The sequence below is a fragment of the Vulpes vulpes genome, chromosome 13, assembly GCF_048418805.1.
Source record: "Vulpes vulpes isolate BD-2025 chromosome 13, VulVul3, whole genome shotgun sequence".
Classification (NCBI taxonomy): Eukaryota; Metazoa; Chordata; class Mammalia; order Carnivora; family Canidae; genus Vulpes; species Vulpes vulpes.
This window is the reverse complement of record NC_132792.1, coordinates 127218682-128276152: the sequence shown is the minus strand read 5'-3', so window position 1 is coordinate 128276152 and position 1057471 is coordinate 127218682. Positions and strand designations below refer to the sequence as shown.

Below are 1057471 nucleotides of genomic sequence, written 5' to 3'. Positions count from 1 at the left end.
ACAGCAAACAGAGCTGTGAGATTGGATGACTGCTTTTCTTCTTATCTTTTCTAATCTTTTTGAGATTACCATTCTATACAAATTATTCAGCTCAAAGGAAAGTGAAGTGTTAATGCAGCAGATTTGGATTCCTGTGTGCCTTTGCACAAACAAGCTAACAATTCATGAAATCATCTGACCAACTTGGTAAATAGTTATTTTACACATAATTCTGGGACAGATCATGATACGTTCTGATAAGTCGCCAATAATTTGTAATTTCTAAGAGTTGCCTTTCAAAAAAGAAAGAAGTGATTGATAACAACAAGCAGTTTCTGCTTGTTATTTGAGGGGAACATCATCGCTCTTTGTATTCCTGGAACGACAGTGCAAATAAAATACTGGATAACAACCTCACAGATGAATCTTAAACTTTATTTTAGGTGTTAATCCAAGTCTTCTTTCCTTCCATTAATGAAGAGCAAAACTGGATGGTTAAGGATGTACCTCTTATACCCAATCAGTCATGTGATTACGAGAAAATAAATTATTAGTATTTGTTTTCCTACATTTTATTCTTTTTATCATTTTGCCATTTTTTTTAAAGATTTTATTTATTTATTCAGGAGACACAGAGAGAGAGAGAGAGAGAGAGAGGCAGAGACACAGGCAGAGGGAGGAGCAGGCTCCATGCCGGGACCCCGATGCGGGACTCCATCCCGGGATTCCGGGATCACGCCCTGGGCCGAAGTCAGGGGTTAAACCACTGAGCCACCCTGGGATCCCCATTTTGCTACTGTTAAAGATTATTTCCAAAGACATTTCTCAAATGCTGCAATTCAGTTAGCTGTTTATAAACGAGGTAGGTGGCGGTAATAAGAAAAACTCTGCATCTCAGAAGGCACCGCAGTAGACTGCCGAGCAGAGTAACGGCAGAACGATCCTATTTCATTTTCCACTCATTCAGCCACATCACGATCATGCTGTTTAGCTCACAGTGGCACTTTTTACAAGAGACATTTGCAAGTTGGCATGTATCCAGAGGAGTCCATAAGATAGTGATTCCAGATATTGTAATTTATAGGAGATGATGAAAAGAATTGGGCAGTTTGTGTGTTGGAGACGGGACTTGAGGTGGACATGATAACAATTTGCAAATCATACATGTGAAAAAGGAGGCACATTTATCATCCGTATGTACTTCAAATGTATTGTCAATTTCACAATTTTTTTTTACCTGAATCTTTTAACCACTCTCTAAGGAATATAGAGTTGATGGTATTAGCCTGATTTTATAGATAGAGTCTGTGTAGGAAAGTATAGTAAAGTATCATGATTTAGTTATGGCTATGCCGCCAGAGGATGGGAAAACTGGAAACGCATTCCAAGCCCGGTGCTCTTCTGGGGAGAAGTTAAAGGAGGTGAATGAAATTCAGAATAGGGTAGGACTTCTCATAATTAGAGCATGTAAGCAATTGCAAGGATTTCCTGGCAAACTGATGATTTCCCAGTGACTGAAGTGGTCAAGAAAGGGCTCACAGTCATCTAAAGAGATTACTAAAGCATTACTGAAAAGGTCAAACTACATGATCCAGGGTTTATTTCAGTTTGACAGCATCTTTGACTCTATTATGGACCTTTAAAATATTATAAAAGAACTTACTGATTTCACTGAATGATCTTCATGACATGTTATTAAGTTTAAAAGGGTTATGATTATAAGTATATTTATGGACTAAAGATGATTATAGATGGCCTTTTAATCTTTTACACATGTGATGAATGTAAATCATTTGTAATAGAAAAAACTCTTAAAAACAATATAAAAGAATAAAAGAGGTTACAATTTTTTCTCTACTATTTAAAGATATGAGATTTCCACATACTGGTATACTGAAGACTGATTGAATTTCTAGTAAGATAAGCATCATACTCTTGATGTTTTCTATACCTCTTTATCATTTTCTTTCCAACTTGTAGTAGATGCCTTTTAATGTTGATTTTCTTTCTTGATTATCTCATATTCATCTTAGTAGCTTTCTTCTAACCTATCAATTTATTGATAAATCTGTAAGTGCTTGTTTAGTCTTTTTGTAGTTATAATCATTTTCCTTAGATTATCACAACAGTTTAAATTTAAATTATTCAAATGAGTTTGTTATATGAGATTTTTAATTCTTCAAATTAAATATATATTCTTCCATCAAATTAAAATCTTCATCTTATACAAAGGCAGAAACTCTGTTTATTAACATTGCATACATACACCAAAATCTCTAAATGAGTTAATATTTAGGATTCACTGATATATATGAAGCTATAGGTTTACTACCCACACATTTCTGCTGTTTACATGTATGGAATAGCACTTATCTCTCTTGTGTCACAATATTCCTGCCCCAAATGATTAAGAGTGATTTATAAGATTTATAAGAGTTTTATAGCCCTTACTGGGTTGCAGAATAAACTGCTTGGGCATGAGAGTGCCATCTGTCATGTTTGTGTCACCCCAATGGAGCAGACAGCACAACCCACAGAGGAGCTTGGGAAATTAACAGGAAAGGGAGTGACCATATATTCAGCTCAAGCCCTATATTTTCCCTTAAGACTCAGGGAGCAGGTGGCTGTGTGTTTCTTTGATTCATTAATTCATGCTTATTAGATGTCAGCAAGCCTCTGCACTGTACTCTTAGTTCTGAGATATGAATGGAAGGAGGAGAAAAGGGCAGCATCAGAGTGAAGGGATGATAGAGCCACCTTTGACCTCAATGTGCTTATGACACAGCAAACACAGGAGATGGCTAGAATAAGATTTAGTAATGACAAGTGTAGTTGAGATAATGGCCAGGACAGTCTCAATTACTGTGCCTGCTACCCCACAGCTCATTCTCCAACCACACAGCCCAGCTAAGGAAGCACTCCCAGATAGTTCCATACATGAATACAGATGCCTCATACTCATGTCCCTATGGCTACAGTTATCATACGAGACAAGGCTCAAAGGCAGCCAATCTGCCATCTATGCAGAGATAATAGTGGTTAGCTGTCAATCAAATTTCCTCTTTTGGGTATCTTGAACTAAGGCCATCTACATAGCTATCTGCCTATGTCTCTATCATCTATCTGTCTATCCATCCACCTAGCTATATCTATCCATCCATAGTTGGCAATCGATAGCAATAATATTATATAAAAGGGTCTGAAAATCAGAGAAAAGAGAATATAATACTTATGAGTATGCAAAATGATCATTTGTGAAGTTTTGACTAAGAATGCAGCACTAAGAATGCAAGACAAGAGGAGGTCCAGTTGTTCAGTCTTTCTTTAGCTTCCATAGGAGGTCCAGTTGTTCAATCTTTCTTAGCTACCTATATGTTTCTGTATGCATTCTTAGACTAGATCCCCCAATGCTTGAGGTAAGTTTTGTGAATTTCTCCTCCTAGGAAAGAAGACTACAAGAAGAAAAGAGCCCAGTGAAGTATGGAGGCAGCTCTCGTAATCTGAAAAGTTAGGAAAATAACCTCAGGCTAAGTTTTAGATGATGAGCATGATTGCACTATCATTTGGTGTGTGGACTTTGATGTCAACACAGGGTTTAGGTGCTGAATCACTTGCTGTCTGGGATTTCTGCTTTTCTTCTTGGGTTTTGATTTTTTCATATATAGAATAGGGTTAAAAATACCTATAATGCAGAATTCTAGGAAGATTATAAAGTAGATTCTGCTTCAGAGAGATTATACAATGCCTGGTCCAGAGAAAATACTTAATAAGATAAAGAAGCCAAGCTCACAAAAGCAGGCATTTCATATGCTGTGGTAGCAGAAGATGTTGAAGTTCATTAATCAGCATTTGAATGTGGAGGGGAGAATCTATGCAGTTCAAAATGAACTGGGGAGAGGGTGTCCTCTCTAGGATTGGCTTTAACACCCACAGTGTAGTCTACTGATTCAATTTTTAAAAATAATCTCAAGTCATTCTGAGCTATGCCTTATGGGAAGAGACTAAACTGCCTATTTCCATTTTAGAACAGATTAAGGTAGTGTGATTATATGATGAGTCTCTCTACACTGCTTAAGGGTAAGGACTATGGCTCATTTGATTTTTTTTTTTATATCCAGCCCCTCCACTGTGCCTGGTACATAGCTGCACTCAGTAAAAGTTAGTTGAATTACTTATTTTATAATTACTTTTGTGAGAAAATTTACTGATTGATGAGTTAGCTTGTTAATGGAAATATGACTTTATGCGGATTATAAAATGACTCATAATGTAATTCTAAAGAAAGAGAATGTTATTTTATTCAATAGAAATACTGTTTGAATTAAGTGGTTAATGGTGGTTGATTGTGTTATTGTTCAGGATATTCATTTCCCCACCTTGCAGGACTCATCCCTAAGAGGATTATATATGCCCTCTCTTCTGACTGTGGCTTGGCAATTTGGCTTGCTCTGGTCACAATTTACACGTGTACTTCCCAAACATAGCTTTTAGAGCCATGCATGGTTACCAGTTCTCCACTTGCTCTTGTTTCTTTCCAGGAGACCAGCAAGGTCCTTGGGTCTCTGAATCAGGATGGCATGAACGTAGCCAATTTGAGACAGATATGAGGATGAGAGGTAAACCTTAGTTGTCATAAACCACGTGATTTTGTGGTCACTTGGTGACAGTAACCTAATATAGTCTCAGCTGACTGACACATACATTTTAAGTCATTTTTCAGATACCAGAATTCTTTTGCATAGATAAGATCCAGTATGCTTATTAATAGATAAATATCCACTTGTCTCACTCACACTAGATATTATGTTAATGTGAACACTATGTAATGAAATTCCCATAAAAGAGCAAACAAAAAATGTATCAAATTTGGCACCTAATTCTCCATTCTGTGTTCAATCTTTCTTCATCCCAGTGCCATATATACTTTTTGAATAAAAGGCTCATGTGTACACAGGAATCACTCGGTGACTGTGTGACTGTTGCTGAAGCTCATTTCCTGACACGTGGTCACAAGGACCATGATCCTCTGGAACAGCGGAAAGAGCCCATGCTGTAATGAACATCCAGACTAACAGGCCCTCTGAATGTGTCTTGACCAATCCTTTCCTTCTTCAGTGCCCTCTCAGAAAGACAATAGCAAAGGGGGAGCTCTCATTCTTACCAGCCTTAATGACTTATCACTTTACAGAAATCAGTTTCCACATCTGCAGAATAGGAATACTAAGACTTACCACCCAACATTGTGTAAAAATTACCCATTATATAAGCAAAGTTTTGAGCAATGGCACATAGAGTTATACCTCTGTGGTTTTCCATGTGCACTTTCTTCTTTCTGAAGTAGTTTTCCACCTTGAAAATTCATGCCATTCCTTCTAGTCTCAGCCTGATGCCGCCCTGCCCTTCACCTTCCTCTGTTTGTAGTAGGTCAGGCATTCCCTTTCTTCTAAAATTCCCATTATAGGAAGTCTCTCTTTTTGTCTTGTTATTCTTAGTGAACATAGTCTATGCCCCTACTTTACTGCAAACTGCCCAGACAGATTAGCTTCACAATTAAAGAGAACGAATTAAAAAAAATAAAATAAAGAGAACGAATCCTGGACTCAGACAGCTCAGGTTCAAGCCCTACCTCCATCAGCATCTCTCACTCGACCTCTCTCTGACTCAGTTTCCCCATCTACGAAAGATGGGTATCGATAACCCTTCCCCATAGACGTATCCAGCATAGTTCTTGGTAGTAGACATACTAATCAGCTTTGTTAAATGAATAAAAGGCTGCTTGTGCCATTGTGGTAAGAAACACTTCTCCTCCTCTTCTTCTGGTATATTCTATTTAATAGACATGTTGCCTAACTGCTGCATAACATCCATTGATTACATATCAGAGCAATTTCTGGAGGGATGGACGGAATTTAAATACTCCAGAGACATTTTCTCTAGTTGTGCTTATAATAGTAGGAAGCGTTAATTTTTAATTAGTTTCTGTTAAGAATGGCAATATACAGTACTATTATTTCTTAAACTCTGGTCCAAGCTATTTACAAAGTAGATTGATCAGGTCTCCTCTCTCCAGTCCAGAGCCAGAATTAAAATAAAACAGTCCTTGCTGCGGCTCCTGTTCTCCCCCACACACATTCCTGCTGTCTGAAAGGAGCTGAAGCAAACGTTCCTGATATATTTGGAAGGGAACAAAAGTTAGTACGGAACAGCATTTGACCTCTGTCTTGTATTAATGTGAATCTTAGGCTGCCCTGCGTGAACTTCCGAAAATGACATATCTCCCTGCGGGATCAGTGACAGGGAGACAGCTGGCCAGCCTCAGAACGAGCTTGGCCCCATAAGGACTGCAGGGCTGTCCTGTTAGAAAAGCAAGGGTGAGAGGCTCCTTCCCAGCTGGTGCCTTGGTAGAGACTTTCTCATCAAAAGTAGTTACAGAGCCAGGGTCGAGGAGTCACTGATCTATGGGGACTGGGTAACAATACGCTTACGTCCTGTTAATCTTGAGAATTCAGAAATTCATGAATATTGAAGAAATGCATGTGGTCACCCCCTAAGAAAATATCGATTAAACTTCTGTACCCAAGTGTCAGCATATTAGGAGTTAATAAAGTGGACTAAATTGATTGGTAACATTGATCTGTAGCTCAGACAATAGAATCAGATCTTAGGAGGGTAAAGAAATCAAAACCAATAGACACACCCCATGTCTTTGCAAATAGGTCTGCAGGCAGTGTCAATTTTTTTTGTTTCATATTATCAAGAAGATTCTTTAATTTAATATCTATGTATGTGTGTATTGGCAGTCACCTGTAGACAGGATGCAAGACAGGGTTGAGCTTAGTGTGAGACCCCAGGGCATTCATATAAATCACATAACAAACCCCAGTGCCTTGGCCCTCTACTCTCTTCTTGAATTGCACTACTGAATAACTTCTTACCACATCGTCACTGGAATTGGGGTAAATTAAGAGAAAGATCTAACATTTTTAAGGGTCTATTGATCATTATGCACTTTCAGTGGGTTAACTAATTTTTTAAAAGATTAATTTATTTACTTATTTGAAAGAGAGAGAGAAAGAGCAGGGGGAGGGGCAGAGGAGGAGGGAGAGAGAGAGACTTTCAAGCAGACTCCCCACTGAGTGCGGAGCCAGATGTGGGGCTCCATCCCAGAACCCTGAGATCATGACTGAGCCAAAACCAAGAGTCAGGCACTTAACCTACTGAGCCACCCAGGCGCCCTGGGGTTAACTCATTTAAACTTAACTATAATACTTCAATTTAGGTATCATTTTTCTCATTTTACAGGTAAAGAAACAAGCGGCTTCCCCAACCGGAAAGCTGAGGATCTAGAATATGAATTTGAATCCTCCATACTCCACAATTTATGCTTTCTGTCTTGCAATAAAAATTTTCCCATAAAAAAGTAATGCATTCTTATTGTAAAGCTCTTTATAGTACAGAAGTGCACAGTTAAAAGAAAGCATATCAGTCATAATTCCACCATTTTTTAGTATTGTTTTCTGACTATTCATTTTTTGCTCAATTGAGATCACACTATATATTAAACTTCCATATTGCTTTTCTATTTGATATTATATCTGAGCATTTCAAATCTAAAACAAGATTATTTATACATCATTTTGTGGTTGTATAATATTCTAGATTATGGATACATTAAGCCAAACCTTTTTATTGGACATTTAAATTATTTCCAGAGATTCACTATTATAAATAAATTTGTAAAAAATTTTATTATGTAGGTGCACCTGGGTGGCTCAGTCAGTCAAGTGTCTGTGTTCAGCTCAGGTCATGACCTCAGGGTCCTGGGATGGAGCTCCATGTTGGGTTTCCTGCTCAGCAGGCAGTCTGCTTCTCCTTCTCCCTCTGCTCCTCCCCCTGCTTGTTCTCTCTCTCATAAATAAACAAAATCTTGAAAAAATTTTATTATGTAAAAGTATCTGTACATTCTGGGTTATTTTAAAAGATACCTTCTGAAAGATGGTTCTGAGTTTTTGTACATTCAGCTTTCAAGTAACACTAATTATCTCAAGGTGACATCCTACTACATGCTACATTTGGAATTCCATGCACTAACTGACTAATATTTCAAGCTCTTCAGTTCTGGAAATATCTTCCTTAATGTAATATTTATTTGTGCACTTATTTATTGGCATTCAACACCCCTTAGGGAGGATTCCAGACAGAGCTAAACTTAATGCGAACCTAAAGGGATTCAGACAAATCACATTCTGAGTACCTTTGTCCTCTATAATCCTGAATGGTTCACCACTCTGCATCTTCTCTGCCCAGAAAAGAAATTTCAGATATTTTCCAGGTTCCAGTACATTTCTTTGTGAACTTTCATTTGTCTCTTTGACACCAAATGTTTGTCAATCATTTTAATATTTTATAGTATTTATCCCACTTATTTTATAAAAATTAATGAAAACTGATATGGGAGGTAGAAAATGGAAATTATGTATAGCCAAAGTGGCAAATTTTTATCCTCATTTGACCCTTACTATCCTTCAGTCATTGGCTATGTGTTCAGTAATGAAAACAAAGTTAAGAAACATATAAAATGTTGGAAATACATGTAAAAGATAGTGCCTAAAATGTGAGGTGAAATTAAGGATACTAGAATGTTTTTAGCAATTTGATCATTGAAACTTCTTAAAACTATTTCTTAGTATGTGGCCTATGGATAGCCTGCATCAGAATAACCTGGGGTACTTTCAAGAATGTAAATTCCTCTGCTTCCACCAGGAATAAGGGTGGGAACTAGAAATGGTATTTCAATAAATTCCTCAGAAGACTCTTAGCCACGTTAAAATTTGAAAACAACTGCCCTTAAAACTTATTTTTCCACTGGTCCGCTTTCCCATGTTTGGCATTTGAGTGGTTTTTCAGAAACATGATAAATTCAAGGAATGTCTATAGTACATAATGCTGTTAAAGGCTACTCATACACGTATCTAAAATTGCTGGAAAACTTTCTACATTCAGCTGTTCTATAATACATGAAACTGCTAGTTTCTTATTAGTGGTCATTCATTTTTTCTCATTTGTTCAAGTTGGGATTTATTGTTTGTTGTTTCCTGTTTTTAATGACAGGACAATGAAATGTGTGTGTTTTAAATTATTAGTGCATGTCAACCAATTTATTTGCTTACAGTTGCCTCTTACCATTCATTCTTGCCATCCAGGAGCCAGTAGAGCATGGTGACCAAATGTGAACCTGGGTTCGGATGCACTGTCAGACACTAACCAAGGGGAAGGCCTTGGGCAAGTTGCCCAAATTTGGTTGTTATTTTCATCTGTACTGTAGGAGCCAGTGTTTATGATAGCCATGTACATTTGCTATTCTGTAAACTGTTTATTTGTATACGTTCTATTCCTTTAACTTTTAAGATCTTAGTATGTATTTTTCTGAATTTATGAAGTAGGATCTTTATACAGTGATGGTATTAACCCTTTGTCATGATTATCATAAATTTTTACAGTGATGGTATTAACCTTTTGTCATGATTATCATAAATTTTTCCACAGTGTATTGTTTCCCTATGCATCTACCCATGCTATTTTAGAAATACAGCATACAAGTTTTAAAGTGTGTGTTGTCAATATATCAACATATTTATTCATTATTTTTTTCATTATTTGGCAATATTTGAAATCTATTTCCGATTCAGGGATGAAGCCAATTTTTGCCTATATTTTCTTTTGTTTATATTCGCATTGTAAAATTTAATAGTTTAATAAGAGTAATATATTAACATAGGTTAATTTTAAGAAATATTAAATAAATTCAATTTAATTTAGGTGAAATGTATTTTATTACATAGTGTGAGGTGACATTGTTGGTGAATAACTAATGCTCCTAGTTTATATCAGACTAGATTTTTGTATGTATGTTAGATTATATGTGTTTTACATATAGATTGTATTTTATATAAATGATTTCCCCACTTCTTTGTTTCAGTCAGTCCTAAACTAACAAAATAATGGTCCTGATCCTATTGGCTACGGGCATTTTCACAGTAACATAGATACCAATCAACGTTGGTTTGTTTTTCTCCTGATTTTAATGATAATGAATGAAAGTTCTACTGTTTCTCCATTATGAAAAGTGGGTGATTGGTACATATAAAAATTTCTCATAAATATTGTAATATTTGTTATTATATGCATAAATATACATAATATTTATATTATATGTTATTTTATATGTTATAAAAGTATTTTATATCTTATTTTATATTTGTTAATTATGATAGGGAAACATTCTTCTGCAGTAAGAGAATATTTTGAAAATGTAGCTAGTGTGCACTCCTCCTTATGCTCAATTTTTATAGCAATCCAGCAATCCATACTTTGGGGTAAGGTTGAGAAGAAAAAGAATTTATTCAATGCTCAGCTTTTGAGTGTCAAAACAGGTCTGTCTTCCACACCAGAACATTTTTGATTGTGAAAGGAGGAACCATTAAGTATGCTGGGACAAGAGGCTAGGTCTGGATTGTCCCCAGACACACTGAGAGACTCATAGTCACTCCAACCACAAATGATAGAGTTGGAATAATACATGCAAATGTAAGAGGATGAAAAAATCCTCAGAACTAGTGAAAGGACAATATGAAGAAATTCAATGGATGTTAGGAATTATTCAGTGTCCCTTGGAAGAGATTCTAAGCGGATATCCCAATTCCCTTCCAGCGATAAATCCCCTGAAGGTAGAGGGAACCTACGAAGTCCTAGTTATTCTTATCCTGCAGTGTGAAGCTGACATAGCTTAGGTTAAGTTTAGGCACAGGTGGTTCAAGCAGGATCATAGGACCATGCCCAAACAGAGTGGCATGGGGAGCAGCCAAAAGAGTGAAACAGGTACATGGAGAGCCAGGAAACCGGGTAAAGCCCCTCACTGGGGATAAGGAGGATGAAAGAGCAGATGTTGGTGTGAACAGACATTTGGAGTGAGCAGGGAATAACTAGTTTCAGGAAATGACAAGGAAAGGGTAAATGATGGCTGAGGACCATGGAGCAAGGATGTGTGTGATAAGATCATACTCTATATTTGGAAGATAATTTTGATAGAGTTATAGAGGATATATAAGGGGAGAGATATAGATGGTATCTCCAAATTTACAGTTACCAATACTGGAAATCCTCCAGCCATTTTTGTTTTTGTCTCTCCCTCAGCCAAGCCTCCTGGATAGCTGATGACCAAGTCCTATCGTGATCTTGAATCTTCTTGCTGTAGTTCAGCTCCTTTTTATATCTTTCATGCACTTGTGAAATGACTTTTTTCTTCCTGCCACTCCTCTCCCCCATTTCACTGGTTCTTAATCTTCTGGTAAGCCATGGATCCCTTTGACAGTCTATTAAAAATGCATAGACCTGCACTGCCCAATACAGGAGCCACTAGCTGCGTGTGGCTATAGAATACTTGAATGATGGCTAGTCCACATTAAGATGTGCTTTAAATGTAAGGTACATACCTGGTTTCAAGACTTCATATCAAAAAAGGATGTGAAATAAATCATAATGTTGAAATGATTCTATTTTGGATATATTGGTTAAACAAACTTTAGCTTAAAATTAATTTTGCATGTTCCTTTATTTTTATGTGACTGCTAGAAAATTAAAATTACATGTGTGGCTCACATTACATTTTACTGGGCAGTCTCAGTATAGACATTTTCTTTAGAAAAATGCACATAATGACATACACAGTTTAAATTCATATTTAATTGTTTTCCTCCATAACCCTATTTAGGATTGGTAGAATCCAGGTAGAAAACCATACATCCAGTATATTCTCTGAATGCTCTCTAATGGAGCTTTAAATATATATATATATATATATATATATATATATATATATATATATATAAATACCATGGCTATGGCTTAAAATATTGAATGGATCTCTCATTGCTTACAAGCTGAGGTATGAATTTCTGTAATATTATACCCAGGTCTTCTTAATATTACTTAATTTACTTTCCAGTTCTTTTTCCTGACATATCCTGACCACACACACATCCTATCCTTCAGCTTTCCAAAAATTTGACTTTCTCCCAAACAGGTATGCACATAGCTTTTGCCCTTTCCTCAGCTGAAGTATTCTTTCCTTCCTAGTTTTCCCATCTAAATCCTCCCCATTCAACAAGGCCCCATTCAAGTATCATTTCCTCTGTTAATCCTTTTCTGTCATCAAAGTTTGAGTTAGTTGCTGCTATAGAGTTAGTCGATCCCATTGCAATGTACTCACATCACTATTATGTCAATTTACTTCATGTTGCAGTTGTATATACACATAAATGACAGTATTACACATACATGTATATATCTGTAAGAGCACTTTGAGCCCACATGATGGAAATGAGTAGTGATGGGATTACTGGAAATGACCAGAAGCTGGAAAGAATGGGACCGAGGTAGACATAGAGCAGAGAAAGCTAGCGAAGTACTGAGTTCAATTGGGTTGCAAGTGACAGCAGGGTATATTATGAAGAGATTCCAGTAGTCACAAAACATTTGGCTCCAGAGCTTGGGTAACACTTGAAAATTATCTTCTTAAAAGGTGTATACAAAGCTATGGGAGAAGATATGATCAAGGGAGAGTATATGTGGAGAAAAAAAAAGAGAGAGAGAGAGAGAGAGAGAATAAAGGCCAGAACCCTGGATGATAACACTTAAGGGTTGGAAGGAAGAAGTGATCCCAACAAATGAGATAAAGACAAAGAAATCAGAGATGGAGAAAGAGACTGGGAGAATTTTTTTTTCAGAAAAAAATGGAAGAAAATAATATGTTCATAAAACTGGGAAAGAAGAAGTACCAAGATGATGAGGGAGTCGTGCATGTTAAATGCCACAGAAATCAAGTGTGATGAGAAAAGAGAAGAATCTTCTGGATTCTATGTGAGTGAATAAGACTGCATTGAGAAAATAAATTGTTTGGGTATTTCAAGCAGAAATGGGGTTATTATATGGAGTTAAGTGTTGTGAAGCTGTTGAGAGAGAAGGAATAGTGAAAATCAGGGGTTTATGACTAGTTTCAAACTGACATGTTCCTCGTGGAAATCCAGTGGTCAGCACAGTTCTGTTCCTTTTCTGCTGTTGTCACCCCTGCACCCAGGGAGATGACCCTAAAACTGCTTGCACCACACTTGTCCATTTCAGCAGGAAGAGAGCATCGGCACCACCTCAGTTTTCTGAATCTTTTAAGAATGCATTTCATTGGCTGAACCTAATCATACCTGGAACTCTACCTGCAATGGAGTCTGGAAATTGTAGTTTTATCCTTTTATCACTTTTGATGCTGAGGGGAGGAATGTACGTGGGGGAGAAATGGATACCACATGCTAACTAACCTTATTCAGCAATTTGGGATGCAGAGGTACCTTTTTCTCTTGTACGAACAGTTTTAGTAAAGTGGTAAGATCTAAAAGCAAGTTGAATAGGTAAGAAATGAAGAGTAAGAAGGAAAAGTGGCGATAGAAGTAAAGTGTCCTTTTGAAATAGTTACACTATTTTCTGACAGGTTCTAAAAAAACTGTTATTGGTTAGGAGCATAGCCTATGGACTTAAATCCCAGCTGTTATCACTGACTAGTTTCGAAATTCTAAGCAAGTGCCACAAGCTCTTTAGTTACCCATTTTCTCATTTGTATAATGACAGTAATAGTAATACTTGCAGGATTCACTGTTAGGGTGGAATTATTTAATCCCTGGTGAATGTTCACAACAGCACTGGGCACACAGCAATATACAGAGGCTCTGTTAGTCTTAGCTTGGGTCCATGGCCTTTTGAGTAGGCCTTCATGGCCACTGTAACACCAACATCATAATTTGTATCAAGTGTTACATTAAGCTGCTAGGGCTACTATAACAAAGTATACAGAGTGGGTGGCTTAGCCAACAGAACTTTATTTTCTCAGACTTCTGGAGGCTGGAAGTCCAGAATGAAAGTATCAGCAGGGTTGGTTTCTCCTAAGGCCTCTCTCCTTGGCCTATAAATGGCTGTCTTCTTGTGTCTTCAAATAGTTTTTCCTCTGTGTGTCTCTGAGTCCTAATCTCCCCTTATAAGGCGGCCAGTAAAATTGGATTAGGGTCCACCCTAATGACCTCATTTTAACTTTAATTCTTAAAAGATCCTATCTTAAATATAGTTATATTCTGGGGTACTTAGGGTTAGGACTTAAAAATATGAATTTTGGAGGGACACAATTTAGCCCATAATAGATGCATATAACTGAAAAAAGATATTTTATACTTCAGGGAGGCAAATTTGGAAGTATATTAAAGGACTAAGTTAGACAAAATTTTTCATCAGAAAAAGAACTCAAAAAGTCATGAATTCGTTTGCTTGAATTCATAGAGCTGATAAGTGGAGACGAATTCTGGCAAGTTCTAACGCAACGTTCTTATGTATTTGACCCTCCTCTGTTCCTCAGCACCTCTTTTTTATGTCATCTAGGTCTGAGTGCTTCTTCATGGATAAGAACAATTCTTATAGTTTCTGGCATTTGGATATTGAATTGAATAGTGCTCTTATTTCAGTAGGGTGGAGAGGTAGAGAATTAAGTGGTTTTACAATAGAAATTGTATAAAAGGCAAAACCACAAAAGAATGGGTCTGTCCCAAGAAGACTTGCTACTGTGTGGTTGTGTCAAGTCTCTACCAACTCCTTGTAAAACCTGATACTGGAATACTTTAGCTCAGGCCCCATGGCAGCTATTATGGCAGTCTATGTCACATGTGTCTGACTGATGTGGTGAGTGTAGCCATATGTGGCTTATTAATAAACTCTTTTTGCCTTGCAAATTGCCTAGAAGATGCCAGATTTTCCCAACTACTCTACTTACTGGACTCTCCATCATCAAGTCTCAAGTAGCCATAAACACAGCTATCTCTGCTCTACCCTTTAATGACTGGGCATTCTAATAGTGTAATGTACTCTCTCTGAACAGGTGATCTATTCCAGTCAGGGATTAAATTAAACATTACCTAACTTCTTTCATCATTATTTCCTGTGAGGCAGTAGACTTTGGAAGTTAAGGAAATACACTTGAATTTGATCTTAGCTTGGTCAGTCCTTTAATGGCTTTGTAACTTGGTGCAGATCACCTAATCTTCCTAACCCTATTTTTCTTACATGTAAAGAGGTAATAGTAGTAGTGACCCTCCCTTAAAGTAAGTAAGAAAATGCAGGTAACACAAATTGTATAGTTTAAGGTATATAACATATACCTTAAATAAATATTAACTATTATTAATATATAATTGGCTATATAATATATAAGTAATGGATTATGATTAATAAGTCTTAGAGGAGGATAAAAGTAGATATGGGGAAAATAGATGAGAACTAAGTTTTTAGCTTATATTAAGAAACTGCTTGTTGGGTATTAAGTTTCTAATTTAATATGTCATATAAAATTCTTTTTCAAAGATCTCATCTCTCATAGCTGAGTTCATTCTCATTATATGAATGTATTTGCTATTTATTTCCTATTTTTACCATTTGTTTTTTATTGTTAAAATGCAATTCTGTGATATAAAAAGTACAGGGAATAATACAATGAATAAGCATGTACCTACAACCCAACATGACTTTACACATTACAAAGCACAGTTGAAGCCTACTGCAAATTTTTATACACAACTCCTTAAACCTTTCTTTTTCCATCTAGATCTTCAATCTAAAATCCTACCATCTTTATTCCACCTTAAAAAGGGAAAATCTTCCTCCAAATGATAGTTCTATTTGATTGCTTGTGAAGGAAGGACAGAAATATTTATAACTGGGTCCCAGACTCTGAAAATTTTGTTTTACTAGTGAGCATTGTCCTATTTGTTAGCTTACAGAGAAAACTTATTCTACCATATTTTTCTCATCCACTGTATTCAGAGTAATGATTTTTAAATCCTATGCTCTGACTCATCAGTGAGTCATGAAATCAATTTAGTGGGTTGTGACCAGCATGATTAATGAATGGTACAACATAGAAGAAAAGAGAAATGAGGAGAAAAGTTTGAAATGCACATAGTAAGGATAAATTTTCTTATGTGAACTTTTGTTTCAGATTTGTATGTGATTATGATTTATATAGGTATACACGGTTGCAATGTGAATTTTGTTTATGTGTTACAAACATAATTCAGAAAACTATATTTCTTTCTATGAATTCTGCTTAAAAATATCCTGAAAATGGCCAATAGGGAAGACTTGACAGCTCTAGCAGACCTGCTATCTAGTCCTTAGCATATGGGTGAAGAGTTAGCTATGCAATGATAGCACAATATTAAGGCAGTGCTTCAAGACCAAGGCTTCTACCTGAAAACTTGTAGCAGGAAATGTGCATTTTCAGCCCTTTGTCTCCCATGTGAACCAGTCACCTTCTGGGGCTCTACATAGGAGTACATCCTCCGTCCTGAACACCAACACCTCTGAGAGCCAAGCTGGAATCTTACTCTCCAGTAAGACTGTGTTCTCCATCCTTCTCTCTACCCAGTGACTCAAAAAAATATGTATGAAGTAGGCTTTTCACTAAATGTTTGCATTTCATGGAGACCTGGGATTTATACTGGTCAGATAAGGTAAGACATGCAGACACAGAAATGACTGTTATGAAAAAAAGAAGTGTTTTATACTCACAAATTCCAGAAATGGGAAGCACAGCATGCCATGCAGCACCACATGGGGAAGCGTCAAGGTTAGTCGGAGGCAGAGAAAGTAAGAGAAGAACATGGGCCTTTATTGTGGAGGACATGAAGTTTACGTGAAGAAATGTGTAAAACAAGCCAATAAGTTAGGATTAGCTACTTTGAATTATTTCAGTGGGCTTGGGGCCTTAGTTGTCCTTAGTTGTCTGGTTCCTGGCCCTGGGGTGATTAGGGCAGGTGAATAGAAGTAGCCTAGAGTGTGAGAGTCTATGAAGTAGGTGGTTGGGTATACGGGCTCTGGATTGTTGGTGTGCACATGAAAGGCATACTCAAAGGTGAACTGTTTGCTATCTCTAGGAATTGGCTGGTTCTGGGAAGGTTAGTCCCTCCAGAATTGGCAGGCCCAAAGATGTCAAAGCACCAAAAATACAGAAAATAGACAGATGTGATTAATGATCAATACAGTTTGAGAAATGGGGATAGACTATCTGAGTAATAAAATTATTTGTAGTAGTTGTGCTGTGAGGCATAAAGTAGAATGTATGTCTATAATTTTATGTTTTTCTCTCTCTTTCTCTTTCTCTCTCCTATTTATATGCCTAGTTTGGTGCTTAGTATATAGTACCCACTCAAAAGTGTTCATTTTTTCCTTTGTATTTAAATATAATAATAATTTTGAGTTAGTATATAAACTAGTTTCTCTGTGAGAGTAGATTCACTAGAACATAACTTTTCATCAAACCAAGAGTTGTAGTAAATGAATGTAACTACACATATGGAATCTTACTTTTTTTGGCATAAGGCAAGGGAAGTATGGTAATAGTGGTTTATATTTGTTAAGATTGCCAGGTAAAATATAGAATGCCCAGTTAAACATGAGTTCCAGATAAACAAGAAAAAATGTTTAGTATAAGTATGTCTCAAATATTGCATGAAATATACTTAGACTAAAGAGATATATCATTGCTTTCCTAAAATTCAGTTTAGCTGGGTATCCTATACTTTCTTTTTTTTCCCTTAGGCTGAGCCTAATATCTTAATGTGGTAGACAGAATTCTAAAACTGGTCCCCAAGACTCCACACCATAATCTCTGGAAATTATGAACATGAATAACTTCCACTCCCATAATTATATTGTGATGTATACAGTTCTATAGAACCTAGCTGATTTTAAGATGGAAAGGTTTTCCAGTGGGCCTGATCTAAGCAAATAGGCCTTTATAAGCAGAGAGCTTTCCCTTGCTGACATCAGAAGAGGAGGACAGGAGAAGAGGGCTGAAGAAGGAATCCAAGAGATTCAAAGTGTGAGGACTCCACACTCCATGATTGACTTTGAAGATGGAAGAGGGCCATGTGATGATGAGTGTGGGTAGCTTAGAGGACTATGGATGAGAAGGTTGCAAGGACCTGAATTCTGTCCAAATGCGAATGAGTTTGGCAATGGAATTTTTTCCTAGAGTCTCCAGATAAGAATGTAGCCCAGCCAACACCTTAATTTTGGCTTTGTGAAATCCTGCACCTCACACCGAGGTGAGCTGATTTGGATGTTGGATCTAAGAATGCTGAGCTTATGTTATAGGTATTTAGCGTCTATGTTTATGCAGCAGGATAAAATGAACACACCTAGCATTTATATGCATTTGCTTTCAAACACTTCACATACATTTTTAAAAGAGAATATTTATTTATTTTGCGAGAGACTGGGAGCAAGCAGGAGGAGGGGCAGAAGGAGAGGAAGAGAGAGAATTTTTTTAATAAATTTATTTTTTATTGGTGTTCAATTTGCCAACATACAGAATAACATCCAGTGCTCATCCCATCAAGTGCCCCCCTCAGTGCCCGTCAGCCAGTCTCCCTCACCCCGTCCCACCTCCCCTTCCACCACCCCTAGTTCTTTTCCCAGAGTTAGAAGTCTCTGATGTTCTGTCTCCCTTTCTGATATTTCCCACTCATTTTTCTCCTTAGCCCTTTATTCACTTTCACTATTTTTTATATTCCCCAAATGAATGAGACCATATAATGTTTGTCCTTCTCCAATTGACTTATTAAGAGAGAGAATCTTAAGCAGACTCCCCACTGACCATGGAGCCTGACATGGGGCTCAATCTCATGACCCTGAGATCATGAACTGGGAGCTGAAATCAAGAGTCAGAGTCTTAAGCAAGTGAGTCATCCAGGCGCCCCTCTTCACATACATTTTTAAACTTGGTTTTCAAGTGTAAGAGAGACACAGGATGAGTTTTATTGCAAATTTTCAGATATATCCATTGGCATTCAGAAAAATTAAATGACTTGCCTAAGGTCCTCTGGCCTTGCAGCTACAAATAGAAATCAGGTTGTCAGGAAGTATTTTTGTTTTTTGGTTTTGTTTTTTTAAACAACTATTATAATAAAATACCTGGAAAAACCTAGATTGTTTGTTTTTTACTTTCTTTATCTCTTCCTTAATTTTCCAGATATGAAAGCCATCCTTTTGGGAAGGGTTTCCCTAGTTTGGTATCAAGGAAGTGTTTTTAAAAGAAATGAGCTTTAACAGGGGATCAAAAACTAAAGAAGGAGTCAGTTTGGGGGCCTAATGTAGAAGAGTAAGGGTCTATGAACAAGATACCAAGAGAGTATTTCCAAAATCATTCTGTCACTTTGGTTGTAGAGATAATCCAAGACTTTGTGCGTGTTCTACAGACCCCTATCCAAGCATTACGTTCAAAAGACGCCTGCTGCTTCACTGCATACCTGAGCATGGCTGAGGAATAGGATAGGGAGGCAGCCAGCTGTGGCTCATACTCTGACCCTTGAGGCTTTGAGAACATAATCCATGTTTTCACAGAAGACTGGCAGCATGGAGCCCTGCCTGTTCTGGCCTAAGACTTAAACTGCCCAGACATGGTGAGCCCTGAGCTACACCAGGTGTTTATCACAAGGCCTAACCTAAGTAGCTCCTCAGAAAGAGATTCACACCATTTTCTTCACCTCAGCTTCCTCTGATTCTTTTTTTTTACGATTCTATTTATTTATTCATGAGAGACACAAAGAGAGAGGCACAGACACAGGCAGAGGGAGAAGCAGGCCCCAAGCACGGAGCCTGACGTGGGACTCGACCCCCGGTCTCCAGGATCACACCCTGGGCTGAAGGCGGCGCTAAACCGCTGAGCCACCTGGGCTGCCCAACTCCGATTCTACAAGCAAATTTCCTCTTTCCATGATCGGAGGGTAAATATCCCCTTTTCCTTTGACCCAGGAGTTAAGATTATAAGCCCTTGAGGCAGATCAACTGGGATTCAAGTCTTGGATCTAGAATAAATTCTCTGTGATTTTCAGCAGGTACTTAATTTCTCCAAGCCTCAATTTCCACATTTATAAAGTTGGAGTAATAATAATCAAACTCATAGGGTTTGGTAAGAATTAAATAATGCATAAATGAGGTTAGCATTATGCTTAACATGTGTTATACTTTTTAAATAATTGCTACCCACTGACATTATTATTATTATTATTATTATTATTATACTATAATTAACTGTTCATTTATGTTTGTTTCCTTTCAGGTTATGAGCAAGTTTAGAGAGCAGGGGCCATATATCATTTCTGTTAATTTCCCTAAGCATCTACCATGATGTCCGGCACATATCAGGTCCTCAATAAATGCTTGCTGAATGAATGGATTGATGAATCAGCAACTGCTTTGAAGTATCCCTGCAGGAAAATGTGTTTGGCTACTTTTTTAAAAAATGGAAAGTATGCAGTGGATTTGGGGTAAAGCCAGAGTTTTTTCCTTACCAGGTCTGGGACAGCACATTGTCAGCATCCCTTTGAACTTGGAAAAAGAGAATTGGATGGTACGCCTTCCAGATATATCGCATTAAGTGGCAGAGGGCCAGCTAAGCCTCAGTCTTATGCTCATGTACTTTTTAATTGACCAGCCATGGCAAGTCCCCTATCCAATGACTTGCCTTCTCTCTGCTTACAGTTTGTTTCCCTAAATTTATCTTTAACATCAAGGCAAGAAAACTGTTCCCAAACTCATGGCCATTTGGACATGCCAGCATGGTGTTAGTTCTATTTTGCCTGAGGTGTTAGAGCCATGTAAATGCACTTGAAAAACAAGAAAGCCAAAATGATTCCCAAAGGATTTCAGAAGTTGTTTTTGAAAGCACATTTTAAAAACTTCCAAATGGATGTGTCTGGAGTAAGAAAAGCCTGCAAACACGTATGTCCATCTTCAAAGTTAAAGTTTCTCTAACTCAATTTCATACTTACAGGTTTGTTGTTTCTAAGTGTCTGGTAAAATGCACTAAACTATATACGTACTATCACATACATCTCTATATTTAAGTGCAGTTTTCCATCTAAAAAGTTTCCACATTTTTCCATGGGAATAATGCAATTTTCCTAAATCCACATGTACTCCTTATGAGGTGACCAACTTACATCATTATTCTTTTATTTTTTAAAGATTTTATTTGCCTATTAATGAGACACAGTGAGAGAGGCAGAGACACAGGCAGAGGGAGAGGCAAGCTCCCTGCAGAGAGCCCGATGTGGGGCTTGATCCCAGGTTCCTGGGATCACGACCTGAGCCAAAGGCAGACACTCAACCACTAAGCCACCCAGGTGACCCTACATTATTATTCTTGTGTGTGAGAGGTAGAAAGGTAGTGTTTATGCTTGAATATTCAAAAGATTTTATTGATTTTTCTTTCTCATTTCCAGAAAGTGGTCATCTTTCATAAGATATGTTCATACTGGAAAGATTCATTTGGTTCCTGAAAAACCAATCACGTAAGCCTATGGGGTATTTGTTCAACAAATATTTATTGAACACTCTGTGAATAGGATTCTGATAAGAATTCTGGAAAATGCATAATGATACAACAAAGCTCTGGATGAATGAGTACAGTTATGTACAATGATCCAAAATGCAAGCAAAGCAGATATGACACAGCTTATGGAGTTAAACAGAGTGATTATTTCTGGTTCTAATGAGCTGGAAAGGCTTTGGAGGAGGTGAAATTTGAACTCAGTCTTGACCTGTGAGGAGGATTTTGGTCAGCGGAATAGAAGAAATATGCTAGAAGAACATTCCCAGAAGGTAGTTCAACAAGGAACAAAGACAGAGCTGGCAAACAAGGATGGCTCCGGGATGCATGTGGGCCTATTTATCCACAACAGAACTTTTGTATTGGGAAGAAATAGAAGGAATATTTGCAAAGTGGACAAGAGTTACTAGAAAGGTCAAGTATGGCAGTTGTATCAGGATTCAAAAATTTGTAAGTAACTAAACACAAAATAAATCAATGACTTAGAACCCTTCAGGAAAATAAACAACCAAAAAACTCCAGGCTTCAGGAAAATAACATGTTGGAAAAACCCTACAGCACTTCAAAGAATCAAGAGAAGACTACAGGAACCAGAAGAAGGAGTACAACCAGCCTTCAGTGGCTCCAGAACTCCAAATCCTCCAATGATTTGTTTCATTTTCTTCCCTTTGTTTAGTTGTCTTCTCTTCTGTTATGCAAGTCTTTGCAGAATAGACTTTAAAACGACTGCCACCTGCAGCCCCAACTACCCATTCCTCTATTCCTGTGCTATTAGAGACAAAGCTGCTTCCTTTCCAGTTCTAAATCAGGAAACAAAGTGACTGGGCTCTACTTTACTTGGCTTCAGTCACATGGTTACCCTAGTCTAATCACATAACAATGGGAATGGGCATTATGATTGGCCAGGCCTGTGTCACATGCCGACCCTATCATCTTATGATAAATGAGCAAGCTTTCTGCACAAACAAGAGTAGTAACAGCCACAATGTATTGCACCAGGCTAAGAGCTTTGGTCTTTTTAAATCAATTCACTCATTCATATATTCATTTCTTTTATTTTCATCACATAGACAATGGAGAATCATTAAAGGTGTTTTATCTAGTAAATAAGCCAAACAAAGCATAGATTGTAGTGATCTCTAGGATAGACAGGAATGAAAAAGAGATGGCTATGTGATTATCATACAAAAAGTGATGAAGCCAGAACCAGGATGAGATCATGTGAATGAGGAGGAAGGAAGTGACAAATTGGATAATGAAGAGGTAGATCATCATGGAAGAGATAAGAAGACTATGATTAAAAATATGAAGAATATAGGAGTAAAAATGTACTAGAGTAAGGTCAATTAAGGCAGTGTTAATTGAAATTGGAAAGCCAGAATGAAAATTATATTGGATGAGAAAATAATATTCCATAATAATAGTATTCTGGGAATAATGGGTTTGAAGTGACAGTGAATCATCTAGGTAATATTTCTTTGCTGGGAGTTCCAAAATGCTCAGGAGCAAGTTGAGCTGAGGATTCACAGTGGGATCATCTGAATAAAGATTCAGTTTGAAGTCATGGGAGGAGACCAAAATTCCATGAGAAAATATATAGAAAGAGAAGAACCAAGAAAGAATACAAGATGATGGGTCAGGAGGAAGAGATCTTTAACCAAAATGATCCTTATTATGAATTGAATTGTGTTCCTCTAAAAAGATATTTTGAAGTCCTAACCCTGGGTATCTGTGAATGCAACTTTATTTAGAACTGAGGCCTTTGCAGTTGAAATCAAGTTAAGATGAGGTTGTGAGCATGGACTTTTAATCCAATATGAATGATATTCTTATAGGAAAGGGGAAATTTGGAAACAGACATAGGCACAAAGGGAATATAGCTATGTGAATACAGAGATAGAGATTGGAGTTCTTATTCCCCAAGCCCAGGAGTGCCTGGGACCACTAGACTCTGGAAGACATGAGGAAAGATCTTTCCTGAGAGGCTTCTGAGGAAGCATAACTCTGCTAACATCTTGATTTGGGAAGTTGTGAAAAAGGGCACACAGATCCTATTATTGAGAGTTTGGGATCCTTCAGGTTTAGGAGTTTTCATCTACTCTGAATAGGAACAATCTGTGCTCCAGATTCTTCTATAACTGAGCATTAGGGAAATTCAGAAGCAAGTTTTTAGGCTGGTAGGAAACATCTTGCAACAGTTATGTATGCTCAGGCAATATACTATAAATGAAAGGAAGACCTAATTGTGGAGAATCACCTGGTCTCCCATTTCTAAAGTTGTGGACACTAGTGGATAGTATCGCAGTATCACTGGGGGATGGAAGACATCTGAAATAAAGGGCCCAGTATTTGGGCCTTTGCAAGATACATATTTATTAAATTTTGCTAATATTTTAAAATTTCCTTTGGGCCCATGAGTTCTCTGTGTTTGAAACCAGGGAATTAATGTAATCAACTGAACTATCCACTGGAAATATTAGTCCATATTTTTGTGAGAAGCTTGAACTAAGAAAATCTGCCAGCCACATAAAGAACTAGTCCTCTGACATAAGGACCACACATATTTTCACTGTGCTTTCTGTGTTCATGAAATGATCCAATAGTTTTTTTGTCAGTGAAGTTTCAGTGAATTGCTTAAGATTACTGGAGACTTTCCCTGACCTCTAAAATGTGATCTGTGTACTAAGTTGTTTTAGGGTCTAAAATATTATGTAGGAAGGAATGTATAATGTTTTATAACAAATCCTTTAAAAATATGCCTGTAAATATCTAGTGCACTAATACAAAGGCAGTAAACGTTATTCCTGGTAGCCAGAATATCCATCCTGGCTCCCATGCCAGAAACAGGCTCAGTTCTGCTTGGCTCACCAAGCTGAAATTCACCACCCTCAGGGTGACCATGATTACGAGTTTGACTTGAGATGAGGCCAGTATCATGGTCAAATCAGAACATTTCTTCCCAAATACATGCATTTCCTTTAGGGATGAAGAGATGTTTCTAGAACTCAAGCCCTGGGAAACATAGTCTCTTTGAAGTGTTTTTTGTTCAGTTTTTGCTCAAGTACTTTTAAGAATTGCCTGATAGAGAAGTGAAAGCTCTCTCCAGAATTCCCTGCAGAAAGGAACATTTTGGCTACAGTTTGGAATGAAAAGTGTTCTTCTCATTTAGGAAATTTCAGCTAAAGTGCAATAACTAAATATATCAGCTTTGTGTTTTTGGGGAAGTCACTTCATTGTGCTCCAGGCAAACTTCTCGTCTGTAAAGGAAACACTGGGTTATTTCTGAGCAGGTTGATCATACAATTTACTTTCTACAGTGAATTATACCAGCACCAGGAATGAACTGGAGCTATCCTGGGGACACTAGAAATATAGCCATTCCTCTCTAAGGAGTTTTGAAGCTCTGTAACTGTATGGCTCTTAGGTTTACTGCACCCAAATCCAATCACTGGGTTGGTCTTTATGTTTTAACATCCTTCGGGGCAGGATATGTCTCTTCTGCTTTGGAGAATAGTTTGACTTGGTGGAAGTGTTCATCTGTTTCTTAGGTACCGCAGATGTAAATGTTTGGACTTGGGTTGGTGTTCCTAGGTTCCTTTAGACTCTAGTACCTCCTCCAATGATAAATATATGATTGTAAGAATCATGGTTATTATCACCAGAAGTAAAAGATAATGACGTATGCACAGTGTTTTCACTGCAATGATTTTTAACATCACTCTCAGAACATCAAACAATTAGAACTGGCTTATGGTTACCTGGATCCTAGGTAATAGGAATAAAACATTCCCTTTGGGGGCCTGGGTATCAACCCATGTGGAAGAAGAATATGTCTGGAGTTGGGTTTTGCGTAGATAAGACATAAGAGAGCTGATTACTCTCCAGCACCAACCCAAGTCCAAACATTAATTCATCCAGCATATATCTAATGATTATAATTATGTATAGGACATTGTATATGAGCCTCAGCTTTTAATCTGGGAAAGACAGTACAATAATTGATGGAATAGAAATCTCAATGAAACATTTAAAGACCACGTACTTTGTGAGGTGGTTCTTATTTCTGTCCTTAATATACTTTTCCAGTCTACATTATTTAAATTACATCAGCTTATTAAAATGCAGGGGCTTAGTTAATCTTCTTGTCATCTAATTCTATTATACTTTTCATCCCAGAGGAGGTATCTTGGATTGAGAATGAATTTCTTGTTAGTGGCATTGAACTGATATCCAATGTAGTTATATTAACGTGACATCGTATGTACACAAATTCCCTCTTGCTGGAAAGAATCTCAGTTTCATCCATGTTTTTTTCTCTCTTCTCATTTCTTTCATTTTTATTTTCCTTCTCTGTTCTTTTACACAGACACTTAGTCACACATATGGTGCTTCTGTGACACATATTCATCCTTGCCTTATTCACTCTTTCACACGCTCACTGTCCTGGGCACATGCACATCCCTATCACTCATTCTGTTGAAGCCTCTTACACACTGAGTTTCTCACTCTTAAATACACATGATCTCAAGTTTGTAATTTCCTACAGATGCTCTCTGTCCCTGGAGACACATTCACTTTCCTTTGAGCACACAGCCTTTCTCCAACAGCCTTGCTCTCATATGCACACACCCACATCTGCAGGCACTCATGCTTTTGCCTGTGACCCCTCCCACACCTCAGGCTTCTCACTGGTGATCAGCACAGGGATAGGAGACAGGAAGGGTGGAGGAGATACCAGTAAGTCATCTGCCCTCCACCCACATTTTCTTTAATTTTTTTCTTCCTTTCTGGTAAGCAGAGAGAAAACTTGTTGGTAGTATGGTATGGTTCTTTCCAAGCATAGTTGTGGTGCCAAGGATGAATGTAGTAAGAAGGCATTCAAGAAACCCTCAGAGTGATGTCATCAAAGGGGACAAGAAAGCATTTCACTGTTCTCAAAAAGAAAAAACCTGTCTCGTTAAGCAGCTATCCTTCTAAGAATTGTTACCACTGGGAGTATTTCATTAAACTAAGGCATTGTGTCTCTACCAAAAATATTAGAATTCTAGGAGAGAGAACACATGAAATAATTAGAAGCTATTATTGAAGATTTATATATATCAGGGATTGGCAAACCTTTTGTATATTAAAGGCCAGATAGTAAATATGTCTTTGGCTTTTAAGCTACATCAATTCAACTGTACCATCATAGAGTGAAGGCAGCTGTAGATAATAAGATAATACATCAGTAAATGTGTGTGGCTGTGTTCCAACAAAACTTTATTTATAAACACGGGCAGTGGACTGGATTTGAACAGTCGTTCCTAGTTGGTAGAATCTTGATCTATATAAGCAATACCATGCTTACCTATATATTTTTATTTTTTCCTCCTCCTCCCTCTCCCTCCCTACTTTTCTCACCATTTAATTTGAAAATGGCTGGATGAAATTTTCAGGAACTTTGGCAGATTTGCTTAGAATGATCAGATGTAACAGATCAGCTTTGTACTTGGTGAAAAGTCTTTCCGGATGGCTCTAGAGTCATGCTAAAAAGATAAGAAATCGTTTTCTAAACGAGTGACTATATCACACAATAAGAACAGATAAATAAATAAACAATTGTTTCAAGTATAAGCCCCGACTAGATTTTTATCAGAATCAGGCTGCTGTTTCTTATGTAGGCAACACTCTGTAGGATGCTGCTCATGTGCAAGAGGACAATATACCATGGGAATGAGCCCTAGGACAGAACAGCTGAGACAACGGAAGGAGGAAGACTCTGCTAGTGGGTATGTCTAGGAAGGTTACATCCTCACAGGGGAAGTTGGGGAGGAGAGTGACATGAGGTACACAGGCCATCAGGCTGGCATTGCAAAGAAAAGGTGCACCAAAACCCAGGTTGAGGAGCACCTAAGGTATTAATTGACTCCAGTAATTTGTATAAAGGCTTTAGTTTTCTTCTCCTTTAATAAAATTTCATCTGAAAGTATCTTGTTTTTGAGCCAACTAACTAGAAAGTAGTTGCAGATTTGCATAGTGAACTTTTTATTAGTTTCCTTTTGCTCTTGAAATGCTATTTAAATTTGGCAACCATTTCTGAATAACAGAATACAGTGAAGATATGTGCATATTAACATGCTTGCATGGTGTATTGTTAAATGAAAGAGAAAAGCAGATTCTAGGGAAGTCCTCATAGAAAAATCTCACATTTTGTGTGTATGTGCCTATTATATACATAAACACATACACACATACATACATACACTCTTGTCTAGAAAAAGGTTCATACAAATATGCACAAATTTTCAACAGATTATTTCTAGAAAGCAGGTACTATACTTTCTCCTTATCCATTTCTGTCTCTTTCTCTTCCTCTACATAAGCAAATATTAGATTTATAATTCCAAAGGACAATGAGGATATTTTCAGTTGGAATATTTTAAAATATTTGAATAGTCTAGAAAAATCATGAATTCATTCTAGAAGGAGGGGTTATTCATATGTTGAGACCGGGTAGGCGAAAGCCTTTTTCTTAGCTAGCTTGTCAGGTTTCTTGGCTCTTTCCATGTGGGTTGTTGGAGTAAAGTTTCTTCCAATTATGATCCAAGAATGTATTTCTATCAAATGAATGGATAACTTTGTCCTTGCAATTAACATTTTCTATGGGTCAACAGCAGACCCACATTAAAGAAAAAACAAAATTTTGGAAGCCATATTCTTTGCAGTTTGGGGCAAATTAACTCTCTGAAACCCTATTTCCTTATTTCTACAAGAGAATTAGTAACACACACCTTACAAGTGTGTGAGGATTAAGAAACACCTAGCAGAGTCTGATCTACAATCACTGCTTTAAAAAAAAAATGTTAACTTCTTTTCTTTCTCACATTTTCTTTCTCCTCCAGCATTAGATTTCTCAAATGAGAAGAGGAAGAACTAGGTTTTGCTGCCATCTTTAATAAGTGTTAGTGCATTAAATTCCAAACTATTTGCTTTCTCTTTCATTCTCAGAGAAGGCAAATTCCCAGATGGCAAGAAAATACTGGAGGAAGAAATAAATGGCGGTCCCATTTGTGTTTTGAATGGCCAATATAATTTCATTGTAAAATGAAACCCTAGAAATGTTTGAAATAATCCAATTACTCTTGATAATATTTTTTAAAAAATGTGATTCAGGCAGGTTTTATTTTAAGTCAGAGATTTGGCTTAACTGATTATGATAGCATTTCTTCTTATTTTCCCCAGATCCTCACTGAATCACTAATCCTTTGCTCTGCCTCCTAGTACCCAAAAGAACACCAAAATTTATGTAACATCCATTTCTTCCTACTAATGGAAGACTGTCATTCAAATGTGTGTATATATCCTGATTTTCAGTGTTCTACACATCATTGCTTCGTGGTGTCAACTGGTATGTCATGCCTCCCTACCAGGAATATTGGGATTTTAATTTTAGATAAGAGCATTGATACTGATTATGTGATTTTTTCATGAAAAGAGGAAATAGTGCCAGCTTCAGCATATCCTAAATTGAACTCACAAATGTTACCTACAATCTCCTTCTCCTGCACATACTTTCTCTCATAGTGGTATCACATTTTACCACATTATTCAGTTTGAAGGTATCATCCTTTGTTCCACCTTTATTTTTCTTCAGTCATCCTATCCTCCTATCCCCACCACCAATGCCAAATTCAGGCTCCTATAATCTCTTATCTGACAACTACAAGATCAGCTTCCTAAGTAGTATACTTGTTCCCAGTCCTTTTCCCCTCACATCTATCCTCTGCACTTATACCATATCAATGTTAATTTGATGGTGACACTCTTTCTTTTACAAATATTCCTTGGTCCTCAAGACCTACAGAATAAACTTGGTAGTTTCTGATATGGCATTTAGGACCCTCTGTAATCTTGGGGCAGCCTCCCTCACTAGATACATGGATACACATCTTGCCATTTCCTGCTTCCAGTGTTTCATTGCAGCAGCATAAAACAGATTCCAAACTCCTGCATACACCATTCTATTTCGTGAATTCTGTTTTTGGCTCATTTCTTCTTTTAAAAATATGTTTTCTTTCCCTATTGGCTAACTTTTATGAGTTCTTTAAGGCATAATTCAAGTATAAAAATTCTATGAAGCTTTGCCAAACTCTCCTGGATAGGTTAAGTCCCTCTTTTTGTGTGTGCTTTTATGTAACCTCTTCACTGCACTCAACTGAACTAAAGTTATTTGTGTATCTACATTTCAAATGGTTCTATGAGCTCCTAAAGGGCAGACAGATGTCTACAGATACATAGTGAATAAATGAATTAATTCATAGGCATGTATTAGTTATCTGTTGCTTCATTACCTCAACATTTAGAGGCTTAAAATAATAGACATTTATTATCTCTTATGGTTTCTGAGAATCAGGAATCCAGCAGTGACTTAGCTGGATGGGTCTACCTCAGTGTATCTCATGAAATTGCAGTCAAGATGTCAACTGGGGCTGTAGTAAACTGAGGACTTGGGAAGGGCTGCAGCATCCACTTCCAAGCTCAACTCACATGACTGTTGGCAGGACACTTTAGTCAGCCTCCACATGGGCGTCTCCATGTGACATGCTAGCTGGGTTTACCCATATGAGTAATCTGAGAGAGAAAGAGCACAATCTAAATGAAGTCACAATGTCTACTATAACTTAATTTCAGAAGTGCCATAGCATTACTTCACTGTGTTCTATTGTCCAATAGAACACACAGATCAACCCTAGTATAATGTGGAAGAAAGCTATTCAAGGGTCTGGATATCAGAAAGCAGGGACCACTGGGTCATCTTGGAGGCTGCCTACAACAGGCAGCAAATATTTTTCACATTCCTAAAATCCCCCTAAGTAGATATTCTTTCTTTTGCCTACTTATAGATCATTTCTAAACATAGAAATCATTTAAAGAGTAAATAAAAAAGGATCTGAGTAAAGCCTCTGTAATTTCTGGATACTGTTTATTGTTACCAATAAGAGAAAAGAGAGAAAGGGAGAGAGAGAGATTATTTTGGGAGAGAGACAAATTTCTCTTGATATTACTGATTCAACAGCACTTGATCAAGTTCATTAGTCTGACAACAAGGTTATTTATTATTAGATCCTAAAGGATCGCACTAGATATTTATGCATTTTTCCCTCAATTTATACACATGGGGCATGTAATACAAGAATATTTTGAGTGGATGAACATTTAAGTATTAAGTTTAAGAAATTGGATTGACTGTTATAAGCAGGAGCAGGAAGAGCAGTGGAAATAACAACAAAAATAATCATCCAGCTTGATCCCTAAACAGGTGATGCTCAACTGAGAGCAGAAAAGCATTCAAGCAAGAATAAGACCAGTGGATGGAGTTTGTAATGTGCTCTGTGAACAACAGCTCAGCTGTCAAGCACCTTTGGCCCTTTTGTTTCCTTGTTTACAGTGATTATGCTGATTCACATGTAATTGTACAGCAGAAGGTTGAAATGGTTTTCTAAAGAGAGACATGCTCACTCATAAACAACCTTTTTTTTTTTTTAATGAGATGAGATGGCATCCACCCCTTCACAGAGGTTGCTTCCTCGCTGGCTGGATGCTTAGTTTCCATGCCTCACATTTCTAACATAGGGTAGAGCTCTCCCATCCCAGGAGGGGATGATATTTTTCATTTAATTGTTTTTCCATATTCCCTACTTGCTTTCCTCCACAGAAGGAGTAACTTACCTGGCTGGAAACTTTGGGGAAAGGGTGCAGCTCTCCATTTCTTTGACTGTATCTCATGTTGCTGACCACTTATGAACTATTCCTATTATCATTATTGATTTTCTTCAGGCAAAACAAGCGTTGTAGAGGGACCACTAATTATTTAGCATGTCTGTTGTGACTAAGGGAGTTAACGCAATTTGTGACAAGCAGGAGTTGGAAGTCCATTTTGTCATTGGGCCCAAGCCACTTTCTCTGAACCAGTTTAACCAGCAATAAAGCTGTTAAGCTGAAACTTCTCGGATTTCCCTGTCTCTCTTTCTGCTGGTTCTGACATGCTAGAGAAGTCCAGGTTCAATTAGATTTCCCACTTATGTACTCTCATTTACACCCTAATTTTTTCATGGCACTCTTTACACTTGTCATTGTTTTTCAATATCTTTCCCCCTCTTTAGACAGATAGACAGACAGTATACCATAGCAGAGAAGAGTATGAGCATGGGGGCAGCCCGGGTGGCTCAGCGGTTTAGCACTGCCTTCATACCAGGGCCTGATCCTGGAGACACAGGATGGAGTCCCATGTCGGGCTCTCTGCAGGGAGCCTACTTCTCCCTCTGCCTGTGTCTCTGCCATTCTCTTGCTCTCTGTGTGTGTGTGTGTGTGTGTGTGTGTGTCTCCATGAATGAATGAATGAATGAATAAATAAATTAAAAAAAAAAGAGTATGAGTATGGGAGTCAGATCTTCTGTGTTTACATTCTAGCTGTACTATTTACTACTTATATGCACTTTGAAAGGTTACTTAACCTTAAAAAATAGTTCACAGAAAAACTGAACTGGAAAAACAGAGTTCCCATATACTCCCTCCCCTTCAGCACAGTTTTTGGCTTGGTGTGTTCCTTTTTTTTTTTTTTTTTTCAATTGATGATCCAATATTGGTACATTATTATTAACTAAGTCTTAACAACCTGTTTTGGTGTATTGCATTTTTTTTCTTACAATTGATGATCCAATATTGACACACTATTATTAACTAAAGTCCATAGTTTAGGGCTCATTCTTTGTGTTGTGCACTTCTCTAGTTTTTATCATCATGGCATGTATCCACCACTACACTATCGTACAGAATAATGTCACTGTCCTAAAAATCCCTGGGCTCATCCTGCCCATCTCTCCTGCTCCTCCACCCCTGCAAGACCAATTAATAAGAAAAATAAGAGATCAGATTTTACCTTTATTTATTCTTTCTTTAATGTTCTCTTTTTAATTATGTAGATCCATGTTTCTGATCTATGTCATGTTCTTTCTCTCTGAAGCTTATTTTAACATTTGTTGCAGGACAGATCTACTGACAACACATTTCCTCAATCTTTATTTGTCTAAGTCTTTTTATTTTTTTCTCCTGTGTCATTCTTAAAGGGTAGTTTTGCTGGATATAGAATTCTAGATCTTTCTTTCAAGTCTTTTATTTTCATTCAATTATCTGCAGTTTGAATATAATATGCTTATGTGTAAATTCTTAGGTATTTCACTTGTTTGGTATTCTCTGAGCTATCTAAATCTGTGAATTGAGGTTGGTTATTAATTTTAGAAAATTCTCCACCGTTATTATTTCAAACATTTTCTCCATTTCTTTCTCTTTTTCTTCTCCTTCTGGCATTCCTATTATAAGCATGTTGTATCTGTTGTAACTGTCTCATAGTTCTTGGATATTCTCTTGCATTTAAAATTTTTTTAAGAGATATTTATTTGTTTCCTTTAGAGAGAGAGAGAGCGTGCACATGTGAGTGGGGGAGGGGGAGAAGGAGAAAGAGAGGGAAAGAATCTCAAGCAGATTCCTCACTAAGCACAGAGCCTGACATGGGGTTCCATCTCTAATCCCTAAGATCATGACCTGAGCTGAAGTGAAGAGGTGGATGCTTAACCATCTAAGCACCTTTGACTTTTCAAATGTTACATTTCCAGGACTTATGTTTCTTATAAATGGAAGTTTGCAGCTTTTGATCACCTCACCCATTTGCCCACCCCTCTACCTGCAATCTCTGGCAACCACCAATCTGTTCTCTGTATCTATGAGTTTGATTTTTTAAAATCCACATATAAATGATATCATGCAGTATTTATCTTTCTTGTCTGACTTATTTCACTTAGCAAAATGCCTTCAAGGTCCATCTATGATGTCGCATATGGCAGAATTTGCTTCCTTTTTATGGCTGAAATAATATTGCATTGCATTTTCTTTGTTCATTCACCTGTTGATGGATACTAGGGTTGTTTATATGTTTCACCTATTAATGCAATTGCTTTATAATAGGTTATTTAAAATCCCATAAATAGAGTTGCTGAATCATATGGTAGTTGTACTTTCTAATTTGGGGGGGAACCTCTGAACTGTTTTCCATAGTGGCTGCACCAGTTTACAATTCCACTAACAGTGCACCATGGTTATCTTTTTTCCACATTCTACATATAACACTTATTTATCTTTTTAAAATAATCATTCTAACAGGTGTGAGTGATATCTCATTATAGTTTTGATTTTCATTTCCCTGATGGTGAGTGATGTTGGACATCTCATACACCTATGGGCCATTTGTATGCTTCTTGGGAAAAAATGTCTATTCAGATCTTAAACTTTTAATTAGATTGTTTATTTGTTTCCTTTGAGTTGTATGAGTATATATATGTATATATGTATATGTATTATATATAAATATATATAATATGTATAATTAAAAACTTATGGGCTTTATGATTTGTGAATATTTTCTCCTATTCAATAAGTTGCCTTTTCATTTTGTTGATGATTCCCTTTGTTGTATAGAAGCTTTTTTAGTTTGATGTAGTCCCGCTGGAGTTTCATTTTGTTTTGTTTTTGTTGCCTTTGCTTTTGGCATTAAATCCAAAAAAATCATTGCCAAAACTGATATCAAGAAACTTATCTTTATGTTATCTTTTATTCCTCTATTCCTTTCTCTTTTTCTTCTCCTTCTGGTATTCCCATCGTGTGCATATTTTATATTTTGTAATTGCCCTCATACTTCTTGGAAATTCTATTCTCCCCTCTTTTTCTGTCTTTGCTGTTTTGAAGTTTTGTTGTCATTGGTTTTGTTTTGTTTTGTTTTGTTCTGTTTTGTTTCGTTTGCCTCTCAACTTTGCAAGTTTGATATATTGATATATTTTTAAGCTCACTGATTCTTTTCTTGGCTATGCCCAGTCTACCAATCAGCCTATGAGGTACATTCCTCATCTCTGTTATAGTTTTTAAAAAATTTTTAGCGTGTCCCTCTGATTCTTTCGTAAAGTTCTCATCATTCTACTTACATTACACATTTGTTCTTGTATTTTGTCTACTATTTCTATTAGTGGCCTTCGCTTATAATCATACTTATTGAAAATTCCTGGCCTAATTGTTCCAAACTCTGTGCCATATCTGAGTCTGGTTTTGATTTTTGCTTTGTCTCTTCACTCTGGTTTTTTTCTTTGGTTTCTGTTTTTGCTTTTTAGCATGCTTTGTAATTTTTTGTTGAAAGCTGAATGTAATATATCTGGTCAAAGGAATAGAGATAGATAGGCCTTTAATATGAGGTCTTACATGTTTCTGGCTAAGAGTTAATCTGTGTAGCTCTGGTATCAGAGGCTAAAATTTCTTCTGATATCATTGTTTTTGTCATCCCTGTTAGCCTTTGAGTGTTTCTATAGACTCCTAAAACAGGATCTGAGGCTTGCAATTATTTTAGCTGTAATCCTCTGGTATTGTACTGGAACCCTAGTGAAGTGATAGGTAAGGTGTGAAGCAGGGAACATATTCTATAGTCCTACAATTAGGTCTCAATCTTTTAGTGCATCCAAGCTAGCTATTTCCCAACTCAGTTGGTTAGAGGAAACTGGAGTTGGATTTTTCCATTTTTCCAGGTTATTTAGGCTTGTTAAGAGCTCCTGTTAGTTGGGATCTGGTAAAATAGTTTTCCTTGAGGGCAACCTCTTTTTAAGGAGGACAGAGAATTTTGGTCATATTTCAAAATGCTTACTTTTCCCTTCTGCTAGAAGTAGGAAAGGATTTTTTTCTCAGATTTTCACTATAAGAACTTGCTAGGGATCCTGGAGGTAAAACTCACAAAAGTGTGGAAGTCACGCAAGACTGCACCCCAGAGTGTTTATTCCTCAAGCTAGACTACACTGAGCATCTAACAACTCACCAATTACAGTTTTAAGTGTTCAAGCTGATACGGGACTCAGCTGTGGAATTTTGCTTCTGGGCTTCTGTTTCTCACAAATTGTGATTTTCTGTGTCTACGTGTTTCTCCAGTTTTCAGGGCAACAGTTTACCTCATTGCCTCGATTATCTGATGAATCTAAGAAGAGTTCTTGAGATTTAACTTGTTCAACTCTTTTTTCCTTGTTCGGAGGACAGGGGAGATGACTTTCAAGCCCCTTACATTTTCGAACAGAAACTGGAACTCCAAATTACTTCATTTTTGTGCTTCACTTTCTTCATTTATACAATGAGTATAGTAATATCTACCTTACAGTATTTATGTGAGGTTTAAATTAGTCGAGTAGAGATTGCAACAGTGCCTGACATATAGTAAATTTTGCAATTAGCATTACTACTAAAGGACACAAGATCAGGAACCAGGTCTGTCTTGTTCATTCTGCTCACCAGTTCCTAACACAGGGTAGGTCATAAATCTTTGTTGACTAAATGGCCTTGAAGACTGACTAAAACTTTGGTAATCTCTAACATATCACATGTTCTCTTTGCCTTCTAGAATCATAAGACTATGCTCATGTCTGTGGTCCTTTTACAACAGATCATAAGCAAATGGGGCCAATGCTATATGTGAGAAGGGAGGGCATTGTAGTTACTTCCCACATCCATTCATTAGAGATGAGGGGCTGACAAGTGACTAAAGAGACTCACTTTATAGTACTATTTTATATTTTTTCATTAATCCAACAGAATGTACAATACAGGTCTGAATCAACTGTCAACCACTGCATAGGATGATGGCTTCCATCACCAACTCTATGTCCCTGGGACAGTTTGAGTCCTTTTACCTTGCTGGGTCCTTTCTACCACCTACAAATGGAATATCACATCCTTCTTACTTGAAAGTCTAGGGAATTATGACCGTGACAGGGAATACATTCAGAATTTCTTATTGGAATGAATTTCACCATGTCCATGTCAGTGAGAGCACTTTATTATGTAGGTAATGGGATAGTCTCAACATTCCAATATGAAGCAGATATTTTTGGCTTTACTCCATCTAGTGGTTAAAATCAGAAATATTTCAGTTGGGTATTTCCCTTTCTTCCCATTTGTCCTTACTTTTGTTCTAATTTCTTTTAAAATTTATTTTCCCTAACCTAGGTCATCTAGTCTCCTCCAGAACTTCTGCCTTCTATAAATGCAGACTTGTCTGAGATTATAGATCTTTGGTTTTACAATTTTTGGCCTTCTGTTTCCAAGATAGCAGACATGAAATCTTGGGTGGCTCAGTCAGTCAAGCATTCAACTCTTAGTTTCGGCTCAGGTCATGATCTCAGGATCATGAGATTGAGCTCTGTGTAGGACTCTGTGCTCAGTAGGGATCCTCTTCAAATGATTCTCTTCCTTTGCCCCTCTTGTGACTCACACACACGCTCTCTCTAAAATAAGTAAATAATTTTTTTTTAAATAGCACACATGAAATGAATGGATAAGAACAGCTTATGCTTTTTTTTTTAAAGATAGATTTTGGTCCTGTCAGTTCCTTATAAAACCCCTGTCTATTAAGGCAAGTAGGAAAAGTGGGCTAGAAGAAAAAGAATGAGCATCTCTTCAGCATTTTATCCCATTCTCTTAATCATATTATTACTTGTTCTAAAAAATAGTTAAGGTAATTTACAAAGTCTTACAAACTTCAGGAAGATTTCATGCGATAAATAGAGAAAAAGGAAAGAGGCAAGGGCATAACATGGAAGCTCAGACAGAAAGGTAATCATCAGAGACTGATGTATTTAAGATGAGGGTCAGAAATTGCTTATAGAGTATCCAGTAGTGACTCCTAACAGGGAATTCTGATTAGTCACTAACTTCATAATTATCGATCAGAGTAAAACAAGTCAAGTACTCTGAAGAAGCATAGCATTCTTTTATTTTCTTTTAAATATTTTATTATTTATTTGAGAGAGAGAGCACCAGCCAGAGGGAGAAGCAGACCCCCCGCTGAGTAGGGTGCTGGACACGTGGCTTGGTCCCAGGATCCTGAGATCACGACCTGAGCTGAAGGCAGACACTTAACTGACTGAGCCACCCAGGCACTCCAGCACAAGCATTCTTAAGAGACTAGAATGGAATATCGGTCCAGATTATCATAAAGATTGTACAGTGTGATATTGTGAATCATGCCTCAACAACATTCTTAACATGAGTGCAATCATGCAGGCCACAGGGGCATCTTTCATGACATACCTCATTCATTCTGCTTAGAGGTACCACATGAAAATGAAATCCAGTTCATGTGACTTGACGGGAGGTCAAGGTGACAAGGTTCAGAATTACATCTTGTGGAAGGTCTGCTTCCAAAAACGGTAAATTTTAAAGTAACCAGAGAAATGACTGAGTGTACAGTCTATCTATCCTGAAAGTGGTTTCTCTCCACAGTGGTTCTTGGACGTTGGGTGGCAGTGAGCTGAGATCATTGCTGCAGAACCTAATGACTAGTAACAATATAGTGGTATCTGTATTCCTCTCTTCATCAACACTTCCCTGTGACCACCCCAGTTTAGACCTGCTGCCTCACATCTATTTAATTACCCTGGCTCTTACATTGGTGTCTCTGCCAACAACCTGTCTCATATATTCCCCTAATCTTTCAAAATTTGTCTCGAATCATACCACTCCCTGTTTATAAGGCTTAAGTGGTTTCCTTATTGCTCAAATACTTAAAATCATAAACCTTATTATTTAAAACCTCTCAAACTCACCATTACAAACTAAGCTATCACATCTCTCTGCATCAATGTTTGAGTCATCTGTAATTACATGCCACTGTTGAAAGCATTTTTGCATTGCAGTCTTGTTCATAGCCTCTTATACACCTTCAAAATGTCATTTTTTACAATCTAATTTCAAATACTAGCTTCTAGATTCTGCTTTTTCCTTCATCCTCTGCATTCTCATGTAGTTTGCACCTCTTGTGGACCTCATCTTGCTCCAGTTTACCTTTTCGCTTTATTTCAAGAGCCCTTCGCCATGCTCCCTGTGTTTCAGCCACACTGGCTTCCCTTCAGTCTCTAGGACCACCACGCTCCTTTCTGCCTTGGAGTCTTTGCCAACGCATTCCTGTCTGATGGGATGCCCAGTCATTGACTTTACATGGTAAAAGTTGTCTCAGTTCTCAAGATACTCCTTCTGTAGGTCTTCCTTAATAAACCTCAAAAAGTGGATGTCCCTCTCAACTCTCCATTTTATCTATATGTTGCATTTTCCAAGATATAATTACTGCTGCATTTATTTGTTTGCCTAGTAATTATCTATTTTCATCCATTGGATTGGAGGGCCTGTAATACAGTTTTGTTCAGCGAATAAGTAACATATATATAATGCATGCTGTAATAGTGAAATATTATAATTATTTGTCTTTATTAAGCATCACAACTCCTCTGTGCCTAGTACAGAATTGAAAATAGAAGATGATTGATAAATAAAGATGTTTGTTGAAATCAGTTGAATGTGTGCTTTATTCTTCATGGTTTGTAAGACTTTTGAGGGCAACAATGGCACTCTAATATAAAGCTACTTCTCAAAAATGTTACACATTACAGGATTTATTATTTTTTATTAAAATAATAGAGGAAACATTGGATTATGGAAAATGCTTCACTTTTATTTCTTCTAGAAAACCAGTACACTGGAATTATGATACTTTATGATACATTATTACAGTGAGTCATTACGCTATCCACATGTATCCACATTCAATGACATTATTTTCACTAGCTATCTATGTCACACCCACAAAACACCATCAACACAAAAAAAAGGGCATTGTTTTGTTATTTTGGTTGTCACAAGGTCCAAGTGTAAAAAAACATCAGGATTAATTAGTGGATTGGTAAAACGTTGTAGTGGAAAGAGTTTTAGCTTGAGCCTATGTCTGAAGTAGCTTTATGCTGTGGTCTGACAGTGGACAAGCCTGAACCTAAGAAAATAAACTAGTTTCTTTTCAACCACAGTTTCTTTCCCCTCTAGTTTAGGCTTGTATACAAAAGGGCATCTTGTATATTCCTTGATATACAGTAAGTGTTCTCTAAGTATTATTTTTCTAATAATAAATAAACAGGAAATTTTTAAAATAGGAAAATAAATTCTCATTTCCTAGTTATTTTCCTAATGATCAACAACTAGTCAATTTATGTGGCTCAAAAAAATTTCCACTTTATGTATGTTGATTTCTGGCCTGAAGACGTAGTTATTTTCTGGTTTAGAATTTTCCTCAAACTTTATATCTGGCAATACTCTTTAGGGTAATGGCTCCATTTGAAAGGAAATAGAGTATTAGACATACATACAAGAGCTGTCAACACCTCTGTTTTGTCAAGTGGAATCCATTCTGAGCCCATCCATTGCACATGGAGTAATGGTTTATCTGCAAACTGAAAAATCCACTTCATTTATAAAATAGCTCTTTATGATGTGATCAATTACTCAGAATGGCCTGAAAATGTCAGATGTGTGGTCCCAGCTCCAGTCAAATGAAGTGAGTAATTTTCAGTCACTTGTCCAGTGGTTGAGCCAAGAAGAGAGTAAATATTTATAAGCTTATCCCAGGGTGCTGGCTAACAGAGTGCCTGGACTTCTTCTAGAGCAAATAAACAAGAATCCCCTACAGTATTTAAACTTGTCCACTATTTCTCAGCCAGCTTCTCTCTTGTCTCCTCATAGTGATTATATACCACTCATTTCCAACCACATTTTGATTGTCCTGCTGCTAAATTATAGCAAGTATTTTAGAAGGGACAAGAGTTGTTTTCCTTTTCTTTTGACCGCATGTTTAGATTGTATGAGCCATTGTGTTTATCCCATTTTTTACTCCTTAGTTTGCTTATTCTATCTCAGTAGGTGACCACAATGTTTGCTTTTGCTCATTAAGCTTTTGAACATCACGCAAAGCATTACAACAGAAAATTATTCAAGCAGTATGCTACATAAACTGATCAAGTAATTTCATCTGAAATCAAATGTCTAACTTACAAGAGACTTGAAGTTGAGAGACAACCGATTTTATGAGGTTCTGAGAACTTATAAAGAGTTTAATTTCCTGTTTAAGTATTTAGTTGATTATGTTAATAAAATTGTATCTGTTGCAAGGATTTTTTAACTGCATGTCATTTTTTTTAAAAAAAGTTTATATGTGAATCTTCATGACAAGTCTTAGAATTTTACAGCTAAGAGTGACCTTAGAATTTATCCATCTATTCCAAACATCTCATTTTACAAATAAGTTAACTCATGTCCTTGGGAGTTTAGTGAGGGACATGCCCCAGGACATAGCCATTGCTAGTGATTTTGTGGTATGTTTTCCTGAGATGAGCCCTCTAGCTTTCCTGATAACATTTTAATTGTTGTTTCATGAGCACTGTGCTATTTCACATAGAAAAAAAACCCTGACTTTATCAAAATATGTTTGAAGCCCATAAAGATGGTTCTTAATCTTCTTTGGATTATAAACCACTTTGAGAATCTGCTGAAAACTCTGATCAATAGAAAAACTCACATATATAGTAATTCATATCCCATTTCATGAAATCCATAGAATCCTGAAACCTTAATTCAAGATTCATTCACTAATAAGTCTATCATAATAATGGTGGCCTAATTATATTTCTATATTTGAATCAATTGAGATATTAAGTGCCATTGGAAGTAGTGTGATGGTCATTTATTAAATAATAGCTATTATTGCTAATAACAGTAAAATTAATGCACTTTGCAAAAAAACTATTTTTGATTCATATGAACACATTGTCAGATATAATGCAACTATTTCTTGTCAATTTCAACTCACAAGTAAACAGGTTTTGTTTGACATAATGGGATGATTTATAGACAATGCAGAATAAATATTCTCAAGATTCCCTAACATACATCTAAGAAATATAAAAAATAAATGGCATTGTTCCACATTCAGGAATAAAAGGGGAGCTATACAAATAGCAGTGTATGTATCTGATATGCAATGGCCAGATTGTAAGAGGACTTCCTATGGGATGGGAGACTGGCCTGAATCGTTTTATAGTGAGGCTGGTTTGCATCTCTCGAAGATTCATGCTCCAGGTCTCAGCCATGGCACTGTCAGAGCAGCTGTAAGGAAAGACATTCACTCTTATTCACACTTAAAGACGTAAAGAGAGAGCTTAGGCTAAAATGACACTCTGTTAGCAGCTTCTAATCCAGCCTTTCCTAACCAATGCCCCATCAAAATACCAAACAAGACAGAAAAACAAGCATAGGAAAAGATAGGAATCTGGGTGGAATTTTTAAATGCCTAACTTAAGAAAGGCAGATGCCAGTGTTATTCTATCAAACAGAGCAAGACTGCTTGCCTGAAATGAGTCAGAAAACACTTCGTGCTTCTCCAACTGTTTACTATAAACAAACCTAAGTAAGCTGGAAAACTATAAAACTGTATTTTACAAAGGTACTGTTCTTGAAGGCAGGTCTGTACTCCCCAGGGACTCTTCTTCTAGCTCTTTCCTGCATCAGCTTAGAGGCTAACTTAGGAAATGAAGAGGCAGAAAAGGAGAGGAGGCAGTTATGTATTATACCGCCTTGGAAGAGAACCCCTCACAAGAAAAGCACAAGATCTTTACACGCAATGCACAAAATGTGGAGGAAAAGGCAGTCTGAAATGCATACTTGCTGAGGACTATGATCATTAAGAACAAAGTTTACTCTGAAGTCACCAGGCAGTGAGATAGTAGATCCAGTCTAATGCTAGCTGAGAAAGCCTTCCAGACTTTTGCAATTGATTGCTCAACCCACCTTCTCTCCATCAATAGAAATGTGGATTCAGCCAAAGTCAACATGAGTAGAAAAAACAAAAATAATTTAGGCAGGTTGTAGGGTTTGAAGAAGCGAGGTCTTCTGTCATTCTAGAATGAATTTAAAAAAGGATGAATGTGATGAAAATACTGCAGAACAAGGGAATGGAACCATCAGCATCTTTTAAAAATCTGAATAAAAATAGACTTCTGAATGTGACTTATTCCAGGTCCAGAAAAAAAATTATTGAAGAATGCTAAATAGTTTGGCAAGAGATAGAAAGGCTGCCTGTAACAAAAGCAGAAAATCTTAAGAAGACAGTGATTTGAAATAAACAGATGCTAGGTAAGATTAAAAAGTAGACTAGATAAGAGAAAGGAGGTAAGAAACTAAAGATCTAATACTAGATTATAATTCACAGTGCAGATATCAAGATAGAAATGAGACTCCCGAAAGTCAAATCAGTAACGTTGGAGGACAACCTTTTTCCTTTCTAGGAGGCAGAGGAAAATAAAGTGTATGAAAATGATGAGAAGGAAGATGCTATGGGATAGGGAACAGGGAGAGAACCTGGGATTTTGCATATTCCTGAGGAAAATGCCAAAAAAAAATTATAAGCAATACTCAAAAATATATTTGAAGAAAATATATGATCTGATTGAAAATATATGGAGCCTGAATGATGACATGTCTAGGAAAAAATTGTAAGAGAGGGCAGCCCCGGTGGCGGAGCGGTTTAGGGCCGCCTGCAGCCCAGGGCGTGATCCTGGAGACCCTGGATCGAGTCCCACATCAGGCTCTCTGCATGGAGCCTGCTTCTCCCTCTGCCTGTGACTCTGTCTCAATCTCTGTCTCTGTGTCTCTACGAATAAATAAATAAAATCTTTAAAAAAAAATTGTAAGAGAAACAGACTAGACAAATTGAAGCAAGTTATTTGGAAATAATAATGACAAAATAATGACAAGTACTCAGGTAGAGAGAATAAAAATTTTACTTTGAAGAGTACATACATCAGAGTAACTGCAAACTTTTCCCTCCAGTGGAGGGACTTACAGATGTTTCATTTAAAATGCTGTGATTTAGAATTTCATTACAAACCAAATTGATTTTTACTTGGGAGGATACTAGAAATATGTTTTCAAATATCCTACTAGTATATTCAAAGAATACCTGAAGATGTAAAGAAGTCAAAACAGAAATACATAGTTTAAGAGATTTTGGCAATAATCGCGCCTCGGATAAACCTCATTGGCTACAATACTGCCACTGCACCAAGCTTAGTTTAAGAGATTTTGAAGTGTGTTGAAAACAATTAAGTCTAAATGAGTACTGTATATTTAGTTGCAAATCAAAGTTATATCACAAATATTTTTGAAAGAATATGCCTTATTAAAATAATAATTAAAAAATAATTTGCCATAGTGCCTTCAGGACTATTATGAATAGAATCTGTGGACAGTCTTTGTTGAAAAGACACACAGAAAGAAAACAGAAAAAACAAAATGTTAAATGTTAAATCACATGTATTCATGATATGATATTGAGTGTAAGAAGCAGGGCACAAATCTAGATGTACACTATGAACACAACTTCAGTTAAAAATTACATACACACCTATATACCCAAATACTTAAAAGGTGAAATTATAGATTGTTTTTAGTTTCAGCATAGCTTTATGTATATTTTTCCACAATGAACTTGTATTACTTTTATATCAGGAAAAAAGAAAAAAACTGTTTAAAGAAATTAATAAGAAAGAATATTAAGGAATTGACTATGGTAAAGAAACACCATCTCCAGTCTTGTTTTAGCTTTTCAGTCTCAGACAATAGCAAGAGGACTACCTTATATTTTACATTTTACCCTTTATTGAAGTGTGTTTGAAACACAGGGTGCATTTATTAGTGGTTGATTTCTTAGTTACAAATCTTTAAAAATTCACTTTCAACCTATTATTCTCTATTTTATAACACAAAATTTTTAAACCAGTTGACAATTTATTAAACGCCTTTAGTGGTTCCCAAAAAAAAAAAAAAAAAAAAAAAACATTAAATAATACTAAGCATGGTTTGTTGCATAAATTTATTTTTTCATTAAGTCCACTGCTTTAGGATTTCTGTGGGCCTCTGTTTTTTGTTTTAAATATCGTGCTTTGGCAAACGCATTAGATTCTTTTGAGGAATATTGAGGCTATTGTCAGCAATAATCTTTCTCAGGGATTCCATGATAGGCACACTTCGCCTTCAGATGGAGATTGTTGTGGTATTTGTGGTACCATTCAGTCTTTCCAATTCAAAGAACCTACTAGTGATAATGTGACTTTTTTCCCCACATAAACAGATCCATGCCAATGGCGCATTGTGGTTTCATTGGCTTGTAGGCAGCTCAGTATTTGCACAATTGGGTGTTCCAAGATAAGTCAGGCAATTCTCAGACACAATGTAAGCCATGAGAATATACTCATATTTTGGTTTGCTTTTTTCCAGACCCGTGGGCTAAGGTTGGACTTGCGTTAACTAATCTCTATGCGTGTGGAATAACAATTTTCATACCATTTTAAGAATAACTCTTCTTATCAGATTTAAAAGTTAGCAACACTAAATATTGTCTTGCTGACTTGTACAACTTTTCTATTTTAAATTGTTTTTTAGAACTAATAAATCTTGTACATTGAATCCAACTTTCTCTAGTTATCAGGAAAAACAACTGATAGCAATATCTGGGTTACCTTATATATGGAATCTATACACTAAACTTGTAAGATCACAGAGTAGAAGAATGGTGGTTACCAGGGGCTGGGAGCTAAGGGAATGGAGAAGATTTTGTTTAAAGGGACAAACTTACAACTAATAGATAAATAAGTTCTGGAGTGCTAATGCACAACATAGTGATTATAGTCAATAATATTGTAGTATAAACTTCAAAGTTGCTAAGAGACTAAATCATAACTGTTTTTTATTCAAAAAGAAATGATAAATATGTGACATGATAAAAGTACAAGCCAACATATTGTATACCTTAAACTTATACTGTTATATGTCAACTGTATCTCAATTTTTAAAAATCTGTGAAAATAAATCTGTGTTAGTATTTGTATCTTTGGCATCCATGCTGCCAAAGAATAACTAATGCTTTCCATTTGAGTTGAGAGAGAATATTGAACTGTGTGTGGAGTTATCAAGCTTGCATGTACCCTTGGTCCCATTGTCCCACTTTTAAACATTGTAGCATGTTCACAGGAAGCTGATTCTGCTGCAGATGGAAGAGAAGGAAATAATGGGAAGTCATTATGTATCAGTAAGTATTTTGGTGTTGCCAAAATAATGCTACATAACATACATCCCCACAAACAGTGTCTTAACAATCATAATAACTTATTCTCAAGGATTGCTAGTTGGTTAGCGTCACTTTGCTACTTATAGCTGAGCTCATTCATGTGGGGTGACTTGAATTTCTTGATCTAGCTCGGCAGTTCTGTTCTTCGCTGCAGGTCTGTGGGCTGGCCAGGAAGCTCAGCTCCACATGTTTCTCATCCTCCTTGGAGCAACAAGCCAACTGGGCAAGTTCTTCTGATGGCATGGCAGAGAAGGCTTATGGAGCCAAACACATGCATCTAAAGCCTCTGCTTGCATCATTCTTGCTAATATCCTAATAGCCAAAGAAAGTCACAAGACCAAACCCAAGGCCAAGTGGAAAGGAAGTACCCTTCTCCCAAAGTGGTTAGAAGAAGGAGTGGAATATTTTGAACAATAATAATCAAATCTATCACACTGTGGTAGGTAAAAATGCTGGTTGAAAAAACCCTGCTTCTGGCCATGATGAAGTAGCTTCAGTTGGACTAAGTTTCTCATTGAGAACTACTATAAAAGCTGAATAAACTACAAAAACAACTGCTTGAAGACATCAGAAAGTAGCTAAGGCAGCAGGACTTGAGAGGCCAAAAACCAGAGACAAGAGAAGCACATTGAATTGCACACCACATAGCCTTTTCTTTTTCTATTTGGAGCATGTGCTCATTTGCAGGCATGAACTAGAGGCCACATGTGTATGGGGCTTGCAGTAGTGTCTCTGGGCTAGAGAGCTAGAGAACAAGGATCAATGCTTCCAAGGCATTCACTACTTATGAGAACCAGATCACAGAGAGAAGAAAATAGAACTTCAGAGACTTGAACTTAAAATTCTGTGTGAAATCCTTCATCGAGTTTTTTGTTAATGCTTAAGATATACCTAGGTGGGGCAAATATTCTTTGGAGGATAAAGGAGATTTAGTCAATCTTGTAGTGCTGCAAAGATAGAGGTAGCAATTTAGGGTATGCCATGGAGGAGGAGGCCAAGGAAGTACTCAAAATATTCAGTTGGAAGAGAACTAGAAAATCCATAAATATTTGCAAATCAGGCAATATATTTCTAAATGATTCACAGGTTTAAAAAGATGGCATCAGCATAAGGAGTAGAATATTAGTAAATAAGAAAACATTTTGAAACAGATGACAATGAAAAATAATACAGACCTGGTGGGATTCTGCTAAATCAGGGCCTCGAGGGAGATATGAGTGCATATCTGGAAAAAAAAAATGCTGAAAGGAATAGATCTAAGTATTCACCAAATTAACTAGAGAAAGGATAGCAAATTAAACCCAAAGAAAGAATAAGAAATGAAATAACAAAGCAAATGGCAGATATCTGTGAAACAGCAAAATAATATAGAGCAAATCAATAAAGCTACAGGTTGGTTCTTTGTAAAACCTAAGATCAAAAAGTGACCAACATTGATATCATAAAAAGAGAAAAACACAATCACCAGCATTACCATGTTCCATAGATAATGAAGAGGTTTTAAAAAGGATAGAATGAGGGATCCCTGGGTGGCTCAGTGGTTTAGCACCTGCCTTTGGCCCAGGCCTGGAGTCCTGGGATCAAGTTCCACGTCAGGCTCCCTGCATGGAGCCTGCTTCTCCCTCTGCCTGTGTCTCTGCCTCTCTCTCTCTCTCTCTCTCTCTCTCTGTGTCTCTCATGAATAAATAAATAAAGTCTTTTTAAAAAAAAGTATATAATGATCAGCTTTGGCCAAAATTAGGTTATGGTCAAATGGACAAAATTCTTTAAACATAAAGGATAATTTAGCAAAACCAAAATAAGTAATAAGTAATAAGTAAGAGAAATTCTGAAAAATGAAATAATGAAAAATTGAATCTGTGATTATAAACCTTCTCCCCCCCATCGCACACACACACACACACACACACACGCATGCACACACCTCAAAACAAAACAAAACCCCAAACAAAAAACTCCAAGCTCAGTTGTCCTTACTGGAAAGTATTTGTGACATTTAGGGAAGAGATAAGGGCTTCAGAAACTCCTCCAGAGCATAGAAAATGTGGGAACACTTACAAACTCACTTTCTGAGACCAGTGAAACCTGACTACCAAAACCTGAAAGAGATATTACAAGAAAGGAAAGTGAACATACCTAAAAAATCCTCCACAACGTTAGTAGTAAGTCAATTCTAGAATTGTATCAATTAGATGATAGATAATGGTCACATTGGGTTGATTTCAGGAGTGCAGAGTTGTTAGATATCCAGAAAATAATGTAACTCACCTCACTAATAGGATAAAGGAGAAAAAATAACATCATCTCAACAGATTCAGTAAAGTATTTGATATATTTAATGTCTCTTATCAAATTTGTAATAAAATTGAAGATGAATGAGGCTTTTACATGTAAAATTACAAACATTATTGAGAGAAATTTTAAAGCATTGAAGTAAATAGAGGGATAAATCATAGCCATATTGCAAGATTATAAATTGACCCCAAATTCATTTATAAACTGAATATAATCTATGTAATAGTCCTGCACGTATTTTTCCGTGAATGGGAAAAATGACAAATTGACTTTAAATATCATACTAAAATGGAAATTGTAAAGAGAATTAAGTCATTGTTGAAGGGAAAAAAAACAATCAAAGGACTTGTACCAACAAATATCAAGAATGACTTTAAATCTATAGTAATTAAAACCGTGTGGTATTGGTGGAAGTACAGATAAGGAAATCAGTTATAAATGTAAAAAAGATACCAAAAACAAATCCACTCATATGAAGTCATTTAGCCTACAAAACATCCTACTGCAGTACTGTGGGATTGTAGCCAAAAAACTAAGCTGTTCATAAGAATTTTAGGAATTGTCTTTTATCAGTAAACACATTACTTCCTTTTGAAATCAAAAGCATCATTGGTCAATACCTGAACAGTTCAGTCACCTTTTAAAAAAAAAAAAAGTAGCTCCTAGTTTTACAGCAGTTTTGACAAACAACTGAAGGATTCTTAGTTTCCTAAATGCAAGTCAGTTGTGGGGCAACTGATTATGTGTCTCCCTAACATATAAGGACGTTCAGAGCTAAACTGATGCCTCATTATTATTTGGAATGAAACAAAATGGAAAAAAATCTCCATTCCAGTGATAAAGACACTTCAAATTCAGATCAAGTGCCTTGCACTGAGGCCATGTATACCTCTTACTGAAATCTTCACAACTTCCAATCTCTTATACTTTTTAGTTGGTACGAGGAGAAAAGAGTGGGAACTGATCAGGTTGGCAGGCAGAACAGGTATCTGACTTGGTCTGAAGGCCATGCTTTCTTTAATTTCCAGCCAAAGTAGGGCTTTGGGGGTGTGCGTGCCTCTGTGTGTGTGTGTGTGTGTGTGTGTGTTGCAAGTCATATCAAATATCAACTATCCAGACCTACCATGCTATCCTGTAATTAGCCTTTGTCCTTGGTTTTAACTCCACAAAGTGTCAAAGAAACACATAACTCTTTTGGTGTTGGTTTTAACATGAAATCTGTGTCCCTAACATGCCATTCTTAGTTAAATTTCTGTTATGCGGCTGTTCTGAATCTATTTACCAACCTACAAATAGTAAATGCTTAGATCCAGTTTCCTTTCTTGTATCAAACAGCCCCATTTGACCAGGGTAAGGAAAGGAGAGAGGGTAGGGTCAACCGCTAGAGTTTCTACTTGACATTACTGCTTAGCTATTTAGGGTAAAGAAACTTGGAGAATTGAAATGCTGATGCTGAATTGGTTATCACACAGATTATTTTAGGGGATTTCTCTCTACTTTTCATTAAGGAGTCCGCTCTATCAGGAGGAACTCTATTAATAAGAGAGATGAGCCTTCAACTATTTTGTGTTTTCAAGGCTTTGGATACTGATGTCAGCCCAGGCGCACAATTCCCTGGAGCTTCAAAGTCAGGCCCACTACCTTTCTGTGCTGAGATTTTGAGTGATCAATGTGTTCTGGCTTTAAACATTATAGCAGGAAAACTGAAAAGTGATGCTCAGTATTAAGTCAGTTACAAACTAAGTAGTTCTTCAGGCTTTTGCTGCTTTGCCATGAAATTTGCATCTAGGAAACTGGATCTGTGCTCCAGGCACCACATATGTTTCATATTTGCTGAATAAAGTTTCAGTACCTTTGCCTCTTGGTCTCCCATTTCCCGTTTGTGATGTGCATCTCTTCCTTTTTCTCTGAACGACAGTCATTGTGCTCTGCCCTTTCAGATTATAATCTTAAAGTGACTGGAAATCATTGGCTTCAGAAGGGATCTTCCCCGCCCCCTGCTTCTGGGATGTGACCAGATAACTAGACACTCCCATAGCAAACTATGACTGAGACAATACTATATTTTAGAATCTGGTAGACATGGTTTTGTGCCATGGCAGGTAACTGTCTTAGGTAAAAGATACAGACCAACACAGTCATGCATTGTCTCTCAAAGATCTTAATAACTGGAACAAAAGCTGCCAAAAAATAGAGGTAGAAGAAAAATGTCCACATGCTTAAGTGCCAGTTTACACTGAAGAGCATTCACTGCTTTTGGTCTGCCATTGTCTTTCTTATTTTATTTACCTAGTTTTTCTTTGAGGCAGGGTAGGAGGAAATGATCCATCACTAATAAATCTGTGGGACACAGCTAATCACTGCCCCTCACTAATAATCTTGACCAACCTTATAATCTCAAGCATTTGCAAAACTCATTTAAAAAACTAGTCTGCTCAGCAGGAGATATTAATCTATTACATATGCAAAAGAATTATATTGGCAGTGAAATTTCATGAACTGAATACAAAAATCATATATAGGTGCATAGGTTTCTATTTTCGGAGAGAGGTTGCATAGCTTTCTTCAGATTCTCAGGGCAATTCAATGCTCCCAGCCACTATAATTAGAATTGCCACTTTCATGGGACATTTGGGTGGCTCAGCGGTTAAGTGTCTTCCTTCGGCCCAGGGTGTGATCCTGGAGTCCCGGGATCGAGTCCCACATCGGGGTCCCTGCATGGAGCCTGCTTCTCCCTCTGCCTGTGTCTCTGCCTCTCTCTCTTAGTCTGTGTCTCTCGTGAATAAATAAATAGAATCTTTAAAAAAAGAAATGAATTGCTGCTTTCTGAAAATACATCTGGCTTCTGAGTTTTAAACCAAGTATTGAACTTTTAGGTCTCTCTCACCTAAGCTACCATCATTTCTCTTTACCTTCTAAATTATTCAGAGTAAAGAGATCATATTGTTCTGCATTTTGTGGTTTTTATTTTACTCTTACCTATGGGCAACTTTCAGAAAAGCAGAAATCCATGTTTGGCATCTCATCTTATTCATGAAGGGTTGACATAACAGTGACTGCCCACTCCGGCGGCGACAGGATTGTTGTTGTTGTGAGTTATTATGTTTCTGGAGTGCTTTTAAAATACTCATTTTTTCCTTTCCTCTCTCAAATATCCTCAGCTTTCTTAGCTCAGAGGAATTTATACAAATTACTTGTTCTTGGGAAATTTTATGCTGGTGTATTCTAGAAAGCCCTTCTCTGCGTTTCTCCTTCCTTTCTTATACACAATGATAGTTTCCTACTTATCTTAAGGGCTATCTAGCTTCCATGATTCACATCAATGAAATTGCCAAATGTATAGGGACTTTGCTCTCTCACTCAAGAGAAGTAGTTGGGAACTGCTATCTTCCATTTACTAAAGAAAAATGTGGTCACCTTCATCTATCCCCAACTTTGCTCGGATCACAGATCACAAAGCTACTGGGGTAGCCTACAGCCTGGCAATGTTCATCCAGTTCGTTCTTGGTTCAAAGACACCAGCCTATGGCCACCCATTGCTTTCCCACAAGATCTCTGAGGAGATGATTTGTTAATAGCAGGGCCAGAGGACAATGGATTGGGATAAAAGTCAAAGTTTGAAAGTTAGATTTTCCAAAGTTTTTTTTTAAAGATTTTATTTATTTATTCATGAGAGACACAGAGAGAGAGAGAGAGAGAGAGAGAGAGAGAGAGAGAGGCAGAGACACAGGCAGAGAGAAAACGAGGCTCCATGCAGGGAGCCTGAGTGGGACTTGATCCTGGGACTCTAGGATCACACCCTGGGTGGAAGGTAGGTACTAAACCACTGAACCACCCAGGGATCCCCTCCAAAGTGTTTTTGAAAGAATATCAGGGAACACCTCTTGGTGATGTTAAAATTTTGTTAATAAGTTCACATTTTGGAATTGGCAAAAACTGATATAATGAGTATTATTTCATAATTTATATATTAAAGTAGATGGAAATTGATCATTTAGCTTATACTACTCATCTTTCTAATCAGTCAATGTTTACTGGAGAGAAACCAAAGACTTAGCCAAACAACTCCCACTACAAAGAGGCAAAACATAGAAGTTGTTTATGAGAGGCTTGTCTCCCAACTTTTGCTAAAACTTCTAGTGACTGTGAACACCTTAATTTTGCTTCACTTGAAAATATATTTGAGTGTTTTTCTCAAAACTACTTTTTCTTTGTTCAGTTTTGGTTTTATGAACCCAGTATTTGGAAATCCATAGGCTGCTTTTGATAAAATGATTACTTTGCTTCTCAGAATGGACAGCCATGGGTAGCCAAGGCTTACTGCATACAAAAGTATGAGCTGTGAGTCAGTGACCCACCCAGAAGCATGTACGGGTTACAAATGCCATTCAGTAATGAAGTTATTTTTAATAACCTTAAACTCAGGGGGTTAAAGTTTACTAACTTTAACTCCTATCATCCTAATTTCCTAAAGGGCAGCTGTTGTGAGAAATTTAAACTTACATAACTCAGCTTCATGATATATGATCACAACACTGAATTATCACAATGAGTACATACTTGTTAGTTATAAAAAATAAACCAGGCTATCAGTGTTTTACAAAAAGCACAAAAGATCAAATTTACCTTCTAGATTTTAGCACAAAGGAGGAAGGATGCAAGTTATCTAATAATCCCAAAAGATAAGAGCAATTGCCTCACCTCCCACCCCTTGTTCCTGTTGGTCACTTGGGATCCAAATCTAAGCAAGTCCCCAAATCCAACATCACTGATACTGCTTATGTCTCACTGACTTCAACATAGATAAATGGCCCTGTTAATGTCAGGGTAGTTTTGTTTGTCTGTCTGAAGAATATACATCTGTATTTTAAATTGCATTATCCAGTTTATCCATGGGATAAGAGATGTTTACCTTCACAAATTCCTGGCTTCTGAGCTGAACTAAACAGGGCAAGTTTAAAGGCAGGAGCTCAGAGCAGTTCATAGCCTTTTGACAGCTTTGATGTGGTCTGCCAAGGCCGAGTTAGTAAAATCCAGGCTTATCTCTTGGCTTCTGGGCTGAGTGCAGTGGGATTTTGGGTCTTTTCTGCTACCTGCCTCTCCAGGGAGCTCTGTGCAAGGATGGTAGTTGCAAAGATGATAAAATAACACTGCAAAAGTATTGTTTGGCATGGAATTAGTGCTCATAGATGTGGGTCCAAGGAATTGCTCAACAGCCTATGGAGGCCAAGGAAGATCTGCCACATTAGTGGCAAGCTTTGCTAGGTCACCTCCGATTGGCCCTAGTCCAGTTCAGTTGGTACAACCAAGCCCAGGCTTTTCTTTCATCCTCTTGTTTCCACTTTAGTGTGCTTCTGTGAAATGAGGTGTTTCTTCATTACCAAGAATGGCAGAAAGGTGGAAGCAGAATATTAGATGATGAACACCGGATGATGAACACAGGACTCCCCTTCCACTAGGCCTGTGTTGGCTTGGCAATGAACTGCGGACCAGCGTTGGAGAGGGCAGCAGGCAGCTACTGCCCTCTACTGTGCTCGTTGCTGCCAGCAAGCACCTAACTGTAGCTCACAGAGTAGAAGGAATGGGAACTGGAGGAAACAAGGGAGGGGGAGCATCCCTCTACAGGGGAGATCGCTATGGTCATGCAGCTATGGATTCATGCCACAAAAGCAGCCACCATTTCTATTGCCTATGAACCATAGTAATTTTTTAGGACTTAGAACATGTTTTCCTTTTCACTAAAATGTCATTATTCCTTCCTTATTATGACTATGGGGTAAGAGGGGAAAATGTATATGCAAACAAATATAGATGAGGTCCAATAGAATGCAAAGTATCTTGTATTGTTGACAATAGAATCCATTGATCACTATTACAGGCTTTGAGCTTCTCCTCATTAAATGCTGAATTAAAACACAGAGTAATGAACTACTGGTGAGGAGTACCTGAGTGACTCAGTTGGTTAAGTGTCTGCCTTTCACTCAGGTCATAATCTCAGGGTCCTGGGATCAAGCTCCATGTCAGGCAACCCTGCTCAGTGGGAAGCCTCTTCTCCCTCTCCCTCTCCCTTTCTTCCTACCCCTGCCCCGCTTGTGTTATCATTCGCTGTGCGCGTGCTCTCTCTCTCAAATAAATAAAATCTTTTGTTTTTTAAAAAGAGAATTGCTGATGAATACGATTCTAGAAGTCAGTCTGGAAGACACAGTCTAAAAGTCTTTTGTCCTGAAAAAGTCATCATATTACTCTCTCTCTCTTCCAACAGCCTCGTCACATTACTTTCTTCCTAAATCAGACTCCTTGAATGATCCATTTTTAAATTTCCAGATGCCCACCATAACATGTCTCCCAGTGGCAACTCACAAGTGAAACAGGTAAAATGAAATTTTATCTGAATTCATTGATGGTCTACTTAGTTCTTGATTGCGGAAATTGCCCTCCTTGACTCATGCCAAATCCAGTTTCCTAAACATAGTCTGCTTCTGGTCTCTGAGAAACTTCGATCTTTCCTTTTGATGACCTGTTCACTTCTTTGTGTCCTGTCTGTTAATTTTGGAAACTCAAAGCAAAGACTCAATTTTGTTTAATTGTAAGCATTAGAGGGGTGCCTGGATGGTTTCGTTGGTTAAGTGTCTGCCTTTGGCTCAGGTCATGCTCCTGGGGTCGTGGTATCTTGCTCCCTGCTCAGTCTGCTTCTGCCTCTCCCTCTGTCCCTCCCTTGGCTCATGCATGCTCTCTCTCTCTCACTTGTTCTCTCCCAAATAAATAAATAAATCTTTTTAAAAATTGTAAGCATTAGGAATGGATCTGAGCTTGGGTGTTGCATTTCCAACTTTGAACTTCTCTTCCCTTTCATACAGTTATTCAGTTTCAGTAATGAATTTGCTAAAGACTCATATAGAAAATCTCAATTTTGCCTTCTTCATGACTGAGTTTCTCAGTTCCTAGCACTGTTTTGTGAGATAAAAAATAGTTTTGTTCCATAAGTTTATAGCATGAGCTATACAAATTCTATAGCAGATTGAAGTGAACAATCACAAGTAACATTTGGCTTTTGGAAAATAATAATAATTATTTTTTAAAGATATTTATTTATTTATTTATTTATTTATTTATTTATTTATTTATTCATGAGAGACACACAGAGAGAGGCAGAGACTCAGACAGAGGGAGAAGCAGGCTCCCTGCAGGGAACACAATGTGGAACTCGATCTCAGGTCTCCAGGATCATGCCCTGGGCTGAAGGCTGTGCTAAACTCCTGAGCCACCCAGGCTGCATTGGGAAATAATAATATATTTTTTTATTGGAGTTCAATTTGCCAACATATAGCATATCACCCAGTGCTCATCCCATCAAGTGTCCCCCTCAGTGCCCATCACCCAGTCACCCCAACCCCCCGTCCACCTCCCCTTCCACTACCCCTTGTTTGTTTCCCAGAGTTAAGAGTCTCTCATGTCCTGTCACCCTCACTGATATTTACCACTCATTTTCTCTCCTTTCCCCTTTAATCCCTTTCACTATTTTTTATATTCCCCAAATAAATGATTATTTATATGACTTTTGTCCTGGCTACATATCCAGGATCCAGTACTATACTTTCCCTAAAGTGTCATCAATCTTTAAAGAACCATATCATCTTTACATGTCTAACTGATGGTGAGAAGCATTTCTTTTTATTCTCAGTCTTGCGTAGGATGGTATGAAATATTTCTTTCACTGAATGTACTAACACACATCTATCCTCTGAAAGTTTATCTGGTAGTTTGTCAATATCAGGAAATTTGAGGAGAAGCTAACAGTAACTTGATGAGCAATTGATTCCTTTGTGAAATCTAACAGACAGTGTTTTAAAGTGGAAATGAGAAAACCATGTTGTGATTGTCACGGTCCAATGATGTGGGCATCTACTGACCTATGCACGTGCATGAACCACATATCTAAGTTATACCTTGAAAGACAATCTTTTGGAAGTGATTATTAAACTTTCACTTATTTTAGAAGTCCCATTACATGTCCTTATCACAAAGAAAGAATGGTCATTATGTGATGTGATGGAACTGTAAGTTAACACTACAATGATAATCCTATAAGTGTTTCAAATCAACACATTAGACATCTTAAATTTATACGATGTTATACATCAATTATATCTCAAAAAACCGGGGGGGGGGGGAGTGTCAAACACTGTGATAGATGCTGATGGGATTTAGAATGATAAAATTGAAACCGTGTTTACTTCCTTTGTGAAACTTTTACTTACCACTGCCATCTCATAGTATAAACAATCTCATTCTTTCATGCTTTGATTGGACTCCATACAGACTATTGTGGACTTATAATACTTGTTGAACGTTTTGTCTATATACGTCTCTCACATATTAGATTGTAATCTTATAGAAGAGAAACACTGTGCTTTAATCACTATGGATTTCCAGGTTCTCTTGCCCTGCACTTAGTAGACATTTAATAAATGTTCATTGAACAAATGAATTAACAGTTTCAGATTTCAAATAGATAGGTACAAAAGGTTCAAACATATGAAATGCAAAAAAGAAGTCAAAGTATGTGTCAAATCCTCCGAAGAGTATTATGTGTTAAGATTGGACCCAAAAGCATTTACTGTTGTATTTTTATCTTTCGTCTTAGAGTCAGAGAATCTTTAAGTAAGAAGGGATAATGTAGTCTAATATGTTTATTTTGCAGAGAGGGGAAGAAGGACTTATAAAGCTCAAAAGACTTATCCAAGATAAACAGATGTTTTATCTGCTTAGAATTAGCACTAAAATCTCCCCATGCTCTGAAAATTACATGTATTTTTCAGCTTGCTAGTTGTGTGTCTGCAGTGTGATAGGTATTATGGCTCTGCCTTGCTTTATCCTTTCAGTGTGCATTTGTGAGAAGGATGAATACATGTGATCATTAAAAATTATAATTTTTATTGAATCAAATTAAAAGTAATAATTGGATTAGTATGCCATCTATTGTCACTTTGATTTGATCCCCTCCTACTGGAAGCTCACTTTATTCTCCTTGATTTCTTCTTCCATTACACCAGCCTTGGTGATGAATAAACATGTTACCGGATCCTGCAGGGAATGTCTGTGGACTCTCAGTCATACAGACCATGTTCAGCAATGAGGAACTCTGACATTTGGGAAACAAGTAAGAGGAAATTTGACTAGCTCCTTTTCTCTCTGGAAGTCTCTATTTATGAGTTTCTTTATCCTTTATTTGTCTTCAAAAATTACAATACATCATGTTTACAAAGAGATCTTGGCAGAAGATCAATCAATCCATATTATTAGGATTTTGATTTAGTGTTTAGTGAGTCTATCATCAATGCTAGTGTATTCAAATACATATCAGAATTGCCCTGTACTGAAGGGAGAAGAAATGTGTGGGAAATACCAGAAAGGGAGACAGAACATAAAGACTCCTAACTCTGGGAAATGAACTAGGGGTGGCGAAAGGAGAGGAGGGCGGGGGGTGGGGGTGAATGGGTGACGGGCACTGAGGGGGGCACTTGACGGGATGAGCACTGGGTGTTATTCTGTATGTTGTAAATTGAACACCAATAAAAAATAAATTTATTATAAAAAAAATAATTGCCCTGTACTGTCATTGAAGTCCTGGTAACATATTTGCCATCAGATTTCTTTGAAATGTGTTCCTGAATTCTCCCATGAGGGTATTTCAATTTTTCCTTCATTTAAATTTACCCATTGAAAATCATAATTCCCATAAAAACTTGAAATATATTGTTGACACTATTTTGCATGACATAACTTCGTCTGTGTTTAAATAGCAAAGCCATAATATGGGGATAAAATCATTATTTACTTGCTTGTTCTGCTGTTTTCTTTCCATCTCTGAGTGGAATGCTGCCAACACTAATGAGCTAAATCAACAATTGGAATGGATATAAGAAACCAAGGCATCCCAAAGGAGACACAGTTTGCTGATTTTAGACTCAATGTGGCACTTAACAAAACAATCAGATGAATTTAATTTACACCTCTAATTTTGCATTTTATATTAAAATAGCACTGTGATACAATGGAATGGCCATTTAAATCTTTCCTAGCTCTGCCACTAATAGGCCATATGGCTTTGAGTACATTACTCAGCTTGATTTTACACATTTCCTTTTCCATAAAACAAGGAGGTTGGTAATAGCTGGTTTCTGAGGATTCTTCTAGCTCTAAGATTCTGTATCAAACAACATGGATTATTTAATAAGGCTCTCAAGGTGTTAAAGTACTTTTCAAGAGTACAACTTTGCGTCAAACAAACCTAGATTTAAGCCCAACTCTGCCACTTTCTAACTGCAATTTTGGATAATTTACTTGCTATTTCTGAACCCCACATTCTTCATCTGTGAATAGTGAGCCTCTTCCCGAACTCTGTTGCTGTGTAAATTAAATAAGGGAATGCACACAAAGCCACTAACACAGGACTTAACATAAAATCAATTCCAAGTAAGTGGTTATTTCTCCTTTCCCATAAGCTTGACGACGTATTATTCTACTTAAAAATCCAGCCAATAGTAGAGTCATATCCCATATCAACCAAGAGTTAATATCATTATTTCCATTAACTGAAGAATGCATTCTCTCAAGGTTTAGTTATCCATAACTTTTGGTCAAAAAACTAATTCCGTGACACCTGGACAAAGGCATAATCAGCAGAGAACCAAAAACTGCTGCTGATAATTAGCATATCATGTTAATTAGCTCGAATGGAGTTAGCTTTTTGATGTTTTTTTTTTTAATGAGAAATTTAAAGAAATAGAGATGTTCAAATAATTATACAACAAACACTCATGTAACCATCTGGCTTGGTATTTATTGCTAAATTTAAGTAAGTTACCTTCATTAAAATCCTGAAAATAAAAATAAAAACTAGAAATATGCTTATTCTTAGAACCAGACCAAAACAAACAGCAAGATTTCAAAATTCTTAAAAACAATGAAATGCTTCATGTTCCATAAAATTAGTAAATTAAAATTTTTTACCTCTTTGACACCTATGATATTTACTGCAACCTTTTTTAAAAGTGAGAATATTTCGAATAGTGAAACTGAAATACATGTAAAATTAGAGAGTTTAGCCATCATAGCAGAAGATACATACACCTTATTTTTTTCTAGCTTGTGAATAAAACTAATTAATTACATACTCTGTATTTTATAAAAATTGCCTACTAAAAGTATTGTTATATGAACTGAAAATATCATCCAATAAAGCCATATTTCAATACTCAGGCAATTAAATATTTGATGAACAATATTTGGTACTGGCAAAACTTTCTCGGCCAAGTTCATATCCAAAGGAAACTTTTTGTTTGATTGTTCTATTTTTAGCCCTTTGAAATGAGTGGGGTTAATGAAAATACCAAAAGTCACTCTATTAAGACACATGGTTAATCATGGAGCTCTCCATATTTCACTTGGTTACAGCAAAAACAAACAAACAAAAAAACAGCTCTGCAGCACTACAACACTCTCTTTAGGAGTCAAATATCTAAAGGCACTTATATGTTAGTTTAAACTGTCTCTGTGCATACTGCTCCTGTACAATACTTCTATGCAAGCTCTGCCCATCTACCAGTGAAATCCTTTGGAATCTGAGCTCTTTCTTCAGGTAGTTTCAGTTTCATGGAACCTGTTCTTCTCTCCCTCATTGTGGCACCACTGGGAAATTTCTTGCTTCCTTGCTGCCTTGCTCCTTCAGACAAGCTCTATCACAGTAAAAAGGGGCCTGTGTTTCTCCAGGAAATGTTCATCCAATATTTCTCCTTAAGATTGTCTGGGGTGGAGAGATAGTCTGTTGTAGTAGAAATAGCAGAGGCTTTGGGTCAGTTATTCAGAGAATATTCACCAAGTGCCTGCAATGTAACAGGCACTATTCAAGGTGCAAGTGTTAAAGTGGAGTGAGATGTATCCCCTATCCTTATGGAGCATACTGTCATTCAAATAAGAGAGAAAAAGGAGTCTACAAAATGACTAAGATAATTTCTGGCCTTGATAAGGACAATGAAGAACGTGCAGCAATGTGATAGAGGGTAATGGAGGGAGCTCTTTAGGGTAGCAGGAAAGACATTTCTGAGTAGCTAACATTTATTTTATTTTTATTTATTTATTTATTTATTTTGAAATTCTTTTTTTTTAAGATTTTATTTATTTATTCATGAGAGATACAGAGAGAGAGGCAGAGACACAGGCAGAGGGAGAAGCAGGCTCCATGCAGGGAGCCTGATGTGGGACTCAATCCTGGGACTCTGGGATCATGTCCTGAGCCAAAGGCAGACACTCAACCCCTGAGCGATTCAGGTGTCCCAGTAGCTAACATTTAAATTTTTAGCTGAATGATGAGAAAAACAGTTGTGGGCACATCTGGGAAAAGCACTTCTCAAGCAGTTGGAAAGGGGATAACTGGAGATATGTAGGTCTTAAGATGTCAAGGAGAGATCTAGTACATAGAGTGGAGAGTCGCCTTAGGCAGGAGCAGGGATCCTTATTCCTTTGAGACAGGGAGGCAGGTGTGGGCACAATAAAGATGTTCTGGATGAAGCATGAGGTGCAGTCAACATCTGAGAGTGAGATGAATTGAGGTACTGAATATTATAATAGGAAGAAAAAGAGAAGTGACAACATGGAAAAGGGCAACGTGGAAAAATTGTATGACTTTGCTAAATGCCTATTTCATACTTGTAGTCTTGAATCTAAGATGTATTCAGTTATCCTGGTTGGGTGACTTTTCTCAGACTCATTCAGTTGCTTTGGGGAGGGAGGTGATATGGAGTAAGAAAATGTTTGTAAATTCCAGACAAGTATGACCATGGGAAAGAGGAGAAACAGAAGAGAGGATGTTGGTGGAAGAGTGGTTATTGAGCTGCATCATGGAAGCTAAGCTTGATAAGGAGGAGAGGAAGAAAATGTGCAGCTGAAAAATCATGGAAAATCATAGAAGGAATGAACCAGAGGGCTCAGAGTGGGTGGAGATTAGTTATACGGGAGAAATTGAGTAAGTTGGTTGAAATTAGTAGAAAGTGATGTTCAAATATGAGATATCTAAACTGGAGATATTGTAGGTGGTAACAGTAACAATAATTCCAATGATAGTAACTGTTACTGCTTACTTACACTGTACCAGGCAAAATACTAGGAGGTTCATAGTCATGAATTCATTCAAACCGCACAGCAGTTCTCTGAGCCAGCAACCACAGATGCAGCCATTTTACAGAAGAAACTTCAGGACAAAACATTAAGAAACTTGTTCTAGTGATACAAGTAGGAAGTGGCTGGACTATGTTACCACATTTAGGGTGAGGCAATGTGAATGGATGGCCAGGGTGGAGTAGGAGAAATGATTATTAGAGCAAAGGAGGACACAGTTGGAAAAACCCAGGCAAAAGAAATAAATCACTTGTGTGGACTGCAAAGACAAGAATTATAACAGGGATAGTAGCAACAGAAAGAAAGATGGTCAGATAATAAAATTAATCAGTACTGATGGCGGGTAACCAAGAGGTTGACAGATGATAGCACCAACAGGAGTAAGGGGTGGAAGCTTCTGATCACCTATGTCTCAAGCCATATGGAGGTATTGAAGAATGAAGGAGAGGTGTTTTAGAGGCATCAGTGAAGAGCAAGGGAAGCCTAATGCATCTCTAGAGCCTGGTATTCAGGAGTATGTGTGTTAACTGTGTTCTCTTACTTTCTGTGTTCTTGATGGTCATGCATCTGAGGCCTCACTGACTGAGAGACTGCCTCTCCCAGGGCTAGCTAGCCATTTCTTAAAGAGAGCAAACCACTTACCTTGGGGTGTGCCTTTCATATGCAAACTAATGAATGCAGAGCTTCCCCTCTATCCACTATCCAACCTGGCTTTTTTATTCCAGGCCAATATTCCACTGCTCTGATCACCCCAGGGCCAAGTACTAGACAACTGGGGACAGTCCCTAGACCACAGAGTCTGTTGTAATTGAAACTAGCCAATCCTAAACCTGCTTACCCTGCCTGACCTGTTTCTTCACATGAAAAGTACAATAAATGCTCTTGCCATGTAACTTTCAGATTTCCCTTTGCCTCCTGACCTTTCATGCTTCTCCATGTGCTCCCACCCTCCCCACCCCCATGGTGTGGTGTGTTCTCTCCTCTTTGGGAACTATGGGTAAACTATCTTTTCAATGGCAGTCATATCCCTATTTGTTGGCCTCACCATGCTTAAATAATAAAACCTACAACTTAAAATAGTGTGAAAGCAAAAGCAGCTTCCTTTTGAAACGATCATGGAAGAGGGGTGCCCAGGTAGCTCAGTGGTTGAGCATCTGCCTTTGGCTCAGGTCATGATTCCTGGGTCCTGGGATTGAGTCCCACATCAAGCTCTTCATGGGGAGCCTGCTTCTCCCTCTGCCTATGTCTCTATCTCTCTCTCTCTGTGTCTCTCGTGAATAAATAAATGAAATCTTAAAAAAAAAAAGAAAAGAAAAGGTCACGGAGGAAGCAAGGACCTCAATTGACACTAAGGTTTTGTTTAGTGCAGGAAAGTGCTGAGAAGAGTTTGACTTCATAAAAGATGAGCTTGAGGATATTGCGGGAGTTCCTTAGGGCACCAAGGAAAGCTTTGGAAACTGGAGATGGTGGAAGATAGGGTTAGATTAGGGAAACTATAGATGTATGTGGACTGGGGGAGTGTCTATGCAGTGATACTTTAACCTGAGGTTCAGACTTCTGAGGGAACCAAGGAGAAAGGAGATGGTGGGGAGAGACTGAGCTACTTGGATAAAGACAAGGGGGTAGATCTTGTTAATGGGTTACGTCCAGGGTTTGAATCTCAGTTCCACCATGGACCAGGTGGTTGACTTTGGGTATGACATACTGCTAAAACTGATGTAATCTTGCGTGTCAACTATATGTAAATTAAAAAAAAATTTTAAATAGACTCAGTTTTCTTATTAATAAATTGTTTAATAATACCCATATTTCACATATATAGTAAAGATGAGAGAAAATACACATAAAGTAACCAGCACAGGTGATCTGCCCCCACTCTCAATTAACCATGATTGTGACGATGGTAATGATGATGTGATTTTTGACATAATAGTCTAAAATCTTCAATATCTACCATATTTCTTGCTGGTATGTCCAACTTTGTAGAACCACACTAAGTTAAGAATTGAATGTGTGGCAACCTTATAATATATTTCAGGGGAAAGTACAGTTGAGTTAAGCAGTAGGAGAGCAGGAATAGCAAATAAAGTTGATGTGAGAAGACAGTATATCTATTCTAAAGAGTAAGGAGCCAGACAAATAGATCTAAGAAAGGCAGATCCAGAATCAGATAGCAGTATCCAAACGATAGAAAAAGTGCATGTGCATTAAGCATATGACTTCTGGTATATCATACTTGACGCTCTCATCTACAAAGATGTTAAGAAAGAGTGACTAAAAGATATGTAGCATTGAAAAGTTGAGGTACACTCAAAATTACTGTGGTCCTCCTTCCTGTTCCCTTTGATGATCATTGAGGGAATGCAAGTATAAGCTGACTCACAAGGGAACTCTCTCTCTCTTCTGCATCCTTGTTCCATTTTCACACACACACACCTAATGTAATGCCACCAATTATAAGTCAAAGAAGAAATAGTTTTCCTTCAGGAAGTTATTGCTATTATTGTTAATATTTATTTAGCACTTTCATTTATATGAAGCATTTCATCATATGTTACCTGATGCCAATAACAGTATAAGGAACAATAGCAGAGGCAGAAAGATGCTTGGATATAAAGGCAGGATGCCATGGTTTACATTCTGGCTTGGTCACTTCAGAGATTATGGTACTTAGGAGCATTCTTTAACCCCTCTGTGCTCCAATTCCTATGAGGGACATGGTCCTATACCTCAAAGCTTGTTGTAAGTATCAACAGAAATAATGGACAAGAGGAAATCTGTAAATTTCCTAGTACATAATACGAACATTTAAAAATGTTCATTATTTATGCATGCATATATAGATGTATAAATACATGTAATTTTGAAACATAAATTGTTGAATGTGAAAATACTTTGGTTATCACTGGTCACTGAAGCTCGATGATTTCTAAGCAGCCTTGAATGATGTCAGAGTTGGTATTTTCTTTTCCAGTGGTACAGCTGTCAGCTTATTTGAATACATAAAGTAGCATATAGAGCAGGGGTAAAAAATATGGGAAGATATTTACATGTGCCAATAAACTAAAAGCAAACAAACAAGGTAGTATGAAAGAGATATAAATGGAGATCTCAAAACCCAGAGGATACAGAAAGAAGTAAATACAAAAAAATCTGAATCCTGGGAAAATTCAATGAAAAAAAAAAAAGCCAGAATATTTATGGCAAAAGAAAGGAAGGAAGAAATTGCATACAGCAGAAAGACAAGACCACAAAGAAGCCTGGCACCATGAAAGGAGAAAACATGTCTAAGAGAAATGGAATAAAGCCAATGAAGATGGGACTCATGGACAAAAAACTGCTGGAATAGAAAAATTGGGTAGGAAATAAAAAAACAGTGAAAGTTAATTCAGAACAAGGATTAGAAGTAAAAACAATTTTTTTAACATTGTGTTCTCAACATAATAAAATGCCTTAAAACTGCATATTAAAAGATTTTTTTTTAAAAAAAACTTAGATTGTCAGATGTCTGTATCTTTCTTGTAAAAGGAATTATATAGAGCTTTGAAGTACCTGAATGCACTGGGATGAAAAGTAGGGCATAAGGTTGCCCTCAGCAAACACTGTCATCAAATGATGTTTGACTCTCTTGAGGTTGGAGTTTCATCAATTTTTAAATTTAGTTTGATAATTTGGATGTGACCAGAGTATTATGAATTAGTTTAGATGAAGTTTGCATGTTCTTATTAAGCATAGTTGCCAATGATTTCCAAAGTCTTTGACTGCCAAGATGAGATGCCAACACATTTTCCCTGGCTTGGACTTTCCTAAGTTTATCCCTCTTTATAGACACAAAGCTGGGATGGAGCCAAACATGTTAGATATTTGCATCCCTTTAATTTCTCCATGCCATATTTAATCACCAGTCTTAGTTAAATCTCTAGATGAGCTTATTTCAACTAAGATGCAGAGATGGATGGCTGATCCAAGGGTCATTCTTTGAAACTGTTTCTTACATGACGTCAGAAAGCACTTCAATTAATTGTAGATTCTTAGGAGGATGTTCATTCCAGACCCTTTGTAGCTCTTTACCTAATTCCCACTCATCTTTCAAGTCTAAGTTTAAATATCACTTTATCCATGAGGGCTTTTCCAGCCCCCTTTAGTTAGGAGAGACTGTTTTATGCTTCCTAAGCCCTGGATTTCTTAGTAACACACACCATTCTTAGAATGACTTACTTGGTGTAGCAGTTCCTAGCCCAGTCATAAGATCCTGTCACTTGTTCAGTGTTGAAGCCTCTATATGTAACATAATAGCCTGGACCATGGTTGGATGTTAATGAGTATTAGTTAAAGTATGAAATGGTAAATGAATGAGTTAAAAAATGAGTAGAATCTGAATAAAAATTTGATAGTGGTATGAACCACAAAGAACATTTTTCATATTCTTTTAATCACTGGACCTGTGCAACAGTGCTGTGAAGCTGGTATGGTAGGCAATATTATGTCAATCTTACACATAGAGACTTGGTTAAAGACCCCATTTTCATATGATTAGAGACTTCCTACCTTTATAAAAGAGAAAATGTTCATCTCACAGAATCCATGTTAGTTCATTCAGACATATTATGGCTGCAAAACTACATATTTGCAGTTTTGTTTTCCACACTAAGCAAAATTTTTATCAGCTCCTCATAATTGATTTATCACGATCCAAGTTCAGTTTGACATCCGGTCTGGTATGTTGTTTTCCACTCAGCACATTAAAGAAGAGAAGACTAAACTTTCAAAAATGCTGAAGAATCCTGAGGAAATTTTACAATGATACAAAGGGCCAAGGTGAAAGACTTGGACAGAACCAGAGTTTATTCAATGAAGCTTCTTTGAACATGGATGGTGAAGAAAATTGAAGGGATGGACAACAGTCATTTTTACAAACCAGGCAGCCAATTCTATTAGCCAAAATTCTTGGCAAATGCCGGAAATTTCAGTCACAAAAAAATATCTGACTATCTAGTGGAAATGATCTAATGGCTCCCTCACTGTCTATAGAGCAAAGTTCTTTGTACTACATACAAGATCTTTTCCAGTCTCTCCAGAACTCATCTTCCACTTCTCATAATTTATCCAAGCACCCTGCACTCTGATCACACCACATCGACACAACATGCACTTCTCCATGCTGGGTCTTTGCAAGAAGTTCTCATTCTTCCTAGATGTTCTTTCTTACAACACTGGTTTTATTAACCTGCTTAGATTGACATACAGAATATCACAGATTGAGTGGCTTAAGAACAGAAATTTATTTTCCCATAGTTCTGGAAGCTCAAAGTCCAAAATTAAGGTTCCATCAGAGCTGGTTTCTGGTGAGAGTTCTCCTCTCAGCTTGCAGAAGGCACCTTCTCCCTGCATCTTCAAACTGTCTTTCCTCTGTGCACATTAGAAGAGAAAGATCTCTGATAGTCCTTTCTCCTCTTGTAAGAAAGTCAGTTCTGTCAGATTAGGTCCCACCCTTTGACCTAATTTAGCTTTATTTACCCCCCTAAAGACCTATTTCCAAATACAGTTACGTTGAAGATTAAGGTTTTAACATGTGAACTTTTTGGGGGAATGGGGTGGGAGAGAGTGGAAGAGGAACACAATTCAGTCCATATCACTTCTCCAGGGAAAATCTTACCCATCTTTTAAAATTCACACTGAATACTTACGTGCTGAGGAAATCCACTAATCTAGGATTACTGGAGAGGGGAAACTTTAAATTGATTTATAAAGGTTGTGACACATTGTTCAGAGAGAAGAGAATGCTCCTCAGAGGGATAATCAATTAAACAATGAGATAAGAATCAGTAAATGTCATGAAGGAAACAGGGAAAGACTGTAGCAGAAGAGTGAATGCTCAACCAACAAGGTAATTTGATTAGTCATCAGACTTTTAACAGACAAAATGAAAGAGACTAAACCCACTAGGAAATGACATGCCCTAAATATAAATCTTTCTTGGTACTCTTAGTAAAGTCTTGAGGAAACTGACAGCACCAGAATTGATTGACTTTCAGTGAAGAAAGTTTTTCCCTTATTTCTTGGAAAGTCACTTACAACTTCCTAGGATAAGGATAATTACTAATAATACTGAGTGACCAAGTACAGACAGATTTCTGGATTTAAATCTAAAGACACTAGATCACCCCTTAGAAATACACAGCAAGAACTTTCGAGAACAGATGTGTATTTACACACCTTCCTTCCCTCTCCCTGGCCAATTGCGCAAAAATCCTACTTCATCCCAGTCATTATATATTGAACGACAGATTCTCCATCTCTTACACTAAAATGAATTATGTTCGCAGGATAGAAAATCCCCTGAAAGAACCAGTAAAGCAGTTTCTGGAAGAAAGACATTATCTGAAAGAAGGGGTTTCTTCTGTTTTTGGAAATTTTTCTATCCTTAGAGCAGACATACAAAAAAAGCTTCATCTAATTGTCTCCTGCATAAAATGGAGAAAAAGCAGAGATAACTCTTAAAAGGTAAAATATCCATTCCATTTCTTTCCAGACTGGCTTTTACTAAAAACATTGATCATGAAGGCACCAGCCTTAGTTTTCTAAACTTCAGAATTTAAAATAAACAGCTATCAGTCTCCTTTCCTACTGAGGAAAGCTAAATAGCACATTCTTTCCCACTAAACCAGAAGCAACATAATGCAGAAATTTTACTGACAGTTTTAAAAGGAATTACTGGATACAAAAATAACAGTAGGAGTCCCACAGCTTAGGTAACCAATCAAATATTTTGCATAATAAAAATACAAGTGTACCCAAATCCAGATTTAAAAGAAATAATATTTAGATGCTACTAGAATTTCCATTTTGTAAAGTAAATCCAGTGTACTAGCTGTGGTCTTCAGCAACCAAACTTTTCTCTACAGCTATTACTACATATCTGCGCAGGGTCAGGCTTTCATCATCTCATGCTTAAATAATTGCCTTTTCACTCCATTCCGGAGTCTTGCCTCCAACTTCTTTTCATTTCTATTCTTAATTGTATTAATCAACACTGAGCAATGGCTACTTCCTTTATTTCCACCAGTTTTATTGAGATATAATTGATACGTAACATTCTGTAAATTTAAGGTGTTAAATGTGTTGATTACTTTGAATTACATCAAGTATGGATGGAAAGATTCTTTATACTCTCCTCCCACGCTACTGAGCACCTTCACTCTTGCCCTCTAGTCTCTGTGCCATGGTCTTCCTTGAATCCAGGATACATCCACCAGCACACTCTTGCTCATGGCTCTATCTGAATCACCAATGCTATAAGGTTCGACACTGCTCTGCCTCTGCACAGAGGCCTTCCCTAAGAAACAAAACTGGTCCTAATGGCTTCTTTCTCTTCTTTTGCAATTGCTACTTACCCCTTTCTCTTGTATTTTACTCAATGTCAATACTTCTCCTTCTCTTTTAGTCATTTTGTGCTTACATGTTTGTCATTCTAGTTAGGGTTTAAAAGCCCTATTGATTTCAAAATAGTCTCCCTTCCTCCATCCGTACTAAATATGGAATTATATTCTAAATGCCAATTGGTTTACTGACTGGTTCAGCTAAGATCTCCAAAGCACTTACTGTCCACTCTTCTCAAAGTTCACTGAGTAATAGCAAATAACACAACAGACTAATCTAATTTGCTTGCCTCACTTTCCTTATCATTATCTAAAACAAGTTTTAATAGGACAAATCAGTCTGAAAGAGGGCATAATAGTCCACGATAGCAATGCTGAGGAAAAGATGAACTCTCTGCACTCAATGTCCCAGGATAAATTAATTTATGATTGTTGAAATACAGCAACAGATCTTAGTCTTTATAATATTTTCCATGCTGTGGTATTTTGGAGTAGAGATTCACCTCCAATAGCTCTGAGGTGATTTGTATGATTATACACCCTTTCTCCACCCTTCTTCCTGCTATGTTCCTCCCTCTTGCTTTCCATCCTGTAGCTCTCCAACTGCCTTCTGCCGCATGGCCTGGTGCTGTTTGTTTAGGGGCTCTACCTCCAGCATTCTCTGACCTCTCAAGGCTTTGAGGAATCATAGAAGTGCCTTGCTCACATAGAGAGTAGAACAGGGGCTTCTGAAGGACTGTTTTCACAGTAGGATTGAAAAAAAATCAAGCATGGTGTTAACTGACAGAGTGCTAAGGCTCTCTACACAGCCTAGTTTGATAATGTTGATAAAGGAAAATTTATTCGATCTAGATTTTCCAACCCATCTGTGGGTAACGTAAATGACATCAGAAAATTGTGTCAGCATCAACCTGATGTGGTTGAGAGGCACAGCATTATCTTGTATCCAGAGAGATTCTAAACTACTGGCAAACGTTATTGCCCTCCTTCAAATCACATCAACCCATCTATCCATTTGCAGTCTATACTATTTCACCCATGTGTCAGCATTATTGAAGTCATCATGATTCCCATTCTTCTTACTAATTTTCTGAATTCTTCTGGAAAATTAAAGGATGCTCTCCTTGCTCCTCCAAAAACCCATACTAGTGAACCCCTGTACAAGGTGCTATTTAACCACACTTCTCTCATTCCAGGCTTGCTTTGTCCAAATCTTGTCCAGATAAGTTTCAGGTTAAATAAAAGGTAAGTGATTACTTACTCTTGTGCGATCTGGTACAGACTGAATGTTTGGATTCCCCATAATTCTTATGTTGAAATCCCATCCTCAGTATGATGGTATTTGGTGTGTGTGTGGGGGGGGAGACATCGTGAAACAATGAGAGTCATGAGGGCAGAGCCCCCATGAAGGGAATTAATGCCCTTATAAAAGAAATTCCAGAAAACTTCCTTCCCCTCTGCTATGTGAGGACATAGTGAGAAGACAATCAGGAAACAGTTTCTCAGCAGACACTACATCTGCTAGAGCCTTGATCTTAGACTTGTCAGCCTCTAGAACTATAAGAAATAAATTTCTGTTGTTTTTAAGCTACCCAGGCTATCATATTCTGTTATAGGAGCCCAAAGGGACTGAGGTACAATATTATCCTGTCTCAATGTGTATTATCCTTTTTTTCTTTCCATTCAATGTTCTTCTGCTTAGATATAATTTAAATAAAGCATTTATTTATTTATTTATTTATTTATTTATTTATTTAGGTGATCTGTTGATAGAGTTTAAACTAATCTCATCTGTTTCAATATCAGTGCCCTGTCTTAAGCTATCCGTATCTCCATAGCAGGAAGGGAGGCTGTAACACAGCTTTAAAAACTGCTAAGAGCCAAGCACTGTGCTGGCTGCTTTGACATGCATCATTAATTTAGTACCCACTGAATGGGGCCATGTTCATTTTCCTTCCACTGTACAATCTGCAGTAAACCACCATAGACAGATGTGTACCCAATCATCCTGCAGTATAGAAGGAAGATGACGTGGTTGGGATGATGATATACTTTATAAAGCGAAACTACCAACAACAGCAGCCAGAACACACCAAGAGATGATATCATCTCTCTGGAAATGCCATGCCTCTCAGAATGGAAAAAGCATCTTCCCAGAGAAAAAGAAAAATCCTTTTAAGTCACTTAGGCTATGAAAGTCCTCAGGGCACATTGTTTTCTTGTGACACAATAGGCTGACTGAAGCTTTGACCCCTCACTTTGTTCTACACTCCTCACTGCCTTGAACAAAAGACTGAAGTGGGTCTGAACAGGGCAATAAGACTCAATTGCACAAGGGCTGGGTACCCTCAGAGTCCTCTGCCTTCGTGTTTCAAGGTTAACAGAGAAACAGTTTCCTCCAAAGCCTTTCTAAATAGAATTATTTAAGTCTTTTCTACCTTTCAACATATCTCACCTCTACCTCCTCCCCCACTATCCTATTCACTCCTCTCTCTAAAGTTAGCTATAAAAGACTTTGCATCTTGGTTTAGGGTTGGAGTCACATCAATTCCAAACTCAGCAGGCAGGCTCCAAGTCTGTCTACTTCCAAGGGGAGGCTGTCAGAAGCAAGGCTGCTTTTGTGACAAAGACCAGCACACGAGGGAAAGCCACATATTTCAGAGCTAGAGGGGGAAGTTCTGGCCCCACTGTGACGGATGACAAGATGCCACAGGCTGTGAAACAACACGGAGCCAGTGGGAGCTACACCCTGCTGCTTGGAGATGGCACTGTGCATATTTTGGCTGGACTTTGGTTATCCCTTCTGTAGACACCAAAACCAGTGATTAATGGTGAGATCCAGGGTCTTGAAAGTTATGCAAGTGCTCTGTCGTCTCCAGGGAAACTGGTGCCAATTCAATTAAACCCATCATATTATATTGGGCCCTATTAGGCACTTGTAAGTGAGCGAGGTATTTGGGGGGAGGTAAGACACAAAAGAAGCAAATGATGTCATTTCTAACATTCAGGGAGATATATTTAAATTGCATGATACATAGGAGGCACTCAGTAAAAAAGAGCTTTGAGAATCTGAATGGTGACTATGCTTATTACTCCCCAGGTATGGGTGAAAAGGTTGTTGCATGCTTTACAAAATGTGTAGGTAGAGAAAGGCATAAAAGGGTAGGAAATAAGTTTACTTTCCAAAGCATGGGGCGAGGTGGTAATCATTTGTACCTTTAAAACAACCTTATTTCAGAGACCCCAACAGGCAAGGACAAGTGGAGTACAGCCAACTGCAGTAGTTGTGATCCTTGGTTTGAAAATTAAACAGAAAAGGCTTCCAGATTGTGTGCAAGTTATGTCACTTCTCTGTTTCTTCATCTGTGAAAGAAGAAATTACAATACTTCGTAGTGCTGTGGTAAGAATCTCAATGAGAGAAAGGCTGCTAGGTAGTACCCTGCCTGCCATGCTGCAATTACTCTGGAGGTAACACAGCCCAGGGGTGGACCAGAGGGGAGAAGAGAAGGTTAGTTGAAAAGGCAGTATATGGAGAAATAGAAAGACCTTGTGTTCAAGAGCTCAATAGACTACCAGTTCTTTGAGTGGTCTTGGACAATTGATATCATCTCTCTGTCAGGTTCGCCTTCTGGAAATATAAGGTTGGAGAGCATGTGAGTGCCCTTTTCAGCTCTAGTGGTCTCAGATTCTTCGAGTTGATTTCACCTTCCCTGGAAATCTCCCCTCCAACCAGGTGTAGATGAAAGTACTGGCAAAATCATTGGAAGGATTCAGATTGTCACTCATTTCCTAACTCTAATGAGGAGTTAGCTCTGTTTTCTTGAGAGGAAGAAAAGGCTAAAAATCTTTCTTAATCTCACATTCTGCTGTATAACTGGGCACATATTATTATTCATTGCTGTCTTGCATATTATTAAATGGATGCCAAATTCAACTTGGCATTTCAAAAAAAAAAACCTTTTGGAAATGCAGACTGTTTTGGGATGTAAGATTTTTATGCAAATTTAAAACATTAATACATTAAAAAACTTAAAGCACATTAGTCTCCAGGAGAGAAATAAGTTTATTTTTAGATACTCAATTCAGTGCTTACTTAATAAGTATTTAATAGCTATGAGGCAAATTATTTAACTCCTCCTTTTCAGTGAAAAACTAAGAAGCTAATTATCAACTCTGAAACTGTCTTCTTGAGAACTTGGGGGAGAATGAGGATAGAATTAGCTTTCTACCACTTAGTTGTGAGGAGTGGGCTTCCACTCAATGACCCCAAAGTAAAACTAGCTATGGAGGATGAGGCCCCTAAGATCTGTGGTTTCACCCATTTCCATAGTTTAGTATACTAGTTTTGTTTTCTTCTTCTTCACCATCAACTTAATGGAATACCTTTTTGATGTAAGTTACCAAACTAAACCCCAGAAACATTGAAGCAATTTGTCTTCCCAAGGGTAGATGAACACTGAGTGCATAAATACAAAGAAAACCAATTCTTTCCTTGAGGTAGGTGGAGGCATGGAGCAACAATTAAATTAAGAGAAAACAGGAAAGTTCTTGTTCCCTCTGAGCCCCCTCCAAGCCCCAGGTTGTGATGCTAAACATAAATGCAAACTGCTGGACCCAGTGTGTGTGTGTGTGTGTGTGTGTGTGTGTGTGTGTGTGTGTAATTGGGGGTAGTTAGGTATGCATACACTGTGAAAATTGGAGTTGGGTTTCATTAAGTCCAAAAAAATGAATCTTGGGAAACTGCTAATCGAGACTGGTATTCTCATGTAACATGGACATTTTGCTTTTAAATAATATTTATTAATATACTTTACTGCCTTAAAAGTAATATATATTAATTATGGAAAGTTTGAATAAAACAGAAAAGAAAAATACTGGGTAATCCCAAGATCTCAAAGTAGCATTTTTCATTGATGGCCTTCCAATGTGATACATACATGTATTTCATATTAGAGTTAAATAGCAATTAAATATAATGTGTATATTAATATATATTTAAATTTACATTTTTTTGCTAACATCTATATTGCCACCAAATATTCTACTGTAACATGGTCAACAAATGTTTTCTGTTAAAGGCACATGTAGTAAATGTTTTTTCACTTTTAAGGTCGCAAAGTCACTGCCCCAACTGCTCAATTCTGCAGTTGTTGATAGAAAACAGCCCTAGACAATATGTAGATGAGTGATCTTGGCTGCTTTCCAATAAAACTTTATTTACAAAAACAGCATGCAGGGTTGAACCTTCATACTAGAACAGCATTTTAAATGACAACACACTTTATTCTGGGGAGGTACTCAAGTAGAAAACACATAATCACCTATTGTTGAACACTACACTTTTTCAGCATAGTGGCAATGTATATTTTTGTAAACAAATCTCTTTGTGTGTCTATAAGACTCTTTCTTTGGACAGGAAGATTTGGGAAGAAGAGCTGTATAAGAGCATGTGATACGTTCTAAAAGAAACTTTGGAAAGTTAATGGCATTTCCTTATCAGAAGAGAGAACACTACATAGACACCTAGGAGCAACAGAGTATGGAGCATGTTTGAGAGGAAAGAAGGTTACCATGACCAGATCCTAGAGCTCAAGAATGGAGATGGCAATGAAATTCACCAGCCATCATCTTTGCTGCAAATATTGACTTGTGTTTTTGTTTTTCTTTTTTATATATACAGGAAGCTTAAAAATTTAATTTAGCTAAATTCACCCATTCTTTCCATTGTTAATTTACATTAAGAATTAAGAAAGTTTTTCAGGCCTCAATATTGGAAAATATTCTCTTGAATTTCTCTCAAATGCCTCTTTCATTTTCAGTTCTCTATTAAAAACTTGAATGCATCTGCAATTGACTTTGTGGTTGATGTCCAAGGTCAAACTTTCTTGCTTTCTGCCTTATCCCTTCTTCCTTGCTTCCTGCCTTCCTTCCTTCTTTCTTTCTGATAGTTAGCCAGTAAGTACACACCAATTATTGGATAATCCACAGGTTTTTTTTACTGATTAGAAATGTTATCTTTGGCATTTAACACAATATTAAATATAAATGGGTTTTTTTCCTGAGTGATCCATGTTCTCCTGTTACTTTCTGCCTGTCTCTGGAAGACTACAATATTGAGCACCGTTTTGATAATTATGGCTTTATTATGTCTTTTAATAATGCCAATCTTTCTTTTTTGGAAGCTGTCATTTATTCTTCTAGAGCTTAGGAAAAATTAAGTTTAAAAAGACAATCAGAATTTTATAGCACTTCTTTTTTTTTAAAAAAAAAAGATTTTATTTATTTACTCATGAGAGATACAGGTAAAGAGAGAGAGAGAGAGAGAGAAGGAAGCAGAGACATTGGCAGAGGGAGAAGCAGACTACCTGCAAGGAGCCCAATGTGGGACTCGATCCCAGACCCTGGAATCATGCACTGAGCCAAAGGCAGATGCTCAACTGCTGAGCCACCCAGGTGTCCCAGAATTTTATAGCATTTCATTTCCTTTTGTATATGAGCATTTTCATTTTTTTCACATTGCATTGTAATGTGCTTTCAGGAAAACATTAAAGTGGTAATAGCAAAAATCTCTATATTCTTCCTCAGATATTTAGATCAGGCTATTGTTTTTGACATTTAATATGAGGCTGCCTATTATTTGATACCCATATGACTTATCATATTAAGAAAATATCCTTCTGTTAATGGATTATGAACAGATATTTTTAAATTATAAACTGATGGATTTTACCAAAAGAATTTTTGCCATCTTTCAAAGTGAACATATGGTTTGTCTGCTTCAATTCATCAATGTGATGAAAATACATTAACTAATATTGACCCACCGTTGCATTTTTAATTAAATTACACTGGTATTACTCTTTTATTATAGTATTTAATTCAGATGTTTGCATCTATATTCACAAGTAATAACTTAATTCTTGCCAATTGGAATGAAATTAAAATGTCTCTTGTTCCTACTAGACTAGAAATATATATAATAATATATATTTTGCACATTGTATACTTATAATTATATACACATATTATATGTTTTTTTCATTTTTAAAAACTCTATATATTTCTTTAAGAAGGATAACATTAAATAAAATACTCAAGACAACTTTATTTCTCCTCAGTAAAGTCCCTCAAATCAATTATATATGGCACTTCTTACTGAGTAAACATTTGAAATAGGACTTCTTTTCCTTCAATCTAAATATTTGAGATATGTAATATTATATTCATTTTATACGTGAAAAAACTGTGCCCTGTTTTTCTACAAATAGGTGTCGTTGCCAACTTTTGCATCCAAGATTTTCCCATTCCACATCCACTTTCTGCCATCCCAAACCATTTAGACATTTCTGCTGGGTTTCTCTTCTGCCATATATTATCTAGAATCTTTTTTTCCCCAACTATTTATGTCCATTTTGAGTCTTCCTATTTTATATATCTGTATACAGTGGTCTAGTGGTTTTCATTCAAACAATCATATCAATCAATGCTTTCTGGATAGGGAACAGAAACTTAGTTATCTTTCCTTCAGAACACATGTAGAAGGATACCTACCTACATAATAACTAAATTATAAAGGTTTTTCATATTCATCCTCCTTTACCCATCCATGTTCTACGAGACAGAAAGGGAGACTCTCTAATAGGAAGGATTCACATTCTTCACCCCCACTTTCTGCTCACACTCCTTCCCACCCCACAACTCCCAAACCTTTCAGTGTGACTCTTATTAATTGTTCTGACCTCACAACAGCCCTCATTTGTTCCCCAGAGTATTGCCTTAGATCTGTACATCACTTTGATTACTTCCACATCTGGGATTCGTCACACGCTTGTGTTAACCATGACCATGTGCAGAATTACCCAGCAGGATTTAGGAGACACTCAGTCAGAAAAATCATCCCTACTAAGAACAACATCTGGAGAAAATTAAGAGAAGATATTTTTCCATTGAGAATCCTTTGGAAATATATTTATGATGTAGAGACAGACAGACACTAGCACACAGGCAGAAACGGATGCTGCTGCTTCTCTCCTGAGGGATAAGCAAGAGCACTACTTCTTCAGGAGATTCCTGAATTAATTATGCACTATAAATGCAAATGCATGGCAAATTCACAAATAAACAAAGGGTTTTCTCATAAAGTCTTGTTTAGAACCAGGCGTCACCTCCAATAGAAATGTCTCCATGGACTTTTTTTGATACCATGTGTGTGAACAAATAAAGATTTTATAAAAGGAAGAGGGGGAAGTGGGCCACATTTTCCTGAGTTGGATCATTGGACATCTCCAACTATTTTCCAAAGCTTTGGGGTTGGCAAAAGCCAAAATTGGCTTCACCAAGCATTTTTCCCTTAATTTTTAAATCCATGTGCATTAAGGGAAATTTAATCCGTATGTTTCTGATTCATTTACACTTAACTCATCAAAATATTGTTTTGTAAGAGTCATTTGGCCCTCGACAGGACTTAGGAGCCCTCTTAGCAGCACACACACACACACACACACACACATACACACACATGAGATCACAAGAGTACCCACACAAATCTTTGGTTCCTTAGAATCAAGAGTCATTGTCTCTTCCTGAACCCACATCTGAGTGGCTTTGTCTTGGTAAATTCTGGCCATTTAGTTGTGTTTTAGTCTGTAGAAAGTTTTATCTTCTACTCTTCTGAGTATATTTGGAATTACTCATTTCAGGAGTTCCTACTTCAGGTGCTGGCTGTACCCTGCCTCGGATGAGTGGACCTAATGTTAGGCACCTTTAGTGCATTAATTAATTAAAACTTGTATTAATTTTTAAAAAGTGGATTACAATCAGTTTAAAGGAGATCAATGATGATGGTGAAGATTTAAGGATAGATAGACATGATGAGCACCTTCATAGAGCCTAGGGTTGAGGAAAGCCAAGTAACGTACATGAAAGGGTAGGATTTGAGAAGGCTGTGCTAAGGTTTTGTTTTTTATCTTTCCACCACTGCCTGAGCATAAAGGAATGATTTGCTGGAAGCTCCAGAGCATGGTAAACATTTCAGAAGAGTTCCTTATATTAAGAGTTGGAAACTATTAGAATAATGTATTCTTAGGAGAAGTAGTGAACATGTAAAGCCACCTAACACTACATCTCAAGGCAGTAGGATGAATTCCAGGACATCTTAAGGCCTGTGAGATGCTTGTCTGATACATAGGTTAAGAAAAGTCCCATTGTCCTACATGGCAGATGGGAATTTGGGATGGTAGTTCAGGAGGCAGAAGAGGGTCTGAGGTTTGCTAAGTGGGGAAACGGCCTCCATTTCTTTCCCTAAGGCAATGGCTAGGGATTTAGTGGGCTCAATTGTCATACTTTACAAATGTAAACTGGAGGAAACAGGCTATTTTCAAAAACATGTCTGTTATTGGTGACAGCATCTTTTACAGAGGGATCTGTCTCTCCTATTGTTAGCATGATATCATTTGTTTCCCCTGACTTCTTCACAATTCATGTTTTTCTTTTCTCAGGAAAATGTCTCTTGTTTAATTGTATTTTTCCAGTTTGACAGGAGGTAGTCTTTCTTCCTGAGGCTGCCATCTTACTGTGGACAATTTTGTCAGACTCTTGATAGATTTTGCCTTTTTGAACATTTGTAAGTTTTCCCAAGTATTTATTTCCAAATGAAATTATGCTTGTTTAATTTTACTTAGGATTAAATGCTATTTATATTTCTCTTCCAAAGCTTTGAAACAGAGTACCACATAATGGATTTTATAAGAAGAATATATTTAATAGCCAATTAGATTAACTATCAAATCTGTTTTAGGAGGAAAAGAGAGAATCTGGTAAAGGTTTCATTTCACCAAACTACTTTGTATATTTTTATTTTCTAAAAAAGATCTATTTCCTGAAGCTTAAGTTCTTCAAGTTATTTTTTCCTCACTTAATTGAAACCACTATTTTCAAGGGAAATGAAATTAAAGAAAGATGATATTTTCTCACTCAGTAGAAAGTTGTCATGTGAACAACACAGATTCTCCATTGACATAATTTTATCCTTCTTTTTTGTGTGTGAATTAAAAAAAAGCAATTCAGAAATCCTACTTTCAAAGCAAAGACAATAAAAAATTCAAAACATTTAAGGTTTGTTTCTGATCTCCCACTTTCACTCAACCCCAGACCTGGACAGTTTCTATCCTTATTGCTGCACACTGGCTGTCTTCAGGCAGAGTGACTTGGCATCCAGAAACCACATCAGCTCCCTGACCTTTCCCCAAGGAGGCCAGTTCAAAAAGAAGGCCCAAGGGGAATCCCTGGGTGGCTCAGCAGTTTAGCGCCTGCCTTCCGCCCAGGGCATGATCCTGGAGTCCTGGAATCGAGTCCCGCATCGGGCTCCTTGCATGGAGCCTGCTTCTTTCTCCCTCTGCCTCTCTCTCTCTGCCTCTCATGAATAAATAAATAAAATCTTTAAAAAACAGAAAAAGAAAAAAGAAGGTCCAAGGTGTTGTTTTTCTTACCTCTCAGAATAATTCATCTGTCCTCTAATCTCAAACAAGTAGAATATCTGCTATCATTTGTGCTCAGCATGTGCCAGCACTTCATGTACCTGATAAGGTTAATGCTCACCCTCTAATGGGAAAACACTACCTGGTTAAAAATCGAATTATTTTTATCTGGGTCTATCTACCCTAATATATTGGGGCTTTCTGAGATCAGTGATTGATATGCTATAATATACACCTATCCAATGTTAATGGAGTTAAATATCAACATTGACAGTTTTGTCATTGAAATTTTGAGATATTATCCTTTCAAAATGGGAAAATTTAGTCAAGACCATGGCAGTTTCATTCAACTTCACACATCTGGAGTACAAACTCTATAACATTGAATCTATTGTTTTGTTCAAGAATTTGTTCCCATTTTTTTGTGACTCAATTTTGTCACACTTAACTGAGCACCTGACAGGTACCTAATAATTGATTTAGGTCTCTGGAGAAACAATAGAGACATAATAAAAAAATTTGACCTCATGGGTCTTATATTCTATTTTAAAGAGTCAGACAATGAATCCTATGGCAGATGATATAGATTCTGTGGAAAGAAATAAGACAGCGTAAGAAGGAAAAGAAATGCAAGGGATGGAAGTCAGGGCTTGCTGTAGAGTGAACGAGGAGGACCTCATGGGTTAAGGGTTATTTGGGCAGAAGCACAGAAGGGTAGAAGTTGGCCACGCGAAGAGGGAGAGTTTGACTTCTTTGCCAATTTGAATGCCTTTAATGTCTTTTTGTTGTCTGATTGCTGAGGCTAGGACTTCCATTACCATGTATACCCAGGGCAATTTACACGTTTAATGCAATTCCTATCAAAATACCATGGACTTTCTTCAGAGAGTTAGAACAAATTATTTTAAGATTTGTGTGGAATCAGAAAAGACCCTGAATAGCCAGGGGAATTTTAAAAAAGAAAACCAGAGCTGGGGGCATCACAGTGCCAGATTTCAGGTTGTACTACAAAGCTGTGGTCATCAAGACAGTGTGGTACTGGCACAAAAACAGACACATAGATCAATGGAACAGAATAAAGAATCCAGAAGTGGACCCTCAACTTTATGGTCAACTAATATTCGATAAAGGAGGAAAGACTATCCATTGGAAGAAAGACAGTCTCTTCAATAAATGGTGCTGGGAAAATAGGACATCCACATGCAGAAGAATGAAACTAGACCGCTCTCTTGCACCATACACAAAGATAAACTCAAAATGGATGAAAGATCTAAATGTGAGACAAGATTCCATCAAAATCCTAGAGGAGAACACAGGCAACACCCTTTTTGAACTCAGCCACAGTAACTTCTTGCAAGATACATCCACGAATGCTAAAGAAGTTGGCCACGCCAATATAGGGCAAATGCTCCAGCAAAGAATACTTCAGTGCAACAGTCCTGGAGAGCACAGGGCTTCTGAAGAACAGGAAGGAGGGTAGGAGGGGTAGTGACCAGTGAGAGGAGACTGTGTCAGGAGATGAGATCAGAGAGAATGAAGTCAAATCATGGAGAGACTTTTAGGTGATGGGGTAGGAAGGTACAGAGTTCTGAATAGGGCAAAGGTGGCTCTGACTTATGTTTTAAAAGAAACATCCTGGATGCTGTGAGGAGAAGCCTGAAGAGGAGCAAGGAGAAAGTAAGGAGACCGTGTAAGATGCTAATGTTGCAGCCCTGGGAAGAGGAGCTGATGACTTGCATTGGCTATATTGGGGAGAAATGGCCAGATTCTAAGTACATTCTGTAATGTGAACCAATAGGATTTTGAATAATAGAGTGTGGACTGCAAGAGAAAAGGAGGAAACAAAGATGAATCTACACTTTAGGGCTTGGGAAACTCAAATGTTGATATCCCGATTTATTGAGGGGGAAGAGATTTCAGGGGAAGAAGGCCGCCAGGGTGGTGTGAGAACCATGAAATTCACACAAGACAGGCCGAGACCTGGGCTTGGCTTAGACTGATCCTACTGGTAAAGCATACTTTTAGATTTCAACTGCTCATTACTTACCTACATAAGAAAAAGAAAAGTCTTAAGATGCCAGTTCCCAGTGACCCATGTCCCGCACAACAAAATGATGACCCCCAAAAAAAGAGGCTGGCTGATGGAAATGTGAGTATGAAACAACCCTTTGCTCAAGCTGCATCTTGACAGATGCAAAGCGGTTTTATAGTCTGCAGCTCTATTTTCAGGGTAAGTAGACAGAAAACTCCACATCTCATCAGAACCCGGGAGGCAATGAGCAACTGTCTCATGACAGCCTCTCAGGGGATATGGGGAGGGAGTAAGGCATGGCCTTGTAGTCACAACTTCCAGGCCTCCCATTATCTTGTGTTCTTGGGAATCACAAGGCATTCTGCCAAGACTTAGATTAGCTGTGGTTTAAGACTTTGCCTACATGGCCTCTTTGGATACATGCAAGGTCACCAGGGTGACATGCTGTAGCCCTTGCCCTATGGGAATCAAGAGTTTGGGTTTGGGATATTTTGGACATCTGCATGGAAGTTAGAAACTGGTGCTTGGAAGGGGGAGCAAGGGGAGAAGTGCTGGAGTTTGGCCAGGAGATTATACATTCGAGTGTCACTGGCACATACAGTTTAAATTAAAGCCAGGAAATGATGAGATCACCTAGAAATGAAATGAAGAGAAGAGATGAAGTCCAAGTTCAGTATAAACTTCCTCACTAATTTGCATGTATTCAACTATGTATTTATTTTCCTTACCAAGGCATATGAAACACTTAGAATTAAGATTTAAACTACCTCCACAATTTAAATACTAGATAGCAAAAATAGGGACTTGAAAGAACTTAGAACCTATAAAAGGAGCTACAGAGAAAAAACATGATGTAAGGAAACAAGTGTTCAGGCCCTTTGCAGAAAAGAAGGAGAGCTAGATAGGAGAGGGAGACATGGTGGTAACCAAGTGCCCAGATCTGTGAGTCTCAGCTACCATGTATTGTCACTGTAAATGGGAAGAAAATATGGATTACACCACAGAGGAAGCTTTCACTTGATCTTAATTTCTTCAAAGTACTTTTTTTTTCAACATTTGGTCAGGACAGAGGCCAGGGTCAGAGGTAAATACTTCAAGAATGAAGATATATCCCCATATACCCCACCTAAAAGATATATACTTCAAATGAATGGAAAAAAAAAAAAAAACACTTAAAAATGCTGAGGAAAACAAATACATCCAGAAAAATAAATTGTATATTTATACACTCCCTCCTTAAAACTTGTTATTAGAGTGAAAACCTCCAGCCCTAGGGTCTAATTCCTGCCCCCCTTCATAGCTGGAAGTTACATGATAATTAAATTGAAAACACCTTCTCAGTTGTAACTCTTGTGAGTGAGCGTAGGAACACAGAAAGTTTGAAGTGGCCCATCGAAGTTAATTGATTTTTAACAAGCATATCATGGGATTCTAACTATAATCCTGCTTTACTTACTCTAGGCAGAAAGTCAAACTGATCTATGTATACATCTGAATAAAATTTACCTAAGCTGCTTTGTCATTCTTGTGAGAATACCTTTCATCCTCTTAAGAGCCCAGCCCAGCCTACCATGATTATCAGTCCAAAGCCTCATTAGTAATTCTCAGTCCAGAGGCTTGCTCCTAGATATTTCCCATTTCATCAGAGCAATGTTGGTGTTTTTTAGTGTTGTGGCTGCTGCTGCCACAAAGGCTGGCTGTTGAAACCATCTCCGGCAGCCTGATTTGCCCACAGGTGACCTAACTAACGCCACCCCCTGGCTTCCCAGAGGTGTAGGGGTCTACTGCAGCTGGCAGCAATGGGCCTGGACAGCCGCTGCTGGGTCGGCGATCACTGTGCAGCAGGTAGCAGTCAAAGAGCCCCTCTCTATTAGTAATTAACAGCTAGTGGTGCTCCCTGACCCCAGGCTGGGCTTCCACTGCGTGAGCTTGCACACACTGCTCTTCAAGCAAACAGGTTCACAGACATTATCTACGAGGCACAACCTCGAGTCAGGTGGCAGACCAGCACCCAGAGTCAGCTTCTCACATGAAGCAAATCCTGGCCTGGGACAGAAGAGAAAGTTTATGTCTATCCTGACTCCAGACCTGCCAATTTCCTGACCTGGCATTTCTTTCTGTGGAAAAGAAAATTAACAACCAATGACTGCTGTAAACAGTGACAACACCTTAGCTCAATGACTTTGTGGGCACCTGCCCCCAGACTCCTCCTGCATGTCACTACCCACCTTTTCCTTGTTATCACACGTGTGCACATGTTCTAGGTCATTTGCATGGTGCCTTTTTTGCATGATGATGAGGCTTCCCTGGAAGCCTCACTCTAGCTCTTTAGGGATTTCTGATGCAGATAAGTGATCTGGAAAGACCATCTAAGTAGGTTCTCAGACATTTCAGGGATCCAGAGGAGTTATCCCAGAAACTGTGAGCTACAAACTGAATTATGTCATCTCTCTTTCATAGTGATTCGAACCTCAGTCTACAGGGATGCCTGGGTGGCTCAGTGGTTGAGCGTTTGCCTTTGGCTTTGTGATCCTGGGGTCCTGAGATTGAGTCCTGCATTAGGCTCCTGGTGAGGAGTCTGCTTCTCCTTCTGCCAATATCTCTGCCTCTCTTTATGTGTCTCTCATGAATAAATAAATAATATCTTTTAAAAAAACAGATCTCAGCCTACAAATCACTTTAAGGCCCAGTGTGCTTATCATCTGGGCCCCATAATCTCTAAATTTAAAATATTAGAGGGGGCCACTGGGCCTTGTGAGCACTGTCCTTGGCAACCATACAGCAAGGCAAGGAGCTGCCAAAGGCTTCTGCAAGAGGGAAGGGATGGTGATACTTCAAATGGCAAGCAATCCATGTCTTGTTGAAATTTACCCTCTGGTCAGAAAATGAGGTTAGGAAGGGAGTAAGGATTTCTATGATTGTCCTTTCTATTCAAATATAGTCTCAAGTTGGAAATTATTATGTCCTAAAGGAAAAAGATAGGATAAAAAAGAGAATCTAATATAATTCACATACATGTGTTAATTGAATAGCATATAAATGAAGAACTCTGCATTATGTTAGAGTGCCCCCCCCCCTTTAGCTCTCTTCAATTTATGGGTAGATGACCCCATAATAATTTACCAGTTCAGAGAAGAAAAATTGCTCTTCCTCTCTTTGTGTGTTATAGTGTGCTGGGCTATTATACATCAGCTGGAAAGTAAAGGATTTAGGGTAGTTATTTGGTTTCACTAATAGTTGTTATAAAAAGTTGGGCAACTCAGAAAGTCACTTGGCCTATCAGTTCTATCAGCTATAAATATTGTAATGTTTATTTTTCAAGGTTGCTAGGAAGTCTGTGATGTGTGGAACATTTGGTATGAGGCCTGTCACATAATATCATGTAAAATAGTTTTTATTGAGATTATTAGTAACTAATATGTCCTACCCTGTGCATAAATCCTTTCTCTGTCCCTCTTTTCCTTGAAAAATGACCGCCTAGAACTTGTATCATTGAGTTCGCCATCAATTGTTATTTGATTATAGACTGGTATAATAGACTTTGGAGTGATTTTCACAATTTCCATTCTTCACCTTTTAACAAAGTTGCCTTGATTCTGTCAATCAGAACTATACTTTACCCAACGCTTCCATTAGTGAACCGGAACGGATCTGTCTCCTTCAGTTACCCGGGAAATACGAATTGACCACTAGATGTCAGGCTTGTTAAAGAGTTAAAATGTACTACATTTTTCACCCCTAGGACACAGAAACATTTTTTTTTTCTTTTTAATGTTTATCTTTTAAATAAACTTTCAGTGACTTTGACAACCTTTTTACAAGGGTCACATTCTCGCTGTTTTAGAATATTCCGATACGCTGATCATTTTTTTCTGAGTTTGTGAGTCTATGATTCATGCCAGTATAATTTGTTTTGTTCAAAGATAAAACTTTAAGGACAGACTCTGCTGTTTTTGTGCCCATGTGATGAAGCAGTTGACACACACAGTCATGCATGGACTCAAATTATGTTCTTTTTAATATTTTATTTATTTATTCATGAGAGACGAGAGAGAGAGAGAGAGAGGCAGAGACACAGGCAGAGGGAGAAGCAGGCTCAATGCAGGGAGCCTGACGTGGGACTCGATTCCAGGTCTCCAGGATCACACACCCTGGGCTGAAGGCAGGCACTAAACCGCTGAGCCACCCAGGCTTCCCTGGACTCAAATTATGTTGAGGAATACACACAACTGTAAAGTCCTAAGGAAATAAAATGGTGACAAGAGACTAGGCTTGGAGAATGGTCCAAATAAAGTGACAATCAGAGGTTGCATCTGAAAGAAAACAACTATTATGATTTTTTTAAAGTCATCAGATTTTATGTTTTAGATATCAAGACTCGTGGGATAAAAGGTGTCTTCTTTTCCATTAATTGCAATGGGACCCTGAACCTGGGCAGTGCACATGTGAGTTTGGAATCATGAGGGGCTGAAAAGTGAACTGGCTCAGAGGATAACCTGCATGAGTGCCTTTGCTTAACAACATTAGTGTCTGGTTCAAAAAGGTATTTAAAAGTTGTCTGATTATAATGATGGAAATGAGTTAGAACTGAGGAAAGAGTAAAAAGAATGAATGACAGAAGAAAGACCTCTGAGGCAAGAATGTTTGCCAAGGAACACAATTCTTTTTAAATAAATTATGTAGGTTCCTAGGGTCTAGAAGTACATGAACCAAGAAAAAAATAAATTTGATTAGAAAGTTATTCATATTAGTTTACTTTTATTCCCTATATATGTGTATAAGCTGTGAATTAAAAGTATAGCTTACTCATTTATGAACAGTCATACCCAAACTTACAGTGCATTTCATAGTCCAGAACTATCCATTATACCACAAGACCCCACAGAGCACACTTCAGTGCAGCTATAACATTGTCCCTTAAAAGGCCATATCATTCTCCTTGTATTTCAACCTAGTTCTCAAAACACCAGAAAGTAATCCTAGAAAACACTCTTCTGGTGTTTCTGTTGTTCTGGTGAAGGAAACTTAGAGAGTATCCATTCCAATTATTGATATCTCAAGGAGAAGGAAATATATCCAGGAAGTTATTATTAACTGCTCAAGACCCTACATTTGGTCAGCCCGAATTTTTGGAATTCTTTTCTGTCTTATAAACATTTTTATTGGTCATATCAGACAAGGATTCTTCAACATTTCACAAAGCAAGCAGAAGAGGGAGGCTTCCCTGGTGTGATATAGCACAATATCTCTTAATAATAGTGGCTAAGGGGAACCGTACTATGAATCTTTAGAATTTGAGAACAGTTGGCAGACTCAACTTACTCTTGCTCAAAGGTTTATTCCTTTACTGGTGACATGGGGGAGGAAGGACAGGTGGATCACAACTTTGTAGTGGAGATCCATTTCAAAGGAGCTCAAGTAAAATTCTGTAGGTTAGTGGAATAAACACAGGATTTGGAATGTATGGCCTGAGTTAAAGCCTGTATGACTTGTTAATCAGCCTTGAGCTAATTCTCTGAGTGTCAGGGAAATTAATTGCTAAGATCCAAACTGCTCAGTTAGCCTATTATTACAGTCAGAATGAAAGGTAGTTTGTTCAGAATTTGGAAGGAAAAAACACACATGGGCACAACTCATGCAACATAAAACATGGTAACAGATCATCTGAGGAATCATCTTCTGGATTTCCAGGACAGTGTGAAATTTCATGTAACAGAATATATTAAATGTGTAACTATATGCTAAGTATTATTATACCTCTGTAAGATTTCTTCTGTGTGTGGATTTTTAATTTATACCAGCCTTCTTTCCTAAGGAACTGAAAATGGCTTATAGAAATACATAACTACAAGTAAAATAAAATTAGCTGTATTAGTCAGCATGTCCTTATGTATTTGCATATAAACACATGAAAATGCTGTAAAAACTCATTGGGGATTTTTTATTTCTAAAAATATTCTCATTATATGTTGAATAATAGAAGAGCAAAAATCTGCTTGAAAGCTCTGGGGGAAGTGATTTACTTTGGTGAAGAAAATCAAGAAGGGTTTCATTAACATAGTACTGTATGTTAACTACCCAGAGTTAAAATTAAAATTAAAATTAATTAGTTCAAATATTTTATTTATTTATTCATGAGAGACACACAGAGAGAGAGGCAGAGACATAGGCAAAGGGAGAAGCAGGTTCCATGCAGGAAGCCCGATGCAGGACTCGATCCCAGGGCTCCAGGATCATGCCCTGAGCCAAAGGCAGACACTCAACTGCTGAGCCACCCAGGTGTCCCTAAAATAAAAATTTTAAATAAAAAAATGGACTTTTGAGCTGGGTATGCAATAAAGGATATAAATGGATGAGGCTTTCAGGGAACCCTGAGGCCTGTCTCCTGACCCCCAGATGACTCCTGATGAAATCTGGGGAGCTGCCCTATTGTGGATGCTATGGCAATTCTTAATAGTCCTGCTTAAATTCTTCCTTGAGGAAGCAGTAATATCGAGATTCCTACCAGAGGTCTTCCTGATGTCAGTGATATAAATGCAAGAACCTTTCCCTCTCCTGTCCTCCTTTTCCCCTCTCTCCCTCCCTTCTCCTGCCCTTTTTTTTTTTTTTTCTCATTTCCTTTTCAATGTTTGTTTTTTCTTCCTCTCTCCTCCCTGTCCTCCCTCTCTTTTAGGTTTGATTTGCTAATAACCAATACAAACAGCAAATACTGGGGAAAGCATAAATGTATCAAAAGTACTCAAACTGATTGTCCGTTACTTCTTGAACTAACCGTCCTAGTGATATATTGAAATACAAAGTGAGTCTGACTCATCCTCTTCCCCAAATCTCGTAACAGGCATGCGGGAAATCTGTTTTGCCCATTGTTGGGTAAAAAGTTTATTTCGGATACACTTCAAACTGAGGCCAAAATTCAAGTTCTTCCTTGGTTCTTGTTGGAAAAGGCATGAAGTTACACTTCTTTTTACTTTTTGTGCACGAAGCATCAGTTACTGAAATCTAGCAGATTTAGATCATATTGTCCAGGTTGAGAAGTTTCATTGATATTTAACACCTGGCAATGTCACACACCTCTACCTTACTGTGCACCATTTCCTATGTGATCCCTGCTATGTTTTGTACAGAGACATTATCAGTGTCCCAGCCAGTTTTGACAGTGGCTTTTCACTGAAAGCCAATAAATAGTGGCTTTCTATTCATTTTTATTAATTTCATAATTATTACCTTAGTTAACTCCATCATTATTAGTTTAGTTCGGAATGGGTTTTTTACTAACCCTATGAACATTTCATATTTAGACGTAGAACATTTTTGGCTCCTAATATCTAATAAATGAACTTTAAATTGGTATGCGTTGCAGTTCCAAAAGAAGCTATCTGTGATATATCCAAATTTTAGCCTTGTTGATATAGCTAGTATATTTAATTCCACCCCACCTGTACCACTTTCCTTTTACAAAGACATTTCAATGATGTGTTGCCTATGAATTTGAGCTACTTAAATACATTGTAATATTCTGTCAAGGTACTAAAATCAAACTTCTGTAGGCAGAACATTGCTTCTATTTATATTTTTGCCACCTGTGGTGGTTAACTTTATGCGTCAACTTAATTGGACTATGGAGTGTCCAGATATTTGGTGATTCTTCTGAGTGTTTCTGTAAGGGTGTTTTTAGATGAGATTAACATTTAAAGTAGTAGATTGAGTTAATCAGATAATCACTCCCTCATGCGGCCTCATCCAATCCATTGAAGGCCTAACTAGAACAAAAGAGCTGACCATCCCCTAAGTAAGAAAATTCTTTCCCACCTAATAGCCTTCAAACTGGAACATTGTTTTTTTCCCCTGCTTTTGAACTCTAACCAAACCATCAGATCTTCTGGGTGATGATTTACCCTGCAGATCTTGGGACTTGTCAGCCCCCATCCCTGCATGAATCAATTCCTTATAATAAATCAATTTCTCTCTATATATCTGTATCTATATCCATTTACCTATTTACCCATATATATTTTTATCTATCTATCTATCATCTATCATCTATCTACCTACCTACCTACCTACCTACCTACCTATCATCTATCGTCTATCATCTATCTATGTACCTATCATCTATCATCTAATCTGCTGGTTCTGTTTCTCTGGAGAACTCTGACCATCCAACATTTACTTTTCCTTCCTAACAGCAACTCAGTGTATTTTCTGAAAATTATTTCACTAATACTGCAAACATATTACATACACCATCTTTCACAGAGGGACTTCAGGTGCTTCAATCCTGTAGCTAAGACTAAGACTGGATGCCTTTTTCAATAGATAGTTATAAAGATAACAGTACTGGCAAGATTAATAATCATGCATGCAGAGGTCTTACTAAGTGTCAGGCACTGCTCTAACAGCATTATATGTCTTTTAATTCTTTTAATCATAGAGCAACTATTATACTCCTTTTACAGACAATAAAAGTGAGGCACAGAAAGTGAGATAACAATTGCTGGAGCCAGAATTTGAGCCATAAAGATTCTGACTCCAGAGACTATGAATGACCAGATAAGGAGCTTGGATTCTTACCCAGAAGGCTATTAAGAGGTTTTTCTTAGGAAAGTCATATATTCATATTAGGTGCTTCTTGAAGTCTCCCACCCACATGCATCTGGCCATGTGGGCTGGAGGAGCTGGCCCAAAAGTAGTGGTTGGGGGTATGCTAGCTGGGGAGAGATGGAAGAGCTTTGCCTGATCAGAGCAGGGCTTCATCTAGGTCACTCGCTTTGGGAGATTTACCCGGTTACTTCCAAAAATGCTATTCCCCATATTGTTTTAAAGAAATGTCTCCACTCATTAGTCCCCATATTGCCATCCAGCAATTTTCTGACTTCTATGTAAAACATTGGAAACTTTCCACCGGGAGTGTAACATAGAGGAACAGAGGGTAGGGGGATGGCTGGAGTCCTCTGATTGCCGTGTGGGGCCAGGCGATGTGACCAGTATTCGCACTGCCCAGACCACCAAGAATCCTCTTTTCCAAGCCTGATACTCCAGCTTCCCGTGATCTTGTGTGAGTGCCAAACAGCTTCCCCGATATTCCCCTTTCCTGCAAGTTAGCATAGTGGATTTCTGTTGCTTGCAAATGAAGGATCCAAACTGATGTTCTAACTTCTGAAAGAGATTGAGGAAGACACAAAGAGATGGAAAAATATTCCACGCTCATGGATTGGAAGAATAAATATTGTGAAAATGTCTATGCTACCCAGGGCAATTTACACATTCAATGCAATCCCTATCAAAATACCATGATCTTTCTTTTTTTTTAATTTTTATTTATTTATGATAGTCACAGAGAGATAGAGAGAGAGGCAGAGACACAGGCAGAGGGAGAAGCAGGCTCCATGCAGCGGGAGCCCAACGTGGGATTCGATCCCGGGTCTCCAGGATCGCGCCCTGGGCCAAAGGCAGGCGCCAAACCGCTGCGCCACCCAGGGATCCCTACCATGATCTTTCTTCAGAGAGATGGAACAAATAATCTTAAGATTTGTGTGGAATCAAAAAGACCCCAAATAGCCAGGGGAATTTTGAAAAAGAAAACCAGAGCTGGGGGTATCACAATGCCATATTTCAAGTTGTATTACAAAGCTGTGATCATTAAGACAGTGTGGTACTGGCACAAAAACAGACACATAGATCAATGGAAAAGAATACAGAACTCATAAACGGGCCCTCAACTCTATGGTCAACTAATATTTGACAAAGCAGGAAAGACTATCCACTGGAAAAAGGACAGTCTCTTCAATAAATGGTGTTAGGGAAATAGGACAGCCACATGCAGAAGAATGAAACTGGACCATTCTCTTACATCATACACAAAGATAAACTCAAAATGGATGAAAGATCTAAATGTGAGACAAGAATCCATCAAAATCTTAGAAGAGAACACAGGCAACACGCTTTCTGAACTTGGCCACAGCAACTTCTTGCAAGATACATCTATGAAGGCAAGGGAAACAAAAGCAAAAATGAACTATTGGGACTGGATCAAGAAAAAAAGCTTCTGCACAGCAAAAGAAACAGTCAACAAAACTAAAAACCCACAGAATGAGAGAAGATATTTGCAAATGACATATCAGATAAAGGGCTAGTATCCAAGATCTATAAAGACCTTAGTAAACTCAACAGCAAAGAAACAAACAATCCAATCATGAAATGGGCAAAAGACATGAACAGAAATCTCACCAAAAAAGACATACACATGGCTAACAAGGGCATGAGAAAATGCTCCACATCACTTGCCATCAGGGAAATACAAATCAAAACTACAATGAGATACCACCTCACACCAATGAGAATGGGGAAAATTAACAAGACAGAAAACAACAAATATTGGAGATGATGTGGAGAAAGGGGAACCCTTTTGCACTGTTGGTGGGAATGTGAACTGGTGCAGCCACTCTGGAAAACTGTGTGGAGGTTCCTCAAAGAGTTAAAAATAGACCTGCCCTAAGACCCAGCAATTGCACTGCTGGGAATTTACCCCAAAGATACAGATGCAGTGAAAGACCAAGACACCTGCACCCCAATGTTTATAGCAGCAATGCCCACAATAGCCAAACTGTGGAAGGAGCCTCAGTGTCCATCGAAAGATGAATGGATAAAGAAGATGTGGTTTATGTATACAATGGAATATTACTCAGCCATCAGAAAAGACAAATACCCACGATTTGCTTCAACGTGGATGGAGCTGGACGGTATTATGCTGAGTGAAGTAAGTCAATCAGAGAAGGACAAATATTATATGGTCTCATTCATTTGGGGAATATAAAAACTAGTGAAAGGGATTAAAGGGGAAAGGAGAGAAAATGAGTGAAAATATCAGAGAGGGTGACAGACCATGAGAAACTCCTAACTCTGGGAAACAAACAAGGGGTGGTGGTAAAGGAGGTGGGCAGGGGATTGGGTTGACTGGGTGATGGGCACTGAGGGGGTCACTTGATAGGATGAGCACTGGGTGTTATGCTATATGTTGGCAAATCGAACTCCAATAAAAAATATACAAAGAATCCCAAACTTATATTCTAAGTTATTTAAGATGTTAAGGAAAAAAAGATTTTTAAGGCATTGAAGAAATATAATATAATGAATTAGTCCATATTCACATATACTGCTTTGTTTTCTCTGCTTTACACAGAAAATTATTCTTAATATCAACCCTAAATTTCAACTGGCATAATAGGGAATATGTTCCCTTCCAATGCTTCCAAATGTTCCAAAATTCCTGGCTATTAAAATGAATAGCAATTAGATTTAATTGTTAAAGTATATTTAAATTGCACTTCTTCCCTCAGATTTGAAAGTAAAAATGTGAAAAGTCTGTATCATATTTGAAGAGATACACCATTAATATGGACAAGTAGTGATAATTATAATATATAATAATAATTATGATGCCCATTCCCAACATTAAAAAAAATTTTTAAGATATTTATTTATTTAAGGGAAAGAGAGAGAGAACAGAGAAAGAGAGAGAGAGTATGAGTGGTGATGAAGGGCAGAGGGAGAGCGACTCCCTGGAGTCCAACGCAGGGCTTAATCCCAGGACCCTGAGATCATGACCCAAACCGAAGGCAGATGCTCAAACTACTAAGCCCTCCAGGCTCTTGTCCCTACAACGTTTAAATCAAACTACTCTGATATATGTTTGATATCATATATATATGTATATATATATGATATATAAGCACTATTATATTACAAAAAGGGACATTCTGTTTATATTCTAATTTTTTAATATTTTGTGATTCACTGTATTCTAACATCCAAGTGGATGAAATTAGGTATAATTTTAAAGATGAAACTGTTCTCAAGCATAATGTTTTACTAAGATACTTTTGAGTATTTAGCTCTTTTTGATTTCAAGAGTGACAAGGAGAGTCTCATCTTGTGGAAGGAAGTTCATCTCTTTCTGTCCCTTGCCTGTAAGTCAGACAGACTATTTCTGTAATAATGGATAAGGTGATGGAGATGCAGATAAATGCATACTAATTCTTTGATATTATATATTTGCCTAGGGCAGTGATTTTAAAAAATGTTAACTCATTTGATACTCATTGAATAACTCTGTGGACAGAGTAAGATAAATGTCATCATTATTTTTCCTGTGATATAAATGAGGAAGTGCACCCTCAAAGATATTAATAATAATTATCTAATATTTGCTGAACTTCTATTAGGTATCTTGAATTAATTTCTCACCATAATACTTCAGCCAGATATTTCCATTATCCTCATTTAATTGATGGGTTAATTGAATCTGTAGAAAATTGAATACCTTGTCTAAAGTCCCATGGCTGATGAGGGTCTTACTCCAAACACTGGCTCTAAACAATTTTCCTCTATTGCCCAAGATGACACAAATAGTGAGCAGCAGCCCAAGGGCTCTAAGACATACATTTCCTGTGTATTTTACTTCTCTGAAATTGAGATGCATCCTATAACCAACAGCATCATGCAATCACTTTCTCCTGTCTCAGCTGTCACTGCCTGTGTAAGCAGCCCTCAGTTGCTATTCCTGGTGTAGGATTGGAATGCTTCAGTCAACATAAAGACCATTTGAAGAAGGAGTAAGAGACTTGGTTGTTGCCTGAAAAACCTTCCACTGACACTCTCTGGTAAGATCAAGAAAAGGCCAGCATCTATCCATTAAAGGAAATAAATATACCAATCCAGAATGGAGAGCCCAGAAGGAAGCCCTGGACTGAAGGCAGATGCTCAACCACTGAGCTACCCAGTAGCTCCCGTCTATTCTCCTTTTGCATAATTCTTTTTTCTCTATTGTTTCAGCTTGATAGTTTTCCATTACTCAGTTTTCCCTTTTTTTTAAAGGATGTATTTATTTATTAGAGTGAGAGAGAGAGAGAGAGAGAGAGAGAGAGCACATGAGCAGGAGGGGCAGAGGAAGAGGAATACAAAATCTTAAGCAGATTCCATGTTGAGCACAGGGCCCAATGCAGGGCTCAGTCTCATGACCCGAGCTGAAATCAAAAGTCAAATGCCCAGCCAACTATGACACTCATGGCCCCTCTGTTACTCTGTTTTTTAAATTATTAATTCATTCCTCTGCTTTTTCCAGCCTGTTCATTGCATGAGGCCTTTTTCTAATCTCATTTATTGCACCCCTTACCTCTGATTGTTTCTTTCTTTTTTATCTCTATGTTAAGAGTCTCACTGATGTCCTCCACTATTTTCTCAAATCCAGTGAATATTCTTATGATCATTGGTCTAAATTCTCCTTCAGGCATGTTACATATGCCTGTTTCACTTAGATCTCTGGCTGCAGCCTTGTCCTGTTCTTTGGAATCCATTTCTGTCTTCCTGTCTCTGTGCCTGTTTCTCTGTGTAAGGAAAGTCAGCTACATCTCTTGTTCTTGAGGGTCACAGCCTTATGTAGAAGAGGTTCTATAGTGCCCTGCCATATAGTGTCCTGTATTCCTCAGGGCCTGGTGCTTTGGGGGAGCTTTGGGTGTTTTGGGGTGCGTCTCCAATGTATGCTTGCATGTGCTCTATTCTTTTGTCTTGGCTGCTTTATTATTCAGGCTAGTCACCTGCAGTGGCTCTCTTTGCCTGTTGTGGGCAGTGTTTGGTCCCTGGCCTGAATGTGGCATGTTTTTAACTAGATGTGCTCTGATTTGCTTGTGAAATGAGATCTGTCACCACCATCACTGGGACTGAGTCACCACAAAAGTCCTGGGTCAAGAGATGTGTTAGGAGGAGTTTGGGTTGGACTGGGGATGGGGTCCACTGCTCTGTGACTGAGGCAAACCCGATGAGGAAGGACAGTTCCCCTGGAGCCTGGGGGAAGCAGGGCTTGGTGTAAGCAAGGTAAGTAGTGAGTGTCTGTGCTGTGCTGGTTCCCACAGTTGGCCCTGAGTAGTGGGAGAGAAATGGCACTGGCCAGATCCTTTGTTACCAGAGAAGCCTCTCCATGAACACTGCCTCTTTGGACCATGCTCCAAGATGAGCAAATGACCTCCCCCACTGTGTGCTCCAGGTGCTTTTCAGATTGCTGTTTCCACACAGTATGTCTGCAGGCTGTTTGCTTGCCTTCTCTCTAAAAGCAGTACAATGTCTTCTGGGCTCTATCTGAGCCAAACCCACTGACCTTTACAATTCCATGATTTAAGACCCACTGGTTGCCAGAAGTCAAGAAATTTTAGCCCTTTTTGTTTTCCAAGCCAATTGCTATGGGGTATCAGCTAACCCATAAGCCCCTTGTATGCTAGTCTGTCTCCTGCTCTTCTCCATGACCTTAACTCCCTCCTCACTACAGCAGCCACAATCCATTTCCTACCAAACTGCATCTCTACACTTCCCACCTACTTTGATGTGGCCTCTTCTCTACTTTTAGTTGTGGAGTTTTTTCTGCCAGACTTTATCAATTTCTGGGACATTAGGATGATATGATAGTTATCTAGTTGTATTTGTGGGACTCCCCCACCATCTCCTCCTCCTCTCATCTACACAATATTTTTTAAAAAGTAATAATTCTCCCAGCCTTGTCTGCCATATATACCATTTGGGGCTATAGGCACAGGAAAAACAGTAAACATTAGAAAATTATTCTTCTTTTTCTTAAAAGTGGATGAAATTCCTTTATGAAAGATGTTCTCCCTAAACCAAAAGGAAAGTAATTCAAAGATGAGAATTTGAGACTGAGAGAATTCTATATACACAGACATTGTCAACATAATCCTTTTCTTCCTTTAGCCTCTCCGCATAGTTACTTCCCCCCACAAACTACCTTTCTTTGTTCAATCTAATATAAAAGTAAGTGATTTGGGGGCACCTGGGTGGCTCAGCTGGTTAAACATCTGCCTTCAGCTCAGGTCATGACCCCGAGGTCCTGAGATGGAGCCTTAAGTCAGGCTCCCTGCTCAGGGGAGAGTCTGCTTCTCCTTCTCCCGCTGCCCTTCCCCACTGCTTGTGCTCTCTCGTGCATGCTCTCTCTACTGATCTTACTCCTGGAAGGCCTCTTAGTTTACTGTATCTTAAGCACTTCTCTTTTTGAACCATAAAATAAACACTATAATCTTTATTGTCTCTCAACATTTATTATTTACCTGAATGTCTTAGATCATATTCATACAAATGAGTTCCCTCCTACTTAGATGTCATTCATGCAACATCATTTATTAAACATATACCATGGGCAGGATACAGTGTTAACTCCTGTATGAGGGACATGTCTGAATACAGTGACGAATAAGGTCTTTGGAGTCAGGTGCACTTGAGTTCAAATCCTAGCTTCTACTAGTTACTAGCTGTGAAGGCAGTTTTACTAATTCACTAGTAAAGCACAAATTTCCATTTCAGGACTTCTCTTTTCATCCTCTTAACAGTCACTTTGAAGAGCAGAAGTCTTAATTTTTTATTAAATTTAATTTATTAATTTATTCTTTCATGGATCATGTTTTTGGTCTCATATCTAAGAAATCTTTGCTTAACGCAAGGTCACAAAAAAATCCCCTCCTTTTTTTTTACTTCCGGAAGTTTTTTTTTTTTTTTTTTTTTAGATTTCATTTATTTATTCATGAGAGACACAGGCAGAGGGAAAAGCAGGCTCCCCCCCAGGAAGCCTGATGCAGGACTCAATCCCAGGACCCCGGGATCACGATCTGAGCCAAAGGCAAATGCTCAACCACTGAGCCACCCACTTCTAGAAGTTTTATTGTGTTTGTTTTAATTAAGGTCTATGACCCATTTTGAGGTAATTTTTGTGTATAGATTTAAGTTCAATTTTTTTTTTTGCATATAGATATCTAATTGTTCCATCAATGATTCTTGAAAAGGCTATCCTTTCTCCACTGGATTGCGTCTGTATCTTTATCAAAAATCAGTTGTCAACATAGGTGGGTCTATTTTTCCCAACCCATGGATCATACCTCATTGTTAAATTAGACCTTCCTTGATTTCCCTCAGGGATTTTTGAAGTTTTCACTGTACAGATTTTTTACATATTTTATTTATTCCTAAGGATTTCTTGTTTTTGATGCCATTGTAAATAGTATTTCTTTTAAGTTTCAATTTCTGATTGTTTGTTGCTACTATATAGAAACACAAATGATTTTTTACTATAACTCTATGGATATATAATTCACACATCATAACATTTGTCCTTTTAAATGTTAATGTTCCTTTAACATTTTATGGGTTTTAGTATATTCATAAATATTACAACCATCACCACTAATTTTAAAGCATTTCATCACCCAGAAAAGAAATTCACTACCAATCACTCAATGTTCCCCCTTTCCCACAGACTTGGTGACCAGTAATGTAACTTCTGTCTCTATGAATTTGCTTATTTTGGTTATTTCATCATCTAATTGATGAGATATCATTCTCATATTTCCTGTTAATTCTTTAGTCATGGTTTCCTTTAGTCACTGACCATATTTATAATAACTTAGTAAAGTCAGTCTAATGTCTGGGCATCATCAGGGACAGTTTCCATTGGTTGTTGTTCCCCACCCGCATGTATAGATCATACTTTCCTGTCTGTGTGCATGTCTTATAATTTTTAGTGAAAACTGGACATTTTATATAATGTAATGGGGCAATTTTGGAAATCAGCTTCCCCTAGTTTGTTGTTTATTCTTGTCATCATTTTTGCTGTTTATTTGTGACTTTTCTGGGCTAGTTCTGTTAAGTCTGTATTCTTCGTCATGTGTAGACATGTCTCTGCTAGGTAGGTTTAGTGGTTACCTAAAATTGGACAGATATATTGAATAAATGTCCAAGCATCCACTGAGAGGCATTTTGTGTCTGCGTGTGTGTATGTATGTGTTGTGCATATTTTTAATGCTCTAGCAGGTGGCTTACAATTCTGTCTTAACTCTTCTTCCTTGCTTTCACAGAGGCTGAACGTTAGTCAGAGGTGAGAAATTAGGTCCTTCTCAGTTTTTTCCTGGTCATGTGTCCAGCCCTGCACTTGCATATGACTTAGATTCCTAGGACCATATCAGAATTTTTCAAAGCCCTCTAAAGACATCTCATTCCTCAGATTTTCTTTTCATGTTTTTTGGTCAGCATCTTGTAAGACCCAACAGAATCATCACCCCAGGCAGCTGTGATGTTAAGCAATCACCACTGATTGTTTCTGGCCAACACCTAGTGATCATCTTTCCTCACAGTGCAAGCTCTGAGTCAGGGCAAAAAAATGAGCCTTTCAGGAAGCTGCCAGACAGATCCAAGAGTGACAAGGCTGTTTAGAGAAGTATAAACTTATTCTTCCCCATACACTGACTCTGGTAGATCTTCTAAGCCTCTACTCATCCTCTGAGAAGAAAATGTTAGAGTAAACTGAGAAACTAGAAATCTTGGAAGGCATTACCTTGGTTCAAAAGCAAGTACGGGTACCTCCTCTGTTTTCTGTCCACCTGTGTTTAACTCACATAGGCATAGCCTTCCTTTGAGAAATAATGATTCTATTGTTTCTGTTTTATGTACAAGTGGCTACAATAAGCAATCTGAGGTCTTAGAGTCTGGCTAGAAGAGAAATCTTAGAGTTCCCCTTGCAGACCTAACTCTTCCTACAGACATATGGAGAATGTGATTCCCATGGCTTGAGTTTGGACTTAGTATGCCCACACTATGGCCCAGTTATTTTTTTTTAAATTTATTTTATGATAGTCACAGAGAGAGAGAGAATGGAAGAGACATAGGCAGAGGGAGAAGCAGGCTCCATGCACCGGGAGCCCGACGTGGGATTCGATCCCGGGTCTCCAGGATCGCGCCCTGGGCCAAAGGCAGGCGCCAAACCACTGGGCCACCCAGGGATCCCATATGGCCCAGTTATTAATTCATTTTCTCCATACTATCATTTGTCTGAAAATCCTGGCTCTAGAGAATTTACAATGACTCTTCCTGGTTAATTTATTAGTCATTAATCCTGAATAGAAAGCATTTGCTTTCTATTTGCTTATATACATAACTTGAGTTTATCTTTTTTCTGTTGGTAGGGAGCTCTGGAAGGGAAGATGAGGGGATCTTGTGGTGACATTATTGAAAAAAATCAATAATGATTTCTTTGATTCAGGTGCCTAATTTTTTATTGTCCAAAGGTCTGAAGGTTAGAGAAGCACATGGCCAAGTTTTGAATTTGTGATACCCTCATGTGTGTTCATAAATTAAAACTTGGGACCCAGAAATTAAAGACAGAACTTTCTCTATACCTTTAAATCGTAAGGCCTTTCCAGTTATACTTGTTTCATCTGAGAACAGACAAGACAAAGTAAGTCACAGGCTCATGACTGGTCTTTTTGCATGGTACAGCTTGTCTATTTTCTCAAGGCATCATTGATAGAAGAAACAGTAGATCAGGGCTTTGAACATTGAAGGCATTTTATTTATTTTTTAAAAAATATTTTATTTACTTATTCATGAGAAACAGAGAGAGAGAAAGAGAGAGAGAGAGCGAGGCAGAGACAGAGGGAGAAGCACACTCCTCGGAGAGCAGTGAGCCTAATGTGGGACTTGATTCCAGGATCCTGGGAGCACAACTAAGCTGAAGGCAGATGTTTAACCAACTAAGCCACCTACCCAGGTGCCCCTTGAAGTAGTTTTATAAGCAGCAAACTGGTGTTCAATCTGTTAATGCACAGGATATACAGCAATTCACATATATCATGATATTTAATGGTTCTGATTTTGACAAGATTAAAAACTAGCTCTTCAAATAGGTAGTGGTGTTGATGATGGATATAGGAGAAAAAACGAGGTCTGTCTAAATACGATACAGAAAGAATACATGTTTTTCTCTGCTATGGATTTTGTATTAACAAGACCTGCCTAAGATGCAGGTATACAATTTGGATACAACCAAATTGCCTTCCACAAGATTGAGACTTGCCAGCACATGTTCTCCCAATAAGCATACATCTTCTAGTCTGTGTTCTATTTGGTTGCTTGGATATCATATCTATAGTGAAAGTAGATAAGTGTGTCAGAAGTTTTTCTCTCCTTACTTGCTGATCAGGATCTTCAGTTCATGGCTGATGGCCATCATGTCATAGATGCTACTCAGACATACCAGCCACATGCAGTGTTTTCAGTCTTTGGAGTGCAAATCCATGCACACAGATCTGGGGCTTTACACCTTTGGGATATTTTTTCCTCACTCAGTAATCTAGAAGATCAGAGTTCAGGGCTTTAGGCTTCAAATCTCAGGCAAAAACCATCAAGAGACTGAGAGGGTTGTAGATTAATCTCAACTGATATGGCATCCCTGAGACTAGTCTGCATTTGGATACACCATGCCTTTGAAGCCTGTAAGAAGCTCTGTTGGTTCCACAATTAGTTTATCACTCATCTTTTACAGCCAGAACCCAAGAGCAAAATGGGTATTAGACAGCACAAGGATTCACTGTATTAAGTACTCAAGTGCCTATAAATGGAATGAAAAAACTGCAGGTGACATATCTTCCTTTATCTCTACTAGTTTAATTTGTTCCTCTATAGAGTTACATTTCAGAAATAATTGCCTGATTCTCTCCCCACAACCCTTTTGAAAATACCATGCTTTCTTCTTGTAACAGCTGATAAATTATATTTATTAGTAATAAAGAATTCTGCTTTTTAATTCTTATAATTAATCTGAAATGCAATGTATTTGAATACTTTAACATTCATGTTCAAACTGATCTTCTTTAGTGGAAACATATGGCAAAAAAGAAGAGTCCAAAGTAAATGGAACTTTTTGGTAATTCAGACTTTTTATTTAGGGCAGGACTTACAGACATTTTAATCTCTTAGGCATAAAAGAATTTATAAATTAAACTAGTGAATGTAGTAATTACGTATTTTCAATCAGAGCAACTTCACTTTTACTGGAATAGGGAAGAAAACTCATCCACAGTCTCACCAAATGGAGTTAATCAGTATTAACTTTTTGGCATATTTACTTCTATTTTTCACCCCCCTCAGGTTAAAAAAAGTTATATATATATAACTTTTATATATAATTATATGTACATATAAACATAAGTTATATATATATAAAGCACAAGTTGTATATAAACATACAATCATTCCTTTAAAAATTAGAGTGTTACTCCCATTTAGAAGTAAACTTGCATCTTGACCTTGACCTCTGTCATGATCCGTATTGATTCAACCTCCAAGCAGAGACAATTGTTTTATAAGAATGTTCCTATGCACTTTTATACACACCACACACAGAGATAAAGTGATTTTTTCTGAGTTTTTAAAATATAAAATAATTGTTCACATTATTTAACAACCTACTTTTGTATTCAACATGATTTTTGAGAACTCTCTATATTGGTAAATACAGACATAATTCATTCTTATAACAACTAATATTTCATTTCATTATTTCCCTACTGCATTGTGTGGTTACTTTCTTTTCTATAATAAAGCAGGTGCAATACTCACCTTTGTCTCCGTCTCCCTATCCGTATGTATTTCTTTAACATTATGACCTGAAAGGACAATTGCTGATAGATTAGTTATGTACATTTTCACATTTAGCGGATACAACCAAATTGCCTTCCAGAATGGTTTCAATGATTTTTACTCCCATTAGAGAAGTTTTGGAGAATGTGTATTTTTTATACTTTCACCAATATTTAACACTGTTAGATACTAAGATATAGGCCTATCTGAAAGATAATAAATAATTATCATTAACTTACACTTGCCTGAGTACAATGACTTTTATCACCTTTTTATATGTTCATTGATCATTTGGATTCTGTAAATTGCCCGTTGATATATTTGCACAAGATTTTTGTAGTCTTCTTGAATTTTGAGAGTTCTCTTGGTATACAATCTTACATGTTTTAGGTCATTTGTTTTTGTCTTTGTATATGCTATTTCTGATTAAGTAGAAGTTTTAAATTCTAATATAGCCATATTTGTTAATTTTTTGTTTTATTTTTCACAATTTGGGCTAATTTAATTAATATCTTTCTGAACTAAATTCATAAAATTAGTCTTTTTAACTCACTTGTCCATCTTTTTATATGTATTTTTTATTTATCTGGACATTATTTTGTATTTCATGATTTTATTTTTTTCATAGATACAGAACAGTGACATGGCTACTGTGACATGGTTCAGTAACATGTGTTTAATAATCCAAACCCTCCCTCCCCAACTGATCTGTGATGGTTCCTTATCACACATACGTCCTTCTGTCTATATGTGGGCTCTTTTCTGCTGTCTTTACCTATTCTTCTATGCCTCAGCTAATTTTACTTCTATAACATTACATAGCTTTATAAAGGTTTTTGCTAAATGGCAAAATAAGTGGCTTTTGTTCATTTTAATTTTCATCCTATTTATTTTGTACATTTATCCTTCCATACAAATTTAGAATCCATTTGAAAATTTCCACAGATAATCATATTTAGTTATCGAACTTACCTTTCTTTTTCTTTTCTTTTTTTATGTTTTACTTTATTTTAAATCAATTAATTAACATATTGTGTGTTATTAGCTTCAGAGGTACAGTTTAGTGATTCATCACTCTCATATAACACCCAGTGCTCATTATATCAAGTGTCCTCCTTAATGCCCATCACCCAGTTACCACATCCCCCACCCACCACCTCTTCAGCAACTCTGTTTGTTTCCTATTGTTGAGAGTCTTTTAGGGTTTGTCTTCCTCTCTGATTTCATCTTATTTTCTCTCCCTTCCTCTATGTCCATCTGTTCTGTTTCTTAAACTCCACATATGATTGATATCATATCATAATTTTCTCTGATTGACTTGTTTTGCTTAGCATAACACCCTCTACTTCCATCCAAGTCATTGAAAAAGATAATATATATAGATGGTATATATATATATATAGATGGTTTATATAGAGATGGTATATATATATATATATATATCATCTTTATCCATTTATCTGTTGATGGGCATTAGGGGTCTCTTTCCATAGTTTGGCTATTGCTACTGTAAACAGTCAGGTGCAGCTACCTCTTTGAATCACTATGTTTGTATCCTTTGGATAAATACCTACTAGTTCAATTGCTGAGTGGTAAGGTAGCTCTATTTTTAAGTTTTTGAGGAACTTCTATACTATTTTCCAAGGTGGATGTACCAATTTGCATTTCTACCAACATTGTAAGAGGGTTCCTGTTTTTCTGCATGCTCTCCAACATCTATTGTTTCCTGACTTGTTAATTTTAGCCATTCTGATTACTGTGAGGTGAGTATCTCATTGTGGATTTGCTTTGCATTTCACTGATGCCCGGTGACGTTCAGCATTTTTTCTTGTGTCTGTTTGCCATTTGTATGTCTTCTTTAGAGAAATGTCTGTTTGTGTCTTCTACCCATTTCTTGACTGTCTTATTTGTTTATTGGGTGTTGAGTTTGATAAGTTCTTTATGGAATTTGGATACTAGTCCTTTATCTAATAAGACATTTGCAAATATCTTTTCCATACTGTAGTTTGTCTTTTAGTTTTGTTGATTGTTTCCTTTGCTGTGCAAAAGCTTTTTATCTTGATGAAGTCCCAGTAGTTCATTTTTGCTTTTATTCCCCTTGCCTTTGAAGACATGTCTAATAAGAAGTTGCTTCAGCTGAGGTTGAAGATGTTTCTGCCTGCGTTCTCCTCTAGGATTTTGATGGATTCGTGTCTCACATTTAGGTCTTTCAACCATTTTGAGCTTATTTCTGTGTATTGTGTAAGAAAGTGGTCCAGTTTCATTCTTCTGCATGTGGCTATCCAATTTTCCGAACATCATTTGTTGAGGAGACTGTCTTTTTTCCATTGGATATTCTTTCCTGCTTTGTTGAAGATTGGCTGAACCCCAGTTGAGGGTTCATTTCTGGATTCTGGATTCTGTTCCATTGATCTATTTGTCTGGTTTTGTGCCAGTACCTTGCTGTCTTGATTATCACAGCTTTGTAATGCAGCTTGAAATCTGGCATTCTGATGCCACCAGCTTTGGTTTTCTTTTCCTTTCTTTTTTAAAAAACATTTTGTTTATTAACTGATGAGAGACCCAGAAGAGGCAGAGACATAGGCAGAGGCAGAAGCACGTTCGCCACAGAGAGCCTGATGCAGGACTCAATCTTAGGACCCCAGGATCACAACCTGAGCAAAAGGCAGACGCTCAACCATTGAGCCACTCAGGCATCCTGGTTTTCTTTTTCAACATGCCTCTGGCTATTCGGGGCCTTTTCTGGTTCCATACAAATTTTGAGATTGTTTGTTCCAGCTCTGTGAAAAATGCTGATGGTATTTTGATAGGGATTGTATTGAATGCATAGATTGCTTTGGGTAACATAGATATTTTAGCAACATTTGTTCTTTCAATCCATGAGCATAAAATATTTTTCCATTTTTTTGTGTCTTCCTCAATACCTTTCATGAGCGTTATCAGAGTACAGATCCTTTACCTCTTTGATTAGGTTTATTTCTATGTATTCTGTGGTTTTTGTTGCAATTGTAAATGGGATCAATTCCTTACTTTCTCTTTCTTCTGTCTCAGTGTATAAAAATGCAACCGACTTCTGTGCATTGATTTTATGTCCTGCCACTTTGGTGAATTGCTGTATGAGTTCTAGCAATATCTGGGAGGAGTATTTCAGATTTTCAACAAAGTATCATGTCATCTGTGTGAAAGATTGATCTGTTCTTTGCTGATTTGAATGCCTTTTATTTCGTTTTGTTGTCTTATTGCTGGGGCTAGGACTTCTAGTGTATGTTGAACAACAGTGGTGAGTGTGGGCATCCCTGTAATGTTCCTGATCTTACGGGAAAAGCTCACAGGTTTTCCCCATTGAAGATAATATTGGCTGTGGGTTTTTTGTATACGGCTTTTATGGTATTGAGGTATGTTCCCTCTATCCCTACACTGCAGAGAGTAATCAAGAAAGGATGCTGTATTTTCAAATGCTTTTACCGCATCTATTGAGAGGATCATTATGGTTCTTGTCCTTTCTTTTATTAATGTAGCTTATCACATAGATTGATTTGTAGAAGTTAAACCACCTTTGCAGCCCAGGATAAATTGCACTTGGTCATGGCGAATAATCCTTTTAATGTACTGTTGAATCCTAATAGCTAGTATCTTGGTGAGAATTTTCACATCCGTGTTTATCAAGGATATTGGCCTGTAATTATTTTGGTGGTATATTTGTCTGGTTTGGGGAATTAAAGTAATACTGGCTTCATAGAATGAGTTTGGAAGTTTTCCCTCCACTTCTATTTTTTCAAACAGTCTCAGAAGAATAGATATTACTTCTTCTTTATTATTTTTTTCAAAGGCTTTATGTATTTATTCATCAGAAACACACAGAGAGGCAGAGACATAAGCAGAGGAAGAAGCAGGCTCCCTGAAGGGAGCCTGATGTGGGACTCTATTCCAGGACCCTGGGATCATGACCTGAGCCAAAGGCAGATACTCAACCATTGAGCCACCCAGGTGCCCCTAATTCTTCTTTAAATGTTTGGTAGAATTCTGCTGGAAGGCCATCTGGTCCTGGACTCTTGTTGAGATTTTTTTTTTTTACTGCTTCAACTTCTTTTTTGTTTATGGGTCTTCTCAGGTTTTCTATTTCTTTGTGTTTCAGTTTTGATCATTTATATGTTTCTAGGATTATGTGCATTTTTTCCAGGATGCCTAATTTATTGGCATATAATTGCTCATAATATGTCTTATAATGTTTGTATTTCTTTTGTTGTTGGTTGTGATCTCTCCTCTTGCATTCATGATTTTATTTATTTGGGTCCTTTATCTTTCTTTTTGATAAACCTGGTAGGGGTTTGTTGATCTTATTCTTTCAAAGAACCAGCTCCTAGTTCTGTTGATCTGTTCTACTGTTCTTTTGATTTCTGCGTCATGGATTTCTGCTCTAATGTTTATTATTTCTCTTCTCCTGCTGCATTTAGGCTTTATTTGCTGTTCTTTTTCAGCTCCTTTAGGTGTAAAGTTAGGTTGTGTATTTTAGACTTTTTGGTTTCTTAAGAAAGGCCTGTATTGCTATATACTTCCCTCTTAGAATTGTCTTTGCTGCATCCTAAAGGTTCTGAACAGTTATGTTTTCATTTTCATTTGTTTCCATGAACTTTTAAAATTCTTTATTTCTTGGTTTACTCATTCATTCTTTAATAGGATGCTCTTTAACCTCCATATATTTGTATTCCTTCCAAATCTTTTCTTGTGATTGAGTTCAAGTTCAAATTCAAAGAAATGGGATTTGAAAATACTCAGGGGATAATCCTAATCTTGGGTACCAGTTGAGACCTGATTTGCGACCCAGTATGTGATCTATTCTGGAGAATATTCCATGTGTTCTTTTATTTCTACAGTAAGGAATTCTCTAGTGTCTTCTATGCTTTTCTAAAGCTCAGCTAGCATCTTTATAATTGTTTTGAATTCTAGTTCTGACATCTTGTATCCATACTGATTAAATCCCTGGCAGTGAGTACTGCCTCCTGCTCTTTCTTGGAGTTTCTCCATCTTGTTATTATGTTCAGAAAAGCATAGATGAAAGAGACAGAAAATACAAAAATATCAACAACACCAGAAAAATACCCTCAAAACAAATCAGAAGAAAACAGAAACCAGGAAAAAAATGAGAAAAAAATCAAATATGAAGTAAAACAGAACACAATAATAAACTGGATCCTGGCTTTATTTTGGTCTGTTTGTTAGAAGAAACTAGATCCCCAAATAAGAAAGAAAAACTTGTATATATACAAAAATACAACTGAATACAATAAAAGAAACGGAAATATATATATAACATAAATGTAAAATTTAAAATAAAAAAAAAGACTTCCAAAAAGAATTGATAAAATAAGAAAATAGCTGAAAAGGGGAAAAAAAAACCCTGAAAGACTAAAGAAGAAAAACCCTGAAAGACTAAAGAATAAGAAAATAGCTGAAAAGGGGGAAAAAAAACCCTGAAAGACTAAAGAAGAAGAAGACTATAGAAGACTAATACTATATACTGTTTTCCCCAAGAGCTGAAATTTTGCAAGTTTCTATGATCAGTAAACTTGGTATTAGATGAATGTTCCTTTTGGGCTTTGGGGGAGGAGCCTGTTGAGCTGATTCTTAGGTGTCTTTGCCCAGGGCAGAATTACACCACTCTTGCCTGGGGGCCAGGCTCAGTGTAAGTGGCACTATGTGGTGCTGTTTTGCTCACCTGAAGGCTTTTAGCACTGATGGGGGTGATGAAAATGGTGAGGCCCCAATCTCTAGCCCTGCAGCTAAATGTCCACACCCCTTATTCTTCAGTGAGTCCTCACAGAAAAGCAGTCAATCACTCTTGTCTCCCTGATTTCTGTTCAAACTTTGTGTTCACCTAGTCTGTGACTATGTGTTTTTATCTCAGGCACAAGACCCTGTTTAGTCTTCAAACTTTGGGGACTCCTATGGTGTAGATCCATGCCATTCCTTCCTGGGAGGAGTGTACACGTGTGTGTGTCTCACTGCATTTCTGCCTTTTGCTGGGGCCCTGCTTGGAGAGGGGTCACCTGACCATGCAGTGGTTTGCAGTTTATGGTAACACCTAGCAGAAAGCCGGCACCCAGAATCACTGTTTGCAGCCAGCTTCCCTGCTCAGATGCTTGGGAAGTCTGCCTCACTCAGGCACCTCTCTTCTTTTTGTGACCCTGGGAATCCTGAGACTACGCTCTCCCACTGAGATCCCGCCCTGCCTCACCACCTGAGCAGCTTTCAGGCAGGGAAGTCTCCTACCAGAGCAGACTTCTAAAAGTTCCCGTTTTGCACTCTGCTGTTTATACTTTCCAGTAGCCTCCTTAAGCTGGCTTCCCCACTCTCCTCAGCTTATCTACCAAAAAAATGCCCCAGATTCACATCTTCACACCTCCTACCTTGCAAAAAAATGGTCCCTTTTCTAATTGTAGAATTGTAGCAATTCTTTTCTCAGATCTCTGGTGCTCAGAATGGTGTGATAACTAGCTAAATTCCAGGGATAGAGGCAATGAGAATTCTCTATTCTTCTGTCATCTGAACTCCTCCCCAATTGAGCTTGCTTTTAATTTTTAAATTAATTTGCAAAAAATCTATCAGAATAATATTGAAAATTCCTATTCACCATGTTCTAGAAATTCATCCATTTCAGGTAAGTATTAAAGTTATTCAGGGGCTTCTCTTATTTTTCTAAAACAAACAAAAATTTATATTTATTTGAAACAATTAAAATTTTAAAGTCTCAAATTGTTGCAAGAAAGCACACAAAAATGTCTTCCCTAAGAATGATTTGAGAGTAAGTTTCTGACTTGATGCCTCATCACCCCCAAATACTTTAGTGTTCATTTCCTACAAATAAGAACATTCTGGGATGCCAAGGTGGCTCAGCCTTTGAGCATATGCCTTCAGCTCAGGGCATGATCCCAGAGTCTGGGAATTAAATCCCACAATGCTCCCTGTGAGGAGCCTGCTTCTCCCTCTGCCTGTGTCTCTGCCTCTCTTTGTGTCTCTCATGAATAAATAAATAAATAAATCTTAAAAAAAGAACATTCTTCTACATACCAACAATGTAACTAACCATCAGTGTCAGGAAAGTATCATTGATTTATTACTGCAATCTATACCACAAAGCAAGTTCAAGCTTTGTCAACTGCCCAGGAATGTGCTCCATAGCAGAAGGATCCAGTCCAGAACCGCACATTGCACTGACTTATCGTGCTGCCTTGGTCTCCTTTAATTTGGAACAGTTCCTCAGGTTTCCCTTGATTTTTTGACCCTGGTGATTTTGCACATTACAAGTCAGTAACTTGTAGAAAGTTACTCAATTTGAACTTCATGTTTCCACCTGTATTGGATTCAGGTTGTGTATCTTTGGCAGGAATAGTACTTAAATGATTCTTTTCATTTAATAAATATTCTTTTCATTGCATCCAAGAAAGTAGGAACTTGATTTGATTAGCACTTAGCAGGTTTCTCCATTGTAAAGTCATTCACTTTCTTTTTGCAATTAATAGGATTTCATGGACAGTTACTCTGAACTTATGTAAATGTCCCACTCCTCACCAAAACTTTTTTTTTCTTTTTAAAAAAAGTTTTATTTGAATTCCAGTTAGTTAACATACAGTGTAATATTAGTTTCAGGTGTATAATTTAGTGAGTAAACACTTCTCTACAACACCTACTGTTCATCACAAATGCACTCCTTAGTCCCCATCACCTATTTCACCCATCCTTTTACCCACCTCCCCCTGCTAACCATCAGTTTGCTCTCTATATAAGAGTTTGTTTCTTGGTTTGCCTTTCTCTCTTTAAGAAAACTATGCTCATTTGATTTGTGTCTTAAATTCTACATATGCATGAAATTATATAGTATTTGTCTTTCTCTGACTTATTTCACTTACTTAGCATCATACTCTCTAGCTCTATACATGTTGTTGCAAATGGCAAGATCTCATTCTTTTTGGTGGCTGAGTAATATTCAATTTTATATATACAAAAAATGGAATCTTGGATATATTAAAATATATCCAATATATATTGGAGATCTATCTATCTATCATCTATCTATCTATCTATCTATCTATCTATCTATCTAATATCTTCTTTATCCATTCATCAGTTGATGGGCATTTGGGCTATTTCCATAATTTGGCTATTTTAGGCAATGTTTTTTTAAACATCAGAGTGTACGTATTCCTTTGAATTAGTATTTTTGTATTCTTTGGGTAAGTATCTAGTACTGTAATTGCTAGGTCATAGGGTAGTTCTACTTTTAAATTTTTTGGGAACCACCATACTGTTTCCCAGAGTGGCTGCACCAATTTGTATTCTCACCCACAGTGTAGGAGGATTCCTCTTTCTCCGTATTTTTGCCAACATCTGTTGTTTCTTTTGTTGTTGATTTTAGCTATTCTGTCTGGTATGAGGTGATATCTCATTGTGGTTTTGATTTTAATTTCCCTGATAATGAGTGATATTGAGCATCTTTTCATGTGTCTGTTAGCCATCTGGATGTCTTCTTCAGAAAAATGTCTATTCATGTCTTTTGCCATCTTTAATTGGATTATTCATTTGGGGGGTATTGAATGTATCAACTCTTTATAAATTTTGGAAACTACCCTCTATCAGATGTTCATTTGTAAATATCCTCTCCCATTTTGTAGGTTGCCTTTTAGTTTTGCTGATTATTTGCTTTTCTGGTCCAGTTTTATTCTTCTACATGGTGTTGTCCAGTTTTCCTAATATCATTTGTTGAAAAGACTGTCTTTTCCCCATTGGATATTCTTTCTTGCTTTATCAAAGATTAATTGGCCATACAGTCGGGGGTTTATTTCTGAGTTCTCTATTCTGTTCTATTAATCTATGTGCCTATTTTTTGTTACAGTACCATACTGTTTTGATCATTGTAGAGCTTTGCAATATAACTTGAAATCTGGATTGTGATGTCTCCAACTTTGCATTTCTTCCTCAAGGTTGCTTTGTCTATTCGTGGTTTGTTGTGGTTCTATACAAATTTTAGGAAATGCTCTGTGAAAAATGCTTTTGGTATTTTGATGGGATTGCAATAAATATGTAGATTGCTTTGGGTGGTATAGAGATTTTAATAATATTTGTTATTTGGATCCATGGGCATGGAAGTCTTTCCATTTCTTTCTATAATCTTCAATTTTCATCAGCGTTTTATAATTTTCAGAGTGCAGGTCTTTCACCTCTTTGGTTAGGTTTATTCCTAGGTATCTTATAGTTTTTGGTCCTCTTATAAATGGGATTGATTCTTTAATTTCTCTTTCTGCTACTTCATTACTTGTGTATAGAAATGCAAAAGATTCCCTATGTTGATTTTTTATCCTATGAGTTTGCTGAATTCATGTATCTTTTCTAGCAATTTTTAAGCAAATTTTCTAGCAAGTTTTTCTAGCAAATTTTCAGGTTTTTTACATAGAGTATCAAGTCACGGCAAATAGTGAAAGTTGTACTTCCTTACCAATTTGGATGACTTCTATTTCTTCTTCTTTTCTGATTGCTGTGCCTAGAACTTCCAGTGCTATGTTGAGTAAAAGTGGTGAGAATGAGCATCCCTGTCTTGTTCCTGACCATTGAAGAAAAGATCTCCATTTTTCTCCATTGAGAATGATATTAGCTGTGGATTTTTAATATATGGTCTTCATTATGTTGAGGTATGTTCTCCTAAAATCCACTTTGTTGAGGATTTTTATCCTGAATGGATATTGTCTTTGTCAAATGCTTTTTCTGTGTCTATTAAATAATCATATGGTCTTTATCCTTTTATTTTATATAGTGTTTCACATTGATTGATTTGCTCTAGTCTTTATTGTTTCTTTCCTTCTGCTGGTTTTGGGTTTTGTTTGTTCTTCTTCTTCTAGCTCCTTTAGGTGTAATGTTACGTTGTTTATTTGAGATTTTTCTTGCTTCTTAAGGTAGGCCTGTATAGTTATATACTTCCCTCTTATGACCACTTTTGCTGCATCTCAAAAGTTTTGGACTGTTGCATTTTCATTTTCATTTGTAATATTTTTAAGTTTCTTTGATTTTCTGGTTGATCCATTCATTGTTTAGGAGCATGCTGTTTAGCTTCCATGTATTTGTGGTCTTTCCAATTTTTTTCTTGTGATTGACTTCAAGTTTCAGTGTTGTGGTCAGAAAAGATGCATGGTATGATTGCAATCTTTTTGTATTTGTCGAGACCTGATTTGAGACCCAATATGTGATCTATTATGGAGAATGCCCCATGTGCTCTTGAAAACAATATGTATTCTGCTGTTTTAGAATGGAATGTTCTGGATATATCTGTTAGTCCATGTGGCCCAGTTTGTCATTCAAAGCCATTGTTTCCTTGTTGATTTTCTGCTTGAATTATCTGTCCCTTGATGGAATTGGGCTGTTAAAATCTGTTACCATTATTGTATCATTATCAATTATTTCCTTTATGTTTGTTATTAATTGTTTTATACATTTGGGAGCTCCCATGTTGGGAGCAATTGTTAAATCTTTTTGTTTGATTGTCTTCTTTATGAAGATATGATGCCCTTCATCTCTTGTTACATTCTTTGTATTAAAGTCTAGTTTTTCCAATGCAAGTATTTCTACTGTGGCTTTCTTTTGGTGTCCATTTGCATGATAACTGTTTTTCCATCCCCTCACTTTCAATCTGCAGGTATCTTTATGTCCAAAATAAGTCTTCTGTAGGCAGCATATAGAGAGGTCTTATTTTTTTTAATCCGTCCTGACACCCTATGTCTTTTGAGTGGAGAATTTAGTCACTGACATTTAGAGTAATTATTGAGAAATATATAGTTAGTGTCATTTTATTACTTGTTTTGTTGTTGTTTCTGGTGATTTTCTCTGATCTTTTCTTGTCTTTGCCACTTTTGCTCTTTACCTTCCACTCAAAGAGTCCCCCTTAATATTTATTCCAGGGTTGTTTTAGTGGTCATGAACTTCTTTAGTTTTTTGTTGTCTGGGAAACTCTTCATCTCTCTTTCTATTCTGAATGATAACCTTGCTGGATAGAGCATTCTTGGCTGCAGGTTTTCTCCATTCAGCCCTTTGAATATATCATGCAACTCTCTTCTGGTTTGCCAAGTTTCTGTTGAGAAATATCAAGTAGCCTTATGGATCTTCCTGGGTAACTTAAATACTTCTTTTGTCACACTACTTTTATGATTTTTTTCTTTATCACTATATTTTGCATTTTAATTACAATATGTCTTGGTCTTGATGGGCTTTTGTTGATTTTGATGGGAGTTCTTTGTCCCTTCTAGATCTGGATGTTTGTTTCCTTCCCCAGATTAAGGAAGTTTTCAGCTATTATTTCCTCAAATAAATTTTCTGCCCTCTTTTTTCTCTTTTTCTTCTGGAGCTCCTATACTATGAATTTTATTATGTTTGATGGAATCACTGAATTAATTGTCTAGTCTCATGTTCCATAATTCCTCTTTCTCTTTTTTGTTCAGTTTCATTATTTTCCTTTATTTTGCCTTCCATATCACTAATTCATTCTGCTTTTTTCAGCCTGATGTTTATTGCATCAAGCCTGTTTCCAATCTCAGTTACTGCACTCTTCATTTCTGACTGATTCTTTTTTAACTCTTTTATCTCTATGAAAAGGGTTTCCCTGATGTCTTCCATTCTTTTCTCAAGTCCAGTGAGTATCATTATGATTGTTGCTTTAAATTCTCCATCAGGCATGTTACTTATATCTGTTTTGCTTAGTTAGATCTCTGGCATTGGCCTTATCTTGTTCTTTCTTTCTTTTTTTTTTTTAATTTTAAAAAGATTTATTTATTTATTTATTTATTTATTTATTTATTTATTTATTTATGAGAGACACACAGAGAGAGGCAGAGACATAGGCAGAGGGACAAGCAGGCTCCCTGCAGGGAGCCCGATATAGGACTTGATCCCAGGATCCCAGGATCATGTCCTTAGTCAAATGCAGATGCTCAACCACTAAGCCACCAGGAATCCCTGTCTTGTTCTTTCATTTGGGATGAGTTCCTCTGTCTTGTCATTTTGCCTAAGTCTCTGCTTCTTTTCTCTGTATTAGAAAAGCCAACTATGTGTCCTGCTCCTGAGAGTAATGGCTTCCTGAAGAAGGGATCATGTAGTATCCAGGACCTGGTGCTTCAAGAAGTGTCTCTGGTGTGTGCTGCATGCACTCCATTGTTGTGTTTTGGTTGCTCTCTCCATTAGGCCAGTTGTCTTCAGAGATTCTCCTTACCTGCAGTGGGCAAAGTTTGGACCTTGGCCAGAGTGTGGAAAGTTTTAACTAGGTGTGCTCTGGTCTGCTTGTTAAATAAAGCATGATACTACTTCCAGTAGAAGTGAAGTCCTGCAGAACAACCTCTGGTCAGAAGATGGGGTGTTGGGAGGGTTTTTTGCTGGTATTCTGGGAGAGGGGGGCTCTCTGTGCTGGAGGCTAGTTTTACTGAGAAGGACAGTCCCATCAGAGTCAGTGTGGGGCTCAGTGTAAACAAGTTAGGCATCCAGTGTTGGTGCTGTGCTGGTTCCTACAGGTGGTCCTATGCTTATGCCAAAAGGTGGGAAAGGAAATGGTACTGCCAAGTGGTTTATTCCCAGAAGGGTCTCTCCATGAATACTGCTTTCTGGGACATGCTCCAAGAAGAGCAAATATTTTCCCCACTGTGTGCCCTAGATGCTCTTGAGATCACTGTTTCCAGGTTGTATGTCCCCAGGTTGTTTGTCTGCCTCTTTCCAAGAGCAGCCCAATGCTTTCAGACTCTCTTGGACCCCAGCCTGCCAACACTTAAAGCTTCAGGCTTTAAACATCCCTGTTTGCAAAAACTCACAAAATTCAGGCCTTCTCACTTTCCATGCTAGTGGCCATGGGGAGACATTCTGTGCATTCCCCTGTGTCCTCCCCTCTCTCTTGCCCTTCTCTAAAACCATGACTTCCTGCCCTCCAAAGCAGCCTGGATCTATTTCTCCCCTAAATATACCTCTGGACTTCCTATCTTCTTCAATGTGGCTTCTTCTCCAGCTTTAGCTGTGGAATTTGTTCTGTCAGTCTTCAGGTTGATTTCTGGGATATTTAAGATGATTTGATAATTATCTAATTGTGTTCACAGGACAAGGTAAGCTTAAGATTCTCCTACTCCACAGCCATCTTTTGTGTTTGCTATTTAATATGGTCTTTGTTTCCCTTCTTCTTTCTTATTTCCAATTTGTATGTCTAGTTTTCTTTGTTTCCTTCCTTTATGTATAAGAAGTTAATTTTTCATTTCTATATTTAAATTCTATACTGTATAAATACAGTTCATAAAAATTTAAAATGTATTTTCTAGCTACATAGAAAGCTAATTTATACTTCAATCCTCTTCACAAATAAAAATTGAAATATTTTATTTCCCCCCTACTCTCTCCCATCTTTCATCTTCTAAGTTTGCTTCCCAGCTTGTGACAAAACACAGTTGGTTTTATAATATTGTTTATAAAACATATTTATTTAATGTACTAATATTTTTACTAATTTGCTCATCATTCACTCTTCTACCCACATATATTATTTAGACCTCCTTTTTTGTCTTTTTATAGAGTCCATTCTTTGCTAGTTCTGTCAAATAGCTGAGGCAAGCAGTCTAAAATATGACTTGTCTGAAATTGTTGGTAATTGACACCTTTGCACAATTCTTTAGTTGAATGTAGATTTCTTTTTTATTTTGAAGTTTTAATTCCAATACAGTTAACATATAGTGTTATGTCAATTTCAGGTGTACAGTATAGAGATTCAACAATTCCATACACTACTCAGCGCTTATCACAAGGGCACTCTTTAATCCTAATCACCTGTTTTACCCATTCTTCCACCCACGTCCCTTATGGAAACCATTGTTTTGTTCTTTATAGTTGAGTCTGTTTTTTGTTTGTTTGTCTCTCTTTCTTCTTCCTTCATCTTTTTTTGGTTCCTTAAATTCCACATATGAATGAAATCTTGTGGTATTTACCTTTCTTTGGGTGATATCACTTAGCATTATACTCACTACATCTATCCATGTTATAGCAAATGGCAAGATTTTTAAATTTTTTATGGCTAAATAATATTCTATTGTGTATATATATATATCTTCTATATCTATTTTTCTGTTTATGGGCACTTAGGCTGCTTCCATAATTTGGCTATTGTAAATACTGCAGTAAACATAGAAGTGCCTATATTTTTTCCAATCAGTGTTTTTATATTGAGTAAATAATAGAAATGTGAGATCATAGAGTAATTCTACTTTTTGAGGAAACTCCAAACTTTTGTCCACAGCAGCTGTATCAGTTTGCACTCCCAATAACAGTGCATGAGGGTTCCTTTTTCTCCACATCCTAGCCAACATCTGTTTTTTGTGTTTTTGATTTTAGCAATTCTGACAGGTGTGAGGGGATATCTTATTGTGGTTTTGATTTGCATTTCCCTGATGATGAGTAATGATGAGTGATGTTGAACATCTTTTCATGCATCTGTTGACCATCTGGATAGCTTATTTGGAGAAAAGTCTTCATGTCTTTTGTCCATTTTTTTAATTGGATATTTGTGTTTTTGTTTTTGAGTTGTGTAAGTTCTTTATATATTTTGGATACTAACCTATCAGATATTTCATTTGCAAATATCTCTTCTCAATCCGTAGGTTGCTTTTTAGTTTTTCTGATTATCCTTCACTGTGCAGAAGCTTTTTATTTTTATGTAGTTCCAATATTTTATGTTGTTTTTGTTTCTCTTGCTTGAGGAGAGATTACTGACTGATCTCTCACATTTAGGTCCTTAATCCATTTTTTTTAATTAATTTTTATTGGTGTTCAATTTACCAACATACAGAAAAATACCCAGTGCTCATCCCATCAAGTGTCCACCTCAGTGCCCGTCACCCATTCCCCTCCAACACCCGCCCTCCTCCCCTTCCACCACCCCTAGTTCGTTTCCCCGAGTTAGGAGTCTTTATGTTCTGTCTCCCTTCCTGATATTTCCCAACATTTCTTTTCCCTTCCTTTATATTCCCTTTCACTATTATTTATATTCCCCAAATGAATGAGAACATACACTGTTTGTCCTTCTCCGATTGACTTATTTCACTCAGCATAATACCCTCCAGTTCCATCCACGTTGAAGCAAATGGTGGGTATTTGTCGTTTCTAATTGCTGAGTAATATTCCATTGTATACATAAACCACATCTTCTTTATCCATTCATCTTTCGATGGACACCGAGGCTCCTTCCACAGTTTGGCTATTGCGGCCATTGCTGATAGAAACATCGGGGTGCAGGTGTCCCGACGTTTCATTGCATCTGAATCTTTGGGGTAAATCCCCAACAGTGCAATTGCTGGGTCGTAGGGCAGGTCTATTTTTAACTCTTTGAGGAACCTCCACACAGTTTTCCAGAGTGGCTGCACCAGTTCACATTCCCACCAACAGTGTAAGAGGGTTCCCTTTTCTCCGCATCCTCTCCAACATTTGTTGTTTCCTGCCTTGTTAATTTTCCCCATTCTCACTGGTGTGAGGTGGTATCTCATTGTGGTTTTGATTTGTATTTCCCTGATGGCAAGTGATGCAGAGCATTTTCTCATGTGCTTGTTGGCCATGTCCATGTCTTCCTCTGTGAGATTTCTCTTCATGTCTTTTGCCCATTTCATGATTGGATTGTTTGTTTCTTTGGTGTTGAGTTTAATAAGTTCTTTATAGATTTTGGAAACTAGCCCTTTATCTGATATGTCATTTGCAAATATCTTCTCCCATTCTGTAGGTTGTCTTTTAGTTTTGTTGACTGTATCCTTTGCTGTGCAAAAGCTTCTTATCTTGATGAAGTCCCAATAGTTCATTTTTGCTTTTGTTTCTTTTGCCTTTGTGGATGTATCTTGCAAGAAGTTACTGTGGCCAAGTTCAAAAAGGGTGTTGCCTGTGTTCTCCTCTAGGATTTTGATGGAATCTTGTCTCACATTTAGATCTCTCATCCATTTTGAGTTTATCTTTGTGTATGGTGAAAGAGAGTGGTCCAGTTTCATTCTTCTGCATGTGGATGTCCAATTTTCCCAGCACCATTTATTGAAGAGACTGTCTTTCTTCCAATGGATAGTCTTTCCTCCTTTATCGAATATTAGATGACCATACATTTCAGGGTCCACTTCTGGGTTCTCTATTCTGTTCCATTGATCTATGTGTCTGTTTTTGTGCCAGTACCACACTGTCTTGATGACCACAGCTTTGTAGTACAACCTGAAATCTGGCATTGTGATGCCCCCAGCTATGGTTTTCTTTTTTAAAATTCCCCTGGCTATTCGGGGTCTTTTCTGATTCCACACAAATCTTAAAATAATTTGTTCTAACTCTCTGAAGAAAGTCCATGGTATTTTGATAGGGATTGCATTAAACGTATAAATTGCCCTGGGTAACATTGACATTTTTACAATATTAATTCTGCCAATCCATGAGCATGGAATATTTTTCCATCTCTTTGTGTCTTCCTCAATTTCTTTCAGAAGTGTTCTATAGTTTTTAGGGTATAGATCCTTTACCTCTTTGGTTAGGTTTATTCCTAGGTATCTTTTGCTTTTGGGTGCAATTGTAAATGGGATTAACTCCTTAATTTCTCTTTCTTCAGTCTCATTGTTAGTGTATAGAAATGCCATTGATTTCTGGGCATTGATTTTGTATCCTGCCACGCTACCAAATTGCTGTATGAGTTCTAGCAATCTTGGGGTGGAGGCTTTTGGGTTTTCTATGTAGAGTATCATGTCATCGGCGAAGAGGGAGAGTTTGACTTCTTCTTTGCCAATTTGAATGCCTTTAATGTCTTTTTGTTGTCTGATTGCTGAGGCGAGGACTTCCAGAACTATGTTGAACAGCAGTGGTGAGAGTGGACATCCCTGTCTTGTTCCTGATCTTAGGGGAAAGGCTCCCAGTGCTTCCCCATTGAGAATGATATTTGCTGTGGGCTTTTCGTAGATGGCTTTTAAGATGTCGAGGAAAGTTCCCTCTATCCCAACACTCTGAAGGGTTTTGATCAGGAATGGATGCTGTATTTTGTCAAATGCTTTCTCTGCATCTAATGAGAGTATCATATGGTTCTTGGTTTTTCTCTTGCTGATATGATGAATCACATTGATGGTTTTACAAGTGTTGAACCAGCCTTGTGTCCCAGGGATAAATCCTACTTGGTCATGGTGAATCCTTAATCCATTTTGAATTTATTTTTGGTAAGTAGTACCATTTCATTCTTTTGCATGTAGCTATCCAGTTTTCCCACTACCATTTAAGAGACTTTCTTTTTCCCATTGCACATTACTGCCTCTTTTGTGGAAGATTAATTGACTATATAATCATGGGTTTATTTCTGGAACTTCTCTTCTGTTCTATTGATCTATATGTCTATTTTTGTGCCAGTATCATAATGTTTTGATTGCTCCAATTTTGTAACATAGCTTCATGTCCACAATTACGATCCCCCCTGTTTTGTTCTTCTTTTTCAAGATTGCTTTGGCTGTTTGGGATCTTTGTGGTTCCTAAAAAAAATTTAGGATTATTTGTTCTTGGTCTGTGAAAAATATTCCAATGTTTTTATATGGATTGCATTCAATGTGTAGATTGCTTTAAGTAGTATATAAATTTAAACTATATATATATATATATATACACACACATATATATGTATATGTATACATATATAGTTATATATATATATTAAAAATATATTTTTTAATCCATGAGCATAGAATACTTATTTCTGTCATCTTCAATTTCTCTCATCAGTGTTTTGTAGTTTTCAGAGTACAAGTCTTCATCTCTTTGGTTAGATTTATTCCTAGGTATCTTTTTGGTTTGAGTGCATTTGTAAGTGAGATTATTTTCTTACTTTCTCTCTCTGATACTTCATCATTAGTGTATAGAAATGCAACATATTTCTCTATATTGATTTTCTCTCCTGTGATGTTACTAAATTCATTTATCAATTCTTGCAGTTTTTTGGTGGAGTTTTCAGGTTTTCTATATAGAGTATCATGCCATGTGCAAATAGTGAAATTTTTACATCTTGCTTGCCTATTTGGATTCCCTTTATTTCTTTTTTGTTGTCTGATTTCTGTGGCTAGAAATTCCAGTGGTATATTGAATAAAACTGGTAAGAGTAGACTTCCCTTTTTTTTTATTCCTGACCTTAGGGGAAAAGGTCTCAGGTTTTCCCCATTGAGGATGATGTTCACTGTGGGTTTTTCAAATATGGCTTTTATTGTTATCTTCCCTCTAAATTTACTTTGTTGATTTTTTTTTAAATCATGAATGGATGCTTTACTTTGTCAAATGTTTTTCTGCATCTTTTGAAATGAGCATATGGTTTTATCCTTTGTTTTGTTGATGTGCTATATGATATTGATTGATTTGTTAATGTTGAAATATCTTTACATCCTAGCAACAAATCCAACTTAATCATGGTGAATAATTTTTTCAAAATATATTGTTAGACTTGGTTTGCTAATATTTTGTCAAGTATTTTTGCATCTATTTCACACTTTTGCATCATCAGATATAGGGGACTGTATTTCTTTTCTTTTTTTTGTGGTGTCTTTATTTGGTTTTGATATCTAAGTAATGATGGCCTTGGAGAATGTATTTGGAAGCTTTATTTTCTCTTCTATTTTTTGGAATAGTTTGAGAAGAATAGCTATTAACTCTTCTTTAAATGTTTGGTAGAACTCATTTGTGAGGCCATCCTGTCCTAGTCTTTTGTTTGTTGGGAGTTTTTGAGCACTGATTCAATTTCATTGCTGGTAATCAGTCTGTTCAAGTTTTCTATTTCTTCCTGCTTTAGTTTTGGTAGGTTATGTTTCTAAGAATTTATCTATTTCTTTTAGGTTATCCAATTTGTTGGCATATAATTTTTCTTAATATTTTCTTATATTTCTTCTTATTACTGTGGTATCAGTTATTTCCTCTTTTATTTCTTGTTTTGGGAAGTACAGTATACTTTACTGATGGTACATGACAGGGTGGGGCCCCCCAACCCCTCCCCTTCTTCAGGGAGTCTGGGATGGAAACTGTGGAGGTCAGGAAGTTCTTGGTGTGTTGGAAATGAGTGGGGCCAGAATTCCCTCATAGTTGAGAGCTTCTCTCTTCCTCTTGCTCTTGCTGGGGCTGGTGGTCCTGGGGGCTCTAACACCTTGGAGGCCATATGGACCATAACATCCACTATTGAGTTGCTGAAGCCAAATTCACTATTGTACCAGGAAATGAGCTTGACAAAGTTGTTATTGAGAACAGTGCCAGTCCCAGCATCGAAAGTGAAGAGTAGACGTCACTGTTAATGTTGTGGGAGACAACCTGGTCCTCAGTGTAGCCAAGGATACCTTTACTGCCTGCTTCATCACTTTCTTGATGTCATTGTATTTGGCAGCTTTCCCCAGACAGAAGGTCAGATCCACAACTGACACATTGTGGGTTGAGACACAGAAGGCCATGCCAGTGAGCTTTCCATTTAGCCCAGAGGTGACCTTGCCTACAATCTTGGTGGCACCAATAGAAGCAAGGACAGGATGATGTTCTGGGCAGCCCCTTGGCCATCACACCACATCTTCCCAGAGGAGCTGTCCACGTCTTCTGAGATGGCATATATTGTAGTTATGAGTCCCTCCGTGATGCCAAAGTTGTCATGGATGAACTTGGCCAGAGGGGCCATGTGGTTGGTGGCACAGGAGGCATTGCTGACAATCTTGAGGGAGTTGTCATACTTCTCATGGTTCATGCCTATTACAAATACGGGGGCATCAGCAGAAGGGATGATAATGATGATGACCCTCTCAGCTCCACCCTTCAAGTTTGCCCCAGCCTTCTCCATGGTAGAGAAGACCCCAGGGAACTCCACAACATACTCAGCACCAACATCAACCCAGTAGGAGCTCACTCTTAGAAGATCTGTATCTTCTAAGATGGGCTTTCCATTGATGACAAATTTCCCATTCTTAGCCTTGTCTGTGTTGTGGAAGTTGCCATGGGTGGAATCATAGTAGAACATGTAGACCATGTAGTTGAGGTAAATGAAAGAGTCACTGATAGTGACATTATCCACTTTACCAGAGTTAAAAGTAGCCCTGGTGCTGGGCACCCAATATGGCCAAACCCATTTCCTCTGATTTCACCATTGTGTCTCAGGGATGTGGCTGGCACTGCACCAGAAGATGTGGATGTCTGTTGAAAGGGGAGGAGTAGGAAGACTGTTCTTTTTTCATTTCTGATTTTGTTTATTTGAAAAATACGAATCTGCATAAAGGTTTATCAATTTTATTGATCTTATCAAAGAACCAACTACTAGTTTCATTCATCTCTTTTTTTTAAGTTCATATTTTATTTCTACCCTAATCTTTATTATTTCCTTCCTTCTGCTGGATTTGCATTTTGTTCTTTTTTTAGTTCCTTTAGGTGTAAGGATAGGTTGTTTATTTGAGATTTTTCTTACTTCTGGAGGTAGGCTTGTATTGCTATATACTTTCCCCATAGAACAGCTTTTGCTGCATCCCAAAGATTTTGGACTGTTGTGTTTTCATTTTCATTCGTCTCCACGTACTTTTTAACTTCCTCTGAATTTTTGGTTGACCCATTCATTGTTTAATGGTGTGTTATTTAACCTACGTGCATTTATGGTCATTCTAGCTTTTTTTTTTTCTTGTGATTGATTTCTAGTTTCATAGCATTGCAATTGTAAAAGATCTATGGTATGACTTCAACTTTCTTGAAATTTTTGAGGTTGGTTTCATTGCCTAACATGTGATCTATTGTGGAGAATGTTTCATGTGCTCTTGAAAAGAATGTGTATTTTTTTTAAAATTTTTTTATTTATGATAGTCACACACACACACAGAGAGAGAGAGAGAGAGAGAGGCAGAGACATAGGCAGAGGGAAAAGCAGGCTCCATGCACTGGGAGTCCAACATGGGATTAGATCCCGGGTCTCCAGGATCGCGCCCTGGGCCAAAGGCAGGCGCCAAAACGCTGCGCCACCCAGGGATCCCAAGAATGTGTATTTTGCTGTTTATGATGGGTTGTTCTGAACATGTCTATTAGATCCATCTGGTCCAATGTGTTATTCTATGTGTCATTCTAATCAATGTGTTGCCTTGTTGATTTTCTATTTAGACAATCTGTCCATTGATGTAAGTGGGATATTAAAGTCCCCTACTATTATTGTATTATTATCAATTAGATCTTTTATGTTTTTTATTAGCTGCTGTATGTGTTTGGGCGCTCTCATGTTGGGTGCATAAATATTTACAATCGTTAGATATTTCTGTTGGATTTTTCCTATTATGATTGTATATCGTCTTTTTATAAAGTCTCTTGTTACAGCCTTTGTTTTAAAGATTATTTTGTCTAATATAAGTATTGGTACTCTGGCTTTCTTCTGACATCCATTTGCATGAGAAATATTCCTCTACCACCTCACTTTCAATATGCAGGTGTCTTTAGGTCTAAAATGGGTCTCTTGTATACATATAAATTTGTTTTGTTTTTTATTCATTCTGTCACCTATGTCTTTTGATTAGAACATTTAGTCCTGTTACTTTCAAATTAACTATTTATAGATATGTACTTATTGAAATTTTGTTCCTTGCTTTACAGTTGTCTTTGTAGTTCTTCTCTGTTCCTTTTTCCTCTTTCTCTCTTCTCCCCTGGTTTACTGGCTTTCTTTGGTGATACACTTGGATTCCTTTCTTTTTATTTTTGGCATATCTATTACACTATTGGGTTTGTATATAACATCTTGTGCATATAGCAGTCTATATTGAGTTAATAGTCACTTAAGTTTGAACCCATTCTTTATTCCTCTCCCTTACATGGCTTGGTATATTGTCATACTTTACATCTTTTTATTTTGTGAACCCCTTGACTGATTTTTACAGATTTTACAGATATACTTAATTTTACTGCTTTTGTACTTTTCTTACTCCTGCTTATGGTCTTTCTTTTCCACTCCAAGAATCCCCTTTAACATTTCTTGTAGTGCTGGTTATTGATAATGAATTCCTTTAACTTTTGATTTCTCCAGGAAACTCTCTTTCTTTCCCTATATTCTGAATAATAACCCTGCTGAATAGAGTATTCTTGGCTGCAGGTTTTGTTTTTTTTTTCTTTTAGCACCTTGAATATATCATGTCACTCCCTTCTGGCATTTTTAATCTTATGTGGTTTCCCTTGTATATAATTGTTTTTCTTGTCTTCTGCTGCTTTAAAATTCTCTATCACTATTTTTCCACTTTAATTACTATGGGTCTGGTGTGGATCCTCATGAGTTGATTTTATTGGGGGCTGTCTTTGTCTCTTGGATATGAACTTGTGTTTTCTTTCCCAGATTTGAAAAAAATTTAAACTATTATTTCTCCAAATAAATTTTCTACCCCCTTTCTCTCTCTTCTCCTTTTGGGATACTTATAATGTGAATGTTATTACACTTCAGGCTGTCACTAAGTTCCCTAAGTCTATTTCATTTTTTATTATGCTTTTTTTTTCTTTCTCCTCTTCAGCTTCATTGTTTTTCATTTCTCAGTCCTCCAGGTCTTTGATCCAATTTTTCTGTTTCCTCTGGCTTACTATGCATTCTATCTAGTATATTTTAAATCTCATTTATTGAGTTCTTCATTTTGGATTGATTTTTTAAAAAAATGTTTTCTACCTCTTTGCTAAGGGTCTTACTGATAGCCTCCATTCTTTTCTCAAGTAAGTATATTTATGATTATTACTTTATGTTCTCTATCGGGCATATACTTATCTCCATTTCGTGATGGAAATTGCTGTGATTTTGTCCTGTTCTTTCATTTGGGACATAATTCTCTGTCTCCTCATTTTGTCTAACTCCCTGTGTCTGTTTCTTTGTGTTAGGAAAGTCCATTACATCTGCTCTTGAAAGTAGCGGCTTTATAAGTAAGAGGTCATGTAGTGCTCTGTAGTGCAATATTCCTTGTTTACCAGAACCTGGTGCTTCAGGAGTGTCTCCTACATGTGTTGCATGTGCCCTACTACTGTGGCTGAGCTGCTTTTGCCTTCAATCCAGTCATTTACAATGGCTCCTTTGCCTGTCGTGGGCAGGGTTTGGTCCCTGCACTAGTGGGCCAGTCTGGGGACTCCTTGAGCTTGAGTTGAGTCAGACCAGGTATTTGCCATAAATGCAGTAGCTCTGAACTGCAGGGCACTTTCCCTGTATTTTCCCCTCAGAAGAGTTCTTTGTTGGGTGGGCCCTGAAGTCCAATCACCTGTGTGCCCCTAGCCCACTGCTACAGCCAGATTTGGACAGGTTTATGTGGTTATCTACCCCTCTTCCTGGGGCAGGAGTTACTTTGGAGTGGTTCTGGTCGCTGTTAGGGCTGCTTGCACATGGCCAGGCTTGTGATACTGGTTTCAATGGGCTCTGGTCAAGTGCATATTGGGAGGTAGATCTGAAGGAGGATGTGAGGTTGGTGTACCTGGTGTTAGCAAAGTTTGTGTAGGTCTGCTGTGGGAGGGGACCTGGGGTTGAGGCCTGGTGGGAAGGGACATGTCCACAGGAGAATACAAGAGTGGGGTAGTAGTGTTAGCAAGTTAAGTAGTAAATGCTGGCACTTTGTTGGTTCCCACAGGTGTTTGTGTGTTTAGGTTGGTAAGGAGAGAAATGACACCCACCACTCTTTTGTTCCTGTAGAAGTCACCCAAAGTTCCCTACTTCTCTAGCACAGGCTCTAAAATGAGTAAAGAAACTTCCTCCCATATGCCTCAGGCTTTTTTCAAACTGCTGCTGTCATGCTCTATCTCCTTGGGGTTGTTTTTTGTGCTGTCTCTTTAAGTGCAGGGACTCAATTTCCCTTCACCCCCCTGACTCTCCGATTCTTGAACCTCCTTTTTATAGTTCAAAGAGTTAAGACTTGGTGATTGTAAGAACTGGAAATTATGCCCCACTGGTTTTTAAGGCCAAATGTTATAGGGATCCTCCATGCCTGGAGTGGCTGGTCTGAGGATCTACTTTTCTTTTTTTTTTTTTTTAATTTTTTTTATTTATTTATGATAGTCACAGAGAGAGAGAGAGAGGCAGAGACACAGGCAGAGAGAGAAGCAGGCTCCATGCACCGGGAGCCCGATGTGGGATTCGATCCTGGGTCTCCAGGATCGCGCCCTGGGCCAAAGGCAGGCGCCAAACCGCTGCGCCACCCAGGGATCCCAGGATCTACTTTTCTGCTCCCATGGCATATCTCTTTCCCTCTTTCCCCAGGAAAGTCCTGTGGGTTCATTTAGCTCCTCACCACATTCCACCCTTCCTACCCTCTTTGAGTGATCTCTTCTCTACATTTAGCTATAGAGAGTATGTTCTGCCAGTGTTCAGGTGATTTTCTCAGTTATTTACCAAGCTGTAAGAATTATCTTGTCGTATCTGTGGAATGAGGTAAGCTTAGGGTTCTCCTACTCCACCATCTTGCTCAGAAGTCCAGTTGAATATAAAATTTTAAAATCAGAGTTTACTCTGCTGACTTCTGACATTTTACATTTCCAAAAAATAAATACAGTGTCAACCAGACTTATGTTTCTTTGCTTCCTGGCAACTTTTGTGATATTTTTTCTATTCTTTTTCATTAATATTCTAAAGCTTCACTATGAAACTCTTGATATGTATTTATAAAAATAATCTTGCTCCTCTTTTCTCCTGTTTACATACTTTATTGCTTTAAACATTTAAGAAATACTTATTTGAGGCATTCTTCAGATTGATCTTGTCTATTTCCTTTGGTGTAAATTCTTCCATTCGCTGTGTCATTCACAATGCTTATCCTTTTAAGTATTTTTATGATTATAGTTTGTAAGCTCATATTCCACACATTTCTCCCATATTTGCTCTCATAAAAAAATCATAATCTGTTCCATAGCTTCAGGCCAGGGTGCTTTATGGTCAGGGAATGCTCCTGCATTCATGATACATTTCCTGCCCTGCACATGCTGGTGACATGATACTACCCTTCAGGTATGCAGAATGATACTGGACACTATGGCCATTGAAAATGGCTTAGCTCTTTAGTAACCTTGGGAATTGTGCAAACCTTTCCTAGTCTCTGTTCATGGCAGAGTGTGTGTTTTACACTCTAAGTTCCCTGAAGATAATATGAACTGGGTCTGCTGACATGGATGTGTGTTAACTGGCTATTCCCACTGTGCTTTCTGCTTGGATCTATGCCTAATTATTGAATGCCAGCTGACTTTAGTCTCTGACAATACCAAATATTCCCTTTGTTATTTTCTTGTAGGAAATGGTTCCCTTTCCCACTTTCATAAGAAACTACATCTTTGTTAATTTTGAAATTTAAAAAATCATTTCCATTTGGAGTGAATGTAGAATGTGTTTATCTTCATAAATATTAGATCTTAGCCTAGAGGAGGCTGAGACTCTTTCCTGTCAAACTTGTACTAGAACAATTAAGGTTTACTATGAAAAAAAAGTAGAAAGAGGGGCTTTTGTGCCTGAACACTTGAAGAAGTTTGGGAAGGTCAAAGGCAGAAAGAAATTAGGGAAAGGGGATAGAGACTGAGCACTGCAAGTTGCAGTAGGTACCATGATATATTTGGTTCCATTATATGTCTGCAGTCCCCAAAGTGCCAGGGCATACAACTAGAATAAGAGCTGGTATGTAGAATGGATTTGTGTACCTCATTGTCATGTCACCCCACAGAGTCGATTCAAATTCTGTGGCCAATGGCAACTCTTCTAGATCCACTTTCCATCTTGTAAACCAAGCTTTCTGTAGACTGTATATTGCAATCTCACCTGCCAAATAGTCAGTTTTTACTTAATGGGGACTATCACTCAGCCTGGACTTGAGAGCTCATCTGGCAAACACTCCAACCTTGTATTGTGGAATCAAGAGATTGCAGAATCTTTAAGACCTCCCATGACAAATCATTCAGTTTGCTTATACTTAATACTGATTTTCCTGTTTGGTCTAGAAGACCTCTGGAAATCTAGTGTATGGGGAAGGAGAAGTTCCTCTACTTGTACTTTGGGGCTAGACAAAGGTCATCCTGCACTGATAAAGACTGATGATTTTACTCCTGCTACCTTATCACTACCACCTGTCCTCCCCTCCATCATGTTGACTCCTTTAAAAGTTTCCATCATACATACAGGTGAGGCCACAGCTGCTTTCTAATACATTTTTAAAAAATTTTTATTTATTTATGATAGTCACAGAGAGAGAAAGAGGCAGAGACACAGGCAGAGGGAGAAGCAGGCTCCATGCACCGGGAGCCCGACGTGGGACTCGATCCCGGGTCTCCAGGATCGCGCCCTGGGCCAAAGGCAGGCGCCAAACCACTGCACCACCCAGGGATCCCCCCACAGCTGCTTTCTAACAAGCACTATTCCTATTTTCCAGAGATGCAGTTTCCAATATTCACTTGTTCAGAATGCAGTCTGTTTGACTTAGCCAAGTTTCACTTTTTGGTCACCCTTTCCGTGCCAATGCTTTATTGACTCCACAGGGTTGAATGCCAACCTACAGTCACAACTGACTGCTCTTCAGGTCTTTACCCTGGTCTTTGGTGTCCTGATTCAACACTTGGCTTTGGCCTTCTGAACTTCAAACCAAATGATTCCACTTGTGTGAGAGTGATGTTTGAACATATCTTTTATCTTTTTAGAAAAATGAAATTTTGGAGGAAAAGAAAGGGAAAAAGTAAGGTAAATATTCTTTTTTTTTTTTTTTTTTTTTACTTCTAATTATATATGTAGTTCTGGACTTAGTACTTTAGATGCATTGTCTAAATCTTTCCAACCAGTACTGGAGTTAGATGTCATTAACCTTTAAAAAGATAACAAATAGCAGGGGCGGGGCAAGATGGCAGAGGAGTAGGGTCCTCACCTCACCAGGCCCCAGCAATTTACCTAGATAACTCCCAAACCATCCTGAACGCCTATGAATTCGACCTGAGATTTAAAGAGAGAACAGCTGGAATGCTACAGAGAGAAGGGTTTTTGGAGTTTTTGCTTCTAACAAGGTAGGAAGGTGGAGAAAAATAAAAAGAATCCAGTGGGGGAGGGGCCCCGCGAGGAGCCCGGCTAAAGCCCGGCGGCGCGAGCCTCCAGGACCGGAGAGCCCCGCCCCAGAGAGGCGGGAACTTTAAAAATCCCACCGGGGATTCTTCCAGGAGGGAAAGGCCCTCAGCAGGGAACTGCGGCAGGACCGCAGGAGGGGCAGCGGGGCCCCAGTCCCCCGGGGTCACTAGGAGAGGAGGGCGCCGGGGGGAGAGCGCCCCACACACTGCGGGCAGCGCAGTAAAGGGCTGGAGCCCCCGGGGGGCCTCGGGAGAAGCCGGGGGTCAGCCGGGGCTCCGGGGGAGGGGGCTGCGCCCTGCTGCCTTCGGGAGCCGCCGCCCCGGGAGCGCGATGCCAGCAGCGCAGACCCCCATCCCAGGGTGCAGGGGACACAACCCAGGATCCTGCTCTCCCCCGGGACAGGCGGAGGCGGGGAGGGCCCAGGACAGCGAGGACGCCCCTGCTTCCGGGGGCCCCGAGCTGTGCAGGTCAGCCCCCTGCCGCCCCGGGAGCACCTACGCCAGTGCGGACTGGCAGCTGCGGGAGATACTGCGGGAGTTGACTCCAGGGCTGGGGAGCTGGCCGCCGCCCGTGGGGCTGTTCCTCCTGGTGTCACCCGGTGCCTGGGACGGAGGGGGCCGCCAGGGAGCAGGGGCCTCACGGGGTCAACAGCTCCCACTGAGCCCGGCACCCGCAGGGGGTGGGCAGCTCTCCCAGGTGCACACACCTGAGAATCAGCACAGCAGGCCCCTCCCCCAGAAGACCAGCTGGAAGGACAGGGGAAGAGCAAGTTCTTGACCGAGCAGCGCTGGAAAGCTCCAGGGGAAGTCGAGGGATTTACAGTATATAGAACTAGAGGGTACCCCTCCTTTTTTTCTCCTTTTCTCAGTACAACTCATTTTTATATCAGACTATAAATTTCCATTTTTTTTTCTTTTTTCACACCATAACTACGATATTTTACCACCTCTTTATTTTTAAGTTTCTTCCATTTTGGCTTTCACATTTCTACAATTACATGTCTTAGATCTATTTTCCACTTGTAGATTCCCTTCAACATACTCAATTTAATTTTGGGAGATACATGAGATTTGTTTTGTTTTGTGTTTTTTGTTTTCTCTGCCTCATTTTGTTCTACAATGGCAGAAATTAATACCTTCTAAAACATGACCAGCATGCACCCAGAACCAAGTGGTATACTGTGCTAGTTCATTCTATGTGATTATATTCTCTCTTCATTCCCATTCTGCCCCCCTCTTTTATCTCATTTATGTTTTAGTGTCCAATGTTGGGGCTACAAGTATTGCTGGTTTATATAAATTTGGGACTGAGCATCTTCTAACATATAGAACTTAATACACTCTGAACCAAAAGGATGACACTCTAGGACCCCTTAGGTAGATTATATTCTCCCTCCACTATAACTTCTTTACCACCACCATCTCACAGTACCTCCTTTTTTTCTTCTCCATTCTTTTCTTTTTTCCTCTTTACTTTTGCTTTTTTTCCTCTGCTTTTTTTCCCTTTCTTTCTTCTTATTTGGGATTCTTGGCCTTCTATTTTTTACTACATTGTTTTAAAATTTGCTTTTCACTTTAGTGGTCCTTTTGTTTTGTTTTGTTCTGATCTTTGTTTGCATTTTCTGGTCTCTGACCTCATCAAAATCATCTAGGGTGAAATTTACATAGGTCATGGTTGATATTCTTGACTCAGCCCACTCATACAGCCACTCTGCACTGAGCAAAAGGACTAGAAGGAAGCGCTCACCACAAAAGAAAGAATCAGAAGTAGTACTCTCTGCCACAGAGTTACAGAATATGGATTACTATTTGATGTCACAAAGCCAATTCAGAAGCACAATTATAAAGCTACTGGTGGCTCTGGAAAAAAGCATAAAGGATTCAAGAGACTTCATGACTGCAGAATTTAGATCTAATCAGACCAAAATTAAAAACCAATTAAATGAGATGCTATCCAAACTGGAGGTCCTAACGATGAAGGTTAATGAGGTGGAAGAAAGAGTGAATGACATAGAAGACAAATTGATTGCAAGGAAGGAAGCTGAGGAAAAAAGAGAAAGGCAATTAAAAGACGATGAAGAAAGGTTAGGGGAAATAAATGATAGCCTCAGAAGGAAGAATCTACATATAATTGGGGTTCCAGAAAGTGCTGAGAGGGCCAGAGGGCCAGAAAGCATATTTGAACAACTCATAGCTGAGAACTTCCCTAATTTGGGGAGGGAAACAGGCATTCAGATCCAGGACATAGAGAGGTTCCCCATAAAATCAATAAAAACCATTCAACACCTCAACATTTAATAGTGAAACTTGCAAATTCCAAAGATAGAGAAAATCCTTAAAGCAGTGAGAGACAAGAGATTCTTAACTTATATGGGGAGAAATATTAGATTAACAGCAGACCTCTTCACAGAGACCTGGCAAGCCAGAAAGGGGTGGCAGGATATATTCAGGGTACTAAATGAGAAGAACATGTAGTCAAGAATACTATATCCAGCAAGACTCATTCAGAATAGAAGGAGAGATAAAGAGCTTCCAAGATAGGCAGAAACTGAAAGAATATGTGACCACCAAACCAGCTCTGCAAGAAATATTAAGGGGGACCCTGTAAAAGAAAGAGGAAGCCCAAAGAAATAATCTACAAAAACAGGGACTGAATAGGTATTATGATGACACTAAATTCATATCTTTCAATAGTTACTCTGAACATGAATGGGATAAATGATCCCATCAAAAGATGCAGGGTTTCAAACTGGGTAAAAAAGCAAGACTCATCTATTTGCTGTCTACAAAAGACTCATTTTAGACCTAAGGAAACTTCCAGACTGAAAATGAAAGATTGGAGAACCATTTACCATTCAAATGGTCCTCAAAAGAAAGCTGGGGTAGCAATCCTCATATCATATGAATCAAAGTTTATCCCAAAGACTGTAGTAAGCGATGAAGAGGGACACTATATCATACTTAAAGGGTCTGTCCAATAGGAAGACCTAACAATCATGAATATTTATGCCCCTAATGTGGGAGCTGTCAAGTATATCAATCAATTAATAACCAAAATAAAGACATACTTAGATAATAATACACTAATAGTAGGAGACTTCAACATGGCACTTTCTGCAAATGACAGATATTCTAAGCACAACATCACCAAAGAAACAAGAACTTTAAATGATACACTGGTCCAGATGGATTTCACAGATGTATATAGAACTTTACATCTGAATGCAACTGAACACACATTCTTCTCAAGTGCCTATGGAACTTTCTCCAGAATAGACCACATACTAGGTCACAAATCAGGTCTCAACCAATATCAAAAGATTGGGATTGTCTCTTGTATATTTTCAGACCACAATGCTTTGAAACTAGAACTCAGTCACAAGAAGAAATTTGGAAGAAGCTCAAACACATGAAGATTAAAGAGCATATTACTAAATGATGAATGGGTCAACCAGAAAATTAGAGAAGAATTAAAAAGATTCATGGAAACTAATGAAAATGAAGATACAACCATTCAAAATCTTTGGCATACAGCAAAAGCAGTCCTAAGAGGGAAATACATTGCAATACAAGCATCCCACAAAAAATTGGAAAAAACTCAAATACACAAGCTAACCTCTCACCTAAAGGAACTGGAGAAAGAACTGCAAATAAAACCTACATCAAGCAGAAGAAGAGAGATAATAAAGATTTGAGCAGAACTCAATGAAAGAGAGACCAGAAGAACTGTAGAACAGATCAACAAAACCAGGAGTTGGTTCTTTGAGAGAATTAATAAGATAGATAAACCCCTAGCCAGCCTTATTAAAAAGAAAAGAAAAAAGACTCAAATTAATAAAATCATGAATGAAAGAGATCACAACCAATACCAAGGAAACACAAACGATTTTAATAACGTATTATGAGCAGCTATATGCCAATAAATTAGGCAATCTAGAGGAAATGGATGCATTTTTGGAAAACCACAAATTACCAAAACTGGAACAGGAAGAAATAGAAAACCTGAATAGGCCAATAACCAGGGAGGAAATTGAAGCAGTCATCAAAAACCTCCCAAGCTACTAAAGTCCAGGGCCAGATGGCTTTCCAGGGGAATTCTATTAAACATTTAAAGAAGAAACAATACCTATTCTACTAAAGGTGTTCTGAAGGATAGAAAGGGACAGAATACTTCCACACTCATTTTACAAGGCCAGTATCACCTTAATTCCAAACAAGACCCAGACCCCACCAAAAAGGAGAATTATAGACCAATATCCCTGATGAAACAGATGCAAAAATTCTCAATAAGATATTAGTCAATAGGATCCAACAGTACATTAAGAAGATTATTCAACATGACCAAATGGGATTTATTCCTGGGATGCAAGGTTGGTTCAACACTTGTGAAACTATCAACAAAATAGATCACATCAAGAAGAGAAAAAAACAAGAACCATATGATCCTTTCAATAGATGCGGAGAAGCATTTGACAAAATACAGCATCCATTCCTGATCAAAACTCTTCAGAGTGCAGGGATAGAGAGAATGTTCCTCAGCATCTTAAAAGCCATCTATGAAGAGCCCACAGCAAATATCATTTTCAATGGGGAAAATTGAGAGCTTTTTCCCTAAGATTAGGAACATGACAGGGATGTCCCCTCTCACCACTGCTATTCAACATAATACTAGAAGCCCTAGCCTCATCAATCAGGCAACAAAAAGAAATAAAAGGCATTCAAATTGGCAAAGGAGAAGTCAAACTCTCTCTCTTTGCAGTTGACATGATACTGTACATAGAAAACCCAAAAGACTTCACCCCAAAATTGCTAGAACTCATAGCAATTCAGCAATGTGGCAGGATACAAAATCAATGTCCAGAAATCAGTGGCTTTCTATACACTAACAATGAGACTGAAGAGAGAGAAATTAAGGGGTCTATCCCATATACAATTGCACCCAAAATCATAAGATACCTAGGAATAAACCTAACTAAAGAGGTAAAGCATACATACCCAAAAAAACTACAGAACTCTTCAGTGAGGAAGATACAAAGATGGAAAAATATTCCATGCTCATGGATTGGAAGAATTAATATTGTGAAAATATCTATACTACCCAGGAAAATTTACACATTCAGTGCAATCCCTATTAAAATACCATGGACTCACAAAAAAAAAAAAAATAAAATAAAATACCATGGACTTTCTTCAGAGAGTTGGAACAAATAATCTTAAGATTTGTGTGGAATCAAAAAAGATTCCAGGGGAATATTGAAAAACCAGAGCCGGGGGCATCATAATGCCAGATTTCAAGTTGTATTACAAAGCTGTGATCATCAAGACGGTGTGGTACTGGCACAAGAACAGACACATAGATTAATGGAACAGAATAGAGAACCCAGAAGTGGGTACTCACTAATATTGACAAAATATTATGGTCAACTAATATTCGACAAAGCCAGAAAGAATATCTACTGGATAAAGGACAGTCTCTTCAATAAATGGTGCTGGGAAAATTGGATAGCCACCTACAGAAGAATGAAACTGGACCTCTCTTACACCATACACAAAGATAAACTCAAAATGGATGAAAGATCTAAATGTGAGACAAGATTCCATCAAAATCCTAGAGGAGAACACAGGCAACACCCTTTTTGAACTTGGCCATGGCAACTTCTTGCAAGATACATCTATGAAGGCAAGGGAAACAAAAGCAGAAATGAACTATTGAGACTTAAGACAAAAAGCTTCTGTACAGCAAAAGAAACAGTCAACAAAACTAAAAGACGACCTACAGAATGGGAGAAGATATTTGCAAATGACATATCAGATAAAGGGCTGGTATCCAAGATCTATAAAGAACTTACTAAATTCAACACCCAAGAAACAAACAATCCAATTATGAAATGGGCAGAAGATATGAACAGAAATTTCACCAAAGAAGACATACGCATGGCCAACAAGCACATGAGAAAATGCTCAGCATCACTTGCCATCAGGGAAATACGAATCAAAGCAACAATGAGATATCACCTCTTACCAGTGAGAATGGTAAAAATTAATAAGACAAGAAACAAATTTTGGAGAGGATGTGGAGAAAGGGGAACCCTTTTGAACTGTTGGTGGGAATGTGAACTGGTATAGCCATTCTGGAAAATAGTGTGGAGCTTCCTCAAAGAGTTAAAAATAGAGCTACCGTATGACCCAGGAATTGCACTACGGGGGATTTACCCCAAAGATACAGGTGCAGTGAAAAGCTGAGACACCTGCACCCCAATGTTTATAGCAGCAATGTCTACAATAGCCAAACTGTGGAAGAGGCCTCGGTGTCCATCGAAAGATGAATGGATAAAGAAGATGTGGTTCATGTATACAATGGAATATTACTCAGCCATTAGAAATGACAAATACCCACCATTTGCTTTGACATGGATGGATCTGGAGGATCTTATACTGAGTGAAGTAAGTCAATCAGAGTAGGACAATCATTATATGGTTTTACTTATACAAGGAATATTAAAAAATAGTGAAGAATTACAGGAGAAAATGAGAGAAAATGAGTGGGGTAAATCAGGGAGGGTGATGAAACATGAGAGACTCCTAACTCTGGGAAATGAACAAGGATCAGTGTAATGGGAGGTGGGCGGGGGGATCAGGTGACTGGGTGACAGGCACTGAGGGGGGCACTTGATGGGATGAGCACTGGGTGTTATACTATATGTTGACAAATCTAACTCCAATAAAAAAATATACAAAAAAAATAACATATGCAGTCCAATTTATTTGATTTCCAAACAAGTTGAAATTATTAAGGTCTTATAACTTCATAAAGACGTCAAGGTTTATTAACGGTTTATTATTTATTTATTTATTTTTTATTATTTATTATTAATTATTTATTTATTTATAGGTTTATTATTTATTATTAATCAGTTTATCAAGCAAAGAGTACTAACGTCCACCCAGCAACTAAAGAGCTTGTAAAGATGAAGTTGCAAATGCATTATATTTCAGCTGTGGGGAAACTTCCCCAGGTATTCAAGAGCATATACAACAGTTTCTGTCTTGAGCTGATTGTTAAATAATGATGTCTTATGTTTGATACATAATTTGGTATCTTTTTGAAGGTAATTTGGAGTACAAAATTCTGAATAAAAAGATACAAAAACATGATGGTACACAACAAAATATATGGGATACTTGTGTGTGATACACAACTTTAGATCTCTCTCCATCCTTTATATCCATCAAATTCTTCACTATTTCTATTTTCTTAAGATGGCTTAGAAGATGGATGAGTACCCTTGGTTACCTCCTTTGGATGTTTTAGAGGGGGTTAGAATATGCAAGGAGACAGTCACTGGCAACAGGAAAGTCATTGACTATTGTTAATGTGCTCTTTCAAGTGTGTAATCAAGAACACACAAATCCTATGTATGGAATCAATTAGCGCATGTACCTGGACCAAATTTATACTAGTTGCCAAGACTCGTTTTCCACATAGACCAAAATTATTCATAAACCAGCATACATCTATAAAGAGAAGTGTACACTCAGCCAGGAGAATGAGGGGGATGCATGTGCAAATCCTAAGTAGGAACATCCCTTCACACATTTGTAATAATTAAGAGGGAGCGTTTTTGCCTTCATCTATTTTCCTGGCACCTGACAGGGGTAGAGTTGCTGACCATAGTTCTGTTACTCTTGTTCAAGCAGATAATCCATTGTAGATCCACAGGAAACATTGCCGTGAACATTGCAAAGGGAAGAATCAGGTAAATGCAATTTAGAGGATGAATTAAGCAGTTTGCGATTGAGTATGGAAACTCTGGGCCACTTCTTCAGTGGGTAGCTTTTTAAGATGTGTTAAGGTAGAAAAAGGCTTCTTAAAAACCATTTAGAGGCTTGAGAGCTTTTTCTTCTGTGCTTTATAGGTCAAATTATCCCAGAGTAGGGTGGGAGACAGTTACCATGTGCTTATTTGAGTGAACTGCAAGAATGTCAACATTTTTCTATATGCTTCTCCTGAAATACACTGTTTTGTAACCTAGCCTTCAGCTAGGTTGTGTTTCAGCTAGGCGGTGTTTAGCACCGCCTTCAGCCCAGGGCCTGATCCTGGAGACCCGGGATTGAGTCCTACATAGAGCTCGCTGTATGGAGGCTGCCTCTCTCTATGTATCTCTCATGAATAAATAAATAAAATCTTAAAAATATAAAAAGGAGCCCTGGAATTATTCCCACTACGAGGATTCTCCTTACTTTATAAATTAAAAATGAACCCAGGAAAAATGCCAAAAAAACAAACAAACAAACAAAAAAAACTATCTTAAATAGAGTCATTAGACTATTAAAAGTTTTATGTACTTGAACTCAACCTGAGTTACATGTCTACCAGGAGTTCCTGACTTGGGGATACTTGCCTGGATATTTCTCTTTCTTGTCCTCCATTGCCATTTTATGCCTTTTATTTCTGTATAAATTTGTGATTTAAAATTTTTAGTAAGGATGGACACCTAAGGAATGATAACTTGTAAGAGATAGCCTCCAAAATAACCAATCCCATTTGTGCAACATTCGTTGTCTATTCATCCTATTCTTCTAATGGGTTATTGCTTTCTTTTAAATACTGTTTCTCTTATGTAGTGTTTCAACCTAGTTTTAGTGCCATCTGGCCAAGGCTATCCTGAATTAAGTGTTTAGATTTTTGTGCATTTTATGTTTTCTTTTTAAGAAGTCATAGGGCCTATAATTAAATCACTTTTAAAATCTTAAAGTAATTACAGTGTTCTGATTATTGCCCATATAGAAATATCTCCTACCAAGTCTCTCCCATTTTGTGACAGTTCTATACACTAGCTCACAGACTCACAACTAATTTCTCACTGTTGTGGGTATTTTTTTTTTTCAGAATTTAAGTTTACCTACAGCAACTAATAATTACATTAATTACAATAACTACATTTCTCTTTTTTTAAATATCCAGAGTCTGCAATGTGTGCATGGATGCAAAAATAAACAAGTTAGGCCCGTTTCCCCTACTGCACGAACTTTCTGTCACTGACCAAACTCTTAAAGGGAGTCAGGTTTCTTATCTGGGGTCCATAGAGGAGTATCAGAGGGTATTCTGTCGGTGCCCTGAAATTCAGTGTAAATGTGTCCTATGTGAGAGTGTATATGGATTTATTAGTATATCAACTCACTACATGGCTGTGTGACTTTGAACAGGTTACTTAACTTCTCTCTGCTTTAATATTCTCAAAATTGCAGAAATAATCTTATAGGGCTGAAGTGAGGATTAAATGTGAGGATTTTATGGGCATGTAAAACCCATAGTACTGTGACAGGCATTCACTAAAGATTAGTAATTACCACTGTGTTCTCAAAAGAGTTAGTAACCACCATAGAGGTAAAAGCGACTTAAGGTATTTTGAGAATTACACTTTAAGGAGAAATACCAGTTCCTGAGTTGGGAAGTCACACTCAAACCTAATTCTCATAGAACTATTCATTAGCAAAACAGTGACACATATTCATAATGAGTGGAAAGGTCTGGGAAATAGGTCTAAAAATGTGGAAGGCCCATTTGTGTTGCTCCTGGATGGGAGAAAAAGCATTTACCTGGTTCTGGGCTAGTCCCCAGATGAAATACTTTCAGTCAGCTCCTAACCACTGTGCCATCTAAGCTTGCCTTGAAGCCCTGAAATAAATGTGCGGGGTGATAGTTTAAATTGCAAATCTACATTTGTGGATGCTTTCTCAGCATTATCTTGTCAGCATGTAGAAGTCAAAAGTTACAAAAACAACGAGATTCTGCATCTTTTAATGAAAGATAAAACAACAATATAAACATACACAAATTTACAGAGAAGGGATCAACTTTAATACATTTGGAGTAAAAGGTGTTTCTTATTTAAATATGGTATAAAAATAAATGCAAGAAACATCAACCGAGAATGTACAGACAACAGACAAAGACATGAGCTTGTTTCTGACTATGAACACATTGGTGAAAATGAAACTTTCTGTGCTAATTTATTGTTTAATAAATGTGAAGCCATATGTATACTTATTGATATATGTTTTTTCTTTTACAATTCTTCCAGTTTTTGACAGTGAATTTTCAGTGAACTGTGTGTCTAGCAGAAGTTTTAAGAGCAAGAGAAAGAAAAAAAAAAGGTTTACTTCACTTGAACTCATCAAAAAGGAAAAGACACAGATCCAGCTTAATACAAGGAGAAAGTAAGCAGACAACATTTTGAAATGGAGGCATTGAGATGGTAGAGTCACTTGGAATGGCAATGCCTTAATGTACACAAAGAGAACAATTCAGGTCCTTTGCTCATGCAACATCTTGGTCTAATGTCCTCTGCTCCAGGTAACAACAAAGAGCTACAAAGTATATGCAATGACTCCAGTCTGCTTCCATGCTACAAGATGATCCTTTTAGTAAGACTGAACGAGGCTTGTTAACCTCTTTGAGGTGAGAGATTTCCCCTGAGAAAAAGAATATAAAACAAAGGGGGGGAAAAAAACAGAGTATGATCACTGAAAACCTGCTTATGAGTAGCATTTATTTATTGCAGCTGAGTTTTGTGCACAGGTCAAAACAAAACCCTTTAAGTACATCTTAGTTCAAACTTTCTCTTAGTTCAAACACATTAAACAAAATGACTTCCACCCGCCCACCCCTCTACCCACTTCCTCCCCACTGCAAACAGACTGATGGGTTCACAGCACAGATTAGCAAATAATAAAACATGTCCATAAACATTTCATCAAGGCTTAGCAATGATGCAACACCTAGATTTGCAACTGGTTATAAACATGTTAAAACAAACCTTAGTAAACTGCTTTAAAAGGTAGCAATGTGAATGCATTCTAGTTCAATTGCTGGAATTAGTGTCATGTTTATAAATATCTAATTATGCAGAAAATATTATTTTAATTAAACAGAATTAATTTTTAGAGGTGTAATTGATAGAAATTCAAGATTGGGCTTGTCCTCCGTCCTACATGGTAATGGAGAAAATAATGCCAATTATACATCTACAGATAAAATTCTATTTGTTCTCTACTTCAAACCATAGACATCTCCCTATCTTTTTCCACCTGATTTCCTCCAACCCCAACCCCAGAAAAATTCCATATATTCTGATTCCATATATTGTGTTAATACCTAGAGTCCTAGAGTACATATTCACTCTTTTGAAATTTTGAAAGCTGACATTGTCCCTGTTAATACTAGTACTCTGGAGAGAAAAAAATTTGAATTTCTGATCAGGGTTGCAGATCCTCAATTTGTGGTTTCTGTTTCATAGCTCATTTTATACATTCTAGTAATAAAAGTAAGATGGTCATCCACATATTTGAATGGAATTTGTCTTTCTGAGTGGATAAAATAATAAGGTAAAACCAAGAGATTTTTTGAGAAATATAATATTTTATTAATAAATTAGTCATAACAATAGTCTTGATTCACTACCTAATATGAGAGTTTGATAAAAGGGAATGTGGTATTGGAAAGAGATTATCACTCATGGCCATGTTTTGGGAAGAGAGCAATATGTTTAAGAAGTGATCAATAATTTCAAAATCAAGCTTTCTTTACACACTTCACAGTAACTGACAAGGGCCCTGTGGCTGACATGAATGGGAGCAATGAAAACCAAGCACTATTTTCTTTTAATAGAAATAAATAGGCTATTATCTAATTATACTATTACTATTATTGTTTTTATTGTTATATGCTTTCTCATTAGGATACTGACACCCAAAGTCACTGTTCTGACTCTAAAAAGGCATAAAGTTGCTAATGAATTGGAATCTAAAATTATACTGCTTTTCCATCCCAAACCTGGACAATAGATTGATTAAATAATGTTGGAATCTAAAAGCTACCATCCTACATTTGAAGACCACACTATTTCCTACATTTACTACTGTATTCATTTCTTGTGCTGTTAATATAAGTGTGTACATGAGTTTATATATATTTCTTCTGAGAAATAGTAATGTATTTTTAAAAAGAGTTTACTGTTTCTAATGCCATTTGTGGGCTGGAGAAAATGCCATATTGGTTGAGGCGTAAAAGTGAATGCTTATATGGCAGAGGAGGAGGGGAAAGATGCTGATATAAAATTGTTATTTCTAAAACTGCAGATTAGTGTGATTTGTTAAAAACTATTGGGAAGAAGTGTGAAATAGTCATGTTGAAATAGTCATTTGAAATTCATATAATCATTTTTTGTTTGGACTGTGAAAACCAGTGTCATTTTTGTAAATCTAATAAATATTACCATGGCTCTCTTTCTACAGATTTTTGAAATATCTTTGATGCTATTAGTACTTGGCCTGGTATGGGTTTCATTTAAAAGAGGGTGAGGTACAAGGTTAGCTTGACAGGCTGTTGTCCTAGGAGGTAATTAAAAAATACTCATTCATGGAACTTCACAGAAAAGCACAGGCTTATAGTCAACCTGGGGATTTATGATGATAGAAAAACAAATAAACAGAAATGGGAAACAGTCACACGATGAAACACTGTAGGTGATAAGGACTGACCAAATATGTAATAAGGATATTTGTTATGTGCATTGAGAAAACTAAAGGGCAAATTTGGGTATAGTTAACAGTTTAAAAAAAATTACATGCCCCAGTCTAGGATCAAAGTAAATAGCATGGGTGCCCATTAGTAATGTGGATTTGAAGATCTAGATCATTGGGATCTGTTCTGTAAATCCCGTGAAAAGCCTGCCTTATTTACATACTGGGGAAAAAATAGGCACTATTCTAGTGCACAAGGAAATACAATTGCTTACTTTATTGGCAAACCTTATATTAAAAAGAACACTCATCCTTTCTTGTAGTTAGGGAAGTGTGCATTTACATACCTGTTGTTTTGTAAAACTCCTTTTCAGTGTAGTTCCTGTGGAGGCTGTATGCAATCAGCCCCTGCCAATTAACTTTTCATAATTTTCCCAAGTTGAAGAATTTAAGAAATTTTTGTAGCTAGGTTCTAAAATCTTAATTCTGGAAACAGAGGGCTAAAAAAATCCTTACCAATTAATTTTTTTTTTTTACTAAATTGCTTACAACTGAATTCTCTATGAATAGTATTTATTTTTAACCAAATCACTATGTATGTGTTATGTTGTTTATACCTTTTCTTGTCAGATTCTAAAGAAAAAGGATTATATTGGAAACAGCAATCCATAGAGAAAGACAAAGACAGAAACTCGGAACAAAACAAGACAAAAATTCAAAATTCTATGAGATTTTGTAATATCCAGTCATTGGGCAAAAAGCTTAAAAAAAAGCAGCACATAATCAGTTTCAGGACAAAAATACAGCTCAGATTTTCTTGCATCTAAGTGAATGCAGAGCATCTACCTAATCTGCAATATAGTTATAAAAGCATATAAACAAAGAGAGTTTTCTGGTCTCTTACAGTAGAACTTGACTTCTTAAATGCTCCATAGAAATTTTATTATAGTTAGGAAAATATTCACCTCCCCCAACCAAAAAAAAAAAAAAAAAAGAAAAAGAAAAAAAAAAAAAAAAAAAAAGAAAGCCACCAGAACAAGCAACCTATGTGTTTGTTTTTAGCTCTTCCAAGGTAACTACCAATAGTTAAGAATTTAACATGATTTAGAAATTCTTGCTTTCTTTTTAATTTTATTTATTTATTTTATTTATTTATTCATGAGCAACACAGAGAGAGGCAGAGACACAAGCAGGCTCCATGCAGGGAGCCCAACATGGGGATTCAATTCTGGGACTTCAGGATCATGCCCTGAGCTGAAGGCAGATGCTTAACCGCTGAGCCACCCATGCATTTCTAAAGTTTTTCTTGTTCTTATTAAAGTAGTAACAGAAAGTTGACAATAAGGAGCTGTGAGCCAGCAGAAACGAACATGAAAGCCAGGCTCTTCCTTCCAGTCTGAGAGCCTGGGGCACTAGGGAGATGAAGGCCACTCTCCATCCTCCTTTCCTGCAGACACTTATCCACAAAAGGAGTGGAGATAAGCTGGATTTTCTTGGGCGATTAAGCCACTTGTTTTATTACTGTTGTAAAAACACACACATCAGTCTTTCCTGATCTATAGGACACCAAACAGAAACGAAGGGATAACATGTTTAGAAGAGGGCAGCCCTGGTGGCTTAGCGGTTTAGCGCTGCCTTCAGCCCAGGGTGTGATCCTGGAGACTCCGGATGGAGTCCCATCACGTTGGGATCAAGTCCCACCCACGTCAGGCTCCCAGCCTGGAGCCTGCTTCTCTCTGTCTCTCTGTCTCTCTAATAAATAAATTTAAAAAAAGAAAGTTAAAAAAAATGTTTAGAAGATAGTCAAAGAAAAGATTAAGGAGAAAAATAGGGGATTATCAGCATCTTTGGGATTAAAAAAATAGGTAACCTCTTAACTCTTGTACTCTCTTATAATTCCAACTTGTATGTTTCCTGTCCTTGCCTCCTAGTCTCTGTTTTGTGTTGCTGTAGACTCAGAAGTACATTCTAGAATGCCTGTAGGCTCCAGAGGCTCCAGAGGCTCCAGAGGCCACAGGCCAAGAACAGGAAAGTGCAAGTTTTGCCATCTCAGGGTCTGTTGTACGTGATCCAGTTGTCTGACCAGAGAGAGGCCCAGGCCCACTGCTACATGATAAGGTGCTGATTGCTTGGTGATAATGTGATACTGCTGGACTAGAGATAGGGAGTGCAATTAGAGGCACTGAACTTAAGGATACTGTTTGTTCTTTTACTCTCATGTTGAAAATGCCCTGCTTCACTTATAAATACTATCGCCTTTGCCTGGATTCCAAAATCTAGCTTTCCTGGCTTTTCAAACTGCCTGTTGTCACTCCACAGAATGAATGATTCTTTGGCCTTTGCACCTGATACTCTATCAGCTTGGTCACCTACCCATGTATCTACCTGTTCAGATTGTACTCACTTTTCAAAGATGACCTTCTTATCCATGTCCTTGCTAGAGCCTTCTAACTGCCCCCTAAACTCCTCTGGTGATTCTCTCTGGACTGTCTTGCCCAGAGAATCAGACCTCACATATTTATAAGCCATTTTGTATAACTCATTAGGTCAACTGGCTTGGTGAAACGATCAACAGCTGTTAAACAACATTTACATTATAGAATCCCTCAATACATACTTGATTCTTTGCCTGAGCTGATTGAGTTCCTCGGCTGAAATTATATTTAAAAAATAAGCTCCTGGAAACTAAGGTAACAAGACTCAAATATCTTGGGTTAAGTAACTTTTACCTTAAGGGAAGAGACACAGTGGAGTGACATATGGGGAATACTGGTCACACCCTAAATATAGACTAATTGACAGAATCTGGGCCTGTTTAACTCATTTTGCTTTGGTTGTTCCTATCAAGAACACTAGCTGGGAAGGTGTTAAGAAAGAATTGAAGCGAAAGTAGGTGTTTGGAAATCTCTTCCCTGCTGGAAATGGAACCAATTCTCCTGGGCAAACTTGTAGCTGAGTTTACTAAATGTGTGAATAATTTTAACAAAACTATGGAGAGTGTCAGTTCCTAGAAAGTTAAAGATAAGCTCAAATTCACTGGGTGTTATACTATATGTTGGCAAATTGAACTTCAATAAAAACAAATGAAAAAAAGATAAGCTCAAATTGTTGAGAAGAAGGAAGGAAGGAGGTACTATAGGTAAGGAGGTAAACTACAGATAGTTTGGGAGCTGGTATGTATAATGTGGAGCACTGAAAAAAATTCTATTATTATGTACTAAAAAGAGAGGGTTTATGAACATGTTTATATTTAAGTATCTATTACTAGCTTCCTGTTTAGACTGAGAAAGAAAACTTAAAGCCAAATACTTTCATTTCCTTAGCTTAAAATATTTAGAAAAAATGAGGAAAACATAGAAAAATATAGAGAAGAAATAAATGTTACTTGAATAGTTATTTATCTACTATGTATCCTTTTTTATAAAAATGTTTTAATTTCATTTTTTTACAAAAATGAAATTATACTGTGCATAGTATTGGCTTGTTATCATTAACAGACATCTTAAAATGATTATATTTTGGTCAATTATTCATGTTACATGTGTTTTCTAAAATATTGTTTTGTTCAAATTCATTGCATTCGCGGGCAAGATCAATTTAGATGCAAAAAAAACCAAAACAAAACAAAAACAATTTAGATAGATGCTACCAACATTAAGAAAAAAAATTAAATATTATAGAATAAATAGGAATATATCAAAGTGCATCACATATAATAAAGGAATGTACTGTTTCTGAAATGTTATTTTAGTTACACATATAAACACACACAAGCGTTTATATAGTAATACAATATATTACATATACATACAAACACAAACACATGCATTCCTATGTCAATGTGGGTGGAAAAAAGATGACAGTCACTGCTCTAAAATCTAATTTTTAATAACTGCATAATATTCCATCAGGTATATCTACCTTAATGTATTTAAGAAATTCACAATTTTACATTAAGGTTGTGTTTTATATTTTATATATGATGCAATGAATATTCTTGTATGCATGTAGGTTTTCTTAAGATTAAATTATTAACAGTTGAATTACTAACTGAAAGTGCAAGAAGAATTTTAAAACTTTTGACACATTCTGTAAAGTTTTGTTGAAAAAAGTGTTTAGAAATTCATATTCCTATTAACAGTGTATTAAATCACTGATTTACTTACCCCTTTTCTCACACTAGAAAAAAATACTAAAAATAAGCTACTTGGAGGAAAAAGTTATTTTGTTGCTTTTTAAATTATACTGGGCTACTAATGAAGATAGGTTTTCTGTTTGTTCTCTCATGTATTTATTATTTGTATCCTTTTAAAACTGTTCAAGTGCTTTGTTCATTTTTCTAATGGCACATTGTCCTTCTAATTCTTTGTTTGCAAATAACTCCTCATGTAAACTATGTTAGATCTGTGTCATGTACATGCTCATGGGTTTACCAGACCTGATGACAGGAGGTCACTAAAACAAAGGTTTATGGAATAAGATATGTAGTGCTCTTTCATGGTACCTCTGTAGCCAAGACAGAGAAGGGTGAGTTCATAACTAAACAAACAACTATCTTCACGGTGTGCTAGTTACTGGAGCAGTGGAAATCTGCCTTCCTCTCTGTTCTTTATGGCATTTTAATCAGTTATTTTCACCATTAAACTGATGTAGTTCTGATAAAATGTATGTATGATGCAAATTTGGCAACCTTGGTTAAAAGGCTGGGTAACAAAGAAATACTGTGAAAACTTATTTTATTTATTTTATTTTTTTAAAAGTATTTATTTATTTATTTATTTATTTATTTATTTATTTATTTATGATAGACATAGAGAGAGAGAGATTGGCAGAGACACAGGAGGAGGGAGAAGCAGGCTCCATGCCGGGAGCCCGATGTCGGACTCGATCCCAGGACCCCTGGATTCACGCCCTGGGCCAAAGGCAGGCGCTAAACTGTTGAGCCACCCAAGGATCCCTGAAAACTTATTTTATAAAGCTATAACTCACAAGATAGAGTTTAATGAAAAGAAGGATAAAAACCAAACTTAGATTAAAATAAGTAAACATTAAACCAAAATTCTAGCTGCAAAAGACAAGATTGAGGAGATCTCATTTCATGAGAAAAACAATTTTTTTTTAAAGGTTAAGTCCCAAATGACTCTCCATTTTGACATGGCTGCGTTAAGCTCGGGTGGGGGAACTGATGCAATTTTCAGGCTGGTTTGTAAAAGTTACATGACATGTTCTTTCCTCCTATTTCCTTTCCTATTGGAAGACATTATTCCCAATGTCTGTTGGTTGGGTTACATCTTGAATATTATGTTCAGTTATATTTTGGAGGACTATTCACAGACAAATGTAGGAAGTAAGCAACTAAGATGATAAAAGAACAGGAGATTATTAAATTAGAAATATTAGAAATACACTTTCCTGTGCAAGTCTCATTCAGATTTAGTTTGATAGCAATTTTTAAGTGTTTATCTAGTTTTATTGTGTTTAGCTTAGTTTTCATAGGAACATCTATTTTTCTTTTCATACTCAAATTTCAGCAGCTAATATATTTAAGTAAATTATGTAATTACTATCAATTCAGTAATTATAAACTGAACATGGGAACAAACACAACTGACTCTTCATCATATAATTCAACTGGTGGTTGCAAAATGGTATGGGCACAACTGGAGAGTAGCCTCTCAGCTGTGACAGTGTGCCCTTGGCATCTATCACTGGAGAGAAGAGAGCATCCATCAGTTAGTCTAGGGCAATGGTTTTCAGAGGTTAGTATCAAAGCCAGTAGGAATAGATAGTATCACTTAAGAATTAGTTAAAGATGAAAATTCTTGGATCTCACCAGAAAAATAGTAATCAGACCTCATAAGAGGCAAGAGGTTTAGCAATCTGTCTTACCACATGTTTCTGCTGCAGTCAAATGTGAGAACCACTGATCCCTGGTAAGGAGAGGTCCGGTAGGAATGCTTCTACCTGGATCACAGTTTGTAAACATTATTTTGTTCTGACATGTTTGTAACAAATGCAAATAGGGAAAGAAAAAGAGGAGGGGGTGGAGAAAATGATTCTGGCTCAGTTTATCTGTGATGAAGTTGTGAAATATGTGTTTTCCAAGTCCCTGGCGATTTTGAGATATGGGATATGGGTAGTTGACACACAGAAAAACAATGAGTTAGAGATTTTTAACTAAAGGAATTAAAAGGAACACTTGAGAGGAGTTGATATAATCACACCTTCAAGTAATTTGACAGCTATCTAGATCTAGATGAGTGCTTGGTTTATTCTGTCCTGTTCTGGAGACAGAAGTAGGTTCATTATATGGAAGTTACAGAAAAGCAGATTAGGGTGAAAATAAGAAGTGAATTTCTAGAAGGTGGTGTGTAGTGTCTGCAACATCTAGGGCTCCCACATCTCTGGAGTTTGGGAGACAGCAAATGCTAGATGCCTACTTGTCACTGAGTCCACAGAAGAGGTTCACACAATGGGCTGGAAGCTGGACCTGCAGGAATTGGAGCCTCTACATTTTTTTTCAATTTGGAGGCTCCAAAAAATTCATCTTTCTCAGTATCTTCACAAAGTACCTTGAAGACTTAACTCTTAAAATTAGAAAGGATAAAGACTTCCCAACAGCCTTTACTGTCTGGTATTAGAAATATGTTCCTTCTAGATATTAATAAGTATATTTCAAGTGAATAGTCTTGATAATAGATGCCTGTATTCCCCTTTGTATCTCAGCCATGTCTACTGGGTAATTTTTTTTCTATTGCTGATGAAATAGATGGGAAAAGAATCTTTCATATCAAAGCAAATAAACTGAAACTACTTGATAAACCAAAAAATGGTAGAAATTTTCTTCAGAAACAATAGTCAGTGTAGTTTTAAAATGGTATTTTAAAATTCCAATAACTATCACAAGACTATCTTAATAATGGTCTTTTCTGGTTGGAATTACAGGTACAAGTATTGTATTTAGAGTTGTTCAATGTTTGTTCTTATTACTCTTAGATCCTGGCCATTGAAAAACAACAATGAAAAAAACAGCCATCAAAATGTGACACATAATGCAGAGGATATGGGATTTTGTCCAGTTTGGGCTTGCACTATGGTACTTGGCAAGTGCCTAAGAAAATGCAGGAGGGTGTCTGTAGAATTGAACATAATATATCTATATCTAAACATGTATACAATTTATATAAATATGTCTATTGTTTATGTATTTTAAATTGTTTATTTTACTTTTATTGCCTCTAAATACTAGCAAAAATTACAGAAAAGTAAAAATCACATGCATAGCTGGACATCAGCATAAAAATGGCTTTCTTTTCTTTCCTTTTTTTAATGGCTTTCTTTTCTGAAATATGTTTCAGAAAGGAATACCAACAACATGTAATGATGGTACATGTGCTTTAGAATGGGTAACTGAAAAGAAGAAATATATGACTTGGTGATGATACAGGGCTGCCTAGTAATGACATCATATCTAGAAATAATTAACATATGACATGTCCTCCTGTCTCTAGGTTCTCCTAATTTGTTTTCTACCTGCATCTTCTGCAGAGATGAAGATGGCCCAGTGTGTGGATCCAGGATACACGGTGTCTCCTTGATTACCTTCTTTTGTACTATGCTCCTCTAAGTTGGAGACCTCATAGCAATCCTTGCCTGCAACACCACTGCATTTGTCAGGTCCTCAGAACTCTTTCTGGTTCTACCTTTGTCCCCTCTCCTTCAGAGCCATTCCCCAACTATACAGTAAGTGGGTCTCTTGCTTAGGCCTTAACTTTCTTTCTCCCTGCCTCTTCTGTGCTGCTTTAAGAGAAACGGTCATGATTTACATGAAGTAAGCTAGCAGAAAGCTAGTAGGAATATCTGTTCATTGAATAGTTACCTTTTTTTGAGAATGAACCAACTTAGGTGCACATGTTAGTGGTGTCCCAAAAGTAGTTATTTCCATTAATATCTTATCTGTTATGAACTGTAAACTTCCTAATAGCAGTGGCTATATCAGAATGTTTAAGCCATCAGAATGGCTTACAGCTATTATCTATGTATTCTAAGATAAGGAGCAAAGTGTCTGACCCATAGTAGATGCTTAATAACTGTTTTTGTTGTTGCTGTTGTTATTATTGGATTAAAGAATTCAATAGTGCTTGGATACATGGGTACTACTGGGTTATAAACCTGTTACATACAGCCTCCAGGATGGTTTCTAGCTACACAGGAAGCTGGGGCCTTGTAACCATTGGTGTAAATCCAAGGCCTCCAGTATATTAAAACAGTACTTTGGGAAATGCTATTAAACTTCTGCCTCTGACATATGTGCTAGCAACAGGGACATTTCCCACTGGGGACTTCCTACTCAGCAGTCTCAGATCATTCCCTAGAAACCCCCAGGGTTGCACTGGATGCTCCCTGACCAAAAACCACTATATACTCCACAGTTTATAGAACTTGAGTGGCAATTTAAGATCTAATGATGCTACTAGGGGAAAATAAAGATAAGTTGTCCAAACGAAATAGGCTACATAGTCTGATACATTCCACATCGATCAATTTACATCATGCTTCAGGGAACCTGAAATTGCTTTCTAAGCTAAGTTATCACTGTAAATAGTTTCAGTAAAAGAAGATGGATAGCCATATATGCCAACAACAAAATGATAAATGAGGTGAGTTTCAGGTCCATAAAAGAAAGAGGAGAAAATGGTTCATCCTTGAGCGGATTGATTTTAGGTTTTCTGATAATATCTATGGTGGGAAAGCCAATAACCAGTTTATAAATTATAGTTACCTAAGATGTTCTAGGAATTTTCTGTCACAGATCTCTATGAACATACCTGTAATCTCAAGCAACAAAGTCTACAGAACTCAACCAGAAAAAAATATGCACAAAGTTCTCCTTATGGAAATTCAAAGATGTACAGATATAAAATCAAAACCTACCCTCTCATAGTTCATAATCCTATCATGATAGACGTTTATGTGAAGAAGATTATCTGCTTCATTATGAGGGATGTATATGTAAATCAAGGATCTCACTAACTCCATGGAGGTCTTACTATATAATGCAACTTCATTAGTATAAACACAATGTAGAGAATGACCATTCTGAATACTGTAAGATTTGTCTCTACTTCATTGTGGTAGAAATTGCTATCAAAGGAAATGAAAGTAAAGATAGGCTGTAGTATAGTCAAAACTTAATCTATGTTAAATGAATGAATAATCTGGACCCAGTAAAATGGTATATAAAACAAGGATAAAAATGTAGCATATGAGTGGATCTTAGATTACTAGGTCAATTTTCCCTATTGGTATTATTCATGGTGAATAAAAATAAAAATGAACAAGTGGCAAGTGATAAGTTTATACATTTTCCCTTTAGGTGCTTTGGGATCCAACAAAGTTTATCTGCACGAATGTACCTGTAAACCCAAACAGCAAAATCTAGAGCACTTGACCAGAAGTGCCATGGTTTAAGCAGAGCCAGTGTCCACTCCAAATGGGGGTACACATGAATAGATTTGACACTGCATTGACCTACTCCTAGCATTGCTCACAGCTCATCTGGGGCTGTATTTCCCAAACCTGGAATCTGTATTATTAATGGGGTTGTACTGAAGTGACAGGGTGGTCTCAGTGTATAATCCTGATGGTTGTTAGGGTACCTAGAGAATATTTTTTCCAGGTGAATCACCACTTTAAGTCTGCAGGGAACCTTCAGGGAGGTGGGAGGGTGGTGTGAAGAAGGGGGCAGGGGCACCAGGGAGCGTGTGCAGAGAGTGAGGGACGGACAGATGCTCCAAAGACAGAGATCCTCATGTAGGTTGCTGAGGAGCAGATGCTTAGCTCCCAGAGAGGTGGTCCCACCTCTGATGGGAGACCTAGAGAATATTTTATGCTAGATTTCACATTTGATGAAAGCCAAGCTAAAAATCATTTAATCAGGACTAGAAACAACCCATAGGGTCATTGACTGTATCTTAAAAATATAATGAAAGACTTCATTATATAACAGAAACCTTCATACTGTTTTCCAGAGTGTCTGCACAAGTTTGTATTCCCACCAACAGTGTAAGAGGATTCCCTTTTCTTCACATCCTCGCCAACATCTGTTGTGTCTTGTGTTAATTTTAGCCATTCTGACAGGTATGAAGTGGCATCTCATCATGTTTTCGATTTGTAGGTCCCTAATGATGAGTGATGTTGAGCATCATTTCATGTGTCTGTTAGCCATCTCGATGTCTACTTTGAAGAAATGTCTCTATATGTTTTCTACCGTTTCTTAATTGGATTATTTATTGTTTGAGTATTGAGTTTGATAAGATATTTATAGATTTTGGATACTATCCTATGACCCAGCAATTGCACTACTAAGTATTTACCCAAAGGATATAAAAATGCTGATTTAAAGGGGCACATGCACCCTGATGTTTATAGCAGCATTATCAACAATAGCCAAATTAAGGAAAGAGCCCACATATCCACTGGCTGATGAATGGATAAAGACATTGTGAGATATATATGATATGGGTGGAGCTAGAGTATATTATGCTAATTGCAGTAAGTCGGTCAGAGAAAGATAAAAACCGTATGATTTACTTCATATGTGGAATTTAAGAAACAAAATAGATGAACATAGGGGAATGGCAAAAAAAAAAAAAAAAGAGAGGGGAGCAAACCATAAGAGACTCTTAACTATAGAGAACAAACTGAGGGTTGATGTAGGGGAGATGGGGAGAGGATGGGCTAGATGGTGATGGGCATTAAGGAGAGCACATGATGAGAAGAGCACAGGGTGTTACACTATATGTTGGCAAATTGAGTTTAAATAAAAAATTTTTTAAAAGACTTGAAAAAATAAAACCTAAATTTGTATTTTAAAAAAAGAATTTAATTAGATGTAACCAAAAAGAACATTCTAAAAGAACTAAGTGTTATATCTTTCACATTTTTTAACACTCCAAGCAAGTTACAGGATTTATATTTACATTTATTCTTATCTATATGCATACTAATCAATTATAGAGTTAAATAAAGATTTGATCCCAAAAGGTCAACTGATTTCAGGGTCAACTCAGTGCTTTTGTTAAAATTCTCTCACAGAGTTTCCACAACTTCTGGTAATTTGTGGCCATCTCCAGAGCACACCTCACCCATCAGGGCAGTGGAAATGGGATAACAAATGGTCATGATATCTTTTCTGTTAGTCTTTTAAAGGCTCTGCAGATACTGGGCTTCATTGAGAAAGGGTAAAATTTTTCCCTAAAAGCAACTGGATTATTGAGTTCCTGGGAGTTCAATAACGAACACTCTCTATTTCTCATTTCTCATTTTCTAGCCCAGAGTGTGGCTGATTTAACTTCCCCTTCACACCAACTGAGGAGAGGAAGTGAGTAGTACTGCCAGCACTTGATTTATGAATTTTGGTTGAAGGCATGGACAATCAATCCTCATAGCCTGTTTTCCTCGTATTTTCTGTGTGTTCTACTTGAGGTTTGTGTGGCAGGCAGATGTCATGAGACTTTAGTGGTTGCAGAAATGGGGTCAGATTTGGTGATGGAGACATCAACTTAATAACATTTAAAGGCATGAGAGAACAGTAAATCTTGAAAGACTTTACCCCTAAGGTCTTATCTGATGACAAGGAAAACAAAATAATAAAAAAGTAAATCACAGGAAATGAGATGTCTTGAGACAACAGGGCAAGGTGAAGGTATTATACAAATATGAGTTTTATTTATCCTTCCAGTGTTGGGCATAATGAACGAAAATGAGTAATCAATAGAGTAATGAATTTAAAATCAGAATTTGCTTCCAGTTCTGAGTCTTATACTCAACAACTGAGTGATACTGAGGATCTCATCTTACTATTTCTTAATTTGCTCATCTGTGAAAGGGTAGTGGCACCTGTCTGGTCATCTCCCAAGACTGCCATGTATGTAAACAGCAACAACAAAACAAAACAAACAAAAAAGAATGTCTTTGGAACACTGCAAAATGCCATGCAACTGTTAACTGTTTATTATAATTATTCTCCAAGGTGCTGGTAAGAGTTTGTTACTCTCAGTAACCAACAGAAGTTCCAATGGTATTGAGAACTGTCTAGCAAAAAATTTTTTATCTCGTATGTAACAAAACAGCGATGCTATTAAGCTATTAAATATTGCTATTGGAAGAATATTAAAGAGCAAAGTGTTCAATGGAAAAAGAAAGAATTTGGGAAAAATGAATTTTGGGTCAGTGTCAGCTCCTTTAAGGCTGTGTGATTCTGGGCAAATTATGCACCTCCTCTGACTCTTCAGTTTTCTCACTGAGAAAATGAGTATAATAATATGAGTATAACAATAATAATACAATAAAATGGGTATAATAATACCTAACTTGCAGGGTCAGATTATATTAAGTTAGGTAAGATAAAGTTCCTAGGGCAGAGCCTAGTTCAGTGGCAGGCACTCAGTGAACATGAACTATTATGATCTCAGTTTGCCATGTTCTTTTCATAGTCTACATACTTATTTACCTATATGTTCCCTACTTTATTTCTTTTTTGAATAGTCTGTCCTGTAGCCTCCCTGTAATTTACCAGACTAACCTGCATATAGGAGTCCTTTAAAATGTTTATTTAAACTACAAATTTCCTTCATTATGTCTACCTGGTCATAATAAAATCACTCATCCTTCATCTTGTGTAAGAATTACTTTATTGATCCTGTAAAGATATCCTATTCAATTTATTATGTAGTACTTAAATAATGCTGACCATAAAAGTGATCATAAACATGGAGCAAAACAAGACCAAGGGAAAGTAAAAAAAGAAATAATAGAAAGAATTAAAGGGAACTTTAAATAGAAACTAACCATCCTAAGATTTAATGTTGTATAATACATCAATTTTTGTTTTTGTATATAGATAATTTTCAGGATAGACACTTACTTCTCATGACTCATAAATATATTTGTTTGTATTCTATTGAGGGAATCAGAGAGATTTTCTAAATTCCTTACTCCATCTCTTCAGAAGTATGACAGAAACAAAATATTCAATTAAAACTATTAATTTTTGTTTTCCTGGATGGAAAAAGTGACCGTGAACAATGGTGTCTGAAGATTATCTGTAACTTATTTTCATGTTGTATGTAGATGTGTGAAAGAAGATGCTACACAACTTCTCTTTCTCCAGTAATTCCAGCCTTTTCTCCACTTCCCCTTAAAAGGATGGTTGCCCTTCTTGTTCTAGTGAAATCCAATATGTCCAGTTAAATATAATTTCCTCTGAGAATTCTCACCATTATCTGTGGGTGTTTCCTCCCTACCCCACCAAGTAGAAATAGTTTATCTTTCTCCCGTGTGTCACATCTTGTTTATACCTCCAGGCTCCTTAGCAGTTAAATTCTCTACCCTCTACATGCTCCTGAGTCATAGCACAATGGCTGGAATATGGCTGTCATTTCATGTATGAATTTTGACTGAAGGCTGTAGATGATTGAGCCTGTCTTCCCCTTATTTCCTAGCTTTTCTTAAAGTTTGCAGCGTGTGACAATGGGGTACTATTTTAAGAGTTGGGGAAGTTAGAATTGGGGATGGTGTTGGAGGAAAGACAACCATTTTGCTTCCCTTTTCCATCTTCCTTATGTTGTGTTATTATTTTAAATTATACCACAGAAACTTCCATTCCAATCTTTAAAACAATATTCTGTCAGCATTATGTTAGAAAGGTACGAATTTAGAAAAAAATTCTTAAACATTGCACAGACCACTGTGCAACAGCCTTATGTCTACTTTCTCCAGAAAAATCTTGAAGCTTTTTAAAAATATTGTCTTTATCTTCCCATAGTGACTTATGAAGCATGTTTAGGAAAATTTTATTTTAAAGGTCAGAGATTCCAATAAAGCCAGCCAAAATTTTGTGAAGTTTATAGAGTGATTAATTCCTGGAGTCCTTCATTTTCCAGCCCTTTAATTTGTGCAATCACATTGAATGTTCAAAGCATATACTGCTTTTTAAACTCTTTCAAATACTCTGTGCCGAGTCACAACTGGCAATTCATAAATAGAAATGATTAACATTCCCCACCACAAAGATCCTTGAAGGAAACTAAAAACAAAAACAGCATCTTTGTTGAATCCAATCTGCTTACATTTCAACACACATAACTCCACTTAACTGGCCATCACAGCAAAAGCCACAACACACACACACACACACACACACACACACACAGCAGCATGGAGCTAACCACACAACTCAACAGACAATGCAGACAAACTTGAGTATAAACCAAGATTTTTCTACCTCTTTTCATAACAGGTTAGTGCTGGCCCTCAGTGTTGGTGTACAGTTTTTATGGCATGGGAAAATAGGGATGTTTCTGCCCTATAAAAATAAATGTGTTGAAGGCTTTAGTTTGAATTTATACAACGTCAGAAAGTTCCAAAGGCACTGGCACAATACAAAAAGAAAAAAAAAAGAATCCCACAAACAAATATATCACCAAAATATCACCAAAACACACGGCAAGATACTAGGAAAACAGTAGTAGGAAAACTACTGGTTTCCTGGATGATTTATGCAACAGTTTTCAACACCTTCCTGAAAAATAAAGCATAAGAGAGGCATGCTGGTGGGTCTTTGGTGGGGCATATCTTGTCACCGACCACCATTCATACCAAGTTTTTGGCTTTAAACTGCTCATTAGGTCATTTTCTCCCTGCAGAGGTAAAAAGCACAGAACCCTCATTGTTCTTTATCTTTTAAGCCTTAGGAAGGGCTAAGAGAAAGAGCATGTAGAAATGCATGCACTATTTTTAAGAAAGGGATAAATAGAATAAAAATTAAAATACAAAAAATAATCATTTCTTCATTTTATATGTCATAATATACACTTCTTTCCAAACCTTAGTTTGATACATGTGGCTTTTCATGGATGACATCTTTACTCTAGAAAGAGTTGGGACAGAAACATAAGCAGGAAGCACAAAGTTCTGAATTTGAATAAAGTGAGCGATGGGGCTAGAAATTGGGAAACTTTCCCAATTGGACTTAATGATTTCTAATTCCTCAAAAAAATAAAACTTACCACATTCTGTGCAAATTTCTCAAAAGATGTTCTGCGATCCATTGAGTGTTCCGACTTACATGAGTGGGGTGGGATGGGGCAAAGGGAAATAGGAAACATAAATAAAAAGAAAGCAAAGAAAACAGAACAGAAAAAGACAGGACGATGAAATGATGCGACAGCAAATCCATGTTCTAAATCACAGGGACCAGGAAGGTAGAAAGCTGCCAAGGAAGGATTCTAGATACAGGGCATAGCCTCTGTTTTTATGAGTACTTTTATTTTTAATACCAAAATGCTTCCTATGCAAATAAAATGGCATGATTTCAAGCAAAATCAAATGACATTGAAATGAAATAGATATGTGAAGGTTTTACGCTGATGTGTAAATCCTACATATTTGAAAATCTAGTGGAATATCTTCCAAATTTCCTCATAATTTTCTGTTTGGACTAGATTTCTGTTGCTTACATCGATTCTGTAGAGGACTGCTGTCCAACAGAACTTTCTGAAAAGATGGGAATTTCATTCTATGTTGTCCAGTATTTCAGAAGCCTTTAGCTGTGGCCACTGAGCACTTGAAATCTGGCTAGAATTTTATGTGCTTGTAATTAATTTAAATTTAAATGTAAATAACCCATGTGGCTAGTGGCTGCTGTACTAAACACCTGCAATGAGAGAGTATCTGCTTCCAGCTGCAAAGGCCATGGACTTTGAATAATCCCATTAGCCTAGATGACAATCATGAATCACACAAAATTACAATTTAATCTCAAAATTTCAAGAACTTATGGACTATTTTAACATTAAAAATAATGAAGAGTGTTGATTTTTATATTCAGATTTTCCATATCCTGCTTTATTGTTTATATTGATTATAAATATTAATTGAATAATGAGGTATATTGCCACTCTTCCAAAATGTTTGGCTACCTTGTTATGTGTGTAAAATTTATCACTTAGGGATACTAAGAAGTCCAGGATAAATGCCAAGTTAAAATATTCTGAAGCAACCATTATATATAATATAGCTGTTTTGACAACTGTTTTGACAGCTATTCTTGAAAAAAATGAGTCTATAGTTAATTATGGGGCATGTGGCTAAAAATATACACTTAAGCTTACTGGAAAAAGAAAACCTTCTTCAAGTTTTTGACCTAATGATGTTGTTCCTTCCTTTTCATTATTGTAATTTTTATTTCTTTAAACTAGACATACAGAAGACTAACATGAAACAAGAAAACAGCTTCTAAAAAACGTTGTAAAGCATGAACATCTGCAGAAACAAACAAAACAAAAAAGAAAATAAGCAATTAACAAACAAAACAAAAACACCTTAAATGGCCCTTATAAAATGCAAAGGTTTGGGGAAGGTCTTGGAGTGTGTTCACTTACCATTTGTCCAATACCCTGGGTTCAGCAGAGGGAACCACTCCATATAATTATAAGTGAGAACCAGATCGAAAAAGGTCACAAAGAACCAATACCTTTTTCTTTGCCTGTAGAAGCTCTTGATAGGCACTGGATCTTATAAAACGTGGGTATGAATCACTTTTCATCAATTTGTAAATGTGCTCCTAAAAAGAAATAATGGTTGAAGTGCTTCTTTATTATTTCTCAGGGAAAATAAAATACTATGATAGGAATATAGGATATGGTCCAAAAACAAATCTGGAGGCAGCTAAAGTTGACAATGTTAATATTTTGTGTTTAGAGAACACCTAAATCTTCAAATTTATTGTTTTATTCATGGATCAATATTTGAACTGGTTTGAGAGCTACAGAGGAGAAAAATCACATCCAATCCTTTAAAAAAAATGGAATTCAGTTAGTGGAATGTCATGAAATAATTTTAATCAAGTGGTTGATTTATATAGGTCATTTGAGAATATAAATCTGCTCTCTCTTAAAGTTATTCCAGGCCAAAAGTGAATGATGTGAAGTCAAGATTGAGTAATCATCCTAGATACCTTTGGCATCTACATATTCTTGGAGGATGCAGACTTACCAGATGAGTCATCTCTTTGGTGCAAATTATATGGAAAATTGTCATCCATGTCCACTTTGGGCCAGAGCACAAGTCCAAAAATAAGTTTTGGGATATTTAATTGCTAAATCTCCTGATTTGTATGCTTTTTAAAAAACTCCTTCAGTGACAGATTAGGTAAATATTTAAAATTTAATCCTAATCAGTCTGCAGCGCTCTATCTTGAGGATGAAGATTGGTAGATGAAGAAGTCAAGGGAAAAAATGTATTCATCCAATTCACTGCTAGCCCAATCGAGGTAGATTCTGCTCTCGCCCACTGCAGCTCAATGGAGCATAAAAACTCCTTCATCTTTCTAGTCTAGTGAAATACCAGTTAGATGCAGAGAGTATCCTGGATGTCCCAATCTCTCTTTGTTTGCAGAAAATATATATTTTAGGAAATGACTCACTTCCCTGATCTCAAACATACTGGCAATAATCTGGATTTACTCTTGCTCAATATTTAGCCTAAGGCTCATCTCCAAGAGTATGGTACATTTGGGACCCTATCAGAATTTGTTGTTGGAAAAGTGGGGTGATGTCCTATTTTGGAGTCAAGCTTTTTGGGATTCAAATCTTACTGTGCTCAAGATCTGCCACTTACAGACATATACATTTAGGCCAATTTATTCATCTTTCCGACTCTCATTTTTTTAATACATAAAAAAGGTTGTTGTGAGGCCTAAAGCCCTTACATTTAGCAAAGTAAGGGAGTTATCCATAGTAAGTGCTCAGATCTGCTTGAATATATGTCAGTCACACTTCTAATGCTTGCCTATATTAGTAAATTTAATCTTCACAAAACCTCAGTGAGGTTGGGAATCATTACTAGTTCCATTTTAAATATGAAGAAGAGGACACACAACAGAGCTCTGTCTAGAACTCAGCCAATGATGACTCTAGAAACGGCTTTCTTAGCCATTACACTGGGTCTTTTCTCAAATAATGCCAGGAATTTCTATTACTATATTTTTGAAGAAGAGGTTAAAAAAAAAACTAGCAAAAACTGGAGTTAAATAGCTGAACTTAACTGAAAAAGAAGTGCAGGGTCAGGTGGTAATGTTTTCTGTAGAAAATTATGCCTTTTCATTTTAAAAAAGATATTTATTTATTTATTTATTTATTTATTTATTTATTTATTTATGAGAGAGAGAGAGAGAGAGAAAGAGAGAGCAAGCACAAGTGGTGGGGAGGGGCTGAGGGAGAGGGAGAAGCAAACTCCCTGTTGAACAGGGAGCCTGATCCAGGACTCCATCCCAAGACCCTGGGATCATGACCTGAGCCGAAGGCAGATGCTTAACCAACAGCCACCCAGGTGCCCTATGCCTTTTCATTTTATTGAACGCCTAATAAACAAGAATATTTTTAATGCCACAGATAACAAAGAAATGTTCCTTTTAGGACTTTAGGAAGGTTAACCCAAACATTTTATACATTGTTGGCTCTAGAAAAATGTTTGAAATTTTATCTTGAACTGAAAGGAAGATAAATCAACAGAGAAGTAAGCAACAGGGCTACAATTTTCATCCTGCTCTTTCTTCTGTGTATCTGTAATTATTTCCAAATAGAAGGACATGGCAGAGCCAGAGAGACTGGGTATCTGGTTAGCTGTTTCAGCCTGTGTTAGTTTTCTATACGATGGCTCCTTTCTTTTAACCAAAGCCAGGAGAATGTACTTTCCACTGAGAGTGCAAACAAGGAAGGGCATGTGTGTATCTTATTTTCCATCTTCTATATTTTATATTAGTAATGTTATTTGCAAAACCAGATACTTTCTAGAACTAATATTCTTCTCCAGAAGAGGTTTAAGAAATTAAGAAGTATGAATGGTCTGATTTAAAAGCCAATTTCAGCATATCATTAGGAAAATAATATCCTCTCATTTCAAGTTTATTGTTCTTCTTGAGCACAATTTTTTAGAGAAAATAGAAATTCAGATTATGTCTAAAGAGGCAATTATGTCCAGTTTGAGAAAAAAAAACACTAAGGAAATTAACATCTAATATAAATTTCCTTTTTTTTTTCTTTTCACAGATTAAAAAGATAACTTGGAAAATTCATACATGCCTAAATCTATCATTTTATTGTATCATCAGAGACAAAACTGGCTTGAGTGTGACATAACTCTAAGCTACTTAGTTTAGTTCTGATAAGTCATCATAATGAATAATTTAAGAATGCCAGAAACTTAAAATCTCCACATTGGAAGACACCTTAAGATTTCAAATATGTGCTACTGAGGTGGGACCACCATTAGATAAGTGTTTTCTAACATACTGAGTGACAAACTAAGTAGAAAATTAAGTAAAATTGTTCCAATATTTCAACCATTCCCTTTTAAGGAATAATCCCCCTTTAAAAACATTCAAATTTACAAAACATTCTCAGGCTCTAGTAACTGTTCTTTTTAACGTGTCTGTTTTCTTTTAAGTCAATTGGAGTCATTTTACATATAGTTATCTAAATTGAAAATATTAAGCCTAGTCACCAATTAAATGAAAATAAAGCAAAAGTATGTCAAATGTTAACTTCCCAGGAGCACATCTGTGACTTACGGTGGTGAGGCCCACCCATATACCAACCTGAGCATCTTCAAATGTGTATCGTCCAGGCTCCTTCACATTCTGTGTTGTTTTATCGTAGCTCTTAGAATCCAAGTTAATGGCACTGGGGGCTCCTGGAGCCAGAAATTCTTGCCATATTTCTTGAACTCGGGAAGGGACTTCTCTAATAGGCCTTTTCTTCAGGTCCTCCACTGCTAGCCAGAATCTATGCAAAATGAAACACCAATCACTTACTGTGATGCCTCATAATCTGCAAATTCTTATATATTGACTGATCATACTATTCATGATAATGCATAATAATGAGTTCCTTTTTTCTAAGGGCTTCCCATAGATGGCCTTTTCTTCATTAGTTGCACTCAAAGATATAAATTTTTCAAAAGGAAATGTTGAAAACAATCTCTTTTAAGCGTTTGCTGTTAAAACCAGTTCTCCCAGAGCCCTGATTCTTATACTTTAATTTTTAGTAGAGCAAAATGGCACTGCTAAAGAATCATTTAGAAAGGGAGAGGAGTTTGAAGGGAATTAGGGTGGGTGACATAGAGCATCTGCTTGGGGGGATGAAGTAGGGCATTATACTGTATTCTTTGGATCTTTTTTCCATTTGAGCAATGAGGGTCAGTATGGAAAGGATTTTCTGCTCTATCTGGCAAAAGAATTACAGTGAAGCTTTCCTGGAATTAAAAGAGGACTGGATACAAGATCAGAAAAGGCCCTAGCTGGAGAAATCAGGGTAAGTAACTAATTTTAGGCTATTTAATTCAGAGTTATGAAATGACAGAAGCAACAAGCTTTCCCATGCCATTGTTTGAAAGGTTTAAATTTGTGGAGACATCATAGTAATTCAGAAGCTCTGAAAAAACAAATATATACTGAGTTATTTCTAAATATATAAATATATTTTATATACTTCTGCATAGAATATATATACAATATATATATATACTGTAAGCAAAGAACACTAGAATATATTTTGGTTGATAAGAGCAAATAGAAAAGTCTAATAATAAAGGGCCACATTGTATTAATGGGTTTAATTTCTTTAAATTTTGCTCTAAGTTATATGTTTTGGTTAGAACTAGAAATAATGTTGAAAAGATGAATATGTATATCATTATAATTTGTTAAAATGAAAAAGTACCTGAAAAGAGAAACTACTAGGTCTATGTTATCCTCAACATCGTCCATTATTGCTCTAATGGCAGATGTAGTCATGCACAAAATGAGAAAATGGCCACAAAGATGAAGGGCACTGTAGGCTATAGAGTCTTAAGAGAGGTACATGACAAGAAGAACTTTCATAAGTATTTAGTTTTAATTTGGGCATTAATGAAAGGTCATAAATAAGTAACCAAGCAATTGAATTAGAGTTAGAATAGCAAATACCACTCAATCTAGTGAGTTTCTAGTTTCTAGTGACCATTTTCCTGTAGATAGATGTAACAGTTGATTTAGACAATGTCTTACACATGAAACTACCATTACTGCTTTCAGAAGGGGAAGGCTCAAGACCATTTCTTCCAAAAATAAAAGATTTGGACACTGTGCAATCTAATAGGAATGGCATGTGCCATCTGAGGGAGCACAAATGTTGTAATCCATGCTCATTCAAGTTCACTCAGCATGCTTTTAACACCTTAATCAAAAGAACTTTTTTGTCCTCAAGGAACCACTAGAGAAAAAGATATACCACTAAAATGGCTGCCTAATATTAGGAAGCCCAGGAGGAGCTCTCAAGGAATAGCTCAAACTATACAGTGTGGGAGTGCAGAGCAGAAAGAACCTTCTGCTGGGCAAGCACTGGACTGGAAAAGGGAGTTCTAGAAAGCCGTTATAGACACAATGATGTCTTAATGCACCTGAAAATACAGAAAAATTAATAAAGGATTGAGGAGGTATTAATAATGACATCTACACTAATATGTAAGTGCAGGCACTATTCTAAGTGGTTTAACTATATTAACTCATGCAGTCCCTACAACTCTAGAGTACCTGCTATTATTTTTCTCATTTTCAAGAAAAGATAACTGAGGATATGAAGATTAAGTTAAGGTTGCCCACTATGAGTGTCCTAGCTAGGGTTTGCCTCTGGATAATTTGCAGTAGACGGCATGCTCATAACCACTCCCTTGAATGTCTCCCTAATAGCATCATCACCTTTCTTATTCTTGGCCTTACTGTAGGTGCTATGGTAACAGTAGAATGGAAAGAGCTCTGGTAAAATCCCATCTATTCTTAATACATAGTAGCTGGAATATGAGGAAGTAAGTGTATTTGAGCCATGGGTTCTTCATCAGTAAAATGGGTAATAATGTCTATCTTATTAGGTTTCCATTAGATTAAATAAGATAAATTATGTAAAAGGCACTTTTGAGGGCTTGACATATTTTTAGACACTCAACAATAAAACTCACATTACTATGTTTGATTAGTACTTATGCTATGCTACATGCTTTACCTGAAAAAAGAATGAACAAAAACACACCAATGGATAGCAGAGGTTGTATTTGAGGAATAAGGAGTGATCAATAAGCAGTTATTTATTGATGTCTTTTTTCTGTCTTAATACTTGAAGAAAATGCTCATATGAGCATCATATTACTATAAAGAGCAGGTGCTTGCAGGCAGCTGCTTGATAAGATGCACTGAGACTTATTTAAACTCTATTAGCCCTGCCAGTAAACTGGGTTGTTCTGTTTCCCTTAATCTGTTAATCTGTTCTGTTTCTCTTATCTTAATCCCAGATACCTAAGCAGAAGAAGTGGAGCTCAGATTTGGGGAGCAGTAGGGTATAACATATATTGGTTTATAGAAAGCCAAGAATGCCAATTACTAGCCAATCTGACTTGGACAAGATGCTTAGCCTCCCCCAAACTTATTTCACTTATCTGAAAATGGGGCAAGAATATTTACACTTCATTTTTGTTGTGATGATTAGATGTGTGATAATCAGAAATAGAAAACACAAAATATAGCATGGCATACTTATACAGTAGTGGATATAATTATAATGTAATATACATATAAAATATATCATATTTCTAATATGAAATGACTTAGCTAAAAAACTAGCTTTACATAGAATTATCAAGATAAGGAATGGTTAAGGCTTGAACTGAGGAATCAACAGTGATTCAATCCATTCTTGAAACAGAGTTTGCCCATACTATTTCCTTTGCCCAATGCTTCTTCCCTCTTCCTTTTAGTGGATGGGGAGGTGGAATTTTGGCCCGGTTATCTTTTGACATCCAGGACATAGCCTGAAGCCATTTCTTTGGGATGCCTCTGCTGACCTCCAGCTCTGGGTTAGCTATCCCTCTATACTTCTCCAAGCCAAATAACCACCATTTTGTGTATTGATCTCTTCTCTGTATCCACCACTAGGCTGTAATTTTAATAAGATCAGGAACCATTTTTATTTGGTTAGTTGATACTGGTGGGGCTCATTACTTGTTTATTTCTTCATCAAGATACCAATGATGTCAGCACTTATTTAAAAACTTAGAGAATTAGAGGAAATTCCACTTCTCCATCGACTAAAAGGCTAACCATATCCTTTCTCTCTGCTCTATTTTTTAATGCATTCTTATACTTAATAATTGATGATGTGGCCTCAATATAAAAAAGAATCCTTAGCAACTTTAGATCTTGTAAAAGCCCTGTCAAGAAGGGTTCCCATAAACTTGAAAGAATAAGAGGATGAATCCCAACAATTCACAACAGGCACACATATACAATAACATTCCTCCAGGTTCTGTCTGTGGTCATCTTGCTTAAACCATAGGACATCTGTCAAAGTTCTACATATTTCTGAATGGTTTGGTATTGGTATCTGTTAAATCACCTGAAAAGAATGTGACAATGCCTGGAGCTGTAGTGTTCCAATGAAAATAAATGAATGCTGAGGCCTCTCTGTAAATGAATTTCACAGGACTGCATAAGTCATGGGAAAGTAAATGAGGGTATCATGTTTCAAAAGAATAATGAATGGAAGAGTTCATGGAAAAACATTTTTATGTAGTGGAAAGTTATCACTCATTTCAGTAATCTTAAACAGAGCCACTAAAATCTATTGCAGTGTCTCACATTTAAAAATTCAATTTCCAGGTGCCTCTTAAGTTAGAAAAATTTCAAAAATATGTAAGGATGATATTCACAACAGATGGGTAGAATGCACAGCCGTCTTGTACTAACAGCTCAGTGTGGTGTGGCTCTCACATGTCCTGAGGCTGTACTTAAATGTGCAAAGTGGATCAGCTGCCCCATAGTTCTGTTTCAAGTTCTCTGTAATAGGCCCTCAAATTTCTTTTCCTAGACCTTAGGAAGCAATATGCAAAGAAGACTAATATTTTTTTAAAGAGGACTAATGTTGATAATAGTCTTCTTTAAATATCGATAATTTAACTACATAAATATTATTGACCATACTTCATTTTGCCATACATTAGTCCAACTATTACACTTCTTTAAGGAGTTCACTTCAAATGCATCAAATTTATATACTTATAAGATCAAAAGATAGTGTAAAAATAAACCATCATAGGAACTGATAATGCTGGATAGGCTTTGCCTTTGTTACCTTTTTTCCTTCCGTCAAGAGGCAGAAATTCAGTGGGTTCATATCATCATCATGTTGGTAAGAGTAACTGATCTATTTAGTGCAAAATAATCAGACATATTACAGTAAGTCTGACATAGAATAAGATACAATGTGTCTTACCTTAAATTTTCTGAGCTGAATTCTGATTCTAGAAATTTAAGGAACTGTTCTCTCCCAACTGGGTCTTTCAGTGCTTCATCCATGCCAAAACCCCATCGTTTTACCCTCTGTTGGCTTGGTTCTTTGCTATAGGAGATAAAACAAAGACAAATATATATTCCTCTCATTACCAATTCTATCTTCTGCGATTACATTTCCCCTTAGGATCATATATACCTTGAAGTTCCCATCTTTAACATCTTTCAGGAAAAAAAATCTGACTGGTGGTTGGTTCTGTATGAAATTACTGAGGTATAAGTTAGGCATTCGCAGTGGTATCTAATGTTTATTGAGCATTTGGTGCTAAGTGCTCTAGATGGATTCTCTCTTTTAGATCTTTTTCTGCAACTTTATGAGACAGGCAGTATTACGATTCTCACTAGATAGATGAAGAAAGTAAGGCACAAAGAGAGTTATAAGTTGCCAATGTCTGGCAGGTAATAAGGGGCAATATTCTAGACATTTTGACCTCACAGCTCAATTCTTAGCCAGTGTATGATGCAGTGTTGAGGTGGTATGTTATACTTTGGGAAAATGTGTTGGGAACCAAAAGGCCTCAATTCTGGTTATACATCTGCTTTTGAAGAAATGTGTGACCTAATCCTAGCTGAGTCACAAGATTCTGGGGCGCAGAGTCCTCATTTATAAAATCGAGAACTTATGGATGAAGAGTCTGCACTTGTCAAGCATTTAAGGACACCTGATGGAAATAAAAGAAAGAAAAGGTCCATAAACACAGTCTAGTGAGGTGCCACTAGAAACAAAATCCTCACTCTGTAAAGTAAGAGGCACTGCTCATTTCATGACTCTGTCAGGATCAGTAATCTAAGTCTTCCCTTATATAAGGGAAGGAAACCAGGAAGTCTTAAATTATGTTTTGGTTTTCTTAAAAAGTCAGTCTTTTTTTGTCAGATGTTTTAAGAGTGTTTATGGTAAGTTCATTTTGTTTTAAAATTGAATTTATAAAGACATATTTGTATTGGGCTTATATAAGTATGGATTTAACATTCATTTTGCTTGAATACAGGGGGCTTTGCAGCCCTGTCCATTTTCAAAGAAGCTAAAAACAATGTATTAAATTTCAAGAACTGAAGATCTCAACTCTGAATAGCCTATTCTGAAACTTTTGGTCCTCTAATTTGGTTCCAGTCCTCCAGAAATGCAAATCTGACCGCAAATCCAACTATTTAAGATTCAAAAAACATTATCTTGAATGAGAACTTTATAGCATGGGCTAATAGAGACACAGAGTGAAACTGACCTTACAGTTATCAGCTATGGAATTCTTTCTATTTCACCTAAGCCCTGAAATAAGTGAAATACTTGAAGAGAAGAGAAAATGTCACATACCTTGCTTCGAGTTCCCAGAAGGTAGTATCATCAGACAGCCATGGGTTAGAAGGGTCAGGTGGCACAAGAAATGGGTCATATTCTAAATATTGTTCCGTGTAACTTAACAGGCTAGAGAGAAAAAATATTTTCATCTTCCTTAGTTGTTGTTTTTTTTTTTTTTTTGGCTGAAGTTATACCCAGCCCAAAATAAGGAATATAATATGAAAAGGTCTGGCCAAGGAATTGCTTGCTTATAGTGTAAAACCCAATAGCAGTTTTCATGTTTCAATAACTTAAATGCATCAACTTATTGTGCATTTTGGAAGACAGACGTGGCTAAGGAGTCCATGTCTGCCCATGCCTAAGTCAAGTGAGGCAACATCCCTCCATTCAAAAGAAGCAAAATGGAGGATGTCAGAGTGTGAAAAGCAGCTCTAAGAGTCAGTTCTAATCCTTGGTCAACCAATCCACTCGCAGCTGAACTGATTTTAGCCAACTTGGAGAATGAGTTAAATGGGAATTTTTGTCAAAAGTATTTATAGGAGTTAGGTAAAGGGGGGAATCACTAACTGTTTAAAAAAATCTGTGTTCAAAAAAAGAAAGAAAAGGATGGAGAGGAGAGGAAAGAAGTTGGACAGGTAGGATTTGGTAATGCTCCAAAGTGAAGAACACATGTGCCATTAATAACAGATTTAAATGAAGAAAAGGAAAATATCTAAAATTAAATATCTGTGTTTAATTCAAACTTTGAAGTCTTGCAGTAACTGAAAAGTGTGAATGTTAAGATGAATTTACAGAGAGGCTCTAAGCTGCCAAAAAGTAACTTGAAGAACTGAAAGCTTCATTTCTCTTTTTCAGGAGTGAAAAATTCAACTCTTTGGAATTATCTTCTGTATCTGATTCTGGTTGCACAGGATTGGATCTCTACAGATTGAAGACAGAAATGATCATTCTGTCATTTAAACTACAACAGAAGAGTTCTTTGGAAGTTTTCTATGTACGAAAAGGAAAAACAAAATAACATTTCTCTTATAGGATTCCATTTTTAGCACATTTGACTGTCACATGAAATTATTTTATTTATATGGGAGTCTTGAAATACTTACCTATCAGCAACTTTTGACATTTTTAACCGATGTCTATCTAACTGTATTTGCCAATATTTAATCTGAAAAGAGTTAAAGAAGTAGTTAAATAATTAATGACATTCTCATAATTTTCAACTCTAACTTCTGACAGACTGGGCAATTCTAAATAAGAACACGTTCTAAGTCAGTAAAATTTCAAAGTCTCAAAAATCAAATGAGACGGCTCTGAAAATTCAAATGTTTGAATATAAATATAGCCAATATCACTTTAGAACATCAATGAATTTGAGCATTCTGCGTGCTTTTGCAAAATGTAACTTTATTTTAAATGTATTGTAGAGATTATAAACATTTATTCATCATGAATGACCAGATCAGAATCACCCCAAATATTAAATTCAGAAAATAAATATATTTGTTATTTGTACTATAATTTCAAAGTAAATCCTACTTCCTACCACTAGCCCAAGAAAACATCAATGCTATGTGTTTAGGAATAATTCTATCAACATTTCAGGACAAACACTCACATAGGTATAATCACATATAGAAAACTTAGAACTTTCAAAATTACTTTCCATTCATGGTTATTATAAATGTACTAGAAAAGGTATTATTGCACTATTGATAAACACAATAAAATATCAGGGGAAAATAATCCAAAGGGGAAAAAGCCCCATAACCAAAGCTGACTAAGAGATTTCACTATTATTTGATATAAGAGACACTGGTGTTTGCTTTGAAATATTAGTTGAGCTAATACTAGTGATCAATTAGTGAAACAAGAAATGATGTATATAATAACTGTACACCACTGTTAATGAGGGAAAACTTCAAGAGGCTTATAGAGAGCAATTCTGGAAAAATAAGAAAAAGCACTCTGTGAAGCACTCGTAAAGCATGTGACTTAACGTCACTGGCTTCTTGTCTTTTTATTCTTTAAGATGAGCTCCAGAGTACAAAATACCTCTTGAAATGGTGATACTTAAACATCAGTGTACATCCTTTTAAAAAACTGGTTGGGGAATTAAAGAGTAAAGAGATTTGAAAACCATCTCCATAGATTGATTGATACATCTTAAAATTAAATGATTTCACTAACTTTTAACTGCAAATCTTCTCTATGAAACAGTTAACCATACAAATAACCTTTTAAAAATCTCTGCTATTGACATACACCATGTAGTTTTCAAAGCTACTACTCTGAAACCATGGGCAGGTCATTTTATAGACAGACCCACCTGTTGTTGTAACTCATCTTCTGTTGGAGGTTTAGTTTCTGGTGTGGGTGTGTGGGTAGGACTGTGACTTCTAATGTCATTTTGTAAACCATAGACAGACTATATTAAAATAAAAAAGAAATATATTAGGACAAAATATCATTTATAGTCATAGACTTTCTAAAAGGTAATTTTGTGTTACATATTTAGCAAGGTAACTCAAAGCTTTGCTGCATATTTGATGAAACTTCTCATTAAAATTCAAAGGCACTGCTATCATAAATATCATATGAATATAAAATAGAAGCATAGCTCTTTGAAAAAATATGTGGTTAGATTATTAACTATGACAGAAAACTGATTATGTGGAAAGAACATGGTAAGTCTGATAATAAGATTTGGGGATGGACTGAGACTCCTAAGTTGGGGAACAACAACACTATATAACATTTAATAGGTATTGATTTTAGAGTAAAATAGAATAGAATAAAAATGTAATAAGCTAAAAGAAAATGAAAGTAATTTGAGTTTTACAGAATGAGATACTGAGGAAAGAGACTAGTTAATAGTTCCATTGTTGAATTAGTCTCTGCTAGAGATCAAAGACACCCCAGAGCACTCCAACTTTCCCAACTCAACACTGGGTTGTTTTCCTATTCATACTGGCCTTGCCATTCAGTACCACTGGGGGTGCCTTTTGCAAACACAAGGGCCCCAAAGTTTTTATTTATTGTTGGAATTCTTGATGCCCTAGTGCTTCTTTTGTATTTTGTCAAAAGGTCAAATCTACTACTTAGGAATGTTCTTTTTTGAGAAAGATGTATTACAAAGGCACCTGGATGGCTCAGTCCATTAAGTGTCTGCCTTTGGTTCAGGTCATGATCCCAGAGACTGGGATGGAGCCCGGAGTTGAGCTCCCTGCTCAGTGGGAAGTCTGCTTCACCCTCTCCCTCTGCCACTCCTCCTGTTCCAGCTCTCTCTCAAATAAATAATCTTTTTAAAGACCTTTTTCTTAGTAAGTATAAATAAAGATCTGGAGACTTAAAGAGACAAAACAATTTTTAACTGAGGGTGAGACATCTGTCAACTTAAGGGAGAAGCCAAATAACTTTTTAATATCAAAGAATTATTATTTTAAAATAAAGGATTTGATATGAGCTACAGAGGGCTTTTTGGACATGAGGATGAAAGATAAGGACATAATAAAACTTTATGAGCCCACAAAATTAAAGTTACCAGATAGGTTTGGAAGAAACTCTTGAAATCAGAAGAAGGTAGATCCAGATGCTTAACTGAGCCAATTTAATTCTCTAAATTCAAATATATTCTGTTCTGGATCTATTTTTGCTCAGATTCTATCTTTTCTTAATGTTCACCTCTCGGATCTATACCTGGGCCCTTTAGACAGATTTGGTTTTTCCCTTGTAACTCCCCATTACTTTGTTCTTAGGCTTTCTTCAATAGATTTTGACTTGGCTTCAACTTACCTGAATCATCCAATTTAGACTATCTTTACTAAGCCTATCAATCTGCCCCCTCTTGACCTAGCCTCAACGTCTGTGAATGCAGGTTCTGGTATAAGGCAACCATTTCAACCCAATAAGCAGCACATATGCTGTGAATTAATTACTAATAGGATTGAACTGAATGGTTCAGATATTCTTTGTCCTTTCATTTATTCATTGAACATCTATTGAACACCTGCTATATGCTGGATATAATGCTGAGCATTAGGGATATAGAAGTAAATAAAGATAGATATGTTTTCTCCTCCATTGGAACTCACAACTAAGTGGAGGGGAAACATGTTACACAAATAATCACACAAATAAACACATGATTAAAACTATGGTAAATGTTATGAAAGAAGATGATAATAGGAGCATAGGGCCTGAAGTACAAGGAGACTTAAATTTCACCAAAGAAACAAAAGGCCTATGTGAACTACTAATAGTCATATTTGAACTTTGAACTCTGAAGTGACAGTTGAGGTTGACTTAAAAATTAGGCAAGTAAAAGATAACCAATTATTCAATAACTATAGACATTTTCCAATGTCTACAATTTTTCAGTTGTTTTATTTATTTATTTATTTATTTATTTATTTATTTATTTATTATTTATTGGAGTTCAATTTGCCAACATATAGCATAACACCCAGTGCTCATACCATCAAGTCATTAATTTTTGATAAAGAAAATAAAAGGACTCTATGGCTTGAACACTGCATTCTTTTCTACCTTAGTTTAATTACCTAAAGTTCTTTTTTTTTTTTTTTTAAGATTTTACTTATTTATTTATGAGAGACACATAAAGAGGCAGAGACATAGGCAGAGGGAGAAGCAGGCTCCCTTCAGGGGATTTGATCCCAGGACCCTGGAATCATGATCTGAGCCAAAGGCTGATGCTCAACCATCGAGTAACCCAGGTACCCTAATTACTTAAAATTCTTAATAAGAATCTACACTCATGTAAAAAATGCTTATAAGGTAAGATAGCTGACTGTTTTAACAGTAAGTTTTTTGGTTAAGACTAAAAAGAATTAAAAAGACTGCTAGAAAAATACTGCATTTTATGGTATCATGGAAGTAAAATGATCTATAAACTATCTTATGTTTCTACATTTCTTTGCTTCAGTATGCATGCATAGGACATAGGCTCATGACAGTCTATGTAAGATTTAAATCCCTGGGAAGTGGTGTTTAAAACAGTCTTCTAGCAGCTTACTGGCTCTGAAGTTATTGTGGAGTTTCCTACATGTTTCTTTATCATACATGCTGGTAAACAAGAGTTCTCTCTTTCATCAGTCAGAGTGCCTTTCATTTTCTAGGGACCAGTGATAGCTTTTAACTTTGATTCTTGGCCATAGTGAAAATGGCCATGTTTAATAAAGTTTTATGTAAATGACTTATTTTATGGACAAAGGAGGTAAGGAAATTGATCCTATTCTGGCAGACAAGTTATGAGGATCATTTGAAATGTAAAAGGCTTTGAATCTTTTTTGAAAAAGGAAATATATTAAAATGTTGGGTGGAGTAGAGCTAGCAACAGATAGGACTGGAGAGGAAGAGACATGACATTGTCTCTGTGGGGGAAAATAACCAATTGGGATCCATTTTGAGTTGTTAGCAAAGCTAGTTATTAATCAAGATGCTTTGACTTGATGAATATGTCCATTTATTCAAATTCAGCATGCCCGAACCAGCTTTTTTTCACATAGGATACCATCCAAATGAATACTGGGTAAGTTATTCATAAAATGAAACAGATCTGACTTTCTACATAAACCTGTTCAATATGATTTCCCTTCACATCTTAGGAGAAGTCTAAGAAAATGCTCTCCTACTTTTATCTTTGGTGGGAGAGAGGGCTTTAAAACAGAAAGTAAAGAGTGCAGGAAGCTTTTATGCCTTTCTATATGGAGTGAAATCTCTGGGAATTTTTCAACTGGTGGTGGAGGGAGGGGATATTTCTCTTTCTTCTGGATTTCTCAGCTCAACTAGAGAAAGGATTGTGACCACATCTGCGCCATGTGGAAGAAGCCAATGCAGAGCCAGGGCCAAGAAAAGAGGGCACGCGAAAGTGAGAGAGAACCCTGATGAGTCCCTAGGTCCATCACCTCTGAGGGTTAACTCTACCTCTGCCAACTCCCAAGAGTTTAGTATATGCCCTGAGTTTTGCTATTCTGAGCAGAGTATCTCTTGCCCGTGACTTAATTGTACTTCTTATTTAAAACCCATTTATGTTAATCTAAGACATGAATAATTTCTTCTGTTAAAAATAAAATTCCACATTATGCATATAGAAGCAAGGAAATGACAATCTTTTTATGTTTAAACAGCTATAGCCACTGGGTTAAAAGCAGGACACAGAGACATTTAATTATGAATTTCCTAACTGTTTTTCCAGAACGTGCACATTAGCTATTACCTAAAATATGAAGTGTCTTAATGCCTAAATAGGTGACAGAAAAAAGAAAAGTAATGAAATAAGAAACAGCTTACTGTTGTTTTGAAACATGGGTTTTGAAGTTATAGGAAACAATCCAAAGTGGGGGTTAAGTCATGTATATACAAATGATTTTTCATTTTCCTCAGGTTTTGTGTTGTCCTAGGGCTCCTCTACTATTGTCTTACAGATGGATCTATCCTGTGATGGTTTTTTTTTTGTTTGTTTGTTTTTGTTTTTTGTTTTTTTTTTTAATTTTTACTTATTTATGATAGTCACAGAGAGAGAGAGAGGCAGAGACACAGGCGGAGGGAGAAGCAGGCTCCATGCACCGGGAGCCTGATATGGGATTCGATCCCGGGTCTCCAGGATCGCGCCCTGGGCCAAAGGCAGGCACCAAACCGCTGCGCCACCCAGGGATCCCTATCCTGTGATGGTTAATTATATGTGTCAATCTGGCTGCACCACAATGCTCAGATATTTGATCAAACATTATTCTGGATGTTTCTTTGAGGATGTATTTTGCATAATATTAAAATTTAAATTAGCAGACTTTGAATAAAGCCAAATGCCCTCCATAATGTAGGTGGGCCACATCCAATTACCTGAAGGCTTGAACATAACCAAAGACCTCTTCCAAGCAAGAGAAAATTCTGTCAGCAGATGCCAATTCTACCCTGGGACTCTAGCCACTGGCCTACCTCATCAGATTTGGGGTTTGGAAAACCTCTAAAACTACATGAGCCAATTTCTTAAAATAAATCTCTCTCTCTCTCTCTCTCTCTCTCTCTCTCCTGACCCCTTTGGGGAAACCTGACTAATACACAACCTGACCTATTATAATTAAAATTTCAGAAACAGGTTGGAGAAAATCAGGTACACAGTGCCACTTGAAATTTGCCTATATTAGGCTGATTTCTTTCTGGCTATGCTATATTATCATTCCTTCACAGAGATATAAGGAAATACATTCCGCCTACTTCTTTGTATTTTAGTAAAGACAGATTTAAAAACTGACTAATCCTAAATACTTAAAAATATCTCAAATCAGATGTACTTCTAAGCCTTCTCTTCACATATTTGATAAACATATTTGAAATGCAACAATTAAATATAGCATTCTAATCCCTGACATTCTTTAGGTACATGTGATGGATTATTGCTTTAGGGATTTACTGGGTCCCTTATTCTTGTTAAGATATATAATCATGAGAAATATTATTGCAACTGAATGCCAAAGAAATGAACAGCAGCTCTCTTTGCTAAGGGCAGCATCTATTTGTAAAAATGAATTATAATCCATGGGTTCCACTTTCTTACCAGCAGTAGTTTAAAACAGAGGATGGTCATACCACTAAGAGAATGAGCAAAGGACACAGCCTATTAGCTGTGGAAGGCAAAGACAGTTTCCAAAGGTGATAGGCTGGCCTCTGCTATTTCTATCTAAGCCTTGCAACCCCACAGAATTGCCCACTCCACAAGGACAGAACTGTGAAAGCTTCAGAGGATGATGGGACAGTTTCTTATTTACCGTGTAGTTTTTTGGTAATGAAATGGTGTGGTGATTTAGAATCCCAAATCATTCAACTTCCCTTGACAACACATTATGGACTGAGTTGCATCCCTCTGAAATTCATGTTGAAGCCCAAATCCTCAATGTGACTGTATATAGAGATGGAGTCCAGAAGGAGGTAATTAAAGTTAACAGAGCTCATAGGGTAGAAACCTAATCCTATGGAGATGGTGTCCTTATAAGAGGGACAGACACCAGAGCTCTATCTCTGCCATGTGAGGATACAGCAAGGTGGTAGCTGTGTACAGGCCAGAAAGGGGGCTCTCACCAAAAACCCAACTTGATCTGGGACTTCTGTGAATAAAAAGATTCCCATTATGTAAGCCATCCAAGTTGTGGCATTTTGTTATGGTTGCTTGGGCAGATTAATATATACCACTTAACACAATTACGTGGTGATACATGTATAGACATTTGTCTACTTGTTCAATGTGTGGATTCTCATTGCGCAACCATAAGTTGCGCAAGCAAGGTCATCCCTGTCCCATTTACCATCAGATATCTAAAAACCAGTACATACTCGGCATAAAGTATGTACATTGTTAAATCTAATTGGATGGGTAATTTCAATAGTAACCAAATATGAGCTAATGTAGTAGTGGCCATAATTCTACAAGATAAACCAGTATGTGACTTAGAGTCCTATAACCTTCTAAGTAAAATATTATTTGTGAAGATTCTAGCAAATTCAATATTTCTCAGAGAAGCTATATATATGAAAGTAAAAACAAAACAAAACAAAACAAAACCAAGCATTCTTTAATTGTTGAAAACAAGGGCATACATGCTACTTGCTGTAGTATTCTTCAGAATATTTGTTTTTCTCTGGTAATTTTAGGTTATAGAGCTCTGCAGCTAGGTCCTGTAGTTCTACCATTATTGATTCAGATGAAATTAGACCACAACTGAGACAGAACTCTGTGATTCCACCTCTACAGCATTTCACCTTGCTAGGCCTAGTGTTTTCCCATCGTTAAGTGAGGGCTGATGATATGTGAAGCACAGCATTGCTCATTAATGCTTTTTAAGCTTTCAAAAAGCATGATGCCATATGTGGCAATGGTAAGATATCAATCTTGTGTAGAGTTAAGAACACAGTGTAAATGATGGCTTTCTTATCTTTTTTTTTTTTTTTTTTTTTGCTTTCTTATCTTTAAGTCCTATCTGTCCATCCATGTGCTTTCTCTTCTGAGTCAGAGCATATATTTTCTTCTGCTGGGAAAACCTGACACAAAGTAAGGTATTATGAAGAATAATTCTTCAAAATTTAGAAGTAGTGATGGGTGGCTGAATGTGCTTTTTGGAGAGCTGATTGCAGCTCTGAAGGCTGTTCCACAGCACAAAGCCAGTCCCCAGGGCACTCAGGCTATGCTGTGTACAGAGGATGGTAGGAATTGCAGGAGGCCAGTCACAGAAGAGCAGGGACAACAAACCTGCTCTTTCTCTGAGAGAGCTCCTAGAGGCAAAAGCTTTGAAGCACTGCACCTGAGAGGGTTTTGTGGCACTTTTCCTGTGGGTTCTTTATCCTGACATCAAGGTAAACTGCCTCAAAGAAAGAAAAGGTACTTGGCTATATTGGGGCCTCTGAAACATGATGTAACCAAATATGAGCTAATGTAGTAGTGGCCATAATTCTACAAGATAAACCAGTATGTGACTTAGAGTCCTATATAAGGGATATAAGATATAAGAAAAAGACAACAAGAAATAAGACTACAAAAAAAGTTTAGTGTCTATTGGAAAACTCTAATGCTACATAAGGAAAAAGCCATGAAAAGGAAGGTCTTGAACTTTGTGGAATGCTTTAATCCAGAGGTGCCAACCTTGATCTTTGTCCTCAGCCCAGAAATACTGATGTGCATTAAGTGTTTTCCATGGAATGAATAAAAATGCCTTCTGCGTGTATGTGTTACTTTAAAAAAAATATAGAAGTACTATTGGTGTGTATTTTTAACAGATTATTTAAGATGCCACTGAATTCTGGATAGCTTTTTGTTTGTTTATTTGTTATGTATTCTCTCACATAGCAGACACCAAACAAACATATAATCACTATATTATGTTGTGACACAAAATTCTGGTGTTAAAAGGGGATCCTCACACAAACTCTGTAGTTATACACCTTTATGATGTCCCTTTTCCCCCTCCTAATTTTCTCCAAAAAATACCCTTCTTTCATCAATATCACTTTTTCTCAGATAATCCCCATCTGTGTTTCCTCATCCCCTGGGCTCTGAAAGAGAAGCCTTTCTTAACTGATGATCCTTCCCTCCGATGGTGAGAGGAGGAGCCCTTGGTATCCTTGCCCCCCATCACAGCCACCCGCCTGCCCTGGGACCTGCATGTACTGGAGAACCATGATGGGCATTCTTTCTCAGTATAGACAGACCGACAGAAGACCAGGGCTTGAGCTCCCATATTTTCTTCCAGCCAAGGAACAAGGACAAGCAGGGGAAGATGCTAAAAGATACTCCAGGAAGTGGGAGAAGGTTTTTATGACTGTTGTCCTCCAAGCAGTGCAACCCATACCAAGATCAGCGCAGTAAACGTGGATACTACCTTCCGTGTTTTGTGTGGGTTTCTCATTCTGGATGACTTCTTAATGTCCACTTCGGTGGTATTTACACATCCAGGCTAGAAATGGAAAAACAGAGAGACAAAGGAATCTTTGGTGGTGAGGTTTTTGATGCATGCATTAATGATGTGCCATCCACGTACCTGACTGTTCTTTCTAAATGGCTACAACCACCCTCTCAGCAGAGCCAGTAAAAATATACATACTATACATTCACTCTTTGCATAAAAAGGACTTCAGATAATATTCTCGAAAAACTTCCAGAAAAAAAGGAAAAGAAATGTATGGTCTTTGCCTGTGAAAGTGGGTGTTGACATTAGTAGTTGCCAACCCAACAGACTCATATCAAGGGTGTCCAAAGACCAAGGATCATAGCCCAGCTGGTACCCGCACACAGCCCTGCTCACAGGGCCCTTCTATGTGAGGTGACACTGTTATTAAAAAGCTGTTTGCTTCCCAAGTTGGAAAAATACAATCTGTTGGCCCAGCTAAGTCCCAAAATGAATTTTTTTTACAATGATTCATGAAATCAGGGGAATATTTGTTTTCCATACATAGAATCGGAGTGTGGGCAGCCTGCTACTGTTTCTCTGACAACCTCAAAAGTATCTTTTTGTTGGATGTATTGTTCTATTGCACAGAAACACAGAGCTATAAAGCTTTGTTTTTGTATTTGGAGGAGGAGAGGGGAGGAGGAAAGGAGGAAGAAAAGAGAGAGATGGTGAGGGTGAAGAGAAGAAGAGGGAGAAAGGGAAGGGGAGGAGGGGGGTGGTGGGAGAGAGATGGAGATGATGAATCAGGAAAAAAGAGAAGAAAGGAGATTCAAGAATACAGGAGACCTTATATCTGGAAAGGTCCTTAGACATCATTTAGTCTTTAGAAGTGACTGGAAGGTAGTGGTTAATGTGGATTGTGTTTCATTAACTTTCAAGTTTTGGTACTGGATATAGGAATCTCTGGTGCTAGTAAAAAGTATTATGTTGTACAACTCTGCTCAGTTTCTCTATTTTCCCCCCCCACAGATTGCAAGATCATTAAAACATCAGATATAGTTTCAGAGAAACTACAAATGTGGAAAAAGACTTTCACGCAGTTGGGATGTTGTGCAAGGCATAGGGGCAAAAAGGTAACACTGGCGTGATTCCAGAAATAAGCTGTTCTCCACTGGCAGGCAAGGGGGTTCACTCTCTGGATAGGGAGGATATAGGGCATTTTCTTAAAGCGCCCTGTCCTGATAGCACAGCCATTGGGGCAAAATGCCACTATAGGAGTGTAAGGGATAAAGGAGTAAGTAAGGAAAGCCTTTTTTTCCTCATTTTTTTCCTACATATGTTGCATGTGAAATATACAGCCACACACACATAAACACATGCATGTGCACACACACACACACACACACACACTGCACTAAAATGTTAAATAAATCACAAATTTGGTTTGCATATCTAAATAGAAGTAGCTGGTTTAGCACTATGGTCTGGTTGGCAATATAGGAGGAAGAGCACTCACCTGGGTGGGGTGTATTTACTAACTGACACTCAGCAATTCACTTTAGCTACCCCAGCATCAAACTGATCAATATCCGATAATCTGATTTAATTTTTCTGTGGTTGGTCAGGGAATGAATATTTTTAAAAAGACCCCCAGTGATTTTGATATGCAGCCAGGATTCACAACCATGATCCAGATGTAACAAAGATAATGTCAGGAAAACATTAAAGCAACATTAAAATGTTTTCATTTCCTATTAGATTTCCATTTCCTTGCAGCCTTCCATCTGTAAGCCTCAGTCCATTAGGAAACACTGAAATTCTTGAAGCTGTTATTGATCCAAGAGCCAAGGATGGTGAGACAGATTATAGAGATCTTCTTCTACATGTTAAGGAGTGGGAATAATGAGGATATGATATAGAGGAAAGAGAAGACATGACCTGGAGAAAAAAAGACCATTTATTTTTTATTCAAGAAATGTTTATTTCTGCATCTAATTGCCAGATCTTGTGACAAATGGTGAAATACAAGGATGAATGCACGATATTCTAATAAGCATGACAAAATGTGAATCATCACAATATGGGAGCACAGGATTGGAGAGAAGTTGGCATGGGCATTATTCAACAGAACATTTCATACTTCCATTATTATGTACACCCTCTTGGTTCCCACCAACATGGAAGATAAATATATATTTTTGGTATTTGATCAAATTTGATCTCAATAAGACCATGTGGTCTTTAGTTATTTTAAAAAGGCAGTCATCTTTTTAAGGCATATATAACAGGTACCACTAGCTGGCACCAGATCCATGTGAAGTGTTATACGTAAATTGGTTTTCTGTACTACTAAACACAGCTTCCCAATGAGATATAAATAACATTACCATTACCAAGGAAGCACTCAATAAAAATGTTCAAATATGTGCTACTGGCCAGATATAATATTAAGTTCATAGTATTGTTCAATTTAAGGAATAATAATGAAGTAATATTTACATTAGCCTAGAAGAGAATCGCAAGTTATTCTAGTGATTCAAAGGTGTATTTATTTTCAACAGAATTAGGCTGTATTGTGACAGTACTGTAACCCTATTTATTAAAAAGTAGAGTTTAATGCCTTGGAATCCATTCCTGAAGTAACAAAAGGATATTACTGAGAAATATTACTGTCATAGTGCTCATGTAAGTGTCTTAATGAATTGCAAACCAGAGCTGAAAATTTGGTTTCATCATTGATATTTTACCTAAAAGAATCTGAATACTATTCAGTTCCCATCATGGCAAAATGCCATTATTAGTTGTGGCAGAGGGCACTCTGTGCTCAGGATAACTTGGGAAAGTTGAGGACTCTTGACTGAGGAGCAGCATGAAGACACAATAATAGAGAACCACTCTCTTGAATTCAGCCCCAGTGGCTGAAGTGAATTGGTGCAAACAATGTCCTAAATGATAAATGAATGCAGATTTAAGAATGAGGTGGCAGACAGAACTGATAATAAGAGATACACATATTCCTGGAAATTAGAAAAAAGACATGATCTGGGAAAATTAATCTTTTGAATATTGAATATTGAGATATTTTGAATAATTATTAATTCAAATGCGATTAAGTTACTGGAAAAGATTTGTCATTTTGTAACTAACACAGTACAAATTTTAAAAGTTCAATTTTCAATGTATTGTACTTTAGTGAAAATGATTCCTTACCCTTACATAAAGTGATTACAGATTTCAGAGTGTTTTATCTCAGGATAATTTTTAACCATTGAATTGATGCTTTTATTTCTGTCCTCGGGTCATTGAGGCTTACTAAATGCTCCATGCAAAGGAAGTTGTTGAAGGAAACTGCTCCAAATTTTTTTCCATTCAACCTCCTCTATAATATTTACTCATTTGGTTACTAATCAGCCTTATTTGCTGGGCACAGATTCTGGATTATGTAATTCTGCTTTAGCACAAGCTGTGAACGAATTCTGAGAGTCCACAGAGAGAAGGAAGGCTCTGGCAGCAAAAGAGAGAGAAATGTACCATGACATCTTGGAGCTGTGGATAGTGGTCAGGCCAGGTAGAAATTGCAGCCCATGGTAAGGATTTCAGTTTAAGTCTAAAGATACGTGGAGGTCATAATGTAAGTGACTTGATATGATTTATATTTTTAAAAACTCACTGTGCCTTTCACAAAAATTAACTCAAGATGAATCATAGACTTAAATGTAAATGCTAAACTATAACCCTACGAGAAGATAAGCATAAGAGAAAATCTAGGTGACCTCAAGTTTGGTGATCCATGAGAGAAATTATTGATAAGTTGGACTTCATTAAAATTAAAAACTTCTGTGCTATGAAAGGCAAGCCACATTGGGAAAAAAAAAACCATTTACAAATGGTGCATTCGATGAAGACTGTTATCCCAAATATACAAAAAAACTCTTAGAACTCAACAATGAGGGATGGATGCCTGGGTGGCTCAGTGGTTGAGTGTCTGCCTCTGGCTCAGGTCATGATCCCTGGGTCCTGGGATGGAGTCCCACATCGGGCTCCCCGCAGGGAGCCTGCTTCTCCCTCTGCCTATGGCTCTGCCTCTCTCTATGTCTCTCATGAATAAATAAATAAAATCTTAAAAAAAAATAACCCTAAACAATGAGAAGATGAACAACCCAATTAAAAAATGGGTAAAGGAAAAAAATGGGTAAAAGTTCTCAACAGTCACCTCACTGAAGAAGATATATAGATGGCAGAGGTGTATGAAGAGATGTTATATATTATGGGTCATTAGAGAATTGCAAATTAAAGTCGAAATACCACTACACACTTAATAGAACAGCCAGGATCCAGAGCCCTGACAACATCAGATGCTACAGGGCATATGAAGCAACAAGAACTCTCATTCTTAGTTGGTGGGAATGCAAAATGCTACAGCCCTGTACTGGAAGCCAGAGACTGGTGTTTTTTCTTCTTCTGTTTTTTTGTAATGCAAATGCTTGATTCAGGCTTTGATGACTGAGCAACCATTTCAAAGAGGCACCCACTTCAAAGACCTGCTATCTCAAAGAAACACATCTTCAGCTACTCCACTCAAGAGGCAGGCTGCCTCCCACACTGAAGCTCCTTTGTTTTAGAGATCTTGATTGATTTCAACAACTGATAAGCTTGATTATTTGTTTTTGTTTTATTTTTGGTCTTTCTCTTCCAGGGCTTTAAATTCCTGTTCTTTTTATCTTTTAAATTCATCAATAAAAAGGGAGCCTATGAAACCTTAGGCCTCCAGTCTCAACCCCAGTAAAAGTATTACCCCAGGCCCATGTACTCCCTTGTCTCCTCAACCTCATTATGTGGCGCTAAATGTGCCATGTAATTACCGGGTTCTGTACATAAGTAATTCATAATTGCCAGAACGTGACGTCCTAAAGTATGTGAATGGATAAATGAACTGTAGTATGGAACACAATGAATAGTATTTAGGGCTAAAAAGAAATAAGCAATTAAGCCATGAAAAGACACGGAGAAACCTCAAATGCATATTATGAAGTGAAAGAAGCCTGGAAAGGCTACACTGTAGGATTCCAATTATATGACATTTTGGAAAAGGCAGAAGTATGGAGATAGTAAAAAGATCAGTGGCTTCCAGGGGTTAGGGAGAGGAATGGATGATGTAGGCAGAGCACAGAAAATATTTAGGGCAATGAAACTATTCAGTATGATACTATAATGGTGGATACATATCATTATACATTTGTTTAAAGCCATTGAATGTTCAATAATAAGAGTGAATCCTAATGTAAATAAATTATGGCCTCCTGATGACAAAGATGTGTCTGTGCAGTTTCACTGATTGCAACAACGATACTGCTCTGGTGAGGGATGCATTTTGAAGCTAGAATCAATAAAACTTACTGACGGACTGGGTCAGGGAGCACAGTGGGAGGAAAAGAGTCGACCACAATTCCTAGTTATTGGCAACTGGGTGAGATGGTACCATTTATTGAGATGAAGAAGCTTGGGAAAGAAACAGATGTAAACAAAGAGAGAAATCAAGGATGGCTCCTGGATTGCATTTACATACAATTTTAGTATCTTTACTAAGTTCTCCAACTAGAATATAGCTCTCTATGCAGTCACTGTCAAGATTCATGACTCAGAACATTTCAACATTAAAGCTTGTATGATAATCTGTCCCTGGCCCATTCTTTTGTGTCTTCGACATTTTACTTCACTACTGGCAATATAAGCATATCACTGAATGGAAAAAGCAACATCTGATGGTCAGTTATGGAGAACCTGGTGGAGCGCCATCCCACTCAGAGCCTCTACTAAACTTCTCTAAATTCTCCTCCAATGCATCCTACCAGACTCTCCTAATCAGCTCTGGTTGAAAGCAGACCACTTCCACTTAACATTTAGGAACTGTCTGTTCATCCTTCCGTGATAGTCCCTTTTTATAGACTTGCAGCTGCCACACAGGCACAAGTACAGCCAGACTGTCACAGTTCTCAATAAGCTATCAAGAAGACTACAATGAGTAAGTTTGTTATGGTTCTTTGGTGATCACTGGCAATTCTGTTTCATGTTCAGCTTTTAAATAGTTAAAATATTCCCAATTAGAATTGCTTTGGAATTAAATAAAATCATTGGGTAGGTTGAGTTGTCACACTTACCTTGAATAAAATATGAGCTCTTTCAGAAAGTGACAAAGTTCTGAGGCAGGCGTGCATGAACCCTTCTTTTCTGTTACCCTTGGGTCTGCCATTCACACAAGTGGTTGATTTATTATTATTTTTTTATGTTAGTTACAATTTGAGGACATACAAAGATTTTCAATTAGGGGATATAAAAGAGCCCTCTAAGATTGAAAACACACATTCCAACTTGCTGTACACTGTGGAGTCCTGGGTTGGCATCTAGGGCACTTCCATAACCTTCAGTGAAGTGGCATTTGGGTTCGCATTATGTCACTGTTCCTCTGGGATCTCACTCATGGGAAGGTGATCAGCAACAACATTTTGGGATTCCTGGTACATATGCTTATTATCATCAAATGCCTTAAAACTTTTGACTTTAATTCTTGAGGTGTTTGTTAAATGTGGGCATGAACCTAAACTAGCTCTCTAATGGCAATGGAAATTACCCTAGCATAAAAGTTAAGAGACAAAAAGTAGGAAAATGGGTCAGTTAACTGAATTTATGAAAATGGTTTTATAGATATTACTATCTTTAGTACTGGTGACTTAATAGCATGCTGTAACCAGTGAAGAGAACCAAATAAAATTCCTAATAATATGAGTAACTCACAATAAGTTCAAAAGGCTTATAATAATTGTTATAACAAATAACAGTGGGACAAGTAGAAAATAACAAGTTCATGAAAATCAGTGGATATTGCAAGTGGCCTTGATTTCAATAGCCTTGCATTACAAAGTATAGGGGAGGCTAAGCCATATGTTCCCAAATGGAAAAAAAAGCATACTTCCTTTTCCAGGCCAGACACACAGAGAAAGGCCGTCTGTAACACACACTTCAGCTCAGCAAGACCTCTATAAAGAAGATGAATTTCAAAGACACACTCTATTGCATAAAATTTGATTTCCAAAAGTAGGAAAAGATAAGCATTTTATTTATCTAGTGGTGTCAGAAAGGAAAAGTTCCTATAAAGTTATTTTCCAGATTATATATTTATCACTAAGAGCCAAAACTCAATTTTGTTTTCATCACTAAAAAAAAATCTTTTAAAGTAATTCCCACACATTTCTACATTCTTACATAATTATATCCAAAGCAATGCAATCTTTTCTTATTGATTCAAGGTCATTATTGAGAATGACACTGTGCCATCCTTAAGATGGTATGTCTGCGAGGCTAGATGGCCCTAATCCAATGTTTTTTGAGCTTTTTTGTCATTTTATGCCATTTTTAAAATGCTCTACCTTCTGCCTGTCAGTTGTCAATTTTGCTGCTCTCAGTGTCCTTGCCCCCAAGCACCACCCCATCATCTTCTTATCTGTTACTTGGGTTCTGACAGCGGTCAGGAAACTAGACAAATACTTCTTGAACACAGTATCTCACATCTTAGCAAATGAGCCAACCAAACTACCCAAGTTAGAATGTAGCTATTTTAACAAATTCTTTGGGTATAAGTTTAGGAGTTTATTCTTGGCTAAGTTTTGGATAGAATGATGAAAAGTTTGGATATGTGAGGAAGGAAGTATAAGAATGATGACAAAGGAAATGCAAACAAATTCTCATGATATCTCCTGGAAAGTTTATCAGGACGTAAATATTCTACAAGCTAACTGAGTGGATCAGAGTAGATGACATGAGACATTTGTCTGGAGTTCTGAGATACAGGAAGACACAGGGAAAGGGAGAAGGTGATTCATTCTGTGCTCTCAGGGGCAGGAGGAAAATATAAGTGCAGTGAGAGACTGGGCATCTCACAGGAGTGTCTGCCCCAAATTCTGCAAGTGAACAATCATGCACTATATCAGCCACCTGTGGGGAAAGCCTTCCAGATACAGCACTAGTTTTAGTTCAGTTGCTCAGAAAAGGCACTGACAAGCCAAGAGCTCCTCTCACCTCCCTCACTCCATTATTCATTGCCTTTGCAGCAAAGGCCATCAGCATCCACCAGGATGTTCATGTCATGACCTGGAAGTCATCAGTGACCCCTCACTTTCCCTTATTTCCCGCGTCATTCAACAGCAAGTCTTGTGCACTTTACCTCCAAACACATCCTGAACTTATCTGCTCTCCTTGTGCCACCAACCTGGTCCAAGTTGCTATTATCTCCCACTGGACTCTCTCAGCAGCCTCTTGATTTGTCTTTATCAATCCTTTCTTGCTTTCTTCTTCCGACCCCCAAATTGTTCTCTGTACAGCAGTCTTACTGGCCATTTAAAACTATAGCCATGTCATCATGCTCCTCTTCAAACTTCTGCACACTTCTCACCATATTTCAGATAAAAGGCAAACTCTGTGCTACATAATGGCTTCTGTCTACCTTTCCAGATCTGTTTGGTATCTCTTTGCCTCTGCTCACTTCACTCCAACCTCACTGGCCTTCTTCCTATTCCTCACATATGTCAGTTTCTTCCCTTTGGACTGACTGCTACTTCTTTCCCCAGTACTCTATTCTGGTCTGAGAGAGGCCTTTACTGGACTACTTGGTCTTCAACCCTCCCAACCATATCATCCTGTTTTTAAGCGCACTTGCCTCTATCTGGAATATTCTTGTATATTATATTTGTTTATTTTTTCTCTACCAAAAGTAAGCTCCTCAAATATACTTTGTCTGCTTTGTTTAATATTATCACCAGAGACTGAATTTTTCTGTTACCTACTATGTGCTTAATGAATACTTCATAAATGAATGAATAAATAAATGAGAGAAATCATAGATTATATATAATATTTATTTTTGAACACTACTCATGTTAAATATATAAAATTAGTTTTATTTACCATGTTTGGTATATTGTGTCTCTGTGTGTGTGTGTTTGAGACTACTGGTACCTATAACTTTCAGACCAATAAGTCATTAACTATCATTATTATCATGCATTAATTGAGTCAGAAACATATGGTCTAACTCTTCAGTTAGACTTAAAAGAAAAAATTCTGGTACAATAAAATTTAGCTCAAATGTTTTTCTCTTGAAATTTAAGTAGGTGCTTGGTAAGTATATATGGCTAATAATATATTGCTTCCAGATTTTATGGGGGTTGAGTATTTAAAAAGCAGGAATACACTGGGAACTTACAAAGGTTCAGTTTTCGAGAAGGCAATATGAGCAAGCTCCTCTGCCTCTGCATTTATAATTTTGTTTCAAACTTATCTCCATTTTGACTTATAAACATTCAAAGACAAATAAAAAAAACTGTGCCTCTCTGCATTTTCCCCACCTGGATGTTTAAGGTACAGCAGAGTTAAGAGAAAACAACTGAATTACAGGACACTATAATACATCTCATGAATCAGTTTTTGATTTTCAAAAGCATGTGGATTTTTAACAATACAAAGTCATTCAATCCATGAACATGGTATGTCTTTCCATTTGTGTCTTGTTTAATTTTTTTCATCAGACTGACGGATGGGCAAGATGGCGGAAGAGTAGGGTCCCCAAGTCACCTGTCCCCACCAAATTACCTAGATAACCTTCAAATCATCCTGAAAATCTATGAATTCGGCCTGAGATTTAAAGAGAGAACAGCTGAAACGCTACAGTGAGAAGAGTTCGTGCTTTTATCAAGGTAGGAAGATGGGGAAAAAGAAATAAAGACACAAAAGGCATCCAAGGGGGAGGGGCCCCGCGAGGAGCCGGGCTGAGGCCGGGGCGAGTGTCCCCAGGACAGGAGAGCCCCGTCCCGGAGGAGCAGGAGCTGCACCAACCTTCACGGGCGGAAAGGGGCTCACAGGGAGTTAGAGCAGGACCCAGGAGGGTGGGGATGCCCTCGGGCTCCCTGGGACACTAACAGATACCTGCCCCCGGGGAGAGTGCACCACACCCCGTGGACGAGCTCCTTAAGGGCTGCAGAGCACACGGCGGGACCCAGGAGCAGCTCGGAGGGGCTTGGGCGGTGGCTCTGCGGAGGGGGCTGCAAGGCCGGGAGCAAGAATCCAACAGCGCAGGCCGGGAGCACTGGGCGCCGGGACACAGCCCAGGATCCGGCCTCCCCCGGGACAGGCAGAGGCCGGGAGGGCGCAGGACAGCAAGGACAGTCCTGCCCCGAGCTGAGCAGATCAGCGGCCCGCCCCAGAGCCTCCAGACCCTACAGACGGAGAGCCCCAGAGTTACTGCGGGAGCTGAATCCAGGTTTCCAGAGCTGCCATAGCCACTGGAAGTCATCAGTGACCCCTCACTTTCCCTTATTTCTTTCCCTTCTTTCCCTTATTTCTATATATTTCCCATATATACTTACCAAGCAACTACTTAAATTTCAAGAGAAAAACATTTGAGCTGGGGGTTGTTCCTCCTGGGGCCTCACGGGGTGAACAACCCCCACTGAGCCCTGCATCAGGCAGGGGCAGAGCAGCTCCCCCAAGTGCTAACACCTGAAAATCAGCACAGAAGGCCCCTCCCCCAGAAGACCAGCTAGACGGACCAGTTCCAGGGAAGGTCAAGGGACTTAAAGTATACAGAATCAGAAGATACTCCCCTGTAGTTTTTTTTGTTTTCTCTTTTTGATTTCTGATTGCTTCCCCCACCCCCTTTTTTTCACCATTCTTTCTTTTTCTTTCTCTTTTTCTTCTCTTTTTTCCTTTTTTCTTCCTTTTTTCTTTTTCTCTTTTCTTTCCTTCTCTCTCTCTCTTTTTCTCCTTTTCCCACTACAACTTGTTTTTGGCCACTCTGCACTGAGCAAAATGACTAGAAGGAAAACCTCACTTCAAAAGAAAGAATCAGAAACAGTCCTCTCTCCCACAGAGTTACAAAATCTGGATTACAATTCAATGTCAGAAAGCCAATTCAGAAGCACTATTATACAGCTACTGGTGGCTCTAGAAAAAAGCATAAAGGACTCAAGAGACTTCATGACTGCAGAATTTAGATCCAATGAGGCAGAAATTAAAAATCAATTGAATGAGATGCAATCCAAACTAGAAGTCCTAACGACGAGGGTTAACGAGGTGGAAGAACGAGTGAGTGACATAGAAGACAAGTTGATGGCAAAGAGGGAAACTGAGGAAAAAAGAGACAGACAATTAAAAGACCATGAAGACAGATTAAGGGAAATAAATGACAGCCTGAGGAAGAAAAACCTACGTTTAATTGGGGTTCCCGAGGGCGCCGAAAGGGCCAGAGGGCCAGAATATGTATTTGAACAAATCCTAGCTGAAAACTTTCCTAATCTGGGAAGGGAAACAGGCATTCAGATCCAGGAAATAGAGAGATCCCCCCCTAAAATCAATAAAAACCGTTCAACCCCTTGACATTTAATAGTGAAGCTTGCAAATTCTAAAGATAAAGAGAAGATCCTTAAAGCAGCAAGAGACAAAAAATCCCTGACTTTTATGGGGAGGAATATTAGGGTAACAGCAGAACTCTCCACAGAGACCTGGCAGGCCAGAAAGGGCTGGCAGGATATATTCAGGGTCCTAAATGAGAAGAACATGCAACCAAGAATACTTTATCCAGCACGGCTCTCATTCAAAATGGAAGGAGAGATAAAGAGCTTCCAAGACAGGCAGGAACTGAAAGAATATGTGACCTCCAAACCAGCTCTGCAAGAAATTTTAAGGGGGACTCTTAAAATTCCCCTTTAAGAAGAAGTTCAGTGGAATAATCCACAAAAACAAGGACTGAATAGATATCATGATGACACTAAACTCATATCTGTCAATAGTAACTCTGAACGTGAACGGGCTTAATGACCCCATCAAAAGGCGCAGGGTTTCAGACTGGATAAAAAAGCAGGACCCATCTATTTGCTGTCTACAAGAGACTCATTTTAGACAGAAGGACACCTACAACCTGAAAATAAAAGGTTGGAGAACCATTTACCATTCAAATGGTCCTCAAAAGAAAGCAGGGGTAGCCATCCTTATATCAGATAAACTAAAATTTACCCCGAAGACTGTAGTGAGAGATGAAGAGGGACACTATCTCATACTTAAAGGATCTATCCAACAAGAGGACTTAACAATCCTCAATATATATGCCCCGAATGTGGGAGCTGCCAAATATTTAAACCAATTAATAACCAAAGTGAAGAAATATTTAGATAATAATACACTTATACTTGGTGACTTCAATCTAGCTATTTCTACCCTCAATAGGTCTTCTAAGCACAACGTCTCCAAAGAAACGAGAGCTTTAAATGATACACTGGACCAGATGGATTTCACAGATATCTACAGAACTTTACATCCAAACTCAACTGAATACACATTCTTCTCAAGTGCACATGGAACTTTCTCCAGAATAGACCACATACTGGGTCACAAATCGGGTCTGAACCGATACGAAAAGATTGGGATAGTCCCCTGTATATTCTCAGACCATAATGCCTTGAAATTAGAACTAAATCACAACAAGAAGTTTGGAAGGACCTCAAACACGTGGAGGTTAAGGACCATCCTGCTAAAAGATGAAAGGGTCAATCAGGAAATTAAGGAAGAATTAAAAAGATTCATGGAAACTAATGAGAATGAAGATACAACCATTCAAAATCTTTAGGATGCAGCAAAATCAGTCCTGAGGGGGAAATACATCGCAATACAAGCATCCATTCAAAAACTGGAAAGAACTCAAATACAAAAGCTCACCTTACACATAAAGGAGCTAGAGAAAAAACAGCAAATGGACCCCATGCCCAGCAGAAGAAGAGAGTTAATTAAAATTCGAGCAGAGCTCAATGGAATCGAGACCAAAAGAACTGTGGAACAGATCAACAGAACAGTAGTTGGTTCTTGGAAAGAATTAATAAGATAGATAAACCATTAGCCAACCTTATTAAAAAGAAGAGAGAGAAGACTCAAATTAATAAAATCATGAATGAGAAAGGAGAGATCACTACCAACACCAAGGAAATACAAACGATTTTAAAAACATATTATGAACAGCTATACGCCAATACATTAGGTAATCTAGAAGAAATGGATGCATTCCTGGAAAGCCAGAAACTACCAAAACTGGAGCAGGAAGAAACAGAAAACCTGAACAGGCCAATAACCAGGGAGGAAATTGAAGCAGTCATCAAAAACCTCCCAAGACACAAGAGTCCAGGGCCAGATGGCTTCCCAGGGGAATTCTATCAAACGTTTAAGAAGAAATCATACCTATTCTACTAAAGCTGTTTGGAAAGATAGAAAGAGATGGAGTACTTCCAAATTCGTTCTATGAGGCCAGCATCACTTTAATTCCAAAACCAGACAAAGACCCCACCAAAAAGGAGAATTACAGACCAATATCACTGATGAACATGGATGAAAAAATTCTCAACAAGATACTAGCCAATAGGATCCAACAACACATTAAGAAAATTATTCACCATGACCAAGTAGGATTTATCCCCGGGACACAAGGCTGGTTCAACAGTTGTAAAACAATCAATGTGATTCATCATATCAGCAAGAGAAAAACCAAGAACCATATGACCCTCTCATTAGATGCAGAGAAAGCATTTGACAAAATACAGCATCCATTCCTGATCAAAACTCTTCAGAGTGTTGGGATAGAGGGAACTTTCTCGACATCTTAAAAGCCATCTACGAAAAGCCCACAGCAAATATCATTCTCAATGGGGAAGCACTGGGAGCCTTTCCCCTAAGATTAGGAACAAGATAGGGATGTCCACTCTCACCACTGCTGTTCAACATAGTATTGGAAGTCCTAGCCTCCGCAATCAGACAACAAAAAGACATTAAAGGCATTCAAATTGGCAAAGAAGAAGTCAAACTCTTCCTCTTAGCCGATGACAAGATACTCTACATAGAAAACCCAAAAGCCTCCACCCCAAGATTGCTAGAACTCATACAGCAATTTGGTAGCGTGGCAGGATACAAAATCAATGCCAAGAAATCAATGGCATTTCTATACACTAACAATGAGACTGAAGAAAGAGAAATTAAGGAGTCAATCTCATTTACAATTGCACCCAAAAGCATAAGATACCTAGGAATAAACCTAACCAAAGAGGTAAAGGATCTATACCCTAAAAACTATAGAACACTTCTGAAAGAAATTGAGGAAGACACAAAGAGATGGAAAAATATTCCATGTTTATGGATTGGCAGAATTAATATTGTGAAAATGTCAATGTTACCCAGGGCAATTTACACGTTTAATGCAATCCCTATCAAAATAACATGGACTTTCTTCAGAGAGTTAGAACAAATTATTTTAAGATTTGTGTGGAATCAGAAAAGACCCCGAATAGCCAGGGGAATTTTATTTTATTTTTTATTTATTTTTTTATTTATTTATGATAGTCACAGAGAGAGAGAGAGAGAGGCAGAGACACAGGCAGAGGGAGAAGCAGGCTCCATGCACCAGGAGCCCAACGTGGGATTCGATCCCGGGTCTCCAGGATCGCGCCCTGGGCCAAAGGCAGGCGCCAAACCGCTGCGCCACCCAGGGATCCCCCCAGGGGAATTTTAAAAAAGAAAACCATAGCTGGGGGCATCACAATGCCAGATTTCAGGTTGTACTACAAAGCTGTGGTCATCAAGACAGTGTGGTACTGGCACAAAAACAGACACATAGATCAATGGAACAGAATAGAGAACCCAGAAGTGGACCCTGAAATGTATGGTCAACTAATATTCGATAAAGGAGGAAAGACTATCCATTGGAAGAAAGACAGTCTCTTCAATAAATGGTGTTGGGAAAATTGGATATCCACATGCAGAAGAATGAAACTGGACCACTCTCTTTCACTATACACAAAGATAAAACTCAAAATGGATGAGAGATCTAAATGTGAGACAAGAGTCCATCAAAATCATAGAAGAGAACACAGGCAACACCCTTTTTGAACTTGGCCACAGTAACTTCTTGCAAGATACATCCACAAAGGCAAAAGAAACAAAAGCAAAAATGAACTATTGGGACTTCATCAAGATAAGAAGCTTTTGCACAGCAAAGGATACAGTCAACAAAACTAAAAGACAAGCTACAGAATGGGAGAAGATATTTGCAAATGACATATCAGATAAAGGGCTAGTTTCCAAAATCTATAAAGAACTTATTAAACTCAACACCAAAGAAACAAACAATCCAATCATGAAATGGGCAAAAGACATGAAGAGAAATCTCACAGAGGAAGACATAGACATGGCCAACATGCATATGAGAAAATGCTCTGCATCACTTGCCATCAGGGAAATACAAATCAAAACCACAATGAGATACCACCTCACACCAGTGAGAATGGGGAAAATTAACAAGGCAGGAAACAACAAATGTTGGAGAGGATGCGGAGAAAAGGGAACCCTCTTACACTGTTGGTGGGAATGTGAACTGGTGCAGCCACTCTGGAAAACTGTGTGGAGGTTCCTCAAAGAGTTAAAAATAGACCTGCCCTACGACCCAGCAATTGCACTGTTGGGGATTTACCCCAAAGATTCAGATGCAATGAAACGTCGGGACACCTGCACCCCGATGTTTCTTTTTTTTTAAGGTTTTTTTTTTAATTTTTTATTTATTTATGATAGTCACACAGAGAGAGAGAGAGAGGCAGAGACATAGGTAGAGGGAGAAGCAGGCTCCATGCACCGGGAGCCTGACATGGGATTCGATCCCGGGTCTCCAGAATCACGCCCTGGGCCAAAGGCAGGCGCCAAACCGCTGCGCCACCCAGGGATCCCCCACCCCGATGTTTCTAGCAGCAATGGCCACAATAGCCAAACTGTGGAAGGAGCCTCGGTGTCCATCGAAAGATGAATGGATAAAGAAGATGTGGTTTATGTATACAATGGAATATTACTCAGCCATTAGAAATGACAAATACCCACCATTTGCTTCAACGTGGATGGAACTGGAGGGTATTATGCAAGTCAATCGGAGAAGGACAAACAGTGTATGTTCTCATTCATTTGGGGAATATAAATAATAGTGAAAGGGAATATAAAGGAAGGGAAAAGAAATGTTGGGAAATATCAGGAAGGGAGACAGAACATAAAGACTCCTAACTCTGGGAAACGAACTAGGGGTGGTGGAAGGGGAGGAGGGCGGGTGTTGGAGGGGAATGGGTGATGGGCACTGAGGCGGACACTTGACGGGATGAGCACTGGGTGTTATTCTGTATGTTGGTAAATTGAACACCAATAAAAAATTAATTTATTAAAAAAATTTTTTTCATCAATATTTTATAATTTTCGATATACAAGTCTTTCATCTCCTTTTTAAAGTTTATTCCTAAGTATTTTGTTCTTTCTGTGTGTCCTGGGATTATTTTCCTAATTTCCCTTTCAGATAATTTGTGGTTAGAGATTGGAAATCCTTGCACACTATCGATGGGAATGCAAAATGGTGCTGCCATTTTGGAAAACAGTATGGACATTTCCCTAAAAATTAAAAATAGAACTACCAAAAAACCCAGTACCCCACTTCTGAGTATTTGTCTAAAATAACTAAAATCAGAATCTACAAGAGATATCAGTCCTCTCATGTTAACTGCTGCAGCACTATTCACAATGGTTAAGGTATGGAAACAACCTAAATGTCCCCTGACAAAGGAAGGAAAATAAATTGTAGTAAATACATGTGACAGGATACTATTTAGCCTGAAAGAAAAAACATCCTGCGATATATGGCAACATAGATGAACCCAGAGGTCATTATGCTGTTAAATCAGCCAGACAACCTAGAAGAAATGGATACGTTCTTATAAACATACAGTCTTCTGAAATTGAACCAGAAGGAAAGAGAAAACCTGAATGGATCATTTACAATTAATGAATCTGAACCAGTATAAAAAACTTCCAAAGAATAAAAAGTCCAGAACCAGATGGATTTACAGGTGAATTCTACCAGACATTTAAAGAAGAATTAATACCTATTCTCCTTAAACTATTCCAAAAAAAAAGAAGAAAGAAGAAGAAGAAGAAGAAGAAGAAGAAGAAGAAGAAGAAGAAGAAGAAGAGGAGGAAGAGGAAGAGGAAGAGGAAGAGGAAGAAGAAGAAGAAGAAGAAGAAGAAGAAGAAGAAGAAGAAGAAGAAGAAGAAGAAAAGAAGAAGAAGAAGAAGAAGAAGAAGAAGAAGAAGAAGAAGAAGAAGAAGAAGAAGAAGAAGAAAGAAAACCTCCAAATACATTCTGTGAGGCCAGGATTACCTTGATACTACTACAGCACAAGGACATCACAGAAAAATATCTATTGGTCAATAACCCTGATGAACATGCATGCAAAGGTCTTCAACAAAATATCAGCAACCACATACCACAATACATTAAAAAATTGTGTATCATAATCAAGTGGGTTCAGGATGGTTCAATATTCACAAATCAATGTCAGACAAACACATCAACAAATATAAGATAAAAATAATTCAATAATTTCAATTGATTAAGAAAAAGCATTTGACAAGATTCAACATCCATTCATGATAAACACTCTCAACCAAATGGAGAGGAATATACCTCAACACAATAAAGGCCATAGATGAAAATTCACAGCCAACATCATCTTTAAGATGTCCCTGAGGACAGAAACAAGACAAGGATGTCTACCCTTGACTCTTCTATTCAACATAGTACTGGATGTCCTAGCCACAGCAATAAAACATAAAAAGAGATAAGAGGCATCCATATTGATAAAGATGAAGTTAAATTGTCACTATGTACAGATGACATAATACTATCCATAGAAAATCCTAAAGATCCCATCAAAAAGTCACTAGAAGTAACAAATGAATTCAGTAAAGTGGCAGAATACAAAAGCAGAAATTTGTGGCATTTCTATACACTAACAATGATGTTGCAGAAAGAGAAATTTAAAAACAACACCATTTACAATTGCAGCAAAAGATTAAGATACCTATGAATAAACTTAACCAAAGAAGTGAAAGACCTGTACTCTGAAAACTATGAAACACTGATAAAAGAAATTGAAGATGACACAAACAAATGGAAAGATATTCATGCTCATGATTTTAAGAACTAATATTGTCAAAACATCTGTATTACCAAAGCAATTTGCAGATTCAATGTGATCTCTACCAAAATGCCAACAGCATTTTTTGAAAAAAATTAGAACAAATAATACTAAAATTTGTATGGAACCTTGGAAGACCTTGAATAGTCAAAGCAATCATGACAAAGAACAAAGCTGCAGGTATCACAATTTCAGATTTCAAGATATATCACAAAGTTATAGTAATCAGAAGAGTGTGGTCTTGGCACAAATAGACACACAGATCAACAGAATAGCATAGAGATGCCAGAACTAAACCCACATTTACAAAATCAATTAATCTATGACAAAGGAGGCAAGAATATACAATGGGGGAAAAGACAGTCTTTTCAATAAATGATGGTGGGAAAACTGGACAGTTACATGCAAAAGAATGAAACCAGACTACTTTCTAGTACCATAAACAAAAATAAAGCAAAAATAGATTAAAGACCTAAACATGTGACCTGAAATCATAAAAATTATAGAAGAGAAGACAGGCAGTAGTTTCTCTGTCATCAGCTATAGCAACATTTTTCTAGATAAATCTCCTAAGTCAAGGGAAACAAAAGCAAAAACAAATTATTAAGACTACATTAAAATAAAAAGCTTTTTTCACAGCAAAAGGAACCATCAAAGATAAAAAAGCACCCTACTGAAAGGGAGGGAGAAGATACTTGCAAGTGATATATCCAATAAGGAGTTAAAATCCGATATGTATAAAGAATTCATACAACTCAATACCAAAAAAACTAATAATAATCTTATAATAAAATGGGCAGAGGACTTGAATAGACATTTTTCCAAAGAGGACATGCAGATGGCCAACAGATACATGAAAAGTTGTTCAACATCACTAATCCTCTGGGAAATGCAAATCAAAACCACAATCAAATATCACCTCAGACCTGTTAAAATGGCTAAAATCAAAAAGACAAGCAACAAGAGTTGGTGAGGATGCACAGAGAAAGGAATCTTCATGCGCTACTGGTGGGGATACAAACTGGTGCAGCCACTGTGGAAAATAGCATGGAGGTTCCTCAAAAGTTAAAAATATAACTACCCAATGATCCAGCAATCACTACTGGGTATTTATGCAAAGAATACAACAACACTAATTCAAAGGGATACATGTACCCTATGTTTATTGGAGCATTATTTACAGTAGCCAAGACATGGAAACAACTTAAGCATGGATAAAGAAAATGTGGCATATATACACAATGGAATATTAAGCTTCCATTAAAAGGATGAGATCTTGACATTTATGACAAAATGGATGGATCTAGAGGGTATCAAGCTAAGTGAAATAAGTTAGACTGATAAAGAGAAATACCATATGATTCCACTCATAAGTGGAATCTAAAAAACATGAATAAACAAATAAAAAGCAGAATCATCAATATAAATACAGAGAACAAACTGATGGCTGTCAGAGAGGAGGAAGGTGGGGGGTTGGGCAAAACGGGTGAAGAGCTGAGGAAGATTCAGGCCTCCAGTTATGGAATGATTAAGTCATGGGAATAAAAAGCAGAACATGAGGAATATGGTCAATGATATTGCAGTAGTGATGTAATAGGACAAATGGGAGCTATTCTTGTGAATACAGCATGATGTGCAAACTTGTCAAATTACCAAGTTGTACACCTGAAACTAATATAACATAGTGTATCAGCTATTATACTCAAAAAATAAAATAAAGTAAAAATAAATTCATAAATAAGCCAGTCATAGCAAAACAAATACTATATGACTGCACTTTTATGAAGTATCTAAAATAGTCAAATTCACAGAATTGAACGGTGGAATGATAGTTTCCAGGGGCTAGGGGTGGGGGTAGGGAATAGGTTTGCTAACTATCAAGCATAACATTTGAGTTAAGGAAAATGAATAAGCTTTAGAGATCTGATCCCATGGTAAGTATTCTTACCACAATAAAAAGTTAAACAGATTAGCACTCAATTTTTTCTGATAATTTCTATGACAGAAGTCATTCAACCTTAGCTGTTGCAATGGGCATCCTTCTTTCCCTAAAACAACCCCATCTATGGCACATTCTTTAGAATGTAGAAAATATTTTTGTGAGTCACTTATTTAAAGAGTTATCCTATGTTTTAAAATGTTACTACCATATGAAAAGAACAAAACAGCATGAATACAAAATCGTTAAGATCATGGGCTATATATTCTTGGAAGATAAGGAACCCTTGGGTTAGCCTGCGTGTCTTCTCCTAAACAGTGAAGGTAAGGGTAATGGTGTCAAATTCACTGCTGTATGAAATAATGTGGGAAAAGACTAGCATACTTTCGATACATAAAGCACATGTTAATTACTGTTATTATTGAGAGTAAAGTTTGACATACAGAAAATAATCACATAGCAAGAAACTGGGTCTTTCAGATTGGTAGGATTCAAGGAAGCTACTAATTAAAAACAAGTTGAACTCTACTGAATGGAAGTAAAAAAATAAACAAAATGAACAAACTTTAGCAATTTAAAATGAGATATCATATTTAAAAAATAAATAAGTAAGTACCTTTTTGGGACTAATTATGTGGTGATGTGGGAGGCAAGACTGTAGAGAGTTGTTTCAGTTCAAAATCCTTCAGCTACATCAAGTCAGGCACCAGATTAACACAGTTGAGTTTCATTTCCTCAATGGCTGCTTTAACTTTTCATTTCTCAAAGGGCTAACTTCTAACATTTGAAAATATGTACTGGCAAATAGTCTTTATATTGAAGTTGATGATAATGAAATGTAATTTGCTTTGAAAAATACAGTTTTTAATTGTGAGAAGGTATGTAAAATTGTTGGGGGGAAATAGAAGAGCTAAGGAGAAATTTTCTAGAACTTTCTGGGTTTGAGAGAGAATTTGTTTTTTTCTCATTAATTTAGATTGTTTTTAATTTTAATTTATTTTTTTCAGGAAAGTTCATTTGAAGCGGACACCTGGTGTCAGATTAAGAGAACACAGCCTTTCTTTTGTCTCTTTTTCCCAGTACAATTTGGGGGAAATTGTATCTGAGGAAAATCAAATGAACAACAAAAACAGAGCCCAAATAATCACTGCTCCCTATGGAATCAGAATTCATGCTGGTCCTGTCAGTATTGGCAGGCTGAGTCCACTTTTGTTGGCTTGGTTTATAGACTATGTGCACTTGTGCATGTGTTTGTGTATGCATGTTTTTAACTTTTTAATTTCACTTGACTTCAAATCTACAGAAAAAATTGCATGAAAGTTCAAAGGACTCCAGATTCTTTCACAGACTCTCCAACTATTTTTACTCAATTTCTCTGCCTATTGACCCTTTCTGCTAGCAAACAGGACTTCACTTCAGCTATCGTAGGAATGTCCAAGAGGCTGGTTTCTCAGTAGCACAGCAGAGCTAAGGCTTTTCTTTTCTTCCCAGCATTTGCCCAGACCCCCAGCAGATGCAAGATACCATCAGTATTTGGGATCAATACTCTCCTCTCCTCACCTCCTTGAGATGTTGGCTGTTGGTCCTCAGGACCTTGCTCCCAGCATCACCCCAGGCACAACCATATCTTCACCATTTCAGAAGGATAAGACAGAAATCTGAGCACTACATTTTGAAAAGCTGCCAACCCACAAGCTGTAGGAACACCAATTTAATAAGGGGGAAAACAGTTTTTATTCTCACTCTACCCATGGCTCACATAAATAGCATCAGACATTACATAATAATAGGACACTGTATCTCCAAAACTATTCAGGGATAGAAAGAACACACAAAGGATAAAAGATGTAACTAGGGAGCAAAAAAGAAACAGTTTCACTCACAGAGGCTCATGATAGTTACATTGTCAAAATATTTTTTAATCCAAAGGAACAGATCAGAATAATAGACAGAAACGCTGTTCTTTTTTTTTTTTTTATAACACAAAAGGAGATTTAAATTTGGATGAACACATCTTGGATTTCCTAAAACAGTTAAAAGAATCAATAGCTGGATCATGGACTATTGGTAGAGGAGGAGGCAGCATCATGAGCACAGGCCTATTTGAGCATTAAAGACAGAAAACTGCAACATTTCTATTGACTTCAGCGTAATTTCTCATGGACATCTCAAAACTGACAATGTCAAAAGTTATAATAGGAATATGACTGAGACTTTTCAACAATATTGGGAAATATATTAACATTCTGCTACAAAGCTCCAAGTGAACACATGAAACTATGTATGTAAATTATATATACAGTATAAAAGTAAAAGCTACCCATCTGACACATCCACATTCTATAGATTACTGTATCTGCCGGTTCAAGTCCAGAATTAGCCTTGGGGATTTCTCGGTTTGATACCTGTCCCACTTATACAGCACATTTCACACTGTGGCTCTTTCCAGCAGCCTAATATGGGTGATGATAATCAGTTCCTTCTCAAAGATTTTGTGACGACAGACATATAGTGCCATTTGCCTGCCTCAGAGATAAAGCAAATATACAAAGCACAATAAAAAAGCATGAAATCTTGCCATTTGCAACATGGATGGAGCTAGAGAGTATTACACTAAACAAAGTAAGTCAGAGAAACACAAATACCATATGATTTCACTCATATGGTGAATTTAAGAAACAAAGTAAATGAGCAAAGGGAACAAAAGAGAGAGGTAAAGCAAAAAACCAGACTCTTAACTATAGAGAACAAACTGAAGGTTACCAGAGAGGAGGTGGGTAGAGGATGAGCTAAAAGGAAGGGCACTTGAAAGGCACCAAAAAACCTAACGAATGAAAAGTTCAATTAATCATTTAACTGCATTTTACTATTATAAAATTAAAAAACTAGTTGATGTACACAAAGGTGGCCCTGATGCAATAAAATAGCTGTGTATTATGAATTTACAAAGAAAAACTGAACACTATTTAAATAGAGATTGCATGAGATTTTAGAGCAAATGCTAGGATTTTAGTCCTAAGTAAGGACTTGAGTCTAAGCCCTATGATAGTTAAGAAAACTCAACTCCTCAGATTCTTGTTTATAAATTAAGGACAATAATTACCCACCCTACAAAATCTCTGTAAATAATTAATGACATAATGAATGTAAAGAGCTTTGGTGTAAAGGTACTAATCGTTTTTTAAATTGTTATTGACAGAAATCTACAATTATTATTGTTTGCTACATTTTGTAGACAGAAGTCCATGTGGCATTTTACACGTGTTTCAGTTGAATACTGTACATTTGAACAGAGGCACAGCTTGTATAGTTAAGAATCTGGAGCTCACAGACAATGCCAGAAATCAATGAGTTTTGTGACAGCTGACAAAGTTCTGTTGATTCAGGACTAGTCACTGATGCTCTCAAATATCAGAGCCCTGTGACAGCAAAACCTGTGTAATTTTATTTTTTTATTTATTTTTCTTAAAGATTTTATTTATTTATTCATGAGAGACGGGGTGGGGGGTGTGTGCAGAGATATAGGCAGAAGGAGAAGCAGGCTCCATGCAGGGACCCCGATGTGGGACTTGATCCCAGAACTCCAGGATCACACCCTGGGCAAAAGGCAGGCATGCAAATGCTGAGCCACCCAGGCATCCCAAAACCTGTGTAATTTTTAAACCTGTGTCCTGCATCAGTATGTTGAGTGTCATCCAAAAGAGTGTAAGCAGGAAAGAAGGAGAGCAGGTATTATTAATTCACTCATAAATTCAAACTATATGCATTTAGTGTCCACTAAATGGTACTGTGCTGAATATAGTAAGGAGCAAGCTAACTGTAAGAGTGAAGACTCTGCCCTCTTACGGAGGATGGATACTACTGCACGCATGCCTGCCATCTCATTCCCAGTAATAAAAGTCACTTGTATAAGATGCTTTCATATTACTCTTTAAAGTTTTGTGTTGCTTAGTATTTTGAGAGAGATTATCAGCTCTCTCTTAAAAATATAAACTTAAAGTTGAAAATATTTAACTGCCTTAAAAGTTAACATGGGTAGTAAGATGCATTATTTAGTTTAGGAATGACACCTTCATGTTCTTTCTCTGAGGATTTGGCAAGGAAATCACCTGACACAACTATGAAATGTGTAGATGGTCAGCCCTCCCCTACTGACCTAGAGCTCTGTGTCTCCACCTCCTGCTTAGAGGTTACTGGAGATGGTTCCATCAGCACTTGGCATGAATCACCCATGGTAATGACAGGAATTTCATTCATGCTATGGTCTGACCTAGTTTCCTCATTTCCATCCAATTTCCAAATTCTTTCCATTGTTTAGATTCCACTATGGTAGTCATCCTCCAAGACTGTAGGTGATGGTCCCTAGTAATCTCTTTCTCCTGGTATTCACACTCTTGTGCAGTTCTCACACTGTACCACCAATGGTCTGTGGGAATAACAGACTATGGCAGAAATAATGATATGATACTTCTGAAATCGGGCTACAAAGGAGTACAGTTTCTGACTTGAGGCCTGTATCTTTAGGACACATGCCTTTGTATCTTAGGGAGCCATGGGAGAGCTCGGTTTGAGTAACCTTTTGTAGAGCTCTTTGTGGTCAGGAGCTGGAGCCTTCTCCCAATCACCGTGTGAATGAAGTGGATTCCCCAACTCCTTCACATTGACTACAGTCCTGGTCAACATCCTGACTACAACCACATGGGAGACCCTGAATCAGAACCAACCAGGAAAGCAACTCCCAGATTCCTGACCCTCAGAAGTCATGTAAAATAACAAATGTGTGTTGTTTCATGCTGCTAAGTGGGGGTAATTTGTTATGCAGCAGTACATTTACTCAAGCTTCAAACCCCAAATCCAGCTCTTTTGATTCCCAAAGTCTTCAGTGATTCCACTGGGTCAAAGTTATCTGCCAACTTTTCTTCACAACCTTACCCTCTGTGTTCTAGTCTCCCTTCTAAAGCACGATTGCTAAAAGAACCATCAACTGTTGAACAATGACTATGTGCTACATACATATAAGCAACCTGCACACTTTATCTCAGTGCATTCTCAACGGACTATGAGGCAGGTATTATTATCCATATTTAATAAATGAGAAGCCTGAGACTCCAAAGTGTTTAATAAAATCACACACTTTGGCAGCAAGTTGGTATTTGAGCCACGTATTTTTAGATGCAGTGTTCTCCTGATATGTGATTCTCCATCAAACTGTGTGGCTATGCTAGCTACCCCCAGGCCCTCAGCATTTAGGACAGAAAGAATATAACTGGAGAGAAGCTGTGGTGTGTAGAGCTTTGCTTGTAGGAGGAGCGGGGATGGAAGTGAGAAGCACAACGTTTCTCTGTGTCAAGTTTTATGTAATCCATCATTTGAAATTAGCTCACAATCAAATGTTGCTCTACTATCTCTCATCACACAAAGAACTAACATAATCCCTTATCAGGCTTTTCTAAGTTATGTAAAAGCAGGCCAAAATTAATACTATTGCTCTTCTTTATAGTAGAGATTTTGTTGCAGAAATCAAAAAGAAATCTAATATGAGCCAATCTCACTTTTGAATGTCCATGTCAGAATCCTAAGGAAATAAGAACAAACAAAATCCAGTATCACTTTAAGAAAACAATGTATCATAACCAAATGAGGGTTATTCTGGGATTTCAGGTTCAATCAACTTTAAGAATTCTATTAATAGAATTAACAATTATTAACAATGTAAAGAAAAAACATGTAAAAAAGCCTGAGGGAAAAAATTCTTCAATTATTCCTACTTAAGCAAAAGAATACTCTATATCAGTTCTCTTTCAAGGGTTCTACAAGATCAAAAATATTTTCATGAAATTCCATGACATTATTTGTCCTTTTTCACTGTCATTCTCTCAAGAGTGTTCAGTAGTTTCCCAGAGGTTACTGGCATATGATAAAACAACAGATTGATGGGAAAGCAGACATGAGGACACAGCTGTCTTCTATTGAGCTAAAGATTAAAATGATTTTCAAAAGGGTAAAAGAGTGCCAGTCTTCTCACCAATTTTTCTTTAGTATATAAAATATGCCATATTTCACCAAAAGTATACAATTAATTACATAATTTGTTACTTATTCTTCTTTTAAATAAATCAACAGATAAATATTTTTAAAATATATCAGTTTTAGTTTTTAATACAGTAAATTCCAACAGATAAAACTCATATAGACAAAAAAATCTTTAATGTATACAGTAATTTTTAGGATTGAAAAGTAGTCATAAGACCTAAATGTTTGAAAAATCACACCTATATAAGATACCAGTTAAAGTCCACTTTCTTAATTATATACCTTGTTTTTTTAAGATACAAAAGAAAAGAAAACCCTGTAACACCAAAAACTGAAAGCAAGTTAAGAAAAAAATGTGTAAAAACTGCATGAAGAAAATTTAAGATGCTTGTGAAAGACACAGAAGTAGACATGAATAAATGGAATGGATGGGATGACTCAGCTTCATAAAGAAGGCGATTCTCCCAAATTTTATATAAACTTAACATCCCCTAATTTTTTTTCCAGATGAATGGTTCCAAAGCTCTATGGAAAAATAACTAGGAAAAACCTAAAATGAAGGACACTAAGTGAGGAGTGCAGTAGGGGTGAAGGGAGCCAGCTTCACCAACATTGCAACGGACTGAAATCAAAACATCGTGGCGCAGAAGGTGAGATCCCCAGCCTGGATGACATCTTCCTCCCATTTAGTTATCTAAGTTATACTTTGTTTCCCCACCTGCATGGCTCTCTGGTATCCAATGTCCAATGATCATTCTTCCTGTTTTGTCTCTTTTCCTTCACTTCACATTTTTCACTTTTCCAGCATAATTCTACTTTGTGTTGTGAGATTTCCAGATGTGTTCATCTCTTAAAAAGGCTTATTTTACCTTTAATAAAATTGGTTTCATTGAACAAGTTACAACTTTCCTTTTCTTTGGTTTATTGTAAGCCCTAGCTTATCTTAAATTTTTTTCTCTTCCTGAACTGTCCTGTTAACCTCAGGGCCTGGCTTATTATGGGGAAGAGCTCATTTCTGGCTCCTTCCAAGGGAAGGAAAAAGCAAGACAAAACTCACCCTCTCTTCAATTTCCTCATCTGTGAATGATGTCAAACTAACAGAGTGAACGGTAGTAGAATATACCACCCCAAAATATCTCACTTTGGCATATTTGAGCAGTGGTCACTTAAAAAACAGCTTTCTCTAAACTTCCTTTATCTGCTTAAGGACACATCCTCCAAAAGAATATAAATTGTCATAAATTCCCTCCCTGGGAGTTTCGTCAATCAAGAACACTGACTCTTATCACAGGAGAGGACACTAGGGGTCCTCACCACACCCGGATAAACCCAGTCACAAACTATCATACTTCTTATCTATACTTCCGAGGAAGTCACCTCCCCTAAAAATCATTTACTCTTCCCTAAGAGGCCTACATCCCCTTCCTTTTTCCCTATCAAGATGATAGGGAAGTCTGTATTCCAAGCTACCTCAGGAAGTTATTCATTTTTTCTGGGTATCTTTCACAGTTGCATGAGTTATATATGTTAACAAACTTCTGTTTTTATTTTTTCAATCTGTCTTTTGTTATAGAGATCTCAGCTGAGAGCTCAGAAGAGTAGAAGAAAAATGATTTTTGCTCCTCTATAAGAATTATGTGAAGATTACAAAGAAAATGTGTAAGCAATCACGTTCCATGCCAATATCAGATTTATTCAGAGATGCAAAGGTGTCTTGAGGACCACCTAGTGTTCAGTACTAGCTTCCTACTTATTCCTTGTGGGATCTTGTGCAACTCCAGTGTCTCTGTGGCTGAGATTCCTCATCTAGTATGAGGAGAACATCACTGTACTCCTTGGGGTTGTTGTGAGTATTGTTTGAGGTAATTAATGTATATAAAGTGCTCAGAACAGTGACCAGCCCCTGGTGAATGCTCTCTGAGTGCTATTATGTACTGCCCATCTTTCTTCCCGTCATTGGGAAAACAGAGGTATTGGTTCTCTCAATGTTGCCTTCCCTCTGGGGAGAGAGCTGCAGGACCCAAGAGTACAGGACCTCATTCTCTTCCTTCATAATTAAAGGAGACTAAAGAACCAACCAAGACAAGAAAAAAAATAATTAATATCAATGTCACATCTCCCTGTTTCTAAAGCACAGAAACAACCATTCAGTCTCAGGGATGGCTGCTTTATTTTTAAATTTGTTTTGTTTTGTTTGCTTTTTGCTTTAAAGTGCTACTTTTCAGGAACTTGAAATTTGATGAGAGGAAAGACCAGTTTTAGGTCACCTAGATGACAGGTAACTATTGTCTGCTATTACCCTTGTTAGTGTGGTGAAATATCAGGCATTAATGAAAGTTGCTGAGGATAACCAAACAATCATGTAGTTCTTTCCTGGTTCATTTTAAAGTAATTTAAAATGAAGAGATAAAATGTAGAACATCATATGAAGAAATAAGATAATTACCTGCACATTTTAAGAGGTTTCTAGACCTGGTTTTCTCAGAAAGAAAAAAATACTAAGTATATTTTCTCCTGAATAAGTATTGTCTGAGGCAGAGTGTATCCAAGTTGTAACCATTTCTTTAAAGTAGTAAGTAGGGGCACCTGGGTGGCTCAGGGTTTGACCATCTGCCTTTGGCTCAGGTCGTGATCCTGGGGTCCTGGGATGGAGTTCCGCATCAGGCTCCCCACAGGGAGCCTGCTTCTCCCTCTGCCTATGTCTCTCCCTCTCTCTGTGTGTCTTTCATGAATAAATTTAAAAAAATTCATTAAAAAATAAAGTAGTAAATAAAGGATGGTCCTATCATAAATTACTATAGTGGAATTGGACCTTTTTAGAGGAACTTCTTCCTCAAGATAATCAAAGATGGTATGAACCTGAAATAATTATAACAAGTTATATTATTTTTATCATGATAATACTCCCCCAAATATAAAATAAGATGCAGCTTCTTGGTCCAGATTCACACAAAAAATACCAACATTCTCAACATTCTAGTTAATGAAACCAATGACAGAAATTATTTGAAAATTTAACACCACTCCTCACAGTAACAATAGTCTGCACAATCGATGCAGTTTTTCATCCAGTAAGAAAAAGGAGCAGTCACTTAATGTACACTAAATTTCAAAAGCACGTTATCTATTTTAGAAATGGAAAATGTATGAAAAGCTATGCTGATTATAAAACATACTAAAAAAAATTCAGTCAAGTTCTCTGTGGGAATGCATCCAGCCTGCTTTCTGGAGTCACTCCAGAGAGACGTCAGGTCTCTGTCTCTGAGGCTGAGTGGAATCGAGACAATTTAGATGATTGCTTTAATGTGTGAAAACCACACCCTGGTCCTACTCAATACCACCTCACAGGCTAAAAGGGAATCAGCTATTAATTCCACGTGCAAAGTTATAGACTTTGATCATGGAAAAAAATGTACAATCAAGGAGTGACCCTCACTGTTGATAATATAACACCTAGAATTTAAACCTCCAGCCTTTCTTCCACCCTCTTCCTCCTCAATTCCGAGAGCTTACTATCCATATAATCTATAATATAGGGAATTTAAAATCTGAATTGATAAAAAGCATTATGTACCATTTCTTTTCATTAAGTTAACTGAAACATGATATTCTCAAATTTCTGTCCAAAGTCCGATTTCAGTCTTCTCCTAGGGAAAGCACTGAATCAATCTTAGGCATAAAGGGTGGTCCAAGCACTGACCCAAGAGAAGGGATCCTTATGCTGGCAACCCTGGACAACTCAGAACACGAGATCTCCCTGCCCTCTGATACCATCCACTGAACAAGTAAAGGATGAAAACATTCTTCATTTAGACAAAATCTGTCTCCTTTTATCCAAAATGAAGATAAATCTACTCTTTTTCCAGTGACAGCTGCTCAAATACTTGAAAATGGATGATTAAAAGCATCCAGCTTTTGTGCCCTAAGCTTAATTTCTCAAATCCTCTCACTCTAGCATATCTTATCACACCTTCCTACTCGCCCCCCATCATCCCACTCAGCCTGCTCAAAAGATGGCCAGGATTTCTAATGTTACCCCTGAGAGTACAGTGCCAGGGGTGGGATACTACTCTCCCAAGTGTGTTCTGACCATCTCAGAGTGTGGAAGAAGTGTGCCTTCCCTATCTGGGGCATTATGGGTCAATTAAGAGGTTCTAAAATATTTTATCAAGTATAAATGTGACACATGCTCCTTGTAAAATTAAAATTACCTATATATCAAATACCCCAGAATTACTACAAATCAATATTTGGCATATTCTCTCCTGTTTCTCAGGCAGCTATTTTTTTTAAAGCAAACCTGGGATCATATTACATATAATTATATATTCAGACAATTGCATTTCATATTTCACCCTAGGTTTTCTCAACATTTTAAAAATTCTTTGAACTTCTCATCCTGAATGGTTAGATAATAGCTTATATTGTAGATCTATTTTATTTAACCACCCCTTATTGCTGAATACTTATGCCAGCTCAGATTTTTAGCTACCTTTATGTATTTAACCACTCTAATTTCTTTGCATGGAAATTAGAAATTAGAAATTTTGGATAAGTTAACATACTGGTGCAAAACATTTTGACTTTTTATTCATATTGCTTAATTAATTTTCAGGAATGCAATGCCAATGCACATATCTACCATAGCATTTAGCAGAGATTCTCTTCCTACTGATCTTGCCAGGATTACTAGGATTAATTTAAAGTTTAAAAAAAAAAGGGACTAAAGAAAATTGGCATATCTTTCTTTTAATTTGCTTTTTTTATGACTAGAAAGGATATTTTCTTATTTATATTTTTTCGTGTGAATTGTCAGTTTAAGCCTTTTTTCTAATTAATTAATTATTTTTTAAATTTTAGAGAGATAGAGTCAGGGGAAGAGCAGAGAGAGAGGGAGAGAATCTTAAGCAGGTCTGACATCCACGAGTCCAACTCAGGGCTTGATCTCACAACCCTGAGATCACGTCCTGAGCCAAAATCATGAGTCGGATGCTTAACTGACTGAGTCATTCAGATGCCCCATCTTTTTTCTACTTGTTATGTGAAATCACAATATTTTTTTTCTGAATTATATAGTTATTTTATACATTAAGAATACTAATATTTATCATGCTTACTCCAAATATTTTTCAAGGATTACCTATTCTTTTGATTATGTTTTTAAACATAAAAACAAATTTTTAAGTTAAATTTATTTGCCACTTATCTTTGTGATTTCTTTTGATGTTCTTATGCGTAAAAGTTTCCCCTATCCTAACATTAGCTAAATGTAAACCTATTTTTGAGTAGGATGTTTGCTCCTTTTTTCTTTTGATTCCTTTTCTTCTTTCTCTTCTTTCCTTTGTTTCTTTTATTTCCTTTCTAAAAAAGATATGCCTTTTAAATGAATTTTCAGTGTTTTGATGTGAATAATAAAGTGATAAATTACTTTTTTCTAACTAATTTATTTTAAGAGCATTTGTTGAATAATCAATCTTGTTCTCTTTATTGTGTGATGTTTATTATATGCTAAGAGCTTAAATATACTTATGTTCACTTTAGAACTATTCTACCATTATCATAATGGTAGAATTTATTTCTTGCATATTTATTGACTTATTTGTTGCCTCTTAAAATGACTTTCACATTTATCCCCAATCTTTTAGATCATGGTTTTCACCTATTTTAATTATTAATTCCATATACCTTTGGTCAATTGGAGTAGCTTCAAGTAAGATTTTTTCCCCCCAAGAGAGTATGTGGGTAATATAGTAACACAATTTCATTTTACCTGAGAATTTCTGTATTTCCATTGTACATGAAAGACAAATTGCGTACATGTAATCTTACTCCTTTAAATTACATAGAGGTTGTTTCACTGTCTTGCAGCATAGACTCAATTTTAATTGTATGTAGCTAACCATTTTTTTCCTGCCTGGATAGCACACATAATATCCTTTTTTTGCACTTACAGCATATAATTATAGTTTATCTTTTCTTAATGTATAGAGCTAATGAAAACAAAATTTTAACTTGAATAAACAGACGTATATGCTTCCAGTAATTTCCAAGTATAGCAGGATTTTGAGAATAGAAATTTTAGCTAAGGCTCATTTTAGGTAAAATGGTTTTGTCAACACTGGACTGGATGTACCACCTACTGCAACGGAGAAATCTTAAATGCCGTGCTGTGAGGATGGATAGGCAGAATGAATCCATCAGGAGTCAGAGAACAAGTGGGGACTTCTGTAAGTCTCACTTTGTCTCTGCTCAAGTCAGGAGAGAAGGGCTTTAAGGAGACTCATGTGAGACTTTAACATGTGTTTCCTATAGTGTTAGGGACAGCTAGATTGGCGAAGGCACAATATTGAGAAAACAGAACAAAAGGCTGTTGAATCAGCCCGTGACAAGAAAAGAGAGAGTTGAAGTTTTGCAAGTGAGTGTGCTCCTAGGGTTCAATGGGACAGAGAATATGGGCTTCCAGAGGGCCAGTCATAGTCCAGACAAGAGAGAGCTGGTATGGGTCTTCTAAGGTGCCTATCCAAGAGGTCCTCCTGGTGGAGGGATGAAGAGGCAGCCAAGAAAAGCAATACAATAATCCCCTCATATCCACAGGGGATATAGTCCAAGACCCCCAGTGGATGCCTGAAATTGCAGATAGTACTGATCCCTGTATGTGCTATGTTTTTTCCTATACATGCACACCCATGATAAAGTTTAATTTATAGATTAGGCATAGTAAGAGATTAACAACAATAACTCATGATAAAATAGAAGAATTATAACAATATATTGTAATAAAAGCAATGTGAATGTGGTTGCTCCCTCCCTTAAACTACCTTACTGTACTGTATTTACCCTTTTTGTGATGATGTGAGATAATAAAATGCCTACATGATGAGATGAGGTGAGGCAAAATAATGTCGGTATTGTGATGTAGCATTAGGCTACTACTGACCTTCTGACAATCCATCAGAAGGAGGATCATCTGATTCTGGACCCATGGTTGACTGCGGGTAACTGAAACTGTAGAAAGTCAAATCACACTTGAGCAAGGACTTATCATAGATACTGCTGGAATCCTGAGGGCTGAGGAAGAATTACATAGCTAGCCAGATTAGGGATCTCTTCTCTCTAATCAAAGACAGTTGCAAGCAATAAATCCCCAGAAATATGGGTGTTGTCAGCCAAAGCCTATACAAACTCCTATAAGAGAAAGGTAGCTTTGCACGTCTCCAAGTCCAGAGGTTATAAACAAGTCCAGAGGTTATGAGAGTTTAAGTCAACATAGCAGTCGAGTCAGTTAAGAAGACGGCTGTTCTCAGCATCTCCAGCTCCTCCCATTCCATCTCTGGATGTGTCAGAAATCAGGGATAGTGAGATGGGAATAAGGAGTAAAGAAGCTAGGTAGGAAAAGACAGAAGAAACTAACAATTGCCTCCTTCCCCACATCTAGGACCCTAGGAAAAAGAAGCCTCAAGTTCAAATTAGATGTGTAGTTTGATTATGTCTTATAACTGCATATTTGATCAAAATTATGTTTGGGAATCACTGGAACTCTAGGATATTTCACCTAAGAGTGAACAGAGAAATCATGTTTTTTTTTTTTTTAATTTTTTTATTGGCTGTAGGAGAACTAGCATGACAGGGTATATTTAAAGGGAAAAATGGGAACCTAAAATAAAGTTTCTTTACAATCACTGGCATATACCATACCATTTTAACTCAGCATATTTATGTCAAATCCACCCCATATTTGGATAGCCTTTCATATGTAAGAAAAAGATCTCTGTTCCCTGAAGTCCTTTTTCCTTGGGATAATCATAATTGACCAATGATTCCTGTCATTCCTGTACTTCATTGAGCACCATATTCTTAGCTCATCATTTTCATGATAAGTATTGATGTAAGTCTTCATCCCATTTGTCTCAAGATAAAAATTTCTCTATCACAGGGACAGTATCTTATTTATCTTTGTGTCCTTAACCTTACAGTAAGCTTCCATAAATGTTGGTTCAAAGATATACCAAATGAATGAGTCAATTAAGGAAATAAGTTGTTGCAATAAAAATTTATTGCTTTTACTTTATTCCATTTTTTCTTGCCAATCAATTCTTCTAGTAATAGTATATTTAGAAAAACGTATTATATAGGAGTAATGAAATCTCATCATGTACTTGTTTGTTTAATGTGCACAGTAAAGCATAATTTGCCTCAAAATAGCATGGAAGTGTACACATTATAGCAGTACAACTAATTCTTTAAAAATGCAAGTGTGAGTTTTTCTGTATGTTGGTAAATTGAACACCAATAAAAATTAATTAAAAAAAATGCAAGTGTGAATTTTTCTCATTTTCTAAAAAATTATTTTGAATGTAATTATTCCCACCCAGGAGAAACTAATGACAAGATTTCCCAATACTATGTTCATGGCCTACAGAGCATTAGCTTGATCCTTTGAAAGATATAAAAATGCCTGCAAGTCATTTTTGTGGGACTCTACTTTTTACCACTCTGATTGCATATGTCAAAAATGCATCCAACATATAAGGCAAATAAAATGAAGTACACTGAATAAAACAGAAAACCAATAAATAGACTTCATCATATTCTAATTCAGGTCATGTATATACAGTGAACAAAGATACACAGTGAAAGAACTAGCAGATTTTCTCTAAGAATGGACCTGACTTAGTAGATAAAATTCATTTTTATCTTCCACAGTCATGTAACATTGGTATGTCCTTCTGAGCAGACATTTTGCTGGGTTCATTGCTTCTGTGACATGCCCTCTGTTTCACTTTAAAAAAATATGTTTTTATCTGAGCTTTAAAAAAATTATAGACATTTTTTGACCGGCTTTGAGTTCATAGAAAAACTGTATAGAGTACAGAGATGTCCTATATGCTCTCTCGCACACCCCTCACCCATTTCCCCCATTATTATTTTACATTAGCATAGTACTTTTGTTACAATCATTGAGCCAGTATGGATACATCATTGTTAACTAAAGTCCATAGCTGACAATAGAGTTCACACCTTGTGCTGTAAATTTTATGGATTTTGAGAAATGTATGACATATATCTATTATGATATCCTCCGGTTTAGTTTCACTGCTCTCCGAATTTCCTGTGCTCCACTATTCACCACTTTCTGCCTCTCCTTCAACCCCTAAAAACTATCTGTATAGTTTTACCTTTTTCAGAATGTCACAGAGAATCATACAGTACTTTGTTTTTTTAGATTGGCTCCTTTCACTTAGCACTATGCATTTAAGGTTCTACTGTATCATTTTGTAGCTTGATAGCTCAATTCCTCTTATTGCTGAAAAACATTCCAATGTATGAACCACGGTTTCCTATTGAAGAACATTTGGGTTGTTTTCAAGTTTTGACAACTGTGAATAAAGATTCCATAGGCATTCGTATGCAGGTTTTTTTGTGAACATATTTTCAACTCATTTGGGTAAATACCAAGGAGCGCGACTGCTATATCATATGGTAAGAACATGTTTACTTTTGTAGGAAACCACAGAACTTTATTCCAAATTAGCTGTACCAATACTTAATATTTTACTTCATTCTCTTGCTTGTATGGTTTCTGAAAATAAATCTGATGTAATTATTATACTTGCTCTTCTCTATGGATAAGGAGTTCTTCCCCTCTGGCTTCTTTCAAGATTTTTTCTTTGTCTTGATTTTCTGCAGTTTGAATGCAATATGTCTATGTTCAGATCTTCTATTTACTCTGGTGTTCTCTGAGCTTCCTGGCTCTATGGTTTGGCACTGATTTTTGGAAATCAACAGTCATTGTTGCAATTATTTCCTTTCTGTCTTTCTTATCTTTCTGGTATTCTCATCACATGTATAATACACCTTTAATAATACACAGTTCTTGGATATTCTGTTCTGATTTTTTTCAGTCTTTTTTTTCTTCTCTACAATTTAGTTTTGGAATTTTCTATTAATACTTCTTCAAACTTTTTTCTTTTGGACATGTCCAGTCTATGATGAGCTCATTAAATGCATTCTTAATTCACTTCTGTTACAGTATTTTTTATTTATGTATTTTTGTCTTTAGCATTTCCTTTTGATTTCTTCTTAGAGTTTCCCTATTTCTGTTTACATCTTACCTCTGCTCTTTTGAGTTGTCCACTTTTCCCATTAGAAGCCTTTGCTTATTCATCATACTTTTTTTTTCAAATTCCTGTTCTGATTATTTCAATATCTTTGACATATTTGAGTCTGATTCTAGAGCTCGATCTGTCTCTTCAAACTGTTCTTTTCTTTCATGATATCTGCAATTTCTTTTTGAAAACCAGACATGATGCACTGAGTCAAAGGAACTGAGGTAAGTAGGCATTCAGTGTGTAGTTTATGTTTATCTGACTAGGGGTTAGACTGTGTTTATTGTTTTCTGTTTCTGTAGTTATTAGGCACTAAAATTTTCTCTGAGATCCTTGTTTTTATCTTCTCAGTTGTCTTGGGGAAACAGTCTATACATCTTAAACAAGACGTGAGATGTACAGTTTCTTTCCTTGGAATTCCGTGTTGTTACTTAGGAGCACCTACTGATGTGGTGGTTTTGCCTGAGTAAGGAGAAACTCTATGATGCTACAATTAAATCTTACTCTTTTAGGGAACCTGTGGCCCCTGGGCTGTAACATTTACAAGTTCTCTTGAAGGCAAGTCTTTTTATGAAGAAGATAATGTTCTGGGCAGATCTAAAAATAGTTCCTTTTCCCTTTTCTCTGTGAGAAACAGGACAGGATTTTTCTCAGATCTTTGTGGTGTCAATTTAGAGTAAATCTTCTGGAGCTAACACTCACAAAAAATGTGGGGCCTGCCCCTAAAACTGGGCTCCTTTGGAGTTTTCATTGTCAAGTTTGGCTACACTGAGCCTGCAGCAATTTGTCCATTTGACCTCAAGTTTTCTTACCCCAGCACTGGTTCCTATACAGGCTCCTGCTCCCAGGATTCTGCCCTGGTCAGTTACGATTTCCTGTAACCACTTATCTGGCTCTCCAATTTTGAGGACTGACACTAGATTGCCCTGAGACATCATTCCTTGCTGGATCTAAGAACAATTGTTGATCTTCAGCTTTTTTTTTTTTTTTTTAAACGTCAACTTTATTTTTTTTTTTTTATTATTTATTTACGATAGTCATACAGAGAGAGAGAGAGAGGCAGAGACATAGGCAGAGGGAGAAGCAGGCTCCATGCACCGGGAGCCCGACGTGGGATTCGATCCCGGGTCTCCAGGATCGCGCCCTGGGCCAAAGGCAGGCGCCAAACCGCTGCGCCACCCAGGGATCCCCGATCTTCAGCTTTTTCTTGTAATGAGAATTGAAGTCACAGCTTCCAAGATCTTTATATGCTGGACTGAAAGTCTTGATTCTCTTTTCAAAACTACTATTGTTTTTTTCTTACTATATATGTAAACATAGCCTCTACAGGAACCAGAGCTGCCTCCCATAGCATGTCTGCAGGACTATTTGTAATTGTGGTCTTGTGCTTTATAGTTTGTGGTACAAATGATTTTCCTTTATAGTACTGTCTCCAGAGTGTAACTTTGGCGCTCCCACTAGGCAATTGTGAATTTTCCAGGTTAGTGGAAGGGTGATATATTATATATAGCCAACTCTTCTGGCTTGCCTCCCTCTCTGTCTACGTTATTGTATTTTTCCTTCCCTTCCCATGTGTTCATCTGTTACTTAAATTCTACATATGAGTGATCATTTGGTATTTGTCTTTTTATGACTTATTTTGCTTAGCATAATACCCTCTAGTACCATCCACACCCTTGCAAAGTGAAGATTTCATTTTATGATGGTTGAGTAATATTCCATTGTATGTATATACCACATCTTCTTTATTGATTCATCAGTTGAGGGGCATTTGGACTCTTTCCTTGTTTTGGCTATAGCAGTTAGTGCTGCTATAAACATTGGGGTGCATGTGCCCCTTCAAGTCACTATTTTTTCTTTGCAAATATAGATTTGGATTTATTCATTTTAAAATTTTTATCAAATTCAATTTAGTTAACATATGCTGAATTATTAGTTTCTGGGGTAGAATTTACTGATTTATCAGTTGCATATCATTACATCAAGTGCCCTCCTTAATGTCCATCACCCAATTACCCCATTTCCCACCCACCCCCCCTCCAGTAACTCTCAATTTGTTTCCTATAGCGAAGAGTTTCTTATGGTTTGCTTCTCTCTCTGTTTTCATTATTTTATTTTTCTTTCCCTTCCCCTATGTTTGATCTGTTTTTTTCCTTAAGTTCCACATATGGTGAGATCATATGGTATTTGTCTTTCTCTGACTGATTTATTTCACTGCTGCAAATGGCAAAATTTCATTCTTTTTGATGGCTGAGTAATATTACATTGTATACATATACCACATCTTCTTTATCCATTCATCTGTCAATGGGCATCTTGGCTGCTTCCACAGTTTTGCTATTGTGGACATTGCTACTATAAACATTGGGGCATAGGTGCCCCTTAGAATAACTATATTTGTATCCTTTGGATAAACACTAGGTATTTGTGTTCCCAGTAGTGCAAACACTGGATTGTAGGGTAGTTCTATTTTTAACTTTTTGAGGAAGTTCCATACTGTTTTCCAGAGTGGCTGCCCCAGTTTTCATTCCCACTAACAGTGTAAGAGGGTTCTGCTTTCTCCCCATCCTCACCAACATCTGTTGTTTCCTAAGTAGTTCATTTTATTCATTCTGACCAGTGTGAGGTGGTATCTCATTGTGGTTTTGATTTGTATTTCCCTGATGCAGAGTGATGTTGAACATTTTTCATGGGTCTGTTGGCCATTTGTATGTTTTCTTTGGAGAAATATCTATTTGTGTCTTCTGCTTATTTCTTAACTGGATTTTTTATTTTTTGGGTGTTGAGTTAGATAAGTTCTTTTTTATACTGAAATTTTACTTTCTAGTTGTTTCCACATTGGTCACCCACAATCCAACATGGGTTAAAAGAATAAGCCTCATTCCAATCCTACCAAATTAAATTTCCAAAATATGAAGACACTTTTTTTGGATCTTCCTACTGTTAAGTACACTAATCTCTTTAATAATTTCACAATTTCTTTTCTTATTTTTGACTTTGCCCCTTCACTCTTCACCTCAACGATAGTTCAACTGTATTTTTTATTTTATTTTTTCAACTGCATTTTTAAATTTATTTTTATTTTTATTTTTTTTAAGATTTTATTTATTTATTCATGAGAGACACAGAGAGAGAGGAAGAGACACAGGTAGAGGGAGAGGCAGGCTCCATGCAGGGAGCCCAACACGGGACATGTACCCGGGTCTCCAGGATCACGTCCTGGGCCGAAGGTGGTCCTAAACCGTTGAGCTACCCAGACTGCCCCAACTACAATTTTTTAAAAGTATAGTTTCTAGAACTGGGCACACTCTAAAACTGAGATCCTTAGTGTTGTGACAAGCATAATTTTTACTTCAATTAAACTAGTTGCTAAAATTCTATTAATACAGACCATGATGCATTACTCTTGAAGGGGCTTCATAAAAATATTGAAACATCAAATACACAAATTAACCCAAATTCCAAATTACCTTTGACATTTATTACAATTTGGTGTATTTGTCCCACTATCTTCTTGAGTAGTGAGTTTTTGACAATTCTATCTGGAATCCCTGACAACCGAAGAGTCCTTCTCGGTGTTAATGACTTCATTTATTTATTTTTCTTGGAGTAAACATGAGCATGCTCAGAGATACTATATTTATTTCATAATGGCATTAAGTGCAATAGATTGATTACACTGTGTTACATGACCTCATGGCTTTTTAAAAAGTAAAATCATATTTTATGTATATATATATATATACACACACATATGTTCTATATTTTCAAGTGGAAATTCACGTAATATAATATAGTATTTTAAAATATTTTTAAAGTATACTTTATATACTCTGAGATGCTTTCTGAGATTCCCCTCTCCTTACCACATTTCTAGCTAATGACTTCCAATCTATTTTTGATTACATAAATGCCAGAGCAGAACCAGATGAAAGCAAAGCAAAGCAAACAACACAATGTAGCAGATCACCTTTACTTGAGATAAAGCTTCATGAGGATTAATTGTTCTCTGTTACTTTTTTTATTGTAACATTATCAGTAGGATTGTACAAGAAGAAGTAAAATGAAAAACTCAATAAATATTACTAATGAAATAACTCCATTTCTGGTTTTTGAAAACAAAGATATTTTATATACTGATGAAACTAAATCCTTCCAGGAAAATATACTTTTTGTAACTTAAAAGCCTTTCAATTAAATTGTGTTATAAATCTGTGAAATTTGAAAGAGTGTTTTTTATTCTAACGGAAATATTGACCTCCAGATTTTAAGACTTATAGTGGTCATTTCATATGTTTATAATAGTATTTCAAAACCAAAATAAAAATAAGGGCGTTCTTTGTGATCTCTTTCATGTATTAATAATTTATGCCAACTAGAGTTATTTATATCTTTATAAAAATTTTAGATTTTTCTTGAAATAGTATATAGGTTACCCAAGATTATTCTATTTGAATATAGGGGGTAGGACTTATTGCAGCAACACTACTGGAACTGGTCCTTTGGGGTTCATATTGTATAACTACACCTGACCATGGTGTTTTCTATATGGCAGTTGGGTTCCCCTAGATCAGGAATGTGTGGCCTACAATATTTGAAAGATGGCTTGAACCAGGCTCTTGAAAACAGCAAAATGAATGAAAATGAATATTCAAAAACTATGAATAAAATATAAAAGTAAAATATACATATAACAAGACACTTGTAAACATAGCTATATCACATATGCAGTGCTGCTAATTCTCTATCCCACCCCCCCTTTTTTTTTTGCAGAATGGAGGCACGCAGGGAGGGTCTCATTCTTGCTATGGCTGCTTTCTTTAACTAGAGCTACTCTACTTCCCCATTGCTCCCCTTTTTTGTGACTCAATCTCTGGAGCAGGAGATAGTTGGTTCAGGTTTGGCTCTGTCACTACCAGCTATGTGCATATGGGCAAGTCATATAAATCCCATGACCATCTGTATTTTCCTCCAGAAAACAAATATGTGGTCATATCTATCTTAAAGGGTTTGTGACTAAAATGTTTCCATTGGATGTGAGTTTTAGGAATCAAGGACTATGTTTTTTTTTATTTTTTTTAATTTTTATTTATGATAGTCACAGAGAGAGAGAGAGGCAGAGACACAGACAGAGGGAAAAGCAGGCTCCATGCACCGGGAGCCCGACGTGGGATTTGATCCCGGGTCTCCAGGATCGCGCCCTGGGCCAAAGGCAGGCGCCAAACCGCTGCGCCACCCAGGGATCCCCAAGGACTATGTTGTAATCAACATTCCATGCAATACAATGTCTGGCACATATTGGTACAGAATAAATGATATTTTCATAAGAGGTTGCACAGGTATGCCATGTTCAGATATGGCTTCTTATGGAAACAGTGGTTAGTCTTTGTACTGGCAGATGGCCATAGGACTGATATATAAAAAAAGTTGAGGACAAAGGCTACCACTCAGACAGTTCAAAAAGCTGGAGAGGTGAATAGAGAATAACCTCTGTGAAGAGAAGAGTCAACACAATCAGATCATTCTAGGTAAGCTAGTTGGTAAGCATCAAGGAAGGCCATGTTGCTGTAATTCTCCTATTGCCTAAACCTAGGACATAGTTTCCAAGCTCCTAAAGAATAGCCTAAATAAAATGGAAAGTATAGCAGAAACAAAGAGTTTAGAAATAAAAGATTGATACTCAAAGAGATCCCACAGATTAGCTTCCTCAGCATCTGCACCTGCGATATGTCATCAGCAACTAGATGTTGAATAAAGGAGATGAAGCCCATGGCTCCCGGGTGGTTTCTCCCTGTAGGTGCTCCTTGGGATGGTTTTCTGATTGTAAGCCTAGTGAGGGATGCAGCAGGGGAGCCCCTGGAGAGCATTCATATGTGCTCCTTGCTGAGGGGAGACACAGAGGACTGGATAGAGCAAAAACAACTGTAAACAGGTTCTGCCTCCAATAAGGGCACACAGAAGGCCAGGGAGCAGCTGAGTAACTTATAGGGGATGGAGCAGGGGAGTGCATGGAGGTGGGATCAATTGACATGCTCTGTGAGCTTGAGCAATTGCCATAGGACGGACATAGGTAGTGCAGGAAGTTATGGAGTGAATTCTCTTGGGTTGCAGGAGGATGCAGGCCATCAAAGCTGAACAAGGCTAGAGATGGGCCACCAGATGTCCAGAGGCATATAGTGGATAAACACAGGAACATAATGTATTGACTAGTTTCTACATTGCTTAAAACAAACAAACAAGCAAGCAAAAATCCTACTTCATATTCTTGTAACACTTCTGCACATGACCTATAGTCCTTTTTCACCATGAGGAATAAAACTCGATCTGAATATTGAACAGGGAAACCAATTTAATTCTAACTCTAATCCTTTGGGAATTCAAAAACAGAAAAATTCAATATAGAATTTAACAATTGCATTGCTATCTGAAATTGAAACACACATATCAAGAAATCTTTGGAAAGCAGATCTATTTTGGTCTGATCCTGAAGGTAGTTGAGAGGAAAGTTTTTAAAATATTCTCATCAATCTTGATTTGTCCAATGCTGTGAACTTGATATTTATTCTATATTTATGTAAATATGACTCCCAAATGCCCTGTCTGTATTTAAAGAAATATATAGAAGACAAATGCATAATATCAAAATAGAAAGAAATATATGAGATTAGACATGTTTTCTTACGAATGCCCATAACCAGTGTTGAATTCCTTGCACATAGCTTTCTGGTATTAATCAAGGGCATTCATTACTTGTTACTCTGAGTCATATGGTTTATGTAAACCTGTTTTGTTGCAGTCTTTTTTCTTTCAAGGATATAAAAGTATCAAGTACTTCAAATGCCAAGAGTGATGTGGTGGAAAAAATGTATAGCTTTATAAATTAAATATTACACTCCTGAATTCTGGTTATCTTACACAAAAGTGGCAATCTTTTCTTAGCTAAATCACCAAGATTTGGGGAAGAGTGATGGGGCTACCACGTTCTTCCATCACTTTTTCAGGCATCCTTCAATTCCCAAAGGCTCAGATTATGAAGTGGAGATAATGTTTGCACATTTGCTTACCACAGGTCTGTGGACGTCCCAGAATGCTCTTTCTTGGCTATCCAGGATCTTCCTTTCAATCTTGTCTCTCTTCTTGTCCACTCTGTCAACATCATAACAATGAATAATAAGTAATGTTAATTGTAGCCCCTCTATGAACAAAGATCACAACACAACTTGAACAAATTTTCCAAAAGACTCACAAGGACTCACTTTGCTTGTGCTTCTGCTTGCATAAAAATGAACTCCCACTTTCGAGCAAATGCTCTCTGCAGCCTGGCCAGGCTCTCCTGAAAAATATACCACAGGTGAAGATGTTCTGGTATTCACTTTCACTACTCCCTTCTCATTTATCTACTGTGTGAATTTATCAAGAAAACAAATACCAAATTCTAACGTAGTATGTATACTTTGGTTCTCCATGATAAGTCATGCTTACTGAATGTAGCTCATCTTCATTTATATTAACAGAGGAAACATGGAAACCTATCATAAATATTAATTTTATGAATAATTGACTTTAGAGAACCCAGTAAACATCTAAAATACTAACATTATTTTGTTTAAAAAAAAAGTGCTCAAGACTAATCCATTGGATTTTTCTGTGCCATTTTAGTGAGGAACAGGAAAGCAATACTTTTCTACTAACGATTCCATCAGTCTATCCAGTTCCTGATAAGAATGTAAAAAAAAAAAAAAAAAAAAAAAAAAAAAAAAAAAAAAGAATGTAAACCCTCAGCAGCCTATTGCCATTTCTAGTCAGTGCTTCAAAGTCAGTAAATCACAAAGAGCAATTGTCTGAACAAATTACATCAGATTAATTTTATCTGCTGATGGTGGTCAAGTTGAAGGTTTTGCAAAAACTATTTACCCAAAGGAAATGCTCTTTATTTCTCTAAGTTTGGATGTCTTCACTATATATAGGACACATCTAATGTTTTTACCCTTATGTCAAGGTTAGCAAAACATGTTTGTCCCTTCTCCTGTGAGTTTGTGCATCTAGAAGTTCACTGTCTCCAGTGTGAATGATGAGATGAAGCAAGCAGGTCAGGGATTTGAGCCATTCTGACGCCTGATCCCTAGAATCTGGTCCTTAAAATCCAGGGGTGAAAAGTCAACAGAATCTCCAGAAATGACCATAGACTTTATTCCTATTCATTTTATGACTCTCTTTGCCAGAAAGCCCTTGGTACTTACAGCTTCATAGTCTGCTAGTTCCAGCCTTGCCTTATTTTGCATTGTTCTCTTGCATAGGTAAACCGCTGTAAGGAAAAAAAAAATGAATCATTTCTTGCCTGCTTATTAACTGAAGGCACTCACTAAAAATAAAAATATAGCATTATAAATCAAGACATCTTGGTCTTTATCACTTTTTTCAGTCATAATTTTCTATCTTTATATTTTTTTGGACAAAAATATATAATGGTAGCATTTTTACTGAAATTCAAACAGTGGTACCTATGAGAAACTAGCTATGTTTAGAAAGTTGGTAACTATTTTTATTAAATAAGGGGGAAAATGTAGCCCTCTAAATAACACCTTAAATGAACTTAAACATCTAGATATACAAATAACACTACTGTGTTAAAAAGAATTGCATGAAGAGGGAATCACTGGCACATTTAATTATTTTCATATTCTTCTGTCAACTGAAAGACTCTATTAATGTAAACTGAAGGCTTCTTGGCATCTCCTTTGCTATATTTTGCCATCATCATTTGTTTTGCCACTAGGAGAGAGGAAACTATAATATCTTTCGTAACTACAATATGACTACCTTTTAATTCCATTTTTCTGAAGACTCAATATCCTTGCTGCCAGGGAAAGCCCACTTGGGCAGCAGATTTATGGGATGGATGCCAGAGGGAGAGAAGAGGGCTACAGCAGCACCGTGATTGAAAAATCATATTTCTTTAGTTATTTCAGGATTTTTAGCAACTCTTAGGATAATATCAAGACATTCAGAGCCCTCTGGTACAGTCCTGATTTCCAGGACATTTCCATAATGTGATATTTGAGTCTCATGAAATTCAAGATAAACTGTATATTTTAGGTGCTGAATAAATCTGCTGGATGAGGACTGTCAAATACTACTTTTTGTGAGGTTAGTTCTGGGGGCGTCCTTGTAATTACCACCATTGAAGTAACTTGTGTCATCCTCAATTTTTGATTATGAAGTCCAGCTGATATCACTAAGGAACTATCTTACACAGAAAACCTGAAATCACTGCAAACACTGATGCTGTGTATTCAATTCGTTCTAAAGTTTCCTTTATGAAGGCCAAGCCAAGGAGAAAGCCAACCATGAACCTATGATAACATTACTACGGACACCAAGAACCCAGGAGATAATCTGAGAACACATCTTTCTACAACTGATCATGGGAATTTTATTTTTTCACTAATACTAGTAATTTTCAAAATCACGAATTCTCGAAATTAGTAAAAGTCAAACTTCAAAAACAAAAATGACATGATGCATTAATTTTCTAATTGGCCATAGTTTTCACTCACCCTTGAAGAGACTCTTACTGTAGAGGACAATGATTTTAAGAAGATATCTAAAATGTTCTCAGCAGTTGGTAAAAGAGACTGTAGAGTTTGTGCAATCCCCCTGAGGGTATCTCTTCATGAAAGAAAGATAAAATCTGCCTAAATATCTAAATTAAATAATTTCAGCTTTCCTAGCTTACCTTTAATCAAATTTCACGCCTGAGCTACCCACTCCTTGGGTCAGCCCTCCTCCATGTGTCCTGCTGCACCAGCCACTACTTGTTCCATTGATTCTGGTCATCTAATCTTTGCTCTTTTCAAAATCAGACCCCCTCTGGGAAACATATTTCTACCCTTATTAGGTAAACTAATCAGAAGCAGAGTGATGTTTTTTTAGATGGCTGTTCACTAAGAAGTTACACACCCTTTAATATTGCTATCCTTTAATGTAATTTTTCTTAATTCTCTAGGAAGCAAAACAAAGGCATGGACAGGCAGCACTGGGTATACAGTAAACACAGTAGTTGTTCCACATGGATCCATTGAATGAGTGAATGATGAATGGATAAATGAATGGGATCTTTTTAGAAGGAGATATTTAGCAGTTAAAACAATTCATGATTTCTACTAGTCTTTTTGGTAAAGAGGAAGAAGGAAAAAGCTAGGTTAGCAAGTAGGGAACATTCTGGACACTGTTAAAGGCACTGCAAATACAATTATGACCAAAAGGTCCCAAACCTCACCAATCCAGTGTGGACACAGGACAGTAGACAGGTACAGATGATCCTTTTATTCTTTATCAGCAGAGTGTTAGCATTGAATGGGATGCAGATGAGAAGGAGGTCCATGTAAATAAAAGAGGGTTTCAATTCCAGTGATTTTACAATTTAATAAAGTTTTAAAAAATGAGAGTAGCTCTGCATCTTCAAAACTATGACTCAGGTCAAGTGTTTTTGTACTAATCCCTATTTTCTTAGGTGCCAAAAGTGCTCTATGGGGCGTCCCATATGGACCTAGGCCTGAGTGCAAGTGATCTTTAACAGAACCCTTGTGTTTTTTCTGCAGCGCCAACATATTGAGAACAACTAAAAAAGCCATTGGTGGATTTTTTTAATGTTATCCATTATTGAGGATTTAATTTAAATCTTAAGTTTAAATATATCTTTCTGCAGTAGTTTCAGACCATATGATACAATTTTGAGGATCAAACAAACAAGTAATTTAATAGGAGGGTATGCCACTGAGTGGAAGAAAGTTTGAGAAGGCCTACCGTATCACTTTGACTAAAATAGCTGTATAGTAAATGCATACAATCTGGTGTGAATACACCTTAAGACTGAGGTATCAAAGTTTCTGGATCACACACCTAACTTAACAGAAAGTGAATACTGGCATGAGTTTTTTTCCATGAAATTTCCTAAAGTTCTCTGAGGTAGAATAGTCTGTTGAACAAAAACTAGTACCTTTTATTTTTTAAAATATTTTATTTATTCATGAGACACACAGAGAGAGAGAGAGAGAGAGAGAGAGAGAGAGAGAGGCAGAGACACAGGCAGAGGGAGAAGCAGGTTCCATGCAGGGAGCCCGATGTGGGACTCGATGCTGGGTCCCCAGGATCACACCTTGGACTGAAGGCGGCACTAAACCGCTGGGCCACCGGGGCTGCCCCCAAAACTAGTATCTATGACAAAAGTGTGCAGAGTTGAATCACAGAGGTCTGTGAGAAAATTACTTAGATCCCAATATCTAAACATGGAAAGGACGTAACTCTATAGTTCACAAAGATTAGAAATACAATTGCCACATGAATATTAAGTCATACAAATATAACACATATTGTCATGAAACTATCTTTTTTATTGTTTCAAGTTCATTGTGTGAGCAAATTCTTCCCTAGTCCCTGAATAAAAACTCAAGCAGCATCCAGTCTTGCTCGTCACTCAGGTGATTCAGAGTGAGCCCCAACTTACTAAAAAAGGTGTCTATCCCAAGGAATATTTAAAAATTCAAGCCTGGTTTACAGTCTTGAGGTCTTCCCCTTTCCCTTTTTCCCCCAGTTTCTGTGGTGAGAGAGATGTGACCATCTTCTTTGTCCACCTTGTGCTTCTGCGTCCCCTCCAAGAATTGCTGACCAAGGTTTCTAACTTTATGAAGTTGGAATATAGGGAGGAAACAGGATGCTGCCATTCTTTCTTGACTGATAGCAGCATGGTGATCTAATGCTGCCATTCTCTGATCTTGGCAGAGTTGTAAGGCAGATTATGTTTTTCATATTACTTTGTGGGATGCTTTGGAGAAATCACACGCTGCCATTGCTGGGAATCTCTCATCTGTAGCGTCTTTATAGGGGCTGATCACTGCCACAGCCCTTGGACTATACCCCTGGCTTCTCTCTGTCCAGGCTGTTCTCCAGGAGAGGACTCTGTCATATCTGGCTTAGATTGCACACAAGAGAAACACTCACTTTTTGTGAGTGTTTTTTTGCACTTTTTGTCCTGAAAGTAGGCCACGGAATATAGCCATTTCCCTTTCAATTCCTCCACCCATAACTGGATAGCCTGTCTCCTGCCCCTTGTAATTCCAAGGCCTGCAGTTCATGATCCATTGTGTTCCCAGGACTAGGTGACTCCTGTCAAGCACTCTCAGAAAGCCCTTGAAATTTCTGTCATGGGGCTTGAGATGAGGGACATTCTCACTCATTCTTCCCACTTGGGGCTGATGGGGGCAATGACTCCTGACATCCTAACAGCTACAAAATCAGTCTTTAAGCCAACATCTTACCCTTTAATGCCCTCAATGGGAGCTGACAGCAGCTAGTGTGACAATTTGTATGTCAGTCTAGCTCAGCACTTTCACATCTGGTGTTGATCCACTTAACACGTTGGCTGGATTTCCATTTTAGCATCCTGTTACGAAAATCACTTTCCACTCATCAGAAGAGCAGATATGTTACTGATTGGCAATAACCCATTCTGGCCATAAAGAAGTGAAACAGCACTGAGCGTGAGCACCTAACAGTGAAGTCTTTTTTTTTTTTTTTTTCTTACAGTGAAGTCTTTTTGAAAAGAATTCTGACAATGAGTAATCACAGCCATTCTTCCAGTACTTGCACTTCTGAAAATGTAACCCAAGGAAATAGCATGAAATACAGAAGTGTAAGTCTTCATGATACAGAATATAGGAACACAGTGGGGTACAGGAATTCATGTGTATTTCTTCAATGACATGTTGTATCATCATTAAAAATGATGCACACAAATCGTTTTACTTTAAAGTTGAAATAATTTAATTTTTAAAATCTTTATTACTCATTGTAAAAGTTAAGGCAATTCAGAAAAAAATAGAAATATTAAATCTTTTTTAAAAAGATTATTTATTTATTTACTCATGAGAGATACAGAGAGAGGCAAAGACAGAGGCAGAGGGAGAAGCAGGCTCCATGCAGGGAACCTGATGTGGGACTCGATCCCAGTACTCCCTGAGTCGAAGGCAGATGCTCAACCACTGAGCCACTCAGGCGTCCCAGAAAAAAGTATAAATATTAAAGAAAAAAATCATTCTAATCTTACTTCTGTAATTATTTTGCATATATTCTGGCTTTTTCCATTCTATACAAATCTACTAACATACACATGACTGTATTTATATCAAAACTTTATCTGCATATATTTATTTAAAACAGTACTACATATGCTATCTTATGAGCTTTTACCTTTAATGTTATATTTGGACAATTTCATGTCAGTAAGTGCTATTCCACAATATCTTGAAAAATTATTTCATTATAATCCATTTATTATTTATTTAAATGTGGCATTATTGTTGAACACTTGGATTATATCCTTCATCTTGTGATTATTTACTAGTTCTTCTGCAAACATGTATGTATGGCTGTATGTTTATTTTTTAGATATGTGATAATTTCCTAAAGTGTCATTGCTGAATGAGGGTGTGTTCACCTTTCAAATCATAAATGTGATTTTATATGATCTGTGTAACCAAATTCCATAGACTTTGAGCATGAATATGTCTTTTATCCTCTGCAACTCTGAAGAGTCCATTTTAAGCAAAGCAATCAGTTATTCTGTTAAGACAAATCAGATTTAATTGTATTTAAACTTCCCATTTTTCAACCACTTCCTATCTTACTTCACTTCCAGTAAAAGCCAAAGTCCTCGTGTGCCCGTTTCGTTATCCTTGGACCTTGCTTCCAACTGCACTCAGATGGTGGCTGCTTCTCCTTCAGACCCATGCTTTCAGTGACACCTACTACCTCCACCCAACAGCCCTTTTTTCCCCATTGTCTTCCTCTACACAACTTTATACCTCTTGACATACATCTTCTGTATCCTTTTATGTAGGTAGCTTATTAGATTATTTATTTTTAGAGTGGTATGTTCAAGTGGGACAATTTCATTATGCCAATCTGTTTTCTTATATTTAATGATAGGTTTTAATGAAAAAATATGTATGGATTGCCACTTTCACTAACTTGGCTCTATTTAACACTTTTTACCTTGGGTTATTTTTCATATTGCAAACCCTGGTTTCATTTTCTTTTATTTCCCTGGTATCTCTTTGCTTTACCAACCTACTTTAAAGGGTCGGCATGTTTGGCTCATCTTCCTTGCAGACAGATATCACTGGATTTTATTTATGACCTAACAAAGATACCATCTACTTTAAAAGATAAACTTAAATATTTACATTCATTCTTATAAGTTATATTTGTTCTTCCTTTTCTTATATCTTCATCTTTCTCTCTCTCATGATTGTATTTTCTTTGTTTTCTATCTTTTGTTACATGATATGTATTTTCTTTAATTCCTCTTTTAATTGTTTAAAAGTAATAAAACTTGTTACCATTCCATCAGTGGCCATTAAATAAATATTTAATATCTTTTCCTTGGATTTTAGTCTCAGAAATTAAACATTGCCTGTTACCCCCATAAATGTTATCTCCCATAAACACTGCCTAATGTTATCCCCCATAATGTATTTCACACTCTCTGTCTTTCTAATTTTTTAGTGACTGGAGTTTGTTGTATGCTCCATTTTTTCTAGTTCTTAAAAAATTAATTATAGTATTCACATTCCATTTGGAGATTGCTTTAATTACAATTATTTAGATCCTGGAGGGCATGGAGAGAAAGCTGTTGTCTTGCAAAATCAGAGTGAGAAAAAACATTGCCTTGGCACATTTTAAAAAATTTAGATTTGCTAAAAATATTCTATCATGGCTCAGATCTTCCAAAAAAGAGGGCTATTACCTATTGTGACTATCCTTCTTATTTCTGGTTTCCTTTGGCATTGTTCACTCATTTTGGACTGAGGCTAAAATGACCTAAAAAATCCTGGGTTTGCTGTTGTAACTATTGGCCAGCAGCATAACAATTCTGCAAGGATATGACATTGTTCCTCCCGGTTACTCCCCTTTACTTTTAGGCTTGCTCCCTGAATGAGAGAGAGAGAGAGCCTGAGCTGCTTTATGAAATCTAGGTCAGAGACAAAACATCAGACAAGGCATAGGGCTTTTTCTTTGAATGCTGCGTTTAAGCCTAAGAAACCTTAATCCAAGATGGGGCAAGCCTTTCTCTACCCTCCTAAGACTTACTCACTCCAGCCCATGTAGATTGACGAATCATTCATAGGATTGGTCAGAACTTCATCCAGTTCTGTAAAGTTGCCCTAATTTCTTGAGAAGAGAAATTTTAAGTCTGATATCATCATCTTCCTTTCTTTTGGCTAAATTCTATTGATTCCAGAAAGAATACATCTTTCAAGTGAGTGGCTTGTGGCACCATTTTCCAATTTCTGCGCTTTCCTAATAATTCTTTCTACTCCAGTTTTGCTTTCTTTTCTTCTTATTCCATGCAGGGGCAGGGGGAGTAATTTTGGAAAGTGTCCAGTAAGTATGGTGTGTGAGTCAGTTCTTGCTTCTTACATCCACTCCAAGATGCAAATGTGTTTTGTGATTATATCTATGCTGAATGAATGTTCCCTTAAGAGATCAATGATTTTTGGATTTTTTTGGATTTTTTTTATAATATAATAAAAACAAAAAACATTATCCTTAATTTCACTCTAAAGTAAAGAGATAATTATCTTCGATAACAGTATTTCCAAAATAATAATTTGAAGGTATTTTTTAAAAAGATTTTATTAATCAAGATAAGAAAGATCTGCAGCACTTGGATGGCTCAGTTAGTTAAATCTTCTGCCTTCAGCTTGGGTTATGATTCCAGGGTCTTGAAATTGAGCCCAGCATCAGGCTCCCTGCTCAGTGGGGGTCTGCTTCTCCCTCTCCCTCTGTGATCGTGCTTCCTCTGTCTTTCAAGTAACTAAATAAAATCTTTAAAAAAAGATAAGCAAGATCTACTATGGTAACTGAACACTTGGACCATGAAAATCTTCAAATACCTGCCTTGAAGGTCTTAAGAAGAAGGAATTCTTGTAGGATACCTGTGGGATAACAGCGAACCACTATGAGGATGAAAAGAATTAGAGCTGTGGACTCGTACCTCCTCCTAAAGGAAAAGGAAGTGTCCTCTGATGACTCTACAATGTAGACTGCTGCAAGTTACGGTGTTTACATGTATTATTTTATCCAGAGCCTTAAGTAGTTGACTTAAGTTATCTAGTTATCTCAGAAAAAAAGTATTGTCATCTTTATTTAATTGACAGTAAGTGAAATCCTTTTCCACAACCATACAAATAACTATGTGAGTCAGAGGGTTCTTGGGTTTGTGATCACACAGCAGATGCTTATCACACATAAAATACAAAGGCAGCAGCAATGGGAGCATTACACTGACTCTCAGAGAGTGCTGAGAAGAGCAGAAGTCTCTTGCATCTATTTTCTACATGCATCCATTTTTCTTAATTTCTGAGAATGTTGCTCCTAAAAGTAAGAACTATTACTGTCACTGTGAATCTTATTTGAATCCAGTTCTCTGTGCATTCATCCACAAATTATATTACAGATTGTAAGCTCCAACCACTTAAATTGCTAAACAAATGAAACAGAGCTGTTTAATTTATCTTCCTTTGTAAATATATCAATGGCTCCTAAAAGGTTTGATTGCTTTTCTAAGGCTCATGAGTTTTGGCGATTTGTAATTCCTTACATTGCTGTGGATATTTTATTCTCCCCAAATTTACTTTCTTTCTCTCTCTTAAAAATTACAGCTAATTATCATTATTTGCTGATTCCATATCTGCAAATTTGCATACTTGCTAAAATTTATTTGTAGCTCCCCAATCAGTGCTTGTGGTGTTTTTATGATGGTTCACAGCCATTCAGAGCAGTAAAACTAGAGTTGCTAATGCACACGGTCTCAGTTGAGGTGGAACAAGGCAATGCTCTACCTTCCTGTTACAGCTCATTATGTAAACAAATGCCCCTTTTATGACCTATTTAGTACCACCTTTTTTTGGCATTTTTTTTACTTTTTCTTAGTGGTTTTGCTGTCTAAAATGAGCCCCAGGGATAGTGGCATCTAGCATTCCTAAATGCAAGATGACTCTGATGTTCTTTTTGGAGATGATATATATGTTGGATAAACTTCATTTATGAATGAGTTAGGATGCTGTTAGTTGTAAGGTCAATGTTAATTTAAAAATATATATGAACTAAGTTGTCTGCTGAAAAAAACCTACATAAAACATGTCTCCAGAGACTTGCAGGACCTGAACACAATATTTCTCCTAGAAGTAATGGCTCAGTAGTCACTAATTCGATATTTTGGTAAATTTATAGAACATAACTACCTCAAAGAATAGGAATCAACTGCATGTGTTTGTGTCATTCCCTCTCTTGGATAGCATTGAATAAAACAGATCTTTTCTATGATAACAAAGATACCTACAAAACTTTCAGATGCTCAGCTAGTTATCTGCAGTAGTAACTGACTTCCCATTCTTTCTTATGTGGCATTATTACAAGCATTATTATAAATGCTTGTAGCATTTAGTAGAATTTTAAATCAATATCTATTTTTAATGTAACATAATAAGAAATGCCATAATTTAACTTTCATGATATTTCTGAACCACTGTTATAATAAAAATATTAACTTTCAAGCAAATTTCCCATAATACACGTGAAGGGTTCTTAATTTCTCTCTCTTTATTAAATTTATCAAATGAAGCAATAAGTTCTGAGTTCACCTTTCACAAGAGTACATCAATAAATCATCCAGTGGGAATATGAAACCTAACAGATAATGCCAAAGGGCTTTATATTCATTGTGATCCCAATTCAAGTAATTTATATTAATTGAATTGGGATCAAAATAATCATGAACAGTACTTTTGTATATGTGAACTTGTTATCCTCCCTACTCCCCTTTCTTGGTTTCTTAGATAAAAAAAGAAAGAGGTATAGGCAGTATGTTATAAAATAATATTAGAACCTATAAAAGGATGAGACTGACATCAGAAATTACTGGCTAAATCACTTAGGACATAAGACTCCTACTATGCCTATTGTCTAATCCCCTGATCATCAGTGTGGAAAGACAAATTCACAGATATCCTAGAAGACGCCATGGAGTATAGTTTTCAGATCTGGGGTTCTGGCCATCCTCATTAACTGTGATTTTGGAAAAGTCACTTAAACTTTCTGAGACTCCAATTGCTCATTTGAGTAATGAGTATGAAAATATTTTGTGCATCTATTCCACAGGACTGAGGTTAGGGTTACAGGACATGATATATTGGAGAGTGCTGTGTTAACTCCAAAGGGAAAGTAATGCATGGAATATTAGCTATATTGTCCTTTATGTTGACTGAAGAAGTTTCTACTTAAAAGAAAATTACAGAGTACTTTTACAAGTATATCCTTTTAAAAGCCTTGTTGGGGATAGTTTTTTTTATATAAAGTTACTGCTCTCCTTCAAATGGGACACTGCAGAAAGGGCTATTGAATTTTTTTAAATTCTTCTTTGCAGAACCACCATAAATTAGCACTGCCAAGAATTTAAAATAATAATTATTAAGTACATATGTGTTGTTACATCTGAGTACACTGTCCAGTGACCTTATCTTTTCCAAATATTATGTTAAAATATACTTCAACTTTAAACATATGATTAGTTTTGTTTATAATAGGCAGCTAGGTGTCATTAAATTATATTTTTAATTTCATTCTTCACTCCACTTCCTCATTCATTTTACTCCTATTATATCTCATCATCTTGATACTGAAACTCCATATACAACTAAGTAAGTGGCCAATATTTTCTGTTAATAGCTGCAGCAGATTTCTGAGCCACCAGGGGAGGAAAAATAGAGAAAGTTATTTTTAAAAATTCAGTTATTTATTCAATTTGACAAGCATTTAATAGATGCCTGCTATGTGCTAGGCTCTGATCTAGGTTTAAGAGGTACAGCTGTGAACAAAACAGACAAGGGTTCTATTTTCGATGAGCTTACATTCTAAAGAAATTCAAATAGAAGAGTGCCTGGAGAGGGCAAAGAAGACAGAGCTTCCAACTGCCCAAGAATAGGGTGATTGGGGTGGAGGGTTGGTCAGAAGCCTGGAGCTGGATTTGCTGTAATACTGTTTTCTACCCACAGGAGGCCACATGGTATCAGTGACCCAGCCTCAGCTGGTAAATCGAGGGTTTTACAAAGATTCTAAGAATATTACAATGAGAGGGGGTCTCATCGTAATTACATGAGGCTCCAAAGTATCTTCAGTTCCTGGAGAAGAACAGAATCTGCCTTTATGGGGAGAGGATTTAAGAAGGAAAAGTGTGACAGATGTGTATGGATATTGGATACATTATTCTTTCATTCAGCAAATGTTCTTTGAGTGCCTAGAGTGTGCCAGGCTTCTTCTAAGCCCTGAGGATACGGTGATATGCCCAGGGGACCATCATTGCTCTTAGCTTACAGTAAGAGTGTAATGCTCTTAGCTTACATCTAGAGTGTGATGAACAATGTACAGTATAATGTAACAGCGATGGCCAATATTTATTGAATGCTTTCCATGTACCAGGAATTATTCAAATATTTCACATAGGTTATGTTGTCCAAGCAGTGTGACCACACTAACAAGCAGATACAATTAAATTTCCTTTGCAGATTAAGCAATGAAGGTAGGATGAGATTAAGTAATTCTTGGTTGAAGCAAGAGTCAAAGCCAAGCATTAGACACAAAAGACTACTGGTTAGTCACCCAGCTGTGATAGATGCAGGGATGAAGTAAAGGTGGGAGGGGCAGAAGGGTTTGGAAAGCTGTTTCTTTAGATCACAGGATCAACAAAGGCATGTCTGCAGTGATAACTTTTGAGTTGCAACCTAAAATAGGAAAAGGAACCAGCTCCAGAAAGATCTGGGGATAGAGGGCACCTATCAGAGTCTAGCAAGGGGACTGCCCTGAGCAGGACATAAACAGGGTGTCCTCAAGGTAGAGAGGCCAGAGGCTGGAGAGGGTGGGAGGTGGTGAGGGTGAGTACTGAGCTGGGCCAGAGTACTGAGCTGGAGAGGGTGGGAGGTGGTGAGGGTGAGTACTGAGCTGCAGGAACTCTGGGCAGGGCTGAGGTGTGGCCTGTAGTCCAATGAGAACTAAGGATTGTAAGACACAGAAATAGTATGAAGTGCCACTCACATTTAAAAAATTTACTCATATTTTAAAAATTGCTCAAGCGCATATGAGGCAAATGGATAGTAAATGAGAGAGTGGATAGCACAATGTTTAATAATAATAGTGCAATAGAAAAACAAAACAACATAATTGCTATCTTGATGACTGAAATACATTTTTTGTAAAATGAGTGGGAAATATCAGAAAGGGAGACAGAACACAAGAGACTTCTAACTCTGGGAAACGAACTAGGGGTGGTGGAAAGGGAGGTGGGGGGTGGGGGTGACTAGGTGACGGGCATTGAGGGGGGCATTTGATGGGATGAGCACTGGGTGTTATTCTATATGTTGGCAAATTGAACACCAATAAAAAATAAATTTATAAATAAAAAAAGAAAATAATGCACCTATTTTCTGTTATTTATCTAAAAAGAGAGCGATCTGGGGCATCTGGGTGGCTCAGTAGTTGAGCGTCTGCCCTTGGCTCAAGGTGTGATCCTGGGGTCCTGGGATCGAGTCCCGCATCGGGCTCCTCACAGGGAGCCTGCTTCTCCCTCTGCCTATGTCTCTGCCTCTCTCTCTCTGTCTTTCATGAATAAATAAATAAAATCTTAAAAGTAAATAAATAGAGAGCAATCTGATATGGTTGGAACTCGAACCCAAAGCACCTCTACATGACAGTGAATCTCAAAATGGCCTGGGTCTGTATCATGGTAATCCCTCCCAATATGTTCTGGAGATTGATGGTGGCTCAGGAAAGCAGCCAATAGTGTAGAAAAAGTTGATTTTTAAAAGTGGCTTGGCTAACTTATTTTTAATTCCCTCTCAAAGTTTCCTTCCATCTCTTATTTCTTCACTTTTCCTAACTGCCAAAACAAAAATTGCTTTGAGCATCTTGGCTCCCTCACCACCCCCATACTCCCCTCCTCATCACTGCATAAAGTAGCCTTAATAAAATGAAACCATCTGCTTCCTGACTGACAGAACTACAATGATCTCTAAGGTCCTATCTCTTCTTTTTAGGAGCAGAGATAATGATTATAGTAATAAAAGCCTGAAAATACTAAAAATAAGGAAAATAATAATGATGAAAATACTGATACTAATGGTAATAGCTAACACTATGTACCAGGTGATATGTGCCAGCCACCATTTTAATGGTTTATACCTTGGCCAACTAATCCTTCAAGCAACCCTATCAGGTGGGGGTATTATGGTTAAAATTGGGCACAGAGTTAACTTTTTCAAGTATATAGCTACTAAGCAGCTGAATTGGAATGTCTTGTCTGGAACCTACTTGTCTGGAAAGAAGCATTCTATTTGGAGAAATATTCAGTGCAAATTCTGAATCAAGGGTGTATCCTAAAATGTTAAGTATCTTGGAGAACAGTTTTATACATCTCCCAGCTGAAATGAGAGGACAGTACAAAGTGAGAACAATAAAGTGGCCTGATCAAGGCAGAACAGGATTAGGGTGAGAGAACTTCACTAAACATCTAAGGACCTGCTTCGTTAATTCTATAAAGTTTAATTTTGCTCTTCAATTTCACCTGTTTATTGTATTTTTTCCCTCTCCTTTAGAACTTCTTATAGGTTCCTTCCATGGAACTTCCCCAGAGGTGTCCTGATTATGAACAGGATATTAACAAAAGGGATCTGTGACCAGAGTAGTACTACAGGTCTGCAAACCGTAAATCATCCCAATTAAGGTTATAAAGAAATTAAGTGAGCCAGATTGTTCCACAAACACAAGAAAAACACACAATAGGTAAAAGTCAGGGCTTTGACAGATGAATAGATGAGACATCAATCTCAAAAGTCAGTAAGTAATGCCTGTTCCTAGGTGGGTGACAAAGTTTTCTCTCCTTTCTGAGTCAGATTCCTGACAATTGCGAATTTTAATAAATTTTTTTCTGACTTCATAGGATGGCTCTGAAAATTGAAGGAAATTATCAATGTGAAGGCCTTTGAAAACTTATAAGGCATTATGCAAATATAAGATTAAATGGATCTGCAGTGGAACCGATAATCAGCTTTTCCATCAAGTCTGATGAAAATTCTATGTATACTTCAGATTCAAAGGAACATATAATTTTAGAAATAAATTATAATTTGACTTCTTGACCTTGGCATTCCATTTTAAATATTCAACAGTATACTGGAGTTTAGAATCTCTCTGTAATGCATATATTCTTTTAAGCTATGACTAGCCAAACTATATTAAAAATGGATGCACTTTTTTCAAATGTAGGATATAACTTTATATTAACTGAAATGTATTCATTTCTTCATTCAATATACCAGATAAGATTCTAGGCACCAAAATACAGAGATAGACAATTCAATGTTCCTAGCTGCCTTATGTTAAACTGGGAGTAGAAAAATATACCTAGGTAAACAATTATTTTTAATGTTTTCCTATAGCAAAAACTTCTCTCATAGGTAAGTGAATAACCACCATTACTTCCCAAGCCAATTTAGTGTACAAGTAATTTCCGTGTATCTCCTGTCCATCTCTTCTGTGCCTGACAGTAATGATGTGAGCTACAAAGCATAGGTTTTATATATATACAAGGCTCAGGATGGAAGAGTTTAGCTAAAGTTCTCAGCTAGCAAACAGAAGAGGCAGGGCTTAGCTCAAGGATTCAGGACAAGATACCTAGTGTACCTCAAAGCCTCAGCAAGAATGGGAGAGTCTTATCATATAACAAGGTGGTAGCCCTGGTGGTGGTAGTTTGTGGTAAAAATCCATATACTCTTTCCTTATTTAGTGTTCATGTAAGTTAATTAGATCAGAGTATGTAAAACATATACTATATTTCTCAGTAAATGGTTCCCCAATATATCTTATGTTTCTCTCATACTCTTGGCTTCTATTCTCTTTTGAGGTTCATAATGATTATATGTCCATTTAGAATACGAAATTAAAACCAAGTATTCTAAATTGCCTTCATCATCTGACAAATTTTGATAAGCTTATGACATCTTACAATTTGTCCCTTAAAATCTCTCTCGATGTTATATAGGACAAGGGCTATTTTATGCCTCTCTATCTGTAATTTAAGCCCCATAGGACAAGCATAAAGGTACTCATTGAAATTCAGAGATGGTTGTTGTTCACAATTTTTGGTCATTTCAAAAATTGTTGACAATTTTACATTGTTTTCTTACTACCAATTTGAGCATAGATAGTTGGCGTCTTTAAAGCTAAATGTAATGCATTGGACCACATTATAAATCCTAGGAATCAAAACTGTTCATTCATTCTTCACTCATTCAGTAGATGTTTATTGAGCACCTACTGAAATTATGGATATTTTCCTAGGCACAGGGAAGACACAGTGAAAGAAGGTTTTTGTCTTCAAACTTTTCAAGGACTCACAGTCCAGGGCGAAAGACAGCTGCCTGGCCCATACAACAGGATTGCTCTCTCATCTGGGTGGAGTGGAGGGCGGGGAAAGTTTCCCTAATGTGGGGATACATTTGCTGAGTCTTAAAGGACCAGCTGTGTTATCCAGCCATGAACTTTTCACATGACTCCGTTTTTCTTTGATTTTCTTCTCCTTTCGCATTATGGGAATTAGTAAATCATGATAGTTATACGTAAGGAAATTCTTAAGAAAAAAATTCTGCTTCTAGGTAAAGCAGCAAATGGATATTTTACATATAGGAGTTCAGTAGGACTCAATTCCCTTTCTTTTCCTTTATTTATTTAGTTTATGTTAAAATCTTACATCTTTCTCCCATAATAGAACTTGAAATAAATATTTATGCTTTTCTGAGTGTTATTTTGAGTAAGTCTTAATATCCTTTTATTTGAACTTTGTCATGCCCAGCACTGCTCCAAAGATGCACTCTATGGAAGTGTGGACTTTAAAACTTTTGCACAGGGCAGCCCTGGTAGCTTAGCGGTTTAGCGCTGCCTTCAGCCTGGGGCCAGATCCTGGAGACCAGGGATCCAGTCCCATGTCAGGCTCCCTGCATGGAGCCTGCTTCTCCCTCTCCCGTGTCTCTGCCTCTCTCCCTCCCTCTCTCTGTCTCATGAATAAATAAAATCTTAAAAAAATAAAAAATAAAAAAATAAAATTTTTGCACAAAAATGAATGAATGAATGCTTTTGCACATGCACTTACCTCAGGCGAAACAAAACAAAACAAAACATTATTTTTGATTTGACTAAAAATTTTACCATAAATTTAAATATTCATGATCATAGAATTCTGAAATGTAAGCATCCACATTTAAAAATATAACTGTTAAACTATTCTTTTAAATGTATCCAGTGGGCTCCAAATATCAAAGAAAATACATGGACAACCTCTTCTGTAAGAGGAATTTGAATTATTCTTTTTTTTTTCTTGAACTCCTGTGTTATTTACACTATCCCTGTAGAATTGATCACCTGTTAGTTTTTTCTATAACAATATACTTATAAATTAGTTGAAATTTTAAAATTCCCTATGGGCATAAGACTTCTATGAAAAATTTCTTCAGATCTCAGTCATCTTTAAAATTATTATTGATCTATAGTTTATAATAACAAATATATTACAAAATTTCCAAATAATTATTTTTAACAGTGAAATTTTATTGTAAAATGTTCCCTTAATATAAAAGCTTTTTCTTAATGGAAAACTTAGAAATACTACTTTAAAAAATGGAGGAAATATCCTTTAAATCTATGGTCCCCCAGAAAACTTGAGAAGTCTGGGAATACCTCCAGAGGAAAATGTAGCCCTTTGCTGTTTTAAAATTTCCATTGTGATTTTCTCCCCTGAGAATATCATTTTAAAGAATGACTTTAAGTTGTCAAACATGAGATATCTGAGTTTTTCCATAAATGATACATTATTGTCTATCATTTTAATTCCACTTTGATTTAAACTCTAAAATTATTTTTTTAAGATTTTGCTTACTTATTCACAAGAGACACACAGAGAGAGGCAGAGACATAGGCAGAGGGAGAAGCAGGCTCCCTCTAGGGAGTCCGATGTGAGACTCATCCTAGGATCCCAGGATCATGCCCTGAGCCAAAGGCAGATGCTCAAATACTGAGCCACCCAGGTGCTCCTAAAGTTAATTATTAAAAAAAAAAAAAAATCAGTGTTGATCTTGGCATTTATCAATTTCTTATCACTGCTTCTTGCATTTCATTCTTTCTTTTTTTGGTGTAATTTCCAAGATATAAATGTAAGTCATTCCTTCTTTTTGGAAGAGGGGAGTCAGAGTGGAGAAGAGACCAGAATTCACTGAATTTTTGTTAGCAAAATAATACACGAAATAAAGTAAGCAGTGCATAACCTTCTCCCAGAAAAGACAGAGCCTGTTAATGATATAAAGCTTTGGCATTTCTTAAAGCATATTTTGCTACATTTTTTATGTGGTCCACATGTAACAACAGCTCCTCTTTAATATACATATATCCATGTGTGAGGAGTAAGTATAAAAAAACATACTTTCTTCTGTGGTTTTGGAGTAAGTCTAAAATTTAGAGTAACCTGAGCATTTTTATTTTTTATTATTATTTTTTAAATTTATGATAGTCACAGAGAGAGACAGAGAGAGAGAGAGAGAGACACAGAGAGAGACAGGCAGAGGGAGAAGCAGGCTCCATGAACCAGGAGCCCGACGTGGGATTCGATCCCGGGTCTCCAGGATCACGCCCTGGGCCAAAGGCAGGCGCTAAACCACTGTGCCACCCAGGGATCCCTTTATTGAATATGTTTGTCACCTGTAGTTTTACAAAAAGAGAACATTTGTTTTCTTTATGTCTTCCTATTCTCTAACTTCCGGTTCCTCTCAAATTGCTCAGAATGATTAAGCAGTAGAAATCTAAATGTTAGAAAATCTGCTTTAAAAGAGAATACTTTTATTCTGTTATGGTGTAAATTGTTCTTCCCCTGGGGGTTGGGCAAAGAAAGTTTAGAAAAGTTTATGTGCATTGCCTAACACTATTTGGCAATACTGACCATTAGTCAACCATGCTGGATAATATGTGATATTAGCCTTAGACTGTAGAAAAATAATATAGGCAAATGGATATACACTTATTTTTAAAACACTGAATGAAATACAATTCAGATTCTTTCCAATTTCAGGGTGTAATTCACATTATTTAAAATGTTTCACACACTGTTAAATATACAAATATCATAAATGATACTAAAACACTGCAGTGCACCTACTATTAAAGATTACCAGAAGCTAATACTTTTTTCCAGCTCAGAGGGCAGAAGAATTAAAGACCATGAGGTGCTAAAATGATCCATATCACTATGGTTATGAGTCTTGAAACTCAGAATGCACACCTTAAAATCAATTTCAAAGTTTCCAAGGAAACCAATGAAGATATTTCAAGACAAGATTAATGTGATTTGCAAATCATAATTCACTTAAGACTACTGTCGTAGCATTATGTGTTAATTGGTACTTGCCACATTTTTTTAGAAAGCCAGAAAAAAAAATCTTATATTCATGAACCTGCAATAACTGAAACATCAACTCTCATTTTCTTCTCTGTCTGCTTTGTTAACATATTTCAGATATAATGAAGAATATGTAAAAGAGTTCTTTGTTTTAGACTAAGATTTTGTTAAACCTTAAAAAAAGAAAGACTAAGGGGATCAAAAAAAATCTGTGGGGATGCAAAGAGATAGGAAGATAGAAAAGTACTAATTGAATAAACATTTATGACTGACATTCTGCTAGGTATAAAATGAGATTTGATTTTGAGATCCTGTTTTATTGATGAGGAGACTGAAATTCTAAAAAGTTAAATCACTGACACGAGGCAACATCCATTAAATGCTGAGTAAAGATATGAAGCAGTGTTTCTTTCTTTCTTTTTTTAAAAAATATTTTATTTATTTATTCATGACAGACACAGAGGGAAAGGCAGAGACATAGGCAGAGGGAGAAGCAGGCTCCCTGTGGGGAACTCGATGTGGGACTCGATCCCAGGACCCCAGGGTGACGACCTGAGCTGAAGGCAGATGCTCACCCACCGAGCCACCCAGGCGCCCCTGAAGCAGTATTTCTGATTCCAAAACTGTCTTCCCAGTACATCATACAGAAAGAATGGCACACAAAGTGTAATGTGTTCAGGGTACTCAGTGGAAGTTCTAAGTTCTGAGCTGATGTATGTCCTAGATAAAGAGCTACAGGTGAGAGAATGGTCATGCCGGAGGTATGCTGAAGGGTAAAGTTCACTTTTGGACTTTGCCTGTTCCCTCTTCTTAACTGTTGGCTGACATGGATCAGAGTACCTCTTACTTACCTTTGTTCCTGTTGCTGCATAAACCCAGGGCCTTGCACACCACCAGATGCTCTGTGAGTATTTGTTGAATTGCATTGACAGAATTGGTTGTGTCAGGTGTGAAATAAAATCAATTGGTGAGAATGTCAGTTGGGGCTTTGAATCTTCAACTTCTAATTTCTCAGTGTCCATCTGACATCTGGCATGGTGCTGGTACTTACACCGTGACACAGAATTATTTCAGTAGGGAAGTCCTCTGTGTCTGCATTCTCTACAGTGGCCCGAGGCACAGAAATACTACATGGGGACCTGGATCTCTGAGCAAATGTCTATAAAGTTTGCTCCAAATTTGTGCTGGTCACTTTGGAAAGAGGCTGTGGAACTATTCACTTTGATACCTCCTTGTGTTTCTGTGTATCTATGCTTTGGACAAGCTGCCAGTATCTTATTTATTAAATGCCTTTTCTGGTACTACACCAACTGTCTGTCCTGTTGGACAGGACTAAATCTCCAAAATGCACCTAGCAGTTGCTAAGTAGTTTCCTGGTGATTCCATTCCTAGAATCCACTTCTGACACATTTTACCTTCAGGGGATTTCACTGGGTGGTTTGAACAGCGAATTGGAATAGTCATTTGGGCAGGGGAATTCTCGGTCCTCCCCCATTCCCCATAAACTAAGCAAAGACACCGTTCTTCCTCAGCTAGCAAAATATGTCTAAAACAGAAATATGTTTAAAAAGGGTTTGCGACAACAATAAAAAAGAAGAGTTTGAGAGTCTTGCCTTTGCTCCCCATCTGCCCAGGGAAACAGCCTGAGGTACAGCACTGAACTTGATAAATAGCAAAGTGATCCAGGAATATAATGTGTTATCACTTTTCTTTATAACAGCTGGATGCTGGCCAACACTTTACAAAGAAACCAGAATGCAACAGCAGGAGTTTGGGCAGCCTTAGAAAAATATTTATTGGCGTAAAGAGAAATTTCTTTAACAAGAATCTGACACCTCAAACTTAGCATGAAAGCATAGACCAGGTCAATCACAGAAAATTCAGCTTGCCAGTATTTTCTCTACAACAGTAATAGAAACACAACAGCAGAGCAGATTTGGAATACTTAGTACCCTGAGAAAAGCTGCAATCATATAAAACTGAGTTATTGAAAATCTTTATTGAATGCTCTGCTAAAAAGGGATTCAGCTATTTTCCTACTTATCTCACTTTTTAAGTGTGCTCTACATTTGGCCAATAATGAGGGTCATGACCTTGGCCTGGCAAATCCTGCCATTCTCTGGAACTCTGCTGCCTCATCATTAGCTAAGACAGATGGATTGGATCATCTCTCAGGCTCCCTCCAGCTCTGACATTCCATGGCTGGAAGAAGTCATGGTCCTACAGGGGGTCCTCAGGTTTGCTTCCTTGCTTCACTCTCCAGGGTTCTCATGAGAGCCTTTGTCTAGAGCTCCCTTCTGTTAAGAGAATATAGAAACAAAATACTAAAGTCGCCCTATCCCCTGTTGCTCAAAGAAAATATAAAAACAGATATTCAAGTCTTCCTTTAAGCAGGTTTTAAATAAGAGATTTTTAAAAAATTTCAGATCACGTAGACTTGGAAGTAGTTTTGTTTGTTTTGTTGTTTCAGCTCATGGTATAAAAACTTCTGTTACCCAGCCAGAGACCCACATAGTGTAGACTATTTACCTAACTTCTCAGTTTGGCAAAATTTCAAAGACCAAAAACTAAGTGACTACAAAAGTCTGTTTTCTCCTGCCACTCAATATTAAAACAATAAAAAATAATGCCTGTCCTGTTCATATGTTTATTATCCAAGACTATCTTTTTAGCTTCAATTGTTAGACTTAAGAAAATTGAGTCTTCATGAAATTGCACTGCTAAGTCATAGAACCCATGTCTATTAGCATTTTTTAAAGATTTTTATCTATTTATTCAGGAGAGACAGAGAGAGAGAGAGAGAGAGAGAGAGAGAGAGGTAGAGACACAGGCAGAGGGAGAAGCAGGCTCCACGCAAGGAATCCGACATGGGACTCAATCCCGGGACCCCAGGACCACGCCCTGGGCCGAAGGCAGGCGCCAAACTGTTAAGCCACCCAGGGATCCCCAGTATTTGTTTAAATTATAAATGATCTTGCCAATAGTCTTCTTTATTCTTTAATTTTCCTTTTTATTCTTTGGTCTTCAAAAAGTGTCCATGGGGACTCCAAAATAATTTTTGTTTTTATCATGGCCACCATGATGAGCTATTTTTCTTTCCCAAAACTTTAAATGAAGGGCACCTGGGTGGCTCAGTTGGTTAAGCAGTCTACTCTTGATTTCAGCTAAGGTAACGATTCCAGGGCCCTGGGATTGAGCCCAGTGAATAATCCATTAAGGATCAGCATCCTAGAGAGGGAGAAGTGCTAGATTCTGGACTGAGGTAAGAGTCCTCTTCTTCCTACTCTATTCTGATCAAGAAGCTAACCATCAGTGATAGATGTATTGCCCATCCTATTCTAAATTTTTTTTTAATTTTATTTATTTATGATAGTCATACAGAGAGAAAGAGAGAGAGGCAGAGACACAGGCAGAGGGAGAAGCAGGCTCCATGCACCGGGAGCCTGATGTGGGATTCGATCCCGGGTCTCCAGGATCGCGCCCTGGGCCAAAGGCAGGCGCCAAACCGCTGCGCCACCCAGGGATCCCGCCCATCCTATTCTAATATCCCTCCTTCACTGAACCTTTCTCTTGTTTTCCAAATAATCTCAACTTTCTTCCATATTGAATACCATGCCACTGACCCTGCTGCATCATTTCCATTCAGCGAAAAGGACTACTCTTTACCTCTTTTCTCTCCTCTCTCATTTATCTATTCATTTCTTTTTCTTCTTCTCAATCCATTGCCAAGGACTGGGGAAAGCAGTCCCAGCTGTCTTTGTTTCCTGGTTGCATGTCTCCTCGTTGGAATCTGATCTCCACATCCCTTTCTAATTTTCTTTTGCTGGCTCATCCTCTGGTAATTTCTCCCTACATGTTGGTATTCTTGAAATTCTACTTTGTCTTACTCTGCATGTCCTCCCTGACTTACCTTGTCACTGTGATGCCCTGAACTACATTATAGACACTAGGACTCAAAAATCTTCCTGTCAGACACCAACCTCTGTCCTTTACCCCAGAATTGCATTGGCGGCTGCACACTGATCATGTGTAGCTAAACATCCAGATAGTTCTAAGTCCTTTTTTTTTTTTAAGATTTATTTATTTATTTATTTATTTATTTATTTATTTACTTATGATAGACAGATTGAGAGAGAGAGAGAGAGAGGCAGGCAGAGACACAGGAGGAGAGAGAAGCAGGCTCCATGCCAGGAGCCCGACGTGGGACTTGATCCCGGGACTCCAGGATCGCGCCCTGGGCCAAAGGCAGGCGCCACACCACTGAGCCACAGAGGGATCCCCAGTTCTAAGTCTTATAAATGGATCATGAAAGTAAGGCAAGTATGGGATAGCAGGGCAAGCATAAAACTCAGTCAGGAATCCTAGGGTGTCATTTTTAGCAAATAGGATGGATTCTTTAACTCTCTGAATCTTTTTTCTTTTTCCATCTGTTGATTATGGCTAGTACCATTTTGAAGATTGTTTTGTGAGGAATTAAACCAGATAATGCATGTAAAGATGCAATATAAACTGTTAAGTGCTATTCAAATGTCTGACATACTATTATTTGAAATGTCATTGGAAAAAAAAATGAAATGTCATTGGACAAACATGAATACTCATTCAAAATGAGATAGAATGTTTAAAAAAATGAGACAAAATGTGAAACCATCAGGAATGCAAGTATCAAGTTAATCTGACTTGATAAATTAAATATACATTGACTGCCTAGTTTCCAAACTTTAGTGTACATCTGAAATAGCTTATTAATGTCAATTCTTGGGTTAGGAGTCTCAGACTCAATTGGTTGGGGAAAGAGGCCAGGAATCTGCATTTTATAATTATCCCACTTGATACAAGTGGGCATACTTTGAGCAGGAGTGAAATATAAGGCACTTTAGAGACAGCAGGTCCCCAAACCTCTTCCTCCTTCAAAGGCACCCAGACTAGTTCCCTATTAGGAGCATGTTGCTTATATTGCATATTTCATATTATAATGAATTTCAAGGCTTCCAAATTTGGGCTTTCGGTACAGAGCAATCACCCATCACCCGCTCCCAATATATATATACAAAAACATATACATAATATATTTACATATATGTATCATAGCTCAATTAATAGAAAGTATGTGAATAAAGACACAAAATAAAAATTCAGACATTAATTAGGCAGTTAAAAGTTGACTATGCATTGCTATAAAATGTCAAATTGTTTCTCTTTCTCTTTTCATATTGTTGCTTATAGATGGCATAATGAAAAGACTACAAGCCAGCAGAGGCCTAGGGAATTGTAAGGAAGGAGCCAAACCAGAAACCAGTAAATAGCGTAAGTCATTAGGTACTAGTCTTTTCAACAGACTTGCTTCACCACTTGGACAGACAAGAGGCAAGGTATTTCTAAGCTGGTGGCTCAGTTAATATGTGAAATTATTTTCAGGACAACAGACAGCATTTTTCTAAAGATTGAAATTATGAACTAGGGATGCATCTAAAAAATACCAATATAGTCTTAATTTTATTATATATATACTATGTTTAAGAATATTTAAATTTCCCATTTGGATAACCATTTCCATTTGTGTATTGTATGTAGGCATGATGCAAGTATACATACAATATACTTAAATGTTTGTGCAATATTCATATATATATATATATATATACACATATACACACATTAGTATATAAGTACATGTCAATATTTGGTTAAGAGAGTAAATCAGGTGTCTTACTCTTGGCATAAGTCAGGTAAAAGCCAAACTGTTTAGTGGCTTACTGTTTATCAGCAAGTTTTGTGTCTGAGTTGACAAAAGTTTGGGACATTTTATAAAGGAAGAGAATGATTTGTGCTAATATTTGCATTCTGAAGATGCCATAAATGCTTTAGTTCTTTTTAATGAATAGTCTTGTATGATGAATTAGTTCTCAGTGTTATATTGGGTAAATGTGTTTTGTTTTTAGGATATAGTTTGTTGTTTTTTTGTTTCGGTTAAACTAGTTCATGGTGAATATTTAATTTACCAAATAGATTATAATATCAACATTACCATTTATAACTACAGTAATAAAAATATAGTATAAGTTTTCTTTTTTATTATGAGATGTATAGGAGTCCATCATTTCCATGAATTAGGAGATTACTGTAATTTGGCTGAATCAGTGAAAAATTTTCATTTTTTTAAAAAATTTATGTTTTAAAATTCTAATTTTAATTGTCCCAGAGCATCTGTAATTTTGAATGATAATGTGATATTCCTAGTGGGATATAATGTTTTATCTTTCTTTCTAGATGCACCTCTGATCTTGGTTCAGGGAAAATTAATTTACAAATGACCACTGATCATGATAGCTTTGGGGAAAACATGTTGGAATATTAAAATGTAAATTCTGTTCTTTTCAGGTTTATGGTGGAACATATATAAAGTTTAAAACCATACAAGTCTTATTGGAATTCAGCTTAGATGTACACTTATTTTGTTTTTCTACCCTTTTATCAAGGTCTGCTGATCAAGCATGCCAGGTTCCTCTTCCTTTCTGTTCTAGGCCACTTCCAAAGCTATAGGGAAATCAAAGGGAAAATAACAACAGCAAATTTTCCATGACAATGATGGTTGGACTTTAGACATTCTCAAAAGGCCAGGGGAGAACATATGGAGGAGAAACAACCAACTTTGTTTCCCATTTCTCTCAGATCTTGATTCAGAGACTATCCCATGATGAAATAGTGAAGAAAAAAATGAAATAAAAGCAGAAACAAATAGAAACAACTTGCTTAGTAGTGATAAAAATCTGTTCTCTGGTTTCTGGTCCAGCATGTAAGCAGCTTGGAAATTATTATTCCTATCCATCCTCACAAACTGAAAAAGCTGAATATAGCAAAAAGCAACTGTTTCTCCCTATAGACATCAGAGAATGGAAGCCAGAGGGCAAATTGCTGCCCCCAAACTGGAGAGACAAACAGACATATATGGAGAATCATGACACTGGAGTAGAAGCCCAAGAACAGAAACCTCCATCTGGGATAGGAAAACTAAAACTGTAACTGCCTTATTGCTGGAGGCTCAGTGTGAACAACCTAGAGCATCAAAAACTCCAGGGAGTGGTGGACAGGGATGGGGGAATATCACTCATTTGCGAATTTTACCTCCAGGAGCACTCACAGCTTCTCACAGTGAGGATCTCAGAAAAATTCCCTCATGCTTCCAATAAGAGGAAGGTAACAAAAACCATTTTGAAATACACCCATAACATCTATTCTTTATTAACAAAGCTTTTCTCAAGGGAAACTATACTATCAGTATCTAGTAAACTGGGGTTAAACCAGAGTCTGAACTACCTGGGGTAAGGGAAATACCAGGCCCAGCCCAGTCTAGTCCTCCACCTGCAGATAGAGAAATTACCAATTTAAGCCCCTTATACCTTTCCAATGTCATTTAAGGGAAGAAGTGGGAAACAAATAAAACCAAGGAGCATCTGTGAAGGTCACAGCTCAGGGGCACACTAAAAGATGGAGACCTAATCATAGGATTATACAATGCTTTCCTTCCCCACACATATACAAAATTCACTACTACGATAATAAGGTTCCACTATAGAAGAAGAAGCAACTGGAAAAAAGAAACCCTGCATGTCTCAGGCCTTATGTTAGAAGTATCTAAGGAAACCCAAAGACAACAGGGGAGACAAAAGCAAGGACACCAGAGGAAATTATAGCCTCTAAATCCTATAGCTACAGCAACAGTAAACACAGACTACATCCTAGATAGAGAAACATAAAACCTCACATTAAAGGCTTATCTATCTTAGTTTATTTTACATCATTTCCTTCTTTCAACAAAAAATTACAAGGTATAAAAAGACAAAAATAAATACAGTTTGAAGAGACAGAGCAAGCATGAGAAGCTGACTCAGATATAGAAGAGATTTGGGAAATATCAGACATGGAATCAAAAACAACTGGGATTAAAATACTCAAGGCTGTACTGGAAAAAGCAGGCAGTATGCAGGCGCAGATGAGTATTGTGAGCAGAGATGGAAACTCAGGAAAAATCAAGAGGGAACACCAGAAATCAAAATACTGTAATAGAAATGAGGAATGCCTTTGATGGGCTTCTAAAGAATCAGTAGGCTTCAAGATATGTCAATAGAAACTTCCAAAACTAAAATACCAATAGAAAAAAGAATGAGAACAAGAGGCAGAATATCCAAGAATTGTAGTTCAACTACAAAATATGTAATATACATGTAATGGATATCAGAAAAGAACAAAGAAAGTGTAGAAGAAATATTTGAAGCAATAAGGACTAAGAATTGCTCCAAATTAATAATAGGCAGTGCTATGGATCAAATTATATCCCTTCAAATTTCATATGTTGAAGCTTGGAATTTTCCTTACCTCAGGTAGTTTAGACTCTGGTATGAGACTTGAGATAGGGCCTTTAGGTAAATAATTAAGGTTAAATGAGGTCATAAAGATGAGGCCCTAATTATTTTTTTTTAAGATTTTATTTATTTATTCATGACAGACACACAGAGAGAGAGAGAGAGGCAGAGACACAGGCAGAGGGAGAAGCAGGCTCCATGCAGGGAGCCCGATGTGGGACTCAATCCCAGGTCTCCAGGACCACACCCTAGGTTAAAGGTGGCGCTAAACTGCTGGGCCACTGGCGCTGCCCTGAGGCCCTAATTCAATATGACTGGTGTCTTTATAAGAAGAAACACCAGGGACGCACAGAGAAAAGACCATGTGCAAACACAGTGAAAAGACAGCCATCTGGAAACCAAGGAGAGAGGTCTCAGGAGAAAATCACCTTGATAGCATCTTGATCACAGACTTTCAGCTTCCAGAACTATGAGAAAATAAACTTCTGTTGTTTATGCTACCCAGTCTGTGGTATTCTGGGAGTCCTAGCAAACTAATACGGACATCAAACCAGAAGTCTACGGTGGTCAGAGAACATCAAATATGATTAATACCAAAATATGAATGAATCTATCTATCTATCTATCTATCTATCTATCTATCTCTTTACATACTTCTATCTATATCATCTATATCTAGGTGTATTGCATTCTAAATGCAGAAAACCAAAGACCAAGAGAAAACTTTGAAAGAAACTGGGGTGGGAGATAGGAGGGAGCACATATAGAGGACAAAAGATAAGAATTGCATCAAGTTTGTCATTAGAAACCATATAAGCAAAAAGAGTGGACTGAGATAATATAATATAATAATAACATTTTGAAAGAAAAAACCCACAAACCTGGAATTCATTATTCTGCAAAATTATCCCTAAAAAGTGAAGAAATAGAGATTTTTTCTGACAAATGAAAATTGAGGAAATTTGTTGTCAGTAGACCTTCCTTATAAGAAATATTAACAGAAATTCTTCAGAGAAAAGGAAAGTGATATAGGCTGAAACACAGATCTACAAAAGAAAGGAAGACTTTTAGAGAAGGAATCAATGAAAGTAAAACAAAATATTTTATTTTTCTTATTCTTAATTGACCTAAAAGGTAATCATTTGTTCAAAATAGTAATAGCAACGATATATTCAGTGATTATAGTTTATGATTAAGTGAAAGGAATGACAGCAATGTTGTAAGACTGGGAGGAATAAAGTGGGAATATTCTTTCATGAGGTGCTTGTACTACTCATAAAGTGTATAGTGTTATTTGAAAGTGGTCTTAGATTTGTTGTAAATGTATATTTAAAACTCTAGGCAAATCTTTAAACAATTAAAAAGTAGTATAATTGATATACTAAGAAACATGAGAAAATGGAATCATAAAATGTTCCATTAAAGACAGAGAAGGAAAAAAAAAAAAAGACAGAGAAGGTAGGAAAAAAGGATAGAAGCAAAGAGAGAGAGAGAGAGAGAGAGAGAGAGAGAGAGAGAGAAAGGAAAATGAAAATAAATAGAAAATAGTTACAAATAGGGTAGATATTAATCCTATTATATTAATAATTATTTTCTATGTGAATGGTCTAAATATGCTAGTTAAAAGATAAAGACTCTCAGAGCGGACAAATATACAGGACCTAACTATATGCTGTCTACAAAACCCACATAAAAATAAAGAACCAGATAGATTACAAATAAAGGGAAGGATAAAAACTTGACATGTTAACACTAATAACACTAGTTAATTTCAAAACATATCTCAGAAAAAATAAAAAGTGTAAGAATACACTTGGCAAACTGAATTTAAATTTTAAAAATGTAAAAATAAAAGTAAATAAAATAATTATTGATACGAATCCATCAATACATTGCTGTAATTATGATTTCAAAAAAAAAAAAAGTGTAAGAATAAACAGGGATATTATATGGTGATAAAGGGATTATTCATGAAGACATAAAAATCCATGTTTATGCACCTAACAACAGAACCTCAAAATGCATGAGGCAAAACTGAGATACTTCAAGGAGAAGTAAGTAAATACTATTACAATTAAAGACTGTAGTTGACAGATCCAGTGGCCAAAAAATTGGTAAAGACAAGATGAACAAAAGAGCACCATCAATCAACTGGATTTAATTGACATTTATACAATACTCCATCCAAAAACATCAGAACATATAATCTTCTTAAGTTCCCGTGGGACATGCATCAAAATAGACCATGTTCTAGGCCATAAAACACGTTCTAATAAATTTTAAAAATATAAATCTTACAAAGCATACTCTCAGACAACAATGAAATTAAACCATAAATTATTAACAGAAAGATTGCTAGAAAGCCTTCAAATGCTTGCAGTTAAACAACATAGATAACATATTGTCAAATAAATCTTGAAACATTAAAAAAATACTTTCACTAAAAGACAATAAAAATAGAAGTTATCATAATCTGTAATGCAGTGAAAGCTGTGCTTAGAGGGAAATTTATAGCATTGAATGCACATATTTAAGAAAAGATCTAAAGCCAATAAATTGAACTTCCAAAATGGGAAATGGAAAAAAAAAAGAGCAAATTAAATCCAAAACAACCAGAAGAAAAGAAATACTAAAAAATTACAGCAGAAATCAATGAACTTGAAAACAGGAAACCACAAGGAAATTCAACAAAACTAAATGTTGGTTCTTTGAAGAGATTAATATTGATAAATGTCTAGCCACGCTAATGAAGAAGACGCAAATCACTAAAACAATAAATGAAAAAATGGCTATCACTTCTGATACATGGACTTTGAAAAGATAGTAAAGGAATATTAAAAACAACTCGTCACAAATTTGACAATCTACATAAAATACACCAATTTTTTGAAGGACACAATCTACCAAAAACATAAGGAGAAAAAGATAATCTGCATAGGCTCATATCTATTAAATAACTTGAATCAATAATTGATAATCTACCAAAACAGAAAGCGCCAAGCTAAGATGTTTTCACTAGTGAATTCTATCAAACATTTAAGGAAGAAATGGTCCAACTCCCCGCAATTTCTTCAGAAAATAGAAGCAAAAGGCGTCATTCCTAACATTCTATAAGGCTGGTATTATCCTAGCACCAAAAATCACAAAAATAAAAAAAATAATAAAAATACATTACAAAAATGGAAAAGTATGTATCAATATTCTCATGAACAAAAATGCAAATATCTCCAATAAAATATTAACAATTCATATCCAACACTGTGAAAAAAGAATCATACACCATAGCCAAGTGAGATTTATTCTTGGTATGCAAGGCTGGCTGACCATGTAAAATCCAATTAATGAAACCCAGCATATCAATAGAATAAAACATAAAAACCATATAATCATATCAACAAATGCAGAGAAAGAATTTGACAAAATCTAGAACTCATTCGTTTGAAAAAAAAACAACACAACAAAAACTCTCAACAAACCAGGAATAGAGAGAAACTTCTTCAACTTAGTAAAGAATATCTACAAAAACCCTACAGGTAACATCATATGACATCTATATATGTATATGTATAAATATATATGTAAATATATATGTATATCAGTAATGACAATTGAAATTAGAAATTAGAAATACAGTACCATTGGCATTAGCATACAAAGGTAAACAGTGTGCTAAAAAAAGAAAATAGGTAAGAATTTAACAAAATGAGCACCAGAAGTTTTTTTTTCAGTTTTTTTAGTAATATATTTCATTTGACTAATGATCCAAAATATTACTATCTTAACTTTTAGTTAATATAAAATTATTTTTGACATTTCTTTTATATTCTAATGGAAAATTTTTAATTAAAGTATAGTGACATACAATATTATATTAGTTTCAAGTGTGTGAAATAATGAATCAACAAGTTTATACATTATGCTATATTCTCAAGCGTGGCTACCATCATCACCATACAACACTATTACAATACCATTGGCCACTTCCCTACCCTGTACCTTTTATTCTCATAACTTATTCATTCTAAAACTAGAAACCTGTAAATGAAATGCTCAGCAATAAAAAAAGAATGAGATCTTACCATTTATGACATCATGGATGGACCTAGTAGATATTATGCTAAGTGAAATAAGTCAGATGAACTGAGACAAATGCCAGATATTTATTAAAACAGTGCAAACTCTGATGGAAAATATTGGAGAAGGGACTACACATAGAGAAATAACTCATGTTCATGGATAGGAAGACTCAATACTGTCAAGATGTCAATTCTTCTCAACTTGATCTGCAATTCCAATCAAATCCCTGTAGGTTGTTTTGTGGATAACAAAAGACTGACTCTTAACTTTATATAAAAAGCAAAGATGCAGAATATATATCACAATACTGAAGGGTAAGTACCAGTTTAGGGGATTGATAATACCCAATTTCAAGACCCATTACAAAGTTACAGTAATAAATACCCTACGATGTTGGTGAGGGAATAGACATATGTATCAATGGAACAGAACAGAAAGCCCAGAAATACAATCATATAAATATAGCGACCTGTTGTTCGACAAAGGAGCAAAGGCAATGCAATGGAGAAAGGATAGTCTTCAATAAATGGTGCTGAAAAAACTGGACATCCACATGCATAAGAAAATAAAAATAAAACTAGATATAGCCCTTACAACTTTCACAAGTGTTAAATCAAAATGAGTCATAAACCTAAACGTAAAATAGAAAAGTATAACACTCCTTAAAGATAGCATAGAAGAAAATCTAGGTGACCTTGGGTTTGGCGATGGCTCTTTAAATGCAACAGCAAAAAAAAAAATAAATAAATAACAACACCAAAGCACAATCAATGAAAGAAAAAAAATTGATAAGTTGGACTTCATTACAATTTATAACTTATTTGCAAAAGACACCATTAACAGAATGAAAACAGAAGCCCCAGACTAAGTGAAAATCTTTGCAAAACATATATGATGATGGGCTGATATTCACAATATAATAAGAATTCTTAAAACTCACAGTAAGAAAACAACAACCCAATTAAAAGGTGAGCAAAACTCTGAACAGGCATCTCAACCAAAAAAGATGTACAATGTGCACTTGGCACATATGCATATGAAAAAATGTTCAATATTGTATGTTATTGGGGAATTAAAAATTAAAACAATGAGACATCATGTCTCATAGCATGGCTAAAATTCAAAACACTATAGCACTAAATACTGGTGAGGACATGGAGCAATAGGAGCTCTCATTCATTGCTGGTCAGAATGCAAAATGGTACAACCATTCTGGAAAATTATTTGGGTGTACTTTACAAAGCTAAATATAATCTTACCATATAAAGTCCAGTAATCACTCTCCCAAGGATTTATTTGAATGAGTCAAGAACTAATGCCCACACAAAAACCTGAATACTTATGTTTTCAGCAGCTTTATTCATAATTACTAAATGTGGAAGAAGCCAAGATGTTCTTCAGTTGGTAAATGGATAAATAAACTGTAGTATATTCATACAATGGACTATTATTCCATGATAAAAAAAAAAGCAATGAGCTATCCCATCATGCAATGACTGAGAGGAACCTGGATGCATGTTATGAAGTGGAAGAAGCAATCTAAAAAGGCTGCCTACTATATGATTCCAATTACATGATATTCTGGAAAAAGAAAAACTATGGAGACAGGAAAGGTACAGTGGTTGCCAGGGGTTCAGGAAGGAGAACAGTGGGATGAATAAGTAGAGCACAGGAAATTTTTAAGGTCATAAAACTAATCTGTAGGACACAGTAATGATAGACACATGTCATCATACATTTGTCAAAACCCATAGAATGTACAATACAAAGATTAAACTCTAATGTGAACCATGGACTTCAGTTAATAATAATGCATCAGTATAGGTCCATCAATAATACTAAATGTACTACTCTAATATAAGGTATTAATGTAAGGTATTAATAATATGGAAGAGTGTGAGTAGGATTGAGGTGTTTTGGAATTGTACATTCTGTTTAATCTTTTTACTCTACTCCAAAACCTATGAATTTTTCAAAAAAATCTCTTCTTTAACTAACAGCCACTAACATCTGGCTTCAAAAATAGATATACCAGGATAGCATCAAAAGTAAATGATAAAAACTTTGGGAGTTCTATGGAGGGCTCTGAAGTAGAACTGTAGAGGCTCTTTAATTAAAGCTTTTATGAAATAAACAATATATAAATTAAGCACCAAAAAAATGAAGCTGGAGCAACTCACTTTCCCCTCTACAATTTCATTAATAGGATGGATTCATTGGAAAGCTTTGCAATGTTTTAAGTCAAGAAATAAACAATGCCTACTTTTTAAAAAGTAGACTTCTTCCATTTCCCCCAGCATCTTGAATTCTCCATATTTAAATATTATACACTACAGAATGATCACTGCACTGATATACAATAATTTAAGGCACTGTTACTTTGTCAGTCACTCATGATTTAAGAGACAGTTCTGAAGCCATTGTGCTATTTGGTTTTGTTTCTGCAGTTACTTCACAGTTCTTTTAAATTGCATCATTGTGTATTTGATCTCTCTAATTAATCATAAATTCCTCCCCAAAACACAGAACTTTTGATATAGCAATCTTTCTACCAATGTTAACTGATCAACTTAAAATCTATCCCTGAAGGAAAAATTACTATTTATATCAAAGCTGCTGTAATTATTATTTTTTTAATTTAATTTTTTTATTGGAGTTCAATTTTCCAACATATAGCATAAGACCCAGGGCTCATCCGGTCAAGTGCCCCCCTCAGTGCCCGTCACCCAGTCACCCCATCCCCCTGCCCACCTACCCCTTGTTCATTTCCCAGAGTTAGGAGTCTCTCATGTTCTGTCACCCTCACTGATATTTTCCCTCATTTTCTCTCCTTTCCCCTTTATTCCCCCCTACTATTTTTTATATTCCCCAAATGAATGAGACCATATAATGTTTGTCTTTCTCCGATTGACTTATATCAGCATACAATTAGTTGCTGTGATTGGTCAACTAGAACACTTTCTTTTTGCTGGCCTCTTATTATTTCTATGAAAAGTGTATGAATTCTCTGCATCTCTTTAATATTATTTTAGCATGGCTTTGAGAAATGGAATTGAGTATTGTCTACTTCTTAGGGGGGTCAATAAATACATTCTCTTTTTGTAGGCCTTTGGTTGAATATCTTCTAAGGCACATATCATCATCCTACAATTTAATACATAGTTGTCAATAATTTCCATTGTTAAAAGACCCTTATACTGAGAATACATATGTCTTTTTGCAACTGCCATGTGTTGGTCTCAGTTGCATTACCCCTAGGGTAGCTTGAGTGAGATAGTTCCCTAGGAGGAAGAAGTTAAGGGAGTGCCAAAACACTCAGAAATCAGGAAAAAAAATAATATTAGAAGAATAAAAATTAATGCAGAAAATCTTGAACAAAATATAGAAATACTAAATAAGACAGGCTTCAACAGGGCTAGTCATACAAATACAGAATCAGCTCCTGTCTTTATAGGAAATTTTGATTTCTTGGGGTTCTAGTCATATTTGAACATTGAAGACTCCACCCTCAAAAAGGGTCTGTCTGAAGACATTGAATGTGCCTTCATTTATAGGAACGTCAGTGTGCAAGGCGTGTGCCTAGATATAGCAGTAAACATCCTGTCATGGTTTCTGTTTCAGTTTGCAACACTGCTACTGTGTCTACTTCTTAGAACAGTTCTCTTAAGCTTCTCTGAGCCCCTTTACTGCGAGCCCGTTGCACTAGATCATTTTTGTTTTGTTTTGGTTTTTTTTTTTTTTTTTAATTTTATGATAGTCACAGAGAGAGAGAGAGGCAGAGACACAGGTAGAGGGAGAAGCAGGCTCCATGCAGGGAGCCCGACATGGGATTCGATCCCGGGTCTCCAGGATCGCGCCCCCGGCCAAAGGCAGGCGCCAAACCGCTGCACCACACAGGGATCCCAGATTTTATTTATTTATTCATGAGGGACAGAGAGAGAGAGAGAGAGAGAGAGAGAGAGAGAGAGAGAGAGAGAGAGGCAGAGACACAGGCAGAGGGAGAAGCAGGCTCCATACAGGGAGCCTGACATAGGACTCGATCCCAGGTCTCCAGGATCATGCCCTGGGCCGAAGGCGGCGCTAAACCGCTGAGCCACCTGGCTGCCCGTTCCTGACTTTATTTTAATTGGCTTGGCTTGGAATGTTTTTTTTGTACTTGGGTGAAAAATACCAGAAATATCACCTAATTTGATTTTCAAAAGATGGTGTTCATAGATATGTATTCCTGCAGTCCATACTGGCTTGCTTTAGGGACTAAACCTGGCAAATGTGTTCTATTTTCCTACAAGACCAAGGTAAGCATGGAAAAGCATTTCTCCACATAAACTGACCTGTAAAGGTTTATATTTTGCAGAACCTACTGGATAAGTTCAAATTGTTGATGGAAACAGAGGTTGGGCTGCTAATACAGGAAATAAAAACATTCTTTAAACCTGTTTTGGGCATGAAACTCCTGTCTGCCTCAAGTTGTCTTAGAAATGACAGCCTAAATAATCATTGTGCTTTGGGCTCCATAGCCCAACTATTTAACACCATCAATATTATCTTTATAAACAGGGGTCCACATTTCATAACAGTGTTCTCTAGAAACATGATGATAGGAAATTCAAAGTTGGGTAATTTGTATTGCTGGTATGATTTATTTGTACCTAAAAAGAAAAAGCGTAGAGAATGCAGCATCACCACCTGCAGGAGTGTCTGAGATCACTATTATTTACTTCCTCTCTTTTTTCATAACTTTCTACTGAATAACTATTTTATTCTTCACTTGTATATAACCAAAGCAAGCTAGACACGAGCAGGTATATGTTTATTTGGGAGGTGGGATTAATTTAACAATCAAAGGCTACGTCTATGGTTAGTTAACAAATTACAGGCACTCCATCTTTGGGTAGAAAATAGAGGGTGACCCTCTCTGAAATGGACACAGTAAGAGTTAATGTGAAACTGAATGACATTAATCATTTTGAGATGACTGACTTTGAGGGATGTTCTGTAAATGATTTGCTGTGTAGGCCATGCCATTTCCGCAGGCTTAGCATTGAAACATCAATCTACTGTGAAATGAAACATGAACTGTTATTGTGAACACTAACATATTTGTGAAAAACACAAAAGATGTCTAGAGAGAACACTGAGATAAAAATTTGCTTTTCTGCAAGGAACGGAGGCAATATATCTGGCAGACAATAATGATGATGAGCACAAAACAATTTTGATTTATTGAATATGAGAGAAGCAATATCAGTGACCTTGGGCATATTAATTTGGATTATTTAAACAACTAAAGAAAGTTAATATTATTATTTCTGCTTGAAAAGTGAGCATACTGGGTCTCAGAAATGTCACAAGCCTCATCCAAAGTCACACAGTTGGTATGAAGTTGTGACAGCATTTGAGGTCAGATCTGTCTGCCTCCAGCATGTGGGTCTTTCTCCATAGAAACAGAGATTGGGATGCTAATATAGTGAAAGAAAATATTCTTTCTCAGCCATCCAAATGTTTCCTCCACCAGAATTTCATATTTTTTAGTGAGATAACTCTCAGGCAACATCCTAGGTTAGGCAAAATCTCCACAATATTCTCCAGCTCAGACCCACAAATCTGCAGGTATTTTTAAAAACACCTTTTTTTTTCCCTAAGTGCATCAGTTTTGAAGAGTTTGTGCCCTGAATTAATAAGTCAGTATTCTTATACTGAAATCATCTAATCTATTAATTTATAAGTATTCCCATGTTTTTATTGTTTCCTATGTTAGTTTGAATCTTTGGCACCTGATCAATCTTGGATGAACTACTAAATTCAAATTTCTGAAATGACAAAAATAAAGGATAGATCCATTGGTTTTCTATGGATTATTCTACAGTGTCCTTACAAAAAGGTTTCTCTAAGAGCAATGCCAAAGAAAGACAGACTGCTATAAGGCTTCTCACTGCCCTTGCATATGCTGGGCCTCCACCTCAAATGCATTCACTGCATTGTCTCCTGACAAATTTCCCCTCCTCCTTTAAAATCCAACTCAAATGGCTCTCAATTCTTTTGTGAAATAATTCTGTAATGCCCCAAGTAAAGTCAATCTCTCATTATTTTAAACTTTTGTATAATTCTGCACACACCACTGTTATAGTCACTCAGCACTTTAACAGGAACTCTTTCTGCATCATTCTTTTCTTCTCACCTAGCCTATGAGTTACCTAACCATGTAGATGAAGTCCAGCATCTATAAAGATACTTGGCATAGGAAAAAAATCCTTAAAAATTTTCATAGAAATCACATTTTAAAACCATTCAGTCTTATCTTTGAACACTAGCTTTCAGAAAGATGCAAAAAGATGGATACTTGTTAGGGGCCTACTTCTTTCAAGGGCTTAACTAAAATCACAGTTGCTGAACTGCGTTCACTAAACATTTTTTATTACAATTAAGCTTCTTATTATATCTTTTCCTCTGCTTGCTTCTCTACATTTAATATACCTTCTGCTTATAGAATCATAGGGTGCTTGAAATAACAGTGAGAAATATGGAGCCCCAGAAAGTCAAGGGACTTAACAGAATACTTAACATATCTGAGTAGGAGAGTAAAGCAGAACTCTGGAACTCTGAGCTCCCTGGTTACTCTTTCTAATGGACCATGGTGCTATGAGAATAATAATTAAAACTTTTTAAAGCTTGTTTATAGCTCCTTAACCTACTCAGAAGAAACTTAAAAAAATAATAATTGTAAGGGGCGCTATGCCATGGAAAAAGTTGGCACCAGGCTTGTGCCTTTCCAAACAAAGCCATTCACAAATTTAATGTTAGAAATATAACTGATAGTTATCAGTATCAGCCCTATACTGATAACTGTGGTTTTCTTTTCTCAGTTACAGAGCAATAAAATGTGAGCATGTGTTCATTCATATAAACTGGCTGTGAATAATAAAATGAGGAGATATTGCACTGACCATAATCCGTGTTTTCTGGCTCCCAACAATTTGATGGCCAAAAATAGGGTGTCTGTGGAATAAAAAGAAGTGGAACCCAGGTTAAACACATCCAAAATGAGTAGAGTTCTTGGTTTATGAGCTGTGTTCCTTTTCATCAATTATCTAGAACAGATTGCTAATGATGTATGTTTTTTTAATCCAGGAAAATTACCCGAAGAGGAATTGTAAGGCTTTACTAATATATTTACTTTGCTGAGCAATTGTTCAGTCTCCAAATGTGTGCAGCACAAGCAGGTACTTAAAATGTCATAAATTTGCTGCAATTTTATGTCAAGTGACATAAAGGTAAAAGGTAAAAGGTTTGATTGCATCATTTAAAAAAATTGTTAGCCCACAAACACTAAAAACAGCAGGACTCAGGATGAAATATGTTTAAATATAACAAATTGTTTTCTATGATTCATGTATCTCATTTTTACCTTCAGTAGATCCAAAAGGTCAACCATCAAAATTTTCCCTAAAATCTGGCAATCATTTTTGTCTGGCTTTGTTAATTATATCATACAGCTCTTAACATTATCCAATTAGATTTAAATGACTTTTCTGTCTCACTTTAAAAAATATTTCTCCATAAAACACTTATTATTGCTTTGCATTTTTAAACTGCACAAACCAGAGGTGATTTTTTTAAAAACTAATTTTACTTAATTTTAATTGTTTCAATTTTGATCAATTTGATTGATGTGATTAACAATCAACAGAAATCTCATTCTGTGAAGTTCTAGAAACTGACTGACAAAAGTACAAAGAAATTGTCTTATCGGGAAACCCTGTTATCATCAGCATTTGGTATTTTCTCATAGGCTTTTCTATGCCTGCAGATGGTTATGTATAGCTTCAGACCATGAGGAAACTGGATGACCACATATCTACTCTTTCAAACTTTGATGATGATTCCAGGATTCAATGAAACAAGTAAGTACAGACATCAAACTTGTGGGCTTAATTATATTTATTAGTCAGTTATATTAACTATCCATTTGTATTAAGCATATTTGAGGCAGTCTGATTAACTGGGAATTCTTCCTTCCAAAAGAATCCTTCCTTTGGAAGAGGGATTCTCAATAATGGGGAAAGGATAATTGGGGAGAACTGTTTGAACCTCTGAGCCTTTTCAAACTATGCAAGACTTCCGGGGGATGTGATCTATTTTCTAAATTTTCTTAGAAATTGCTGATCTACTGAATAAAGAAATCTAAAGATAAAGAATAAAGAAATCTACTGATGTTAGTTTGTACACAAGTGAACAAAATGACAAGAACTTAGGTGGGGTGGGGAGAGTTGAAAAACTAGACAAAGGAAGACATTTGAGGATTTTTATGACCCCATTCTCACATGAATCCCACTTGACTCTTTGAGAAATAGAGCTTTGAGGATAAAATTGGGTCAGGATCTAGGGGAACCAGAGGGGACAATGTAGTTAAAATCTTGTGGCCACTAGTTTTTGAGATACTTCTCAAAAGCATTATTCCCTTTATTTTGTGGTGTGTGTGTGTGTGTGTGTGTGTGTGAGTGCGTGTATGTTTGTATATATCTATCTAACTTATAAAATATTTATTCTAGTCAGACAGGTCAGACATATACTTTTTTTCTTCAAAGCCACAAGGAATGTTCTTAGTTGAATTCTTATATTTTTTCTTTATTCTTCTATCATTTACTTTAGTGAGAATCTCCTGACTAAAAATAAAAGAATGAAGTTATTTTATGCTGTGATATTAGGTGGAAATGCCATAAAACCAACATTCTTCACTAACATTGCAAGATATTCTTTCTAGGAAAGGTATTTTAATTTATAGTAAAAAAGAACTTAAAGAATAACACATGTTAATAGTTTATGGAAATTTAAAAATTTATTTTTAAAGTTCAACTAGACTTTAGGACATTTTAATGTATGAATTTCTCTTTTCTTTTCACAGGTGGCTTCTTTAGTTATGATAAAACTGATCCAGCAGCTGCTCAATAACCTTTGTCACATATACTAATGTAATGAAAGTCATGAAATTAGGACCTGGAGAATCACGTCAGATCTCAATTCCAGCTAGCTATTAGAGGATAATTAGACAATTGCAAGTTTACAATAAATACAGAAATCACAAGATTTAAAATGTGCTGAGAAACTGAGACAAATTTACATACTGCAGCATATCAATGAGATTAAATGAAGAGTTCTGTTTGTCTCAAACTCATGCCCTGAAGCTTCTTCAGATTCCTAATGATGGTTAAATCTCAATTATTCACTAGAGGAATAGTAAACATGAGATTGCAAGTTTCCTATTTTAATTCATGATTTTAAAAATTCTGCCTGGGAGCTGAATTTCAGTTCAATGTAATAAAGAACTTTCTGCTGCTTGGAACCAACACAAAAACGCAAGTGGACACCTTGAACAATAATGTGTTTTCTATTATTAGAGCTGTTGAAATATAAACTGATTAATGCCTTCACAGACATTAAAGCAGAAATTCAATTATTCCTGACTTTTCTGGAGTGTCTTTTGTTTTTTTTTAAATCTTGGTTTTAAGATCCTATGATTATTAGATTTACAAATATGTCACATTTAGATACTATTTAAAATGTGAATAGGTCATTAAAATAGTAGTGACATAATACATCTACCATTTGTACCCATTCCCTTGTCTTGTTCTAAAGCTCTTTAAAAACTGTCTTTCCTTTCTCTAGAATATAGTTGGCCCATTCCCAACTCTGCATATTTTTGACCCATGACCATGACTAAGACATGTAAACCTTGTCTGCCTACTAATTTCAGTCTGGGAATGACAAGAGCAGAGTTAAAGATTGCAAATTATGTTACTCACTCAAGACATCATCATCAACTTTGATCCATTTCTGAGCTAGTTTGCTTTAAGGAAAAAATTTAAATTAGATAAGTCTCCAGAGATAAACAGATTATATTCAATGCTTCCCTCATAGATATATATATTCTTTTACACAGAGATGATTTTACTTGTAATACTGACTGCAAAGATAGATAAAAATTGTTATACTGGCAAAAAGAAAAATCCTTTCATTCAGAATTTGTGAGATTTTTATTAGGCCTAAAGTTTACTTATAGTCTCTATATGAAAAAATTTTCAGAGAAAGTGAGATTATATGGAAAATATAATCCTGCAGTAGGAAAAAACTCCTTTAAAAAATAAAAAAGTGTTACAAAATATTGTGTTTGCTAATCACTAATAGTTTTTATTTATTGTAAGTTACCTTTAGGACTACAGGTTACTTTAACTTATTAATAAGCTATTTTAAGCTACCATTACTTTAACTGTATAGGATAATGCTCCTTTATTTTAAAGCCTTTTAAAATCAATTAATTTAACTAATTTATTTTGTTCATGATTTCAGGAGACTGTTTTATCCCCTAGCTATTCGGTGCATAAAGCTCTCTGACTATTTGTCTTGGATAAAAAGGGTCCTAAGGAAGTGGCAGTGAGAGTGTTATAGGAAGACAAAGATCTTTATATGTTTTAAAAACATATTTCTTCTTTGTTCTCTATTTGTCCAACCAAGTTCTTTGGCACCCAAGTTACTATTTTGTCATTTGTAGATACAGAACATCTAATGATATTTAGAACAAATGAAAAAAAATGCTCCAATGTCTACGAGTTTGACAATGGGGACAATCCTCTAAAAATACCTAGAGCTAAACTCTGAACTCTGGTATTATATGTGCCTTAATTTTATGACCTAGAGTTCACCAGTCAGTTATTAATGAACCATATTGCCTAATGAAATGTAGAACATACTTCAGGGAAATCATTGTGATATTGTCAACTACATGCTCAAGGACCAAAATCAGAGTCCACAATCATTTCTGAAAGAATAATAGCAACTGTCTCATTTGAAACTAACCTAAACAACTCTTCTCAGTTCACATATCATCTACGGTATAGTTCTGTCTCAGATGAATGCACACACACAAAGCATCATACACATCAGGTTTCACAGTCTTCTTGTACAAGGGCCTCAGATACCAACATGAAGAGGGCTTGTATAATTAGCTAAATTCTGTGTTGGATCTTCAAGCATTCCCATGAGAATTTGCTTGGACTGAAGACAGTCTTGTACCATGGATAGGGTCCAGAGTATAATCAATTCATTTACACCTCTCAACTTCCTTCCCAGTGGCTAATGCAGCTTATGCATGAAAACTCTTCCATGTCCTGAATTCCAGAAAGCCACTCTGAATTTTTCTCAAGCTTTAATATAAAACATAACTTCAATCATCACACAATTCAGCTTTCACAAATCGTCTTAACCAAGCACATTCTATTTTTCCCTGCTTATTTTTTCCTGTCTTATATTTAACATTTGTTAGTTTCTAACTAGAATAAATCAAATACAATAAGTCATATTTTCAAAACTTTTGTAAAAACTATCAACAAACAAAATGCAGACTTCTAATTTACCGTTAAGGAATATTTTCATTAAACTTACCTGAAACCGATAAAAGGTGCCATCATCTTTGAGTGTGAGGACGTGATCTGAGATCGGAAAGAAGTAGCCATGGGCAGCCATTAATGTTCCCAAATGGAGAGCCTCCACTGTTTCATGAAGACAAACAAACAAAAATATATACAAAAATCTTTTTTTAAAACGTTAATTTACAGGAGTATAGGATTTTATCTTGTTCCCTTTTGAGCACATTCTTACATACAAATTCTTAGCATCCTAAACAACTTGGCTCTAAAATTTTTCTTTTTCCAGCTCTTTCACAGAAGGTACTAAGGCAGCTCTTGTTCCTAGTAGTAACTGTGCAATGACCAACCACACAGCATGATGACCAGTGCACAAGACCATAATGCTATGGGACATTGAGACTGGAAGGTTAGTCTAAAGTCACAGAACCTGATGCCTTCATTTTATAGATGGGATATATTTTGCTATGTTAATAGTCTTCCACAAACAATTATATTTGGCATTTATATAGCACTTTAAACTTTTTAAAAGTGTTCTCACTTGCATCACTCCCCAGACTATATAATGGAAAATCTGATATTATAAGCAATTTTTCTAATGATATGTGTTATTATTACATGATGTCATCAGGGAAAGTTAAGGCATCCAAAACCATTTTTTTTTGCTACGTTAAGTGAGTGCTAAGCAATCACTTATGCCACTTTTATACTCCTGTGATCATCTGGACTGCTGTAGCTTCTAATACTCTATATTCAGTGTTCTAGATATGGACCATGGAGAGGTTCATTTGACAATGAAAAGCTTACATTCTTCCAGAGGGCTGAGAAACAGCTGGAACATAACACTATGATACTCATTCTCCTTTCATAGCAGTCACCAATTTCTTCCAATAAAATGGTTAATAAAATTTGGTCAACAAAGTTACTATTAAATTTGTGCAAGAACAATATAACGTGTCCTAACTTAGAGTCTGGAAATCATGGAACTATGTGCACAATAGTTTTTCAGTCCATCAGGAAGTTGGATTTATTGATCTTTTTTGCATCCTTATTTACAATTTACTTATGGATTTATTTCTGTTTCTTAAGTAAAAATGGTTCTTTAACTCTAGAATTCTTTTTTTTTTTAAAGACTTCTTTTTATTTATTCATGAGATACACAGAGAGAGAGGCAAAGACATAGAGGGAGGGATCTCTGGGTGGCTCAGCGGTTTAGCACCTGCCTTTGGCCCAGGACGTGATCTTGGAGTCTCCGGATGAAGTCCCACATCAGGCTCCCTGCATGGAGCCTGCTTCTCCCTCTGCCTGTGTCTCTGTCTCTCTCTCTTTCTCTCTCTCTCGAATAAATAAATAAAATCTTAAAAAAAAAAAAAGACGTAGAGGGAGAAGCAGGCTCCTCACAGGGAGCCTGATGCAGGACTCAATCCCCAGACTCTGCGATCACACCCTGAGCCAAAGGCATAAGCTCAACTGCTGAGTCACCCAGGCATCCCTTAACTCTAGAATTCTTATAGTAGTTCCAGGACTGGGTGGATCTATCTGTTTTTCCAGCTATCAATTCTGCAGAGCTTTGATACCAAGTCACTAAACTGCTTGGTATGGTGCAGCTAAGCATAAGAAAACTGCCTCTCCCCTCTATCCTCCCATGTCTATATGGGCCAATAATAAAATAATCATTAAATTTTATCCGCCATGAGGTACTATAGTGCCCCTTTTAATTGTCATCTAGTATCGTGCAAATATTTCAGTTGGTAACTTCTACTTCCGGACTCTCATTGTGTTGTCTTGTCAATAATAAAGAAGAATTGTCAATGATCCTCTCTGCCATGCCCTCGGAAGACTGTTATTAAGGGTCCCAGCCATCCTCTTATCCAACTTCCAATAGAGTCCCTCCCTGCATAGAATGTTCTTTTTTTTACAAAGGAGCAATTTTTCATTATATATATATATATACTATATATATATATATAATATTTATCATGTCTGCATTCTTTTAGCTCAAAGTGAAGACCTTATCAAAGTCTGTGTTGCTTACAGGTATATACCCACATGTTCCATGACTCTTGCTGAAACTCAGGAGCTAGTTGGGTGTTACAGGATGAACAAAACCTTTGGAGATACTCACTAACTTTTGTTCTTAAACTCTGTGCTATTAAGAAAGGTAGTAACCCCACTCTGCAGGGTTGATATGAGAATCAAACAAGAATATATGTAAAGAAGTTGGAAAAGTGCCCCATGCATAGGAAACATTCAATAGATGGTAGCTGTTGTGCTTCATTATTTACACATGAATTCATGTCACTTTTATCCAAAGCACTATTAGGAAATCCACTCACATAAAATTTGCCTCAACTAGGCTGAGGGAGAGAAGCTGGCAGTCCTAAATAGCATCCTAAATAGCCACTTAAATATTATTTTGTGTGTGTGGATTGTTTATAAAATTGAAATAGTGAAAGAGTCTATAAGGATTTGTGGCCCATAACAATGAGCAGATGCTTACAGCCTTGCTCATATTCTGAGTCCCTGGATGCTCCTGTCAGGTAGCCACCAGTCAGATCAACCCATTATATCTGTTTTAGAATTTCCAAGTCAGGTGGCCCAACTATCTTGTTATAACCATCTTTATTAGTTTTATTCCCAGCAGTGTGTGGCCTAGAAAAATATTATTAGCACTGCTTTCCAGAAATGGAATTGAGTTATGGCACATGAGAAAGTTTGCAGAAAATAGATTCAAGAAAGGAAAACTGAGATGCCCAGAAGATAAATAGTAAAAGGCTCTGAACTCTAATCATAGGAATGAGTGTAACTAAAACAAAATAAACAGCAAAAATCAGTGGGGTGCTAAAGGGCTGAAGAGGATTAGAAAAATATAGTGGAAGTAAATAAAGCAAAGCTGCAGAAAAAAAATCAGAAGCAAATAAACATAAGCATGTTCTTACCTTCCTGCATCCATTAGATACCGATTCTGAGAGAACATACATTTTTAGAGGGCTGGATGCACATCTGCCAGTTTTCCTCAGGTAGCACTACCATATGTGATCAGATTGTAGAAGTCATATGCTTTGTCACAGGACCACCAGACAATGTGGCTCCAGGACAGAAAAAATGCTTAGAGGAAAAGTCAGGGAGTCAAGGTAGACTGTCTGCTTTATTTCAGACTGTAAGCTTGGAACTTAGCATATCACGAGTAAAAGTAGCTATCGAAACCATATTCTTTGAATGAGTAAATAAGTAAATAAATTTATGAATCAAAGACACAACAAAAATATGAAAAATGGAGTGCTGCATGACAAAAGATGAAACTAGTTATTTTGTGCTGTGATGATGAGCAGCTTGTTCAGCTCTTCCAAGATAATGCAGATGTTCACGATCTTATTTCAAGATACTTTTATAAGCCATTGAGGTGGGGCTGTGATAGGTATTCTATTGGAAGAAAAGGTAATAGTGAGATTAATGGCCTATGCACCACTAACCGATCTGAGAGAGCATGAGGTAGTGTTCTCAAGGCTGAACTATTTATTGCTGGTGATAAAGATGAAGCTATACTTCCCCATGGTCCTTCTGCTTCTGAATCCCAGCACAGCCTTAACCTAATAAGAATCCAGAGGACCGCTGACAGTCTTGGAACAAAGTGTTGAAAGAGTTTAATGAGTAATCCATCAAGATCGCCCTCCCAATAATGACACACCAGATGGCTTCACAACATTATGCTTCTCGGCAAAATAATCACTAATTAATCTTGTACATGTGTTATTCACGTCACCCACACAGCTAAATAAAGTTCAACAAACCTACCATAAAATTCTAGTTTATTTTTCTTTTGGGTAGTCAAGCCATGAATAAACTGAGAAAAATCTATCTCCAAACAACTGTTACTATGTGAACAGCCTGGTATAGCTTTGTTAAGTCTGGTGTACTCATCGTATTACTTCACCCCAACCCTGAAGCAATAGAATTATCAAAATCCTTTAAAAGCAAAGAGAATTCTGCATAACATAATTTACTTTTGAATCACAACTACTTGAGAAAGTTAATAGGATGAAAAGCATATTATAAAATAGGCTTGTATTGTTCAGTGATAGAATTCTATACTCAGTTCTATACTTACAACACATTTCAAAACTGAATAATATTTTTCTTATCCAGAGGTCCAATTCTTGTCAGCCCCCCTAATACAGTCCATAATTTTGAAGTGATGGAAAATGCCTCTGAGTCAAGAAAATAGTAATAAAAAACCTCACTAAATTATGTTTTTATTCCTATCATATTATTTATTTTTATTTTCTGCATATGCAATAGCAAATGGGATTGTTTCATTATTAGCACACAGCATACTTGATGTGGTAAATATTACTAGTGTGTGAGGAGAAATATTTCAGAAGGAAACCCACTCAGAAAAAAATGACATCTGATGATATGATATTAGGGAGTGTAAAAGCTAAAAAGCAGACAGAGGTTAAGTTACTAAATAGTAAAATAACAGGCATTCATCATGATGTTTCTGAGTCATAAAGATTCTGTTGAGCTTATTACTCTCTGTTTAAAAAGACACAGAAGTGGTTATTTTAGAAATACTTTAAAATATTATAACTTTTTTTTTTTTTTTTTAGAATTGGCACTTGGAAAGGTAAGGTTAGTCATGTGGAAAAATTAAATACGCAACACATTTTGTTCTCCAAAGCCAAATAAAAGTAAACTGTTACTATATTTAGGAATTTCTGAGGTAAGTACATTTTCTCAATAGTAAGAGTTAAAGAAGTAAGTAACTGGGCTTTCATCTTTTTTTTTTTAAGCACCATTTCCACATAGAAAAATCAAGTGGTACTTGCTTTTTAGCAATCATAATCAGGATGTAGCAGTGAATAATATGGTGATATAGAATAATTAAGGTAAAATAGATTCCATTTGGAAGAAATAAAAACAGAGGCATAGGTTAGATTAACTTTGGGGAGTGCACTAAGTAATGAAGACAAGTAAATAATATTTCCAAACAAAGAAGCAGAGTACAGAGGTGAAGCAGCCAAGCTGTACAAGCCTGCTGCCTGGGTTCAAATCCTGACTCCTTCACTTGTTGGCTACGTGACTTGGCAGCAGACTTACATTCCCTGGGCCTGAGTGTATTCATCTGTAAAATGAGGATAATAACATATGGATGTCAAAATTTGGTTGTGAGGATCAACCGAGATAATATGTGTAATGTACTTAAAATAAGGCCCCTAACATAGAAGTGTTCCAAAACTGGAATTATTATCAGTTAGTTGATACAAAAGGATGCTTTCAATAGCACTTAGTGTAGTTTAGTCCAGTGCTAAGGCAATGAGGGAACTGGTAGCTAGTGTTAAAGCTTGTATTCTACATGTTAACATGTTAACAGTCATGTTAAACACTTACAGTTCAACATCTTTAAAGTTCTCCAGGTGATCAGATTGGGGGTCTTTTGTGTACAGACGATGAATCTGCTCTGGAATACATTTCCATTTTTTCCTAGATAGCAAAGAACACTACCAAAAATTCCAAAGGTTTGGTATTATAATTACAGAGAAAGATTTCCAAAGGTAATATATTCTGCACACTGGGTTTACAATCCAAAATCTGACAATGCCAGACATCACTGGGAAGGCTCATGGTTCAGGAGAGAGGTGGGCAGAGGTGACTGCTGAGGAACTGACAATGCTGATAAATAATGGTGACAGAGGAATCATAGAGACAGCAGCCAGAACACAATGAATTATTAGGGAAGCATGTTTGCTCAGGACTCAAAAAAATCCCTTTAAGAAAAACCAATTGGCATGATCATAAATCAGTGGCCCTTTTCATACACACAGAGTGGAACAGTCTGGTTGCCTAATATCAGCAGATATGACACCTTAAGAAATTATTTAAATATGAAGAGAGAGACCAGAGTTGTGAAGAACTGGTTTAAGAATTGTCCACATAAAGGGCACCTGGGTGGCTCAGTAGGTTATTTCTGACTCCCGATATTGGCTCAGGTCATGAGATTAAGCCCCATGTGAGGTTCAATGCTCAGTGCAGAGTCTGCTTGAGATTCTCTCTCTCCCTCTGTTCCTCCCCTCCATAAATAAATAAACAAACAAATAAATAAATAAATAAATAAATAAAATCTTTTTAAAAATCTAGGTTCTGTAATTATTACATGGTATCAGGATGTTCATTTCACAGCTAGTATATCCTTCCATATAACCAGTAGTTCTATCATTGTAAAAAATAACTGAATCTTAACAAGACTTTATATTTATATATGTCAGAGGTGCATAGAATGGTATCCAGATGAGAGAAAATCACTTTGAGTTCATCCAAAAACTATGCAAGGAAATCATTATTTTTTAAATGTTTTTATTTTTTTAATAAATTTATTTTTTATTGGTGTTCAATTTGCCAACTTACAGAATAACACCCAGTGCTCATCCCATCAAGTGCCCCCCTCAGTGCCCTTCACCCATTCACCCCCACCCCCCACCCTCCTCCCCTTCCACCACCCCTAGTTCATTTCCCAGAGTTAGGAGTCTTTATGTTCTGTCTCCCTTTCTGATATTTCCCACATACTTCTTCTCCCTTCCCTTATATTCCCTTTCACTATTATTTATATTCCCCAAATGAATGAGAACATATAATGTTTGTCTTTCTCCAATTGACTTACTTCACTCAGCATAATACCCTCCAGTTCCATCCACGTTGAAGCAAATGGTGGGTACTTGTCATTTCTAATGGCTGAGTAATATTCCATTGTATACATAAACCACATCTTCTTTGTCCATTCATCTCTCGATGGACACCGAGGCTCCTTCCACAGTTTGGCTATTGTGGACATTGCTGCTAGAAACATCAGGGTGCAGGTGTCCCGGTGTTTCATTGCATCTGTATCTTTGGGGTAAATCCCCAACAGTATGCAAGGAAATTATTGTGGAAAGCAACATTCCCTCTAAAATTCAGCATACATGCTCAACTGCAGGTCATGGGATTAAATTCTAATCCTAATTTAGCTCTGTGATTGTATATCTTGAGTAAATCATTTTGTTTCTCTGGACCTTAGAGTCAGCATCCATAAATGCAGGGCTGGATCACCAAATTCTTTCCAACTCTGACTCTACAGTGTGCAACCAACCTTCAAACTGGAAATCATGGCAAAAATGCTGCCTCCCTAGTTTGCCTCTTGTCAAAGGGAAATCGATTTTTCTTCCTTTCATATATAATCGTGCCATGTCCATGGCCAATATTCCAAAAATTAGAATTGCACGTTATAAAATAGAGTACTTGATTTGAATTTCATTTGTTTAAAACTCAATCTTCATGATGATCTAGGGCTGATATGGTAAATAATTTCGTGTGCACAGAGCAAATGACATACTTATTTAAATAGATATGAACTGGACTGATATGTGTGTTCTATTTATATATTTTCTAAAGCTAGTTGCAAAAATGTTGGCATGATATGGGAATAACCAGTAACACACCCAATGTAACAAGATGCCCTGAATGCATTTGGTTTGAAAATTAAAAGTCACTCCCAAAGAATAAGCAACATAGTCTTCTGATAATACTCATTAACAGCTTCTCTAAACATATTTAAACCATGATTAAGACTAATTTCAAAGCTACAGCCTTAATCATAGAAATAGAGTTATTATGAAATTTCTAAACAAAGCCAGATGTAATTTCCTTTAATATATATTTTGCAGAAGTCAATGCTTCCACTGGGAGAGAAATTTGGGACACCAGTACAGATGTCTGAAACTCTCTAGATCATCTTTATCACCTGATGTCTTTTTTAATTTTAATTTTATTATTTTTTTTAATTAAGTAGGCTCCATGCCCAGTGTGGAGCCCAATGTAGGGCCTAACTCACAACCCTGAGATCAATACCTGAGCTGAAATCAGGAGTCTGACACTCAACTGACTGAGCAAAGGCACTCCACTTTATTTTATTTTTAAAATAAAAAACCTAGTTTATAAAAACACATACACTTACCAGTTCATTTTCTTATGTTTGTGTCTATATGTCAGTTTATGTGTTTGTTGGAAAACAACCTGGAAATAAGCAACTTCTAGGAATACCTGAATTCTAATATACAATACATGCCATGGATATAATCAATAGAGATGGTCCCTTGCAAGGAACAAAGTTTGGAAACCAAAGGGGATAAATTTATTAAATGAGATGCATTCATTAAAGTAGTTGCTCTTTTTGCTGTTTCAAAGCAGCACAACTATCCATCAATAATTTGATTTTAATTTTAAATACCACAAAAAAATCATGACTATTGCACAATAGTGACTACTACTATTGGCTACTGTGACTACTGCACAGTAGTGAGAATAAGGCAGGTTCAGAAACCAGAATGAAGAAATACAAATGAGCTAATTAAAGGATTAACACCCCCTAGGAAAAAAGTCTCTATTTTCACACAATAAGTCAGAATGTAAACACCAGATGTTTTTAAAGGATTAAAATCAAATTTAAAAATATATGGCTCCATAAGTTTCTTCGAATAAAGTATGTAGATAGCTCTACTTCCAGAATTCTGTATGTGCACCTGCTGGACAGAGTCAAGCAGTTTATGGGGCAATAGTCAGAGCACAGACTTTGAGCAACGTTATCCAGCTTTGCTGCATATTAGAAATCCTCTACTTTCAGATACTTGAATTTTTAAAATTTTCACTATCATGAACACCAAAGTGATAAATAAATATTCTTACAACATAGTCATTGCACATATCTACAGCTCCACTTCTCCCCTGAATTCCCATATTGTATTTCCAAGAGCCTCTGTGACATCTTCACTTGAATACTGAATAGGCATCTTGTATTTATCTTGGCAAAACTGAACCATTGACTTTCATCTCAAATCTGCTCTTCTTGCAGTCTTTCTCATATCAGTAGATGTCAGAGATTTTCATTCAGCTTCTCAAGCCAAAACACTTGAATTGTTTTTCATGTCTGTCTTTCCCTCACTTATCACATCCAGTCCAGGAGCACATTCTGATAATCATTCCTTGTGAACCCAGAATGTACACATCCCCCTCACCAAATCCAAGCTTGTATCTCTTGACTGAATCACTGAGATAATATTCAGACTAGTTTCTATTCATGCCCTGCTCTTTGTCATATTGATTATTTTAAAATGTAAATCCAGCAATTCCACTTAAAGGTACTTATCTGAAGAAAACACTTTAAATAGACATACATACCCCTATGTTCACAGTAGCATTACTTACAATAGCTAAGATATGGAAGGAACCCAAGTATCCATCAATAGATAAGTGGATAAAGAAGATGTGATCTCTCTCTCTCTCTCTCTCTCTCTCTCTCACACACACACACACACATAATGGAATATTATTACTCAGCCACAAAAAAGTAAGAGATCTTGCCTTTTGTGATAACATGGGTGGACCTAGAGGATATTACACTAAGTGAAATTAATTCAGACAGAGAAAGCCAAATACCATATTATTTCATCTATGTGTGGAGCCTAAATAGCAAAACAAATGTACAAACAAAACAAAATAGAAACAGACTCATAGATTCAGAGAACAAAGTGATGGTTACCAGAGAGAAGGGGTTGGGGGATGGATGGAATTGGTGAAGGGGAGCAAGAAGTTCAATCTTTCAGTTATAAAATGAATACAACACAGAAATATAGTGTATAGTGTACAGCATAGAGAATATAGTCAATAATATTGTGACACCTTTGTATGGTGACAGATGGTAACTTGGCTTACTGTGGTGAGCATTTTCTAATGTATATAATGTATATATACTGAATAACTGCATTATGTACCTGAAATTAAAACAATAGTGTATGTCCATTATTCTTCAATAAAAATGTAAATCAGATCATGTTATTCTTAGTAAAACCTTCCAGTAAGTTTTCATATTTCTCAAAATAGAGCTCAAATTCCTTGAGTTGGCCTTAGAAAATCCCACATGATCTGGCCACCAGTTACTTCTCTTTCTTCTGTATTATCCACCCCTTCTCACAGCTTGCTCTAGCACACAGACCTTCTTGGTGTACCTCAAATATACCAGGCACGTGCCTGCCATGAGGCTTTGCATTTCCTGTCTTCTCTGCCTGGAATGCCAGCACTTTTCCTCCAAAGAACTAAACATCTCACTTCATTCCTTCAATTGATCTTCTGTCAAAGCCACCACATCAGACATTCCATACCTGACACAGTATAAAATAGGATTCACTCTCTACATATCTCTACATATCCTTTTACTACTTTGTCTTCTCTTCATGGCACTCATCACCACTCTTTGTATGACACATTTATCTATTTATTATTAATCTTTTCAAATGAACATGTAAGCTCCGTGTGAGCTGGAACATTTTTAAATTGTTTTTCATTTATTTAATTTTTTGCTTTGCTATTGTATCAATGCCTTAATTTTCTGTAATATTACAAGCATCTAAAAATATATCAGCAAAAACAGACACACGAATCTTATATTATTTCATAGAAAAATTCTTAGAAATAATATAATGGAGTCAAAAGTTACAGACATTTTTAAAGCACTGCTATATATTGCAAACTTCTTTTCTAAAAATGCATATAATTTAAATTCTCACCAGGAGGTTATAAATGTAAAGTTGTGGACCATTTAGCATTAGGATTTATCTCCTCATTCTTCATTTGCTGGAATAAATGGTGTCTTGTTTTAGTTTGAATCAATTTGAGTTGTACCTACATACTGAATTTTAGCTAAAGCAAAGTCTTATTATATCTAGTATGAGTGAAGGAAAAATATGTCCAGAGTTACTGGTGAAGGCTTTGAGAAAGAATGGGTCAGGCATGGAAGGGTATTAGACTTCTGGGAAGAGTGATGTCCTACAATTTCTCTCCAATTCTCCTAAAAATTCTTTCCTTTCTAATTCTTCACTTTGTTCCCTACACTTATATATCTTAAATAGTTAATTAAATTATAGCCCCTTTTTATTTCCTTTAATTTTTTCTGTTATTGATTCATAGTATCTTTTAGCAATTTACTCCATGAGCCTTCATTTCTTCATGCATCCATCCATTCATTCATCCAACCATCCATCTATCCATACATCTTGCTATCCATCTAACATATAATTTTTCACTTTCTGCTTCATTTCATTCCATGGACACAAAAGTGTATATCACATTCTCTCTGTTTCTATCTTCAAAAATCACAATGGAGTAGAATAATTATGCTTTAAAAAGCAAACAATGACTTCTGGTTTCAATTGAGACATGATAAAGAGCTTAGAAGGTATCACTTCTATCCTTACAAGAAGGAAAAGCTGAAGGTGAAGATGAACTTTTCCTGGAGCATTCTGACAAGTGAGGTTGCAGGACACACCTTCAACCTGAAAATCTGTGGAGATAGGCTCCTTCAGAGACACAGCCCAGATTTACTTACTTGGAGCATCACTTCATCTTTTCTTTCCATTAGTGATAAAGCTAACAAAATATATATAGGATCTATCTGGAAAAAATAAGAAAACACTGACTAAAGAAATCAAATAAAAATTTTAAGTGGAGATATATTTCATGTTCATGCACTGGAACACTATTTTTAGGGTGGGTGCCATTTTGTTTCAATTTGATCTACAGATTCATTACAATATCAATCAAAATCCCAGCAGGCTATTTTGTAGATGCTGACAGAATGATTCTAGAGTTCATATAAAAAGGCAAAAGACTCAGAATAACCAACAAAATACTAAAGAATAAAAACAAAGTTGGAAGATTCACATTATATGACTTCAAGACTTACTTTAAAGCTACAGTAATAAAGATAGTATAGTATTGGTGAAGCAATAGATAAACAGATGACCAGAACAGAATATAGAACCCAGAAATAAACCCACACAAATATAGGTAATTAATCTTAGACAAAGGTGCAAGGGGTATTTAATAGAAGAAAGGATACTTTTTTCCCAGCATTATTTGTTATTTTCCATAATCAATTGTTGTGTACAAAGAAGCCAAATGAACCTAGACACACACCTTATCACTGATGATGTAAAGCTCACTGTAAAGTGACGTCCCCTCCCCTTTCATACTATTCTCTGAAAACAAGTTACTAAACATAGCCCAAACTTAAAGATGTAAGGAGTCATGCTTAATTTCATTCAAGATAAATATATACATAAATTATTTGGAATTTTTTGGCAGAGGAAGCTTTGTTTATATTATATTATATTATATTATATTATATTATATTATATTATATTATATTATTTGTTTATCCCTTTATTTATTTTATTTTTTTTTAAATTTTTATTTATTTATGATAGTCACAGAGAGAGAGAGAGAGAGAGAGAGAGAGAGGCAGAGACACAGGCAGAGGGAGAAGCAGGCTCCATGCACCGGGAGCCCGATGCGGGACTCGATCCCGGGTCTCCAGGATCGCGCCCTGGGCCAAAGGCAGGCGCCAAACCGCTGCGCCACCCAGGGATCCCTATCCCTTTATTTATATCAGCATAAACCAATGGATGTAGATTTTATACTTTAAGATATAATCCAATGCTACTTGATTTATTTTGCTGCAAAAATTGTTCCATCTCTGGCTACTGGGAACTCTTTCAGTTGGCTCCTTTGTCACTTTGGCATCTGTCCATTATTATGTGTACTCTTAAATGCATATTACTAACTAAAAGAAGCCAGTCTAAAATGATTGTAGACTGTATGATCTATATGTCATTCTGGAAAAGACAAAGTAATGAGATGGTAAATAGATCAGTTGTTGACTGATGTGATGAAAATGACATTTTATCTCTGGTTTTCCTCCCCCAAACCTAAAATCCTGGTCTAATCATGTAAAAGAAAACAAAAAACAAAACATCAAACAAATTCCCACTTCAGAGACAGTTTATAAAATATTTGACAATTACCCAAAACTGTCAAGGTCACCAAAAACAGGAGAGTTTAAGAAACTCTCACAGTCTAGAGATGGTTACCAAGACATGACAACTAAATGTAATGTGGTAACTTGGATGGGATCCTGGGACAGAGGAAGGGCATTAGGGAAAAAGGAAAGAAAATCTGAATAAAGTATAGACTTTAGTTAATCAGTATCAATATTTGTTCATTAGTTGTGACAAATGTATCATACTAATGTAAGACATCAATAACAAGGGAAGGGGAATAGGAGATGGGCAGACAGCAATCAATGGAATTTTATTCAATAATGTGGGAGAGTTTATATTGTTTTCAAGCACTCTGAATAAAGGCAATAGAAAAAGAGAGATGAAAGATGTATCAGTCACCTCCCCAAAGGGCTTCCAGCCTGGCTGTCTTCTAATCTATGTTCCATAATATTGTCCTTTGATCTTCTAAAGAACAAACTATAACCTTGCATTTGTTCTAAGGATCAAAGATAATGCAGCTAAAGTTACTTAACATAGTATTTGGAACATAGTAGAAACAAACAAATGTGGCAATTATTTTGTTACTTTCCAACTTAAATCTATTGGAAGGTTACAACTTCTCCCCATCACTCAGCTTATTCCTTAATGATGTCCTTGGGGCAAGTTACATCCCTCTTCTAGAGCAAACTTACTCCTCAGAACTCATCCTGGCCAAGCCCTGCCTTTACACTATGTTCACTCATTCTTGCAGTCAGACTAGATCTGAAGCAGGCTGGTTCTCTCCTCTATGCCTTTACTCTAGTATTTATTACATCCAGAAAAGCCTTCTGGTTACTTTCACCAGGCAAAATTCTGTGCAATTCCCAAGGTCCACTCAAATACAGTCTTCCCTCTTGAAGGCTTTTCTAATTTGCTCACGAGTGAGCTCTCCTCCCAATGAACTCCTAATGCCTGATATCTTTTATTGTAACTAATTGTGTTCTGGTATCAGTCTTTTCTATTATTTCACAAAGGTCCTGAAGGATAGGGACTCTACTTAAACTCTTTTGTTTCCCTGGCCATGCACTTTACACTTGCTACCTGTGGAATATATCATTTGTATTGAAAACAAAGTAAAGGAAAATGAATTTAACTTTAAAAAGTATTTTTGAGTATTTCTTTGATATTTATAATAAATACCCACTTTTCTCTGATAATAGATATGATTAAAGCTTGCATTTCAGGGGCTGATATATTGCTTTTAAAAGACTAAATTAAGAGTCAATGTCTTGGTTGAAGCCACACACCTAATAGTTCCTCTAAGAATAAATAAGAAGAAAATATGTAATTTGTATGACGAGATTGGGCGTTCAGGGTGGCATGGCCATAGATTGTAACTTGTATGAAAAGATTTAAAATTTGTTATTTGCATCTAAAAATCATAGTGCAAAAGAAACTTTGAGAATTTATTAAATTTTGAAAGCAATAGAGGATAGAAAAACCTCAAAGACATCTTCTCTGTTTTTAATTAACACCTAGTGTGAGCACAAAAATTATTTTAATAGTTAAACACAATTTATATTTCTTTCAAAAATCTTTGAACCCAATTTTTAAAAATCAAGAAAAAAACCTCAGGAGACTAATGGCATTTGAGGTGAGACTCATGGAATTTGCAACCTTACCCATCTCTCCATCAATGACATAAAGAGGCTCAGTCCCTTAATTTTGCCCACGTGAAGTGATGCTGCATTGCTTAACAGTGAGCTGAAAACATAGTTTTAGAAGAAACTAACTGAAACAAATTCTGAATATGAAAACTTTATAAAAACAACACAGCTTGAGCCTTAACTATGCTAAATAATGCAAATATATTTTATTCACATGAAAAAAATGTTAGTAAGAATTTCAGTCTAATTACAAAACTGTCTGACTGGAATGGTCTGTGAAGTGTGGTTATGAATAAAGATATGTTGAAAGGTAGAATCCATTTTAATCATATTAATTCTTTAGCATGTTCAGAATTTGAATTTGAATATTAAAATAAGTTTTGAAATTGAGAGAAAAAAGACAAAAGCTACGAATAACAAATTGTTGCTTCCAGAAATTTTTATTTATTTTGTCCAGAAATTTTTATTTAAATAATTAGTAATAGAACTAATTATTTGAATTGTTTAGTTTTTATTGATTAAAATGGTGGAAGTAGTAAAAATAATTTGTAAAGTACGGCATATAAATGTAGCCAACTTTATTTTTTTTAAGATTGATTTTATGTATGTATGTATGTATGTATGTATGTATTATTTTCTTAAAATTTATTCATGAGAGACAGAGAGGCAGAGACACAGAGGGAGAAGCGGGGTCCCTGTGGGGGGTCCCCACTCCCTGTGAGGAGCCCAACGTGAGACTCAATCCCAGGACTCCAGGATCATGCTCTGGGCGAAAGGCAGATGCTCAACTGCTAAGCCACCCAGGCATCCCTCTTTATTTATGTATTTGACAGAGAGAGAGAAAGTGAAAGAGCACAAGCAGAGGAGTGGCAGAGGGAGAGGGAGATGCAGATTCCCCCCTGAGCAGGGAGTCTGATGTGGGCCTCCATCCCAGCACCCGTGGATCATGACCTGAGCCAAAGGCAGAGGCTCAACTGATTGAGCCACTCAGGCACCCCAAATGCAGCCAACTTTAATAAGAAGAGAGCAAAGTTGCTAAAAATAATACTAGTATCAATGATATTAAAACATCATCCTTTTTTAGAAGTTAACAAGTATGCAATGGTAGGGAAACATACTATATCAGAGAAATAAAAGCTTCAGAGTAATATCTGTTTCCCTTTTTACTCTTCTCTGCCACTTCCTCCTTTCTTTTAGGTAATATGACAGCAATGTCAATATGTGGGTACCAGGCTAGGTGTCTGAATAAACACCATCATTCTATCTGCCTTATATCAAAAGAATCTATTATAAATCAGGAACTCATTTTAGCTTTAAGTGGGCTCTTTAAAAATTTACCGTTTTTTTTTTTAAGATTTTATTTGAAAGAGAGAAAACATGCACATGCATCAAGAGTGGGGGGGGCGGAGGGAGAAGGAGACTCCCCACTGAGCAGGAAGCCTGAGGCGTGGCTGGATCTCAGGATCCTAGGATCATGACCTAAGCCAAAGGCAGGTACTTAACTGATTGAGCCACCTAGGTGCCCCAAAATCTAACGGTTATTAATGAAATATCACCTCACACTGGTCAGAATGGCTAAAATCAAAACCACAAAAAACAAGACATGGACATGGCCAACATGCACATGAGAAAATGCTCTGCATCACTTGCCATCAGGGAAATACAAATCAAAACCACAATGAGATACCACCTCACACCAGTGAGAATGGGGAAAATTAACAAGGCAGGAAACCACAAATGTTGGAGAGGATGCGGAGAAAAGGGAACCCTCTTACACTGTTGGTGGGAATGTGAACTGGTGCAGCCACTCTGGAAAACTGTGTGGAGGTTCCTCAAAGAGTTAAAAATAGACCTGCCCTACGACCTGGGTTGTAGACCCAGCAATTGCACTGTTGGGGATTTACCCCAAAGATTCAGATGCAATGAAACGTCGGGACACCTGCACCCCGATGTTTCTAGCAGCAATGGCCACAATAGCCAAACTGTGGAAGGAGCCTTGGTGTCCATCGAAAGACGAATGGATAAAGAAGATGTGGTTTATGTATACAATGGAATATTACTCAGCAATTAGAAACGACAAATACCCACCATTTGCTTCAACGTGGATGGAACTGGAGGGTATTATGCTGAGTGAAATAAGTCAATCGGAGAAGGACAAACAGTGTATGTTCTCATTCATTTGGGGAATATAAATAATAGTGAAAGGGAATATAAAGGAAGGGAAAAGAAATGTGTGGGAAATATCAGGAAGGGAGACAGAACATAAAGACTCCTAACCCTGGGAAACGAACTAGGGGTGGTGGAAGGGGAGGAGGGCGGGTGTTGGAGGGGAATGGGTGACGGGCACTGAGGTGGACACTTGACGGGATGAGCACTGGGTGTTTTTCTGTATGTTGGTAAATTGAACACCAATAAAAATTAATTAAAAAAAAAAACAAGTGTTGCTGAGGATGTGTAAAAAAGGAACCCTCTTGCACTATTGGTGGGAAGCAAACTGGTGCAGGCATGATGGAGAACAGTATGGAGGTTCTTCAAAAAGTTAACTATAGAACTACCCTACAGTCTAACAATCAAACTATTGGGTATTTGCCCCCAAAATATGAAAACACTAAATCAAGGGGATTCATGCACCCCTGCATTTATAGTAGCATTATTTACAATTCCCAAGGTATGGAAGCAAGTCCAAGTGTCCATCAATAGGTGAATGCAATAAAAAAGATGTGTGTGTGTGTGGGGTCTATGTGTATAATTCAGCCATGAAAAAGAATGAAATCTTAACAACAACAACAAAAAAGAATGAAATCTTGCCATTCACAACAACATAGATGGAACTAAAGAGTATAATGCTAAGTGAAATAAGTCAGTCAAAGGCAAACACCATACGATTTCACTCATGTGGAATTTAAGAAACAACAACAACAAAGAAATGAACAAAGGGAAAAGGGAGAGAGAGAGAGAGAGAGAAAGAGACAGAGAGATAAAGAGAAAAAAAAAAACCAATAAATAGACTCTCACTCTAGAGAACAAACTGGGTCACCAGAACGGAGGTGAGAGGATGGGTGAAACAGGTGTTGGGGATTAAAGAGTACAGTCATCATGATGAGTACTGAGTATCGTATAGAACTGTTGGATCACTATATTTTATACCTGAAATGAATATAATACTGTCTGTTAACTATACTAAAATTAAAATTAAAAATGTAATTTGAAAAGAGTCAATGTAGATGTACTACAGCCTCCTCTCACTCTCTCAGTCTTCTCTCCTTAACAAGCCACTGATGAATCTTTCTCCATGAAACCCTCCATCTGATGCCTTCCATACTTAATCTACTTTACTGTCTTTCCCTTTGACTCCCAAACGCTTCTCTGCCATTGTCCTCCCAAAAGCTACAGTGAAGAAGTCTCCTGAAATCTGTATTTGCTATGGTTCCTATTTGCCTTTACTCTTTCTATATGCTTTCTTCTTTGTCAAGCTCATCTAATTTCAAAGCTTTGATTTCCAACTGTATAGCTCATTCATTCGTTTATTCAACACATGGGGGAAAAGTACCAAAGAAAGTGCCAGTCCTTTCCTTAAGTAGTGTGTAGTCTATTTAATAGGCAAAACAGGCAAATAAACGGACACTAGACTACACTGTGGAATAAGAATTTCAATGAGGTAAGTGCAGTGTTCTGGAAAAAGCATTAAAAAGATATATAATCCAATCTTGGGAGACCAGGAAAGTTTTCTGAAAATTTTGATACATAATTCAAATCCTAAATAAAAGACAGGAGCTATGAAGCACAGAGGAGGTTGCAAGCAAAGAAAACAGCACATGGAAATGCTTGTGATCAAGAGGATAGTGTCATTTAACAAACAGCCAGTAATCTGGTGGCTATGAGGCACAGTGCGGGGCAAAAAGTTCTGAATTGAGCAGACACAATGGCAAACATGGCTACATAAAAATAGGCTTCATATTCAAGCTAAAAAGCTTGGACTTCATCCTATGGGCAATGGGGGATCAACTGGAGTTATGAAATCTCTGAAGAAGGCATGCACAAGTGGAGTTTTGGAAAGGTCATTTTAGACCCAGGGCAATAACTCTATGGGTGTGGGACAAAGAAAAAAGGGCATGATTAGAAGACTGGTTGTTCCCAGAAGATATGACTGGTTAGAATGAGGTGCGGAGATATTTTTTTCTCTTTGAGGCATTTTATATGCACATATGTATTGTATCCCTATGGAAAAGAATCCCACAATTTTCCCTCCTGCATGTTTTTGTCTTTGCTTCTTCATGGTCCGTGATGCCAGGTGAGGCTGTTAGTCCAATGAAACCAAACTGGTAAGATAGGGTCAGATTGTTATGCCACTTTTCTAGATCTTTGAATTGTACATCAAAACTGGGACTGATCACTCCACATTTGTTTAACTTGACTGAGAGGCTCACAACAATTTTCCCAGCTCTGTGATCAATGATTTCAAATTCACCAATGAAACTAACCATGTTTCATCATCATAGTTAGAAGCTGGACAATGAACTTGGAGCACAGCCTAATAAGAACCTGGCATTTGCCTCCCTTTTTGGGATTGCTAATGATCTTAAGAGCATCTGCCAGAACGTTCATTTGCACCATGATGGCAGCAAGGAAATATGTCAGGAAGAGCAGTGGAGGGATATTAAAGAGAATTCTACACAGATTTGGGGATAAAATTGAGTCCAATTTTTGATTTGTTGAGTAAATGAAAAGCCTGTTAAAAATCCTAGTGAAAAATCTCTACGAGAGAGTTGGATCTATAGACCAGGAGCTCAGGAGGAATGTGTATTCGCACCAGTCATGAGGAAAATAAAGAAGTCAATAAATGAGAAAGATAATGTTTGGCTCTCAAAAATCCTGAGAGTAGAGAGGCAAGTAGAGAAATCTGTGAAGAATACTAAGTTGGAGTGTGAGAAATTTTTAGTACAAACACTCCATCCAGAGGATGGAGTAATGGAAGACAAAAAGGAGCAAAAAATGCTAAAAGAGGACAGATTAAGGGCTGAGAAATGATAGTTGAATTTAGCAACAAGAAGAATATTACTGGCTGTACTGAATAAAGTTTCAGATTATAAGTGGAGGATACAAGCAAGATTCCAGTGAAGTGAGAGAGGAATTATAGAGAGAGGGATTAGGACAGAAATTACAACTGAGTTTGTAAAATGAAGAGAGGAAAGTAGCTAGGATGGACTACCTATCAACACAAGAGTGTTTTGTGATGGGAAAAAATAGTGGTAAATAAACCACTAAATATATGGTAGTTCAGGATAGACAAGAGAAATAGGACGGATGAAACAAAAACCCTGAGGTGGTGCTAGAGGTAAGGATAGTAAGCACAGGAAGCCTAAACCAGATGGGAAAGGAGGCAAGAATGGCTGTAGACACTGTCATATATTTTGTGAGGCACAAAGCCAGAAAATTGACAAATTTCCTCTTTGATTTATATTTTCTCTAACAAGTTATGGTCTAATGCTGAGAATGACAGAGAATGTGTCCACTTGGGAGACTTCAGGAAAATGAAAGCTTTGAATAATCACTACCACTGAGTAGAAGCAGTGACTAGGAAAACACAATTGCCAGGAGACTCCGAAGGTCTGATTGAGGCTGGAAGCTGTGAACATCTTGGGGGCAATAATTTATAGCATTGAGTAATTTTTTCATAATGTATGCAGAATTTCATGTAGAGATGGGAACATAGTGAGATTGACCAGGGACTAGAGAGTCGGTGTATTACTAGAAGGACAAACCGAGAGAAAATTGGAAGCATTTGTGAGTTGAAGTGGCTGGTTGTTTTGCTGTTGGTATAAGGATTCCTTGGATGTCTATTTCTCCCGTGAGAGGGACAGTATGGGTATATTGATTATCACTGCGCCTCCAATGCAGGGACAAGCACATTTTGTGTGTACATAATTATTAAATGCATGAATGATCCTATCTGCAAGCCTGGTTTCTCCTGTTACTGTTTTATTATAGCATCACATCACAGAGAGAAGCCTGGGCTTCTACCATCCTCATATATCACAGAATATAATATTCCACAGAGGTCTTATTTAAGATGATGGGAGAAATTTGTATGATATAATCTAAGCTAAGCAATAGCTACATTTCTGCCCCATTCTTTATTTATTTTTCCCCATACTTTATTTTTAAACTGTCTACATCCCTGTCAGTGTGTTTGCACCTTCTCCCATGAGGTGCTGTGCTTAGAATCGATGGTTTGCTCAAATGTTTCAATTACTAGTTACAGAGGTATTCTCAACTGCGCAGCCTTATTTAACTTTTAGTGGCAGTCCCTGCAAGCCATGTCCCTGGGATTTGCTTCAGTGAGAGAATATGTAATGTGTGGGAACATTTGACAGAATCTGCAGGAGATGCAGGTGGGTAAAGAGCAAGGGCATGAGAAGGAGCTGCATGAGCTCCTGTTCTCAGCAATCCCAGGGAAGAAGGGGCCCTCAGCTGCCAAGCATTCATACCCAAATCTTTGCTCTTATTTCTCTTGGAAAGAGCTGGATAGAACAGTTGGGGTGTGGTTAAAGGCAAGTTAAGGCACTGGGTTAAGAAGTCTTTTGCACTTTCAATAATTTCTTTCTGTTTATGGTACTGCATCAGTGACCAAAAACTTATTAGGCTACCATTGCCCATATGTTTGTAAATTAGGTCTATTTATCAACTTGAGAGCCCAGCAGGAGCTGGAAAACATTAATAAAATTTAGGGTTCATATTTATACAAAGGCAAGATGATGGAAATTTACCTATTTTTAGGGGGGCAAGATACTCTCCTTCCTTGATGGCTGATCATTGCTTCCAGATATTGTAGAAATGTCTCAGAAGAGAAATCAGGGCTTTTCATGCCCAACCACCCAACACCTCCATCTTATCTCCTGCTATTGGCCAGCATAAAAGTGTCATTCCAGAAAAGCTGGCCTACTTTCTGTCCCTAAACTGTAGGAAAATAAATGTCTACAACTGCTACTTTTCTAAGTTGGAAGCAAATGGTCTGACCTTGAATCATGTTAGAAAGACAGGATATCTGCAGGGTGTCAGGATACTTTCCAATGGCTTTACATTTGTTGAAAAATTCTCAGGAAAGAAAAAAATCAAAGCATAACCTAAAGCAGTTATTTCACTTAATATAATATCATTTCAGGCCTAAAGATAAATATCCAAATGATAAATTTGTCTTTTTAAGTGACTCTGTTATCCTTGCTATGCCTTTCGCTTGGGTTTTCCAGCGTGCTGTAACATTTTATCCACTAAATCATGTTTTGTTTCTAATAGGAGCTACTATTTGCTCATAAAACTCATTTTTTCCATAGAATAAAAGCAACCTCCTTAGGCTATTTCAGAACATTACAGCTGTGGTTGGATAACATCTATCCTTGACTTTACTTAGAGAAAAATAGATTATTTGAAACCTATGGATTGACAACCCTGGGAAGTTTCTCTTTCTGTTCTATAGCTAAACACTCTGTATGTCATGGAGGGACATGGAAGCCTACAGGTTTTCACTTTGAGGTAAACCTCCATCTAGAGTGTGAACCATGAATATTGAAATATAAAAGATAAAAACAGGCTATTTATTATGTTACTAATCATTTTATTTAAAAATATTCAATTCAAGAACATTTAAATGCCCAATATGTGCCAGGCACTCTAAAAATGCCAGAGACAGAATGAGGGCAAAATGAAGACCTTCTAACTCATAAAGCTCCTACTCTAGTGAATATGTGCCCCAGACTTTGTAAAATGTCCTAAAGCGAGACCATCATGTGACAATGGAGGGACAGTCCAAGCCTCTGTCAACAAGGAAGTGTTATGTCAATACACCCTTGATAGAGGTCAATCCTCAAACATATCCTTAGAAGAGGTCAGTCCTAAGATGTCCTGAGAAGAGATCCAGGATTGATCAATCCTGGAGTCAGATATGAGAATTCAGAAACTGTATTTGAAGCCACCAGTAGGATGAAGGAAAACTGTACCCTTTTCTTATTCACTAGGAATCAGTTAATCCCAGACTCTGGGCCTCAATATGCCTGGAGGATTTTCAGTGTTGGGGATGTTGGCCACTGTCCCTAGAAGTTGAGGAGGGCAACACGGAAACAGCTTCTAAAGAGGTACAGACAGATCCGGACTGTGAAGGGGGTAACGGTTACTGTTTGTGATGTATTTTCCTTCTACTCCCTGTGAGATTCAAAAACATCTTGTGAAAAGTTAGTCTGGTAGGTGAAAGTGAAGTCTGTGAAGAAGTACAGGCTTCCCACCACCCAGGTAGGAGTGGTGCCCATGGTTGGGGTCAAAGTGATAGCAACAGAGGGTCATTGTTCTGGAATACAGCAATTTCTAAAGGGCAATGGAGGCTCTGGCAAGAATGTGGGCATCACAAATAGGTGGGAGGAAGGGATATGAGATGCTGATTCATGAGTGGTCCAGGAAAATGATCACATACAGGAAGGGGAAGACACTGAGTGGGACTGGCAAATATGCTAGAATTTTAGTTGTGGCTACCTGAGTGCTTTTTGTGAATGCTTTTTACTCTCCTCCTATTTCCCAGATTACCTACAGTGGGTTTATAATGGTTTATATAATTCAAAATGTTTTAAGAAAACTGTGTGCATTATAAGGTACTATATAAGACATCTGACATCTATCCCCACAAAAAGTCTGTTGAACAACATACAAGCAGTTCTTAGGGGGTCCCTGAGGCAATAATCAAGAGACACCTGGCAGATCACTTAGTGAAGGCTAAGGCTTCAGTGGTGAAGCTCTCAGGAGGATAATAAACAAGTGTGTGTCCATCACTGCTTAGAAAGAGGCCCACAACTATCCAGATCACAGATGTTTTCATGGATGAACCCCAGCAGAGGAAAAATCAAATGTCAGGTTTGCTGAAATAGCCACGCAACTATTGATAGCCTGAAAATCTGTCACCCCCCCCTCTTTTCGTGGCTATTCCATAAGATCAAAGTGCTAGTAACATCTGGCAGATCCCTTTTAAAATTAAAAAAGCAGTTACTTCTAGAAAGTGACAAAATCACAGCCCAAGTGTGTGCCTTACATGAAACAGAGTTAATCAGAATTCTACATGATGTACATGGTGCACACCAGTGGGTCTCAAATGTCTAGACACTGGAAAGGAGCAATTCTGGGTAGTTACAGAGATGACATGATTATAACAAAATGGCAAATTTTATTTTATTTTTTAAAAGATTTTATTTATTTATTTATTTATTTATTTATTTATTTATTTATTTATGAGAGAGAGAGAGAGAGGCAGAGACCTAGGAAGAGGGAGAAGCAGGCTCCATGCAAGGAGCTTGATGTGGGATTTGATCATGGATCCCAGGATCATGCCCTGAGCCAAAGGCAGATGCTCAACCGCTGAGCCACCCAGGCATTGCAATAACTGCAAATTTTAAAAGGGATTCTAGTTTTATTAGACATAAAGCCTTCTTTGCCTATAGGGGAATTCTCAAAATATAAAACTCATATTGTATGTTACATTGAGTTTCTTGGCCCCATTATTTTAAAAAGGCCTTTTTTTTCTGTGAAAGCAGAAAAAAAATGTATGGTTTGCAACCAAATGATAGTGAAGAGACAGGTGCATTCATGCTATGGTAGGATCACATTCTGGTCACAAAGCTTCTATGAGAATCGCTATCTTGTGTTCTGTGCTGTTTTTGTGAACATTTCCTGCCACTCTTATATATAACAATTGGAAAAGCTTTATGAATAGGACAAGTAGGCTTGTTCTCAGCTCAAATAGAAAATCCTAACTCATTCTTCAGCTGGGAAATAAAAAATACTGTTATCTTAATAAAAGATAAAGGGGCCTGACTTTTCATACAGCTCTTACACAACAGTCTATGGCTACCTCTGGATAACGAATATAATCACCTACATTTCCCTGTCCTTTTTCTGAGTGGCCAATCCTGATGAATTGGCCTATTTCAGTGATGCCCTATGCTCCAGGCCTTATTAACTTTATCAAATCCTTTCTACTTTTCTTTTCCTCTTTATAATTTCTTTCTTTACTTCCTTTCTTCCTTTCCTTCCCTCCAAGCCTCCTACTTTTTAAAAAATGTGTATGCTATTTCTTCCTGAAACAAAAAAATTCAAGTTGGCTTATAAAAGGAACATGTGTACACAAAGGGTTAATGAAAATAGACAGTGAAGACCTAAAAAGAAGAAAACAACAAAGACATCAACCAGCTGCCAGAAGAATTAGACAATGCTATGGGGCAATTGAGCTTTTCCATTTCGTCTTTATTTTTGTTTTTGTCTAGTTCATAGGATAGAAATATCAATCTCTGCTGAGATATGAAATGTGCCTAAGTGAAGTTAAACAACTATTTGAAAGTAACTCTGGCATAATTATGCTTGTTCAAGTTTTACAAGCAAAAAGATGGCAATTCTAATTTGATTCCCAGCTGTTTTTAGTACTTTCCTTAATTGTTGGAAACTCTAATAAGTAGTATATAAAAAAAATCTGCCAATCAGGTATAAATGGGAAAGATTATAAAACTCTGGAACTGGTATTTATAGATGCATGTGCTGGCCAGTACAAACCAAAAGAGGGTATTGGTATAAAGAAGTGGCACCTACTGAATCTCTAACAAATGCATGTATGTTGGCATCATGTCTGATACATATCACATGTGAATCCCAGCTCCATATCTCAACTTGGCTCTAAGCCTTAGGGATCTCAGCAGTAAAATGAAATTGATACTCCTCTGGATCTGAAAGTGTTAATGTTTTGAAATCAAATGTATCTGGATTTGAATACTGGTTCTATCTTTTAGTAGCTTCATGGTCTGAGACTTAAGTTTTCTGATATACCACCTACTTCATGAAGTTTCTTTCTCTTTTTTCCTTAAGACTGAATAACATATATCAATTTCTCAACATGGTGTTGGCATATTGTTGGTGTTAAGTACATGTGAACTCTCTTGTCTCCTTCCTATTTACAAGAATTAAATAAGAAGAAATCATCCAGCATGGTACCTGGAAGGAACTCATTAATTAATGTTAATATATTGTAATTCTTTTCCATTGTTATTTGCAATATAATTATGGAGAGGGAATATGAAGGCAGCCAGAAGCCCAAGCAGAAAATACTTCTATCAACAGGAAAATGGCCTCTTGTTGGCTTAAAACCATAGGAGACATATTGGGAGAAATTACTCCTATTCTGATAATGAAAACTTCTATTTATGGACTTTATTAAGACTTTTCAGTATATACTTTGGGTTTTGAGTTTTAATTGTATAGAGGAACTGCATAGTTATATTAGTCAAACAATAAAAGCAATCTTATTCCATTATGAAGTATAGTACTTAAATGTAAATGTAAAACATACACATATAGATACATAATGAAGAAATGGGTACATTCAGATAATAAGTTAAATGAGACAGTTGGTCTTAACAGGTTGGGTGTGATTGAGTTTTAATTGTTGGTACTGATTACTTTGAATGGGAGACATCATGGAGCAAGCATCTGCAGACTTTTTCACTTTCTGCCTTGATAGAGTATTCCTAAGGGCCAATGGTCATCAAGTGAGAGATTCCTGATGATATTAAATGTACAAGATACCATTATTTAAAAGGTGGATACTAATGGAATACAGGCAAAAAAGAATTACTGCTCTCTTGTGAGGAGAAGCTAATAACACACTGAAATGAATACATAAAGGAAACCATGGCTCCTGCTCCTCTCACATGAAAATAATTAGAATAGCATATAGTATTCCTTGTGTACATAACTATGAAGATTTGGCTGCAATAGCAGAGACATGGGTTGGGAGCAGGTGCCTAAAGATATGAGGAATTTATTCATATAAATTTAACTGTTATTTATAACAGAAAATGTACATTTGAAAGATGTATGCTTGGGTAATATTTATTATCCTGAACTAGATCAAACTAATCAATCTTGTTAGAGGTGTATGTGATAGTTCTAATCTATGATTTCTTGCATGTTATCACCAGAATGTTAAATGATGCCTTAGAAACCCAGAATATATTCCTATAATAGTTCACTGGCATTAGAATAATAATAAAGAAATCACTTTCTTTCATATTAACATGATAGCTTGCAGAATGGACAATAAAATGTGCATTTGTATACGCTTTTTTTTTACATGAGGGTCTTGATTATTTGCAAGTGTTTTAAAAGCTCCTATCCTCCTGCCACCAAAGCAAGATTGTTGTTTGAAATAGTATGAAGAGCATACAGAAAAGATTTTTTTTTTATATTTTGACTCAATAGATACACATTGGATTATGTAGAAAATACCTCTAACAAAAGGTATGCCCAGGATGTAGTATCTAAATGTAATATCAAATCTATGAAAATCAATTACTTTATTCCAAAAAACACAATGTAAAGGACCATTTGGTCAGGTGGATCCATGCATCACTCATGGTTGTCAACTACTTAAGGAAAAGCAGAATCTAAGCCTAAAATAATTGTGCCAAAAGAAGACACAAAGGCAATGGATTGGGATACCGAGGTTCTATATCTTTGACACTGTTTTTGTGAAAAATCTAATCTGATTTTTCGTGTTTTTCTCAGTTGACTTTTCAATTGTGAAATGAGTATGTCTTGCACGACTACTTCATGATATTGTTGTAGTAATCAAATAAAATAATCTATTTAAAATGATTTGGAATAGCATGAAATACTTTTCAGGTACAAAACATTATCAAGAATGATGGAATAATTCTATACTTTCTCAATTCTGATACATACTCATATTCCTCAGACTGATTTCTCTGACTAGTCAACGAAAACCATGAGATATGAAGGCTGTTTGTAACAGAATTTTATTATATTCATTAACAGAATTTTGGTCACTTTCTCTAGAAGACTGTGGAGGGTTAGGAGGTAGATGACAGACTCTAATGTTGAACATAATAGTTATGTTAATTAATTCAGTGACAATTAAGATACTCAATCCAGTTGAATGATGTGTAAACAAAATATCTGATTGATTTGTCTGAATCTCGATTTTCCAGATATTTTTACAATAGATAATATCTCTAGAGGAAGAAATTTTGCAACTATTCAGCATTAAGTTTTTATTCTGGATAAATCTGTATTTATTCTTAATCTTATTCTTCTATCTGCACTTTAAACCATTTCTTTCACACTGGGTGTAGTTTAGATAAAAGTTCATTTTAAATTTCTTTTTCTTCACTTTTCCCCACCTATTTAGGAGAACATAAACTGAATCATTGGTTACCATAAACTTAATATCACTTCAATGGATTCTCATTAGTAAAAATCAAGTGAGTATTGAGAACTGATTGATCTTGGCACTTCAGTCAATGATTGGAGATGTGTGTTCTCTGCCATTATGTTGTTTAGATTTGACTAAGGCAATAAGACTAACATGTGAAATAAAAGATAAAATTAAGCAACAAACTGAGTAGCAGCAAATGTAAATAATTCATGGTAAAGAAAAGCAATTGGGAGCTGAATAATGGAGAGAAGCGTTCACAGAATAGTTTGTGTTTGAAGGCTAGTATAAAAAATTGCATGCATTTTAAAGAATTCAATTTAACTAAATGTGTTTGCAAATGTCCAGAATTTTAAAAGAATCTAGCCTATTTAAAAATAAAATCAAGATTCAGGCACACTTGAATGCTGACTCATTTAAACTTCACAAAACACCATATTAAAAGCATTTTGCTGATGAAGAAAAAAAGAGAGAGAGAGAAATTAACCAACTTGTCTAATGCCCATAGCCAGTAAGTACCCAAATCAAGATTCAAGCTCAAGTATTTCTGCAAAGCTGATGACTCAACTTCAAATTCCAGGATGCCTATCAAGGAATACTGGGATATCAAGAAGCATAAGTGAACAGAGAGAAAGAGAAAGGTGGAACAAGCAGGGTAGCACTCAGAGAACACAGAGATACTTAATGTTCTTCAGTATCCAGGAGTCATAGTGAGGCTCATTTCAAATTCTAGCCCACATTAGACTGAGGATCTCAAAATACTCCCTACCTTGGTCAGCATCACTTCAAAAGCTGGGCAAGAATGACTCTTCCAATGAGAGGCAGCAAGGATCACAAATGAGCAAGGTGATGTCAAGAAGTTATTAATGTCTGTCAGTCATTTTGTAAATGGTGCCAACCTTCACTGAAACCGTGTCTTTTCATAAATTATCTCAAAATATCATCCACAATTAATGACATGATATTAGACACAAAGCATATTTACTAACAAATGATGAATAGGTTCTGGAGGATAAATTATGCGCACGTAAGGTAAAAGCTAATAGTACATACCATAGAAAAGCAGATCTGAAAGGCAGAAGAAATTTAGATGTGCAAGATTTTTGCAGTAACTACCCAAATTTGCTCACATATTTCTGCACCTATGGTCTTGGATAGTCCTTCCCTACACTGGTTCTGGACTTGGCCATGGTACTTGCCTTGGCAGAGTGTTTGTTTGTGTTGTGCGTGGAAATCTGAAAACCACTATAGTAAGAAACCAGTGCTAGTAGGCTGGAGTATGATAGAATGAGATGCACCTAACTGACAAATTATCAAATACCAATATGTACCCAAATCCTAGATCATCCACTCAACCACCTGGCTATAATCCAGAAGAAAACCCAACAGAAATCAAGCAAGCAAACTCCCAGAAGAGGTGAGCAGTCAATCCACAGAATTACAAACTAAATAAAATAGTTGTTTATTTTAAGCCAACAAGTTTACACAGCAAAAGCTATTTGATATGCTAGAACACCATTTCAAGCAATGGGAAAAACAAACAAAAGGTATACATCCTTGTTTTCCAAATAGAGACTTGGTAATCCAGAAGAATCATACTACAAGGACTGTGTGGTATGTTCAGGCAGAAAGAGTTTGGGCATCCTCCAAAAATCCTATGCCTCTAATGGTAGGAGAGCAGCAGAATATTCTTGTGCAACTGAGAGTAAAATAGAAAAATGCCATAGGGCCTTGGGAAGCACAGCACACTTTCCCACTTCACTCTTATCAGGTAGGCTTTAACTCTGAGGCTAGTGCAATTTATTCTGTGCTTTGTATTTTCACATATATTCTGTGTTCTCAGTAGTAGAGTTGTAAGGTATTAACAAAATTATTAACTCTGCGTTACAACAACATAAGCAAAGTTTGTAAATTAAATCATCATCATCAACAAGAAATCACATAAACAGACACCTGTATCCACATTAAAAATTTGGGAAGGGTGCCAAAACACATGCCCCCAAAGTCTAACAATATACTATATATTAGACCAGATTGCAAAACCCTCCTAAGAAAGCACCACAGTACTAAGTGGAGAAGACTGGAAGACTAATGAATCCTCCAAGTCTGCAGTGGGAAGGTCAGAACAGAAGAGAAGGAAACACGCCATTTTGGATGCTGTTCATGGAGTCACTAAACAGTAGCTTCTCTCTACCACGTGAAGAGCACATAACATGGAAGTCTGGCATGACCCCAGTATTCAGGTGACTGGCAACTGACAAAGCAGAATACAGAGTGAAAGTGTGGCCAATGAAAAGGGTTCATCACATCCAGAGACAGTATGGCACTGTGAAGACGTCCTGAGGCTGGGATCACTCCCAGTTCCACTCCTTCTCCACTATACTCAGTCTAACTAAAAACTAAAACTAACCTATTTATTAATGCAAATTAATATTACCATCACTGCAGCTTCTGCTGTAAAGAGAGGAAACTATGGCATTGAGTTATCCAAGACAACCCATCCACTCTGTCAAAAGTCAAACATCTGTTGAGGAATCCTTTATGTTTGAGGAAAATAAATGGGAAAACAATTCATAAAACAAATCCACAGACATTTCTAAGACATAACATGGCATGAAGTAAGCTTAACAACAGTCTCTTCTATGTTCAATTAAAACGGTAAAAGTGAATGACACTCATGTCATGAAAGAAGAGATGAAAGATGACTCACAAGACAACAGGCTCTGACTATAAGGGGGCATGCCAAAGGCAGGTGGAAATACAGAACTAGACATAATGATGAAAACTTGAAATGCAACAGATTTATTCTCCATTAATAGCAATAAAGATCTGAATTGCCAGTGGAGGAATTAGAATGAATTCTATAATGTGCAAACTTAACAAGTTTACCTAGAGGGAGAAGGAAAGGAAAGAGCTAAGAAAAGAAAGAGAAGAAAATGATAAATGGGTAAAAGGTAGAATAAAACATATTAGTAAATGTTATTTCAAAAGAATAAACCAGAATAAATAAACAGGAAAGTGATTAAATATAATAAAATGATTAAATAAAATAAAAAAATGAATATAAGACCAACAATAAATGTTACTATTTTCTGAGCAATTATTGTGCAATAAGTATAGTAATAAATTCCTGGTTACTGTTCTTTTTTAGTAGTAACTGCTTTATATACATTAATTCTTTAATTTTCAGGAAGGCACTAAGTAGTAGACATCATTATTGTATGCATATTAGGCATGAAGAAATGAAATCTAAATAATATATCAGGATAATTGTTTTTCAACTTAAGTAAACATGAATCAACAGACTTAACTGATTTAGCAGATCATACAAATACACCAACAAACAAACAAACCCCTAGCAGTTGTTTACTTATGTTTTGAATTTCAAAGATAGGGAAGACATCACAGAGATCTAGGCAGGGGAAAACACACACATACATATGCATATATATGTAGCTAAGTTGTCAACATACACACAGGCAACAAAAGTTAATGTCAGATACACAGGGATTCAGGAATTGAACAAATACATATAATCCTGAGAAACTGCTGGAAGAAGCTTTACAATAAATTAGTTAAAATACTAACAAAAATAACATTTAGTAAAGTAGTGATATAGAAAATTAGCATACATAAATTAAAATTTTTCATATGTACAAATAACTGGTTAGTAGATACAAGTGAAGAGAAAAACTTGCATATAATAGTAACACAAAATAAAATAACTAGGAACATGCTTAATATGAAACATGCAAAATCCCTATGAGGAAACTTAGAAACTCTCCTGAAAGAACTCACAAAGCAAACTTGAACAATCGAAGTCTGTAACTGGTCTGGGGAAGACAGAAGGAGCAGGTTTGAGAGGGGATACATCAGGGTTCTACTTTGGTCATGCTGAGACCATCCCCCAAGAGAGGCCACATACGCATCAAATAGACCAGTATGGAACAGCATGGAGAGGTCAGCATGAAAGCTATGAATCTGTGAGTCCTCCACATATGCCACTGAGCAAAAGTATGTATATGGAGAAAAGAAAGGCACCTAGGACAGAAACTTGGACATTCCAACATCCATAGATTATCTAGGAGTGCAGACTGTCACAGAAGGCTATGTGGGCAGTGACAAAGAACAAAAGCCATGAGTGTGACACCCTAGAAGCCAAAGACAATCACATCAATCAGGGAGGGAATTTCTTCTTATATTCCCAGTGCCTAGTCTATAGTAAGAATTCAGAAAATATGTGTTAAATGGATAAAAGTATGAATAGATCAATGAAGAAATAAATTTCTTCTAGAAAATCTATTAATCATGAAAATAGACCCAAGATGTAAATGAAAACAAAACTTTTAGATGAATCCTGCATGTGTATTACATGGATATGTGGATATATGTGTGTATAAATGTCAAAATCGTCCTAAATTCTAATTAAAGGTCTAAATATAGCTTTATTTAAAAAGAATAATACAATAAAGCCACTTGTCTAATAGTATCAAAATCTCTAGTAAAATATACAACCAAATGTGCACTGAATTACAATAGAAATGGAAAGGTATTAAATATTCAATAACAAAATATTGAACACTAAATGTACAAATAATGTGGATTTACTGGTCTTATGAAGACCCTGAACACCATGCAACCTTCTCGATGGGCCACAGAACCTGTTCCTACAGCCAGACATTGATGTCTTCCAACTTGTCACAAAATCCTCTTTCAACAAATGACTGACATCTGGACGTTCCAATGACCCTAGAGGTCTTCAAACAACCACTTGACAGCCAGATAGAAACCTGGCATGAGGCATAATTTATTTTTAAATTTTTAGAAAATTTATACGGTTAAAATTAAATCTGTTACTATAATAACTATTTAGTCTCTCTTTAATGAGCAGTTACAAAATGCTATGATTAATTTCATATATGCAGCTATTAGAGTAACTTTAATGATGTCAGTTATGTCCTTGGCCATATTTCATGAAAATTATACTGCCAGATTGATACATTTCTGTGTGCAAATCTGTTATTACTTCAGAACAGTCACCAATGCTTCCCGCTCTTCTTAAAATCTAGTGTTTTACTTTGTAGAAGCTGAATTAGTTCATTCAAACTAACCAACCAACCAACCAAACAACCAACAACAACTAGTTTTTTGGCCAGTCATAAATATGAACCAAAGAACATGTATGATACTTCCTGGATATGATTGATTTTAACTTTCCATATAGCTTCTAACGAAGATTTACAACTTCCTTAAACTGCAGAGCAAGCAAATAAAATCAGTTTTTCATACACGTTATAGCTAAAGTGGTATCTGGTGTAAATTACGAACAATGACTGTCTCTTATAAGCTGTTTCTTACAATCACGTATCTCCCCTGCTTTTCAGACTAGGATTAAAGTACATTTTTTGGTCTTAACTCACAAGAAATACTCTTGAATCCACTTCACCCTTTGAGCAACAGCATTTTTTTTTGTAAATTCATAGTTCCCTGATTGTCAATGACTATGTCAATCTGTTTTTTAGCACTGGGGGATTTTGTCTGGTGTTACAGTTTGTAAAGTCAGCCTGAGTTGAGACCAAAAGGTAAACTTGTTAAGACTGTGACTACTTGTCCCAGGAATCATCTCTTTTTTCACTTAGTAACAATATGATGCTGACAATAGGTGCTTCATCTTTACTTGTTTTCATCCTTTTTAACCTGCTAGAATAAGTATTCTAAAAGCTCATGTAGCAGTTGAGCAGGGGGTGTGCACAGACATTTATGATAGAATTACATCTACATTTTCCGATAACATGGCTTTATAAAGTTAGCTCTGAATGAGGAAAAATAGAAACTTTGCCTTTCAATATACTGTTATTTCTAAACCATTCTAAGGTGGTAACCAACAGAGGCAAGAACAAAAATCATGCTGAATTCTTTTCTAATTGACTTGACAGTTTGCTGTGCGGTTGGTGTATTGCCATCGTTCCCTACTATGTATGTCATTCTCAGTCACTGTAATATCAATTTTAATAAGCTTTTTGTTTGTTTTCTTTGCATCTTCTGTAAACAAAATACATGTTATTTTCATTTCAGGAATGTAAACTGTTTGCTGCATATGAAAGCTCTTATGTGACATTTTTTAAAAAGTCATTAAATGTCCTTCACATGTAGGAATTTGTTCTAGGCAATGTACAACATTGGCTGGCAGCAACTGTTCCCAAAACCTGGAAATTAGCTAATGCTATACAGCAGACGTAACATCCACCACAGTGAATGGCTCCATGACTTTAATAAGATCATTAAAAAAATCATGTAGTCATGATCAAAAAAACAAAAATTACAAATAACATTGTTTTCAAACCTCATGCGAAAACAGAGTTAGGGAAAAATGATAAATTAATGAAATTTACCTTTATGTGTTTTATGAAGGGAAATTTCATTACTTCATAATCATTTGTTATATATTATATCTATAATTATTTATGAACACATGTATAATTTACCCATTCTATAATAATCAATTACCTGAATCAAATTTTATGAAATGGAACATTAAATATGTGAAAAATTGTTAAAATATACTAACTAGATTTTAGTTAAATATATTTTGACTACCATAAAATTTGTATAAATAATAAAAGCATAGTTTAAATGTAATTATCTTTTAGATTTGCTTGCTTGCCATATTAGCCCCAAGAGAAACATATTTCTTAAAACCACAAAGTAAATAATTCTATCAATGGGAAAATGATTTATTTACCTGGATCTTCTATAGTTAAGTTCTTTATTAACCACTGAACAATGTCTGACCCTAGAAAAAGAAAAAAGAAAAACACAAATATTTGTGTTATACATTTGTATACACATGTTAACTTTAAGAACTCTCAACTTTTGGCGTTCATATTAGCAGGAATGTTTTTTTATGTTTTTGCACATATCTTTTTTATTATTATAGTTGACACACAATGTTACATTAGTTTCAGGCATACAACACAGTGACTCAACAAGTCTACATGTCATGGTGTGCTCACCACAGTGTAGCTACCATCTGTTACCATACAAGACCATTACAATGCCATTGACTATATTCCCAATGCTATGCCTTTCATCCCCATGACTTATTAATTGTGTAACTGGAAGTCTGTTTCTCCCACTCCCCTTCCCCAATTTTGCCATTCCCCCCTTTCCTCTCCCTTATGGCAACCCCAGTTTGTTCTATGTATTTCTCTGAGTCTGTTTCTGCTTTGTTTTTTTTTTTTTTTTAAGATTCCACATATTAGTGAAATCATATGGCATTTCTCTTCCTTTGTCTGACTTATGTCACTTAATGTAATACCTCCATGGAGGTCCATTCATGTTGTTGAAAGTGGCAAGATTAGCCCAGATGAAAACTAGTAAATTATTGAATATTATATATTTAAACACAAAGGTTCAATATACCTGTAGTGAATAAAATGATTCATTAATTTGTTCATTGAATAAATTCTTATTGAGTGATCACTATGTCTGAAGCACAATTCTTAGGATGTCATAACCAATATTTTGTAAGATGGTCTTTTCATCTTCTCTCAAGCCAAGCCAGATTTGTTATTAGCTTTTGAACACTCCTATGTGTTTCAAGTCTCCACGCCTTTATAGTACTATTCTCTTTGAATGAAATGTCTTATCACTATTTTCAAGACACTCAAGATTCATTTACACAAAAGAATTTTTCTTGACTCTCACTTTTGTCCACTGAGTTTACAACAACCTCCATTGAATCCCACCAGTCTCAGGGCATCTGGGTGGCTCAGTGGTTGAGCGTCTGCCTTTGGCTCAGACGCTTTGGCCCAGGGTCCTGGGATCGAGTCCCGAATCAGGATCCCTACAGGGAGCCTACTTCTACCTCTGTCTATGTCTCTACCTCTCTCTGTGCGTCTCTCATGAATAAATAAATAAATAAATAAATAAAATCTTAAAAAAAAAAAAAAACACTGGTCTCTGTGTAGTCTTGCATGGTAGTGCAGATCACACAATAGTGCCACTGTTTATTTGAATAAAGCCACCTAGTAAGTACCTTGAAGTGGGGAAGGATATTCATCTTTCCATATTTGGATTGAAGCAAGTGTTGGATAATGTGTGATGAATAAAAAAACATGAGTAAATATAGGTTTTCATTTCATACAGAATAAAATGAGGGTCTGCAGAAAATGTAATGTTTGAGCTAGATTTTGATATATGAAAAAGACAAAACTTAGTTCCTGAAGGCCTATGTCCAAGTTAGAGGGGGGGCAATAGTCAATAAGAACTATTTATAGCATTCTTTCTATATAACAAATGCCGAGAATAATAGGAACTTGACACTAATAAATGATTCACAGTGTATTCAGCAGATCTTGAACTCCAGGTGAAAGAATTTAAATTTTTTTCTATAAGTCAGGCAGAGAAAGGGAGACATGGTATGTCTGCTGTTTTATTTTAAACAGAAAAATGACCTTATCAAAACAAGTTAAAGGAATTTGATAGGCAATACATGTGGAGTGCCTTTGGCCAGTCAAATAGAAAGCAGGGCAGCCAACATTTCTACTAGTTGAGAGCCCATTTTGAAAGGAAAAGTACTGAACTAGTTCAGTGTACAAGTGAATTAAAGTAAAATTAGAAGCTTGCTTCAGGACTTTGTGACTAATTAGGTATGTGGGTGGCCAGTGGGAGAACAGTAATATAACTCAAGGTTTCCAACATAGGAACATCATGGATGAAAAGAATGGTGGAATTCTGAGCAGAAATGGGAGATTCAGGAAGAGGACTTGATTTACCTGAAATATTCATTTCTATTTACATTTGGTTTTCAGTATCATTCATTTCTACATAAAATAGCATAAAATATGTATGAAAATAGTTTTGTATACATAGTAAACTGCATTAGGGCTGCATGGATGAAATTTTGTGTGACCTGAGATTCCACTTCTACCTCTCTTGGAGGAGACTGGCTTCCATTGCACCTGAGATGTAGCATATGACTGACGTTAACAAAGTCTAAATAATTCTCACTGCTTAATGCAAAATAGTGCAAACCTTCAGAACAAACCTAGAGTTACCTGGCTGGCTCAGTCAGTAGAGCATGCATCTCTTGATCTCAGGGTTGTGAGTTTGAGCCTTATGTTGGATGAAAGGATTACTTAAAAAAATCTTTAAAAATAAAAATTAAAATTAAATAAACTTTTTATCAAACTTGACAACAATATTCTAAAAGTTATGAAAACATTCATACCCAACATTGGTTTCCATATGTATGCATTTTTTAAAATGACTTCACGTGTTGAATCTAACTTGTATTCCTTAATAGTTGTTACTTTTACAACTGTCATTGATTTCAATACATATAAGAGGATGGATTCACCTATATCCTAAAGTAGCTCTGAGGGAAGGAAGGAAGGAAAACCACTCACAAGAATGCAAGTATTTCAAAATGTCATGTTCAGCCTTATAACCTAACTTATCTTGAGGAATGGTCATCCTTTTAAAAAAAGAGAAGGGGGACTCAGTGTTTCAAATACGTATGTATTGACACTTGACCAATGAAGAATTCCAGGTACCCAAATCTTATGCACTAATTCCAGGTACCTTGCTCATTTTCCACATTTGAGCATCGACTTGGAGAACATATGTGAGCAGCCATTGGAAATTTTCCATCATTTTGAAGGCAGCCAAACATTGGTTCCAAGACTATAATTTTCTCTTAGTGTGAAAAATGATTTAAAAATGCTTTTAGAGAAATTTTTTTTTAAGTTTTCTTCTTTTATTTCTGAACAGAAAGAAATACAAAGAAGCCTAATTTGAAACCACATTTAACTCAGAAAATAGGAAACTTTTTTCCTACTCTAGATTTGAGTATATCTGTTATGGTCATATTCTCAGTTCAGCTCTGAAAAAGGATGATTGGACTACTTGTCAGTATCACTTAGCAAATGCTATTACAATGGTTTTATTGTTGTGTGGTCACTTCATTATATTTATGGTTTTAAGTTAAAACATTATAAATTACTTTATTGTTAAATGTATACCCAAATCTACCATATTTACCTATTCTGCATGTATGACAAGAAGACCTTAACTCCCAGAGAAAGGTAGAGACAGAGAGAAAAATTTCAGCATCTTGATGGAACCAGAAAACTGAAATAAAAATGTGCATCATAGTCACATTGAGAACTACAATTTAAATTTAAAAGGGTGCATTACAGCCAGGAGGAGTGTAGGAAAGAATGGCACATTTCTAAGCAATGTCTTAACCTTTGCTTAATGAATAAATTAATATACTTGTGCAAATGTACACATCCAGAGTATTTTAGACTTCCATCCATCTTTATTCTCAGGGCTTCACAATAAAATGCAGAATTTTTTGTTTTCTTTTTTGCTTTTCGGTACTTTTTTCCTTTCTTTAAAAAAATAGCAAAAGAGCTCTTGAATAGCTACAATGTGAAACTTGTTGAGAAATGCAATAATATCCTAAAGCCCAAGAAATTAAAAAAAAAAAAAACCTCCTTTATGACTATAGCTACTGGGAACTTGAGCCCAGAGCAGAGTCTATATTCTGGCTTTGAATTCTTAGAAGCTACTCTTGTAACCCTCACAGTTACAAAATTATGTGTTCCCTCTACTTGGAAGAAGTAAAGGCTTTATTATTGTGTAATTCCAGTTTTCTATGATTTGAAAAATGAAAACAATCAAAACAAACAAGACAGTGCCTCATACACTGCTTATAGTTCCCCACATGCTGTATTGTTTTTCATTTCCATGACTTTGTTGATGATATCCTAACCCCATTTTTTTTTCTTCATCCAATTCCAACTCAGTCTATATAATTCAGGTCACACACTGATGACTCCAGTAAGCCTTCTCTACCCACCCCACCTGCAAGGGAGTGTTACTCATCTTTGGATCCCAAACACCCAGACCAGTGCCTGATATGTAAAAGTTGATCAGTAAATGTTAAAAGAATGGATGATTGACAGCAAGCTTCCCTCTCCAGATCATTCTCTAAAAAAATTTACAAAAGGATGGCATCCATCATACAAAGAATATTTGGCCAGCATATAATTTTCAGCTTCCATAATCACCTTTTGCAGTGATAATGTTCCCATTTCAATGCTATCACTTTACCTCCACCCGTAATTAAAGCAAATCAATGAAAGACATCAGTATTATTTCCTCACCCATGCTATGGACCTGAGTGGAATGGGGCTTCCCCAACTCTGCTGTACTGCAGAATGACAAGGCCTGAACCAGGCCCTGTCCTGTGCCTGTATTGCTTCCATTACAGCCACACTGCCTCTACTGATTAAAGCACATCCTCAGCTGCAACTGTCATCTATAGCCATTCATATCCTAAACCTGAATTGGAGGGTCACAAAAAGGAAAATATTATGAAACTTTTGTACATATGATATATGAGGATTTTGTAAGCAAACAAAATGCTATACTTTTGATTTGTATCCTTTGCAAAAATAATCTCTTTTTGTAAGGTCTACTAAAGCCATTAACAAAAACTTTAGCTCTTAATTGGTGGAAGAGGCCCAAATATTCCTGAGGCAAAGACATTGACCTTTTTAATATTTCTCTTTTAGGAAAATAAATAGGCTGTTTGCTTAGGGTAAAGCTCCTGGGTTGTTTTTCAAGTAGATATTTAATTAAGATCATGACAATTTATCTGGGTTTTTTTTAAACTTTTGTTGTGTTAGTTCCATAAGCCATAAAAAGATTTCTTCAGACACAAAGTAAAGATTTTGTGCCTCTTCAAAGCCTAAGAAGCTTTAAAGAAAGGCAACAGAAATAGCAAAGCAGCAAAGATGATAATAATCAGAGGATACAAGAATATTGAGATGATTCTAAGGACTGTTTCCCTCCCTCTCCCAAAATTCAAGATAATTATTGACCAGTCAGAGAAGCTTTTTTCCAAATAGTGTTCTGAGCAACACAACTTTTCTTGTGTATGAGATGATATGAATACATGTGGGAATGCTATAGAATTAGGCAAAGGAAGGGAAAAGTGGTTCCTTGATGTTGTCTTTATTGTGATAAAGAACATTGTGAAAAATCAAGAGAAAGGTGAGTTTGCAATGTTTCCTCAGAATGGAGATATAGGATCCCTTTAAAGAACATTTTTAAAATGTTATTGCATTTTTCTGGTTTTACAGTTCTTTAGACTCACAAAAAATAAGTAACAAAAGTGTAAAATGTTCAAATACAACTATGAATTCTGAGTTAGCTAATACATTGGAACTCACCAACAATAAATTAAACTATTGGGTGACTGATTAATTGATTAATCAGTTCTATATGCTAGCTGCTAGGCATAAAGAAGAGATTCAAAGACCATTCTTGTTCTGAATACTTAATCTCTTTAAAACTGGACATAGGCCATATCTAATTGTCTAATTGTGTCTGTGAGGGACATAGGGGATGAAGAAAATATGTTGATTGATAAAAAATTTCCTTTAATGCATTCTATAGCTGCAATAGGAAATAAGAGTAAACTAAAATCTATTGAGCTTTTGTTGCAGAATACAATATTTCACATAAACTCCCATTAAAACCTCTCCTTTAGCTTTTAATAGTAACTTCTCAGAAATACAACAAATGAAAACGTCCAGAATCAAAATAAGAATGAATCATCCAAAATGTATATTTAAATATGCCTCTCTCCTAATGAAAAGTTTGCAATGATCTTCTCATTGGTGCCTGGGTAGAGTCTGACAACTTGCATGGCATACAAGATCCTTTCATGGCTTACCTCTTTTATACCTCTCAGCCTCAGATCCCACCCTTCCCTCTCCCAGATTTTACAACTTAAAACAGGAGCATCAACTTGATCTTCCTTAACCATACACAGCATGATGTTTTATACTCTATGCTTTTACAGACACTGTACATTCTGTCTGGAATAATCTCCTCCATTTAAGACACAGCCCAAGTATCCCTTTCTCCTGGAAGTTGTCTTGGTTATTATGTCCCTCACCTTCTGTTGCACCTGTTCCTCCCCTAGGATTTCACGGCACCATGTCCATTCTAGTATTACAACTTACCACGTTGGACAGATAGTACCTATACACGTATCACTAGATTATAAAATCCCCAAGGACCTAAGTACAGTACCTGGTAGAGTCTCAAGAACTACAAGTAACAATTTGAATTGATTTTCTCAAAGACCAAACTTAGAATATAGTGTTCCTTCGCACTTCAGAATCTTGTATTTTGAGCTAGTTATTGGGATTTTTTAGCCGCTGTTACTACCCAAACAAGCTTTAAGTTTTCAATGCTATAAAATTAAGAATCATTTGATATCTTTGGATTAAGAATGTCATGTAAAATAATCAGATACTTCTAATAAATGTTAAATTAAATTAAAAATGTAAATTTTGAACAGTACCTTTAAAACTAGAAAGTCTCCATTTTGAAAAATAAGAATAATACCCTATAATAAATAGGTGTGTCCTGTAGAGACGATATTTATATTTAAGCACTGCTATTTTGCCACATTTGGTGAATAAAGTCAATATATTCAGAGTTGAAAAGGAATTACAGGGAGCCCACAAGTACATTTGGGCAATTTTACTTTTTAATTAAACTTTGTTTTGTTTTTATTGAAGTTCGATTTGCCAACATACAGTTTAACACCCAGTGCTCATCCCATCGAGTGCCCTCCTCAGTGCCTGTCACCCAGTTACCCCAACCTCCTGCCCACCTCACCTTCCACAACCCTTTGTTATAGTTAGGAGTCTCTCATGGTTTGTCTCCCTCTCTAATTTTTCCCACTCAGTTCCCCTCCTTTCCGTTATAATCCTTTTCACTATTACTTATATTTCCCATATGAGCGAAACCATATGATGATTGCCCTTCTCCGATTGACTTATTTCACTCAGCATAATATCCTTCAGTTCCATCCATGTCAAAGCAAATGGTGAGTATTCGTTGTTTCTGATGGCTGAGTAATATTCCATTGTGTATATATATATATATATATATATATATATATATATATACCATATCTTCTTTATGCATTCATTTGTCGAAGGACATTGGGGCTCCTTCCACAGTTTGGCTATTGTGGATATTACTACTATTAACATTGGGGTGCAGGTATCCTGCCATTTCACTACATCTGTATCTTTGGGGTAAATACTTAGTAGTGCAATTGCTGGGTTATAGGTAGCTCTATTTTTAACTTTTTGAGGAACCTCTACACTGTTTTCCAGAGTGGCTGTACCACTTTGCATTCCCACCAACAGTGCAAGAGGGTTCCCCTTTCTCCACATCCTCTCCAACATTTATTGTTTCCAGTCTTGTTAATTTTTGCCATTCTTACTGGTGTGATGTGGTATCTCATTGTGGTTTTGATTTGTACTTCCCTGATGGCAAGTGATGTGGAACATTTTCTCAAGTGCTTGTTAGCCATGTGTATGTCTTCTTCAATGAAATTTCTGTTAATGTTTACTGCCCAATTCATGATTGGATTTTTTGTTTATTGGGTGTTGAGTTTAAAAAGTTCTTTATAGATCTTGGATACTAGCCCTTTATCTGATATGTCATTTGCAAATATCTTCACCCATTCTGCAGGTTGTCTTTTAGTTTTGTTGACTGTTTCTTTTGCTGTGCAGAAGCTTTTTAATCTGATTAAGTCCCAATAGTTCACTTTTGCTTTGGTTTCCTTGACCTTTATAGATGTATCTTGCAAGAAGTTACCGTGGCCAAGTTCAAAAAGGTTATTGCCTGTGTTATTCTCTAGGATTTTAATGGATTCTTGTCTCAAATTTAGATCTTTCATCCATTTTGAGTTTATCTTTGTGTATGGTGTTAAGAGAATGGTCCAGTTTCATTCTTCTGCACATGGGTGTCCAATTTTCCCAGCACCATTTATTGAATAGACTGTCCTTTTACCAGAGGATATTCTTTCTGGCTTTGTCGAATATTAGTTGACCATAGAGTTGAGGGCCCATTTCCGGGTTCTCTATTTTGTTCTCTTGATCTATGTGTCTGTTTTTGTGCCAGTACCATACTGACTTGATGATCACAGTTTTGTAATACAGCTTGAAATCTGGCATTGTGATGCCCCAGCATTGGTTTTCTTTTTCAATATTCCTCTGGCTATTCAGGATCTTTTCTGATTCCACACAAATCTTAAGGTTATCTGTTCCAACTCTGTGAAGAAAGTCCATGGTATTTTGATAGGGATTGCATTAAATGTGTAAATTGCCCTGGGTACCATAGACATTTTCACAATATTTATTCTTCCAATCCATGAGTGTGGAATGTTTTTCCATCTCTTCGTGTCTTTCTCAATTTCTTTCAGAAGTGTTCTGTAGTGTTTAAGGTATAGATTCTTTACCTTTTTTGGTTAGGTTTACTCCTAAATATCTTATGCTTTGGAGTGCAATTGTGAATGGATTGATTCCTTAATATCTCTTTATTCAGTCTCATTGTTAGTGTATAGAAATGCCACTGATTTATGTGCATAGAAATCAGTGGCATTGGTTTTGTATCCTGTCATATTTCTGAATTGCTGTATGAGTTCTAGCAATCTTGGGATGGAGTCTTTAGGCTCTTCTATATATGGTATCATGTCATCTGCAAAGAGGGAGAGTTTGACTTCTTTGCCAACTTGAATGCCTTTTATTTCTTTTTGTTGTCTGATTGCTGAGGCTAGGACTTCTATTACTATGTTGAATAACTGTGGTGAGAGTGGACATCTCTGTCGTGTTCCTGATCTTAGTGGAAAGGCTCTCAGTTTTTCTCCATTGAGAATGATATTCACTGTGGGCTTTTCATAAATAGCTTTTAAGATATTGAGCAATGTTCCCTCTATCCCTACACTTTGAAGAGTTTTAATCAGGAATGGATGCTGTATTGTCAAATGCTTTCTCTGCATTGATTGAGAGGATCATATGGTTCTTATTTTTTCTCTTGTTGATGTGATCTATCACACTGATTGTTTTATGTTTTATCCCCTTGCATTCCAGGGATAATCTCACTTGGTTATGGTGAATAATCTTAATGTACTATTGGATTTTATCAGCTAGTATCTTGGTAAGAATTTTTGCATCCGTGTTCATCAAGGATATTGGTCTATAATTCTTTTTGGTGGGGTCTTTGATTTTGGAATTAAGGTGATACTGGCCACATAAAATGAGTTTGGAAGTATTCCATCCCTTTCTAACCTTTGAAACACATTTAGTAGAATAGGTATTATATCTTCTTTAAACATTTGATAGAATTCCTCTGGGAAGCCATCTGGCCCTGGACTTTTGTGTCTTGGGAGGTTTTTGATGACTGCTTCAAATTCCTTGCTGGTTATTGGCCTATTCAGGTTTTCTATTTCTTCCTGTTCCAGTTTGGTAATTTGTGGTTTCCAGAAATGCATCCATTTCTTCTAGATTGCCTAATTTGTCGGCAGATAGCTGCTCATAATATGTTTTGAAAATCGTTTGTATTTCCTTGTTATTGGTTGTGATCTCTCTTCTTTCATTCACGATTTTATTAATTTGAGTCTTTTCTCTTTTCTTTTTGATATGGCTTGGTAGGGGTATCTATCTTATTAATTCTTTCAAAGAACCAACTCCTGGTTTTGTTGATCTGTTCCACAGTTCTTCTGATCTCTATTTCATTGAGTTCTGCTCAAATCTTTATTATTTCTCTTCTTCTGACTGTTGTGTATTTTACTTGTTCTTTCTCCAGTTCCTTTAGGTGAGAAATTAGCGTGTGTATTTGAGTTTTTTTCCAATTTTTTGAGCAGGCTTGTATTGTGATATATTTCCCTCTTGGAACTGATTTTACTTTCTCCCAAAGATTTTGAACGGTTGTATCTTCATTTTCATCAGATTCCATGAATCTTTTTAATTCTTCTCTAATTTCCTGGTTGACTGATTCATCTTTTAGTAGGATGCTCTTTAATTTCCATGTATTTGAGTTTCTTCCAAATTTCTTCTTGTGACTGAGTTCTAGTTTCAAAGCATTGTGGTCTGAAAATATGCAAGGGACATTCCAAATCTTTTGATATCAGTTGAGACCTGATTTGTCACCCAGTATGTGGTCTATTCTGGAGAAGGTTCCATGTGCACTTGAGAAGAATGTGTATTCAGTTGCATTTGGATGGAAAGTTCTGTATATATCTGTGAAATATATTTGGTCCAGTGTATCATTTAAGGCCCTTGTTACTTTGGTGTTCTGCTTAGAATATCTGTCATTTGCTGAAAGTGCCATGTTGAAGTCTCCTACTATTAGTGTATCATTGTCTAAGTATCTCTTTACTTTGGTTATTAATTGATTGATATACTTGGCAGCTTCCACATTATGGGCATAGATATTCATGATTGTTAGTTCTTGTTGCACAAACCTTTTTAAGTATGATATAGTGTCCTTCTTAATCTCTTATTACAGTCTTTGGTATAAACTTTAATTTATCTGATATGAGGATTCCTACCCCAGCTTTCTTTTGAGGAACATTTGAATAGTAAATGGTTCTCCACCCCTTCATTTTCAGGCTGGAGGTGTCCTTGGGTCTAAAATGAGTCTCTTGTAGACAGCATATAGATGAGTCTTGCTTTTTTATCCAGTCCAATACCCTGCATCCTTTGATAGGATCACTTAGCCAATTCATGCTCATAGTACCTATTGAAAGATATGAATTTAGTGTCATCCTATTACCTAGTCAACCCCTGTTTTTGTGGATTATTTCTTTGGGCTTCCTTTTTCTTTTACAGGATCTCCCTTAATATTTCTTGCAAAGCCAGTTTGCTGGTCACATATTCTTTCAGTTTCTGCCTATCCTGGGAGCTCTTTATCTCTCCTTCTATTCTGAATGACAGCCTTGCTGGATAAAGTATTCTTGGCTGCATGTTCTCATTTAGTACCATGTATATATCATGCCAGCTCTTTCTGGCCTGCCAGATCTCTGTGCAGAGGTCTATTAATCTGATGTTTCTCCCCATATAAGTTAAGAATCTCTTGTCTCACACTGTTTTAAGAATTTTCTCCTTATCATTGAAATGTGCAAGTTTCACTATTAAATGTCAAGGTGTTGAATGGTTTTTATTGATTTGGGGGGGTTCCTCTCTATCTTTTGGATCTGAATGCCAGTTTCCTTCCCCAGATTTGGGAAATTCTCAGCTATGATTTGTTCAAACATACTTTGTGGTCCTCTCTCTTGGCCTCTTCTGGAATCCAATTAGACATATATTCTTCCTTCTCAAGCTATCACTTATTTCTGTAAGTCTTTCCTCGTGGGCTCTTGCTTTTCTCTTTTTCCCTCAGCTTCCTTCTTTACCATCAACTTGTCTTCTATGTCACTCACTCTTTCCTCCACCTCATTAACCCTAGCAGTTAGAACATCCAGTTTGGATTGCATCTCATTTAATCTATTTTTAATTTTGGCCTGATTAGATCTCAATTCTTCAGTAACACAGTCTCTAAAGTCCTTTATGCTTTTTTCCAGAGCCACCAGTAGCTTTATAACTGTGCTTATGTATTGGCTTTCTGACATCGAATTGTAATCCAAATTCTGTAACTCTGTGGCACAGAATACTGTTTCTGGTTCTTTCTTTTGTGGTGAATTCTTCCTTTTAGTCATTTTGTACAGTGCAGAGTGGCTATATGAGTGGGATGAGTCATAAATATTACCCACGACCTAAGTAAAATACACCCTAGATGATTATAAAGAGGTCAGAGAATAGAAAATAAAAGAAAAAGAACAGAACAAAATAAAAGGACCACTTAAGTGAAAAACAAATATTAAAACAAAGTAGTAAAAATAAAAAGCCAAAAGTCAAAAACAAAGAATAAGAAAAAAAGAAAAAAAAAGTAAAGAGGAAAAAGAGAAAAAGGGGGAATGGTGGTGGAAGTGATGGTGGAGAGAGAATGTAGTCTACCTGAGAGGTCCTACAGGGTGATCCTCTTGGTTCTGAGTGTATTTTGTTTTGTATGTTAGAAGATGCTCAATTCCAAATTTATATAAACCAGCAATACTTATATAAAGCCCCAACATTGACCACAAAAACATAAACAAGATAAAGTAGGGGGGCAAATTGGGAAGGAAGAGAGTTTATAATCTCACAGAATGGACCAACACGGTATTCCACTTGGTTCTGGTTGTTTGTTGGTCATGTTTTAGAAGGTACTAACTCCCAGAGTTAAACAAAACAAGGCAGAAAAACAAAAGACAAATCCATATCTCGTATATCTACCAAAATTAAATTGAATATGTTGAAGGGAATCCAGAAGTGAAAAATATATCTAAAACATGTAATTATACAAATATGAAAGTCAAAAAGGAAAAAAAAATTAAAAATGAAGAGCTGGTAAAATATTGCAGTTAAGGTGGGAAAAGAGAAAAAATATTGGAAACTTTTAATCTGGTATAAAAAAGAGTCGTAATGGAAAAAGAGAAAAAAAGAAGAAAAAGGTACACTCTAGTTCTATATGCTATTTCCCCTCAGTCCTGGAGCTTTCCAGCACTGCTTGGTCAATAAACTTGCTCTTCCCCTTTGCTTCCAGCTGGTCTTCTAGGGGCAGGGTCTGCTGTGCGGATTCTCAGGTGTGTATGCCTGGGTGGAGATGCACCAACCCCTGCCAGATGCCAGGCTCAGTGGGAGATGTTTATCCTGTGAGGTTTTTGTTCCCTAGAGGCCCCACCTCTCCCAGGCAAAAGGTGAAACAAAGATGAAAAACAACAATGGCAGCAACCAGATCTCCAGCTCTGAAGTTGAGCTCCCCGTGAGTAACTAACTGCAGTCTCCCAGTCTACACTGGCCTAGATGCTCCTGGGGGCAGGCTCGGGTGCCCAATGGCAGGAGAGTTCTTGCTTTCCTGTGCCCTCCCTGCTTCCACCTGTCCCAGCGGGAACGCAGGATCTCTGGCTTTGTCTGCTTGGGTGCCCTGGGATGCAGGGCCCTGTGCTCCTCGACCCGTGCTCCCAGGGGAGCCTCCTCTCCTGAAGGGAACATGACACAGCCACCTCTGCCTGCAGCCAGCCGGCCTAACAACTGGCTTCTCCCAAATGCCCCCGAGGGCTGTGGCACTCCAGCCCTTTACCGATATAGGATGCGGTTTTTGGTGAGACTTCCCCCGGGTGCCCCTACTCTTATAGTGACACCGGGAATCTTGAGGCTTCATGGCTCCTCCTGCGATTCTTTCTGATTTCCCTGCTAAGCACTTTTCCATCAAGGAAAATCCCGGCACAGATTTTTAAAGTTCCTGCTTATCCAGGGCTGGGCTTTTGCGCCCTGGAGGCTTTCGCTGCTCTGCTTTAGGCTGGCTCCTCATGGGGCTCCTCCCTCACTTTATTCTTTTTTATTTATTTTTTCACCTTCCTACCTTGTTCCAAGCAAAAACTTTTCTCTCTATAGCATTCCAGCTGTTCTCTTTAACTCTCAGGTCGACTTTGTAGGTGTTCAGTATGTTTTTAAAGTTATCTAGGTGTTTGTGGGGGCCAGGTGAGTTGAGGACCCCTACTCTTCCATCATCTTGCCCTTCTTCTTAATTAAACTTTTTAAAAACAGACTTCATTTTCAGACAAATGTTAGGTCCACATGATATTGAGCAGAAAGTGCAGAGATTTACCATATATCTCCTGTCCTCACACATGCATAGCCCTTCCCAGTATCGACATCCCAGTCCTATATTTGTTACAGTTGATGAACTTGTATTGACACATCATTATCACCCAGAGTCCCTAGTTTATATTACGGTTCACTCTCAGTGTTCTACACTCTATGGGCTTGGACAAATTTATAACGGCATGTATCCACCATATTGTATCATGCAGAGTAGATTCACTTTCCTGAAAATTCTCTATGTTCTACCTTTTCATCTCAACCTCTCCTCTAATCTGTGAACTAATGACCTCTTTATTGTCTCCATAGTTTTGCCTTTCTCCAAACATTATATAATTGGAATCGTACACTAGGTAGCCTTTTCAGATTGACTTCTACACTTAGTAATATGCATTTAAATTTTTTTCATGTCTTTCCATGGCTTGATAGCTCATTTTTTTCTTAGCCCTGATTATTATTACATTGCTTAAGGATGCCAAGAAACATAATGGGGGAAAGGATAGTCTCTTCAATGCTTAGAAAACTAGATAGTCACATGCAAAAACATGAAATCAGATGTCAATATTATACATCCATGAATATCAACTCAAAATGGATTAAAGATTTGAATACATGACCTGAAATCATAAAAATCCTAATGAAGGAAACATAGGGAAAAATTCCTTCACATTGGCCTTGGCAATAGTTATTGAGGTGTGATTCCAAAAGTTCAGGCAAGAAAAGCAAAAATAAATAAGTGGAAATATATCAAACAAATAAATATTTGAAAGCAGAGCAAATAATTTAAAAAATGAGCACACAATATATTTATTGGGAGAAAATATTTATAAACTATATATCTCATAAGGGGTTAATATCCAAAATATATGAGACTCCTATATCTCAATAGAAAAAAAAAAAGGAACAACTTGACTAAATATGGGCAAAGGACCAGAATAGATAATTTCCTAAAAAAGATACACAAACGTTAGCAAGTATACAAAAAAGATTCTCAATAAACAGGGAAATACAAATCAAAACCATAATGAGATTATCACCTCACAACTGTTAGGATGGCTATTATAAAATGAATAAATAAAATATAACAAGTCTGCAAGGATGTGGAAAAAAGGGAATCCTTATACACTATTGATGGCAATGTAAGTTGGTATAGCCAATAGGGACAATAGTATGGAGATTCCTCAAAAAATTAAAAATAAAACTACCATATGATCCAGCAATCCCTTTTCTGGGTATACACCCAGAGGAAATAAAATCAGTACTCCAAAGAGGTATTTTCACTCCCATGTTCATTGAACATCATTCATAATAGCCAAAGCATGGAAACAACCTGTGTCCACTGATAGATGAATATAGGAAAGGTATGATAGATAGTATTCAGTCTTACAAAAGGAGATCCTGCAATTTGCAATGGCACAGATAAAAATGGAGAACATTATGATAAGTGAAATAATCCAGACACAAAAGAGACATAGTGTATGGGCTCACTTACATATGGAATCTAAGAAAGTTGAACTCAAAAAAGTAGAGAACAGGGATACCTGGGTGACTCAGTGGTTGAGCACCTGAGTGCTCAGTTCAGTTCATGATCCCAGGATCCTGGGATCAAGTTTCACATGGACTCCCTGTAGGGAGCCTGCTTTTCCCTTTGCCTATGTCTCTGCCTCTCTCTCTGTACCTCTCATGAATAAATAAATAAAATCTTTTAAAAAAAGAAAGAGAAAAAGAGAAAAAAAAGAGAAAAGAATGGTAGTTGCTAGTGACTAGACCATGGAAGGTGGGAGAATGGAATATATTGGCCAAAGTGTACAAAGTTTCAGTTATACACTATGAATACTAGTGTAGAGCATGGTGACTATAGCTAATAGCACTGTATTATATGCTTGAAATTTGCTCAAGAGTATATCTTAAGTGTTCTCACAACATATAATGGCAATTATGTGAGGGGATAGATATGTTAATTAGCTTGATTGTAATAATTTCACAATTCACATATATATCAAAAGATCACACTGTACACCTTAAATATATATAATCTTTGTCAGTTATATATCAATAAAGCTTATGTGGAAGAATAAATATAAGAACAGGACAAGCAACTCCTTAACCTTCTTTCTGTCATGTAAGGATGCAAAAAGTGACCAGTCTGCAGCCTGGAAGAGGGCTCTTATCAGAACCCAACCATCTGGCACCCTGATCTTGGACTTCCAGGCTCCAGGCCTGTGAAAAATAAATTTCTGCTGTTCATAAGAGATCCAGTTTATGGTAACTGAGCCTAAATAAGATGAATAAAAAGTTCTAAGTTTCGGCAACTATGAATAAAGCTGCTGTAAGCATCTGTGTGCAGGTTTTGTGTGGACGTAAGTTTACAATTCCTTTGAGTAAATACAAAGGAACACAACTGCTTGTTTGTATGGTAAGTGCATGTTTAATTTGTAAGAAATCACTAGCTCATCTCCCAAACTGGCTGTACCAATTTGCATTCTCATCAGCAATGAATGAGACTTCCTATTGCTCCTCATCCTACCAGCATTTGGTATTATCACTGTTCTGGATTTTGGCTGTTCTAACAGGTGTATAGTGGTAATTTGATTTAATTGGGATTTTTTTGATGATATATGATGTGGAACACCTTTTCATATGCTTATTTGCCATTTGTATATTTTCTTTGGTGAAGTATCTGTTAAGGTCATTGGCTCATTATTTAATCAGATTGTTTCTATTTGTTGAATTCATATCATACCTTCTTTGTATATTGTAATAGTCCTTTATCAGATGTGTCTTTGCAACTATTTTTTTCTAGGCTATGGATTATCTTCTCATTCTTTTGACTTTGTCTTTCACAGAATAGAAGTCTTTAATTTTAATAATTTCCAGCTCATCAAAAATGTCTTTAATGGATCATGGCTTTGGTGTTGTATCTCAAAAGTCCTTGCCCTACCAAAAGTCATTTAGGTTTTCTCCTATGTCATCTTCTAGAATTTTTATAGTTTTGCATTTTGCTTTTAAGTTCCGTCATCCATTTTGAATTAATTTTTCTGAAGGGTGTGTCTTCACACCCTTCTAGATCTGTGTCTCGATTTATTATTATTGTTGTTATTGTTATTTTTTGCAGGTGGATATCCAAATGGTCCCAGCATTATTTGTTTGTTAAAAGGACTTTCTTTCATTGTATTGCCTTTACCAATTTGTCAAAGATCAGTTCACTATATTTACATGGATCTATTTCTGGGATCTCTGTCTGTTCCATTGATCATTACTGCCAACTTACTGTACCTTCATAGGAAGTCTTGAAGTCAGGTGTCAGTCCTCTAACTCTGTTCTATTCTTTCAATGTTGTGTTGGCTACTTTGGATCTTTTACCTCTCCATATAAGTTTTGGAATCAATTTTTTTATAACCATGAAATAACTTGCTGGGGCTTTGATTGGGATTCCACTGAATCTATAGATCCAATTGGGAAGGACTGATATCCCAATAGTATTGAATCTTCCTATCTATGTATATGGAATCTCTCCTCGTTTATTTAGCTCTTTTTTTCTTTCATCAGGGTTTTAATTCTCCTCATACAGATCTTCTACACATGCTTTTTAGATTTATACCTAAGGTTTTTCTTAAACTTCTAATTTCTAAATAATTATAGATTCATATTCAGTTGTAAGAGGTAATACAGAGAGATTCCATGTATCCTTTATACTGTTTCCACTGAAAGATAACATTCTGAAAAAATATAGTACAATATCACAACCAGGATATTGGCACTGATACAGTAAAGATATAAAACATCTCCATCATTGTAAGTGTCCCTTATGATACACTTTTTTAATAGTCACACTCAGTTGTTCTTAACCCTTGGTGACCATGAATCTATTCTCCCTTTCTACAACTATGTCATTTTAAGGGTATTATTAAATGTAGTCATACAATATGCAATATTTTGACATTGACTTTGTTTTTCACTTACTCAGCATAAGTCCCTGGAGATTCACCCAAGTTGTTGCACATATCAATAGTTCATTCCTTTTTATTGCTGAGTATTACACTGTGGTATGAGTGTATCAGACTTTGTTTAACCATTCACCTGTTGAAGGACATATTTGTCAGTTTTGGCTATTATGGATAAAGATGCAGAAGTTATAAACATTTCTGGGCAGATTTTTGTATGAATATAAGTTTTTTATTTCTTTGGGATAAATACCTGCGACTGCAATTGCTGGGTTATATGGTATTGCTTTTTTTTTTTCATTTTTTTTAAAAGCAATATTCCATAGTGTCTATTTTCCACAGCCATTCTGTCAAGTTATGTGGCAATAGCTCACTGTCATTTTAATTTGTTTCTTCCTGATGGCTAATGATTACAGCATACTTTCATATGTTTATTTGAAATAGGCATACCCTATTCAGTGAAATGTCTCTTCATGTCTTTTGACATACTTTATAATTGGATTTTTTTCAACTGTTGATTTTTCAGAGTTCTTTACATATTTTAGATACTAGAATCTTGGAAATGTGTCTTGCAAATATTCCCTTTCATTCTGTAGCTGGTCTTTTCACCCTCTTGTTATTATTTTTCTTAAGATTTATTTATTTTAGAGGGGGAAGTGGCAGAGGGAAAGAATTCTGAAGCAGATGCTTCACTGAGCACAGAGTCCACTATGGTATTCCATCCCCTACCCATGAGATCACAACCTGAGATGAAACCAAGTGTTGGACACTCAACTGACTGAGCCACCCGGACACCCTCCTTTTCACCCTTTTAACAGGGTCTTTGGCAGGACAAAGATTTTCAATTTTTATGAAATCCAATTTATCAAGTTTTTTTAAGTAATGTTTCAGGTGTCAAATCTAAGAACTCTTTGCCTAGCCCTAGATACCCCAAAATTTCTTTATTTGCTAAATGTTTTTTTTTTTATTTTTCTAAATGTTTTTTAGTTTTGATTTTATATTTAAGTCCATTAATTATTTTGTGTTAATGTTTGAATAAGGTCTGAGACTTACGTTGAGGTTTCTTTTTTTTTTCATTGGCCTCTGAATGTCTAATTGCTCCAACATCATTTGTTTAAAAGTAGATCTTTCTTCAATTAAATTGCTTTTCTACCTTTGTCAAAAATTCACTGGGCTTATTGGTGGAGTCTGTTTGTAGGTTCTCGATTCTGTTTCACTGATCTATTTTCCCTCCACCAATACCAAACAGTACTGATTACTATAGTTATGATAAGTCTGGATTATATGATATAAATATTTCAAAGTCCTCTCACATTATTCTTCTTTATCAAAAGTATTTTAGTTATTCTATTTCCTTTGTTTTCCATGTAAATTTTAGAATTATCTTGCCTATATCTACAAAATAATATTTTGGGGATTTTGGTAGAAATTGCATGAAACTTTTATAACAATTTGAGGAGAACTGACATCTTTACAAGGTTCTGTCTACAAGTCTATGAATATAGTATGTCTTTCCAGGTATTTACATCTTTGATTTTTTCTATCAGAATTTACAGTTTCAGAGTACAAGTCCTGTACATATTTTATTAAATTTACACCTAAATATTTAATTTTTGAGTGCTTGTAAGTGGTATTATATATTTAATTTCAGGATCTACATGGTGTTTCTTAACATATAAAAATATGATTGAATTTTGCATATTTATAGTATATCCTATAAACCTGTTGGATTCAATTTTTGGCTTTTCTGTGGATTCCTTGGGTTATTCTATGTAGAAATCATATTATTTGCAATAAGAAAAAAATTTTTAAATTTCTTCCTTTGGATATATATGTCTTTTATTTCATCTTCTTTCTCATCGTTCTGTCTAGAATTCACAGCATTATATTGAATAAATCCTTGCCTTGTTCCTAATCTTATGGGCAAAATATGCAGTCTTTATCATTATGTAAAATGCAAGCTGTAGTTTTCTTTGTCTGTTTTGTAAATGCTCTTTATCAATTTGAGGGAGTTTTCTCTTTTAGTCCTATTTTTGAGTTAATTTTTTGTTATAAATGAATGTTGAAATTTGTCTGAAAACCTTACTATATTGATTAATATGTGATTTTTTAGCCTATTATAATGGTGGATTACATTGATTAATTTTTGCACATTTAACCAGCCTGCATGACTAAAATAAACCCAGTTGACCATGATCTGTAATTATTTTTATACATTGATAAAATTTTGCTAAGAATTTTTATATCTATACTCATGAAATATTTGTCTGTAGTGGGTTTTTGTGTTTTATTTTATTTTTTTACATCTATATTCATGAAATATTTGTAGCGTGTTTTTTGTACTTTCTTTTTCTGGTTTTGTAAATTTATCTTCATAAAATTAATGGGGAGGGTTTTCATCTCTTCTGTCTCTGGAAGAGATTATATAAAATTAACATTAATTCTTTTAAAAAATATTTGGTAGAATTCTCCAGTGAAGCCGTATAGACTTGAAGATATCTTTTTAAGAAAATTTTATTTTTTTTATTTTTTTTTAAATTTTTTAATTTATTTATGATAGGAACACAGTGAGAGAGAGGCAGAGACACAGGCAGAGGGAGAAGCAGGCTCCATGCACCGGGAGCCCGACGTGGGACTCGATCCCGGATCTCCAGGATCGCGCCCTGGGCCAAAGGCAGGTGCCAAACCACAGCGCCACCCAGGGATCCCTTTAAGAAAATTTTAAATTGGGTTGCCTGGGTGGCTCAGCAAGTGAGTGCTTGCCTTCAGTCCAGGGCATGATCCTGGAGTCCTGGAATCAAGTCCCACACCGGGCTCCCTGCAGGGAGCCTGCTTCTCTCTCTGCCTATGTCTCTGTCTCTCTCTGTGTCTCTCATGAATAAACAAATAAAATCTTTTTTAAAAAAGAAAATTTTAAATTATAAATTAAATTTTCTTCATAGTTTTCAGGCTATTCAAATGATCTGTTTCACATTGACTGAGCTATGATAGTTTGTGTTTTTTAAGGAATTGATCCATTGTAAGTTTTCAAATTATATATTCAGAATAGTTTGTAGTATTCTTTTATCCTTTTGATGTCTGCAGGGTTTGTATTAATTTCCCAGTTAATTCTTGAAAATGGTAATTTGTGTCTTCTCTCTTTTTTCTTTATCAGCCTTACTATAGATTTGTCAGTTGTATTGATCTTTAAATAAACAAATACACAAAAAACACGGCTCTTTGTTTCATTAATTTTCTTATTTTCTTTCTATTTCAAATTTCATTGATTAATGCACTTATCCTCATTTCTTTCCTTCTATTTGCTTCAGGTTCATTTTACTCTTTTTTTTTTTCTAGGTTCTTGAGTGGAGAGTCCAAATTATTGATTTGAAACATTTCCTCTTTTGTGATGTTACAATTAGGTTATAAATTTCCTTCTCAGTGCTACATTAGCAATGTCCCACAAATTTTGACACTTTGCATTTTCATTTTCTTTTTTTTTTTTGCATTTTCATTTTCATTCAACTTATTTTTTAAATTTTCCTTGAGACTTCCATGTTGACACATTGATTATTCAGAATGTTTCATTTGAAATTATTTACAGATTTTCCTATTAGCTTTTCATTATTGATTTCTCATTTGGTTCTACTATGGTTAGAGAACATACTTTATATGATATCTATAGTTTTAAGTTTACTCTGCTGTATTATGCTGCCCACAATTTGGTCTATCTTGGTGAATGTTTCATATGAGCCTGACAAGAGTCTGTACTCTGCTGTTGTTCACTGGAATATTCTATAAATGCCAATTATATCAAGTTGACTGATGTAATGTTCAAGGTTATCCATTCTTACTAATTTTCTTTCTCCTTGATCTATCAATTACTGTTGAAAGAGTGTCAAAGCCTTCAAATGTAATAGTGGAGTTGTCTAATTTTTCATTCAGTTCTATCCATTTTGTATAATGTATCTTGATGCTCTCTTGTTACTTACACACTTAAGTTTGATTAAACTCTTTATTCAATACTCCTCTTTACCTCTATGCTTTTCCTTGTGAAATTAATATACCTATTCCAGCTTTCCTTTGCTTAAACACCTGCATGATATATCTTTTCCTATCTTCTCATTTTCAACCTGCTTATGTCGTTACATTTGAATTGAGTTTCTCGTAGAAAGCATGTATTTGGGTCATGCTTTTTTCCACTGTGCAAATCTCTGTCTTTTAATTGGTGTACGAGATGATTTACATTTAATGTAATTATTGATAAGTTAAGGCTTAGGTATGCTATTTTATTTTTTTCCTGATAAATCAATAAAGTATTTATATTTATATAAATATATAAATTTATATGTATAAATTAAACATATGGCTTCTTTCTTCTTTCTTTCCTTCTTTCTTCTTTCTTTCCTTCCTTCCTTCCTTCTTTCTTTTTCTTTCTTCTTACCTTCCTGTGGGTTGTATTAACATTATCTTGGAATTATATTTTGATTTATCTAAGTGTTTTTCAGGGGATCATTTTGTAATGCTTTTCATAATTGATGAAAAAAATTGAAAGCTTTCAGAGAAAAATGACTCCTTTGTTGGAAGGGAGAAACAGTTTAAATGACCGCAGATTTCTCATCAGAAACTATGGAAGACAGGAAGATATAACAAAAATTTTCAAAGCTGAAAGAAAGTAATTGTTCTCCCAGAATCCTATGTCCAGCAGACATTTCCTTGAGAAATAAAGGTAAAATAAAAACATTCTCAAATGAAGGAAAGCTAAGAGAATTTTTCACCAGCTGACCTACTTCAACAGAATGGCCAAAGGAAGTTTTCTAAATTGAAAGGAAACAATAAAAAAAGGAAACTTGAAAGATTAGAAAAGAAATACACAGTAAATGAGCACACAGGCAAATACAGTTGGTTTTCTTTCTCTTCAATTTTCTAAATTGTTTGATTGTTGAAGAAAAAATAAGGCAAAGTTTGATGTGGTTATAAATATATATAGAATAATTGCTTAGGAAAGATTATAAACTGGAGATTAAAGGGACATAAAGGAATGCAAGATTTTTATCCTCACTCAAAGTGGTAAAATGATGACAATCAGCCATGTTAAGTTTTATGTATGTAATATAATTTCAACATCAATTATATTTTTCATATGGATATCATATTTTTCAGTTTTAAAATTTGCAATTGGTGAGCCTTTATATCTTATATTCCTTTGCTGAGAATTTCTATTTTACTGAAGCTTTCTAGTTTTTTATTTGTTTAAAGCATGATTATGATTACTCATTGAAGAATTTTTTTTCAAATCTTTGTAAGATTTTATTTTATCAATTCTACTTATTCAAATTTTTGTTTAAATTCTCCACATATTTGTTAGATAATCTAACTTTTCTGATATCTTAGAGTTGGCATAGTTACTGTTATAGCAAATTTCAAATATGCAATAGAATATTATTAACTATAATTAGAATCACCATGCTGTACATTCCTTCTCCACATTTATTTATTTTATAACTGGAAGTTTGTACCTTTTGATTGTCTCCCCCATTTGCCCTCCACTCCACACCCAATGCCTGCCTCTAGCAATCACTAATTTGTTCTCTTTGAGTTTTTCTTTCTTTTCTTTTTCTTTTCTTGATTACACATATTAGTGAAATCATGTGGTACTTGTCCTTCTGTGTCTGACTTACTTCACTTAGCACAAGGCTCCAAAGTCCATACATGTTGTCACAAATGATAAGGCTTCATTCTCTTTTTATGACTGAATGATATCTATATCTGTACCAATATTTATCCTGTAATTTCTTTATACATCAATCTGTCAATGGACACTTAGGTTATTTCCTTACCTTGGCTACTGTAAATAATGCTGAAATGAACATGAGAGTACATATATTTGTTTGAATTAGTGTTTTTGGTTTCCTCAGATAAATACCCAGAAGTGGAATAGCTGAACATACAGTATTTCTATTTTTAATTTTTTGAGGAAACTTCACAGTGGCTGTACCAATTTACATTCCCACTAACAGTGCACAAGTGTTGTCTTTTTCTAGATTTTTTCCAATAGTCATTACTTCTTTTGGTAACAACTGTTCTAGGAGGTGTGAGGTAATATTTCATTTATGGTTTTGATTTGAATTTCCCTAATTAGTGATATTGAATATCTTGGTCATCTGTATATCTTCTTTGGAAAAATGTCTATTCATGTCTTCTGCTCATTTTTAATGCATTGTTTATTTGTTCTGCTATTGAGTTGTATGAGTTCTTTCTATATTTGGATGTTAAGCCTTTATTAGATATATGATTTGCAAAGTATCTCCTCCCATTCCATAGGCTGCCTTTTCATTTTCTTGATGCTTCTCTTTGCTGTTCAGGAGTTATTTAGTTATTTGATGTAGTCCATTTGTTTATTTTTGATTCTGCTGTCTTTGCTTTTGGTGTCAAGTCCATAAAACTTTATCACTAAGACCAATATCAAGGAGGTTGCCTATATTCCTTTTGTTTTCAGGTCTTATATCTAAGTATTTAATCAATTTTAAGGTAATTCTTGTGAGGAGTATAGAATAATAGTCCAGTTTCATTCTTTTACATATGGCTGTTCAATTTTCCCAATACATTTAATTTAAGAGATTGGCCTTTTCCACTGTATATTCTTGGCTCCTCTGTCAAAAACTAATTGACCATATACATGTATGAGTTTATTTCTGCGCCATCTATTCTGTTCCATTGATCTATATGTCTGTTTTTATGCCAATACCACACTGTTTTAGTTATTATAGTTTTGTAATGTAGTTTGAAATCAGGGATACTTTTCCTTTTCCTTTTCAATTTGAGTGCTTTTAATTTTTATGTTTTTCGTGCCTAATTATTCTGGCTAAGACTTCCAATACTGTGTTGAATAAAAAATATGGATTTTACTCTTCATTTTGTTAATGTTGTGTGTCGTATTGAATGGTTTGCAGATTAAGCCATCTTTTGCATCACTGAAATAAATCTCACTCGGTCATTGAGTGTGATTTATTAGTGTATTGTTGAATTTGGTTTGCTAATATTTTGCTAAGGATTTCTATATTCATCTGGGATTTCAGCCTGCAACTTTTTTTTTCTTGTGTTATCCTAGTCTGGTTTTGATATCAGAGTAATGCTAATTTTATGAAAGAGAGATTTATGAGTTTGAAAATGTTCCTTCCCCTTTCATTTTTTTGGAGAAGAGTTTGAAAAGGATTGGTATTAGTTCTTCTTTGAATATTTGGTACAATCCACCAGTGAAGCTGCCTGGTCCTGGACTTTTGTTTGTTGACAGTTTTTGATTACTGACTTGGTCTCCTTACTAGTAATAATTCTTTTCAGATTTTCTATTCCTTCATGATTCGTTTTTGGGAAGTTTTATGTTTCTAGATTTTTAAAATTTACATGAACTTATATTTATCAGTCATTTATTTTATAGCTTCTAGGGACTGTACCTTGCTTAGATTTTATCCTTACTGTTCCACTTTTTACTGTTTCCATTTTCTTCTTGTACCCTATAGCAAACTTATACTTCTATCTCTTGTTTTTGGTTTGGGCTCCCCCTCTCACTTTTGCACCTGCCTCCAAGGAAAGCATTCAACAATCCACTTACTGGATTATTAAACAAAATTCATTTAGCACTCTTCGAGGCAACATGAGAATAACATAAGAAAAACCTTTTTTCTACCCAGAAAAAAGCTCACTGCATAGTAAGAGAAGGTAAGGAGGAAAAAAATGGAAACACTCTGACCCTGGGCCTTTACTCCAATTCAGAGATGAAAATCCTGAAGAACTTATGTAACTTGTAGAGCTCCATTACATATTTACAGCCTCTACCTCAGCCTTCCTTGCTGGTACTCAGTGATTCATTTATTTGTTCATTCCATAATCATGAATATGTACCATGTAATAAAGGAAACACTGATACCTTGGAAAGAAAAAGTAAAATGAATAGGATGGTAATTTGCAACAACTAACTGAATGGTGGTTGAGGCAAAGGAACAGATGGAAATGTTACAATGTGGTAAATGTTCTGATAGATCTAAGAATAGCCCTCTACAGAGCAAGTACATGGGGTACCTAACATGGATTGAGAGAAAATGAAGAGAAGAAATACCATGGTCAGCTCTTATCCCATTCTTTATAGAGCTGTTCCAATCTTGAACTGCTTGTTCGAATTTCTCTTGAGGATGCTCAAAATGAAAGCAAAAGATGGAAGTTTAAGTCAACTAAATTGTATAGCCCTACTTTTACTGAGGTATAATTTATACACATTGATGTTAAGTATAAAATGTGGTAAATTCTGGGATCCCTGGGTGGCGCAGCGGTTTGGCACCTGCCTTTGTCCCAGGGCGCGATCCTGGAGACCCAGGATCGAATCCCACATCGGGCTCCCGGTGCATGGAGCCTGCTTCTCCCTCTGCCTGTGTCTCTGCCAATCTCTCTCTCTCTCTCTCTCTCTCTCTGTGACTATCATAAATAAATAAATAATAAAAAAATAAAAATAAAAAAAATGTGGTAAATTCTGACACATGTGCATACCACCTCAATTAAGATACAGACCATTTGCACCATCACAGTAACTTAAATACCCATATTACTATTTCCAGTCAAGATGACCCCATGCACTGACAGAGAAAACTAGGATTCTCATTTCTAACACCATATTTTTGCTTTGTCCCAGAACTTTATAAAACAAAATCTCACAGTATGCGCTTGCTTGTGCTTGGCTTCTTTTTGGCTCAAGAAACTGTTTTTTGATAGTCATTCATAGTATTGCATGTATCAGTGTTCCTTTTAAGAACCAAGTTGTTTCCATTGAATAAATATATGACAGTATGTTTACAGACCTTTGCATTGTTTCTGGTTTCTGGTCATTGTAAATAAAATGGCCGTTAACATTCATGTGGATGTCTTAATGTGGACATATGTTTTCATTTTATTTTCTTTTTTTATTTCTGTGAGTACCTTCCACCTGCTTTTGACAAATACATAATGTAGTAGAAGTCAGAAGGTGGGAATGAAAATGCTGTGGTATCAGTGGGTCAAAAAATCTCAATCTGATACTCAAGTGGCCTAAATAATAACCTCCACTGCTTCTCACTTCAATTAAAATACAGCATTTAACAAATATCAACTCCATCAACTTACTGAATCCACATGTATAATCTATCTTTAAAGCTCCTTTCCCTTCTTTCCTCCCATTTTTTGAGGAAGAGGGTTCTACCTCCCTTTCCAAGCCAAACCCCTCCTTATCTTTTTAGTCTTCCATCTCCCCCCCCCCCAAGAGCTTCATTGTACTCTTGCCCTCAAGTCTTTTTCATACTTAAAAAAATGAAATTTCATAGACAACAGTATGGCATTCAGACTCCAGCAAGTGAGAAGATATTGCACTAACAATCTTACAATTAAATATATGAATTGACAAATGTGAATGCAAAGTCAAGGGAACAAGGAAAGACGAAAATGAAAGATCCTGGTTGCAAGCTTGGGAGGCTTCTCTCTGAGCACTTGGATAGAAATCATTGAACTACATATAAGGGAGAATTACAGTGAAGAAAGGCCCTGGAACAGATAGGACAGAATCAGAATCAAAGTACAAGTGATATGATTTAGGCAGGAAGTGAAGCAAAACCCTTTTTCTGAGATGGAAAGAAAAAGTGTGACTAGAGAGTGAAAGTATTTTCAAAGTGTGGAAACTGGTATGTTTATGTGTCAATTTTTCCTATGAATTGGGAAGCATAACAATTTTTTGAGTCAGCTGTCAGTGACATTTGGAATTTGAAGAAAGATGTGAGGAATTGGAAGTGCTTGTACAAGAAGAGAAGCAGGAGAGGCTACTGATATAGGAGCAGTGCAGAGTTTGTTGAGGGCCTTGGCTGGGTGAGGTTGGGAAGCATACGATCTGGGCTGTGGGCATCCTTCCAACCCCTCATCACTCCCCCTCATTATCCCCCCATTCCCCTGCCACCCTGCCAAACCTCCCATTATTCCCCCATCACCCCCCACTCCATCAACTCCCCATCACCCCCCCACACACACATACACACCCCTCAGTTCAGAGGCAGCAGGAGGTTTTCAAGGTGTATATGGCGCAAGGACAAGCCCTGGAAGTCATTCATTGGTTGAGGAGGGCTGAGGGAAACTGCTGAAAGAGTAATGGGAGATTCAAAAGTCTTAAAGTGATAATAAAGTTTGGAAAATTCTTTTGTTCTTCCTGGCTCATAGCAAACACTCAAATATGTGACGTATGGGCAAATAGTCAACCCTTACTGTATACGGTGGCAAAGAATGCAGTGTTCTTTAGAAAAGACCAAGTTTCTGTTAAAGCCAGGAATCTATAAGAATTTTCGATAAAGAGACTGAACTTGCAAGCAAGATTCAGTAACTGAAATAAAACTAGTTTGTCTCCTCTTGAATGATAGAAAGTTACCTAGACCAGCACTTCCTAAATTTTAATGTATATATGAATCAGACTGTTAAAATCATGTTTTGAAATGCAGATTCTGAATCAGTAAATCTAGTTTGTACCTGAGATTCTGTATTTCTAACAATTTCCTACAAAGAACCTGTGTTGCTTACAGCAAGCGCTTGAATAGCAATAGCTTGGACCACTTGAGAAGTGTGAATCAATGCTGAGTGACTTAATGGGGCTTTTGTGTTTGAGAATCTAGGAAGAGAAAGTGCCAGATTTCAGAGGAAGAGCAAAAGGAACATAGCAGGTCCTTTGTGTCTCTGTGGTGCAGGAGTCTACACCGAGCTGAATTCCAAGATTGTTCAATAGCTTTGGAGATTACAGTTCCAATAGGAGGTGCCATCTGCAAATATATCAGTAGCTATTGGGTTGAGAACAACTGGCAGCATCAACCAGTACTCCAGGGGTGAAGTAACATATATCAGTAGACCAAGAAATGGGAAGTGGACATCTCAGTCACCTTTAAAATGGAGTAGGCATGTTGGAAAGCTTACTGAAAATGGCAGGGAGCAGAGACAGTAAAGGAGCACAGACTCTAAGGAAGGATTGGGTCAGAGTATAGCACAAAACTGAAGAGTTCAGTCAATGTGATGGGCTGAAACTGTGTCCCCCTGAGTTCCTATGTTGGAATCCTAATCCCCAGTACCTCAAATGTGACCTGAGGCATTTAAAAAGGGATAATTAAAATTAAGTTGGGTCATTAAGGTAGGCCTTAATCCAATATAATTGGTGTCCTTATGACAAGTAGAAATGAGGACACAGACATACACAGATGAAAACCATGTGGAGACAGGTGGAAAGTGGCCATTTATAATCCAAAGAGGAGCCTCAACTGAAAACAGCCCTACTGATGCTTTGATGTCAGACATCTGGCCTCTAGAACTGTGAGATAATACATTTCTATTGTCACTGGCAGCTAATCTGTGAAACCTTATTATGGAAGCTCAAGTGTGATTAGAAGGTATTTGGGTAAGGCCTAGAATAATGGTGTAAGAGGCTTCATGTGTCTTTCTGGTCTGAGGGATCTGAAGGGGATGTAGCCCTGAAGCAGTTACCCATTGGTGCTGTGATAAATCTCTGATGATGTGTTTGTTGAAGAGCCAAAGCATTGAGACTCCTCTAATTCATGCTGGCAGCAAAATACAAACATTTATGTTGCTGTAAATGTTTAAGGTGAAAAAATTAACAACATATGCTTTTGTGTTTCTAACCCAACATACAAGGAGAAAGTCCCAAATGGATTAAGAAACCTGTTTCATAATGATCTCTCTATGGCAAGTTCAACACCTAGGAAAGAACAATTGCTGATAATCTGTATTATGCCAAGAATATAACTGCATTTTAGAATATTTTATTCTGTCCTCCTTCCCAGGAGAGGAGGCCAAAAGGCAGAAATTAAATTGAAACCCACAGATCTGGATGCCTGGGTGGCTCAGTGGTTGAGTGCCTGCCTTTAGTTCAGGTCGTGATCCTGGGGTCCTGGGATTGGGTCCTGCATCGGGCTCCCCGCAGGGAGCCTGCTTCTCCCTCTGCCTGTGTCTCTCATGAATAAATGCATCCACACATTGGTTAACATTTGTGTTTGTGGTTGTGCAACTTTTAAGTCAATGTCTTTCTTCAGCCAATGCTCCAAACTCCTGCTGATTCTATCAATGGATCTTATCTGGGAATCTGTGCATCTAAGATGCCATGACAGGGAAAATGTGCAGACTGGCTCCTGAGGAAAAGTGAGAAGCTCCACCAGGTCTTGATCCCCTTAGCTGAAATGTTGCTACCACCTCTCTTTCCACATGGGTTTCCCCTCTCTTGATCTGGCCCCTAGGCCTGCAAAATCTTTATAATGAGACAGTTTTCATAAATTATATGTAAGCAACAAATAGATTGTTTTGACCTCTAAGCAAAACTGTATGTGTTTTATTTTAACTAAAACTGAATACATAACTCTGGTGATATAAAAGTAAGGTTTGTTTTGTCTCAAGCAGAGAAAAGCCTGTAAAAGAATATGCTCCCTGGGAGAGCTAATCATTTTGAGTTAGTCTAAGAAACATAAAAACATTTTTTCTCCTAGTTCTTGGATTGCAACATTTAACATAAAGCACCAGTTAACTGGCACAAAAGGGCAGAACCCATCATTCAAGAATAGCTCAGATAGGTTTGTGGATCCAAAGGCAGAATGTTGCATGTGCCACTTTTTAGTGCCAGGGCAGGGGCCAGGCTCATGGAATGCCTGATTGCAAAGTGGAATAGCCTCAGCAGGGAAATAGCAGCATCTGGCTTGTTTGCTCAAGGAGGATCTGGGAGAGGTGAAAGAGATCTAGAAAGTTTTTGAGATTTGGGGTGCTGAGCATGGGAGCCAGATGAGAATTAAGAATTATGTTGCTTACTGGGGTTCTATCCAACGTGACATAAGGTAACTGTAGGTGAGGGTAACCAGTTACAGGCAGTAGTGATGGTGCTGGTGGTGGTGGTGGGAAAGGGGGTTCCTTGCATTGATCATACCCATAGAATAGACCATTAATTGCACCAATGCTGGGAACTGTGGGTGCAGCCAGACTGGAGGGCAGCACCCACAGACCAAGACTGAGGACAAGATATCTCAATGAAGACCAATGAAAGCCTGAGGGACAGACAAGGACAAGAAGCCTGTGAGAGGTTCAAGGCCCCTCCTGCGAAGGCATGATGTCCTGTAACCTCATTGTGCAGTGTTATACTAAGGAACTGGATGTAGGTAATGTCTCTATTTTTACATTTTATAGTAATAATTTCTTAAATCTATTAACAAGGGTCATTTCTGTTTGCTCTGCATGAGTGGGAAGAGGTTCATTTTGGGGGCTGGATCAGAATGTCATCTAAGAAAAGGAAAAAAAGGGAAAGAGACTTAGAAAGAAACTTTACCCAAATGACCGCAAGTCTCCAGGGAAGTGACAGTATAAAGAGGAAGTGATTCAGCTTTATATAATAGACAAGATTTAAGCCACAGTCCCAGTCTCTATCCCTCTTCCTGACCCTTCAACTATAAGTAGAAATAAGGTTCATGAGGAAGTTCAGGTCAGTTTTACAGAAATAAAAAGATGTATACTCTGCTCAACATCATTGTGTTGTGGTGAATTTTAAAAAGCTACACTAGGGATCTGGAAGGGAAGTTTCTTTCCATTTCATAGCTCAGAAGATTTGGCTATTGCCTCCCATCTGCTGGTGAGAAAATCCAGCTCAATAAATGAGCCTCTTCCCACTCATGCAGAGCAAAAGAAATGACCCTTGTCAGTGGATTTAAGAAATTATTACCTTAAAATGGAACAATGGGAATGTTACCTATAACCAGTTCCTTTGTGTTACACTGCATAATTAAAACGTCTCTACCATATTGTATTAGTAAAAGACATAATGGCAGGAGGGGACAGAGTAAGTCAATGTCACTTCTGAGAGTCAGAATATTAATGAGACCTTTCTGCCTGATAATGTAACTAAACCTTCTTAAATCCTACTTTCAGTAAAATTCCAAGGAGTGAGAGCTACTAAGAATGTCCTTCTCAAATAACTTCACTTGCATCAGGGCATTAACTTGAGGAATGGCAATGATGGTTTGCTCCAAGATAAAAGACTCTAAGATGGTTTGCTCCAAGATAAAACAGTTTCTAAAAAGGTCTGAGCTGTCAAATATCACACTCCCAACATCAACCCTTTTCTCCTTCTTTTCTCAGTGAAATTCTCTTTTCCTTCACAATCTTTCATGTTCTACATTTAACTAATTTGAAGTCTTAAAATGCAAAGTCTAGACAGTACTATAGCACCTAACATAGAAAATCAAAATTATTTCCTTCTGTGCATGCTCTATGTTTAAATCCACCCTTCAATATACAAAACTTGAGTCTATCCATCAATCAGATATCAGATTGCATTGTCTAGATAGTATCATATGTATTTATGAGATTAGCATTTCATGCAATGCTACCTAAAGATCAAATTTTAAACATTAACAGGTCACACAGAACTTATCAATTTTAAATCCACTGGACAAATGCACTCTTTATTACTTATATATATGTATGTACAAAATTAAACTTTTGCAATCTTCTTCTAGTCATTTTGGCTGTGACCTAAATCTTGTTATAAGACAAAGACAGCAAAAATTCCTGGGCAACTATGTAAGTACACAGTAATTTCCTACACAGGAAAACGGTTCAACTCATTAGTATATTCATTAATATTCTTTAAATATATATTATATTCCAGGAAGCACCATGATACTAAGATTCCTATAGTCGTATGAAGGAAATACATACATACATACATACATTATGAAAGTTTCCATGTGAGTGGCAGAAATAACTATGAAAATCTTGGGAAAAACAAATTCTTCCTGCTTCTGGTGATGAGAAAAGGCATTTCAGCTGGGCTTGAAGGGTGAATAGGTTTTCACCAGACTGAGATGAGAACAGCACATGGAAAAAAAGCAGGTTCTACAGCTTGCACTAAAGGCAAAAATTTTAATGGAAATGCCACATAGTTCAATTTAGATGGGATAGAGTATGAGATAAAACTTAAAAAGTTGACAGATTTTAGAAGATCCCTTCATTTATCTGTATGTTTTTTTTTTTAAAGATTTTATTTATTTATTCATGAGAGACACAGAGAGGCAGAGGGAGAAGCAGGTTCCCCATAGGGAGCCTGATATGGAATTTGATCCCAGGACCCTGAGGTTATGACCTGAGCCAAAGGCAGACACTTAAGCACTGAGCCACCCAGGTGCCCACATCTGTATGTTTTCTTTTAAATTTTATTTTTAATAAATCTCTACACCCATTGTGGGCTCAAACTTAAAACCTCAAGATCAAAAGTCATATGCTCTACCCACTAAGCCAGCCCTCTCTTATATGTTTCTAATCACAGAACAGTGAGTTGAAAATTTCTCCGATGTTCTTAATTCATGATTAAGATACCTCTAAATACAAAGATCCACAGTTTTAAAAGCTTTGTATTTTTCATCTCTAGGCTCTTGCAGAAAGTGCAAGCAATCTTTTGGAAATGGAGGGAAAGCCATGATACACTCATGAATAAATGCATCCACACATTGATCTGGCCCCTAGGCCTGGAAAATCTTTATACACTTGTATCCACCCAAATGGATTTCAATGATACACTTTCATCTTACCTGAAATGTTAAATTTCATTATGTTCATTTGTCCCATACTTTCTAGGCTCACTGTTCTGCTATAGCTTAGAAGACAAAATAAACTGCAAGAATCATTCAATACAACTTCTCATTCTGAATTAAGATTTTCACCACTTGGTTGCTAAAGAGATAAAATGTATTCAATTTGCCTAATATTGATTCATACAATTAAAAAATCTAAGAATAACACGTCAATCCATTGACATTTATAGCCTGATTTCACAGAGATACTTAGAACCAAAGCACGTGCTTTGAGCTAAATCTGCTTCCCAGAAGGTTACATCCTTGTAAATTGTTGATTAAATGATTGATCTTATACTGATTGAAAGTACTGAACTAATGTCAACATCCATTCTTTTCATGTTAGTTTCCTCAAAATTTTGGTCAATTACTATCAATTGAATTTATTTAAATTAATTTAATTAAAGAAATGACATTAAAAATTGGGATAATTTCATTTAGATATTTCATCTCTTTAAGAACAATTCTTTTTCTTTCATTCCAGTGATTAACACTAAGATAATATCTGTTCCAAAAATTGAGTCAGATCAGAATAAGACATTTGATTATTTTCTCCATTTTAGTTGTCTCTTCAAGTTGAAAAATAACCAAGTTCTGACTTGTACTATAGTTAGAAAACTCCCATATAGATAGAATCACAGAATTTTAAGACCATTATGTAATTTAGTCAAGCTGTTTGCCCGATCCATAAGTGGGTCTGAATTTATTATTTCATTCATAAGATTACCCGAAAAGTACTCCACTAAAAATAATTAACCAGGAATCAGACAGAACAAGCTCGGAAGACTACATACATGTAGGGTATGAGGCAGGATGGGATAACTGGGCACACGGGGAATGATAAGGAGTTGGTGCCTATGTCCTACCAAACCAGGCTAAAATTACTCAGTAAAAATGTTATGTGAAAATTCGTAACATGAAAATAAATAAAGATAAGGAAATTAAGTCTAGAAAGATTAAGTGACTTTCTACTGCACTCCAATTTAGGGAGAGAACACAGACTAGAAGAATCTCTCTCCTGCTACGCAGCATTTTTCTGAGTCTTTATGTTCTCAGTGGGTTTTTATGGACAACATACTGTTGGGACTAATTTTTTAAGTCCAATCTGACAATCTCTGTACTTACCTGAATTTTCATACTATTGATAATGTTTAAAATGATTATTTATATATTTGGATTAAAATTTACCATCTTTGTACCTACCTATTTTCTACTCATTGCACTTATTCTGTTTCTTTTTCCCCTCTTTTACTGCCTTTTCTTCTTTTACTTGCACATTTTATATGATTGTATTTTATCTCCTCTCTTGGTGTTTATAATTGATGCTTATTTTTAATTTTTAGTGGTTACTCTACAATAGAGTATATACATTTTTAAAGAACCTAATCCACTTTTTTTGAAAGGACAAACTAAGTTTTATTTACATCTTTTCTATAATTGTATCATAACTGTGAGAAATAAATTTTGGAGATGATGAAGAAAGATAATACTCAAGATCTTGGTGCTGACGTAACATGGTGCAGAGTGAAGAGCATGCACTCTGGGCCAGTCTTCCTGGCTCAAATCCACACTGTGTATCTTTCTCTGCTTAGATTTCTCCTGTGTCAAAATGATATTGCAATAGTACCTACTTCTTTGAGTTGTAATGAATAATGAGTAAATTTTTGTAAAGCTCTTAGTGTGTGGCATAGTGTCAACACTATTCATAGTTATACTACTTCTAACAACACAAACTTCATTAGTGTTTGGGCATATTTCTTGCAAGTCCTTATTTTTTTAATTTTCATAATTTTATTGAGATATAACTTGCATACCATAAAATTCACCATTATGAAGTTTACACTTTAAGTAGTTTTTAGTCAGAGTTGGACAACCATTCCCACAATTTTACATTTAGATCACACCAAATAGAAATCCCATCCCCATTATCAGTCAGTCTAAATCTATACCCAACCCACATCCTCAGCCCTAGAAAATGATTAACTGCCCCTCTGTCTCTGCAGATTTGCTTATTTTGGAGCTTTCATGTAAATGAAATTCTCTAGATCCACTTTCAATAACACTATACCACTTCATTAGAAATGCAGGTACCTTATAACAGAGAATTCCTAATTTGTTCTGTCTCTTGTGACATTGCTGTCATTTAATTCATTTATCCATATGCTATAGTTACCCAATGTATTATTACTATTATTGCTTTTAAAAAGTCATATTTTATCAGAAAGGGAGACACAACATGGAAGACTCCTAACTCTGGGAAACGAACTAGGGGTGGTGGAAAGGGAGGAGGGCGGGGGGTGGGGGTGACTGGGTAGTGGGCACTGAGGGGGGCACTTGACAGGATGAGCACTGGGTGTTACTCTGTATGATGGCAAATTGAACACCAATAAAAAATAAATTTATAAAAAAGTCATATTTTAGATGAATTAATAAGAAAAATAAACAATTTTATTTTAATCTTCATTAATGTCTTTCCTGATGCTCCTGCTTTCTTTGTGTACATGCAAGTTTCTGACATAAGACATTTTACTTCTGCCTGGGGAATTACTTCTAACATTTCTTCAAAGGTAAGTCTGCTGCTGGTGACTTCTTTCAATTTTCACATGTCTGAAAAATATTTATTCCTCTATTATTGAAGCATAAGTTAGCTAGACACAGAATTCTAGGATGCAGATTTTTCTTTTACTACTTCAGATTCCATTCCATTCTCTTCTTGACTGCATAGTTTCTAATGAGAAGTCTGCAGTAATTCTCATGCATTTTCCTATAGATACATTGGTTTTTAGCCCCCTCTTTCTTCCCTCAAGATTTTGTCTTTGGTTTACTGCAGTTTGAATATGCTATATCTAGATTTTATTTTATTTTGTTTTGCTTAAAAAAAATCCTACTCCTCCTTTTATGTTATCTATTTTTTCCATATTAGTTGTAGTTATGTTAAATTCCTTATCTGATAATTCCAGTATTGTTGCTATATCTTATTCTGCTTTTCATGATTACTTTGTGTTTTTAGACAAGTGTTTTTTTCTTCTCTTTTAGCATTACTTGTAATTTTTTGATGAAAGCCATACATGTTTTATCAGGTAATCAGGATTGAAGTAAACAGGGCTTTACCATGATGATTTCTATGAATATGGCTAAGCTCAGCTATATTTCATACTTGTTGCAGCTGTAGGACCAGAGGTTTCAAATTCCCCCTAGTGTCCATTTTTGTTTGTTTATTTTTGTTTTTGACTTCCTTCTTCATTTGAGTGTTACTCTTGATACTATTCTTCAGTAATGTCTGTGCCTTGCAGATCTGGCACATCTTCTAATGGTAATATACTGCTATAATGGAATATTATGGGTGTGGTGGTAGGGTATAGCAGATGGGGGCATTCTATAATCTTTCAGTTGTTGGGCATTCAGTGGGACTGGTACTTGAGGCTATGGTCTTTACATGTTTTTCTGTCCCTCCCTCCCCAAGGGGGTCCCTGTTCCCTTCCTTAGCTGCAGTGTTTCCAATATATTTCCTTGAAGTCCTGCCCCTTGGTGACTATGGTTTTTGTTTTTCTTTTCCCCCCTCAAGTTAGATAGTGTTTACAGTGGGGCAGAATCATCTTCCCCTAGTGAGAATAAGCTTCCAGAACTTCCCTCTGGATAATTCCTTCTTCCTGGAGACAAGAACTTTGGGCAAAAGAGTTTGAGACAGCCATTGCCAGTGTCATGTGGAAAATCTTTCTTAGAACCTAACCCTAGGACCTGGTCCAATTTCTGAAGGGAAAACCCAGAATGTGTGAGGGTCCTACTTGGACCCAAGGAGCTTCTTGCTTTCATGCTAGTCTGCCTCAGCCTCCAGCAATTTATTGCAGTTACTATTTAAATGTTCCTGCCAGCTTGTGATGTCTAGCGTCTTCTGCTCCTTATAAGTAAGTCTGTGTCCCTACCACCACCCCCATGCAGTGTTTCCCTGGATGAATCTATATCTGCAGGTTTCAGGGTAGCAGACCAACTTATAACCTTAGTTCTCTGATGAGTCTAAGAAAGATCATTGATTTTCAGTTTCCTCAGGTTTTTCTGTTGTAAGGACAAGACTGATGAATTCCAAGCTTTTTACATATTGGAGATGAAAGTGGAAATCACATTTCTTCTTATCTGTGAGAATCTTAGCAAGTTTCTAAATCTCTTTTTGCATCATTTTTTTTTCATCTGAAAGCATGGGTGCAGAGTGACTTAAGTCATGAAGCTGCTATGAAGGGATAAGCTCTAGAAAACATTAACCACAAAGCATGGCATGAAGTAGTGGCTCAATCAGTGCTATCTCCATCCCCCATAATGCCATGTAACCAGTTTGACTGAATGAAAGGAATGAACTATTGATTTGTTCCCTTGATTTAGAGTTATATAAAGATGACATATTTTTATAACCAAGTGTATTTTATTTTATGATAGTGTATTAATTGTCTCACAAGCTGTATCTAAACAAAACAGAATAATCCAATGAATTGTTCATTCCAGTGATGCTGTCTGTCTAGTCAATAAAATATGTCTTCTTCTAGAGCTACCATAGAAATTATCACAAACCTGGCAGCTTAAATAAAAAGGAATTTATTCTTTCAGAGTTCTGGAGGCCAGAAGTCCAAAATCAAGGTGTTGACAGGACCATCCTCTCCCTGAAGGTGCTCGGGGAAAATCCTTCCCTGCTTCTTTCAGCTTGTGACAGTGCCAGGCATTCCTGTGGCTGCCTAATTCTAGTCTCTGTCTCTATCTCCACCTGGTCTTCTACTTTCTTGTCTCTTACAAGGGCACACTTCTCATTAAATTTATGGCCCACCCAGTTAATCTAGGATGATCTCATCTCAAGATTCTTAACTTCATTACATCTAGAAAGACCCTTTTTCCAAATAAGTTCATATTCACAGGTTCTGGGGCTCAGGTATGGTCATATTTGGGGAAAGCAACCATTTGACCCAATAAAATGCATTAGCTAAATTAGCTGTTGCACTGGGCAAACCTATCAGTTTGGTGAAAGAATTAAAGTTCCAAGTAGAGTCCTAGATTGCCCTAGAACAGAGAAGGATGTTTTTATTCCTTTTTCAATCCAATGGATTCTGTGACATGATTATCAGGCCAGATCCTCAAAGGAACATGATCAATTGTATCAATTTACTGTTTTTTCTCCCAGAGTGGGTCACAATATTTTATCTCCAGAAGCAATTTTAGATGATTCCTTTGAATACAGAGGAAGCAAATAATATGGCTCTTATGCTGTAAATGGAAAATTAAGACGGAAGGGTAATCCAGTTAATGTTTACAGTTTAATTAGAAATGCTGACAGAAAGACTTGCCATGTTGGTAGAGCTCCCTATTAGTGCTGTCAACATAGCTGTACCGCCTCATCTTCTTATTTTCTTTCTCGAATTTTAATCTGGGCTCCAGAACCAAAGAAGTTCTATTTTGCATGCATCAGTAACAATGAGCAATTTACACTTAGCTATCTTCGTCTGTAAAACCACAGCAGCTGCTTGGGAGTCCTCATTCTACTGTGATAAGCAGGTTTGCTGTTTTCTTCCTCACTGGTTCAGTACTCATGCCAGGGGTGGGGTGGAGGGCTGAGTAAACAGGAGAGCAAGGAGACAACAGCATTCCATTTCTAAATAAAAAAGGTTGTTTCAAAATTCAGCCACTTAATTTCCAAGATGTGTAATTCTTTTTAAAAATCTTTAGATATTCTCTTGGATGTAATGCTTTGGCTTCCTTTCTGAGAATATATATAGCATCTGGACAGCAGCACACCTCTGATTGGTGCAGAGCAACGCCGAATTGTGCAGCTTACTGGAAGGATGGATGAACAAGAGTATCCAATTTCAGAGTAAGAACTAGGTATTAGCTGAATCAGTGGCATGTGGACACCTTTAGATTCTCTCTCCATAATTTACCAACCTATATAGGAAAAGAAAAGGAAGTGGAGGGTACACTATTAACTAGGACCTAGTGTTTTTCTCTTTACTATTAAAAATGTAGGAGGAAACATTCCTATTGGCTATGATAATATCAAAGTTTTATACCTTATGAAAACCTATTTGTTTCCATCAATCATTAATCACTTGGTATCCCATCACCATAGCCCTACTTTACTTTTCAATATACAAGTATGTGCTCTGTTCAACCTGAGAAAAATGGTGGGAAAGGATGGCTTGAGGTGGGGGTAAGAACAGTGACAAGGAAGGTGGCCATTTGCCTTGTGGGTTCTAGCTGACAACTGCATGCTCCACTGTACTGTTTAAGGAAGCCATTTCAGGTGCAGTGCAGGGACCTATGGCAACATTAGTTGCCCGTTCTTGAGAACTGATTATACATAAATATTTTAATATTCAAGAGTTTGCTAATCTTCACAACAGCCCAGTCAGGTAAATACTTTCAATCTCATAAAGGCTTAAAAGGTCAAGTAACTTGCCAATGGCCTCACTAAGCCAGAACTTGTGGGCCGACCTGTTTGACTCTAAACCCCATCCTCTAAACCACAGATGTAATACCGATTATGAATAATTGGTTATACTTTTTTTTTAACCACCTGTGACATTGTTTTTAGTATTTTACATGGTTTTATCCATTTAATAAGTATAACAACTACAGGATATAGGTACTGACCAAGATAGGTACTAACCAAGATGGCCATGACATTTTCTTCAGCTTGACTAAAGTTAGACAGGCTTCTTCCTGACTCTTAGCTTCTGACCTCTCTTTTTTTTAGAGCATTTAATTTTGATAACCTGTAATTCTAAATCCTTTCTCTAACTTTTGGTGGTAAAAATCTTTTTAACACCTCTTGTCTGTTTTATAAGTTAGGACTACCTTTCTCAAGGAACTGAGAGCCATCCCTGTAAAGTGTAATTATCAAGAGAGATAGCACCCCCTAAGTCCCCGTCTCTGTGAGAGGACAGGAACCTAACCTTGGTGGAGTCTTGCTCCAAGTTGTACAACTATCTCCTGTCAGAAAAATACAAGAAAGATGACTTTCTCTTTGAGTTAGGCCAATTGGCAAACCCAGATGACCTATGAGCTGCTCACCCAGGTCTTAAAAACTCTCCCACATTTGTTTCAGTGGAGTTGAGTTCAGATTGCTTTCTGGTTTCTCTCCCTATTGCAATAGCCTGAATACAGTTTCCCTTGCCTGTTTAAATTTTTTCAGTGCAATTTTTGCTGTGATAATGTTTTTGATCCCCATTTTAAAGATAAGAACCCTGAAGCACAAAGATGATATAATTCTTCCAAGATCACATGATGGGTAAAGTCAGGGCTAGAACTCAGGCGGTCTAGTTTTAGAGTCATGCATGAATCGTTATACTCAAAGGGAAACGGAATATTCACAGTGTTATGGTGAAATATATGCCATCGTATAATAGGTACTTGAAAGCTGAAAGCCATTCTTATGAAGAGCAAGAAGGGAAAAAATGATTCAAATAAAGATCTGGCTCAGATCAGGAGGTTCCTCTTGGTAACCTGGAAGCCTTGGGTGATCATAGTAGCAGTTCCTGATGTTTGTGTTTGTCTGTCCTTGTGACTGAGTGGGAGTAGAAGAGCCCTTGTTACCTCCACTGGCTTTTCCACTCTCTTGACCATCTGATAGGAAGCACAAACACCATTGAGGGATGATGAACTAGTATGTATGACATTTCTGAGTGGTATCTCACTATATTACTTACTAAGGTCAAGAAAGAAATGGGAATGGCCCATTTTAAAGACAATCAAATCTAATCTAAATGTCATTTGATAGGTTTAAGGATGCCAAATGGAAGACTAAATTATGGAATGCAAAGTCAAGTTCAGTCAAGAAACTAGCATATGAACACAGAGAACAAAGGAAATTGTGGAGAGACATGTTTATTTATGTTTAAAAGACCTTGTAGTTCATTGATTTGAAATGCTTATGTATTAATTTCAATTGAGGATAGCTTAGGCAAGCTTTGTATTGTGCCCATATTAGAAAAGCAAATGTGACACTCCCATCCCTTTATCAAGAACTAGAATAAGTCAAAGCAACCACTGATTGCAAATTAAAATGCTAATTTCTACCCATTTTAATTTTTGATATATTCCTACTGAGAGCTACTGATTTTAGAAACTTTCAAGTGCCTCAGTAGCTTTCATTCTATTGAGTCCCCAGGAGTTTGCCTCAAGGGTAAATTGGTTTCAGGCTCTATTATGAGGAAGTCTAAAATACTCTCAGGAAGAGTGAATGCCATCTTGGTGGAGAAAACACATTTCAACTTATGAAAGGCAAAGTATTTTACATCATGGAATGTACTTTCAAATGCACAAAAGATTTGAGGAGACTAGCTTTTAAGGAAAGTAAAAATACACAATAGTTGAAGATGATAGGCCAGTGGTAAGTATGTAGTAGTTACAACTGTTTAGTGCAATCCAAGCTTTATTGAATGTTTACTAAGTGCTTATGATTGGCTGAAAGGCCTGATATGTGTAGGGATTTTAATTCTCATAACAATCCTTTAGATGCTATCACTATTTCCTGTTACAACAAAGGAAAGTAAAATAGAGAAGTTCAGTCATTTGCCCAAGGTCACACAGCTAAACAACTGAGATCTGAACCCACAGGCTGATACTAGGTTCATGTTCTTTTGACCACTGACGTGCCTAGGGGTATTGGGATTATGGCCTGGAGCATTTCATGCTATGTATTGCTGAATATCATTAAGAACAAATTTGTGGGAGGGAGGATTGTCCTTTGCTTTTATCTGTGCCTAGAAAGCCAGAGAGGTGAAGCATGGGAAATTAGAAAAGCTTTTCCTTGAGTGGATGATATATGATAGTTCATGGTAAGAACATAACTATCACAAGGATCATTTCCAATGATGCTTCAGTTACCTAGTGGAGCTGCTGGAGGGGAATACAGAATGTAAACAGATGTCTACTAGATAATGAACAAAGTCAATACTATAAATATAATTGAAGTACACTAACCTCCTGGATGCAAGGGCAGGCTGGTGTTAAAACTGAATCACAATAGGATGACAAATCCCTCAGGTGAAATACAGCCTAAATTTCTCAGGCTGTTTACTCAGCACATAGAATGAATTGCATATGGTGATATAGGAATGCATTCTTAAAGTAACAGCACAGAGTGGATATAAGTAAGTTATCTCTTTAATGTATTTTTTAACTTCTTATAGCACTCAGCAATTCATAAATAATTAACCAAACAATTATTTGTTTAGTGTCTATTTCTCTCATTTGAAATTAAGCTCTGGATGGACAGTAACCATGGACAGTAATCAGGCAAAGTCATGCTCTGACAGTGCTTACATATATTATAGTGAGGTAGACAGATAATGGTAATCTTGTATAAAAATTATTATGAAATTATTTCAGATATTAAATACTGTGAAGAAAATCAAAAGGATACTCTGAGAGGAATCACAAGGTAAGGGAGGTATGATAATAATATTCCCTTTAGCCAAGAAATCACTTTATTGAATTTAAAGTGTCTACATTAAGTTGTTTGATAGGAAAGAGTTTGGAATGCATACCCAGTTTATAGAAACAAATAAAATTACAGTGTGTGCATAGACAAAGCTTAAATGTTGTAATATTATACTTGTTATATAGTTGAAGATTATGCATAATAAGAGAATGAAAAAGAAGAGCATAGTACACAGCTCTGTGCCCCTGAGCTCACATCAATATTAGATTTTGAGCCAGGAATGGAGACTGCAGATGACATATAGGGGAGGCAGGAGGGCATTGCAATTCAAAGGCCAACCAAAAAAAGTGCTTCTGCCAAGAGATATGCTTATGAGCCAGGCAAGATGAAGGCAAAGAAGGTGGATACATGTGAGAACCCAGACAGGTACAGTGAGCTTTTTTTTTTCTTTTTAAAAGATCATATTTAGTTAGTTAGTTGAGAGATAGAAAGGGCATGTGCATGGAAGTGAGCATGAGCAGGATGAAGGGTGGAGGGAGACGGAGAGAGGAATCTTAAGCAGACTTCAAGCTGAGTGTGGAGCCCAAATCAAGAGTCCCATGCTTAGCCAACTGAGCCACCCAGGTGCCCCTAGGCATGGTGAGTTTTGTTGAGGGTACAGATAACTTTGGATAGATAGAAAAGCAGAGGACAAGAGACACAAAACGGACAACGAAGTCAACAACAATATTCTTGTCTTTGTGGGGCTTATAATCTGGGAAGCAAGATAGGACATATCCATGAGACAAACTTTAAAACAAACATGGCAATTATAGCCAAATGCCATCAATGATCCAGAAAGCCAGAGAGAAGGATGAGCCTGGGTGGCCAGGGAGAGCTTCCGAGGATACAAGCCTTGATCCTTCTTTTCAAGAAATTAGTAATTAGATGATAAAAGAAGGGAGTAAGGATATTCTACACAAGGTGTTTGATCAATGTGAAAAATGGGAAAAAAATCATTTGATCTTTTGGATTGCAACAGAGATTTTTTTTCTCTCAGGATAATGGAAGATATGACTGAAGAGGCAGAGATCAATGGGACAACCTTCTTGAGGTGGGTCAGTAGGGTTCTAGGGTAGGGTTTTTGAAGTGGAAAAAAATGCAGAAACTAAAGAAAGATGTTCTATAAGGTGGCACAAATCCAATGGTTTTCTCACTGATACAACACTTGCCATGGGGTGGGGAGGGGAAGAGTAGCAATACAGTATAATGAATAGCATCCAATTTCTTTCAGCTTCAGGTACAGACATCAATATTTATTTTCAGTGCTGTTTTATGAAATTAAGAAAAAAAAACAATGTCATTACATTCACTCATTTTAAACAAAGCCCCCACTCCACAAATATAATTTAAAAAAAAAAAGAATCTAGCTTTTTAATAAAGAAAAAAAAGGCTGACAAGGGTTTTGTGATTATGATTTAAGACAATTTAGGTGGCAAATCAAACATTTTATTTATTTTATTTTATTTTATTTTATTTTATTTTATTTTAATTATTTTTATTGGAGTTCAATTTGCCAACATTTAGCATAGCACCCAGTGCTCATCCCACCAAGTGCCCATCACCCAGTCACCCCATTCTCCCACCCACCTCCCTTTCCACTACCCCTTGTTCATTTCCCAGAGTTAGGCGTCTCTCATGTTTTGTCACCCTCACTGATATTTTCACTCATTTTCTCTCCTTTCCCTTTATTCCCTTTTCACTAATTTTTATATTCCCCAAATGAATGAGACCATATAATGTTTGTCCTTTTCTGATTGACTTATTTCACTCAGCATAATACATTTTAGAAATAAGTTCCCACGCATTTGCTATAGAACCTGTTGTTGCCATTTGAGCAGAATACTCTAAGTGCAAAATAAGAGATTTAATATTTCAAGCTTTCAAGATGAATGTTACATCTGAACATGAATAAATGCCATGATTATTCCATTACCTTGCATCCCTGGGTCTTACTTACCATCAGTTTTCCCAGCATGCTAATCTATTTATAGGTAAATTGAATAATTCTCCCAAAAGGAGATAACATACTTTTACTGACAACTTTTCCCTAAACTCCCTGATTTCACAGCATTGATACACAAATATACTTTACAGAAACAGTTGCTTATGCACACCAGGTCTCATATAAACCACAGCTGCCAGAAAGACTGCATTAGCCTAATCTTATTTCATTTCTCTTTGGTGGTGTTCACCTTTTTAAATATAATTGATTGTGGCAATATGTGAAACGGAGAGGCACAAACAACAGACACCTCCATTATACTGATGATGGTTCTGCAGCTTTCTGCTGAAGGCATTCCCAAATGATGCATGACACATGCTATAGCATCCATGTTTGCCCAAGAGCATTTGATTAAACTATTATGTTGAGCATAAAGATTACTCTTCTAAGCACTGAGGGGGGCATTTGACGGGATGAGCACTGGGTGTTATACTATATGTTGTCAAATTGAACTCCAATAAAACATACAAAAAAAAAAAGATTACTCTTCTTAGTGTGACACTTTCTCACTGATATTGGCACTTTATTTAAATAGTATTTTTCCTCCTGTTATCAAGGCAATGATAATACAGGATGGACTACGAGGCTTCCGAGGGGTTTCTATTTTCTTTTGCATCTTTTGAGACAACAGGTACATCCAATACTGATTAAGAGATGAGGATTTCTACTTTCCCCATGGCACTGCAATAAATTTATTTTAAGTTGGTTTGGTATTGTCACAACTTATATAATTTTTAAAAATGTGCTGGGGCACCTGAATGGCTCAGTTGGTTAAGCATATGACTCTTGATTTTAGCTCAGGTCATTATTTCAGGGTCGTGAGATTGAGCCTTGTGTTGGGCTCTGTGCTGAGCTGCTTAAGATTCTCTCTTGGGACACCTGGGTGGTTCAGTGGTTGAGTGTCTGCTTTTGGCTCAGGTCATAATCCTGGGGTTCTAGGATCAAGGATCTAGGAGAGGGAGTCTGCTTCTCCCTCTGCCTATGTCTCTGCCTCTCTCTGTGTGTCTCTCATGAATAAATAAATAAATAATTTTAAAAAGAAAAAAGATTCTCTCTCCCTCTGCTCCCACCCCTCCATGCACTCTCAAAATAAAATAAAATAAAATAAAATAAAATAAAATAAAATAAAATAAAAATAAAAATGTACACAGACACATGCCCGTCAGTAGATGGCTCCACCTCCCATCCAGCTGTAGAAATCCTAATCTAGAGAGTCCCTGTTCTATCTCTCTTTTCCTCATTGCCCCCATCAACATCAAGTCCTATTGGCTTTGTCAGCACAAGAATCTCAAAACCTGATTCATTCTCACCTTCTCTGTCACGACCCTAGTCTAAACCACCATCATCTCTCCATGGGTCTCTTAATGGTCTCTTGGCTTCCACTCTTCCTTATAAAGCCATTCTCCACAAAGCAGACAAAACAATCTTTAAAAATGCTCCTTTGGAAAATCTTCTCCACATATTACCAAAGATAGAAGCTGACACTCCAAGATTGTGATCAGGGGATGTGGGCCCAATTGGGCCAGCCCAAGTCACACCTCACCCCTTGACTAATAGACAAAGTGAGTGCCCCCAATAACACCTCAAACTAACCATGTTGAATGAATTCTTCTTATAGAGAAAGGGTGTTCTGATATCAAAAGAAAAGGGAAAGAAATGCTCCATAATAAAAAATAATGGATAGGTATTATATGCTCATGATGAAATTCTCACTGGCTCAAAATGAGAAAAACAAATATGACACATTAAATTAAAAAAAAATTTTTTTTGAGAGAGAAAGAGAGTGCATATGGGATGGGGAAGGGACAGAATGAGAGGATCTCAAGCAGGCTCCAGGCTCATTGTGGAGCCTGATGTGGGGCTCAATCTCATGAAACTGAGATTATGACTCGAGCCAAAATCAAGAATTGAATGTTTAACCCACAGAGCTACCCAGGCAGCCCCTGCCTTGAAATTTTTATAAAGCTAAATATTATCAAATTTTAAATATTTCTGTATTTTTACACATCTTTCTAATTTTTTGGTGATAAAATGCCCTTCCTTCTAATAAATTATAGCAATAGCAGTTATAGTTATTTTTTGATGTCTTTACTTTAATAAAACACTAACAATCCCTAAATATATTATTTAATTTCACTTTTTCATAATATCCAAACCTTTGTGAATCATTAATTTAGAGCAAACATTTCCAAAGTGCATTCTAAACTGCAACTGAGGTTGCCTGCCAAAAAAGGATAAGAGAAGTTTATTGGTTTACTGTCAGATATGCTCAGAAGTTCTAGGTTAAAAAAATACTGTAAGAAAAAAAGGTATCCTCCTACAGGACTTCTCAGAAACTTAAAAATGCTAATGTACATATTGTGAATTCCTCCCAAAAAAAGATTCAGTATATAGTATATCCCGCAATTACTTAACAAAGGAATTCTCTCATGAAGAGTCATCTTGAGATACTTCTCCTGGGAACTGCTAGTCTAGAGATACACAAAATACTTCATCAAACATTTGATGTTTGCTGGTAAATATAAAGGCATCATTACATTTTTTTATAAAAAGAAGAAACTAAGAAACACGAGTGAAATTAAGATGTAAATTCTTAGTAACATATCACCCTTGAAAACAACCTTAGTATTTTCAAAATAGTCTTTTCTTAGCTTGGTCTGCACATTTGTAAAAAAAAAATAATAATAATAACTCTCACTCATATGCTTGTATTTTCCCAAATGACTGAAATATGAAGTCTTTGTATAAATCTGAAACAGTATCCTTAGACCATTGCTGAAGTTGTGTTACCGTTGCCAGAGTAACTATCAAGTATCACCAGGCAGGGGAAAGCAGGAAAAAAATCTTTCTTCAGGTATCAAGCATTGAACAAAGCAAGAGGCTTGGAAACTTGTGATGGAAAAGGATGTTAGAATGCTATCATTCCGGTACCTGTAGATTAGAGCTAACAAGGTCAATTTAATGACAAAGAATCATGAGACAGTTACACAGCAACTCTACAAAAGGAAACAAGAAATACTTTTAAAAACACCAGATAACACGCTTCTTGCTGTAAAGCCATGCTGGTTACATAAGAGGACACAAGTAGTTTTATAATTAGCACTAGCTTATGGAAGTCTCATGCTGTGTCATGCATGGAGTGGTAAAAAGGCTTCTGATTTATTCACTCAGAATTTATTGAGGCCATATGGAGAAGTAAGGGAGGCAATATACTAATGTTAAGTAGACTGGACAATGGGCAAAGAATAAAATCCAGTATAATGACAGATGTTGATAAGTATCTGTATCACTGATAGAAAATGAAAGTATGAAGCAATACTCATTTAGGGACACCCATCCTGTTCCCTTTTAATCCTGCAGTTCTTTTTATGCTTAATAGATACTCAGGGTATAATGTTCACTATTTTAAGAGAGAAGGCACTGAACAGGATGGATTATTGGGAGAGGGGAGGTGGTTTTGCTGCACACTTAGGATGCAAGCATGGCTGTAGGTCTCAGGATACAGGGGGAAATCATCCTTTCTTGTTGGGGTAGTGTGTGGTGGCAGGGAAACAGAACAGCAAGGCTAGAACACAGCAGATAGGCATCAGGTCATATGTAGCTCAGTCCTTGATCTGAAGTCAAGTGATGTGATGTAAAGGGAATGTCTAAGTTCACCTCTGAAATTTCCAGGCCATATAGTTCAATAAAATATGGAAGAAGGCAGGGATGCAGAATTTCTCTAGGTATGCATACAATGCATTTATCTTTAGCACTTGAATACAGAGATCAGATAGAGGGATACTAAAACAACAACACTCTAAGATCACTTCAAAGAAGGATCCAAATAATTAATCATTTCTAGGATGATTAGGAAAAATTTCAGAACGGGGGTACAAAATACACTCAAGACAATTTCATACCGTGCCTTCTCAATGGCATCTCTCAGTGACTGAGAGTTCTATGGATATACCGATTGTTTTCCTAAACGTCATAGCCAAAAACAAAAAACAAAAAACAAAAAACAAAAAACAAAAAAACAAAAAGTCATAGCCGAATCAACCTCTTTAATCACCAACACTACCATTACCACCATTATCATCACCATCCTGGTCATCATTATAACTAACATAGATGGAATACTTAATATGTGTTTATCATTATTCTTAACCCTTTACATGAATTAGCTCTTTCAATGTAAACTTTCTTCAAAATTTCAGCTGAAATGCCATTTCTCTTCCTTCAATGAGATTTTCTCTTCCTCTATAAACTCATTTCTTTGATGAAAAAGAATATAACCACACTGTGATACAAATATGTTACTTATTTATCTTCTTAAAGGATATATTGTGATTGGTTCTACCTTTTGTCTCCCTATACCCAACTACTGGTAATCCCACAATAAACTTTTTTTTTTTTTTTTTTTTTTTTGTAAATAGGCAAAGTAAAACTAAACGCCTAAAGATGTAACATTTTTAAGATTCATTGTCATTTGAAATACAAATATGCCTTTGGATATATCATTCAAAGAGGTCAATCAATTACCTTCATTTACCTATGTCAGACTGTGTATCTTCAAAATTCCCAGAAAATGAAGAACAAATTACAAATGAATCTTCTGTTAATTATGATAGCAAAGTATGGGTTGATCATTAGCATATTAGGGGTACAAATACATACCACATTGAAAGAAACACAGAACAATTGTGCTTCTGGATACTTATACATCATTTTCTTGATATGCAACAAATTTTTATTCATTTGTCATGCCACCAAAGGAATAAAGGGCAAAAAAAGTGTCATCTAGAATTGTTGTAGTTATTGGGTGCTTATACATCAAAAATCTGTTTAATTCTAAAGCACATACAAAGTTAATATACTTTTCATTCCAAAAATGCCTTTGCTCAGTTTGATCTGAGTAACCAATACAGCTTCCCAAAGAAACTTGTTATGTTATTTGATAAGTGATTCACTGCTCCATTTTACAAATATGGATAATAAGGAGCAGGGATCCAAAGATTTGAATATGTGCACTGTAGTAGAGACTAACACAGGGACACACATGCCCAGCTTCCCCTGCAGTTATGGTCATGTGATTGAGAACTAGCTAGTGTAAGTTGAGCAGAAATTCACATGCCTGGCTCATAAAATTTTCCCATGTATGAACCTTTGGGCATTTTCCCACTTGAATCCATAGACAAACATGGTGATCACAGGAGCCACAAAATTAAGTCAAAAGGACAGGATAGAAGAAGATGGAGGGCCTGAATCAACCTGGCAAAAAGTGAACTAGGGACAACTGTTTTGGACTTCATATGAATAAGAAAACAATTTTTATTATAATGAAGTAACTAATGAACTAATATTTGATAATTTATCTTTTAGAGCAGCTAAGGTACCTTAACTAACAGAACTTGGCACCTAGAAGTGAGATGTTGCTATAATAGAAACCCTCAGCTTTGTAGAAACAGAGTCCATGGCTAGGAAATATGTATCTGAAGCTAGAAAGATGGAAGATCTGTGGTAGCTGGGGACAACTTAAGTCCATGATGCACAATGACATGAAGGTCAACTAAATGCTCTGGGGAGTGGATATGGAAAGATAGATTCGCAGCTGTATTTATCACAATTGGCTGTTGTTGGCACATCTTTTTCTTTGGCATGCAGGAGATTAGATCTCATGATCCTTTGTAATTCATTGTGGTGTATAACTGAGTTCCAGCCATGAGGAATGAGTGGAGTGATATGTGCTGCTTTCTAGGCCTGCACGTAATATTCTGCATGTTTTCCTTTTGTAGCATGATGAAGACAAGCCAGAGACCTTGAAAGCAACCTGGTGACAATGACAGAGCCATAAAATGGAAGAATGCTGGATCCATGAATCACTACTTGGAAGAAAGCTGCCTGCTGACTGAAGACATCTGCTTTGGACTATATATGCAATAAATAAACTTCTATTGTATTAAGACACTAAGATTGAGAGTCTTTGCTGTTACAACTGACCGTATTACCCTAACAATATATTCATACCTGTGTTAAAGAAAATTAAACATAAAACAATTTCAAGAGCCTAATTGCTGCTTCTATATCCTATCCCCAAATCTAACTATGATGATGCACCAGGAAGGACAGAAATTAGTCACACTTACTTACTCTTTAAGACAATTTTCACCTGTCGAACAACTGTGATGAATAACCCAAGGTGGCATATCTTCTTGAGGCCACTCTTGGTCTTTCAGTGCTGTAAATCAAATTTGTTCTTTAGAAAACCTCCAACTATCTCTATGAACTAGAGACATCAGAAAAGTAAAGAGGCATCATTTGTGCCCAAACCACTGGACTAAGGTCCTATTCCAAAGAGTTTTATTGATTTTGACAAATGTGTCCCTAAATACATTTGACATGCACAGGCAATGGGGTTATTTAATGAACAACTTTTTTTTTTTTTTTTTTTACTGAATGTCCTTTTCCCCAAGGTTTTCTTGCAAGTAGCTTGACATGTGTAGATAACTATGGAAACATATGTAGATTCACATTTTTACCTTTTTAAAAACTTCTGTTCTCAGATACCTTGCTCCAGCTATTATAAATCTTGTTCTAAATAACCAAGAGCACATATCACACCTCCATAGGAACATATCTCTGAAACTCTCATTTAGTAAAACTGCCATATTTATCCAACAGGTGTGTGTGTGTATGTGTGTGTGTGTGTGTGTGCTTGTGTGTATAGTTCAATTAGACATGCAGTTCAGAAGTAAATGGAGATAGAAGTCTGTGCTAGAATTCATGGATTCAAAGTTTAATTGTGAGACTGAAAATATAACATGCTTTTAAAGGCATATTTTTATTCTGATTATTACTTTTTGAAAGGGAACTGAAAGAAAAAAATAGATTATACTAGTCACACTTTTGAAAAATTGACAAGGGGCCTTTTAATTCTACTGCTTCAGTTGTTTAGTTTTATGAATCCTCTGGCATTACTGGGAATTAAGTTTTACTATAATGATCTTTCACTGACATCAAATTCATTCCAATCACTTCAAAATCCAGAGTTTGGTAATACATGCTATGCTTTCTCATCACCTCATTTCTTACTGTAGTAACTTGATATGCTGAGACCTGAAAGAACTACCTGTAAAGGTTTATCTGACTTAATGTCCCTGGGTGATGTGCAATCTCTCGTATGAACACTTAACATAGCAATGACCCCTAGAATGGTGCTCTGCCCCCTATTTTGAGGTTAAGCCCCAAAATTCGATATTTTCTGCAGAGTTCTCCCTCCAGTGGCAAAGGTGCCCCCCATTATATTTGACCTCAAAACTCTGACTTTCCCTAATCCCTTCAAGCAGATATCATCTGCAGAAATGAAGCCACCAGGCATCAGACCCTAAACTAGCCTGATGTCACAGCTACAAACTCTTAATCACAATGATTGGAGAACCACATTACTTACTACACTTAGGATTCTAGAGGCTCCCAGCACTCACGGTCAAAAGCTCAGGATCCGGGCTGTGAACTTAGTACCACCTTTGATAAAGGAGAGATGATATCCTTTGAGAACATACTGTCCGGCTGGACTTTGAACTTCTGGAGGATTAAAAGCATGTCTTATTTGTTGTATCCCTAAAAATCTATCAAGTACTGGGACATGGCGGACTCTCTGAAAATGTCTGTGAGATTTTTCGATGTAGTAAATAATGAAGAAGCCAAGATTTCCTTGACCAACCATTGTGACTAAGATATCACAATGCAACATTTGCTATTTCTAAATTACCTAAAATGATATGAATCCCCCATATAATGCAGAGACAGAAAACTCTTATGAGGAAAGGATAACGGCAGCAGTGTCTTCAAGTGAATCCTGTCATGTGTGTGGGACAGGTAAATATACACCCTCTGGTAACTACAATCTCTGCATTTAGTTTGTTTAGCAAAGATATATCACATTTACTATAGAAAATTCAGGTAACACAAGAAGAGATAATAAAGAAGTAAAAATCCCCTAAAAGCCTATCACTCAGAAAAAAACTCCTGCCAACATTTGTATATGCATCTTTCTAGGTAAGTCTTTTTAGGTTGTCTGTGTTTATGCTTCCTAGAATTTATTTTTATTTCTGTTTTTGCTGTATGGTTTCTACTTCTCTTCCTCTTGTAGAATGAAAGGGAATATGTATCTTCTTTTAGTTTACTAGTGGCCACTTTTGGAGCTTTAAATAGTACATCTTTAAAATTTTAATTTAAGTTAGTTGATAGTGTTATATTAATTTCAGGTGTACAATATACAAATTCAACACTTCCATACATCACCCAGTGCTCATCAGAGCAAGTGCACTCCTTAATCCCCAACTCCTGTTTAATCCATCCCTGCTGTAACCAACTCCACTCTGGTAACCATCAGAGTGTTCTCTATAGTTAAGAGTCTGTTTCTTGGTTTCTCTTTCCCTCTCTCTCTCTTTTCCCTTTGCTCATCTGTTTTGGTTCTTAAATGGTACATGTTAATAAAGTTCTTAATTTACTAAGTTCAAATATAAAACAATGCTTATTGAAAAAAATGTAAAAGACTAAGACTAGTTTACTTATATTTCCTCTTATCTCCATTTCATTGTAGCACGCTTCAAGATTTATACACCCTCTTACCCTAGAGAAATTATCATTAATTATTGTATTATAACATTGTCTTCTTTTGTATAGTTAGTATTTCTAATAGACATTGTGAAAAATTATATGTTCAAATGATTTAAAAGGCTCATTATTAGTCCATTCATTCTACAAATGAGTTTTTAAAATTATTATCCACTTTCAGTCCATTAAACTATACCTTCTAGGATATTTCCTGAGTCTTTGAAATACTTTGAGTCTTTGAATTTGTGTACTTCTATTTTCTTTCCATAATTTGATTATACAGTTTTGCCTCAAATTTTGAATATCTTGCTGCATTGTCTTTGTGATACAATGTTGCAGAGGAAAAAGTCTGAATCCAAGGTAATTTTTTCCTTTATAATTTCTTTTATGTGTATGCTTGTAGAAATATTTATAGATCTTTGCATCACAATAACCTACCACAATTATTTTTCTCCAGCATTACTGAGATATAATTGACAAATAAAATTGTATATATGAGCAATGTGATTTGATATATGCATACATTGTGAAATTATTATTATGATCAAGTTACTTAACATTTCTATTATCTCACAAAGTTACATGTATGAGCACCATTAAGATCTCCTCTCTTAGCATATGTCAAGTATACAATACAGTATTATTATTATTATTATTTGAGAAAGAGTGTGGGGGAGGAGCAAAGGGAGAGGGAGAATCTTAAGCAGGCACCACACTTAGTGTGGAGCTCAGTCAGATGTGGGGCTCAATCTCACAACCATGAGATCATGACCTAAGCTGAAACCAAGAGTTGGATGCTTAATTTACTCAGCCACCCAGGGACCCCTATTATACAGTATTATTAACTATAATCACCACACTGTACATCGGATCTCCAGATCTCATTCACCTTATAACTGAGATTTGTTCCATCTGATAAACATCTTCCCATCTCTCATACCCTCAACTCTTGGCAAACACCATTCTACTTTCTGTTTCTATGAGAGTTCACATTTTTTTTTCTTAGATTCCACATATAAGTGAGATCATACAGTATTTGCCTTTTTTCTCTCTGGCTTCTTTCACTTATCATTATGTCCTCCAGGTTCATCTATGTTGGCACAAATGGCAGGATTTCCTTTAAGGTTGATTAATATCACCTTGTGTGTGTGTGTGTGTGTGTGTGTGTGTACATTCCATTCCATTCTATTTCATTTTCTTTTTTTAAATTTCATTTTCTTTATCTAGTGATTAACACTTAGGTTTCCACATCTTGGCTATTGTGAATAATTCTCCAGTCAACACAAGAGTGCAGATACCTCTCCAAGATCCTGATTTCATCCCCTTTAGATATATTCCCAGAGATGGGATTGCTAGATCATACGGTAGTACTATTTTTAATTTTTTGAGGATCCTTCATACTGTTTTCCATAGTGGCTGCACCAATCTACATTCCCACCAACAGTGCACAAAGATTCTCTTTTCTCCACATCCTTACCAACACTTATCTCTTGCCATTTTGATACTAGCAACCGTAACAGGTGTGAGGCGATAGCTTATTGTAGTTTCAATTTACATTTCCTGGTGGTTAATGATGCTGAGCATCTTTTCATATACTTTTTGGAATATTACTCAGCGATTAGAAACGACAAATACCCACCATTTGCTTCAACGTGGATGGAACTGGAGGGTATTATGCTGAGTGAAATAAGTCAATCGGAGAAGGACAAGCAGTGTATGTTCTCATTCATTTGGGGAATATAAATAATAGTGAAAGGGAATATAATTTGTATATCTTTTTTGAAAAAATGTCTTATGCCTACTAATCAGGCACTAGAAATCAGGCAGCCATAATCTCTTGATTTCTCTCCTCAGTTCCAAGTATCCTTAAGTCACAAATGAACTACAGATAGAAACAGCAGAAGCAAAACTCCGATTTATTACCCTAAGTGATGGCTATCTTTCTGACACTTATTATGTTTTGCCAATGTTAAGTAAGCGGTTCTGGTCTGTCCGTGATTAGCTGTGTGAATGAAGCCCAGGGAGATGAAGTCAGCCTGCAGGCTTTAGGTGTGCTGGTTGTAAGTGAGACTTATTCTAAGAGGGAAAAGAGGAAGGCAAGGAGAAGCAAGGGCACCTTCTCATGTTCTCCAGCTCTTGGAAAGTGTTCAGCTCATCCAAACAGGGAAGGAGATGAGAAATGTGGATTAAAGTCATGTGGTAAACCTGATCATCAAAGAGTGTGATGGTTACAGGTGGTGGGTATCTAAGCATCCCTTTTCCACCAAGAAGTACCTTTGGATTGCTCCCGGAATTAAGCTTGCAGCCTAGGTTCTCATGCCTGCACTATTCAGGGTTGGACTGCTTGCACTTCAGACAGGAAGATGTTACATCTAAAATGGAAGATGCCAAGAAGGTCTACAATACCACAGTATCAGGTCTTATGCCTGTTTTTTCAATCATCTTTTTTTTTATTGCTATTGAACTGTGTTGTGAGTTCCTTAATATATTTTGGATATTGATCACTTATCAGATATGGTTTGCAAATATTTTCTCCCAATTCATAGGTTGTCTTTTCATTTTGGTGATTAATTACCATACAGAAACTTTAATTTTAAATAGTCCTTCTTGTTTACTTTTGCTTTTTTTGCTTGTGCTTTTGGTGCGGTGTCCAAAAAATGATTGCCAAGACAAATGTCAAGAAGCTTTTGCTCTGTGTTTTCTTCTACAAGTTTCACATTTTCAAGTCTTAACATTTAAGTCTTTAATCCATTTCAAGTAGTTAACTATTGTGTATAGTGTAAGACAGGGGTCTGATTTCATTCTTTTGTATGTGGATTTCCAGTTTCCCTAGCATCATTTATTTAAGAAATGTATCCTTTCCTCATTGTCAAATAATAGTTGACAGTGTGTGTGTGTGTGTGTGTGTGTGTGTGTGTGTGTGTGTTTCTGGGCTCTCTCTTATCTTCCATTGCTCTTTATGTCTCTTTTCATGCCAGCCCCATACTGTTTTTATTACTATAGCTTTCTAATCTAGCTTGAAGTCAGGAAGTGTGATGTCTCTAGCTTTGTTCTTTCTGAAGATTGTTTTGGCTTTTTGGAGTCTTGTGGTTTAATACAAATTTTAGGATTTCTTTTCTATTTCTGTGAAAAAATGCCGTTGGAATTTTTATGGGGATGGCAATGAATTTGTAGATTGTATTGGGTATAATGCACATTTCAACAATGTTAATTTTTCTAGTCCATGAACATGGAATATCTTTCCATATATTTGTATCTTCTTCAAATTTCTTCATAAACATCTTTAATTTTTAATGTACGGATCTTTCAACATCTCCTTGGCTAAATTTATTTCTGAGTATTTAATTTTCTTTATTATTATTGTAAGCAGGATTATTTTCTTAATTTCTCTTTCAAACACTTAATGTTAGTATGTAGAATTGCAACTGATCTCTTTACAATGATTTTGTGTCCTACAACTTTACTGAATTATTTTATTGGTTCTAACAGTTTTTTGGTAGTCTTTTGGGTTTTCTATATGTAAGATAACGTCATCTACATATGAAAAATTTTATTCTACCTTTCTGATTTGGATGCCTTTTATTTCTTTTTCTTATCTACTTGCTGTGTCTACAACTTCCAGTACTATGTGGAACACAAGTGGTAGCAATGGGTTTTCATGTGTTGTTCCTAATGTTAGAGGAAAAGCTTTCAGTTTTTCATCATTGAGTATGATGTTAGCTGTAGGCTTGACATATTATATTGAGATATATTCCTTCTATATCTAATTTGTTGAAAAGTTTTTATCATGAAAGTCTGTTCAATTTAGCAAAATGCTTTTCCTGCATCTCTGTTGAGATGATCACATGATTTTTATCCTTTGTTTCTGCTAATATGGTGTATCACATTTATTTATTTATTTTAAAGATTTTACTTATTTATTCATGGGAAACACACACACACACACACACAGAGAGAGAGAGAGAGAGAGAGAGAGAGAGGCAGAGACATAGGCAGAGGGAGAAGTGGGCTCCCCATGGATCATAAGGCAGATGCTCAACTACTGAACCACCCAGGTGCCCCCACACTTATTGATTTTTGTGTGTTCAAACATCCTGGCAACACAAGGATAAATCTCACTTGAGCATAGTGTATAATCCTTTTACTATGTTGATGTATGTGCTTTGCTAGTATTTTATTGAGGATTTATGCATTTATGTTCATCAGGGGTATTGGTCTGTAATTTTCTTTTCTTGCAGTATCCTCGTCTGATTTTGGTATCAGGATGATGCTGAATCTCATAAAATAAGGAAGCATATTATGTCTAGATATATTTGAATAGTAAGGGCTATTCTATGCAAACCTGGCTTTTGCCCAAAACTAGAATGGGTGGATTCTCCTTGAAATTCATTCTTATTTCTCTGTATGTTATTTGGAAAAATATCTTTAGAACATGAGCCAGAGGGTAGAATTTGTGGTTTCCACTCTTTTTAAAATTTTTTTTTAAAGAAGGCGTTTGTAAGGGAAAGGAAAGGGGCCTTGGGTAGTTATAGTCAGGGATTCTGTTTTCTTTTTCCTCCACCAATTAGTTTGAATCCCCAGCAACATGGACCAGCTCCACAAAACTGAAAATGTGCCATGGAATTTTGTAGAAAGTACCTTTAGGATTTTGACTTCTTTCTCTAGTTGGGGTAGAATGGCCAAACATTTTATGATATCCTTGTGGTTTGTGATTCAATGCTTTCCCATATTCTCCCATTTCATTTTCTCCTGACATTTTGGGTAGAGACATTTGATCCCTTAAAGATATGTCTCTTGGCTTGCCAAAGGAGGGAAGTGGTGCCATTCAAGCAAAGGCCTTGACAAACCATTTGTCTTTAGTGGGGAGGAAGAATTTTCAATTATTCCATATCTTCCTTGAACTGCCCACACCTTGAATACTTCAGTCTCTCAAAATTAAAGAATACCAGTGACAGTGTATTCAGAATTATTTCCTGAGACTCCCATCATACTGCAAATCTCTCCAAATAGGAATGATCTCCCAAATGCTCATGTCTTCCTTTTAATTTGGTATAAATTATTCTGTAGTGATACTGAAAGGGCACAGCATGTTACGGAGAACTATTTTAAAGATGAAAATGCATTTTAAAAAAAGCTTTTATATTACTTCTATTGCTTCATAGCTTCATAAGAGTGGGACACCATAAACTTAAGTATAAATTTATCATTTTTCCTGGAAGTCTGTCTGAGATTTCCTAATACTAAGAAAATTTTATAAATGAGGAGACAACTGGGTTGGAAAGTTTCATTGAAGCCTAAAGTTTTTAAGACAGTGGCTCCAGAGTTGTTGAGGAAACCAAACTGTTTCTAATTCTTTCTTAACCCCCAGTGCTTGTTGGACTTATTGCCTGCCTTTTCTCTCTGGAAGTGTTTCATCTGACCTCAACTGTCCCTGCAAATAGGCCGTTTTATAAATCCAGCATCCTTCCTACAGATCTGGAGTCTAAAACCCAGTGTTTCTTCTGGAAAATTTCTTCCTGATCCTAACTCTGCCGTGCCACTGACATAAGCCTGTCAGTTACCATCTGATGACTTTGAAACAATTACGGATCAGGATTATTAGTGCTACATTTAGCCATCTTATGCCATTTTGTGGACTGGCCTTCAAAAATGAAATTCTATTAATGACACATTATGGGGGAATGCATTTTATTCAATAGATGACAAAATAACTTATGAAATAAAACCTAATAATAATTGGGCACTTGTCTGTATTATGCTATTGCTTTTTGAATATTCCTTTATCTCTTATAATTTGTAAGCCTTTTAAAAGGAAAATACTCATTTTCTTTCAATTATCCATACTTACTTTTCAGGAAAATCACTTCTCTAAAAAGCTGGGGCCAAACTGTGGAAGGAGCCTCGGTGTCCATCGAAAGATGAATGGATAAAGAAGATGTGGTTTATGTATACAATGGAATATTACTCAGCAATTAGAAACGACAAATACCCACCATTTGCTTCTACGTGGATGGAACTGGAGGGTATTATGCTGAGTGAAATAAGTCAATCGGAGAAGGACAAACAGTGTATGTTCTCATTCATTTGGGGAATATGAATAATAGTGAAAGGGAATATAAAGGAAGGGAAAAGAAATGTTGGGAAATATCAGGAAGGGAGACAGAACATAAAGACTCCTAACTCGGGGAAACGAACTAGGGGTGGTGGAAGGGGAGGAGGGCGGGTGTTGGAGGGGAATGGGTGACGGGCACTGAGGTGGACACTTGACGGGATGAGCACTGGGTGTTTTTCTGTATGTTGGTAAATTGAACACCAATAAAAATTAATTAAAAAAAAAAAGCTGGGGCTACTTTTTAAAGGGGCTTTTAATAATAGTTTTTTACTTATCATCTTATTACCTTAATTCGTTCATTTAACAATAATTCTACCATTACAAGAAAAATGAGGTCAGGTGACAGCCATGTAGTGATTTCCAGTTGCCAAAAAGAGCTTGGAACATCTTTCAGTGAATATTTAAAATTCACTGCAAGAAGATACTTAAGAAGCTTTGGACTTTGTGAGGGAAAGGTATAAAAATATTTTCCAAAAATAGTAATTATCAAGTAAAAACATAATAAAAAGCAAAACACTGACTTAAAAAAATAAAACACTGAAGACAGCTGAGAAGTCATTTCCTCCTAGAAACTACCCCTGACCCTTCAGATTAAGTCAAGTCCTTTGGGCATCCATAAGCACCCTCTGCATGATTCTGTCGTAGCACTCCCCACAGTACTTGCAATCACCTGCTCACACATGTCTTTCTCAGTAAACTGTAACTCTCACTTACGGTAGGACAACACTCTACTGATCTTTGTATTCTCAATGTCCAGGTGCTTTGTGTAAAGATTAATTCTCCCTGGGAGGGTAACTCAAATGGTCCATACCTCAAATCTGTAGACAGAAGGTTTTTATGCTACTCTTTAGCCACTAGGCTTTTTTCTTCCTCTTTAATCTCCTTCTCAAACTAGCAATTCCCTATGAAAGGGATGCACAGCAGGCAGTTGTGTGGTTGAAATTCACAGTTTAAATTTTACTACCCCTAAATCTCAGATGAGCTCAGAAGAATCAGGATGAAGATAAATGCTAGTGTTCCTTCAATGGCTTATTCTTCTAATAGCAGCAAATTTTCTGAGTAGCCAACAGGCCTAAGACTCAGGCCTAGAGGCAGAGGGCTGTTGGGATTTAAAGTCTGTATTTATGGTCTTGATTACTTTTTGCTCAGAGCAAGAGGAGATGCTGTATAGAGAACAAGTTACTCTGAGCTTTGCACTGCGGCCATATGCTTCCCACCCCAGGTTCCTACCAAACCATGAGTGAGATGATGCAGTTACTACAACAGGGCATTCCTGGGAGACACAGTGCATTTCTGACTATGATTTTAACTTAAGCCCTTCCAAATGGCCTTGTTGAACTTTTCATAGAGCTGCACTGGAATCTAAGACATTTTCATTCAACCCTCCACCCCTCTCTTTCCCTTTTCTCTTTTTTCCTCCTTGCCTCCTTCCTACTTTCCTTCCCACCTTCCTTCTTTCTTTTCCTCTTTCCCCTAGGGTCAGATTTGTACCATGGTCTGGCAAACGTGCTTTTATCACAATAAAATTCAAATATTTGTATTATATATTATACTGTCTAATGTACATCAGAAGACTTTACATTCAATTGTCACCAATAGTACTTATCACTTAATAGATGAAGAGGAGCATTCTCATATGAACAAATTAACTCGTTACACAAATATCCAAGCCATTAAAAACTATGCACCATTCAAATCTTCTCAAATAATTGTTTACAATTCCCAGTGGTCTGTGAATGGCCTGTAGAAACCATCATGGTATGCATGTGTGTGTGTGCGCGCGCGCATGTAGGAGTCACTACCAAATCTCAGAACAATGTTCATATGATGTTCCCATGTCCCTGCTTTAGGTCTATCTATATGCAATGACCCCAGGACGGGGTCAATAATCTGGAAACAAGACTCAACTTTCTTCATATGTGAGCCAAATGAGCCAATATCAACTCTTACAATCTCATAAGAATTATTAAGGATTAAAAAAAAAACTTTTAGAGAATTTTCCTAAGAAGTAAAGGAATCTGCTTTCCTCCTAATTCCCCTGCCCCAACCTCCAGTTGATGTCTGAATAAATATGGAGAGAGAAGCCCACCAGGAAAGCATGGCCTCCGAGCCTCTTACCCATAGGTCATGGTGTCACTGTGATGGTACTATTATTAGTAATAGTATGTTGTGTCCCCTTTCTAGTCAAACTCTCTGGAAGATGTTATATAAGTCTGCTGCAAATTTGTTTCTAAACTTGCTAAATAATGCCAAATCATTTATAACATCTTGGATGCAGCTAGAAAGTTTGCTACTAAATTTATGCCCCATTTCACTGGGGAAAAAATCACATTCATATCCAATAACATTTAGCAAATCTCTGCACCTGCATAATTCCTTACTTGTCATCAGGGTTATTTAATAACATCTACTGAAGGGAAATGCCAACCGCTCAAATGGAAGAATGCATAACAGTTGTGGGTCAGGACACCTGAATTCCAGCAGCATTTGTCTGATGCACCATGAGCTCATCACCTGGGTGAGTCGTTTACTTTCTGGGGTAACCAATCAATCAACAAGTATAGGGAAAGTACTGCTACTGTCCTTCTGAGCAGTGTTCTATGTTTCTAAGAGAATGGTATATGCAAGGTCTTGTGTGTCTCTGGTTTTTTCATCCCATTTTTCAGACTGTATCACCTTTCTAGGACTGCCATAACAAAATGCCACAAACTGGTGGGTTTAAGGCAGGAGAAATGTATTGTCTTATAGTTATGGAAGTTAGAAGTCTAAAACTGACATGTCAGTAGGGCCATACTGCCTCTGAAACATATAGGAGAATTCTTCTTGCCTCTTCCTAGCTTCTGGTGCTTTGCTGACAATCTTTGACATTCCTTAGCTTACAGCTACAACTCTTCAACCTGTCTTTGTCAAAATGGTGTCTCAACTCTTGTTTCTGTGCCTATATCTCTTCATATAAGGATATCAGGTGTATTCGATTCTGGCCCACCCCAGTGATCGCACCTTAACTTGATTACATCAACAAAGACCCTCTTTCCAAATAAGGCCACATTCATAAGTACTGGAGGTTAGATCTTTAATATATCTTTTTTGAGGAACACAACTCAACCCACAATATTCACTAAGATTGGAAAACTGGTATCATTGAACTAAATATATTTGAATGTGTTCCTCAAAATCCGATTTTTATGCCTTTTACAATGAACTGATCATTACTCATCGTATCCCATATACATGTTTCCAGAGTTCTGAGCTATCTTTATAGCTTCTCATTTACAACATAGATGCCTTAGAAGCAATTTTTATTCTATTAGACATTTCTTTACCTTTATAATACATCTAAAAATAGACAGACTATCCAGATGGCTCAAATCTCAAGAGACATTTTAGTCCTCATGCTTCTATTGAGGTGTCTCAAATATCTTATTATTTTTTTTAAATTTTTTAAAATTATTTATTTATGATAGTCATACAGAGAGAGAGAGAGAGGCAGAGACATAGGCAGAGGGAGAAGCAGGCTCCATGCACCGGGAGCCCGACGTGGGATTTGATCCCGGGTCTCCAGGATCGCGCCCTGGGCCAAAGGCAGGCGCCAAACCGCTGCGCCACCCAGGGATCCCTCAAATATCTTATTATAATAGGAGGCCAGATAAAAAGGGCTTTCCCTCTTCCCTTTAATCATAATTTACTGTGCACACTCTTGTAATGGGTCGTATCTCAATGTTGCAGAAGACTTAGCTTGACTATAAGTGAAAGGATGATCTATCTGGTGTATCTGGCAAACTGTTGGTAGACCACCAGGAAGCAGGGGATTCTTCCTGTAAGAAATTCCTGTGGGGGAACATGAATCTTGGCTCAGTGAACTTACACAGAAAAAAAGCTGTGGTCATACAAAGGCCAGAGAGTTGCTGAATAATGCCTCTGGTTTGTCTCCAGGCCCTTGGGACTGAAGTCTGAGATCTGTGGTACTGGGGGATGTTTCACTTATTATTGGTCAAAAGAACTATTCTATGAACACTAAGACTCTCCAAAAGACAGGCACAGAAAGGATTTGTTACTTGGATATATCCAGAACTTCACTTAGACCTGGGCAAAAGGGGCCTGGTATCTGATTTAATCAGGCGGGAGCCCACCTCTTTGGATCTCCATAGGGTGAAGGTTCCACACAGCTAAGGGAATGGATTCATCTACTACTTATGCTCTTAATTCTAGACCATGCTTTTAGTACTCAGAAATTCTCTACCCAAATAGACTTGATTCTATGTCTATGGCCTTCCCAGGTCCAGTCCCCCATTTTTTTCATCTTGATGGCAGATGGCTTATGCAATATGCATACAACAGGCTTGAAAGGTGGCTGGTGGTGGCTATTCATAGAGGTGGTGTAGATAGTGCTTAGATAGGGGATCCCTGGGTGGCTCAGCGGTTTAGCGCCTGCCTTTGGCCCAGGGCGTGATCCTGGAGTCCCAGGATTGAGTCCCACGTTGGGCTCCCGGCATGGAGCCTGCTTCCCTCTGCCTGTGTCTCTGCCTCTCTCTCTCTCTCTCCCTATGTCTCTCATAAATAAATAAATCTTTAAAAAAAAAGATAGTGATTAGATATGCAGAATGGGGGCACCTGGGTGGCTCAGTTTGTTTAGCATCTGACTTTTTTTTTTTAGCATCTGACTCTTGATATCAGCTCATGTCATAATCTCAGAGTCATGAAATCGAGCCCTGTGTCATGCTCTGTGTTCAGCATGGAGTCTGCTTAAGATTCTGTCTCTTTCCCTTTGCCCCTCCCCACATGCTTGCTCTCTCTCTCTAAAGAAAAGAAAAGAAAGAAAAGATATGCAGAGTGGAGCATCCATACATTTTTCCATGAGGTTGCTTGGCTTATAAGAGAAAAACACAGGTAAAAAGAGAAGCAGGAGTGGGCAGCAGGACAGCAAGAGGCATCCATCCATTATTAGGCACTCCATCTGAGGAGTGCAAGAATTGCAAATATGAATCTGGCCTTCCTGGTCATTATAGAGGTAAACTTGTCAAGATGGGAGGGTAGAACATGTATTACTGAACATTTTCTTTGACTTATAACTCAAATATTTAAGCCTAGATTATGAGGGTCCCTATTTGCCCTCCTGCCCTACAAATGTTAAAGGTGGGTCTAGGTGCCCCTCCACCAGAGTGTACCCCTAAAAAGTATGTGGGAGGGAGGCAGTAATTGTAGGTCCAAGGAAGAACAGAGAGCAGCAGGGAAGTAGTCTGGATGACCAAACAGTAGTTAGTGAAGTCAGGTCAAGTCATTGGTCCCATGTCACATATCTAGTGAAGGGTAGAGATAGGATCCACATGCAGATCTATTACACTGCATTCCAGTTTCTTTGTATTACAAAGTCTAGAATTAGTTGGGGTTCTTTCTTCTCATTGTATATCATGGTGTCTCATAATCTCATAGTGACTTTAGTCATCACTTTTATTAGAAAATAATAGCTGTTAATCATGTTCACATCTCTATCCAACATTTTCCCTGCAGTGTTATTAAGTTACTTTAGAAGAGTGATTTTCATTTCCTTTTATCTTAACCAGATTCCATAATTCACACAAACCACTCAAATCATCATGGAGCTCTAGCTATTTCTCTTTTAACTGATGCTCTTCTGACATTTCTGGGAAGACCTGCCAGAACCATTCAGACACACCCACTTCAGGGGCCATGGGATTGGGATTTGCACATAAGCCAATGCCCCAGAGCTCTGCAGCCTCTCACACTCCCCTCACTATTGCTTTTACTGGAGCCTTGGCTTTAAATTTGAAGTTGTTGAGATCTTTAGGAAAATATGCCCCCCCCCTTTTTTTTTGAAGAAAAAGATACATGTTAAGAAAGACAAGATTTGGCTTTATTATTTATTTATCTTATCAGGTTGTTTTCACTGAAACCTTTCACAGTGTTCCCATTTTTCATTTTGCTAATACATGGGTTGAATTTTTTTTATAATGGTAACACATTAAGGTAAAAAAAAACTAAATGTTATTAATAAGATCCAAATTGATCTTGACTAGAATGATGCCCCTTAATGATGCCCTAAATATCCCCAGCCAACATTCACTAACATTTGAACAAATTTGGTATTAATAGAAAATATAGAAAAAAAAGAAATTTAGAAAATTACTTAAAATTTAGAGTCTAGTAGCCACTATTTGACTTTGAAATATTGGGGAAAATAAAGTAGGCCTAAGAAATACACTATATTCAGATACCAAGTTTTCTTTTTTCCTCTATTACAAGAAACTTGGATCTGTTTTGTAAAAGAAGTTTTGGCATTAGCCTAGCAAATCCACGTTCAAGTAAAGCCACTAGTCCTCAACAACCAGGGGATAAAATGATCATTATTCATGAGGACATGTGGCCCCTCCATGGAAAGGCTGGCATTGACAAATTAGCCACTCCATAGCAGGAGGAAACTGGAAAATGTTTGTACCATGTCTGGTGATTCATGTGCTGTTTAATCCCCCAATAAGTTACACACTATTGTCTTCATTTCATAACTGAGGAAACTGAGATGCTAAAAGACTAATAATCTACTTCAGTTTTAAAAAGCAGACAGTGGCAGTCTTTTCAGTCCCAGATCTGACAGCAAAGCTTTGCCTCTATTCAACAGATGGAGCTGCCTCAGACCAAGGGTCACAAGACTCAGAGCTTACAGCAAATCAAGGCTATTTCCTCACAGGCTGGAGAGTAGAGACTTGAAGTTGGTATTTTGGGAATAAAAATAAGTTCATAGCAGGGCTGCTTTCCCTCCAGAGATGCAGAAAAGAAATTATTTCCTTGTTTTTTCCAGATTTTTGTGGCTGCTTTAGCTCCCTGACCACTCTGACCTCTGCTTTCATCATCGCATCTTTCCTACTGCTTCTTTGTCACAGGACCTTTTCTCCCCTCTCTCTTGTGAGGATCATTGTGATTTCACCCCCTTATCCCCGCCCCCAGGACACTGCAGGCTCCCATCTCAAGGACAGCTGATTAGCAGCTTTAATCCCGCTGCCATGTAACCCAATGTATCACAAATTCTGGGGACTGGGGACCAGACTAATTAGGGAGCCCTGATTCCTTTTTTTTAAAAGATTTTATTTTTAAAAAAAGAATTTATTATTATTTTTTAAAATAATCCCTACACCCAACGTGGGGCCTGAACTCACAATGCTGAGATCAGGAGTTGCATGTTCCATCAACTGAGCCAGCCAGGTGCCCTGGAGTCCTGATTCTGCCTACCACAGGCTGCAGCCACCCACAGTTTAGTCACCAGTACTCCTTCAGGTGCATCACCAGGTGGCAGAGGATGAGTCACATTCTGTGGTGACAGTGACAGGAGCCCTCACAGCAAGAAAGAGGGGTGGAAGAAGTGAAGCAAGGATTCCAAGACCAAGCCCTTGTCCACTGATTCTTTCCTCAGTGAAATAAAATGTCAGTCTCTCTGTGTCTCTTTCATCCTTCTCCTCTCCTCTCCCTCTTCCTCATAGGCTTAACTAGACTACCAACTTAAACTGTTTAAGTAGCTTTTGTGGGTAGGGAGAGCTTAAAAGACAAATACAAAAACTAAATAGATTTTCCTTTTTTAACACTTATTAAACTTTGTATAGAAAAATCAAGAGAGAACAGTGTCAATGCAATAAGCTCCAGGACTTGATTTTCTAAGTCACACAGGAAATCAGAGAACCAAGATGCATGACTTTACCTGCTAAATAACAGGCAATGGCTAATGTATGTTAAGTGTTGATGTCGGATACTTTTCCAATCACTTTATGTGTGTTATCTTACTCCTTAGTTTCCTTATCCAGTAGGGACTACTATAACTCTTGGCTCATTTCACAGATGAAAACACTTGGAACAGTTAAATAACTAGACTGCAATCACACACATGGAGTATTAAGTGGAGAAGTCCTCAAACCACCCTCTAGATTCCCACACTCAGCCCCTCATGGCCATGTTGTAGGCTCACAATGTATGTTTTCACTCTAATCTTACCTGTGAATCCTCACTGAGCTTCCCCAGGGATGTGTACATCCTCCACAAACATATAATATACAACAGGCATGACCAGCTGGTTCAAATCAGTTCAACGTTTCCCGGGAGCCTAACGTGTGTGTACCAGGGCCTGAATTAGATGTTGGGCATACAAATGTAAACAAGCAAATACCCACGCTCCAAAAATCTTACAGTTTCTTAGGGAAAATGGAAATATTATGAAATGTTAATTCAGTGTATTAAGGGCTTAGGACAGAGGTATGCATAGTGAGTGCTACAGAAGCCGAATGGAGAGGTACTCTGCCAACAGTGTTGAGGAGAAAGGAATTGGGTAGTGGGGGGATTGAAGTTTCCAGGTAAAGAAACAGTCAATATGGATCTTAATGGCTGAATACAAGGTAAAGAAGGAAGGGAAGGTGTTTCTACTCAGGGATAATGGCACCATTGAGGCCCAGTGGTATGGGAAGCACATCCCACACATGGAGCTGTATGTGAATCCTTTGCCATACACACTCAGGAAAGCCAAATGTCTCAGCTTCACCTTCTCTATTTAGATAAATGATGAAGTCACTCCTCCTCCCACCCTGATGCTTCACGTCAAGTTTAGAAACCATCTACTTTATTTCAAAATTGGTTGAGATGATTTAACCTGAGGGATCCTACAATAAACCTGACCTGATTCTTAGCAATTCCCAAGAAAAAGTATTAAATTAACAGCTCTCCCCTGAGACAAAGCAGTTCTCAGAGTAGAAATGGTCTTAAAAACCTGAATTTTACTGCATAGTGTGTGCCCTTTTTTTTTTTTGACAGAACACTGATTTCTGAAAATGAGAAGGAAGCTGCACAGCTGAGCTTAAACAGCCTAATCATGTCATCTGCCAGAATAAGACAAATTTTCACCCTAATTCACACCATCCTCCGCTTGATTTGAAAGACACCTACATATATTTGACTAAATTCCAGGTGTTTCAAAAATGTATACTGTCTCTTCCTAAAGGCATATGAATCTGAAAGAGAAATCCATTATCATAAAGCAATAGCACTGAAAATACTTCTTGACATATATTTAGACTTTGAGGAATAAAATGAAGATTGATGTCATACAGTGAAGTAATTCACCAGAACTCAGTGAAAATTGAGGCCAAAAACCTTTCTAATCAAGATAGTAACCCCTCCTTCTTGCTCTTAGACCTCCCTCCTACTTTCTTGGCCACACAAAACAAAACCTCAACTGTTATCTCAAATATTTATAGCAAGGTTATTCAGGAAAGACACCTGCCTTATAGGATAAGCAGATACCTGCTCAGTTACTTGCTGGATACTCTCCCTTGTGACCTTGTAGATTTCTGCTTAATTTGATTTGTGAATATTGCCCATACTGCCCTAGAAGTTGGGGAATCTGTATAGGTTTCCCTAGACAAATTTATAAAAATTTATAAAGTTAATTTTGGCAATTTTAAAATGAAATTCTCATCATTATTTGTCAAAGAATATAACAAATGCCAGTTATAATATAATATACCTTTAGGCCACCTATTATTTCTAGATTGACTGCAAATATATTTAAATAATTCTACATTGGGGATCCTACATAGTAAGAAGGTGCTCACTGCTCACTATTGTCAACATGAGTTTTTTGATGCATAAAATATATATTAAGCATCTACCCTTCAGTGCTCAAAAATGTTCTAGTACCTATGGCTATTCTGCTTAACAAATAGTATTGATTTAATGGGTATGACAGAAATAAAAGAGGTAGAAGAGAGTCCTTGATCTCATTAAACTTATAGTAAAGTTAGGAAGAGAATATATAAAACTGAGGATTCATAATTGATCCCAGAACAACAGAAATACAACTGAGTGCTAACGTGTTATTTGGTTAGGATAGCTCAGCAAAGGGGTAGACCACCTGTTGCAGAAGAGTCAGAAGGAAGTACACTGAGGGATAACTGTGTAAAAGAAAAGATCCCTAGTGCCAAAGGAGGCCAAGCTCTGGCACAGCTCGCTCCTTCCTTCTATCAGACTCCAAATGCTGGAGATTTCTAGGCTTAAATCTTCATCATTCTCACTTCCATCTGCTCTGCTCCATGGAGCATACCAATGTCTCCTATGGCAACCTCCTCCTTGAGCATCTGATTTAAGGATCTGACCACCTACTTGACAGCTCCATATTCCACATCTAATAGGCAGTTCAAATGTATAACACATCCAAAACAGAACTTTTAAAGTCTCCCAAATGTCACCAGTATCTCACCAGTATCTCACAATACTTCCTCAGTACCCCACATATCCATTAAAGATACCAAAGTCCAGCCAGTTGCTTTGACCAGAAACTAGAACTCAGCCGTTTCTTTATTGTACATACTCACTTCATCAGTAGATTTGTCAGCACTCATATCAAACTCACCCAATCACTTCTCACCCTGTCTGCTGTCTCCACCTTTGTGCAAGTCACCATTCTCTCTCTCAGCTGGTCTCCCTGCTTTTACTCTGCAGGCCTGCTTACCCACCAAGCAAAGTTATCTTTTGAAAATCTTAAATCATCACTCCACTTAAAATATTCTAACTGATCTTTGATCACTAACAAAAGAATCCAAACTTTCTTACCATGCTCTATAAGAACCCACTCTAATAAATGATGAACCATTAATCCTATCAGTTTGGCACATTATGACCTATGTTAAAAAGTGTGGATTTAAAAATGCCATGTATATCATATGTAGACTATATACATATGTGTTTGCAATGCGAAACATATTTCCTTTTAAAAAATGATTTATTAAAAAGGGTTTATTTATTTATTTATTCATTTATTTATTTGAGGGAAAGGGGAGGGGGTTGAGGGTTGGCAGAGGGAGAGGGACAGAAAATCTTACGCAAACACCATGGTGAACTTGTAGCCCAATGCAGGGCTTGATCTCACCACCCTGAGATCACAACCTGAGCTGAAACCAAGAGTTAGGTGCTCGGGGCACTTGGGTGGCTCAGTCAGTTAAGTGTCCAACTCTTGATTTTGGCTTGGGTCATGATCTCAAGGTCCCTGACAGAGCATCAGTCTCTGTGCTGGTGTAGAGTCTGCTTGAGATTCTCTCTCTCCCTTTCCTTGTGCCTCTCCCTGTGCTTGTGTTTTCTCTTTCTCTCTCTCAAATAAATAATCTTTTTTAAAAAATGAATCAGATGCTTAACTGACTGCAACACCCCCCATCCCTAAAATATATTTCTTAATATGAGTAGCATCTAAAAGAGCATGTTTGCAAGTCCCTGACCTACATGCTCTGGCTCATATCCACATTGCCAATCTTTTCTCACATCACACTCTATCTTGTTTCACTGTAGCCCCACTGACCTTCATTCTAGTCTTCAATTAAGCAAACTTGCCTGAAGGACCTTTGCAATTCTTGCCTCAGGACCTTTGCACATACTACTTCCTCTGCTTGGAATGATATATCTTTAGATTTTTACATGGTTGGTTATTATTACTGTTCTCAATTCAAGAGTCAACCCCCGATAGGTGTCTTATCTAAAGTGGTACCTTTTTGTGCTGTCCCCTGTGACTATCACATCATTCTATTTAACCTCCCCTTGATACTGTATGCATATCATCTTATCCATTCACTCATTTGTTTGTACCTATTTTCTGCATCTCTGTACTAGACTATAAACCTCATGACTGCAGAGGTTAGTTACACCTGTCTAATTTACTACTTTGTCTTCAGTGCAAAGAACAGTGTGTATCATACAGTAAGTGCTCAGTAAGTATTTATTAAACAAATAAAGGAAACTGAAGACCAATTCTCCTCAATGAAGGCAGAGGAAGGGAGATCTGTGATCTCTCCTGGGCTTCTGAGGGCTCCATTTAGAGATGATGAAGCAGTGGGATTAGTATTCAAAACTCCTCCCTTTGGCTTTGTAAAGTTGGCTTTGTATTCAGTCCAAGAGGCCATTCATTTCAGCACGTTAAACTGTTAATTATGGGGCCTGCCTTCTCTTCCATTATGTAGAAAGGATAAATAGTTATTATAAAATAATTATTTAATAGGCAATGATTTCTTTCAGAGCAATCATTATTTAATTGCACAAACACATACATAAATAAAGCTATTTATTTAAAACTAGGACAGACTGACTAAATAGGTTCCATTTGTCTTTTATTCACTCTCATGCATACTACCTGCTTAGAATAAGGAGTCCTTTTGTGTTCTTCATCTCAGTTGATTTCCTAGCTCATGCCAACATGCACACCACTGCTATGATCAAAATAACTCTTTATTCTAGTGATTTACTTCCAAGACAGTGACTTCTTCTCTGGCATTACTTATTTAGTTAATATTATTTTATGCACTAAGTAGTTTTTTGATTCATTAAAGTCAGAGTAGAGAATTAGCCAAATTGATAATTCTGTATCATATGCATTATATAATCATTGTTTTCCCTGAATTTTCACTGAAAGTAGATGGAACATAGTTCATTGAAAATTGATAGGAGCAGATGAGAGGTGAGTTATTTGGTGCTCTGGTTCTAGCTCTAATCTTAACTAGCTGAAATGTTTGGATAAGTCACTTAAATTCCTTGAGCCTCACTTTTCTCATCTGTACAATAAGACACCAATTTAGGTTAAAAAAAATCCTACTATTCATCAGGAGTTACTGTACTCCAAGAGCTATTTTAAATTGATCCTCAGTTAATCCTCCCCAAAAACCTTCTGAAGTAGGTTATATTAATCCTTCCATTTTACATATGAGGAAAAGGAAGCAGAGAGAATAAATAACACAGGAAGTTACATGGTGGAGGTGGTTTGACCTGGGTAGTCTGATTCCAGAACCCACACTTATTCACTTATGTTTCTATAGGATCTATAAGCTTGCCCATCTCTAAGAGTAAATTTACAAGTTTTGAATCCTTGCATCTTATGTTAGCTTATTGTATACTTACTTCATTCATCCAGCAGATTGTAAACTATTTAAATGTAGAGGCAATGCCCATATATGAATAATCAGGGACAATTAGCTTACTGCCTTGCATGCAGTAAGATTCAATAGTTACTATATGTTGGTAAATTGAACACCAATAAAAATTAATTAAAAAAACAAAACAAAACAAAACAAAACAAAATAAATGTCTAAATTAAAAAATAATAATAATAAAATAAAAAAAAAATTGCCAGTAATGGAGACGGATTCGGGTCACAATTTTGAGATAAACTAGATCAAATCTAAGGTCCTTTTTGAGGTGTTGAATTCCTCAGGTGTTGAATTCCTTTTCTTGAAGGGATTGGCTGCATCTGCATGAACTCACCTCTGACTTATTCTTCAATCCACTGCAATATGGTTTTCACCCCATTCATGCCATTGAAATTGCTCTTGCCAAAGTAAAAAACAAACTTCAAAATAGTTTCTTATCCTCATTTACCATCTCTTCTGAGGTCATTTGATGTTTTTGACTACCCTGTCTTTCTTAAAGCACTCATGTCTCTTGGATTGGGTGAAACAGAGCCATCTCCACATCTCTCTCACCTCTTAAGGTTATATGCTTGGTCTCCACTTCAGGATCTACTTTCACTACCTTATACCTATAATATCATTATCTCCCAAGACTCTCTCATGGTCCCTTCTCTTCTCACATTACACACTATCCTCTAAACACTGCATTTGCTTCCTTGGCTTTGCTCCATCATCTAAACACTAATAATTTTTAAATCTATGCTTCCAGTGCAGATCTCTCTCAAGAGCTCAAGACCTGGTATAATGGTAAAAACTGATAATTTACTGTAAGAATACTTTAATATAGATAGTGCAATGTATGTGTGGAGTGGGTTAGCATCTGAAGCATCCAAATAAGGAATCCATCATCTAGGGATGGATAACTAACATTTGAAGTTAATCAAGGATCCATTCCAGTGGTGGCTTCATAGCTGCTTCATATTGTAACAGTGTATCCCAGAGGGCTCAATTAGATTCCAGTGTTCTAAATAAAATTTTATTTGTGAAATGAGAGATGTACATATTGTATTTTTGGCTGTAAAGATCCAGCAAACCTAGTAGCCTATCCCTTTGAAGCATCACTCAAGGACTAGCCTTAATGGACCTGTGTCTCCCTCTTTTGCAAAAAATATTGTCGTCTGACTTGACCCTATAACTGACTGGTCCTACCAGACACAAAATTTAAGGTAGGTTTCATGTATCTTGAACACCTACTGGATAGTCCTTTGTATCTTAAGTTAAACATTTCCCAAACCAAACTGATCATCTTTGTGTGAACTTGCTCCTCCCTTTAAGGTTCTTTTACATACTCAAGTGAATGTACCCACATTCACTCAGGTCTGAATCAGAAATCTGGACATTACTATTAACTTCTCCCATTCCCTCCTCTCCCATATTCAACTGGTTACCAAGTTCCATAAATTCTATTACCTAATCTCTAATCTACCCATTTCTCTCCATCTCACAGGCACTTCTCAAATCTAAGCCACCAACTCTTCTCTCTCCTGAGTTACTACAACGACTTTCTAACTGCTTTTTTTTTCTGTCACCTGTCTTGCCCCTCCTACTTCCTTCTACTTCATTCTCTATACATCAATGACTCATAAAATGGCAATCTGTATTCTAATTATACTGTATTTACTCAGCACAAAATGTGGGTTACATTCAAAATACCTAACTGTTAATAGTACCAACTAGTCAGAACAAATGTCAACCCATTAACAATGAGAAACTGTAGTAAATACCACTTTGAACAAGCCAGGGTATTTGTGTGATCTCATCCCCTAATGGTCTGTAAATTCTGTGGTGTTGCAGATTGGGTATGTCAGTGTCAACCTTTGTATCCTTAGCACTTAGCTTGATATATGATTGACTCTTGTTGAACAAATGAAACCAGAGGGATCCCTGGGTGGCGCAGCGGTTTGGTGCCTGCCTTTGGCCCAGGGCGCGATCCTGGAGACCCGGGATCGAATCCCACGTCAGGCTCCTGGTGCATGGAGCCTGCTTCTCCCTCTGCCTGTGTCTCTGCCTCTGTCTCTCTCTCTCTGTGTGTGACTATCATAAATAAATAAAAATTAAAAAAAACAAAAACAAACAAAAAAAAACAAATGAAACCAGAGTCCTAGAATCTGGTTTCTAGAATCCATTCGCAATCTAAGTTGGGGGGTAAGGAATAGTGTGGATTTAAGAAGCAGTGATGTAATACTTTTAGGCTCAATAGTAAATCACACCTGTTGCTTTTGTAGTCCTGATACTGAACCCCACATTCCCATATCACTGTCTCATTCTCTTGTCTCTTTAGAGAAGTGTATAATTCCTTTCTTCCCCTCTCATTCCTCTTTACTACCTAGTTTCCTTCTTAAAAACTGGAAATGTCCCAAACCTTAAAACTCACACAGTTCACTAAAGCCTATTGATTGACTTAGTGCCTAAATTCTCAGTTGTCTACCAAGGTTCAGTTAAGTTCAGCTCAACAAATATTGATTGACAAACTCTTGGAATACAATGATGAACAAGTCATGCGCTCCCTTTAAGAAATCACAGTACCCTAGTGGAAATGTATATGCAAATGAGTCATTTAAGTAAAAAAGTGTTCTCTGACAGGAAGATAAAACTTGTAATTAGGATATTAGCATAGTGCATCCCTAAGGACACTGAGAAAACAAGTGGACAAATTTGATATAGTTGGTATAAAAGAAACAAAACAAGCACCAATAAACAACTGCAGAGCTCTGTGAACTTCCTTAACCTCATATTATCATTTAATACTATTTTTATTTCTATTACATGGAGGATTACACAATAGTCTCATCCAATACAAAGGGCCTCTAAGAGCCTCAATCCATCTCTAATAAGTGCTAAGACAGAGACATAAATAGGATGCTATGCAGCACACAAGAAGACAATCACATCAGTTAGGGCAGGGGAGGATAGGCTACAGAAGAGGAGAAGGCATTTTAGAGGAAGTGATGTGTGAGCTAAGTGCTGTGGGACAAATGAAGCAGGTGAAGGCTTGGGGAGCTGGGAGACACAGGCAAACCTTTTGGTAAGATTCTTTCATCACATTTAATCAGATCTTCAATACTTCCTAGCCTAGACCATCATCCCTTATCTCTCTGTTATCTATGCAATCTGCCACATTGAATCTTTCCTCCCTGAGTACTGCTAAGTCTATGTCACCTCTGAGATTTATGTAGCTTGCAAGCCCTATGCTTGGCTGTGTCCCAATATCCATCCCAGTGAGGCTGGTCTGCTCAGAGTTTCTATTTTGCTTATCTGTCAATAATCACCTGCACTCCTTTTCATCATTAAACAAATGTCAGCTTGTATTATCACTTCTTTCAAAACCTTATTTGAAATTCTCTTCCTTAAGGAGTCTTTCACAGTGGATGGAAGCATGCAGTTGAAGGCCTTCTTCCTTCTAATTTGTTTTTAAGTTTTTTTGTTGTTGATTAGTTTAGTTTTGTTTTTGTTTTTTAAGTAATCTCTACACCCGATGTGGGCTTGAACTCCTAACCCTGAGATCAAGAGTCACATGCTCTTCCAGCTGAGCCAGCCATGTGCCCCAAGCGGCCTTCCTTCCAGTGAAAAGTGATAAATACACAGTATTTAGAATTGTGTATTCATAAATATATATTCAAAGACAATAGGTATCTGTATTGCCAATGATAATTAATGTCATTTAACCATGACTGTAAACTTCTCAGCTGAAGGTATCCAATCTCTCATTGCTTCCCATTGTCTTATCATCTCAAATACAGTGTAGTGCATGTACACTGTACGGTCACAATGGCTCATCAAAACCTCACTTAGTTTTTATTTAGCATTACTCCATCACAATTTCTTACCAACATTAGATTACTGGCAAAAATTTGATCAGAGTGAGCAGAGTAGGAAATTACTTAAATCTCTTGATGGAATTTAATAGTTTTGAAGAATTAGAGTATTTCATATGGGAACAATATCAAAATAGATGACCTGAAACAAAACTTGTTTCCCCCAGATTCTGCAGTTCCTGAATTGTCTCCTGAGGCTGCTAATATTTTTTGATGCTCTTTTTGAAAAGGAAAATAAGCAAATGCAATCCACTTTTTCCTCAATCACTCTTTACTCCCCTAGGAACACAAAAGCAATATTTTATGAAGGATATTCCATAGACTACTGATCTTGTGAGGTCCTCTAGAGAAAAGGCTTCTTTTAGAAATAACTTTGGGAAACACTGCATTGGATACCTCTGGTTTAGAGATGCACAATGAAAAGTAGCATGTTAAAGATATCTGTATTTCAGTAAATAGCCTAGTTTTACTTTGTTAAAACCTTCATTTCACAAGTGTAAGTGAGACTAGATTTTCTCCCCCAACAATATCCCTATAAACTCTCCTGCATGGGATATCAGATTGGGAAATGCTGTCTATATTGTTCCCTCCATTGACTTCATAGGCTGACAGATAAATGCTGTGTAGTCTGAAGCATTTATTTTGATTTTATATAGAAGCTTAAAGTAGCAAATATCTTTTTTATGTCTATTGTGTTAAACCACAGTAAACAAGCACAGACCAGACAGTTCTTCAATGCTAAGTGCTTACTTATATAATCTAGTGGAGTTTATTCTAACTTTTACAATTGTAGCAGTTACTGCTTGAATGAAAAAGAAGCAAAAATAAAGAACATAGAAATTCTATGAAAGGGAAACACTAGCACTGAACCATAGTGCTGCAATCTAAGCAGACATTTCATTATTGGGTTGACAGTGAATACAAAGTGGATGCTGGATCACCATACACTCACTTGATATTCTCCTTTATAAAGAGTCTTGTTTATGGCTTGGGTTAGGCCATTTGCCTATTTGGTTAGCCAATTGCCAGGAGAACTTCAGGCTCCCACACAGAGATTCAGAGAATTATAGGTCCTCAACACAGGGATCCCAGGGGGCAGGTGATTTAGTCAATAGGCCCCAAAGCAACTATTTTAAACATGGGAACTGGTCTCTCTAAAGGCACAGGTTTATTTATTTGATAGCCATTTTAAACAGCCTGTTTTCATCTGCCTTTCATTTCTTTTGATGCCACCTCTATTTCCAGAAGCTGCTTAAACGTAACAAATATCTAGAGAATTAATAGAATTTCGAGTTTCAGTAAAGCTGGTTATTAATCTCACTGTAAATTATTGCAAATATTCAAAATAGAAAAATACTCACTAGCAAGAAATCATGGTTATAAACCTCAGATGTTGATCCATGGCAACCTTTGGCTTTCATGTCTTAGCATCCCAACTCAATTTAATATTCTTTTTCACTGAACTGATGTACTGAGTCTCTTCCTCTTTTACGATGTGGAATAATTTCTTGCAATTATACTATTTATTCATCCATCCACTTGGCAAATATTGACAGTCAGACACTGCTCTGGCATTATATTATATTTGCAAATAATAGTGTAGTATCATAAATGAAATCATCATTTGCTTTTGCAATCCAATAAAAATTTATCTATACTGAAGAATCTAAGAGATCTTATCAAAAACAACAGATACTTGAAGGAAATCAGATAAGGGGCAGGCTGTGCATTTTGTAGGTCAGTATTTTTCAAAGACATCTGTTTCAGAATCACTTGAAGTGTGTGTTTAAGATGCAGACTCCTAGGCCCAAATCAGATTATCTCGGGTCATGGCCCAGGAATCTCCATTTCCACCAGTACTCCTGGTGTTCTTTGTACACCTAAAGTGCCATAGGAATCCTCCTCAAAAAGCCTGGTGGATGGAGCTCTGCACACACAGCCTTCCACAGAAGTACCTCCACTCTTAAGTCTTTATTGGGGTTCTTGATTAAAGTCTCAAAAAAAATGGATTTCAGTGCTAGAGCTTTTTGGAAAATCACTTCTGTTAGGTGTAACGTCACCAGAAAGTCATATTTATGAGACTCTAGTCATATTATGAGACTCTTTGACCCATCATATTTTAAGCATCATACAGTGGAGTAAGCATGGATTTCAGAATCAGACCTGCACTACTTACTAGTTGTGCATGCTTGACAAGCTAATTGATCTTTCTTGGCTTTCTCATCTATAAAACTGGGGAATAGCAGGGAATGATGACAAGGTAGTTGTTCAGATTAAAAGATTGATAGCTAAATACTGAACCAAGAAGCTGGTTTATACTGGGTGCTTTCCAGATTCTAAGCCTCATGCCTCCCCAATTTTGCCAGCTTTTCTAGAGTAGCCATACAAAAATTCTTTGAAAATGTCTATGAAATTCTGTTCTTGAAGACATTGGACTTTATGTTATAAAAAATCAAATGTTAAATTTCTTATAAATGAGGTACTAGGATTGAGTTAATTGTTTTGGTTAAACATTATTTCTATTTAACATCAATAGGAATTATTTAAACCACCACACTTTCTTTTACCTTAAGTTACCACAAAGTTTGGATGCAATATTAATACTCAATAACAGAAACACTTCTTACTGTCTCTAGGTTGCTTGCATTTATTTTTTAAAATATATTTATTCAACATTTTTTTTAGCCATTCAATAGATTTATTGAGAGGGTAGATTGTCAAGTGGAACAGTTTGGGTGTGAATAAACCTCATTTCTTGGCTGAGTGATGTTGGATGAACTATTTCTTAGCCTCAAATTCCTGAAGTATTAAATTAGGCTAATAATAGTATCTCTCATAGAATTGTTGTGGGAATTAAATAAAACAAATCATACATAGCACTCAGAAAGCTATCTGGCAGTTTGGTATGCACTCTAACAATGCTATTTAAGATTATTTACCACACAAAGAGGAGTTACTAAAAATACATGGTAAAAGGGCATATAAACCACCTCAAAGTTCACATGAAAATAAGTGTAATATAATGCCTATGTTATAAATGAATAATATAGTAAATGATATTTCATTTCATGCAAGAAAAGTCAACTACCAGCTTTATATAATATTGATCTTGATATCACTGCTAGCTCTAATCCATTACCCAAAAAGTATTTCTCATTTACCCTCCTTGAGACTGTCTACATGAGTGAATGGATGAGCAATCAGAAATGGATATGAATTGATCCATGTTCCATTGATCCGTGTTGTGAAGGTCAGTTAGACTTCTGAAGCATCTAGTCCATTCTAGGGTGGTCTCCACTCAAACAGATCATCCTGAAGAAAAGGAGACACCTTCAGTTCTGGTTTTCTCTGTCTCCCTAGCATAAGAGATGCAAATGAAGGAATTACACTCACAGGACTCTTATGGTCAAGTGGTTAGCTGAACAGCTCACTTCTATTTGCTTCTCTCTACCCACACTCCAGGTTCATTACTATTAAAAATCTCAATGTGAGATCTTGATTAAATATTTTCATTTAGCGACTATAAGAGAAAGGAGGGAAACTAAGTGGGTAAAATTGAGAGGAGGACAAACCATGAGAGACTCCTAACTCTGGGAAACAAACAAAGGGTTGCAGAAGGGGAGGTGGGTGAGAGGATGGGGTGACTGGATGATGGGCATGAAGGAGGGCACTTGATGTGATGAGCAATGGGTTTATACCATATGTTAGCAAATTAAATTTAAATCTTTTTTTTTTTTCATTTAGCAACACTGTGCCCTCAACATTTAGTTCTTACAGCCTTCTTTCTTTTTCCTAAGGACGTTCATCTCTTTAGATGAGCCCAACTATCTACTCCTCTTATCTTGCTCCTTAAATAATAATCACCATCATATCTGAGACCCCTTAAACACACTCACAGGAGCTTTTAAATTAAGGTATTTGATTAACTCAGGAACAAGAATACCAAAACCAGAACCTATTTTATTGTATGGACTATTACTGTAAGACTTCCTGGCAGTTAAGGTGAAACTGAACTGTTTTTGTCCCTTACTTTTCTTGTGGGAGAAAATAAGAATCTCTGGACAACATTGGTTGTTAAGGAACCTCTGGAATCAGTGAAATAATCAACTTATTTGTGGTGGGAAGAGAAGAAATGTTTCCTTCCTGGACTTAAATATAGTGTTTCCAACTATGCATAACTTAGCATCAGTGGTTTGGGTTTTCCAAAGGGCTTAACTGCTAACCTCTGTGTGAAGTTGCTATTGAGTGTTAAGCCTTAATGTTCTCTCTCTCTCTTTTTTTTTTAATTTATATATTCATGAGAGACACAGAGAGGGAGAGGGAGGCAGAGACACAGGCAGAAGGAGAAGCAGGCTCCATGCAGGGAGCCTGACGTGGGACTCGATCCTGGGTCTCCAGGATCATGCCCTGGGCCGAAAGTGGCGCTAAACCGCTGAGCCACCCAGGCTGCCCCTTAATGTTCTCTTTTATGGTGAAATGCCACAATAGTTAAATGAAGTTAAAGGAATGACCTCTATTATGTATTGGGGCTTGACTTGTGTTCTCTTTTCTATTATGACATTTTTGTGCCACTGTATTATGAAGATCACTGTGTATCTCTCTGTCCCCACTAGCTGGAAAATCCATAGGTACAAAGAGGATTGCACCTGACTTAACTCTATTCCCATGATCCTATTTTGACACTTAGTGGACCCTCAAAAAATGTTTTTTAAATAAGCAGTGTGTGTGAGGAGCACTGAAAATTTTGAACACCAACATAATCCAGTTAGTGAACATTCATGAAGAAAACCGAGAAATGAGAATTTTTTTCTAAGAACAAGATCTGCAAATAGGTTAATTATTACAGGGATCATTATAATAAGAAAAATAAAACTGTACATTTTCTGTAACTAGTTTCTGGCCAATAGGTTAGATGCAAAGGTAACTGCTCCCATCTAAATGATCTAGACAGAGTAGAACAGACATGCTGAATTCAGGAAGATTGAATCATGAGAGTGAAGCCTCACACTGAGGTTTTTAGAAAAGCAACAGTATAGAATGGGGCAGGCTTGACAGCAACTCATGAGTTTTGTTCTCTAGCAGCCCATTGCAGATTGAAGTTAATAAAGAAGCTAACACAGTCTACACAATACTAATTCAGTGGGTAGGTCAGAATTTTACCAGAGAGTGAGCTTTTGATTCTATTCATATGCTATATATACTAATTGAATACTACTTGTTAATCTAATAATTTTTAAAGACCCATATGATAATCAAAGCTAAAGAAATGTGGACACTGTGGACTTCATTTGTCTTTTCTTCCTTATTCTGCTCTGTGATAGCCAATAACCATACCTAAAACCTCCTGAGCATTTACCAACAAGCCAGATGATACAGTAATATATTATGCATATCCTTATGATAATTACCCTCACTCCCTTTTTGCAGATGAAGAAGCAGAAACACTAATTTAAAAGTATTATCACCTAGTAGTGGATGCCTTAAAATATTCCATGATACTCCAGAGATACTTTAGTACCTCAGAGCAATAAAGAGTAACAGGAGAAAATTTGCTAATACAAATTACTAGTAAAACCACTAACATCTTGGTAAATGAATCAATAAGAGAGAAGTGAAAGAATTACATGAATGGCCACCCTACTAAGGAAAAATTACACACTGACATCAGATCAATTTTGGGAAGAGGAGAGAACATAACACCTGTCCCATTCATTCAATTTTTCATATGTGGTGTTTTGTACTACTGAAATGGTAAATCATCCATGAGAAAATGGGTGAAAATGATATTATGGGCTGTATGAAAATGTAAGAGAAACATACTTGAGTATCTTGCTCACTTATTTCTGAGACATGTGAAATTGTGCTAACCAAAACTGCCCTTGATGTGGGTAAAGCTACTGAAGTTTAGCATTGGTATATACCTTCTTCTCCTTGTCATTTACTCGGCCACTGGTAGGTAGGTGAATAGATGCAACCCAGAGAGTCCCTCCCCAGCAGAGTAGCTGAACATCAGAGATGGCCAGCTTCTGGCTTGAGGGCCAGATGCCTGTACAATACCAATTATAAGGTATTCTGAGTACTGCCCCACTGGTGTAAATGATAAATGTGTTTCTTTAAGAGCAAATAACTTCTTTAATTAAAAAATATATGAAAATCAATTAAAAAGTAATCACTGATGTAGGGATGGATTTGGCAGAAATTAACAAGAAGTTATTCTGACGTAAAGTTATGGGTTTTACCATTACATATGAAATTAGTTCACTGCATCATTCCTAGGTAGACCTGGGGGAAAAAGTTGAATCCAGAAATGGGCAAAATGCTGTAGAATGTCAGTTACACAGTTAACTCAATAAAACTGAAACTGAAATAAAAAGTGTTCTTAATAGACCAGGACCAGAACCAGGATATTGGAAAATTACATTGAAATAAAAATAGATGACAGGAAAAAATCAAATAGGATCTATATTAGGAGTAATTAACATATCATGAGTATCTTATATTTACTGGGTATGTATATATTTGTATTTATATTTACATAGTTATGTGTAATATCTCTACATTATATACACACATGCACACATATATGATCATTTAATGTTTATAGCAACTTTATGAGAAAGGTATTCTTAAGTTCATCTTACTGATGATAAAATTGAGTCTCAGGTAAACTATGTACTTTGCCCAGGGACACACACATTAGGAAGGTTTCAAAGAGGCTCAGATGGCCTTTGTTTACTGTAACACAGGGCCATCCAAAGAAGGACGGCATTCTCTCTACTTACAGGGAGATTACCAGCACACCTACTCCGCAACCCCAGAAGCCGTGAGCAGAACTGGAGAAGACAATGAAGAGGAACTGTTACATCCAGAAAAGTGAACTGGAGAAGAAAGTTCACCAGGCACACTGAACTGGCCACTTTTATGAAAGGTAAATTGATCAGTTGCTTATTGATAATCTGCAATTTTATTCTGGACAGCTGAGTAATCCAAATAAACCTGTGGGATTCTCCACAGCTTGGCAGAAATTTAAGAAAGGCTCAAGCCAAGAAGTCATTAGAGGAGGCCAAACAAAATCAATTCATTTATGATCTGTCACTTCTAGAAGCTGGAGAATTAGAGGTTTTCCAATGTTAGTCAAGCAACTGTCTTCAAGCTCCTATGCAAAACTGCTTTTTAAATTCACTTTGACCTAAAAATGATCTCACAAAATGCTTCATCAAGCTGAGGAAACACTGTTTTCCACACAGCTGTGGCACTTTTTGAAAATCATCACAAATATAAAAATATATCCATTCACCTTTAATTAATTTTATCAATCTTTTTTAAGAAGAAAAATGAATTTTTTTAATTTTATCGATGGTTTGTGTTAAGAACTGATCCTAAATAGAAGGCTGGTTCGGTCTAAGAGAAAGATAGAATGTGATTTAACTAATGAATTCCCCAGTTGCTGTTCTGCCTGTATTAGTTTGCTAAACCTATAATAACAAAATACTATACACTGGATGGCTTCAACAACAGAAATGTATTTTCCCCTGAGGTCTCTCTCCTTGGTTTGGAGATGGCTGCCTCACTGTCTTCAGGTGGACTTTTCTCTGTATGCACCTATCCCTGGTGTTTCTGTGTGTGTGTGTGTGTGTGTGTGTGTGTGTGTGTGTGTGTGTGTGTCTTAATATTTTTTTTATAAGGATACCAATAAGATTGGATGAAGGACAACCCAAAAGACCTCATTTTGACTTAATCATTGCTTTAGGGCCCTATTCCCAAACACAGTCATATTCTGAAGTACTAGAAGTTAGGACTTCAAACTATGAATTTGGAGGTGATGCAATCATGTAAAACAGTGCCTTAGAGGACATGTATGAGATTAAGGATAATTATAACTAAGTAATTATAGCCAAGCCTATGTTCAAGTTTTACTCCTATATTCACTAACAGTGTGCTTTTGGTCAAGACAGTTTTGTCCTCTGGTTTTCACTTATTTTGCTGTAAAATGGCAAAAAAACTCAGCTGTGCTTCACTTGTTAATATTTAGGTCCTAAATTAATTTTACAGTATAATTTTAGGGTACATATTTTAAGTATGCATGAAAACATGCTGTGCTACTTAAATTTCCACATATTCCCTAACTTCCTTATCTGATTATATGCACCAAAGGCAAAAAAGAAAAAAAAACAATTAATAATCAAAGGTCCAGTCAAGGAATACAAGATAGATAGATATTCAAGCATACATCCTAACTCTCACTCTCTAAAGTCAGGTAAATCCCATTTTGAAGTATTCCCTGGATGAACTTGAGACTACATTATCTACCCCCACTAAAGGCAAAAATAAAGGAGAGGGTAAGGATGGAAAGGAAGGAGAAATGAGGAAGAAAGGAAAGAAGGAAGATTTTCATGTTGAAAATGAAGTGCTATATGATGCTTATTCTCAATTAGCATTTTCCAGTTCCTGAAGAATTAACACTTTCACATTATACAAATAGAGTAAAACTCAAAATTATTAGTTTAAGATATGGATAGAACTAGAAGATAGTGTTTATGACATTTTGGAAGGCATCTAATAAACCCAGAGTACACAATAAGTTAAGCTGAGTAGAGGTAAAATTAAAGCTTTCCTTAAAATATCACAGTGATGAAAACCCAGATCTTGAGATGTGATAAGCATAGGGAACAGCTCTGCCAGAGTGCCCTGTGACCTGGCATGTGCTCACACAGACCCTACAGGCAAAGGCTCATTCAACTGCAGTCTAATCTTGTCTGGTGGAATGCTCTCTGTGATTCTACCTGGAACATGGCAGGATGCTGGGCTGTGAAGAGCTTCCACACGGCTTATCCCACAGGAGACTCTCCATCCTGCAGAAGGCTGTCCATGCCACAGGAAACTCTCTGTCCCACAGGAGGCTGCCATGGGGCTGCTTTCTACCCACCTCTCTAGTTCCAGTGAAGCATGAAATTTTTCACTTTGTCCTTCTCTGGACAGAGCTTCAGATCTAAACCCCTTAGCTGCAGTATAGGATTGACTTTTCAACTATAAAATGACCTGCCACCTATGCCATGTGTCATCTGGTCCACTGAGTTCGGTGGTGTTCTGTGGGAACAGGGGTGTCAGGAGCTGACACCATGCTAACTTTGCTTTTGCTCTCTGTGTAAATAGAAACTTTCTGCATACATTTAGGCTTGCTGTCTCCTTACTAGCCAAATCTATGAACATGGGGCAAGCCAAGCATTTTAAAATATATCTGGGTTTTGTTTTAATCAGGCATAGTAAGATATGCAGACACAGAAATGATGGTCATGAAAGGAAGACATGCAAGAGGACCTCCACGCCATATAAGACCACACATGGAAGCACCAGGATCAATCAGGAGGCAGAGAGGGCAAGGGGGAAAGCATGAGCAACCTCATTGTCATATTCAGGGGTTAGTCAAGGTAAAATGAGATTAGCAGAATTAGGATTGCTTGGTTTGAATAATTTCAGGAGGCTATGAGGAATAGGAGGTGTCCTGATTTCTCTGGTACCTGGTCATCAGGGGTAGTGGCCTAGGAGTGGAAAAGCTTGTGAAAGCCAGATAGAGGTGGTGGTTAGTGGTATGGGTTTTGGACTGGTTGATTTGCATATGAAAGGTACTCTGGAGGTTGTGCTGTCTCAGTGGTAGAAAGGCCCCAATACAGGAAATAAAAACATGGCTAATGTACCATACTAGTAGCTGATACTGTGCTATTGCTTAAGGACTGCTCAATGTCTCAACAGTAGATTTATTAAAAAGTTAACAAGCACTCCCTTGGCATCTCTGTGTGTGGAAATATAGAAGTAGGTGAGATCTATTCCTAATCTCAAGAAATTCACAGACCAAAATTAATGAAATAGAAATGAACACTGGACTCCCAAAATTAGAAAGAGATGATCATAAATATAAGAAGATGATAATAATTTTTTTTAATTTTAAGAAAAATGCAATGCATAAAAAATGTTCCAGAGACAGGAAAAAAGGTATATAAGGCTTAAGTTACCTTTGAATTATGCAAACCCAGAACTTTTTTTTCAATTAAAACTATACTATCTATAAGGTAAAAGTTCAGAATAAAAGTATTAGAGTTTAAAATTATTGGAGATGTACAGGTAAACAGGTTTTAAGTTTCATCATTTGCTTCTTGATTCAAAAAGAGAATATACTTCCCTTCCTGGTGAGTCCTGGAAACTCTCTTACCTATAGGTACCTATGATTCCACTATATGTGCACTATTACCAACTCTGAAGAAATATTTGCTGAATTATTGAATCTGAATCACTGCCTTTCTCCAGGTATGTATATGTGTGCACCTGTCTTCCTGTGTACTACTATTCCTTTATATATTCCAAATAAGTTTAGGACTAAAACAAATACTAGTACAGGAAGGTCATTGCTCTGGGGCTAGTGATTTCCTTCAGAATGATGTCCCCTAAGATCCCAGCTAGATAATGTGCATATGATGATCAGCATTCTGGAAGCAGGCTGGGAAAAGGGGACCAAAGTTCCTGAGTTCAGTAATACAGATGTGCATTTATTTGCCTTTTACACCCCAGCCCTCCTTACTGTACCTGACATTCTCATATCAGGAGATTGCCAAAATTTCCAGAAAATAAAACTGACTTCGTTGAAAGGTCGCATGAGGTCCAATTGCTCTAGATCCATTCTTTCAATAAATTCTCCTCTTTTCAACCCAGCACCTCAACTAAGTCTTTCACAGTACAGAGTTCTGTGGGGCAAACTGGCTCATTTCCTATTGGTGTCCTCTCTTGGAAGCTGGGTTATAGTTCTATCTACTCTGCTAAGAGTGGACGCTTACTTCTCTACCATCACTTTCCTTATCCAAAACCAAAAATAATATTTGCATATCTCACCTGTTTGTTTCCTTCTCTCCTGCCTGTTATCCTTGTCCTTGTGGATTAACACCTTTGAACATTCCTTTATTGCCACTTCTGTGGGTTTGAAGAACAGAAGATAAATTCTACTGGCCAGTCTTCCATGTATAATGAGAAACTCCCAGTGCAATTGGGTGGAGTATGCCTTCTGATTTTTGTGTCAACCATGCATTTCACAGTGCCTGACTAGAGAAGGTGCTCAACAAGAAACTATCATTAAGAGGCAGCTGTGAAAAAAAAAAAAAAAAAAAAAGAGGCAGCTGTGGAGGACAAATGTATGCTCTAACTACAAAGTTAGATAGACTGGTTTGATTCCACAAATATTTTCTGAGCACATATCCCATGCCAGGACCATGGATACCGGACATGAGGACAAACAAAACACAACTCTTGCCTCCTGTAATCCATATGGTGAAAACCCCTTGGAAAGTTTCAAATTTCAAAATGTGCAAAATTACAGGGCTAACAAGAGTATGCATCACTCAGGCTTGTTCCTAGTGTTGGTTTTTAGCATCTGGGAGGAAGAGAAAGCTGTGGAAACCTAATTACAGTTAGATAATCTAAAGTTAATGGACAATACCCTGCCGGGTTGATTTATCCTTTAGAAATGCCGTCTTTCTCCTTTCAATCCCTGCAACTGGTAAATCAAGGATGACCAAAAATCTCAGGGACAGAAGTAGATGATTATTTGGCTTTGTGTCTTAGCTTGTTTTAATCTTAATAGGGGGGAAAATGACGCTTTATTTTGGTCTTTCAACCTAAAGGAAAAACAATGCCACTTTACAGAAATTTTCACCCAAAGGAAAAAGAAAATCGAAATAACCAAGTTTGGTGCCAGACATAAAGAACCTCTGGGAAACAGATGAGGATTTACAACAATTAAAAGGAATATATTATTCTGGACTCATGACCAGAAGCCCAGGTTAAGCGAATTTAAGAGAATTTACTTGCTCAGTAGCTGAAAAGTTATAGGTACCGCTGGATCCAGGCACTTAAAAGTTGTTGTCAGGAGGAAATGGCTCTGCTCTCTTCTGTCTTAGATTCCCTTCTAGACATGTTTCACCTTCAGGTTTACACCTGCCAGCCTAGCAGCATGCGGGAACAAAGAGTCTTCTCTAGCAAGACCAACAGCCGCGAGTCTCTGATTTCCTAAGCCTAAGTCACGTTTGCTCCCTCACCCTTGATGCGACGATTAGGTTGTCCCACTCACACCACCAAGAGCATGTCAAGGTGGCTACCCAGAGGAAATCCAAGTCAATGGTGCCAAGAAAAGCAGGGATGGCTTTTGAGCCATCAGATATGATAGCTACTCATTGGTATAAGACAACACTGGCCTTCGAGTTTTGGCTGTATCACCCTTTTCAAAAACTCTTGAAATTCTTAAACAAGCCAGACCTCAGCATAGAGGGCTGGTTCTGAGTGCAGCTATTTTTGGATTATTTACTGATCTTCCACTGCATTTGCCCCCATCAACCATTAACATCCCTCTCTTGCTAAAAGGCCACCTGACCAGAAAGGTTAAGAGAAATATTCAGTAACCTCTAGAGGAAGGGTAGAATGCTTATTTTTAGCTTTCTGGTATTTGATCATAAATGCTTTCAGCCTGGAATGACTTCAATGAGATTTGTACATCTGAAGGCTGCCAAAAAGAGAAGGGGAAAAAGTCAAATATTAAAGGAAACCTTGCTCTCATCCAAAAGAGGAAGATTCCTTAAATTTCTAAAGAAAATGCTAGTTCTATTTTTAACTCCCTTTTTAGGTTCTCTAAGGCTTAGGCTAAGAGGAGAAATAGGTCTGGTAGCAAAAAGCTTTAAAAACCAAAGGTTTTATACCTAGGGCTTGTTAACCCTATATTAACAAGTCCTTGACAAAGGGGGAAAACAAGAAAGCAGGCATTCCACGTGCAATCCAGTCCTCTCTAACCTCAGTATTGTCCATATGTGGGTCCTAGAAGATTTCTGAAAGGGATTTTGTTCTGAGAGAGAAAGGTCACGCAAAGTACATGATCTCATGAAGACAGATGCACAGGCCATGAAAACTATCCTTTTTTAAAAAAAGCTGCCAAATTAGTGTGTCACCTTAAGATAGCCATCTGTAGAGCAAGAGTGATCAAGAGGCCAATGATTCTTTGCATCCAATTTTTGTCAGGCTTTGCTTTGCAAACACTTTAAATCATTAGCACAACTCCTTAAAATGTATCTTCTACGTCAACTCTTGGAATGGTACATCCATCACCAAATTCTGCTCCAAATTCATTTGAAGTTGGCAGATTTAGGTTTCAAGTTGCAGTGACCTAACATACAAGACTAAGATTATACTGAGCATGGGGCAGCCCACCTGGAGGACCCTACAAAGGCAGAACCATAGTTGCTGTGATGTGTGGGAAAGATGGTTCCATTTGATTCAAGTGTGATGTTTCTCAGACTGAGTCTCTTCATTTGTTTCCACATCTCTCTCCTCTTCCTTGATGAGTCTTTCACTGACCGTCCCACCCTTCTTGATGACTCCCTTCCACCCTGAACCCCACAACACAATCAATTCAGCATTTAACAATATACTGTCTTACATTCCTCCCTAACTATTTCAAATGTTGAAGTTTGCTCTCACAGGAACTTTTGTATGGTTGTGATTAATACTTTCTGTTTTGATACCTTATCTGAACAATCTCTGAACAAACTGAAGCTCTACACATAGGCATTCTCACTATATATTTAGGTTTGAATGATTATTAAAGTTTAAATCCGGGATCCCTGGGTGGCGCAGCAGTTTGGCGCCTGCCTTTGGCCCAGGGCGTGATCCTGGAGACCCGGAATCGAATCCCACATCGGGCTCCCGGTGTATGGAGCCTGCTTCTCCCTCTGCCTGTGTCTCTGCCCCTCTCTCTCTCTCTCTCTCTCTCTCTCTCTCTCTCTCTATGTGACTATCATAAATAAATAAAAATTTAAAAAAAATAAAGTTTAAATCCCTAGTACTATTATGAGGTAAGAATCACATTAAAGTGAGCTTTGGGCTTAATTTAGTGTCTATTTAGTTTGAGTCTGAGTATACATTTTCTGTTAAAGGAAGAACATCTTATCTTTCATCTGATGCTGCACTTAATGGCCAATTGATTTTTATTTACATCTGATAATTCTTTGCACATTAGGTACTTTCACATGAGAATTCAGCCCTTTGCAGTAAACACTGAGGACAATTATGCTCAGTGAGGAATTCTAATACTGTAAAAGAAAGGGTGTAGTTTTAAAAACTGTCATTTTTGCTCACATGGTAAAATTTGACCTTGTGTCAATAATTTCCCAAATCTCCAGCTAAAGAGAAAGGTTATGCTCTAAGTCCATCCCACAGCACAGGTTAGAGACAAAATTAAAAGTCCAACCCCATAACCTTCCTCTTCTGACTCTCCCTGGACCAAACAAACTCTTTTAAATCAACTGTTCTCCTTTCTCAATAGAGTCCTGGGTATGGAGAAAAAATGGGATTGGCACAGAAAAATAATTTAGTACATAATTTTGGAAGAAGAAATTGAAAAAAAAAACAACTCCCCAAAACATTTCATTGTAACAAAATGTGGCAAAGGGGAGTTAGGACAAAATCTTATATTTACACAGCAAGCACAGTTGTTTCCCTGGAAACAGGAGGAGAGTTATGCAAATGATAGGAGTTAGCAGAAATCTGACCCAGAGAATAAATGAAAAAGACAAAGTGGCTAACAAGGCTACAAATGTGTTCCATGGTGATGAGTGATAAGAACAAGTTTGAAAGCTGTATAATGTGCTAATCATGATATTTGGAGGGAAGTTATGGGGCATCCCGCTGTGGAATTTGGATGTGCCAAGATCTGGCCAGGTTCTGGGAACATTCGATACTCTGTTCCTGTGTCTGCTGCTCCATCAGTGGAGGAGAGAGGAGGAAGGGAAGGCAAAAGGGAGAGGACTTCAGGTACAGTGATGGGTCCCCAGGAAAGTTTATGCAAGCAGCCACTGTTCTGTCTTGTTCTATTTCTTTGCACCAGACCGTACTTCTTCAGCACAGGTCAGCATGTTGTTTCTCTTCTCCTTTACCGACTGATCCTGTCTCCTATGTAAACACAGAACTTTCTTACCAAGTAAGGCACCAGTGTCCTGCGGTAAACAACCTGATACTTGTAATTAAGTCTCAAAACCAAAAAAAAAAAAAAAAAAAAGCCATTTGATTACTACTCATGTATGTCACCTCACGGTGAGAAGTCTCTTAATGGACGGATTGATTTCTCAATAAAGAAAGAGACATTTTCCAAGCTGAATGCAAAATGAAATAAGGAAGGATAAATAATTTAGATTATTTTAGGGAATCAGATTATGATATATATTATATATAATATTTAGCTGTATTTTATATAATATGACATATATCATAACATATATGATATACATAATAATACAAAGAAATATATACACATCATTAAATTAACATAGATTCAAATGTCAGCTTTCCTGTTTACTAATGGTATTACCTGGGGCAAGTTATTTACCTGTTCTTTTATTTATCTTTGTAAGGACATTGATATATAAAATAATACATCTAAAAAGTTAATTATTTACTGAATGCCAAGTACATTTTAAACACTCGATGAATGCTAGTAGTTGCTATAATAGTTGTCCTGACCCAAATGGATTCATATTCATATACATATCAGAACCAGAACTGTCATTTAGCGTATAGTGTTCTTGTCTGAAACTGGAGAAATAGGACTAAAATCCAGGTCTCTTTCCCACCAGTCTATACTCTTTCCACTATTCCAGACAGACTTTGAAGGATATTTTTACATTTGAATATGGGAATGTCCAACATTCTAAAAACTTGCTTTAAACCAAATAATAAAATTTAAATTGAGAGTGTTTTTGGACTCTGGAGAAATTTGAAAACTGTGTTCAATTTCCTGATTCTCCATCTTGATACCCATCTAAGCTAGTAATAGACAGCAGAGCAGAGTTGCCATCTTTCTAGTGCTCCCCACTGAGATAAAAGCATCGTACAGAGCTGATGCTGTACAGCCAACAGAGCAAATAATTAGACTGAGTGCTCTTTCCACTGCCAATGAATCAAGAAGTGAAATTTGTTGTGAATGTACCTGAATGCCCAGGACATCCACTGTCCTATGAGAAGTCATTAACATTTGCTGAGTGTCTTCTATGTACCAGGCACTGAGTACTATGGAGAATACAAATTGAAATGAAAGATTATTCTTGTTCTCCAGATGCTTACAGCCTCTAGTAAGAATCATATCACATGTCCATTGAGGATAAAATGTCAGGTAAAATAAATTCCATGAAGAAGAACGAAGTGCTAGGAAAATCCACAGGTACGAATGATTAATGCACGCTGGCCTGGGGATGGGGAGGAGATGGGAGGGAGTAAGGATGAGACAACTCTCTATCCTAGAATTCTGGGAAGTGAGAATTTAGAGTCATTTTTTTTCTTTTGTTTTGTTTTTAATTTAGAGCCATTTTACATCTGTTCTTAGAGAGAAAGAGATGAAGGGAAAAACCAGATGTCATCAGGATAAAAAGATAGCACAAAACAGTAGATGATAGACACACCTTGCACATGTGTACTAATTCATTATTTCAAAAAACATATCCACACTAGCAATTCAATCATCAAGATTTATTCACACTTGGGGATAATTAAGACTTTAGTGTCATCTTAACTAAATGTCTAGCTCTAGGGTTAATTTGGATCTTCTTTCAAAAGAAAGCAATGTTAATGGATTAATTCAAAGAAGTAAAGCTCTTCTTTAATAGGTTTTTCTTTAGCAACCTATCATTTCTAGGATTTTAGAAAATAACTCACCAAGGAACAAAATTAATCTTTTCAGGTCTGTTGACTTAAAGACAAGTTGACACTGTGAGAAATAATTTCCAGGGTAGATTACTATAAAATGAAAATTTAATATGTCTGCACCAGTGAAATCTCCCAAGATAAATTTGCAAGATTGCCTATGACTTTCACTATTTTATTCTTTCAGTAATTGTCCAGATGGCACAACCCACTGAGTGTTGACATTACAATAACACAGAAATTAGTTAAGACAGTAAAAATGTGATTTATTTAAGGAAGAAAACCAATATCAATATGTAATTATCTTAAATTTAAATAAGATATGAAAAGAGATATTAACTAAACTTTATGTCCCTAGAAGATTTCACTTCGATATGCATAGTTATTTGTTGTGAGGAATAAAAGATAGGACATATCAAAAAGTACTGAAGGCTATAAGGTACCTTGAGAGTGTGCACAATAATTATTTGATGAAAGTAATGGGACATAAACTAATATCTTTTAAGCACCTACTAGGGAAAGCCCTGTGCTAGATGCTACAAAGCATCCAACATAGGCCATTCCTTAGTCTTGCAACAGACTAGCTATCTAATAGGGAAGAAAATTCCAAACCTGGGCCTAAACCAAACCTCTGGAACGGTAATAAAAATTATAATAGTAACAGTAGTTAACTATAATGATGTTTCCATTTATTGTTCACTTTTTCTGTGTCACATGCAGAAATAGTGAATTTCCCAGTAACATCAAAATAAAAAAAAACAAACTTAAATATCCCTTCTTTTTTTCTTGTTCATCTCTTATGCATGTATTATATCTAATTATCTAACCCTTTCCGAACTATTTATATTTTTTTTTTAATTTTTTTTTTTAATTTTTATTTATTTATGATAGTCACAGAGAGATAGAGAGAGAGGCAGAGACACAGGCAGAGGGAGAAGCAGGCTCCATGCACCGGGAGCCCGATGCGGGATTCGATCCCGGGTCTCCAGGATCGCGCCCTGGGCCAAAGGCAGGCGCCAAACCACTGCGCCACCCAGGGATCCCTATTTATATTTTTAAACACAGGACCAGTAACAAGTTATACCTTTTAATTACTTAGACCATATAAATTCTTAATATCACTTTCATTTAAAACTGCCTTTTAAAGGATGCCCTTTCACTGAATCTTTTCAAACTCTGTTAAGTCAACCTTGATGTTGGATTAATGGCATGAAATGGTCCAAACTCTGAGGAGTTCATATTCATTTGGTTTTGAACATGGGTAAGATGGTTTTCTCTTTCTGTCCAAATTCCTCCTGTTTTTTATATGAAATACCTTCCTCAAAACTGCATGTAGTCTTGTTTATCAAAGGAGCACACTGAAGTGACTTTAGGATACTAGACTATTGATGGTCCTCATTCCTTTCATGGGTCTCAACTCTAGTGCTGAACCTGTCTTCCAAAAGATTGATAGTGTGTTACTTCTTAAAATGGTATTATTTTCTATGTGGCTAATATCTTAGCTGTATTGATAACTTTCAGAGATTTCACATATCCTGGTATTCTCATCTCTGCACTTTTCCCTTCTTGGCTTGAATTTTCACCTTTTAGTACAATTTGGAATCATCTGTAAATCTGAAGAGTCCAGATGTCTATAAAGATAACATTTAAATGCTAAGATAAAATGCAGCACAAGCTGGGATTCCCCAGACTTCCAAAACACTGTTTATGACCGCACTATGTTTTCTTCCTTTTCTATTGTCCCTTAACCATGCCAAAATACTCCCAACATTGCCATGTATAGTCCTTTAAAAAAAAAATAGAAATGTAGTGATGACTTTTGGAAATCCTAAAATAGTGAACCAATTGCTCCTTTCATGACGTCGAAAAAAAGAAGTTACAATATCAGTGAGTCTCTCAGTATTTCCTCATAGAATCGTGGTTATATGTTCGTATTTAACTAGGAATCCTGTCAGATTTCGGGGGAGAGGGAGGGGAACTAAAGGTGCATCCACATGGTTCTTTTCTAGAAAGTTCCTTAAGAATAGAAATTCAGTATTCTGTAGGTGCAGGGGTGTTTGTCCAGTAAATTATGCATTTTGGCCCATTGTTAAATGCTTTACTCTTGAAGTAGAGAAATCCATCTCCAGAGATTTATGGCTGCTGGCCATACAGCAATGAGATGGGTCAGTTGTGTTAGAGAGAGGCTTTTTCTTTAGGGAGGACATCATAGGGAGAAGCTGTGGTATTCTGAGTAAAAGATAAGGTAATAGAACTATTCCAGACAACCAACATGGTTGGTAGTCAGAGAGAAGTCTTATTTGTAGACTTTGAAGGACATACTTTTGTATTTGGACAGAGTTTTCCCGACCTGGGATGGAGTTATTTGGAGAACAAAATCAACTCCAATTACAATTATATTCACTTGAAATATAAAAGAGCAAAATCAGATGTTCAGAAAATGCTGCAGGGAAGCAGAACCACTATTTCCCAGTTACCTGGAAAGAGAAACAGTTCCTAGTCCTTGTCAATATGTTTATTCAAAAAGCCAAAGCTAAAATCAAAGTGCTTGGATATTCCTCAACTTGCAGTATTTCTTCCAACATTCTGGTGAAAATAAGATAAGTAAAAGCTTGCCTTTCATCTTGGTCATATCAACTTGATCCAACCATATTATAAAATAAATCATTTCTCTACAAATATAGGGAGAGCCCAATAAAAGTCTAACCTTATCATTTCCCAGTAGTACTGAGCTATTAAAAAAATAATTATCTAGAATATATGCCAGAAAGTCCAAGTGGCTGAGATTAGAATTCTTTACTATTTCTAATGACTTACTGGTGCTATTTTATAACAAGAAGAGTGACAACCAAGAGAGAGTGAAAAAATCTTTTCACAGCAAAGATAATTTAAATACCTAGTTGATTATGTGACAGACAATTCATCTTCTCCTCTTGTTCCTCAGCTTGGTTGACTGTGTAGTTACTATGTGCCAATTGCTTTGTCACTTTGTCAGAGAGGTGTAGCAAGAAGATTTCAAAGAAAGGATGGGCTTTTTGTAAATGTTCATGTTCAGGTTTGCAGATCTAGTTAGCATTTCTTGTTTTCTACAAGAATTTCTTTTTCAGGACTAAACTCTAAGAACTGCCAATATTTTTATAGTACTTTAAAAAAATTTATTCCTCATAAATTTCCCCTCTGCGTTCTTGAATTTTCTTTGGGATAGCATAAAAACAAAATATTACAGGCATAATTTCTGCCAACATATTTTAGAATTATTTTCAAAATCAATCTCTTTCTGAATTTCTTTATACTCCATGATAGCCATTCCAATGGTAGATAAAAAAGTAAAAAAAAATAATAAAAAAATATTTTACAGTAAGCTGTCAGTTTTAAAAAGAAGCATCTTATAATTACCTAGATAGCCTTACAAACTCCACAGAGAAACATTCCAGATTACTCATTTTTATTGTCTTTAAATTGACTCCAAATATAGTTAGGGTTAAGTTATTTATACAAGGCGTCTTTAAAGCTGCTCTCAAAAACATTTAGATGCAAAATATGTACTCACTAAAACTTGCATTGGCCTAGTTCATATGACCAAGCTTGCTCTTTTTTCTTCTTATTTCTGCAACTATCCACATGACAAATTTAAACCTACATAGATTGTTCCTCCATGATACTAACAAATATGCACACAACCCTTAGAGGAATAAAGGAAAAGAGGCAGGGCATATTTAAATTATTACATTCAAAGGCAACTTTATTTTTTAAAGATATATTTTTTTCATTTGTTTTATAGTGAGAGAGGGTGAGCATGGGCGAACAGGGTGGCAGGGCAGGAGGGTGGAGAGAAGGAGGGAGAGAGACAATCTGAAACAGACTCCATGCTGAGTGCAGAGCCCAGCACAGGGCTTGATCTCCCAACTTTGAGATCATGACCTGAACCAAAACCAAGAGTTGGATGCTTAACTGACTGAGTTACCTAGGTACTCCAAAAAGCAACTTGATTTTTAAGCACATATAGACTGCCTAGTTTTCATATACATGACTGAAAACAGCAAGGCATCACAGAGAACTGTGTACATTGTTAGATGATCAAATTAATAATAAAATATAAGTGATACCATATCCAGTGATATAAATTATCACAGTTCCTATTTCTATGCAATTGGAGTAACTCAACATGTCACTTCCTTTGATACCAAGCATGTTGAGAGGATGAGTAGGACAGAGAGGGAAAAAGTGTGGTCAGAATGAATTCCAGAGAATTAAAATACTTTTCTGAGCCTTAAGGCTTGAGACTAATAGAATATTATTCAGCCTTGAAAAAAGAGGAACTTTTGACTTTTGTGACAATACACATGGACTTGAAGAACATTATGCTAAGTTAAATAAACCTGACACAAAAGAACAAATACATGATGCTATGAATATGAGGAATCTAAACTGGCCAAACTCCTTGAAGTAGGGAGTAGAACAGTGGTTGTCAGGGGCTGGGGAAAGGGAGAAATGAAGAGGTATCAGTGGAAGGGTACAAAGTTTCAGTTACACAAGATGAGTAAGTCCTAGAGATCATTGTGCCTGAGTTAACATTGTATTGTATAACTTTAAAATTTGCTAAGAGGGTAGCTCTTATGTTAAATGTTCTTATCACCCCCAAAGGAATGAATGAATGAATGAATGAATGAATGAATGAATAAATAAATAAAGCAGGAGGAAAGGTTAGGAGGTGATAGATGATATGTTTATGGCATAGATACTGCTGATGGTTTCACTGGTTTATACTTATCTCCAAATTCATCAAATTGTATACATTAAATATGTACACCTTTCTGATTTTTTTTAAAGATTTTATTTATTTACTCATGAGAGACACAGAGAACAAGGCAGAGACATAGGCAGAGGGAGAAGCAAGCTCCCTGAAGGAAGCCTGATACAGGACTCAATCCCAGGATCCCAGGATCACCACCTGAGCTGAAGGCAGACACTCAACCACTGAGCCACCCAGGTACCCCTAGCTTTCTTATGTTAATACTTACATACATAAAGTAACTTAAAATGAAAAAAAGACTTGAGGCCAGCCAAACCCACACAGACTGTTATACACCCTTTCTGATCACAAATTTTGGTCTTGTAAATTGGTGGTAAGTCTTTTTACAAGAGCACATTTAAAGTAACCAATTCAGGGCAGCCCAGGTGGCTCAGCAGTTTAACGCCACCTTCAGCCCAGGGCATGATCCTGGGGACCCAGGATGGAGTCCCATGTCAGTCTCCCTGCATGGAGCCTGCATCTCCTCCTGCCTATGTGTCTGTGCCTCTCTCTCTCTCTCTCTCATGAATAAATAAAAAAAAATCTTAAAAAAATAAATAAAGTAATCATTTCAGATGAGGAATGGAATTAGTTACAAAAGAAGAATAGTAAGGAAATTCAACACCTTAATTATCAACATTTGTGATGGATAACCTTCTCAAGCTAATAAAAGATAGAAATATATGAAATGCAGGAATGGCTGACCAGAACTCCCTCTTAATTTTTACCATTTTCTCCTCTATTTACAGTGCTTGGTGTTTTAATTTTTTTTTTAATTTATTTATGATAGTCACAGAGAGAGACAGAGAGAGAGGCAGAGACACAGGCGGAGGAAGAAGCAGGCTCTATGCACCGGGAGCCTGATGTGGGATTCGATCCGGGGTCTCCAGGATCGCGCCCTGGGCCAAAGGCAGGCGCCAAACCGCTGCGCCACCCAGGGATCCCAGTGCTTGGTGTTTTAGAACAAGCACCAGCTTTTTGGCTCCTGAGAATTTGTTCAATAAATTCAATCTTCAAATATGTTAAATAACCTGAATTAATAGTATTTTTATTTGATAGCTGTCAACAGGCAGTCCAGACTTTTCTGACCTCAGTAGGCTGTTTCATAGGCATGGTCCAGTTCAAGTTTGAAACTACACCATTTACAAAAAATTGAGAAAAGAATTCTGGTTTATTTCCTGCTTAGAAAATAACATTGGAAACAGCAATTTCACAGTCAATTAATTCAAGGAAATGCAACTTACCCAATAGGTGAAGGCTTATTTCACCATGATCTAGAATAATTGAAATTCTGAATATCCAGAATACGAGAACATCTGAATGCCCTAAAGAATCACAGAGTGTCATGACAAGAAATACATTTCATTTTCAGCTAGGTTAATCTGTGGGGAGTAGGGTGGTATTGGTGTTGGATATTTCTAGAGATATTACCTGAGATTTGGTCAAGCTTTGGTTTTAAGTTTATCTATCATAAACACAGTGATGGCATCACCCCCACAATCTTCCATAGTGCACAGACCATGATCCATCTTGTATAAAGCAGAGTAATGGAGAGTTTAAACCTCATGTGCTGATTTGTTCTCAAAGAAAACCACTGGAGTCTTTATCCCCTGAATACTAGATCTCCAGACACAGAACAATGTGATTCCTAGTCACTTACATGAGGACTTGATGGTTCACCTTGAGCCCATCTCCCTTGATGTTCCAAGTGAACTGAGGCAACAGTCCTACACGCCACGACTTCAAGAGCAAGCATATATGAACCACATATTCTGCTCACTCCTAAGTGATTCTATTCCACAGGGGTCCATCTTTGGTCCTCTGATTTTCTCCTATGCAAAACTTGAAAAGATATCTTATCTATTTAGCTTCTAACCAACAATCTACCCAGATTGTTGTATCATCTACTTGTTGTATTACTAAATACTCATGGATTCCAGATATGTATATTCAATAGCTGGACATCTCACTTGGTTGTTCTGTGAAGATCTGAAACTCAAGATGTTCAAAACCTATCATCTCTTCTTCATAATCTCCATGGAAAGAGAGAGAGAGAGAGAATTTCTGTTTATCAGTTCATTTGTAAAAGGCATCATTGTGCATTCATTGTTAGATCATAAATACGGGTGTCTTTGTTGGCAGTGCCTTCTTTATTAACCAATCTGAACTCTCACTAATCTCCCTCCTCATCACCACCATGGGCCCCTTCCTGAATTGCTAATGAAGTCCCTCCTAAATTCTTAAGGTTTCTTATACATCAGATTTCTTCTTCAATTCCACTGACCCTATGGGTCAGGCTGTTGTAATCTGCTGCAGATTGCAGCCTAGCTCCCATCCTTGTCTCCCTTCTCTGCAAATCAGCATTTACTCCTACATTTTCCCCAGAGAAACTGCCATTAAAAATTTTTTATAATCCCATTTCCCTGCTTAAAAGTCATCAATTGCTCCTGACTCTTTACAGGATAAAAGTCTAATTCCTCAAGATTCTTACCACTGCTTTCAGTTCTAACTTCTGCTCTAGACTCTGCTTGCCTCATTCTGTGTCAAGGTCACTGCAATTTGTGAAGTTCCCTGAGCTTAAAGGGCCCTTTCACACCTTGAGTTTTTGAACAACTGTTCCCCTTTTGTCTGACTAACTCTGATTCATCCTTTACAATGAATCTCAGATGTCACCTTCTCCAAGAAATACCTCTGACCCCAAGAGCATGGGTTAGACTTCACACACTCCTCAGCACTCTGGGTGTTGAAATATCATGAAAATTATCTCACCTTATTTGTCTGTCTGCTTACTAGAGAGTGGTTTCCTCAAGGTCAAAGACCATGTCTTACTTCTTTGTATCTCCAAGCCTGGCAACATGTTCACAACACAGGAGGCTCCTGAGGTATGTGTAATTTATTATTAACAAATAGAAATCTATAGAACCTGAGATATAGCCTGCTCTAGAGAACTACCTTAAAACACCATGAAATTAATGCCCAAATTCCTGTTCATGTGATTTATATTATAAATAAGGATAATAACATTAGATTCCAGAGGAAAAAAATTTTTTACACAATTTCAAGGCCAAAAACATTGACAAAAGTTTTTTTTAATCCAAATAATTTATGTATGTTGATAAAGCCACACAATAGTGTAACTACTTTCACAATCCATATGAATGCCAATATTTCCTCTAAAATTACAAGCATTAGTTACTCACTTAACAAATATTTAATTAACATCTCCTATGTCAGAAATTGTTTTTGGTGCAGGGGTACAAAACTGAGTAGAGAACCTTCTTGTAGTTTACATGTAGTACTGTAAATGTCTAGAAGATAGACATTAATCAAATTCTACCATTAATGAGTTTATAAGTTGAAATAAAGTACTCCAAAAGAAAGTAATGTCATGTTATGAGAATACATAAGAAAGGAAACTGGCCTGGACCTAAGATGAGTAGGTCTACACTGACCAAACAGGGAAAGGGAAGAAGCATTCCAAAAAACAGAGGAAAAAGCTTAACAGTGGAAAGCCCCCAGAGCAAGAGAGAGCATGATGAAGAGATGAAAGTGGCCCTTGTGGCCACAACCAAAGAAGTAAGAGAAAGTTCTCTGTGAAATGAGGTCTGACAGGCAGGCAGGGGATGCACAATGCCACAGTCAGGAACCTTATTCAAAGAAAAAGAAAGTATAAGATGCAGAGTAGACATAGAGACCAGTTAGGAATCAAGCTGATAATTCAGGTGAGCATAGGTTATACAGTGGACTCCAGCAATGCAAGAGCAGATGGGAAAAAGCTAATAGATTTGATGGCTGCTTAGAAGAAAAAGTTGACAAGACTTGTTGATGTAACAGTTATGAAAAGAAAGGGCTATAAAAGAGAGGTCAGGGTGACTCCAAGGTAACTCCAGTACTTTCTGCCATATGCCTTCTTTTCTGATACAGAGCACAGGGAAGGGGCTGAGAAAGAGAAGTGAATTTGTTTGACATATTGAGTGTGAGGATTCTTTGGGACATCTGTGGTATAAGGAGTTGAATATACTGAAGTTCCAACAAAAGATCTACACTAGAGGAATATACACATTTGCATAAAGTTTATAATTAAATCTATAGGCATGGAGGCATTGATGAGGGAGAAATTATGGTAAGATTTCCATGAATGCTTTGTCATTCTAGCTATGTCATGAATAGTCTAGTCTGTTGTATTCCCCTCCCCACCCCAAAACACACTCTGGTTTCTCTGAATCACAGAGTGTATATGGAAGGGAAACCTGGATATCATTATGCATAATCTCTCTATTTTAGAGGAAAAGAAACCATGGCTACTTTCCCCAGGTTATGAAGTCATCAGAGAGGTAAAACAAAAGCCAGGTCTTTTTGTCAAGCACTCTAGTTTTTACTTGGAATGAGGACATGTTGGGAGATAAATATAAGGGTCTCCAGTACTTATAATTCTACAGATTCTGATATGTGTTCATTCATCATGATGAAAAGACAAAGGACAGAACTCCAGCAAAGGACAGAACTCATGGGAACAATCCAGAGTGCTAGCAAAACAGAAGCACTGAATTGAGCTGATCTTGGTTTGAATACCAATAAGCTGTGCAAAATTGGGCTGAAAAGTTGAACTCTCTGACCCCTCCCATTTCCTTCCCTATGAAATAGAGATAAACAAACAAACAAACAAAAAAAGAAATAGAGACAAACAATAATTACTTTGAAGTGCTATAAGGAATAAAACTAATATACTAAAAGCCACTAACCATATAGGAGGCTCTTAAATTACTAATATTTTCCTCTAAAGTAGAAAGAAATGTTTTTCTCCATTATATACATGATATGTAATATAAAAATAACATATAAGATGTAATATATAATACATAATTATATAATATAAAACTAATTGTTATTGTAATTATATATAATATATAAGTAGCTGACATTTTAATATAGAGAATCAAAATAACACTTATAAAACTATTACTATTAAAAACAAAATCCCAATGTTTGATTCAAACTTTTAAAACATTAACTACTGAAACATTTATTTCATCAGGACTTACACTCTATTTACTTTATGTTTATTAGACTCCTAAATTCTACAAGTGTCCATGATTGTGAATCATCAGAAAATCTACATCCAAAAAATTTTCCATATTATTGTGATATAATGTATTTTCCAGAAATAAAGCACCAAAAAAGCCCTATCTCAACATCTTGTTCTTAAGCAACTGAAAACTACACTGTCAGTTTTAATTCATTCAAATATGCATATAGCCAAGGTGAATGGTATAGTAGTAAAATACTATCAAAGATGAACCAAATGTCATGAAAAATGTAAAATTAATAATTTCCTCTTATCCACAAACTCATGCTCCATTTGGATTTGGATCTATATTTTGCTTCCACTCAGAGTTTAAATACAAAGGATTCGTGGCTGATATGAGTGTCATAGTTTGCTTTTCCAAAGAATTTTAGGCAAGAGATGAATAAATATTGTAAGTTACAGGATATGAATTCTAGAGCAATAGTTACCTCATATGAATAAGGCTTCTGAGATTCATTTAGGGAAAATCCCACTCCTCAGATACTTCTGGATTTATTCCTTATCTACCTTCAAAACATGACTTGAAGCAATTTACAATATTAATCCCTCCCATTCTCTCCGTTTCTCTCTCTCTCTCTCTCTCTCTCTCTCTCTCTCACACACACACACACACACACACACACACACCAGATTAAAACAACAACAGCAATAAAAGCCAAAAAAAAGAAAAAAAACAAAACAATTGGAAGGAAAAAGAAGATAATATATCAGTGAGGAGTAAGGTGAGAAAGTACCAATAAAATGTTATATTTAGCAAATGAACTTCCTAGAAACTAGAGAAAACAGGAAAAGGAAAATACAGTTTATACATTACTTATTGTTTTATAAAAGGAAAAGCTAAGTTTATCTTCAAAGAAAAAATATTCTTAGTATTTATGATCAAAGAAGCATATGCTATGGTTCCTCTCATAAGCAATTTGATGAACATGAGGTAAATATCTTTGATTTACATTTGCAAAAGTTAACAAAGTAGTATGTAAATAATCATTTCCCTGACTACTTTAAAGGCTTATCATTATGCTCAAACATCATAAAGTTCTTTCTTTTGGCAGGTAAGGACATGTAATTAGCATTCTTGATTGAAGATCCAATTATATAGTAAAGGCATTTAAACAATTATGCTCCCACAACTGACTTTCTAAACCCTTGTGAAGAGAACTCACCTTAGTTGATTGTACTTAATTGAATCTTGAGCACCAACATATATACAATATGTCTCTTTACCACTAATATTAAAATATTAGCCTTCAAAACCCAGTATAGTAGATAAAACAGCAGGTATTTGATCACTATTTGCTGAACTGAAATAAAAGTCCTAAAGAAAAATAAGGTTATCAGGCCTTCAAGACTAGAAGACGTCAATCCTATAAATACATATTTTTAGCTAAGAAATACTGATTCCCTGGTTACATCTCAGTCCTAAATATCTCCAGTTAGAGTTTGGAAATTTGCATTCTAAGAACCTCCCCCACTGAATCTGTTTCAAATGCGGGAAAAATCTGAAACAGAAAAGGAAAGAGAACACAGCTAAACAAAAGGTAGAAGTTTTACTGTGTGTGTGTTGTGGGAGATACGCACCCCCAAAGGAGGTGTATGACTGCAACATTGTCTCCCAGGAGACTGGGCAAGGGCTGCAAAGCCAACCAGAAGCCAGGACTTTCTGCTTCATGTCCTCTGCTTCTTTTCTCCCTCTGTTCCGTTGCTCTCATCTGCAGACAGGCTTGCTTTGCTTTTCTCTGCAAATGCCCATGCCCACGCCCATTATCCAGCCTGCAACTTTACATCATCTCAGTGCCAGACACACACACAAATGAACTGAACTTTGGGAAAGTCAACAGAAAGAGTCCCAGGAAAGAGAACTGATAGGCCAGGCTCTGGGGAGCTGAGCCATACCACAATCAGAACAATCAGAACTGCCTGAGTTACTTCTGCAGGTGAGAAAGTAATTTTGTGAGAAGCAATATGACTGGATCCACCCAAAGATATTTCCTACCCCCACAGTTCAAGGATGAGCATGGAGGATTCATCCAAAGACTTTTCCTCTGATCTTGGCACCTCAGAAATCAGAAGGCCGAAATTAAGTTATAAAACCTAAATAGTTAGAAAAAGGCTTGGATGTTTAGCTGAAGGAAAAACATTTATCAGGAGCGGGAAAGCCATGAAACAAAAACCCGAAAGCCCAAATCACATTTATATTATCTGTGTAATGATATTCTTTGACATGACTCTGGATCTGGATCTTAGATAGTGGGAGAGGACAGGATTGCATTATCACTTTCACAATATAGCTGTTCTCACCAGAGGCAGGTGGGGGAACTGCTTGGCTACCCTTACATATATATTATGCACAGGTCCTTCCAGGTGTCACTGGATAGTGCCCATCCCTCCAGATGGCTGTTAACATTCATCAATCTTAGATGCTGAGGAAGTTCTTAGGTAGAGAATAAAAGAACTAGATTCTTCTTCCTAATCCCTTCTCCTTTCCATGAACAAAACAATCAAACAAAACCAAAAATAAAACAACAACAAAAAAACCATTGAATGGATTGGGATGGATTTGATTGAGGTGAGATGAAAAAAAATTTAAAAAGAAAAAACAATAATAAGGGATGCCTGGGTGGCTCAGTGGTTGAGAGTCTGCCTTCGGCTCAGGGTGTGATCCTGGGGTCCTGGGATCAAGTCCTGCATTAGTCTCCCCAGAGGGAGCCTGCTTCTCTGTCTGCCTATGTCTCTGCCTCTCTCTCTGTGTCTCTCCTGAATAAATAAATAAAATCTTAAAAACAACAATAAGAATAATCAGAGCCCTTGAAGCTCTAGAAAAATCTGCATAAGCCAGTTGGCCACTGTACCCGACGCTCTGGGTAAAACACAGGTGTTGGTCTGGAACCCAGTCTGGCAGCAAGGCCAGACTGCCCTGCTTATGGCAGTACTTCTTAAGCTTTAGTGTTAAAATTGAGGTTCTGATTTAGTGGGTCTGGGGTAGGTTTATATACTACGTTTCTAATAAATTTCCAGATAATGCTGATTCTATTGGTCCATGGACCATGTTTTGAGCATCAAGACTTTAGGGAGTTTTAGTGGGTAACCTGAAAGAGCTGGACTCACAATACTTGAGACTCTTCCCCTGTAGAACAGCCCACAACAAGACAGACTCCTGAGAATCACATCACCCTCCTCTCACACATTACATCACTCATTCATCACAATTGATTTCTGATTCTGCTAAGGGCAGTGAAGTTAGCAGATCATTGTTTCTTTTGGAGCTCTGCAGAACATGAAGCATGCCTAGAGAGAGGAGGGAGAGGCAGAGAGAGGCAGAAGATCAAGCAGCAGGTGGCAAGTGGGATCACAAAAGAACAAAAGGATTAATCCCAAATAATTATAAGAAATATCAGGAGAAGAAAATCACTACAGAAGATCAAAATCTGCTAGCAAAGTAGATGGGGCTTCAGACCATTATAATTTGGTGATATTACAACAAAGAGGTTGGTAAATACTAGACACAATACTATTATGTCAATTAAATCTACAGCAAAACAGGTAATTAAACCTGTGACACAGAGACCTCCTGAAAACTTTCTAGGAAACACACAATGGTAATTAGAAACTAAATACATTAATATGAAAATGTCATTGATATTCTCTTTATGTAATAACTACCATTGTTGTCTTATGTTAATCAACATTAAAATAAGCCTCAGGCACTTCATGGCTCATTCTGCATCTATGTGTCCAATCTTACCTTTTATTTAAGATCTTAATATTGTCAATTAAGCATTCTTCCAGTAGGATGCTACATCAGAACTGTAGAAAATTATGGTACTGTATTGGAATTGTATGAGGTATTGCTACTTGAAGAACTCAACCAAAAATTTTAGATTTACCATGAGAGCAGATAACTCAAACTTGCAGCCCAGCTTAATCTGATGAGCAAAACTTTTTTTGCTCAGTCATTTTTGTTTATGGATATTGTCATTAAGAACTCCTGAACTGCCATGCCTTCACGCAGGCCAGGCACTATTGACCTGACCACAGTTCCCAGGAAGATGGGTGGGTAACTCACAGCATTTATATGTCTGGATTCTGATTGCATTTAAGTTTGCAACTTCTGCATTAGAGTATTTAAGGAGGTAAGTTCTCTCACTGGTCATTAAAATATGACTGATTTTCATATTTGTGTTTAGATACAAAGTTAACTCTCTAAGTTGCTGACTCTAAGGAGCTTAATATTTCCTAGGGGATATAGGACATTATACAAAAATGTAGCACAAAATAGAGCATAATAACTGCTATAAGAGAAGCAAAAACAAGTTTTTGTGAGAGCACAGAGAATGGAGGCTCAGGATAGTTTTCTCAAAAGAGTTCTCTGAACTATCTGTTAAGGAATGGACAGAATTTCATAGTCAGAATGACCTTGAAGTCAGGAAGTGAGTCAGTGAGAGGGTGTAAGAGATGGAGTAAAGCCCCAGATGTGAGAAAATACAGGCTATCATCAAAGAAGAGCCGGAAACTGGAGCAAAGTGGGCATGAAAGGCAGTAATAGGAAAAAGAGGGCATATTTTGTGAGAGCTAATGTCTTCCTACTGCAGCTTTTGCCTGGTCCTTGTTCTCTCTCCCTTTCATCAAAGAGTAATGCAGCCACTAAACACCAACATCTGGGCCTGCCTCTTTGTTTTCTGGTCCTAATTACTACCTCTCACCAAGGCTGAAGACCTGATGGCCACTGTGCTTCCTTCAATCCTTGTCCACAAGGAAGCACCACAGAACCCTCCCTCATTCAGGAACCCCATCATGCATCTCCTCCACAGGCTCAGTCCAGCCTCCTTACCCTGCTGACTCACCAGATCTGAGGGCTCTGGTCTGATTCTGCTTCTTCTCCAAGCCATGCTAGCCTGGGGCCAGCATGCCTATGTCCCACAGCTTGGGTATCCCCAGCCTTGTGGAGCCAGAGCACAGATTTCTAACTCATCACTACCATTTTCTCTAGAGTTTCTCCAGTCACTTCCAATCAAACTATGGAGTTTCCCTATTTCTACTAATGATCTCACAGTCATCCAATTAAAAAACAAAACCAAACAATATTGGGTAATGTCCTCTTATAGCCTATATGTCTAGTTATTTAACAGATGCTCATGTTTCTTCCTCTGTATTCCTTCACTCCTCAGATAATGAAACATTGGTACCTGAACTATTCCAACACAGACCTTGGACCTACCATGGTGACAACAGCCCTCACTCAACACCAATTTCCCCCGAGCACCTTCATCATAACATGCTCTGCGAGAGCATGACACATCTCCACATTTTCCATGCATCAGAATTAGATTCTTGGGTTGGCTTTCAAAGACTCTCATCCTGACCCAAGTCTTTCTTTTCCATCTCTACAGCTTCTCTGCACACTTCTATGTCTACATATTCTCACCCTGGTCACCTCCAGTTCTATACAGTTGGTGGTCTTGAAGCTGATATGACTTTTCACTTTTCTTTTTTTAAACTTTATTTTATTATTATTTTTTTGACTTTTCACTTTTCAAATTGGGCTCACCACTGTTGTTCAGGAACCCCTTCCTGACTGATTTTTTTCATCCTTTTTTTTTTTTTTAAGTAGGCTTCATTGCCTAGCATGGAGCCCAAAGAAGGGCTTAAACACATGATCCAGAGATCAAGACCAAAACTGAGACCAACAGTCAGACACTTAACCCACTGAGCCACCCAGGCATCCCTTATCCTCCTAATCTTTCTATATAATCTATACCACATTATTTCATCCACCTTTAATATCATCTTCTGTTATTTCACATTTGTTCATTATGTCTCTCCAACTGACCCAGAGTAAAGTCAAGTCATGATTTTTGTTTGTTTTGTTTTACTATTACTCCAAGGGTCCAACATGATGTTGAACATGGTATGGGTTATTTCACAAGGAGTTACTGAATAATTAGAGAGAAAGTTTCAATACTGAGTGGCTAGAATTGATTTTAAATAGTTATGTCAAAGGTGCTAGAGAAAACAGTGCTGCACTGAATGCACACTTACCAGAGAAGACGCTAGGTATCTTGGAAAGAAAGCTTTTGACAGTACGAATAGGAATTCCATTTTTTTCATCTTGCATGCGAGCTATGACGTCTTCCATCTAAATAACAATAATAAAATAATTAAAATCTTTTAAAAGTTGAACTTTCTGAGAAAAATCAGTTTTCATAATAACTTTTTATACCAGTCTTGCCCAACTAAGTACAATGCCATATCTTTGCCTTCCTATACTTTGTCACATTAATATTTTTAGTTTGGTTAAAATAAGACAGAGAAAAGAGTATGAAAAGTGGCCATTTTAAGGTCCATTAAGCTACTGGAAGGAATTCTGTGCTTTGAATATTACCTCTCTCCTGGTTTCATATTCTTTGGTTACAAAGGTTGAGATAAAAGAGTGTTTATTTTTGAAGCTGTCAGCTTCACTGTCATAGCAAAACTCTCACTTTTGTCAATGTTATCTCTGTGGAACTCAGTGAGGAAGAAAATAGAATCCTTAAAAGCATCTCTGTAGATTTCATCTTCCAGAAAGAGAGTTTCTATGATTTGGTTCAATGCGAAATCCTTTTACCTGCCTAGAAATGCAGGACCCACTGCTAGCAACTGCTGCTTCTCTTGCCTGGGCATTTACTGAAATGTGATATGAAATACACACATGCATGCACACACACACACACACACACACACAACACACACTCATAAAATGAATGTAGTACTGTAGCTTTCTGCCCATTTAGTAAATTCTGCTGTATCTGTTTCAATCCAGTTAGTACACTCTCTTTTGCTTTTGAAAAGTTTTCACAGTTTTAAAGAACCATACTTTACAAAGCCTATTGCGGAATTTAGATCTAACATTTACTCAGATCATAATCCCTGTGTGTTTCTATACCTGTGGCAAGCCTAATATACGCAAATACATAGAAGTTGTATTACGGAGCTCAACAACCATTCACTCATTGACATCCATTCACTCATTCCACAAACAGCTATGGATCACCGACTCTAGATCAGACTTACCAATGGGCACTGTGGATATGAAAATGAATAGAATACAGTTACTGTCCTCAAAAGATGTCAGAGTCAATATTGAAAACAATGTAAAATTTGAGTAACGTTTGTCATTTATCTAATAGTGTTGTACCACTATCAATCTTCTGTTTTTGGTAATTTTGCTAGGATTCTATAAGATGTTTACATTATAAGAAGCTATGTAAAGGGCATCTGGAAACTCTCTGAACTATTTTTGCATCTTTTCTGTAAGTTTAAAATTATGTAAAAAAAAAAGTTAAAATCACAGTCTAAACTTTATATTGGTGAATTACCAAATTCCCAACAACACAGCTTTACAAGGATTTTCAACTAAGAATTCTTATTTGCCTGGATAAGTGTTTCCAGATGTATTAACATAAGAAACTGCTCACAAGAAACTGGAGATGTGGGAAGAATGAGTTTCTGAGTCAGATAGGTCTTCATGAGACTTGGCTTTTCTTGTGACCATTCATGTTCACTTTTGAGCAAGGTGAGCAACCTCTCTAAGTCCACTTTCTCACCTTTAAGTGGTGTTAATAATATTTATAGTAACTCCTTCACAATGTTCATAGGGTGGAGTTGGGCCTAGGTGGGGGATAATGTATTTTAAGATTAAATGATAAAACATAAAAAATAAAATAAAAAAATGATACAACATATATAAAACACTGTACATAGACAATAAGCCTTGGACTACAAATGTCCACATACACCCCCAATGCTTAGGGATGTTTATTCCCCACTCCTCAGGGTTATTTTTTTCTGTTTTTTGGGGGGGTTGTTGTTTTTTGTTTTGTTTTGTTTTATTTTGGTTTTTATGTGGAGGAAGCACCACTGTCTCACTCTCCTGCCTCTTTCTGCCCCTCACACCTGCCACTCCAGGGAAACTGGGCTGACTTACCAGGTGAAAGAGTTGGGATGAGAAATTTGTTGTGGGCCCATCCCCCTTTTATGGGGAAGGCTACATCCAACTCTGCTGGTGTGAGAAACCTGTCCTAGTGAGTGAGTACAACTGGTCAGGATTGAGTTTCAGGTTTAAAGTTTATGTGTGTGCAAATATTCTTCAATAATACATCAGCAAATACAGGAGATATTATGATGCCTTTCTGCCTTAGGCTTTGGTTGTGATTTTCAACTAGTTCGGAATTCAGAAAATGAAGGGATTTTTTTTTTCTATTGGCCCTCCAAAGATCCCACTAATAGCTAAATCTTTTCATGTAATAAACACATCTTCTCTAAGTATAGAAATATGAAAATAGTTAAACTTTTCTGATGTTGTGTTTTGTTACTGTTTGCCTTTCATTCATTCACCTGTCACAGTGTCCAGGAATGAAGAAAAAGCTGCTTCACCTTGTCAACTGGCAGCTTGTAAATACTTGGATTATGAGTTTAACAGTTTAAACCAAGTCATATTAGACAGAGAGGGAATACTCTCTGACCCCCTTACTAACTGCACACCCCAGGATGTGGCAACAATCTCCTCTGGTTGGAACTCAATTAAGGTTGGTTGCTATGAGAAGAGAGGTATTTTCTCTGCAAAGTCATACTGCCTCTCAGTTTATTGGATTCCCAAAGGAATGAGGTTAGGAATCTGGGAACTGAAAGTGAGCTCTGTGGTTGTATTTTAAAAGTTTCAATCGTTCTGAGCGATAATTTCCACAATAGAAAAAAAACTCCATGTGAAAGAGGATTTGTGTTCTAAACTGAAAATGCGGTCATTAAAATGTATTCAGGTATTTTTATCTTTATGCAGATATGATTTATTCATGAATCTTACCATGGTCTAGAATGGGCAACAGACAAACTAAACAACAACAACAACAACAACAACAAAAGCAAAAACCAGGACAAAAACAATCTAGTTTCTAAAAGCTGAAATGGTCCCAAAGTTTAAATATAAAAACACATCCTTGGGGTGCCTGAGAGGCACAGTTGGTTAAGTGTTCAACTCTCAGTTTTGGCTCAGGGTGTGATTTCATGGTTGTGAGACTGAGCCCTGCGTTGGACTACGCACTCAGCTCAGAGCTTGCTTGGGACTCTTTCTTCCTCTGCCTCTGCCTCTGCCCCTCCCACTTGCTCTTTCTCTCTCTCTCTCTCTCAAATAAATAAATCCTTAAAAAAATGTAAATTAATAAATTTTTTAAATCCATCTTATTTAATAAAGCCTCCTTACAATTCACTTGGAGTCTATTTATTTTTATCTTAAGCATGGTTTTAACACATGGTTATCTGCTTTCCCACTATTTGCAATAGCAAATCAAGTGAGAGAGAATTAAAAGCAGACAAACTAATAGAGCAAGCTGGGCAGCAAGAGGGATGAGACACTGCACAAAGTAACACCAATAAATACTAAAACTCTTTGGGACAATTTATTTTTTAAAAGACTTTATTTATTTATTCATGAGACACAGAGAGAGAGAGAGGCAGAGACATAGGCAGGAGAAAAGCAGCTCCATAATGGGAACCTGATGTGGGACTCGACTCGATCCTGGTACTCCAGGATCACGCCCTGGGCCGGAGGAAGATGCTCAACTGCTGAGCCACCCAGGTGTCCCTCTTTGGGACAATTTAAATTTAAGGCCAAAGGACTCAGATATCTCAAACATTCCCAAAGAAGATATTTACACATAAACACATCTATTGATTGATCAAGCTATCATCCGTCATCTTCATGAAGGTGCCATTGAGTTGTAAAGGGCTAGACTGTTTTCAATCTCATAAGCCTATTTCTAGGGTGAGGAAGATTTCAGCACAGGATGACAGAATGCTGAGCTATGGACAGGACATCTGAGCATGCCTGGTCACTGAGGCTCGCTCTGAGTCTTCTTCACCCTTCAAATAAGAAGTTGGAGGGATCTGATCAGTAAGATTTCTTCTAGCTATAAAATTACTGAAATCTGGAAATAATCAGAACTGGGCAAATCTCCTCACTTAAGTCAAAGAGCCAGTTACCTATCAGAGACAAATAGATGAGCCCATTAAATTGATCAGGATCTTTTACAAATTGCTTCCAATTGTCAGCACATTTTAATAAACATCAATGCAAATAACAACATGATTAAGAACACCACTGAGGCCACACAAATCTAAGTTTGAATTCTGGTTGTGTTACCTGCAAATTATATGAAAAGGTAAGTTACTTTAAAATTCTGAGACTGGGATCCCCGGGTGGCGCAGCGGTTTGGTGCCTGCCTTTGGCCCGGGGCACGATCCTGGAGACCCGGGACCGAATCCCATGTCGGGCTCCCGGTGCATGGAGCCTGCTTCTCCCTCTGCCTGTGTCTCTGCCTCTCTCTCTCTCTCTCTCTCTCTCTGTGTGTGTGACTATCATAAATAGACAAAAAAAAAAAAAATTCTAAAAAATAAATAAATAAATAAATACAAATAAAATTCTGAGACTCAGTTTTCTCATCTGTAACATGGAGATAATAGCATTATACATCTTATCTGGGGTGAGGATTGATGAAACAATGCTAAATAAAGGTTTATCCATAATGTTATCATTATAATCATCATCATCATCTTCACCTTCATCAATATGTTTCTTCCCTCATCACTGTACTAGGAAGCCACATGCCCTTTTTCTTTTATTGACAAGTCAGCTAGCAAAGACAGTTGTAGCTAAATGCCAAATATTTATTAGAAGCAACCTATTGTGAATCACGAAGTAGAAAAAGATACCTATGGACAAGCTCTGTTTTAGATTTCTTATAGAAGACTGGGTTTATTGGGGCTCCTGAGCAGCTCCATTGGTTAAGTTCTGCCTTTAGCTCAGGTCATGATCCCAGGGTCCTGGGATAGAGCCCCAAGTCAGTTAGGCTCCCTGCTCAGCAGGGAGCATGCTTCTCCCTCTCCCTCTGCCATTTATCCTACCTGTTCTCTTTCTCTCTCTCAGATAAATAAATAAAATCTTAAAAAAAAAAAAAAAGAAGACTGGGTTTGTGCTATCCCTCAAAAGACAGGGGACTGTCAAGAAGAATATTTTTGCATGTAAGCAAAGACTATGTAAACTATGGGAAAATAGTATTTAGAAGAAAGGGAGAAATGAGATTGCATTCATTTTGACAAAGTGAAAATGTCTCTGCTGTCATATTTTCTTGATGAATTTGACTCTTGAAGTCAAAAATTGAATTGAGATTGCATACTCTTTGCAAAAGTAATCTTTCCTGTATACAAACTAATCCTCTATGTGTGTAAAGAGTAAAATAATTGTCTCTTGCAAAGTACTTTTGTGAATATCTATGGCTCAACTTGTTCAAAACTTTTTTATACCTCTATTACAAAACCCTCACATTTTCATTATTATAACTGTCTGTTCTCCCTCAGATGTGAACTTCTTGAAAAAAGAAATCTCATCTTACTCATTTTTGCATTACTAATACATAAAGTGTCTGGCCCATAAAGGAGGGCTCACCAAAAAAAGGAGGGGAGAGAAGCATTAAATCTTTGTTTATAGCACATGTTTGATTTTTCTGAGACCCAAAGCAAAAGTGCAAGTTAAATTGTTTCAAGACTTCATCTTGGGATATTGAACATGTTTTTTTATTTGTTTACTTTTTACCTTTTATCCAACATTTGTTGGAAAAAATAGGCTGAGTCAGAAATACTAGAACAGAGGGGATCCCTGGGTGGCGCAGCGGTTTGGCGCCTGCCTTTGACCCAGGGTGCAATCCTGGAGACCCGGGATCGAATCCCACGTCAGGCTCCCGGTGCATGGAGCCTGTTTCTCCCTCTGCCTGTGTCTCTGCCTCTCTCTCTCTCTCTCTCTCTGTGACTATCATAAATAAATAAAAATAAAAAAAAAAATTAAAAAAAAAAAAGAAATACTAGAACAGAAAAGCTTAATATTAATAAGCTAAAATATTATTATTTTTGTTTCATTTCATGCAGGGATTCTTTAGCTTGTTTATTAGAGGAATTTCTCCCTTCAAAACATGAGGGTAAATCAGAGGCTGTTTATGAGGCTGTCTTCCTACTTGTAGATGTGACACTCAAGTTCACTGTCAGGCATAAGCTCTTGAGATGAAAGGCGCTGCTTTCAACACACTGCTCTTTTTCCAAAATCTCATAATTAGCCTTTTCTCTGGAATAGTTGAGATGTCACTTCAATGCTTGTGATGTATTTCAAATATTACTCAGGTTAAACAGTGCCCACCCTCATGCTTGGTAGAATGAAAGAGAAAGCAGATTACGCAGGTACATCTTTGAGGAGTATTACTAATTAGTCAAAAGGGGCCCGCCAGACAGGAGACTCCCACATCCCTATGAAAACAAAAATTACTGCCTTAAAACCTTTCTAGTTTTGTAATGTTCTAAACAATGAAGGGAGTTTAATTAAATTTACTTGTAGCTATATTTGCATCACTTTATGATAATACCAGTACAATTGATTTCAATCAGCCAATAGCTTTACAGAGACACCCTGACTGTAGGCGAAATATTTGTATGAAAAAAAGTTAAAACATTTCATACTCTGTAGTTCTGAAAGAGAAATGAATCAATCAAAATCTCAAAGGAAGTTTTCCAACTACTTATTGTAATCCACCATTAAGCACAGGCATTTGGAAACATAAATGAGAGCTTGAATGGGCATATTGAATGGATTTTTTGCTGTGTGCACATACTTTCAAATTATTGTGTGCCACCATCATTTTAAGTGCTAGCTATGAGAAGAAACGATGAGTCAAGTGGTTCTCAGATATCTTAGACAACTAGGTGGTGGCAGGTATTACATAATTTAAACTTGCCTATAATTCTTCCTCCTCCAAGAAGCTTTGCTAAAGAAGAATATGATTTTCACTTATGAATTCACTGGTGACAGCGAGAAAGCAGAGTCAGGCTCTAATGAAGGTTAAATAAGAATAATGAGATTAAAATTTGCAACCCAAACTGTTTTCTGCTACAATAATTCAATTAAAGCTGCTTCTAATTGGTATGATTTTCCCTCATGTTACTGTTGACGGTAGTCAGTATCTCAACTCAGAATTAACTACTTTTTCCTATGAAAAAGCTACCATCTTCATGAATAATTATGACTAAAAAATATACACATAAAATCTAGTTACATGTAAATCTGTCCTAGTTCATCTTGAATGAAGATTTATTTTTTTCAAAAGCCGTAATTAATTTAAAAAGGTGGAGATTTTATACTTTTGTGATTTTACAGAAATAGACTTTTTATTTCTTTTTTCAAGGGATGGAGGGAAAAGGGAGAAAGAGAGAGAGAATCTCAAGCAGGCTTCATGCTCAACATAGAGTCTCACATCAGGCTTGATCTCACAACCCTAAAATCATGACCTTAGCCGAAATCAGGAGTCGGACACTTAACAGACTAAGTCACCCAGGAGCCCCAGGAAATATTTTTCTCTGATTTATGGATGCCATTTTCATTTATTTTTAAGTAAAGCAATTCTCTCATCTATATAAAGGAATATAATCTCTCAATTAATAAATAGATAAATTAAAACCTATGCTCATTAGATTTGTTAGGATTACTTGGCTTACAAGTGATAGAATTCTGACTTAAAATGTCACAAACAAGGAAACGTGTTGTAAGCATTGTGGGATGTTTTGTGTAACTGAAAAATCAGAATGTGAATGGGTTTCAGGCACAGCTGACTTGTAGAACATTCTCTCTGCATTCCATCTTGGCCCCTCTCATGTCTGTCTCACATTTCTCCACTGACCAGAAGCTTCTCCTAGTTCTCCAATGCACAGAGCAGGAAACCTGATGCCCCAACCTTCTGAGTTTTATAGTTTACACCCCAGATATCCAAGGAGAAATGCTTCTCCCTCTCATTCCCATATCTGAATTTTGGGCCAAAACTCTGCTCTATAATGTTGGGGGACTGAGGTTGGGAGGGGTGCTGGCAGACAAAACAATGGTGTTCACAATAGCTTTATTCAATAAGAAAAACCTATTGAAAGGCAGAAGGATAGAGTTATATAGTAGGAAAAAAATGTAAGAGTAGTTTAGGAGGGAGAGAGAGAGCGAAAGAGAGATACCCTCTCTGTAATAATAGAGAGCCAAAGAAAAGTGATGCAGAGAAGAATCATGGGGCAGACAAGCAAATCAACAGAAGTAGCTTTCACAGCTGTAAGAGGTAAAGAAGCTCTTGGCTAATTTATATATAATATTTGACCATGGCAGTATTTGCTCATGAGGTAAAAAACGCAGAGTCTCCTGAAATACCGGAAAAGGCTTCATTGAGAAAGATAAGACTGACGAGCCTAGAGAGTAACCAAGATAAAGTGATGGAAAGAGAAGAAGGATGCAGGACATTCGAATCTGAAATCAATTGCTTCATCCTGGCTTCAAGATGAGGATGAGCTGGACTCTTCCTGACAGTAGTGACCTTTACAGGAATCCTTCTCCTTCTCCACCTACTCTCTAAAGGTTGCAGTAATTCCCAAATATATTTCCACTGCTGTCATCACTTAGTTCATGGATAGCCTGCTTGATATTTTCTCTGTAATGGATTCCTGTTTGCACCTACCCTAGTCCACTCAACTGACAAATTAACTCAGGAATGAGTTGAGGATTAAAATTTTTGATTAAAAATTTTTGATTAAAAATTTTGATAAAAACATTTTGATTAAAATTTTATTAAAAATTTTGATTGACCTGACAACCCCATGAACCCAAATTTCTCCACAGTAAGGTCCGAGACAATCACTCCAGCCTTGTAACTCTACTCTCCTCACCATACCTCATGCTCCACACATGCCTGGCCATGGTTCACTGCCTCATCTTCTCCCATACTATTCCTTCTGCCATCCATGTCCTTCTTTTTCCTAGCTTGTCTTGGGAAATCTGGTTAAACTTTTAGGCTAATTTCAATGTTAACTTTCTTACTGAATTCTTTCCTAATACTTTCCTCTGTCTCTGTCATCTCAACTGAATATAATCATAGCTCCTTTGGAACTCATAGATAACTTTATTATAATTATTTTTCAATATTTACTCCCACCTTACTTTATATGACTTATATATGTTAATTCTGTACCTATTTATCATTCCTTTTAGAGTATAAATATTTTGATGATGAGCCCTCCTTGGCTATTTTACCATTTGGGGTATAGACCATAAACAATTGGTGGCAGAGGTCCTCTATTTTTTGATGTATATATTCCTGTGCTATTTGTATGCCGTTTGTTTTTTAACCATGAGCGTGTATTACCTTTACAATTTTTTCTCATTAGAGTTTTGGATTGAGAATGCTCACTTTTAATGGGATTAAAATCTTATCCTGCAAGCCCTTTATTCAAACATCTATTGTCACTCATTTAAGGGTCAAATGTCCCCAGCTTCCTGCTATAATATACTATATATAATCATTCTGTGCAATGGCTCATAGTCTTCAGCAACTAAACTGGTCTACCTAGAAATTACCTCCCCCCCCCGCCCGCCCCCCCCCCCCCCCCGTCTTTTAAATTCAGAACTAATGGAGTAAACTGTTTACATTCTTTTTAAATTAGTCACACATCCTTATCACACTGGTAGACAGAATCAATAGTTTCATCATTAGCCCTTACTCAGGGCACAGGAGAAATCTTGATAAGTGGAAAGTCTTTCATGATAACCTTCTCATTGATGCAGACCCTTGATTCCAGATGAGCTCTTTCCCTATTTTAGCTTCTGGAATTAACTTGAAATTCCTCAACCTCTAGGGTTTAGCAAAGATAGGCTACTCATTCTCTTAAAATAACTTGTTGGTAAATACTTAGGAAACAAATTATCTAAAGACAGCCATTGTTTTGTGTGAGAGAAAAAGGCAGTTCCTCTGATATTTAGCAGGAAGGGCCAACAAGGGATGCCAAAGGGCTCTCCACCTAGCTTGCCATTTTAACCATAGTCACACTAAGGGAAGGGGACTCATAATACTGTCACAGAGTACAACAGCTCAACAATGGCTTTGGAATGTAAGAATTACTCTAGTGTGTCAGTTCTTTGATTAAATCTTGGCTTCTCTTTATAGCCATGAATGCCATCATTATTCATAAATTCATTCAAATCTTTTTGAAGCCATTTAAGTTTTGTGGCTTCTTGGGTAATAAATTCTGTAACTAAATTACCTACTACCTGAAGTCATAGTTCCTATTATTCAATATTTGCTTCACTCTAGTTTAAAAGACATGCCCTTGGGGCGCCCTGGATGCCTCAGTGGGTTGAGTGCCCAACTCTTGGTCTCACCTCAGGTCTTACTCTCAGGGTCATGAGTTCAAGCCCCATGTTGGGTTCCAAGTCCACTGTGAAGCCTACTTAAAAAAAATAAGTAAACAAAACAAAATTTAATAATAAAATAAAATACATGCTCTCATCATAAAGTTCCAGAATTTAGTGACCAAGACTTTATCATATTTATAGTACATCATATAAGTATCTCATAAAAAAAGAGATGTGACAGGGTCAGAATTTATATATTTATAGTACATAAATGTATAAATTCTGACCCTGTCACATCTCTTTTATGAGATAAGGTGATCTGCCCTCTTGCATAGCTCTGCATAGAGCACCTCCTTCAGCAGTGCCAACCCTGTCTGATAATTATCAAGTTTGGTTGACTGCTGGCCACTAGGTACCACAGATCCATTCCTAGGAGCCTATGAAATAAACTCTCCCTTTCTGCAATACCTTCACATTTGACAGAACAGAAATACATGCTTTCTCCTTCACTGAAAACCAGAGATTAAGAACACTCTTGTACAGCATCTCAGCCAACCACACAAAGTGACTGGGATCAGAGATTTAACCAGTGGCAGAAAGAAAGCTCTCTTCATAGTGTTTTGTGATTCAGAAAATGCCACATTTGCTAAAGGCCTGGAATGCACCTGTGATTCTATAAACACCTCACAAAGTTGCAAATTTCATGCCTAGAACGTGTTAAAACAAATGATACTTCCATCATTGACTTTGCCCTTCATCTTTTCTCTCTCTGCTAATGATTGTTCACCTCTCAGATTTATCCCTCAGGAGAAATCCACTCAGCACTGTTTTCTAGGTACCTATGTTCTCAGGGATCACTAATGTTAAAGTTTCCGAGCATAGTTTAAGAACATTCATACCTACTGCTCAAAGAGGTATCACCTCTGATATATTTTTGAGTTCTTAGATAAAAAATTTATGTTAAAATTATCAGAGTCACTGAAGTCTTCACTTGATACAGAAAAAGCTGAATGGCTTCAAAAAGATTTGACGAATATAAATTCATAAGTATTCATAAGAGTAACAGAGACAGGAATGGTTATGAAAGAAAGATGGAATTTAAATCATGAGACATTGATTCATTTTAGCTGTTATGTTAAAACATAAACTATTTAATTTATAATTCAGTTTCAATATGGAGTTATCTATAAACTTTAAAGTGCACTGAAGTCCAGTCTTCCACAAATTCAATAAACATCCAATATTTGTGAGCAAAAATGTCATTAATATGATATATTGAATTTGAAATAATAAGAAAGACAATAAAAACTGACTTTATTTTACCTTCCTTTTTCCTCCTCTTAGCCTCATTAAGGAGTTCTCATATTATCAAGCCTACATAACAATATTTTTGGCTAGGGGATAAAGTGGATAACAGTGTAGAAATCAACCTAGTAAAAGTAAACATAGGAATATGGATGCTGTGTTTCATCATTCTATGAAAAATATTACCACACATTCATTATTCATACCATAAGAATCTATAGAGGTTCTCAGAGAAAGATCTGAAAGTTCTTTCAAGGTCTCTCATCACTACACAATTTTAAATAATGATGCTTGGCATTATGTGGAATAATATTGGGAACACTGGGATAGAACATAGGAGGCAAGAAGTCTGTACAATTAATTTGAACAAGTAAAGGTCCATAGTTACCCCAGGCTCTAGAGACAATAGAGGGTGTATGTAGTAGTCCAGTCCAAATGTGAAACAATAAAATGAGGCTAAGTTAGAGATTCAGCTGGGAGACATATTACTTCAATTTTTGTGGAAGCCTCCCGTTTGAAATCTTTGTATCTTTATTCATTAAATGGAAGTAATTCTACTTATCTCTCATGTTCAATGAGGATAAAATAGATTATATGTATATGATATATAGTTACAAAAACTATCAAGTATAATTATGAATATCATCCTTAAGTCACTGAGCACATACATGTCCCTGAGTCTTCTTAAGTGAAGTTGAATTCTGATTTCAAAAGATCAAACATTGAGTGGTAAAGTAAAAAGTAGGAGGTTGATCTTTAATTAATTTTATACTTATTTTTGTCCTTTATATCCCCTTAGGTTAGAGCTATGAATGTGAGGGGAAGGGGTCTCAGAGTCCATTCACCATCAGGGAGAGCTCAGATACAGAAAATAATCAAGAGGTTCAAGACCAGAAGGACCCTTTGAGTGAGGGAACATAAGAGACACGTGTTCTTACAGCACTGATCATGGTGGGAAAACATGGTGAACTTTCTGAGTTAGAGAAACAAGGGATCTGTGTTCACCCTGGAATGCACTGTTTTCCAACCTGGAACCACTGGGCAGCTCTTTGCCCATATGTCTTCTTGAAAACCTCAAGTATAAACATTCTTGCCAGGGACAAGGCAACAGAGGTTTGAGGTCCCTTCTAAGGATGAGGAAAAGATGCTCATCCAGTGGTTTCATTGATGTGCAGGTTCACCTGGGTTAGATGCTTCTTTTGTAAAAATTCAAAGGACAATATAAGATGAAGTCATGCCCTTCCCAGCCTCCTTTCTCAACAGGAGTTTTATAAGAGAATTAAACCTTCAGAATATGTGATTATTTTCTCAATTCACTCAAGGTTAGTAGAGGACTAGTAGCATTCCCAATGCATAGCAGAGAGTTAATTTATCACATACAATGGGCTCCCTCAGTCAGTGCATGGTGTGCTATTTTTGGAGCTACAGGCAATAGCTGTGCTCTGCTTTCACTGAGAAGAAACATGAGGGCTTTGGATTAAGCGTAAACAAAAGGGCTAAAAAATATTTATAATGATGTGATACCATGATATATTACTTAAGTAAATTACTTTATGGTACGTTCTTTTGTAAAATGGAAGCCCAGAGATGTCTCTGGGACAATTTTAGTGTAGATTTGCCAGGAGTGATAGAAAGGATGACCTTTAGTCACCTCTACCACATATAGGTTCCCCCTGTTATCAGAAAGTAGCATTCCTACAAAACCTCTTATAAGATGAAATAGCTTTAAGTGAAGAAACTATTACCACTAATTTATCAGGAAAGTTTTTTGAACATTTCCAGACCCCCAAAGTAACCTCTCTTAGGCTTTTATGAAAACTTAGCCCGCATTTTGCCAACAGATATACAAAACAAATGAACATAAAGCATAGATGGTCACAGATACAATTCAAACCTCTGGTGGTGTGATGGTGCAGTTTCCGAGAATGGCACGAGGTGGTGCCACTCTTGCTGCCTGGGGTGACTGCTGCCTCTGTAAGGGCTTGCTGCAGAAAGGGTGCTGAATACTTCACTTTTTGCCTTTTTTGGCAAAAGCAAAAATCATCTTCGGATTTATTTTGGTTAGTAAAAACAGGTACTAATGTAGGTCTTTCATAAGAGCAAAGTGGCATAAAAAGAACTTTCTAAAAGCGGGGATACCTGTATACGATTAGAGTTAGCAGAAGTTCATCCAGCCTGCTTAGTCTAAGAATTAATATCCTGACTCTCATTCAAAAACATTTTTTTAAAAAGGATTATAACCTGAATTTAAGGCAAACGCACTTTAGAAGGACAAAAGCATAATCATGCCAATGATGGTTCATCTACGTCAGATGCACACACTAAAAATAAATACCTGAATGGTGATTTGGCTATTTGCCTTATGTTTTTCATGCCTTTCAAGGCTTTAAATGTGTTTTTGCTGCTGTGGAGCTTGACCCTTTCCTCTGTGTAATATTCCTTCGTTTACTTATTTCATAGATTGATTTTTAAATTTCAATTTCTTAGAATTCTTTTGAGATCTATGAGTAACTTGTAGAAAGACAAAAGGAAAATAATTTCCCCCTTTAACTGTACCTTTACTAGTGCTGCCATTTCAAGGCACTATAAAGTTGAAATGGACTTTATTTTTCAGAACTGGCATACTGATCTTCCCAACCCACTGAACAGTCAGCTCTTAAGAAGAGAAAACTTAAGTGTGACTTTTCTGGTTCATCCTTTACATGTGCAAGGCTGGCATAGGGAGTTGGCAAAGTTGCCTCCTGGCTGATCCCTCTATGAAAGAAAGCTCCATATACAGGGCTTAGTGCAACTGCTCACTCATTCTTCTATACTCTCAAAAGAGAAATTAGGATGCATGGTGGATTAGTTTATATAAAATCCTTAAGCAAAGTAGGTCTAAGCCTAGACATGCAAATGGATAACTTCTAGTCCAGTAACTTTCTTTTATATCCCCCATGATTCTATTTTCTCCATACCAAGGAAATCAGAACTCCTGGATGCCTTCTTCCTGACAACGGCTCTCAACAATTTCACGAATAAATGAAAAAAAAAAAAAAAGAAACTTGTCTTACTTATTGCTAGATAGCCTGTGTATAGACAACTTGGACTTCAGAAAGTCACAGCAGACTCAGCAACTATGGTTGGCTTGTAGTTTTTTCATGACACTAGTCAGAAATCCTAATCTGAAATCCTTTTTTTTTTTTTCTTTAGTCACAGAGAGAGAGAGAGAGAGAGAGAGAGAGGCAGAGACACAGGCAGAGGGAGAAGCAGGCTCCATGCACCAGGAGCCCGACATGGGATTTGATCCCGGGTCTCCAGGATCGCGCCCTGGGCCAAAGGCAGGCGCCAAACCGCTGCGCCACCCAGGGATCCCCTAATCTGAAATCCTAAATGTATTTGGCTACTGTCAGAAGCACATGCACTGTTCCAAAAACAGTTCAAGTAATGTCATAATTAATTATTATATTATTTATATTTGTGTGTCTAACATAATTATGGAATGTAATCATTTCCTTTAAAGATTCATTTCTTTATTTGAGAGAAAGAGAGTATAAGTGGGAGAGGCAGAGGGAGAAGGAGAGAGAACCTCCAGCAGACTCCCTGCTGAGCATGGACTCTTAAGCTCCCAACCTAAGCCCAAATCAAGAGTTGGAAGCTTAATGGACTGAGCCACCCAGGTACCCTGGAATATAATCATTTTTAATACTGGTTTGAAGGAATAGTCCTTAGATCAACCACATTTCCCTTCCAGACTCCATAAGGTGTGTGAGGTTTACAACTGTTAAGGTCTCAGGGGTTTAATTGACCTGCAATATATGCAAAAAGGAGCCACAATATGACAGCATCTCACAGGCAAAAACTGTCTATTCTCTATAACCTGTAATGTGCTTCCTTGCATGTTATGCACATGTATAACACCATATACTGCTAAAAACTAAGTCACATTCCTGGGAAATGGAATAGGATTGATTGAATGTGTATATAAAATTTATGATGAAGTTTTTTTTTCATTCATATTGACTAACTTATTCAGTTCCTAAATGCATTCCATTTCTCCTAGTGAATATGGCTAAAGTGCAGATAGAAAATACTGATGAAACAGATATAAATGCTAAAAGCATCAATTCACCTAAAAGGCTGGGAACGATCTCAATGTCCTTTATGTGTTTAAACCTTGCCAGGATGCATTCTTTCATTACACAGCACTTTTCTCCTCTAAGCCAACGTTCCTTATTACAAAGCACAGTATCACATGCTGTGTAATGCATATGTTGCCAAGGTAACAACAGAGCTCTATGTCAAGCAGGGAAAATAGAAATTAACCTTGGACAATTACCTAGCATTACAAAGAAGGAAGGTAAAATATGGCTTAGTGTAATTATGCAACACATGGTTGTATGAATGGAAAAAAGAGTTCAGGTGAAGGTAATCAAAGTGGAGGTGCCATTAAGGGGACAGCTGTGATAAACTGGGAATTACAGCTACAGAGAACAAGATCTTCCTCCACATTGTATGTATATGGGAATTTGTATGCATCTTTTTGGTGGGTGGATGGTTGTTAATGAGATGTTCATGTTTTTAAAGCATAGGAATGAAATAATACAAAAAATATATATATTGGTCTCTGCGCTGGGTTCCGGACATTGAGCTCCTACATCCCTTGGAATTTTCCCAGTGAAAGAGTATCTTTTGTTCTAATAAGGTGACTCTTAATAGGTTCCTGGGCAGAGGTTGGTTGCCAGAAAGACCAAGCCATGATTAGAAGCTTGGAATTTTCAGTTCCACCCCTTATTCTTCAGAGGAGAGGGGCTGGAAATGGAGTTAATGATCCACCATGCCTAGGTGATGAAGCCCCCACAAAAACCCCAGCAGTATGGGGTTCAGGGAACTTCTAGGTTGGTGAACAGATCTACATGCTGGGAATATAGCACATCTCAACTCCAAGGGGACAGGGGCTTCTGTTCTTAGGACAGAATTTACCTGAGTTCTGTAAACTGTTCTAGTAAATAACTGAATACAAGGGGGAAAGGTCAAAGTTTAGAAGTTGTGAGTAACCTTGGGACCCCCTACTTGTGATTAACATCTAAGGTAGTGGCAATCTCCAAGGACTGACTCCTTAACCTGTGGGGTCTGCACTAACTCCAGTTAGTGTCACAGTTGAATTGAATTGCAGAACACTCAGCTGATGTCTTAAAGAATTATTTGGTGTGGGAAAAAAACCCATACATCCGGTGTAGTAGTGTTGTGAGTTAGTAGTATTGTGAGTAGTATGAGGGTAAAGGAGAACCACTCTGGAGTAGATGGGTTTCCATACAATACACAAATCTACATTTCAGTGATGGCTTAAAAATGTGCCCCGTGACATACTCACACACTCACGTACATGCTGTTATGTGCATACACCACTGTCCAATAGCCCTGCTGCAGTTTCAGGGAAGTCTTTGATTTCTGACAACCCCTCTCCACCCCCACATCAATAGACACACTTTTTCACATCTGATCCCTTTTCTCTTACTACTGTGCCACCATAAATGTCACTACCCCACCCACACGCAGCTATACATTCCTGATTACTCTCCCATTTCTAGCCACCGCTTCCTCCAGTCATTTCCTTCTGGATAATCCTGCCAGATCAGCTTTTCTGAAGCATAGGTCAAATCACACCAGTGGGCTCACTGTATGTACCCCTACCACTAACCACACACTTAAAAACCTTCAGTGCCTCCACACTGCCTAGTGAATTAGGTATGATTTAAAATTTCGATTATGTTTTGGGGTGCTTGTGTGGCTCAGTTGGTCGAGTGGCTGAGTTTGGGTCAGTTAATGATCTTGGGGTTCTGGGATCAAGCTCCATCATGCTCCATGCTCAACAGGGAGTCTGCTTGAGATTTTCTCCTCCCTCTGCCCCTTTCCTTCTCATGCGCATTCTCTCTCTCTCTCTTTCTCTCTCTCTCTCAAATAAATACAATATTTAGAATTTTTATTATGTTTCTTACCTCCAAGTGTTTGGGATTTGACATACCGTCTATATATGTGCATGTTAATTTATTGTCTTAATTAATAATTAATAACCTTTTAAATTATTAATATCAATTTTATTAATTAGCCAATATTTATTCTCTTAATTAATAATTAAACAGGGAGGCTATTAGACCAAAGTGGCCCTATGGCTTTGGTGGCCTATGTAAGCAAACCAAAACTTAAGCTTGTAAATACCTCAGTGTTAAGAAATTGAAACATATGGCCAACCAATCATAGTCAGCCAACTACCCTTTCCTAAATAAGGCAAATGCTAAGGACAGCCAATCACAAACAGCCAAGTAGGCTTTAAGCTATAGTTGATCGATTTCCTTTCTTTGATTCTGTACTTTGTATGTCTTTCCCAGTTCCCATCTGCAGAGTGCTGCCAGTTCTGGTTTGGCAATGGCCTGTCAGAATCGATTTTTGCTCAAATTCTTAAGATTTTTAACACACCTCAGTTTATCTTTAACAATACATATGTATGTATGTGCATGTGCACGTACACACACACACACAATCTTTGTTTAGTCTTTTTGTTGTTTCATTGTTTGTGTAATCAAACATCTATTGACAAATAGTAAGGACCTTAGTAAGAATTATAGCTAAGGGTATTCCAACAAGAAACACGTATACTCAAAAACCACCTCAACATGGACTATAATACTTATGGGGTTAATCTTAAGTGTTAGGAGTCTATAGAACTTTTAACTAGGCTTGATACATGAAAGGGGAAAATAACATTTATTGTGCACTAAACACAGCATAGGTACTCCATACACATTATTTCATTACATATCCACAACAACTGAAAATTAGGGATTATTCAATATAATTAAAGATAAAGTGATAGCTCCCCAAGAACTATCAGTCAGAAAAGATAGGGGGTTCTTATACATGAAGCCTTATTAAGTTCCTGATAATGTAGAGATAACATGTCCTCCACAAAGTGCTGACATAAGTTTAATTACTGCTACTTGCAGATATTTATAAAGGTTATGTAGGTTATGTAATGGAATTTTTAAAAGAGGCAAATACAACTTAACATACATTTAATAATTACTTACAATTTAAATATTAGGTATTGTAAACAAACTTGTAAAGAGCATATTTTAAACAATATACTAAGTGGTAACTCTTTCCAAAGTATAAATATTCACCAGAAGTCAGCTGAGGGGGTGAGGGGAGATAGTTATGCTCAAAATTTACCTCATATGGTATTGTCTTCATGCTACTGAGGGAGAAGAGAGACTCAGCAGGTTGGGACCTGCCCAAGGATACATAGCTGTGAATCCATCTGCACGATTATACTAAACCACAATGATGTTGAACTATTGACAGTAATTTCCCCCTTTGGCAAGTGTAAGCCCCACAGGGACTCAAAGATAGTCTGAAACACCCTCCACTGGGAATCATCAATTTCTGCAGGTCTCCACCAGTCAAGAATAGCTTGTGAACTTTACTTTTTGTTGCTGGAATAAAGAAAACAACAGCTTTGACTTTTATTGTTTTAAAGGAAAAATGAAAATATTGAATATATTCTTAAAACTGTATCTGCTGCCTTAACATTTTGATACTCTCATGAATATAAAACTTTGTGATCTAGGAGGGGGAGGTTTATGACCTTTGTTGTCCAGGAGAACCAAGTGGAACTCTCAGTTCTATCATTTGCTGAACAATTCTAGGAAAGTATAGTTGACCCTTGGACAACATGAGGGCCACAGATACTGACCTACACCTCCACTAAACACAGTTGAAAATTCACATATAACTTTTGAGTCCCTCAAAACTTAACTACTAATAGCCAACTGTGACCAGAAGCCTTACCGATAACATAAACAGTTGATTAACACATATTTTGTGAGTTGTATGTATTATATCCTGTATTCCTATGATAAAGTCAGCTAGGGTGAAGGAAATGTTACTAAGAAAATCACAGAGAAGACAAAAATACATTTACAGTACTGGACATATTTACTGAAGAAAATCTGCATGTAAGTTGACACGTACAGTACACACTCATGTTATTCAAGGTCAACTGTAGTTTCACCTCTCTGAGCCTTAACCTCCTTTCCCATAAGATGAGAATTCTAATTCCTTGATGAATGTATGCTTGTCAATGTTTGCTTCCCTTTCCTCTTCCTGTGTAAACTCTGACATGACACTATTTCCAGAAGTGCCTACTCTGAAGTGAAAATGTCCTATTACCTGAGTGGCTATAATGACTTTATTCCATTTTGATTATTAATTAATAATAATTATTATTAATACCCACAGGATTAATGAAGTTGAAAGTAGCAGAAAACTTAAAGCTCATTTTTCAGTGAATTGTTTCTAACAGGTTATTGTTTCTTTTCAGATCCCATGAACAAATCTACTAGCTCTCTCTGCAGAAGCTTGGACTCAAGGTCAACTGATAGGCTGACAGCCTAGGAACAAGCAAGGCCCTACATTCCTTATCTGACATAAGGAGACCAGGACTCCATCCAGTTTATGTGGACTCTCAAAACATGCCCATTGTCCCTTCTCCTTGTCCAACAGTCACCTCTGCTTCATCTTAATGTTAAAGTCTCTGCCTCAGGGGGAGCACAAGGTTCATTAACATAATGTTTGATGTACATATGGGCCTCTTTTTTAATTATGCCTGCACAACCTTTATATGTGATGACAAAGCTACCCTTTCTGAATATTCATCCTAAATCCTAAACAAAAAGAACTCCCTCGTCTCTGCTCAGGGAGTCATGGCTTTGGAAATTATTCCCCATGATCTCCCCATTTGCTGCAAATAAAGATTACTTTGGGTGTAGTCTTTCCTTGTAACTCACCAAGGAATGAGCTAATGTTACTGCGGATATACTTTTATGTCACAGTCTGTATTATATTATAGTCATCTCTGTACATCTCTTATTTCTTCTGCCCCTTTTTATTGAGGATAAATACTGGTTTAATTACATCTGTATATGTATCTTGAACAGTCCCTTTTGAGAGATTGAATACACAAAGAGAAAATGACCGGACCACACATGATGACGAAACTCTGCCCCCACCAACCTCTTCATCCAGCCCAGGAAGCCAAAATCATAGAATCAGTGAACCCAAAATAGTCAGGACCTTGGCAATCACTATTGGCTTCCTTAATTTTTACTCCTGCATCTATCTCAGAATCAACCAGAGAGAGCTAACTATGATCCCTCAACCAATCAGCCAAGATGCTCAACTATGGCCTCTACATACCAAAACTTTCACGAGGGCATGTCTGAATATATATTCTTGTCCAAAATGAATAAAATCCTTGTCCAAAATGAAGCCTTTTATAAAACCAAAGTCCCTTTTAAGTTCTAATGTTCTATGACTAACAGCAAGATGTTCAGGTCAAATAAAATACTGATTTGGTAGATAGTTAAGCAACTGATCATAAATATGTTGTTTCTATGTAAAAGAATGAGCTGCTTTGAATCTGAAGATAAGTTGCAGGCTTAAAGGGTTTTACCTTAGAAGTTCTAAAAGACCAGATTAAACTCCAACCACTTCAAACCCAGCAATGCTGTACTTCTCATTTTAGAGCCATGATAAAAAGTTATATGATTTCTTCCAGGACACATTTATCCTTCTACTAAATAAATACCAATTCATTTTTTCAAAAATCCACTTGCCTACTCTTGAGGGCCCTGAATGCTAATTCTCAAATGGAGAGGCAAGAGTAAAAGCACTAGTAATAAATTCAGACCCTAGTGGAGAAAAACAATCCTTTCTCCCCATTGTGTTTGTATTGTGTGGCTTAGGCTGACTTCTCTTTATCTTCTCACCAGCCCTGGCCACTTGTTTTGGATCAGTTTCCCTTGGGGAGTATGAACATTGTTCTCCCTGCTAACGGGCCGTCTCTGTCTTTGTAGTTGGTGTTAGGGATCGACAGGCAGGGAGGCAATGAAAATATTCTGTCTAGGAAATCTGTGCTCTTGGAAAGTGGAGTCATATGAAATTTAATGTTATATGACATATACTTAGACTGCTCTAAAATTAGCAATATACATGGAATTTTTAAAATAGACACACAAATAAACAGAATACATTGGGCCTCCTTGTACTCATCACTCAGCTGTAGCAATCATCAATTTATTACACCAATTTATGTCTTAAAAGGAATATAAACTCCCTCTGCAAAAGATATTATTTAAGTAAATATATACTGATTTTTCAATTAGGGTGAATTTCTCACATAGGAAGTGACTGGGTTCAGGGCACCTGTGTGGCCCAGTCGGTAAAGTGTCGGACTCTTGATCTCAGCTCAGGCCTTGATCTCAGGGTCAAGAGTTCAAGCCTCCATGCCCAGCATGAAGCCTACATAAAAAAAAAAAAAGTGACTGGGCTCATGTCACATTCTTCAGCTGCTAGTCTCCTACCACTGTGGATACTTTAGCACCAGATGTGACCTTATTTAATGATTAAGAAAGAATATTTCATATACTAATAAAGTAAAATTTATAGTCTACTTTTATATACATTCATAGATAACATAATTTTTATTAACTCCTTTGTACAAATGATGGAACTAAGGGTCTGGAAAGTCAAACAATAGAGTCAAGGATAGACTCAAGGTTACATGTTGTTAAGAAATGGACCCCCTAGTAAGACACACTTTAGAGCGGGACAGTAAGGAATATGAAAAAACCTACACTGCTGAGAAAAGAAAAATGAATGTCTTTTTTTTTCTTCAAGTAAAATATAAATGTTTTTGGAATATATAGTCTCCTCTTAGGGAAATTTGGGGAAAAGATTTATACCATCCTGAAAATTTTCCATTTGATTGCACACAATGACAGCAATCCTTTGCATTTCGATCGAGACCATGAAATGCTCTCACTTCAAGTTCTACTTGTTCTCAATACATTCCCTGGGAGTGCTTCTAGGATTAATATAATTTTTGAAACTACAGAATCCATGTTATTTAATCTACATGGCAGTTGTTAGAACAAAAGTGTAATGATTCTCTCAAAATGCCTCACTAAAGTAGCTGGTATTTATTGTGAATCTATCATGTTAAAGGGTTAAATGACTTTTGTGGTCTGTGGTTTGTGACAGGAGAAGAGATGAGGGATGATTTCCCAAAGAAGGGGTTGAGTTGTTTTTAACCCTGAATACAAATCAGAGACACCGTGTGGAGGGATGCAGCAAAACTACAGCTATGACAAGACTTTGGATGAACTTGACCAGAACAGAGTTTGTGCGGTGCTATCTGTAGGATTAAACTGAAGAGCATTACACACAGGCTTGAGTGGAAATCTGACAGGGGTGACAGAAAACCACAGGAAAACAAAAGCTGCAATATAATTTAATCTAGATAATCTAATGTCTTGAAGGAGAAGCCAACAGAGACAGAAAGGACCATGGGCAAGAAAATGGGTAATGGCTTTGGGAAAAACAGCCAGTACTGCAGAGAATGAAGACAACATGAGGTCTAATCCAAGCCAAGGCTGGGCTACTGTGACGATTTATAAGAGGGATAAAAGATTCTCTCTTGCAAAGGCTTTCAAACTTTTATAGCAACCTATGGTAGGATAAACATTTTCCATTGTGACTCAGTACAAACATGCTTATTCCCTAATACATAGATTTAATTGAAACAAAAGTTCCACAAAGCAACACTTATCCTACCATACCCTCTGGCATTCTCCATTCTATTTCATCATATTAAAATAAAAACACTAGTTAAAACTTTCTCAGTTGCTTTCACAACCTACTAATAGAGCACATTTAAACTGGTAGTTTGTAAAATACTACTCTATCAGGTGTACTCCATGAGAAAGTACACATATGCATGTAGTTTCTATCCTTCAGATCCACTCAATCACAAAAATTAAACAAACAAACAAAACTCCTTCCTCCTCTGGCCACTATTTTATCCCATTTCATTTAAAGTCAAACCTCCTACCTTCTAGAAAGAGTTGACCAGCCCAACAGTCCTGAAACTTTTTTTTTTAATTAATTTTTATTGGTGTTCAATTTACCAACATACAGAAAAACACCCAGTGCTCATCCCGTCAAGTGTCCACCTCAGTGCCCGTCACCCATTCCCCTCCAACACCCGCCCTCCTCCCCTTCCACCACCCCTAGTTCGTTTCCCCGAGTTAGGAGTCTTTATGTTCTGTCTCCCTTCCTGATATTTCCCAACATTTCTTCTCCCTTCCTTTATATTCCCTTTCACCATTATTCATATTCCCCAAATGAATGAGAACATACACTGTTTGTCCCTCTCCGATTGACTTATTTCACTCAGCATAATACCCTCCAGTTCCATCCACGTTGAAGCAAATGGTGGGTATTTGTCGTTTCTAATTGCTGAGTAATATTCCATTGTATACATAAACCACATCTTCTTTATCCATTCATCTTTCGATGGACACCGAAGCTCCTTCCACAGTTTGGCTATTGTGGACATTGCTGAACAGGCAAGATGGTGGCAGAGTAGGGTCTCCAAGTCACCTGTCCCCAACAAATTACCTAGAAAACCATCCAATCATCCTGAAAATCCTGAAACTTTTTAATCTCAGGACCCTTCACACTTTTAAAAATTATTGAGAACCCTAAAGAGTTTGTGATCAAATGGGTTATATATATTAGTATTTACCATTTTAAATTAAAACTGAGTAATCTAGAATATGTATATGCATATACATGCTTATTTCATCAAAATTATAATAAATCCATTACATGTTAACGTAAATGTTTATTAAAAAGTAACTGCATTTACCAAAGCCATTTAGTGAGAGGAGTGACATAAAATTTTACATTTCCGTAAATCTTTTCAAAGTTTGGCTTAGGAGAAAACAACTGGATTTTCATATACTGCACTTAATCTGTTGCAGTACATGTATACATATATATTTAAGATACCAGTGTTTTTTAAATTATTTTTAAGATTTTATTTATTTATTCATGAGAGATACAGAGAGAGAGAGAAGCAGAGACACAACCAGAGACAGAAGCAGGCTCCATGCAGGGAGCCCGACGTGGGACTCGATCCCAGGTCTCCAGGATCACGGCCTAGGCCAAAGGCAGGCGTTAAACCACTGAGCCACCCAGGGATCCCCTAATTAGGTTTTTTAATTTTATTCCCAGTTAACATACAGTGCTATATTAGTTTCAGGCATACAATATACTGATTCAACAATTCTATACATCACCTGGTGCTCATCATAACAAATGTATTCCTTTATCTCCATAATCTATTTTTCCCATTCACCTCTTCTCCGGCAACCATCAATATATTTTTTGGTTGAAGAAAATCTGGCCTCACATAAATGATACTTTGAAAAATAAGGGATATTTTAATAGCCTTTTTAGACAAAGGAGGACACAGTTAATAATACACCAAACACTATAAAGAGTAGTTTTTTTAAAGATTTATTTATTTATTTATTTATTTATCTATCTATCTATTTATTTATTTATGATAGACACAGAGAGAGAGGCAGAGAGAGGCAGAGACACAAAAAGAGTGAGAAGCAGGCTCCATACCGGGAGCCTGACGTGGAACTTGATCCTGGGACTCCAGGATCACACCCTGGGCCAAAGGCAGGCACCAAACTGCTGAGCCACCCAGGGATCCCCTAGAGAGTAGTTTCTTAATGATTAGTTGAGCTGTAGAATCTGAAACCTCATCCGTGAACTTTGATTCTCTATTATATTAAAATACATTGATCTAATTTGCTCCTTGAATGGGTCTTTTACCCAGGAATATAGTGTCACTTGTCATTTGGAAAATACTGGTTCAATGAATTAGGAAGGTCTTTCAAATATTGACACATTCCATAATACAATATCAAAAATGACACTTGTTAATATCACCACCAATCCATTGAGAAGTCTTCACTTGAGGAAGCTGCAAGGTTCACCATGAATGACAATCGTACGTTTTCCAAAAGCCTAACGTTTGTTATGGGCAATTAATAATACTGTCTGTTGTTTCCTTTTAATTGAATTGAATTTCCTCGTTTTGTTCATTAAAAAAAATGAACCAGTCTGCCAAATACTCATGTCTGAAACAACAGAATCTGTCCTTTAGTCACTCTTTCAAGTAACAATGATGTTCCATGAAAAGGGAGACTAGCTCAACTTGTCCATTAAAGGGTGGCACTGTGCTTTTCCCAGAGACAACCATGGTACTTGGGTATACAGCTTCAACCTCTTCAAAGTCATCCTCCACACTGTGGGTAGAATGATGTGTTGTGAATGAATGTAATCATTTTGCTTTTGTTAAGAATAATTTGGTGTCTCTCCCTTGTCTTTGTGTTTAGACTCAAAGTGGTTGGCATTGTATGAGGCCCTCTTCATACTGCAATTCCTTCCCAAATCACAGTTTTCAGTCACTTCCCTGAGTAAGCTGTCCTCATGTCTGTGGTCTTTGGCATGCCTGCCTACCTGGGGAAATTCTGCTTATCCTGCAAGATTCTGCTCAAATATCCATGACTAGGAGGCACCTTCTCTCATGCACCTGATCTCTATCATGGTCCTTATTACCTGATATTGTATTTGCTGTGATCTGTCTCTCCCCATAGACTGTGAATTTCTTATGGACAGAAATCACATCTTGTACAGAAATCTTTTTACCTAACACATAAATATGTCCGAAATGTACCTGTTGAATGAATGAATGAGCCAGAGATCCCATGCATTCCATTCTGCTTCCCATTCATGGGCAGAATGCATCTCAGACCTAAAAACACATAAGCCTAAGGACAGTAGGCTGAGCAGAAAAGAGGCTATTCCAAACACTAAGCAGCAAGTGAAGGAGTCTGGTGCACACAAGGAAGACTTGAAGTGTAGGTGCACCAGATCAGCATGTTTTATACAGATTGAGTGAGCCTGCTTCACACCATTTTAGATTTGGGAGAGAGACTGACTTAGAGGCCAGAATTCCACGTGTGCTTAGACCTTTGGAGAAGGCTGTGATCCTAGGATAATGTGTCCCCATGAACACCACTGTCATGACTCCACTTAACACCTTGTCTAGGCCTCAAGTATCTCCCCTAGGCCACAAGTATCACTAGTGGTTTGGACAGTGTGTAGATAATGTCAGGACACGGAATTCAGAGATAAATTGTTTGTGGAATACTGGGTGGAAAAAGTTTTAAATAGATGTCTCCAATATAAGGTTTCCAGAGGTCTTACTTTTCTCACCTGCACCAAGATCCCTAAGAGAGGACTGTGGCATGCAGTGCTTCCAAAATAGTGGGACTGCAGAAGCTTATTTTGTAGGAGAATGTCAAGGACTAATGCTTAGTAGAAGACACTTGGAGGTATGCGTGGGTATAAGTTAACGAGAACAACTAAAGAAAACGGAACAAAACATAATTTTTCCAGGAAGCAGCAATAATAAAATTGTCTTGAAAATCTACCTAGAAATAAATCTTAGCTGGTGCAGCCATACATCAAATGTGATAAACTATGGTTTGAATTTCCAATATAAAAATCTGGGGGAAAGGGAGCCTAGGTGGCCCAGTGTGTTAAGTGTCCAATTCTTGGTTTCAGCTCTGGTCATCATCTCAGGGCGCATGAGATGAAGCTCCTTGTGGGGCCCTGAGATGGGCTCTGCACTCAGTGCAGAGTCTGCTTGGGATTCTTTCACCCTCTACTCCCCTAGCTACTGCAGGCGCAAAAGGTGATGGCCATGAACCCCAGGGAGGTAGAGAGCTCTACATGCAAGTCAACAAGTTTGTTCTGGTATCTCACTTTTTCTGGGCACTGTGGGCCCTCATCCAGAACCAGTTCTCCACCATCAAGTTTGATTTCCTTAGGTATGCAGGGATCTGATTTCACCAGTACTTCAAGGTGAAGCCTCAAGTGTCCATCTTGGAGATGCCAAAGTGACCAGCATCCCTATCTCTCCCTTACCCATCTGCCTGGCCAGACCTTACCCATCTGCCTGGCCAGACCTGTTCTCTAGGGCTCGGTTCTGCTCTGAGGTCCATACTCTTGGACAAGGTGGGAGAGGGGATAGGAGGGTGTCCAGGGAGAAGGCCCCACCCCTGCCACCAGCCCCCAGCAGATGCTGCTGGGGACCACATTCTTTTGTTTGGAGGGAACCACTCTGGGGGGCCCCCTCACCTTGCCAGATCTGAGGGGGATGGTAGTGGGTGGAGAATGGGGAAGTGTCATAGTCAGCCAGGACCTGGACCACCCCTGGGAAGCCCAGTATTCCTGACCTTAGCCATGCTGGAATCTGGGCTGCCTTAGATGTGTCTTTGACCTTCCTGGCTTAGGGAAAGGGGAGGTGGGAGGGCCCCTTTCTACCTCCAGTGCCTGAGCCTCCAGCCCATCCCCCCCTGCATGCCCCACATGGGAGGTACTGATGAACCTGATCCAGCATCATGCCAACTCTGACAGATGGATGTACTTATTTTTGGGGGGGTGATCTAGAACTGGGTTTAACGGCTCCCCCACAAAAGTCGCCTCATCTGAGATCCCTCCCTTTCTCCAAGCTAGATCCAGTCCAACAACCCCTTCCCAAACCTCAGCCCAAGGAGCTCTGTTCTCTACCACCCCATCCCCCCTCCAGCCCTTTTTGTTCTGTGCTTGTGTTCTGTCCTTCTGCCACCTGCTGGGAGGGAAGGCAAGGGAGTTTGTGATGTCCTGGTTCTCCAGAGCTCAGCTCTGCTTCATGTTTGGCCAGAGGGGGATGTAGGCAAGAGTGAGGTAGCCAACAGGTGCCAGCAGCTTCCTGCCTTGTTCCCTCCCGTGCCCTCTGGGTCCTCATTCTAAGGATTTGTCTCTCCCTCTCCACCTTCTGTCCTCAAGTTGACCCAAGAACTTCTCACTAGGAAATGAGTAGTAGAGTCAAGGGGCAGGGGGTAGGGTCCTCTGGGGCTTCCCCAGCCTATGAGAGCCTGGGTAGGATTGGTCGTGAAGGTGCTGAGCTCATGGCCCCAGACTCTCAACAGCCTCCACTTCCTTTCTTCCCTCACAGCCTCCTGGCTCAGGCCCAAAAAGTGATTGCCACACTGGACTGGGCATCCTCCTACTCCCTACACCCTCCTGCCTACTCCTGGAGAAGCAGGATATCTTATGTTCCTTGTAGAAAGTTTGATCCCAAGAGAAAGAATAAAGGTGGAGCTGGACCTAGGATGCTCAGTCATCCTTCTAAAAGTTACTGATCACACTAATCATGCTGATTTCCCAAGCCAACAATGAAAACAGGGGTGGTGATAAGCAAGGGCTGTGCTAGGAGAAATGCTTCCTTATAAGAACCAGAAATAAAGAAAAGGCACTTCCTATTACCAAGCTTTATCAAAGCATTAGTCAACTGGTGGGAAGAGTTTCTGAGGACAGTTGGTTTTCCCTTTAGATTTTTGTTTCATTCTTACAGGAGGCTAAGGTACGGAGTAGGAGGGCACTCAAAGAAAAACAAAATAATAAAAAGTTGTTCTTCATTAAAACTACAGCGTTAGGAGAAACCCAATCTCAACCTCTGGTAGTATGGTTTCCAAGAGTTATAGGACCTGGACCATGGCAGGAGATGCTTAGCAGAAGGGTCAGAGTCCATTTGGTCCCTAACAAACCTAACAAACTCTGATCCTGTGCACACACGAAACACACCTCAGGGCTCCCCAGGAGTGCTTGGAAACCAGACTATTGCTGACTACTGCCTCTCTCTGTACCATCAGATTGGTGAGGCCCATAGAAGCTTAGTTACATGAAGATGAGGGGTCTTGTTCAGAAACTAAAGCTTTGGCCTCTCCCAAGATGTCACACAGAATATGCTTGCAGAGATCATCCATATTTTTGCATGGTCTTGCCTTTTTGCTTCATGAACCATAAGCCAGATGTCAGCTGTGATTCTGTGTCCTTGACTACATGGAGGATTGCTCTGACCCTCCAGTAACAATCTGAGGAGGTTGCAAGCCACCCTGAGATTTCTGTGAATTCCCTTTCTGGCTCAGCTCCGTCCAAACCAGGGTCATTATTCTGTGCCTACATCGTTCTGAGCTCAAACTCAGCCTTTACACGGGTCTCCATAAGAGAGTAAGTAAGAATGCTACTTACCCAGGATCATGTGAGATCGTCTTCTATTTGAGGGAGTGGCAGCCTAAATCCCACAGCAGTGCTTTAGTTTCTCTGTGTCCAGATACTCAGTGGCACACGCAAACAATGACCTTGGCCTCCCCTTCCTCCCCACAGAACCCAGCCTCCTCTGGTCTCCTGAGATCAGCTTCCCCACAGCCAGCTTCTAGCTTCTATGCTAAGTATGATCGGTAAAGAATGTCCCCACCAGAGTCATTCTGTATTTAAGAAAAGTTCTGTCAGCTGTTAAAAGGATAAAACAATCTTCCTGGTTTTCTGAACTAAAGTAATTTAGACACATAGTAGGTGCTTAGAATATGATAGGTACATAAATTGCTCTGGGTAGAGTCCTTTTCACTGTGACCTAGCACAGGAGCAGCCTCGAGCTGAGGGAGAGTTTTATGCTCCCCATCTAATTTTTAAGGGATTAGGACAGGCATATATCGAATCCCCTTTACTACATAGATCTTATTCCCTCTTAGGTACCTGAAGTGCTCTCAGACACTATCTCACTAATCCCCACACTCCCAAGGCAAGAATAAATGCCCTTGTCTGCCATGTACAGGTGGAGCCCACAGATGGAGGTGAGCTAGGACTCCCAAGCTTGCCCACAGGAAGCACAGGACAGAACCTCAGCTGGGACCCGGAGTTTTTTGTTTTGTTTTTATTTTTTTTAAAGATTTTATTTACTTATTCATGAGAGAGGCAGAGACATCGGCAGAGGGAGAAGCAGGCTCCATGCAAGGAGCCCAACGTGGGACTCGATCCCAGGACTCTGGGATCACGACCTGAGCCAAAGGCAGACGCTCAGCCCCTGAGCCACCCAGGCGTCCCAAGGACCCTGAGTTTTTTGAAACCCAAGTCCAAGGCTAGAAGACAATGTTACCTCACAAAGAGTTTTCAAGTTTTGCTCCTGCTCTCAAAAATGCTAAAACTTGAGCTTCTTCCATTTGTACTTATTGAGGTAGTATACCACGGGGTTCAAATCACATGCTCTAGAACAAGACAGCTGGGGTAAAAACCACGATTCTGCTACTACTCTCCAGCATCTGATCCTGGGTACATTAGCTGACATTTTAGTGTCTCAATCTCAGCATCTGAAAAGTAGAAATGATAAATAATAGTATCCACCTCACAAGGTTATTATAAGGATTAAATGAGTTTACACCCTCCTACTCCCAGCCCCCCATCCACTCAATATAGAGCTTAGGAAAGTGTCTGGTACAGAGAAACACCACAAAAGTGTTAGCTATAATTATTTCTTCTTTTAAAATTGTGCATTCTTTATTTAGTAACCTTGAGTTGATTTTTTTGTCTGGGTGACAGCATTGTCTAACTATAGAAACCAAACTTGCAGAATCCTGAGCATATGAGTAATTCCAATATATTACCATTCTATTGTTCACTTCCCCTTTCTTCCCTCCTCTTTCCTTTTCTCCTTTCTCTCTTTCTCACCCTCTCTCTCTTTCTTTCCTTCCTCTTTCTCTTGTTCTCTCTTTCTCCCTTCCTGTCTCTTTCCCCCCTCTTTCTCTGTCTTTCCTTCTTTCTTCCCTCCTTCCTTCCTTCCAGAAATATTTCCTCCATGCCTACTATGCAACAATGGTACAGTATTAAATTAGATAAGTAGTAAAGATAAATTAGAAGGTAATTTTGATTTAGGATCTTAAGATCTAATAAGTGTGTAAATGATAATTTATTCTCAATGTAATTATAGGAGGAACACAGATGAAGGAGTATCTAATTGTACCTAAAACCAGCAGGAGAGCCTTCTCTGAGGAGGAGGCAAAAGAGCTGAATCTCAAAGGATAGATAGTTTACCAAATAAAGAATATTTGCAATATTTGGGGGAATTTTTTCCAGAATACATATATTTTTTAGAAGTTCACATGCAACAAATATAAAGCAACCATATACTAGATCATAAAGCATATCTCAACACATTTCAAGGATTGAAATCATACAGAAAGCACAATTCTATCAAGCTATAAATCAATTACTAAAGCAATTAACAATGCATATTAGATGGCCATTTAAAAAGAAATTTCCATGATATTTATCAATTAAAAAATATAGGTAAATATTGAAATAATACAGACTACACATATTAGTACTGCTGTGTATCTAGGGGGATATATTTAAATATAAATCATAGTTTTAGAAGTTGTTCTCTTCAAATAATTTAACATATTTCATAAATATATAAAGATAATATTTTCAAATGGAAATAACAAAACTGAGCTTTCAAAAGTATAGCTGAATAGATTTGAAGGGGTAAATATAGAGGGATATATTATTAAAAAAGTTCAAAAAATTTCACAACACAAAATTTTGAACTATGGAATACATGTATATATGTAAGTATGTATGAATAACTTGCATCCCTATGAGCTATTTCAAAATTATTTTGTAAAGCTTTTTCTCAAGAACTGATTATGTAAATGCTATTTGGACATGAGAATAATAAGCCAAAAAAGCAGCTCTTCTGAGGCGTGAGTAGGGAATCTTATGTAAAGAGGTGGTAACTTTTTTAAGAATCTTCAGCCTTAGATACAGCTCACATTTTCCTCCCATCTGGACTGACCCTCTTAGGCCAGAGAGAACACAAATTAAATAATTTAAACAAGTAAATAATTAGATTGATGTTCCTACCCAGAAATAATAACAGAAGGACAACTACTATTTATATGCCGATCAGCATTGTGGAGAAAGGGCAAACATAACTGCAAAGAATTTCTCAAAATTATACTTTTCTAACATTTTGAAAAAGAATTTTCAAAACAGAAGTGATACAGAAGGAGTTGAGTTTTTACCCTTCATCTCTCCCTTAAGTAACAGTCACATTGCCCAGAAGACTGACTTACAATATGCCATAAACGACCTTGTGTAAAGTGTACCTAGAGGTTATTGGCTAATAGGAACAAATGAGCAAGTACACCAAAAAAACAAACAAACAAACAAACAAAAAAAAAAAAAAAAAAGGAAAATTCTTTAAGCAGTTTTTTAAACTCCTGAGTTAGGGTGACCAGATTTCATTAACCAAGGTCCTTCCACATTTCTCTTTTATACTATCAGCATTGACCTTCAACATTAGAAGACTGTAGCAGCCCCAGGAGTCACATTTTCACATACCAAAGCTCAAAGACAGCAGAAAAAAAAAAAAAAAAAAAAAAAAGTCCATCTTTTACTTTTGCTTCCTTAAATAGCAAAGACATTTTCCTAGCAACCACAGAGAAAAAAAATCACGTTAGGTCACATCAACCAGATTTGGGCTACATGTGCTTCCTAAGCCAATTACTGGCAAAGTGAATGGACTACATATAATCAATCTCCAAAAAAGCAGTGGTTCTCAAGCCTGAGTGTGCACCAGCTACTTGGAGAGCTTACTAAAACACAGACAGACGAGCTCCTCCCAGAAAGCAGTGGCTCTAGGATAGGGCTCTTGAGTTTGCATTTCTAACAAGTTTCCCAGGGATTCTGGTCCTTTCAAGCGTGCCTTGCACTGCCCCATAGCATGTGGAAACACAAAAATCCAGGTATGTTAGCAAAGGGGCAGGGGCAATGACTCAAGTAACCAACTAAAGTTCATCCTAGATCTCTCAGCATTATTTTAAAGTTGTTTTTCAAGAATTGCTATGTTAAAAAGCAAACCACAGGCCTAAAATGGTGTCACTTAGGCTGAGTCACCAAACCTAATCTGATTGCAGTTTCAATCTTCCCTCAAACGTTGTTTTAACAGATCAGTCAGGAATCTTCTGACAAGGACTAAGGAGGTAATCTGTCACATGGGCCCTCTCCATTCCTCAAAGAGTTAATCTCCATGATAAGAACATGTGCACATGCCCCCTGAGGGAAAGTGACCAAGCCCAGAAGAACAATCCTTTTTATTTTGCTTAGAACTTCCTTGTCCTACTTTCCTTCCTATAAAAATCTTCCATTTTATACAACTCCTCAGAGCTCCCCTCTACTTGCTAGATGGGCTGCTGCTGATCGCTTAATAAAACCAATTAGATTTTTCATATTTACTCAGTTGGTTTTTTTTTTAACAACTATTATATCAAATTAATGATGTAACCATGTTTCTTCTGGGCAAAATACTGTCAAGAATTTACTATCACCACTCAACAAGTGCATTCTTCAGATTGTCAGTGTCATTGCAGATGGCGCTACTAAAACTTCTAATAAGAATGAATATTGTTTGGCTGACTTTAAAAAGGTGGAAAAGGGGCATTGGGTGGCTCAGTCAGTTAAGTGTCTACCTTCTGCTCAGGTCATGATCCCAGGATCCTGGGATGGAGCCCCCATTTTGGGTTCCCTGCTCAGCAGAGAGTCTGCTTCTCTCTCTCCTCCCTGCTAGTGCTCTCTCTCATCTCTGTCTCTCTTTCAAATAAATAAAATCGATCACTAGAGCAAGCAATGGAAAAAAAGGAGGTAGAAGTTAAAATTTTTCTAGCCCAGCAGGCATCCACTTGGTAACCACTTTTACATCAAAAGTCCAAAAGAATGGCCTTCATCAGATGTTCCTTTAATTTTCCAGGATTTAATATAAGAGTTAATTATCCATTTTAAGTGATTAACAACAACAAAGAAAAAAAAATACTAAGCTCTGTGCTGATGCTTTTAATTGTACTATGGACCATTGTTCATTTGCATTTTTAAGAACTGGAATCATTTTGACATGAAAAAAAAAAGGAAGAAAGGAGGGAGGAGGAGGAGGAGGAGGAGGAGGAAGAGGAGGAGGAGGAGGAGGAGGAGGGGAAAAGTCCTGGAATGAATCTGTTATTCTGCTTGGCAATATTGACCTAGTAACTACATCTACAAATCCTGCAGGAAACTCAATTGTTCATGTCTGTTAAGAAAGGAGAGGACAAAAATAAATACTTCTTAGTATCTCTTCAAAATCTTTTTTCTAACTATGTAAAAGAATTGCTAACAATAAACAGTGGATTTTTGTTGGCTAAACAGCAACTTGGCTAAACCATCAAAGACCTGAATTCACTTGACTTTGAGCACTGGTTTTCTTACCTGATCCATTGAGGGTTTGGATTGGGTATTTCACTGTTCCTTCCAGACATAATCTAAAGGTAATAACTCTGGGCAGCCCTGGTGGCTCAGCGGTTTAGCACTACCTTCAGTCCAGGGCATGATCCTGGAGACCCGGGATCGAGTCCCACATCAGACTCCCTACATGGAGCCTGCTTCTCCCTCTGCCTGTGTCTCTGCCTCTGTCTCTGTGTGTCTCTCGTGAATAAATGAGTGAAATCTTTAAAAAAATAAAGGTAATAACTCCTTTCTCTGTCCCAATCATTTTGGAGACAGGTGTTGGTAAGCAGTTAAACGTAAAAATAGATTTAATTACAAAATGAAAGAAAACAAAAGGTCAGGATAATTCTGCTCTGAAAGGTAAGTTGGTTGTGGCATAATAGTGATGGCAGTGACTTAAAAAGCTACACTAACTGAATTACAGAGTTATTTAATGCTAGTTTGAAGAATGACGTCTTTATATCAATGACATGATTCACTTTTTAAAAAATTGAGCAAAATATGTTTTTCTCCTTAGACTTCACTCTCTGTAACTTAAAAAATAAAGACACCTTTCCAGAGTCACACATGAGTCATACTGATTGTCAAATTATACTAAGCACTCAGAGCACACAGGGAAAGAAGCCAAATGGTTATTTGGAAATATAAGGAAGTTTGAATATCATTACATTCAGTCCTCATTTTTTTGCCTAATGTCAGCAGTAAAAATGTACAAGCTGGACCTGACTTTGCCCAACATCCATATAACGTCACTAATTTTTTTTTAAGGAAATAAAAAACTTTGGCTCCCTTTGCCAGCCACCCCATAATAAAATGTAGAGGAAATAGTTATTAGCCAAGCAGAGAATGAAAGATTTTGCTAATGGTCTAGTTCATTACATCAACTTGAATCACATTACATATCCTGTTAAGAATAGATGATGCTTAAAAATACTGCAAACTAAATGTAGCATCATCATCCATGCTAACTGGAAAATGTGATGGATTGGATTTAATGAAAGGAAAGAAAGGAGCAGCAATGTGTGATGCATACCTCTGAAAGGACTGTCACTGCTCACAAGCCACAGATTCTGTTCCTTTTTAATTAATGAGAAACTCCCATGGACACAGTTCAAGCCGTTTTAAAAGCCTGAAGATGGTAGACATGATTATACTTGCTCTTATGTGTCATACACAGAAATAATTAAAAAGCAGAGAATTTAGTGAAGTGACTTTTTCTTTAGGCAGAAATGCATGGGAATTTTGTTAGAAGGTCACATAGACTTGATGGAATGGGTCCCCCATCTCCACATGTGGAGTAGAGCCTGGAGAAATGTTCATTCATTAATCACTCAGTAATAATTACAGAGCACTTCCACTGGTACAGCTCTGTGCTTTGGGCAGGCAAAAACATCCCTGTTCTGGGTAGCCCAGGTGGCTCAGAGGTTTAGTGCCACCTTCAGCCCAGGGCGTGATCCTGGAGACCCGGGATCAAGTCCCATGTTGGGCTCCCTGCATGGAGCCTGCTTCTCCCTCTGCCTATGTCTCTGCCTCTCTCTCTCTCTCTCTCTGTCTCTCATGAATAAATAAATAAAATCTTAAAAAAAAAAACCACATCCCTGTTCTAATGGATTTCACAACCTATCAACTATTAACAAAACTACACCAACTGGTAAAGAGCAAAGTTTCATATATTTTTTTTTTTTTATGATAGTCACAGAGAGAGAGAGAGAGAGGCAGAGACACAGGCAGAGGGAGAAGCAGGCTCCATGCACCGGTAGCCCGACGTGGGATTCGATCCCGGGTCTCCAGGATCGCGCCCTGGGCCAAAGGCAGGCGCCAAACCGCTGCGCCACCCAGGGATCCCAAGAGCAAAGTTTCAATCAATGCTTTTTTTAATGAAAGGAAAAAATTATCACACTAAATAACTAAATATAATTGCCAGAAGGGCAAGACACCATGGAGTCCACTGTACAAATTTGTGAGAAGAGATACTTGTGTTTTTTGAGGGTGATACATTACTGGCCCAAAATTTCATAGAACACAAGCAATCTCAAAGTTAAAAATCAGTTTGTTAAAGGTGTTAATAACTCAAAAGAATGGATTCTCTATAGAAAAAGCTTTAAAAAGTAGTGAAATACTATAATTATATTCTAATACATTGCTAGAAGTCATAAATCAAATAGTGTTTATTTACCTTAGTAAAGAATAGAAAATTGAGTTTTGAGAGTAATCATTTTAAAAGAAAAATAAAACCTTTGGTTTTTTCCCTCTAAAATTGACTATAAATGGAAAGTAATGAGATTACCTATATTTCAAATTGACAACCACATAGAGCAAATAATTATTTCAAATAACTTTTGAATATAGTTGTTTCTCCAGTTTTAGTGATTTACAAGTCTAAAGGCAAGAAAACATACTCTACATTTTATTAGTGGGCTTATTATTTGTAATAATATTGATACTCTAATATTTAGACTTTTTGGTGCATATTGTACAATGGAGAAACTAATCAGATGTGTTGATACTAGCAACTATGATGTTTACTCCAAGGGAAAGTAAATACAAATATAAAAGAAAAAAAAACAAGAAAAAGAACAGAAAACAAAGTGAGAAAAGAAGACTTATAATATTAATTTTCTCCCATGTATTGTTTTTCACAATTTAAAAATTTTAAAGTTTTAAATTACTGTGAATTAGAAAATATATACATATTTTCCTCTCACCATTCTTTCTACTGAAAAGTTTAGAAACATTGACATAGTAGCAATGAGAAAATTGGGCTCCCTGATTCTCATTTCTGTATACATTTTCTGCCAGATGAAGAGCCCTTGGATTCCAAGTTTTAGTCTGCACAAGGTGAACTTGGGACAATTCCTCACAACAAAAACTAATCAAACAATATCAAAGGACTCAAAGGAACTTTAAAGAGCTTCCATGAATTCACAATAAGAGAGAGGGAGGGAAGGAGAGAGAGAAGCCAAGAAAGAATGGGAAGCAATAAGAAATCCACATCACGTATGAAGTATTCCTGCCAAAATCTAACCAAGCATCTCAACCTGCACTATCCAATACCACACTCCCTAACCACATGTAACTATTTAGATTTAAAGTAATTTAAGTTAAATAAATTTAAATTCTGTTCCCCCAATCATCCTAGGATAACTCCCAGGATCTCTCCCTCCTTGATTGTGTCATGATCATATGACAAAAAAAAATTTTGTAGATGTAATTACAGGCCAACAATCAGTGACCTCAAGAGAGGGAGATTATTCATCTAATCATCAAGGTGAGTGGGACTGCACCTGAGGATCCTGGCAAAGGCAGTGACATTGATAAGGACCTCTGAGAAGGCCCAGGGCAGGGAACCCCCCTCAGCCTGGACAGGCTGAGAGCTAGTACTCCCAAGTGCCTTCCAACCATGAGAACTTGAAGTCAGCCTACAACCAGAATGAGCCTGGAAGGAAATTCTTCCCAAAAGTCATTATATCAGAGTGCAACACTGTGATGCCAGGGCTAGCCTTGACAGACCATGAGCAAGAATCCTGCTAAGCCCCCTGGACTGCCAACTTACAGAACTGTGCTAAGAAAGGCGTGCTGCTCCAGTCTAAGAAGACTGCAGTGATGCAGCTCTGGAAAACTAAGATACAGGATGTTAACAAATGTTGAACTGAAGTGATGTATGGATATTCACCGTATTATTCCCTCAACACTTCTGAATGTTGGAATTATTCAAAATAAAGGTGAGTGAAATTGTATTTTTTCTCTGAGTAAAAATTGGAAAAAATGCAGATTAAATTAGAGGCTGGGACTCTAGGTGGGACTTCTGGGGTCTCACACTAATAGCACTGACCTTAACTTATGATCAGTTTCACTACAAAAGTCCAATTCCTGGTTCTGGATTCACCAATGAAATCTACTTGGGAGCCCTGATAAATCTTTTCATTTATTTTTTCTTACTAATGGAAACAATAGTAGCAGATGGATGCAGAGTGTGTGTCCATATGCGTGTGTGTGTTGGAAAAGATGGAGTTGTGTTAGGAGAAAAACAAAAAAGGTTATTTATTTCCTAAGGTGAATGAGAGAAGGAAGTGACAAATGTCTCCACGGATGTTCTGGAATAAGGGCACATAGATATACTAACAGGGAACTCTGAAAACTTAACAGATGTTGGTCTCATTTTCTCCCACCCTCACCCCAACTTCACACCTACTCCTTAGAAAAAGAAGTTATCCTTAGGTCTATAAAGACTCTGAGACATCCTAAATCTTCCCAGAGAGAAGAGTGGCTGGCAGGCAATGAATGGTAGAAACAAAGCAGGTGCCCAGAAGAGGGAAAGATTTGCCAGAATTAGAAAGGGAAGGTTACTCAGCTTCTCTTCCTAGGAGCCTTGTCCAAACTTGGGAGTCCTGGAGCTTAGGTGTCCTCTCTCCTAGGCAAACACAGTGCCAGTATTCTCTCAAAAGAGTGTTGCAGAAAAGGGGAAGAGATATCCCAGAAAAGTGGTGGGGATACAGCAAACCTTCCCTTTCCAGGCAAGTGATCATGATGGAATTTTCTTGGGATAGCCCCTTGTGAAAACCCCTTCTAGTGGTGTGGAGGCAGGGTAAAGCCTAGAGCACTGTCAAGTCCCGCAGAGACCCCGCTCGATTTCATGGTGAGCAGCCCGTATGGTACACGTGATGTCTGGTACTGAGTTTCAGCTACAAAGCCCGTTAGGCAATAAAGCTGGGGTAAAGAAGAAACATAACCATCTGGTTACCTGAAAATGGCTATAATCTCAATTTTTAAGGAACAAAAATTATTTTCCACTTGTTTTCATTTCCAACTAGTTTGAGGACTGCCCTAGCCTCAGCTCAAGTGCATTTGTCAATGACTTGTGTAAAAAATTAGAAATGGGGAATCATACTATCCTTGCTTAGTTTTCACAGGATGTTAGCATCTAGACTAACTCTTTCCCTTGTGTAAAAAAAAATGCATAATTTTCATATGTGGCACCTAGAAGGGCCCCAAAGCATCCATGAAGATGAGCCTTCAGTAACCTATTGGTCATCGGGGTCACCTTAATGTCCACTAAAGCAAATGTAAAGTTCTATTATAAACCTAATTATTAATACAATGCCTCTTATATTTAACTGTTCTGGCCAGGTTGGCCAAAGAGGATCGGTTCTAAATAATGTATGGTCTCTAAGGGGTCTGTTCGGAAATCATACTTCAGAACAATTTTCTCTACCCTTATATTCTCCCCCCACACTCCCACCCCCAATCTGAAATGGATATTCCTTAATCACCAGCAAAGACAGCATTTTACTGGCATTTTTTTTTACTGTTCTCTTTCCTACTGTTAGTTCCTTGAGGGGAGTGGTTATGTTGCTTTGGTCTTCATATTTCTAGAGTTTAAATCAGAGAGTGGTAGAGTCTTCAGTAAACAAATAATGTTAATGAATTATAACCAAGTTAAAAACACTGGGCCTCTTTAATATACGTAGAATGTTACTGACATCTTTATATGTTTCCTTTTATTATTGGTTTAGGAAGTATGAATATATTACAAGGGATCTTTTTAATGACTTTGGGCTCCCAAACTTTATATTCATGACAGTATCCTAAAGATTCAGCTGCTACAACTTGCACCATAAGTCAACTCAGACTCCCAGGGCTGCTGGACCTTTTTGACCATACACTAGTTTTAGTGTTTGCTGGAGCTGGCACACACCTGCTTGCAGTACTCAATAAATTTTCAGAAGTGGTGTAAGAGAATCTTAAACCATTAATAGCTTGAAATTGGCCATGGCAATTTCTATACTGTAGAAATTGGCCAATTCTACAAATCAGGGCATTTTTTTCTTCAGAGAGCTAGTTTACCAGTACATCACAGTTTCCACAGGGTCACAAAGAAGTGTGTTTATACACTACCCAAGAGAAACTCAAATGCTATCATTTGGAAAGACAATAAAAGTCAATACAAAACAATTAGAGAATAATAACAAAATAAAATGTAACCAAGCCCTAAATTTAATATTATTAGAAGCCAACGTTATAACACAGATAATACTTGATATCAGGGCCCAAAAAGGGAAGTGTCACACAGTCAACCAAAACTATGAGGGAGACATTAGAGGAGATGGGGAGAGAGGGAGAGGGACAGGGAAAGGGAGAGAGTTAAGGATACAGAACATGCTGAGCACAACTGGACAACAGAGTGAGTAGAATTTGGTTATTAAAAGTACTACATCATGGGGTATCTGGCTGGACCAGTCAGTTCAGTGCCCAACTCTTGATCTCAGCTCAGGTCTTAATCTCAGAGCTTGAGCTGGAATCCCCTGTTGGGCTCCACACTCGGTGTAGAGTCTACATAAAAACATATATATATATTGAATTTGGGGACCTGGCTGGCTCAGTCAGAAGACCATGTAACTCTTGATCTCATGGTCATGAGTTTGAGCCCTACATTGGGTGTAGAGATTAATTAAAAAAATAATAAACAAATGTTTTAAAAAGGATGATTTTATTGCCTTAATAGAGCAATACCAGAGTCACAGATGCTTAGCATTTGATATAATTTCATAAATTATATATCCTCTTTATTTCATGTTATCATGCTTATCGTCTATATCCCTCATTTAAAACATCATCTCCAACAAAAGTAAAAAAGAAGTTATTTCCACTCTTTCCACTTACTGCTTGAAGTTCTCATCATAAATACTTCTTTTACAGTTCTCCAAAACTTTTGGGGGTTATTTCCATTCCTCTTAAGTAGCTTTGTGGGGTTATTCCCCATAATTTGCTTCTTAAAAAAGTCATAAACCTTCGTAATTGAGATTTGGGCCAAATCAATGCACCTGACATTTAGCAGAGTACTAACCCTGGCCTTTTCCTGTAATCAGTATAGAAGTCATTAATAACGCTCAACTTTAGGACCAAGGAGAAGTGAAATACCATCCAAGATTAAAAATGGTTCAAAATTCTGACGCTGGGACACTTGGGTGGCCTAGTGGTTGAGCATCTTTCTTTGGCTCAGGGCATGATACTAGGGTTCAGGGATCAACTCCCACATCGGGCCCCCGCTGGGAGCCTGCTTCTCCCTCTGCCTATGTCTCTGCCTCTTTCTCCATGTCTTTCATGAATAAATAAATAAAATATTAAAACAAAAAAATCTGAAGCTACAGATTTGTCCATTCTGCACACTTCATAAAAATGGAATTGTACAATATATGTCTGGCTTTCTTCACTCAGCATAATTTTTTTTTAATCAGTGGATTGTTTCTTTCCTTCCTTCCTACCTTCCTTGCTTCCTTTATTCTTTTTTTTCCAAGTAGCATCCCATTGTATGAATAAATCACATTTTCTTTATTTACCAGTTGTGATGGGTACTTGGGTTGTTTCCACTTTGGGGCTATTATCAATAATGCTAAAATCAACATTAATGTACAATTCTTTGGGTGGACATATATTTTATTTCTCTTGTGGATAGAACAGGAGTGGAATTGCTGAGTCAGAAGATAAGCTTCTGTTTAGCTTTTTCAGAGACTGTCAAACTGTTTCTCAAACTGGCTGAACCATTTTACATTCCCATCAACAAGTATAAAGACTCCCATTTCTCTGCATCATGGCCAACATTTTTTATTGTCTGTCCTTTTGATGACAATCACTGTACTCCATGTGTAGCTGTATCTCATTGTAGTTATGATTTACATTTCTCTGATGGCCACTGATGTTCGGCATCTTTTCATGTGTTTATGCCACGCTTTCAAGTAAAGTGTTCATTTCTGAAAACATTCATGTGACTACTCTCAACTAAACTTTTCTTGTTATTATAAATACCCACCTTAGAAATTCTCCTTATCTTAGGCGTTTTGCCTCAACTAATATGTACAGTCATGATCTTGGTGCCAGCCTGAGTAGATTCTATACAATAAACATCTTGTTTCAGAGATGCCCCTTATTTGAGCAACCCTGCAGAGAGATCTGCAGATGTCTTGTTGGCCTTCCACATCTGCCCTGCTCTTTTCCTCCCCACTCTGTGCTCCGGAGGGTGGCCTCTGTGCCAAGCTACCTGCGACATGGGCAAGAAGAGAGTGGGACTGGGGAATATCTTCCCTCTGCTCCCTCCCTGTGGGCTACAGTTTGGCAGTGGCTCCTGTCTTTCCCTTCTTAAGGACAGTCCTGACAGGCAGGTCCTTTCCTGTGGCTGGATGTTCTTGAAAGCTCCCATTAAGACATCCCTACCTTTGTTCTTTCAGCTCCAGTGGTGGGAAGGGCTTTGTGGTGATTTTCTCCTTATTCTTTTCCATTCCCTGATGACCCCTTAAACTTGCTATCCTCTGGATAGAGCATCATTTATTCTTTTCAAGTACACCCTTCCCTGTGTGTATTCTCCTTCCTGTTGCACCCTGATACATAGGGTAAGAAAAACTCCTTATTTAAATGTAAGACTAGCAACACAGATTCATATAAATAAAAGATAATACTAACAATTATCTTAAAGTAGTTGCGTCAGCCAAATTTGACAGTTACTCATTAGAGTCCAACCCTCTTTAATCTCACGGTATTTTGGGCTTCTCTTAAGGACTTGTCACTCTCTGTCTTGCTTTATAGTCACTCACAATAGAAGACAATTCCACCACTTCCACACTAAGTGGCATAAAAATGGGAAAGCCACACTTTGGTTTCCGTAAAGTCTCTTGCGCAGCTTTCTCCATCCTAAAGGAACCTAAGTACCTTAACAGCCCATGTGCTTTTACAACCAGATGCTCTCTACCTAGATTGGAACTGTGGATTGTTGCCCATCAAACTTCTCTACGAATGAGGAGTGAGGGCAAGAGAGGAGCAGAGCCCCAACCAAAGCCCCTAGAAGGAGCTCCAGGCATAGTCTAAAGGCAGAAGCTCATACCAATTAGATCTCTATAAAGGGAGCCTGCTGACCTGAAACAGATCATTCATACCACTTCTAGAAATATTCAAGCAGGGCTTTTGACAAGGGTTTCCTCTTCTGGTTCAAGGTTGGACTGAATAACCTTTAAAGTCTTCTGCCATTTTAAAATTCTGATTGCATGGTCTTATTCCCGGTTTAATTAGCACTTCTAATGGTGATATCAGAGTGAAATTTGCATTTTCCAACTATACATATTTCCTGATATTCCTCTTCATTTTGAGGAAGATACAAGTTATAAGGTGTTTCTCATTTAAGTTCTCCTTGAAGGGGAAAAGTCACAGTTTGGAGAGGGTAAGTTCTTTTTATCTGTTGGCTAAAGAGAAGGAGGTAATCACAGGTCTACTCTATGGGGGTAGGGAAGGCAGCTGAGGAAGGAAGACAAATGTACTCTGGGCTGAAGCACTTCCAGAAGCCAGTGACCTAGGAGTAGAGCAGCCATACAACTGCTACCTTACCCTTATTCAGTAAGATGTCAGCATCAGAGGAAATATCTGGAAAACTGTGTCCTGTCACAAGAGCTGAATTCTGACCACAGATAATCTAGGGACAAGAGTCCCAACCTACATATATGCCAGAGCAAGAAAACCAAAAATTACCTTCTTTCTCCCCCGAGGTCAGCCACTGTCTTTCCCAAGAACATAGTGCTTTTTTTTTCTACAACCCCCCCCTTGCCTCTTAACTAGCTAAGTTTTGTCATCCTGCTTGCACATTTATTTCACACTTGAAGCATCCCTGGTGTTGCCAATCACCACCTCCAGCCTGCCACATGGAACTGATTAGCACATACACATAGATTCTGGTTTCCACCAAAGGCACCTCCAGAAAGAAATTGCAGGAAGGAAGGAAGGAAGGAAGGAAGGAAGGAAGGAAGGAAGGAAGGAAGGAAAGGAAAGGAAGAGAGAGAGAGAAAGAAAAGAAAGAAAGAAAAGAAAGGAAAGAAAAGAAAGAAAGAAAGAAGAAAGAAAGAAAGAAAGAAAGAAAGAAAGAAAGAAAGAAAGAAGAAAGAAAAGAAAGAAGGGAGGGAAGGAGGGAGAAAGAAAGAAAAGGAGAGAGACAGAGATAAAAAGAAATTGCTCTTCAGCTGATCCAGAGATCATTATAAAAATCAGAAGAGGCAATGAATAATGCAAAGAAAGTCATGCCCTTATCCCTTCCTCCTTCACTCATTTGTATCTCACGCAATAATCCCTTCTATGCCAAAACTGCATAATCCTAATTAATTTCAATCGGTTGTAAGGTAAGACCACCTTTATCATTCATTTTGGTTAACAAACCATAGCCTAGAAGTAGGATTATTTTCTCAGTTTAGGTTGAATACACTTGTTATATGACCTTGGATAAATCACTTACCTTTCCCTGTCTTGCTCTTCTGCCATCTATGAAACATAATGAATTTTCCCTTCTCCATTATTTTATGATTAAGGATAAAAACAGAAAAAGGTTTGATAATGATAGATATAAATGATTAAGAAAACAGTGCCAATACTGGTGGGTAAATCACACAGCTTCAACATGTAATTTCTCTGTAAGGTGCCAGAAAAATACATCTTTAAATCATTTTGAGAGTCACTCCACAAAGCAATAGAATTCTGATTTTTTCCCCTTTTTTGGCAGATTAAAGAAAGATCCCATCTGGATTAAGTGTATACATGTAGGAAATCAACCTAATACCTACACAATATACTATTTCCTCACTCTTCTTTACTTTTTCTCAACTTGCTCATTCAACATATATTTATTGAGAGACTACTATTTTTCCAGTAGCCTGTGAGGCCCAGTCTAAACGTGCTGGGCCTCACAGGCTATCACTATATCTATGTGTCTGATGACAAGATGACTTTGGCTATATGGTGATTTCAAATTTTCTACTGACTTTCTTTCTATTTAGTCAAATGATAATGAATAGGTTCTACTGATAATCAGGGTCAGTATAAGATAGAAACTCCTTATGATATCCCTATGTATATCTTAACTTCTCATGCACTAGATCTCATTACTTTATTCCCAGTGCTCAGCATGTACCTAGCACAAGATAGACTTAGGTATTAGTTGAACTATAAAAAATAATCAGAATGCTAACCGGCAACAGTCCCTTCACTGTATATAACCTGAGGCAGCTCACTTCACCTGATGTCTCCCTCACCTGCAAGATGGTACAGATAGACAGGCTGGTGGTTCCCAACCAGTTGGGTCAAAACTGGAGTTACTGTAAAGACCCAAAAATCCATATATATTCTAAGCCTTATATAAAGACTTAATGCATTATTTGTCACATATGCACATACACACATAATAACAGAATAACAGAACAGTTTCACATATATGTAGATTTTTGTGCCTAAGAAAATGAGTAGTATTTAAAAGCATTATTAAAATAAATCTTTTTTTTTAAAAAAGGAGGAGGTACCTGGGTGGCTTAGTCAGTTAAACATCTGACTCTTGATTTCAGCTCAGGTCATGATCTCAGGGTTGTGATACTGAGCCCTGAAATGGGCTCAGTGGGGAGTCTGCTTGAGGATCCTCTCTCTCCCTCCCCCTGTTGCTATGCCTACTTGCACTCGTACTCTCTCTTTCCCTCAAATAAATAAATAAATCTTTAAAAAAAAATTTAAAAACATTATTGAATTTATTTTTTTAAAGATTTTATTTATTTATTCATGAGACACACAGGAGAGGCAGAGACATAGGCAGAGGGAGAAGCAGGCTCCCCGCTGGGAGCCTAGTGTGGAACTTGATCCCAAAAGCCCAGGATCATGACTGGAGCTGAAGGCAGATGTTCAACCACAGAGCCACCCAGACATCCCAAGGTATTATAAATTCAATAATGCAGGGCACCTGGGTGGCTCACCTGAGCATCTGCCTTTGGCTCTGGTCATGATCCTGGGGTCCTGGGATCGAGTCCCACATCAGGCTCCCTGCAGGGAGCCTGCCTCTCCCTCTGCCTATGTCTCTGCCTCTCCTGTATGTCTCTCATGAATAAATAAAATCTTTTCTTAAAAAAGAGAATTTATAATAGTTTTTGGTCATTATATATATATATATATTTATTTTTTTATATATAATTTGTTAAGATTTTATTTTACCATAATTCATGTTTTTAAGGTTCTCCTAAATGTATTTTATCTTTTAAGATGATTCTTTGTGTGTGTGTGATAAGAACCCTTAACAGGGGCACCTAGGTGGCCTAGCCAGTTAAGTGTCTACCTTCAGCTCGGGTCATGATCTTAGGGTACTGAAATCAAGCCCCTGCATTGGGCTCTCTGCTCAGCAGGGAGTCTGGTTCTCCCTTTTACTCTCCCTCTGTGCTTTCTCTCTCTCTCTCTCTCTCTCTCTCTCTGAAATAAATATATAAAAATCTTTTTTAAAAAATCTTAACATAAGATCTAACCATTTAAGTAAATTTTTGAGTATACAATGAAATTTTATTAACTATGGGCTCTATACTGTCAAATACATCTCTATAGGCCTACTCATCTTGTATAACTGAAACTTTGTGCCCTTGAACTAATACTCTCCCCATTTAAAATTTAAATTCCATTTAAAATGGAATTATTTCGATCTCAGTTTTGCCTGAAGGACCAAGGCCTCCCAAGATTTGGAAAAAAAAAAAAAAAAAAAAAAAAAAAGATGGTCAGAAAAAAAATAATTATGACTGAGGTACTCAGAGTTCAAAACGTTATTATTTGTTGAAGACAAACCATTGGTACATGAGTAAAGACTCTTTCAAGTTGTTCAAAAATACTGAGAACGTCACCAATAGCAAAACCTGTTGAACATTCTAGATTCTTTCAGCCATGCTATGGTGTGCTTTGGTCTTGCTGACTCAGTGTAGCCAGCAACACTGACATGGTCCCTAATGTACCTCACCAAGTATTTCTCATTCTCCACTATCCAGGGAAATAGTAAGAGAATGGAAGGTGGATCCCTGTGATAAATGGAGCCATGTGGTAGCTCTGCCAACGAGCTGTGAGTGGGAAGGATGTGTCACTCCTGCCATGCCTTTTTCATATCTGCTGGTGTGAGACCACTCTCTTCTGCCTACCTCAGCAGCCAACAGTTTCCAGTGGATACAGACAATGCAGGGAGGCAGTACCTCCAGCTGCCTGTGCAGACATGTAACAAGAGTACGGAAGATAACTTTGTTTTATGTCACTGAGAAGCGGAGGTTATTTGTTTTCATATCTTAAGCTATTCTTGCTGACACAAGTGTCTTATTGCCTCTTTACTGATATTTGCTGACCAGGTCACTTATTAAATATGCCTGAACTGCAGGCTGGTGCATATTTTTATTTTGTAAATATCTATGGAATTTGTAAAGATCTTGGAATTCAGGGTAATGTAGATAATATGTTTGCTATTTAAGTGCCACTCAAAATAAACATCAGCTAATAATGAATAGTCATTGGGGGATTTACACAAAATCCACAGATGGATTTTGTTCATGTTGTAGGATAGAAGGTAGATGGGTTTGTCAGGCTGTTGAGAGTTGTAGCAGTGCAGAGAATGATGTCAGAAGAGTTGACAGCCATAGTGAGGGACTGAGCATTCCTAGGAGACCCATCCACTGCCTGCAAGCTGCACACAATTTGGCTCAATCTACTTTAAAATTTAAAATAATCACTAAGTGTTTTCTATGAGTATCGCAACATAACATGCATGATGAGGTGCCTACAATTTGCTAAAGAAGAGAGTTACACAAGTTACACATATAAGATCATATGATTTGACCCCAAAATTTTAAAAATAAATAAATAAATACATAAATACATAAAGTGGTTAGAGTCACAAAGGGCTTACAGGAAAAACACATTAAAGGAAATATTCTGCTCTGTTCCTTCAGTGGAAGTCTTCAACAGATGAGGGGCATGGCCCAGTCTACCACAGTCTGTGGTCCATCAGGCCCTAAATAGCACTTCACCTGCACATCCACATTTTCCCATGTGGCCTTTATCAGTAGTAATGGTGGTAAGTTGATCTCCTTGCCCTCACTCCTCTGTGCCTCTATTTGTCCAGAATCTGGGCAGGGAAGGGAGCACTGCTGTTGGCCCCTCAAATGCAGCAACAGAAAGGTCTAATGGAGAAGACCAGTGTTAGGCTGAGCTTGGAAGGAAACAAGAAACATGTTTTGGAAGTGAGGAGGGTGCAGAATATTCCAGGGTTCAGTACTGCTCGACAAAATCAAGGATGAATATTCTTAGCTGAATATATTTTCAGTTCTCTAAAGTGCTTTCACATACATGATAGAAATGTATAATTTTCCAGATGGTCAGTGTAAGGACTGCATGCCCTCTTCTAGGGACACAAGATTAACAGTGAAGAGCACAGATTGAGGTCCTGCTTTTGTGGGCCACACTCTAACAGAGGAAGACAGAAAAAAATCAGGTGATAAGTATATAAAGCATTTTAGATACTAATAAATCCCATGAATAAAAATAAAGGAGGGTGGGAAGACAGAGAATACTGGGGCTGGCTTTCTTGGACAGGTGGTTAGGGAACTCTGGTCTGCAAGAAAGATATTTGAGCAGAAACAGAAAGAGCCCCTAGGAGACATGGAGAGAGAAGAATCTCAGACACAGGAAAGAGCAACTGTATACACGCTGAGGGAAAACTGATCTGGCTTCCTGGGAGGCCATGATGGCCTGAGAGCAAAAGAAGGGGTGTGGTGCCCAGAACATATGGGATAATAGGCTGGCAGCAGCAGGAGGGACACTGCAAGAAAGGGCCAGTGACAGCCGGGACAGTGCCCAGAGAAAGCGAGATGATTAGAACCTTCTTGAAAATCTTGCTGCTGGGCGTAGGGTGTCTCCAGAAATGCCAGGAAAACTGGCCAGAGCCCATTAAAATATTTCAGGTATAAGATGATTAGAACCTAGCCTTAGGCAGTTACTGCAGATGCCAAAATCTGAAAACTCATCCTAAGATAAAGTTAGCAGATCTTGGCAACATATTAGATGACAAGGGCAAAGAGGAGAGAGAAATGACAGACAAGTCAGGGTCACTGACCTGATTTCACTGTCAGTGATGGCAGAGATGGGACATACGGGCATCTAATAAATGATCATTCCAAAGGGAGAGATAGTGAACAATGACAGTAACTTGCTAAAAAAATGTATTGTCCAAACAGCTAAATTTTTTTCAAGAAAAGATGCAAAAGGGAAAATCAAAATAAAGGTAATAAAAAAATTTATTACATATTCACCAACCTCAAGATAAGCTGCCAAAAGACAAATGTCATGCTTAGTAATGAAAACAAAATAAATACTTTTAACCAGTTAATACTACAATACAACCATTTTAATTATGTATCCCGAACAGTGGAGAAGATTTGCATAGATTAATTTGTTAATAGGAAACAAATTACAGCTTCTTTTGTCTTTTTCAGGGCCCAATGAAAAACCAAGAAATTTGAATACTGTCCAGAAAGCCCTGAGAAGTACATTCTCCAAAATTTATGCTCATTTAAAGAAAAATAATCTAAATGGCCTGTGCTACCTAGTCAATTAAGAACCAAACCCTTTAAAATAAGGTTTAAAATACATATGTTTAAAGTAAAATTCTTTCCCCAGTCTCAGGATGGGATTTCCAGTAGCATTCTATTTTTAAAATATGAAAAACAAACACAGATGAAGACAGTTAATCTCCCAACTGAACACTGCGTTTCAGGTAGTATGACTCTTCAAATCCAATATTTAGGTATTGTCTGGCTTTTAGAAAAGGCCAAATGGATCACAGGCTGAGTCAGAAATCCCTCTTTTGAGTTTTCTCTTCTTTTTTCTAAGCTTCAATTACTTCTTAGTCCTTCCTATATGACTAAATTGAAGTCACCCCTATAGCAATCATTGTTAATCCTTCCAGCAAATCATTCCAAGTGCTATCCATTATGCTAGTATCTATAATATTAGAATTCTCAAATTTACACACATGCACTTGCACATGCGCACACACACACTCTAGACTGATATATAGATGAATAGATGGATGCACAGATGGACAAGTGGACAGACTCCAGCACTGAAGGACATGCAGCCCTGGTCTGAGGTCAGCTGTCAACCACTTCAAGGATTGCCCCCACTGCAGAGAACTGCCTCATGCATAGTCATACCCCTTCCTGGGTGGCTCAAAATCTAATGACACAATCAAGTGAGGGCATAAAGACCTCATTCTCTTGGCCCAACTTGGGACAACTCTGAATGTCATTCTAATTCCGGTTCCCCACGGCGGGGCGGGGGGTGGGGGGGTCTTTGTCACTGGGCCTGCACTGCAGCCTGAATTCTCCCTCTCCTACCTCTTGCCTCCTTCTCTTTCCCTCCAGATGTTGGTCCCAAGAATACTTCTTAATCATTAGTGTTTCATATCCCAATTTCTGACTACAGTCTGCTTCCTGTACATGCATACATGTATACACAAAAACACACATTTGTGTGAGTGTACACACATATTTTAAAAATCTTTACCAAAGATAAGCATGCTATCTATCACTCAGCTGTTAGGACTGGTACTTCCTCCAGGGCAACTTGAATCCCTATAACATTGGCAGTTTTTGAAAGGAGAGAAAAAAAAGGGAAAAAAATGGCACCCAGAAACAAGTGCCACCCTGCTCCTGCTGAACATCCCTTTCTATTGCTTCTACCTGCCTCCAAGACCCCTGCCTAGCACCAGATCCTGAAAAGTCTGATGCTCAATGAGTTAGAGGTGAGGAGTTGAGGGTAGAAAAGCTTTGGAAGTAGGCAAGAGGATTTCTCACACTGCCTTCCCTCTACAACTCAGCGTGTATTCCTTGGTTTGCTCCACATGGTAAACCACCTGCTATAGAAAATGGTTAGGAGCTGGTATGAGAATCATTCCTACAAATACTTAAGTAAAAACTGGTTTCCAGGAAAGGGATGCTTCTCAACCATACAGCTTACGAGTAGATCCATCCGGCAGATCCAGATGGCCATTCTAGAGGCAGAGATGATCCTCTTTGTCTGGGATCAGCTAATATTGGCCGATGGGCCATATCTGGCCTGACACCTGTTTTTATATGGCTCATGAGCTAAAATGTTTTCAATGGTTTAAAAGAATAAAAAACATAGTATTTCATGATATGTGAAATTACACGAAATTCAAATTCCAATATCCATAAATAAAGTTTGAATAAGAACACAGTCATGCTTATTCATTTACATATTTTCTATGGCCATTTTTGCCGTATAATAACAGAGATGAGATGTTGTGACAAATAACATATGGCTCACAAAGAAAAACATATTTACAGTTTGGCCTTTTACAGAAAAAGTTTCCTGTTCCTGAACTATATGACTTAGGAGTCCACGGGCAAAATATCACATACCTGCTTATTGGTGAATGCCCCAGTTTGGGTCTTCACATAGATATACTTGCTACCTTTACACATGTAAGTATCTAGCCTCTCACAAAACACTACCCACCTTCCACAGTAGTACACAGATCCCAAATCAGGCTGTCCTTCTTCACATCTTTTCACATCAAAATATCTGCATTCAGTATGGAGATGGAAATATAACATTTGTCAAATAAATGGGAGTCATTTTAATGTTGAAGATATAAATGAATGGCAGCATCTTCCAACATGGGGAAACATGCCAGCAATGATGATGCCTGTTTTAGTCTAAAGAATATTTTAGATTTGCCTCCCAAAGTAAGGTAGAAAATATTTTCCCTGGCCTTTTCCTTAACATTTCCAAAATTTTAATTCATCCCTGGGAGTCAATGGCTTTGACACGATAGCACTTACTCTTTAAATTCCGAAAATTATGTAGTCAAGGATATCTGAAGATTAGAAATGAGATGTTCAATCCCAAAGGCCACATTAAAGGTCAATTAAATACAAAAACATCTGGGGTTTCTTTAAGCACTGCAAATCATAAATATCAATTTGTTACAAATCTACCCATGAAGCCATCTATCTGTCTCTCAACCCATAATACATTTATCCAGTATTTCTCAAAAGAGCTTTTAGAAGCTTAAGTTTATTCTCATTTTTCAAGGTATATTGAACTTCAGGGAGTCAGAGTTCACAATGGAATGAAAAATAGTTTTTATCTTTTACATTTTTGTGAACTCATAATCTATTTTTATTATGTCAGTTGCTTACCTTAGAAGTTACAATGCTTTCTTGTCTGCTTATTTTAACTTTAAAAACCTTTCATAATTTAATCTCACCTGATTTGTCCAACAGTACATTTTACTACCTACCTGATTCCACACTGTTTCATCTATTGGCCCCACTATACATCAAACCATTAGGTCCTTCCCCTATTTATCATGTGTCTTCATTAACTCTATGTCCTTTGTTCTTTCTCTCCAGAATCTTCTTCTCTTTCTTTCCTTATTGACAAGGACCTACCCATCCTTCTATAGCAATCCAAGTATAGAAACTTTCCAACTTCTCCAAGGATAAATAAACATTACTTCCACTCATCCATTAACTTATTCTTTATTGGAAAAACATACTGGGCATCTACTATACATTCACAAATGGACAAGAAAATGAAATAATTCTGCTTGATTAATAAGAGCATTGAAATATGAACAAAGTGTTATGAGATCAAAAAAGAACAGAGAAGAAAGACACATAAGTCAGATTGGAAGTATACCAGTGTAGAAAACATCATTATGAGGAGCTGATGCTGAGTTAAGTACATGCAGGAATGAGGGATGGAAGCAAAGAAGGTATTCTGGGCCAAGGTACAGGAGGTGAGAAGCCACGAAACCTCTGGAAAAGGTTACGTGAACATGGCAGGAGGAAAACCTTTTCCTAGGGCCGTTATGTCATACTTTTGACAGAGCACTTAGAATTTAATGTTCTCATTAAGTAATATGGACCTGAGATTCCTATTTTAGCTCTTCTTTTTATAACTTGTCAGATGTACAGTATCAATCTGGAAGCATTTGGGTTAGTCATTGTCCTGGAAGTGATTTTGGAAAAACAATGTCCCATCATTTTTGCCTTATCATCTTGTGACGCAAACCATTACTCAGCCTTCAAGATCGACAAAATACCTTTCTTCTAAACAGTCCAAAGAGCTCTGGGTCAGATTCTCAGTCTCTTTACAAAATTCATGTCAGATGTTAAATGATAGACATTACTTTGTTCTTCTTCCAAATGAAGGAGAGTGAGTGACTCATCACCTGAATGGTCTGTGAAATGGGTAAAATGAGTAGCAACAAAAAATTGGGATGTGGAAGATGTATCTGAATTTAAAATAGAGTGTTGTTTTAACGTTAATGCTCAAAAAATTCTGTGAGTTTTATGTATTGGTTCTTTATATGTATCATCAATATACCTAATAAAATAAGAGCTGCTTCATCATGATAATGAATCAATTCAGAATTAAAATGGTGATTAGTTAATTTGACATCTAAACTGTCTTGGAATTATGGAGGAGTAGCATGTCCTGTTGCACAGTTCCAGCTTATTCAATCTTTTAATTTAAATTCAATTTCTTCTCTCCTGATCTTGTCAAACCATCTAGGCCTTGCTGTTTACAGCAGGACTTTTCAAAGTAGAGTCATACTGTTGCCATATTTTGGCTGTTTGAAAGGTCTATGGTAGATGATGGAATATGGAAGGAATAGAGAATAATTATGGTAGATGATGCATTTGGAGTTTGGTTAGACATGAATTAATGACACCCAAACAATCTGTTAAAGTGATTAAGAAACCATCATAAAATATAGCACCCTCTTTCAGGAGGAGTTCCAAAATCAGAACTACATAATTCTGAGATTGTGTCTGTATATACAGGTGTATCAGAATAACTAAAATATAACCTTTGATAGGACTTAGATGTGAAAGGGGCCAGAGCTAACTATGTACCTATAAGTAGTGGTCACAAGACTCCTGAAATCTCTGCCAGTGACACAGGGAGCTCACTGCCCTTACAGAACCAAGATCCTCATTTGGATATGGCAGGCCCATTTTCACTGAATGGTGTTTTTAAACATGATTTAGGGGCAGCCTGGGTGGCTCAGTGCTTTAGCACTGCCTTCAGCCCAGGGCATGATCTTGGAGACCCGGGATCAAGTCCCACATCAGGCTCCCTGCATGGAGCCTGTTCCTCCCTCTGCCTGTGTCTCTGCCTCCCTCTCTCTCTCTCTCTCTCTCTCTCTCTCTCTCTTTCTCTCTCTCTGTGTCTCCCATGGATAAATAAATAAAATAAAATAAAACATGATTTAAAATGTTTACACAAATGACTTGGACGAATAACAGCATTAGTAATAATAACTAACATTGAACATAATGCTTATTTCAATATACACCAGGAAATTTGATAACATCATGTGTACATCATCTCACTGAATCATAACTACTCTACTAAGCAGGTATTATTATTATTCCCATTTTACAGATGAAAAACTGAAATTTAAAGTTGTTTCTCTGCCAAGTTTACACAGCCAGTAAATAGTGGAGTAGTTACTTGAATTAAGAGAATCTGAAGCTGCTTTTAAACCGGTTTCTAGTTCTGATCATTGTTGCCTTTGTTAAGCCTGTCTTACTTTGAGAATGCAGACCTAGAGTTGGTATATTAGAAATGACAGTATTACATTCCAAAAACTTGAAAAAGATGAGTTAGGTTGTCCTGGGATTTACCACTATGAAAACCATATGATCAGAACAGATATGTGCAAAGTCTCCTGACTGCATGGCCAGGGAAGCATAACCACTTGAGGTTTAACATAGCCAATGCAGTGACAAAAGGGCTTAATCAGAGGAAGCCAGGAAAAGAAGGAGCCTGAAGCAAACCTTTCCAGTGACCTTCCAACCCTTCCAGTGGAAAAAGAAGGGTGATTTAGCTCAACCCTTTCCATACTAAGGCTAAATGTGGCTTTGTGGACATAGCAAGGCAACACCCTTCTTTTGAAACACAAGGTCAACAACCAGCTTTCCATTTGTAATTTGGCTTAAGTATTTTGTCTATAAAGAGTATCTGAATTGACTAGAGAACATAAGTTGGCAGCATTCTTGCCAATTTCCACTGCAAATTAATAAACTCTGTTATGCTTTAGGTCCAATTTTAGAAGCTAGGATGATATGTATTTCCATGCTAGGGTTGGGCTGACTCTGGATTGTGCCAATCAAATCAGGTCTCTGAGTCCACCAGGCCAGATCAGCCCCTGGAGCACTGTGGGTTGAATTCAATAAAATCATGCTCAGTGACTGGGAACAGGACAAAGTCAGAGCCTGGTGACTCTAAGAGCTTCCCTTGTGCTTCATATTCAAAATTCCTAAAACCAAATCAGATCAAATTAGAACTTTTATTCCAACACACTACGATAGTTATCTTGAAGGTTAATGATTTTTACCAACTACTTTCCTATACTTTCTTTAGAGTTTTTCTGAGGCTTACCACTCTTTAAATAAAATTTCATTTTTGGTATGGTACAAGTAACATGTGGATTGGCCAGCAGAAAATCAAACACTGGCTCTGCTGGAAATTTAAACATAGTAGCCAATTCTAGTCATAACAATCCTTCCCATGTGCTGACCCGGAGGCCAGGACCAGGGAAAGTCAAAGGATGAAAAGCACAGCAGGAGTTTTAATAACACACTCAGTAGGATCTCCTTACCAGACTGACAAGCTCCAAATCCTCAGTGTAGCCAGACATATCAGATGATACTACCTTTTAAAGAAATATTCCACACCAAATGAATTCATACTACTCTAAACATGTCAAGCACAAATTAATGTGTGGTGCTTTTCATGTTTTGAGAGTATGACTTTCAAGAAATATTTGCCATACTTCTGTGGAACTTTAAGGATGGTGTTTATTTGGTTGAAATAATCTGATAATAATGTATATTTTGTTCTTCTCTGCATTTTATCAGATTAATTCTAATCACTACCTTTTTACATGAGGCAAAAAATATTTATTTTTATAAAGAAAAAACATACAGCAAAGATAACTGAAGTATCCTTGACTGAAAGAATACACTGGCAGAAATACTGAGTAGAACTGCAGAGAAGTAGAGAGAGAGTCAGAAGGAGCATTAGTGCACGGGGTATGGAGCACACATAGTCAAGAAATGAGACTCTTACAAAGTCAAATGATTGGTATGGTTAGTCACTTTAAGATTACCTTGAAATCCCTGGACATAGTGATTATAATTAATATCCAGCTTTAATTTCGGTGAAAATTTTTTGTTGGTGGACCCTACTATGTTGTTCAAGATCATATTCATGTACAAAAATCTATGGATGTTAGTCTGAGAACCTTTCCTCTCTCAGTGTTGGTCCTGGTGTTTTGTTTTCTTTCCACCAGTAACTAACACAGATAATTAGATGCATATTCCTGGGAGGCAACAAAAATTCTTTTGAGCAGAGGTCACAAGCAGAAAGATGCATGAATGCAATCACAAACTACATATAGGCATTTCTCCCGATGTTCCTGTGCCAAATCCTACATGAAATAGTACTTCTGTCATAACTACCCAGGCAGTTATTCTGCTCCATATATCCAGGTTAAGAATGGTAATTCCTTCCAATGGAAAGTAAAACAAGTCATTGATGAAGAGAAGCTTGTAGGCTGGAGTTAGCTAAAACTGAAACAATGTTGTTAGCCAGTACAAAACATATCATTGGTGGTGGCAGTAGTGTTTTATTTCATTATTTTTTTAAAGATTTTTATTTACTTATTCATGTGAGACACACAGAAAGAGGCAGAGACATAGGCAAAGAGAGAAGCAGACTCCCTGTAGGGAGCCTGATGCGGAACTCGATCCCAGGACCCTAGGATCATGCCCTGAGCTGAAGGCAGATGCTCAACCGCTGAGCCACCCAGATGTCCCTATTTCATTATTTTTTTATTATAATTTGTTTCTAGTGGCACTGAAAAAGCAACATTTTGAAATGAAATACTTTATCATGTGCTTGACACTATGAAGAAAGGAAAAACCAAAATCGGTAGCCTTGTAATCATACCACTATATTCAAAGATAAGAAGAGTACAACTAAATGTTTTTAACAAATAGAATAGTTGCATACAAAAAGGGAAAAAAGTGAAGGAAAATCCCTGTGGAAATCATGCACTTTTCTGGGAATCATTCTGCATTGCTTTTTTTTTTTTTAAATTTTTTTTTAAATTTTTATTTATTTATGATAGTCACACACACAGAGAGAGAGAGGCAGAGACACAGGCAGAGGGAGAAGCAGGCTCCATGCACTGGGAGCCCGACGTGGGATTTGATTCCGGGTCTCCAGGATCGTGCCCTGGGCCAAAGGCAGGCGCCAAACCACTGCGCCACCCAGGGATCCCCTTTTTTTTTTCTTTTTTTTTTTTAATCTTCTTTACAGCTATGGCATTTTATCTAAGAAAGAACAAATCCAGAAACCTCTGGATTCTTTTGTCTTTTTCTCTCTCTTGATTCTTTGCAGTAATTAGCAGTATTTCCTATAATACTTTATGCAAAACTCCATTATAACGCTTTTACTATTATAATGATTTCCTTCAGCACCTGGCTCTCCCAGCAGATCATGAGTGCTTGGAGGGCTAGGGCCGTCTTAATCATCTCTTCATATTCAATTCCAGTTCCTAACACTCAGCACATGTTTGCTGACATTTGTTATACAACATAACAGGTTGAAAATTCAGTTGCCTATAGGAGGGCCAAGGATGTAATGTAACTGAATGAAAGCTAGGTGTAAGATGAGCAGTGAGGGGATTGTCACTCTAAGGAGCCCTTGACCGAACTAAACGGGGCAGCTGCTATTTAAATCCAGCAGACGGTTTACAAGGACTTTTCTGAAGAAACTATATATCTGAGAATGTATGTGAACATTTCCACATTTAAAAACATTCTGCAAGCAAAACAAAACACATCTGCTAGGCAGATTCTGCCCATGGTTGCCAATTGGCACATGCTAATATGTACTTGGGATCAATAAATTCTATTATTGAGGAAACCTTTTTTTTCCTCAGGAGTCTGAGTTTAAGGAACTATTCTTAGAGTTGCCAATAAAGTCTTATACAACCTGAACACCACTGAAAAACATCTAACTCAAATGGCCATCACCATAACCATAGTTCTGAGCTATGCTATTCACATGCAATCTCAATGGTCAAATTTCCATTCCATTCAAATATTCAGCATCCTCTGTGTAAAGGGCTTCCTCCTTCTGTGCATGAATCTTCATCACCTGAGGGACTTATTTTGGTAAAGAGCTAGGAGACCTAGTTATTTGTTATAGCAGGAGGTAGGTACTAAATTTGTATATAACTTGATTTGGTGGCACAGAAGTCTATATTTTTAATGAGTGCTCATTCTGGGAATGGAATATGTTGGATGAATAATACATACAGATAGGATTTTCCTACCCTATCAGTTTCCTACTAAATACTCAACAAGTATTTAGTAGTTGTACACTGTGCCAGACTCCATGCCAGGGGTTGAGCACATAATGTTGAAAAAGACAAATCTAGTCCTAACCCCCAAAAACTTGTACCTAAGAAAAGGGATTCTCAAAGTTTGACCCTACCCCCACTTCCAGTCCAGAAGCATCAGCATAAGCTGAGAAATTGTTAGGAATGCAAGTAAATACTTAGGCCCCGTCTTAGAGACACTGAGGGTAGAATCCAGCAATCTGTTTTACTAAGACTTTGTGGTGACTCTGATATAGGTTCATGTCTGAGACGCAACATTCTAGAGGATAGTAAAAAAAAAATAGTAATAAAAAGATAAAAACTAAAAAGGAAAGTTTATTAGTCTCCTAGGGCTGTCATAATGAATTACCCCCACTTGCTGGCTTAAAACAACAAATATTGATTCTCTCACAGTTCCAAAGCCCAGATGCCTGAAATCCATTGGCAGGGCCATGTTCCCTCCAAAGGCTCTAGGGGAAAATATTCCTTTGCCTATTCCTGTTCCTGGTGGCCTCTGACATTCCTCGACTTGCGACAACATAACTCCTTTCTGCCTCCATCTTCACATGGCCTTCTTCCTGGTATGACTTTCTGTGCCTTCTCCTCCACCTGTGAAGATACCAGCCACTGGATTTGGGGCCCAACCTAAATTCAAAATGATTCCATCTCAAGATATGTGACCAATTATATCTGCAAAGTTCCTATTTCCAAATAATATCCTATTCTGAAGTTCTGGGTAGATATAAATTTGTTGGGAGTGGGTGGGCACTACTCAACCCACTACAGAAAGCAAATTTTAACATCATCCATTGGAAGACAGCATAAGGGAAACAAGAAGCCAAAATGGAGAATTTATAGAATAACAATGGGGAATTTGCTTACATATTAAAATGTCACCTATATTGCCACCCAGGATAAATACCACATTATCTAGCCTTCTTTGAGGTCAGGCAGGACCTTGCGACTCAGTTCTAACCAATATGATATAAACAAAAATGTTGCGTGACATCATCCAAGAGCCATCCATAGAAATACAAGTTACATGATTTGACTCCTTTTGTTTTTTCCCTTCCTTGATTCTGCTATTACCCAAATGTTACCGTGGACAGAGAGAACCAGGGCTATACTGTAGGGTGGTATAGTAGTGGGAGCTGGAAGAAGGGTAGGCAATGGAAAAACTCTTGGAACAGAGCCTTGGACCGTATGCTTCAAGATTTTTGTGAGAGAAATAAAATGTATTTGTCAATCTGGGGTTTCCGTTATTTGCAGATAATCAAATGGTAATCAATATAGATTTTTTATCATTATAAGGACTTTATATTTTACCCTAAATGCACTAGCAACCCATGAGAGAGTTTCAGGCATCAATTACAACAGGACTTACTTTACATTTTATGTCCATTACTGTGACGAATGATGGGAAAGAGAGACAGGAGTGCAGTCCATGGGGAAGATGGTGGCCTGCACAAAGACAGTAAGGATGGAGGTGGGATGAAGGGGATACATTAGTGATATGTTTTAGAGATAAAATCCAGTACTTTTTGATGAACTGGATGAAGAGACTGAAGGAAAAGAAAAATAAAATATTGCCTATGACTTGTGGAAAATACAAAAGATGCTTATTTCAATCAAATTCATTGAAGAAATTTCTCTGGGGTACATGAGCCCTTATATAAATAAGCCTTTAGCAGACTACAGTTTCTCCACCAAAACCCAGCTGCACTCAAAGCTGCTTTTCCACTGTTCCCATTGATTATGCAATCACTTCTGTGCTGTCAAGATCCTTACTGGTTTTCTCTTCTGTTTTCTGATTCTGCCAAGTTATTAATTTTTTTTAAAAAAAGGCACAGTGAAAAAAAAAAAGGCACAGTGTATGTGGCAATCTAGAGTCCAAGGTCTTCCCTTGCTGTTTATGCTTTTGTATGAATGAACACACTAACTTTGACAAGGAGAATGTAAAATATAAAGACTAAACTGGTAAAAAAAAAAAAGGTACTATATTCAGATTTGAAATAATGACATTCACTCACAGAAAAAATAGTATCTTAAAATCCAATACTTAACAAGAAGAGGAGGGCAAAGAATAGGATACTGTTATTGGAATTTACACCTTTTCTATAGAAAGTCCCCTCCTCTTGAGTGTGAGCTGAGCCTGCAACCTCCTTCTATGCAACAGAATATGGCAAATGTGATGACATGTCACCTCCATAATAGTGTTATGCTAGATCACAAAGGTCAAGGGATTTTGCAGATTGTAGTTAAAGCCCCTAATGAGTTCATCAAAAGGGAGATTATCCTGTATGGACTTAATGTTTTAAAAGCATCTAAAGGGTGCTTGCTTCAGCAGTACATATACTAAAAGCATCTAAAGGTCAGAGACTTGTAGCAGTAAACATTCACTCTATATTGCTGGTTTGGAAGAAGCAAATAACCAGGAGTTCCACAGCCAAAAGGAAGTGAATGGTGCAAATAACCTGCAGGAGCTTAGAAGCAGATCCCTCCCTAGTCAAACCTTCAGATGAAAATACAGCCTAGATGACATCCTGATTTTAATCTTCTGAGTCGCTGAGCAGAGGAACCACTTAAGCTGTCTCTAGACTCTTGACCTTTTAACCCACAGGCCCTGGAGATAATAAATGGGTGCTGCCTTAAGTCACTAGAAAATTTGTTGTAATTTGTTCTGCAGCTACAGGAAACTATACATATATACACACATAAATGTTTTATATGTTCATAAAGAAATTTATGTACAAAACTATATATATATATATATATATATATATGTGCCTATACTCCTTAACTTTATGCTCTTTAAGAAAATCAAAAGTCTTTTTCATCCAAATATGTGATTGAATATGGCAATGTATGTATGCATGTATATGTGTGCTTCTTTAGGCATTAACTCAGCTATGAATAAATAAGGTAAATTGCTGTAGCAATAAGGAATCTACCCAAATCTCAGTTGGTCTCTTTATGTTATCCCTAATGAAATTCTGCAATGACTGTCAGATAGTTACCTGTGGCTTTCATTTCAGAAAGGCAGATCAGCATGAAGGGAACCACTATGGCAGCTAACTAATACAAACAATAGCCGTATCCTCACATACAGGTTTTCTGGAATTCCCTTGACAGGCCAATTCTTCATCACAGTGTGTCAGGGAGACCATTTATACTTCAGTAACTACTCTCAGGTTTTTCTCTCAATTAATTTCTAAATATTTTGAAATAATGAATAAATTTAATTTTCATTTATATTCCTTTCTCTCTTACCTACCCCTCTTTTATTAATCACATGGATAATGTCTTTCAAAAAAATGTCATTTTATTCTTTTTAAAGATTTTATTTACCTATTCATGAGAGACATAGAGAGAGAGAGAAAGAGAGAGAGGCAGAGACACAGGCAGAGGGAGAAGCAGGCTCCATGCAGGGAGGCTGACATGGGACTCGATCCCGGGTCTCCAGGATGAGGCCCTGGGCCGAAGGCAGGCGCCAAACCGCTGAGCCATCTGGGCTGCCCAAAACTGTCATTTTAAAAGTGAAACTTTAATGAATCAGAATATATATCAGAATATATTATGGAATATTATAATCAGAAATAATTATCTTTTAATATATTTTTATAGGCAACTTTGCAATCAGCCTGAAAAGATGCATTTATTTCTGCATTTATTTTATTTTTAAGCTATTTCTTTATTTATATTAAGTAGGCTCTAGGCCCAATATGGGGCTTGAACTCATGACCTGGAGATCAAAAGTCACATGCTTCATTGGCTGAGCCAGCCAGGTGACCCGACAAACATTTATTTTAAACTTATTATATATGTGAGGCACTGTTGTGGTGTGAGGTATAATATAAAGTTTGTGATTCCTGTTTCAGTTTACTGTACCACTGAGGAAGAGACTGGTTGGTAGAGCAATTCTGCAGAGACAAATGTGGGCCAGTGTGCAAAGCCATCAGAGTGGCTTTGCCTGTGCAGTAGGGAAGGTTTCACTCTTCCATTGTGGCACAGAGAATCACTGAAGTTCTGGGGCAGGCACGGGGGTGGAGGTGGGGCGGTACTTATTTTTCATGTTAGGTAAACCAATATTACTCTTAGCAGGCTTATATTCCTATTTTCTCCTGTAAATCTGATGTCACCCAAGCCTACAAAGAACTCAAGATTAGAAGCAATAATGTCATCTTTTTAGGATAGTGAGAAGTGACAAGTGAGAGGGATAACCTAATTAAGCAAGCCAAGCCTGCTGGGGCCACTGGATGTAGCAGCTATCACTTCTATGAACTTTAATAATCAAGAAAAAAAATGCTGCTTTGTAGCCCACTTTGTAATAATAGCCATGAGTCATTAAAATGAAGTTAAATCACGTTCATTATGTTCTGTTTAATAAAGGAAAGAAACATGTACTATATTTAGAAATGTTTCCATCAAATTAGTTATTTTTAATGCTACCTAAATAGGTGAATGCCTCGAAATTTCATTCATCAAATATGTCATTTTCTCATAATGTTGGAAAAATCCAGTGTTACCATACTAAATGAAGCATCACATTATGTTTGAATAGTTATTAATGGTTTCCAATGTATTTTCTGTTTCATCATAATCCCATAAGTCAAGGTAATTCCCCTTGTGCCAATGACTCATTGAGATGCAGTCACTTAAACTTAGTCATGCCAACGACTCTGTTCTTTAACTCTTATTAATGGTCCTTCATTAACCCATCTATACATTAATTCAGCACATATTTACTGAGCATTGATATCACCCACAGTTCCATGAAATAAAACATACGACAGTTTAAGTATGAATGTAAATCTATAATTATAGGTATGATTGGATTCTAAGATCCTCTGGAGGTTGGTTTTATAGCAATAAGTGAATTCAAGAGGTTTTTAAATTACTTCACAAAATCTATCATGGAGCTACACGTGGGAATACCTTGGGTATTTTGAGAAATAGATTATTTCTATACCTAACCCCCAAGTGACATAAGTAAATGAAATGGGAAGGATTACAGCTTCCTCCAAATATTCATCAGATAATTAGTTAATTTAAGCAACTTTGTAATGTTTTGTTAATCACTCAGTTCAGTAAGTGAAAATAATGCAAAGTTAATGCATCTTAGACAAATGTGTTTTGTTTTTCAATGGATTTCTCTTGATATTGTGTAGATTTTGTGTATGTACTCTTCTTGAAATATCCCACTTAGCAACCCAGTAAAAAGTGCATTTAACTAATAAGTGAAAAATTGTGGAGTAGAAATCTCAGTCAAATTGGTTTCAGATGAGCCTTTAGCAAACTAGAGTTTCTCCACCAGGACTCAGCTGCACTCGAAGCTGCTTTCCCACTGTTACCACTGATTATACAATCACTTCTGTGCTGTCAAGATACTTGCTGGTTTTCTCTTCTGTTTTCTAATTCTGCCAAGTTATTAATTAAAAAAAAAAAGACACAGCTTATCCGGCAATCTAGAGTCCAAAGTCTTTCCTGACATCGTTAATTATGCTTCTGGATGAATGAACACACTGACTTTGACAGGAGAAGACAAAATATAAAGATTAAACTGGTAAAATAAAAAGATGTACTATATTCAGATTTGATTAATGACATTTTCTCACAGAAAAAATAATATATTAAAATCCAATAATTAACAAGAAGAGGAGAGCAAAGAATAGGATCCAGTTACTGAAATTTGTCTTGTTCTGACTAAAAATAAGGTACTACACATAGTTTAATGATATATGGACAGCAAGTTAGACTCACATTAGATAGAATTAGCCAGGTTTTGAACTGACAACCCAAGGACAAAGGAAATCTGGTTGTGTATCTGAACTCAGCCTTGATTTTGATGCCAGTTAATTCACTGGTGACTTTGAAAACTTTTATCATTGTCATCTTCAAACCTTGAGAAATGAGTCATTTGTTTCTGTCAGGTGGATAAGGACAAAATCAGCAGGGAAGGAAATTTTATTTTCAAAGTTCAGAGAGTATGCAAAAAATAGTAGAGATTATTTACCAGTAACTATGCTATTGTTTTTTTTTCCCCAGAAATTCACAATACTCCCTTAAGAACACAAAAGGCAAGCAAATTTAGGAATACATGTAACAGTCAGGACTTCCTTCTGTCAGATTATTGCAATAAAATAGAGCCAAGGAATTTGCTTGGTATAGCTATTTGGTCCTAGAAAGGGAAGCATAAATAGGCCTTGACACTTTTTTCCTTTAGAGATTATTAGAGACCATCTTAGTATCTTAAATACAGTTTCAAAATTATAGTCCTTGTAATATAGTATACATGATGACTATTACTAACTTCATTTTTCAGATTAATAAGCTGAGGCTCAGAGGTCTTATATCCCTTGGCAAAAATCACCATCCTATGGGCAGATCTAGGATTTGAATCACAGTGTTGGCTATACACTTAGGCCTCCAGTGTAGCTCCCTTCTTCAGTGAATTTTAACACTTTCATCACCTGACTCCTCCTTTCCCTTTCTGTACAAAGACGCCTGTCTTACCTAGGTTACAGGGTTGTTATGAATATCAAATATCATAATATATAGAAATGTATTTTAGAAATTTAATTGCCATAAGTGTTTACTTCAAAGCATGCAGGAGGTATGGTTGATTAATCTGAGAGAAAAGTGGCTATTTGGCTACTAACTAAAGAACTTTTATGGTAATTTGAAAATGCACACTTTTTGTCTCCCACCCCACTACTGCTCTTCCACTAGTCAAGCTGGAGAATCCCAGTTTTATAGTAAGACATACTGCTTGAGGCAGTACTGAGCCACAAGGGTCCACATTCTCATCCTTTTAGAACACGCTCAGCCACAACACCTACTCATATTTATCCTGGAGGAAGGATGAGTTAGAAAATACTGCTCATGTTTCTGAGTCAGTTTTAACCTAACACTCATAGTGTACACAGCGTTTGACTCTTTAAGGATGCAAATTTTTCCCAAGTGCATCGACTTCATATGTTCAATAAGAGTCTCAGCACTTACTACCCACCTTGCAGTCTGCCGAAGGAAAAACCAAAGAAAAATAAAAACTTTTAAAAAATATTTTGTCTATCTTTTTTCATGACTGCATTAAGAACTTTCTCAACATTTGTAGTGATCCTAAGAAATTAGTAAGACAGTATCCAAATTTTAGAGAAAAAAAAAAATGGTGAGCTTAGGGCATTATCCCAGGTACCACATTGAGAAAACTGAAAATCTTATATGGAAGCATTTCATTGCTTTAGTTATATTCCACAAAAGCAGTTTCTACATGCTTTAATCAAAGTCAGAAAGCAAGAGGCAGCTTTAGGATAGAAAATCTTTGTTTTGTCTAAATTTACTTTGCAAATTTGCCACCATTTCTTTTATTCCCAATGCCAGGTAAGACACTGATTTGTTCAGATCCACAGAATTAAAATGAGCCATTAATATTGATGAGAATGCAAAGTATTATAGCACACCCAAGGGACACTTTTATTTTAAGATCTCAATTCAATCATCCTCTTTGCCACTGGGCCAAGAGCTTTGTATGAAGTATTTTAATTAGTCCTTAAAACAAAATGATACATGAGGTTATCACTATTTCCCATTTCACACATCAGGAAAACAGCTAGTTGGTGGTAAATCCAAAGCTAGAACATATCACAGTCTTGAACTGTTTTTAAAAAGTAAACAAAAAAGTTATACTAGGATAATTCCTTCCTTCTCCTCCACATCTTTGTGGTCAACAGGAAGAATACTCCAATCAGGGGTACCATCACTGCAAGCAAACTGTAGAGAAAGTAGATGGAGACTAGTTAAGTGTCACAGCAGAGACACTTTGGTCATCACCAGTTTGGTGGGGACTCTAGCTGCGTGTCAGATTTCTCACTCAATGCTCTTTGGGTAGCCTCCCAGACTCCACATGTGTGGAAGACGTCCTCTCCAGAGGGAAGACCAGACTTTGGTCCAAGTTTAATGAGTTTCCATAGATCTCAATGTACTTGCAGTCTGAAAAGGAAAGTGGACACTGCACCAAGGTCAGAATGCTAGCAGAGTATGGTTCGTATGGTAAAAAGGCAGTAGAGAAATGTGAGAATTCAAAGAAAGGAGTATGCCAAGCCACATAGTGGCAGGAATCCATGACAGAGAAGGCAGAGGCACATAAGCTGTCAGTAATTTTAAATGTGGAAAGATCAGATGCCTAAAAAGACTGAATTTTATTTAGTGAGGGGAGTGATAGTTGGGGAGGACACAAAAGAGGGCACTGTGAGGGTGGGAGATAACAGCCATAAACAAACCATTGAAATAAGAATGCATCTGTCCATTTTAGTGACCCATTTAGCTAAGAGGCATAGTGGATACATAAAAACAAATAACATTTAAAGAACAGTGATTCTTTACCAGGAATTATCCTAAATGATTTACATGCAATTATCTTATTTATTCTGTGCTATAAAGTAGGTACTAAGAGTAGAAGGCAAGAACTATCATTATTGCTATTTTACAACTGGACTTTAGACTAACCAGTTAAATGGCCAAGGAACACCAAGCAGCCTGCCCCCAGCTCCCTTTGTTATTCAGCTGTCCTTTGAAGTAAAGATATGGGAGATAAGGCTGTGAAGGGGTCACAGTCTGAAATTAGGAGCCTTTGAATATCATCCTAAAATAAGATATGTGAGCTACAGAAAGCCTTGGAAGGGGGGATCAAACCAGGAGTAGAGCTTTGGAAAAACTAAATCTGCCCAGAAAACTATTTTAAAACTTGGGTTTTTAGTTTACCTGTTTAGAAGCTCATCTCAAGGATGGAGGAAAGAATGATTAGTTATTCCTGAGTCAGTATCTTTCTAATGCTTATTTCACCCTCTGGAGTAGCATTAATCACCTTGAAGAGTCAGATCAACTTTTCTATTTGGCTGAGAGTTCTAAACTTGATAGTAGTGAGTGAGGGTCTAAGATTTGTGCTCAACCAACAGGGCAGGATAGAGAAGACGAGACTTGTATTTTACATGAAGATAGAAAGAAGCTGCACTTCAGGTAGCCAAAACTCCCACATTGTGTAGTCTCCCCATTATATGATATAGTGCACCTTTGATATTATCTACTTTATAATGAAAACAGCCTCAACTCTGGGGGCATGAGGCACTCTCCAGTGAAAAACTCTATGCATCTTTGCCTTTCAGGTTCTAAAATGGTGATAAGTAAAGTTCACATGCCACTAATTCACCAAGCTGAGAACTCTGAGGGCAAGCACAGAGCTAAGTGATTTACACACTCTGACTGACCAGGACAAAGCAGAGTATGGCAATATGGATAAGCACATGCTCTCAAGGGGCTTATGTTCTAATGCAGGGATAAAGATGCCTGTAACAGTCTGTAAAGAGAAAATGAAAGGGGGCGTGAAATAAATAAAATAAAATCCTGTCTTAAAGTAACTAAGTGGAAGCCTACTTCCTAGAGCGGGCCATGGATGGGTTGTCTGAAGAGGCAACAATGTGAACCTGGAGTGATAAAGAATCAGTTTGCAAAGGGCCAGGTGAAGGCATTGGTGCAAGAAGGACAGCAGTTACAATGGCCTTGAGGTAAGAACAATTCCATTTATTCACACCAGATGTTTGGAATCACAGAAATAAATTTTTTATTCATCACCATTTCTATTACTTGTGCGACTGTTATAGATCCTAGTGTAAGATTCATATGCACCCACATGACTATATCTTCAGTGCTCACTGGGTAGAATTCTAAAGGTGCCTACTCCATTGTAGCTCAGCCTAAAAACACATGATAATTACCTTCCACCATGGCACTTCACTGGCTACATTTCTACTGAGCTATAAGCTCTATGAGGGTGGGAACATGCCTGGTATGTTCACTCTTAGAATTTAACAAATGTCTGGTGCTTTGTAGATTCTCAAAAACTTCAGTTGATGAGGTGATTTATCATTAATCAATTAATGTTATGAGTTATGGCAGCATCAAATTTGGGCAAGGAAAGAACTACTACCACTCCCATTTGGCATACTGGAACAAAGCAGCTACAATGAAGCATAGTCTTTTTTTTAAGATTTTATTTATTTATTCATGAAAGACACAGAGGGAGAGGCAGACACACAGGCAGAAGGATAAGCCGACTTCCTGCAGGAAGCCTGATGTGGGACTCAATTCCAGAACCCCAGGATCACACCCTGAGCTGAAGGCAGATGCTCAACTGCTGAGCCACCCAGGCGTCCCCTAAGCATAGTCTTGTAGGCAGGTAAATCCCATTCTAGATGCAAAGGTCTTTCATTATTCATAATATTACCACATATTAAATCTCCACAAACACATGATTCATTACTACACAGATTCAGACGGACATGTGACCCAGAGTTTCCCTCAATGCAGTAATTATCAAAAGAAAGTCTAGTGATTTATAGTCTATCTAAAAAAGCACATTACTCCAATTCCCCACCAAATTCCAGAAAAATATGACATCATAGTCTGTTGACTCACAAGAATTACTTTGCCAAGAGTTCCTTCTTATATGGTGTGTTATTAGTACCATTTAGTTTTTGTGATAGGTTAACTGGCAAATATATATTAAAAATACTCATAGGATGCACTCTGAAAGGCATTATGAAAGACATAAAGGAATATAAGATACACAGATACACTTTCTGACTTTCAGGGGTCCTAAAATCTAGTTGAGGAGATGCCTTTCATTATGTGGGATGTTAAATAATAGTCTAACATTACAATAATAGGGAAATAATAAAATGTTATGAGGTTACATATAATTCACAATCATCCCTCCAACACTGTGGTTCAGATATAAGGTGGATAAGATCTTTAGTAGAATTTTTGGTAAATACAGAAAGTGAAAAAATAAACACAGTAACATAAAGTGTATATACATGTGTTTTGTTCTCCCTTAAAAATTAGCTCCAGAGCATCACCTATAAGAAACCCACTTGGATACCCATTTGTTGTTGCATGGCAACCACAAGGAAGTGCAACGCTGCAAACAGATCTCTAGAGAATAGCTTGGGTATGGTACAATGTTTCCAAGGAGAGAATAAGGTTTCTATCTCTATAATCCCTCTTCTATTATAGTAACACCTCATTTGAGAAGAAGAATGCATTGTAGGTCAGGAGTCAAAGTGCTTGGGGTTGTATCTTCCTGACTCTGCTACCAACTTGATATGTGTCCTTTCCACAATCATTCTGAGGGGGCTGTAGGAGCATAAGGAGTCAGAAGCTTTCTCCCGCTCTGAAGTCAGGCACATCTGCCACTCACTTTTTGTGTAACCCCAGGCATGTCATTCAGCTTTCACAGACTCTATTTATTTCATCTATAAATTGGGAAGAATAGTACCTCTATAGTTGAACTGCATATTACTAAGTGAAAGAAGCCAATCTGAAAAGGTTACATACTGTGTGATTCCAACCACATGACATTCTGGAGGAGGTAAAACTCTGAAGACAATAGAAAGATAAGTGGTTTCCACAGGTTAGTGGGAGAGATGAATAGACAAAGCACAGGGGATTTTTAAGGACAGTGAAATTATTCTATATGACGCTAAGAGAATTGAATGAAATGATGCATATAAATCATTTAGAACACACAACTCCTAGCATATAATAGGTGCTACATCAGTGTTGGTTGGATAGGAATGCTTTCTAAATGACAGCTCACACTTCTAGGTACCAGCACCGAACTACATTTGCTGCTATTCTGACCCTGGTATTACATCCCTGCTCTGAAAATTGACTTTGCATTCCATTCCTGAGCCTTAGTTTGCTAGGCCTTATAAATGAGCTTCTTTGTAACAGAACACCTGGCACATTTAAGTTCCCATAAATGTCTTTTTAAGAAAGGGATGTATAAGTTTATGCATATATGCTCTGGTCTGCATTCATTTGCTCTCATTTTGATAATCCTCTGCTAGCGCTAGGTCCCTGCCATGTGCTTACTGGCCCCTTGAATAAAACTTGAAGCCCAGACTAAGAACTGAGTGTTGTAACCAAGCCCTGCTCTCTAGGAGAGAGCACCCAAAGACCACTTGCCTTTCTGCTTGGACATATAAGTAAACCATGTTACAGCTTCCTAGTCCTTTGACTTCATACGTATGCCTACTACCCTATCAATGACTGCAGTATGATTTGAGTGTGTGCTCTATAGTAGCCAGTTTCTACTACCAGCACCTGCAAAAGGTTTGGCCCAGCCACCTTCATTCCATCTCAGCAGACAGGATTGGACCTTTCTGGTCTGGCCCATTGTTTTGCAAATAACTATGCCCTATAGATACCCAAAGTACAATAAACCATGCTCCATCACAGCTGTGATGACCCTGGAATCCAGTGATCTAAGTTTGTGGAAGACAGGTGAGTCAGGCCTGCAGGAAGTCTATCTACATTTGGTATTGAAGTCTTCTGGCAGGGAAAACCTCTCTCAAGGAAGGACTCAAGCTGGGTCAAGTACAAAGTTAAACTGTAGAGAAAAGGACTGATTCTACAAGTTCAAATCTATCCTCCAGTCCTGTCTTCCCATATATTCCTGTCTGAATTCCATAAAGGAGTGGAAAAGAGGTTATATGTAGAAAAAACATGGAAAAACTTCAGAGAACTACATGCAAATCATATGGAAAAGTGGAACATTAATGTAAGAAGAGCATTCTTTCTATTTCTGTATGACTTGGCAGATGAAGGACAAAGAATTTGACATTTCATAGGCATCTTCAACCCAAGCACAGTTGTGGCATCATTCAAGGAAAAGACAGAAGTACTTAAAAGAAGTGATAATGTTGCCTAGTAGCAGTAGGTGGACAAAGCAAAGAATGATGGGAGTGAAGAAGCTACTCACTGGCATTAGCTCACCTCTGGGGATTATAAGTATGGGTATGGCACCTCATGCAACTCTGCATCAGTCAACAGAGAAAGGAGAAAAGACATAATGGATGTCACCTAGTAGTTGACTGGATAATTTGTATACCCAATGATTATAAATAGCTCTGGCTAATCAGCAAAAGATATATTGATGAAATGTTCTGCTAAGGATCATGACTCCAAAATTATTAAATGAGGTCAACAACCAAGAAAATATAAATTACCTAGCCACTTTGTTGAAGATAACAAAAAATTACATTAATGTATTCATCTATTTATTTAAAAACAATCCCTAAAAACATAACCACATGTCAGGTTGCTATGACAAGCAATAGAGAAACAGATGTTTAAGTTATTCTTGGAAGGAAGTCATAGATATATCAAAAATAATAGAATTTCAGATGGCATGATAGAGACATGATTGAAGAGATATGGAAACCTAGATTAATCTATGAAAAAAAATAGTTCACAGAAATTTGTCTGAGAAAGTAACCTTTAATTTGGATATTCCCAAGTATAATAAAGAGAATGACAATATTGTACTGGTGCATTTTTACAGGAGATTGGGCTCTAAAGTAAGTACATGAGAAAAAAATCTATAAGAGTGAAATTTATCCTTATATATTCCTAAAATCATCCATGAAGTATATATGGATTTGAGTCTACAATCCTGTAGGGTTTTTAACTTTAAAGCCTGATAATCACCAAGTCAATCTAAAGGACAGAATGAGAGAAACTGTGCCTACATAGTCTATGCATGATGATATTTTTTAGAAAGATTTCTGTATTTATTTGAGAAAGAGAGAGAGAGAGAGAGAGGGAGAGAGAAAGCATGCCAGTACCAGTGAGGGGCAGAAGGAGAGAGAGAGAGAGAGAGAGTATCTACAAGCAGACTCTCCACAGAGCATGGAGCCCAAAGCAGGGCTAGATCCCAGGACTCTGAGATAATGACCTGAGCAGAAACCAGGAGTTGGCTGCTTGACTGAGCCACTCAGGTGCACCTACATGTGAAGATAATTTTTAAAGTAACTTCCTAAAGAGGAATTAAAAGACAATTCTATTGTTTCTCCTTGCCTGTAGGATTTACTGTACCCTATTTTATTTTTTTAATAAATTTCCATAGGGATTATTTTTTTAAAGATTTATTTATTTATTCATTCAGAGAGAGAGAGAGAGAGAGAGAGACAGAGGCAGAGGCAGAGGCAGAGGGAGAAGCAGGCTCCGTGTAGGGAGCCTGACATGGGACTCGATCCCAAGTCTCCAGGATCATACCCTGGGCTACAGGCGGTGCTAAACTGCTGCGCCACGGGGGATGCCCACTCTACCCTATTTTAATATGAAATCTCTATTCACTTAAAAACAGAGCTTCAAAATTCAAAAAGCAAAACCTAACAGAATTGAAAGAAGACATTTAAAAATCCACAGTTGTAGTTATAGATTTCAGCAATTCTTTCTTTGTAATCAATATAACAAATAGGAAACTAGAATATAGAACACTTGATCAATTTTACCAACCAACCTGACAAAAGTTTCTAGAACAACAACAGAATGCACATTCTTCCTAAGTACATTTGGGATATTCACCAAGCTGGACCATATTCTGGGCATAAAGCAAAGATTAAGAAATTATAAAAATTAGAGCCATACAAATTTTCTAACCATAATAAAACTAAACTAGAAATCAGTATCAGAAAGATAGCTGGAAACTGCCTCCCATGTTTTGAAATTTAAAAACATGCTTCTAAATGATCATGAACGAGGGCTCCTGGGTGGCTCAGTCAGTTACACGTCTGCTTTTGGCTCAGGTCATGATCCCAGAGTCCTGGAATCAAGCCCCATATCAGGCTCCCTGCTCAGTGAGGAGCCTGCTTCTCCCTCTCCCTCTGCCTACCACTCTGCCTACTTTCTCTTCTTCTCTCTCCCAAATAAATAAATTTTAAAAATCTTAAAAAAAATAAATGACCATGAACCAACAACAAAAGCCACAAGGAAAACTAGAAAATATTTTGAATTGAATTAAAATGAAAATCCAACATATTAACTATTGTGGGATGTATCCAAGACATTGCTAGGAGAAAATTCATAGCATTAAACACTGAAAATAAGAAAAAAATCTAAGTTTCCATCTTAAAAGCTGGGAAAAGAAGAGCAAATTAAACTTAAAGAGAAGGAAGGAAATACAGTTAAGAGGATAAATCAATGGAATCAAACGCAGAAAACCAATAGAGAAAATCAAAGCCTAGTTCTTAAAAAAAAAAAATCAGTAAAATTGACAAACATCTTGTCAGTTTGATGACGAGAAAAAGAGAAACAAACTACCAGTATTGGAGCATGATGATGGAAGGGACCATCACAATAGATCCTATATGTATTGAAAAAACAATAAATAAATGTTGAGAACTAGATATTAAATCACTCCTACCTACTCAAAATACTTATGCTCACCCAAAAACTTGTTCATAAAAGTTTATACAGGATTTACATTCATAATTTCAAAAATCTGGAAACCACACAGACTATCTAGTGAATAAAGAAACAACAGGACATCCACAAAATAGATTATAATTCAGCAATAAATATGGATAGAATACTGATACATGCAACACCATGAATGAACTTCAAATGTTTTATATTAAGTGTAAGAATTCAGATTTAAAAGACTTTATAATGTATGATTCCATCAATAAGACATTCTGGAAAAGGCAAAAATATAGGGACAAAAAAAACAGATAAAAGGTTTTCAGGGACTGGTAGCAGGGAAAAGTACCGACTATAACAGGGACAGGGTAGCATGTGGGAATTTGTTAGGATGATGGAACAGTTCTCTATCTTAATTGTGGTGGTGGTTATATCACTGTACATGTTTGACCAAACTCATGGAACTGTAATGCAAAAAAGTAAATTTTACTATTCAGGAAAAAAATGAATAAAACAATATTTGTGTAAGCACCTTAGTGCTAACAAAAACAGAGACAGACCTTAAGTAATTACACAGAATGTTTTTCACATGTGAATATATTAAATATTGATATAATCAATATGCTTTTTAATACTTGGGTAGGTTTTCAGGAAAAAAAAGGTATTTAACTTTAATAAGCATGAAATATGTACAGGAATGAAAAGTTAACATCAATTATAAGGATATTTTTATAGCAAAGTATCATAACATAGTAGTAATAAAAATATGATTGTCAGCTTTCAATCCATGGAAATTTTATTTAAGGAATTTTATGACCATAGTTTTACTAATTCTTCTCACAAGCTTTACAAATAAACCATGTCTAATAGTATAAATCAGTGACAGGAACAGTAAGAATTACCTTAGTGGCAATCATTAAAAACAGAAAGAAAGTGGTAGAAGTGGTATTGACTGATGTCATAGTTCAGTAACAACACTGCTATGCGATCTTAAGTAGTAAATTAATCCACCCACTAGTTATTTATTTATTTATTTATTTATTTATTTGAAAGATTTTATTTATTTATTCATGAGAGATGCACAGAGAGAGAGAGAAAGAGAGAGACAGAGAGAGACATAGGCAGAGGAAGAAGCAGGGAGCCTGATGCAGGACCTGATCCCAGACCCTGGGATCACAATCTAAGCCAAAGGCAGACTCTCAACTGGTGAATCACCCAGGCATCCTACAGAGATACTTTTAATATTGAGAAATTCATCAGAAATTCAAACTGCCAGCAAAACAAAAACAAAAAACCTACAAAATGCCCTGCTATACAAATTTAATCCTTTTCTGTCTCTTATAGTTAAAAAAACAAAATAGAAATACCGTATTATTCTTAATTTTACATTTCCAACTGAATGAAATAATAGGGCTTTTGTGATAATGCCCTCTATTTTGGTTATTTAGCCAGCTGTCAAAAACATTAATTGAGGCCCACTTTCACCTGCTCAGTATTACGCTAGGAGTTGTGGAGAATATTGCCAAAATCATATAAAAGACATGTTCTCCTGCTCAAGAGGCCCATAGTCCAGTTGAGAAGGCTGAGATAACAAGCATAAAGAATAAGAAATGGTGTGCAATGAAGTAGAAACCAGGTAAGATCAAGGAAATCCGTCTGCAAGTAGTTGTCTCAATCAATGTATTCATAGGTTTAAGTTTATCCTCTTAACAATTTATTTAATTATTGCATTTCAATCAGGATTTTTATTTTGGGATAATCATAGATTCATATGCAGCTGTAAGAAATGATACAGAAAGATGCCATGCATCAGTTTCCCCCACTGGTAACACTTGCAAAACTATAGTGTAATCAGGATATTAACATTGATACAGTCAAGCTACAGAGCATTTCCATCACCACCAAACTCATGTTGCCCTGTTATAGCCATATTCACTTCCCATTTCACCACATGCCCTCCTTAACTCCTGGCAACTACTGATCTATTCTCCATCTCTCTAGTTTTGGCATTTCAAGAATGTTATGTAAATGCAATATATGTCACTTATTCATTGGCTTTTTGTCACCGAGCATAACTCTTTGGAGAGTCATACAGGTTGTAGTCCGTATCAATTATTTGTTTCATTTTATTGTTGAGTAGTATTCCACAGTATGCATGTACCACTCTCTGCTTAATCAATCACACACTGAAGGACATTTGAATTTTTTGCCTTTTGGAGCCCAAATGAATAAAGGTCCTATAACATTTGCATATGGGTTTTTGTGTGAACATACAGTGTCATTTCTCTAAGAAATGCCCAGCAGTGCACTAGTTGCATATTTAGTTTTTTAAAGTGCCAAACTGGGGGCACCTGGGTGGCTCCAGTGGTTGAGCATTTGCCTTTGGCTCAGGTCATGATCCTAGGGTCCTGGGACTGAGTCGCACAACAGGCTTCCCACAGGGAGCCTGCTTCTCCCTCTATGTCTCTGCCTCTCTCTGTGTCTCTCATGAATAAATAAATAAAACCTTGAAAAGGCTTTATATTCCTACAAGCATGACACAAGTTTTTCCATTCCTCCTTGTTCTCACCAGCAACTGGTATTATCACTACTTTTTATTTTACCATTCTGATAGGTGTGCAGTGATACATCATTGCAGTTTTGATTTGTATTTCTCTAGTGGATAATAATGCTGGACATATTTTCATGTGCTTATTTGCCATCTGTATATCTTTGGTAAAATGTCTCTTCATATCTTTGCCAATGTTCTAATTGTACTGTTTCCTTTTTTTTTATGGTTGAATTTTGTAAGTTCTCTCTCTATATATACTAGATACTAGGACTTTGTCTGATATGAAGTTTGCTATTTTTTTCTCCTAGTTTATAGCTTGTCTTTTTACCCTCCTTTTTTTTTTTTTTTTTGTCTTTTTACCTTCTTAAGGGTTACAAAAAAAAAAAAACAGGGCTTTTCACAGAACAAAATTTTTTAAATGCTGAAGTTCAATTTATTCTTTTTTAATTTTATAAATCATGCCTTTGTATCAAGTCTTATTTGCCTTGGCCTAGATACTAAAGCTTTTCTCCTCATTTTAAAAAAGTTTTATACTTTTACATTCTGTATTTAAGATTATGACCCATTTTGAGTTAATATACTTGAGTTTTGTATAAGCTATGAGACTTTGTTGAGACTTATTTTTTTGTCTACGGACATCCAAATGCTCCAGTGTTAATTACTGAAAAGGCTATCTTTTTTCCACTGACTTGTGTTTGAAGGTTTGTCAAAAATCAATTGGTCTTAATTGTATAGATATATTTCCAACTCTCTATTCTATTCCACTGATCTATGTGTGTTTCCCACTGTTCATTCCACACAGTCAAGATAATGTAGCAATATACTCTTAAAATCAGGTAGACTGATTCTCCCATTTTATTCTTCTTTTTCAAATTGCTTTAGCTATTCTAGTTCCTTTGAATTCCATATGAATTTTAGACTAATGTTCTCTATATCTATAAAAATCTTTCTGGAAGTTTTTTTTGGGAACTGTGTTAAATCTGTATGTCAGTTTAGAGGGATTTGATATCTTACTATGTTGAGTCTTTCAACCCATAAAAATATAATTAAAAGTAAGGCATACTGTTATGGGTTGAATTTTGTCCCTCAAAAAGATATGTCAAAATTTTAACTCTGAAACCTGTAAATGTGATCTTTGTAGGAAATAGGGTCTTAGCAGATGTAATCATGAGTTCTAATCCAATGACTGGTCTGGCATCTTCATAAAATAAATTTTTAAAAAATGCATACAAACACACAGAGATGAGAAAGCCATGTGATAAGAGAGGCATAGATTAATGAGTCTACAGGCCAAAAACTGCCAAGGGCTGTCACTAAGGACAAATCTAGGAAGAGAACAAGGAGTAGATTATGCCACAGAAGGAATGAACCTTGTTGACACGCCAATTTCAGACTCTAGCCTCCAGAACTGTGACAGAATAAATTTGTTGTCTTAAGTAAAAAACAAATAAAAAACTGTTTATCTCCATTTATTTAGATTTCTTTCATGGGCATTGTGTAGTTTTTAGTATATATAAGTCCTGTACATTTTGTCATATTTACATCTAAATATTTACTTCTTTAAAATTTTGAATGATTGTAAATTGTATTACCTTTTTAATTTTCATATCCATGTATCTATTATTATGATAGAGAAATAAAATAGGTTTTTGTATGTTTATCTTATATCCTGTTACTTTAATGAACTCACTAATAGGTTTTAGGAATTGTTTTGTAGATTCATTGGGATTTTCCATGCAGACAGTCAGTGCATCTGTGAATAGTTGCAGCTTTGTTTCTTCTCTCATGTTCTGTATGCCTCTATTTTTTTGTTGTTGTTTTGGTTTTTTGGTAAAAGTTTTTATCAGTTGAGAAAATTCCCTGTATTGTTAATTTTATTAGAATTTTTATCATAAATAATTATCAAATTTTTAAAATGCTTTTTTTCTGAATCAATTGATATGATCACATAATATTTTTTCTTCTTTAGCCTGTTACTATGGTGGAATACACTGACTGACTTTCATATATCAAAACAGCTTTGCATTTTTGGAATAAACTCCACTTGATCATAGAGTATAATTTTTTATATATTATTGAATTTTATTTGCTAATATTTTGTTACAGATACCTTCACCTGTACCCATTCAATATACAGGTCTATAGTTTGTTGTTGTAATTGTTGTTGAATTGTCTTTGTCTTTGGGCATCAAGATAATACTAGCTTCATAAAATGAATTAGGAAGTATTGTTTCTTACTCTGTTTTCTGGAAGAGACTATATAGAATTGGTATTACTTCTTTAAATGTTGGGTTGAATTCTCCAATGAAATCAGCTGGGTCTAGAGATTTCTTCTTTGGAAGTTTTTAATTATAAATTTAAGTTCCTTAATTGTTATGGCACCATTCAAATTATCTATTCCATGTTGGGATAGTTGTAGTAGTTTTTGTGACAAATTGGACCAGTTGCTGAATTTGTATATAAAAGTTGCTCCAGTGGTGAGAAGGGATGCTTTATTACCAACCATAACAGTGCTATAAACTCAGGTTCCCAACTTGGCTTTCTCTGTCATTAGGCCGATGAGGGTATTTGTTCACTGCCTCATGAGGTGAAAGTCTAGGTTTTCCCCTTGGCCTCTAGTGACATGAGTAGTAGTATTTGGCTGGGATAGAGAGGTTATTGACTAAAAAATTTCTGTCTTAGAAGGCTGCCCTTTCCTGGTCCTTTGACTAGAGAGAGCAGGACTTCCTTACTGTTTTGGTTTGCCTTGAGTTTTGTTCTGGTTTTGTATTGTTGTCTGTGCCTGTGGACATTTCTGGGATGACAGCTCTTCAGCTTTAAAAGCTCACCACCCTTCTGTGTCTCAGGTCCCAAAGACTCTAGCCAGTTTGCTTATTTTGTTCAGAGTCTGTTCAGAGTCTTCTTATGTATGTTTTATACATAATGTTCACACTTTTAGTTTTACTTAGTAGAATGAATTGGGAAAAGTATGCCTGTTCTACCTCCCAGAAACAGAAGTCATCCAGGGCTTAGTTTTAAATAAATTGACAGAGATGAACTTATGGTGCATTAAACAGCCTGATTAAAGCATAAATTTTTAACTATGAAACAAATCCTTTGCCCCCTGGTGGACAGTCTGCTATGCCTCATGAGAAGAGAGCTCAGGAGAGGAACAGAGAAAGAAAAGAAGAGAAAATGGAAGAGTTTCTGTATGTCACTCCTTATTTTACTCCCACCTTATTCTCAAGACAAGTGTATGACCCCAAAAGACCAAGAGTTCAGGCAAATCCTAAAGCTGAATTCAGCATCAATCTAGCCTCTAGAGATCATTCATCTATGTAGTTATGTATGTATCTATCTATATTTGACATACATTAAGCACTTATTTTTAGGTACTTTCATGCTGAACACAATAGAGAAAATTAAGACACAAAAGCAGAGTCTCTCTCAGAATCCCTTAAAAACTATTATACAAAAAAATACTATAATAATGATGAAGTTCTAATGAATGACATAAAATGGGCCACATTGCTAGAATAGGATTAAATATGTTATTTAAATATGACATAAATGTCTGTACTGGGAACCATACATTTTTCTTTTTCTCTGGCTTCCTTGCTCCTTATAACCAAATCTAACACCCATAAAATTAGACATCAGTTCTTAAGCCAATTCTGACTGAGGCTAGAAGTATATCAATTGAGAATTCATCCTCTTTAAGCCTGTAATGAGACAGTTAATCCAAGAATACTGGCCTCCTAAACTCCCTACAGAACTTCATTCATCCTTTGCTGCACCACAGGATGGTCCTGGATAGCCCTGCGGATCTGAGTCTCAGATTCACTCTACCACCCTCCTGTATCAGCACGAGGGCTTGGTTCCTGCCATGTTTGATCAGGTCTCCTACAATAATATCTTCTGACATCCTGGATCATGAAAAATAGCTAGTGGGGTTTCCAAATACTGTTTCCCTCTAGCAGTTACTGTCAATCATTTCATTACAATGAAGCCAGTGACTTTCAGAAAATGGGCAATCTAACAAACATTCAAAGACAAAGTTTTAGTTCTTCAAAAATGAAGCAGATTTCTGCTACTGGCAATGGAAATCATTTTCTCACCAATTTCCTGTTAAAAATAACTATAAAAGATGAACAAAATATATAAAACTATATGTATGAAGTCATCAGACAATCATCAAGATAAAGAGAAGCTTCAAGGCCAAGAGCCTGAGAGAATGGGGAGCCAAGAGGGGTCTACCCCCAAAGCAGCAGCTGAAAGGCTTAGAGACTGAATGAAATATTTAAAAGTTGTACAGGGAAAGGCAACAAAAACTTGAGTGCAGAGCCTTCCAGGTATGAATAGCTTTGGGTAAAGACAGAGGATAACATGAGGGACCCCAGGGCATTTCAGCCTAGGAGTAAGTGTTAACAGAGAACAGATCAGCCATCATAAGAATTTAAGAAAAGCTTTAGGTCAGCTCAAACCCTTAAAGGATTAAGATGATTGGCATCTCACCAAGCTACTTGGCCAGAAGCAAATCTAACTCCTACCTGGAGAAAGATCATTCATTTAAGTCTCCAAATATCTTAGAAGTTTTCATTTACTGTATATGATACTCAGTAAAAATTAGTCAGCATATTAAAAATATCTAACCAAATAACAAGGAGGGGAAAAACAGACCCTACATAAAGACCCATGAGAAATCTAATTATTGTATTTTTCTGATAGGAAATTCAAAATAACTGATTGAAGAGATAAATAAGTTGATAAAATTCATCAGAGTAAAAAAATGATGAAAATTAAGATATGTAAATCCTAGAATTGAATTAAGGGTTTTACAGATATAAATAACAGGTTATACATAGGGAGAACCGAAGGGAAAAAAATCAGTGTATTGGAAAATGAGTCAGAAGAAAATGTTAAGACCCAAAGAAAAAGAAAAGGAGGAAAAAAAATGATAGAAAATGAAGAGCATGTGGAATTTGTAGGATATGCACAATGAAAAGATGAACATACATGTAATTTAAATTTCAGCAGAAGAATAGAAAGAAAAATAGGCACAGGCAGTATCTTAAAAGATGATTGTTAAGAATTTTCAAAAACTGATCAAATACTGCAAGCTACTAATTTTAAAAGGTGCTGTGAGCTTTAATAAAAACCGATATAAAGAAAACAACACAACTAGGAACATTACAGTAAAATTGCTGAAGACCGAAGTCAAAGAGAAAGTCATAAAATAAGATCTATAATAAAAGTATATAACCTGCAGGGAGGCTAGATCTACCTACTAGTCCTACTATTCTACCTGCTAAAGTATATTATCTACAAGGTGATATGGAAAGTAAGAATGCAGCTGAGAGCTGACTTCTCAACTGAAGCAATGAAGTCAGAAGACAATGGAAAAATATTTTTTTATTTATTTAAATCCAGTTAATTAACATACAGTGTATTTAATTAGTTTCAGAGGTACAGTTCAGTGATTCATCAGTTGCATATTATACCCAGTGCTCATTACAACACATGCCCTCCTTAATGCCCAATCACTCAGTTATACCATCTCCCAACCCATCTCCCATCCAGCAACCCTGTTTGTTTCCTATAGTTAAAGAGTCTCTTATGGTTTGTCTCCCTCTCTGATTTCATCTTATTTTTCCCTCCCTTCCCCTATGGTCTGCTGTTTATTTTTTAAATTCCAACATATGAGTGAAATCATATAATTGTCTTTGATTGACTTATTTTGCTCAGCATAATGCCCTCTAGTTCCATCCACATTGTTGCAAATGTTAAGATTTCATTTTTCCATGGCTGAGTAATATTTCAGTGTGTGTGTATGTGTGTGTGTGTGTGTGTACCACATCTTCTTTATCCATTCATTGACAGATGAATTGATAGACAATGGAAAGATATCTTTAAAGGATTGGGGGCCACTGCGGAAAAGTGCTAGCCTATAATAAAGGTTAGAAACATACTTCAAAAAAAGTATTGGAAATGTATTTCAATAAAGTGACAAAATACAGATATTTTCACACAAATACAAATTCAGTACACAATCAGCAGATGGACACTGAGGAAAATACTACATGTTGTTCTTTGAGAAGAAAAATATTATACCAGCACCCTGATTATGCAAAAAGAAATGACAAGGAATGGAAATGATGAATATGTGAATAAATCCAACTGAATATTGATTATATAAAATAATAATACTTTGTTAACAATAATAATTATGTTATGTCAAGAAATATTGTGGAGTATTAAATACGTAGAAAATGACAATACATGAGAATATAAACTAGAATGTAAGCAAATGGAATTAAACTGTATTGTAGCTCTTTCATTGAGTTGGTAATGGCAAAAAAAGAGTATTTATATTAGACTTCAATAATTCAAGGATGTGTTTTATAAACTAAGGTAACTAATATTATAATGGTAAAAGAATGTGTATCTAACCATCTAATATGGGAGATAAATGGGAAAATAAATAATACCAAATCCACCTAAACGAATACAAGAGAGGAAAAATATAGAACAGAAATAGATAACTAGAAAAAAAACAGTTTTTAACTAAATATATCAATAATAAGATCAAATGTAAATGAACTAAATACTCAATTTTAAAGGTTTCAGGCTGGTTTAAAAAGAAAATAATTATATGCTGCTTACAAGAGACCCACATTAAAAAGCAGAATATACAAAGGGTGAAAGTAAAAATAGGAAATATATAACCATAAAAATACTCATTAACGTAGTTTGATCAGTCTCAAAGTAAACTGTATGCAAAAAGGACCACTAGAGATAAAATGGCTTTTCATAACAGTAAGAGTGAATCTGTAAGGAAGATAAACATTTTAAATTTGTATGCAGTTAATAAACAGCCTTGAAACATGTAAAAGAAAACTGTCAGAAGTAAAAGGAGATATACACAAATTCACAGTATAGTGGGAGATTTCAGTACCTTTATCTCAGTAGCTAATATACCAGACAAACAGGAATAATGAGTAAAGAGATACAAGATAACAAAAATGTAATTACAAATTTGATCTAGTTGACATTCATAGAACATTGCAATCAATAATTATATAATAACATCCTTTCCAAGCATACAATTTACCAAAATGAAGCAAATAATGGGCCATATGTCATTTCAAAGCTTTGAAATTATAGAGCATATTTTCTGACCCTAGTGGAATTAAGCTAGAAATGAGTAAAAATATCACTAGAAGACACCATAGGCTTGGGAAATAGACTATACTTTTTGATAACTCAGAGAAGAAATCACAAAGGGGAGTTAGGAAATAGTTTGAATGAAATAATAGTGAAAGTACTGCATCTCAACACTTAGATATTTTGCACAAACATGCTTACAAAGAAATTTACAACCTTTAAAAATACATTAAAGGCTTAAATCAATGATAAAACAATATCAAGAAATTTTAAAAGGGTATATTCAATGCAAAAAAGTATTAAATGAAACAAAATAAGAGTATAAATTAATAAAACTGAAACAAATATGCAATAGAGGGATGGCAAAAATAGTTTTTGAAAAGACTAATATAATTGACAAACACTTAGCAACATTAATCATGAAAAAATAAAAGGCAAAAATAAATATTATTAACAATGAAAGATGAAACATTATTTCAAATCCTATAGACATGAAAAAGATTAAGAAGGGGCTATATGAATAGCTGTGTGCCAATTTAAGCAAAATGGGCAAATCCCTAGAAAAATATAAGCTAATCAAAATAACCCTCCCAAAACATAAAAATATGAATAAGCATATATCTATGACTTAAATAGTTTCTCTCTCTCTCTCTCTCTCTCTCTCTCTCTCTCTCTCTCTCTCTCCCCCTTCCCCCCCCCCCCCCCGACCTCTCTTCATTCCTTCCTGTCTTTCCAGGTCTTTGCCTCCTTCTCTTCTACTGCAGATGCATTTCCCATAGGTGAGGGAGGGAGAAGAATGGCCATGGCTACAGAGACTTCAGGCTTGTATCTTCTCAGATAGTGAGGCTCCCAAAAATGAGAGAATTTGTCTCTTCTGGCATCAGAATTTAAAACCCCAGGGAAACAGGTGCTAAAACTACATGTATCACATTCCACTCATAGAGTTGGGGTGAGGAGTGAGGTGGGGATAATTGGCAACTTCACAAGAGCCAAACAGAATGACAGATGGTTAGTTCCCAAAAAGAAAACAGGTTATTGTTTCCAGAAGTAAAGAGAAAGAAGGCTGAGAATGAAAACAAGAGCAAGTGTCCACTACATTTCTCTTAATGATTAGCAGTCCTTAAGTATTAACAATATACATACCTATGCTGTTTTTCACTGACATTAGTGTCAAAATTGCATTCTGAACCTCAGTTGAGGAAAAGCACTGCAATCACACTGAACAGGTCAGAATTCACCACCCAGATCTTACTGTGGCAGACACACAGAGGAGACAGAACTAAAATTCAGAACTCTGTGACTTCAAATTCAATTTTCTTTATACTTTGCAGAATCATTTCTTCTTTCTTTTCTTTTCTTTTCTTTTCTTTTCTTTTCTTTTCTTTTCTTTTCTTTTCTTTTCTTTTCTTTTCTTTTCTTTTCTTTTCTTTCTTTTTCAGAATAATTTCCAAAAGTGGTTGTCTATACATCTCTCCCTAGGGAGAATGTAAGTTCTCAGATTTCTGAGAATGTGAATTATTTAGTTTGGTCCCCCCCCCCCTCAATTCAGCAAACACACACACACACACACACACACACACACACACACATCTATGTTTCTCCCATAACAATTTGACTCAGTAAATGCTGAGCAAATGAATGGATACATTATCAGGATACATTCCCAAATACCTACTCAGCCTTAATGATAGATATTAATGATAAAAAAAAAAAGCTGTATCTGGCTCTGGCCCTGTGGAACTCACAGAGAACAACGAAAGTAAAATAACATCAGCTGGCATAATCATTCATCTAGTAGAATACCTCATGCATGAGAAAATATGTTTTAATATGTTTTCTCTTTTCCCTAATAAGAAAACAGGTCTCTACTAGAATAATGACAACTTATTATTTTGCCATAGCACCAAAAATATAAGGAATCTAGAAAAAGGAGGTGTCCATCCAGAAATGTTTTGTTCTAAACACTTACCATGTAATCTTTCTGTCTTTTATCTGTGTATTATTCTCATTCAAACCCAAGCCATGTTTCCATTCTGTAATATCATCCTCTCTCTAGAAGGCATCTACAGTTTTAGCTGTCATAATCATCTACAGGGACCTTAGCGCCTGCTTCTTTTCAAGCTGGTTCTCCAGTTCTCCACTGATTATGTGAACACTGAATGCCCCAAATAATATCCTTTCAACATATTTCTTTCTGCTTAAACCAATCAAAGTATGATTCTGTGGCTTGAAATCAAGAATCCTGTCTGATACAATCTCAATCTTCTGATTGACATATACAGGACAATCACCAAGCCAGTGTGCTAAAAAATCCTACAGCTCTATTTTTTTCTGTTAAAATATAATAAATTCCAAAAAATAACCTTCCCCCTATTCTTAATTCATCCATTTAGGGAAGGTACATTTCTAAATAATGAAGATACAGTAGTAGCAGGATAAAACAAGTGCTAACCCTCAGAGAATTTACAATTCCTTTGATATTTTTGTTGTTGACAACCAAAGGATATAACACATATAGTCCAGATGTGGATGTTAATTGGAAACAGATTTTTAACTTCCTAAAGGGTCAAGCCTAATAGGACTTACTGTTACTCTTTTAAAAGGCAACAATCTCAACACATATCAAATGTAAATATCAAAATGTATATGTATAAATATATGTATGTATGTATGTGTGTATATATATGTTTATATTTATATATATATATGTTTATATTTATATATATGTTTATATTTATATATTTATATTTATATATATATAAATGGAGAAAGCTTGGTAGACCAGAATTCAAGAAAAACTTTGTTTATATGTATATATTTATGTTTATATATATATATATATATATATATATATATATATAAATGGAGAAAGTTTGGTAGACCAGAATTCAAGAAAAACTTTAGAGGGCAATGATTCTGACATGGTAAGAATTTAGATATCTGTGGAGGGAAAGGCATGGAGCCACACATAGTAAAATACTCTTAGAACAACACAAACATGGGAGCTGAAGAATCAGAGTCAACACACAATGAAGAAAATAATTGGTTGTTGTGAAATGGATCCCAGAGGAAAACAAAGTTGGAGAAGAAGAAGGTCAAAGCACTGTGTTTGTCTGCCAAGCTCTAGAATATTGTGGTTTTAGTGTGGTTTGGTTTTTCTGGAATATTCTTTTATCTGATAGGCCATAGGGAGGGATTGGAACGGATGAGATGTGATGAGCAAGTTCTTAAAATACATAAAAATATATAGCACATACTACAAATTTGAGGTGGGTATATTTGAGGTGGGTATAGTACAACCTTAGTGGATCACGGAGAAATTCATCTGGAAAAATTTTAAATTTAAGGTAATGATGGCATTCTTTTCCTTTCTGTGGTGTCTGCCAATTTAGAATAGAAATGTTTAAAAACAAAAGAATCCAATTTAGAGAACTCTCTTTAAAGTCAGATTTATCAACAAAGAGAAGACACTATTGTCTCAATTATCTTTTTGTTGTTTTTTTCTTCTTCATATCCTCTATAAAAAAAGAATGAGTATGTTAATGGAAATGCTAATGGTAGAAAACTCTGGAGTTTTCACTAATGTTTCAAATTGTTTTTTTATAGAGCAACAATTACATGAGCTATAAAAATAGATAATATACTGTATCATTAATGAAATACTCTGAGAGCTTTAAGATGCCTTACCCTAAAAATTCTTATTTGAATATCTTGGTATCAGAAATATTGAGTTTAATATAATATCCACATTAATAATATAGACATGTAGGTACACAAAAGTAAAATTATTTAAAATAGATTAATCTCTTTTATCTATGACCATAAAATTCAAGAATCAATAGTGGATTAATTCCAGTCCTCTAAATTCATTTTAGTCATTATTTTTGAAAATTTTTGCTAGTTCAAATGAGAATTATCTAATGAAAAAAAAGTATTATAGAATCTCCTATCTTGAATATTTTTCTGACACTAACTTGGAGAAAACTCCTTAAAAAGCATCACAAGGCCCACCAGTAGAATCTTGATAATTGACAGTCTGGATGGAAAAGTAGGGGAGGTCTCAAGACAGCTGACTTCTCACAGCTTTAAACTGGTTGCTCAATCTGAAAATCTAGACAGTATCTCTCCATTCATGTTCCCATATCTAACTGATTAGCAAATTCAGTTGACTTACCTCCAAAATATACCTGAAAGACATCTATTTCTTCCCATTCTCACTACAATCGCCCTGATTCCACACATCATTACTAGGGAATTAACTCTTAATGCCAGCTTAATTTTCTTCTGCTGCCACTATTACCCAGCAGCCATCTGTTCTCCACATGAGCCAAGAATGAACTTTTAAAAACATAATCAGATGGTTTCACTTATCTTCTAAATATTTCTCAGTGGTTTCTCATACTCTCAGTGTAAATTAGAAATTTCTTACCTTCACTTATAAATCTATGCTTCATGAAACGTCCAACTATCGCCCAATCTTATCCCTCTCATCACCACCTTTTTTATCCTACCATACTCATCCCACTGGCCTTCAGTTCTTCAAATATACTGACCCACCTCCTCCTCAGGACCTTTGGACTGCCTATCACTCTGCTTGGAACTCTCCTCCTTCATCACCTTTACCAGTCAATCTTTAGTTAAATGTCACTACCTTGGAGAGGTTGTGTGACCACCCTATTTAACATAATTTTCTAGTCACGTTACATGGTTCAATCTTAATTGTCTCCATAGAACTCAATGCTATCTCAAATTTTTCTTCCTTCCTTCTTCCCTCCCTTCCCTTCCTTTCCTTCCTACCTTCCTTCCTTGTTGTTATAGACTGAATGTCTGTGCACACCCCATGCCTCCCACTTCCACCTTCATACACTGAAGCTTTAATGCCCAGTGTGATAGTAAGAAAAGGCAAAGTGAAAACAGTGAGAAGGCAGCCATTTTCAAGCCAGGCAGAGGCCTCAGTATGAAATCAACTGGCCAGGACCTTCATCTTAAATCTCTCAGTCTTGAGAAATGTTCTCTGTTTAAGTCATCTGGTATATGGTATTTTAATATGGCAGCCCAAGCTGGCCTGCTCTTCCTTCCTACCTTCCTCACTCCCACCTTCCCTCCCTCCCAACGTTCTTCCTCCCTTCCTCCTCTTTCCTTTCTGCTTTTCCCTTCTAAAGGTTAAGGGACATGCATGTGTGTGCATTTTATTTTTCCACCACTGTTCCAGGAACAGATTGTGCACTTAGAAATTAGAAATGTGTGTATAGTTTACATGTGATGTCATAGAGATGGCTAGAAAATCCGATTGCTCATTCAATGAATATTTATCAAGCACCTATGTATCCAGGCATTGGAATACGAGACAGACAAGGTCACTATCTTTATGCAGCCCAAATCTAGCTAGAGGAGACAGAAAACAAGTAAGAAAATTTTAGGCTGTGACAACTGCTGAGAATCAAATTTTAAAAGTAATAGCAAAAAAGTTATGATGGACTCATTCAGGAGGGTTCATTAGCTGAACCCACCAAATAATCTAGTGAGATGTTCAAGTGTTTTAGAATTTTATATCTTATTCTATATCTCCAACACAAACAGAAGCAGTTAATTGTCCATATCCTATGCTCAATTGGAAGATTCACTGAATTGCTGCCACTGGAAAAAAAATCATGGCTCAATGCTCAAGATCAGAATGCAGACTGATTATTTTAAGGTTTTGAGTAGAACCCCTATTATCTTTGCCTTCTGTTTTTTTTTCTTCTCTAAAATAAAGTAATAATTCTTGCATTTTGCTGAGGACATAATCCTTCTGATTTAGCCCTTACTCCACACCACATATCTCATATCCATGTCTGAGCCAACACTGGCCATTGGAAAGGGATTGCTGTAAAAGGCTTACTGATGTCCACAGACCAGAGGGCATTTGCAGAACCACACAAGGATTCTGATGTTGGAAGATGGACAAAGGGCACTGATTCTGTCTGCCATGCTGTGTGTAGGTGTGTTTCCTGACAGATTGAATTTCCTCCCAACACCTGTCTCAGATTTGCCGCCTCAGTGACAATGAGCACCTCAATGAGCTGGTCTAATTTTAATCCTCAGCCCTTCCCAATTGGCCTGGTCCCTGTGCAGTTTGCTCTGCCATAACAAAGAGGAACACTTCAGATGAAAAGTATACTGTATGTTCCCTACTCCTCCCTAGCCCCATGTCAAAATCAGAAATAAGATCCAGAATATCCTTACAACACTGCAATACTCTTGTTCTTTTCCAATAAGCCTCTGTGATCAGACAAAGGGAGGAAACCCTGAGAGATTAAAAAAAAATAATAATTAACAGAGAGATCTTCAGGAGGGTAAGGGGCCCCTTGGTTGTTTTAACAACATTATCAGGCACTAAAAGAACTTGCTGAAGACATGGAGCCACTGCTGGAAACCTGTGAATACTCAGGCAGGATAGGAGCTCCTCTGTAGATAAAGATGCTACCTTCACCAACACCATGTCTCTGAGTACAGAACCCATTTCTTACAGAATATAGGCTGAATGATAATAAATTCTGGTGGCTTTTTAGTGGTTGAGCATCTATCCCTAAAGAAAACTAATTGTTAAATCAGAGTTAACCTGAAGCAATGTCTCTAGTGGTCCATTGCAGGGCACTGTGTGAGGCAATGTCCAGTCTGACACTTTCAGCAGTGACTTGACAACCTGGGGCACACAGATGACACACTTATCATCTGTGGAGTAACACACAGCCTAGAGGAACACAGCATAAATTGAGTAAGAGCAACTTGATCCAGATAACAGGCCATAGCAGAATTTTAACAGGATAATATTTAGTAAATCCAAAATGTATCTTAAAAACAAAAACAAAAACCCTGTAAAAATTAATGGGGAGAACATGACTGAACATCAGTACAATTAAGACTTAGGAGTTTTAATTGACCATTATTAACAATAATCATGATAGTAACAACAGCTAACATTTATTGAGGGATTACCATGTACTGGGCACTGTTCTAACCATTTAAAATGTATTATTAACTCATTCAATCTGTATAATACCCTTGAAATAAACTGTTGGCATCCTCAGTCTATGGTGAAGAAACTGAGGCACAGGGGCAGCCTGGGCAGCCTATCCGTTTAGCACTGCCTTCAGCCCAGGGCCTGATCCTAGGGACCAGGGATGGAGTCCCACGTCCGGCTCCCTGAAGGGAGCCTGCTTCTCCCTCTGCCTGTGTCTCTGCCTCTCTTTCTCTCTCTCTCTCTCTCTTTCTCTCTCTCTCTCTCTGTGTCTCTCATGAATAAATAAAATCTTTTTAAAAAAGAAACTGAAGCACAAAGACATAAAATAACAAAATTAATCAATAATGTAATGTGATGTCAAACATATTAATGTTATCTTAGGTATTGTTAAAGAATAGTGCCCAGAACAAGAGATTAATGACATTAGACTACACTTACATTACTGTCTTCTATTCTGGGCTATGAGAAAAGTAATGACTTTGAAAGAATCAAAATAAATGGCAAAGACTGGTGAATCTGTACCTAAAGAACACGAAATGGAGAGGAACATGACAGCCGGTGGGGGTCCTCAAACCCAAGGGACTGCCTTAGACTTGGGCTGTGCTGTTCCAAAGGTTGGCCATGGGAACCACAGTAACACATTCTATAGACTATTTATTTTATTTTTTTTTCTATAGACTATTTACTCACAGTTTCCCAGATTACAAAGAATAAGAATGAGATGCAAAAGAGAATAAATATGGGCTCAATAAAAATGTTCCTAGTGAGATTGCTTTGTAAGATGGGAATCACCACTCACTGACAAATGTACAAGCAGTGGACAGCAGATGACATGGGACCAAGTGACTGTCACAGATCTTTACTCTATGATTCTAAAGCAATCAACTGCAGACACTATTTTGGTAACACATCAACATAAGTAAATTCCAGGCTAAAGGTAAATTATGGTAACCAAACTAAAAGTCCTCTGAGAAAGTCTCTACCTGAACTTCTAAGTGTTTCAATTAAATTCAATATTTATTGACTTTTATATGTCTGACTACCCAAAGGCAGGGATCATGCCTTATTTAGAAGCTTAGAGCTTATTTTCCCCTGAATAGAAATAGCTACATCAAAAGAACTATCACCTATTGTTTTGAAACAAGCTACAAATAGATATTTCAAGAGTGCACTGACATAAAGGCAAACTATATCCATATGAATTTGAATTTGGCCACAGAAAGCTTAACTATATTTGCTTTCAATAATTTCTCAACCCATTTTTGCATTTATTTTTAAATTGCTATTCAGTATAATGCATGTTCTGGGCAAATAAATTAATTGAATTAAAGACTGTACTTCTTATTTTCTTGTATAATCTTATTTGACTGATTTTGCCTTTCTGAAGTTCAGATATTTTTTGGTTTTAATTTAGCTTTTTGTTTTTGTTGGTTTGTTGTTTTAGTTCCCTCACTATTGTGATTTTTCTCTAAATTCTGGTTTTGTCATTTTCCTTCCATTTTTGTCATTCTCACACATCCCCATTTTGAATATTGTTCACCTGGCCCATCTCCATTCCTGGGTATGTCATCAAGTGGTTAACAGAATCACTATTTTAAAAAAAAAACAAACCCAAATCACTCTTAGAACATTTTTCTATCAACTTTTCACTTCACTTCCTTCTAAAAAAAATTATGTAACTTTTAGGGAGCATAATAATCCTGTTTAGTTCATACAGATATTTTCCAATATTTCAGTAGACCACACAGGTTAAATAATTTGCCCAAGGTCACACAATTAGAAGTGATGGAGCTAGAATTTAAACTTCCAACCGTGTATATTAAGTCACCAAGCTATCCTTCTCTACCCACCCCATGCTCCACCATGAAATAATAATAGGTGGCATAGTGCAGTATCAAGTAAATAATAGTTTTTAAATTATTTGGGAAGTATGCTATCTCATTCTTGAATTGTAAAGTGTAGCAGTCCCTGAACTTCATAATTAAAGACTCCAACAGTTTAGCTCAATAGCAAGAAACACAAAGCAGTGGGGACCAAACCTATTCATAGGTAGGTCTCCTTTGTACCTGACAAAAGAAGACATCAGAAAAGACTCTGCAGCCAAGGCTTGTCCACTATATGATTGGTATTCATGAAAGTTTGCTGAGTAGAGGCTAGCTTCTTAGCTGATGTACCAGCCCTACTTATACAAAGCAGTCAAATCAATCTTCCATGTGAAATCGTACCTAGAACAGCTTGAACTTTCCAAATGGAAGTATCATTATGTCCTACCAAACTTTAGGGCAGGGATGTCATGTAATGGGGGTATCACAGTGTCATAGAAGGAAATCTGGACCAAGAGTAAAAACAAAAACAAAAACAAAAACAAAACATCATTGTTCTATGTCAGTGCCTCAGTTTCTTAAACCCAGAAAATAAAAATATTGTTTACAGGATTCTAAGAATCCAATATAATTGTGTTAAGTGAAAAGCATTCTGTGTACAGTAACAAGTTATACAAGAAAAAAAAAATCGACATTACTATAAAATTCCTAGAAGGTAAGGTAGGAGAAAATCTAGATGACCTTTGCCCTGACAATGCATCTTAGATACAACATGAAAAGCACAATCCATCAAAAAAAGAATTGATAAACTGGATGTCATTAAAATTAAGGTTTTGTAGTCTGCAAAAATCATTATCAAGAAAATGAGAAGACATTTCCTAGGAAAAAATATTTGCAAAAGATACATGTGATAAAGGATTATTTTCAAAATATACAAAGAACTCTTAGAACTGAACAGCAAGAAAACAATCCAATTAAAAAATAAATGGGGGGGGCATCCCCAGTGGCTCAGTGGTTTAGCGCCGCCTTTGGCCCAGGGCGTGATCCTGGAGACCCGGGATCGGGTCCCACGTAGGGCTCTCTGTGTGGAGCCTGCTTCTCCGTCTGCCTCTCTCTCTCTCTCTCTCTCTCTCTCTCTCTGCGTGTTTCTCATGAACAAATAAATAAAATCTTTAAAAAATAAATAAATAAATAAATAAATAGGCCAAAGACCTGAAGAAACACCTCACCAAAGAGGACATGCAGAAGGTAAATAAACATATGAAAATGTGTGCTCCATTATTTCATCAGGGAAATGCAAAATAAAGCAACAAAATACCACTACACACTTGTTAGAATGACCAAAATCCAGAAAGTTGACAACAAATGCTGATAAGGACATGAAGCAACAGGAACTCTCATTCATTGCTGGTAGGAATACAAATTGATACAACCACTTTGGAAGACAGTCTGGTGGTTTTTTACAAAATTAAACACACTTATAATACAATCCAGCAATTGTGCTCCTTGATACTTGTCCAAAAGAATTGAAAACTTATGTCCATACAAGAACCTGCGCACTGATATGTAGAGTAGCCTTATTTATAATTGCCAAAATACGGAAGCAACCAAGATGTCCTTCAGCAAGTGAGTGAATAAACTGTGGTAGATCCAGATAATGGAATATTATCCAGTGCTAAAAAGAAATGATCTATCAAGTCATGAAAAGACATAGAAGAAACTTAAATGCACATTACTAAGCGAAAGAAGCCAGTCTTAAAAGGCTACATGTGGTATGATTACAATTCCATGACATTCTGGGAAAGACAAAACTATGCAGACAGTAAAAAGATCAGTGGTTGCCAGGGATTAAAAGGAAGAAAGGAAGCAATCTGTATAGCACAGAGAATTTTTAGGCCAGTGAAATTACTCTACATGATATTGTGATGACAGGTGTATATCATGATAAATCTGTCTAAATTCAAAAAATACACACCACCAAAAGTAAACTGTAATGCAAACCATGGTGTCAGTGTGTAGTGTCATCAACCCTAACAAATGTATCACTCTGGTGGGAGATGCTGCTGATAAATGGGGATGGCTGTGCATGTGTACAGGTGGGGGTATATGGTAAAGCTCTATACCTTCTGCTTGATTTCGCTGTAGCTAAAGCTGCTCTAAAAAAATAGTCTCTTATTAAAGCAGTATCATTACTAGTAGTTAACTCGGTCTATAATGATTATGGCTCACCATGATTGCCGTTTCTCTAATATGCCAGGTAACAAATTTGTGCTATGAAAAGGCAGGTGTATACAATTACAGTTTATTAATATTCCAACATCAAGTCTGTAATACTTGCATAATTGTCACTTGGGGTATTCTGTATCACTACTAAGTGTTCATAGCCAAATCCCAGAGAGCACAGATGGCTTCCTACACAGGTGACCCAGTTAGTCACACAGATCTCAACACTTAGAAGGGCCGTGTTTTTGGTTTAATTCTCTGCCATCTCTGTCCTGAAATTCTCATTAGTATTTGAACAAGGACCCTTTCATTTGTATTTTGCACAAGACATTACAAATTTTGTAGCTGATCCTGCCAGTGGGACAAACACTGAATTTGAAGCTACCAGAGGCAGAGGAGTTTGAGGAAAAGGCAGGCTCAGTGATGGAAGCTCCCAATTGTCTGTGCAAGAAGGAGAGCTCAGTTGCACCTGACTGCAGCACTGAATCCAAATTGTAGGGACGTTAGAAATTATTCAGACTCACCCTTTCATTTCATTTGAAGAAATTGAGGCCTCTCTCCAGAGTTGCAGCAACTCATCCAAGTTCCCCAGCTCATCAGTGGTGTGTTGCCTACTTTCTGTCTAATGAATGACCTGCCCTGAAATAAGCAGGTGTAGTTACAGGACTGGCTTTGTGTCCCAGGTGTCCCTCATAATAACACTCTGTGGGTAAGTGTTCTGTGGGTCACAGCTATCATCTAGTTGGTAACTTGCCTTTCTGCAAAGCCCCTAAAACCAGTCACTGAGAAAATGGGCTGATCCTTATATTAATCTGAGTGTTATTGGTTTTTGCTTTCCTATTTATCCTCAAGAACTAATGGCCTGTGGGTGGAAAGCCTGAGAACAACCTTTACACAAATAATACTGTGGGCTCTGTCCTGATGTTGCTTATTCAGAGCATGTTCAGGGTGCTGAGTTATTTATCTATTAAAATGTTTCTGAAGGATGAGTTCTCATTGATAGATAATGTCTTGTTTATCTATGCAGCTTCATTACCAGCCATAAATCTCACCTGCAATGGCTAAGCATTGAAATACCTTTTGCTCCAATCATTACTCTATGTTCATCATATACAAATCTGAATGAATCCCAAATTCAAATCCAGTTATCTGATTCAGGCTGTTGCTAATCATGTAAAATTAAACCACATATTACAGAGGGTGAAAGTTAGCCACAGGAATGGAAATGGGAATATTTTTTATAAAAAGATTTTATTTACTTATTCATGAGAGACAGACAGAGAGAGAGAGAGAGAGAGAGAGGCAGAGACACAGGCAGGCAGAGGGAGAAGCAGGCTCCATGCAGGGAGCCCGATGTGGGACTTGATCCAGGTACTCCAGGATCATGCCCTAGGCCGAAGGCAGGCGCTCAACCACTGAGCCACCCAGGCGTGGCTCATGATACCCTATGAGGTAGATTATATCATTGTAAGTTTACAAATGAGGAAACTAAGGCCCAAAAATTTTAGGTAACTTGTGTAAGTTCATAAAATTAATTACAGAGCTATTTCAGGGTATTTGATTTCAGCACTAGCCTCTCCTTTTCCTCCACCCAAGAAAACTGAGATGGTTTTGCATTTCTCTTCAGTGGATTTCCTCTCAGACTGGATCGTAAACCCCTTCATGGGAATACCTTAACTATGGCTTTCTATTCACAAGTGCCCATGAGTACAATCCTATAACGACTTTTACATCTTCCATATCAGTTACTCTCCAATGCCTGAGCCTCTCATCTCTCATGAGTGAGGAAGATAATTAAATCCCTAATAAGAGCATTCTCCCAAAACTGGCATTATTAAAATCCTTCATCTTTCAGCTCATCTACCTGCAAGAATAGACTGCAATATAATTTACAAATTTATAAGTAAAGTGAAGCTAATGGAAAATAAAATTCATAAAATAACTGAACTTTACTTTTCCAAAGTACTTAGAAGGAAAAGCATCAATATTCACACATATTATAGACATAAGAATATTGAGTAGAATATTAGAGAATTTTACCAATTAAAACTAGTAATGCCCCACATCATTTGAAAACTGGGAACCTCACTGAACTTTACAAAAGAAAAGAAATATTGCCAGTTTATTTCTATAGATTAAAAATACACCTGAGTAGATGATGATTTACCATATTAAATTTTCAAATAGTATTTGTGAATTTACTCTAAATCCAGCTAATTTTCAGAAAAAATACAAACCACTGAGATAGGATCCTGTCAACACCAGCCAATCCGTGATAAGACAGATGAGGCTTTTTTTTTTTTTTTTTTTTTTTTTTTTTATGATAGTCACACACAGAGAGAGAGAGAGAGAGGCAGAGACACAGGCAGAGGGAGAAGCAGGCTCCATGCACCGGGAGCCCGACGTGGGATTCGATCCCAGGTCTCCAGGATCGCACCCTGGGTCAAAGGCAGGCGCTAAACCGCTGCGCCACCCAGGGATCCCAGATGAGGCTTTTCTAGGAGAAAGTCCACTCTGCCAAGGAAGTGTGATGGGTATGTTATTTCTGCTGATAAGTATGGGTTCTTCTTTCCCCAGTAACATATAGTTTCCTGCATGTAACTTCTCCTTTATTATCCTTTATTCTCTCATAGATATTCTCAGCTGTTGGACATGTCCACCCCAAACCTTGCTCTAGCCACATAACCCAGGTCTGAGCAATCAGCATCCTGATCACTGTAATTGACTTAGAAATAAGCTTGAGGCCCAAATAAATTGAGAGATATAATTTTGGGAATCTGAACAAAACAATTGGTAAGATGAAGCTTTCTTTCACTGAGTAAAACATAAACTTGGAACTGGTGGTGGCCATCCTGCCACCTCTTGGAGTCTGCCTGAGAATGAAAATCAATGCTTAGAAATAAAGAAGGGGAGAGTCCTGGCAACTTCATTAACCCAAATCCTGCAACTCTGGGAGATATACGTGAACATTCAGTTACTTGAACCTTCCAGTTGTCCTTAAGACATTTTCAGTTAAGTTGGTGTTACAAACTACTTGCGCCCCCCAAAATTTATAGTTGAAGCTGTAACTCCAGGGTGGCTACATTTGGAAATAAGCCCCTGAGGAAGTAATTAAGGTTAAATGAGATCATGGATTAGGACCCTTATCCAACAGAATTGGTGTCCTTATAAGAAGAGACATCAAAAAGTGCTCTCTCCTCCCCATTCACCTCCATGAGAATGCACCAAGGAGAGGCTAGGTGAAGACACAATGAGAAGGCAGCTGCCTATAAGCCAGGAAGGGAGATCTTATCACACATACATTTGCTGGGACCTTTACCACAGACTTCTAGCCTCCAGGACTGTGAGAAAATACATGTTGTTTAATCCATCCATTCTGCAGTATTTTGTTACGGCAGCCCAAGTAGACTAATATAGTTAGAGTTACTTAAAGCTGTGGGTCCCTACATAATACAGGAAGTAAATGTCCAAAGGCAAAATTTGTATTGCAACCCTGTCATGTCAATTCACTCCACTGACAAAACTTCCCTTCAATTAAAACCCAAATGATTTCAAAGAACCCATACTGGGACTAGCAAGAGACCCCACTGAGACTGAAAATCCACTCTGTGCCAACAAAAGCACTTTCTAAATTTTCCTTTTACCTTTCCAAGTGGCTCACTTGCAAAAATCAAGATTCCAATTAAATTTAAAGGGCTTTTCGAATCTCATGATTGGCACCAATTATTCATTTAACTACATATGTGTTAAGCCTAAGCTAATTACATTCCCCTCACACCAGAGCCATTTCAGAGCAGGCCACTCATGATTATTTCAACTTGACACACAAGAGGGTAATATGGAAAATGGTTATAAAAAATTCTCTACTGCAGGATAAGCACTCAGATGGACTTCAATTGATTTTGCAAGTTCTAAAATTCAAAAGAGCAAAACTAACCACTTAGCTGGTGTATTCTTTTCTATCTTTTGAGACCTTAATAAAAAGATTCACATGAGAATTAAATACTTGGTTAAATAAATAAACACATTCATTTGTTTGTGTATGTGTGTACATGTGTATGTGTATTTTTGAATAACAATCCTCTTTACCCTCAAATTTTGGTATATTCTATTGATGAAGAACACAAATGTGTTTCCTGCAATAGTCTCAAGTATCTGTTTCATGCTCCCTCTCTGCCCCTTCCTCAGGTGAGAACTTTTGTTCTAGGGGAAATGGGATTTAATGGGCCAAGTGACTCCCAGTGAGTTTCACCACAAATAGGAACTTTATCTCACATTATGATCCATAATATATATGCTGAAGTAAGCCCTCAGTAAATGCTAAAACCATTTCTCACCGACTAGGAAGACAAATACGTTCATTCACTTGACATGCCTTCACATATAAGGTAATGCACAATGCTCACTGGAGAAGATTTATAGGTCAAATTAAACAATAAGATCCATCAGGTTCTCCTGGAGTGACAGTTCTCAAACTTGAGCATGCATCAGAATCATTTGGTGGTTAAATCACTGCTCTCCATCCCTCCCCTTCTACCTGGGTCTCTAATTTAGTAGTCTTGTAGTAAGGCCCAGAATTTGAATTTTTAACATGTTTCCTGGGAAATACTAATGGTGTTGAACTGGCAAATCACACTCTGAGAACCACTAACTAGAAGCTAGGGGACAGGAGATATAACTTGCCAGTAGGAAAGCATCAAGTGTTCCCCTTCCTGGGGGAGGCCTTGTAGCAGGCCATCCAGTTGTCAGGAGCTACAAGATTCACATCTGGTAGGTGTGAGAGGCATCTTGGTGTAGCGACCACATGCCTCACATCTTTTTTAAATTACTCCAGGAATCCCAAAAGGGACATGTTGATTACTCAAGTCATCATCTCAAGCCAAAATTATGGCTTCCAGTCAGGCATTTATAGGCCTCCCTGTCCAAGTGCAGTACCAATCAGTACTAATCAGGGGTCAACTTGACGATGTTGCCCAGTAACAAAGTTGACCCAACCATCTTTATATGTTTCCAGAGAAACAGCCAGGAAGATGAGTGAAGGCCAAATCTTCATGCAGAAGGGAAAAGGACTGCTTTGTTCACCTTTGCCCACTGCATACATATCTCTATTCATATTATACTCCTATTTTAAAAACTAAATAAAAATGAAAATTAAATTATGTCCAAAACTTTCTCCATTTTACAGTCCTGGTGTAGCTAAATCACAAGTCACCAGCTGGAATGATCAGGGCAATGAAAGAAGAAGGTGACATGCTTTGTGCATCCTTGATTTTACAGTGACATTCACATGATAATGCACATTTTTTATGTGCTCTATATTATACCACATGAAACCTCTGAATTCCATGCCAAGAATACTTGCTAATCTCTAACCTGATTGGTAAATAAGAAATAAATTTCTACTTCAGAGCTTCTGTCATCTATTTGTTTCCACCTGATTGCTATGGGACCGCTTTATTTTGTCATATATATATATATATATATATATATATATATATATATATATGATTCCTGCCAACAAAAGGAAATATGAAAAGAAACAACTGTTAGCCTAAAGAAGTAATTCTTACTCCCCATCACATTCACCTAGGTATCTTTTTTAAAAGACTGATTAAATTAAAATGTCTGGAGGTAGGATTCAGACATAGAATGTTCTTAAAACTCCCCAGGTATTTCTGCTGTGTAGCCAGGGCTAAGCACCTTTGAAAGTAGAGTATATTCCTGAGAGAAAATTATTTTTGTTTCCTTGCCCTCCCCCCTCTTTTTTTCTTAAGAAGGAAGGGGGGTAAATGCCTCTCAAATTAGGGCCAAAGGAAAGAAAATACTGTAAGAGGGATGTTCTAATTATATGAAGTGGTTACTTTTTTATGAACCCTACTGATTTCTCAGAAGGACCATTCTCATTTTGGGACTGGTGGACTATTCCTGTAGTTAACAGTGTGATTATTAGTATCATTAATACTGTTAATATTCTTTACAAGTATATTAGGGAGTGAGGTTCTAGTAAAAAGAAGAAATTGAGCAAAGTTAAAAAATATATACAAACATAATGTTCTGCACCTCACTGAAAGAAGAAAGAAAAACTCATCCTCTTCTATGAAAAAGCTAACATTTATTTTTCTATTTCTTAAATGAAGAAGCAGCACAGACTGGCTAGATGGTCACCCATTTCCTCTCTTCCTAAGCACATACCTGACCTAGATTCTCCAATGCCCCCCCATCTTTGGTTGTAGTGATGTTACTGAGTTCTAGCCAGTGGAGTATAGACAGATATAACAAACGCTACATCTAGGCCTGATTAATGAAAACTACTCCTGCAAGACTATGATGGTTAATTTTATATGTTGACATGGCTGGGCCACAGTGCCCAGATATGTGGCCAAACATTATTCTAGAGGTTTCTGGGAGGGTGTTTACAAAGAAATTTACATTTAAATTGGTGAAGTCTGAGTGAAGCTGATTACCCTGCATAATATGGGGAGTCCTCATCCAATCAGTTGAAGGCTTGAACACAACAAAAGAGTGGCCTCCTCTGGGTAGGAGAGGACACTGCAGCATCAGCCCTTCTCTGGGTCTCCAGCCTGCCAGGCCACCCTGAAGATTTCAGACTTGATAGCTGTCCTAATTATGGGACCCAACTCCTTAAAATAAATTAATCAATATGTGTGTGTGTGTGTGTGTGTGTGCATGTATGTGCACACCCTATTGGTTCCATTTCTGCAGAGCCCTGACTCATACTATGACTTTTTAGGAAGAACATGAAGAATCAGAGAAGAGTAAAAAGGGTAGAAACCATAGAAACTTGGTTTCTATGTCAGAACTCCTCTTGACAACTGGGAATGTCCAGTGAACATGGGTGAGTGAGAAACCCTCACAGTGCAGATTCGCGAGCTTATGTGTTACAGTTGTTAGCATTACTTACTCTAGTTAACATAGCAGATGTTGAAGTAAAAAGTAAAGTATTTAAGCTCCCTTGATTCTCTAACATTCTACAGCAGCAGTTCTCAAAGTTAGCTGCATATGAAAAAATCTTATAGGTTTAAGAAATGGTGGTGCTTAAAAAAAAAAAAGAAAAAAGAAATGGTGGTGCTTGCTCTTCACTCTCAGAAAGTATATCGTCATTGGTTTCTGAAATACAGCCTTGGGACTAGAATTTCCTAATGTTCCTGAGGTGATTCTGCGATGCAGCTAAGCTGAAGAACCACTGATGTGCAGGATGACAGAGACCAGACTTAAAAGTAATATGGAAGAGAAGCCAAGAGGGTGAGAAACTTGATATAAGTGAAAAGTGTGATGTGCTTGCCCCACATCAAAGTTCTTGAGCTATATTATCATTGTTGTTATTTGTGGTAACAAGAAGATATACCCATATGTCTCAATAAAGCTACCTCATAAAAATTATGATTCCCATGTTTTGGATAAGAGAACCAAAGCTCACCCTGAGAGGCTAGGTAATTTACTCAAGGTCACACACATAAGGGCAGAGCTACATTTTAAAGAGTAATTGGGCTGAACCCATAGTCCTACTCTACTAGGCTACAATACCTCCCATTGACTTAAAGAAAATGTCCAGGTGAAGATAAGCAAGAATCTCACCATGCAATACACCAGATACCTGGAATACTGTATTTTATTTCAAATACCTGGAGTACTGTATTTTATTTCAAATCCCAGTTTAAAGACAATAGTAAATTTGTGTTCAGAGAGGTACAACCAGGTTGCTGGAGAGTCTGCCAGCAGCTCCCACAAGGAATAGGTAAAAGAATATGGAAAACTTTGACTAAGAAAAGACAAAATTAAATTGATAAGAAAAAAAAGTTATTGGAAAAAAGAAAACATGAGAGTGCCTTCAAATACTAGAGAAGTTATCATGTGAAAGATATTATTATGCTTATCACCAGATAAAATAAGCTTTTTGTGCTTATCTCTAGAGAGTTAAATCTGTAGATCATAAGTGTGATGCAACAAAAAAGAAAGTTCTAGTTGATATGAAGAACACTGTCCAGGGGCGCCTGGGTGGCTCAGTCAGCTAAGCATCTGACTCTTGATTTGGGCTCAGGTCATGATCTCAGGGGCATGAAATTAAGCTCTGCATTGGGCTCTACACTCAGCAGGGAGTCTGCTTGAGATTCTCTCTCTCCCTCTCCCTTCACCCACCCCCCTGTTCACACATGTGCTCTCTCTCTCTCTCTCTCTCAAATATATATTTTAAAAAGAACATTTTCCAATCACTAGTGCTGTTCTAAAAAGAACAAGCAATGTTGCTATGAAAATTTAATGAGAAATATGTTTTGTAAAAGCATATAAAATTCTGGATATTTTTGTTTCCACGCATTGAAACATCCAAGTAGATACTGAAATGGCGGTTCTGCACTAGAAAGGAATAAGATAAAAGATAATCAAGGCCCATTCCAATCCTGAAAGTCCATCTTTCTACGTCTTGGGAATCCCAAGAAAAGATGTTTTCTGAAACTCCTTATCTAATGACTAGTAAACAGAGCACACACACTACATTTATAGTCTATGGTTTCCAAAGCCATTTACAAAAACATACAGTCTCTTACTTTCCATCACTAACATTAAAGAAGATTCACAGCAATACTTTGCACAGTTGTAGCATGATGAAGCCCTAACACAAGCCTAACTATGGAACACTCATCACATCTAAATATAATCACCACAGAACAAATTAGTAGATAAAATACTTCCAGAGACAGAATGGAGACCCATGTCTCTCCCCTTTGGAAGGTACCATGACCAATCATTCCATTTAGTTTCTGCATCTGTGCTTTGCCTCATCTTCTCCGGGACAAGCTTTTCAAACAGGCATCACAATTTGGAAGCCTGCACAGTGTGTAGCACAGTGTGTTACACTCTGTGTCAAAGTAGCATAGCGTGCTTTCAACAAAAGTTTTATTTAGAAATGACCTAGACCGTAGAAATATTGTTTGTGGTCCAGCACTCAGATCATAGTGGAGAACTGAGGAAAATGTATGATTTGGGAAAAATACATTTTAGATAGGTTCGTATAATTCAGGGAAAAGTAAAAGAAGGGGGATTAAATTATGGAAATCATTCAAGTAATTCTGCAAAAAAGACACATGCAGTAACTGTCTTAAGGTACACTATACCTGACTTCATTGCTAACATGAGAATTTTAGAAAATCCTCAAATTCTGTGCTCTACTTCCCCCCTCATAAATGGCCAGGACATCTGAGGGCAGGAGAGATTCCTCCCTCATGTTCAGCCTCTCTTACCCCAGCACCTAGAACAGGATGTCTGCTCCACAAAGACTGGCTGGATGAATGAATGAATACATGAGTGAATGAGCAGGCTTTGGATGTGAAATGCTTGATATGCCTTTTAGAGAAATATTTCAGGCCTCTGAGTGACTATGATATTTCCACCAAGCTTCTCTTGGAGCATATGACTTATTTAGCACCTTAAAGTTCATGTTGACAGAGAAGGTGAAAGTACGCACACTTCTTGAAGCTCAGTTATTTCTGACTTGTTAGGTACTGATAACAGCAGTGATAACAGTCCAGCCCAAGCTGGATATAAACAGGAATTGTATGCCAACTCCCTCATTGCAGTTTCCATGTTGTGTCGGCTATGTTTTGCTGCCACTGAGAAAAGAGTGCCATTTAGTGGTGGTTGGAGTTAGGGAAAGTGGGTCCACTGGGCTAAACATTTCAAAACTCCTCCAGAGTACAGTCTTTTGCAATAGCCATCAACACTTGAGTTACAGCCAGGAGAAAGTCTATGGGTGGACAAAAGGGCACGGATTTGTCTACAAGGGCAGCCCAGTGTCTAATTTCAAACGAAGAGTGATGGAACAGAGAGCACCCAAGTCCCTCACAATCCCTAAGACACTCATTAACAAAAGAGGTTGTTAGCCAAATGAAGAGGCTCCCTCAGAAAAGGAAATGAGGGGTACCTGGGGGGCTCAGCAGTTGAGCATCTGCCTTTGGCTCAATCATGATCCTAGGCCCTGGGATTGAGTCCTGCATCAGACTCCATGCAGTGAGCCTACTTTTCCCTCTGCCTATGTCTCTGCTTCTCTCTCTGTGTCTCTCATGAATAAATAAATAAAATCTAAAAAAAAATAAAAAAGGAAAGTGAGAATAAGGAAATCCATCTTATTCTCCAGGTGAGAAACATCAAAAGTTTTGCCAAAATATCAAAGTTTTGCTCCTCCAAAACAGTGAAATAAAAGGCTTCCTACATCACAGTAGGAAGAAGGGCAGGAGAAGCCCTGTGTCCTCATCTCTGAGCACTTGTTCCAGGCATGCTCTGGAAAAGGCAAGTCTCACAGAGTCTGGTGTGTAATGTAATCTATCTCAACCTAAAAGAATGAGTGCATTTCCCACTCTTCATCCATACAGTGAACCCCAGCTGAAAACCTATCAGTGGCCAGGCAGTATAAGAGGCACGGGGCACAGAATAAATTGGTCAGGTTACCATGGAGCTTTACAAAAGTAGAGGTAAGAGATAATCAACAACATATTATTCACTTACCTAAAAATTACTCTGTTACATAGCACTTGTGACCCATGTGATGGAGACCAAAGTGACAGGAATTTATGTAACAGGGAAATGTGACCTGGTCACTTGCATGAGGAGGCAACATCTGAGCTGAATACTGAAAGATAAGCAGGAATTGATCGGAGAAAATCATCATCACACTTGAAAGGAAAAGCAAATAATTATTTTTCAAAATTCTTTACATTAACAATTTATTCTGCATGTAGCTCCTTTTTTTTTTTTACTTTTTTTTATTTCTTTTAATTCTAAGATTTGAAAAGCTTTAGGCAAGTAGGTTTTATGTTCCCAAATGACACCAGAGAAAATTGTCATCATCCTTTCATGTCACTTACATGAACCTTCAAATGCACAAGGATGTGTGTGGCATTTGCTTCCAGAAGGCAGCCCGGGATCTGTGTGTAGCAATGACTATGAACTGACAACATGAAGGTCTGCTCTTCAAGGAATTCCAAGAATGTTAAAATCCACTTTGGTCAGCTGGTGAAACATTTTCTGTGGGGGGATCCAGCATGGTAAAGTAAGAGCCACAGGTAGGGTATTTCATTGTGCATATGTGCAGTGAGAATGAGAGCTGTCAGGGCCACAGGAGCCATCTGCCTGATTCCCCATAACTCAGAAGAAGGCTCACAGACTGTTCCCAGGTCCAACCAATGTGGTCAATGTGGCAGCCAATGGCACCATCCATAGAAAGCCATGAAATCCATCCAGGGTAAATCAAGGTCTGTGTAGAAATGTGTTGATAGAGGGAGAAGGTAAAGTCTACCTAGCAGGTGACTGGTATGGAGCCTCAAAGCCCAGGACAGTTTTATTTGACTACATTATGCAAAAAGCCAGATTTCGGGGTCAATGAAAGACATTTGTCAAATTAAAGGTACAGCCAAACTATTAGCACTTTAACAATCAATAGCGATATGATTAACCAGGTACCCTGAGGGGATCTTGCACTAAGCTCAGAACTCTTTATTATCATTATTTTATTTAATGTGGTGCCAGGTTGTTTTCTGAAGATCTCCCCATGATATCTCCTATCCCACATGCTCTTCCCCCCATCAAGAGGTGAAGTACAATTCACCTCCATTAGAATATATGCTACCTCTTGACTTGCTAGCAGCCAGCAGAATGTGGTGCAGGTGATACTCAGTGCTCTGGGACAGATCAGAAAGGCCATGGGGCCTCTGCCTGGCTCTTCTGAGACATTTACTCTGGAGAGATCACCCATCATGGAAGCAGTCTGCCCATCCTGTAATTGCCACAGAGAAAGTCCCCATACTGATCCTCCAGCTGGTAGTGAGTCCAGGTGAGCCCAGCCTTCCATCCATCCCTGCCAAGATGCCACATATTGAGAATGAAGGAACCATTTTAGAAGTGACCTCCCGCCCTGAGCCATTTGAGTCTTCCCACCTAAGTTCCTAGACATCCCAAAGCAGAAAAACACCCTCTAGTGCCCTGTATAAATTCTTGACTTATAGAAACTATAAGCACAATAAAATTACAGTGTAAATATAATAAATAATATAATAAATATAAATAAAAGCAGTAGGCTTAAAGGGATTTGTTACACAGAAAGAAATTATTGGAATGAATGTTTGTAAGGTCACATATATATATATATATATACATAAAATATATATATATATACATATTTAAAAGTTATTATGGGCATTGAGCCCATTGAACAAAAGAGAAATTAGATCACAGAATCATAAATAGAATTATATAATCACAGCAATCAAATGATAATCTAAAGTTCATTTGAGGACTTTGAAATCCAGAGAAAAAAATGACTTAGATCAAGTTATATTGCTGAAGGCAGTTTCAGGAAAAGAATTTAGATTTCCTAAAGATTCCTGGAATCCAGAGATCTTTCCAAAATATTAGACCAAGTATGATACAATAAAAAGATCACACGTTTTGAAATCAGATCTGAGCTGATTATACCCTTACTTAATGCCTCAGTGTCCTTACATTTAAAATAGGAAGAATACAGAGAAAGATCAACAGTAGAAAAACCACTGATCTGAATAAGGTATGTGGTTTAATAGATTTGTACTGATGTTAATATCCTGGTTTTGATCATTCAGCTATGATTATATAAGATACTGATATTAAAGGAGGATTTGTGAGGGATAAATGGGAACTTTCTGTACTATTTTTTGTAAGTCTAAAATTGTATCTAAATAAAAAGTTAAAAAAAAAAAAAACAACCAATACCTAACAAGTGAGATTTTTTTTTAAGACAGTATTTGGAAAATGTCATGCTCGGTAATTAGAAGGCATTCAAATAAAATTTCCCTTTGCTACCCCATCCCAACCTGCTGATAAAGCCAAAACAGATGGTTCTGATTCCTGGTTCAGGTCTCATTCTTGGAGGCCCTGTCCTCACATACCATAGCTCTAGTCAAGCATACTGCAGCCAGAACATTTCTGAGAAAACTAACTTAGGAAGTAGGCAATGGGAAATGGGAGATTTCCTCCCATAGTAGTAAAATCTCTAAACCTTTTCTCTGACCTTTGATTGCTCAGCAGCCACAAACTCTGTTCCAGCCAAGAATCCTCACACATGCAGCTTCCACATCTACTTGCCCTCATGTGGAGGTTACACATCCTCCATACCATGGTCATCCAATGCCATCTGTCTGTGGCCATGAGCTAGCTAAAAAGCTCTCTGAAACAGCCTTCTAAAGCTAACTGAGCTGCTCTAAATATTTGAAGAGACAGAAATGGGGTTGCACCAAAGATGGTCTAATAAAATATTTAAAGTGCTTTTTTCTAGCCACTTCCGTCTTTCTTCCTCCTCAGGGAAATATGCATCTTATCTGTTTACATCAGAATTGAACCTGACTAGTCTGGGAACCTGGCCATATCAGGAGAGGAGACTGAAAGGAAATTTTCTGGGAAATTATCAGAATCATTTTAAAATATTTTCACCAATGCAAATCTTCAAACCCTGGGAAAATTCATAAAACTTATCTATGAAGATAAAGATACTGAATAAACAGAATAACAATGGGCTTGGCCTCCTACCTCAAACCACAGGGATTAATTGTTCTGAAATATACTGTTGTGGGTCTATGACATGAAATAGATAACCTCCACAATTCAGCTGAATGGCTGCTGCTCAATAGCCAGAATTTCGGTGACAAGATGATCAGCTTTTATCAGTTTACAAAACAAATAACCTCCATCCGTCCATATTTGAAGTTCTTTCTATAGTGTTCTATGGTCTTTCTAATATTAGGCTGATTTTCTACCAAAAGGCCTTGTCTTATCATTTTCGGAAATTTCTACTTGATATGAGTCCATGTAGTGACAAAATACATCTAATTTGGGAGCATAAAAACTCACTTTTCTAGAAAAAATTTCTGGGCATGCCGTATAGACATAAACTATGAACCCATCTTGGACTCTTACAATTCTATACTGAGTGAGCAATGATATTGGCCCCAAGGCCTACACAATGCTTGAGCATTTTCTGAATGACTAAGTAAAACTCAGTGATATTTAATAAAGCCATAGGGCCCAATATGCTTGTTTTATTCTGATTCTTTGAAAATTAGTTGTCCTTAGACAGTGTTTTAAGACAGTGTTTGGAAAATGTCATGCTCGGTAATTGGAAATCTCTTCTGCATCAGAATCATACATAACTAGAATTCACTGTTCTCCAACCATACTAGATAAACTATTTCATTATACAAATATTATTTATTGTTCATCTTCACTTCTTTATATACTGAGAGAAATTATCTCTCTTTTATACCTTTATTTCTTCAATGATTTTATTATTTATGAAGTTAGCTCCCATCTTACTATCTCCCTGAGATGTCAAATTACTCTTAGAAGTAATAGTTCTTGGTCTGTACTACAGTTACCTGTTCAGGCTGCATTATACCTGTTCCCAACTATCTCTCAGAGTTAGTATGAAGCAAGATGTGATTCCACCACTGCAGTTCTAGAAAATCATTAAAAGGAAGACACCTCCTATCTATAAAGATATTATAGTAATAAGTAAACTTTTCATTAGAACTAAAGAGGGTATACTATTAAATAGCCTGTTATGTCTTATGTCCTCAAAAGGGATAAATAAATAGATGCTCTTTTGCTTTGTACAATGCAAGAATACTGGCAGAGTCTTCCCTGTTTGGCCTCAGGGACATTTATGTCATCCTCTTGACCAGTCATACAGCTTATTTTATGAACAAATGACTAAAATAGAGGCCATTTCAGACCTAGTTTCATCAAAAATGACTTGAGAAAGCTCTAATATAAGGAAAAGACACTAGTGCAGAGAATTCAAGGAGTAGTGAATTCTAGATTAGTCACAAGGACATTTGTGTTAATGATCAGAGGTAAAATTTGAAAAGATAAGGGAACAAGAATTTATTTAGCACTAAGTTGCTTCTCTACATCCACTACTATGCCCATCTCAGCCAACAGAAGGGTGCTTTCTGCTTTCTCGAGCACAGCGAGTGACCAGACCCAAAGTGGGAACAGCCAAGGGGCCTGTTTCCATTCTCAGATATGCACAAGGTCTGAACATGTATACATTCAGAAATCTTCTCAGGGCTTCTGATTTGTGTCTTTGATTCAGACCATAGACCGGTTTGATTCAGATCACTGTGTCCTGTTTTGAGAGCACTACTGAAATACAACTTACACACTGTAAAACTTAAACATTTTAATTTCAATGATTTTTAGTAAGTTTACAAAGGTGGGAAACCCTAACCACAATCCATTTTTAGAACATTTCTATAACCCCTAAAAGATTCCTTGTGTCCATTCACAGTGAAGCCTCCTTCCAAACCGCAGCACCAGGAAACATTTTGTCTCTACAGATTTGCCCATTTTGGCCATTTCAGATAAATATCATCTATTAAGTTTGGCTTCTTACACTTAGGATAATGTTTCTGAAGTTCTTACATGATATAATTTTTATCACTAGTTTGCTCCTTTTTATTGCTATAAATATGATAGGATATGCATATACCTCATTCTTTTTAGTCATTCACCATTTAGATTATTTCCATTTTGACTACTTTAAATAGATATGCTTTGAGCATGTGAGTACATATGTTTGTGTTGGACATATTTTTTTTTTAATTTGCTCGGGCAAATACTTAAGTGTCAAATTGCTGAGCTGTATTTCAAGTTAATATTTTACTTTTGGGGGAAAATGACAAACTGTTTTCCACAGTGGTTGAATTATTTGAGATTCCCACTAATAATGCATGAGGGCTTCATCTTCTCCACAGCCTCACCAATGCTGGTAAGTGTCTGTCTTTTTGATGATACCCGTTCTATCCGGGGGGAAAGGTACTCCACTGTAGTTTTAATTTGTAATTCCCTAATGACAAATGATGTTGAGCATCTTTTCATGTGCTTAATGGCCACTCACATGGTAAATGTGGTAAAATATCTATTCAGTTCTTTTCCAAACTTTTTTTTTTGTTTTTTTTTTTAGAGATGGGGGAGAAGGGGCAGAGAAATAGGGAAAGAAAGAATCTTAATCAGGCTCCACATCCAGTGCAGAGCCCAACACAGGGCTCGGTCCCACAACCCTGAGATCACAACCTGAACAGAAATCAAGATGCTTAGCTGACTGAGCCACCCAGGCACCCCTCTTTTTCTACTTTTTAAATGAATTATCCTATTATTGAGTTGTAAGACTTCTCTATATATCTTTAACACATGTCTTTATCAGATAAATGACTTGCAGATATTTCCTCTCAGGCTGTAGCTTGTGTTCTCAGTTCTTAATGGTATATTTTGAAGAATAGAAGTTTTTAATTTTGACAAAATCCAAATAGATTCATTTCTCTTTCATGGACTGTGCTTTTGTCATATCTAGGAACTCACTGCCTCACCTAAAATCATAAGGATTGTCTGCTATGTTCTCTTCTAGAAGTTTTATCACTTTAGCTCTATGTTCAGATCTATGATCCATTTTACAATAATTCTATGCATGATGGAGGTAAGGATCTAAATTTACCATTTTCCATGTGGATATCTCATCGTTTCACTACTATTTGTTAAAAAAAAAGAAAGAAAGAAAGAAAAATAACAAGAAAAGAAAACTATCCTAATGCCTTTAATCATTTTGACACCTTTGTTGAAAACTTTGTTGACCATAACTATAAAGATTTATTTTTGAATCTCTTAATTCTGTTTCATTGATCTGTATGTGTATTCTTAATACAATACCACACTAATTAATACAGGATCAATCATAATAAACTTTGAATTGGGTATTGTAAGTCCTCCAACTCTCTTCTTTCAAAACTGATTTGGATATTCTGAGTCCTTTAACATTCCCATCTAAATTTTAGGATTAGCTCATCAACTTCTGGAAAGATAAAGAAAAAAGAAAGCCTGAGAAGACTTAGCTAGAGATTGTGTTGAATCTACAGGTCAAATGAAGAATGACCATCTTGACTATAATAGATCTTCCAATCCATAAACATATAATTTCTTTTCATTTATTTAGATCTTCTTTAATACCTCTCACCCATATTTTATAGCTTTCGGTGTACACATCTTGCACTTCTTTTGTTACATGTATTCCTAAGTATTTGGGGGCTTTTTGATGCTATTGTGAATGAAATCATGGTTTTATTTTCATTGTTCAATCTTCCGTTGCTAGCACACAGAAACATAATTACATTTGTAAACCACTGTTCTCTATAAAATAAAATCTTACAATCTTTTTACAGAATTCATTTGATGGTATGAAAAGATTTCCATGCCCCAGTCTCTGTCTGCTATTTTAGCATCATTTCCCATCGTCCATGGCTCATGGTGCTCATCTCCTTAGTGCTGAACCTTCAGTAGTATCCTACAGTCCTGTGATGTTCCTTACTTAAATTCAACTTACATCTCAAGTCTAGACTACACATTAGCCTAGAAACCTTTCCTAATTTCTTTCTACCTGTTCTACAACTCCCCTTGAACTGTGAAATACATGTACACATACATACATGTGGAGTTCCTCTTATGTGCTCCCAAAATTCTAAAAATAGAGATGTCATTGTTTTTTCTATATTGCATTTTAATTAGGTACTTAAATGAACATCTTGAGATACTAAGACACCATGTGCAGCAAAATCTGTTAGTTGTTCATCAATATTCACCTTCTTCCAAAGTAATAAAACTCCTAATCTCCACTAGGCATATAGCAAAAAACTGAAGACTGTATCTCCCAGCAATTAAATGTAGCCATGTGACTTCCCTGTGGCCAGGGAGCAGAGGTTTGCGAGGCAGCTTGCAGAGATCTTCTCTAAATAGAGACAAAGTACATTTTTTTTCTCTTTTCTTCCTTTATGTCTTTCTCCTTCTGGCTACCTAAATCATACCTGATAGCTGACGCTGCCCTGGGGCAGCCACCCTGACCATGAGGTGACCTTGGGAACAGAGGACCACACAAGGGAAACAATATGGGAAGAGTCTGGGTGTCCATACACCACCTTGGACTGCCTATTTTCATATTTTCCATTAGAAAAACATACAGTTCTTCCTGATTTAAGCTGTTGTTTCTCTGGGTATCTGTTACCTAGTGCCAAATTCAATGCAAACATATACACCACACCTTACTGGATGTGGTGTGGTGTTGTAGTGCCTACCCACTGTAGATGCTAACACTGGAGGTGATATTTAGTTATGTATTCCAAAGGAGAAGCAAAAGTGGTAGGCGGGAACCTTCATAGGATATCAACTTTGAATTCCATGCTGCACCATATAGTCACCAACTCCATTTCCAGGGTACTAAACTCCTAATTTTTAGGTATATAATATGACCTTCAGAAACTTCTCAGTTTTAGATCTAATTTCTATTCTAATTTACTTATCATGATACTAATAAGCTGGGGTACTGTTTTTTTGGAAGTAGCATAAAATAGCAAATTTATTCAATGATTCCACAGATATTCAAGAGACAGAAGGCCTATAACTGAGTATAATAATAGATCTCACAAAATCAGAATGGTTAGTGGCAGTAGCGTACAAGCCATTAAACAGCTGGATGCCACAGATGAAAAGCTGAGGTTCAGAAAGGTACCATGATTAATTCCAGGCCAAATAAACACTGAATGACAGGGCTGATGTCAGAACTCAGATCCTCTGACTTCCAACTTGGTATTCTTTGAATCAGTTAGGGGTCTTTTGGCTGTGAAGAGCAAACTGGCTAATTTAAGCAAAAAGGGAAATATATTTTTTTTTCTAAACCTGGGAATTTACAAGATCAAAAACTTGGAACAGACAGGAACCAGGCAGTTCCATGAGGTTTCCATGGCAATATCAGCTGCAGAGCTCATGTTGATGTGACCAATGGAATGAATGGATAAACTCCAGCAATGTTTACTGTTCTTTTTTCATTTTGCTTGTGGAAGATATATACATACTTTTTCATATATATCATATATACATATCTTTTTATGCATATCATATATATACACATATATTTTTCCCATTCCTCTGTTCCTTCCTTGCTGACTAATCTGCTTCCCAAGTTAGCGACTACAGTTGCCAGGTATCCATTTTTCCTGTTTCCCTTAACTTGGTGTAGAGAAATAAGATCTAAGAAAAGTCTCTTGAAGGTGCTCTGGGAAATGTTTGTTTTCTGAGAGACAGAGACACAGAGAGAGAAAGAGAGACAGTTTTCTGGTTTCCTGGCTCCCCTTCACTTTCTGTTTTTATGTACTCCTTTGTGCTGGTGTGAATAAGAAAAGTCTGTAGTTTGGGCCCATAAGATGACAAAGTAGAGAATGAAAGCCAACACAATGAGGACAGCTGAAGGAAAAGCTGTAAAATGCTTGAGTCTCCTGTGGTGTTACTGCACCACTCAGGCCTCAACCGCCAACTACCTCCGTGCAGATCTCTAGTTACGTGAGATCACATATTTATTGCTTAGAGCATGATAAGCAGCTCATCTCCTGCTTTCAGCCACAAAGCATCCCAGTTGATATGTCACTCAGGGTTTTAAGTCCATGGACAAAAGGTCTGAGTGGCCAACTTGGGATTCAGTGCCTGCTCATGAGTGGAAATGGGGCAGTGAGAAGGACGATCAGTGGAAGGAGCCTCTAGGATCATCCAGGTTTACCAGTGTGAAGCCAAGCACCAGAGTGTGCCTTCCCACTGAGCTGCTGTGGGGAAGGGGAGAAGGAAGTAGAACCCCCAAAATAAATGTCCCTAATATATGCTTTCTCAATTGTTGACATTATAGAAACATAACTGGATACATGACTATCACAAAGCAAACTGCCTACTTCATGAATGTATACCTTTCAACACTTAGAAACGCATCAATCACTTTGTCTTTTCATCTGAAAACAAGTAAAAAGTGAAATGTACTCAGAAATATGTTACATAATACGAAATTTTGCAATTCAAGGTTTTTATTTTTCCATGGCATGTAGAATTATCCATGAAACAAATTTACAGATATCAAATGACCCAGTTAAATCTCCCACAAATTTTTTTTTCTCTTGTTAATACCTTGTCATTGACCCTAAGTAAGGACTTCTGCATACCCATTACATGTATAGTATAGTGTTTATTTGATTTTAAACTTTGAGCTTTGATTACAGACAAAAAAGACCTCATATCTTATTAAATTGTGCATGGTATCTGCCACTAAACCACAAGCTAAGTCAAACTTGGGCAGAGCATAATTCAAATAGACAGAATATGAACTAACACTAAGTAAATTCAAGTGGAAGTTCCTAGCATTATTATCATGCCCAAGTTACATTCACTAAAGAAGCAATATGATTATTGTTTGAATTTGAGGCTGACATTGGTTAAAACTTGAACATAGGGCCAAGCAGAAAACCTACAGGAAGAAAATTCAAGAACTGAACATAATTCTAGGGTCTAAAAAAAATACATCTTATTTTCAATGTATATAAATTTCAGGAGCAAAATCTATGCCCTGTTAATGCTACAAAGAAAAACCCTCCTTTCTTCCCAAAAGTTCTGCTTTGTTCTTTTTAGTGCATTATGTAGTATTTTCTGTGGAGAGCAGGCCAAGAAAAATGTACATCAAACACTTGATAATGTTCTTTTAAGAAAGTGATTTAAGTGCACAGACAAGTGCTGGTCAAAGTTGATGGTATAAATCAGAAAGGAAAGAACAGAAAATATGGGAGGAAAGTTAGCCAATAATCCAATTATTAAGGAAGTACAACAAAATTGAAACCTAGAGATCTTTGCCACATTCTTAACACAATGGCATTACTTCTGGACCATAGAATTCTTAATCACAGGTCAGAATATTTAATTTAAAACTAATTTACATACAGAGAGTATAACTTAGGAAAACTATAAAATGTAGAGTGTCTCTCAAATTATAATAAAAATGACACTAGTCAGGCAACTGTCGCCCAGTTCTGCCTAACTGAAGGCTTTGTGCACATGACCATGGATCAGCACATTTCAAACTCTACCCACAGTGATGGTGTTTCCTTAGGAACCCCCACCAGAATCTCTATTTCAGAATCTCTATGATTAGAAGTCTATTTTTTATTCTTACATTTGTCTAATATAAAACACAAAAACTAAGATTCCACCAATCCTTCTCCAGAGGAATGAATACACAAAAGATAAACTGAGAAAACTTCACTGAGAGACTCCAAATCCTTAAATGTTAAGAAATGCTCTCTTCCGTATTGGATAGAGGTTCTGACAGGAGAAGCAAGGGTGACAGGACCAGTTAACCAGAGAAGCTCCACCTGTATCGTGCATATCGTTTCTAAACTTTCTCTGAGGAAAGGATAATACAAGGTAAAGCCCCTAGACATAATGTTCAAGAATAATTTGGGCCAGGAAAGATGTTAACACACATTTTTACTCTGTTCTAGAATTCCTCTGGGAAAGGGAGGTTTTTCTTGGGCTCCTCAGAGATTTCCAAATAGCTTGAGCAAGACTAGATATATCATGGGTTTTGCAGATATCCTGAAATCAATAGTCTTTCTGTGTGAGCCTGAAATTCCATCTGCCAAGATAGTTAGTTTCTGGGACTAAGCCTGGGAGCTGAAGGATAATTCCCTTCTCCTGTTCTTCATAACAGTCCCTTCCCACCAAAGGCCCATGTGCACTTGGAGAAGACAAGACTGCAGTACAGAAAAGGCTGTAACAGAAATGAAGTTCCGGGTGCTGTGGGGGCAGGAGAGGAAGCTACATGGGGCCAGCCAGCCTGTGTGCATGCATGTGTGTGTATGTGCATATCTCTTTCAATGTCTGGGGAGAAGAAGGAAGAAAAGGATGATTGCAACTTCTACCTGAAGATATTACAATTCATACAGGTACATTTTTGTAAATATCTCATGACTTTGCTTTCAATATGCCATTTAGGACGAGCTACTTTGGGGCCAGTGACTTTGCATCAAAACAGGCCCGAAGGACAGCTTTATTACCTATATAGTTGCCTCAAGAATTTTAATAAATACCATTTTCCCTCATGGCACCACTGCTAACCCTCTCTTAGCCCATTGCACTAAATCGATTAAACAATCCAGGAAGAAGCAATACCAGAAAATAAAATTTAAAATTTTATGAAATATATGAATGTCTAGAAATATTAAAAGTGGAAAGATAAGATAATGAAGAACTAAAGAGTCTGATAAGTTTTTGAAATTTGTTATAAAACATTTTTTAATCTGTTTTCCAGATTTAATTGGCAGCTAACTCCCCAAATAGCTCTTGGATCTCTCTCACTCTTAATCCTATGGTCACCATATTGATTCCATGTTATTTACCTCTCTTGTTCCAATCCTGATGGCAACACCTGCTGGTTGGTCTCCTTGCTTCTACTGTGGATGTGGACCCTACCCAGGTTGTCCTCCAACCCAGCAGGTAGAATAATCTTTGTAAATTATAAATGTGATGGCATCCCTCCTACTAAAACCCTTTAATGACTTCTCCCAACAGCCTGTAGGATAAGGTACATACATTTTACTCTTTTTTATGGCTCTCCATAACCTGACTCTTCTCTTGTTACTTGATCGTCTTGTTGCTTATGCTCCAGACATATGAACTATCTGTTAAATTTCACGCATCCCATGGTTTTCTGTGGCTCCATCACTTTTACTGGACACTCTTCTTGCCAAGGACTATCTGCCCCTGTACTTAGTCTAGATTGGTAGTTCTCAAGGAATATCAGCATTATCAACAAGGGAAACTTGTAAAAATTTCAAAATATCTGCCTTCACTCAGGACTTCTGACTCGGAGTTTGGGATGTGGGACCAGCAATCTATAAATAGGTATTATATATCTATAACTCCACCTGGTGTGCTTGTATCTAAGAAGATAGGAAGTATATAACAGCAAAAAGAACTAGCATGTCACCAATTACTACACTGTCTGCACTTTGGCATCCACGTGGCTGAATTGAAAACCATCGGGTCACTTGTTCAAGTTAAAAGAGAAGTGGTTAAGGAGAGTAAATGGATAATGAGAGGGGCCCTGGGACTTGAGGAGTCAGATAAACATTATAGAAACAGTGACTCAGTGCCTCATGAGTCCTAGAAGGTCAAACTGTCCACTCTCATCATTTCACAGAGAATGAACATGAGGCCCCAAAAGGTGAGTGGCTTATGAGGGTCAGACAGATGGTCAGAGAAAAACTAAAACAAATGTGTTGTAGGAAGAAGAGACTACATGGCAAAACAGTTGAGTCATCTAATGGCCCTGACACAGTCCACCCAGGCAGAATGAGAAGCATGACATGTCCTGCTCAAAATAATTCAGTGATCTTGCAGTTTTGATGGTAGAAGTGATACTCAGTTATGCTGACATGATTCTAACCAGCACCAGACTCAAGTCATAGATAAGTGTGATGTGTTCTGTAATCATGAACACAAATACTATACATATAAATGTATGTATGTGGACATTACTTGTAAGAAATGAGGGCCTATCAGAGTCAATTCATTGCTGCTTCTAAGGCTACAGTAACCATGTAAAAGAAAAGATCTCAGAGAAACATGGGTTGATCAAATGTGTTTTATTTATACACACACATATATATATATATAATTTGTATGTATACATATATAAATAAATACATTGTGTATATAAAGTGGATATATAAATACTCAGGAGTATAGTGAGTATATATAAATAAATATACTGAATATATATAAACAGTGTCTATGAATATGTACACTGAGATGTAGATAAATACATGTAAGAACGTACATGAATATTTATAAGTATAAATAAGGGCATAATATATATAACCATATATTGTATGTATTTAGGAATGATACATATGTAATTATATATTATACATGTTATATTTTAAGTTCCTCTGTGTGTATGTGTATATATATAAAGACAGAGTCAGGAATTATAGATATAATTAGGAGTATATATATAGCTATGAGATTAAAATGATAATATTAAACATTAAATTATAATGCTTTAATAGCATTACAATTTAAAATTATAACATAAAAAATAGATAAATGCTATTATTTGGGGGCAAATATCAGCATCCACAAATCAGTGCCCCACTCCCTGAGCCATTTCTTGCTGATGTTAAGCATTTTCCTGAGGACTCACACTGGCCTCTTGGGCTTCAAAAAAACCTGACATCAAAGTGTCTTTAGGTTCCTTCTGACAGATGTCATCATTTTTTCATCTTTATTACAGGTAGCCCATTTACCGTCCATAGGAGGTCAGGGCTAATTAAGAGGATAGCCTCAGCTCGCCCTCCCAGAACTCTTAATCAGCTAGAATGATCTGTTTGCTTCCTTCCAGATCCTCTGCAGGAAGATTCCCTGCTTGTCTCCGGTGAGGGAGGTAGTGGGAGAATTACAGCCTCAAGAGAGTCTTAATTGTGCAACAGAGGAGAAATTTTCCTTTCACCTGGTAATACAATAAAGGGAACAGTCCTTCTCTGACACCTTGCCCCATGCCTAGTCTTCTGACTTCAAATAAGAGTTGCTTTGGGGCATCTGGGTGACTCAGTGGTTGAACGTCTGCCTTCAGCTCAGGTCATGATCCCAGAGTCCTGGGATGAAGTCCCTCATCAGGTTCCCCACAGGGAGCCTGCTTTTCCCTCTGCCTTTGTCTCTGCCTCTCTCTATGTTTCTAATGAATAAATAAAAATCCTTTAAAAAATAAGAATTGCTTTATTTTTCTATAAACACTATTAGCAATGCTTACTCACCAAATAAATTTGGCTCAATTTTTCTTAAACATAAACTTTTTGAAGCTGTTTTCTATTCTCACCTCAACATTCCATGGGCTAAACATCGCAGAGCAAAGACAGCACATATCCTTTCAAGGTGGGGCTGCTTTGATCTTCACCCCTCTGCTCCTGGGAGTGCTTGGCAATCTCATGGAATAGCAACCAGACCTGTTCCACACTTAAAAAAATACCTCTGGGAGTTTGGTGATCTTGAAGAACTATCTTCACCTTTCAGGTGTGCATGAGCCATATATTATCCCTACACTCCCAACTTTACTACTAATGACTCAGACACTGGAACTAATACATATGTTCATGTATATTAATAGATCTCTACTACCCATGTTTCTATGAAGCCTATTCTTTCACAGGGTTGTCACCTGAGAAACAGCAACCTAGGGTGAATCTAGTCTATTTTGTTTCCTTAGAAGTGTCAATACATTTGCTTTTTGAAATTTCTTTCCTAAACATTTGTAATACCTTTTCCTGATCTTTTCTTCTCCTGTCTTTTGCTTACTCCTCTCCCACTCCTACTCCCCAACCCAATCTTGATTTCTCTCTTTATCCTAGAGAAGACTATTTCATCAGAAACCTATATATAGTATTTGAACTAAAGATAATAGAGTTAATAAGTATCATTGAATTATGTCACACATTCCGTTAAACATAGCTCCATCTTGACGATCTCTTTATCTTCCTACCAGGGAGTCACCAAGAATCAAGAATCCTTCCCTCATCATGTAAGACTTCAGAGGACATGGAAAGGAGTCTAAATGTTACTCTAAATACAGTAGGAAACCATAGTTCAGTTTTAGCAAGAAAGTGATATGATATGGTTTTCACTTTAAAAAGAATGGCCTGGCTTCTAAGAAGTACAAGCATGGAAGCAGAGAAAGCAGTTAGAGGCTCTGTATAAAACTTCAAGGTCACTTGTTGAGGAGGAGGGAAATAGATAAGTTTGGGATACATTTTGTGTGGTGTCAACAAGGCCATAGCTAATAGCTTGGAAGGAAGAGACAATGAGGGCCATGAGAAAATAGGATGAATCAAAGCAGATACCTACATTTCCACTTAAGCAACCAAAGTAAAAAGGTTGCCTTTAATGAGATAAGTACAGAGGAATAGGAGAAGTCTGGGAAAGGAAAGGAAATCAAGAGTTCTGTTATCAGCCACATTATGCTCCAGATGCCTACTAAACAAGCAAATAAAAATGAGATGAAAATAGTCATCTCTTTTTAGTGGAAAGGCAAGAATCTGAAAGTATCATGACACTGGAGCATCCAGTAGAGAGATTGTCTATTACAAGAAGTAAACACTTGATTTTGCCTTGGAGGCAGCACATCTCATTACTCAGAGAACTTTTTTTTCTCTCAGAAGGACCATGATATATGCAAATACACAGCAGAAATTTTTCTGGATGCAAAGGTGCTAAAAGCCAAAAATAATAGAGCAGACTGACGTAAAAGAGCTCCTTTGTGGTGGGCAGTGTAGAATATCCGCAGATTTTTTTTCAGAGAAAAATTCCTTTCCCAAGTATGGATTTAGACTGGCCTGAAAAATTATATACTGTTTTCTTTAAAAATGTGTGCATGTCTTTGGTGATAGGGCATGGACAAAGATTGGGTGGGCTATCTCAGAAGAGATCAGAAATTAATATCCCTGAATTAGCAAGAAGTATATGTAGGCCACAGAATACACTTCAAAGTTAGACATGACCATAAAAAAGAATGAAACCTGGCTTGATTAAATTTACCTTTATTTTTACACTTGTGTATTTCCAGACAATAACTTAGACATAGAGAAATATATACTGGTACTTCACCATTGTGGTTTAGTATGACTATATGCTTTTAACACTGGGGCCAGCCCATGTCCCTGTAGGGGTCAAAGATGAAATTTCTTCTGCAGGAAATAAGTATTTTTGCTGCCCATTTTCCAATGAGGAGATTCATTCTTGTACCAATACAAGATTTAGGAAGGCATGTCTTTAACTAGAAGGAATGAAGATAAGAACAAATATTGCTTGGAGACTTGGAGGATCTATGGCTCTGGATGACAAGTGAGCAATAACTGCATAGGAGCAGTCCTTTCAAGGTTGGTAATAGGCTAGAATCTGAGGCATCTGTGCATGTCAGCTTTAATGATGGCCACATCTATAGCCATTATAAATTGCTCTCTTGGTTGTTTCTTTCTGTTATTCCTAAATGTACTGTAAATTTTGTAAAATTAAATGCCCATACTTGGAGAAAGCATCACAGGAGAGAGCATCAGCAGCCCAAAGAAAGCCTTTCCAGAAAATGAGACCATAGAAGAATGCAAGCTGTAGCCCCTAGGCACCATTGAGATGGCAGCTAACTGAGGCACAGGGCAGCAACCAGAGGAATTGATTTAATAGTAACCATCCTCTCAGGATGATCAGGATGTTGGAGCTATTGTACATCTGGTCTTTAAAAGAGAATGTGTCCTCATTTTGTCTAGAAAATGAGATATCTCTTGAACTTTTGACTATATCCTTTTCTAGGTTGTAGGCTCTTTCAAACCAAGAATATACCAGGTAAGAAAGACTTGATAATTATTTCTGAATGAAAGGCTAAAGATATCTTTAATTAAACCATTTAATTCAAACAGCTCAATTTGTTTTAAAGCATCACCAAGTCATACTTCTTGAATTGTATGACCAAGAATTCCATTGTTATGAATGTTATGAAATAACTGCTTTTAAATGAGCTTGAAGTTATAATAGCAGGAAGACAGGGATTTTCTGTGCATAAATCATTTAGATGAAAGAGATAGCCACATGCTACTGTTCTTTACTAATAGTACAAGAGACAGCTAGACAAAGAGGTCCAGAGGCTAAGTTCCTGTAATAAATTTCTTAATATAATGCAATCATGTAAGTGATGTGTGTGTCACTATCAGAAACAAGAACTAAAATGGACTTAGCTAGTGTAATCTGGGAACTAACAGAGTTTTTTTTTTTCCAACTGAAAAACAAAAAATCAAAAAACAAAATAGGAATAGTGGTGCTAAATCTCTGCTCTTAAATGACAGTTTAATAAGAAAAACAATGCTAAAATGTTTTTCCTTGGGTTAAAATTTAAAGAATTAGTGTCTTGTATCAATAGATTTGTTTTATGCTTCAATATATAGGCTTTATAGATAAATTATCCATGTATATTGAAATGAATGTGTATTTCTCATGAATTGGATTATTATTGTATGAATGCCAATACAGTCAAGTTGATGAATGGTGTTGATCTAGTCTTCTATCTCTTCTCTGATTTTCCATCTATTTGTGTTGTCAATTACTGAGAAAGCGAAGTCCAAATATGTTTCTCTGTTTCTGACAATATTTATTTTGTTTATATTAAAGCTACATTATTAAGTGCATAAACATTTAGAATTGTTATTAGCTATGGTAATATTCCTGGTCTTAAAGTCTACTTTGATATTTACATAACCAACCAAGCTTTTTATGGTTAGTGTTTGCAAGGATATACATTTTTCCATTCATTTTCAATTGATGTGTGTCTCTCTATATAAAATATTTATTTATAGACACCATATGGATCCTGAGGGTTTTTTTTTAATCTTCAGACAATCTTTGCTTTTTAGATAAGGTGTTTAGTCCATTTACATTTAATGTAAATAATGATGTGGTTGTGTTTCAGTCTCCAATCTTGCTGTTTTGTTTTGTTTTTTTAATATTTGTTCCCCTAACCTTTGTTGCTTTATCCTTCATTTCTGTCTCATTTCCTGTATTCTTTTGGGTTAAATATTATTTTTAAAAGTTTTTGTTTTTCTAGCTTTATTGAGATATGATTTACATATAACATTGTATAAGTTTAAGGTACACAGCATGATGATTTGACACACCTATATATTGCAAAATGACTACCATATTAGGCTTAATTAACATTTCTTGTCACCTTAAATAATTAGCCTGCTCTTAAGTTGTAAGAACACTTACCATGTATTCTCTTACCAACTTTCAAATATATAATAAAGTATTGTTAACTATAATCACAATGCTGTAAATTAGATCCTCAGAATTTATTCACCTTGTAACAGAAAGTTTGAACACTTTGACTAAAATCTCCCAATAAGTAAGTATATGTATGTATATATACCACAATTTCTTTACTCATTCATCTGTAGATGGATACATATTATTTCCATATCTTAACTATTGTAAATAATGCAGCAATGAGCATAACAGTGCAGATATCTCTTTGAGATCCTGATTTCTTTCCCTTTGGATATATATCCAGAAGTCAGATTGCTCAATCATATGACAGCTCTATCTTTAATTTTTTGAGAAATGTCAAAATGTCTTTTCCATAATGATCATCTCAATTTATATTCTAACCAATAGGGGATAAGGGTTTCTTTTTCTTCACATCCTCATCATCATTTCTTATGTCTTATCTTTTTGATAACAGCCATTCTAAAATGTGTGAGGAAATATCTCATTGTTGTTTTCATTTACATTTTCCTCATGAGTAATGATGTTGAGCATCTCCTTCATGTACTTGGCCATTTATATATCTTCTTTGAAAAAATGTCTATTCGGTTCCTCTGCCCTTTGTTTTAATTGGGTTGCTTATTGTTTTACTCTTGAGCTATAGGAGTCCCTCCTCATATAGTTTGGATTTTACCTATTAGCAGATATACAGTTTGCAAATATTTTCTCTCCTTCAGTTTGTTGCATTTTTATTTCCTGGATGTTTCCCTTTGCTATGCAGAAGCTGTTTAGTTTGCTGTAGTTTCACTGTTTATTTTTTGGTTCAGTTGCTTGTGATTTGGGTGTTATATCCCAAAACTTACTCCAAGATAAATGTCAAGGATCTTTATCCCAATTTTCTTCTAGGATTTTTATGATATGAGGTCTTACATTTAAGTATTTAATCCATATTGAATTAATTTAGGTGAGTGGTACAAGCTAAGGACCTAGTTTCCTTTTTTATATGTGAAAATCCAGTTTTTTCAACATCATTTATTGGAGAGACTCTCTTTTCCCCATTGAGTATTCTTGGATTTATCAAATATTAGTTAACTATTTATGCATGAATTTATTTCTGGGCTCTCAATTATGTTCTTTTGATATATATGTATATGATATATGATATATATATCAAAATATATATATCAAAGAATATTATGTTCTTTATATATATATTTCAAAGAATATTTATATATTTATATATTTTTTTCTTTTTTTTGCCAGTAACACTTTATTACTAACAGATTGGTAATATAGTTTGAAGTCAGGTAGTGTAATGTGTCCAACTTTGATCTCTTGCCCAAGATTGCTTTAGCTGTTTGGGGTCTTGTAGTTCACAGAAAATTTAAAGTTCTTTTTTTTATTTTTGTAAAATATGCCATTGGAATCTTGATAGATATTTTGATATATTGATCTTGATATATTGAGTCTATAGATAAGTTTGAACAGTGTGGACATTTTACAACATTAGTTTTTTTTGATCCATGAGCAAGGGACAGCTTTCTATTTGCTTCTGGGTTTTTTTTTTTTTTCATTTTTAAAAATCAATATCTTATGTTTTCAGTTTACATATCTTCCATTTTCTTGATTACATTTACCCCTAAGTATTTTATTTTTTTGAAGCTATTATAAATGAGATTGTTTTTTCATTTATTTTTCAGACATTTCATTGTTAGTATATGGAAACAAATTCTTTTTTATGTTGATTGTGTGTCTTTCCACTTTACTGAATTTGTTTACTACTTCTAACAATTTTTGGTGGAATCTTCAAGGTTTTCTATATCAAAGATGATATCTGCAAATAGAGACTATTTTCCCTCATCCTTTCTTATTCAGATGCCTTTTTTTTTTTCTTGCCTAGTTGCTCTGATGAGACTAAGCATCCTTGTCTTGTTGCTAATCTTAGAGGAAAAGCTGTCAATTTTTCACCATTAAGTACAAAGTTAGCTGAGTTAGCTCTATTGTGTTTAGGTATGTTTCTTTTATATCCCATTTGTTGATTGTTTTTAATAATGAAAAGATGTTGTACTTTGTCAAATGCTTTTTCTGTATTTTTTAACATTATCAGATAGTTTTTATCTTTCATTTTATTGAAGTAGTGAATCATATATATTTATTTGTGTTTGTTGAGCTATTCATGCATCCCAGGGATAAAATGCCACTTTATCATGGTGTACCATCCTTTTAATATGCTGACAAACTCAGTTTGCTAATATTTTGTTGAAAGTTTTTGCATAGATATTCATCAGTGACATTGGCCTATAGTTTTCTTTTCTTATAGTATTCTTATTTTGCTTTGGTATCACAGTAATGCTGGCCTCATAAAACGAGTTTGGGAATGCTTTTTCCTCTTCAAATTTTGCAAGTGTTTGAAAAGGATTGGTATTAATTCCTCTTTAAACGTTTAGTAGAATTCATCAGTGAAGCCATTTGGTCCTGGGTTTTTCTTTGTTGAGAGGTTTTTGATTACTGATTCAAACTCCTTACTCATTACTAGTTTGTTCAGATTTTCTCTTTCTTTCTTTCTCAGTCCTGGTAGGTTGTATGTTTCTAGTAATTTATCCATTTCTTACAGGTTTTGCCAGCTGGTATACACTGCCCATAGTACTCTTGTAACAAAGCTCTTTTGGGTGGGGGGAATTTGTGTAGTATTAGTTACAATGTCTCCCTTTCATTCCTTATTTTCTTTAGGTCTTTCCTTTTTTTCTTCTTAGTTTAGCTAAAGGCGTGTCAGTTTTGTTTATCTTTTCAGCAAACTAGCTCTTAGTTTTTATTTTTAAAAATAAAATATTAAAAATATTAAAAATAAAATGTTTTAGTTTTGGACCATTATTTTCTGGTCCCTTTCATTTAGTTCTGCTCTGATATATTTTCTTTTGTTCCAAATTTCGGCTTAGTTTGTTCTACTGTTTTTGGTTACTTAAAGTACAAAGGTAGGTTGTTTAAGCTTTTTTCTTTTCTTAACAACTTTGACCCTTCAGCAACACAGGTTTCAATTGCACAAGTCCACTTATATGCACTTTTTTTCAATATATACATTACAATGCTGTAAATTTATTTTCTCTTATGATTTTCTTAAGAACATTTTCTTTTCTCTAGCTTACTTTATTATAAGAATACAGAAATAGTATATATTATATTTTAAAATGTGGTAATCAATTATTGATGTTATTGGTAAGACTTCTAGTCAACCGTAGGCTACTAGTAGTTAAGTTTTTTGGGAGTCAAAAGTTATATGCGGATATTTGAGTGTAGGTGGGTGTCAGTGCCCCTAACTCCCAAGTAGTTCAAGGATCAACTGCTGAGCCTTTTATCAAGATAAACTTCTCTTTTAGAATTGCTTTTGCTGAGTCTCTTAAGTTTTGGTGGTTGTGTTTCCATTTTCATTTGAGTTTTTTAAAGATTTTATTCATTTAACAGAGAGAGTGAGTGAGAGAGAGAGCTCAAGCAGTGGAAACAGGAGAAGCAGGCTCCCCACTGAGCAGGGAGCCTATCATGGGGCTCGATCCCAGGATCCTGGGATCAGGATCTGAGCCAAAGGCAGATACTTAACCAACTGAGCCATCCAGGCACCCCTGTAAGATTTTTTTTAAGTTTCCCATTTGATTTATCATTTTAAAAAATTTTTAAAGATTTTATTTATTTATTCATGAGAGACACAGAGAGGCAGAGACACAGGTAGAGGGAGAAGCGGGCTCCTCGCAGGGAGCCTGATGCAGGACTCGATCCTGGGACCTGGGATCATCCCCTTAGCTGAAGGCAGATGCTCAACTGCTAAGCCACCCAGGTGCCCTCCATTTGATTTATCTTTCACTCATGGTTGTTGCTACTTAATTTCCACATATTTGTAAATGTCCATTATTCCTCTTGTTATTGATTCCTAGTTTCATACCATTGTAGTTGAAAAAGATCATTGGTATTTCAATCTTCTTAAATTTGTTAAGAATTGTTTTGTAACCTAGCATATGATCTATCCTAGAGAATACTCCAGGTACACTTGGGGAGAATGTTTATTTTATAGCTGCTGTTGAACGAAATGTTCTGTATATGTCATTTAGGTCCATTTGGTCTAATGTATAGTTCAAGTTCATTCAATGTTTCCTTAAAATTTTCTGTCTAGAGGATCAATTCATTGTTAAAAGTGGGATACCGAAGTCCCCAACTATTATAGTGTTAATCAATTTCTAAGTTCTGTTAATTGTTTAATATATTTAGACACTCCATGTTGGATACATATATATTTATGATTATTATATTCTTTTGATGAGTTGAACCCATTATCATTATATGATGATCTTTGTCTCTACTGTAGCTTTTGAGTTAAAGTCTATTTTGTCTAATAGGCAGCCATGATCAATTTTGGCTTCCACTTGCATACAGTATTTTTTACCACCCCGTCACTTTCAGCCTATGTGAGTCTGAAGTGAGTCTCTTATAGGCCATGTAGAGTTGGGTATTTTTTTTTATCCATTCAGCCACTCTATTATGCCATTTTGATTGAAGATTAATCCATTTATTTTTAATCATTGATAGGTAAGGATTTGCTAATGTTATCTTATTGTTTCCAGACTGTTTTGCAATTCTCTTATTCATCTCTTGCTGCCTTCCTTAGTGAATTGTTGATTTTTGTTTGTAGTATTATGCTTTGATTCCCTTCTTTTTGTCTTGTTTCTACTGTACTTGTTTCTTGATTACTGTGAGGCTTACATATAACACCTTATATAATAGTCTGGTTTTCTTTAAGTTTAAGTTTTTTTAAATTGGCAATCCCTACACCCAATGTAGGGCTTAAGTAATACTCCCTGATGAAGAATCACATGCTCTTTCAACAGAGTCAGCCAAGTGCCCTGCTGGTAGACTATTTTTATACCAATACCTTTGATCTCATACACAAACTCCACTTTCTACCCCATTTTATGTGTCTTATGTCATACTTTGTCTCTTTTTTTTTTTAATTAATTTTTATTGGTGTTGGGGAAAATTAACAAGGCAGGAAACAACAAATGTTGGAGAGGATGCGGAGAAAAGGGAACCCTCTTACACTGTTGGTGGGAATGTGAACTGGTGCAGCCACTCTGGAAAACTGTGTGGAGGTTCCTCAAAGAGTTAAAAATAGACCTGCCCTACGACCCAGCAATTGCACTGTTGGGGATTTACCCCAAAGATTCAGATGCAACGAAACGTCGGGACACCTGCACCCCGATGTTTCTGTCTCTTTTTATATTGTGTATTCACTAATAATTATTGTAGCTATAATTATTTTTAATACCTTTGTTCTTCAACTTTTATATGAGGATCAAATGATTTATATATCAACAAACTACGGTATAGAGAGACTATATACCTTCCTTTACTAATGTGCTGTATATTTTCCTGCTTTCAAGTTAGCAATTAGAATCTTTTCGTTTCAGTTTGAAGAACTTCTTTCAACATTTGTTATAAGGCAAGTATACTGGTAATGAACTCCCTCAGCTCTTGTCTGTGAAAGTTTTTATTCTCTTAATTTGTGAAGGACAACTTTTCTGGATAAAGTGTTCTTGGTTGGCAGTTTTTTCTTTCAGCACTTTGAGTATGTCACCATACTCTGTCCTGAGTTGTAAAGGCTTCTGCTGAGAAACTCACTGATAAACTTATCAGGGGGTTCCCTTATATGCGACAATCTTCTCTTGCTGTTTTTAAGATTAGCTTTCTTATATTTTTGACAGTTTAAGATTTTATTTATTTATTAATTCATGAGAAACACACACAGAGAGAGAGAGAGAGAGAGAGGTAGAGACACAAGCAGAGGGAGAAGCAGGCTCCATGCAGGGAGCCCAATGTGGGACTCGATCCCGGGTCTCCAGGACCGGGCCCTGGGCTGAAGGTTGTGCTAAACCACTGAGCCACCCAGGCTGCCCATTGACAGTTTTATTATTATAATGTGTATTGAACAAGATCTCTTTGAATTAATTTCTTTGGGGACCTATGAGCTTCATTAACTTGGATGTCCAAATTTTTCCCCAAATTTGGGAAATTTTCACTCAATACTTCTTTAAATAAGCTTTCTGCCACCTTCTAACTCTCTTCTCCTTGAACCCAATAATTCACAGATTGTTTCTCTCGATATTATCTCATAGTTAACATAGGCTTCCTTCAATCTTTTTTTCTTCCCTACTGAATAATTCCATAGGTCCTATTGTCTACTTCACAGATTCTTTCTTCTGCCCAGCTCATTCAGCTACTGATGCTACCTATGGTATTTTTCATTTCATTCATTGTATTCTTCAGCTCCAGAATTTCTGTTTGATCCTTTTTATCACTTCTAGATCTTTCTTAAATTTCTTATGCATTGTTTCCCTGCTTCCACTGAATTCTCTTTCCATGTTTTCTTGTAGCTCACTGTCTACCTTGAAGTAACTATTTTGAATTCTGTAATTGGGTAAATAACAGATCTCCTGTTACTGCAAAACTACTGTGTTCATTTGATAGCATTATGTTCCTTGATTTCAGGTGCTTTGAAGTCTTGCATTGTTGTATTCACATTTGAGAGTAGCAGTCAATTTCACCAGTTTTTACTGATTGATTTCAGTAGACAAATATTTTCTATTAGCCCTGCTAGGTGTGCTGAGGTTTCCTCAGACCTTCTATTGATTCACCTGCTCCACGTTTCTTGCTCTATCTTGTGGCAGAATTCTAAGCTTTTATACCTTTTTTTTTCATCCTGCCAAATGAGTTCAAGTGCTGACATCCTCCCTTTTGTATTCCCAGAAGTGATGCCAAATGCTCAAGTTTGTGGTCTCTCCCAGGCCGGCTTTCTGCACTTGCTCACTAGCCATCTGCAAAATCTTGCTCCTGCTGTCATTGAGAGTGCATACACGAACCAGGTATAGAACAGAGAATGTCTGGATGAGATGCAAGGAGCACTGGCAGTGCTGTAGGCCTAATGGAGTGACCTGCAGGCAAAGCATTCCCAGTGGTTCATGGGCAGGCTTCCCAGTGGAGTCTATGCCAGGGTCCACAGGGTACATGTTCCTCTGATACACTGTGTCCCAAGCCCTAGCTGCCACTCACTGCCTCCCAGTCATGAAGCTTACGAATCAGTCCTCTGGATGAGACAAGAGAGAAAAAGATCTTTCTCCCAACATCCGTCACAACTGGGGAGGCCAGGTGCTCACTCACATAGTGTCACTTTCCCCCATAGGAGAAATCATGGGCCAACATGGTCTTCCTTGGCACTGAGCTGAGGGAGGGTGACAGAAGTGAAAGTCAAACCATTCTTCTTATCCTCTCAGATGCATCCAGTGGTAGGCTGAAACTTCTCCACTAGACTCCTGGACTTCCACCAACTCTGTCTTATCAATGGATGGCCATCTAAATCCTTGTTGACTCATCTGGCCAAGAGAAGCTGGAGTGAGTTCACAGGCAACTTAAGAGTCTACAACCAGGACTCAGGCCTGTGTGCCTGTCATCCAAAGCACTGGTGGGAAAGACTCCTCCCATGTCTCATGGCATGTGGTACTAGTGACAGAACTAAAGCCAATAGGGGCTATAGCAACATCTTCATAGTTGTTCTCATGTCTATAGCTAGGACAATGGTTAAGTCACCTGCATGGTTGAGGTCTATCTTCTCAACATGGCTCTCTTCATTCATGGACTCTAACAGAGTTTCAGAACTCTTTATATTCCACAGCTTTTACAAAGACAATTTTATTCACAAGTGGATGCCAAATTGTTGTTGGGGAGGGTAGCAGGGCACAAGTCAAGGACATCTTGTTTGGCCATTTTGCTGATCCCACCTCTACTGTATTTAAGCTAAATGTCTTTGCATTTTTTAGTTGCTCTAAGAATAAAGGTATATATCCTTAACTTGTCACAATCTACCTTTAATTAATATCATGCTAAGTCATGAATATTGTAAAAATCTTTTAAGCACTGTAATATTATTTACATAGCTTGTTATCATATATTTTAATGTTATATGTTTTAATTTCATGTGTAATATTAATCTCAAAATCTGTGCTACTTTTTGCTTTAAATAGTCTATTGGCTTTTAAAGAACTTAATAAAAGAAATAAAAATAATCTCTGATATTTATTGACATATCTGCTAAAAGTTATTTCAAGACAATTTCTTTGTAGATTAGAAACTACTAGTTGGTCATCTCTGATCTCTGAGTTCAGAAAAGAAATTTTTGTAAAAAACACAATTTTCAGAAATTCTGGCAACCCTATTGAACTTATTTATGGTAATTCATAAAAGGGTAGGGGATTCTGGGTGGCTCAGTCATTTGGCACCTGCCTTCGGCCCAGTGTGTGATCCTGGAGACCCGGGATCGGGTCCGCATCAGGCTCCCTGTATGCAGCTTGCTTTTCCCTCTGCCTGTGTCTCTGCCTTTCTCTATGTCTCTCATGAATAAATAAATAAAATCTTAAAAAAAAAAAAGAAAAAAAATATTGTACAAGAGTACCTGTAGATACTTGAAACCATTTTCAATGTTCAAAAGCTAATTAAACATATTAAAATTAGCTCCATTTCCTTAATGAAATAACATGCAAAATGTGATAGCATTTTATTAAAATAATACTTTGGATTTTATAAAAATAATATTTTATATTATTTAAATATTATGTAATATTTGCTGGGAAAATATCAAACAACATAAAAAAGTTGAAAAAAGAAAATCAAAGTCATAGAAATCACACTTCCCAGTGACAACCACATGAACTTCTAAGTAACTAACTGTATTCAAGACATCTTTTCATATAAGCACACATGATGTAGCCCATATGCTTTACTTCAGCAATTTAGGGAATGAAATAACTTTACATTTCCTTTAATTTTTAATTTAGGTATTAATTCTGAATATTTGCATCTTTCTCTTCCTTCCTAAAAGGCTGTCTTCTCTCTCTAGATTCTTTCTGTTTTTAATATTTAATTAAAAACTCACTGAAGGGAGGCTAAGTCCATGGGGCAGATGCAGACATAACCACAGGGAGTACCTTGGGCTGTGCCAAACATTCTGTCATGACTTAAAGCCACCATCTCATCATTGTCACTTGTCGAGGAGCATCTTCTCACCTTTTCCTAGACCCATCCCTCTCTCCTCCTTTTTGAAAGACTTTATTTATTTATTCACGAGAGACATAGAGAGAGGCAGAGACATAGGCAGGGGGAGAAGCAGGTTCCATGCAGGAGCCAATGAGGGACTCAATTCTGGAACTCCAGGATCACGTCCTAAGCCAAAGGCAGACACTCAACCGCTGAGCCACGCAGGCATCCCCCATCTCTCTCTCCTAAGCCTCCCACCCCACCTCAATCAGAGGAAGTTTTCTTTTATCTATCAAAAACTCTAATTTCCTATCTCAGAACATTTAATATTAACATTTAGTTCAGAAGAAACTTCACCTGGTTATACAACACACACACACACACACACACACACACAGAGATAAATGTGTGGATGGATGGATATATGCATGGAAGGATAGATGGATACATGCATAAATGCATGGTTGCTTGGTTGAAAGTAGGAGAAATATGTCAATCATCATTTTCTGTGGCTACATATTCCACATTATGCATATTCCTAATTTATTTAAGTAATCTTCAATTAATGGACAGTTAACTAATCCTCAGTTGTTTCTAAAATTTTTACTAATATAAACCACAGCACTGTAAATGTATGTTAAAAGATAAGCAATTATTTTCTAAGTGTGAGATTGCTAGGTCCAAAAGAATATCATTGGGATGTCCATACATATTTAGTAGGCTGTCCTCTGAAAAGGTTCTATGAATATATATCATCAGAAGTACCTGAGGTTGCCTGTTTTGCTTTATACTCAGTTTGTTGAGATTTTCTACTTTTTGAAAACCTGGTGGATGAAAAAAATATTAACATGCTTTTATTTGCATCTTTATTTATGAACTTAAATAAACTAATTTATTGCCCATTTGCATTTTTGTTGTTCTTGTTTACTACCTACTGATAAACTACCCACATTTTTCTACCATGGCATTCTTTTATTTTTATTATTGAGTTTTAAGAATTCTTTCTTTTAGGGATATTAAAATTGGCCTATAACAAGGAAACCATTTTACCCTATTTTTAATTGGATAGTGTTGAGTTGTAAGAGTTTACGAGTTCTTTATATAACATAGGTACAAACACTTTGTTGGACATCTATTTTGAAAAGATTTTTCTCTCAGTCCATAGTTTGTCTTTTCATGTTCTTCACAAGACTTCACAGAGAGCAAACATTTTCAACTTTCATGAAGTTTAACTTATTGGCTTTTTTTTTTAAAGTTTGTGCTTTTTGTGTTGCATGTAATAAAATGCTGTCAAATCAGAGGACTCTAAAATTTTCTTCTAGTGGTTTTAGATTTTGATTTTTCAGTATATGATTCATTTTGAGTCAATTTTTTTACATGGTATAATGTAAGAATCAAGTTCATTTTTATTGGTTAGGACTGCCTAATTGTTACAGCACAATTTGTTGAAAAGATTATCCTTTCCTCACTGAATTGCCCTAATATTGCCCTAATATTTTCATAAAAATTTTTTTGCCATGAGTGTTGTCTATTTCTAGACCCCTATTCTGTTCTATTGATCTGTCTATACCAACACACCGTTTTGTCTACTTTGTAAGTCCTGAAATCAGTAGTGTAAATTCTTCAACCTTGACCCCCCTTTCTCAGTAGTTTTTACACTCCTGAGCCTTTTGCATTTTCATGTATATTTTAGAATCAATATGTCATTGTCTATCTAAAAAACTTCCTGAGATTTTGATTGAGAATATATTAAATCTATGATCTTCTGGAGAAAATTAACTACTTATAATCTTGTGCTTTCTTTTTTTTTTTTTATTGACAGCCAGTGTTATGTTAGTTTCAGGTGAACAACATAGTGATTCAACATTTCTATACATTCATTACTTAGTGCTTACCACAGTAAGTATAGTTACCATCTGTCACTATGCAAAGTTATTACAATATTATTGACTATATTCCCTACATTGTACTTTTCCTCTTTGTGACTTATTTATAACTGGAAGTTTGTACCTTTTAATCCCCTCTTTCTACTTTGCCCATCCCCACACTCACTTCCCCACTAGCAACCACCAGTTTGTTTTCTGTGTTTAAGAGTCTGTTTTTTGTTTTTTAGATTCCAAATATAAGTGAAATTATATGGTATTTGTCTTTCATATCATATTTGTGTCTGTCACTTAGGATAAGGTCCTCTAGGTCCATCCATGTTGTCACAAATAGAAAGATCTCATCATTTTTATGGCTGAGTAATATTCCACTGTATAATAATATTATATCTTCTGAGCATATCCCTATCTTATGACACATATATTCTTCCTAGGAATATATCTTAGAAGCTCTTGGACAACACACCTAGATCCTAGTTCTACTGCTTGTGACAGAAAAATACTAGAATTTTTTCTTCATCTGCAAAGAGGATAAATAAATGGTGGTGTATTGGTACATAAATAAATTATGGGATATTATATGGCAGTTAACAATGAATTTATTCTTAAACATAATGGTTAATTTTTTTAAAAAACATTCCATACAGTATGATTCTATTAATATTACACAAAGAGATCTGTAAAGCTGGTGACATATTGTTTAAGAATGCAAACATATGTAGTAAAATTATAAAGAAATGCTAGTGAATGATAAATACAAATTTTAGGATATGGGTAACTTATTAGCGTTAAGGGGAAAGTGATGAGATTGGGAAGGCTTCAAAGATTTTTTTTCTTAATAGTGAGTGCAGGGTCCCTGGGTGGCGCAGCGGTTTGGCGCCTGCCTTTGGCCCAGGGCGCGATCCTGGAGACCCAGGATCGAATCCCAGGTCGGGCTCCCGGTGCATGGAGCCTGCTTCTCCCTCTGCCTATGTCTCTGCCTCTCTCTCTCTCTATGTGACTATCATAAATAAATTAAAAATTAAAAAAAATAGTGAGTGCATAGGTGTTGTTTAAAGTGTTATCCTATACAGTATACATATATTTTATACTATGCTTTTCTATTTAATATTTAATTAAAAATTCATTTTTAAAGGAAAGAGTAATTGTTTTAGAAGGGAAATAAGGGTAAACTAAAATAACACTAGTGAAAGAGGACAAAAGCATGGTTTTAGTCCATTCAGGCTGCTGCAACAGAATACCATAAACTGTATGGCTTATGAGCAATGGAAATTTCCTTCTCAGAGTTCTGCAGGCTGAAAAGACCAAGATTAAGGTACCAACATTTTCATTGTCTGGTGAGGTCTGCTTCCTGGTTCACAGATGGCTGTTTCCATGCTCCTCACATGGAAGAAGGGGCAAGAAAGTTCTCTGGGATCTCTTATATACAGGCACTGATCCCATATGTGAGGGCTCCAACCTCATGATCTAATCACCCCCAACACCATCATCATCACACTTTGGAGGTTAGGATTCAGCATACAAGTCTGGGAGGAAAACAAATATTCAGTCCACAGCAAACACTTGAGTTCTTTTCCTTTTAAAATCATGTAACTGATTCTTTATTTATACCTTTCTACATTTGACCTATAAACTGTACAGTAATGTCCTAAATAATAGCTGGTGTCACCAATGTAAACATTTTAATATTGTAGTTTTTTTTGACACCTACCTCCTACAAAGTAACTAAAACACTTTAAAATGTGAGGGGAAAACATGTTGTTTGGAGAAATGCACCACTAAGCACATCTACATAACACACTATAAGTAAGAGATAAACAGCAGACTGATGTCAGTCTCCAGGTTTCCTCTCAGTCTGAGACAGGTGAGAACTGAAAGCCAGAATGGCTTGAAGAATGTTCTGGGTCTGGCTTGGATCTCCATGTTGTGGGGCTTTGTTCTATACAGTCTGATGTGGAGCTGACACATTCTTTGCTTCTTGATGTCTCCCTGGTGGCTGTAGATCTCTATGATGTGAGCACCCTTTGGGGCATTCTGATGATAGAAGGGAGGGTTTAAACCTCTTTCGATAAGAATAATCACCTCCTACTTGAAATGGACATGAAAATGCATCCTTAAGTGCGTAAGAGGCAAAGATGAAAAAACACCATTCCTTTTGACATTCCAGCAAATAGTACCTGGCATTAGAATTACTTGAGGACTTCATTCCCACCATTGTGCCAGTTGTACACATGGGCCACAGCACATGTTTCTTTCCCCCCTACAATTCTGATTTATGGGGCATGAAGTTGAGAATAATGTGCAGCATGTGGATGTTGATAAGCTCCCCCAGGATCCCTGATTCTGTATCCCTTTCTCTTCTTTGGTACAAAACTAATGATTTAGAGGCTACAAGTAGAAAAGGCACCTCTTCTTTCCATCAAAGAGGTAGAAAAGGAGCCGTCTCAGATAGACCTAAGAAATCACAATTCCGGGAACAAGGAAGACAATGTCCCACTTGGTTAAGAAATGAGAAGCACAGTACACCGAGGCCTTTGGTTTTGATGGTTGATGGGTACTGGTAAGAAATGAGTGCTACAGCTGTGCTGTAAAGGATAAGAAGAACATGGAGAAGCTCAAGGAGATTATAAGATCATTTTATAATAATGTAATCCAAAGAGGGGGAGAGACTTTTTTGAGATGTATCTTAGCCCATTCAGGTATTATAACAGAATACCATAGACTGGGAGGCTTCAATAACAGAAGTTTATTTCTCACAATCCTGGAGGCTGGGAAGCCCAAGTTCAAGGATCCAACATAGTTGGACTCTAGTGAGGGCCTTCTTCCTAGTTTGCAGATGATAGCCTTACTACTGTTCCCTTACATGGTAGAGAGACAGAAATTGCTCTAGACTGCTCATCTCCTCATAAGGGCACCAATTCCATCTTGAGACATACTCTTGCCTTTACCCAAGCCCAATTACTTCCCAAAGGTTCTACATCCAAATACTGACTTCCATTGCAATGGGGATTAGGACTTCAACACATGATTTTGGAATACAAACTTTCAGTCCATAGGAAGCTGGGCTTTGAGAAGCTGGGCTTTGGGTTATTTTATAATTCCCATGAATTAGTTACAAGATGCCAACAATTCTCAGAATAATACTGACTAACCTCAGAATATTCTCAGAATAATAACTGAATAAATTGCAAACCAATAATGATATACTAAAAATTATACTGTCTGGCATTTTACCCAGAAAGTGCTAAAAACCAACATTTCTGATATTCTCCAAGAAATACTCCATGTTTTCCTAAAACTGATCCTAAAACTCATCAACTCTATGCAGAAACACCCACAACACAGCATCACAGAATTCAGGATAGGTAGATCATGCTATCCAATTATCTCATCTTCATTCCTTTAAAGAGAAAGAGAAAGGGGAAGAAAGTAGGCTTCAAGAAGAATGGAAGATGAACTAGCTTGCTGAAGTTCTCATTCTTCTAAATAAATAAACAATACCTTCCTCTGATCTTGTTGACATAATTGTCAGCAACTACTGTTTTTCAATTCATCCAATTGATACATGTGAAAAACAACAAGCAGAGTAGCACTGGTAAAAATATATGCACTTTGAGTTGCTCTTGCAAATGAAAATATACCTCTATTGTTTCACTCCTGAAACTAGGTTTTGTAACGACTGGCATTAATCACCACCTAAAAACCTTCCACTATGTCATCAATAGATGCATTTAGTAATACCTAAGACTGTATACAGTGTTGTTCAAATGGAACCAAACAGAATTCCTGGAACTGTCCATTGTAGAAAACACTAATATGAAAGGCATTCTAAGGGCAGATAGAAAAATGAGTGGGCATTGAATTTGAGGGAGCTAAGATGATAATTATCTCTACATTTAAACTGCGTGAGGGAGCTCAAGAAAAACTGCCAACAGCATTTAGGGGCACCATTGTCCACAAATGTAAACAAATAGGGTTCCATCCCTAAGGGATTTGTGATGTGCTTCCTTCTTTAGATGGATGTGAAGAGGAGTGGGCTCTGAATTTTGGTTTGACTAGAGGAAGATGTTCCTTATCTTTCCGCACTTCACTAAAACTCTCAAGTGAGAGTTCATGATGTAAATATGCACAGTGGAACAGGACATGAGTAATTCCATTAGTGAAAGAAAACAAATTCTGACTGGTACTCCAAAATATTTTTATTACAATAATCTATATTTATTGAAATTTTAAGATGTTAGAGGTTGAGAAAAGAAGACTAAGTCCCTGAACAATTATAGACACTAAAAAGAGGATATTAGGAACAATAATACAAGTAGAGAAAAAACAAACAAAAAAACAAAACAAAAAAAATAATACAAGTAGATATGAATGAGGTAGTTTAAAGATCTCTGATGACCTTTACCTATTAGGAACCCCTGTTCTGGAATCCTACAGCCTCCCAAAACCAAAAAAAAAAAAAAAAAAAAAAAATCATTGCAGTAAGCCTAGGCCATCAAACCATGTGGTTTCTGTAAGATGATTTAGTCAATTAGAGTGTCAAAATTTTAAAATATATGCATCTCTAGAGTGGTTGTGGATGTTTGTAAAAATTTACATTAATCCTTCACAGAGATAGAAATTACTAAAAATGCTTTTATATTCTGAACAAAATGTTTGTCCAACACCTGGTGTGGTTTCAAAAAGCCTTGCTGCATAGAGAACTATCAAAGAACTGGTACCTACTGAACACATAACAGTCAATCATTAAGGAGGAGGATCCATTGTAATTATGAGGTATTCTTGTTGACCACTTACTTACAATCAGCATTATTCTCTCAAATGACTGTCTTAGTTTGGGCTGCTATACCAAAAATACCATAGACTGGGTGGCCTAACCAACATAGATTTATTTCTCATGTTTATGAAGACTGAAAGTCCAAGCTCAAGATGTTGTTATATTTGGAATCTAGTGAGGGCATGCTTCATGGTCTACAGATGGATGTCTTATTGCTGTATCTTTACATGACAGAGAGCAAGAGCCATCTCTCTGGTCTCTGGTCTTAAAGGGCACTAATCCCAACCATGGAGGCCACACACTCATGAGTTAATTTGCAGGCCCCAAGAGTCCCATCTTCAAATACCATCACATTGGAGGTTAGGATTTCAACAGGTGAATTTTGGACAGATACAAACATTCAATCTATAACAAGAAGATTCTCAAACTTCTTCAATAGATCGAAATCCCAACTGCATTTAAACTGTTATTAGAATAATATATGTGCACATTACTGTTCTAAGACTACTATCTCCTGATTAAAATTTTGGAACACTTTCCAAAGACATTAAACAACCAATCAAGATTGTGCCAGAACGCACGAATCTATGAGGTAAAAGTCTGCAATTCTTGAGGCTTCCTTGTACAGTCTTAGGCAATATGAGGAAGGCACAAGTTCCTATCTTCAAAAGGCTTCTAATCTAATTGAAGAGAAAACAACACACTTCCCTTTGAGGAATTTAATTCTGTCCAAGCGGAAGTAAAACATCAATTTTTTAAAGATTTTATTTTTAAGCAAATAAAATGTGGGTCCCCATTGTGGGGCTTGAAGTCAGAACCCTAGGACCAAAAGTCGCATGCTCTACCAACTAAGCCAGGCACCCCTCAATTTTTAATTCAGTAGGCTAACAATTAGGCTACTACCCCAACCCTCCTCCTCCTTTTGCTTCCCACCCCTCATTCTCTTACCAGCTTTTGGCACACAAAGGAGAAAAAAGTAAAGCTATGCTCTTGGCTTACAGATAAGGAAGCAGAGGCACAGGGAATTAAAATGCCTTGCCAAATTTTATGCGGAAAGTGTTTACTAGAATTAGAATTACCTTTTATTCTATTAGACTAATCATTAAATAAGTAGGAAGAACCTATTACCTTTACTGTTACTGAAAATGAACAATCCATAACATCATGTAGGTAGAAGACCTTAAATAGTATATTTTTAAATTTTAAAAAAAGATTTATTTATTTTTATCTTAGAGAGAAGAAGAGAAAACGGACTGGCAGAGGGCCAGGGAGAGAACCTCAAGCAGACTCTCTACAAGCAGACTCTCAGTCTCTACTGAGACTCTCTACTGAGACTCTCTATTGAGGCCTGACTCAGGCCTCAATCTCACAAACCTGAGTTCATGACCTGAGCTAAAATCAAGGGTTGGATGCTCAACCAAATGAGCCACCCAGGCACCTCCTTAAATAGTATATTTAAAGACATAGAGCCCAACCTTCTAAAATTTAGATCACCTGAAAATCTCAGGTACAATTTTTTTTAAGTTTATTAACTATCAAATGAAACTATCTCTGACAATTCTAATATATATGGTTAGCAAGAGGTTTATTCCTTTTTTTTTCATTTTATCCCATTCATTTTGATTTATGGAAACTGGAAAGACTTCCTTTTCTTGAAGAAGTGAAATTAATTGGAGAACATCTGTAATCCCAATGAATCCCATTTCCCTTGTGAAAATGAGGGTAAAGCTTTAGACACAAAAACAGATAAAGCAGACTGACAGCGAATATGGGTGGCAGAGAAATGAGAAATCTACTCTAGACTAGGTTCTTGTGTGTTTCAGACATTAGAAGCAATAGAAGAATTTTAGTGGTAGAATTTAGTTCACTGAATTTCATAACTTATAATGTTTAGAGCTTATGGTGACCTTTTCCAAGGCAATTAATTTACTTAAATGTTTAGTGAGAGCTACAGCAGGTTGTTTCAGTAGTCAAGCATGCATGCCATGTCTTTTAAGGAACAGAATTAAGTAGATAAAATGAGGAAATCATAAATTGCAACACTCTTTCCCAGGTAGCCAGGTTCTTCTTAATCTATGTCTATGTGAGCAAAGACCAAGGTCACACATGTCAGACCACTTACAGTTCTAACAAGGAACAGACAACCCTTTGGAAGTTCTAATTGAACTGACTTTGGCTAGAAACTCTGTGAACATCACTGAAGCCTGAATTTTAACAAGTAAAAACTCAGGAGGTGGGGAGGACTACTCAAATGATCTGCAGGAGGCAAGACACAAGGAAAGTCTCCTGCATCAATAGAACTATGCCTAGCAACATGGTAATTCACATTTCCCTAGTGCTATCCAATAGGACCTCAAAAAAAAAAATTAGTCTAAATCTATAGCATCATTTTTTTATTTCTACATCTAAATAGATGATGATTTTCCAAGTCTGTAGGCAATGCCAGTCACAATGGGGGACCATGTTACACAGTAGGAAAATTATATACAGAAAGAGCTATGAAATCCAATTCCTTTTTTTTTTTTTTTTTTTGGTTTCTGGTCCACATAATCAAGGCCACCTATCCCTTCTTTATTCACTTCCACTCCTCTCAGTTTCTAACATCAGTTTTAAGACCTACTGCTATTTTTCTCATGTTTTTTTTTTAATTTTTATTTATTTATGATAGAGAGAGAGAGAGAGAGAGAGAGAGAGAGAGAGACAGGCAGAGACATAGGCAGAGGGAGAAGCAGGCTCCATGCACCGGGAGCCCAAAGTGGGATTCGATCCCGGGTCTCCAGGATCACGCCCTGGGCCAAAGGCAGGCGCCAAACCGCTGCACCACCCAGGGATCCCTTTTTCATGTTTTAAAAAGTTGAAAATAGTGAAATAGTGAAATATTGAAAATAGCACTTCAGATATTCTGCTTAATCCCATCTGACAAATATTTATTGAGCAGCAAATCTATGGCAGACATCGTATTAGACAAGTATGAATTAGGCATGGCCCTATTTTCAAGGAGCTTACCAGTCAATGGGCCTGCAAAAAGTGATGTATAAAAGTATGATAAATACAAGGACTAAGAAGAAACCACAAAGATTAGGAACAAATTATATACCACTAGCATACTAAATCTAATAGCAACAAGAGTCATTTCTGATACCAATGAATGAAAGCATCCAAGAAAAAGCAAGCAGGACACTGGGTCCTTGTGGGAACCCCATCTGTCTTCACCATTGCTCCTCCTTACCTAGCACCCCAGCCTCTACTGATACCACTCAGCTGGTACAGTTTAAAATTGTAAAATATTAGCACTGGAAAGGACCTTAGAGCTCCTCTAGTTTTATTCCCTCATTTTAGGATGAAGTCTAGAGGTTAAAATTTTGGTTCCTAATCCCACAACCTGTTGAACACCAGAGACCAGAATGAATGCAAGTCATCTGGCAGTTCTGTGCTCTTCCAGCTACAAAACACTGTCTCCCATTCATACGCAATTTTCCCTGTACTCACCGGAACTCTCACTCCTTGGTCCTTGAAAAGCCCCACTTTCACCATGAGTTCTTCCAACCACTGTGGCTTTTCTGGTCTCACTCTTCCTTGAGCTCCTACTATTCCCACAAGCCAAGCCACACGGCTGATTTATTGAACATTCTATTGTTTCCTATAGGAAACTCCCAAGACTGAGTGACTAGAAAGTATGGACTGGTTACTTGGCACTGCTGCTCTGCTCCTGGCTTCTGTTGGGCACAAACAAGGCAACTCTAAATACTTCCTCAATGGTTGAGTCATCATTTAATGGAATCTAACCATTTTTGTCCACTTTATGTTGGATATATCAACAACCTGCTATTACCTGAAAAGGCCACATCTCTCTTCAAAGTAGCACTCTTGCTTTATCACAGGGCAGCCAGTCTAAGCAGTTGTGTCAAAATTCAAAAGATATTCAACTCAGGTTTAGAAAGGCAAAAAAGTAGAGTGTATTATAGTTTATTAGATGGCAGAGATTTGTGGGGTTTGCTCCATATGTGAACTTGCATAAACCACTTAACCCCTCTGAATCTTGGGCTCCTCATCTCTAACATGGAGATAAAAATGCCTACCTTGTAAGTAGATAATATTGTGAAAATTAAAGACAATTGTGAAGTTCAACCACAAAACATTCTGATTCCCATTTTGTCCATCCCAATGCTTCTTGTCCCTACAACGAAATCCATCCCATTTTTCATTCTACTAATTTCTTGTATAATTACTAATTACTATACTAATTTCTTGTATAGGTCTAGCAAATATCTAAGCAGTTGACTAAAATCAGCTTAAGATGGGATTCCTTCCTAAGATATATATGTTTCAACAGAAGACTTTTAAAGCAAGAAATCAAAAATGCTATTTTCCCTGATTCCTTATAGTGTGTTGTGTGCAGGTAAATTAGGGTAATTTTATGATTGAAACAAAAATAATAAATTTGAACTGCATATATACTATGTGGATAAGCCAAAGAAAATAACTTATTTTCAAAGCATAGGTAGAAAGGGGATTTTTTTGAGTGAAATAAAATCATGTGTCAACATTAGGGCACACTTTATATATCCTCAAAGTCTGAATTTCAGACCCCCAAACATAAGGTTGGAGCACTCTCCCCCACCCCATTCCCCATTTTCTCTTGCAATGTTTGGTAACTCACACTGTGCCTGGCAAGGGAAAGGGAAGGAGACATCTCTGAATGGGTCCCAAGTACTACAAAGAGAGTGTAGGAGATATGTGTGTGCCTATAACTAATGTCCCATTGTTAGAATTCTTAAAATATTTAGGGTCACTTTTTGGCTGGTAGGAACCTAAGCATTCTATGGCTCCTGGATAAAATTGCCAAGTGTCTCACTGTCAGTGAAGTAAATGAATATTTTATCTTAATAACATCATACACAAGGCAGTAATACCTTTCAACAAATGGCTGCCAGAAGTTCACGGACACTATCAATAATCTCAATAACTCTCATGAGAGAGGTTGTTTTACCTGTTCTTAATGAACAGCCCTGTGGGAATAGAGATTCCTATGTGAGCTTTAAAGCAAAATAGCACTAAGCAAAACAGAAACTAAGTTTAATCTCTGAATCATTACTTCAAAATCATGACCAGTTTTTACATTTTACTATTGTTGTTTAGAGATTTGTAGGCTAGTTATTCCTAAATGATACTTCCTCAAGTTTATATTTCTTAATTTTACAGAGATGCTGCACTTCTTCCAGAGATTTATGCACTATCTGCTATTCACATTTCATAAAGAAATCCAATATATCACAATATTTATCTCATTTATTTAAAAGGCCAACATCTTGGGGTGCCTGGGTGGTATAGTCAGTTGAGCACCCAACTCTGGGCTTTGCACTCAGCATGGAGTCTGCTCGAGATTCTCCCATTCTTTCTGCCCCTCCCACTGGTGTTTGCATACTTGCAAGCGCTCTTTCTCTAAGATAAAATAAATGTCTTTAAAATAAAATACCAACATCTCATAATGAGCACATTTTTTTGCAGCTCCTCCAATCGACTTCTAGTCAAAAGCCCTTGTCTAGGAAACCTGTAATGGAACACAGTAAACATAGGAATATTTGCATTGGAATGGTTCTAGACAAGATGGGTAGAGCGGAGTGGGTAAAACCAATAGAGCTGGTCCCTGGAATTCTTCTTTCTTATTTTATACAAGCACAAACTAGAGCATTACTGTCCATCTGTCAGTGTCTTTCAAATATACAACAGACAGAGGAGCCTTCACTAATCTGAACAGGTGGGTTGTATACTCCTTAACCCAGGAGGCAGCTTCTGGAAGCAGGTTGGACTAGTATGGAAACCACTCAGTCTACTCATTATTGAGCAGACATTTATAAGAAACCTGGTAGGGGATCCCTGGGTGGCTCAGCGGTTTAGCACCTGCCTTTGGCCCAGGGCATGATCCTGGAGTCCCGGGATCGAGTCCGACGTCGGGCTCCCGGCATGGAGCCTGCTTCTCCCTCCTCCTGTGTCTCTGCCTCTCTCTCTCTCTCTCTCTCTCTCTCTCTCTCTCTTTCTCTCTGTGTGTGTGTGTCTATCATAAACAAACAAATAAATAAATCCTTAAAAAAAAAAAACCTGGTATGTGCCCAGATAGTGAGGATGCATCAGAGAATAAGAATCCATGATGCCTGCCCCATAGAACTTACACTTCCCCAATTGTTGCAAATCTTGATGCTACAAATGCTAGAACCTAGAAAAGGGAAACAGGCTTTCATGATCTAATATCCACAGAAAATGCTGCCATAACAAGTCAAAGATCCCAGAACTTCATGTCAGGGATTCAAATAAATGCTGCCTCCATGGTTTTAAGGGGGGGGGGGGGGGGGACAAGAAATCACTGTCCTTTCTAAACTAAAATAAATAATGGATAATCTTAAAGTTGCTTATTAGTAGCCACAATATAACACCCTGAATTTGGAGAGATCTTAAGAGTTTATCTAATATATAGCATTATTTACTTAGCTCTTAATATCTTGCTTTGAGTATTTTTAAATTTCTATAAATTTTACTATAGACAAATAGTTTCTCACAAGAACATGTCTTTAGAAAAATATGGCATTGATTCTATTTATTGATGGAAAATCCTTAAAACTTTATAGTCACTTTTTGAGAATATACTTTCTGGTCATAACTATGTGACGTTGATCAGGGCATGTCATAGCTTTGGTTCCCTCAGCTATGAAATGAAGTTATCCAGGCAGATATCTGGAGGTTTCCACCAAGCTATTTTTATTTTCTAACACTAAGGAGATCAGTCCAGTGAATGTGCATTCACTTTCGCCCATGATGTTCCAGGAGAGGGAAAGGTTAATGCAGTGAAGGGGGCAGGAGATAAAGGACAGAGGTATTAAGGCCCAGTATTATATGTGTCTTGATAGCTGGGTAAAACCAAGAGGGCCTCTAAAGGACTAATCACAAATTCCCCTCCCAATTGTGCTTCTATGGATAAGGACACCTAGCTAAACAGCCCTCCTTTCCAGGAATGGGCACAGTTCCTGCTTATCCCTGAGTAGTGGGCTTCAGCTCCCTACCAGCCCACAGAATTATTCAAAGAAGCCAATCACATACCCCCCTAGGAACCAGTTACCCCAACTTGTTGTTACTTCAAATACTGCTTCCCATACCCTCTTCTTGTTCACTTTGTTCCCAGGTGCAGCTACGTGTGACTCTGCATTGTAGTGTTCTCCCCTGGGCCATGAGTGTATGTGCTTAAAACACTGTCTTGATCTCATCCTCCAGTACTGGGTGCCATGTGTTTGGCCAGCTTATAACTCTGGGATAGGAATTTCTCCCTCACCAACAAGGCAAAGAGAAGGGAATTTTAAAAATTTAAAAAGAGCTGTTCACGTGCAAAGTTAAAACATACAGCTGATTCTGAGTATCCAGAAGGTGGTGTAGTACAGGGCATCCAGGAAGGCATCAGACACCAGAAAGATGCAGAGAAGATTTTTGATAGGCAAGGAGACAACAGCCATGAGAGGTGTAGCCAGAGGCAGTCCTATAAGATCAACATCTATCCTCACAATGCAGAATTAGGGTGAGAGGGCAAAGCTTGGGGGACAAGGCTCCAAGAGGGCTGAACAAGCAAAAGGATGAACTCGGACTAGATTCAATTCAAGGACTGAGGCACAGAGAACCACATATAAATGAGTCAATGGTACACATGAGATAGGCATTTAGTTCCAGGAAAAACTAGAACTTTGATTACTGATTGCATCATGAGGTAAAATAGCAGCACCCACATCACCTCGATCCCAAGTTATCTGAGTAATACACTAGAGCAAATTACATCCACCTCCCTCTTTCTCCTCGCTGCCTTTCAATGTACAAGACAGCCTGGTTTCCAGGAGCTGGATTAGAGCTGTTCTGCACAAGGATCTTGTGGAGAACTTGAGGAAAATCATGAGCCATGAAACAATCCAAAATTCTCACTTGAGATCTGAGAGCCTCAGAACCATACACCATTCTTCTGCCCTATCTCACTGTAACCATGTCAGTGTTCTGAGGATTAACACCAAATTCTTAAGACTGTTATTCACCTATTTAAAAACTATTTTGCAGCTTTTATGCATAGCTCTGGTTTCATGCCAGGTTTCCATGATTTTAGATAATTGGAAGCACCTTATTAAATCTGTTAGCTAAACCCCTAAGACTAGGGAGTTGGGTATTGTCAAGATCACACACTGACTCCATTATTATCTAATTTTTGAAAGTGGCTTTTATCAGATTAGCTTTGCTCCATAATTGGCTAAATCTCTCCATTCCTTTTTCTTGAACTTAAAAATTCTATCCAGTTCTTAGTCACTGCTGAACACCCCTTCATTTCTTTAGCTTTCTCATCCAGAGACATGCTTATTTTCCTTGCATGTTATCTGCCTTCAATATACGTATTAAGGGTTTCTTATGATCTTATGTGTTCTTCCACATTTTGTGATACTAAGGTTCATATTTAAAACTTCAGTCACTTATTCAACTAATACTTATTTGTGGCACATCTAACATTCTCTAAGCGTTGAATAGAGATTTCAGAGTCATAACAAGAGGCACAGTTTTATTTTCAGTAATATAAGCATGGCCTTGGGATAGAAAATGTGACAACAAAACAAGTTCTCTTTTTCCTTCCTTTCCCTAAAACCTCCTCAGATATTGGATCTGGGATTGTATTTACGAGAAGAGCCTTATAATCCAGACTCTTCCTCTCTATATGTGTCACAATCAAGTCAGTCAGGTCTGAGCCAGCCTAAGTTAAAACCTGGGCTCTACTAATCCAACAAATCAGGAAATCATTGTTTCATTTTTCTTTCCCTGGAGACCTCTGCCTTCATCTTCAGGCTAGCCTGCATGCTCACTAATCCCCTAGAAAGTGGTTCTGCACCTGTCCTCAGACATTCACCGAGGCTGGTACCTTGCTTCCAGGATCCCAAGTCCATCTCTCTGTTCCTTTTCTTTTCCAGCGTCTACTTGAAAACAAGGATAGAAAGTAGATTTGGGGGTTTCTGTCTGTCTTCAAATTTCTTAACTCCTTCCTTGCCTAATTAAGGGTCTGACTGGCCAGATTCCTAGGTAGATCACTGTGACTAAGTCATGCTACTGTTCTTCAGGACTCAAAGGGATTGGTCCATGAGCTTCTAGAGATCAGTGCTGCTAAGAAGCTCAATACCACTTCTACTCCCAGTCCTTTGTTTGGACCTATTTTTCTTTAAAAATCTGCAATGATTTGGCTGGATGATTCTGTTTCAATTTTTGGTGTTGGCTACTTGGCAGGTGTTTCTTTCTGGAGACTCCTATTCCTTGGTTTGGGGAATTATTCTAACATCACTATTTCACTCCTTTCCCCCCTTGTTATTTATATTCTCTACAGGACTTCCCATAGTCCTAGTGAGCCCCAGTTTTTGTTTTCTCTCCAATTGTCAATTTCTTTGCCTCTTATTTTTCTTTCTAGGAAAGCTCTTCAACTTTTTTATTTGACTCTTCTAATTTTTTTTTAGTGCCACATATTTTTAATTTCAAAATGTTCTTTCTGTTCTATGATTCCTTTTTTAGCATAGAATACACTGTTTTGTTATCTCTGAGGATATTATTAGAGTTTTTGAAGAGTTCCTTTTTCTATACTTTGTTTCCTGTGTTTATACTTTTTAGAATTTAAATTTCAGTTTATTTAGGTGTGTGTCTTTCCCTTTAGAGATTGTTCTAAAATGTCGGATTCTGAAATACTTCTAAAATTCTTTCTTGCCACTCATATTTAAAACTAATATGTTGGGCAGCCCAGGTGGCTCAGTGGCTTAGCCCCACCTTGAGTCCCAGGTGTGATCCTGGAGACCCGGGATTGAGCCCCACGTCAGGCTCTCTGCATGGAGCCTGCTTCTCCCTCGGCCTGTGTCTGCCTCTGTGTGTGTGTGTCTCTCTCATGAATAAATAAATAAAACTTAAAAAAAACTAATATGTTAATAAACTGAGTGGACCTTTGTGGATATTGGTGATCTTGCCAGCTGTCAGTCCTCAATGTTGAACAATTTGGCAATGAGAGGCATTTTTACCAGCATGCCCTGAAAGCCCCTGTATGAAGACCTCTTCTTATCTCTTGCATAGAGAATCATCCATGCTCCTGCCTTCTATTTGGCATTTAGGAGCAGAGTGGGAAGGGGAGCTGGGGCTCTCACTGTTCAACATGCAGACTCCAGTTTAATTCTCTGAATCAGCACTCTTCCTCTCCTCACCTTACCGGGGGGCTTCCCTTACCAGGGGGCTTCTCATCCTTAATTCTGGTGACACTTGGGCTAGAGAGTTCTGTGCTGCAAAGGCTGTCCTATATATTATAGGACATTTAGAAGACCCCTGGTCTGTAACAATTAGATGCCAGAAGCATCCTCAAGTTGTGACAACTAAAAATGTCTCCAGATATTGACAGATATCCCCTGGAAAGGTGGGGAGAATAGTCCCTGCTTGAGAATGATGGCCACGGTGTGCCTTGGTTCCCTGAGGCCAGAATTTCTCCAGTTTAGGGTTCTGGGCTTCTACAGAAGAAAGGGTAGGGGTGGCTACAGGAGAGAAAGTGGAGGTCTAAACACTGCATGTACAGATTTTCCTGTGATTTTGCCTCATCCTCTCTGTGATATCCAGAGCCTCTAATTGTGTGCTTTTCTGGAAATCTGTGGAGTGTTGCTTGATGACATCTGCAAGCATAAGTTACAGCTTTCTTTCCCCAGTCTCCACTCCTCCAACCTCTTTACATATTCTAAAAATGCAATGGGCACCTCTACCCACTCCCGACTCCTCCATTCTTCACTACTGACCTATCTTTATGTCTTTTACTGGCATTTACACAGACTTATAGAAGGGAGCTAAGATGAACCATGTGTTCAATGGTCCGTGTTCAATTAGAAACCTGTATTTTACACATTTGATTGTTTGTTTAAATAAATATACAAGAAATTGATTACACAGTTATTTTAGAGATTTTAATTATATGGAGTAACACTGACCATCCCTGCCACTTTCTTCCCTAACTCAAATCAACCATCTCATGTTTCCAGAGTTTTAATAGTCTAAGGAAAATGGAATAGTTGACAGAACCCTGGGTCTCTTTTATAAAAATCTGTTTTGTAACTAGCCTAAAAGCCTTAGCTGAACATGGTAGGAGGACTGTGGAGGTGACACTGTAACACAATGCTGCATTTTGTGGAAACGTGGGTAGACACCTTCTGGTGGACATATACAACAATGTCTGAGGATGCCAGCAAGTAAAAATAAATCTGAAAGAGGACTGGGTTCAATCACACATTCCATTCCGGGGAGAGCTCAAGCAAGGCCTCCTGCCCAATTAACTGTTTGTGTCATAATAGATTCCAGTAGGTGGTAAGAGTGGTGATATGTTCATCACCTAATTTTCCACAGCTTTTTCAAAGAATAATTGCCAAAATGTGCATTTAGCTTGTATGTCCACAAGCTTCTGGTCAGATTTAGATAGCAAGGAAAACGGAAGAAAAAATATCAAGTCAGAAAAATTGAGAATGAAAGAGAAAGCCTGAAGCAGAAAGAAAATGAAAAAGAAAGAAAGGTGATTCCAATGATGAGAAGGAGATCTGCTACTCTTTGAACCATAAATATATGTCCTCGATCTTGATGCACCATAGGTATCCCAAATTAGACCAGTCAGGTTTTCAAAACTTAATCTGTAGATTTTCCAGTGGAATTTTACAATACTGCCTAAACAATACAACAGCAAAGCCTGCAGTGTACATCATCACCCTTGCCACTTAGGGCTGTGGACTCAAAATTGGTTGGCAAACTTAGGGCATTATGAAGCTGAATAAAATATAGCTCGTTCTTTCTGAATGTCATTACCTCTGGCAGTGCATTTGTCAGCAAGTGAAATGAGCTGGATAGCACACAGGAGCAGATATGTTTTTTTAAAATAAACTCAGAAGGATGCCTGTGTGGCTCAGTGGTTGAGCATCTGCCTTCAGCTCAGGTCATGATCCTGGAGTCCTAGTATGGAGTCCCATATCAGGCTCCCGGCAGGGAGGCTGCTTCTCCCTCTGCCTATATCTCTGCCTCTCTCTCTGTGTCTCTCATGAGTGAATAAATAAATAAATAAAATCTTAAAAATAAATATAAAATAAAATAAGCTCATAAACCTTAAATATTATGAAATCTTAGTTAATTCATCTCACTTCCTTCAGAACTGGCTTAAGCCTCACCTACTCTGGGAGGCTTACGGTGCCAGCCCTACCTGACTCCACGGTCTCCACTGGAATGTCGCCTCTGCTTCCTTGACAATTCCCTAATTTTACAGTCTCCTAGCTTTACAGGGGTGTTCCCTCTCCCATGGGGCCAATTCCCACTGAGCTTCTCCACTTTGGTGGGCAGGTAATAGTGGGGCGAAGGACAGTTTATGGTGCAAGCAAGCCCATATCCTTGGTCTAAAGCACTGTATTTTAAATTAGACAAATGGAACCAAAAAAAATGCATTCCCTCCATCCATCTCTGGGTGCAGAAATACCCCTCTCTTGATCTTGGGGGTTATTTTGTTGTTCACATTATAAGTCCTATAAGGATAGAACTTCAACCTAAACCTACTTGAACTTCTTTTTTAATGGACAAAATTTAAGCCATAATCCCATGGTTTACAAGAAAACTGAAGCAATGTTTTCCATTCTGATGCCCCAGAAAGTGTACTGATAACTCAGAACTAAGTATCTGTCTTAAAAAAAAAAAATGAAAATAAAAAAATAAAGGGATCAATTAGAGCTCTGGTCAGTCTGCTTTATTTTTCTCAGTGAGGTTACTGCCCTACACCATGAAAAATACAGAAGACCTTACATTCAGAATGACTACAAAGTAACATTCATACAAATAAAACTCCCTGCCCAGTCATGTACCGTCCCTTTTGACTTCTGCTTGGCTCCTACTTTAAATGTCATTGCAGTGGCTAAAACATTCATCATCTCCCTTCTGACCTATGTGAAAAGAGAAACTGTGTATTTTCCATTGGTAAGAATTAACCTAGCTAAAATATCTCTTTTATAATGTGAATTTAAAAGTCCAAAATTGTAAACATATTTCATAACCTTTAAAAGTATTATAATCCTCACCCAGATGACCTCAATGCTTCCAGATATACTTGACTAGACAGACCACTAGAGAATCTTTCCTAAATTAACATTTTTGTGTCTCAAAAGGGGGAATAAAAGGAATCAGATATGAAAAGCTGTCCAAGTATCCCCTTAATTCAACCTACTGCCATCAAATGCATTGTCTCTCTGATGTCTTCCCATTGTGATATTTGCCCAACACTTCTTGCAACAACCTACTCAAAGTCACATACAATCTCACTCCTTCTGACCTTCACAAATTATTTCCTACATCTTCCCCCTCACTGGCTTTCTGCTGTCCACAAACACCCCAGGATTATTATTGAGTTAAGGCTTTTGCACTTGTTTCACCTTTGAAGGCTCTTAATCATATTTTACTGTGGCTTATGATTTCTGCTCAAATTATGCTAACCTCATATGGGTATTCCTTGAACATCCAATCTGAAAAACAGTCCTTGACCTCATCTATACCCAGTCTTTCTCTAGCTCTTTTTCTAAAGTTGAGGTCTTTAATCAGCTTTGAAAAATTCTCAGCCATTCTTTCTTCAAATATTTCTTTTCTCTCTCCTCTTCTTTTCTCCTTCCATAGGGTCTAATTACCTTTTATTAGATCATTTGATATTTCTCCAGGTTCCAAGTAGCCTGTTTTATTTTCTTCATTCTATTTTTTCATTGTGTTATCATTTGAGTCATTTGTTCACCTGTTTACTTAGTCAAGTTTACCGATCCTTTCCTCTGCTGTGAATGTTTGCGATACTTTAACATATATATCATAGGGTTTTTAAAAGTTTTTCTGATAACTGCATCATCTAGTCCATTCCTTGGAATTTTATTGACTATTTCCTTTCTGGTTTCTTTGCATACTTCATGAATTTTTGTTGTGGTTCAGACATGGTAGTATATTAGATAATATAAATTATTATGTATTAGATTATTAGATTAGATATACTAGATAATAGATAAATATATCTAATATAGTAGATATATATCATATACTAGATAATATTAGAATATTCTCTAATAGATATTAGGTAATTTTTAGATAATATATATTATCTAATATATCATATATATTAATAAATATTAGATTATTAAATAATAATGTATTAGACATTAAATATTTACTAGATAATAATATTAGAAACTAAAGTAAATAATAGTAATTCCCAGAAAGAATGCATTCCTTATTCCATCAAGGCTGAGTTAGGTTAACCTATAGTTGAGATGATTCTAAGCATAGTTTAGCTTTAGTTAGATTAAGTTATCTGCTGGTCTCAAAATTTTAAAAACATGATCAAGATCTTCTCTTTAGGAAGATTGGATCATTGGCAAGTCTCTGGAAATATTGCTCAGCTATATCATCTAGACGCCAAATTGTCGAGCTCTAAAAAAGTCTCAATTTACTTTTCAGCCCATTTTATGTTTTGTTTGTTTGTTTTTGTCTTGTTTTGGGTGGTTTGTTTTTGGTCTCTAGAGAGTTTTCTTCTTCCTCCAATCCCACCCCTGGCTTTCAGTATTCCTCAAGATAACTCAGCACGCTGTCTGATCCCTAGCCTCTGGAAGGCCTACAGAGTACATTCTATGAAGCCTCTCACTCTCAGCTTTCCTGCTCCCTTTCCCAGCCTTTGGGAGACTGCTGTAGTATATTTGATGAAGTCCTAAAATGCTTAAGAGAGATCTGTCTCATCTCTCTGCCCTACCACTAGCGTTCAGTACTCCTCTGCCTTGTATTTAAGAAAAGCTTCTCATACTTTAGGGGTAAATTAGTTCAGCAAACCTATTCTGATTCCATAATTTGGCATCAAACTTCTTCTGTACATTTAGTGAAGACCCCTAGAAAAGAGCTGGCAGATGGATGCAGAAATGCTGCACCTGAAGCTCTCTGAGATTCTAATCCTTCATGGCAATTCACACACAATTGTCAAATGCTGAGGTGGTTTCTCTTTATCCTTTCATCTGTGAGAAAACTTTCCTCTCCTACTGACCCATCAGGAACAAAAGTAACTGTGGGTCTCTTCTCTAACAGAAATGGCTTATTACTTTCTGCAATGTAGTTAATTTTGGTTTTGGGGTTTTTTTGTTTGTTTGTTTTGCATATTGAGCTCTGATGGGTTTGAAAGACTATAATACTGTAGAGTATCTGGCTTGACATCAAGACTAGAGTGAGAATGATAGTCTTTCATAATTTCCTACATCCATCGGAAGTGGAGACATCACATGTCTTGTTCCTCTCTGTATTTTCAGCATCTAGACTGGTGCTGATACTTGATAGCCAGCCACTCAATCAAATTCTTGTTGAATGTGTAAAAAGAGAAAGGTGGTATTAATGAGACAGTAAATTGGTTGTATTAACTGAACAAAGATTAATTAAACTAAACTTAACCTGAATTGTTTGAGGATGTGAAGACTACACAAATAACAGAACTGCTTAAACATTTTTAGTAATGTTGCCATTCTAAGGCAACTTCATACTTGAAAGTAATGTTGTTTATTATGATTTTGTAACATGGATAGCTATGAAGATTTTGCAGATGAAGAAACATTAATAAATCTATGCAGATATGATTATAACATTAACTGAGAAGGGAAACACAAACTATAATGTATTTAAAAGGAAAATACAGAAACTAGGTTAGAAAAAAAGGTTTTAATGGAAGGTTTGAACTGGTTTATTACTCATGACTTTTCCAAGTTTAAAATGAATACAATTATATTATTAGTAAAAACTCATTACTGCCCATGGAAATGCCCTGAGGGTACATTCAGTATTTCCTCCCAATCTCATGATTGACTATGGAAAATTGCAAGCCTACATTCCTCCTAGCTCATATTAAGCTTAACTAACTGCATCATCCCCCTTCAGATTATAGCACAACCAGAGCACTGAGAAAATATTTCCTTATACAGGATGGATTGACTATTCAAATTAACTTTGGCAGAGTAGACATGCTCCTATATTATCTAGATAGCTACTTTGTTTTACTGGCAGAAATGAGAAGCAAGGGTCAGAACAGTCAGTGTGCTATGAGTGTACTCATGGCATCTAATATCATAGGCAATCAAGGGCTGGCTCAGCAGAACAATTTTTAGACCTCCCCACTACACCAACTGAATATAGCTAGCTCACCTCCATTCAGCTCTAGTTGGGGGGAATAGAGTGGGTTATTAGGACCACACATTAATAGCCACAGTCCAGCAATAATGATAAGGACTGATAAGACATTTCTCAGTACCTACTAATTCAGATAATGAGCCAAGAAGGCTGTCTATTTTTTCAGTCTCAGGAAAGGTAGTATTTAGTAGGAACACTTTGTGCAATGAGTCACTTGCATCTGTAAAAATACATGTGATAACACACCCTTAACAAAACACTTGTTTAGATATTCTTAAACATGGTCACCTTGGGAGTATGCTGGCTTCCTGTTTGTGTCCTATGGTAGTTTAAGATATTGACTTGATTCTTTAAAACCCTCTGTGGTAGGAAACGTTGCCAACCTTGAGAGAATCTCTCTCCCTTGTAGCAATTAAAATCAGCGGTAGATCTTTGGTAATGGCCCCAGATGGAAACACAGAGTTAAGAGCAGGCAAGGTATTTATCCATAAAAGCATGTCAGGGAACTCCTTCCACTGATATCACAGAGCTCTAGTTGACAACAGGGAGAGAATGAAGCATGCACACTTCTTACCAGCCACAGCTCAAGCACCGCCATTTCTCATGGCATTTCAGCTGCTACTTTTCACTCAGTTCTGCCACTTGTATGTACCTCTTGCAAAGAGTTACAGTAGGAAATGAAACCAAATTAGTAAAATAAAGACCTATTTGTTTAGTAGAAGTACCCATATTTCAAATGGAGACTTAGTCATTTGAAATTTTTAATGAATCTATGTAGGTGCTCTTTACAGGCCTGCATGTAATCATGATCAAAATGTGCCACACTAATGACTGAAAAACAGTGATGTGGTTGTGTATGAGATACTAGGGGGATCCAATTAGATTTATCACCTTGGGAATACAGGGATTAGTGAGATTCCAAAAAATCTTGGAAATGACTGAAATAAGTGACTTTAAGGTTGGTTCAGAATGAATCTAAGTGCAGAAGAATCTGGGGATCTCAAAAATACTCTGTAAACAGTTTAGCCTAAACACAATTAACTTGGGGCAACTCCTGCCATTAGTACATTTAGTTCTTGATAAGGCCTGAAAAGTCAATATGATTCTTTACACAGGCACAGATACACCTTTCTGCCCAAGAAGGAAAAATACAGTTCTTAAAGAAGAGTAAGAAATGGCTTGGAAGTGCTAATTTTATTTCCAATTCTCAATTCCCCGTTTTATTTGGCTAAACAGGAATAATGCTGACAATGTGGTAAGATTTGCACACTCAAGCAACAATATGAATCTTCTTAAGCAATCTCTTTTGTCACTTCATTTTAGCTTAGTGAATGTCCAGACAATCAGTGTTTATTGAGCATCTTCTCTCATAAAAGTAGTCTGAAGAAAAGCAAAAGAATTATAATGGTCTCTTTCTCCCAAGGGACTCATAATTTGCTACTTGGCCTATGAATATTTGCATCTTAAAATGGAAGGCAGAGAAGAGAAGAGTGACGCTAACAGTGAATTTTCAGGCTCTAATGCAGACAATATTTTGAATAAACAAGTATATTTCTTTTCTTTTCAGTTCTTTATCTTAATTATTATGTGCATACAGTACAAAAAGAGAGTAAAAGAGGGGAAAGGTATTCTTCTTACTGCTGCCTCCTGACAATCTCTACTACCGGTTTTAAAAAATATATCCTAAAATATACATACGAAGTAGCAATACATCGTTTTTTTCCCTTGAAATATATCTTGGAAACCTCTATATTATGACAATTCATAGAGTTGCTGTATTCCTCTAACTGCCATATAATCTCCCCTTGTATAAATATACTATAACATTATAATCTATTTAAATAGTTCCCTATTGATAGAAATTTAGGTTGTTTTTATTCTCTTGCTATTAAAAACAATTTGGGGGAGCAATGTTCCAATTTCTTCTATTTCTGCTCTAAATAATTTTGTGGGAAGATGTAAGGCTGGGCCCAGCTTCTTCATTTTGTTATGCCCAAATAGTTTTTTTTCAATTCTGAAGTCATTTAATTTACTAGGTTATAGATCTATTTTATCTATTACATGCACTTGAATTCTGGGTTCAAGACTTCTTTTGGTTATGGAAATTTTTCTTGAGTTGCATCTTCAGATTTTTTTTCAATTTCATTATTTGATTCTCTTCTTCAGGAAAAGTAAATATCTATATGTTGATCCACTTTGCATTTTTATCATTTTTTCAAATCATTTTAACCCCTTGCTTATATCATCTTCATTATGATTGCTTTAGTTGATGTTGTCACACTCATCTGTAGCCATATTTATTAAACCACTTTTTGAGGTATGACTGGCACACAAAAGCTGTACATATTTAATGTATACAAATTGTTAGTTTAGAGATAAATACACAGTCATGAATCCATCACCAAATCTTTGCCATGATATATCCAACACTTGTAAATGTTTCCTATTTCCCTCTTTATTACTTTTTTATCATAGAAATACTTAAGATCACCATCTTAACAAAATTTTAAGTATACAACACAGTATTGATAACTATGGCCACTGTGCTATATAGTAGATCTCTAGGACTTATTCATCTTATAAAACCAAAACTTTGTACTCTTTGATGAACACTCCCCCATTTCTCTTACCACATTTTCAATAATCTCTAAATTCCTTCATGCTGCAATCAAACATGACTTCATACTTAATGATTTTATTTTTTTGTTTCACTTATTTCCTGGGCTTGATCAGCTCATGTTTCACTTTCTCCTACTGCCTCACCACATCCTCCATGGCCTCTTATATACATGATCTAGGTTTTTATTTTCTGGAAGTTACTGTTTTCTTTAAAAAAAAAAAATTTAAATACAAACACCATTCTGTTCAGGGAATAATTTTAGGTGTACATTCTCCATCTGCCATTTGTTTTTGCTTCATCTAGTCTTTTCTGCACTACTTTTGTACAAAACCTGTTCCTGGTTCTTCTCCTTATCTCTTTCATCTGCCCCTATAACTTATCATGTGTCTCTGAACATAAATTTTTCTCGGAACAGATACCGGCAGGTTGTTGGACAGGTTCTCTGGGACACAGGGCTGGGTGAGGGTACTTCCAGCAGCTGCAGACTACTCACAAGCACAGACGCTCCCTCACTACCCCAGCTCACAACTGTGGCACATCTGTATGATTTCTTATTTGCCCACAGCCAGCAATCCTTCCCCCACCACACCACGCACCTCAGTACTGCTATTCTCAACAGTAAATGGTTGTTTTGCCCCTCAGGTTGTGTTTTGTCTATAAACTGTCATTGTGAGCATCCTGACTCAGTGTCTCTGCACACTTCTTCCTGACTCCTTGACTTGCCCACCCTTCCTCATACATTGTAGCATGGGGTGCCAGATGACTTCTAGTTCCACTGAAAATGGATCTTGTTTGCTGTTTCCAATCTCCTTATTTTCTGAGGAAAAAACAAGAGCAGCACTCTCTTTACTCCACCACAAAAGGAACATCTACCCACAACCTTCACCTGGGGGCCTTCACCAACATGCATGCCTTCTTCATGGTGGGATGCAACAATTAGTGTCTGCTCTCAGTGGTTCATTCATCAATGAAAACCATGGGAAATCATGGCAATGTGGAAGGCAGCAAGACCACCAAACTTCCCTATAATATGACTGAGCACAGAAATACACAGGAGTACATGAAAAAGAATTAGGACAAAGATGTTACTTCCTTCAGTATCCAAGAAAGCTCAGCGAGCTCCATTTAGAACTGAAAGGAAGAGCAGAGCCCAGTTCTGGTGAAAAGTGGGTTGTGGTTCCTATTGATTTTCTTACATTTCTATGTTTGTTCTTTAAGGGAAGGTAATGCTAAATGCATATGTGTAGACACACCCTGTGCTGGAGTTACAGGGAAAAATGGTATTTATCAAAGGTAATAACTGAACACTTAGTGCTAATTTACTCATTTACTGAGTAAATGCTGATTTATAGAGCACGTAGCTATGTAGCATGCACTTAAGTCTTATGTATTTTTGGTATTACAACTTTATTTTGAGATAATTGTCGACTGGCATGAAGTTTTAAGAACTAACACACAGAGACCCTGTGAATCTTATTCCATTAGTCAATCTCTCCTAAAGATAGTGCCTTGCAAAAGTATAGTGCAATATCACAATCAGGATATTGATACTGGTACAAAGCACAGAGTCTTTCCATTCCTACAAAGATCTTTCATGCTGCCCTTCCTTCTAGAGTCATACACACTTCTCTATGCTCCATCTACTTCATCACTCTGGGCAATCCATAATCAGTTATCCATTTCCATAATTTTGTCATTTGGGGAATATTATTTTGGGAATATAAATGGGATTATGCCATATGTAAACTTTCAGCAGCGGCTTTCTTCACTCAGCATAACTTTCTAAAGATTCATCCAGACTATTGCAGGTATGCATGTCCCCCTTTTATTGATGAGTAGTATTTTATGGTATGATATATCACAGTTCAATCATTCACCTGTTAAAGGACATTGAGGTTGTTTCCAGTTTGGTTGAATTATGTCCCCAATTCATATGTTGTGGTGCTAACCCCCAGTACCTCAGAATGTGATCTTTTTTGGAAATAGGATTGCTGCAGATATAGTCAGTTAAGATGAAGTCATACTGAAGTAGGGTGTACCCCTGATCCAATATGACGTCTGTCTGTAAAAAGGAGGAAATTTGTACACTAGCACAAACACAGGAAGAACTCTATGTAAACATGAAAGCAGAGATCAGGGTGATGCATTAGCAAGCCAAAGAACACCCACAACTGCCAGCAAACCACCAGAAGCTAGAACAGAAATATGGAACAGATTCTCCTTACAGCTCAGAAGGAAACCCTGCTGACACCTTGATTTAAGACTTCTAGCTTCCAGAAGTGTGAGACAATAATTATCTGTTGGTTAAGCCACCCAGTTTTTGGTACTTTGTTATGACAGCTCCAGCAAATAAATACAAGGCTATTACCAATAAGCCTGCTGCAACCACTTGTGTACAAGTTTTTCTGTGAATATAAGCCATAAATTCCCTGGGATAAATGCTCAGGATTGCAAATGCTGGAAAATGAAATGGTAGTTTCAGGTTTAAAAGAAACTTCCAAACTGTTTTCCAGAATGCCAACACCACTTTACATTCCCAGGAGTCATGTATGAGTGATTCAATTTTTCTGTACTTACACCAGTATTGGCTGTTGCTGTTCTTTATTTCAGTCATTCTGATACCTGCATAGTTATCCTTTTTTCCTTAAGATTTTATTTAAATTCAATTTAGTTAACATATAGTGTGTTATGAGCTTCAGGGATAGAATTTAGTGATTCATCATTTGCATATAACACCCAGCGCTCATTACATCAGGTGCCCTCCTTAATATCCATCACCCAGTTACCCTGCTCCCCTCACCCCTACCCCTCCAGCAACCCTCAGTTTGTTCCCAACAGTTAGAATTCTTTTATGGTTTGCCTCCCTCCCTGTTTTTACCTTATTTTATTTTTCCTTCTTCCTCCCTATGTTCATCAGTTTTTTCCTCTAAATTCCACATAGGAGTGAAATCATATGGTATTTGTCTTTCTCTGACTTATTTTGCTTAGGATAATACACTCTGGTTCCATGCATGTTGTTGCAAATAGCAAGATCTCATTCTTTTTGATGGCTAAGTAATATTCCATGTGGTATGTGTGTGATTGTGGGTATGTGTGTGTGTGTGCCATTTTATAATTAGATTGTTTGGTTTTTTTTACAGATGAGTCTTGATAACTCTTTTATATTTTAAGTACTAGTCCATTCTCAAATAAATGGTTTGCAAATATCCTTTCCTGTTCTATAGCTTGTCTTTTCAAACTCTAAACAAGGTATTTCATTTTTTAAAAGATTTCATTTATTTATTGATGAGAGATACAGAGAAAGGCATACGCAGAGGGAAAGGAGGCTCCCTGTGGGGAGCCTGATGTGGGCCTCAATCCCAGGACCCCAGGATCACAGCCTGAGTCAAAGGCAGATGCTCAACCACTGAGCCACCAGCTGCCCCTGAACAAGGTATTTCAGACAACAAAATTAAATTTTGATGAAGTCCATTTTATTAATGTTTGGTTTTAGGGATTATGCTTTTGATATCAAATACTGAAACTCTTTCCTTAATTCTATATCCTAAAGGTTTTCTATGTTTTTCCTAAAAGCTTTATAGTTTTACACTTTATAAGTAAGTTCATGATGTACTTTAATTTTTATGTAAGATGTGAGACTTATGTGAGGTATGAGATGAAGATCCACTTTTCCTCATGACTGTCCAATTGCCTCAGCACATTTGTTAAAAATGCTCTTTCCTCCATTAAATTTTTGGGCACCTCTGTCAAAACTCTGTTGGTCATATTTCTGTGGGTCTATTTCTGGTTACTCTATTCTGTTTCATTGATCTATGTATGTGCCAATACTACACAATCTTGATTACTTGTTATATAATGTCTTGAAATTGATAAGACTGTTTCTTCCAACATTATTCTTTTCTGAAATTGTTTTAGCTATTCTAGTTCCTTGGCCTTTCATTATGAATTTTAGAGTATTCTTGTTTATATCTTCAAAAAATCTTTCTGAGATTCTGACAGGAATTATATTGAACCTTTGTATCAATTTGGGAGGAACTGACATCATTACTATTTTGAGTCTTTTAATCCATTAACATGGTATGTCTCTCCATTTATTTAAATCTTTTTATGAGTTTTATCAGCATAGAATAGTGATTCAACATTTAATTTTTGTATAAGTTTTGTTTAGATTTACACGCAATATTTTATTTTTATCTTTAGCAATTATAAATGGGATCATAATGGGATATTTTTAATTTTCTTTTCTTGAGTTATGTTTCTAAATTCACTGCCAAACTCTGTCTTTGTCTTGTGTATTAGGCTATTTATTTTTCATGTAATTGTTAATATGTCAGGGCTTAAGTTTGCCTCTGTTACTTTTATTTTATATTACCTCTGTTTTTTGTATCTTGGTTTTCTTTTTCTTATCTTCCTATGGATTATTTGAACATTTTATAGAATTTTATTTTGATATATTTATAGCCTTTTTAAGCCAATTTCTTTGCATAACTTTTTTTATTTGTTACTTCAGGTTTTACATTATAGATGATTTATCACAACCTATCAGTGTCATTATTTTACCAGTTTGAGTGATTTAGAAATCTTAACTCCCTTTATGTCCCCTTAACCTGTCCTTTTTATAATATAATTGGCTTAAATATGTCCTTTGCAAACATTTAGAGCCACATCAGACAGTGTTGTACTATTTGCTTCAACCGTCAAGCATACTGTAGAAAACACAAGAGAAGGAAAAGCAACAGTTATTTACCACTTTTACTTACCATATACTCTGTTCCTTCCTTATGTTCCAAGGTTTCCTCTTTTATCATTATTTTCTGTTTAGAAAACTTCCATTAGCCATTCTTTTAAGGTAGTTTTGATGACAACAAATTTTGTTTTCCTTCATCTTGAAGGTTGCTTTGATTTCCCCATCACTCCTGAAAGATATTTTTGCTGGGTATAGGGTTCTGGATTGACAATTATTTTTTTTTCAGCCCTTAAAAAATAATATCATTTCCTTCTAGTTTCCAATGAATGTTTCTGTGAGAAATATAATTTTTTCTTCCATAGGTAAAATATTATATTTCTCTGGTAGCTTTTAGGATTTTTTTTCTTTTTTATTTTCAGAAGGTTAATTATGGTGTTTTTGCATGACTTTGGATTTATTTTGTGTGGAGTTCATTCAGCTTCTTGAATCTATAGGTGTATATCTTTTGCCAAATTTGGAAAGTTTTTGGCTAATATTGCTTTGATCACCTTTTCAGTCCACTCTCTTTGTCATCTCACAAATATTACACCTTTTGTCATAATCCCACAGACCCCAAATCTGTTCATTTTGTCTAGTTTCCCTGCTTTTCAGATTAACTAATTTCTATTGTTTTATCTTCCCGTCATTGATTCTTTCTTCTCCCTCCTCCCATTCTGCTGTTGAGCCCATCTCAACTGAGCTTTTTCTTTTAGTTACTACATTTTTCAGTTTTTAATTTGTCATGCAATTCTTTTCCATATCTTCTATTTCTTTGTTGAGAATTTTTACTTCTTTGCTGAAGGTTTTTTTCCCATTTGTTTCAAGTGTGTTCATATTGCTCACTGAAGTATTCTTATCATGGCTGCTTAGAAATCTTTGTCAGATAATTCTAACATTCTCTAGCATTTTCATGATGGTGTCTATCTATGGCTTTTTTCATTCGGTTTGAGATCTTCCTGAACTTCAGAATGATTTTCATCATACTGCACAGAACACTGAAATCTAGATATTTTTGTCACATTAGGAGACTCTTATTTAAGTATTGTGTTTTAGTTGGCTTTTTCTGACACTGTTCTGGCAAGGAAAGAGGAAGGATGCCACCTCTCTACTGCCAGGTGGAGGCAACAGTGCAGTTTTGCAGCCTGGCCTCCATTAATACCTAGGGTTGGGGGAAACTCCTCATTACTCTTCAGCGGGGTGGTATTTCCAGCTCCTCCCATGGTGCCCACAGACAGCACAGTGGGGGTGCTCTTGCTCCCCCTGGGAAAAGGGGAAAGTCCTGAGTCCCCACTAGGTCTCCTTTAACACCACCCAAGGGGGGCTTTGTTTTTGTCCAGACTCCATACCTGGTCTCCACTGACAGTGGGGTGGTGGAGGGAAGTCCCAACTCTCTGCTTGTTCTTCTCTGACACTACCTTGCTGAGGGTGTTGGTCACCTCAGTATAGTCTTGTGAGGACAGCAGTCTAGCCTCCCCACTTAAGCCTTTGCTGGCATGATTTGGGTGAGGCTACATTTTTTTTCTATGGTGTTTGGCTGGAGCAGAGCAACTATTACCCAAAAGTATTTGCCTTTCTGGGTTATCCTTTTTCTTCCTTTGACTAATGAGATCAGGTTTTTGTTGGGCTTTTTCTTTTTTTCCTTGTCTGTACTCATTGGCACATCTGGGTCACTGGCTTCTTCCTATACCATGTCTGGGGTGTGTGACAAAGAGAAAACTTAGAGAACTCATTAGCCATATCATTCCTCATGCCCCAAAGTCACTAGCCAGCCTGACTGCTCTCCTCCCTTCATGATCTCCTTATGTTTGTTTACATATAGAGTCCAAGGTTTTTAACTGTACTTAGAAGATCTAAGAGGGAAAAGTACTTCATCATCCTCAAAACAAAAGTCTGCCCTAGGTATTCTACATGTTACCTCCACAATAACCCTCTGAAATAAAATTATTATCATCTTCATTTTACACATGAGAAAACTGAGTCACATAAAGGGTAAGTATCCTAAGATCATACAGCTAAAAGTGACAGAGCCAAATCTCAAACTCAAGAAGCTTGAATCCATAGTCAGTGCCTTCAAACAATATCTTAAAACTCCTCTCAAGTACTAACTGCTCATGAGAAGGCCCCTTACTGGTCTTGGCTGGCCTCTTCCTGCTGGGCTGGATTCCCTGATTATATCCTCCAATCACTGGGAGGCCCTCTGCAGAACACAGTCCTCCAGGTTACATGCCCCAGGCTTTCCCCACCCCTCACCCATAAATATACACCAAACCTAAGAGGTTCAGGTTTCTTACAAAATAAGTTATCGGTCACATCCCTTATTTCTGAAGGTCTACCATGAGCATTAATAACAACCTGAAAACAACTGAAAGTGTAATCATAATCCTTTTGTTTATTGATCACATAAAGGTAATTTCTTTTCTCTTTTTCAGGTCACTTCTATTCTCTCTGTCTTCATCTCCATCATCCCCATTCCCTCTAATACAACCTCACTAATTGTATCACCTTTTCCCATACCAAAGACATAGTTGCACTGAGGAAGAAAGAGCCTTAGTGATCACTGCACAGGTGAAAAGGTAACTAAGTGAGTGGGACAGTTTCCTACTGTTTCTTCATGGTCAAACTAAGACTGAAACACATGGCCTCCATGTAGTCCACTTTCTACCATAGCACACTGGCCCACTTCCTCAGCTCCAGTAAAGGAGTGTGAAGTGCTTTCCTATTATTTCATACACGAGCCACTTCCTTTCCTTCTACAACCTAATCCAGAAACACTATCAGGAAGAATTCCCACTGTCTCCAAAAAACAGAGGGGGGCGGTGGATGATGGTGTTATTCCATCAGCAAGTCTGAATGCATAGACAGTCTGCTTGTTCAATAACAGACTAATTATCCTCACCAGGAATCAGTCTGATTCAACATCTGAGCTTCTTCTCCTTTTCTCCATCTGGTCCAAACTGGGATCTTCCTATCAGGTATTTGCAGTATCCTGAATAAGAGGCAGCCCCCTGCAGCTTTGCTGCTGCCGGCCTGACTTACTGTAATTTTCCAGAAGTCTCGAGTTATGTCACATTGCTCAAGAAAGGCAGTATCACTAAAGATGCTTCACAGTCCCATAAACTACCATTTGCAGCCTTCTTCTGCTTCATGATCTACACCACCCACCACAATCAACAAAGGGCATCTAGATATTAGTGCTGAGTACCTGCAGATTCCAACGTCTGAACGCACTTTTGTGACAGGCTGCATGATATAAATTTCTGTATGTCATGATGAAATAACCAGGCATTAATGCTCAAGTTAAAGCTACAGTATTTTTAAAAAGCCACTGAACACTGAAACATGTGGCTATTGCAAAATTAATATAAACTGATCAATGCTGAGGAAAGTTGCAATGTGTCCAGGGGACACAAAAGGACTACTATCTGCCTCTTAACATAAAGAATTATGGTAAAGGTAGAACCCTACTCTCAGAGCATAAAGGTTATGTGACAGTGAGGTCACCAGTACAGTGTATGACATATAAGTTCCTGGATCTACTTTTCCCAAGAGGTGTTTTGCCTCATAAAATGACCCAAGGCAAAGGAATATTTTTCCAATTATTGTTACTTATATGGATCCCTACTGCAAACACATCTGTTATGTGACAGATGGACCCCTCATGCAATGCCAGGGGTCAAATGCCTTCCCTGTTCTAAGGGAAATAACCACCAGGCTTAGACATCTGTGGTGGCCACATTTCCTGAATAAAAAAAATCAAGATATATGACAGAGGTCAAATCATTTGAAAGAGGAATTCCTCTAGAAAATCAAGGCACAGGGCAGCCCAGGTGGCTCAGCAGTTTAGCGCCACCTTCAGCCCAGGGCCTGATCCTGGAGACCCGGGATTGAGCCCCACGTTGGGCTCCCTGCATGGAGCCTGCTTTTCCCTCTGCCTGTGTCTCTGCCTCTCTTTCTCTCTGTCTCTCATGAATAAATAAATAAAATCTTTTAAAAAATCCAAATGTTAAAAAAAAAGAAAATCAAGGCACCAATTTTAGATCAATTAATATTTTATTTGATGTAGAAACTTGTGAGAAAACTGAGGTAGGAAAGGTAAAACAAGTTGCCTGAGATCCCATGCCTAGAAATTAGAAGATTGAGAATTGGATTCCAGGTTTGTCCTGCTCCAAAGCTCCTGTTCTTTCTCATGTATCTAGTTCAGGCTCCTTCATCGCTGAGCAGATGAGCAGACCAGCATGTTTTTATTCTCCCTCTGACAAGGATTTCTGGAGGACACAAGCATTATAAAGTGCTCAGTGCATTCTCACCATGACTTCATCTGAATCTGCTGTCAATGTGCTGAAGTATTTGGGGGCCAGTGATGCAAAGGAAGGGGGTCTTCCTTCTGATCACCTCAGATAAGAAGCTGTATTGCTGAAGATGCCAAGGTTATCTGTCAGCAAGTAAAAGTAAAATAGTCCAAATGTCTACATCCATTTTCAAACTGAGGGTTCCTAAAAAAATCCTCTAAAGGAATATATTCATTTCTGGGAAGTCCTAAAAATCATCTTCTTTGAGCCCTTCCCAAAGCATCTGGTCAAGAAATTGAGTACTTTCACGATAGAATTCTAGAACTTATGTTCTATATTTAATTAGAGGTTCTGGCCCCAGGAACCACTCCATCCCCATCCTCCAGCTATTCATCAGGAAATAAGCCTTTCTGGAGTACAAGAACCACTACTATGAGGATGCCTCCCAGTGACCACATCCTTCTGATAGTAGATGCCAGCCAAAAGCAAAGCAACCTGACTGCTTAGTGACTGTATAAATCCATTCAGCTTCTGCAAATGCCCAGACCATTTTTAGTTGCTGTTGTTTTGGCTGTACAAGGTTCAATACACAAAATAGGCTATGACACCAATACTTCCCATCCATGAGGGGTCCTGATCTCAGAGCAGCCCCCATGCCCAGAAAAATGTAAGTCACCTTTCCCATAAGATGCTTAGCACACACGGCCCTCATGGTCTGACTCCTGCCTCTCTATCAAGCCTCACCTCCCAACTCTACTTCTCCAGTCAATTCAAACTAATTGTAGGGTCCTAAACACATCACCCTGTCCTTAACTTTGCATTTTCCTTGGCATAAAAGTTTCCCTCTTTCTGCCTGATGGACATTGTCCACCTAGCAAATGCCCACTTAGTCCAATTGCACAGTCCCTGGGAAACATGCCCTGATCCACAAGCTCAACATAGTTGTCCTCCCACTGTGTTCCTTCTACCAATGGGAGTTCAGTAACAACTAATGAATTGACCAACCCTTCCCCACAACTAGATTCTATGTAACTTGAGGAAGTTTTCTTGTTTAGTTATATAGTTCCAGATTCCAGAACACAGTAGTTGCTAAACAAGTGCTTAATGAATGGAGCACCTGACTCACACTCACTGACTGAAAAATATTTATGGAGTAACCACAAAGCATATTTAGAAAGCACTAGGGTTCCTGAGCACTGATTCTAAGTTGTGAAAGCTTTCATCACCTTACTCTCTCAGGTGCCTTATAGATCAAACAGACTGAAACAACCTGCCTGGGGGGAATAGGGCATGGAAAGGAAGAGGACAGAGTAGGCCATGACTGCCTACTGCTACCTCAGTGGGAAGAGGATCCATGAAGGTAAGGTAGGGCAAAGGGATGCTCTCCACCATACTGCCCCGTATACTCACATTGAAAGAGGAAGAAGGTCTTTATGCCATCACTTATTCTAGCTTAGCAGAAATTTTCTGTTGTAGAACTCCTTATCACACTAGGGACAATACCATTCATATCTATGCAAAGGCTAAAGCAACACAGTATTTTTTACCTCAGTATTTTTATATTCTAGCTAGTTGCATTATGTGTGCAAATCTCTCTTTAAACCTGAATGCCAGATTAGAAAGTAGGTTCATACATACAGGTGCAAATGAGAAATTTGCATTTTAGAGATTGCATATGTAATAACATCTCACCTAGAACTGCTATAGGCAAGAAGATCAAGAGGAAAAATAGCAACAGCTGATGCCAAATGTGTGATTCAGATGATTCAAAAATTAAACGGCATTCCGAAGAACGTGTGCAAATCTCCTTCAGACATGGCCCAGTACCCAACAGACTGAATGAATTTTTAAGATATATGACAAAAGCTTACCAAAATATAGCACTGTCTTAGAAAATTAGCATGGTTTCGTGAGATCCAAATATCTCTCTCATCATCCCACTATTTCAGGGCTCAAAATAAAAATTGTTTGTTTCATTTTTATTTATGCTAAATAGAAAGGGAATTTTGGCCTGTTCTCATCCCAACTTAGGTTGCTTGATTGATTAAAAAGGCGAAGCGGGGATCCCTGGGTGGCGCAGCGGTCTAGCGCCTGCCTTTGGCCCAGGGCGCGATCCTGGAGACCCGGGATCGAGTCCCACGTCGGGCTCCCGGTGCATGGAGCCTGCTTCTCCCTCTGCCTGTGTCTCTGCCTCTCTCTCTCACTGTGTGCCTATCATAAATAACTAAAAAATTTTTTTAAAAAAGGCGAAGGGACTCTCCTAGAATAATAAATACTCTATCTACAATTGCATATTAATTGAACCCTTCAGCATAAATTTGTAAAAAGGAAGTGGTGTGGGAGGGTGGCAAAGAGTCCTTACAATTGGCTTGATCTTGTTTTGGATATCACCTTTTTCACTTTCCAGCTTTATTAAGCTGGATAAAAATCACATAAACTTCCGAAAGTTCAGTTTTCTCAACTGCCAATGGGGATGACAGTAGACAACTTATGGATTGGCTAGATGGATTATACACTAGTCACTTACAAACATCTGCATATGTGATCTCTACTTGTTAATGTGACATTAGAACTTCAAAGAATGGGCAGCCAGGGTGGCTCAGTGGTTTAGTGCTGCCTTCAGCCCAGGACATGATCCTGGAGACTCGGGATCGAGTCCCACATCAGGCTCCCTGCATGGAGCCTGCTTCTCCCTCTGCCTATGTCCCTGACTCTCTCTCTGTGTCCCTTGTGAATAAATAAATACATTTTTAGATTTTTTTAAAAAAACAAAGATGTGCACACATGTATTCAATTAAACAAAATATAATGGCAGCATAAAACGGCACAAATAAAGTATCCTGCATATAATCTACTGCAGAGTGAACACTTCGGTTTTGTTTCCAACCACCCCACCTCCTTATCAGATTCCTAGTGAGAAAAGGCAAGGTAACCATGGCACATCCACATTCTTAAGGAACTTAAACTGGTAAAAGAGATAAAATGTACACAAGTTATGCCAAATGGGATATACACTTTAACAGCAGAATAATCCAAATGCTATGAGAATACAAGAGAGGAAGCTGATGTGCCACATTCCCCTGAATGTGAGCCTCAGCTCCATGAATAGGTCATTTTAAATGGGCCCCACTGAATTGGAAGGGATCTTCTTGAGGTGTTATTTACAGTCCTTGATTAAGCCTCACACTGAAATATAAATGGTAACACAGAAAGAAATTGAAGCTAAGACAGATGGCCCTCTGGTAAAGAATGTTGGAGGAATTTCCACTGGTCACCAACTTGTGCAGCTGAACTGAGGATCACCTTGAGCAAAATATAGTTTACTGCCTAAAATAGGGCACTACTGACAACCTAAGGGAAGGTCCATCATGCTTTACTCTTCTCCTTCTGAACCAGAGCATTCCCAATATTTCAACCAAAGCACTAGGAGCTCTCCATCTGTATTGCAACCACCAAAAGAAATTGTGTCCTGGCTTCTAGTTTAACCATTCTATTCATTCTACAGCTTCTTACAGAAACTAATTTCCCCCATAACGTCAAAAAAAAAGGGAGGATGTCCAGAGGGTCATTTGAAAATAAACTATGCCTTGGAAAGGGGTGTGATCCTAAGAAGCAAAATGCTATATGATGTCTTGTGTAGTAATTTAGAGAAGAACCTAGACAGCAAGAGGACACTGGGGCTGTGGATTTTCATGTGATTTGTCACAGCATCACAACCCCAGACTAGGTGTCTAAGACAACACTACTGGCACTAAAGCAAAGAGTGGGTAGATCCATGAACAAGCCATCTACCTTGCTATAGCCAAATACTTAATCTATATAAAATTCCCCTCACCCCAAAGAAAATAAGGAGGCAAAAAAGAGAGGGGAGAAAGGAATAAGGGAAATAAACCATGTGTAAAAAAAACAAAACAAACAAAAAAAACAGTAGAAAAGTCAGTAGAAAACTATACCTCTTTAAAATTATTTACTACAGCAATGCCTGGGTGACTAAGTGGTTGAGCTTCTGCCTTTGGCTCAGGTTGTGATCCCAGGGTCCTGGGATTGAGTCCTGCATCAGGCTCACCATGGGGAGCCTGATTCTCTCTCCACTATGTCTCTGCCTCTTTCTCTGTATGTCTCTCATGAATAAATAAATAAATCTTTAAAATAATAAAATTATTTACTACAAAAGACAGAAGATTTTGAATAGATTACAGTATATGATCAATATGATACAATATTTTGCAGACATTTAGACATATGTTCTGGACATTTAATGCAACAGAAAATGCCTACAATGTAATATTAAGTGAAAAGAGCTAATGAAAACTTGCATTTACATTGTTTACCAATATCACAAACTCTGCATACGTGGTACATATATATATCAATTAAAATAAATTTGAATGATATAATAGTTTACATTATATCACATCTGAGTGATCTGATTATGCAAGAATTTTAGTTCCTTCCTAAGATTTTCCTATTGTCTTCCAAAGTTTCTGTGAGATCATTACTTTCATGACTTAAAATATGTCATGTGTTAAGAAAATTAGAGAAATTTAAAAAAATAAAGAGATCAGAGGTTCAGAGAAAGTCTTCAAAGCAAAGGTAAAATGTCAACAAGGATAAGTCCATAATCAAATACAACCCACGTCCTGAGAGTGGCCAGAGGACTGGGTGTGTGAGCACCAAGAGTTGTGGAGAGGCAGGAAACAAGAACAGACAGCAAAGGCCTTGAACATCATACTCGAGTATAGAGATTTTCTTTTGTCCACAGCACATATTTTGAGTATTAGGAAAGGCTGAGCCAAAGCTAAGTTTTGGATATTACTCCAGCAAGTAGCATTCTGAATAAATTAGAGGTGGGGAGCTATTCTAATATCCCAAGTGTTAGGAAGTAACTGGAATGAGTGGTCTCCATGGCATCCTTTCGGGATGTAATAGATCTGAGCATCAGTAGAAGACTCGACCAATGTTTCAATACAGATGGCCTGGGATAGAGGAGGACTGAAGATGGCTTCAAAGTCTCAGTTCCGAGTGGCTAGTTAGAGATCCATATTATTCATGAAAATTGAGGAAGAAGTAAAAGTTCACTTTGAACATGTTGAGTTTAAAGTGCCCACAGAATATCTGGAGAAAATTCTAACTGGGAATTAGAAATGTGAATTTGCAACTTGAGGGAGAAGCCTGGGCTGATGATATGGATTCGGGAATCATCAGTGTGGACATGAGAAGTGGTCAGATAACAGAGGGAGGTGAAGAACAGAAGGAGAGCAAGAATAGAGAAGGGACACAGAGGAGTTAGAACAGAGGACAGATGGGAGGAACACACTTCGGAAGAGAAGAAAAGCAGGCACTTGACAGAGCCAAAAGAAATACCACAGAAGAATGGATTGAGGATGCCATCCAGAGAGTCAGCCTCCATGGTAAATGTTGTACAAAGTTCAAAGAGGCTGAGCACTAGGTAACGGCTGTTGGAAATGGTGAGTAGGAGGTCAAGTAACAAACATTTTTGAGTGAAAAATAAAAGCTAAAATCATCTAGTCTTATATAATTAAAATAGACATGTCTTTCCAGAAACACACACTTGGAGGGGTGCCTAGGTGGCTCAGTCATTTAATCGTCTGCCTTCAGCTGCAGTCATGGTCTCGAGGTCCTGGGATTGAGCTCCACATGGGTCTCTCTAATCAGAGGGGAAGGGCACTGCTTCTCCTTCCTTTGCCCCTCCCTGCCATTTGTGCTTGCACCCTCTCTCTCTCTCTCAAATAAATAAAATCTTTTTAAAAAATAATACTAAAATAAATAAAATAAAACAAAATCACACTTGAGGCCCCATACCTTAGGCATCACATCATTCCGCTTCCTCTAAATGCACTGGCGCTCTTCATCTCTGGAGTGCTATCACAGTTGGGAGGCCGCAACCAGTACCACCTTAACTAACAGAACAGCTGCTGGAGCTCAGTTCTGCCCTTTACCAACGACATCCCAGCCCATGGCCTGCATGGAGATGAAGTCGTTCTTCCAGACATCGCTGTGTGGTACTCAGCCTGACTGCAGGTGTCTGTGAACACTTCCTGATTTAGGGTATTTTCTGTAATTACTGGAATGATGAAATCTGTCATGCGGCTAGGTAGCAGGCGGGAGAGCGCAATTCATTCCTAGCTTCCTGGACTAAAAATATATATTTATCAAATCTAATTAGATTTGTCTTAATTAGTTGTTTTTAGGTCACAGTTTTAGCAATTTGTTCATCAAACTGACTCTTTTCCTTAATATTAAAGAGGAAATTTTCATTTAAATATCCCTGCAAAAGCAAACTGACTGGGTCTTGCTTATGCCCAGGACCAGCTTGGGATAAGGACAAAAATCAGCTATTTGATCTATTCTCTTTTTCACATAAATTGATTTTTCTTTTATCTGTTTCTATATGCTGAAGTAGACATACTTTTTAAAACAATTTTATAGGTTCTTCTTTTAATAAAGATTTTATTTATTTATTCATGAGAGACACAGAGAGGCAGAGACATAGGCAGAGAGAGAAGCAGGCTCCCTGTGGGGAGCCCAATGTGGGACTCAATCCCTGGACACCCTGAACCGAAGGCAGACGCTCAACCGATAAGACACCCAGGCGTCCCTACAGATAACCCTTGAACAATGCAGGGGTTAGGGGTATCAGATCCTACAGAGTCAAAAATCCTCATTTAACTTTTGACTCCACCAAAATTTAATTACTAATAGCCCACTGTTGCCTGGAAGCCATATGTACTGTTAATGTATATTTTGTATGCTATATGTATTCTATACTGTATTCTTATAATAAAGTAAGCTAAAGAAAACAACATAGTTAAGAAAATCATCAAGAATAAAAAATACACTTACAGTACTATGCTGTATTTATTTTTTTAAATCCACGTATAAGTTGACCCATGCAGTTAAAACCCACATTGTTCAAGGATCAACTTCATTTAAAATTGTTTGAATCCACGCCATCTATTTATTGTTAATAATAGTACTAAAACAACAAACAAAACCTACTCGAAAAGCAGTCCAGGGTAACTGAGTGTTGAAGATCCAATGTATTGTGTTTTTTACAATTACTAGAGACATTCAGTCGAAAAATACCACTAATGCAGTATAGAACTCTCATAATTCTCAACTGTCTGAATGTGGCCTTGTGCCATGCAAGATTTCCAGCCCTCAATGCACAGAATGATGGACTGGACCACCATTAAACAGAGATGTGGAAAAGGATTTCCAAGTGTCAACTGGATGTTTAGATTAGAACTCTGTTTCCCAAACTTACATATATCCCACCTTTACAATTTCTGCTATAATGGTGACCCTCTTGTGCTATATTTATTTAATTTTTCTTTATATCATTTTTGGCTGAGCCTTTTTCAAAGTAATAGCACAACTGACCTTACAGTATAAAACAAGTAAACACGTCCAAACAAAATGAGTTTATCAAACCACTGACATGCTCATACCTCTGAGAGTTCTGAATCTTAAACATTGACTCTTGTACTTGAAAATTTCACAGCATGTTATTCCTTTCTTATCATTCAAGTAGCCTATATGCCCATATCTCAATGAGTCCTTTTTTTAGTGAAGCTCAATCTCAATGTGAAATCCTTATGGAAAGGAAACCCAATTACAAATGACAGGATAATCTGCTATAGCCAGAGAGCCTTTCAAGGCACAAGTCATATGATAGAATCTGGAGCCCATTCATTCAACAAATTCACCAGTTACGTTTTGGTATGAAGGGCAATAAAATATTTTTTAAAAAGAAAGAAAGAAAAGAAAAGAGCAAGCAGTGAACAAGTAGATATGGTTCCTGCCCAACAGGTCTGAGAATAAGACATAAAACCAGGCAGGAGGGGCCCAAGATGATTAGAGATGGCATAGGAGAAATTAGAAAATGTGAAACCCTGGAACAATGGTTTCTAACTCGAGATAAAAAGCTAATATTAAAGAGGAAACTACCAACATATCAGAAAACTACAACCAAAGTTCTTTATTTAATTCCTTGTGAGGTTGTATCATTTTAAAATGAAATATGACTGTTATATAATTTCTATTTTTCTTCAAGTCCCTAGCCCTCTAGGAATCCATCCAAAATTCAAATGTTAAAACAGCAAAATCTGCCTGCATATATCTGCTACCCTTCTTCAGGTCAGTACCAAATGAGACCCTAGCCACTGGACACCTTCCAGACTGCTTTCAGTGGAGGATGAGTGTGCGTGTGGGGGTCAGGCTTGAGGAAAGCCTACAGATGGCCTTGGCTACTGACAAAGAGTAGAAGTGGGATGCCTTGTTTCAGACTACTGATCTTCTTTCTGCTAAACCCACACTCCTTCAGTCTTCCCCATCTCTCCCTGTAGGAACTATGCATTTCCAGTGCTTGGGCCAAAAGACCCTCGGTCATCCCTGATTTGTTGCCTTCTTTCACATCCCACATCCAATCTGTCACCATGTTCTATTAGATCTACCTTCCAAATATACCCCTAATCCTTCTCCTTCTCACCACCTCCGTGGCCACCACTCTGATCCAAACCACCACCTACTCCTGCAGGGATTGTTGCAATCACCTTTTAACTGGTTTCCCTGTTTCCAATTATATCCCTTACCAACTAGTTTCCAGAGTACAGCCAGAGTAAATTCATCCATATGTAAATCAGATCGTGTCATTCCTCTCCTCAAAACTCCAGGTGATTTCCATATCCCTCCCAGTAAAAGCCAAAGTGTCCTTGAGGTAGCCCATATGTTCCATATTTGACTTTACCCTCTTTTCCTCTCCTATTGGCCCTTCCACTCCAGCCCCTCTGGGCTACTTGTTGACCTCTGACCGTCCTGTGCATCCTTCCTCCTCCTAAGCTTTTCCCTCTTGCTGCTTTCTGTTTGGACACTCTTCCCCTGATAGTGCCTTCTCACTTCCTTTACATCTTTACTCAAAAGTTAGCTTCTCAGCAAAGTTCTTCCCTGGCCATCTTATTTAAAACTTCAATTTGTCCACCAACACTCCACATCTTTCCTCTATTTGTCTCTACAACACACATCACCAACAAACATGCTGTATATTGTGCTTATTTCTCTTATTCATTTGTCTTAGCCCTTTAAAATGTGAACTCCATGTGATTTTTGTGTCTTCAGTTGATTGGTGCATCCCCAGAATCTAGAGCAGTGTCTGGCCCACAGAATGTGCTCAATGGATGCCTTTGGAATGAATTTGTAGGAAGGATGGAAGGACAGATAAATTATGAAAGTGAATCCTCAGAAAGATAACAGCACCATCTTAGAACCTGATTAAGGTGATTGGATTAAATTCAAAGAGAATACAGGAATGCTCTACCAATATAGGGAGGAGATGTGAATTGTTATAATCAGGTATAGGAATATATAATCAAATCAGTTTTCTTTTTATCTAGATGAATGTGGCTTTGATTACTCAGCACCACTGAGAGAAAAATCAATAATAAATTTTGTGATTCTAAAAACCTCATTTTGGAATTTTAGTAATTTCTTAGCAAATAAGAATGACTTTGTCACTAGGAGAATTGCTGCCAGGTAAAAATCCAACAATGTAATTGGCCAATACTAGCAAGAACTATGTGATAAAGCATGAGCTGCTGTGAAGTCTATAAAGGGAACATTGCTGAATTCTTAACATGAAAACAATTCTAGTACTAAACCATAGATGTATTTTAGTTTCATAAATCCTCAAGTCCCTAATTAATCAAAGCTTTAATACTTAGTTGATTTAAGGAGTTACAGCATTTTAAAAGTGTCTAATCCCAAGAGGTAAGTGTACAAGGTAATGGGAATTCTCTCTAATGAATAGCATCTAAGAAAGCAAAATCAAACTACCTTGAAATGGCACTTACATTCATTTGAAAGTGTCCAATGAAATGGTGAAGGAACAACTCTAATATGTTGTAAAATTTAATTACTACTAGACCTAAATCTAACACTGAAGTGGGGTGTGCTATCACTATAAAAGAAAAAGTAATATATTAATACATTTTGAAAAAGATTCAATCAGAAAACTACCAAAATTATTAAAAGGAACTTGAGCAGCACAGAAAATTTTCAAGCCAAGTCTCATTTAATTCCCATTGGATTCACTACCAGTACATCAATTCACTCCCCTTAAAGGAGAAGCTGAGTAAAGACAAACCAATGGGATATAGAAAAAGAATCACAAAATAACCCAAAATTACTCAAATCCAGATGATAAAGAAAAAAACCTAACCTCCTGATTACTAGAGAAGATCAACACAAAATGGATGATCACAAAAGAATTACTACAAACAAGGAGAAGAGCAGCATCCCAAGCCAATGTGAAGCAGCCTGCGTGCAGACCTTGATGATGAAGCTTGCATTGTTTGAAGTTGAAATAAGGGCAGTCAGTCCCAGTAGGGTTTGCCTGATTGACACCTACTTGTTCTTTGGTTCCAGTTTAAATGTTACTACTTCAAGGAGACCTTCATTCTCTTACTCGTACAACTACACGTGTTTCCAAACATTCCCTGATGGCACCATCTACTGCTCCATCATAGTACCCAGCTACAGTTGTCTGCGCTCTCACTTACTATTAAAGAGATGCTTAGCATAAGTAAAAACCAAGACTCAAATTTAGAGAAAATTCTAGAGCTTCAGAGAGTGGACCACAAGTACTTTACAAAGATGCCTCCCCAAATAAAGTTTATTCCTTTCTATGTATGTCAAACACTAAGCAAAAACTTGGGTGGTACCAGCCACAGGAAAGCCATGTTATTTGGCAACAGCAATATCAAAAAAGGTGAACCTGGGATCCCTGGGTGGCGCAGCGGTTTGGCGCCTGCCTTTGGCCCGGGGCGCGATCCTGGAGACCCGGGATCGAATCCCACGTCGGGCTCCCGGTGCATGGAGCCTGCTTCTCCCTCTGCCTATGTCTCTGCTTCTCTCTCTCACTGTGTGCCTATCATAAATAAATAAAATTTAAAAAAAAATTTAAAAAAAAAAAAGGTGAACCTCTTTCGAGTCTCCATAATTCTCATCATCCAATCTTCCAAGGAGAATTACACAATCATGGAGAAAGAGTTTAATGTTCATTGTTTTGATTCTTTCCACAATATTTTGGTGACCTTATGATAATCTTCTAAAGAAGAAATGCAAAAACAAATGTAATGAGGTCAATGAGCTTCACCCAAGTTTGGGGGCATATTTACCATCACATAATCCAGCAGACAAAGAATAAGAAGCTTCAAAACTACATGTGCAAAGGAGTTCAGAGCTGGTACAGTGATCTCTGCAGGCATAATGAACACTTCTTACCCTGTTTTAATTTTAATTCTATTGTGGACAAGCTTAAATAGAGGATCATATGTGCAAAGAGAAAGAAAAACTAACAAACCTGAGCTAATGCAGTCCTGAAGACTCTTGAGCTTCCCTGACACACACAGATTTGTTACTAGTCTCTATATTCTCAGGAAAGTCTGTTTCAATTATTCTGTCCAGTTACCACATGACCTTGTCATGAGTGTCACTTAGATAATAGGTGAATACATTAAGCTCAATAAATACTATCACTGTTTCTAGAATGCAAAGAACTTATAAGCAAAGAAATGTTTGAAAGTGAGCTACAAAAAAGCCAACTCTAAAGACTTTTTTGGCAAATCTCTTTTCTGAGAGCTCTGTATATAAATTCCATCATCAGCTTCGGCTGCTATGGCAACTGGAATATTTCGGAAATGATTTGCAGCGAGTATCACTACATACCCAGCATCTTTTGCAGGAAACAGAAAAGACTATGAGATCTAATCCACTCTAAATTTCAAAATACAGCTTCAATTTTCATTCCTGAAACCTATTTATGCTCCTATTTGCAAATCAACAGCTAACAACCTAGTACACTGACCAGCACAATGGAGGAGCCTTTTATTTTTTTTATTTTTTTAAGATTTTATTTATTTATTCATGATAGAGAGAGAGAAAGAGGCAGAGACACAGGCAGATGGAGAAGCAGGCTCCATGCAGGGAGCCCGATGTAGGACTCGATCCCGGGTCTCCAGGATCAAGCCCTGGACTAAAGACGGCGCTAAACCACTGAGCCACCTGGGCTGCCCTGGAGGAGCCTTTTATTCTTTAACTAGTCACATGAAGGCATCTCAGTTTTATTGAGCCTTTCTCTTTTTCTGTTTTAATAGACTCCTTTTTTTTTTAATTTTTCTTTTATTTATTTATGATAGGCACACAGTGAGAGAGAGAGAGAGAGAGAGACAGAGACATAGGCAGAGGGAGAAGCAGGCTCCATGCACCGGGAGCCCGACGTGGGATTCGATCTCGAGTCTCCAGGATCGTGCCCTGGGCCAAAGGCAGGTGCCAAACCGCTGCGCCACCCAGGGATCCCTAGACTCCTTTTTTTATAGCAGTTTTAAGTTCACAGAAAAACTGAGCTGAAAATACAGACTTCCCAAATCCCTTCCCCCACAAAAACACACATATACACACAGCCTGCCCCATTATCAACATCCCTCACCAAGGTGGTACATTTGTTGCCACTGGTGAACCTATGCTGATATATCAGTATCACCCAAAGTCCACTGTTTATGTAAGGGGTTCACTCTTGATACTATACATTCTATGGGTCCTGAAAAATGTATAGTGACCTGTATATACCATTACAGTAGCATATAGAGTGATTTCACTGTCCTTAGAATCCTCTGTGCTCTACCTATTGATCCTTCCATCCCTGCTAACTCCTGGCAATCATGATCTTTTTACTGTCTCCATACTTTTGCCTGTTCCAGAATGCCCTATAGTTGGAATCGTACACCTTTTTCAGATTGTCTCCTTTCACTTAGTAGTGTGCATTTAAGATTCTTTCATGTCTTTTCATAACTTGATAGCTCATTTCTTTCTAGTAGTAAAAAATATTGTCTAGATATACCACAGTTTATTTGTTCACTCACCTACGGAAGGACATACGGTTGCCTCCAAGTTTTTCAATTATGAATAAAGCTGCTACAAATATCTGTGCACAGGTTTCTGTGGGGACAGAAGTTTTCAATGTATTTGAGTAAATAACAAGGAAAATAGCTGCTGTATTGTATGGTAAGAGTATGTTTAGTTTTGTGAGAAACCACCAAATTATCTTCTAAAGTGACTTTACCATTTTGCATTCCCACCAGCAATGACTGAGAGTTTCTATTGCTCCACATCCTTGCCAGCATTTCGTGTTGTCAGTATTTTGGATTTTGGTCATTTTAATAGGTATGTAGTGTTAACCTATTGTTGTTTTAAATTCCATTTACCTGAAGACATGATTTTGAACGTCTTTTCATATGTTTATTTTCCTAAGCCTTTCTTTTTAGTCATTTCATATGCCAAAGCCTTAATGTCCCATTGAATGCTGTGCAAGATAATGAAGAGAAGCCCTTCAGTGATCGGTTGGCTATGATTTAAGCAAAGAAACCATGGTTTCTCACATTCTACACTGGAGCACCCATCTTCCTAGATCACTAAAAATAGCTAATTTTGTTTGCTGGAGCAAAGAAAGCTGTGCAGAAGTAAAAAAATAATGCAAACACTGGGAAATTTGAATACAGCTTTTGGATCCATGCATCCTAACTACACATATAAAAAATAATCAAACAAGCTCTCAATCTCTCTACTTAAGCCATGACATACAGGGACTTCATTTAAAATTATCAGTGTTTGCCTGGATGTCCAAAAAGTGAGATTTTGTTCTTCCTTGGAATTCTCAAATAGTGATCCCCTGAACACCTAGGGATGATGAGCAGGAGGTGTGAAGGCTAACTTTTCCAAATGGACTTTAGAAAAAGAAAGATGTTAAGCTATCTAAGTATATACTACAGGATAATGAGGAAATCTGAGGTGAGGGGCATTCTGATTTAAGTAAATATACTAGAATCCAAAAGAGCCAATATCCTAACTAAAAACTGTAAGCTCCTTAAAATAATGGCCAAGATATATTGGAACTAATCGAATTATCATTCTTTTTTCCTCTTAAAGCTTATTGATTTTGTTTTTAAGATATTTAGGATATTATAGATACTTAAAATATTATAGTCTCTTAAAAGGTTTCTACCTCTGCATTTTTTGTATAAACATAATTACATTGACCTTTTGAAGAAAATTTAACACAATTTGCACTACTTTAATCAATACCGAAAAGTGTTTCCAGCAGGTCAGTCTTCGAAAAACATACTTTAAATGTTATAGTCAGTGTGGGTGATACATGAGAAGTGTGAAGGGAAGAAAAATTCAGTGATATTCATGGATGTCACCTCCATCCATTCATTCATTAAATAAAAAATTATTTTGAGTAACCACTACATTTCAGGCACTGTTCTAACTACTTAAATGTGTGAAGTTCACATTGATTTAACTCTGTAATATGGTATGTTAAAAGGTGGTGAGTGCTACAAATCAGGAGGGCTGAGCTGGGGCTGCAGGCAGAACAGAGCACGACATGGAGTCCCTGTTAGGAAGGTGGCACCTGGGATGCCTGGGTGGCTCAGCGGTTGAGTGTGTCTGCCTTTGGCTCAGGGTGTGATCCCGGGGTCTGGAATCAAGTCCCACATCGGGTTCCCTGCAAGGAGCCTGCGTCTCCCTCTGTCTTTGTCTCTGCCTCTCTCTGTGTCTCTCATGAATAAATAAATAAAATCTTTAAAAAAATAAAAAGGAAAGTGACATCTAAACAAAGTCTTGAAGGAAGTGAGTGAGCTCTGTGGTCCTCTAGGGTAAAGTATTCTGGGCTGAGACAGTGTCCAGTACAAAGGCCCCATGGAGCAAGCAGGTCCAGCACACTGAGGGACCAGCAAGGAGGCCAGCGTGAGTGGAACAGAGTGACAGGAGAGAGTCAGGTACAGGCCTTTTCAGTCATAGGCAGGACTTTGGCTTCTACTTAGATAGAAAGCCCCTGGAGAGTTTTCAGTTAGAAGAAACAATTTACTTTTTAAAATCGTTTCTATTTTAGAAAATTTAAAACATATGGGCAGTAGAGAAAAATGTGTAAGAAACCCCAGAGTATCTAAGACTTCGTCTGAAATATTGTTTCATTTATACTCCCTACCCCACCCCCACCCCAGATCATTTTAAAGAAAACCTCAGACGACATCTTGTTATATCAACCACAAGCATTTCAGTAGGAATCTCCAAAATACAGGCACCCTTTTTTTTTTTTTTTCCCAACACCACTGTGATATAATTATCACCCTCAGTGTGAGCTGTAGCAGCTCATATTGGCCTGGCCTGCAACCACCAGTGTGCACAACTTGTTCCACTCAGGATCCCTGGCTTCACATTGGTAACTTGAAATTTGGCTATGGGGGGAGTATTACTCCAGGGAAATCCAAAAACACTCAAATCAGAGCTTCTATTCCTGGAGATCCAACTGTTAAATATTTATTACTTCACCTCTCTGATTCAGGCTTAAAAAGTTAAACAGTGCTTGTTGATAGCAGTATGTCCACTCCGTGGGGTCACAATTCCTTAGTAAGCTTATAACTTCTTTAGCTTGTATATTTGAAAAGGGATCAAAATAAGATCTACATTTAGTTCATTATCTATTAAGCCCCTTTTAATCTGTAAGGTCTCCCACGTCTCGCTTTTCTTTCTTGCATGGCTTTGTCATTACTCGGCAACAATTAAGAACCTGGGCTGTTCGTCCTGCAGTGTTCTCCACAGTCTGGATTTTGCTGACTACATGCAGGTGGTTTCACTTAACATATTCCTCTGCTTCCTATAAGTTGGCAGTAAGAACAAGTGGCTTGCTCCGATTCAGGGTCCACATTTTTGGACAAAACTTCATAGGTAGAGAAGAGTACTCACATTGGAACAACAGTAATGCAGGTTATTTTACTTTGTGGTGCTAACAGTCTACTAATGATTATTTCAAGATGATAACACTTTGTATTCTATCACTTTTCCTTCACTTATTACTTGGAATAGTTTTATAAGAGAAATTTGCATTCATGAACCATTTGGTGAATTTACATTTTAATGGGATCACTGACTACTATGCATAGAAAAGACTAGAGACAAGTGTGGAAACAGATAAGTTAAGTGTGAGCCACTGTCATGGCTAAGACTCAGGTGTAACCCTGTAAGTGCGAGAAGCTTCAGATTCTAGATCTGTCTTGAAGTGCAGCCAACGACAGCTCTCACTGGATTGGAGTTGTGGTTTTTGCTACTTGCACATGGTCCAGGAAGTACCTGATGGTTGAAATGTGTAACACAGCTAAGATAGGAATTGAGTTCTGAGTATAAATGCCAAGCACTCAGCCAGAGGGTGAAGTAGGGGAGAAGTGGAGTGCGTAGAAGGAAGAACTGACCATACACATTTCCTATCTTAATCAAGTTTCCTATCTATCACTAAATATGCAGTTAGTTTAAAAATATAGATATTTATTTCTGAAAGATGGTAGCAAACATTACTAATAGTTATGGTGCTGGTTTGAAAATAAAACGTGAAGAAGGCTGAGAAAATGATGTATTTGCAAACATATGAGGTTTGAGGAGGTCCTGGGAATGCAGTGTCAAAGATTTACATACTTAACTGCACATCATTACCAGCACTCTTTATTATTTATTACCTATATTTAGGTATGTCATGAATTAAAATACAATGACTAATTGTAGTAATTAGTCTGTTGTAATGCTCTTGATTTATATATTTTTAAAAAGTGTTCCATTATCTAACAACCAAATTTTATAGTAAACCTCATCTGGTGTGTTCTTTAAAGATTTTAAATGTTCAGACCTGTATTGTACCACTCATACACAGAAATTGCCTAATTTCTCTGGGGATAGTTCATGTTTTCTCCGGTAGTTTCTCTTAGGATTTTTTAACTATGTTCTCTAATTTCCTTTTCTAAGTTTTAATGATATAATTTACAAAAGTATATATATTTTTGTAAGCATTTCCATTCCCACTGACTAGTTTTCTCAAACTTATTAATTAAAAAATAACATAACTGGAAAAACAGGTATTCATATAAAACTGGTGCTCAACCCCACATTGTTTTCAAGCTCATGTTTCTAGATCAATTTCCATCTCAATGACCATCATGGTCCCAACAGGCTCTAACATGGCCCCCAATGGGTGTGCCAGGATGTTACAGGGCTTGTGCTGAGAACCTATGGGAGACATGTTCTACAAAGCATTTATAAAAGGAATAAAATAATCTTATAACTGGACGAGTTCCAAAATTCTTCTGACAAACATCACTCTCTTTACCTTACCCTCTTTTTTATAGAAGAAAAAAGATGTAGAGAGGTAAAGTGACTTCATCTCAAGTGAGGTCATTGTAACTATGCAGGGGAAATGAGGTTGGAAATGGTTTATGGGTCTTAAAGCACGGAACTCAGATCAGAACAAAGGTAGATTAATACATTTCCTGATTAACTAGAAGAGAACATCATATTCTCTCTCTCTCTCTCTCTCTCTCTCTCTTTCTGTGTGTGTGTGTCTCACACAAAAACGCGCGCACGCACACATACACACACACACATCTGGGAACCCAGTTTGGAAGAGAAGAGATTAACTGGCAAAATAGATGTCATATGACTGGTTGTCACAGTGTTTCCTTTCCTAGCACACTAACAACAAGATAATGAGATGGTTTGTAAAGGAGAAAGGCTGCAAAAATGAAATCAAAGCCCTTGGCAGGCAGATGGGTATTTGTTCACCTGTTGGATGTATTTTGCTTAAATAGATTTTTATTGAAAGATTCTATTGTGTTTCCCATGATTTAGGAATTATTTTTTCAGCTTTGTTGTAAGAGTGACCAGAGAAAATGCTCTTGTTCCTGTCCAATCTCTATTTGCAATTTACTGGTTGAGTCATTTTTAGAGAGGGTCCTGAGAATATCCAAAATACCATGAGTGGTACCTGAAAGCATATGCTTTCCACTCTATCCTAATGAATTTAAAAGTGGTTAAAGGCAAACTTCCTAAATTCATTGACCCATTAATAATGCCACACTGAAGAAAATTCTAATGGAAATTCTGTGTAACCAAGTGCCAAAGGAAATAAATAACAAATGCATATTATATAAAAATAAACATCAGATTGTTTTGAGTGCATCAATTATCCTGGTACTTCCCATTGAGCAAAGGCAGTGAATAGGCCTTTCAAATACATTCCTATTAACTCACCAAAGGATTTCGACAAACCGCTAGAAGAGCTTTAGTTACTCATGCAAACCATTACAAGACATAGGTGTCCTTTAGTAAAATTAAAATCTAGATAAGAGGAAGATAACAAGAGGGTGCTAGTCATTGATCACGCTTTTGCTAGGCTCTATTCTGAGTTATATCAAGACATGAATGTTTCTGTGCTGGAACAGAAATCCCACAGGAGCAGAAGCCTTGTTTGCTTTGTGTCTCTGCGGTATCTCCCAGCACCTGCAGTGTCTGACACACGTAGGTGTTCAGTCAATATTCTTGAATGAAAGACTGAATGAATGGAATGTCTTCCCAGAGGAGCAGCCAGTCTAAAGCTCTACAGCACTCAGCAGGTGCCCTTGACAGAAGTCACATCTTCCCTTGGCCTCAGGGTACAGATACAGGAAGCAATAAGGAAATGTGCTCAATGAGTATTTCAGCTGCATGCTGATACTCAGCTCTTCACCTCACCCCAAAAACTGATTTCACTGTTAAAATTCAATGCTTAAAACACACATGTGGATGCACATATCCTTACCTAGGGGAAATAAGGGATAACTTTGGACACAATGATCTTTATTCTTTGTCAAGGACTGTTTCAGGCAATGATGCCACTTAGAAGCAGTGCCCCACAGGCAGTTGCTAGGGAGATGAGGAGAACGGTGTAGGGAGGCACTAAGTGCTTTCTTTAGCCTGCAGCCCAGGGCACAGTGACCAGAATGGAGAAACAAGGCCAGCCCGGCCTCCCAATCAAATCCCTTATAGTCCATCAAGGATCAAAGTAGCTGTGATCGCATTTTGGTATTTAAAACAGAAAAGTTTAGCTAAAATATTAGCAAAAAACTCAGCTACATTCTCATATTTCAGTTTTAATTTGTCATTTGCTAAAAAGGGGGGGGGGACAAAGCCGCCTTATATTTTTACAAAGATGTGAATTAGCACCTGAAGAAAGTATTCCACTTTAGACATTTGCCCTGAGAGAAGACAGCGACAAGCCAGAGAGAGCAAATTGTCTTTTATCAGCTGGTCCATTTCCTAGAGACACCCAAAAAGGCTCATGCTCAGCTGTGTAAGTACTTTTGGGAGCTTGGGCAAAACAGCTGCAAAGTATTTTCTAAAGTTTCTATCATAGCCTAAATGTAAGTCTCCTTAGCCTAGTAGTTGCACCATGACTCTGGGCTGCTTTGCACGGAATGCTTTTCAGGCCTGTTCATTGCTCCACACCACAAAAATAGCACATAGAATATGTGCAGGTCCTCTGAGCTTAATGCATATGGAAAATAGCACAGGAGAGACATGGGAATTTATTAAGGGAAAGCTAGCTAATACAGATTTTTAAACTAAAAATGTTTAGAATTATGTAAATTGCATGACTGGCCCTTATAATGTCTGGTGTCCTTTGTCCTCCCACTCTCCATCATCCTCTCTACACTGAGGACCACCATCGCCTGTGTCTGAGTGGCATTAATCAGTAAATATCTGAGCAAACCAGCTCAAAATCTGCCCCTTTTGTTTCTTTTGCTTATGTCACAATAACCTCTCCTGTAACATTCAAGGTATGCAGGCAGTCAACAGAAAATTACAATAAACAACCCAAGGAATAGCAATCATTCAATCACCTTGGTCATATTGTAAGCTGCTGTAAAGAAAGTCCACTATCAAAAGAATTATTTCAGTGTCATGGCATCTGGTATTAAAATTGCAGGCATCTGACATTTGCCACTGGATACAGAGGATTTAGACAATACACTCATCTTTTAGAGAATCACTAGAATGCTGTATGTGGTACAGTCAGTATAACACCAAAGATCTGAGGAACATTATGTTATCATGTTATACTTTACAGTGCATTTTCCTATAAAGGAGTTGTGGAAAGGGATACAGATTGTGGCATTTGCTTCCTTGGCATAGGAGACAAGGCAAAATGCAAATGTTAGAATCAATCTCATATTACAACATTGCACTTCACGTGGGATTTGAAATAGCACAGATTCACAGATCGCCCCGGCTGCCTCAGTGTAACTATTCACCACTCAGAGCTCACATTCTTATTAACTCAGTTTAAAAGAATCCATTTGTCATTCTGGCATAAGTATCCTTAAGAACTCTAGTGAGTTGGGTTGTAACATCATGGTCAATTCTACTCCAAAAACCATGACAGCATTCCAGAACAAGGAAAAAGATGCATCCAGCCCCAAAACACCATCGAAGTTGTCCTGTCAGTAATTCCATTACAAGTTAATAAGGCATATGTACAAGGAAGACAGCATGTTTGCTTCTTCCTGATGTCTAAAAGTTAGACCTTTTCTTTTTTATACAAAGAATTAATATTAATTTTAAGAAGAACAAGAAACCAATGCTTCTCCACATAAAACGTCAAGAACCTCCTGGTAGCAAACCCATCTTCTCCTTTAGTCAAGTCAACCATCTCCCACTACATGTATTTATCTCAGGATAAATAATGTATCTCAGGAAATTATGTATCATTTATTTCAGGAAATAATGTAAATTAAGACCCAGATGAAGAAGCAGTGTGTGTGTGTGTGTGTGTGTGTGTGTGTGTGTGTTGAGACAAATACAACAGGATGATAGGACTATGTCCTTTTTACCAATATATCACCCATATAGTCAAGAGGGTTACCAAATCCAGGACAAAGTCATGTCATCATGAAATTCCCAGGGGGCCAGTGACTGCCCATGAAGGGGAGCTTATAGCAATTGGTGAGTACAGCATCCTCCTTGAGCCTCTCAACCCTTCCCCCGCCTGATTCAGAAATGCTCTTGCCTATTTGGTCTACTGTTAGCTGCAATTTTAAAATCCTTCTGTTTAATATTCTTGTGTTGCTTTTAAAATTCACTGCTCAAAGGTGTTCATTGGCCACCAGAAATATTTTTCTCACAGATGGATATGGGATGCATATTTGCAAGACAGTGATCAAAGAAATGAGCCAGCATCCTCTCATCATGGTCCTATGGAGTTGGTGGTGCAGAAGAACTGCGGTTGAGACAGAGGATTGGGTTTGACCATCACTCTAGAATGTACTGATTTTTGACCCTTGACAAGCACTCTCTCCTAAGTTTTGATTCTTCACTTATAAAAGATGTCCCTCAAAGAACCATTAAGAAAACAAACACTGACATGACAAACATGGACACTACATGTGGCAGAGCATAACACAACCATACGGTACCCTTATTACAGGCAGTCTTCTAGTCCCTTTTGAAGATAACTAGTTCTGCTAAAACACAGAGCTTAGTTATTCCTAAAACTCATGCATAATGCAAAATTGTACAATAAAAGATCACAGAGCTTATGGGGGTAAATATAGGTAAGGGCACAACACTTATAAATAATAGTGAAAGGGAATATAAAGGAAGGGAGAAGAAATGTTGGGAAATATCAGGAAGGGAGACAGAACATAAAGACTCCTAACTCGGGGAAACGAACTAGGGGTGGTGGAAGGGGGGAGGAGGGCGGGTGTTGGAGGGGAATGGGTGACGGGCACTGAGGTGGACGCTTGACGGGATGAGCACTGGGTGTTTTTCTGTATGTTGGTAAATTGAACACCAATAAAAATTAATTAAAAAAAAAAAACTGCCTCTGTGACACACAAAAAAAAACAAAGATATAAACCTAATAAAAATGGTAGCACAGGCTTTTACATGTTTATTGGTTAATAGTATATACCATACACTGTACTATTGATGTATTTTCAAGATAATACATAGTCTCCATCTTGAAAAAGATCTAATGTTGACTAGCTAATGCAAGTGGGCATGGGGCATAGCAAGGTTACAACTTGTGAGCTACTGCAAAGTGGAGGAAAGAGAGTCATCTGAAACCAGGAATTTTTAACACCAGATGGATGTGGATGTGGCTCATCACGTAGGCCTGAACTGTGAGGCAATTGGTAGAGGTTTGAAAAGTATGTTTTATGAATTTCTATATGGCTCAGTTCAGCTGGGTATGGTTTTCTTAATCCACTCACAAATGAAATCATGTGTAACTAATGTGAATCCTGCAGCTTATGCAAACTGCTTCCTAACATGTCAATTGTGTTGGAATTAAGTTGCAATTTCAAATAAGTGCTATAGCAGAACTGAATTTATTGTGGAATGTGTACCCAAAATGGAAAATAGAACCCCAAAATAGTTAACAGAAAACCATCTGATTCTCTCTGCTCCTGATGCTTAAGAGAAGAACACACAGCAGCCACTGCTGAGCACTGCTCTGAGCCTCTCTCCTCTATCAGCAAATAGATGAACATTTGATATTTTGAAAAGTTAAAGGTTTCAAAAGTGAACTTCACTTTGACCAGGACTGCCTTAAAATATTAACTTGGAGCCTCACAATGGAGGTTTGACTACAAAATTAAGATCACTAGATTACTAACCGCAGGAAGCTCTTTCTTTCACCAGCCACTCAATAAATTTTTATTCCTGATCCTTATTTATTCAGTAACTATTTATTGAGCACCTACTATATGACAGGCACTATTCCTGGCATTGGGGATGCACCAGTGAACAAAATGAAGACACCTGACTTCATGGAGCTTACATTCTAGTGAAAGAAAGAGACCAGGGATGATAGCATAATGCAGAAATTACATCTAATGTTAGGGGGTAATAAATGCCACAAACAAGAGTAGAGGACAGAGTAATGGAACTAAGAAGATCAGGGAAGGAACAGTTAGAGTATTATTACATGGGGGTCAAGGAATCTTCACTGAAAAGCAGACAATAAACACCAAAATCATATATAATATAGTATCAGGTCATGATCGAGGCTAGAAAGAATAAAGTAGGGTGAAAACAGAGTAACGCAGGGAGTGGGGAGCCGGTTATCTTAAAGAGAGGGCTCAGGAAGGTTGGTATTTGAGCTGAGAGGAATCACAGTTCTCATGAATATGTGGAGAAAAGAGAATTTCCGACAGAAAAACAGCAGGTGCAAATCACTTGAGGAAAATGAACTTGGTGCATTCTAACCCCATCCAGACACCATTACTGATGCAGCAAAGAGCCAGGGGAGAGCCTTGTAGGAGATTTGGTGAGAGAGGCAGGCAGAGCAATGGCTGGGCCCAGGAACCCACAGGCTTTGAGACTCAGGCAAGGACCTACAATACCCTGAGGGTTTGGAGTACACCATGGCATAAGCTAATTGAAATGTTTAATAGATCATTTTGGTTGTACAACAGAGAATAGATGGTAGGTAGCAACAGTCTGGGCAAGAGATGATAGTGATAGCTGTGGAATGGCTTAATGTGCATGGAGTCATGATGTATTTTAACAGTAGAAACAGGGGAACTTGCTGATGGATTGAACACAGGGTGAGAAAAAGGACAGAATCAAGAATAACTCTGAGGTTTCAATTTAAACGGTGGAATGAATGGTGGTACCATTGTTTGAGATGCAGATGATGGCAAGCACAGGGGTTGGAGCTGGGAGTGGAGAGGCGCTAGAAATCAAGATCAATTTAGCAGTAGCCAAAATTCAACCTCAGAGAAGCCTCACACTGATTTATTTTAAATTTCATAGTGATCAATCTCAAAGTCAATTACTTTGTTTCATTTATCAGGGGAATTTTAACGATTTAACTTTACATACATTTTTTAACTAGTTAAAGTGGCCTTAAGTTTTGCATTTCCTCTCTTGTTAACTGTTTGATGTCTGAAAATAGTTACGCCTTACTGCTTTAAAATTTCAGAATAGGAGAAAAAAATTTTCCAAAACTTAACTGCTAAAAAAAAATGTGTCAGTAACCAATGAGTTGCTTTTTCATGGTACCAAAGATCTGAATGTATTCTTTAACAGGATCTCTATTTGGTAATTCAGCTAAAATACATCTTCAACAATACCAACAATTCCTACCTTATTAACCTCCCTGTTCCTGAGCTGAGGACCATCACACACAACCGGGTGACCAGAAAAGACCCTGATAAAAGAAGCAAACTATTTAAGACCACCATCCCACAAGGGATAAACTCTCCTGTGACCAGTGGTCATAAAGAACTCCAATTCTAAATTTCTTGCTGGCCTTAGACAAAATATAGAAGTGGATAAAATTCATCTTTGAGGTCTGACTCCCCATTCTGAACTTCTTCACTATCCACAATATCCCTGCCTCTCTAATCAATGAAGCAATATAACAAATTGAAGCATACTATGGTGTAAATGACTAATAAATAATATGTCACTTCTCTCAAGAATGTTAACATCTTAGACAGGAATGTTAAGCCCCCCCCCCCAAAAAAAAAAAGAGTTCTATTCTTCTATAATAAGAAGGAGAAAGGGCTTTTCCACAACATCATAAGCATCCCCAAACGCAGAAAGTTAAGGGAAAGGTAGTTTTGCTGTTGGCCTCTAGTTTGGCAAATGGTTAATAATTGGCCCTCCAAAAAGGTATGTGTATATAAACATGAAAATGTATGTTCAATAAATATGTATTATAAAGTATACTGTATGCTGATATTAAGAATGTGTACTATATAATTTACCAAGAATAAAATAGATAATACCTCTTTATTGTAAATTTAAAACAATTATTTGATACTCCCAGGATGCTTATACCAGGTTCCACCTAATTCATATACCCATAGCCAACTACCCATGACTGCAATCCAAACAGGAGTTGACAAATAGAGTTGTATTCCAATCCATATATCTTTTCCCAATAAAGTTACTGTCATAATTTTGTATGTGGCATGAATGCTGGTTGCTATTTTTATTTATATTAATAAGTAAGACAAAAGTAAAACAATAAAGATGAATGTCCAAATCTTATTTCTTTATCAACGATGTGAGCAACCATCTTTTGCTGACTCAGGCAGCAGTTTTCAAATACCTAGAAAACACCCCCCCCCCTTTATTTTGGCTACTTACAATGCATCAGCTACAGACACAATGCACTTATAAGTTTATATCTGCATTGCTAATGTTTCCTCCATCACTTTCTGAAGTCTAGACTTCAGATAAAATAAAAATAAAATAATCAAGCAAGTGTTGATTTGTACTATTTGTTGATTTCTGTGGTGCAAATGCTCCCAATGTGGCTGATTTCAAGCTTCTAATGTATGATATGGAACCCAAAGTTAAGAAAGGAGGAGAAGTTTATTTACAAGATTTAAATAACCATTGGAGCATACGTAATAACAAAATATGGGAAAACAATTAGGGATTGGTGAGTTTTGAGTATTTTATTACCTCCTTTTAATACAACTTACTGAATTATATTAACGACATACAGACTTCCTGAGAACTTAACAATGGGCTACTATGAAAGAACACCAGTCTGGAACACCACTAGTAACAACTCGTTAGAATGATCTGGAGCCTAATGTAGGGAAAAGACATACCACTTACTTTCTACATTTGTCTTTTCTGGGGTATCTCACTGTGCCCAAGGACAGCTATCAACTCTTCTGCTGAATCAAACCTAAATCTTGAGCCAGGCTTCTCACCCAGAAACTCGCCATGCTTAGGACCATATGCCCACCTACCTAGAATTCTGATAACAGGTTTGGGAAGGAGAGACCATCAGTGGCTATCCACATGCCCCAGTATGTACTCTTTAGAAAATTTCATCAAACAAACATCTCGGTTGTTGACATTATAAATGTATCTCCTTGGATTATCAAGGTTTCAGTCTTCTGCTTCTTGGCCACTCATCAGTTGCTGTTGTTGGATATATTTTTAGTTTCTGAACATATCTCACAAGGACAATAATATCATCACCTCCTTTGCCAAAGCAAAAGATAACATTTGGCAGTAAACACTGATTCATATGTCACCCCAGTTCTTCTGAGATTCATTTTCAAGGCCTTGTCTTCCTTATAGAAACTATATCCTTTCTTGGGCATTCCACATGATAACCATCTCCTGCCATTTTCCTTGATGCCACAGGGGAACCACTTCACCTTCTCAATGGAGAGTTGGAGCACGTTTATTCCTTATGTAGTACATTTGTCTACATCTTACAGACATACCCCCTGCCACAGTGGAGTTTATAGCCAAAGCATAAACATTCTGATAGAAAAGGGCAAATAAAGACATATATATGGACAGCAGGTTGACATTAGTAAGTCCAAACTGGAATCCAAACATCAAACACTTAGGGAAGACCCACAGTTTTCATAATAAAATTTAACAATAAAATTATACAAATCTACAGTATTTCACATTAAAAATTAGACTTGGCTCGAATATATCCAGTGGATGTCCTAAAGGACTCTCCTCTTTGAAAAGTCAGTTTCTATATTGGTGCATTTTAAAGTATCCTCCAATATATTTGTGCACTTGCCAGCATTTATTTAAGTGCTTCTATCATGAAGACTTTCAGTATGGGAGAGTTATTTTATAAACAGAAATAATTAACATTTATATTCTTTTTTAATAATAATAAAGAAATAACAATTTGGTTATTCAATTCTCTGCTTCATTTATAAAAAGTCACATAGGCTTAACCCTTTAAAAATGCACGGCATTTCCCTATTTTTAAAACACAGAAGGTAGAAACAGATGATCAAATGAAGGGCACTGATCCATAAATTACTCCTCAAGTAAGACATCCGGGTCATCTGTGATTTTTCAAATGGTTCATTTGATTGCTAAAATGATTAAGTGAACAACTAGAGCAACAACAAGAAATCAATGTAGACAAAGGAGCACCCACAGGCACTTCTTATCTCCTAGAGATTGTGGTCTGGGTCCCTATGGTAGCTTTAACTTGGTTGACTGATAATATTTAATATGAAAACCTGGTAGGTTGTCAATAAATATTAACTTTCTTCTCCCTTTCTAAAACAAAAGCCATGTAATGATGATTTATTACTTGACTTTGATTTTTCCCATGTTCTAAATCCATAAAATGCAGATATGAAGTCCTGATACAAAAGAAAAAACATATAGGAACACATCAAAGTATTATTGTTAATAGTGTCTGCTAAATGTTGACATTTTTAAAATCTGTAAGAAAATACACCATAAAATTAATGGCAGTAGTGTCCCCGAATGGAAGAATTGGTGGTTTTTTTTTCTGTATTGTCCAAGATTTCAAAATGATTATGTATTACCAGTGAATTAGAGAAAGTTTTATTTTTTTATTTTTTATTCATAAAAATCACTTTATTAATTCAGCAAGTAGTTGTGAGTATTTGTTAGTTTATATAAGTTTTATTTTTTAGATTTTTCTTTATTTGAGAGAGAGAGAGAGAGAGAGAGAAAGAGAGCACATGCATGGCGGGTGGTGAGAGAGCACACGGGAGAGAATTTTAAGAAGGTTCTACATTCAGAGTGGAGCCTGAGGCAGGGCTTGATCTCATGACCTGAGCTGAAATCAAGAGTCAAGATGCTTAACCAACTGATCCACTCAGATGTCCCAGAAAGTTTTATTTTTAATAGAATAAATGAAAAGAGAGAGAACATAATCCTATCTCATTTCACTTGCTATGTATCTTTAAGAAAGTATTTTATAATTTAATTTCTGCATAAAAAGTTTTAAACGAAAAAAAAAAAACAAAAACAAAAACAAAAGTTTTAAACGTCAAAAAGAAGCTGATTACTCTCCTAGTCTTTTCCCAACCATGCTGAACTATTTGTAGTTTACTGAAGCACTGTGCTGACTCCAACTTTGTGCCCTTTTGGATGCTGTTCCTTAAATCTTAAGGAACATAACCTTCTCTATGTTCTTCAAGTATTTAACTCCTAGTTTTCTTTCAAAGCTCAATATCACTTTCTCCAGGAAAACTTTTTGGGCTCCCCAGTTCAATATAAAGATTCATCATTTCTGTTTAATGGACAGAGTCTTCTATGCATTCAAGAGTAAGCACCTACCCATTGTAATAACTGCAGAAAGTGTGTTATTCCCAAGGGATTTAGCATAGAGCCTGTTGAATAAAGAGATGAATGAATCGCAATCAACTTTGATATTTCCATAATTTAAGCAAATGATTGGCCTTTGTTCTCTCACTTAAGTGATTGGCTCTTTGACTAGAGTAGTTAAACCAACTAGGTGTTTTAACACCTTAAAAAGCTATTTATGTATAGTGATTTGTGCTAATTAAATTCATTAATTTAATTAATAGTGCTTCTTTGGTAAACATTAATTGATGACACAGCAGGTTCCAGGTTCTGTGTTAAGCACTGGAATATAGGAGGGATAGACAGTGCCTCTTCCTCAGCAAACTTACACTAGTGGAGATAGAAGTGGACATACAGTTATAGTAGAGGGGTACTGAGGCATGCACTTTCTATAGCAGCAGCAAAAAGGAATGGTGTGTGGTTTGGGGACAAGCCTTCTCTGTTCCAACAATGTATTAAATTAAAATGCAGCTGTGTTTACAATACAAAGCAAAATAGAGATTGGACTGGACAATACCTGAGTATTATAATCAGTGTGAACACCCAATGTTCTGGAAGTTGAACAAAGGAAATGGCAAACCCCATAGCTATTAGGATGGGCTCACAATAGACAATTGGAAGACATGCTGATACTCACCGCAAGAAATCTTTTCTGGAAAAAGGAATTTTATGAAGATTTTATAAATATTTAAACCTTATATTAATTTATTAGGGGGTGGGGATGGCTAAATTTCTCCTTAAATTGTTCCACCACACGAGAAATTCTTTTGGATGAAACTGTTGCAGAATTTTAGAGTTCACATTTGCCATCTCCACTTTAAACATTATTGTCCTTCCTGTCTCCCAAACAAATGAAGTTGTCTTGATATCAAAAACCTAAGCACGAGTGATCTTTTTGTTTCTACAGCTTGTAAGTAATTCAGAGTGCCCAACTGGATTTGAACTCAATCTCCCTTGCACCTCAGCCAGCTACTATACCTCCATATCATTCCACACATACAAAGCTGGGTGAATGAACACATCAGATTTACTTTCAAAAGACATAATGAAAAACATTCATCTGAATTCAGAATCACAAGCCAGATTTTTAACTACTTCTATTCAGACTCTTTCAAAGTTTTCTTCCTAAGATTGTTACTTTATACCACAGAATACTGTCATTGATACATAACAACACAATGATAGGAGGTTGTGGTTACTTCAGTTCTGAAAATTACCACATATATCCTATACTTACTACCAACCATAAAGAACAAATCATACCTAGAACTAATAGCCATAATCCTAAACAATTTTCCATAGTATATTCTGTACACAGTAGCCAGATTAGACCTCTCAAAACATTTTAAGCTCAAAAATGTGTCCCTGATTAAAATTGTATAATTCTGGCTCATTATTAGTGGAATAAAGTCTAAGCCTTGGCTCTAGAATTCAAGCTCTTCACAAGCTGACACTAGTCCACCTCCTTCACTAATTATCCATATCCCAGCAAAATTAATACTCCCTCACTAAAAGACCCTGTGTTGCTCCTCTTGCACCTCCACATATGCTCTCTCCCTATTCTTTCCACAGCACCAGCCTTCCTCTCAATTCACCTATTCAAACCCAACTCATCCAAAGCCCTCCTCTATGGAGCTTGCCAGATTTTTCCATCTGAGGGTAGTGTCGCTGTCCTCCACACTCTTACCTTTCTGGTTTATGTCGCTCTTCCCACCTCTGTCATGTATTACTCATTTTTACAGACTTCCACATAAGTTAGCACACGGTGGGTGTATAATCACAGAACTACAAGCAAGTAAAAGTATCACTTAAAATGATTATTCAGAAGACATTCCAGAATTATTTCATTCCTCTGCATGATCACACATATCCACTACCATTATTTGATAGGCTCAGATGTTGTAAGATATTGGGGGCTATGTTCCCCATAACTGACATCATTAGTGAAAACAGATACAGCCTATCTGTCATTTATTTATTGCTCATAGAAAGAAAGATCCTGAAAAAAAAACCTGATATTTTAATATCCTACATGTATAAATTCAACTGAAACAGGAATATACTATTATTTGCTTCCCTGAATTTAATTATCAGCTGCATGAATTGACCTTTATGTGTGAACTGAGAGCCTTGATGCTAAGCAACTCCGCACACATTCTTTAAGTTCCAACCTCAGAAGATTTTAAAGCCTTCTTGGTATTAAGTGATAAATACCAACATAATTACTATTGAAGAGGCTTCTTTTCAAAATCCTGTTAGATGGTACCATAGTGAAGTGTCAGCTCTGTGTGGTCATACTGTCAATAGCCTTACTTTCTCCTAGCAAAATATTCTATAAAATTCAAGCTAAAGATATTATAATTCATGAATTCCCACATGAGAGGGAAATAAAAATAGAATCACAGATATTGCTCAGACCTTGAATTTTTATGTTGCAGCCCTGGAATATTCTGAAGGACAGAAATCAATTTGGTAGGGTTGGGAAATAAAATGATTTCTAAATTCTTCTGACAGAAACAGATATATAAATTTATCAAGGTAGAAAACAAAAACCAAGGGATTTTTATTATTTGATCATTTAAATATCATATTTATTTTCTTATGCTACATAGTCTCCAAAAAGTGGTATTTTCACTCACAAATAAAACAAGAGATTTTTTAAAAAGTGAAGCACCTGATTCTGTGATAACAGAATTTCTTGATAATATTCTCCTGTAGCTATATTAAGTGCCAAGGAATAGACCAAGTTCTGGCTAATATACAATTTTTTAAACAATAGTAGATGTGGTGACAATTTCTTTCATTTAAATAGTGATGCACTTGCAAGGCACATCACATACCTCCTCTAAACCAAAGAGGTACCTGTCTAAGCCTGTGTCACCTAGCATCTTGCTGAAGGGGTGGGCCTGTGGGAGCAGGCTTAATGCCGTCTTCTCCTTCCCCCCTAGGTCCAGGTACTGGGGAAAAAAAGTGAGCCCTCACTCAAGAACAGCCAATGCACAGACTAGGCTGTAACAAACCTATGCCCAAGTATTTAAAGATAAACAAGGCAATCATATTCCAAACTCAAAAATTCGGAGTTAGAAAATCAGGAGAGTGAGCCAGTGTAATTTAATGTTATAAGGAAGTACAAAAGGTAAAGTACAGAATGAAGGCCAATCAGTAGGAAAAAGGGCAAATGAAGAAGTCAGAGAAGCCTTTACCAATCAGGAACAGGCCTGAGAGCTGTCTGAGGTCCTGATACTCTAAGAGTCTGATTCCAGGCAACCCACTGGGTTACAACTTTCCTCAAATATACCTCAAACTCCAATAAAACAGTCATAATTGCCTAAATAATTTAGAAAGATTCTGGAACTTCATAATAAAAGAATTTAACCTATTCTTGATAGACTCCTATAGCAAAGTGACAGGAAAACAGTGCAATTTTTTAAAGCCCAAGCTGCCTGAGCCCACAGCCCTGCTCTGTCATTTACTACCTGTGTGGCCCTAGACAAGCTATTCAATTTCTCCAAGCCTCTTAGATCTCATGGGTAAAATGGGTACAATCACAGTGCCCCAAAGGGTTATTATGAGCAATAGGTGACATGGTGAACCATAGTGGTCAGCACAGATAGCCTTTAGTGTTGTTGGATGATGAACACAATTGTGATGATGATACTGATAATGAGTTTCTTTTTGTGCACTGGTATAAGGTCTCAACAGAGAAATAAATGAGCTTTAAATTTAACTCTCTAGCCACTTATCACCAGCCTGTTCACTTAAAATAGTTAAATATTATAGTTAATATTTTAAACACTGGATGCATTCCCTTGGAAACAATTTGGAATGGAAAAGAATAGATATGGAAGCAGAAACCCAGAACTGTTTTTCCCTTATAACCTAGATTATGGTTGCTTTTCTATCACAACCCACTGGTTCTAGATCTCATATATAAGTCATGCCCTCTTCCTCCATTTTCTCTGCAAACAGTATAACTCATGCTCTCAATATCTTCCTGGGGATTTTATGAGGGCCTCCTGCCTTCTCATATGTGCATCCTTTTCACTGCTTCAGAAGATCCTCCTAATTCATGGTCATTTCCAACTAAAACCTCTTCCATAGAGCACCACTATATGCCTAATAAAAGCTAAACTGTGTTATAATGATCACTACAACCCTTCATAATCTGTGATCTCAGCTCCTGGAATCATTCCGTTCTGTTACCCACCAACTTTCCATAGCCCTCTCTAATATGTTCATTCTCTCTGGCTATTACTCCCTGCCTAGAGGCCACTTCTGACCTATAAGTCTAGGTGAAAATCTGACCTATTTTGTAAACCTCAGCTCATTGTTTTTTTTCTTCATGAAATATATCTAATTCCTATTAAGAGTTAATATTTTATATGGTCAAAGGCTAATGTGTATTTATATTATAACACATCACATTCTACTAGAAAGCTATAATTGTATTTTTTTAAAAAAAGCTATCACTACATTTCAAATGAAGAAGAATGAAAAAAAGGGATCATAAATTTTGTCAACAAGGTAACTGGCTTCAGAAAAATATTGGTAAACATGTTTGAAATTTCCACATCATATATTATTAATATTCACATGTCTCCATCAACAACCTCATTCTAAGGAGTTTAAAAGGATTCTAGGAACTAGGATAAAACAATCATTTATACAACAAAGATTGTCTCTTTGTTGTAGCCACAACAATGTGACTAACTCTCCTAACACCTATAGCATCTCTACTCACTACAATGTCAAGCCTTCCTGGTGCCCTTGAGCACAACAGGTAAGGCTAGAGGTCAGGAACTATCAGGCCTTTTAAAATAATTCTTAGTGAGCTATTACTGTGATCCAAACTAGCAGAGGATTCAGGTACATATCAGTTACACAGACTCATACAATACCGATAGACATTTTTCCCAAAAAAAAGATATTCAGGTGGCCTGCAGGTGCACAAAGGATATGCGGGTGCATATCATCTCCAGATATCAAGGAGGTGATTAGGCCTATGGTAAGGTGTCACCTCACACCTGTTGGAGCAGCTTTCATTAGGGGGATGGGAGATGGCAAGACCTGGCGGGGTGTGGGGCAGGCCTTGTGCACTGTTGGTGGGAATGCGGGTTGTGCACTCACCACAGAGAACTGTATGGAGAATTAGGGACGTAGCTGCCATGTGGTCAAGTGGCTCAATTCTGGATGAAAGAGAATCACTATACCAAAAGGATATCCGCACCTCCATGTTCACTGCAGTGTTTGTTGTTTATATTGCTCAGGATATGGAGGCAACCTGAGTGTCCATCAGCAGATGGATAGGTAGAAAGTATGCAGTTACATAGGTGGAGGCATACTGCTTAGTTACAGAGGAAGGAAAGTCCTGCCATTTGTAATGACATGGATGGATTTTGAGGGCATTGTTTCAAGTGAAGTGGGTCAGCCAGGGAAAGACAAATACTGTATCATCTCACTTATTCCACTTGCGTGGAATCTTAAAAAAAAAAAAAAAAACACTCATAGAAACAGAGATTAGATTTATGGTTGCCAGCGCAGAAGGCAGGGGAAGGGGGACTGGGAAAAGGTGATAAAGGAACAAACCTGTAGTCACAAGATAAATAAGTTCTAGGGATATGATATAGATGAAGACTACAGCTAACAATACTATAGTGTATATTTGAAAGTTGCTAAGGGAACATATCTTAAAAGTCCTCATCACAAGGAAAAGGAAAAAAATTATAACTGTGTGAGGTTATGGATGTTAGCTCAACTAACTGTGGTAATTATTTCACAATATACATATATCAAATCATTGTGTTGTACGCCTTACCCATACACGATATTATATGTAAATTATATCTCAAATGGAAAAAATTTTTAAAAATACAATAATTATGACTTTGCTGATTAGAGTCTACAATATGACTCTCTAAGTTACTCGCACGAAATTACTTAACTACAGAATTGCAAAATAACCAAAGGACAGTAAAAAGAGTATTTATGTTGATAATGTGAGAGTTGGAAGTAGGAGAAAATTAAAGAATCTGAACAGCTTCAAGGCATCTTTCATGTATGCACAACATACTGCCAGACACAGGTGCACACGCTTGAACCTGTTCCCAAATAAATCTTGTTTGACATTCACTTCATTACTATCAGAAAGTAACAACATATGCCTGTTGGCAAGAGGTTCTCACTCCATTTGGGTCACTGGCAACCTTTATATAGAGACCATTTGGCAGACTCCAAGGCATCATGCATGGATTTCAGATCTGATATTTGTTGTGCATGTGTCTCAAGTTACAGGACAACATTCTGCTCACAAGCCATTATCATGTGTTTAAGTCAGCATCAAGTATTCACACACACACACACACACACACACACACACACACGGAGGGTGGCATATCTGTAAACTGATTAGGGGGAAATGTAATTTTTCTTACTTCTCCAGGCAAACAGAATGACTTGTAACAACTGCTACTTTTTATTCTTTCCTTATTATGTCCCAGGTACCCTCTACTCTACAGGCTACACTGTTGAATACACTAAAATACAGAGTAACAAGGATCCACTGATGAAACAGAATAATCCTTTTGCCACCTTCTCCAGGAAAGGTCAGCTTCCCCAGGGGCTAGAGGTTCCTCAGGAAAATCCTAAAACAGTTCAAAGCACTGGCAACTTCAGTTTCCCCCTCAGGATTCATACCCAGAAGCACTGGGAGCCTCATCTCCAGTTTCACCACTAATTGGAAAAGCCTCAGGGAAAGAAGAAATCCCCCTACAATGCTTCTTCTGGGACTCCAGCTGTGTTACCACATCAAGTCCCAAGTAAGGAACAATGAAATCCCCCTCAGCCGGGACCCTCTACATAAGCCAGACTGTCTTCTGGGCATCTCTGGCTTCTTCTTCATTTGCACATCAGCTTATTAAATGTACAGACTCCTCCAGCCATCACCTTCCTTTCTGTATCAGAGAGTTTCTCCAGGTGTCTGTTGGAAGAGGTCATCAAGAGGATATGACTACAGGTTGACCCATGAGCTGGCTCCTGGCAACCAAAGGCTCCTCACCTCTCCTTGGTTCTTGGAATGTACATTTTATCCTCTGTTCCCACAGTGGGAGCCATTTTCAAGGGCATAGCCTGGAGATAGCAATGAGGCACTGAGACCATCACTGTAGGGTATTTGTGACTGAACCTCATTAAGACCGCTATATAAACTTTAAAATTCTACCGGGCAGATGCAGGAATTGACTCAACTGTGGCTACCCTATCAAGGCTTATACTGTAAGTTCCCTAGCTTACTATACCTGCCATCTGCCACTTGGAGTGGCTGCCTCCTCCTTCCCTGCTCTCTGTGCACCAGGGCAAGTTCAGATTTCAGCCAGGGACCCCTGAGGGCACAAACCAACAGCAATAATTTGCCCACAAAATCTCTACCAAATTTTGTTCTTATTTATTGCTTGTGCTTTGAAAATGTATTTGAAGTTTATCTAAGTTGTTTATATCATGTTTCATTTTTAAAATATATATAAGGTTAACTAACTACAAAGATACACTAAATTTCAATGACTAGAAAATCCCAGAGAAATAAAAATAACAGAAAAGGTAAGATCAGGTCTTATATACAGTCAGAAAATTATAATGCCTATTTGTCATCTCATACACCTCTGTTCAAGGAAGGCCTCTGAACATCCCAGTGTATGTGGCAGTGGGGAGGGAGGCAATGCAATTGATCATAGAACGTACAGTGTCATAAATAAACTTTATAAGATTTCATCTGCTTGGTGTGGGTATTTTCATATTACAATAGTGAAGGAGATGAACAAAATATCCTGAAAAACAAAACCATATTTGCATGGAATTCTTTGTTAAATAATACAGAACAGGCAAGAAGAAAACCCTGTAGCATAAGTTTTCATAACTGAACCATGTAGGTGGACATCAGTTATTATATGAATCCGTCATGTGAGTCACTGTTATAATGACAGAACTAGCAGCATCAAGAGCTAGGCCCCCACAGCACGTCTGTCAGTGAGACTGTGCCATTCGTGGTCAATGTGATGAGAATGGGAAGGAATGCTGTGCTGATCATAGAATCGATAGTGCAAAGAAAAGACAGGCCATTACTTGAGCAGAAGGCAGAAGTATTCAAGGATAAATTGGCTTAGATGTGTTTAGATTTTGTGGCCATATCTTTATAGGTATTTTTAAAGCTCTTATTATTGAAATTCCTACAGGAAGAAAATAACTGTAATTAGAGATCTGAAACTCTTAAATATCATTTTCCCAACGAAATCATTATTCTTGTAACTAAGGTTTTGACATAAAAAGGTTTCTCAAGGTACAACTATCACATTATAGCACAGACTGTAAAGCTAAGTAATCAGATTTTTCAAAGCATAAATAAGGGCGTATGGCTTGAAAAATGTTCGAATTTGAAGGTTTACTTATATAAAAGATTATAATCTGAATACATACTAAATTAATTTGATTTTCTATTTAATGACTTGATTCCTTTTTAAAAATTTATAAAGTCAGCACTGCCACAGAAAAGTCTGGAATGTATATTTGGCCAATGGTGGATCCACTTTCAAGCAGTTAAAAAGAGCCCACCCTAGTCTTTCACAAAAATCTATCCCTATTAATGTCTTTCATATGTGGTGGGTGGCTGTGCTCAGAGCCTTGGCTCTGCCACTAGCTAGCAACCTTGGACAAATCACTTCGCTTCTAGAAAGCTTCATCTCTTCATGTGTAAAATAAAAGTGTTCACTACTTGGTCCATCATATCCTTAAAATTTTCTGACTCTGTAGGCTTTTGAAAAGACTAGCAGTCACTCACCAATTCTAAGCCAGGTTGCAGATGTTTAACTACCAGAAACCACAGGCCCTGGCAGGTTTAAATCAAGTTCTTGTACCAGGGTGAGTTCCTACAGCCATCTTCTAATGGCTACACTTTAATTTTTAACACAGATCAGGTTAGCCTGACTGAATTTCAAACTTTTGCCTGCTCTCACCTCTAATTTTCATATGCACCAGATCCAACTTGTATCACGATTACCTGTTGTCCACATGCTTGCTCATCTCCTAGGCTGGACTACTTTCTAGGATGCTTGCTTTAATACTTTATGCTGCCTTCTTGTAGCATTCAGTTTTTTAAATCTTGGGTCTTTATAGCAACATTTCAGAAAAGGCTATCTTACCTCTTGTTAACTATTCCAAAATAAATCTGTAGTTGGGTGATTTATTTTGTGGAAATATCCTGGAAACAAAGATGATGCTTAGGCAACTGATCTACCAGGAATATAAAGATTTTTTTTTTCTTCCTCCAGAGCACCTATACAGACTCATATCTAAAAATCATCAGTAAATGTGAAGTTGAAGTCATTACCATTTACCTTCATAAACAATACTTTCATTTTCCTTATGGACAACATAAAGGTTGAAGAGAATCATTTTTGTTAAGTACTTGATATGTTTCCATTTAATAAAAAGCGTATCCATAGAATTCACTAGCAACCAGTCTATCCTTCCTCATTGGCCAACTTATGGTACTGTCATTTATCCCCTAATTTCTCAGGGGTTTGACGGCAACCTTCCTTCCTTCAAAACCTTCCATACCCAAGGTCCACTAGTTAGTTACAAATGTAATCAACTGAGATCAAGGAATTACAGAATAATTTCCAAATTTACCTTGACAGTATCCAAAGACAATATCATTAGAAAAGAAAATAAAGTATGTTTAAGAGGGAGGAAAAGCATTCTGTCGATGAAAATGAAAAGGTGTGCAACATGCACTCCATTGCAAAGGGGTATTTAAACACTTAAATGTGTTTCAGTGCTGCTTGGAGGTCTTTACAGACAGAATGCCCATCATCAATGATGAAAGATTTGTCTCCTCTCAGCATTGTGCCATACAAAATAGTTCACAGGAGACTTAATGGTTGTGATAATGCAATGCAGAGCTAATCTTCCACACAGGGCTTGGTGATGTCAGCATACCATATGTTCCCTTTGATATTGTTCCATAATGAGCATGAGGTAGCTAAAAATCATCAATAACTATGCAAGGAGCAGGTTCCCTTGGGTCCTTAATTGTGGACCATGTGGTAGTCCTTGGAACTAGATAAAAGGAAGATGTTCCTGAGCTCTAGGAACTGGAGTGAGATCTTGCAACACATTTGACAAAGTTGAAGATGAAATGTAGATAGAAAAGATACACAAAATTTTGTGTTTCAAAATTAGATTTTACAGCTGTACACCAGAAAACACTGGTTAATAAGTCAATTAAAAGGTGGTACCAAGTTTCTAACTAAAGTGAGGCCTCACAGCTCTGTCTTCCGATGTGATGAGTTTCAAGTGGCACATGTTACACACCTGAGAGTAAAAGGAAATGTACCATATAATCTAGCACATTAAAAAACCCAAAACTATAGAAAACTGAATGGCATCTAATAAACCATAATTAAACAGATTTAAACATAAGGCCAGGGTTTGGGTTTAAATAATCAAATCACCAAAGTAGAACTTGAAGAGGGTCCAGTTATATAGCAGCTTCTCTGAAAAGAGACTCCAGAATCTTCCTTTAATTGCAAGCTCAAGATGATCTAAATGGAAAGGGAGTTGATCAAATGAAAAGCTGTTGAAAACATTCATGTAAAAGAGAATTATAATATCCAGAAAAAGGTGGCAGACATTCCACTGTACTCTCTACTAGTCAAGCCACTAGTTGAATCTTCTTATGGAAACTATATTTCACTCCAGAATCTAGAGGCAAATTCTTCCACAATACAGAGCAAAATTAAACCTTGTTTCTCTTGGCACACAACAAATGCTTTCATTAATCCATCACTTCATCTCTACTTAGTTTGGCTTTTCCATGATTCCTATATTAAATGTGTTCTTCTTTAGAGGATTTTCCTTCTGTTTTTTCTAAACTATTTCCTATAGCAGATATCAAAAAACAACTAAAGAGACACTTTTTTTAAAAGATTTTATTTATTTATTTATTTATTTATTTATTTATTTATTTATGAGAGTGAGAGAGAAAGAGGCAGAGAGGGAGAACACAAGTGGAGAGAGGGGCAGAAGGACAGAGAGAAGTAGACTCCCCACTGAGTAGGGAGTACGATGTGGGGCTCGATCCCAGGACCCTGAGATCATGATCTGAGCCGAAGAAAGATGTTCAACCGACTGTGCCAACCAGGTGCCCTACAACTAAAGAGACATTTAAAATATACATATTATTTCGTTGCCAACTTCAGGTCCTCTCTATCAAAAATGAGAGAATCTTAGTTGGCTAAATGTCCAGGTCTTGATTTCAGCTCAGGTCATGATCTCAGGATCATAAGATGAAGCCCTGCATCTAGCCCTACATGGAGCCCTGCATCAGGCTCTGAGCACAGTGGAGAGTCTGTTTAAGGTTGTCTCTCTGCCTCTGTCCTTTCCCCCAACTCATGCACTAATAAATAAATAAATCTTTAAAAGAAATGAGAGTCTAATCCAAGAAGGAAGGAATTATATTCAGCCAAACAGCCACTTACCCACTGTGCTTCTGTTTATTGGCCTGAAAATCATCATTAAGTTTGCAGAATCTCTTAACTTCCTTTTGACAGAGGAAACTATGCTAATGAAACTTCACTGATGACCTATTGGATGTACTGCATTATAACATAACGGTTGAGAGAATGAACTTGAAAAAAAAATCTGGATTTGAATCCTGGCTCTGCAACACACAGCTTGGTCTTAGCATGTTCCTTAAGTTCTCAAATCTGTAACTAAATTATATAGCATATATAAAGTGCTTAGCACAATGCCTCACACATGGTAAAGAAAACTACAGCTTAGCTATTATATCGTTATTGATATTCTTATTAGTGTCATTATTATTACTATTACTTATTCCCTTTATGTACTAAGAGACTAAGTTTTAGACGTAGGACCTAGCAATCATTTCTGCTACTTTATTTCTGCATTTTTTTAAACTATTCTCACCTAATCCACAGTCTAACAGGAGAGAAGTGAATAAACAACTACTTACAGGCAATTCTACTGGCCAGCTGGGAGTGTGACCAGCAATGTTTTACAAAGCAGCAAAATGAACAATACAGCTTATACCCAGGTATCCCAAGTTAAGAAGTTAGAAGGTAATTATTCATTCAATCACACACAGCAAAAAGATTTATGGCAATACAGAGATGAAAAATGATCAGTGTCAAAGAAAAACATCAATAAAATGCTAGCAGGAGTTCAGCAGATGAAGGAGAATTGTGTTGGCTCAATTGTAATGGACTGAAGTGCAATCTAGTTTCGAAAATCGTTCTGGGGTTACTTTCATGCTGAGTCTCCCTCCCACCTGCGGCACTCAGCCTCTACTCCAGTCCTAATGTGTCTGTGGGATTGACTTTTAAACATTTATTCCAAAAAGTACAAGGTGGTTTTAAAAGGTAATCATATGAGACACAGTCATGAAAACTATAAGCACAGGGCTGGAATTAAGGGAGGCATCAGCATGTTGGAGCTTGTCCACAGATCAACAAGTAGGAAAATGGATCTGCAAATCACATCATGTGCAACAGAGCTAAATGAGATAGAAACATTAATCCTGAAAAAAGAGAAGGCTTAGGAAGCCAGGACTGTTATTTTCATATAGCAAAGTGCTCTTGTGTGAAAGAGGGTTTGGGTATGCTATGTTAATCCAGATATGTAAATGAGAACCACGGGAAAGACTGTATATTAATGTAAGGAACTAATCTATCATGGTGTGCGGTGTCTAACAATGGCTTCCTCCAGAGGAAGTGGACTCCTTTCTACTGATGGAGGTCACCCAGAGGGGAGCTGGGGAGGGAGGAGCGAGTTAAGACAACTTTCATGGTCCCTTCACACTCTGTTTATGTCTCAAGACAGTGAAACAGCTTCCTTTTAGAGAAAACTTAACTAATTGGGCAGTCAATATCAAAACTTGATAGTAGTGTACCTCTCCTATTTGCATATCTGTAAGCAACTGAGAAACAGAAACTTATTGAAGGCTTAACCTTCCTTGGAGAGTTAGCTGGAATGTCAATAAAATAAAGCCTCTGAACCCTCCCCACAAATTGACATGTACAGGGCCAAGGGAAAAAAAATAAAATTTCAACTTCTGAACCAAATAGTAGAGTACCTGACATTACAGGAAGGCAGTAGGTAGCCCATTTTCCTACCAGCTTTTGTTTTTATGGCCTCCTGCCAGGGACAGAGAATTTCATTCCAAAATGGTGAGTGGTGATGGCTGGGAGCATGCCCTGTGTCTGCCTCAGTTCATTCCCCAGATAACAAACACAAGGTTTTATTTTGCTTTGAAGGATCTTCCATAGAGGGAACTCAGTAACTATAGTTTAGAAAGAATCTCCAAAGCAAGTCAACAAACAGGTAGATCCAGATACTCCGCAAAGGCATCAATTGCTACAGTACTCATTTGCGTCCCTCAGGTCTCTGCCATTTCCATCTCAGGGCCTGCTAAACTCCTGGTTTTGACAGAAAAACACTGAGCTGGTGAGATGAGGTTACTAAGATGAGCATAACTTCCCAAAGTCTGTGTCTTCATAGGTGAAAATTTGCCACAGGTAATCTAGTCATAACTGGATGTGTCTCATCTGGATCCTTCCAATTCTTACTTGGAGTCCATTACAACAGATATATTCAAAATTACATCTAGGGGACTGAAGGACAAGAAAACACCTAGAATAGGAGAATGGGAACTACCTTGTTAATTAAAAAACGTGAGTTCATGTCCCCACATCTGTAATCTTGGCTAAGTCTGAGACTGAGGTTTCTCATCTGCCCTATACACTGAGGATAACTCCCACAGGATACCAGTGAGGGCTTCAAAGAAATGATATCTGTAAAAGCACTTTGTAAAGTTTTTTTAAAAAAGATTTTATTTATTCATGAGAGACACACAGAGACAGAGAGAGGCAGAGACACAGGCAGAGGGAGAAGCAGACTTCCTGCAGGGAGCCCGATGTGGGAGTCGATCCTGTGACTCCAGGATCTCGCCCTGAGCCAAAGGCAGGTGCTCAACTGCTGAGCCACCCAGGCGTCCCACTTTGTAAAGTTTGAAGTGTACTTAAATATTAGGCTACGGCAATCTTTCACTATGCCTAATAATCAAGATTTGACTCTTCAAATCTTTATAATTTAGCAATGATTTAAGTAATACTCTATATTTTCTTAATTTTGTGTAAGAATATTAAAACTAGCTGCACAGGTGGTAGGATATATTAACAAGAGTATTAAAAGGCCACTTGGGGTTTTGGATTTCCTTATTAGTGCAAAACTGTTCTTTTTATTTTGTATCTTAGCTTTCTTATGTTTACAAAAAGTAGTCCTTGATATTTCTCTGCTTTGATAAGTTTCTGTGAAAGTTTGACATAAATGGCAATTATAATACTATGTTCTCATGAACACTGTTTGGCTCTGCAATGTTTAAGCAAAACAAAAGCCAAAACCACAAAGGAACTTGCTCAGAAATCTATTGGTGGAGTAAGTCAGTGACGTACATCATATATATAATTCATATATTTTGGAAAGTTTTTTAATCCCTTCAAAAAAAATGGTAAACCAGAGATGAAATGTTTATCTTGAGTAATTAGATGACAGATGAGAAAAATAAAAGTTCTTCTGAATTCTCAGCTTCTAGACTGACTTTATGAAGACAGCAGTGAACTGAAGAGTTAAAAATTCTTCCCCTTTCCTTTGCTTTCTCAGGGATGGGGTAACTGGGCAATTGGCCCTAAGAAGGACACTTGATGGGATGAGCACTGGGTGTTATACTATATGTTGGCAAATTGAATTGAAAATAAATAAATAAATAAATAAATAAATAAATAAATAAATAAATGTAAGTAATTAAAGTTTCCATTAATTGCAAGGGCAGTGGTTGAGACAACAGGATTCATCCTCAGTCATGAGCTTGGCTGGGTCACAAAGATCATTCTAGACCATGCCTGTAAGGCTTTAAAAATATCCATGACACTCGTACCATGCACATGCTTATGGCCACTGAACTGGTGTCCCTCTCAGGAGAGGAAACCTCTGGCATTAGAGTCAAAAGCTCTTTTGTATATAATAGGGCAGTTGGTAGGGAGGAGCAAACTGAGCATTCCCCCCAAACAGCAGAACTCATTCAACTGACACAACTTTCCTTCCATGATGTAGATTTTTTAAAGTAACATAAGAAAGTCCACGGATTTCTGTTTCCTTTGAACACTATGACCATTCTGTACTTTTACAAAACAGGAAATTGCAATAAAAAGGGACATATCTTGTCAAAAGGCCCTACCAGTAGTTCCAGTTATAAAATCACTTCAAGAATCATCAGCTGAGTTACACAAAGACTCTTTAACATAGGCAGATACAAAAGAAAGCAAACATTTCCACAAGCATTATTAAATTATGGCATATTAGGAGTCATTAACAATCAGCAGGCAGGGGCATTTTGTTCTGCCAGTCTAATGCTCCAAACAATCAAAAATGATATCCATGGGGCAATTAATTTCCTTCACATTGATTATTCCAATCTCCAAACTAATAAGCAGGGCTAAATGAAATAAAATTAAACAGTGCATTGAGAAACTAAAGACTGAGCCCACTCGTAAGGGGCAGGGGGCAGGGGTTGGGGGTTATAACCTTGGGAGATGAACTATGTCTCTCAAGTTACTGGGAGAGAGTGAGAAGTTATTCTGGCACCCTGACCCAGATCTTCAAAACTCAGCACTGGGCAGCCCGGGGTGGGGGGAGGGGGCGAGCTCAGCAGTTTAGTTTAGTGCCACCTTCAGCCCAGGGCATGATCCTGGAGACCTGGGATGGAGTCCCACGTTGGGCTCCCTGCATGGAGCCTGCCTCTGCCTATGTCTCTGCCTCTCTCTCTCTCTCTGTCTCTCATGAATAAATAAAATCTTTAAAAAAAAAAACTCAGCACTGCTTGGAAATCATCTTTACATCAACTATCCCCTCCTACATGCACAGAATACATGCATGTTGCACAAACCGGGGAATTACTGTCTAAGCCAACCAGCCACTGACGACAAGAAGAGACCAGGGACCGGATTAGTCCAATGTACTTTCTACTCTGCAGGGGCTTAGTCGGCTGCTTAATGCTCCTGTAATTGGAGCAAATGTCATTGCTATTAATTCAACAAGTTACATAGCAAACTGCAAAACTGTCACTTTTGTCTTGGTTTACAGATCTACTTACTAACAAAATGTTAGTAAGCAAACGTATTGATTCTGTTATAAAAATTTTAACCACAATTCTAACCCTTCCTTCCTTCATACCATCCTTAATCTGTCAAACACTTATTAAATATCCACTAAATATGTAAAGTGATGTGTTAGTTTCTGTAGGGACACAAAGTGAAACCAGACCCAGATCCTGGTCTTAAGGAGCTCAAAAGATTAAACACACACACACACACACAATGATGCGCTGGTAAATGTTTACCAATAATTAAGAAGGGAAAAAAGAGGTTGAAGGAGCTCTGATTTATAGCATTTACTCTGATTTATAGCATTTCCCATGCTATAAATACTCCTACCATGGTTAATTTCAATCTGCCAACATGCCATCACTGAATGCAGCCTTGGGGAGAGATGGACATGCAAGCTTGAAGCTGACTCCAGTGCACCACTACTATAGATTTATATTTATATTTGTGTAAATTTATACACACATGCATATATATAAAAGAACTAACCAAATATCTTACAACTGTTATCTTAAAGCAATGGGATTATGGTTGATCTTATTTCTTCTTTACATGTTTTTTTAACATCCAATATTTTTTATAGAGTATTTTTTTTAACTTTTAACTTTTTGGCCCATTTTAATTGAGCAATAATTGACATGTGCCACTGTGTATGTTTTAGGTATTCAGTATAACGATGTTACTTACATAATTGATGACCACAATTACTTTAGTTAACATCCATCATCTCACATAGACACAAAAAATAAAGGAAAAAGAATATTTTTTAGATCAGTATTAGCACCAATCTCCTCATTCCAGACCATTTTTTCTAGGCAGTAGTCCTGGCATTGCTAAAATTATCCAAGGAGCAGAAATACCAAAACATCTCAAAGGCACATCAGATTAGATTTAGAGCAACGTGTCTTGGCAAAACTAACAAAGGTACTTTACAGAGTGTCTAACTTAGAGCCTTGAAAGACTTCCCTCCGCCCTGAGCTCTCCTGATCCTCACCCTATAAAATACTTCCACAGAGCATTCTCAGTGATTTTAAGCATTCAGTCATCAATGTATACATATGGAAGAAGGAGAGGGAAGTGGGTACACGAGGAGGAGAAGGATCTCTAAATAAAGTGCAGGGATCCCGGCAAGAACCTGATTGCTTCTGCCAACCCCCTAGACAGCCTTCAATGATAAGCCACCTGTTTAGTTTTATGGTGAATTCGCAACAGTGTCTGCAGCTGCAATCCATGGCTCCTCCTTCAGCTTTCTTAATATACAGATGGATTTTGCTTTGGAACCAAACAACTTTGCCTTATCCCAAAAACCCTTCTCTTTTTCCTTTTTCACTTGTGAGTATATAAACCATTAAGCCTACAATCTTAAAAACCATTGATATTTATTACTATTTTTAATATAAAGAGCTGAAAGTTTTGTGGAGTAAAACAAAACCTTAGAAACAAAAAATGCCTTATTACTGCATAATGTTTGAGCGTTTGCAAAGTACTTCCACGTGTCTTATCATATATCATTGTCACAATAACCCTCTGAAGTGGCTGTTCATCGCACCTCTGTATGATGGGAAAGAAGCTCAGGGAGTTTACAAGATTCCTTCAAGTGCCCACAGCCACAGGAGGCCAGTCCACTGCCTTCAACACATGGGCTTCAGGTTCCATATTCCAATCCAATAGGGAATCGTCCCATATAGATTTGATTTCAAATCCTGACATCATCATTTTCCATCCCTGTGGCCTTAGGCAGAGTCCTCACCTTCTCTGGGCCTCATTAACATAATTGGAGAAAAAAAAAACATAATTGGAGAATGGGAGAACAATACCCATTTCATGGAGCTGTTATGAAAATCAACAAAACCAAACTCAGCTTATGGTGGGTTCTTAAGACATTCACCTTCCCTTTTCAAACTTGCCCTGGCCCGCTGTTCATTTCCTCTGCCTCCTTCCCTTGTACCACCCTATTTCAAACACATGCATTTTGCTTCTCGCCCTGACTGGGAAGGCCTCCCCAGTTCACTAGTCCTTTGACGTATGGTGTGCTTTACACACAGTGTATTTCTGTAACAAAAATTAGTCCACACACAATTGGTAAATCAGGGAAATGTGTCAGTCTATATAGAAGTCCCACTGGCTCATGCGCAATTTTTCTCAGCACATTATATTCTGTGCTCTCACGACACAGCAGCCGAACCTGAAGCTCACACACACGGGTGGGTGCAGCAGGCCGTGAGAGAGTGCGGCATTGCCCATGTGGCCTGCCCTGCCTCTTGGCTCAACCCAGCTACACACTAGCTTTCAAAAGGGTTTACTGCACATCTCTCTCAGATATTTGTTCAAAGCAAAGACTAGAGAAGGAGCCAGACCATTTTGTGCAAAGCCTTTCACTGCTCCTCTACTTGCAAATTCTGATGCTAATGTCACTCCGTCCTTGTTTTTAGAATTTGGCAGACCCAATACTTCTTTATACACTCCTCCACCAAGCTACCTCCTCCTTTAAAGGTAAAGTCTTGAATCAATGTGTGATTCCTTTATTTAAAGGGAAGTAAGTATGCTATTACAGTTGTGCTGTTATTTTTAATAAGATCACTACTGTTCTGGCTAATGTTTAATTATAACAGTAAATGTTTTGAACGGTTAAAATGTTTAGAGTGATCTATTCCAATTCTATTTTCCTTAAAATGGCAGTTATTTATAGTGTGTGACTTTGCAGAATGTGGATTTTTCTTTTTAAAGAATGTATTGTCCTACAGCAGAAATGCCCATATTTTGCTTCATTGAGTGGTTATTCTTTATGTACTCAAGTACCATGAATTGATGGACTAAATGGTACAAATAAAGTGTTCTCATTGCACTTACCTAACTCTTTGCTAAAATCTAACTCAGCACCTCATTCCTATGGTTAAGAATGAGCAATTTCTATCAAGCTGCTACCAAAGTAGGCATACTGGTTTTCATAAAAATGCTCAACAAAATGCTTCTAAGTATAAAACAAGGTTAAAATGGAGTGTTCAAATAAATCTATACAGTACTGGCCTATCTCTGCAACTTTAAGTAGCTTTAATTATTCCATTTCTAATTAGCCAAATTTCCAAGTAAGCAAAGATACTCCAAGAAAAGCACCTTCAGCTATAGGATATGCTGTATGAATAACCATGTTCTAGGGTAAAGAAATAAGTTCCAGGGCATCCGGGTGGCTCAGTCGGTGGAGTGTCTGCCTTGGGCTCAAGTCATGATCCTGGGGTCCTGGGAGCATCTGGCTCTCTGCTCAGCAGGGGAGTCTTGTTTCTCCCTCTCCCTTTGCCCCTCGCTCCTGCCCTTCCTCTCATGTTCTCTCTCCCTCACTCGCTCTCTCAAATAAATAAAATATTAAAAAAAAAGAAATTAGTTTAAATATTTTTAAACATTTTCCTCTTACCCTTACCATATTTAATTTGCAGTGAAATAAATAATATGGTTTTCATTTGCATTTGTTTTTTGACATGGGCAAATAAACTTCCCAGGGCTCAGTTTCCTTAAAGGAAAACAGAAATTTTTAAAAACTGAATAACTCGGGATCCCTGGGTGGCACAGCAGTTTGGCGCCTGCCTTTGGCCCAGGGCGCGATCCTGGAGACCCGGGATCGAATCCCACGTCGGGCTCCCGGTGCATGGAGCCTGCTTCTCCCTCTGCCTGTGTCTCTGCCTCTCTCCCTCTCTCTCTCTCTCTCTCTCTCTCTGTGACTATCATAAATAAATAAATTTAAAAAATAAATAAATAAATAAAAACTGAATAACTCCACTGTCAATTTTATGAAGGGGGTGTGTGTGTGTGTGTATGAAATTACTTGTGAATCGGTTGATCCTCCAATCTTGACACTGTAAAGGGCTCTGATAAAGAACATATTACCGTCATCACTGATTCTTTATCCCCTGACACTTCTAGTAAATTGCTCTGCACATAATAGTTGCTCAATAAGCATTTGCTAAATTAAAATGAACCACATGCATAATTAATCCAAAGTCCAAATTTCTCAATTAAGTTGTTTAAAAGAAACTAGATTTATTCCTAGACAGCAAATAGATTGTTTTTAAAATAAAAACATGAAACTTATATTTCAAATAAAACTTGAGCCCTATTACCATCTTACAGGTGCAAAATAAAAGGCACTGGATTTAGTTGTTGAATTAGTTAGAATTTGGGTTTGTTGCAAGTGACAGAAAACTATAATATCTTGAAGCTAAGAGCAGTAATGAAAAAATTCTGTACAGTATTATAATGATAGACACATGTCATGACGTATTTGTACAAACTTACAGAATGTGCAACACCAAGAGAGAATACTACAGTAAATTTTGGACTCTGGATGACTACAATGTGTCAGTGCAGGCTCATCCTTGTTAAAAAAAAAGAAAAAAAAAAAAAAACCAATGTACCACTCTGGTGAATAATGTTGATAATGGGGGACTCTACATAGGGACGAGAGTAACTGGGAAATCTCTATACTTTGCTCTCCCTTTTGTTGTAAACCAAACAGTGACTTAAAAAAAAAAAAAATCTTGGAGCACCTGGGTGGCTCAGTAGTTGAGCGTCTGTCTTCGGCTCAGGTCATGATCCCCAGGGTCTTGGGATCAAGTCCCGCACTGGGTTCCCCACAGGGAGCCAGCTTCTCCCTCTGCCTATGTTTCTGCTCTCTCTGTGTGTCTCTCATGAATAAATAAGTAAAATCTTTTTAGAAAATAAAATCTTAAAAACAACAGAAGATATAAGTTAATTTTTCTCCAACAGAAAAATGCACATAGGCAAGTCAGATCAGTATGCTGAATCTACAGTGATCAGGGACCCAGATTCACTCCCTTTTGTTGTTCTACTGTTCATATCTGTCACCTTCTATTTCATGGCCAGGATGACTAGATGCCAAACAGTGAAAATGAGAAAAGGGAAAAAGAAACATATATCCTTCTTTTTAAAGGGCACTTCTCAGATACTATGCATACCTCTTCCATTTACCTTTCATTGGCCATAAGGCATCACATGGCCATGCCTAGCAGGCCTTGGAAGGCTAGAATGCAATCATTACTCCTACTCTACATGTGCCTACATGTAAATGCAGAGTGCTATTAGTGCTATTACTACAGAAATGTCAAGGACAGAGAGGTTTACCACAGTTTTATAAAGTGACAATAAGCTTTGAGTCAACAAATATGGTACAGATAAATTACTTCACTTCTAATAAGTTTTCAGAGTAAGAATATCACTGGAGTTTTAAGGCTTTATGTAATACAATGCTAGTTAGTGAGGAGAGTCAGAACCCACCTCTTACAGAAAAACTGCTTTGTTTTCAAGCCATTAAAACTCCCAGCCCTAATGACCTGTGCTGAGACTTCATTAAAACTAAAAGAAATATTCTGAAAATAAATAAATAACTACATAGGGCCAAGATTTAAGATGGAAAGAGAGATTCATTTGGAATTATCTTTTCTAGTTATAACCATGAAAACATCTGTCTCACTAACATTATTCAAACTTAATGCACTGGGAATAAAAGTATGGAGAGACTATATAAAAGCCAAAGAAAAACAATGAATTATCGTAATTTTGAGAGGGTCTGGGATATTTTTTTAAAGCAGTTACAAAATTCTCTAAGAGATGTAAGACTTCCCGTCCCATCGCAACACCCCCAAATGCAGTTATTTCAGACTCAAAACAAATAAAACTGAATTTATTTTTAAATGTGCTATTATTTTCTTAATTAGTTAACATCACTACCATCACCCAAAAGAGTCAGTTATAGAGGTTTCACTCTTAACTAAAAACCTGGAAACTAAGAATAGAAGGACTTTAAAGATCTCCCCATTATTAAAAAGTTAGCTCAGGGGCACCTGGGTGGCTCAGTCGGTTAAGTGTGTCTGCCTTTGGCTCAGGTAGTGGTCGTGGGTTTGAGTCCTGCATCCCTTAGCAGGGAGCCTGCTTCTCCCTTTCCCTCTGCCTGATGCTCCCACTGCTTGTGTTCTCTGTCAAATAAATACAATCTTTAAAAAAAAAAAAAGCTAGTTCAGAACTCAAAAAACAAATGAACAAACAAACAAACAGAATTTTGGTTAGACAGAAATCTAAATGGTCACATAATTCATAGGTCAAAACTACTCCTGAGAACAATCTAATTTGAATTTGAAAGCTCACAGATTCTCCAAAGAAGATATGAATATGTCCAATAAGTACATAAAACAATGCCCAGTTATCATGGAAATGTAAATCAAAACCACAATGAGATACTACTTCGTACCTATTAGGATCACTATTATCAAAAATAACAAGTGCTAAAAAAAAAATAACAAGTGTTGATGAGGATATGGAGAACTTATAACCTTTATGTACTGCAAAATGTAAAATTTTGCAGCCACTATAGAAAACGGTACAGTGGTCCCTCAAAAAAATTAAAAATACAATTACCATATGATCCAGAAATTCTAATTCTGAACTTCAAAGCTGGGACTCAGGTAGACATTTGTACACCAACGTTCATTGCAGCATTATTCACAATAGCCAGAGGTAGAAGTAACCCAAGTGCCCACTGACAGATGATGGATAAACAAAATGTGATACATATCCATATAAAAAAAAATATTTTTCAGGCTCAAAAAGAAAGAAAATTCTGACACCTACCATAGCATGGATGAACACTAATGATACTATACCAGTGAAATAAGCCAGACATAAAAGGACAAATATGCTGTGATTCCATAGATGTGAGGTCTCAAGGACAGTCACATCCATAAAGCAGCATAGTGGTTGCCAGGGCTGAGAGAGAAGAAGAGGAAATTGGTGTTTAATAGGTATAGGTTTCATTTCTGCAAGATGAGAAGAGTTCTAGAGATGGAGGATGACAATGTTACACAATAAGGTAAACATAATGTCTCTGAATTGTACACTTAAAATGGTTTAAATGGTAAATTATGTTATGTATATTTTATTCCAATAAAAAGAAAAAAGTGATAGATTCATTTGAGCAAATATCTTAAAAATTTTAAAAACCTCATGGAATAGGATGTGTCATCATACAAAGGACTCAAGATGAATAAAAGAATAATCATCATTTCATTTACCTTTATCTTCCTTAAAAGTATGCTATACATATATGAAGGTATTTAGATCTTAAAAGATACATTTTCTGAAATTTGCCTCCAAATAATCACCTGAGGGATAGCATACGTGGGGAAGTATAAATGAAACAAGATTTACCCACGGTTAATGTCTGCTACACTATGTCATGGGCACATGAAGATCCTTTCTATTATTTTTTCTACTGCTATATCTGTTTCAATTGTACCATAACTGAACATTTTAGGTAATTTTTACTGTACATTTACCATATGAAATGATTTTTAACAAAATTATTAAGAGTCACTGAAGAACGGCAAATTCTAAAATATATGTAAGAAAGACAATTTTCAAAGGGACGTGCTCCCTAGATATTACTACATCCATTCATAGGGAAACCCAGTTCATTTTCTTTAGGCTTTTACAAGTAATAGTTAAAATATTTTGAATTTTTTCCTACTCATCCAGGCTTTATATGTGCTATTTAAATAATCCCCATAATAACCTATTATTATCCCCATTTTACAGACGAGGAAGCTGAGACTCAAAAAAGCAAAATAATCTGATTCAATCTTCCAAGTATTATGTCAGTTTTAACCCAGGAATCTAACTGCAAAGCCTTAAGCTTAACAAGCACCTTTCTCTATTTACAAGACTCTCTTTCCCCTTTCTTGTTGGCTAAGGATGGCCTCATCAATCCTGAGTTGCCAGAACCGGAGATGCCTGATTAAGAAACTACGGAAGGATCTGATTCCTTAGTTTTCTAAGGAATAAGATCGACACCTTTGTCTCAGTTGTCTCAGTAAAGCCCTAAGGATTTTCAACACTAGCTTAGCTCTATTCAGTTCATTTACTGAGTACTCACTAAGTGTCAGTCTATATGACCTTGGGCACTGTGCTAGGCACTCAGAACTGCAACAAGAAGATACAGATCAACCTAATAGTTATTTTAGAAACCAGATGACCTGAAAATAAATAAATTTCCATATCACCCACTTCTTCCCCTTTTATGTCATTAATCACCCTATGATGAGCTGCTTGACATCTGTCTTTGCCACAGTGATATAAGCTCAGTGAGGGATCAGACACAGTCTGCCTTGTCTATAGATAGCTCTGTCTGCAGTGCTTATCACGGTGCTGAGACATAGCCAAGGCTCAGTGCACGTGTAGTGAGAGGAAGTAAAATCTGAGTGCCATGACTTTTCACTAATAAAGTTGGAAGCAACATGGTGAAGAGGCAAGAGTAGGGTTTTTGGACCAAGCTTTCATTCATTTGTTCATTCGCTCATTTGTGCATTTGTGCAATCAGTATTTGGGACATCTACTATGTGCCATTTTTGTAGGTGCTGGGCACATGGGCTGAAAGACAGACATCTCAGTCTCTATGAAGCACACCAGCTCTGCCACTAATCCCTGAGCAATCCTGGGCACTCACCCAGTCTGCATTAGTCAGTCTCGGCTGTCTTATTAGAAAAACAGGATACTAATAACCAACATGCAATATCATTTTAAAGAAAATGGATAATATATGTAAGGAAGTAGATACAGGCTAAGCACTCAATAAATGCAACTATTTTAATTAACAATAAATCAAAAGCTGAAACAAAATACTAAGCATAAGGCAAAGCAGGTGACCTATGGCATTAAATTCCAAAGGAAATGCACCTAGAAAAGTTCAGTGACAGAAATGTTGGTAATAATGTGTTATTTCTATGTGGTACTTATTTTTCTTCAAAATGTTTGGGATATGTCATCTTAAAGAGGGGTGAAAAATCTCCCTAGATTTATGTACAAGAGGAAAGGTATCTACTGAATTAGTTTGCCTGACATTCCAAAGCTCTGTGTGGCCAAGAAGGTCATGTAGATTTTTATTGTTTTTGACATCTTCCAGCAATGACCAAACCGGGGAAAACATGTCAATTGAGCTTCTAAATGACCTACAGCCATAGAGACACTTGGCAAGCTGGGGAGGACTTATCAGGAAGCCTCCTGCAAAGTTCATTCTTTCAAGGAGTCTTGGTAATTTCCACAATTCTCAAAAAGAGTCCACAAGTATTGTCAATTATTCTCAGTCAGGCATTTTCACTTTATTTCATTTCATCTTCTCAAAGATTCTGTGAAGTAGTCTCTGTCAATTCTATGACAGAAATAAAACTCAGAGAAGGTAAGAAATGTGCCCACGCTGGCACAGCTTGTGAGGGACAGTAGAGGAATCCACATCCAGCCTTTTGGACTAGAAGACTCTGCACACCACTGCCACTTCCCCACAGGCTATCCACCCTCTTTGAACTTTCTGAGACATAAGAAAGAGATGTGAGCTTAAAAGGAATAAAATAAATAAATAAAAGGTGGAGGACACCTGGATGGCTCAGCAGTTGAACGTCTGTCTGCCTTTGGCTCGGGGCCTGATCCAGAGTCCTGGAATCAAGTCCCACATTGGGCTCCCCTCAGAGAGCCTGCTTCTCCCTCTGCCTCTGTCTCTGCTTCTCTCTGTGTGTCTTTCATGAATAAAGAAAGACCTTTAAAAAAGGATTCCCTATACCCCCATTTTAAATTCTCAACAAGGATTCCAAGCACTTTAAATCTCTTTTATCTGGAAGCTTCTGGTTTTTTTCTGTCTTGTTAGGAACTAGAATGGCTGTGATGCGTCTCAAAGGTGCAACAACATGGAGATCAGCTGAAATGTCTCTGACGTCAGCAAATCAACCAAGCACCTGCAAGAGCCCTTCCTGGATGGTATCCACAGGTTTCAGTCCTACAACCGCATCATCTCACCTTAGGAGAGCCACCCTCTCCAGACACCGAAAGTTTCTGCAGGATGAGAAAATAAACTAGATAAGCAGCTGATGTCATTTATCATAATATCTACCATCTCTTTAAGAGGCCATCATCTTCCTTCAAAACTTCACTTCTATTTTGTCCTCTTAAAAAAGCATTTGGGGAGCCCTACTTTTTTGCAAGCACTGTGTGTGCCAAGTGTCAGACTCAGTATAGCATATTCTTTTATCTCTTCTCTTGGGTTTGATGCTATTTCCATGAAAGTCTTCACTTCTTATACTCTGTCAAATACAACCATCATTAGCCACAAGGGGTTATTTAAATCTAAATTAAAACTAAGTGTAACTTAAAATGCAGGTCCCAGGTAGCCACATTTCAAGTGTCTGACTGCCCCCTGTGGCTGGTGGTGACCATATCAGACAGTCCATGTAAAGACATTTCCATCATGGCAGGAAGTTCTATTGGACAGTGCTGCCACAGAGCATCATGTTCTATGTCTTCATCTGCCTAGAATTTTAGCTACAATAAAACCAATAACAGAGCTATTCCCAGAGTGGGGCAGACCAAGCTCCTGACCTTATCATTCCTGGGGTTCCAAAAGCTAGAGTATAGTGGAAGGGAAAAGGAATCTAATAATCTATGTCTTGTGAGTGGTCAGGCATCCTGTGGTAGGTAACCCAAGGATGCCACAGAGTAACCAGGGTGCTGATTCCTTACTGACACTGAAGTACAAACACAAGGACTTACTGTATTTGTTGAGAGAGAGAGAACATGAAGAACAGAGGTTCAGGGCAGCCCGGGTGGCTCAGCGGTTTAGCGCCGCCTTCAGCCCAGGGCCCGATCCTGGAGACCCGGGATCGAGTCCCACGTCGGGCTCCCTGCATGGAGCCTTCTTCTCCCTCTGCCTGTGTCTCTGCTTCTCTCTCTGTCTCTCATGAATAAATAAATAAATAAATAAATTAAATAAATAAATAAATAAATAAATAAATAAATAAATAAATAACAAAGGTTCAGAACAACGCGTAGTGCTTTCTCTGGTGCCAGTCATTTTAGAACTGTCTCTCCTGTCACAGGTTATGTGGAGTCTGCTCATGGATCTGTAAGACCTGAACATTGAGAGCTTCTTGGTGTCCAGAGACAGAGAGAGAGAGAAAACGTGAAGAACAGAGGTTCAGAAGCGATGTGTTGTGCTTTCTCTGGCACCAGTCATTTTAGAATTGTCTCTCCTATCCCAAGATATGTGGAGTCAGCTCATGGGTCTGTGAGACCTGAACATTGAAAGCTTCTTGGTGTACCCAGTGGCTCCATGGATGGCATTATGCTATGGCTATTGTTCAGATTATCATGAAAAAAAGAGAAAGACGGACCATCAAGAGGCTCATGAGGATTCAAAGAAGGCAAAAAAAGATCATTGGCCAGAAAGCTAAGCTCTACCATAAACAGTGCCATACTGAGAATATATCTACGAAAAGACTATCAAGATGCATGAAAAGAGACACACCAAACAAAAGAATGATGGAAAGACTCCACAAGGGGCAGTACCTGCATATCTACTGGACAGGGAGGGACAGTACCCAGCTAAATACTTTCCAATATGATTAAAGAAAAACAAAAAGAGAAAGTGGGAATATGGGAAGTTCCTTTGCCCAAAGGAAGAAACTGAAGTATTAAAATTTATTCAAACAGAAAAGAGAAAGAAGAAAGCATGGAGAGGATTGTTACTAAAGCCTGCTGTGTTGGAGATGGCTTTACTCAAAAACCACCTAAATATAAAAGATTCATTAGGACAATGAGCTTATGTGTCAAAAAGATCCATGTAACACATCCTGAACTAAGAGCCACCTTTTGGGGCGCCTGGGTGGCTCAGTGTTGAGCATCTGCCAAGTCACGATCTGGGGTCCTGGGATCAAGTTCTACATCAGGCTCCCTGTGGAAAGCCTGCTTCTCCCTCTACCTATGTCTCTCCCTTTCTCTGTGTATCACTCATGAATAAACAAAATCTTTAAAAAAAAAAAAAAAAAAAGGAAATCCACCATTTGCCTGCCAGTGTTTGGTGTAAAAAAGGATCCCTCATCTCCATAATATACAACTTTAGGTGTTATTACCGAAGGTATTGTCCTTGAGGTGAATATAAGTGAGTTGGGCCTTGTGACATAAGGAGGCAAGGTTATTTGGGGGAAAATATGGCAGGTTACCAACAATCCTGAAAATGATGGATGCATGACTGTAGTTTTGCTGCTTTGACAGCAGCTTACAAAACAGAACTCCTTATAATTACCTCAGACTACACACCAATCAGGAAAGCCACCATTACTGTGGTGGTTCTGAATACCACCAAACAGCCTTACATATCTGCAGTCATCAAGAGAACTATTTATCCTACTGTTAAAAAAAAAAAAATTAAAATAAGGGCGCCTGGGTGGCATAGTTGGTTAAGTGTCAGCCTGTTGGTTTCAGCTCAGGTCATGATCTCAGGGTCCTGGGATGGAGCCCGCAGACAGCTCTATGCTCAGCACACAGTCTGCTTGAGATTCTTTCTCTCTGCCCCTTTCTCCACTCACCAGCACATGCTCTCTCTCTCTAAAATAAATAAATAAATATTTTAAAAGAAACATTAAAATAACCCAGTTTCGCAAATAATAATAATAATGTTAAAAGAAAAAGCCATCGAAAGACAAAGTCCCAAGTTCAAGCTGTATGACTGCAGACAAATTATCTAATCCTAAATTTCATCATCTGCAAAATGAAAAAGTAGACAAATTCAAAGTTCCTTTTCACTTCTGAAATTCCTAGATTCAAAGGCTTTATTTAGTTTATATAATATCCAAAGAACTGCACAGACTTCAGAGATACATAAGATATCAAAAAACTTATTAAAAAGTAGAAGCTGGCAAAAAAAAAAAAAAAGGAGAGACTAGCTACTAAATAATATTAGAAAGGACATTATAAGTGTCATGAAAATGGTACTACCAAAGCATCCTACAGAATCTGCCTCTCTAACTATCAAGGAAATAACATGAAATATTATGAAAATGTTCACCTTTTTCCCTTCAAAAAACTTAACAACCTAGTGGTTCACGTCACACATAAGATGTTTAATAATTTTAACTAAATAAACAGGAATCATAATTACTATTACTGTTGTTCTAGTATTTATTGAGAATCTAATATATGTTAGGGTATCTACAAGACAGTTCCTGAGATAATTCATTTTACCATTTAACAGCTCTATGAAAGGAGCATTTTTGGTTTACATTACTTTATAGATAAGGAAACTGAGGTGAAAGGAATTAGTTGCTAACCCACAACCATACAGGTAAACATCGGCAGAGGCAAGATTTAAAACCAAGACCACCCAACTGTACTTCACATGCTTCTTCTGCTTCAGCACACTGGCTCCTAAGAAAACATTTACTTGCTAATCACCAGAAAGGACATAAAATGAGAAGGCTCCTACACTTATTCCTAAGAACCCAGCTAATGGCACAAAGCTGCCATTTCCCTCCATATTTTTCAGAAGACAGAACAGCAACTTATTTCTCTGGATGAGTTCCTCAGACAAAATATTTCAGCCTAGACCAGGTGGCAATTTTAATGGAATTGGAACCAAGTTCATGAATGTCTATTAGAGTTCCAATGTCCTGAGACCTTTGTTAATTGAATTAGACACAAAACAAGGGGAATTGAAAAGAGGGTAAGTTAAATTTTCATATAGCCTTGGGCAAATGGCAGAAAGAAGTGGGCCTTTTTTTCCCTAAGGAACCGAGTACCCACTTTATCATTTACAATTATTTTATAATTAGATTGGTATTTTGTAAAACAGAAGTCCCTGTCACCCTGACCTTCTAATGCCTCCTTTTCACTGCTATGAAAGGGGGAGCGAGAGCCAAGTATCTGTGTTACTTATTCTTCACAATTCTATTTTTCAAGGAGACTTAATATTTATTATGTCACTAAACTATCCAAATCCAAAATATTTCCATATTCTCCACAGTGATCACATTCCATCACCCACACCACCTAAAAATACCCTGCTTTCCATCACTCAGTAGAACCACAAAGGCTATTAGGAGGCAGTAAAATCCCTAGATAGCTTCTCTTTCCTACATTTTCACTCTCTTCTGATCAATTAGGTTCGTGGAGGCTGGAGGTGGGAAATAAAGGAAATAAAATTTAGGCCACAAATCCTTATCTTAATCCCACAAATAGCACTGGCAAGCAACAACTGGTGAGGGAAAAGCTCAACTGTGGAAGGCTTTCCTGCTCTGAACGCAGGTTAATTATTATCCAAAATCCATCATTGAATTATTACTCATAAAATGTCTACTTCTCAGCAAAAACATCACAGATGATAGTCCTATTCTATCTCAGGGCAACTGTCAGTATTTATGTAACTGAGAGGAAAATCGGTCGGCTTTTGATTCAGACAGATTAAATTCGTATTTATAGTAGATAATATCCCTTAGTCCAGAAAGGTACTTTCAAATAATCTAATACATAGAAGACCTTCCATTTTGGAATTTTTCAGCAATGGCAAGACATATCTCCTGGTCTCTGCCTCCCATTGAAACCCCTAATTTAGAAATCTGAGGGCTTAAAGGCTTCTGTGATGATCTACTTGCAAACATCCCTCACTTTTCTCATGGGCCTTTCTCTTATCAGTTATAAATATTCTTCACCAGCACCCTAAACCTAGAAAGACCAAGATAAGAAAGGTTCAAAAGTGCCAATGGTTATTTTTTATAATGGAGTTCAAGGCCACTGTCCATAGCCTGTCCTTGACACCCTCAAGGTTAACCAGATTGGAAAATCCTAAAGAGACAAAAGCACCGAGTTAATGCAAAAAATGTCAGCCAACTCCACCCCTAAGACTAAGAACGGAAGGGGCTTGATTCCTTCCAAAGTAGCAGTAAGTCCCTCTCCTTTCTTATGCGTATGTGTACTCTCATGGAACAGATGGACTTCACAAATAGCTTTCAAAGGCAAGGTCTAGATAAAGTCAATCAGCATAGGCGATTGTCCTACTAGGGTGACATCTCCCATGGCACCTTTTTGCAGGAAAGGCCAGTAGGCCCCTCTTGCTCTTCAAGAACAGAGCAGTTGGTCGCCAAGGACTAACCTTTTGCCACACCACATACACAGCAACATATTGAACCCCATGGCACATATGTGACCAAGTTTAAAAGCATCCTTCCAAGAGCCTGTGCATAACAGGTACCCAAACAAGGCTGGAATCTGCTATCTTCTCCAAAAGGCATCATTTTCTCTTTTACAACTAAACTAAGCATGATCACAAGGAAAACTTACCTTCACTCTGAGGTCTGTTTTGAAAAGAAGAAATTAAAAGAAGCAACTGGAAAGACTGTGAGTACATGGAAGATGAAGAGAAGAGATGAACACAGGACAAAGGAGAGGGTGGGCAGAGACAAGGACGTGAGGTGAGGGCACAGGTGTGGTGGACATGCAGATTAGCTATCTCCAAAAACATGTTCCTCCCACTAAGGCAGCAAACAAGGAAAACATTTTTGATTTTTTTCTTCTGGCACCTGGAGCATAAATGATTGCTGCAGTAATATCAGAAATTATTGGTCATTTTGAGCATTCTTGCTAGTGAGAAGCCAGCATTCCAGCCAATTTGAGAAACTGGCCCCAAGGTGCCCTAGATATTTTGTTTTTCAAATGCAGGAATGTCAGCTGCTGGACAAAAAGTGATGTATACTGTCTAGTGGGCAGCATGCTGGCCAGACACCAAATTTGGAATGTGTCTCCCTGTACTTTTGGTTCCAGCTCAGCCATCCTCTACAGCCAGTGCCACACCCTGGAACAAGGACTCTGCCCAGAACACAGCAAGAATGCAAGCAGTATTTGGGCCTCATTAACCCAAAACAAAACTGAGTTCTAAGTCTTCACCTCTACAAATGTTTCTAGAAGCTAGCCTAAAGCCAAGGCAAGTTAGAGATAGGTGGGTCTCTTCTTAAAGAAGTTGATTACTTCTAATTCCATTCTAGTTAAGGCTTATCTGAAGGGAGCCTAAGAAAGCCCCAAAATTAAATGTGGCTGGGCTGCATATAATGAGCTTTTAAATAAGGTGTTCTCAAATACATAAAGTGGCATAACCACTCTAACTTTAATCACATCCTTATTTAAAAAAAAAAAAAAAACACAGCATGATGAGTTGAAAAATTGATAAGGCATATATTTTGTCCATATGGATTTTTAACTTGTACCTACGACATCAAATGAAGCCTACAGAGACCCTTCACTTTTAAAATTCTTTTAGTGAAGTATAATTAACTTACAATGTTATATTAGTTTCAGGTGTACAACATACAGATACAATTCTATATTGGAATTGTGCTCACCACAGTAAGTGTCATCACCATTTATCACCATACAATATTATTACAATATTATTGACTATATTCCCTATGCCATACTCTTCATCTCTATTTTATAACTGGGAGTTTGTATCTCTTAATCCCATTTATCTAGTTCACCCATCTTTCCACCTGAGATCCCTCACATGAAGCCAAGAAGCTTCATGTGAAATATGGATATCCCAGACTTACCTGCAGGTGCCAACCTTGACCGTGAGGCAGCATTACTATTGACCACAGCCTGCACCACAGTGGCACTCACTCTGCTTGGAGCATGATCATTTTACACACTGTACATTTTCCCCCTAACATCACTACAGAATTCTCCATGGAAAAGAGACCTTTGAAATTTTTCTATCATTTGGAGAAATCCTATAATCTGTATGAGGATAATCATACTAGGGAGAGGGACACTTGACAAACACAAGAAAGGCATGCATCTCAGCTCTTTCTGTGCATTCCACTTTGCTAACCATTCACTACTTCCTCTCTCTCACAGGAACATTACTATGCGTCATTCATAACCTATCCAGACAAAATGGAAACAGCACATGCATATCTTAGGTGCGTGTAAATCACCAGAATCCTTACAGTAAACAGGAGATGGCCTGTGGGGGAGGGGGAATGGTGAGAACACTATGAATGTTTCCAGCCTAGAGCCTACTTCCAAGAACCACACTGCAATAGTGTAGCAGAAGTAGAAAACTGGCATGAATTGATAAGACAGCAATTAATCCACTCTCTCCACTGTTACTGAGCAATGCGCTGTTGGTACCGAAGTTCTTTTCTAAACATGATTGACTCCATGATTGATAAGCATTTGTAATGGAGTGCTTCTTCCTTTAAGCAGCTGGAGCAGATGAAATATCCTAGCAACATATAGTAGTCTACACCACTCTCCAACTATTTTGCTGTTCTTCATATTAATATTTGGCCTCTACTGAAAATACATTAAATGTAAAGCCCATTGAACACAGAAGACACAAGAAATGGGTAAAATGGTCAAATGAAACCATGAGGTCGGATTGTATGTCTCCACACAGACAGACGTGTGTCTCATTACATGAATTATCTAGTATTTATACATGATTATTTGTATCAAAAACACAAAATACATAAGCATACGGAATAAAAGGAATAGACAGGCAATCCATAGTTATGAATTGGGAGTATGAATTACTGAATGGAGTTATTTTTTCTACTAACGATTTATCAGAGAAATAATTTCTAAAAATAAATTGTGTCAATTTAAACAAAGAGCTAATAAAAAGATGACAGAATAAGTAGCACAAGCAATTCCAAGCTTAACCAACAAAATTATGTTTAAAAAATGAGGTATTATATTCTCATCCTGAAGCAATACTGTCAACTTATAAGTAGCACTAGCAGCAATCTGGTGCCTTACAACACCTTATAGAATAAATTCAAAATTAGCAATTAGCTCAGGTATACTATATAACCTAATAACTATTTCTAAAACCCCTAGCCTCATTTTTTTCATTTATTCTCATAATAATTGACTAAATGAGACACGCGGATACATGTCACACTGTTCATTTCTTTTTTTTTTTTTACACTGTTCATTTCTGATCAAGATAAGCATTAGGTGTCCAATCAACGTAGCCTTAATCTTCTGTAAGGAATCAGAAAAATATAGTATGACTGAATAAAAGCAGCTAACTATTGTAATTTTACATCCAAAAGTCCAGCTCTCCACAGGCACACACCTATAAGATAGAATTTACAACTGCCACCTCTTGCATATTAAAATAGTAAAAGCATACCAAACAATAAAAACATTAAAACTTATTTAAAAAACACATAACTGCCCTCCAAATAGCTCTTCTCAGAACAAACTCTATACAGAATGGGCAAATATCCAGTTATTTCAATTGATGTAGGAATACGATAGTAACAATTTAGGCACAAGTGGATTATGCTCTTAATTTATCCAATTCAGATGCTTTAGATCTAAAATAGGCAACTAATCTCCAATTTTTATTTCCTATCATACTGTTTTGTCCCAGGCACATAAAACTGCATTCACAGGTATACAGTTACAGGTATACTAGTCACAGGTATACTAGTACTGTCTGTAAGGCTAGAGAAAAAAATTGCTAACATTGTGTCAGGATGTTCATGAACCTTCACAGTAAAGCAATAACAATATTCCCTCAAACACATATTCGTCACCACCTCTAAGTGATTTTGGCCCACATAGCAGGAGAGTTTAGATTTAGTACACAAGGTAGCATATAGCTTTACAATTGTATTCATGAAAGAACATATACAAACTTATCCTGGACTCCTCAATGAGCTCATACTAATAATTAAACCTTTAACAATTTTCTTGATTCCAAGGTATGATTTCCTTTTTGTCACTGCTAACATTTACATAGAAATCTTGCCCAATAAGTAGTACAGATAATACGCCAAAAAAAATAATAATCCCAGCATAAAATGCAATAGAAACGACTGGTACAGAAGTTAAAGAATATCGCTTCCTTTATCTTAGTAACATGGTTGGTTGTGACCAGAATGAAGTTACCTAAGCAACCACTCTAAAGCACACACAATATTCAAATGCATCTTTATTATGGTGGCTCAGTGTCTAGAAGTTTGTTGCTGATAGCATGTATAAAACTGTCAGATGAGTTTCTGGGGGGAAAAAAAAACTGAGTATAAAAGTTTATTTAATGGTCATATGCCACTAGGACTTAAATACCCATAAACAAAATCATAAAAATAAAATAACCCAAAGTAAAAAATAACTTAGGCTAAGACAAAAAAAAAAAAGAAAAATGAGAGTTGTTTAGTCACAAGTAAAATCTTTAAACCAACCATAGATTCACAGGCACATCCCCTCTTGTTGCAGAACAGCAAAGTGGTCTTTTCATTTCTAAAATGTTACACATTTACATATTCCTTACAACACAAATGCGGGGGGGGGGGGTATATGAAAAAGCTTCTAAAAACTATTAGGGATGCATAAAATCACACATTTAACAAAATATGTGGGATGCCCAAAGTTGCTGATACTGCTGATCGCAGGTTAATCTGTGTGAAATCATCAGGGAAAGAAGAGGGCAGAGTAAGGCTGGCCTCGTGTACTTCACCGTGTCTCTACACAGTAGGGAATACCAGATTATCTTCAAGTATAGTGTGCTATACTTGTGCTGTATTTGGTAATTTGGGAAATCTATGAGGCCACAAAGTGGACACATACACTAGACGGGGTTGGGGAGGGGGGCGGCGGGCAACAAAACCCAAGAAGCCAAAAGTTTCCCTCTCTCCAAGAAAGTGAAGAAATTCTTACCTTTCTGTACACCAGCATGTTGGGCGATTCATCTGCCACCCCGTTGCTGGTCTGCCCGTAATTATTCCCCTGGGCCATGTCACCCCACACTTGGTGCGCTCTCAGATACTGGGATTAGTGGTCTGCGCTGCAAAGGGTTAGGGAGACTTCAGTGAAATGCAAATGGCAGTGCTCAAGCGGGGTGACTTGAAACCTCTTCCGAATCCACAGCACCCACCCCACATGGAGCATACTTACATGTCGGGGCTAGCTGGAGCAAGTGGCACAGAAATAGTTTTTGTTTGTTTGGTTTTTTGTTTTTTGTTTTTTTTTTTTAATCTGAATTTACACCTACAGTATAGTACCCTCGGGAAGTTGTAAGAAATGACAATCTTTTAGTTAGAATAGTCGTTTGGCAATGGTTTTAACTGACTTTGATCTTCTGGACACTCATTTGAAAAAGTGTCTGATGCTCACCTAAAAAAAAAAAAAAAAAAGAAAAGAAAAAGGAAAAAGAAAAAAGCCCACGGTCACCGTGTCTGCGCTACAGAGTTCTCTTGCTTCCCAACACTTGCATCTCGACCTGATGGTGTCTTCCCGAAAGGGCAGGAAGGCGGCGCAGCCTGTGGCCGCACGCGGGCTCCCAGGTATCCGGCCGGTCCCCGCCGGCAGCGAGCGCCTCGGGCAGCCCCCCCCCCCCCCGCGGCACTTCGCCTGCGCTCCCCGGGGCTCCCGGCCCACGTCCACCTGCCGGCGCTGCCCGCCCCCGGGCCCCGCTCTGCGCTCCACTTGGGGAGTCAGGACGGATCCCCGCCGGGAGGACCAGGCTCGTCCCGGCCACGGCAGCGGTGGGAGTCCAGCCCTCGGGCCGTCACCGGGGTCGCCGTGGGGAGCAGCAGCCCGCCCGCGGGAGCCTCAGGGCCGGCGGCCCCAGACGAGAAAGCCTGGGAGCGAGCCCAGCCCCCGCGCCCGCTCTGCCCGCACAAACGGCAGCAGGTTCAGCACCGCGGACCGGCGAGCGCGGCGCCCGCAGCCCGCAGCCCGCAGCCCGCAGCCCGCAGCCCGGCCGGGGCGCGGGGCGGGGGCGCCACGGGAGGGTGGGTGCGGGGCGCGGGGCGCGGGGCGCGGGGCGCGGGGCGGGGGGCGCGGGGCGGCGCTGCCTCCCCCCTCCCGCCGCCGCGATTTACCTCCTCGGCCAAGGTCACGGCCCCGCGGCGTCGGCCCTCCGGGGCGGGCTGGGAGCGGGCGCTGTCAGCGGGCGGCGAGCGGAGCAGCGAGAGGGGGCAGCCTCATCACACTCGGCGGATGCGGAACCGCGCCGCCCCGGGGAGACCGCCGCCGCCGCCACCGCCGCCGCCGTGCACGGGCGGCCCCGGCAGCCGCCGCTCGCGCCCGCTCCCCCCGCGCCCGCCGCCCGGCCCGCCAGCTCCCTCCGCCGCTCTGCTCCGGGCGCGGGGACCCGCCGGGCGCGCGCGGGAGCCGAGACGCCGGCCCGTGCGCGCGCCTGGGAGGCGGGAGGCGGGAGGCGGGAGGCGGGGCGGGAGGCGGGGCGGGAGGAGGGGCGGTCACGTGGGCCCGCGGCCGGAGGTGCGGGCTCGCAGGCGCGGGGCTGTGCGCGTCCGCCCCGCCGCGCGCCCGGGCGCCCGGGCCCCTGGGGGCACACGCGGCGGGGCCGCCGGAGTCGGCGCGGCGGGCGGCCTGGGGCCCTGCGCGGGGCGGGGCGGCGGGCGGCGGCCGGAAGGGCAGGGCGGGCGGGCGGATGGAGGGCTGGAGGCTCGGAGGGATGCAGGGATGCAGGGAGCCCCGCGCGGCCCGAGCCTCATCACGTGCCTGCTGGCTCCGCTGACAGTGCGAGGGCAGCAGATGACTGACGGTCGCTGCGCTCAGCGACGGGAAGACGGAGACCCCTGGGAGTCCCGGGAGGGACGGGAATGGCCGGGACCAGTGGCGCCCCCCAGCCTGTTGCCTGTGGCGTCCACAGCTTCCTCCTAAGTTGAGGAAACGGGCCGCGCTGCGCAGGCAGGCTGCGGGCTGGAGCCGGAGACCTCAGCACCCTGAAACCCAAGGGCGTCCCCAGGGCGCGCCGCGTGCCGGAGGGCGGCGCTGCGGGGACCCACCTGCGGGGACCCACCTGCGGGGACCCACCTGGGGGACCCACCGGGGAGGCCTGGGGCGCCGACCCCGCGGAATTACTCTTCAAGTCGATGTCGCTGATTCCTCTGTAAGGATCAGAACGACGTGAAGGAAAAAGTCGCTGTTGTCCCAATTATGGTAAAGAAACTTGGGTCTCTGGCTTTCTGGGGCAGATTTGGGAAGCTATAAATATCTGAAAATCTCTTTCCTCAGCTGTGCCAGGTGTGGAGGAGAGACAGAAGATAAGCAAGGCAGCCCCTTCTGAACCCCTACACCTAAACAGAACAGAAGCTACCCCTGGCAGGGACAGCTGTTCGGACGGAGCACACCCAGCGCCAGCGCCGCACGGTCCAATGCATTTTCCCCCAGGTCCACCCAGGAAGGAAGGTTTCACCTAAGGAACGGAGTTGTCTAACGTGTCCTCTGTTCTGAATACTACAGGGCAAAGGATACCATCCCAAATTGCTTTACACACACCCTAGTCTGACCCATGCCCCACTCCCCCCGCCCCCCCACCACCACCACCAGTTCCCAAAATCTCTACAATGTGTGCTCTGGAAAGTATGCTGTTTTTCATAAATATTCCCATTTAAAAAAATTCTTCTCTACTCTTTCCTTAATATTCATGCTGCAGCCAGGACCTACCTCTTCCCCTTTGCTCAGTCTACTTCTGGGAAGTTGACATGAATGGAATTAATAAATTTGGGAGGAATACTGGGCATGCTAACTCATCCTGACCATTTTTCCTCTTAAGGGGAAACTGCCTGAAGGAAGCAGGTTTTCTCCTTTGCATCACTAGAAAAGGTTCTAACCCCCCATGCTCAGCACTGATGGATCTTTCTCACGAATGAGCAAACTAACAGAATAGAGAGGCAACTGTATATATTTTATACTGGGGTGTAAAATACACCCCAGCTGCATGGGACCCCATCCATCTATCCATCATATAGATGTGATATGTGTATGTATATCTACATATGTATAATCTTGCATAAGGTATCTATATGTAGATGCAGCCATGTATAAAATCTCCCTTGACACACTTTCCACTTATTCTTGCTCTAGTTTTTGGCTTTCTTTGGCACCAAGAACTTCCTCTCCTCTTATTTTGTCTTGAGCTCATTCTATTCTGGCAACAATCTCCATGTTACTAAACCAATAGTGAATTCTCAATTATCATATCAAACGACTTTTTAGCAAAAGTTAATGTTCATCTCTTTCATATTCTCAAAAACCTTCTACATTTGGCTGCCAGGACACCAATGTCTATTATTTCTCCTCTGCATTACTGGTTGCTATCTCTCAGTTACTCTTTAGCTTTCTCATCCCTAAATTTTGGAGTGTCTCGGAGCTCAGTCTTTGGGCCTCTTCTCCTCAACTTACACGTACTCCCTAAGTAAGCTAAATCATACTCCTACCTTTAAATGCTACCTAAATACTAATAACTTTCAAATGTATACTCTAGTGTAGGTCTGTGCTCTGAAATCCAGTCAGACACCTACCTAATTAACATCTCTACTTGGATATCTCATTGGTGTCTGAGTCACCTTCATAACAAAAAGGATAATATCAGTTTAAGATTTTATTTTTATTTATTTGAAAGAGAGCAAGAGCGAAAAAGAGAGAGCAGGAGCAAGGGGAAGGGCAGAGGGAGAAGCAGACTCACGCTGAGCAGGGGGCTGATGAAGGGCAGGTCCCAGGACCTTGGGACCATGACCTGAGCCGAAGGCAGATGCTTAACCAGCTGAGCCACCCAGGCTCCCCGGATATTGTCTGTTTAGCTCATTGTCATGTATCCCAAGCATAGTAAGGTTTCTAGCCCACAGTAGATGCATGTTAACTAAATGAATCAATGTACCTAATGGCAATAATCTGACACATAATTTTTATATTTGGTAATACATAGTTTACATTATTATTTCATTTAACCCCCTAAAATCCTGGTTGTAATTGTTATCTCTTTTACATCAATACACCAATAAGGGAGGGGAAGTTGAGAGGTTAAGTAAACTTCCCCCATTCCACTCACACAACCCCTAAGTGGCTGTGATGGTTTGTACTGTGTCAACTTAATTAGCTGGAACTACATTTCCCAGGATCCACTTCCCTGTATTAAAGTGAGGAGAGGAATTTGTGCAAGACTGAGAAAGCAGAGTGAGACGGTACCTATTCCTCTCTGAAGGTCTTTGCAGTTTGTGTGTTGGCACGTGCCGATCCCAGAAGTCTCTAGCATGTCTTTGTTCTCCCTCACTTCATGTTCAGATTTTCTGAATTCTTTACCCTCCTGAAGGCAGCACCACACACTTCACAAAAACCTGAATGTGGACCTGCAGAGGCAGTAGCTTCACAAAGACCACAGCTTGCCATCGACTTTTCTGCCAGCTCCCCTGTATGGTCCCCCTCCATGCCTGGCCATGACTGGCTCCTCAGTTTCCCCAGTAAGCCCATCCACTTCCCTAAGACCCTGGGGAGGTGGGGCGGTTAATAGAGTCTTTTCTCAGATCTTTCAGTTCCTTCTTCTGGAAAATAACTTCCCCAGCTTCCCTCACAGTTATGTAGGGTCTTGTTCCAATAATACACCTCATACTCCATTGTACTCATAGTGCTTCTACTCCTCTGACTGAATGGCTGGCAGAGATCAAATCCAAGTCTTCCAGTCCTTTTCACTATTCCACGAGAAATCCAAGTTAGAGATACAAAAACCTTAAAGCCAATGTCACATGAAAGTGAAAAACTGAACAACAAAAGTATCGAAGGCGTTGACATTCCAACCAGGCTCTTAAAGGACTAATAGGAGATCTACATGGAAGATGACAAGGAGAGGAGTTTCTAGTAAGGCCCAAAGACCAATTCTGAAGCCCATTAAGACAATTACCATCATAAGACAACCATTTCTTGAAGTCCTACTATCTTTAAACACATTCAGATATTCTTACCATTTCTGACAAAATTTACCCCACAAGCAACTGAAGTTCAAGTTAGGAAACTTGACCTGGATTGTATGCCTTCTGAATATCAGAGTCTACACTCAAACACACTGCTGTGTGACTCCAAAGTCCTACTGAAAAACATGGGGTGTAAAATGCTTCTAGCAACAGAATGAATTTTTTAAAATCTAAGGATCTCCCATGAAGATTCTAGTCATTCTCTTTATTATCTGTCTCATCTCTCCTCTCACCTGTCTTTCCTCCACAGCCCTAATGCAAACCTTTCTTTCCGGGCATTAATGATTCAAGGCAGTTTATGGCTACTTATGGTTGCAAGGCAAATATGGAGGAAGATTCGAGGAATAGCATAGTTCACCATTTCTTCCTTTGTTATGGTTAAGCTTTATTTGACAGCTCATCGTTTGTTTATTGAGCATTGGGACCAAAATTATGTTCATCACCTTAATGTTCCTAGGACTCACATTTTTCCCATATATAACCTGAGGGAATTAGACTAGATCATCTCTCAAAACCCAATTGGATCTTAGAACATAAGATTTAAATATGTTCTCCTTTGTACTTTCCTCCTACATAATGTCCCTTTATGTTATAAACAGCAAACAGCATGGATATTGTGGGATGTTTTGCTGTTTCTTTTCTTTCCAAAACCATGTAAATAGGTGGTCCTCAGCTATCATCATTCAAAAGCCTTTTTTTACCATTTTCCTTATGGATCTTATGTTTTGTGATATTTCTGTCAAACAAACTAAATTGTAGAATGTAATAATGCATCTATTTTTCTATGCCACATAGAACTTCTGAGTACTAGACAAAAGCCTTTTTACTTCACTAGGTAAATATAATTCCACCCCAAATAATGATATTTAAGGATTTTGTTGTTATTGTTTTGTTTGTTTTTAGCTTCAGCAATCTTATCTTGGAAAAAAAGTAGAATTTGACTTATATTTTTGAAATATTGGACAGAGTTGTAGTAGTTTGCTAAGACTGTTGTAACAAAGTATCACAAACCAAGAGGCTTAAACAGAAATATATTGTCTCATGGTTCTAGAGACTAGAAGTCCAAAACCAAGGTGCAGGCAGAGTTGGTTTCTTCTGAGGACTCTGAAGGAAAGATTTGTTCCAGGCCACTCTCCTTGGCTTGTACATGGCTGCCTCTTCCTGTGTCTCTTCACATTGCCTTCTGTGTTTTTCTGTGTCCAAATTTCTCCTTTGTATAAGAACACCAGTCACATTGGATTTGGGCCCACTCTGCTGACCTCATTGTAACCTCATTACCTCTCTGAAGACCTCATCTCCAGACAAGGTCACACCATGAGGTATAGGGGGTTAGAACTCCAAAGTTATCTTTTCTGAGGGTGACACAATATAACCCATAACAACAGCATTTATTTTTGCAAATATTTATGGAGCTCTAGGATTTATGAAGTGTGAATTACCTCCTTCCTCCTTCCACTAAACAGACACTTTTTCATGTTGTGCATGAAAACGTCTTCTCATATATCTTATATAACATGTACATATGGAATAATATAAATATAATAGGTGACTTTTGCCCTCAAGAAGTTTCCAGTCTAGTTCAGAGGATAAAATTTCTCTTTCTCAGTTTACACACAGCCCAATCCACAAATCCATTTAGCTCTACCTGCAAACTATGTCCAGAATTCTCACCACCTCCTCTGCTCCCACCCTGGTTTAAGCCAAGATTAATCTCTCCTGGGTGAAGATAATGACTCAACTGCTCTCTCTGCTCCCATCCTTTCCCATTTACATCTATTCCCAACATAGTAGCCAGTGATCACTTTAAAATGAAGTCATGGGGATCCCTGGGTGGCGCAGCGGTTTAGCGCCTGCCTTTGGCTCAGGGCGCGATCCTGGAGACCCGGGATCGAATCCCATGTCGGGCTCCCAGTGCATGAAGGCTGCTTCTCCCTTTGCCTATGTCTCTGCCTCTCTCTCTCTCTCTCTCTCTCTCTCTCTCTCTCTCTCTGTGTGTGTGTGTGTGTGTGTGTGTGTGTGACTATCGTAAATAAATAAAAATTTAAAAAAATAAAATAAAATGAAGTCATGTCACTTCTCCATGTAAAATCCTCCAATGACACGGGATGCCACTCAAAGTATCTTCAAAAAGCTTGTGAGGCTCTCATGATCTGACATGATGTTACCTCTTCTGACCTCAATGTATGCTACTCTCCTTACTCATTCTATTTCAGTCACAGTGCCCTCTTTGATTGTTTAAGTATTCCAGGCATGAAACTGCCACAGTATATTTTCACTGGCTATTCCTCCTGCCTGGAATGCTCTTCCCTCAGATATTCCTCCCTTTTTTTCTTCAAATATTTACTCAAATGGCACCCTGTCCGTGAAGCCTATTCTACATGCCTTAATTAAGATTATGTGATCTCCTGGGCACCTGGGTGTTTCAAGCAGTTAAGCATCCAACTCTGGGTTTCAGCTCAGGTCATGATTTTAGGGTCGTGAGATCAAGCCCCAAGTCCATGCTCAGCATGGATCTGCTTAAGATTCTCTCTCTCTCTCTCTTTCTCTTTCTCTCTCTCCCTCTCTCTCTCACTCCCTTTGCCCCCCAACTCACACTTTCTCTCTCTCTTAAAAAAAAAGTCTATGTACTCTCCTTGACTCCCCTTTCTCATTACACTGTTTTATTTGCTTTCCAAAGCATCTATCACCTTTTAGCATACTGTAATATTTTATTGATTGTGTTTGTGTCTGTCTACCCCTGAAAGAAATTAAGTTCTGTGAGGTCATGGATTTTTTCCTCTCCCATTCACTGCTGTATTCTCAGGGTCTAGAACAGGATATGGCAAATAGTTGGCACCCAATAATTATTTGCTGATTTATTGTGGATAAATCCATGAACATGATTCTGTTGAAAGACTGGATGGACAGAAGAATCCAGTTAACAGCTTTGAATGAAAGTGAATAAGCATCAGATTTCACTGTGGATCGAAATGATCCACCTTTCAAACCTGTTTCCTGTGTGTTAGAAGGGGGAGAACTATTCCTTTCCCCACCACACACCCACTTCACAGAAGAATGGTTAAGAATTAATTAAATGGTAATGTGGAAAAGGCATTTTGAATTTCTAGGAGAAAGCATTTTATTAATTTGAGGTTTTTATTACATGAAAGAATTGTAAGTGACACAGGAGCATGCAGAAAGAGGAGAACAATGTTGAAGGGATTACACTGTTCACAATATGGCACTGGCGTTTTAAGAGATAATTGATTTGAGACTGATATAAGCAGAGTGAAAAAAGAAAAGTGGTTTGAGAAATCTTACCCCAAGGACAGGTTTTTTAAAAATGCCTTCTTCGCTGTAGTCAATTATTTATAGCACAATACCCTCATTAATGAATTGCTCTCCACTTTTACCATGCTTTTGTCCATTTTATGACCATTTTCCTGCTAATTAGAGCTTCCATAGCAATGTCAGAGGGCTAAAGAAGAAGAGTACAAACCAAAATGTGTCCTTATCAGGAGATGATACCTCTCTCCTTTCTGTTGAAATGTTTAAACTCTGATCTAGATTACTTCTAGAATGACACCATTTTTAAATGTTATATATTTTTCAGTTGATTGGAAAATTAGCTGAGCATGTACTATGAGTGGGACACCATGTACTAATTGGAAAGAAACACGATACATGTTGAGTTTGTTACTGCACTTTCATTTTTGGAATGGTGGACTAGAAGTAGAAACAGCATCAGGACATCTGAGTTTTAGCCCCGACTCCACTACTTAAAAGCTAAATCGCATTGGGCAAGTTACTTGACCATCCCAAGCTCCAGTTTCCTTAATTACAAAACTATCATTTGCTTTCTCTTACTCTACTGTGAAAATCTTTTTATTCCAGGGCAAATGAAGTATTTGGAAAGACAGCCTGGTAGTGATCATATTGACCACATCAGAAGAAGCAGTCGCCTTGAAATAGACCATCACTTCTGCTGCTTTGACACCAGGGGTGGCTATAGTTACAGTAATTGAAAACAGTCCACCCAACAGGCAGTGTATGGTATCTAGAATGTAATGAAAACCAAGTGACAGGATCAGAATGCACAAGAGATCAAAGTTAGTACCTCTGCAGGATGGCTAAGCATGGCAAGAACAGGCCACATCTGGAGCTTTCAGCAGGCAGCAGGGCTGGTGTTGGGATGCCTGGGAGCAGAGCATCTCCAGCCAGATGGGGGCCACTATGGTCATGACCCCAGAAGGTGGGAAAACACAGAGCAACTCATTTCCTATGTGGTTTCTAACCACTTATCTGGGAACAGTCTTCAAATTGGAAATTATAGAAGACATGATTAGAATAATAAGTAATAAAAGTGGGAGGGATAATCCTCATATAATAAACATAGAAACCAGACTTCGATGAAGTGAACTTTCTTTCTCAAGGTTTACACAGCTCAGCAGAGTTAGAGCCAGAACTTAAATCCAGTCTTACATTCCAAATCTTATGCTTCTCACATTATGTGATGTTGCCTCTAAGAGGCAACCAGGACTCTGGGAAAGGAGGAAGGGTACTTGATTGTTGTAAAAAGTTTGCCTCCAGAGTCAGAGCAGTTCCAGTCATTTGCCCTTGGGGAATTTGGAAGTGAAATTCTCAGGAACTTCTAAAGTGTGGTAGAGAAGAGATAACAGCAAAATAGAACCCACTTGCCTGAAATAAGGGAGAAAATGGATATCTAAATCAAATTGGTACACAGACCCTATCCCTAGGAAAGTTCTATCATAGAATTCAATAAATGTTTATTAAGTCCCCATAATACCAGGCACTATGTTAGTCTCTGGTAATGAACAGACCTTCCCAAGACAGAGTCCAGTAGAAGGGACAAATGGGTCACTCACTGTAGTGTGATATGTTCAGTGCATGTGCATACAAAGTGTTAAGAAAGCACACAGATGAGAGTCAAGGACATTTTATCAGTCTCTAAAACTGATGGGAATCTTCCAGATGGACAAAGAGGAGAAATAGCACAGAAGCACTTCAAGTGGGTGAAAGAACATGTGCTAAATTATAGAAACATGAGTAAGGAGGAATGTTTGATGAACAGCAGATTGTTCACTATGGCTGGTTTCAAAGAGAGGGAATGCCTTTGATAGAGACTAAGTTGGTATATAAATTGGAGACAGATTGTGAAGAACCTACAGCTCATGCTGGGAAGATTGAGCTTTAAGCAATCAAAAAGTAGATGAGTTTTGAAAACTTTAAGAGAAAAGTGGTGATCACAAAGAGTCAATGAGGGCCCGCCAAGCACATGTCACACAGATTAGCTTCATGTCCTCTGTAAGTATGGTCTCCTGATTGGTGAATTTGGGCTATATGACAAAAATATATGGCATGCAACAGTTCTTCTGTGATAACATTGTAAATGTGATGGTAAAATCAGAGTTTAAATAACAGTTTGTTGGACTCATAACAGACTAAATAAGATCAGCAACAAGAGCACTGATTAACTGACCAAGACACACCCAGAAGGAGAACTTTGTGGGAAAGATTGAGAATTCTGACCTTAGAATTTCTCTCTTCTGACTGGGCATATGTATAGTCACTCTATGACAGGTATAAATAACTCACTTATCAGGTTTGTAAGTGGCACAAAGCTATGAGGAGTAGCTAATGCACTGGATAATGGCAGTGGGACCCAAAGAGATCAAGGCAGACTAGAATGATGGGCTGAACCACATAAAAGGGAAAATTGCATGGAGAAATAGTAAGCCTCATATCCAGATGGAAGAGAGCTGGATTAGCACTAAATACAGGATGGACAAGACGTGACTGAACATCATTTCAAATGAAAAAGGCACAAGGTTTTTGTTTGTTTTGGTTGTACTTGAAAGCAAACTCAACATTGTTCAAAAATAGCTCGCATCTGCCCCCCAAGAAGCTACTCTAATGACTGGAAGAAAGAGACATTTTATTGGTGAAAAAAGGGACTTGAATGATTTGGGATAATTATCTGAAAACATTAAAGGACCTTCAGGTGGAGAAAGAATCAAACAATCTTTCAAGCCCCAGAGGACAAACTTCAATCTAATGGGTAGAAGTCTCAGGCTGATAGATTTCATTTCAACAGCAGGAAATACTTTCTAACAGTAAAGTTGTTTGGCCTTAAGAAGGAGGTCAGTCTCATATCCTTGGAGGCATCTGAGGGCACCTGGTTGACTCCAGTCTGCAAGAGCTAGTTGCTACACTGAGAATGCTGGTCTAGGCGACCTCCCTGTGGTCTGACTACAAGATGAGATGGCATAGAAGGAAGTGATTTGAAAACTGAACACTGCCATTTCCTTGGGAGGATGTAAAGTGATTTTGATCTAAACTGAGACAAGAATGACATGAGATCTTTAAAATGATTGCTGAGTGATGCCAATACACAGTCTTTCTTTGAGTTCATTTTCGGCTTCAGTGGTGTCAGGGAAGACCTCACGTGAGAAAGGATACTTACTTAGCTGTGAACATTGGGTAGATGGAAAGGGGACATAGTGGCTGCTGTTCAAGTATGACCATGACGGAGGCTGCATACGCAGGAACACTTACTACCTATCTTCATTTGGTTGGTCCGCACCACATGGTTGTTTTAAATGCACCTGCCAGTCAGATGCTTAGAGGTCCTCAGGAGATGCTGATTTTATCCTGCTCAGAGCAAGAGGGCACCTGATCACCTGAAGCCAAGCCTCACTTGTAATTCCCTGATTCTCCATCATTTCTTTTAAATATTGCCTGGAACTTCCAGCTAGCCAAGCATTAGCATTACTGAATTTCTATAAATCTACCTTGTGTTAAGAAGAAATAGTGAAAGAAAATAAAAAGAAGGAATGGAAAGCCTTACTTAAATTACAAAATACACTTCTATAATTGATTTTTAAAAATACATTCAGGAACTTGACCCTAAGTTAGTTTGCTATGTCCAACTTTGGACATCATAAGAAGGCAAGTCTGATGAGAAGAATAACACTGTAATTCAAAGACTGTAAAGCAACCTAAGGTAAAGAGCTTGGCACCTGAATTAAGATTCTCTGCATGCTGTGTAGTTTTCTCTCATACTACCTTAGCCGCCTTCTCTTCAGCTTTCAATCTACTTGGCACAGGGTGGTGTTCTACAATCTCCTTAAATATTAGACCCTTTTATTTCTTATCATGGGTTATTCCATGGGTAATTGTTCAAGGTATGAAAATCCATATTACTTACCTTTGATTAATAGAGCTCATTAACTAGATACCTGGAAAACAAAGCTGGTTTTTTTTTTCAAGATTCCCAGGGTAACCAGTGGGCCCCTGAGCAGCAGGCCAAGCCCCTGGGTCCATCTCTTTCAGTCCCCTCAGATTTCTAAACACATGTCACTGAGCCTCCCAAATACCTCAACTCTTAAATCTAACATCTATCTATTTCCTGATTGGCAAAAAAGTTTTGAGTTTTGTTTTTGTTCAGATGTCTGAGCTCTGCATGTTGAGAAAGAGGTGACCACTTGAGGGAGCAGCAGAAGGAATGCTAGAATGGGCAACCCTGCCCCTGGCAAGGGCTGTGGCACTCCAGGCCTGCAGACTGATCTGGTCTAAGGAGCTTCTTCTCTTTTCAGACCCATAGGTGAGTTTACATTCAAGTCACCCATGTAAACTAAACACCCAAACCTCCATCCCAAAGAAGCATAAGTTGGACTCAAAGACAGCTGACACAATTCTTACCTGACCAAGGGCAGAACAGTCTTGCTAGGAGTCCCTTAGGAGAGGACCCAAAGTTCTCAACTCAACCACTGCAGGTGGAGGGAAGCTGAGCAGCCACCAAAAGAACTCCTGAATATTCCCCAATATCTGCCCCAGATATAGCAGTATTTTTCCAACTCACTCAATCCTTTATTCATTAAGCATCTACCCTATGCCTGAGAAGTTTCTGAATGAATGCCAGAGCCCAAGTTGTTGCAGAATTCTTTAGACCCAAAACAGGAACCAGAGAGCCACTCAAGTGCCGCACAGGGCATCTCTTCCTGGCTCACCTTTGCTGCCCTGGCTACTTCCTCTGTCCTATGCTGAACTCATCCAGTTCAATGGTTTTAAATGCTGATATGCTGATGACACTCCAATTTACACAGCCAGTCTTGATTTCTCCTACCTCAGAGCTCTAAACACATTTCCAACTACTTACTTGACATCTTCACTGCAACACTTAATTCCTATTAAAGAGGTTCAAGAAAGAACTAGTTTCCCAACCTACATCCCCAGTTTTTCTTTTCCCAGAATTCCCCATATGAGTAAGTAGGGCATTCTTTTCCCAGCTACACACACACACACACACAAAAATCTAAAAATGATTCAATTCAGTCATAATCCTTCTTCTTTCTGCACTTACAAGTTCTGTCAATATAGATCAAAATAAATATCATGTCAAGATAATTCAATTTTCCCACTTTGTCTGCCACTTCCTCATTTAAGACATTAGTATCTCCTACATAAACTACTTAAGTAGCCTCCTGACTGGCTGTTTTATCAGCATTCTCCAGATAAAACCAGAGTGGTATATTTAAAATATGTAATATATCATGATGATGTTCAGCAGCTTAAATCTTTCAATAGCTTCTCAATTCCCTTAGAATAAACTCTAAACCTCTCCCTCTAATTTACAAGTCATCTGACCCCTCATAACCTCTCCAAGTTCATCTTAACATTTATTCCCTTCAGCTCAAAACTCAAGAGGTTATCATCTCTATATCTTTTTATTGCATATTTTAACATCCCTTATTCTTTTTTTTAAGATGTATCTCTTTATTTTTGAGAGAGGAGAGAGTGCATGCATGCCAGTATGAACAGGAGAAGGGGCAGAAGGAGGAGAGAGAATCTTCAAGCTGACTCCCTACTTAATGTGGAGCCCCACCTGGAGCTTATCCCAGGACCCTGAAATCATGACCTGAGCCAAAATCAAGAGCCACCACTTAACCAATTGAACTTCTCTTATACTTGAAAGGCTTAAATATGATAAAAGTTAAAAGCATCCATTTTCTTAAGCATTATTTTTCATCACTATCACTCTGATTAGTAAAGCAAAAATTTGGAAACACTTTTCCACTAACTGGAGAATTCTTTAGACCAAGGATAATAGTGGCAGCTTCACACCAACACATTTGTGGGATTTGGCAGAGAACAGAGAAACCGGTTTGAAAGATGATTTTTGTCCTGCAGCAGATTTCCTAATCTATTTTCCTAATTCTTTAAGCTTATGAATAATTTATTGAACAGTCTGAATCTGCTAGAAACAATTTTTTTAAACCTCTACTCTGCCTTCAACTGTTCTATGACAAATCTCCCATTTTTTCCCCTTAGTGAAATCGCAGGCAGACCCAAAGCCTTGGTTTAAAACTTTGTAATCACATTGAATTTAACACTCACTTCCTCCTAGCCCACACTGATTTAGACCTGAGGGACCAGGAGTGATGGGATTGGGCTTCTCTTGTATACCCCTCCTCTCCTTGCTCAGAGTCACTCTTCCTCCTAGTGTGCTAGGAATCAACATCGCTACAGTCCTCTCATAAGCAACGGTTGCTGGTTCTTTGTGGCTGTCTGTGTAGTGAGTGCTCAGATGGTGGCTTTTCTGTGGGGCCCATGGTGTGAGTCTTGTGCAAGGCCCTTTTCTGTGGGGCCCATGGTGTGAGTCTTGTGCAAGGTCTCTGACCCGTCGAGTTCCCTGACGTAGGAAATTCATTCTTGCTTGAATTACTCCCATAAGGTCCCACCTTGGTGGTCTATTCCAGAACTGCCCAGTAGTAAGGTTCCCTTACCTGTGGCCATCCCTTTTGAGTGACATGTTTACAAGAATGCTCAGTCCTGGCTACTTTTGTCTTGTCTACTGACTGCTCTATGAGAAATCCGCATATCCTTATCTCACTCTTCAAATTCTGAGAATTCAAACTGCTGCTGCTTCTCCACTTTCCACCTGCCACTTCTCTCCAATTCTCTTTTCCCCCTGTTCCCATAGGCATGGAAGCAGGCCACCATTTACTCTGCAACCATGCACCTGGAAGTAAGATGTTACTTCCATCCATTATTTGGTGTTGGGGGTGGAAAATCCCCAGAACTTCCCAAATAGTTCAATATTCTTTCTTTTTATTACTGGTGTATAATTGGAACACAATATCCTATTAGTTTCAGATGTGCATGATAGCCATTCAATATTTTTACACATTATGAAATGATCCCCATGAGAAACCTAGTTATCATCTATCAGCACACAAAGTCATCACGATGTTATTGACTATGTGCTCTACGCTGTACACCACATCCCCATGACTTATTTATTTTATAGTTGAAAGTTTATACCTCTTAGTCCCCTTCACCTATTTTAACCACCACTACAACCCATTCCCTTCTGGTAACCAACAGTTTGTTTCCTATGTTTACAGGTTTGTTTTTGTTTTGTTTTGTTTATTCATGTTTTATTTTTTAGATTCCATATATAAGTGAGATTGTGTGGTATTTGTTTTACTCCGTCTATGTCATTTAGCATAATACCATCCAGGTCCATCCATGTTAGCACAAATGCAAGATCTCATTCTTTTTTTATGGCTGATTAATATTCCATTGCATATATATACCACATCTTCTTTATCCACTCATTAGTGGATGGACACTTGGGCTGCTTCCATATCTTGGCTATTATAAACATTACTGAAATGAACACAGGAATGTACATATCTCTTCAAACTGGTGTTTTTGTTTTCTTTGCAAAATACCCAAAAGCGGTGTTGCTCAGCCATATGGTATTTCTATTTTTAATCTTTTGAGGAACATCTATACAGTTTTCCATAGTGATTGCATCAATTTAAATTCCTGCCAACAGTGTATGAGGGTTCATTTTTCTCTATATATTCACCAACACCTGTTATTTTTTGTCTTTTTGATAATAGCCAATCTGACATGTGTGAGGTGATATCTCATTATCATTTTGATTTGCATTTCCTTAATGATCAGTGATGTTTAGCATCCTTTAACATGAAAAGATGCTTTTCACAGTCCGTGGGCTGTCTTCTTTGGAAAAATGTTGAATAGACATTTTTCTTTTATCTACTCTATAATGTCTTTTGTATTTTTGATATTTAGTTGTATATGTTCTTCACATATCTTGGATATTAACTCTTTATTGGATGTATAATTTGCAAATACCTTCTCCTATTTACTAGGTCGCCTTTTTGATTTGTTGATGATTTCCTTCACTTCGCAAAAGCTTTTTAGATAGATTTAGTCCTATTTGTTTGTTTTAGCTTTTGTTGCCATTGCCTGAGGCTGCTCTCAGAAAATATTGCTAAAACCAATGTCAAAGAGCTATTGATGTTTTCTTCTAGGGTTTTAATGGTTTCAGATCTTACACTCAAATCTTTAATCCATTTTGAAGTAATTTTCTATATAATGTAAAATAGTGGTCTAGTTTCATCCTACTGCATATAGCTTATCAGTTTTCCCAACACCATTTATTAAAAAGGCTGCCTTTTCCCCCATTGTATATTCTTACCACCCTTGTCATAGATTAATTGATCATATATATGTGGCTTTATTTATGGAATCTCCATTTTATTCCATTTATGTATGTGTCTGTTTTCATGCCAGTATGGTACTGTTTTGGCTACCATAGTTTTGTAGTATCGTTTGAAATCAGAGCTTGTGATGCTTGCAGCCTGTTCTCCTTTCTCAGAACTGCATTGGCTATCTGAAATCTTTTGTGGTTCCATACAAGTTTTAGGATTCTTTATTTTAGTTATGGGAAAGATGTCATTGGTATTTTGATAGGGATTGTGTGGAATCTTTGATTGCTTTGGGTAGTATGGACATTTTAGCAATATTAATCCTTCCAATCCATGAGCATGTATTTTTTTCATTTATTTCTGTCATCTTTAATTTCTTTCATCATTGTCTTATAGTTTCCAGACTACAGGTCTTTCACCTCCTGGTTAAATTTATTCCTAGGTATTTTATTCTTGTTTATGCAATTATAAATGGGATTGTTTTCTTAACTGCTTTTTCAATGGCTCATTCGTAGTGCATAAAAATGTAACAAACTTCTCAGTGTTATTTTTGTATCATGTCACTTTACTAATTTCATTTACTAGTTCTAATAGTGTTTTGGTGGGGACTTTATGGTTTTCCATATATAATATTATGTCATCTGCAAATTCTGACAATTTTAATTCTTCTTTTCCAATTTGGATGTCTTTTATTTCTTTTTCATGCCTAATTGCTCTGGCTAGAACTTCTGTACTATTGAATAAAAGTCGTGAGAGTGGGCATCCTTGTCTTGTTCCTGATCTTAGCGGAAAAGCTTTCAGCTTTTCACTGTTGACTATGATTGTTAGTTGTGGGCTTATCATATAAGGTGTTTATTGTATTGAGATACGTTCCTTCTGTATCCACTTTGTTGAGAGTTTTCACCATAAAGTGATGTTGAATTTTGTCAAATGCTTTTTCTGCATCTGTTGAATTGATCCTCAATATAATTTTTTATCCATCATTTTGTTAATGTAGTGCTTCATGTTGATTGATTTGCAGATGTTGAATCATCCTTGCATCCCTGGAATAAATTCCACTTGATCATGGTATATGATCCTTTTAAGGTATTGTTAAATCCAATTTAATAATATTTCGTTAAGAATATTTATATCTATGTTCTTCCTGGTTGTTGCCTACTAATTGTATTTTTTTGTGATGCCTTTGTCTGGTTTGGGTAACAAGATAATGCTGGCCTCATAGAATGGGTTTGGCAGCATTCCTTCCTATTCAATCTTTTAGAATAATTTGAGGATAGATACTAACTCTTCTTTAAATGCTTGGTAAAATTCACCTATGGAGCCATCTGGTCTTGAGCTTTTGTTTTTTGGGCAGTTTTTAAATTAATGATTCAATTTCATTACTTATAATCAGCCTATTCAGATTTTGTATTTCTTTATGATTCAGCCTGGGAATTTATTCATTGCTTCTAGAAGTAGAAATAAATAAAAAACATCCAAATTTGAGTCCATTTTGCCTGATATGAGTATTGCCATTTCTGTTTTCATTTCCATTCACATGGAATATCATTTTACATCCCTTCACTTTCAGTCTGTGTATGTCTTTAGATCTGATGTGAGTCTTTAGTGGACAGGATATAGATGGGTCTTGTGTTTTTAAATCTGCTCGTCCACCCTATGTCTTTGATTGGAGCATTTAGTCCATTTACATTTTAAAAATTATTGATAGGTATGTGCTTATTGCCTTTTTGTTGATTGTTTTCTGATTGTTTTTGTAGCTCTTCTCTGTTCCTTTTTTTCTTTTGGTCTCTTTCCTTATGGTTTAATGGTTCTCTTTAGTGCTATGTTTGGGTTCCTTGCTCTTTATTTTTGTGTATCTAGTGTAGGTTTGTGGTTACTAGGACAATAATATGTATTGAGATAGATAGATAGATGGTAGATCTAACAGTCTATTTTAAACTGATAGTTGCTTAAGATTGAATGCATTCTAAAAACACTATATTTTTACTTGCCCCTCCATGTTTTTTCATGCCATATTTTACATTTTTTTTATATCATGTACCCCTTGTTTTAGTTATAGTCTATTTTGCTATTTTTATCTTTTAATCTTCATATGAGCTTTTCAGGCTGTTGATCCACTGCCTTCACTATATATTATCTTTACCAGTAAGATGTATTTGTTTCATATACTTTCATATTTCTAGTTATGGCCTTTTCTTTTCTACTTAAATAAAACCCTTTAACATTTCTTGTATGGTTGGCTTAGTGGTGAAGAGCTCCTTTAATTTTTGCTTGCCTGGAAAACTCTATCTTTCCTTTAATTCTGAATGATAATCTTGCCAGGTAGAGTGTTCTCGGTTATAGGTTTTTCCTCTTCAGCACTTTAAATATGTATTGGCAGTCCCTCTTGGCCCTGAAAGTTTCTGCTGAAAAGTCAAGCAGTAGTCTTATGGGATTTCTTTTGTATGTAACTATTTGTTTTTCCCTTTGAGATTATCTCTTTAACTTTTGCAATTTTAATTTTTTTAAAGATTTTATTTATTCATTTGAGACAGTGTGAGAGAGAGAGAGCATGCAAGGGGAGGGGGGCAGAGGGAGAAGGAGGACAGCCTCCCCAGTGAGCAGGGAGCCTGACTTGGGGCTGGATCCCAGGACCCTGAGATCATGACCTGAGCTGAAGGCAGATGCTTAACCAACTGAGCCACCCAAGCACCCTGCCATTTTAATTGTATATCTTGGTGTGGATCTCTTCGGGTTCATCTTGTTTGCAACTCTATGTTTCTTGGACCTGGATGTCTCTTTCCCTTGCCAGCTGAAGGAAGTTTTCAGCCACTATTTCTTCAAATAAGTTTTTTTGCCCTTTTCTCTGTCTTCTCCTTCAGGGACCCCTATATAATGACTGTTGTTATTCCTGATGTTTTTCTAGAGGTCTCTTAAACTAACCTCATTTTTTAAAATTCTTTTTTCTTTTTCCTATTCTGAGTGGGTAATTTCCACCAATCTGTTTTCCAGATTGTCAATCCATTCTTCTGCATCATAGTGTATTTTTCAATGTAATTATTGTATTCACCACCTCTGATTCTTTCTTATAATTTCTACTTCTTTGTTAAGGTTCTCACTGTGTTCCTTCATTCTTCTCTCCCAAGTTCAGTGAGCATCTTTATTACTATTACTTTGAACTCTTTATCAGGTAAATTACTTATCTCTGATTCATCAGGGTTTTTTTTCCCCCTGTGGCTTTATCTTGTTCTGTTATTTGGAATATATTCCTCTGTCTTCTTATTTTGCTTGTTTCTATGTTCGCTTCTATGAATTGGGTAGCATATCTACATCTCCTGGTCTGGAAATGGTGACCTTGTGTAGAAGTATCTCCTGTGTATACTGCATGTGCTTGGTGATTTTGACAGACAAGCTGGAGCTGAGGGACATGTAATGGATGGGTAGGTCCCAGGGCACACAGTGCTATGGTCTGCCTAGTGAGTAGGCTGAAGCTGGTGCAGGCACAATCTGGGGTGGGGAGTAGGGAGTGTCCCAAAGCACACTGAACCAGTCTGCTTTGGCAGGATGGTTGGAACTGGTACAGTCTGGGATTCCTAGAGCATACCTAGGATAGTTGGAGCTGGAGCAGGTGCAGGCTAGAGAGTCTGGGACACTCTGTGCCAGAGCAGTCCTAGCAAGATAGCTGGAACTGGAGTGGACAGGTGATAGGGTGAGCCACACCAGGGCCACCATGGCAGGATGGCTGGAATAGGACTGGCACAGATGGGGGTGGGATAGGTCATACCACACTGTAGTCATGTTGGAGGCATAACTAAATCTAGTGTGGGCCAGGGGCCGAGGCATGCAAGGGTGCCCTAGCAGGCTAGCTACATTTCCTGGACTCTGTTCCCAATCACACTATTAAGGTGGAGGGGGAGCATAAATAGTGATGGTTGGCACCTGAGACCCTGGAGAGAGAGTTCCAGCAGTACCTCATCTGCTTGTGCCCAATGCTATAGGGTTAATAAATAGATTTTCTTCACTTATAGGCTAATTGCCTTTTAAGCCACTTTTTTTTCCTGCTGTGCCCTAAGATTGGGTTAGTCTGTGCATGGGCCCCTCAGTGATATTTCTCCCTACTATAGTTTGCTGCATTGGCAGTGAGGTTCCATCATTAGTGTATCTCTGTCCTACCCTTTCTCTCTGTGGTTCTTCCATTATTTGATGTGCAGAACTGGCTAAATCAGCCCTCAGTTCTTCCTTTAGGAGGAACTGCTCTATATGTAGGTGTATATTTTGTGTGACTACAAAAGGAAGGAAGTTCAGGGTCTTCCTACCATCTTGGACTGTGCTCAATTATCTCCCTTTATACAAGCTGTTTCAGGGAATAGAAAAAGAGGAAAAGTCAGCCAATGTGTAAATCTAGTGTAACCTAATATGAAAATTGAACAAGGACAGGACAAAAAGGGCACAAGATAAACCAATCTCATTTGTGGTCCAAGACTCAGGAAAAAGATAAAATAATAATTTATTAAATGTAGTATATATTAAGCACATCATGTCTATATACTATATCATAATCTAGGGGTTAGCTCAAGAAATCAAGGCTAATTCAACATCCTAAAATCTTTTAATATAACACACCAATAAATATATGCAAGAAGAAAAAATGTGTAATCATCTTAATAGATGTGTATATTATCCAGGAGAGGCAGGCTGTGCTGATAAGACAAGCCCCAAATTCTCAATCGCTTAAAATAAGAAGGGTTTATTTCTTATCAAGAAAAGTCCAGATTAGGGACACCTGGGTGGCTCAATGGTTAAGCTTCGGCCTTTGGCTCAGGTCATGATCCTGGGGGTCCCGGGATCGAGTCCCACATCAGGCTCCCCACAGGGAGCCTGCTTCTCCCACAGCCTATGTCTCTGCCTTTTCTCTCTGTGTCTCTCATGAATAAACAAAATAAAAATCTTTTAAAAAGAAAAAGAGAAAAAAGTCCAGGTTAGTAAATTAAATGTTATACATAAATGTTACATATATAATATATATGCATATATATATTATATATAACTTTACTGATAATGCATCATAGACTGAATATAGAAAAATTATAAGCCATCCACTATTTTACAGCCTTGAAGTAATTGTGGTGTCATGGAAAGAGCATTGGACCATGAGTTGGGAGACCTGAGTTGTATAACACTGGGCAAGTTATTTAATCTCCCTGGGGCTCAATTTTCCCTTCTGCAGAAATGGGTGGATTAGACTGGATCACCTGTAAACTTCCTTCCAACTCTGACAAGCTCTAATGTGTCAGCCTCAGCACCAGCAATGGAGCTGACATGATGGAGCCATCAGTTTTCCAGCACATTTAGATTTTTTAATTCTTTTCGACTTTAGTCTAAGCTACTTCTATATTCATTTTTCTGGCCATGCTTACAGAGCAGCAGAAAGCATAGACTTCCCACAAGTAAATATTTTAGTCTTGGATCCATTTGTAAAGAGTGATGTGGCCCAGAAATGCCATCCATAAGTGATCCTCAGTGAAGCTGACTTATAACAGGGGCTTCTGTCATGCATAGCATTTTCTGGTAAAATGCTCATTTCTGGTGAACTTGGCTAGGAGTGTGAGAAATAGTCCCTGTCCTAGAAAAGGTAAAGGAAAAACATTTTCTAAAACCTTATGGAAAAATGCCACATTGGAACAAAACAGAAATGTAATCATTTGGAACAGGAGGGACCTGGGAGTCTCTTAGCCAGAAAGCAAAGTCCGCTTCCTTTGTGTGCTGAGTGCAGGCCCTCCATACAGCCTCCACAAGAGTGGGTTAGCGAGCAAGAAAGAGGAAGTTCAGGCTGTCGGGTCAGACCGGGGCGCAAATCCCTCTTCTGCCACGTTAGAACCCTCAATCTCTTTATCTGAAATAAGTGGAGATAACAAATCGTACTTCATAAAATTGCTGAGGGGTCAATATGGTACTGACCTACTTAGCACGGCAGCTGGTACATATGAGGAACTATATAGAGGTTAGTTCCTTTCTTTCCTCAATTATTTGATAAAATAGCCTTAGCCAACCTGAAGAAAATCTTATCTTCTAAAACAACTAAATTGGAAAGGCCTAGAGAACATGGTTAACTAGAAATGGCAAATGTCAATGCTGTCTATTAGTACTAGTGCCATGAAAAGTTTTCCAAATTTGCCAGTGTTTCTGAGCAATGTAAAGATAATTTGCAGCCACACTTATAAAGATCTTTGAGCTCCTTAGGAGAAAGATTAAACACAGGCAAAATTCCATTTTTCAGTGCCATGCTCTGAATGCTTCAATGCCATGCTCAACCACATTCAAACTCTATAATGCATTTTTATTTTTTTTTCTAGCCATGTCCCCATGAAAGCCCTAGGATGGTATTTAGAAAAGATGTATCTGTCAATACAAATAATGATGAGATCCAAAATGGTACAAGTTAGAATAAAGAGGTGAGAGAGACTGGACAGATGGTGAACATTAGCTCCTCCCCAGAACAGATCTGAGAAGAGACAAGAGCAGGCTCTTAGAGAAAACTTACATAAAACGTATGGTCATCTTACCTTGCTCATGAGTTAAATTTAATTATGTTATCATGCCATTGCCTTATTCATTTCTCTAATGCATTTTCAAGGACAGTCAGATCCCTTTAGTGATCTAGAATTGATTAATGCCCATTGGCATTGAGAACCAATTTGGAGTGAATGAAAATGCACCTTTTTAGCATTTCATGGGGATAGAATAAGAAGTCTTTATATTTGAAACAAAGGCTCTTGAAGACCTGAACTTATGATCTCCTTCATAGAATAGTTGAGAGAACAGCAAAATTGCTGCCAAATGACTATGATCATTATGAGGGATGATGTTCCTCTGTTCTTCCATCATTGTGTGTCTCTAGCTGATGCTTGGTTATCTGGCCTTGACACTTCTGGGAGTTATTTGTTTCTCTAACCAAGATGTAGCTATATACCTAAGGTTTTTTCCTTCCATGGAGAATGACTGGAGTAAATGTAAGACCTATAGATTATAGTTAGAAAACTAGAAAGAGGGGATCCCTGGGTGGCGCAGCGGTTTGGCGCCTGCCTTTGGCCCAGGGCGCGATCCTGGAGACCCGGGATCGAATCCCACATCAGGCTCCCGGTGCATGGAGCCTGCTTCTCCCTCTGCCTGTGTCTCTGCCTCTCTTTCTCTCTGTATGACTATCATAAATAAATAAAATTAAAAAAAAAAAAAAAGAAAGAAAGAAAACTAGAAAGATGTGGGAAGCCTGGGTGGCTCAGTGATTTAGCACCACCTTCAGCCCAGGGCGTGATCCTGGAGACCCGAGATCGAGTCCCACTTCAGGCTCCCTGCACAGAGTCTGCTTCTCCCTCTGCTTGTCTCTGCCCCTCTCTCTCCTTCTCTTTCTCTTTCTCTTTCTCTTTCTCTTTCTCTTTGTCTCTCATGAATAAAAAAATCAAAAAAGAAAACTGGAAAATGAAAGACAAGCATGAAAAATTACAAGCCCATAGGTAAGGGAAGAAGAATAGAGAAATAATATACAAAAAATTAAAGAGAAATTCCTTCAAAACAGAGAGAGGGCAAGAATTCTACAAATTCCCTCCATGGAGAACAGATAAATAAAACATATGAAAAAAACTGATAGAAGAATATACAATAAAAATAAATTGACTTGCCCTATGAAATGACTTTCTTCTACATATGAGATGTTTGACAATTTTAATGAAAGTTATTTTGGAACATTTTTCAATCTGTGGACATTATAATAAATACATTTTCTCTTCTTTAAAAGGAGAAAGAACCACCTTTTTCTTGTTAATTGAAATGTGGGTCTGGTTGTTTTAATCAGAACTATCCTGTACCACAATACCAGTATGCCTGCCTAATTCTTTTAAGGGAACAGAGAATGGCATATATAACTGAGTGGCAGTCATTAAGGAAGGCATGATGATGAGCACTGGATGTTATACTGTATGTTGGCAAATTGAATTTAAATAATTTTTTTAAAAAAAGAAAAAATAGATTCCTTAAGCTTCATGAAAATTTATAACTTTTGTGCTTCAATGGGCACCATCAAGAAACTGAAAGGACTATCCACAGAATGGAAGAAAATATTTTGATATTATATGTCTGATAAGGAGCTGCTATCCCTAATATATAAACAGAAGTTACAATTCTACAACAATAAAATAAATAATCCAGTTAAAAAGTGGGCAAACTCTGGAAAACAGTATGGAGGTTCCTCAATAAGTTAAAAATAGAGCTACCCTAAGATCCAGCAATTGCACTACTAGGAATTTACCCCAAAGATACAAATGTAATGATCTGATGGGCACCTGCACCCCAATGTTTATAGCAGCAAGGTCCACAATAGCCTAACTGTAGAAAGAGCCCAAGTGTCCATCAACAGATGAATAGATAAAGAAGATGTGGGATAGATAGACAGATAGATAGATAGATAGATATTATATATATATATATATATATATATATATATATATATATATATATATACTCAGCCATCCAAAAGGACAAATACTTACCATTATTATTTACATTGACATGGATGGAACTGGAGAGTATTATGCTGAGCAAAATAAGTCAATCAGAGAATGAAAATTATCATATGGTTTCCCTGACATGCAGAAAATAGGAAATGGTGCAGAAGATCATAGGGGAAAGGAGACAAAACTGAATGGGAAGAAATCAGAGAGGGAGACAAACCATGAGAGACTCTTAACTATAGGAAACAAACTGAGGGTTGCTGGAAGGGAGGTGGGGGGGATGGGGTAACTGGGTGGTGGGCATTAAGGAGGGCACATGATATAATGAGCACTGGGTGTTATACACAACTGATGAATTACTGAACTCTACATCTGAAACTAAGAATGCATTATATGTTGGCTAGTTGAATTTAGATTTTTTTTAAAGTGGACAAAAGAGGGGTGCCTGGCTGGTTCAGTTGTAGATCACATGACTCTTGATCTCAGGGTTATAAGTTCAAATGCCACATTGGATGTAGAGCCTACTTAAAAAAATAGATTTTTGCTAAAGAAGATATACCAAGGGCCAATAAGTACATGGAAAGATGCTCAACATCATTAGCATTTGGGAAATGCAAATCAAAATCACAAGGAGTTATAACATCACACCCACTAGGATGCTGAAATTAAAAAGACCGCTAATAAGAAGTGCTAGTATAGATGAGGGGAATGGGAACATTCATACATTGCTAAGAGATTGTCAAATTGTGCTTTCACTTTGGAAAACAGTTTGGCAGTTCTTTGTATTACTAAACACAGAATTAGCACATGGCCTAACAATTGCACACATAGGTATTTACTCAAGAAAGTGAAAGAATATGTCTATATAAAAACTTGGACACAAATGTACATATCAACATTTTTCATAATAGCAAAAATGTAGAAACAACCTAAATGTCCATCATCTGATGAATAGATGAACAAATGTGATGTATTTGTATAATGGAAAATTATTCAGTATCAAAAAGGAATGAAGTACTGATACACACTACAGCAAGGCTCAATGGACAAACCTTGAGAATAGTATGCTAAGTATAAAACCCAGCCGCAATGATCTGATTCCATTTCTAGGAAACATCCAAAACAGGCAAATCCATGGAGACAAAATGTAGATTAGTGGTTGCCAACGCCTAGAAATGGGGGAATGAGAAACAACTAATATATATACAGGGTTTCTTTTAGATGATGAAATGTTCTAAAATTACATGGTGCTGATGTTGGCACAACTCTGTGAATATGCTAAAGCCCACTGAATTATATACTTTAAAGAGGTGAATCTATGGTAAATGAATTATATCTCAAAATAGCTGTTGTTAAAACAAAACAAAACAACAACAAAACCACTGAGTTTCCACCAGATTGAAAAAGATTCAAAAGCTTGGTGACAATGAGTTGGCAGACATGTGTTGAAACAGGTCCTTTCACATATTGCTGGTAGAGATGCATGTAAACATAGTGTCTATAAAAGGGAAATTTGCAGTGTTTACCGAAATTAAATAGCTGTCTTTGGGCCCAACAATCCAACTCCACAGAATTTATTTTGCATAAAGAACTTGCACATACTGCAAAATGATGTATTATGAGCTTACCCATTGTAGTAATGTTTGTAATAACAAAATGCTGTAAATAATAAAAAAAAATGTCCATCAATAGAGAACTGATTAAAGTATGGATGTCCATCAAATGTAATACTGTGCAGATATTAAAAAAGGGAAAAGAGCTGTTTATGGACTGATACCTCAAATCTGTCCAAGATATATTAAATAAAAATACAGTGTATATAATGCAAGCTTATATTAGGTTAATAATCAGCATCATCAATCACTAAATATTTGCTCCTACCACCCTGTGTGAGGAATCTGCTTCCCTACTCCATTGACTCTGGACTGGATCATGTGACTTCCTTTAACCAATGGCATATGGATGGAAATAAGAGTGACATTTGTAAGCGACGGATTTAGAGGCATTGTATATTTTTGCTGGGCTCTCTGGAGCTTCTGCCATCTGCCATGAGAAGAAGTACAAATAGCTACTGCAGCCTGGGCTCAGGGCCCAGAATGAGACATGTGGAACAGACCTGGCTCAAATGCAGACAAGTCCAACTAGTACCAGCAAAGCTACTTGAAGTCACAGCTGACCCATATATCCATTAGCAAAAATTCCTTGGTATAAGCTATTGATTTTGGAGTTATTATCACAGTGAAAGCTGCTATCAAAAAAAATAAATGAATAAGTATGTGTGAAGTTTATTTCCCTGTATATACATAAAATATATTTGCAAGGCTACACGAGAATCTAATAACACAGGTTGACCATGGGGACCTGAATCAGGTGGCTGAGTGATAGGGTGGCATGGAGGATTTCCACAACATAGTTCAAATATTTTTAAATTTTAACTAAGGGAGTGAATAATACTTCAGAACATTACATTAAAAATTAGTCATTTTCAGGCATTCTTCTGAATAAAATAGATTTTATCAAATTGTGTCACCCAGAGCGTAAAGGACAAATTATTCTAAGAAGCTAACAACAGATAAAGAAAAAACAAGTGGCTCGTGTAAGAGATGGAGATTTATCTAGCTGCCCAAGATCTAGAACCACAGTCCATGGGAGGTGGTTGAGAGCTTCTGAGATAGCTCTTTCTTTTGTTTTCAATCTCTCCACCAACTACAAACCAGCTGTGTATTTTTTGATAAGCCATTTAACTGCTTTGGGCCTAGTACTTGCATTTGTTAAATGAGTAGGAGTTTTATAAGACCTCTGACAGTAATCAGCCAGTTTCTTTTTTTAATTACATAGATGGATGACTAAATGATTGAGAGGAAATCACCACAAAATTCGTATTAAATATCATATATAGAGCTAAGTTAACCTGTAAACACTTAAAAATAGTTTTCTTGTTTAGTTGTAGGAGAATAATTTCACCAACCAACTTTCACAAGATGGGAATATTAAGATATTTTCCTTAGAGTAGGAATGAGTTTGTGCCATATTTTTTCTTCAAATTTATGATTTCAAAAATCTTAACAAATTACCATGAAATTATCACTATAACATTGAAATTATGTATTTGATACACCATGTAACAGCTGATAATGAATTCTATATATGCATATTGTTTCTAAGTAACTTAGCTTTAGACATTTAGCAATAAAAAGGTGAAAATCTACAAACAGTCCTCAATCATGCTGATTTTTTCTACACTCTGCCACAGCTCTCTTATTTAGTAATAGATTCCAATAACTCAAAAGCTCCAAATTCTTTTTTTCAAGGCAATAGTATCACAATTAGACATTAACCTCAAGCGAAGTACCGTTTCAGTCCCTTAGGACTACACTTTATCCTTATAAAGAAAACCAGGCAAGAATGTTTTTATTGGTTAGGTAGTAAGGGAATGGAAGAAAAACAAGAGACAATAAATACACTTCTTCTATCTCGGGGAAATGAGATTGCTTGCCATGCAAGGCAACAAACTAGACCCATCCCCATCCCTGTGTGCAAACAAACACAACCTTTAAACCAATGAACAGAATTAATTTTACATACACTTAGAGAAATTTGAAAGACTACAGAGTACTAGAAAAGCCATCATTTCAGACTTTTTCCTTTGCATTTCTTGCCATAAATTGTCTTTATAAGATAAATACCTTTACAAGGAGTTGCATATGGAAAACCAGGAAACTTCAGTGAGCTTTGTAAGAGAAGGCTTCTTCAGTTTGATTTGTGGCCCCTCTCCAAAATAATGTTCAATTGCTACAGTTAAAAATCATAAAGAATTCACTAAGATAAGGTCATTAGAATTTAGGTATGACCCATTACTCATTATCTTATGGTACCTGTCCTAGATCTAGTCTAATATAGTTCTATAAATATCAAACAACAATTATTACTATATTTCAAAAGTATATCATAATTCTAGCAAAAATAATGGGGGTATATACATTCTACAGTCTAATGTTATTCATTTAGTGTGATAGACTTTTAAATTATTTCTAATTTCATACCATATTTTACCTTCTTCATTTCATCTTCACTCATGACAGTTTTCCCTGAACACAGAATCTGAGATCACTTTCTTTCCTTTTTAAACCAACTATTTCAACATTCATACTCTGTTAAGATATCTTCCTATATTCTAAGTAATCTGCACACCAAATGTGGGGCTAGAACTTATGACCAGGAGACCAAGAATCAGATGCTCTACTATTGAGCCAGTCAGGCACCTGAGATATCTTCTTACACTCTAAATTCTTAGGAAAAAGCAGAGACATTCTTAGAGACACCCATATCATCCCTTTCCCCTTCAATTAAAGCTAACTCTGATTTCTGTTACTAAGCAGGACAGATCAACTTACAGCAGACCTATAATCCCTATGAGAATGACTAGAAAAAATTTTAGAAATTAAGTATTTGTTTAACAGTTTACTACAGTTGTTGAAGAATAAAGGATCAAAGCAGCCAAGATTCTGGAGAGCAAAAACTGTAGAAATGTAAGCTAGTGTTTAGTAGCCAGTCTAATTGAGGGCCCCTATCAATTTTACTTATGAGCCAAAGGCAGATAATTTAAGATTTTCCCTGGCAGGGGGCCACAGCTGGAAGACAGAAACCAGAAGACACTATGTAAGTCTTAACAACTGGAGAGACAACATTGGAATTTTGAGGAGGTGGTGTTTCAGAGTAGGGAACAGCAGAAACTGAATCTTGTGAAGAGCCACTTTTCCTCTATGAATTGCCTGTTTCTGAGGTTGAGTATCTTAGGAGGTTGTACCCTGAGCAGACATCCCCTGAGATTCAGAGAAATGCTTTTTATAGTCTCACTGGAATATTGGTACAGGAATTAGAGTTCAGGATTTGCTAGAGGGAAGGCCCCATTGAACATATCAGGCTCCCAGAAGAAAGCCCTGAAAATCTACATCCTAGGATTTGACATGACCCAGAGGTAGAGTCTCTTCACAAATAAAACATAGCTTTGATTCAGCACACTCCCAGAATGGGGAAAAGTTGCAAGCCCTCCTCTCTAAGTCCAGCAGAAAAAAAAAGGCAAAGCCTTTCTGGAAAAATAGGAACTGGGACTTCTAAAATTGTTTTTATGTACAAAGTCTATCTTTTTATTTAAAAAACTTTACTAGGCATGCCAAGACACATGACAAATTATTGTAAGCTAGAAGGCAGAACAAAACAATAAACAGACCCGAAGGCAATAAAGATAGTAAGTTGAAAATTAAGAATTTCAAGGTAGCAGTGATTAGTATCTTCAAAAATATAGAGGCAAAGGTGGAGAAAATAAATAAAAAGATGGAGACCTTCATCATAAGGTTGTAACTTATTTAAAAATGTAAATTCTTTAATAGAAAAACATAACTAAAATTGAAAACCAAATGTGTATCTTAGCAGCAGTTTTAACACAGCAGAAGATAGGATTAGTGAACTAGAAGACATGTTAACAGAAAATAATCAAACAGAAGCATTGAGATTAAAAAATGAAGAGGAAATATAGAAAACAGTGGTGGATGTTTTGAGCTACAGTGAAAAGTTATAATATGCAGATAAAAGGGGAGTAGAAACAATATTAAGGGGGAAAAAAGTATGAGAATTTTCCAGAATGAATCAAAGACATTAACCCACGGATCAACTACCAGCCTAGACTTCTGCAGCCATCAAAATTAGCCTTCAAAAGTGAAAAAGAAATAAACTTTCTCAGAGAAACAATAATTGATGAAATTTCTCACAAGTAGTCCTGTCTTACAAGAAATGTGGAAAGTTCTTCAGGGAGAAGGAAAGTGCTATAGAGAAATCACTGCAAGCCACAAACTAAATAACTCAACTAAGATGTAAGCACTTAATACATCTAATGGAAAAGCATTTCCTGGGAAGCCCAGGGTGGCTCAGTGATTTAGCACTGCCTTCAGCCCAGGGCCTGATCCTGGAGACCGGGGATCAAGTCCCACATCAGGCTCCCTGCATAGAGCCTGCTTCCCCCTCTGCCTATGTCTCTGCCTCTCTCTCTCTCTTTCTCTCTCTCTCAGGAATAAATAAATAAAATCTTTAAAGAAAAGAAAAGCAGTTCCTTACCAAAGATAAAGGAAAAGACTTTACGTCAACAAAGGAAACACTTTACTTAAAAATGACAACTGAGGAGTACCTGGGTGGCTCAGTCAGTTAAGCTTCTGATTTGATTTCTGCTCAGGTAATGATCTCAACGTTCTGAGTTCAAGTTCCACATTGGGCTCTGCACTGAGCATAGAGTCTGCTTAAGATTCTCTCTCTTCTTCTCTCTCTGCCCATCCCCTCCCTCTCTCCCTCTCTAGAAATAATAAAATAAAATAGAATAGAATTCTAAGGAGAGACAACGGAACTCAGAAGATAACGGAATGATAATTTTAAGGTGGAGATCCCTGGGTGGCGCAGTGGTTTAGTGCCTGCCTTTGGCCCAGGGCGCGATCCTGGAGTCCCGGGATCAAATCCCACGTCGGGCTCCCGGTGCATGGAGCCTGCTTCTCCCTCTGCCTATGTCTCTGCCTCTCTCTCTCTCTCTCTCTCTCTCTCTCTGTGTGTGTGTGTGTGTGACTATCATAAATAGTAAAATTTTTTTAAAAATTTAAGGTGTTATCAGAAGATAACTGCCAACTTAGAATCCTATAATCAGTGAAAATATCCATTAAATATTTTTAAAAAGACATTTACACCACCACCACCACCACACACAAACTAAAACTAAAGACTTTGTTGCCAGGAAAGATGGAATGAAAAAAGAAATGAAGAGCACTAGAAATGGCAAACATGCTTGTAAAAAATAAGTAATATTGTCTTAAAATATTGTTTTTAAAAAACAATATTTTGCCAGATTTAAAATACATATAGAATCAAAATGCATTACAAGAGAAACAAAATATTAACAGGGAGTTGAGTGGAATTAAAATGTTCTAAAGTTCTAACATGGTTGGGTAAATAGTAAAATTAATAATTTTTATTGGATTGTAATAAGCCAAGGGTGCATATTGCAATGTTACCACTAAAAGAATAGTGAAAGAATGAATATATATCATTTTAATTGTAAAGTAAATGGAATAAGAAAAGTATTGTATGAAGATACCAGTGTTTTAAATTAATTAATAATTAATAAAAGAGACAAGAGAGGGGTAAAAAAAAAAAGATGAAATATGACAAATAGGAAAAAATAGTATAAAAGTAAAAATAGGGCACCTGGGTGATGCAGTTGGTTGAACACGGGACTCTTGATGTCAGCTCAGGCTGTTATATCGAGCCCCAATGGGGTCTGTACTCAGTGTGAAGTCTGCTTGAGATTCTCTCCCCCTCTCTCTCTGCCCCTTCTCTTTTCCTCTCTCTCTAATAAATAAATAATAAATCTTTTTCAAAAAATGATAAATCTATATCCATCAATAATAGCAAAAACACACATGGACTGCATACTAAGATTATAAGATTATGGTTGTCTAACTGGATTAAAAAGAGAGTAGCTTAACTATATGCTACTTACAAGAAACACACCTTAAATATAAAAACACAAAAGGATGAAAATAAAGGGGTGGAAAAATATATACTAGCAACCAGATAAGAGGTGGTAGGGCTATATTAAATCCAAAAATGTACACATTAAGCAAAAGTCATTACTCAAGAGAAATAGACATTTAATAATAAATAATAAAAATAATATTAAATAATAAATACATAAGAATTATTTTGTACATATTGTTAGAAACTCTGCAATCAAAAAGAGTGAAATGAATGTTTAAAGTTTTGAAAGAAAATACTCTCACTAATCTAGGATTTTCTATGCAGCAAAATTATTCTTCAAATGTGAAAGAGAAGTAAAGACTTCCTCATACAAACAATAATTGAGGGAGTTTATTACCAATAAATATGACATGTTAGAAAAGTTGAAAGAAGTTCTTTAGAGAAAAGAAAGATGATACAGGTCAGAAACTCAAATTTACATAAAGGAGTGCTAGAGAAGGAGTAAATAAAGGCTAAATAAATCTTTTATTTTCTTATTCATTAAGTTCATTCAAGAAATAATAGCAATGATAATGATTATAGAAATAGAAAAATTCAAAAAAAAAAAAAAGAAATAGAAAAATTCATTGTTATAGTTGAAGACTTCAACAACTCTCTATGAGTAATGAACCAATACAGCAAGCAAAAAAATAAAGATATCACTGGACCAAACAGTACCATCAATCAATTGGATCTGACTGACATTTATAGAATATTTTACCCAATAGCAGTAGAATATACATTCTTCTCAAGCTCACATGAAACATTCACAAACATAGACCACATCCTAAACCATAGTACACACTTTAAATTTGAAAAAATAGAAACCATACAAAGTATGCTTTCAGGCTACAATGGGGAAAAAATGGAAATCAATGACTGAAAGAAAGCTAAGAAATATAAACATATTTGGAAATTAAACAAAATCCTTCTTATTTTTATTTTTAGAAAGGGGAGAGGGATGGGAAGAAAGGGGTAGGGAGAGAAAGAATCTTAAGCAGACTCCACACTCAAAATGGAGCTATACTTCACAACTCTGAGATAATGACCTGAGCCAAAATCCAGTCAGACACTTAACTGATGAAGCCACATGTGTGCCCCTAAATAACACATGGACAAAGAATAAGTTTCAAGAGAAAGTAAAAAGTCATTTAAATCAAAATGAATATAACTTATCAAAATTTGTGGAATGTAGCAAAAGGAATGTATAACATTGCATACATACATTAGAATAGATCTAGAGTGCCTGGCTGGCTGGGGCAGAAGACAGAGGACTCTTGATCTAAGAGTTGTAAGTTTGAGACCCACATTGGGTATAGAGGTTACTTAATATTTTTTATCTAAAAAAAGAGTAGATGTAAAATCACTTATTTAGAGCTTCTATTACATGAAACAAGAAAAAACCAAAATAAGAAAAGATATAATGAAAATCAGAGCAGAAATCAGTAAAATCAAAAAAGGAAACTAATAGAGAAAATCAACAAAACCAAAAACTGGTTCTTTGACAAGATCAATAAAAATTGATAAACTTCTAGCCAGGATAATCAAGAAAACAGAAGAGAAATAAATTACTAATATCAGAAACAAAAAAGGGGTCATTGGTACTACTAGTATTGACATTAAAAGGAAAAAATACAAATATTATGAACAAGTCCATACCCAGAAATTTAATAACTTCAAAAGAAATGGACCAATCCCATGAAAGACACAATCTACCCAAACTCACACAAGAACAAATAGAAAATCTGAATAGGCTTCTATCTACTAATGAAATTGAATAAACAGTAACCCTGCAAAACAAAGCACCAGGCCCAGATGGTTTCACTGATGAATTCCACTATTCAAAGAAGAAATTATACCAATTCTCTACAATCACTTTCAAAAAAAGTTGAAAGAGGGAACATTTTTTTCACTCATTCTATGTGGCCAGCATTACCCTATTACCAAAAGCAGATAAAAGCATTACAAGAAAGGAAGATTAAAATAAATTTATAAATCCTCACCAAATTGGGAGATTTTATTTTTTTTACAGATTTTATTTATTTATTTAAGAGAGAAAGAGAGCATGAGTGGGAGGCAGAGGCAGAGGGAGAGAGAAGCAGATTCCCTGCTGAGCAGGGAGTCCATGCAGATCTCAAACCCAGGACCCCAAGATCATGAACTGAGTCAAAGACAGGCACTTAACCAACTGAGCCACCCAGCCCCCCCCCAAATTGGGGGATTTTAACATACCTTCCTTAGCTAGTACTAAGAGATAATGGAAATAGATACAAAATGTGAACCTTATATACTTTACATATAGATAAGAATATGTCAAGAATTACAGAATGCACATGAACATTTACCAAAACTTTTCCTATGCTCTATCAGAAAGCAAGTGTCAATACAGTTCGGAGAACTGAAATAATTGAGAGTACATTCTTTAGTTGTAGTGCAATTATGCTAAAAAAAAATCAACAAAAAGAAAACCATAAAATTTCTAAATGTTAAGAATATTAACCAATATGCTTCCAAATAACACATAATTTAAAAATAAATTTAAATGAATATTAGAAAATATTTTGAATTTAATTTCAATGGAAATAAATCATGCCAAAACATGGAATAAAGCAAAGCAGTGCTTAGGAAAAAAGAATGTATAGATTTAAATGTATATGTTATTAAAGAAGAGAGGCATAAAATAAATAATCTAGCATTTTATCACAATAACTAGAAAAATTAAAAATTAGAGAAAGTAAGTAATAAATATAAAAACCAAAGTCAATTAAATGAACTCAAATGTTCAACAGAAAAAAATTTTAAATCAGTCTACAAAGCAAAAATATATTACAATAATATTGAATTTATCCCAGAAATGTAAGAGTGTTTTAACATTTAAAAACCAATCAAGATAATTCACTACATTAGAAGAAGGAAGAAATCATTTTGATAATTTTTTAAATGATAAAAATGCAAAATCCACTAATAATAATGACAATAATAAGGAAAACTAGCAAACTGGGATAAAAAGGAGAACTTTCTTAACCTAGACAAAGACATCTACAAAAAATCAACAGCAAGCATACTTAATTATGAAATATTGAAATCTTTTCCCTGAAGATCAGGAATGAGACAAAGATGTTAGCATTGTAAGAAAGGTTCAAGTCAAAGCAATACGGCAACAAAAGGAAATAAAAGGCAATATGCCCTGGAAAAGAAGGATCATGACTCATTATGAACAGACAACATGATTTTACATGTAAAAAACAAAAGAATCTGCAAACTACTAAAATTAATAAATACACTTAGTAAAATGTAACTGACACATATGTCTACTTAGCTCCTGAGAGTTAAATGCTGCATCTGGTCTTTGACTTTCCAGAGCCCCATCATACTCATTGATAAAAGGGAGTCCAGTTCCATGCCAGCATGTCCCAGTGTCAACCCTGACCTACAGAAGAGAATGCCATCAAGCTTCTCAAAGATTTCATTCCCTCCTTTACTTTGCAAATGCATTGGCCTTGGTGGAATGACCATAATCTGATTACATTGCCAAGTGATGGGTTAGGATTTTACATATAAATCCACCCTCACTACTCTGTATCCCTGAGCCTTCTGACCCCTTCCTTCATCTTAAACCAAGGAGATTTTGGCATTCCTATTTCATTTGTTCTAGATCACTGTCACACCCTGGATCATTCCAACAAAATATAAGAACCAGCTTCAGGCAGGTATCCTAACCCAAATAGTGTCCGCCCTAACAATTTTCATGGGGTATATATCCCATATTTGGCATACATTACTTTCCAGGACAGAATATTAAATTTTAAGTCCTGAGTAAGTACGCTCTATGTCAATAAATTCTTCCCTATTCATAAATATTCTCCCAATTCCTACTAGTACATATTAGTCATGTGCTACATTTCTCTGACATGTTTTCTTCCCTGCTCAGGCTGTGCTGAAATCTGACCCTCTTTATTGGCTTCAGCCAATGAGGAGTCTAGAGGGTGGAATTTGGGACCTTAACATTATATTGTAAATTGCCTCACTCAGATGAAACAGTTCCCAGGTAAGGAAAATTTACTCTTCTATGGCAAAGGAAAGAAGTCCACTTTGCCTGCCAGAAGGGCTTGGGGGAGTTTACAGATAGAAGATGCTCAGGTTAATCCACCCAAACGTCTCCATCCTAGGTCTCAGGGTCTACTGTTCCCTTATGATAGCCCTGACTTTGACACAGGAAACTTGGTGAGTTATAAAATCAGCCTCCTTTGCAATTAAGCCACACTTGGAATCAGATCCCAGACCTGATATTTTAGCAGAGCATGGCCTAAGGCTGGAGATGATAGTATTCCCCTTAAAAGCTGCCACAAAAAGAAAAATCCCTAACATTTACAGTGCTTCTTAAATTAGCAATTATCTGGGCTTATTGTTTATGTTTTTGTGAGATCTTCAGTGCTTTCAAAAATACTTACCCTTATTACAAGCCTCATAATTATTCTTGTTATTATACCATCTGGGATAGCATCTACTGATCTGGTCTCTTCCCCTTCCTTCTGCACCTTCTCCCAATTAAATGTATACGAAAGCTTTAGTATTTGTTATGTTCTAGCTGCTAGAGAGGTTGTAGCATCACAAAAGGCCTCAGACCGGTGGGAAAACCATTGTCAAAAACCCTTGGGCAGCCTGGGTGGCTCAGCGGTTTAGCCTGCCTTCAGCCCAGGGCGTGATCCTGGAATCGGGCTCCCTGTGTGGAGCCTGCTTCTCCCTCTGCCTGTGTCTCTGCGTCTCTCTTTCTCTCTCTCTCAATCTCTCTCTCTCTCTCTCTCTGTCTCCCATGAATAAAGAAATAAAATCTTAAAAAAAAAAAAAAACCAACCCTTGCTGAGTGTCTTATTCCCAGAGCCACTCCTTGTACCAATTGCTATAACCCAAGCCTCCCAGAAAACAGAGCCAAAGGCTAAGTTTACAAACTAATGCTTTGAAATTGTAGAATGCACAATTCAGGAAATTAAGAATGAAGGTAAAAGAAAATGAGGAAAAACAAAAACAAAGTGGTACATGGAAAAGTTGCTACAGCCTCTAAGAAAGCACTGTTCTTTTGCTCATTCATATTGGATGTCTCAAGCATATTGGAACTATTTTTTTTTTTTGTGGACTATTTCTCCTATCATAGGGAAGAAGAAAGAACATCTGCTGGTTCCCTCCATCTTTTGCCTCTTATTAGTCAAATCTTATTACATGGAACAATTATTCCCCTGTATCTCCAGGTTATGAGAAGTTGTTGGGGAGGCCAGTCTCCCAGGGTAACATTTCATCTGAGTCCAGAAGTGGTGGAAGGAGCCAGCAGCTCTGGATCCCTTCAGGCCAGGTTTGGAGACCAGAGTTATAGTGGCTTCCGCTGTGCTGGGGACAATGGAGGCTGCCAGAGGCTGGTCCCTTTTGGGGTGACTGAGACTCTCAGCAGTGTTGACAGTCAAAATGGCAACAGTCTAGGTGTTCTCCAGTAAGCAAGTGGCCACGTGTTTGAGAAACAGGAGAGGGCACGCAAATCTGGGAGACGTAAAAATTGATACTAATATACAAACCATTTAGACAACTGTCTACTGAACATCTCCACAGGTGTGGAGGTACAATTGACATGTCCCAAACTGAACTCATTATCTATGCTCAAGCTATCTCTTCTCCTCCTGTGCTCCCAGCCAAGGAGAATACCACCATTTACTCACTTGCCAAGACACATAACTAGGTGTCATCTCTCCCAACAATCTCTACTGCAAATCAACTCACATACCTAACTTCTACCTCCTGAATATTGCAAGCCACTCTCTGTACAGTATTACTCCTACCTTCATTCAAGTGTGTATTGTTTCTTACCTGGAAAATTACAAGTTTCTTAATTAGTTTCACTGTCTTCATTCTTGCTTCCAGGTAAGAAAGAAAAGATTGGAAAGATTTTTCTAAATCAGACTATGGGGAAGGGGTGAAAGTAGGGTAGGAATTAAGAGCCCAATCTTGCAACTACTTTCAGTGGTACCCGTTTTATTGACTACTACTTGACCTATGGCTGTTGATACTTTTTTGTCCTGTCCTACTAGTGCCAGACTGACATATGGAAATTAAGCTCTAGTATCTGGACTACGGCAGAGGTGAGCATAAATGTGCAAAACGTCTCAGGGTAAACAGATCCAGAACCTAGGCTTGAAAATCTGACTGCTCTTGGGAACCTCTCAAAGACAATCTCTGAATAAAGTGGCTGAGTCTTGCCAGAAAAGCATGTTATAACCTCAGGAAATGGCTATCAGGATAGAAAGCTGAGATGCAGACCAGGAAGTCAGATGAACCCTAGGGTAGAGCAAAATTGTGGCAACTTGTTGTCCAGTTAGAACATCTTAAGGAAAAGCATGATGAGATGCTGGGAAGGGGAGCTGAGGTAAAGAGGCATCTACGAATCATAGCATCAGGGCTGCACCTACTCTAGTGGAGACTGTGTGCCACTACTGAGATCCCCCTAGCCCTTGAGGGTAGCAGCTCTCAGGAAACCTGCTTAATCTAAAGAAAGCCACCTACTCAAGGTAACCACCTTCCCTGGAAACAATCCATAGCCAATGTCTGGTCCATGAGGAAGGCTTTAAACGCCTAATGCTTTGCCTTGGGCAGGACAACTCAGAAGGATCATCCCAGCTCCAGGACCCTATAGGATCAGCTGAGGTTTCTGTTACAACTGCACAGCAGGCCAACTTCCCACTCAACCCAATTTTGTTTCTTTCCCTCCCCACAGGTGTGATCCCAAGAGGAGCCAAATAAAACTCTTGCATGCAAATTACCCCTCACAATATCCCAGAAAAGAAAGTTTTTAACAATCATTTTGTAGATGAGAAAATTGAACCTCTCTAGAGACATACAGCTGGTCAGTGGCAAAGTCCTGGTATTAAACCCAAACATGTGCAGCCCACAAAGCCTTTGGTTCATTCACTCCCATCTCTGCCTTCAGTGGGTCACCAGTAAGAAAATGGAGATTAAACATTTTCAAGATAGGTAAATAGGATGCTGTTGCATGGGTAAGACTCCCCTTTCTGGTCTCCTGGCTTGCCCTGTTGTTGTGGCTACTGTTTTTTTTTCTTGTTATCTCATTCAACATTTGGTTGTTAAATGTTTGTTTCCTTTTATTAGCCCATTGTATGCTCAGGAACATATTCTAGTTTCCTTGTTGTGTTTGTCTAACTCTATCTATACTTGAGCCATCTGTTCCCCTCGAAGTGAGTGAAATTCTCCCCACCCCCCTGAGATATCCCTACTTTTTACTTTATAAAGGAAGTCAGACTAGGTGATTCATTGCCACCATCCTCATCTTTATCCTCCTCCTCCTTCTAATCATCATCAACATTAAAACACCAAGAGAAAGCCTTAAGGAGCAACATGATGGCCATTTCCATACGTGTGAAATTATGGCAAATGATAGCAGCAGCAGATTCAATGTGTTTGGATTTAGAACTATGATCACAGTGAAGCAATGAAACACTGCAGTTAACCAAACAAAATATTTTTCTAGTTTTATTGAGAAATAATTGACATATATCACTGTATACACTCAAGATGCAGAGCATGATTTGTATATATTGTAAAATGATTACTATAGGTTCAGCTAACATCTGTCTTCTCATACAGATACAATAAAAAGAAGAGAAAGAAGAAAAGGATAAAGAAATTTTTTTTTCCCTTGCGATGAGAACTCTTAGGATTTACTCTCTTAACTTTCCTGTATACCATAATCATCATGCTGTACATTATGTCCTCACTGCTTATTTATCTTATAACTGGAAGTTTGTATTTTTTTGACCATCTTCCTCCAGTTTCCTGTTTCCTCATCACCCACCTCTTGGGAACCACAAGTCTTATCTCTCATTCTATGAGTTGGTCATGAGGTGTTTTTTTTTTTTTTATTCCACATATAAGTGAGATCATACAGTATTTGTCTGTCTCTGACTTATTTCATTTAGTATAATCCCTCAAGGGTCCGTCCATGTTGTCACAAATAGTAAGATTTCCCCTTTTCGTGGCTGAATAGTATTCCATTGTGTGTATCCCAGCTTCTTTATCCAGACATCAGTCCATGAACACTTAGGTTATTTCTGCAACATGGCTATTACAAATAATGCTTCTTTGAACATGAAGATGCAGGTATCTTTTCAAAACACTGTTGTAGTTTTGGATATATTTCCAGAAGTAGGATCGCTAGATCATATGGTAGTTCTGTTTTTAATTTTTGGAGAATTCTGTATACTGATCCCACCAACAGTCTGCAAGAGTTCCCTTTACTCCACAACCTTGCCAGTATTTGTTATCACTTTTCTTTTTTCTTTTCTTTTCTTTTCTTTTCTTTTCTTTTCTTTTTTTTTCTTTTCTTTCTTTTCTTTTCCTTTTCTTTTCCTTTTCTTTTCCTTTCTTTTCTTTCTTTCTTTCTTTCTTTCTTTCTTTCTTTCTTTCATTCTTTCTCTTTTTCTTTCTTTTTCCTTCTTTTTCTCTTAGGGGGAGGGGAAAGGAAGAGGGAGAGAGAGAGAATGTTGCAGGGCTCAATCTCACAACCATGAACCAAAATCAAGAGTCAAATGTTTAATTGACGAGTCACTCAGGTGCCCCCCTCTTGTCTTTTTGATGATGGCCATTCTAACAGCATGAAGTGATATCTCATTATGGTTTTAGTTTTCATTTCCCTGATAGTGATATCAATCATCTTTTCATGTACCTATTGGTCTTTCATTGATCTTCTTTGGACAAATATCTAGTCAGGTCCTTTGCCCATTTTTAAATTGGGTTATTTTAAAATTTTACAAATTGATTTATTTTGCTATTGAATTGTATGAGCTCTGTATGTATTTTAGATATTAACTTTTTATCAGATATATGGCTTGAAAATGTTTTTCCCTTTCCATACATTGTTTTTTAACTTTGTTGATGGTTTCTTTTGCTGTGCAGAAGCTTTTCAGTCTGGTGCAGTCCCACTTGTTGATTTTTTATTTTGTTGCTTGTGCTTTGTGTGTCATATTCAAAACATTACCAGGATTCATGTAAAGGAGTTTATTCCTGTTTTCTTCTAGGAGTTTCATGGTTTCAGATCTTACATTTAAGTCTTTAATCCATTTTGAGTTAATTTATGTGAATGGTATAAAACAGAGTTCAGTTTTATTCCTTTACATGTAAATATCCAATTTTCCCGGCACCATTAATTGAAAAGATAATCTTTTCTTCATTGACTATTTTTAGGTCCCTTGTCAAATATCAGTTGAATATATATGCTTGGATTTATTTCTGGGTCTCAATTCTTTTATTTTTCTTGGTTCTCAATTCTGTTCCATTGGTGTATTTGTCTGTTTTTATAAGTATCATAAGTGTTTTGGTAATTGTAGCTTTTGTAGTATTGCTTGAAATCAGGAAGAGTGATACCTCCTTTTTTGTTCTTTTGTGGTGCCATTTCAATTTCAGGAGAATTTATCTACTTCTATAAAAAGTGCCATTGGAAACTTGACAGGGATTTCATTGATTCTATAGATGGTCTTTGATAGTATAGACGTTTTAACAATATTAATTCTTTCAGTCCATGAGCAAGGGATATCTTTCCATTTATTTGTGTCTTCTTTGATTTATTTTATCACTGTCTCGTAGTTTCAAGGGAATTTTTATCTCCTTGGTTAAATTTATCAAAGGTTTAATGGTTTCCAATGCTTCTGTAAATGGGGTTGATTTCTTTATTTCTTTTTCAGAAATTTTATTGTTAGTTTATAGAAACACTACTGATTTTTATAGGTTAATTTTGTATCCTACAACTTTACTGAAGTTGTTGATTAGATCTAACAGCTTTTTGGTTGAGTCCTTAAGCTTTTATGCATAGAACATCATGTCATCTGCATATAGAGACAATTTTATTTCTTCATTTTTTAATTCAAACTGCCTTTTATTTTTTTTCTTTTCTGGTTGCTGTGGCTAGGACTTCCAGTACCATGTTGAATAAGAGTGGTGAGAATGGATATCTTATTGATCTTAGCAGGATAGCTTTCATCTTTTACCACCAATTATGATGTTAGCTGTGGGATCGTCACATAAGGCCTTTATTGCATTGAGATATGCTCCTTCTATGGCTAATTTGTTAAGAGTTTTATCATATGTGGATGTGGAATTTTTTCAAATGCCTTTTCTGTGTCTATTGAGATGATCATATATCTATCCCGCATTTCATTAATGAGGGATGATTGATTAATTTCATTCTATTAATGCAGTGTATCACTTTGATTGATATGCATATGTTAAATCATCCTTGCATCCTAGGGATAAATTCCACTTGATCATGGTGAATGATCTTTTAAATGTGTGGCTGAGTTCAGGTTGCTAATATTTTATTGAGAATTTTTTCATCTATATTTTTCAGGGACATTGGCCTGTAGTTTTCTTTTCTAATAGTGTCTTTTTCTGGCTTTGGTATCAGGATAATTCTGGCCTCATAAAATGAGTCAAACAGGATTTTTGAACCAAAAAGATCTGACTTGACTTTCATTTCAGCACATACTAGCTACATAATCTTGAGCAAGTTGCTAAACTCCTATGTGCAATCTTTTCATTTGTAATAGAGCTTATAATATTAATTATTTTGTGTATGTCTGTGGATTTGTTGATATATATATAAAGGGCTTAGCCCCGTGCTGTAAATATAGCAAATGTACTGCCAAAGTTACCTACTGATGTGTGGAAGTTAAAGGTGAATAAGTTAGAGTTGTCCATTAAAAAAATGTATATTATATGATATTTAGAGCAGTCAACAAAGAAATAAGCTGAGCTCTGGCAGAAGACAACTCTAAAAATGTCTTGGAAGAGTGATTTTTTATTTTGAAGATTTTTGTTTCATTTTGGAGTTTAAAAATAAATGATTAAGTTGGCCTCTGAACACACAACTGGTTGCTCAACTCCATGGGCTGCATAAACATATTGTATGCTTTCAGAATGTTTGTTCACTATGGGATAAAAAGGAAAAACAATACATCAACTCACTCTCCAGTGATCAAAATGTTACCCAAAAGATGATCACTCCCAGCATTTTTAGATTTTATATGTATAGACACATTGTGGTATCAAGAGAAAAATCATGGGTCTAGATGTGTATACAAAATGTATAAAGAATTCTGAGAAATAAGTAAGTAAGCAAACATCAAACAATCCTATAGAAAATTGAATAAGATGTTTGAACAAGTACTTCATAAAAAGGGATATATAAATGACCAGTAAACATTTAAGAAAGTATTCATAATCAGTAGTCATCATGGAAATGGAAATCAAAAGCATAAAGAGATATGACTACACAACCACCAGAAATACCAAAATTTGGGGCACCTGAATGGCTCAATTCATGATCCCAGATTCCTGGGATCAAGCCCCACATGGGACTCCCTCCTCAGCAGGGAGCCTACTTCTCCCTCTCCTCCATATCTCTGTCTCTGACTGTCTCTGTCTCTCTCTCTCTCTCAAATAAGTAAATAAAATCCTAAAAAAAAATCAAAATTTAAAAGACTTAAAAAAAATTTAAAAGACTTAGAAAAACCATGTTTGTGGGATATAGAGGAACTGAAACTCTTCTATACTGCTGGTGGGAATATCCTCTGCCCGTGTCTCTGCCTCTCTCTCAGTGTCTCTCATGAATAAATAAATAAAATCCTTTTAAAAATCATTTTGTACTATTTGTTGGGTTGTGACTTGGATTTACACGAAAATCCCTTTGGAAAACAACTTGGTTATATATTCTAAAGTTGAACATTAACCTACTCTTGTAGCCAAGAATTCCACTTCTACGTATTTACCCAAGAGAAATGTAATGTTAATTCACCAAAAACCCATGCAACAATAAGCCTAAAAGAGGGTTTCTTGACCTTATACTATTAACATAATGGATTGCATAATTCTTTGTTGTGGGAAGCTTCTCTGTGCTTTGCAGGATAGTTAGCAGCATCTCTGGACTCTAGTCACTGAATTCCAGTAGCAACCCCGCCCACCCCATCATAAAAACCAAAAATGTTCCCAGACATTGCCAATGTCCCCTGGAAAGCAAAACACCCCCAGTTGAAAACCATTTCCCTAAAATGTAAATAATCTAAATACCTATCAACAGTAGTATGGATAAATAATGGAGCATATTAATTCTTTACAATATTACATATCAGTAAAAATAACTTAATGACATAGGCTAATATCACAAAAAAATGGGGGACCAAAGTACCTAGACACAGTAGGGCTCGTCCTATAACATTCTTTCTATATAAACTTCAAACACAAATAAAACAAACCTATGATTATAGAAATCAGGATACTGATGAACTTTTTAGGGAATAATAGCCTGAAAGAGGTACACGGCAGGCTTTTAGGATGATGGTGATGTTTTTTTATCTCACTGGTGTTATATTCAATATACCAAATGCAGAAGTTTTAGAGCTATATAGATTTATGAGTTGTGCACTTTCTGTATATACATCTCAACATAAAAATATATCCTCAAAACAGATTTTGTATTAGGTTTTTTTTATCAGGAGATTTTTCTTTAAAAACACATTTAGTCTGATACATAGCCCCCAATGGAAAACCTACAGGCACCTTTTTGTATTAAAATATAAATTAGTTTTTCCACTCTCCAAAATAGCATCTTCCCTCTTTTGCTGAATATGGCCTCAATCTTAGATCCCTTTGCTCTGTTCCTGATCACCAAACAACCTAAATGAACCATTACAGGGATTTAGAACATCATGGCATTCTATTAAACTGGCCCCACCTATACTTTTCTTTTCTAAAGAGTACTACACCATATGTATTTCTCAAATTAAAAAGTGGGTTTTTTTGAGAATTTTCCACACTTTCAGGTAAGTAGTAGCTATCTAGGTTGGCAGCTAATACACTATAACCAATAAATTCTACCTCAGTTAAGTATGGCAATGGATGAATTGCATTTGATTTCCTGGGACTTCACATAAATCTATTTACTTAGGACATAATCCTCACATTTTGGTGCACCTATATGTATTATTTACAGATGCTGTGTGATTTCAGACCCATTGAAAGCCTTGTCTTCTCAAAAATATATTCTACACACAGGATCATTCTTGAAAGTTATGGTAGTTTAAGCTATAATTTTGAATTCTGAAAGCCCTTTGTAAAGTGAATACTTTATATTTTTCATTGAAACTTAAAAAATTTTTTTTGAAATATTATAAAGGGAAAACCTTTATTTTTTTTTACTTTTATTTTACATTTTTAAATTTAAATTCAATTTGCCAACATATACTATAACACCCGGTGCTCATGCCATCTAGTGCCCTCCTCATTGCCCATCCCTCAGTTACTCCATCCCCCCACCCACCTCTCCTTCCACAACCCTTTGTTCCCTAGAGTTAGGAATCTCTCATAGTTTGTCTCCCTCTTTAATTTTTCCCACTCAGTTCCCCTCCTTTCACTTATAATCCTTTTCACTATTTCTTATATTCCACATATGAGTGAAACTATATGATGATTGTCCTCTCCGATTGACTTATTTCTCTCTGCATAATACCCTCCAGTTCCATCCACATTGAAGCAAATGGTGGGTATTCCTCTCTTCTGATGGCTAAGTGATATTCCATTGTGTGTGTGTATATATACTTACCTTATTTTCTTACTTTTCTTTATTTTTTTTATTTTTATTATTTTTATTATTTTTATTTCTTATTTTTATTTTTATTATTTATTATTTTATTATTTTTTTTATTTCTTATTTTTCTTTATTTTTATTTTCTTACTTCTTTTTTCTCAATTGGTTCAATATTTGGGTGGGAAGAAACACACTGTGTATAACATCTGTTGTACAATACCTATTGTGTTGAGCCAAAAATCTGAGAACCCAACCAAAATAATGTGGTGAGTCTTTAGTTGAAGCCAGGGCATGGGAATTCAGGTGTTGACTTCAATTAGCACAGCTTTGACCCTGGCAACATACAGAGGCTATCCTGGGCTGTGTAGGCCTTTCCTACAACTGCACATTCATTTAGCCTTTAGCTGTCATTACCAGGGTCTGTGGCTTTAGGCCCGAGGCACAGCCATATGGGATTTCTCATCTTGCTTGTTCACATCAACTTTGCCCACAGTGAGCTGCTGTTTCTATAGAGACCAAGCTGCATGCACCAGAACTTCGGAAAACAGTGTAAAAGCCTCAGCAAAGAGACAGTGTGAGGAGGGGTGCTGGTATCAGCAGGCTGACCTTGAAAAACGGCTTAATTTTTCTAAGCAGTTATAGCTGAAGTAAGGATTCAACTTCATCTTCATCTACAGCCCTTTACACATTGTTGGGCAGAAAAAAAATCATTGTTGCTTTCAAACCTGAAGGCACCTACATTCCACCCTAAAGTAGTCATGATAAGCCGAGAAGGAAATGCTAGATCCACTGCTGCCCAGATTCCACCCCGCTTTCAGGGTTAAGGAGCAAACTGTAAATAGGCAGCCTTGAATGTATGTAGTCTGTCCAAAGGCTGAAAGGGTTTTAAAAACACTGCAAGGGAACTGAATGAGCTTTCAAGGAGGGGCAGCCTGAGCATTTTGGTTGCCTGGGCTAAGAGGTGCCTACATGTTTTAGAGAAACAAGCATAAAATAAAAAGCAACAAGCTAAAGTGTTAAAACATAGCCACGCAATTCTGAAAAGAAGACAATGGGCAGAGCTGTGTCCCACTCCTGCAGAAAAAGGTGGCCCAGGAAATCTACTTAGAGCCTGGAATATTAGGGCAACACAGCAGAAAATTCAGTCCTTATTAGGCTCCTAAGCTTCCAAACATCCACAGCAGCTGCTGAGTGACTGTCCAACTAAGACAGGGTGGGAGGAGTAAAACCCCTTCCACGGGAAGTGGGTTTCAGGGGATCCAACAATTCTTGAGGCAGCCCTGTGACACTTTAGAGACAGTGGTGGCCACAGGGCACTCCAGTTAACCTGGAGTGTCACTCAGGTTAACATTCCAACCAGAACGAGGGGCTTCCAAAAAAGTGTGTGGAATATGCTGGCTAGTAAATAACAGTGCCTGAGATAAGACCAGGTCACTTGGTGGTCACCCTGGCAAATTGCTCAACTTTGCATAAATGTAAATACCTCAAATGCTACTCTCTCTGAAAGAAAAAAACTGGGATGCATCCCAGGGCTTCTGGCCCCAACCTCAGTGTATATACATTGTGTCAATATTAACCTCTTGCTGGGTAATTTCTCCCAAGTGAGTCTATTTTTAATTTTTTTTTATTTTACTTATTTATTTGAGACAGCGCATGAGTGAGGAGAGGGGAGGGGAGGAGCAGAGGGAGAGGGACAAGCAGATTCCATGCTGAGTGTGGAGCCCCATGTGGGGCTGGATCCCAGGACACTGAGATCATGACCTGAGCTGAAATCAAGAGTTGGATGTTTAACCAGCTGAGTCACTCAGGTACTTGTCTCCCAGGTGAGTTTAAATTCACACCTTTTGGATTCTAATCACCCGATACCTATAAAAATGTCTAAATCCAAAATTATTTCCTCCATATACCTTTCTTCTCTTTGAAACCACTGAGATTTTGCCACTGATCTTCGGTCATATTGAGAATGAGGTTGTCAGAAAACAACTCTGCCTGGATTAACTATTCTCGAAGCTGGGAATTAGTTTGTTTCTAAATTTTCAAACTGTGAAGCAGAGTGATGGACTTTTGAAGAATTGGGATGTGGCTGCCAGCAGGAACCATTCCTTCTTCTCCGTGCTCTATCAGAAAGTGAAAGATATCCCTCTGGCATGTCATCTCTGCTTCTGATTGAATGAGGAAGTCTCTGAGGCTCCGGCCAGGATGCCACATTACAGGCAGGACTTTGAGGGCCGGAGGAGAATAAGAGGACACAAGAAAACCACATACCAGCACTCCTAAGCAATTTTCCTGAAATTACCCATCTTCCCTGCCCTCTGCCTGAAGATGCCTAGCTTCAAGGAAACCTGAGGAACATAGTCTTTTAACTGAGCACAGTGACACCCCAAATAAAATTGGGTTCTGCTATTGAGGAATATGGGAGAATGAATGTTGGGTAAGCAGCCAGCAATCCCTGCCAGGGCGCCCTTAGCAGAAGTCACCGAGGGAGACTTCAGGAGATCTTTTGCTTTCTTGACAAAATAGAAAAGTTGCAGCCTGCATATCCCTTTGCCCTTACTTCTTCTAGCCTTGAATATGCATTGAGGACAAGAAGTAGAGTGCCCATCTTGCACACGGGGTGATAAGCAGGGGATGCAAGGCAAAGGCAAGTGAATCACAGGGTTTGTGGCCTTGTCATAGTCAAGTCATTGAACCAACACAAATAGCTGCTTCCATAGTTTTAGCATGTCAACAATTCCTGACTGTTAAGTCATGAGGAGTCACATTTTCCACTGCCCCAGACAAACATATACATAACTAATAAAAATTAGCTGCCTTTCTCCATGTTTGTGTGTGTGGGCATGCACTTATGCACATATGTCTGTGTATATGTGTGTGTGCATGTGCTGTGTGTGCATCAGGAAAATGTTGTGGAAAGAGTTACAGCTCTGTCTTATCCTTTCTTCACAAAAATGACAGGCAGTTTATGAGATTCCTTCAATATAAAAGTTTTCCCAAGGATCAAAAGGATTCCTAGAATTCATCTACTCCATTATTCTGTCTATATTGCCTACATTTTCTAAAGAAAATATCCTCTTCAGTTTTCCATCATCTCAAAACCATATAAATGAGCAGAGGGTTTTTCTCAATATTTCATTGACATCTTGCTGAATCATGTTTCTCCTTTGTCCTCAGTGAATAAAGTGAACAGACATCCCACCTCCCTTGAGTAAAAGCTGATCCCTCCTCGGTGACCACAATAAGTGCCTCTTCAGCCTTCTCTTTTGGCAAAAGTAATGCACTTCCCAGAAACTCAGGCCCAGAAGGACAAATACTTCACCTTTGTCATCTTCTGGCACTCCTCTGGACCACTTTCATGGCCTTCATATCTTACTTCCGTAACTTGTCTGATGCCGGGAAGAAATAAGAAAAGAAAGCCTGATGGTGTCCAGGATTGGGGGAGGACCATCTCCAGTTCTCTTAATGATTTTAGTCATAATCGAAGATATTCCTCACCCTTTAACATTTCTGACAAGGCTGGATGCGTCTTATTTGTCTTAGGGAGTGTTGAGTATATGTTGAAGTCATCTGGAAAAAAAAAATTTTTAGAAAATGCCCTTTTAGAAAATACCCTGGCCCCACTCTCAGAAATTCTGATTTAATAGGCCAGAACAGAGTCTCAGCATTGGTATTTCATTAGCGCTCCAAAGGTGAACCTAAAGCACAGAATAGGTTTGCTAACCAGTGAGCCATTTCCTCTGGGTATTCTTTACATTTCATCATCTCCTGCTCCCAGTTTGTTCTTACTCCATGAATCTTTTCACACCTCTGAAGAGCTTATTCTTCATGGCTGTATGTTGTCTGTACATACACACATTAAATTCTTCCCACTTGGAAGGAAACAAACAACAGCAAACAAATATGCAAATAGTCTTCTGCCCTGAAAATTCCTCTAGTTATCATCCTGCTTTTTTCCTTACTAGGTTTACTTTTGAAAAAAGCAATCTAAACCCACAATTTCTTCATCTTCCATTCATCTTCCATTCATCCTTCAACCCTTCTGGATTTTTAAACTTACTTCCTTACTTATGCCCCAAACTATTATAGTCCTCAAGGGACCAAATCTAAAAACTACTTCTCATTTGATTTTACTTCACTTTTCTGCAACAGTTGGCACTATTATCTCCCTTTCTCCATAGATTCTCTCTGCCCAATCAGTACATTCAAAATGGTAGTGTAACCCAGACATCATCCTCGTCTCCCTTTAAAATTTCTAAACACTCTCTCCGAGTAATCCTAACTTCTTCCTGTCTTCAATTCCCTAGTTGATGTGCTATAAATAGATCTATAGATCTTAGTTTCCGTTTCCTGGGTTCCAGATCCATGCATCCAGTTGCTTTCTGGCATGTATCACACTTGCTATGTCCAAAATGAAATTAATTCTTTCTCCTCATGCCATCCATCCATCCTCTGCTCCTGTTTTCCCTTGTCTTTATTAATGGCACCACTAATCATCGGGTCATCAGAAACCAAAGACCAAGAATCAGCTCAGCCTTCACTTGTGAACTTCTAATATTTTCACAAAATTTCATTAATGCTACTTCTACAATATCTCTTGAAATTTCCCTCCATTTCTCATGCCTTAGTCCAAACCCTCAACTCAAATGCAATGTATATAATGGTCTCCAATTAGTCTGCATCCTCCTATCTCAGCTTCCTCTAATCCATTTCCATACCAATGCTAGAATTACTTTTGTAAAATGGAAATTTGATGACATTAATCTCCTAATTAAAACACTTCAAATGTCCCTAATCTCTTATGATCTATAATCCATTCATTCAGGCCTTTTTGTGATTGGGTTTCTTTCTATCCATTCTCAACTTCTCCTGGGCAAACTGAACTTCTTGGCATTCCTGAAACAAGTCATATCCCCATGTCCTACCACATGTTAGTATTCCATTGCTAGGAATGTCACCAACAACCATCTATCTGATAAACTCCTCCCCATCTTTTAAGGATGGTGGTGTCTATGCAGGCTTTCTTATCACCATTGTGGCCCCATCCCCCAGCATACCATCCGGAACATGATAGGTGCTCAGTGAGTATTTGCCATATGCAACTTCCCCTGCCCATTCATCCTCACTGCAGACAGAGTTAGATCTAGCAGCTATGGTCACAGCCACACTCACATACAGCTATAATAGCATTCATCACATTAGATTGTAATGATTTGCTTATTTGTCTGAATCACCTAATGAACTATGAGCTCTTTGAAAGAAGGGAATGTGTTATGTTTGCTTCAGCAATCCTATCACTCAGCAGTGTCTGAAATATAACCAACATTGCGAATTTTTCATTAATAAAAAAATTAATTTTTCTCTGGGGACAGGAGAAGGGAGAAGAATATGGGAAAAAATAATTTTCATTAATTTATTCACAGGAGGGGTGAAACAGATAAATTAAATTGAGAACTTTCAAAACATGAATGTACAGCTTTCAAAAAGAAAACAGACACTAAAACATTAAACTGTATTTGTATAGTTTCATATATATTTGCCATTTCCATGCAGAACTTGGAAATGAAACCAATGTAAAGGAGACCACACAACAAATGATAAAAGACTGCATTTAGAGATGGCTTTATTTACATGCCTAGTTTAAGCTGCATAGACAAATCTTCCTCTTGGCTTTTTAGTTATATGAGTCAACAAATTCTTTTTGTTTAAGCTAGATTGAGTGAGATTATTTTGTCAGTTGTCCTCAAGTGTCCTACTGATAGGCAAGTTAAAGGCTATGGGATTTAATTAGAAAGAAGCACAGTATGTTCCAGCTTACTATCTTTTAAATTCAACATAAATCAGCTGAGCCATTTAGAAGCTGATCAATTAATTGAAGTGGGATATATGATACTTTGAGGTTTTCATTTTATTTTCCTAAAAGTAATACAGACCAAAATTTAATGCAGTGATTTCGTTAAATGATGGTACTTTCACTTTCATAACTGTGATGAAATTTAAGAATTAAACATTTCCAATAATTGGAAAGATATAGGCCATTGCAAAACAGTAGTTAGCTAATTATCTAGGCCAGAAGTGTAAAATGTGTATGTCTATAAAGGCCAGGGAGATAAAATAAAAGAATAAAGTGTGCCTGGTATCAAATAATAATAGTAGAGAGTAGCCAACTCGAAATCAGATAGCCTATTAGTGTCATCTGGAAATAAAAGGCCACCATTGCCCAATATTTCCATTTGTTTTTCAAAAGAAGAAAACTTGGATTTAGGTGAAAATCTCCTGATTTTTAAATGTTGATAATGAGACACTAAAAAAAGTGTTGAGAAGCAGACCACAGTGCTCCCAGATCATATTGCTGAAAACATATGTCTAGACTCATGTTAGTGTCTCTGCCTCCTAGGTGTGAATGGTAAGATACTCAGGGTCTGAGCTGACCTAGCTTCCTAGTAGTCCAAAATCCAAAGTGAGTCTCTGCTTCCCACTTCTTCCTCAGAATCATCCAACCTCCAAAAGAAGACCTTCTCAACAACCCTTTCCCCAGATATCCCTGAGGTTTCTCCACAGTAAAATCATCCTTGCTATAACAGGCCTGGGAGCCAAGTCTGGCCTATAAACCACTATAGCCTTTTGATCTCTGTTGATGCTAGTAACAAGGAAGGCAAAAGGGATGTAGCAGGGTAAATGAACCTCCCCCTTCGTAGTTGCTTTATATCATGTATTGCTTTCTTTATCAGTAGATTAAAGGAAGTAGAGAATTACAATATCTAGTGCATGCTATTTAAATATTGTGATAATTTATATTCATCTTAGGAGGGAGGACTTTATTCTGATTAATTTGAACAAATCTGTTATCAGTGCTTTCAACTTTAGCCATTCCAAATCGAGATCCACTTGGAGCTTGGAAGGCTGCTGTGTCTTAGAGGGAATTTTCTTTTATAATTTCTTACAATGCAAGAATGGAAATCAGGAAAGATCAGAGACCAGTAAAATGATTTAGATGTTTATAAGGTAACCAAGATGTAATGGTTTTTCCTGACTGCAAGGCATTTTTTATCTTCATTAGAGAAGGAGACTATTCCTAACATCATATCTCAGACAATTAGGGGATGGGAGATATAGATAGATATAGATATAGATATAGATATAGATATAGATGGCAAATGGGCATCTTCCCAGGCTGTGAGAGCCAAACTGAATTAACTGAGGATGATTTGGGGGGCCTGAATGGTAGCACCCCCTGCCTTCCTAACCCAGCTTACTTCAGATTAACCAGATGCTCAAAAAGTGGCATGCCCAGACAACTCCCCTAGCATAAAACCTAAACCTAGACTGTTAGCCACCTGAATGACTATTCTCATGCTTGTCCCCCCCCCCCAAAAAAAATCCAGAAGAGCAGAAGACTCATGATATGACCAACTGCACATCAACCCCAACATGACTCCCTAAGGCATGTCTCCCTAATAATCAATCATCCAAAGATTTCATCCAGCTCTGAGCTCCAACCTGTACTAAGTGAAGCTTACTAGAATGTACCTGAGCCAAGGCAGAGCATACCTTGCTGGGCACAAGTCTTTGTCTGCCATGAGCATCTTTTATCTAGATAAGAGATTACTATTGCCCCCTCCTTGGCCACATCTGTCTTTCTGGTCTCTGGCACAGTCACATTCTTCTGCCTCCTCCCTTGTTCGGGGATCATCACCTCTACCATCTGAACTTCACATTTGTCTTCTGTGTTACCCCACTACCAATGGGGTAACTAAGACTAAGAATGTCTGACCTTCCTCTCTTTTCCATGACCTGAGTTCTCCTGGCAGCCAAGCACTGCTTATTAAAATGTGGCTATGTATGTGTATTTACACAAAAACTCAACTTCAGGAGATTAAACCATAAGGGATTTCTTTTCCTACCATAATAAGGGATTAAAAGTCAGTCCAGAGCTGGTGCAATTGCTCAAGGAAGTCATGTGGGGAACCAGGTTCCTTCTACTAGCCTTAGCATGTGGCCTCTGTTTTAATGATCTCAAGATGACTCCTCCTCTTCTAGACATCAAGTCTTAATTTGAGATAAAAAAGAGAAGGGCGAGGGTGAAATAACAAATGCAAAATGAGTCTATCTTTTTTTTTTATCAGGTAAACAAAAGCTCCAGAGACCTAGCCATTAGATTTCATCTTGCATCTCATTGGTCAGACTGGGTTACATGGCCATTTCTAGCTACAAGGAGTTCTGGGTTGGTGATGTGTACATGAGAGGTAATTGGCAAGTGGGTTTGTTTGCCAAAACAAACAAAGTTAGAGTTCCTTTATTAAGTAAGAAGGGAGAATGGCTATTAGGGAGACATGCTTAGCATTGCTCCCCAAAGACAACAACCCAAAAGCCTAATTTATTTGCTTCATTCAACTCTTCAGAGTTTCTGGGATTCCATCAGATCTAAATGGGAATTTATGCAGTCTAGTGACCCGAAAACTGAAAGACAACCTATCTTTCCCCAGGATACTCATTATTTAATGGTAAAAAGAAAAAAAGACCAGTTTAAGAGCAATATTAGGAAAAGAACAATGGAAAGCCTACAGTAGAGACCATTCTAGGGTAAATACCAAACATTGCTGAGCAGAAGACTCAAAGAATATGTGCTCTATCATTAGGGTACCTTCCTGGGTTACCCAATCCACCATCTTCATGTTCTGCTCCCTGGGAGATCCTTTCTTGACTATGGTCATTGAAGACTATATACTAAGTGGGCATCATGGAGAATGACTTTCTTTTGGAGGTGCAGATTTCTTGGCCCCACTTCTATTGGTTTGAATTTGAGGTATAAGAAGGGACTTAGAAGATTTAATAAGTATAGCCCTTTATTAGGCTTTTGGCAATATATTTCCCTCAAAAATTTACACTTCCAACATTCCTGGCCAGTTAATTGCATGTGTGAATAACCACAGGACAATATCGCATCTAGGCACAGTACTTAGCCTAAAGGTTTCTTTCCCTTACCTACTGGTCTCTAAGCTTTTCTCAGTCCTCTGTTCTATAGCTTAATGGACAATGCCTTGAATTCATTTAAAATAATAGGCATTATTATTAGGGGGATATCAAATGTAATATGATCTCAGTTAATTGACATTTGTTTGAAGAAGTCTTAAGAGACTATATACATAAAAATTTTAAGATACCAAGTCTTTGCTTCACTGCCACTCTCCTTGCTTGTCCAATTTGGTAAAAATACATTTATTTTTAAAATTCTGCATGTATCCAAAATATAGGACTCTCAGTCAATTTTGAATGATAAAGAATACCTCTCAGGTGGGGATCCCTGGGTAGCTCAGCGGTTTGGCGCCTGCCTTTGGCCCAGGGCACGATCTTGGAGTCTTGGAGTCCGGGATCGAGTCCTGCATCGGGCTCCTGGCATGGGGCCTGCATCTCTCTCTGCCTGTGTCTCTGCCTCTCTCTCTCTCTCTCTCTCTGTCTATCATGAATAAATAAAATCTTAAAAAAAAAAATAGCTCTCAGGGCACCTGGATGGTGCAATCTATTAAGTGCCTAACTCTTGGTTTTCACTTGGGTAGTGATTTCTGGATGGTGAGATCAAGCCCCACGTTGAGCTCTGTTCTCAGTGTGGAGTCTGCTTGGGTTTCTTTCTCCTTCATCCCTACCTCTCCTCAAATAAATAAATAAATAAATAAATAAATAAATAAATAAATCTTAAAACAGAAAAAAAGAATACCTCTCTTGTCTGTCTCTGATGATAGACTGGCTAACTTTAGTCTGAATATCAGGGTAGGGGTAGGGAATCTATAACCACATAACAAGGCTCTGGATTTATCTTACTAATTATTTTAATAGCAAAGATGTCATGGCATATCATCTGTATCCCAAAGAACACTAGATGACCACCTGAACAAATATGTTGCTACCACCTAGTAAGGGTCACCAGATTTATTGCCTAAAGTGAATCCCCACTATCCAAAGCCCCAGTTAGTCAATTCCATATTTTAGAATATTACTGGCAGCATTGCCTCCCAGCTAAAATATCCTGTCAAGTAGAATGGATTCAGCTGCAGCTACGGAAAAAAACTGCAGAAACACAGTCGCCTGTGTTTCTGTGTTTTCACGGAAAGGAGCTCTGGAGACAGATTTGCCAATAGTAATAAGTAGGATTTCTTACACTCTGGCCTTGCCAATTTCTTTGAAGTGCAGCTGAGGTACATGATCTAATTTATTTTTCATAGTAATCCTCTGCAATGGGTAGTATGTTAGCATCTTCATTTTATAGATGAGTAAATTGAGGCTCAGAGTCTAGGTGACCTGCTCAGTTTCACCAATTTTCTAAGTAGCAGAGCAGGGATTTGAATCCAGAATGGAATGTTGCAAAAGCCAGTGTCTTTTATCATTGAATCATTTAAATCATTTAATCTGTGTTTGGGTAAAACTGCATCATTGAAGGCCAAAAGAACTCTATTGCGAGTCAGCTGCCACATGATAGCACTGATACAGTGGTTACGTGATGGAAACCAAGTGAGTCCTTCATGTGCACAGAACAAAGCCATCTCTCCAGCACTGAGCCACAGCCACATGAAAGCACCACCACCAAACACACAGTATTTTTTATCTGAATAGACTGCTCGGGATACAAACATCCGAAAGTAATGAGTCAGGCTCTTCCAAACATATGCTTCATTCTTAAGCCAAACAAATTGCCATAGTAAGAGAATGGCTTCAGGGCATAGTACCTGGGCACCTGAGCAAGACGCCCACCTGAGGAGGTCAACAGGACTAAGCTAAGTGTTTTCACATTCTTCTTACCCTTGGGGGCTGCCCAGCTATGCCCTTGTGGAGCCTGGAAATCTAGTTTTCTCAAACTGTGACTCCTGCTTCCTTTGGAAATAGACTGCATTTTCTTGGTTTGAATTGTTAAGCTTCTCCCCTACAATACCTTTTAATCAAAAGGTGGTGGATGGCACACATGGGATAAATTTCATTGATGTACTGTGGACATTTCACAGCCTCCCAGGACCTGGGCATCCTGGCAGTGGTATTAATAGTATGTGGGAAGGACATTTGGCCGTGAGCCACACTGGTCACAGGTAGCCTGGAACTCAGTGTCCTGAGGAGCTGGATATAAGGGGCAGTGGCCTCCAAATCCCTGGGGGCAACCCACAGCTCTTTCAGGAGAAATCAAGGCAGAGTTCTTTTGTTCAAAATGCAGTACAAGCATGAAAAAAGGAGAGGAATATTCCCATCTGGACACTGCCAATCAATTAATTCAGGATGTTCTGCTCAGGCTGCGTGAAGAATGCAGGGTGGTGTCGGCCAGCACACACTCACTTCCCTGTCCTTGAACCTCTCTTACCTACTGCAGTAACTGATTTCCCCAAATGTAGTCCTGGTAAGTGATTGGATCATATCTTGGGTTTCTGTCTCTTCTGTAGGTGATAAACCTAAGACAGGTCATGATCTGTGAGTGACTGTGTGTGGTTTTCCTCCATGACCTCTAATGTAGCCATGGCTGCTTTGCCATTTGATTTACTAGATACCCAGAAATCGGATATATTGAAAAGAGGAAAAGACTCATAATAATCTTTCACCTTTGAAGTGATTTTTATGTATTACAACTCTAGATTCCAGAGTGGGCTAGAATTAATAATGGAGGGATTTTCATGAAAAACGTAATTATCTTAAGCAGAGTTTTTATGGGTAGAGAGTAAGTGGCCATATCAATAGATAGATATGATAAAAATGACAGATATAATAGAATTTAGACAGTATTGTATATTAGCAATATTTACTAAAAGTATGTTTTTATGTACGTACATACATATGCAAACATAAACACAATCACAGGGAACCGAAAAGGCATTTTAAAAATATAATATCATCTAAAAGCTGTCCCTCTGGTAAGAGGGAAATGGAAAAGTACAGCTCATTTTTCTTCTCCTTGGTGTACCCTTGAGGAAATGACAATGAATTTCTCCCCCTGCCACCGCCCTGTGGTGTAATGAACTGCCTTCAGTCTCTGCGACACAGATTTTTATCTTTGTGAAATCCTGCATTCCAATAATGTTATCTTTTCACTTCACAGAGCTAATAGGAGTTATTACTGCAGCCCAATACAACTATATCTCTGTGTAATACTTGTATCCCTAAAGAGTACCATGTCAATTGTGAATGTTTAATGAATTGGATATTTTTAAATGTATAAAAGGACCTTGCCTCTTAAGGTAATCAATTATGAATCTTTTGGTAAAATATATAATCAATAATTGACTTATTATTGTTTAAATGTATATCCGTATATACTGGGTTAATTTATAAATCTTTCCAATGTAAAAGGATTCCTACAAGTCTGAATCCCAATAGTGATTTTATGATCAAAATGAGCAGAGGAAGTCACTAAGAGTGTAAGGTGACTCTGGGCTATAATGTGACTAGCAAGGATTTCTAGCATTTTATCTGACCTATTCCCTAATGCCAGGGCAGGTAGGGGAGTTATTCAATGCCCCAGTCAGCATCAAATGGCCCCACTTTCGGCCATGCAGAATTCAAGTTTTAGAGAATACTTTTAACAATGGCTCTATAATAAAATTCCCACTAGAGTGACAGCTGCTAGATTTTGAATTCCTTGATCTCAGAGGATATGCCTGCCCATGTTCATACTTCATTTCTCAGCCTGGTGCTTTGAATTTAAAGGGTGCTTTATATACATATTTTTAACTTATTTTAATATATAAACATGATTCATGTTTTAGACAAGTAGGAAAGGACTATCAGAGTACCACATGTGGCCCTTCGAGAGAATACCTCTCCTTCCACATCCTAAATTCTTACTTGAGGAGACAGAGCTAGTACAAATAGAAAGGATAATATTTTCACATTTCTTAAAAATGTTATTTATTCATTCATGACAGAGAGAGAGAGAGAGAGAGGCAGAGACACAGGCAGAGGGAAGCAGGCTCCATGCAGGGAGCCCGTTGTGGGACTTGATCCTAGGTCTCCAGGATCACGCCCTGGGCTGAAGGTGGTGCTAAACCGCTGAGCCACCTGGGCTGCCCATGTTTTCACATTTATTTGAAATAATCTGAATATTTGGAATTTGAATATCTTGTCTTGACTTCAAGTGAAACTAGAAAGGCCAAGAGAAGGAATACAGTACATAGAAGAGAATCAATCAACAGACAGTAAGAATTTCATGTAACTACTGGCATATGCTAAAAAAATATTTTTAAAAATCTGAATTGGGCCCAAAGTGGTTTTTCTTTTGTCATTTACACTGTAATTTAAACTTTTATATGTTACTGAAGGTGGGATCTTTTAGGGCAAATTCAATTTCTTAAACTGAAATCTTTCCACAAAATGGAGATAAGAATGTTGCACATCAAAGAAAACAAACTTGGAAATAAGGCTGAGGTAACAAGCTGAGATGCCTAAGTCAGAGGCACACTCTCCTCCTCTAAATGCTGCTCTGCCCTGTGTCTTCTACATCCCATGTCTACAGTGACTCTAGACTTCACACAACAGCCAGCTCTTCTCAGTGGTGCATCTGAAGATAATGAAATTTTGCCAAGATTTTGATCTGGTTAGGTCAGACCTAACCTTAATCTGCATGAGATATCATGAATGCACAATGAATAATGTATAATCAATAATTGACTTATTATTGTTTAAATCTATATCTGTATATGCTGGGTTAATTTATAAATCTTTTCAATGTAAAAGGAAATTTAAACATCTAATGTTTAAACTAGACTAAGATAGTCTATTCTCAACATAGCACTCTTTTGAACTTAATGATTCTTTTGCTCAAACACCCTCAATGGCTCCCTTCTGCAGAAAAGGAAATGGTAAAACCTTTCTGGTGGCCTTCACTGTGCCTCTCTGCATCTGTATCCTGCCCTTCTCTCCCTCTCCACACTGTTTGCTGTGCTCGAGTCCCACCAGTATCCTTAGGTAGTCTTCTACCAACCAATTGGTCTTTTGGAATCTTGTTCAAATGTCATCTTCTCAATGACCACCCCATTTAAAATGTAACCATCCCAAACCACAGCCTGTGCCAATCCTCCTTATCTTGCTCTATTTCTTTTCTCCAGTTTATTTACACTTTTGAGTACTTTACACCTTTTTTATTATTATGTTTATTGCTTATTTTCTGTCCTGCACCCCTTAGATATGAGTGATACAAGAGCAGGGACTTTTGTCATTTTAAAAAATTGATATACCCAAGTGCTTAGAACAGTGTCTGACATATAGGTAGAAATTATTCAATAAATATTTATTGATAAATGAAGGGAGGAATATGTTCAGCATTGATTGTCATTTATTAAGAGGTATCATAAAAATAATATGAAACTCAAATTTTATTATATATAATTCTCTAGGCTTTGGGTCATATGTCCTTAAATAGATGTTCCACTGAGATGCAGAGGAAAGAAACTGTGGTGATCACAGTTCAAATCACAGTTCTACCCCTTCCTACTTTTTCCATAGTGAAGAGTTTTGGGGTATTTTGTTTTACTGGGCATGGAGTAGAACATGGGGCTTGAACTCATTACCCTGAGATCAAGACCTGAGCAGAGATCAAGAGTTGGATGCTTACCTGACTGAGCCACCCTGGTGCTCCTCCATAGGGAAAAGTTAAGTAAATTTCTTTAGACTCTAGTTATCGCTTGGTGAAATGGCAGTGATGAGCAAGTAGCACAGTTCCTGGTGCAATGGGCACATGATAAATATGAATCTTAGTTTTTTCTTCCTCTAATCCCTCAGCAATTCTCACAAGGTAGGATGCAAAAAGGAAAGTCAAAAGCACTTGCAGAGATCCATAGTGAGTCCCCAAACCTCTCTACACAGGAAATTGTGGAGAAGATTGAAAGGAGGTGAAGAGGCAGGTATAAAACCTCTTCAAACCCTCATTCACTGGAAGGCCTGGCCAATGGGGGTACTGAGAATGAGGACAGACAAGAGGAGCATACCTTAGCCATGACTGTGGTGGAGGAAGTTTTAGGCTGAGCATGAACAAGATGGTGGTGGAAAATGCTGGCCACTCAGAGCCATGAACCTGACCAAACATATTCAAAGCAAAAACAGCCTGAACCCAGAGTCAGAAACCAAAAGCTAAGTAAAAGAAAGTGGAAAAGGGGTCAAGAATAAGAAGGTTGAAAGTGGCTAGAGGGAAATGGATTCAGTGAAAGTCATTGCAAGTGGTCATGTCCTACAGCTGCATTGAGAGGGCCAAATGGATAAGGTGCTTCTGGAAGGGTGTGGCCCAGGTCTGTTAGAAAGTCCTACACATAATGACAGCCTAGGGAATTTTTTTCTTCACTGGCACTGTTCTGATGTTTCTAAAAAAGACTTTCAGCCTGGAGAAATTAGAAAAAGAGGCAGGACAGGGAATATTAATTTTCTTCCTCAAATCAGAGAGAATATTACTTGATACTCTGAAGTTAGAAAGGAAATTAAAGTGAAAATATGTTTTTAAAAATACAGTAAATTTTAATCCTTGCTCAAGGACATAATGAACAATTAACAGCAAGTCAGTGAATGAATATTTATTGAGTAAATGCCCCCAAGATATATAGCCATGCTTTACACCTCTCATGCAAACACCACTTCCAGGTCTAAGTTCCACATTAGGAGTGATTTTGATTGAGAAATCCTCTCAATAAATCAGTGCAACATGGGGATTGTTACTGTTTTTTTTTAATCTTAGATATGAATATGATATTGTTTATATTTAATAAATAGCTAACCTGTTAAGTTTTATAAAATTCATTAACAAAATAATGAACTCACTGCTACTAGTGGTAGTAAAACCAGGTACCTGTCAGAGAGCTGAACAATGAGCTCACAAAGCACCAACATCCTCTCCTGAGGCTACTGGGTCTAGAGCTGGCTCTCACTCAGCAGGGTCAGAAACTTGACTTTATGGAATCATCTGGTGATGATTGATTTCCACTAAAGAAATTCACAAAACAGGCAAATTCAGATTTTCAAATTTACAAAGAATTTTTTTTGGACATCAGCCACATAAATTTAATAGCAAACAATTTAGAATCCTTTTGGATTTAAGAAGAATCTTAATGACTATTGCAGTAAATAATCTACAATGAATGTTCTGTGAAACATTAGTTCCTCAGGATGCTAATAATTTTCCTGAGGGGAAAAAAATTCAGGGTCAAATAAGTTTAGGAAATTCTAAGATAAACAATGTTAAACATGTTTCTTTATCAAAGAACTTCCCAGTCTTTCATATCTAAAATTCTATTTGAATCACAAAGAGAATCTCAAATAGTATGAAGTTCCCATATATTCTCTTAACCTTCCCCCTGCCTTGGTTTCTCCTATTATTAACACCATGCATTTGTGATGTACATTCGTTAAAATTGATGAACCAGTAACAACACATTATTCTTAGCTGAAGTCTATAGTTTGCCTTCAGTTTCACTCTTTGGGTTGTACATACTGAGTTTTCACAAATGTATAATAACCTCTATCCACCATTGCAGCATCATATAGAAGAGTTTCACTGCCCTAAAAATCTCCTGTGCTCTACCCATTCATCTCTCCTTCCCTCTCCTCAAACCTCTGGCAACTACTGATCTTTTTACTCCACAACTTTACTTCCACAGTTTTGCCTTTTCCAGAATATCACACAGTTGGAATCATTACAAGATGTTCTTTTTCAGGTTGGCTTCTTTTACTTAGTAATATGTGTTTAAGGTTCATTTAGGTCTCTCATGGTTTCACAGCCCATTTCCTTTTATTACTGAATAATAATAGTCCATTGTATGAGTGCACCATGGTTTGTTTATCTTTCATCTCTTGAAGGACATCTTGATTGCTTCCAAGTTTTGGGAACTACGAATAAGGCTGCTATAAACATTCTGTGCAGGTTTTTATATGGACATAAGTTTTTAATTCATTTGCATAAATACCTAGGGGAGCAATTGTTGGATCATATTTTTGTAAGAAACTGTCAAACTGTCTTCCAATGTGGCTGTTCCATTTTGCATTCTCACCAGCAATAAATGGGCCGTTGCTCTACCAGTATTTGTCAATGTGTAGTGGTATATTTTTGTTGTTGAATTTGCAATTTCCTAATGGCAGATGATGTAGAATAAGCATAAAGATAAAATAAGCATCATTTCATATGCTTATTTGCCATCTCTATATCTTATTTGGTGAGATATCCAGATATTTTGCTTATTTTTTAATTGGTTTGGTTTTTTTTCTTATTGTTGAATTTTAAGAGTTATTTGTATATTTTGGATACTTATCCATTATCACATGTGTTCTGCAAATGTTTTCTTCCAGTCTGTGCCTTGTTTCATTCTCTGAATGCTTTTTTGTTGTTGTTTTTGTTTTTTGTTTTTTGTTTTGTTTTGTTTTGTTTTTTTTGCAGGGCAGAAGTTTTTAATCTGAATGAAATCCAACTTATAATGTTTTTTAAGTGGACTGTGCTTTTGGTGTTTTTTTATTTTTTTTTTTATTTTTTAATTTTTTTATTTTTTTTGCTTTTGGTGTTTTATCTAAGTCATTGCCAAACCCAAGGTCACTTAGATTTTCTCCTATGTATTCTTCAGGATTTTATCATTTTGTGTTTTAAATTGAAGTCTATGATCCATTTTGAGTTAATTTTTGTGAAAGATATAATAAGGTCTGGGTCTAGATTCTTCTTTTCCTTTTTTTTAAATGCAGGTATCTAGTTATTTTAACAGATTGAGCACTATTCTGTTCTAGAACTTTCATTTTGAAGAAGACATTTGGGAAAATGCTGACCTACTCTGCTTTCATTGCACATATGAAGAAATTGAAACCCAGAGAAGTGAATTATTTTTTCAAGGTCATACAACTCATACTAGATAAATTAAGACTAAACACTGGGCTACCCAGGTGGTTCAGTCATTTGGGCTTCTAACTCCTTTTGGCGGGGGGGGGGTGCTTCTAACTCTTGATTTCAGCTCAAGTCATGATCTCAGAGTCATAAGATGGAGCCTCCCATTAGACTCTATGCTCAGCATGGAGTCTGCTTGCTCTCTTTCCTTCTGCTCCTAACCCTGCTCATGCATTCTCTCTCTCTGTCTCAAATAAATAAATAAATAAATAAATAAATAAATAAATCGTGAAGGAAAAAAAGGTTAAACACTGACTTACAACATAGAATTTCAATTTCCAATGGCATGTATCTTTCCACTGACCAACGTACTTGTATCTGTTACCTTATTCCTTTTAAGTTGAAAAGTTTTCTCATACAGATTAAATAATCAGATGGTTGTTTGGTGAAACAGATCAAGCATTTCATCTAGGTGGTGGTGTAATTTTGATTTTTTTTCCTATTTTACTTCTATGTCTCCTATGGCATAAATTATTATATCTCTCAAAGATGTCTTTCCTTAGTCACTATGTACATATATACATATATACAAAATTAAATTAAACATAAAAATTGTGTAAATGTAAAAAAACATATATATATACATATACAGCAGATATAGATGATAGATAGATAGATAGATGATAGACATCAGAGATGGTGTCTTTTTCCTTAGTCACTATATATATATATATTTTTTAATTTTCTTTGTCCTTGATTATACATACCACAATACTTAGGTTTTGATATTACTTGAGGTATAACATTAATAGGTATATAATTTATCTTATGTTAGTCACTGTTACTGCTGATAAACTCAACATTCAGTTCAATGCATTTTTACTGAGCTCTTGGAGTCTTGGTGCTCTTTTACTGGATCCTAAGAAGGGCAGAGATTTCAGAAACACCTGAGGGTTTTTTGTTTGTTTTGCTTTGTTTTGTTTTGTTGATAAAGGTTTCAGAGATTCTCTCACATTTCTACTGAGCTTTTGTAAGATTTCAAAATCTTGTCTCTTATGTTTAGATACTATTACAGAGAGTTAATTTGTTTCATTTAATGTTGACTTTTCTGACATTTCTTTTTTTTTTTTTTTTTTTTTTAATTTTTATTTATTTATGATAGTCCCAGAGAGAGAAAGAGAGGCAGAGACACAGGCAGAGAGAGAAGCAGGCTCCATGCACCGGGAGCCCGACGTGGGAATCGATCCCGAGTCTCCAGGATCGCGCCCTGGGCCAAAGGCAGGCGCCAAACCGCTGCGCCACCCAGGGATCCCTTTTCTGACATTTCTAAAAGTTAAGACTACTCCAGCCTGATGATCCCTAGGACTGTCAAGAGAAAGAAATTAACTTCCTTTGGCTCTAACCATTGCCCCCAAATATGTATTCCAATAAGGTTTGTGGATATAGTATCTCCAATTTCCAACTAAGGGTGAGTCTATTTTTATAAGCAACAGATAATGCAAAGTATTGTAAAACTATACTTCCTCTCCTCTGTTCCTTTTCAGATGTTCAAATAGGTCATGCTAGAATTATGATTGGCCACTTTAATTGAGTGCATTACCCTTGGATGGAAGGAAATCACCCATGTATCTCTAGATAAAGTAAATCAGTTTTACAGAGTAAGACTTTGCTGCCACTCAGAGCATAGCATTGAATTACTGTCTCTGCTGGACATCACCTGAGGAGGCTAATTACTTTTTCTAAAACCCGATTCTCATAGCAGATTGCAAAGTATTTTACTTTAGCAATTAGATGTTTTGAATTGTGGGTGTAAAAACTCCCATTATTTATAAGAAACTGCTATCATATAGATAAAACATGTGAAAGGAAGATAATCTAGTGAGAGATATAGAACAGAATGTGTCTAAGTTGCTATGATTGACAATAATAAAAGTTCAGTGAAGAGAAAAAAAAACCCACCAAATTTAAAACAATGATATGACTATGCTTAAACCAATCAGGAACTGGAGGAGTAAAAGAATGTTTTAAATATCAAGACAAAACTCTGCATATAGTTGATGTTCAGTCAAAATTTGTTAAATGGAAAAAAAAAATTGTTAAGTGGAGTTGACTTAAGTCATGATTGAGACACTTGAGGACTATCCCCTGTCTGTTTAAAGCAGTAGATGTACTTTAGACATCAGAAATGTAGAAAGCCAAGTTTATATTTTATTAATTTTGTTTTAATATTGACTTAAAATATTTTATTATAAAAAATATCAAAACATACATGAAAGTAGAAGAAATTGTATAATATTACCACAAGAATCAACAAGCTTCAGCAATTATAAATACACTGTCCATCTTATTATATCTATCCTCCTCACCTATTACCCCTTGCTGTTTATTATTCTTTACAGCCTTATTGGGATATAATTTATACCCCAATATACATATTACATTTACAATATTACTATATAACATATTACAATATTACAATATATAATATAACATAAAATTTACCCATCTACTGCATAATATAATTATTTTATAAGGTTGCACACCACTACACAAATCTAGTTTTTGAACATTTCTATCACCTCCCCAGAATTCCCATGTGTTCATTTGGACTCAATCCCACTTCAAACCTAAACATAGGTAACCAATGATTCACTTTATGTCTCTATAGATTTGCCTTTTCTGGACATCTTATATAAATGGAACCATATAATACATAGTATAATGTTTAGAGGTTCATCTATTCTATATCATGTATCAGAGGTTCATTATTTTCATTACCACGTGGCCTTCCACTGAAGGGATACACTACACTTTGTATACATCCACTCACCCTTTAAAGTACATATGATTTATTTCCATTTGAGGGGCTATAATGAGCAGTGGCTGCTATAAAAATATATGTGTAAGTCTTTTTATGGACATATGTCTTTATTTTTCTTCTAGACACCTAGAAGTGGATCCTGGGTCATATGGTGATATTACATTTAACTTTTTAAGAAATGGTCAACCTGTTTTCCAAAGAAGTTGTATCATTTTAAAGTCATTCATAAAATTTCATATATAGTCTTTGTGTTTATATTCAATTTAAATATCCTCTACTTCCTCTTGTGAATTCTCCTTTGAGCAATGAATTATTTAAAAATGTTGTTAAACATCCAAATTTTTTAGGATTTCCCAAATTTCATTCTATTGTTAATTTCTAATTTTCTCATAACTTATTTCATTCCAATCCTTTTGAGTCTATTGAAATTTGTTTTAAGACCTGGCATATTATCTATTCTGAAGAATGTTCCATGTGCTCCTGAAAAGATTGTGTTTTCTGCTATCATTGGGTGGAACATTCTATAAATATTGATTAGTACAAGCTAGCCAACAGTCTTGTTGAAGTCTTATAAATCCTTGTTATTTTTCTTTATTGTTCTATCAATTACTAAGAGTGGATTTTTGAAGTCTCCAATTATTAAAATTGAATAGTACACTTCCCTTTGTAATCCTGTAAACTTTTGATTGATGGATTTCAGAATTCTATTATCAGTTGCATATATATTTTCAGTTATTATATCTTCCTGATGAATTAGCCCTTTTATCATTATGAAATGTCCCTCTTTGTCTCTAGTAATATTTCTTTTCTTTTTCTTTCTTTCTTTCTTTCTTTTTTCTTTCTTTCTTTTTTCTTTCTTTCTTTCTTTCTTTCTTTCTTTCTTTCTTTCTTTCTTCTTTCTTTCTTTCTTTCTTTCTTTCTTTCTTTCTTTCTTTCTTCTTTCTTTCTTCTCTTTCTTTCTTTTGAGAGAATGAGGGGGGAAATGATAGAGGGAGAAGGAGAAAGAGAATCTTAAGCAGGCTCCATGCCCAGTGCAGAGCCCAACATGAGGTTTAATCTGACAACCCTGAGATCATGACCTGAGGTGAAATCAAGAGTTGGATGCTTAACCAACTGAGCCACCCAGAAGCCCCTGTCTCTAGTAATATTTCTTCTGTTAAAGTCAATGACTTTTTTTTTTCTCTCAGCACATTGAGTATTTTATTTTCTTGCTTTCAGGACTTTTTTTAAATGACAAGCCAAGTAACTGCTAGTCACATTATTGTTCCTCTGTGTATGAGTCAGTTTTGTCTTGCTGTGTTCAAGATATTCTCCTTGTCTTTGGTTTTCAGCAGTTTGACTATGATTTTCCAGGTGTGGCTCTCTTTGTGTTTGCTTTACTTGGAGTCTGTCAAGCTTCTTGGCTATGTACATTAATGTTTTTTATCAAATTCAAGAAATTTTTTTAGCTGTTATCCCTTCAAATGTTTTTTTGTTTGCCCCTTAATCTCTTTCACTGCTTTCTGAAATTCCCATAAGCCTCTGAAGATCTATTCAGATCGCTCATTCTTTTTTTCTACCAGTGATTTTTCAGATTGGCAATTTCTATTTACCAATCTTCAATTTTACTGATTCTTTCTTCTATTACCTCAAATTGACTATGAAGCCCAAGTTGGAAGAGGCGTGCCTCAGATTATTCTTTCCCAAAGTTCAGTCATTTTCCATGAATAACTGCTTCTCAAAGTTTATGGCTCTATAAATTTCTAGAGTAGTAAGATGAGTTTTTGCAGTTATTGCTTTTTAGAAAGAGATTTGTCAAATCTCTCTCTCTACTATACCATAAGTCCCACCTCTGTGTTTGTGGATTAGTCTCCTATGTCTGCCATAACAAATTAGCATGAACATGGTGGCTTAAAATCACAGAAATTTATTCTTGCATATTTATGGAAGCTAGAATTTTAGAGTCAAGGTGACAGCAGGGCTTCACTGTCTCTAAAGGCTTGAGAAAAATTATTACTGGCCTCCTCCAGCTTCTGGTGGCTACAAGTGCTCTTTGGCTTATGGTAGCATGACTCCAATCTCTGCCTCTGTCTTCACATGGACTTTTTGTCTATGTGTCTTACTCTATGTCTTTTCCTCTTCTTTTAAGGACCACAGTCATTAGATTTAGTCATTAGATTTAGAATAACCAAAATCCAGGATGATTTCATCTCAAGCTCCTTAACTAATTATATTTCAAATAATTTACTTCCATGTAAGGTCATATTTTGAAGCTCTGGGTGGTCATGAATTTTGAAGAAACATCATGCAACCCACTGCAATTCCCAAGCTGACTTTTGAAGTCAGCATCCAGACAGGGCTAGCTTATTGTGTATTTGGGTATCTATGTTAACTTCCTGTCACAAACATATAATAAACGCTTTGATTGTTCTCTTGTAATTTCTGTGCCTCGATTTTTTCATATTTTAATGAGTTGAAGCTCATGAAAGTACCAATCTGATAGAATTTTTGCAAAGACTAAATGAAACATTTTTAATGTTCTAATAAAAGTTTTTGTAACTTGTAAAAAAAAGAACTGTCATGTAAATATCTGCTCCATGCCATTAGACTGTTGCTTATTGATGATTACACATGGGTTAAAGCCAAATAAAATGCATCAACTAGTTCCTAAAATGTTTAGAGAATATTTTATTCCTGTTTCAATCAAGATATATCTGCAATATAGAAAATGAATCAATCATCAGTTGTCACTTATACATTAATGGTTACTGATGAGGTGCTTGGCTCCAAAATGAGATGCTCACTCCCTCACTACGGTGTGAAAATATAACTCAGCAGTAATCCAAACTTAAAATACACCAAAGACTTTTCCCATTTTAGCGTTCGTTTCTATAGTCTCTCACCTCTCATTTCCAGAGCAGAGGAAATGTACAATTGTAGAATTTTATTGGGATCAAATATTTTCTTCTAAAGGGTTTCAGAAAATTTATATTCTGATTGAAGTCAAACACCCCAAAACCAGTCACCTTACCAACTAAAAACTAGTGAAATCTATCATTTAGAACACTTTATAACAAAGTCTACACTACTGACTTTTTAGAAAGTCGGTTGTATTGGTCTCTTGTGGAATATAGAAATTTAAGATACTCTAACAATGTAGTGAGAACACTACGGACTCTTTTTAGTGAAAGACACTCATTTCCTTAGAGATATATAGAGCCAATGATCTATATTCCCTGACCCTATAAGTCTATGAAAATTTTGTCAGGTTCTTAAAAAAGAAGCAGGATGTTTTCTCCAAATCTCTAATCTCTGAGGATTTTCACTCCATGTGTCTAGTAGCATTTAAAATAGCTTTACTGAGGAATAATTGAAAAATATAATGCTATATATTTAAAGGGTACAATGTAATTATTTGATATATATACACATTGTGGAATATTTACCAAGGTCAGGATAATTAGCACATCCATCACCTCACATAGTTAACTCTTTTCTTGTGGTAAGAATGCTTAAGATCTACTCTCAACAACTTTCAAATATGTAATACCACATTATTAACTATAGTCACCATGTTGTACAGTAGATTTTCAGTATTTATTCTTTGTATAACTGAGAATTTGAAATAATTCAAATTCATTATCTGTATCATTATGAAAAACAGTATAGAATTTCCTCAAAGAATTAAAAAATTGAAGTACCATATAATCTAGCAATCCCACTTCTGGATATATATCCAAAGGAACTAAAATCAGTATCTCAGAGAGGTATCTGCACATCCATGTTCTTTGGATCATCACTCATAATCTTGATTATTATGACATATGAATGGATAAAGAAAATAGGATACATATAATGGAATATTATTCAGCCATAAAGAGAGATCTTGCTATTTGCATCAACATGGATGAATCTGGAAAGCATAATGCTAAGTAAAATAAAGCAGACAAATACATGTGGAATCTAAAAAAATCCAGTGTCTGGTAGAATCATTAACTCAAATTTTATCCAAAGCCTGTTCAACACAGCAAGCAATTATTGTAACCTAATTAGCTTTAAGGTGGCTTTCTTCCATCTTGACACATCTCTAGAGGTAAAAATAATAGGAACAAGAGGATATTCTGGTTCATTTTGTCTAACCATAGGTATTTTTTTAACATAGAGCACATAGGACTTACCGCCACACAAATACACACAAGCAATAATACACGAGGCCTGTTTGTTGGATTATATAAATGATAGTTTATATCTTTTAATAACTTAATTGGCATTTTCACATCCTTCTTTCTTGTTAAGAAAATCTTTGGCGGTGCCTGGGTGGCTCAGTTGGTTTAACATCTGACTCTTGATCTCAGCTCAGGTCTCAATCTCAAGGTCATGAGTTCAAGCCCTGGGTTGGGCTCCACATTGGGCATGGAGCCTACTTAAAAAAGAGAAAAGAAAAGAAAAGAAAAATCTTTTAAATCAGAAGAAAAAGTGTTACTTTCTTCATTTTAAAAATCAACAACTAAAAAAGAATAAAAAAAGATCAACAACTGAATAAAACTCAGAACAATTAAACAAGATACTCAAAGTCAACAGCTAGAAAGTGACAGAATGGAAATTCAGGTTCAAGTCTTGAATCATCACATAACTTTGCAAGTTGTTGTTCTAATAAATGCACAATATGATTCAGATGTTTGTCATTATTCACATTGGTTCCTAAAACATAGGTTTCCTTTCTAGTCCTAATGAGATATATACTTTTTTTAAAAATATTTTATTTATTTGAGAGAGAGAGAGAGAGTGCACACAAGTGTGGGGAAGGGTAGAGGGAGAGGGAGAAGCAGGGACCCCAACACAGAGGCTCTATCCCAGAACCTTGGGATTATGACTTGAGCCGAAAGCAGTTGCTTAACTGACTGAACCACCCAGGTGGCCCTGAGATATATACTTTTTATACTGTTCGTGAAGGACTTTTCAGTACCCCTCAACTGTATTTTGGATTTGATTAAGACTGAAAAACAAGTTTGAGGAAGAACAATCTAAGAGTAAATGGGAGTCACAGATTCAAGGAATGAATAGATCTTCCTGCCTTTGCCCTAATGGTCTGTAGAAAGCATTTGGCTTTCTCAACAGAGTGACTGCAGTTTACCCATTATCTCCAAACTGACCATTTTAGGCTATTAGGCATCAGTTTTAAGGGAACTAGATACATTTCTTTCCATCGAGAGTACTATTTTGTTTCCTCATAAACATCAAAGAAAATAAATTCCATTTAGATGATTTCTCATGATTGACACCAATAATTGGGCTCACATATTTAATAAGACAAAATCATAAAAGTAGATAGAACTCATTTGGAAAAATAGAGTCTAGAGATGGTGGGGTCATTACGTAGAAAATAGAAAATCTCTGTTGAAATGCTCACAATATTGGATGGGAAACGACATTTTATTTCTACAAATACATATTGAACGGCACTCTGTCCTGGATGCTGTGCTAACAGTACAAAGATTCACTCAATCACAAATAAACCCAAGTATTCGTTGTGCCCTTAGTATGTGTTAGAGATTGCTACTGGTGCAGGGGACACAGCAGTTAACAAAATAAAATCCTTGTCCTCACGGTCAGGGTGTGTGACTAGTCTCACCAATGCAGAAGTTTATAGAAGAGACATATGTTGTCTTTAGTCCAAGCCTAACTGTAGGCTAATGAATATTAATCAGCTGTCTTGCAAACAGCAAACATTTGGAGTCAGAGCTGGATTCAAATCCAAGTCCCAGCACTTCACACGGTGTAGCCCTTAGGAAAATTACTCAGTCTTTTTGAGTGCCAGGTACCCTTTTTAAAAAGGCATCTATATTATAACAAAGTTGTATGGTCATAGGTCATGACTACACTTATAGTGATGAGCACTGAATAATACATAGAACTGGCAAATCACTATGGGGCACCTGGGTGGCTCAGTCGGTTAAGCATCGGCTTTTAGCTCAGGTCCTGGGGTCCAATGCCTCCCTGTCATTGGGCTCCGTGCACAGATGGGAGCCTGCTTCTCCCTCTGCCCTTCCTCGTCCTCCTCTCCCCCACTCTCTCTCTCTCAAATAAATTTTTTAAAAAAAGGAAGAACTGCCAAATCACTATGTCCTAGATTGGAAACATTGCATTGTATAGTTGCATGGCAACTATACTTCAATAAATAAATAAACATATAAATAAATAAAATGGTAGTTACATCATATAAAATGAAGCATTTCACAAAAAGCACTTCATATAAGGGCCTGAACATAGTACGCTTCAATATGTGTTTGTTTCCTTTCTCCATCATTTCCTTTGTGAGGATGAAGTAAGGAATGATATGCCCTCTGGGAGATGGCTGTCTGCACAGCCTGGAGGCATTCCACTTTCTGGATAAACAGCCTTATGCCTGGTGAACTGTACTGATGGAAAGTTCCAATAGAGAAAGAACAAACTAATTTGGAAGGGGTAATCAAGACTCTCCATAGTCCAAACAGGATGATTTCCCGGCCATGCAGAGAACCAATAAATCTCCATCCCAGAGACAAAAACAATTTTATGAAACTGTATGAGGTTCTTCTGGAGAGGGAAGTTTCACAGAGCACAGTGGTCATAACCCAAAACCTATGCCATCAAAGGAGGGAATCACAGAATATTTTGTTAAAGAAACATGATTCTACTTAAACCTTTAAAATATATGCTCACTAAGTATCCATAGCACTTAAAATCACTGCAGGTGATTTGACCCAGGCAATGGCTCCCTCCTCCCATCCCATCATCTGAATGTAGGACGTCACTTTCTGCTGCTTCTGCTCTTTCATCTTCTGGGTCTCATGTCCTCCTGTTTTTCTCCATAGTGTACTTGGTGTTTCCTCCCACTTTCCATTCTTTTCTCTGCTATAATCTACATCCTTTCTTTCCTGGTGAATATTATATACTCAATGTTCCCCTTTCCTGTAAAAATGCTACTATTGCTACCAGAACAATATGCTGCTCATTGAGTGATTTTCCCGGATGGGGTCCTATTTACCTGCCCATTCCTCATGGTCTTCTTTGTAGCTAGTGTCTTCGGTTATAAGTTGGCTCCCTAACGCTATGAGTAGAACCCGAATTCTAGAGCTGAGTTGGATTTCTTTCTCTGTGAGAAATTGGGTAAGCCTGTCTAAAGTTTAAATTCTAATTGCCAACTTGAGCCTCAGGTGATAAGCCAGTAGGCATGTGTTCATGTCAAAAATATTTGCTGGCACACCACCACAAATAGAATCCATCTCAAACACAATCCCCACTATGGAGTAGACATCATACAGCAAGTGGACTGAAGACTCAGCTTTACCTCGGCTTCCCAGTTGGAGTAAGGGCGGGCACTTTGCCCTTTGGCAGCCATTTTGTATGTTGGTTGCCTTGCTCCAAAAGGAGAGCTGGATAATCATAGTCTTTCTCAAAGGAATTTGAATGAGGAAAAGGAAAATAGGCAGGTAGCCATGAGAGAGGTAAAAGTGAAAGGTGCTAGGGAAAATATAAATTAAAAAGTCTTCAGGGATGCCTGGGTGGCTCAGTGGTTGAGTGTCTGCCTTTGGCTCAGGACATGATCCTGGGGTCCTGGGATGAAGTCCCGCATTGGGCTCCCCACAGGGAGCCTGCTTCTCCCTCTGCCTATGTCTCTGTCTCTCTCTGTGTCTCTCATGATTACATAAATATTTTTTAAAAACTCAAAGAAACAAAGTCTCTGTCCAATGCAGAAAACCTCTTTACAAAGACAATAGAGAAAGAAAGCACCTTTGTTATTGTTAATCATTAAGCCAGAAGGAGGAGCACCACAGGCAACCCACCCAGAGATTGCAAAGATAGAAAGAAATCTTACCCTTTTATATAGCTAAGCAGATACAACTTGTTGCACAGATGTTCTCAAGATAAAGAGTAACTAGTCCTCAGTATGACAAATTGCCAGCACCACTTGTTATCCAGAGTTTATCCTAACTGTACTTGGTATTGGGGCAACCATCTGCGTTAGCTAATTGGCTTTCTCCAAAGGAAAAACAAGTTTCTCACATCTTTATGGCAGGAGGGAGATTGGAAATATGGGCCAATGAACCCACTGAAGTTAGGCTTCTAACCTGTCACAGAAACCAAGAGATGGAGGCCCTCACTCTTCTGAGGTTCACTTTCCAAAAAGATGGCTCCCTGGTCCTTGCAGAAGACACGCCTGGTCCCCAAATTGACATAAGTCCTATCCATCTTCAAAAGGATTTACATACAGGGAACCTGGGTGGCTCAGTGGGTTAGATGTTTGCCTTTGGCTCAGGTCATGGTCCCAGAGTACCACTGAGCAGGGATCCTGCTTCTCCCTCTCTCTCTGCCTCTCTCCATTCTCTGTCTCAAAAAAAAAAAAAAAATTAAAAGGATTTACATCCACTTCGGAGAAGAGAATGCCCTTATAACTAGAAGTTTTCTGAATTAAATGCTCAAAGAAAAAGTAAGCGAGGGAAATATCTTTCCTAATTTCAACGAGAGAATGAAGACTTTCAATTTGTGTGTCCTTACAAAGATCCCGATGTAGAGAGAAAAAGGTTGGGAGGATCATCATGAGGGACCTGTGTGAGATGAAGTGATGTGGTAACAGAACAAATGAGTCAGCAGAGGCTATAAGGTAGACAGAGACATCTATCCCAATATTCATATTTATATTGATATCTAGAATTGAGTTAGGAGAAATGAGAGAGCAACAGATATATGCATGTAGCAACTAGCTGAGCAAATCCACCATTTTTTGCTGTAGCAATTTTCTTCCATCCAGAACCATTTGTTTAAGCCCTGACTGTTCAGATTTCACTACATTCTTCAGTTATATATATAATGACAACCACACACCCTCCTCCACACTTACATCATTACCTGAAATAACACGAGGAGTCTTTGTTTCTTGTTTAAAAAACAAAAACAAAACAAAGCAAAAAGATTGCTTAAAACATGATGGAAAGACCTTTCCCTGAGGGGTTATCAGTGATCCTAGTATTGTGAACACGTTGTCACCCAGAAAAATTGCCTCCTCTGGGGGAGCCTTGATGTCTGGAACATATGAAGGTCATTCCGTTAATTCAGAGTCCCCCAGACAACACTAGTGAATGGTCTACATGGTTTTGTGGACATGCAACTTAATGAAGTGAAAGAAGGATTGTGACTATAGAGGCAACCTTGGATTTCTTTGAATATCACGGCTCCTTTCTGGTAAGAATTAAATAGGATTAGCCTCTGTGCAAGATAATTACAGAGTAAGATGTTCATCTGTTTGTTCCTTTGTCCATTCATTTAACTAACCAACCAACAGTTATTGGGCCAGGTGGGGTTCTATGAACCCACAACAGTGGACCCAACCAGATCAGCACCCTGCGGCCAGGCAGCTACACCCTAGCAGGGGAGGCAGACCACAAGCACAGAAACACATAAAGATATCATACATTAGGGCACAGCAGGGAAGAAATAAAACACAGGATGGTGGGTGCTAGTGTAGATAGGTGGTCAGAGGGATCACATATATTTTGTGTTTATTATCATTCTGGTGTGGGTTAGGCCCAAAGGATGAGCTAAAGCATGACAAATCACATTTCCCAAGGGTCAGTGAAAAAGAAGCAGATGGCTGGAGCTGGATGCTCTAAAGGAATAAATATGAAAACTCCCTTTCTGCACCATGGAGATGGGCCAGCTCTTTAGGGCCTCTACTCAGCTTCCCCCAGAGAGCACTTGAAGAAGCCAAGTGAGGGATTAGTCATTGCCACTGCTATTAGATTAAGGGGCCCATCGCTAAAGAAGACATGACACATCTTCCAACAGTGATGCAAGCATAAAGCCCTGAGGAGGGCAGGGGGAAGGCACCGTTCTAGTTATCCTGAGACCCCAGTGTTATTATCCCAGAGTACCCACAGGAATTTATTTTTACTCTAGCAGGAAGCGTCTGGCCCACCCTCAGTGTCAGCAGTGGCTGACATAAAGGGAGTTAACAAAGGAAGCACTTGGTATGAACTTCCCCAGGGTTATGGTCTGACCCACTGCCAGCACACACCACACCTGCCCTGTAATGCAACTGACTATGAGTGCCTTCTCTCCCAGACTGTCATCACCTCCAGACCCTGAAGGACAGGGACCTTGTCTGTTCCTCATCTGACTGCCCAGCGCATGGCATTGTGCTTGGCCCATGGAGGGAATTTAATATGCTGTTGAACAAACTAGACCGGATCAAGTCAAACATTTTGCAGCACTAGTGGCTCCTCTTCTCAATAAACTACTCCTTGAAGCAGATGAAATGTAAGAAATGATTATATTACTTCTGTTATCATCTGCTTTGTATTCTGTTTGGTGAGATTGCACTGCTTTGAGAAAATAAATGGCTAGAGCTGGGAGGTTTTTAAATGACTCTTGAAGGTAAAAGTTTGGAGTCCATGGAATGAGAAGCTGGATAAAGCAATAGCAGGCCATTGGTGGCCTTCCCAGAGTCTGAAACTTGAAGACTGCTGTCTCCACTGTGTGTGCAGCAGTCCCTAGTGGACTCTTGGCTGAAAACACCTGGGGATGAGATATAGTTTATTCATGTTCAGATGCCCTTCGGGAAAAAGCACAATTCCAGGTGCTTTGTCCCATGCCCAGGGGCTTCTCCACTCTGTTACCTTGCCTTGATGGCTCCAAAGAATTCTGTGGGCTGAGGACACTTGCACCTTAAGCACAATCACATTTGTTTGAGTATGGGAATGCCTAGAGCCGCAGTCTATACTGTTCATATGAAAGTAAACTCATAGAATCACTGGAACTTTGCAAAAGTGCCGAGTAAAGTGATAGACATGAAATTTGGGACTGCTCAGCCCCAAAGAAAAGTTTAGTCAAATGCAAACTCTACCCCCAAAACAAATCATAAATCTATGTTGAACTATGCTCAACAGGTAGCCCTCCACAGAGCCCATTTGGGGAGAGGTTAGCAACTATCCAGTGAAAGCAGAAAAAGTTCTCTGCCCAAAGAAACTGGCCTTAAGGAGAACTTTGGCCTGATTCATACAAATAATTACAGTAGCTAGACTGCTAGCATCTCTTACTCCTCACAGAGTCTGAGGAGGGAGCTACTCTGGCAGGGGTAGGTCTTTGGGCCCATGCTGGGGGCATATGCATCCAGCCAAGTGCAAGAATGTGATGAGTACCATGGCTAGAGGCGACTGAAAGGCAGGAGGATACAATGATGACAAAGGTCCTGCTGACAAAAGTTATAAGGCAGAGTCAGAGATGCCACTAAATCTTGTACTGACTGTGGATCGTGGGCCAGTGACCAGTACAGTGAGCCTTGTCTTCTCCTCCTCATGTTCAGCCCCGGCGCCTCCCTAGAAGAGTGCACTGGTCAAGGGGAAGTACCAGGTATTCCATTAGCATGTGAGGAGAAACTATCGGGACTTCTATCTGCATTTTAGTTTTACGGTTTTCTGTCTTTAAAATTCTTTTTTTTTTTTTGTATGTTTTTAATGTACATGGTACTAACAGTGGTACATAGATAATTTTAAAATTATGTGGCCAAAAGGGTGTGAAGGCCACAGGTTAGAGTACTACTAGTTAGGAAAACATGGGTTCAAATCTCCACTCTGCCACTTACGAGTTGCCCGACCATAGGCAAATCCCTTAATTTTTCCAAGCCTAAATTTCAATCTGTGTATTAGCGGGATAATAATAGCACACACGTCATAAGATCGTTGTGAGGATTAAATGAGTGCTTAGCATGGTGCCTGGCAAGAAATAAGTGTGAAATAGATAATAGCTCTTATTACTCATCAACAAAATGGAGACGATAATTTCTTTCTTGCCAAATTGTTGTGAAATTTAATGACATGGTATATTTAAAAGCACTTTGTAAAGTATAAATTCCAGACAAGTGTAAGGCACTATTTTTATTGCTCGTTGAAAAACGTTGCCAAGCGCCAGACTATTAGGCCGGTTCAGTTCAACCCTTCTTTTCTGGGACCACCTGACTTTCCCACATATTTCAGAATCATCACAGGGGAGCCTAGGAGAGGATGCTCATGGCACTGATGCCCCAAGGTGTTTCTCTATAAATACAACTTGTACATTACCTGGTCAGCTGGATGTGGCCTGGATAAGGCTTCTCCACTACCTCCATGCTTCAAATGTCAATATTTTCTAGCTAAGATCAGTATACTCCTAGCATTTCCCAAGATTCTTCTCCTTTAAAATATAGGGTCAGAACCTGAGGTGCTTTGTTCACAGAAAGCAGTGCTTTCGAAAACAGAAGATTTATGTATTTAATAAGATCTACAGAATCCTGTGAGTTGGTGCCAAACTAGGTTTCAAAAACAGGGCTGGCTCCCTGAGCGAGCCATTTAAATGGAAGAAAACATAACCAACTTAATTCCAGCTTTCTTGTGGTAGAGTAAATGATTTAAAACTCAAATCATCACTGTTTTAGCTCTAGTAATAACATATGACGCTGGTTGGCAGAGCAATGAATACAATAAGAAATACGTATTCTGACTCCTCCTGTTGAATCACCTTTCATCTGTCTCTTTCAGTGACCCAAGGAAAAGGGGGCAGAGTGAGAGTCAGGATGGTGGAGGAGGCAGGCTAATGCTTCCAGTTGACTCAGATCTGGGAGCAGAATGTTAGAGGATGCCCTCCCCTCAAGTTCTCTAGGGGCACCACGTTGTGGAGGATGCAGCTAGCTCAGGGATCGTCCTAAAGCCGTCATTCTTCAGTCTTGAAGCTGGGGTTCAGCCTCCCTGGGACCAATCTCCCACGGGCTAACAAGGTGGAACTTTAGTCTGGGCATCTGGAAAACAGTGAAGGGCAAGAAATCCCCTCCCACCCTTTTGTGTTCTCGGAAATTGCTGCCTGCAGAGAACCACCGCAGCTCTATGTGATAGGATTAGACAGGGCTCAGGACCACCTCTTTGAGGACCTGTGGCCCGGCCAGATACAGACCCTCCCAATTCCCACAAATGATTAGCTGAACTGGTGGTCCCCACTGACCAATCTGGAAAACTGCCCACTAATTTAACTTGATTAGACTCTATCAGGCTTCCCTCCTTTCCCCAAGCTCCAGGACTTTGGCTGCCTCTAAGCCGCAGCAGGCTTTTGTGAGTACTGACATGCAGAACATCCTCCCCTTTAGTGGCTCTTTCCTGCCCAAGTGGTCACTTCACACCCCCTGCTCACCCACCCCACCCCCAAACATCCACTTCTCTCTAGCCCTCACTACCTCTCCCCATAAAAGAAAAGCCCTTTCAGGCTGACTTCTGAGATACTCTCAGATGCCTTCTTACTATGGGTGTGTTTGGGCTGTTTAAAGAATAGCCAAGAGGCCAAAGTGGCTAGAACCCAGGAAGCATGGGGTAGGAGATAAAATTCAAGAATTAGCATGTTCTAGACCATGCAGGCTTTATAAGCCAGTGCAAGGACTTCCGTTTTTACTCTGAATGAAATGGAAAACCAACAAGGAGTTTGAGCAGTATTGCTGTGATTGAACACTTCATAGAACATTTTAACACAAAAATACTCTGGAGTCCAAGTGGAGAACAGACTGGGAGAGAGGAATGGGAGAAGCAGGGAAAACATCTAAGGAACTAGCACAACAATCCCTGCAATAGGAAGACGGTGGTGACAGATTATAGCCCAAGAGGGCAGGACCCAAGATGCTGGAGTTTGGAGGATGTCATGCTTTGTATGCTTATCAGACGTAAAGTGGAGCTCTACGTGAAAATTACAAATATTCATACAAGTCGTGAATTTGAGACAAAAATCTTTACAGATTTTGAACATTAATATCTGATGCTATCTATTATCTATTGTTAATTATTTAAATAATTAAAATGTAATTTTTAAAGTCAAATAACTGTTTCGTGTAGCTAAGTATACATATTTAGCTTTGCCTACTCCACGGGTCTCCTTTGCCTGATATGCTAATTATCCTTTTGCCTCAGGCCTTTGTCCTTCATCCCCTCTGTCTCCCGGTAAACATCAGTGACAACAAGCCAGAATGCAACCAGACACACTGCTTCGCCCCACAAGACAGCCTTGAATAAGAAACAAAATGCAAGCCAGCCTGAAGATTGTGCTTCACAACGCGGCTGGTTTACACTCTGGAACAGTCTCCTTACCTTATTCTGGTCTGGAAGCAAACATTGCGTGGACCACACTTCGAGGAGTACTGTTCTAGACCATCAGCTCACTCACAAATAACTACCGGGCTCTCATTCACTTCATGCAGCTCCCTGAACAAGTATCACTTCCTCCCAGAACATTCCCTCCTGCACGGCTGTCTCCCTCAGCCTCCTTTACCTCACTTTGGTTTCCTCTGTAGCTGTGACCATTATGTAACTTTACATTATGTAATTATTTGTTTAGTTCAGTTGAACAAAGTGCGTTCAATTAGGGTGTGAATTTTGTTTTACGGGGTTACAGCATCAGTGTCTAGGAAACCACCAGCCACAGACAAGGATGTAAACATGGAAGTGAGTGAAGAGAAACATAATGACTGTTAATATCAGGGCCTCTGTTTTCCCTTATTTTGTGTCCATCTAATAAATCTTCTCATTTCTTTATTTTTAACAACTCATTTTCCTTATTTTAAGTATAGTCCGTGTGAACAATCTGTTATGGGATTTACGTTTTGTTTCCATTTTAAACCAACCTGAAAGTTTTTCACGTTAAAGGAATAGAAAGTGAATCCATTTACATTGTTAGACTGATACATTTAACTTGTATTAATTATCATACGTTTGGCTTTTTTTTTTGTTTTAAAGATATCTGTTCTCCTCTTATTTTTTCATATTGTGCTATATGGATTGAGTTTGGGAAACTATTTCTCCCCTCATCGTTCTGTAGTTTCTCAGATTCTCTTATCAGGGATGAAAGACTAACTTGATCCCTCTCCCCCAATTATTTACAATCATTGATTAGTAACTTTTCCCCTGTGTTTTCACAGGGTTTTCAATATTTATGTTTGCCATCCCCATGTAGTCATTCCTATATCAAAAAGACTTATCATAAAATCACACATGATAGACTCATGGTTGTGTTAGGAGTTAGAATTTCCTTCTCAGTCAGGCAGAAAATCTATTTCAGAAGAAGGCAATAGGATCTAATTATTCTTGAGCCACCCATTCATGTAAAGTAGTATGTTGTCATGGATCCTAAAATATTTCAGTTCACACATGTCACAGCGAAGCTTTGACTCAAGCAAGAACTAGGATGGATATTTTTGGTCTCAGTCCATATACCCTTCAAGGAAAAGTCCACAGATACAAACCATTCTCATGGTCTAAGGGCCTGGGCTGAGGACAGGGAACATAAATCATAGACTGTCATTTAATGAACATTCAGCGGTGCTACTAGCAATATCAGCTCCCTGAAGAGAAGTCCTTGCTCCTGGTTTCCTTCTACACTCACAGGATGGGGAGCCAATTTGAGCTGCAGATCCTTACTTTCTAGTTCCTATGAAATGCAAACAAACACAGGACAATGGGTTTACTTACAGAACCCAAATCCTCCCTGTAGGAAAAGGCAGGAAGAGGTTAAAGCCCCAGAACCCCTGCCTTTAGTTCCTGAGCTAATCCCAAATGAGTTCGCCACCACTTCTAGCTCTGCTTTCTCAAAAAGAGACAATCAGGGGATCCCTGGGTGGCTCAGCGGCTTAGCACCTGCCTTTGGCCCAGGGCGTGATCCTGGAGTCCTGGGATCCAGTCCCTCATTGGGCTCCCTGCATGGAGCCTGCTTCTCCGTCTGCCTTTGTCTCTGCCTCTCTCTCTCTCTCAGTCTATCATGAGTAAATAAATAAATAAATAAATAAATAAATAAATAAATAAAATCTAGTTCATTAAAAAAAAAGAGAGAGAGAGAGAGACAATCATGACAGCATTCCTTCAACCAGAATTTACAGGGTAAGGGTGACTTTTGTCTCTAGTTTTCAACTTTTTAAAAAAATATGTTTCTGGGGCATCTGGATAGCACAGTTGGTTAAATGTCCAATTCATAGGGTTTGGGCTCAGGTCATCATCTCAGTGTCATGAGATTGGGCCCCATGTAGGGCTCCATACTCAGTGGGCTGTCTGCTGTCTGCATTCTGTCTCCCTCTGCCCCTCCCACTTGTGCTCTCTCTCTGCCTCTCTCTAAAATAAATAAATAAATCTTTAAATATATCTATATATATTTTTTCTATATTTTACTGGTCATTTAAATAGAATTTTGAGAGGAAAAATAAAAATGCCTTTTCCTCACGTCACCATCTTGCTCAAAAGTGATTTCTTTATATTCTACTTGGTAGCAACCAAAAAAAAAAAAAAGAAGAAAAAAGAAAAATCTGAGAACCAGTTCTGGGAGTCAGTGCTCAGCTTGATTATTCAATGCTGTTATCAAATCAATTTTGGTTGTGAACTCATAAATACCATGACATGTGTATCTCAATCCCTGTAATCATCTACATCTAAAGGAGTAATTATGGATAGGTAATGGAGAAAAATGAAGGGAATGAGTGATCATTTTTGTATTCAGCTGAAACTGCCAAGGACTGGGGGGTGGAAGATCTGAAAGCAGAAGTAATTGGCTTTCCTCAATATCTATTATCTTCCCAAACCAAGATACCAAGGATCATAGGCTTTATAAAGTAATAAATAACAGTAAGCTGAAGAAGAAGGCAGATCTTTATATCTCTTCTCAAGGCTTGATTGATTAGAAAGCAAACAGTAGGCTTTCATGTCTCCAGTATTTAAAATCATGTATTAATTTTTCTATCACACAATATGTGGGCAAATTTGGCAAAACAGAAATTATTTAATTTAAAAATTCCCCTAAATTTCCCCTTCTGATGCTTATTCATTATCTTACTCATCTTAATTTCTGGCCAGAACTGTCAGAAGACAGATTCTCAATGAAGTAATCAACAGTTCTGTGTCATGGAGACAGCTGTTGGGTTTCAGTGATGGGTGAAGTTGGTTGACTTTCACAGATACTTCTGGCCATTTAATTGAATGATTTAGGCAAGACTAGAGGCTAGACTAATGCCCTTGTGGAGTTAATTTGAAAGCATCATTACCATATCAAAACACATGATTATCATTAACAAGTCATACAATGCCCTCCTTTGTTAACAGTATCATACAGGCAAATAACAAAGATTAGCAGCCTTTCTGGGTTTGTTAATTTGCTCACAAATCACAACTATAGGAAACAAAATCCAGAGTTACATAATTGGCCCTAGAGGAGTCTTGCTGGCTTGTGATATTAGCTAAGACATTTAGAATATTATTCATAGGCTTGCTGGGGGAGGGTTTGCAGGGATGGAGTCCTCGCTCCAAGTGGTTTTAAGTGGCACAGTTTGCAGAGTATAGATTTGTACGCAGAGACTGGAGCCCTGGAGCCCAGGATGATTCCTGGAGAAGGGGTTGGGGGGATAGGAACAATAACTGGTGGCCCTGAGGGTGGTGCAGGAGCGCAGGGGGTGTTGGGAAGGCACGGGGGTGAGCCGGCAGATGGGGAGTTGGAGGGTGCCTTGGAGACAGAGCTAGATCCCCCTTATTTCTAAGTATAATTCAGAGGCAGATCAAATCTGAAACATTTTATTTTTGAAAACTAAAAAAGTCTTTTATTTCTATTCATATGAGTCCAAGGTGGTGCCAAATATATAAAATGTGTGATCGTATCCCCTGAGTCCTGCGATTCTGCTATTTCCTCACTGAGCTTGGCGAGGACCTTTCTTGCTTACAATTACTAAGCTGCATTATCTATTTGGAAACAGCCCAGGTGCTTCACAGGGAGAGAAGAGAGAGCAATTCTATTTCATTGTATTACTCTGGCACCTTCCCTGCCCTGTTCTACCAAGTGGCCTAGATTCAAATGTTGAGCTAGCACTATTTTAACTAGTGGTGATGAAACCATGGATCAGAAAAATCGATGGACATGGCCAAAATCAACACCTAATTAATGACAGAGCCCAGCCCCTGGTCTCCTAGATCTCTAAATAGCTCTGCTTAAGTTGGGAGAGACAGTCTTCTCTTAAGAGGAGCTACCACATTTTGTTGAATTTCAAGATTTCATAAATTTTATGGACCACTAAGAAAAAGAAAGATTGCCAATTATAAAATTCCATTAATGATGAGATGTATTCTAATTTTACAGATGCTACTATAAATTATGTATATACTAGAGATATATAATATATATTTAGGAATGCTATTCTATGATATATATACATATACACACACACACATAATATTTTATGTATATATTAGAGACACCATATCTATCTAAAATAGCATCCTAGAACTAGAAAAAATATGGTTACAGAAACCCTCCGGTCTTCCCAAATAAAGTATAAGCTCATCTAGACAGGATGCTCCCTTATTTCAGGAGCAAACGAGAGTGTCACACCCAATAGCTTCAATCATATACTTTAATTAATCACTTATTCTATACTAAATCTTCTAGAAGAAGTTTATTCTTCAGTTGGTGATTCTATAGTATTTGTTCTGTGAAAATCCATTAATATAATCCATTTGTCTTCTGTACATTTTTGCTTATTTACAAAAATTTAATCAAAGGATTTTCTTTTTTTTATGATAGTCAGAGAGAGAGAGAGAGAGAGAGAGAGAGGCGCAGAGACATAGGCAGAGGGAGAAGCAGGCTCCATGCACCGGGAGCCCGATGTGGGATTAGATCCCGGGTCTCCAGGATCGCGCCCTGGGCCAAAGGCAGGCGCCAAGCCGCTGCGCCACCCAGGGATCCCTAATCAAAGGATTTTTAGAGAGGTTTTAAATTTGTGAAATCGAGCAGAGTTCCCATATACCATTTCTTCCCTATCCCCAGTTTCCCCTATTATTAACATCATGCAGCGTTGTTGTACATTTGTTACAATTGATAAATCAATATTAATACATTATTAATTAAGTAAGGTATACAGTTTGCAATAGGGTTCTTTCTTTGTGTTATATAGTCGTGGGCTTTGACAACTGCATAATGTCATGTATGCACCATCACAGAATCATATAGAACAGTTCCACTGCTCTAAACATATCTCACCTACTCATCGCTCCCTCTCCCCAAATCCCTGGTAACCACAGGATTACTAAAGGATTATCATGTCTCCATAGTTTTGTCTTTTCCAGAATATTATACAGTTGAATTAATATTCATATTTTTGACCGGCACTTTTCCATTTTCATTCACTTAGCATCTTTCACTAAATTTAAAGTTCTTCCATGTCTTTGCATGTATGACCTGGTAGCTTATTTATTTTTATCACTGAACAATATTCCACTGTCTGGATGTACCACAGTTTATTTATCCATTCACCTAACAAAGGACATCTTGATTGTTTTTAATTTTTGGAAATCACAAGTAAAACTGTTTTAAAACCACACAAGACCCTGAATAGCCAAAGAAACCTTGAAAAAAAAAAAAAAAAAAAGCTGGAGGCATCACAATTCTGAACTTCAAATTATATTACAAAGCTGCAGTAATCAGAACAGTATGGTACTGGCACAAAAATAGACACATAGGTCAATGGAAGAGAATAGAAAACCCAGAAATTAACCCACAATTACATGCTCAATTAATCTTCAATAAAGCAGTAAAGAATATCCAATGGGAAAAAGACAGTCTCTTCAACAAATGGTGCTGGGAAAACTGAACAGCCACATGCAAAAGAAGGAAACTGGACCACACACACAAATAAACTCAAAATGGACTAAAAACCTAAATGTGAGACCTGAAACCATAAAAATCCTAGAAGGGGACACAGCAGTAACTTTGACATTGGCCATAGCAACTTCTTTCTGGGTATGTCTCCTTAGGCAAGAGCAACATTTCAAAAATGAACTGTTGGGACTACATCAAAACAGAAACTTCTGTACAGCAAAGAAAATAATCAATGAAATAATCAATACAGCAATAATAAATAATTGACAAAGTATAAATAATTTTCTTCAGAATCAGAAATTTGCATTAACAATAAAATTAAAATAACCTTTAAGTAAGAAAATGAATTTCAGTTTTCTCCACTGTAAAGTACCCTAGATGAGATTTTTTTTTTGAGCACCAGAAAACTTCTTATAAAGTGAAATCAATAACCAGTCAGATAAATAATTTCCCTCTTTTCAGCTCAGATTAATACTAATTGATTACATCTGTGGCTATAGATAGAGGTCAGGGATGAGGTGAGATTTAGTTTTACACAAATTTCTTTGTTATAAAACAAAACTAAAGGCATGTGATTTATTTCTCAGGCTGCTTCAAGTGTACATGAATCAAAATGTTATATGTCAAATATATGTCTATGTCAGTGACACTGTTTGAGATAATCCTAATAGTTTTTATAATTAATTAAAAGTGAATTAAGTATATGAGGAGAAGTAAAAGAACAGAAATTATAGTAGATATTTAACTATTTAATATTCTTTTTTTAAATAGGCCTTATTGTTTAGAGTAGTTTTGGACTCACAGCAAAACTGAAATGTTTGAGTTTATAGAGATTTCCCACATTCCCCCTGCCCCCACACATGCATAGTCTTCCCCATTATCAACGTCCTCCCCTCCCCCAGAGCAGTACATTTGTTATAACTGAGGAATCTATATTGGCACATCATTATCACTGAAAGTGCATGGCTTACTTAGGGTTCACTGATATTTTTAAAAGTAAAGTTCAAAAATATAATGAGGCACTGGCCCTCAGCTCCCTATGTGCCAGGCTGTCTGCTAGAGATATTTTCCCATCACTGTGTGTGTCTGGAGTAGCCTTCTATCCTTTAGGTTAAGACTGTTTTGTTTATCTTTTAAACCTTAGGGCTAATGAAGAGCTAAAGACATAGTAAGAGTTAAACACTTATTGTTGAAAGAATGTTTGCTACAGGGTGTATATATTCCTCACCAGTTCCCTTGAGTGTGAATGTGTGTATTAATAAGAGAAACAAGTTTCCAGCATTCGCCATTCAGGTTGTCTTCCTCAGCCAGTAACAAACCCTTGAACACTCCTGCTCTGAGATGTAGTGAATAACAGTCAGCACTACTAGATGTTCCACTTGTAATTCATTTTCCCATTGAAAAATGAAAGTCACAATATTGTGTTATATTTTGATGTGTTGTAACTAGGGAAGCTATTTTAATTCTCACAGAACTATTTGATCTATTTATCATGCTTGAAAATAGCTCTTGTGTTTAGATTTTACAATAGTATGCAGTGCTTTACTAATGCAAATGCCTTACTAATCAACTAACACTTGGTGTCGGTTTCCCTTGTATAACAGAGAATGAGAGTCTTGTAAAGATGATTTTCATATTTCAACAAGAGACTGAACCAGATAACCTTTGGATGCATTCCAGCTTTGTGCTTCTATAGTAGAACAGAGCATACCAGGGCTTACATTCAATGACTGCACTTGGTTTCCCTGTGAGAAAATCCTCCCAAACCCTATTTATCACAGTGGTGAAAAGAAAATTGAATTATGAAACTTGACAGCATTCAAACAAACTGCCTGTTCCTGAAACACAAGATTCATAAATCTGGGGATAGAATTATAACAGGGCAGCTAAGCAATTGTGTATTTGGAAATCTACTTTGAAATAAGTTTGCTTGAAAAATGTGGATAGTAATTCCAAATTTCAGATTAAACTGGATTCTTTGCATTGTGTAGATTTCTCCCCATATTCTCCCCTTCCAAACCCTGCCTCAGTAATCGTTTTGTGACTAAGACTGGTGTCACCATAATGTTCTTGGGACAGAATGATAGTCCAATGACTCATCACAGGCACTAGAAAGGGAAAATATTCAAGAGACTTAACATCATTGGCATTTGAAATATTTCAATACTGTGAAACTCTTCCTAAAAATAAAGACAACTAAATAATTTGATTCAGTGGTAAAAGCCACAAATCGAAACAACTGTGACAGAGTACAGAACAAATTATAATTACTTAAAGAATCATTATGATTACTCATAAATACCTTAACATTTGCCAACCAATTTTTCCTGTCAAAATACATTGTTTCTTCTGGGGCTCATACTCTCAATCTGCCCAATTACTCTCCACAAATGTTCTTTTGGGTGGCTGAGCCGCACAATGATATTTAGCTTCTCAAGGCTTTTTTTCTGTAGGAACAACATTTGAGAAGCAGATGAATACCTTTCAAAGGCAATTGTAGTTGAGGTTGTGGGTGAGAAAGATGGAAAAACATTGAGGACTCTGGCTCATGCCAAGAAATCGTTGAGTAGAGCAGAAACTCTGAAATGCAGCTCACGTAGCTAATGGCATGCAGTTCTGGGCATGGCTAGCATCCCACATCCCATTGTTCTTTCTTTCCCCTGTTTCCCCTGGCTTCTCCCTTCCTCTGCTCAATCTGAGTGTCTCTCACTTCTCCTGTCGTCCTCTGTCTTTCTTTCTCTGCATTCTTTCTTTGTATATTGACTTTCTGAGGTTTATGCCTCAGAGACAATTGGATGTGGGACCTGCAAAAATGGGTGTCTTTCTATCTGATTGTATCTTTAGAAAATGCTAACCATGCTCAGGATAGGATGAGTGCCACAGCACCTTATTTTTAGTAAGATAGAGACTCAAACACATTAAAAGTTGTATAGGCAGGGCAGCCTGGGTGGCTCAGCGGTTTAGCGCTGCCTTCAGCCCAGGGCCTGATCCTGGAGACCTGGGATCGAGTCCCACATCAGGCTCCCTGCATGGAGCCTGCTTCTCCCTTGGCCTGTGTCTCTGCCTCTGTCTCTCTGTCACTCATGAATAAATAAAATATTTTTTAAAAAGAGTTGTATAGAGCTCATCCCTGGGAAGTTGTCCATACCTGATTTTAGGGGCTGTTTTCATGACCTACTCCTCGTTTTGAATGTTACTCTTCCAATGCATTTACTTTCCTCTAGCTCCCTAGTGGCTGCTCATCAACTGCCTGCCCCAACCCCGCAGCCATGCCTCCCTTACTCAACAATACCCCACACTCTTGGCCTCTTTTCCTAAAAATTATGTCTCATTCCTCTAAGATACTGCTCTGTGACAGAAGCTAACTTGGATGATTACTACAAGCCAACCATTAATAATTCAATAGATAATGTTTGTATTTTTCAGGGATTGTCACCTAAAATCAAGGTTTTTCTCAAAGAAGTGATTCAAATAAAGTCTTTATCTGATCAACAAATATTTATGAAGTACTTATGTTCCAGGTCCTGTCTACGATGTTGGATATCCAGAGGCAGACAAAATGCACACGACTGCTAGTCCCTGTCTTCATGGAGTCTTATGGTGTAGTGGGTCTTGGAGTCAATACTGTAGAGTTCTCATACCTCTTGAATCACATGAAGTATGTCTGAATGGTCCTGTAGGATGAACTAGGTGGTCACCATATGAACTGCAGACAATTTTGGTCATTCTTGTTCGCATTTACATCCTGGGACCTACACCAGCACAAACAACAATCTTGTGAGTCAGAAATCTCTACTCCCATTTTGCAAAGGAAATTGGCTTCCCAGAGTTAAGTCCTTTTACTTAGGGTCACAAAACAAGCAAGTAGCAGTATCAGGACCTGGAGAATACATTGTAACTGAAGGCCACCACTGTCCATTCCACCATAAGTGTCACTTCAGATCCGTCCCAAGGTCACTTGCATATGTACTTGGTACATAATCAGGAATCACATGCCGTTTTCCGTTTCTCATTGTTCGCACACCATTCTCTCCCATTGGAGAGATAAGACTACAAGGCAGTTTTAAACTATTACTATGCAATAGCCCCCTGCTATTAACATGTCATTCTTATTGTATAAAATATTCTGGCTAGAGTCATCCAGCTAGCACCTTCTTTGTCCTTTACCTCATTTATTTTTATATATATTAACTCACTCTATTCCCATGTCTTCCCCCAAAGTGTCAATAGGGCATTGGGGGGTCAATTGTGATTGGTTTTTTTCCTGCCTCGTACTTTAGGCACAAATCTATCATCCGTTAGTCATCCTCATCTTATGTCAGCTGATTGACAAGTAGCTTAGTCCTCCAGCTCACCCTCAATAATCATGCATCACATTGGTGGCACAGAGAATTGATGAAGCATGGGAAGAACATGGTACTGCCTTACATGTATTCTATAAATAAGCCAAAATTAGTTTCTGCATATTGGTCCCTAGGTTATTTGTTTCTTCACTGAAGACAAACACCATTTAGTTCAAAAGCCTACCAGCACCAAACTCAAATTTTTACACATCCAATTGTTTGAAACAAAGTCCAAAAAAAAAAAAAAAAAACAGATTTTTCACCATTTAGAGCTTGCTTATTTTGTGTACTGCATGAAACTGCACCCAACATCTGCTAGCAATAGATAAGATAAGCTGGGGCCATAAAGACCTCAAGCTGCCCTTTGGAGCTCTCTGACTGAAAGACTCCTGCTGTGCTCTGAGTAGCTTCCCCTGGACACGGAAGCCCCCCTTCCTGATTACTCGCCCCCTGGGGACCTCCTGCACTCCTCCTTTTCTGAGTGGTGGCCGGTGGACCTGAGACCCAGGAGGGGCTTTCCTTCCCTGCAAATCTGTCAGGGTCACCCAGCAAGACTTGTGTGTACTACTGCCACCTTGTGGTCATTTCCTTCCTTGACTTTCTCCCAAATCCCTTAAACTCCCTTAAAATAATCTGAAGCATTCTTAGGTTCATTTGGACATACACACACACACACACACACACACACACGCACGCACGCACCATGCAAACAATTCCATAAGTTAGACATTATTTAAGTTTATTATTTTCATATATGAGTGGTGTTTGGTAATATTTATTTACTTACCAGTATTGTGTGGCGCTGTCATCACTGAGAGGCACACAATTTTTATTTTACAGTCATGTTGATTAAAACATAGAAGTGAACTAATTGACGGAGTAAACAATCACCAGTCGAGTTGGTTCTTGAATTTTCAAAGGCAACACTTTGCCTTCATAGGACCAGCCTTATTTCATCATAAGAAATATTTGAGGATCATACAGACACAAAGTGAAGAATATCTTGTGGTGCCAGGAAAGTAAGGAAACACTCAGAAAAATCTGACAGCTTGTCAAAAGAACACTGGGGCCGATCTAAATGGTCATATTTAGAGCAAACCAAATCACACAATAAATAATAATAGTAGATATTTTAACACATAGAATAAATATTCATAATGTCATACTGTTACAAATAAATAAGAAAGTAAATGGGGGGGGGGAGAAACAGATATTCCTTACAGTAGAATTCCAACTACCAAAAGTATAAGGGAAATAAAAGTAGCTTAAGCATTTGCATTAAGCAAATGCCACAATAATAATCATTGCAGGTAAGATCCATCATGGATGCAAAAATTAGTGGGTGAAAGTCTAAGGTGAAATAGCATTTGGATAGTTTCAACATATCTCCCCAAGGTAACAAGTGCAAAGGGAGAGACAAGAACTTTACCATAGAGACCAACAGCCACCAACTCAACCAAATGATCCAGGTAAATAGCATTTGTAATAAGACATAGACATCACGAACCCCTTGATACGATGTACTGAGAAGAAAACCACGTCCTTTCTGTCCTATTCTTGTCAAAAATGCATAATTTCATTCCAACCATGAGGAAATATCAGAAGAATCCAAATGAAGAACATTCCATAAAATAACTGGTCTATACTCTTTCCAAGTATCAAGATCATCAAAGAGAAGAAAGGACTGAGAAACGGACTAGAAAAAAACTAAGAAGGATTAGCAGCTAAATGCAATTTGGGACGTCAGATAGGATCCTGGAACAAATGAAGGATCATAGTGGGGAAATTTGAGAACAAGATTATAGCTTATAATAATACTGTACTGATATTAACTTCCTGATCTTGAGCACTGTACTGTGGTTGTGTTAGATGTTTACATTAGGGGAAGCAGGTTGAGGGATGTAAATAACTTTTTATACTATTTCCTCAACTTTTCTGTAAGTCTAAAATAGTACAAAATAAAAAGCTTAATAATAATAATAATAAAAAGGAAAATAGAGGCACCTGGGTGACCTGAGTGTCCATTTTGATTTCAGCTCAGGTCATGATCTCAGGGTCATGAGATCAAGCCCCATGCTGGGCTCTGTACTCCGAGTAGAATCTGCTTCTGATTCTGTCTCCCTCTGCCTCTCCCCCACACGTGTGTGCTGGCACACTCTCAAATAAATAAGTAAATCTTAAAAAAAAAAAAAAGGAAAATCAAAATAGTGTTGGTCAGTGAGTTACAATGTTAGTGAAAGAACTGAAAAACATGAACTGAAGCTGGATGACAAGAAGGTTTTGATTCAATTTTCCAATTCAAAAAATTGAAATAAAGATGTCCTGTGATTTAGCCAAAGCAACCCAGACAAAAATACCCTAGTTTTAGCTCAGGTTCGACTGTTATTAATGGAGGCAGCTGGTTGGAGGGCCCAGGGGGTGCAGGTCCAAGCAAGAATAGAAGTAGAAAAAGGAGCAAAAGTGGATTTTTATGGAGTCCCTCATTTTCCCTATGACAAGGAGAATTATACAAGTGGCAAGATATTATGTGCTCTATTTACTGTATTTTAGCTTTTGTGCCTGTAAAATTAGGGTGATTTCCTGTAATACATGTTCATTTATGATTGGAGAGCATTGAAATGGATGATGAGGAATGTCAATAAAATTACATCCAAAAATTATGAAAGCATAAAGTCAAATATTGCTTAAGTTAAAATCAGAATAACCATAGACAGTATGTACTAAGTCTGAGAACATTAGAATACTTTTTATTTTGGGAAAACATTACAAAATTCCAAGAAACTATGATCTTACTATTCTCATCACTAGTCTGATATACAGAAAAACATTTAATAATTAAGATAAAATGCCATGAAATTTTCTCCCTTAGTAATCAGAGTCCTTTAATCAGGGCACCTGGGTGGCTCAGTCAGTTGACCATTCCACTCTTGATTTCAGCTCAGGTCGTGATGTTGGGGTCATTGGATTGAGCCTTGCATTGGGCTCCACGCTCAGCATGGATCTGCTTGGGATTCTGTCTTTCCCTTTCCTGCTGTTCCTCCCCCTGCTTGCATTCTCTAAACAAACATATAAATAAATAAAATCTAAAAAAAAAAGAATCAGAGTCCTTTAAGATTTGAGGAAATAAAGGAGAAATAACTGGAGAATTTAGAACAGTGACTGGTAGTATGAAATCTTGCCAGATGACTTAAACAGCTTCATAACAGGAAGGCATAATGTACATTCTTTAGACATACTAAAAATGATTATTGTTTTATCTGGAGTATAATGAATTGCTTATTTATGTATTGAAAACTTATCATTGTGTTATGCAGATTGGTGGTCCTCAGTCCTGGTTATCCATAAAAATCACCTGGGAAGCTTTTCATAAAAATGTCAATGCCTGGTGTCCCTCCTCAGAAATTCTGATTTAATTCATGAAGATCGGAGTAAGACATTAGTATTTTTAAAATTTTTTCAAAGATTCTAATGTGCTGCCCTTCCCTCAGCAGCTGGAGAATGACTGTTACAGTTACTTTTTGTTCAAATACAATTGAATGTCATATACAAGATAAATATTATAATTAAAAATTGCATTTGGCAAAAAAAATTACATTTAGCAAGATATGTCATAATTCCACTCTTGAAGTAGTATTTTTGGACTTGAATAAAAGTGGATACCAGAAAATGTCAAAAAATTGAAACTAAGTAATTATAAGTATAAACATGAATAAAGATGATTACAATCAGAATTCAGTTTATCATCACCTCATCCTAGTAAAATGAAAATTAACCCTATTTCATTTAAGATTTTTTAGTATAAAAAATGTGGTCAGTTTAAATGCCCAGCATCCCCCTCCCAAAAACGACTATAGTATCTGAATCTAAACCTGTATTTTTTGTTTTGTGTGTCTACCTATATATCAAAGAGAATAATATGTAGTTACATAATCCCAAATCAAGAATTCAAAACTCATATCAGTAATTTTTTTTAAGATTTTATTTATTTATTCATGAGTGACAGAGAGAGAGAAAGAGAGGCAGAGACACAGGCAGAGGGAGAAGCAGGCTCCATGCTGGAAGGCCGATGTGGGACTCAATCCCTGGACTGGGATCATGCCCTGAGTGGAAGGCAGACGCTCAACCACTGAGCCACCCAGGCATCCCCTATATTGGTAATTTTCTTAATTAATGCATCAATAATTAAACACACACACACACACACACACACACACACAATCCTCTACTGAGCTATTTGCTTGTAAAGCACTTCTCACCTTGTAAAAACTATGAAACATATTTGAAATAGATTTAATTAAAATTAACACATTTTTAGCTGCTGTTGTGAGAAGGTGACTATTTCCATTATCATTGCTGTTGGTCTGACAATCGCAAGAACATACAGGTTTTGTTTAAAGACGCCTTTACCATCTTCCCTGTCCAGTGTATAGGACCTGCTTAATACGATAAATCAATCTGGTTTGGTCCACAGAATTTTGGGTGGTGGTTTTCTCAGCAATCCAGTGTTCAATACAGAATTAAAATCCTGCAAGCGAGTCTTAGGAAAGATTGTTAACTTTGCCTATTTTGTCTCTCAACTCTCTGTCTCTCAAATTACAGCCCTATCTTTTTTTCTGTTTCCAAATATCTCTAAAGAGTTCAAGAGGAAAGTTGATGGATTTCCTGCATGCCAAACATTCAGAAACTCAGCTACAAGGCTAACAAAAAACTGGGAGAAAATATCTACATACAATATGTCAAAGGTCAATCAACTTGATATGTACAAAGCTTGTCCAAATTGATAGGAAGACACAAAAGCTCCAATAGAAAAACCAATAAAGTTAAAGAACAAAAAATTTATAGAAAAACAATTGACTAATAAACGCATTGAAAAAATTGATCTCAGTATTAATGGAACAAATTCAAACTAAAACAATGAGGTACCTTAAAAAAATTCAACAATTTTTGAAATGGCAATGCTTATTGTCAGCTGAAATAGTATCCTCACACAACTGCTACCAGCAGCATCCTTTTGTACAGTTTGATAATACAGACAATCTACATTATTTGTGGATTCCCTCTTTACTAATTCACCTCTTGGCTAAAATGTATTTGTTACCCCCAAGTCAGTATGGCCAGCCCTTTTGAGGTCATTTGTGGACATAAACAGATTGATAGAAAATTTGAGTCCTGCCGCGTTCAGACAAGGCAATCTCTGTCTTCTCATTTCAGCTCTCATTCTGCGAAAAGCATTGTAGGGGCCAAGGGCAGGCACCCAAAATGTGTAACTTTAGCATATTATTTATCTAAAATAAAAGTTAGTTAAGAAACAACTGGTGCAGGGTTCCTGGGTGGCTCAGTTGGTTAAGCATCTGCCTTCTGCTCAGGTTATGATCCCTGCTCAGTGGGGAGTCTGCTTCTCTTTTTCCCTCTGCCCCTCCCCCACCCTCCTACCTGTGCTCTCTCTCGAATGAGTGTTTTCTCTCAAATAAATAAATATTTTAAAAAACAACCAGTGCAAGACACTCAGACCCTACTCTGTTCCCCTGAAAGCAGGAAAAAAATATCCCATATGAAAAATATCTTCCCTATACTAAGAAGTAAAAAGACAAGCTCATCACCAGAGATAGTGAAAATTAAAGTCAAAAAGGCTGCAGAAATAAACCTTGTTACTTTTTACTATCTACTACCACAGCAGCTTAGACTTAGAATTCCTCAATTTCATTATTGGTCCTCTGTGTGCATGTAATAAAACTTGTGTTTTTTTTCTCCTGTTAATCTGTCCCATCAACTTAACTCTTAGTCCAGCTGGAAGACCTTGAGGGTGGAGAGCGAATTCTCCCTCCCCGACAGTGTTCTTTTCATGGTCTATTAGCCCTATGTTTTTCTCACTTTTGTGCTTTTTGTGGCTGACTTTGCTGTTTAAAATGGCCCCCAAATGCATTGTCTGGAGCTCTCAATCACAAGAGGCTGTGATGTGCTTCCCAGAGGAAGTTAGGCATGCTTAGTCTCGGCATGAGTTACAGCGCTGTGGGCCATGAGTTCCATATTAATGAAGCAACAACATATATTAAATAAAAGATTTTCAAGCCTAAATACATGACACAAGGTATTGATCAGTTAATGAAATGTTTAGATCAGAGTCCTGAAGATCCTAACTTTGTATTTCTTGCAGGAGCAACGGTTCAGTATTTGCTAGTTCAGTCTTCGTCATGACTTTATAGAATATAACCGCCAGGAAAAATGAGAATATATCAAGAATACTCTTACAAGTCCATGCTCTTGTCTCTCAAAACCTCCCCTCACTGCTCTATCTAGAAAAATAATTGGAAAGATGGCCAGGAGCTCATGACAGTGTTAAAATAATAAAAATTAAAAATAGTGCTGGTGGGAAGGTGTATTTGATGCAGCCATCCCTGCCAGAACGAGCAGTAGGGAATGTGAGATGAAAGCAAATGCAAGCAGCCTAGAAGCTGGAAAAGGCAGGGCAATAGATGGATTCTTCCCTGGAGCCTCTAGAAAGAATCAGTCCTGCCAGCAAGAGAGACTGATTTTGGACTTCTGACCTCCGAAACTATAGAAGAATAACTTTGCGTGGTTTTTAAATCACTAATTTTGTGGCAGTTTGTTATTGCAATGAAAGGAAGCCAGTACAGGCCTATATTACATACACATGGTAGGAAATACAGACTGAGCAGTCTTTGCCATAGAGCATATAGTGAATGGTTGGAGCACTCTTGCCGCAATAGTTTCAATATTTATTGCATACCATAAATCTATAACTGTTTAATTATTCAATTATTTGGTAAATATTTTTTAAAGATTTTAATAAGCCTTGTCAGAAGTAATAAACTCAAAAGTAGCTTTTTTCTTTTTTTTTAAGTAGGCTCCATGCCCAGTGTGGAGCCCGTATGAGGCTTGAACTCTTGACCCTGAGATCAACACCTGAGCTGAAATCAGGAGTCAGATACTTAATCAACTGAGCCATGCAGATGCCCCAAGAAGCACACTTTTAATAAAAAAAAAAAAAGTACTGCCTTTCATTTATCAAGGAAGTTAAGGATGAATATGCCACTTTATCAAAATATTTGTCCACATTTACATCTACCTTCAGGGTATCACTGATGATGTGAAAACTAGAAGGCATAAATCTGAAGAAGCTTGAGTACCTATTTCAAAAGTTAATAGTTACTTTAAGAGACAATGCACAGAGATCATTTAAAATACGCAGCTGTAGAAAGTGCATTTACATCTTACTTTGTGAAGCATGGCTTTTTCATTTACCTTCAATGACTATCCTGCGAAATGAATTTCATGTGTTTTGGCTTGCAAGTTTTCTTGTGTGCCTAGCAGAAGTGAAGCCATAATACTATGCATTTGTTCAAACCCATGGTGTGTGCTATACCAGGAGGGAACCCTAATGTAAATTATGGACTCTCGGTTATAATAGTGTGTCCTTGTAGGGTCATCATTGGCACAGATGTACCATCTGGTATGAGACAGCGATATGGGGGAGGCTGTGTATGGGTGGGAGTGGGGGGTAAATGGAAAATCTCCATACTTTCCTCTCAATGTTGCTGTGAACCTAACACTATTCAAAGAAAAATAAAGTCTTAAAAAAAAAGTGAAGCCACAAAGTTGGATTCATTAATCAGAGTTACATGGTGCCTTCTTTATATCATTCACTAATTGTTCCAAACAGGAAGTCCATTATCTCCAATAATGATTGAAAACTATTTTTGTTGGTGTGTTAGAGGTGAAACAGTATCATGAATATTATTGTAAATGCTATTAAAAAGTTCAACATTGAGGGGCACCTGGGTGTTCAGTTGGTTGAGCATCTGACTTTAGCTCAGGTCATGATCTCAGGGTCTTGGGAACAAGCCCCACGTGGGGCTCCATGCTCAGCATGGCGTCTACTTGAAATTCCTTCCCTCTCCCTCTGCTCCCCACCCCCCAGCTTTCTCTGCCTCTCAATTAAATAAATAAAATCTTTTTAAAAGTTCAACATTGATCTTGTGATACAGATACTTATTTTGGTGGAAGACAGAGTGGTGGTAAAAACAATGATTTCACTAAATTAAGAAACCAGTAAAGCAAAAGTGTGTTTAGAACTGTTTGAGGTCTAAACACAATTCAAGCAAGCTGTGGTATTCTTCCAATTGAAATAGAAGATGTCTTTACCAAAATATATAAATGTTACATATTTACTTAATCAAAAAAATCAATGAAGCTTATGTTGAAAATAATTTAAACTGGTGGTGCACACATTTCCTCAAGCTTTTAAAGAATGACTTCATAAATCATCCTAAGTGACATACAACAGAACTAAATTTTTTATAAATGCACCTTCTAAATTGCAATTGCATGTTGTTCAACATTATTTGGCTTAGTATCATGAATAATGGCTGCAAGGATGTCTGGGTCCTAATTTCTAGATCCTGTGAATGTTACTTCACACAGTAAAAAAGGACTTTGTAGATGTAATTAAGTAAAGGATCTTTGGGTGGTCAGTTTGTCCTAGATTATCTGGGTGAACCCTAAAGGTAGACCCTCCATTCTTATAAAAGAGAAAGAGGGAAATTTGACACAAGCAGAAGAGGAAGCCAAGTGAGTGTGGGATCAGAGAAGGGCATGATGCAGACACAGTCCAAGGATTGCTGACAACCACCAGAGGCTGAGAGGCAAGAAGGGTTTCTCCCCAGGAGTCTCAGGCGGGGTGTGGCCATAGACACTGACTTTGGCTAGTGAGATGGATTTCAGACTTTAGGCAATCAGAACTAAATTTCTGTGTCATAAACCACCAAGTGTGCAGTAATATGTCACATTAGCCATGGGAAATGAATAAAGTTGGAGATTTTTGATTAAGATATTTGATGAATGGAGCACCAGCAGCTTTAGGTATTGCAGCTTTTAATTTGAACTGCAATGATTGAAAACAAAGCTTGCAAACAGTAAGACATTGAAATTTGTTCCAACAAAAACTAAGCAAATTACATGATGAGAGCTCCAACCATGCATGATTTCATTAGAAGCATCTCAAAGAGTTTGAGAAAACTCTTTGTATGAAATTCCCACTTATAATTGCGCAAATTAATATTTTGTTTTGGAATAGGATTAATAGAAACATCTACTTCACATCATCTAAGCATGGCAAACAAATCATAAATAAAAACAACTTCTTTATCTTAGCCTGACTTATTAATGTCTAACCTATTATGCTAAGTGTAATAAGTAAGGCTGAGAAAGACAAGACCCTATGACTTTACTCATATGTGGAATAAAAACAAAACAAAACAAAGGAATAAACAAACAAAAAAGCAGAATCAGACCTGTAAATACAGAGAACCATTGATTGCCAGTGAGGAAGGGGCTGGAGGATGGGCCAAATGGGTGAAGGGGAGTGGGAGGTACAGGCTCCCAGTTGCGGAATGAATGAGTCATGGGGACGGAAGGCACACCACAGGGAATGTAGTTGATGTGATAGTGTTGGCGACAGGGTGAGCACAGCATAAGGTATAGAGATTTTGAATCACTGCGTCATACACCTGAAACTAATGTCACATTGTGTGTCAACTCTACTCAAATTTTAAAATTAAAACAACACTTATTGAAATTAGTCTGAATGGAAGCAAAAGAATATTAGGTTAAAATATTTATATATTTCAATCCAAAAAAATAGAACTATAAGTATCCTCCATTTAACAGAATTTGCTTTGAGCCTATCATGTATATCCGCAGCTATAGAGACTAATTGGGCAATTAAAAATAGTATACAAAGAAGAGTAAATTGAAAATGTCAAAATTTCACATTTATTAACCATTAATGCAATTTAATTTTATTTTTTTAAGATTTTATTTATTTATTCATGAGAGACACAGAGAGAGGCAGAGACACAGAGGGAGAAGCAGGCTCCCCACAAGGAGCCCAATGTGGGACTCAAATCCAGGACCCCGGGATCATAACCTGAGCCGAAGGCACTCAACAGCTGAGCCACCTAAGTTTCCCACATTAATGCAATTTTAAAGACTACGGACAATTTCATTTAAAAATTGAAAATAATAAGACCCTTTTGGAAAAAATACATTCTTTAAAAAGAATGACACTTTATTAGAGAAAACTAAAAGGAACTGACCAAATTATATGAACAGGTACCAAGAGTCATTGCTTCTGCAATGTTTAATGTTCAATCAATAGAATTATTTTTAAATTTTGCTTTTTAATGTACATACATATGTGTTATTATTTTGGAGAGAATTCTATTTTTGAAATTAGCTTTTGAGTAGCACTACTTATAGGTCCACCAATATGATAAAAACAATTGTTTGGTGCATAAACGTTTCAAAAATAGTACAATTTTAATTATTTTATCGACTCCTTTAATTCTGCAAAGTGCTCCCGCTTAGGTAAATTATAAAGCTGAACAAACTCGAAGGAAAAAATGGCTGAATCTTATTTCACCTCAGTCTCATCCTTTTAAAAATCTGTCCGATGTTTGGCAATTTTGCCCATTGTCTTCAAGGAGTGAAATGAAGACGCTAACTGGGGTGGGCATTGTGCTAGGTACTTCATGTATATACATGAGTTTAGGGAAATAAGTACAAATATGTATCAAGAAATCCATCTTAATGATAAGGATATGGGTTCATAGGCATCAAGTAGTGGCCAGAAAGCTAACCAGGAGGCTGCAGAGGTGGAATTGGACTCCACTGAATCTACCTGCTTCCTTCTTCTCCTCCAAGTGTCTAGAGCATGAGCCACTCTGATTAACCTCCATGATCACATCTATCTTCTTCAGTGGTTACCTGTCATCTTCCTTCTGCATCTTGCTTGGCCATTCTTCATACAGCTTCACATTTCACCTCTGCTTAAACATCTGATGTGAGGAATAGCCCTGAGTTGCTGATGAAAACATGCAGCTCTCATCAAGAACGGAACATTCCTACTCACTGGATGGAGGCAAAATGAACACTCGACGACAGATTCCTACAGAGGAGGCTCATCCGTTAGAGTGTAATGGTTGGTATGGGAAACCTTCATTCTCTTCTACCCTTCAATCCCAGGGACAGAAGGCTTCTCATTCCAGAGGCTTCTGAGTGGAAATGCTTGGTACTATGAGCTTTTTGGTGCTCATCTCAGCATCCTGGTCTATAGCTGGGTACCCATAGTCAGTCTTTGGCAGTGGTGGTGGGGGGACCCTAACGTGAAGGGTAGAGTGTCAGAAGACACCAACACAGTGGCCTCACGTCTGGCTTGACACAGTGTTGCATGATCTCAGTGCCTTGCCTCTTGACCTCACAAATGATAAGAAATAATCAGCAGCTTCTTTCTCCTTACAAAAATTACACACACAAGTTGCTCTGGATCAGTTGCTCAAAAGCCAGTTACTGAATTAAATTTGATAAATTTGCTATAAGAAACCCTTTTCTATGATGCATGACACAGTTTTTCTTCCAAACTTTTAGAAAATTATCAAAGTATAACTGAAATGCAATATTCTGTTAGTTTCCGGTGTACAGAATTAGATATTTACATTACAAAATGCTCCACACAAGTCTAGTTACTGGCTGTCACTAAAGTATTACAATATTGCTATATTTTGTTGCTATATTAAAGTATTCCCTATGCTGTATACTGCACTCCCATGATTTATTTATAACTGGGAGTTTGTACCTCTACTCCCTACCAACAAATTGATTCTAAATTACCATTTTAAGTTTAATCTTTCTATCTTTTAAAAAATAAATTTGTCTCTCCCAGATTTCTCACTGTCACGGTTATAAATCAAAAGGACAATTGAAGAGGAAATGAAAGAGGCATAACACAGCCCTATCCAAGAACATGCTGTTTAAAATGTTTGGGTATGAAATATTCTCATACATTTTTGTGAATACATTTTTTTTTCTGTCAACCAAATTAAACAGTTAAATGAACAAATTTGCCCCATGACTTACTATTCATTTCCTTGATATTTCTGTGTGTCATGTTGGTAGTTCCAGACTGATCAGTTCATAAATCCCATGACTTTCCTCCTCTGAAATTAGTTTGCTCAATAAAGCCCCTGTCATTCATTCTCCATTTGTTCACAATCAATGGATTGTTTTTGTGTCCATTTTAAACATGTTTATCTGACATTTTAACCAAAAACGTCTCTAAATATTGCCAAACATCCTACGAAGACAAAACACTGAGGTGGACTTTTCAGTACAACCCCCCACCAGGGAATTCTAAAACACTTATTTAGGATATCATAAAGCAGTTTTCCTTCACAAATATCACACAAAGATGACTGTCAGCTCAGAAGACTCAGTGATGGCATACAACATGTGAGGAGAGATATGCTGCGCAAAGACTGAGGTGAGCAACTCAATCTGCTGTTACGTTACATAACTGCTTACGTCTCTAGTTGAGCCCTCACATGACGGCCTATTTAGACGGAGGATGCCTGCCAAGGCATAACGTCCACAACACCAAGTTCCACGACACATTTGCCAGCTGGGTTGTCAACTTCCAGGCACTACTAAGCAATTTATATGATTTTTTTTCCAGTAAAAATATTTTCTGAAACAAAGTAGACAAAGAGAATGCAAGCTTTATTTTAAAGCAAACTGTGCAAGCATCGTATCACCAGCATGTGAAGAACACTGGCAAAAACGACTATTGATGGGTTGGAAAGTATATCTGATAGTTTCCAGTTCCACAAAAAAGTTTGAAATCCTTTTTATGATAAAAAAAAAAGAGTGCCCACTCAGACTTAAGAGATTAATTATAAGAACATAATTCTATTTTTCATCACAAAGGTTCTAGAACTTTAATTACAATTTTACATGCTATCTACGCTGCCTTCTAAATACCACAGGGAATGGCTGCTGACCGCCAATTTTCCAAGAATAAGTATCAGGCGGTGCTTCCCATTTTTTAAAAACACACTTGATAGAGCACTACTTACAAATGAGATGCTTTATCTGGCGGGATTTTGTCTCCACGATCCCATAATTTACCACATGAGGAATGAAGAAAATAACAAACCAAACTGTCCTACTGCCTCCATAATGGAGGCGGATTCTATGTTCAATCAAGCTTTAGCTTCAGTTTTAGTTCAATCAGGCCTGATCTCCCCAGACCGGTTTGTTCAAAATCCCCTGTGGTTGTTTCCAATGAATTCCTGCTGAAAAACCCTGGCATTGGGGCAGAGAGATCACGACCCCCTCCCTTCTCTTCCCAAGTTTCAGCCTGCACCCTGGTCCTTGCTCATGCACACCCTACAATTCCTGGCCCACAGGCAGCAGCTCTTCTGTGGTCATTCAGCTAAGGTCAGGAGGAGGGTGTGTGTGTCCGCAGCACATGGAATATGTCGGCCCTGATTTTAAACCTGCCCCATTTCCTGACAGACATATGCACAGGCACACACACGCATATATACTCATATGCACACAAGCGTGCATGTGCATACATCTGAGGGGCAAGTGAGCTTATGCTCCCAAATCACAGAAGAAAAGAAATGGAAGTATATGACTTAGGAACAAAATAACAGGTACTTTTTCATTATAGGGAAACTGAAAACAACACCAACAAAAAAACTAAAACTCTTTAAAAATGTATATGGCTCTTTTATAAAGAATGTGAAGTAATGGACACACATACACCAAAATGAGATTCGACTATAGTACAGTCAATTAACATAGAAGAAAAATGAGTGTTTCCTTTGACTTTACACATTTAATTGCTTCATTTTACACTTTTCAAATTTGCTTTGGACTCAGCACATCCTAGGGCTTCTTAGGTCGACCAAGTTGCTTGCTAGACACAGTCAAGTTCAGGAGCAGTTTCCTTACACATTCATCCATCTCTGTTTAAGAATAAGGAGTCTTTTCCATTTCTTTCTCTTTTTTTTAGAACATAATTGTTTTTATTATAAATTTATTTAAATCACTTTGGACCCAGCATGTCCTTAGGTTTCACCCATTCATCAAACTGCTCTGCGGTGAGATAGCCAAGCTCAATGGCAGTCGCCTTCAAGGTTGATCCATTTTTGTGTGCTGTCTTAGCAATCTTTGCCGCCTTGTCATACCCTGAAGAGAAAATAAAAAGGCAATATAGGTGTTCATAGTGAAACCTGGTTTTCTAAAACAAAAGGTCATCATTATTTACTTGATACTGAGGCTACTGATCTCTTAAGTAACATTTTTAATCTTAAAAATATTAAACAGTCATGATCTTCAGAGCCGTCATTTCTTTTTTTAAAAGATTTTATTTATTTATTCATGAGAGACACACAGAGAGAGGCAGAGACACAGGCAGAGGGAGAAGCAGGCTCCATGCAGGGAGCCCGACGTGAGACTCAATCCCGGGTCTCCAGGATCACGCCCTGGGCCGAAGGCAGGTGCTAAACCACTGAGCCACCCAGGGATCCCCAAGAGCTGTCATTTCTGATAGAAAATAAAACCTTTACATTTGTTAAGTGATACAGACTAAACATTCCTCACTTTCTATAGCAGATTTGTTCCTAAGTATAATTGGTCACTTCAATCATCTTTGGGTTCCCCTGTGTAGCTCTCTGGCTAAATGCTAACGTAAAATAATTTTTAAAGGATCAAAAACATTATTACTACACCACAAAATAACTCCTATATTCACAGAGGGAAATACAAGAAAACAAAATAGCATGAAGACATGAAAATATACATCTGAGAAGTCAAAATATGTGTTGATTCCAAAAACATGTTTAACTGGAAGCAATCTTTCTACCACAGCATAACGAGCTGTGTGCTACAGTGCCCCAGCAAACAGCACCACTGGGTAGGAGCTGTGGGGGGAAACTGGCTCTGAGGGGGCAAGGTGCATGATGGTGGGGGAGCCTCCCAGACACTGCAAGGATACGGGGGGCGAGGGGCAGGGGGGGAGGTTTTAGCATAGATCTATTCTCCTACCAAAGACCAGAGGTATACTGTTTGCTTCAATTATTTGCTTCTGGAATTAACAAAGGGTAGGGCAGCTTTGCAAGTTGTCTTGACTTAACACAATTGAGAAAAAGGTCAGAAGGCAAAAGCAAGAAAGAACAGAAAAGGGTGCCTGTATGGCTCAGTTGGTGAAGTGTCTGACTTGCACTAAGTCGTGATCCCAGGGTCCTGGGATCGAACCCCGAGTAGGGCTCCCTGCTCAGTGGAGAGCCTGCTTCTCCCTCTGCCTCTGCCCCTCCTCATGCTTGTTCTTTCTCTCAAATAAATGAAATCTTAAAAAGCGAAAAAACAGAAAAAACAAAAATGAAACCAACGAGGAGGAAAAAAAAAACCCAAAATATCCCCATATCAGAGGACTACGGTCAAAGAGACAAAAGCCTGCTGAGGCAACACGATTGTCAACCAGGCAAATGTTACATATCAGCACAGAACCATTAACCATCTATGAAGCAAATTATGGGCAATTTTAGTACTCACCTGAACCTGTGAACACTAAACGTGTTGAAAAGGGCATTTACTGATCAGAGTAACTTTGAGAAAGAATTTTCATCAAATGATCAGGGCCATTATTAGGTATTGTGTACTCTTACGTTGATGACGTTAGAGTGTAAGTCTTAAACTAACCATTCAGTTCTTCTCTTCAGGTCCTACAGAGCCTGTTAGCAGCTAGCCTGCTCCATAATGAGCGCACAGAGCACCCCTGATGAGCAGTTGCAAGGTTCACACTGTCCCTTTATCCTTGTATGGCCTTTACCTCATGGAAAACTGACTCCAACAAAGACTAATCAATCATTCAGCGTTGGGAGCACCCCCCTCATTTAAGTGTTCTAAAGCACAGATGTGAGGGAACATTTCTCACATGAGCCTCTGGGTTCCCCTGTGTAGCTCTCTGGCTGAATGCTAATATACAATAATTTTAAAAGGATCAAAATATTATTACCAATCTCAATACTACACCAAAGAACACGATATATATCATACTGGGCTCAGAGCTACCTGAAGCAATCCAATGAGCTCTAACTTTATACAACTGAAATTACAGTTTGATGTGAAGCCAATAAACAGAAAAATCTGCCTTGAAAGTTTAGGAACATAAAAGAATATTTTAAACAGCAATCATATCATGCTAAGGACTGTATCATAACTTATTCTAAAATAGAAAATCAAATAAAATGTTAACAATCTCAGCTCAGCAATAAGAAAGTGGGAAAGGAAAGGCTTTCAAGGTGTCATAACAATGCAGTGAATGCCTCAAAACTACAAGTCAAATTGTACCTTTAGTGAGGATCACTATAGTCTCTCCACAATCCCAAGTCGGTAAGTTTGAATTTACATAATCAAATATTTACAATTCTGGAAAAGGTTTGCAATATGAATCATGGTTTTAGATAAAATATTTACATTTCCCCCCCACCCTTCCCTATAAGCAATAAGTGCTAGCCTTTTTCCTTTTGTTCTTATTGGTAACTTCCCATTTCTGAATTGAATAAAACTACAAAGTGTAGTAGATCATCTAGAGAAGGCAGAAAAATGAATTCATCCCACATTCCTAATCGGCCAGTGCCACCTAGTGACATTGACGTTACCGAGGGGACCTCTCCCAGGTAATCTGCACAGAAGGTTCAGCATCGCAATACCATTAAGATTTATGTAAGTTTGAACTTCTGAGTTTGTCACATTTCAAATAAAATGAAGAATAACTAACAGTATATTAATATATAAAGTGTCTTTCAACACAATTTTTTTAATAAATTTATTTTTTTTAATTTTTATTTATTTATGATAGTCACACAGAGAGAGAGAGAGGCAGAGACATAGACAGAGGGAGAAGCAGGCTCCATGCACCGAGAGCCCGACGTGGGATTCGATCCCGGGTCTCCAGGATTGCGCCCTGGGTCAAAGGCAGGCGCTAAACTGCTGCGCCACCCAGGGATCCCTCAACACAATTTCAAATATTTTATGAGATTTTTACTAAAACAATGTCTGAAAAGGAATCTCCTACCCATCTTGATCCAATAATCTCTTAAAAATATTTTAGCTGGGGACGCCTGGGTGGTTCAGCGGTTGAGCTTCTGCCTTTGGCTCAGGTCATGATCCTAGAGTCCTAGGATCGAGTCCCACATCAGGTTCCCCAAAGGGAGCCTCCTTCTCCCTCTATCTATGTCTCTGCCTCTTTGTGTCTCTCGTGAATAAATTTTAAAAAAAAATTAAAAAAAAAAATTTAGCTCGGGGCACCTGGGTAGCTCAGTTGGTTCAAGCATCTGCCTTCGGCTGAAGTCATGATCTTGGGGTCCTGGGATTGGGCCCCCACATGAGGCTCCCTGCTTAGGAGCCTTAAATAAAATCATTAAAAAATGTATTTTAACCATTTAATGTTGTATTCAAAATGACATTATTACTCCTTATATCTTACCTATATGAGGATTAAGAGCTGTCACCAACATTAGAGATTCACTCATCAGTTTGCTGATCCTCTCTGTGTTGGCCTGGATTCCCATGACGCAGTTTTCTGTGAAGGAAACGGCTGCATCTCCCAGCAGCCGGGCTGAGTGTAACACATTTTTGATCTGTGATGTGGGGGGTAGGAGGGGGTAGAGAGAGAGGGAGAGAGAGAGAGAGAGAACTGCTTATTGAGCCTTTTCTGTCCAATAACATTATGTGCAGGTTCAAAAATGAATATATAATTTGATAGCATAGCATTCCTACAAATTGAAAGGACTATACCCACAAAAACAAATATGAAAGAAATTATGAACATTTGAGGACACTGAAATCTAAAAGAGGTAAGAGCCATAAATACAAATAACTGGCACCCAAGAGTCCCTGTAGTGTGATAAAACACAGATATGAAATGTTAGCACAAAGAAAGAGAAATTAATCCCAGTTGTAGGAATTGGTGAAGTCCTATTTGATGGAGTGGCCTTAGATAACCAGAGATGGAAAAAGAATCTTCTGGAAGAGAAGTGAAGATGTAGAGGTTAGAAGGTTCAGCAGCTGGAGGCAGCCAGGCAGTGAGGGCTTCCCAGGACTTAATGGTCACCATATTTTTCATGCTTTATAAAACAAATGTTCCTCAGACCCTTTAAAGTAACCTTTCACACAATATTTAAAACCAACATAAAATCAATTAGTTTGCTTTAGCTTTTTTTTTCCTTTTTGGTAACATTTCCAATATATACTCTCTTTTGGTACTCGCACTCTCTTTTGGTCTAAAACCTCTGAAAACTATAGTCCTGACAATAGACTCCAGTAGAAGGCTCAGAACTTCCAGGTTTCATTTGATACTAATGACTTTAATATAAGACAAATGTTGATTACCTTGATATATTTTCTACTAAAGACAAAAAATAGATTTTTGTTTACATTTGTTACACACCTACATCTGCCAGGCAGCTGGTATTAACTGGAATCTGACATGAAAGCAAAGACTAAGATATCCAAGTTCTGCTTTGGCCTTTCATTTTTCATGAGAATGTACATTCTGTGAGGGCAAAAAAATATGTCTTATTGTTCTATCACTAGTACCCAATTCAGTGCCTGATACAGATTTGACAAATATATTGAATGAATATTAATATGCCATTTGCATGTCCTTATCAGATTAAAATGAGACTTCACGCCAGATGCAAACTGATAATAAGCCTCTAATATATTTTAGATACGACACTTTACACAAATTAAGAACTCCAAATGATGACAGCTCTCTGTTATCTGAAGCTGAGGAAACTGGATGAAAAGATAAAGATGATGCCACCCTGCTCACAATTAGCCTTTAGTCAAAAAAACATTAAAAATTGAATGTAAAGCTTACCATCATTGGCTTGAACACATTCAACTCAAAATGTCCATTGCTGCCTCCCACAGTGACAGCAACGTGATTCCCCATGACTTGGGCTGCAACCATCGTCAGTGCTTCACACTGGGTAGGGTTCACCTTGCCTTTAAAAGAGCCACCAAGAAAAGATTCCATATCAAACATGCTCATGGACTCAACTGTCATTAAGATTAGGTATTATGTCAAATAATCATGAGAAGAAAATCTAACTTCATTCAGTAAAACAAGTCCCCAACCATCTGTGCTGATATAATGAAACAAACCAGGTGAATAAAGAGGGACGGGCTGCCACAAGCCATGAACCATTCATTCAATGGCTAATGAGTACTCGCACCCACACGCTGAATACGGCCCTCTCCATCTCTGCGACTTTCGTTCATTGTTGACATTTACGGAGCTAAGCACTGAACATACCTACTATAGTGAGTGATGCAGCCTCTGCCCTCCAGGATCTGGAGACCACAGAGAGAGAGCAGGCAATTACAGTACATGAGGGGTAAATACAGAGAAGTAGGCTGCTACAGGAACACTTATAGAAGAGGCATCTCACTGATACAGAGGAAGCTGATGTTATGCTGAAATTCTCCTACTCATTGTCATGAGTCTCCAGAGCCCTGCCACCCCGGGAGCACCCCTCTGACAAACTCAAGTTTGAACAAGACACCCCAGATTCCTCTGACCAGTACAAAGCAACACCCTGGGAAGGTTCTTTCCTTATCTGTGAATCTGGGTTTCCCTTTTCTAGCAATCACCTTGAATATGCAGTCAATTAAACTTGTATCATTTTGCAATGTGAACTATTTTCAAATCAGATCCCTTCTCACTCTATACGTGTGCATAGCTTTAAAAGAATCTATAATCAGGTCTTTCTTTTTCACTGTTAAAAGTCACTTTTTTAGTCAAACCTACAGAGGCCCTTCTTTATGAATCTTGATCCTGTCACCTGGTGTACTACTGTTTCCTTATCTGCTGATGTGATCCACACGTACTCCCTGCCTTTACCCTCAGCCAGCAGCAAGTGGTGGAGGGGCAGAGCCATTTGGCCTGCGACCAAGACACACCTCCAGTCTGAAGTCAACTCATTAGTGTCACTTAAGTGTCACTGTTCACCCAATACATTTTCTAACAGGGCTACCCACATGTCCCCACAGGATTCCGTGAATGTCACAGAAGTCTGTCAAATGACTTGCTAGAATCCAGAAAGCCAGTGTCTGTCACTTCTCTTATCTGACAGGCCAAAACCCAAAGCGAAAAATGAAATAACAGGCAGGTGGAATAATTCATTTTTATTCAACCCATGCTGAACACTTTAGCAGCTGGCTAAGAATTCTTCAGGCTTTGGATTATGAAAGATGGAACTATTACATATTCTCTAACGTAGGAATCAAAATACATGTACTAACTAAAATTCTCTTTTCCTGCATTGTTCAGTGATGTTGCCAGTTCAGATCAAAGGTGGCTGCAAAGACATTCTGAAATGAGTGTGCCACCCACATCCTTACCCATGTCTGGGATCACGCTGAACACAAGGGGACATGCTCTGTTCATAAGAATGCCCAGGTTCTTGTCAAGTTCCAGAGCTAATATTTATCAGCTCTGTTATTACCTGGCATGATACTGCTTCCTGGTTCATTTTCAGGCAAGATCAGCTCTCCCAGACCTGACCGGGGACCAGAACCCAGAAAACGAATATCATTTGCTATCTTCATCAGACTGCAGGCCGTAGTGTTCATAGCTCCGCTGAGTTCAACCAAAGCATCATGTGCAGCTAGAGCCTCAAATTTATTTGGAGCTGTGACAAAAGGCAAGCCTGAAGAAAAAGATAATAACTTTCTGATATAACAGGTAAAATGAAATGTTTTTTTCTAATATCAGCAAGTTAAACAGAAAGTTCCAGGGTATGAAAAGCAAAAACGGAACAGAAGAAAAATTTTACTTCAAGAAAATATGCTTATTTTATGATTTCAAGCTTTGTCTATGTTTCCTTAAGAAGTCCTCAACAAGTAGGAAGAATCTAGTGATATCAGTGTGTTTAAAGAATAAAGAAACAAGTACAATAAATGCATTGAAAGAAAAAAAACTATTCTTCTGCAAATACATGTATGATGCCTGACTACTCTTTTTTTTTTTAAGATTTTATTTATTTATTCATGAGAGAGAGAGAGAGAGAGGCAGAGACACGGGCAGAGGGAGAAGCAGGCTCCCCGCAGGGAGCCCAACACAGGACTCAATCCTGGGTCTCCCAGACCACACCCTGGGCTGAAGGCAGGCCCTAAACCACTGAGCCACCCGGGCTGCCCGATACCTGACTACTATTGAATAAAGATGAAAAGTAGCTAAAGTTCACTTTATTCCACACTCCTTTGCTAGTACAATTTTCCCCCATCTTAGGTTGTACTAGTCCTGCTATTAGCCAGGACTCTACAAATCCTGAGAAGACAGGGGGCCAAAAAGAATTAAGACATTTTAACTCAATGTCACCTGTGTTCAAAATTTTAACGATCACATATTTTAATCCCTATAATACAGTTCTTCTCACTTAAAACTTGACTAAAAAACAATTCTCTGCTAGAAAGCAGAGAATTAGACAATGAGCATTGTCTAATTGTGTCTGCTCTGATCAGCGAGTAACATCTATATCTTCAAAAGAGTTTTCTGGGGTATCTCTGGGTGGCTCAGTGGTTTAGTGCCTGCCTTCCACCCAGGGCGAGATCCTAGAGTCCCGGGATCGAGTCCCACATCAGGCTTCCTGCATGGAGCCTGCTTCTCCTTCTGCCTGTGTCTCTGCCTCTCTCTCTGTCTCTCATGAATAAATAAAATCTTTAAAAAAAAAAAAAAAGTTTTCTGGAGCTGACAACTCAGCTGTAATAACAGTTATTACTGAGAACACAGCATTCTCTCTACTAAAGGAAGAACAAGATTCAAAAAGGCCATTAACTCAGAGAAATATCACAGTATAATACAGGGAAAAAAAAGAAATTAAGCCTGTGAATATCTCCACATATTTAGCATTGAAAGGAATATGTCACAACCATCCCCTGATTTTGCCTGCTTTGAAAAATGGGTATTTGAAACAGCTTTGAAGGGAAAGTAACTGAATATCACCATATAGTAAACAAGCCTGCATTGACGGATTTTAATTGCATACTGTATGAATCATAGATGGGAAACTTAAAAGGCAAAAGGATTAACACTGCAGCTTCTGAAATAGACATAAAACACGTTTGATGGGAAAATATTATTTTTAACTTTAAATTCACAAGAATTAAAAAAAAAAAGCAGAAACACCTAGAAAATAGAGACTAGTATAATGAAAATAAGTCATAATTCATATTATCACTGACCTGTGAGTGCAGCCACTTTGGCAGCAACCTTCTCTGCAAAGCCAATTCTAGTATTTAAGCCTGTGCCGACAGCAGTGCCTCCAGCTGCGAGCTCATAGATCCTTGGCATTGCAGCTTTTATTCTTGTCATTGCATATTTTACTTGTTGAACATAACCACTAAATTCCTGGAAAGAGAAGGAAATTAAGGTGAGAACATGTGATTTCCTAACAGCTTACAAGTTTCTCTGTGTTAAACAGAAGTTCTTTTAAATATGTTTCAGGTACTAAATTATGAGCTACCAAGTGGTATTTATACCATTTTAATTCATACCATGAACAAAGTATACAGAAGAATGAAGACTTACTAACCTGTAAGGTGGGACAATGCCACAGAGGATAATATGCAGCCTATTAAAACACCCTTTTTAAAATAGAAATCAAAGAAAAACAACACAGGAGATAAACTTTAAAAAAGAAAGACTTGAGTACATTAAATTATTGGTTTGTTTGCAGGTGATTTTTCTTTCTTTTTTTTTTTTTAATTTTTATTTTTTTGCTGTATCCCAGACAACTTCGTGAAAGGAAAAAACCATGAATTTCTCTAAGACAAATGCAAATGCAAACATAGACCTTTTCTCCACACAATTTCAGCTTAAAAACCTAATAGAGAGCAGGAGGACCCTAAAAATATTCAAGAGGTTGAAAATTAATAGCACAAGAAGGTAACAGGCCAGAGTAAGACCACAGCTTCAAAATGTAAGTTAATTCTGCTATTAACACCACATGGGTTCCCAGAATATGACACACTTTAAAAAAGGTAGCCACAGCCCTGCTGTATTGTCTGAACACAGTAGGGGCCCTTATAAGAATTATGCAGGGACAAAAGGTATAAACCACAACTCAATTGAGCAAGCCAGAACATATGGTTACACTAAAGCTATCTTCTTTCCTGCCTAAAAACACTGAAAAACCATGAATACTTGTAACTAGTATTAGGATATCTTACTGTTTTAAAGAAAACATTTTAGAAGATATAACTCCTTTCAGGGAGACCTAATCTACCCAATCTAATGTCACTAATATATACACCAGCTGGAATCACTGAAGAAGTTTAATTTTATTGGGAAAAACCTGCATAAACTCAGAAGACAATTCCAATAAAAGCAAGCGTAGGTGCTTGGGTAAAGGTAAAGTCGAACAGAAACATGTTTCTGATGTAATAGGTACAATGAAGTTACACAGGAGGCTGTCTTGGCCCAAACAGGTATTAGCACAATAGTTTTGCACCATGTAACACATACAACACAATGAAAACATTAGAAACCAGAGGGATACTCATACTCAGAGTTTCAGACATACACTCCTCCTCCATAGAAACCATGCCTGGCGCTAAGAACCAACGATGCAAAGAGAAGAGACTTCAGCTGAAGTTAGGGAGCTTGCTTCACTCATAGCACCCGTATCCCAACTAATCATTTCGTTTTCCTCATTCCTTCTGTAATGAAGTTAAGCTAAGGAATTAATAAGCTTCTTGCAGTGTTCATCTGAACAAAACTACAGATGAGAATCTTCTCAAGAGAGCAGCACTCACCTCACCATCATCTGACACATGGTATATACAACAATCTGTTGATACTGGATTTGTGCACGTCCTAACTACAGGAGAGTTTTGCTATTAAAAATTATTGCCTGCATTCCTTTCATTTCCTTCATGGCACCTGCTATTAGACATTCTGCGAGGCATTGATCAAGAAACATGAAAATGCTTTCTGGTATTTTGGGGGACAGAGTAATACCTCTTTCCTATGTGGCCCAACACAATCTTAGAGGCAGATATGCCTTGTTTAATCAATTTAGAAGTAATTTTTATAGAACCCACTAATCTAGAGTAAGAGACAAAGGGAGACAGGATGATTTTGGTGACGAGGAAGACCACGGTGACAGCTAACGCCAATATGTGCTTACTACATGTCGGTATGGTTCTAAGCCCTTTACGTGAACCAGTTATTTGAAACTCACAACTAGGCTAGGATACAGATGCTATTTTCCTCATTTTTTTTTTTTAAAGATTTTATTTATCCATTCATGAGAGACACACACACAGAGAGAGAGAGAGAGAGCGAGAGAGACACAGGCAGAGGGAGAAGCAGGCTCCACGCAGGGAACCCGACGTGGGACTTGATCCAGGGTCTCCAGGATCACACCCTGGGCCGAAGGCAGGCCCTAAACCACTGAGCCACCAGGCTGCCCTATTTTCCTCATTTTAAAACTCAGAAAACTGAGGCACAGAAAAGCTAACTCATTTTTCTAAGGTCCCACAAAGCAAAGCTAAGCTCTCAACCCCAGCCGACTGCCCCAAGAATGGCTCATAGTCCATATACTGCGCTCTTCCCCTCAGAAGGTGTCAATAAAACTACTGGCTGGTTAATGCAGAATAGTGACTGCCACTGAACTGAACTGTTGTAATTTGGCCTTTTAAACTAGTGTGATTTAGAGGATAATGTGTTGGCCATTTGTACCAATCCCTAAATTGAATCAAACCCAGTCACATTCCTCTACCTGCCCAAGAGTGAGCGGAACAGCATCCTGTGTGTGAGTGCGTCCAATTTTGATGATCTGGGCAAACTCTTTAGATTTTGCATTGAGTGCATCATGTAGCTTCTGTAGTCCTGGCAGCAGCACTTCATGGACTTCTATGGCAGCAGCAATGTGCATTGCCGTGGGAAAAGTATCATTTGAGCTCTGTTGGAAAATTACAAAAAATGTAAACTGTTAAATCAGAAGGAACAAAAAAAAATTAAATGTCTCTATTAAAAAGTCTCACTAACTTAGATTTTAGTGCTCAATTCCATTTATATGTGGCAACTTCTAGGTCACTTAAGGTCAAATAAGCAGCAACATGGTTTAATGAACTCAGAATTGTATTCTATACGCCACCTACTATTATTATTATATCTGCTAGAAAATGACAGCAAAAGATAAAGAAGTACAATTAACAGGTGCATGTAAGGATAGCAAGAGTAAAATATATTACGGTTATACAGTATAAATAGTCTTTTATTAAATTTGAGTAAAATTCTTGTGAGGTAGTTCATCATTTTAAAACTAGGAAAGCCAAGCTCTCAAAGAAATTATATGACTTGCCAATACATTAAGGAATTGGCAGAACTGGGACCTACCCAGGTAGTCCATACTCCACGCTCTGTATTCAACTGAGACCCATACTTTTAAATTATTATGCTATTTTTAAAAAATGTATTATTTTTTACAACCTTTTACTATGGAAAATAATAAACCATTTACAAAAGTAGAATGAACTGGTATAATGAATACTCTTGTACCTATAACCTAAACTCAAACAATTAGTGGTGCACACCAATCATGCTTCACATGTAGCTCCACCCTACTCCTCCACCTGACTGTACATTCTGGATTACTCTCACATAGATTTCAGACTGTGGTATACATAAAAGATAAGTTTATATAAAATGCAAGTATTAAGTTTGAAAAATCCTTCATACAGTAGTAAACTTATGTGAAAAAGCTCCCCCCATTAATATTTAAAAATATATTAAATTACACCTAGTGCCAGATATTGATTTCTAAATATTTTCCAGTATGATCCTCCAAGAGTTCCCTAGAAAAATAGGTGCTAGGGCAGGGAGAAAACAACATGATAAGCTTGGAGCACCTGGTAGTTGAAGAAAGTAAAAAACTGCCTTAAGAAAGAAAAAAAGGAAAGAAAAAAATAGGGGGGATAGGGATACTTCCAAAGAACATAGCCAACTGAGGGGGTTCCTGAAGCTAGAACATTCTAAACAACAATATAAACAGCATCGGATTAGAACCCTAAGAATAAAATAAATATTCATGAATCCACGGTTACATAAAGAATTAAGTAAGTATTGGGGGAGAGAGAAAAGGACAAATCTTAACAGAAAAGTTTCAAAAGAAGGAATAAGGGAAGTACAAAATCACCACTAAGACACCACAGTCCTAACTGCCACAGGTGAGACCCACTAATGAGTAATATTTGTGCACAAAAGTTTAAGGAGAAAGAGGATGTTTGCACAGCCTCAAAGTTACCTAGTAGTTCTGTGTTGAATTTAACATATGACCCAAAATTCCTTGATACTCCTCCCTTTAGAAAGAGCAGCTTACACGCAGTACCTGGGTGCAGGCAGCCTCTGTGGCTCCCTTCTAACAGAGAATAGAGGGTGGAGAAGTCCAGGAGACCCATCTAACCAAGAGATTAAAGTTAACATCACCAGTACCAGGTCCTGGTGCTATCATGTGCCCCTGCCATGATGTAGTAAGAGGAGCCCTTCACTTTTGAACAGTCTTCTCCAAATCCAGAGTCTCTATCTGATCATGAGAAAGCATCAAACAAAGCCAAACTAAGGGATGTTCCACAAAATACCTGATCACTATTTTCAGAACTGTCAAGGTGACAAAAGACATACTGTCAGACTGGAGACTAAGGGAACACAGTGACTAAATGTAGCGTGTAGTGTGCATAGTATCTTGGAAGAAAAAAGGATATTGTAGAAAACTAGGGCAATCCTAATAAAGTCTGTCTCACTGAGAGTGCTTGTATACCCATGTTAATTTCACAGATAAATGTACCAGGGTTATAAAAAATATTTAACATTAAGGGAAGCTGGGAGAAGGGTATACAGGAACTCTGTGAAGTATCTATGTAATTCTTTTAAAATTCTAAAATTACTTAGAAATAAAGCATTTTTAAAAAACAAACCAAACAATACAAATATACATATATACTAATTCAAGTGCTCTAATAGAGATTTTTGTAAGTTTAAGACATTGATTCAAGATTCCTAAAAGAACATATAAGAAGTCCTTTCTACCTAAAAATATAAGCCAAATGAACTTTCTTTGTCCAAAAGCTAATGCCTGTTTGACAAGAATAATTTCAGGTATCCTTTTCAATTTTAACAAAGAAAAGATCATATACTGACCTGGCTTTTATTAACATGATCATTGGGATGCACAGGTTTCTTGCTACCAAGTTCACCTCCTAGCATTTCAATTGCTCTATTGCTAATGACTTCATTTACATTCATATTTGTCTGAGTTCCAGATCCAGTCTGCCATACCACAAGAGGAAAATGATCATTTAATTTACCTTCGGCTACCTGCAGAAAGAAAAAGTTGAAAAAACGAATTTTTAAAAATAAGAAATATTCAATATTCACTTAGTTATTGTGATCAGCTATGATTCAGTAGTCACCTATAAAGTGCTATTTTAAAGATGCTCACTTTTCTCATATGCTAAATGATTTATAGATGATGCCACACAACTTGTGGTTGTCCAGCAAGTCCAAGCTTCTGCAACACATATTCCAACCACTGCTAACTTTACAAAATGAAAGGTTATCTACTCTGAAAGATATAACAATTTCATAGATTTCACATGAAACCTGAAGCAAGGCCATCTTTCTTCTGTATTTTCAACAGCATCCTCTAATAATATCCAGGTAGGGCCACCTGTTAAGGCTGGCACATGTGTTTCTAGATACATTTACTGTGGTGCTGCTCAGCAGGAATATCCAACAGATGTTACAGCTGGAGTCAGCATGATAATGAATGAGTTACTTGGAAGTGAGTTTTCTAATAGCTGTTTCACTGCACAGATGTCCAATGAGTATCAAATGCCAACTGTAGAGACAAACACAGTCCAGATTTGTCTCTATTTATCATATTGTTATCTGTAAGTTTTTTAATTATAAGCTAAGAGGGTAGGTGCTTAACTTCATCTTCTAGAATGATTTAGCTTAAAAAAATAAATCAGTCCACATTTTAAGACATTACCACCTTAGACAACTAGTAAAACTTTTTTCCTGGTTTTATAACAGATGTTCAGTGTGGAACCTTTTGAGAAGTGAGAAAAGTGAAAGTTACCCCTCAGAAACAGAGACTCTTGATATTTTGGCTTTTCCTTTTAGGCTTGCCCCAAGCAATGCGTGTGCATATATACACACACAGAAAAACACATGTTTTCTGTCCATCTTTTCCAAACACAATTAAGATCATAAAATACATACATTTTGCTACCTTCCCCACCACATATTACTTATGTGGTGGGCTCTATCGTAGGACATTCTTTAAGAAACTAATTTTCTAGAGCTCTACAATATAATTTATATAAGCATCTACTATGGTCAGGTACTAACTTGTCATAATCATAAATAATACTGCAATAAACAACATTGTAAATACAGGTTTTCAATCATTATCTCTATTTCTTTAAGATTACATAAAAAGTGGATTAGTGAAATAACATTCTCCATACATATCATCAAATAACTGACTAGTGGGGTACCCAGGTGGCTCAGTCAGTTGGACATCTGCCTTCAGCTCACGTCATGATCCCAGAGTCCCAGGATAGAGCCCAACGTCAGGCTCCCTGCTCAGCAGAGTCTGCTTCTCCCTCTGCCCCTACCCCTGCTCATACTTTCTCCCCTCACTCTCTCACATAAATAAAATCTTAGGGGGAAAAAAAAACCCAAAAAACAAATAACTGACTAGTTTTAAAAGGAATCCTTTACAAATAAAATAAAAAATCAAATATGTAAGTTTAACAGTATCTCTACAAGTTTTCTTCAAACTATATAAATTAAAAGTCAAGAGAATTAAAAATAAAACATATGGTGCACCTGAGTAGCACAGTCAGTTAAGCATCTGACTCTTGGTTTCAGCTCAGGTTGTGATCTCAGGGTTGTGAGATAGAACCCTGCACTGGGCTCCATGCAGAGTCTGCTTGAGACTCTGTCTTTTTCTTCCTCTGCCCCTTCCCCCCACATGCTTGCTCTCTCATTCTCCCTAGAATAAATACATCTTTAAAAAATAAATAGAAAATAAAAAAATAAAAGGTATAACATCATCCAGAAGTTTTGTCACAATATTTTAAGTACCATATTAATATCCTCACCAAACAAGAATGCTGCCTTGAAATTCATTAACTCAGGAATTCAGTGTCCTTTTTTCCTGCCAGAGCCTGACATCATCCACTGGAGACATGGGTCTGATGCCACTGAGTAAACAGTACACTTATCACCTCCTACCTCATCTGCAGCCTTCATTATGGCCTCAGCAATCTTTGAGTCAAGACCATAATCCTGGTTTACTTCAGCAGCTGCTCGCTTCAAGATGCCAAAAGCTTTAATAACTGGGATCTAAAATAAATCAGAAAAATATCTCAAAATTGCAAGTTTCATTAAGCATAAAAATTTAAGATTATTATTTTACACAGGTACAAAAATTATACCTAAAACACTAAGGTAAGTAATGTTATAGTAACATTAAGATTACAGAGAGGAAAAAAAAAAAAAAAAGATTACAGAGAAGTATGTAAGGAACCAAGATTCATCATGTATCTGTTCCACACAGGCACTCACAATGTAACTCATTCTACTTTTTTATGATACATTGTAATGGATGTGTGTTTATTTCATACATATAAACACAAATGGCACTCAATCATTTCACCAGCAAGCACCATTATTTTCCCTCACTGGAACTCAGGTCACTTTATAATTTTTCCTTCTTCTCTTTAAAAACAATAAATATTTAACTGCTGATAAGTTCAAAATAATCATTACTAAAGAATATCATTTAATCCTAAGCCAAAAAGCATGATATTCTAGTTAGTCAGTGAGGTCTTGACACTCTTCATATGTCACTGGAATGTCCCTCAGAATATTTCTTTAAACCCAGGGTACACCCTTGGGGCTGATGGCTTCTGATGCATCTAACCCTATTTCAAACCCATTCAGTTTGCAGATCTTTTCAGTTCCTGCTTTAAATCACCTCAACAAATTTATTTTTTTTTTAATTTTTATTTATTTATGATAGTCACACACACACAGAGAGAGAGAGAGAGGCAGAGACACAGGCAGAGGGAGAAGCAGGCTCCATGCACCGGGAGCCCGATGTGGGATTCGATCCCGGGTCTCCAGGATCGCGCCCTGGGCCAAAGGCAGGCGCCAAACCGCTGCGCCACCCAGGGGTCCCCTGCCTCAACAAATTTAAAGGGATGAAATGGTGCAACTTTTTATGACATTTCAATGAAGTAATAATCTGGTTTTTGTAAGAAGAGAGAATTACATGTTCTTGCCAAAATTAATAATGGAGATTGTAGTCTAGATTCCACATGAGGTTTGAAAGGGTAAAGTGTGTAAGGGAGGAAGGAAGAGTAGGGAAAAGGAAGGAATTACATAGAAGCCATGGTCCTCAAGGAGAATCAAGGTGGAGAAACAAAGAAAAGGAAGGAATAGGACATGCTGAACCTGGGCTGAAGAGAGGACACACTGAGCAACAAAGAGAAAAGGAAATAAAACAAGGGAACATTTGTATTTTTAATTCTAAGAATTAAAACAGTTTTAAGTATACCCAAATGAGATAGAAACAAATGGCACACAGCATTAGAAACTTGAAAACTTTAAACACGGCATGGATGGGAATTTAAATTTCTTGGTTTTTTTTTTTTTTAAGTTTTTTTTTTTTTATTGATTTATTCATAGAGACACACACAGAGACAGAGAGAGGCAGAGACATAGGCAGAGGGAGAAGCAGGCTCCATGCAGAGAGCCCGACGTGGGACTCGATCCAGGGTCTCCAGGATCACGCCCTGGGCTGCAGGTGGCGCTAAACTGCTGCGCCACCTGGGCTGCCTGGGAATTTAAATTTCTATGGCAGCACATTGCAGTGCTGGCTGAAACCACTGCCAAGGTCGTAACTGATAGCCTGTCCACTCCGGCCATCTGAGTGAAGCGACCAACCCCAGTGTCTGTGGACTGAGAAAAATTAAAGCACAGCTTCACTGACCACAATTACAATAAAACGGGAAAATGTCACTGGGGCGAAAAGAAGGCTGCTCATAATCTTTTTTTATTTTGTTTTCCTTTGGACCTCAGGTACAAAGGGGTAGGTTTATTCATACTGCCCAGGTCAGGGTACATCATAGTCTTCTTTGTATTTTTAAAAGTTCAGGATAAAATAAATAAATAAATAAAAATAAATAAATAAATAAAATAAAAGTTCAGGATATTCATTGAGATAAAGCAAAATGTGACAAAACAGACACCCCACGTGTTCATCTCTTACAGATGCATAATGTCAACAGCTGCCCCATCTCTGGAGTAGTGGCAGCAATCACACACCCCTGAACCCACCCCCTGCTGCCTGAAGCAGGACCATTAAAACTGAGTTGTGCTTACTCCAACCAACAGTGCTTAGGATTGATCTCCTTAGTCCCAGGAGTTGAACTAGATGAGGACATTCTAGGATCAGGTGCTACCCTTTGTCACTTAACCCTGTCCTGGTCTACCTCACCACTCAGCCATCAGTGGCAATAACAAAAAGATTTTCTTCAAAGAGTCAGTTGTAAAATCATATAAGCTTGTCAAGATTCAGTCGTAAAGGCTTAGAAATGAACTAAAATATAGAGGTTAAAATTACTAGAAGATAAAAAGTATATTTAGAAGACAGCTATTAAACAATATCTCACCGGATGAAGCCTGGCTACTTCTAGGCTCCTAGTCTATCCTGCACTCTGGCACAGACTAGTTAATATTCACATTGCAGCTGGGCTCCAACAGCATATGTAATCTATTCCATCAATTCTTTTAACACTCTGACAGCTCTGAAACCAAGACGCATCACATGACCAATGACAGGTCACAACTCTGATAGCCTTTTTCTTTCTTAGTGCTACATACTGGTGCATCTTCTAATTGATGTCATCTTAGATTTAATGAAATATGGTAGAAAGATTTCTAATCATTGAATCATTCATGTGGCTTTGAACATATATATTGTCTATTACATGGCAGATATGGTGAAGAATAATATTTTTATGTATTTGTGTATACTTTTCTGGAAACTAAAACCAAGATAGAAAGTATAACATTTAAAAAAAATGTTTTATATTAGTTTTTAAAAAATCAGTCTTGAATCAGTTTAGAAAATTAGGTATTAAAACTAAAAATGTTTAAACTGCTAAATTCTGGAAAAAATCTGAAAAAACTCAGCAAGAATAAAAAGACAAATCATGAGGTGCCTGAGGGTCTCAGGCAGTTAGTGTCTGACTCTTGATTTCAGCTCAGGCCTTGATCTCGCCTTGGAGAGTTCAAGCCCCTAGTCAAGCTCCATGCTGGGTGTGGAGCCTAACTGAAAAAAAAAAAAAAAAAAAAAAAAAGATAAATCACTTAGTTCTGTCAAATAAAACTCTAAAATATCCAAATTCACAGCTCAAAATAATAGTCCTAACCTTCAAAAAGTTCTTTGGTATCTTAAAGAGAAACATGTTATTACAAGGCCAGTTCCATAGTAGCTTCCTATTTAACTCTGTAAAATAGTTATTTATAAAATAAGGGGACTCATTCGAATAAAGCCAATGCTTCCATAAAACCACTTACTGGCATGCGCTCTGTCACACCTCCAATCTTAAAGTTCATCGTAGATCTCACAGTCTGGGCACCATAATACTTATCATTCGGGACCTTGAGTTCACCAAAGGTGTCGAACTCTATCCTAAAGGAATTTTGGCTTGCCTACAGAGAAAAGACGTTGTTATAGCTTGAAAAGAAACAGAGTATCAAAACAATAATATCCTACTAGGTGTGAGGGGAAAGAAACCTTAATTGGCACTCTACAAAGACAAAAAAATCCCATTGGTTCTCATTCCACTCTCCAGTTCCTTTCTTGAGAAATTTGTCACACATTGTTCTTCTTTTAATCTGAATATAGTTGACACAAACAATGTTACATTAGCCCTAGGTGTATAACATGGGGTTTCAACAACTCTGGTAGGTCATACTATGCTTGCCACCTGTCACCACACAACACTATTACCATACCATCCATTATATTCCTTATGCTGTACCGTCCATCCTCATGAATGATTTCATTCCATAACTGGAAGCCTGTACTTCCTCCCACACCCCTTCACCCATTTTGCCTGTTCCTTCATCCCCCTGCTCTCCAGCAACCATCAGTTTGTTCTCTGTATTTATGGGTCTGCTTCTGCTGTTTACTCATTTGTTTTTTTAAAATTCCACATATGAAATCATATGGTGTTTGTCTTTCTCTGACTTATTTCACCTAGCAGAGCACCCTCTAGGTCCATCCATGTCACTACAAATGGCAAGATCTCATCTTTTTTATGACTGGGTAATAGTCCATTGCGCACACATGTGCGCATGCATACACACACACACACCACACCTTCTTTATCCATATGTCTATCAATGGACACTTGGGCTGCTTTCATAATTTGGCTATTGTAAATAATGCTGCAATAAATACAAGGGTGCGCGGTGGGGGTGACTGGATGATGGGCACTGAGGGGGGCACTTGATGGGATGAGCACTGGGTGTTATTCTACATGTTAGCAAATTGAACACCAATAAAAAATAAATTTACAAAAAAAATACAAGGGTGCATCTATCTTTTTGAATTAGTGTTTTTGCTTTCTTTGGTAAATAACTAGTAGTGTGATTATTGGATCATATGGTAGTTCTTTTTTTTTAAATTTTTTGAGGAACCTCCATACTGTTTCTGACAGTGGCTGCACCAACAGCACACAAGGGTTCTGTTTTCTCTACATCCTCACCAAGACTTGTTATTTCTTACCTTTTTGATTCTAGTCATTCTAACAGGTGTAAGGTGATATATAATTGTGGTTTTGATTTGGAGTTCCTTGACAATTAGTGATGTTGAGCATACTTTCATGCCTCCGTTGGCCATTTGTACACCTTCTTTGGAAAAATGTCTATTCAGGTACTCTGCCCATTTTTCAACCAGATTATTTGGGGTTTTTTTAGTGTTGAGTTGTAGAAGTTCTTTATATATTTTGGATATTAACCCCTTATCAGATATCATTTGCAAACAATGCAGATGTTAAAGACAAACTGTAGAATTCATACACTATGCAGAAGATAAAGGAACTCCTTTGAAGTAAAAATAGTAATCTTTTCCAATTCAGGAGTATAATTCTTATTGGTCAAGCTTTGGCCAATTCAGAGTACCCAAGTCAGAACTTTAGAAATGGTCTAAGAATGATACTTAAAATTTGTGAATACTAGATACTTAAGCAGAGTTTAGCCATGATCTACAAATACTAATCATGAGCCATAGAATAGTGCAATATAAACAGCCCAGGCTTTGCAGTCAACAGTGCCCCACTTAGTAGGTGTGTCACCTTCAGCAAATCAGTTTTCCTCATTTATAAATTAAATGTAGAGATAAAAGAGGATGGGCTAGGTCAGTTCTTAACCTCTTCTGGGCAATGGAACCCTTTGAGGATATGAGGAAAGCTATGGATCCTTTCTCTAGAGAAATGAACACAAATACATATACGAAAAATCTTACTTATAATTTTAGAGAGTTTATATCTTGAAATCAATCCACCACCCAGAATAAGAACCCACAATCCAAAGTACCTTTTATGGAGAACTTAGGATTCTACCAAGTACATTAAATTATGCTAATAAAAAAGTTAACTCAACAAATATTTTAAAATACTATAGAAAAAAAAAGATTTGTTATAAAACACAAAGTTAGAATTTACATGTGATAATTTATGTCAAGGAGACGATAGATGTTCAGAGCTTTAATTAATGTGAATTAATTATGAAATAAACATGGCCAGATGATTCAGAAGATTTAAAAATCCCTAGCCAAGTAATTCTGTTTTAGTAAATAGTCCTATGAAAAATTTAATTGGTAGTTAAATGTCTGGAACTAGACGGATTAAAAAAAACCCTTTATATGCTATACAGCCTTTGAGGTTGCAGAAATAGAAAAGCATGTAGGTAGAAATACAGTAGTATTACCAAGGAGGTCCTTTTTTTTTTTTTTTCTATGTCTAAAGTCTGCAGAGGACTGGCCTAAGCCAAAATGAAGCAGCAGCTAATAATCACACTTCAGCATTTATTGTGGTATGTAGCAAATTCCAAGTATCACCTTATTTGACTTTCACAACCACTCTAGGAGATTTTACTATTATCATCTCCACCTTAGAGGAAACACTGAGGATAAAGGAGATTAATAATCTCAGGAGATCACCCAGTTAGTAAGAGGAAGGGCCTGAAACTCTCAAACCCTGGACTGTCCACATCCAAAAGCTGTTCAGATTACTATTTTTTTGTTACCACTTCCATAAGCCAAGAAATGGAGGGAGTAACTCCAGACTGGCCACAACCAGCCCCTGAGTTGTACCCCAAACCTTGAAGAATGAAAGGAAGTCTGAAGATGCGTAGTTAGATTTCTCTCTAGTAGAGCTTGGTTACGCTGACACCACTGTATACCCACTTGCTTCCTACCCTGTAGACCAAAAGCACCTGGGGTTCTGTATCTCAAATGCACAAATAAAAATATTTTGTATTATGATCTTTGTTTTAGATAGCCTAAGGAAATATCCATGTATGTTAAAGTATACTTTGGCCCAATAACACCAGCAATGACAGCAGTGGAACTGGACACGTGAGGTAGGTTTTCTTCCTCTCACCAACAAGATGCCAACTCCAAAGGGAGATCAGTTTCAATTAGTCACTTGTGAAATCAGGTTCAACTCCTTAGATTTACATCATCACTTTCTGTATTCAAAAGTATTAAACTGTCATCATAAAACAGCAATAACTTTGTCCCCTAACCAACTGGTTTCTATGGTAAAACTCAGATCCATTCAAAGTTACTTGAAAAGATCTAGATGAATATATTTTACTATGTTTGTTTTTCAGCTTAAACCGTAACAATTTTTAAATTCCAAATCAGGAAACAAATCAAATTCTAGGACCCTTGACAGTAATCATTAAAAAAGTACAGAAGTCAATTGTGGCTGAAATCACAATCTCAGCAAAAACTTCAAAAAAATATGCTTACTGTCCTTATAATAAAAATCAACATTCCAACTTTAAAACCATAAACATTCTCTGCAGCAGCTTAGGTAGCTAATAACTATGGCAAAAAGCCAAAGTTATCCCTTTATTTTAAACCCAGGATATATACAGGTTGCATAAACTTGTAGAACAGAAACGGAAGCAGTGCTGTAACACTTTGTAAGGCACCAGGAATTAGAGAAAAGCTATGTCAGAGGTGGTTATGCTTATGTGGATGCTTATGCATCTGTTAGATAAGTGCATATATGTATGGACAGAGGAACCAACCAGGTAACTTTGCCAAATCTCTAAATGTTCTTTTCAAAAACCTACAGAAACCAAATCCCTTTAGGTGTTCTTTACAGTAACCTACAGAAAAAACCCTTATACAGTGATCTGGTACATATAAAAACACATGCTTATATGAACAAAAGGCTGAAAGAAAAGCTTCATGAGACAGTATATTTTCTGTTCTATGCCAATCTATGCTTTCAAAATAACAATAATGTTCATAACTACCCACTACATAACGAGTCCACCTGAGGTCTGAAAAGCACTTGTGTGGTTTTCAAAATCTTTCACATTATCATGTACATTAACTCTTCCAGTGGCTTGGGCAAGAAGAGGAGGGATACTCATCCTGAATTAATGGGAAAATGATCAGTGCTTCTGATGAAAAATGAAATGATGAATGGTATCTCTTACTATAAGTTTTTAATTCGTACAATATAAACCACTGTTACAAAAAAACTAGTGTTTTTGAAAACCATGCTTTTATATGCCACAATCCAAAAAGGGTTTCTAGCCAAAGTCAGTGTATCACTTCAGGTTAACAGAGTTTAACCCACTAGACATAAGGCAGGCACAAAGTGTGACTTCCCACGGGTCCCTGTGAGATTCATGCTCATTTATTTAAAATCACGTCCTCAGGGCACCTGGGTGGCTCAGATGGTTAACGCATCTGCCTTCCACTCAGGTCATGATCTAAGGGTCCTGGGATTGAGCCCCGCCTCAGGCTCTCTGTTCAGTGGGGAGTTTACTTCTCCCTCTCCCTTTCCTCTCTCCTCTCATGTTCTCTCTCAAATGAATAAATAAAATCTTAAAAAAAAAAAATCGCCTCCCCTTCTCGAGGAGCATGTGTGGGATAATGGTTATGTTCACTGCAGTCTTATTGCAGTCTTATTGCCATTAGGTCCTAGAAATACCAAGTACTACTGTTAGCAGCCACTAACCCCAGGAACCTCAGACCCAGGAACCTCAGAAATTGATGAGGCGGTCTCAATATCTGTATGCCCTTCTAGACCAGAAAGGTAAAAAAGCCTCTACGATGTCTCCCATGTACATTCATGTGTGAGATAACCATTAACTGAACCATGGCATCTCCTAAAAAAAATAAGATGCCTTTCAGATTCTCAGTTTAAAGTGGGTTAAAAGAATATTTCAGTGTTTAAGAAGATCCAAATCATTTCTCACATAAAAGGACTACCTCAAGAGATAAAAATCCAAAATATGACATCACTGTGTTCAGGTTTTCAGTTTCTTTCTGTAAAAGTCTGGTCTTAAAATGTAGGGTGACCATCAAGTCTTCCAATACTGACAAATATATAATAAATGTTTTATTGATATTACACTGCAAAATAGAATAAGATATCATCTAGATTTCCAGACTTTAGAGCCACCTGCACATCATTAAGGAAATAAAGAAAAGTGAATTTAAAAGATGTAAGGCTTCCCTATCTGCCATGCTAGCAAGGCAGTATCATAGCTACACTATTACAGCTGTTCTCCATTAGTTTCTCACTCTCAACTGCACTATTTCTCCTGGATAGTTTTTATCATATTGTAACTAACTGTGCATCATTTGTTTGCTTATTTAATCTCCACCCTCCCCCACCCCCACCCCCCCAGCCTCTAAACTCTTTCCTGTAGTTACTTTTTCAGCTGGCCCACCCAATACATAGAAAGCGTTCAATAAATATGTTATCTTCCTGGGATCCCTGGGTGGCGCAGCGGCTTAGTGCCTGCCTTTGGCCCCGGGCCCGATCCTGGAGACCCGGGATCGAATCCCACGTCGGGCTCCAGGTGCATGGAGCCTGCTTCTCCCTCTGCCTGTGTCTCTGCCTCTCTCTCTCTCCCTCTCTCTGTGACTATCATAAATAAAAAAATTTAAAAAAAAATGTTATCTTCCTGTTAGATAAACATTTGTGTTAGATAAAAGGTAACCTAGGGCATTTAGGGTTATGTAAATTCTCAATAGTAGCAAGAAGAAAAACTTTTAATAAAGTCAACACAAAGATTTTGGAGCTGAGTTTAGATAGCAGAAGATATATTTAGAATTAGGGGGGGGGAATCTATTTTCATTTGATCTTAGCTACCACCACAACAGGAAAAGCAAGGTAGTGCTCTTTTTTTTTTTGAACATTTAGAGCAGGGCAGATTCCCCAGTCTCCGATTCCCTTTCACAAAGCACTAAATTAGTTAAAAAAAAAAAAAAAAAAAAAAAAAAAAACCACATAAATTTTTAAAAGGCTCTAACATGCACTAAAACTATTACAGAAGGGCACTGCATGGGCATAAAGTACCCCTCGTTTTGTAGTTTCGGCATAGTCATGCCATGAAATTATCTCGAAGTTTATAACTTGGGCCTTTGAAATACACTAGATGGAGGCATTAATGAGCGCTCACTACTTGGCAGTCACAAAGTACTGTCGCAGGAGCAATCCTGCTGAGGGCCTGTTCTCATTTCCATTTTGCACGTGGAAACCGAGTCACAAAGACAAGTTGCCCCAAATCCCAACTGTGAGTAGGATTTGAAATCCCATCCCTGACTGCAAAGCCCACACGACAGCCCAGCGGTCCCTGCAGAACTGTCGTTTATTTTCCAGACTCTTCCTAACAAGGCGCGTGTGTGCGTTAAGGGCTGAGAGCGCTCGTTAAAAGCCCAAGTTACTGAAGGCGACGCCCGGTAAAGAGCAAAAGACTCGAACTGGACTTTGAAATTCCTTAGGCCTTTCTGAATAAAAAGTACTGATTTAGCTACAGCCACATCCTATCCAATGTCCCCCGCCTACACGTTCCAAGTTTTACAAAAGAGGGGAAAACCACAGTCAGCCTAACGGACGAAATGCAATTTCACGAAAAGCGGTCTTTTAAGCTCCTAAGAACTTTCAACCCCCCCCACCCCCACCCCCACCCCGCCCGGAGGCCCGAAAGTAGCTCGCCGCACCGGGGTGAAGGGAAGCTGCAGGTCGGAGGACGGCCAGCTGCACCCGGCCTGCTAAGGGGCAGGGGCTGCAGCGGGCCTCGCCCCCCCCGCACCCCCCGCCGCACGGGCGCCAGGGTGGGGGGCGCCAGGGTGGGGGGCGCCAGGGTGGGGGGGCGCCAGGGTGGGGGGCGCCAGGGTGGGGGCCTCCGCACCCGCAGGGGTGCAGCACAAGGCGCGGCTGCAGCCCACCTCCTCGCCCGGACGCCCCGCCGCCCCGGCCCCGGCCCCCCGGAGCTCGCTCGGGCGGGGGCGGCGCCGCGAGGCCCGGAAGCCCGCCGCGCGGGCACGCAGCCCAGGCCGCTCTCCGCCGGGACGCCCCGGGAACCCGTCCCGCCCGCCCCGCCGGCCGGCGAGCGCAGGACTGAAGGTCACCGCCGGGAGGCCGGGGCTCTGGCGGCCCGCGCTCACCATTCGAGCGGCGTCCGGGGGCCGCAGCAGAAGCACGGCCGCCTCTCCGAGCCCGGGAGCGGACGCTGAGCCTGGAGCCCGCACCAGGCGACGCGAGCGCGCGAGGAGCCGCACAGCGCGATACATGGTGCCGCGGGAGCCTGGGTAGAATTTGGGGGTGGTTGAGGCCACGCCCCCTCCGCGCGGGCTGTCAGAACCCGTCCCTCCCACGGCGCCTCGCTCTTATCCAATCAACAGCCTCAAACCTAGGGGGTGGGGCGGGACCAATCGTGAATGGCCAGTAAGGAGTGAGGAGGGCGGGCTTGACTGCCTCGTCGTAGAGCGGAGCCTGGAAGCCCTGGGGTTCATGGGAAACTAGTGCGAAGGGCATTCTGGGGAGGGAGGTTCTTCCGCAGAGTCGGGCGCCTGGATGCGGTGGGAGGCGGGAGGGCGGGAACGTTAGCGGATGAATGAATCTGAATCAGGGCTTGGTCAAGGACCTATCCTAGAAAGGAGTGTTTGTGTATCATGGAATCACTCATTACGTGTTGGACTCTTTTAGAGACTTCTTCCAGATTACACCTTCCATTCAGAAATTGTGCAAATCGAAGCAAAGTAGAGGCAATCAAATAATTGCCCATGATGCCCGACACCTAAGAAAGCCATTCTGAGGTCTCTGCAGTTTGCTTTCTCTTCGGAACGGGCGCGCTCAAGAGCTGTTTAAAGGGTAGTGACGAAGATGTCCATAATTATAGGTGATTGAGGAATTTTTGTTATTTACATTCATGTTCTCCAAGATTTTTTTTTTTGCATTGGTAATATTTACATATTCACATCAAAGGCCTATTGTTTTAGTAGAATAGGTATGCAGAAAAGCGCAAACTGATACTAAATTGCATCTGAAACACAGTTTATCTCTTCTTCTCCCGTCCATAGCTTGAAACCAGATGACAGTTGACCATGAAAGGGAACCATTGGATGATGTCCAGGAGTCCAAAGTCCAGGACTCAGGGGAGTTAGTCAACCCTCCGGGTAACGCTGCTTATGTTATTTATGTTATTTGTGGCTTATGAATTTCACTCATATATTTAAATGTTTCTTTTTTTTAATTTTTTATTTATTTATGATAGGCACACAGTAAGAGAGAGAGGCAGAGACACAGGCAGAGGGAGAAGCAGGCTCCATGCACCGGGAGCCCGACGTGGGATTCGATCCCGGGTCTCCAGGATCGCGCCCTGGGCCAAAGGCAGGCGCCGAACCGCTGCGCCACCCAGGGATCCCCCACTCATATATTTAAAATATGAAGAATTGAATGAGTAAGCATGATCGTTGAACTACAATCAAAACTCCCAAGCCTCACCTGAACTCTTCATATCTTTGTCAACCAATGATTCAGAAATTACTAGAACACCTGATGAAAAAGTGAGCCCCGCAGCTATGTAGAAGTTAGAGCCTCAGAATAAAAGAAATCCAGAAGCAAAAGATAACACAGTGGGTTTAGGAACCAGTGAACCACACCTATTCCCACATACTTAGGTGTCCCACCATTAACAGGCAAACACTACAACGTTTAGGGTGAAGATAGTAGTACTGGTGTTGTCATCAGTTTGACAGAAACTACAGGAACATTTACTAACGATCACTATCACTTCCTAGGAAATGCTAACATTTTGATACTTTGCTCCACATCCCTTGTAAAAGAAAAGAGAGAACAAATTACTGATACTGGAGAGGCATTTTCTTCCCATCATCCCAGAAAAACTATCATTATCTTGCTACATATCCTTTCAGTTCACCTGTGTATTTTTTGCTTTGCATATTGATCTGCAAAAACGATGGTTTTAAAAATTTAAAGTTTTGCTCTTCTATAACCGAACTGTTTTTGAGATCTATCCATGATCTTTTTAACTTAATAGTATTCCTATCACATGAATTTAGCACATTTTCTTTTTTCTTTTTTTTTTTAAGATTTTATTTATTTATTCATGATAGACACACAGAGAGAGAGAGACAGAGAGAGAGACAGACAGACACAGGCAGAGGAAGAAGCAGGCTCCATGCAGGGAGCCAGGAGCAGGACTCAATCCCAGGTCTCCAGGATCACACCCTGGGCCAAAGGCAGGCGCTAAACCGCTGAGCCACCCAGGGATCCCCAATTTAGCACACTTTCTTAAAAAAATTTTTTACTGAGTATTCTGTCGCATAAATATAAAACATTTTATTTATACAATTTCTTAAGAGTATTTTTTGCTGTTATACACAATGCTCAGTGAACATAAGTTTATGGTTTCTTCATGGGTCATGAAGTAACATCACTTCCTGGAGTGACATCACTCTGTACTCCTATCGTTGCTTATTATTTTAACCTCTTTTATCAATAATGATATTTCTATGCCACCTAGTTATTTATCTGCTTGATGTATGTTTCTCGTTTTATTTTGGATAATTTTCTTTCATTTGTACTTTGAGCATATCTCCTGTTTTCACCACAGTTTAATGTTTTTAAATCCAAATTGCTAGACTTTAAATAAATGGTCTATTTTAATCCCTTTCAATAAACACCTATTGATATGTGTTACAATCCAGAGAATTTTCTAAGCACTTTATGTATTCTTTTAAAAGTCAAAGCAGCCCTGCAAAGTAGGTCCTGTTATTTCTGCTCATAGAAGAGAAAATTGATGCTTAAGGGCATCCAACTAGGCCACAATCTTAACTATTTTGCAGGCACAACGTGGGGCTGATTTTCTCTATCACTATTAATATTTCTCAGGAAACAGTATCTGGCACTGCCCAATGATTTTTTTTAAATGTTAAAAAATAAATAGGTTGTGGCAAAATTTATTTTTCCAATCAGGTCACAACAATATCTTCCATTCCATTTGCTCTTCTATAGTGAGAATTTGCCACAGGAGAGTCTGAATATCCTCCCCTTTAATATGGGCAAGCGTTATGCCTTGCTAATAACCAATAGAAACTGAGAAAAGTGACTGCTGATGCTAGGTCAGAAAAGGTCATGCATCTTCCCTGTGGTTTCCTGAGACACTTGTTTATGGTGAGCCAGCCACCAAGTAAAAAGGTTCGACAGTCATGCCAGAGAGGCCGCACTTGGGCATTGCAGCCAATAGCCCTGGCTGTGCTCCCAACTGACAGCCTGCATCAGTTCTCAGCCTTGTGAGTGAGCTGCCATCCATACTCATCTTGACAGGATGGCTGCAGCCATGCCAGCCCTCATACCTGCAGATGATAACTTTTGATGAAACAGGGACAGGGTTCTCTCCAGAAACTGCCCTCCGAAAAAGGAGAAAGAACTTTCCCAGAAGCTCTTAGCAAATCTCTCATCACATCTCATTGATCTAAATCAGATCATATGATCCTTCTAAATCAATCACTGGCAAAAGAGAATGGGATAATCTGAATAAAATATTAATTCATGAAAACATCATTTTAAAAAATTAGAGATATATTGCATATACTCAACATGGTAATACAACTTTTCTAGAATTGTCTCTCATATAAAAAATTTCCATTTAATTCTTTTATTTCTAAGATTTTATTTTAAAGAAGAAGAAAGAGTGATTGCACACAGGAGCAAGGACAGGGGCGGAGGCAGAGGTGTAGAGAGAGGGACAAGCAGACTCCACACTGAGCACAGAGCCCGTCTTGAGGCTCAGTCTCATGACCCTGAGATCGTGACCTGAGCTGAAACCAAGAGTTGGATGCTTAACCAACGGAGCCACCCAGGTGCATCAAGAAGTTTTCATTTAATTCAAATGAACAGTGTTGTTCACTGAAACTTTTAAAAAGTCACGAGAGACACAGTTACAAATATTTATGGAGCATGTGTTTGAAAGTTCTTGCTTTCCCACATTTTTAAATATCTCTTGTTCCTTTCTTCATTTTACTTTGTCACCTTTCTGCAACATAAATATTAGATGATGTAAAACTTAGATTATAAATCAAAACTTTTGCTCAGTATTCACAACTGGAAATGTCCCATTTTCAGAATTTCAGCTGACTTTAACTGCCATTCCCAAGCAAGTTTCACAGGTTTAGTTCCAGTCTGCACTGATTAGGTGCACCTAATCAGTCTGCACTGATTGTGGTCTAGAGAGAGGAATATTTTCAATTTTATTCTTCATTCTCATCTCTAATCAATGTCTTTGCCTACTTCAGGAAGATCAAGACTCTTTATACAAAGAATCATGTGTCTAAATCTGTTTACTGGCACCCACCCTGCAATGTATTTCACCAATTCCTGCTTTGCTACCCATCTAGCTTATCTCTTTCTAGTTCTCCAAGTTCAATAGGTCATCTCTGCTTTGTTTGCTGTTCCTCTTAATCCCTGGAAAAATTGCATATTGGTTTCATTGAACTCTTAAAAATAATTTTAAAAAGGTAACTGGTTGTGCTAGATACTTTTTTTTTTTTTTTTAATTTTTTATTTATTTATGATAGTCACAGAGAGAGAGAGAGAGAGAGGCAGAGAGAGAAGCAGGCTCCATGCACCAGGAGCCTGATGTGGGATTCGATCCTGGGTCTCCAGGATTGCACCCTAGGCCAAAGGCAGGTGCTAAACCGCTGCGCCACCCAGGGATCCCCTCTAGATACTTTTTAAATTTCCTATGACTTCTAGTAAGCTTATTTCTCAGAGTAGAGAAAAGGCAATCATCACTTGGGAGTTTTTTGGGGAAGGAGCCCAGCTCCTCTTCCAATGACAATTTGAATTTAGGAGAAATGGAATTATGGCTTCATATATCAACTTTTTTTTAATGTGCTTCTTTGGTTCATATCTTGTTATTTTCATTTCATTCATTTTGTTCATATATATGGGTGTGTTTCCCAATTTCCTGACTTAAAATCTAGTTCAGAGTTTCTGTAAGTGTGGGATATATACCATTCTTGGTACCTTGTTGATTGTAGGTGGGCCAGGAATGCAACATTAATTAATATTGATTATTATCCTATTTTTAATTTTCTTCTAGCCCTACCCATTTAGTAAGAAAAAGTCTTTTTTTTTTTTTTTTTTTTGGTGCAAGTGTATATTTTATACTTCTCGAACACTTGTTAATATCCTTTTGTAAAAGTAGAGGGAAAGTCTTTGGTGAAATTTAATTTGTAGGTATAGAATTTAGCTACAATTTCTTTTTTCTTTTTTTTTTATTAAAGGTTTTACTTATTTATTTAAAGAGAGAGATTGCATGAGCCTGTAAGCAGGGGAGGAGCAGGGAGAGAAAGAAAGGATAGAGAGAGAATCTCAAGGAGACTCTGCACTCAGCATGGAGCCCAATGTAGGACTCAGTCCCACAACCCTGAGATCATAACCTAAGCCAAAACCAAGAGTCGGACACTTAACTGACTCAGCCACCCAGGTGCCCCTCAGCTACAATTTATATGTTTCCCTTCTTTTCATCAATGAAATTGATTTTCCATTTGCAGCCATAGTATAAAGTTACATTTTTATTTAAATAAAATATACATCAATTTGAAACAAAATATTAAATATATTATAAAGGTGTTATGCAATAATTGAAATTAGGGAAATAATGGCTAGTTCATTTATTACATTACTTAATAATGAAAAATAATGTAATTACTTTTAAATTAATCATTGACACTATATTTTCATTTTAGGATACAACCTCTTATCTATGTGAAATGTTTTTTATTTTATGTAGATGGAGTTTTTTTGTTGTTTGTTACTTTGAACTTTGTCTATAATAATATTGACTTGCTTTCTTGTTGATATTTGTGTGGTTTGTTTGTGTTTCTGTTTTCTTTGAGCTCAAGTCACAGGACTCACTGTCCTTGCTATGAAAGCCAAGTGAACAATGCAATAGTTTTCTCTTTCTCTGTTCCAAATCTAACATCGTTGACAAAATTGATAGTAATTCCTTATTCTTATCAGTCTAAATATCCTCCTTCTAAATAAAGACTTTGAATATTCTAATTCCGTATACCTCCAAGCTTGGAAGATTACTGAGGAATTTCTCAGAAACTTGATAGAAAGATTGGAAGATTTAACTTTAAAGTCTTCCAGAAAGTAGAGGTAATATTCAAAGAGAAGGAAAATATGAGACATAAATTAATAAAACCAGAAGACAATCCAGTATGTCCAACATCTCAATAATTTTGGAAAACAATGTACAAGAAACCATTAAACAAATAAATTTAAGAAAATATCTTAAAAGTAGCAGACATGAGTTTCAGAATGAAAGCCTATCAAGTGTCTAGAACAGTTGGGAATACAGGACAGAATAACATATATCATTGAGAGATGTTACAACCCTTGGAGCAAAAAGAAGAATTTCCAGAGAGAAAATTAAACGAGCCACCTACAGAGGATTAGAAATCTTTATGACTTCTCAACAACAACCTTGGAATCTAGAGCACAGTTGATTGATGTCTTCAAATTGTTGAAAGAAAATTATTTCCAACTTGATATTCTATACCCAGCCAAATCAAGTATGAGGATAGAATAAAAATATTTTCATGTGATCAAGATCTCAAAAAATTTGCTTCCACCTATCCTTTTTCGGAAAACCTCCAGAGAAAGTGCTCCACTGAAACTAGGAAGTAAACCAAGGGAGAGGCAGGCATGAGCTTCAGAAAAGTCCCCAACATAAGCAACAAAGACATGGAACACTCCCTAAATGAATGTATGACAGCTTGCACTTAGCATAAAGAGCAACCACTTCAGACTGAAGCAGATCCGAACCTCCAGGAGGTTATTTCTTCCAGAATATAAAATGTTTAAAGCCTTGAATATATTCATGAAAGATTTAGAGAACTAGGGGAGAATTTGGATAATGAATTTCTAATGCTTTAGGAAATTCAGCAAAGAAAAGAAGACAACTATTAAACGAAGAAATAAAAACAGTTGTATCTTTCAGGAAAGGAAAAATGATCATTATTAAATTAGAGTGGTCATAGTTAAAATAAATCAAAAATTGAATATTGTCCTAACCAAAATTATAATGTTATATTAAAAGAATAAGGATATGAAAACACATTAATCTTCATTTCTGATAGTGGGAAGTCATGACCTGAAACCACAAACTAAAAGAAATAAGAAAGAATAGTACTGTACTGGCATGTCACTGAGAGACAGAGACATATACCTGGAGCTGGAAATGGTGGATCTGAGTGGGGACAAATGGCAGAGAGGTAGAAAGGGATCCCTGCTTATGTTGAATGTCTTGTAGAACTTCTTGATTCTTTAAAGTATGTTCATGTACAATAACGTTGGAAAACACTAAAATTAGCAATAAGAACACAAATTAACCTACACTTCCTCTGTTCTCTAAGAAAAATAAAGGGGGAAAAAATCAATTCTTCTACTAATGTGCTGGAACTCACACCCTCACAAAGACATTGCTCCTTAAATTGTCCACCTTTTTACCCTCTATCATCAGTTTATTTCTCTTTATTGAACCATCGCCAGAACTGATACTGAAACTCCCTGTATTATCTCTTGTGTTTAAAAAAAGCAAACCAGCCCCAACCCTGCATCTCACTTCAACTACATCCCCATTTCTAGAAAACACTGTATCTTCAATGCTTCAGCTCTCATTCTCTCTTCAATAAGAGGGTCAGTCCCAGGCACCAGCGACCTTCAGTAAGCATTACTGCACTGATGCTGCTCTTGTCAAGGTTATCAATGCCTTGCACTAACCATAGTGCAAGTCCAATGGGCAGTTTTCTGTATTTTCAGCAGCATTGAAAGGCAATTGACATGCCTTTTCCTTGGAAATATCTTTCTTGATCTTTGTAATTTGGAAATCTCTCCCCGCACCGAATTTCATTGGCTACTCTTCGTACTATTCTTTGCCAGCCTTTCACTTGTAAATGAGAAAGTGACTCAAGGCTCTGTCCTATACGACCTTAGTTAACCTTTTTCTTTAAAATTTTTTAGTAGATCTACCATAGAGAGCGTTGAGTTAACCATATTCTTAACTTTATAGCACATTAGAGAGTATAAGGTCCATTCATATTTGATTTCACTATTTTTTTCCTTTTCTATTCATTTCCTACACCTTTTTTTTTTCATTTTGGTCTCCAGAAAATTACTATAATGTGTTTATTTCTTTCATGTTATTCATATGTATTCTTGTAAAATATGTATGGTTGTTTTGTGTGTTTTTAAAATTTTATGTAAATAGTAATGAAATACACACATTAGTCTCTTTCTCAGCCATCTCTCCAGCCATTCTTCTTTCATGAGATGAGTTCTCCATTCATATGATTTTCAATACCATCTTCATGCTGAGGTACTGATGCCTCCAGACTTATTTTTCCAGACTAGACTCTTCCTCTGTGTTCCAGATTTATGTATCCACTGTAGACTTAATATCCCTATTTACTTACCTAACTCAATACTCATATCTCAAACTTGATAATACCCCAAAGGAAAAGTCTTAGTGGCCATGCCCAGCACATTTTTTTGTAGTCAGTAAATGGTACCACCAGTTATTCAAGCTAGAAACCTGGGAGTCTTCTTTGATCCCTAAACTCTGCTCCTATTCCCTGACCAATGAAGACACTATGCCCCAATTTACCAACAAACCCTGGCCATTCTACCTCAAAATTATATCTTGAGTCCATCTCGTTTCCTCCCTGCTCATTTCCACTATTATTTATTTGCTAATGAAAATAGTAAATAAATATACCAGGTTTCATATAATCGTAAATTTCATGTACTAGTTCATATAATCGTAAATTTCATGCACTAGTAAATGTAACAAAGGAAGTAAGCTGAAAGATGTTTAAAGAAAGATGGAGGGGCTCATCTTTTATGCAGAGATCAGCCTGAGGATATTGTGTTTGAGCTGAGCCCTGGACACTGAAGGGTAGGCACGCAGACAGAGGGGCGTTCTAGGCAGAGGGCTCCAAGTAGAGGCCCTGGTGAAATGAATAAACAATTATTGAGCAAGCCGAGTTCATCAAACAAAGTAAGACAATATTCTGTCAACTTCAACCATAGAAGAATGACGAAAACAGCAAAGCAAATATTTTATTAGTCTTTGTTAAATTTTAATGTTTTACCACCTTATTTTTTCCAGTAATACCAATTTGTTAGGTTTGTTAATAAATGCAGAGAAAAGTGGAAATAGTGTCCCTTATAAAGCATACTATAAAGTATGATCCTCTTGGAGTCATTTCTGAAGGAAAGGACCTGTTTTAGGGATTAACAAGTAACTTAATCCCCATGAGGATGAACTGTTGCTACTCCGGACACAGCAGTTACCTTGTAAGTACCTAGTTCATCCCATAGTCTCAAGTTCTTCAAACTCAGAGGATGCAGGAAATTAACCAATTTCTTAATTTCTTCAGCCTCAAGAAAGCTCCAGAGAAAGAAGGTGTGATAAATCTTTAACTTTCCTGAGGCCTTTCTAAGGCAACTCTTTCTACCCAACTTTTAGGAATAGAGGGATAAATGACAATGCTCAGAAATGTTGTTTCATAATCACTAAACTTTGTTCAAGCTTTTACTCCTCTCATCTCTTACTGGCCACCCAAGCCCTCATGCTGTCCTTCAATTTCTAAAAGTCATCAATATGTCATGTTACCCAAATCTGTTTTCTCCTGCCAACCTCATATAAAAAGTTAATTATCTCTTCCTTCTTACAACCCAAGGAATATCAAATCCACATTATTCAGATATTGTTATAAAATATGGCTATTTCATAAATTCAAATTTCATTTAGATTTGGATTGTCAAAAAAAAAAAAGGCAAGATGAGACTTGAAAATACCCCCTACCATGAGAAACAGTCATATAATATTCTGTTCCACTAAGAGGGAACTGAGGAAAAGACTGGTACTTATAGCAAAATAATAGTAAATGTTACCCATCAATCTATCAGCATGTTGTTTGCAGGCTGCATAGAAATGTACAACTCATTGTTAATCTCTTTTTTTTAAAATTTTATTTATTCATAAGAAACAGAGAGAGAGAGAGAGAGAGAGAGAGGCAGAGATAGGCAGAGGAAGAAGAAGGCTCCATGCAGGAAGCCCGATATGGGATGCGATCCTGGGACTCCAGGATCATGACCTGAGCCAAAGGCAGACACTTAACCAATGAGCCACCCAGGAATCCCACTGTTAATCTCTTTTATCTCATCTACTTGCTTGATCATGTTTTTTGGCCCAAAACTGGAAAGTAATTTGACCCACTTCATAAATACTGTAGAAATGCCCTAGAACAACAGCTATCAGCACCCTCAGAGTCAATCTCAATGTGATAAATGGTTTTAACTATATCATTTGTGAGGTGGGTCGGTAATGTCATTCATAATAGTTAAATTAACAAAATTTAAAAGTTATTTTTAAATAATTAAATTAAATTAATAATTAATGGTACTCATAAATAATATACTATCAGATGTGCTTCCCTGAATAAAAGAGAAAGGGTATGTTTCTGGCTACTCAACAGAGAATTACATGTAAACATCAGTATATCTTATCTGTGCCCAACTGCAAATTGAGTACTTCTATGAGTTTGTCTTCCAGATAAATAACATTCAAAATGAGAACATCATGTATTGTGAAAGAAGTTTTGAATTCCTAGGTTGAAAGAGACCAGACAGAGTGAAGGTCACCAGTTGACCCTCAGCTGGGCTAGTATAGATACCAAAGGAATAACTTTTCTAAAGATAGACAGATCCTGCTCACTTTACCCAGCAAATAAGTGCTGGATCACCCACAGGAACATGGCAGAAGCAAAAAAAAATCCTCTCTAAAGCATTATATTGATAATAGGCTCAATAGGCTTCAAACTATCTCTATTTTTTTTTCACGCACAATTTTGAAAGTTCAATTTTTTTTTTTGAGTACTCAGTTTAAGATGTGCACATGGAGGGGTGCCTGGGTGGCTCAGTCAGTAAAGCATCCAACTCTTGATTTTGTCTTTGGTCATGATCTTGGGGTCATGAGACTGAGCCCCACATTTGGGCTCCACCCTGCCCACCAAATCTGCTTGGAATTCTCTCCCTTTCCATCTGCTCCTCCCCCCGTGCTTGCACTTGCATGCATCCTCTCTCTAAGAAAAATAAATAAATGTGCACATGGAAATTAGAGATCATAGGTATCTACCCCCCCTTCAACAAGTAAATAATCATCAAAACAAACTCACAATAAGAATTATAGGCACAGCTCCTAAGGCAATCGTGTTTGTTATGTTAAGTTACAAAAGACAAACTTGAGAATTTTGGCACAGATACTAGAAGCTAAAAATAGTGTAGTAGATATGGAAAAGAACCAAATAAAAATTCCAGAACTAAAAATTACAATAATTAAAATTGAGATCTTCCTGGATGGATTTATCACCTGATTAGACGCAGAAGAAGAGAGAATCAATAAATTGGGTAATATTAAAAGAAGGTATGGATAAGGAAGCACAAAAAGGCAAAAATAAAAATAAAGATGAAAGGGTAAGTAACATGGAAAACTACTGGGATACATAATCTTTACCTCCATACATCTTAGCGAGACTATAGAAAACCAACTCAGGTTAAAAGATAATGATTGTAGATTGGATTTTTAAAATATTCAAATGAATGCTGTTCACAAAGGCCACATTAAAAACACATAGATACAAAGTAGCTGAAATTGAAAGGTTGGAAAAGATATAATATATAAATACTAAACAGATACAGAGAAGTAAGATTGATATCAAGCAGTTAAACTTGAAGGCAAAAATCATATCCCCAGATAAAAAGATTTCTTCATAATGATAAAAGCTTTATTTTGCCAGTAGCATATAGCAATCTTATTTTACTTTTTTACTTTTTAGAGAGGGAGGCAGCAAGAGATGGTGAGAGAGAGAGAGAGAGAGTCTTAAACAGGCTCCACATTCAGCACAGAGCCAATGTGAGGCTCGGTTTCACAGCTCTGAGATCATGACCTGAGCCAAAATCAAGAGTCAGATGCTGAACTGAGCTTCCAGGTGCCCCAGCATATAGCAATTTTAAATGTGGATTGTTTCATAGAGGGCGAAACTCTTGAGGAAATAGACAAATACTAATTAAGTGTAAGATTTTCAAACATACCTCTTTGAGTAATTGACCAAATGGGCCAACCAAAAATCCGTAAGAACACTCAAGTTTTGAATACATGATTACTTGATTTGACCTAATGAATAGGTATAGGAAAATGCATGCTGTTAACTAAGAACACACATTTTTTTCAGGCGAATAAAGCATTTATACAGATTTACCCCTTTCTGACCATAAAACAATTCTCACCAATTTCAAATATTTGAAGAATGCACAGAGCATATTCTCTGAAAACAGTAAAAGTTTGCTAAAAACCATTATGAGTAGGATAACTAGGAAATCTTATCTATTTAAAATGGAAGAAATACATTTCTATTTCATTGAACTGTGGAATTAGCCAAAGTAGTAGGCAGTCATTCAGTTGATAGGAAAGAAAAGAAAAGAATAAAACATTATCATGATGATCATGGTCTGGGGGAAAAAAAGAAGCTATAGTTTGTATTAAAGAGTTTTGCAATATTGCTAGATACAAACTCAACAAACCAAAATGAATTGTACTTCTATATACCATCAACAGAAAATGAATTTAAAGATATCACATACAATAAAATGAGAAACAAAAGAATACCTAGAAATAAATCTAACAAAAGAAAGTTGAAACTTCTTTGAGAGAAAGTATAAAATTGGAGAGACTTCGGAGAAGACTCAAACAAATGGAGAGATAAGCAATGTTTCTGGATTGAAAAACTCCGTGTGCTAAATATGGTATGCTTTCCAGATAGCCTCTCAGTAAAAACAAACAAATAAACATACAAACCACGCCCCCCCAAACCAAAAACCCAACAGGGTTCTTTGTTTTTATTTCTTGTTGGAATTCACCAACTCATTCTAGAACTTAGATAGAAATGCAAAGCACTAAGAAAGAATAGTCAAGAAAATTATTGAAGAAGGACAAAGCAGACATCTTTTTCTCAATATTATGCTTCTTAAGATCCATCCAGGCTTTTGCATGTGATCCTAGTTCATCTTTATTGTTGTGTATTATTTATCCATTCTATTGTTGATGGATATTTGTGTGTTTCCAATATTTTAATATTATGAATAATGCTGCCATCCTGATTAATTTTGCATATACGATGCAGTGCACCCATATATAAGTACCTTTAGAAATAGAGGCTTGTTATGTATATTTTTAACCTCTCTAAACAAACCACAGTTATGTTCTAAAGTATCGCACTCATTTTTACTTGCCACATGGAAATTCCTTCATGGAGCCTGCTTCTCCTTCTGCCTGTGTCTCTGCCTCTCTCTCTCTCTCTCTCTCTGTGTCTCTCATGAATAAATAAACAAAATCTTAAAAAAAAAAAAAAAAGCAAGAAAGTGTAAAGTCAGGATGTCAATTGCCTCTACGAAGAAGGGGTGGTAGGCAAGGGCCACATGTAGACTTCTGGGGTTCTGGCAATGTTTTTTTCTGGTCCTGAATGATGTCTACTTTACAATAAGTTCTTGTACTACTGTATATATTTTTTTGTGTACTTTACTTCTTTTGTGTTACAGCCCATGATTAAAAAAAAAAAAGAACAAGAGAGCATATATGAATTCTCAAGCTATATGTTGTGGGAAAAAAGGGTGTGGAAAAGTGTAAAAATGTATCAAATTTACTACTATTTAGGGAAGGGGATGGAAGGGGCAGGGGCTTTAGAGGAACAAGGTCACCCAAACACCAAAACAGTGGTTGTCTCTGGGCAGAATAAATAGGTGGCCAAGAGCCAGAGTCAGAAGACTTATTCACTTTAAGACCCTTTTGCTGTGTCTTCTGAGTTTCATACCATATGAATGTATTACCTATTCAAAATAAATGAATAAAAATACCTAACAGCAAGGAAGTTTTCTGGCAACTGTAACAGTACTTATCCACAAGGGGCCGCTATTCAATGATGTTTAAATAGGTCCTCACCATGGAGGAACCTGTGTGCTCTCTGCTCTCGCCAGGAAGTGAGGACGGTTCCTCACTTACATTCTTTTTTTTTTTTTTTTTTTTTTTAAGATTTTATTTATTTATTCATGAAAGACACAGAGAGAGAGAGGCAGAGACACAGGAAGAGGGAGAAGCAGGCTCCATGCAGGGAGCCTCACGTGGGACTCCATCCAGAGACCCCAGGATCACGCCAAAGGCAGGCGCTTAACCGCTGAGCCACCCATTCTTACTTTATTTTACGCATCATGTTCCAGGAAAAACAAAACAAAACCCTCAATTCACAAATATGTACCAAAAATAAATAATATGCATGTAAAATGGGATGAAAGAAGACAAAGAAGTGGAGAGGTAATATGAATTCAGGGATGAGTTTAAAGAAGCACTCTTAATGTACAAATTAGATTCTAAGGTTTCTAGAAGCTAATGCAAAAAAAGGGAAGTGTGGTCAGTGACAAATTCAAAATCTTGCTTGGGAAAGTATTAAAATAGTTTTCCTTGGTGGTCTGTTAAAGACAATCCAAGAGGACCCTCGAGATGTGCTTCCTGACTGGTCCTAATAACAAGAGCACATCAGTTGTGACCCAAAATCACCCTACTGTCCAAGGGAAGTGCAAGATGCTTTGGGACTTCAGATGAGGGCAGTTGCATTCACTGTTAATCATGAATGAAAAAGGAAGTAAGAATACGTGCTGTAGAAAGAGAAGAAAAGCCGGTAACACTGTACTTTTACAAAATTTCCCGTCTTACACGCAAGACAGAGAGTAGATGTCTTCACTTGGCTGGATTTTTCGAAATTTGGTTATTGCAGTGAATTCTCTTTTTTTCTTAAAGTCGGTCCCATTGTGCTTCAGGCTACTAAGGAGTTAAATGCTGTCTTCTAAGTTCAAGGGGAATTAGCCCAGCTCAAACACTGCAGCTGGCTAGGCTGGTTCGCAAAGGCAGGGCTCCCGGGAGTATAAAGGGAGGAAAGTCAGCAGCCAGGAAACAGTTTCCTTTGTGACAGGAGCTACCACAGTTATACAGCAACTTTGGAAGTCATGGAGTCATCAGACATTCAAAGGAAAAAAATAGCTGTCATTGGTGGTGGCTTGGTAAGACTCTCTTTGGATATATTATTCCTGTTAGTGGTTTATGTCATCATTAGTCTTAATAATTATTACAAATCACTTGTTCAGATTGTTCCTCTTCTTGTGAAACTTCTCTGATATTTAAATAGATCTATTTTAAATATGATGTTTATAGATATTTGCTCTTTTCTAGGAAAGGTATTTTTATTTCTGTTAAATACAAAATTGTCTATTTTACTCTTGTCCTTTTGGTCCATTTCTTAAAAATGAAAAACAGAACAAGTTGAATTTGATTTATCCCCATGTTGGCTATGTTTTTAAACAGATATTAGTGTAAGTAGTCATTTTAATCCAAATATTTGCTTTATTTGGTGAATAACTCAGTTTATACTAATAATAGTAAGAATAAAAGCTAATGCAAAATCACTGCGTTGGATGTTCACTAGTTACTTGAGTAATTGTCACTGGACTTACTTGGCTGGTCCAATGGAGCACATAAGGTTCTGGGGTGAGGGGCTCCCCTTTCCCTGAGTATAGGAGATGAACCTGCAGAGCCTTGCCCCACACCTAGATGTGGGGGGTCTTTCCTCTGCTGCCATTGTGTCTTACCAAAGGTGGTCTGTTTAATGTGGGGCTGCCTCAAGCAAACTGTAGGTTCCATCCTCAATAGAATTCCTATTTTGGAATAAAAATATCACCATTGGTAAAAGCTTCATCATTTTATTTTCACCTTTGCTGTACTCATTGGTAGGCTTTTAGCTCATAGGTATTCATTCATTCATTTCCTCAACAAAAATTTCTTTCTTTTTTCAACAAAAATTTCTTAAGAGTCTAATGTGTGCCAGACACTATTCAAGGCTATATAGAAAAAAAAGGCTATATAGAGATTAGTATAGTTTATGCCACACATTTATTTATATAGTATATGCTAATTTTGTCTTTTGTTCTGCCTTCCTTATGATCTTTTCCCCAAAAGTACTATGACAATTCCTCTAACATTTCTGGTTCTAAATTTCAAAACACTAAGGAATGCTATCACATGCCGTGTTGGTCAATGCATGTGGCATATGGTGTCATTTCTTTATATTGGGCTTCCGTCCAGTTCTTTCCTATCAATATTTTGCATAAAGTGAGATTCATGTATTCACTACAATGTTACTGCGTGCCCACTATCTGCCAACATTGTTTTAGTTACAAGAAGTACAATGGTGAGCATTCCAGTGAGTTGAAAGAGAACAGAGAAGAAAACAAATAAATCATTTCAGTGTGAGATAGACATTGTAAAGAGATGCAAATAGGACAGTACTGTAAAAAGTCTTCACAGGCACTCATTTAAAGTATGGTCAGGGACAGCCTCCCTGAGAGGAGATATATGACCAGAGACCTGAATAATAGAAGGAAGCACCCATATGAGGGACTTCAGGAAGCATTCCAGGAGGAAGGAAGAGCCAGAAGAGGAACCCTGAAGTGTTCAAGAGTAGACAGAAAGGCAGAAAGGACAAGGCTGGAGAAGGTAGTTCCTATGGCAAGAGAGCTGGGAGAGCCAGATCCTCTAGGGTCTTAGAGGGCAGAGCAAGAAGATTGTATTTTACTCTGAGCATAATGGGGAACCCCTAGAGGACTTTAGGCAGGAAAGCGAGCTGTGATTTTAAAAGATTCCTCAAGCTAGTATGTGGAGAAAGAGCAGAAAATTTTAAGACAAAATAGATCAGTTAAGACACTGTTGTGTTTGTTCAAGACTTGGACTGGAGGAGCAGCAGTGACACCTGTTAAAATGCCTCTTAGCTAATGGGAGATAACAAATATGTGATTGCATATATGATTTTAGAAGGCATAAAAATGTGGGTATCATCCATGGGTTTTCGCTGAGTAACACTAAAATTCTTTGTCATGAATCACTTCATTATCTGGGCACATATGTGTGCTGAAACATAGAAGAAATGTATTAGAAGCAACTAAAACTTGGGGCACCTAGGTGACTCAACTGGTTGAGCCATCTGACTCTTGATTTCAGCTCAAGTCATGATCTCAAGGGATCCAGCCCCTAGTTGGGCTCTGAGCTGAGTGTGGAGCCTACTTAAGATTCTCTTTCTCCTTTTCCCTGTCCCTGCTCACACTCTCTCTCTCTCTGTCTCAATAAATAAATAAATAAATAAATAAATAAATAAATAAATAAATAAATTAAATAAAATAAAACAACTAAAATTCCTCTGCAAAGGAATCCTATCCACCTTATTGCTCAGGCTCATGCCTAGGAATCATGTTTGATTCCTTTCTTCATTTTATGTAAACCTCCACTCCTTTTTTACTCCACCAGTAAGCCTTGGTGACTCTATATCCAAAATTGATTTCAATTCTGGCCATTGCTACCAACCCAGTCCAGACCATCATCATCCCTCATCTGCCTCCTGTGTCATCCCTCAGCTTTGACTCTTATCCACGGACAATCCATTCTCCACATAGCAGCCACACTGTCCTTTTAAATCATAAGTCTGGTAATTATTACTCTTTGTTAAGGCCTTCCAATGGTTCCCCATTGTGAATAAAATAAAATCCAACACTACCAAAGGCCCTACTTGAATGGAGCCTGTACACCTGCCCAGCTTCATCATTTTCCTGTTTTGTGTTTTTTTAGTAGTATCGATCAGCACCTAAAATCACACGTATTCTTTGTCTTTGAGTTTTGACCTATTGATCAAATATTTACTTCAACTAGAATACAAGCTTACATTTACCAATGTATTCCAGTGGCTGGAAACATGCCCAGCATTACTTGTTGTTATTATTTAGTTAGTATTTGATAGATGAATGAATGAGAGGGATGAGAAACTCTTTTAAAAATAGGAAAATGAAGGAAATGTCACAATGAACAAAACCCTGAATACTGATCACATTATGAGAAAAAGTATTAAATAAAGCAATTCAAGAAGTTTAAATTAAATATATAGAGGACAAATTAATTTTCTTGCCCATCTTCTTTTTTGCATCTTTTTGTTCACTTTTCCCATCCTCTTCCCACCTGTGAGCCATATCCTAGTACCTTACACTGTCTAGCATATCAAAGGCTCTCCCTGTCTCCTAAGGGGAAATTGCAACAGAGTTGAGAACTTTTCCTTTGAAGTCCAAAAGAGGGGCATCTGGGTGGCTTGGTTTTGGCTCTAGTCTTGATCTCAGTGTCATGAGCACACAATTCCCCACTTCTTATAAATTTTTTTTTTAATTTTTTATTTATTTATGATAGTCACAGAGAGAGAGAGAGAGAGGCAGAGACACAGGCGGAGGGAGAAGCAGGCTCCATGTACCAGGAGCCTGATGTGGGATTCGATCCCGGGTCTCCAGGATCGCGCCCTGGGCCAAAGGCAAGCGCCAAACCACTGCGCCACCCAGGGATCCCCAATTCCCCACTTCTGAAAGCAAACTCATGCACACAAAATATGTTAGTGTGTTTGACAGTATTAGGCACTGGATAAGCTTTTTAAAAAGGAAAGGAGCAAGACTCAACGATAAGATCATTTCAAGATTTAGAAAATTAGATACCATTATGGGGAAATAAACCATGTATATCAATGTGTGCTTACAAGTTGTGAGCAATTGAAAGAAAGACAATGTTTTCCATCAGAAGAGTGTCATAAACAATGTAGTCCTTGAAGGACTGTCTTGAAAAAAGAATCAGAAAAGCAACCTCTGCCTTTCAGGCTGGAAGGAGGTCTACAAGTGTAGCTTTGTGATTCTGTAGCCTCAGGGAAGAAAAACTGCCACAGGCTACCTTGGTCCTTGGTATTCAGAAATGCTGCTTCTGATGACTGTTTGCAGTGTTTACCAGTATGGTAGAGATGACTGGAGCAGAAGGGCACTCTTTCAGTGACAACTATGGCTCTTTGAGCCCTCTTTTTTGGGGGAAAGCCAAGAGCATTAGCTGAAAGAACTACTGAGGATTCCAGGCTCGGCAGTTGCCCGCTGCTGCAGTGTGTCCACTGTGAAGTAATGAGGCCTTTCTTCTGTCTCCCCTGCCAACAAGCAACCCCACTACACATTGTTTTGTCATTCATTATTCTCTCTAACCAGAAAAATTCTCCTTGAAAAGATATTTACAGGGCAAAGTCCTTCAAAACATCAGAATGAGGAGACTTGTGAATTTTATGATTTGTTGCCCATAATCACACCCTGTCCCCTAGTATGCGAGTCAGGTTGGTGACCTCTGTTCATGAAACGGCCTTTGAAGCAACTTAACCTTGACTCCGGGAGAGGCTGTATGTCACAGCTATAGATGTTAGATTCCCTCGAGGATTTATAGGGTCAGAGTGGTCTTGATGCTGTATTGGCCCCAGACTGTGTCTCTGTCCTGTGTTCTTAGGATCTTTCCACTTCACTGCTCTCTCTTTACTCACCTGAATGGGACAAAGCAGCATCTGATAGAGAGGGGACTGTAATCACCTGGAAGACCAGGAAATCACTCCAGACCACGAACCAGATTGCTATGTCTTTTAGTTCTAAAATTTGTCTGCCTCCTTTTCACACTGCCTTATCTACATCTCCGTCTTTGTTCTCAATCTAGTCGTTACAAAAGCAGAAATCAAATGTCACCCAGAATTTTCACTTTTGTCAAAGTAAATATCCTAGACACATATAAACCATCAAATGTCTTATACTTGCATCAAGGCCTATATTTTCTTTTCTGAAAATATTAACAAGACAAACCATGTAAGTAGCATAATTACCAAGAGCCTTTATTCTTTTCCATATTGTATTGATATGAAAGAAAATAAAACTCTATTTACTCCACTCTTGGTTTCTACTCCCCATGCACTGAGCCCTTTATGTGAGAAACGCTCACTCCATTTCTGCACTATTATCTAGCGACTTCTACCAACAGAAGTGGAATAGATTTCTCTGTGGCTGTAGAAGTCTTCCTGAATTTGCTCCATGCTAGGGACAAGTTTTGATCCCATGCTCTAGGTTTCCACAATCTCTTTTGTAATTTTCTGTGTGCTCTGATTCTTCTCATCCAGCAAGTTTATTCTAGCCATCTCCCCGATTATTTAGCTGTTATCTCTATTTCTCTAGCAGGTTTGACTAATGCTTTGAGATGATTTTGCTACCCAGACAAACTGTTAAGGTACCTCATAAGTTCTGCTGTTACCTGTGTAATAAAGAGAACTCACCCTTCAGAATCTGCTTCATTTACTGCCTTGTGAGCAGCATCTGAAATGGAACCATGGATGTTAGGCAGCTCAAAGCATAACTACCTGTTTTTCTTTCCTTGTCATTGGTCCCCAGATATTCTCAGACAGTTTGTCCATGATCTACACGTACATTTACCCATGAGTCCATCCACTCAAAGAGGCCAGCTATCCTTCTCTTGAAGCTGGCCTCAGTGAGGCATTACCTTGAGAGAAACACCTGTCCTTCAACCTAGGAGAAATAAAAAGCAATGAAGAATCTTTAATGTGGTCTCTCAGAAACAGCAAATCTGGAGGATATTCAGCACTCACAAAAAATCCTTAAAAATAATTTGTCCCACACACTCCTGATGTCTTTTGCCTGATGTGCAGCTATTCCAAAAACAAAACCAGAGATCAGACCAACTCCTCTGATGCTCAAGGCTGTCAGCATCCTCTCCCCAGCTTATTTCGGATTCCCTTCCCTCTCTCTTCTCTGTCCTCTTTCATTCCCTGTTATCTTTATTCCTCCCTGATGCTAAGGCCCAGGAGCTAATGGGACACCATGTCATTACTGCAATTCCTATCAAAAGAAATGAGGGGGTGCTATAGGATTGTTCATAATGCTATAGCATTGTTCATAATCCAAAAAAGTAAAATAACTTCAGTGTCCAAATATAAGGACATTGCATACAATGAAATGTAATTGTTTAATATTTTGGCTTGAAATATTTTCTCATATGGAAATATATTCACAGTATCCTATTCATCTTTTAAAAATGAAATCATAAAATAACACAACGTGGTGCCATTTTTTAAAAGAAATATTATGTGTTTCATATACATAAAAATTTTTAACACTGGTTCTCCCTGGTGCTAAGATTGTGGAACATTGCCTTTTTTTTTTTTTTTAAGTTTATCTAATTTTATCTTTTTTTTTTTTGAAATTGAGTTCTTACTAAGTAACAGGTATTATGGTTTGGAAAAGAAATAGAAAGAATGATAAAATACTAGTTTTACAAATATCATTACTCTCTGGGCACTTACAGCCTGTGGGAAAGCCAGAAAGGAATGTAAATTACTAATTCAATTCATTGTGAGAAATATTGGAACACATATATTTACACAGACATTTGTGGAATTACAGAAGGACAGGCAAATAAGTCTTTTCGAGGAGGAGAGGTATCAAGAAAAATTACACCGAGAATATGAGTCTTGAAAGAAGGCTAAACATTTTCCAGATGGAGAAAGAAGGAATGGATTGTTCAGGCAAAGGAAACATTGTTTTCAAAGGCATATAAGTGTCAAAATGCTAGCATGTTCAGGAAATAGTCACTTTGGTATGCCTGTTACAGACAGAGAATGTCAAAAAAATGAACTGAAAAGAGAGGTTGGGGTCACATGTAAGAACCTTTTAGGTCATGTTGAAATTTGGGACTTTTCCTACAGACTTATGAGGAGCTAATGAAGGATTTTAAGACAGAAAATGCATCCTCTAATTTTTGTTTTAGGAGACACCTAGTCTAGTGTGGAGCATGGCTTGAGTAGGCGGAGACTGAGGAGAAAGAAGTTTTTGGAAAATTGTCATAATAGTTCAGGTGAAAGGCTGTGAGAGCCCTGAAAAGAGAATGGAGGGATGGGTAGGAGGCCTATTTTGAGAAAGACTCAAGGGGATCAAAAAGACTTGTTGCCTAATAAAATGCATATTGCTAAGTAGAAAGGGATGTTAATCATGTTCCGAAGTATCCTGGTTGGGTGAACTTGTGGGCAGAGTGGTCATTCTCTAAAAAATGGAATACAGAAGGAGGAGGCTTGAAGGTTGAGGGAATGCAATCCATTGGATTTGAGACATGTTGAGATGGAGATACCTCCAAGACCCCCAGGTAGTAAGAGGTTCATTAGTCAAGGCTAGAAAAAAAAAACCGTAGGAACCTCTACAGAAAGTCATCATCATCAAAGGAGGAAGATCGAGACTACTGCTTGGCCTCAGAGACCAAATCCAGATGATACAGTCTGGCGAGTTCAGGGTACGGTTTAAATATTAAAACAGGGGCACCTGGGTGACTCAGCAGTTGAGCATCTGCCTTTGGCTCAAAGCGTGATGCCCAGGGTCCTGGGATTGAGTCTCATATCAGGCTCCCTGCTTCTCCCTCTGCCTGTGTCTCTGCCTCTCTCTGCGTATCTCTCATGAATAAATAAATAAAATCTTAAAAAAATAAAATACATATTAAAATATATATGCAATAAGAACGTGCAATTTTAGCAGATGGAATCATTACTTAAAAAGTGTGAAGACATTTTTATGTGCTTATTTCATAGTAAGTGCAGTTAACAATCTGTTTCTTTTCATTACATTGATGTGTTCAAAGATCAAGTTCTTGAGAAATCAAAGTATAGTTGGATGAGTGGGAGGTATATAATGATTTTTCTGTTTGGTGACAAACTCAGTAAGGTCTGTGAGTCTTAGGGAGAGTTTTATATGTTTCATTAAGTCAAAAGTAATTGACATATGTTTAACATTACACTACCAGATTAATTTCAAACACATTATAATAAAGAGGCATAAAATGCATGACATTTTTATAGTCACGATGCCCCTTCCTACTAGGGTCAGCATTTGTAAATTAAAAGGTACAATTTTCTCATTTCTCATTATCATTAGACATTTGAATGATCATTGCTGCAGAGGTCACCTGGGAATCCATAGAAACTTGGTGAATCCTCTTGATAAAAGGAGGCCAGCAATGAGGCACCTGGATGGTTCATTCTGTTAAGCATCTACCTTTGGCTTGGGTCGTGATCCCTGGGTCCTGGCATCGGGTCCTGGAATTGTGTCCTGGGATGGGGTACTGGGATGAAGCCCCAAGACCAGGCTCTGTGCTCAGCAAGGAGTCTGCTCCTTCCTCTCTCTCTGCCTCCACCTCTGCTCCTGTGCTCTCTCTCTCTTGCACTCTCTCTCTCAAATAAGTAAAATCTTAAAAAAAATAGATCAGGCCAGTGAAACACCAAAGAAGCATACTTCAGCATTTACATAAAAGAAACACCAAAGAAGCATATTTCAGCATTTACATAAAAACAAGCAATGTTTTTAAATGGTAACTTGGTGTCAATACAGTAGACCAGGGTGGAGTCAAAGCACATAAATATACTTGCAAAGAAGGAAGCAAAAGGATGCAGGGAAAAGAAAGCAGAAAAACAAACAACTAGGACAATCCGTAATTACATAACCAAGGAATTTCCTCAGAGCTCTGCTGAGGAGACTTGGCAGAGATTTGAGAGATGTGGTTGACAAGCCCATCACTAGTAATGCATCAGAGTTCCTCCTGGCCTTCATTCTAACACTTGATTTTTCATGAACCAGGATTATATTTAATCTTTTCGTGTCTACAACCTCTCTCCTCTGCCCCATGAGGAGCCATGTATACACACTCAGTTGGCAAACACACAAGAAGTGTTGGGGGGTTGGGAAAAGGAGAAATCAATACCTGCCTTAGAAAGGACTAAAGCAGATTATCCACTTGAGTCCACCTCCTCTCTCCAGATCCTGGAAACAGTTTTAGTCAAAGAAAAGGAGCCTAAGAAATCCATGAAAGTAGACCACAGGCCCACCATTGAGTTGGAACCGAGTCTATTCTGGGCACAGCCACTGAGACTTGCTTGTCCGTGGCTTCTTGTAGCTGGGTTCCCAGAAATGGATTAGTGGATTTCTTGCCTCTTTCTCTACTCTTAGATCATTTCCCGCATTAGGTTTTCACTGATCGTTCATCACCTGGACTGTGGCTTTTGGGTACTATTTGTCTTTCTCCCTGGCCTGTCTTCCCAGTAAGGAAGATTCACTTCCAAATTACTTCATCTAGCTTTATTCCAACTCTCCCGACCCTGTTGGTCTCCTGATCAATATCCTTCCCGGTCCTGCTTTCCACCATAAAAGGAGCAGTGAGAATGATGTGCTGTGAAAGACAGAGGAGTTTCTCAAGCCTCTCCTTTCCTTCAGGGAAACTTACTCCATTTTGCCTTTAATTGCTTCTTCATTGGTTTTCTAAATGCCACAGAACAATTTAGCCTTTGGAAGGAATTAATTTGATTGTATCAACTTCACTGTAGCCTTTCAGTTTTCCTTTCCCTAATGCGAACTTGTCTCTGCTACTGCCCTGGCTAGATATTCTTTAACATACAAATGGAAAGAATATAGATAGACAAGCATCTTTTCATAAATTGGAAAAAAGCAGAGAAGGAAGATAGAGATTTAAGAAGTTCATATTTAACAGGAAGAAATCACCTGCAGTGAAATCAAAGGAGCTGTGATTAGTGAGACATAAAAGGGTCTAGGGCTGTGCTGGAAAGGAGTGAAAAGTGATGGAAAAGTTGTGGAGACACACTGTTCTGTGCCAGGCACCAGGTCATGCTGTTAGTTGAGACAGCTTGACCACTGTTGAGAAAGTAACACCAGCAATCAGAGGAAGTCACTTCAGATTGAGGAATTGAAAGGAAGGCAATCAGATCGAAGGATTAAAAAGAAAACAACTGGTCATGATCTCTTCAGCTGCATCAAATGCTAACAATGTGTTCATAATTTCAGTAGTGGCTGCACAGGAAAAGATGGTTATTTATTATGACTTTTGTTTGGGGTGGCTTTAGGGTCAAAGCAAATTAGAGAGAAGGTACAGAGATTTCCCAATATCTCCAGCTCCCACACATGCATAGTGTTCCCTATTAACATCCCCTACCAAAGTGGGGTATTTGGTATAAGAGATGGCCCTACATGGACATATCATCACTCAAAGTCTGTAGTGTATATTGAGATGCATTCTGTGAGACTGGACAAATGTATAATGACATGTATGTACCATTAGGGTATCATCACAAAAATCCTTTGTGATCCATCTATTCATCCCTCACCCCAACTCTGGTGTATTTATTTTACCAAAATAATTGAACATGGATTTCTTGGTTGACCTTACAGAATATTAAATATGTGAATTGCTTTGCAAAAATTAAATTTGAAACCTTTCCATACACTTAATTGTTTAAATAGGGACTAAGTTCTTAAAATAACTATCATCAGTCTACAGAAATTGAATGATATGAAGAAAGTTTGGTGGTCACAGTATCAATAAATGGTGAAAGGAGCTCAAGCCTGAACCACTAGATTATTTAAAAAACAAAACAACAAAAAACAAACAAAAAACAACAAAGGAACAAACACCAAACCAAACCAACAAACAAAATAACCAAAAAACATAGGTGCTTAGATGTGAAGGTGTGTTGGAGCAGAAGAGTAAACACTGCAGGAAATAGAAGAAGAGGAATCAGGTCTCTCTGTGCTTGCATCTGGGACTGACAAATAGACCCTAAACACAGAATGGGTGCGTGGCCCTCTCCTTAGCCCCCACATCCACCAGTTTGCTGCTGAGAACCTCTGAGGCCTCCCATCTAGCTCTGTGATTCCTCAATCCTGCTTCCAAAGCCATCCTCAGGGTTCTCCAGACCCCGGTTTTATGGTAAGCAAAATTTCTAGCATTTTCACTTTACTTGTTGACTCTCCCCTTCAAACTCCTGGTTTTATTTTACACCTTGCAGCCTTCTCTCATGGCTCAGGTATGTCCGGATTGGAATCTAGCCTGGTATCCTTACTCTACGCTGCAACTTCCAGCTCTGTAAGCCTCGGTGTTCTGTGCATGCTCTTTGAGGTTTGTGTCATCTACTTATATTCCCTTCTACCTCCTTTCTGTTGTCATCAATCTACCTCTCAGCCACTTCCCCTCTGTCCTGAAGACTTCAGCATGTTCACAACATCTTTTCTGTATATTCCAGCACTGCCATCACCCTAAGCGACTATCAAAGCTCACATTGTTGACCCATGCAATTCTCTAACCCCTTTGTCCTTGAACTGCATGCTTTCCATTATCTTCCATCTCCACCATACCTCAGCCTCCAAGTCCCATGACTCCTGTTGGACTTAGACCTTGTCATCCATGGAACTGCCCCATCCAAGATAATAGAGTCAGACCTCGGACTCTGATTAAAAACCTAATTCCTTCTGTTGCTTCTGCTACATCTGCTCTTCACAGAAACCTCCTACTTCTTGCTGTTCAGGAGCACCCCTCTATGTTCCTTCCATTTCATCCAACTTGGTGTTACTATCAATCCAACCAAAATCTTCAAGTTCTTGCTTTTCACCCCATCCAAGTGGCCAAAACCCACCCTGCTTGGTTCCAATGAGTTTCTTCCTCTGTGTAGAAACCCAGGCTGTCCAGTGCTATAAGAAAAAAACATAACCTAACATAACCTCATAACATAACATAACCTCACATCTTGGTGCCACTATAAATTCAGTCTTCATCTTCAACTGTATCTTCAATGGTACTCAGACACATTTCTAATTTATTGATAAAGGGCTCATGCTCTAGACCCAGACTGAATCCATTTGAATCCCCATACCAGCTCCAGCTCTCACTAGCTGTGTTATCTTAGATGAGCCACTTCACTCCTCTGCACCTCAATGTCAGTACCCATCAGACAAGATCAACTGTACCTCCTTCACGTGGCTGCAGTAAAGATTAATGGAGTAGAGCAATATACATAACAACCATTTCATGGGTATTGTACATGAGCATTATTTTCTAAATCAGATTTCTCTGTTTCATTCTTTTTAGTAGTTACTTTTAATCTTTATCACATATTCCTTTTACTTAGAACTCTCCTAGTGATCCATTCACTCTTAGTTGGCACATGTTTTTGGTCTCAGTTTAGATTTCTTTTTTTTTTTTTTTCCAGAAAATCATGCCTTATCCCACTCCATATGCCTAATTTGGCTTGAGGGTTCTTTCTCTGTACTCTCCTATTATTGACCACCTTGTGTTATAATTAACTATAATCACCTCAAAAGGCCTGAGTATATCTTGCTCTTTGTTGTATCCCTAGCACCTAGCACAGGGCTGGCACATAGGGAAAAAAAAAAAAAATATATATATATATATATACACACACACACACATATATATGTTAAATATAAATATATAAATAATATTAGAAAAAAATGAAGACCTAGACAGGACTCTGAACTCCCTAAGAGCTGCTATTTTCTCTGGATCACTTTTAATGTCTAGCCAGGAATCTTGTAATACTTGGAAATCAATTTTTTTCAAATAATAATTTTTCTGGATTTCTTGAGAGTTGTTTTTAAATATCCAAAAGGATTCCTACTCTTTATCAATTTGCTTCTTCTCTACATGTCAAAATAGTCTCACCCTTCAAAGCTCAACTCAAAAGCAATGTTTTCCAGGAAGTTTTTTTTTGTTTTTTGTGTTTTTTCCAATCCCTTTGTCCTGGCTATCTATTGCTATGTAACAAAGCACTCCAAAACCTAGTGGCCTAAAACGATACTCTATCACTATGCCTCACAGCTCTGATGATGGTCTGTCATATGGCCCTAGTCATCTGGGAGCTTGACCAGGCTAACTGTCCAAGATGGCGCGCTCCCATGGCAGGCAGTTGCTATGGGCCACTAGGGAGTAAAGAGCTCATTTGAGGCTCTTGACTTGAACAACTTCATGTGGCCTTCCCTGTTGCTTGGGTTTTTCATTACACAGCACCTGCAGATATTTACTCTTCCCACATGATCACTGGCTTCCAAAAGGCAGGACACAGGCCCTTCCAGGCTAGCCTAAGGACTATGCCTAGAAATAGCTCAAGTGTCACTTCTACTGCATTTTATTGATCAAAGCTATCACAGGCCCTCCTGGATTCAAAGTAGAGAAATGAACTCCATCCTCTGGTGAAAAAGTGTCAAGGTCATAACTGCAAAAGATTGTATAAGATGGAAAATATTGTTTTGGCCATCTTTGACAAATACAGTCTGCCACATCCCTCAGGGCAAAATTTATCCTTTCTTGGTGTGTTCTCTAGGTGTTTATTCCATTGTTTTTTTTAACATTGATTTCCACCGCTGGGCCCAAAATTATTTTGCTAAGATAGGCCTCTCAATCTAGAGGCATATAAAACATTAGGTAAATGGAATAAAACTATATGACCCAAACATATACAGTTGACCCTTGAACAACAGGGTTTGAACTGTGTGGGTCCACTTATGTGCGATTTTTTCAATATATATATAGTACAGTCCTGTAAATATTTTCTCTTCTTTATGATTTTCTCTTCTCTAGCTTACTTTATATGTAAGAATACACTGTATAATACATAATAAACAAAATATGTGTTACTATATCACTGGTAAGGCTTCTGGCCAACAGTAGACTTATTAGTAGTTAAGTTTTCAGAGAGTCAAAAGTTATAGGTGGATTTTCAACAGTGGTTGGGGTCAGCACCCTTAACCTCCATGTTTTTCAAGAATCAACTGTAATTATTATGTAAAAAGTGGGCCTTTATACTCAAAAATGGTTTGCTAAGCATTGGTTGGTTTATATGTTTGTCTTTTCTTAACTGAATTGGTGTTTTTGAGCCCAAGGACTTAGCTTGATAACCATTCGATCCCTAAAGTTTAGTAGCTTAAATCATACGTAATAGATGCTCAATAAATTTTGACTTGGCTTGGTTACAAATTTTATTTAAAAATGTAACCTCTACCATTTATTTATACGTTTGACAAGTACTAATCAGGTACTTATTATGCTGCAAACACAATGATAAAGGCTAGGGATAAAATGGCAAGCAAACCAGTTTGCAGCCCAGTGGGGGTAGACAGATATTGGCCATACGGTCACCCAAAAGATGTAAACTTTCAATTGTGATAAGTTATTTGTATTAGTTCTGCAGGCTTCCATAACAAAGTACCACAAACCAAGGGGCTCAAAGAACAGATTTTTATTGTCTTATAGTCCTGGAGGCTAGAAGTCCAAGAGTCAGCAGGTTGGTTCCTTCTGAAAGTATGAGGGAGGGATGAGTCCCAGGCCTTACTCCTAGGCTTGCAGATGGCCAGCTTCCCCCATCTCTCTCTTTTTTTTTTTTCAAAAAAAAAGATTTTATTTATTTATTCATGAGACACACACACACACACAGAGAGAGAGAGAGAGAGAGAGAGAGAGGCAGAGACACAGGCAGAGGGAGAAGCAGGCTCCATGAAGGAAGCCTGATGTGGGATTTGACCCCGGGACTCCATGATCACACCCTGAGCCAAAGGCAGAAGCTCAACCACTGAGCTACCCAGGCATCCCTCTCCCCATGTCTCTTAATATCATCTTCCCTCTGTGTGTCTATCAGTATTCAAAGTCCCCTTTCTATAAGGACACCAATCATGTTGGATTATTGCTCATCCTAAAGACCTCATTTTAACTTAATTATCTCTGTAAAGACCCCCTTTTCAAAGAAGTCATACTCTAATGTGTGAAGGATAGGACTGCAGAAGATGAATTTGGGGGTGCACAATTCAACTTTTAACATTTTTTCAAAGGAAAAGTCTGTAGCACCATGAGAACCCATAAGAAGGGGTTTGAGGTAGTGTGGCCAAGGAAGCTTCCTCAACAAGTGAAGCTGCATGGAATTCTGAGGATGGATGTGGGTTTACCAAGTAAAGAGGGAAAGGAAGAAGGTTGTTGGCTATGGAAATAGTATGTGGTAAATCCTCTGTTAGCATAAAGCATGGTATGTACAAGCAGTTGAAAGAAGGCTAGCAGAGCTAGGGCAGAAGAGTGATATGATCTGCATAATTTTTAAATATCATGGAGAAAATTTGACACCTATGAGGCAGGCATTTTTCTCTAGAGAGTATTATGTTTGCTTCTGTCAGGTGGCTGTGGCTAATAACAGTACTGGATGAGCGTGATCCAATCAGGACTAAAGATGATCTCTAGGCTGTCTACTGTCCCTTCCATCATTGGTTCATTTCCAGTTTGCCTAACTTCCAGGATGTACCTGTTTAGGGTCCTGACTCAAAGCCTGGGGATTTACTAACCCTTCTGAATCTGGGTTGCTGTTCTGAATTCCAGATTTTATCCTCTGGCTTCATGAGTCTGTCATAAACTCTGCTGAAGTTCTCAGCCTGTCTGGCAATCAGTAGATACCATCAGACATGGCTCCAAATGCTACGTTCTTCTGTTTCCTTTATCTCGTAGAAGATTTAGTTCAAATGACCTGTTTTGCCATCACACCAAATGGCTGCTCATGGATAATCGGTTGGCAAGAAGTCAGATGAATGCTGGTAGAACAGACAGGAAGCTTGACATTAGTCAAGCATAGTGATCATGATGACATGATAGAAGCATAATGGTAAAAATGAAAAAAGATGGGTAAAGAAACATCAAGAGGTAGAATTGGTAGAACTTGGAATGGATTGGATGTGAAGATGAAGGAGAGAGAGAGGTCCCAAGGATGATGCTTAGGTTTCTATCCCATCCGAATATTATTCATTTACATATTTGCAGAGAATTGACGTAATGTGGGGCAAGAGTCACAAGTTTCAGTTTGGAGTTATTGGTTCTGAGGAGCTTGGAGACCTGTAGGAGGCTACAGCAATGAAGCATTTGTATGCATGAGCCCAAAAAGGAGGTCTGTGTAAGAGATGAAAGTCAGTGCTTCCCCATGGGTGGAGGATAGACCAGACTGGAAGCTTTATAAACTCCAGGGTCTGACTGTCTTTCTTTATGAGGATGAAAGAGAGAAAAAGGGAATGACCAAAGATATATGAAGAAAATCAGAAAACAAAGGAAGTTTAGTGTTTCAAGAAGAAAAGTTAGTTAACACCATTCAGTGCTGCTAAAAATTCTAGTGTGATAATTGAATATGGATGATCTTGCCAAGTATAAGTTGCTAGCGATGAGGTGGCAAATAAATCACTGTGACCTACATAAAGCTGTTCAAAGGCAACACTACAAAGTCTTGAGAAGACAACAGCAAAAAAATTCTTCATAATCTCAGAGTAGGAAAGGATTCCTTAAACAAGATGCCAAATGCATTAATAATAATGGAAAAGATGGGGGCGCCTGGGTCGTGCAGTTGGTTAAGTGTCAGACTCTTGATTTTGGCTCAGATCATGATCTCAGGATTGTGAGATTGAGCCCTGAGTCAGGTTCTGTGCTTAGTGGGGAATCTGTTTTAGATTCCCTCTCTCCCCTCTGCTCCTCTCCCTCATGCTTCAACTCTATCTTACTAAAATAAATAAATATATTTTAAAAAATAATGTAGAAGATGGATAAAGGTGACTGCATTAAAATAAAGAGCTCCTCGTCTTTAAAAGCTACTGTAGAGTTTCACATCTGAAACAAATATAGCAATATGTCAACCCAATGGTACTTCAATAATAAAAAAATTTTGTAAAAGATACTATAAAGTTTAAAAACAAGCCCCAGAACAGAAGAAAATATTTGCAACATTTGAAAATGATGAGGAATCTGTACTCAGATCTATGAATAACTCAAGTAATCTACAGGAAAAAAAGCCCAATAGAAAATGGGCAAGAGACAAACCGGCACTTTACAGAAGAGATCCAAATAGCCAGTCAGTATATGAAAAAGAGTTTAACCTTTTTAGCAATCAGTCATATACAAATTAAAACCACACACCTTCCTATCTTACCCATCCATCACAACATTTAAAAGTTTGAGAACACCAAGAGCTGACAAGGAAAGACTCTCAGAAGCTGTTGGTAAGAAAACACATTCACACAAAATTCCAAAACAGTTTGACCTTTATTACAGTGAAGATACATAAACCTTTGACTAGGGATTCCACTTCCATGTATAAAACCCTAGAGAAAAGTTCTGCAACTGTATATGGGATACAGGTACAAAACTGGGTTTTGCAGCATTGTTTTGTTTTTGTTTTATTTTTTTTTTTAATTTTCTAGATCGAGAGAGCACAAGGGGAAGGAGCAGAGGGAGAGGCACAGAGACAATCTTAAGCAGGCTCCATGATCAATGTGGAGCCCAATGTGGGGCTCAGTCTCATGACCTTGAGATCATGACCTGAACTGCAATCAAAAGTTGGACACTTAATTGATTGAGCCACCCAGGTGCCCCTGTAGCATTAAAATTTTTTTAAATTTAGAATCAGTTAATTGACATATAGTGTAGTATTAGTTTCAGAGGTAGACTTCAGTGATTCATCAGTTGCATATAAACACTAAGTGCTCATGACGTCAAGTGCCTGCCTTTATGCTCATCACCCAGTTTCCCATCCCCTCACCCATCTCCCCTCCAGCAACCCTCAGTTTGTTTCCTATAGTTAAGAGTCTCTTATGGTTTGTCTCACTTCCTTTCTGATATCATCTTATTTTATTTTTCCCTCCCTTCCCCTATATTCATCTGTTTTGTTTCTCAAATTCCACATATGAATGAAATCATATGATACTAGTCTTCCTCTGACTGACTTATTTCACTTAGCATAATATCCTCTAGTTCCATCCATGTCATTGCAAATGGTGAAATTTCATTCTTTTTGATGGCTGAGTAATATTCCATTGTATATATATATGTGTATATAGGTATACATGTATACATATATGTTCATCTGTTGATGGACATCTGGGCTCTTTCCATATTTTGGCTATTGGGGACACTGTTGCTATAAGCATTGGGGTGCAGGTGCCCCTTCAGATCACTAATGTTTATATCCTTTAGATAAATACCAAGTAGTATAATTGCTGATTCATAGGATAGCTCTATTTTTAACTTCTTGAAGGACCTCCATACTGTTTTCCAAAGTGGCTGCACCAGTTTGCATTCCTTCCGACAGTGTAAGAGGGTTCCCCTTTCTCCACATCCTTGCCAACATCTGTTGTTTCCTGAGATGTTAGTTTTATCTATTCTGACTGGTATGAGGTGGTATCTATCTCATACCTGCAGCATTAATAATGCTCTCAGACCATCATTTCACAATGTATACATTTATCGAACCATTATATTATATACATTAAATTTATACAATATTATATGTCAATTATATTTCAATAAAAGTGAGAAAAAATATTCTCAGAGCAAAACAACTCAAATGTCCTTCAACAGTAGAACAGCTAAATAATCTGTGAGATTTCACTCAATGAAGAAATCATACAGTAAAGAAAGTGGATGACCTGGGATTTATGTACAATCACATATATGAATCTCAGAAGCATTTTGTTGAGTTAAAAAAGAGAATATATACAAGTGTGATTCTAATTACTGATTCAAAAGCAAGGATGGGTTATTACAAAAGTCAGAATAACATTTGCTGGGTGAAAGATTGGGGATCATAACTGGAGAACAAATGGGGAGAACTATGAAGGATTGGCAGTGATATTCTGTTTTTGACCAGAGTGGTAGTTATATGGATGTTTGCTTTCTAAGTATTCTGTAAACTGTACACATTTTATTATCTTTCTGTATGAAAGTTATATCTCACTATAAAAAAACTTAAAAAGAAAAATACCAAAGCTACTTCTGAAAATCATACAGTTTAATCTTGAGTTAATCCCATTATTTTTGCAAATGATGCTTTCTATTAGTGATTAAGTAAATCAATGTGACAGTCAAGGCTAGTACAAGTACAATTACACTCAATGTTGTATACTGCCAAAAATTCTCTAGAATTGTGGAATCAGATAAAAATATGAAAAAAATTGCTTTGATTCCTAGGTTGGATCATTAAATGCATGCTTCCTTGCAAAGAAGAATTTCCAAGTTGATGTATATGAAGCTAGGGAAGGTAAGAAAATATTGAAAATTATGAGAAAATTGATTCTCTGACAATTTTAAAAATAATTTTTTTTAGAAAGAGTAACTTAAATTTTTTTAACAACTTCAACTATCTAAATTATTTTAATACAAAATCTATGATTAGTGTTTGCTTTAAAGAACTTAACAGGGTCTTTTAGCTTGGTCCTGATTGCGCCAGTTGTTCAGATGCTGTGTGCTTACCCTGTCCTAAGATAGAGGAGCTTTTTGTAATACGGAGTCTACTTTCCATGTCTTAGATATCCGAGTGGCTAAATTTGCACGTGGAAGAAGCATTAATCTGGCCCTTTCTTATAGAGGACGACAAGCCTTGAATGCCATTGGCCTGGAAGATCAGGTACCTTATTAACATATTTTCCTTATAAAAGATCATACTTATAATTTTCCAACAATTACATGCTCTTGATTTCAGCCTAATTCAAAGCACCATATGATGCCAAGAAACTTTGCATGAAAATGCATCCTACAAAGGTTTTCAAACTTCTAAATTTGGCAAGACGATGAACATTTGACACTTGAGGCAGCTGGGGGACCTGGAGCATGATGCGGAGCAGGGGGATCCTACAACCCCCCTAATGATCTCTTCTGACACTGGGTTCTCAGTGAAAGGGTAGGTCTCAGCCTACAGAAAGTGCGACCTGAGGAGGCATCCCAATGAGAAGAGGCCAGAAAATCCCATTCTTTTGACCATACAGGTCCATAGTCTCTTGTCCACAATTCTATACTCCAAAAAACTCTGGAAACAGAAAGCTTTTCATTACCCATTCAGCAGCAAAGTTGACTTGATGTGAGGCTTCTTATGGCCTTTTAAAAATTCTCATTTAGTGTGAAATGTTTTGCTACAGATATATTATCCTCCGATATGGGGTGGTGTCCCCACAGTCCACGGGTGTTCTGTGATATCTGGATATGCATTCCATTACCTATCTAAAATTTGAAAACTTTGAACCCTGAAACCAATGTGCCCCCAGGGTTTGGATAAGTACTGTAGGTCTGTAGATTTTCCTGATGTGGTCTCAATGTTGCCAAACTTTTCACTGTCTCACGTGTAGCTTGGAAGTGTGAACAGATGTAATATATTTTGCTGATAATACTTTTGTGGATAACATGTCTTTGAAGTGATAATATGGGTCAGTACAGGTACCAGTTCTAGTTCCACAGTTTTCCTTAGATGTGTGTGTAGGAAAACACTCTTCATGGAGGTTTGGGCATCCTAAGTTTTCTTCCTAATGTTTTACTCTCTTCTGTGATCATGAAAAAAAAATCACTTATAAACTCTCCAACACTGAACCATTTTCTTTAATGATAATATGTGACTTAGAGATAAAATCTAAGTCAATTCCAAAACCTAAAGGTTAAAAAAAACCCCAAAACTAAAATTTGAGGGAACATAATTTTCATTGTTTCCATCATACTTCCATCATCCTTTGCGTTAATTTTTAATTTTTTGAAAATATTTGAAAAATCTCCTTTTAAAACTGGTATATATCTTATTTGGATGATGCCATGTTATGGTAATTGAACTTGATATTTCTGATTTTATTTCAGATTGTATCCCAAGGCATTCCCATGAGAGCAAGAATGATTCATTCTCTTTCAGGAAAAAAGTCTGCAATTCCCTATGGGACCAAGTCACAGGTGGGTTTACCCTGAAGATAGTGTTTGCTTACAGTTGAGTCTAACATTGACCCCTCCTTTCCTCTCTAGATCTATCTTTGGCCTTGCCTGGATCAGTCTACAATTTGGAAACATATACTAGTTAAGATGTTAATTGATAGGAGACTTTAAGATAGGTTCCAATTTCCCTAATAAACACTCAATAGGAGTTAGTTAAATTTTCATCCCTCTGAAGCTCTTTTTGCCTATATGCATTGTTCATGGTGGCCTGGACACCCTTTCTCTCCCATCTCCTTTCAATCACATAGAGAGGATTATCATGTATTTATTGTCAAGCATAAAATGCAAGAGCAACTCTAGAGGGTTTTCCCCAAATTGACTCTCTTGCCCCAAATTTAATTATAAAGGACTTTATAGAATGAACCAGAAATGTTTTCAGTGCGGTATGACTTCTAAAACAACAGAAGGCAGATGGTGATGTAGTTTACAAAAGAAAATCCTTTATCTTATCTTGTGTTTTTCTTGTCTTTACATTGTAACAGAGTTGGGGGGAAGAATGTATTTTTATCTAAGATTTATAACTTCTGGGCAGCCCAGGTGGGTCAGTGGTTTAGCGCCACCTTCAGCCCAGGGCCTGATCCTGGAGACCCAGAATCAAGTCCCACTTTGGGTTCCTTGTATAGAGCCTGCTTCTCCCTCTGCTTGTGTCTCTGCCTCTCTCTCTCTCTCTCTCTCTCTCTCTGTGTGTGTGTGTGTGTGTGTGTCTCATGAATAAATAAATAAAATCTTTAAAATAATAATAATAATATTTATAGCTTCTAAGTTTGTTTATTTGAGAGAGAATGGATGTACCAAACATCTATCAACCAAAGAAAAACCCAACTTGCTTTATCCAACAAGGCTTCATTTTATTAAGTGCAGAACCCAAGTGAGGTTTATATTCTTTGAGTCTCTGCTCCCACCGAGCTCCCATTGCAGGTGGATTAGCTATTCTCAGATTCTGCTGGGATTGTGTTAAAATGCAGAATCTAATTCTGTAGGGCCAGGATGGAGGCCAAGATTACACATTCTAAACACAGTCAGGTGGTGTCCATGGACCACACACCTTGGGCAGCAAGAGATAAAACACAGGTGCTCATGGGAACAAGGTCTGTGTAGACCTTGTGATGGTAAAAGTGCTTGAAACAACCTCACACTCATTAGGATGCTACTATCAGAAAACAGGGAGAAAAACAGAAAATAATAAGTGTTGGGAAAGATGCAGAGAAATCGGAACACCTGTGTGCTGTTGGTAGGAATATAAAATGGTGCAGCTGCTATGGAAAACAGTGTGTCATTCCTCCAAAAATTAAAAATAGAATCTCCATATAATCCAGCAGTTCCCTTTCTGGGGAAAGGGAAACTGAAAGCAAGGACTTGAAGAAATATTTGAATATTCATGATCATAGCAGCATTATTCACAGTAGTCAAAAAGCAAAAGTGACCCAAATGTCCATCAATGGATGGATGGATAAACAAAATGTAGTATATAAATATGTAAGATAATAGAAAAAAATATATCGGTTTCTGCCCCTAGTTCCTGGCACAGAACTCCTGAAATCTGTAATTTCCTAAATGATAAGAGCAGTAGGAGATCTTTTGTTCTAATATTTGTTCTTTGACTGTGATTCCTAACACAGAGCTCCTAAATCCCTTGGAATTTCCTGGGTGATAAGAGTTTCTTTTGTTCTAATGAGGTAACAGGTAACTTGGTGGGCTCCTGGATGGGGGCTGGTTGCCAGAAAGACCAAGCCATAATTAGAAGCTTGGAATTTTCAGCCCCACCCATTGCCAGAGACAGGAGAGGGACTGGAAATGGAGTTAATGAACCATCATGCCCGTGGGAAGGAATCTCCATAAAAATCCCAAAAGCATGGAGTTCAGAGAGCTTCCCGGTCCATGAACACATAGAGATGCTGGTAGAAGAGTAGTACACCAATAGAGGACAAACATATATCTTGCCCTACACATCTTTCCAACTAGATGTTCATCTGTACCCTTTATCATATCCTTTAATAATAAATTGATAAACAGTGAGCCAACTGTTTTCCTGAGTTCTGGTAGCTGCTCTAGCAAGTCAATTGAACCTAAAGAGAAGGTCATGGGAACTTTTGATTTATAGCCAATTGGGCCCAGGTCCAAGCTGCATTGCCATTGGCCTTTGAAGTGTGTGTGTGTGGAGGGGTGGGTGCAGTCTCATGGGACTGTGACTATCTTAACTTTTGGGATCTGAGGCTAACTCCAAGCGCATAGTGTTAGAATTGTTCAATTGTAAGTCAGCCAGCTTGAGTCACTGAGAAATGGCCTGGTGGAGGACGCTCCCCACAACCCCTGCCCCACCGCCCCAACACATGCATCTGGTGTCAGAGTAGTATGTGAGAGCAAGGAAGACACTCACCGGAGGAGAAGGGGAAGTTTTCTATACAATGTACACTGGAATACTATTCAGTCTTTAAAAAAATTTTTTAAAAAGGAAATCCTGATACCTGCCACAACATGGTTGAAACTGGAAGGCTTTATACTAAGTGAAATAAGCCGATTATAGGACAAGTACCATATAAGACTTGTGTGAGGTATCTAGAGTAGTTGAATTCATAGAAACAGAGGGTAGATGGTGGTTGCCAGGGCCTGGAGGGAGGGAGAAATGGGAAGCAATTGTTTAATGGGTATAGAGTTTCAGGTTTATAAGCTATAGAGTTCTGGGGCTCGATGATACTGATGGTTGCACGACACTGTGAATGTCCTTAACGCCACTGACCTGTACGCTAAAAAAGGGTTAAGATGGTTAAGGCTATATATATTTGTGTGTTTTACTACAATTAAAGTTCATTTAAAAAGCTGCTGAAAAGTAAAACATCCCAACAACTAAGGGTCTATGAGGATGGGAGAAGGGTGGGGAAGGATCAAAATTTTCCATTTAGTGACTTTCTAAAAGAATAACCCGCTTATTTTGGCCTTATAAAAACATAGATACAGAATCTCACTGCATGAGCCCAGCAGGAGAAGGGAGCAGAAGAAAGTCTACCGACCATCTATAGTCAGAGAAACATTTTTGCATGATTAATATGTCCTATTTAATTGAATAACTAATATGTCCTATTTAATCAGCTCCAAACTGGGCTTGGTGCTGCAGGAAAGAAACACAAGATTTGCACATGCAAGGCAAGTGTAAGCTGTGCATCCTGACTGTATCCCTTCCATGAGCAGTAACTGTCCTCCTGTGTGCCAACCCCCGTGCTAGTGTGAGTTGCTGAGAACCAGGAGAGGAGCTGGCAGCCTGGTGAGGACACGTGGTAATCAAATTCTTTCGGAAGAACTCTCCTGAGTGAAAGAGCGCTCAGCTGTGTGGCTCAGAGAGAGGAGGTAGCTTTAGTTTTCAGAAAAGATCTCACAGAGAAAGTGAAGTTTGAGACAGACATTTCATTTAAATATTAAATTGGCACCAAAATATCATTTTCCCAACTAAATGAGGATCCATATCCATCTATGGCAGGGAGTTGGGTGAGACTAGAATTCTGAAAGAATGTAAATTTTTAAACACTGAGTGTGTATTGGCTAAGAAAACTTGTAATGCACTTTTACATAACAGAACCTTACAGTAATCAGCAACCTTGGACTCTTAATACAACCACTTTGATTTACAGATGAAGAAAGAGGCTGCATGGGTACGTGAGGTCAACATCAAGGGGAACTCAGGATGGGTGTCCTCAAGCACAGTGGCCAGTGCAGCCTGGTGTAGGAGGTGCGCCCAGGAGCGTTGGGCAGTCTTGATTTTGCTAAATTGCGAGTGACCGTAGTAATCATCCCACCTTTGTCTTGGATTCACAGGGAATTAGCCAAGTAGGCCAATTCTGACATCATCTCCTCCCCAGAGATTGAGCCAATAAAGTATGAGTAAACCAAGGAGTAAAACATGGTTCAGGGCAGCCCGGGTGGCTCAGCAGTTTAATGCCTCCTTCAGTCCAGGGCCTGGTCCTGGAGACCTGGATCAAGTCCCACATCGGGCTCCCTGCATGGAGCCTGCTTCTCCCTCTGCCTATGTCTCTGCCTCTCTCTGTTTCTCTCTGTGTCTCTCATGAATAAATGAATAAAATCTTAAAAAAAAAAAAAAAAGACATGGTTCAGAATATCAGGGAAGTTAGATGAGCAGAGTGATGTGGGCTTGAGCCTGAAACTAGCCTTTTCACCCCCAGCACCAGGGGAAGCGGAAGGGGGCAGCTTCATCCCCACTGATGCCCAGGAAGGGGAAGGTGTTGGGGGGAGTTCCCATGTGGGGCCTTCAATACATTAGAAGAGGGAGGAAATGCTCACTGGCTCACCGATCCCATATTCTCAATTCTTAAGAACTTGGTTAATGCTAAATTTGCAGCCACCTCTATTTGGTTTGCACTGTTACTTTTATAATGGGGTTAAACACAGGACCTTCTTTAAGAGCTATATAAAATTGTTTTGGGTCACTCAATTCCACAGCCTGTGAAGGGCAAAGCCCTCCCCATGGCCCCAGGCAGCCTACCTTCTGCTGGCCTCCCTCCTTCTCTGAGCCTCTCTCCTCCACCTGCCATTTTCTCTGCCTTTTCTCCCTGGCGGGGTCCAGCCTCTTCCAGTCTTGCTGGTTCCTGTTGTCTCCCTCCCAAATTGCCCTGGGAACTATCAAAATATTCCCTGATATAGAGAGCAGGTCAGAGCTCTCCCAATTTTTTTAATGATGCAGAAAAATATTATTTTATTTTATTTCATTCCAATGTAGTTACCACACAGCGTTATATTAATTTCAGGTGTAGGGCAGCCCGGGTGGCTCAGTGGTTTAGCGCTGCCTTCAGCCCGGGGTGTGATCATGGGGTCCAGGGATCGAGTCCCATGTCAGGCTCCCTGCATGGAGCCTGTGTCTCTGACTCTCTCTCTGTGTCTCTCACGAGTAAATAAATAAAATCTTAAAAAAAAATTTAGGTGTACAATATAGTGATTCAACAATTCCGTATATTATAAGGTGCTCATCACAAGTATACTCTTAATCCCACTCATCCATCCTATTTCATCCATCCCCCCATCCACCTTCCCTAGTTCCCCAATTCTTGCCCCTAATGTCCTATGCCTCAGAGAAATAGCACCTCCTTACTAGCAAACATCCCCATTTGAAGGCTTTTGGGATATAGAGTGTAAACATGTTTCTAATATATTTGAAAAAGCACTGCAACTACTGTTTTACAAATCTCCAGAGGAGATAATCCAACTTCCTTTAGGTTTTATCATTAATGTTTTGGTTATCAGGACCACTTTATACTTCCTGACTTGTTTATTCTTTGTTTGTTTGCATTTTAAAAATAACTTTAATTTTATTAAGGACTTTTGTGAAGGTCCATTTGAAACAATTTAGTCTGTCAAATATAATTGAATCCCTAAGCAGCAACAGCAGCCAGTTTCAGTGTTGGATTAATAAAGTTCAATTCATTTATAATTATGCTACTACATGTGTAGGAAGAATACACAGAATTTTATAAAAATGCAATATGATGAGTAAGGACAGTTGAATAATGACTCATAAAATAGATTAAATTGTGGTCATTTGAACTGTCATTTGAAATTTGTGGCTGCCAGCTGGCAACCAGAGTTCTTTATGTTTCTATTTTGTTATGATAAATTAAATAAGTTTGATAAAGCTATCCACATAGGAAATCTGGAGCTAGAATATGAGAATTATTTCTTTGTAGCCTTCACCAGACATGAGGGCTTTCCCCCCAGTTTTACTGAGAAATAATTGGCATACGTCATATTGTAAGTTCAAGGTGAACAGCATGATGGTTTGATTTATATGTATTGTGAAGACTTGTTTATTCTCATTCATATTTTTTCTTCATAACATCAACCTTTTAGAATAGGCATTGGAGAAGTGAGACTTGGTGGGGGAGGCTCTAACTTTTGCTTATGACACAATGCTGCCCACGGACTCTGGGTAGAATGGACAGGGACTCCCTCCACGGGACCAGTGTGCGTTATCGGTTTCCAATGATGCAAGTGTCAACCCAGCCTGGCAACCGATCTGGACAGAATATTTTCCCCACATAAATGAGCCTTCCTAGTTTAAATGTTTCCTAACATACTTTGAATAACAAGTGTGGTTTCCATCGAAACGAGGAGATTAATGACACAGAAGACTGGAAAAGAGAACAAAGATGCAGAGAATGAAGAAGTCCTATTAATTTTAATTTATAGCAAAGACACAGGAAGCTTCTTCTCATTCATTGTCTTTGTTGCATGACCAAGTTATTTTTATACCAACTATAGATTTGGCTGTTAATAATAAATGTCTACTTTTGGGTGAGGTGAAGATTTATAAATTACCATATTTGCATTAAATGATGAGATGCTTCTAAGTTTGGGAAATGTATGCTTAAATTTTTAAGGAATACACTCATATCCTTGAATGGCAGGCTGCATTATGACTTTCCGGGGCTCTGAAAAGGCACTTTTGCCTTTGTGGGTCCCTCTCTCTGAAACAATAAATACTAGAAATTAGACTCTATAAGTGCATTGGTATAAAGATTAAATAATCCGGCTAGATTCATTCTCATATATTTGTTATATATAAATATATATATACGAATATAATGAATCTCAGCATCCTCTGAATCTATTTTTTTCTTCTAATTTTAGTATCAACTAAAAGTAGAAACTTTTCATGGGCCCTAAAAAGTATGTGACCCCCTAGGCATTGGGCCCACTGTGCCTCATGGAACAGTCAGCCTGCTGAATTGTCCTATAAAAAAAAAGAAAAAAGAAAAAAAGAAAAAAGAACATGTGCCCCAGTGAGGACTGTCCCTACACTTCTATTAATACTTTCCTCACCACCACCGCCATTAACCCCACACACAGTGCTTTCACATTGAAATGAATACCTTCAAAGTATTCTCTTTAGGAAATTGCACATTTATTCTAGTGATACTGTCATTAACAGCTCATTTGGAGACCTAACATGAAAGTATGAGATGTTGTTAAAACAAAACTATCTTAGCTAAAATAACATTTTTTTTTAAAATAACATTTTTGCTGTAAGACAAGGATTTGGTTTTTGTGGCATCAAACCTTGAAAAAAACCTAAGTTTAATATTGAACATTTTATTATGTGTATTTGGTTATAGTGTTTTGTTTTGTTTTTTAAAAAGCTACTTAGCTAGATGATTACAAAACTAAGCTTGCAACCCCCTGCTAGTTATTTCCTGTTGCTGAGTGAATAATGTGAGGTATGTTTGTCCATTGCCCAGAAGCAAACAGTATCTATTATATTTTTCTTGCAGTATATTCTTTCTATAAGCAGAGAAAATCTTAACAAGGACCTGCTGACTGGTAAGTCCAAAGCTTATCCAGCAAATGTCATTTCAGTAAAGTCCAACCTTGTCACATGATTTACTGGGATCTGCTTACTATTGCTTTTCATCATTCATGGGTTATTATTAGTGCAAGTCTATGTACAATACAAAGTCCTTGAAAAGTTGTAGTGATACATGCTCCAGTGTCTCTTTTGCATATTATCACTGATCGAAATAAAAATCATTTGTTCAATACACATTAAATTCCCATTGTCTTCTCAGCATTGGGATGAATGAGTGCTCACTCCCTAAAGAACTCATGGACTAGAGGATAAGACACTCTTGAACACCTTGCAAAGTGACACAGTTAGCTCCACACTACAGAAAGATGAAAAGCAGACGTTGGAGGGATGTGGTCTTTAGAGTATTTGTAATAATCCCTTGCATGTGAACCAAGCCCTGGACTAAAGCTAGAGCATGGGGGTCGGAGGGGAGGGTGGAAGCTCAGGGTATTTGTAGGAGACCCAACAGGTAGAGGGTATAAGAGGTTGAAAAAGAGGAAGTTGTGAAATATGCCCTGAAGACTTCAATGTGTTACAGACCCAATGTGTTACAGATCCAATGGAAAAGCCACTGGATTGCAAATTAAATCTGTAGCTAGGATAATCAGCTCAAAGTACCTGCCCTGTAGCCCTTGGTTATAACACTTTTTCTTCTCATCAGCATTTGTGCTAATCAGATCCATTCCCCATAGGGCAAGACACTTGAGTAATTCTGCTTTTATTTTTTTTAAAGATTTTATTTATTCATGAGACACACACACACACATGCAGAGAGAGAGAGAGAGAGAGAGAGAGAGAGAGGCAGAGACACAGGCAGAGAGAGAAGCAGGCTCCATGCAGGAAGCCCAACGTGGGACTCGATCCCGGGTCTCCAGGATTAGGCCCTGGGCCGAAGGCAGACGCTAAACTGCTGAGCCACCCACTCTACTGACTTTTAAATCAATTCCTCTGTGCAATCCAGCAGCCTCTGAGTTGTAGAGAGCAGAGCTTCGACATGGTTTATTTGTGTTTCTCCACAGCCCCTACCCAGCATGAGTTTGCAGTGTGTCTGTTGAATTGAATTTAACTGAACTGGCAGGAGGAGCCTGTGAAGCTCACTCCTGCTGATTCAGCAGGGACTTCAGAAATATGGCTTAGTATTTTTCTTAATTCTACTTCTTTACTTATATTCGCAAGACTATACTTTGGATGGGTAGATGTTGGGAGGGGGTATAGGTTGCTGGATATACTCATTGATCTCAAGAAGTCCCCAAACAGCTTTTTAAAAAGTAGTATATAGCAGACCTAAGACGATTTCTTTAGAGCATCCTCTGAATCTATTAAGATAAAAATGAGAGCAAATATTCACCAGGAAGTATGTTAAGTGTTATACATGCATCAATGTATATAACCATCTCAAAAGCTCCTGGAGCTGAGAACTCCTTTTCCCTCAGTTTTAAAGACGGTGAAGGAGGCTTCCAGAGGTCCCCGGAGTAGCACCCCACACTGTTAATAAGTGCTAGATTCTGGGCTGGAGCTTGAGCTCTTACTCCAAAGTCCATGCACTTATCCCATAGAGTCTGTACCTCCAATATTACACATGAAACGTCCGCTAACAGTGGGAACTACAATCTGGAAAGAGCTGATCTTGGTGGACAGACCAGAAGCTCCTGGACCTATTTTTCCTTAGAAATGTGCTGCATGGTGTGCAACTTCATAAATGCCATTAATATGTGAATAGAGTGGACGTGGACTCTCTTCGCTCTTAAACGCTGTCTGGCATATGAATTCTTTCACACAGCTGTCATTCCTTTACACAAATGTGTGAACTGCCCACTCTTCTTGCTCCTGGTTGAACAACACCTCCCCCCACCAAAGACATGGGGATAAAATCATTGCCCTGTACTTCCTGTAGGATTGTTTCATGGTTCACTACTTGAGGTGATGTTAATAATTGTTAAGTAAAGCAAGCAGGAAAAGGACATGTGGGCAAGTAAATTTGATAAATGCTGCACGAAATAAGTTTTTAAAGTTTTCTTACAGTATTTCCCAGGCTCTTTATAGCTGTTGGCCTGTGTGGTGAATTTCTAGAGCAGCTCTGTCTAATACATGGCCACAGATGCCAGCTACGTGTGTAATTTAAAATTTTATATTAACCACATTTTAAAAACAGAAAAGAAACAGTTGAGCTTAACAATATATTCGAACCTAATATATCCAAAATATTATCATTTCAATGTGTAATCAATAGAAGATGGTTATTCATGAGAATTTTTTTTTTTTGTACTGAGTTACCAAAACCCAATGTGCACAACACATCTCCATTCAGACTAGCCACATATGGCTGAGGACCAGGACTGCACAGTCAGAAAGTTCCGAGTGTCAGGATTTTACAAATGGCTTTGACTACAAACTGGTTTTTGTTAGGGGGCATATTCCAGGACTGGTGTTTGTGGAAAATTCTTTGGGATATATTAGTATACATTTAAATTAAAAATGAATTTAATTTAATTTTTTAAAAGATTGATTCCACAAACACATTTTGTGTTTATAAAAGATATCCTTAGTGGTTCACATAAACGCTGATTTCTCCAAAGTTATTTTCCAAAAGATTTCTTACACATAAATAAATCTGATTTGTAGCCTTAAGAACAATAAATAGCCTGTAATTATAGGCATCCTATCCATGAGAATTAATGGGGACAAAAATAATTTTTTACTGTTAAAAGAATATGATGAATTCACTACCTTCTATAGATTGCCAGTAGGCAATATAAAAAAGCACTAAAATAATGTGATTCTGTTTATGGAGAAGTTTTAAATCTTCTTACTCATTTCTTTGTCCCCTAAGTGTTCTGGTGTTTGATTACAAAAATAATTAGTATAAAAAAATCTATATTTGTGATGTGACTCAGAAGTCTAGAGACTTACTAAAAAGAGATAAAGAATGAGGCATAGCATGTAAAAGGGAGTTTGGCTAAGTATTTCTAAGCATAAAGTCTTAAATTAGAGGCAACTTTAAAAATATGTGATGCCTGCTTCTCTTCCAGGGTGACAATCATCACAGCAACGTAAGAGTTTGCATAATGGAATTAATTGGATTTTTTTTTTTTTTTTTTTTGGATGAGGATAGTTGATTTGTATTCGTCACTTTTACTACCAAATTGTCCTGGAACATTTGCCAAATAGTGGTCAAATTACCATTTTAACTAATTCATTTTTACATTCTTAAGAATAAATGTCTCTAACATACTATTCTCAGAAAATGATTACTATTTCAATTTGAATAAGTGAAACAAGAATTGGAATTCCATTTCTATTTGCTGTTCTTTGTCTCCTCAGCTGTTGAGAAATATCCCAATGTGAAGGTGCACTTTGGCCACAGGCTGCTGAAATGTAATCCTGAGGAAGGAGTCATCACAGTGGTTGGGTAATTACCAGTCAGCCTGTTGACAGCAGAGGTGAAGGGTTGGAGTGCGGAACTGCATTTGTAAACTTTGTTCTCTGGCTTATTTGAAAGCATTAAATGATTACTAAAAGGGACTCAAAGAATTGCAGATAAAAAACCAGCCTTGGGGGATCCCTGGGTGGCTCAGCGTTTTCGGGCCTGCCTTTGGCCCAGGGCTCGATCCTGGAGTCCCAGGATTGAGTCCCGCGTTAGGCTTCCGGCATGGAGCCTGCTTCTCCCTCTGCCTGTCTCTCTCTCTCTCTCTCTCTCTCTCTCTCTATGTCTATCATAAATAAATAAAAATAAATCTTTAAAAAAAAAAAACAGCCTTGGATGCCTTCTCAATACCAACATCAGTGATTCTTCTTGATACTCAGGCTGGCTCAGGGTCCTACCATGCTCCACACTGGTGACCGCCCTCTTCAAAGGCTCTCTGCCCTTGACACAGATGACCTCCACTGCCCTGCGTTTCCTCTCCTCTCTCTGGAAGCTATTTGTCTACTGACTCTCCGTGGCTGCCTCTGTTTCTTCTAAAGTTACTAGCCCCGTGTCCCATTCTTGGGATGTGTCATGGATTCCCAGTCCGTTCAGCAACCACTTATAAATTCACTTTGCTAAAATGAACTTCTCGAGGCCGTGTCTCTATCTTCAGTCTCTTCACTCTCAATCCTCATTCGATCCTACTCCATGCTATTTTCCTGTTCGACATCGTCATAGGTATCTCTTGCCATGATCTCAAACACATATTAAAACTTCACCATCTATTTCTCTCCAAACACGTCCACTCTTGACTTCCCTAGTGCTAACCCAAATAATTAGAATCATTCTTGGTGCGCCCTCTTCTCTGTTTCCCCCCATCAAATCTATGACCCCTGCCCAGTCTTTCTTACTAGCTGATGGCTTCAGAGCCTATGTCTTTCTCCTGAGCCTTGCGTTTCTGGGCTCTCACACCTACACATGCAGACTGCTGTGGTCACCTTTTCCTCTCCTTGTCCCCTCCCTCCTTCACTCTGCCTCCAGTTCAATATTTCCAGTGCCAGTTCCTAAATTACTACTCTTCATACATCATCCCCTCAAAGGAAAATGTTATTTTCTCTCTTTTGTCAGAAGAATGTGTTTAAACCTTTTGTCTTAACATTTAAAATTCTCTTTTTCTCCTTCCTCCTTTCCATCCCCACACTGTATTCCTTTCCTGAGTTTATCTTCTGATGCTCTCCACTCAAGCTAAGCATATTGCGCCTGGCAAGTCCTGAGAACTTCCCTGCTATGATCCATCCCTTCCCTCACTCAGCTTTCTTCTTGAGACTCCCTCCCTTTGTGCAGAGAGCTCAAGCTTTAGTCACACTTCCGTAGCCTGGCATGTCCTTATTAATCAGTATGGTGGTGTTATTCTTATTCTTGTGAGCAATACTGTCATGAGGATGACGGCTGTCATCTTTATTCTATAGCTATTGACTTCAAGTTCAAAGTCAGATATGTACAAGTAAGGAGTGGCCCTCTGAGTGGCTACTTTTTATATCCATCATCATTTTTACCATGAGACTGTTTTTTTATAGTACATTTTATTTTTCAGATCTGACGAAGTTCCTGTAGATATCACTTATGACCTCATTGTAGGATGTGATGGAGCCTATTCCACTGTCAGAACTTACCTCATGAAGAAACCTCGTTTTGATTACAGTCAGCAGTATATTCCTCATGGGTACATGGAGCTCACGATTCCACCCAAGAATGGGGATGTAAGTCCTTTCCTTTCTTTGGCTCCTCCCACAGTCCTCCCACCCCTTGGACTAGCGAAGACGTATATTCTAGTGCACTCATTCTTGGCAACATGTCTGGATGAATTCTGAGGTCTGTCATAGTCCTCTGTAAGACATAATAAGTTGGGTGTGGAAATATCCCTTTAATAATATCACTTCTCTCCTTTGCCATCAAGATACGCTTTTTTTCAGTGGGCAGGGAAGAAGAGGCATCACAGCTACCCTACTCGAAATGCACAGGGAATTAGTCTGAATAGTCATGTAATTTTTTCTATTTTTTTCCTGGGAGAAAAAAATGGGTCGGGAATCCTTCTGTGTACAGAGCTCTTATACTAATGATTATATCAAATAACAGTTATTAAATAAAGTGAAAAGCAAGCTGTTGCAAAGAGATGTCCATTGCATTTTTCTCATTTCCTGATTCTCAAGTTCAACCCTATGTGGTCGGAGGCAAACATCATAGGTATGTTTTATGTTGTCAGAAGCAAATAAATATAGGAACTTACTAAGGGAAATTAAAATACCAACAGAAGCAATAAGAAGGGATGCCTGGGTGGCTCCGCCATTAGGTGTCTGCCTTTGGCTCAGGGCATGATCCCAGAGTCCCAGGATCAGATCCTGCATTGGACTACCTGTGTGGAGCCTGTTTCTTCCTCTGCCTATGTCTCTGCCTCTCTCTGTGTGTCTCTCGTGAATAAATAAATAAATAATCTTTTTTTTTAAAAAAGGAAGCAATAAGGATCGTGGCTTATAGGCAAAGATAAATAGTGTTAGTTAAAATTTGATTTGCATATAAAACGTCTATTTTTAAGGTAAGATGCAATCTTTCCTATTTGAAATTCAGACATCTATAAAATAGCTAATTAACACTTGTTACATAACAGGTATATACCAAACTGTATCAACCAGTCAAATCCATATTTTAACATTAAATCATTGTCTATTTCTTCCTCCTGGTCACAAAATTATTTGGTAATTCTGAAGTACTAATTTTATGTTTTCAAGTGAGCCTTGTTCTCATTGCCCAGGATCTGATCATTCTGGGTTGTGGGATAATAGGATTCTGTTGAAAAATTGCCCCAGACGTGAGTGCAATCATGCCTCCTAATGTAGATCTAAGATAGTCATATATTTGTTCTAGGTGTTCATACTTAATACAGATGATTAGTGGTTTACAAAAACTATCTACCCTTAAAGAAACACTCTTTTGACTACCAGTGGGATCCAGACCTAGGAGTATTTTAACATGGCCGCAAAATAATCCTAGGAAAACTCCCTTCCCTCCCTCTCTCTCTCCTTCCTTCTTCCTTCTTCCTTCTTCCTTCCTTCCTTCCTTCCTTCCTTCCTTCCTTCCTTCCTTCCTTCCATCTGTCTCTGTCTTTCTGCCTCCCCCTTCTTTAATACAATGGATTCTTCATTCCATCTCCGGGGGTTGGAGTGGGGGAGAAAGATTGGTTGAGGGAGACCATGGTTGAATATTGGGGGATTGCTTTCAAGGATTAGATGGGAAGCTCATCTCAAACCTGCTTTTGCATAGCAAGCACCTATTTTGTTCACATTTCACATTTGGAGAGACTTGAGGTAAAGGCCCAATGGGGATTATTGGAGCCTGACCTTGGGACTGCTCTTGAATAAAGATATCTATTAAGAGCATGACCTGGTAATAAGCTGAAATTTTAAGGGATTATTTTCTAGAGTCGTGAAATATGAATGAACACCAAAACATTCTTGGCATCATAGCTGCTACATCAAAACAACATATATACCACTATTTATGTCAATGGTGAGGATAGGAGGTGGGGTATGTATTGTCTCCCAAACTTTTTATCAGCCGTTTGAACCTTCACTAATTCAATAAAACTGAAACTAAATCAGTTTCAGCTTCACTCTTATCTTTTAAAGTTCTAAAAGGTCATAGAAGTGGTCCAAAGATAGCAAGAGGGAAAAGCAAGGACCACTTGCCTCATCAAGGCTGGTCTCCTTGCTCATACTTTCTAAACTCCTTACCTAAAACACTGCCTCTGCTTTGCTTGGCAAGTTCACCCTCACCCAGAAGTCCTTCACTTCTTATCTAATCTATGAATCCCTTTGTAGTCCTGACCACTCCAGCCCCACAAATTTCTTACCTGCCCAACTTTTATTTCCTATACTTCTACTTCAACGTCTGCCTATTCAACTGCACTGTAACCTTTTTGAGGCCAGAGAGTTATGCACTGACTCATTCCTGTGTCTGCACACTGAGCTTTCTTTGAGGCTCTGAGAACAAAAGGCAGGAAGGAAGACACAGAGAACTCTAACAGAATGTGAAAATGCTGGCTAGAAGCCTATGCTGTGCTTTCTGTGTTCTTCTTACCATGTAACAAACGCACATGGTAGGTGCTCCAGAATCTTTGTAAAAAGTAATGCATACTTGAAATGGTTAAAAACTGATTATATGTGCATGATACCCCTGGGAATCTCCAGGATTAGGATCAGTTGGGTCTTTGGCTTTAGTTGATCTGCCCAAGCAATCAATACTCACTCAGGCTGCTATTGGGTTGTCATGAGGTCACTAAAAAGAGTAGACTTCTTTCTATTATTTATGTTGTAGGAAGCAAGTGATAAGATGCTTGTTTGTAAAATTATATTTGCCCATGAAATTTAAACTTTAGGACCTTTCTATTCATACAAATAAGTCCCCAAGTAATGTGAAAAATAAAGTTTAAAAATATCACACACACACACATATATACATATATATAGTTTATATGTGTGTGTATATAGTGTGTATGTATATACATGTATGTATATATGTATGTATGTGAGGGGTGTCTGATTACGTGCATGGACATAAAGAGAGAAGGAGAGAGAGAGAGAGAGAACACTTCATAGCTTGTTCAAATCTTGAATTTTATCTGGTATTTCGAACCCACCTAAGTAATAGGAGTTTCTAAAGACAGGACAGAAAGCACCTACTTTAAATAACAGTAAGTGTGGACAGCCTGGGAGGCTCAGCGATTTAGCGCCACCTTCAGCCCAGGGTGTGATCCTGGAGACCAGGGATGGAGTCCCATGTCAGGCTCCCTGCAGGGAGGCTGCTTCTCCCTCTGCCTGTGTCTCTGCCTCTCTCTCTCTGTCTCTCATGAATAAATAAATAAAATCTTAAAAAAAAATAACAGTAGGTGCGCATATCACCATGTGCATGATGCTATTTGAATTGCTATGGAAACAATTACAATACCAGCAGAGTCAGCTTTATAGATAGGCTGCATTAATGTACCAATCCAACACAAATATACTTTTTCCCCCTACAGTATGCCATGGAACCTAATTATCTGCATATTTGGCCTAGAAATACCTTTATGATGATTGCGCTGCCTAACACGGTAATCTAAAATTTATAAATGTAGTTTTGCATCTATAATTAAAGTTTTTCATTACTTTTGTATTTTTTATGTATGCCCAATTACCTTAATACTTAGCATATGTGTACCTAACCTCATTGTTTAGTTTATTTACTGATTATATCATTGAAACTATGGGATTCCTAAGGAAAAACCTGGAAGAATCCTGATTATTTATAGTGGAAAGGAGATTGAACATATATAAATGATAAATGGCACGTTGTATGTGGTAGTGCCTGTCATCTCCCCCAAAACAGAGTAGGAAGAAATGGCCTTCAAATAAAGCCAGAGAGATTCCGGCTCTACACAAGGAAGTCCTTCTAGTCTTTGAGGTGTCTGGGACAGTGGAATATAGATTGTCAAAAAAGAGGCTTGGCTGTTCTTCCATTAGATCCTAGAAACTTCTTTTGTTCTATAAATCTAACTATGTATTTCTCTAGTTGATCTTCTTCTGTCCCTTGGTAGCAATGCTAGGATCCAATGCCTCTTAGTGTTTTCTGAAAAGGAACAAGAGACAGAAAAAGCAAGGAGAAATTCAATCCAACCAGCCAGTTAGTAACCCAAAGAGTATAGTGTTTGCTTGATGAAATGTTTGCTTGGTAGAACTCTAGTAAGCAGGAATCTGGGCAGCTTCTGGGGCTTGGTGGGGTTTTTCCTTAGAAGTGAGAGGAGAAAGCCAGTGTGTCTTTCCTGATGGTCTGTACATTGGTGCCAGGTGCCCCTCAGCTACAGCTAGAACCTGAGACTAGATTCTCTCACACTCTTCCTCCTCTTCTCGCAGAACAAATCTTTCACGTGTACTTTGTTCATGCCCTTTGAAGACTTTGAAAAACTTCTAACCAGCAGTGATGTGCTGAATTTCTTCAAGAAGTACTTTCCAGATTCCATCCCTCTAATTGGAGAGTAAGTTTCAAGATGTGCAAGTGTGCCTTTTGCTTTACTGGTTTGAGTCATTCAAAATTCAAATAAAGATCATGCACCTTACTTTAGTTTTGATTAAATGTAACTGATCCTGGACAGGAAGCCAGCATTAGAGCAAAAGTCTAAGCGGATGTTGTGTTGTGAGCAGGGATTCTGAAAACCCCATGCCATGGTCAGTTTCTCCAGGAAAAACAAGTCACCTGTGTCCTCCCACCCTTCTGCCTCCTGAGTAGGCTTACTCAGGCCACTGGACGTTGGTGAGCTGCAGAGCAGGGCTGTGCTTCCTGATGCTGGTGGACACACAGTTCCAAGGCCCAGCAGATGCCACGTCTGGCTCCTCACTGACTAGCTGGGTTCACTTTCCTAGTTCTCAAGGCCCTCCTCACTGTAACATAACAGTAGATGGCAATATCTGCTCCCAAAAGTTGATGAGGACTGCAGGAGTTCATGCTTATAATTCATTCAGCACAGGGTCTGGCACTTACAGAGCCGCCCTGGCTTGTTAGCTGTCTGGTTTATGAACTGCAGCCCCTCTGGCCCCTCTGGCTCCTGTCAATCCCACCTTCCCTAGGGGCTTATCATTTGATCTCACTAAGTGCCTCTGCTCACAGCAAGTCTCTTTAAAATTATTGATTTTCATTTTTACCTGCAAATTCAGTGTGCCCTGATCTCTCCTTCTCTGATGTTGATGAGAAATCTCTGCACACCACAATGTACCCCTTATGGTTCATGGTTATTTCTTGCCTCTCCAACCAGACTTAAAATTCTTGAGGGTATATACTGTTTCTTTACTTACAGCTGCCAAAAACTTCTGTAGATGCCTGGCGAGCATGAGCTGAATATCAATTGTCCGCTTCCAAATATATATAAATTCGTGTTCATTTTAATTTTGGTTTGTGTGGTTTAGTCAGATGCACAACATCTCGATTTTTCCATTAAAACCTAAAACACACCAGAATAGTTGAAAATTGCATGACCCTTACGCATGATAATAAAATTTCATCTCTCACACACACAAATGTATTCCGAGTTCTCAAAATGCAGTCAAATTTGTCCTGGTTGGTTGTGGTTAACATGGTTGCAAACAGTATAGGTAATTAGAACAATGGAATTTCAGGAACTAGAAGAGGCTTCAGTTTCTTTTTTTCCTGTTTTTTTTTTTTTTTCTGGCATTTTTGTGTGTCTCTCAGTAAAATCCAACGGTAATGAAGTCAGTACAGCTGAAAGAATTATGCAGGATTTAACACCCAATTTAACATGGTTGCATTCTAATTGTTCCCCTCTGAAGGCAAGCCCTGACACGAGATTTCTTTCTGTTGCCGGCCCAGTCCATGATATCTGTGAAGTGCTCTTCTTTTCACTTTAAATCACATTGTGTGCTGATGGGGGACGCAGCTCATGCCATAGTGCCCTTTTTTGGGCAAGGAATGAATGCAGTAAGTCCTTTCTCCCCAAGTAAGTCTGCCTCAACCAAAAAATCTTAAATAACAGTCATATCTAAAACTATCCCCGCATAATCTCTTAGAAAACAATCAATTCCACAATCCTACCAGCAGTTAGATTGATCACTAACTAAGGTCAAATCTTGGGTTGCTTGATTCAGTAATTTCAAGTAGGAAAAAGCATAAAGCATAAAGCAAGATGGTTTTCTGTGCAGTTAGAAAATGTATTGATAGCTTGAAATTTGGGAATTTTACTGTCAAGAATTCAAGACTTAATTTGAATTTTTTTCTAGAGATTATGCATAAATATATAAATGTTAGGCTCAAAAAAGAAAAAGAGCTCAAACTGTTTTTTTCTCCACTTTTTCTTTCCGAAGGAAAGGAAAACGCAACTGACAGAGTTGAATAAGAAAATGAAATAGATTTCACATTGAAAATTACTGCTTTCATGGAAGTTTTAATTGTTCTGGCTAGACAAAAATATTTCTGAAAAGAAATAGTGCTCAAATATGAAATAGTAATTTCAAGGAATTCTAAATATAATTATTCTGTGTATGTTTGATGAATAGCTTTATAATCACAGTATTCTATTATTTTGGTGATGGAGATATCTTCCAAGTATAAATAGGCTATAACCCTAATCACTTATATTTTCCAGAAAGTAGTGGTAAACACTTTGTTTTATGAAAACATAAGAACACACCCATTTTAGCATAGTGAATAAGGGACCTGGCAGTTATAAGGCCCAGTTCAAATCCTGGCTCCAGAATTTATTAGAATATGTTCTTATGCAACTAACTTAACTTATCCCTACTTTATGTCTGTAAAAGGGGTTTTCAATAGCGACTATAGCATAGAAGTTCTTTGGGAATAAACGAATTAATTAAATAAATAATTTATAAGTGTTATTATCACAGCCTATATGGTATTTTGAATCTCTAACTTCCTATAGCATTAACAGTTTATATAGCTGACAAGTATATTTACATGCTTTAGATGTAATCTCTATAATTGATGTGAAAATATTAACTTTTACATATTTTTATATTGCCTCTAAAACTATAGTTCGAATTCCTAGAAAGCAGGAAATCTAGCTTTTGATTTTCTTCTTCCCCACTACATTCAGCAAAGAACATTTTTAGGGTTAATTTTGTGGACTTCCTGATGTTGAAAACTTGCTTTAATCTTGGCTTAAAGGAACTAAATTAATATAAGAGTTCTATCCTTTCATTAATTGCTCTAAATGTGAACCTTAAAGATTGAATAGTTTAAATATGATTCAAATACCCATAGTAGACTAATATAATTATTCTTGCTTCTTAAAGAAGCAATGGAATCCATCAAAATTATAAGAGCAATTTAAAATTTTTATCAAATTCCAAGTCATTATAATCAATATGACTAGACAAGAACAAACCATAAAGTATGCAATTGATGGTCTTTTGTAATCATAATTTAATGCCAAATGTGACTAAGCAGCTGTTGTGTGCTGGTTGAAGGCAAACATCCTATGAATTATACTTACCAATGGAAAGTCTGTTCAGAATTACTCAAAAGCTTTAATTATTTCCAGTTTATTTTTCCCCATTTTTTCTTATTTTAGGGCTTCGAAGATTGCTTGGTATTTGATGAGTTAATGGATAAATTCAATAATGACTTTAGTAAGTAAAATTTTTCAAATGGGCATAGACCAGTCCTGTTGATTAATTGGGACCTAATTCTGACCCTGGATGATCACAAGCCTATGATGCATATTTCACATTCAGGATTATAAAGTTTTCTGTTAGCAGCCTATGCCATTGTTACCCATGTCAGACAAGGAGCACTCAGAGAGGGAAATGTAGTTTCTTTTAAAGTTTGAACTGGAGGTGTAGTGATCCCCACAAAGAAAAGAGTTCCCAAGACCAATATTTGCCCAAGATATGCTCCATTTTACCATTTGCAAAGATGTGGATGGAACTAGAGGGTATTATGCTAAGTAAAGCTTATTTTTAAAAAGTCTGGCACAAAGTGAAGTTCACAGTAAATGTTTGTGATGGTGTTACAGGAAGTCATGGACACTCAAGTCTGGATCAGAGACTAGAGGGTCCAGGGAAAAGTTCTGGTTTTCTGGCTTCCTTTTCCAGTCATTTTGCTCCAGAGGCATTTGTTCTCCCTTCTCAGCCCCTGTGGGATTAATCTGCAAATGATAGGGATGATGGAGGGAATGGAGGGTTCATATATCAGAATATCAGAACATACTATCAACACTGGTCTCGGCTACTACAGAACAAAGATAACAAAACTGATTATGACAATGATACTCATAACTAGCATTACTGAACATTTCATATGTGTTGGGTATCTTGCTATATATTTTTTAAAGATTTTATTTATTTATTCATGAGTGACACAGATAGAGAGGGAGGAAGAGACAAAGGCAGAGGGAGAAGCAGGTTCCATGCAGGAAGCCCGATGTGGGACTCGATCTCAGGACTCCTGGATCACGCCCTGGGCCAAAGGCAGATGCTCAACCGCTGAGCCACCCAGGTGTCCCACTTGCTATATTTTTTAACCTATTTTTGCATTTGGTCTTCATGGAAAGCATGGGGAATAAGCACTGTTCTTGTCCCTATTTTACAACTGAGCAAATTTAAGCTTAGAGACTTAAAGTAACTCACCCAAAGTCATATAGCTACAAGTGTTGAAGCAGGGACTGGCAGCCAGGTTCTCTGACTTTTAAATAGCATCCTTAATAACCAGTGTTGATTGGCCATATGAGGGTTATATTATAATGTTAGTCGTTTATTTATCAAGTATTTATTCAGTATTTACCATTTACCTGGTTAAGATTTTGGACATGATTAAAACGTGAGGCTTGCCTCTGGAAGATCACAGAATAATGATGGAGCTGATGGTTAGTTGATAAGGTGTCTTGTGTGCAGTGAAACAAATGTGCATGGGGTGGCAACAAATGACAGAAAGGAGAAGAGCAGGTTCTAAACAGGACTGGGGGGCTCACTGACAGTCATTTCTAAGGAGCTGTTTTCCATTTGTGAAATAAAGAAAACAATGATTTGATAACCAGTAAGTATATATTATATTAACTTTATCATAAGTTTTATTTAATCACAATAGGAAATGCCTGTGTGTTATTGTTCAGTATTCATAGATCATTGTTCATTTTACATGGTTACCCAAAGTTTTAAAAGATTAGAACAGTGGTAGATTATATACCATTTAATTTGATCTGTGTAGAGCCTGGCACATTTTCATAGATTGTATTGGAAATGATGTATTATTTCACTTGGCTCCTAGGTATGTGTCTTCCGGAATATTCAAGATTGAGAATTCCAGATGACCATGCCATCTCAGACCTATCCATGTACAACTATATAGAGGTGAGTGAGGGAGCTGAGCTCTATTCCATGAGATCATTCTTAATAGTCTAACAAATAGTCTTTTCTTTTTAAACAAAATTTTTAAAATGTTAATTCCAGTGTAATTAATACATAGTGTTATATTAGTTTCAGGTATAGAATACAGTGATTCAACAATACTATACATTGCTCAATGCTCATCATGAGAAATATACTCTTCAATCCCCATCACCTCTTTCAACTACCCCCTCACCCACCTCCCCTCTGGTAACCACTTGTTTGTTCTCTGTAATAAGAGTCTGTTTTTGTTTGTCTCCTTTTTTTCTTTGCTTGGTTTGTTGCTCAAATTCTACACATGAGTGAAATCATACAGTATTTGTCTTTATCTGACTGACTTATTTTACTTAGCATAGTATACTCTAGGTCCATCTTGTTGCAAATGGCAAGATTTTCTTCTTTTTCATGGCTAATATTCCAGTATATATATATATCATATATACCACCTCTTCTTTATCCATTCATCTACCAATGGACAGTTGGGCTGTTTCCATAGTTTGACTCTTGTAAATAAGTCCTCAGTAAACATATGGGTGCATATATCTTTACAAATTAGTGTTTTCGTATTCTTGGGTAAATACCCGGTAGTGGAATTACTGATTCATGTGGTAATTCAATTTTTAATTTTTTGTCAAACCTCCATACTGTCTTCCACAGTGGCTGCACCAGTTTGCATTCCCACTAACAGTGCACAATGGTTCTTTTTTATCCGTATCCTCCTCAATGCTTGTTCTTTCTTGTGTTTTTATTTTAGCCATTCTGACAGGTGTGAGGTGATATCTCATTATGGCTCTGATTTGTACTTCTCTGATAATGAGTGTTGCTGAGCACCTTTTTGTGTGTCTGTTGGCTATCTTCTTGTATGTCTGTTGGCCATCTGTATGTCTTCTTTGAAGAAATCTCTGTTCATGTCTTCTTTCCATTTTTAATTGGATTATTTGGTGCTTTTTGGTGTTGAGGTGTATATATTATTTATATTTTGGACATGAATCCTTTATTGAATATGTCATTTGCAAATATTCTTCTATTTTGTAGGTTGTTTTTTAGTCTTGATTGTTTCTTTTGCTCTTCAGGAGCTTTTTATTTTAATGTAGTTTCAATAGTTTATTTTTGCTTTTGTTTCTCTTGCCTTGGGAGACATATCTAGAATAATGTTGCTAAGGCTGATATCAGGGAAATCACTGCCTGTGCTCTGTTCTAGGATTTTTATGGTTTCAGGTCTCATGTTTATTTTTTTAAATATTTTATTTATTTATTCATGAGAGACACACACACAGAGAGAGAGAGAGAGAGGCAGAAACATAGGCAGAGAAAGGAGCAGACTCTACTCAGGGAGCCTGATGTGGAACTCTGTCCCAGGACTCCAGAATCACGCCCTGGGCTGAAGGCAGGTGCTAAACCGCTGAGCCACCCAGGCGTCCCTGGTGTCACGTTTAGATCTTTAATCCATTTGAGTTTATTTTTGTGTATGGTATAAAAAAGTGGTACAGTTTCATTCTTTTGCATGTAGCTGTCCAGTTTTCCCAACATCATTTGTTGAAGAGACTTTTTCTTATTGCATATTTTTGACTCCTTTGCCAAAGGTTAATTGACCATATACTTGTGGGTTTATTTCTGGGCTTTCTATTCTCTTCCATTGATCTATGTCTATTTTTGTGTCAGTATCATACTATTTTGGTTACTACAGCTTTGAAGTATATCTTGAAGTCTGAGATTGTGCTACCTCCAGTTTTATTCTTTTTCAAGATTGCTTTGACTATTGGGGGCTCTTTTGTGGTTCCACACAAATTTTAAGATTGTTTCTTCTAGTTCTGTGGAAAATGCTATTGGTATTTTAATAGGTATTGCATTAAATGTGTAGATTGCTTATAGTATTGACATTTTAACAATATTTGTTCTTCCAATCCATGAGCATGGAATGTCTTTCTGTTTGTCATCTTCAATTTCTTTCATTAATGCTTTATAGTTTCCAGAATACACATCTTTTACCTGCTTGGTTAAATTTATTCCTGAATATTTTATTATTTTTGGTGTAATTGTAAATGGGATTGTTTTCTTACTTTTTTTTTTGCTAGTTCATGATTAATGTATAGAAATGCAAAGTATGTCTGTATATTAATCTTATATCCTGCAACCTTACTGAACTCATATATCAGTTCTAGTAGTTTTTTGGTAGAGTCTTTAGGATTTTCTATATATAGTATAATGTTATCTGCAAACAGTGAAAGTTTTACTTCTTTCTTACCAATTCACATGCCTTTTATTTCTTTTTCTTCTCCGATTGCTATAGTTGGATTTCCAGTGATATGTTGAATAAAAGTGGTAAGAGTGGACATCTTTATCTTGTCCCTGATCTTAGGGAGAAACCTCTCAGTTTTTCACTAGAGTATGATGTTTGCTGTGGGTTTTTCATATATGGCTTTTATTAAACTGGGGAATGGTCCCTCTAGATCTACTTTGTTGAGGGGTTTTTTATCATGAATGGATGTTGTACTTTGTCAAATGCTTTTTCTGCATCAATTGAAATGAACATATGATACTTATCTTTTCTCTTATTGATGTGATGTGTCACATTGATTGATTTGTGAGTATTAAATCACACTTGCATCCCAGGGATAAATCCCATTTGATCATTGTGAATGACTTTTTTAAAGTATTGTCAGATTTGGTTTGCTAATATTATGTTGAGTATTTTAGCATCGACATTAATCAGAAATATTGGCCCATAGCTGTCTTTTTTGTGGTGTCTTTACCTGGCTTTGTATTAGGGTAATGCTGCACTCATAAAATGAATTTGAAAGCATTCCTTCCTCTTTTATTTTTTGGAATACTTTAAGAATATATATTAACTCTTTAAATGTTTGGTAGAATTCACTTGTAAGCCATCTAGTCCTGGACTTGTTTGTGGAGGATTTTTTTTATTTCTGACTCAATTTCATTGCTCATAATCAGCCTGTTCAAATTTTTCTACTTCTTCCTGATTCAGTTTTGTGATGTTTTATGCCTCTAGGAATTTACCATTTCTTCTAGGTTGTCCAGTTTGTTGACATATAATTTTTGAAAATATTTTCTTTTTTTTTCAAAATATTTTTTTATCATACTTTCTGTTTCTGTGGTGTCAGCTGTTATTTTTCCTTTCATTCCTGATTTTGTTTATTTGAGTCCTCTCTATATCTATTTCTTTCTCTTTCTCTTTTGATGAGCCTGACTGAAGATTTATTAATTTAATTGATCTATTCATAGAACTTACTCCTGGTTTCATTGATCAAGAATTTTTAAAATTCTTTTTTTAAACTATTTTCTTTCTTTTTTTTTTTTTTTGTAAAGATTTCATTTATTTATTTTTGTGTCAGTATCATACTATTTTGACATACAGAGACATACAGATATATATTTGGAGACATACAGAGAGTGAGAGGCAGAGACACAGGCAGAGGGAGAAGCAGGCTCCAAGCAGGGATCCCGACGTGGGACTCGATTCCAGGTCTCCAGAATCAGCCCCGGGCCAAAGGCGGCGCTAAACCGCTGAGCCATCCCAGGCCGCCCAAGAATTTTTAAAATTCTTATTTCGTTTGTTTTTGCTCTAACCTTTATTATTTCCTTCCTTCCACTGGTTTGGGGTTTTGTTTGTTCTTTTTCTAGTTCTTTTAGATGTAAGGTTAGGTTGCTTACTTGAGATTTTTTTTTTCTTGCTTCTGGAGGTAGTAGGCCTATATTACTATCAATTTCTCTCAGTTGGAACAGTTTCGCTGCATCCCACAGATTTTGGACCATTGTGCTTTCATTTTCATTTGTCTCCATAAAGTATTTGATTTCTTCTTTGATTTCTTGGCTGACCCATTCATTATTTAGTAGCATGTTATTTAACCTCCATGTATTTGTGTTCTTTTTAGATTTTTTCTTGTGATTGATTTCTAGTTTTATGACATTGTGGTCAGCATAGATGTATGGTATGACTTTGATCTTTTTGAATTTATTGGTACTTACTTTATGGCCTAATATGTGATCTATTCTACAGAATGTTCCATGTGTGTTTGGATGGAATGTTCTGAATTGTTTGATCCGTCTGGTCCAATGTGTCATTCAAAGTCATTGTTTCCTTGCTGATTTTGTTTGGATGATCTATCCACTGATATGAGTTGGATGTTAAGCCCCCTACTATCATTGTATTACTATTGGTTTCTTCTTTTATGTTGGTTATCAGCTTCTTTATGTATTTGAGTCCTCCAATGTTCATGCATAAATATTTACAATTGCTCTATCTTCTTGTTGGATTATTCCCTTTATATAATGTCCTCATCTCTTATTACAGTCTTTGTTTTGAAGACTATTTTATCTGATATAAGTATTGCTACCCTGGCTTTCTTTTCAGTTCCATTTGCATGATAAATCTCTTCCCATCTCTTTACTTTCAAATTACATGTGTCTTTTGGTCTGAAATGAATCTCTTGTAGACAGCATATAAATGGGTATTACTTTTTTATTCATTCTGTCACCCTGTGTCTTTTAATTGTAGCATTTAGCCCATTAACATTCATGGTAATTATTGACAGGTAGTACTTATTACCAGTTTGTTGCTTCATTTATGGTTAATTTGTAATTCTTCTCTGTTCCTTCCTTATCTTGCCCCCTTCTCTCATGGTCTGCTGGTTCTTTAGTGGTATACTTGGATTCATTTATTTTTGGAAATCTATTACGGGTTTTTCATTTGTAGAATGAAATTGTATAGAATGCTTACAGCAGTCTATATTAAGTGAAATGTATAGAATGAAAGTGAAATTGTATAGAATACTTGCAGCAGTCTATATTAAGTTGGTCACCTAAGTTTGAGCCCAATCTAAAAGCACTAATTTTTTACTCCTCTCCCTCCATCCTACATTTTAGGTTATATGGGTATACTTATATCCTTTAATTTTGTGAATCCCTTGACTGATTTCTATAGATATACTTATTTTTACTACTTTTGTTCTTCCTACTTTTCTTACTCTTATTTATGGTCTTTCCTTTTCACTCAGACTCCCCAGTAACATTTCTTGTAGGGCTGGTTTAGTGTCATTAATACCTTTAACTTTTGTTTGGGAAATTTTTTTTATCTCTCCTCATATTCTGGATAATAGCCTTGCTGGGTAGTGTATTCTTGGCTGCAAGCTTTTTCTTTCAGCACTTTGAATATACCATGCCACTCTCTTCTGGTCTGTAAAGTTTCTGCTAAAAACTTAAATCATAGACTTATGAGGTTTCCCTGTTGTGTACCTGATTTCTTTTCTTGCTGCTTTTAAAATAGTCTGTCACTAGTTTTTGCCTTCTTAATTACTACATGTCTTGGTGTGGACCTTCTTGGGTTGATTTTGTTGGAGGCTCTCTGTTGGTATCTATTTCCTTTCCCAGATTCAGGAAGTTTTCAGCCATTATTTAAATAAATTTCTGCCCCATTTTCTCTCTCTTGTCCTTCTGGGATCTCTATAATATGAATATTATTATGCTTGATAGTGTCAGAGTTCCCTTAGTCTATTTTCATTTTTTTTTCTCTCTCCTAGTCACCTTGATTGCTGTCCATTACTCTGTCTTCCAGGTCACTAATCCATTCCTCTGCATTCTCTAGTCTACTATTTATTCCCTCTAGTATATTTTTAATGTCAGTTTCTGAGCTCTTCATTCTGATTGGTTCTTTTGTATGTTTTCTATCTCTTTGTTGAGGGTCTTATTGAGGTCCTCCACTCTTTTCTCAAGTCCAAAGGATAACTTTAGGACCATTACTTTAAATTCTCTATCAGGCACATTACTTATCTCCATTTATTTTTTAACATTTTTTATTTATTTGAGAGAGAGAAAACCAGAGACAGAGCATGAGCAGAGGGGGAGGGGCAAATGAAGAGGGAGAAGCAGACTCCCCACTGAGCATGGAACCCAATGTGGGGCTTGATCCCAAGACCCTGGGATCATAACCTGAGCCAAAGGCAGACAACCTAACCTACTGAGCCACCCAGGCACCCCTCTTATCTCCATTTCATTTAGGTCTCTTGCTCTGATTTTTTTTTGTTCTTTCATTTGGGACTCATTCCTCTCTGTTTTTTTAAATCTCTGTGTCTATTTCTGTGTGTTAGGAAAGTCAGCTACATCTTCTGCTCTAACATAGAAAGTAGCACCCCTTTGAAGAGGAGGTCCTACGGTGTGCCCTGTAGTCCAGTGTCCCCTGTTCACCAGCTCCTGACACTTCAGGGGAGTCTCCTCTGTTAGTCGCCTGTGCCCAAATGTTGACCAACATTTGCCTTCAATCCAAGCATCTGCAGAAGTTGTCTTTGCCTGTTGTGGACAGAGTTTTTGCCTATGTAGTTGGTGAGCCAAACTGGGATTACCTTCAGACGAGGTGTTGGTCAGAGCTGTGATGCTGTCAAAGTGCACACTCTCCCTGTTTTCCCCTGTAAAGTTTTTGTTGGTGAGTAGGGCCTGCAGTCAGACCAGATGTCTGGACAGGTATATGTGGTTATATTTCTTTCTCCCTAGGGCAGGAGTCACTTTGCAGTGGTGCCGGCCCCTGTTGGGGCTGCTTGCCACTGCCCAGCTTGTGGTACTGCTTTGGATGGAGTCCTGCCAAGGGTGTGTTGGAGGGGGCAAGTCTGCAGGAAAATGTGGGAGTAGGTATGCTGTTAGCAAGGTAGATGGAGATTGTTGGTGCTGCAGTGGTTCTGTGTGTTGAGGCTGGGGGGCAGGGGTGCAAATGGCATGCACCAGCTCTTTGGGGTTTTGTGAAGTCTCCCAAAGATATTTGTTCCTCTAGCTCATGCTCTGAGATTAGTAAATAAATCTTCCCACATTTCCCAGGCATTTTTCAAACTGTTGCTTCTATGCTAAATTGTATAGAGTAAGGCTTTTGTTGCGCTGTCTCTTTAGGGGTAGGGACTCAGTTTCTTCTCACCCTCCAGCTCTCCTCCAGCAGAGCCCTCTGATTTTTGAAGTTCCAGGTGTTAAGCCCCACTGATTGTAGGAAATATCCAAATTAAGCCCCTCTGATTTTCAAAGCCAAATGTTATGGGGATTTGTCCTCCCAGTGTGGATGCCCTATGCCTAAGGTGCCTGGTGTGGAGTGTCCTGCTCACCCCGCTCCATGCCAGCAGTATCCCTACCTCCTGTGGATAGTCCTGTGGGCCAGTTTGGCTCCTAACTGTGTCTCTGCCCCTCCTACCCTTTTTGATGTAGCCTCCTCTCTACATTTAGCTATGGAAAATTTGTTCTGCCAGTTTCAGGACATTTTCTGGGTTTTTTACACTGATGTCATTGTTATCTAGGTGTATCCATCGGATGAGGTGACCCTAGGATCCTCCTACTCTGTGATATTCCCCAGAAATGACAAATGTTCTTTAATTTTTCTTTGCTCCTGACCCATCACATACATGTTAATAAAAATAGGTACCAACCCCCCCACACACACACACACCACAGAGCATTCCTTGCACATGGGTGGATTGTGACTGTAGATGTGGCAATGATCCCCACACATCATCTCTATCTACATTTTAGGGACACCTGGAGGTAACAAAGATGACAAAATGTCTGGCTTCAATAATTGATAATTCACAGGCTCAAAACTTAGACATTTGGTAGAGCTAATCATATTTTATTTTAAGGAAACTATAATTTTGATATGTATTAACATATTTGGAAGATTTAAGAAACCTTAAATGACCTTAACACTCTTAACATTATAAGCTGCAAATTTGGAGTAGCTTTAGATATCCTTTGGGGCCTTATGCACTGAAAAAAAAAATGTATATACCAAAGAAATACATAGTTCAAAGATTAATACTCAAAAGAAAAACACGTTACATTTTGAGTCAGTTACATGAAAAGTTCACAGTAAATAACTATGGTTACAGTTTTTAAATGATCAAATGAAAAAATTCACAAGATAAATTTAAAGAAAAGAGTCTAGCTATTTACCATCTCTCCTGAAGACAGAAAAAAATAAAGTGGATTTCAGTTTGAGCAGAACTGTTTCGTATGTGGTGAAGGAAGTTCTATAAGATACTGAAAAGCTTCACTGATGTAACCTGCTTTGTGTTTTTGTGACAGCTATAACACAATATTAGTTCTCAATATGAAGTAAGTCAAGACAGATGTCGCCTGAAAGATCCCTTCTTGGCATGAAGAAGATTCCAAACCAGCTAGGAAACAATGGCAGTTAGTCAAATCTGTGGTCCCACAGACTATCCTCAAATTTGGTTGTACAAATTTTTCACTGAATTAGGTTCCTGTATTGCCTCTTGAGGAAAATAGAGTTCTCTAAGAGGTTTTGTGCAATTGCTCAACCTTTTCAAGGTAATCTCCTATACTTTACTAAAAAGGATCAGAAATGACTATTAAAGAAATAAGAATTTGACTACTTTGTGATCAGTTTTCCAGTGAATAAGAATGAAGTATAATGTTGTAGCAAAGAAATAAAGGTCATTCATTTGAGGTGTTCTTTAAGACTCTTACATTATTGCAGATGCGAGCACATGTCAACTCGAGGTGGTTCATCTTCCAAAAGAACATGGAGCAATTTCTTCATGCTATTATGCCATCTACCTTTATTCCTCTCTATACCATGGTAAGGTCTGAATTTAAGACAACTTTTCATTTTATTCTTCTGTTTAGTCATCAAAGAATCCCTATAATACTTTTTTAAACTTCCTTACAGATCACCTTTTCCAGAATAAGATACCATGAGGCACTGCTGCACTGGCATTGGCAGAAAAAGGTCAGAACAAATTGAAGCTCATTGTGTTATGGTTATGATTCTTCAAGTGGATTCTGAAATGATGTGACAGACATCAAATGTTTGCTTCCAAGTAAAAACTGTCCTTGGTACACAGAGGGAAAAATGCCTAAGAACAAAATTACAAAAAGGAAGAAAGAAAGAGAGCAAGAGGGAGAGGGAGAAAGTGAGTGCTTCTGAAGTGAAGAAATTCAAAAAAGAAACTGATGTTAGTGATTTTCTTTCTCTTTTTTTAAAGATTTTATTTAAGAGAGAGAGAATGTGAATGCAAATGAGGGAAGAAGTAGAGGAAGAGGTAGAGGTGACTCCACACTGAGCTCATAGCCTGATTCAGGGCTTGATCCAAAGACCCTGAGATCATGACCTGAGCCAAAGTCAAGAGTCAGATGCTTAACTAACTGAACCACTCAGGTGCCCCTGATGCTAATATTTCTAAACATTTTACTTTATTTTAGCAATGTGATTTTTTACTTTTATTTAGTAATTGACCTTTGCTTCATGCAATATTCTTATGGGTTTAATTTGTAAAATTGGACAGAATTGAATCACTTATAAAACATATAATCTAATTCCAATTTACTGCCACAACATGTTCATTTTGGGCAATTGACCCAGAGATGCCAGTAAATAGACACTCAGATTCCTAACCTTTGACTTTGGAAATCCAACAACTTTATTCTTTCAGCAAGTCATTTTATTTAATATCTGGAGACTGAGCTGTGCATGGTGATGAATCAGCAGCAACCCCTTTCCTCATGTAGTTCAGAAGTTGGTGGAGCAGAGACAGCTAAGGTGAAGAGGCACAACTGCCTTGGAGGAGAATGGCAATGGACAGGATGGGTGGGGCTCGTGGGGCTGGATGGCAGCGCAGGTGTGTGACAATGGCTGGAGATGCAGCTGGAAGGGTAAGAAGGACCTCAGGCATTTTGATTATTATGTCGAGAGAAGGAGAGAGACCAACTGAGGCTAATAGACTCAGGTGTGGATTTTAGAAAGAATGCTTTGCTGTGTGGAGACTAGATTAGAAGGAATCTAGATTTATTCCTGTAAAAATGAATAAAATACAAACTCTGCCCTCAAGGAGTTAAAAGTCTGCTAGGGTAACGACAGTGACAGGCAGTGAAAATGTAGGACATTTAGTATCACCGAGCCAATCACTCTTCTCATGGAGACTTTGTGCAGGGTCTGAGCAGTGACTGAATCACTTGTGGCTTCAGCACAGTACTCTTCTAAGATAGCATTCAGAATTCTTTTTTTCTAAACTCTGTGTGTGTGTGTGTGTTTATGGTTATACAAAGGTGGACTGCTAAGAATTCATTATACAGAACCCATGGATTCAGTTATTTCTGGGAAGGGTAAGAGAGGATTCACTCCGCTGTCTTAGTGGAGTGAATCTCCAAATTCCTGGCCTTACCAACCATTGTAGTGGTCATGCAATTAAATTGCTGTTTTAGGTTAAAGAACAAAGAAGACATTGTAAACCCCTTGGTTGTTCAAGAATGAAGTCTTTTAAGATTTTTGTCTCTGAAAAATAAAATGAGATTTCTTGCTGTTTTCACAGGTGATAAACAAAGGACTCTTTTTCTTTGGAACACTTATAGCCATTGGTAGTACCTACCTACTTATGTGCGCCATGTCACTGAGACCCCTACACTACTTCAGAAGACCATGGGACTGGCTTGCTCACTTCCAGAAAACAGGACATGTTTCCCTGCAAACTCCATGGGGTCACTAGAGAAAATTCCCAATGTCATTAGCAGTTTATATAAAGATTCTGAAGTGGCAAATAGTTGGATTTCTTTGTAACTAAATCTAAGGGTCAAAACCATGTTTCCGTCATCATATTTAATTCACTAGTAAAAAGTATGTCAGCTTATAATTAAATTCAGTATAGAATTTCTCTGTGTGTTTATTGTGATTATTGGGGGAGGGGGGGCGGGGGGACACAACAACCCCAAACTACCATTTTAAGTTGCAAAGCACAGCTTTCCCACAACACTACACATCGGTGTGGTCATTCTAAATATAAAAGTGCAATGACTAAGAACACTTTCACTTCTCAAAAAATAAAGTGCCAGAGGCCTCAAGGAAGACACTGATCACATCTTCTCTGTAAAGGACATAATTAAGGTCATGATAGGACTGAATCAATAAGTATTGATAGGACTAAAAACTAAAAACTATGATTTCCCTAACATGTTAAGTACACTTTTGATCACCTGGATGGAACTTATCCAACATAGAACTCAGCTTCATTTACTAAAACTGGAAGTATAAATGAGGCATTTGGGGCACTCTGGAGAGTTACAAAATGAACTAATTTTACTTCACAGTCCTCAAAGTCCAGTGTTAACTTTTGAAGATTAAAAAAAATAGGGGGGGGGGGCTATTAATGCCAAACTAAGTGAAGAATAAGAAGAGTTTTATTTACAAATTAAACATTGATATATACAACAGAGTGGAAAGGAAATAAGGGAAGACTGTTTTCATAGAAATTATTTCATTTGAGACTCTCAAAGCAGTTTACTAACCAGCAATAAACTTGATTTTGAAAAGTTCTTTTTGTGAACACATTTTCTTTGGTTCTTCCTTCTTTAATAGGCCAACTGAATCATTCAGAAGTCTTTCAAACATGATTAATTATGATGACACTACACCAGTAACAGTCATCTAAGAAATAAAAACTAGGCAATAAAATAAAATGATTTAGTTTCTTTTTTATATTGTCAAAGAAATCTTTGAGTTCTAATAAGCTGTGTCTAGTCTAAACAATGACTCATGGGAAAATGGCATCATCACTAACACCGAGCATTGATTAACGAGTAGACTGATTGAAGAGCAAAAAGATTAAATAATACATTTTATGAGTACAGTTTTACAGTTATTTTCATCCCTTCAAATGTAGGTTTGTTTCATTTTTTGCTTGGAATTCCTTCTCCAAACCAAAAACTCTTGACAAAATTGTGGCAAATTGTCAAAAAGAGAATAATCTTTTCATAACCAAGTTATGTTTGAAATGAAACATACGGAAATACATATCTGCCATCAACATATCCTTTCCATGTACATCCTCTGCTGATGTACGATTCCCTAGCCTCCATGATTACTTTGAAATTCACCACCTTTTCTTTGCTGGGTTGCTTTTAATATCATTTCTGGAGCTTGCTCACCAGCACATTCATCTTGAAGCTCCTCTTTATCACATTGCATATATTGCAAGTCTTTTGTTTCAGAGGAAGCCAGGGTGCTGATTTTCTTTTTCACCCTTAAATTGTCTCTTTGATAAATTTGATTGGTCCAACATAGGATGTGACAGTGATTAGGATCCAACACTACAGAAAATTCGAAATTTCCTAGTGATTTCACACACGTATGACACAAAGTTATTTTTACAGCTATTTTTGAGCTATAAATACACCTAAGTATTTTTGAGAAAAATGTATTATGTGCCTTGGAAAAAAGTGTCATTTAAAAAAATATATTTGAGATGAAAATTTCCAACATGTTAGAAGTTGATGGTATCAGATGCCCATCTTGTGCCATAAGTGGTTTTTCATTATGGAAAGCACCCATTGAATTAAAACAATTTGTCTTGCTCAGTTGCTTCCAGAGTCCAGAAAGCATATGGGTAATGCAGATTTTCTGCTGGGCCACAAAAGTTCTGTTAATATTGTGGGGGCCCGGGGCAGGCTGCCTCAAAGTATGCCACAAATTTGAATTAAAATTACTTAAGAAATAGCAAGTGCAAAAAGGACAGTTTGTCCTTCATATGTGTCCCTGAAAGCAGGAAATCTCTTATGTGAAAGGTATCTCCCTACACCATGAGGTACAGAGACATCTGTGTCATCAGAGACAGAGAACTGAGGGCTAAAAAAACCTACATAAACAAATCTTGTTACTTTTATTAAATTACTACTGCAGTTCAAATCCTACTTAGAATTCTTTACTAATTGAAGTTCCTAAACATGAGTTTTCTTTGTCCTGTCAATTCTTACAGATTTATATCTCTTTGTCTAAAATGTATAAAAGCTACATGCCTTGCTCATTTCTTCGGGTCTCAATTTTATTGTTGGGCCTCATGCACACAGAATTAAACTTTTTTTTTCTCTTGTTAATCTGTCTCATATATCAATTTAATTCCCACACCAGGCAGAAGAAAGTTTTAGGATAGAGGAAAGTTTTTGCTCCCCAACAATTATTACATAGAATGGGGATTCCAAAACAGTCCTTATAATGGAAGTCTAGAAGTGGTTTCCAGTATAAGGCCTCATCTTACGTTACCATTATTCCTTCTTATAAAGGACGAACCTGGATTACATCTACTTTTGACACACTGGTTTTGTCACTGTCATCAATTGACACTGATTCATCACTGGTGATGATAAAAATAATGGAGGAAGAATTAAAAGTCACTTTTTTCTTTGGCCTGTCCCCATCTTTTTGTGACATCACAATGGGTCTGATCTGCATTTCACTCCCATTGGCTGGTAGGTCCTGAGCAGGCCTTTGGCATCTCAGCGGTCGGAAACATAGCAGTTGCAAAAGGGATCTTCGAAACTGGGCAGAGAGAAAATAAAGTTGAATATTAAGTAAAAATTTGGCCCTTGATCTGGATTTATATTCAATAAAATTAGTTGCCTTTAATTTTGGTTGTTCTTTTTTATTGTTAGCTGGTATGGGTATTGGGTTAGGTGGCAATGCTCATATGTACCTAAATAACCCTGGAGTTTTATGTTTATTATAATTCTCTTTAAAAAAATCATATGGAAATATTCTAATACCTTATAATCTCCATGGATCAAGTTGCATGTACCATCTTTGAGGGCAACTAAATTTGTTTCTTTAAGAATTTTTTTTTCTTTAAGGAATTTGAACATTAATCCATTCCACAAATATTCAGTGAGCACCTATTAGGTGATAGCCACTGTGCTACAATTTGGGAATACAGTGGGCAGCAAAGACTGACAGGGCCCTTACTGCAGAGTTCACAGTCTGCTGTACTCACTAAAGTTCTTTTGATTAGGTAAAGAATTCTTTTTTTCTATAGAGATTACAAACCATTTGCAGGAAAAAATACTACACACATGTTTCTCCCCCTGTCCTGGGCACAACACTGAAACATATTTCTCAGCTCCCTTTCAGGGGCTCCTCCCTGCTCTTCCCCTCCTATTGGACCTTAGAGGTCAGTCTAAGTCAACACAAAGGAACCTAGATTCCTATAGAACTGTATGAGACATATCCCCTGCCCTCCAGGATCCCTGGGACCCAGATCTAAATGAGCAAAAAACCCTGGGGTACCTGTCTAACTTAGTCAGTTGAGCTTCTGACTTTTGGTTTTGGCTCAGGCTATGATGTGAGGGTCTTTAGATTGAGGCCAATAGGCAGCTCTGTGGTCAACAGGGAGTCTGCTTGAAATTCTCTCCTTCTGCCCCTCCCCCCAATTGCTCACTTTCTTTCAAATAAATAAAAAAATATTTAAAAAATAAATGAGCAAAACCTTTTTCTTATTAATCCACTGAAATGGTAAAGTTCCTTGTTACAATAGTCAGTCTGTCGTGACCAATAAATCATATAAATAAAAAGTTACTTATTTTAACTTTTATCCCCTTAAAAACAAAAGCTTAATACATGGGCTTTCCCAGATCAGGAAATATCAATGAAGAATATAACTAGCTACACTGATTTCTGTCTTCTTTAAACTTCATTTATACATAAAGTTAGCATTTACTTTATATTCACATTTAAAAATATTTGCTTGAGACTGTCTATTCATCAAGCTAGTGTTTGCTATATCAGGCTAAGTGCTACAGATACATTATTATAGAGTATGCCAAAGTTTTCTCACATAAATGTTAAGCTCTTTGAGGAGAAATACCATTGTTTTATTTGTTTTTGTTTGTTAGTTTATTGTGTCTTTTAGACTTCCTGTTTAAAGTGTGCTTCAGAGAACCAGAAACACGGGGAGCATGTGAGAGCTTATTAAAATGCAGAATCTGGGGATCCCTGGGTGGTGCAGCGGTTTGGCGCCTGCCTTTGGCCCAGGGCGCAACCTGAAGACCCGGGATCGAATCCCACGTCGGGCTCCCGGTGCATGGAGCCTGCTTCTCCCTCTGCCTTTGTCTCTGCCTCTCTCTCTCTCTCTCTCTCTGTGACTATCATAAATAAATAAATAAATAAATAAATAAATAAATATTAAAAAATAAATAAAATAAAATAAAATGAAGAATCTTAGACACCCAGGCATACCAAATCTGAATATGCACTTTGTTTACAAACTCTCCTGGTATGGTGTATATATAGTAAAGTTTTAAAAGAACTGACATATGGCCCACTGGCCCAGAGAAAGAACACAAAAAATAACTGTTAGGTAATATATTTAAAATGTAATTTTTTGCCTGTTGAAGTGGGAGTTCTTAAAATATGGAGGTCTTACACTTGTATTCAGAAAATTAAAGTTACAAACTGTCTTGCTAGAAAAATGCACATGTGCATATTCCTAAAAAGTGTTATGACCAGTTTCAAGGATTCTTATGGCTCTCCTGAAGCCAATTCAAGTAATTTTCAGGTTTTAAGGACTCTAAGTTAAAATTCTCTGGTTTTAAGTAAACAGATAAATAATGACAGCAATATTAAAGAGAAAGAAATACCATCAGTGAATAGAGATTAAAGCTATATGAAAGTAAGAAGAGGGAGATTTGGGCAGGGGTTTGGGGTGACTGGGTGATGGGCAATGAGGGGGAAATGAGCACTGGGTGTTATGCTATATGTTGGCAAATTGAACTCCAATAAAAAAAAAATTTTAAAAAAAAGAAGAAGAGGGAGATTTAGCGGTGAACATTATAAGGTTAATTAAGAAAATGCTCTTATTCCAAACTCTTGAGCATTAGTAGCCAAAGCAGCTATTATTGGCTGTTAGTAGTATGACCTGTTACTTTTTCCTGGGTAGCACTGTTGGTTGAGCATCTGACCCTTGCTTTCTACTCAGTTCATGATCTCAGGATTGTGAGATTGAGCCTGGAGTTGGGCCCTCCCTGGCAGAGCAGAGTCTGCTTGAGATTCTCCCTCCCTCTGCCCCTTTCTCTCCCTCTGCCCCTCACTCTTGTGCTCTCTCTTAAATAAATAAATAAATAAATAAATCTTAAAAAATAAAAATAAGGGTGCCTGGGTGGCTCACTTGGTTAGATGTCTGCCTTTGGCTCAGGTCATGATTCTGGGATCCTGGGATCAAGCCCCATGAGGGCTCCCTTCTCAGCAGGGAGTCTGCTTCTCCCTCTCCCTCTGATCCTCCCCCCTTACTTGCGCTCTATCACTCTCTCTCTAGTAAGTAAATAAAATCTTTAAAAAAATAAAAAAATTCCAATAGAATAATTAGCTGTTATTCATAACTTTTAAATTCTCTTATCTTTAAACTTTGAAACAGAAACTTAGCTTGACAGCAATCATAATGGGGGCTCTCATAGTCATGACTGACATCAAGTCAAAACCTTTCTACCACAAAAACAGATAATAAGCTTCCCATTAGATCTAGAGGAGTTTCTGGAATTAATTTGAGCTAAACACTGGCAATGGCATGTGAATAATGGTAACTGCAACCCTAAGCAGGGAGCTTTGAGCATGGACTTTGGTATTCAAGAAAACTAGGATGGAATCCAGGCACCAACAATTCCTTGATCAGGTAAGTCATTTAAGTTTTTTGAAACTGTGTTATAATTCATAAATAAATAAATAATATTAATGCCTATCTTATGGTATTTTTGCGAAGATAATGGGTATAACTTCCATAATACAGTAAGAATTTTAAGCAAATTAACTTTGTGGCTATTATTTTCACTAGATGTGTTTCTTGATGAATTAAATATTAATTTTAATAGAATTTTACTTAACAAGATCTTTTGGTAGATCTTAGAATTGTTATTATTTTCTTTGAGAATATATTATTCCTGAGTCCTTTATTTTCCTTTAAAATTCTTGATTTAGGTTTTTATCATTGAAGCTGTTCTGATTAATCTCTATAAAAGTGTATTTTCCAACAACAACATCTACATGGTGAAAATAATGTGTTTTTTACCATGCTTACCTTTCTGATCATGATGATATAAATAACCGGATTATATACAGTGCTTGATTTAGCAAAAAGATATGAAACAATAGATACTGTTGGCGTGACCAGGTGTCCATAACCATTAACCACCAAGAAACAGATCACAATATAAGGCATCCAAAAGATAAGGAAGATAAATATCATTAAAAAGCACATTTTGGCCACCTTCTTTTCATATCTTAAAATCTTAATCACTTGAATTGTCTGAAGATCTTCAACACAACGAAGCTGCAGAAAGGAGAAAGAAAGAATTGAAAATGAAAGAACCCTTTCCTCATGTTGTTTCGATGATAGGTATTCAGACAATATTCCAGGGCCCACCTTAGTGGAAGGACAACTCAACAGTACCTTGGGGCCAATTCCGGATCCAAGAATCTGCAGCTGGTCCCAGCCAGATTAATTTCTTTGGGTCTCAGTCTATGCATCTTTAACATAGTACCTTGAGCCACTAAGCCTCTTCGATCCTTTAGCGATTTTTAATGTTTTCCAATTAATTTTATTTATTTTTAAATTGACTTAAAAATATTTTATTTATTTATTCATGATAGACACAGAGAGAGAGGCAGAGACATAGGTAGAGAGAGAAGTAGGCCTCATGTGGGAATCGATTCCTTGACCTGGGGATCACGTGCTGAGCCGAAGGCAGATGCTCAACCACTGAGCCACCCAGGTGCCCTGCTTTCCAATTTATTTAAAGAAGAATAAAATGGGGACACCTGAGTGGCTCAGTTGATTGGGCATCAGACTTGATTTCAGCTTAAGTCATGATTTTGCAATTGTGAGATTGAGCCTCCCTACCCCACCCCATTGGGCTCCCACCTAGTGTGTAGTAGGCTTGGGATTCTCTCTCCCTCTGCCCCTCCCCCTGCTCACTGCGCTCTCTCTCTCTCTCTCTCTCTCTCTCTCTCTCTATATATATATATATATATATATATATATATATATAAAATAAATAGATAAAATCTGTTTAAAAAAAGAATAAAATAAATTATTTCTCCTAGATCTTCCAGTCACTAAAGATAGCCCAAAAGAGTCCTGATAAATTGGAAACAGTTTCTCCATGGTCCTGGAAACACTTATCCAGACCATAATTCTCAACATCTCAAACCAGGCAGCAAATATGTGCTATCAGTTCTGCAAAGTTAAGCTGGTCTTGATGAAATTTAATTCCTAAATGAATTCTTGCTGGAAACTATGGTGACTTCCAACTCACAGCTAACGACTACAAAGTGGGATTTGATGGGGCCTTGCTTGTGTTTGGTTTTATCAGGGCTGAGCTGCAGAGAAGACTTGTAGCCACGTTCCTATAAATTCAGCTCTTAATTTGTCCCTATTAAGCACTAAGGAATAATGGCATATAGTCTGAAAGTTGTTTGGGTTTCTCAGACAAATGCTCTTTAGAAGTTCCTTCTATGATATACTTGTTAGTAAGGGGAAATGGATAATATTCCTCTACATCAAAAGTATGTTCTTAAATAAAATGGTTATTTCTGACCACTCTAAAAAGCTAATTTTGCTACAAAAATACCAATGCTTTGTATATTTAAAATAAGGTATCTTGGATACTGATTGTACTTAGTATATAATTTTAAACTGGGGGCTTTATAATAAAATTTATTATAAATTTTATTTTAACAAACTCTAAGTGTTCCTTTTATTTCTAGCATTATCATAAAAATTAAGGAAAAATTACAAGGTAATAATAAATCAGGTAGAACATGTGCTTATACTATTTAAAAGTATATTTGAATTGATAGTTAAATTATTGATATAATCTAAAATTATATTAAGAAACTATATTCTGGGCAGCCCGGGTGGCTCAGCTGTTTAGCACTGAGCCTTCAGCCCAGGGCGTGATCCTGGAGACCCTGGATCGGATCAAGTCCCACGTCGGGCTCCCTGCATGGAGCCTGCTTCTCCCTCTGCCTGTGTCTCTGCCTCTCTCTCTCTCTCTGTGTCTCATGAATAAATAAATAAAATCTCAAAAAAAAAAAAAAGAAACTATATTCTTAGTAGAATCACATATTCATATTTACAGAATAGAAGAAAATATGAATAATTAAAATGATTGAGTTTCTATAGAGTAGAGGGGATGTATAGGCATGGTTGCAAAGTCAGATATTATTATCTATGTGTGCAACTCTATTTTTTTAAGATTTTATTTATTCATGAAAGACACAGAGAGAGAAAGGCAGAGACATAGACAGAGGAAGACGCAGAGTTCAGGCAGGGAGCCCGACATAGGACTCCATCCTGAGACTGCTGAGCCACCCAGGCATCCCTGCAATTCTATTTTTTAAAAATTTATTTAAAGTAAATTTTATTTAATGTGATAGGATATTATTCTATTTTCAGAACAGCATTTTTTGGGGGGTGGGAGATTTTCCCTAGAGTTTTTAGGAGTGTTGCGGAGTTGTAGTAAAAGCTTTCAATTTGGAATTAGGTCTGGGCCCAAATTCCAGATTCACCACTTTTTCCCCCTGTGTGACATTAAGCAATCAATTACTTCCTCTAAGGGTCAAGATTAAAGGAGGTTCAAATGAATTAGACCTAACAGAAGTTGGGTCCCAGTTCTACACACATGACTTTGAGAGATTATGTTCAAGATTAAATATTTATTTACATTGGAGTTATATGTGAAAATAACATACTTACCTGCATTTGTACTTTTAAGATATTAAAGAATATTTGAAATCACGATTTTAGGCTCCTCAGAGTTTCAGTTAATGAGTAATATAACCACAGCTCAATCAGCTCAATTGGGCTCAATCATCAGCCCAATTCCCCACCATCAAGGGCCCCCACAGTCTCTACCCTTTCTGGGCAATCCAATCCCCATCCTCTCACCATTTATAATAGCAGAGCACTCATTTATCATCTTGGAATTACATGCATGCTAGAGAAGTTAATTTAAGGAAATATTAGGCTGGGAAAGCCCAGTTTCTTCTTGACATAAGGATACAGTTCTGACTAACATTTTGGATTTTTTGGTTTTGTATATGTGAAGTTTTCATTATTTTTCATTTATCTCTTTTGGCCTCTCTGTTTTATCATTCTCTATTCCTTTACTCTGTTCTTTCAACATTTTCCAAATAAAGAGCTCTACTTCACCCTATTTATTCAATGATTTGTGGGTATTTTTCAAAATTTCTATGGATGAAGCAAAAGCATATGCACAGTTTAATTTGTTCTAAAGGATGAACCACTTAAATCCCCCAGCATTCTCCATAAAAAGTGTTCTCTGCCTATATAAATAGTGCTTATTGATCTGGACACCTGTAGATTTTCAAAAACTTTACTCTGAGTCCTCTTCTCATATGAAAAGCAATGTCTTGATCACTGCTACAAGTGACCCCTCTGCATAAGTAAAGAGAAGTACTGGTGTCACCAGATTATGAGTGGAGAATATTGTGGTCTAGTGTCAAATCTCATCACACTTGTACCACTTCCCCTTCCTGTGAACACTGTAACTCATTCCAAAAATAATCTCTGATGAACTATTGTATGAAAGTACTGTTCCAACTATAAGTAAAAAAGATAAATAAGACTGGGTCTCTGCTTTTAAGGAATTCACTGTATGTTGAGGGCAACAGGCACACAGACTGCTTTCATAGGTGATACATGTCATGAGGGAGATGACCAAAGAGGGCTTGGGAATATATAGGATAGATAATGGATTCAGACATAGGTAAAGTCAAGAAGATATGGAGCTCAGCCTTCTGTGGTGAGCAGGAGGCAGCCAAGTAAAGAGGAAGGACAGAGTGTTCCATGGACAGGAAGCGTGCTATGATAAAGTGGTAAAAGTACACGTGTCAAGTTCTGTGAACAAGAAATATTGCACTTGACTGGAGCCTGAGGTGACAACAGGGAAGGCATGTGAAGAAATAAAGCTGGACACACAGACAAGAGATGACCATGCAGGACCTTGGTAGTCACACTTGGAGGCTTTATTTTTAATCATCAAAGCAGAGGAACCTCTAAAGGATTTTAAGCTGGGCGGTGATAGGAGAAAATTCGCATTTGAGAACAATTACTCTGATGGAAGTATGGAGAAAATGGATTAGAAGAAAGCAAGAATAAAGAAAGAAAAACTAAGGCCCTTTTGAATTCAGCCTGTGGCAACAGAAGGGGGAAAAGGATATAATGAAAAATAGAAGGTTGAATAGATGAAAATAGATCATTGGTTGAGTGTAGGGGGAGACATGGATGAGGAACAGCCAAATATTACTTTCTCATTTCTGGCTGAGGCATAGTGAACATTCACTGAGAAAGGTAATGGAGGAGTAGCAGATCTGGGGGGAAAGATGACCAATTTGTCTTTATGCACATAGAGAGCGCCGAATCCTAACCACTAGACCACCAGGGAATCTTTATGCACATAGAATCTGATAAGTCTGGGGGCCATTCCAGTGGAGGTGTGCAATAGGTATCTGACCATGGGAACTGACAGGTCAGAACACCCTGGGTCACAGAGATTCCAAAGTCACCAACCTATCATTAGAAGGGGAAATCCTAAGAGCATATGAGATGCCTAAGGCCAGTGTGTAGTATGAGAAAAGATCTACACACTCAGAATACTGGGAGGCCCACCAGAAGCCTCCCTTGGCAGAGACCAAGAAGATGGGCCAGAAAGTCAGCAACAGCAATAGGAGAGAATGGGGTCCTAGAAACAGAGGAGAAAAACACAATTCAGTGGAAGTTGTTAATAATGCCACAAGTGTCAAATGCCATGGATGCCAGAAAAGAAAAAAGAGAGAGAAATGTATCCACTGGATCTAACACTTGAGAGATCATCGATTGCCTTAATGGTGGATGTTTCTATGACAGTGCGCTTAAGGAAGGAGGCTCCAATTTGCAATGAGTTGAGGAAATATATGCTAGGTGAAATTTATTGAACTACAAACTCTTTGAAGCAGGGGCTATATCTTATATACATTGTACCCGCAGAGCTTAGTAAATGTCTTAGTCAGGATGGGCTTCCATAACGATATGACTGAGTGCCTCAGACAACAGAAATGTATTTCTCACAAATCTGGAAGCTGAGAAATCTAAGGTCAAGGTGTCAGCAAGTTAGGTTTCAGTATGAGACTTCTTTTCTTGGCTTTGAGATTGCTCCTTCTCTCTGTGTACTCATATGGTGGAAAGAGAGTTGGAGGGAGGGATGGAGAGATAGATGAAGGGAGGAAGAGACACAGAGAAACAAGAGAGAGAGCCACTGGTCTTTGTTCCTCTTCTTCTAAGAGCACTGATCTCATCATGAGAACCCCACTCTGATGACATCATATGACACTAATTACCTCCCAAAGACCCCATCTCCAATACCGTCATTTGGGGGTTAAGGCTTCCATATATAAATTTTGGGGAGACAGAAACATTCAGCTCATAATAGTAAGTAATTGGTGCATTCTATATGCTCAAAAATATTGGCCAAATGAAAGCTTATTGAGTGGTAATATAGCATCAAAACCACCAATGGTTCTTTGAGCGGCCTGGCCCCAGTGAGGAGAGCAATAAATTGATAGCCAGAGGGAGTCAAAAGTAGATTTTGCTTTTGTATTAAATTAGCTAAAGAGAAGGAGCCAGAGGTAAGAGAGAGATTAGAGATGTGATTTAAAGAGGAAACTATTATTTAAGAGCAGTCCCTAGGGCAGAGAATGGGATTGGGGGGAAAAGCAGAATCTAGGGTCAGTTTGGTCCTAAGATCTCTTCCATGACCCCATATCTGAAGAGAGAGACCTAAGAATGAGCCTGAACAGAGAGGATTATATAAAGAGGGACAGGGAATTGAGAAATTTCTTGATAATGGTTTTCTTTTGCCCAATAAATAAGCATGATTATTTGGTTAGAATGAATGGGGGATAGGACAAGAGATTAAAATGAGGATTTGTAGTGAGAGTGGACCATCTAGGGATCCAAACGTGCTAAACACTGATGAGAGTACATCTGGGTATGGACACTGGGAATCTGGGGCAGGGCAGGGGAGGGACTTTCCTCCAGCTCCTCTTTGTAGCTTGACTACAGGCATGGGTAAAAACAATCATTAGATTGATGTGGGGATTTTTTTTTTTATTTTTACAAAATAGGTGTTTGAAGTAAGTTCAAATGTGGAAGTTGAGGGCAGTGGGTAATGATTTAAAGTGATGCATGTGGCCAAGTTTGATTTTTTTTTTAAAGGTGGAAGTTAGAAGGTAAGCACTTAGCAGGGTGCACAGGAGACGGATGAGCAGAGGTTCTCAAGAAGGAAGACACAAACAGGAAGATACAGTGAGTGAGCAAGGAAAACATATATGGCCAAAGCAGGAGACTGGCATGTGGAGTGTGCCATGCACACTGTCACTCTAGACTCCTTGCTAGCACTCAATGGGAAACCTGCTTATGGTCTGTTCTTGTGCTTTACGATTCAGAAGTGATTTCCGGACAAAATATGGGCACTAAGCTCTCATGGGTTTATGTGACCTTTGAATGAATAAAATTATGGGAAGTGTGGAATTTCCTTGGTTAGAGTTCTTTAATTCTAAGAGTGCTAGAGAATGCAGGTGTTCTTGGTTGTTACTGATTTTGTCTGTCTAGAATACCTTTCCTTCCTCCTTGTGGTTTAGAGAGTGGCAAAGAAAGAGTAGATGTTATTCTTCATTGGTCTTTTAGAGAGTGACTCAATGCACAATTCTATCGAGTGGGAAGTCCCTAGAACTGTTCTAGTTGCAGACAACCACTAATCGTGTAGGAAGAGTTTGATTCTCTTCCACACAGAATTTTCCACCCTGAAAAGGGTTTAGGGGAAGGGCATTTGCAGTTTCAACTTACCATTCGAATGGAATAGAGAATATGGCCATAGCAATGCACTATGACGCCCACGGGCACCACCAGACAGCCAAGAAATAAGAAAAGCACAAAGAAAGAGTCGTTGGCATCCTTGGATTTCCAGTCCACAGTGCAGCCTAGTCCATGTACATCCAGGATGTACCTGTTCCAGCCCAGCAGAGGCGCTCCTGACCATGCCAGTGAGTACAGCCAGATGTAGGTAATGGCCCTCCAGGCCCAGGAAAAATTGATCACTCTGGCATGGACCACGCGAATATAACGTTCATAGGCCAGCACGGTTAGGGTGGTAATGGAAACGATCCCTGTAAGAAGAGAAAGTGGGACAGTATAACATGGCGCAGGGGCAGATGGACAGAACAGAGGATACACTGTCCACTGGAGATATTTTAGAGTGTCTGGAACTAGCAAGGTGCTCTAAGAGTGACATATCTAAGAGGAATAATGCCTCACAGTCCCCAGGAACTTTTATTGGAAACACATTTACCCAGAAAAGAAAACAAATGGCAGATGGATTGCAGCAGGACAAAAATAAAAGCCCTAAAGCCAGCACCGCCCCAATGATACAGCTACTGTGTTAAACTTTCTGCCAGAGAGAAACTCTGAAGAGAGTCAACAGAGTCACTGAGTCTCATTTGATTTGACCTTTTCTCAGTTGCGTCTGACTCAGGATTAAAGGTGAAACTGAAGTGGGTTTCAAAAGGGTCAACTGACAAAGTTAAGGTAAAAGTATGCAGGGGGCTGGGTTAGCCTTTCTGCTAAGCAGATGTCAGCCTATGAATTGTTCTCGAGCAAGATTGCTGACAAGGTAGTGAGGACTTCTCTGCGTATACTTAAACAACATTATTTATTTATTTGCCTGTCTCTTTCCAGAGAGTAATTTATTCACTCAACAAGTTTCTGTTGAGCATCTACAGTTGTGTGCCAGTCTCTTTGCCAACACCAGAGGTTTAGGGATAACAGAAATGCAGAAATCTAGATGCTTGGAGGGAACCCAGTTGTGGAAACAACAGTAAGAGGTGAGAGGTGTAAATGCATCGTGGGAGTCACAGAACGGGGGGCCTTTGTGAACCAGGCCGGAGAAGCATTCCAGGAATAATTAAGATTTATGTACCAGAGCATGGAGACCATGTAAGGGTCTAAAAATGGCAGGAATCAGAGGTACCAGGGCTCAGAGGATATAAAGAAGGAGGTTAGAAGGAGCAGATGAAGGGCACCTGGGTGGCTCAGTCCATGAAGCAACTGCCTTCAGCTCAGGTCATGATCCCTGGGGCCTGGGATCAAGTCCTACTTCCATTCCCCTTGCTTCTTCTCACTCTATCTCTGTCAAATAAATAAATAAATAAATAAATAAATAAATAAAATATTTTAAGAAATAATAAGAAGGAGCCAATGAGGCCATTGGAGAAAGGCTTTTGATTTCTTGCTAAAGGTTTTTGTTTCTTTGTTCTTTAAAAAGCAAAACTAAAACCACTTTTCCTGTATAAAATGATGAATTATAAACCTGTTACTGTCATGTTTTCTAAGTGTGAAGTGACAACAGTTAAGTTCTCTTCTTCTTCCTCCTCCTCCTCCTTTTTACTCTGAAAAAATACTCATTCCTGCAGTGGTATAGAACTCCCATCCCAGGCCAGTGCACGGAGACCAGCTTGAGGGCTACTACAGTCGTCCAAGCATGAATGACGGGGCCTGAATTAGAGTACTTTTAAAGATATGAATGGCAAAGTCTGGATTCCAGGAACATTTGGTGATTAATATCAACAAGACCCATCAGCTTATTGAATGTGAAGAGGGAGGGAGAGAAAGGAGTCAAGAATAACTTGGAGATTTCTAACCTATGTGATGGGTTGAGAGTGATGACATTAACAGAGATTAAAACTACGAGGTGTCATGAGCAGAAGTTGGAGAGAAAATGAAATTGTGAGCACCCCAGAACACACTGGCATAAATATTTGTTGAATGAGTGAATCAAGATAGACTGTAGAAAAAGTGATTCTAACAGAGAATGAAAATAAGACCTGTGCCAGATAAGTAGGTAGGAGTGTGGGAGTGGGGCTCCAGAAAGCCTGGAGTGATCCCAGCTCCCCACTAAATAGCTCTGTGACTTTAGCAATTCATACAATATCTTTAGACTTTAGTTTTGTTTTCATAAAATTGAAAATTCCTTCGCATTATAAAATTTTCACTGTAATGGTGTAAAATGAAGAGATTCTAGATTCAGAAAGCCTTTGGCAGAATACAGATAATATTCATTTATAAACCAGGACAGATTTGTTATTTGGTGGGGAGGGGAGCACCATAATTCCCCATGTCTGATGCCTGTGGTATTCAATAAATGTTCATTGAATACATGAATATTTAATAAATACGTAAGTGACTGGAAGAAGACAGGGTTTTGGAATATGGTAGAAGGAAATATTTCAGGAAGTAGTGCTATAGCAACAAATAATGGACTTACATTCAGATTATATTAAGTAATTCTGAAGGCAAGGAAAATATCAAGTTGGATATGCTGCCTTCAGAACCAAGCATCAACTTTCACCTCACTAAATTTTTACCTAAAGAGTGATACTGTCATTACTTTAACTGATAATTTTCCCAGAGGGAAACCAAAAACCTAAAGATAGTAGCATAATGAGACTCTAATGAGATTAGATACTATTAGTCAAAAAGTATATTATACTTAAAAAATCTCTAACCCCTTTGACCTAAACAATAAGAGGAAAAACTCACCACACTCCTACACCCTGATGGATCCTCCCTCACATCTCTGCACTGTCTCTCTCCTGGATAGCATGCGACTAATTTATTTGTTTGACTTGATTACATGATCTCTCTTATCCAGTGGACTGTCAGTTCTAGGAGGTGCTTGTGTCACTCCCTTCTTTGTACCTACTTGCTAGCACACTGATTGACACATATAGATAAGCAGTAAATAGTTACTGGATAAATGAAAAAAAGAATGAATGACAACTAAAATTATCCTGGCTTATTGCTTTAATAATAAGGGCTTATTTATTTATCTGTAGGGTATACTGGGATTTGCAAATACAACATATTTGCAGCAAGTGTGTCCCTAAGAAGAATTAAATCATATTCAAGGTAAATTAACTAAAAGTTGAAGGCCAAAAACTATATTTTAACATTTAAAGGTAACTATATAATTACCATTATATTCCTTTCCTATTGCTTTCCTTGATGGAATTCTGAAAAAATTGTGCACTCCCATATATTTAAAAAGCTATTCTAAATTTTTTCACCTTAAGTTTAAAGGGTTGCATATACACTTGGACCCAGGCTCGAGCTTGTAAATAAACCCTCATGTGTTTGCATCGGAAAAAAAAATAAAAATAAAAAAAAATAAAGGGTTGCATAATATAAATATAAACATTTAAAAATAAAACTCTCACCTTATTCTTTCAAATAAATTCAGTAATTCATAAATATGTTAGTGATTTCATAGTTATATCCCAAGTTATGTATGTGTATATGTATATGTATGTATATATGTGTGTCTATGTAAATATACAGATATATATCAACACACACAAGCAATGATCAATCATTTAAACTTACATTTCCATCCAACTTTTCCCCTAAAAATTTTATTCTAGTGTAATATATTAGCCGAAAGATTTTAATTTTTTTGCCTTATTATTTTCAACAAAAAATTTCTTGGATAACAAGGTTCTAAATGTTTAAAATGTTTAAAAAATTATCTTATAGATTGAGCTATTAGTTGATCAAAATATTTTTTAAATATTAAAAGTGAAAAACTTAATTAGAAATATATCTCTTAAAGTGATCAGTGTAGCTTTCCTTCACCACAAAGAATATACCTATACACAAATTACTATTACCAATGTGAGATTAAAGGATACATTCTCTTGCTATTCCTATTTATAAAGTTAGCGATTTCTTTATCACACATATATCCAGATGCAATGGAAGGAATTTTGTTATATTCAATTCTTATTGATTATATGAACATACCCTCCATATTCAATTATTTGAACTGTCCTGAATTTATATACCAAAAATCACAGAGTGGTGATTATCAAAAAATTATATTTAATGATCTACCAACTAACAACTTTGTTAAAAGCAAATAACTGGAAACACCTGACTGGTCATTCACTCCCCCAGCTTCCTCATCAATATTTTGACTTGGCATCCTGGGATTTCTTCCCACCCCTTCCTGGTAATTTCCCACCATAAGATTTGGGACAGGTAAGGAGTGTATCTTTCTGTGGGATGTGGGAGAGGGGTTATGGAGAAAGGGAGGGTCTGGATTACAGGGAGTTGGTTTCTAGGAGAAAATACAAGTAAAGTTGAGAATTTAGGAGTTTATTTTCCTAAAACTGTCCTTGCATAGCCATTAGGAAGAGTTGTATCTCAAGCAGTATGCATATGCCAATTTGAAGACAGAAGTCTATAAAAACTAATCTCATTGGCATATTATGGAAACTGCTTTAATCTTGCTGCATCCCTGGGATATAGATGGCATGCCTCAAACTGCCAGTCACATTCAAAGCTGGCTGCTTTGACACCACTGTTCACTCTGCCTGACATGCTGACAGAGATCTCACAGCCTGGAGAAGAAGACAGATGTGTAAAGAAGTAATTACAGGAATGTGATATGTGCTAATCCAGAACTGTGTCTGGGAGCTGAAGGATACAATTGAGGAAGCACTGACCTCTGCCTAGGGAAATACTGAGGAAGGTTATAAGAGAAAGCAGTATTTGAATTGATGAATGGAAAGGAGTTTATCAAGTTGAGAAGGGTGAGGATATTTCAAGGCCAAAGATAAAGCATATAAAATGCATGGAAGCAAAAAGGGGTATCCAAGCCTTAACTCTGTGCATCAGCTTGAGTCAAGGAAAGTTCTTTCCTTTGATAGATCTTGATGATTATGCATTCACTTAGAACATTTATCAACAATCCAGTATCATGCACATACAATATACCAGGACACTTTACTAGGAAGCGGACAAAGATAAACTATAAAAGAAATCATAATAGAGTGATAAATTTTATAGTAGGGGAATATCTATAAGGCCAGTCTTGGATTAAGCTTCAATTTCTTTTCTTTCTTTCTAAAGATTTATTTATTTATTTATTTATGAGAGACACACAGAGAGAGGCAGAGACATAGGTGGAGGGAAAAGCAAGCTCCTTATGGGAGTCTCATGCGGAACTTGATCCCAGCACTCCGGGATCACGACCTGAGCCAAAGGCAGATGCTCAACTACTGAGCCACCCAGGTGCCCCTCAACTTCAATTTCTACACATAGATACATATCATTTGGGGGAAATTAATCAATATCTATGAACTTCAATTTGCTCAGAGTAAAATAAAAAGAATAGTACCAAAATGCTCTCTCATTGCCATGTGTATATGTATTACTTGAGAATATAAATGTATTTAGTAAGATGGTAATATATTAAGGCACTATTATTATTATTATTATTAGAGTAGTTGTTTATCAGGGGAAAATTACTTTAAGTGATAGAAATTTTACAGAAGGCACATATGTGAAGCTTAAATATATGTGTATTAACAATATATACAAATACTCAAGAACAGTCATTTCCCCCTTTGGCCACTAGATGTCCACATTGAATAGCTTCTAGACTCTGCTTAAGCAAGTTTAAATAGAAGAGCTTAGAAGAGATACTGCCAGAACCAGGTTCCAGACCTGTTAATACCCGTCTGTTAGATTAAAAAGTTAACATGAAATGGTCCATGCCTTCAAGAAGCTTACACTCCAGAGAAGGGGGTGTGAGGAGAAACTCCAAATCTGATAATAGGAGAAAGATTACCTGGTTCAGATGATTTTCTCTGGGAAGCAGGCACTACCTGAGGGAATCTTGTACATTAAATACATTTTAACCAGAAAAATAAGGAGGGGTTAGCGGGGAAATGACTGTCAATCCTATTACAGCTGATGTTAACACATTGAGAGGGGACAGAGCTTGTCCCATTTGGATTCCTGCAAATAATTCAATATTGTGGAAGCAGAGAATTCTAGAAACAGAGAAGTGAAAGACTAGGGACTCTCCCAGGAAGACCCTTAAATGTCATGCAAGGAGTTTGGAATACATCCTGAGGGCTCCAGGGAGCCATTTAAATGTTCCTGTTCTCTTCTATTACTATACTATTTTAGAGAATTTTGTTTTACTTTCTTTTGATTTTGCTTTTGCAGATTTTCCTTATGGAAAGTTCCCTCCAGCTGTGATGTGGAAAAAGGATTGTGAGGAGAGACAAGTCTGATTACTGAGAATCCTACCAGAGAAATACCATTCTGATGATGAGGAATGAAACCAACACAGTGACACTGGGAGGAGACACAAGGAGGGTCCAATAAATTTTAGGGACATGAATCTCTGCTAAACATGAGAATGAATGAAGAATCAAAGGAAGTCTTGTGTTACTGGCCTGGGTCAATGAATGGTTGGTGCAGTGACTTGGAATGAAAATGGATGAGATGGATTTGGGAGGGAAGATGACTGGGGGATAGTGCACTTCACTGTGGATCCCCAGGGTGATTTTGAACAAGTCACTGAATTGTCTGTATTTCAAATTCTCTACCTATAAAATGAGAGGACTGTTAAACCAGCCTTGTAGCAGATAAAATCTTACAGATAAGGCATTAAAATCTTGCAAACTGAGTGGATATAATTTTTCTTCATCCAAAGAAATTTGTAATTTTGTTCATTTAGAAACATGTATTGATTTGTAGAAGATTTCTAAACATGCAGTTTAATTACTTTCATCTACATATAGCAATGGAAACAAAGCTATTTGAAGTTGCTTAATAAAGATACTTCTTTATTAATTAGTGACCTCTATTCATATTTGAACATTAAATAAGGAAAATAATATGTTTAATATGCTTGAAGCAGCTTATTCTCTTAGGCAAGTAACCAATTCTTCTTTGAAATCTTGTTTACACTGCTTATTAGTTGAGTAATCTTTCCTGTTCCCTTTTACTGAATTAACAAGGCTAATTTCAGCTCAGTAACACATGGTGGTACCTCCTGGGTGTCAGATACTATTCTAAGCCATTTGCCTGTATTATCTGATTTAATTCTTCCAACTCTATAACACACTTATAAATTATTATCATCCCCATTTTGTAGGGGAAACTGAAATAAACATGGTTAAGTAACTTGCCCAGGTCTCAAACTAATGAAAAACAGAGCTGATATTCAAATCCATCTGCTTCCCAAATCCACACTATGCTAGACTCATTTTCTAAATGGAATTAAAAAAATTTTGTATTAGTGAAGTGGACACTACAGAAAACATATACAATCCCTGTGTTACCTACCATATATCGACAAGGTCTTTTTTTTTTTTTTTTAAAGTAGGCTCCCTGTCCAAGACCTGAGCTGGGATCAAGAGTGGATACTGAACCAACTGAGCCACCCAAGTGCCCCTTGAAAAGGTAATTTTTTAAACTCAATTTCTTTTAAGCTGAAGAGTTTTAAAGGAAATTAGAGATGACCATGTTCATTGGAATAGTTCCCCCCACCACTGGAAAGCCCAGTTCCCATTCAATCAATAAGAACATTTCTCAGAAACACCCAAATGATGCATGATCTTTAGTACACATATTTTAGGCATTCACCAGCTATCAATTATGGCAGAAACTTAGTTCTAGTTAATAATTCTTTCTTCCATATCTGTTTCCCTCCCCTTTTCAAATTAAATTTTTCAGTCATTTGTTCCCCAAAGTTACATTTCTTCAGGGTTAGTACATAAACTTGGTTCCAAAGAAATCTAGCCCAGTGTGAAAGCTACAGCTCTGTGGGTCAGAAAATTATGATGATTTCAGGTAAGCAGCTTACGCAGAGATTTAGTTTTGACCACCACGTGGAAACCTAGCCACAAAAATGCTTGTTGTACATTAAGAACTGGGATCACCTGAACGAAAGGGCTGTGAACCCTCCAAAGAGGGGGGTAGTCTGTCAGGCAGCTGTTGGCATGTAGTTTGTGGGCTAGCTCCACACAGTGCACCATGTCCACACTGTAATGTCCATTCTTGCTCATGCTGCCCTTCACCAGGGTTTCAAGGGAGTGCATTTCCCCCTAATAATCTAGTAATTTTTCACAGGGGAGTAGGGAGCAAATACTTGTTGATTCTGTTGGTAAAGTACAGGGGAGTTTGTCTATAGTTGTGCGTCCTACCCTCCTACGTTAACTCGGGCATCTGCATAGTTTGGAAATCATCCCAGATCCATTTCTCCAATGTTATCTTTGATTATTTCAATATTGGCACCCCTGTCTCACCTTCTAGGGCTTCAAACTTGGCTCCTTGTCTTCCTGTAGCTCCATTTGGACAGACAGCCCAGTTTCAAACTGTTTACCTTGCCTCTGTTTTAGGGTTTGTTTGTTTTTTGGGGGGAAAGAGAGTCTTGGGGATAAGAGCTCATTAGAACTTACTTTATACTTATGTCTGCTTGTCAGGGGAGGATATTGAACAAGATAGATCATGATGGGGAAAAAAAATGGATAATCATCACCAGAGAAGACCCAAGAAATACCCATTGTGACCAGAGTTTACAGGCCCAGTGCAAAAGAATGGTTTGAATATAAAGTAACAGCTCTGCAGTTATTACTGAAGGTTTGTGATAACACAATACAGCAGGACCAAAGTACAGAAAACAGTCTGGTGGAAGGATTTATCAGGAATTGAGAAATTCTAAATCCTAATCCTAACTGTACTCATAAAATGGGTATGGGCACCACAAGTAAAACGGGAAGGATGCACTTTCTTTGCTTTTACCACTTAGTCAAAATGACTTCTTGAACACAGCAATCTAGAGCTTACAATAATCCAATGCACCCAGAAGAGCTGCATCAGAGAATGATCCTCCTCAAGGACCTTGCCTCTGGTCCACTCTAGGAACGTGTATACTTGCTCTATCTTCTCTCTCCTCTTTCCTCTACCTTGAATATTCATTTCACAGAAGGCTTTTCTTTTGAAATATGTCCAAGTTCAACTCTGTGCCTGCTACCTCCCATTATTCCCATGGAGGCTCACATCCCACAAGTGATTGCTCTGACCTATTCCTAATTGATTGATATATTTTTCCTCTTTGTCCAGCATCTATCCTCTCTTGCACCAAATGCCAGTTTGAGACTGGATTCAGTTCATGTGCCTTCCCAGATCTCCTTGAGCCAGCTTGCAAGCCCCTACTCCCCAGCGTGGGCCATGACCATCTGCCTCGCTCCCCAGCAGCAGTGGTTCTGCTATAGTCACAGAGCTCACCTGCTGCTGCTACAGGCCCATGTGCAATACCAACCTGCTCCTTTGCCCTCACTGGACTGGATGCATGTAGAGGCTCTAGCTTATCCAGCTGCTGCTCTGACTCAGCTGAACCAACTCAGGGGTGAAGGGATGTTAACACCTCACAGAGCAGACTGGGACCATACGAGTCAAGAGACAGGAAGGGTCCAGTAGTTAAATTGTTTGCACCCCCTAACCATTCCATTCCAGTCATTTCAAGATGCACTAGTTTCATATGGCCTCTCTGAAGATGTCCCACAGGATGGAGCAATAAGCCGTTTTGGGGAAGTTATGGCTGACAGTGTACTGGCATTCAAAGAATTCTGCATATGACTTCCACTCCCTAGTCCACCTCCTCTTTCACCATTTCTAACTTCCTTAGTGTGCACCACACTCTGCTCATGCACAGCACAGACCATACCTTCATAGCTATTTACTACCTGTATTTTCATCACAATTCTATGTACTCAGCCAATTCAGACAATTCTATGTCTTATTTTTTCAGTTAAATTATAAATGCCTAAGAAATAGGGACCATGTCTTTTGTATCTTGATACCCTCCCTGGCCTCTGCAATAGTTAACAAGAGATTACTATATGTCTGTTGATGATAAAAGTTACGTCTATGTGACCATATTTCTCAAATCAGGAATAAAAACACTGAAGTAAACATGGCTACCCCTGTAATTAAACAAGCACTAACATGAAATGATGCTTGGAAATAGTCACAGATTTCAAAGAAAGGGAAAATGTTTCTAAAGGAAAATACAACATACGGGTCAGAAGCCCATAAAACAAGACCAGCTTCTTGATATTTTTCCTAAGGGATTCCCCTCATCTCAAAATACTTTTTAAAAGTCACCACATGGTAATTTGATTATTAAAAAGTTCCTATACTCATTTTTATGGATGACATAAAGTCAAATAGTATTCCTGTTAGATTTGTCATCTCTTGTTCTCCAATGACAATAACAAATTATAACACCTATTTCAGATGGTGTTTTATAATTTCCAAAGTACTGCCCTGTGTACGTTTATCATCAGTTCTTCACAGACCTGTGAGACAGGAACAGCTCATGTCTTCATTTGGTTAGGGTGTGAGAAAGGCGTTGGGATTTGGGATGAGCCTAAGGTCACAAGATGAGTAAGGTCTCACTTGGAGGAGAACCCACATCTTCTGGCTGTGAGTCCAGAGTTCTGTTTGGATTTTCCTCAGAAAGATTTGACTAAGTGAGTTAGTTGTGATCAATAAGGAAGCATGAAGTCTTATTAATTCTATGGAAAAATTCAACACATGAATAAATTGTGGAATGGCCACGTGACCCCTTGCCTGCAATGAAAATCCTGGTTTCTAAGTACTCTCTGGATTATTAACCTGGCACCAAGAGACGAAAATCTGAGATAGCCCAGAAGAGCAAATTAAAAATATGAGTAAATCTGAGAGGTACAGAATTAAATCTTAGTTATTTATAATTTACAAAACTCTCAAAGGAGCTCAGAGTTAAGGTTTTATAGCAGGTAGTAACACTCCATTTTAAAGCTAAAAGTATTGAGATACAACCAAGGACCAGTGTCACTTTTCTTTCAAGAATGAATAGAACATACTCAGCTTTAAGTGTGTGTGTGTGTAAGTAACTAATCACAAAAAACTGTGGTATTATACACCTCAGGACCATGAAAGGAGAATGAGTAAAAAAGATAATAAGCTTCCAGAATGTGTTAGGGACCAATATAGTTGTGTCCTGGGCAGTGTGATGATGGGACAAAATGCTGGAGGTTTTTTTTTTTTTTAAATTTTTATTTATTTATGATAGTCACACACAGAGAGAGAGAGAGGCAGAGACACAGGCAGAAGGAGAAGCAGGCTCCATGCACCGGGAGCCCGACATGGGATTTGATCCCAGGTCTCCAGGATTGCGCCCTGGGTCAAAGGCAGGCGCCAAACCGCTGCGCCACCCAGGGATCCCATGCTGGAGGTTTAAAAGGCACATTTGGGAGGTGGGCATGTAAAATAAAACCCAGCTCGGTGACTACTGTTGAGCAGTTTGGATAGGCAAGGAAAAATCATTTTCTTGAAAGTCTTAGTCATCCTGGGCTGAGAGTGTCAAATGGAAAAAGTCTAAAGAAAGATTGGAGGTGGGGTAGGGAAGCTTTACAGATCGGAAGCATTCTGCTTAAGGCCAGGACGCTAACGCAGGTGCTCCCCGGGCTGATTTCCAGACCCATTCATATGCTACTGCCCCCAGCTTCTATCCCACATTGTCCCCTTGGGCTTCATATGGATTCTCCCTTGATGTTTAATTTAAACCTTCTATATCTGAGCAGTGAGTCTGTCTCCCAGGGTAGGAATAGTGACTCCAAATGCCAGCTCTTGAAATAGCTACAAATGAATCTTCTGGGAAAATTGTTGAAATGTGGATTCCAAGGCCCTACCCTTGAAGATTCTGCTTTAGTAGGCTTGGGATGGAACCCGAGAATCTGTATGTTTAAGAGACTACCCAGACAATTCTGACCAACTGGTAGGTCTAGATAAAAATCAAATCAACTTTAATATAATCTTTCTGTGGCTATTTACTCATTTCTCAGGTTTTCCTCCAGAACAAACACCAGTGGGGGAACAGAAACCACTACTTTATTTCACCAAATGATATTCTGCAGGGACATACAAAGCTCCAGCTCTGAGGAAGGGGCTTGTCTATGTTGTATGGACAGCTCGAGTTTTCATCAGTTTACTCACCTCTAGCTTAATTCCTCTCTGCCCTTGTATTTTGCAGTTCTGCTGCTTCCTATGTCCCAGGAAGCTGTCATGATGCCATGTTTCCTAGAACCAGGTACAGCCTGGTGGAGAATGGCTGAAGGTGATGTCATTTGACAAGAAGCTTTTATAAATCTGACTAAATTAAATGACCTTGTACATGTGAAGCTGGTCCTGGCCTCACCAGTTACCAAGACTCCAGAACCGGTTAGAAGCTAGAAGTTTATTGGAAAGACATGGGCAGTAGTTACTTCACAGAAAGGGAAGCAGAGAGAAGACTCATGTTACTTCCCAGGCAATTTACCCATATTAGGGAGGAGCAGAGTGAAGCCTGGATGCACAAGAAACTGGAGGCATATTCTAGGTGAATAAAATAAAATTATTTCAGGACGAGTCACAGCTTAAAAGCAGACAGGTCCCATACCAGGAGCATCTAAACCTTCCTGAAATATTTAAGTGGCTCTAACCTGTGGGGTCCTGAGCTTATTGCTGGGGAAGCAAAGTCATCAGATATGGCCCCTGATGTAAAGGGGAAAAGGCAGCCTGAAAAGACAAACCAAAATATAAAATTGTGTATTTGACATTCCAAATGAGACATTCAGACTTAAGTGCCATAGGAGCTCAGGGAGAGGAAAGATTACCAAGAACCTGGGGGGTGTGTGTGTGGGAGGGGTGCTTTATATAAAGGGCTGGGACTGAAACATAATGAAAAAAAAAACTTTGAAAATTTACCCAGCATACACCATGTCCACTGATGCCAAATTTACTTATATACCCTAGAGTGATGCTGCCCAATAGAAGTATATGAGCCATATATTATTCATGTTTTTTTAGTGGCCACATTTTTAAAACAGATAAAATTAATTTTAATGACATTTTATTTCATCCAATATATTTAAAATACTTCAATTTGTAATCAGTGTAAACTTATTCATGAAATATCTTGTATTTTTTTCATACTAAAGCTTCAAAAGCCAGGGAGTTTCTTACACTTATACATCTCAATGTAGACGACCTACGTTTCACAGGCTCAAGAGACATAGAAGTAGCGGTTATCGTGTCAGACAGCATGGACCTAGAGAAACTCTTGTATGTTGAGTAGAAAGAGATGTATACTAGGATATACTTTGAGTCACTGTTTATTACAGTGAAAAACAGGAAATAACCAATGTCCACCCAAAGGGGAAATGGGTAAATAAATCTCGAGCAAAGAAACTGAAACATTGCTTGGTTTCATGTTACATTCATGTCTGCAGTGATCTCCCGGAGCAAGGAGATGGAGTGGAGAGAGATATGCATAGATATAAGTTTTATCTTCAATTTTCAATTCTTTGAAAATAAAAATGAATATAGGAAAGTTCATGTATGTTCACTGTGGGTGGCAGGTACATGGGCACTTCTGTGACATTCTTTGCACTTTTCTGTATTTAACAACCTTTAAATAGTTTACAAAATGAGTAAAACTCATGGAGGATATAGAGGTAGCAAGGAGTAGGCATTCATAAAACGGGTTCTTTAAACCAAGAGCAGAATAGGGTGGTCCCAAGTCAAGACACAGCTGGGGGTGGCAGCTAGACCATAAACTGGTGAGGATGACCCAGGAGGGAGAGAGAAGGTTCCCTGCACATCTCTGTCACAGCCTGAGTCCAATTTGGCCAACTCACTGTGGGCAGGCAGGTGTTGATGGGGGAAATGAGGGAGTAATACTTTGGAAGGCACAGTGATACTTACTGGGTCACCTTTTCAACTACCTGTCCCTGGGGTCTCTGGGGTCGTCACGTTTAGCTAAGCTACACCATACTGTTGCAGTCGCAGCATCTACTCTGTTTGGCCAAACAGCCTGCAGGGCCTTTCATACTAGCCCCTCATGCAAAGGCAAGCCTTACAGAGTATCCTGCAGTCACAAGCAAATGTTATGTTCCCCATTGGGCTTTTCCCAACAGCCCTTATAATCAAGCCTAGTGTACCCCTCAGACAAGATCTCCACGTAGCATACTAAAACCTCACTCCTTTTGGTTGGATTGACCAACTTTCCCTTGGCCCAGGAACCTTGAAGCATTCTACCTATGGACCCTAACAAAAGCATGCACTCTGGGTCTTGTGTCTCTGCCTGTATCCTGCCTTGACTCCTAGTGAGATCCCTCTCAAGGTGTACCATGTACCTCTTCCAGGACTGTGAATAGCAACTATCTCAGTTTCTCCTGGGATCTGTTGCTGAACCCTGATTTACCATCCAGCACCCATACTCCACTTAACAAATGTTAATTTAATGTTATAATAAAGTATTAGGGGGAAAAAAACCCAGCTCTGCTCGGTGGTGGGAAATCTGGGCCCATGGGGGCTTCCAGGGTTAAAGGAAACTAATGAAGTGAAGAAAAATGTTCAGAGAAGATGCTGAAGATACAGAAGAGTTTGCTGCTTATGAGGGGAGGTTGAGCACACATGGCAGAAGCTCAGAATTGGATCAGATCAAGAAATGCTTTGAGCCATAAAGATGTGAGTCATCGTGGGCTGAAGAGGCTTTCCCTTTTGGCACCAGCTGACCTCGCCAGGGATGTGAGGTATGATGGGATTTGCTGTGATCATCAATGGGGTCAAGAGGAGGTAAAGACTGCTTTCAGAGTCTGATTCCTGGATGATTTGCTTGCTGTTGTGTTGATTTCAGAATCAACAGTGCTCTTAGATGTCACACTACAGATCTTTAGATTACTTTCAGATTTTGACTTTTCTAACAAGGCTGTGAGGAGAGATGGTATGACATAACCATCAAGGGTGCTGGGTTCAGGCTCTGAATCCTCCACTTTTTATGAAACCTTGAACAAATTAATCTCTTGGTGCTTTACTCTTTTTAACTGAATAATGGGGCAATAGTAGTATCCAGAGTTGGGAAAAAGTTTAAGAGTTAATACACATGAAGCACTTCTAACAGTAACTAGCATGTGGTACACACTTAATAAGCATTAGCCATGGACATTATAATCCATTAGCGATAAATTTCCCTACATCTATGATTACCTCCTTAGGATAAATTCTTGGCAATATAATTGTTGGTTAAGAAGGTACACAAAATTTTAATGTTCATAATACAACTTACCAAAACATACACCAGAAGATACATTAAATCTCCCCTACTGTATCATCAGATACTTGTTTTATTCCCAACTTATGTCACAATGCATGATAACCCACCACCCACCCAGCAATCAATTATAGTTGCCCCCTATATACTCATCAACCCAGAAAGCAAGAGTGGTGCCTGGTAATCTGTATTTTAAAGACATTTTCATTTGATTCATAGTCTAGTTTAAAACTATTGTTCTAGAATTTTATCAACCAATAATTCAATCAATTGCTAAAACATTCACTTACCCAACCCGTTTGTAATACCTACTTTAGACCAGGATCTTTTTGAAACTCCCTTTGGCTTCTAGAACCCTTCTCATACCTCTTTTCCTACTTCTATGTCACCTTTTTTTTTTTCTTCCTTTAGGGAAAAAGAAACTGGATTATTTCATGTAACTGAGAAGTCTATAGTGGCACTGGCTGCAGGCATGTTGTCCAATAGAAATATAGCACAAGCCATGTAAACTAGGGACCTGAAATAATTAATCAAAGTGCCGTCTCTCTCCTTCCATCATTCGCTTGGTTGCTCCTATGTGGCCTAATTCTTAGACGGACTCTCCAGTAATCAATGTACTGGCAGTCTCTGACACATCCTTGAGGTTTAACAAGCCCATGTATACCCAGGAATTCTAGAAAAGGAATCTTCCCAGTCTGGGACTAACCCAGGGGCAGGAGTTACTACATCAAACCCAGCAGAGTGCCATATTTGCATTCCCAACATGTCCCTATCTACCAGCTCCTTCTCACATCCAATAGTGCTGCAAGAAAGCAAGAGAAATCAGAAGACAGTTGAGAATCAATCCAATCAATCACTGAGTCATGATTTAATGTGTCTAGTCGTTCTCAACTCTGTCCTCTATCCTACCTGCTAGGACCCCAGTTCAGACTCAACATCTCTTGCTCAAATCTTTCAATAGCTGTCTGGTCTCCTTTCTACATTTTTGCCACTCTTGGATTCCCCCTCTATATATACCTAGATGTAGCCCATTTTCTTGTTTAATGACAAGAAATGCTATGCCAGTAGGACAAAGTCAAAATTTCCTTGCATTAATGTTCACAATAGCCAAATTGTGGAAGGAGCCTCGGTGTCCATCGGAAGATGAATGGATAAAGATGTGGTCTATGTATACAATGGAATTTTACTCAGCCATTAGAAATGACAAATACCCACCATTTGCTTCGATGTGGGTGGACCTGGAGGGTATTACGCTGAATGAAATAAGTCCATTGGAAAAGGACAAACATTATATGGTCTCATTCATTTGGGGAATATAAAAATTAGTGAAAGGGAATAAAGGGAAAGGAGAGAAAATGCGTGAAAATATCAGTGAGGGTGATAAAACATGAGAGACACCTAACTCTGGGAAATGAACAAGGGGTAGTGGAAGGGGAGGTGGGCAGGGGGTTGGGGTGACTGGGTGATGGGCACTGAGGGGGGCACTTGATGGGATGAGCACTGGTGTTATGCTATATGTTGGCAAATTGAACTCCAATAAAAAAATTTTTAAAAAAACCCTCCCTTGCATGAAAAATCCTCTAAGACCCTCCAGAACTACCTCCTGCCTCCTGATCACCTTGCACAACCAACCAAACCTGTTTGCTTTTCCTTAAAACCTACTCCCAATTTTGGTTAAATGTGTTCCACTCATTCAAGTACTAATGCTGAAATTTTAGTCATTTTCAGCTCCTTTTTCTACTTATCCACAGCATTCATTTTCCAGGTCCTACATTTCTATGTCCACATTTTTCTCTGCCTGTTGCATTCTCACAACCTTGCTCTGCCCAGGCTATACCAGCTATACCATTTCTTCCTCCTTCCCAGCCATCTGCAGCATCTTTGCACCTTCCCAGCTTCCCTTCACATGGCCAACATCTATGCTTTTAAACACAAGCCTTACCTTGAAAAACTTCAACAGCTCCTTTTTATCCACTTAATACACGTCTCCTGGTATTTAAGACTATGATAATGAGTATGGTTCAACATGGCTGATGTGCTGGGCCCTACCCCTGTGCCCCAGCTCTCCACACCAGGTCACTGCTCTAGCCATGCAAACAACCTCAATGCCCCCATGCCTGTTTCTGCTCTTCTATGTAGAATGTTCTCCATTTTGGCCGCCCACAGACATCCTACTCAACCTTAAGAGCCCCAGCTTTTTCTTTCATGAAGGCTTCCTAGATTTCCCTAGTAAGACAAAATACTCTGTGCATCCACTGAAGTTGGTCTATATCACAAAAATGATCATGGTCTAATTAATGGAGTGCTTAATGTGCACCAATGTCAGCCCCAATGAAGTGGGAGTTCCACTACTTATCAGTTCTATATCTTTGATTTCTCATCTACATGTGGAACATCAATACCTGCCTCATCAATACCTATCTTAAAAATGAGATAATATGTATAAAGAAATTAAAACAGTTCCTGGCACATGAGCAGTTACTTGTACCTGGACTTGCTCTGAGCCCTCTCTGAAGACCCCACGTCACATCCCTGTCGCAGCATGTGGTTCTGGAGTCGGACTTCCTGGAACTGAGGCCCAGCTCTGTCACTTACCAGCTGTGTGGTTTTTTTGTCTTCGCAGTAAGTTTTCCCATCTGCAATACGAGGATAATAAGAGAACCTACCCAACTGGGCTAATATGAGGATTAAGTAAGATAAATACAGCAAACACTTAGAACAGTGCTTGGCATGAGGGGAGTGATAGCTACACTGACTAAGTCTGCATTCCCAGAGTCTAGCACAGCAACTGGGGGACAATGTTCAAGAAATGCTGCATTGTACTGAACCCTATGTTTCTCTCTGCAGTGCAATTTACGTAAAGTTCTTCCCTGCATTAAGAATACTGACCCATCCCATTGTAATTTAGGTATCATCTATAGACAACCTCTGTTTATAAAATGTCCAGCTGCTACATTGTCTCATTGCTTGGTGAACCATTAGTGAGTATGATTGTGGATACAACTCAATTATGGGTAGTTTATTTAGTCTTGGATTGGATTCTCTGAAACTCACAGGGTATTATTATATACATGTAATTTGATTAATCTGCCTATAGCCTGTCAAGAGAAAGGTACCCCTCCAAAAGAAATGTATATTAAAATATGTTTACATTGATTTTGAGCTAGATTTTTGCAATATATATATAAAGATATGATCTAGAAAGATAACAAGGAAGTATTAACAAAAAAACACTAAAATAAACAAGACGTCATCCTCTCATTTCTAGAAATGCTTTGCAGTATTCTATTTCTGGATGTAATGAATTTTTTTTTTAAACCCACGAAATATCTAATCTATACTGACAATTGGGGCAGGATGAGATACATTGCCTAATTCTCTGAATTTTATTTTGCAGTTTGAGTTATCATAAAGCTTCAGAAGGAAGTCACTGTTGATAATTGAGGGAGGCAGCATGTAGGGGAGCAGCCAAGACAGCAGTTCCTACCAACAATGACCCTGTTGAAGAAGCATGTATACTCAGATGTTGAGAAAAAAGGTAAAAGAAAGAAAAACAGATTCATTATAAATATTCAAAACTTTAAAGACAAGTTTCTCAACCTTAGTACTATTGACGTTTGGGGCTGGATAATTCTTTCTTGAGGGGTGCTGTCTTGTGCATTGTAGGATGTTCAGCAGCATCCCTGCCCTCTACACACTAGATGCTATTGGCACCCCTTGCTAGTTTTGTACTTTTCACATCCAAAAATGTCTCCAGACATTGTCAAAATTCTTCCAAAGGGAAAAATCACCCTGGTTTGAGAATGAATGCTTTGATGGGAAAAAATTAGTAAAAGTATTAGGTGGAACATTTTACAAATTATTTAAATGTTCCCTATTTTTAAGTATTTAAAAAGAACCCGGGACCGTGGTTCTGACATATATTGGCCCCATTGGTCCTCTGTGTGGAATGGGGTGATGAAGGTAAAGGGGTGACATGGAAAGATGTAGCACAGCAACTGGGGAACATCCTAAAGCTAAGGTGCCAGCTGGCCTTTCAACCAGCAAATCTGTAGAGCATGTAGAGTTACAGCACACTTAGACTTTGTTTTAAAGGAGATTATAATCTCATGACAAATGACTTCTAGTGTAGTTCACACCTGTTGCTTTTTCTGTTTAAGAAACACCTGGTTGATATGTTTCAACAGAGGCCATTATTAAGAAAGGAACAGACAAACATACAGCTCATTTCTTGTAGTACTTCACTGAAGTCATTTTGGAAAATTAAGTTAAATTAATTGCCTAAAGACAAGATTCCCTGGTCTTCCTTAGCAGGATATCCCCCTGTCCCAGATTCTCTTTATAATGGTAAGATAGATGCTGAAATTGGGATAAAAACTTTAAAGTTACACATAATGATGAAATTAACTTATAATGCTGAAAAAAAAATACTTCCCCATACTGCATTAGTAATATTTGTTATTTTGAAGTATAAGGGATGAATAAATAAAGGAACAAATAAGTCTCAAACAGACAATGGGGTACTCCAGGGCTTTAATCATATGCTAAGTAATAAAAAGAACTGGCAGTAATGTGCCCAAAGATTCCTATTTCTTTAAAATTAGAATGTGCCTAAAGATTGTCTCCCAACTGAACTACAAACAGGTATTTTATCTTCCTATCATACTTTGTCAACCCTGCAATTCTGAAGCCGCTCATGGTTTCCTCTGATGATGTACACACCTTTATTCATATTAGGTGTTCAGAGTATGTCAAGGTTAAATACCTATTTAGCAACAGGAAAACGTCAGAATCATAGGACAACAGCAGGAACCAGCAGACACTGCCTATAAAGAAATGAAGCTCTTGAAATAAATGCTGGGATAATGACATAGTCTGCTTTGATTTCGGGTATGACCTCAAATAATCAACTCCCTTTGGCCTCTCCCAAACCATTGAACCCACTTTAATCACACAAATCTTAATTTATTGGAAGAGTTTTGCTATTTGTTGAAAAATATATGTACTCTAAAATTCTAGGAGCCACTTTTATTAAAAAGTAGTGGTTTCTGTGTGACACACTCATACATGCAACACACAGCTCTGCTGACACGGAGGCAACCTGGCAGTTACACTGCAATCCTCATCAGTGGATTTCCATACTTGCTAGGGGTGGTGGTCCAGGTCACTCACTCAATTCCTCCAAGTCTTACCTCAAAAATGGGCATAAATACCTGCCCCTTCTTACCTGACATAGTGGTCCTGAGGTTCATGAAAGGAAATGTGGTTGTCAAGAGAAAAGGCATTGTTCCTACCAGTGCTGTGGCACAACTGCTCTCATAACATGCATGTTAGAGTCCAATTCTTTCAGCTCAGTCAGGGTCTTTGTTCATACCTTACAGAGAGCTGGCCGTACTGTGTCCCCTGCTGTTGAAATGTGAATACATTAGATTAAGAGAGTAAGAACTATACTAGACACAATGCCTCTTTATAATGAAGGTAAAACTGACATAAAAATTTAAAAATCTTCCGAGGAAGTAAAACTCATCCTAATCAGAATTTCTTGGCCTTGGAACTTCACCTTCTGTTTCGTTTTGGTTTAAATCTTTTTTTTTTTTTTTTTTTTTTTTTTTTTATTTACTTATGATAGTCACAGAGAGAGAGATAGGCAGACACACAGGCAGAGGGAGAAGCAGGCTCCATGCACCAGGAGCCCGATGTGGGATTCGATCCCGGGTCTCCAGGATCGCGCCCTGGGCCAAAGGCAGGCACCAAACCGCTGCGCCACCCAGGGATCCCTCGTTTTGGTTCATTTACACTACTGACACCCTGAGCTCTCAGTGTCCTGGGTCCCTGGGATCCAATCTCTTGTATCTTCTCTTCATGTTTTCCCCCAAGCAACACAAAAAACCCCTTTGATTAATGTGAGAAACTTAATTAACTGAATGGCAGCTGAAATAGACTCCAGAAGGTACCTTTTAACTCTTACGCTACTTGTTTCTGACTGCAGTACAAGCCTTGGACACCCTTGAAAGGAAGGCTGTGCATCTCAAATCAGATTTCTTGTTTCTTTTTCTTTTGGGGGAAGGGTATGGTGGTAGTTATAGTAGGGAGTATAAGGGATGGAAAACATCTTATATTCTCATTAAGGTAAAAAGGCATGTTCGTTCTCCAACAGAATGGTTCTCAGGTACAGAACTTACTCGTTTTCTCTTTTGAATTCTTAGAATGTCAATTCATAACTCACAGTTGATCTTCAACTGATATTTGAATTCAGTCACCTTGCTTCAGACCTGTCAGGCTGACAGGAAGAAAGGTCTCCTCAGACCTGAGATCCGTCCTTAGCTGGTCTCCCTGAGAACACTCCTCAGAGGCTTGGCTATGTCTATGAATCCAAATCCATCATTTTCTTGGCCTCCAAGACTCCCAAATGATGACTGTATTCCTGGGTTTGGGGCCATACTTTTTAATTAGTATGTAGTATTTTCATACTGATGTCCTAGGATGCCTTAATATTATTTCTATTATTTCCACCACTGATTCTGGGTTCTCCATTTTTCTTAAAAGTGGCTGTCACAATCTACCTTATTTCTTAATGCTGGGCAACTGAGAAAAGATACAAGATATAAAATCCATCTTAACCAAGAAGTCCTTTCCATCAAAAGTTGTGAAATTTTCTGTCCACATTTTTGGAGATTACCTTTTGAAATTAAATTTTCTAAAATACTATTTTTTAATTTGAAGAATCTTGTTTCCAACAAAGTAACTTTCTCACCAATTCAAGTAATCACTTTGCCAATTATTCTTTTATTTGTATTATACACATCAAATTTTACAGAAAAAAAGAACCCCTTATTGTTAAACTCTAATTAATTACGTTTTCTTCTGATTCTTTTCAATGTAGACACCTAAATTTTTACACAAATATAATCAGTACATAAAATGTTTTAACACTTTTTAATCTCATTTAACATTTTTCATACAATTTCACATATATCAATATCATTTAATGACTACGTAAACAGTCTACAACAGCAATACCAATACATCATAATTTACTTATCCATTTCCCAATTACTAGACTTTTTTAAAACCCGTATGAATGGAATTGCTAAAAGTATCTTTGTTCATGTAGCTTATTTTCTCTTCTAAATATTTTCCTGGGTGTATGCTGTTCAAAATGACTTCATCTAGCCAAAAAATAAACTGGTTACAAAGCTCCTGTTATATTCATCTAAATAGTTCTTTTAAAAATTACTAAAATAATATTGCTACTGGTAGAGACACATGAGCTTTAAAATGTTAATAGCATAAACTACATCAAAGTTGTTACAATTTGTATTTTTAATACTAGGAAACCTGAATATCATTTTAGGAATTGACTTTTATTTGTTATCTTCTCATGTGTACTCTATCCTTTCTTAAATTTGCTTCATAAAGAGTAGAAACTTTATGGTTTTGCATCTCCTTTTAAAAAAAATATTAAGCACTTTATCCATGTAGAATGCAAGTAGCTTTTTTAAATCCAATCTCTTCTTTTTTTATCTTTTTCCTATTTAGTGTCCAATTTTCATTTTTCTTTAGTTGATTTCACCTTCCTTGCCAATATTTTTCACTGCCATAAAGCTCCTTTAGTAATACTGGGATGGGAATTGTAGTATTTTTATTTTTACCTTTAAAATCAACATTTTAATTCATACAGAATGAATTGTCTTATCACATGTAAAGTGGGCCTAATTCTTTTTTTCATACGGACATCCAGTTAGTCTTTCCACCAGTAGTTATCACATAATTATTTCTTTCCAACTGGTTTATTAGTCTTAAGCTTCCTACATAGCATAGTATATTTAAAAAGGTTACTTTAGGATTTAAAGGGCAAGACTCTCATTTTTTTCCTAAGTTAAAAAGATAAATCTATCTTTCCTTGCCTATTTTCTTGATTTGCCACAATTCTGTCAAATTATATAAAATATCAGTAGGAATGTTAAGCAGAAGTGTAGTAAATCTACCTATTAATGTCATCTAGTGGCATTCCTTTGGATATGATTTCAAACACATTACATAACAATCTTCACAAAAATTCTATTCTATTTCAAATATCATTTGTTTTATAGATGGTGCAATTATTTTGATAGGTTTAAACCTTAGGATATAACCAATAAAACCACTTTGCCATTTTAAAAAAATGCGTAAATATTAATACCAAGTCATGATTTCTCTATTTTCAATAAGCTGTAAATTACTTAAATCTTTGTTTCATTTTCCTCACATATAGAAGAGCAACAAAAGACTATTCATAGCTTATTTTGGCCTAGTAACATCTGTGTATTTTTAGAACATGTTCAGATCAAAAGATAGGTTATTAGAAAGCATTAGTTTGTTAAAAATTAGCCAAATTCTGCTTCCCATGAGCTACTTACCTCTAAAGTGTATTTATTTTTAATTAATCCTAATTGTCACATTTCCTGATCTGAGAATAAGCTAAAAGACTAGAGTCTGTCTACTCTGCTTCACTGGCAACACTGCATGAACTTTCATAAGCAGCACCTGCATTCTTCTAACAGTTAATGTTAGCGGAAGGACTTTAAAACTTGGATCCCAATGTTGGCTCTTCTACATACCAGACCCTGGACAATTATTAATACTCATCTTTACTCTTTACCTCTTCTTTAAAAATGTATTCAATACTATCAGCCTCAAAGCGTGGTTGAGAAACTGTAACTAGAAAGCAAAAGTGCCTAGCACATAGTAAATGCTCTCTTCCAGAACAAAAATTAGCTCTGGAGGGCTCCCTTCTATAGGATTACCATTCTGAGGAACAGAAAACAGGAGACTGAAGGGGGCATTTTACCTCTTCTGACAACTCCACTGTAGTACAACAGTTTTGACTTCTGCTGGTTCTGGAAAAAAAGGGTTTTGATCTCTAGATAACAGTTGAGAGGCAGAAGTGATCACAGAGGCATTTACCTCACTAGTTTTGAGGTGGGACAAAAGGGAGGGGACATGGTTAAATCCTCCTTTGATTGACTACTACCCCTGTAGTCAGTGCTGTAATTAAAGTGGTAGCACCAACAAGGTGATATACCTCACACTAAGAAACCTTGGGAAATCTATGGAAGGCTTTGAAAAGCCATTGGTATCCCAGGTTAGAAATGCCTCACTCCATTTCTTCTTAGGAATTTCAAAACAGCCAACCTGAGGTACCTTTTCTTGGGGAAATATATATATATATTTTTTCTCTTGACCTGAATTAGTTGTTGGAAGTTCTTTTAGGTGCCAGCACAAGGCTCTGCAGGAATTTTCTGAAGTATTAAACCAGAACTAACCTTACCCTTAGATTTCCTTTGGGACAAACTTTCCAAGAATGAGCTCTTCAATGACTAGATGAACTGTCCAACACTTTTTGTAATACAGAAGACTGGTGGTGTCACTGCCTTGTTGCTTGTAAGGGTCAAGTAGGGGAACTGAACTGCACAATGTGTTGTAAACACTACACCTTCACAAATAAAGGATCATGCAAAGCTAATCTTTTAACAGTTGGCACTTGCATAAGTTGCTATTGCTACCACCATGTCTGTACATTTGTATTATATACAAAAGACCCACATAATGTATTCTGTGTGTTTAACTATTCAGACATGGTAGCAACTGTAATAATTACAAAAGTAACTAAACTATTCCTTAGATATTATTGTTTTTATAGACTAATAAATCTGAAGATCATTAGCAGACATGTATTACCTCCCAGTATGCACAGTTGTTAATTTGGAACCCACACTTATATATACTCAATACTAAAATAGAGCTAACCTTGTCCAATAATCAATCAGTTGCTGATAAGTTAACAACATCCCGTGACTGAATGTCTCAAATAGAAGTAAAGACAACATCTGCATAGCACTCATCATATAACCAATTCTTATTAATCACATAGGAAATGGTTCTTTAAATGAAAATATTCTGATGTCAGGATGAAGGCCCAAAAGAGCATTTCCGGTTTGCTCCTTTCTAGTTTTGATGGTGGTTCTCTGGGCTTTCTGGGTTTTTATTTTCCTCAGAGGAGTCTGGTTTGGCCATGATTATATTATTGGTTCCAAGAGCCTCAGGTTGCTTATCATCACCATCAAAGATTATATCTTCTGGATTTGGAGGTGGGGGGCAGAAGTCTTCATTGGGAAAGATCTCCTGGAAAAGTGTTTCAGCTTGCTTGACTGCGTGCTCATTTCCCAGTCCGCAGTCAGGCCCAGAGCAGACATAAACATTGGAAGGTAAGCCATTATATGAGCTTCTGCTGATTCCCGAGGAATCTCTCATATTAAAATAAAGAGCCCACAAGAGTCTTGGCTTTGTGAGTTCTTCCTTGTCTATTTCTGTTTCAGTATATGGGGTGAATAATTTCTTCACTACTGACTCTAAGTCTTCTCTTGCTGTTTTAGAAGATGAACAGGTCAGATGTACCAGATAGGTGTCTTTCATGCATGTCATGGTTGAAGAACATAATTCAGTGACACGAACAGCACATGTTCCTGATTCCATTGGAGGCACTATCAAAATGGAAATTTGCTGATCTGAATCTGCCTTCTTGAGTATAGACTGATCTGTAATGAGCACTGCCCTGGAGATCTGCTTATATTGCACATTTGAGCATGTTTCCTCAGAAAGGTAACTATCCTCCACAATAAAATATTTAGCATTTATTCTTTGATCTAAGTGATCTATAATTGCTTTACATCTTCCAGATTCTTTGTCAACTATAAGGCATTGAACTTTATGGCGAAGACAATAGATTCCACCAAAAACTGCACACATCCTGCAGAAACACTGGGGAATTTCTCCTTGGCCATACAAGGGAAATAAAAAGGGAGTGTTGCCAAACCGTCCAAGACACCGAAGGAAGTTTTTAGTTGCTTTAAGGCCATCTAGTGTGGTGCAAGAGGACTCTGTCATTGCAATTGAGTGCAGCACAAAATGTTGGAGGTTGGGGGTTAATTTTTTAGTTTTTAAGTAATCTGAAAATGAGCAATGCACAAAAGCTTGGTATTGATCAGGATGTTGTTCATAGTCTAAACAAAATGTAAGAAATTTCATCAGTATCCTCTTTTCAACCATAGTGAGTTCTTTGCTATTAAAGACATCTGCTCTGGAACAAGGCACCTGTTCTACTTTTCCCTCGCGAAATGCAAGAATCCTAGTGACGTTTTTAAATTCTGCATAACGACTAACATTTGATTTGATTAAAAGATCGATTAGCAATCCTTGAGAATACAGCAGCTTTGATACCAAATCAATATTAAATCTCCTGCCTTCTTTAACTATTTGGGAGTAAGTAATCCTATTTCTCTTTGGTTGATCAGTATTATCTTCCTCTATAGGTTTGTTTTCATCTTTATCTCCACCTGAAGCTGTGTTTATACAGGTTTTATCTCCACAATATTTTTCTTCTGCCAAGATGTCCTCTACATCAGTTACTTCTAGTGAAATCTCTTCATCACTTTTTGGAGTGTCTTTGGCAGGCGTTTCAGAGCTAGTAACATGTAATGAGTTTGTTTCTTCGGACAAGCACACAGAATCCAGAGGTTTAGATGTTACTGAGGAAGGATTTTTCTGCAGAGCACTGATCTCTTCAATATTGTCATCCATATCCTGACTGGCATAACAGAAAACTTCTATGTGTTCAATGGTTTCATCCTTCTTGCGAAGAGCAATGGCTTCTTCTGTTTCATGCACCAGGCCTTGCCATGAAGCAGTGCTTTCTTCTGCATTGTCACCGTTTTGCTGATGCTCCTTTAACCAGGAGAGCAATCCCGAAAAGCTGAAACTTGCCCAGTTTCCTCCATAGTAACTTCTTGAATCAAGATGAAGAACCCTCTGACCACTTCTTGAACATGCAGCTGCCAGGATGGATTCAGGTAGACCTGTTCCTATTATGACCACATCGAACTCTGTGGGAAGACTGTCCGCCATTCTGGGAGATAAAGCGTCTGGTGACAACCGTCGATAAAAGAAATGTGTGTGAGTCAAGGCTGAGGGCTCAGCGGAGGTGTGAATATGCTGTAATAAAATCTCTCCTTGTGATACTCCAGTTCATCCCAGAAGTCCTGAGGTTGCAGGTCCTAACTGTTTAACAGTTACCCTTTCTTAATATTGTTTTCCTTATAAGTCAGTAGCATAAAAATAGGTAAGGTATATCTAATCACATCTGAGAACACTAAAACGGATGTGTGGTTTTCATTCCTGCATTTCATCTTAGCAGTAAATGTCAAAATGCATCACACATGCATTTGTGACTGGAACTCTTCTCTGAAAGAAGAAAATTCAAGAAAGAATACAGTTGTAAACAATATTAAGAGAAAAATAATTTCATGCAACAGCAATTACAATTACTCCATTGGAGTCTGACTTGTTATCAAGACATAAGCCTCTAGGAAAGCAAGTCATTAAATGCTTTCTTACATAACTTCTAATTTCTCAAAAATGGACAAAAGAGATTTACCCCCAAAAACACGCAATAATGAGGAAGGGACATCATGATGTCCCATTAAGCAAAGGATTTCCATAATATAATTCTGTAACTTTTGCTTTTAATAAAATATTTGAACAAACTATACAGAACTGTGAGCTTAGACTATAAGAAATGTGCGGTTCCACCATGTTTATGGAAACAGACTACATACTATGTGCACACTGTCATGAGGAGGAATATTTCTGCAGCCAATTTAGCCTGTGGGTGATTTTAGAACAGTTGAATGAAAGATATTTCCATGCCACAACCACCTTTAGGATCTCGTGGTAGCATCATGAGACCATTTCAACTGAATTAACCAGCCAGATTATTGCAAAAGGATTAATTCATTAAAACAACTGGCATTTTGAGATATTTAGGTGCTAACAGGCCTACTGAAGGAAATAGGCATTTTTAACAAATCTTCATATGAATGTACATATGCACGTGTGTTTTTTTTTTAGGTTTAAGTTAAAACAGAAAATTCCTACCTTTGTAAGTTAAAATATCTTAACATAAAAAATACCTACTTCTAAAATCCAAGAGAAAAAAAAAAATCCAAGAGAACACAGGGTGACTTGCATTTTGCCAGACTCTGGCTCTATGACCTTGAATTTCTGTATCCCAAGATAAAGGCCTGTCTCAACATCCTCTGCTAAGATTAACACGTTCTTTGCTGTTTTTTTGAAGGGATAGGAGGTAGCAGTGTAGAAAGGCTCTCCTGTTAACTTCTGGCATAATACTGGTCATATACCACACACACAACATTTGTGTGGCACTAGGGGCGGCTAGAGGTGCAACAGCTAAAGGGGAGGGGGGCTTGAAAGGCATACTCACCTGAAAGTCTTTAGGCTAAAGCACTATACACAGCAAGTGAAGGGCGCCTATCAGCTGTCATTGTGCAGTTAAGAGGGAGAGTTCTTGAAACTCTAATTTTCCCTATTATCACACTTGCTGAAATCTAGATCAGTACTACCTGGGCCTGTCTAGGGTAAGATGATGAATTAGCCTGGACATCCGTAAAACAAACCATTCAAATGAAAGTTGGATTAAATTGACTGGCTCCCTGAACCAACTGACTGGTCAGCTTAAGTGAAATGGCCATCTTAAAAGTCCTGTCTAGTCAAAGCCTCAGCCTCAAGAATATCAGAGATTCTACTTGTTTTCAGCATTCCCTGAAAAAAAACAGGAATTGAGCACTGAATGAGGCAGTTGCCTGGCCTCCCCATACACATATGTAAGTATGTCTGCATTACTTATCCTGCCTTCTTCTAGCAGGGTGTGCGGAGGAAGACAGAACCCAGGAAGGTATACAAAGAAATGTAACCGCAGCATGGGGTTTATTCTTGGCTTAGGAGATAGAGCAAAGGATACAAACTGTAAGTGCAAAAACCAGGCACCTTCTAACCTACAGATGTCGAGTCCTCAAAATATTAAGCACATAGGACAGAACAATCTTAACACTTAGCTCACTCTTCCATACAAGAGATAACAAAACTGAACAAAACTGATGGCAAGAGAGATTGACTGGGAAAGTCCACACAGCAGGTTAGCCAGGTGATAGAGTAGAACCCACTCTCATGTCATCAGACCAGTGCGCTTCCCACCTGATGGGCAGCCTCTCCAGGAACCTCTGGAACAAGCGGCCTCTTTGAAATTGTTAAATTTCATCCTCCTTCAACACTTCACGGTTGGCTAGTTCTTGTTCAGGGATAACTACAGGGGAAGCATCTTCCCTTTCTTCAACTATAACCCTTATCTGGAAGCACAATCCTTGGAATTTACTTCAGGCAAAGAAATTCTTAATCTTGGCTAAGCACTTTTCAGTTCCTTCATATTCCCACTACTGACTTGTTTCCCCGGGCTTAAACAAAGTCTTTGAATCTCTTACCCCAGAGTTTCCACCTCTAATTTAAAAACAGGGATAAAGTCATGGTTGAAAGCAGGAACTATATGCCCAGAGAAATAGAGAAACAGAGCAATTGTCAGGCAAAACACTGTGTGGTGAGCATTTCTAGCAGTCTTGGAAAAATCCCTTCCGACTAGAATGGGACTGAGCAGGGAGGAATGAAGGAGGAGGAAGCAATGGAAGGAGACACAGCAGCAGAATGAGGTCATAGAGGCAAAGATGAGGAAGAGGGTGAATGCTGGTCCTATTAAAGAAGTCAACATACCCTTGTTTTTAAACCCCCAGGCACAGAGTCCAAATAGAAACAGAACTGCCCAGCACAGAAAAAGCACTTCTTGAAAATACCAACTTTCACTTCTGTGATCAAACACTTGTGGCCCACCCCAGGGAGCATTACTGAGGACACTTCAGGTCTAAGCTTCAATCACCCTCCGTAATTTAAAACTTAGCCCTGCCTTAAAAATTGCCTGACAGGTATTTTAAATTAATGTAGAGTATAAGCACATAGCCGTCTATATCCCCACCTACATACACTTAGAAACCCAACCCAAGTTTCAAATCTTTGTATAAACAAAATTCTCAGATTGCTTAGGGGGGGTAGGGGAGTAGTATTAGAATATTAGAATCATTGAGTCAATGAAATAAAGGAAACCATGATTTCTATGACACTTTTTTCTTTCCTTCAAAATACCAAGAATGAATTATAACAAATATCATCATATTTGGGTTTGCCACAACATAGGAGGTTGGTAAGACAACTTCCGATAATGCTACAAAGATTTGTGTTCTCAAATACGTGCTAAGATAAAAGCAGTAATAAATTAACATTACATTTCAGGATTATTTTTTTCAAGGAACTTTAAGACCTGAAAAATACACATCCCTATTTCACATCTTGTGCAAATTAAATTCCTGGAACACGCACAGAAAGCTAATTCCCAAGCTCAGAAAAAAAAAAAAAAAAAAAATCACACTTTCAATGATACATTGAGTGGATCATCCTTCAAAATGTCAAGTCTCAGTGAGACTTGAACCTTCCATAGGATCAAGACTATTTTGAAACAAATTTTCAATTAACAAACAAGTTCTACTTTAATGAAATCTCCTGGCTGCACAGCTAATTATTTGACCATCTAGGGTGGGATTTTCTGCTGTAATCTCACCTTAGATTTCGGGTGTGCTGGAACCACTGAGGAGGAAAATATAGTAAAAAACGGCTTATGGGCCACATGCCGATTTGCACTCTTGAGACCTGAATGAAGCGCTTTCACTTCCTAGGAAGCATTCAAAGCATTCAAATGAGCAAAATTAAAGAAAACAGAATTGCACACTGCCACTCTGCCACATTTCTACTTCTCATTTTAGGAAAGCAAACAGTATCGAATTAGATCTCTTCGCATCACCCTCTCCAGCTTTCATGAGTTAGTCACTCTTTTCCTCGAATCTGTTGACTCTACAGCCCCTCGTTTCTTTCATCAAAGTGTAAAGCCGCTGTTTCGTGCCCTGCCGAACTGTATTCGGGGATGAAAACAGAAATGAGATGAACTGGACAGCGGATGGAGGGCGTCGGGCAGGACCTGGGCCGAAGCCGGGCTGGGGGTCAAGGGGGGGCGGCGGGGAGAGGAGTGGCCCCAGGGGCAGGGCCCAGGCCGCCGGGGGCGACAGCAGGCGCAGTCGGAAGGAGGCAGGCCAGGCAGCGTGGGGGGGGGCGAGGGCAGGGGGGGAGGAGGGCAGGGGAGGCCTGGGCGGGGGCGCGCGGGGAGGCCGCCCGCGGAGGAGCAGGGGCGCAGCGCGATGGGCGGCGGGGGACGCGCAGGGAGGGCGGCACTGCAGGCAACGCCAAGTTTCAGGGGAACGCTTCCCCTCCCGGCCCGACTCACCGAAGAGGCTGCTGCTAAACCCGTCCCACACGCAGCCCACGGTGTCCCAGACCCAGCCGTTCCTCAGACAGGACACGAAGGTAAAGGTGACCCCGAAGAGGGACACCAGCAGGTCGCTGAGGCTGAGGTTGACCAGCAGGAGGTGGGTGGGGGTGCGGAGCCGCTGGAACTTAGAGTAGAGGACGAGCACCAGCAGGTTGTTGCCGACGCCCAGCAGCCCCACGGAGCCGAGCAGCAGCGCCAGGCGCTCGTAGGTGCCGGGGCTGAAGAGCGGCGCGGGGCTCAGCGTCCCCGCCGGTCCCGGTCCCTCGGCGCCCGCGGCCCCGCCGCCCTCCCAGTGGCCCTGGCCGCCGCTGCGGTTCCCCGAGTACATGGCCCGGCGCCGGCGCGCGCGGCGGAAGAGGCGCTCAGCCTCCCGCGACGCCCGCGGCGCGCTCCGCACTGGGTGGGGCTCCGGCTCGGCAGCCCTCTCGGGCCATTGTGCGCGCCAAGACCGCGACGCGGCGCCCGGGCCCGCCCCCCCCCACCCCTTCCGCCCCCCCCCACCCCTTCCGCCCCGCGCGCCCCGTAGCCCCGCCCCCTCCGCTCCGCGCGCCCCGTAGCCCCGCCTCCTACCCCCGCGCGCCGCGTTCCGCCGCTCCCCCCACCCCAGCGCCCCCCGTAGCCCCGCCCCCTCCGCCCTGGGCGCCCCGTAGCCCCGCCTCCTACCCCCGCGCGCCGCGTTCCGCCGCTCCCTCCACCCCAGCGCCCCTCGTAGCCCCGCCCCCTATTCCGCGCGCCGCGTTCCGCCGCTCCCCCCACCCCAGCGCCCCCCCGTAGCCCCGCCCCCTCCGCCCTGGGCGCCCCCTGTAGCCCCGCCCCCTCCCCCGCGCGCCGCCTTCCCGCTGCTCCCTCCACCCCAGCGCCCCTCGTAGCCCCGCCCCCTCCGCCGTGGGCGCCCCCTGTAGCCCCGCCCCCTCCCCCGCGCGCCGCGTTCCCGCCGCTCCCCCCACCCCAGCCGCCCGCCGGCGCGTCTACGGTTTTGCTCGCTCCTCTGGCCCCAGACTCTCCAGAGCCCTCTACCCCTGCCCGGGCGTGTGTCCGCGCGCGTGAACGCGCGTCGAGCCGGCGGAGAGAAGTCAGTCGGGAGGCAAACCAACCGCAGTGGCTCCCCGCACCCCATCTCCCTGCACCCAGCGGGAAAGCATCACGCCCGTGCACCCATTCACTCGCTTTGTGCATTCACGCGTTTATTAACATTTATGAGCGCCTGCACCAACACGTGCTAAGGAGAGGGTGAGTGAGGGCCTGCCATCTCGGGCTCCTCAGCTTTCCTGGAGGCCGTAACAGTCCGCGGCCCCGCACAGCGCCTCTCGCATCTCATACAGGTAACACAGGTGAGCCCCAGGCCGACCCGAGGCTGCCAACCTTGACCTTCCCGTCCTGCTCCAAAGTAGCGGTACATCTGTCCTCTTACTGCGGCCTGCCAAAGCCCTTCGCTGGCGGTGGCTGCCCAGGCAGTGCCCTCAAAGCTTCAACCTAAATCTAGCAGGTATAGAGAGGTAGGTGCTATATTTAGAACAGCACACATTTTCCACTAGGCCTTTTCCCCAGTAGTGATGAAAATATAGTACAATTCAAATATAGATTGTGAACGTGATCAGCCTGCAAGGGCCGCACTGCTGTCCCTGCCCGGCCCCTAACAAGGTCCCAAAGGAGGACCACAGTCCCGAGCCAGACCTGAAGGAAGCTCTGGGAAGTGGTGACTAACACTGTGTGGAAGGGCAAAGGAATTGTCCTTTACAAGGATGTTTGTCCCTTTCACCTCTGTCCAAAAGACCAACAGAGCATGACTAGCTTCACTGAACCCGCATTCTAAATTCCCTGGACATAGAGAATCAAATGGGGCGGGGTGATCTCTCCACCCTGGGACATTGAGCAATAGCTCAAGGGCAGTGTGTTCCGCCCTCAAAACCTTGATTTGTCTTTAAAGATTCCAGTCTGGATTTGTCATCTATGAGACTATTTAACCCATCCAGACCTTTAAAAAATTCATTTGATTTTCTGTTTTAGATGTATGCAACCATTTAACAAGTTCTGTATGTTGTTTACTGTGTTTTCATCACACTTCCTGCCCAGTCTACAGTAAGTTCTCAATAGTCATTGAATGAAGAAAGGAGAACTCAGTATATTGTCTCCAAAGTATGCTTGCTTGCTTTTTTTTTTTCTTTCTTTCTTTCTTTCATGGTGCTAACTCCCTGCCCTCACAAAGCTTACATTCTGGTTGTGTTGGAACAGCAGACAATAATCAAATAAGTATGTATGCAGGGTGTCAAGTGCTGTGCCATCAAGAAAAATAAAGCAGAGAAAGGATATGGGGGAGAGAGGGAAAAGGGTTATTTTATACAAGTGGTTATGGATAGCCAGGCAGAGTTCTGCAGGCACAGAGAACATGTACTGGGTTGGGACTGTGCTTAGCATATTAGAGAAAAAACAAGAAAACCAATATGGTGGTAGCAGAAGGGGAATTAAGAAATGAGGGCAGAAAGGTGGGTGAGCCATGATTGGGCAGATCATGCAAGGCCATGGCCATTTTAATAAAAAGACTTTGGCTTTTACTCTCAGAGAAAAGTCCAGAGTAACAGCTATGGGAGAGGAATAATAGTAAGGGGAAAAAAAGAGGAGTAAGAGGCTTTTGGCAAATGTGTAAGAATTCTGGTAGAGTCATTTTTACAAAATTATTAACTGTTAAAGGTATTTATTATACTTGAGAGAAATAGGCACTATTACCACAAATATAATTGAAATTGCTAATAATGGTATATATATTTTTATATATTTTCAGATTTATGATAAGATGATGGCAAAATACTGCAACTTAAAAAGAAAGTGCAATACTGGCATCAGGACAGACATACAGTCCAACAGAACAGAATCGTCAAATATAAACCTTCATGCACATGATCAATTGATTTTTGATAAGGAGAGTCTTTCCAATACAGGGTGGTAGGAAACCTGGATGTCCACCTGAAAAAAAAAAAAAAAATGAAGTTGAACCCTTCTCTTATACCATATAGAAAAATTAACTCAAAAAGGATCAACAGCTAAATTTAAGCACTGAAACTATAGAACTTTTAGAAAAAAAATACAGGAAAAGAGTCTTCATTACATTGGATTTGGCGATAATTTCTGGGATATGACACCAAAAGCACAGATAACAAAAGAAAAAATAAATAAATTGAACTCCAACAAAATTTAAAATTTTTGTGCATCAAGGGACAGTAGTATCATGAGAGTGAAATGATAACTCATACGATATTACAAATCATAGCTCTGTAAAAGATTAATATCTGTAATATAAAAAGAACTCCTACAACTCAACAGTAACAACAAAAAACCCCCAAGGACCCAATTAAAAAAACGGGCAAAAGACAAATAGACATTTCTACAAAGATATACAAATGCCCGATAAGCACATGAAAAGAGGTTCAACATCATCAGTCATAAGGGAAATGCAAATCAAAGCCACAATGAAATATCACTTCATGCAGACTAGGATGGCTATCCTCAAAAACTGAACTCTAAACCAAAAAAAAAAAAAGAAAAAAAAAGGAAAATAATAAGTGTTCAAGGATGTGGAGAAATTATAACCCTGGTGTGCTCCTGCTGCTGAGAATGCAAGATGGTGGTGTAGCCACTATGGAAACAGTATGACAGTTTATCAAAAAGTTAAACTTAGAAGTATTATATGATCCAGTGATTCCACCATATATATGTGTGTATAGATATAGATCTCCCAAAGAATTGAAAGCAGGAACTTGAATAGATATTTGTACGCCAATGCTTATAGTAGCCAAAACATGAAAATAACTTAAATGTCCATTATCAGATAAATGAATGAATAAAATGTGGCATACAATGGAATATTCAATCGTAGAACGGAATGAAATTCTAGTATGTTATGACATGGACAAACCTGGAAAACCTTATGCTAAGTGAAATAAGCCAAACACAAAAGGACAAGTGTGTGATTCAATTTATGTGAGGTACCTAGCATAGGAAAATTCATGGAGACAGAATTATGGCTGCCAGAGGCTGAGATAGGAGGAACTGGGAGTTAGTGGTTAAGATCACAGAGCTTCAACTTGAGATGATGCAGAAGTTCTGGAAATGGTCAGTGGTGATGGTTGCATAACATTGTAAATGTACTTAATGCTACGGAATTGTACACTTTTATGTTACATATATTTTATGTTTTATATTTTACCACAATAAAAAAGTATATGCAAATTGTGCCTGCATCTAACAGAGTAGGAAAACATATGTAATCAGTTTATTGAGCAAGGTGGACTCAGCATGTATAAGCAGAAAGTAACTTTACTCTCTACCCCATTACTGATTTCAAATGTCTTCTCTGCACCTGTTCTTTAACTGCTTTTGGATGGCATTTTGTCAGGTCCCAAGGCCTTACTAGTGACTTTCAATTAATATAACATCCTGAACGTTGTTATAATATTGAAACATCAAAACTCATGGAAAACTCATTTGTCCACCCTCCAAAACAGAGCTAGCTTCAGGCCTGGAGAACTTCAGATGTTAGGTGTGGAAGGGACAACAAGTTTCAGCTGCTCCCATTCCCTAAATCTACTACCTTTAGATGCTACTCTGGGCGCCTTTGGGATTTGAAGCAAAAATTCTCCCTGATTGGTAAAGTTGTCATCTAATGTTGGGACCCTCTCATTATAGCAGATTTTAAGTACTGTCTTCTAGGATGATTTGTGGGTTCTTTTGAAGACCTGAGGTCACAGAGATCTTTCTCTCACAAGTTCCTTGACAGGGGCAATGCTTTTATCAGCTGGCTGCTTGCACCTCCCTCTAAGACCTTACTTAAGGCCCCCAGACCCTGCAAGCAGTCTTCTTCAGTAGGGGCCCTCAGAGCCTAGCATCTGGCCCTCTGGAAATGTATGCATCCTTATCCCACCAATTTCTGAATGTGGACTGTGGTGGAGAATTGGCTGGCCACAGTGTCTCCCCCTCTGGTGTCCACTGTGTGGAAAGAAGCTGAGAAAAGTCACAGCCCCTTGACTACTCTGAAAATTCCAAGGAAGTGCTAATAGGTGCTCTCCTCAACCTCCCAAGACACTGCCTTCTCTTCAGTAGTTTGAAGTGGAGAATAAAGTACTACCTGCAGAACTGGTTTCCCAGAATCTCTGTGCCTCCTCCTGTATGGGCTGTGATGCCCTGTCTTTTAGACTGGGGGGGGAGTTCTTCAATCGTATTGTAGGGCATCTCCTAAGGCCTCAAGGGATCCTTTTTAATATCCTGCTCGCTGAAGTATTAAATCATCCGGGTCCCTGTATTTCAAGCAAGTCCTTTGTAAGGTACAAGGGGTCGGTGAGGGGGGATGGAGACAGGTTTTAGCTGTCATTCTTGCATGGGAACACTGATAATCCCTAGCCTTCTGCATCAGGCACATGTCACCTGATAAGTAACTTTGACCCTTATTTAACTGAGTAAACTTCCAAAGACTGGGATGCATACATCTCTCCTCTCTCTAAACTTTGTCCCTGGTAGGAAGGAAATCCTTACAGAAAAATCTTGCCAAATGTATCTGTACCTTTTCCTGCCTTACAAAACATTTAGTGAATGTAATTGAATTTAAAAAAGAAAGAGAGAATCTGGGGTGGTTCTGAATGTCAATTCTCCTGGTGCATATAGCTCCTCAGATATGTAGCAATCAGCTTAATGTATAAACTGTGTGCATGTCCACACTCTCCTTCCCCAAAATGCATATATTTGTTTAAAAATGAAATCTCATTTACAACCCTGCTCTTAAAAGCAGAGTGTGAGTGACCATGGAGTTGGGAAAGAGTAAATACTTAAGTTTCTTAAAAGAACTGGTTAGTGAAGTCATGATTTATATATAATCAGGATAAATCAGAATAACTCAATGAAGATATCACTCTCTGGGGTGAAATAGCATTCTCAGCTCATGCATGTGGCAGGGCACAGGGGAAATAAAAACAAGTTATGTACAAAGGATCGGGGATTGAATAGCTTATGATTAGCAGCAGAAGCTGATCCGAAAAGACTTCTTGTAACAACAGGAGAAGCAAAAAGACAATGAAATAGTATCTTCAGAATATTAAACGAAAGTGATTTCCAACCTAGAATTCTAAACCCAACCAAATAGCAATCAAATGCAAAAGAAGATTAAGAATGTTTTCAAACATGCAAGGTATTTCAAAAATTTATCTTCCAGGCACTACTTCTGGATGTAAGCCACCAAAATGCAGGAATAAGTCATGGAAAAGAAAGGCAAAGGACATAAAAGGGGGGATAAGAGAATTCCCAAAATGATGGCAAAGGGGGATAGCAGCTATGTCCTGACACACAGATGGCATCAGCCCAGGCTACAGGAATGTGACTCAAGAGACAGGCACGTAGAAGAATGAAATCAGGATGCCTTCTTTTGTATCATCTTTTTATACTAGCTCAGGGAAACCATTTCACCTATTTTTTAATAAACTTTATTTTTTCAAGTTTATTTATTTTTTAGTAATCTGTACATCTGATATAGGGCTTAAACTCATGACCCTGAGATCAAGAGTCACATGTTCTTCCAACTGAGCCAGTGAGGTGCCCCTTTAGAACAGTTTGAGATTTACAGAAAAACAGAATGTAATGCAGACAATTCCCATATACCTTCTCACTCGGTTTCTCTTCTTTTTTTTTAAAGATTTAATTAATTTATTTAACACAGAAAGAGAAAATGCAAGCAGGGGGAGCAGCAGAAGGAGAGGGAGAAGCAGTCTCCCGGCTGAACAGGGAGCCCAATTCAAGGGCTCCATTCCAGGACCCCGGGGTCATGACCTGAGTGGAAAGCAGATGCTTAACTGACTGAGCCACCCAGTGGCCCCTAACCAGTTTCTCTTCTTCTTAACATCTTACATTAGTTTGGTTTATTTGTTAAAACTAATGAATGAATATTTATACTTTGCTCTTCACTTAAAGCCCACACACAATAAATCAGATTGCATTAATTTTTACCTAATTTCTTTTTCTGTTCCCGGTCCCAACCAGGATACCACGTTACACTGAGTAATCAAATCTCCTTAGTGTTCTCCTGGCTTCTCAGGCATTCCTCATTTCTCACAACCGTGATAGTTTGAGAAGTACTGGTCAGGGTTTTTGTTTGTTTGTTTGTTTATTGAAGTATAGTTGACAAAAATGTTATATTAGTTTCAGGTGTACATCATGGTGACTGGACAATTCTATACATTACTCTGTACTCACCATAATAAGTATAGTGCCATTTGTCACCATCCTACGTGATTACAAAATTAATGACTATATTCCCTATACTGTATTCAACTAATAACGTCTTGAAGAACTTTTCTCTCACTCAAAAACTATTCCTTCCCCATCCCTGCCTCACTTTATTATTTTAATTGAAGGTCAGTTCATAAAGGAAGAAGAAACTTTTTTATTCCCTACTACCTCTAAAAAACCTTTTTGAGGACAGAAATGACAAATGCTGAAATACAGACTTTCATCTTTAGGAGCTTGTGATTCAATATCCAGTACAGCTGCAGGAATGAGTGTCAACTTGACTCTCCTCATCATCTTGAGGAAGGCAAATGGTTTGAGGTGGGAGGAGATACAGGAGAGAGAAAGTAATGCCCAGTTTCCTTCCCTGGCCTTTACCAATTTTACTTCCCTCTCAGGGTGTGTACACACACACACATCACTTACACAGTTTGTGGGGAAAGAAAACTCAATGCACACCTTCTGAAGGAAGGGGAGGTTACAGAGATATTATGATGCAATGAGGACCATATGAAAGACACTGGTAACATTATGAGGTCAGGATTTTTACTGAAATGCTTGCCTATATGAAATGCATTAGACTAAACCAAGGTTCCTCTCTGCTAATGGCAACTCTCCTACTGACAACTCTGACTCCTCCCCACAGTATGAGATTTTAAGAACAAAGGAATGAGAGCTGGGACAAACATTGAGACAGCAGGGAAGCACTGTGACAGCTGGAAGATTTTTCAAGTTGGCAAATTAGTGCTATTTCTTTCTATACAGAAATAGCAGATTCCCTATGTCCCCATGGATATCAAGGAGGAAAAGCGCTTAAGCATCGCACTTCAGATTACCAATTTCAGGACAGCTTTGACAGAGTTTGAAATATTGGTTGAACGTGTAGCAGCCCAGAAAAGAGATGAAAGAGCAGGCCTGTTTATCCAAAAAGAAGGTAAGATCAGTAATGAAGGGCAGACCAATTGGGTCTGTTGATTAGAACCGTGAAATGCTTCAATCCGTCAGAGAGAAGCAACATAGCTTAATAGCAAAGACATCAAATGGGGGACCAGAGTTCTGACTCTGTCTCTAAATAGCTAAGTGGTTCTGGGGAAGCTTTGTTCACTTCTCTCAACCTTAATTGTCTCACAAATGTAAAATTAAAAGGTTAGATTAAGTGACATCTTAGGACTCTTCCATGGGATCTACATCTGATGGCTTCCTGGTTGACCTGGGACTCTCAAAAGTACACAATAACCATTAGCAAGCCATGGAAGCCACCTTGCCATCTCTTAACAGTATTGTGAGACCATAAAGACTTTCATAAATAGGACAAAGTTTTTTTATGACATTTTGCTTCACTGTCTGGGCCTCTCCTCATGTCTCTAGGCTGGAATGATTTTGAACATGCCATGGTAAGGGGAATGAGGTAGGCAGTGGTCTGCCAGGGATATTAACAGCAGAAATATCAACACAGAATGGAGTACACCACCAGGGTCAGGGCTCAAGGGGACAGCTTCAGGGCATTGAGGACAGCAGTGACAAATAAGGCTTACCAGCAGAATAAAAGACTAATGAAACAAAGCCTGCTGTTCTAAGAAAAAGAGCAGAGCCCATATAGCTGCAAAGAGGTCGGCAGGGCCAGCCTGTTAATGTGCCAGACTGTAGAGCCACAAATGAGTAAAATGGTTGACTTTGGATGTTCAAACACAAGCTGGTATTATTTGACTAGTGTTTAAGAATTTATAAATCATCTTTAAAAAAAGAATTTACAAATCACTTTAATATAATTTAATTGATTCTGTTGACAATTCTAATGGACAAACATTACTATCATTGCTATTACTCCCATCTTATTTGTTAAAAGATGGCAGGTACAGGTAAAATATCTGCCAGAGTCACTCAACCTCTATGTGTTCGAGCTAAGACTCAGAGCTTCGAGATGTGCTTTTTAGATGAGTGTGAACTTGGCTGGGCTTTCTAAATCACCAGACAGAACTTTTCTTTTTCCTCAGTCACCCTGTTTACCTGTCTCTATAACCAAACTTTTACCACCCTCTGGATCTCAGCTTCTCTCAGCCAGGCTTCCAGCATCATAAGAAAAAGCAAGACCAAAAGACAAGAATTCCCTCAAAATCCCCTTCCTCTACTTCTGAGTTTCCACAAAGCAGCACCTGTCATTTTATCCATCCGTCTTCCTGTCTAAGGCTATCACTTTGGTGCAACAACTTCAAAGTCTGCTTTCCATTCGCTTTGTCCTCTCAAACTAAAATATACCCAAATGACCTGACCTTGACTTTCTCTTCCCTATAACCTACCACCATATGCCTTTTCATGCTTCTCCACTAAATCTCCCCACAGCATCACCACTTAATTTTCAATCTACTCAATCTGACTTCTCTCATCACTTTGCTGAAAATGTTCCTACTGAGGTATCCCAGCACCTAATATGGCTGCCAGATTCAATCAATTGTTTTTATTTTCGGGCTTTCTTGGCTCTTTCACTGCATTAGGAGCTCACTCCTCTGCTTCCAGAAACTGTCTCCTCTGTGTCTTTCATCACACCCCTCTCTTCTTATTTTTCCCTTTTCTCATTCTTTGTCTCTTTTATTTTTTGAGCTTTACCCGTGTTCTCAGTCGCACAGACGCCATCCACCTAGTCTCCTAAGCTGAATATCTTGCTATAATCTGTATTTCTTGGACTCTTATTCTTGGGTTATTACAACCGCCTTTTGATATAATCATCTTCTTGCCAAGATTTATTCCTTAAAAAGTTATTTTTAACTGTCACATTCCTGGCTTATTAACTCAGCTGTAAAGTTCACATATGTGAACTTGGCAATTGGGACTCTTCCCAGCCATGCCTCAATCTACCTTTCCAGCCTCAGCTGTTGGAACTTCCCTCCGTGAACTTTCTGTTCTAATATGAACTTTTCAGCATTCCCAAGCACCTCATACTGGTAATGACTCTAATATTGCATGTGTCGTTCTCCCAATGTAGAGTGCCTTTCCTCCCCTTTTTTGTCTCTGTAAACTTTGCTTATCTTTTAAGACCCAAATCAAATGTCATCTTGTAAAAACTTTCCCCAGGTGAAGCCATCCTTAACACTGTGAATGCTCTTTCTTGCCATCTGGAAGATTTCCCTTGACCTGCTGAAATCGATGTATATGTGTCTCTTCCTGCCCACAGCACTTGAACTATAAATGCTTTGAAGGTTTTGTAACCCTAGGGCTAGCTCATTCCAGAAGTGCTCCTTAAGTATGTACTAAGCAGGTGCGCCTGAGTAGCTCAATCAGTTAAGCATCGGGCACTTGATCTCAGCTCAGGTCTTAATCTCGGGGTCATGAATTCAAGCTGGGCATGGAGCCTACTTAAGAAAAAAAAAAAAGTGTGCTAAACCAACAAGCTAATCTTGCTTTCGCTTAGACCTTGTCGTCACAAAGTAACATTGAAAAACTTCCTTTCTCTATAGTTCATATGTTATGGTAAATATATATTTTCATATATATTTTATAGATATATATGTGATGTTTATTTTATAGAATATTGTACTATAATATACTACAGCATGATGTATAGTAGCATAATGTATAGTAGACATACAAAGTACTATGTATTATATAAGTGTGTGTGTGTATATATGTATGTATAAGTATAGCTTCCTTAAAAACTAATTAATGCTAAATTCCCTTCTATGACAAAGGGACTGATTTGAAAGATTGGGAGAGAGAAATTTGATCTTAACTTTATCAGACTATAAATACTGACATACATTCATATTCCTTCATAAATACTGGAAAATAGGACCTACTCACTATCGGCAAGAAGCTAAGAACTAGAGAGAATGATTTTTAATATATTTTTATATATTTTTAATTTGCCAACATATAACACCCAGTGTTCATCGCATCACATACCTTCCTTCTTTAATGCCCATCACCAGTTACCCCATCCCCTCACCACCACCTCCCCTTCTGCAACCCTTTGTTCATTTCCCAGAGTTAGGAGACTCTCATGAATTTTCCTATTCAGTTTCCTTCCTTTCCCTTATGGTCTCTTTTACTATTTCTTGAGAGTATGTTTTTAATGTAACAGTGTCTAGCTCAAAAATTATGTCAAGGAATTGATCCAAGAATCCATCTGTGCAGTATTGTTCTTTAATCTTCTTGTCAATGACCTGATTGAATTAAAATCACCCCAGGAAAGAAAAGTTTCATCATCCTCATCTAGCCGCATTTACAATGAGACACATTTACATAAAGATCCATTATACCCACAATGGTGTGAATTTAAAGCAGATAATCTATTTGGAATTTTTAGTTTAATAAGACCAACATGGAATGCTTTATTTTCCCCAACAATAATGGTCCTTGCTCAGTTGCCCCTGTTTGGGTAGTAGCACCAAAATCTGCTGAGTTTTAAAACCAGAGACCTGAGTGTCATTCCAGAACAGGATTTCTCAACTTTGTTTCTACTGACATTTGGGGCTGGATGATTCTTTGTTCTGTGTATGTGAATGTGGGGTGGGGCAGGAGGTATACTGCCCATCATTGGATGGTTTGCAGCCTGGCCTCTACTAGATGCTGTAGCACTCCCATCCGCAATTCTAACAAACAAAATTGTCTGTAGACGATATTGCCAATGTCCCTGTGGGAGACAGAGGGCAAACCCCTCCTTAGATGAGAACCACCACTCTGGATTCCTGCCTGTCCTTCACTCACCACTCCTGCCCTCAACAGTATCTAATCCATTACAAGTCTTTGCCATTCTACTTCCAATTATATCTCACCAACTCCAGGGCTACTTCTCAGTGACTATATATATCATCCAATTGAGGAAATTTTCAAGAGCGATAGGGGTTGTTATTAATACTAAGTTGAGACAATCAGCATAAATGAGACTTTCCATGACAGTCCAAGATATGCAATCGACTGCTGCATCGCTCTGGCTGCCAAGCCTCCACTATATAAAACCCAAACTAATGCACTAGCCTTTCTGGCTTTATCGCTGTCACTGTTACCGCCTCACAGAAGCCAGTTTGCCTTGAAGAAAGTTTAAGGCAGTACCTTACCAAGATGCTTACCATCATGCTTAGAGTAAAATACAAACTGCTGACTACAGCTTGACCTTCCTTCTTGATAAATCTCACCCGAAAATGCTTTCACTGTCCTCACTATACTCAGTACTTACTGACCTTCTCAGAACATGCCAAACTCTGTCCAGTCTTAGAGTCTTTGTGTTTGTTGGCCTCTGCCTAAAATGCTCTTGTCTAGCTTTACACATGGCTGAATCCTTTTTGCTTATCGGGTCTCAGCTTAATTTTTTTACCCATGTACTTAGAGAGGCCTCCCTGAGGTCCACTGACAGATAATCCTATCACAACACCCTATTAGTTTCCTTCCTAGTACTTAGCTCACTGTATACCTAATAATGTTTACTTTGCTAGTAATGGACACACATACAGTAGAGCCTGTAGAACACACTAATCTTAAGTGTATAGCACAATAAATGTGGACATCGTAAACATACCTGTAGCTACCAGGCAGATCAAAAGACCATTCCTAGCATCCCAAGAGTCCCGTCATCTCTTCTCACCTTATACAGATAACCACTCATCTAATGTCTAGCTGTAGTAAGTAGTCTTGCCTGTCACAATCAGTAAATATTCTGTTTACTTGTTGATTTTATGTTTCTCCTATTAGAACATCAACTCCCAAGAAGAGAACTTGTTTATTTAGTTTTAAGCCCAGTGTGTAGCTCAGTTCTTACACATAACAAGTTTGCAATGCATTTTTGTGTCTAACTCCTTCTTGTCTTTAGACTCAATAGTAGCTCCCAAGTGAATCACCAAATTTGGGAAAATTGTTATTCAAGCATGGTGTGTGTGTGTGTGTGTGTGTGTGTGTGTGTGTGTGTGTGTGTTCACATGGTGTCAAAGAACTGATCAAGAATTGCTCTTTACTCCCGTCCCCCCTCCACCCTAAGATGAGTTCTAGCAGACACTCCTGATTGGTAAAACTTTTCACAATAGGAAAGAAGCAATCCACTTTCTTATCTTTGTACTCCTGAAAAAAACTCCTAAAATAGTTGAAACATAAGCTATGGACCAAAGCAAAATCTTTTCTTCTAAGTAATATTTTAGTCAAGGGCCGAGTTATGTTTGTAATGTAAAGAATCTTAAAATGCAGCACAATCTAGGTTTAATAGGTGGAAATGATGAAATAGATTAGAAGAGAGGAAAAGGAGCTGAGCAAACAATACAGTCCTTGGAATTTGGTAACAATGTTCTTGTACTTTGTTATGATGCAGATGCAATCGATTATGACAAGTTTTATGCGGCTGTGCAGGAGCTCTTTGGTCCAGAAGTGAAGAATCAAGATGCAAAAAGCTTTTATAGGAAGCTCTGCAACAACCCCGATGCATCTATAGACTGGTGTGAGGTAGTCACTTTTCATGTTTATCACAAGAAATCCAGGTATTATTTCTCCTTGGTCAGAATAAATAATTTAATCAAAGTGTGATTCCCACAGTGAGTCTATTATACATATAAATGCCATAAAGACATGGCCACCGCTCCTGAGAGTAAGACAGACAGAGGTTTAGCTATATTATTAGTGGGTAATTCTTAAATACTTTTAGACTGAGATGCTAAATGGAAGAACTAAACATGCCATTAACAACAACCAAGTTGTTAATTGTCTTCATTGCATTATCAATGACATATTCTTTTTCAGTAGTTTCAATATGTAGAAATATCAATAAAAGAAGAAAAAGACTATCATTGACCACTTCTTACATTTTCTGAGTCACTTCCTTGTCCGTGTAGCTTTGTCTCCCTTCCACCAACTTCTGGTCTTCTTGGATGAACATATAGATATGCAGTTTGGTTAAGTGATCTATGGGCTATGGAAAAGGAGAAAGGAATGCCTCTGATCTTTGTTGAACTCACAGAAGACTATCTAGGTTTGTTTATAAACCAGATTCTTCCTATTCTAAAAGGATTTGAAGTAACTTACATTTTAAGAAAATGTTTATAAAAATTGCATACATGCATACAAAGCAATTGAAGTAATAATAAAAATTATCAGGCTCTTTCTCAAAAATCATAGATATAGGGGCATCTAGGTGGCTCAGACAGTTAAATGTCTGACTCTTGATTTTGGCTCAGGTCATGATCCTCAGGGTTGTCAGACCAAACCGTGCATCGGGCTCCTGATTAAGATTCTCTCTGCCTCTCCACTTCTCAAAAAAAAAAAAAAAAAAAAAAAAAATCACTAGCTATAGTAGACAAAAGGAAAAGCAAAGATTTAAAGGATTTGACTATCACTTTTACAAAGATATGTATAGTTCTATTTATATATAAGTAGATGTGATAAATAGAACTTGAACCCAAGATATAAGAAAGACCTATCTTTCTCAATTATATATAGGGCCATCACAAAACAGTGCATGTATAAAGCTAAAAAGGACATTTCAATAAATTCCAATATAATCAAATTAGAAATCAATAATAAAAGACAGCCCAAATCGCTAAGAACTGACCAAATAAAAAAATAATCAACTAATTTTGGGAAAAAGATTGCAAACAAAAAGCCTATTAAGCCTTTAAAGAATACATAATTCCCTCATTATATACATTTTCATACAACTTAAGAAAAACTGAAAAGCTATCCAGCTCATTTCATGAAGCTGAAACTACATGAACTGAACAAAGATAAAATGTCAGGGAACTATAGGCCAATATTATTTATGACTATAGATGCTGAAATCCTAAGTAACATTTTAACAAATCAAATCCAGCAGTGCATTAAAAAAATCACTTTTGAGTAGAACTTAACCCCAGAAAGGTAAGGGCAATTTAATATTAGGAAGTCTAGTAATGTATTTCGTTCAACATGTTAGAGGAGAAAAAATAATATGATAATCTTAATTAGAAGTTAGCAAACTAAAGCTCATGGACCAAACTCTACAGCCACTTGTTTTGTGAACAAGGTTTATTGAGACACAGAACATTCACCCGTCTGTATACTGTCTGTGGCTGTGTCTTTGCTACAAGTACCGAACTGAATATTGTGACAGAGACTGAATGGCCTGCAAGCTGACAATATTTACTACCTGGCCCTTTTCAGGAAAAGTTTGCTGACTCTTGATTTTAAACAAACATGGAAATAAAAAAGATATTTGATAGAAATCAAATTCCTGTAGCCATTCGTCTTTTCAAAAAGAAAAAAAAAAATCTTAGAGTAGGAATGACGGATAATTCCCTGAACTTGGTAAAGGATTGTGTTCATTTTCTGTAACTACTGTAAAAAATTACCATAAATTTAGCAACTTTTTCCTCAACTTTATTGACATACAACATTGTGTAAGTTTAAGATGTACAATGTATTAACTTGTATATTCATATATGTCAAAATGGCTATCTCCATAGGATTAGCTGATGCCTCCATCATGTCACATAATTACCCTTTTATTTTTGTGGGGAGAATATTAAAGATTTACTCTGTTAGTAACTTTGAAGTATATCATGCAGCATTCTTAACTATAATTGCCATGCTGTATATCAGATCCCCGAACACATTCATCTTATAATTGGAAGTTTGGACCCTTTGAAGCACATGTCCCTTTTCCCCTGATAACCACCATTCTAGTCTCTGTTTTTCTGGGTTCAGCTTCTCTTGATTCCACATATAAGTGATAGTATGCCTTTCTGTGTCTGATTTATTTCACTTAGCCTAATGCCCTCAAAATCCACCCATACAGTTGCAAATGGCAAGATTTCTTTCTCTCTAAACTTAGCAACTTGAAGAAATACATTTATTATCTCACTGTTTCTATGGATCAGGATTCTGAGCACAGTTTAACTGGGTCCTCTGTTCAAGGTCTCATAATGCTGCAGTCAAGATATTCTCATTTGGAGACCTGACTTATGAAGAATCTCCTTCCAGGCTCAGTTGTCATTGAGAGAATGCATTTCCTTGTTGTATGACCAAGGGACCCAGCTTCTTATTGTCTAGAAGCTGGAGACTAGAAGATGCCCTCATATCTCCCAGGCTCTCTGCAGTTCTTTGCCATATGAGCCAATACATAGACAGTTCACAGCTTTGCTTTTTCAACACTGGCTGGAGAATCTCTTTCTCCACAGTCCCTGAAGACAGTCTTCTATAATGTAACATAATCATGGGAGAAATAATGCAGCACATTTGCCTTATTCATTTGGTTAGAAGCAAGTTACAGGTTCTAGGCATACTCAAGGGACGAGGGTTCTGCAAAGGTGTGACTCACTGTGTGCGAAGGAAGGGGAGTTATAAGACAAAATCTGTCCAGCCTTAGAGTCTGTGTTTGTTGGCCTCCGCCTAAAATGCTTTTGTCTAGCTTTACACATGGCTGAATCCTTTTTGCTTATCGGGTCTCAGCTTAATTATTTTACCCATGTAGTTACAGAAGCTTCTCTGAGTCCACTGACAGATAATCCTATCACAATGCCCTATTGGTTTCCTTCCTAGTACTTAGCTCACTGTATACTTTACTCACTATAGAGACTTTTAGAAACCTATTTAACCAAGGTCATGGTTCATGATTCATGGTTCATGGATAAAATACTAGAAACACTCTGATTAAAGTTAAGAACAAGAAAAGGATGCCTATTATCTTCACTACTCCTCAACACTTTACTGGAAATTGTAAGTAATGGAAAGACAAAAACAAAAAGGAAGTGATATGTAATAAAGTCTAATAAAAATGTAAAAAATAGTAACTAAAAATGCACATTTCATTATTTGTAAATGATGTAGTTTTCTACCAAGAATATATAAGAGAATCACATGGCAAACTATCAGAACTGAGTTCAAGAGGATTCAAAGAAGATAAATCTGTCAGATTCAATACCATTCACAAACATAAGCAAGAACTCTCTCCTGGACGTATGCACATAAAACTATCAGGGAACAACAACAACAAAGTTTTCATTCACGAGAACAAATAGCAGAAAATGCCATGAGATAAAATTATTAAGGAATGTATAAGACTATGACACTTTACTGAAGGAGTAAGAGAAGATCTGGAAAGTAATTAAGGGATTCAATTTGCAAAAATCTCAACTGTGTCCCCAGTAATTGTTAATATTTATAAATTTAATAGAATTCCAATAAAACAGATCTTTGGAGTTAATGCCCCAACACACCAGCAATTGAATTTTAATACATCCCATGTCAATTTAATAATTCTTTTTTTTCGAGAGAGAGAAAGGTGGGAGGGGCAGAGGGAGAAAGAGAATTTTAAGCAGGTTGCATGCCCAGCACAGAGCCTGAGGAAGGGCTTGATATCACAACCCTGAGGATCATGACCTGAGCTGAAATCAAGAATCAGAGCTTAACTGACTGGGCCACCCAGGTGCCCCTAAAATTAATAATTCTTATAAATATTTTAGGTTGCTTGTAGAAATTGAAAAACATTCTCACAAACTTCTGGTAAGTACTAACAAGCCCTAGATACCTGTAGATTAGCATGAAGATTCTACTGTGGAGCATATTTTTAAAGCTTGTTCTTTTTTGCAAGAAATGAAAAGTAAAAGTATGATTTTCTCTTAGATATTTACTTGATTATGATGTCAAAAGTGAAAATACGAAAGCACCATATATAAATATGCATACAATCTAAGCAGAAGTGTAAAGGGATTACCAGAGAACAGGATTCATGTATGAAAGACAATGAATCGTGATTCTCAGGTATATGTCCTTTTCTTTCTTTCTCTCCCTCTCTCCTTTCCTTCTTTTCTTTTCCTTTCTTTTTAGAGCCCGCTGTGCCCATGGAAGTGTTTTAGCAGAGCTTGCCCTATAAATATTTTAGCCTTATATTCAATGGTCAACTTCCAATATGCCTTGGGTTTTCAGCTAGAGATTTCTGAGATTTGCAGTGTGGTTACCTGAATTCTATAGAGTGGTGACCTGTTTTTCTGGAACTATCCTGAGTTAATGTTTGTGTTGCAAAAATTACAGTGAATGTTAGTCATCTTGTCAGAATACACTACACAGAACTTCAAAGGAACTGGTGGAGCTTACCAAAAAAGTAGACCACCTGAGCAAAGGTTGGACCAGAATCTGGATATGCCCCCTCCTTCAATGGTGCAGGTAAAACCAGACAGCTGGATTAATAAAACAAAGAATGACTGAGAAATGTCGAATTTATTCTTAGTGAAGGTACAACACAAAATCTCACAGAAAATGTCAAAATAGACATAAAAGGAATTCCTTCTGATTAGCAAAGATAGATTTTTGCTGACAAACAACTGAAAGATGGACAGACCACATTCCATAGAAAGAGTTCAACTTTGTTCTTTGGGAACAATTCCAGACAGTATAAGAGGACATATGGCATTGTTCTCCAAGAGCACAAACATAAGAGAAAAGAATTTAACACAGAGTGGTTAAATATCAGAAGATCAAAGGAAATGATACAATTAGCCACTATGATCAAAAGTGTTCATTCTGAAGAAAGTGTTGTCAAATTCTTTACAGTCAAAGAGTTCTACGGACAAGTCAAATGTGCAAAATCCCCCTGTTTATTTGGACAAAATTATAAATAGAGGCCCAAATATCAAATATATAAATATTTTTATATTTTATATATAAATTCAGCTAACTGTTAAATCAAATATGTTCTCTCCTCCAATTTTGACCAATATGCCTTATTAAGGCCCTGGAAGTCCAAGTTAGAATTTAAAATCTCACACCTTGTAGTTCATACTGAAACATAGAGACAAAGGAAGAACCAGCCCTGGAACACCTTCTTTTTGTACTAATGGTCCCATCCCACATCATGGGGGACCATGCGTGCAGACAGCAGACACCCCAGCCCATGTGTCTAAACTCTTTCACCATCAACACCCTGACTTGGACACCCCTCAATCCTAGAGGTGCACCTGGTTTGTGGTGTGTGGCTCACCCCCATGAGCATGTATCTGGATGAGAGGCTTCATGGAACTGGAGGGGAGCCTGGAGTCCTTTAGGCAGGGATTCTGGGACCCCAGGAATCTAGAACGTGGCTTAAAAGCATGGGCATGAACTCCTGGTGGACAATGATCCCTTAGCCTCCTGAACTATAGTGGGACCATGGAAAGACCTAGAGTGGGACCCTGTAAAGCTGAGCTGACCAACTGTAGACACTAGCCACAAGTGCTAGTTACACTGAAATTAAATTAGCCGTTCAACTCCTTGACTTAAACTGAACTACATTTCAAAGGTTCAATATCCAATGAGGCTAGTGACTATCATATTGGATAGGACAGATTATAGAAGAGTCTCATTAACAAAAAGAATGCTTGCAGCTCTACAAGCATAGGTCCCAGGGCATGGACCTAAAAGTGAGTCTGCAAGGGCAAAGGTGCTTTTTTGTCTTTTTTAATTCACTGATTTAATAAAATAGAATACAAATCTATCTCTCTATATTTCTGATTCGAGAAAATGGAATAAAATATATACATATCTGTATTCTATTATATATATAATGTATATATCAACAAAATCCCATAATCCCCCAAAGATGAGAAGAGTTTAAGAAATCAAATGAAAGAGAAAAATCAGTAATTTTGTAGGGATACAGAAATGGCTATCTTTTTTCTAAATTTTGTAAGTATACAAAATGAACATGTTTTTCAAGGATCTGGGCTCAATCACACTGTGTAAATCCTTTGAATACTGTTCCATCTCATCTACTGATAACTTGAATTCTGTGTCACTAAACTTGGAGTAGTCACAATTTTGAGAATCACATATCCTCACTGTTCTCAGTTTTTTAATGAATATTTCTCACACGCTCAACTGTTCATGTGCTTGAATTTCTAACATAATATTTTTGGATCACTAAAAACATGAAAATGCATGTATAACAAATGATTCATGTCAACATCAAATAATTTTTGATTTTCAAGAAATGCAGAAGTCTGTTGATTTCACCCTTGGATTCAGAAAACAAATGCCCTAAAAATGTCCCATGGCACCAACAAATGAGACGCAGCACTCTGGTAAATCCGCTTACCTGGAGTTTCGCGATGTTAACTGAGAATTTGGCCTCTGTGTATTTTATAGGGTTCCCTGTTTTGAAGAGAGAGAATTATATTACAAATGTTTTCTTGCTGATAAACAGAACACTTCTTTGTCTTTGAAATAAATGGATGAAGCAATGAGTGAAGTAGATCCAGATTGTTTCATTGTGTGAGTGAGGAAATAGAGCCCTGTATCTTTCCCATCTCTACCCCCTCTTTCTCCTTCTCCTTCTCTTTCCAGTTAGAACACCATAATTATCTTACATTTATTTTTTTTCAGACGTGTCTTTTCTACGTTCTCATTTAATCTCTGTAACAACCCTCCCCCCCCCATGTAGATTGTGGCGGACAATGTTTTACAGTAATAAAGATGAAGGACATGAAATGCAGAAAGGTTCATGGACTTAGCGAAAGCCGTAGAGAGAATTGGTTTGGGTCCTAGAGCTGAGACTTACTCCTCTCTGCAGTGTTTCCATATGACATTATTCTATCACATTACTTGGGCTCCTCATAATCTACACACAAATTTAACAGAAACACTGGTGAGCAGCCTCTGCACACTGTATGTATGTGAAGGACAATGAGGTTTGAGAAAATATTGCAGGAAGCTTCTCCTTCTCTGTTCCATCACTTCCCTCACAAACTATCTGTGCCAATGCTCCTAAGAGGCATTTCTATTCCAAGCTGTATGACCTAAACTTTTAGGGCTTCAGATCCATCATCTGTAAAATGGAGATTCAGTGCTGGGAGACTAACTTTGCTTCAGTACGGATTACCATTTTTTTCAATCAGTCAGTGTTAATCTTGTCAGGTAATAAGAACTATGTTTATTCTTTTAAAGCCAGACACAAATGTACAAAATTGATTCCTTTTTTTTTTAAGGCTTTTATTTATTTGAGAGAGAGCACAAGTGGGGCAGGGTGAGCAGCAGAGGGAGAGGGAGAAGCAGACTCCTCAATGAGCAGGGAGCTCCACTCCCAGGATGCCAGGATCATGCCAAAGGCAGACACTCAACCGGCTGAGCCACCCAGGCGGCCCAAAACAGATTCTGAATATAAATCTCTTTGTTGTAGCAGTGCCACAAAAGGTGCACTTTCTTTTCTAGGTTTCAGATGCAAATGGACTTGGAAAAATGGACGTTTATAGAATAATGAAACCTTATAACTTAACTAAAACATCACTTAGACCTGCCTTTTTAATCTATAAGGAGAAAAATTAGATGTAAAGAGATCCAAGGGAATGTAATGATATTAAATTTATAAAACTAGTCAGTGGGAATCCTGATGTAGATACAATCCACTTTCCTACAATACAACGTTACTCTATGTTTCCAGTGGGCAATTCACAAACACATTTTTTTTCTTGGAGCATACTCAAACTAATTTTAAAAAGAGGCATGCAACACCCCATGGGATGCCTTTAACTGTGTTCTCCCCATAGTGAATTTAAAGTGAATTATTATAAATCTAAAACTGTTTCTGCTAACTTCAAAAATATTTTTAAAATGTTCCAGGGTAGGTTAAAAAATAGGTTGAATACAGGTTTTTATTTTCTTCTTTCTGCTTTTTCTTTTCTTCAAATGTTCTACATGTTCCTTCTGTAATTAGGGGGAAAAAGTGTAGTTAAATAAATGAATCACTTAAAGCATGGAGCAAGTCCTTTAAATAACATAGTTAAAAGAAAATTAATATCTAATGCACTATTGATACTAGTTACAAAGTACTCCAGGCATGTCACATGCACAATTACTTCCCTGAAATTTAAATAATTGAAAGAGAAATTTGAGATCCTTGAAGCTATAGTTCATCTTAGGAAAGATGTTTTGTGCTCTTTAAAAATATTGCTTAATTGAAACATTTCCTTTTAACATGTAAAGCTTTAGCTGTCTTTTCTGAAGGAGTTTATCTAGTTAAAGGCTCTTAAATCTCTCCTCAAGAAAGTGTAGTTTTTAGCATCCTTTGGAAATTATGTATGGTAAACATTGGAATATTGTGTTATTGTAAGTAAGAATAGTAAAAATTTGTCATTTCCATAAGAACAGATGTCCTACAGGATGGCAGGTACCTATAGATGTGACTATATATCACATGTAGGACAGACTGCATGAACAATGCCCTGCTGTCTGGGCAGGGAGCAGAGGTGCCTGGTGGACAGCTTTGAACTAGCAAAGAAGACACACCTGAGCACTGTTTTCTGTACTGTCTCTTGTTAAATCAGGAATTGTACTTACTCAAATATTGACATCAGTCGAGTTCCAACTTGGTACTTCATGCCATCTAGGTACATTCTAATCTTCCTAATTAGATTACTAAGCAATCTAATCATGATTTCCTCATTTGATTCTGACACTAAGGCATAAGGTTGGGGTAATTATTTCTTACAGATGGGAAAACTCAGGAGCAGAGAAATTAAGGAATGTGCCTGAGGTCATGTGACTAGTAGGTATGAAACCTGGCTTTGGACCTAAGCGCTAGTCTGAAGCACCAATATGGCTTCTCAAAGAACATCCTCTCATATCTGTGATCAGACATTTAACAGACATGCCGTCACACTCACTGTAAGAATATTCCAAAATTGCAAGTTGAGTCAAATAGCTGTCTGTAAACTGCTTTTAAAATATAGGTGTCCTAGACATATAGAACATTATTTCAAATTTTGTGACAACACATATGGTGTGTAGTTCTCCCACCCCTGAAAAACAATGAAATTTATTAAGACAGAAATAATCATCATTAACATCATCATTTCACATTATTATCTAAAATTTATTATCTCACACTATTGTCTGGAGTTAAATCGGTTGCTAGCATTTGGCATGTTTTGTGTTGTATTTTGCACAAGTGATGTAAATCATATTGAACTGCATTTTGAAAATGAGAGCAGAACTCTAGATTCCCATGTCCTAGTTATTCAATCACACACTAATTTAGGTACTGCTACAAAGGGATTTTGCTGATGCAATTAATGTTACTAATAAACTGAATTAGAATAGGGGGATTATCCTGGATTATCTGCATGGGCCCAGTGTAATATTTGAAGGGCCATTGCTGGTGCGACACAGAGGGCCCAAAGAGACGCCTCTGGGTGCTAAGTGTAACCCCAGTGCATAGCCAGCAGGGAAAAGGGGATCTCAGGCCAATGACCTGAATGACCTTAGAACAGATTCTTCCCCAAGTCTCAATAAAAAACATGTCTCTGCTGACATCTGGATTTTAGCTCATCAAGACCCATGTTGGCTTTCTATGGAACTGTGAACTAAGAAATGGGTAGTGTTTTAAGTCACTATGTTTTCGGTTCCCTGTTTTGGTAGCAGTAGAGAACTAACATAGAGGGCAAAGTGTCAAGTTCAAGAAGAGTGTGTCTGCGGTTACAACCACCACAACCCAAAATGTAGCTATAAGAGGAATTCAAATTCCACAGCAGTGGGACAAGTTACAACACTTGGAACATGAAGCTGGAGACAGAAAAGCAAGAAAAGGACTAAGGATTATTTTCCATAATTGCCTTTGGGAGGCTTGTTGTATTTTTGTCTTTAAGATGCGCAAAAAAATATTTGAAGTAGGTTTTGTGCCCAACATGGGGCTTGAACTCACAACCCCAAGATCAAGAATCACATGCTCCACCGACTGAGCCAGCCAGGATGTGCAAGATATGAACATCCCGGAAGCAAGTAAGAAGAAAGCAGAGATAGATGAGATATTGAGGGGAAAGGTGACAAGCTCTGAGGATAGCATGAAGGGGATGGGACAGAGAGCAGATGGAGAGATTAGGAAAGGAGAAACACATCTTCCTCTGAAAGGGATAGAAGGAAGAAAGGGTGTGTCCAAATCCAGGTTGGTTTTGTAAATAGAGTGGCAAAACATGCCAAGGAGGCTCTCATCTGTGGCTTGCACTCTCATCTGAAGTGGGAAGTGAGGTAAGTTGTGAGAGGGACAAGGAGGTGGGCACACGTGTAGTATAGGAATGCAGAGATTCAATACTATTGCTGTGCACGATGATTGAGATCACCCAAGGAAGCGTGGGTGATGGCTGGGGCTACCGAAGCCCTAGAAGGATGGAGCACCTGAGTGATTGAGAAGCTCCTCCAATGGGCAATTTCCTCTGAGGCTTATCAGCCACAGCAGCATGGGTGCAAGGCACATAGGCGGTCGTGTTACCCTGCAGTGGGGGTTCTTGCCAAGCCAGGGCAAAGTGGTGGGAAAGGAAGGACCGTTGTATGGATATGTGAGTGAGTGACACATCACGATTCTAAACTGGGTAAGAAAGGAAGCGCAGGCCACAAGGACCTGATGGATTAGGAGGGCAAGGCACTGCGTTTCCCTCCCAGTTCTAGTTGGCTGGGGCAGTCATGTAAGCTCTTCCTGGTGACCCTTTCCCACACCATCCACTTATTGCAGTGCCCACATGACTAGTGTTTTTTATGAGGAGAACTAGTTCCAACCCTAAGTGGACTGACAGTTTTAAAGTACTATCCTCCAGAGAGGTCAATTTTCTCGTGAGTAGTTGTGGTCTTGATATAATTTATTATTTCTGTGTGGCCTTAATCTAGGCTTTCTAATGGTAGTGTTAGCTAATATTTGTCTTAAACAATTATTATGTCCGAAACACAGTGCAAAATGCTTTACACACATCACCTCATTTAGTTTAAAAAAAGAAGTTTGTCCTTTTCTTCTACTAATGAAGAAACTGAGACGTAAGGAGGTGAAACTGTTTATCCAAGTTCTGAATGCCAGGTAGTTGTAGAGACTGAACTCAAAACACTGAGCTGTCTGATTCCACAGCGTATGCTCTTTGCCAGAGGCCATATCATGGGTTCAAATGACACAGTGCTAAGGTGCAGACTAGGGGTGCCAGGTGGCTTAGTTGGTTTAGTGTCCAACTCTTGATCTCAACTCGGGTCTTGATCTCAGAGTCATGAATTTGAGCCTCATGTTGGGCTCCACAGAGCCTACTTTAAAAATAAATAAATAAATAAGTTGCAGACCAATACATGACTGTTAACTGGATATTACACCAATCAGTGAGGATGAGGAAACAACAGTGACACAAGATTCCTGTCCATTCCAACATGGGTCTACTGAAAGCACTCTTCTCTTTTTTCAATCCTTCCCAGGGCACCAGATGCTAAATCCACAGGTTTTGTATGCACGGAAAATGAGAGGTGATTTCTGAAAAGATAAAAAGTTATTTGAGCTCTTATTGGAGAGTGATTTTGCTGATGGGAAGAAGGGAAAACACAAGAGAGAATGTCTAGATGATCTTGAACTTCTCACAATGAAATCTAATTATAGGAAATGATAAAGGTTTTCACTGTGTGTTAGGAGATCTGGACGTGGGGAAGGTAAAGGAGGAAGTAGCACCATTTGTGAAGCAGCTGATGAAAGGAAATGTTAACCTAAGATGCTAAACTAGCATCAAAATAAACAAATATTTATAGCTGGTTTTTATTACTTTCAATAGACTTAGTCTCCAGGTTTTTTTATACTGAAAGTGTAGTCCCTGTGGAACTTGTTAGAAATGCAGACATTCAGGCCCCATCCCAGACCAATTAAATCAGAATCTGCACTTTAAAAGGGTCCCCAGTGGTTTATACACACATTGATGTTTCAGACACTCTCTACAGTTCATTCATTCATTCACTGACAAGCACCACTTAGTCTCAACAGTATGAGAAATAATTGTGTCATTAATTTATGAGAATTTTGTTTCTGCATATTTGTAAGACAATTGAAGAACAGCTACCTTATTCTTCAAATTCCTTGGAATTACAGAATTTGACTATTTATTCACATAGAATACTTTTCCTTCTTGGGATTCCTTCATAATAATTTATTTTCATGCAATGCCTTCAGAGTAGGATTTGGAATTGTTAAATAGAAAAACTGCACTATCTCTTAAATGCCCAAACTCCCCTTAGTAGGGATGAAAAAAACTTGCCCAGGAAGATTTATGGAAAATGGGTAGGAATGGTCATTTGAGAGTGACCAAATTCAATGTCAAGATTGTCAGTGGGGAGCCTGTCTGATGAAGGCTGATTCGATTTCCAAACAAATGTTAGCTCCTAAAAGACCTATCAGTGTAAGCAAAGACACTAGGCTGGTAACACCGATTCATCCATCAGAAAGAAGGATCAGCAGCTGTGCAGAAATTATGCACTATCAGCATCTGATGTGTTAAACGTAATTAACTGCCTTCTCTTGCCACGGGCAATCCCCTGGCATTTAGAAAGCTAGGTACTGACCATTCATCCAAATTAAATTTTAAACTTTAAATTCAACCAACAGCCTACCTGGAGATATTGTACATGTTTATATGTGTTGTTTGGCATTTTAGATCTTTGGATACTTCTCCTCTGAAGAAGATTCTCTTGCTTCCCAGATGGATGAAGAAAATTTGGTTTTCCTTGTTTCTAGAAAACAGCGAGTTGTAATTTCAGGTGATATTTTTTATTTCCTTTCCAAATTAATATGGGTTTTAATATTTTCTCAAAAAATTGGGAATGAAACAGAAATTATACCTGCAATTAGGTGTTTTTTTTATAAAGATCTTATTTATTTGTTCATGAGAGACACAGAGAGAGAGGCAGAGACAGAGGCAGAGGGGGAAGCAGGCTCCTTGCAAGGAGCCCAATGTGGGACTCGATCCAAGCCCCTGGGATCACTCCCTGAGCCAAAGGCAGATGCTGAACCTCTGAGTCACCCAGGCGTCCCTATACCTGCAGTTATTTGAAATATGATCATTGCTCTGAAGGACACTAATAAGGAATATGAGGAGGAGACAATTCACATTTTTCTGAAAAGGTTCAGATCTTGAATTAAAGCTCTGTACAGGAGTGTGGGGAGAAGAAGTTGATTTGGAGATAGGAATGTGGTGTTGACATTTGAAGGAGGGCCTGGGGAAGACCACCCCAAGCAGGTGCTGGGAGACCTGGGAGGGAGGGCTGAGAGTGGGGGGTGGGGGATATAGGGTAGCCCAAGAAGGGAGGGCAGGTGTGGGGTCAGGTGTGTGGGCTTGGGGGTGAAGGAACAGAGAGGGCAAGAGGCCTGCACAGAAGGGAGGCATGGTCTGAGCTACACTTTAAATGTTCATTAGGGGGCATGTGGGGCTTAGGTCATGATCTCAGGATCCTGGGATGGAGCCCTGCTGAGTAGTGCTCCTCACTCAGCAGAGAATCTGCCTTCCCCTCTGCCCCACCCCCTGCTCGTGCCCTCTTTCACTTGCTATCTTTCTCAGATAAATAAATAAATAAACTTCAGGAAAAAAAGATGTTCATTACAGCTTCCAAGCTGAAAATATTCCAGGGTGAGGGGGGCACAAGTAGAGACAATGGCAGTGGCTTGGAACAGGATAGTGTCCTCAACCTTCTTTTCATTAGTTTTTCATTATATTCATTTTTTTTTCATTATAGGAGTCACTAAGGAGTCTTTTAGACATTTTTTTACCTGATTGCACCCCTCCCTCACTCCATGACATTTTAATATGTCAGATATACTGTGTATCTGTTTATATAAGTTTGTGTCTCTGTGCTGTGCTTTATACACAAAAAGAACAAGACTCATTTTATTCCCTCAAGAACCAGTCTGCACTTGAGGATCATATTTTGTCTGTTGAGAATGCATGTATTAGGCTGATATCACTGGAGTATGAGATCCATCCACTTGCTTTTCCTAAGAGTGTTCAATTATAAAAACTAATTGTTCTGGAAAGAGGTCCCATGTATGTGGTTTTATCAGTTCAGTACATAGGCAAAAAAAAAAATGGTGTCCAATATTTTTTCAAAGTGCACAAATTAAAAACAAAAACAAACCCTTAATAACAGCATTAAGGTGTTTTCATTCTTTTTTTTTTTGCAGTTTAATTGCTTTGTGCATTTATTAGCTAATATTAATGCAGCAAGGAGTGAACAAAAGCTCACAAACAATCTACACAGTTTCACAAGACACATAGCAGGGAAAAAATTAACTTAAGAAGGATAAACAGTATCCTAAGGTCTTGGTGGACGCATTCCTGGGGAGATGGACCTCTAATTTCTGGTGGAGTGGTCTCATTCCTGGAGGGGGCATGCCTATAGGCGTCCCTTGAGCAGGGGAAAACCCAATTGGTGCACCCATGGGTGGTCTCATACCAGTTGGAGGAGCCATAATGCCCAGAGGTGGTATTGTTCACCCCACAGGAGTGGGTGGGGTCCCCTGTCCTGGTGGGTATTGAGTTGGGGCCCCAGAAATATTGGCAGTAGCAGCAACTGCAGCAGCTGCTACAGTTCCTCTTCCCTGTGGAGTCATTACCAGCTGGAATGGTCCCCCAGCGCCTCAGACAGGACCTGCTAACCCAGCAGGAGCCTGGGGAATTGGAACACCAGCCAAGAATGCCTGTCTCAGTTCCTTCTGGAAATCCACCACAGGGACTTGCTGCTGCTGAGATTGTCTTCGGTACAGCTGACATTCTTGGTTGCTCAGTGAGGCTGTCCTTCTATGTTTGACTTGGACTTCCACCTCTGGGACGTGCTGTTCTGTAGTCCGTCTCATGTGCAGGCAGTCCCTCAGGAGTGGAGGAGGAGGTGGAGAAACTGGTAGAGGGAATGTGAAATGGTGGGGCCTCTGGCACTTCCTAAAAATGTGAACCATGTAGTTTGCATTTGACATCGTAATTCCAATCCATGGAGAAGGGAGTGGGAGGTACAGGCTTCCAGCTGCAGGAGGAGGAAGTGCAGAGTGTAGTCAATGATGTGTACTGTTCACAGCACCACATGGTGACATGGTTACTGCACTTGTGAACACTGTACAACACGGGAGTTGTTGAATCATGACGTCACTGTACACCTGAAACCAGCTCTACCCACAGGGCCCGCCATGTTGAGACCCTGAGCCTGCACCACCGGCCATGAAATGCGGTGTTTTCGTTCTTTTATGCCCAAAAGCCTGAGATCATATTAGGCTTTTATTCTGTGTAAACCATGATGGTGACAGTTCAAAAAAAGGATTCCTGAGAGATGCAGAAATCTCAAAATAAAATGACAAAAAGATGTTTGGAAAGCACATTCTCGTAAGATATGCCTTCTATTTGAATATGTGACAGGAGCATGAGTGTAATTTTCTCTGTGAATTCATGTACCACACTGAGTTAGAAAGTATCATAGATTCAGATTCGTATCTATGGGGATAATTAAGCAATGAGATGTCCATCTACAAATGAATGGATACAGAAGATGTGATATATATACACAATGGAATATTACTCAGCCATCAGAAAGGGTGAATACCTACCATTTACATCAACATGAATGAAACTGGAAGGTATTATGCTGAGCAAAATAAGTCAACCAGAGAAAAACAGTTATATGGTTTCACTCATATGTGGAATATAAGAAATAGCATAGAGGATCATAGGGAAAGGAAGGGAAAATGGAATGCAAATAAATCAGAGAGGGAGACAAACCATGAGAGACTCTTAACTATAGGGAACAAACAGGGCTGCTGGAGGGGAGGTTGGTGGGGGATGGGGTACCCGGGTGATGGGCATTAAGGAGGGCACCTGATGTGATGAGCACTGGGTGTTATACACAACTATTTAATTATTGAATTCCACATCTGAAACTAATGATGTACTATATGTTGGCTAATTGAATTTAAATTAAAAAATTATTGCTAAAAAAGAGCAAGAGTTGCTGGTTCTACTCTACATTTTAAGCAAAAAAGTAAAAAAAGTTGTTTTCTTACTCCTTTCTTTAAAAACAAACCTAACAAATGAGTTTTAAGATCTTTACTACTGATTGAAATGAATATTATGCTGTTGACAGGTAGTAGAAGACGGGATGTGATTAAATGCATCGTCAAGATTCCTCAGTTGGATTTACTAATAACAGCTTCTCAGAAAGGATTAATAACAGTCTTTAATAGCCAGGTAATTTGAAAGCTTGGATTCCTCCCTCTTCCTTCTTTCCTTCCATCCATCCTCCCTCCCTCCCTCCGTCCTTCCTTCCTCCTTTTGTTAGTTCATTTATTTGTTCCTTCCTTTCTTCTCTTTTGCCTATGCATTATGCATATTTATCAGGTACAACAGAAAACATAAACATATTTCAGAGTTATTCCAAAAAATAAAGCCAGATGTTGCTAAAATGAGAAGATTGCTGAGCCCTGGAGCAATTTTTGAGATTTTGGTAACTGCATTTGGCAGTGTTCCTCAGGGAGTCTTTTTTTTAAAGATTTATTTATTTGTTTTAGAGGGAGAGACAGAACATGAACGGGGGGGGGGGGGGCAGAGAGAGAGAGGGGGGGGAGAGAGAATCTCAAGCAGACTTGGTGCTGAGCACAGAGCCAGACTCGGAGCTGGATCCCATGATCCTGAGATCAAGACCTGAACTAAAATCAAGAGTGCCACCCAGGCACTCCTCAAGGAGTCTTACTGAACCATGTGGCATCAGCATAATAAAAGGATGATCCTGGATAACTTCTCAGATAAAATCAGAAAAATTCACGAGCTAAGTGATTTTGTCATAATCCTAACAAGTATAGAAGGTCCCGACAACACCCTTGGACTTGTTAAAAGGCAGTTCACATTCTGGCTCCTCTATTTTACTAGCTATTCTGTTAAATAGGGAACTTAATGAGCCAGCTTACATGTTTTCACACCTCTTCACATTTATAAAATGAGGACAGCAGAACCAGTCCTTTCTCCCTCAGAGGGCTGTAGTGAAAGTAAATGACACAATGAATGTGAAAGGATTTTATCCAATTCCCATATACATGTAGAGTATTACTATTATTGTCACTTAGTTCTAAATTTGTAAATTATTGTCACTTAGTTCTAAATTTTGGACTTCCACTTTCAAACTATCAGAGATTTTATCAACTATGCAGTATTTCATTATGAAAGTAAACATGAACATTTGGTGTTAAATAGCAAAACAAATAATTCCAATTATTAGTTGATTTGCAACTAGAGACAAGCTTACAAGTAAACTAAAATAATACATGTTTAAAACTGCAACAGTAATGTTTAGCCCTTCAGGGATCAGAGTAGCTGGATCCTGTCAGAGAAGCAGGCTGCCTCAGGAGGTGTGGTGGAAGGTTCCTGGTGTGGAATGGAGCCTGGCGTCCCTGCCCAGCTTGGACACTTGCCAGCCCTGTGTGTTACTTATTCATCTCCATGCCCTGGCTCCTGTTATTCAGAACCAGAGAGCTTCTCTCCCAAGACAGTTGTGCTGTTTACGTGAGTTACTATTCACAAAGTGCTTAGTTAGCATCACTGTAAGCACTCAGGGAACATTGACAGTTGCAATTATGGACAAATGGTGTGAAAACAAAACTGGATTGTCTCATATAAAGATGAAAACTTTCCTCCTTTTATCTCCTTGGTGCCTTATTTCCTTACCTCTATTTCCTCAAAATTAGAACTAAGATGGAATGTAAAGAAAAACACAAGAAAGAAAAGAATGATCTTCATAATGAAATGGCTCAGAATTATATAAAACAAGTGAGGTGGCATTTTCATATTTCCAGAGACATCCCGTGCATGAGCATGCATGCACCCACACACACTCATTCTCATGTGCTTCTAGGTGCACACATGCATATCACAAACACATCTGTTTTTACTAAAACCATGTAATTGGAGAGAAAAAATTGCTAGAAATTATTTGAAGATTTGATACACCAAGAATAAATGGCATTTTGAATGTTGCATGTCTTACAAATACAGACACATTCTGTGAAAAAATAATCAGTAAGGTAGGTCACAGGAAAAATTTATTAAAAGGTAGTCATTAGGGGATCCCTGGGTGGCGCAGCGGTTTGGCGCCTGCCTTTGGCCCAGGGCGCGATCCTGGAGACCTGGGATCGAATCCCACATCGGGCTCCCGGTGCATGGAGCCTGCTTCTCCCTCTGCCTGTGTCTCTGACTCTCTCTCTCTCTGTGACTATCATAAATAAATAAATAGAAAAAAAAATTTAAAAGGTAGTCATTAGTAATGCAAAATATAATATGTTAATCCATGATTTAGGCTCTGTATAAAGTAAAATAAACACAGTTAAGGATTTGCAGAGTGGTCTCTAGAGAGCTTCCTGATATAGACTGTAAGTGTTATTAATAAAAATTCCTGCAAAAAAGGCTAGATTTTCAAAATTCAGGAGATATCTATAAGGATTATGCAATTTTTAAAGATGATAAAAGAAATTTAAACAGGTGCTTTCCACTAAGGATGGAAGTAGAGAAATAGGAGAGGAAAACCACAGGCGTTCTATTCTCTGCTCACCAATTTCCTGAGGGCACTTAATTTTTCCCACCTGGAAAAAAGTTCCTGATTGGAAAAGCCTCTTCGAACTCTTTTTTTTTTTTTAAAAAAGATTTTATTTATTTATTCATGAGAAACACAGAGAGGGGAGAGAAAGAGGCAGAGACACAGGCAGAGGGAGAAGCAGGCTCCATGCGGGGAGCCCGACGTGGGACTCGATCCCAGGTCTCCAGGATCACACCCTGGGTTGAAGTCGGTGCTAAACCGCTGAGCCACCCGGGCTGCCCAGCCTCTTTGAGCTCTTCAGATGAAAGACAGTCTGAGATGACCAGGACTAACAGTTTTAGTGATCTAATTTACTTTTCCCTTTTTTCACATAATCTATTCCTTCTGGGCAGCCATTTTCTGTACTTTTCCCAAGATTACATGACCATGCCAGAGAAACTAGGTCATTAATATACTTCCAATACTTACCTTGACCTTAGAAGCAATTAACATGCCCTAAGGAGAAAAGAGACTTCTCAGGTACATTATAGCTCTGCATGGAATAAATCTATGATTCCCCACCAGCACATGACCCAGGCATGAGATTCATGCAATAGATACTTATCCAGTAAAAGAGAAAGCCCACTGGAGAGAATGTTCTTATGTCTCTCAGGAACCTGAGAGATGACTATCAAATGAGGCAGTACTTTTTTTTTCCCACGTTAAGCTGTATCCATATTGACCTATTTAGCCCCCTTTTGGACTATTCTAGCAGTTAGTATTATTTCACCTTTCCACTTTTTGATCTCTTATGTTGCTGTGAATAACTAAAGAAGGTGAGGTAGTTTGCAAATAGGGAAAAATCATCAGTACAGTATAAGACTCTGAGAGCACAGTCGTCAAGCTTAAGGACAAGCCACAGAAGCACCTAACCGTGTCCAAAGCAAGAGGTGAATTATTCCACAGAGCCAGGCTTTTCACAGACGGTAGAAATGACAAGTGAGATTAAACCGTGGAGATAACGTGTCCTTTTAGAACTAACATTCCCGATTTTAATTGTAGTGCCTAAATTTTCATTTTACTTAGGTTTCATTATTCTTTTCCTTTGCTTATAGATGAGAGTACAGACCAGCACCAAGGTCACGGTAAGTACATGTTATAAACTCCTAATGAAGTCCGATTTGGGGCTGTGGTGATGGTTCCTCCATAACTAATCACAATCTCAATGCAGTGCCTAATAGGCTCTAAGAATAAGATGAAGTTAAATTTATTTTGGAGAAGTGCTTGGAGACATTACTCCCTGGAAGCTTCCATTTTATTTTTTTTATTTCTTAAGGATTTTATTTATTTATTCATGAGAGACAGAGAGAGAGACAGAGAGAGAGAGGCAGAGACAGGCAGAAGGAGAAGCAGACTCCCTGCAAGGAACCTGATGTGGGACTCGATCCTAGATCCCGGGATCACACCCTGAGCCAAAGGCAAATGCTCAATCACTGAGCCACGCAGGTGTCCCTAGAAGCTTCCATTTTAAAAGTCTCATTGAAGTTTTTCCAAGTGCCTACTATTGAGGAATGTAAAACATGAACAAAATCGAAGCTGGGAGAACAACAAGGAAATGGCCAAGGGAAATACTTTGAAAACATTTTATTGTAAACTTGAAAATAGCATATAAAAATTGAGTCTAATTTTGTAATTTACTTAATCCTTATCACTAATTGGAGAAAAGCCATGATGACTTGCTTTCAGAGTCCCACTGTGGCTTCGTGAGAGATGGGGACATGCTTGCCTTTTCACCCTGCTTCCATGCCCTGAATGCCCTGAACTGCACAGGAGGGTGCCAGGCCACCTGGCAGAAGAATCTGCCTTCTCTCCAAGCCTCTGAGCCTTTGCTTCAAAGGCTGAAAAAAAAAACAAAAACCCAAAAGCCACACACATTAGCATTCCTAACAGAGGTCTGAAATGCATGCACCAGTGTCTGGCACAGTAGGTGCTCCTAAATGGGAGCTGTTGTTCTTGCTTCGTTGTATGTCGTTGACATAACAGCTCCTACCCATGACAACTTGGTGACTTTAGGCAACGCAAGACCTTGGGCTCTAACTTGATTATTAACCGGATGATCACTAAGGTCTTTTCTAGCTAAAAAAAAATTGTGCATGGGGACAGGGCCAGAGAATTGGCTTAATCCAGCCTCCTGGTGCCCCCGTGAAGAGCCATTCTCATGTAAGGGAAGGGCGCACAAAGATGCCCATTCTGTTGGTGGCTCTGGGCCTCCAGGAGCTGCAATAGGCACCAGTTCATTACTCTCCAGCTGATGGTGCTGAGAAACTCAAGACAGGAGTCAAAGGGCAAAAGATGAGAGCCTCTCCTCCAGATATCAAAGAACAGACATCGCAAGGCTCTCCTGCAAGTAGGAGGACAAAATGAGGCTTTTAATTTTTTTTTATTTATGATAGTCACACACACACACAGAGAGAGAGAGAGAGAGAGAGACAGGCTCCATGCACCGGGAGCCCGACGTGGGACTCGATCCCAGGTCTCCAGGATCGCGCCCTGGGCCAAAGGCAGGCGCTAAACTGCTGCACCACCCAGGGATCCCCAAAATGAGGCTTTTAATGTAACGAATCTATTCTTTAGTAACCATTACCATGTGATAGACCAAAATATATTATGCCCCCCACCCCCAACTCTCTGTTTTTCTCTCAGGATACCTCCTGGATCACAGGATGTGATTACCTCTCACAGTTGAAAAGAATCGTTGCCACTACAGAAAGGACCATGATTGTCTGGGATTATAAAGCTCAAGGTGGTGGCCAGGTATTGTGCCAAGAGAAATACTCCAAGTACTGAGGTTGTCTTTTAGACAGAATGGTAGGATGTGAGCAATCCACTTCCTCTACTGAATGTCAGTTCCTTATATACATAAAATGATTTTAAGTAATCAAATTCATCATTAAACAAGTTCAACATTAACATTCTGTATGATTAAAAAGGAATATTCTTTCCATTGAGTGCATATTTAATTTTATATTGGTTTTGTTCTGTTTTTGAGAGAAAAGATAATTCCTTCCTTCTTTTATACCCTTTCTGAATCCAAGTGTTAGCTTTTTGATTATGCTCATTTTATCAAGTTCAAATCCTTTCTTTCCAGTTCAGTTTCATTTGGTAAGAAAATAACTAAAAATCAAATGACTAATTCTGGCAAAATATCTAATGGGACAGATGCCAATGTTATTCCTTCAGTGGCTCGGATGTTACCACTTAAGCAATTTACAATATTTATTGAGCATTTGCAGCCATATAGAAGTAATGAACATGTTCTCTGTACTCAAACAAAACTAAATCTTGAAGGATTTCATTAAAAAAAAACCCATAATATATAATATAATAAGACAGCAAACTATATAGTAAAACAAAACAAAACAAAACAAAACAAACAAAAAAAACAAACAAAAACAAGAGCAATAGGAATTCAGGAAGAGGCAAGATTGTAAAAAATGTCCTCAGAAAGTGGGCTGACTTCGAACGAGGAGGATTAAGAAATAATTAGCCTTTCTCTGTGCCTTACTTGTCCCTAGGCTCAGTGAAAAACCAAAGTTCTCATTCCTGTCTCCAGTGTTGTAACCAGCTAGTGATATAGGATGACTTTAAAGAAGGCAGATTGTTGCCTCATGTCCTTTATTATGTGGTATGTTACTATGTCCCAGTCTGCAGTTTGATTGCAACGTTTTCAATGTCCAGCTCTCTCTAGTTATCACTCTTGCTTTTCAGCCCCGTGGAAGCCCCCAGGTCGTTAAGAGAGTCCTCTTCACTTTCTGGCTTCTTGGCTCTCCTTTCTTTGCCTGACTGCCTGCACCACGTGGGTGGATCATCTGGGCTGAAGCCATCCTCACCCTCCATTCTCTTAAATCCTTTGAAACTCTAGTCCTGGTTAGATGTGATGGCCTATCTCTGCTCCTTCACGGTGGCCAAGCCCTCTTGGAGAAAACACAAAGCCACCACAATTGGGCATCACTACAAATTCAGGGTCTGTAGACTCATTTGAGGGCTCACTGGCTTCTGTCATCCTCTTTCTTGTCCCTGCCAAATGGTTTTCCCATTCCTGGCAAAGGCCATTATTGTCCTCGGTCTCTCTCCCTCTCAGCAGATGGACTTGCCTCTATTTTCCCGAGAAATCTGAGTCTAGGAGGCTTGTTTTCTTCCAAACTCCAGCTTTCCCACCCACAGGTTCAATGAGGACGCCCTACTTTCTTTCTTCCTTCCTTTCTCTGGAGGCAAACTATCTTCGCAACTGTCACTCCCATTCCTTCCTGCCTCGTGCAGGACAAGTCCCTTCCCTTTTCATCTTTTTGACATTCATCTCTTCTTCTGGGCTCCTCCTTTCAACTGCCTCTGAATCTTTCCATCAACCAATTCATGTGCCAGATCAAAGGTCCTCTTCCCAGACCACTATAGTGGCCCCTCCCAGTCACTCTTTATCATAGCACCCTTTATTTCCTCAGTGCACTTCCCATGATCTGAAAAGATCTACTTTTTTATATAGTATTCCTGCACCAGAATAGTAGTCAGAAACTTGTCTTGTTCATCAAGTTTATGACTCGGGCCATAAAATAGTTCTTGGCACATTGTATGCACATCATAGGTACTCAACAAATATTTGTTGAATGGCTGAATGAAGCTCTAAATATGTTCAAGTCTGTCTCACTCATTCTAAAGGAAATGACAAAAATACTTTTTAATATTTTTTTCTTCTATCTTAGGTAGAGACTGAATTCTGGGAGAGCACTGGCTGTATAGTTCAGTGAACACAGCACAGTAGCCCAGAGTCAGCTTGACAAATACTTGCTGAATATTTCTGGATAAACTTGGATATGAGGATATGTTTTTCCTGATAACTACATAATTGGGGCATTAATACTTGATTTTCCTGTTTGCCATACAGTTTTACATCAGTAGGCCTATAACACTTACAGGTCCCATTATGCTTCCCATTAATATTGCCTTACAAATCCAAGAGAGGGACATTCACAATAACATAACAGAAAATCTCATTAATGTATTGAGCCAAAGGTACCTCACTTTTTTCCCCACAAAGCACCCAAAAGTACAATGTTGGGCTCACAGTGCATGTTCATTAACTTTTACTTGGTTAACTCTAGTTTTTTTTTTCCCCAAGTTTAACACCATGGGAATATCTAAAATGAGAAACATCAGGAAGTAAAATTTTTATCAAATCAAAGGGCAATATTTAATATGTGGATATTTAGAGCAATATAATAACTTATTAAGTATTTTTCTGTTCCTAGGAAAACTATTTTGTCATAAAGCCTATGGATCACTGCCTCCTCTGTGTGTGTGTAGTGTCTCTGCCTGACCAGCTCTGCAGGGATGACATCCTCTTGGGGGATGATGGTGGTTTTGTGAACAAATTCACAGTAAATAGTGATGACTTTGGACTAAAGCAGGCAAAACCCAAAAAAAAATTACAAAACCAAGTTTTAGACTCAAAGAACTTTAAAAGGTAAGGGTAGTATATGACAGTTCATATTTTTCTAATACAGACAATGTTCAAGTATTTATGAGCGAACACAATGTGCTAGACCCCTGGTAACCTGAAATACAAAGCCAAACAAAGACTACTTCTTACCTCAAAGAATTTGCAGTAAAATTGGGAAGAAAGATAGGAAAATTAGCCACTGAAATTCCAATTGTTAGTGCTATTGACAATTAAAATCTATAGGTACTGAAATGAATTAAACTGTGCAAATTAAGTGAAAAAATTAAACCCTGAAAGATCTAGAAAACATATATGTGACTATTTACTAGCACTTGAATATGGAAGAAGATCCTCAACATAAAAGCAATGAATGCAGAATTCAAAGAAAAAATTGTAGAAATTTGGCAAAAGCAAAGCTTCTGGACATCGAAAAAGAACATTTTAAAAGTAAATAACAAACTAGAGGGGTGTCTGGATGGCCTCAGTCGGTTAACCCTCCAACTCTTACTTTCAGCTTAGGTCATGATCTCAGGGCCATGGGATTGAGTCCCACCTAAGGCTCCATGCTCAGCCCTCCCCCTTCTCAAACTCTCTTCCTCTCTCTAAAATAAATAAATATTTATTTGGAAATAAGCCTTAAAAATAAATAAATAAATAATATTTGGAAATAAGCCTTAAAAATAAAAGTAAGACACAAACTAAAATAAATATTTATAATAAGTATGGTAAACAATGGGTTAATACTCTTTAAGAGGTATTGCAGGTCAATTAAAAAATAATAATTCCGGATGCCTGGGTGGCTCAGCGATTCAGCATTTGATTTAGGGTATGATCCTCGAGTGCAGGAATCCAGTCCCACATCGGGCTCCCTGCATGGAGCCTGCTTCTCCCTCTGCCTATGTCTCTGCCTCTCTTTGTGTGTCTCTCATGAATAAATAAATAAAATATTTAAAAATATAATTCCCAAAGAAAATTGGGCAAAGACTGAAAGATAATTCATGCACAGGCACACACAGTACAAATAGTCAATAAACATTTCAAAGTGATCATCAGGCAAAAATGCTAACAATTATCTCCAAATGATGGGATTATAGGTGATTTTTATTGCCTTTATAATTGCACTGTCTTTGAAGTTTTTTATAAATAAGTAAGTATATATTACTTTTATTAGCAGAGAAACAAATTTTGTATTAAATTTATTCTCTTAAAGAAGCACAACTTAACATCAGATACAATTTCGCATTTCTAACATTGGAAGGGGTAAAAAATGGCATAGATTCTGTGGATGGCTTTTTCAAACTATCGATGGTGGAGGTATGAGTTCAATCCCTTTCAGGAGAGCAGTCTGGGAGATGCATCAAGTGTCTTAATAAGCCTTTGACCCAGGATCTCCATGCATTTAAAACCATGAGTATGGTTATCACAGCATTATTTCTAATAGTCAAGTCTCTAGTGTCTAACAATGTAAAGTACCAAGGGCATTCAGTAAATCATAGTATAACCATATTGGTGAATGCCATGCACTCTCATTTAATAACGTTTTGAAATATATTTAATAACATGGAAAATGTTCATGATATAATATTAAGTGAAAAAATTAATTTTTCTATGTACATATGAATCCAGTTTTTTTAATCCAGTTTGATAAAAAGGAATACATAGATGTGTCTGTGTCTGTAAATTTCTATTTAAGGAAATAGAGCATAAATATTCCAATATATAAATTATGATTCTCTATATGACTTCGGAGAGGTGATTTTTATTTTCTTTTTTATGTTTTGTTTTAAAGATTTTATTTATTTATTCATGAGAGACACAGAGAGAGAGAGAGAAAGGCAGAGACACAGGCAAAGGGAGAAGCAGGCTCCAAGCAGGGAGCCTGATGTGGGACTCAATCCCAGGACTCCAGAACCACACTCTGGGCCGAAGGCAGGTGCTAAACTGCGGAGCCACCCAGGGATCCCCTTATTTATTTATGTTTTCCTACGTTCTAAATTGTACACTGAAAAGTTTTCTTTTAGGATGAGAAAAAACTTTTGGGGTGCCTGGATGGCTCAGTCAGTTAAGCATCTGCCTTTGGCTCAGGTCATGATCCCAGGGTCTTGGGATTGAGAACCGCATCAGGCTCCCTGCTCCATAGGAAGCCTGCTTCTCCTTCTCCCTCTGCCTGCCATTCCCCTTTCTTGTGCTCTATCAAATAAATAAATAAAATATTTTTTAAAAAATAGAATAAGAAAACAACTTTTAAAAATACAGGATTATACTTTGTTATTAAAGTAACAAATATTTCATCCCAGAGTTAGAACATGCAATTAAAATCTCATTACAGCTGTTACTACAGTGGAATTAAGACTAGCCAATTGCTAGAATCCTAAAAATGGCACAATAATTGACTGAATCCATTTTCCATCCTTTATATATGAGCAATATTACTTAGTCCCATCAAAGTATTAGACTCTGATGGGGCATTTTCCTAACATGTGATGTGCTGCTCTGTACTCTATCAAGTATTTCATTCCAATTATGATAGGCTCTTGGAATAGAAGTTGAGACATGAATTTTCTTTCTAAGGGTTGTATCACCTGTAGAAAATTCCATGGCCTCTTTTCCATCCCTGTTTCCATTAAGCTGGATATGTTTGAAATGAGTTTGGAGATCTGACGAATTTGAAGAATCTGAGTTGAGCTAAATGCATGCAAATTTGCATTGGTTCTTTTGGATAATTATGTACATGTAGATGATTTAATCATGTATATGATCATCATGCATGTGACTTAAATTATTCAAGACTGAACTGTATAGATAAGCTGAGTATTGAGACATGTTCATTCTTACACCAACAGATTCTCAAACCTAACAGAATGAAAGTTATTAAGGCCAAAGGGGTAATTAAACTCTGGAGCCATCATTAATGTTTTCCTTCAGTTAATAACTCAATTATACTCAATGGGTGGGGGTAGAGATATGGGTAGGAAATACAGGCATGCAAAATGTTGTACAGATTAAAGAAAGAAATAGCCAGTGCCCAGAGAGCAAAATTAAACACAGTCTGATATGGAAAAAATATCTCTACTCTGTTTCATCCCATATTGAAGGGATTGAATTATCAACACCTCTATTCCTTAACTAGAATCTAAGGAACGTGGGAACAAAAATTTCACCTTAGTCATCTTTATGTCCTTGTACCTGGGATGCAGTAGGTGCTCAATAAGTACTTGTGAATGAGGAAACAAACACACTGTAAAATATGAGAAAATATAATAAATTAAGTTGGCTTCTTACAGGTTAAGATAAGAATTTTACTATAAAAGTTTTGTTCCCTAATGCTAAAGCTCTCACTGAAATGTCCTGTGAACTGATTAGCAAGCCTTTGGCTAGGAATACAACTGTCCCGGCCTCTGCTTCACTGGTGATCTGGGACTACAAGTTTCCCAGATATCTAGTTCTGAAAGTTTTCATGGAAAATATGAAAATGAATTGACTCATCTATTTTTTTCATGAGAGACACAGAGAGAAGGCAGAGACATAAGCAGAGGGAGAAGCAGGCTCCTCGCAGGGAGTCCGATGTGGGACTCGACCCTGGAATTCTGCGATCATACCCTGAGCCAAAGGCAGATGCTCAACCACTGAGCTACCCAGGCATCCCTAATTGATTCATCTAAAACAATATGAAACACAGTACTTTTGGATGACCAGAATTTTTCAGTAAAGTAAGGATAATAGTGTCTGTATTGAACAGGGATTCATCTACATTATTCACCTACAGATTAATATTTGATATTAATTTTTATTTTCCATTTTAAATATGCTAGATGATAAATATTTAGTTAAACAGTTAAAAGTGGTATAAGCATAGGATGGTATTACAAGTGCAAGCTTTGTATGTCTAACATAACCACTCCTTTTCTTCTTTTAATTGCCAGTGTTAAAAGGAAGTTGCATAATGACTGGGTTATGAAAATTAGATATATTACAGCCCTAAGTTGCTTTGGATCCTGCTCCTTAGACAGTGTTCATTCATTGGTTTTGGAATCCTTGAAGAGACTTGAGGATAATTTGTAAGTACAATAGTTTGTATACATGAACATTCTGTGAATTTCAGAGTTTTTACAATTAAGTCCATGACAATCTTGGAGTTTTCAAACTGGTTTTTAGAAAATTCAGATGTTAATGATTCCATTTATTTGACAAGATTAATTAGATTTTTAGGAATAAATTAAAGTCACTCATGCAAATCTGAATATCATGTGTCCTCCTAGCAGCAATTTTGCTAATTTGTTGTTTTTGCCACAATCTATTGGAATAAGTCAATACAGGTCAATCTATAGCTATATTTTCCAAGTATAGGTCTGTGGGTAAAACTCTGTACTTTGAAAATCATTCTTACAGGTCAATTGGGCGAGACCATGAGTGTCTGTAGCACAAATATCATGCTTCATGTGTAATAAATACATGAAATTACTTTCTTATAGACAGGTGAATTTAAAGAGTATGTAGTCTTATTTCTTATCTGGTTGAATATTAATTAATAACTATTATTATGTAATAATCATAACCATAACTATATAGTACCTATATGTTAATAATATATGGGAACTATAAAACAGATGCTATCTTTAATTTTCAGTTTTAAAAATGCATTAAGTTAAATGCTACCACATGGATAGACCTCAAAACATTATGCTAAGTGACAGAAGCCAGACACAAAAGACTGCATACTAAATGATTCTATTTATATCAAACATCCAGAAAAGGCAATTTATAGAGACAGAAAGTAGATAAGTGGATGCCAGGAGGTGGTGGTGAGAGCAAGTGATCCCAAGAGGGCACAGGGGAGGTTTTTGGGATATTGAAAATGTTCCAAAACTTATTGTAGTGATTGTTATACAACTGTATAAATTGACTAAAAATAATTGAGTTGTGCATTTACAAACGTGTGAATTTTATGTTATATGTTATACGTCAACAAAACTGTGTTAAAAAAAAAATGTATACAGACTTCTAGTTTCCAGTCTAGCATGTAAAGTTTGGAAGTCATGACTCAGCCCTAACAACAGGTGAAAAGAACTAAACAAACTAAAAAATCAACAGCTCTTCTTAAATCCATCAAAGAAGCGAAGTCACAGATCAAACTGCTGCCCTCAAATTTGGAGAGAGAGACAGGCATATACTATGAATCACAACTTACCAGAGCAGAAATCCACAAGGAGATACCTCTGCGAAACCAATATATTGTGATAGGAAAACCTGAACTATGACTGACAAATCACTGGGGGCTCGACATAAAAAAATCTTAGAGTTAAAAACTCCAGGGACCCAGTTAGAGAGGGTCCCTACACTTTTGTGAATTTTATTTCCAGGAACTCAACCAGTTTCTCACAGTGAACGTCGGAGAAAAATCCTCGCCTGCCCAACAGGGGCAGAGGAAAATGCACCACATTCAAACATACCCAAACATTCTGTTCTTAACAAAGTCTGTCCTTAAGCAAAACTGTGTTACTAGAGCCTAAACTATTGGAATTATATCAGAAACTAAATGACCTGGGAGAAGGGAAATATCCAACTCTAGCCTACTCTATCTTACTCTAGCTTTCCACATAGAAGGGAAATACCCAAATACAGCTCACTCTAGCCATCCTGACCCACCTAAGGAGAAGGGAGGCTGCAGAACACTCATGAAGTTCACAGTTCAGAAGCACAGGCTCACTAAAAGACTGAGATCTGATCAAAGGACTGTGGACCACTTCCCTTTCATCCCACCCACTTACAACCTCATTACTAAAGGCCTATTAGCAGCAGTTCCTTTTACAAGATACATTATGTCCTACTATCAAGAATAAATTACAAGGCATACCAAAATGCAAAAACACAGTGTGAAGAGCTAGAGCAAATATCAAACGAAACTCATATATAGCAGAGATGTTGGAATCAGTAGACCAGGAAGGTAAAATAACTATCAGTAATATGGGGTTCTAATGGACAAACTAGACACCATGCAAAAAAAAAAAAAAGTAATATAAACAGAAAGATAGAAATTTTAATAAAGAATCAAAAAGAAACGCTAGGGATGAAAAAATAACAAATAAAGACTCATTGCCTCAAGAGTAGACTGACAAAGCTCAGGAAAAATCTTCTGAACTTGAGAATATTATCAATAGACACTTCAAAAATAGTAAAACAAAGAGAAGATTGAAACAAATGGAATAAAATACCCCAAAACTGTGGAACAACTACAAGAGTTATAACATATGCATAATTGGAATTCCAGGAGAATAAATGGAAAAAGGAAAAGAAGAAATATTTGGAGCAATAATGACAGAATTTTCCCCGAATTAAAGTCAGATACCAAATCTACTAAGCTCAGAGGACACCAAGCAGGATAAATGCCAAAAAAAATTACACTTAAGAGTATCGTATTAAAACTGTAGAAAATCAAAGATGAAAAAAAGTCTTGAAAGAAATCAAAAGCATCTCACCTTTAGAGGAGGAAAGAAAAAATTTATCTTGAACTTTTCCTCGGAAACCATGCAAGCAAGACAAAAGTGAAATATTTAAAGTGTTGAGAGAAAAAATATGCCAAAGCAGAATTCTTTTTTTTTTCTGTAAAATTATCCTGCCAAAACTCACCTGAGAAGATAGACAATCTGAATAGGCCTATATTTGTTAATGAAATTGAATTAATATGGGCAGCCCCAGTGGTTCAGTGGTTTAGTGCTGCCTTCGGCCCAGGGCCTGATCCTAGAGACCCGAGGATTGGGGATGGAGTCCCACGTTGGGCTCCCTGCATGGAGCCTGCTTCTCCCTCTGCCTGTGTCTCTGTCTCTGTCTCTCTCTCACTCTCTCTCTTTCTCTTTCCCTCTCTCCCGCCCCTCCCCCTCTCCGTGTCTCTCATTAATAAATAAATAAAATATTTAAAAAAAGAAATTGAATTAATAATAAATAACCTTCTAAAACAAGAAACATCAGACATAGGTGGATTTAATGGTGAACTCTACCATACATTTAAGGATAAAATTATACCAATTCTCCACAATGTCCTTCAGATAATAGAAGCAGAGAAAAACTTCTTAACCTGTTCAATTAGGACAGTGTTACCCTAATACCAAATCAGACAAAGGCATTAAAATCAAAGAAAACTACAGACCAATGTCTCTTGCAAAAATCCTCAACAAAATATTAGCAAATTGAATTTAATAAGACAAAAAGTAGTACACACCATGTCTAAGTATGCAAGGTTGGTTCAACATTTGAAAATTATTTAATGTAACCCATCATATCAACAGGCTAAGAAGAAAAATCACAGGATCACATCAATAGATGCAGAGAAGCATTTGACAAAATCTATCCATGATAAAAACTCTAAATCAAGACACAGATTTTATATTTTTCACACATAAGTACACAAACAACTTAAAATGGATCATAGATGTAAATATAAAACACAAAACTATAAAACTCCTAGAATAAAATCTAAATATTCTTGGGTTTGGCAATGAATTTATAGATACAACACCAAAGGCATAATTCATGAAAGGAATGGTTGATAAACTAGATTTCATTAAAATTAAAAACTGCTCTGCAAGAGACACTGAAAGAGAACAACAGCAACAAAAAGCCACAGACTGGGAGAAAATATTTGCAAAAGGTACATCTGATAAAGGACTCTTACCCAAAATGTACCAAGAACTCTTAAAACTCAACAGTAAGAAAACAAAACATAATATTAAAAACAAGTCAAAAGATCTAAAGATATACCTCACCAAAGAAAGCATACAAATGGCAATAAGCACATGAAAAGATGTTCCATATCATATGTCCTTTAAAAAATGCATATTGAAGCCACAAGGAATATGGCAAACCCATAGCTAACACCATACTCAGTAAAAGCAAAAAGCTTTTCCTTTAAGATCAGGAACAAGACAAATATGTCCGCTTTTGCCACATTTATTTATTTATTATTTAACTGAGAGAGAGAACACAAGCAGTGAGAGAATCAGGCTCCCTGCTGAGCAGAGAGCCTGATGCAAGGCTCAATACCAGGACCCCAGGATCATGACCTGAGCCAAAGCAGCCACTTAACCCACTGAGTCACACAGGTGCCCCTCACTTTCACGACTTTTATTCAACATAGTATTTGAAGTCCTAGCTAGAGCAAGTAACAAGAAAAACAAATAAAACATATTCCAATTGGAAAGAAAGCAAAACTGTCACTATTTCCAGATGACATGATATTATATATAGAAAGTCCTAAAGACTCCACCAAAAGCTGTTAATTCAGTAAACTGCAGAATACAAATTCAAATCCAGAAATGGATCCTCAACTCTATGGTCAATTAATCTTTGACAAAGCAGGAAAGAATTTCCAGTGGAAGAAAGACGGTCTCTTCAACAAATGGTTTTGGGAAAATTGAGACAGCCACCTGCAGAAGAATGAAATTGGACCATATTCTTGTACCATACACAAAAATAGGCTCAAAATGGATAGAAGACCTAAATGTGAAACAGAAATCAATCAAAATCCAGAGAAAAACACTAGCAGCTCCCTCTTTGACCTCAGCCACAGCAATTTCTTCTTAGACATGTCTCCAAAGGCAAGAGAAACAAAAGCAAAAACTATTGAGACTTCATCAAGATAAAAAGCTTTTGCAAGGCAAAGGAAACAATCAACAAAACTAAAAGACAACCTATGGAATGGGAGAAGTTATTTGCAAATGTCTTATCAGATAAAGGGCTAGTATCCAAGATCTATAAAGAACTTATCAAACTCAAACCCATAAAAACAAAAAGTCCAGTCAAGAAATGTGCAGAAGACATGAACAGACATTTCTCTGAAGAAGACATTCAAATGTCCATCAGATTCATGAAAAAATGATCAACATCACTTGGCATCAGGGAAATACAAATCAAAACCACAATGAGATACCACCTCACACCAGTCAGAATGGATAAAATGAACAACACAAGAAACAATAGATGTTGGCGAGATATGGAGAAAGGGGAACCCTCTTACACTGTTGATGGGAATGCAAACTGGTGCAGTCATTTTGGAAAACAGTATGGAGTTTCCTCAAAAAGTTAAAAATAGAGCTACCCTACAACCCAGCAATTGCATTACAAGCTATTTATCCAAGAGATACAAACATAGTGATTCAAAGAGGCACATGCACCCCAATGTTTATAGTAGCATTGTCCACAGTAGTCAAAATATGGAAAGAGCCCAGATGTCTATTGACAGATGAATGGATAAAGAAGAAGTGATTTATATATATATAAATATATATACATATATACATATATTTATATATATATAAATATTACTTAGCCATCAAAAAGAATGAAGCCTCACCATTTGCATTTGATATATATATATATGGATGATGGAACTAGAGGGTATTATGCTAAGTGAAATAAGTCAGTCAGAGAAAGACAAAGATCATATAATTTCATTCATATGTGGAATTTAAGAAACAAAAGAGACAGAGTTCAGAGACACTGAACTCTAGGAAACAAAGAGGGTTGCTGGAGGGAGGTGGATGAGGGTTAGGGATGATTGAGTGATGGATATTAAGGAGGGCACTTGATGTAATGACCACTGGGTATCATATGCAACTGATGAATGACTCAATTCTACCTCTGAAACTAATAAAACACACATGCATGCAAGAAACACCAAGTGCTGCTGAAGATATGGAGAAAGGGGAACCCTGGTGTCCTGTTGGTGGGAATGTAAATTGCTTCAGCTGCTATGGAAAACAGTACAGAAGTTCCTCAAAAAAATTAAAAATAGAACTACCATATGATGCAGTAATTCTATTTCTGGATATTTATCTGAAGAAAACAAAACACTAATTTAAAAAGATATATGTACCCCCATTTTATTATAGTTTTATTTACAATAGCCAAAATATAGAAACAAAGTAAACGTCTATTGGTGGATGAATGGATAAAGAAAACTGGTACATATGTACAATGAAATATTATTCAGCCATAAAAAGGAATGAAATCTTGCCATTTGTGACAACATAGATGAACCTGGAGGGTTATATCAAGCAAAATAAGGCAGACAAAGAAATACAAATACTGCATGGTATTACTTATATGAGGACTGTTTAAAAAAAGTCAAGCTCATAGAAACAAAGAGTGGAAAAGTAGATGCCGGGGGCTGGGTGTTGGGGGAAATAGGGAAAAGTTGGAAAAATGTATAAACTTTCAGTTAGAAATGAGTAAGACCTGAGGATCTAATGTATAACATGATGACTATAGTAGATAATACTGTATTGTATAACTGAAATTTGCTAAGACAGTAGAACTTAAATGTTCTCAAGAGAAAGAAAGGAAGAAAGAAGGAAAGAAAGAAAGAAAGAAGAAAGAAGGAAAGAAAGAAAAGAAGGAAGGAAAGAAAAGAAAGGAGAGTCACCAGGGTGGCTCAGTTAGTTAAGCCTTGGACTCTTGATTATGGCTCAGGTCATGATCTCAGGGTTGTGCTTGGGATTCTCTTTCTCTCTCTCTGCCCCTCCCCCACTTTTTCAGAATAAAAAAAGAGAGAGAGAGAAAGAAAGAAAAAGATAAATATATGACATAATGGATGTGTTAATTAATTCAATGGGAGAGAAATCCTTTCATAATTTATTCATATATGAGATCCAAAAAACTGAAAAGATAAAATAAAAACAAAACAAAACACTGAGGGTCAACCTTAAAACTATAAAACCCTCCTTGATGACTTAATTCCATTTCTTAAAACTCATTTGCTTGATTTTAATCATTTTTAATGAATTTCAGCTTTTCTATCTAAAGGTCAGTGAGTTGCAGTGAGATTGAGTCTTAGCTGGAGGACTTGAGTTCAACTAAAATATATGTACTAGGAAAAATGGTTAATAGTTTATTTGTCCCACTAACAAAACACAAATGATAACTTCTAGGTCCTTCTTGTTGAGTTCTTTTTTTTTTTTTTTTTTTTTTAAGAGAGACAGTGAGCACAAACTGGGGGGGAAGGGACAGAGGAAGATACAGAATCTGTATCAATCTCACAACCCTGAAGCAATGACCTAAACCAAAACTAAGAGTTGGTGGCTCAATCAACTGAGCTATCCAGGAGCCCCCGCTATGGAGTTTTTAAATGAAATTCACAAAAAAGTGAGAGGAAAAGATAGCCTCCAAACATAACAGAGCTAGAATTTCTTTAAATTCCAAGATTTTCAATTTAAGAAACAGCCTAACAAAATTAGAAATTTTATGGAAGAAAAGAATATCACATCTCTAAAATGACTGACTACATTTTCTTGAAAGTTATAGTCTTCGTGAAAGACATATTTTCCCCTCATTTAGAAAAAGATAAAAATGTTTATCTTGACGTATAACATATTGCACTGAGAAATGAATTAACAACTTTTCACAGCACGTTAAAAACAGTTTCATTTCTTAACACTAGCTCTGATTCCACAAATATCATTTCTATGGCATAATTAATTTTCACTTAGTTTCTGTAACATAATTAACTGCTGGTGATTACACTCTGGCATTTTAAAGAAGTGCATTTCTGAAACATTTAATTAAGAAATAGATGCAACTTAATTTCTAATTGATCTTGTATTATGTTGGCAATTAATAACCATAAAGAAACATTTGTGAACCATATGAAATATAATAGGCCCTGTGGCCCTATGAAAGATATATATTCTACTTCAGTATCCAAAGAAAGGATTTTCATCTTGAAGATACATGAATCTACAGACAGTATGATTTTGCCCACACAAATGACTCACACATATATCTCCAGTAACACTCACCAGGGTAATTCTAACAGTCAATATGGCAACCAGAAAGTTATACAGGTCATGTAGTTCAGCTTTTAATCCAGAAGTATATCAGTGATTCAACAAATAGTTACTAAGTCACTATGTGTTAAGCACCGTGGACAATACAAATATGTTTAAGGCATGACCCCAGACAAGAAATACAGCCATAAGATCAATGGCATGCTGAGGTCAGATCACATCAGCTTATGAGAGCTCATTGCTAAGATTTCAGGAATTTAACAAACTTGTTGAACACGACCATCATTTAAATTTATATAAGCTCACAATTCCAGAATATTAAAAACAGAAGCAATAAACACTCAAAACTCATCACTTTTTTTTTACTACATTTTATGTATTTGCCTGAGGATTTTATGTCCTCAAGGATATAGAAATACTATATAATGGTGTGCAACTGTATATCTTTTCCCAACCCCAAGTTTGGAGATGTCACATTGCTAGTTTGAAATTGACCACCATAGGAATATTTATACCATGGAAAACAGCAAATGTTATAACCAATGACCTCCTCCACCTCCACTTCCCTGGCCCTTGCTGAATATTAAACATTTACCAGCATATAATTGCATAGGATAATTAACTTTGTGAAGCAGAGCATGTTCAATTTCAGTTGAAAGGTTTATGGTTATAGGCATCATAGGAGCTCAGATAAAGGAGTGATAAATGACAGTACTCCAGCAAGCCCATAGAGATGAGAAGAAGCCTTTTATAGGGGACTATGAAAATAAATTTGGCAGGGATTTTATTAAATGAGAAAGGTTATGGCAGCTAATAATAAGCATGCCAAGTTGGCTTTTGAATGAATTAAGTGGCTTATTTCTTCTTAAAGAATATCTTTACATTGGTGTGTTTGGCTGTGTATTGGCAATCTCACATTGCAAAATAGAAATCAAAACATTGTTCCAAACAATATTGACAAGCACCTAGAATTTTTGTCTTCAGAAACCCCAGTATCCCTCTCTGGCTTCTGTTTCTTATGTTATTGGCTCTTGAAGGCTCTGACTCCCTCTTGATGTGGGAGGTGCCTTGGTGCCTTCTTGATGACCTCAATGAGGCCTCTGATCCTTCTTCTCCCCATTAGCTCCAATTCATCAGGTTTCTCCTTGACTTCCTTCTCTCCCTCCCTACCTGGACCCCAGGTTCGGCATCTGAACTCGTATCTCACTAGCATTCTTCTTGTTGTGCATCCCCATCTGCCATGCAATCCCTTCTGCATGCACCAGTCAGCAGAATCCCAACCTTTCTGCTCAGCAGAGCCCTTCGCCAAGCCCTTCGCCTTTATAGGATCTCAGAGGATCTCAGACTATTCCCAGCTTCAAGTCTCTGTTCACTCTCCACAGATGTCCCATCCTGCATGACTACAAAACCCTGAGGCCTTTGGAGTAATTCCCAGCACTCCAGGTCATTAGGAATTTTCTGTATCCACACTTATCCTTGATCTTTCCTTTTGTTTTAGAGGTTGAAACATCAAACCTTCCATCGTTGGCCTTCAATTTTTTTGACTCCTTCTCTAGGATCTTGCTAATCTCAGTTTCTCCCACTCTCTCACTTCTGCCTGTAATACTCACGTCTCTTCTGATGTGAGTAATACTTTTCTTGATGTATAATCTCCTGTGAACTATCATACTACACCTCTTTTGGAAAAAGTATTCTGTACTCACTATCTCTACTACCTTGGTGTTACTTTTTCTCTCTATAATCCTCTCTCATACAGCCTTCCCCACTTCTTACCCTGCAGAAGGGACTCTCAAGTTGACCAGTAATGTCTGCATTGTAAAACTGATGGAAACTTAACATATCAGATAGCCTTGGGGCATTCAGCATTACTGATCTCACTCACCCTGAAACTCTATTTGGGAAGCAGTGTTTTCTCCTTTTATTTTACTTGTCTTTTTCCTTATGACTCCTCCTTTTGTGTCTGCTGTTAAATGGGGTTTTCTCTAGAGTAAGCCTAGCCAACTTTAATTCTCACTTTCTAGGCACTTCTTGGGTGATGTTCCTCTTCTCTAGCATACTAACACGTATAAGCTGATAAAACCGAGTTATTTTGAATTTTGAGCTCAGTATACCTGCTTACCATCTCCACTTGGGTATTTCATAGCCCCTCAAACTCATACATTTATAACTGGACTTAACTCCCTCACCTCTGAATCTATATCTTTTATAGGACTTTTAATTTCTGTTAATCCATCAAATCATGCTAGACAGAAATCTGGCAACCCCAAGTGACTGTTTCCTTTCCCTCAGTGCCCATAAACCAATAATCAACAAATTCATCTCTATTCTCTTACAAACACTTGTTGAATCTGTCTCATCTTCTGTATCTACAACTCCCTAGACTATTATCTCCAACTAGTGTCTTGTCTCAACTTTATCCCTGCCAAAATTATTGTCCATTAGTCTCCCAGAGTATTCTTATGAAGATGATATCCAACTACCTCAATACCTTTCATGTTTCTCCACCCCCTACTATAGCAATTCCATAGTCTGGTCCTGCCAGTGTCTCCACCTTGTTCTCTTCAGTGCCTTGTACTTAGGTTCCTATAACTCTGAGTTTGTTATCGTTCCCTAGATACCCCATGCTAGGATTTTGTACATGTTTGATGTCTGAAATACTCTTCCTACTCTTCCTCTCTTTCTCTTCCTTCAACCTCTATAATCTTTTTTTTTTTTTTTTTTTTGGAAAAGAGGGAAATTTTTTGTTTTTAATTTTCTCCAATTTTATTGAGGTATAATTGACCCCATAAATCCTTTAGTAATCAGATGATACCAACTCTAGGAAATTTTCCTGACCTTCTCCTAGTACTTCATCTCCCAAGTGGGTTAGGTATCATTTTTGTGCCTCCATCTTTTTATTTATTGTCTCAACTATGTTTAAGGGTGTGTCTTTCCAAGACACAAAGCTTGTTGAGAGTTATTAATATATCCAACATCATCTAAGTAATTGTCCTATAACTTGAGCAATTTGATGACCCCAGAAGAAGTTCTAGAGTCTGAATCTCCGTTTGTTTAGCAAATACTTACTGATGAGTTACTACATTCGACACACCTTTCTATGTGATGGGAATTTAAAAATGAATAAGACTAGGTCCTTGATCTTGAGTCTAATGAGGAAGAAAACAAAAAGATTCCTACAGAGGAGGATAAGTGTCATGATATAGATATTAGAGAGGAACAGAAGAGACTTCCTAGAACATCTTACACAGGATTTTGAAGGGAGAAAAACTGGGGACGGCTTCCTGAAGAAAGCATCATTCATGCTGAATTTTGAAGAACTGGTAAGAGTTAGCCAGGCAAACAAATTGCATGAGAGTGGATAAACAGCCATATTAAAGAAGTGGCATTTGCAAAGGTATAGAAGTGAAAAGAAAAGAGTGAATTCTAGAAACTCTAAGTGGTTCAATATGATTGAAGCACAGGAAGGGGGGAAAGGTTAAGAAAGACGAGGAGGGACAAGGACAATATGACAAGGCCTGCATACCAGACTGAAGAGCTGGAATATTAACCTCGGAGCTATACAAGCTATTAAATGCTTTGGTCAATAGAATGGGCAAAACGAGGTGTTTTTTGACAGATTGCCCTAGCACCAGGATAGAGAACAGGTTGGGAAAGGAGGAGGCAGATTGAAAAGGAGGAGGTGACTGGGAAGATGGGGTAATAGTTCAGAAAGGAATTAATGAGAGCTTGAACTTAATCAGTGTAAGTAAAAAAGTAGAGAGAATAAGGAAGCCCAGGTGGCTCACTGGTTTAGCCCCACCTTCGGCCCAAGGCCTGATCCTGGAGACCAGGGATTGAGTCCCACGTCAGACTCCACGCATGGAGCCTGCTTCTCCCTCTGCCTGTGCCTCTGCCTCTCTCTCTCTCTGTGTCTCTCATTAATAAGTAAATAAAATCTTAAAAAAAAGAGAGAGAGAGAATACATTCATTTTTATAAGAAATAGTGACCTATTGGATAAAAGGAACAAAGAGAAGAATTTAAGTTTCATTTTTCATTTGCAACAATATTTATGGCATGTGTATTACAGTCCAAAAATTGTTCCAAGAATTGATATAATGGTATGCAAAGAAGACTAACTCTCTCCTTTCCTCAAGCACATATTCTAGTGAGAAAGACATAATCCAATAAATGATACAAATTTAGGAAATGAAGTAGGGTTACCAGATAAAGTGACTGGAGGCAGTATTTTTGATAGGATAGTCAGGAGAGACTGCTCTGGGAAGCTAACATTTGAGCCAAGAGCTGGATGAGGTAAAGATCAAATCATGCAAGATCCAGAGGAATTCTTAGAGCAACAAAAGGCATCTGGGAGGACTGTTTGCATGGCTGTGCTGTTCACTAAGAGAGAATGTGAGTAAGGGAATAAGTTTGCAATGAAGAAAATGAGTTCTAATGTCACTTCTGACATTTATGTTGGCCCTGTGGTCTTGGGCATGGTACCTATCTGAACCTCAATAACCTCATTAATGAATGGGGATAATACTTTCTCATCTCCGGGACTTCTGTGCTGCTCAAATAAGCTCAGTTGAAAGAAGGTTCTTGAAAACTGCAAAGTATTATAACAATCAAAACATTTATTATTTGCTTATAGCCATTCATGCTTTTTCACAAAGAATGATATTTAAAGAATCAAAATCCATAATAATGACAATACTGGGGCGAAAAGAAAGGTACTAGTCCTTTCCTTGGGAAACAGGTATCATGGGGCCCCATTCCCGTTCTCTAAGCATTACGATTTGTCATTCAAGTGGTGATTCTTGGGTTAGGTTTTAAATAAGATAGTAATCTTTTTTATCTCATTTAGATGTTATACCTTCTTTTTGTGAAGGAAAATAAGCCCTTCAACTAGCATGATTCTAGGCAAATCTAATTCCTTTTCTCCCTGCAGTGGAGCAACCTCCAGAGGAGGACTTAGTTGTTCACATTCTCCTTCTCTTGTTTTTTTTCCTTTTTATCCTGTATCTCAATCCATTTTTCCTGTGCATGCACACACACACACACACACACACACACACACACAGAGGCACCCATTCTATTGGGTTTAGTATATCTTTTTGTTTATATGTTTCCTTCAAAATATGTATATATGTATGTATTTCTAATATGTCTAATGGTATCATAGGGAATTTAAATTCCCACTCTGCACAGGGATCCACAGATTTGGTACTTAGTAGTTGTAAACACTTAGATTAGCTAAGAGGTTTTATTTTTCAAACTAGCCAGTACTTTCTGGTCTTTGCTCTGAAAAGCATCTATTTTGCAGGAGTCAGGAGTTTGTCTTTGAGCCCAATTCTGAGCTTCCTAGTATTTACCATAATGCCTGGAACATGGTTGATGATACATTCAGCCTGAGGGAGTCAGGAGACGGAGGTAAAAATATTCAGACAGCCTCAGCAAACGGTGATCATTGATCTATTCAGTCAGATTCTGACTGAGCTTTTCAACTATTTCCTTGGGCCACTCTCCTAAATCTAGAAGCTAAAGAGATTTCTCAAGTGATACAGTATAATAATGTTTTCCTGAACTGCCAGTTCCACTGGAGAGTCATCTCAATAGAAGGAGAGTCGGGTCCACTTCATCTCTAGATTCAACATATTCCTATTTCTGCAATTTCCTATAATGAGTCTTAAGTTGAACCAGATGAAACTGCAATTATACTAATACATAATTGGCCAGCTGTTAAAATGGGAGCCAGCACAGCTCCCAAAAAGGCAGGAAAAAACTCCTCTTGAAAAAATTTTCCATTTCAAACATGATTACCATTTTGGTTGTAATTTTGTATGGTAATTTCACAAATGGAGTTTCGTACCAGCAAAGAAATGAACATCTGCAATTAATTATGCCATGTAAAGCAGGTTGGCCTGTTGCAAGACAGAAGTTGAACCTTTAACCCTTTGATAGCTTGACAATTTCCCAGGGATGAGCAGCTATTTAGCATTAATTTTTCTCAGTTACCCAATTCAGTGGCAGGTCATTATATTGGAAAGTGTATGGTACCCCCACAGTAGGGTTGCTACGGAGTCAGACAGACCTGGTTTCTGTCCGAGCATTCTAGCTTTGTGACCACTGAACACCATACAAACAATACCATTAGCTCTTCTTCATCTGTTTTCCTGTCTTTTGATGGGAATGAATGTACCTAACTTATAGTCTTATAAAAAGTACCAAAGTTAACTCATGTGAAGTGCCTGGCTTAATGCTTGGCATAAAGTTAGTACTCAATAAGTGTAAATTCCTTTTTTTGTTCCCTTCATAAAGATACTGAAATGTATCAAAAAATGAATTTGAATACTGAGAACAGGTGGAGTGATTGTAGAGCTGTTATGGTTTGGGCTTCTTGCTCCTGCATCTAGAGTACATAAAACCCCATGGACCACATCCAGCAGGCCACCTGTTTTTGTAACATCTGCAAACCAAAAATTATTTTTACATTTCTAAATAGTTGAACAAATCAAAAGAATAATATTTTGTGACCCATGAAAATTATATGAAATTCAGATTTCTTTGCTCATAAAGTTATATGGGAACACAGCCATGCTTGCTCATTTATGTATTATTTATGGCTGTTTTCATGCTACAGTGGCAGAGTTGAAAAGTTGTGACAACAGAGCCCGTAGGCAAAGTCTAAAATATTTATTATATGGTTCCTCAAAGAAAAAGTTTGCCAACTCCTGATCTAGAGTTTTCTGTTGCACTCTCCCTTGTCCCTTGGGGATGGGCACAATATGGATCCAATGGTAGGTAATAATGCAAAGTGTGGACCACTTTAAAAAATACCTTAATGTAAGGCACTTTGAAATTTCTTACTTCACTCCTTCAAGGAGAAAATAAAAATGACTTCTTCCTCACTCCCTGACTTCACTTCCACCAATGACCCCCACCCCTAAGGAGAGAAAAGATAGAAGGACACACCTCTTGCTCAATGGCCCTTCTTTATCAATCAATCACAGGAACCGGAACACCCCCCCCCCCCCCCCCCCGTGCCTTTTTGTGTGGGCACCATCTTACAATGGGTAAACTGCCATCGTGGTGTAGCATGCACCTTGAGTACCCCTTTAACTTCCATCTGACTAACCTCTTCTCTCCCAGGCTTGCATTTGTGTGACAACAGCAGGGAAGCTGAGGGGAAGGACACTATCATTCAGTTAGGGCCTTTTTGTTTTTTTAAGATTTTATTTATTTATTCATGACAGAGACACAGGCAGAGGGAGAAGCAGTCTCCATGGGACTCGATCCCAGGTCTCCAGGATCACTCCCTGGGCTAAAGGCAGGTGCTAAACCGCTGGGCCACCCAGGTGTCCCCAGTTAGGGCCTTTTGACAGTAGAGTGGGTTTTTATTTTTTTGTAAAGAAATTGTTAGAAAATATTTCCTTTCAAAAGTGCTGTTGTCTTAAGAGGACCAGGGAAAACTTAAGAGGGAACTTTCCAGAATACATTTCTATTCTCTGTGACTATGGAAAGAGGTATTGTCAATCAGGTATTCATTTCTTAAGGATATTCAAACAAATATTTATTGGGAGCATTCTATGCTCAAAGTACGATGGTATCTACATTTTATTTTCTATGGAATGGACCACATGGCCTACCTTGTACATGAGACTGAGCCTGGTGCCATCCTGCTGTGAGGGGTGTTTACAAATGAGGGCTCACTGAGGCACCCTGGCCAAGGGAGCAGCCCCACTCCTAGTCCCTCTTACCCACCACCTCCTCCTTGAGGAGGAAGCATGGTGTGGAGGACCTGGGCTTAAGCCCAAACACCAAACCAAATATTTTCCTGCATTGTAAGATATGAGTAGGAACACTCTTCACTCTTTAGATGTAAAATGCTATAGAAATACTAGCTGATATTATCATAATAGATTTCTCACAAAGGTTTGATTTCATAGAACACTTTGGTATGTTCCAGTTAGAGTAAGATATACCAAATAATAGAATTAAAAAGCAGTCTATTCAAAGTCATGCATTTGAATATGTATATAAAATACCTGTGAAAAACAGTTCATTTTTCCAATTTTTCTCCCAAGTTAACATAAAATATAGCTTTTCTAGTTGAAATAGTTTTATTTAAAGGTGCAGTTCATTCATTTGTAATCCATCTAATTATGAAAAATAAAGAGTATAATTCTATTGGGCAAATATTTAAAAACAAAAACCAAAAATGTTAAATGCTAAGTATGTATAAGTCCCATTTCACATGCTGAGAAATTGAAGAAAATGATTGATAGATTTTCTTTTTCATGATCAACTAACAGGGTATCAAATGGTTATTTTCCTGTTGTCTTGGGATTTCAGCTAATGCCCATTCCCAAGAGATATACTGAAACATCCTCAGAATTATTACAAGGTGGTCAGATGAGTCCCATGATGACCCTTCTGCCATTGTCAATCCCCAGCAAAAAGAGGACAACTAGCAATTCTAAAATAATTGCAAAGAAAGATCAAGGAACACAGCTGTGGGACTAATGGGGAAGGTTGGGGTGATTCAACTGCCTTCTCTGGGTGGAAAGTGGAGCTTGAAGAGAGAGCTCCCCCTACTCCAGGCCGATAGAGGACAGCTTCAGGAGAACCAACTCCAGGAGAACCTGCTCCAAAAGAGCCAAAAGTGGGGAACCTTGCTCATGATGATCAGTACTTGCTTCCCCATGGAGAATTCTGAAGACAGCAGGCTGGGCTACATTATGACTTTAGTGGTCCTGGGCATTTGCTTCACAGGTCTCTCCCACCATAATACTATCAATATTACATATTACTTTTGATATGACTTTAAATATTTCAATATTTTTTCCTGTTTTAGAAAAAAGTCAATAGATTTTCATGGTTTCTGAAAATTTTATTTTTTTTCTGATGTGAGAACAAATGAAAACATTTCTCATGACACTATACTTACATTTTTTCCCCTTCTGATTTTAAGAACAATTAAAGCATTTGCATAGGACCTGAAAGTACTATAAGCCCAAGGCACTGTGCCTTCCATGCCTAATGGACACCTTCCTCCCTTGCTGGAGGGACCCATGATAGTAGGGAGAGACTGCATTCACACTGACACTGTTCCATGTGGTAAGCCTGTGTGAATGTCCTGTGAGACATAGTAAGTATCTTAGTAGAAGGTGTGCTATGGGAGCTGGCCCAAGAGGCCATGCTCTTGGTACAAGGTGATGCAGTAAGAGGCCATGTTTGGAGACAAAGGTAGAAGAACATTATACCATTCCTGGTTTATAGTTAAGCTTAGCTCAACCAGCTATAGTTACCAAATGTGTCATTGGAAAAACTTGAAATGAGTCCCTAGTAAGATCTTTCTACTTCTTATCTAGGACATTTAAACATTTTCACAATTCTAAATTTTGACTTTAGATTTATGTTACTACATTGAGGCTTTTCATGAACTCTGAGAAAGAAAGAATGAGGGAGTATTTTATGTGCTGATTTGGAAAGATCTTCAAGATATAATATTAAGTGAAAAAAAAAGAACAGAATGATATATGCTTCCATGTGTGTTTAAGAAAAAAGGAAAGGAAAGAACACACATGCATCCAAGGTGAAGAGGAGACAAAAGCCACCTGCTTTCCTTCCCTCTCCTCCCCTCCCAGCTTCAGGGTCTACTTACCTCCTAGTCTAGGACTCTTTCTGGTGTCCCCTTTCATAGTAAAACATCTCCTCCTTTACCCTATCTGGTCAGATACAGTAACAGCTCTCAATTATTGCTAGTATCTGAAGACAGTATTGTTATTATCCCATTTAATAAATTCTGAGGCACAGTGATGAACACAGGATTTAAGCCTACACATTTTCACTTAAGCCCAGGCTCTTTTAAGTCTAGTATGGCACTACTCATAGATACTAAGTTAACACTCAAAACCTATATAGTAAAATTATATGATAGGTGCTACAGGCTGTAGGGAAGATAACATGGTACTAGGAGAGAGAATAAAACAAAAGACACTACTTCACTAGTGGAGGCAGTAGGGTAGAATTGAGGCAAGGCTTGTGAAAAGGCAGCATTTGAGCTGACACTTCTGGGAGGATGGCTGCTAGAGAGGCTGGGATCTGGGGCCAGCATATCCTGGGCCTGTACAGAATCTCCTGAGTGGGGAGAGTGCTCAGTGCAGCCAGAATGGGTCTGACTAGAACTGCCATGGCTGGGTCACAGCAGCAGAGGAAAAAGGAAGGCATGGGGCCAGCCTGGAAAGGTGATAGGGGCCCATCCAGGGCCAGGTGGGCCAGGTAGGCCTGTTGGGCCAGATGAAGGAGCTCAGCTCCTTTTGGAGCGTCAGGAAGCCCATGGAGAAAGTGTTGTGCTCTAATTCAGGTTTTACGAAGATCACCCTGGCTATCACATGACTGCAGGATTTGAGATAGGAAGGTGGACAGAAGAATGGATGATGGTAGAAGCTAAGAAGTTAGTAGTTTATTGCAGAAGGTCTGGTGAGAGGGGATGGAGGCTTGAACCTAGACACTGTAGTGGGAATGGGAAGAAGTGGCCAGATTTCAGGTATATTTTAGAGGTAAAATCAACAAGACTTGACAGCAGGTGGGATTTGGGTGATGGGAGGGAGAATGTGTCCAAAGGCATTCCTGGCATTGTGTGTACCAAACGGACTCAGTTAGCCAACCACTATCCTTCCTGGATTAAGAATGATCAGTCTCTGCTCATCCTTACTACCAGCATAAACACAACCTCAGGGCAGAGGACTGGATTTCCTGTTCATCAGAAAGAGTACACAGTGCTGTGCTAATATCACCACACTATGGGATAAGTAGACTCTGTTGGTCAGTGAGGATTTCTTCCTTACTTATAATATTTTCTGTGGGTAAATAGATTTATAACCAGCTTAGAAGTGAACCAGTTGAACATAACCTATGTATAAGTTAGAATTAGCTGTATAAAGAAACACATAGAAGCTTTACATCTGATTTGTGTTTCCTAGGCCTGTCAGAGAGTTTTCCATGCCAAGAGGAGCAAACACTTTTTGTTACTGTACAAAAGCAAACGTGATTGTCACTGGAGGTAAGGGGACAGTTCATGCTGTACAAAGGTTTTCTACTTCACAAACAGTGTTCTCCTTGATTAATATAGTGATATGGTGGCTAACAGAGTTTTACTCCTAGGGAAAACCTTTTAGAGAATTAAAAATTCCTATAAAGTTAAATCTGTCAGTCTTTTTCTTTGTGCCTTCTGGATTTGATGGCACACTTAGAGAGTTCTTCCCTGGCCCCAGAATATGTTATAAATTCTACTGTATCTTACTTTTTTTTATTGCTTTGTTTATAGTTTATCTTTAGATATTAATCTCTCTACAAGTTATTTCAACATGTGAGAGCATGAGATCCTAGCCTGGGGCCACTATATAGGCTTTAAAGGAGTCTTGGAGGCTCTAGAAGTCTAATGACACTTCCATGTCTATGTGCATTTTTCTGCAGAGATGGCCCTAAATTTTATCTAATCCTCAATGGGATCTATGGCCAAAAAGGTAAAAGGCCAATGTTTTAGAGTTAGCAGAGAAGAAGGCAGGGAGAGAGCCTTGAAGCATGTTACCATTTAAAGGTTACATAGGGTGGAACATAAGACAGGTCATCTGTGGAGAGTATGATGTAAGAAGCTCAAAGGGGAAATTAATGGGAAATATCAGTGAGGGTGACAAAATATGAGAGACGCCTAACTCTGGGAAACAAACAAGGGAGTGGAAAGGGAGGTGGGCGGGGGATTGGGGTGACTGGGTGACGGGCATTGAGGGGGGGCACTTAACGGGATGAGCACTGGGTGTTATACTATATGTTGGCAAATAGAACTCCAATAAAAGAATATACAAAGAAGAAGAAGAAGAAGAAGAAGAAGAAGAAGAAGCAGCTTGAAGGGGAAGGTGGAGGATGGAAATGTTCCTTGAGCCTCAGACTTGTCATCTATAATCCTGGGGTGCTAATACAGCATGGATTCTGGAATCAGACTGTCTGGGTACAAATCCTGATTGTCTTTCTAGCAAGTTGTGTGGCCTTGGACACGTCACTTAATTCCTTTAAGCTTCAATCTACTCTACAGTGGGACTGATAATAGTACCTACTCAAATATTATTATGAGTTAAACAAATTGGAATAAAGTACTTAATGCATAATACGTGTTCAATACAAATTTACTAATAATAATATTAACAATAACAAAAACAAACATACTTCATATGGTGGTGCTTAAGATTAATTGAAATAATGTATGCCTGGCACATAGTAGATTTTCAGTAAATATTAATTCGATCCATCTGCAACACATAGGCAAAGTCATTTTGACAAATGCGTGGAGGTTTTGTTGGAATACAATGAAATTGGAAGTTCCAGTTGGGAGGCTGTTCAAGAAGTCGTGAGTGAGGAGACAAGGGTCTGAATTATTGTAGGTGCAATGGAAAAACAAAAGAAAGAGCCAATCTCATGGGAAAGAAATTAATCATAAAACCTGAAGCTAGAATGACATTGGGGTTAATAAGAGGGATCATCCACCTCCCTTGCAAAACACAGTAGTCAGGGACACCAACCCCCTCCCTCCAACAGTAGAAAATCAATGTATAATTTTGAACTCCCACAAAACTTAACTACTGATTGCCTCCTATTGACTGGAAGTCTTACAGATAACATAAACGTTTTTTAAAAAGATTTTATTTATTTATTCATGAGAGACACACACACACACACACACAGAGAGGCAGAGACACAGGCAGAGGGAGAAGCAGGCTCCATGCAGGGAGCCCAATGTGGGACTCGATACCCCTGGGGTGAAGGCGGCGCTAAACCGCGGAGTCACCCAGACTGCCGCTTTTTTTTTTTTTTTAAAGATCTTATTTATTCATTAGAGACACAGAGAGAGAGAGAGAAAGGCAGAGACATAGAGAGAGAAGCATAGATAACATAAACTTGATTATGTTATGATTAACACAACATATTTTATATATTCTATATATTATACACTATATTCTTATAATAAAGTAAGCTAGAGAGAGGAAAATGTTAAGAAAGTCATAAGGGAGAAAAATACACATTTACAGTTCTGAAGTGTATTTATCAAAAATTAGTTTGTGTACAAGTGGATCTGCGTAGTTCAAACCCATGTTGTTCAAGGGTCAACTGTGTTAAAATAGTTATACTCTCACTTCACACCTGGATAATCTCCCCTGAGGACATAAAGCTAAAATTTTTTCCAGTAAACTATGCATTTGAAGTTCATATTGAAATTTGTTCAGCTTTGGGCCTTCCACAACACTTACTTAAAGCCAGCTTATGGTTGGAATATTATTTTTAAGAAATTACATAGTAATCTACTGGAAAGCGAAACAAGTAAAAACAATGCACTAAAAGTTAGAAGCCGTGGCTTTAGTCACAGCCTGGCCACTAATCAACTGTATGATTTTCAACAGTCACGTAATTTCTCTTGTTGCTCACTTTCCTTATCTAGTAAAATGAAGAAGTTGGATCTCATACATTTCTTTTTTTTTTTTTTTTTTTAAGATTTTATTTATTTATTCATGAGAGACACACAGAGAGAGGCAGAGACACAGGCAGAGGGAGAAGCAGGCTCCTTGCAGAGAGCCTGACATGGGACTCAATCCTGGGACTCCAGGATCACACCCTGGGCTGAAGGCAGTGCTAAAACCGCTGAACCACCCGGGCTGCCCTGGATCTCATAAATTTCAAGATCCGCCTTGACCTTAAAGTATCCCAATTTTGTTGTTTAAAGAAATTCCTGTTCATTGGGAGATAAATTAAAATATCTTTTGGAAAATTTGGAATCCCGTTTGCCAATTAGATGTTACTCAATATATAGTCAGAGCTTTGTGTACTCAGAAAAATGAGGCATTAATAGTCCAAAAACTTCTAAATTTCAAGTAAAGACATCAAGGAAAGAAAGCAAGGCATTTGAGTTAGAAGTCTGCAGAGTAGTATGTAGGAGTCATGGCTTGGACTGGGAGCAAGTTTCCTGGTGTCTGGTAGTGATGGTTCTAAGAACGAACAGGGATCCACATCTGTAAGCTGTGCTATTTGATATTATCTTTTAAAGAGCTCCACACTGAGGTCTAAAACACATAAGGAAACAAATACTAAAATTACATGTTTTCAGAAAAAGAAATGGTGTGCTTGTATTACAATTTCTTGATACCCATTGCCCTTTGCGTAGTTGATGACTGTCATGGCTTATTCCTTGTGAGAGAAAAGGCCTGGACCACTCTTCAGGAGGAGGCTCCAGGAATGAGGGAAAGAGCACAGTGGTTATGAGAGGGGAAACAGCAAACCTGCCCTAGAATCGAATTGCAATGGATGCTGCCCCCAGCAGGGCAAGTCTTCAGTTCTGTGAAAATAGTGGCCTTCTATCCTCCTTCAACTCAAACCCTCCACGGGAAACCCTCTGAAAAAGCAAAAGGGCACAGTTAAAGTGACATCTGATTTCTAAAATCTGAAGACAAGTTGTGACATTAATCCCAACCAAGTCCTTTGAATAGCCCTTTGTTCTCACACATTAATAATGCAAAACATAAGAATTGACTGGCTTTCATATATTTTGTAATCGTAAGCATTTTAATCATTTCTGAGAAAAAAACATGTCTATGGTAAAGTTCTGGGACTCAAACCATTTTAGTGTGTATAGATTAAGATATTTGACCCTCATCAACCTCAGTGGTCATTATAGTGTAAGCTAGCCAGCTACAGCTTGAAATTTTATTTTTCCAGCTCTCTTACAAAACAAAACATTTGCAGTATGACTAACAAGCAACTAATACTTTTTCAAGATGCAAAAAGTATTAAATTGTCACAGTTACAGAGCCTCTATTAGTAGAAAATGCAATTCTTCAGTGACTAAAAACACGTTTTCCTCAGGAGAATACTCTTGTTGATTAGTGACTCAGCCAAGCCCATTGCTAAATGTACTGTATGTACCAGCTGATGACTCAAAATATACTATGAAAGCAACTTTGTTAGGCGTAGTTGAATGTGTGAAATATGCAGGGACATTTGATGAGCTTGAAAACACAGAAGTTCTTGCAGGGTGGGTAGAAAAAGCCAAACCAGGACAAGGTACTTACAAAAACAAAACAAAACAAAACAAAATTGCAAATTTCCTGAGCCTTATTTTGGTAACCATCAAGAGTTTGTTTTTCACTCATAGTTGTCTCTATTGGGCATTTTAAGAGTTAAACTCCTACTTTGGAAGGTCCAGTGTATACAAACAATTCTCTGCTACCCAAGATGACTTGGGAGCTCTGCATACATCTGTTAATGTTTTATTCAACAAATATTTTTTGCACAACTGCTACAGATGAGGCATCATGAATTCTAGAGATCAGGTTGTATTTTAACCTTCAAGAATTCAAAATTTAATGGTACAAATAAGACATGCTAATACACAGCTACAATAAAACATGGAGCATGAGTCAACAGATTCATAATCATAATACTAACAATACAGCTAAAATATTATAGGTATTTAGTATCATGTCCCTTTCTGATCATTCTGGCTCCAAAAAGCCACCACCCAGACTATATGAGGATTCCATTGTTATCAATGGAAAATAAGCAGCGCTGGACAACCTCTGGTCACAGACAAGAGGAACCCTCTGTAAAACTGGTTTCCTTCATAATGCACACTGGACAAAGCTCTTTGCCGCATTTCTCAAGTGGCAATCTTCTATTGTATCTTTCTTCTTGTGGCATGCAAGTCACAGGTTTTCTTCTGAGGATAGCCTAACTTCATCTTCCAGGAGTGATAAGGTCCATTTTAGGAGACAATCTGGCCAACCACCTGTGGGCTGGAGGCTCTGGTTCTGAACATACTGGAGTAAGGTAAGACCTCTCAGTCATTGCCAATGGAAAGCAAATACAGGCAAGATACTGCACTATCAGAATTCTTCAGTATGAATCATGTAACTGATAATCTGGAGTTTCTCTCATGACCTTTATAATTCCAGAGTAACCTCGCCCCCCACAGCACACAATCATAAAACTTTAGAGTTGGAAGGAATCTTGGGAGATCAAAATTTTACAGATAAGGAAATTGAGGCTCCAGGAAAGAGAATGATTTGCCTCAACTCATCATGTGACTAGTGAGCTAGGAGAACTGAGCTCCAGTCTTTTCTCTTTGTTCCCAGCCCGTTGCTCTTCCCCGGGACCCCCCCTGCCCAGACCCCCAAGACCACTGTAATCTGGTTCATACAGTCTCTCTCACTCTTGCTTTTCTCTCAGCACTGAGTCAGCTCATCTCATCAAGAGTGAGGCATTTGGATCCACTGACTCACCAGCTGGGATAAGGAAAGAAAATCCTATCTTTATATGTGGCCTTATCTAAATCCTGGTTAAAAAGAGAGAGAGAGAGAGAGAAAAACTAAAATAAATGGAAAATAACAAAGCAATAAGGAATTAACTCCTTATGAACCATAGTATATCATGTATAGTATTAAGTCCTACCTTCAGATTTGAAATATTGTCTGTGACTACTTACTTTCCCTCTGTATCTTTTATGCTTGTCTTAGTGCTACCACTAGATTACAAATGCCTGAGAGCAGGACCCATGTTTCACACATCTTTTTATCAGTTCCTCTCTTTCTCTCCCCCAGACATTTTATAAAATGTGTTGCACATGGCAGGGACTTTGAAGAAGAAGAGCAGAGTAGGAATAGTCAGCTCGAGGTCCAGGAACTGTTCAGATTATCCATGGATGACTCCATTTAATCTCACAATAAGGGTATGACATGAGCTCCAGTCATCCCCATCATATATACAGATAAGGAAACCCAAACACAGGATGAGGTCACTTACTTAAAGCCATAAGGCTAGTGAGTGATAGAGCCAGTTTTCAAGTCAAGGTAGACTTTCCCAAAATAAGGATTTTTAAAACACTTCATGAGTGACTCTATTAGCCAACTTATTTACTTAACAAACATGTACTAAGCACTTACTATTTGTCAATAATTGCTGTAGATGAGAAATATAAAGCTCACCAGATAGTGGGCAATCAGATAATTATGCAAACAACTATAATTGAATAGAGTTCAGGCTATAAACAAAATCTGAAGAAAATACTCTCAGAATGGGAAGAAGCCTTAACCTCACCTGAGGCTGGGAACAGTGATCAGAGACAGCATTAGGAAGGAAATGCTGGAACTAAGTCTGGAATAGTATAAGTTTTGGTCTTCTGAAAAAGACTTTCAGTAGGGTCAGTATCTAGAATTGTTTTGTACCTTCAACATCTAGCAAAATGCCAAGTGTACAGTAATTTCTCAAGATATTTTTCTTCTTCTTCGTAAGGATAACATAGAAGTTTTAAATTTAAGAAAATATCTTGAGAGAGAGAAAAAAGAAAGAAAGAAAGAAAGAAAGAAAGAAAGAAGGAAAGAAAGAAAGAAAAGAAAGAAAAGAAAAGAAAGAAAGAAAAAATATCCCACTTACTCACTGACAATAGTTCTTAAAATATCTTGGTTGTCTTAGTTAGCTTAGATTGCCATAACAAAATACCATAGGCTGGAGGGTTTAATTTTTTTTTTTTAAACATCTGCCTCTTGATTTTTTTTTTAAAGATTTTATTTATTCATTCATGAGAGACACAGAGAGATAGAGAGAGAGGCAGAGACACAGGCAGAGGGAGAAGCAGGCATCATACAGAGAGCCTGGCGTGAGACTCGATCCAGGGTCTCCAAGATCACACCCTGGGCTGCAGGCAGCGCCAAACCGCTGCGCCACCGGAGCTGCCCGGCTGGAGGGTTTAAATAACAGAAATTTATTTTCTTACAGTTTTAGAGGTTGGAAGTCTAAGATCAAAGTGCCAGCATGGTCAGTGTCCAGTGAGAGCTCTCTAGCGAGCCTGCAGATGGCTGTTTTCTCACTATATCCCCCCAGGGAGAGAGAGTGAGCAAGTTCTCTGGTCTCTTCTTATAAGTACACTAATCTCATCATTAGAGCACAACTCTTATAATTTCATTTAACTCTAATTATCTTCCAAAGGCCTCATTCCAAATACCATCACATTAGGGGTCAGAGCTTCAACATACAAATTTTGGGGAAACAATTCAATCCATACCAATTGCCAGAGAAATGGAAAGTAAGAGAGAGATATGCCCTGAGATTTTTCAGGCTGCTTCTACTAAGACTCCAGGCCCTGAGGATCTCTGGAATGAAACAGCTGACCTTTATTAAAGAGTCAGGTAAACATTCAACAAAGATTTGTTTTTGTTTGGGTACATGTTTTCCCACTATTGTGCCACTAGATAGTTAAACCTCTGAGCTAGGATTCAGCATCCCAAGTTGTGAACTTTCAATAAATATCTAAACTCCTACCGTGGGTTACACACTTGAGATAGCATAATAAAAAAGAAATTCTGCTTTTAAGTGGGTAGTACAGAAAATTGAATAATTATAAAAGATGCCAGGGACAGGGGGCACATAGGCAGTGGCACTTGGTTTTAAAGAATATGAAGACAATCTGAAATATTCTTGGAGGTACAGTCATGTTACAATTTAAAGAATGGATTGGAATACTCAAAGAGGAGAAAGAAAAGGGTACGACCATTTTAGGAAGCAATCTAACAATATGAAAATTTATCCTCAGTGTGTATGTCCAAAAGATTAAAAAACCCACAAATAACTATTTATTGCAGTGTTGCTAAATAACGTGAAAAACTAGAATTAGCAAGAACATTTATTGATAGACAAATGGTAGGAAATTTTGATGTAGCAACCAAAATGATAATTATGAAGGTGTGGGTCTGTGGTCCTCCAAAATTCCAAAAAAATGGTGGGCATGTATATTAATTATATTTTATTATTTTAATTATATTGGATATTGAAAATTTGTATTTTAAAAATGGTACAAATTTCTAGTTAGAAGACAAGTTCTAGGGAATGTAATGTACGCATAGTATTTATAATTGAAAGTTATGAAGAAAGCAAATATTACAAGTTCTTATGATAAGAAAAAAGATAACCCTGAGGTGATGCATGTGTTACCTAACCTTACTGTAGTAATCACCTCACAATATATACTTATACCTTCCTTGTGCAGGGGCCATGCTAATCTTCTTTGTATCATTTCAATTTTAGTATATGTGCTGCTGAAGCGAGCACTACACTTACATCAAATAATCATGTTGCACACCTTAAACTCACACAATGTTGTATATCAATTATATCTCAATAAAACTGGATAAAACCCAAAGGGACTTGCCTTGCAATCCCCACATAGGATAACAAAGTGACAAACCCATTCTATAAAATTTTGGTTTGATCTGTCTCTCTCTGCTCAAAATAGCATGCTGCGATTTCTTGGTAAAAATACCTTCTAAGGGGTGCCTGGGTGGCTTAGTCAGTTAAGCATCTGACTTTGGCTCAGGTCATAATTCCAGAGTCCTGGGATCCAGCGCTGTCTGGGCTCTGCTCAGCAGGGAATCTACTTCTCCCTCTTCATCTGCTGCTCCCTCTACTTGTGCTCTCATTCTCTCTCTGTCAAATAAATAAATAAAATCTTAAAAAAAAACCTTTTAAGAACAATGATTTTGTATTTTAGCAACATTTATAATATATTTCAATGCGTATATCAAAAATAAAAGTGATAGTGATTTTGTTGTTGAGAAATGGTAATCTAAATACCTACTGAAAATATTCGAAGTATTTAAATATGAATGGAAAGTGTTTTTTTTAATTCTGACAATAAAAAGTTTGTTTGTAAGAAAGAGGAAAAGGGGGAAAGTTAACAGTGATTACCTATATGGAGTGGAAGTAGGGATTCTGAGGGGAAAGAAGACATTTTTGACAAAAATTATACCCTTCTATATTGTTTAAATATTTTACTGTGTACCCATATGATTTTAACAATTAAAAAATAGTATGTGTGTTATGACAGTAACTACATGTAAATTATATGTGCTTATGGGTACGTGCTAGAAGGAAAGATGGAGACAGGGAAACAGTTGATTTGTTATAATGGTAGAGATTATGTGCAATTTTCCTCTTCCTCTGAGTGTGAAAACAAAAGAACAGCTGTCTAAGATACTTTGAGAAGTAAATAAAGTATAAATAATACATTAATGCATGAATGAGTGGGAAATACTGAATCAAGAAATGGACTCATAAAATATTTATAAGAATTCACATTTGTGTGTGTAAATACAATTATTCCCAAACAGCCTTGACTAGAGGAAGCAGCTTCAAAGCAAGGCTAACCTCTTCCTAATCACAGAGGGCATCCTGGAAGAAGCTGTAGTTTGATATTAGAAGAGTGATAAGGATATGAGGGAGTGAAAGGAACTCTTTAAACTTTGACCAGCTGCTCCCTGAGAAAACGAATAATCCCCCCATGTCCTCCTTTTCAGGAGATGACAAGGTGCTCCGGCTGTGGCATCCCAACATCAGCACCAAGCCAGTGGGGAAACTAGTAGGGCACATGTTCAGCATCATGGAGATCGTGATGAATGAGAAAGATCAACACATCATCAGCCTTTCCTCTTCAAAGGTAACAGAAAACAACATAAACGAAACCAACCACTTTTTCCCTAAAATGAACTATTGAAAAATCTAGAACATATACAGTCTTTGACTGAAATAGTTGCTAGTCACTGAGAAAAATATTGTCAGTGTGGAGAAGGAAGTGATGAGCTTGGTCCTGTTCCGTTTCTGCTGAGGAGGGCGCATGGAAGAGGACATTGGAAGACAAGCGTTAAGGAAGGCAGCACTGGGAAGAGAGCCAATACCGCCCTCCCATTGCAGACAGGACATTTTCTGCAAAGACAGAGAGCGTGAGGCATCTGGCATAGTGGATGTCATTAACAGTGTTTTAAATGTCCTACCAATGAATTCAGATGAGAAAAAATGAGTTACAAATATTAGATACTAAGAGATTAAATCATTATATTTGCAAATAATGTGATTGTATCCTTGAAAATTTTTTTAAAATCAGCTTAAAATTTTAAAATGGAAGTACAGTTGACACAAAATCAGCTTGAAATTTTAAGAGCAGATAAGTTAGTAAGGAGGCTTGTGACAATAGCAATTTCTAAAAAATACGTTTCTACATAAGAGCAGTAACCACAATGGTCAAAGAGATAGCATTCAAAGAGCAAAAAAAAAAAAAAAGTGAAATACCTAGAAATAACCTTACTATGCAATATTCATTCTTAATATTAAGATAACTATGGAGTTTTCCTGAGGCACTTTTATTTAAGAACATGAACAGAGGGATATGCTGTGTTTCTGCATGGGGCTATGGTTCTGTAGAAGGTATTCTCCGTCCAATTAAGCTATTTTTAATGCTATGTATGGTTATTTAAGCATCTGTTTGCCAAGTTTAGAGTTCATGTAAAAATACTGATATACAAGAATATCTTAGAAGCTTTGGAAAATATCATTATAAGCTGACCTCTTTCCCCCTGTCAGATAGTAACACATATTCTAAAGCTGCAATAAATAAAACAAAGCAGTAGTTGACGCAGAACTAGTTAGACACATCCATGAGAAGAGGCAAAAATTAGTTCATGTGTGTATGGGAGTTTGTATATAATAAAAGTAGCACTCTGAATCTGTGAGTAAGTATAGTTCATTCATTAAATGTTGGGAAAAGTGATTAATCATATAAGGAAAAAATATGTAATCAGATGATCACTTCATAATAAACCACAAAATATATCCCATATATACTAAAGATTGTAAATGTAAAATACTAAAAAAAAACATAGAAGTTCTAGAATTTTCCAGAAGAAAATACAGGTGAATATTCATATAGCCTTAGGATAACTGCTAAATATAACACCTGTGGCTAAAGAAAAAATTAATATGACTACCCAAACATTCAAACTTCCTGGGAATTCTAATAATAATTAAGATTTATTGGGGCACCTGGGTAGCTCAGTCTGTTGAGCATCTGACTCTTGGTTTCTGCTCAAATTATGATCTCAGGGTCCTGATCAGCAGGGTCCCAAGTCTGCTTTGGATTCTCCCCCTCTGTTTCTTCCCCTACCTGTGTGCATATGTGTGCATGTATGCTCTCTCTCTCTCTCTCAAATAAATAAATAAAATATTTAAAAAATAATTACCACTTATCAAATGTTCACCAAATACCAGGCACTGTGGTACATATTCAAACTCATTTGATGCTATTAACAACCCTATAAAATAGTTATCAAGTTTTGCATATAAAAAAGCAAATGAGACCTAAGTGACTTGTGAGAGGTCACATAGCTACCTGGTGGTAAATATAGCCAATCCCATCTGTCCCAACCCCACACAGTCTCCCTAAACATTATTTAAAAGGTTAAAGACTGATAGCAAGCAGGCAAAAATGCAGCAAAAATGACAGAAACTGGAATAAGATCCTCACACAAAAATTTTCACAAATCAGGAGGGAAGAAAAAGAGGAGGGATGTGTACACTGTGCTCTTGGGATATAACTGGCAAACAACTTATAGGCATTGATTCTAATGTAATAATCAGATAAGTGCTCAAAGATCTATCTAAAAGGATGTTCATTGCACACTTACACTGGTTTAAGAAAAAAAGAAAAAAGGAAGGAAGGAAGGAAAAAAGGAATGGGAAGGAGAATGAGAAATTCAAAATCTAAAAATAAGGCTTTGATTCAGGAAGTTGTTTTACATATTCATTTCCCAGTGTTATTGAGATATAATCGATATACAATACTGTGCAAGTTTAGGGTATGAACTTACATTTATTGTGAAATGCTAATCATAAGAAGTTTAGTGAACATCCATCTCATAAGAAAGAAAGAAAGAAAGAAAGAAAGAAAGAAAGAAAGAAAGAAAGAAAAAAGAAAGAAGAAAGAAGAAAGAAAGAAAGAAAATATTTTTTTCCTTGTGATGAGAACTCTCATTTCTTCACAACTTCCCTCCACACCACACAGCAGTGTCTGTCAGCTACAGTCACCGTGCTGTCCATGACATCCTCAGTGCTTACTTATCTTATACCTGGAATTTTGTGCCTTCTACCCCGCTTCCTTCAATGCCCTGTCCCCCCTATCAGTGAGTTATGATGTATCCTTTTACATAATAGAAATATCATACTGACTTATAGATGAACAATGATGTGAAAATATCTAAGTAATATATTATGTGAAATAAAATGAAACAGTACGTAAGAAACTAAGCCATTTTATTTTTTGAAGATTTATTTATTTGAGAAAGAAAAAGAGAGCGAGGAAGAGGGGCAGATGGAGAGAGAGAATCTCAAGCAGACTCATAATTGAGTGAGAACCCCAATGTGTGGTTCTATCTTACGACCTGGAGATCATGACCTGAGCCAAAATCAAGAGTTGGATGCTTAACCAGCTGAGCTACTCAGGTGCTCCAAAATTAACCCATTTAAAAATCTAACTTTGGCTATTCTACATTGCCGGGGGTGATTAACAAGATGTTCATGATTACCTGGGTGCATGATTGTAGATAAATTTTTTAAAAAATTTCTGTTTTGTGTTTTCTTCTTTCCTTTATTATCCATTTTTTAACAGTAAATAAGCATTGCTTTTGTAGTAAGGAAACTATTTTTAATTGTAATCAAATTAAAAAGAAATTTTAATGGTACTGGAAAGACAGTGAAGGTTTTGAGGCACTAAAATTAAACCATGTTATGAATTGAGACCTGGAGTCCCATCTAGAGAAACTAGAGAAAACAAAGATATCTTTCTAGCAAACATTTAGGCCACTCACGCCCAGAGGTAAACAGACACAAGAGATCAGCTTTCCAATTTCTTGTAAATGTAATGAGTGTATTAACATGATGCTCATTGAAGCATCCCAGCAGCTTCACTTGACAAATTATTTAATATCTTTCCACGGGGTTTCTCCATGTGTATAATGTAGTTTTGCCCACAGGGTTGTTATAAAGATTAAATGAGCTCATTCATGACTTATTCAGAAAGGATTTATTTCTTGAGCATCTACTATGTGACAGGTGCTGCTCTGGGTTCCAGAAAGGGAATGCTGAATGAGGCAATAAGCCTCTTTTCACAGGAAGTTTCCATTTGAGGGGAAGAGACAAAGCAGCAATTAAACTGGAAGACAGCAGGATAAGTATTATAATGAATAGAAAACACGATCATGTGCTGTGACTGAAAATCACCTCTGAGGAGAGGAACATGAAAGTGCAAACCTGAATGATAGAGGAGCCGGCCCCTCAAAGATCTGAGAAACAAGCAATTGAGGCAGAAAGAAGAGCAAACAAGGCACATACGCTTTGGCTTTGGCTGAACTGTCATCACCATTAGTAGTGGGAGCATCATTCATAACAGTGAAAATAACAGACGTTTTTACACATCTAACATTTCTTCAAATTTCTTCATAAACAGCTTTCATCACCTCAGGTTTTAATAAATTCCAGCCAGTCACATGCCTACTTAAAGCAAATTTCATCCTTCCTCCTGCAGACCTTGCCGTCTGCAGAAACTTCCTGCAGAAAGTTCTGCAGACATTTCAGCGGGACATTCTTTACCTCTGCAATGGCTAATGTTGTATTTCTAGTCACAGAGCTTAAGTGTTAACCACCGTGCCACATCTGCTGCTCCCGAAGAGCTGACGAACACTGACAGATGCAGGAAGAAATAAAAACTTCCTTTCATTTCCTTAATAAAACCAATGGGAACCATGGCTGGCAACTTTCTCAACCATGAGCCTAGATTGCAAAGGTTATTTTTCTTCTTTCTGCCAAAGAGAGAAATATATGTGCTTTGATGACTTCTAACAGATTGCAGATGGGTTAACAGTTGCTTTTTTTTTTTTTTAATTTTCACTTTGGAAGTGATATGAGGGAGCCTAAGAAAGGGGGAAGCTTGACAAGGCTGGGAGTGTGCTTTGGAGCCAGAAGTAATGTCCTTGAAATCAGGTGCCAGGCGAATAACGTCAGAGCAAACCAGAGGGGTTGCCAACCTGGCCTGCAGGTTGGCTGGATGCCATCCTACTGCCAACCGTGTCTAAGATATTATCCAAAGTGAAGATGATGCTACTGTCCTGCTTCCAGGCAGTGTGGCTAAGAGAATGGCCTCTACAATCAGGCAAACCTAAATGAGATCTGACTCTGAAAGTGACAAATGGCGACCTTGGCTGAGTTACTTGAGATCACAGAAGAGGCTATCAGAGTACCTTCCTCATAGGGCTGATGTGAAGATGAAATGAGAGGAGCAAGTGAGCACACAACACAGTGCCTGGTATGTACCCAGTCCTCAGTAAACGTCAGCAGTTATCAGAAAGGCAATTGCTCTCCACGCTCCATAGTGGGGATGGGACTTGTGTTGATCTATCTGCCTTGGTACTGAATCTCCTTTGTGGCCACACAGGTGTAGATTATGGGTGTGGTCTGTGGCATGGGTTGGGAGAAGGCTTTCCAAAAATCCATGTTTCTGATGCTACTCAGTTATTTATTTCTTATTTGTATAGATCAATCTCTCTATTTTTATGTAAATGCAAGTTAGTTAACATATAGTGTAGTATTGGTTTCAGGAGAATTTAGTGATTCATCACTTACATATAACACCCATGCTCATCACAACAAATGCCCCCCTTAATCCCCCATTATGATTTAGCCCATCCACTACTCACCTCCCCTCCAACAACCCTCAGTTTGTTCTCTGTATTTAAGAGTCTTTTACGGTTTGCCACTCAGTCATTTATATTCATCTCATGCTGAGTACCTGTCAAGTCTACATGACAGTTAAATCTCTGCTCTCCCTGAACCCCTGACACTACTCCTTGAGAATGTCAAGTCACTTCATTAACTTCCATCTTCTCCAACCTCAAAAGATTTCTGTGTTTTTCTGTATTTTTTGCTACTTTCCCTTCTTTTCCTCCCACCCAAGGACAAGCATTTCTCTTACTTCCTGAATCGAATCCCTGCTGTTGTTTTCCTAGTTGAATACTGCCTCATCCAGAACCTTCTTTCATCAGCCAGCATCTCTCTTCTTCTTATGCTCAGTGTCTCAATCTTCAAGGTTTCTTGAAAGACCATTTGGTTCTTATTTATCGTTTACAAAATTTCTGCTTTTCTAAAACCAAATTATTTTTCCTCTTCAAATCTCCTTTTTCTGACTTCTGATCTTCCTCCAGCTGTTAATGATATATGTTTTCCACCAAACCATGACCAACTTCAAAGTCACTTTTAAACCTTCTGCTTCCCCAACACCATCCATTGGCCCATCTGAAACGTTTCTCATATCCGGCACTTCATTCTTCCCCCCCACACTAGGACCTTGGTTCAGACCCACTGACAGACGCCCATTTGAAGGAGGCACATTAGAAGTCACTTGTGGTCTTCCTACTTCTCTCCTATCTCTCCACCACCCAAATATTACACTGTCATGTTAATCATCCTCTAACCCATTTACAACCTTGTAAGTATCTTCTTACATATCTGCAAAGGCACCTCACCTCTTGCCTTATAAATAAAGTTCAATTTCTCTTTTCTAGTGTTTAAGGTTCTCCATAGTCAGGAAGCAGATACCTTTCTAGTTTTGTTGCTACTTATTTGTCTTCAGATAGTCTGAACTTCACGCAACTCTTCCCCACAATCTCCATGCTTTCCTGCCATTGTCTACAATCATTCTCATCCTATAACCCAGCTATTCTAGTCATCCTTCAAAACTCAGTGACATATCACATCCTCCATGAAGCCTTCACCAAGAGAAAAATGGAGTTTGTCTCTCTTTGGTGAGTAAGAAATGAGGGTGCTTGAAATAGACTTAGGGAGAGGAAGAAAAGCTGACCCTTTAAAATATGTTACCTTTACTTTTTTTTAAAGATTATTCATTTATTTATTTATTCATGACATAGAGAGACAGAGAGAGAGGCAGAGACACAGGCAGGGGGAGAAGCAGGCTCCCTGCAGGGAGCCTGATGTGGGACTCAATCCCAGGACCCCAGGATCTCGACCTGAGCCAAAGGCAGACACTCAACTACTGAGCCACACAGGCATCCCAAAATGTGTTACCTTTAAGTTGTAAAAATCAGAACTATTTTCTGGCTTTAGTTCTATATTTATGCTTTCTTTTTGTATGGTATTATTATATATGATTTAAATTCCAGTTGTTTTTTCTTACATTTTGGAAAACTGGGAGCATCCATGATTGAGAGCTGGATTTTACTACTCCCAGCATTTTGCCACCCTCTGTCCTTCCTTTGCTGCTTGGGACATTCTAGTTTTGGGTTAGCTGTGATTTGTAACATCCTCAAGAATAAGAGTTACTTGTCTTAGTTCTTTCCTCAGAGTGACTATTAGACTATTTTCTGAGGAAGATATGTGTTAGGAACCTTGAGCTAATAAAATGTAAGTGACCCATGAAGAAAAAGTACAAACTAGGAGAAACAAGGTGATGGCACATGCTTTGGGAGTCATACTCAACTTGAAGAGTCTGAGGCAAAAAAGTAAGCTTTTTGCTTATGTCTTGGCTTTGTTTTCCTCCAGTCTGGAGCCCCAGGTCTGGAGCTCACTAACCATCTTTAAGATGGTTCCAAGCCATGGGAGCTGATGTGCCAACAGAGACATTGGGGCACCAGTCCCTACGTGAAGCTTCCTTTCATTTGTGGTTCTTGTTCTCTATATAATCTGGGACACTTTGCTGTCATTGAGAATTTGCTTAGGTGGGCCATGATGTTTCTGAGTTTTGCTCTTTGAGACTATTTCCTCTTTGCTCCACCCACACTCCTATCAGCTTTCAGAAACCTCAGACCCCTTGCACAAATACACACACACATTTGCATGGACACATGTACAGATTCACTACAGTCTACCTAAGGTAACTACCTGGGTATACTATGGACATTAATTTTCATCTCTTAGTAAATATAATTCTTGAAAAAGCCCGCCATCGTTCTTTGGCTGGTAAAATGATTGTATCTCAGAGCTCTCCTACTAGGAATCTTGACTTCCCGCCTGCGTTAATATAAATCAATCAATACATGAGCCCCTGCTAAGTGCTTCATATTGTATCCTGCCCAGTGCCTAAACATCTTTTGATGTAATCTCCACCCACAAGGAGTCAAAAATCTAGTTGAGTAAATGTGGCAAAATGCTAAAAATCTTTGATGGCAAAACCTAGTAATGATAAAAACATCAAGTTCAGTTCTCCTAGAGAACTAGAGCTAATTGTGAAAGCTGTTTTTGCAACTTGAAATCAGGAAGTCACAAAATTGTAATCTTCTCAAAAGGTAAGGTTGATTTGGCAACCTAACAAAACTTAAAATGCTCATACCCTTTGACATAAATTCTAGGAATTTATCAAACAGGTATATTTAGACTACTATACAAAATTACCTATACAGAAGTTTCACTATTACTTTACTAAATGAAAATAAAGGAAATAAATCTGACTCCATCAATTGGGGACTAATTAGAATAAATTACAGAGTATTCAAACGACAGAATCCTATGCAGCCTAATGGCTGCAAAAATGAATGAAGTAAATTTAAGTAGTTAAATGTACCCTCATATAGATATAAGCTCTTTCTATATGTGATCTCATTTAATTTTAATTTAATTTTAAAGATTTTATTTATTTATTCATGAGAGACACAGAGAAAGAGGCAGAGACATAGGCAGAGGGAGAAGTTCCCTGCTAGGAGCCTGATGCAGGACTTGATCCCAGGACCCCAGGAAAATGACCTTAGCCGAAAGCAGATGCTCGACCAATTTGCCACCCAGATGCCCCTATTTGCAATCTCATTTAATGTTTGTGACAATCCTGTGAGAGAAGTTTTGGTATAATCTCCCTCAAATGTGAAACTAAGGCTCGGAGATGTTAAGTGATTTGCCCAAGGTCACACAGCTAGTAAGTGGTGAAAGAGGATTCAACTGAGCTTGTCTGCCTCCAGAGGCAGTACTACCAACAGTAGTTAACCTAAGAAGTAGAATTGAGAACCCAGAAGGAGGGGGTAGGTGGGAAAGGGGACTTTGGCTTTGGTACCATTTGAAATTTTCCACTAGGCACATGTAATAACTTGGTAATTAAAAAGTTAATTTTTAAAAGGCATGCTGACTGTCTTCATTTCATTTCTGTTTGCCAGTTATCACACAGGAAAAAATGTGAGAAGATAACGAAATTAACACTTTTAGTTCCTCATGGCAAAAAAATTTTTCTTCTTATTTGTAAGAATTTAAAAAATGCAGTTTTATGGTGAGTTCCCTATACAAGTAAGGTTGGATGCCTACCATTTGTACTGCACCGTTAAACATACCCCTTTTCAAATACAGTATTTGTCTATAATATTATGTCAACCCTCAAAAGTGTCATAATATCAGATATCTTCAGGCTCTTCCAGTCTAAAATCATGTAGCCCTAATTTGATTCATTTGGTGTCTAAAATCTAATTAACCTCTTGTAGTTGTTGGGTAAAATTAGGAAGGCCAGCAAAATCCCAGATTCCCTTGACAAGTCAAAAATGCTGAATGCCCCATGTCCCTCCTTCCATGATACTTCAATTCTAAAGATTTCTTCCAATGTAAGTTTTAGCGTTCAAACTTTTATTCAAATAACTCTTACAATGTGTGATAATTACTTGTGTTGTATATACTCTCCTGACCAGATGAGGGTCTGATCAAGAACAGCAATAGTGTTCTACTGATCTTTTGCTTCTGTAGCACCTAGTTCAGAGTTCTAGAATTATTTGCTATATAAGGAATTGTGTGTGTCATGTTAGTTTTGCACCTTTTTATAATCCTTTTTCATGTATCTCAGACCAACTCCTACATATCAGACATTTTGCTCTAGGTCACTCTATAATACTCACCAAAGGAAAAAAAGAGTCCTTTGTTTATTTTTTTAAAAGATTTTATAAATAATTTATTTGAGAGACAGCACTGCGGTGGAAGGGAGGAGAGGACCAGAGGGAGAAGCAGACTCCCAGCTGAGCAGGGAGCCCGATGTGGGACTCAATCCCAGGGCCCTGAGATCATGACCTGAGCCGAAGGCAGATGCTTAACTGCCTGAGCCACCCAGGCCCCCCCAAAAAGAGACTTTATTAATACATTTGGATAATAGCGATTGGTATCGAGGTTGCAAGAAAAGTCAGGAAATGGTTAAATCAAAACAATCCTCACTCCTGGCACATAGACATGTAAAGTTTTAAAACGTTTTTACTTCATCATCATTTATTAATTATTCCTCACAAAAAAAGCTTCAGGGGAGGGCTTTCTATTTTCCTTCTCTTTGATGTTTGGGGAATGGTAACTTTATCCTCAAAGACTTGCAGCCTTTCAGTTGAATTTATCCCAATGTTAAAAAAAAACAACCCTTCTGGGGCACCTGGGTGGCTCAGTGGCTGAGCATCTGCCGTTAGCTCGGGTTGTGATCCCAGGGTCCTGGGATCGAGTCCCACATCAGGCTCCCTCCAGGAAGCCTGCTTCTCCCTTCTCCCTCTGCCTATGTCTCTGCCTCCCTCTGTGTGTCTCTCATAAATAAAGTCTTTTTTAAAAAAATCCTTCCACCTAACTCCTGCATTCCCAATTTGTTTGGAAATCATTATTTTTACTGCTACTAGAAGGTGAAATTTTTTTGTAATTTAAGTTTTATACACATACGTAATATTTAATATTTGATTTATAAATACTCTATTGTGTATCCCAGGGCTCCTTTAGTGGAAGCCACCTGTCCTCTCCAATTTTCTTTCTATAGCAACTCACTCTCTCTCCGAAACACTGTGCCCTTCCTAACCCCCTCCTGGCCTGACCTGGCTACATTCTGTCTCTCAGGCTTTGAAGCACTAATACCACAGCAACACTGTTAACCTCTGAACGAAATGAGTAGAGAAGAGGACTAGAATTAACACAGCCTAATTAATGTCCTTCCTCTCCTTTCCTCCAAAGTAGCTAACATATTAAGACCACCTAAAAACAGAATCAATGAATGATGTTTCCTGATGCTGTCCCATTTATGAATTAATTTATCCTATTACAGTGTAAGTTCTGACTGTCTATGCAGTGCACCTCTGTGAACTCCTTCAAGGTCCTGGACCAAGACAGAGAATAAGCAAGCAAGCAGACCAAAAGCTAGCTAAATAACCAACCTAACTAAAGAGAAGGCATAAGACACTGGGGAAACAGTCAAATAGTCCATGGTTCCTCCCTCAAGCGAGTTATAGTTTAGTAGTAAGGCCACTTAGTGGCCTTATATCATTGCTATGTCATAGCAATATGACAATTGCTAATTGCTGTTAATATAGACAGGGATCATGAGCATCTACAGGTGAGACATCTAAATTAGAAAAATGACCAGTGGAAGTTGTCTAAAGGAGAGGGGTTTTTAGATTTCTCAACTTAGAACAAGTACTATGTTTTTATACCATTGGTACATATTTGGGTGTCTTTAAACTATGTATAGCCTTATTTTGCATGTTTATGTTCTCTATGAGTTAATCCTACTGAAATTTCCTTTCTTCCCCTCAGCACTATATTTTGAGGTTTATCCACTTATTACATATAGCTCTAGTTCATATTTATCCAACTTGGCCAATGAACATTGGACCTGCTTCTATCTTTGTGGCTTTGTGACTGTCGCTTTGGGTGAACAGACATTTTTAACTCTAATTTAGTTAAATTACCAATCTTTTATGGCTCATGCTTTTTGTGCTTACTGAAGAAATGTTTTTCAACTCTTAAGTTCGTAAAGATATCCTCCCTTAAGTTTTTCTAAAAATTATAGTTTCCTTTACATATGTCTCTAGGCTCACTCTTCCATATCTGTAACGTTCCCCCCACCTGGCCCTTGGGCTCCAGTCTACAAACTGGTCAGGTTCCTGAGCCAGAGTAGTTCTGGTTTAGTTCCTGGTCAGAAGGGAATGTCCTCCTCAGTGGTTCACAGCCTCACAGCCTTTCTAAACACTGTACCTCCAGATGAAAGTGAAGCAATAGCTGCTCAGTCTCACTGTTCTGGACTAGAGAGCTCCTGCAGGCCTCTGCCATGGAGCACTGAGGTGCCTCTGCTCCCGTCTGTCTGGGGGCTGCTCTCCTGCTGCCCCTGCAGGTCAGATCCAGGGCACGCCCTTCTGATGCAGCCTCTTCATTGCTTCGTATGTGTCTCTTGCTTGGATCTGTAGAGGTATGTGTCTTGCTTTGAAGACTTGCTGTTTCTTTTTGCTTTCTTTTTTTATATATATTCTTTACTATTTCTCTGTGTTTTGAGAAGAAATGGCATATCAAGGCATAAACTTATTGAACTGTGACTCCTTAATTCTCTTTCTGACAGATTAGAGGAAGGAGTAGCAGGTAACCACACAGCGAGAGATGTTGAAAGGGAATGGTAGGTGATAGGAAGTACGTGGCCTGCACAGAGACCAGAATGAGAAGGAGGGTTTTGGAAATGGGGAGCAGTTTGGTTTGACAGTAACAAAGACGACCTGTGGGGGAGGGTAGCAGAAAACCCTGAGGACAGGTGCAGCAGGATCTGCCAGCCCAACAGTCACCCTGTCCCTAAAATCTCATGAAATACCTAAAGCACCAACACTGAAGAAGAGAGGAATATGAAAACAGAAAACAGGAGTATTATTCTATAGAAACATTACAGAGTTTACAACATGCTCATAGCATTTGAGTGAAGAACAGAGTGCTGGTGTTGTAAGTCTGTTCTAGAAACAAGAAAGCTGAGGCTTCGGGAATTTAAATGATGTGCTAGAACTGAAACCCAAATCCTCTTCCACCTCATCCCTTGCTCTTTCCAGCGAGCACAATTCAGAGCATGTATATATGGCAAAAAACCTGCCAACCGTGAATGCATCCCAGATAAAGCAATACAATCAGAACCAATTTGAATAGAGGTAAATTTCTTTGGCAATCCTAGATTCTACTTTTACGTTCTTCTACTTGTCTCTCATTCTGGGCTCTGAACCTAAATTCATAAATAGTCCATTATACTTGTTTACCCTGTGATACAACAGACTGATAAGGTTCAATGTAGCTACTCACCCAAATTTGCATTGTTACTAGAACAAAGGAAGTAACTTCCAAATGTGCAAGTTCTGAGTAATCCCGGCCTACCGAGGATCTGCGTTTGAGGCAAAACTCCTTACCAGTGTTCCCTAAATCACATGACTTAAACATCCTTTTGCTCCTACATATAAGAATCAAACTGCTTTTGCAACAGTGAGGTTTTGAACTCATTTAACTCAATAACAAGCATCTCAAATAAGAGGTCAGTATCTCCCTGTTAACAAAACTACTTAAAGTTTTATATCTAGCTCTACAATGATCACTCATTTACTTAACAAATATTCCAATTTAATAGGTTAATAATATCTATTATAAAGTAAAAATATTACTTAAGGATGCATACTAAAAAAAAATGCCACCTTGATTAAATGACACCTATTCTGAAATTCAGTCACACTATAACTTGCTTACAAAACAGAATAATGAAGAAGACTAAGACAGACCAGTTATTTCAAGTGACAAAGGGGTAAACTTGACCTACTTTTCTGTATTTGTACTTCATTGTTCTTTCTATTCTCTTATATCAAGCCAAATGCTACTTGAGTAATTACATAGTTCTTTCCTTTCTCAAAGGAGAGCTTAAATAACCTATTTCCCCAACTCTTACTGTATCTAATACATCCCTAAAAACTGCTTTCTATAATTCTTACATCCCTGGGCAGGAGGAGGGGGAAGCTCTTAAAAGCCTCATTTAATAAGATTTCCATCTTCCTTTTCTTATTTTAGATTTTATTTATTTATTTATTTATTTATTTATTGAACGAGCTTTAGTGGGGGAGGGGCAGAGGGAGAGAGAATCTCAAGCAGGCTCTACACTGAGCATGGAGCCCAACACAGAGCTCTATCTCACAACCCTGAGATCATGACTCAAGCTAAAATCAAGAGTTAGATGCTCAACCAATTGAGCCACTTAGATGTCCCGAAGTTTTGTCATTTTAAGTCATAAAAGAGCAATTTGAAACTTTCCACTTCAAATAGGTCTTCTATCTAATTTCCAATCCAGTAGTGTAGAAAGAAAGGTGGCTTTATTTGAACTGTAAGTAGTGATCAGTCCTCCAAATTCTTAAAGAATAATAAATATTACATTGCTCTGTAATGATAGAAAAATCCAGTTCCTTTAAGCAAACTTAATCACTGCTGCTATTTTTCTCTGATATTGACAAACAGTAATTGAAACAAGAACCAAACTGGAGTTTGGCAAATGTACGCTTGTCACATAAATCATACTTGATGCAAGTTTTTAAGAGCATACTGCAGACTTTGAAAATGCTTCACCTACATAGCTTTGAGTGGGGAACTAAGGAGTAAAAGTGGTGAACTGTGTTCTTTATTCTCACAGGTTTTCAGGGTGTGGGATATACAGACTCTTTCACTCTTACAAGTCTTCCATGACAGCCACGGAGGACCAGGAGACATGCAAATTTACTCTATGGTCTATGATTCCAATCATGGCATGCTTATTACAGGTAAGTGTACCCAATTCATGGCAGACAAAACTCATATCTAGACTTTTAACCTTTTTTTTTTTTAACTAGCACTTGAGCACTAACTAGAAGTAAAGCAAAAGGAGAAGGGGAATGTGTAAACTGTAACTCATCACAGTAGATATGTAATTCAGTTCCACTCGTCTCTCCAGGGCTGGGTAGATAAAAATGTGTGATTGTACTTCTTTGAAAAGACCAGGTCAGCGCACTAAGTTAGATAAAAATGTGTGATTGTACTTCTTTGAAAAGACCAGGTCAGCGCTCTAAGTTCTTAAGCCTAAGAAGATGGCTTGGGTAAAGCAAGGAGTGGGATGTGATGTGTTGCATTTAAGACAAAGCCAGCTCTGTTTTGACTCTTGGGAGCTGGAATATGAACCATCTTTGAGGGGCTCCACCAGCATCAATGCCCCTTTTCTTCTGTGAGGCAATTTAGCCCCATGCATTCTGGTAATGAGACAGTTAGTTAGAAGGTGCTAACCCTCTCTCCTGCCTTTGCTTCTAGACAGTAAAGTGGAGAGAGAGGATAGAGTCCCAAATGACAGATCCACAGTCCTGATGCCAACATATTTGTTACCTCCATTTATTGTTGCCTCTTGAAAACATGATTTCTAAAGACACAAAGGATCCTGCTAGGCATTTAGGTTAAATGCTGTTCATCTGCATGCCTTCAGGCTTTAGAAGAAAAATGAACAATGTTAACAATACTTCTTCCTTCTGGAACACCAGCCCAGGATGCATTTCCTAAGCATTTTCTCACTGACCACCTGTTCTGAGTTCCTGTGGGATTAATTAGGGCTGGGAAATCGGTGCTATCTCTGCTAGTGGAGCATATAATTATTTTTAACTTTCCTTTTTTTTTTTTCTGGAGTAGGAGTAAACTAGCGTTTTATGCTTGATAGATAATTTCCCACCCTGTAAAACAGAACTTAATCCTAGGTATAAGCACTCTTTCTCTATATAGCTCCTCCAAAAATAACATACTCATAACTGCAAGCATATTTTCTCCTAGTGCCCCCATTTGCATGTTGGATTAGTGGGCTCAGCATTTCCAATCCATTTATCACCAGAGTTACTAAGGACTCAAGTATTAAGATAAAAGAAGAAGGAAAAGGAGGAGGTGAGGGAGGAGGAGGAGGAAGTAGTGAAGAAAGAGGAGGAACAGATAATCAAGATTTCTCCTCAATTTTAAATAATTCTGATAGTGCTTTGCTTACAAAATATACAGCTCCGTGTATCACTTACATTGATTGCAACCATCAATTTGATATCAGAATTGCATGAAGCTTATCTCCCATACTTCGTGCTTTGATTCCAAAGAAGCTGCCACAGTTATCTTCTAAACTGCAATGACAGCAAGACTGCGTTCTGGAAATGCTTTGTAGAATATAGTATTGTTATTGTTACTGTTACTTGTATTATTCCTCTATTACAACAACTCCCTTTTGTAAAGTTCTTTTATGAAGTACTTTCATGTACTTTATTTCATTTGGCCTGCACAACTACCACAGGAAGTAGAAATTATTACTTATCCTATTTTTAAAATGACAAACTAAATATTAAACAGTTCAACTGACTAGTAGGAAAACACCAGGTTTGGGGCACCTGGGTAGCTGGGTTGGTTAAGTGTCTGACTCTTGATTTCAGCTCAGGTTGCAATCTCAGGGTTGTGAGATTGAGCCCCATGTCAGGCTCTGTGCTTAGCATGGAGTCTACTTGGCATTCTCTCTTTCTCCCTCTGCCCCTCCACCCCTCCCTTGCTTGCTTGCTTGCTTTTTTTCTCTCTTCTCTCTCTTTCTCATAAAACAACAACAACAATAACAACAAAACCCCACTAGGTGAAAAAGGTAGAGCTGGGATTCCTTCCCAAAGCATCTGGCTCTTGAAACCACATTCTTTCTCTGTAACTGCATAGTTTCCATAGCAGTAGTATAACTAGCTAAAACTGTAGAGAATTACCACTGGTTCATAAGTGTATCTAGCTTTGTTGATGTCAGTTCTGATTAAAGCTAGTCACAATATGATGTTAAAGGATCTACCAGGAAGCTCCTAGTATTGGTTATCTGGCTACCATATTCCTCTCATATTTCCATATTAGAATATTTGAACTGAGGGACGCCTGGGTGGCTCAGTGGTTTAGCACCTGCCTTCTGCCCAGGGCATGATTCTGAAATCCCGGGATAGAGTCCCACATCGGGCTCCCCACATGGAGCCTGCTTCTCCCTCTGCCTGTGTCTCTGCCTCTGTGTCTCTCATGAATAAATAGGTAGAATCTTTAAAAAAAAAAAAAAGAATATTTGAACTAAGAAATATCACCAGAGAAACCTTTTAAGTCCTTCTTTACACATGAACAGATTCTATCTTAAAATTTAAGCAGCCTCAGGAAAGTGCTTAGTAGCTCCTGGGGCATCATATTCTACAGGTGCAATTGGAAAGTCATGAGAAACTCAATACACAGAGTTGACCTTTGATAATTTAATCTCCACATCAATAAAACAGAGAAGTTTCATTTTGTTTGATCTTTGAAATACTTAGAGATTCTTATTTATATTTCTAGACATTACACTGAAGCAGAATACATAGTTGATTTGAGAGTTAAATAACATTTGTGGTATTCCTGTAAAACCAAACCAGCACCCTTATGAAGATAAGGAATACCCACTCTTCATCTACTTCCCCATGTTGATTTAGAAATTAATCTTATTCAATATTGATGTTGCAAGCACTGGCTTGTAACTGTTCTCATTCATTGCATTCAATAAGACCATGTTTACAGACTGCTTTATCACTTGTTGGTCGGAAAAGTCTAACAATAAATTCTAATCGCTAAATGGAAGTTTAACCTGCAGTAGAAAGCTGACCATCACCCATCACTGTGATTACTATACACCAGATGGAGAGGTATGTGGCAATCACTCTTAAGAAGGAAAGAAGGAAAAATGCAGACTATAAAAAAAAAAAAAACAAACAGAAAAACAGGAATCACTGAAAAGAGGGATATCAATGAATCCAAATGGCCTGTACTTAAAAATTAATGAAGCCCTCAATGAATGCTTTTCTCTTGCTGAATAACATTGGCTTTATTTATCAAAAATGCTTTTAGAGAAAATCAGTGTATCTTCATCCCATTAGGTATCCTAGGAATTGATATTACTAATCTCACCAATGAGTTGTTTCCAAATACAACTGATTGGGAAAAATCTTTTGTGATTTAAAACTTCTAATATTGGATATTTGTGAGATTCCTATTTCTGTTCCAGGATCTAGTGTAATGGACATGTACCCTCTAACTAGGATGGTACAAGATACAAAACAGGTTCCTCACACTCATGAACGAGAAATCAATGTCATGCTTTACAACAGCTATTTTCACCAAGTACTTACTATCTGTTCTGAATCCATCATTAAGGTGAGTATGTATTGGCTCTTCAGAAAAAAAAAAGGCAAAGCAAAATTTTCTCTTTTTATGGATAAGTCTTTGAGTGATTAAGTAAATGTAGAGGTACATAAGATGAGACTTGACAGTAGAGCTATTTTTAAGGACTCACAAACACATGAAAAACAAGTATTTTAGGCCAGCTCAGACTGCTTGCTATTAAGCTGCATTCTTAAATAAATAAATAAATAAATAAAGCTAGTTTTTGCTAACAGAAAGGAACTTTAAAGGAAATATACTAAGGAAAGAGAGCTAGCATGGATAGATGGATAGATAGATAGATAGATAGATAGATAGATAGATGATAGATAATTTTTAAATCCAAGCTCTGAGCAGAGGATATGTTAAGAAGGAAGGGGAAGGAATTTATAATGTTTAGTATAACCCCTATAGGTTCAGGATATGTAACAAGTGCCTTAAATTCATGATTCTTATTTAATCTTCACATTGGTTCCTTGTGGACAGATAAAGGAGTCCATTTTAAAGATGAGGAAAGTAAGACTCATAGTGATTAAGCAACTTGCCCTAGATCACATAACTAGTAAGCATTGTAGCTGGGATGTGAACCCAGGTTTGTCTAATGTAGATACCCGTGTCTGTTCCTCTGTATTCCACTGCCCTGTCATTACCATGCTCCCCAGAGCCAGGGTACGCAGCCATCCTAAGTGCATCTGTAATTATGATCACCGAAGCCATCCAGCAGTGATGGCCAGCAGTGTTTTCCTCAGAGGGTCATCCTTTTATTTCATGTACGCTCTCCAAAAGGAGACATCTGGAGCAATAGTGAACATTCTTTGGAGACCCTTTAAATCCCCTCTGGATCTTTGACCTTCTGTGCTCATCCGCTGGAGATTTTCTTAAGCCCAAATCTCCAGAGCTCAGTTAATTATCACCTAGCTCTGATAATGTCTACAGAATAAGTAAAGGAGAAGTAACACTAATATCAACTCCGTTTTCACAAAATACTGACCTCTAGGGGGGAAATGTCTTCCTTATAAGGGGAGAAGCAGGAAAGGAATTTATCTAGGTGAGTTTTCATACTTGACATTGGTTGAAGAGGGATCATACTTCAAGCCAGGAAATGGATGACTTCTGAGACCTAGTCAGGCAGTGTCACTCATTTCTCTTCTCTTTTGAGGACATTGTCTGCACTTGGGGGGGCTCTCAGAGGTTGAGAATGTGGGCTCTAGGGCCAGACTGGCCTCATTCAGATCAGTCAGTGGCCCTTGGTTGGCCTCCAGATGATTCTGTGAGCTCCCTCTCGTCCTGTCTTTCTTCTTTGACTCCAGCTGCAACCACTGTCTTTCAGCTCTCTGGCCCTTTGCTTATGCTGCCCCTGCCCCACGTACCTCGAGGGCAATCGTTCTGTGTTGCCAGTTCAGTTTCATAACTCACTGACAGTCTAGTTTACATGTGAGCATGGCAGATCCACAAAGGAGAGATTTAGACCAAAAGGCTGAAGGTCTAGAGCCTCAACTGTGTTTCTGAAGAGAGATAATGATGTGTCTTGACACATTTCTGAATGTTCTGATTACACCCAGCCTGATTATACAGACAGCCTTCTCTGAAGTCATTCTCTCTCCCCCTAAGAGTGAGGCCCACGTCCCTAATCAGAACACTTCTTGGAAGGGTCCGTGAACATCTTCCTCAGGGTTCTCTTAGATGCCATGCTGTTCACCACAGATTCTATCCTGTGACTTCTGACTAATTTGGATGAGTGTCAACAGGGAATGAATCCAGTTTGATGTTTTTTTTGTCCGTCATACTTGTAATTGTTAAATTTCGATCTTGCTGCTAATCTTGCTTCCTGCTTACAGTAGCAAAATTGGCTCCTTCATCTGCAGCCAGGGCTACCTGGAATAGTCATTGCCTGTCTACATATGCAGCAGACATACTCCAGGGTAGCACGGTACCTACTAGATGGCACTGCATCTTTTAGAACTTTCTTTGATCAAACTGACATTCAGGGCAGAACATTGAGGAAGATTTTAGAAGAGCATAGTACCAATTTTGAGGCTGTTTCAAATATTATAAAATTTCTGTAAGAGCTAAACAGTATATGGATAATTTGATTTTTTTTTTTTTATTCTTTCTACTACAGGTTTGGGAACTCGAGACTGGCCTCCAAATATACCAGATTTTAGACCCTCATGGCTTCAATGTTGAGCTGACCTCTGCAGCTATTAATGAAAGTGGATTTCTTTTTGCCACAGGAGCATGTAATGGTTAGACTCATATCCAGAATATGACTTCCATGCTTTAGTGCCTTGAAAATTTGTGCTAGGAACTCATTAGTTATATGGGTTAGAGAGAGAGCATGAATCAGGCTGGAATATGTCAGCATGCCAGAGACTGCTCTGCCTGAATGAAAATCAGCAGGCTCTTCTGTAATGGGTATCAAAGTCCATATATCAATACCTCACATCACATTTATATTATTGCCTTAATGTTTGCAAAAGTCACACATATCTCATTCTACCTTTGATGGGACTTATTTGTGTTGCACTGACTCCTCTTGTCCTTTTACTTCTGGGTACCACCAGCTAAGAGATGGATATTAGATTTAGTGCTTGCTGATAATATTTTCACTGCCAGTAGGTTTGGGGACCAGACAAAATCCAGCCCACTTTATTATATAACACTTAGAATTGTATACTGGATTTGTTTATAAATCAAAGCTCCTTGGGGGGGGGGGTGTCATGTCAAACTTGAGAAGATGTCAAGCTCAGGTAGTGTTACATCACTTGCTCCTCCTCATGCTATATATAGAGCACTGAGTAGAACTTTCTGGAACTAAGCACTCCAGCCTACCTCAACTTTCACTTCACCTTGCTCTGACCTCCCATGAAAGAACTACTTTATCTAGACAATATGACCAACTTGTATGCACTGGTCATAGTTTATTTATTCTAGGGATACATACACTAAAGAAATTCTTGCTTGTAAGCCAGTTGGTGGGATGAGTGAACATCCTGATGTGAAAGTCTGATTTTTTTAAAGTATAAGAGACAACAATACACATGAAGTGAAATCATGAATGCTAAGTTGATGGGATGTGAGGATATGTAACTGTTGTGCATGAGGGACGGTTCTTCAGAAAGCAGTCTCACTGTTCTATAAGCACATTCTACATACATATTAAAATTAGTTATAATAAAAATTCTGAGCAATGCACACAACTGTTATTAGGCATAAGCATTAGCAATTCATACAGATGACTAAGATAGTATTGTTTTCATGCAAGCAAGTCATATTTCATTGTTAGTGCCAGGGCCTAGAATTTCTTTAAACATGGGCAATTTGTCCTCCTCAGAGGTAATTGACAAAGATGCTGGAACATCCTAGGATACCCTGGAAAGTAGGATTCTCTCTAACTCTCAGAGCAGCTCTACTCACAAGCCAACAGTCCACCTCATTCCCACCCACCCACCACCTAACCTGAGCAGTACCTCTCCCTGACCTCTGACCTGTTAAATCTGACTGCCAAGGTCATAAGGTAGCAGGAAATTTGGCTGTGACACTGTGGTCCACATATCCAGGACTGAATAAGAGCATTGCTTCTTTTAATTGTTTATACGACTATGTTTCTCCAAGACTATAAAGTCTTTGAGGGCAGGAATTATGTCTGTTCACTTGGCATTCACAGCTCCTCGTGCAATACTGACAATAGAGGGAGAATTTAGTCAGTGTTTAATGATGTTGTGAGCAAATGACAGGAGTTGTGAAGGGGAGAAAAACAACACAGAATATTCTGGATGTCTAGCAGGAGTAGGCTGGGGGATCAGAAGCTGGGGGCAGAGGTGTAGGATTAGAGGCAAATGAAGGAAGAAAAGAGCTGTGAGGAGCAGTCCACTGGGTTCTAAACCTGAGGTGGCCACATGAAGAGGACTCCTACACAGAGTGATGATCTAGAAACAACCATTCAACATCCATGCTGTGTATCACACCTCCTGGCCCCTTCATCAAGCTCCGTAAATTGAATGACCTAAGTTAATTATAAAGAAAGTAAGATTTCAAGAAACTCAATATCCCCTTTGCATTTCCTTCCTTGTAACCAATGAAACAACTCAAAAGTTGATAGATTTCTACCTGCTGGAGTTCTCTTAAATGTTTTATTACCCAATAAGAGCAAAAGTCTTCAAACACATCAGCACCTTAGGAAATGTGATGTTATTGGATTGATCTTTTGCTATGAATGACTATTCTGGCATGATATTAGATAAATGGAAAGATACTGGGCAGTATTTAGCAAACTGGAGAGTTTGGGAGTATAGGGGCAGAAAACATCTTCAGACAGAAAGCTCAGTTAGGAGTCTGAGTGTTTTAAAAAAACTGTCGCAAACTTCAAGAAATTGCCTAGTTCTGGCTCTCTTCCTCCTCGGAGGTGGAGAGCCCGTTTGCGCAAACGTTCAATAAACCCTCTTGCTAATTGCATCTGCCTGTCTGGGGTCTGAGTCTCTGGGGCGTCCACGGGGACACGTTGGCACCCGTGATCGAGGGTCCAACATTTGGGGGCTCGTCCGGGATCTGAGACGCCCCAGGCTCAATCCTAAGACCGGTAGGAGGTGAAGGCCTTGGTCTTTCAGCCAGGACCCAATGGACACCCTGATCAGCTCCTGCAGACTCTCCTCACCACGGAGGAGAGACAGCGCGTCTACAGAAAAACGTCCCCAGGGTGGATGGGAGGCCAACCCAGCTGCCTAATGAAATCGAGGATGTTTTCCCCTTGGTTCGCCCGACCTGGGACTACGACACTGCTGCTGGACAGGCTAAAGGTGCTCCAGATTATCCAGCACCAGATCTGGAAACCCCTTGCAGCTGTTTACCGCCCGGAGACACAACCGACCCACACCCGTTCCAGATCAGTGACTCCGTCTACGTCAGGAGACATCAGTCCAGGACCCTTGAGCCCCGCTGGAAGGGCCCATACACTGTACTACTAACCACCCCAACTGCCCTAAAAGTAGACGGTATTGCTGCTTGGGTCCACGCCTCACACGTCAAGCGCGCCCCATCAACGAGCACCGCTGACGCCAGCCAGGACAGACCGGACAAGCCACCCCAATGGAAGCTCCACCGCACCCAAAACACACTCAAGATAAGACTTTCAAAAATTGTTCAATGACAGTTGTTATACTCCTACCTCTCCTAGCGCTCTTCACCCCTGCCAAAGGTAACCCTCATGCCCCCAAAAGGTTAACCTGGCAGATACTAACGTCTGGGGGTGACGAGGCCTGGTCCACAACTAAAGACTGCTCCCGTGGGAACCTGGTGGCCTAACCTATATCCTGACCTATGCAAGCTAACCATAGGGGCCCCCAGCCCATGGGACCTAGAGGGATATTTGGACACCTCTATGGCCCCCAACCGAGAAAGCCCCCCAGGGTGACTGGGATTAGACCCATGGGGAGAATGTGGCACACCTGACAGAAGGGCCATGCTAAGCACTCTTTCCTTTTATGTCTGTCCCGAGTACCACAGAGATCGCTGGGTAATCCCACCTGTGGAGGGGGGGAAACACTTCTATTGTAAAAATTGGGGGTGTGAGACTACGGGAGACACAGGATGGGAGGCCCTCCTCCTCCTGGGATTACATCACTGTCAAGGCTAACTATACTCACCCGGGGTTACCAGGAACTCTGCAATACTACCGCCCCGATTTTAGGGACTGATTCTTACCTGGAGCCCCAGCCGGGAACTTGGTGGGCATGCAACAAAGTCCTCACCCCCTGTGTGTCAGCTAAGGTTCTAAGTGGCTCAAACGACTTCTGTGTCATGGTGCAGATCATACCCAGGGTGTTCTATCACCCTGCCGGAACTCTAGAAAATCAATATGACGAACATTCCACCCGTTTTCGGCGCGAGCCTGTCTCCCTAACCCTAGCCGTTATGTTGGGACTAGGGGTCGCTACTGGGGTGGGTACTGGCGCAGCTGCTCTGATCCAGGGCTCACGACATTATTTAGAACTCCAAGCAGCTGTAGATGAGGATCTACGGGCACTAGAGCAGTCCGTTTCTAAGTTAGAACAGTCCCTTACCTCACTTTCAGAAGTAGCACTTCAAAACAGGAGAGGCTTGGATTTACTATTCCTGAAAGAGGGAGGACTGTGTGCGGCCCTGGGAGAAGAATGTTGTTTCTATGCAGACCATTCTAGAGTCATCAGGGACTCCATGGCCAAACTCAGGGATAGGCTAAATAAAAGACAAAGGGACTGAGAAGCCCAGCAGGGCTGGTTTGAAAGCTGGTTTAACCAATCTCCCTGGATGACCACCCTAATCTCTACCATTATGGGCCCTCTAGTTATCCTGCTCCTGCTGCTAACTTTCGGCCCCTGCATCCTCAACTGCCTGCTCCAGTTCATCCGAGAAAGATTGTCTATTACCCAAGCTCTGGTATTAACTCAACAATATCGGGCCCTCCAAACTGAAGAAATAAATGTTCCCTAAGATTTTAAGGTTAAAATCAGCCCAAACAAAGAGGAGGGAATGAAGAAACCCCCTGTGAGTAGGACCAGCCCTAATCCAGAGGCAGCCCATCCAGGTGCCTTCCTGAAATTTTAGCAACAAAAAGCATTCTGTTTGTGATAAGAAAACCATTTACCCCCACACCCTGATTGAAATGTCCCTGAATAGGTTCATGTTGACCTTCTGAGAAATCAATAACCTGAATGCTATGCGACTCCCACGGTTCTTTTGTCTTTAAGCTCTTTAAGCGGTTTTTTTGCCTTTAAAAGATGCCTGTAATTACTAATCAGGGCTCTCCTCCACCTCTGGGGTGGAGAGCCCATTTGCGCAAACGTTCAATAAACCCTCTTGCTAATTGCAAAAAAAAAAAGAAATTGCCTAGTTCTGTTCATTTTTATCAGCCTTTGAAAAATCAAGCCATACAGAAATATATTTTGTGCACAGCAAGGCTAAGGAAACTCAGGTGTCAGTCTTAGTAGGAAATAAATGTAGGGTAAATTGTTGGCAGAAAGCTTTCAATTAGATCAATTTTGTCTAAGATAAAAGCCAAGCTTTCTACAAATTATTTTTTTATCTACATAGTCTTTTTCATGTGTGCTCAGGAACAATTAAAATCTGGGACTTTGGCAGTGGGAAGAAGATGAAAATGTTGCCAGAAGGGAAAGATTGGAAGGAGGAAGAACACTGGCTACGGCACCTGATTTTCCTGAAAGCTCAGGAAAAACACCAGTACTTGATCCTCACCTTGGAGCGCAACGGGAAGATCAAAATGATCCAGGTTTGCAATCCCAGTTTTATATTTGTACTCTATGTGCTCTTCTTGGGAAAATCAACGGAGTTATTGGATGATGCCCATTTCACTCTTCTCTTGCCAGTCATCTGAGAATGGCATTTCTCCACTATTCTTCCTAGAAGGCTCTTAATTACGAGCATCCTTGCCCAGGTCCAAGCAAAGAGCAAAAAAGAGTAGCTGCTTAATGACAACATCTCACCCACCCCCAGAGTTTGCTGAAGATGAGTCAGGAACCTCTGGATCAGATATCATAAAAGTGACCCAGAGCTACCACCTCTGACATTGTTTATACCCTCATCTAGGGATAATCCACTGACAGAGCTGCTCCCCAGCAGGCGCTGTGAGAGGCAGCAGTGATTCCTCTCTGTCCTTAGAACCCATAATGCATTCAGGGATGCTCAAGTCACTTTTTCAGTTTGTCACCAAAATTGCTTTGTTTACTGTAAGGTTAATGATGCAATCTGCTCAGGGCCATTTCAGGAGGATTGAGGTAGTCTAATTTATTTTTTCTGTGAGTCTATTACCACCGAAGAATGCTAATGCCTACTTCATATTTAAAATGAAGGCTACATCATTTATCCTGGCTACAGAGTGGATCTCTCTCTCTCTCTGCCTAGAGCTCAAGGACTCATTGACTTTATTATTCCTCTTCTGAAAGTTGAGATCAGAAGGAAAAAAAAATCTTAAATTAGGTTAGCAATCATGAAATCTCAGCATTGATTAAGGTGACTGATGGCCCTGCTGCTGGAAAAAAGGAGTGAAAAACATCCCTAATTCAATATATTCTTCCCATGTTGTCTGAGCAATCCAAATAGCACCATAGAATGGGATTTCTTAGTAACATACCCTAAACACAGCAACGTATTGATTTCCTTTCTTTAAGATAGTGCAGTTGACCATTAGGATGCTTTTCCTAACAGATGATGGCTATTACAAACACTCCTTTTTAATGACTACAGAAAACAGCCTGGTGCTGCTCCCACATCAAAACTGGTTTTGGCTTTAGACAGCATTTTTCACTTTGATTATTCTGGTTCTCCAAGTGTCCAAAATCCATAGGCTGGGCTTGATGAATTGCATTCTTGCTCTGCCCTGAGCAGGTGCTCAAGGATTGAAAGAATGAAGAAATTTAGGAAGTCTTTTATAAAAATATACAATAGTAAATGTTTGGGAAACTTTTTCTTTAAAAAAAAAAAAGAAAAAAAAGATTTTATTTGTTTATTTGATCCAGAGTGAAAGAGAGAGAGAGAGAGCAGAAGGAGAGAGAAGCAGACTCCTCGCTGAGCAGGGAGCCTGACATGGGGCTCCATCCCAGGTCCCTAAGATCATGACCTGAGCCGAAAGCAGACACGTAACAGACTGAGCCACCCAGAAACCCTAATGTTTGGGCAGTTTTAGGGAATTTTTATTAATGTTGGAGGGAAGAACTTTATAATAAGCATAATGTCAAGTGCACATTTACTTATTATTTATTGTTAATGCCTTATTGTTATTATTTGCCTATTAAAAAGAAAATATGGTTTGATTTACATACTTATTTTCTAGAATACTGTTGTACCTTGAACAACATGGGTTTGAACTGTGTGGGTCCACTTATATGCAGATATACATAACAGTATTATAAATGTATTTTCTCTTCCTTATGATTTTGATAACTTTTTCTAATCTACTCTAAGAATACAGCTAATAATACATATAACATACAAAATTTGTGTTAATCATCTATGTATGTAATTGGTAAGGCTTTCAGTCAACAGTAGGCTATTAATAGTTAAGTTTTGCAGGAGCAAAGAGTTATATGTGGATTTTCAACTGAGTAAGGCTCATCACTCTTAACCTGCATGTTGTTCAACGAATGTACTTTTATTCATTCCTTTTTTTTCCCAATGAGAATTTAGTAAATGTGTCTCATGGACCAGAAAGACATCTTCCCTTTCAATGACGAACTTACAATTCATATGAAGGGTTGATATTGATCTAACTATTACAAGGGTTATGAATACTTGCACAAAGTACTACATGAATTTACTGTGGTGGGCAGTGCCTACCCAAAACAGAGTTGGGGTAGATTTCTTTTTCCACTGATTTCCAATGAAATACAAACTATTTCAAGAAACACTATGCGCTTTACATGTGCTAGATATTTTTCCATATCCCAAGATTCCATGGAAAATAAGGTATTTATGAACTAGATTATTCAGACCAACCCTCCACTGAAAACAATGAAAGTTCTGGATAAAATATTTACTGAAATTCTCAACTAGCATTAAAGAGCTAACAATATTGGTAACTAAATATCAGATCAAAATTTTAGTGTAAGTGGAGAATGAGAGAGGTAAATGAAGAACTAAAATACCATTGCTCCTTTTTTGTTTGTTTGTTTTTGTATATTTTTATTGGAGTTTGATTTGCTATAAACATCGAGGTGCAGGTATCCTACCATTTCATTGCATCTGTATCTTTGGGGTAAATCCCCAGAAGTACAATCACTGTATTATAGGTAGCTCTATTTTTAACTCTTTGAGGAACCTCCACACAGTTTTCTGAAGTGGCTGTAACAGTTCACATTCCCACCAACAGTGTAAGAGGGTTCCCCTTTCTCCACATCCTCTCCAACATTTGTTGTTTCCTGTCTTGTTAATATTCCCCATTCTCACTGGTGTGAGGTGGTATCTCATCGTGGTTTTGATTTGTATTTTCCTGATGGCAAGTGATGCAGAGCATTTCCCCATGTGCTTGTTGGCCATGTGTATGTCTTTCTCTGTGAAATTTCTGTTCATGTCTTTTGCCCATTTCATGATTGGATTGTTTGTTTCTTTGCTGTTGAGTTTAACAAGTTCTTTATAGATCTTGGATACTAGCCCTTTATCTGGTATGTCATTTGCAAATATATTCTCCCATTCTCTAAGTTGTCTTTTAGTTTTGTTGACTGTTTCTTTTGCTGTGCAGAAGCTTTTTATCTTGATTAAGTCCCAATAATTCATTTTTGCTTTTATTTCCCTTGCATTCATAGATGTATCTTGCAAGAAGTTGCTGTGGCCGAGTTCAAAAAGGGTGTTGCCTGTGTTCTTCTCTAGGATTTTGATGGAATCTTGTCTCACATTGAGATCTCTCATTCATTTTGAGTTTATCTTTGTGTATGGTGTAAGAGAATGGTCTAGTTTCATTATTCTGCACATGGCTATCCAATTTTTCCAGCACCATTTATTGAAGAGACTGTCCTTTATCCAGTGGATATCCTTTCCTGCTTTGCAAATATTAGTTGACCATAGAGCTGAGGGCCTATTTCTGGGTTCTCTATTCTGTTCCATTGATCTATGTGTCTGTTTTTGTGCTAGTACCATACTGTCTTGATGATCACCATTTTGTAGTACAACTTGAAATCCAGCATTGTGATGCCCCTGGCATTGGTTTTCTTTTTCAATATTCCCCTGGCTATTCAGGGTCTTTTCTGATTCCACACAAATCTTAAGATTATTTGTTCCAACTCTGTGAAGAAAGTCCGTGGTATTTTGATAGGAATTGCATTAAATGTGTAAATTGCCCTGGATAGCATTGACATTTTCACGATATTAATTCTTCCAATCCATGAGCATGGAAAATTTTTCCATCTCTTTGTGTCTTCCTCAATTTCTTTCAGAAGTGTTCTGTAGTTTGTAGGGTATAGATCCTTTCTTTACCTCTTTGGATAGGTTTATTCCTATGCATCTTATGCTTTTGGGTGCAATTGTAAATGGAATTGACTCCTTAATTTCTCTTTCTTCAGTCTCATTGTCAATGTATGGAAATACCACTGATTTCTGGGCATTGGTTTTGTATCCTGCCACACTGCCGAATTGCTGTATGAGTTCTAGCAATCTCGGGGTGGAGTCTTTGGGGATTTCTATGTAGAGTATCATGTCATCTGTGAAGAGGGAGAGTTTGACTTCTTCTATGTCAATTTGAATGGCTTTTATTTCTTTTTATTGTCTGATTGCAGAGGCTAGGATTTCTAGTACTATGTTGAATAGCAGTGGTGAGAGTGAACATCCCTGTAGTTTTCCTGATCTTAAGGGAAAGGCTCCCAGTGTTTCTCCACTGAGAATGATATTTGCTGTGGGCTTTTTGTAGATGGCTTTTAAAATGCTGAGGAATGTTCCCTCTATCCCTATACTCTGAAGAGTTTTGATCAGAAATGGATGCTGTATTTTGTCAAATGCTTTCTCTGCATCTATTGAGAGGATCATATGGTTCTGTTTTTTTTCTCTTGTTGATATGATCTATCATGTTGATTGTTTTATGAGTGTTGAACCAGCCTTACATCCCAGGGATAAATCCCACTTGGTCATGGTGAATAATCTTTTAATGTACTATTGGATCCTATTGGCTAGTATCTTGTTGAGGATTTTTGCATATGTTTTCATCAGGGATATTGGTCTATAATTCTCCTTTTTGGTGGGGTCTTTGTCTGGTTTTGGAATTAAGGTGATTCTGGCCTCATAGAACAAATTTGGAAGTATTCCATCCCTTTCTACTCTTCGGAACAGCTTTAGGAGAATAGGTATTATTTCTTCTTTAAACATTTGATAGAATTACCCTGAGAAGCCATCTGGCCCTGGACTTTCATGTCTTGGGAGGCTTTTGATGACTGCTTAAATTTCTTCCCTGATTTTCTGCCTGTTCAGGTTTTCTGTTTCTTCCTGTTCCAGTTTTGGTAATTTGCAGTTTTCCAGAAATGTATCCATTTCCTCTAGATTGCCTAATTTATTGGCATATAGATGCTCATAATGTTTTTTTTTAATTTTTTTATTTATTTATGATAGTCATCAGAGAGAGAGAGAGAGAGAGAGAGAGAGAGAGAGGCAGAGACAGAGGGAGAAGCAGGCTCCATGCACTGGGAGCCTGACGTGGGATTCGATCCCGGGTCTCCAGGATCACGCCCTGGGCCAAAGGCAGGCACTAAACCACTGCGCCACCCAGGGATCCCAATGTTTTTAAAATCGTTTGTATTTCCTTGGTATCAATTGTGATCTCTCCTTTTTCATTTGTGATTTTATTAATTTGAGTCTTTTCTCTTTTGTTTTTAGTAAGGCTGGCTAATGGTTTATCAATCTTATTAATTCTTTCAAAGAACCAACTCCTGATTTTGTTGATCTGTTCTACAGTTTTTCTGGTCTCTATTTCATTGAGTTCTGCTCAAATCTTTATTAACTCTCTTCTGCTTGGTGTAGGTTTTATTTGCTGTTCTTCCTCCAGTTCCTTTAGGTGAGAGCTTAGCTTGCGTATTCAAGTTTTTTCCAATTTTTTAAGGGATGCTTGTTTTGTGATGTATTTCCCTCTTAGGACTGCTTTTGCTGTATCCCAAAGATTTTGAATGGTTGTATCTTCATTCTCATTAGTTTCCATGAACCTTTTTAATTCTTCTCCAATTTCATGGTTGACTATTTCATCTTTTAGCGGGATGCTCTTTAACCTCCACGTATTTGAGCTTCTTCCAAATTTCTTCTTGTGATTGAGTTCAAGTTTCAAAGCATTATGGTCTGAAAATATGCAGAGGACAATCCCAATCTTTTGGTATCAGTTGAGACCTGATTTGTGATCCAGTATGTGGTCTATTCTGGAGAAAATTCCATGTGCACTTGAGAAGAATGTGTACTCAGTTGCATTTGGATGTAAAGTTCTGTAAATATCTGTGAAACCCATCTGATCCAGTGTATTATTTAAAGCTCTTGTTTCTTTGTAGATGTTGTGCTTAGAATATCTGTCATTTGCAGAAAGTTGAAGTCTTTCTTTTTTCATGTTGAAGTCTCCTACTATTAGTGTATCATTATCTAAGTATCTCTTTACTTTGGTTATTAATTGGTTGATATACTTGGCAGCTTCCACATTAGAGGTATAGATATTCATGATTGTTAGTTCTTGTTGCACAAACCTTTTAAGTATGATATATTGTCCTTCTTCATCTCTTACTCCAGTCTTTGGGATAAACTTTAATTTATCTGATATGAGGATTGCTACCCCAGCTTTCTTTTGAGGACCATTTGAATGGTAAATTGTTCTCCAACCTTTCAGGCTGAAGGTGTCCTTAGGTCTAAAATTAGTCTCTTGTAGACAGCAAATAGATGGGTCTTGCTTTTTTATCCAGTCTGTAACCCTGCGTCTCTTGATGGGATCATTAAGCCCATTTGAGTTCAGAGTTACTATTGAAAGATATGAATTTAGTGTCATCATAATACTTATTCAGTCCCTGTGTTTGTGGATTATTTCTTTGGACTTCCTCTTTCTTTTACAGAGTCCCCCTTAATATTTCTTGCAGAGCTGGTTTGGTGGTCACATATTCTTTCAGTTTCTGCCTATCTTGGAAGCTCTTTATCTCTCCTTCTATTCTGAATGAGAGTCTTGCTGGATAAAGTAACCTTGGCTGCATGTTCTTCTCATTTAGGACCCTGAATATATCCTGCCAGCCCTTTCTGGCCTGCCAGGTCTCTGTGAAGAGGTGTGCTGTTAATCTAATATTTCTCCCCATATAAGTTAGAGATCTCTTGTCTCTTGCTGTTTTAAAGATTTTCTCTTTGTCTTTGGAATTTGCAAGCTTCCGTATTAAATGTCAAGGTGTTGAACGGTTTTTATTGATTTTAGAGGGGGACCTCTCTATCTCCTGGATGAATGCCTATTTCCTCCCCAAATTAGGGAAGTTCTCAGCTATGATTTGTTCAAATATTCTTTCTGGCCCTCTGGCCCTCTCGGCGCCCTCTGGAACCCCAACTATACATAGATTTTTCCTTCTGAGGCTGTCATTTATTTCCCTTAACCTTTACTCATGGTCTTTTAATTATTTTTCTCTTGTTTCCTCAGCCTCTTTCCTTGCCATGAATTTGTCTCCTCGTCACTCACTCTTTCTTCCACCTCATTAACCCTCGTCATTAGAAACTCTAGTCATTTTGCTCAGTGCAGAGTGGCTGTATGAGCAGGCTGCCTCAAGAATATCAACCATGACCTAAGTAAATTTCACCCTAGATGATTCTGCTGAGGTCAGAGACCAGAAATTGAAAACAAAGATCAGAACAAAATAAAACAAAAGGACCACTAAAATGAAAAACAAATTTTAAAACAAAGTAGTAAAAAATAAAAGGCCAGGAATCCTAAAGAAGAAGAAAAAAAATAAAAGAAAAAGAAAAAAAGAAAGAAGGGGGGTACTGGGAGATGGTGGTTGGGAAGAAGTTGTAGTGGTAGGAGAATGTAGTCTACCTGAGGGATTCTAGAGAATTATCCTCTTGTTTCTGAGTATATTAAGTTCTACATATTAGAAGATGCTCAGTCCCAAATTTATGTAAACCAGAAATACTTGTAGAGGGCCCCAACACTGACCACCAAAACATAAATGAGATAAAAGAGGGGGCCAGAATGGGAATGAGGAATCTCACAGAATGAACTAGCATGGTATACCACTTGGTTCTGGGTGCATACTGGTCATGTTTCAGAAGCTATTAACTTCCACCATTGTAGAACAAAATGAGGCAGAGAAAACAAAAAACACAACGCAAAACAAAATAAAAACATATCTTGTATATCTCCCAAGATTAAACTGAGTATGTTGAAGGGAATCTAGAAGTGAAAAATATATCTAGTACCTGTAATTGTAGAAATATGAAAGTCAAAAGGAAGAATCTTAAAAATGAAGAGGTGGTAACATATTGTAGTTAAGGTGGGAAAACAGGAAAAAAAATTGGAAATTTATAGTCTGATATAAAAATGAGTTGTACTGAGAAAAGGAGAAAAAAAGGAGGGGTACCCTCTAGTTCTATATACTGTAAATCCCTCGACTTCCCCTGGAGCTTTCCAGCGCTGCTCGGTCAAGAACTTGCTCTTCCCCTGTCCTTCCAGCTGGTCTTCTGGGGGAGGGGCCTGCTGTGCTGATTCTCAGGTGTGTGCACCTGGGGGAGCTGCCCACCCCCTGGGAGCCCACCCCACTGTGCCGGGCTCAGTGGGAACTGTTGACCCCGTGAGGCCCCTGCTCCCTGGCGGCCCCCTCCGTCCCAGGCACCCGGTGACACCAGGAGGAACAGCCCCACGGGCAGTGGCCAGCTCCCCAGCCCTGGCGTCAGCTCCCGCAGTATCTCCCGCAGCTCCCAGTCCGCACTGGCCTAGGTGCTCCCGGGGCAGCGGGGGGCTGACCAGCACAGCTCGGGGCCCCCGGGAGCAGGGGCGTCCTCGCTGTCCTGGGCCCTCCCCGCCTCCGCCTGTACCGGGGGAGAGCAGGATCCTGGGCTGTGTCCCCTGCGCCCTGGGATGGGGGCCTGCGCTGCTGGCATCGCGCTCCAGGGGCCGCAGCTCCCGAAGGCAGCAGGGCGCAGCCCCCTCCGCCCGAGCCCCGGGCTGACCCCCGGCTTCTCCCGAGGCCCCCCGGGGGCTCCAGCCCTTTACTGCGCTGCCCGCGGTGTGTGGGGCGCTCTCCCCCCGGCGCCCCTCCTCTCCTAGTGACCCCAGGGGACCGGAGCCCCACTGCCCCTTCTGCGGTCCTGCCCCAGTTTCCTGCTGAGGGCTTTTCCCTCCTGGAAGAATCCCCGGTGGGCTCTCCAGTCCCTGTGCTCTCCCCCAGCCTCAGCCCGGCTCCTTGCCGAGCGCCTCCCACACTTGACGCTTTTTAATTTTTTTCTCACCTTCCTACCTTGTTAGAAGCAAAAACCCTTCTCTCTGTCAGCTGTTCTCTCTTTAAATCTCAGGTCGAATTCGTAGGTTTTTCAGGATGATTTGAAAGTCATCTAGGTACGTTGGTGGGGCCTGGTGACTTGGGGACCCTGCTCCTCCACTATCTTCACTATCTTGCCCTGCCCCGCCCCCTCCTCTAAATTTCTTATATTTTTCTTTACTCATGCTGAGTGTTTTGAAATATTTTTCTCTAGTTCTAAGCTATCAGTTGGATCTCAAAGAGAAATTAATTCTCCTTCAGTTCACCAACCAAATTCCTAAATTTGAAGGCCATGTTTTGTTGTTGTTTTGCTTCTGTTTTGAACTTCCCCAAGTACTCTTCAATTTTGCTCAAGTTATCACATTGCCAGTCGTCTAAGTCACAGATCTGTTCCACATGTTTTATCTGTACTTCTCTCTGGGGACTAGCCCCTCTTGGCTACATTTCTTTTTCTGCTCTCTCGGATTCGGCTACTAGAAAAACACAGGAGGTGGCAGTCCTGGGCGGGTGAGGTGTTCGGCTAGGTTGTTCCGAGAGCTGGCTGGTACAGTGCCCACAGCACACCCCCGTGGACACTACGGCCGGAAGCCTTCCTGCTTCCCAGTCTCCCAATTTGAGAAGTACAGAAGGCTCAGTTCAGCTACTCCTCCACTACTTGGTGACAAGGGACACTAGCTATATGCCATACTTTGCATTGCCCCCTGTACCCCCCTTCCCCTGAGGATTTAATCATATTTGCAGAATAATCATCATGTTAGAATCTTACCCTTAGAGTCTTCCCCACCTGGGTCCCCAAGCTTTTGTTCAGCCCAAAAGGTAACAAAGCCATAACTTTCCTTCCACAGACTCCAGCCTTCATTCTCTGCTTGCCTCCAGAAGCCATTGGGGGCAGGAAGGTAGTTACTTCTTAGAGTCAGAGCTGGGAGTGGAATGCAGGAAAGATGCAACAAACCTCTATCTTCCCAGACTCTCAGCTGCATTAAACAAATAAATAAGCAAAAACTCCTTTGCCAGTTATATTCTGGAACTCTGCTAATGTGTGATGTGCTTTGCTAAGGCGAAGTCCCTGTAAGTTTTATGTATTTCTTCCTGACATCTTCAGACCAGTCCTTAGTGGCTTGACCTGTAGTGTCTCCCTTGCACTTACATTCTTGATTTTATTTTCCCAAGTCTCAAAAAACTGTTTGTGCCACTGCCTGGTCCAGTCACAAATGTCACTGCAAGAGCTTTCTCAGGCCTGGCCTTCTGGCCATATCATGGGAGGCAGATTATGAACCCACTGGCCTGTCAATGCAACGTTCTGACCATAAGACAAGGAAACAATAATCGTTTCATGATCTGTTTTAAGGAGACAGAATTACATCCTGCCAATATAAAAATTTGTGTAATTTCAGGATATATTTGCCTCCAAACCCTTGCTGATAAAAAATCACAGACTGGGGTGCCTGGGCTTGGTCAGTTGAGCGTCAGACTCATGATTTCAGCTCAGGTCATGATCTTGGGGTTGTGAGATCAAGCCCCATGAAAGGCTACATGCTCAGTGGGGGGTCTGCTTGAGATTCTCTCTACCTCTTACTCTCTCTGGAGCATACACACACTCTCTCTAAAATAAACAAAATCTTAAAAAAATAGATTGGTGAGATATTATTGTCATAACATCATGAACCTAGTGGTGTGGGAGTTCAGAGATTTTGATTAATTAAACCAAAACTAGTTCAAATTCTGAAGACTCACTCACTGTCCTTTACTGTCTTTCCATCCACATAACTTTATGTGCTATAGCCCTGTTTGTGACTCCCTTAAAGCAAAAGATCTTCCTTTACAAGATGATTAATGTTATACATGCTCATAGCATCATGTGAACTGCTATCTTCTGGGAGCACCAATTCCTGAAGTCTAGCTACCAATACCAACCTGAGATAAAAAGTTTCCACTAAGGAAACTTGTGAAAAAAAATAAGGGTAATTTTTCATAAAGCTAGATTTACTTTATATATATATATTTTTTTTAAAGATTTATTTATTTATTTATGAGAGACACAGAGAGAGAGGCAGAGACATGGGCAGAGGGAGAAGCAGGCTCCTTGTGGGGACTCTGATGTGGGACTCAATCCCAGGACCCCGGAATCACGCCCTGAGCCAAAGACAGACACTTAACCACTGAACCACCCAGGCATCCCTACTTTTTATAATTTAAGGTTGTATATTTCCTACTTGTTGGTATTAAACTATACCCTCTCTTCATAAAATGATGGTAACAGAGTTTCCAGTCCCCTTCTCTCCCCACATCCTCTCTTGGTAAAATTAAATGTTAGTAATCCTAAGTCAATATTCCAAAGTTTGTTTTTGTTTGGTTTGGTTTGGTTTGGTTTTACTACTCCATGGATTTAGAAAGTCTGAGAGCCACCGTGTCCATCAAGGTAGCACATGAACTTAGCCAAGCTATTACTCAGTATGTCCATGTCTGACCGCTTTCTGGCTATTGCTGAGCTTCCTTCTGCTCCACACTGGCACAAACTCTAACCAAAGACCCCTCTAGCAGGTAGGAGGGCCACTAGCATACTTCTAAATTAGCATAGGCATGAGGTAACAGAGGCCTTCGCATAGAAACGTAAAGCTTCTGAAAAATGAAAGAACTTTTACCTATCCACTAGCTGAAGTCCTCATTTTACAAATAAGGTAAATAAGGCCCAAAGGGAAAGAGATAGTTTGCCCAGTTTCTCTCTAGAATTGAGACTGGAAATGTGTTGTCTTCACATCTATACCAATATTCTCTCTACTTTATCACAGCTGCTCTCAATCTAAAACATCTGTGCTCTACTAGCAAGATAACCAAGCTTAAAATTTTGACTTTAAAATTAAAAATTAAATTTTTAAAATATTTTATATTAAAATATAAAAATTCAAAATTCAAAACTTAATAGCTTCTCATCAATAACAACCAATTAGAAAACAGAATGATCGGGATCCCTGGGTGGCGCAGCGGTTTGGCGCCTGTCTTTGGCCCAGGGCGCGATCCTGGAGACCCGGGATCGAATCCCACGTCGGGTTCCCGGTGCATGGAGCCTGCTTCTCCCTCTGCCTGTGTCTCTGCCTCTCTCTCTCTCTCTCTCTCTCTCTCTCTCTGTGACTATCATAAATAAATAAATAAAAATTTAAAAAAAATTAAAAAAAAAGAAAACAGAATGATCACATTATAATAACAAAAATAAAAGATACCTAAAATAAATTTAACAAAAAATATGCAAAAACTTTATGAAAAGGGATCCCTGGGTGGCGCAGCGGTTTGGTGCCTGCCTTTGGCCCAGGGCGCGATCCTGGAGACCCAGGATCGAATCCCATGTCAGGCTCCCTGCATGGAGCCTGCTTCTCCCTCTGCCTGTGTCTCTGCCTCTCTCTCTCTCTCTGTGACTATCATAAATAAATAAAATTAAAAAAAAACTTTATGAAAAAAATTCCTAAAGAACATAAAGAACAATCTAAATATATGGAAAGATACAGTATATTCACAGGTGGGATATCACAAAGATCTCTTTATTACATTCAAAAAAATAAACATGTCTTAAAGAACAAAGTGAAAACACAAGTCACACACTGTGGAAAGAGGTAACAGACTGCGTCCCAGGTAAATGAGAAAGTTTTAGGAAACAGAATTGCTAAAGGAATCCCACAAATCCAGAAGTAAACCACCACAAGAGGAAAATGTACAAAGGACAGGTGAGAAAATCCAAATGGCTCACAAACACCTGACAAATGTTCAACTCACTAAATTAGGAAAATGTGATTGATATAATTAATAAATTTAAATTTCATTTTAAAATATCCCTTTTAAAACCCATCATAAGCCCCCCCCCAAAAAAAATTAATCAATTTAAGCCAATGTTGGCAAGAATGTGAAGAAGGGAAAACTCTTATCTAAACCCTCATGGGGGTGGGATGCCTGCTTGGCTCAGTGGTTGAGTGCCTGCCTTCAGCCCAGGGCATGATCCTGGGATCAAGTCCCACATTGGTCTCCCTGCATGGAGCCTGCTTCTCTCTCTGCCTGTGTCTCTGCCTCTCTCTCTGTGTCTCTCATGAATAAATAAATAAAATCTTTTAAAAAAATTTTAAAAAGACTCTCATTGGGGTGGAAATAGGTAAGAGTGCTTCGAAGAACCACTGGTAATATCTAGTCAAGTCAATAATCACATATCTTACAATTTAATAATTCTACTCCAGGCATATGCTGCAGAAACTATGCACCTGTTCATGAAACAAGCAGTGAAAAATTGGCAGCAACCTGAACACCGTAGCAGTAGAAGAGTGGATAAAGAAATTGTACAATAAATTCATACAATCTTATAAAGCACTAAAAAATAAATGACCTAGAGTTCCATGTAAGAATTTGTATAAATCTCAAAAATATGTTAAGGGAAGCCTTGGTGGCTCAGTGGTGGAACGTTTGCCTTCAACTCCAGGCATGATCCAGGGTCCAGGATCGAGTCCCACATCGGGCTTCCCACGGGGAGCCTGTTTCTCGCTCTGATTGTGTCTCTGCCTCTCTATGTCTGTGTCTCTCATGAATAAATAAATAAAATCTTTAAAAAACATGTGTAATGTTAGTGAAAAAAAGTTAAAGAATTCATACAGTTTGATGACACTTATAAGACGGTAAAAAGCCTAAAAGCTGGGTGTTTGGGTGGCTCAATCTGACTCCTGATTTCTGCTCAGGTCATGATCTCAGGGTTGTGGGATCAAGGAAAATATACAAAGGACAGGTGAGAAAATCCAAATGGCTCACAAACACCTGAAAAATGCTCACAAACACCCCCTGCATGGGGTTCCATCCTGGGCAAGGAGCCTGCTTAAGATTCTCTCTCTCTCTCTCCCTCTCCTTTGCTCCTCCCCTCACCAAAAAGCCTGAAAGCAGTATATTACATATATACAATGTACATGTATATATGTACAATAATATGATATATGTATTTGTAGAATACACGTATAAGTTCATGTAGAAATATTAAGATTTCCCTAACTAACATCATATTCAGGTTACTAATGACCTCTGGTAAGGAAGAAAAAAACAGTTTAAAGAGGGCTGGATGGGGCTTAAGATTTGATAAAGCCAGGTGGTGGGTACATCATTATATGTTCTATTTTTCTCTATACCTTTAAAACAGCTTCAAATAAAATAAATTTTATCGTGTACTCACTGTATTTCTATTGAAGGGTAAAGAAGATGATATGTATCTCATGGTGATATGGGAGCTGCCCAATGTTGTGCCTTTCCTACAAGATGGGAATCACACTGTGTATCTGAGGACATCTCCTAAATATAGGAGCCTGCGTATTCCTTTCCCAGATGTCGAGTTGGAAGAGAAAAACTTTTCTCAAAGTGTTAATGTAAGTTTCATTTCTTGATGTTTTCCTATTTATTATGGAAAATGATAAACATACAAAAGTAGAGAAAATAATGTGTTGTACTTACACATACTAACTAGCATGCACCTCCGGAAGTTATGTGTGCATGGCCAGACTTATTCCTATTTATTCCTACCACTACAACCACTACAAAAGAATTATTTTGAAGCAAATCCAAGATATTGTGTCATTTCATCCCTAAATATTTCAGAATGTATCTCTATGTGATAATGACTCAAAAAAATGGCATACCATTATTTTTAAGATTTCTTCTAAAATAATTTTTAAGAAATCCTTAGTATCATCACATATTTAAATAGTGTTCAAATTTCTTTGATTGCCTCATTTTTTTTATAGTTTACAAGGATCCAAACAAGGACCGTTTGTTGCATTTAGTGGAAACTGTCTTTTAAATCTCTTTTAATCTATAAATATCTTTCCATTTCTCTCTTTTTCTCTTGCAATTTATTTATTGAAGTTACTAGAGAGTTGGTGCCATAGTTTCACATTTTCTATATTTTGTTAATTGCACTCACCTCATGTAATTTAAGGAGTTCTGTGTGTACTTCCTCTAACCTGGCTTCATTGCATGAGCTTTGATTTTATTTTAGTAAGACTCCATTGATGCTGTCATATACTTCCATCAGGACTCACAAAATGACTGGTTGTCTTTCTTTTAAAAAGAAGATAAATTAATTTAAAATCTCTAGGATTTTTTGTGAGGGGCTTATATCTACTCAGTATGGCAGGGGCATGTGTTCACACCTGAGGGGTAAAGTGTGTGGCATGTTTCAGGCTAAAGAACAGAGAAATAAGGAAGCTGTCTTCTTTGTTCCCATAAAAATTTAGGTCAATTGGTTTTTTTTTTTTTTTAGACTTTATCAACCTTATTTGCTTACTCTAATATTAGCTCAAACCATTTATACTTTTCAGTTTTTGCAAGGATAAGTGGTCAGAGACTAAAGAATGCAAGAAATTACAAATTATAGAGGGAGAGATTAAAGAAAGTCTTGTTTTCACCACTGTCATTAGAGAAATGAAGTTAATTTGAGAACGAATGGTATAGCTTGTTTTAAAGATTTTGGAAAATACTTTTTAAAGATTTATATATTTATTTTAGAGAGAAGGAGAGAAAGAGAGAGAGAGCAGGAGCAAAGGGAGGGGCAGAGGGAAAGAATCTCAAGCAGACTCCCCACTGAACACAGAGCCAACGCAGGGCTCGATCTCACAACCCTGACATCATGACCTGAACTGAAACCAGCTTAACCTACTGAGCCTCCAGGCAACCCTGGAAACAATTATTTTATTATGCTATAGAGAGATGTTGGATTATTTTTCCTCAAATTTAAATGTTAGTTTAGCATTGCAATTCCAATTCCATTCACTGTTAGTTTAAATCATTGTTTGCCAAAGGATTTGAAATCAAAAATACACAGTGACTGTGTCATGATGACATCTTTACATAACATGTGCCAAAGGTGGAAGAACAGAATGCATCTCCTTAAACAGTCATTCTATTTTTGTTTGTTTGTTTAAATTTTTATTTAAATTCAATTTGCTAACATATAACACCCAGTGCTCATCCCATCAAGTGCCCTCCTTAGTGCCCATCACCCAGTTACCCCATCCCCCCCACCCACCTCCCCTCTAGCAACCCTCAGTTTGTTTCCCAGAGTTAGGAGTCTCTCATGGTTTGTCTCCCTCTCTAACTTTTCCCACTCAGTTCCCCCTCCTTTCCCTTATAATCCCTTTCACTATTTCTTATATTCCACATATGAGTGAAACCATAATGATTGTCCTTCTCTGAATGACTTGTTTCACTCAGCATAATACCCTCCAGTTCCATCCATGTGGAAGCCAATGGTGGGTATTCATCCTTTCTGATGGTTGAGTAATATTCCATTGTGTACATATACCACATCTTCTTTATCTATTCATCTGTCAAAGGACATCATGGCTCCTTCCACATTAAATAGTCATTCTAATCCATTTCTTCCAACTCCACACAATTGGAAACACTAGATTTGGTTCTACATTCCTTGTTAGGAGATAATAAAAATAGGATGATGATTAGTGCAAGTTATTCAAATTTGATGCAGTTGGTAAGTTATTACATTGGTGATGATAAATGATAAATGCTTGCTTTGGGGGAAAAAAGGAAAGACTTCTGTAATAAATTAGTGAAATAATAAATGAAAGTGCCTTTTAGCATTATTATAAAGGTAAATTATCTCTGATTTTGAGTCCTGAAGGTAAATTATCTCTGATTTTGAGTCCTGAAGGTTTGTATTTATCATAATTAGCATTTATAGCACTTCTTTTTGCAACATATTTTGAAATTACTCTATAGATGGAAAGTTTGCAAAAGTCAAACTTAGGGAAGAAAATTGAGCTGTGTATGGAAATTATTTTTTTAATATTTTATTTATTCATGAGAGACAGAAAGAGAGCGAGGCAGAGACATAGGCAGAGGGAGAAGTAGGCTCCATGCAGGGAGCCCGATGTGGGTCTCGATCCAGGGACCCCAGGATCACACCCTGGGCCAAAGGCAGGCACTAAACCACTGAGCCACCCAGGCGTTCCTGGAAATTCTCTTTTTCTAAAACTCTTCCATTTATGAAGCACTGTTTATTGAACACCTGCTATGTAACATGCACTGTTCTGAGCACCAGGAATACAAAGATTAATGAGGTATGGGACCTGTACCACTGCACTATGACAGCACAGCAGAGAGCTTGGAGGGTTAGGCCAGATGAGGTTCCTAAAAATAATTGCTGGTTAAATTTGGAAGAATTATCAAGACTTAGCTCAGCCCAGATAGGAAGTTTCTAGGGGGGAGTTGAGAAGACAAAGTGAATGCCAAGTGGGGGAGATAAAATGAAAAATGCCACAAAGGTAAGAAATTGCTTGGTTTGCAAGGGATAACTGCAAGTATCTCAGCATTGCTCAAGGAAGACAGGGAGTGAGGGAGATAGAGCTGGGTAGATAGGTAGGGCTGGATCGAGCTCACAATATTAAGACATGTGAATATTGTATAAGAAATGGAAAGCCATTGAAGGGCTTTAAATGAGAAGTGACATCATACTGGTGTTGTGGGTAGCACCTATGATGTTGCTTTGATGACGGTTTTGAATGGGACAAGATTGCAGACAGAAGGTTCAGGCAATAATCCACTGTTTTAGTTAAAGGAGATAAGACCATTATAAGGAAGGTGGTGGAAGGAGAGGTTTCAAGGAATATTTAAGTGGCAAAAGTAGCAGAGTTTGGACTTCATTCATTAGTGGTTGATGTCATGCAGTTGGGAGGCAGGTCCTGAGAGAAAAGAAGGAATCAAGGACAGTGTGGAGCTAACTTGAAATCTGAACTGCGATGTGGTGCTACCAGTGAGCTACTGAATAGAATGAAATAACATGCTTGAAGGAGGCTAAGGGTTACACGTATTAACTTTGAGACATCTGTAAAATTTCTAAGTTATTAAATATGCAATCCTGAAGCTTATAGATGGGGATTGATTAAATTATTAGGGCATTGAGATTGGCAAGATTGCCCAGAAGGAGTTGGAAAAGAGGAAAAGCAAATGGGCTAGAGGTAAACCCTCAGCATATTAGTATTTAACAGGTTGACAGAGTAAGAGGGTATCAAATAGGAAAAGAAAAGGGTTGGGATGCATGGGTCGCTCAGCAGTTGAGCATCTGCCTTCAGCTCAGGTCGTGATCCCGGGTCCGGGAATCATGTCCTAAATCGGGCTCCCTACGAGGAGCCTGCTTCTCCCTCTGCCTATGTCTCTGCCTCTCTCTCTGTGTCTCTCATGAATAAACAAATAAAGTCTTTAAAAAAAAAGAAAAGAAAGGGTCATACAGAAACAAGCAAAATTCAGGGTCTGGTGTCAAGGATGTCAAGAGAGTAAGAAGTTTCAGGAAGGAGAGAGCAGTTGAGAGTGATGAGAATAATACACCTGTAATCTTTTTTTTTTTTTTAATTTGAGTATAGCTGACACACAATGTCACATTAGTTTCAGGTGTACAGCTTAGTGATTTGACAAGTTTATACATTATGCTGTGTTCACCACAAGTGTAGCCACCGTTGGACCTGATACATTGCTATTATAATGTCATTGACTGTATTCCTTATACTGTGCCTTTTATCTCTATGACTTACTCATCCCATGACTTGAGGCCTGTGTCTCCCTCTCCCCTTCACTCATTTTGCCAACTTCTCACCCGCCTCCCTTCTGGCAACCATCAGTTTGTTTTTTGTAGTTATAGGTTCAATTCTGCTTTTTGTTTATTTGTTCTTTTAGATTACACTTGTGAGTGGAATCATACGGTATTTGTCTTTCTCAGTCTGACTTATTTCACTTAGCATAATAACTTCTACATGCTAACTTCTGCATGCTTTCTCAAATGGCATGATCTCATCCTTTTTAAAATTTTAATTTCAGTACAGTTAATATACAGTGTTATATTATTTCCCGTTGTACAATATATACACAATATGGTTCAGCAGTTTCCTACATCACCTGGTGCTCATCATGACAGGTGTACTCCTTAATCCCCATCACCTATTTCCTCCATCTCCTCACTAACACCTCCTCTAGTAACAAGCAGTTTTCTCTCTAGAGTTAAGAGTTTGTTTATTGGTTTGTCTCTCTCTCTCTCTTTTTTCCTTTGCTCATTCATTTTGTTTCTTAAATTCTACATATGAATTAAATCACATGGCATTTGTCTTTCTCTGACTTATTTTGCTTAGCATTATACTCTCTAATTCCATCTATGTTGTTGCAAATGGCAAGATTTCGTGTTTTTTTTACGGCTGTGTGATATTCCTGTGTGGTGGTGGTGGTGATGGTGTGTGTATGGGGGAGGTGTGTGTACACTACATCTTCCTTATCCATTTTTTCATCTATTGATGAACACTTAGGTTGCTTCCATATCTTGGCTATTGTAAATAATGCTGCAATGAACATATGAGGTGCATATATTTTTTCAAATTGATGCTTTCATTTTCTTTGGGTAATTATCCAGTAGTGGGATTATTGGATCATATGGTAGTTCTTTTTTAAATTTTTTGAGGAATCTCCATACTGTCTTCCACAGTGGCTGTGCCACTTTACATTCCCACAGCAGTGCACAAAGATCCCTTTATCTCTACATACTCACCAACACTTGTTATTTCTGTCATTTTGATTTTAGCCATTCTAACTGGTGTAGGATGCTATCTCATTGTGGTTTTGATTTGCATTTCTATGATGATTAGTGATGTTGAGCATTTTTTGTATGTGCCTGTTGGCCATCTATATAATAGACCTCTAATCTTATTTAGATCTCACTCTTCCATGTTCCTATAATGTCTTGTGCCTGCCTCCAATATAGCTCTTTCAAATTGTACAGGACTTAATCTCAATACTTTCATCATATTATGTTTCTCTAGGTCACAGACATTCTATTTGACTTTGTATTTCAGGAGCCTAACAGCAGATGCCCAACAGAAACTTGAAGAAAGACAATTAAAAAGTGCTAAAAGGGCTAGCAATAGAAAGTGCTTAGTGATAAATAGAAAACGTTTTCACAGGGGCACTTGAGTGGCTCAGGCTGTTAGGCCTCTGACTCCTGATTTTGGCTCAGGGTCCTGAGATGGAGCCCTGCATCAGACTCTGCACTCCATAGGAAGTATGAGAATTCTCTCCCTCCATCACCCTCAGCCCCTCCCCCTGCTCACATGCTCTCTCTCTTTCTCTCAAATAAATAAATAAATCTGAAAAAAAAAAGAAAGAAAAAGTTTTCATAGCGTACTATGGAGCAGAAGCAAAGAGTGAGTAAAAAGGAGGTCAATAAGGAGAATCAGCCAATGCAGAATATTTTAAAAAGTCTGAAGGGAAGAAAAGGATGATAAGGTGATATAAGGGTTGGTTGGTCAAGGAAGAATAAATCAAGGCTGAGAGGAAGGAGCCAGTAGGTGGAAGAGTATATTTTGTTATTGTTTCAATGAATTCAACAAGTTAAAATAAGCTTTAATGCAAAACTAACTCTATTTTACTAAATTTCATAATAATTAGTAATAGTAATTTTAAGTAACTTAAAAAATAAGACAATTTGTTTAAATGACAGAATAATGAAGTGTACACATAGCTTTTGTACTGTGGTTAGATACTGTGTTCATGATGGTCCATGAGTCTATTTCCTTTCTTCTTCAGAATCCTGCCATCAATATGGAAGTGAACTGCATTGATGTATTACAAATAGAAGGATATAATTTGATAGCTGCTGGAACTTTAAATGGTGCAATTATCTTATGGGATTTTGTAAACTCTACTGTCAAAGAACTGTAAGTTGCATCTTTTCCTTAAACAATACAAAAGTTGTACTGCAGTAGAGCCAAAGTAGCCATCAATGCTTTTTTTTAAAGCAATAAATAACAGTGGTATAACACCGGTGATAACTTTCAAGGGAGGCTTTTCTAGAAATTACATTCATGAGATTGGTTCAGAATGTCCAAATCCCAGAATAATGTAAATAAGATGAGTATTCATATTCTCAAATGCCTTGACTTTCACTCTTCTCCCTCTAGGAGGTACTTTCATGTGTGATCTTGTCCAAATTTATAACCTCAACAAAAAGTTAAAGTACAAAAAAAAGTTAAAGTACATATTTTAAACACTAACCTCCCTAGAGCTTTACACACACATATCTAGCAATTACTACCAGCAACACCATTAAAGCCCAAATTATTGTCCCAGTCTACCCCTCCCCCATGCAACTTATCTTCCTGTATTCCCACCATCATCTACTCAGTCACCAAAGTCAAATGGTAAGTGGCATTCCAGATGGGTTGTCCTTTTTATTCACCACCTCAACAAACATACTCAGTGCATTAGAGGTCAGTGCTAACAAGGGGATGGCATATGCAAATCAATAAATCTCAACCGGGCAGCCCGGGTGGCTCAGCTGTTTAGCGCCTGCCTTCCGCCCAGGGCGTGACCCCAGGGTCCCGGGATTGAGTCCCATGTTGGGCTCCCTCCATGGAGCCTGCTTCTCCCTTTGCCTGTGTCTCGCCTCTCTCTCTCTCTCTGTGTCTCATGAATAAATAAATAAAATATTTTTAAAAAAATGAATCTCAACCAATTAGATTTGCCCTATACCATGGCCAAAAGCTTTACCCAGTCCCTGCTATCATTTCTTTTTTATTTTATTCTCAGGAGAGTTTCCCTCTTTATGCTATGCAGCAGGACTAGGGTTTTTGCCTTTCTGTCTATCTGCTTTCCCTTCATAATGAGTTATGCACAAGCTGACATGCGTGAAGGCGGGGAGGAGCAGAAGGAGAGGAAAGAGAGAATCTCAAGCAATCTCCTTGCTGAGCTTGGAGCCTAACACTGGGCTTGGTCTCACAATCCCGAGATCATGATTTGAGCTGAAACCAAGAGTCGACGCTTAACTGACTGAGCCATACAAGAGCCCCCTGCTATTCATTTTTAAATGTTCTTACCATTGGTTGTAAAGGAAATGATGTAACATTGGGTTTTTTAGCTTTGAATGAGTCATAAATAATAAGCTCTCCACAGTTGTCTAATTGGACTATAAGCAAGGGCCATGTGTGAACATCCTATGTCAAAGGAATTTGTAATATTATACTTTGAGGTACAAGATGGTCAAGAACCTTAATGAATGAACAAATATAAAATCAAGTCTAGCTAAACATTCAGAGGAAGGGAAGAGGTATAAAAAAGGAAGAAGACAGAAAGGATAAAGGAAAAAAGGAAAATGCAGAATGCATCTCTGCCTCTTGATTTACAGTGCCTTACATACTCCTGGTCCACCTGGACTCCATGCCCCTTTCCTGCCTAAGTCTGAATCATTACTTTTAACCAACTTTTGAAAAGGCATATTCCTTTCTTCTTCGACCTGGATTGATTCTCCTTTGGAACTTTAGTTGAATTAGCAATTTCTGCAGGGCCCTCCCTCTGTACCTCAGCCCTCTGTTCTCTTGGGCACTGCCCTTAGAATTCTTGTCATCCTTCTGTTCATCCCTTTCAACCCTTTGCCCTTGGGCTTTCTCGTGACTGTATGCTTGCCACTTGATACCCACATCAATATGTACTGTGCAGTTCTTTATTCTCTTATTAAAGCAGTTCTCACACTGTAAGTATCAGCTTGTGCATGACTCACTATGAAGGGAAAGCAGATAGATAGAAAGGCAAAGACCCTAGTCTTGCTGCCACAGCATAAAGAGGGAAGCTGTTCTAAGAATATTCCCAACTTGAAGGAGGAGATGCTCCTTGTTGAAGGGTTAGGCACTTTGCCAAGGGATGCATGCAAACCCTAACACAGTCAGAGAAAAATAACAGTATAGCAAGCCACACACTGAATTCCCTTCCCATGAGAAGATGATTATGATTCTCCAAAAATAATTGATTTAGAATCACTTTAGTATTTTGTAAAACATACAATTTAGTACAAAACTGTCTAATGTAATTTGGGCCCAGCCCTAAAAAAGGCTCTAAAGTTGAAGCCATCTCTACCTCCACCTCAAACTTGCCAGAGACCCCTTCACCAATCAGAAGAAACAGGCTTTCTCTTCTCGTATAAAGCCTTATGCTTTTTTGGGGGTCCAAATTGGAAATTGTTCTTGCTGATTACTAACCATTTGGCTTATCCACAGAGCAGAAGTATCTAAAAAGTTTGAACTCCACACGTCATTAAGCTCACAGGCTCTTCTTCAGAGCTTGGTTCACTCCCCAGGAGCTTCTTCCATCAATCATCAGTCCAAGTTAGCAGAGGCAATTTCCACTAAAGGAAACGGAACATTGTGCTACAAGATCTATTTGCAGTAAGGAATGTTAAGCAAGACTTTAGAAACCAAGCATGAAGTGCCAGTTTGGGTGGTTTAGGGGCTATCCCTGTGCTCCCACGAACCAGCCCAGAAAGGTGTATGGTTTGTAGGAACCTGGGTCAACAGGAGATGAGCAACTAGTGCAGTGTAATCACCGAATTATCTGTTTGTCTTCTTCACTCACTTCTAAGCAACTTGAGGTCAATCACCCTATTTCATTCAAAAACTTAGTCAAAGAGGATAATTCTACTCTTTAAACTTCCCAAAACTTCGAGGAGGTTATATATAAATTCCTTCAAACCTGTAAATAGGCTGACTAGGCCAGCTAATGGACTAAAAGACTATATTTATTTATTTATTTGTTTGTTTGTTTGTTTGTTGGATTAAAAGACTTTTAAACACTGAATGGTCATGTTGTTACACAGTGCCTTATTCAAGAAGATTGGTTCAGGGATCCCTGGGTGGCGCAGCGGTTTAGCGCCTGCCTTTGGCCCAGGGCGCGATCCTGGAGACCCGGGATCGAATCCCACGTCAGGCTCCCGGTGCATGGAGCCTGCTTCTCCCTCTGCCTGTGTCTCTGCCTCTCTCTCTCTCTCTGTGACTATCATAAATAAATAAAAAATTAAAAAAAAAAAAAGAAGATCGGTTCAAACTTGCCTAAGATCTGGGTTTTCTCTTCATGTTCAGTGATCTCAACATTGCCAGAGTCAATTAGCTCTGCATGGGATGTATGCTATAAGGAATGGAAGTTGCCTCACTTGTAAATGTTTTTTATGTGAATGTATGCTTACTTCCAGGTACAGACCTGAAAATTGCTTCACCGGGGACCCGGATTTGGATCCCAAACGCTTTAAAATTAATGACATACTGTTCCTCTTTCGAACCCCTGAATGTGCAAGGTAACTCAGTACTTAGTGATCAAGAAATACTTGGGAGTCTGGGACTCGGGTGGGCAGTGTAAAAAGAGTTCTCTTTATCGCAGCAGGGAGGAAGGTACACCTGAGGGAAGACATAAACTGGGTGCACGACTTGGCTTAAGCTGTCTTCCCTGTTGCTGTCTTTTGTAGGTGGGTGGTCCCAGGGATCTAATTTGCTGTGTGGGGTTGTAACTTCCTTTAGCATGTCAGCCTCAAAACAATCTCTACACCAGTAGAAGAGATAGACAATGCTCACTTGACCAAAATCAAGTGCTCACTGTGGCCAAAATCTAATTCTATGAGCACTGACATGAGGCAGAAGGAAACACTTGCAGGGTAAATGTAAAAGACCCTATGGCAGCGGGTGTCATATGACATCTACTGAAACTGACCCATCTCCATCCATTTCTGGGGGGAGCAGGGCATTGTTTTTTAAATATTTAGGCAAAACTATTTTTCCTGTTTATATATACTTGAGAGCTCTGGTTTTCAGGCAACACATAATGGTAAACATATCTCAGAAGAAATCAAAAGCTTCTGTGCTAGTTTCAGGTCACCTAGTAGTGAGAAGTGAGTATACCTATACACCTAGGTAACACCCTTCCTACCCCCTTGACTTGCAATTGCCTTACTCTGAGACTATTATTTTATTTTTTAATTTAAATTCAATTTTCCAACATATAGTATAATACTCAGTGCTCATTACATCACCTGCCCTCCTTAATGCCTGTCATCCAGATACCCCATCTCCCCACCCACCTCCCCTTCTGCAACCCTCCTTTTACTTCCCAGAGTCAAGAGTCTCTCGTGGTTTGTCTTTCTCTCTAATTTTTCCCCACTAAGAATCCCCTCCTTCCCTTATGGTTTCTTTCATTGTTTCTTATATCCCACATACGAGTGAAACCATATGATGATTGTCTTTCTCCAATTGACTTACTTCACTCAGCATAATACCCTCCGGTTCCATCCATGTCAATGTAAATGGTAGGTATTTATCTGATAGCTGAGTAATATTCCATTGTATATATACCACATCTTCTTTATCCATTCATCTGTCAGAGGACATCTGGGCTCCTTCCACAGTTTGGCTATTGTGGACATTGCTGTTATGAACACTGGCATGAGGGTCTCCCATCATTTCACTATATCTATGTCTCTGGGATAAATACTTAGTAGTGCAATTGCTGGGTCGTAGAATAGATTTATTTTTAACTTCTTGAGGAAACTTCACACTGTTTTCCAGAGTGATTGACCAGCTTGTATTCACACCCTCAGTGTAAGAGGGTTCCCCTTCGGAGATTATTTTTGAAAACTTGTTCCATATCTATGCCTGCACCAGAACCTAAGCCACTTTCCAGCCCGATCTAGCAGAGCATCTCCAAGATGACCAGGCCAGAACTAGATACTATAGGGCAGAAGTTAGCCAAGCTTCCCAGGTGCCCACCTCTAGCCTGCTTCCTGCCATTTCAGTATCAGCTTCTGAAACTAAATCTAGCCTGAGTAATGGTACAGGGCAGATCTTTATTTCCCAGACCTAGGAACAATAAATCTTAATTACTGAGGCTTTCCAAAGCATCTACCAATTCCAGACACATGAACATTTGTAACACAAGATATAAGGTGTGATTTGTTTCTTAAGTGAGTGGCTCCGTATCCATAGATGATAGAAGAAGTAATCTACAGAAATTAAAACACAGAAGAGTACACTTTGGGTGTGATGGAATATCTTAACTTTCCTTCTTTGGGTTTCCTCCCTCTCCTTGTAGGAAATCAAGTCAGGATTCTGTGTGCTCTTCGTCCCAATGTGATTCTAGTAAAGGTCCACAGAGTAGCAAGGTAAGCAAGAAATAGAACATTCTATTACATCCAATGTTGATTCAAAAATAGTGATTTTTCCTTCCTTTGATAGAAGGTCAAGGTCGAAAAATTCTGTGTAGTCGTGTGCATGTAAAAACTTCCTAAAAAGCAATGTCTAAACTGTGTTCATCTTTTATTTCCTATATTTTTAAGGCTTTCATATTGATACACACTCATAAATAAAATAAATTACATAGGCTATTTTCACATTTCTGAAATAATAAAGCAATTCTAGGCAATCTTGTTTGCTAAAAAGTATTACACACATTTCACAGGAGGAAGAGACAACATACAATGTAACACACTGGTTTTCAAACTGTTTTCAGTCCCAGTTTTATAGATTTTACACATTACAACTCTGGTAGGATTTTGTTTAAAGGAAGCTTTTCACTGCAAAAATTATTTTAGGACTACTAGTATGGTGAAAAGAATAAACTTACAGCGTTGTGTCAGACAGACTTGTACTTCAATCCAAGTGCTCTGTTTATTTTCTCACTAGATTTAGAGATTTCACCTAATTCCTGAGTTTTTGTTTCTTCATCAGTAAAAAGGGAATAATAAAGCCTAACTTGCTAAGCTGCTAGTAGAATGCGAGATCGTGTACACCAAGAATATGGCATGTATTACACATGTAATTACTCTCATTATTATACTCTACCTGAGCCACTAGCATGTTGTTACAGATACCCCCTATTTGTGAACATGACAATCTCTGCAATACATTTTTCAGAAGAATTAATTCAAAAATAGTTTTAAAATTATTGCTTTGCAGTGTAAATTTAACAGAGAACAAACTGATACTTGCCAAAGGGGAGGGAGAGGTGGGGGAATGGACAAAAATGGGTGAAGGGAAATGGGAGGTACAGGCTTCCAGTTGTGGAATGAATAAGTCACGAGAAGAAAAGACACAACCTACAGAATACAGTCAAATGGTGTTGGAATGGCGTTGCATGGTGACAGATGGGAGCTACACTTATGGTGAGCATAGCATAATGTAAAGATTTGTCTGGTTGCCATGTTATTTATCTAAAACTAATGTAACAATGTAACACTGTGTGTCAACTATACTCCAATTTTTTAAAATTAAAAAAAAAGAAATGTAAATTCACTCATCCAGTATATCTCATTTCCTTACAATGTCATAGAAATACTTTCTCTTTTTCTCCCCTAATTCAGGGAAGCAAACAGAGCATACATGACAGTGAAATTAAAGGTCAGTATGAAATTACCTCTTTTGCTTGAAAGAATTCCTTTGCAATAGGGAGTTTTGGTTACAGAATATTCTTAGTGAATATACAATATATTCTATTTTTAAATTGATTTTATTTATTTACTTTAGAGAGAGAACACAAGTTGGGGGAGGAGCAGAGGGAGAGGAACAAGCAGACTCTGTGCTGAGCACAGAGCCCAATGTGGGGCTCAATCCCAGGACCCCAAGGTCATGACATAAGCCAAAATCAAGAGATAAACGCTTAAGCTACTCAACCACTTAGGCACCCCACAGTATATTCTTTTTGTGACTAAATGTTGAGGTGATATAAGATTCTGTAGTCTAAGAGGAAGAATTTCCATTATGATCATGTCTTTTTAAGTGCTAATTCTAGATTTTTAAAAATCGAATGCATTACTGAGCTTCTTAGTCTTCAACCCATTTTCCTAACATTTACTCTGGATTCATAAGCCATTTTGGATATGTAAGATTTACACGGGACGTATATTGAGTTTTGGCTGTTGTGTACAGGGCAGAGGCTTTTGTAATAGGATAAAAAATAAACTTCTTAGATTCTCCAATGAGCCAAGATTCTATTTGTTAATTCCTTTTTGTTCTGTGCCCCAAGTGAAGTTCTCTGGGGTTGAAAAACATGTTCTAGGGAAAAGAATGTGTTGTTTTGCTATTTTCCTACCTGCTTCCTCTTTTATGTTCTATAAAATTTGGAATTCCAAGTATTGTAAGCATAGTAGCTCATTAACTTTTCCTTAGGTGAGAAAACTGTTGTCACAGCAGAAAAGCAACAGCCAGTAGACGAAAAACATCCTGGAGGCACCAGTCTAATTGATGCTCCGCCCCCTATCATTGTTACTGCTCATGAGGATGGACATCTTCGCTTGTGGACTATGGAGGTGATGGGGCCTATTGTTTACCTGGAGCAGCAGAGAATGAGAAAGATAAAAAGTCTTACTGAATGAATCCTAGCCTTCTAAGGTTCCAGAAAGCATCCAATTCTAGTATTTTTCAACCTTGTAGACAAATTGCTGGCTTTGCAGCCTGCTCCCTGAAAGTGCTACTCAAACTTTACAATAGACCATTTTGTAACTCAAGAGGTCAAAACCACTAACTATTTTAAATCTTTCTTTTCTTTTCCTTTCTTTTTAAAGATTTTATTTTTAAGTAATCTTTATATCCAACATGGGGTTCAAACTTATAACCCCAAGATCAGGAGTCACATGCTCTGTGGACTGAGCTAGCCAGGTACCCCTAATCTTTCCTTTCTTTATATTGAGCTACGATTACATGCCACTAAATATTTCACTGGATATGTAAATAACATTAGAGGATATTAATGATGTACTATAGTAAAGAATATAAGAACACTCAAATATTGAATATCTATAAATTTTTATTTATCCAAAGTATTGGAAGAAGCTATTACATTGTATTCTGTGTCCCTAAACATTTTACAATGAAAAAATAACCAGAAAATTTTAAATGACATGGAGCAGAGGGTGGTGTTTAAAATTGGGAAAACAGACATGATGGAAGAAAGAATCTTGAGTAGACTTGGTGACAATGAAATCATTGAAAGAGGCAAATGGGAAATCCAGGAAAGAACAACAATTTCATATGGCAGATAGTGAGACCTAAGATCACAGAACTGGATAAAACTTCCAAGTTTATCAGTAGCTCTTAGCTTATCAGTGGGGAACTCTTGGTTTGAAAATGTGAACTATTAACAACTTTCCCTGAGTGTATCTTGGTATTGGAGCAGTGTCTAAGTAAAAGAGAGAAATAGAAGAAAGATTGAATTCAAGTAAATCTCAGGAAATGAGCAGCAGACGCAAATTATTTCTTCTGAAGCATGGATGTTTATTCTCTAAGCAAGGCAGTGCCTATGATAGTCCTTCCTGGTGCTGACTTTTCCTAAGCACTAAAACAATCTGCTGAATTTGAATCTCTTACAATCTCCTTATTTTGCACCAATATTCAGCAGATATTTCTGAAAAAGCAAATGCAATAACATTACTGTTTGAAACAAGTGAAGTACACTTAAACCTGAAAAGAATGTTTGTTTAGAAGGAGAACATGCACCTGGAAAAGAGGTCTGAGGAAGTTCACAGAAGCGGTCGTGGGAAGTGCACAAACAATCCCCAAGTACAGCAATGGTCTATAATAATGAGTCTAGTTGCTCTTAATTAATAGTTGCTACATCTTTATGAATACTTAATTTCAAGGAAATAAGTCCCTACAGATAGGTTCAATTTGTTTGTATTACAAAGAAGAGAATCATGTTCCAGGAGTAGAGATAATTCTTAGAAGGAATATTTATAAAGTTGAACTCCAAAATTAGTATTTTATAGAATTTATTATAATACTCTATTCAGGGAAAACTCCTGAAAAATATGCTGCCTTTCACAAAACATTCAGCCATTTCTCTGACGTCGCTGTATACTGATTCGTGTACCAGGATACTTCTGACTGGCAATGTGGGTAAGTCACACTCAGGTAGTCAGCCACAAGTAGCCCCACAACCTACATGACATAAAGATAGATGTAGGACAATACATGACATTTATTGAGACAAAAGAATGAGAAGTATGCTTAAGCATGAGAGACTGTTATGAATAGCTTGCTGAATAAATAGAACAATGAATGAATGTCATGAGAACCTATTCCATTCCTAGCTCCTTATTTAAAGCAAGACATGCTATTTTTTCCACCTTTAAATGGGGTTACAGGAATACCTGTTCCCTCATCTTACATATTGGGAAGAATGTAAAGTTTTTATTTTTAATCTTGAAAGAGTTATGTTGCAGTAATCTTCATTATTAAAGGGAGTAATGGCATTAATTAGAAAGGATTATTTGTTCTCACTAAGGGACTTTTATATTGATTGCTATAACTCATACAGTTGTCCTTTCATCTAACAGAAATCTCTTTTTTGTTTTTTGGGGTTTTTTTTTAAAGATTTTATTTATTTGAGAGAGAGAGAGGAGAGCAGATGTGAGGGGAGGGACAGTGGGAGAGGGAAAGAATGTCCCAAGCAGAATCCCTACTGAGTGCAGAGCCCTACAGGGGAGCTCAATCTCACCACCCTGAGATCAGACCTGAGCCAAAACCAAGAGCTGGGAGCTCAATTGACTGCACCATCCCAGTGCCCCTGGCCTCCCCTCACTTTTGATATCCAAGAGTGGTACGTTTGTTACAACTGATGAATCTACAGTGACACATCATTATCATCCAAAGTGCATAGTTCACACTAGGGTTTACTCTTGGAGTTGTGTATTCTATGGGTTTTGCCAAATGTCGGATGATGTACATCCACCATTGTCATACCATATAGAATAGTTTCAATAAATATCCCCTGTGTCCTGACTATTCTTCCCTTCCTCCTCCTAACTTCTGGCATACATTGATCTTTTTATTGTCTCCCCAGTTTTGCTTGTTATAGAACATCATATTGGAAATCATACAGTATCTAGCCTTTTCAGACTTCTTTCTTAGAGGTACTTATTTAAGTTTCCTCCATGTCTCTTTATGGCTTGATATCTCATTTCTTTTTAGCACTGAATAAGATGCCATTGTCTGGATGTACCACAGTTTATTTATCCATTCACCTACTGAAGGACATCTTGGTTGCTTCTAAGTTTTGGAAATAATAAATAAAGCTGCTAGAAACATCTGTGTGTGTGTGTGTGTGTGTGTGTGTGTGTGTGTGTGTTTCTGTGGAAAAAAGTTTTCAGTGCCTTTGGGTAAACACCAAGGGGCACATGCTGAATCATATAGTAAGAATATGTTTATTTCTGTGAGAAACTTCCAAACTGTCTTCTGAAACAGCTGTGCCACTTGGCATTCCCACCAGTAATGAATGAGAGTTCCTATTGCTCCACATCCTCATCAGCATTTGGTATTCTTGATGTGTTGGATTTGGACCATTTTAAAAGGCTTGTAATGGTATCTCCTTGTAGTTTTAACTTGCACTTCTTTAACGACATATAATGTGGAATATCTTTTCATATACTTTTTGACATATGTATATTTTCCTGGTGAGTTATCTGTTCTGATCTTTTGCCCACTTTTAAAATCAGGTTGTTTATTTTCTTATTGTTGGCTTTTAAGATTTCTGGGTATATTTAAGGTAAGAGTACTTTATCAGATATGCCTTTCACAAATATTTTCTCCCAAGCTGTGGCTTGTCTTCCAGTTCTCTTGACAGTGTCTTTTGCAGAGCAGAACTTTCAAATTTTTTTAAAGTTTTTTTATTTATTGAGACAGGGCATGAGAGGTGGGGGAGAGGGTGGGAAATGAAGACAGAGAGAGAGAGAGGGAGAGAGAGAGAATCTCCAGCAGACTCCGGGGAAAGTGAGGAGACTGACGAGGGGTTTGATCCCAGGACCCTGAGAACATGACCTGAGCCAAAATGACGAGTCAGATGCTTAACCCAATGAGCCACCCAAGTGCCCCTGAAAGTTTTCAATTTTAACTAAGTCCAGTTTATCAATGGTTTTCTTCATGTATTTTGACTGTGGTATTGTATCTGAGAAGTCATTGCCAAATCTCAGGTCATTTAGAGTTTTCTTCTAGTTGTATGATTTTGCAGGTTACGCTTAGAGTTGTTTTGAGCTGGTTTGTGTGTGTGTGTGTGTGTGTGTGTGTGTGTGTGTGCGCACGTGTGGGAAATGTGTAAGGTTTGTATCTAAATTGGGAGTTTTTAATCATGAATTAGTGTTGAATTTTATTAACTGCTTTTCCTGCATCTATTGATGTGATCATGTGATTTTTCCTCTTTAGTTTATTGGTGTGATGAATTACATTAGTTAATTTTTAGATGTTGGCCATAGTGTATAATTCCTTTTTTTTTTTTTTGAGAGAGAGAGAGAGAGAGAGAGCAAGTAGGGGAAGGGGTGTGGAGCAGAGGGAGAGAGAGAGAATCTCAAGCAGGTTCCATGCTCAGTGCAAAGCCCCAACTCAGGACTCAATCCCAGGATCATAAGCTGATGCTTAATTGACTGAGCCACCCAGTCACCCTTATAGTGTATAATTTTTTTAATACCTCTTGGATTCAGTTTGTTAGCATTTTGTTGGGAGCTTTTGCATCTATGCTCATAAAAGCTATTGGTTTATAATTTTCATATAATAACTTGGTCTGGTCTTGGTAGTAGAGTGTTCTGGCCTCATTGTCTAAGTTAGGAAGTATTCCCTTTCTCTTCTATATTCTGAAAGAGTTTGTAGAGAATTGTTAAGATTTCTTCCTTAAATATGTGCTGAAATCATCATTAAACCCATTTTGAGGGATCCCTGGGTGGCGCAGCGGTTTGGTGCCTGCCTTTGGCCCAGGGCGCGATCCTGGAGACCCGGGATCGGAAAAAAAAAAAAAAAAAAGATATGCTAAGAGAAAGTGGGACGATATAAAATGTTCACTTAAAACCACAAAGGCAGAAAAAGTGAAAGACAAAACTAAGAACAGGGGTAACAGAAAATAGTAAGAAATATGGTAGGCATTAATCGAACTATATCAATAATCACTTTATGTCAACAATCTAAGTAAAACCACTTAGATTGACATCATCAGAATGAATTAAAAAACAATACCCGATTATATGTTGCCTACAAGAAATCCACTTTATATGTCAGGACACGTATAGATTAAAAGCAAAGGGATTGAGAAAGATTTACCATGTTAATGTTATCCAAAAGAAAGTAAGACCAGCTATGCTTCAAACAGAGAAGACTTCAGAGTAAGAGAAATTATTAGGGTTGACTAGGGGCATTGCATCACAATAAAGAGGTTAATTCTCCAAGAAGACAATGATCCTTAACATTACATGCCTAACATCAGGGCAGCCCGGGTGGCTCAGCAGTTTAGCGTTGCCTATACCTTAACAAATTTGAAATAATAGAAATCATACAGTGAGGGCCCTCAAACTACAATGGGATGAATTGGAAATCAGTAAGAGAAAGAAAGAAGGTAAATCCCAGAATAAGTAGAGATGAAGCAACATACTTCTAAATAATAGATCATAGGAAAAAATCTCAAGAGAAATCTCTAAATATTTTGAACTGAATAAAAATGAAAATATGACATTAAAATTTGAGGGAAGCAGTAGAAGCACTGCTTACAGGGCAATTTATATGCACATGTTAGAAAAAAAGAAAGGTCTATAATCTAAACTTCCAGGTTAAGACTAGGTAAAAAAGAGCAAATTAATCCAAATCATCTTAAACAGAAACCATTAGGTCAAAATGGTTTTTTTTTTATTTTTTTATTTATTTATGATAGTCAGAGAGAGAGAGAGAGAGGCAGAGATGCAGGCAGAGGGAGAAGCAGGCTCCATGCACTGGGAGCCCGATGTGGGATTCGATCCCGGGTCTCCAGGATCGCGCCCTGGGCCAAAGGCAGGCGCCAAACCGCTGCGCCACCCAGGGATCCCCTAGCATATCTTTTCTTAGCATATCAATTATACATCTTTTTAAAAATTTGTGAGTGTTTTCTCTAGAGTTTGAAATATACATTTACAACTAATTCATGTCAACTTTCAAACACCACACCACCTCAGTGATACTACAAGTACCTTATAATAACAAAGTATTCCTAATTTCTCCCTCCCATCCCTTGTGTCATAGCTGTCATTCATTTCAAATATCCATAAGTTACAATAATCAAATATATTATTGCTATTATTGCTTCAGATAAACTGTTGTTAATTTTTACTTTATCTTCACTTATTCTTTCTATTATGCTCTTCCTCTCTTTATATAAATCTGAATTTCTTACCTATATAATTTTCTTTCTCTTTTAATAACTTCTTCTGATATTTCTCTTTTTAAAAAGATTTTATTTATTTGAGATAACACATGTGTAAGAAAGAGAGAGAGCTAGCATGCACATGAATTCGGGGTTGCAGACGGAGAGGGAGAGGCAGACTCCCCACTGAGCAGGGAGCTTTATATGGGGCTCAATGCAGGACTCAAACTAGGACCCTGGGATCTTGGCCTGAGCCAAAGGCAGACTCTTAACCAACTGAGGCACCCAGGCACCCCAAGAACTTCTTTTAATATTTATTGAAAGGCAGGTCTACTAGCAACAAATTATCTCAAGTTTTGTTTGGGAAAGTCTGTATTTCTCCTTCATTTTCAAAAGACACTTTCACAAGGTACAGAATTCTAGGTGGATCGTTTTTCTCTCAACACTTAAATGTTTCATTCCACCGTCTTCTTGCTTGCACAGTTTCTGAGAAGTTAGATGTAATTCTTGTGTTGTTCCTTTACAGATAAGGTAATTTTTCCCTCTGGTTTCTTTCAAGATTGTTTTTTTTTCTTTCTGCATTTTGAATATGCCTAGATATAGTCCCTTTTACATTTTTAAATCTAGCTTTGTAACTATCATTTGGAATGTAGGATGATTATTTCTGTAGCGGTTTGGAGTCCATTTGTTAGTGATGTTTTCATTTCTATTTATGTTTCATCTACCCTGACATCTAGAAGAACTTTGACTTTGAGTATCCATGGCAACAATAAGTCATGATGAAGTTGCTATGTATACTCAACAAAACAGAATTCTTATATATAAAAATTGATATGAATTTTTTCTTTCATTTCTGGTTTTTCAGATTCTATTTTATTTACTGTTAAAAGTGCCTAAGTCAAATTAATTTTGTGGTCTGGGTAGTATCTGCTTGGACAATAGGATATCTAACTAAAGATTCCAATGCTTGCATTTTATACAGAAGGACATGTTATCCTTTTCAGTATCAGTTCCTTCCTAGATCCACCTCACGACGAAAAGGTAAGAACTTTAGTTTTAGTTTAATTCGTGAACCAGCATGTATTAATTGATCATTTCTCTGTGCTAGAAATAGAATAAGACAAGACTCCCTACTCTGGAGTCATATATGATACTATTGAATCTTAAGAGTACTCTTATCTCAGGGCACTAAGAAATGTATAGAATTGTTGAATCATTAATTTGCGCACATGAAACCAGATAACATTACATGTTAATTATATTTGAAATAAAAAAAAAAGGAGAAACAAGCTATATGCCAAATAACAATGGTTTACTGGTGAACAGAGAGGATGAGTGAGGGAGTGAGGGAGCCAGCCACTGGGCTGCTTTATAGCGTCGTTCATGTTTCCACATATTTGAGAGAATCTATGTAGAAACCCAGAGCTTCAAAGAGTTCACACATCATCTAGTCCTCCAAGTTTAGATAGCTTCTATATCTTCACAAAAGGAAATTCTATAACTTTTCTTTACAAGTCTAATCTAGTGCCCAGTCACTATGTATAAGTCAAGGGGATAAAAAGTACAGCCTAGGGAATATAGTCAACAACACTGTAATAACTTTGTGTTGTGACAGATGGTAGCTATGCTTATCATGGTGAGCATTGTGTAATGTATGGAGTTGTTAAATCAGTATATGGTACACTTGAAACTAACATAACATGGTATGTCAAATATACTTCAATTAAAAAGAAACTCCTTCTTACAACTAGTCTAAATCCTCCTTGTAATTCAAACATACTTTATGCTCTTTTTAGTGTTAATGCAATGTAAATGTCACCAATTTTATTCATAACCATTTAAACATGCACTTTTTGCATGAATGTGGATATACAAATATAGCTACATATATTATAAAGACTCAACACTAATTAAGGGTTGCAGCAAGGAAGCACTATTTTACCCTAGGTTTATTTCCTTTTAAATTCGTATTTCAAATCCAAAAGGCAAATAAGTAGTAATTTTTTTGCTTTTGGATCATAGGTAGTAACATATGTTTACATAGATTAGGATTGGATTCCTCACAGAGTGTCACAGAATGGTTACTGCTTCAAACACTATTTCATTTGATCCACAGAATTTTCTGTTTCCAAGAACTAGTTAGAGTTTTATAATGCTCAGATGTTTAGTTTTAGTATGATTATCTCCACTTTGTCAAAGGAAAATCAGAGACTGGCTTGCCTAGGATCATGCAAACAGTTAGTGACTCAGCTTGGGCCAGAACAGGCTTCTTATCCCCAAACACAGCACTCCTTCTATATAGAACCGTCACTGTCATCAAATAGAAAACAACGTTCAAACTCACGAGGCACAAAGTTTCACTTATCAACAGCTATAAGTGGCCTATAATCAAGGCATGTTGTGAGAGGAATAAAAGCAAATAACATATTTGAAACATTTAGAGGTAGAAAGTTATGTTTTCTCTGAATTGTGATAATTATCATATTCTATTACTAATTTTAAGACATAGAAATATGACCCAAAGCCTAGTTTTGTAAGTGGAGTTTCCAAAAACTGGCAAACAAGACATTTACATTTAGAGAAAACCTTAAAAACAAAATTATAAAATAATATTAAATTAGACTTATAGCATTTTTACCAATTTAAAAGCAAAGACTTTAATAAACTTATTTGAAGTTCTTCCATATTCAATCTCATTTCAACCTTTTTTGTATTTGGACAATTTATATTTCTGCTTTGTACATGGTTGCCTATTTATAAATATACAACAGAATCTGATTATAAGATGCCTATTTTTACACTGACACATACCATGAATTAAACCAGGTTTAGTTATAGATTATAACTACAATGAAAACCTATTAAGTCAGTCTATACATCAGATGCTAATCTCGGTTGTTTGTTTGTTTTTTTTTTTTTTTGCAACATTACCATTAAAAAAATGCTCCATATAGTATAGGTATTCTAAGAGATAGGATAGTCAAAACATGTCCATGGAAAGAGAAATCATACATGTGATAGTATACCCATGACTACAAGGAAAAAAGTCTTAGAGCAATGTTTTTCTAAATATAGGCTATAACCCTCTTGTGGGTTATAAAATCAGTTTAGTGAGTGGTGACCATATCTTCATTGAAAAAAAGCAAATGGAGTGGAATGAAATGCAATAGAATAGAATAGGCAATACCAGTGTGCATTGCATAGAGTAAAGTTAAGTATCCTTTTGTGAAGGATACTGAAACTTGTTCAGGTTGCATGTGTAGGTATTACATCTGTTTATTGGATCATGAAGTAAAGTGTATTTCTTACTATAGATATGGCCCATGATAGGGAAACCCCTGCCTTAGAGAATCCCATCCCAAGGCAGAGAAAGAACCCTTGGATAATATTCTTGACTAGCTATGAGACAATAAGAAATAGGAGAATGCAGATTTCACCCTGGTTTTCTAAGAACTAGAGGGAACGGAGTCAGAAGGCCAACAAATTTAGGAGGAATTGTGTCTGACCTTTTTTAGAGTCTAAATGAATAGAAGACTCATAGGATAACTCCCAAGCTGCCAGAATTCTAGCCACAAAAATGCTCTAGGTAGATGACCCAGAAAGACATAGTGCTTGGTCGGTGTTAATCAGAGATGGAGAGTGAACATGCTCTAAGGGAATGTTGCTGCAGAGTCAGCTCCCCAGTGGACAACTCTAGTTCATTATACAGGACAACTCTAGTTCCTGTTTAAGGGCTGGAAACTTGAAAATAAAGCACATCTTGAAAGAACATACCAATCAAGCATCCTGATGCCTTTCAAAGAGAATGAGCTAGGCAGGTTCCTTTTGTCAGTTCCTTGTGGCATATAGTTATCATATATAACCCCACTACCATCACTGCCACCACAAGAGAAAAAGAGAACAAAATACTCAGAGCTATCTCTAGATAAAATTTGAAAACCAGAAGGTTTTCCCAGCCTCTTTTTTGGTCCTCACCTTTCATTTCTGCTTACTCCTGCTCCTGATTCCACTCTGCCTTGACCTCCCCTATAGCCCTTCCCTTTTCTTTCATCTGCTCATCTTGTAATCCTCATTGTTAATCCTCACTTAAATAAGAAATTGCTAAAGACATAAGATCTTTCCTCTCCAAAGGATGTGTGCAGATTAGCAAACACCTAAAAATGAAGTTTGGGTACCTGAGCAGAGGTCACAGGGAGAGGGACTTCATCTTGCGCAGATGTCCAAACCATTCACTCATAAGCTTGGCTCATTGATTGTTAATGGTTTTGCTCAAGATTGGATTTTGATCAGCATATACTTATTCCACGGGGTACACTTTCTTGTTGCTTTCTAGAAACTGAAGCAACTGCTTGCCTGGCGTGCTCATTCTTTAGAAATTATTCAAGTAATCTATATAGAAGACAAACAAGTGGTGCTTACTGCCTCCATTGACGGCTCAGTAAGGTATGGACCTTCATATTGTGAATTTAGGGTTTTGAGCATGAGAAGTAAAATTTTTAAGTTAAGTTTGTTTATGTACCCTAAATACATTCTTGATTGGATAATTAAAATAGATACATAAACAAACAAAAGGTAGCACACACAAAGAATTTGAAAAGATGGCCACTGGTTTGGAATTCTTTTCCTTGCCCAAGGAGATGAGATGCCCTGCTCATCCATGTTAGAAGTATAACAAATACTTTAATAGAAGTGGTTTTTTTTGTGGACTCATTTCAAAAAATTAAGCAAGATGATTATCTCAGAGAGATAGACCCAAACCCAAGGAAGGCCACAGGAGACACAAGATCAGAAGTCACAAAGTCATAGCAAAGTGCAACTTAATGCACAAAGAAAAGTGAAGGCAAGGTAATGTTTTCATGGACAATGTGATTGATTTTGCAAAGCCTACTTATTTTAATTGCTTGGATAATGCTAAGAATACAAAATGCTGAATGCATATGTATACAAAAATATGAAAATGTCATGACATTCTTTGAGACAAATTGCTGCATGTTCAAATGTCTCAAAATCATGATAATGAATAATCCTCCTGGGAGAATAAAGTCATGTAAGATTGAGAGAGGCAAAGAGACTTCAAAGTGTATGGTAAGTTTAAACATAGTGAATTTAAAAAAGGAAGGAATATTTCACGTTGCATAAAAGATCTTGTGTGAGCCTGAGGCTGGTTTGGATTTTCACTTTGAAAGAAACAGCCCCCAAATTTTAAGTGAAGGACTAACATAATCTGATTTACATTTTTAAAAAATAACATGTAGGGAGTGGATATCAGAGCATCAAAGAGAAAACTGTTTGAAGTCTGTGCTGAATGCAGTGGCCTGGACTAGGGCAGTGGTAACTGTGCTGGAAGTAAATAGTTTGGACCTGAGAACTATCTAGGAGGTAAGATCCAGGAGACGTAAACTGAAAGGGGAGATTATCGATAGATGGCAAGAATACCTCCCGGCATATACAACTCAGTGAACATTTGTACCATTTAGTAAGAGAGGAGACACTAAAAGAGGAAAATATTTTGAGTGTAGAGGGGTGAAGGTAAACTTTTAGAAATGTTGAGTTAAAGGTGAGTCCATGGAGGTGAGGACCTCACCGGGGTGAAATAGAGCTCTTCCTCCACCAGAAAGGGAATCTGTTGTTTTATTCATAGGAATAATTAAGGACATGGCATTTCATTATTATAGATGTTTTTCATGACTCTGTCCCTTGGGTCTCTGTTCTAGCTTATTTTCAGCTACCTATTAGCAGAAGTGCTAATTGGGCATGGTAGCACACACACACACACACACACACACACAAACATCATATGTGCACACACTTCTGTTGTTATGAGCATTCTCTGTTCAGACTAGTTGCCCTTGGCATGGAGAAATTACTTTCTCCATGATTCCTCCAAGGGAAGATCTCCCTAGTTACACAGTTCAGAAAAAGTATTTCTATAAATAGCTATCTCAGATACAGTTCTCTTTATAACTAAGCTCTGTCCTTTTGCAAACACTAGCTTCCACTTTCTAAAGGAGTAGGAAATTTTAACACTCTAAATCCTTCTCATCAGAAAGATTATGATTTTATGATAGGAAAAACTGTAATAAAGGCTTAGCTCTTGGACAAAGGATCAAAGGGGTGAAGATCCATATCTGTGGCCCAGTAAATCAGGCTGAGAGGTAGGAAGAATCATCTGGGGGAATTCCACTAAACAAAGAGAACAGACAGTGCTTCAGTCCCGTCCTAGAAGAGAGTTGAGAGTTGTCCTGAAGATAGTCCTGACCCTCTAATTTCCATGCTGGAAGGGCTAGTCCATTTCACTTTGGTAAAGACTCTGGCAAAGCCACAGCATTTTTTTTTTTATGATAGTCACAGAGAGAGAGAGAGAGGCAGAGACATAGGCAGAGGGAGAAGCAGGCTCCATGCACCGGGAGCCCGATGTGGGATTCGATCCCGGGTCTCCAGGATCGCGCCCTGGGCCAAAGGCAAGCGCCAAACCACTGCGCCACCCAGGGATCCCCCAAAGCCACAGCATTTATGCAGTGTTGGGGAAGTCAACTATGTAAGGATGTAAAGTGCTCATGCTACATTCTTAGGAGGCTGTCAGATGCAAGGAGTGCTAGGTGAATACCTCTGCTCTGCCTTCTCCTCAACACCTGCCCCCTTGACATAGGAAACCACTTGGACTTTATGCAATTAACTCTTTAGTTCATTTAGCTCATCCTCCTTATGGGTCATGATGACTGCTTCCATCATTTGCTATTCTGAGGTTGAAATCAAGACATAAAAGAAAAATCTTCCACATACTGTTTTATCTTTCCTTGATACCCAAGGCACATACTCCTGCTAACGACATTCTGTAGTACTTTATAGCAGGTAGGCTACTTAGAGGAATCTCCTGCAGTGAACCGATGGAGAAATAATGTGTACAGATAAAGAGCTGCTTCTTCTGGCATCCTATTTCAGATCTCAGTGACAAAAAATTAGTATGGTGTTTCAATAATAAGAGGAGTTATGGATGGAGGTTGAGATGATGTTGGTAATAGGAAAAGCATCCATAGGAAACACCTCCCACACATTCTACTGATGCTGATACAGAAGTAGGCAGCTGAAATGTAACCCATTCAAAGGCCTAATTCAGCTAATATACTGTCTGTCAACATGGGTTCTGATCACCTTGAATGAGCAGGGCTATTTGGGGAAATAGCTGTTCTTTGTTTCCTGATTTGAGTGAATAGGTATTAGAAGTACAGATTCAAGTCAATACTCCCCAATATTGTTGTAGATTAGAATTCTAAATGATTAACTAATAAAACATAACAATGCTCTGATTAGTCTCATGTATTTAATAGAAAGGGTCCTAGAATCAAGCTTCAAATCTCTCTTGGACCAGTGAAAATCCATATAAATGGTCTTATAAACAGAATAACTTCCGCTGAATTCCACTTTCTTTGCCTCTCCTCAGGCTCTGGCATGCCTTCAGTGGTCATTACTGTGGATATTTTGGACAGCGAAGACTGCTTGAACTATCACAAATAAGTGATTTCATTCTGCCATGTGATGTTAATGAATATCCTGTAGAAATAAAAGAAGAAAACAAGTTCACAGAGAAGAAGCAAAAATACGAATATCCTTTGGTATTTGACCGGCAAAAGTAAGACCTTTGGTATTTTTTGTTTTGTTTTGTTTTTTAGATGAGCAGACAAGAATTAAACCTTCAGGATACTGTGACACTGTGCTGGATGTGGAGAATTCCAAAGTGAAAAGTCCAGGGCTTTTCAATAAGGTTGCAGTCCAGTGGAAGGGAGAAACATGTAAACAAAAAGCTACAATTCTGTATATGAGTACTTCTAAGAAAATTTAATTCTGAAGATAATCATAGAAAAGCAAATGGGATGTAACCAAACAAAGAAGACCAAAGAGATAATTTTGGTCTTCTTTATTTAGTTAAATCCTATTTAAGTAAAAGCACTAAATTATGAAACTGTATGATACATCAAATTTTTCAAGACTTGGAGCCCAGTGAGCAAGTAGGGAAGACATGGTAGGAAATAGAGCAAGAAAAGTTTATAGAGGCCAAATCACAATGAACTTTTGTTATGGGCTAGCATAAGGATTTTAAACTTTACAGAAACCATACTGATAGAATACACAAGAGGAAAAAAAAGGTCTGAAGAAAAGGATAGTGAGTTTGGTTTTCGACAGATTTAAGTCTAGATGCTTGTGGGACACCCAAGTGGAGATCTTTAATAAGCATTGAAATAAGCCTGTCTGAATGTTGAAAAGAAAACCACAAGCAAATGGTATGATGGCAGTCAAGGGAAGAGAGAGTTGTTAAGTAAAATGGTAGCAAGGACACATTTGCAGAAGGTAGCAGTGAAGTCACATAGGACAGAAGAAAAGTAAACCTTGGATTTGTCATTGTTTTAGGGGATGACCCTGGAGAGGGTAATTTCAATGGAGTGATGGGTTAAAATTACAGGATGGTGCTTGAGAAATAAATAGGAGACATGAGGTGACAATCATATAGATTACTTTGTAAGGAAGTCAGATAGCTCTATGGTTGGATAAGAGTTTTATTCATGGGTTCCCTTGTGCCTCAGGGACACCTGAGTGTTGCTTAAAGGCTTAGAGGAAGAGAACAGCTCCCAGTAGGGAATGGAGTGTTGGCAGAAGGTGTTTTGTGCTTTTGTAATGTTCAGTCCTGTTTTTGATGTGGTTAGATCTTTGTCATAATGGAAGAGATAAGTGCTTCTTTGAGATGAACATGAGCAAAGCCTGGTGGATAACCTCAGGGGACCAGACCAACCTGGACTGGCAACATGGAGCAGATCAGCACTGGGAGAACTGACTAGAAGAGCCCAAAGTGGGAAGAATCAGAGGGAATTGTCTAAAATGAAGTATTTTAGGGAAATCCTAAGTGAGTCAAAGCTGGAGAGACTCAGTGCCATCATCTAGTCCAACAGCTGGTAGGACTAGGAATTGAAACTAAGAGTCACAAGTCACACAGAATTTGGATTAAGACAGGAGCAAGTTGAGAAAAATCAACAAGCATTCCAGGTGATGGCCAAAACTCCATGGAGGTGCTCAAGGCTTGCCTTGGCTAGCCAGCAAGAGCACTGGAGAAGTCTTGCCCAAATGTGGGAGGTGGTGTGGTAGAGCCAAGACTCATCAAGATGTGCTAAAGTTCACCAAGCAAAGTTGATTGATCTCCCTTGGGTAATTGCTGAGCTTTGACCATCCATCTATCTTAGTACTCACAATAGTATATTCTAATTTGGTAATATGCATCCCCTTCACTAACTCTGTGAGTTCTTTGAGGATTAAGAATATGTTTTGTACATCTTTATACACCCAAGTTGTTAGCTTAATGCATCACACACAGTAGACACTCAAAAGGTATTCCAGTGAACAGATAGAGAATGATTACTAAGTGCAGAGATAGCATCATTAGGACTGGTGCCATGGGAGCCAGAGAATTGGGGACCCAAAGAAAGAAGGACATAATAGATATTTGTTCCATAGGCAGAGAATAAAAGATGTGGGTACACACTGAACAGCTTTCCTTGTATCTTTTTATGCAGATGGAAAAAAATGAGCTCAATGTCTTTGCTTTTCAAACGTACACCTCCCAAGGCCTTTGAAGTGGATCATGACTTTAAGTTTTTCAAGTCTCTTTCTTCTCCCAAGGTAGCCTTAAAACAAATGAACAAAAACAAACAAACAAATGAAAGAAAACACTTTGCTTTGTTTTCCTGAATTTAGATCTCTCCAGTGTATTAGTTTTTCACTGCTGCTATTACAAATTACTACGCACTTGGTGGCTTAAAAGATACAAATTAATTATCTGACAGTATTTTTATATGTCAAAAGTCTGCTGAGCTAAAACTAAGGTGTTGCCAGAGCTCTGTTCGTTTTCTGGAGGCTCTAGGGGAGAATCTCAATGCTTTAGTCTGTGGCCTTCTTCCTTCATCTTCGAACCCAGAAATGTGACTTCTCCCTGATGGTTTTCCTATGGTCACAGGTCTCTGACCGAGTAGGAAATGCTCTCTGCTTTTAAGGATGTCTCTCAATAGATTGGGCCCACTTGGATGAACCATCTCAAAGGTCCTGACCTTAATCACATCTGCAAAATTCCTTTTGCCCAGTGAGGCAGTGTGGTCAGCGATTGGGGGTGGAGGAAATAGGGTGTGGACATCTTTAGTTGCCATGATTCTACCTATCACAGACACATGTCAGTGCAGAATTAGGAGAGAAATGGGTGCTGCTATTCATTCTATTTCTAATATTCCTAAAGAGTGGATATAGCAGGAGTTGATTTCAAGATCTTCCACATAGTAAACCAAACTTAAGCTTTCTAAACATATCTCCCAATATTAATCTACCATTGCCCCACCCTCTACAAATCAGGCTAGTCCTTGTTTCCTGAGCATTACTGTCTTGTGCCCTGACACTTTGCCTGAGCCGTCCTTGCCACATCTATGTCTGTCATGTCCATCCTACCTTTGTAATTGACAAAGTATTAGTATCTAGAATACAAAAGAATGCCTTAAAAATCAGTAAGAGAGCCAGTCCAATTTAAAAAATGGTCAAATACTTGAATAGATCTATCACAAAAGGAAAAAAAAAGTTTGCCATAAGGATACAATGAAACGCTCAACCTCATTAGTAAATGTGGAAATTCACATCAATAACATGATGAGATATGGTTTTACATCCAGCAGATTGCCAAATATCAGAAAGTCTGACAATATCAAGGGTGAGTATGGATTTAGCACAATCAGAAACTAGTCTGCTGGTGGAAGTAGTGTAAATTAATAGAGCCACTTTGGAAAACAATATGGCATTAATGAGTAAAGTTGAAAATAGGTATAGTCTACTAGAGATATACCCTGGGGAAACTCATAAACAGGCTCAGGAGGAGGTACGAGAATGCTCAGAGCAGTATCGTTTGTAGTAACAAAAACCTGAAAGCAGCCTAAGTGCTTATGAACAGTATCATCAGTACATAATTACAGCGTATCTATAGATTGGAATACTATGGAGCAGTGAACATAAATGGACCAACGTAACACTCACCTGTATGGACAATAGTTTGACACATGCTACTGAATGAAAAAGTTTTGCTTAAGAGTATATAGGTAATCATTTCATTTATATAAAAGTCGAAAAGAGGCAAAACTAAATAAAATATTGTTTGGGTAAAAATCATTTAAGTTAAAACTACATAAATAAAAGCAAGAGTATTAAAAGCACAAAATTAAAGACAGTCATTACATTTAAGTGCGCATGAAATGTACTGAGAACTTCAAAGTTGACAGTATTGTTTCAATTCGTAAAACAAAGCAGTGAGTCCATGGATGTCTATTATGCCATTATTGTTTTACAGTACCAACTTCATATTTGATAAATACTTAATATTTTCTAAATGAAACAATTTTTATAAGCCCTACCTTTCTGCCCAGATGGAACCCAGCTGCTCCCATGGGGAGAGGCCAGGCAGGAGAAGGACAGGATGTGAAGTGTGACACACTTAGGTTTAAACTTAGATAAATTGTTTTATCCCTTTCTTCATTAGATAGCCCTCAAAGTGTTGCTTTGAGAATTGAGAAAAATGTATACCAGTTACATCACAGATACTCGATAAATGTTAATTCCACATTCCCCGACAACCCCAGTCTCTCCCTGCTTTGTGTCTTATAGCGTAGTTCATTTACCATGTTCTCCAGCGAAAATTGGAGTATTTGTATACGTACATTTACTTCCCACCCACCACTAAGTCCTGAGCTCTTTATGGCCAAAGACATGTGCATAGCATGTAACAGATACTTAATTTTGTTGAACAGGATTCAAATAGCATGACCTAAAATTAAGATTGGTGTATACTTTTAATATTCTCTTCCAATTTGAAGATAAGAAATAATCTTTTAAAGTAAATTAACTGAAGCATGAAATAAATTTTGGGAAATCTTTAGCAAAGTTCTAAAGCTCTTGAAATGATTAAATGCCCCAAGGATTGCCTTCTCCTTAATACACTTTTTTCTTTTCAACTAGTTGGTAAAATAATAAAACTTTAATGCTAAAGTTGAGTTAAAACACCTTTTTCTTAGGAATCTCTGATTTTTACCAGAATCTTGTTTTGCCCATTTCTTTTCTTTTTCAACTGTATAAAATGTATTCATTCACTTATTTTTGACATATCATAATCAGTAATAGTAATACAATGATACTAAGTGTTACATTAAGCAGCACCACACTACATGTGTTATTTTATTGGAACCTCATAAATAGTCAATGAGGGGAAAACTTGCCCCAGATCATCCAGCTAATAAGCAGCAGAGTCAGGTTTTAAACCCAAAAATTTTGCCACTGATGAAATGTGCCCTTTGCTTTAAAGTTTCACTCTTATTTTTTGCAGATTCGACGATGTGCCTTAGAAGGATTCATGACGGAAAACAGAGAGGCAGGGATTGTATTTGGTTCCCTTCCTATATATAGGGTGAGTTGGAGGTTTCTGGGACTAGAATAGCTAAAAAACAATAGGGAATCTGACATTTCACTCCTGACCCTGGGCTACCAAACAAGATTGAAGACAATATGTCACCCAGCCAAATGCTGCTGCTATGAGCATGCTGTGTCAGACTCCAAAGAAGTCTCTAGTTCTAGGCCTCGATCACTTGTCTGTGCCATTCCACATTAAACACCACCACAGAAAATTATTTCAGACTCTATCCTGGCTTTTCATCACCTACAAGATAAAATCCAAACACTTTTAGGCTGATGTACAAACCTTTCATAATCTGGCCTCTGCCTGAACTGTCTGATCTCGTTTTCTACCACATTCCTCCATGTACCCTACACTCCAGCTATGCTAAATTACTTGGCATTTTTTAAGCATCATCGCTCTTCCTTCTTCAGTGACTTTGCCCGTGTTCTCCTCCTTACTCATCCTTCCAGTCTCCATTCCAGATAATCTCTGCTAAATTAAAGAACTAATTAAACCCAGAATAATTAACTGAAGATGAAGTATTTCAATTTAATTTTAACTCATTATTTCTTAAAATGTTCTTTCTCCTTCCCGAGAACATGTTCATTATAACAGGATCAAACACTTAAGCTGCAGATGATGTTAAGGACGAAGTGTCAAGAAGAAATAGTGGGCATCTGGAAAGGAGGGTATATTTTAAAGCAGTTGGAGCTTTTATTTCCCTATTCTCCACCCCTGAATTCACATTACAAAGTAATTGCCTTTAGTATGACCTACTAACTCTTTACTTATGGCTTCTAGGTACCAAGCCCTACCAGCCTAAGATTCCTTCCATTCATTGGTTTAGAAGCACAAAAGGAATCTGCAGATGGCATTGTAGGAAAAAAGAAAGGAAGTCATGTTCAACATGAAAAAGTTAGTACTTAAAATTTGATTGTATCCTATTTCTGTCTGGATTGTTAATTATTTCTTTGTTCCCAGAATCATTCTGGGCCTGAAATTATCTCAGTTCATACTCTTGTCATGAATATTCCAGGATGCTTGCATTTTAGCTCAGTAAGATGGAAATCATGAATTTGCTGAATGGAGAGAAAAATCAAATAGGACCTCTGAACCTGACAAATGAAACTTTTCCAGAGCTAATTTAATACTTAGATTTACTGCCTAGTTTTAAAAGGTAGGCAATGTGATATAATATCTGTAAAGGCTGTATAACCATTCTTGTACCTACAAGATGAAGCCATGATATTAGTAAGTTTCTGGCTCACCAGACAAGAAGTATTCTCATGTATTAATAGGAGTAGCTAACATGCAATGCTTTACAGTTTAAATTGCATTTTTATAAATGATCCCCTTCATTTTCACAGTAATTACTCAAAAAAGTGGGAGGAAAGTGGAGCCTAACCAGAGTGTAAGTGACTTGCCAAAGATCACATAAGAATTAAGTGATAAGCTGAGGTTGACTCTGACTCCAAATGTCATGCTCATCTTATCAAACTGTCCAGCCTAGAAAATTCAAATGCTGTCACTCATCTACTAGTTCTAGGAAGCTTGTATGGGCCTAACTTGACCTGTGGCCATTCATTCCATCATTAAAATAGATCAGACCTTAAGGGGGAGATGTATTAACATATGGTACATTTAATATGCCTCTATCCTATGAAGTCAGACTGAAAGCAGAGAGGAGCTGGTTCTTATTGCCTCTGCCTAACGGGATAACAGACAATAATCACAACCACCACCAACAACAAAACACTACTTTATTTAATTATATAGAAAACTTGACCATCATTCTGTCCTCATGCACATCATGAGAATATGAATGATTTCTACTAGTCCTCAACTCTAAGAATTTTTGGCAAAAGAAGGGTTTTCATAAGATAATATAATTTATTTTAATTGTTTTAAGTAATAGATGAAACACAGTGGTATAAATAATCCAAAACTAAAAAGTAGTCAAAACAGTGTTTTGGGTCCTATAATTCACATATTTTATGCCTGCATTTGCACTCTTATTTGTTTTCCTCATCTGATATTAAATATACTTTACATTCTCTAAATACAAACTAAGTGACAGAGAAAAAGATAGCCACATATGTCTTAAATGCCAGGGAGAAGAAAAAAATTTTAATTAAAAATTAGTCATGGTTAATGTACATAATGAACAATTTACATTTAGATAATCAGAAATTGCACTATGATTAGTTTTATCAAAGATCATGAAATATGATAAATTATTTGTCCAAATGGAGAGGGATTTTCAATATATCTGTTGCTTTTAATATATGCTTTATTTTGTCTTTAACACTCTGAGAGATCATTATCCAAGAAGGGCAAAGGGAGTAGATGTCTCTATTTGCTTACAGAAAGGGGACCACAAAACCATAATTTAAAATACTCCTTCTGGTTTAACAAAGAAAAGGTTAAGTGTGGTCAGGTGCTAAAATCTGTTTCCGAAATAAAATTAGGTCCTTTTCAAAAAATTGTGCACCTAGCAATATGACAATAAAATCTGGGAACTGTTATAATGAACCATTATGTTGATTGTCTGCAATTTTAGGAACCCATATAGCCTAATTGGGAAAACAGTGGATGAAGTCAAATCAATAAATACTCATCAAATGCCTATTTTCATAAAAAGTACTTCCAAGAAGCTGAGCATAAATTTACCTCAGAAAGTTTAATATTCAAATTCCAATTTTTGAAATAAATTTACCTACTGTGTGCCTTGTACTGTGCTAGACATCAAGAAGCCTTTCATAGATCAAGGAGCTCCTGGTATAGAGAAAATTCTTTGAGCATAGTCCAAAAACAAGTATCTTCATCTCTTTGACTTATTATTTTTAATTAACAGAAATGCTGATTCCAACTATTAATGTCATTAAGTGGTTTCTAAATCTCTAGAAATAAACAAGTACAAAATATTAACCATAGTACAGGAAAACATACTTCGGAACATAAGTTTATACAGCTGAACAGCACAGGTTTGAACTGGGAGGATCTACTTAAATGCAGATTTTTTTTCAATAGGTACAATACTGTACCGTATTTTCTCTTCCTGATGATTTTCTTAATAACATTTTCCTTTCTCTAACTTATTTTATTGCAACAATATGGTATATGTGCTTTTAAACTATGCAGGTTATCAGTAAGGCTTCCAGTTAACAGTAGGCTGTGGGTAGTGAAGTGTAGGGGAGTTAAAAGCTATGCATGGATTTCCTACTGTGGGGGGCGGGGTATTGCTCAAGGGTCAAATGTAGTTCCTTTTTAGTTTAAATGTGGGAAGAGAGTGGGAGAATATGAACTTTGTGACATGTTCCATTTACAAAATTGTGGAAACATACCCAATAATAGAAAAATGATTAAGTAAAAGATAGTAATACATGATAGCATACTCTGTAGTTTTTCAAAGAATAACAAAAACTCACACAATTTTATTTTAGGTGAAAGAGGATATAAACTACATCTGAGTGATATTGCTAGTGATCATGGCTAACATTTGTTTTTAGAGTACATACTGAACGTTCGATATATACTCTTTCAATGAATCCTCATAACATTGAGGTAGCTAGGATTATCATCCTCACTTTATATTTAAGAACACTGAAGCAACGAGGATAAGTAATTTAAGATCCTCAAAGAAGTAAATAATAGAGCTAGGATCTAAACCCAGCAGGTCGACTTCAGAGCCTGGACACTTAACTACATGCAATGTGATTCAGAGGTAAGTAAGCTGCTGTGCCTCCCCTGGTCGCAGTAACCGGATGAGAGTCTGCAAATAATGAACACTGACGGATTCACCCTTCCCACCACTCTCTTATTCCCTTGCTCTAGTTTATTTTTCTTCATAGCTTCTGTCACTACCTGACATTAAAATCTAGAAAAGTTTATTTATTTGTAATGATTCATCTCAATAGAGCATAAGATCCACGAAGGCAGGCACTATGACTTATTCTCTGCTAGACTCCAGCATTCAGAACAGACTGACACATAAGTCATACCAAAAAAAAAAAAAAAAAAATTGCTGAATAAAGAGAACAAAGAAGGAAGGGAGAAAGCAAGAGAAAGCGAAGGAAAATAAGAATAGAAAATTAAAGAAACATGAGTGCAGCTTGGGAAACTGCAGGTTGGTTTGCAACTGCAACTTTGGTGTGGGGAACTGCTTCCCACCTTGTAATTCAAAAGGGAAGGAGTAGTTGGGTTCCCTGTAAATGTTCAAGCCTAACAGAACTTTAAGTGGTTGAATTTTGACCTTGGGGCTCACTCTGTATTTTGCCTTTACCTAAAACTCTCCCGTTTTGTCTTTCTTTCTTCTTCCTCATAATAAGCCATAATATCAAATTGATGTGTATTGTAAATATTAGCTGAATATTACTGAAAAAAATAGATACTTCTTATTTTGAATTTTTAAACCAAAGAAATTTAACGTTTTATATGTATGTGTTCCAAAAATACCCAATTCAAAACTAATTTACATTTCTAATTTGTGGGATCATTACTTGATTTTATTTTCCTGTAAGTCAATGGACTCTGATGATACTAACATACAATATTTCTATGCCTTACAACAGTCTAGCAAGCTTCTATAATTTGCTTTGTTTTAAACAAACCTTTATAGATGGGGCAGTTGAGTCTCAGTATGGTTAACTGCCCAGTCAAGTAGTTAGTCTAAAGCTTCTGCTCTTCCATCACACCCTTCTGGAACTCCACATTTTTATCCTGAGGCACACAGGATAGTTAAATAAATAACGATACTTCCTTACTAGGAGGATTAAAATCTCTAAAAAAATTAGTGGCGCTACTTGACTCTGAAAAATTGTATTTATCATATAATGCCAGCTACTAACTGACATGTCTTTTATTTCACAGATGCCACAGAGGAGAAGTCTGAAAAGAAATTTGGTCCCACAAATAAATCTGGCTTCTTCCTTCTTCCCATCCATCTCCAAGTGAAGAGAGAAAAATCAGAAGTGGCTGCTGGGGCCTGACCTGTATATAAAATGGCAAGATCTGAATGGCACTCCAGTCTTAATTTCAGGATGAAAGTGAGGGTCCGCCAGACACTGTCACCATATCCATATCCTCAGGCCATCCTTTCAATGGAGAAGTTTGCTCAAGGAGCTCAGGTGGATTCAACTCTAAACAAGCAAGCAGCAAGCAGCCAAGTGTACAACTTCTTTCATACATGGAAATTGATTTAGGGAACAGGCAATATTTCTTGCTTACTGTCAGCAAAATGACACATAAGGAAACAAAGAAAATCAATAGCATTTAGTAGATTTAAAATAATATGGTTACCAATGGTCAACTTTTTGCCTCCCCTCCTTGTTCACCCTAATTCATAACCAATACTATTATCTGAGTATTCAGTAAGAGGCAAATTACTTGTGTCATGCTATGTGTTATGCAAAGAAAATTATTAAAAAGAAAAACGTGACAAGCAAGCCTCTAGCTCTTTGTCTTCCCCATTTAAGGAAATGTCATATGGAAGAAACTTTTTCTTTGATAAAGTTAGATGTTATTTATATTTCATCTAGAAATGACTCCAAATTTAAAAAAAAAAACTGAATGTTCATCTTTTACTAATTCTCTCATTGATTGATTCCAGTGATTTGGTGAAAAGGTTAATTTTACCAATGGGTATTCATGTATTTTTACACTTTTTTTGTGTTTGTATGAAAGCATCTAAATTTGATCAACAATAAATGAGATTTTTAAAAAGATGTACTTATTTATTTGAGAGAAGGAGAGATAGAGTGAAAGAGAGAGTTTGCCACTCAGAGAGGGGCAGAAGGAGAGAATCCTCAGGCCGACTCTCCGCTGAGCTCCAAGCCAGGGGCAGGGCTTGATTTCACAACCCTGAGATCAAGACCTGAGCAAAACTCAGAGTCAGAAGGTTAACCGACTGAGTCACCAGGTGCCCCAATAAATGAGATTTTACATAAGTCAAAGGCATGAGGATAGTATCAAAATTGAAGCTTGCAGATTTGCTAACCCAAGGCTCTTTGGGAAATGATTCAAAGCTCTGAGTAATAAAAGTATTCCCATGTCAAGGGTTGTATGCACCCAAAGCACTAGGTCACTTGGTAAGAAAAAACTATAGTCTCATAGTATTTGTTCTGCCTTTCCATTCTGAAAGGGTTCTATAATTCTTAAGATTCTAACAACCTTGGAAAAATAAAATAAAATTTTTTATTCACATATACTTTAACATCTATTTCTAGAAAGGCACTAATTTTTGGTGTTTGTAGGAACTTGATAATTTCTCCTACTAATTTTCTTGTTTAACTTTTTTCTTCATGTACTGTAATTACATAAGAAACTTAAGTTCCAAGATAAAATATTGAACATTATGGTTTTTAAATTTTTAAACATAATTTTAATAATTTACTCAAATGAAAGAAGAGACTATAGAAAAACAGCACAGTTAAGGAAAATTAATATCTATCTATACCTAAGAAAACCAAAAGATCCTTTTTTAAAAATTAAGGTATAAGTGACACATCACATTATATTAGTTTCATTATACAATGATTTGATATTAGTATTTACTGTAAAATGATCACCACCACAGTAAGTCTGGTTAGCATCTGTCACCATATGTATTCACAACATTTCTTTTTTTCTTGTGCTGAGGACCTGTAAGACCTACTCTCTTAGGAACTTTCAAAATGCATTTCAGTATTAATAACTATAGCCACCATGCTCTCCATTACATTGCCATGACTAGGGGAGGTCTGTACCTTTTGATCTTGCTTTATCTATCTTGCCCCAGAAGATTTTTTTAAAGAATTCTAAAAGCAAAAAGGAAAACTTCCAAGTTTATGAAAATCATTCCATTTTCCACCTTGTAGTCTCATTGTAAAAGAAGGTCATTTTATCCCTAGGCATATATATCCTAAAACAAGACCATACTGGATACCCTGCCCATCCTCAGTCCCTCTAACATAGCATTCAAGACTCTCAATTGACATTGCCTTCCCTTTTGGATTGAGAAATTCTCTCAAACTTCTTTTAACAAATATACATTTTCTTGAACTTCTTAAGATTAGAAAAATATATTTCAGCATTTTTGTATATTGCATAATAAGTGATTTCATTTTAGTATGTTGCTGAAATGACACTATAGCAATGTAATTTTTATGATACACATACTAAAAAACTTTATCATTCAGATATCCAATGATGGATTGATTAATCATTTAAGAAAAGGCTAGACTTATTGACAAATTTAAATATAGATCATTTCATTGCATGATGTCTGGTGTGGGATGCTTAAAATGTTTACTAAAATATAGGTAATGATTTCTGCTTCAGATAATGGTAGGCTAGGTCATTTGGACCAATCACTCTCACTGAAGACAACTAGAAAACATGAACAATATATAAAAAGGTATATCAGTGAAGGCATCTGAATGCAAATAAGGTGGTAAAGCATGAAGACACCAGATTCTCAGGGAAGATTGAGGCTCAGGTAGATGGACCCAGCTTTTGAAGTCAATTTTCCCATGCAAGCATGTGCTGGTTCCAGGAGGGAAGAGTAGGAAGCTAAGAAGCTGAAGTGGTAATTAGAGCCAAGAGGACAGTGAGTGGAATTAGGATCAAGGGGTAAAGCACTGTCACTTTGGGTTGAGGCTCCCAAGAACTACAACCTAGAAATATGGGTGACGTGAAGGTAGACAGATCTTTACTGGGGACTACAGTTCACCTTCCAACTATTTCAATTCCTAAAATCGGACTAAAGTACTCCAAAATTGATAGATCCCCCCAGGAGCCTGCAGAAACAAGAGTAGTACTATGATGAAAAATGACATCATTTTAGGCCTTAAATTATGTTTTCATTATTCCAAGTATATGTCTGACACACTCTAAAAAAATGACCAATTACACATGGAAACAAAACAAGAATTAAACTGACAAAAAAAAAAGCAGGTAATAGAAACACACTTTAAAATAATTGTGCTTGCACTATTGGAGATAAAACTCAAGATTTAGAATTTCAACAGAGAATTAGAATTTGTTGGTTAAGAATCAAATTGAAATTCTAGACCCAAAAAGCACAATTACCAAAATTAAAAACTGAAAGGTTATAACAAAAGAGTAGGTCAACTGAAGAGAACATCTGTGAGCTGCAAAAATAAGTTGTAGGTATATAGGTATTTGTTATAGAAACCTTTCAAATTCTCTGATGTTCACATTTTTTCCACAATAAAACAAAAGGAAAAGAAGTCTAAAGAGGAATCAATAAAACATTTTGGAGAGAAATTAAAGAAACTCTATATAAATGCAAGGGTATATTTATGTTCATGTTTTGAAGACACAATTTTATTTTTTTAATAATAAATTTATTTTTTATTGGTGTTCAATTTGCCAACATACAGAATTAACACCCAGTGCTCATCCCGTCAAGTGACCCCCTCAGTGCCCGTCACCCATTCACCCCCACCCCCGCCCTCCTCCCCCTCCACCACCCTCAGTTTGTTTCCCAGAGTTAGGAGTCTTTATGTTCTGTCTCCCTTTCTGATATTTCCCACACACTTCTTCTCCCTTCCCTTACATTTCCTTTCACTATTATTTATATTCCCCAAATGAATGAGAACATATAATGTTTGTCCTTTTCCGATTGACTTACTTCACTCAGCATAATACCCTCCAGTTCCATCCACGTCGAAGCAAATGGTGGGTATTTGTCGTTCCTAATGGCTGAGTAATATTCCATTGTATACATAGACCACATCTTCTTTATCCATTCATCTTTCGATGGACACCGAGGCTCCTTCCACAGTGTGGCTATTGTGGACATTGCTGATAGAAACATCGGGGTGCAGGTGTCCCGGCATTTCACTGCATCTGTATCTGTGGGGTAAATCCCCAGCAGTGCAATTGCTGGGTCGTAGGGCAGGTCTATTTTTAACTCTTTGAGGAACCTCCACACAGTTTTCCAGGGTGGCTGCACCAGTTCACATTCCCACCAACAGTGTGAGAGGGTTCCCCTTTTCTCCGCATCCTCTCCAACATTTGTGGTTTCCTGCCTTGTTAATTTTCCCCATTCTCAGTGGTGTGAGGTGGTATCTCATTGTGGTTTTGATTTGTATTTCCCTGATGGCAAGTGATGCAGAGCTCATGTGCTTGTTGGCCATGTCCATGTCTTCCTCTGTGAGATTTCTCTTCATGTCTTTTGCCCATTTCATGATTGGACTGTTTGTTTTTTTGCCGTTGAGTTTAATAAGTTCTTTATAGATCTTGCAAACTAGCCCTTTATCTGATATGTCATTTGCAAATATCTTCTCCCATTCTGTAGGTTGTCTTTTGGTTTTGTTGACTGTATCCTTTGCTACGCAAAAGCTTCTTATCCTGATGAACTCCCAATAGTTCATTTTTGCTTTTGTTTCTTTTGCCTTCGTGGATGTATCTTGCAAGAAGTTACTGTGGCTGAGTTCAAAAAGGGTGTTGCCTGTGTTCTACTCTAGGATTTTGATGAATACCTTTTTATCATTTAGATCTCTCATCCATTTTGAGTTTATCTTTGTGTATGGTGCAAGAGAGTGGTCCAGTTTCATTCTTCTGCATGTGGATGTCCAATTTTCCCAGCACCATTTATTGAAGAGACTGTCTTTCTTCCAATGAATAGTCTTTCCTCCTTTATCAAATATTAGTTGACCATAAAGTTCAGGGTCCACTTCTGGGTTCTCTATTCTGTTCCATTGATCTATGTGTCTGTTTTTGTGCCAGTACCACACTGTGAAGACGCAATTTTATAAAGATGTCAATACTCTCTAGATTAATCATCTATTGTTGACTTTAAAAACCACCAAAAATAGAGAGGAAGACAAACCATGAGAGACTCATGACTCTGGGAAACAAAGGGTTGCAGAACGGGCAGTAGGGGTTGGAACAGGGTGACTGGGCGACAGGCATTAAGGAGAGCACATGATGTGATGAGGGCTGGGTGTTATATTTTGGCAAATTGTATTTAAATTAAAATAAGTAATAAAAACCACCAAAAAATTAAGTGGCTTAAAATAACCATTTTATCTATTATTTGGGCTGGACCCAGTTGAGCACTTCTGATCTCCCCAGTGTCAGTCACTGCAGCAGGGAGCTAGATGGTTTAGGGTGGCCTTCTCACACATCTCATGATGGACCTCTCTCTATATATGGTCTCTCATTCTCACTGAAGCTAGGCCAGAATTCTTCACAGGATAGTCTCAGGGTTTCAGAAGAAGAGCAAAAACTACAAGACCCCTGGAAACCTAGGCTTCCTAGGTTGAGGATTCACAAAATGTTATTTCTATCGCGTTATATTAGCCTAATTAAGTTACAAGGCAAACCCAATTCCAGAGCAGGGGAAGAAATATTACAAAGGGGCATGCATACAAAAATGGGAAAAATTTGTGCCTTTTTTGTGATCTACCACACTCACCAAATTGATCTTTAAATGTAATCTCATCTCAATCAAAATCTCTGCATTTAAATTTTAAAAATTTAAATTTAAATTCTATAAGGATGTAATTTGACAAGTTTCCCAAATACTTAATTAAGAATATGAGAAACGTTGGGGCTCCTGGGTGGCTTAGTAGTTGAGGTCTGCCTTCGGCTCAGCTCATGATTCCGGGGTCCTGGGAGTCCTGCATTGGGCTCCCCACAAGGAGCTTGCTTCTCCCTCTGCCTATGTCTCTACCTCTCTCTTTGTGTCTCTCATGAATAAATAAATAAAAGTTTAAAACAAAAGAATATAAGAAAGGTAAAAAAAGAATATAAAAAGGATCAAGAATAACCAGGAATATAAAGGACAATTCTTCTTGAAAGATCAAAATACAGAATTGCTTGACTATATATCAAGACTTATGACAAACCTATAGTAATTAAGAGTGAGTGATATTGGCACAAGAATAGACAAATAGACAAATAGATGGGAGTAAAACGCACAGAAAAAAACCCTCACATATCTAGACATTTGATTTATGTCAGAAGCAGGACTGCAGCAAGGTATTAAAAAATTATCTTTTCAATAAATGTTCATGGGAGAATTAGGAGAATTAGAATTATTGAAAAACATGAAAAATGACCTCTACTTTGCACTATGTATAGAAATCAGTGTCACATGATAATTCTAAGAATGCAAAGCAAAATATAAAGTGATTTTAGAATTAAAGGATAATTTTTTCATGAGCTGGGAGAAGGGAAATAATTTTAAGTAGACTCCATGACCAGCGTGGAGCCTAGCATAGGGCTTGAACCCATGACCCTGAGATCAAGACCTGAACTGAGATCAAGAGTTGGATGCCACCCAGGTGCCCCAATAATTTTTAAATAGTATACAAAAAGTACCTAAACACAAAGAAAAATCCTGAAAAACTGATCCATATTAAAATTTAAAATTTCTGTTCACCAAAAACACTATTAAGAAAGTAAAACAGCAAGCCACAGAATGGCTGAGATTTGAATCACATATAACCAAGAAAGGACTTTCATCCAGAGTATATGAAAAACTCCAACAAGTCAGTAAGAAAATTACAGACAATTCACTAGAATAAGCAAGAGGCATGACCTGACGTTTCATAAGAGGATATCCAGATAGCTGATACATGTATGAAAAGGCACTCCATCTCCCTCGTAATGCTAACCAAAACCATATGAGATACCTCTACACAAACCCCAGAATGACTAAAATTAAAGGGACTAACAATATCAAGTATTGGCAAAGATCTGCAATAAGAACTCTTACATACTTCTGGTGGAAGTGGAGGTGTAAAATGCTCTTTGGAAAACAATTTGGTATCTATTAACATTGAACAAATGTGCATTCCATGACTCAGAAATTCTAGCGCAGCCCGGGTGGCTCAGTGGTTTAGCACTGCCTTCAGCCCAGGGCCTGATCCTGGAGACCCGGGATCGAGTCCCATGTCAGGCTCCCTGCACGGAGCCTGCTTCTCCCTCTGCCTGTGTCTCTGCCTCTCTCTCTCTCTCTTTCTCTCTCTCTCTCTCTCATAATTAAATAAAATCTTAAAAAAAAAAAGAAATTCTACTCTTAGGTCTGTATACCCAACAGAAATATGTGTACATGTACCTCAAAAGACATGTTAAACAATGCTCACAGCCTTGTTATTTATAACTATCCAAATGTTTTTCATGGTGGAATGGATAAATAAATTTTCATATGTGTTCATATAATGGAACACAATAAAAATGAATAAACTACCTATACACAAAACATGGATGGATCTCACGAATAATGTTGAGCAGAAGCCACATACAAATTAACATAAGCTACAGGTTTCACTCAAATAAATTTAGAAAACAAAAACAAGAGACTATAGTGGTTTAGGTATGAATTCTAGTTTGTAAATTAAAAAAAAAGAAATACAAGAAAGTGGCTGCTATAGAATCAGGATAGTGGTTACCTTTTAGGCAGAGGGAAAGTGTAGTTTTTGGGACAGTATGGGGGAATTTGTACTGTGTCAACTTAGCTTATCTGTAGCTACTTTTTCCAGAATTTTCTGTTCTATAATTCTAGGTTAGTGTAGGCTATCTGAACTTGAGTACAATATGGAAGGCAAAAGTGAAGCAGTAACTATATATATTTTTACACCCAAAAGGTGGTTCAGGGTACCAGGTGTGGTTGCATTTACTGCATATTTTCCTGATTTCCTGGTTCATCTTGGTCCTATGCACAGAAGTGCAGATGGGGCAGTCCTGTGCTACAACTACCCCAAACCTCCTTCTTCAGCTTCTCTGACTCCTGGACCAAACTGCCTGGTCTCCTGACTTCAGAACCAACATGAGACACAGAAGAAACAGTTGTATGTAAACCATTAGCTCCCACAGTTGTGTCAGGATAAATCCCATATTGTAGAGCAATCTTCATCCTTTTCTGTAATGAAACCTTGGATGATCTACAAGGGGCATAAGAGAGCCCTCTTGGGTGCTAGGAACATTTTATTTTTTGGCTTGTAATGATAAAGCGAGCTTTGCATCTATCTTTAGACCGATTTTCTACAGCTATACTATATTTCACAATAAAAGTTAAAAAAAATAATTAAATTACATGTTACAGCCAAAATAGACCAAAACTGCTGTCAGGACTTGTTTAGAATTATTGCACTTTACACATGAAAAAATTGTTTCTTTAATAATTGTTGTGTTTCATTTCTAAATAAAGAGCTATGAGAAAAAGGCTTGGAATGCTAATCATAAGTTCTCTGAAAATAACACATTATTATAGGTGTATATAGTCTTATTTCTAACAAGAAGAAAGCCAAAACAGTTATAATCATCCCTGAATTTTTTTCTCCTTTAATTCTACTTTGAAATGCTAGAGGCATATTGATGTGCTATTTAAGAATGTTGATCAAATACATATAATATGTGAATTTAGTTATGACGTTGAGGACATTTACTGAATTAAACGTTATTGTCTTCATTGCCTCATTGCATTTCAACATCAACATTTGTTACAATTCCTGCCTTCAGTCAATATCCATTATGAGAAGAAATTCAACAAAATATGAAAATGATTAAAAGCTTATGAGATCTCTGCCAAATAATGTGATCTCCACAAATTGTCATGTGTCTACACTGTTTTAATCTCTGAAAATCATCATGTTTTAAAGACAAGAAATATTTAAAGTATTAAATTGTAAACTTTTAAAAATAGGAAATTGGGGGCCTGGGTGACTCATTCCATTGAGCATCTGATGTTTGGTTTTGGCTCAGGTCACATTCTCAGGGTCACGAGACCCAGCCCCATGTCAGGCTCTTCCCTCAGCATGGGGTCTGCTTAAGGGTCTTCCCTTCCTCTGCCCCTCCTACTCGTGCACTGTCTTTCTATCTCAAATAAATAAATATTTTTTTAAAAAATAGGAAATTGAAATATAAAGTATTACTATTTTAATGACAGAACTCCCCAAAACACCTTTGGCAATTCATGGGTGTTCATTAACAACTTGAGGAAGGCTACACTGCCAAGTCTAGCCCCAAACTAAATATTCAGGCTTATCTCCTCGCTAAATTTTAGGCAATCCAGGCTACTCACCACTCCCCAATGAGCTCTAAACTTTCCCTTATTTTCCTTTTCTCTTGCTCCTGGCTACCAAATATCTGCAGTGGACAGAACTCCAAGGAATATCAATATGAAGAGGCAAAGAAAGACTCGCTTAGAAATGTCAGAGGAAAATCAGAAGAGAATTGAACACACAGAGGCCAAGACTTTCAAAGAAGAAGTTATCAATGGTGTGACATTTGACAATGAGAACAAGGAAAAAGATGGGATGATCTTTGTGTTAGCTCATGGTTTTTATTCAACTTCCTTGACGCCCTGAGAATTTTGAGATATCTCGCCTATATTACTCTCAAAAACAATATCTTTTTTGCTGTGAAAGTAGGGTAGCCAGATATAGAGTTGTAGGAGCGAAGAGGCTTAAACATATATAAAGACTGAGAAGGGAGTCAAAACGTTTAAGAGAAAAACTGAAGATACCGAGATGCCTGTGATATTTGTTGAAGGAAGATTTGCAGTACTTATCTTTTATTGCAACAAGAAACAATCAGTGGGTACAAATAGAGATGAAACAGTAGTTGCCATGGGACAATCAAAGGAGTTCCTGCCAATTTGTCTCAGCTTCCCCCATGAATAGTGACAATAACTAACATAGAGTTAGCATTTATTACCTATCAACTCCATGTTAAGCACTAGACATAGATTTTCTCATTGAATACTTGTAATACAATGATGCTATTAGTATCTAAATTTACATAAGAGTAAACATATAGATTCAAAGGAATACATGCTCCCTGATGTTTATAGCAGCACTATCAACGATAGCTAAACTATGGAGAGAGCCCAAATGTCCATCGACTCATGGATGGATAAAGAAGATGTGGTACACACATACACACACATGCACACACACACTCATGCTTGCAGGAATATTACTCAGCCATCAAAAAGAATGAAGTCCTACACCTGCACCCCCATGTTTGTAGCAGCAATGTCCACAATAGCCAAACTGTGGAAGGAGCCTCAGTGTCCATTGAAACATGAATGGATAAAGAAGATATGGTCTATGTATACAATGGAATATTACTCAGCCATTAGAAACAACAAATACCCACCATTTGCTTCGACATGGATGGACCTGGAGGGTATTAGGCTGAGTGAAGTAAGTCAATCGGAAAAAGACAAACATTATATGGTCTCATTCATTTGGGGAATATAAAAATTAGTGAAAGGGAATAAAGGGAAAGGAGAGAAAATGAGTGAAAATATCAGTGAGGGTGACAAAACATGAGAGACACCTAACTCTGAGAAATGAACAAGGGGTAGTGGAAGGGGAGGTGGGCAGGGGGATGGGGTGACTGGGTGATGGGCACTGAGGGGGACACTTGGTGGGATGAGCACTGGGTGTTATGCTATATGTTGGCAAACTGAACTCCAATAAAAAAAAATTTTTTTTTAAAAGAATGAAGTCCTGGCATTTGCAAAGACATAGATGGAGCTAGAGTGTATTATGCTAAGCAAAATAAGTCAGTCAAAGACAAATAACATATGAGCTCACTCATATGTGGAATTCAAGAAAGAAAACAGATGAACATATGGGAAAAGGGAAAAGAAATAAAAGAAAGAAAGAAATAAGCCAAAAGAGACTCTTAATGATAGAGAACAAACTGAGGGTTGATGGAGGAGGTATGTGGTAGATGGGCTAGATGGGGGATGGATATTAAGAAGGGCACTTGCTATGATGAGCACTGGCAGTTGTATAGAAGTGATGAATCACTGAATTCTATTCCAGAAACAAATATGGCACTGTATATTAACTACCTCAAATTTAAATTACAATAAATAAATAAACTTTAAAAATAAATTTACATAGAACACAGAGGCTTAGAGAAATTAAGTAATTGAGAATAAAATTCTGATTCCCAGGCCCAAATCATTAGCCAATCAGAACCGGTAGTGAAACTGGAGCAAGGGCTTTAGTGCTGTTGAAAGGGAACTTGGGTATTGATGGAAGAATGGAAGAGACTTCCAGGTAGCATTAAAGGTCCAAGTGAGTTTTTAAAAATGTGAATTTGCAATGGTTCTAATCTATGAGTTATGGGATCTTCTCTAGAACTCCTTTAGAGTTGAAAAGCCCTGTGGTTTGATTGGAGATTTTACAGAATGAACATAAGGGAAGGACAGGGTAAATGATTTAGTGAAACAGCAAGGCAGTATTTTATGGTGAACCATAGTATGGAGGCTGATCAAGAAGATGGTGAAGCTAGCAGGTGCACCCAGAGGTTCTCCCATCCACCAAAAGGCTCAGATGCCCAGAGATGCTCTTTTCTGGAATAGATGGGTCCCATCTACTTAAAAAAAAAAAAAAAAAAAAAAAAAAAGAAAGTACTGATAACCCAGGGAAAGTGTGTGGCCATGGATCACTTAGTACTTTCAAAGTGTATTTGAAAAGTAGTAGTGACTGAGTTAGTTGTAGGTTGTTTTCCAGTCAGAGTGTGTTAATGAAATTTTAGATTACAGAAACGGAACAATCCTAGATGTTGAAGTATAGTGAACGGCCACAGGGAAGGACCCCTGGAAGAAAGTGTAGGTAAAGTTCATTAAAACTGAGATCAGGAAATTCAAATGTGTATTAAATAAATTTCCCATGAGATATAAAAGATGCCCAGGAAGATGGTGGAACTGAATTTGAATGAAAATACTATGAGCCATTTTGTATGCGGGTAAAGAAGTAATGATTTTGAAAAAGAAATGGGGGAGAGGCAAGAGGCTAGAATGTGTCATTGTCACCATCTGACCTTGGGTTGTACTAAAAGGATGGAATGGTTTGCAATTGAATGGAGGATCTGGCAAGCATAGTGGAAAGGATTAGCAAGTAGGGCAGGAGTATGGGGACAAGCCAGGAGAGAGGAAGCGCAGAACAGAACTAAAATAAAGGATAAACGAGGACAGGTGACCCGAAGGGCCCAGGATGTGGAGTGAAGGACAGCAGGAACAAGAGATAAAATAATATTGGCCAATCTCAGCATTCTGACTATAATATTTGTATAAAGGTATTTCAGTGAGAGCTAGCACAGTTACTTGGCGATGCCCTAAGCTGCACCACTTTGGGGCAGGGCAAAAATTGTAGCTCTTGTTGGACTTCCAGTTTCTGTAAAGTTTAAATAGAGAAAATCAGAGTAGTGGGAACCATTTTTCACATTATGCATCTATTCCTTGGATCTGGAGCAGATTCTACTCTTCCTTTCATTTTTCTAAATCTTAGCCACCCTTTAGATCTACATGACAACCAGTCGCTCTACGAAGTCTTTCTGTCTTCATTGAACAAGGAACTCCTATTGCCTTTTCTAACATTTTTATATAGCAGCATTGATTACTCGCAACACCAAACTCACTTTTCAGTTGTTACAACCTTTGGAACGTGGCGATAGCTTTTTTAATAAAAGACAAAAACAAATCTGACAACCACAGATCTTACAAATTCATGACCAACCAGACATCATGGGAATGAAGGCATGGAGCTCCAGACCCACTTCCAGAATTCCAAACAAAGCCGACCTAACTAAGAATGAGGGGTAGTCCTTCCCTCACCTTGCTACTGCAAACTTTGCCCATTACCTAAAGTTACTCCTAGTCTTCTCCTGTTGACTCTGAGTTGTGTGACATGTCACCCATTGCAAGATTTGAACAATAGTGTAGAGGGTTGTGTGAGGATTAAGGGAGAATATACAGGAAAGGCTCAATGTCCCACCCACAGGAAGCACTATTTAAGTGTTTTCTATTATCATCATTCTTCCTGTTGTTTTCATTATTGTTATTATTATTTTCTCTCCTATCAATAGCTTAGAAAAATGTAAAAGTAGTATAGATCCTACCTGCAAACTAGGGCAACTGTTCTTATAGAATCACGAGGGCAGCTTTCACAATATGTCTGTAGCAGGACAGGAAGAGTGGGAGAGACAGAACAATTCCCCCCAAATGTGTCCACATCCTATTCCCCAGAATCTGTGGCTATGTCACTTTACATGTCAAAGGGACTTTGCAGATATGGTTAATTAAACATTCTGAGATTATGGGAGAGTTCATCCTGGATTATCTAGGTGAGCACAGAGTAATCACAAAAGTCATTATACAAGCGAGGCAAGAGGGTGAAAGTTAATAAAAAGAGATTTGACCACAAAAGCAGAGGCTGGAGTGATGTGCTTTGAAGATGGAGGAAGGGCCACCAGCCCAGGAATGCAGGCTTCTTCAGAAGCTTGGGAAGGGCAGGGAAACACATTGTCCCTGGAGTCTCTAGAAGGAACACAATCCTGGTGACACTTTGATTTTAGCCTCATAAGATCTGCCTCAGATGTTTGGGCTCCAGGACAATAAGATAATAAATTTGTGCTGTTTTATTTTTTATGTGTTTTTTAAATTTAAATTCAATTAATTAACATATAAGTATTATTGATTTCAGAGGTAGAAGTCAGTGATTCATCAGTCTTATAGAATACACAGTGTTGTTTTTAAACCATTACAGTGATAGAAAACAAACCAATGAGGGAAGGGCTAAAAGTTACATTTCAATCACCCAGGAGACCCAGGCATCATTCTTTTTTTTTCCTACCATTTTTTTAAATTTAAACTCAATTTGCCAACATATAGTATAACACCCAGTGGTCATCTCATGAAGCGCCCTCCTTAGTGCCCATCACCCAGTTACCCCATTCCCCCACCCACCTCCCCTTTCACAACTGGAGTTAGGAGTCATTTGATCATTTCCCAGAGTTAGGAGTCTCTCATGGTTTTCTCTCTCTCTAATTTTTCCCATTCAGTTTCCCTCCTTTCCCTTATAACCTCTTCCACTATTTCTTATATTCCACATATGAGTGAAACCATATGATGATTGTCTTTCTCCAATTGACTTATTTCACTTAGCATAATACCCTCCAGTTCCATCCATGTCGAAGCAAATGGTGGGTATTTGTCCCTTCTGATGGCTGAGTAATATTCCATTGTAAATATATACCACATCTCCTTTATCCATTCATCTGTCGGGGACATCATGGCTCCTTCCACAGTTTGGCTATTGTGAACATTGCTGCTATGAACACTGGGATGCAGGTGTCCCGGTGTTTCACTACATCAATATCTTGGAGTAAACACCCAGGAGTGCAATTGCTGGGTCGTGGGTAGCTCTATTTTTAACTTCTTGAGGAACCCTCACACAGTTTTCCAGAGTGGCTGTACCAGTTCACATTCCCACCAACAATGCAGGAGGGTTCCCCTTTCTCCACATCCTCTCCAACATTTGTTGTATCCTGTCTTGTTAATTTTCACTATTCTCACTGGTGTGATGTGGAATCTCATTGTGGTTTTGATTTTTATTATTTGTATTTTCCTGATGGCAAGTGATGTGGAGCCTTTTCTCATATGTTTGTTGGCCGTGTGTGTGTCTTCTTTGGTGAAATTTTGTTCATGTCTTCTACCCATTTCATGTTTCTTGGGTGTTGAGTTTGTTAAGTTCTTAATAGACGTTGGATACTAGCCCTTTATCTGGTAAGTCATTTGCAAATATCTTCTCTCATTCTGTAGGTTGTCTTTTAGTTTTGTTGACTGTTTCCTTTGCTGTGCAGAAGCTTTTTATCTTGATTAAGTCCCAATAGTTCATTTGTGCTTTTGTTTCCCTTGCCTCCATAGATGTATCTTGCAAGAAGCTGCTGTGGCCAAGTTCAAAAAGGGTGTTGCCTGTGTTCTCCTCTAGGATTTTGATTAATTCTTTCCTCACATTTAGATCTTTCAACCATTTTGAGTTTATCATTATGTATGGTCTAAGAGAATGGTCTACTTTCATTCTTCTGCACGTGGCTGTCCAATTTCCCCAACACCATTTATTGAAGAGACTGTGCTTTTTCCAGTGGGCATTCTTTCCTGTTTTGTCAAATATTAGTTGACCATAACGTTGGGGACCTATTTCTGGGTTCTTTATTCTGTTCCATTGATCTATGTGTCTGTTTTTGTGCCACTACCACACTGTCTTGATGATCACAGCTTTTTAATACAGCTTGAAATCTGGCATTGTGATGCCCCTGGCATTGGTTTTCTTTTTCAATATTCCTTTGGCTATTCAGGGTCTTTTCTGATTCCACACAAATCTTAAGATTCTTTGTTCCAACTCTGTGAAGAAAGTCCATAGGATACAGATTGCATTGAATGTGTAAATTGCCCTGGGTAGCATAGACATTTTCACAATGTTAATTCTTCCAATCCATGAGCATGGAATGTTTTTCCAACTCTTTACACCTTCCTCAATTTCTTTCAGAAGTGTTCTGTAGTTTGTAAGGTATAGATCCTTTACCTCTTTGGTTAGGTTTATTCCTAGCATCTTATGGTTTGGGGTGCAATTGTAAATGGGATGGGTTCCTTAATATCTCTTTATTCAGTCTCACTGTTAGTGTATAGAAATGCCACTGATTTCTGTGCATTGATTTTTTATCCTGCCACATGCCGAATTGCTGTATGAGTTCTAGCAATCTCGGGGTGGAGGCTTTTGGGTTTTCTATATACAGTCTCATGTCATCTGCAAAGAGGGAGAATTTGACTTCTTTGTCAATCAGGATGCCTTTTATTTCTTTTTGTTGTCAGATCGCTGAGGCTAGTACTTCTAGTACTATGTTGAATAACAGTGGTGAGAGTGGACATCCCTGTCATGTTCCTAATCCTAAGGGAAAAGTTCTCAGCATTTCCCCATTGAGAATGATATTTGCTGTGGGCTTTTCATAAATGGCTTTTAAGATATTGAGGAATGCTCCCTCTATCCCTACACTTTGAAGAGTTTTACCCAGGTATCATTTTTGTCCTTGCCAGCTTAATCTCCCAGATAACGTCCCCTTGCCTGCAGCCAGAGCTGTGAAGTACTGAACTGAGATGTGAAGGACAACAGGAAAGTTTCTGAGACTAAAGGAAGTGCCTTTATCATGTAGTTGGTCCAACTCACAGAGCAATGCAAGATTACAGAATAAGTGCTAGATTACAGAATAAGTGGTATAACACTTTGATGCTGGGCAAAAATGAGAAATATGAACCAGAGAAGTTCCAGACACTGGCTGCTTCAGCAGCATCCATGAGTCTACCAATTCCCACTGAAGCCCAGCTCAGCTATATGGCATTTGCTATTACTTAATTCACTTATGCATTGTGTTTTATCTGCTTTGTTCTTTCACTTATTTTCAACCAAACTAAATTACAAACTTTAGGGGATTAGGGACATTTTATATTTTTTAAACTCCAATTGAAATGGATTATTGGACTCATTCATTGTGGAAGCTAACAATCTTGGCCCTAAAATTCTGGCTATCTTTTCTCCACAGAATCCTAAAACTCCATCTGCTATTTGATTCAGCCCAGTTTTGAGGCTGTGTGTGGCCAGGATATTTTGGGCAATGTCTTACCACATTTTAGGATGACATAATTAGATATATTCCAGTCTAGCAGATTTTACTCCCACCAAGCTGGAAACACTTCATAATAATTACCAATGTGATAATAATCACCAATGACAATTTTTACATAAAGGAAAAAATGTCTAAAATATATAGGCCAAAGCACATCTTCTCATTATAAGCTAAGTAATCAAAAAAGAGGGTGGTATACCTTAGCCAGCTATCTGGCATAAAAGGAGAATATTTTCTCTCAAGGCACTTCACTTCTTTCAGGTGTCACCTTTAAGAGTCGTTTCTGAGGATTCTCACTTGCAATGGCACCTTCCCTACCCACCTCTACTCCCTGGCTGTCTTTCTTACTGTTCTTTATATCACTTAGCATCCAGTTGATAATATTCATTTGCTTGTTTTTTAGTATCTGTTATTCCCCTCTCTCCAAAAGTAGGGACTCTGGTTACATGACTTGTTGTTTCCCCAAGTTCTAGAATGATGCCAGCCCGGATCAGGACTGACATCATAAGCCATTTTATTGTGCATGGCATGTGTAACTATGTCAATATATGTGAAAGACAATTCAAATACATGTTTTGTTCCTTGTATCACCTCATTCTGTTTGAAAACTACCTATTCAGGTTACCTTATTTTGGTAACTCATTGAATTGCTTTTATTGAATTGTACTTTGGCTTTATTGGGCCTAAATTGAAGGACACTGTGATAAACAACCAAATGGAAGTCTCTGTTGTACTCATCACAGCAATGCAGAGATGACAGCATCATGCCTACATCACACAGGGTCCTTTACAAAGACTCAAAGAGAGCTCTCAGATCTCAGGGTTAGGGAAGGCTGTGCTTTGCCCAGAGAAATGATCTGCTTTGATCTTAGAACACCATAGTTCCTGTAAGTGAATGTTGTTTCCTCTCTTCTCTGATGGCTCAGAATGTTTGGGGCCATATTTGTATCCTTCCTTAGCAATTGTTTTAGAACACGACTACATCTTATGTTCTTGCACAAAGAGTCCTCTAGCCCAGATTGTCTAAGTAATTTATGTTAACTTTTTGTATGGTATATATTTTTATAAATTAATTTAGCCCTTTGATCGGATAAAGTCAAGTGTGGATGGATGATTACATATACATATTTTATACTTCAGCACTTAAAGAATTTTTTAAAAGGCACGAAATTTGTTTTTAAATTTCCTTCTAAGTCTCTAGTTCTCTTTTATGAATTGATCTTTCTGTTTCTATGATGTTCTTCTGGTCAATAATAAATTCCTTCTCCCCAAACTGACCTGTTTTCCATAAAGCACAACCCAAATAAAGCAGTGTATTTGCAAATCCAAATGTCAGTAGCCAATGTTTGTGCAAAAAAGAGTGCCTTCTCCCAAAAATGGGACTCATGAAACCTCTAGAATTGCAGAGAATAACTCAGATCTTCCCACATAAATAGGCATATAGGAGAAAGAGAAAATAAGTAAGAATTAAAACTCTTTTCTTTTTTATTACTAAAATCATGATAAACCAAAACAAAACCCACCAAAAATAGAACTTGGGGCATGAATGACATTTGTCATACATAACTGATGAAGCATTCTTTTTTTATTAATACAATCCTCTTGTTTTGGAAGATCTGTGTTATCAGATAACACAGAGAATGTGTTATCACTAAGCCATTTAGAGGGCCTTTGGAAAATATGCAACTATTAGAAAAAATATTTTATGTCCATAGGTAAAAGGTTCCTTTTGATTTAATTGCTATTACTTAAGAATTTTCAGGAGTTTGGGATGCTATATTAAAAATCTAACCATACAGCTAATCTACTGTTTAGAAATGTGGGAAAGGTTCCCTAACTTCTAAATTGTTCTCAATTAAAATTTCAAAACTGGGGATCCCTGGGTGGCGCAGCGGTTTAGCGCCTGCCTTTCGCCCAGGGCGCGATCTGGAGACCTGGGATCGAATCCCACGTCGGGCTCTTGGTGCATGGAGCCTGCTTCTCCCTCTGCCTATGTCTCTGCCTCTGTGTGTGTGTGTGTGTGTGACTATCATAAATAAATAAATAAATAATTTTTAAAAAAAATTTCAAAACTGTCTTTGATAGGTACTGCCAACGGAGGAAGTTAAATCTTCCTTCACACTTAGAGTCCCAGATATTGATCTGACTCTTTGCAGCGCCTCCTACCATTCCTTCCTCTTTCCACTGACCAAGAACCACATCTTTCTATGTTCTAGAAGGTCAGCATACCATGCCATTATGGATTCCAAATATAATTTTCTTCTACTTTAAAGACATTTCCCTCACTTTGTACACTTGACTTCTACCAAAACCAACCTCATTTATTCCTTTGTTTTCTCTTCCCCTACCCCACCCCTCTGCCAAAGGAATAATTTAGTTTCTACTTCTAAGTCAATTGTCATGGATCAGAATACCTCTCACACGTCCCTCCAACTACTATTCTACCCTCTATATTCTTTTAGCTGTCTTAAAAGTTAGTAAATTAACGTTCCTAAGCATGGGTAACCAATGAATACCCAGCTGAATGTATGCAACACCCGAAAATCTTTCAATTCCATTTTGATGTATATTAAAAATATGAAATGAATAAAACCAACATCAATGGCATTAACTCTAACACTACAGGATTTAATTCAATTTGCCCTTGATTGACTCAGAAGGATTATTATAATAATCCCCCTGATATTATGCTACTACTTAGAAATCACTGTTACTTACTATTTTCCCATAGTCTGCCTTTACTTAGTAGCTCATTTTTAAAATATTTTTAGTGATTTCTACATTGTTCCTGGCACATAGCTGGCACTTGATAATATTTGTTGTTTGATTTGAATTTCATGATTGCCATAACTAATTCCATTCCAATATGCCAGATGCTCTTCCTATTAGCACTGATTAGCAAAGCTGAATTATGAACCATTCCAGCATGACAAGTAAATTATATATAAATCACATAAGAAAAAAATGCAGACATTTCACTTAGAAAAAAAAAGGACTTAAATTTTTCTTTTCTCTGAGCTTTCACTTTACCAAATTATAAAACTAAAAATTTGCCTTTATCTGAGTTTCTGAAAAATCATGTCACTAAAAATTAAGAGATAAATTAACACAGCTCCTTCAATTATTCCTACATCTAGACACTTCAATTGAGTTTTACTTAGGTGAAATATGGACCAGTAGCTTCTAAAAGCTAGCCACTGGGTGCATTACAATCAGCTGATAAATTGTTTTTTTAAAAAGACAATACAGGGATACTTGGCTGGCTCAGTCCAAAGAGCATGCAAATCTTGATCTCTGGGTTGTGAGTTCAAGCTCCATCAGTTCCATGTTGTATATAGGGATTACTTAAAAATAAAATCTTTAAGAAACAAACCAAAACAAAAACCAATACAGATTCCCAGGCTTAATCCCCTAAAAATGTTTACTCAATTGTGTCTAATGTGGACTCAAAGCATCGTTATTTTAAAGATACTAAAGTGATTGTGATGTACAGACAAGTTTAGGTTGTTAAGGCTGATTCAGGACATTACATAATCCTTGTGATCAATTTCTAATGAGTCAGCATACAGACACTTTAAAAATAGGAACTACATGTTTTCTTCATTTTATTACCTACTGTTTTTTTTTAACCCTCTGTGTTTAATGCAATGTCTTGCTCACTCTAAGAGCTAACTATAGTTAATTCTAAGAGTTAACTATCCACTAGCTATAGTCAGAGATACCTGCTCCATCATACCTTGCCCAATTCAGCTTTACTCTGTATGGGACTGAGAAAAACATCTCCATAATATTTTTACTTTTGTTGGAGATACAAAATTGTAAAGAAATATTCAGTCTACATAACTTCTTATGGCTACACCTAAAACCTTAAGAACTTTCTAACTTACCAGAGTGATGCTGAGTCAAATCTGCTGTGGATAATTATAAGCATGAACTGAGGATTGAAAAAGAAGAGGGAAGGTGTCACAAGCAGCAAAGCTGGAGAGTGTTTCTGCAATCCAGCCTCATGGTCAGGACATCTGGGCCTGAGTTAGAATGTTCTGCTGTGCTCTGGTGGGCTTTGGTATGAAGTCATCACAGTCATAGCAAAGATTATATAACTCTTTACAATGGGATGAGATACTAAAACCAACTTTTGCCAGGAACTGAGGAGTGTTCTTCAGTAAGATGCTTAGAATATTCAACAAAAGTGGCCCTCGTTTTTATCTCAAGAATTCAGATTATCTCCATAGATCACAGAAAACAGAACCATAAAGGTGAGTTTCATCAGTGTGCTTCCAGATTTATTGCAGAATGATTCAATTGAATCTATAAAGGCATATCTGCAGTCTTAGTCATTTAGTCAACAAATGTTTCCTGAGCCTCTACTTTTGGCCAGAAACTGTGCTAAAAATGGAAGAAACTATTATAAGCATTGAAGATAAACTCTTTCATAGCTAATCAACCACAGAATAACAGATGCATAAATAAATAACTATAATACATCAAGTAATACAAGAGGAATCTAAAGGTAACACATTATCACCAAGTACAGAACAGCCAACTGTTTGGGGGCCAAGGGTCTGCTGAGAAAGGCAATGGGGAGAGAGGGGAGAGAAGCCTGTAGCATCTTGAGACACATCCTGGGAGATGCCCAGTATGCACTTTACAAGGAAAGTCTAGAACTGAAGACATATATTTGAGAGTTGAGGCCATGGCATGGATATGACTTCACAGGGAAAATAAATTAAAAGCAAAGAGAAAGGGGAAATAGAATAGGGAAAGAAAAAAGAAAGAACACCAAGAGTCTCTCCTAGGGAAGGAGCAGGTGAGACACAGTGGGGAGGCTACATAGGAACAAAGCATCCAACAGGAAGCCCCAGGTAGACAGCCTGCACAGAGTCTGGTAGAGCTGGTTTCCAATCCTAGCTGTGTGATAGAGCCAATTACTCCACCTTTGCAGGATTCGATTTTCTCATGCATATCCTCAAACAGAATCTCCCTCAGAACCTTGGGTGGAAGGTGCCTAGCACAGTAACCAGGTACAAGTGTTCCCTCCCTTTTCTCTTTGTCCTAAGCAAGCATCAAAAAGGATTTAATAAGAGCATGTACCTGTATTTACTAACCTTGAAATAAATATGTACATGGCAACTGAAATTTACTTACATACCCACCCAGAACCAGTAAATGTATTCAAACTAATGATTTTAGATTTGAAAATGTAATAATGGAAAACATAAATGTTTTATATTCAGAAAACCACATGAAACAGTAGATACAGATATAATAGGTATCTGTAAATTTGATGAGCAAATGAAATAATGCAACCATAACTTCTACACAGCATGTTAGCGCACAGACAAAACCTGGAAAAGACAATCTGTAAATATTTATCCTGGCCAGGATAGCAGGATGCTGAGTGACAGCTACAAATTCCATCCAAGAGAGAAAAGGTGATTTATTAGGCTCTATTTATTCACCTGGGATGAAATATTCCTTGCTGAAACATCTCAGCCTCTGCTTTGGCAGAATGCTATCTAAGAAGAGGTTCTGTAGAGGTAGTTCTGTGTGGACTGTGAATCTGCTCACATGATCTGTAAGGTGGGTTCCAAGCCTAAGGACCTATGATATGCAGACTTTGGGATCTAGAATTTGAACCCTCATTGGTCTCCCCTACTCAAAAAGAAAGGACAGACATCTCATGACAATTGAGAATGTTCTCATTGTCAGCAAAATCAACTGTTGAAATTATTCAGATTCCCTGCCGGATTACTCAGGCCAAGACAGGAGGGTCTCATGGTCTCATTCAAATTACATGTAAGTGGTGCCTACAGGGATCAGTTTAATCCATCAAATCAATCCTATTTGTAAATGTGTGTAGTATTATTCAGACTGCTAGTCTTCTAGTATCTAATCAAGCACATACTCTTGAATCCAGATTTCCAACCTTACCCATAGGTTAAGAAAACAATCTGCTCTTTAGTGGCATTTGAGGGGCATCCCCTTGGATCATCCAGTGAAAACATTGTTTGTGGATGCCTAAATGTTAAAATTGATGTTTGCCCTGACTGGACTTTCATCCTTCTCCATGAATACGTCCATGAAGATTAGTCAAATAATCTGACACTTCAAAAGGCTGAAAAGCAATGATAAGACACATAAAGTCAGGTAGGAGAGGTAGGTAAGAGGCATGTATGTGCACACACACACATGAATGCGTGCATGCTTGTGCTAAGGAAAGAGCTGGCAAAAACATGGAAGGAGCAGAGCCACACAATTACAAGCCCTCAGGAGTGAGGGTTTGGAAGAACAAGTCTAGAATATTCAGGTCAATGCTCTACTGACTGAGCAGCCAGGCACCCCTGTGTCCCCAAATTTTAACTTGCCTATTTATGAGCTTGCCTATCTTCATATTGCTCTTTGAGATACTAGTTTTTAAGCATATGTTTAAGTAAGGAGGTAAGGGACAGAAGAAGACATTAATTTTCTCAACAAATATTGTGTAAAAAAGAGATACCCAGGAAAATAAGAGATGATCTCTATGATACTCATCGCCTAGGAGAAGAAACACAGATGGAATCAGATATGGGCACTGAGGTGGCAAGATGTAAGTCAGTACAGGTACCACATGGACACGGGAAACCTTCCAGTTCTGACAAATGTACACCTGTACTTGCAGTGACAGTTATCATCTGTGCTGGGGGCCAGAAAGGAAGAAATATTTGTTCTTAAGCTGAATGAAAGCCATTCTCCAATTTTTATGGGAAATGCACACCACATTAAGGGCGGGAAGACAAAAAAACAATACATATGAGGGTCGGCAAGATTTGGAAATACAGGGGAATGGACATAAAAGGAACCAACGAAAAGGATTCTTATTCTTAAGCTAGTCCCCATTTTATATTATGAAAAGATAGATGATTACATATGGCATCTAAGTCAAAATAAGTTTTAGTTTACAGCCATATACCATCTGTACCACTTACTATTTTTATTATGGCAATATGTTTGAAGAAGCATTTGATTTTAAAAGAAATGTCATATCTTCTTTTAGGATTACTTTCCTACATAAAAGGCTGTAGACTGCAAGAAAGCTCAGAGGCATAGGTGGCTAAATAAAATTTTTCAATGAATAGAAATAAACTAAAAGTCTCTAACATTTCCTTAAAATGTCTTATGCTATCGGAACAAATTGAACAAGTTAATGCATTGCTCATGCATACACACAATTTATTTGTGGTATAATGACTCAGATTTGGTGCTTGGCTAGTAAATTCAACTTTGGCATTTCTGTTCACTGTCTGGAAATATTATTTTTCTGCCATACTGAATTAATCATTCATGAATAAAAGGAGATTAACATGTTGGGAAGAAAATAAAAATAAAAGGTTTCTGCAACATACAACAAAGGATGTTTTTATTAGAACAGTCTTAGACAAAAATTATATGTATGCTGAAACAAAAGATAAGGAATTTCATTAATTTTACTATTTATGTTCTTCTGAGTATAATAGGAGAATGATAAGAAATGTTGCATACAGTTCTTTGCAAAACCGGATCAGAAGTCAGAACAATAGAAAAATATATATGCTTCAAATTCACCTGTACAGATGATAATCATGTGACAGTCCAACAAACATTACATACAATATAGAGAATCCCTCTTCTTCTCTTCAAATTGACAGACCAATTCATTCCAGACCCAGAATATGTTTTTGACCTGGGGTTCCAGGACTGTCTTTGGGTTATTCTAAAGGTTCTTCTGGAGGGGATTGACTATCTGGATCAACTCCAGTCTAAAGATCACTAGCCAACCACGCTTATCTTGAGTAGCACTGAATCCTCAAAGAAACTGTCAGTGCGGGCTCTTCATAATTCACAGAACTAAATCAGACTTATTTTTGTGGTAAAGAGCATAAGTTCTGGAATTAGCCCCTCTAGGTTAAAATCCTGACTTCACACAGACACTTTGGGGCAAGTCCTTTGAGATCTCTGTGTGCAAATCCATCTGTCTCCAAAATGAACTTATAATAGTTCCTACTTCATTGTGTTATTATGCAGATTAAATTGAATAGTGCATGTAAAACTGCTTAGCAAAATATACATTGCACATATATACTTATTTAATGTACAATTTATATGTATATAGATTACGGATAGAGAGATGTGTGTGCATTTATATTTTTTCCAGTTTTCTTTCACCCAGGCATTCACCCCACTTTGTTCTCATCTTGCCAATGGTGTACACAAAATATTTTCTGATTTTTCCCCCATCTTCGTTCTTCATTCTGCACTGCTATTTGCCACGTGAACAGAAGCAATCTAACCAGAAGGAAAGAGAGAAAACAAAGCTCACATCCTAGAAACTGTCCGATTTTATCCACGTAAGTACTTCTGACATTTCCCCTGTGGCTCAAAATAACAAAAAGATAAGTAGAAATAGCTTGGGTAACCGATAATGTTTTTCTTCACCAATTTGAATTCCGAGATTCTAGCTCCTGTGGCAGGAGCAGCTTCTGCTATGTTTTCAGAAAACATCAACAAACCCACATAGCTTTCTGTCTGGAGAAAAATTCTTTCTCCTATGAACCCTGATTAAGTTCAAAGGCCAATTCTAGTCTAACCCAAAATAGAATAGGGTGGGAGCTCTTGTGAAGAGCATCTAACCCTGAAGGCCCAGGGAGGGGGATGGGGGTCAGGGGATGTGGGGGGGGTGGATAGTTGCACATGGAAAGCTTACTCTTGCCTGTGTTCTAACACTTTCCTGGGGCTTAATCACTGCTTCCATGTCAGAAGTGTAGAAATGAAAAGAACATTCATTTCGGAACGGATTAGAACTAACTAAATGGGAAGGGGAGAGGTAGAGCTCAACCACAGACTCCCAATTTTGTGTGCTGGCCCCCACTCCCTACATGGCCACAGATCTTCAGCAGAACAACACCTATCACATGGTGTTTTAAGCAGGCTCTGGGCCTGCTGGCCATATTGTTTGCCTGTGGGCCTTAGCCTCCACAATGAGACAATATTGAATACCTCTGGGCTAATTATTGGTTCCAAAGATAACACTGCCCCACCAAAGGCAGTCAGAAACATGAGCGTCCTTTCTCCCCAGCATCATGTACTACATCAGGAAGTCACTCACTCAGGTGGAAGGGGATCCACAGACACAGAGAAGCTGAGTGTCCTTCTAGTCCCCTAGGAGGGCTTGCTTGCCTAAAACTGCATTCCTCACTCATAAACTCCTTTCTTCCTGCCTCTCTCTTCTTTATTAAGGTTCTATTTTGCACAGCTTCTTGGAGATACTTGCTAGATGGGATAGTAGCAAGATACTCTACTTGCTAGATGGGATCCTGCTCAATTCATGAATCACTGAATAAAGCTAATTTGATCTTCAGATTTACTTGGTTGAATTTTATTTTTTAACAGAACCAAGGAGGAGGTCATGGGAGCCTCTGGTTTATAGTTGGTCAGAAGCAACTATAAACAGGAACAGTCTAGACCTACAATTTGGCATGTGAAGTGGGAACAGTCTTGTGGGGCTGAGCCATTAACCTGTGGGATTGGACACTATCTCTAGGTAGCTAATGTCAGAATAGAGTTGAATTATAGGACACCCAGCTGGTGTTGGAGTGTTGCTTGGTTGTGGGAACCCATACAATGGTACTGGAATCAGAATCTTTCAAGTCAAGAGAAAGAGCTGCTGACCTAAAAGTGGGCTCATAAGGCCAAAAACAAGATGGTTGCTGAATGGCAGGGTTTAACACAAAATGGAATACTTATCTCCTTCTTCCCAGTAGTTATTATGACTAAACCATGGAAATTTGGACTGGCCAATTCTGCCTGGAAGAGTCCATTGGAGGGTAATTTAAGGAACCAGATGAAGGAGAAGTGCCACCACAACATGATGGAAAGCTGTCACATATTGTCTTTGTTCTTTTCTCAGCATACTGGGGCTGGCAGTGAATCAGTGCTGCCAGGGATGGGATTGGAGGGGTAGAACTGGTGTGAACTGCCTCGGAAAGCCGAAGTCAGGAAAGCCTGGAAGAGAAAGTATAAGCCCCTATCCCTTAAGGACAGTGAGAACCCAGCTCAGTGGTAACAAGTACCAACTAGGGGCTAGAAGACTGAGTGAACCAGAGTTCTAGATTTCAAAGATGGGCTGAGAGAACAGGAACAAGGAACAACTGAACAAGACAGCATAGGATGATTGCCAGGAGGAGCCCAGCTCCCATTCCAAGAAAACTGCCAAAAGCTTTTATGCCCAACGAAGCTTCAAGACCAGCTCAGCCACAGGACATAAAGCCAACAGATATGCAAGAATCAAAGACAGTTCAAATTAAACAACAACTTCAAAGGTTCTGTTAATATGACATCTGAAGTTTGCTTCAAAATAATGGGGAGAGGATCCCACATGTACAGACTAAACAAGACTGGCCCTCCAAACAATAAGATATAAAAAGTTCTTTTTTCATTCGGGATACATCATTCTGAATGGAGATGACAATAGCTAAAAATTAAACATATTCATGAGAGGTACCAGCTAATATTGTTAGTGAGGAAGGAAACTTTTCCTGTAATGCAAAATTTCCCTTCAATATACATCTACATAAGGATAAGAGAAGATTCAAGAAAGCAGTGACCTTTATGCAGAGTTTGAGAGCAAAACCATACAATGTTGTTTCCTTCCCAACATTAAAATTTTTAAATAAAGGATGATTCCATCCTTAGAGCCTACGGTCTTATTTTCACAGGTTTTGTTACCAGTATTTTATCTTACAGCACCCTGTGGAAGAAGCAGAGCAATGCTACTGTGTTTATTGTACCAATGAAGGAAGTAAGGCCCAATGAGATGGGAGAATGTGTCCAAACTCCAGCAGCCCCGGTAAGTCAGGACTTACCTTAGCCTCAGTCTGTTGGCTCCAAATTCAGGCGCTCTTTGCTATGTGATGCTACTCCACTCAGTTCCACGGATTTCTTCTAATTGTCAGTTTGGTAGCCCATCCTGATACTTTGTCTTGTACAGTCTTTCCAGCCTTGACCTAATAAATGATGGAAATATAGTTCTGCAGTATACTTGGCCCTTGAACAACATGGGTCTGAACTGTGCTGGTCCCACTTATACATGGAATTTGCTTTTGCTAAACATAGTACAGTTCTGTAAATGTATGTTCTCTTCCTTATGATTTTAATAACATTTTCTTCTCTCTAGCTTACATTATTGTAAGAATACAATATATAACACATATAACATAGAAAATGAGTGTTAATTAACTGTTCATGATATCAGTAAGGCTTCTGGTCAATAGTAGGCTATTAGTATTTAAGTTTTAGGAGAGTCAAAAGTTATACATGAATTTTCCACTGCTCAGAGGTTGGCATTCCAAACTCCATATTGTTCAGTGGTCAACTGCATTCTGGTATGCCGGGATATTGTGCTATTTTTTTGAAAATCCAAGTATTTTCTGGTATTTTTCCTAGTGTAGCACCATTATTTCAGTATTTCAAAAAAATAAAACTCTAAATTATGTGTATTATGTATGGGGTATATCCAGAGAGTTCTATAGTGCATTTACATTTTATATTAAATAGAAATGACTTGGATGTGCCTGGGTGACTCAGCTGGTTAAGCATCTGCCTTCCCCTCAGGTCATCATCTTGGGGTCCTGGGATGGATCAGCCAGAAGTCTGCATCTCCTTCTCCCTCCACCCCCCTCACCTCACGCTCTCTCTCTAGTAAACAAAATCCTTTAAATGAATCAATCAATCAATCAGACACTTGCTTTCTGCTTTCTCACTACATTGCTTCCCTTCTAAGGCCTGTTCTACAGTGTTCTTAGGTTGTATTAATTCTAATTTCTAAATTACTAGTGAAGCTGAGTATTTTTTTGTTCTCATAGCTTTTTATTTCCCAGATCTAGTTTGGGCACAGTTTCCAGAAGCCCTTGATGGACTTTGAATGGGGGTGAGGGTGGGCATAGGAACTTAGGAAGGGGACCCACACAAAATGGAGTGGCCTGGGGTGAAGAGGAGAAAAGCTGAGAAAGCTGCAGATTAGCGATCTTCCCTTCTTTTCCCGTGGGCACCGAACCCATTTTCTGAGAAACAGATGGCTCTCCCATTGGATAATTTATTCTAACTTCTTCCCAGCTTACCCTTTCTAGAATATTTAGGCTGGAAGGACACAGGAACAACAGTCCTTGGCTCTCTCCCATGTTCGTCAGTGTCTCATGACAAAGTGTAGAAGATGATGGCACCATACAATCTTTTTTATAAAATACTGCCAGTAAGACCAACATTAGTGCCAGTATTTCGGATTATTAAAATGTAAATATGACTGCTATTGTCATTTCTGTTCAGTACTGCAGATACTAAGCCTGGGTACTGGAACTCACCAAGTCAACTACTATGGCTACCATGAGTTAAAGGTTGGTACATATAATAATGAATTTTTTCCAGAACCCAAATTTCCATTGATAAAGGATTGGTCAATTCATTTATAATACATTCACACAGTGCATAATTATAAGTCATTAAAAGAGTGAGTCACATTTAGAGGCACCTGGGTGGCTCAATTGGCGAAGCATCTGCCTTAGGCTCATGATCTCAGGGTCCTGGGATCAAGCCCTATGTTGGGCTCCCTGCTTAACAGGGGGGCTGTTTCTCCCTCTTCCTTTGTCCCTCTCCCTGCTTGTGTTCTCTCTCTTTCTCTGGCAAATAAATAAACAAAATCTTTAAAAAAAAAAAAAAGAGTGAGTTATATTATACATACTGACATCAAAAGTCAAACTGGACTGTTAAAGTGAAAAAGGCAAGTCTGAACAGATAAGTCCATTTGGGTATTTAAACACATAATCTCATTCATGTAGGGGAAATTCCACAACCAGCATGTCTTCTATTTCTCATTCAAGTTGGTTACCTCTATGCCTGTATAAAAAGAGGTCTGTAGATTTACTGGACTGCCTGACAACACTTAAATGCACATAAAATTTATTTAGCATGCAAATAGAGTATCCAATTTCCTTAAAATGTAAAAATAAATTAGGAGGCAAACTATGAATTGAATGCAAAATAATTTTTTTGGCAGGGAGGAAGCAGGCTGCCAGCCAATACAGTGATGCCAACTTCAAGCAAGACAAGCCAGGAAGAGCCTCTAAAAGACTCAAGGGAACTGCCCTGTCTGTAAGGTGACTCGTCTCACGAGGGGTGAGATGCTCAGTGTTTCCTGTCCTGATAACAGCAAAAGGGTTGTCATCATTAGTTAACAGTCCATTACTGAGTCTGAATCCAGTGGTTCTCTCATACCCTTTCTCTCCCCCTTCCTTTTATTAAAAGTCAGTGAGAATTCTTTCCTCTCTGGCTGAGGAAAAAAGAAGAAGCAGATCAGGGTGATCACTGTCTATTCGTTGCAGCTTTGTTGCCAGAAAAGGGGACAGACGTCCTGACATTTCCTTAGCTGCTGCTGTAGCAGGCTGAAGGACATGCCACATGACTTGACCATGTTACTCACAATGTTAAGGATTTAATCTAAGGTTCAGTGTAGGTGCTATAATATAACAGATTTGACAGATACTAATGTCCATTACTTTTATTATACATATTTTGCTATTAGCTATGCTTTCTAATTCTCTTATGACTGCCAAGAGCTCACTCTTTTTTTTTTCCTGGTAAATTCCCTTGCTCTCTCACACCCTATCTCTCTCTCTACCCCCCCCCCCAATTATTTTAAAATATACAATTTTTACTCTGTATCCCAGATGTTTATTCTATCCATAATGGTTCCATGTACATCAAAAAGTTAAATAGCTTTATTTTTTAGTAGATTCTTACTTTGCTTTCTAAAAATGAAGACAGAAAAAATGTAAATGTGTTGTTCTCATACATTGTGTATATATACCTGGAAAACCTGAGAGGATTAACTTAGGAGCCATTGTAAACAAGAAGAAAATTCAGTAAATTGTCTAGATACAAAATTAATACAAAAAAAAATCAGTAGGTGTCCAGTACACAAACAACAATTAACTAATAGATGTACCAGAAGAAAATATCTATA

General features: G+C 37.7%; 7 protein-coding genes, 1 long non-coding RNA gene, 1 other non-coding gene and 3 pseudogenes across 17 annotated transcripts; 5 read left to right on the top strand and 7 right to left on the bottom strand.

Annotated features, from left to right (window-relative positions):
* Positions 1–43330: 43330 nt before the first annotated feature.
* LOC112923586 (U4 spliceosomal RNA) lies at positions 43331–43460 on the bottom strand (annotated as a pseudogene).
* A 76834-nt stretch (positions 43461–120294) lies between these two features.
* On the bottom strand, positions 120295–121619 carry LOC140595116 (glyceraldehyde-3-phosphate dehydrogenase-like; annotated as a pseudogene).
* A 16581-nt stretch (positions 121620–138200) lies between these two features.
* RGS7 (regulator of G protein signaling 7) lies at positions 138201–639508 on the bottom strand. 8 transcript variants are annotated; one of them, XM_072732891.1, is made up of 18 exons: positions 639300–639508; positions 638134–638260; positions 407179–407275; positions 298148–298198; positions 263661–263767; positions 259169–259220; positions 221474–221538; positions 220490–220566; positions 220298–220379; positions 177061–177135; positions 169002–169100; positions 167779–167840; positions 166691–166801; positions 165302–165427; positions 160600–160786; positions 157477–157566; positions 155227–155307; positions 138201–138890 (listed from the first exon to the last, which is right to left on the bottom strand). In XM_072732891.1, exons 2-17 carry the CDS (start codon positions 638209–638211, stop codon positions 155233–155235), a joined length of 1434 nt encoding a protein of 477 aa, XP_072588992.1. In that variant the 5' UTR covers positions 638212–638260; positions 639300–639508; the 3' UTR covers positions 138201–138890; positions 155227–155232. The 8 variants fall into 8 exon arrangements, with proteins under 8 accessions (XP_072588992.1, XP_072588995.1, XP_025859161.1 ...); XM_072732894.1 differs by lacking the exon at positions 155227–155307 and adding an exon at positions 570097–570252 and having other exon boundaries at positions 639300–639461; XM_026003376.2 differs by lacking the exon at positions 639300–639508 and adding an exon at positions 638371–638589.
* On the top strand, positions 629751–630782 carry LOC112923406 (ribosome biogenesis protein NSA2 homolog pseudogene; annotated as a pseudogene).
* Positions 639290–640829, top strand: LOC140594985 (uncharacterized). Its single transcript, XM_072732899.1, has 2 exons — positions 639290–640383; positions 640459–640829. Exon 1 carries the CDS (start codon positions 639418–639420, stop codon positions 640102–640104), a length of 687 nt encoding a protein of 228 aa, XP_072589000.1. The 5' UTR covers positions 639290–639417; the 3' UTR covers positions 640105–640383; positions 640459–640829.
* Positions 640830–741554: 100725 nt separating this feature from the next.
* FH (fumarate hydratase) lies at positions 741555–768879 on the bottom strand. Its single transcript, XM_026003378.2, has 10 exons — positions 768677–768879; positions 761542–761676; positions 758188–758298; positions 756082–756258; positions 753662–753844; positions 751122–751287; positions 749384–749587; positions 747754–747881; positions 746356–746509; positions 741555–743054 (listed from the first exon to the last, which is right to left on the bottom strand). Exons 1-10 carry the CDS (start codon positions 768800–768802, stop codon positions 742912–742914), a joined length of 1527 nt encoding a protein of 508 aa, XP_025859163.1. The 5' UTR covers positions 768803–768879; the 3' UTR covers positions 741555–742911.
* A 47-nt stretch (positions 768880–768926) lies between these two features.
* On the top strand, positions 768927–771239 carry LOC140594984 (uncharacterized). Its single transcript, XR_011996327.1, has 3 exons — positions 768927–769410; positions 769592–769687; positions 769786–771239. It is a non-coding gene; the product is annotated as an uncharacterized lncRNA (long non-coding RNA).
* A 12318-nt stretch (positions 771240–783557) lies between these two features.
* KMO (kynurenine 3-monooxygenase) lies at positions 783558–836541 on the top strand. Its single transcript, XM_026003381.2, is given in 16 exon segments — positions 783558–783716; positions 802417–802486; positions 802755–802852; positions 804064–804153; positions 811464–811512; positions 814859–814946; positions 816538–816703; positions 820018–820089; positions 820889–821010; positions 822317–822464; positions 824074–824131; positions 825768–825850; positions 834372–834473; positions 834564–834623; positions 836203–836334; positions 836337–836541. Coding segments are annotated over 16 exon segments (1503 nt in total). The 5' UTR covers positions 783558–783662; the 3' UTR covers positions 836448–836541.
* On the bottom strand, positions 833486–881444 carry OPN3 (opsin 3). 2 transcript variants are annotated; one of them, XM_026003382.2, is made up of 4 exons: positions 880962–881444; positions 849547–849866; positions 842719–842970; positions 833486–839198 (listed from the first exon to the last, which is right to left on the bottom strand). In XM_026003382.2, exons 1-4 carry the CDS (start codon positions 881332–881334, stop codon positions 838935–838937), a joined length of 1209 nt encoding a protein of 402 aa, XP_025859167.1. In that variant the 5' UTR covers positions 881335–881444; the 3' UTR covers positions 833486–838934. The 2 variants fall into 2 exon arrangements, with proteins under 2 accessions (XP_025859167.1, XP_072588989.1); XM_072732888.1 differs by lacking the exons at positions 833486–839198; positions 842719–842970; positions 849547–849866 and adding an exon at positions 871458–876970.
* Positions 871458–876634, bottom strand: CHML (CHM like Rab escort protein). The gene has a single exon (XM_072732887.1). The coding sequence runs from the start codon at positions 876632–876634 to the stop codon at positions 874679–874681; it is 1956 nt and encodes a 651-aa protein (XP_072588988.1). The 3' UTR covers positions 871458–874678.
* Positions 881445–889042: 7598 nt separating the features above from the next.
* Positions 889043–1027728, top strand: WDR64 (WD repeat domain 64). The gene is made up of 28 exons (XM_072732890.1): positions 889043–889203; positions 894559–894689; positions 907625–907727; positions 911088–911191; positions 914621–914650; positions 916209–916319; positions 918809–919023; positions 922923–923057; positions 941742–941821; positions 951147–951286; positions 965081–965207; positions 968483–968631; positions 970760–970883; positions 975726–975901; positions 989792–989965; positions 996177–996307; positions 999607–999708; positions 1001493–1001562; positions 1002760–1002796; positions 1003565–1003704; positions 1005184–1005289; positions 1010527–1010585; positions 1013878–1013987; positions 1016986–1017174; positions 1019105–1019210; positions 1021939–1022019; positions 1022809–1022922; positions 1026877–1027728. Exons 1-28 carry the CDS (start codon positions 889059–889061, stop codon positions 1026958–1026960), a joined length of 3273 nt encoding a protein of 1090 aa, XP_072588991.1. The 5' UTR covers positions 889043–889058; the 3' UTR covers positions 1026961–1027728.
* On the bottom strand, positions 949793–949902 carry LOC112923589 (U6 spliceosomal RNA). The gene has a single exon (XR_003235722.1). It is a non-coding gene; the product is annotated as a U6 spliceosomal RNA (small nuclear RNA).
* Positions 1027729–1057471: the final 29743 nt, after the last annotated feature.

What these genes read in the sequence shown, in the direction of transcription:
- FH (XM_026003378.2), bottom strand. Translation starts at nt 768,802, where the DNA reads ATGTATCGCGCTGTGCGGCTCCTCGCGCGCTCGCGTCGCCTGGTGCGG. An exon ending in CCCCGGACGCCGCTCGAATG is followed by an intron (nt 761,677 to 768,676) that starts GTGAGCGCGGGC and finishes TTTTCTCTGTAG; the next exon opens with GCAAGCCAAAATTCCTTTAG. An exon ending in CAAAGTGGCTGCACTCACAG is followed by an intron (nt 749,588 to 751,121) that starts GTCAGTGATAAT and finishes CTTTTTCTTCAG; the next exon opens with GCTTGCCTTTTGTCACAGCT.
- RGS7 (XM_072732891.1), bottom strand. Translation starts at nt 638,211, where the DNA reads ATGGCCCAGGGGAATAATTACGGGCAGACCAGCAACGGGGTGGCAGAT. An exon ending in GCACCTTTTATCGGTTTCAG is followed by an intron (nt 259,221 to 263,660) that starts GTAAGTTTAATG and finishes TTTATTCCACAG; the next exon opens with ACACCCTATTTTTGGCCATC. An exon ending in AACTAGCAGACTATGAAGCT is followed by an intron (nt 220,567 to 221,473) that starts GTAAGTACCAAG and finishes TATATTTTTCAG; the next exon opens with GAGAGCCTGGCCAGGCTGCA.
- OPN3 (XM_026003382.2), bottom strand. Translation starts at nt 881,334, where the DNA reads ATGTACTCGGGGAACCGCAGCGGCGGCCAGGGCCACTGGGAGGGCGGC. An exon ending in GTTTAGCAGCAGCCTCTTCG is followed by an intron (nt 849,867 to 880,961) that starts GTGAGTCGGGCC and finishes CTCTTCTTACAG; the next exon opens with GGATCGTTTCCATTACCACC. An exon ending in TTCTCTATTCCATTCGAATG is followed by an intron (nt 842,971 to 849,546) that starts GTAAGTTGAAAC and finishes TCCTTTCTGCAG; the next exon opens with CTTCGTTGTGTTGAAGATCT.
- CHML (XM_072732887.1), bottom strand. Translation starts at nt 876,634, where the DNA reads ATGGCGGACAGTCTTCCCACAGAGTTCGATGTGGTCATAATAGGAACA.
- LOC140594985 (XM_072732899.1), top strand. Translation starts at nt 639,418, where the DNA reads ATGCGGAACCGCGCCGCCCCGGGGAGACCGCCGCCGCCGCCACCGCCG.
- WDR64 (XM_072732890.1), top strand. Translation starts at nt 889,059, where the DNA reads ATGGATATCAAGGAGGAAAAGCGCTTAAGCATCGCACTTCAGATTACC. An exon ending in CATCTATAGACTGGTGTGAG is followed by an intron (nt 894,690 to 907,624) that starts GTAGTCACTTTT and finishes TTGGCATTTTAG; the next exon opens with ATCTTTGGATACTTCTCCTC. An exon ending in AAGGTCCACAGAGTAGCAAG is followed by an intron (nt 1,001,563 to 1,002,759) that starts GTAAGCAAGAAA and finishes CCCCTAATTCAG; the next exon opens with GGAAGCAAACAGAGCATACA.